Source organism: Salvelinus fontinalis, chromosome 24 (assembly GCF_029448725.1).
Source record: "Salvelinus fontinalis isolate EN_2023a chromosome 24, ASM2944872v1, whole genome shotgun sequence".
NCBI classification, from domain to species: domain Eukaryota; kingdom Metazoa; phylum Chordata; class Actinopteri; order Salmoniformes; family Salmonidae; genus Salvelinus; species Salvelinus fontinalis.
The window spans coordinates 14,558,023-15,629,043 of NC_074688.1; the positions used below are offsets into that span (position 1 = coordinate 14,558,023).

General features: G+C 42.1%; 6 protein-coding genes, 1 long non-coding RNA gene and 1 pseudogene across 13 annotated transcripts; 2 read left to right on the forward strand and 6 right to left on the reverse strand.

Annotated features, from left to right (window-relative positions):
• The first annotated feature begins 193,273 nt into the window (after positions 1–193,273).
• Positions 193,274–919,962, forward strand: LOC129821995 (limbic system-associated membrane protein-like). 3 transcript variants are annotated; one of them, XM_055879809.1, is made up of 8 exons: positions 193,274–193,496; positions 782,166–782,244; positions 877,836–878,068; positions 899,321–899,446; positions 907,752–907,883; positions 908,042–908,162; positions 916,601–916,749; positions 917,112–919,962. In XM_055879809.1, exons 1-8 carry the CDS (start codon positions 193,433–193,435, stop codon positions 917,207–917,209), a joined length of 1,002 nt encoding a protein of 333 aa, XP_055735784.1. In that variant the 5' UTR covers positions 193,274–193,432; the 3' UTR covers positions 917,210–919,962. The 3 variants fall into 3 exon arrangements, with proteins under 3 accessions (XP_055735784.1, XP_055735783.1, XP_055735781.1); XM_055879808.1 differs by lacking the exon at positions 193,274–193,496 and adding an exon at positions 468,068–468,326; XM_055879806.1 differs by lacking the exon at positions 193,274–193,496 and having other exon boundaries at positions 781,605–782,244.
• A 1,666-nt stretch (positions 919,963–921,628) lies between these two features.
• Positions 921,629–931,598, reverse strand: LOC129821996 (neuromodulin-like). Its single transcript, XM_055879810.1, has 3 exons — positions 931,350–931,598; positions 925,374–925,989; positions 921,629–922,465 (listed from the first exon to the last, which is right to left on the reverse strand). The coding sequence occupies exons 1-3, from the start codon at positions 931,377–931,379 to the stop codon at positions 922,383–922,385; spliced, it is 729 nt and encodes a 242-aa protein (XP_055735785.1). The 5' UTR covers positions 931,380–931,598; the 3' UTR covers positions 921,629–922,382.
• Positions 931,599–933,505: 1,907 nt separating this feature from the next.
• Positions 933,506–945,692, reverse strand: LOC129821997 (myelin protein zero-like protein 3). Its single transcript, XM_055879811.1, has 6 exons — positions 945,471–945,692; positions 941,735–941,901; positions 939,620–939,833; positions 938,827–938,983; positions 938,373–938,442; positions 933,506–934,236 (listed from the first exon to the last, which is right to left on the reverse strand). The coding sequence occupies exons 1-6, from the start codon at positions 945,538–945,540 to the stop codon at positions 934,156–934,158; spliced, it is 759 nt and encodes a 252-aa protein (XP_055735786.1). The 5' UTR covers positions 945,541–945,692; the 3' UTR covers positions 933,506–934,155.
• A 7,387-nt stretch (positions 945,693–953,079) lies between these two features.
• Positions 953,080–982,182, reverse strand: LOC129821998 (myelin protein zero-like protein 2). Its single transcript, XM_055879812.1, has 5 exons — positions 981,919–982,182; positions 956,159–956,328; positions 955,629–955,839; positions 955,100–955,262; positions 953,080–953,809 (listed from the first exon to the last, which is right to left on the reverse strand). Exons 1-5 carry the CDS (start codon positions 981,971–981,973, stop codon positions 953,653–953,655), a joined length of 756 nt encoding a protein of 251 aa, XP_055735787.1. The 5' UTR covers positions 981,974–982,182; the 3' UTR covers positions 953,080–953,652.
• Positions 982,183–982,953: 771 nt separating this feature from the next.
• Positions 982,954–984,419, reverse strand: LOC129822000 (uncharacterized). 2 transcript variants are annotated; one of them, XR_008754432.1, is made up of 4 exons: positions 984,295–984,419; positions 984,143–984,181; positions 983,935–984,051; positions 982,954–983,805 (listed from the first exon to the last, which is right to left on the reverse strand). It is a non-coding gene; the product is annotated as an uncharacterized LOC129822000 (long non-coding RNA). The 2 variants fall into 2 exon arrangements; XR_008754431.1 differs by having other exon boundaries at positions 984,143–984,419.
• Positions 984,420–984,561: 142 nt separating this feature from the next.
• On the forward strand, positions 984,562–988,418 carry LOC129821999 (T-cell surface glycoprotein CD3 epsilon chain-like). Its single transcript, XM_055879813.1, has 5 exons — positions 984,562–984,811; positions 985,786–985,998; positions 986,237–986,374; positions 986,642–986,697; positions 987,012–988,418. The coding sequence occupies exons 1-5, from the start codon at positions 984,745–984,747 to the stop codon at positions 987,066–987,068; spliced, it is 531 nt and encodes a 176-aa protein (XP_055735788.1). The 5' UTR covers positions 984,562–984,744; the 3' UTR covers positions 987,069–988,418.
• An 11,025-nt stretch (positions 988,419–999,443) lies between these two features.
• LOC129821685 (transmembrane protein 25-like) lies at positions 999,444–1,006,757 on the reverse strand (annotated as a pseudogene).
• Positions 1,006,758–1,010,196: 3,439 nt separating this feature from the next.
• On the reverse strand, positions 1,010,197–1,059,845 carry LOC129822001 (serine/threonine-protein kinase SIK3 homolog). Of its 4 annotated transcripts, none has more exons than XM_055879817.1 (25): positions 1,059,528–1,059,845; positions 1,043,623–1,043,739; positions 1,043,346–1,043,409; positions 1,042,905–1,043,066; positions 1,042,648–1,042,772; positions 1,042,167–1,042,290; positions 1,041,924–1,042,042; positions 1,041,674–1,041,784; positions 1,041,296–1,041,430; positions 1,037,816–1,037,893; positions 1,037,026–1,037,135; positions 1,036,758–1,036,914; positions 1,036,525–1,036,674; positions 1,029,453–1,029,526; positions 1,028,828–1,028,962; positions 1,027,597–1,027,738; positions 1,017,690–1,017,809; positions 1,017,344–1,017,402; positions 1,017,018–1,017,121; positions 1,016,536–1,016,833; positions 1,014,512–1,015,206; positions 1,014,166–1,014,332; positions 1,013,767–1,013,896; positions 1,013,069–1,013,195; positions 1,010,197–1,012,511 (listed from the first exon to the last, which is right to left on the reverse strand). In XM_055879817.1, the coding sequence occupies exons 1-24, from the start codon at positions 1,059,810–1,059,812 to the stop codon at positions 1,013,074–1,013,076; spliced, it is 3,783 nt and encodes a 1,260-aa protein (XP_055735792.1). In that variant the 5' UTR covers positions 1,059,813–1,059,845; the 3' UTR covers positions 1,010,197–1,012,511; positions 1,013,069–1,013,073. The 4 variants fall into 4 exon arrangements, with proteins under 4 accessions (XP_055735792.1, XP_055735791.1, XP_055735794.1 ...); XM_055879816.1 differs by having other exon boundaries at positions 1,017,690–1,017,816; positions 1,027,595–1,027,738; XM_055879819.1 differs by lacking the exon at positions 1,028,828–1,028,962.
• Positions 1,059,846–1,071,021: the final 11,176 nt, after the last annotated feature.

A 1,071,021-nucleotide genomic window follows, 5' to 3' on the forward strand; every position in this document is an offset into this window, starting at 1 on the left:
ATAGTTTGTTAATGTGTTTTTGCGTTAAAGTGATTTAAATCGCTGATTCCTTATTGGCAGAGCAGATGTCCTTAGCTAGGGCGCCTTCGTTCTATGACTTACATTTTTAATAAATTATGAATATTACTCGGCTGGATACCAAAGCAATTAGGGTGAGTATCTTGTTCCTGGGCAGAACAGCAGGGTCCCACCTGGGCATGCGATCAGCAGCCTTCTGATCACACAGCTCATTACCTCTATCAGCGCCTCACACCACCACTGGCACGACACACACAAGCAAATCAACTAGAAAATAAAGCCTTCTCCAAAAAAACGTGCAATCTCCATTAGCGTTGCACATTTTCAACTCACCCCATACTCACCTTTGAGGGTGAGTGACTCTGTGTTAAGAGGTTTTCAACAAACAGCATCTTACTCAAAATAGAGATTCAGTGTGTGCACACACCACTAGTTCGTTTTTTGCCGCTGTGAACTCTAGCCAACCACACAACCCACTGTGTTTTTCAATTGTCTGTATCCTCGTTTTCTGGTGTTACCAATACTCAATGAACCTGACAAAGATATCTTGAACCGCTGTTAAATGTAACCAAGGCTCAAGGGAATATACTGTTGATATGACAACAGTAGGTTCTTTGTTTCCTGAAGGATATTAACAATTTTCACACAACTCATGCTAATGATTTAGCAGGGAAATGGTGCTAACTGACTGAACTGGTGTTAACTGTTAACACCCCCCTGAGAAAAGCAGCATATCCATTGGAGCTGATTGTGTCTACATTTCCAGATAATTTGTTTTGGGTAATATTAGTCACATTGGTACTTTTCTTATATTTTACATTTTAGAATTTAATCCTTCACAGTCCACTGAGAACATGAGGAAAGTTTTAATTTCCCCATTTCTAAAAATTGCCTCTGTGATTTGGAATACTCTCAGATCAGGTTGACTAAAATACAGGTAACTGCCAAAATAATGGAAACCCCAACATAAAATGTGTTAATAGGATGTTGGGCCACCACGAGCTGGCTTAACAGCTTCAATGGGCCTTGCAATAGATTCTACAAGTGTCTGGAATTCTACCGGAGGCTTCCACGAGAAATTCCATCTTTTAGTATTTTGTTGCGGTTGGAAAACACTATCAGGCACCACTCTAGAATCTCCCAGAAGCGTTTAATCGGGTCTGGTGACGGACACACACATCCTTTAAACCCTCTATGCTTCTTTGAGACACTTCTTTCAAAGTCACTGAGATCTCTTCATTCTAACCAAATGGTAGGGCTTTCAAACTTATGGGAGATTCAGGATAAATATCAATTTTTTTTAATGTTTTCTTTAAATAAGCTATGTTGTACAATTAAAGGTCAAACAAACTGCATTTCAAACAGTCAGCAATAATCTAATGAATTCAGAGCTTGTGAAGTTATACCCAAGCTAAATATAATCCTTCCACAACCATAAGACGATGATGATAAGATACTTTTATTATTTTATCAAACTAGTTTAGAGATGAAGTGATCTCTCATCTTTGTTGTTGTGAGTGGAAGGGTGAGGGTGTGTGTGTGTGGTGTGTGTAACCCAGAGGACGAGGCTAAAATATGTCCAAAATAAGGCCTATGGGCTTATTTTGGACCAAAGCTTGTCACCTGCCTTCCCGCCTGTGGGACAGCAACTCCCATTGTTAGGGCGGAGACATGAACATTTTGTCATTATATACAGCTCTGTGGTGTAAATAGGAAGGTTCACAGAAGAAGCGTAGGAGACGAGACTAAAAAGACAACATGAAAACAAGCGGACACAAACGCTCATAAATAGTACAAAGCAACTAGATTATTTCGATACAGGCATTTGGAATATTGCGCAAAAACATACATTTAAAATTAACTCAATATATCGCCCAGCCCTAAGCCATGGTAGCCAAAATAATGGTCAACTGGACATTTTTCTACATGACCCTGAGCATGATGGGATGTTAATTGCCTAATTAACTCAGGAACCACACCTGTATGGAAGCACCTGCTTTCACTATACTTTGTATCCTTCCTTTACTCAAGTGTTTCCTTTATTTTGGGAGTTACCTGCATATTAAAGCAGTAGGTATTTGTCACCCAAGTTTTGACATCATTAATGCATTTTGCCACAAAACATTTTTTAAGAACAATCAGACTATAAAAAACACATAAAGCAGGGCAGGGTGTCAACATCGCTCCTTGACTACAAATAAAAAGTTGCTCCTCTCATTTAGATTGCATGCCGTGCTCTGAAGACTTGCCACAGAAGATGTCCTCTCAGAATAGGAAATGCCTTGTGACAGACAGCTATGGATTAAACTGTGTGTTCCGCAGGTGGCCAGGCTATACGTTCTATGGCAGGGAGATGAGTCGGCGACCACTGTCCACGGTCTTAAAGCTAGCTAGCCCCTACTGATTCACACCAGCCTCATGGCAGACCATGTTTCCGTCTGATCATGACCCCTTTCCTTTAATTTACACCATGTGAACACATGTCAATGTTCCATAGTCCTGTGTGTGGACATGTTTAACACCTTTCCTCTCATTCATGGTGTTAACATTGTCTATGTTCCACAGTCATGTCAGTCCAGGTTCATAAGGGTGGTCAGGCATTCTACAGGGTTGTGTTACTACCTGCTTACACTTAAACTCACTCACTCTACCAATGAACCAAGGTCATCTGGCTGGGTGGTCACACTCCTGACTGTGGTTATGTCTATCGATTGTCAGGGTATTAGCTTTACTAATGTAGACTAGCAGGTGTACAGAATCTGTATTAGGAAAATGTTCACCCCTCACCTGTTCAGGAGGAATGACTGTGTTCCTGATATGGATTCCGTACAGCTGAGAATCTCAGTGTGAGAATGAGCATGTGCGGCGAGCAAGTCTTTTTTGGTTTCCCAATCCCCTATGAGTAGTTGTTCTCTGACTGTCTAATGTAAAGTAATACCTCATGCCAATCTATTCTGACACTTGATGAGACGTATTAGCTGATCCATTGCAAAAACTATATTCCAGAGCAACAGGCCTAATGCACTACATTAGGTTTGTAGATCTACATTAGGTTTGTAGATATTTTATATAGTGGCTGGGTGAGAGGTGATATCCCCCTACAGCACACACAGGGTCCGAAATGAACACCCGCATTTCGCCAAATGCGGGTAGATTTTCCATTTGGCGAGTAAATCTCAGAAGGCTATCCGCCATACTGGCGGGTAAATGTTTGTACCGAAATGGTAATGTAATAAAATATCTGGCATGATAGCTTGGCGGAAATGACTCACGTTGCCAGACACATACCGTCTCTAGTGCTCCTAGTTTCGCGGCACTGTTTACCGTACGGTACATCAGCTACTCGACATCGCTGACTTGCCACGGGTCTGCTGCTAGCTAACGTTCATTAAATAGCTGTTATGTGGCGACATTTACATGGTGTAAGCCAACCTTTGAAACGGAGGACGAATCACATAAAAAAAATCTGTTTTTGTGAGAAATGGAGGTTTGGAGATAAAGGAGTTTCAAAAGGCTGGATACAGTATGATGCTGTGGTGATGAGTTGTTCTGGGTGTCACCAGTATGCTAAAGATAAAAGCAGAAACAACTCATTTGTTATCGGAAATAAAACGATGAAGCTGGAGAATGTTCATGACCATGAACACAGCAAGTGTCACATTGCCTGCGTGTCTGTGTCCCAGGCTCAAGCGGAGCCTCTCCTCTTGACACCCTCTGGAATGGTGCTAATGGCAATGTCAGAGCAGACCAGCATGAAGATGAACATACGGTTTAGGACTGTACATGCCATTGGCAAGAAGGCGAGAACATTTTCTGACATTGAGTGGATGTGCGAGTAAGTGAATATATTGTTACTTTTGGAGCTAGTTTTCAAGTCTATTTAGCAGACGTGGTCCAGTTTATTTCTTAGCTCTGGATAAGCTTCGGTTCACCTCAAAATAGTGTATAAATACCATAAAATGATAGGCCTACTGATGCTGACATGGATCTCCATGCTGTCCTGTGGCCCTGTAACATTCTATTTTAATGTTCGTCTCCAGATGCTGTTTACATTTTAAAGCATTGTGACAATTGACTTAAGTAAACAAAGGCTAGAAAGCTAATTTACCGCAATCAACTGCCAGCTATATTGGATAACATGATTGTATTAATTAATATTTAATTCATTTGATGTTTAATTTTTGCAGTTTGGATTTAAAAAAAATAAAGGAATTGCTGTGGGCTCAACATATAGAAGTGAGAAGCAGGCCAAAGAGTTTATGCACCATATTGCAGAGGTGGAGAGAAAACATCCGAGAGCATCTGAAAAACACAACATTTCGCTCAATCATGTCAGATCGCTGCAGAGACAGTTTTGTCTGCTGTGATGACCGGAGCCAAGAATGGTGTGGTCAGCCGGCTGAAGGGGGACAGGGCCTACATCATCGGCATCCACTGTATGGCACACTGCCTTGAACTGACCTTTTCTGATGCCATCCGGTCCAACGTGATGTTTCAGAAAGTAGAAGACCTCCTCAGTGGGCTCTACACCTTCTACCACACCAGTCCACTGAACAGAGCAAACCTGGTAAACAGCTTCCAGGCTCCTGGGCATGACACACTAACACACCTGAGCAGCCTGTATGCCTGTCTGCAGAGGTTCACCATCACCGGAAATAACCAAATAAAGCCCACAGCTCCTTGTGCTCAACACAGGCAGTACTTAAGAAGTACAAAACAAGGTATTTAAGATGGTATGTTTATTTAAGCGATAAGAAATACTTACCTTAAGAGAATTAAGAGAAAGGATTATGTCAACAAGAGAGTGAGAGTGTGTTGTAAAGGAAAATTCTGAAAGGATGGTAAAATGAGCCTTCTGTCATCCGAGAAGGGCCATGATGAAGGCCACAATGGCCAACAGATACGAGGGAATTTCGCTGACCAAAGGTGACCGTAAAACCCTCGTCACCTCACAGGACAAAAATGCTTGACAGGCTAGTCGAGAGTATGACTGACAGGTTCCAGGACACCAGGACACCAGTGTAGGGGTTCTGTGTGCCACCAAGCTGGTCAGCTTCACCAACTGGTCAGCTTCACCAACTGGCCAGAGTCAGGAGCAGGTTACTTTCTGTTTTGTATTACAAAATCGGTCTGACACACTGTCAGATCTCCTTATGGTCCAGCTGCCCTCTTCAGAAATCAGGGAGTATGATCCGATAAAAGCTGTGATTCTGTGGCTTCAGGACTCTGTCAGGAGCAGGAGGCCAGACTTGATTGCGGTAGAGAGTGAGGAGTCTGAGGTTAAAGTTGATTAAAATTACCAAGCATCTGATAGGTTTACAAACCTTCAAATGTACTTTTATGTTTGATCCTTAAGTACATTTAATAGCAAATACTTCAGTAGAATTTATGCTTCCCCTGTTTCCCCTTTGTATCAGGAGAGCACCAGTTCTATGTCCACTGCACTTCTCATAATTGTATTTTACCATTGTTGCCCTGTTTTGACTTGTTCTCTACTCTATGTACTCTTATTCTTTTGACTTCTATGTACTCTTATTCATTGTATCTGCTATGTTTTGTTTATTTCATTGTGTGCCTGCTGTTTGGCATTTTTGCACTCTGTACAGCACTTTTGGTCAACTACACAGCACTTTTGGTCAACTACAGTTTTTGAATGTGCTCTACAAATAAACTTGATTTGATTCGTTGATCAATATATTAAAATAATTTTGCTCTGGCCTCTTTAAGTTTGTATTCAACATAATACCTTATTATCTCAATGAAATGTACTGAAATTAATGTATGTGACACAAAAAGGCAATTTATAATTTTGGCCGGTAGAAAATATGCTTGGCTGGTGGATTTTTTTTCATCTACCAGTCCCCTTGGCAAAAAAGTTAATTTTGGACACTGAGCACACATCTGCCACATTAAATGCCATTTAAAACACTCAGACACCCACCAGCCCCTCTGCCTCTCACTGCTAATAACTAAATGTTATGGAGCTCTTCTGAACCACCCCGGCCTATCTCTAGTGTAACCCACAGTTCAGCTATGGATGCATTTTGAATGAAGGATTCTCTAAATTGGCTGCTGGATGTGAATATTCCATGGGTGATTTGGGTGGCCTGAATCTCTGTGTAGTCTGAACCACAGAAAAACATTATGTCACGAATCCCGCCGAAGATGGTGCCTCTTCCTGTTCGGGCGGCGCTCGGCGGTCGTCGTCGCCGGCCTACTAGCTGCCACCAATCCCCTTTTCTGTTTCAGTTAGTTTTGTCTGATTCGTTTCACCTGTTTCTTGTTTGGGTTTTGTTTTGGGCTATTTAAACCCGGTAGGCCCGCCGGCTTTTGTGCGGGCTTGTTTTTCTGTTCATGGTGTGTGGATTATTGTGGATTCCGTTTTCCTGGACAGTTTCGTCCTATTTGTTGGACTGGGTATTTTATGCGCCCTTGTGTTTGGCGTGACCGTTACTCTGCTCTTGGAATAAAGATCCACGTTTTGAACTACCCTGCTCTCTGCGCCTGACTCCTCCATCCACTACTCCTAGAAGCCATTACACATTAGGCCCAAGCCTGATCAGGATTACAGTAATAACTGTGTGCCTGGAGCTAAATGCATCTACAGTCTAGTCTATCAATCACTATGAACACCTATTTTATAAAGCATTACTCATACTGTAACTGGTTGAAATCATCTGCAGTACTTGATTCTGTCTCTCACACAACATTGTTAATGCCTAACAGGTGGAATAACACCAATTATATTTTTTGTTAATTTCCCATTAATTTAATTTCCCGTTTTTCTACCAGAGCTGCTCCCTCAGACATGAAACGTATGAGTTAAAATCATAGCAACTTGGGCAAGCATTTATTTTGGATATATTTATGACCATGAGCAAATTACAGCCATTTTATAATCCAGACATGAAAATAAGTTCTCCCAGTCAAGGCTGACATTAAACCAGCCGATTGTACCACTGTTATACCCCCTCCATCTATACAGATACATCTCACTCATCCATTTGTGGAGATTGAAGTGTGGGCTAGGCCTTGTGAACTCTGGTTGGTTGCTGTGTCATATGAATACATGCTTAGGTTACCGCAATGTTATAGTCTATAAAATAAAAGCCTCAGGTTAAAAAGTGAAACCACATTTTTAGGCTCTACGTGAAAATACAAATGTGTTTTATATTTCTGTGATAAAACTACCTGTTAGGGGTAAATTAATCAATCACTCTTTCATAATGGCAGCCGCTTTGTTTCTAACTATTTTAGAGTTTTGAAAAGCTGTAGTGTAACCCTCCTGGGACTTTGCTTGTTGGCTGAGTTTAAGAGCAACACATTCCAGAGTGAAGTTTCCACCACAAACAGCCTGAGGGGAGATGTTCCCACAAGGCCTAGTACAGAGGGCTGTTTGAGAATAGCCAAGCGGCAACATGACTGTATGCTGGTGTCAGGTTCAGAAAGCACAGCTCTGTATCATCACTCCATCTCCCTTATAAGGTCACCTACCCACTACTAGGAACTCCACTGCATCTTACAGACTGCCTGAGTGGGCATAGATGGGGATTTTCTGCTGCATGGGAAAGCAAAGTAGGTCTTTACTTTCGACTTCAATCCGTTTTTAATGTAATTTGCATTGTCTGCATATTGTAATGTTGCCATACCTAATCACTCTCTTAAAGTAATGTCCAACATTTGTCAGTTGAATTGGTATCCATGTGTGCTTACATGATTAACCCACATTTGCATATTGGCAGAACTTGTTGTCCATACCACTCACCATGTGTATGCTCCAGGTGTTTCTTGAGTCCAAAGTCATTTGCTCGGTTCTTACTTTCTGCTCAACGTCCATAACGTCTCCAACATTTATTATGTAGATTTCAGTTTCGTCCCCATATGCCGCGCCCATGCTTCCTCTGCCCATAATATGTTGAAACATTTGAATCCTAAGGAATTTGACCTTCAACAGATTGTGATGCATAATGCATGGCTGAACAACAGAGAAGACATTTAAACAGCTCCAGGTAGACATAAACTGAGACCCTGAGTCACACACTCACAAAACAAATGCATTTTTAAGCCACGATTTAATAGGCCCCAGTAACTTTACCCACTGTCCAATGACCTTTACGAGAGCGACTCCAGGACGAATTGAGTAATACGTGCAATATGTATCTCTTGATACGTGTGATATTTTGAGGAACACATAAACAAATTATAAGAGGAAACCATTATGTTGTTGAACTTTGGGCCTTCATAAAAACAGCATAAGTCAAACAACAAATTGTGCTTTAGTCCCCATCCTTTGTTTTCATGATGGTTACTCTCCCAACTTAGAGTGCAGTACTTTGCCTTAAATGGATGGATTACAAGGGTTTTGGTACCATGGTGAACTGTTAATGCTTTTCAGGACGTTTTAATGATATGAACCAACTTTTGAGATCTGTATTTTATTCTCATTTTAAATCATTTATATACATCAAATATATTTTGAGAACAATTTCCTCAATTTGAAATTAGGTTATTCCAGTGTCAATAATTCATTATATTCTGTATTTTTTGGGGCTGAAAAGGACGTTGTTTACTTTATTAAAATAAGAGCAAATCATTTTATCTTTTCACTGAAAGGATATAAGATATTAATCTAAAATATGAAACAGTAAAATAATTGAACATTGCTGTATTTAACTATTGCACAGATATAATCATGTCAAATGTAAGCTGCTAAATGTTCTAAATTACACAGAGAAAATATAAATAAAATAGATTAAGATATGGGTTTGTTTTACTCTTTCTGTGTGAAAGCAGATTCATGCCAAAATAAACACAATGACTTACTGAAATGCATATTGCAGGGAAATATAAATGCATGAGTGGTGGATCAGGGTCCACCGGTATTGTAAGCCTAAACAGGAACTGTGATGCCTCCGAGGCTTAACTTTATTAGATCACACAATTCCATGACCAGAGGAAAATGTTACTGTGAAAATTAAGTAGAAAATAAATTGATGTGTTCTCATGTTCTACACCAAGTTGGGTAAATCACAGAAGCAACAATCAGTGTTTGTACACTGCTCAAAAAAATAAAGGGAACACTTAAACAACACAATGTAACTCCAAGTCAATCACACTTCTGTGAAATCAAACTGTCCACTTAGGAAGCAACACTGATTTTCAATAAATTTCACATGCTGTTGTGCAAATGGAATAGACAAAAGGTGGAAATTATAGGCAATTAGCAAGACACCCCCCAAAACAGGAGTGATTCTGCAGGTGGTGACCACACACCACTTCTCAGTTCCTATGCTTCCTGGCTGATGTTTTGGTCACTTTTGAATGCTGGCGGTGCTCTCACTCTAGTGGTAGCATGAGACGGAGTCTACAACCCACACAAGTGGCTCAGGTAGTGCAGTTCATCCAGGATGGCACATCAAGGCGAACTGTGGCAAAAAGGTTTACTGTGTCTGTCAGCGTAGTGTCCAGAGCATGCAGGCGCTACCAGGAGACAGGCCAGTACATCAGGAGACGTGGAGGAGGCCGTAGGAGGGCAACAACCCAGCAGCTCAAACGGTCAGAAACAGACTCCATGTGGGTGGTATGAGGGCCCGACGTCCACAGGTGGGAGTTGTGCTTACAGCCCAACACCGTGCAGGACGTTTGGCATTTGCCAGAGAACACCAAGATTGGCAAATTCGCCACTGGCGCCACTGGCGCCCACAAGCCTGGTCGGCCCACACAAGCCAGGCTCCTTCCGATGGTCACTGATCCTGAAGAGATGGAGACATAGTGAGGACAACCATGGCTACTTCCCTTCATTGATGACACACATGTGCACACACACAAACACACAGTTTGTAGTAGTAGGCTCATTTACATGTTAGTTATCTTTTCTCTGTCTGTGATATATATTTCAGAGAATGTCACTCTCGTGATTTACATCAACGGCACCCGGCAGCCTCCTCAGTGCTTACTTTGTTCTGTCAGGATGTCCTAGTAAAGCAGGAAAGGTTGCTCGTCTGGTAATTTGGGTGACGCTCTGTAAATTGCATCTGAAGATAAAATCTCTTGCTTGTTGTTGTCAAAGGCGTTTGGACCAGCGTGTGTTACAGCATTCTAATTTCTAACAATATCGTATGAGTACCTGGAGCCATAGATACCCCTTTGACTCCTCATATACCAACTAAATATAACAACAAATGTTTTCATAGCAAAGACTGTCGCCCCCGGACATATTTTACTCAGCATATGGGTAGATTCATTGTTCAGCGCAGTCCTTTGTTCGTGGACTGTGCAGCAAGCAGCTAATGCAGTTAATGGGTGAGTTCTCAGGTTGATTCCTATCTCATTAGTTTGTGATGGAGGCTGATATAATTGTGTGGAGTCCCTCTTTAAGTGTATTTACATTTGAAGTGTAATGTAAGTGCAGTAAGCAGTGTTTAAGGCAGTGATAGATTACATTTTCGCAGTTTTATGCAGTTTTCAGATGTTGTGTTGTTCCCTCTTTCTCTCAGCTTCCTCTGTAGAGAATATAATAGATGATGTGAGTGAGATTCACATTTCAGATCATCCTAAAGGCTCATAATGGCTGAGAGAGCTGTGGCCTGACGTTTTTCACCTACCCTGGCACAGCGCACAGCATTGCTTTAAAGCTAAACAAAGAAACAGGCTTATACTAGGCTCATTAAATAGTGCTGGCGTGACAATAGGTATGGGTGGCCTCATAGCTACAATGCTGACACATGCCTTGTATTATTGAAGCGAAGGCGAGTTCTGGAATATTTAGTCTACGGTGTCGACAAGGCATTTAGAGATATGATTTGGTGAACTGTTTGTTTTTTGTAGACAATCTCGATAGGACTCAGCAAAAATTATCTTAAAATATCCTTGTATTTTCCCCCCTGTCATTCTCACTGTGAAATTGGAGCCTGGGGGAACTGGTGACTATGAGGAAGAAGTAATCCTGTGGATGTTGATAATCCACTGATTTGAGAAAGCTCAAACAGTATTAGGCCTACATTTACCTATACTATTTTCACCGTGAGGGAAAATCTGTCACTTACCTAGGTTTTGTATGTGATCCAACATATTGGGTTGGAGTAGGCTTGCCCTCAAGCTGTTTCAAACGGAACACACACACACTCATCCCCATCCCTACTCCACACACACATCTGCCCACTCCCTCCTCTTCTCTTGTTTCTGCTATCTAGAAAAAGGGGAAGCAGATAAAGATGTTGCAGTGCTGGCTAATTACTAGTGTGGCCTGAAGGCAGAGCCCCGGGCTGCATTCCACTCTCAATCCTCCACAAATGGGCATTGTAGGCTTATTGTCTGAATATTGCTTTCTCTTCAAAATCAAAATGAGGATATGTGTTAGCCTCCATCGAGGTGCATATTGTTGTTAGCCAGGGAAAGGTTCTGTGCTGTGTAGAGTAGTTGGCTCCCTCTCAATTATTCACTCACCGTTCGTAAGCCCTCATGCTTGTGTGCACGCACATAGACAGGCGTCAAGTTTTTGATAGGTTGATCACACTCTCTTACCCCAGCAGGACTGATGTGCCCATGGGGTTCTACTTGTTTCTCAACTGAAGTTACAGTATGTAATGCTATGAACTATGTAAGTTCAATGAGAATTTGTTCTATAGTGTTCAGTAAAGGGCTCGCATCACAACATGCCATAACTAATTCCAGTATATGTATTTGTTACACCCCTGAAAAAGGGGGGAAAGAATCACAATTGTGATACGCAATGTTTACTCATTGAACTTTTAGTGCAATCATTTTACATAAGTAACACATTTTACAGAATAACAGATCTACAGGAAATAGATAGTTTTGTAGGGTACAAGGCTTATTCAAGTCACAACAGTATACACTGTACATCACTGAAACAAATACTATTTTCAATATATAATAATATAAGCTTTAGCTCAGTAAACCATAACTCAATTTATCAACAGGCAATAAAGTGTTTGAAAAACCATTACACAAATAACACCGCAAAATATCTTATTAACAACGCACTTGTTCATTCACAATCGACATAAAATGGCAGCTACGTAGCAGTACCTAGCAGTGCGTAGCTAGCTGCAGCCGAGCAGGGCTCATATTACTCTCTGCAAACTTAACTAACTGCCTCAATATGTTACTAAGACAAACACTCTTGACATGTTAGCGAGTTATTACATTTAAATTACTATTTTTTTATCATCAATAACGTACCTGAAAAAGGGGGGAAAGAATCACAATTGTGATACGGAATGTTTACTCATTGAACTTTTAGTGCAATGAGAAAAAGACCGCGAATTCTCCGTGAACTTGAGTGGAGACCAGAGCAATCGATCTCAGGCTCATAGATTAAGAGCATTTAGTAGATCACAGATTAACACTTTTACCCACGACAACATAAAGTAATCAACATAACGTTTACACATTCCTCTCACAATTCGTACCCTTTGTATGCTTGACGGATTTTAACACAATTATATAAATGTTATCAATCTATCAACTAATACTGAATGCATGAACTTCTTAACCTTAGATGTTTTAAGATCCTCACATACTTTGAATTTACTAATACTTTTTAATGTATAACAGGCTATTAGTATTTCCTTTAACCTGTCACATATTCAACCTCTGAAATTATACTATCACTTTGGCTATAAGAAAGGGCATTTTCCACTTTTAAGAGCTGTTTCCTCAAAGCCAAGTCTCTGTGGTAGATATCTAAATTAATAAGTGTTGTGGCTCCTTAAGGGAAAACATGCATTGCTTGAATATGAGGTGGATATTTACAATAAGCTCCTAGAACTAGGTGACCCAAAAACTTTAATTCTACTTATTCAGGACCACCAACAACCTCTATAGGTTGAAGTCATTTCACACAAGATGTGAACAGATGTCTCAACGTCTTCATTTTACTTTGTCATGGTTCCCATTTTTAACATTTGTTCCCATGTTTTTTCTTACTTTTCTTATCTAGCTCTATGCAAATTTCTCATTGCATTTAACAACTGATATTTGTAATGGTTTCTCAACCGCCTCCAGAGGTGGTCATCCGTAGCCAATCACAATCAGTCACTTGACCAGAAATCTCCGATCTCACTGTCTGACCTTCACAGGAAGCGATTTGACAGGATGTCATTTTACTGGTGTAGACGGGGTCAGATGGTTTCCCTTTCTATTCCGTCCTGTATTGTGGTGATACAGACCTGTGAGCTTCGGAACAAAAGGCGGCAGGTAGCCTAGTGGTTAGAGCGTTGGGCCAATAACCCAAAGGTTGCTAGATCGAATCCCAGAGCTGACAAGATAAAAATCTGTCTTTCTGCCCCTGAACAAGGCAGTTAACCCAGTCTTCCTAGACTGCCATTGTAAATAAGAATTTGGTCTGAACTGACATGCCTAATAAAATAAAAATATATAATAATAATGAAATACTGTAGGTGTTTGTTTAATAGAGACATTGCTTATTAGTTGTAGCTTCATGGGCTTCAATTTCACATACAGTACCTTCTGAAAGTATTCAGATCTGTAAGAGCTGTCGCTTTCCTCATCCTCAGATGAGGTGAGGAGAGAAGGATCTTCAGACCAATATGCGGAGTCAGGGAAATATGCCATCTTTATTATTAATACGAAAAACTGATGGCAACACGAAACAAAACAAACACTTTCAAAACTTACAAAATAACAAAACGACGTTGACGCAACCTGAACATAAACTTACATAGACAAACGTAAACTCACGAACAGGAACGGACATCGAAACATACGAACAGCCAAACAGCTCCAAAAGTGAATACATCGAACACAAACGAAGACATCACAGGAGACAATCACCCACAAACAAACAGTGAGAAATGCCCTACCTAAATATGACTCTTGATTAGAGGAAAAGGCAAACCACCTGCCTCTAATCAAGAGCCATACCAGGCAAACCGAAACCAACATAGAAACAGATAACATAGACTGCCCACCCAAAACACATGCCCTGACCAAAAACACATAAAACTAACATAAATAGGTCAGGACTGTTACAGTACCCCCCCCCCAAGGTGCGAACGCCGGGCGCACCAGCACAAAGTCCAGGGGAAGGTCCGGGTGGGCAGTTGACCACGGTGGTGGCTCCGGTTCAGGACGCTGTCCCCGCACCACCATAGTCACTCCCCTCTTCTTTCTACCCCTTCCACTGACCACCCAAACATTAGCTTCCCCTAAATAAACAGCTAGCACCGGAACAAGGGGCAGCACCGGGACAAGGGGTAGCACCGGGACAAGGGGCAGCACAAAAACAAGGGGCAGCACCAGGATAAGGACCATCACTGGAATAAGGGGCAGCACCGGGACAAGGGGCAGCACCGGGACAAGGGGCAGCACCGGGACAAGGGGCAGCACCGGGACAAGGGGCAGCACCGGGACAAGGGGCAGCACCGGGACAAGGGGCAGCACCGGGACAAGGGGCAGCACCGGGACAAGGGGCAACACCGGGACAAGGGGCAGATCCCGGCTGAAGGACTCTGGCAGGTCCTGTTTGGACGGCTCTGGCAGGTCCATGCAGGCTGACGGCTCTCGACGCTCATGGCAGACTGACGGCTCTCTACGCTCATGGCAGGCTGACGGCTCTCGACGCTCATGGCAGGCTGACGGCTCTCGACGCTCATGGCAGGCTGACGGCTCTCGACGCTCATGGCGCTCTGACGGCTCTGGCTGCTCATGGCTCTCTGACGGCTCTGGCTGCTCATGGCTCACTGACGGCTCTGGCTGCTCATGGCTCTTTGACGGCTCTGGCTGCTCATGGCTCTCTGACGGCTCTGGCTGCTCATGGCTCTCTGACGGCTCTGGCTGCTCATGGCTCTCTGACGGCTCTGGCTGCTCATGGCTCGCTGGCGGCTCTGGCAGATCCTGTCTGATTGGCGGCTCTGGCAGATCCTGTCTGGTTGGCGGCTCTGGCAGATCCTGTCTGGTTGGCGGCTCTGGCAGATCCTGACTGGTTGGCGGCTCTGGCAGATCCTGTCTGGCGGGCGGCTCTAGCGGCTCCTGTCTGGCTGACGGCTCTAGCGGCTCCTGTCTGGCGGATGGCTCTGTAGGCTCATGGCAGACGGGCGGCTTTGCAGGCTCATGGCAGACGGGCGGCTTTGCAGGCTCCTGGCAGACGGATGACTCAGATGGCGCTGGGGAGATGGATGGCTCAGATGGCGCTGGGGAGACGGATGGGTCAGATGGCGCTGGGGAGACGGATGGCTCAGATGGCGCTGGGGAGACGGATGGCTCTGGCCGGATACGGCGCACTGTAGACCTGGTGCGTGGTGCCGGAACTGGAGGCACCGGGCTAATGATAAGCACCTTCCTACTAGTGCGTGGAGCAGAGACAGGGCACACTGAACTCTCAAAGCGTACTCTATACCTGGTGCGTGGTACCGGCACTGGTGGCACCTGGCTGAGGGCACGCACCTCAGGACTAGTACGGGGAGAAGTGACAGTGTGTACAGGACTTGGGAGACGCACAGGTGGCTTAGTGCGTGGGGCCGGAACTGGAGGCACCGAACTGGATACACGCACTATAAGGAGAGTGCGTGGAGGAGGAACAGGGCTCTGGAAATGCACTGGTAGCCTAGTGCGTAATATAGGCACTGTAGGTACTAGGCTGGGGCGGGGAGGTGGCGCCGGACATACCGGACCGTGCAGGCGTACTGGCTCTCTTGAGCATTGAGCCTGCCCAACCTTACCTGGTTGAATGCTCCCGGTCGCCCACCCAGTACGGGGAGGTGGAATAACCCGCACCGGGCTGTGTAGGCGAACCGGGGAAACCCTGCGTAAGGCAGGTGCCATGTATGCCGGCCCGAGGAGACGCACTGGAGACCAGACGCGTTGAGCCGGCCTCATGACACCTGGCTCAATGCCCAATCTAGCCCTACCAGTGCGGGGAGGTGGAATAACCCGCACTGGGCTATGCACACGTACAGGAGACACCGTGCGCTCTACTGCGTAACACGGTGTCTGCCCGTACTCCCGCTCTCCACGGTTAGCCTGGGAAGTGGGCGCAGGTCTCCTACCTGCCCTAGGCCCACTACCCTTTAGCCCCCCCCCCAAGAAATTTTTGGGAGTTACTCACAGGCTTTTCGGGCTTCCATCCACGTCTCCTAGCTGCCTCCTTAAACCACCGCTCCTGGGCTGTGGCTGCCTCACTCTCCTCACGAGAGCAGCGATATTCTCCAGTTTGCGCCCAGGGTCCTCTACCGTCCAAGATCTCCTCCCAAGTCCAGAAATCCTTATTGCTCCGTCGAGCATTCCCATACCGCTTGGTCTCTGTATTTTGGTGGGTGATTCTGTAAGAGCTGTCGCTTTCCTCATCCTCAGATGAGGTGAGGAGAGAAGGATCTTCAGACCAATATGCGGAGTCAGGGAAATATGCCATCTTTATTATTAATACGAAAAACTGATGGCAACACGAAACAAAACAAACACTTTCAAAACTTACAAAATAACAAAACGACGTTGACGCAACCTGAACATAAACTTACATAGACAAACGTAAACTCACGAACAGGAACGGACATCGAAACATACGAACAGCCAAACAGCTCCAAAAGTGAATACATCGAACACAAACGAAGACATCACAGGAGACAATCACCCACAAACAAACAGTGAGAAATGCCCTACCTAAATATGACTCTTGATTAGAGGAAAATGCAAACCACCTGCCTCTAATCAAGAGCCATACCAGGCAAACCGAAACCAACATAGAAACAGATAACATAGACTGCCCACCCAAAACACATGCCCTGACCAAAAACACATAAAACTAACATAAATAGGTCAGGACTGTTACAAGATCCCTTGATGTTTTCCACATTTTGTTACATTACAGCCTTATTCTAAAATGGATTAAATGAAAAAAATCCTCACAAATCTACACAGAATACCCCACAATGACAAAGCGAAAACAGGTTTTTAGAAATGTTGGCAAATGTATTTAAAATAAAAAACAGACATACCTTATTTACATAAGTATTCAGACCCTTTGCTTTGAGACTCAAAATTGAGGTCAGGTACATCCTGTTTCCATTGATCATCCTTGAGATGTTTCTTCAACTTGATTGGAGTCCACCTGTGGTAAATTCAATTGATTGGACATGATTTGGAAAGGCACACACCTGTCTATATAAAGGTCCTACAGTTGACCAAGCCATGAGGTCAAAGGAATTGTCTGTAGGATTGTGTTAAGACACAGATCTGGGGAAGGGTACAAAAAATGTCTGCAGCATTATCGGTCCCCAAGAACACAGTGGCCTCCATCATTCTTAAATGAAAGAAGTTTGGAACCACCAAGACTCTTCCTAGAGCTGGCCACCTGGCCAATCTGCGCAATCAGGGAGAAGGGCCTTCCTTGGTCAGGGAGGTGACAAAGAACCCGAAAGTCACTCTGACAGAACTCTAGAGTTCCTCAGTGGAATGGGAGAACCTTCCAGATGGAGAACCATCTCTGCAGCACTCCATCAATATGGTAGAGTGGACAGACGGAAGCCACTCCTCAGTAAAAGGCACATGACACCATGAGAAACAAGATTCTCTGGTCTGATGAAACCAAGTTTAAACTCTTTGGCCTGAATGCCAAGCGTCACGTCTGGAGGAACAGAGCAAAGTACAGAGAGATCCTTGATGAAAACCCTGCTCCAGAGCGCTCAGGACTTCAGACTGGTGTGGAGTTTCACCTTCCAACAGCACAACGACCCTAAGCACACAGCCAAGACAACACAGAAGTGGCTTCGGGACAAGTCTCTGAATGTCCTTGAGTGGCCCAGCCAGAGCTTGGGCTTGAACCCGATCGAACATCTCTGGAGAGAACTGAAAATAGCTGTGCAGCAACGCTCTCCATCCATCCTGTCAGAGGTTGAGAGGATTTACAGAGAAGAATGGGAGAAACTCCACAAATACAGGTGTGCCAAGCTTGTAGTGTCATACCCAAGAAGACTCGATAATGTAATCGCTCCCAAACGTATTTCAACAAAGTGCTGAGTAAAGGGTCTGAATACCTATGTAAATGTGATATTTATGTTTTTCCTAAAAACCTGTTTTTGCTTTGTGGTTATGGGGTATTGTGTGTATATAGATGAGGAAAAAACTATTTAATACATTTTAGAATAAGGCTGTAACCTAAAAATATTTGGGGAAAGTAATGGGTTCTGAAGGCACTATACATATTAGCCTGGTATTTCATTTTACAGGGACCATATTTTAACTACACATTAGAATAAGTATCCATGTAATAACTCCTGAAATTGGCCATGCCAAATGTGATACCAGAGTAGACATTTCCCCCAAAAAGCTGTCAAACAAAGATTTTGTCAGCTTCTACGACATCTTTCAGCGCTATACCGCAGGCTTACTAATTTATTTTGGCAGGGAACTCCGTTGTCTGGTTCTTTTCACTTATCAACCTAGATTGTGTGAAATCTTTGTCTGTGTGTTTTGTTTTAAAAGTGTTGGTAACACCTTTCAAAATATAGGAATGCTTGGAAAAAACGTTCACACGTGTATGGAGAGGATGTACAGCAGTTGCGGTCGGCGGATAATTTTTTTATGAGCGTGGCCTCATTTCTATTACAGCATATTGGATGACTGCCATTCAAATCAAATCAAAGTTTATTTGTCACGTGCGCCTAATACAACAGGTGTAGACCTTACAGTGAAATGCTTAATTACAGGCTCTAACCAACAGTGCAAAAAAGGTATTAGGTGAACAATAGGTAAGTAAAGAAATAAAACAACAGTAGCGAGGCTATATACAGTAGCGAGGCTACATACAGGCACCGGTTTGTCGGGCTGATTGAGGTAGTATGTACATTTAGATATGGTTAAAGTGACTATGCATATATGATAAACAGAGATTCGCAGCAGCGTAAAAGAGGGGTTGGGGGGTGGGGGCACACAATGCAAATAGTCCGGGTAGCCATTTGATTACCTGTTCAGGAGTCTTATGGCTTGAGGGTAACTGTTGAGTAGCCTTTTTGTCCTAGACTTGGCACTCCGGTACCGCTTGCCATGCAGTAGTAGATAGAACAGTCTATGACTGGGTTGGCTGGGGTCTTTGATAACTTTTAGGGCCTTCCTCTAACACCGCCTGGTGTAGAGGTCCTGGATGGCAGGCAGCTTAGCCCCAGTGATGTACTGGGCCGTACGCACTACCCTCTGTAGTGCCTTGCGGTCGGAGGCCGAGCAATTGCCGTACCAGGCAGTGATGCAACCAGTCAGGATGCTCTCGATGTCGCAGCTGTAGAACCTTTTGAGGATCTGAGGACCCATGCCAAATATTCCATTCATATTCCATTCACCCAGTTTAGGCTACTACATGATACTCTCATTTTACTTATACCCATGCTACAACCTAGTCTAAGAATGAAAGTTTACAATGTTGGTGCACAGGTCGAGAATTTTGTAATCAAGGTGACATATAGCGACACATTTATTACCGCCTTGCGCCTGCATCTTGCTGTTCTAGGGTGTATTCATTAGTTCATCAGATGCAAATTAGAGTTTCTGTTGGACAAATTCATGTGTGTTTATCCCGGTTTTATTCCATTTGCTTCCGTTTTAGAAATATTTTTCAACAGAATCGGCGGAATGAATGCACCCCTGATCACACGCAAATACAGTTCACTTTCATAGCAGCCACATACAAACAGCATGATCACTTTTCTCATTGTAATTCCTTCTCAAATCTATGCGCTCTCCTCCTCTCTCACCTTTTCCCTTCATTTGTGGACTTCAGTGCACAACACACCAGCTGTTTGTGACCAGGCGAAAAATCCTTTCCAAGCCAAACCTGTATATCATAACCTCTAACCGCTACATATTGTCACCATATTATCTAACAGAACTAACGCATTAGTAAACCCGCTACAATCATGCAGTACAGTGTAAAGTCAACAAGCAGTTTAGCATTTACAACGGCGGTCCCCTGTGGCAATACATTTATACCTTGACTTGGAAGAGTTCCAGTGTTGGATGGCCATAGCCAGCTAGCTAACATAGCATCTCTCTCTGTTTGAGCTGTGTGTATGAGTTGGCTAAACTAGCTAGCTAAGTAAAAGTGAAAAGAATACTATGAAATATAGCTAGCTCTCTCTCTTGCTTCTCCATTTTTTAAGAAATGCATTGTGGCTTCATGTGCGATCGACGTCACCGGATTGCTAGCCATCGCCGCTCCATTTTTCATATGTCCATTTGTTTTGTCTTGTTCCATACACACCTGGTTTTCATTCGCCAATCAATCTACATGTATTTAGTCCTCTGTTCCCCATCATGTCTTTGTGTGTAATTGTTCTTTGTTTATGGTGTATGTTCATGCACGATACTTTTTTAGTTTATGGTCCGTGTTTTTGGGCACTTATGTCATTTTTGGTGCCTATTGTTGAACGGAATAAAAGTGTGCATGTTTACTCTACTCTGCTCTCCTGCACCTGACTTCGCCTCCCTTACACCGCCATAACACTGTTACAGAGGAAAAGGACAAATCCATACTGTAAGAATGAGTTTTGATCAGTCATAATGTTGATTTTTGTAAATATATAATGCTAAGTTGTTGTATCACCATTTTAGCAAGTTATGAAATAGAGAACAAGCTATTTTCCGACTAGTGCCAGCTAATGTTAGCAATCATGGCAACTCTTTTTTTTGAAGGAACATTTTATTTTTAGCCTCTTGGCAGCTGTTACAGGAGCTTTTGTTTTCTAGGTCACTGAGACACTACAGCAGGATGCCAATCTCTAGTGACATCTCCAATGCACTCTGAAGGTGACCATGTGCATGAAAAATGCCCACATCTCCATATGACCAAAAACAAACTCTTTCGCTGAATATGTATTCTCTCAGTGTGAGTTTAAAGCCATTGTACAGTATGTTGAAATGGAATGGACAATCGGGAATAAATACTAGGAAGAAACCCTGTCAGGAAAAAAGGTACTGTTTAAATAGCATAGTATGCATTCCTGATTGTCCATGTCATTTCAACACTACAATAAACAGTTCAAACTCACACTGCTTTTTTAACAGTATGTATTTTCCTGACAAGATTTATTCAAAGTTCATCAGCAGAAAATAGCAGACTTTCTGCCTTTACTGTTTATTTGAGTACAGGTCACTGTGCTTTGTAATACTGATGCTGTTACATTAATGGAACGGCTGTTGAATTCTTATAACATGCATCGCTATAGTATTTCAGGGTCACACGAAAACATCCAGTTGTCTGTGTACAAATTCAAGGGCAAAGTACACAACCTTTCAACATCCACCAATATTTATTTGTATCTATGTTTCCCTCCCCACTGTATAGCACCTAATCCCTATGACAACAGTCTCTATTGAGGACAGCATTTATATACATTTCATTTGTACATTGATGTGTTCCCCCCACGATAAGCGCCACAACACGTTGTGAGTAACGATGAGTCATGAGCAGCAGTAGCTGTGGCCCAGTCCCTGGAAAGTAGAGCCAGTCTTCTAACCATCGTGGCCCAACCACTAGCTGTGTTCTAGTGGTAAGCAAGGACATACATGGATGCTGGGAACTTGGCATTAAGAGAGTGGGGTGATTAAGCTGAATGTGAGACACTGAACAAGTTGTCTGTCCAAAACTGCCTTTGTTCCTCACAGTATGTCCCTGCTGGGTTGGAGACAGGCACACAAACAGACTGCTAGTAATTCCATAGATCTACAGCCAGTACATTTGTGTAGCAGAGGAGACATGGGGTATTACAACTAAATGGCTCAGAGAGAATGAGTCTGCTGCCACAGAATGTCTGTTGTCTCCTTGACCAACAGATTCACTTTTAGGTGTAGGCCCGCCTAAGTACTTTGCTTGTGGAAAATGTTTGCCCCCCTGAAGCAAAGGCTAATTCTGCTTCCTCCAACAACAGCACAAGTCTGAGTAATTAATTGTTGCAGGCAGTACTTATGAGCAGGGAGAGAATGACGTCTGTCTGAGACCCACAGTTAATTTACAAGAGAAACACCACAGCTCCCACAGCTCCCATAGTCTCTCCCAATCTGCTGACTGGGGCTAGGAGCAATGTTCCCTCTAAGCTGTGCGCAGTAGCCTCGAGACTGCTGCTCAGCTCCCCCGGGACTGCTGCACAGAAATAGCAGCCCACAGAGAGAAGCAGGAGATTGAACTTCACTCAACTTTCTAGAGCAGTGGTCAACCAACCGGTCGTTTGCGATCGACTGGTCGTCTCCAAGCATTCCTAGTCGTTCGCCAAACATTTCTGTAAAAAACACAACGATAAAGCCTTGTTTTCCTATTTCTTGTCTTATTTGCAGTAGGTGCACCCGATTTAGTTGCCCTGAACGCCGGGTAGGAGAACTGTTGCTATTTTTAACCATGTCATTGCTGTTCCAAACACATAAAAGACACACCCTCCTCCACTTACCCTCACCTTATGCCCTTGAGAGAATCCCCGCGGCCATCTTTGCCGTCGGTCTTAACAATTAGCCAAGCAAGGGAAGTTGGCATCCTAAGCCCCTCATCCCATTTGTGATTGAGTGTGCGAGTGTATAATTCTATTCACTCTGGGGCCTGAAACGCCCCATAATTCATTTCGCAAAGATTGTCCGCCAAAACATAAAACCAATATCAATATGGAGAAGTCAACATACAAGTTACATTAGAAATTGTGCTACTAATGCTCATGACGGCACAAACACGTCTCGTAAAAGTAATTATGTTTTTACCTCGTTAACTTTTGGAAAGGTTAGCTAGCTCATACAACTTTCCCTGACATCATACTTATACATTTTAATTTTCGATTTACCTGATATCGTCGGATGGCTAGTATTCAATGTCTGCGGATGCGTTGTCTTCTAGCCAAGATACGAAATGCAGTCATAATTGACTGTAGCTCATATAAAGCACACAGCTAATGGGGGTTCCATGATGACTGAAAACACTGACGAATTTCCTGTAAAGGGCAGTCCATTTAAAATGTATTCATTTCTCCCTCGCCCGTTGACCTGCAAGTGTCAACTCATCATACATCATGATATGTCATCAGAAGTGTCCACTTAATTTGAGGGCTGAAGGGAGAGGGTGTGTCTTTAACATGCTTGGAATGAAGCCCATGTGTCTGAAGGCACAAACTCTGCCTTCCAGGCGGGCCCAGAGAGCAACTCAAGTGCACTATAGGCTTACCACTGGCCAAGCGGATGGCTCAGATGACCGTGTCTGCAGTAACATATTAGGCAAAGAAGAAAGCTACAGCAAAGTTGATTGTGTGCGAGTTCAAAACTTTTCAAACCAAGACTAAAGAGAGACTGTCAACGAATACAGCAAAGAGATGTTTTTATGAGTGAGTGTCACAGGTTCCTGTGCCTGGTCCATTCCTGGTACTTGAGACCGTCCTTCTAGTCGGCGTCCTGTGGCTGGAGCCACGCGTCAGGGAAGGGGTACTGTCACGTCTACTCCCGCTCCTCCTCTCTGGCGCTCATTGTCTCCAGTTGTCTAATCATTACGCGCACCTGCGCCTCATGACACTCACCTGGACTCCATCACTTTCTTGATTACCTCCCCTATATCTGTCACTCCCCTTGGTTCTTTCCTCAGGTGTTTTTGACTCTGTTTCGGTTTCATGTCTGTGCGTTTTTCGTATTTCTTGTTTTGTATTATGTTCTATATATTATTAAATTATTCACTCCTTGTATTTTCTTCCTGACTCCCAGCGTACACATTACAGTGAGTTCATGTTTGAATTCTTACTCAGCACTGTCAACACTTTTATAATCCATAAAGTGCAAGCACTGCAGCAGTAATGAATGAGTAGGAAAGTGTATCTATAGACTTGCATTGTTGTTATTAAAAATGGCTTGGGTCTTTTTTAATATCAAGGAATATTTTACTTTCTCTGTTCATAGGAGTAAGAACATGAATTTGTACACGAGGCAGAAATAATGCGTTGCCATCAGCTGGTAGACGGTGTCAGTGGAGGAAAGGGAGAGAGGAGGGATGTTGAGAGGCGGACCCTCAGTCTGGTGCTCTCTCCCTCCACTGAGACTGACCATCAGATGCAGGCACCATCAGCCCAGTAACATAAAAAGCAAATTATTTAAATGTATGTTCACTCAGCTGAGCTTCACAAGTAATACAACAACGGATCTATTACCGGTATTGGGCCCATAGCTACCTGCACAAACTTTAATGCTACAGTAAATCAAATCAAATGTATTTTATATAGCCCTTCGTACATCAGCTAATATCTTGAAGTGCTGTACAGAAACCCAGCCTAAAACCCCAAACAGCAAGCAATGCAGGTGTAGAAGCACGGTGGCTAGGAAAAACTCCCTAGAAAGGCCAAAACCTAGGAAGAAACCTAGAGAGGAACCAGGCTATGAGGGGTGGCCAGTCCTCTTCTGGCTGTACCAGGTGGAGATTATAACAGAACATGGCCAAGATGTTAAAATGTTCATAAATGACCAGCATGGTCAAATAATAATAACCATAGAAGTTATCGAGGGTGTAGCAAGTCAGCACCTCAGGAGAAAAGGTCAGTTGGCTTTTCATAGCCGATCATTAAGAGTATCTCTACCGCTCCTGCGGTCTAATGAAACTTTATGTCACATGCGCCGAATACAACAAGTGTAGACCGTGAAATGCTTACTTACAAGCCCTTAACCTGTTTGGGCTGCAGGGGCAGTATTGAGTAGCCAGATAAAAGGTGCCCATTTCAACCGGCCTCGTACTCAATTCTTGCTCTTACAATATGCATATTATTATTACTATTGGATAGAAAACACTCTCTAGTTTCTAAACCCGTTTGAATTATATCTGTGAGTAAAACAGAACTCATTTGGCACAAACTTCCTGACCAGGAAGTGGAAAATCTGAAATCGATGCTCTCTTCTAGGTCCTGCCTATAAATGGGCATGATACGTATTAGTATACATGCACGTCATACACCTTCCCCTGGATGTCAAGAGGCAGAGAGAGAAGAAATGGAGTGTTTATCTTGGTCTGAAGTGGAATAATAGCTCTTGGAATGACGTGTCACCCATTTCCTGTTTTCAGGAAGGCGCGAGAAGGAACCGGGGATTGCCTTATGAAAAGGCAATATTGTTATGTTATTGTTTTACTTTTTATTATTTTGTACTTTAGTTTACTTGGATCATATTTTCTTAACTCTTCTTGAACTGCACTGTTGGTTAAAGTGATTACAGCCTCAGCCTTGACAGTAAATGCGCTCTGGAAGTTGCACAGAATTTTTACAATGTTCAAGTTTGCAGGAATTTATTTTTAGGGAACATTGGCTTGGAGGCAGAAGACAATTGTTTTTGACAGGCTAACGTGTGTGGAACCTACACATGTACAGTTTCAGTCAAAAGTTTGGACACACCTTCTCATTAAAGGGTTTTTCTTTATTTTTTATTATTTTCTACATTGTAGAAAAATAGTGAAGACATCCACACTATGAAATAACACATATGGAATCATGTAGCAACCAAAAAAATGAAACAAATTCTTCAAAGTTGCCACCCTTTGCCTTGATGACAGCTTTGCACACTTTTGGCATTCTCTCAACCAGCTTCATGACGTAGTCACCTGGAATGCATTTCAATTAACCGGTGTGCCTCATTAAAAGTTAATTTGTGGATTTTTTTCCCTTCTTAATGCATTCGAGCCAATCAGTTGTTTTGTGACATGGTAGGGGTGATATACAAAATACCAAGTCCATATTATGGCAAAAACAGATAAAATAAGCAAAGAGAAAAGACAATCCATCATTACTTGACAATGCGGAAAATGTACATGTACCCAGAGTTACCTCTGCTGCAGAGGATAAGTTCACTGGAGTTACCAGCCTCAGAAATTGCAGCCCAAATAAATTCGTCACAGAGTTCAAGTAACAGACACATCTCAACATCAACTGTTCAGAGGAGACTGTATGAATCAGACCTTCATGGTTGAATTTCTGCAAAGAAACCACTACTTAAGAACACCAATAATAAGAAGAGACTTGCTTGGGCCAAGAAACACGAGCAATGGACGTTCAACCGGTGGAAATATGTCCTTTGGTTTGATGTTCAAATTTTAGATTTTTGGTTCTAACCGCCGTGTCTTTGTGAGATACAGAGTAGGGGAACAGATGATCTCTGCATTTGTGGTTCCCACCGTGAAGCATGGAGGAGGTGTGATAGTGTGCGGATGCTTTGCTGGTGACACTGTCAGTGATTTATTTAGAATTCAAGGCACGCTTAACCAGCATGGCTACCACAGCATTCTGCAGCAATACCCCATCCCATCTGGTTTGCGCTTTGTGGGACTATCATTTGTTTTTCAACAGGACAATGACCCAACACACCTCCAGGCTGTGTAAGGGCTATTTGACCAAGAAGGAGAGTGATGGAGTGCTGCATCAGATGACCTGGCCTCCACAATCACCTGACCTCAACCCAATTGAGATGATTTGGGATGAGTTGGACCACAAAGTGAAGGAAAAGCAACCAACAAGTGCTCAGCATATGTGTCAACTCCTTCAAGATTGTTGGAAAAGTATTCCAGGTGAAGCTGGTTGAGAGAATGCCAAGAGTGTGAAAAGCAGTCATCAAGGCAAAGGGTGGCTACTTTGATGAATCTAAAATTAGTTTAACACTTTTTTGGTTACTACATGATTCCATATGTGTTATGTCCAGTCTTGGAAAAAGTAACCAATTGTCATCCATAGTAAAAGTAAAGATACCTTAATAAAAAATGACTAAAGTAAAAGTGAAAGTCACCCAGTAAAATACTACTTGAGTAAAAGTATTTGGTTTTAAATATACTTAAGTATCAAAAGTAAAAGTACAACCAAATACAACCAAATGTCCTTATATTAAGCAAACCAGAAGGCACAATGTTCTTGTTTTATTAATTGACCGATAGCCAGGGTCACACTCCAACACGCAGACAAAATTCACAATTTTCTATCCTGCTAAGCATTCAAAATGTAACGAGTACTCTTGGGTGTCAGGGAAAATGTGTGGAGTAAAAATATGCTAAAAGATGTTAGCAGTGTTTGTCTTTCAAAAGTGTCCGGCATCGACTGCTAATGTATTAGGTGTTGTAATACAACTTTTGAAAGACATAAAACTCAAACTGCATTGATGAGTGTTGTGGAAGGTAAACTCTAGGAGGGTACAAATATGTAGCCTATATTTAGTGTGTATTTCAGGATTGCCAAATGAATAGTAACCTGAGAAAGCTCAATCTATATTTAATACAGTTAGATTACTCTGCACTGTCATGGTTATATTAATCCCTGAAACATGTGGCCTTTTGGCCCTCCAGCCTAGCGTTCATGATTTATTTGGAGTCCTTTAGTGCCAACTTAATCGTGTTGGCTGTCTCATTTCCATCAATACGCTCGGTGTTAGTGAGTGATCCTGATGAATCACTACCGTGCATCTCTTCATTACACAGATAGGGCCTATCCAGTATCGTAGAGAATCGCCATGGCTCTCATTCTCTTATTCACAAAGAAAAATGTTTGTTCAATCAACTCAAGCTGAATTATGTATCTTAATTTGCATTTATAAGTGAAGCATCGGTATTTTGAGGTACTTCCATGGCATCTTAAATGTAATAATAGCGTATTATTCTCCCTTAAAATTATTTCCATTGTAAAGAAACAAGCTTATGTGATTAAAGTGGTTTGGTAAGGATAGGTGTCACCTTTGGCTTTGTAAAGAAATCGTGTTATTCCAGCTCCAGACACGGGTGTTTGTGTCTCTTGGTTCAAGCCTAAATTGTTTCACCATTGATTATTGTTGCGGAAAGCAAACCGTGCATCTGCTCATATGAAAATGTTTCTGTTCATACATTATCATCCCACCAGCCTTCTAACATAATTAGTTTCATAAAAATAGGTGGTGAGGCGATCTCTCATTAGCGCTTTTCTAACCAGAACGATTTAGGTTGACCAACGATGGCTCTTTGTAATTGGAAACCCTAGAAGAGTATTGTTCCTTACTCAACTATCTATTCCTAAAGCAACACATTCATTACTATGCTTGTTTTCATGGGTCCATCATTTTGCATTCCACACCTTTTGTTAGCTTAAAGTGAAGTAATTGGCATGAATTAAATCACTATTTTGGTTTACATGCACTGCGTCATTACTGTTGCGATAGTATTTGCCAATGTGGTGAATAAAGACATCAAGCACTGTTTGCAGCAATTATAAGTAGATGTTCCCAATCAATACACTCGATAGATGTCAGTTGTATTTATCTCTCCACAATGGGATTTTCAACAGAAGCACTGGTGTATAAAGTGCAATCATTGTAATTATATTTTTACACCACTGATTTCAAACTACAGATCTGCTACTCTCGAACAAGGTTACAGAAACCCTTGTCATTAGTAATCCTTTCAAAGAACATGCTGAACTGAATGAAGAGTCACACTGTTCTCGTAAAAGGCCAGGCTGCATTTTGGCATACGGTACATTTGTAGTATAATGATTTAATACAATGAAACCTTTTTCCATTTAATAGTATCATAAACCAAAACCAAGACACAGATGTCCTTCAGTTTCAATAAACACAAAGATCTTATACAGTATAGGCTATCCATGGTCCATTGAAAAAGGCCTGAGAAACTAAGATGGCCTTGGGCTATAGTGAGCAAAACATTTGAAGACAAAGGAAATCGAACTGTCTGGTAAGAGAAAATATATTAGTTGTATAGTTTGTAGTCCTTTTATAGCATCACCTCAAGCAGATGTAACTTTGTATTGTGAGTCAGTCGAGGGATGGTAAATGCCCCTCTGACTAGCGAGGATAGCTCTTTGGCTCTTCAGATGGGGATATGGTAGAAATTGCCTTGAATAAATATTTCTGTGTAGATGTACCAGAAACCTACTTTACCATAAAAAGACATGATGGAAGAATATATTCAGTCATTATGCCTCTGTGCATATTCTGTTCAAATGCATTCACATAATGGTTCCAACAAAAACATATTCATGTTTTGTATTTGTTTTTTTTATGACACACCCAGCGTTCTCACATATAATGCGGTACCCCACTATTCCAATCACATTTCTGCTCACTCAAGGTCACTTTGTTGTTGTAAATTCAAATCAAATTTAAAGCATAATTCAGCATTAATTTGTGTCTGACATTTGTGAGAAAAAAAACGGTTACTACTGTAAGACAGGATTTTATTTCCAATCAAGAAGAAATTCAATTAAACCCGTTTCTTTGTATCCATTATGAAGTGCATTTCAGTCCATAGTTTCTGTCTCTCAGACATATCTATTGAGGTCAAGTTTCCTTCAACCCACACGTCTAGTTCTGACAAACACAGAGTGCCCTTCTCCACTCTCACACACAGAATCACAGACACACACAGACACACAGACACATACACACACATTACAAATACACACACAGTGGATGGCCCCTGCCATGACACTGAATGTTTGTTCTCAGGAGTTGACCTCCTAAAAAACATGTCCTGTCTCATAGCTGTCTGATTTTTAATCCCAGAGGACATGTCGACATTTTGTCAGTTTAGTGGGCAAGGGGTGATAGCCACTCAAGCCCAAATGGCTGTTGTGTCCCTCATGGAAAGTAATGGTTGCCAGCGTGATCTGGATTAAAGCAGGAACTACATGAGGTGCTTGCTTACATACAGTGGCAAGAAAAAGTATGTGAACCCTTTGGAATTATCTGCATTTTTGCATAAATTGGTCATACAATTTGATCTTCATCTAAGTCACAACAGACAAACACAGTCTGATTAAACTAACAAAACACATATTATTGTACTTTTCTGGTCTATATTGAATAGATCATTTAAACATTCACAGTGTAGGTTGGAAAAAGTATGTGAACCCCAAGGCTAATGACTTCTCCAAAAGCTAATTGGAGTCAAGAGTCAGTTAACCTGGAGTACAATCATTGAGACGAGATTGGAGATGTTGGTTAGGGCTGCCTTGCTCTATAAAAAACACTCACAAAATTTGAGTTTGCTATTCACAAGAAGCATTGCCTGATGTGAACCATGCCTCGAACAAAAAAGATCTCAGAAGACACAAGATTAAGAATTGTTGACTTGCATAAAGCTGGAAAGGGTTACAAAAGTATCTCTAAAAGCCTTGATGTTCATTAGTCCACGGTAAGACAAATTGTCTATAAATGGAGAAAGTTCAGCACTGTTGCTACTCTCCCTAGGAGTGGCCGTCCTGCAAAGATGCCTGTAAGAGCACAGAGCAGAATGCTCAATGAGGTTAAGAAGAACCCTAGAGTGTCAGCTAAAGACTTACAGAAATCTCTAGAACATGCTAACATCTCTATTGACGAGTCTACGATACGTAAAACACAAGAATGGTGTTCATGGGAGGACACCACGGAAGAAGCCACTGCTGTCCAAAACAAAACATTGCTGCACGTCTGAAGTTCGCAAAAGAGCATCTGGATGTTCCACAGCGCTACTGTCAAACTATTCTGTGGACAGATGAAACTAAAGTTGAGTTGTTTGGATGGAACACACAACACTATGTGTGGAGAAAAAAAGGCACAGCACACCAACATCAAAACCTCAGTGAAGAGCATCATGGTTTGGAGCTGCTTTGCTGCATCAGGGCCTAGACAGCTTGCTATCAACGGAAAAATGAATTCCCAAGTTTATCAAGACATTTTGCAGGAGAATATAAGGCTATCTGTCCGCCAATTGAAGCTCAACAGAAGTTGGGTGATGCAACAGGACAACGACCCCAAAAACAGAACTAAATCAACAACAGAATGGCTTCACCAGAAGAAAATACGCCTTCTGGAGCGGCCCAGTCAGAGTTTTGACCTCAACCCAATTGAGATACTGTGGCATGACATCCCAAGAATATTGCTGAACTGAAACAGTTTTGTAAAGAGGAATGGTTCAAAATTCCTCCTGACCATTGTGCAGGTCTGATCCGCAACTATAGAAAACATTTGGTTGAGGCTATTGCTGCCAAAGGAGGGTCAACCAGCTATTAAATCTGCACGGTGTGTTCAATAAAGCCTTGAAAACGTATAATTGTTTGTGTGTTATTAGTTTAAGCAGACTGTGTTTGTCTATTGTTGTGACTTAGATGTAGATCAGATCACATTTTATGACCAATTTATGCAGAAGTCCAGGTAATTCCAAAGGGTTCACATACTTTTTCTTGCCACTGTATGTGCACTCGGGGTCTGCTGAAATAATATGGTCCTTTCTAATACACATGAATTGGAACCAAAGTTCTCAGCTTTCTTCTAAGATTGAAATAGTTGAATTCTGTGCAAATATACCTGCAACGAGGTCACGCCTATGGCTGTGGCGGTCATGACAATTGTCAGCCGGTGATTGTCTAACAAACACATTTAGCATCTCCTGGCTTCCACGCATAACATACAAGCCACTGATTCAGACCTTTGGAACATTTTAAAAAGTCTCATAAATTCATGTAATATACACCATCATAATAGATCCATTATTGATCATAGGCAGGTCTAAAGAAACATGATATGAAGAAAATGTAGTCTTCTTTCAGAAGAACAGAATAGCATACTCTGAGTTGTAATTATGTTAGGCCCTGATCTGGCTATACCATATGGCTACACTAGTTCATTTAGCAGCCAATGTGTGCTTACAAATCCGTGCCATTATTTTATATTATTTTATAGTATGAAGAATACAATTGAACATAGCTGAATACAATAGAAAATATATTTTCTACAAGCTATGAGGGAGTGTGCACATGTGGCTATTCTGTGTTGAGCAGTTAACAAAGAAACAGGTACTCCTATTTTTTGAAATTTAGAGTTATGTAACTTTAGTTGTGATCCTACGGCTTCCACTAGATGTCAACAGAACTTTGTCTGATGACTCTAATGTGAAGGGGGTCCGAAGGAGACAGGAATGAGTAATCACTGCCATGAGCTGATCACGCATTCACCATGCGCCTTCACATGAGGAGGACCTCCGTTCCACCGCTCTTCTGAAGTCAATCTAATTCTCCGGTTGGAACGTTATTCAAGATGCATGTTAACAACATTCTAAAGATTGATTCAGTACATCGTTTGGCATGTTTCTACTGACTGTTACGGAACTTTTGGACATTTCGTCACGTTATAGTGGAGGCGCTTTGACTTAAGAATTGTTTACCAAAGGCGCTAACCAAAGTAGCTAATTGGACATAAATAACGGTCATTATCGAACAAATCAAGCATTTATTGTGGACCTGGGATTCCTAGGACTGCATTCTGATGAAGTTCATCAAAGGTAAGGAAACATTTATCATGTATTTTCTGGTTTCTGTTGACCCCAACATGGCGGCTAATTTTGCTATTGTTCTGAGCTCCGTCTCAGATTATTGCATGATTTGCTTTTTCCATAAGTTTTTTTTTTAAATCTGACACAGTGGTTGCATTAAGGAGAGGTATATCAATAATTCCATGTGTATAACTTGTATTATCATCTACATTTATGATGAGTATTTCTGTTGAAACGATGTGGCTATGCAAAATCACTTGATGTTTTTGTGAATGTTGTGAATGTGAATGTGTGTGAATGTAACGCGCCAATGTAAACTCAGAATTTTTGATCTAAATATGAACTTTATCAAACAAAACATGGATGTATTGTGTAACATGAAGTCCTATGAGTGTCATCTGATGAAGATAATCAAAGGTTAGTGATTCATTTAATCTCTTTCTGCTTTTTCTGACTGCTATCTTTCGCTGGAAAAATAGCTGTGCTTATTGTGGTTTGATGGTGACCTAACAATCATTTGTAGTGCTTTCGCTGAAAAGCATATTTGAAATCGTACACTTTGGTGGGATTAACAACAAGAATACCTTTTAAAATGATATAAGACACATGTATGTTTGAGGAATTTTAATTCTGAGATTTCTGTTTGAATTTGGCGCCTGAATTTGGATGCTGTCATATCGATCCCGGTAGCGGGATGCAGCCATAAGAAGTTAATTAAGGAGCAAGCCAGCAGTGGTATGCAGGGTGATATGCTGCTGGCAATGTTTCTTTCTCGCACAAAGGACAAGCTGACCAATAGAATAGGTCAACTTGTGTACTTTGATAGTAGATTGCTTTTGCTGTTACTCCTCTTGTTCGCTGACAAAAGTAAATATGGACAGTTCTAGCATCTTCAATATGAAGGACGCGTGCCGTTGTCTGTCTTCGGCGCTGTGATGCCTTTGAGAAGGACCCGATCATGTGACGGGTATTGGCTAATAAGAATTGAGATATCTGTGTGAGCCATGTGAGGTGCTTTGGAGGGAATTATAATTATGTTCAGCCCAAGGGCACAATGGCCACTTAATCAAGAAGCAAGTGGACGTAGGTAGGCCACACATTCATTGTGATTCCCCCGGGTCTTCAATCTCTTAAGTTGGAAAGAATGCACAGTAGCCTAAATGGAGGGCCAAAGGAAAGCTTTTTCACCCAAAGCCTCAAAATTATGAAATGGAAAGACATTGATGCCTTTTTCCAGTATCATTTAACACATGGCGAAAGATGTGAAACAAGTTTGGTGGCAGGTAAAAGTCCCCAATGGAGTTTTGAGGTATAAGGTATTCACATGTCTCAATCAGGGACTTTTGCTGTTTAGGAAATGATTTATGCCTCCCACAACTCACCTTATTAAATAACCTTTATTACAATGTGCTTGTTAACATGTAGTGTGTGACGTTAAACATCTCATTATGTGCTTCTCGGCACAGCGCTACTGTGCCATATGCTCTGTTAATGAACAGTCATGAACGTATTTATAGCTATGTGTTCAAAATATCTTATCCAAACATGAAAGCTGTTACATTAATGAGTCTAATGCTACTGGTGTGTGCCTTTTTAGGGTTGTCATGATTAGAGGTCGACCGATTAATCGGAATGGCCGATTTTAATTAGGGCCGATTTTCAAGTTTTCATAACAATCGGTAATCTGCATTTTTGGACAACGATCATGGCAGATTGCATTGCACTCCACGAGGAGAATGCGTGGCAGGCTGACTACCTGTTATGCGAGTGCAGCAAGAAGCCAAGGTAAGGTGCTAGCTAACATTAAACGTATCTTGTAAAAAAACAATCAATATTTACATAATCACTAGTTAACTACACATGGTTGATGATATTACTAGTTTATCGAGCTTGTCCTGCGTTGCATATAATCGATGCCGTGCCTGTTAATTTACATTCACCTTCTGGAGACACCTGAAACCCCACCTCTTTAAGGAATACCTAGGATAGGAAAAGTAATCCTTCTAACCCTCCCCATTTTTAGATGCACTATTGTAAAGTGGCTGTTCCACTGGATATCATAAGGTGAATGCACCAATTTGTAAGTCGCTCTGGATAAGAGCGTCTGCTAAATGACTTAAATGTAAATGTAAATGTAATACAAATGTTGGGCTATATGTTTAGATGTTTTATTAATTCTAAGGCTGCATGATGCAACTCTAATGATGATTTGAAAAAAGTTGCGTGAAAGGCATGAGCTCTGCTTTGTTTTCTTGCGCAGCCTGTACACACTTCATCAGTCTCTCATTCTCATTTTGTCAAGCACTTAATAATGCCTCAAATATCTCGGCTGCATCCCCTTTGTGTGGCCGTAATTCCCCATCAAAAAATTCATGCCCTTTGCGGACAGTGGTCGTTGTGCGCTTGGGCTGAATATAATAATAATAATTCCCTTCTCCCGGTTGCATGCCGAGGCATCTCTCACTCACATGGCTTTCTGTCACATGATCGGGCCTTTCTCATAGGCTACAAGTGAAGACAGACACAGGGGACGCTACTGCGTGGGTCCTTATCCAGTTCCGAGGCGCATATTGAAAATATTGGAAGAACTGTACATATTTCCTTTTCGTCAGCCAACAAGATGAGTAGGCCTAACGAACGACAAAAGCACCAGCCTATGTCAATCTACTATCCCTCATAGTACAAAAGTCAACATATTCTATTCTGTGTGAAAAATAAATATTCCAAACATAGTCTGCGACAGTTGTGGAATGAAATAGATCCCAAATGAATACAACCACTAGCATAAAGAACTGTTTTAAGCAATGAGCCTTACGCAACAGATGAGAACATTTAGCTTAAAATGTTGATAAACTATTAGGCTATTTCTTCACATTATAAGCTCAGCAATGCGCACATGCCAGTAGCGTGTGCGCATTTAGCACGAAAACACCATTCTCAAAAGTGACCACAAATGCGATTATGCATGTAATGCTTTTATTATAAAGGTGCATATTTATAGTGAAAATTCTCTTCCCCAAACTTGAAACTCACACGCTGCGTATGCCGGTTAGGCTCTACACCCGTTATAAAACTGATTAATGTGCTTCATTTTAAGATGTTGGCCACTTTGTTTTGTCACGCATTGGCATAGCCTATAGAAATGTTGCGCAACATGAGCTCATCGGCTCTCATGAAGTGTTTGATTGGATTTTCCATTACATTTACATTGATGTCAGAGTGATTAGAGGGACAATAGATTGCTGACTACCAGGCAGTTAGCAATTTTGATAGGCTACTAATGACCATCAGAGCTTGGAGAAGCCTAATTACTGTGACTAAACGGTCACATGGAATTTGACTGCCATCATGACTCGTGACCGTAGGTGTGGCGGTAACATGGTCACCGTAACAGCCCTAGTCACGCCTGATGTCAACATTACTTTTTCTACGTGATCAGTACATCAAAGAACAAAAGGTGATTAAGTTAGAGAAACAAGTGCTTAAAGCAGTCACATTGTTGAGGTTTTAAAGAGATATAGCCCTACTGTATTAATAACCGAAGTAGTGGGTGAGAATACACTCTGTGTTTAGAAGAATGCATGTATGAAAGGATGACAATTGCCTCGTTAAGTTTGCTACACAGAGCAATTAGCAGCAGTGGTGAGAATAGTGTAGGCCCTCTCAGGCAAGGAGTCTTTCTCTTTGAAAACCTGTATGAAGCTTAGAGATCTCAGATATTGTCTTATTGGCTCTGCTCAGAAAACACAGGATCAGTCTGGAAGACATATGACACGACATGTTTGAGATGACAATGTTTCTGAAATCAATGTTGAGGGGGTATAATGACTGTCATATTTTATGGAAAACATTTTTGGATAAAAAAAAATGTATGTCTTAATTTTTATTATTTGTTAGATCAAATGGGGCCTCAGTAGCCTGAAGCTAAGTTGTAGCTTAGACACAGTATTTTGAAATTAACTTAGAAAGGGACTTGTGCTGTACTGAGACAAAGACCAACCGACTACAGATATGCAAAACAGAACAGCAAAATGAACAGTCGTTTGTAGCTTGGCATTTGTACTTCAGAGGTGTCTATAGTAACAATATTAAGTCAAAAAAATCACCCATTTGACTTTCCTAGTATCCATGATAAGTTATTGGAACCAGCCCATGACAACACTCCTCCATATATGATTTATTCTACTGTGTATTATATTGTATTTGTTACAATACTATGTTTAAAATGGAAATCTAGGCTGTGAGGACACAGACCAAGTTGATCAGGAATAGAACTACAGTCAAAACCCCTCCACACTTGCCATACCAAATAGTGGCATACTGAAGTGCACTTTCTTCTTTATAGTGCACCGGTCTCTATGGCAGCAGCTGTGTAGTTTGGAGCCGATCTATGGCAACTTTTTCAGACCGAGGTCCAACTCGCCTAATTACGAGCAGAAGGAGGATCTGCTGTTCTCGGCTCTCAAACAGCTCTACTCTAGTCCTGGTTATCTAGATGGACTTCAGTATTATTAGGTGTGCAGGGTTAAATAGACCATCTGGATAAGGCATGTTGTTCAGTCAGTGCTGAGAGAAGGGCTGACTGGTTAGAACTGGATCTTACTGTATAGTGACATAGAAAGGTTTTGTTTGATTTGCCTCCAGCAAGATGGACTAGTTTTCTACATCCGTTGATCTTCCACACCTCATGTGCAACTACACATAATGGTGTTGTGATCAATATCTCTGCACCTTGACTGCACTACAGCTCTGTACTAAAGTAGACCACTGACCATTAAGGCTTATTTCTATTTTTGTTTATAATAACAGGTTGGGAACGCAATCAAATGCTAATGGGCAGTATTCAATCGCAACTAAATAATTGTCAGCCTTTGTTAATTTTGAGTTGTTTAATTATTGGTACGGACCTGATAATGGCTGTTTAATGAAAAGCCACTCGGTGGGGCTACGACAGGAAACACTTCAGAGCTTCAGTGATTGATCATTCCGGCCAATGGAATGAATGCGGGAGTTGGTATTTGGGATTGCCGATGGTAAATGTGTGGGGTGAAGCTCCTGAATCAGCGTGGAGAGAGAAGGATAGTCTGAAATGGCACCCTATTCCTTACATAGTGCACTACTTTTTACCAGGGGCCATAGGGGTTTGGCCAAAATTAGTGCACTATATAGGGAATAGGGTGGCATTTCAGACACAGCAGTATAGAGTGAGGCCCGGTACACGAGAGTGCCTTATCCATCACTGCCATACGCAGTAGCTTCATCTCTACACTGCCTGGAACTGACTCTGTGCTTCTAATCAATAGTCCTCCTCCTAATGATGGATACTCTATCACAGTGCTCCCGGACACTTCATAGATTCACATATTACCTGTCGGTCCACGACCTGCCACTCACCTGTCCGTTTTACTGACTGCTGACTCACAGCTCTCTATCTCTCCTTGGAATTGAAGGAGATCTTCCAGTGGAGTTTGTGCTAGTGTGGTGGGGTGCTCTTCTATATGTTTGGAGATTTAAAATGACAGGTGTACTGAAAAGTCTTTTTGCATAGGCAGGATCTGATTTCACTGTTTCTTCTATTCCAGTAGTTCTTCTCCCTTAGTTGTTTTCTTTTGTAACGCCAGTTCCCTCATGTTGATATCCAGATGGTGGTCTTATCTTGTTAAATTTCCCTCCACTTTATCACCCTCTAAATCCACAGCACACGGAGCACAATCCTAACACGAGATCAACGCCTGATTTATGCAAAGTTCTAATTACACATGCAGTTCTCAAGTTAGGACTTGCCCATTGTTTGGATTCATTAAACATGATGAATCCCACACATTGCTTGTTGGCTTGCAGCAGCTTGCTAGATCACTTTTTGGTTTAGTTTTTTCGAGGCCACGACGTTGTGTGTTTGTGACATGGCCTGTTTCCTTACATAACCTGTTGGGCTCTGAGCTCATAGTGTTGGATTCAAATTCTGTATACACACCAAGCTGGCTAACAGAAGGTAATTCTGAGTTTTAATAATGTGCATTGTCTCTGGAAAGGAATGCCACACACTGGTGATCAAAGTTCCTCTTCTCACTAATAGACCACCTTGTAGAAGGGGTCTGCTCTGCTTTGTTGGGCAAGGATAATGGTGTTGGACATAGTGTCTTCCTGTGGCTTCTTTGGTTAGGTGATGCACTTCACAGGAGTTTAGGACGCTGGAAATAATGTCCCGATTTGAGCTGCAATGACAAAGCCATTAAGCCTGCCTGACACAGAACACCTACACTGGGGCTTCGTCTCTGGGAATAGTGGGCCGAAATTAGCATAGTGAATTCATTTAAACTCACTAGGGTATGTGGGACGCTAGCGTCCCACCTCGTCAACAGCCAGTGAAACTACAGGGCGCCAAATTCAAAACAACAGAAATCGCATAATTAAAATTCCTCAAACATACAAGTATTTTACACCATTTTAAAGATACACTTGTTGTAAATCCAGCCACAGTGTCCGATTTCAAAAAGGCTTTACGACGAAAGCACACCAAACAATTATGTTAGGTCAGAGCCAAGTCACAGAAAAACACAGCCATTTTTCCAGCCAAAGAGGAGTCACAAAAAGCAGAAATAGAGATAAAATGAATCACTAACCTTTGATGATATTCATCAGATGACACTCATAGGACTTCATGTTACACAATACATGTATGTTTTGTTCGGTAAAGGTCATATTTCTATCCAAAAATCTCAGTTTACATTGGCGCGTTATGTTCAGTAGTTCCAAAACATCCAGTGATTTTGCAGAGAGCCACATCAATTTACAGAAATACTCATAATAAACATTGCTAAAAGATACAACTGTTATGCATGGAATTTTAGATCCACCTCTCCTTAATGCAACCGTTATGTCAGATTTCAAAAAACTTTACGTTTAAAGCACACCATGCAATCTGAGTACAGCGCTCAGACACAAAACCAAGCTATACAGATATCCGCCATGTTGTGTAGTCAACAGAAGTCAGAAATAGCATTATAAATATTCACTTACCTTTGATGATCTTCATCAGAATGCACTCCCAGGAATCCCAGTTCCACAATAAATGTTTGATTTGTTCGATAAAGTCCATAATTTATGGCCAAAAACATCCTTTTTGTTTGCGCGTTTAGCCCAGTAATCAAAATTCATGAGGTCACTAGGTGCAGACGAAAATCAAAAAGTTCCGTTACAGTCCGTAGAAACATGTCAAACGATGTATAGAATCAATCTTTAGGATGTTTTTAACATAAATCTTCAATAATGTTCCAACCGGAGAATTCCTTTGTCTTCAGAAATGCAATGGAACGCAAGCTAACTCTCACGTGAACGCGCATGATCAGCTCATGGCACTCTGGGAGAGACCTTTCTCATTCGCCCCCACTTCACAGTAGAAGCTTCAAACAAGGTTCTAAAGACTGTTGACATCTAGTGGAAGCCTTAGGAAGTGCAATATGACCCCTTAGACACTGTATATTCGATAGGCAATGAGTTGAAAAACTACAAACCTCAGAATTCCCACTTCCTGGTTGGATTTTTTCTCAGGTTTTTGCCTGCCATATGAGTTCTGTTATACTCACATACATCATTCAAACAGTTTTAGAAACTCCAGAGTGTTTTCTATCCAAATCTACTAATTCTATGCATATTCTAGCTTTTATGGCTGAGCAGCAGGCAGGTTAATTTGGGCACGCTTTTCATCCAAAATTCCGAATGCTGCCCCCTACCCTAGTGAAGTTAAAGCACAGCTTTAGCCCGTCTTCTCACTCCAAAGCTCCAACTTTCTTTCTTTAATATATCGCCTGATTACTAAATTAGCATGGACCACAAACCCTTATAGGGTGATAATTCATCATTGCATCGTTTTCATTTAGGTATTCTGTATTTTAGGTAGGGCTTGGCGGTAAAACCTATTTTACGATATACCGGTATTGATGCACGGACCGGTTTGGGTTTTTACTATACCTTCGATAATGGTGTTTGGTTTGTTAAATATGATGCTCCTTGTGTAACGTCCGTGTTTATAGTTTACTTCGCTACTTCAGTCATCTCTATCCGCTCACTCTCTCTCCATGCAGCTTTCCACACAGACTTGCTCACGCACCCTGTCACTCAAGGAGTGGGTTTGTTGTTCCTCGACCACGAGACGCTTGCGTTAGGTCTGCATCGTCAATGCAGCAATGTTGATGACAACGATGCTGTTTTTCTTCTAAATATACATCTACTAGTGTTCTATAATTACACTATTAGTTTGTGTTTCTTACTTCTGCAAACAGCTAGTTTGTGTTATCTTAGCAAGTTGAGCATAAATCCCAATAGCCGCTAATTGCTAGCTAGCTAATAAATGTACTAAGTCAGAGCAAACGTAATAAGCTAATGACCCTGATCATACCAGTATTGGTGTAGACCTAAATCAGCATGTTGTTTGTGCAACAGTATCTTCTGAATCAAATAGGAATACATTGAAGCAAGAATATGTTTGCTACATGGGAGTGTGTTTTCACATCTGATTAATATGAGGTAAGCATGCTGCTCTACATCTTACTATGTATTCAGTACACAAATCTTGGCCTGCTATGTATTCTCACCTCTCTGTGAAGGCAGTTCTGATTTAATGAGACTCGTTCTTTGGTTTGGAGAACAGTATAACCCTCACTTTTTTAATACATTTTTGTTATTTATCCAAACTAGATTTACCCTGATGTTGTATCTGGTTTGCTCCTACAGACAGTGAGTCACACGGCCATGGCTTGCTATATAAAGCAGGCAGACATCAAGGCATTGTTACTGTTCAATTGAATGTTAGAATGGGCAAAACAATTGACCTAAGCGACTTTGAGAGTTGGTTCCAGGCGTATCGGTTCCAGTATTTTAGAAACAGCCAGCCTCCTGGGCTTTTCACACACGGCAGTGTCTGTTTACAGAGAATGGTGGAGAAACAAAAAACATCCAGTCAGTGGCAGTCCTGTGGGTGAAAACAGCTCGTTAATGAGAGCGATCAAAGGAGAATGGCAAGAATCGTGCAAGCTGACAGGCTGGCCGGAGACACTCGGCCCTCAAAGGAATGAGTTTGACATGTGCTTTACAACTACTCACCACGGGTATGTAAGGTGGTTCAAAAATACTTTAAAGTAGTACTTCTGGGTATCTGTACTTTACTATTCATATTTTTGACAACTTTTACTTCACTACATTCCTTAAGAAAATAACGTACTTTTTAATCAATACATTTTCCCTGACACCCAAAAGTACTCGTTACATTTTGAGTACTTAGCAGAACAGAAAATTGTCCAATTCACACACTTATTAAGAGAACATCCCTGGTCATCCCTACTGCCTCTGATCTGGGGGACTCACTAAACACAAATGCTTCGTTTGTAAATTATGTCTGATTGTTAGAGTGTGGCCCTAGCTATCTGTAAATAATAAATAAAAAAATGGTTTGCTTAATATAAGCAATTTTTAAATATTCATACCTTTACTTTGTTACATAAGAATATTTGAGCAATTACATTTACTTTTGGTACTTAGCTATATCTAAAATGAAATACTTTTACTCAAGTATTATTTTCCTAGGTGACTTTCACTTTAACGAGTCAATTTCTATTAAGGTATCTTTACTTTTAATAAAGTATGACAATTGGGTAATTTTTCCACCACTGCTAGGAGTTACAATAGACTTCCATTCATTATCCTAATGCTAGTTAGCAATTTCCTTCAAACTGCACGCAGAGACATAAAAATCGAGTTCATTGTCAAAGTACTGAAGTGTCCCTTTAAGCCTCTCAAGGTTGACAAATGCTAAGCCTTTTCTTTTGGTCAATATAACCTCTGGTCGAGGTGTTTTCTACTATTTATGTGTTGCTTTACTTCTCTCATTGTCTTGGAAACAATATAATGTTTGTTCAGCGTGAGTTCTTTGTAGACATACATGCAAAATAGCTTTTACATTGACCTCTTACGAATGTATAAGGTTGTTTATCTAACATAGATTGAACCAAACAATTCATATGTCTTGAAACAATAGTTTTTGAGCCTCAGGAGTTTATCCAAGTGCATCCATATGTAAACAAAGAAAGAGCATGCAGAAATCATTAGAGCCACCAGAGATGAGTCTGTGGTCAAAACAGTCAAGGTTTTGAATAACATAACCCATGATGGTATCTTACCTTTCAGTGGAATTGGCTGTGTGTCTTTGGATATCTTTCACAGTGGGGATCAATGATTTGGGAATAGAGGAGAGGGAGAAATGCAGGGGTTTGATAACTTGATGGGTTTCCCTGGGCAACCAGTAATAGACCACAATGCAATCATTTGGCACATGAGTAAACACATTTGTTGCATGTCGCATTTAGTAATTTTGATGAGACTTGGAATAATTGTCCCCAACCGGCCTCGTAAGAGCTTTCTCCATATTTCATATTTTTCTCAATCTGACTGTAAATAGTGCCTGCACACTCTATACATAATAGTCTCTCCGGCTCAGCCACGGTGATCTGGCATTTACAGAGAGAAAGGAAGCCCGTGTCCATGGATTCCCAGCTTTGTCACCGATTCCTGGCCCGACGCGCTGAGGCCCTCCTGGAATATAAAATAGAAATGTCTAATGATGAAAAGGGAATGGAGATGGAGCGGTCTCTCTTCTCTGCTGCTGGCTGGGATACTGTAGCTCAGAAACTGGAAATATCTCTGCGAATGGCTGCATTGCTCTGTCATGTTTGGTGAAATGTTCAACGGGGTCTTCTTCTGCCAGTCTTACCATAGCCGGCAGGCGCACGGTACAGTGGTTCGTTCTTTAAAAGTTGCAGCGTACTGCAGCACAGCTTGCATGGTGCTGCAGAATTCTATGGCACATTATTTGTCCGCCATTGTAAACATTAAAGCTAGTTAGTGCTATTTAGACCACCAGATTTTAAAAATGCTTTACAGTGAAAGCTCCACAAACGATTATGTTAGGTCACCACCAAGTCACAGATAACCCAGCCATTTTTCCCGCCAAAGAGGAGTCACAAAAAGCACAAAGAGATAAAATGAATCACTAACCTTTGATGATCTTCATCAGATGACACTCATAGGACTTCATGTTACAAAATACATGTATGTTTTGTTCGGTAAAGTTGATATTTATATCCAAAAATCGTATTTCACATTGGCGTGTTAGATTCAGTAGTTCCAAAACATGCAGTAATATTGCAGAGAGCCACATGAATTCACAGCTATTATATATATATATACAGCTATTATACATGAAACTTTAGATACACTTCTCCTTAACCTGTCTAGGATCAGCGTGGCGCTAGCGGCACACCCCCCCCCCCCCCCCCCCACTGAAAAACCAGTGCCGCGAAATTCAAAAAAAATATATTTTTAAAATATTTAACTTTCACACATTAAAGTCCAATACAGCTAATGAAAGACACAGATCTTGTGAATCCAGTCAACATTTCCGATTTTTAAAATGTTTTACAGGGAAGACACAATATGTAAAGATGTACATCTATTACCTAAAAACACATTAGCATAATCCACCATCTTTTATTTGTCCACCAACACCAGTAGCCATCACCAATTCGGCTAAACTAAGATATTTATAGCCCCTAACCAACAAAAAAACTCATTAGATGACAGTCTGATAACATATTTATGGTATGGGATAGGTTTTGTTAGAAAAAAGTGCATATTTCAGGTAGATGGCATAGGTTACAATTGCACCCACCGTCACAAATGGAATAGAAAAACTACTTAGAGCAACGTGTTTACCTACTTACTAATCATCAAACATTTCGTAAAAATACACAGCATACACGAATCGAAAGACACAGATCCTGTGAATACAGACAATATTTCAGATTTTCTAAGTGTCTTACAGCGAAAACACAATAAATCGTTATATTAGCTTAGCACATAGCAATTAGCAGCCCAGCATTGATTCTAGCCAAAGTGAGCGATAAAAGTCAACATCGCCAAAAGATATTAATTTTTTCACTAACCTTCTCAGAATTCTTCCGATGACACTCCTGTAACATCATATTACACATTCCATATAGAGTTTGATCGCAAATGTTTATATTTAGCCACCAAAATCATGGTTAGACAATGTGAAATGTAGACAAGCTGGTAAAGAAAAAGTCCTTGCGCCACTTAGACAGTGATCTACTCTTATACATAAATACTCATAAACGTGACTAAAAAATATAGGGTGGACAGGGATTGATAGACAATTTAATTCTTAATACAATTGCGGAATAACATTTTTTAATTTATCCTTACTTTTCAATACAGTTTGCGCCTAGCGAAGCTACGTCATAAAACATGGCGTCCTAAGCCACTAAAATGTTTCGACAGAAACACGATTTATCATAATAAAAATGTCCTACCTTGAGCTGTTCTTCCATCAGTATCTTGGGCAAAGGATCCTTTCTTGGGAGAAATCGTCTTTTGGTGGAAAGCTGTCCTCTTGCCATGTGGAAATGTCAACTGCGTTCGGGATGAACTGAAAAGCGTGCCCAACTTTTCACATCGTTGCAAAAATAAATGTCCCAAAATCGCACTAAACGGATATAAATTGCTATAAAACGCTTTAAATTAACTACCTTATGATGTTTTTAACTCCTATAACGAGTGAAAAGATGACCGGAGAAATATAACAGGCTAAACTAACGCTTGGAACAGGAGCGGGTCGGTGTCCAGCACGCGCGTTACGCACCAAGGAAAGACTTGCTAGCTACAGGGTTTTTTGATTTATAGGGCCTGTGAACGCGCAATCGACCCCATTGGAATCGTCATCACGTAAAGGCATCCAGGGGAAGACGTAAGAAGTGTCCGTATAGTCATAGCAATATCAGTGCCGTTTTAACTGACTTCAGAACAGTGGCCAACATTTCTGAAATCTGACTCCATGTCAGGGAAATTGCTGTAGAATGGGCTCTGTTCCACTTAGAGACAAAATTTCAACTCCTATAGAAACTATAGACTGTTTTCTATCCAATAATAATAATAATATGCATATTGTACGATCAAGGATTTTGTGGGAAGCCGTTTCAAAAATTACCCAATTAGCATAAATAGTCTAAACAGCGCCCCCATCCCCAACAGGTTAATGCAACCACTGTGTCAGATTTAAAAAAAACTTTATGGAAAAAGCATAATCTGAGAACGGCGCTCAGAGCCCAAAACCAGCCAGAGAAATAACCGCCATGTTGGGTAGTCAACATTATTCATTAATAGTATAACAAATATTCACTTACCTTTGATGATCTTCATCAGAATGCACTCCCAGGAATCGCAGTTCCACAATAAATGCTTGTTTTGTTCGATAATGTCCATCATTTATGTCCATTTATGTCCAATAGCTTCTTTTGTTAGGGCGTTTGGTAAACAGTCCAAAAGCGCCATTTGGTAAATTCGGACGAAACGTTCAAAAAGATATATTACAGGTCGAAGAAACTTGTCAAACTAAGTATAGAATTAATCTTTAGAATGTTTTTATCATAAATGTTCAATATTGTTCCAACCGAAGAATTCTATTGTCTGTAGAAAACCACGGGAACGAGAGAAACCTCTCAAGTGAAAGCGCGTGACTGAGAACGAGGCTGTAGGCAGACCCCTTACTCAAACATCTCCCATTCGGCCCCCCTTTCACATGAGAAGCCTGAAACCACGTTCTAAAAACGGATGACATCTAGTGGAAGCCGTAGGAAGTGCAAACAGATCCATATCCTACTGTGTTTTCAATAGGCGATGAGTTGAAAATCGACCAACCTCAGATTTTCCACGTCCTGTTTTCTCAGGTTTTTGCCTGCTATATGAATTCTGTTATACTCACAGACATAATTCAAACAGTTTTAGAAACTTCAGAGTGTTTCCTATCCAATACTAATAATAATATGCATATATTACAATGCATATGCATTGTATATATTGTATATATTGTATATTGTATATATGCACATGCATATATTGCAACTATGACTGAGGAGCAGGCCGTTTACTCTAGGCACCTCTGTGCACCTTTCATCCAAGCTACTCAATACTGCCCCTGCAGCCTAAGAAGTAAACTGACTTGCTGTCACGTTCCTGACCTATTTCTGTTAATTTGTTGTATGTGTTAGTTGGTCAGGACGTGAGTTTGGGTGGGCATTCTATGTTTTCTGTTTCTATGTTGGTTTATGGGCTGCCTGGTATGGCTCTTAATTAGAGGCAGGTGTTTGGCGTTCCTCTAATTAAGAGTCATATTTAGGTAGGTGTTTTCACAGTGCTCGTTGTGGGTGATTGTCTCCTGTGTCTGTGTATGTCGTTGCGCCACACGGGACTGTTTTCGGTTTGTTTGTTTTTCGGTTTATGTAGTCTGTTCCTGTTTCATGCGTTCTTCGTTATATGTAAGTTCTTATGTTAGGTGCGTCTACGTCGTTTGTTGTTTTGTTAGTGTATAGTCGAGTTCGTGTTTTCTTTAATAAATAATGTCTTCAAACTCCGCTGCATATTGGTTCAATCCCTGCTCCTCCTCTTCTGATGAAGAGGAAGAGGAAAGCCATTACACTTGCTTAAATAAAGGTTACGCTAAGAGCATAACATTTCTACACCCTAATTGTAGTCTAACCAATACCCAAATGGAGATTCAGTGAAAATACAAATCTCATTGATTTATCAAGACCAGTCCCTATGCTTGTTTCAGAGCAGCATGAAACGGTGCTAAAATAGTTGACCACAGCGGGGAGGCTATTGCTTCTAACTTCAATATGCTCTTTAAATAGCCAACAGTTGTTGCCTTCTCACCAAGCTGCTTGCCTATTGTCCTGTAGCGCATCCCAGCCTTGTTCAGGTCTACAATTTTACCCCTGATGTCCTTATACAGCTCTCTGGTCTTGGCCATTGTGGAGAGGTTGGAGTCTGTTTGATTGAGTGTGTGGACAGGTGTCTTTTATACAGACATTTACATTTACATTTAAGTCATTTAGCAGACGCTCTTATCCAGAGCGACTTACAAATTGGTGCATTCACCTTATGATATCCAGTGGAACAACCACTTTACAATAGTGCATCTAAATCTTTTAGGGGGGGGGTTAGAAGGATTACTTTATCCTATCCTAGGTATTCCTTAAAGAGGTGGGGTTTCAGGTGTCCCCGGAAGGTGGTGATTGACTCCGCTGACCTGGCGTCGTGAGGGGGTTTGTTCCACCATTGGGGTGCCAGAGCAGCGAACAGTTTTGACTGGGCTGAGCGGGAACTGTACTTCCTCAGAGGTAGGGAGGCGAGCAGGCCAGAGGTGGTTGAACGCAGTGCCCTTGTTTGGGTGTAGGGCCTGATCAGAGCCTGAAGGTACGGAGGTGCCGTTCCCCTCACAGCTCCGTAGGCAAGCACCATGGTCTTGTAGCGGATGCGAGCTTCAACTGGAAGCCAGTGGAGAGAGCGGAGGAGCGGGGTGACGTGAGAGAACTTGGGAAAGTTGAACACCAGACGGGCTGCGGGCGTTCTGGATGAGTTGTAGGGGTTTAATGGCACAGACAGGGAGCCCAGCCAACAGCGAGTTGCAGTAATCCAGACGGGAGATGACAAGTGCCTGGATTAGGACCTGCGCCGCTTCCTGCGTGAGGCAGGGTCGTACTCTGCGAATGTTGTAGAGCATGAACCTACAGGAACGGGTCACCGCCTTGATGTTAGTTGAGAACAACAGGGTGTTGTCCAGGATCACGCCAAGGTTCTTAGCACTCTGGGAGGAGGACACAATGGATTTGTCAACCGTGATGGCGAGATCATGGAACGGGCAGTCCTTCCCCGGGAGGAAGAGCAGCTCCGTCTTGCCAAGGTTCAGCTTGAGGTGGTGAGCCGTCATCCACACTGATATGTCTGCCAGACATGCAGAGATGCAATTCACCACCTGGTTATCAGAGGGGGGAAAGGAGAAGATTAATTGTGTGTCGTCTGCATAGCAATGATAGGAGAGACCATGTGAGGATATGACAGAGCCAAGTGACTTGGTGTATAGCGAGAATAGGAGAGGGCCTAGAACAGAGCCCTGGGGGACACCAGTGGTGAGAGCACGTGGTGCGGAGACAGATTCTCGCCACGCCACCTGGTAGGAGCGACCTGTCAGGTAGGACGCAATCCAAGCGTGGGCCGCGCCGGAGATGCCCAGCTCGGAGAGGGTGGAGAGGAGGATCTGATGGTTCACAGTATCAAAGGCAGCCGATAGGTCTAGAAGGATGAGAGCAGAGGAGAGAGAGTTAGCTTTAGCAGTGCGGAGCGCCTCCGTGACACAGAGAAGAGCAGTCTCAGTTGAATGACTAGTCTTGAAACCTGACTGATTTGGATCAAGAAGGTCATTCTGAGAGAGATAGCAGGAGAGCTGGCCAAGGACGGCACGTTCAAGAGTTTTGGAGAGAAAAGAAAGAAGGGATACTGGTCTGTAGTTGTTGACATCGGAGGGATCGAGTATAGGTTTTTTCAGAAGGGGTGCAACTCTCGCTCTCTTGAAGACGGAAGGGACAGGTAACAGTAATACAATAATAGTAATAATAATAGTAATACAGGTAACGAGTTCAAACAGGTGGAGTTAATACAGGTAATAAGTGGAGAACAGGAGGGCTTCTTAAAGAAAAACTAACAGGTCTGTGAGAGCCGGAATTCTTACTGGTTGGTAGGTGATCAAATACTTATGTCATGCAATAAAATGCAAATTAATTACTTAAAAATCATACAATGTGATTTTCTGGATTTTTGTTTTAGATTCCGTCTCTCACAGTTGAAGTGTACCTATGATAAACAAATTATAGACCTCTACATGCTTTGTAAGTAGGAAAACCTGCAAAATCGGCAGTGTATCAAATACTTCTTCTCCCCACTGTATATATATATATTTTTACCTTTATTTAATTAGCGATTTAATTACACAGTATGCCTACACATTGATAGGCTATATACATTTTTTTAAAGAAAATGCATTGAAACCAAAACACCTTTAGTCTTGGTGATCCTCTCAGCTCCGGCTCATTTTCAAGTTGTGATTACGGTCCTAACGCTGGAACGGGTAGCACCATAGAACGAAGCTGGCTTGATGAAAACTATGTCCATTTCGTCTGTTCTCTTTCGTCTGTTCTCTTTTCTCTTTCTCCTACAGTCATCATCTCATGGGTCTCCCAGTCGAGGTAGGAACAGGTATTGAACCAGCATCTGTAGCAACACAGCTTGCACTGCAATTCAGTGTCTTAGACTGCTGCACCACTCAGGCACTGTACAACGTGACCGCTCGTCAGTAGGCTACAGTACTACAGAGACAAAGTAGCTCCTTGGGACCCAAAAGCATAATCAGTGCTCTATCTCCCACTTGCGCTGGTCTGGAGCAATGAAATAGTGACGCAGGGTATCCGTACTAAACCACAAATTACCTCTAAGTTCCGCAGTATAATCGCAAAACTTTTAGTGGAGCAACCACTGTATGGATTTTGGCTTAGACCTAACCATACACACTTGTCACATTAACTCTTTTGGCTTTCACAAGGGACGCTGGGATTCTGTAGCACAGCTAGAGCGTATCAGCATAAACACTGCTACATGATGGCTCATTACACATAGGAAATAAATTATGTCCCTTAGGGTGGTGTTCCGTTGGCCAAAGAAGAAAGACAAGACTCCATTTTGAACTTTGTTGGTCATGAAATGGTTCAATTGTAAATAACTTGAACTTAACTAGATTATTCAAGTAGTTAGTCAGGCTAACACATTAGACCGTTTCTAAATTTGACATTTTTCCACGTTCCTTCAAGTACCCTAAAGCCTTTGGATGTAGAGCAATATTCTTTTGAAAATGCATGGTGAGCGATTGTCTTGTAAATTGCAGACAGGTACGTAGGTCTGCACACCTAGATGTTTTCTCCATGGTGATTTACATGCTGATGATAGTGAAGTATGGGTTTTTCACAACTCAGTATTCAACTGTTTTTCCACAACAATGGTCAGGTAAATGTATTTGATTTATTTAACCATTATTTTCACAGGGAGTCATGTGAAAGTCATGTGCCCTTTATACATATCAATACTCATCAATATACACTATACACATCAATATACACATCAATACTATATCAATATGTGTATTGAAACACAAAATGCCTATTTCAGAAGATGTCAGAAGCCATCCTGTACTCCCTGTTCACCCACGACTGCGTGCCCAAGCACGACTCCAACACCATCATTAAGTTTGCTGACAACACAACGGTGGTAGACCTGATCACCGACAACGATGAGACAGCCCTTACGGAGGAGGTCAGAGACCTGGCAGTGTGGTGCCAGGACAACAACCTCTCCCTCAACGTGATCAAGACAAAGGAGATGATCGTGAACTACAGGAAAAGGAGGACCGAACACGCCCCCATTCACATTGACGGGGCTGTAGTGGAGCGGGTCGAGAGTTTCAAGTTCCTTGGTGTCCACATCACCAACAAACTATCATGGTCCAAACACACCAAGAAAGTTGTGAAGAGGGTACGACAACGCTTTTTCCACCTCAGGAGACTGAAGAGATTTAGCATGGGTCCCCAGATCCTCAAAAAGTTAAAACTCGTTTTACAACCACTCCACAAATGTCTTGTTAACAAACTATAGTTTTGGCAAGTCGGTTAGGACATCTACTTTGTGGATGGCACAAGTCATTTTTCCAACAATTGTTTACAGACAGATTATTTCACTTATAATTCACTGTATCACAATTCCAGTGGGTCAGAAGTTTACATACACTAAGTTGACTGTGCCTTTAAACAGCTTGGAAAATTCCAGAAAATAAATTCTGATAGGTTAATAGACATCATTTGGGTCAATTGGAGGTGTACCTGTGAATGTATTTCTTGGCTTCCCTTCAAACTCAGTGCCTCTTTGCGTGACATCATGGGAAAATCTAAAGAAATCAGCCAAGACCTCAGAAAAAAATTGTAGACCTCCACAAGTCTGGTTTATCCATGGGAGCAATTTCCAAACGCCTGAAGGTACCACGTTCATCTATACAAACAATAGTACACAAGTATAAACACAAAGGGACCACGCAGCCATCATACCGCTCAGGAAGGAGATGTGTTCTGTCTCCTAGAGATGAACGTACTTTGGTGTGAATCAATGCAAGTGCAAATCAATCCCAGAACAACAGCAACGGACCTTGTGAAGATGCTGGAGGAAACGGGTACAAAAGTATCTATATCCACAGTAAAACGAGTCCTATATCAACATAACCTGAAAGGCCGCTCAGCAAAGAAGATGGCAGTGCTCCAAAACTGCCTTAAAAAAGCCAAACTACAGTTTGTAACTGCACATGGGGACAAAGATCGTACTTTTTGGAGAAATGTCCTCTGGTCTGATGGAGAAAAAAAATCTAACTGTTTGGCCATAATGACCATCGTTATGTTTGGAGGAAAAAGGGGGAGGCTTGCAAGCCAAAGAACACCATCTCAACCGTGAAGCACGGGAGTGGCAGCATCATGTTGTGGGGGTGCTTTGCTGCAGGAGGGACTTGTGCACTTCACAAAATAGATGGCATCATGAGGCAGGACAATTATGTGGATATTGAAGCAACATATCAAAACATCAGTCAGGAAGTTAAAGCTTGGTCGCAAATGGGTCTTCCAAATGGACAATGACCCCAAGCGTACTTCAAAAGTTGTGGCAAAATGGCTTAAGGACAATAAAGTAAAGGTGTTGGAGTGGCCATCACAAAGCCATGACCTCAATCCTATAGAAAATTTGTGGGCAGAACTGAAAAAGCGTGTGCGAGCAAAGAGGCTTACAAACCTGACACAGTTACACCAGCTCTGTCAGGAGGAGTGGGCCAAAATTCACCCAATTTATTGTGGGAAGGTTGTGGAAGGCTACCCGAAAATTTTGACCCAAGATAAACAATTTAAAGACAATGCTACCAAATACTAATTGAGTGTATGTAAACGTCTGACCCACTGGGAATGTGATGAAAGAAATAAAAGCTGAAATAAATCATTTTCTCTACTATTATTCTGACATTTCACATTCTTAAAATAAAGTGATGATCCTAACTGACCTAAGACAGGGATTTTTTTAGTATTAAATGTCAGAAATTGTGAAAAACTGAATGTATTTGGCTAAGGTGTATGTAAACTTCCGACTTTGACTGTAACTCTATGGCAGCACCCAAGGGGCTTGAATTTTTGAGCTCTACCCGTAGAATTTGAGGTGATGTAGGGTCACCATGAGTGACAGAACCTTGAGCCAATCAACGGCGCAACTAGATAACATTACCAACCCCTACGCTCTGTATTTTCTGCTGGCTGCCCCACCACCACCACAGAAAGGACTGAGCTAGGCTGAAAAACCTGCATTTTGGAGCTGCCTTACTCAAGAAAGCAAAAAAGAGACCATGTTTGTAAGCGGCTTTATTAACTAAATTATATATTTTTTTACATTGTTTGTAAACTGATATAAGGCACGGTTTTAATACCAAAATAACATCCAAAAAAGCTGAACAGGTGGGGCTCAAAACCTGCCCTGAATGACGTGTTGCCACATACTATGATTAATCTAAATGGGTATTTAGAGTTTTCTTCGTCATTGAATGGATGATTGACAATTCTTTATTTGGTTGGGAGAAGTAAAATAAATTGCTATTGAGGAGTTTTCTTCCTTCGCATGACTGAGGGCTGTAGATGACAGGCACAAACCCGTGAACCAACCTAAATGCTTCATTTGGTTTCCAGTCCAGTATAGACATTAGTTTTTAATTAATAGGCTATATTAAGTGTGACAGAGTGATTAGAAATCCACCTCCCCCATTTTCAGTATCGGAGACACAATAATTCCGAGGTACACAATGAATTTTAAAACATATTTGAAGAATATTTATTCAAATTCTATTCGATTTGTTTAAATCGCATGCTTGTCTCATTAAAACCGATTATTTTCTTTCATTGTGCAGCTTTATTTTCCAGCATATTTCAGAATCTCTTTGACTCAGAGCATAAGAAAAAGGCCTCAACTCCCATAAGCAGGCCTAGAATAAAATATATGCGCTTTATATCCTGAGAAATGCCAGATTTGTGTTGAGGGACCTGTCTTCTGCTCTGGATTATATGGACCACTGTGAATACTGTATGTATACTCACAGAAGATGCTTTTGCTTCCATTGCTGAGGGCAGCTAACACCAGGGGTGTTTCACGTATTTAGCTAAATATCCATGGGTATTTGGTATGGCTGTACTCAAGGTCACATCCATAGAGGCAAAGAGGGAGATTCAGTATTTATTTTGCCCAGATATATTAATACAAGGAGTCAGACCTCTGAAGACAGAGAAAGAATAAGTAAACCTGGCAACTCTAAAAATATAAATTCCTTGAACAAAGTGTGTGAACCTTTCCCTCAGGGAGTTCACTCCAATGGTGATCATCTTCAGAAGTACTGAACTCTATGATACCAGCATAGATACCACTTCACAATTAATACATTCTAAAACTGTTTTGGGTATTAAAGAGAGAGTGCAAGATTACAATGTTCTATTACATTGTTCTACTACCCAGAGTCAGGTGAACTTGTGGATACCATTTTTATGCCTCTGCATGCAATATGAACGATGTAAGAGGTAGTTTCAGGAGCCAATGCTAACTAGCATTAGCACAATGACTGTAAGTCTACAGGTACCACTAGCATTCCTCTTACTTCCTTCATACAGCACGCAGAGACATAACCATGGGATCCATGGTTCATCTGACTCTGGGAAACGGAATTGTCAGAATCTCACACTATGCCTTTAATGAATAGGATTTCAGTCATCAGATTTAGCTCAGGTTGAACCAATCTTACTAGAAATTATCATTTGATTTTGACTAGTTTTGTGTAACAGCAACGAACTGATACGTTAAAGAAACATCTGTAGACTCCGTCTGGTTTTAAATCCACTGGCTCCACTGGATAGTGTGGGGTCATCTTATGTCATACTTTGGAGGACCATGGGGACTTCTTTTGACACATTGTAGCAGCCCCTGCTCAACCTTACAGTACCTGTACATCTCAAGTGCTTATAGTTTTCTGTCTTTGTCCTTATACCCCTACCAATGGAAAGTCCATCCTTTCATGCTTTTAATATATTGCATTTATTAATACGAGTTGCATGTTAATGCCTCTGTGAATTGTGGTTCCAGCGTGTTCTACTACGGCAGTTATCGCAGTTGCAGCAATCAAAAGTAACACTTCAAACTTCTGAATGTAGCATAAAAGAAGGGAGCGTATGCATAGCTTCAACTGTTCTAGCATTTAAGAGATGAATACTGTATATCTGAAATACATTTCTCATGAGTCATGTTTCTCATTGAATGTATTTGATCAGCAAAGGCGTATGCAATGCCATGCAGGTTGTTTCATGTCTTCCATCTCATGGGAGTATTTATATCTCCTATGGTCAGTCCCCTTAGTCTTTTACAGAACCCACTACATAGTCTCTTGCTGGTAAGTAGTGTTCATTAATCAGAATGAAAATGAATAGTGTTTTGGGCCCTGTAAACAAATGCTGTTTCCTCCATCTGTCCTAGCCTTCCAAAGATAAGGAATCACTAACCTGCTGCACTTTTGCAAATTGCTTTCTCAATCTGCAGACCCATTTCCCTATGGCCATCAATCAGACCAGTCAGCTCGCCCTATTTACACCAATAGTTAACTAGAAATGTAAAAACAAGTTAGAGCGAATGCAGGGAAGTGAACGTCTGAGATCTGTCTGTCAAATAACCTAGCTGTCTGCCTCGTAATTTCACAGTAATTGAATGTCATTGTTTCGAAGAGTTCTCTTATGATTTTTGTTTGTCAAATGGAAGTGGCATTTCCTTTTGAAATGCTCTCTTCTCAGCAGAGAATTTCCATTTAAATAGCTCTGCATCGCCGTCTGTGATAAACCGTATTTTTAGTGTTAGATTATGTCCATGAATAGGCTTACTGTATGGGTGTACACATTGAATCAGCCACCTTGACTACCCGATCAATACATAATGTATATTGAGATAAGCAATGCAGGCTATACTGTAGAAGTGGAGACCATAATGATAAATTGATTACATTGAATCAATCAGTTCTTGAAGAAATCCCGTCTCCAAAAAGATATTCAGAGGCTAATTCCTTATTGCGATTGGCTGCTTTTAACCTTGTTGACATAGCTAGCACCACACAGCTAGCATCACACAATCTGTCATTTATGAACATTATTATACACAAGCAGGAATCAATAGATTACATCAGGGGGGTCAGATCAACAATGCAGTGTTCTTACTGTATAGTAAACATTTCATATAGATCCATTAGAATGTGAAGAAGGGTCCTTCCCACTACTACAGGGTCTGCTATGTTGCACTTATTCAACATCATATAGCTGTCATTCATATGATGGTGAAATACATTTGCATGGTGGCACTAGCCCTAGAATTATTTGCATACATTGTCATGTGAAAGCTTATTGGTGGTGTTTTTATTGTACATAGAGGGTTACATCAGAAACAGAAGAATTTCCACTGATGATAATTGTTATGATGACTGTCTGCCTGAAACACTCAGCAACACATATGCATTGTTTTCCTCCATAAACTTGCCTCTATTTTCACCAACATCAGGTATTCAGCACTGCAGTAATCTGCCCTCATTTTGTAATGTCTTTAATTTGTTCTAAGATAGATTGAACTGTGTCTGGGAACACTAAAGCATAATGATTAGACAGTTTGAACTCCAATTATATGCTATAATAATCTAGTTGTTGGCATATGCTCACTCAAAATCGCCTGCCCACTGAAATGAAATGCAACTTTCAATCAAAAGTACACAATTCAAAACCAATTGGAGGTGGTTGATGACGTGGCAGGTGGCAGTGTGGTAGGCACAGCTTGTTCCATGAATCAAAAAATGGAGGATTAGTTGATAACTGCGAAACAAACGTTCTGGATAATATAGAGAACCTTGAAATATTAATTGATCAGCATGTTGATATGCTCGAAAAAATTATCCTATACGTCGAAGCTAACAAGAGAAGACCTTTCCTAAAACTCTGCAACCTAAAGTGAATGGAAGCCGCTGTCTAAAATTCAAAATGTAACATTGGAGGGGGACATCTTTATAACTATGTTTTCAGAAGATAGAGCATTGCTTACAAGTACAACCGAGCAGTTAAAAAAGCTGGATCTTTTGCCTGGGCTACTGGGGGAGGTCGAGGACTTAAAAACAGGAATGATTACAGCAATAAAATGATTGAACAAATACGAGCAGAAAATAGGATAATGAAAACTATTGTGGACTCCCTTATCATACGGTACGATAATAAAACAATGTAAGCCGAATTACTTGATCTAAAGTGCAGAAGTATGAAGAATAATAGTGTTATAAAGGAGGATGAAAACTATCAGTAAACGGAGGAATAATCTCAAGATGACGGACAAACAGGTGGATACAATTGATTTTCAAAGGGCTCACCATTTCGGTGTTTATTTATTTAATTTGAAGATTGTACATTAGAAACACCAAGGTTGTTTTTTTGTTCTTTGATATGAAATGGCCTAACTGTAAAGGTCGGGTATATTATGACTTAAAAGCTGTTTTATAGTGCGGCCCTTGTTCAGGGATGTGAATCGGAACAATTAGCTTTTAAGATAAACTTAATAAATATGAATAGATGTAATGTAGGGCTAGGATAAAGGTTAAAAACCTGCCTATGTTCTATATTGTAGTAGGCCTATACAATCCTAAAATAACTGGTGTCATTATCCTTTTGTATTTAAAAAATACATTTCAATATTAACTTCTACTTGCACACAATCCCGGATCCAGGAGCACCCTCATCAGTAAAAAAGCTGACTAGCATAGCCTAGCATAGCGCCACAAGTAAATACTAGCATCTAAATATCATTAAATCACAAGTCCAAGACACCAGATGAAAGATACACATCTTGTGAATCCAGCCATCATTTCTGATTTTTAAAATGTTTTACAGGGAAGACACAATATGTATTTCTATTAGCTAACCACGATAGCAAAAGACACAACTTTTTTTCTCCACCATTTTTTTCCTGCATAGGTAGCTATCACAATTTCGACCAAATAAAGATATAAATAGTCACTAACCAAGAAACAACTTCATCAGATGACAGTCTGATAACATATTTATTGTATAGCATATGTTTTGTTAGAAAAATATGCATATTCCAGGTATAAATCATAGTTTTACATTGCAGCCACCATCACAACTCTCACCAAAGCAACTAGAATAACTACAGAGACCAACGTGAATTACCTAAATACTCATCATAAAACATTTATGAAAAATACACAGCGTACAGCAAATGAAAGACAAAGATCTTGTGAATCCAGCCAATATTTCAGATTCTTTAAGTGTTTTACAGCGGAAACACAATATAGCATTATATTAGCTTACTACAATAGCCAACCACACAACAGCATTGATTCAAGCCAACAATAGCGACAACGAATAAACCAGCAAAATATATTAATTTTTTCACTAACCTTCTCAAACTTCTTCAGATGACAGTCCTATAACATCATATTACACAATACATATAGAGTTTGTTCAAAAATGTGCATATTTAGCGGCACAAATCGTGGTTATAGAATGAGAATAGTAGCCAAGCTGCCAACAATATGTCGGGAGAAATCTTGGGAGAGGCACCTAATCTAATCAGTAACTAATCATAAACTTGACAAAAAAATACAGGTTGGATAGCAAATGAAAGATACATTAGTTCTTAATACAACCGCTGTGTTAGATTTTTTAAATTAACGTTACTACGACATACAGCGTGCGTTAAAGCGAGACCGCACCGAAATTAATGGCGGAATTGTATTTTTACATTTTCCAACAGAACAACGAATTAACATCATAAATAATTCTTACTTTTTGATGAGCTTCCATCAGAAGCAATCTTGGGTTGTTGCCCTCCTACGGCCTCCTCCACGTCTCCTGATGTACTGGCCTGTCTCCTGGTAGCGCCTGCATGCTCTGGACACTACGCTGACAGACACAGCAAACCTTTTTGCCACAGTTCGCATTGATGTGCCATCCTGGATGAACTGCACTACCTGAGCCACTTGTGTGGGTTGTAGACTCCGTCTCATGCTACCACTAGAGTGAGAGCACCGCCAGCATTCAAAAGTGACCAAAACATCAGCCAGGAAGCATAGGAACTGAGAAGTGGTCTGTGGTCACCACCTGCAGAATCACTCCTTTTTTGGGGGGTGTCTTGCTAATTGCCTATAATTTCCACCTTTTGTCTATTCCATTTGCACAACAGCATGTGAAATTTATTGTCAATCAGTGTTGCTTCCTAAGTGGACAGTTTGATTTCACAGAAGTGTGATTGATTTGGAGTTACATTGTGTTGTTTAAGTGTTCCCTTTATTTTTTTGAGCAGTGTATATGGGGGGCTGTTTTAGTGGGTGGAATATTAGGACAATTGGAGGTTTACAAAGTTGCAGCTACAGTATGCTTAACAATGCAAATATTATGGTACAGCTATATGGACACAGTCATCATGGTGCTTTTAAATGGTGAGTTTACAAACATTTGGTTGTGGCAAGTATTATTATATTCAATTATTTAAATAAAATCTAATTTTATTTGTCACATACACATGGTTAGCAGATGTTAATGCGAGTGTAGCGAAATGCTTGTGCTTCTAGTTCCGACAATGCAGTAATAACCAACGAGTAATCTAGCCTAACAATTTCACAACAGCTACCTTATACGCAGAAGTGTAAAGGGATGAAGAATATGTGCATAAAGAAATATGAATCAGTGATGGTACAGAACGGCATAGGCAAGATGTAGTAGATGGTATCGAGTACAGTATATACATATGAGATGAGTAATGTAGGGTATGTAAACATTATATTAAGTGGCATTGTTTAAAGTGGCTAGTGATACATGTATTACATAAAGATGGCAAGATGCAGTAGGTGGTATAGAGTACCGTATATACATATGAGATGAGTAATGTAGGGTATGTAAACATTATATTAAGTGTCATTGTTTAAAGTGGCTAGTGATACATTTTTTACATGTATGGCAGCAGCCACTCAATGTTACTGGTGGCTGTTTAACAGTCTGATGGCCTTGAGATAGAAGCTGTTTTTCAGTCTCTCGGTCCCTGCTTTGATGCCCCTGTACTGACCTCTCCTTCTGGATGATAGCGGGGTGAACAGGCAGTGGCTCAGGTGGTTGTTGTCCTTGATGATCTTTATGGCTTTCCTGTGACATCGGGTGGTGTAGGTGTCCTGGAGGGCAGGTAGTTTGCCCCCGGTGATGTGTTGCGCAGACCTCACTACCCTCTGGAGAGCCTTACGGTTGTGGGAGGAGCAGTTGCCGTACCAGGCGGTGGTACAGACCGACAGGATGCTCTCGATTGTGAATCTGTAAAAGTTTGTGAGTGCTATTGGTGACAAGCCGCATTTCTTCAATGCTGTCTGTTTGGGTGGACCAATTCAGTTTGTCCGTGATGTGTACGCCGAGGAACTTAACTTTCTACCCTCTCCACTACTGTCCCGTCGATGTGGATAAGGGGGTGCTCCCTCTGCTGTTTCCTGAAGTCCACGATCATCTCCTTTGTTTTGTTGACGTTGAGTGTGAGGTTATTTTCCTGACACCACACTCCGAGGGCCCTCACCTCCTCCGTGTAGGCCGTCTCGTCGTTTTTGGTAATCAAGCCTACCACTGTAGTGTCGTCTGCAAACTTGATGATTGAGTTGGAGGCGTGCATGGCCACGCAGTTGTGGGTGAACAGGGAGTACAGGAGAGGGCTCAGAACGCACCCTTGTGGGGCCCCAGTGTTGAGGATCAGCGGGGTGGAGATGTTGTTACCTACCCTCACCACCTGGGGCGGCCCGTCAGGAAGTCACAGAGGGTCTCGAGCTTGATGACGAGTTTGGAGGGTACTATGGTGTTAAATGCTGAGCTGTAGTCGATGAACAACATTCTCACATAGGTATTCATCTTGTCCAGATGGGTTAGGGTAGTGTGCAGTGTGGTTGCGATTGTGTCGTTTGTGGACCTATTGGGGCGGTAAGCAAAGTGGAGTGGGTCTAGGGTGTCAGGTAGGGTGGAGGTGATATGGTCCTTGACTAGTCTTTGAAAGCACTTCATGATGACGGAAGTGAGTGCTACGGGGCGGTAGTCGTTTAGTTCAGTTACCTTAGCTTTCTTGGGAACAGGAACAATGGGGGCCCTCTTGAAGCATGTGGGAACAGCAGACTGGGATAAGGATTGATTGAATATGTCCGTAAACACACCAGCAAGCTGGTCTGCGCATGCTCTGAGGACGTGGCTGGGGATGCCGTCTGGGCCTGCAGCCTTGCGAGGGTTAACACATTTAAATCTTTTACTCACGTCGGCTGCAGTGAAGGAGAGTCCGCAGGTTTTGGTAGCAGGCCGTTACAGTGGCACTGTATTGTCCTCAAAGCGAGCAAAGAAGTTGTTTAGTCTGTCTGGGAGCAAGACATCCTGGTCCGCGACGGGGCTGGTTTTCTTTTTGTAATCCGTAATTTATTGACTGACTTTAGCTTTCCAAATCGGTTAATTTTAAGAGAATGTTAGGATTTTTTTTTTACCATTCCTGAATCTGTGACCAGAAACAAGCTACAGTATATCGGGGTAATACCAGAATAAATGTAAGGCCTGGGTGTCGGAATCGGTAGTCAAGCAAAGGGAAACACCCGGTGCAATAACAACTGTTCTTTAATGAACTCGGAGAAACCAGGCCACCCTACTAACACACTGGGTGTACTCCTCAAACAACCCCAGACACGGGGGAAACGAACACAGTCCAGTAAACACGAAGAACGAAACAAACACCACTCTTACTAACAAACAATCCCGCACAGAGAAACGTGCGGGCCGGCTGACTAATAAGCCCAACTAATTACACCCTAATCCAAAACAGGTGCACCCAATAAACACATAGGGAGGGGGAGAAAAGGATCAGTGGCAGCTAATAGGCCGGTGACGACGACCGCCGAACGCCACCCGAACGGGAAGGAAAGCCTGCCTCGGTCGAAGTCGTGACAATAAATGATCTAGTGATTCTGTTTCTTCAGAGCTGAGATTGTTATATGCCCCATATATATAATAATTTAAATTGAAAAACTCAAAGTGCTGAATTAAGTGTTATCTTTTGTACCATTTCATAAACCATGTGCCACGGAATCGGTACATCGAAAATCTCTTCCCATTTATTTTGCAACCTGTATGGCGGGGCTGTCAACATTTTCGTTCACAAATGAAACTGCTATATTTTTCTATTTATGCCAATTCCTTTCTGCCAATGTGTATCTTGAATATATAGCAGGCAAACAAGTTCCCTACCTTCTCCGTTTTCCACTTGCCTCCTCCATTTTTGTGGTAAAGCTGCAATCAGTTGGTTGTAAATTGGGACTGAGCAGACATTCCCATATATTTCCGATTGCTGCATATGTGACATAACTCCCATTTCTATTCATAAAATCAATCATAAATATAATACAATTTCAACAACAACAAAAAAATCCATAAATAATGTTTTTTGTTCGTCAATATATTTGAGTTTAACCACAACATTTGTTGTAATATTTGTTCTATCTTTTCTTTAGGATAATACTGAAATTCTAACCATTTTTGTAGGCTTTGTTTAATTAAGGGCGATACTTTAAACAAAATGTAATTTTCAAATCGTCGGAAATGAGAAGTTGTAATCAGTATGGAGGCAAAAAGGCCATTTTTGAACAGCCTAGTAGGGCAGCCATTTCTGAGATACTGGATCCGGCATGCCTGACACCGACGATCATACCACATTAAAAAGCCACTTAGGTCACTCGTTTTGCCCATTCTTACGTTCAATCAAACAGTAACGGAATGCCTCAATGCCTATCTGCCTGCTTTATATAGCAAGCCCCGGCCACATGACTCAATTGTTTGTAGGAGCGATCCATTTTTGTGAACGGAGAGGTGTATTTTTTTCAAGAATTCCTCATTAAAACTCCTCTGCTCATGCAACATACAGTTCAGTAGCAATGGGCTCCTCTAGAATCCAAGCAGACCTTCTTCCTTACAGGGACCGCTTTCCATGTAATTGAAAGTTCTGCAGTGAAGAGGAAGAAAAATTGCATTTACGGTCTTATTTGGAAACTGATTAGGAGTTTGACTTTGGCGGTGCATGACTCATCAGCTAAAGGAAGTGTGTGTCAGCAAATGGGAATGCTCATTGGCGTGGATGGCATATTGTATAGTTGAGTTTTCCTAGTGATGCAGTCTCCACTCATGGGGAGAGAAGGGGAAAGCACAGGCAAGCTGGGCACTCAAATCCTCAGTGATCATCATCACTAGAACCTTTGGGAGAGCGAATATATTTATCTTATTTTGTATTTTGTATTCAGGTTGCTGAGTAGTACATTTTCTCCGCTCTGCTGACAAGTATTTCTCTCTTCTCATATAGGAGTAATAAAAGCCTAGTGCTCTAATTTGGTCATTTGTCATGATTTTTTTTTTTTTACTATGTTTTGTATTTCTCAGGGGGTGCTGCAGCACACTCAGCACCCATACTTCCTGCTTATAGGCTTAACAACTTATTTGAAAGGTATGTTTGCTCTCTAAAGTGTACTGAATATGACATAGAGATGAGAGAGTGATGCAGAACTAAGTTGAATTATTTTTCAGTCCGGCATTAACATTTGTAGAATGGTTCCTAAGATGCATAATAAATGACTCTGTTTTTGTTTGAGTAAATTTATTCTATTTTCAGATATAAAACTTTAAATTGCTGTGGAACTGTTTTCCTGGTGTGGTAGCTGGATAATAATCCACCAAATGCATCATTTCCAGGTTGTCAGAGTGGTGGTCTTATAGAAAATCACAGATCTTAAAACCTGTTATGGCTGCAACCCTTGTTCTCAATTTCCGCCTGAAGACATACCCTAATCTAACTGCCTGTAACTCAGCTCCAGAAGCAAGGATATGTATATTCTTGGTATCATTTGAAAGGAAACATTCTGAAGTTTATGGAAATGTTAATTGAATGTAGGAGAATATAACACAATAGATCTGGTAGAAGAAAATACAAGGAAATAAACATACGTTTTTGGTTTTTATTGTTGTAGCATCATCTTTCACATGTACTGGAATAGCCAAACAGTTAGATGGGATGCTGGGGACAATTTAGATGGACAACACAAGAGGGCAACTGTAGTTGTGCAAAGTTTTAGACTGATAACTTCAGGAATGGGTGAGCTACATGACATTTAGCATGATGTCCCCCAGGTGTCCCACACAAGGTGCCCAAATGTGCCCAAGTGGCCGAATTGGTAAAATGACCTATAACTATATACAACAGTGCAAATAAGTATATACAACATTTCAAAAAGTAATTCTAAACACACAAAAAAAATATACAAATGTTCAAACAATATTAGAAAAAAATATATACAGAAAAACAGGGGTAGAGCCTTTAGAAGTCCTCTACACAATATTTCCCTGCCTGTGCCATGTCCCATAGCAGTCTCTTTCTGAGTTGAAGCAGAGACAAACTGAACACGTGGTGCAGATGATGGGGGACTTCATGTGACACAGAACACAACGACGCCTCCATGCTGTGGCCTTTTGGCCATGAGGCACAGTCATGCCTGCAGTAATAAACTGTGGCAGATGAACACCACTGGAGGCAGGAGTAGAGGAGGCAGAGGTAGAGGGGGCAGAGCGTGATGTAGTGGGCTTTGTGCGGTAGGCAGCAAGCTCCTTGATGAGCAGCTCCCTGAAGACTAGCTGTGTGAGGGGGGGCTGTCCACAGCTCTTCGCCATTTCCTTCTGCAGGATGAAGGAATTCACCACAGCAATGTCAATGAAGTGGTAAAATAATGTTTTGTACCACTTTTTGGTTTTATGAAGGACGTTGTAGTACCCTATCAGTGCGTCTGATAGGTCTACACCTCCCATGCTCTGGTTGTAGTCCTTGATGGCTGCAGGAATGGGGACATTTTTGTTGTTCCATGCACCCATGGCGTCTTTTACACGCCTGCTGACATGGTCGCCATTGAATGACTTGTGAATAGTGGAACACATCACGACTTCGCGAGTGTCCATCCACTTCACAAACAGCAGGCCATCTTCACGTATCCATCTCATGGTACCCCGCTCAGCCCGCTTAGGCATGTCATTCACCTTGGTCTTTGGAAATCCCAGCCTGTTGGTACGAATGGTGCCACATGCCCACACCTCCCGCTTCCTCAGGTCTGCAAACAGGGTAGGGCTTGTGTAAAAATTGTCCACAAAGAGTTTGTAGCCCTTCCCCAGCAGTTGGAAATCCAATAATGCCATCACCGAGTCATAGCTAAGTCCCTTACCAGTCGCACAAGTGTTCTTCCCCTCATAGACAAAAAAATTGCATGTGTATGCACACACAGAATCGGCCAAAACAAACAGCTTGTAACCCCACTTAGTTGGCTTGTTACGCATGTATTGTTTTAGCCCAATTCTGGCCTTTGAGGCTACCATCCTTTCATCTATGGACAAGTTCTGTGCGGGCTGAAAATGGGTCTTGCAAGCCTCAACCATGCTGTGGTAGAGAGGTTTGACTTTGCAGAGCCTGTCAAACCGTGCGGTGCCTCTCCTCCTGTCATTCTCCTCATCAACTTCTGGGTCACTGATGTGCAGCGCCCGTGAGATATTTAAAAACCTGGTAGAGGACATGACAGTGGGGGGGAAAGGCAGTTGATATAGTTCGGATGTTTTCCAGTAATCCTTTAGGGTTTTGAACTTCACCAGCCCCATGTAAATTACTAGTGAAAGGTAGCAGAAAATGTCTGACATGGAAATGGGCTTCCATGCCTGTTTCTTTCCTGCTTGCTTTCGTGCCCCATACTTGTTCGTATTACAAACAAGGGAATCAACAACTGCCGGGGTGAAAAACAGTTGGAAAAGTTGCATTGGGCTATATTTTGAAGTCATATCCAGTTGGGGTCCCGGTTGCCGTTTAGGACGGAAAATTGGAGCACGGGGCTGCACATCTTCCTCCAGCACAGAGTGCCATTGCCCCTCTACCTCTCTACCAGCAGGTTCCAGACTTCCCTTCCTCCGCTTCTTTGGTACCCTCTTCCCACCTCTAGATGGCCGGGCGGGGGTAGGTGTGGAGCCAGAGAGAGCAGGAGTCCGGCTGGATGAACCCGCTTCATCAGGGGATGGGCACCTTGGCACCGGAGGCTCCCAGTCGGAGCCGCTATCCCTGTGAAAGGAAACATAAAACAATTATTTGTATTGTATGAGCCTTTTATCATCACATGAAATAAACAGATATGTATTGTATAGAATACTTCACTATGGTGAAGTGCTGTTCCATTCAACTGCGGCCATTGTTTTGGGCCTGCCCTCCTCCCAACAGCACCCAATTGCTATTTCATAAGGAAATGGAGAGGAGTAGCCATGTATTTTCTTTTGTATTTCATACTATATATATATACACATCCATACATACATACATACATACATACAGCACATACATACACACACGCACATACATACACACACAGGCCCAAACAAACAGACACACACGTGGCTTATGTGCACACGTGTCTCTCTTCTATTCCAGTTGAATAAAAAATGGAAAATATATATATATATATATTTATACATGTATATATATATATACACATCCATACATACATACATACATACATCCATACATACACACACGCACATACATACACACACACACGCCCAAACAAACAGACACACACGTGGCTTATGTGCACACGTGTCTCTTTAATTCCAGTTGAATAAAAAATGGAAAATATATATATATATATATATATGTGTATACATACATACAGACACTATGTATAGCCAATGTGTACTTTACCCATTTCATTGCAAAAAAAAAAAAAAACGTATATTTTTTTTCTCCAAAAAATAACGAAATAATTTATAATATTCATATTTCAAACAACGGCATTAGCACTCACCGGTCGAGAATTGCGTCCTGTCCTTGCAGAAAAAGCTCCTCGAAGTTGGAGTCATAACTGTGTTCACTTGTAGATTCTTCAAAAATATATTCCGTGTCACTTTCTCTAGCAAGTTCATCAATAATCTGGTGCAAATCTGTATATTTAGCTTTTGCTGTAACTTTCCCAGATTTGTTGGCCATGATGGCAAAAAAATAAATCTTACAAATCACACGGTGCAAAAACAACTTCCAAAACTTTCACAACAATTCTGTGCAAAAACAACTTCTAAAACTTTCAAAACAATTCTGTGCGTAATAACATTCGATGCATCTAAGATGGAGGTCGGTAGCGAAAGAACACAAGTTGCGCATCGCTTCACGAACAAAGACTGATGGTCCAACCCATAACATCACATATTGGCATTTAGCTCTACTCATTGGCTATCGATCCAGCTAGATTTCAAGAAGATCTGTGGTCATTGGGCAGAAATACAGTCAATCAACGACGCTTCGCCAGTATTACAGGTGCGCAAACACGTCATTCCTTGTTGTCGTAAAATCAGCTCACCTCGGTCAATACTCACCGGAAAAGAAACAGTTACGTCTGGCTGGGTTGCTAACACCTAGAGGATAACAATGAAACCAACGATGAGTAGTTACGTGACTGTTTACTGTATGTAATTGCAACGAATGTGTCGTAAAAAGTTGATAGAGATGGGAATCGCGAGGCAAACGTTATCCTAAATGTTTCGTTTTAGGCTACAAAAATGGATTTTATCAAAGAAAACGGCACTTTGTTTGATCACTGGGACCTTTGGGAAGAGAAATAAGAGCAAGATATCAGAATGTAAGTCATAATTTTACCTTCAGAAGTGAATTTGTCAAACGTGTCATGGTGGAAAATGTTTGTTGTTGTTGATCGCTCTTCTCAAACAAAAGCATGGCATTTGTTCTCTGTAATAGCTATTTTCAATCGGAAAACGTAGTTTGATTACCAAGATTCTAATCTTTTGAAGCATGTAAGACACTTGCATTTTGAAGAATGTTTCATGTTACGACGTTGTATTTAAGTTATGAATTATGAAAATTATGAAATTCCACCGGATATTGGTCCGAGGTCGGGCTTGCATCCCAAACAGGTTAATGGAATATTAAAGTGTGAAACACAAATCAAACTTTCAAATAGAAGGGTTTGTTCTGCCACTCAATTTGCATTTGATTTACCGAGGCTTAGTTATATATTTATGTCAGGAGAAGGGGATCTGTAGTCACATTGTGAAAAGAATGCAGTGAGGATGTAGTCACTGCACTCAATTTGTTCATTTGGCTCCCCATGCTTTGAGTAGAGAGCTGAGCTTTAAGGCATTTCCTTGACAGGCTTAAAATACAACAGGGGCTTGAGCATCAAGAAGAAGAAGGTAACTCAAAACAAATATATTAATCAGCACAAACTTTGAGGAGCTGGCATTTTGGCGGCGGATCAGTCTCTGTGTGTTGTTGCTCTTTTACATTCGTTCAGGTTTCGGAGGTGTTTCAAACATCCCAGGTCACTGTCGCCTGTGTCTGTTACTATTAGCAGTCAGTACGTCAACTCTCTTTCTGACAATGGATAGATGGAAATGGAAGGGAGGGAGAAAACATTTCCAGGATACCTGCCAGCCAAAGTCATTTGAAATCCAAATTACGGTCCAAAATAAAGATGCCTTCTGGAAACCATTGATTTATGCCTGAGATTGAAAAATAATCAATGCTGGGTTTGAATAATGGAATGGCTTGAAATGGATAGGGGACGCTCCAGCTCTTTTACAAATGTACCTAGATTATGTCGCTCACATATAGAGGCACTCTCTCATTGGACTCCACAAACATTTTGGAGGAGAGCTTGGTCAATAGCTTTGGTTCAGAGCCTTGTGAATATCTGAATTTACACTGCCATTCAAAGGTTTGGGGTCACTTAGAAAAGCACATTTTTTGTCCATTAAATTAACATCCAATTGATCAGAAATACAGTGTAGACATTGTTAGTGTTGTAAAGGACTATTGTAGCTGGAAACGGCAGATTTTTTATGGAATATCTACATAGGCATACAGAGGCCCATTATCAACAACCATCACTCCTGTGTTCCAATGGAACGTTGTGTTAGCTAATCCAAGTTTATAATTTTAAAAGGCTAATTGATCATTAGAAAACCCTTTTGAAATTATGTTAGCACAGCTGAAAACTGTTGTGCTGATTAAAGAAACAATAAAACTGGGCTTCTTTAGACTAGTTGAGTATCTGGAGCATCAGCAGTTGTGGGTTCGATTACAGGCTCAAAATGGCCAGAAACAAAGAACTTATTTCTGAAACTCGTCAATCTATTCCATGCCAGAAATTGTCAAGAAACTGAAGATCTCGTATAACGCTGTGTACTACTCCCTTCACAGAACAGCGCAAAATGGCTCTAACCAGAATAGAAAGAGGAGTGGGAGGCCCCGGTGCACAACTGAGCAAGAGGACAAGTACATTAGACTGTCTAGTTTGAGAAACAGATGCCTCTCAAGTTCTCAACTGGCAGCTTCATTAATAGTACCTGCAAAACCCCAGTCTCAACGTCAACAGCGAAGAGGCGACTCCGAGATGCTGGCCTTCTAGGCAGAGTTGCAAAGAAAAACCCATATCAGACTGGCCAATAAAAAGAAAAGATTAAGATGGGCAAATGAACAGAGACACTGGACAGAGGAACTCTGCCTAGAAGGCTCTTCACTGTTGACGTTGAGACTGGTGTTTTGCGGGTACTATTTAATATAGCTGCCAGTTGAGGACTTGTGAGGCATCTGTTTATCAAACTAGACACTCTAATGTACTTGTCCTATTCCTCAGTTTTGCACCGGGGCCTCTCACTCTTTCTATTCTGGTTAGAGACAGTTTGCCCTGTTCTGTGAAGGGAGTTAGCCGTTTCCAGCTACTATAGTCATTTACAACATTAACAATGTCTACACTGTATTTCTGATCAATTTTAATGGATAAAAAATGTGCTTTTCTTTCAAAAACAAGGACATTTCTAAATGACCCCAAACTTTTGAACGGTAGTGTACATTATTTGGGTTTGAAAGAGGCAGTTATTCTATGCTTCCCTTCCTGTTATATTGTGATTGTTCGGTTTGTATTTTTCATCTCCCTCTGTCTGGTGTATCATCCCTCCACATTTCTATTAGATGTTGGGTAGAATTTTGAACAGTATGTGTTCTTCAAACCTACATGGTCATGTTATACATGTGCGTATGTATAATTTGCATGTTGTTAAACACTTTTGGACTTTGTCCTCTGTAAGAGATGCTTGAGGCCAAGGTTCCCAGAAACGTATTGCTTTTAATGGATTACATTCTGGGCTTTTAGTATTATTCTTGAGATAAAGCTGTTCAATACAGGCACATATAATCTTAATTAGAATAGCAGCATTTGTGCCTGAATCAAAAAAAATAATACATTTACGGATGCCTCTGGGGCTCTCAGGAATTATTAAGCCTCTCCATGCTGCTGCTTATATGCAAAGCTAAATTGGGGACTATAAATGCATATGGGCACATTACATTGACAAAAGCATTTTGTAAATGCCTGATACCTTTGCTCTCCTACTTTATCTGTGTAAAGGTTACTACTACTGCTGTACTGTGTATTTGGCTGACTTTATATTGGGCTGACTGATTTCAGGTTATAAGGTGGAAGTTTGAGGGGGGTTGGTAATATCGGATGAAATATGAAGTATTTTTTCTATCTTTTGTCAATGTGCTTGCCAAATAGCAATTGAGAACCAAAGTGACACGTATTCTTTAGCTTTCACTTAACCAATGAAGGTTAAAGTTGAATTCAATGTCACACGGTTTGTAAGTCATTGAACTTTAAATTTACAGTTTTTTAAATTTACGTTTTTTACGAAATGTGTATCCAAGTAAATGTATATTTTTGGAGAAACAAAATGTGCAGATATATTTTTTTATTTTAATTATATTTCTAATATTTACTCAGTGAGATCTCCCGTTGTTCAATTATCTTTTAAGGGCACATAACTCCTACATGTACCATGTTATTTTCTTGTGTATTCTACTGTAATATAAACTGTTCGTAGCATTCTGATGTATTTTAACATTTACAACCGAAATACAGAATTCAGGTTGATGTTCAGATTACATCCTTGTTTTAAGGTTTTAGTCCTTATGTAGTACAGTGACAACATTTACACTTCCTAGTGTTTCACATTGTAAATTAATGCATCGCCTCCAGTGTATCTATAGAGTGACAAGCTGAAAGATTTACTTGCTTCACTGTTTCAGTGCAGCATCATTTATGTTTGTCTACCTTTTTCTTGTTCTAGGTAAGTGGGAGAGCTCTTTAAACATGTGTGTGTGCCAGAGGGGAATGGAGGCACGTGATCCTCCTGGGTGTTCAGGGACTTCAGAAGAGACACAGTAAGACAACAGCTCCTTGCTGTACTCAGCACTCAGCATTCCATGACATTCCTGCTCTTTGATTTCTGCTTCTCTCTCCTGTGTACCTCACACAAAGAGGAACAAGTTATTTGAAGGTTGCTTTTCAAACTGTTTTATTGGGACTTTGAGTCACATCGGAATGACTTGGGAAAATCAAACGTGCTATTCTTAGTCATGTTTGATGGGGTACTAGGGGTAGATACTTACTTTGAGATCCTATTGTTGGGAGATTGATGATATGTGACTCATCACCTGGATTCGGTCTTATGTAGCAAAATTAGAAATTGTGTTTTTTTTTTTACATTGGTAGAGACTTAAAGCTACAAAATGGTATATCATGCACTGCATTTTTGAGGAAGAATGGGGAGTAATTCTGCTTTGAAAGTTGATTAACTTGCAAACTCACTTTTGAGAAAACAGCCTTTGAATGTTTTGGTATCTAGTGAAGAGCTCTTCTTTGTCTAAACCCATTCAGCATCGTTCACACCCTCTTAAGCTTTAGCCCCACCCATCACGTTTCACTTTTGGAGCGTTCAGAGAGCACATTTGACGCTCTGGCCAATGATTTGTTTACCTCTGGATAACATGAGAACAGCCTAACCAACAATTTCATTACACTTTTTTGCCAACGTTTACTGCCACCGGCAATATTCAATGGGTGTTGTACACTTTAGCTTAAGACATGTGGCTAGCTAGCTAAACAATGAACCTAGCTCGGTAAACAATGTGTAAGATCACACACGTCACGTAATGTTAGCTAACGAGCCAGCCAGCTAACGTTAGCTAGTTAAACAACAATGAACATAGTGCCAAATCACATTGTTACTACCCTGCATGAATCTGCTGGCAGCTAACCAACCAGGTTCAATGTTAGCTAGCTAAAATTAGACTCTAACTAGCAAAGCAAACGGCTTTGGGATATGAATAATAACGTCAGCAAGGGAGCCAGCCAGCTAACATTAGCTAGCTAACAGTACACTTTAGCTTATGACATGTAGCTAGGTAAACAATTAACCTAGCTAGGTTAACAGCGTGTAAGATCACACACACCACGTAACGTTAGCTAAGAAGCCAGCCAGATAACGTTAGCTAGTTAATAAACAACAATGAACATAGTGCAAAATCATGTCGTTACTACCCTGCATGAATCTGCTGGGAGCTAATCAACCAGGTTCAATGTCAGCTAGCTAACATTAGGCTCTAACTAGCAAAGCAAACAGTTCTGGGATACGAATAATAATGTCATATGCGTAACGTTAGCTAGGGTGCCAGGCAGCTAGCTAGCTAACAGTACACTTTAGATTGAAATCAAACCACTTTCTGTCAAAATTAGAAACGTGTAATACCTGAAAATGACTATCTTACCTGTGTATACATCATCATGCATGATGGACACAGCTCCCTGTTACGGATGCCATGCCACGGTTGCCCTTAGTTTGAAGATGTAATCCGGAGACAGGTGTTTTATCCATCTCTTTTGCTATCATACTCTAATTCCACTGAAAACTTGATCCTCCAGAAATTGGAGAGCAACACTTATGCAGCTCCACTACACAATACATTTTTTTAAAGCCACATTCGGCAGGATTACCAACACAGATTGACCGGCTCAAATAGACAGAAGCCCTCTATATGGCAGACCAATCCAAACTTCTCTCTCGGCATGTCCAGCCCACTCATTATCTCAGCCAAACATGGCTAGTGGAAAGGTTGCTGACTTTCTGTGGCTTAACCAACCAGGCTCGTAATTTAACACTTGTATTCGTATTTACAGATGACATACAAGTTTGTTATTAAGGCACATGAAAGTTCACATGTTCCAAAAAACACATTTAATATAAAACTTATAATGGCTCTACTGTGAAGTCGTGACTTGCGACATACACCTAGTTTCCTGAAACGGGTCACATATATTACCTTTGATAGGCTTAACATGACCTAAAGTACATATACAGTATTATAGCTCCTCGTGCATATTATATCACTCTGAACTTGTAGTTAACTTGAACCAGAAACATTTAGTTTAAACCAGGAACTTTTATTTTGGTCAATGTCCAAGTAGTGCTCAAGGCAATTTTGTGCAGGGGGGGACCTTTCCTTATTCCAGGCTCCAGAGGATTGCTCTATTTTGCTAAGTAGACCTTCTTTAGCGGGATTGCCTGGGCGTCAGAGGGTTGTGTTAAATAAAATGGCTCTGTGCCTCTTCTTTGACACCAGTTTCTGCTTCTATTATGTCACCCGTACAAGGATGTAGGACGTGTGGATCAGGATGATGTGGCTGGCCTCTTTTTCCCCAGGAATATTTGCTAAAAGCAGGTGACACATGGACGTGTGCTAGCCTCTGAGGCACAACAGTGACAGATTGAAGGTAGAGGATGTGACTGAAATGTCAGTTCTGAGATGAAGACATACCTCTAGTGACCGAGTAAGGAAACAGTTGTGAAATGGTGCCTGTTAGTTTTCATTGTAACTTAGGCTTCACCAATATATAGCCAACAACAGTCGTAAAGCTGACATAGGCTATTACTAATACAGTGTCAGCCAAGGTGACATACAGTACCTTCAGAAAGTATTCACACCCCTTGACTTTTTCCCCCACATTTTGTTGTGTTACAGCCTGAATTTAAAATTGATTCAATTGAGATTTCATGTCACTGGCCTACACACAATATCCCATAATTTCAGTGTAATTATTTTTTAGGAAATTTTTACAAAATAATTAACCTCTAACGCCTACCAAACCCGGATCCGGGAGCACCCCCATCACAAAAGCTGACTAGCATAGCCTAGCCTAAAGCCACAGGGATATCATATAATAAAATGTTCGTGAAATCACAAGTCCAAGACGCCAAATGAAAGATACAGATCTTGTGAATAAAGCCATCATTTCTGATTTTTAAAATGTTTTACAGGGAAGACAAAATATGTAAATCTATTAGCTAACCACGTTAGCAAGAGACGCCACTCCCATACTCCACCATTTTGTACTCCATCAGCAGCTCTCACAAATTCGACCAAATAAAGATATAAATAGCCACTAACCAAGAAACAACCTCATCAGATGACAGTCTGATAACATATTTATTGTATAGCATAGGTTTTGTTAGAAAAATGTGCATATTTCAGGTATAAATGATAGTTTACCATTGCAGCCCCCATCACAACTCTCACTAAAATGACTAGAATAACTACAGAGAGCAACGTGTATTAGCTAATTACTCATCATAAAACATTTCTTAAAAATACACAGCGTACAGCAGATGAAAGACACAGATCTTATGAATCTAGCCAATATTTCAGATTTTCTTAGTGTTTTACAGCAAAAACACAATATAGCGTTATTTTAGCTAACCACAATAGCCAACCACACAGCAGCATTGATTCAAGGCAAAAATAGCAATAACGTAATAACCCCCAAAATATATAAATTTTTTCCCTAACCTTCTCAGAATTCTTCAGATGACAGTCCTATAACATCATATTACACAATGCATATAGAGTTTGTTCGAAAATGTGCATATTTAGCGGCACAATTCGTGGTTATACAACGTGATTAGTGACCAGAACTTCAAGCAATCTGTCGGGTGCCATCTTGGACAGGAACCTAATCTAATCCATAACTAAAAATAAACTTGACTAAAAAAATACAGGTTGGACAGCAATTGAAAGACAAATTAGTTCTTAATGCAATCGCTGGGTTACAACTTTAAAATTAACGTTACTTCAGTGATACAGCGTGCGCTAAAGCAAGATGCACCGAAAAACATGGCGGAATAATTATTTGCCATTTGTCAACATAAATACGAATTAATACATTAATTAAAAATGGCTTATTATTTACCGGGCTTCCATCAGAATCTTGGGAAAGGCGTCATTTGTCCAAAAGAATCGTTGCTAGGTTGTATTATGTCGTTTTCCACTTTGCAAATAGCAGTAAACATTAGCTTGAGAGAGAGAGCTACCCAACTTTCTACAGCGCCAAGAAAATAAATACCCGAAAATCGCAATATACTGACATAAACTGATATAATTCGGTTCAAAATAACAACATTACGATGTCTTCAACACCTATATCGAATAAAAACACAGCCGGAAATGTCTGAGATGTAGAACCGATGGTTCCAAAAGAACGTCCCCAGCTCCTCAGTGCGCCCGAGCGAAGGTGAAAAGAATCAGCCACCTCGTTCCCAATCAATTTATAGACTTCGGGAACTACGTAGAGACACCATTTCAAGACTCCCTATTCGCTAACAACCAGGGAAGGCGTATGCAGTGCATCTCAACCAATAGAAGACAGTCAGGGTTATCCACAGATCTGGGAACAGCAAGCAGATTTCACAATTTTCAAATCCTCAAAGGAAAATTGCTCCAACTCGAGTTCTGTTTTACTCACAGATATAATTCAAACGGTTTTAGAAACTAGAGAGTGTTTTCTATCCAATAGTAATAATAATATGCATATTGTACGAGCAAGAATTGAGTACGAGGCAGTTTAATTTGGGAACGAAATTATTACAAAGTGCAAACAGCACCCCCTATTGAGAAAAGGTTTTAAACTAATAACACACAAGCAATTATTATTTTCATATCTTTATTGAACACACCATGTAAACATTCACAGTGCAGGTTGGAAAAAGTATATGAACCCTTGTATTTAATAACAGGTTGACCCTCCATTGGCAGCAATAACCTCAACCAAACATTTTCTGTAGTTCCGGATCAGACCTGCACAACGGTCAGGACATTTTTTGGACCATTCCTCTTTACAAAACTGTTTCAGTTCCACAATATTCTTGGGATGTCTGGTGTGAACCGCTCTCTTGAGGTCATGCCACAGCATCTCAGTCGGGTTGAGGTCAGGACTGACTGGGCCACTCCAGAAGGCGTATTTTCTTCTGTTCAAGCCATTCTGTTGTTGATTTACTTCTGTCTTTTGCGTTGTTGTCCTGTTGCATCACCTAACTTGTGTTGAGCTTCAATTGGCGGACAGGTAGCCTTACAATGTCCTGCAAAATGTCTTCATAAACTTGGGAATTCATTTATCTGTCGATGATAGCAAGCTGTCCAGGCCCTGGGCAGCAAAGCAGTTCCAAACCATGATGCTCCACCATACTTTATATTTGGGATGAGGTTTTGATGTTGGTGTGCTGTGACTTTTTTTTCTCCACACATAGTGTTGTATGTTCTTCCCAAACATCTCAACTTTAGTTTCATCTGTCCACAGAATATTTTGACAGTAGCGCTGTGGGATATCTAGGTGCTCTTTGTGAACTTCAGACATGCAGCAATGTTTTTTGTTGGACAGCAGTGGCTTTTTAATTTTGTCCTCCCATGAACATTATTCTTGTTTAGTGTTTTACGTATTGTTTGCTCGTCAACAGAGATGTTAGCATCTTCCAGAGATTTCTGTAAGTCTTTAGCTGACACTCTAGGATTCTTCTTAATAACCTCATTGAGCATTCTGTGCTGTGCTCTTGCAGTCATCTTTGCAGGACGGCCACTCCTAGGGAGAGTAGCAACAGTGCTGTTATTATCTCCATTAATAGATCATTTTTCTTACCGTGGACTGACTTTCAGAGATACTTTTGTAACCCTTTCCAGCTTTATGCAAGGCAACAATTCGTAATCTTAGGTCTTCTGAGATCTCTTTTGTTCGAGGCATGATTCACATCAGGCAATGCTTCTTGTGAATAGCAAACTCAAATTTTGTGAGTGTTTTTTTATGGGGCAGGGCAGCTCTAACCATCATCTCCAATCTCGTCTCATTGATTCGACTCCAGGTTGGTTGACTCCTGACTCCAATTAGCTTTTGGAGAAGTCATTAGCCTAGGGTTTCACATACTTTTTCCAACCTACACTGTGAATGTTTAAATTATGTATTCAATATTGACGAGAAAAATACAATAATGCGTGTGTTATTAGATGAAGCACACTGTGTTTGTCTATCGTTGTGACGAATGAAGATGAAGATCAGATCAAATGTTATGTCACATTTATGCAGAAATCCATGTAATTCCAAAGGGTTCACATACTTTTTCTTGCCCCTGTAGCTTTGCTGATGTGGTTTTATGTTGTTTCACAGTGCCATGAATAGTGCCATGAATGTGCATTCAACAAATAATGCAGTTAACGTCTAAGAAAATAACAAATCCCTCTCCCTACACAGTAAAGAGGTTAAGGTTTCCAGCAGAGTGCTTTTCCCATTGAGTGCTTTTCCCATGCGGTGATGTATGAATAATCTTGTTTGAAGTATTTTCGCGCCGGTAAGGGCCTCGGCAGACTACGATGGGTTTTCACAGCCTCATTGTGGGCAAACACTTCACAGTGTAAACTAGCAAACACTTCACAGTGTAAACTAATGTACACTTCTGTGCTTGCTGCAGGTCAAAGCGACTGCAACACGTTCACCATCGCACTAATGCTAAAATGCCATTCATGAGCACTCATGTCCTAATGGACTACTTAGACCTAAGGGCGATTCCACGCCAGCGGTAAAGGAAAATATTTTTGGTATCTCAGATTGTTCTGGCAATTCTCACATATAAACTTTTGCCATGCTTGATGTTTGACATGCTTTTTAAATTTGTATCACAAACAATTTATTTATCATGATGAAGGTGGCCATTTTAGTCCCTTTTGAGACCTATATATGCCTCCTGTAAGACCTTATGATCCGTGAACCGTACATGATACAGACAACATCTTGGTGCTGTTATACTCATTATATTGTGCTCTAACATATGGAGTATGTCTGGATTCTGAAATACAAATGTTCACATTAATTTATTCAACATTAAAAATATTGATATGAATATCTCAAAACTACCCTTTTTGATTTTGCTTATTTTTAGACATCACATTTCCAGAGCGGCTCTCTGGTTCTTTTAATGATATGACACATTTTATACATAGAAATTGAAATATTAAGTCATTAACCAATCACTGCTCTGATTTAAGATTGCACATTCAGCAAATCACCTGCAGAGAGTTCCCTTTACATCCATTTTCCCATTCACTATACAGTCACTGTGTTGGTAGTTCCAACACATCACCTTCTATATTCAAACAAAATAGGCCTTTTATTGGATAAGTTTGAGCAAATGGCCAGCATCATGCTCCTTTCAGCCCTCTAGAATGCAAATGTAGTCTTCCTAGTCAGACATTGGCAAATCAAATCACATTTTATTAGTCAGATGCGACAAATACAACAGTGAAATGCTTACTTACGAGCCCCTAACCAACAATGCAGTAAAAAAAATATATATAATAAAAAATACAAATACGGATAAGAATCAAAAGTAACAAGTAATTAAAGAGCAGCAGTAAAATAACAATTGCGAGACTATATACAGGGGGGTACCGGTACAGAGTCAATGTCCGGAGGCCCTGGTTAGTTGAGGTAATATGTACATGTGGGTAGTTATAAAAGTGAGTATACATAGATGATAACAACAGAGAGTAGCAGCTGTTTAAAAGAGGGGGCAATGCAAATAGTCTGGGTAGCCATTTGATTAGGTGTTCAGGAGTCTTATGGCTTGGGGGTAGAAGCTGTTTAGAAGCCTCTTGGACCTAGACTTGGCGCTCCGGTACCCTTTGCCGTGCGGTAGCAGAGAGAACAGTTTATGATTAGGGTGGCTGGAGTCTTTGACAATTTTTAGGGCCTTCCTCTGACACCGCCTGGTATAGAGGTCCTGGGTGGCAGGGAGCTTGGCCCCAGTGATGTACTGGGCCGATCGCACTACCCTCTGTAGTGCCTTGCGGTCGGAGGCCGAGCAATTGCCATACCAGGTAGTGCTGCAACCCGTCAGGATACACACTGAAATAATGTGGCGTGTACGTGTGTGCGCATTCCGTTTCAGCGGATTTTGGGAGTTGAGCACGAGTCGACTCCAACCACAGGAGTCAGAGTTGACTTGTGCGCCACTAGGACTGGACTAAATATGGTTTTGTTGGGTAACATGAGAATTGGGGAGCTTTGTGGCTGACCTACAGTAGTTAAGCGGGCTTTCTTGTCATTACTTTCTGCCCCTTACAGAGGAATCATAGCTAGTGTATCTTTGCCAATATCTGACTCACACATGCCAATGCAGCTTCTAACCCTCAAAGACATGTATGATGAGGTGTACACAACGCAAGCCAGAGTAAACAACACAGATCGTCCATCAGTCTGGTGAAGCATAGTCCTAGGACTTAGGTCCTCCTGGAGAGGAGAGAGAGAGATGAGAGAATTAGAGGGAGCATACTTAAGATCACACAGGACACCAAATAAGACAGGAGAATTACACCAGATAGGACAGACTGACCCTAACCCCACTTGCACATACACTATTGAAGCATGGGAACTGGAGACTGAGATAGGGGGGGTGGGGGAACACTGTGGTCCCGTGTGACGATACAGCCCCCACACGCCCAGAGGGATATCAACAGACCACCAACTTACCACCCTGAGACAAGGCAAAGTATAGCCCACTATGATCTCCCCCACCGCTCGAGCGCTTTGGCGCACAAAATCGGACAGGTAGATCACGTCAGTGACTCAACCCACTCAAGTCGTGTAAAGTGAAAAAAGCCTGGCACGACGTGATGCACTCCTAGGGACGGCATGGGAGAGCACTAGCAAGCTAGTGACTCAACCTCCGTGACAGGGTCAGAGGCAGAGAATAACCAGACAGCAAGGGTGCCTTGCCGTTCACCTTAGCACTCCTGGGTCAGACTACACTCAATCGTAGGACCTACTGAAAAGATGAGTAATCAGTAAAGATTTAACAGTTGATGAGTGACTTATCTTTTCTTATCCTATTTCTGATTGCTGATTTTATTATATTTCCGGCCCATTGTTTAGTGTCTTGTCCGTAGTTTGTGTCATTTGAAAACCACAACACTCCAATGTTAGGTGGCAATGGTTCACAAAAAGAGAACAATACAACAGTAATGCAACAATGACAACAGCTTGGAGGGGCCTCAATTCATTTCCATCGTCTAGTTGCTACCTAAGTCCGAAGAAAACAAATGTTCTGTTCTTTCCCATATATATACTGTAGGTTTTCACCTTTATAACTTGTGAAATATAACAAACTGAGGACACAGGCTTACTCAGAGAGAAAACTACCTGTGTAATGAATACTCAGGGAGAAAAAGGTGTAGATTTACACACAGAGAGGGGCAGATGTTTATTAAGCCTTTGCAGAAGGCAGGAATCGTGGTCACAGGCAGGCAATGGTCAAACACAGGTAGGCAGTCAAAAACAAACAATAACTCACAACCATACAACAGAGAAAACTGAACTAAATAGGGGGCTGATGAGAGCAGGTGAGAAATGAACTCAATGAACAAAAATGAAAGACAGGGCTACGTTCCAGAACACAAAGAAACAGGGCTACGTTCCAGAACACAAAGAAAAAGAACACAAGGTTGACTAAGAAAAGAAAAGCCGAACCTTACAACCTGGAGTATGTTTTGGATACAGAACAGTGGACCACATTAACACTTAATTAGGGCTTCCAACGGGAGCTGTGTGTTGTGCGGAACCAGGGAGTGAGGCAGCAATGAAGCACACAATGTCACAGGGCACAGTTTTGCTTTGAAAAATGAATAAAGGTGGGTCATTACCACAGCTCCCACGAGGACTCAGTGGAGGATAAGTGCAGAAAAAGAATAAAGAGTGATATAGTTTGTCTAATTACTGGGTGGCATTGTACTGTTAGATTGAGGAGATAAATATGACATGATTGTGACATGTTAACATCCATCGTTGTCATGTGACATCAATAAACCAAACCGTTTATATATTTAAATTGCTGTGTTTATTGTCCTTGTCAGTTTATGTAGCGTTTAACAGAGTTGTTCTGAATGCTTAGGCCTATGGCATATGAGATTATTTGATTATGTTTTCAAGTACCTCACATGAATAGTTTTAGTAGTCAAACGTTAGCCTACTAAACTATACCCCCTTAGATATAAGTATTTACTGTAGGTTAGCCGCGTCCCTGAAAAAAAGTTCTGAGTATGTAAGTGTGTGATTGGATGCAAATCCACCTTGATACTTTTCCATCTCACAAGTCTTACAAGCTCACTCTTCTACGAAGCCCTTTCCTGCAGCCAAATGACCCAGTGGCCTCATGGGTGGAATGTAATTAATCGTTTTTATAATTGAATAATTCATATTGTTTAATGTCAAACTGTTTTGTTATATTTCAGCCTTCTGTTGGGTGAAATGAGGAAGACACATTTCAGTTGAATGCATTCAGTTGTACAACTGACTAGGTCTCCTCCTTTCCTTTCCTTTATATAATGTGTAATAATGGGATGCAAATTCAAAATTGAATACATTTTAACTTTATATCTGACATGGTACAGGTGTCTTTTTTGTAAGCCCATAACCATGTGTATGAGGTGTATACTTTTGTATCAAAGTAGATTGGTGTAACGGTGTTCCTCCTCCTCTTCAACCGAAGAGGAGGAGTAGTGATTGAACCAAGGCGCAGCGTTGTGAAATGACATATTTTAATTAAACAAGACGGAATAAACACGAAACGAAAACACTTGAATAATTAACAAAATAACGAAACGAAAACGTAGACAGACCTGAACTATACGAACTTACATATAACACGAAGAACGCACGAACAGGGAAAATATACTACACAAAAAGAACGATGTACAAACAAACCGAACAGTCCCGTATGGTGCGACAAACACTGACACAGGAGACAACCACCCACAATGAACACTGTGAAACAACCTACCTAAATATAACTCTCAATTAGAGGAAACGCCAAACACCTGCCTCTAATTGAGAGCCATACCAGGCAACCCTAAACCAACATAGAAACAGACAACATAGAATGCCCACCCAAACTCACGTCCTGACCAACTAACACATACAACAAACTAACAGAAATAGGTCAGGAACGTGACAATTGGTTTAAGACTGCCAAGAATCACTCTGTGTGACCCTGATTTAGCCCACTGCAGTAAAAGGTTAATTAATCAGTATGACACCTGACTGCTTGTTGAACCCATCTCTACTAGGGGTTTCACTTACTGTGGCCCCACTGGCCCTTACAGACTCAAATGGTGACTGTGACTTATGTTTAACTTGAAATAACTTTTTTAAAGAAAGTTAGTTAGCTTAACTACATTAAAAACAATATGCAATTTGTACATTGCATTCATTAACGAAAGAATACGAAACAGGACATTTAAATACACCATGCACTGTATATTTGATACAAACATAATATAGCCTAAAAGCTTACCAGACAACAACAACAAAAATATTATGCAATCTCATTGCATGCTTAGAATTTCAAAGTGGCGCAATTTGTTTGTATTTTTATAATTTGATCCCCTAAGGAGCATGTCCCAATGTGCTTGAACCTGTAGCAAGTAGTATATTATATCTGTCAGCATCCTAAACTCTTTGTAGTAACATTAATCTCTAGGGTGACCGTGAACAGTGGTTGGAGCTGGAGCCTTAGCTTGTGTCAACTCTGAGGATTACATCCAAGTCATATTTAACAAAAAGAGAAGTGTGAAATGCTTATCTCACAAAATGCAGTTTTTCCATAAATCATCCTCGCTAGTGGTGGAATAAGATACGGCACGATAGCGACCTGGTCGTCAGAATGATCCATTTGTGGTGTCAAAGGAAGGTACACTGAACTCCAGATTAATGGCAGTGACATCAGCTTTAACTCCCCCTCATTGGGGAACATTGGCCTTCCACCTGAAAGTGTTTGTAGCAGAACCACTGCTTCTAGTGGTACTATACTGTTCATTGCATTGTGTCTCATATTTCAAATAGGGAAGTAAATGTAGAGAGAAATCACTAGGACTTTGTTAGCCTCTTGGTAAATCAATATTTAATACATCCGTATCATCCCTGACTGTTTGAGTATGCTCTCTCTCTCTGCCAACTTGGAATAGGCTAGTAGTCAGTAGTGGAGGAGTGAGAGAGAGACTCTGAGAATTGCTTGAGAGTACCCCAGGAGGGAGCTAGAGAGGACTCTGAGAAATTGGCTATGAGTAAGAGACCCATCATTTCCACTGAAAACAGTGGTGATCTATGATTTTCTCTCTCGGTCAAAGGGCTCAACTGGCCAGCTGCTTCTAAATCTCTCTCTCTCTCTCTCTCTCTCTCTCTCTCTCTCTCTCTCTCTCTCTCTCTCTCTCTCTCTCTCTCTCTCTCTCTCTCTCTCTCTCTCTCTCTCTCTCTCTCTCTCTCTCTCTCTCTCTCTCTCTCTCTCTCTCTCTCTCTCTCTCTCTCTCTCTCTCTCTTCTCTCTCTCTCTCTCTCTCTCTCTCTCTCTCTCTCTCTCTCTCTCTCTCTCTCTCTCTCTCTCTCTCTCTCTCTCTCTCTCTCTCTCTCTCTCTCTCTCTCTCTCTCTCAAAGCAAACTGACATTTACTCCAGAGGTGCGGATCTGTTGAACCCTCTATAATAATTGGGAGTATTATTTGACCTTGCTGGTCATCTATGAACGTATTAAAATCTTGAAGAACGATCTGGCCTTAATGGGCATGTATTCTTATAATCTCCCCGGCACAGCCAGAAGGGGTCTGGTTTCTCTCTAGGTTTCTTCCTTGTTTCCAGCCTACCTCGGGAGTTTTTCCTAGCCACCGTGCTTATACATCTGTATTGCTTGCTCTATGGGGTTTTAGGTTGGGTTTCTGTATAACCACTTTGTGACAACTGCTGATGTACAATAAAAAGGGCTTTAAGTACATTTATAAATAAAATAACAATATTATTATACTTTTATGTTCCTAAGTGAATTTCTTTTTAACCGTGTGTTGAAGCTAATGTGGAGCGTCGCTGCTTGGCTATTTTCAGGTCTCTCCAGAGATGTTCAATCATTCAAAGACTTGTCCCGAAGCCACTCCTGCGTCGTATTTGCTGTGTGCTTAGGCTCGTTTTTCTGTTGGAAGGTGAACCTTCACCCCAGTCTGAGGTCCTGAGTGCTCTGGAGCAGGTTTTCATCAAGGATCTCTCTGTACGTTTCTGTGTTAATCTTTTCCTTGATCCTGACTAGTCTCCCAGGCCCTACCGCTGAAAATCATCCCCTCAGTATAATGCTGCCACCACCATGCATCACCATAGGGATGGTGCCACGTTTCCTCCTGATGTGACGCTTGGCATTAAGGCCAAAAAGTTCAATCTTGGTTTCATCAGACCAGAGAATCTTGTTTCTCATGGTCTGAGAGTCCTTTAGGTGCCTTTTGGCAAACTCCAAGTGGGCTGTCATGTGCCTTTTACTGAGGAGTGGCTTCCGTCTGGCCACTCTACTATAAAGGCCTGATTGGTGGAGTGTTGCAGAGATGGTTGTCCTCCTGGAAGGTTCTCCCATCTCCACAGAGGAACTCTGGAGCTCTGTCAGAGTGACCATCGGGTTCTTGGTCACCTCCCTGACCATGTCCCTTCGCCCCCGATTGTTCAGTTTGGCCGGGCGGCCAACTCTAGGAAAAGTCTTGGTGGAGTCAAATAGGCTAGTTTCTGTTCTATTTGTTCCATTGCGCCAGGCAAGCTCAATCAAAGACAGCTGAAGTATTTTAGATGATTTCAAATATTATTTGAACCCAGGTCTGTATTCAATGATATCTATCATGTAGATTATAGTTCTTTGTCATAGAAAGGGACTTACGTTTGCAATGAAGCCTCAAAACCCTGTATGTGTACTTTCTGTTGTATTGCTGTTATAAATCACACTGCATAATTAGCTGTTATTTTGAGAGGGTGGAATGTTCACTTCAAGAGGAGTGAATTTGGCTTTGGGTTACAATATAACATGTTGCATATAAAATCGATGCTTCCCATGCTTCAACTGAATTGCCTTTGTCACATAGTCACACTGTAACGGGTGTCGTCGTCGGATGAGGAATAATCGGACCATTTATTTAAACTGAACACTATAACAAAATAACTAAGAGAATGAACAAAACCTAAACAGTCCTGTCAGGTGCAGAAACACAAAACAGAAAATAACTACCCTCAAAGCATCGGTGGGGTAAAGCTACCTAGGTATGGTTCCCAATCAGAGACAACGATAGTCAGCTGTCCCTGATTGAGAACCCTACCCGGCCAAAACAAAGAAATACAAAACATAGAAAAAAGAACATGGAATGCCCACCCAAATCACACCCTGACCAAACCAAAATAGAGACATAAAAAGCTCTCTAAGGTCAGGGTGTGACACACACAGCACGTTGCTGGTGGAGATTCACATATCACTGACCCTGACAGTGTCTCTGAAAGTGTCATACATTTGTGATGTGCAAATCTCCATTGCTGTGTATGGAGAACGGGTAGAAACAGGAACAAACACTCCAGTGGTGAGCCTTTAATATTTAAGCTAATGCCACCACAGGCAGTACATTGAATTCAAAGAGGACTGCTGGACTGACTACAGGGGTTCCACTGACTAAAACAAAACTGTTTCTTTATTCAACATTTCAGAGAATATGTTTCATAGCTAGAGTTGATTAATATTTGCTGAACTACATGAAGTGAATAAAAGTGTTGCTATGAATGTCTTAAATTCACACAGGTTCTTTGGTCTCATTGTCGCAAGCAGCTATTTTCCTGACATGGATATTCACATTTGAAGGCATTGCTTTTCTGATTCATCTCTAGTTTTATGAAAATATAATGACATTTATACCTTTCTTCAGTATTTGGATATATTGACATTGGTACACACAATAATCACAATACAGTGATGTAATGATCCATATCACAATACAATGTGGATCACGGTATCAAAGGATGTGTGATGGAGGGACTCCCATCTTTGGGCTCCCTTGGTGACACCTGAGATTGAAACAATTAACTTCCTTAGTTCTTCCTCTGAGCAGAACCAATATCTTGGCTGACCCGTGAAGTCTCTCTCTTTCTCTTCTATCTCCCTTTGCTCTTCCCCTCACCATCTTCTCACAAGATAATTGCAATGTTCTTCCTTTTTGAGTGAAGACACATGTTGTTTGGTGAAATGGGTTTTGACCAGACCAGAGAGCTCATCCTTCGTCTCCTTTGTCTCCTGTAGTCTTCCATCAGAGAGTAGCAGATAAACCTTGAGCTGTACAGAACAGACAAACACTGCAATTGCACGTCTACCTTCTGCACACAGCAGAAATTGAGGCTGTGCTTTTTTCCACCTGTAAAACAACCTAAGATTCAATTCAAAATAATGACGTTTGTATGTACTGTAGTTGTGTGGTATTAAGGTGAAACATGGAGGAAAGGAAGCCAAGTAAGAGAGGAAAATAACAATATTTTTATCAAAGTGACTCCACACAAGGCAATGGTTGTTGGCAATGTTAAGTGTGCAGGGGGTGACGTGACATGTTAATGACTACAAGCCTGCTGTAGCTCAGGTTGTCATCCCTTTATTCTCAGTTTTTGTGTGACGGCTGATACCCTGACTACACCGCTCGCGTTGCAAAATAAATTTAGAAATCTGTTATTAATTTATTGCACCCACACTGCTTGCGTCCGTCGACGAGTGTCTCCGTTGCCAAGGGCTAAAATAGAAGTCCTTTCTATTTCTGATGCAGATCGCGCTGCAAGTTCTGCCTCTCCCATCTCCTCATTGGTTTATAGAAGCAGGTACCCACGTGCCATCAGAGTTATCCTCCCCATGTTCAATGCAGAACATGTTCTTTCAAAGTGTTTGTCTTTTATTCCTCACCTTGATCAGCATACCAGATGGGTGGTCTGTTAATGTAAGCATAAGACAATGCTGTGTCCAATATCGGATATACTCATTTCAACTGTTATCTTAATGTTGACCTTGTTGCTGGTTATCGTCCATGTACATCATTTTGTCAATCAACAGAAAACCCCATTGATGTTGATACTAATTAGGACTATTTCACTATTTATGACATTACACTCCAGTTAAAGTTTCATTAAAGGGTTTTGGAGCCCAGCAGGCTCTGTGGGTGGTGTGGATCTGGAATAGGTTACGTTAAGGTTAGGGTGATAGCATAATGAGCCGACATCGGCGAGGATGGCAAGATGATTGAGCAGATGGATCAAACAGATTACAAGTAGGAGGATCAGCTGAGTAATTAAAAGCATTAGATGTATTTGACCTTTTAAAGGCATTGTTCAAGTTTCAAGCTGTGGATGAAACGAAAACACCATAGGTAAATTGAAAATAAGCTTATTAAACCACAACACCTTAGGTATGCCAAAAATAAGCTCCAACTTAATACAAGTGAACTTTGCCTAAAATGTTATTTGATAAAATGTATCAGCAGTGAAAACAAGAGCATGACTTGTGTGCAGGGCTAGGTGCAGCCTCTATGATGAACTCTTTATTTACATTTACATTTTAGTTTCTTATCCAGAGCAACTTACAGTTGAGGAGGAGAGTGCACCCCCGGTATTTCTCCTTACATAGAGTCTGCATAACACCACCATGCTATAGCAGATTCACGTCATCATCAAGCACAAGGCAGAAAATGTTCCCTCTAAAATGATTAACTTAATGGTCCTCCAGACGTCTTCAAATGTAACAGCTCAGCTGGCTGTCAACATGCATCCATGTTCTTGACTGGCGTGTTTGTATCAGACTTTTGTAAAGAGGCTCTTAGACACACCTGCTAACCATGGTCCTTACTGTGATATGAATGGAGAATTAAATATGTCTGGGAAAAGGAAATGATAGGTTGTGGCCAAAGCTACTTGATAGCTTCGTAGAAATATTTAGCACTTTGGTACCACTTTATTTGCGGGGATACAGTACATCAGTATTTATGTACACAAAACAACCATACAAGAGCATTGATTCGACTTATACAGTGAAGACATGGGTCCCATTATGCAAAACACTGCCTTCAACAGTAAGAACCGTATACCAATGGTCAAGCATGTGGGTGGTAGTGGGATGGTTTGGGGATGCTTTGCTGCTTTTGGACCTGCACGGCTTGCCTTAATTGAAGGAACCACGCATTCTGCTCTGTATCAGAGAATTCTACAGGAGAATGTCTGGCAGTCCATCTGTGAGCTGAAGCTGAAGCACAGCTGGGTCATGCAGCAAGACAATTATCCAAAACACACAATCAAGTCTACATGAACATGGCTAAAAAGCACCAAATTTGAAGTTTTAGAGTGGCCTAGTCAAAGTCCAGACCTAATCCCAATTGAGATGTTGTGGCAGGACTTGAAACGAGCAGTTCATGCTTGAAAACTCACAAATGTCGCTGAGTTAAAGCAGTGCAGGCTGAACAACAACTATAGTAAGAGTTTGGTTGGAGTCATTGCAGCTAAATCTGGCACAACCAGTTAAGGAGTGTAAGGGGGCAATTTGTTTTTCACACAAGGGCATTGTGTGTTGCATAACTTAGTTTATTAAATAAATGAAATAAGTATGTAATTGTTGTTATTTGTTCACTCAGGTTCCTTTTATCTAATATTAGATGTTTGCTGAAGATCTGATAACATTCACTCAAAAATATGCAAAATTATAGAAAATGTGAAAAGGGGAAATACATTTTCACAGCACTGTATTTCATTCACTGCACTCCAGGGGAATCGCATGCAATTGTCTTATTTCAAAATGATCACGTGAAAAGAATTTGTCTAACTCAACATGTATTTTCTTTTCTCAACCAGATCTTTCTATTATACACCAACAAACACTTTGTAGGGAGAAATGCATTGCCAGGAACAATCACTTGAATATAATAGATATACACTGCTCAAAAAAATAAAGGGAACACTTAAACAACACAATGTAACTCCAAGTCAATCACACTTCTGTGAAATCAAACTGTCCACTTAGGAAGCAACACTGATTGACAATAAATGTCACATGCTGTTGTGCAAATGGAATAGACAAAAGGTGGAAATTATAGGCAATTAGCAAGACACCCCTAATAAAGGAGTGATTCTGCAGGGGGTGACCACAGACCACTTCTGAGTTCCTATGCTTCCTGACTGATGTTTTGGTCACTTTTGAATGCTGGCGGTGCTCTCACTCTAGTGGTAGCATGAGACGGAGTCTACAACCTACACAAGTGGCTCAGGTAGTGCAGCTCATCCAGGATGGCACATCAATGCGAGCTGTGGCAAGAAGGTTTGCTGTGTCTGTCAGCGTAGTGTCCAGAGCATGGAGGCGCTACTAGGAGACAGGCCAGTACATCAGGAGACGTGGAGGAGGCCGTAGGAGGGCAACAACCTAGCAGCAGGACCGCTACCTCCACCTTTGTGCAAGGAGGAGTACTGCCAGAGCCCTGCAAAATGACCTCCAGCAGGCCACAAATGTGCATGTGTCAGCATATGGTCTCACAAGGGCTCTGAGAATCTCATCTCGGTACCTAATGGCAGTCAGGCTACCTCTGGCGAGCACATGGAGGGCCACAGAGAAATTCCACCCCACACCATGACTGACCCACCGCCAAACCGGTCATGCTGGAGGATGTTGCAGGCAGCAGAACGTTCTCCACGGCGTCTCCAGACTCTGTCACGTCTGTCACATGTGCTCATGTGCTCAGTGTGAACCTGCTTTCATCTGTGAAGAGCACAGGGCGCCAGTGGCGAATTTGCCAATCTTGGTGTTCTCTGGCAAATGCCAAACGTCCTGCACGGTGTTGGGCTGTAAGCACAACCCCCACCTTGAGCAGTGTATAATAGATGGTTGGGGAAACTACTACTGACTACTACCACTTCAGATCCTTCTGTAGTTCACCTGTTATGACTGTTCATTCAACACATTTTGTTGTCAACCATACATGTAGGAATGTTTTCTCATTCACTAAATCATGCCTATGAAGAGGGATAAAACCCTGAACAACATGCATGAAGAGATACGTGTATGGCAAGTGTAATTCCACAGGACAACATCAAATAGGTGACCATGACGAGAGGTTCAGTACTTGAAATTAAACTGTTTGGATGCAAGGAGGGTCAGGTAATGCCGTCTTTTCTTTGTGCATACATTGCCTCTCAGCTATCACATATCCACTGGTTAAAGAACACTTTCTATTTGTTGGCCCAGGAAAAACAATGTCACTCGATAAGGCTGTGTAGAGAGTAGAGTGGCCCGCCACATTTTGCATGAGTCTCTCCAGTTGTCTGTGGAAATTAGTTCCGTTTCACAACGCTGTATTTCTTGACTATGCCATAATTTTTGGACACAATTGTGTCAGCAGATCTGACAATGTGGCCGTGGTTTATTGTGGCGAAACATTGCGAAGGGAACCAATGCTTTGCTACGTGCACTCAGCATTTACACTCAATTTATTACTCTGACAATGCAAAGAAAATGTTGCCGACAGATATGGCAGCCGTGTTTTAGGTCCTAGGCAACTTTGCAGTATTTAGGTTTTTTTTTGTGTTATTTCTTACATTATTAGCCCAGAATTTTTGGGTGTTATTACATACAGCCAGGAAGAACTTTTGGATATCAGAGAGGCGGTAACTCACCAGCATTACCAGCATTACGACCAGGAATACGACTTTCCTGAATCGGATCCTTTGTTTGTACCCCCCAGGACAATTGAAATGGTTCCAGAGGCTGATGACGTCGCCCACTGTATGCACTGATAGTGTACAGACTAAGGAGAAATCCGCACACAATCCATCCCTGACCACCTCCTGAATTGGTCAGCCAGATCTGAACACAATCAGGCCACAAAGCGACTTTTGTGCTTCTAGACCCATCTTGTCAATGCGATCTTCGTATTCTGATTGCAGAAGTCGCATGTTAGTGTCAAGTGTAGACACGACCTCAGTTTGCGATGTTACAACTTCAAAAAAGTTGCCGCAAACAAAAAACAGCTCTTTCCCCTTGGACATTATTGCAAGCGTGATAGAAGAGGACAATATGTACTGCAATTATTTCTACCATGCTTTGCGACGTCTCCTCAGCTCAGCAGCAAAAAACAACAATGGTGGTGGGGCGGAGTTTCCGCCTACTGCAGATTCCATCCTTAACTACTAGTCTTGCATGAACATACTCAAGGATCTGAAGTACTGTAGTTTAACACATGAGAACAGCATTGACTTTCATGGCTTGTAATGGAACAACGGTATGAAAAGTGTCCATTTTCAAGAAGCTAGGCGTATGCCGCACGTCACTACTTCACAGGAGAGGCATTTGATTTTTTTGATCAAAATGCATTTTTTGTCAGGAATGTGAACTTTCATGTGCCTTAATAACAAACTTGTATGCTATCTGTAAATATTAATTTAAATTACGAGCCTAGTTGTTTTGGCTAAGGAAAAAAACAGGAACCTTCCCGTTAGCAATGATTGGCTCAGATAATGGATGGGCTGGACATGCGAGAGATGAGTTTGATTGGTCTGTCATGTAGCAAGCTTCTGTCTACAGTACATTTGGAAACTATTCAGACCTTTTTCCACATTACAACCTCTTTCTAAAATAGATTAAATAAAACAAATCCTCATGAATATACACACGATACCCCATAATGACAAGCGAAAACAGAAATATAGTATTCAGTTCCTTTGCTATGAAACTTGAAACTGAGCTCAGGTGCATCCTGTTTCCATTGATCATCCTTGAGATGTTTCCACAACTTGATTGGAGTCCACCTGTGGTAGATTCAATTGATTGGACATGATTTAGAATGGCACAGATCCTGTCTATACAAGATCAAAATGACTGGCCACTAGACTCACTTGGAAGAAGCAGACAAATAGCTTCCCAAAGACTCTGGAAACAGGACGGATGATGCACTTCAAAGAACAGCTGTTGAATTCAATTCAGCGAATTCACTCTTTGAGTAGTTTTTTTCTCTCGTGCAGTTGGGCAATGACATTTCAGAGAATTTTTTGTTGTTGAAGGAACACACAAGGGGAATGTTTCTGAGCGAAAGATGAAGGTCTATTTCATGCAATGAAAAGTAGCCTATTTCCCAAAGTTGGTATCAGCACAGCTGAGCACACCCTTGTAGTAAGGAAAGTTGGGCTTTGGATCGATTTTTGGTCCTGCACTTTGCACCTCAAACGACACTTTATTTTGTCTGGAGGTCACATAGCACATAGCATGTGAATCTTATATACACCTCAAAGAAGTGATGAAAAAGTCTATATTTCTATGGTAATTATGGGAAGGAAATGCATTGTGACTTTGCCACTATCACTTTAAGAAATTGCCTCTTTCTTTATCCTTATAAACATAACATGCTGATTACACCATTCGCGCCGCCTGCGCGTTGCAAAATAAATTTAAACATACTTGTTATTCAATTATTGCACCCACACTGCTCGCGCCCGCCAATGAGTGTCTGCGTTGTCAATCACTAAAATAGAAGTCAGTTCTATTTGTGACGCTGATCGCGGTGGAAGTCCTGCCTCTCTCATTTCCTCATTGGTTTATAGAAGCAAATACCCACGTGGGCGATTGAAAGTGAACTGAGTTCGTTGGTCGTTGGGGTAATACTATGAAAGTTTAGATGCCAATTGCCATATAAAGTCCAAAGACGAAAAAGCCTGGAAGGACGAGAGATGACTAGAAACGATTCGGTTGACCGTTTTATGTGTGGATTAATTGTGGGAGTAGAGGACCTTGTACATTTCAGGTAACATAACAACTCAACGTTTATATCCCAGGACAAATTAGGTAGCAACAGTAAGCTAGCTAAATAGGACAAATTAGCTGGCAACTGCAAGCTAGCTAGCGAAATTGTCATAAATGTTTAATGCTTTTCGACCTGTCCCCAAATTAATATAATTGGTTCAGAGTTTGTTTTGATATTTTAACCTGCATGTCGTGATCGCGTTTGGTATAGGGGGGACAAAATTAGTTTGCGCGACTTAAACTAGAAACCAGTATCGCCAATAACTGTTTTGACTCCAGATGAACTTGTTGGATAATAATGGGGCCCAATATTACCACAAAAGCACAATGTTCTATTTGACTGTGGAGCCATTGATGAACCCATGTCCCCAGGGGATCAGTCTGTCACAGAGTGTTACAAAAGGGTTAGTCAGGGGACCGAAACAACATTTTACAGACTGCTAGTATCAGCCAGACATCTAAACTCTGTCAATATGATCAATACTCCTCATTTACGAGCCCCACTTTGGCACCACTCTACAATAAATAACGTTTTATTCTGGCATGTGGAATGAGGCCAGCCCAAGGAGAGTTAAGTATTATGTCCGATGTAGGGTAGTTAATAAATAGTAATTGATTTACAGTACCAGTCAAAAGTTTGGACACACCTACTCATTCAAGGGTTTTTCTTTATTTTTACTATTTTCTACATTGTAGAATTATAGTGAAGACATCAAAACTATGAAATAACACATATGGAATCATGTAGTAACCTAAAAAGTGTTAAACAAATCAGAGTATATGTTATAAGGATGCGGTCATTCAAATGGAAGTTAGCATGGATCTTTTAAAAACTGTAAAGAAAATATAGCAAAACAGAAATGTTGTAGAACTTTGAAAGGACAGACGTGGCCTCAAGTCATATTCTCTAACTTAGTAAATACAATGGAATCACCTATAGTGAGCCCAATGCCAGAAAATACTATTTTATGTGTAGGTGAAACCATTGCATGAAGACTATCTAGTTAGTGTTGATGTTTTCATGGGGTTCTGTTCAGTCATAACAAACAGGATATTTTCCATTAACACAAACAGCCCTGGGAATGTGTGCAGGGACAAACACTTCAAATGGTGGAAACATATGTTTTCTGCAGGCCAGCCAACTGAACAGAGGTGATCATTCGGTCACAGCTTTTGCTGCAAAATAGAATAACCCTGAATCATGGTTGGCTGCAATCAGAGGTAGGACCGAAGGTGCTGCAGCTGTTGATTGGTCATCATCTGAGGGCTGCCAGGTCTGAGAGGCCATGGAGGATTATTTGTACTATCTTCCATTAAATCAGAAACGGTTAGAGAGGGCACCCTTGTCTAACACCACACTGTCCTCACAGGTGAGAGAGAACGCCTGCAGATTTGAGATGTGATTTCCAACATGATTTGATGGAGAGCATGTTCATCATGATCAGCATTCAGAACCGGGTCTTCTTTCCCTTCTCTTTTTTTGGCTGACTTCTATTGAGGAGGTACAGAAAGCATCAAGGTTATTGAGTCACTGTACACATCTAGGAAATTATTAACCAGTGACATTCTTTAAATTATTTCAGAGGTGGTTTGATCAAATTGGGACTGTAGGGGAATTCAGTGTGACCGAGAAATAATTCCAGTGCAGGCTTTAAAAATGTCAGGGTGCATACATAATAACATATTAGTGCAGTCTTTTCAGGAAGAGACAAGAAAACAATTCACTCTTCCAAGGTTATGATGCCAATGTAATGCCTCTCTATAATTCAGATAAGTCTGCCTTTCTTATACAAATTAGTATCAGTTGTGAACTGTAGGTGTATTTTTACAACAGTAACCACTAGCATTCAAATTACCAATGTGCTTGACAAAAAAAAGAACTACCTTAGGTATTTGAGATATAACAGCGACATAACTCAAATAGCCCAGTGAAAAGTTTTCCTAATAGCATACTAAGTAACTCTACCTTGACACACCGTATTTACAGATCCATCTGTAAATGCTTAATTACATGGAACCCAAATTGGCTATGCGCATGCATCATCATGCATACATTTATTTTGTCCCCCCACACCAAACGTGATCACGACACGTAGGTTAAAATATCAAAACAAACTCTGAACCAATTACATTAATTTGGGGACAGGTCAAAAAGCATTGCTAGCTAATTTGTCCTGGGATATAAACATGGAGTTGTTGTTTTACCTGAAATGCACAAGGTCCTCTACACCGACAATTAATCCACACATAAAGCGGTTAACCGAATGATTTCTAGTCATCTCTCATCCTTCCAGGCTTTTTCTTCTCTGGACTTTATATTGCGATTGGCAACTTTCATAAATTAGGTGCATTACCGCCACCGACCTTGTTCGTCTTTCAGTCACCCACGTGAGTAAAACCAATGAGGAGATGGCACGTGGGTACCTGCTTCTATAAACCAATGAGGAGATGGGAGAGGCAGGACTTGCAGTACGATCTGAATCACAAATAGAACTGACTTCTATTTTAGCCCTTGGCAGTGCAGACGCTCATTGGCGTGCTTGAGCAGTGTGGGTGCAATAATTGAATAATATAGATTTCTAAATGTATTTCGCAAATGCTCGCGCACGCGACGCGAGCGGTGTAGTCAGAGTATAATTGTGCTCCTCATAAAAGCATAGGAAAGAGGAGAGCCAGAGGTGACTTTGGATGGGAGGAACTGCTGCCTGAATAATAAGTCATATTATATCCATCTACATGAGTCCCTTTATCAGTTAGTCTATGAGGATACCATTGAGAAGCCTTTGAACTTACTTTCTCATCTCTTGATACTTGGCTGTTGTATGCATATCAAAGCCCTGGAAAGCCCTGTTAGTTTCACTGAGGACCTCGATGAGTCCATGGACTATTCGACTATTGATTGGATAAAGGCTTTAACCTGTTTGGGGTGCAAGCCCGAAATCGGAACGAAAATGACAACAGCTGCAGGGCGCGAAATTCAAAATCTATTTTTTTTTAATATTTAACTTTCACACATTAACAAGTCCAATACAGCATTTGAAAGATAAACATCTTGTCAATCCAGCCAACATGTCCGATTTTTTAAATGTTTTACAGAGAAAACACCACATATATTTATGTTAGCTCACCACCAAATACAAAAGTGGACAGACACGTATGAATATGATTATGATGTATGAATTATGATTCAAGTAGCATGCACAAGCCAACCGAAATAAACTAAAACCAACCTAAAGAACCCAGAAAAAACTACCTCAGATGACAGTCATATAACATGTTACACAATAAATCTATGTTTTGTTCATAAAAAGTGCATATTTGAGCTATAAATCAGTTTTACATTGATGCTACCATAAATGCTACCACATAGCTACAGCCTGAATCCAGACGGGAGTAGCCAGAGAAAATACATACACCAACGTCGACTACTAATTACACCTCATAAAACATTTCAGAAAAACATATGGTGGATAGCTAATGAAAGACAGATATCGTGTGAATAAAGCCAATATTTCCGATTTTTTAAGTGTTTTACAGCGAAAACACAATATATCGTTATATTAGCTAACAACATAAGCTAGCATAAGGCAGCACTAGCATAAGTCAAGCGCTAGCCTAGCACAGTTAGCAGAGTTACCATAGCACAGTTCGACAGATATATGAAAAAGCATCCCAAATTGGGTCCTTATCTTTGTTGATATTCCATCAGAATGTTGTAACGGGGTCCAATGTCCAGTAGAGTCTTTAGTTGGGTTCCAGAACGAACTATTTCCCTCTTTGGTTAGCAAGCACAATAGCATTGCGGCGCTACTCTGTCTTTCTTCAAAAAATTCTTCCGTTGTATCACATCTAAAGTCCAGAATAAATTGCAATAATATAATCAAAGTATATTGAAAAAACATACTTTAGGATGATTTTGTGACATGTATCAAATAATATCGAAGTCAGAGATCATATTCACCGTTATCGACCTTCTTCCAGAAGCCGAGACCAAATTATGCTTCGCGCCCGGAATTTTTTTTTAACTGCGCAGGTCTTACAAGAAGGTGTGTTATTCAGTCCATGGACGAGATATTCGACTGCTTTCAATTCTCACTTCCGCATTACAGCCTGATGAAGGCGTGTGACGTGTTTCTACGGTCCTAAGTCTAATGACCTTTTATAGACAAGGTCTTAAAGAGACACATCGCATTTTGGAAATCTCAATTCGGCTGGGAAAATGGCTGTAAAAATATTTCTGTTCGACTTAGAGAAACAATTCAAACCTTTTTAGAAACTATAGACTGTTATCTATCCAACAGTAGTAAATATATGCATATTGTAAAATAAAAAGTTTCTTAGGAGGCCGTTTGAAAATGTGCACATATTTTCCAGTTTTTTCAATATTCAGCTTGCAGCCCAAACAGGTTTAATGCTGAGAGCTGCGACACATGTCCACTACTGGCTTGTTGTTCCACATAACTACCAAGCAAGTTAATTTTGTTCAGCCTCTTTGTTTTGTATGCATCAATAACATTGCGCCGGGTACCTTTGGTTAGGATGGGCGGTGGGCACAGGGTGGGAATGGGAGTTGAAAGACGGTTGGTTTTACACTCTTCCTCTCACTTTACCTTTGTAGAGCTCTGTTAATCTAGTTGCATTTAGGTGAGGGTTGATACCTTTATTTAAGTACACTAATGCATGATCAGGACTCCCAGTTCAATGGTAAGAGATTCCATCAACACCTGTCGCCAACACTAACCCACCCCTTCAAAAGATCAGGCCCCAAAAGGACCCAGATGGTAAGGGAATGAAGGAAATCCACTATATTAAAATAAATATTTTCTCAGTGCTCCTCTAGGAGGTTGCAACAGTTCTGTTTCCCTTAGCTACAGCCACTTCTTCAAGTGGTATTAGCAGTGCTGGTGGTGGATTAACATGGACTGTGATGTATACGTCTATCTAGCATGGTGAAATGAGACTCCCCAAATTATTTTGGCAGCAATTTGTATGGCTTTTTGTTGAACACAACAATGTGAATACCAGCACAGAGAAAGCCATATTATCCTGCCCATGCAGGACCTGGCCAGTGCTGGGATTTTTGTTAAATCCATTTTGAGACATTCAACATTTATGCTTAGTTAACAAAATGAATGTAATCTAAATGGTTATTGCAGTGTTTGCTGCATACTGGGAGGAAGTGTAGCCATGGCATTTGTGGAATAAAACTGAGCTGTGTCTTGAATTGCTCATGTAAAAAATTATTTCAATAATGTCAGGCAAAAAAAGTATTAGATGGATTTTCCTTAATTGATAGAATGTAAGACTATGAGGGAGCAGGTCAACACCTGTTTCCTTTCTGACTGTGCCAGCTACAGGAGTCACTGCTTCATGTTTAAGCTTTGCAGAGGAATAGTTATTTCTTTATTGTACACAGAATTTGTCACATTCACTATTTCAACTAAGTGCATCCATCTCAAGTATAAATGTGAAGACGCCCCCTCTGTAAAGACAGTGACTATCCACACCGTTGGGAGCCTGTAGACTTACTTTCCTCTTAATCGAGGGACACTTAGCCTCTCGTTCTTTGGCAGAAGAATGTGAAGAAACAGCATGTGCCTTAGTGTCTATCTGAACTAGAGAGTCAGCTTCCCTTGGTCCCCTCAGAGACATTCTAACTCTCCATCTCTGTCTGAGGAAGTGTTCCTTCGTTCCTCTCTGCCTGCCGACAGACAGACAGACACACAGGTTCGGCTGTGACAGGAAACATCTGAACGCGAGTACATCTCCTCCTTAATGAGCCCCAGTGTGAGATGGGGGCCTGTCATGCCAAATAGTATCCCCCTGCCAAAAAGTGTCGTCCCCACCAGGTCACAATGGGATTCGATGAGTTCTAGCTTCTGTTGCTACAACCGGATTGCGTACAGTAATGAACCAAAGCGTCCATTGCTATGATGGTTGCTTGGATCTATTTTACCTCATAGCGGTCGCGAAGGAAGGAGAACGCAGGCATTTCTAGTTCTATTTCACCTCATGAGCGCTCACTCATCCCGCGCAAAATGATTACCTCATAATTGCTCTCCAAGGACAGTGTTTTTGACAGTGACAACCTGCTGACTACCTGCTGCTTCAGATTACTGAAAAGACTGAAACGAGAACATTCTTCTTTACCATATATTTCTCTTTATATAAGAAAATATTGTTAAATAGGAAGAAATAATTTAAGCTGTTTTTAGATTGACGTTGCTAGCTACCATACTTATTTACCTCAGCCTGCCTAGTCAGCTAGCCAGACACAGTAGCTGGCTAGCTAGCCAGACAGTTTTATTTAGCTAACGTTAGCTATCTAGCTACTGTAACTGTTATTCAAATGTATTTATAAAGCCCTTTTTACGTCAGCTGATGTCACAAATTACCTCAAACTATTGTAGGTTTCTGTATGTATGTATTTAGCTAGCACTTCCATGGCATCCCTCTGAGATTTTCTTTTATATTTCCAACCAGGCGAAGTGCTATGTAGGCACAACTGATCTTGACAAGAGGCACAACATTCAGAGAAATTCACAATAACTAATGTTAAGCAGTTCACTTCTAATAGATAACTGGATGCATTTAGCTATGTACAACCATTTTCCATCTAGCTAGTTGGTCATCTACGTGTTGCTAGCTATACATATAGTTCAGTGGAGGCTGCTGAGGGGAGGGTGGCTAATAATAATGTCTGGAATGGAGTGAATGGCATGGTATCAAACATGTGGTTTCCATGCGGTTGATACCATTCCATTGACTCCATCCCAGTCATTATTAAGACAGCAGTGCACATGTACTTAGACGTGACAACTCTTCTCTTCCAACTTGTTAGGCAATAATATATACCTCCCAAGTGGCGCAGCAGTCTAAGGCACTACATCTCAGTGCTAGAGGTGTCACTGTACCAAAACATATCAACGTTTATGTATTACAATCTTAAATATTGCCAGGTTGGTTTTCACAGCTGTTTCACAAGGTGTTCTTTGTAAGTTGTAAGGTATCCTTTGATGGTATGTATTTGTTCCACATTATTCATTTTTGTATCCTAGGACCTACAATATATATATATATATATATATATATTCAACCACAAGGGTGTACTAATGAGTTATGCGAGCTAGAAGAAAGGAATCATAATGGAGGACTACTGAAATTATTTTAGTGTAGATAAGGGAAGAGCAGGTTAAAATAGAAACATGATAGGCCAGACATGCCATGGATTTAAATGGATTTGCATATGAATGGAAATTAGCAAACTTTGCGATCTGTAAGGTAAGTCAATTTAATGTACACGTTTTCTTTGCCATTTACGAAATGTAGAAACATTTAACTCATGAATTTCATGTTGTAATGTTAACAAGGCACCCAAAAGTAGTTTGAAGTAAGGTTTTCATTTTATTAGCTAAATAAAACTTATTTAAACAGTGAATTGACGCGGAAATCAGCCTTGTTTGCATAGCAATGATGAAAAGATTCTAATTAATGCTGTAATGATCTCCAAAATTATCATCATTGTGTCATCACACCTTTGATACAGCAACAGACGTTAATGGTTTATTGAATCACATTGTGATGCTAAGGGAGACACTTTTTGTCCAGGGGACATTATTAGGCATGACAGGCCCTATAATCATCTGGTGCTCAGGCCGCTGTCAATTCAAGCTGCGGGACTGTAGCCCTGCCAAGACCTTAGAGGGAGCTTAGATACAATCAAAGGTACATCAACAGCTGGCACATCAGACACCCTAAATCTAACCCCCAAACACACACGCTTCTTCCTCCTAAAGAGGAACAACAGGAACTCAACCTCTCGGTGCACCACGATGGATGTCGTGGAGGCAAAGACTGCAATCGCTTTCAAAATTAGTGTAATGTTAGATAGCTTCTCTGTAATTTAATATATATATTTTTTAACTATTCTCACCAATTGCGTGATAGTTAGTCTTGTCCCATCGCTGCATCTCCCGTACGGACACGGGAGAGGCGAAGGTCGAAAGCCATGCATCCTCCGAAACACGACATTGCCAAGCCGCACTGCTTTTTGACACACTGCTCTCTTAACCTGGAAGCCAGCCGCACCAATGTGTCAGAGGAAACAACGTACAACTGGCAACCGTCTCAGCGTGCATGCGCCCTGCCCACCACAGGAGTCACTAGAGCGTGATGGGACAAGGACATCCCGGCCGGCCAAACCCTTCATCAACCCGGACGACGCTGTGCCAATTGTAAGTCGCCTCATGGGTCTCCCGGTCGTGGCCGGCTGCGACACAGCACAGGAATCGAACCCGGACACCTCAAGTGCTGCAGTGCCTTAGACCGCTGCCCCACTTGGGAGGCCCCATGTTGGATAGCTTGATCGATTTTTATTTATTAGATGGCTCCATGAATCTGTAGTGTTATTCATTGTCATTGGATGTCCCAGTACAACAAAGGATAAAAGGGATATTCATTAAAACAATGAGGGACAGTGGCACACACCGAGATTTTACGCCTGTATCCCTGAACTAGAAATAGAGATGCTCTGATAGGAAAGCTCTTACTCTTTCACAAGTAGAAACTCTACTGCATTTCACAATGCTCTGTAGGCGACGTGAATCCACAGAGCATATCAACTAATATACATTATCGTTCAAAAGTTTGGGGTCACTTAGAAAAGTCCTTGTTTATGTCCATTAAAATGACATAAAATTGATCAGAACTACAGTGTAGACATTGTTAATGTTGTAAATGACTATTGTAGCTGGAAACGGCAGATTTTTTATAGAATATCTACGTCGGCGTACAGAGGCCCATTATTAGCAACCATCACTCATGTGTTTCAATGGCACGTTGTGTAAACTAATCCAAGTTTATCATTTTAAAAGGCTAATTGATCATTAGAAAACCTATTTGCAATTATGTTAGCACAGCTGAAAAGTTTTAAAGAAGCAATAAAACTGTCCTTCAGACTAGTTGAGTATCTGGAGCATCAGCATTTGTGGGTCAAATTACAGGCTCAAAATGTCTAGAAAAAAATAACTTTCTTTAAAAAAATGTCAGTCTAGTCTTGTTCTGAGAAATGAAGGCTATTCCATGCGAGAAATTGCCAAGAGACTGAAGATCTCGTACAATGCTGTGTACTACTCCCTTCACAGAACAGTGCAAACTTGCTCTAATCAGAATAGAAAGAGGAGTGGGAGGCCCCGGTGCACAACTGAGCAGGAGGACAAGTATATTACAGTGTCTAGTTTGAGAAGATGCCTCAAGTCCTCAACTGGCAGCTTCATTAAATAGTACCCACAGAACACCATCTCAACGTCAACAGTGAAGAGGCGACTCCGGGATGCTGGCCTTCTAGGCAGAGCTCCTCTGTCCAGTGTCTGTGTTCTCTGTGGAACTCTGAGCTCACAGAACAGGACCGCCGAGTGCTGAAGCATGTAGCGCGTTAACATCATCTGTCCTCGTTTGCAACACTCACTGCCAAGTTCCAAACTGACTCTGGAAGCAACGTCAGCACAAGAACTGTTAATCGGGAGCTTCATGAAATGGGTTTCCATGACTGAGCAGCCGCACACAAGCCTAAGAACACGCACCAATTGGAGGGGTGTTAAGGTCGCCGCCATTGGACTCTGGAGCAGTGTAAACGCGTTCTCTGGAGTGATGAATCACGCTTATCCATCTGGCAGTCCAACGGATGAATCTGGGTTTGGCAGATTCCAGGAGAATGCTACCTGCCCCAATGCATAGGGCCAACTGTAAAGTTTGGTTGAGGAGGAATAATGGTCTGGGGCTGTGTTTCATGGTTCAGGCTAGCCCCCGTAGTTCCAGTGAAGGGAGATCTTAATGCTACAGCAAACAATGACATTCTAGATGATTCTGTGCTCCAACTTTGTGGCAACAGTTTGGGGAAGGCCCCTTTCCTGTTTCAGCATGACAATACCCCAACTTGCACAAAGTGTGGTCCATACAGAAATGGTTTGTCGAGATCTGTGTGGAAGAACTTGACTGGCCTACACAGAGCCCTGACCTCAACACCATGGAACACCTTTGAAACAAATTGGAATGCTGACTGCAAGCCAGGCCTAATCCCCCAACATCAGTGCTCGACCTCACTAATGCTCATGTGGCTGAATGGAAGCAAGTCCCCACAGCAATGTTCCAACATGTAGTGGAAAGACTTCCAAGAAGAGTGGAGGCTGTTATATCAGCAAAGGGGGGACAAACTCCATATTAAAGGCCATGATTTGGAATGAGATGTTCGACGAGCAGGTGACTTTTGGTCATGAGTTTTGGTCATGTAGTGTATTTAAGTAATCGTTACTGGTTCACTTATGTACTGTATGTGTGGGCTGGACAGAAAAAAAACAGTCCCACTTTCAGATCAGGATAAAACAATGAAATATCTTAAAGGATGATTTTGACTTAGACTGGAGTGCCTAACTCTCTGCACAATACCCTTAGATCAACAACAACGTGATACTCCCCTTTAAACACCAATAAAATAACCATCAGTGGGTGGTAAACAAATGGTTGATGGCTGCTCACTTTAAAAACCCTCTAAAACTGCTGATACCAAAAAAGACTGAGGAAGCAGTCTACTTTGAGAGATGCGTCTAAGTGACTGGCTTACTGAATACTGATGTCAAACAGAGCTGTGTGACATCTGGAAAAGGATGGTGTAGTTAATTTCCATAGGTCATGCATTAGTAATAGCTCATCACAAAACAGATAATGTCATTTTGTACATAGCAGATCTCATCAAAGGCAGTAAGCCTCTTGTCAGCCCTATAAGTTGGTGCTGTAATAACAGGTTTCATTCTTAAAGATCTATGAATATGTATGAGGTACATAGTCTATTACATACATGTTTTATCTCCGGACTTCAGTTGAGAATGTTCTGGAGAACAAGCTACAGGAAGTACTGTATTCCTGTTCTAATGTCCTCAAAAGCACATTTCAGCTGATTTTTGAATCGTAAGATTAGATTTTTTTTGCCCCTCTGAATGCTATATTGGCCCTTTTTTCTTTTATAAATGAAAATGCATCATGATTCTTGGCCATATGACTAACGCTATTGGACGATGCCCAGTCCACTGTTTTTCCATTATCGAAGTCTGGGTCTCTGTGAAATCATTAGTCCTGAACTTCAGAACACTCAGCAATTTTAATCACAAGACAACTGTTACCTGCAAATGATGATAAAACGTCTCAGAGAATTCCCCCGTCTTAATCAGGATTAAGACTCAATGGCTACTATTGATTCCATTATTACTCATCCTGCACTGTCTACCTTTTTCATTGTGTTACAAATAGCTTTAATTCTGCTTAGACAGGCTTGGAACCCCTCCATTAATTACTACCACTAGCTTTTCTTTCTCTTTTCCTCAGAGCCACAATACTAGGCAGATTAGTCTGCTCATATAGTCAATTATAGCCCTGTCACAGCTGATGCTAAAAGGACACTGAGCTGGATAATAAACTAGCAGAAATGCTTTACTTTACTGTAGGTTTTGGATCTGAGGGCAGTGAGTGTGATCAGCTTCTAGACTACATTTGTTATTTTTTTGGTCCGTAAGAGTTAGATCTGATATTTTGCTTTAGATCATTTTCATTTTTTATAATTTTCCATGAAAGCCAAATACATACTAAATGCTACACATCACCAGGGATGGGCTTATTTCAGTGAACATTTCAGGAAACCACGGTTCAAATCAGGCGTTTCCAGAGATTAGATTATCATAGGCATCAGGATAGGACCTAAAGCCAGTGCACTCTCGCCTTTACCCCAGAGTCCTACTAAACCCATTACTTTCCAGGGTTGCCATTTGATTAACAGTGGTCATTGATTCTCAGAGGAAATAGTCAAGCAGAGCATCACCTGATCAAAGCTGTCAACTCCCTAATTAGGGAGAGCTGCTGGAAACGATTGTGGGAGGGAGGTCACACCAGGGAGGTGGGAGGTGACATTTTCTTAATGTAAAACCTGAACACACTTTCCTATGTGTTGTGTTTGGTTCAATTATATCTCATATTAGCCCCAGGGCTTATATGTTATGCCTAAGCAATAGAGAGAGGAATTAAAACCGTGCAGGAATATTAAACATGTATAGTACATGGAAAGAAGAAACTTCCACATATTTGTACAGTATTGTGTGGACAGTAGGGGGTTTATACATTGCCTCTAAAGAAATAGGCCTACATCATCACTCTTGGATTTAGGGATGATAAAACATGTCATATAATAATAATAATGATCTGTTTAGCATTTTCTGGGGTATTTCTATGTTTGTAAGGCTTTTGTGGACTGTCTTCCCCCAGTTTGCAAGGTGCTATGATACGGAGCTACAGGTGACTGTGAGCAAGGCCGAAACACACCAGGCATAATGACAGTGGTAGAACTAGGAAATGTTCTATTCTAGTAATCATAAGAGTGCCAGTGGCTCTGTTGTTGGGTAGGCGCCTGCCGGAGGGTCACAGGTGGTTCTGGGGGATGGATATGAGACTGTGGTTAGGAGAGTGGAGAGTTAAGTGGCACATAGCAGGCAGAGACACTGACATTCAGCACCAGGACAATGAACAGTGCCAGAGGTGAGCCATCTCCACTCAGAACCCTGCTCCCTGCCAGAGGTGAAACAGCATGCTGTCAGAGGGGATGAACCACACAGCTGGTATACAAGGGCAAGCTGGCAAGGTAAAAGAACCAGGCTGGTGCTGCCACACAAGCCCTAAAAGGACCTTTCCAGGGTGGCATAACACGTGCAACATCAATCTGTCCCATAAGATGGATAACAGGCTGGCATAGAGAGGATGTTAGGCGGTGGAAGCCATCCTGGCACCAAGGACTCTGCAGGTGAATAGCTTGGCTGACGCGTGTGGCACTGCTCTGTGAGTGGAGCCAGAGATAGAGCTGTGAGCTCTGAGGTGGAAAACACAGAGGTGTTGGGAATATTATGGTTCCCTGCGGTTTCCTGTCAGTGCTTTTTTCCCCAAACATTTTGTTGTCTGCTTCTCCCAGCTGCCCACGCTATAAAACTTATTCCAGAACACGTATGGTACATACCCATAAAAATATTGAACTTTTTTAAAATGTTAAACGTGTCAAACTTGTAGGCAGAAGGAGATAACTGAAAAATTGATTGGCAATGAGTCTTCAAGACACCAATCAATATTAGCATTTAAATCAATGATGTTTCTCAGAATGCATGGAAATAATGTCGTGGTAAAGTGAAATGGCATTTCATTTTATAACTGGTCTGTCTCGGAACAGCAAATGCAACAGCACTTTCTACTGTATGTGAACATTAATGGTAAAGTAGTCATAGCACTTTTTAAACGGCTGTTGGGAGACTGAAATGGGAGCCCAAACAGTACGCTGCTTCCGTACCCAAACACCCACAGTATGTTCCTCACATTAACACAGTGACAGATGTGCCTGGAATCACTGTGGCAACATCAATAGAGATTTGAGGGAATATAACAATTTTCTCTGAAGAGATTGTCCATTTTCAATTCGCCATCATTGTATTAAGAAATAATGAAAGAACGGTCAATCAGACTCTTTGATTGAGATTCTACTGTTTTATGCAGTCACCAAATGGTCTGTATGATCTAAAAACATGTGTATTATCATGTGACTGTACAAATACTTCCAATCACACACTGCTTTATTGTTTGAGCCACACCTCCAAACATCAGTGTATAGGATGGAAATGCATAGTATTATATAATACAACATGTCCTTTAGGTGTCCAAGACAATAGAAACATACAGAAAACTGTTTCTAACCACTGGAGGAAGTGGTAATTCACTCTCTTACAGGGAGTATAAAAAATACCATGTGGTGAAGCTGACCTGTGACTACACCCAGACTGGGCACTGCCAGCCTGGAACAGAGACTGGCAAATGTACTGGACCTGACGACTGCCAAACGAGAGCCTTTATCACAGGCATCAGGCAGAGCAGAGTGGGAGAGAGAGAGGGCATGGACTCCAACCCAGGACCCAGGCACCCATGAGTTGAGCAGGCTAGTGAACCAGCCCACCTGTGACTTAGGCCAGCAGTGCTTCAAGCACAACCAACCCCTGGCCTCTGCCCCCTCTCCATTTCTGACCAGTTTTCAGCTCAACTCTCTGGCTCTTGGCAAAATAGTAGCTATTCAGATTTTGTATTGCATCATTTCCATGACCGGGGATTGGGAGTGGAGTAGAATACCGCTCCCTCACTCGCATCTCACAATAAATATTTATGAACACATTTGAATAATGTGCTTTTGTAATGACAAAATGTTATTTGGATCTGTGCAACAACAACAAAAAAGACGCCAAGGAGGGGAATGGCATCCTGCTCAGGAAAGGGAACATTTCATTCGTTAAATTCATTCTGGGGCATGCATGGTTAAGTGGCCCAGAAATTAGGTGGATGCCCATGAGCAAAGCAGGCAAAGCCCAGCACACCTGGGCTACTATTTGTGAATAGATAATAATATCCAACCTATCAATGATTCACCAGCCTCACCAAATAATAATGCCTGTGTGGCAACAGCCAAAGCTACCATACATCCTGCTCAGTATGCAAGGCTTGGGTTTATGCTTCAGTGTCACATGCCTTTCATATCTAACGTATAGAACCAGATGTGGCCTGGTTTGGGTTCTCCACCAGAAATCACCTTTATTTTCCCTTTAAGGGAGAACGTGTATTTTACGGAGTCTCTGATACATAGCAAATATCAACTCCGTGGCATAAGTCACGCCGGGACATATGGTAGATTTTGGAGTTGTGCATGTTGCATCTCCCAGGGTGTAACACATTGCATTGTGTGAAAAGTGGCACATTGCAATGTGCAACACATGGCCCAATCTGGAGAGACAGTGAGAGGGGGATGACTGGACTGGAGTGGAGGAGAGGGAGAAGATCAGATCAGGAGGTGTTTTAGGGAATACTTGATAAAGATGTCAAAATGTGAACCAAGCAGCATTGCCGTTCTTGACACAAACTGGTGCACCTGGCACCTACTACCAAACTCCGTTCAAAGGCACTTACATTTTCTGTCTTGTGTATTCAGACCCATTGACTTTTTCCACATTTTGTTACGTTACAGCCTTATTCTAAAATGTATTAAATTGTTTTTTCCCTCGTCAATCTTAAGCACAATACCCCATAATGACAAAGCAACAAGTTTTTTTTTTTAAATGTTTGCTAATTTATAAAAAAATAAAAACATGAAATATGCATTTACATAAGTATTCAGACCCTTTACTCAGTACTTTATTGAAGCACCTTTGGCAGTGATTACAGCCCTGGGTATGATGCTACAAGCTTGGCAGACCTGTATTTGGGGAGTTTCTCCCATTCTTCTCTGCAGATGCTCTGTCAGGTTGGATGGGGAGCGTTGCTGCGCAACTATTTTCAGGTCTCTCCAGAGATAGTCGATCGGGTTCAAGTCCGGATTCTGACTGGACCACTCAAGAATATTCAGAGACTTGTCCCGAAGCCACTCCTGCGTTGTCTTGGCTGTGTGCTTAGGGTCGTTGTCCTGTTGGAAGATCTGGAGCAGGTTTTCATCTGTACTTTTCTCTGTTCATCTTTGCCTCGATCCTGACTAGTCTCCCAGTCCCTGCCACTGAAAACCATCCCCACAGCATAATTCTGCCATCACCATGCGTCACTGTAGGGATGGTGTAAGGTTTCCTCCAGACGTGACTCTTGGCGTTCAGGCCAAAGAGTTCAATCTTGGTTTCATCAGACAAGAGAATCTTGTTTTTCATGGTCTGAAATTCTTTAGGTGCCTTTTGGCAAACTCCAAGAGGGCTGTCATGTGCCTTTTACTGAGGAGTCTGGCCACTCTATCATAAAGGCCTGATTGGTGGAGTTCTGCAGAGATGATTGTCCTTCTGGAAGGTTCTCCCATCTCCATAAAGGAACTCTAGAGTTCTGTCAGAGTGACCATCGGGTTCTTGGTCATCTCCCTGACCAAGGCCCTTCTCCCCCGATTTTTCAATTTGGCTGGGCGGCCAGATCTAGGAAGAGTCTTGGTGGTTCCAAACTTCTTCCATTTAAGAATGATGGACTCCACTTTGTTCCTGAGCTCAATTTCGAGTCTCATAGCAAAGGGTCTGAATACTTATGTAAATAAGGTATTTCATTTTTTTTTAAACAGTCTATGTCATGGAAAGAGTGGGTGTTCTTAATGTTTTGTAAACTCAGTTCATAACAACCACGACAGAAAAAAAATCACATTTTACTTTTCTCTAATTACAGGCTTTCTGCAATGAAATTATCATTCACAATTTTTTCTTTTTTTATCCTGTGCTGCATTGCATTTATTTATCCCTCATGAAGATGCTTCCTAGGAGAACAACCATAGTATAATAATTTTACCAAGAAGTGCCATCCTGTTTGATGGGAGATAATGCAAGTTGTTGACATTTTTGGGGCCGATCCACCAGGCATCATCTAGTGATGGTAATCATTGTCAATTTAATTTGGGAAGTGGATTATTTACTTTCATTGATTGCTCTTGACTGATCAGGATATCTTTAAGACCTGTGGTTGTGTCTCATCTGATTTACTATTGAGTGTCAATCTCCTGTCTCTTTGAGCATCCTCCACCATGCAGTTATCTTGAACAGACATCTCACCATTTACACTGAACAGAAATATGCACGCAACCTTCAACCATTTCGAAGATTTTACTGAGTCACAGTTCATATATGGAAATCAGTCAATTTAAATTAATTCATTACGCTCTAATCTATGGATTTCACATGATCACATGATTGGAAATACAGATATGCATCTGTTGGTCACAGGTACCTTTAAAAAATGTAGAGGCGTCTGGCAACAGCACTGGTGGACATTCCTGCAGTCAGCATGCCAGTTGCACTCTCCCTCAACTTGAGACATCTGTGATATTGGGTTGTGTGACAAACTGCACATTTTAGAGTGGTCTTTTATTGTCCCCAAGCTGCACCATGTGTAATGATCATGCTGTTTAATCAGCTTCTTGATATGCCACGCCTGTCAGGCAGAGGAGAAATGCTCACTAACAGGGATGTAAACACAACATTTGAGAGAACTAAGCTTTTTGTGCATATGGAACAATTTTGGAATCATATATTTCAGCTCATGAGACATGGGACCAACACTTTACATGTTGCATTTATATTTTTGTTCAGTGTATTTCGAGCAAGTTTTCTGTTTTTTTCCTTCTACTTCCAGAGCTGATTTCTGGTTTAGTTGTATGGTGCTTAGCCATTATGAAACAAGTCCCATTTGTATTTCTCAAGCGTTGTAAACACGGTATCTCTTATAGTCCTACAGGGAGCTATTTGAAAATAGTCAATACTAACATTGGTGATTTTCCAAGGCCTCTCTTTCTCTTGGCTGATTAGCAATAGCTTGTGAAAATGAAACCACTGGGACTGTTCAGTTGGACCTACATAGGGTGAAGTCAATGGCCCATATAATGGTGCTTGTAAAGAAGTGATAGTGATGTTTTTTCCAAACTAGCTGGCGTCCCTATGCATTCTCTGTACTGTGAATGCAACAAACTCAACCGTTTCTACCTAACTGCAAATTACCACAGAAATCACCCTTTGTGGAAGCTACCATCCATTTGTCAATGAAAAAGATAATGACCACGAGGGGTGAACATTGTGTCCATAAAATACATGATTTCTCACTGCATGTTTTTTTATTTTTGTCAGTGGGTGTTTAAGATTATGGCTGAAATAGACAAGAAATAGTGTAACAGGGAGGAAGCAGCGCCCACATTACCAGAGTCTGACTGCTTTGTGAAAGAGGCTACTTGAGCACTGTGTTCTGTTGATGCATCATACACATTTGTTTAGGGGAGGGGATGTTGTGATCATCATTTCACTTTCCGTTAGTGTAAGAACCGATGCTGGAGATGAGAAGCAGATACGGGGAGTCAACATTTAATTAGAACAGACAGGCAACAGCGTCAGCACCCTTGTAACATAAGGACAGACGATAAACAATGCAGCAGTGGGGAACAAAGCTGGGGAACTGACAAATATAGGAGTGGTAATGACAGAGGTGATTGCAGATGGGGGAAGGTATGTGTATAATGATGGTGGCAGGAGTGTGTAATGCTGGGCAGCCTGGCGCCCTCGAGCGCCAGGGGGGGGAGAGCGGGAGCAGGCGTGACAGTTAGATTCTGTTAAATGGAAGACATGGGTTAGGAGGGTGATTTGAGTTCTGATTAAAGGATGTTCTATTCTGAGGACACAAACTGCTCTGGTGTTGGACAGATGAGGGCCAGGTGTGGTGAGAACATGGTTCTAGTTGAATCCCCACTAGGATGAACACAGTCTAATCTACAGTGTTGGAGAAACATTCTCTCTACCTCCTATATAAAGGGAGCGCAATCTGTTTCTACTCATCACTCCGGGCTGAAAACAAAACTCAAAAATAACTGAAAGAAAAAGTGAGATATGGACGTTGAACAGGTGTTTTTCTAAGACAAAAGGCCTACGTCTCAAGTGAAAAATGTTGTTAATTAATAAATGCTAATGCATAACCTGTAAATGTGGTTTGTTCCTGATAAAGTTAATAAAACAAGAGCTAAGCAAACAGAGGCAGAGATAGTGTGGTGGTTTGCCTTACTACAAGTGATATATGATTTAGGGCACAGGACTCAACCAGAGGAATTCTTCAAAAGCAGGCATAATTGGGCATGTTAAAGCTTAAATCCACATAAGGTGAAACAGCGACACCGGTCCCCCCCAAGTGCATTTGTTATAAAAAAAAATTAAACAGGGTGGAGGAGCATCCTGGGGGAAAATAGTGCGTACTCTGCTGCTCTATCACGTGTGCAATGATGTCTAAGCGACAAAAATAGTGTTCCTTGTTTGAAGTAACATATTTGTTATTGTAAAATCATAGGTTCCAGCTTTAACCCATGCAACATTTATTCTCTAAAATCAAAGCATAAGTCTCATTGATTTGAATGAGGATGCATGTTCTAATAATGATATTTTTAAAACACTACCTTCTAGCTCAGGGATCATTAACTAGATTCAGCCGCTGGACGCTTTTTTTCTTGAGAGGATGGTCGGGGTGCCGGAACATAATTACATACAATTTGTAGACTGCAAATTGACCGCAAGAATCACAAACAGATATAATATTTGACTAAAATATCATTTCAAACCTTACTTACATTTGGTTATGATCACTTGTGTCTCTCTATTCTGCGTGGCAATACTTGGTAATAGATTTACAAAATTAAAATCACTCTGAGCTGATTTCCTGTTTTTTTTCAGTCTTTTATGTACCAACAGTGAATATTGCTCAGAAAACTTGGGGTGCCAAATAAAACGTTGGCCCGCGTTCCACCAGTTGGGGACCCATGCTCTAGATGCAGTGTTTCAGACTACTGGTTTATGTGGGCTGCTGATAGATTTGCCAAACATAATTGGACATGAGGAGACTGAATCATAACAGGTTGAGCACGGCTGGAACACTGTTGTTTGGCCTTTGCTGCAGTGGCTCAGCGACCTTCAAGCCACAGTCACAATGGTAGTGGTTGTATTCTCTAATGGAAAGCAATATTGTCTATATCTAATAGAACATTCGAGATATGAGCCATAATACCCATGTAATTAGCTAGCCATTTAACCATGTCCACTAATGTAAATTACAGTAGGCTGTATTATGTTTCAAGAACAGACTGTATTGTATAAATAAAGTACTAGTGAAGGATTTTACGTTGGTATGTAAACATGGGTGGTTGTCAAGTGGTGGCTCACAGCCAGTGCCTGTTGGGCCACAGCTGAATCCTGGGTAGATAAAAAAAAAAAGTAATAGTTTGGGAAAATGTGCGATCACTCAAATAGGGTGATCAATAGAATTAGGGTTATTAGTCATTCATCCATATCGCATGCACCAATTTCCCCTTATACGGTAGTGTACTTTCTACATTTTAGTTTTCAATGCGATAAGTTTAAGAAGTCTTTGTTATTCATTTTTACTATTATATTCAGTCAGGTCTGTGTTGATAATTGGTTGCTTGTTAGGGACCCCTGCTCTAGATACACACAAAAGGCTTATTCAGACTGCTTCATTAATGACTTGTCTCATTTTGGTGTACACTCCAGCTTTATTTCATCTCACTATAATAATATGGCTACCCCAGGGCTCTGTTGGATTACATACACTATATTACAAAAGTATGTGGATACCCCTTCAAATTAGTGGATTCGGCTATTTCAGCCAACCCCTTTGTTGACAGGTGTATACAATCGAGCACACAGCCATGCAATCTCCATAAAAAACATTGGCAATAGAATGGCATTACTGAAGAGCTCAGTGACATAGGATGCCACCTTTCCAACAAGTCAGTCAAATTTCTGCCCTGCTGGAGCTGCTCCGGTCAGCTGTAAGTGCTGTTATTGTGAAGTGGAAACGTCGAGGAGCAACAACCGCTCAGCCGCCAAGTGGTAGGCCACACAAGCTCACAGAACGGGACCGTCGAATGCTGACTCGCATTCCGCATAAAATAGACATCTGTCCTCGTTTGCAACACTCACTACCGAGTTTCAAACTGCCTCTGGAAGCAAAGTTGGCACAATAACTGTTTGTCGGGAGCTTCATGAAATGGGTTTCCATGGCCGAGCAGCTGCACACAAGCCTAAGATCACCAGGTGCAATGCCAAGCGTCGACTGGAGTGGTGTAAGCTTGCCACAATTGGACTATTGTTTGTACAGATGAATGTGGTACCTTCAGGCATTTGGACATTTCTCCCAAGGATGAACCAGACTTTTGGAGGTCTACAATTCTTTTTCTGAGGTCTTGGCTGATTTCTTTTGATTTTCCCATGATGTCAAGCAAAGAGGCACTGCGTTTGAAGGTAGGTTTTCAAATACATCCACAGGTACACCTCCAATTGACTCAAATGATGTCAATTAGCCTATCAGAAGCTTCTAAAGCCATGACATCATTTTCTGGAATTTTCCAAGCTGTGAGGCAGAGTGTAAGTAAACTTCTGACCCCACTGGAATTGTGATAGTGAATTATAAGTGAAATAATCTGCCTGTAAACAATTGTTGGAAAAATTACTTGCATCATGCACCAAGTAGATGTCCTAACCGACTTGCCGAAACGAGTTTAATGTGGTTGAGAAACGAGTTTAATGACTCCAACCTAAGTGTATGTAAACTTCTGATTTCAACTGTATCTCCCTGGCAACTGTAAATAAGCAAAGATTACCAGCTGTATGACACAGTATGTTCTCTTCATTGTAAAGCCCCAAGCCTAGTGTAAAGAGGTCTTAAACAAACCTTGTGGTTATTCTCTGATCCTGACGTGTTGTCAGGGTAATAGTATAATGGGCCATTTACACGTACAAATCGCTCATTAACCCAGTATAAAAAGTGAGGCTTAGGGAGAGGTTTGTTCTGTCAAATGGGTGGGGTCTATCAAGATGTGGAGCAAAATGATTTTTTCTTCTTTTGTCTTGTTCTTTTTAGAGTTTTGAATATAATGGCACGTTTACCATCTGTTTTGCAAAATTATGCTTTTAATCTGCAGTACCAGTCAAAAGTTTGGACACACCAATTTATATTCAAGATCAGGTCCTCAGAACACCAATTTAGAAACACTCTTCAGACTGGAAAAAAGACGTCAGGCTTACAAGGTGAAAGCCAAATGGAAAATGACAACTAATGCAGAAGAGAAATAAGGCTTTTATGTGCCCTGACTGCTGAGAATCTCCCCTCTGCTTTTGAAAGACAATGATAACCTAAACCACGCCCCGGGTTCATTCTCTGAACTTGCATTTAATATACATTCACAATGGCAGGGTCCCTAAGCTGTAGACCCCCACACAGACACTGATTGATATGGGATTTTGTTGGGCACACACCGATTTTAAATCTAAAGAGGTGGCACACACGGGTTCACAAACAGTATAAAACAGACATTACATCAAATATGACTTGAAATATGTCAGCTCAAGTGTCAAACCAACATAAGCGGATTCGACAAAGGCACTTGGCTATATATCATGAACGGTTGCTGTCAGAAAACCATGTCAAACATACAGTACCAGTCAAACGTTTGGACACACCTACTCATTCAAGAGTTTTTTTTTACTGTTTTCTACATTGTAGAATAATAGTGAAGACATCAAAACTATGAAATAACACATATGGAATAAAGTATTAACCAAAAAAGTGTTAAACAAATCAAAATAGATTTGAGATTCTTCAAAGTAGCCACCCTTTGCCTTGATGACAGCTTTGCACACTCTTGACATTCTCTCAACCAGCTTCATGAGGTAGTCACCTGGAATGCATTTCAATGAATCCTTGTGTTGTCTTAAGCATCAAAAATGACCCGCCACTATGTTTACCAGCAGAGAAAACCCCCTAAATTATATTTTTTCAACTTGAGATTTCATGACTTTTCCTGGAGTGACCCCAACATTAGAAAGAGTGAAAAATTGCATTTGTTCATATTTCCATGAAAGCTGTACACGAGCAGGGTACAAATATTGTCTTATGGTCATTTTTGACCCGGCAGTTATAAAATCATTTACACACCACAAAAACCACTAAGACACACACACACACACAATGAGAAATTTAGATTGTGTGCTATTGATTGAACTCAGACAAAACTAAAACTTTCTTGTGCGTGAGCAGCATCTCCACTCCACGACTCAAGTTCAGACAAAATGTTTAAAAAATTCTGACAAAATAAACAACATTTCAGACAAAATAAACATTTCTTGAAAGCATTCTTCACTAATGGGGAATGCAGTCAGAGGCTATAAAGGTGTTGCAGATGATATTCCCCCCAGTTCTCTCTTTGCTGAAGCCATGAGTGCACATTTCAGTGTGCAACAGGTCATTTAACAGATTTTTTTCAGATGTCCAGGAGGAACAAGAGAACAATGATTTAGAAGAGGAGGATGTATCTGAAGAAGAAGATGGGGAAGAATACAACCCAGAGCACGATGCATCATCTTCAGGTTAAGAAGAAATACCCAAGTTGAAAGATAGACATTTTTCAACAACCACGGCAGGATGGCAACACAAAATGTCATAAGGATGACCCCAGGGCCCACAAGACATATCCTGGAGCTGCTGGGATAGGCACTTGTAACCCCATACATTCAAAGAAGGGAGCACCTCCTCCCACACAGGAGCCTCTGCAGTGCTTGTGAAAGCTGTTCAGGGGGCTGAATCTTGTCCTGATCCACCTGTCCCTTCAATAAAATGCATTCAAAACTACTTTCTGCACATTTCTGCTACTTTCTTATGCTGTACAAGTGCTATCTCTTGCTACAAAAAATGCATTTTTACAGCTATGCAGTACCTTTAGCGATAATAATAATAAACCTCTACTTTAGTAAAGAAAACAATTATGACAGGTATGTTGTAATAAATGTCCACTGATTAAATGCAGTCTTTCTGCATTGTGAAGAGGGAAAACCCAGATATTCATAAAGTTTGTGATGAATGACAGGTTGTTTCTTCGAGATAAATAGATTTGGGGTTTAAAATTCAATGAAGCTGCTTTATTTTAGGGGTTTAGTGAAGGCGGGTCATTTTTTACCCTTAGGACAAGGGGAGTATACAGAATGTTAAGACTACACAAGGGTTAACAGGTGTACCTTGTTAAAAGTTAATTTGTGGAATTTCTTTACTTCTTAATGCATTTAAGCAAATCAGTTGTTTTGTGACAAGGTAGGGGTGGTATACAGAATATAGCCCTATTTGTTAAAATACCAAGTCCATTTTATGACAAGAACATCTCAATTAAGCAAAGATAAATGACAGTCCATCATTACTTTAAAAAACGAAGGTCAGTTAATCTGGAAAATTTCCAGAACTTTGAACATTTATTCAAGTGCAGTTGCAAAAGCCATCAAGACGCGAAGTAGGTGAAAGGATGATCTCCGCATGTGTGGCTCCCACCGTGAAGCATGGAGGAGGAGTGATGGCGTGGGAGTGCTTTGCTGGTGACACTGTCAGTGATTTATTTAGAATTCAAGGCACACTTAATCAGCATGGCTACCACAGCATTCTGCAGCAATACATCATCCCATCTGGTTGCGCTTAGTGGGACTATCATTTGTTTTTCAACAGAACAATGACCCAACACACTTCCAGGCTGTGTAAGGACTATTTGACCAAGAAGGAGAGTGATGGAGTGCTGAATCAGATGATCTGGCCTCCGCAATCACCCGACCTCAACCCAGTTGAGATGGTTTGGGATGAGTTGGACTGCAGAGTGAAAGAAAAGCAGCCATCAAGTGCTCAGCATATGTGGGAACTAGTTCAAGACTGTTGGAAAAGCATTCCAGGTGAAGCTGGTTGAGAGAATGTCAAGAGTGTGCAACGCTGTCCTCAAGGCAAAAGGTGGTTACTTTCAAAATATATTTTGATTTGTTTAACACTTTTTTGGTTACTACATGATTCCATATGTGTTATTTCAAAGTTTTGATGACTTCACTATTATTCTATAATGTAGAAAATAGTAAAAATAAAGACAATCCCTTGAATGAGTTGGTGTGTCAACTTTTGACTAGTACTGTATGTACTGTATGACATGGTTTTCTGACAGCAACCGTTCATGATATATAGCCAAGTGCCTTTGTCAAATCCGATTATGTTGGTTTGACACTTGAGCTGACATATTTCAAGTCATATTTGATGTAATGTCTGTTTTTTACTGTTTGTGAACCCGTGTGTGCCACCCTTGTAGATTTAAATCGGTGTGTGCCCAACAAAATCTCATATCAATCAGTGTCTGTGTGGGGGTCTGCAGCTTATGGACCCTGGCAATGTGAATGTATATTAAATGCAGGTTTAGAGAATGAAACGGGACTTAGTTTAGGTTATTGTCTTTCACAAGTTGAGGGGAGATTCTCAGCAGTCAGGGCACATAAAAGCCTTATTTCTCTTCTGCATTAGTTGTCATTTTCCATTTGGCTTTCACCTTGTAAGCCTGACGTCTTTTTTTCAGTCTGAAGAGTGTTTCTTCTAAATTGGGGTTCTGAGGGTCTGCTCTTGAATATAAATTCTTAGGGTCCTTTTATTCTCCCTCTTTCTCTCTTTTTCTGAAGGAGGTAGCCATTTCCTCTCATTAAAATCAATTAATCTGGAGAAATAAGCTGGGGTGTTTTCCTGTAGTTCAAATGGATGATTTATCCCATTATTTCCACAATTACGTCAGTAGTTATAAAGAATTTACTAATCATACTCACTGCGTGCGTGTGTGTGCGTGCGTGCGTGTACTCAGGTGAATGCTTTGACCTTCGTTGTTGTTGTTTGTTAAATATATTTACTTCTAGGAAGCGATCATTGTATAAACACTGTGAGATTATTCTGCCACGAGCACTTTTCATACGTCACCCTGTTTTCTAGTTGGGGCTGGGATTGTAATAGTCAAAAACGCATGACACGGGGCCTCCCGGGTGAAGCAGTGGTCTAGGGCACTGCGTCGCAGTGATAGCTGCGCCACCAGAGTCTCAGGCTCTGTCGCAGCCGGCCGCGACCGGGAGGTCCGTGGGGCGATGCACAATTGGCATAGCGTCTTCCGGGTTAGGGAGGGTTTGGCCGGTAGGGATATCCTTGTCTCATCGCGCTCCAGCGACTCCTGTGGTGGGCCGGGCGCAGTGCGCGCTAACCAAGGGGGCCAGGGTGTTTCCCTCCGACACATTGGTGCGGCTGGCTTCTGGGTTGGAGGTGCGCAGTGTTAAGAAGCAGTGCGGCTTGGTTGGGTTGTGCTTCGTAGGACGCATGGCTTTCGACCTTCGTCTCTCACGAGCCCGTATGGGAGTTGTAGCGATGAGACAAGATAGTAATTACTAGCGATTGGATACCACGAAAATTGGGGAGAAAATGGGATAAAAAAATAAATAATAATAATAATAATAATAATAATAAAAAAAAAAAAACGCATGACACAAAGGGACATTGTGTGGAGAACACATGAGGAGACAGGATATTACAGCCCCTCAGTTATATTTCATAGATACATTACATTGAGTCATTGATGCCTTATCTTATGCAGATCCACCCGGTGATGCTGTCAGTGGAAATGTGCCAATCACCTCTCGTTCACTCTCTCGTCACTCGTTTGCACAGAGTGATACATGAAGCAAATAGAATGACAAATTAAACTGAAACGCTGTGTCTATATCCCTGATTGCGAGTCAGAGATATAGCAAATGACATGTCTAAAGAACGAACAAAAAGTGAATTGCCAAATATACCTAGAAGTACCTTTCCATGTAGACATCAAAGTATTGTGGACAAAAGTTTGTAACCACATTACTGTTGTGAATGCTACAGGAATGGTGCATTGTTGTTAAATTGAGGCAGAAGACTTTAGACTACTGTCTTGTCAGTTGCGTTAGTGTATAAACCCTCCCGGGCTCTAAGGGGTCCCCTGGGGAAAGCACAGATACTCCCTCTGAGCAGTGAGTTGGAGATAAACCTACACTGTCAGGCTCACAAATCGTTTAGGCCTAACTATTGTGCGGCAACTATTTTTCAACACAGGCTGTCAGCAATGGTTACTAATAAGTTTGAACTAACTTTGATTGCTTCGGTCTTGCGAAATTTAACAATGAAAACTTATTTGCTGCGGAAAACCCTCACCAGGCAAACAAACACATGGTATGTGTACATTTGCAATTGGATTGTCATATTTTTCTCCTTGTTTGGTTGTGGAAAAAAACTAAAACCTATAGAGTCCTACACTATCGCTCAACTGAATCAAGAGGAATGAATTTAGTCTCTGTTTGGTCTTTCTTTCTTGTCAACAAACTGTCTTGGAGGATGGCTGACTAGCCTCTTTCCACAGTTAAAGATTTGGCTTGCTCTAAGAAATATACATTTATTACACATCATACTTATTTTAGCACTCATTTTATGGGGTATAGCCATATTTATTCTTAATAAACTTTCCACACTCAATTTGAAATACAAATGTATTTGCCAGTGATAAACCACCAAATAACAATACAATTAAATTGCTTCTGTCCTGCTATCCCTCTCCTATTGTTATCAGTGACTATTATTATAATTATCCCTTTCCAGTAACACAGAGGAGCTTTCTATTTTAAAGTGCATTTGACTGCGTCTAGTTGAAACAAGGATATGCACTGCACATTTCTCAACCTTCTGTTACAATTATTCCTTCATTCCAATATACATGAGTGAAGATCTCGTGGGCCTCAACAAAAACAATGATATGAAATCTTGAAAGGATGTGCTTTGGAGCCCGTGTGCTTAGTGCTGGATGAGGATTCCTTGAATACATGAGACGTCACGCAAACTTTAATTCACGGTTTGATGAAAGGCTGGCACAGACCTAGCTGGCACATTTCAGAACGTGTCATTGAATATGCATATTTCAGCGATAAGAGATTTGTTCAGCTCCTATTCCTATCATGGGAAAAGCACATATGATCATTTAAATAACTTTAATTAAAAACCACAGGTGCAGTCATCCATTGCGGAAACTCAAAACAACGCTTACTGTTTTTTTCTAAATCCTACCACAATCTGCTCTGACCAGTACAACAGCACCTATTTCTAGACAAAAACATTGTCAGTTCATTACTCATGGTTGTCCTTGTAAAATTAGTTGGTGCTCAATTAATTCAAACCTGAATTTTATGCAGTAACCTTTTTTAACCATGCTCACATTAAAGGAGAGAATGGTTTTGGGTACTATAAACACCTACTCAAACTATCAGATAAGCCAAAATGTCCCTCACAGATACATGTAGATGCTTTCATTTTGTATGTGTCTGCAGACCGTAGTTTTTAAACAAACAATGGCGGGTTTGATTAAAATACAGCTGCTGTCTGCTAGTGTTGAATAATTCTTACATGGAACATTTCTTTAGGACTCTCCATTGGTAAAGTGAGCCATATTATTGTGGTCTACATCATATAGCATAATACCTTCAAACCAAAGGCATTGCCTTTGTCCTATCTTCTGGAATCAATGCAGCATGAAATGCAGTTACGTCTCACTCCATCTCTTCAGGTTTTGTGTTTCGTGGAACATAAAATCCCTGTGATGTTTGCTAAGGTGTGACAGAAATGAAAACAGGAGGATAGGATGATAACACAGAACAGATAACAGCGAATGTGTTGGGCTGCTTCAAAAGGCTGGGCTAAAGCACACTGATGGCTGGTCAGAGAGACGTGGGACACTTAAGTCCAGATTCACCCAGAGTATGTACAGTATGTATTTATATTATTTTACTGCTCTAGGGATGTAATTTATTTAATATTATGTATTGATTTTTGCCTTACTTTTTCTTTCTTTCTTTAATTATTCTTTTTTTTACTCTTTATGTGATACGCAATGCAGAGAACACCGGGAAGAAGAATGATCATTTAATTACCATAGTGAATTACTGTAATGTTTGTTTATGTGTCAATTAATCCCATACGGGATGGGTTGCCAATTGGCGATTTGACACAAATAACATTTCATTCATTCATTCACTAGTTCTGAGAGAATGTTTCCCTAAACACTGGTCTGAGATTAGCTTTAACCACCGTAGCCCTGTACCTGACTATTTATGTAAGTCTTCTACCAACCAGTCTTTCGAGGGGTTTGCACAGAGGGAATGTGAACATCCTCTTGCCCAAGTGTTCACTGAGTTGGAAAAGAGATGAAGAGAGAGAGAGAGGTACCAGCTCTGTTTGACAAGAGTATCATTCTAGTACAGCACCCTCATGGTCGTGAACAAAGACGTTACAGATAGACTGAAATGCTGTCAAAGTCTAAATTTAACAATAGTATACTGAAGGGGTGCCAGCTTACTGACAAAACAGATGTTTGTTCCAAAATACTGTCAGTTGAAAGTTTGCCTTTTTTCTGTATGGTTTTGTCAAAATAAGAAAGGAATTTTGGACTTGGCTTGTCTAAACGTAGAAGAGAGCATTGTTCTGGAAGTCCTTTGTAAATGCTATCACCTTTTTTGACTCCTATTGCCTGTTTGTTACTTCTATTCAAAATGGTGAGCCTTTGTTCTTTGGAGTTTGAGCCAAACATAATTTATCAGAAAAGTGTCTTGTGCCTGGGGACTGGTCCACTAGTTCCCCCTCCCACATTCCCAATTAATCAGGCCTCTATGAGCTGTTAATTGCAAACTGATCAGCAAATTGACATCTCTGAACAGTTGAAAGCAGTTTGGAGTTGGAGCACTTTCACAAATGAGTTAACAAAATAGTTTTCAGCATATCTCTCAGCTCTCTCAGATAATCCAGTGTTCTTTGATCAGTGCTTTTATATTTTGTCTTGAATTGTATCAGATAAGACCTCAATTAAACTTAACTGTTATAAGTGTACACTCTTTGAAAAAAGGGTTCTTCGGTTGTCTCTATAGGATAACCCCTTTTAGTTCCAGGTAGAACTATTTTGGGTTCCATGTAGAACCCTCTGTGTAAAGGGTTCTACATGGAACCATAAATGGTTCTTCAAAGGGTTCTCCTATGGGGACAGCCGAAGAACCCTTTTAGGTTCTAGATTTTTTCCTTATTTAGTGTAAGGGGGCACCATGTAATGTAGGGGATCGTTCAACATACCTCTTACAACTACAATTGAGACGAGTATCTCAGTGTTAGAGATCTGGTGTAGACAACTATAGCAACAGAGTATTCACTATAGCATACTGTGGGTTTGTGTTCATGAATCAATCACTGTCAGAGATGATCATAAGACTGATGTTTTTGACTTCGCAGCTGTTAAAAATAATGAGGATGTGATTCAAGATTATTCATTATAACAACAGATTTACACAAATGACATCTATTTTAGGAGTTATCCATTTGAATACCATGACGCATAAAGACGACTGAATAACTCACAGGAAAAAAATACCTTTTTGTTTTTTTTCAAACTGATGCATATATTTGTCAAAGATGTGTCCCTCAACCTCTCTTAACCCTTCTCATTCTCGCTGAAAAACATTCATATTTTCAAGATTTATGCACTCTAGCCATTAACACTAGAGCGTCTGGGTCTCGACAGATCCCCCTTCAAGCTAATGAGCATTCTGACTGCAACTTTATAACAGTGTAATTCATATATTTCATATATGCTTTCACAAAAATAATCATTTAGTTATGTTTATGAAGGCCTTGGGGAACATTCAAATATATATATATATTTTACAACACAATAGCATTTTGATTCGTTTATGTTACTGTAGGCTATATATAAAAACTAAAAACAAAAACATTCAAGTGTTAAATAGTTTTTATTTCTGGAGTGACTTTGTTACAACTATGAAACAGAAAACATATGTGTTGGAACACTGTAACAGATTCTTTTCATAAGGACAAAATAAAAATATCCAACCACCAAGACACACAGTCAAGACACACGGTCAAATGGTGAAAACGTCAGTAGCCTAAACATCATTTAATGTGCCAAGTGGCCGTGATAAATAGCGCAACTCAGCACAAAAGCAATAATGCCATTATGATAAATACAAGTGTAGATATGACAGCCGTCAAAAATAGTAAATTATTGTCAGCTCGTGCTTGTGTGTGTCTTCAAGCAATGCCACCAGTAGGATTTAATTTAGCCGTTATCCCTTGTCCTAACAGTTGACACAATTTTCGTAATTTTCACTTGCATGTCACACTTTGTCATATCTTTGTTTGGTTGTAGTGCGTAATAGTCTTCGGTTGTCTCTTTATTGTGCCCCCTCCTCTTGTCATTCTTCAGCACTGTTGTACGGATGTGCAGGTGCCTTGTTTTGCGCAGAGGGAGAGAGCTCCCCACTCACTTTGCTCATGGTGTAGGCCAGACTTGTTTTCTTTGCTTGCAACTTGTTCGCCAATGACAGTGAAGTGAAGAAATTGTCCATGGTGACATTTCTCCCCTTGCCAATGTAAGGTTCCACAAGCCTCATCACCACATTCTCCGACACTCGCTCACCTGCTGCTCGATGTGTATATTTTCCCAGATATTCAAAGCCGTTCAGCATGTACAACTATGCAGACACTCACTGTGTAGCCTACTTCAAGTACGCCAGAGTAGACTGATACAACTGCTTTGATTCGCTGGACTGATATGGGGTACATACCATTTTAAGATTAGAATTAGTATGGATCAATACAATAGAATGCCGCACTGTTCTTCATTCACAATTGGTGATTACATAATTATGCATCTTTCGCTTCCCCTCGCTCATTAACTCACCCATTTTCCCCCTTTCTCCCCATCATACTTTTATTTATTTATTTCATCTATTATTATATGTAAGACATTCTTTCGGTATAGTTTAGATTTAGTTTCGAGGCAATTATCAACTGGTCACTGCAATTTCAACTGTCGCAAGAAGGAGTGGAGCAGGCCCTAGTGTTGCCAACTCCTCAGTAAGGAAAGTAGCTATCGGTGGTCGTAAAAGTCGCTAGAAGTTGCTAAATGACGGCACCGCCTAATTTGCATAATTGGCCATGTGCATGTAATTGTGATGGACGCTGTAGGAGAGAGGAATAATGTCGTGGGAAAGACAAAAAGTGAGTAAAAAACACCCTAAATAAGTAAAGAAATAAAAAAACAACAGTAAAAAGACAGTGAAAAATAACAGTAGTGAGGCTATATACAGTAGCGAGGCTATAACAGTAGCGAGGCTATATACAGGCACTGGTTAGTCGGGCTAATTGAGGTAGTATGTACATGTAGGTATGGTTAAAGTGACAATGCATATATGATAAACAGAGAGTAGCAGCAGTTTAAAAAAGGTGTTGGTGGGACAATGCAAATAGTCCGGGTAGCCATTTGATTACCTGTTCAGGAGTCTTATGGCTTGGGGGTAAAAGCTGTTGAGAAGCCTTTTGATCCTAGACTTGGTGCTCCGGTACCGTTGCTATACGGTAGTAGAGAGAACAGTCTGTGACTGGGGTGGCTGGGGTATTTGACAATTTTTAGGACCTTCCTCTGACACCGCCTGGTGTAGAGGTCCTGGATGGCAAGCAGCTTAGCCTCAGTGATGTACTGGGCCTTACGCACTATCCTCTGTAGTGCCTTCCGGTCAGAGGCCGAGCAGTTGCCGTACTAGGCGTTGATGCAACCAGTCAGGATGCTCTCGATGTTGCAGCTGTAGAACCTTTTGAGGATCTGAGGACTCTTTTTAGTTTCCTGAGGGGGAATAGTCTTTGTCGTGCCCTCTTCACAACTGTCTTGGTGTGTTTGGAACATTCTAGTTTGTTGGTGATGTGTGCACCAAGGAACTTGAAGCTCTCAACCTGCTCCACTACAGCCCTGTCGATGAGAATGGGGGCGTGCTCGGTCCTCCTTTTTCCGTAGCCCACAATCATCTCCTTAGTCTTGGTTACGTTGAGGGATAAGTTGTTATTCTGTCACCACCCGGCCAGGGCTCTGACCTCCTCCCTATAGGCTGTCTCGTCATTGTCGGTGATCAGGCCTACCACTGTTGTGTTGTCTCCAAACTTAATGATGGTGTTGGAGTCGTGCCTGCCACGGAATCGTAGGTGAACAGGGAGTACAGGAGGGGACTGAGCACGCACCCCTGAGGGGCTCCTGTGTTGAGGATCAGCGTGGCAGATGTGTTGCTACCTACCCTCACCACCTGGGGGCGGCCCGTTAGGAAGTCCAGGATCCAGTTGCAGAGGGAAGTGTTTAGTCCCAGGATCCTTAGCTTAGTGATGAGCTTTGAGAGTACTATGGTGTTGAACGCTGAGCTGTAGTCAATGAATAGCATTCTCACGTAGGACTTCCTTTTGTCCAGGTAGGAAAGGGCAATGTTGAGTGCAATAGACATTGCATCATCTGTGGATCTGTTTGGGGGGTATGCAAATTGGAGTGGGTCTAGGGTTTCTGGGAAAATGGTGCTAATATGAGCCATTACCAGTCTTTCAAAGCACTTCATGGCTACGGACGTGTGTGCTACGGGTCTGTAGTCATTTAGGCAGGTTGCCTTTGTTTTCTTGGGCACAGGTACTATAGTGGTCTGCTTGAAACATGTTGATATTACAGACTTAGTCAGGGACATGTTGAAAATGTCAGTGAAGACACCTGCCAGTTGGTCAGCACATTCCCGGAGCACACAAGTTAATTAGTCTAATCCGTCTGGCCCCGCGGCCTTGCGCATGTTGACCTGTTTAAAGGTCTTTCTCATGTCGGCTACGGAGAGCGTGATCACACAGTCGTCCGGAACAGCTGATGCTCTCATGCATGCCTCAGTGTTGCTTGCCTCGAAGCGAGCATGTAAGTGTTTTAGCTCGTCTGGTAGGCTCGTGTCACTGGGTAGCTCGCAGCTGTGCTTCCCTTTGTAGTGTGTAATAGTTTGCAAGCCCTGCCACATAAGATAAGCATCAGAGCCGGTGTAGTATGATTCAATCTTAGCCCTGTATTGGCGCTTTGCCTGTTGGATGGTTCGTCGGAGGGCATAGCTGGATTTCTTATAAGCTTCCAGGTTAGCGTCCCGCACCTTGAATGCGGCAGTTCTACCCTTTTAGCTCAGTGCGAATGTCCATGGCTTTTGGTTGTGTATGTACGTACAGTCAGTGTGGGGACGACGTCCTCGATGCACTTATTGATAAAGCCAGTGACTGATGTGGTGTACTCCTCAATGCAATCGGAAGAATTCCGGAACATGTTCCAATCTGTGATAGCAAAATAGTCCTGTAGTTTAGCATCTGCTTCATCTGACTACTTTTTTATAGACCGAGTCACTGGTGCTTGCTGCTTTAATTTTTGCTTGTAAGCAGGAATCAGGAGGATAGAATTGTGGTCAGATTTACCAAATGGAGGGCGAGGGAGAGCTTTGTACTCGTGTCTGTGTTTGGAGTACAGGTGATCTAGAATTTTTTTCCCTCTGGTTGCACATTTAACATGTTGATAGAGATTAGGTAAAACTGATTTAAGTTTGCCTGCATTAAAGTCCCCGGCTACTAGGACCGCCGCCTGTTTGCTTATTCCCTTATACAGCCGACTGAGTGCGGTCTTAGTGCCAGCATCCGTCTGTGGTGGTAAATAAACAGCCACGAAAAGTATAGATGAAAACTATCTTGGCAAATAGTGTGGTCTACAGTTGATCAGTTTACCCTACTTGAGGCGAGCAAAATCTATTTGCTTCCTTAAATTTCGTGCACCAGCTGATGTTTACAAATATGCACAGAAATGCACAGAAGAAAAAATCTTTGTCTAATCCGAGGTGAGTGATCGCTGTCCTGATATCCAGAAGCTCTTTTTTTGCCGTAAGATACGGTGGCAGAAACATTATGTACAAAATAAGTTACAAATAACGCAAAAAAACACATAATAGCACAATTTGTTAGGGGACCGTAAAATTGCTGCCATTTCTACCTGCGCTATTTTGAGCACCTGTTTATGGACAGGTGCAGAGTTAATGCATCTCTTGTATTGTTCTCCTGTTTAAAATGAATGGAAATCATGATGTTGAAGAATGTTTATGACTGTGTGATCTTCCCCAGCTAATGCCACTTCCTTTTCTTTGTCTTGTCTTTCAGGTAAGTCAGTGCTGCTAACGACCTTTAAGGAGAAGACAGTGAGGAATGGCTTTGCTGTCGTTTAGGGGTGGAGGCATCTGTAAAACTCTCAATGGCTTCCTATCCATCAAAAGGTGGAGGTAGGGAGTGAGTGAGTTAACGTCAATCATAACACCCTTTCTGAGACACGCTTCCTGATTGAACTTCCAGGCTCCTCTCTGTGTGTGTTGCCTGTGGCTACAGTATTACCTGTGTATCTGCCATCAGCAGGGTTGGAGAGCAGATGTAATCACAGCATTATTCCCCCTCTGTGCTGTCACACCAACACAAAACACCTCAACTTGATTAGCATTATTCCTTCCTCAATAGGTTTCTTTTCATTTATTTGTGTATGCCTACAGAGGTATGCTTATGCCGATAGCAGCAGGGAGGATGTGAGGGATGTAGGCCCACATCAGGTGTAGTTGCACTTGTGTTTGTGTTTATGATGCCCCAGTTGTTCATCAGTTGTATGAAGGTGTGCTCTTTTTATTAACCACTAGTAAAATTCAATTAACTGATCTTCTGTTTTCATGTACTGGTGTTTGATTTCATTATAGCCCACTCACTGTGCTTTGAGACTCGTGTGTGTGTGTGCATTACAGCCCTAGAGTAGGATCATTAGCCCCATTAGCCCCAGCTGACTAACGTAGATAAGCTCTTAGAGATGGACTGCCGCTAGTCTTATTTGTACCCTTGAGGATCGTGTTCATCTTATGTTTTAAACACTTTGGCTAGTCTTCTTTCTTTTGAACGTGTTAAAGTATCTTCCCCCTCCATCTCCTCTCCTATTAAGCAAAAGCAGAATAGAGACTTCACCTTTCAATTAATCACTCTCAATGTTACCATGCGTGTTAACCAACGGTCAATTAGGGCCTGTAGATGTGTCTGTATAAATAGAACATGGCAAACCCACCATACATAGGTTATCATTAGTCATGCAGTGGGTTTAATATTTCAATGCTTCTGTCTAACTTCCTTGGATTTTCAGCACAAAGAAATTCCACAAAATAGAATAGCTTATAGAATTGCTAATGCCTTGGCTAGGTTATGGTGCCGGAGAGGATGGTTACCGTTTTATTGGCTCTTAACCAACCGTGCTATTTTGTTCGTATTTTTTAGTTTCTTTAATGAGTCGGATGAGAGGGATTTACTCCAGACACGCGAACAGGCCCTCATCCCCGTCATTCACAGGAGGAGATCGGGGTGCCTTGTGAGGCTCCGCCGACGAGTGGCTAATCTGCCTTTGCCATCGGTACTATTGTACATTGGCCTATCGCTGGATAATAAATTGGACGAACTAAAAGCACGTATACCCTACCAACGGGACATTAAAAACTGTAATATCTTATGTTTCACCGAGTCATGGCTGAACGACGACATGAATAACATACATCTGGCAGGTTATATCAAATCAAATCAAATTTATTTATATAGTCCTTCTTACATCAGCTGATATCTCAAAGTGCTGTACAGAAACCCAGCCTAAAACCCCAAACAGCACGCAATGCAGGTGTAGAAGCACGGTGGCTAGGAAAAACTCCCTAGAAAGGCCAAAACCTAGGAAGAAACATAGAGAGGAACCAAGCTATGAGGGGTGGCCAGTCCTCTTCTGGCTGTGCTGGGTGGAGATTATAACAGAACATGGCCAAGATGTTCAAATGTTCATAAATGACCAGCATGTTCAAATAATAATAATCACAGCAGTTGTCGAGGGTGCAGCAAGTCAGCACCTCAGGAGTAAATGTCAATTGGCTTTTCATAGCCGATCATTAGGAGTATCTCTACTGCTCCGGCGGTCTCTAGAGAGTTGAAAACAGCAGGTCTAGGACAGGTAGCACATCCGGTGAACAGGTCAGGGTTCCATAGCCGCAGGCAGAACAGTTGAAACTGGAGCAGCAGCGGCCAGGTGGACTGGGGACAGCAAGGAGTCATCATGCCAGGTAGTCCTGAGGCATGGTCCTAGGGCTCAGGTCCTCCGAAAGAGAGAATTAGAGAGAGCATACTTAAATTCACACAGGACACCGGATAAGACAGGAGAAGTACTCCAGATATAACAAACGGACCCTAGCCACCCAACACATAAACTAATGCAGCATAAATACTGGAGGCTGAAACAGGAAGGGTTAGGAGACACTGTGGCCCCATCCGATGATGCCCCCGGACAGGGCCAAACAGGAAGGATATACCTCCACCCACTTTGCCAAAGCACAGCCCCCACACCACTGGAGGGATATCTTCAACCACCAACTTACCATCCTGAGACAAGGCCGAGTATAGCCCACAAAGGGGGGGCGCCAACCCAGACAGGAAGATCACGTCAGTGACTCAACCCACTGAAGTGACGCACCCCTCCTAGGGACGGCATGAAAGAGCACCAGTAAGCCAGTGACTCAGCCCCTGTAATAGGGTTAGAGGCATAGAATCCCAGTGGAGAGAGGGGAACCGGCCAGGCAGACAGCAAGGGCGGTTCGTTGCTCCAGAGCCTTTCCGTTCACCTTCACACTCCTGGGCCAGACTACACTCAATCATATGACCCACTGAAGAGATGAGTCTTCAGTAAAGACTTCAAAGTTGAGGCCGAGTCTGCGTCTCTCACATGGGTAGGCAGACCATTCCATAAAAATGGAGATCTATAGGAGAAAGCCCTGCCTCCAACTGTTTCCTCATAAATTCTAGGGACAATTAGGAGGCCTGCGTCTTGTGACCGTAGCGTACGTGTAGGTATGTACGGCAGGACCAAATCGGAAAGATAGGTAGGAGCAAGCCCATGTAATGCTTTGTAGGTTAGCAGTAAAATCTTGAAATCAGCCCTTGCCTTAACAGGAAGCCAGTGTAGGGAGGCTAGCACTGGAGTAATATGATCACATTTTTGGGGTTCTAGTCAGGATTCTAGCAGCCGTATTTAGCACTAACTGAAGTTTATTTAGTGCTTTATCCGGGTAGCCGGAAAGTAGAGCATTGCAGTAGTCTAACCTAGAAGTAACAAAAGCATGGATAAATTTTTCTGCATCATTTTTGGACAGAAAGTTTCTGATTTTTGCAATGTTACGTAGATGGAAAAAAGCTGTCCTTGAAACAGTCTTGACATGTTCGTCAAAAGAGAGATCAGGGTCCAGAGTAATGCCAAGGTCCTTCACAGTTTTATTTGAGACGACTTTACAACCATCAAGATTAATTGTCAGATTCAACAGAAGATCTCTTTGTTTCTTGCGACCTAGAACAAGCAACTCTGTTTTGTCCGAGTTTAAAAGTAGAACGTTTTCCGCCATCCACTTCTTTATGTCTGAAACACAGGCTTCTAGCGAGGACAATTTTGGGGCTTCACCATGTTTCATTGAAATGTACAGCTGTGTGTCATCCGCATAGCAGTGAAAATTAACATTATGTTTTCGAATGACATCACCAAGAGGTAGAATATATAGTGAAAACAATAGTGGTCCTAAAACGGAACCTTGAGGAACACCGAAATGTACAGTTGATTTGTCGGAGGACAAACCATTCCCAGAGACAAACTCATATCTTTCCGACAGATAAGATCTAAACCAGGCCAGAACTTGTCCGTGTAGACCAATTTGGATTTCCAATCTCTCCAAAAGAATGTGGTGATCGATGGTATCAAAGGCAGCACTAAGGTCTAGGAGCACAAGGACAGATGCAGAGCCTCGGTCTGACACCATTAAAAGGTAATTTACCCCCTTTACAAGTGCAGTCTCAGTGCTATGATGGGGTCTAAAACCAGACTGAAGCATTTTGTATACATTGTTTGTCTTCAGGAAGGCAGTGAGTTGCTGCGCACCAGCTTTTTCAAAAAAAATTGAAAGTAATGGAAGATTCGATATAAGCCAATAGTTTTTTATATTTTCTGGGTCAAGGTTTGGCTTTTTCAAGAGAGGCTTTATTACTGCCACTTTTAGTGAGTTAGGTACACATCCGGTGGATAGAGAGACATTTATTATGTTCAACATAGGAGGGCCAAGCACAGGAAGCAGCTCTTTCAGTAGTTTAGTTGGAATAGGGTCCAGTATGCAGCTTGAAGGTTTAGAGGCCATGATTATTTTCATCATTGTGTCATTATGTTATACACTGTATCGGCAGGATAGAACAGCAGGTTCTGCTCATATGATGTAGAGTATCTCGTGATAAGCTGTAGACCACACTGTCTACCTATAGAGTTTTCATCTATATTTTTTGTAGTTGTCTACATACCACCACAGACCGATGCTGGCACTAAGACCGTACTCAATGAGCTGTATACCCCCAAAAGCAAACAGGAAAACGTTCATCCAGAGGCGGCGCTTCTAGTGGCCGGGGACTTTAATGCAGGGAAACTTAAATCCGTTCTACCTCATTTACCTCTATGTTAAACCTCTAACGCCTACCAAACCCGGATCCGGGAGCCCCCCCATCACAAAAGCTGACTAGCATAGCCTAGCCTAAAGCCACAGGGATATCATATAATAAAATGTTCATGAAATCACAAGTCCAAGACACCAAATGAAAGATACACATCTTGCGAATAAAGCTATCATTTCCGATTTTTAAAATGTTTTACAGGGAAGACAAAATATGTAAATCTATTAGCTAACCACGTTAGCAAAAGACAACTTTTTTTTTACTCCACCATTTTCTTACTGCATCAGTAGCTATCACAAATTCGGCCAAATAAAGATATAAATAGCCACTAACCAAGAAACAACCTCATCAGATGACAGTCTGATAACATATTTATTGTATAGCATATGTTTTGTTAGAAAAATGTGCATATTTCAGGTATAAATCATAGTTTACCATTGCAGCCACCATCACAAATCGACTAGAATAACTACAGAGAGCAACGTGTATTACCCAATTACTCATCATAAAACATTTCTTAAAAATACACAGCGTACAGCAATTGAAAGACACAGATCTTGTGAATCCAGACAATATTTCAGATGTTCTAAGTGTTTTACAGCGAAAACACAATATAACGTTATATTAGCTTAGCACAGTAGCAAACCAAACAACAGCATTGATTCCAGCCAAACATAGCGATAACGTATTCACCACCAAAATAATATTTTTTTCACTAACCTTCTCAGAATTCTTCAGATGACAGTCCTGTAACATCATATTACACAATGCATATAGAGTTTGTTCGAAAATGTCCATAATTAGCGGCACAAATCGTGCTTATGCAATGAGAAAAGTTGCCAAGCTCCCCAGAAAATTTCGGGCGCCATCTTGGAGAGTCACCTAGTCTAATCAATAAATAATCATAAACTTGACTAAAAAATACAGGGTGGACAGCAATTGAAAGACAAATTAGTTCTTAATGCAATCGCTGAATTACATTTTTTTAACCTTACTGCGCAATACTGGGTGCAATACAGGGTGCGATAGCGCAAGGCTACACGGAAAATAATGGCGTCTTATGCATTTTACTTTTTCAACAGAACAACGAATTATCAGCATAAATAGTACTTACTATTAGCTGAACTCCCATCAGAATCTTGGGAAAGGTGTCCGTTGGCCAAAAGAATCGTTGCTGGGTTGGAGAATGTTTCCTTCGACGTTGCAATTAGCAGTACACAATGGCATTCGAGAGAGAGATACCCAACTCAATACAACGTCAGAAAATGAAATGCCCGAAAATCGCAATATACTGACATAAACTGATATAAATAGGTTTAAAATAACAAGATTATGATGTCTTTAAAGCCTATATCGAATAAAAACAGAGCCGGGTATATCTAGTTTCTAAAACCAGAGCTTCTAAAAAGACATTCCAAGACCCTTTCTGCGTCAGCGCGAAGGTCCAAAAGGCTGGACACCTCGATTCCAACCAATTTATTAACTTTCTGAACTGCGTAGAAACTCCATTTCAACTCTCCCTATTCGCTAACAACCAGGGGAAGGCGAATGCAGTGCATCTCAACCAATAGAAGACAGTCAGGGTTATCTACAGGTCTGGGAACAGCGTCGAGATTTCACCATTTTCAAATCCTCATAGGAGAATTGCTCTAAGTCGAGTTCTGTTTCACTTACAGACATAATTCAAACGGTTTTAGAAACTAGAGTGTTTTCTATCCAATAGTAATAATAATATGCATATTGTACGAGCAAGAATTGAGTACGAGGCAGTTTCATTTGGAGACGAATTTGTGCTATGTCGAAATGGCACCCCCCTAGAGGCAGGAAGTGAAATGTGCAACCAGAGGGAAAAAATTTTGAGACCACCTTTACTCTACACACAGAGAAGCGTACAACGCTCTCCCTTGCCCTCCATTTGGTAAACTTGACCATAACTCTATCCTCCTGATTCCTGCTTACAAGCAAAAATTAAAGCAGGAAGCACCAGTGACTCAGTCAATAAAAAAGTCGTCAGATGAAGCAGATGCTAAGCTACAGGACTGTTTTGCTAGCACAGACTGGAATATGTTCCGGGATTCTTCCAATGGCATTGAGGAGTACACCACATCAGTCACTGGCTTCATCAATAAGTGCATCAATGACGTCATCCCCACAGTGACTCTACGTACATACCCCAACCAGAAGCCATGGATTACAGGCAACATCCGCACTGAGCTAATGGGTAGAGCTGCCGCTTTCAAAGAGTGGGACTCTAACCCGGAAGCATATAAGAAATCTCGCTATGCCCTCTGACGAATCATCAAACAGGTAAAGCGTTAAAACAGGACTAAGATAGAATCGTACTACACTGGCTCCGACGCTCGTCAGATCTGGCAGGGGTGCAAACTATTGCAGACTACAAAGGGAAGCACAGCCGAGAGCTGACCAGTGACACAAGCCTACCAGACGAGCTAAAACACTTCTATGCTCGCTTCGAGTCAAGTAACACTGAAAAATGCACGAGAGCATCAGCTGTTCCCGGAAGACTGTGTGATCACGCTCTCCAGAGCCGATGTGAGTAAGACCTTTAAACAGGTCAACATTCACAAGGCCGCAGGGCTAGACAAATTACCAGGACGGGTACTCCGAGCATCCGTGGACCAACTGGCAAGTGTCTTCACTGACATTTTCAACCTCTCCCTGTCTGAGTCTGTAATACCAATATGTTTCAAGCAGACCACAATGGTCCCTGTGCCCAAGAACACTAAGGTAACCTGCCTAAATTACTACCGACCCGTAGCACTCATGTCTTTAGAAATGAAGTGCTTTGAAAGGCTGGTCATGGCTCACATCAACACCATTATGCCAGAAATCCTAGACCCACTCCAATTTGCATACCACCCCAACAGATCCACAGATGATGCAATCTCTATTCCACTCCACACTGCCCTTTCACACCTGAACAAAAGGCATAGCTGTGTGAGAATGCTATTCTTTAACTACAGCTCAAAGTTTAACACCGTAGTTCCCTCAAAGCTGATCAGTAAGCTAAGGACCCTCGGACTAAACACCTCCCTCTGCAACTGGATCCTGAACTTCCTGACGGGCCGACCCCAGGTGGAAAGGGTAGGTAACGACACGGGGCCCCTTAGGCATGATGTGCTCAGTCACCTCCTGTACTCCCTGTTCACTCATGACTGCACGGCCAGGCACGACTCCAACACCATCATTAAGTTTGCCGACGACACAACAGTGGTAAGCCTGATCACCGACAACGACGAGAGCCTATAGGGAGGAGGTCAGAGACCTGACCGTGTGGTGCAAGGACAACAACCTCTCCCTCAACGTTATCAAGACAAAGGAGATGATTGTGGACTACAGGAAAAGGAGGACACGAACACCCCCCTATTTTAATCGACGAGGCTGTAGTGGAGCAGGTTGAGAGCTTCAAGGTCCTTGGTGTCCACATCACGAACAAACTAACATGGTCCAAGCACACCAAGACAGTCGTGAAGAGGACCCGACAAAACCAAGCATTGAAAATGACTGCTCCAGCAACTGAGTGTAAAAGTGTATGTTACACGACTCTACTTTTGACCTATAGCCTCAGTGACAAAGTAAAGGCAAAACTGTTTGAAAAGTCTATCCATGTAGAATTTAATCACATTTTGACAAATAATATTTAGGCAAATTTTACACTGAAATTATTTATCTTGAAGAATGACGATTACCTTTTGAAATAACGTACATTCTAATGAATACTGACCTTCTGAGATCTGTTGAATGTCCAGACATTTTCCAGTGGATTTGTCTCAGAACAGAATGAAAGCCGGCTTATAGCCTAGATAGCTAGATCACCCTTGATAGCAGTTAGCCCTTTGAGAAGTGGTGGCTAACTGGCAGGTCCTGCTGCTTCCCAGGGCTGTGTTCTGTATTTTGAATGTGACCAGCTATATGAGGACCTCCTGTGTTGAAGGACTCCACTTACACCATTGACAACTATGTGCCATTTTCAAGGGATTGTTAAATACATTTTATAACTATTTGGATTTAATATCATCACCTCTTGAAGAGCATAGTTAGAACTACACAATTCCAAATATTCAACATTTGGCTGTATCAGGGTTATACAGCAATCAGTAAACATGAATTGATCATGTATTTTCAGTTACATTAGGGTAGCCTTATCTGTTTGGCATTTAGCTAGCAACATGTCTCATTTAGCTTGCTTCATACGAGATAAGGCTTTTGGAAAGAGCTTGACATCGTCCTGGTTAAGTTGTCCGTCGGACTACTGTCATCACCTCTATAGATGACAAGCAAATCAAACCATATTTGGATATAGTCCTCTAGTTTATCCCTTTAAAATTAGCTTGTTAACTAGCCATATTGATGTGATCTGGTATTAGCTAGCTAGCCAATTTGTCATGGTCCATCAATCAATGTACTGTAGCCTATCATGTTTGTCAGTAGCAATCTGGATTAAACTATTTAAAAACAATGTGGGATAATGTTAGCTAGATAGGCCTACGTTGGTTGGAGAAAAAAGTACATTAGGTCTACTTACCACTGTGTTTAGCCAACTGTACAAAGTTTCTACCGGTAGCTTGCAAAGTAAACATGATCAGCTAACGGTAACATTACATCAACAAATGCGCCCTTTGACACATTTCAGTTGTACAACTGACTTGGTATCCCCCTTTCCCTTCTGCTGCTTGACAGGCAGACCGCGAATGGAAATTAACATAAACCACTCATACTTGTCAGGTATAGTTCACTTTTATTTTATATCATCAAATATCCAATTAATAGTGGCCAATATGGAGAGATGTCGTGAGGTTACCCACCCTCACATATCTGAAATGTCATGATCAATTGATATTTACTGATCACTGAATGCATGCAGTTACTTACTGTATAACTCTGATGATAGAGCTAAATGTGCACAATTGTTTTGCATGGAAAAATATGAGGTGATAATACAACCAAATAGTTTACATTTATTTAACAATCCCTTGAAAATGGCACGCAGTTGTCAATGGTTTTTGTGGAGCTACGAGTCTCTTTCCCCCCAGCAGGCAAATTGAACGCTCAACACCTTATTATGACATTTTATTGATAGCGACTTATAGGTGGTGCAGGGACAGAGGTGTTGTTATGACAACCAGCTACATTCAGCTGCACATTCCAGATGTTCTGTCTGAAACATTTACAGCTAAAACCCACCTCAAGTCCCTGAGTGCCACTTGGGGTTTCAGTTTATCTTTCGGATGCGACAATATGTGACATCATGGAAGTACAGACACCTAAGGCTCATTAGTATTTGATATGGGATGGTTGAATATTAATTATTATCACGTGTAGCAATGATTGACACACAGTATTTGTGTTTCAAGGGGTAGCCTATGATTGTGAGAATCAAACCCTACAATCAAGGGATGATGTAGGCGTTTTGAAGCATTGCTGTCTGCTGATATGATATCATTCATGCTCGTACAGCTACAGTTATCATTCATGAATCTGGTCAGGGTATATTATCTTATCTAGCCACAGTGGACATCCCTGCTGCACTCCATACTCAGCCTGTATGGGTTGCAGTATAGAGGCATCACATAGACATTAGAGTGAATGTAGAATGACTGGGGCCCAGTCTAGGGCTCTCTGTGGACTTCTTTATCAGACAGGTCTGAAGGGGATCTCATGACACTGGCTTATCATGGCACCGATGGAGAAAGAGTGGGAACGATGTCACAAAGCCACAGCTGTCGGGCCCAGAGAGCAGAGAGAGAAGCGGCAGCTCCGGGTCAGCCTGGCTCCGATGATGGATGTACCTTATCTGCTTTTCCTCAATAGCTACTACATCAGTTTAGACAGCCCTCCAAAAGTACTTCCATTGTTGTCTTCAGATGTAAGGAAGAGCCTCTACAGGGGCTTTGTCATAAAATATTCTATAATATTAGCCAGACAGATTCAGCGAAGGGAACACTGAACTCCTCTGGTAAGTGACTTCAATGGGTAGAGGAATTCTTGACATGACAGACATTCAATGACAGCAACATTATTACTGTGTGAGTGTCCCATTTTTTCACTATGAGAAAAACTATTATATTTTGATTGCAATTGACAGGAGGATTAGATCAAAAAGCCTTGGCGATACAAACATTATTTTTTTCTCCATTGAAGAGAATAGCTGTCTAAGGCCCTATATATTGGCAAGAGATAAAAATCCATTATCGATGCTCAATATTGCTCTCCATGTCTTGGCTCTTAAAATTAAGGAAAAAGGGGCTTACTGTGTGTGTGTGTGTGTGTGTGTGTGTGTGTGTGTGTGTGTGTGTGTGTGTGTGTGTGTGTGTGTGTGTGTGTGTGTGTGTGTGTGTGTGTGTGTGTGTGTGTGTGTGTGTGTGTGTGTGTGTGTGTGCAAGGGGGAAATAAAGTGGATTGTGAAGCCTTGAGCGATGTTTGGGTAGAAGTTAGAGCAGTGTTGAGTCAGATTTTCAGTTAAAGTGTGAAAATACACATCTCTTTTCCCAAAGACCGTCAAGGCTTAATCTCAGATCTGTGAAGCAGGTTTTAAAATTAGGCTATGCCTGTTATGTCTGTCACATACACCTTTGCATGCTGAGCTTTCCATGGGAAAAGTGGGTAAAAAATCTGAAAATCGAAAGCGTTTCTAAAGAAGAGAAAAGGTCATCTATTGTTTAAAAATTGCCTTTTTGCCTTTGTGCAGATTCCCATGTCTCATTTTTGATTAATTGAAAATGATACTTTTTTCAAAGTATCTCTCTTTTTCAAACAAGCATTGCAGAGCTGGCTACAATCTCAATTTCATCCCCCTGAAAAGATAGAACAAATATAACAACAAGTATTATGGCTGAATTCAAATCTACTGGTTTATAAAATACCTGTATGGGAAACATGTTTGAAAAGGGTATTTTGTTTTTAAATGATATTCTAAATTGGAATGGTAGAGTTATGTCTTTCATGGAGTTATCAGAATTGTAAGGGAAGGTCTGCTCAATCCAAGATTACGACCAATTGATTACAGTATTACCCCAAAAATGGAGGCGGCAGGTGGCAGCGGGAGGAGGTAGGGAACTGGTCAATCTGCCCAATATGAAGGATCAAAACTGGCGGAGGAATAAAAATAGCATAAATAGGAAACTATACCAGTTTAATTTGAGGACCAGGATGTTGACAGTTGTGCCATACAGATTGCTAAATAGTTGGGAAGAGATTTTTGATGTTCCGATTCCATGGTACGAGTTTATACACTGCTCAAAAAAATAAAGGGAACACTAAAATAACACATCCTAGATCTGAATGAATGAAATATTCTTATTAAATACTTTTTTCTTTACATAGTTGAATGTGCTGACAACAAAATCACACAAAAAGTATCAATGGAAATCAAATTTATCAACCCATGGAGGTCTGGATTTGGAGTCATACTCAAAATTAAAGTGAAAACCCACACTACAGGCTGATACAACTTTGATGTAATGTCCTTAAAACAAGTCAAAATTAGGCTCAGTAGTGTGTGTGGCCTCCACGTACCTGTATGACCTCCCTACAACGCCTGGGCATGCTCCTGATGAGGTGGCGGATGGTCTCCTGAGGGATCTCCTCCCAGACCTGGACTAAAGCATCCGCCAACTCCTGGACAGTCTGTGGTGCAACGTGGCGTTGGTGGATGGAGCGAGACATGATGTCCCAGATGTGCTAAATTGGATTCAGGTCTGGGGAACGGGTGGGCCAGTCCATAGCATCAATGCCTTCCTCTTGCAGGAACTGCTGACACACTCCAGCCACATGAGGTCTAGCATTGTCTTGCATTAGGAGGAACCCAGGGCCAACCGCACCAGCATATGGTCTCACAAGGGGTCTGAGGATCTCATATCGGTACCTAATGGGAGCACATGGAGGGCTATGCGGCCCCCCAAAGAAATGCCACCCCACACCATGACTCACCCACCACCAAAACGGTCATGCTGGAGGATGTTGCAGGCAGCAGAACGTTCTCCACGGCGTCTCCAGACTCTGTCACGTCTGTCACGTGCTCAGTGTGAACCTGCTTTCATCTGTGAAGAGCACAGGGCGCCAGTGGCGAATTTGCCAATCTTGGTGTTCTCTGGCAAATGCCAAACGTCCTGCACGGTGTTGGGCTTTAAGCACAACCCCCACCTGTGGACGTCGGGCCCTCATACCACCCTCATGGAGTCTGTTTCTGACCGTTTGAGCAGACACATGCACATTTGTGGCCTGCTTGAGGTCATTTTGCAGGGCTCTGGCAGTGCTCCTCCTGCTCCTCCTTGCACAAAGGTGGAGGTAGCGGTCCTGCTGCTGGGTTGTTCCCCTCCTACGGCCTCCTCCACTTCTCCTGATGTACTGGCCTGTCTCCTGGTAGCGCCTCCATGCTCTAGACACTACGCTGACAGACACAGCAAATCTTTTTGCCACAGCTCGCATTGATGTGCCATCCTGGATGAACTGCACTACCTGAGCCACTTGTGTGGGTTGTAGACTCCGTCTCATGCTACCACTAGAGTGAAAGCACCGCCAGCATTCAAAAGTGACCAAAACATCAGCCAGGAAGCATAGGAACTGAGAAGTGGTCTGTGGTCATCACCTGCAGAACCACTCCTTTATTGGGGGTGTCTTGCTAATTGCCTATAATTTCCACCTGTTGTCTATTCCATTTGGACAACAGCATGTGAAATTTATTGTCAATCAGTGTTGCTTCCTAAGTGGATAGTTTGATTTCACAGAAGTGTGATTGACTTGGAGTTATATTGTGTTCCCTTTATTTTTTTGAGCAGTGTATATAAAATGACGCAAGATTCAAGACTTCAAGATTTCAGCTAAATTTATTATATAGAATTCTTGCCACGAAGAAAATGTTGAATATTTGGCGCATACAATTATCGAAGCTCTGCAGATTTTGATGTGAGGATACAGAATCAATAGACCATTTATTTTGGTATTGCCCTCAGGTAGCCTGTTTCTGGTCTCAGGTTCAGGAATGGCTGAAAATGCATAACATTAATCTAAAATTGACCCGAGAAATAGTACTGTCCTGTCGGGAGATCTGGAGAGACCGGGTCAGTCAATTACTAATATACTAATACTCTTAGTAAAAGTTTTTATCTTCAACTCGCAATCTGTGGATTCTATTTGATTAGACAGATTGCAATTGTATGTTAAACATCACAGCATAGTTGAAAGATATATGTTACGTAGAAATCCAAAGAGGGTGGCCAGCAGAGATAGGTGGAATGGGCTGAGGGAAGCTGAGGGTTGTGATGTGGAATTGAAGACAAGTGGGAGTGGAGTTGCTGGGCGGGGGATAGAATGACGGTCAAAGATAAAAGTTTTAAAAATTAAGTCTAAATAAAACATAACAAAAAGTATGTTTGAATGACACTGAGGGGCATTGTTGTTACAGCTAATGCCGGTTTGCCTGAGGCTGATGCCGTGCAGGTGTTTGGATGGTTGAGGAGCAGCTCTTGGGGAACTTTGGGAGCTTGGACCGGTTGCTGATGGATTGCTGGTTCGGGTCCCTGTTTTTGACCTTGTGGGAGATCTCTCAAAGTTCCCTTGAGCAGGGCGTTGACCCTGGTTGCTTCTGTGTGTCGCACTGGATGGGAATCTGTTAGATGACTAACGTGATGTAGTTGTTGAGCGGCTTCACTACAAGTATACTGTATGTTATAAATATTCAATAAAAAAATTCAAAAATATACAACAAAAAGAAGAGGTACTCACAGCTTTTTGTATCTATGAAGATCTAAGGGGCATTTATCACAGATGTTGTCTGACACCTTCACATCCAAGGTACACTTGAAGTTGAAAAGAGAGAGATAAGGGTAAAGGTATACAAAACAAAGCTTATGAGATAACAAGTCTAGTGTGTCAGGAAAAGGTTACTGTCATGCTTTGTTATCTGGCCATCACCAGAAGCAGAATATAGCTGGTTACACTAGACACTCTGTTCTCCCAGAGTCATCATGTAGTGTCATGTTTCACTGCTCCCTTCCACCCAGAGAGGAACATTAGTGTTAGGACAGAAAACTCCCCTAAATTCACCATGATTGCCTTTCTCCAACAGGAAACATGGCTGATGCCAAACATGTTACACTCCCTCACATTACCAATCAATACTCTTAAATTATTAACAGGTCTTTTACGGCTCATGCCCAGCAGTAGATATAAAATCTCATAGTTAGAGGAGTTCATCCATGAGAATTATTAAAACACTCCAAAGGAAGACACATGATGGAGTTTAGGATATGAATATGTGATCGACCAGCTGAAATCGGTCTTATGTAGCAAAATTTTTAATTGTGTTTTTTACATTGGATAAAAGTAGAGACGCAGAGCTACAAATGGGTATATCATACACTACAGTTGAGGAACAATGTGAAAGTAATTTTGCTTTGAAAGTTGATGAACTTGTATACTCACTTTTGAGAAAATGTCCTTTGAATGTTTTGGTACAGTGGTTCCCAACTCCAACCCTCAAACACACCTGATTCAACTAATCATCAGGCCCTCAATGAGTTGAATCAGGCATATTTGTCCGGGGCTGCAACAAAAATGTGTGCTGGTAGGGGTACTCAAGGACTGGAGTTGGGAACCACTGTTTTGCTACTACTACTGGATAGCCCTTCTTTGTCTACACCCATTCAGCATCGTTCACACCCTCTTAAGCCTTAGCCCCACCCATCTCTTTAAGGGTTGACCCGAGCTTTCTGTACTAACAACAGCAGTCAAGCACCCAGACACAAATGAGAGCGTTGGTGACTGCAACTGTGCTGTCAGATTGTCTGTTCATAAAAACAAACACTGGACCCTCTGGCCGATAAGTACGGTTGATCAGAACGTTCTGACCTCACAACGGCAGTCAAGCACCCAATCTAACTGGCTAACATTGGCTAGCTTGCTAGCTACTTCCAGACACACATGAGAGAATACCTCACCCATTTTACTCACCCTAGCAGAGCTGGTTAGGCTGTTCTCATGTTATCCAGAGCGGCGGTGACTGTAACTGTGCTGCTTGCAACAATTTAATTACACTTCTTTGCCAACCTTTACTGACACTGGTCATATTCAATGGGTGTTGAGCGTTCATAAATTCAACAGTTATTCTGCCGAGAGTGCTCTGAAATCAGAGTGAATGGCCAGGCTGAATTTACGAACGCACCCGAAATGGTTACTTGCATAGTGGAGTCTTTTGTTAAGACATTTAGCTAGCTAGCTAGGTAAACAATGAACCACAATCCCAACTCATTACTCATTACTACCCTGCATGAATCTGTAGGTAGCTAACCAAACAGGTTCAATATTAGCTAGCTAACATTAGGCTATAGCTAGCCAAGTAAATGGCTCTTTCTGTCAAAATTTGAAATCTGTCATATCTGAAAATGTAGCCAGCTAGTCTATCTTACCCATATAGATCATTCATGGATGGACGCGTCTCCTGTCAGATGCCATTGTTGCCCTTAGTTTGAAAATGAAATCCGGAGACAGGTGTTTTCTCCATCTCCTTAGCTATCATACACGAATTCCACTGATTTCAAAAGTCAGTCTTCCAGAAAGTGGAGAGCAACACTTAGGCAGTTTTACTACACAATATGTTAAAAAAAAGCTGCAATAGACAGGATTATATAGACATACTGACCAGCTCAAATAGACAGAATCGTGCTAGATGGTGGACCAAACCAAACTCCTCTCTCTGCATGTCCAGCACACTCATTATCTCAGCCAACCATGGCTAGCAGGAAGGTTGTTTCCTTTTCTCTGGCTAAAACAACTAGACTCATAATTGAACAATTGTATTGGTATTTACAGATGGCATACACTTTTGTTACTAAGGCACATGAAAGTGCACATGTTCAAGAAAGCATTTCTGCCAAAAAACACATTGGTATATAAAAAACACATTTGATATATAAAAAAAGGTTGCGTTAAAACTGCTCTCCTGTGAAGTAGTGACCAGCAACATACGCCTAGTTTCCTGAAACGGGTCACATATGTGGTCTTTTGCTCAAGGGTACGTGGAATGATGCAGATCCAGGAAACTCATAATCGCTCTGCTGTTTTGAGTTTGATGGTAGTTACAAAGCCACTGTATCCTTCACAATAGTCACTGGTAATGGCTATGACAGTGAGCTGGTCCTCAAAAGAGAAGAGCTGGTGATTTGATGACTGGTGAAGCACAGGTAAGATTCTTCTAGAGACGTGATTGCCACACTCCTACAAAGACCCTCTAGAACCTGTAATACGAGGCAATTCTTCAGAAGACAATGTCGAGCTACACCGCGCGCCGTCGAAGACAAAGAAAATACCGGACCTGTCACTCCAAAAGCTCTTATTCGGACTCAGATCAAGCTAGACAACCCATTCAACCTTCCACTGCCTGTTGACATCCAGTGGAAGGCGTATGAAGTGCATACATATCGATAAATAAAAGTCAGTTGAATAGGCAGGCCCTGAAACAGAGGCTCATTTTCCGATTTTTCACTTCATGTATGGAAGTTTGCTGCCAAATGAGTTCTGTTTTACTCACAGATATAATTCAAACAGTTTAGAAACTTCAGAGTGCTTTCTATCCAATAGTAATAATACTATGCATATTTTATGATCTAGAACAGAGTACGAGGCCCGTTTAAATTGGGCACGATTTTTTCCAATGTGGAAACAGCGCCCCCCTATTGACAAGTTAACATAGAGAGAGTCTGGTAACATCAAAAGGGTGGGGAACGGAATCATATTTCAGTAATCCAACCAGTTGAAATATCCGTTGGTACTTAAAGAATGTGATGTCAGATCAGTTGTCGTCTGAGACATTATTACTGATGATACGATGACATAAACTGTTTCTTTGAAAGTCTACACATTCTAGTTATCAGACTCACATGGAATTGTTGTACAATTTAAATGTTTAAATATGAAACTATGTGAAAAAATTAAATGTAATTTTAGCTTCTAAATGAGAGAATTGTTTTCATAAGTGAACTATGCTCACTCAGTGGTCCTGCCCATGTGAACAATGAACACGCCCTTCTCTCCTGATGTTCCCGATGGCGTGAGGACTGCTGTCCGTACGTTTAAAAGGGCTAATATCAACTACAGAACAAAGCCAACCTCAGTGTGAGCTCTGGTTGCGAATGGTTGAACGACAACAACCTAACAAAATTAACATTGTGTTCCCGTTGACGTGAAGACTGATGTCCATGCGTTTAAAATAACAAATTTCACCTTGGAGGTGACGATCGACACGCTGGAAGAATGAATTTCGACTATACCAGCCAGAATATAGCATGAGCTTATAGTATGGAAACTTGGTATGAACTTTGAACTCTTATTCACTAAAGAAGTGATACATCCTAGACGTCGAGTTAGCAGCAGCAGCTGTAAATGTAGGCTAGGAAAGGACGGACAATCTCTTCTGAAAGACGGTACTACAACGTATCTGTTCTTCCACACGACGACGGTACTACAACGTATCCTTTCTACCACAAGATGTATTCTTCAAAGTACAAGGGAGATCTCTGCTGGGCAACCCAGCCTTCCAACTTCGACTAATCTATCGAAGCACAGCTCAGAGAAAATATTACTTGCATTTTCCTTTTCCAAATGGGCTGTTATTTAGAATGCATAAGATTCTGTTTTTCGATCGCATCACTTCTTAAGGTCCGATAGAGACACAATCTTCCCACTCTTTCATTCAAACCCAACCCCCTTTCTTTGGGTAACCAGCCGTCACATCGGTTCCGTCCACTAGGGACGTTTCTTGTATGACATAATTAGTAATCAATGTATGATTAATCCTGTGTATATGTAATTCTGTGTGATTATTTAGTAAATAAATAATTTAACCCAATTTTTTATTGATGATTCAACTTGTTAGCCAGGGTTCGTGAAGATAACCAAGAATTTTACGACATTTAGATGAGACTGAATAAGTTGACGATGAATAATTGACTGCTATTGATATAAAATATTACCAGGTCTTTAAGAGTTTATTCGGAAGACAACAGCTCTATAAACATTCTTCCGTGGTGCCCCAACTTCCTAGTTAATTACATTCACATGATTAGTTTAATCAGGTAATATTAACTACAGAGAAATTATTTTATAAAATAGCATGTCATATCACTTAATCAATAGCAAAGACACGACACCTGTGTGTCTCTTCTCTCTCAATAGGATGTGATTGGTGGGATAGCTGGACGAGAGGGACGATTTCTCTGACAGCTGAACAGAGAAACCAGGGTTTATTAAAGGACTGACAGTTTGTCTCGTCTATCTAATACAACGTACCCTCTTACGAGTGAACAGGCTTTGAACAGTTAGCACATTGGCTTGGGCATTGACGTTTTTCCACTTGCTGTTGTCACGTATACTCCCTCTCCAACCTCTAGGTCATCAGGCTGCTGATTATCCCGCACGCCTGTCACCATCGTCTCGCGCACCTGCACCTCATGATACTCACCTGAACTCCATCACCTCCTTGATTATCTTCCCTATATCGGTCACTCCCCTTGGTACTTTCCTCAGGTGTTATTGACTGTTTTCATTTCGGTGCGTTGTTTGTGTTTCGTGTTCATTGTTTCTTTTATTTATTAAAACGTTCACTCCCTGAACTTGCTTACCGACTCTCAGCGTTCTCGTTACAGCTATTCAGAATCTTTCCGATTAACAATGAGTTATGCCTTTAATCATAAAGATTTTCTTTACGATCAGATCAATCATCTTCAAGGTTTATTTCATTTCCAATAATGAAAACTGTTAAAATCAGAGGGACTTTTCATAATAATCACAGTAACAGATATCTTTAGGGGGCTACAGTAAGTTACCAAATGACTGTAGAGTGCACAGTCCTTTTAGTCCTAGTGGTAGGAGTAGACTACAGTAACTCCATGAGTGTCGGCCATTTTTACTGTTAAATGTATAATAAAGCAGAAACTAGCTTGATTGTTGAACCACATTAGTCATACAGAGTATGAGGTCAGCTCCACCAGACTGGATTCTGTATAATTCTGTATAAGTCAGCCCTGCCTGTTGGAGAGCATTCATCCCCTGCTGTTCTGGGTCGGTAATAGGCATAACACAATGTCAATTTCACAGGAGCTCTTTGATTAGTGCCTGGGCTTAGCTTGTGTTTAAAACAGGAATGGCTTTGTTTAAGCCTTGCGCCACACTCATCGATGCAATTCCTCCGAGTTTGGCACCTGCTCCCCACAAGCTCTTTGACCACTCCGTCAGCGAGGGGAAGATGGAGTTTGTCTTCCAGACAAACGAGGGACAATATTCCTGACGCATTTAATCAGTTTGTCTCCCTGTTTAATTTATATCGACTAAGACCTGATTATGTCACCGCTGCGTTTCTCTGACATATCAATTATGTCTTGTGTTTTCCCCCACAATAAATAATAAGCACCCTCTTAGGCATTTAATGGTGCATTGCTCTTCTTCATCAAACCTCTTTCTACAACCCTCACTCAGAAAGGGGTCGTTATAAGTGGATTTTTTACATTTAGATTAGTATGGCAGTGGAATCTGGAGATAAGAGCTCTGTAAATACCAGTCATAACCTGATTTGATAGAACATAAACAATAATTGGACCATGAGGGTGTAGTATTATGGGGTCAGGGTCACTCTTGGCTTTTCATTACATCTCAAACCCTCCAACCTCGTCATGTGTAAAAACGTGTGCTATACATGCTGTGGAGAGATTTGTGTTAATAGACACCCATCCACCTGTGATATTTTTGAAGGAGTTTATGGGGGGGGACTCAATTATTATTGTTCATCTCTTCTCAGTCTATTATGTCATAGGAGTTATATCACTCAGTTGTCATTTCAAGTGTGTGGTCCATAAAAAAAACATTTTTGCATACCATTTTTCTACTCAAAACATCACCAAGAATCTGGGCACTACCTTTCAATCTAGATGCGTTCTCCATTTCTCATACAAAACAGTCCAAAATTAGAAAGTTTCTCTCCTGTGTCTGTGTTTCCCCCTAGAAATCATATTAGCCCTGGAAGATAATGACTTGTGAAGTGATGCAGAACCCTAGTTTTATGCAACTATTAATATGCAATGTCAAATAAATGAAATAAACTCCTAATTATCCGTCTCACAAAAAATACACAAGCCCTCAAATTTACTAGGCACAGTATCATGGGTAATTTAGCCTGCCTGGATGCAGACCTGGCGAAGAGACTCCAATAAAAGCTTGCAGAGCATGAATGCTAGCTAGGGCCCTGCCAGTGTCAGAGTAATCACCTCATTCCACTTGTGTGAATATTCTGCAGGTTCTCTGACAGACATTGTTAACCTATCTTGTGTTGGAAGATGAGCCCCTGTTTCTCTGCATTGGGCTCCTGAGTGGCGCAGTGGTCTAAGGCACTGCATCTCAGTGCAAGGTGTCACTGCAGTACCTGGTTTACGGTGCACAATTGGCCAAGCGTCGTCCGGGTTTGCCCGGGGTAGAACGTCATTGTAAATAATAATTTGTTCTTCACTGACTTGCCTTGTTAAATACATGGTTTTACTTTTTTTTCGTGAAAATGACTATCGAGAGATCTATTCATAATTAAATAGGTGAGTTAAACATTGTATTGGTTGTACCATTGGATTTGTCTATTTCTTCTGCTTCCGTAGATACCTACCATTAGTCTGTGATTAATGGGGGCTGAGCTAGAGCGGTGTTTGTGAGACAAGGGCCAAACCCAAAAGGGTCCGGGGCCGGGCCCTTTTACAAAGGTAAAAGGTAAACATATGTCGTTCTGTCCCTGAACAAGGCAGTTAACCCACTGTTCCTAGGCCGTCATTGTAAATACGAATATGTTCTTTAACTGACTTGCCTAGTAAAAGGTAAAAGGTAAAAAGGTTAAAGGTTAAATAAAAGGTTAAATAAAAAATGTATATTAAAGAAACAAAAACATCTCTAGAGTCTGTATGGTTTGAGCTACAAACTACTAAAATCTGTCTATGAAAAGCTGAGACAAACACCTACATGTAACATGTTTTGCTGCACAAGAGTCGTTAAAAGGTAAGGGGTTGTTCTAAATAGATCATAGGAAATCCTAGGACATAGTGTCTGTAATACGGTAATAAGCTCACAGTTGCTGTCACAAACTCCACACAGTTGTCCCTGACAAGTTGGATAATCATTTTCCAGTGAGCAAAACAGGTTTGTAGTTATTGCATTCACATAAAACATTTTCATCAGGTGTTTTCTTTGACAGACCCTTTTTTATTGACACATTTGGTTGAGAGTTTCCTTTTGCGAGGGTGGAGACTTTTGTCCGAACTGTCAATTTCTATCATGTATAGACCTAGAAATGAATCCACAGCTGACCAAATTACACAAGATTTTACTTCTGGGTTAATCAAGATTAGTGGGAAGTGGGAATTTACCACATATGACTGGGAAAAATCAACTTGAATGCCCTCCAACTGGTAATTACTAGTGGGGAACTTGTCCCACATGCTGACCTCTGACGTCACCTACTAAGGAAACAACTTCGATAACAGCATTTTCGGCAGTTAAATACAACAAAATATTATTCATAAAAAGCCCTCTATTAATATGGCTTTTGATCACTATAATTTGTGAATTCCAGTCAGATCTTTGCATGTTTTTCTGTATTGATTTAAGTAAGTATGGTCAATCCGATGGTGGTAAAGTGAATAACCTCCATCCTACCTTGGCTCAACCTGTAACGGCTGTCTAAATCCTCCTCCTCGGATGAGGAGAAGAAGGAGTAAGGGTCGGACCAAAACGCAGCGTTGTATGCAGACATAACGAAAATTTATTTAAACAAGACGAAACACGAAGAACACTTGAAAGGATTACAAAATAACAAACGACATAGACAGACCCGAACTTGAGAATTTACAATATAACACGAAGAACAGGAACAGACTAACCAAACGAACGAACACAAAACAGTCCCGTGTGGTGCGACAGACACAGACACGGAAGACAATCACCCACAAACAAACAGTGAGAACAGCCTACCTTAATATGGTTCTCAATCAGAGGAAACGTCAAACACCTGCCTCTAATTGAGAACCATATCAGGCAACACATTAAACCAAACATAGAAACACATAACATAGAATGTCCACCCCAACTCACGCCCTGACCAACTAAACACATACAAAAACAATGGAAAACAGGTCAGGAACGTGACACAACCTCATTCCTCCCATGTGTTTAGCATCCCCATCAGAGTGCATGTTGAATTATGTAGGACAGGATTCACTATTGTCCTGTAATTCATAACACAACATGGGTAGGGTTAACCCATCAAGAGGGCAACTGTGTGTGTGGAACTCAGTAGGGTAGCTCCGTCTATGTGTTCTTGGCAGGCAAAGAGATCAGTCCTCACAGTTGATTTTCTCCATTGCTTCACAATAGCGGTCTCCTCACTTCCCCCAATAGCTGTTTTCTCGCTCCCCGCTGATCAGTGTCCTATGAAGGCACTGGAGTGCAGAGATTTGCCATGATGAGTACAATGTGTCCTGGACAACTGTTCTCACAACAGTTAAATGACATGCCCGGTACAGAAAACCTGCGCTGCTGCTATGACCACGTACAGTATGAGAGTCTACACTAGTATTTTCACAGGGTTAACATTTGACCATTCAGAGCGTGTGAGAACTGTTTGATCCAGGGTGCTGTGATTTGAACTTTGCTATTACATAACTCACTTGGATCTCTGCCAGGAGAAGTATGGTTCGCTTTGGTTTTGGTCCTTCTGTTATTTCCCATCCACTTCCTTGGCTGTCTGACCACAGTATTAATATAAACAACATCTCTACTGTCCGTAACTATATCAAGCACAGTGGGCTGGATTAAAATCTGCCAAAGCAATGTTTATGTATTGTCATTGTGTAAAGCATCCTGGTTGTCTAGCCAGGTCTCTTGAGGAAAAGACTCACATCTCAAGATACAGTGTGGTTAAATAAAAATGAAGCGTCTTTTAAAACTGTTTGGTGAGCCCAGACTGTCAACTGTTATTCCATGTCATTTTAGAGCGTGTATTTTATTGAAGATGGCAAACGCCATACTAAAATAAATTACACTGTGATGAGCATTACAATGACTTATAGCCCTGAATCATATTAAATATTTGAAAATGTACAAGTTGATTTGAAGTGTTTGTTTGAGACCTAGGTTTTAGCATGTGATGTTTTCCAAACCCAGTGAAAGTTGGAGGCTGTGTGTTCCATTGTCTGACGAGTAAAAGATGAACCGGTTTGTTTTCCTCTCTGATTGACTTGGGTAGTGTCTGTTTTGTTGGAGAGGTTATGACGTGTTTATCCCCTGATTTGAAGCAGAAATGGCTCTGAAGTGCTTGTGCATGCCCTTCAAACCTCAATTGGTATTCTCAATCACTCTAAACCCAAACCGGAATAGTCTATTTGAAGGACATTCTCAAGTGGAAAGCCAGCACTCAGTGGAGCCATTCATCTGAGCGTTGTTCAAGAATCAGATATGTACTCACTCCTGCTTATTTAGACTGTTAACACTTTTCCCCGTCACTATATCACAGTCCAGACTGTTTTCCATGATTTACATATGCAAAACCCACCAGGTTTAGTAAATAGATCTTTAACCTCTAACACACATTATTCTGTAGAGTTGACGTGGCACCCATAGTCGCAAGTAACGATGGAGAAAAGCCAATCATTTTGAGGGTCATCTCCACTCTTCATAGACACACAGCCTATTGAAGCATTTGCAGATTGTGTAATTCTCCTTGATGTGAATCAACTCTGAGGGTTCCGATGTGACTGGAGAATGTCATTGTAAATGGCCTTGCCTCACATTCCCCGAGGACAATGATACATCATCATCTTTGATTTGACCCATCCATTGGGAGTGGGGACCGTCGGAGGTAATATGAGGGATTTGACCAGAACCAAAAAATAATATTGCATATTGCATGTATAGCTGCTTTTAAGGACATACTGTATGTACATGTACTGTATATTTTACAAACTCACATACGGTAAAAAGTACTCAACTGGGTGGTTGGCTCAAAATATCCATCATTCTTCATTCTGAGAAGTGATGAATGAAACATTTGGACACTGTTGCATGGTAGAAAATATCTTTGTTGAAACTGTCTGAGGTGACAAACAAGTTGATTACTTCAGTTTAATATGAGATGTCAGCTTTTAACATAATTTTAATACATCGGATGACAGGTAATATAAACCAGTATAGGCTTTACATCTTGATATGCATATGAAAATAGAGAAATAATTAGAGATATTACCTTTCCAAGGACTCATCATTTGATATTTTAAAAGAAGCATTGAGGAATTGGCAACATTAAATTAAGATGGCAGCGATATTGCAAATCCAATTTGACTCTGATTTCTTTCACATTATTAAATTGACAGTGTTTCCTTTTCAATTTTCGAGGTATTTATCTGACAAATGATGATCAGATTCCATCAACAGCACACTATAATGCTCCATAAGCTGTGTTCATGATAACTTTGCAAGTTAATATCCATGTCACTCATACATTGTATTTGTACATACTCATATCATTAGAAACCACCATTACAAATATCCCCAGGTTTTAGGTTCTAGTCTCCATTTCCACTTTCCACCTGATATTTCCACAACAACCACTATGTTTACTACCCAATGTGTTTGAAATCCTTCTTATGTTGTTCACCATAAAAATCAAATATTTTTCAAATCAAATACAAGACCCCTGTGAAGATGTTAATTCCAGACATATTTAGTGATATAACAACATACAGAGTTGGTATTCACTTCAAGGTACAAGGTGCTTCTCCGATGTTTGCCATGTTTGGTGTTGACCGCTGTATGATCTGAGGCAACCACTCTTACGTTTATTTATCTTATCTTGTACCACCACAAAGGCTTCAAAGCAAAGACCCAATACAACATTTATGAAGTAGAGGAAAATAGGATAGTGTCACACTGTATAATGATCGGAGACAAGCGCAGGAATAAGTAAGAGGGTTTTTTATTTTCTCCACCCAAACAAAAGAGAGAGGTGTAAAACCTCTAAATAATACACGGGACGAGACCCGTAAAACAAGTGCACAATAACACGTAGCATGGAAGCCGAAACAACAGCTCACAAGACCAACAGACATGGAAACAATAACCGACAAGGACAATGGGGAACAGAGGGCACATACAGTATATACACATACTAATCACGAGGAATGGGAACCAGGTGTGTGTGATGAGACAAGACAGTCCGGGGTTGGTGGTAATGAGTCCAGTTCAGTGACGCCTAGAAGGCCGGTGACTTAGTCCTCCGGAGCTGGTGAACGGAATGAGCAGCAGACCCGGGGGATCCGTGACAGATTGCTTAAAGAACATAGGTTCCCCTCACTTTTGCAATGTTGGTTTGTTTGAATCTACAAGTGGTGACATTGCTTTGCTTTATCAAGGTAATAACTACTGAGTCGGTGCAAATTAATATGATTTGTCCTCTTACATTTTCCAAAAGGCATCAAGCTGAGCACATTAGATTGCTTAAACAATTATTTTACCCAATACTTAGGCCTACTTATTACAACAACTTTTATATACCTATATTGTAGTAGTATCATTACAATGCATCTTGTCTTTTGATAATGTTCTTCATAAGAAACTGCACCAAAGTAAACCTAACAATCTTAATATGAATGTTCATGAAACGGTATTATTAGATGGCTCTCAAATTTCCCATTGCACAGCACAGCAGTCTGGTAAAAGACAGTGAGAAAACAGGCGTGGTTATCCAACAACTATACAACTCTTCATTAAAGCGTTCCTCATGCTCAATTTCATTTTCCTTTCAAAATGATTTTTATACAAACGTGCAAACCCTGAAAATTGAATTTAATCTGGTGTTTTGTGAATAGGACGTTGACCTCTTGTTGACCCTGTTCAATGTTACTCATCCGTGAGTCACTGAACAGGTGTCAAGTCTCCACAGGTCAGTCCCCCATCCAGTGCAACAGGTAAACACTGATTGTAGCACTCCATAAGGGACAGTATACTTGTAAACCCTATCAACCTTTCTTGTCAGGAGGGATCCTCAATTAATAATATGAATTATCATCTATGACAGTCTTTGTGCTACTCTTTCAAGGATACACTCTAGCCAAAAATGTAATGCAACACCTTCGCTGTTCTAATGCTTCTGTTGTGAACGTTTTCCCCAATAGGATTGCGTTCACATGGAAGCAGCTGGATTGATACTTGGTTACAGGGTGCATCTCAAGTTTCAAGTGTTATTGTCACGTGCACAAGTACAGTGAAATGCCTCTCTTGCAATCTCTGTCCAAACAATACACTAATCAATATAAGTAGTGAAAATATTATACTGTAAGGTAAAATAAAGTAGAGGGAAAAAAGCACATGAGAAATAGAGGTAAGAAGAACACAAGGAAGTAGGTAAGCTACTGTATATACAGGGTCAGTTCCAGGTTCAGTCCTAATACCCTATTTACAATGTGCAGGGATACTGTAGTGGCAGGGGTCGATATTTACAGTATAGGGATAAGGTGACTAGGCATCAGGATATATGGATAAGGTGACTAGGCATCAGGATGTATGATAAACTCAGTAGCAGCAGCGTATATGATGATTGTATGCAAATGTGTGTCAAGTCGGTATGAATGTTTGTGAGCAAATTAATTGTGTGTGTGTGTGAGTGATTGTGTAGAGTCCTGTGAGTGTGCATACAAATGTTAATTAAATAAAAGGGTCAATGCAGACAATTAATAGTAATAGTGTTAGTAATAGTAATAGTTTTCCATGAAAATGGTAAAAAATTAACAAAAATAGTCAAGCATTTTGCTAGTACTGTCTGGGAGTTATCTGAGTAGCGGGAGACCAGAGCTGAGGAGCCTAATGGGAGGGATGTGTGACCTGAAAACTAGCTGTTGTTGAAAAAGGGGTTTGGAACTCACTTTGTTATTGTTCTATTCATTTATACCGCCTGGTGATGTCACAAGGCATGCCGAAACTCCACCCATGCAAAGCCTGCTAAATAGAAGGTCCTGTGTAGATAGTTGCTGGTTGAAAATTCTATCTGTAAAAAACACTGGAGTGGAGCAGATGGAGCCAGATGACCGTTTATAAATGGAGGAAATTAACGTTAAATCACCTGATATCAGGAAATGATATAGCCTTTAGTTTTTAACCAAGCGTTCATGTTTGTGTTAATTGCACACTTAGTTATTCAGGACATTGGAAATGTTCTCATAAATTAAGGACTGAAACTACCACCTACAGGTATGTATTCAGAGAAGAGAGAGACATTGTTAATGCTTATTTTACTCAGTGAAATAAATGTTATTAGGAACATGAACTGGAGTGTATATGTGGGCATCATGTTAAACAGTGCAAAACCCCTGGCATTCTGTTTTACTCTCCAGAATAGAAAATACCTTGGTGTTGTAACTTTGCAGTCCCACTTTAAATTATGTGAAGCATACATCATGTGTTTACATGGTTATTATATAGGCAGCTACATTGTCATTACAGTGAAGGTATTGTTACAACTGCAACACTCCTCACCCTTTAATTATTGTCCAATATTATAAAGTCATATCCATTGTGACTGAGTTTATTTTTAAATATGAGAAATATGCACAATATGTTAGTTATGTTGACATTTACTGAGTAACAACATTTACTATACGTTGGCTAGTACATACATTTACTAAAACTACATGGTCTCCAGAGTGGCGCAGCGGTCTAAGGCACTGCATCTCAGTGCTAGAGGCGTCACTACAGACCCTTGTTCGATTACGGTCTGTATCATAACAGGTTGTGATTGGGAGTCCCATAGGGCGGCGCACAATTGGCCCAATGTCGTCCGGGTTAGGGTTTGGCCAGGGTAGGCCGTCATTGTAAATAAGGATTTGTTCTTAACTGACTTGCCTAGTTAAATAAAAGTTAAGGAAAAAAATCCATTAACCACCACACACCTACAACAACCAGAATACTACCTACCAGCGAAATCAGATTGATTTGTTGTCAAGGAAACTTCCCAGAATCCTTTGTAGTTACTCACATTGTGATATTTTGGAGGCATATCTGAATAGACCTATGATGCATGTGAGGCGTCTCACTTCTCCCTTTACTTTGTGACACTTTAAACTCACTCTTTCAAATCCAGCTAGAAGGGAAACGTACCTCAATCCATGGATGGGAGAGGGCACTGTACTCCTAATTATCCTTTAACTGAAAATGAAACATCGAGCAGAATGATAGTTTTTAATTAAACTGCCGTTTTCGTCAACATGCTAGGCTAGCTAATGCTAAAGCAACCCATTGAATTCGACAACACTTCCGGTAGCTACTCAACCCAATGCTAGACATCCCATTTTCATGGAATCCAATGGGCTGCTATTCATACTGTAGGTTGTACCTCCGTCATTCTGTCGCGTCATGCTATTGTTATCAATACAATAAATAGAGTTTTCTACTCCACCTCATCTTACATTTGTCGCTTCGGCTTCCTTCTGCGCTCTGAATTGATCTCCAGGTCCATCCCCTTATTGACAACATTTTGACCAGGTCAAGCTGCACCCCCTCATTAAATCTCTCCGAGACTTGGACAAGACCTCTCTAATCCCCAGAGACCCTGATCTTAGATATTCTTAGTGTCTCGGGGGCTCAGTGGCAATAAATCCTCTCACTTCTAAGGAACTATACTCTGATTGTAGACAAGAAATGCTAAACAACAGAATCTGACAGAATATTTTCAGTCTAAACATATTTGAACACAAAGGAACATGGGCTATGATTTAGAATTTTGCTTTCTGTTGCATAAACATGAAAGCAGATTATGGGTATTGGGTTCAAATGGTGTCTTTCCTAGGAACTGCTAAACCATAGAAGACTATACAAGCATCATATTTCAATCATAGGGGTTGCAGCATTATTTCGACCCGCCATAAGTACCATTTGTAAGGTATTCAGACCCCTTGACTTTTTCCAAATTTTGTTACGTTACAGCTTTATGTAATGAAGGTATTTCAGATTTTATTTTTAAGAAATTTCCAGAAATTTGTAAAAAACAGTTTTTGCTTTGTCATGATTGGGTGTAGATTGATGGGGTAAAACATTAATTTAATCCATTTTAGAACAAGTATTCAGAACCTTTGTTATGAGACTCAAAATTGAGCTCAGCTGCATCCTGTTTCCATTGATCATCCTTGAGATTTCTACAATTGATTGGAGTCCACCTGTAGTACATTCATTTGTTTGCATATGATTTGGAAAGGCACACAACCTGTCTATATAAGGTCCCACAGTTGACAGTGCATGTCCGAGCAAAAACCAAGCCATGAGGTTGAAGGAATTGTCCGGAGAGCTCAGAGACAGGATTGTGTCGAGGCACAGATCTGGGGAAGGGTACCAAACAAAGTCTGCAGCATCGAAGACTATCATTCTTAAATGGAAGAAGTTTTGAACCACCAAGACTCTTCCTAGAGCTGTCCGCCCGGCCAATCTGAGTAATCAGGAGAGAAGGGGCCTTGGTCAGGAAGGTGACCAAGAACCTGATGGTCACTTGGACAGAACTCTAGAGTTCCTCCTTGGAGATGGGAGAAACTTCGAGAAGGACAACCATCTCTGTAGCACTTCACCAATCAGGCATTTATAGTAGAGTGGCCAGACGTAAGCCACTCCTCAGTAAAAGGCACATGACAGCCCTCTTGGAGTTTGCCAAAAGCCACCTAAGGGATTCTTAGACCATGAAAAACAATATTCTCTGGTCTGACGAAAACAAAGATTGAACTCTTTAGCCTGAATGCCAAGCGTCACGTCTGGAGGAAACCTGGCACCGGTATGGTGGAGACTAGTCGGGATTAAGGCAAAGATGAATGGAGAAAAGTACAGAGAGATCTTTGATGAAAACCTGTTTCAGAGCACCCAAGACCTCAGACAGGGGCGAAGGTTCACCTTCCAACAGGACAACGACCCTAAGCACACTGCCAAGACAACGCAGGAGTGGCTTCGGGACAAGTCTCTGAATGTCCTTGAATGGCCCAGCCAGAACCCGGACTTGAACCAGATCGAACATCTTTGGAGAGACGTGAAAATAGCTGTGCAGCGACGCTCCCCATTCAACCTGACAGAGCTTGAGAGGATCTGCAGAGAAGAATGGGAGAAACTCCCAAAATACAGGTGTGCCAAGCTTGTAGCGTCATACCCAAGAGGACTCGAGACTATAACCGCACAAAGTACTGAGTAAAAGGTCTGAATACTTATTTAAAAGCGAAAATTCGTAAAACCTGTTTTTGTTTTGTCATTATGGGGTATTTTGTGTAGACTGATGAGGGAAAAAAGCAATTGAATAAAGGCGTAGCCTAACAATGTGGAAACGTCAAGGGTTCTGAATACTTCCGAAGGCACTGTTTATGAATTCTGAGTCATCTATGAATATTATAAGAAAAGTATATGTTCTGAAAATGTAACCTCTACAAAATAAATACTTTCTTTATGTTTCACATAGTTTCTTTATAAGTTAACATATAATTTTTTTTTTTTAATCCTAGAAGAAAAAGACGATATTTGTATATAAATGTTCATTTACAGGCATGAGTTTCCAAGGTTAAGGCAGCACCTCCTACTGAACAGATGTATCTACAGCTATGCTTTTGGTCTCCCATCTAGGGTTTTAACCAAGCCCAACTGATATTTGTCCTTGACTACTGCCAATGTGCTAGCGTGAGAAAGATTGTTGAGAGTTTTCCACTTTGTAACGACTGTCGTAGTCGTTCTCCTCCTCAGACGAGGAGGAGCATGGATCGGACCAAGATGCGGAGTGGTAAGTTTTCATGTTTTAATGGAAAAACAACAAACACTACAAATTACAAAACCCAACAAACGTGACTAACCTGAAACAGTCCTGTGTGGCCCAAACACTGACACAGGAACAAACACCCACAAAACACCAGTGAAACCCTGGCTGCCTTAGTATGACTCTCAATCAGGGACAACGATTCACAGCTGTCTCTGATTGAGAATCATACCAGGCCGACCACAAAATCCCAACATAGAAAATCAAGCCTAGACCAACCCACCCAACTCACGCCCTGACCAACTAAAACAAATACATAACAAAGGAAAACAGGTCAGGAACGTGACACACTTAATAACTAAATAGATTCACTGCTGCTATCAAAGTCGTACCTCCTCCTTCTTTCCCTACTCCTCATCTCCTCCTTCTCCCTCCTCCTCCTCTTGTCCTTTTCCACCCTCCTCCGGTCCTCCTCCTCCTGCCCCCCTCCTGTTCCTCCTCTCCTACCCCTCTTTCTACTTTTCCCCTTCCTGCTCCTCCTCAAAGCAGACTTTGCTTATTTTTTTCAATAAGTGTCAAATTGCATGCCTCCATGCCATCTGACATTGGCATGCAAGTTCTTTGAAATATGTACGCCCCGTATACTACGTAAGTGAGACCTCAGAAGGCTATGCTTACATGTCTCCGCATGAAGCTCTTTAAAGGGGAAGTTGTAGATGGTTCCTCACCCTGAAAGAAGTCTATGGGCCAGGACAAAACTGTAATACATATTATGGCTGTCTTTAAACAGCTACTACAAACGTTAGCTAACTTTAGCCATCACTAGATTACAACCGCTGGAAGTGATAGGAGCATGTGTATGATTTTCCAAATAACATCAAACCAAATAATGAGTTGATTTCAGTTGATTTCCCCATTAAAATTGGCAATTGCACACATGCCCCTATCGCTCCCATTGATGTTTAGCTAATGGTGGCTAAAGTTAGCTGAAGTTTGTAGTGACTGTTTCGAGAAATTCGAGTCAGGGTTAGGATGGACTTGAAAAGGGATCTGAGTTAAAAAAACAAGCCACACAGTCAAGTGTCTGAACACACCATCCACAACCTGAAATGTTTTGATGAATGAACTATTCCTTATCTAAACCATCACGGTCACCTAATAATCCCCAGTTTACAATTGGCTCATTCATCCCCCTCCTCTCCCCTGTAACTATTCCCCAGGTCGTTGCTGCAAATGAGAACGTGTTCTCAATCAACTTACCTGGTAAAATAACGGAAAAAATAAAATAAATAAAATAAATTCAAAATGCTGTTAGGAGCAGCCAGTGATCGTTACCCCCCCCCCCCCCCCCCTCTCAGCCTCTCAAGATTAAATACTATAGACACATGGTTAGTATTGACTTAGGAGTACTTTCAGAAAGTCACATTGAGCGCTTGCTGTAGGTAGTGACACGGCCGGCCTGCATCAATATGGGTGACTTGAGGAAGGGCCTGGTGATGTGCTTGTCTGTTATCATTAGTCACTTGACTCTGTTGGCTCCTCTCCCATACAGAGGGAGACTGACGTCTGGCCTGTCTCTTTGAGCCTCACTGTGTGTCTGTGATAAACACACAGCTAGCATCAACACAAATAATTAACCTTGACAGGAGGACAAACTCCTTACAATCTCAAACACATACACGACATGACCAAAAGTAAAGTATTCTCGTCGAACATCTCATTCCAAAATCTTGGGCATTACAGGGATGTCGCTAGGCCTATTGTAGGGGGGCTTTTACTTGTAGCTAACATTTTGGTTAATGTTAGCTAGCAGTCTCAAGCCACAGACGTAGCTAACAGTAAACGGAGGGGAAAAGGCTCTGACAGGACGGATTCATGTAGATAGGCTACGATGTGAATTTGTGGTAAGTTAGAACAGAGAGAGAGTGTTCACTACTATAGACTTTGGTCATAATCAAAGCTTTGTTAAGCAATACATTTTTATGTGAGGCTGCCTGTAAGTTACAGTGTAACAGACGTTGCGAGCTAGGTAACGTTGACGGTGTCTTTTAAATTCGACATAAGTTATGTGGCGATGATATCTAATTAACATTGTATTTAACGTAGTTTTGCTATCTGTGCCAGGCTATAAATGAGACAGATGACTTAACATCATGCACATATCATTTCCTACTCAATTGCTTTCCTTCAGTAGGCCATTGCAAAACAATTATTAGTTGGTCATGTGTAGAAAAGGTTGCATAGTGTTGATCCTAATGTCATTGTATTATCCTCAATTTCTCAACTGTAGGCTAGCTAACGACTAACGTTAGATGGCTATATGAAAATTCTTCAAAAGAGGCATTGCCAGCAGCTCTGCCGAAGGCCAATCCAGTGAGAAATTAAGATTTTACCAGTTCAAACAAATAAATTAAAACTTAAACTGATTAATCACCTATTAAGCCTTGAGTTATTGTAAATATGAGTTTAATAACAACACATGTCAAAACACAGCAGACAAGAATGAGGGGAAGAAGCTGGAGGCTGACAGGGCTGAGGGAGCATGTCTGATGACAGGGCTGAGGGAGCATGTCTGATGAAGGTTAGTGATTAAAAAAAAGCAAGTAGATGTTTAAGCTTTCAGTTAAATTTGAACAGCATATGACAGCATATGTCTTACTTTTGTTAGGCATAAATAAATTATGCTCATGATATCTTAAAGGGTCATGCAGAAAAAGAGACTTCTATGCAAGGCAGAGATCAACATGCAAGCTGTATAAGTGAGAGAGAGCAAACATGCCCAGAGAGAGAGGGACAAGAAACAGATCCAGATAGAGAGGGACAACAGATCCAGACAGGGAGGAACAACAAACAGATCCAGACAGGGAGGGACAACAGATCCAGACAGGGAGGGAGAACAAACAGATCCAGACAGGGAGGGAGAACAAACAGATCCAGACAGGGAGGGACAACAGATCCAGACAGGGAGGGACAACAAACAGATCCAGATAGAGAGGGACAACAGATCCAGACAGGGAGGGACAACAAACAGATCCAGACAGGGAGGGACAACAAACAGATCCAGACAGGGAGGGACAACAAACAGATCCAGACAGGGAGGGACAACAAACAGATCCAGACAGGGAGGGACAACAAACAGATCCAGACAGGGAGGGACAACAAACAGATCCAGACAGGGAGGGAGAACAAACAGATCCAGACAGGGAGGGAGAACAAACAGATCCAGACAGGGAGGGAGAACAAACAGATCCAGACAGGGAGGTACAACAAACAGATCCAGACAGGGAGGGAGAACAAACAGATCCAGACAGGGAGGGAGAACAAACAGATCCAGACAGGGAGGGACAACAAACAGATCCAGACAGGGAGGGACAACAAACAGATCCAGACAGGGAGGGACAACAGATCCAGACAGGGAGGGAGAACAAACAGATCCAGACAGGGAGGGAGAACAAACAGATCCAGACAGGGAGGGAGAACAAACAGATCCAGACAGGGAGGGACAACAAACAGATCCAGAGAATGAAAGAATCAAGCCACTGCAGCAACTCATTCCAGAAATGAGAGCGATTTAGGTAACAAAGACACTGGGCCTAGACAAGTGAAGCTGAATAGCTACTGACACTAAAGTTTTGGTACACAGAAAAAGCCATTTCAGCACTGCTGGTTTGAGAAATACAATTGGGTAGAGTACTCTGTTCACAAAAACACAGCTTTCTGCTTCCCATGTAGAGTTTTTGGCAAAAACATTACATTTGATTATTTTGTCAGGAATGGCTACAAAAAAATAGAAAAAAGCTTTGTTTATCGTCGGTAAACATGAAATGGCGTGAAAACACAGAGACAGTGTTTTGGCATGGCAAAGCTACCAGACAACTAGCAGTCATGGGAACATTGGTCAGATTTTAACATCTGCCCATGCTAGTGATATTGCAGAGAGACGGGAGTATCTGAGGAGAATTGTTGCGGTCACCTCAATGTTAGGAAGACAGGGACTCTCCGTGCCAATGATGAATCTAGTGGAAGCACAAATAGAGGGAACTTTCTTGAATGTATGGAGCTTTTGAAGGAATTTGACCCTTTCCTGCAAAGGTACAATTCTCCATCAAATGCGACGTATCGCTCTCCAGAATCTCAGAATGACACGATCGAATGCTGTGCTCAAGAGATTACGGACACCATAGTCTCTGAGATGTCAAAGTCTGGAATGTATGCCATAATGGCGGATGAGGCCAGGCCTGAAGGCCTGAAGTGGGTTGCACAGACCTATGATGGTGCGGCTGTCATGAGTGGGTTCAAAAGAGGTGTGCAGCACATTTCAGAGTGCTGCATCCGGAGGCTATTTATGTACATTGCTATGCTCATGAGCTTAATTTGCTGTTGTGTCATACTTGCAGGGCTATTCCGGAGGCTGCTGAATTTTTCAGTTTCTTGGAGAAGGTGTATTCATTTTTCAGTACATCCCTAGTTAAATCAAATCAAAGTTTATTTGTCACGTGCGCCGAATACAACAGGTGAAAGGCTTACTTACAAGCCCTAACCAACAGTGACATTTTTAAGTAAAAAAATAGGTATTAGGTTAACATTAGATGAGTATAGAAATAAAAATAAAACAGTAAAATAACAGTGAAAATAACAGTAGCGAGGCTGTATACAGGTGGTACCAGTACAAAGTTAATGTGGGGGGGCACCGGTTAGTCGGGCTAATATGTACATGTGGGTATAGTTAAAGTGATTATGCATAGATGCTAAACAGAGTAGCAGCAGCGTAAAAGAGGGGGTTGGCGGGTGGGGGGTGGCGGGACACAATGCAAATCGTCCGGGTAGCCAATGTGCGGGGTCACCGGTTAGTTACTTGTACAGCTCTCAAACACTGACTGAGCATGCCAGATGCTATCCATGAATGCAGTCCTAGACACTTGAACTGCTATTTTTGATTGTCTATCTCTCTCAAAATAAAATCCCCAAACCATTTTGGCTACATAGTATATCCATTGTTGTGCCTTTTGTTGGTTTTGGAAGGGGACAGAGTGGACTTTAATTTATTTATTTGGACAGAATTAAATAAGTCATATTAGATCAGTGTCTAACAAACTATGAGACAGGTTTATTTTAGCCAACCTTTGTAACGATCGTCGTCTTCTTCTGACGAGGAATTGGAAAGATTCGACCCAACTGCAGCGTGGTACGTGTCCATGTTAAATTTATTACAACTGAACACTGAATACAAAATAACAAAATTGAAAACGACAAAATCGAAACAGTCCTATCAGGTGACACAACACAAAACAGGACACAACTTTCCACAAACACAGGTGGGAACAGGCTACCTATGTATGGTTCTCAATCAGAGACAACGATAGACAGCTGCCCCTGATTGGGAACCATACCAGGCCAAACACAGAAATAGAAAACATAGAACAAAACATAGAATGCCCACCCCAACTCACGCCCTGACCAAACCAAAATAGAGACATAAAAAAGGAACTAAGGTCAGGACGTGACAACCTTGACCAAAAATAACCTTATTTGATAGATTTTACACCAGTTGTTACTCAAAAAATCCTGGGGGGGTATGCCCAGACCCCCATAAAAGAGGCTTAGTCCCCCTATCCATGCATCTATAGTGACGTCCCTGGGCATTCATATGGAGTTGGTCCACAATTTGCTGCTTAAACAGGCTCCACTCTTCTGGGAAGACTTTCCACTAGATGCTGGAACATTGCTGCGGGGACTTACTTCCATTCAGCCACAAGATAATTAGTGAGGTCGGGCACTGATGTTGGGCGATTAGGCCTGGCTCGCAGGCGGTATTCCAATTCATCCCAAAGCTGTTCGATGGGGTCGAGGTCAGGGCTCTGTGCAAGCCAGTCAAGTTCTTCCACACCGATCTTGACAAACCATTTCTGAATGGACCTCATTTTGTGCATGGGGGCATTGTTACCTTGAAACAGGAAAGGGTCTTCCCCAAACTGTTTCAACAAATTTGGAAGCACAGAATCACCAAGAAGGTCATTGTATGCTGTAGTGTTAAGATTTCCCTTCACTGGAACTAAGGGGCCGAGCCAGAACCATAAAAAACAGACCCAGAAAATTATTCCTCCTACACCAAACTTTACAGTTGGCACTATGCATTGGGGCAGGTAGCGTTCTCCAGGCATCCACCAAACCCAGATTCGTCCGTCGGACTGCCAGATGGTGAAAAGTGATTCATCACTCCAGAGAACGAATCCAATGGCGGCGAGCTTTACACCCCTCCAGTCAACGCTTGGCATTGCGCATGGTTATCTTAAGCTTGTGTGCTGCTTCTCAGCCATGGAAACCCATTTCATGAAGCTCCCGATTAACAGTTTTTGTGCAGACATTGCTTCCAGAGACAGTTTGGAACTCTTTAGTGAGTGTTGCCCTTCAGCACTTGGCGGTGCCATTCAACATTTACATTTACATTTTTGTCATTTAGCAGATGCTCTTATCCAGAGCGACCTACAGTTAGTGCATACATCTTAAGATAGCTAGGTGGGACAACCACATATCACAGGCATAGTAAGTACATTTTTCCTCAATAACGTAGCTACCAGTAGGGTCAGAGCTAGAAGGGGGGGTGGGCAGGTTTTTTTGTGTGGGGTGGTCAAGGTGAGGAGGAAGATTATTTTAGATACTGTTTAAAGAGGTAGGGATTCAGACGTTGTCAGAAGATGGTCAGGGACTCTGCTGTCCTAGTTTTAGGGGGAAGCTGGTTCCACAATTGGGGTGCCAGGACAGAGAAGAGCTTGGACTTGGCTGAGTGGGAGGGCCAAGAGACCCGAAGTGGGAGAACGGAGTGCTCAGGTTATGAGTGTAGTGCTTGAGCATAGCCTGAAGGTAGGGAAGGGCAGTTCCTCTTGCTGTTCCGTAGGTAAGCACCATGGTCATGTAGTGGATGCAAGCTTCGACTGGAAGCCAGAGGAGTGTGCGGAGGAGTGGGGTGACATGAGAGAACTTGGGAAGGTTGATAACCAGCTGGGCTGCAGAGTTCTGGATAAGTTTCAGGGGTTTGATGGCACAAGCAGGGAGCCCAGCCAAAAGCAAGTTGCAGTTGTCCAGATGGGAGAGGACAATTGCCTGGATTAGGACATGTGCCGCTTTCTATGTCAGCTGGGTCGTGCTCTACAGATGTTGTAGAGCATGAACCTGCAGAAGCGGATCACTGCTTTGATGTTTGCAGAGAACAACAGGGTGTTGTCCAGGGTCACGCCAAGGTTCTTTGCACTCTGGGAGGGTGACATTGTGGAGTTTTCAACCGTGATGGAGAGGTCTTTGAGCGGGCAGGCCGTCTTGTCGAGGTTGAGCTTGAGGTGGTGGGCCGACATCCAAGTTGAGATATATGCCAGGCACGCAGAGATGCGGTCGCCATCTGGGTGTCAGATGGGGGAAGGAGAAAAGTAGTTTGAGTGTCATCCGCATAGAGCATGTGAGGATGTGACTTGAGGTACAGAGAGGTGAGGGCCAAGAACCGAGCCCTGGGGTACACCAGTAGTGAGAGTACGTGATGCAGACACAGATCCTCTCCACGTCACCTGGTAGGAGCGGCCTGCTAGGTAGGATGCAATCCAAGAGTGTGCATAGCCTGAGACACCCAGTCCTTAGAGGGTGGAGAGGAGGATCTGATGGTTCACTGTGTCGAAAGCAGCATAAATATCTAGGAGGATGAGAACAGAGGCGAGAGAGTCAGCCTCCGTCACACAGAGAAGAGCAGTCTCGGTTGAGTGACCCGTCTTGAAGCCTTACTGGTTAGGGTTAAGAAGATAGTTCTGAGAGAGTTAACTAGAAAGTTGATCAGAGACAGCAAGAGTTTTGGAAATAAAAGAAAGGGATACAAGTCTATAGTTTTTGACGTCAGATGAGTTGAGTGTTGGTTTCTTGAGGAGGGGAGCAACTCGGGCCATTTTGAAGTCAGAGAGTACGCAGCCAGTGGTCAGGGATGAGTTGATGAAGGAAGTGAGGAATGGGAGAAGGTCTCTAGTGATGGTCTGGAGACGGGAGGAGGGGATGGGGTTGAGCGGGCAGGTTGTCGGGCAGCCAGACCTCACTAGTTGCAGGATGTGTGCAGGAGAGAGAGGGGAGAAAAAGGTAAAGGTGTAGGATATTTCTGTGTGAGTGAGACCAGTGGACTCAATAGGCTTTTTCAGTGGTTGACAACGCCGTCCGCTGAGAGGGAAGGGGAGGGGTGGACGATTAAGGAGGGAGAAGTTGGAAAAGAGGTTCCAAGGGTTAGAGGCAGAAGCTTAGACTTTCTACCATGTTTAGAGTGTTAGAAAGTCGCTTTAGCAGCTGATACAGAGGAAGAGAAGGTAGAGATGAGGTAGTGAAAGGATGATAGGTCCTCCGGAAGTTAAGTTATACTTTTATAACTTATACATTTATACTTCACAATAACAGCACTTACGGTTGATGGGGCAGCTCTAGCAGGGCAGAAATTTGATGAACTGACTTGTTGGAAAGGTGGTATCCTATGACGATGCCACGTTGAAAGTCATGGAGCTCGTCAGTAAATCCATTCTACTGCCAATGTGTGTTTATGGTGATTGCATGGCTGTGTGCTCGATTTGATACACCTGTCAGCAACGGGTGTGGCCAAAATAGCTGAATCCACTAATTTGAAGTGGTGTCCACATACTTTTGGTCAATCCGTGTATGTGGATGCACACACACACACACACACACACACACACACACACACACACACACACACACACACACACACACACACACACACACACACACACACACACACACACACACACACACACACACAGCTTAGGTGTCTGCCCTCTAGAATGCTATTTACTTTCACCTCGTTATCCTGCTCGTGATGGTTCAGTTTGTCTCTTCAACAAGGTGGAATGAAAAGCATAAATAGTAAACATCAGCCTAGCAACAGAAGACCATCGGCAACCTATGAAAATATATTTTTGTTCGAAGTGTAAGCCATGCCTTTAGTCACACGGTGCTTATTGTAGAAGGATTTACAGTATTTTACACCTCGCTAATACTGCCCCTTTTTCTAATTGCGTGCAGCTAAAAACGACCATGGCTAATGTCACCGCGGCAGTGTGGACAGACTGGAGAAACACTCTTGTGACGGTGGAGAGGTTCCAATCTCCTCTCTCTCTCCCCTCTCTCTGAGTGGCCCATGGTTTATGAGGTGTGACAAGATTCAGACTAGGTCAGTATTAGGGCCATTGTCAGCTACTAAGATCTGGGCCCGAATGCCATGAAGACATCCCAGGGTCTGTCATAGCAGCGGCCTAATGGCCCCTCAACAGCCATGCAGAGGGTAACTAGTTCATTCATGGGCATATGCTGTCTGCCAGAGTAGCCTCATGCACAAATCAACATGGGCAGGAATGTTGCTCAGGCTATTTCAGCCCCATACAATATTCGTAAAATCCACCTGCTTGGCATGTTGCAGAGTTAAGCTGTATTCTCCAGTCGATATACTGCTTCTCTGGAGAATGGCGACGATGGAGCTGGTCCAGGCCAGAAGCACAAGACCCTGTTTGAAATGTGAGGAGGACTGTGTTTGAGAGTATAATCAGGTAATGTCTGAATAGTGTGGGTTGATATGTATAATGGGCACAATGACTGGGCAGTCTTGATGTTTACACAGAACTATTGCTATTTATAATTGCTATTTATAATTCAACCATGGTTGAATTGGTTCAATGAGATATTGGATAGCAATAGTTCTGTGTACATTTTTTATCTACGATTCAGTCAATGTATGAGGCATGAGTAATTAAAATTTTAGCTCTAATTGTTTTTTGTTGGAAGACGATAAATTGATTGATGAAAACTTGAAAAGGCCAAACTTTTGTCTTTCTCTCTGGCTGTGGAATTTAGTGACATTTTTAAGTATCGTGTTATCGTAATATACCTTCTTTACCTCGTTTATGTAGTCCCGTTTGACTTGAGGGATCAGATTTCGTTGGAAAGGGGGATTTAAGGCAAGCTCTGCATAATGCAAGCTGAAATGAGTAAGGAGCTCGCAGACCAGCTGACTGCACGGATTACACATATCTAATTAAAATATCTAATTGAAAATCTTGACTGTTGGGGAGAGCGACACCCTGAGACACAATGGAGCTGTTTGAAATTGGATTGCAGAATTCTAGTGACTGCTTTGTGAGGAAGGATTGGATTCCCCTTTAAGCTGTGGGGGAAAATACACTGAAAGGTACACGGAGGACTGTACTTGAAAAATTCTCGAGGCGGTTGAACAACATGACTGCATTTATAAGCTCTCTCCACTGGAGCAGGCTGCCACACTTTTATGACCCAACAAGGGTACCTGTTGTCGCACAGTGATTGCAATAATTTAGCATAAATGTAAAAACTAAGGAATAGTGATATTTATTACAATATTGTGGAGCCAGAGACAGCAGTGGGGTCAAACTGCAGAACCCAGTTCCTACATTTGAATATAAAAATAGATATTTTCAAACAAAACTATGCTACATTTTATCTCTGGGACCAAAATAGAGTAAGATTACTGAACGTAAGTACATTTTTTACCTTCAGAGGTCAATATATCAAACCAGTTGCCATGATAAAAGTGTTTTGTTGTTGTGCACTATCCTCAAACAATAGCATGGTATTTTTTTGCTCTAATAGCTACTGCAGTTAGATTAACAAGAATTTAAGCTTTCTTCCCATATGAGACATGTCTATGTCCCGGAATTGGCTGACGTTTACATCGTCATTCTAGTCACATTATTGCATATTGAGCAACAACTGTCCCGGTTTAAGGACAGTGATCCCGTAAAGGTTAAACTCTGTGTCTAAAGTACTGTTGTGCATATCAGAATGTGCTGAAGTCCTTGAAACAGGCATCAGCCATAGCACTGCCCTGGATGCATTGAGACTAGAAACATTTGGAATATTTACGACAGTTTATTGGCCACCAGACGATGTCACTGTTGTTGTCCCCAGGTTCCCCTTGTGTTCAAAGGATCTCAGGCGGAGAGGGTTGAGCAGGTTGTTAACCTGAGAGCAGAGGTCGAAAAAGTACATCTGAAGTCTGTATGAGATGAAATGGAATGGAGTAAAATTAGATGGGTTGAGCAAATTCAGCACAAGAATGAACAAGACAATAGTTTTGGTGAGATTGCCTCTATGAGGTGTCACTAGAACTATTCCAAACAGTGAAACAAGAATCTTTGAAATAATTCTATCATGCTGTTCACAGATTTGAATTACAGATGACCGTTACGTGGAAGACTAGTTACTCAACAATTCATCATATATCTACCGCTGCAGAATGACTAAAGAAACACTAGCTGCATCTCCCTATATAGTCTGAATCAGAATCAGATCAAATTTCTGGAACAGATAAATTGGTTGATATGGTTTATTACATTTTACAAGATCAGTAATGAGGAGGCTTAGTTGGCTTTTATCTGTCTAAGAGAAACAAAATAATGCAATAATTACATTACTTATGGTGAAATATGACTTATGTCGCAATAAAATTGTGAGAGACCGTGCAAAGGGAGACCGTCTATAGGTTTATATCTTGAAAGTTAACATTGTGAAAGGGTTAAATCATTACAGTTATGGAGGACAACCCAGTTGATTATGTCTGCCCGTAGACTTTTACTCTGCTCACCTCTTCGCCTCTGGACGTGACCTATAGCTATAGTCAATCTGCCCTGGGTCCCACCCTATCAATGCCTCTGTAATCCATTCCCAACTTCCCACAGAGGAATCTGAAGTGAAACTTCATTCAGTCAAAAACTAAATCACAGCTGCTGGCTCATACAGATCATCATCCACATAGCGATCCTCAGCTTCCATTTTCTTTCATTGTATCATTACATACAATCCACATCCCATTGCTTTTCTCTCTAACGTGTTTCTCTCATCAATTGTGTGACGAGATATGAGAATGAGGAGAAAATATTCAATCTTCTCATCTCCAGTGATATAGTATACGGTACATGGGTGTACTATTTTAACATTGTGGTAACTCTTAGCTAATTTCCTTTGCCTTCAATATTCCTTAGCTAATTTCCTTTGCCTACGTTACCACTATGTTTTATACTTCAAGGTTCCTTTTCACAGCTATTCATCATAACTCAAGTAAAGTATCAATGTATGTCCATTTATTAAGTTCATTTTCATTTTTATCATTCGTAGTGTGTGTTGGTGGATAAAAGTAAAACACAGCCTAAGACCAGCCAACTTTTAAAGTTAATTATGGTAGCCTGTATTGTAGTGTGTGTGTGCAGGCACGCTCCTGTGTGTGTGTATGGAACATTATCTCTCCACCATCTCCAAACAAACTTTGTTGCTTATTATAATCATTCTGGCAAGCTGCCCAACTGAGCTCTCTTCAGATTAACAAGGCGGCGACTGAATAGGACTATTCAAGCTCAAAGCCTATGTCATAGAAGTGCACACTCGTATTCTAATAAACACATGCTATGCAAATCCGATTCAAATCAGCCCAATTGTGAGATATTTCATGTTTTTTTATTTTATTTGAATGATTAATTAGCCTTTCATATTTGTCAAAGTCAAGTCCTCCAATTAAGTGAATAAAAACATCCTAAGTGTCCTTGTCCTTCCTAGCGAGAGGAAAGGACAGCCTTGTTCTAAAATTGATGCATTTTTCCCCCTCATCAATCTACACACACTACCCCATAATGACAAAGCAAAAACTGGTTTTGGGATTCTTTTTGCACATACTCAGTACTTTGTTGAAGCACCTTTGTTTGGGAGCGATTACAGCCTTGCGTCTTCTTAGGTATGACTCTACAAGCTTGGCACGCCTGTATTTAGGGAGTTTCTCGCATTCTTCTTTGCAGATCCTATCAAGCTCTGTCAGGTTGGATGGGGAGCGTCGCTGAACAGCTATTTTCAGGTCTCCCCAGCGATGTTTGATTGGGTTCAATTTCGGGCTCTGGCTGGTTCACTCAAGGACATTCAGAGACCTGTTCCAAAGCCACTCCTGCGTTGTCTTTGCTGTGTGCTTAGGGTTTGTGTCCTGTTGGAAGGTGAACCTTCACCCCAGTCTGAGGTCCTGGGTGCTCTGGAGCAGGTTTTTAGTCAAGAATATCTCTGTACTTTGCTCCGTTCATCTTTCCCTCAGCCGTGACTAGTCTCCCAGTCCCTGCCGCTGAAAAACATCCCCACAGCATGATGCTGCCACCACCATGCTTCACCATAGGGATGGTGCCAGGTTTCCTCCAGACGTGATGCTTGGAATTCAGGCCAAAGAGTTCAGTCTTGGGTTCATCAGACGAGAGAATCTTGTTTCTCATTGTCTAATAGTTCTTTAGGTACCTTTTGGCAAAATCAAAGCGGGCTGTCATGTGCCTTTTACTGAGGAGTGGCTTCCGTCTGTACACTCTACCATAAAGGCCTGATTGGTGGAGTGCTGCAGAGATGGTTGTCCTTCTGGAATGTTCTCTCATCTCCACAGAGGATCTCTGGAGCTCTGACAGTGTGAACATCGGGTTCTTGGTCACCTCCCTGACCAAGGCCCTTCTCCCCCGATTGCTCAGTTTGGCCACAAACAGCATGTTTTCAGAATGGTTTGTTTAGAATCCAGACACAAGGTCTTTACTTTTCACTGTAAAAACAACACAGACCACATGGAGTCTTTTTACCACCACATTTTCATCAGAAATAGTCAACTACTATACTTGTAAAACCTACTTAATCATTTGATTTGTCCGCATTGTGACAGTATATGGCGGCACATTCACATTCAGCCCAGTGGAAATGACAGCTATACAGAGGGTACACAATTGCTGTTGAGAAGCTTTCCCCCGAGGAAAATAATTATTAACTTCCTAAAGACCCTTAACCCCTGACTGACCTGGGGGGAAATCATGTCTTTGATAGAACTAGAATTCAACTCAGAGGGGAAGGTCACAGTCACAACCAGTACACGTCCGTTTGTCTCTCTCTCTCTCTATATATATATATATATATATATATATATATATTTCCTTTCCTTATATATATATATATATATATATATATATATATATATATATATATATATATATATATATATATATATATATATATATATATATATATAAAAAAAGCTTAATCTCAGTTTTCGAGAAATGATTTGGGCCAGGCCAATGACCCATGTCTTCATTCATTCGGCGGACTTCTTTACAGGCCCATTGTGCCCGGCACTTCCAATCAGTCAAACAGCGGTGTGGGACAATGCCGTCGCTCGGTTGTATGTGAGCCACTCCAGTGCAGTTAATTTCCTGTTTGTGTTCACTTAGTTTCTTTCCTTTGATGGTAAGCCCTATATACACACTACATCCTTGTATCGCTTGAAGACAGGATTGTGTATAGGATCTCTTTATGATATCTTTATATTACATTCATCTTCATGTAGGTAACAATATATTCCTATCCACATCCAACATACAGTATTTATATATAATATGAAACGGTTTAACATTGGCTTGCTTTCACAGCCAGCTGGAGGTCATGATGAGCTGTTACCAGAGCAAAGAATAGGTAGAACCACATATGGGTTGTTGTTTTTGTTGTTTATGGACGCTCATCTGCTTTCCCAGGGAGTAGTTGTTGCATTTACATACTAGTCTATTTTAAAGGATTGGTAAACAGAACACCTGGGTTTAGATGAACACAAATTAAATCTTGGTTCCATTTGAGAATGCTTGGGCGGATCATTTACATCCTCCCATGATCCCCCACAACCACTTTCTGGGTTGTCTGAGATTTCAGGGGAGCCTCCTTGAAAGACTAAACGGAGAAAAAAAACTCTCTACTGCACGTGTCACGTTACTTTTCCTTACATGTTTAAAGATAATGCTTTTGTGTTATTTTTGTTCATCTCTAAAGGTTGTCTTTCTGTTTCTGAAGGAATGCCAAGTGAAGGTACTGCATTATTGGATGTACCTCTCCAATCTCCTTGTTCCATTCTTGCTCCTTGTGAGAGTATACTGTAATTCTGAGCACTACTGCTTCACAAAGGTATTATTGGAAATAATTCCCCCATCTGAAAACCAACCAAATTTCAATTCATCAAATTAAGTTTGGCATCTTTTCCAGTTGATTAATTCATTTTCTATAGCATCGCTATTTAGAATGTGAACACGTACACTGGTCTAACAATGGGTAATTAATTATAGGACCGGATATGGCAGCTGGCGGCTTGTTAATGAAATAAAAAATGCTTCAGTAACTATCTAATTACCAATACAGTAGGTCTATGGATAATATGTTTCAAAGCATTGTGATATACTGGTCTGCTGCCTGTGTGCTTCTGAGCAACACACACATCTAGTCACAACCTTGTACACTCACTGCACTGTCAGTGGTAGTAGACTCCCCACGTGAGTCTGTTTGAATTGGCAATGTACAGTAGTACTGTAGCAACCAACCATCTCTTAGTAGCAGAACCTTATTCTGTGAATATCTGAGAGTTTGGAGATGGTCTGAGACGTAGATGCACCAGGGTATGGATCTACCCAAACCCCAGGACACAGCACTTACACACAATCCAATTCTCCAAGGCCTAGTACTTCTGCATTCATTTACCGTGCCATATATCTAAAGTGAATAGGAATAAGTGTGCTCTTCCTTGCCTAGTGTGTATTATGCATAACAAGAGGAGAAAATCCATATGCATTGTACTCAGCAAGGGGAACCTCCTTATTGTGGCTAATTTCAGATGGGATCTAGGGGTTCCTCTCCTGGGTGAGAGACTGAGACTGGCCTGGATTCCACAAAGCCACAGCTACTAAGGCACCATGTGCCTTACCTGTAAGTATACATAACTGTCCACATTGAGAATAATTGGTCCCAAAGAAATAAGGTTTAGATTGAGGCATTAATAAAACATAAGCCTCCACATCGTACAGACCTCAAATCCTAGAAATGTTCCCCAATATTCAACTTTGGGCTTGCTGCACTTATCTGAGGGGGGTCCTGTGCTAATGCAAGCAGGTGTTCTCAGCGTTCTCCAAAGTAATTAGTTCCTCACAGTAAACACACAATCAGATTTTTTTCCATTTGTTTCTAAATTGAGATGTTTTTCACTTCTCTTGGCAACGTCATTTCAATTTATGATTCTTTAGACACTCATGTTTATGATGTTTAAACACTGATTGCAGATACAGAGTAAAGCACTTAGGAGTCTTCATCTGACTGACAGTAGATCATGGAAGGTCTCTGACATGTGGCTGTTATGTTGTTAAGGCTTCAAACAGCTGGAATTAGAAGCCTTGTTATTGACTGACACAGACACTGCTCACAAACATACAATGAATCACTGCTCACAGAAATATACAATGACACTCAAGGATTTTGAATACATTTTTTGTAAATCAATATTACCAGTTCGAGAAGGTAAATGGTTTATGATTGAAACATATACTGTGGCACAGTCAGTGTATTGTGTTCCTCTATATTGATGCTGCAATGCATTGTGTACTGACAAATACCAGAAGTAATATATTTTTATGAACAAAGTATAGAGTATGACATTAAAAAACATTATGATTGAAATGAGTCTCCCTCTGCGCATTTTGTGTCACATCGGTATGAATGATTTGGGAGACAGGCGAAGGAATGCGTAATAGTTTTTTTTATTAAGCCCCAAATTGTGGCGTGCCGTGTAAAGGCACGGGGACGAAGACCAAACAAACACGTAACAAAACACAAGGTAGAAACCCAAACAAAAGAGCGAGGAGTACCTCAAATAAATAACACACGCGCACAATGATTAACACACGAGACGAGACCCGTAATCATCTGCGCAATCCACAAGGGCACGAAAGCCCAAAACACACAGCACAGGTACACACACGACCAACGGACATTGGAACAATAATCGACAGGACAATGGTAAACCAAGGACACACTTATACAATTACTAATCCCTGGCAATAGGGGCCAGGTGTGCGTAATGAAAGTTCCGGAGGGATCTGTGACATTTTGTTCTTCAAATAGCAATGTTTTCTTTAGTATCTTGTTCACTGCTGTAGCCAACAGACATTATTTTCTTCATTTTTGTTTCTTTTTTTTGTCTGTTCAAAAATAAGTTGGATCTAAAGATGTAAGTCTGCCTTCTCAGTCTCTGTCTCTCTTGTTCCTCTGCCAGGGCTGAGTGTTCCTCTTCAGGCTGGGCTCCCTAGTTTCCATATAATTCCATAGCTTGTTTTTTTCTTCGTATACTTCTCCTGTTGAGCAGTCGTGCAAAAATGAAATAACATGAGGTGTAGAGTTTCAGTTCTCAGTTGCCAATTCCCGAGATGGAGTTTCATTCATGTACACAATCCGTTCCAGAATCCATTTCAAGACCTTTTAGTAGTATGTGTATGATCTTCCACTGATAGAGAGTGATTGTATTGATTTATTTTTTTAATAATGCTATGCAATGTCAATAAAGTAAAGTGATATGACATTGTTTTTAAATGGTAATCATTTTTATTCCACAGTGTAACTTTCAGGAACAGCTACATTTGAAGATAGCCCTAATTTGCCTCATAGTGAGTGTGGAAATTGAGCCAAGAAAATGCTATAGAGTAGCTACCTTCCTTATGAAATATGGTTAGGCACATTATTGGATTAGATTTAATACTACACCCACCGTCTTCTTTTCCTTTGGGTTGATATTCAGTATACTGTGATACGTGAGAAGTCTCAATCTTGCAAATCACAGGGTGCACTTTTCCTTTTAGAAGTCAATTTCAGAAGCCATTGACTTCCTTCCTGTCAGAGAACAAGGACAATGGAATGATTGAATAAAATGGCTAAGGTCTGATCCTTTCTAACAGCTTATCAATTTACAGACAACAGCACTTTATTTGTCGGTGAGGAAAAAGGTGTAAGTGGTGATATTACAGAGAGAGACTTCAAATAATGTTCACTCTATCTTTTACCTCAATGCATAACACAACGGATTGAGGGACGTGATGTCCTCTAATTCCATATAAATTGCATCATACAGCGGCCCATACTGTAGACTAAATCAACAAGACTACCAAACATTAAACTGGATGGGGCAAGGGGTATAGACAGCCAGGACAACCGTTTTAATAGGAGAAACCATGTTTCTAACAATGGGACTTTGAACTTATGTTTGGGGTATTCTCTAAGGTTTGCTTGTTAGAACTCGAAACGTCTATTCCACTAGAATGATTGCCTAATTCCACTCGACTGGGGAATATGGTGAACATATTGAGAGCTGTCCAGGGTCCTGACTTCTCGTGGTGCTGAACATACAGCTTGACTTCTCTGTATGTTGATCGACTATCTCTACATATACAGAATCCGGACTAAGGTGGTGTCTAGACGTGGGTCAAGCAGAGACTGTTCATAGTTTAGTCTGCTGTATTTTACCACTATCATAAAGGGTCAATAGCATAGGGAGCAGAAGAGGAAGTCCCGCCCTGGTTTAGCTTAGCCAGATATCCATTCTAAACCCTATCAATGTTTTGCAGTTGGCTTATTTAAGGAATTCATAGTTAGGAGAGTCTTGATTTTGACATTTTGTAATAAAATGTACGATTATCTGTCAAATAGATGAGTCATTCTATCGTCCAAATTACTAAACAACACAAATAGTCTTATTTCATTGCTAATTACTACGGTAATACGATTTTTATTTTATTTGTACTGTCGATGCTATTCTTTGCATGTATTAGCCAGGAGGAAAAAGATCTATTGGCTTTAGAATTGATTGTTGGCTAAGCTCACACCCAGACGGGACTTCTTCTGTTCCCTATTTTCACCTGATTCAAGCAGTATGCTACTTCTGATAAAAATTAGTATCTACTATTATCTAGTGCATTCGGAAAGTATTCAGACCCTTTGACTTTTTCCACATTTTGTTACGTTACAGCCTTATTCTAAAATGTATTTAAAAAATAATAATAATCTCATCAATCTACACACACACAATACCCCATAATGATAAAGCAAAAAATGTTTTTTTTAATTTTTAGCAAATAAAAAAATTATAATAGATACATTATTTACATAATTGTTCAGACCATTTGCTATGTGACTAAAAATTGCGCTCAGGTGCATCCTGTTTCCATTGACCATCCTTGAGATATTTCTACAACTTGAAAATCCACCTGAAAATGATCCAACTTAATTGCCACTTGTGTTTTTTGGGGTCTTTCTATATTCCAATAATGTCTCTGTGTTTGGTTGTAGGCAGGATGTGGTCTGAGTTCCTCTGAGGTGTTCTGGGCTGGGGAATGATGTAAATACTGTGCTGTAGCCACAGGGAGAGAGGGGAGCAGAGACAGGGCTGAGTTGGGTCTGGAATAAAACACAAAAGAGTAAAATTGCAGAAATACACCGTTATACTTCATACCTTTATACCCCCGCACCACTTCGCTTTCAGCTTCTTTAATGTCCACAACGCTCCACTTCTCAGAGCCCCATCCCAGGAAAATTGCAATTAGCTCTGTGTTCCCTGTACAAGCCTTATGGTGCGTGTGATCCTCTGGTACTTTTAAGTGAAACACGTTTTGCTAACCGTAAACGTGGTATCTGTTGGTGGGGCTTCTCTCCTCATCCCTCCAGGTCAATGTACTCACTGTGGTTGTTTGTTTTCCAGAGCGCAGACTTGCCTCCTTTGAGCAGCTTACGTTAAACTCTCTTCAATACCTCCAGTAGGCACAGGAGAAGGATATGTGCACTTTGGAAATGAAAACTGATGTATACTGTCTTAAGTTCTATGTCCCCAGACCTTTGTAATATATGACGTGGTTGATTCCATTTAGTACTGTTACTAACACATTTTATTGTTATCACTTTGCATTTATCTGATATTTCTTTCACAAAGTGAAAGCATGTGCAGCGTATGGGGGGGTCGGAGCATACATCAATACATCGATATTATCAAAATGTTTAATGAAATTATTTATTTTCTCCACGAGTCCATCTTCTGGCAGTTCGTGTGTCTCTTTGTTGTTGATTCACGTGATCTATTTCTAATCAACATCCATACAAAATCCCTTTCTAAGTGTAAACTCTTTAATTTAATTTCAGTATCATCATAACCAATAATCTTTCAGGAAGACCAGCTGTATCTCTCTACTCTACGGAGTACTCCTATTCCAATCAGAATCACAATAACTATCATTCAGTTTGGAATCCACATACATTATTCTCTTACCAGGCAAACTGACATCTGTATCACGGCGGAATTTGGAAAATGGAGAAGCTGTAATACAGTGCACTTGGAAAGTTTTCAGATCCCTTCCCTTTTCCCAATTTTGTTAAATTACAGCCTTATTGTCACGTTCCTGACCTATTTATGTTAGTTTGTTGTATGTGTTAGTTGGTCAGGACGTGAGTTTGGGTGGGCATTCTATGTTTTCTGTTTCTATGTTGGTTTATGGGTTGCCTGGTATGGCTCTTAATTAGAGGCAGGTGTTTGGCGTTCCTCTAATTGAGAGTCATATTTAGGTAGGTTGTTTCACAGTGTTCGTTGTGGGTGGTTGTCTCCTGTGTCAGTGTTTGTCGCACCATACGGGACTGTTCGGTTTGTTTGTTCATCGTCATTTATGTGTAGGCTATTTTCCCTGTTCGTGCGTTCTCGTGTTTTATTGTAAGTTCGTATGTCCAGGTTTGTCTACTCCGTTTTGTTATTTTGTTAATTAGTCAAGTGTATTTAGTTTTCGTGTTTTCCGTCTTTACTTTAATAAATATCATGTCTTCACAATCCGCTGCATTTTGGTTCAATCCCTCCTCTTCGGATGAAGAGGAGGAGGACAACCGTTACAGAACCACCCACCAAATCTCCAGAACCAAGCAGCGGATGTTCGAGCAGGATTATACACAGGACTACTGGACTTGGGAGGACGAGCTGGATCGAAAAGGTCCTTGGGCTCAACCAGGGGAATATCGCCGCCCTAAAGCTGAGCTGGAGGCAGCGAGAGCAGAGAGGCGGCGATATGAGGAGGCAGCAAGGAAGCAAGGCTGGAGACCGGAGAATCAAGCCCAAAACCGGCGTTATGAGGGGACGCGTCTTGCACGGAAGCCCGAAAAGCCCGTGAGTACCACCCAAAAATTTCTTGGGGGGGGGGGCTAAGAGGTAGTGGGCCAAGGGCAGGTAGGAGACCTGCGCCCACTTACCAGGCTAAACGTGGAGAGCGGGAGTACGGGCAGACACAGTGTTACGCAGTAGAGCGCATGGTGTCCCCTGTACGTGTGCATAGCCCAGTGCGGGTTATTCCACCTCCCCGCACTGGTAGGGCTAGATTGGGCATTGAGCCAAATGTCATGAAGCCGGCCCTACATATCTGGCCACCAGTACGTCTCCTTGGGCCGGCTTACATGGCACCAGCCTTACGCATGGTGTCCCCGGTTCGCCTACATAGCCCGGTGGGGGTTATTCCACCTCCCCGCACTGGTCGGGCGACGGGGAGCATTCAACCAGGTAAGGTTGGGCAGGCTCGGTGCTCAAGGGAGCCAGTACGCCTGCACGGTCCGGTATTTCCGGCACTACCTCCCCGCCCCAGCCCAGTACCACCAGTGCCTACACTACGCACCAGGCTTCCAGTGAGTTTCCAGAGCCCTGTTCCTCCTCCACGCACTCTCTCTATGGTGCGTGTCTCCAGCCCGTTGCCTCCAGTTCCGGCACCACGCACTGAGCTACCTGTGCGTCTCCAGAGCCCTGTACACACTGTTCCTTCTCCCCGTACTCGTCCTGATGTGCGTGCACTCAGCCCGGTGCCACCAGTGCCAGTACCACGCACCAGGCATATAGTACGTTTTGAGAATCCAGTGTGCCCTGTCCCTGCTCCCCGCACTAGGCTTGAAGTGCGTGTCCCCAGTCCGGTGCCTCCAGTTCCGGCACCACGCACCAGGCCTACAGTGCGTCTCAGCCGGCCAGAGTCTGCCGTCTGCCCAACGGCGCATGAACTGCCTGTCTGCCATGAGCCTGCAAAGCTGCCCGTCTGCCATGAGCCTACAGAGCCATCCGCCAGACAGGAGCAGCCAAAGCCTTCCGCCAGACAGGAGCAGTCTGAGCCATCCGTCTCCGCAGCGCCATCTGAGCCATCCGTCTCCGCAGCGCCATCTGAGCCATCCGTCTCCCCAGCGCCGTCTGAGCCATCCGTCTCCCCAGCGACGTCTGAGCCATCCGTCTCCCCAGCGCCGTCTGAGCCATCCGTCGCCCCAGCGCCGTCTGAGCCATCCGTCTGTCCCGAGCCATTAGAGCCGCCCGTCTGTCCCGAGCCGTCAGAGCCGATAGTCAGTCAGGAGCCGCTAGAGCCAGTCGTCAGTCAGGATCTGCCAGAGCCGCCAACCAGACAGGATCTGCAAGAGCCGCCAACCAGACAGGATCTGCCAGAGCCGCCAACCAGACAGGATCTGCCAGAGCCGCAAACCAGACAGGATCTGCCAGAGCCGCCAACCAGACAGGATCTGCCAGAGCTGCCAACCAGACAGGATCTGCCAGAGCCGTCAGTGAGCCATGAGCGTCCAGAGCCGTCAGCCAGCCATGAGCGTCCAGAGCCGTCAGCCAGCCATGAGCGTCCAGAGCCGTCAGCCAGCCATGAGCGTCCAGAGCCGTCAGCCAGCCATGAGCGTCCAGAGCCGTCAGCCAGTCATGAGCTGTCCCTCAGCCCAGAGCGGCTATTTATTCAGAACTGCACCTCAGTCCAGAGCTGTCTCTCTGTCCGGAGCTGCCTTTCAGTCCGGAGTTTCCCCTCTATCCTGAGCTACCTCTCTATCCTGAGCTACCTCTTTATCCTGAGCTATCCCTCTGTCCTGAGCTATCCCTCTGTCCTGAGCTATCCCTCTGTCCTGAGCTATCCCTCTGTCCTGAGCTATCCCTCTATCCCGGTGCTGCCCCTTGTGTCGATGTTACCTAAAGGACTTAGTGGGTGTAAGATGAGGGTGGTCATTGGTAGGGGGAGATGTAAGCTGGGAGTGACTATGGTGGGGTGGGGACCTCGCCCTGAGCCTGAGCCACCACCGTGGTCAGATGCCCACCCAGACCCTCCCCTAGACTTTGTGCTGGTGCGCCCGGAGTTCGCACCTTATGGGGGGGGGTTATGTCACGTTCCTGACCTATTTATGTTAGTTTGTTGTATGTGTTAGTTGGTCAGGACGTGAGTTTGGGTGGGCATTCTATGTTTTCTGTTTCTATGTTGGTTTATGGGTTGCCTGGTATGGCTCTTAATTAGAGGCAGGTGTTTGGCGTTCCTCTAATTGAGTGTCATATTTAGGTAGGTTGTTTCACAGTGTTCGTTGTGGGTGGTTGTCTCCTGTGTCAGTGTTTGTCGCACCATACGGGACTGTTCGGTTTGTTTGTTCATCGTCATTTATGTGTAGGCTATTTTCCCTGTTCGTGCGTTCTCGTGTTTTATTGTAAGTTCGTATGTCCAGGTTTGTCTACTCCGTTTTGTTATTTTGTTAATTAGTCAAGTGTATTTCGTTTTCGTGTTCTCCGTCCTTTCTTTAATAAATATCATGTCTTCACAATCCGCTGCATTTTGGTTCAATCCCTGTTCCTCCTCTTCGAGGAGGAGGACAACCGTTACACTTATTCTGAAAAATATGAAATAACCCCCCCCCCCCATCAATCTACACACAATACCCCATAATGACAAAGCGAGAGCAAGATTTTATAAATGTATAAAAAAAATGAAATAACTTATTTACTTAAGTATTCAGACCCTGTGCTATGAGACTAGAGCACGAGAGGTTTTGACTAAACGACAACTAACTGTACTCCTGTCTCCTGCCTGGTCATTTCTCCACAACACAAATATTACACTGTGGTAAATTCAATTGATTGGACATAATTTGGAAAGGCACACACCTTTCTATATAAGGCCCCACAGTGCGTATCAGAGCAAAAACCAAGCCATGAGGTCGAAGGAATTGTCCGTAGAGCTCATAGACAGGATTGTGTCGAAGCACAGATCTGGGGAAGGGTACCAAAAAATGTCTGCGGCATTGAAGGTCCACAAAAACACAGTGACCTCCATCAATCTTAAATGGAACAACCAAGACTTCCTAGATCTGTCCGCCCGGCCAAACTGAGCAATCAGGGGAGAAACGCCTTGGTCAGGGAGGTGACCAAGAGCCCGATGGTCACTCTGAAAGAGCTCCAGAGTTCCTCTGTGGAGATGGCAAAACCTTCCAGACGGACAACCATCTGTGCAGCACTCCACCAATCAGGCACATGACAGCCCTCTTTGAGTTTGCCAAAAGCCACCTAAGGGACTCTCAGACCATGAGAAACAAGATTCTCTGGTCTGACAAAAACCAAGATTGAACTCTTTAGCCTGAATGCCAAGCGTCACGTCTGGAGGAAACCTGTCACCATCTCTATGGTGTAGCGTGGTGGTGGCAGCATCATGCTGTGGGGATGTTTTTCAAAAGCAGGGACAGGGAGACTATTCTAGATCGAGAGAAAGATGAACAGAGAGATTCTTGATGAAAATCTGCTCCAGAGCACTCAGGACCTCAGACCAGATCAAAGGTTCACCTTCCAACAGGACAGCGACCCTTAGCACACAGCCAAGACAATGCAGGAGTGGCTTCGGGACAAGTCAATGAATGTCCTTGAGTTGAAAATAAAAATTGTCAAGGACTCCAGCCACCCTAGTCATAGACTGTTCTCTCTGTACCAGAGCACCAAGTCTAGGTCCAAGAGGCTTCTATCCCCAAGCCATAAGACTCAAATGGCTACCCAGACTATTTGTTACTTGTATTTGTTACTTTTTTGGTTAAGTTGTAAGTAAGCATTTCACTGTAGGGAACTTGTTGTATTCGGCGCATGTGACAAATAAAATTAGATTTGAATACTTAGGTAAATGTGATATTTCAGCTGTTATTTGCAATTTTTTCTTTGTCATTACGGGGTATCTGTGTAAATTGATGAGTGGGGGGGAAGAAACAATTTAATCAATTTTAGAATAAGGCTGTGAAGTCAAGGGGTCTGAATACTTTCTGAATGTACTGTATCATCCTCTGCAGATCAAGACAGGTTTCCCTGGTAGCCATTGGCAACTGATATACTTTAATAGCCACAGTGTCTATTGACTGTTATACATCGTGTTGGTCTAATCCTGAATGCTGATTGGTTAAAACCGCATTCCAGCCGGTGTCTATTCCACAGGTTACCACCGGCTAAATAATGTTAAAACGCCTATTTACTCTGTTCCATCTGACTGAACAGACCAGATATATTTTAATAGCCGTAGTGTCTGTTGACAACTGTATCCCAATAGGCACATATTGACGAGGAACACTAAGGAAAAACACCCTGGTCTCAGGACACTCCATTTGAGGTCACACAGGAAACATCCTCCATAAGACATGACAGAATCAGAGCAGTGTTTCTCCAATACGAGCATGACTGATCTGGAGACACAGCAGTTCAGAATGTGGGCTTGCATGCATCTCTCGCTCTCTCTCTCAATCACTCTCTAACTATCTTTCACTCTCGGTTACTCTCTCTCTCTCTGATGAGGGGCTGAGGTCCAATCTGAAGGAACCTAAAGTGATCCAGTCCATTGTCCAACCCCTGAGGATAGCGGTGTATCAATGCATCATGGCAATGATGAATTACCTGTCCTAATGCATCCCACTCTCACAGTCAAATGCATCTCCAACTCTACAACCAACCCTAGGATCATGGTTTCACAGAAATACAAATGTTTTCTCTCACAAAAGCTTTGTCTAATGGCGGGTTTAAACATAATTAAATCAAAAGGATTTCAAAAGCAGGGGAATGAGGGTTTTGACAAAGCTTGGCTATAGGCTACAGACACAATGCTAGCTATTGTGAAATTATTAGAGAAAAACATGCTACACATCACACATGATATTTCTATGGTAAAATGGATGGCTGCTATAATGTAGGAATACAGACTCGAAGAACCTTACACATCTCACATGTCATTGCTACAGCTGCCTTTTTGCTAGTAGCAAGCCCATCTGTTATGATTGATGGGTTTTACACTGAGGACATAGTGTTGGTTTTGGTTTAGTGTTAAAAGTTACACTCCTGAATCTTATGTTTATATTCCTCTTTCAGATCTAGATTCCAATATCTTTACGGTAACACTTCTAATGTGTGTTTAAGACATTCGTTATTTAAAAAGACTGTTATAAGGAGCCATTACAAAAGCTTATATAACACGCCTTGTAATGTATTATACATGTAGGTGCATTTTGACCCTTGGTGGATCATAAATGTTTGTACAGGGAGCAATGACACGTTATGGAGGTCTAACAGCAGGTCTTGTAATGTGATTAAAGCACTATTATTGGACTGTACACAGGTGGCTCAGAGAATGTGATACCGCTCCCATTCCAGCCCTCTGTGGAGTATCCCGCCACTGTGTATGTCAAGATAACCGGAACATTATCTTACACTGCATGCACATCCCGTTGAGCATATGCTCTCTCAATCAGATACCAAGTCGGCTCATGAATTGTTCACGAAAGCATATATGCTAGACCAGAAATCATTTACATTGAATTAACAACACGTGTTCTTTGAATCTATATTCTGCCTCAGAGAAATGTGGCATTTCTTTGATCATGTACAGTACCAGTCAAAAGTTTGGACACACCTGCGCATTCAAGGGTTTTTCTTTATTTAACTATTTCCTACATTGCAGAATAAAAGTAAAGACATCAAAACTATGAAATAACACATATGGAATCATTTTGTAACCAAAAAAGTGTTAAACAAAGTTGCCATCCTTTGCCTTGATGACAGCTTTGCACACTCTTAGCATTCTCTCAACCAGCTTCATGAGCTAGTCACCTGGAATGCATGTCAATTAACAGGTGTGCCTTCTTAAAAGTTAAAATTGTGGAATTTCTTTCCTTCCTTATGTGTTTGAGCCAATCAGTTGTGTTGTGACAAGGTAGGGCTGGTATATAGAAGATAGCCCTATTTGGTAAAAGATCAAGTCCATAGTATGGCAAGAACAGCTAAAATAGGCAAAGAGAAACGACAGTCCATCATTTTTTTAAGACATGTAGGTCAGTCAATGCGGAAAATGTCAAGGACTTTGAACATTTATTCAAGTGCAGTCGCAAAACCCATCAAGCGCGATGTAGAAACTGGCTTTCATGAGAACCGCCACAGAAATCGAAGATCCATGATGGCGCCGGAGGGGAAGGCTGCCGTCTTATCGGCTCTTAACCAACCATGCTATTTTGTTATTTTATTTGCGTTGTAGGTAACTTGTTTTGTACATAATGATGCTGCTACCGTCTCTTATGACCAAAAAGAGCTTCTGGACATCAGAACTGCAATTGTTCACCTCGAACTGGACAAAGAGTTCTTCTTCAATGAGTCATACGGGAGGGATATAATACAGACATCCGACCAGGCCCAGATCCACGTTACTCGCTGGAGAAGGAACCGGAGGTTTCGCGGAAAGAGATCAGGGTGCCTTGTAAGGATCAGGCAACGAGTTACTAATTTGCCCTTGCCTTCTGTCCTGCTAGCTAACGTTCAATCGATGGAAAATAAATGGGATGAACAGAAAGCACGTTTATCCTACCAACGAGACATTAAAAACTGTATTATCTTGTGTTTCAACGACGACAATAGAAACATACAGCTGTAATACAAACATGTTTGAAGCAGACCACCATAGTCCCTGTACCCAAGAACACTAACCTGCCTAAATGACTACCGACCCGTAGCACTCATGTCTGTAGCCATGAAATGCTTTGAAAGGCTGGTCACGGCTCATATCAACATCATTATCCCAGAAACCCTAGACCCACACTAATTTGCATACCATACCAACAGATCCACAGATGATGCAGTCTCTATTCCACTCCACACTACCCTTTCCCACCTGGACAAAAGAAACACCTATGTGAGAATGTTATTCATTGAAAAGCTCAGCGTTCAACACAATAGTGCCCTCAAAGCTCATCACTAAGCTAAGGACCCTGGGACTAAACACTTCCCTCTGCAACTGGATCCTGGACTTCTTGACGGGCCGCCCCCAGGTGGTAAGGAAATGTAACAACACATCCGCCACGCTGATCCTCAATACGGGGGCCCCTCAGTGGTGCGTGCTCAGTCCCCTCCTGTAATCCCTGTTCACTCATGACTGCACGGCCAGGCATGACTCCAACACCATCATTAAGTTTGCTGATGACACAACAATGGTGGGCCTGATCACCAACAACGATGAGACAGCCTATAGGGAGGAGGTCAGAGACCTGACCGTGTATGTAAGTACAACAACCTCTCCCTCAATGTAATCAAGACAAAGGAGATGATTGTGGACTACAGGAAAAGGAGGACCGAGCACGTCCCCATTCTCATCGAGGGGGCTGTAGTGGAGCAGGTTGAGAGCTTCAAATTCCTTGGCGTCCACATCATCAACAAATTAACATGGTCCAAGCACACCAAGACAGTCGTGAAGAGGGCCCGACAAAACCTAGCTCCTGCTGTCTCTAGAGAGTTGAAAACAGCAGGTCTGGGACAGGTAGCACGTCCGGTGAACAGATCAGGGTTCCATAGCCGCAGACAGAACAGTTGAAACTTGAGCAGCAGCACGGCCAGGTGGACTGGGGACAGCAAGGAGTCATCATGCCAGGTAGTCCTGAGGCATGGTTCTAGGGCTCAGGTCCCCCGAGAGAAAGAAAAAGAGAGAGAATTAGAGAGAGCGTACTTAAATTCACACAGGACACTGGAGAAATACCCCAGATATAACAGACTGACCCTAGCCCCACAACACAAACTACTGCAGTATAAATACTGGAGGCTGAGACAGGAGGGGTCAGGAGACACTGTAGCCCCATCCGATGATACCCCCGGACAGGGCCAAACAGGCAGGATATAACCTCACCCACTTTGCCAAAGCACAGCCCCCACACCACTAGAGGGATATCTTCAACTTACCATCCTGAGACAAGGCCGAGTATAGCCCACCAAGATCTCCACCACGGCACAACCCAAGGGGGGGCGCCAACCCAGACAGGAAGACCACGTCAGTGACTCAACCCACTCAAGTGACGCACCCCTCCTAGGGACGGCATGGAAGAGTGTGGCTGGCTTCCTGGTTGGATGTGCGTTGTGTCAAGAAGCAGTGCGGCTTGGTTGGGTTGTGTTTTGGAGGACGCATGGCTCTCGACCTTCGCCTCTCCCGAGTCTGGATACCAATCGCTGCAATTGGATACTACAAAATTGGGGGGGAAAAGGGGGTAACATAAAAAGACTCCAGCCACCTTAGTCATAGACTGTTCTCTCTACACCGCACGGCAAGCGGTACCGGAGCGCCAAGTCTAGGTCCAACAGGCTCCTAATTAGCTTCTACCCCCAAGCCATAAGACTCCTTAACAGCTAATCAAATGGTTACCCAGACTATTTGCATTGCCCCCCCCCCCCACTAGCATTAGCCAGTATACTATAAGGTAAAGTGGGAGTTAAGACGCTACAGTCGTAGCCAAAAGTTTTGAGAATGACACAAATATTAATTTCCACAAAGTGTGCTGCTTCAGTGTCTTTAGATATTCTTGTCAGTTGTTACTATGGTATACTGAAGTATAATTACAAGCATTTCATACATGGCAAAGGCTTGTATTGACAATTACATGCAAAGAGTCAATATTTGCAGTGTTGACCCTTCTTTTTCAAGACTTCTGCAATCCGCCCTGGCATGCTGTCAATTAACTTCTGGGCCACATCCTGACTGATGGCAGCCCATTCTTGCATAATCAATGCTTGGAGTTTGTCTGAATTTGGGGGTTTTTGTTTGTCCACCCGCCTCTTGAGGATTGACCATAAGTTCTCAATGGGCTTAAGGTCTGGGGAGTTTCCTGGCCATGGATACAAAATATTGATGTTTTATTACTCAAGCCACTTAGTTATCACTTTTGCCTTATGGCAAGGTGCTCCATCATGCTGGAAAAGGCATTGTTCATCACCAAATGTTCCTGGATGGTTGGGAGAAGTTGCTCTCTGAGGATGTGTTGGTACCATTCTTTATTCATTGCTGTGTTCTTAGGCAAAATTGTGAGTGAGCCCACTCCCTTGGCTGAGAAGCAATCCCACACATGAATGGTCTCAGGATGCTTTACTGTTGGCATGACAAAGGACTGATGGTAGCGCTCACCTTGCTCACCAAGCTTTTTTCCGGAAACCCCAAATAATCGGAAAGGGGATTCATCCGAGAAAATGACTTTACTCCAGTCCTCAGCAGTCCAATCCCTGTACCTTTTGCAGAATGTCAGTCTGTCCCTGATGTTTTTCCTGGAGAGAAGTTGCTTCTTTGCTGACATTCTTGACACCAGGCCATCCTCCAAAAATCTTCGCCGCACTCACACCTGCCTGCTGCCATTCCTGAGCAAGCTCTGTACTGGTGGTGCCCCGATCCCGCAGCTGAATCAACTTTAGGAGACGGTCCTGTCGCTTGCTGGACTTTCTTGGGCGCCCTGAAGCCTTCTTCACAACAATTGAACCGCTCTCCTTGAAGTTCTTGATGATCCGATAAATGGTTGATTTAGGTGCAATTGTACTGGCAGCAATATCCTTGCCTGTGAAGCCCTTTTTGTGCAAAGCAATGATGACGGCACGTGTTTCCTTGCAGGTAACCATGGTTGACAGAGGAATAACAATGATTCCAAGCACCACTCTCCTTTTGAAGCTTCCAGTCTGTTATTCGAACTCAATCAGCATGACAGAGTGATCTCCAGCCTTGCCCTCTTCAACACTCACACCTGTGTTAACGAGAGAATCACTGACATGATGTCAGCTGGTCCTTTTGTGGCAGGGCTGAAATGCAGTGGAAATGTTTTTTGGGGATTCAGTTCATTTGCATGGCAAAGAGGGACTTTGCATTTAATTGCAATTCATCTGATCACTCTTCATAACATTCTAGAGTATATGCAAATTGCCATCATACAAACTGAGGCAGCAGACTTTGTGAAAATTTATATTTGTGTCATTCTCAAAACTTTTGGCCACGACTGTATATAGAGATTGGCAGAGGACAATCTAAATTAAGACTGAATCAGTCATTCAGTCAATGACTGTAGCAATCCCACTCTACCAGGTCTCATACAGCAATGACATGAATTAAGCTCCAGCCCAAAGGGCCTTTCAATAAAACATACACATTAGAATTGGAATTACCGTCAGATATTCACCAAACTGAATTGCGATTGGATGCTCCTGTCTCATTTATTTATCTGTGGTCACCTTAGCTTCTGAACGCTGTTAGGGGTGTGTCATGGCTAAATGTTGTTAATATTCTAATTGTGATCCATAACCTGTCAGAAAGAGTTCTGACATGATGGTAATTGGGGGGAACATTTAATAACGTAGATTTGGATAGAATAACTGGATATAATCATTTGTTGGCCAATTTAATTCATTCATTGGGGCCTTTCATTTGGAGTTCATAGAAATGTTGCTTTAGACTCAAAACTTAAGTGTTGGCCAGAAATACCTTACACACACACACACACACACACACACACACACACACACACACACACACACACACACACACACACACACACACACACACACAGCAGTTCTACAGAGCAAACTCATTCAGTAGCAAAAGTAGCTAAACTCAGACAAGCTACAAACGGCCTGGATGTTACTTCTTTACAGTAACTGACATTTAAATGTACTTGGCCCTTTCCAAATATGAATGATATGAGGATTACAGGCCTGTCAGAGCCACTATCCCAGTCCTCGGAAGAACAGTGTCTTTGAAAGAGACTAAGATGACTTACATTGGTCTCTTCCTCATTGCTCTCTGAAAGGGTTTCTGTGGGAAAGATTTTGCCTGATCACAGTAGACTTGTATGTTTAGTGCCACTAGTCCTGACAGAAGCAATGTGCTTTCAATGTGCAGAAATCCAATGGCTTGTTTTTCCATATATCTTTCAAAAAGTACTGAATACTCAACTCAAACATAGTTCATCACGACTATTGATTTATTCTAGACTAACATGTAGTGCTCGACTGACTCCACGTTAATGTGTTTTTCCTTAATGGCTAACTTGATGGAATTTTCTTCATGCAGTTTCAGGCTATCCTTATCCCGATGATTGAAGTAGGCCGTGAAGCAATCGCTGCTGAAGGCAATTATCATACGGAAAAACATACTGTAATTTGTCATTACTGGAAGATGAATATTTGGAGCGGCCAACCTGAAAGATCTGAGAAGCATAGTCAGTGAAAAAGTCTTCAAATAAATGGTCTTTAAGAAAATATCCCATGATCCTCTTTTGAGTGTTCCTTTGGGTAAACTCACTATGGCCATCAAATTGGGGCGGCAGGTAGCCTAGTGTTTAGAGCATTGGACTAGTGACCGAAAGGTTGCTCGATCAAATCCCAGAGCTGACAAGCTAAAATCTGTCGTTCTGCCCCTAAACAAGGCAGTTAACCCACTTGCCTAGTTAAATAAAGGTTCAAATAAAAATAAATTCTAATCTGTATCTTCGATGCCAGTTCCACTGCTTTTTAAAATTCTTCCTCTCTAATCGGGGACGGATTTAGATCTGGGACACCAGGTGTGAACAATTAATTATTAGGTAGAACAGAAAACAAGGAGTACTCTGGACCTCCAGGGTAAGATTTGAGTACACATGCGCTATGGGCCATCTCCCACAATTTCAAGCACTTTGTTCACACACCCTCAAAAGGTTGCTACTCCAATTGCATTCACGTTTTTTTCACACTGAGCCTGTCTGTATTGTTGTGAATGGAAGAAATGTGGATGGACAAAAAAATATATAATTGACTTGGGCTCCAGCCATGAAAAATGCAAACCATGGTAGGAATAGCCGTAGACTCTTTAGGATTTTGTGTTCGACAATTTCAGATGGAGCTAATGCTTTTTCAATTGCAGTCGTCCAATTGGCAGTCATCCACCTGTGCGTCAATCTAAGTAACATAATATAAAAATCCCCATTAAAAATGTTTAACTAGAGATATCTGGGTTTTTGCATGGGCTGCGTCTCAATCCAGCTTATCCACCCATGAGGTACTGAGCTACAGTGGTGTTTGTCAGACTATGAGACATCCTGAAAATTGTTCTTCTCATGAAATTGTCTAGCGTTTGGCCTGAAGGTGATAACGCTGATGTGCCAACTTCTGTCTGTATCGTCCAAACCTTTTGGGCTACAAACTAATATGACCCCACTGTGGAAAGGGGAGACTACTCTACGATCCGTCTGCAGGTAACCCATACAATGAATGGAAGTTTGGAGGTCATTTTGTGCCATTAAAAATAAGCGGCTAAATACGCCCCCCCCAAAAAAAAATATATACTTTATTTCCCGAGCTTTCTTTAGATATAGGACAGACACTTCAAAACCTTATTCCTTATGATAATTTTTTTCACTGTCTTTTTTTTAGCCATTTATGAATATTTTAATCAATAAGTTTCTATGGACTGGTGTAGCACACATATAACAGGCATTCGCATGAGAAATTAACGTACAGTTTTTCACATTTAGTCACATGGCATGTGTGGGTTGAGCAAGCAAGCTGTGGTGACCTCATGGTTGTTCACTGCGATCTGCATGTCTTCAATTAAATATCCCAATGAAATGACAAACCATGTGAGTCATGGAGATAGCCTACACGTGAGAGGTGTTGTTGAACGACATAATCTGTACTGACAACTGAGACCATTATGACAACTGACTGCAGTCCCTGGCCAGTTGCTCTTACACTACATGCTGCTCGTATATACATTCTAATTGGAATGGTGTCTAAACTGCAGGGATCTCATTGATTACTATATCAGACAGTAACTGAAATCCTATTCAGCCTTGAATGGGAATTGTGTACACACAATGGTTCTCTAGCAGAACATTTCATCATGAAGCTTGTGGTTCACGTGGTGGTGTATAACAGGTGGAGAACAAGGGTAATTCAATATTCAATAAGGTGTGTTATACATCACACCCAGACATCCTCATGAGCCACTTTTGTTTTTCTTTTCAATTATTGAAGCTGTAATGTCTTTGGCATTCATACTTAACAAATTACTAAGATCTGAGCATAATTCAATTCAGCAACACCAGTCATGTAGCTCACCAGGGCTTACAAGAGGAGACTGAGCTTTAGAAGCAGGAATACAACGGCATGTTCAGGCAGCATCTGCTTTCATTGCTATCACAATCAAATCTAGTAAGATTCAGTGAGAAAATACATTGCTTGATCACAAAAAAAGACAGGGTTGCAATTGCAGGATTTGTCTGTATTAGCCTTGGTATCAGTCGTGGACATGTAAAACAGTGGATGAGAGGACAGTGTTTGGCTGGCAGTAGAGAGATAGGAGTAGAGCACATTAATAGGGAAACACTTTCCCTCCCTCCCTCCCTCTCCCTCTATGCCACTCCCTCACTGTCCTCTCTCACAAGCCATTTTCTAGTGAGTAAGGATCCCTAGACTTTGATTAGTCTCAAGTGTCTTTACAAACAGCCCGCCCCCACCTTGCCTGCAGGCTGAATGAAGAAGTTTCTTACCAAATGTCACTATTAGTATTCCACAGATTTCCGTGCTGCTATCCTACTCTCCTGTCCCCTGCCAAGCCTCACCTCTGGTAGGGACACACCTCATGCGCTACAGAGGACCTTTGTCATTGGTTTACAGAGGGTAGCCAAAGGTTGCCCCTCTCTTGAGGACTGCTGTTTGGCTGTTGAGATGTTGAAGGGTTCACAGTAGGTAGCTAGATATCTCTTTCAACTAGAATCAGTTGTAGTATGTTGTGGGACTTTATTTAGGAAATAATGGTATTGTTATCACAGATTGCATATCACACACATGCAATGAGAGAATCAATCTGGATTAAGTTGCTGAAATAACTGTAATTGTGTGCATTTGTCCTGATTTTTCTATTGGTTTTATAGTAACCTATGCATCAGAGAGATCTGAAGGTTATGGCTGGAGTAGCTACAGGGGTGTTCGGAGGGAATATAGATCATGGAAGCATGTACATGCATATAGACAGTGAGACACACATTCATTAGAATATGTCAGATGTGAAATCATTTTGCAAATTCAACAGGTCATACCAGATGTTATGCAACACTTCAGAATGCTATTCTACATGACAGAAATGCGTGTGACTGTCGATCCATAAAGCCCTGCTGAAATACCAATTCAGTTGCATAATACACACAGTTGGAACATAAGCTGACCGGTGACTCCCCCGTGCAGTATGGGTCCGTATCCTCATCAATATCAATAATCAGAAGATGATGTCAAACTTGTGTTTTTCTAGGTACTTGCTTAACCACTAGGTGGGAGTGATGACCAGATGAGGCAAGCATTGAAGTGCACAGCTATTCATGATTGCAAAAAGGATGTGTTTAGCGCTCAAGCACTTGAGTTGTAGATATAGTGCTCTGCAGCATTAGGACATATCCTTGGAGCTACACGCCCTCTGAGCATCATTTCTACCAAAAGACAATACTGCCTTCTCACAAAATTACTGCAAGAGACCTGCACAAGAAGTACGTTGACATTCAGGAGAGGTTTTGGAGCTGACGAGGACAACATGAATTCCTTCTGGATACACACAATTTGGATCCCGGGGTTCTTTTTCTTATTTGGATTTCAAGGTACGGGTCGCATTCTAGTTCATTTTTAATATAATTATATTGCTTTAGATTATCACGTTCCTCTTTTCAGTTTGGAGTCAGAGGAATTCATGTGCCTGTTGAGACTCTGCTTATGCAGCTTTGATCGGCTGGCTACCTCTGGTGTCTTCTATGACTTATTTATCCCCGGTATTTATGACGTTCATCCTTGGCTATTTATTGCACTCAGATTGACAAAAGTAGTGTATTTACGATTCAAAGTGAGTGGGGGGGTGGTGGTGTAGGAGACATTCCGTGGCGAGAGTTCATAGGAAATTGCTAAAGCCACCAGTTATTAAATTATTTCTGAAGTGACTTGTCTGTGATGTCCCTGCCGAGTTTGAATCATGTTGCTATATTTTTTTGTGCCCCCCTTTGTGGTTATAGAACTGATAGCTTGGCTGAAGTTGCAAGGTGGTGCATTGTCAAGTGACTAATTGATACAGTAACCTAAATAATGATACATAAGTGTCTCTAATATGAATTTATTCAAGCCTTATTTGACAAGGTGAGTTGACTGAGAATACATTTAGGCTATAGCAACAAACCTGGAGAAGAGTTTCGGAATTAACCACGTTGGAGCTGGTTCATTCATCTCCAGATAGTATGATGGTATTGGGAATTAAGCCAGGACTATCCTATTTTAAACAGAGTCAGATCTTGGGTGCTATGTCTCATTGGAGGGATGGAACCATTTGCAGGGCGGTGACCTCACCCCAATCACTGCCTTGGGGGCATTTGGGTATCCTTTAGACCAGAGGGAAGAGTTCAAAGCTGCCTAGCTTCAGACAGCTTCTGGTGACGGTATGTGCAGGACAACATCTACACATAACACCAATAGACCTGCATTGAACAGGATGCTGGTGTTGTACTAAGGTAATGTCCACTAGTATGTAATCCCTCATTCCACAGTTCCTTATGCCTGGGTACATCTCTGATGCCCTCATGGCAGCATCCCACTACTAACACTAATATAGGAAGTTCGAGGGTTGGCCTGCACAGGATTCAAACCCGCTACCTTGTGGTTCTGTCTTCTGGGTGTTCCTGATGATGACCAGTTACCCAAAGACCCCTGTGTGCAGACTAATTCTAATTTGGTAAATAATTTCCATTGTGACATGACTATTGAAGTAATTTGGTTAATTGTCTGATTCTAAAGGAGTTGTGTGTGCAGTTATGGAGAGCTGTGAAATCTAAGCACAGTAGTCAATAAACAACTCAATGTGGCTTAATTAGGAAATGGCTTTGAATGAAACCCCAACCTCCGGGTCAACAACACTAGGGGCTTCCAGCTCTAACTTATGAAATGTCTCAAATATTCTATGAAATGCAATGCATGATTCAGCCTTATCATGACAGCAGCATGTATGTTATAGACAACTGCCATGGGATGTCGTATGAGGTCTTCCTAATATACACTAGCAGGGCTTTTTATTTAGGAGCCACAGTGCACCTTATAAAAATGCTCAGCATAGAGCCCTGACTAGGTCTGTTTACATGGAACCACAGCAGGAGAGACAGAAAAGTGTTTTCACTTTGATCTCCAACAGAACCCTGTATGCTTAACCAGTCTGGCCATGTCTCACGCCTAGGGGAAGTGTCACAGGTTGGTGGCCTCGACCATGTCTGGTCCTCCTCGCTGGCCCACTTTTCCTCTTCATCTAACTTTAAATTACCCTTCTTGTTGTACTAACATAATGCTCATCTGTTAAATGAATTGGTTTAGGCAAGTCAACATGCTGCTCTAAATTCCCACTGTTAATTTCTCTGTGGAGATGGAGCCTCTTCTGAGTGCAGTACAGCCAACATGGTTAACTGGTTATGAAACTGCACCATAGATCACTATTGAAGTCAGTTTTTAGTATGGCTGCTTCATATTGCACATGTACTGTATTTTCTCTTCATAGAGCACATGTACTGTATTTGCTCCTTATAGATCACATGTACTGTATTTTCTCCTTATAGAGCACATGTACTGTATTTTCTCTTCATAGAGCACATGTACTGTATTTTCTCTTCATAGAGCACATGTACTGTATTTTCTCTTCATAGAGCACATGTACTGTATTTTCTCTTCATAGAGCACATGTACTGTATTTTCTCTTCATAGAGCACATGTACTGTATTTTCTCTTCATAGAGCACATGTACTGTATTTTCTCTTCATAGAGCACATGTACTGTATTTTCTCTTCATAGAGCACATGTACTGTATTTTCTCTTCATAGAGCACATGTACTGTATTTTCTCTTCAAAGAGCACATGTACTGTATTTTCTCTTCAAAGAGCACATGTACTGTATTTTCTCTTCATAGAGCACATGTACTGTATTTTCTCTTCATAGAGCACATGTCCTGTATTTGCTTCTTATAGAGCACATGTACTGTATTTGCTCTTCATAGATCACATGTACTGTTGGGGGCTTTATTAGCACATCATATCCAGTAGTGGATTGTTCCCTTACATACTGTATGTTGAAAAAAAGACATGACTTTGCAGTTGAAAAAAAGAGGAAGAAAACAGCAGTTTGGCCTTGTGCCATGCATTTTCTTTCTTTGTTTTTTTGTTTTGTCTTTTCTGATAGGAAGTATTAGGAACCTTGAGGTACAGAGTTGTTTAATGGTTTTGATGCTGTTCATCTTTTCTGAGGAAAAATTGCTTTTGTCAATTATTCAGAGATGGCATAATATAGCTGTGGATATAATTGATTTCTTCTTCTTTTTCCGGTAATACAAATAATTGCCTTTCATGTGGTGATCAATTCACACTAGTCCCCTGGGAGGGGTTTATTCAAATGATTATTCGAATGAAAATCGTGCCATCGCGTCGGAAACAAGAGAACACTCTTTAAATAAAGTCAGAGTATGCTAGATTCTCTAATCTGTTTGGAATGGCTTCTGGGATTAACCCCAAAACAGAGCTGGATGGAGAACTCAGAAACTACCACATAACCATTAAATAAACCTTCAGAATGTCAGGCGCACAGGGAATACACACACATTCAGAAATGAATTGGAAAGAGAAGGTTAAACAGTCAGAATAATTAATACAATCAGAATATCTCTCGCCGGGCCTTTCACTGGAGTCCACATTGATCTCTCTTTGGGGACTCGTGATTTTCCTCCTCACCAGAGACCACAGACTCCCCCTATTGAAAAACGATCTGACTTAATTGACTCGTGTTTTTTGGGGTCTTCATATATTCCAATAATGTCTCTGTGGTTGGTTGTAGGCAGGATGTGGTCTGGGTTCCTCTGAGGTGTTCTGGGCTGGGGAATGATGTAAATACTGTGCTGTAGCCACAGGGAGAGAGGGAGAGCGGGGAGCAGAGACAGGGCTGAGTTGGGTCTGGAATAAAACACAAAAGAGTGAAATTGCAGCAATACACCGTTATACTTCATACTCCCGCACCACTTCACTTTCAGCTTCTTAAATGTCCACAACGCTCCACTTCTCAGAGCCCCATCCCAGGAAAATTGCAATTAGCTCTGTGTTCCCTGTACAAGCCTTATGGTGCCTGTGATCCTCTGGTACTTTTTATTTATTTATTTATTTTTATTTTACCGTTATTTTACCAGGTAAGTTGACTGAGAACACGTTCTCATTTGCAGCAACGACCTGGGGAATAGTTACAGGGGAGAGGAGGGGGATGAATGAGCCAATTGTAAACTGGGGATTATTAGGTGACCATGATGGTTTGAGGGCCAGATTGGGAATTTAGCCAGGACACCGGGGTTAACACCCCTACTCTTACGATAAGTGCCATGGGATCTTTAATGACCTCAGAGAGTCAGGACACCCGTTTAACGTCCCATCCGAAAGACGGCACCCTACACAGGGCAGTGTCCCCAATCACTGCCCTGGGGCATTGGGATCTTTGTTTAGACCAGAGGAAAGAGTGCCTCCTACTGGCCCTCCAACACCACTTCCAGCAGCATCTGGTCTCCCATCCAGGGACTGACCAGGACCAACCCTGCTTAGCTTCAGAAGCAAGCCAGCAGTGGTATGCAGGGTGGTATGCTGCTGACTTTGAAGTGAAACACGTTTTGCTAACCGTAAACGTGGTGTCTGTTGGTGGGGCTTCTCTCCTCATCCCTCCAGGTCAATGTACTCACTGTGGTTGTTTGTTTTCCAGAGCGCAGACTTGCCTCCTTTGAGCAGCTTACGTTAAACTCTCTTCAATACCTCCAGTAGGCACAGGAGAAGGATCTGTGCACTATGGAAAGGAAAACTGATGTATACTGTCTTAGGCTTTATGTCCCCAGACCTTTGTAATATATGACAGGGTTGACTGCATTTAGTTCTGTTCCTAACACATTTTACTGTTATCACTTTGCATTTATCTGACATTTCTTTCACAAAGTGAAAGCATGTGCAGCGTATGGGGGAGGGGGGATGGGCGGAGCATACATCGATATTATAAAAATGTTTAATGAAATTATTTATTTTCTCCACGAGTCCATCTTCTGGCAGTTCACGCGACTCTTTGTTGTTGATTCAAGTGATGCATTTCTAATCAACATCCATACAAAATCCCTTTCTAAGCGTAAACTCTTTTAATTTAATTTCAGTATCATCATAACCAATAATCTTTCAGGAAGACCAGCTGTATCTCTCTACTCCACGGAGTACTCCTATTCCAATCAGAATCACAATAACTATCATGCAGGTTGGAATCCACATACTTTATTCTCTTACCAGGAAAACTGACATCTGTATCACGGCTGAAGTTGGAGCATGGAGAAGCTGTACGAATGTGTAGAGGGAAGACAAAATACAGTGCATTCGGATAAGTATTCAGACCGCTTCCCTTTTCCACATTTTGTTACGCTACAGCCTTATTCTAAAATGGATTAAATAACCCCCCCCCCCCTCATCAATCTACACACAATACCCCATAATGACAAAGCGAGAACAAGTTTAGACATTTTTGCAAATGTATTAAAAATTAAAACATTTAAAAAACATATTTACATAAGTATTCAGACCCATTGCTACGTATGAGACTTGAAATTGAGCTCAGGTGCATCCTGTTTCCATTAATCATCCTTGAGATGTTTTTACAACTAAATTGGTTTCACCTGTGGTAAATTCAATTAATTGGACATGATTTGGAAAGGCACACACCTGTCTATATAAGGTCCCACAGTTGACAGTGCATGTCAGAGCAAAAACTAAAGCATGAGGTCGAAGGAATAAAGCTCAGAGACAGGATTGTGTTGAGGCACAGATATGGGGAAGGGTATCAAAAAATGTTTGCGACATTGAATTTCCCCAAGAACGCAGTGGCCTCCATCATTCTTAAATGGAAGAAGTTTGGAACCATCAAGACTCTTCCTAACGCTGGCCACCCGGCTAAACTGAGCAATCTGGGGGGGAAGGGCTCTGGTCAGGGAGGTGACCAAGAACCCGATGGTCACTCTGACAGAGCTCCAGAGTTCCTCTATGGAGAAGGCAGAACCTTCCAGAAGGACAACCATCTGTGCAGCACTCCACAAATCAGGCCTTTATGGTAGAGTGGCCAGACAGAAGCCACACCTCAGTAAAAGGCACATGACAGCAAGATTGAACTCTTTGGCCTGAATGCCAAGCATCACATCTGGAGGAAACCTGGCACCATCCCTTTGGTGACGCATGGTGGTGGCAGCATTATACTGTGGGGATGTTTTTCAGCGGCAAGGACTGGGAGACTAGAGCAAAGTACATGGAGATCCTTGATGAAAATCTGCTCCACAATGCTCAGGACCTCAGACTGGGGTGAATGTTCACCTTCCAACAGGACAACAACCCTAAGCACACAGCCAAGAAAACGCAGGAGTGACTTCAGGAAGAGTCTCAGATTGTCCTTGAGTGGCCCAGCCAGAGACTGGACTTAAAACCAGATCGAACATCTCTGGAGAGACCTGAAAATATCTGTGCAGCGACGCTCCCCATCCAACCTGACAGAGAAGAATGGGAGAAACTCCCCAAATACAGGTGTGCCAAGCTTGTAGCGTCATACCCAAGAAGACTCGAGACTGTAATCGCTGCCAAAGGTGCTTCAACAAAGTACTAAGTAAAGGCTCTGAATACTTATGTAAATGTGATATTTCTGTTGTTTAAAAAAAATGAAATCTAAAAACCTGTTTTTGCTTTGTCATTATACAGTATTGTGTGAAGATTTTATTTAGCCTTTATTTAGCTTGGCAAGTCAGTCAAAATGGAGGTAAAATGAGGGGGGAAAACAATTGAATCCATTTTAGAATAAGGCTGTAACAGAACACATGTTTAAAAAGTCAAGGGGTCTGAATACTTTCCAAATGCAATGTATACCCCAATGCAAAAATCAAATCAATTTATCTTCATAAACAATGTTGGAATTCAGCCGATAGATACTCTAATAGAAAAATGAAATGAGGAGACTCGTATTAGTATTATTCCTCTGTTTTCCAGTCCCTGATATTACATTCTGTCTGCTTCTGAATCTCATCTTGAAGTCCAACTTCAGAGGTTTTACTTCCTTTCATAGGGATGCAAATCCAGGATCATCTTCTTGCTTGTATAGAAGTAGTGTACCACTGTTGTAATGAAGACCGCAGTACTTCTTCTGTGTATGTCTTGAACAAGCCCGTCTGATCCTGATTACTGACCTCTATAACCGGCCTACTCAGCCCCTCATCTGCATTGCTTATCAACCCAATGCTAATTGCAGTTGTTTCCCTGCTGTTTGCTGTCTGTCTGGATTAGGATGTCATTGGTGTGTGTTACATGCACACAGGCACTTAGGTTTAATCAGGAGAAAATACATATTTAGGGACATGCGGTATGTTTATGTTTTGTACCTGGGCGAATACGTACCTTGCCTTTTTCCCTGTCCTCTCTACAACACCTAGTATACGTAATAGTGTGCTTCAGTGACTCCAGAATAGGCTCAGAAACATCTTTCATCTGTCAAGTTCCAGCTCACTACCAGAGTGTAGTCTTTACAACGTTAAGGTATCAAAACACTCTTTGAATGGAAGAGTTAAAACACAGCTTGTTTCCCGGACCACATAGTCCATTTTGTCTCTTATAGTGTTTGACAAACACTTCCTTGGCTCCATTTCTTGAGTTTCAAGCCTTCTGGTTTCATCTTGGCTTTACTGGCAGATGCACATCTTCAGCATTCCCGGAAGACGGTGATCTATTTTTATCCAGCGACAAGGGGTGATCATTCAAACTGGAATTGATTGACACACTAAAGTGATTTTATCCACATGTGGCTGGGAAATGTCAGCTAATACTAATAATGAATCGCTCTAGATTATAAATGATACAAAATGTCTCAAGAAATGTTCATGTTTGGTGAACCTTGCAGGAAAGCAATGTGTCTCATCTTCTCCCTCGTTATGCACTATAAGAAACAACCACTGACAGCCCGACAGTTATGTCTTGGTGAGGGTTCTGTTTACAATATTTAGACTCTGAGCTTTAGAGAGTTGTTATGAACCTGAGGCTTTTAGTTTTAGTTCTGTTTCCAGTCTTTCCACCAGCCAGACAGCATGTTGGTTTGACATGTGCAACAGGGAGGGTTTTCTATTTTCTTGTTTATCGGGGTGTCGAACCTATTCTCCGGAGATTTGGATTTAATATGAGGAAATTACACGTAATTTTAATTTGTATATTTTTCGCTTTGAGTTCAGTCTTAGGAAGAAAAAAAAAATTCGCTCTGTTTTCCTCAAACTTAATCTTGTTACCGTTCTGGTAGTGAGTCCGTAATGAATCACCAAATCCCAATGCACTAATGGAATTAGATTACTATTACATAGAGAAACGTGGGACGCACACTGACTGCCATTGTAAAGGTACCTGGGCTGTGGTAAGCTGGTCCACACATTGGAATGTGTGTGAGACATTAAAAATGGATCTCTCAGAAACGTCAGTACCTGTTTACATCCGATCATAGAATTAAGTCTGAGTTAAGAAGATATTTATCTCTGCCTATTTTTTGAATGCTCCAACTTGTTTACCAGGAATTAGTCCTTTTTGGGACGTTTTTCTTGGGTAAGCTCTTTCACTGGATTATTGTCATTGTTGTTGACCACCACTCCTATTTCCCTTGTTTGTTTGTTGAAGCTCAGAGGCCTCGAGGTACTACACAGCACCTGTAATGGCATTTCATTCCGATCTTAACAATATTTTGCTCAGGTGATGATTGATACGGTATCAATGAATGTAATGACGTTATTTGTCATAGTAATTTCTTCCCGTGATCTTTTTGTGAGGTTGGCTAATTGACTGAAGATAAATCATTGACAATGTTAAAAACTTCTTGTCAATAGGGGGTGCTGTTTCCACTTTGTAATAATTTCGTTCCCAAATTAAACTGCCTCGTACTCAATTCTTGCTCGTACAATATGCATATTATTATTACTATTGATTAGAAAACACTCTCTAGTTTCTAAAACCGTTTGAATTATATCTGTGAGTAAAACAGAACTGGACTTAGAGCAATTTTCCTATGAGGATGTGAGAATGCTGAAATCTGCTGGCTGTTCTGAGATCTGTTTATAAATCTGCCTGTCTTCTATTGGTTGAGATGCACTGCATACGTCTTCCCCTGGGTGTCAGCGAATAGTGAGAATTGAAATTGAGTTGCTAGGCAGAACTGAGAGGTTATAAATGGGCTGGCAACGTGGGGTCCTTCCTTTGTCCTCTTCGCCCTGACGCAGAAAGGAGCTCTGGCTGTCGTTCTAGTTCGCTCCGGTTATAGGCCTTAGATATATCCGGCTCTGTTTTTATTCGATATAGGTGTTAAAGACATCATAATGTTGTTATATTAAACCAAGTTATATCAGTTTATATTGGTATATTGCGATTTTTGGATATTTATTTGTATTTGAGTCGAACACGTCTTTGCCACATGGCTAAAGTTTACTGCTAATTCGAACGTTGAAGAGGACAATCTACAACCAATCAACGATTCTTTTGGACAAAGGACACCTTGCCCAAGATTCTGATGGGAGTTCATCAAAAAGTAAGAAGTATTTATGATGTTAATTCGTTGTTCTGTTGAAAAATGTAGAACTCATATTCTGCCATTAATCTAGGTGCGGTCTCGCTTTTACGCACTTTGTATGTTGTAGTAACGTTAATTTTAAAAATCTAACACAGCGATTGCATTAAGAACTAATGTATCTTTCATTTGCTGTCCAACCTTTATTTTTTAGTCAAGTTTATGATTAGCTATCGATTAGATTAGGTGCCTCTCCCAAGATTTCTCCCGACATATTGTTGGCAGCCTGGCTACTTTTATCATTGTATAACCACGATTTGTGCCGCTAAATATGCACATTTTCGAACAAACTCTATGTGTATTGTGTAATATGATGTTATAGGACTGTCATCTGATGAAGTTTTGAGAAGGTTAGTCAAAAATGTAATATCTTTTGCTGGTTTATTCGCTATCGCTAACGTGCATGAATCAATGCTGCTGTGTGGTTGGCTATTGTAGTAAGCTAATATAATGCTATATTGTGTTTTCACTGTAAAACACTTAAAAAATCTGAAATATTGGCTGGATTCACAAGATGTGTATCTTTCATCTGGTGTCTTGGACTTGTGATTTAATGATATTTAGATGCTAGGCTATGCTAGTCAGCTTTTTTACTGATGGGGGTGCTTCCGGATCCGGGTTTGTGAGGAAGTAGAGGTTAAGGAGTGAAGAGAATAGCTGGTTTAGATGTACAGTACGTGTGTGTGTTTGTGTTTGCCAATCATACATCAACAGGAATATCCAGTTAACCTGACAACAGAGCAGTACATCTGAGAAGGATCACAAATCTGTGAGCTTTATTACTGTATAAACACATTTTGTAGAGTACTGTTGTTAGAGCATAGGACAGACATTCTTCTGGCAAGAATTATGGGGTGTTCATCTTTTTTCTTTCTAATTCTGTATGCTGACACGGTGATCCTTTTAAAAACTGCAACGCCAGTCTGTTGTGTCATTTGCGTTTGGCAGTCTGTTCTTAATTTCTTCATTATGACAGCCACTAATAACACATTTGAGGTTAATTATATTTCCCAGGCATGACTGCTTCAGGCCCGCTCCTGCTCATTCCTACAGGGAGCTTGGAGTGGGAGTAGAGAGCTGGCAGCAGCAACACGGGAGGAATCCTTAATTGGTTTGTGAGGAAATTCTAGGTGAGCTTGGATGACATCGTGCCCAGCATTCCTCTTTCAGGATCTGAAATGAGCCTGAGAAAGGAAAAGAGAGACTTGAAAAGGCATTTGGAACCACATGCGAAATAAAGAAGTAGCTCAGTTTTTCTTCTTCCTCCCCCAGTTATCACAGCAATCTTAATGAGGCTTCCACCCCATGTAGGGTCAGCTGTTACATTCGCTTTCCCTTTCATCCTGTATTTTTGCCACTGCTTTGCAGTGCCTCAATGAGCGATGTGCATCTACTAAGAGAGAACACCTTTGGCGGCTTGAATACTCCAAGCTCCCGTTCTCAAAATATACAAGCATCTTACCCCAGAGTGGTTGGTGGGGTTTTATTACTAGAGGCACTGACTTTGCAAAGCAAATGAACCGTAGCACTTATAATGACGGTATGAAACAAGCATTAAGATTTTAAAATGCTTGCTTCACATTATGAAAGTTGTATTTGAACATTTGAACAGACTGGTTGAAGAAGTTTTATGAGTCTTGTTTTTTTCCAGACAGGTAGAGTGCAACAAAGCAGACACTACATGTAACAATAGACTACATAGTCTTTGTCTGAAAGCGTTATTATCCGTCAAATCCTTGCCTCCTCCTTGTTGTTTACTCAATTTCAAATGAATGTTGAAAGGAATTGAGAAACAAGGACAGAGGAAGCAAGGATTTGACAGCTAGTAAAGTTTTCAGACAGCCATAGTTTCTCCCATGATGTGCTTGTTTTTTTCCATGAACCCCTATGTTTGGATCAAAAACAAGCATTGCACATTAGCAGTGATTAATTTGAGCACCAGCCAGTAATTTTTTGTTTGTTTGTCTGTCAAAGCATTTAAATGCCATTATTAAAGTGGTACATTTACCACATAACACAAAGCATTTTCTACAGACTCTCTTGGTGGTAATTTGTCTTGTCCTTGTACTGTATGTGTCCAGAGAAATATAAAAGACAATCTATCACATTTAATCATGCTATCTTTCCAACACCTAACACTGCCTGGTCTAGCTTGCTTTGGTGATCAAACACGTCTGCTCATATTATTTTCATCATATTAATATAAGTTTTGCGTTTTCGCAGACACTGCTTACATTTCCAGAAATCATTTATTTTTTGTCACCATGAGCCAGAATGATTTTAGTCTTGAATAATTTATTGACTTGTTTATGGGAAACTCTCAATAGCAACCCTGGGCTTTGAATAGTTAATCAACATGAGAATCTGAGATTAATGTGACTCCATCATGGTCTTTAATCAGGATTTTGTCACTTTTAGCAGCCAAATTAGCATCATGATTTCAAATGGTACATTATCAGAGTATGAATATGCGGCAAGCAGCGATAAGTCACCAGTCGATCTGCTTTAACATGAGAATTCTGTATCATATTACATTCAATCATGATGATCCATGATTCAAACATACTGCAGTACTGGATCCTGTTGTCAGAGGCATTAGTTACCCAGTCTAACCTACAGTATCCCCTATTAGTGGCATCATAGCCCAAAATATGTTTATCTACTGCTCTGTGTGGTCACAAAGGTCTGGCTGATATACAGTGTCATATTGGGTTGGACTTTCATCGCTTTAGACCCCTTTCCAGTACATGACACACTGACGTCAAACACAGATGCGCGCCAGCTGTGACATTCAACAGCCTAGATTTATGTTTTTATTAGATCTAATTAGTTCTAAACAAAATAACTATTTTTGGTTCTTATATGCTTACAATTATGTTTTGATTCTTGCCTGAACAGTCACTAAGGATGTATTTTGTTGTTATCTTTGGAAAATAACTATTGTGGATGCAGCAGTTGTTAGCTAGAATGCTAACGCTCATTGATATAGGCTGTAGCAAAAGCTAGCCAAAGAGCCATTTTACTGGTTGAAATTGATTTGCAATGATGACACAAAATTATATTATGCAGGACATTCATATGACCCTTAAAATCCAATTATAATAAGCAACATGTAAATGGAGGCTTTTTTCGCTGGTGTTCTATAAGAACTCCCTCGAGTTCTGGCACCAGCTTGTGCGCATCGCCCTCGTGCGGCAATGTTTGCAAACACAGAAAGGGGCCTATTGCAATGCTATTTGGTTTAGACCTACTCTTACACACACATTTGTGGCTGATTGTTGATTTGGAGTGAGTGTTTAGGAACTCCTCCCAATGTGGCATCCCGGTGCATCCAGAATCGAATCGAAATCTTGGAGAGATATCTCTGATCAATGATGAGAGGTGTTCCACAGCGTGTGTCCATCACATTGATGAGAGCCATATTGGCATTATGCAAAACTTGAAAGATTACATTCTTGGCAGGTAAAGTGGCCGACCACGCTCTGGAAGGGTGGGATCAGGGGAAGGAAGTCGGGGGACTTTGCCAGGCATCGATCACACACACAGCCACGTGAGACTCCAGAAACAGAAGGCATCTCAATCTGTGGGATGGTGCAGTTGTTTACTTTTACTGGGAAAATGTCCTTGGCTCATTCCGGTGCTCGGGGTCCCCTGTAGTGCTGACATTCTATTGTGTGAAAGCAAAGCAGTGGAGAGTAGATCCCTTTCACCGGGAGACGCACAACACAACACTTTGGCAAAGCTGCATCGCTCTGTCCTTGAGCTGCTACGGTAACTCTGACACGTTGGCTTGGGTCAGTCCAGCTAGGGAGAGGGTGTGTCATGCCAAATAATGTCCCCCGGCCAAATAGTGTCCCCCTCTACGTCATAATGGGATTTGATAAACTATTACCGTCTGTTGCTATATCAACGGTGTGATGACCTAATGATTCGAATTTTGGAGATCATTACAGCCTAAATGACATTCTTTTCATCATCGGATTTCGCCAACAGTTTCGCTGTTTTAAAGTTTTGTTTAGCTAATAAAATGAAAATATGAATTCTAACTACTTTTGGGTACCTTATTAATATTACAACATTAAAGCCATGTCTTAAACGTTGCTACATTTCGGGAAATGGCAAGGAAAACGTGTAATCTGCTTGACACATTAAAGTTACTTACCTTACAGATCACGAAGTCAGCTAATTTCCACTCCATTCATATGCAAATATGTTTGATTCATACCCTGGCTTGTCTGGCTGGCATGTTTTTATTTTCCCTTATCTACACTGAAATAGTATAATTGCAGTAGTCCTCACGGATGCAAACTGGTGAGGGCCCAAACAGGTGACACTTTTCTTTGTTGCACTGAAACATGCAAAAAATCCCTGCAAGGGGGAAATGCAGGTTTTAACTAATTCAACAACAAAGAATATGATCTACATGATCAGTCTCCGTGTGTAAAATAAAAAGTGGTTAATGTGAACCTAACTCACAGCTAAAAAAAATGTAAAGAAAGCAATCCCATGTTATTTGTTGATTAGACTTTACTGCAACTGACATTCAAGTCTTGAGAAAAAACAATACACTGATATTGCAGTTAGCCATGACAGCCTTTATAACAGAACACTTGTGACCATACAAAGGAATATTGCACTTGGGGGAAAAAACATCTTAAAGTAGAAATAGAATGAAACAAACAGGCATTCTATTTTTGCTCTATTTCAGTGGCCACTATAGTAGACATTGTGTAAGTGCACAAGGCTACATGTGTGCAAAAATAACGTTCACAGAGTAAAAAATTAAATAATCCCCCTCACTAACACACAAGTGTTACTGTCAAGTTCAACACAACATAAGCAATATATTTGGGTTACACTGCACATTATTACATTGCACACTTTCTGCCTGTGGACATCTGTTCTACAATGTGCCAGCAGAGCATGATACCCTTTGTTGGCATAATTGATCTCTTTCAGGTATAGAGTACACCTGGCATACCCCTTTTATCCACTGCATTGAAAAAGTGAGAAAGAGGGAAAGTGTGTGGTGTTCCTTTCACCTCTATAGTAGCATCCAGTACAAGCCAGGCCCAGCTCCAGCTACACTTGATCCCTGAATCACTTGTTTAACAAGCAACGCCTCATTTTCATCTAATTCTCTCATTCTGAAAATTAACCACACACTGTGGTGGGAAAACATTAGTTCACAGATAGTAGTTAGTTCGTTAACTAGATAACATTTCACACAGATCGTATACCAGTTAATACTATAGCGAATTGGTTAGGTTACTAACGTTAACTCATCTGATGTTGTAACGTTAGATGTCTGACTTTATTAGCCAGCTACTTTTCACACCATCAACTCAATTATTTGATCAGTTAAGTTGTCTCATGTTGCTCAACATTTCTCTGGCTAGCTAACGGAGAATTCAATCCAGCTAGCAAGATACTTAACAATGCTAAACACCAGTCTCAACGTCAACAGTGAAGAGGCGACACCGGGATGCTGGCTTTCTAGGCAGAGTTGCAAAGAAAAAGCCAAATCTCAGACTGGCCAATAAAAAGAAAAGATTAAGAGGGGCAAAAGAACACAGACATTGGACAGAGAAACTCTGCCTAGAAGGCCAGCATCCCGGAGTCGCCTCTTCACTGTTGACGTTGAGACTGGTGTTTTGTGGGTACTATTTAATGAAGCTGCCAGTTGAGGACTTGTGAGGCGTCTGTTTCTCAAACTAGACACACTAATGTACTTGTCCTCTTGCTCAGTTGTGCCCCGGGGCCTCCCACTCCTCTTTATATTCTGGTTAGAGCCAGTTTGCGCTGTTCTGTGAAGGGAGTAGTACACAGCGTTGTATGAGATCTTCAGTTTCTTGGCAATTTCTCGCATGAAAAAGCCTTCATTTCTCATAACAAGAATAGACTGATAATTTTCAGAAGAAAGGTCTTTGTTTCTAGCCATTTTGAGCCTGTAATCGAACCCACAAATGTTGTGTCACGACTTCCACCGAAGTCGGTCCCTCTCCTTGTTCGGGTGGTGTTCGGCGGTCGACATCACCAACCTTCTAGCCATCATTGATCCATTTTCCATTGGTTTTTCCTACACACCTGGTTCCAATCCCATTCATTACATGTTATGTATTTTCCCCTCTTGTCCTTGTCAGAGATTGTTTGTTGGATGTAGTTGTGTTATTTGTTCTGGTGTGCGACGGGTTTTTCACCCTATTATGTTATTTTTGTATACTTAGGTTTTCCGAGGTTTTTTGAATGTTTATTAAACAGCTCCGTTTTTACATAGTTCATTCTCCTGCGCCTGACTTGCCTGCCACCAGCACGCACCGCATTACATACTGATGCTCCAGATACTCAACTAGTCTAAAGAAGGCCAGTTTATTGCGTCTTTAACCTGTCTAGGACTAGGGTGCCGCTAGCGGCACACCCCCCCTACCCCCACTGAAAAGGCAGAGCCGCGAAATTCAAAAAAAATATTTTTTTTAAATATTTAACTTTCACACATTAAAGTCCAATACAGCTAATGAAAGACACAGATCTTGTGAATCCAGCCAACATGTCCGATTTTTAAAATGTTTTACAGGGAAGACACAATATGTAAAGATGTAAATCTATTACCTAAAAACACATTAGCATAATCCACCATCTTTTATTTGTCCACCAACACCAGTAGCTATCACCAATTCGGCTAAACTAAGATATTTATAGCCCCTAACCAAGAAAAAAACTCATCAGATGACAGTCTGATAACCTATTTATGGTATGGGATAGGTTTTATTAGAAAAATGTGCATATTTCAGGTAGATGGCATAGTTTACAATTGCACCCACCGTCACAAATGGACTAGAATAATTACAATGAGCAACGTGTTTACCTAACTACTAATCATCAAACATTTCGTAAAAATACACAGCATACACTAATCGAAAGACACAGATCCTGTGAATACAGACAATATTTCAGATTTTCTAAGTGTCTTACAGCGAAAACACAATAAATCGTTATATTAGCATAGCACATGTGCAAACATTACCCCAGCATTGATTCTAGCCAAAGAGAGCGATTACGTAAACATCGCCAAAATATATTATTTTTTTCACTAACCTTCTCAGAATTCTTCAGATGACACCCCTGTAACATCACATTACAACATACATATACAGTTTGTTCGAAAATGTGCATATTTAGCAACCAAAATCATGGTTAGACAATGGGAAATGTAGCCCAGCTGGTGAGAAAATGTCCGTGCGCCATATTAGACAGTGATCTACTCTTATACATAAATACTCATAAACGTGACTAAAAAATATAGGGTGGACAGCGATTGATAGACAATTTAATTCTTAATACAATCGCGGAATTACATTTTTTTAATTATCCTTACTTTTCAATACAGTTTGCGCCAAGCGAAGCTAAGTCAAAAAAAATGGCGTCCTAAGCCACTAACATTTTTCGACAGAAACACGATTTATCATAATAAAAATTTCCTACTTTGAGCTGTTCTTCCATCAGTATCTTGGGCAAAGGATCCTTTCTTGGGTCTAATCGTCTTTTGGTGGAAAGCTGTCCTCTTGCCATGTGGAAATGCCAACTGCGTTCGGGATGAACTGGAAGCGTGCCCAGAGATTCACAGCGTCTCAGAAATAAATGTCCCAAAATCGCACTAAACGGATATAAATTGCTATAAAACGCTTTAAATTAACTACCTTATGATGTTTTTAACTCCTATAACGAGTCTTAACATGACCGGAGAAAGATTACTCCCAACACTAATGCTTGGAACAAGTGCGGGTCGGTGTCCTCCACGCGCATGACGCAGCTGGAAAAGAGTTCCTAGCTACAGGGTTTTTTAATTTATAGTGCCTGTGATTGCGCAATCGACCCCATTCAAATCGCCATCACGTAAAGGCATCCAGGGGAAGACGTAAGCAGTGTCCGTATACTCATAGGAATAACATTGGCCTTAAAACTGACTCCAGAACAGTGGCCAAAATTTCTGAAATCTGACTCCATGTCAGGGGAATTGCTGTAGAATGGGTTCTGTTCCACTTAGAGACAAAATTTCAACTCCTATAGAAACTATAGACTGTTTTCTATCCAATAATAATAATAATATGCATATTGTACGATCAAGAATTTTGTAGGAAGCCGTTTCAAAAATTACACGATTACCATAAATAGTGACAACAGCGCCCCCAGCTTTAACAGGTTAATCAGAACCACAGTTTTCAGCTGTGTTAACATAATTGCAAAAGGGTTTTCTAAGGATAATTAGCCTTTTAAAATTATAAACTTGGATTAGCTAACACAACGTGCCATTGGAACAAAGGAGTGATGGTTGCTGATAATGGGCCTTTGTAGATATTCCATTTTAAAAAATCTGTCGTTTCCGGCTACAATAGTCATTTACAACATTAACAATGTCTACACTGTATTTCTGATCAATTTTACGTTATTTGAATGGCCAAAGAATTTGCTTTTCTTTCAAAAACAAGGACATTTCTAAGTGACTCCAAATTTTTGAACGGTAGTGTATGTATCTACTGTAGGTCCTAGTATACAACAATGAATAATATGGAACAAAGAAATACCATCAAATGACACCTTACAACTTATAATAATGAACTCCATGTGAAACAGCTGTGAAAACCAACCTGACAATATTTAAGATTTTAACACATAATCTGTGAAAGTTTTTGGTACAGTTGTCATTCATTTATTTTCACACATGTTTTGTGCACTCAAATGGCAATAATCTAAAATACTGAATTCTGGTGTGTGGAATATAGAGGAGATGGTTGCTGTGTGGGTGGGAGGCTCTGCCTGTCACTTGTTTTCAACAGTCTCAGAAGGGGGATTTGAAGGGAGGGAGACTGCAAAGTCCAGGCGCTGCTGCTCACTTTGTTCTGAGTGTTTGCACTGCTAGTGTTTTTAGTTAATCTGTGTATCTCACATTTTGTGCCGAGTATGATACAGCAAGAAAACTTTCTTAGCAGATAATGACAATAACAGTAGCTGTAGATTATGTAGTGGAGGACATCAGGTGGATCCACGTCTGGGTGTTGGGCAGAACCCCTAGGTCCTGGAGAACAGGTAGTGGAGGACATCAGGTGGATCCACGTCTGGGTGTTGGGCAGAACCTCTAGGTCCTGGAGAACAGGTAGTGGAGGACATCAGGTGGATCCACGTCTGGGTGTTGGGCAGAACCCCCTAGGTCCTGGAGAACAGGTAGTGGAGGACATCAGGTGGATCCACGTCTGGGTGTTGGGCAGAACCCCTAGGTCCTGGAGAACAGGTAGTGGAGGACATCAGGTGGATCCACGTCTGGGTGTTGGACAGAACCCCCTAGGTCCTGGAGAACAGGTAGTGGAGGACATCAGGTGGATCCACGTCTGGGTGTTGGGCAGAACCCCCTAGGTCCTGGAGAACAGGTAGTGGAGGACATCAGGTGGATCCACGTCTGGGTGTTGGGCAGAAGCCCCTAGGTCCTGGAGAACAGGAGCAGAGTTAAAGGGAACAGGGTAGGAGACAGAGACGTAAACAAGCAAACACACAGGTTACACTTTACTGTGAGAAAATTTGATGGATTAGTGCAGTGTTATAAATGGGAGATATGTACTTTTCAACACTTTTGGAAGGTATAGCCTACCTCAAGCTGGTCCCCCTCCGACTCAGGGCACAGAGAATCAGACTGATCCGAACTCACTGGTTCTGGTGGACGGATACCTCCTGTGGAACTCGGACAGTCGATGGTCGTAAAGTAATTTGGAGAGGTAAATTTTTATAAGCTTAGCTTAACTACCATTTATTGCTGTCTCAAATGTCAACCAAAGCTTAAACATAGTTTGTCTATTGGGCTTCACTGAAGTGTAGGGCGTCAGTGCTTCCAGTGGTCGACCGTCCAACTGCTCCAACTGTGGAAGATTGTTGGCTTCCACCAAGGTAACCCTAGGAAGACAAAGAGAAAAATATCAGTGTTAGGGAAACTAAAACTAGCTTCAGGTTATTTTGTGTGCAAATGCAAATAGTTATTATCTGAGATTTTATACAGTTGAAGTCGGAAGTTTACATACACTTAGATTGCAGTCATTAAAACTTGTTTTACAACCACTCCATAAATGTATTGTTAACTAACTATAGTTTTGGCAAGTCGGTTAGGACATCTACTTTGTGCATGACACAAGTAATTTTTCCAACAATTGTTAACAGACAGATTATTTCACTTATCATTGTATCACAATTCCAGTGGGTCAGAAGATTACATACACTAAATTGACTGTGCCTTTAATCAGCTTGGAAAATTCCAGAAAATGATGTCATGGCTTTAGAAGCTTCTGATAGTCTAATTGATATCATTTGAGTCAATTGGAGGTGTACCTGTGGATGTATTTCAAGGCCTACCTTCAAACTCAGTGCCTCTTTGCTTGACATCATGGGAAAATCATTAAAAATCATTAAACCTCACACTCAACGTCAACAAAACAAAGGAGATGATCGTGGACTTCAGGAAACAGCAGAGGGAGCAGCCCCCTATCCACATCGACGGGACAGTAGTGGAGAGGGTATAAAGTTTTAAGTTCCTCGGCGTACACATCAAGGATTAACTGAAATGGTCCACCCACATAGACAGCGTGGTGAAGAAGGCGCAGCATCGCCTCTTCAACCTCAGGAGGCTGAAGAAATTCGGCTTGTCACCAAAAGCACTCACAAACTTTTACGGATGCACAATCGAGAGCATCCTGTCGGGCTGTATCACCGCCTGGTACGGCAACTGCTCCGCCCACAACCGAAAGGCTCTTCAGATGGTAGTGAGGTCTGCACAACGCATCACCGGGGGCAAACTACCTGCCCTCCAGGACACCTACACCACCCGATGTCACAGGAAGGCCATAAAGATCATCAAGGCCAACAACCACCCGAGCCACTGCCTGTTCACCCCGCTATCATCCAGAAGGCGAGGTCAGTACAGGTGCATCAAAGCAGGGACCGAGAGACTGAAAAACAGCTTCTATCTCAAGGCCAGCAGACTGTTAAACAGCCTCAAGACATCAGTCAGGAAGTTAAAGCTTGGTCGCAAATGGGTCTTCCAAATGGACAATGACCCCAAGCATACTTCCAAAGTTGTGGCGAAATGGCTTAAGGACAACAAAGTCAAGGTATTGGAGTGGCCATCACAAAGCCCTGACCTAAATCACATAGAAAATGTGTGGGCAGAACTGAAAAACTACAAACCTGATTCAGTTACACCAGCTCTGTCAAGAGGAATGGGCCAAAATTCACCCAACTTGTTGTGGGAAGCTTGTGGAAGGCTACCCGAAACGTTTGACCCAAGTTAAACAATTTAAAGGCAATGTTGCCGAATACTAATTGAGTGTATGTAATCTTCTGACCCACTGGGAATGTGATGAAAGAAATAAAAGCTGAAATAAATAATCCTCTCTACTATTATTCTGACATTTCACATTCTTAAAATAAAGTGGTGATCCTAACTGACCTGACAGGGAATTTTTACTAGGATTAAATGTCAGGAATTGTGAAAAACTGAGTATAAATGTATTTTGCTAAGGTATATGTAAACTTCTGACTTCAACTGTATATTCGCTTTAACAGATGGTGACCCCAGCTAGGAGAGAAAGAGCAGCAAAGTTTCCCAGGTCTCGCTTTCCTTTCGTCTTTCTTCCAAACCAAGTAATTTGCCCGGATGTCGTATCACTTGGAGGGACAGAAAATAAATGAACAGTGGACAATCATTTTTACCTGATCAAAAACCTCCACATCCTTCTCAGTCCGTGTCTGAAGGTAGTACTCGAAGGCGTCCTGATCTGGTTTGTCAACTTCCACCACATCAGGTCGGGTTTCAGTGATCTGAATGTACATTATACAAATATAGCAATAGACAAACAACAACACTAAGTCAATCACACATGTTAAAGACTACAGTATATGCAATAATTGTATATACAATTGCGTTGTTTACTTTAGTCAACAGCTGCGGCTCCCGTCCGTACCCGGCCTGGATGCTGCTGTTGTGTGCAAAGAGAATTACCTTCAGGTTGTTCTCCCACCCTTCCTGGTACCAATCAAGGGACCTGCCCATGGCAGTCTTGAGGATCTGGTTGGTCCATTCACCAAACCTGGAGGAGGGGGTAGGAAAGCGATATCTATTGACAATGCAAGATATTGAAATATGTATGTCAAAAACAAATTGTAAAAAATAAATTAAACAAACCATTGGTGACAGAATATAACCTATAACATCTGCACCTTGTTCCAGTGTTCATGACCTCGGTCACTCAAGATGACCTCAGGAGAAATGTGGGTGTTGAAGATGTCCATCGCTATGGCCTTGCAAGTCTCGTCCTTTATGGGTATCATACAAAACGGAAATCTATTTTTGGTTCCAAGCACCCTTTTTAATGGGTTACAGAAGGGAATTTAGAGTTAAGCACATACTCTTCCTTTACTGACCTTTCCTCCACCCACTTGGTAAAGTGATCGGTCGCAGTCAGACACCAGCTGTTGCCATTCGATGAGGTCCACCCCTAACATTTAAAGTGTTAGAGAGAAGATTACTTATATTCTTACCAGTATCTGTGTCATACAGTATGCAGATTTTCATATTTGTAAGCATACTGACACACACACACACTATAATGTTGAACTCTGCTGTGGTCAAATAAATAAACCGTTACAAAACAACTTATCAGGGCAAAATTTGAAATGGAACACTTACTGATCATGTGCCAAGGTGAAACAGCTTTAATGGGCTTCAGTCTTCGCTCTCTTAAACTTCTGGCAGATTCTTCAATCATAAATGGCAAGCATTCATCTCTGTCAGCACAGCCTCCTTAGTAAATATCACACTCCTGTGTGGCTGGACATCCTTCCCCCGTAGGTAGATGTGATTGCCTAACAAGTTGGAAGAGAAGAGTTGTTGATATACTCACGTCTAAGTACATTTGTACTGCTGTCTTTCACTTCTCTGTTTCTCTCTCTATGTCTGTCTTCCACTCTCTTCCCACCTCTCTCTCACTTTCATCCTTTCTTTCTCAGTTTCTTCCCCCCGGTCTAGCAAAGACACCTAAGCTGTGTTTGAATACCCATACTAACATACTGTATACTACATACTTCATGAGTATATGCTACATACTATTAGTTAATTTTAGTATACTGTAAACGAACAGTATGCTTTCAGTTGAGCATACTAGCTCTGCACATGTCTACCGGAAGTTGATGCTGTTGCTTTGCAACCTCTTGCTAGCTAGTTAGCATAACAAATTACTAGTTAGACTTTTTACGACTTCGGGTGTGTTCTTCAATTCAATCTGGAGTGTCAGAGTGTGCTCGTAAATTCAGAGCGTTTTGCTTTGAGCGCACACTGGACACCTGGGCCGAGGAGTAGGGTTGATTTTGAGCGTTCTGAAGTCAAGCACCCAAGCTAACTGGCTAACATTGGCTAGCTTGCTAGCCACTTCCAGACACAAATGAGACCACTCTGACCATTTTACTCGCCCTAGCAGAGCTGGTTAGGCAGTTTTTAGTTTTTTAGGCTAAGAATGACAGGATTAATCAAGTCAATAAACGTTGGGTAGTTAGTTAGTTAGCCTAAGGTTAATCTACTAGCAAGTAACGTTAGGTAGCTGGCTAACAACATACCGGTACATACTGCTGTAATGATACACTATGTGGTTCGTAAGAACAGCATAGCTAACAAATTGTCAGCCAATATAACATGCAAGGTAACTTGTTGAAAAGTCCTTTCTTTATTACATTGTTCAACATTTTCTTAACATTTGTCATAATTAGTTAAAGCAAAGAATTTGTATCCACTCTCATTGTACTTCGCCTGCGTATTTTCGCCATTGTCTTCAAATCTGGAAATGATGTGAAGACAAGCCCATCTCCTGAAGAATTGCATTATGGGCCCAAAAATACAGAAATTGTGTCATCTGCGTGTATACTTCATATTATGGCGAATTTAGTACAACATCTGGGAACCTTTTGGCATGCTAACTAATTGTATCCATACTATGACCAATAAGCATACTATATATACTTAATTCACGTCACAAATAGTGCGGTTAGTATGAGTATCGAACACAGCTCTAGTTAAGGGCAGGTGGAATTACCATAATTGCTCACACCTATCCATTTGATTGATCAGGTTTCACTTATTGCTAGACACCTCAATGTGACAGACATATAACTATATCAGTGGAGGCTGCTGAGGAGAGGATGGCTCATAATAATGTCTGGAATGGAGTCAATTGAATGGTATCAACCACATGGTAACCACTCCATTTATTACATACCAGACATTACTATGAGCCATCCTCCACTGAACTATATGTATATCTAGCAACTAGCTAACATTAGATGGAAAATGGTTGTTGAAAAATGGTTGTACATACTATTTGGCATGACAGACGGACCTATGGATGGAGCTTTGTTTACGTTTGGGTCTGTTTATAGCTGGAATGGAAGAGCAGGAGCCCCTGCAGGGACAGTATTGGTTTGCTGTTAGAGAGGAGGTCTATTGTAAAGTGATTTGTATAGGTGAGAATATATTACAAACTCATAGTAGGGTTGTCATGGATGATAAAGCAACCCCCCTTTTTTTTACAGTCACCATACCGACTATGTATAAAAAAAAGTGGAACCACAAATAAACTCTTTGCAGTGGCTTGTACAAGCCCAGCTCACAATCAACAAAAAAATAGATGACGTTTGGTAAATGTTCCTTAAAAATATCCTTCAAGAGTTAAACTTCTCTAGGACAGGGGGCAGCATTTTCCCTTTTGGATAAATAGCGTGCCCAATTTCAACTTCCTTCTACTCATCCCCAGAATATAAGATATGTATATTATTAGTAGATTTGGATAGAAAACACTCTGCAGTTTCTAAAACTGTTTGAATCATGTCTGAGTATCACAGAACTTATGTAGCAGTCAAAACCCCGAGGACTAACCTTTGATTTATATTTTATTTCTGCGCCTGCAGGGTTGAAATATGCTACACTCTCTTTGTTTACTGTTGTGCTCACATCAGATAATAGCATATTATGCTTTCGCCGAAAAGCTTTTTTTAAATCTGACATGTTGGCTGGATTCACAACAAGTGTAGCTTTAATTTGGTATATTATATGTGTGATTTAATGAAAGTTTGATTTTACATAATTATTTTGAATTTGGCGCTCTACATTTTCCCTGGCTATTGGCCAAGTGGGACGCAAGCGTCCCGCCTATCCCAGAGAGGTTTTAAGGCCCTTGAGATGTCATAGCTAATTTACTCTTGTCATCACGTAATGTCTCGGACTGAAGACCTGGGTAATATCCAGCGGTAAGAGTACGGTGCCTTTTGCTATAACTAACCAGAACAATCAGTGTTATAATGTTTTTGGCTTCTACAACAGCGAGAGTGGTTTGTTCCAGACTTAATAATTTCCCAGTGCTTTTAGGAGGGCCTCACTGGCCACACCTACTTTGTATCTCTGTCATGTTGGCTTGTATCTGATTTATATTCACAGTCCATGTTGTACGGCATATGGCTTGTTAGCCTCTGAAATGGATGTATTTAATTGTTCTATTGTTCTATTAGCCCATTGCCACTGCTGTCCTGGCACGATGAAGCTGTAAAAGTTGCGGAGCACAGACGATTTGTGCTGCTAGGCAGCTCTCTAGAATATCTGGATGGGCTGATAGCATGGTATAAAATATGTTTTGGCCCATCCAGCTGTACTTTGCATCTGAATACATGCTAAAGCCATTGTTGCTTGCCTGGGTTGGGTATTGTGGGATTCAGTATTGTTGAATACTCTATAGTGAATGTTCCTGTATCAAGTGCACACACTGTCTTTGAGTGTCATTGTAATAAGGAAATGTATGTAACCAGTTTTCCCTCTGTAACTAGCCACCCTTTGCCTTCATGACAGCTTTGCACAATCTCAAACAGCTTCATGAGGTAGTCACCTGGAATGCATTTCAATTAATAGGTGTGACTTGTTAAAAAGTTCATTTGTGGAATTTATTTTCTTCTTCATGAGTTTTGACAAGGTAGGGGTGGTAAACAGAAGATGGCTCTATTTGGTAAGAGACCAAGTCAATATGATGGCAAGAACAGGCCAAATAAGCAAAGAGAAACGGCAGACGATCATTACTTTAAGTTGAAATTCGCTCTTATGAGGACTGCATCAGGAAAGGAAGACCTAGTTACCTCTGCTGCAGAGTATAAGTTCATTAGAGTTACCAACCTCAGAAATTGCAGCCCAAATAAATTCTTCACAGAGTTCAAGTAACAGACTCATCTCAATATCAACTGTTCTGAGGAGACTGTATGGTCGAATTCCTGCCAAGAAACCACTACTGAAGGACACCAATATGAAGAGACTTGCTTGGTCCAAGTAGCACGAGCAATGGACATTTAAATATATATATTTTTTATATTTTTTATTTAACCTTTATTTAACTAGGCAAGTCAGTTAAGAACGAATTCTGATTTACAATGACGGTGTCACGTTCCTGACCTATTTCTGTTAGTTTGTTGTATGTGTTAGTTGGTCAGGACGTGAGTTTGGGTGGGCATTCTATGTTTTCTGTTTCTATGTTGGTTTAAGGGTTGCCTGGTATGGCTCTCAATTAGAGGCAGGTGTTTGGCGTTTCCTCTAATTGAGAGTCATATTTAGGTAGGTTGTTTCACAGTGTTAGTTGTGGGTGGTTGTCTCCTGTGTCAGTGTTTGTCGCACCATACGGGACTGTTCGGTTTGTTTGTACATCGTTCTTTTTGTGTAGTCTATTTTCCCTGTTCGTGCGTTCTTCGTGTTATATGTAAGTTCGTATAGTTCAGGTCTGTCTACGTTTTCGTTTCGTTATTTTGTTAATTATTCAAGTGTTTTCGTTTCGTGTTTTTTCCGTCTTGTTTAATTAAAATATGTCATTTCACAACGCTGCGCCTTGGTTCAATCACTACTCCTCCTCTTCGGTTGAAAAGGAGGAGGAACACCGTTACAGACGGTCCTACACCAGGCAAACCCAGATGAAGCTGTGCCAATTGTGCGCCCAATCATGGCTGGTTGTGATACAGCCTGACATTTAGACCGGTGGAAATCTGTCTTTTGGTCTGATGAGCCCAAATGTGAGATTTTTGGTTCCAAATGGTGTGTCTTTGTAAGACGCGGAGTAGGTGAACGGATGATCTCCACATGTGTGGTTCCCACCGTGAAGCATGCAGGAGGAGGTGTGATGGTGTGGGGGTGCTTTGCTAGTGACACTGTCTGTGATTTATTTAGAATTCAAGGCACACTTAACCAGCATGGCTACCACAGCATTCTGCAGCGATACGCCAGCCCATCTGGTTGCGCTTAGTGGGACTATCATTTGTTTTTCAACAGGACAATGACCCAACACACCTCCAGGCTGTGTAAGGGCTATTTAACCAAGAAGGAGTGTGATGGAGTGCTGCATCAGATGACCTGGCCACCATAATCACCCGACTTCAACCCAATTGAGATGGTTTGGGATGAGTTGGACCGCAGAGTGAAGGAAAAGCAGCCAACAAGTGCTCAGCATATGTGGGAACTCTTTCAAGACTGTTAGAAAAGTAGTCCAGGTGAAGCTGGTTGAGAGAATGCCAAGAGCCTGCTAAGCTGTCACCAAGGCAAAGGGTGGCTACTTTGATGAATCTAAAATATATTTTGATTCTTTTAACACTTTTTTGGTTACTACATATTTTTGATGTCTTCACTATTATTCTACAGTGTAGAAAATAGTACAAAATAAAGAAAAACCCTCGAATAAGTAGGTGTGTCCAAACTTTTGACAGGTACTGTACCTCACAGGGGTTTAGATGGTACAATGATTCTTAGCTTATTTTGTCACAGAAACTGAAATTAGGCGAACTATTAGAGTTTTATCAACCAGGAAATGGTGGACTTTTAAGAGCTTATGGGAACTGCAGAGAGAATCTCCCAACATTTCAAGTGGCATTAGATTTCACTGAAGTTGTTGACTGGGTCTCTCTGGCACTTTCAATGTCTCGTTCTTCAAGTGGCTCCAAATTTAGTGAAGATTATGTTTCAATGAGGAACACAACTCTGATCACTGTTCATTGGATATAGCTCTTTATTGATTCTGATTTAAAAAAGGCCTTAGGGAAAACAAATGATCATGTCTCAAGCTTTGCAGGCAGTTGGATTTTATTATTATTACTTGCCAACTTTGTTCTGTTTATTTACCAATAAAATAGTTACCTAAGCTGACATATTAGTTATGATGACTTACAGTAAAATGTTCTATATAAATGGCCCTTTATAGCTTAGTTGGTATAGTATGGTGCTTACAATGCCAGAATAGTGGGTTTGATTCCTGGGATCTCCCATATGTAAAATGTATGCATGCATTACTGTAAGTTGCTTTGGATAAAAGCGTCTGCTAAATGGCATAAAAGAATATATAAGTCACTTAGTGACATTTTACCTACAGTATGTTACTATAATCACATATTACCAGTCTCAATGTAATTACTGTATCACTACCAGTGGGTAAACACATGTAAACTATATTTACCATGAGCGGACACCAGCGTTTTCCCACCTGTTTTTTACCACTACATCATTGATCACTACCCATAAAATGTCTAGACATGGCGTATTTTTTGCAGATATCTGAGATTGACCGTCTGTGTAGTTTTTTTGTTTCGTTGTGTTGATGTTCTGTTTTCATCCTCTAAATTAGATCAGCACAATTGGAGATCAAAAGTGAGCGGCAGTTGATGACTGTAAATTAACATCAAATAAATCAAGACACTATTTTAAAGCAGACAAAGTTCCTTTTAGATGAAAAACTATTTGTGTTTGTTCCTAAAAGTTTCCCAGGATTAGTGGTGCTCTTCTGGAGGTAATGACTACACACAAACAAACAGAGTGATAATGACAACCTATAAACCCACATTAAAGTGATGCTGTTATCTGACTCACATTTGTCGTTATATTGGGGATTTGCAATGTGGGACTGTGGCAGACGCCACATCTTGGAGTTAAAGTGAAGGGATGATAACAAAAGCAAGTAATAATACTTCAATTACACCTTCATTAGCTTTTCAAAAGCCCTCAGATTTCCCCTGCTGATATGAGCACTAGATGAAAAAGTGCCATTGTTTGAATCCTTTTGTTGTCTTTAAAAATACAGATTGGAGATGTTTGAAACCATTTAACCATGCTCAGAGGAGACGCTGGAAAGGGGTTAAGCCTACAAGCATTCCTAGATTAAAAAGTGGCACTGCTTCATTTTATAGTAAAATGCAAGTACACTGCTTTCAGTGTGAGATCTGGCCCCCTGGTTTATCAGAATGTAGTCTCAGATTCTCACATGCACAGAGAAGCAGGAACACTGCCTGATATTGCTGCCGTTTGTTCATTATCACAGCACTGTAACCTTGAGTAAGGCTGTGTACACACCCTTGAATATTAAAACAAGGGCGGATGATGTCGATATACTGTATACAGAGGTATACAAAGAAATGCCTCTGTAAAAAATGCAGCACTGAGCAGAGGTGAAGAACTTGAAATGACAAACACATCCTGCTCTGTAAATAATACACAGTGACAGTACTGAATACTGCTGAACTGCGGTTTTCAGAGAAGAATACTGTTGTCGATATGGCTTGAATAATAACTGGTCATTTTTATAATATCAATACTTATGAGATATTCATGTCATATTTATCTAATCCCCTGATTCTTGGCTGACAGGAAATCCTCCGTTCTCAATAGCATTATGTAAAAGCACTAAGGCTGACCCCAATTAGTCAACTAGGCTGTTGGTTGACCGATATTGTTTTAGTTGAGCAGTAACATACACACATATATACACTGCTCAAAAAAATAAAGGGAACACTTAAACAACACAATGTAACTCCAAGTCAATCACACTTCTGTGAAATCAAACTGTCCACTTAGGAAGCAACACTGATTGACAATAAATTTCACATGTTGTTGTGCAAATGGGACAGACGTGACAGAGTCTGGAGACGCCGTGGAGAACGTTCTGCTGCCTGCAACATCCTCCAGCATGACCGGTTAGGCGAAAGGTCAGTCATGGTGTGGGGTGGCATTTCTTTGTGGGGCCGCACAGCCCTCCATGTACTCGCCAGAGTTAGCCTGACTGCCAATAGGTACCGAGATGAGATCCTCAGACCCCTTGTGAGACCATATGCTGACACATGCACATTTGCAGGGCTCTGGCAGTGCACCTCCTTGCACAAAGGCGGAGGTAGCGGTCCTGCTGCTGGGTTGTTGCCCTCCTACGGCCTCCTCCACGTCTCCTGATGTACTGGCCTGTCTCCTGGTAGCGCCTCCATGCTCTGGACACTACGCTGACAGACACAGCAAACCTTTTTGCCACAGCTCGCATTGATGTGCCATCCTGGATGAACTGCACTACCTGCGCCACTTGTGTGGGTTGTAGACTCCGTCTCATGCTACCACTAGAGTGAGAGCACCGCCAGCATTCAAAAGTGACCAAAACATCAGCCAGGAAGCATAGGAACTGAGAAGTGGTCTGTGGTCACCACCTGCAGAATCACTCCTTTTTTGGGGGTGTCTTGCTAATTGACTATAATTTCCACCTTTTGTCTATTCCATTTGCACAACAGCATGTGAAATTTATTGTCAATAAGTGTTGCTTCCTAAGTGGACAGTTTGATTTCACAGAAGTGTGATTGACTTGGAGTTACATTGTGTTGTTTAAGTGTTCCCTTTATTTTTTTGAGCAGTGTATATATATATATATATACACACACACACAGTCAAAAGTTTGGACAAACCTACTCATTCAAGGTTTTTCTTTTTTTAAACTATTTTCTACAATGTAGAATAATAGTGGAGACTTCAAAACTATCAGGAATCTAGGTAAGACCCAAGTGCAGACTGTGTGAAGTAACAATGTTTATTGTAACCACCAGGGCAGGCAAACGGGGCAGGCAGGCTGGGGTCGATAATCCAGAGCAGAGGCCAAGGTACAGCACGGCAGGCAGGCTCAGGGTCAGGTCAGGCAGAGGTCGGTAATCTAGAGGTGGAGCAAAAGTACAGGATGGCAGGCAGGCTCAGGGTCAGAGACAGGCAGTAGTCAGGCAGGCGGGTACAGGGTCAGGACAGGCAAATGTCAAAAACCAGGAGGATGAGGAAAAAGAGAGACTAGGGAAAAACAGGCGCTGAGACAAACAGCTGGTAGGCTTGAACAAACAAGACGAACTGGCAACAGACAGACAGAACACACAGATATAAATACACAGGGGATAATTTTTATTTATTTCACCTTTATTTAACCAGGTAGGCAAGTTGAGAACACGTTCTCATTTACAATTGCGACCTAGCCAAGATAAAGCAAAGCAGTTCGACACATACAACAACACAGAGTTACACATGGAGTAAAACAAACATACAGTCAATAATACAGTAGAAAAATAAGTCTATATACAATGGGGGAAGATGGGCGATACCTGGAGGGGAGGGGCGTGACACAAAACCATGAAATAGCATATGGAATCATGTAGTATACAAAAAAGTGTTAAAAGAATCTAAATATATTTTAGATTCTTCAAAGCAGCCACACTTTGCCTTGATGACAGCTTTGAACACTCTTGGCATTCTCTCAACCAGCTTCACCTGGAATGCTTTTCCAATTTCCAACAGTCTTGAAGGAGTTCCCACATATGCTGAGCACTTTTTGGCTGCTTCTTCTTCACTCTGTGGTCCAACTCATCCCAAACCATCACAATTGGGTTGAGGTCAGGTGACTGTGGAGAACAGGTCATCTGATGTAGCACACCATCACTCTCCTGCTTGGAAAAATATTCCGTACACAGCCTGGAGGTGTATTGGGTCAATGTCCTGTTGAAAAACAAATGATAGTCCTAAGGGTAAACCAGATGGCATGGTATCTCGATGCAGAATGCTCTGGTAGCAATGCCGGTTAAGTGTGCCTTGAATTCTAAATAAATCACTGACCGTGTCACCAGCAAAGCACCATCACACCTCCTCCTCCATGCTTCATGGTGGGAACCACACATGTGGAGATCATCTGGTCACCAACTCTGCGTCTCAAAAAGACAAAGTGTTTGGAACCAAAAATTGACCATACAGTCTCCTCTGAACAGTTAATGTTGAGATGTGTCTGTTACTTGAACTCTGTGAAGCATTTATTTCGGCCACAATTTCTAAGGTTGGTAAATCTAATGAACTTATCCTCTGCAGCAGAGGTAACTCTGGGTCTTCCTTTCCTGTGGCGGTCCTCATGAGAGCCAGTTTCATCATAGCACTTGGTTTTTGCGACTGTACTTGAAGAAACTTTCAAAGTTCTTAACATTTTCCAGATTGACTGACCTTCATGTCTTAAAGTAATTATGGATTGTCGTTTCTCTTTGCTTATTTGAGCTGTACTTGCCATAATATGGACTTGGTCTTTTACCAAATAGAGCCATCTTCTGTTTACCACCCCTGCCTAGTCACAAAACAACTGATGTTCTCAAACTCATTAAGGAAAGAAATTCCACAAATTAACTTTTAACAAGGCACACCTGGTTAATTGAAATGCATTCCAGGTGACCACCTCATGAAGCTGGTTGAGAGAATGCCAAGAGTGTGCACAGCGTGGCTACTTTGAAGAATCTCATATTTAAAATATGCTTTGTTGTTTATGATTCAATATGTTATGACAATTAAGAACATTGTAAAAATAAAGAAAAACACTTGAATGAGTAGGTGTGTCAACTTTTGACTGGTACTGTATATATTTGTATATTTATTTGCTCCCATCTCAATGAACCATTGTGGAATCACATTTTCAGATAAAGCATCAATTGGTTTATCTAAAAATGTGGTGGGAGGTTCCCAATGGAGGGTGTAACACAATTGCTGAGCCTCCAGAGGCCAAATCGAGCTCCTTACCCATCACCATGCGCCTCCCAAATGTTTTAACAATGCGGAGATCACGTTTTAAGGTATGACCCAGGTGCAGTGTTGAAGAAACAAAAGTGTATTCTTTACACAGGGGCAGGCAAATGACAGGTCAAGGCAGGCAGGGGTCAGTAATCCAGAGAGGTTGTAAGGCACCGGAACAGCAGGGTGGCTCAGGGTCAGGTCAGGCAGAGGTCGGTAATCCAGAGTAGAGGCAAAGGTACAGGACGGCAGGCAGGAATGGTAAAAAATCAGGAAACTAGAAAACAGGTACTATAGCAAAGACAAGAGCAAGAGGAAAAAGCTGGTAGATTTGATGAACAAAATGAACTGGCACAGAAAACACAGGTATAAGTACCCAGGGGATAATGGGGAAGATGGGCGACACCTGGAGGGGGGTGGAGACAAGCACAAGGACAGGTGAAACAGATCAGGGCGTGACATGGAGGCCATTATTGGTTGATAGGTTGACGGTAGGTGGGGGTGGTACACCCTGTATAAACACAAACTCACTTCCTTGACAGTAGCTTTGCACTGCTCCGCGAAGCGCAAGAAGTATGAATGCCCTGACTTCTGCTGAGGCCATATCACCTTAAATGCTGCATGGCCAATGCAGATGTCGGTTTGACCATGCACCCAATGCACTTCTCGCTCCAGAATGCGCTCTCTCCTGCCAATTTGTGCACATTTGTTTTTTCATAACTTCATTGTGTGAATTGTTTGCATTTGATTATTAGTGTATATCAATTCCTCATTACACACTGTATATCACCAGTAGTACATTTATTACTATAATTTCTAATCTACAAAGTTTGTTACTTTGGTTATGGTATTTATTCAATGTTATTATTCCAGTCTTCCCGTTCTCATTGTCGGACTGGACACATTGTTTGCAGAGTGCACAATCTATGCTACACTTGTGAGAAACAAGTTTTGGTCTATATCATTCCATTCATCCTCACTATGAGTTTTGTCAATTTAGTCATTGTCTTTTGTTTGGAGCGTTCCTGTCAGTGTTTGGTAAGGACGAAGTAGGCCTATAGGCTACCTGGCCTGCGCTCAAATTTAGGCATATAAATATGCCCATTTGGGGATCTGATAGTATTTTTGATTGGTTTAATGCACCACCACCTGTGGAGCTTCTCAAAGTAATGTTTTCTTCACCTGTTTTTACATCCATTGAGAATTACAATAGTTCCTCGATGTACTGTATTTGAAAAATCTTTCCAGCTCTCTCACTTTCCATAACCACTCAGTGTGAAAGAGAAAAATGACATGTTCTGATCCAATGGAAACTTCATAAAGTAGGCCCACCCGATTACCTCTTATCAGTGCTTAGCTTGGACAAAATTAGGTGCTGGTACTCATTTTGTGTGCTGCTACTGTTTATATTTAGACGCAGGAGCTCCATAATACTTTTGAGCTAATATTCTATAAGAGGAACAGGAGCGCAAACAGTAGAACATTTGAGGTGCCGGTACTCAGCTCCGATGAGCTCCTACCCAAGTCAAGCACTGCTTGAGGGCCGGAATATGTTATACAATGTTGCAAGTTTGCTAGTGAAAGCTTCAGGCCAGACCCAAGTTAATAGTTGATACAATGTGTCAAGTTCATGCAGACAGGCCATGTGCAGCCAATGTGATTAATAGGATGTTTCTTTTTATTAAGATATTTTCTACCTGAAGGCTGCAATGTTTTTATTATGTAGGCTATTTTTACATAGAAGGGGTTTGTATCATTTTCATTTAGATTTTGATAGAATTTTGAGATATGAAGATGTGATTATAAATTAAATTAAACTGTTTAACGAAAATGTGCATATGAAAACCATAACTGCCATGCAGATTGGTAAAAATGGTAAGATCATTTGGCATTCCACATTGAAAAGGTTGCCAACTCCTCTTGTGTTCTATTACCGACAACTTCAGGAGAGTAATGAAAGAATCTGCGAAAGCCAGCAGGAGCGGGAGGAGAATAGTTGGGTCAGGTTACGTTTTTTTCTTGTGGTTATCTAAATGACGCTCTCTTGAGGCATTTGTCTTATTTCACCAAACCGTTAGCTTTAAGAATCAGACAAGCTCAATGCATATAGTTGGTTTTATTAAAACACATAGGGTGTGTCTATATATGGAAAAATACACGTAAAAATGTTTTACAGATTACTTTCGGTCAATTGTTTTGTTGTTGTCGGTGATAGCCCTAAAAAGCACATTGTCAAGTTGAACGGTGGGCCCCTCCTGTTAAATGTCTTTGTCTCCGGGAGAGTGGTTCATTTGAATAATATGCCCATGGTGAAATGAAGATGTTAGGGAATGGAAGTGTTTTGCTGTTGAAATGGTGTATGGTAAATCAATATGGTGGAGTAGTTGTGGCATGTGAGAGATATGGCAAGTGTGGGTGGGCGTATGCTTCTGCATACAGATCCTCATTAGCCATCTCCAGCTAGCTAGCTTAGCACACAACATGGAACAGCTGATTGCATTTCAGGAGGTGATAAATTGCCTTCGTGGGAAAACAAAGGAAATACATGCAGATCCGATACCTCCAATTAACTGTCTAAAAGGGCCCGCTACACAATGGATACTATTTCAGAGTTCTCTGTTGCGGTCAATTAACTCCACATCAAGTGGGTGTGTTATATAAAGACTGGTTGATATGTGAGACATAGAAAACACTCTATAGTATGTGCCTCCTAAGAAGCGCAGTGGTCTAAGGCACTGCATTGCAGTGTTGAGGCGTCACTACAGACTGGGGTTTAATCCCAGGCTGTGTGACAGCCGGCTGTGACCGGGAGTCTCATAGGGCGGTGCACAATTGGCCCAGCGTCGTCCGGGTTAGGGGAGGGTTTGGCTGGAGGGCTTTCCTTGGCTCATCGCTCGTTCTAGCGACTCCTTGTGGCGGGCCGCGCGCCTGCAAGCTGTCGCCAGTTGAACGGTGTTTCCTCCGACACATTGGTGCGGCTGGCTAAAGTGGGCAGGTGTTACGAAGCAGCCCGGCTTGGCAGGTCATGTTTCATGACTCGACCTTCACCTCTCCCGAGCGCGTTGGGGAGTTGCAGCGATGAAACAAGATCGTAACTACCAATTGGATATTACAAAATTTGAGAGAAAAAGGGGGTAAAATTACCAAAAAATACATGTGTGTTTGATTTACTATAATGAAGCCTAAGTTGCACATGCTTTCAGTCGTATCTCTTTGTTAGTGAGAACTCCCTTTAAGTGTGTGTGTCTGGGTGTGTCAATCTCTGGGATTGCATCCACTGTCACCATTATCATAAAAATTGCATGACAGTAAAATTGGACATGGACGAGGGCAACTGTTTTAAGCCTGTCTGGATGCTTACTTAGGAGGCCATTTCCTCAATTTCAAATGTAACATCCTGTAAACACAACAGCGTTCACTAAGAGAGAACTCCAAAATAGAGCTCTTATATGACTGTAGACTATGTAAAACATGTCATTTTATTTAACAGTATTACCCACAAATAGATAGGGCCAGGAGTTTAGTTTTATCCAAGACTTGATAAGACCAGGAGCTTACTGAACGTATGACCTGACCAGGAACATTTCTGGGCCCTTAGTTGTAGCCTATACTTGAGGCCCAAAGTTTTTTCCAGTCTGGCCACTTAGTCAGTCCAAACTATTTGTAATATCAATATGTTTCATTGCGAGTGGAGAGATGTAGCGTTCTGACTCTATGCAGTCCTACAAATTGGAATGCGTGCCATTGTTGCTCAGGTATCTATAGTAACACTGGTATCAACATCATTTATAATGACTATCCTAATATTGTAGCCAGCAAAGGCCTGTGCAGTCATTAGTCATGGTTAGTGCTGGATTTCCATCATTGGTATAACGTAGGATGCTGAGGGATAAAAGGAACTTTGTAGGAATCTGTATGTGTGGGTGTGAGATGACCTGATGTGCCCTGTGGATTCGGGCTTGGGTGTAGCTTGCGCTGTCGGTAAGATAGCATGATATCAGAAAATATTTGTTTAATTGTCTGTGCCTCAACCTTTTAACCTCTCTGGGATATGTGGGACGCATACTCATAGTGAGGATGAATGGAATGATATAGACCAAAACTTGTTTCTCACAAGTGTAGCATAGGTTGTGCACTCTGCAAACAATGTGTCCAGTCCGACAATGAGAACGGGAAGACTGGAAAATGCAGAGTGCCAAATTCAAATAAATTACTATAAAAATTAAACTTTCATGAAATCACACATGCAATACACCAAATTAAAGCTACACTTTAATCCAGCCAACGTGTCAGATATCAAAAAGGCTTTACGGCGAAAGCAAACGATGCTATTATCTGAGGACAGCACCCCAGCAAACTAACACAGACCATCATATTTCAACCCTCCAGGTGCGGCACAAAACACAGAAATAAAGATATAATTCATGCCTTTCTGTTGGCACTCCAATATGTCCCATAAACATCATAAGTGGTCCTTTTGTTCGATTAATTCCGTCGATATATATCCAAAATGTCAATTTGGCGCGTTTATCCAGAAAAACACTGGTTCCAACTCACACAACATGACTACAAAAGTTACCTGTAAGCTTTGTCCAAACATTTCAAACTACTTCCTAATACAACTTTAGGTATTTTTTTATGTAAAAAAATCGATAAAATTTAAGACGGGATGTACTGTGTTCAATACCGGAGGAAAACAATGTGTAGCGAGCCTCTGTGTAACGCGCCTCTAACAAAGAGGACACTTCCCTCTAGCCTCATTCTGAACACTGCTACTTCTTCATTTCTCAAAGGAAACAGCTCAACCAATTTCTAAAGACTGTTGACATCCAGTGGAAGCGATAGGAACTGAAAGAAAGTCGATTAGAAATCTGGATTCCCAATGAAAACCCATTGAAAAGAGAGTGACCTCAAAAAAACAAATTCTGAATGGTTTGTCCTCGGGGTTTCGCCTGCCAAATAAGTTCTGTTATACTCACAGACATGATTCAAACAGTTTTAGAAACTTCAGAGTGTTTTCTATCCAAATCTACTAATAATATGCATAACTTAGCTTCTGGGCCTGAGTAACAGGCAGTTTAATTTGGGCACGCTTTTCATCCAAAATTCAGAATGCTGCCCCCTATTCTAGAGAAGTTAATCTTGACTAAGTTCTGTATCAGCTCCTCTGTACAATGTTTGCACTGTCTGCTCGCTTCATACTTTCCTATCACTAAATTATGAAAAGATGAGGTCTTTCAAGTTCATTTGTTGTTCATTCAGAGTAATTTAGCAGAGCAATATGAGGACCTGATTATTTTACTCAGAAAATAGCTTTTTGTCTTGGATAGATTCAAAATATGAGCTGCATGTAATGGAAGATCATAAGATTAGAATTTAGCTTAAACCACTTTTCAAAATATTTTTTGGGGAGTGCCAGCCTTACTTTGCTCCTATATAGGAAGTGTCATCTCACTTCTGACATCAATATTGCGACAGTGAAATGCCCTTGGGGTCTTTAGCCTTCCAGCCCGTAGGCAAGAATTAGCCCCAGATTGTGATTGTGCAGGTTTAGACCTCACATTGTTTTTGTTGCAAATGGTTATACCTCACCACTGGGCGCCTGTAGATTCTACCTCTCACATTAAACCAGTCATAAAGGACCTTTAATGATACAGGAGCAAGGACCTAATTTTTCTCTGTACTACCATCATGTGGAACTCACACACTTAAAGACGGGGAAGAATCACACAAGGTAACAGTATTCTTCTCGGCTTCCACTAATGCCTGTGCAGGAGGGAAGGACTCCTGACATGGCGGGCCTGTGATTGCCCTTTTGTCTGCGGAACTAGCCCCATCGACCCTCTATCTCTCCATCCCGCTACTACACGGTGCTGGGGGAATCAAACGGCCACTATGACATTGTTCGGTTCAAGCCCCAAAGTGTGGCTGTAAGCCCTGCACCCTGACAAATGACTTCCTCATGAATGGTCACACTGTTGTTATGTGATGTAACAGCAGACACAGCTCACAAATACGCTTTCATCCCACCGCCTGTCTGTGTGTCTGTCTGACTCTGTCTGATCACACTGTGGTGTAGCACCTGAGTGTGTGAAGAAACACAGCTGCAGAGGATGTAGCCGTGGCAGGACAGAACTACTATGACCTCACTATGACCTTTCATACCCTAATGCCAGGCTGGTAAACTAGTATTGACATGCTACTGTGACTCATACAGTGATATTGAATTTGAACAAATGTATTACATTGTGAAGATTATGTTTTCCAGACTGTTTGCCAAGTGGATGGTGTACTGGGCTAGCCGAGTTGATACGCTTCCACCATACTTGCTGGAAAGGATAATATAAGAAGAAAATATCCAAGCCAGGATCGTGTCGGCCCTATAGTGTGAATCAGCCGTAGTTTTTCTGCTGTGGTGGTGGAACTCAACCTTGGCTTGTCCTCAAGAGGCTAATGGAAAAAAACATTCTTAAATCATATTGCCAGGCTAGAAAACAGCTTGTCGTTATTGCCAGTGTTCGTCAGCTAGGTTTTCATGTTGGTGGCTGTGGCAGCGTATGGCCTCTTGAGAGAAGAGTCAATTAACCTGAAAACTTAACGGCAGCAATTAAGGCAGTAATAATAATGATACCGATTTTTTTAAATAACAATGACATTTTGTCATGGACCACAGTCAAGGACTGCAGTGGAATGATTGCTCCTTTCCCCATATTTCTTAATTTATCAAAGAGGTTGTCTAGCTGTGTTTATTTACTTTATTGGTAATGAAACGTTTTGAGTTGAATTGGAATGAATGAATGTCCATTTAAAATGTCATTATTTCTCTTGAAAGCTCTGAAAGGACGTTTTTTACCCCTTATCACCATTCAGTGCACAATTTAAAGGACTCTTGTGTTCAGCTCAGCAAGAAGCCTGAGCGTCACTTGACTTCACTAATGTTTCCGATCCAGTGGTATCGGTTCTGACGTGTGTTTGGCTGTATTTAACAGGGTCATTCCTATGTCCTGGTGATTTCTGGAGTAAGGCACTGATTAAAAGGGATGGGAATCTTTCACTGAGTCGTGTTTAAGGGTGCAACACGCAACTTAGTTAAGCTACTGATGTCCTTGATAGTTTGTTAATGTGTTTTTGGGTTATAGTGATTTAAATCGCTGATTCCGTATTGGCAGAGCAGATGTCCTTAGCTAGGGCGCCTTCATTCTATGGCTTAAATTTTAATAAATTGTAATTTACTCAGCTGGATATTTACCAAAGCAATTAGGGTGAGTACCTTGCTCCTGGGCACAACAGCAGGGTCTCACCTGGGCTTGCAATCAGCATCCTTCTGATCAGACACCCCGTTCTCTCTATCAAAAAATGCATTGGAATACTCTAAGATCAGGTTGACTAAAAGACAGGTAACTGCCAAAATATAGGAAACCCCAACATAAAGTGTCTTAATAGAGCGTTGTGCCAACACAAGCCACCATAACAGCTTCAACAGTGGTTCTTCCATTAAAAGTTTTGAGCTTATGTCGTGATCGTTTGTGGTAGATGGTGGTAAATTGCGTCATTCTGTCATTGCACTACACTATCAAAAGGGGGAGTTAGAACGTTGATCTATCGGTAGTCTAAAATGTGGCATAAATTGACTATCTTTTCGGAAATTAATGGAGGTGTGAATGTTTCAGTCCGAGTCGCTCTTCTCTGGCACTGCATCAGGCCAAAACATTTTTTGCACAGTTTCTGAGACACGGAGTGCTTCTTTGCTGATGTGAAGAAGAAACTGAATGAAAGAGTCCAGCGAGGATAGGGAGGGGGATAAAGGTAGCCCAAATGTGACTCGTTTCAGGAAACTAGGAGAGCCATTTGAACAAACTTTTTTTAAATGAAATGCGTTTTCTCGTGCAGAAATGCCTTATGGTACATGTGAACTTTCATGTGCCTTAATAACAAACTTGTATGCCATCTGTAAATATGAATAAAATTGTTAAATTACAAGCCTAGCTGGTTTAGCCACGGAAAAAGTGAGGAACCTTCCCGCTAGCCATGATTGGCTGAGATTATGAGTGGGCTGGACATGCCAAGAGATTAGTTTGGATTGGTCTTCCATATAGCCGCTTCTGTCTATATCATGAGCTGGTCAGTATGTGTAGGTAATCCTTTCTAATGTGGCTATTTAAAAAAAGATATCATATAGTAGAACTACATAAGTGTTGCTCTCTACTTTCTGGAGGACCTAGTTTTGATATCAGTGGAATTAGAGTATGATAGCTAAGGAGATTCTGGCCTTCGATTGCAAATATGCAGACAGAGTTGAAAAGAGAACACACAGAAATCTGATGTTTAAAACACCTGTCTTTGGATTACATCTTCAAACTAAGGGGACATCCACATTTTCAGATATTACACATTTCTAATTATATCAGAAAGTCCTTTTCATTTTAAGTTAACCTCTCTAGGATAGGTGGGATGGTAGCGTCCCACTTGGCCAAAATCCAGAAAAAATGTAGCGCGCCAAATTCAAATATATTACTATAAAAACCAATCTTTCATGAAATCACACATGAAAGACACCAAATTAAAGTTACACATGTTGTGAATCCAGCCAACATGTCTGATTTCAAAAAGGATTTACGGGGAAAGCACACCAAACAATTATGTTAGCTCAGTACATAGCCACAGAAAAACACAGCCATTTTCCCAGCAAAAGATAGTAGTAACAAAAACCAGAAATAGAGATAAAATTAATCACTAAATCATTACAAGTTTGAATGTCTCTAGTACAGCCAATATTAAAAACAGTCCTATGCATTCATGATATCAAGCGCATTAGCCGACATGTTGCGGTTTGTTTAATTGTTCAAGGCTCCCTTTGTTATTTCATTATAACTAAAATGCTTGACTGTATTTAAAGACATGGATGACTTGAATGCTTTATGTAGGCCTATAAAGTACACCTTTATGCCAATAGGTAAGTTACACTAAAACAACTACTGTAAACAAAACTCTTAGGCCTACAACTTCAAGTCATTTCGATAATTTAGCTTCTCAAAGATGCAAACTAGCATTAACTTCTTGGCGCACAGATCCCGATTAAGGGATAATTTTCGTAAACAACCGCTGAATTGGCAGCGCGCCAAACTCAAAAATAATATTAAAAATATTTAGAATCATGGAATCACAAGTGAAATATACCAAAACACAGCTTAGCTTGCTGTTAATCCACCTATCGTGTCAGATTGTGAAAATATGCTTTACAGCGAAAGCAATCCAAGTGTTTGTGAGTTTATCAATCACTAGACAAAACAGTAAGAACAGCTAGCCCCAAAGTAGCATGGTCACGAAAGTCAGAAAAGCATAAAAATTAATCGCTTACCTTTGATAATCTTCGGATATTTGCACTCACGAGACTCCCAGTTACACAATGAATGTTCTTTTTGTTCGATAAATATTAGTTTTATAACCAAAATCCGCCATTTCGTTTGCCCGTTATGTTCAGAAAACCACATGCTCGTACTGGCACATTCACTAATAATGACTATCTTCTTGTAGCAGGCATTGGGCTATAGGAAATGAACGCAGGTCTCATAAACAATCACTCGAGCACAAGCCCATAGAGGAGCCAGCTAATCTTTGTATTTAAAGTTTAGGCAACTCGGATCTATTTGCTAGCTAACAAGGCAGAACAGTTGAATTGTTATGAACACAGCCTTCTGTCTGTCTCCAACTGTTTGAACAGCATGTTAGCCGGTCCATTTTGTTCAGATGTTGAAATCAAGTGGTCTACCTTATTTCTCAGAATTTAAAAAAAGAGTTGTCAATTCAAAGTTATTTTGTTGGCATTTACGTATGTCCCCATTACCAGTAAAACGTAATCAAAGCCTATTTCTTTCACTTACTCGCTGTGCTGTTTCGTTGTTCATTTGTTCAGACTCAACCAGGATTTCATCATACATGTTTCAAAGTTTCAGCTCTGTCTGTCCGTGGCCTCTCTTCCTCGGTGCGCACTGTGTCCGTTTCCATCTTGTCCCTTCACCTGTTCGGGAGGAATGACAGTTTTCATAATATGGATTCTGTACAGCTGAGAATCTCAGTAGTGTGAGAATGAGCATGTGCGGCGAGAAAGTCTTTTTGGTTTTCCAATCCCCTATGAGTAGTCGTTCTCTGACTGTGTATAATGTAATGCCTCATGTCGATCACTTCTGACACTAGACGAGACATATAGCTGATCCATTGCCAAAATGATATTCCAGAGCAACAGGTCTAATGCACTACATTAGGTTTGTAGATATTTTATGCAGTGGATGTGTGAGAGTTGAAATCTCTCTACAGTGTACATCTGCCACATTTAAATGCCATTTTAATCAGTCAGTCACACCCACCAGCCCCACTGCCTCTCACTGCTAATAGCGAAATGTTATGGAGCTCTACTGAACCACCCCAGCCTATTCTGTAGTGTAACCCACAGTTCAGCTGTGGATGCATTTTGAATGAAGGATTCTCTAAATGGGCTGCTGGATGTGAATATTCCATGGGTGAGTTGGGTGGCCTGGATCTCTGTGTAGTCTGAACCACAGAAAAACATTAGGCCCAAGCCTGAGCAAATGACTGATCAGGATTAGAGTAATACCTGTGTGCCTGGAGCTAAATGCATCTACAGTCTAGTCTATCGAACACCTATTTATAAAGCATTACTCATACTGTAACTGGTTGAAATCATCTGCAGTACTTGATTCTTTCTCTCACACAACATTGTTAATGCCTAACAGGTGAGATAACACAAAAACTATTTTTGTAAATTTCCTATCTCAGTTTTTCTACCAGAGCTGCTGCCTCAGTCATGAAACTAAATGAGTTACAACAAATTGGAAAGCATTTCTCTTATATAGATTTATGACACCATGAGCAAATTACAGCCATTTTATAATCCAGACATGAAAATAAGTTCTCCCAGTCAAGGCTGACATTAAACCAGCCGATTGTCCCACTGTTATACCCCCTCCATCTATACAGATACATCTCACTCATCCATTTGTGGAGATTAAAGTGTGGGCTAGGCCTTGTGAACGGTGTGTGGTTGGTTGCTGTGTCATATGAATACATGCTTAGGTTACCGCAATGTTATCGTCTATAAAATAAAAGCCTCAGGTTGAAAAGTGAAACCACATTTATTGGCCCTAGGTGAAAATACAAATGTCTATGTATTGCTGTGATAAAACTACATGTTAGGGGTAAATGAATCAATCACTCTTTCGTAATGGCAGCCGCTTTGTTTCCAACTATTTTAGAGTTTTGAAAAGCTGTAGTGTAACCTTCCTGGGACTCTTATAAGGCCACCTACCTATTACTAGGAACTCCACTGCATCTTACAGACTGCCTGAGTGGATATAGATGGGGATTTTCTGCTGCATGGGAAAGCAAAGTATGTCTTTACTTTAGACTTCAATCAGTTTTTAATGTAATTTGCATTGTCTGCATAATGTAATGTTGCCATACCTAATCAGACTCTCTTAAAGTAATGTCCAACATTTGTCAGTTGAATTGGTATCCATGTGTGCTTACTTGATTAACACACATTTGCATATTGGCAGAACTTGTTGTCCATACCACGCACCGTGCGTATTCTCCCGGTGTATGCTGTGAGTCCAAAGTAATTTGCCTGGTTTTTACTTTCTGCTCAACGTCCATAACGTCTCCAACATTTATTATGTAGATTTCAGTTTAGTCCCCATATGCCGCGCCCATGCTTCCTCTGCCCGTAATATGTTGAAACATTTGAATCCTAAGGAATTTGACCTTCAACAGATTGTGATGCATAATGCATGGCTGAACAACAGAGAAGACATTTAAACAGCTCCAGGTAGACATAAACTGAGAGACCCTGAGTCACACACTCACAAAACAACTGCATTTTTAAGCCGACAATTTTATAAGCCCCAGTAACTTTACCCACTGTCCAATGACCTTTACGAGTGGGACTCCAGGCAGAATTGAGTAATACGTACAATATGTATCTCTTGATATGTGTGATATTTTGAGGAACACATCATAACCAAATTATAAGAGGAAACCATTATATTTTTGACCCCAAAAAACAGCATAAGTCGAACAACAAATTGTGCTTTAGTCCCCATCCTTTGTTTTCATGATGGTTACTCTCCCAACTTAGAGTGCAGTACTTTGCTTTAAATGGATGGATTACAAGGGTTTTGGTACCATGGAGAATTGTTAATGCTTTTCAGGAAGTTTTAATGATATAAACTAACTTTTGAGATCTGTATTTATATACATCAATTGTGTTTGGAGAACAATTTCCTCGATTTGAAATGGTTATTCCAGTGTCAATAATTTAATTATATTCTGTATTTTTCTTTGCTAAAAGGGACGTTGATTACTTTATTAAAATAAGAACAATTCATTTTAACTTGTTCATAACAGGATAATAGATTTTCATCTAAAAAAAGAAACGGTATAAATAATGAGCATTGATGTATTAAAATATTGCACAGATATGATCGTGTCTAATGTAAGCTGCTAAATGGTCTAAATTACACAGAGAAAATATAAATAAAATGCATTAAAGATATTGGTTTGTTTTACTCCTGTCACGATCGTCATAACAAGCGGACCAAGGCGCAGCGGGATATGACGACATCTTCTTTTATTAAAGAATGACGAAGCAAACACTTTTACAAAACAAAACAACAAACGACCGTGAAGCTACAAACGTAAGTGCATACACACGCTACAAATGTTCAACATAGACAATTACCCACAAACACCTAAAGCCTATGGCTGCCTTAAATATGGCTCCCAATCAGAGACAACAATAAACAGCTGTCTCTGATTGAGAACCAAATCAGGCAACCATAGACTTTCCTAAACACAACCCCATACATACTAAAAAACCCTTAAACATTACACACACCCTAAACTAGACAAAACACACAAACATCCCCCATGTCACACCCTGACCTAACTAAACTAAATAAAGAAAATCAATATAACAGAGGCCAGGGTGTGACAACTCCCTTTGCATGGTATTAGATTCATGCTAAAATAATTGAAATAGAATGACTTACTGAAATGCATATTGAAGGGAAATGTAAATGCATGAGTGATGGATCAGGGTCCACCGGTATTGTAAGCCTAAACAGGAACTGTGATGCCTCCGAGGCTTAACTTTATTAGATCACACAATTCCATGACCAGAGGAAAATGTTACTGCCAAAATAAATTAGACAATATGTGGATGTGTTCTGATATTCTACACCAAGTTGGGTAAATCCCAGAAGCAACAATCAGTGTTTGTATATGAATTCACAAATCCCTTTCAGCATGCCCATGCTGTTTTAAGATAATTGCACACAAACAAATATACTATTTTGTTAGTACTATATTCATGTTCTTACACCAAAAATTCTGCAAAGATTTGACACCTGTGTTTTCAGCCTTTAGTATCTCTGAGGCATATACCTTTAACTGTATTTGTTGGTCTGACGATGTAACCTGACGATGTGAACTAATGGAGTCCATTTAGTTATGGTAATTCCATTAATACTTGCAAGGTCAGCACAGCGCTGAAACCTATACAAATTACTGTAAATGTGAGGAAAAGGTCTTTATTGACTCATACAAGGCTACTCTTTACTACTCCTTCAGAGTTCATTGCCGTTTTCAAAAACCATTCACTTATCCATTTGTATTGTAAGAGCTTTTAGATGTAATCAGGCTTCGCTGGTGAAACGCAACCCTAAAAACCCAACAGATCAATACTAGGCATTTGTTATTTTCCCAGTGTATGCAACAGCTGCTGTTCTTTAAATGGCAGCAGTAACTTGATGCATAGTTATGCAAACATTTATAAATACATGCATAACTGACCAATAGACGTGTAGTGTTTTTATCCAGGCAGCCCTGACATCTGTAGCACACAGGACTAATGGCATGCGTGGCAGGTACAGCATCGTGGGGGATAAAGACCCATTAAAGGATGTGGGTAATAATTAGCGTTGTGGAGGCCGGCCAAACTAAAAGCGGGGAATTCTGCCTAAATGATGATTAGTCGTGGCAAAAGTCTAATTTGCATCAGTATTTAGATGTCCTGTGGTTGGCTGCCTGCGCCTACGAGCCGCTTTAAAGGCACATAATGATCAGGGGGGCTGCAGCGGTGCAGTATGGGGCCTGGTCGGCCCACACAAGCCAGGCTCCTTCTAATGGTCACTGATCCTGAAGAGATGGAGACACTGTAATCTCATAGTGAAGACAACCATGGCTACTTCCCTTCATTGATGACACACATGTGCACACACACACAGTTTGCAGTAGTAGGCTCATTTACATGTTAGTTTCTTTTTTCTCTGTGAAATATATTTCAGAGAATGTCACTCTCGTGATTTACATCAACGGCACCCGGCAGCCTCCTCAGTGCTTACTTTGTTCTGTCAGGATGTCCTAGTAAAGCAGGAAAGGTTGCTCGTCTGGTAATTTGGGTGACGCTCTGTAAATTGCATCTGAAGATAAAATCTCTTGCTTGTTGTTGTCAAAGGCGTTTGGACCAGCGTGTGTTACAGCATTCTAATTTCTAACAATATCGTATGAGTACCTGGAGCCATAGATACCCCTTTGACTCCTCGTATACCAACTAAATATAACAACAAATGTTTTCATAGCAAAGACTGTCGCCCCCGGACATATTTTACTCAGCATATGGGTAGATTCATTGTTCAGCGCAGTCCTTTGTTCGTGGACTGTGCAGCAAGCAGCTAATGCAGTAAACCTGAGAACTCACCCATTGATTCCTATCTCATCAGTTGGTGATGGAGGCTGATGTAATTGTGGAGTCCCTCTCCTCTTTAACTGCATTTACATTTGATATACAGTAAGCAGTGTTTAAGGCAGTGATAGATTTAATCTTTGCAGTTTCATGCAGTTTTCAGATGTTGTGTTGTTCCCTCTCTCTCTCAGCTTCCTCTGTAGAGAAAATAGTAGAGGATGTGAGTGAGCTTCACATTTAAGATCATCCTAATGGCTCATAATAGCTGAGAGAGCTGTGGCCTGACGTTTTTCACCTATCCAGGCCACAGCGCACAGTATTGCTTTAAAGCTAAACAAAGAAACAGGCTTATACTAGGCTCATTGAATAGTGCTGGCGTGACAATAGGTATGGGTGGCCTCATAGCTACAATGCTGACACATGCCTTGTATTATTGAAGCAAAGGCGAGTTCTGGAATATTTCGTCTACAGTGTCTGGTGCCGACAAGGCATTTAGAGATATGATGGTTTTTTTGTAGTCAGATAACTTGTCTGGACTGTAATATATTTGAAGAAGAATACTTCATGATCCATTGTCATTTTTAGATCACATTATGTATACGGTGCCTTCGGAAAGTATTCAGACCCCTTCACTTTTTCCACATTTTGTTAGGTCACAGCATTATTCTAAAATGTTTTTTTTAATGTTCTCATTAATCTACACACAAAACCCCATAACAACAAAGTATTTTTTTGGTACATTTTTGCTAATTTATATATACTGTATATAAAAAAACTGAAATATCACATTTACATAAGTATTCAGACTCTTTACTTAGTACTTTGTTGAAGCACTTTTGGCAGCAGTTACAGCCTTGAGCCTTCTTTGGTATGACGCTTCAAGCTTGGCACACCTGTGTTTGGGGAGTTTCTCCCATTTTTCTCTGTAGACCCTCTCAAGCTCTGTCAGGTTGGATGGGGAGCGTTGCTGCACAGCTGTTTTCAGGTCTCTCCAGAGATGTTCGATGGGGTTCAAGTCTAGGCTCTGGCTGGCCCTCTCAAGGACATCCAGAGGCCTGTCCCAAAGCCACTCCTGCGTTGTCTTGACTGTGCGCTTAGGGTCATGGTCCTGTTGGAAGGTGAACCTTCGCCCCAGTCTGAGGTCCTGAGCGCTCTGGAGCAGGTTTTCATCAAGGATCTCTCTGTACTCTGCTCCGTTCATGCCTCCATCCTGAATAGTCTCCCAGTCCCTGTCGCTTAAAAACACCCCACAGTATGATGCTGCCACCACCATGCTTCACCGTAGGGATTGTACCAGGTTAGCTGACCGCATTATCTACCAAGAGAATTCTCTTCGATCATAATCACAGTCATGTTTATCCCCCCCAAGCAGACACATCGACGACCCTGAAATAACTTAATTTGACTGTATGTAAACTGGAAACCGCATATCCTGAGGCTGCATTTATAGTAGCTGGGGATTTTAACAAGGCTAATCTGAAAACAAGGCTCCCTAAATTTTATCAGCATATCGAATGCGTGATTGTTATTCTAACTTCCGCGACGATAATAAAGTCCCCCCCCCCCCCCTCGCGCCCTCCTTTCGGAAAATCTGACCGCGACTCCATTTTGTTGATCCGAGCCTATAGACAGTAACAAAAATAGGAAAGGCCCGTGCTCAGGTCTGTTCAACGCTGGTCAGACAAATCGGATTCCACGCTTCAAGATTGCTTCGATCACGTGGACTGGGGTATGTTCCGCATAGCGTTGGACAATAACATTGATAAATACGCTGATAAATACGCTGATAAATACGCTGATACGCTGACCCTGGGTCTCGACCCCACCCTCTGCAACTGTGTACTGGACTTCCTGACGGGCCGCCCCAGGTGGTGAGGGTAGGTAACAACATCTCCACCCCGCTGATCCTCAACACTGGGTCCCCACAAGGGTGCGTTCTCAGCCCTCCCCTGTACTCCCTGTTCACCCATGACTGCGTGGCCATGCACGCCTCCAACTCAATCATCAAGGTTGCAGACGACACTACAGTGGTAGGCTTGATTACCAACAACGATGAGACGGCCTACAGGGAGGAGGTGAGGGCTCTTGGAGTGTGGTGTCAGGAAAATAACCTCACACTCAATGTCATCAAAACAAAGGAGATGATCGTGGACTTCAGGAAACAGCAGAGGGAGCACCCTCCTATCCACATCGACGGGACAGTAGTGGAGAAGGTGGAAAGATTTAAGTTCCTCGGCGTACACATCACGGAAGAACTGAAATGGTCCACCTACACAGACAGCGTGGTGAAGAAGGCGCAACAGTGCCTCTTCAACCTCAGGAGGCTGAAGATATTTGGCTTGTCACCAAAAACACTCAAACTTTTACAGATGCACAATCGAGAGCATCCTGTCGGGCTGTATCACCGCCTGGTGATACAGAGGCTCTCCAGAGGGTAGTGTGGTCTGCACAACGCATCATTACATTTACATTACATTTAAGTCATTTAGCAGACGCTCTTATCCAGAGCGACTTACAAATTGGTGCATTCACCTTATGACATCCAGTGGAACAGCCACTTTACAATAGTGCATCAGATCTTTTAAGGGAGGTGGGGGGGGGGGGGGGCAGAAGGATTGCTTTATCCTAGGTATTCCTTGAAGAGGAATTAATAAGGGGGCATAAGGGGGCATCATGGGGGCAAACTACCTGCCCTCCAGGACACCTACACCACCCAATGTCACAGGAAGGCCAAAAAGATCATCAAGGACAACAACCACCCGAGCCACTGCCTGTTCACCCCGCTATCATCCAGAAGGCGAGGTCAGTACAGGTTCATCAAAGCGGGGACCAAGAAACAGCTTCTATCTCAAGGCCATCCGACTGTTAAACAGCCATCACTAACATTGAGTGGCTGCTGCCAACATACTGACTCATCTCTAGCCACTTTTATTAAATCATTTTTTTCCTTATTAATGTATCACTAGCCACTTTAAACAATGCCACTTGATATAATGTTTACATACACTACATTACTCATCTCATAAGTATATACTGTTCTCTATACCATCTACTGCAATTTGCCTATGCCGTTCGGCCATCGCTCATTCATATATTTTTATGTACATATTCTTATTAATTCCTTTACACTTGTGTGTATAAGGTAGTTGTTGTGAAATTGTTAAGTTAGATTACTTTTTAGATATTACTGTATGGTCGAAATCTAGAAGCACAAGCATTTCGCTACACTCACATTAACATCTGCTAACCATGTGTATCAGACAAATCAAATTTGATTTGATTTAAGGTTTCCTCCAGATGTGACACTTGGCATTCAAGCCAAAGAGTTGACTCTTGGTTTCATCAGACCAGAGAACCTGGTTTCTCATGGTCTGAGAGTCTTTAGCTGCCTTTTGGCAAACTCCAAGCGGTTTGTCATGTGCCTTTTACTGAGGAGTGGCTTACGTCTGGCCACTCTACCCTAAAGGCCTAATTGGTTGAGTGCTGCAGAGATTGTTGTCCTTCTGGAAGGTTCTCCCATCACCACAGAGGAGCTCTGTCAGAGTGACCATTGGGTTCTGGTTACCTACCTGACCAAGGCCCTTCTCTCCTGATTCCTCAGTTTGGCCAGGCGGCCAGCTCTAGGAAGGTCTTGGTGGTTTTAAACTTCTTCCATTTAAGAATGATGGAGAGCGCTGTGTTCTTGGGGACCTTCCATGCTGCAGAAATGTTTTGGCGCCCTTCCCCAAATCTGTGCCTCGACACAATCCTGTCTCAGAGCTCTCTGGACAATTCCTTTGACCTCATGGCTTGGTTTTCGAATCTGACACGCACTATCAACTGTGGGACCTGATATAGACAAGTGTGTGGCTTTCCAAATCATGTCCAATTAATTGAATTTACCATAGGTCGACTCCAATAAAGTTGTAGAAACATCTCAAGGATGATCAATGGAAACAGGATGCACCTGTGCTCAATTCCGAGTCTCATAGCAACGTGTCTTGGTATTTCTGTGTTTTATTTTGAATACATTTGCAAAAATTTCTAAAAACCTGTTTTTGCTTTGACAATATGGGGTATTGTGTTTAGATTGCTGAGGTTACTTATTTTTTAAATCCATTTTAGAATAAGGCTGTAAAGTAACAATGTGGAAAAAGTCAAGGGGTCTGAATACTTTCCGAATGCACTGTCAAACATCAACAGAATCTTAATACTGGGATTTACCTTGGCTTGAATTGCATAAACGTTTTAAAAAAGTTCATTTTTGCAGAGTTCGTTTCTATTTTGAAAGGTTTATTATCTTAAAGTATTTTCCCTACTGACATCCTCACTGTGACATTGGAGCCTGGGGGAGCTGGTGACAATGAGGAAAATGTTAGCCTATGGATTTTGATAATCCACTGTTTTGAGACAGCTCAAACTTTTTTAGGCCTACATTTACCTATACTATTTTCTTGAGTGAAAATCTGCCACTTACCTAGGTTTTGTATGTGATCCAACATGTTGTGGAGGAGTACACTTGCACTCAAGCTGCTTCAACGGGAACACACACACTCATCCCCATCCCTACTCCACACACACACATATCAGCCTACTCCCTCTCCTTCTGTTATTTCTGCTGTCTAGAATAACGGGGAAGTAAATAAGCATGTTGTTCAGTGCTGGCTAATTACTAGTGTGGCCTGAAGGCAGAGCCTCGGGCTGCATTCCACTCTCATTCCTTCTCAAATTGGTATTGTAGGCCTATTGTCTGAATATTGCTTTTCTTTGGCAGTTTTAGGATAAAACAGTCAAAACTAGGATATATGCTAGCCTCCATCACGGAGCATATTGTTCTTAGCCAGGGGGAAAGTAATTATCTTTCCTTGATGGAGAATAGAGTGACATTTTCAGTTTCTGGGTCTCTACTGTGTCTCGTTCGAATCCAGGCTGTATCAACTCTGGCAATGATTGGGATTCCCATAGAGCGGCACAAAATTGTCCCAGCATCGTCCGGGTTTGGCCGGGGTAGGCCATCATTGTACATAAGAATTTGTTCTTAACTGACTTGCCTAGTTAAATAAAAATATATATATTTTTTTAAATGGTTACGCTACAGCTATCCATTTGTACAGTAGTTGACTCGCTCTCAGTCACTCACTCACCATTCATAAGCCCTCATGTATGTGTGATATGTTGATCACACTGTCTTACCCCAGCAGGACTGATGTGCCCATGGGGTTCTACTTGTTTCTCGACTGAAGTTACAGTATGTAATGCTATGAACTATGTAAGTTCAATGAGAATTTGTTCGATAGTGTTCAGTACAGGGCTCGCATCACAACATGCCATAACTAATTCCAGTATATGTATTCAACCTCTGAATTTATACTTATCACTTTGGCTATAGGCAAGGGTATTTTATACTTTTCAGAGCGGTTTCCTCAAAGTCAAAAATCTGTGGTAAATATATAAGTGCTGTGGCTCCTTAACCCTCCTGCTGTGTTCCGGTCGAATTGGACCGATTTACAAGTTCTCTCTCTGAAAAATGTACTTAATTTAATCCGATTGTCATAAGGTTCCATGACTTTGTCCACACAGGGCATCTGAACACACAAAACACATTTTGATGATTTTCATTACATTTTGGGTGTTTTATTTAACTTTTGTACAGCTGTGGTGTTCTCGGTCAAAAATTACCGGTCATTAGAAATGAATGGGTGAGACTTCAATTAGTGTATAAATCTGAATTCAGGCACATGCCCACACTTCCTCTCCCAGACCCCCACATGCATGTGTGTTTGAGAGCACACACACACACACACATTCCATGGCAGCCCCCATGGAAACCTTTCCCTAATAGAATCTTTCCCCCATGGGAACCACACCTGTTGGCATTCTCACAAACAATCGCAACATTGTTTAAATAGTACATGGAACTTTTGTCAGCTCTGGTATATGAAGCTTTGTTGAGGCCTTGCTCACAATTCATTCTGTGGCAGCACAACGACCAAACTATATACTGTATGTGAGGCTCTTGATCATATCTTTGATCTTGACACTGGTGAGGAGGAGAGAGTCCTTGTTAAACTTTGACACAAAGTAGTCTGTGATAAATAGCACAATGTTTCATCTGAGTATTTGTTATAGTCAAAATAATCCATACATTATGCTTTTTTTACTCAAAAATAAGTTGTATGAGCTCAGGTCAATGAGGCCTACAGGCCATAAATAGAAAATAAGTTCAAAACTTGTAATGTTGATAAAAAGATCCAACACAACATTAGGTGATAATATATGTATTATTACGGATTTATAATCAGCTATAATGGGGCGGTTATTTTGGACCGGGAACACAGAATTAATTAACATGAAACGAACACAACAGGAGGGTTAAGGAAAAATATGTATTGCTTGAATATGAGGTGGATATTCATAATAAGCTCTTTGAACTAGGTTACCCAAAAACCCCATAGTTTAATTCTACTTACTCAGGACCACCAACAACCTCTATACGTCATTTCACACAAGATGTAAACAGATGTCTCAATTTTTTTATTTGGCTTTGTCATAGTTCCCATTTTTAACAATTGTTGCCATGTTTTTTCTTACTTTTTCCATACATGTTGATTCAATTCTATGCAAATTTCTCATTGCATTTAACAACTGATATTTCTAACGGTTCCTCAACCGCCTCCGGAGGTGGTCATCCGTAGCCAATCACGATCAGACACTCAACCAGAAACCTCCGACCTCACTGTCTGACCTTCATCCAATCACAGGAAGCGATTTGTCATTTTACTGGTGTAGACGGGGTCAGATGGTTCCCCTTTCTATTCAGTCCTGTATTGCGGTGATACAGACCTGTGAGCTTCTGTACAAAAGGCTTTATCAGTAGCTCCTGGCCCAGTGCTCCTCACATTGACAGGGGAAGTCAGTAACGTCAGAGGAGTCAAGCAAACTCTGAAGTTAACATGATTACTGGTGACATGGTTAGTAAGGCTGAAATGTTTTCTCCCTGGCCGTATGTTGTTTTGGCCTCTTCTCTTGTAAATGCATCTCCAGTGCTTCTTCCTGGAAGGCCTCATCCAGTTTGTATAGGTTTTGAAATGATATCTTTGACTTGGTGTGTTCAGGAATAAACAGAGTTATCCTCGATTCACATGTGAGGTTTTTATGTCATTGACACATTTATTATGAACAGTTGCCACATTACTTTTGTATTGAATTGTACATACTGTAGGTGTCACTTTAATAGAGACATTCATCAGTTGTGGCTTCATGGGCTTCAATTTCGCATACATATTAGCCTGCTATTTCATTTACAGGAGCTATATTTTTACTACTGTTATGAAAAGTGAAAATAAGTCGCCATGTAATTACTCCAGAAATTGGCCATGCCAAATGTGATTCCAGAGCAGACATTTTCCTCAAAAAGCTGTCAAACAAAGATTGTCAGCTTCTACGACACCTTTCAGCGCTATGCTGCAGGCTTCCTAATTTATTTTGGCAGGGAACTCCGTCCTCTGGTTCTTTCCACTTATCAAACTAGATTTTATGAAATAATTGTCAGAATCTTTGTGTGTGTGTTTTGTTTTAGAAGTGTTGAACACCTTTCAAAATATAGGAAAGATGTGATGATTGGATGCTTGGAAAAAGCTTTCACACACGTGTGTGGAGAGGATGTACAGCAGTGGCGGTCGGTGCCATATATTTTTTTATGAGCATGGCCTTATTTCTATTACAGTATATTGGATGACTGTCATTCATATTCCATTCACCCAGTATAGGCTACTACATGATACTCGATTTTCCCTATACCCATCATGAGGTGGCTACAACCTAGCCTATGAATGAACGTTTACAATGTAGGTGCACAGGTCGATCATTTTTTGTAGTCAAGGTGACAGACAGTAACACATTCAATACCGCCTTGCACACTCTTTCCTGCATCTAGCTTATCGAGGGTGTAATCATTAGTCCAACAGTTGCAAACGAGAGTTTATATTTGACAAATTCAGGTATTTTTTTCCTGTTTCGTTCCGTTTGCTTCCGTTTAAGAAACGTTTTTCAACAGAGTCAGCAGAATGAATACACCATTGATCACATGCAAACACAGTTCACTTTCATAGCAGCCACATACAAACAGCATGATCACTTTGCTTGTTGTAATTTCGTCTCGCATGTATGCGCTCTCCTACTCTCTCACCTTTTCCCTTTGCTTGTGCACAACACATCAGCTGTCTGTGACCAGGCAAAAACATATTTCCTAGCCAAACCTTAATACAGTATCACAACCTCTAACCGCTACACAGGGCCTACATCGTTGTCAACATATGTGACTCGTTTTAGGAAACTAGGCGTATGTTGTGCATCACTACTTGTTTTTTTTTTAACATATGAACATATGCTTTTTTTGGGGCCAAAATGCCTTCTCTTATGTGCCTTAATAACAAACGTGTATGCCATCTGTAAATAGAAATAAAAATGTTAAATTACGAGCCTAGTTGGTTTAGACAATGAAAAAGACAGGATCCTCTCAGGTGGAATTAAGAGTATGATAGCTAATGAGATGGAGAAATTTCTGCCGTTTAATTGCAAATATGCAGAGGGAGTCAAAAAGAGAACTCCCAGAAGGCTATTGTATAAAACACAGGTCTCCGGATTACATCTTCAAACTAAGGGCAACCATGGCATCCGTGACAGAGATTTTACACAATTCTAATTTTGTCAGAAAGTAATTTATTTAAAGTTAAAGCGTACTGTTAGCTTGCTAACTTTAGCTGGCTGGCTGTGGATTACGTGTATGATCTGTGCAGTAATATTATTTGTATCTCAGAGCCCTTTACATTGCTAGTTATAGGCTAATGTTAGCTAACAGTGAATATTGTTGTTTATCTACATGCAGATTCATGCAGGGTAGTAATGTTATGAGTTGGGATTATGGTTTAGCTTGCTACATGTCTAAACAAAAGACTCCACTATGCAAGTAACCATTTCATTAGAATATATATTTTAATTAAATAGTTGCCAGCAGCACAGTTATGGTCACCAACGCTCTGGATAACATAAAAACAGCCTAACCGGCTCTGCTAGGGTGAGCAAAATGGTCAGTGATCTGTTCTATCATTTGTGTCTGGAAGTAGCTAGCAAGTTAACCAACGTTAACCAGTTAGCTTTTGTGCTGTCAGGCCAGAGCGTCCAGTGTGCGCTCTGTAGGCGAAACGTTGAATTTACGAACGGACAATCTGACAACGCTCTGAGTTTATGAATGCCCACAGCGCACTCTGAGTGCACTTTGACACTCCAGATTGAATTTATAAACACACCCGTAGAATAAACCAGCCTTTAGTCTTGAAATCTTTGGTTGTTTAGTACATGGCCTTAAGCATGAACCATGCTGAATGGGTGTAGATAAAGACAAGCTCTCCAGTAGGTGCACCAAAACATTCAAGGGACATTTTCTCAAAAGTGAGGTTATCAACTTTCAAAGCAGAATTACTTTCCCATTGTTGCTCAACTGCAGTGTATTATATACCATCTCTACTTTTATCCAATGTAAAAAATAAATTTTCATGAGAACGAATCGAGCCGGTCGGTAACATATTATCTGACGTCATAGTCAATTGAAATAACGCATTAGCAAACCCGCTACAATCATGCAGTACAGTGTACAGTCAGCAAGCAGTTTAGCAGTTACACCGGCGGGCCCCGGTGGCAATAAATGTGTAAAAACAAATGCTAACCTTCACTTGGAAGAGTACCAGTGTTGGATAGCGATAGCCAGCTAGCTAACATAGCATCCCTCTCTGTTTGAGCTGGGTGTATGAGTTGGCTAAACTAGCTATGTAAGTGGAAGTGAAAAAAAATACTACAAAATACAGCTAGCTCTCTCTCTTGCCTCTCCTTAATTTTTTAAGTAATGTATTTGTTCAAAACTGTTAAACTATTTTCTTTGTCTCGCTTTGTGTCAGCTACTCACCATAATTTATGCACTGCAGTGATAGCTAGCTGTAGCTTATGCTTTCAGTCCTCCCCTTCCTCCTCTGAGGAGCCTCCACTGATGTACAGTGTATATTAGGGATGACCCCAAAAATTTGAACAATTCGGATTCCATGAATGTTTTGGCATGGAGCACATCTCTAACATTCCAGAGAGGGTCAAGGAAGCCCAAAACATGTCTGTTGCAGAGGGAAAAGACAAAGCCATACTGTAAGAACGAGTTTTGTTCAGTCATTATGTTTATTTTAAGGAGTTAACAAATAGAGAACTTGATTATCCGACAAGCGCTAGCTAATTTTAGCAATCATGGCAACTTAGCTACAAAAAATATACATTTTTTACATATTTGCCTAATTGTTCTATATTCGTTTTGAAATGACAAATCTGATTCCAATCTTACAATGTTGATTGGGGACAGCGTACGGTGTTACTCACTCTGACATATGCCTGTTTACTCTTGGTACATCCAGCATGCATACTGATGTTTTTAAAGGTGCATAACGATAATTACTTTTCTCATTATACTTTAAGCAGTGGCTATACTTTCCCAGCATTTTAACCTACCTGCAGCTGTTTGTCGCTGAGTGTTAATATTTCATATGACTAAATTTGATCCACCATTTTTAATTAGCTTCCAATAGTCTTTTGCAGAGGATATAATGATCTGGTTATTAATTAGTTCGCTATATATTTATTCATAATTGATTAAATTAGCTGCTAATGAATGACTGGGCAAACAACAATAATATTGAATTTCTCTGAATTACTCTTCATTCATTGTACCAGGTGAAATACAAGAGCCTTTTATGAATGATAACTTGAGGATACAACTTGACTTCTCCTTTTTTTGAAGGAACATTTTATTTTTGGCCTCTTGGCAGCTGTTACAGCAACTTTTGTTTTCTAGGTCACTGAGACACTACAGCAGGATGCCAATCTCTAGTGACATCTTACATGCACTCTGAAGGTGACCATATTCCTGAAAAATCCCCAAATATCCACATGACAAATCAAACTCTTTCGCTGATTGTGTATTATCTTCGTGTGAGTTTAAAGCCATTAAACAGTATGTTGAAATTAAATGGACAATCAGGAATGCATACTATGAAGAAATCTTGGCATGAAAATACATACTGTTAAAAAAGCAGTGTGGGGTTTATCTGTTTTCATTGTAAAGATTATCACCAGAAAATAGCCAAATCTCTGCCTTTCTGTTTATTTGCGATGAGACAAGACTAACTACCAATTGGATACCACGAAATTGGGGGGAAATAGGGGTAAAAAAGTATAATAATAAAGTACTTTGGTGGAGGGCATGTGATGTACATAGCCTCCTCGTTGCAAAACTCCCTGATCTTCTCAAATAGATGTGTCCAGTCCATCTATGGGAGGAAGGATGTCAGTGTTGTGCTGCAGCTCAAACCTGGTCTCGACTGAGTCCGAACGCTCCTTGGCGACAACAACAGCAGGCTTCAGGAAATAACCCCCCCCAAAATGTGAAGACAGTACAACATCAATTCACCTCCAAACTTTAGATAAGAATAACCTCATATAATGCAATGAAAATGATATTCGCCTGAAGTGCTGGTAGTGCTTGATCTGTGGTAGCGACCTAAAGTATGGAGTCAGGTGTTGTTGCCAGCCATAGCTTTCCACCAGCACTGTACCATCCTCCAGTCCAACCAGCTGTGGGATGTTGACCCCTGTCACAGTGCTGTCCTTCACAACACCAGCAATCTCAGACAAAGTGTTCACTCTGGTCTTTCACAGAAACATGACTCTCTCGGGATATGTTGTCAGAATAGGTCCAGCCACCGGACATCTCCTTGCATCGGGCCAACAGAGATAAACACCTCTCTGGGAAGAGGGAGGGTGGGGGTGTATGCTTTATGATTAACAACTCATGGTGTGATCATAACAACACACAGGAACTCAAGTCCTTCTGCTCATCCGAACTAGAAGTCCTTACAATCAAATGCCGGCCATTCCATCTACCAAGAGAATTCTTGTCAGTTATAGTCACAGCTGTGTACATCCCCCTCAAGCAAACACCATGACGGCCCTCAAGGAACTTGAACTCGAATCTATGTTAACTGAAAACTATATACATGGAGGCCGCATTTATTGTAGCTGGGGATTTTAACAAAGCAACTTTGAGATCAATGTTACCTAAATCTTAACAGCATAGTGATTAGACGACACGTAGGGTTACTACTCTCGACCACTGCTACTCTAACTTCCGCAATGCACAGAAAGCCCTCCCCCGCCCTCCCTTCGGCAAATTCGACCACGATGCCATTTTGCTCGTCCCGGCTTATAGGCAGAAACTAATAGAATAGAGTCTTCTGATGACAGTGATGGAGAAGAAACGGTGACAATCAACAGTGTTGTTGTCACGGAACAGTGTTGTTGTCACGGAAGAACATATGAAAAGCACTGAAAAGTCCATTCGAAGCACCCCATTGATTTGAAGGAAGAATAATTAGGTGGCTTAGGGAAAATTATCAAGTAGAATACATTCATCAATCCACAAGTTCTCTATTTATTTCCTTCTTTTAGTCTATAATAAATGAACATTAAATAATGTTGGAGCATAATCGTTGCTGGAACCATATAAGGTTCTTCATCTAGTGCCAGAACTTTGAGGATAATAAAGTTGGTTGTTTCTACAAGGAAGCTGCAACAGGACCAGGAAGTCCCTGTGGAGGCTGTGATGTCATCGTAGAGTGACAGGCAAGCTTCTTTTAAACGGGGAGGTAAGGGGCAACTGGGCCTGTCCCTAACTGTCCTCAACACCACCACCTTGGCCCAGGCCTGTGTGACAGATGGAGTGACAGGCATCTCTCAGCAGCTCGAAGGCTATGGCTAGAGGCCTAATGGGCTCCTCTCCTCCATCCTCCTCCACACAGCCTCATCCTGCTGGGAAACACAGACACAGCAACTCAAAGACATGTTGTGCTGTGCAGCGCTGTAACTGCCATGTGTAGGGGTTAGGGAATGGAAATGTGTCTAAGATGCATCATTATTACCATGCATTCTGTCTATTCACCCAAGGCAGTGCTTTGATTTGATATTGGCCTCAGTGGTTTGAAAAGGAGCAGATTTTGTATTTGCCTTTTTGACTGATATTTTTCCATTGAATTGTGAGATAAGATTATTTCCCGATTTGGAAAACAATGCACTGACAACTCTGCATTGATCAGTCTTTTATGCTGCAGTCCACAATCTACAATTCTGAGGCCATAATATTCACAAAGTGCATAAAACATAACATAACCAAGTCCCAATGGAAATGAGAAGGCTGATTGGCCACTCAGACTGACCTGAATGCTATCACTGTTAGATAACTAATAACTGAACATGTCTGCCCCTCTGTCTTTTCAGTTCCCCTCTTCAACGCGTAATGCCACATTCTGATTAGGCTCAATGAACAATTAAAACAAAAACAATCCTATTCTTTTCGCTGCATAAAATGGTGCAATTAGTTATTTGTGAAAAAAAGGAAGATCAGCTTGTGTTAATAAAGTCCAGATTGTTACTCATTACCATTAGATATATGTCATCGGCAAGCTTATTAATGGCCCATCAAATTACACGACTAAATCCCCCACATGAAAAAGGAAAGGGGTCTCAGACGAGCAGCGTTTTAATTTGATTGTAATGTTTTTAATTGAGAGAATATTAATAACCCCCTTCTACCTCTCGCTGCATCGGGAGGCCAAATTAGAAGTTGTGCTCTTGTTGGAGGAAGTCAAATCTGAGTGATTCATTGTTGCAGGCAGTGCTGATGTGCAGGGAGAGAGTGGTACCTGCCTGAGACCCACAGCTAATTTACAAGATTTTAGTAACTCTACAGCTCCCAGAGTCTCTCCAAATCTGCTGGCTGGGGCTGAGAGGCAGAAGACAATCATTTGTGACAAGCTGTCTTTGGCTTGCAACTCTTTTTACAGGCAAACGTGGGTGGAACCTATACATGTACATCCCCTTGATGCTCCTGAAGTTAGACGGTTAATTCCCCAACTTGGGGAGATGGCGGAGCTCGGGCTGCTTAAAGATGCTGACTGTGTTGGCACTGTTTGTCTTTCAACTGTCCAGCATTGACTGCTAATGTATTAGGTGTTGTAATACAATTTTTGAAAGACATAAAACTCAAACAGCATTGATGAGTGTTGTGTAAGGTAAACTCTAGGAGGGTACTAATATGTAGCCTATATTTAGTGCATATTTCAGGATTGCCAAATGAATAGTAACCTGAGAAAGCTCAATCTATATTTAATACAGTTAGATTACTCTGCACTGTCATGGTTATATTAATCCCTGAAACATGTGGCCTTTTGGCCCTCCAGCCTAGCGTTCATGATTTATTTGGAGTCCTTTAGGGCCAACTTAATCGTGTTGGCTATCTCATTTCCATCAACACACTCTTTGTTAGTGAGTAATCCTGATTAACCACTACCATGCATCTCTTCATTACACAGATAGTGCCTCTCCAACATCCCCGACCATTGCCCTGGCTCTTATTCTATTAATCACAAAGGGAAGAAAGAAATTTATATAAACTCAAGCGGAATTATGTATATTAATTTGCATTTATAAGTGAAGCATCTGAAGCACCTCTCAAATGTAATTATAGCGTATTATTCTCTCTTAAAATGATTTCCATTGTAAAGAAACGAGCTTATGTGATTAAAGTGGTTTGGTAAGGATAGGTGTCACCTTTGGCTTTGTAAAGAAATTGTGTTATTCCAGCTCCAAACACGGGTGTTTGTGTCTCTTGGTTCAAGCCTAAATTGTTTTAACATTGATTGTTGCAGAAAGCAAACCGTGCATCTGCTCATATTAACATTTTTCAGTTTCATAAAAAGGTGAAGACGTAATCTCTCATTAGCCCTTTTCTAAACAGAAAGATTTACCAACGATCACTCTTTATAATTGGAAACACTAGAACAGTATTATTCCTTGCTTTACCATGTACATGTATGGCTAAAGCAACACATTCATTTCTATGCTTGTTTTCATGGGTCTCTAACTTTTGTTAGAAAGTATTCAGAGAAAAAAAATATTTCACTTTCTCTCCACAATGTGATATTCAACAGAAGCTCTGGTGTATAAAGTGCAATAGGGACACATATTTTTACACAATTGATTTCGAACTACAGCTCTGCTTCTCTCAAACAAGGTTTCAGAAACCCTTGTCAGTGGTAATCCTTTAAATGTTCAAAGATGTAATAACGGAGCTGTGAATCAGGAAGCAGGTGAAACGTTTATTAAAACAACAAAACCAGTAATGAGCCAATTCCAAAAGGCTGCATGCTGGTAAACAGAAATAGTACTAACTGGTGAGAAAATATAAGGGAGTGAAGTATAAAGGGGAGGAAATGATGAAGGTATTGAAGTCCAGGTGTGAATTATAATGATTAACAGGTCCACGTAATGATGAGTGCCAGGTGTGCGTAATGATGAATCCCAGGACCGGTGGTTAGTATTCTGGTGACGTTCTACGTCAGAGGGGAGGAGCAGCAGAAGATGTGACAAAAGAACATGCTGAATGAAGAGTTGCACTGTTCTTGTTAAAGGCCAGGCTGCATTTTGGCATACAGTACATTTGCAGTTTAATGATTTAATACAATGAAACCTTTCACCATTTAATAGTATCATAAACCAAAACCAAAAACTATATTTGTAGATGAGAAAGACAGAGATCTCCTTCAGTTTCAATAAACACATAGATCTTATACAGTATAGGCTAGCCATGGTCCATTGAAAAAGGCCTGAGAAACTAAAAAGGCCTTGGCTCTAGTGAGAAAAACATGAAAAGATCATTAAAATCAATCTGTCTGGTAAAACAGAAAATACATTAGCTGTATAGTTTGTAGTCCTTTTATAGCATCAACTCAAGCAAATGTAACGTTGTATTGTGAGTCAGTCGAGGGATGGTAAATGGCCATCTGACTAGTGAGGATAGCTCTTTGGCTCTTCAGATGGGGATATGGTCGAAATTGACAAAATGGAAGAATCTATTCAGTCATTATGCCTCCTCTGTGCGTGTTCTGTTCAAATGCATTCACATAATGGTTCCTACAAAAACATATTCATGTTATGTATTTGTTTTTTTTTATGACACACCCAGCGTTCTCACATATAATACAGTAGCCCACTATTCCAATCACATTTCTGCTCACTCAAGGTGACTTTTTTATTGTATACTCAAATTTCAATATCTAAACGAACACAGTTGCTGCTGTAAGACAGTCTATTTTATATCCAATCAAGAAGAAATTCAATTAAACCCATTTCTATGTACCCATTCTGTAGTGCATTTCAGTCCATAGCTTCGGTCTCTTAGACTTATCTGTTGAGGTCAAGCTTCCTTCAACCCACACGTCCAGTTCTGACAAACACAGAGTGCCCCTCTCCTCTCACACATACAAACAGTACAAATATACCCCCCCGCACCTTGATACTGAATGTTTCTTCACAGGAGTTGACCTAAAAAACATGACCTGTCTCATAGCTGTCTGACTTTCCATCCCAGAGGACACATTGTCATTTCCTCAGTTTAGTGGGCAAGGGGTGATTTATAAAAACTGATAGCCAGTCAAGCCTAATTGGCTGTCTCCCTCATGGAAACAATTGTTGCCAGCATGAGCTGGATTAAAGCAGGGATTACACAAGACATTTGCTTACATCTGTGCACTCGGGGCCTGCTGAAATAATAGCGTCCTTTCTAATACACATGAATTTGAGCCAAAGTACTCAGCCTGGCTAAGATTACAATTGGTTGAATTCTGTGAAAATACACCTGCAATGTGGTCACGCCTGATGTCAACATGACTTTTTCTGTGGGATCAGAACATCAAAGAACAGAAGGTGATTAAGTTAGAGAAACAAGTGCTTAAAGTAATCCCGTTGTTGAGGTTTAAAAGAGATACAGCCCTACTGTTTTAATAACTTAAGTGGTGTATGAGAATACACTGTGTTTAGAAGAATGCATGTATGAAATGACAACATTTACCTCATTAAATTGGCTACACAGAACAATTAACAGCAGTGATAGTACTTTAGGCCCTCTCAGGCAGGGAGTCTGTATATCTTTCTCTTTGAAAACCTGTTTAAAGCCTACAGAGAGCTCAGAGATCGTCTTAATGGCTCTGTTCAGGAAACCCACAGGATCAGTCTGAAAGACACATTGCACATTAAATGTTTGAGATGACAACGTCTCTAAATAATTGTCCTCTGTGTTCTGCAGTCTATGTTGAGGGGGTCAACACCCCCTTCTAATAACTGTCATATTTTACGGGAAACATTTTTGAAAAAATGTGCGCAACTGAACATTGTATGCTGGAAAACACTCAGTTTGTTATTTTTAAATTAAACGTAACCGCTATTCATTAAATACGGAAACCAAACTTGTTTTTGCGTGGATTGCAAAATGCGGTTAGCTTTTAACAGCTAGGACCACTATTTGTCACAGAATCCCGCTTAACAGACAAGTTAAAGCCTGCTTGACAGAGACGCTAAGCTGCTAGCCATCAAGCTAACGAAGTTGGTACCAGATGAGTTTTGCAATGGAGCCATCTTTGGTCTAGAGAAATAAATTAACGGTTCCAGCTCTGTATCAATTGTTTACTTGCAGAGGATGAAAGGCTTTAGGTGGCTTCCATGAACACGCAGATTGCCAGCTTACTTAGAAACTGGAGAAAACACAGTGGAATGTTTACATTTTCTATGGCGTTGACTGGACGGCATTTGCTCTTGTTGGATGCCTTTTTGTTTGCCCTATCCAACTGGCCGGTTTTGCCCGGAGCTCCCCCATCTGATAGCTGAGTCGAAGGAGCACAGCAAGAGAAGCAAGGCAATCAAAGATGGTCGCAAGTCTACACTCCCAACGAGAGTCCCGGGGCGGATACAAAAAACAAATAGTTTAGCCGTCCTGTAACTTGATCTTCCTGCAACTTCGTTGCTGGGGGTGCCTTTGTATGCGGCCACAGTGCCTACTACTACGATTTCAATGTTGACGTCGGCAACCTTCCGTCCCTCCTCTGGATCGAGCGGGGCTTCTCCATTTGTCGGAGGCCTGCACCAGGTGCCAGGAGCAACGGCCTCAAATTATCCAGCCTCTCATCCATCCATAAAGGGCTCTCCGAATCCTGTTAAGTGTGGCAGCTCCATGCTACCCAAAGAATCGCCATCTCTGTGTCGCCTCTTCACTGTTGACGTTTTGCGTGTTTTGCGGGCACTATTTAATGAAGCTGCCAATTGAGGATTTGTGAGGCATCTGTTTCTCAAACTAAACACTAATGTACTTGTCCTCTCACTCAGTTGTGCACCGGGGCCACCCACTCCTCTTTCTATTCTGGTTAGTGCCAGTTTGCGCTGTTCTGTGAAAGGAGTAGTACACAGCGTTGTACGAGATCTTCAGTTTCTTGGCAATTTCTCGCATGAAATAGCCTTACGAGTTTCAGAAGAAAGGGCTTTGTTTCTGGCCATTTTGAGCCTGTAATTGTCACGTTCCTGACCGGTTTTCTGTTATTTTGTATGTGTTTGACGGTCAGGGCGTGAGTTTGGGTGGGTAGTCTATGTTATGTGTTTCTATGTTGGTTAAAGGGTGACCTGATATGGCTCTCAATTAGAGGCAGGTGGTTTTCATTTCCTCTGATTGAGAGCCATATTAAGGTATGTGTTTTCACATTGATTGTTGTGGGTGGTTGTCTCCTGTGTCTGTGTACCTTGCGCCACACGGGACTGTTTCGGTTTGTTTGTTCGGTTTATGTAGTCTGTTTCCTGTTCATGCGTTCTTCACGTTATATGTAAGTTCGTTAGTTCAGGTCTGTCTACGTCGTTTATTGTTTTGTAATTATTCAAGTGTTCGTCGTGTTTTCTGTTTTGTTTATTAAATATCCTGTCTTATCACAACTCTGCGTCTTGGTTCAATCCATGCTCCTCCTCTTCGGATGAAGTTTTTAACAACTTTGTTTCTATTGAACATGCCATACTAATAAAGGCATTTTAATTTATTATATGAAGAGTGCCTTGGTCCTCCTGTAACGGTCCTGACCTGTTTTATGTTGTTTTTGTATGTGTTTAGGTCAGGGCATGTGTTTTGGGTGGGCAGTCTATGTTATCTGTTTCTATGTTGGTTTTGGTTGCCTGGTATGGCTCTTAATTAGAGGCAGGTGTTTTGCGTTCTCCTCTAATTAAGAGTCATATTTAGGTAGGGTGTTCTCACTGTTTGTTGGTGGGTGATTGTCTCCTGTGTCGTCGAATGTATGTACCATACGGGACTGTTTGGCTGTTCGTTTATTTTGATGTCGTCTGTTTCCTGTCCGTGAGTTTACGTTTATTTATGTTCAGGTTTCGTCAACGTCGTTTTCTTGTTTTGTATTTTTGAAAGTGTTTTGTTTTTTCGTGTTGCCATCATAGTTTTTTCAAATAAAGAGATGGCCTATTTCCCTACTGCTGCATTTTGGTCTGATGATCCTTCTCTCCTCTCCTCGTCCGAGGATGAGGAGAGAGACAGTCCTTACACCTCCTTTCTTTTTGATGTTGTACTAGTCGTTTGCGCCCAGATTTTGGGTACTCTCTCGCTATACCTAAGCTGGATGTCGTATTGAAGTTATTTTTAGAATTCTAACACGGCGATTGCATTAAGAACTAGTGTATCTATCATTTCCTATACAACATGTATTTTGTTTGCGCATTTTCTTCAGTAATCCACAGGCTGAAACGCAGTCAAAACAGGAAGACAAAAAAATCCAAATTGTATCCGTAAAGTTCATAGAAACATGTCAAACGATGTTTATATTCAAACCTCAGGTTGTTTTTAGCCTAAATAATCGATACTATTTCAACCGGACCATAACGTCGTCAATATAAAATGTAAACAAAAAACGCACTCTCTCGGTCTTGCGCAGGAAAAAGCTCCGTGAAACTTTAGGGTCCACTCATTCAGACTGCTCTTACTTCCTCATTTTTCGGAATAGAAGACTGAAACAATTTCTAAAGACTGTTGACATCTAGTGGAAGGCATATAAACTGCAAGTTGAGTCCTAAGTCAAGGGATACTTGAAAAAACTACTTCCTGAATGGATTTTTCTCAGGATTTCACCTGCCAAATCAGTTCTGTTAAACTCACAGACACTATTTTAACAGTTTTGGAAACTTTAGAGTTTTCTATCCAAATCTACCAGTTATATGCATATCATATCTTCTGGGCCCAAGAAACAGGCCGTTTAATTTGGGCATGCATTTCATCCAAAATTCCAAATGCTGCCCCCTACCCTAGATAAGTCAAACATCACAAATGGTCCTTTTGTTCGATAAATTCTGTCGTTATATATCCAAAATGTCCATTTATTTGGTGCGTATGATTCAGAAAATACACCGGTTCCAACTCACGCAACTTGACTACACATTATCTAATTAGTTACCTGTAAACTTGATCCAAACATTTCAAACAACTTTCCTAATCCAACTTTAGGTATTTTTAAACGTAAATAATCAAATATAAGACGGAATAAACTGTGTTCAATACCGGAGGAAAACAAAGTGGAGCGAGCTTTCAGGTCACGCGCCCCAACCTCAACAGTACACTTCACTCGACCCTCGTTCTGAACAGGGCTACTTCTTAATTCCTCAAAGGAAAAACATCAACCAATTTCTAAAGACTGTTGATATCTAGTGGAAGCGATAGGAACTGCAAGCAACTGCCTTAGAATTCTAGATTCCCATAGAAAACCCATTGAAAAGAGTGACCTAAAAAAAAAGATTCCAGGATTGTTTGTCCTTGGGGTTTCAACTGCCAAATAAGTGATGTTATACTCACAGACGTAATTATTTTAATGTTTTCCATTCAAATCTACCAATTATATGCATATCCTAGCTTCTGGGCCTGAGTAGCAGGCTATTTACTTTGAGCACACTTTTCATCCGGACGTGAAAATAGTGCCCCCTAGCCTTAAGAAGTTTTAACCAACAATGCAGTTTTAAGAAAAATAAGTGTCAAGGGCTTGTAAGTAAGCATTTTAAAGTAAGGTCTACGTGTGTTATTCGGGACATGTGACAAATAAAATTCCATTTGAATGGGAAATAAGTCTGGCTGCACAACCGATTGTCAAACTTATTGCAAATTGAGAAATCATGTGACAACTGAATGAAATAAGAAGAAACTACAATATGAAACAAAGATAAATTACATACATTTTAGTAAAAAGCTTTGGAGCATATTACAGTTTCTCAATTGCTAAAACACAATTTCTGAAACCTTGCTCCATTTCCTGAAAACATTAAACACAAAACCTCATCTTCAAGCACTATTTACATAACCTCTGACTCCTCTCGCAAAATGAAACATTCGCCTCAAAACAGTTTTACCTGTGTTCAAAATCAAACACTGCTCTCAAATCACAAACAAAGTGATCAAAATGATATACACTCTCAAGCAGTCAGTAAACAATACACCGAAAAATAGAAAACACATTGTTCAAAACATACAATTCTCAGGGAGAAGTACATTTTTAATCTAAAAAAAAATTCATATTTTTCCGTCATTGTCTTTTGATGAACGAAAACATGTTCTATCATAGTAGCTCAAAATTGATCAGAAATTACTACTATTCTTTGCAATTTTGTTCTTCCTCCTCCTTGTACCCCTATTTTTACAGTACTGTACCCTGCATCTCACAAACTTGTCCTTTGTCTCTGTGATACTGTAATTCTTGTTCTTTGTTGATATGAACCTGCAACCAGTCAAAATCTATTGAGCAGTCAGTACTGTTACTAAATGGAAAGCACAATGTTCAGGGCCATACAATGTGTCCATTGTACAGTATACAGCCTACAATACACTGTACTACAGTATACAATACTAAAAGAGACAAAAATCAAAGGAGTAAACATGTGATCAATGTGCTTCTTCTTGTCTTTGGGCTGGGTCAGGCCAGAGCACTTCTTCTTGTCTTTGGGCTGGGTCAGACCAGAGCACTTCTTCTTGTCTTTGGGCGGGGTCAGGCCAGAGCACTTCTTCTTGTCTTTGGGCTGGGTCAGGCCAGAGCACTTCTTCTTGTCTTTGGGCTGGGTCAGACCAGAGCACTTCTTCTTGTCTTTGGGCGGGGTCAGGCCAGAGCACTTCTTCTTGTCTTTGGGCTGGGTCAGGCCAGAGCACTTCTTCTTGTCTTTGGGCTGGGTCAGGCCAGAACACTTCTTCTTGTCTTTGGGCTGGGTCAGGCCAGACCACTTCTTCTTGTCTTTGGGCTGGGTCAGGCCAGAGCACTTCTTCTTGTCTTTGGGCTGGGTCAGGCCAGAGCACTTCTTCTTGTCTTTGGGCTGGGTCAGGCCAGAGCACTTCTTCTTGTCTTTGGGCTGGGTCAGGCCAGAGCACTTCTTCTTGTCTTTGGGCGGGGTCAGGCCAGAGCACTTCTTCTTGTCTTTGGGCTGGGTCAGGCCAGAGCACTTCTTCTTGTCTTTGGGCTGGGTCAGGCCAGAACACTTCTTCTTGTCTTTGGGCTGGGTCAGGCCAGACCACTTCTTCTTGTCTTTGGGCTGGGTCAGGCCAGAGCACTTCTTCTTGTCTTTGGGCTGGGTCAGGCCAGAGCACTTCTTCTTGTCTTTGGGCTGGGTCAGGCCAGAGCACTTCTTCTTGTCTTTGGGCTGGGTCAGGCCAGAGCACTTCTTCTTGTCTTTGGGCGGGGTCAGGCCAGAGCACTTCTTCTTGTCTTTGGGCTGGGTCAGGCCAGAGCACTTCTTCTTGTCTTTGGGCTGGGTCAGGCCAGAGCACTTCTTCTTGTCTTTGGGCTGGGTCAGGCCAGAGCACTTCTTCTTGTCTTTGGGCTGGGTCAGGCCAGAGCACTTCTTCTTGTCTTTGGGCTGGGTCGGGCCAGACCACTTCTTCTTGTCTTTGGGCTGGGTCGGGCCAGAGCACTTCTTCTTGTCTTTGGGCTGGGTCGGGCCAGAGCACTTCTTCTTGTCTTTGGGCTGGGTCGGGCCAGAGCACTTCTTCTTGTCTTTGGGCTGGGTCAGGCCAGAGCACTTCTTCTTGTCTTTGGGCTGGGTCGGGCCAGAGCACTTCTTCTTGTCTTTGGGCTGGGTCGGGCCAGAGCACTTCTTCTTGTCTTTGGGCTGGGTCGGGCCAGAGCACTTCTTCTTGTCTTTGGGCTGGGTCGGGCCAGAGCACTTCTTCTTGTCTTTGGGCTGGGTCAGACCAGAGCACTTCTTCTTGTCTTTGGGCTGGGTCAGGCCAGAGCACTTCTTCTTGTCTTTGGGCTGGGTCAGGCCAGAGCACTTCTTCTTGTCTTTGGGCTGGGTCAGGCCAGAGCACTTCTTCTTGTCTTTGGGCTGGGTCAGGCCAGAGCACTTCTTCTTGTCTTTGGGCTGGGTCAGGCCAGAGCACTTCTTCTTGTCTTTGGGCTGGGTCAGGCCAGAGCACTTCTTCTTGTCTTTGGGCTGGGTCAGGCCAGAGCACTTCTTCTTGTCTTTGGGCTGGGTCAGGCCAGAGCACTTCTTCTTGTCTTTGGGCTGGGTCAGGCCAGAGCACTTCTTCTTGTCTTTGGGCTGGGTCAGGCCAGAGCACTTCTTCTTGTCTTTGGGCTGGGTCAGGCCAGAGCACTTCTTCTTGTCTTTGGGCTGGGTCAGGCCAGAGCACTTCTTCTTGTCTTTGGGCTGGGTCAGGCCAGAGCACTTCGTCAACATCACAGGAAATATTGTCCCTCCTGAGGCAACGGGGGAAGAAGCCTCTTGTGTGCCATATCCAGCCCTGACATGATTCCTCACCTATATCACCACAGGCTAAATCCATGGCTTGCAGCAGATTTACTCTGATGTAGGGTTGTCTATCATACACTTTCCATCTCCAAGAGGAGAAAAACTCCTCAATCGGATTCAGGAAAGGCGAGTATGGAGGGAGGTACAAGTTCATAAACTGCCCATTGATGTTAAACCATTCCCTTACCTGAGCAGCTCGGTGGAAACTGACATTGTCCCACACTATCACAGAGGTGGGAATGGGATTCTCATTTAGCTCTTGACCCTGCTGCTCTTAAACCTGCTGCTCAAATAAAATATCTCTCAGATTGGCAATAAATCTTAGAAGGTGCTGGGTGTTATATGGCCCAAGTGTAACATGGTGATGTAGAACACCATGGTTGCTGAAAGCAGCACAGATTGTGACATTGCCACCTCGTTGACCAGAGACTTCAACAATGGCCCGCTGTCCAATCATGTTTTGGCCTCTCCTTCTCCTCTTTGTTAGATTGAAGCCTGCTTCATCGACAAAGATGAACTCATGGGGTCTGTCCAAGGATTCCAAGTCAAATATTGTCTGTGTAGAAATACAATATACTGTATGTAGGATTCTGTAAGTCCTGTCGAGTACAATTGGGCTTCTGATTCACATACATTGTATGTACTGAAGAGTAATGTCATTCACATAGTATGTATTAGTACTGTAGACAGTCTGGATTACAGTAAATGTTTCTGAATGTACACTTACTTACACATACTGAGCTCGCAGTTCTTTCACCCTTGGTGAGTTACGCTCAAAAGGTACTCTGTATACTTGTTTCATTCGCATCCTGTTACGATGGAGGACACGGTCAATTGTGGAAATGCTCACTCTGTCGATTCCCTGGAAGTGTGTGTTGTCTTGTATCACTCGTTCCTGGATTTCTCTGAGTCGTATTGTATAATCTTGAAGGACCATGCCAACTATAACGGCCTCTTGCTCCCGAGTGAATATAGCTGTCCTTTCACTTGCATGTGGCAGCCTTGCAATTCTACAAAAATGAGTTGTACAGTTACAAAACATATTCCTGCAGTACAATACATACAGTGATTAACTTTACAAATGTCTATTGAAACAGCTGCATATAGTGTAGTACAGTAAATTTGCAATTACAAAAATACAGTAGTATACTGTACCTGTTCTCTTCTCTGAACGTCCTTACTATGGTGGACACAGAAAATCGGCTCAAATTGGGTTGCACTCTAAGTCCTGCTTCCCTCATTGTTAGTCCATGGACAAGAACATGGTCTATAACTGTTGCTCGATTTTCATCAGATATTTCCACTCTGTCTTCCTCTTCCTCTTCATCCTCCTCTTCCTCTTTCTTGCCTTCCTCCTCCTCCTCTTCCTCCTCATCGCCCACCTCGCATACGCACTCGTCCTCGTCCTCTCACATTGTTTCTTCTATCCATTCTCAGACTTTCTCCTTCCCACCATCAACAACCTGTTTGCTCTCTGAACTGGCTTATATTGGTTGTGTCGCATCATTTGAAACAGGTTAAATCAATTTTGAGTGGTTGTGTTCAATCAATGACATGTGTTCTTTGTATTTGATTGTTGCCACTTGTGTTTACCAGTATGGATGACATGTGCATTAGAGTGCAGAATGTGTTTTGAGAATGAGAATGTGTTTAGCGTTTTGCTGAAAAGTCTAAGTGAGAACTGCAAATTGTGTTTTACCATGTGAAATGGTTTAAGGTATTGACAACAGACTGAATAATTAGCTAAATGAGTCCAGGCAACTGAGAACTTTATTCAGCCAATGGGTTTTAGTCTTTTTGCAATTGAGAAAAACTGTACATAAAATTGTAAGTCAAAAGGCAAACTCAGCTCCATCATTTTTTGAATCAGATGGATCATTCATGACAAAAACAACTGATATTGCCAACTACTTCAACGCTGACACTACACATCCAAGTAATATCTGACCAAATTATGAAAGACAAGCATTGTCATTTTGAATTCCGTAAAGTGAGTGTGGAAGAGGTGAAAAAAATAATGTTGTCTATCACCAATGACAAGCCAACGGAGTCTGACAACTTGGATGGAATATTACTGAGGATAATAGTGTGTGATATATTTTCAAATTTAGCCTACTAGAAAGTGTGTGCCCCCAGGCTTGGAATGAAGCACAAGTCACTCTGCTACGTAAGAATAGTAAAGCGTCCTTTACAGACTCAAATAGCCAACCAATCAGCCCGTTAACAAACCTTAGTAAAGTTTTGGAAAAAATAGTGTTTGACCGGATACAATGCTATTTTACAGTAAACAAATTGATAACAAACTTTCAGCATGCTTATAGGGAAGGACATTCAACAAGCACAGCACTTACACAAATGACTGATAATTGGCTGAGAGAAATTGATGCAAAATCGTGGGAACTGTTTTGTACGACTTCAGTGCAGCTTTTGACATTATCGATCATAATCTGCTGCTGGAAAAATGTATGTGTTATGGCTTTACACCCCCTGCTATATTGTGGATAAAGAGTTACCTGTCATACAGAACACAGAGGGTGTTCTTTAATGGAAGCCTCTCCAGTGTGTCTATGTTTGCAGATGACTCAACACTCTACATGTCAGCTACTACAGCGACTGAATTGACTGCAACACTTAACAAAGGCTTGCAGTTAGTTCCAGAGTGGGTGGCAAAGAATAAGTTATTCCTAAATATTTCTAAAACTAAAAGCATTGTATTTGGGACAAATCATTCACTAAACCCGAAACCTCAATTAAATCTTGTAATAAATAATGTGGAAAATTAGCAAAATGAGCAAGTCAACTGTCATGGTCAAAACATATTGATACAACAGTAACTAAAATGGGGAGAAATACGTCCATAATAAAGCACTGCTCTACCTTCTTAACATCACTGTCAACAAGGCAGGTCCTACAGGTCCTAGTTTTGAGGCACCTGGAGTACTGTTCAGTCTTTGGTCAGGTGCCACAACATAGGCTCAGAACAGGGCAGCACAGCTGGCCTTTGGATGTACAGAGAGAGCTGATATTAATAATATGCATGTCACTCTCCTGGCTCAAAGTGGAGAAGAGATTGACTTCCTCACGACTTGTTTTTATGAGAGGTATTAACATGTTGAATGCACCAAGCTGTCTGTTTGAACTAATGGCGCACAGCCCGGATACCCCACAAGACATGCCACAAGAGATCTCTTCACAGTCCCCAAGTCCAGAACAGACTATGAGAGGTGCACAGCACTACACAGTTCAAGGGGGCCCGCCCGGCCGTATCCAGGCCACCAGGCACTTCAATTACCCCTTTTTTCTCCCCAATTCCATGGTATCTAATTGGTAGTTACAGTCTTGTCACATCGCTCCAACTCCCGTACGGACTTGGGAGAGGCGAAGGTCGAGAGCCGCGTGTCCTCCAAAACACTTCTCCGCAAAGCCGCACTGCTTCTTGACACAATGCCCGCTTAACCCGGAAGCCAGCCGCACCGTACACCTGGAAACCGTGTCAGCGTGCATGCCCCCGGTCCGCCACAGGAGTCGCTAGAGCGCGATGGGACAAGGAAATCTCGGCCTGCCAAACCCTCTCCTAACCCAGACGACACTGGGCCAATTGTGCACCGCCTCATGTGTCTCCCAGTCACAGCCAGCTGTGACACAGCCTGGGATTGAACCCGGGTCTGTAGTGACACCTCAAGCACTGCGATGCAATGCCTTAGACCGCTGCGCCACTCAGGAGGCCCCCGCAAATTGATTTTAACAAACAATTGGTACCCTAAAAAATGCGGCCCTTCGTTGAATTTCAAAATCCCGAGGTTGCCCTCGAGCCAAAAAGTTTGCCCACCCCTGACATAGTCACTACATGGAACTCTATTCCACATCAAGTAACTGATGCAAGCAGTAAAATTTGATTTAAAAAACAGATAAAAATACACGTTTTGGAACAGCGGGGACTGTGAAGCAACACAAACATAGGCCCAGACACATGCATACACACGATAACATACGCACTATAAACACACATACACATGGATTTTGTACTGTAGATGTGCGGTAGTGGTAGAGCATTGGCCTGTGGACACACAGTTTGTTGTGATGTCTGTGAATGTATTGTAATGTTTTTAAAATGGTATAAACTGCATTAATTTGGCAGCAGCTAATGGGGATCCATAATAAATACAAATGTTTGTTTCTGTAGTTTTTTACCACTTCTTAGATCAAATGTAACCTCAGTAACCTAAGTTGAAGAGGAGTGGTGTAGCTTAGACACAGTATTATGGAATGCCATGTGCTGTATTGAGACAAAGACCTACCGTCTAGAGATATGCAAAACAGAACAGCAAAATGAACACTAAATTATAGCTTGGCATTTGCACTGAGGTGTCTGTAGTAAGGACATTACGTCAACAAACAACCCATTGACTTTCCTAATGTACCTTATTCCTACGACTTTTTACAGAGAGGACTTGTCAGTATCCATAATCCGTTCTTGGAACCAGCCCATGACAACACTCCTCCATATATGATTTATTCTACTGTGTATTATATTGTATTTGTTACAATACTATGTTTAAAATGGAAATCTAGGATGTGAGGACACAGACCAAGTTGATCAGGAATAGAACTACAGTCAAAACCCCTCCACACTTGCCATACCAAATAGTGGCATACCGGAGTGCACTTTCTTCTTTATAGTGCACCGGTCTCTATGGCAGCAGCTGTGTAGTTTGGAGCCGATCTATGGCAACTTTTTCAGACCGAGGTCCAACTCGCCTAATTACGAGCAGAAGGAGGATCTGCTGTTCTCGGCTCTCAAACAGCTCTACTCTAGTCCTGGTTATCTAGATGGACTTCAGTATTATTAGGTGTGCAGGGTTAAATAGACCATCTGGATAAGGCATGTTGTTCAGTCAGTGCTGAGAGAAGGGCTGACTGGTTAGAACTGGATCTTACTGTATAGTGACATGGAAAGGTTTCCTATATGTCTCTGAAGAAATATGTCTTGTTTGATTCGACTCACTTTTGATTCGGACTAGTGTTAATAAACGTTTTATTCCACATCCGTTGATCTGGCTTTTAGAGCAACTTTGAGATGTTATTGTTCATGTGAAATTACACATAATGGTGTTGTGATCAATATCTCTGCACCTTGACTGCAATACTGCTCTGTACTAAAGTAGACCATTGCCTGAAAGAGACTAGTGCAATTAGGGTATGGTATTGTCAATGTTATCATTATTAGTGCACCATACTTCAGGAATACAGAAACACAGAGGGGTCAATATTGTTATTTTAGTTCACTTTGCTTTACTTCAGAAGATACCTTTTGAAAGCCTCTGTTTCTCCTCACTTCCTTGCTCTTGAACATCTCCTCAGGAGGGAAAATGTCATGATGGCAGGACCAGCAGGGGAGATGCCAGATGGCCTTTGTGTTTCTGTGTTCTCTGACAGTTCTGTACAGCAGGGGAGCCCTAACAGACAACCTCATATTTACAATAACAACGTACAACTCTCATCTTTTGTCAGATTGTGCCGGCTTACTTTGTAGATGTAAATAATTTTTTGGGGGAGGGAAAACTGTTGGACAGGGATATGTTGTGTATGGATGACTGGACTAGTATTCTTAATAATGAAAAAACTACACATTGTGCCTGAAGTAATGTGTGTTTTAATTAAGGAATTCCACCATGACAAATACGACTTGAAATAGTTTTCCTAAAGGCAGTGGTGTTATTTTCATAGCTTTGGTGACAGTTTATTCCTGCTTTGTGGATGAACCATTGTCTCAATAACTGATGGAACTTTGTCTCATAAGAAGTCTAATATTCCGTTGACAGACTGTTGACATGACGACTAGTTCCAGACTGTCAGGCAAGGCAACAATGTTCACTCCAGAAACAGTAGGGCATCCAGATTTATAATACATGTTACCCAACCTCTCCTAGTATAGTATGGTAGGGTCTATAGTCTCTGCGTAATGAAAGCATCCAGTATCTTTAAATTGTAAGACTCATCTTGCGTAAGAAAAGCAATTGTGTTCAGTTCAATAGGAAATGGGTGGACATGTTACCCCACATCTAGTCCTCCTCTACCAGGGCAATCAAATCAAATCAACTTTTATTGGTCACATATTTAGCAAATGTTACTGTGGGTGTAGCGAAATGCTCAAGTTCCTAGCTCCAACAGTGCAGTAATATCTAACAATTCAAAACAATACACACCCATCTCAAAGTAAAAGAATGGAATAAAGAAATATATAAATATTGGGACGAGCAATGTTGGAGTGGCATTGATTTAAAATACAGTAGAATACAGTATAGACATATGAAATGAGTAAAACAGTATGTAAACATTATTAAAGTGACCAGTGTTCCATTATTAAAGGGACCAGTGTTCCATTGTTAAAGGGACCAGTGATTCCATGTCTATGTACGTAGGGCAGCAGCCTCTAAGGTGGGGTTGAGTCACCGGGTGTTAGCTGGCTAGTGACAGTGACTAAGTTCAGGGCAGGTTACTGGGTGGAGGCCGGTAGGGTTGGCTACTTAACAATCTGATGGCCTTGAGATAGAAGCTGTTTTTCAATCTCTCTGTCCCAGCTTTGATGCACCTGTACTGACCTCGCCTTCTGGATGATAGCAGGGTGAACAGGCCGTGGCTCGGGTGGTTGATGTCGTGAATTATCTTTTTGACCTTCCTGTGACATCGGGTGCTGTAGGTGTCCTGGAGGGCAGGCAGTGTGCCCCTGGTGATACGTTGGGCAGACCGCATCCACCCCCGGTTGCGGGCGGTGCAGTTGACGTACCAGGCAGTGATACAGCATGACAAGATGCCCTCAATGGTGCATCTGTAAAAGTCTTAGGGGCCAAGACAAATTTCTCCAGGTTGAAGAGGCGCTGTTGTGCCTTCTTCACCACACTGTCTGTGTGGCTGGACCATTTCAGATTACCAGTGATGTGTACACTGAAGACCTTTAAGCTTTTCACTTTCTCCACTGCGGTCCTGTTGATGTGGATAGGGGCGTGCTAACTCTGCTGTCCACGATCAGCTCCTTATTTGTCGATGTTGAGGGAGAGGTTATTTTCCTACCACCACTCCCCAAGTGTGTCTTACTCACGTCGGCCACGGTGAACAAGAGCTCACAGTCCTAGAGAGTGGACCGTGTCGGTGGCACTGTGTTATCCACAAAGGCTCTTTTCCCTTTATAATCCGTGATTGTCTGTAGACCCTGCCACATACATCTCGTGTCTGACCGTCTCTCGTGTCTGACCGTCTCCGTCTCTGTACTGACGTTTTGCCTGTTTTATTGCCTTACGAAGGGCATAACTACATTGTTTGTATTCGTCCATATTCCTAGTCACCTTGCCGTGGCTAAATGCAGTGGTTCGGTGAGAATGCTGCAACTTATCCACTGCTTTTGGTTTGGGTAGGTTGTAATAGTCATAGTGGGAACAACATCCGCTATGCACTTCCTAATGAACTCAGTCACTGTGTCAGTGTATCCGTCAATGTTAATCTCAGAGGCAACCCGGAACATATCCCGGTCCCCGTGATCAATACAATCTTGAAACAATTCGGGAAAGTCTCATTCCTGTTAGTAATTCTGGTGAGTTACCGCCGTTCTGATATCCCAAAGTTATTTCCGGCTGTATTTAATAACACAAAAAAACGTATGGGCTAATAATGTAAGAAATAACACACACTCAAAAAAATACTGAAAAGTTCCTTAGGAGCTAGAAGCAGAGCTGCTTTGTCTGTCAGTGCCATCAGTCATGCGGTAAGTAAACTTGGGAGGGCCACTACTGCTTCCTGAAGTTAAGTGATGTATTAGGGATGTATTATAGGCCCAATTAAATTATGGAACGCTCTATTCCACCCAGTTCCATCTGAATATCAATTAGCTGAAATTCAATGAATAACACAGAGCAGTGTTTCTATTTTCTCAATAGGTTACATAAGGATTAATTTAGGGTGGGTTCACTGAACTTTCATGATGGTGCATTGGTTCCATACTGCTCTCTCACACACCAAACATGCCAATATCCATTTCTATGAATTTATTTATTTTTATTTTTATTTTACCGTTATTTTACCAGGTAAGTTGACTGAGAACACGTTCTCATTTGCAGCAACGACCTGGGGATTAGTTACAGGGGAGAGGAGGGGGATGAATGAGCCAATTGTAAACTGGGGATTATTAGGTGTTTATAATATATAATGTTTATAATAACAGGTTAGGAATACTATCTAATGCCAATAGACAGTATTCAATTGCAAGAGAATAATTGTCATGCTTTGTTAAGTTAGTTGTTTAATTATCGTATTATAATTGCCGTTTGTTGAAAAGCCACTCGGTGGGGCTACTGCAGAAAGCGCTTCACAGAATTGGTGATTGTTCATTCCGGCCAATTGAATGAAAGTGGGAGTTGGTCTTTGAGATTGCCGATGGTAAATGTGTGGGGAGAAGCGCCTGAATCAGCGTGGAGAGAAAAAGTGTCTGAAATGGCACCCTATTCCCTACATAGTGCACTAGTGCCATAGAGGTCTGGTCATATATGGGAATAGGGTACACGAGAGTGCCTTATCCATCACTGCCAGACGGGTAGCTTCATCTTTGCACTGCCTGGAACTGACTCTTTGCTTCCAATCAATAGCTCTCCTCTCTCTCTGTGTGTGTGTGTGTGTGTGTGTGTGTGTGTGTGTGTGTGTGTGTGTGTGTGTGTGACGGGGGGGTGAAAATGACAGATGTTTGGAGGGTGAAAATGACAGACGTGTACTGAAAAGTATTTTTGCATGGGCAGGATCTGATTTCACCGTTTTCTTTTGTAACCACAGTTCCCTCATGTTGATATCCAGATGGTGGTCTTGTCTTGTTAAATTTCCTTCCACATTATCACGCTCTAAATCCACAGATTACCGCTCATTATCCGAGATCAACGCCTGATTTATGCAAAGTTCTTATTACACATGCAGTTCTCAAGTTAGGACTTGGCCATTGTTTGGATTCATTAAACATAATAAATCCCACAGTGCTTGTTGGCTTGAAGCAGCTTTCTAGATTTATTTTTTTTTTAGTTTTTTCGAGTCCATGATGTTGTGTGTTTGTGACATGGCCTGTTTCCTTACATAACCTGTTTGTGCTCTGAGCTCTGCCTTAATGTGCTGAGTTTATAGAAATAGCACACACAGTATTCGCTAATTACTGTATGTCTGAAACACACTTCCATCACATCATCATGACCATGTAATTACATTTGACTTTTGAACTACCTTTGAATAGGATATGAGTTTGCATCATACTCATCCATGATTGTGGTTGGAGAGGCAGGATGTAAAGAGGAGCCTGTCTTTTCCTCAGTGGTAAAACTTATTCAATCGTATTGATATCAGGGATCGATAAGACTGCTTTCCTTGTCCTTCCAAGTACAGGAGAAGGATTGTATGTTCTGTTCTGAAATTCAAATGTGTCCTTGTGTGATAATATATTTCTGGAACACACTAGTTGATCACATGACCAAGACCACCCATATGGCAAGGGTCTTCCTAATATGGATGTTGTATACCCACCCATATGGCAAGGGTCTTCCTAATATGGATGTTATATACCCACCCATATGGCAAGGGACTTCCTAATATGGATGTTATATACCCACCCATATGGCAAGGGTCTTCCTAATATGGATGTTGTATACCCACCCATATGGCAAGGGTCTTCCTAATATGGATGTTGTATACCCACCCATATGGCAAGGGTCTTCCTAATATGGATGTTGTATACCCACCCATATGGCAAGGGACTTCCTAATATGGATGTTGTAAACCCACCAAGCTGGCTAAAACGTCCTAATATGGATGTGGTATACCCACCAAGCTGGCTAAAACTTCCTAATATGGATGTTGTATACCCACCAAGCTGGCTAAGACTTCCTAATATGGATGTTGTATACTCACCAAGCTGGCTAAGACTTCCTAATATGGATGTTGTATACTCACCAAGCTGGCTAAGACTTCCTAATATGGATGTTGTATACTCACCAAGCTGGCTAAGACTTCCTAATATGGATGTTGTATACCCACCAAGCTGACTAAGACTTCCTAATATGGATGTTGTATACTCACCAAGCTGACTAAGACTTCCTAATATGGACGTTGTATACCCACCAAGCTGGCTAAGACTTCCTAATATGGATGTTGTAAACCAATCAAGCTGGCTAAGACTTCCTAATATGGATGTTGTAAACCCACCAAGCTGGCTAAGACATCCTAATATGGATGTTGTATACTCACCAAGCTGGCTAAGACTTCCTAATATGGATGTTGTATACCCACCAAGCTGGCTAAGACTTCCTAATATGGATGTTGTAAACCCACCAAGCTGGCTAAAACTTCCTAATATGGATGTTGTAAACCCACCAAGCTGGCTAAGACATCCTAATATGGATGTTGTATACCCACCAAGCTGGCTAAGACTTTCTAATGTAACAGTATAACTTTAGACCGTCCCCTTGCCCCGGGCGTGAACCAGGGACCCTCTGCACACATCAACAATTGACACCCACGAAGCGTCGTTACCCATCGCTCCACAAAAGCCGCGGCCCTTGCAGAGCAAGGTGCAACACTACTTCTACGTTTCAGAGCAAGTGACGTAACTGATTGAAACGCTAGTAGCGCGTACCCGCTAACTAGCTAGCCATTTCACATCCGTTACACTCACCCCCCTTTCAACCTCCTCCTTTTCCGCAGCAACCAGTGATCCGGGTCAACAGCATCAATGTAACAGTATAACTTTAAACCGTCCCCTCACCCCGACACGGGCGCGAACCAGGGACCCTCTGCACACATCAACAACTGACACCCGCGAAGCATCGTTACCCATCGCTCCACAAAGGCCACGGCCCTTGCAGAGTAAGGTGCAACACTACTTCTAGGTTTCAAAGCAAGTGACGAAACTGATTAAAATGCTAGTAGCGCGTACCCGCTAACTAGCTAGCCATTTCACATCCGTTACACTAATATGGATGTTGTATACCCACCAAGCTGGCTAAGACTTCCTAATATGGATGTTGTAAACCCACCAAGCTGGCTAAGACTTCCTAATATGGATGTTGTATACCCACCAAGCTGGCTAAGACTTCCTATATGGATGTTGTATACCCACCAAGCTGGCTAAGACTTCCTATATGGATGTTGTATACCCACCAAGCTGGCTAAGACTTCCTATATGGATGTTGTATACCCACCAAGCTGGCTAACAGAAGGTAGTTCTGGATTTTGATTGTGTGTATTATCTCCAGAAAGGAATGCCACACACTGGCAATTAAAGTCCCTCTTCTCACTAACAGGCCACCTCAATCAATCAGTCAACATTTATAAAGCCCTTTTAACATCAGCAGACGTCACAAAGTGCTATACAGAAACGTAGCCTAAAACCCCCAACAGCAAGCAATGCAGATGTAGAAGCATGGTGGCTAGGAAAAAGTCCCCAGAAAGGCAGGAACCTAGGAATAAACCTAGAGATGAACCAGGCTCTGATGGGTGCCGGGTGGAGATAGTACATGGCCATTAAGGCCAGATTGTTCTTCAAGATGTTCAAACGTTCATAGATGACCTGCAGTGTCATTCAGAGGTCGAGACAGCAGGTGCGATAGCGAGAGAGAGTGAAAAACAGCAGGTCCAGGCATGTCCAATGAACAAGTCAGGGTTCCAAAGCCGCAGGCAAAACAGTTGAAACTGGAGCAGCAACACGACCAGGTGGACTAGGAACAGCCAGGTGTCATCAGGACAGGTAGTCCTGAGGCATGGTCCAAGGGCTCAGATCCTCCGGGAGGGGACGGAGAGCAGGAGAGAGAGAATTAGAGGGAGCATACTTAAATTCACACATTACACCAGATATAACAGACTGACCCTAGCCCCCCGGCACATAGGCTATTGCAGCATAGATACTGGAGGCTGAGGGAGGGGGGTCGGGGGACACTGTGGGCCTGTCCGACGAAAACCTCGGACAGGGCCAGGCAGGTTAAAACCCCACCCACTTTGCCAAAGCACAGCCCCCACACCACTACAGGGATATCAACAGACCACCAACTTACTACCCTGAGACAAGCCTTGTTGAATGGGTCTGCTCTGCATTGTTGGGCAAGGATAATGGTGTTTGACATAGTGTCTTCCTGTGGCTGTTGTGTCTTCTTTGGTCAGGTGATGCACTTCACAGGAGTTTGTGTTGCTGGAAATAATGTCCCGATTTGAGCTGCAATGACAAAGCCATTAAGCCTGCCTGACACAGAACACCTACACTGGGGCTTCGTCTCTGGGAATAGCGGGCTGAAATTAGCATAGTGAATTAATTTAAAATACAGCTTTAGCCCGTCTCCTCACTCCAAACCTCCAACTTTCTTTCTTTAATAAATCACCTGATTACTAAATTAGCATGGACCACAAATCCTTACAGAATGATGATTCATCATGGCATTGTTTTCACCCATGATTATTTCATTTAGATATATCTTAACTAGGTCTGGGCGGTATACTGTATTTTACGCTATACCAGTATTGACAGACCGGTTTGGGGTTTTACTGTAACGGTATTTGAATGTTTGGTTTGTTAAATGTGTACATGTAGGTAGAGTTATTAAAGTGTCTATGCATAGATAATAACAGAGAGTAACAGCAGCGTTCCAGGGGGAGCTTCCTCTGACACCGCTTTGTATAGAGGTCCTGGATGGCAGGAATCTAGGCCCCAGTGATGTACTAAATGAAGTAGCTAAGAGAAAACTTGAAATGTATCTAAAGAATACACTACCCTCTCTAGTGCCTTGCGGTCGATTCCGAGCTGTTGCCATATCAGGCAGTGATGCAACCCGTCAGGATGCTCTCGATGGTGAAGCTGTAAAACCTTTTCCGGATCTGAGGATCCATGCCAAAACTTTTCAGTCTCCTGAATAGGTTTTGTCGTGCCCTCTTCATGACTGTCTTGGTGTGCTTGGACCATGTTAGTTTGTTGGTGATGTGGACACCAAGGAACTTGAAGCTCTCAACCTGCTCCACTACAGCCACCTCGATGAGAATGGGAGCGTGCTCGATCCTCCTTTTCCTGTAGTCCACAATCATTTACTTTGTCTTGATCATGTCGGATGAGAGGTTGTTATCTTGGCACCACACGGTCAGATCTCTGACCTCCCTATAGGCTGTCCCATCGTTGTTGGTGATCAGGCCTACCACTGTTGTGTCATCAGCAAACTTCATGATGGTGTTGGAGTCATGCCTGGCCGTGCAGTCATGAGTGAAAAGGGAATACAGGAGGGGGCTGAGCACGCACCCCTGAGGGGCCCCTGTGTTGAGGATCAGCATGGCGGATGTGTTTTGTTACCTACCCTTAGCTTGTGTTTCTTACATCTTCTCATAGGCGGAAATCCCAGGGGGGACGGGGGGGACACGACCCCCCCATCCTGGGGAAAATATGATTTGTCCCCCCCAATATATCACTGTAAACATAACTATGTAATTTCAATAATATTAATAATACGCAATGAAAGCACTTGTACTGATTATAGACACTTAATAGCGCGTTTTTAAATTTCACAAGATTGCGACCCCCCCGCCCTTTGCCTCACAATGGTTTGATCCACTGCCAGTTCTTTAGCTGGCAAGGTAATAGAGGGCTCGTATCTACTGTCCGAAAGGCACTCAATGTACGTAACTGACGTGAGGTTATCCAGTCAATCGCGCCTTAGCAATGTATATTTTTTTTTCATGTTGCAGGGTTCACACACTAGCTGAATTTGCAGAGCTAGCGCGCAAACTAAAGCAAACATTAACTATCAAGCTAGCTAGTACCTATTCCATTTATGTGGCATCGTCAAAGATGGAATATTTGCTATCGTCAGTTTATTCTAAGATTAGCATGCAGCTGTAGTGCTTCAAAGTCCGTGTGATAAGGTTAGCGATAAACTGAAGTCCAAACTGAACAAAACTACACTCTCTTATACCATTGTCTTAAATATATTTAATGGTCTCGTTGCAAAAGCTAAATTGTCGCTAGTGAATTTTTTATTTTTTTCACCTTTAACCAGGTAGCAAAGATTATAGCAAACACCACAGAAACGGAATTGGTGCTCGCTAGCTTTGCAAATTCAGCTATTGTTGGAAGCCTGCCAATATGAAACAAACTATGTTAAAATTTCAAAACGTTGCAGCATGTGTTGTGTAAATGTGTGTGTGCAGCTAGACCGGTCAGCCAGCCAGCCAGGTAGAAAAATGTCAGAAAAAAGTAAAAAGACGGACATCAGAGTATTTTTCAGTACACCAAAACGCAAAGTAAGAACTCTAGTAGCCTAATATCTCAAAGACCAGTTGATAAAATGTTCATAAGAAAGAAGTGAAATGCTAATGGAAATATTTCACAATGATGTCATTAGGCAGAGCAGGCAACAGATGGCACACAGACAGCAGAGCTGGGGACAGATATGCAGGGACAGACTGGCAGAGACAGGGAGTCTCAGGTAAGTTTGTTGAGTCTTTGTTTGGCAACATTATGAAAGGTTCTCAATTTTTTTGATTTGTAAAATAGGGACATAATTGGAAAATGCCATGAATACCCCCACTCTCAATTTAAACTGGTGACTGAACCAAGATTTGTTTAAGGCAATGGTATTGCTGTTGTGATTAATTGTGTAGTTTTGGTTACCGGTAGTTAGGAGTACAGCAAACACCTTATTTCTTTTCTAGGAGACAGACTGTGAGTCAGTGAGGGAGGTGAAAGGGAAAGAGCCAAGGAGAGAGACTTGAGGACAGTGTCACAGCCACGGCAGGACCAGGTGTCACCCTTGTTGCCAGCAGCACCAGTATAGGGGACAGTGGCACAGCATCGTCCAGTTACCTCAGTGATGACACAAAACCATATCAGCCACACCCACAATTTATAGAACCGCAAACTCTTGCAAACGTTTCAAGAGAGAGGAACATTGCACTGATAAGGAACATTGCTATAACTATTATTATTATTAGTATTATAATGATTTAAACAAGTTGGGACAACCCTTCAGTTAACTACTGTACCTAACAATTATCCAGTAGTAGTGATTATGGTCCCTCAATATACATTTAACATATTACAACATAGTCTATGTGTTACAGCACTACTTTTGGTGTCCCCCTCAGGAATTGCTCCTGAGAAAATTTCATGTAATTGTCCCCTCCAAGGTTGATATCAGATTTTCGCCCCTGCATCTTCTATCAGCTAGTTAGACTTTTCTTATCAAGTTGGGCATAAATCCTGTTAGCTGCTAATTGTTAGCCGCTAATCACTAATCGCTAGCTAACTAATAAATATTCTGAGTCAGAGCAAACATAATTAGCTATACAGCCCGATAATAGCAGTGATGGTGTTGAAATAAATCAGCATGTTGTTTGTGCAACAGTATCTTCTAAATCAAAGAGGAATATAATAGCTAAATGAAGTAGCTAAGAGAAAACCTGAAATGTATGTAAAGAATATAGGGTTCCCTAGGAAACACTTATCAACATTTAACTTCCTTGTTCCTACCATGTCACAATAACTTCTCCCTGGCATTTTCATTCATTGTCTTGTCAAACAAACTGTTTTCAAAGTGCCCACTGTTATTTTCTAACTATAGAATTAAAATAATCGTTCTATTTTCAGGATTCCAACAGTTCACCCAAGTGTTTTGTCTAAATCACAAGTCAAATCGCAATTGCAATACTTGTTTAAAAGTAAAGCCTAGATTGTTTGCCCATATCGTGCAGCCCTACCTGGCAGTGTGGAAATGATCTCAAATGAGTGCAACAAATACAGAAAAGTTGGGGACTTGAAGTTGAAATGAACAGTAGAAAACAATTAGAATAGAGAAAGACGCATTGGAATCCCTTAGAATGTATGCATTGCCACCCTAGGGTCACCCTTTTATACCGTGATATGATATTTTGTCCAAATCGCCCTAAACTTAGTTGCAGTGTATATATTCAAGCAATTTTGCACATACTATATCCAAATGCTTGAATAACCTCAAGGTAAACATAAGTTAATTGCAGTGTGTATAAGATGTATTTGATGCACCCTCATGGTAATACAGACTTGATAGTTACATACTGTATATCGACTACTATACCTTAGCCTAATACCTCATGCATACCATAGTATGTGTTTGTGATGTTATTACTAGTATTACTGGTAAGAAATTACCAGTAAGACGTCTTCATCTCCTTTTAGTTATCCATTCAAATGTGTTTAGGTATCGGCATGCAGAGTCAGTGATTTTGTATGGTGTTTAGAATGTACTGTTTGAGATTAGCACCAATTGAAATGGCATCCAAGGAGATTATGAGACCTTGGAGATTTGATTAGCTTCTGTAACTCTCTCTCACAGGTATAGTAATCAGAACACTGTCACCCCCCACTAGTGCAATTTATATAATTAACATGTACTTTTTGCCTATTGGGATTTTGGCAATGACATTTCTGTACCTCCTATGATATACTGTGTGTTTATTCATCTTGCAGCACCACTGCAGTATTTTATTTCATCCACTGTAGAATTGATCCACTCTTTTTTTTTCAAGTATTGTGTTGGCAGCATCGTATTATGGGTATGCTTGTCATTGGAAGATATTACAGTAGTTGTTTGTTTTTTTACAAGCAATCAAGGCAAATTAGCCAAAGGGTTCATGTTGGTCCGATATCTCATGTTCTTGAGGTTGCTGACCTCATCCATAGATATTTTTTTTTACCAGGACAGTTAACTGTTTGTCACACGACAGCGTGTCTTGCTTAGCTTGTTTTGTTCATTTGAGAGGATAGATACGAGGCATATACTTCCAGGGTATTTGCTTGTCTGTGTCTTGCTGCCATCGGTGATCGACCGGTCTTATCCTGTCTAGCCCCGGGGTGCCGCTAGCGGCACACCCCCCCACCCCCACTGAAAAGGCAGAGCCGCGAAATTCAAATTATTTTTTATTTTTTTTAATATTTAACTTTCACACATTAAAGTCCAATACAGCTAATGAAAGACACAGATCTTGTGAATCCAGCCAACATGTCCGATTTTTAAAATGTTTTACAGGGAAGACACAATATGTAAAGATGTAAATCTATTAGCTAAACACATTAGCATAATCCACCATCTTTTCTTTGTCCACCAACACCAGTAGCTAACACCAATTCGGCTAAACTAAGATATTGATAGCCACCAACCAAGAAAAAACCTCCTCAGATGACAGTCTGATAACATATTTATGGTATAGGATAGGTTTTGTTAGAAAAATGTGCATATTTCAGGTAGATGTCATAGTTTACAATTGCACCCACCGTCACAAATGGACTAGAATAATTACAATGAGCAACGTGTTTACCTAACTACTAATCATCAAACATTTCGTAAAAATACACAGCATACACTAATCGAAAGACACAGATCCTGTGAATACAGACAATATTTCAGATTTTCTAAGTGTCTTACAGCGAAACCACAATAAATCGTTATATTAGCATAGCACATGTGCAAACATTACCCCAGCATTGATTCTAGCCAAAGAGAGCGATAACGTAAACATCGCCAAAATATATTAATTTTTTCACTAACCTTCTCAGAATTCTTCAGATGACACTCCTGTAACATCACATTACAACATACATATACAGTTTGTTCGAAAATGTGCATATTTAGCCACCAAAATCATGGTTAGACAATGAGAAAAGTAGCCCAGCTGGTCAGAAAATGTCGTGCGCCATATTAGACAGTGATCTAGTCGTATACATAAATACTCATAAACGTGACAAAAAAATATAGGGTGGACAGCGATTGATAGACAATTTAATTCTTAATACAATCGCGGAATTACATTTTTTAAATTATCCTTACTTTTCAATACAGTTTGCGCCAAGCGAAGCTACGTCAAAAAAGATGGCGTCCTAAGCCACTAACATTTTTCGACAGAAACACGATTTATCATAATAAATTGTTCCTACTTTGAGCTGTTCTTCCATCAGAATCTTGGTCAAAGAATCCTTTCTTGGGTCTAATCGTCTTTTGGTCGAAAGCTGTCCTCTTGCCATGCAGAAATGCACATTGCGTTCGGCATGAACTGGAACGGTGCCCAGAGATTCACAGTGGCTCAGAAATAAATGTCCCAAATTCGCACTAAACGGATATAAATTGCTATAAAACGCTTTAAATTAAATACCTTATGATGTTTTTAACTCCTATAACGAGTAAAAATATGACCGGAGAAATATAACTGGCTACACTAATGCTTGGAAAAACAGTAGGTCGGTGTCCTCCGCGCGCCTGACGCACCTAGAAAAGAGTTCCTACCTACAGGATTTTTTCATTTATAGTGGCTGTGATTGGGCAATCGATACCATTCAAAGCGGCATCACGTAAAGGCATCCAGGGGAAGACGTAAGCAGTGTCCGTATACTCATAGGAATAACAGTGGCCTTAAAACTGACTCCAGAACAGTGGCCAAAATGTGTGAAATCTGACTCCATGTCAGGGAAATTGCTGTAGAATGAGTTCTGTTCCACTTAGAGACAAAATTTCAACGGCTATAGAAACTATAGACTGTTTTCTATCCAATAATAATAATAATATGCATATTGTACGATCAAGAATTTTGTAGGAAGCCGTTTCAAAAATTACACGATTTCCATAAATAGTGACAACAGCACCCCCTAGCCTTAACAGGTTTAAGTAACATTTGACATTTTGTTTTCTACATTGGATAAAAGTGAAGACTCAGAGCTAGAAAATTGTATATTATACACTACAGTTGAGGAACAATGGGAAAGTAATTCTGCTTTGAAAGTTGGTAAATGTCTAACCTCACTATTGAGAAAATGTCCCTTGAATGTTTTTGTAAACCTACTGGAGAGCTCTTCTACACCCATTCAGCATCGTTCACACCCTCTTAAGCCTTAGCCCCACCCATCTCTTTAAGGATTCACATGTGAAGCCATGTACTAAGCAACCAAAGATGTCATGACTAAAGGCTGGTAAATACTACGTCTATCGACAGTTGATGCAGTGACTTCATGAACATTCTATTGTCGTCCGACATCAAACTTGTCCTTGTCGTTATGAAAAACACTAAAACTACAGGCTGCATGACATTAGAAGCCCGGTGATCTAAAATAGCATGACTAGTGTATTTTAACACCAATAAACCCACCCATTTAAAAATGAATTTAGTATAAGTCAATCTAGCAAACCAGGCAACTAAAGAAACGTTCTAAACAATGTTTTGGTTAGTTTCTAGCTTGGTAGCTAGCTAGCTAATGTTAAGTTATCTGGCTAGCCAGTTCAAATAATGACCATATCATATAGCTGACATCGAATTCACTTTAGCTAATTTATCTTCATTATTACAGGAAAATAAAGTCACAACCACATCAAGTTAATGGCGAGCCAATTGCAGAAAAGAGCTTACGTTTGTGAGTGTGCCGAAATAAAAGCATGGCATTCTACCGGAGAATTTTAGAACTTGGGCACTGTCTCGTCGGCCTAACATTATATCCTAATTTGACTTTGGTGCAGGTCATGTTCTTCACATTACCGTCTATAGTAAACACATACTATATCAAGTAAAATCTAAGTTTGTCACACCCTGGCCTCTGTTATATTGATTTTCTTTATTTAGTTTAGTTAGGTCAGGGTGTGACATGGGTGTTGTTTGTGTGTTTTGTCTAGTTTAGTGTGTGTGTATTGTTTAGGGGGTTTTGTAGAATGTATGGGGTTGTGTTCAGTGTAGGTGTTTAGGAAAGTCTATGGTTGCCTGGTTTGGTTCTCAATCAGAGACAGCTGTTTATTGTTGTCTCTGATTGGGAGCCATATTTAAGGCAGCCATAGGCTTTAGGTGTTTGTGGGTAATTGTCTATGTTTAACGTTTGTAGCTTGTGTATGCACTAACGTTTGTAGCTTCACGGTCGTTTGTTGTTTTGTTTTGATTAAGTTTCGTGTTACGTCTTCGTCATCTATTAAAATATGTACTTTTCACATGCTGCGTTTTGGTCCTCTCTTCCACGTCAAGACGATTGTGACAGTTTATTTGTCACACTCTTACTGATCGCTGCAGCTGCACACAGCCCATCTATAAATAGCTCATCCAACTACCTACCTCATCCCCATATTGTTTTTATTTACCTTTTTTGCTCTTTTGCACACCAGTATTTCTACTTGCACATCATCACCTGCACATCTATCGCTCCAGTGTGAAATAAAATAATAAATAAACATGCATAGGATACAGAAGGTGTAGTGAAATGGTTACGTGCATAGTGGAGTTTTTGTTTAGACATGTAGCTAGCTACCTAAACAATGAACTATAATCCCAACTCATAACGTTACTACCCTGCATGAATCTGCTTGTAGCTAAAGCTAACCAACTAGCTAGGTTCAATTTTAGCTAGCTAGCATTAGGCAATAACTAGCAATGCAAGTGGTTCTGAGATATGAATAATATTACTACACAGATCATACACATAACGTTAGCTAGCTAGCGAGCCATCCAGCTAAGGTTAGCTAGCTAACTAACAGTATGCTTTAACTTGAAATTAAAATGACTTTCTGACAAAATTAGAAATTTATAATATCTGAAAATGTAGTTAGCTAGACTATCTTTCCCATATACATTGATGGACGCTTCTCCCTCTCTGTCATGGATGTCATGGTTGCCTTTAGTTTGAAGATGTAATTCGGAGACAGTTTTTTACAGAACAGAACAGCCTTCTGTGTGTTCTCTTTTCGACTCCCTCTGCATATTTTCAATCAAACGGCAACATTTTCTCCATCTCTTTAGCTATCATACTCTAATTCCACCGGGTATTCCACTGATTTCAAAACTCGGTCCTCCAGAAAGTGGAGAGCAACACGTTCGCAATTCTACAACTTGATCTCTTTCAAAAAAGCCGCATTAGAAAGGATTACCTACACATACTGACCAGCTCATGTTATAGACAGAAGCCGCTACATGGCAGACCAATCCAAACTCATCTCTTGGCATTTCCAGCCCTTCCATTATCTCAGCCAATCAAGGCTAGCAGAAAGGTTCCTGTCTTTTTGCCTGGCTAAACCAACTATGCTCGTAATTTAACAATTGTATTCAAATTTAGGATTTGGATGAATTACGATTATGGATGAAATAAATAAAGTTTTTTTCAAGCATGATCTCATTACAAAGAGGAAGTGAAAGGAAAAGTCTTTAAAGAGCGCTGGGTTAATATCTCTGTTTTATCCCCAGGTAATCTTTGTATGGCAACTGGCAATAGGGTTTTGTTCTATGCATGGAGGAGCTCAACCTTTTTTTTAATGGCACACATCCAAAGTAGTCCTCCCCAAACGCTTTCTCTCCCCCATCCGTCTCAACCCATTTCTACGCTAACTAATTACCACAAGGGTTTCTCATCTTTCTTCTCTTCTATAAACAAGTTGGCTTACAAAAGACAATCAGAATAATGGAGAAAAGCCTTGACAAATGAGGGACAACGTGATTGCGAGGCTGAAGGAAGTAATGAAGGTGTGCATTCATCTATCATCTGAGATAAGCTGCAGAGAGACACAATAACACATTTAACTCTGAACTTGGTGCTGAAGTTGTGTAATATCATAGGCACATAAATAACCAGGCAGGGGACTTTCACTTTGGAAACGAGAGATGAGAGTTATACTAATACATGACATGGTCTGCTTTGTGTCCAGCTCGACAGCATATTAATGGAGTCCTGGATATATTCTCACAATGTTGCTAATACTGCTACCTGTACTGCCATAGTGAGATAAGATCAGATGAGTATAACATGATGGGCAAAATTGTCTTGTAGGCGTACATAAAAGGCTGCTATATCAAAATGATTAATACCTTCAATTGACATTTTACTCACTACAAACTGTATGTACTCACTGCATTTGTGAATCAGGAGCTTGTTGATATAATTTTTTGTATTAACATGAATATGTTTGATCAATAAAGGCACAGAATAATGTGTGTATCTGTTCAACAAGCTGCTCTTTGGGGCCGTAATTGCTTAAGGGCAGAAGCTATTATTCAGAATCAAGTGCTCAGAATTGGAGGGGTGTATGCAATATATATTTTTGGAATAGCCTGACAAGTTGCCTGTAGCAAAAGCTGTCTCGCACCCATCATTTTCATGGTAGTTTGTATCAGACGGGCAATTTTAGGTCTTAACTCAACTGAAGTTGCCAAACCAAACATTGCATCCTGTTTACCGTGTCTACGTCTGTAAGTGCATTGGTTAAGGGTCCAGCTAGTTGTTAACATCTGAACAGAGATCAATCCAAGACAAGGCAGGTCATAACTATAGAAGTCAATGCAACAGCTCTACAATAGCTAATTGCCTTTTGGGCAAATTTTTTCAGAACCGCTGTAATGATGACCTTTTCCATAGGTATGAGACAGGACAATATGTAAAGCTTCATCTGAAAAATAAGGCACCACAGGTCATCAGTGCTGCTGGCCCATAAAAATACATGCTCCTCATTCTAGTTCTGTGCTCTAGCCTCTATGCTTAACAACTTTAATGAAATCTTTCGGATCAGTTTCCAGTTTAACTTGAGAGTCATCTGCATGTCAACTGAATTGCAACGGTCTCAGTGACCAGCTGTCGTATCTTCTGGTATGTTGGTGGTATTCATGTTGGTGAATGCTTTCATTGAGTCTCAGAGTCTCTGAGTTCATTGTTGGGAAATACATCTGCATTCTCTTATGACGTTTCTTTATCTCCTAGTGTTTTCTCTTCTTTGTGTACGATTTACACACAGGCAATGCAAATGTCAGCTTGCTGTGGTTAATTTAACCCAAGATGCAACTCAGATAGCCTACTTTTGGTGTCCATTGTAATGGTTGGATACGTCACACTTGCAGTATCACCAAGTGAAATGTTCCAACCATAGAGTTGCACTGAGTGTACAACATATCAAGGACACCTGCTCTTTCCATTACATAGACTCACCAGGTGAATCCAGGTGAAAGCTATGATCCCTTATTGATGTCACTTGTAAAATCCACTTCAATCTGTGTAGATGAAGGGGAGGAGACATGTTAAAGAAGGAAAGTCCTTGAGACAGTTGAGACATGGATTGTGTATGTGTACCATTCAGAGGGTGAACGGGCATGGCGATTTAAGTGCCTTTTGAACGGGGTATGGTAGTAGGTGCCAGGTGCCCGGTGCATTGGTTTGTGTCAAGAACTGCATCACTGCTGGGTTTTTCACCCTCAACAGTTTCCTGTGTGTGTCAAGAATGCTTCACCACCCAATGGACATCAAGCCAACTTGACACAACTGTTGGACGCATTGGAGTCAACGTGGGCCAGCATCCCTTTGGAATGCTTTCGACACCTTGTAGAGTCCATACTCCGAGGAATTGAGGCTGTTACTACACTTTTAATAACTGTCATTACAATGATGCAGGAAACATTCATTTATTCCCAACCCAACCTGCTGTCAAGACTTCCTACTAAGATAATTACAAAGTGCATGTGCAGAGTTGAAATCAGCACTTCACCACTCTGCACTGGCAGTTCTGTGTACTGTATAGTGGTTGGTTGATGAATTCACCCGCAACCTCCACAGGGCTTTTTCCCCCTTGATTAGTTTCCCCCCCATGAAGCGTGGATTAGAGTGGAGCTGGGCTGACACAGGGGCTGAGGCCCAGACTACACTACTCTCCTACAGCATGATAAAGAGCCTGTATGGTAAACAGATTACAATTGTCCTAGAATTGGCCTGTGCTAATCTCCAGGTTGTAGATGATATCTGTAGACTCAGACTGAGCAGCATACCTCCCAACCTTATTAACTAGGCCTGCATTTCAAATATAGAACAATCAAATAATGTCAGAAAGATACAGTGGGATTCTGAAGTGTTTGTTGACCTGTATAACAAGCCAAACCATTAGTGTCTGTCAATCAGCACTGTGGTGTTATAAGAATGTAGCATGACCCGGTCTTCCAGCTGCTTGGACATTCTGCATGTGTCAGTGGCCATACCAGTAAAACATATCTGGACTGCCACCAAGCATAACCAGAATACTAATGAACCCTGAAAACAGCAGGTCTACAATATTGTACAAGTGTTGCATTAATGGCATCCCTGTACACCGTTTTCTAGTTTACATTTGGCATTTTAGTCATTTAGCAGACGCTCTTATCCTTTTTCTCATTTTTCCAGACAAATAGTTAAGACATGCTGTAGCAATAATCATAGCTTGTGTTGTGTATCATTGAATTATGCTTGACATACTGCAGAGAAGTGATTATTTATCTCAGAGCAATAGTAGCAAATACCAGGGAAGGTTCCTCGGGAGGGCTGGCAGAGTCAATCTAGAATATCCAAGTCAGTGTGTTTTCACATCTGCTTTAATAAGAGGTACCATGCTGCTCTACGTCTTCCTTTGTATACAGTACACAAATCCTGGCCTGCTAAGTACTCCCACCTCTCTGTGAAGGCAGTTCTGATTTAATGAGACTGGTTCTGTGGTTTGGATAATGGAACTAGGGTAATCTACAGTTACAGTCTAACCCTCATTTTTTAAATTCATTTTTGTTATTTGTCCAAACTACAAGGCATCATGAACTTATGTACCTTGATGTTGTATCTGGTTTGCTCCTACAGACAGTGAGTCGCGTGGCCTTGGCTTGCTGTAAAAAGCAGGCAGATGTTAGAATGTGCAAAACGAGTGACCTAAGCAACTTTGAGCATGGTATGATCGTCAGTGCCAGGTGCAACGGTGCCAGAATTTTAGAAAGGGCCGGCCTCCTGGGCTTTTCACGTATATGACTGTGTCTAGGGATTTCCGAGAATGGTGAGACAATCAAAAAACATCAAGTCGCCGGCAGTCCTGTGGGCAAAAACAGCTTGTTGATGAGAGATGATGACCCGGCACGAGTTGGGGCTCCCTAATAAACTGGGTGTAGATACACTACCGGTCAAAAGTTTTAGAACAGCTATTCACAACAACAATAAAATAACAGGTTATTCTTTATTTTTACAATTTTCTACATTGTAGAATAATAGTGAAGACATCAAAACTATGAAATAACACATGGAATCATGTAGTAACCAAAAAAGTGTAAACAAATCAAAATTTATATTTGACATTTGAGATTCTTCAAAGTAGCCAACCTTTGCCTTGATGACAGCTTTGCACACTCTTGGCATTCTCTCAACTAGCTTCATGAGGTAGTTACCTGGAATGGATTTCATTTAACAAGTGTGCCTTGTGGAATTTGTGGAAATGTAATTCCTTATTAATGTGCCAATCAGTTTCCTTATTTTTAGCCAATCAGTTGTGTTGTGACAAGGTGGGGGGGTGAGGGGGTATACAGAAGATAGCCCTATTTGGTAAAAGACCATCATACGCTATGATGAAACTGTCTCTCATGAGGACCGCCACAGGAATGGAAGACCCAGAGTTATCTCTGATGCAGAGGATAAGTTCATTCGAGTTACCAGCCTCATAAATTGCAGCCCAAATGAATGCTTCACAGAGTTCAAGTAACAGACACATCTCAACATCAACTGTTCAGAGGAGAACGTGTGAATCAGGCCTTCATGGTCGAATTGCTGCAAAGAAACCACTACTAGCCAGTTTCATCTGACCTTGTCACAACACAACTGGCTCAAACGCATTAAGAAACAAGAAAATCCACAAATTAACTTTTAACACGGTAAACCTTTTAATTGAAATGCATTCCGGATGACTACCTCATGAAGCTGGTTGAGAGAATGCCAAGAGTGTGGAAAGCTGTCATCAAGGCAAACTTTGAACTTTGGCTACTTTGAAGAATCTCAAATATCAAATATATATTTTGATTTGTTTAACACTTTTTTGGTTACTACATGATTCCATATGTGTTATTTCATAGGTTGATGTCTTCACTATTATTCTGTAATGTGAAAATAGTCAAAATAAAGAATTAACCCTTGAATGAATAGCTGTTCTAAACATTTGTACGGTAGTGTATGCTGGCTAGTATCTGTGTCCGTATGAATGTCTCAATTCAGAGCTATTATTAGTCTTTAGTAGCTTTTGTTGCATTCTCAAAGATATTGCTTAATCATTGATGAATCTATATTCTTTACATCAGGGGTGTCAAACTCATTCCACGGAGGGCCGAGTGTCTGCAGCTTTTTATGTTTTTCCTAGACAACCAGATGAGGGGAGTTCCTTACTAATTAGTGATCTTAATTCATCAATCAAACCCGCCGACACTCGGCCCTCCATGGAATCAGTGCTTTACCACTACTCTCCTGGGGAATGTAAGGTGGTTCAGGGCTATTGTTTCATTTAAGGGATACTTCGGGATTTTGGAAATGAAGCCCTTTATCTACTTCCCTAGTCAGATGAACTCATGTATATATTTTTTATGTCTCTGCATCCAGTATAAAGGTAGTTTGTTGCGGAATTCTTGTAATTAAAAGGAGAGACTTTTACATTTCTTCAAAACAAACCAACTTATTATTTAATTACTGCAGTAATGGAACAAGCCCCCCCCCCCCCCCCCCCCCCATAGGTGAGAGCCCAACCAGCAGGACTAAGCCACATAATTTTATAGCAAAGTCCATCGTCCTGGATGTTCATGACAAATCACAGATGAGAGAATTTCTACAAAGGCACATTTTGCTCTCATGCAACAGACATCAACATTTACATGGCGCCAAATATCTGTCTCTAGTTCATTTACTGCTTGCTTGTACACAAATACTAATGCAACCTAGAATACAAAATCCTTTCTTTAAAGAAACTGACGATTGGTTCTCCCTGTTACCGACAGACACTTATCACGGAATGGAATGTTCACTTATCAACAATCCATCGTAAATCCACTGTCAGTGTTAAATCTACCAGAGGCCCACTTTCAGTCCAAACACACATATGAGAGTGTTCTAAAAACCATCTATTCTGTTGCATAAAACAACCATTTGATGCAATAATAGTATTATAACATAATCTTGTAATTTCTGTTCTGACAAGTTAAAGGCAGTTTCGCGAGCCAATGGTAACTAGCGTTAGCACAATGACTTCACGCTAGTTAGCAATTGTGCTAATGCTAGTTAGCAACTTCCTTCAAACTGCACGCAGAGACATAAAGATGGTATCCACGAGTTCATTGCCAAAATCCTGAGGTATCCCATTAAGCATCTCAAGGTTGACAAAGGCTAAGCATTTCCTTGTTCTTTCTTTGGTCAATATAACCTGTTTGGGCACATGAACCGCTAGCAGGACACCTACGACAACATCCGGTGAAATTGCAGAGCGCGAAATTGAAAATACAAAAATCGCAATATTTAACATTCATGAAAATACAAGTGTCATACATCATTTAAAAGCTTAATGTCTTGTTAATTCAACCGCGTTGTCAGATTTCCAAAAGGCTTTACGGCGAAAGCATACCATGCGATTATCTGAGGACAGCGCCTCACATCAAAATACTTTTTCAACCAGCACAGGCATCACAAATAGCGATTAAATTAATCACTTACCTTTGAAGATCTTCCTCTGTTTGCAATCCCAAGGGTCCCAGCTACACAATTAATGGTTGTTTTGTTTGATAAAGTCCTTCTATATATCCAAAAAAGTCAGTTTAGTTGGAGCCAATGATCTCAGTAATCCAATCAACATGCATACAAACAAATCCAGAAAGTTACTGGTAAAGTTCGTCCAAACAAGTCAAACGATGTTTCTAATTAATCCTCAGGTACTCTAATATCTAAATAAACAATAATATTTAAGACGGAGAATAGTATGTTCAATAGGGAAGATAAATAACAAAGAGCACGCACCTCATTCACGCGTCAACAAGACTACTTTCCTAATGAGAGACACCTTGGAAAAACTACAACTACTTGCTAATTTTTTCAAAAAACAAGCCTGAAGCCCTTTCTAAAGACTGTTGACATCTAGTAGAAGCCATAGGTACTGCAATCTGGGTCCTATCTATTTGTATTTCTCATAGGTTAGCACTGAAATGGCCTGTGACCTAAAAAACAAAACAATTCCAGGTGGATTTTCCTCGGGTTTTTGCCAGCTATATCAGTTCTGTTATACTCACAGACATTATTTTAAAACTTCAGAGTGTTTTCCATCCAATGCTACCAAGTATATGCATATCCTAGCTTCTGGTCCTGAGTAACAGGCAGTTTACTTTGGGCGCGTCAGTCATCCGAAATTCCAAACAATAACCAGTCTCCAAAACAGGATAACCTCTGTTCAAGTTGTTTTCTACTCCTTGAATTGCTTCACTTCTCTCATTGTCTTGGAAACAATAGGTTGTTTGTTAAGCGTGAGTTCTTTGTAGACAGATATGCAGAATAGCTTTTACATTGATCTCTTAGTGATGGATAAGGTTGCTTACTTTTTCAGCCTCCAGAGTTTATCCAAGTGCATCCATATGTAAACAAAGAAAGAGCATGCAGAAATCATTAGAGCCACCAGAGATGAGTCTGTGTTCAAAACAGTCAAGGTTTTGAATAACATAACCCATGATGGTATCTTACCTTTCAGTGGAATTGGCTGTGTGTCTTTGGATATCTTTCACAGTGGGGATCAATGGTTTGGGAATAGAGGAGAGGGAAAAATGCAGGGGTTTGATATTTGATGGGTTTCCCTGGGCAACCAGTAATAGACCACAATGCAATCATATGGCACACGAGTAAACACATTTGTTGCATGTCGCGTTTAGTCATTTTGATGAGACTTGGAATAATTGTCCCCCAACCGGCCTCGTAAGAGCCTTCTCCAGTATCCATCTCCACATGTAGTCTTTTCTCAATCTGACTGTAAATAGTGCCCGTCCACTCAATACACAATAGCCTTTCCGGCTCAGCCGCAATGATCTGGCGTTTACAGAGATCAGCAAAGGCGGTCAGTCCCCTTGGCCTTTTACAGACTCCCACGACATAGTTTCATTGCTGTTAAATAGTGTTCATTAACCAGAAAATGAAAATGAATAATGTTTTGGGCCCGGTAAACAAATGTTGCTTCCTCTATCTGTCATGGTCTCACAAAGACAAGGAATTACTTACCTGCTGCACCTTTGTAAATTGCTTCCTCCATCTGCAGACTCATTTTCCTATGACTACACTTTCAGAAAAAAAGGTGCTATCTAGAACTTAAAAGGTTATTTGGCTGTTCCCATAAGAGAACACTTTGAATGACCATTTTTGGTTCTAGATAGAACCCCTTTGGTTACAGGTATAAACCCTTTTGGGTTTCATGTAGAATGCTTTCCATGGAGCGTTCTGCATGGAACCTAAAAGGGTTCTACCTGGAACCAAAAAGGGCTCTCCTATGGAGACAGAGAAAGAACCATTTTGGAACACTTTCTTCTAAGAGTGTATCAATCAGACCAGTCATCTTGCCCTATTTACACCAATAGTTAACTAGAAATGTTTAAAGTTAGAGTGAATGCAGGGAAGTGAACATCTGAGATCTGTCTGTCAAATAACCTAGCTGCCTGCCTTTTAATTTCACAGTAATTGAAAGTCATTGTTTAGAATTTCCTTTTGAATTTCCTTTTGATATACTCTCTTCTCAGCAGAGAATTTCCATTTAATAGCTCTGCATCACCATCACTGATAAACCGTATTTTTAGAATTCGATTATGTCCATGAATAGGCTTACTGTATGGATGTACACATTGAATCAGCCACCTTGACTCTACCCGATCAATACATCAATCTCAATATATAAGGTATATTGAGATAAGCAATGCAGGCTATACTGTAGAAGTAGAGACCATAATGATAAATTGATTACATTGAATCAATCAGTTCTTGAAGTAATCCCATCTCCAAAAAGATATTCAGAGGCTAATTCCCTATTACGATTGGCTGCTTTTAACCTTGTTGACATAGCTAGCATCACACAGCTAGCATCACACAATCTGTCATTTATGAACATTATTATACACAAGCAGGAATCAATACATTACATCAGGGGGGTCAGATCAACCATGCAGTATTCTTACTGTATAGTAAACATTTCATATAGATCCATTAGAATGCGAAGAAGGGTCCTTCCCACTACTACAGGGTCTGCTATGTTGCACTTATTCAACATCATATAGCTGTCATTCATATGAAGGTGAAATACATTAGCATGGTGGCACTAGCCCTAGAATTATTGTCATGTGAAAGCTTGTGTTGTTTCCATACATAGAGGGCTACATCAGAAACTGGAATATTTTCACTGATGATAATTGTTATGAAGACTGTCTGCCTGAAACACTCAGCAACACATATGCGTTGTTTTCCTCCATAAAATTGCCTCGATTTCCCCCAACATCAGGTATTCAGCACTTCAGTAATCTGCCCTCATTTTGTAATGTCATGAACTGTGTCTGGGATTGAACTGTGCCTGGGAACCAGAGTATGTGAGCAGAGTGGACTGGTTGGAAAACCCGCTCATCACTCATGGAGCGGTGCTGGCACACCACTTCCATGTGCCACATCCTTTTCCATCTGTCTGCTGAAAACCGCTATGCGCTCCAAATTCGCTCCAGTCATTAAAATCACAATTTAACCAACACACAGCTATTTCGGTGACTACCTGTAACTACAATTTGGTTTTGAAGTATTGAAACCAAACCATATGATTTGAATGAAAAGTCTTTGAATAAACAACAGGAAAAGGTGGCTCTAAGAAGCGCTGTTTGAGAAACAGACGCCTCACAAGTCCTCAACTGGCAGCTTCATTAAATAGTACCCGCAAAACACCACTCTCAATGTCAACAGTGAAGAGGTGACTCCGGGATGCTGGCCTTCTAGGCAGAGTTCCTCTGTCCAGTGTCTGTGTTCTTTTTCCCATCTTAATCTTTTCTTTTTATTGGCCAGTCTGAGATATGGCCTTTTCTTTGCAACTCTGCCTAGAAGGCCAGCATCCCGGAGTCACCTCTTCACTGTTGACATTGAGAGTGGTGTTTTGCGGGTACTATTTAATGAAGCTGCCATTTGAGCACTTGTTAGGCGTCTTTTTCTCGAACTAGACACTCTAATGTACCTGTCCTCTTGCTCAGTTGTGCACCAGGGCCTCCCACTCCTCTTTCTATTTACTGAGTCTAACGATTCACTGGTCTCTTTTCCCCATGATTCTCCATAACCACCATCATGTTCATGAACTAAAAAAAATGAAAAGTTCATTTTAGGTTTGGTAACCCCTATGCTAATTCCTCATGACTCTTTTGCCCATTCTAGAATAAGACTACAAAAAATGTAAATCTTTTTCAGAATAAAACAATTTTATCCAGTTTGCAAAAATGTTCCCATATTGTAGCCGAATTAGTAGAATGCTTGTGTGCTTCTTTCAGCGCCCCCATGGCTTTATTGAAATCCTTTAGTGTCGCTTTACAGGGAGAATCAGGGCCGTCTGTCGCCATCAGGGCCGTCTGTCGCCATAGTTATTATTCCCAAACTTCTCCCGACAGTGTCCAGGGTGTTTAGATTTCTTCACTCCGGTCTATAATACACACCATCTATGAACTATTTTCCAAGGTAGCGCTACCCACTTCCCTGAAGAATATTTATGGTATTTGTGCCTATTAATTGGTCACAGCACTTAATACCTTGTATTATAACCAATACTATATTATCTGTAAATCTATTACTGGAGATTACGGATGACTTAATGTCTTATTCCAGTATGGCGTCTCAAATATTACTGTTGTCGATAACACACATTACCAAAATTATTCACACTTGTCTTCCTATTTCCACATTATCTGTCATGGTTCCCCCTCCCCATAGGGCATAAACCAACCTCTCTCCTTATTGCTACTGCTAATACACGTAACTCAAATAGTGTTTGAATATCTTTTTGCTTTTCTTTTAACCATGCAATACCTTCAGAATTTATAGGCAACCTTCTTATCATTATCCATATACACTCTACTGCCTCACTGTCACTGCAGCTGGGATTTCATCCATTTTACAGGTCTCGCAGGGGCATACCCCCCCTAGGGACCTATTCTATACGGAACCTACCCTACACTGTATTATCACTCATGGATCTCGCAGAGAAAAACCTCCACTTGGGAGTGATCCATAAAGGAACCCACCTTACACCTTATATCAGCCTGGATCTCGCAGATGAAAAACTCTACTCGGGACCTATCCTTATGGAACCTACCCTACAACATATATTTATGACCGGTCGTTACACAATGGGCCTACTGAATAAACTCCGGCTTTCTAGGTCCGTTTCATATAATTGTTCAGCCTACATCTCCCCAAGATGTAAAAATGAGTGGAAACAGGTGTAGGAACTGTGCCTACCTTGTTTGTTGCCAGCTCCTGCTCCACTGATCTGGGCTCTCTGATTTGACTATAAACCGTGGAGAACCCTGCTCGCAGTGCCAACTGTTAGGTTCTAATTATCAGAGTTAGAACTTCCCAAAGGACCGAACAGCTGAATCAACCAAAAAATGTTTACAATAGTGGTGGTATACGTACCCCACTCTGGGTGGAGTCTCCTCCTTCTCGCTAAACACTGTATCTTTATTGCTAGGCAGGAAACTAAGTGATACGGGCAATACACTTTTCCTTCTCCCTTAACGTGACTTGACCTGACCTCGACCCCCTTCATCACTAATCCATGGCTCTCTCCCCTTAACAATGCCTGCCACATGTGATTGTGTTCCCTACACTCAGTACATTCCAAGCTTAATTGCACCCACCATATACCTTCCTCCTACAGCAAACCATTCACTTCTGGTGTAGACCCTCTAAACCATAGCACTCAATATTTCAATAGAATACCTGATAATTAACCCTATTTCAAGTTCTGGAGTTAGAACCCAGAATCCTTCAAGGCTACATGTCATATTAAATAGCAAATAAACACTCTAGATAGGTAAGGAGTAAGACAGGTAGCCTAAGAATGATTTATTTTATGTAGATTATATTATTTCAATTATTTCAAGGCTATAGACTACAAAGAACTAAATTGTGAAACATTTGTGAGTGTGACACATTAAGCTGTCAGGGACATTAAGTGCTCAGCATTTAAACAACAGTTCGTTGTAATAAATTATAGTCTGTAAATTGCACATAATATAGGCTGTGACTTAGAATTAAATACAAATTAAATGAAAAATGCCTTTATAGGCTCCATCTACAGAGCCTTTGACTTCCTTTTTAGAAACACGAGTTTGGCCAGAGTCTGTGGCTTCAGGCTCATGTGATGGTGCCTGGAGAGCAGGCAGGCAGCTGAAAATACCCTCTCAGCATTTGCAGAGCCACAGGGGATGCTAAACACCCATCGGGCTACTCTTGCCAGGCTCGGCAGGGATGTGCAGTTTTTATAAAAACTTTTCTGTATGTATGCATAAAGGATTTTTGTTAAAATAAAGCTATCAAAATGGCTCCTTGAAAGAGGTAATATGCCATGCCTATTTGTCCAAAATCAATAATGGCCTATTGTATAGATAAGCTAGTGGAATGAAAATGAACACAACTTTTAAGACATTTGATTTTTTTGTTTATAAATACTTTGCTACAATGGCACACTTAGCTAGATACCCACTTCGTTCCTTTCTGTTAGCACGTGCATGTACTAAGAACACCATCATACTTTTGGGATACCTGTCTTTTCAGATTCCTTTTCAGACACTACATAACCACACTCCCTCTCTTGCTTTTGGTCCTACTCGACTTGATTTGTCACCTTTTGTGTTTTATCATTCTTTCTGAAAATGTGTTGCATTGTAGATGACAGTAGCTAAAGTAAGGGGCTATAGCAGCACACAAGTAGACTACAAATGCATGCTGGGCCGGGCATGGCATGAGCTCGTGAAGTGAGCTCTACCGGAGCACTACTGGTGCTCCAGTAGAGTGGTTAGAAGGCTGACGCTCCAGCCTTTGGGAAAATCTCCCCATGCTCCAGTCAAATTGGGCCCGCTCCACTCCTCGCTCCGCTCCACTCCTCGCTCCGCTCCAGCTCCACTCCTCGCTCCGCTCCAGCTCCACTCACAGACTCTTCTGGGAACACTCTCAAGCATTATAATCAGCAAGCTTGACCTCCAATTCTATGCTATCATAATCCTCTCTAGTTGTTGGCATATGATCACTCAAAATCACCTGCCCAATGAAATAAAATACAACTTTAAAGTAAAGTGCCAAATTACTTATTTACTGACTTACTTCCATCAGATCAGATGAAAACGTTACATTCAGTATCACTATTTCAAAACAGGAAAATGTATATTTTGTCCTATCAATTTAGAATGTCAGAATTGATCAGGTAGTCTCAAGTTGGTATATATGTACCATACAAAGTACACTCACTGGACAGTTTATTAGGTACAGCCATCAAGTACCGGTTCGGACCCTTCTTTGCCTCCAAAACAGACGGAATTCTTTGGGGAACTCTACAAGGTGTCGGAAACGTTCCACAGAGATGTTGGTCCATGTTGACGCGATGGCAACACGCAGTTGCCATTCTCTTTCGACCTCTCACCAGCGTGCTGTTTTCGATCACAGGACTGACTGAAGGTTTTTTGTTTGTCGCATCATTCTCGGTAAACCGGGAAATGCCTGAAATGCCAAGGAGTCCAGACATTTCTAAGATACTAGATCTGGCATACCTGGCACCGACGATCATACAATGCTCAAAGTTGCTTAGGTCACACGTTTAGCCTATTCTAATGTTCAATTGAACAGTAACTGAATGCCTGTCAATACCTGTCTGTCTGCTTTATATAGCAAGCCATGGCCACGTGACTTACTGTCTGTGGGAGCAATTAATTTTTTGTGAACGGAATTCCTCATTAGAACGCTAACTGCTCATGCAACATACTGTTCAGTGTCCAAGGACTCCTCTAGAATCCAAGCATACCTTCTGCCTTTCAGTGACTGCTTTCCATGTAATTGAAAGTGCTGCAGTGAGTGGGCAGAAATTGGAAACTGCTGAGGAGTTGTGTTCAGTCCCCACTCAAGGGGAGAGAAGGGGGAAGCACAGGCAAGCTGGGCCCTCAAATCCTCAGTGATCATCATCACTAGCACCTTTAGGCGAGAAAATATATTTAGAACAGATTTCTATCATTTTTACTTACTTTGTATTCAGTGACCGCAAGGTTGGTGATCTCAGATGAGATAGCTATTATCACTGGCTTATGCAGGGTCCAGAATCCATATGATGTTATTGTGTATATTTCCATTGACACATTCTTAACAACTTCTTTGAAGGGTCTGTTTGCTCTCTAGAGCGTACTTAATACGACGTAAGTTGATATATTTTTATAGCATGGTCCCTGAGATACATAATAAACGACTTTGCTTTTGTTTGAGTACATTTATTGTCACGTTTGTTGAAATGAGTGGACCAAGGTGCAGCATGGAATGGTTTCATCATCTTTATTCAGGTGAAACACACAGAAAACAATAAAGAGTAACGAAACGTGACGCAAATGCAGTGCTCACGGGCACTACACAAAAACAAGATCCCACAACCAACAGGTGGGAAAAGGCTGCCTAAATATGATCCCCAATCAGAGACAACGATAGACAGCTGCCTCTGATTGGGAACCATACCAGGCCAACATAGCAATAACAAAACTACACTGCTCAAAAAAATAAAGGGAACACTTAAACAACACAATGTAACTCCAAGTCAATCCCACTTCTGTGAAATCAAACTGTCCACTTAGGAAGCAACACTGATTGACAATAAATTTCACATGCTTTTGTGCAAATGGAATAGACAAAAGGTGGAAATTATAGGCAATTAGCAAGACACCCCCAATAAAGGAGTGATTCTGCAGGTGGTGACCACAGACCACTTCTCAGTTCCTATGCTTCCTGGCTGATGTGTTGGTCACTTTTGAATGCTGGCGGTGCTTTCACTCTATTGGTAGCATGAGACGGAGTCTACAAACCACACAAGTGGCTCAGGTAGTGCAGCTCATCCAGGATGGGACATCAATGCGAGCTGTGGCAAGAAGGTTTGCTGTGTCTGTCAGCATAGTGTCCAGAGCATGGAGGCGCTACCAGGAGACAGGCCAGTACATCAGGAGATGTGGAGGAGGCCGTAGGAGGGCAACAACCCAGCAGCAGGACCGCTACCTCCGCCTTTGTGCAACGAGGAGCACTGCCAGAGCCCTGCAAAATGACCTCCAGCAAGCCACAAATGTGCATGTGCCAGCATATGGTCTCACAAGGGCTCTGAGGATCTCATCTCGGTACCTAATGGCAGTCAGGCTACCTCTGCCTGCTGTTGCAGTGGTCTGTGGTCTGTGGTCACCACCTGCAGAATCACTCCTTTATTGGGGGTGTCTTGCTAATTGCCTATAATTTCCACCTTTTGTCTATTCTATTTGCACAACAGCATGTGAAATTCATTGTCAATCAGTGTTGCTTCCTAAGTGGACAGTTTGATTTCACAGAAGTGTGATTGACTTGGAGTTACATTGTCTTGTTTAAGTGTTCCCTTTATTTTTTGAGCAGAGTATAATGCTCACCCTAGTCACACCCCGACATAACCAACATAGAGAATAAAAGGCTCTCTATGGTCAGGGCGTGACATTTATGCCATTTTCTGATATCAAACTTTAAATTGCTATGGAAGTCTTTTGCTTTCTTAGTAGGTGGATAATAAGCCGCCAAACGCATCGCTTCCAGGTTGTAAGTGTGGTGGTCTCATAGAAAATAACAGATCTTAATTGAAAATTAAAGTGTGAAACACAAATAGAACATTTCAAATAGTTTGTTCTGCCACTCAATTTGCATTTCATTTACAGAGGCTTAGTTATCTATTCCTGTCAGGAGAAAGGGATCTGTAGTCATGTTGTGAAAATAATGTGGTTGGGATATAGTCACTCCACTCAATTTGTTCCCGGTGAGCTCGTTTACATTTGACTCCTGTGTCTGTTCCTATTTAGTAGTCAGTACGTCAACCCTCTTTCTGACGCGTAGATGAAAATGGAAGCCATGATACCTGCCAGCCCAGCTCCAAAATAAAGATGCCTTCCGGAAACAACAATTGATTTCTGCTTAAGATTGAAAAAGTATCAAGGCTGAGTTTGAATAATGGAATGGCTTGAAATTAGGGCTGACCCCACTTGTGACCGGCTCAATTCAGTCTTATGTAGCAAAATTTGAAATTGTGTTTTTACATTGGATAAAAGTAGAGCCTCTGAGCTAGAAAATGGTATATCATACACTACAGTTGAGGAACAATGGCAAAATAATTCTGCTTTGAAATTTGATAACCTTGTAACTAGTAACCTCACTTTTGAGGAAATGGCCCTTGAATGTTTTGGTAAACTTACTGGAGATCTCTTCATTGTCTGCATCCATTCAGCATTGTTCACACCCTCTTAAGCCTTAGCCCCAACCATCTCGTCAAGGACTCACATGTGAGGCCATGTACAAAACAACCAAAGACTTGAAGAGTAAAGGCTGGTTTATACCACGGGTGTGTTCGTAAATTCAATCTGGAGTGCCAGAGTGCGCTCAGAGTGTGGTCTGGGCGTTCGTAAACTCAGAGCGTTTCAATCTCAAAGTGTTCAGAGCGCACACTGGACGCTCTGGCTGAGTTGTAGGGTTGATCTGAGCGATTTGACCTAACAACAGATACTTCCAGACACAAATGAGAGAACCGCTCACTCTGACCATTTTACTCTATTTACCCATTTTTCTGCGCTCTGGCTCTGAAGTTGGAGTAGATAACCAGATGGAATTTACCAGCTACGTCTATCGACAGTTGTCGCAGTGACATCATGAACATTCTATTGAAATATTTGCATAGTGGAATCTTTTGTTTAGACATGTAGCTAGCTAGCTAGCTAAACAATTAACCATAATCCCAACTCGTAAAGTTACTACTGTGCACCAATCTACAGATAGCTAACCAACTATGTTATCTAACAAATGTCTCTGAGATACGAATAATATTACCACACAGTTAGCGAGCTAGCCAGCTAACGTTACCTAGCTACCTAACAGTATGCTTTAACTTAAAATGAAAAAGACTTTGACAAAGTTAGAAACGTGTACTACCTGAAAATGTATCTCGCTAGACTATCTTACCCATATACATTGATGGACGCTTCTCCCTCTCTGTCACGGATTCCATGAACATGGTTGCTCTTAGTTTGAAGATGTAATCCGGAGACAGGTGTTTTATACAACAGCCTTCTGTTGGTTCTCTTTTTGACTCCCTCTGCATATTTGCAATCAAATGGCAGAATTTTCTCCATCTCCTTAGCTATCATACTCTAATTCCACCGGGCATTCATCTGATTTCAAATCTCTGTACTCCAGAAAGTGGAGTTCTACTACGTGATATATTTTACAAAAAGCAGCGTTAGAAAGGATTACAAGGACTACACATACTGACAAGCTCATGTTATAGACAGAAGCGTGCTACAGTACATGACAGAGCAACCAAACAAATCTCTCGGCATGTCCAGCCAATCCATTATCTCAGCCAATCATGGCTAGCGGGAAGGATCCTGTTTTTTTCCGTGGCTAAACCAACTAGGCTCTACATTTTAAAATTGTATTCATATTTACAGATGGCATACTGTAACGGCAGCGTTCCCTCTCTTCATGAGAAGAGGAGGTGTAGCAGGGATCGGACCAAGACGCAGCGTAGCTCGTGTTCAACATGATTTTAATTACAAAAATACTGAACACTAAACAACTACAAAATAACAAATGTGGCTAACCGATACAGTCCTAGCTGGTGCAGAGAAAACACAGAGACAGGAAACAACCACCCACAAATCCCCCAACACAAAACAAGCCACCTATATATGATTCCCAATCAGGGACAACGATTGACAGCTGCCTCTGATTGAGAACCATATTAGGCCGAACACAGAAACAGACAAACTAGACACACAACATAGAATGCCCACCCAGCTCACGTCCTGACCAACACTAAAACAAGCAAAACACACAAGAACTATGGTCAGAACGTGACACATACAAGTTTGTTATTAAGGCACATGAAAGTTTGCATGTTCCAGAAGGCATTTCTGCAACAAAAAAAACACATTTTGATAAAAAAAATAATAATTACGTTCAAATGGCTCTCCTGTTAAGTAGTGAAACTCGACATACGCCTAGTTTCCTGTAATGAGTCACATTTAGTCGACTGGTCGATTGTTTGGTCAATAGGCTGTTTGGTCGACTAAGATTTCTTTAGTCAAGCAGTAGCAGATATATAAAAACTATGTATGGCATACGAGACACCTGACACGTCTGATTGACGCCTTTCTGAGTTGACTAACCCATTGCGGAAGCCAGGGATGGCATACTAGTATCATCAGTAGTACATTTAGCCAGTTGTGGAAAAAGTACCCAATTGTCATACTTGAGTAAAAGTAAAGACACCTTAATAGAAACTGACTCGAGTGAAAGTGAAAGTCAACCAGGAAAAAAATACTTGCGTAAGAGTCTAAATGTAATTGCTAAAATGTACTTAATATCAAAAGTAAAAGAACAAGTATACGTCATTTCAAATTCCTGCAAAGCAGACAGCCACATTTTCCAGTTTTTTCTTTATTTACGGATAGCCAGGGGCACTCTCCAACATAATTCACAAATGCAGAATGTGTTTAGTGAATCCACCAGAACAGACGCAGTATTGATGACCAGGGATGTTCTCTTGATAAGTGTGTACATTAGACCATTTCCCTGTCCTGCTAAGCATTCAAAATGTAACAAGTACTTTTGTTTGTCAGGAAAAATGAATGGAGTAAAAAGTACATAATTTTCTTTAGGAATGTAGTGAAGTAAAAGTAATCAAAAATATTAATAGTAAAGTACAGATACCCCCAAAAACTACTTAAGTACTTCACACAACTGCATTTAGACAACTGTTAATTCCCATCATTTCTAATATACAATATTTGTTTTGTTACGGTAATTTCTGTTAATGCATTTAATATATTGTTATTACAGTCTTACCGTTGTCCTTGTAGGAGTGGACATGTTGTTTGCAGAGCGCAAAACAGTTTTGGTTTATTTAATCCCATTTACGAGTTGTCAGTTTATTAAATGTATTTTGTTTGGAGCGCTCCTGTCAATCTTGAGTAGGAACACACACATGATTACACACAGAAGTAGGGCTAGGCTACCTGGCCTGCGTGCAAATGTAGGCCTACAAATCTGCCCATTTGGGGATCTGATACAATTTATGATTGTCTTAGCTCACCATCACTGTGGAGCTTCTCAAAGTAATTTTTTGTTTGCCTCAAACAGCATGTAAACAAAGTCTGTTTTTACATCCATTGAGAATGAAAATAGTTCCTCAACGTAGCTTATTTGAAAAATCTTTACAACTCTCTCCCTTTTGATAACCACTCAGCACGAAAGCGAAACAAATGACATGCTCTGATCTGTCATAAAATATGCCTACCCGATAACTTCTTATCCCTTGCACAAATAGTCTACAGCTGTGTCTGTCTGTAGCTCACTAGAGCAGGAAACTCTGAGAGCCCAGAATATTTTATACAATGTTGCAAGTTTGCTAGCACCAGCTTTGGACCAAGGTAATAGTTCATACAATGTTTACAATGACGGCCTACCCCGGCCACTCCCTAACCTGGACGACGCTGGGCCAATTGTATGCCGCCCTATGGGTCTCCCAGTCACGACCAGTTGTGTTTCAGCCTGGAATCGAACCAGGGTCTGTAGTGATGCCTTTAGCACTGAGATGCAGTGCCTTAGACCGCTGCACCATTACTTTTACGTATTGGCAGTGGCAATAGAAGTTACTTTTAGATTAGTATCATTTTAATTTATCATATGACAAGGATTTGGAGATATGAAGACTTTATTAAGAATTAAATGAAACTGTTCTACCAAAATGTGGATATATAACTGGCACGCGATCAGTAGAAATGGTACGATGTCTTAGCACTCCAAATGGAAAAGGTTAGCAACCACTGGTGTAGCCTATACCGGCAACTTCAGGAGCATAGTGGCAGAATCTGTGAAGGTCAGCAGCAGCAGGCAACGGGGGGAGGAGGGTCGGGAACAGGTTTTTTTCTTCTGGTTGGGCTATATTGATCTTTGGCTCCCTCTTTAGTAATTTGTGTATCTTCATTTTTAATCGCAGTGCTTAAAGCATCAGACAAGCTCAGTAGCCTACAGATAGTTGATTTTATCCAAACATAGGTTGTGTCTATGTATGGAAAAATTGATTGGTCAAAAGAACCGATGACTCTCGGTCGACCAAGAGTTTTTATGGGAGCAGGTCCAACTGGCTTGATGCCAAAGTCCCCAGAAATGTGCTGCTTTTAGTGGATTACATTCTGTGGTCTTATCTTTATTCTTGAGATAAAGCTGTTCAATACAAGCACATCTAATCTCAATTAGAATAACAGCGTTTGTGCCTGAATCAATTTTTGAAAAGGTTTACATCCTCCTCTGGGGCTCTCTGGAATTATTAGGCCCCTCCACACTTCTGCTTTAAATGCAAAGCTAAATTGGAGACTGTAAATTCACATGGGCTCAAGCCATTGACTAAAGCTTTTTGTAAATGACTGATGCCTTTGCTCTCCTACTTTATCTGTGTAAAGGTTACACCTTCAGTGGTGCTACTGCTGTTGTGCGTATTGGGCTGACTTTTATATTGGGCTGACTGATTTCAGGTTGTAAGTTTAAGAGATTTTAAGGAGGTTTGGCAATCGATGATGAAATATGAAGTATTTCTTCTCTTTTTTGTCAACGTGCATGCCAAACAGCTATTGAGATCCACAGTGACATGTAAGGTGTATTCGGGAAGTATTCAGACCCCTTGACTTTTTCAACATTTTGTTATGTTACAGACGTATTCTAAAATGGATTAAATCGTTTTCCCCCCTCATCAATCTACCCACAATACCCCATAATGATAAAGAAAAAACAGGTTTATATACATTTTTGCACGATTATTAAAATCGGAAATATCATATTAACTTAATTATTCAGACCCTTTACTCAATACTTTGTTGAAGCACCTTTGGCAGTGATTACAGCCTCAAGTCTTGTGTTTTTCTACCTTTTTCTTGTTCTAGGTAAGTGGGAGTGTTCTTTAAACATGTGTGTGTGCCAGAGGGGAAATGGAGGCACGTGATCCTCCTTGGTGTTCAGGGACTTCAGAAGAGACACAGTAAGACAACAGCTCCTCACTGTACTCAGCACTCAGCATTACATGATGTTCCTGCTCTTCTGCTTTTCTCTCCAGTATACCACACACAGAGGAACATTTTCTTTGAATGTTGCATTTCAAGCTTTTTAATTGGGATTGAGTCACATCGGAAGCATTTGGGAAAATCAAATCTGTTATTCATGTTTGATGGGGATTTAGGGGTGGAGACCTGGTTTGAGATCCTATTATTAGGGGATTGATGATATGTTACATTTGATGATAGGATTAACATGACCTAAGGTACATATACAGTACTACGGTACTATAGTTACTCATGCATATTATATCACTCTAAACTTGTAATTAACTTGAACCAGAAACGTTTAGTTTAAACCAGGAACTTTTGTTTTGGTCAGTCCAAGTAGTGCTCAAGGCGATTTTGTTCAGAGGGGCACCTTTCCTTATTCCAGGCTCTGTGGTGGTCATAGTATGCACTGGAGCCCAGAGGACTGCTCTACTTTGCTAAGTAGACCTTCTCTAGCGGGATTGCCTGGGCGTCAGACGTCAGGGGTTTGTGATAAATAAAATGGCTCTAAGCCTCGTCTTTTACGTCACCCGTACAAGGATGTAGGGCGTGTGGCCCAGGATGATGAGGCTGGCCTCTTTTCCCCAGGAGTATTTGCTAAAAGCAGGTGACAAATGGACGTGCACTAGCCTCTGAGGCACAACAATGACAGGTTGAAGCTAGAGGATGTGACTGAAATGTCAATTCTGAGATGACCGAGTAAGGAAACAGTTGCGAAATGGTGCTTGTATGTTTTTATTGTAGCTAAGGCATCACCAATATGTAGCCAACAACAGTCGTAAAGCTGACATAGGCTATAACTAATACAGTACAGTGGATTTGGAAAGTATTCAGACCCCTTGACCTTTTCCACATTTTGTTACTTTACAGCCATATTCTAAAATGGTTTACATAGTTTTTTTCCCCTCATCAATATACACACAATATCCCATAATGACAAAGAAAAAACATTTTTGCAAATGTTAAAAAAACATTTTTTTTAATGAAATATCAAATTTCATAAGTATTCAGACCCTTTACTCAATACTTTGTTGAAGCACCTTTGGTAGTGATTACAGCCTCGAGTCCTCTTGGGTATGACTCTACAAGCTTGGCTCACCTGTATTTGGGTAGTGTCTCCCATTCTTCTGTACATATCCTCTCAAGCTCTGTCGGGTTGGATGGGGAGCGTCACTACACAGCTTTTTTCAGGTCTCTCCAGAGATGTTCAATTGGGTTCAAGTCCGGGCTCTGGCTAGGCCACTCAAAGACATTCATAGACTTGTCCCGAAGCCACTCCTGCATTGCCTTGTCTGTGTGCTTAGGGTCGTTGTCCTGTTGGAAGGTGAACCTTCGCCCCAGTCTGAGGTCCTGAGTGCTCTGGAGAAGGTTTTCATCAAGGATCTCTCTATACTTTTTTCCTACATCTTTCCCTCGATCCTGACTAGTCTCCCAGTCCCTGCCGCTGAAAAACATCAGACAACATGATGCTGCCACCACCATGCTTCAACGTAAGGATGGTGCCAAGTTTCCTCCAGACGTGACGCTTGGCATTAAGGCTAAAGAGTTACATTTTGGTTTCTTCAGATCAGAGAATGTTTTTTTCCATAGTCTGAGAGTCCTTTAGAAGGATTTTGGCAAACACCAAGCGGGCTGTTATGTGCCTTTTACTGAGAAGTGGCTTCTGTCTGGCCACTCAACCAGGAAGGCCTGATTAGGGGGAGTGCTGCAGAGATGGTTGTCTTTCTGGAAGGTTTTCCCATCTCCACAGAGGATCTCTGGAGCTCTGTCAGAGTGACCATCAGGTTCTTGGTCGCTGGTCGCCTCCCAGACCAAGGACCTTCTCCCCGATTACTCAGTTTGGCCGGGCGGCCAGTTCTTGGAAGAATCTTGGTGGTTTCAAACTTCTCCCATTTAAGAATGATGGAGGCCACTGTGCTCTTGGGGACCTTTGGTTCCCTTCCCGAGATCTGTGTCTAGACATAATCCCTTCTCGGAGCTCTACGGACAATTCCTTCAACCTCATAGCTTGGTTTTTGCTCTGACATGCACTGTCAACTGTGGGATCCTATATAGACAGGTGTGTGCCTTTCCAAATCATGTCCAATCAATAGAATTTACCACAGGTGGACTCCAAGTTATAGAAACACCTCAATACTTATGTAAATAAGGTATTTCTGTTTAGAATTTGTAATACATTTGCAAAAATGTCTAAAAACCTGTTTTTGCTTTGTCGTTATGGGGTATTGTGTGTAGATTGATGAAGAAATGTTTTTATTTAATCCACTTTAGAATAGGAATGTAATTTAACAAAATGTGGAAAAAGGGAAGAGGTATGAATACTTTCCAAATGCACTGTGTCAGCCAAGGTGCCTTGAGAAAGTATTCACACCCCGTTTCCACATTTTGTTGTGTTGCTGCCTGAATTAAAAAATTATTAAATTAAGATTTTGTGTCACTGGCCGACACACAATACCCAAACATGTGCTTAACAAGTCACATAATAAGTTGCATGGACTCACTTTGTGTCCAATAATTGTGTCTAACATAATTTTTTAATGACTACCTCATCTCTGTACCCCACACATACAATTATCTGTAATGGATTTCCGTCGAGCAGTCAATTTCAAACACATATTCAACCAGAAAGACCAGGGAGGTTTTCCAATGCCTCGCAAAGAGTAGATGGGTAAAAAAAATTCAGACATTGAATATCCCTTTGAGCATTATTAATTACACTTTGGATGGTGTATCAATACACACAGTCACTGCAAAGAAACAGGCGTCCTTCCTAACTCAGTTGCCAGAGAGTAAGGAAACCCCTCAGGGATTTCACCATGAGGCCAATGGTGACTTTAAAACACTTAGTTTTCTCCTATTACAGCCATTAAACACTAAGGATGGATCAACAACATTGTAGTTACTCCACAATACTAACCTAAATGACAGAGTGAAAAGAAGGAAGTCTGTACAGAATACAAATATTCCAAAACATGCATCCTGATTGTAATAATGCACTAAAGTAAAACTGGTTGGTAAAGAAATGTATTTTATGTCCCAAAGCATTATGTTTGGGACAAATCCAACACAACACATCACTGAGTACCACTCTTCAGATTTTCAAGCACGGTGGTGGCTGCTTCATGTTATGGGTATGCTTGTCATCGGCCATGACAAGAGTTTTTTGGGGGGATAAAAATAAACGTAATAGAGCTAAGCACAGGCAAAATCCTAGAGGAAAACGTGGTTCAGTCTGCTTTCCACCAGACACTGGGAGGAAAATTCACCTTTCAGCAGGACAATAAACTAAAACACACAAGGCCAAATATACACCGGAGTTGCTTGCCAAGACAAATCAAATCAAATCAAATTTAATTTGTCACATACACATGGTTAGCAGATGTTAATGCGGTTAATGCGAGTGTAGCGAAATTCTTGTGCTTCTAGTTCCGACAATGCAGTAATAACCAACGAGTAATCTAACCTAACAATTCCACAACTACTACCTTATACACACAAGTGTAAAGGGATAGAGAAAATGTACATAAAGATAAATGAATGAGTGATGGTACAGAACGGCATAGGCAAGATGCAGTAGTTGGTATAGAGTACAGTATATACATATGAGATGAGTAATGTAGGGTATATAAACATAAAGTGGCATAGTTTAAAGTGGCTAGTGATACATGTATTACATAAAGATGGCAAGATGCAGTAGATGATATAGAGAACAGTATATACATATACATATGAGATGAGTAATGTAGGGTATGTAAACATTATAATAAGTGGCATTGTTTAAAGTGGCTAGTGATACATTTTTACATAATTTCCATCAATTCCCATTATTAAAGTGGCTGGAGTTGAGTCAGTATGTTGGCAGCGGCCACTAAATGTTAGTGGTGGCTGTTTAACAGTCTGATGACCTTGAGATAGAAGCTGTTTTTCAGTCTCTCGGTCCCTGCTTTGATGCACCTGTACTGACCTCGCCTTCTGGATGATAGCGGAGTGAACAGGCAGTGGCTCGGGTGGTTGTTGTCCTTGATGATCTTTATGGCCTTCCTGTGACATCGGGTGGTGTAGGTGTCCTGGAGGGCAGGTAGTTTGCCCCCAGTGATGCGTTGGGCAGATCTCACTACCCTCTGGAGAGCCTTACGGTTGTGGGCGGAGCAGTTGCCGTACCAGGCGGTGATACAGCCCGACAGGATGCTCTCGATTGTGCATCTGTAGAAGTTTGTGAGTGCTTTTGGTGACAAGCCGCATTTCTTCAGCCTCCTGAGGTTGCTGCGCCTTCTTCACGACGCTGTCTGTGTGGGTGGACCAATTCAGTTTGTCCATGATGTGTACACCGAGGAACTTAAAACTTTCCACCTTCTCCACTACTGTCCCATCGATGTGGATGGGGGGGTGCTCCCTCTGCTGTTTCCTGAAGTCCACAATCATATCCTTTGTTTTGTTGACGTTGAGTGTGAGGTTATTTTCCTGACACCACACTCCGAGGGCCCTCACCTCCTCCCTGTAGGCCGTCTCGTCATTGTTGGTAATCAAGCCAAACACTGTAGTGTCGTCCGCAAACTTGACAACATTGAATGTTCCTGGTCTAACTACAGATTTCACATAAATTGTCTTGAATATCTATGCCAAGACTTGAAAATAGCTGTCTAGCAATGATCAACAACCAACTTGACAGAGCTTGAAGAATTTTATTGTACAATACTGTACAATCCAGATGTGAAAAGCTCTTAGAGATTGCCCAGAAAGACTCACAGCTGTAATCGCTGCCAAAGGTGATTTTTATTTATCTACATTTTTTGGTACTTTTACCCCTTTCTCTCCCCAATTTTGTGATATCCATTGGTAGTTCCAGCGCTGAAACTCCCGTACGAACTCGGGGGAGGTGAAGGTCGAGAGCCATGCGTCCTCCGAAACACGACCCTGCCAAGCCGTACTGCTTCTTGATACACTGCTCACTTAACCCTGAAGCCAGTCACACCAATGTGTCGGAGGAAACACCGTACAACTGGCGACCGAAGTCAGCTTGCAGGCGCCTGGCCTGCCACAAGGAGTTGCTAGAGCGCGATGGGACAAGAAAATCCCGGCCGGCCAAACCCTCCGCTAGACCGGACGACGTTGGGCCAATTGTGCGCTGCCTCATGGGTCTCCCGGTCACGGCCGGCTGTGACTGGGATCAAACCTTAGTGCCATAGCCCGCTGCGCCACTCGGGAGGCTGCCAAAGGTGATCCTAACATGTTTTTATGTAGGGGGTTGAATACTTATCTAAACAATATATATTAGTGTTTTATTTTGTATGTTTGTTTTTTTACAAATGTTCGAATTTTTCTTCCACTTTGGACATTATAGAGTATTTTGTATAGATTGTTGACAGAAAATCACAATTAAAATCCATTTAAATCCCACTTTGTAACAATAGAATGTGGAAAAGTTTAGGGGTGTGAATGCTTTCTAAAGTTACTGTATAAATGCAATGGTTAAATGTCACTTTTGACATATTCTAATGACACCATGTTGCACCACGTAAAGATTACACTAAAACTGCAATGCAATGATGCCTCTGTATGGCCTGTTGTGATGTCTGTTGAAACAATCCATGTATTTTGTTTAACCCGCTCCCGTAAAACTGGACTAATTACAATATCTCAATAAATCCTTTAGAAATGACTTAAGCATAAAGCATTAATAAACAAACTGGTACCATGTGACCATCTATCAAAAATAATACATTATTGATTTGTTTCATATTCATAAGGATGATGACTATATTTACCACTTTGATAAAAGTTAACTTAAAGTGGTTTTGTCAGGTCAACTGTGGTGGGATGGTCAAGTTATCGTTCCCTTGGGGTGACGTCTTCTGTTTACACTTTTTTTTTCCAAAACCAATGCAATTTCACATAGACGTCAGGGTAATTTATGTGAAACCATTTTGGAGGAATACAGCAGTTTGCAGTTGCATTACGTGCATTCCATTCATCCAATGATCCAATGCACCAATTTCACATAGTTGTATGCAGATCTAAAATAAACAATTGCTGCCATCTCACCTTATTGCTAAAAAGACAAGTCTCCTGTTGCAAGTATTATATAATCCCTATTTTGTCCACATCAGCGCAGTGTAGTGGACAGAAGATGTCACCCCAGCTGTTTAATTCATAGTAAGCATGGATGAAGGATTGGACACTTATTTCTCTAAGGTTTTCCTCTATGGTGTATTACGGCTCTATGGTTCCCTGTGGCTAGAGTCTCTGAGCCTACTGTACTCACCGTGGCATACATGGTGTAGCTGTCTCTCTGGCCCTCTCTGGTCCAAGTACTCTTCATACTCTAACTGCCCTCCTTCCTTCTTTCTTTGGTTTTTCCTTTCTTTCCTTCTGTCTTTTCTTCTTCCTTCCTTTCTTTCTTTCTTTCTTTCTTTCTTCCTACTTTCCTTTCTTCCTTCCTTCCTTTCTAGCTTTCTCCCCCTCAACCTCCCTCCCTTCCTTCCTTCCTTATTTTTCTTTGCTCCTTCAATCCTACCTTCCTTCAATTAAGTACTGCCTCTGAAAAGTGTGGATAGGTAGGTAAAAGAAATGGCTGGAAACTACTGTGAGATCACTACCATATCAGTATCACACCTCTAGTACTCTCAGAACAGTATTCAAGGTAGGATAGTTTCTGTGTGTTGCCGTCTGCTGTTTGGGTCTCATCATGCAGAGTGACTGTAAACTTTGGCGGTGCCCGTCAATCTCCGCTGACTGCAGAGCTTGTACTCCTAATCATTCTCCCTCCCTGTGCCTGGTATAACAGTGGGTTATGTGCTGCCGGTGCTAGTCTCCCCACTCTAGACTCCTTGGTTGGGCCTGATACAGCTGTAGTGCACCACCTGAATTAGATATGAACCAGCCATACTAATCTGTCGCTAGCAGCCCCAGCCCTCCCCTACACCACCTGGGGGATTGAGAAGACTACACAGGGTCCCTGGTTTTCCGGAGGGTTGCCCCACTCAGGCTCCATCTGCAGCACTCTACGACCTGGCTTACACAATCATATCATGGGTCTGACACCTGTCCTCCCGGGCCCTAGTTAGCTATAATCCCATGCTGGACAATGAAGCATATTATGAAGACTGTTGTGGTCCTATCTCAGGCATTTTAGGGCAATCAGAGAGTGTCTCCTCTGTTATTAGCTGTGGAGAAGGTGACCAGGTGGGCAGTGTATTCAGTGCCTGTAAAAAAAGCTCTCCAACAGTAAATGTGTGTTTGGGCCAGACTCTGATAATCCCCCTGACCTGAAAGAGAAAATACAACCCTGTTGGTGAGTCAACAGTTCTCTGAGCAAGGTGGCCACTATATAACTTTGTTTTAAGCTGGTTTTGCTGAAATGTTTTTATGTTGTTTCATTAATACTGGAATACTGACTCCTGACCAGAGAACAATCCATACACCAAAGCCAGAGAAACTTTGTTTCAAGGTGAACTGCTATGTCAAAAGCGATTGCTTTTCCAAGGTGGATTCTTTTACTTCCTCCAAAGACTCGTTGCTTTTGTCCTTATCGCTAATTAAATAGATCCCAAGCCACACAATTCAATATTTCAAATGTTAGTCCCTGTCAGGTCTACAGAGACACAGAGAGAGACAGAGCTTTGGGCAGTAGTCCTCATTAAAATATCAACAGGAAAGGACATGTTTCATGATATTCAAATCAAACCAGGGGTTCAGGAACAAAGCCATGGGAATACATCTATTTCACTGCTGATCAACTGGGGAAAAACGGTGCTGCTGAAAATCTGCTTTGATTGATACTTTGCCCTTGCATTATTTAAAAGGTCTTTGAATAATTTACCAACTCAGCATATTATATATGCACTATACACTAACTTACTTATGATCAATTAATCAAATGTATTTATAAAGCCATTTTTACATCAGCAGTTGTCACAAAGTGCTATACAGAAACCCAGCCTAAAACCACAAACAGCAAGCAATGCAGATGTAGAAGCATGGTGGCTCGGAAAAACTCCCTAGAAAGGCAGGAACCAAGGAACGAACCTAGAGAGGAACCAGGCTCTGAGGGGTGGCCAGTCCTCTTCTGGCTGTGCCGGGTGGAGATTATAAGAGTACATGGCCATTTAAAGCCAGATTGTTCTTCAAGATGTTCAAACGTTCCTAGATGACCAGCAGGGTCAAATAATAATCACAGTGATTATAGAGGGTGCAACAGGTCAGTACCTTAGGATTAAAGGTCAGTTGGCTTTTCATAACCGAGCATTCAGAGGTCAAGACAGCAGGTGCAGTAGAGAAAGAGAGTCCCTGGAACAGGTCAGGGTTCCCTAGCCACAGGCAGAACAGTTGAAACTGGAGCAGCAGCACGACCAGGTAGACTGGGGACAGCCAGGAGTCATCAGGCCAGGTAGTCCTGAGGCATGATCCTAGGGCTCAGGTCCTCCAGGAGGGGAGGGGAGGGAGAGAGAGAGAATTATAGTGAGCATTCTTAAATTCACACAGGACACCAGATAAGACAGGAGAATTACACCAGATATAACAGACACCCTAGCACAGCGGCACTATTGCAGCATAGATACTGGAGACTGAGAAAGGGGTGGGATCGGGGTAACTGTGGCCCCGTCCGACGATGCAACTGGACAGGGCCAACCAGGGAGGATATAACCCCACCCAATTTGTCAAAAGCACACCACCACACCACTAGAGGGATATCAGCAGACCACCAACGTACAACCCTGAGGCAAGGCTGAGTATAGCCCACAAAGTTCACCTCCACCGCACAAGCCCGAGGGGGTGCAAAACCGGCCAGGAAGATCATCTGTGACTCAACCCACTCAAGTGATGCACCCCTCCTAGGGATGGCATGAAAAAGCACTAGTAAGCCAGTGACTTAGCCCCCGTAATAGGGTCAGAGGCAGAGAATCCCAGTGGAGAGAGGGGAGCCAGGCAGAGACAGCAAGGGCATTTTGTCGCTCCAGTGCCTTGCCGTTCACCTTCGCACCCCTGGGCCAGACTACACTCAATCATAGAACCTACTGAAGAGATGAGTCTTCAGTAAAGATTTAAAGGTTGAGACCGAGTCTACGTCTCTCACATGGATAGGCAGATCATTCCATAAAAATGTTGCTCTCTCTCTCTCTCTCTCTCTCTCTCTCTCTCTCTCTCTCTATATATATATATATATATATATATATATATATATATATATATATATATATATATATATGTGTGTGTGTGTGTGTGTGTGTGTGTGTGTGTGTGTGTGTGTGTGTAGCTCTATAGGAGAAAGCCCTGCCTCCAGCCGTTTGCTAAGAAATTTGTTTGCTTAGAAATTATACGGACAATAAGTTGGCCTGTGTCTTGTGGCCGTAGCGTACGTGTAGGTATGTACGGCATGACCAAATCAGAGAGATGGGTAGGAGCAAGCCCATGTAATGCTTTGTAAGTTAGCAGTAAAACCTTGAAATCAGCCCTAGCCTTAACCGGAAGCCAATGTAGAGATGATAGCACTGGAGTAATATGATGAAATGTTTTGCTTCTAGTCAGGATTCTAGCAGCCGTGTTAAGCACTAATTGAAGTTTATTTAGGGCTGTATCCGGGTAGCCGGAGAGTATAGCATTGCAGCAGTCTAATGAAGAAGTGACATAAGCATGGATTAGCTTTTCTGCATAATTTTTGGACAAAAAGTGTCAGATTTTTGCAATGTTACGGTGGTGGAAAAAAGCTGTCCTTGAAATATTCTTGATATGTTCGTCAAAAGAGAGATCAGGGTCCAGAGTAACGCTGAGGTCCTTCACTTTATTTACGATTACTGTACAACCATCAAGATACATTTTTTGATCAAACAGTAGATCTATTTGTTTCTTGAGACCTAGAACTAGCATCTCTGTTTTGTCGGAGCTTAAAAGCAAAACATTTGCCACCATTCACTTCCTTATGTTTGAAACACAGGCTTCCAGCGTAGACAATTTTGGCTTCACCATGTTTCATCGTAATGTACAGCTGTGTGTTGTCTGCATAGACATGAAAGTTGACATTTTGTTTCTGAATTACATCACCAAGTGGTGGAATATATATTTAAAACAATAGTGGTCCTAAAACGGAATCCTACTATGCCGAAACTTACAATTGATTTGTCAGGGGACTTACCATCCACAGAGATGAACTGATATCTTTCCGACAGACAATATCTAAAACATGTAAGAACTTGTCCGTGTAGACCAATTAGGGTTTCTAATCTCTCGAAATGAATGAGGTGATTGATGGTGCCAAAAGGAGCACGAGGACAGATGCAGAGCCTTGGTCTGACTCCAGTAAAAGGTAATTTACCACATTCACTGGTGCAGTCTCAGTGCAGTGATGGTGTCTAAAACCAGACTTTAGCATTTCGTATACATTATTTGTCTTCAGGAAGGCAGGGAGAGGTGTCTGTTGGATGGATACCTCAGGATTTATCACTGATGCTGTATTGCAGGGGTCTCCACATTTTTCTAGCTTAAGAGCTACTCTGGAAAGTGTAACAAGTCGCGAGCTACACATTTTTTTCTAGCATTCAAATAGGCACATTCTACTATTTTCCTCTCCCCTGCAACTCCTCCTCCTTATTGTACAAGAGCAATTAGTGCACTCTATTTTCTGTCAATATACCTGGTCAAATAATGGTCAAATAATAATGGTCAAATAATGGTTAGTAAACAACTTTAAACAACTTTAAGGGAGGGCCTATTTTCACAAACTGTTTTCTTTGTTGAATTTTTCCTGGATTTAAATATATAACTTTTATACTCTCAAAATTACAGTTATTCATAGAGAAACAACAAAATGTGATGCTCTGAGTCCATGTTAATGCTTAAATCACATCAGAAGACACTTTTCTTTTAGGCCTGGAAGAAAATGTAACTCATTTAGATTTTTGAGTGTAATTCCCCTTTCATTGCGCATCTATCGAGTGTGGATTGTGCCATCTAATGTGCCGGTCTAGCGATGGTTCTGTACTGCTCTACTGCTGTCTGCTCATTTCATGGCAAAGTTAGCAAATAACAAACAGTAGATGCAAATGATATAGTTACTCATGATACTGTATACTTTTGCCAGGTAAGCCTACTTTGCAGTTAACATTTAATTGAGAAGGTTTTCAGGAAAGTATTTCGCTCAACCCACAAGACGGTTATCACACTGATGACACACAGAGTGATAGACAAACGTGCGCACCACACAGACAGACAGGCAATATTGCTGGCAATTATTTGGCAGATATTGTGTTAGGTTTTGATTTTTAAGCCAATAGTTGCTCACCAGGGGTGGGATAATGTCAATGTTGCGTTGATTAGATAGTAGCTGGGAGCTTGTGGTGTCTGATACTTGTGAAAATTGCATGTACTTTCAGAATTGTTTGGCAACCTACTAATAGGTGGGTTGCGAGTTACTGGGAGCTCGCTATCGACCTGTTGGTGAGACATGCTGTATTGCAATAGGGTGCAGAAAGCAGTGGGCTCTCCACTGTTGGCCGGGCATATTGAATATTCATGAGGGTGAGGCAGTCATCCTCGCTGAGCACTAGCATGAAAATTCATGAGGGAAATTATTGGCTGTTTCAGATGAAACAAGTATGTATTTGAAAGTGGGTAACGAATGCGTTTGGTAACTAGAACTCAGGTCCCCATGTGTTGCAGTTGGCAACCGACGTGGATTCTTTATCTAAATAGATTGCACTTTTCGGTTTGATTGCATTTTATGGCTGTTGTTTTCCAGAGCATTTTATGACTTTTAAGTATCACAACAAAAATAAAACATAATACTAACATGAAATATAATCATATTTTCAAAACGATTACTGTAGCCTTACTACTTCAAATCAAATGTATTTGTCACATGTGCCGAATACAACAGGCGTAGTAGACCTTACCGAGAAATGCTTACTTACAAGCTCTTAACCAACAATGCAGTTAAAAAATATATATAGAGTTCAGAAACTATTTACTAAATAAACTAAAGTTTAAAAAAACTAACACAATAGAAGGCGGCGGGGGGGTTGGGGGGGAGGGGGTGTCAATGCAAATAGTCCGTGTGGCAATTTGATTAATTGTTCAGCAGTCTTATGGCTTGGGGGAAAAAGCTGTGAACTTCTTATGGCTGGGGGGCAGTATTGAGTAGCTTGGATGAATAAGGTGCCCAGAGTAAACTACCTGCTACTCATACCCAGAAGCTAAGATATGCATACTATTAGTAGATTTGGATAGAAACACTCTGAAGTTTCTAAAACTGTTTGAATGATGTCTGTGAGTATGACAGAACTCATATGGCAGGCAAAAACCTGAGAAAAAATCCAACCAGGAAGTGGGAAATCTGAGGTTCGTAGGTTTTCATGTCTTTGCCTATCCAATATACAGTGTAACATTTGGTCCGATTGCACTTTCTAAGGCTTCCACTAGATATCAACAGTCTTTAGAACCTTGTTTCAGGCTTCTACTGTGAAGGGGGAGAGAATAAGAGCTATTTTGAGTCAGGCATCTGGCAGAATGCCATGAGCTCAGTCAGGCGTGCGCCCGTCAGTTAGCTGCGTTCCTTTTCCTTTCTAAAGACAAAGGAATTGTCCGGGTGGAATATTATTGCAGATTTATGTTAAAAACATCCTAAAGATTAATTCTATACATCGTTTGACATATTTCTACGAACTGTAATATAACTTTTTTGACTTTTCATCTGGAGTGCCTGCGCCTCTTGAATTTGGATTTGTGAACTAAACGTGCGAACAAAAATGAGGTTTTAGGACATCAATTATGGACTTGATCTAACAAAATAAACATTTATTGTGGAACTGGGATTCCGGGGAGTGCATTCCGATGAAGATCATCAAAGGTAAGTCAATATTTATAATGCTATTTCTGACTTCTGTTGACTCCACAACATGGCGGGTATCTGTATGGCTTGTGTTAGTGTCTGAGCGCTGTACTCAGATTATTGCATGGTGTGCTTTTTCCGTAAAGCTTTTTTGAAATCTGACACAGTAGTTCCATTAAGGAGAAGTATATCTTTAAGGAGCCTTTTGGACCTAGACTTGGCACTCCGGTAGAGCTTACTTTGCGGTAGCAGAGAGAACAGTCTATGACTTGGGTGACTGGAGTCTTTGACAGTTTTTTGGGCCTTCTTCTGACACCGCCTAGTATAGAGGTCCTGGGTGACAGGAAGCTTGGCACCAGTGATGTACTGGACCATACGCAATGCCCTATGTAGCGCCTTACGGTCGGATGCCGAACAGTTGCCATACCAAGCGGTGATGCAAACGGTCAGGATGTTCTCGATGGTGCAGCTGTAGAACATTTTTAGGATCTGGGTACCCATGCCAAATCAAATCTCCTGAGGGGGAATAGGCATTGTTGTGCCCTCTTTGCGACTGTCTTGGTGTGTTTAAACCATGCTAGTTTGTTGTTGATGTGGACACCAAGGTTCTGGAAACTCTCAACCCACTTCACTACAGCCCTATCGATGTTAATGGGGGCGTGTTCGGCCCTCCTTTTCCTGCAGTCTACAATCAGCTCCTTTGTCTTGCTCACGTTAGGAGGGAGGTTGTTGTCCTGGCACCACAGTGCCAGGTCTCTGACCTCCTCCCTACAGGCTGTCTCATCGTTGTCGGTGATCAGGCCAACAACCGTTGTGTCGTCAGAAAACGGAGTAATGGTGTTGGAGTTGTGCTTGGCCAAACAGTCGTGGGTGAACAGGGAGTACAGGAGGGGACTAAGTACGCACCCCTGAGGGGCCCCCATGTTGAGGATCAGTGTGGCAGATGTTTTGTTGCCTACCCTTACCACCTGGGGGCGGCCCGTCAGGAAGACCAGGATCCAGTTGCAGAGGGAGGTGTTAAATCCCAGGGACCTTAGCTTAGTGATGAGGTTTGTGGGCAATATGGTGTTGAACGCTGAGCTGTAGTCAATGAACAGCATTCTCACATAGGTGTTATTTTTGTCCAGGTGGGAAAGAGCAGTGTGGAGTGAAATTGAGATTGCGTCATCTATTGATCTGTTTGGGCGGTATATGAATTGGAATTGGAGTCTAGGGTTTCCGGGATGATGGTGTTGATGTGAGCCATGACCAGCCTTTCAAAGCACTTCGTGGCTAATGATGTGAGTGCTACAGGGCGTTAGTCATTTAGCCAGGTTACTTTCACGTTCTTGAGCACATGGACTATGGTGGTCTGCTTGAAACATGTAGGTATTATAGACTTGGTCAGGGAGAGGTTGAAAATGACTGTGAAGACACTTGCCAATTGGTCCGCGCATGCGCAGAGTACACGTTCTGGTAATCCGTTTGGCCCTGCGGCCTTGTGAATGTTGACCTGATCACACAGTCGTCCGGAACAGCTGGTGCACTTTTGCATGCTTCAGTGTTGCTTGCCTCGAAACGAGCATAAAAGGCATTTAGCCCATCTGGTAGGCTCGCGTCACTGGGCAGCTTGCAGCTTGGTTTCCCTTTTGTAGTCCGTATTAGTTTGCCAGCCCTGCCACATCTAACGAGCGACACAGCCGGTGTAGTAGGATTCAATCTTAGTCCTGTAGTGATGCTTTGCCTGTTTGATGCGTTTTCCGAGGGCATAGCAGGATTTCTTATAAGTGTCCGGATTAGTGTCCCACTCCTTGAAAGCTGCAGCTCTAGCCTTTAGCTTGGTGCGGATGTTGCCTGTAATCCATGGCTTCTGGTTGGGATATGATCATACGGTCACTGTGTGGACGACCTCATCGATCCTCAATGCCATTGGATGAATCCCGGAATATATTCCAGTCTGTGCTCAAGTCGAGTATAGCGAAAAAAAAAGCCTGGCACTCTGTGATGTACCCCTCCTACTTCACTATATGCCTCAGTACATTACAGTTGTGTTTGATATTCAGTATTCATAGTTATCCATATTGTTGAAAGGTCAGTGGTACTACTGAAATTGTATGGTGCCATGAATTAAATCATGTAGGTACAGTCTAAGAAAACAACAAAACCCTCTCCCTACACAATGAAGAGGTTAAGGTTTCTAGTAGAGTGCTTTTTCCATTCTTCTCACCTACCTACTGAGGTCGTATATGTAGTGATGTATGAATAGTCTTGTTTGAAGTATTTTTGCGGCGGTAAGGGCAGACTACGATGGGTTTTCACAGCCTCAATGTTAGCAAACACTTCACAGCCTCAATGTTAGCAAACACTTCACAGTGTAAACTAATGTAAACGTCTGTGCTTGCTGCAGATCAAAACAACTACAACATGGTCACCATCGCACTAATGCTAAAATTACATTCATGAGCACTCATGTCCTAATGGACTACTTAGACCTAAGGGCGATTCCACGCCAGCGGTAAAGGAAAATATTTTTGGTATCTCAGATTGTTCTGGCAATTCTCACATATAAACTTTTGACATGCTTGATGTTTGACATGCTTTTAAAATTTGTATCACACAGGACACCAGGGGAGGGAGAGCGGGAGACAGAGAGAATTAGAGGGAGCATACTTAAATTCAAACATTACATCAGATAGGACAGACTGACCCTAGCCCCCCGGCACATAGACTATTGCAGCGTAGATACTGGACACTGTGGTCCCGTCTGATGATACATCCCCCACACGCCCAGATGGATATCAACAGACCACCAACTAACTACCCTGAGACAAGGCAAAATATAGCCCATGAAGATCTCCCCCACCACACAAACCCGAGGGCGTACAAAACCAGACAGGGAGATCACGTCAGTGACTCAACCCACTCAAGTTGAGTAAAGTTTTAAAAAGTCTGGCACGACGTGATGCACTCCTCCTAGAGGCGGCATGGGAGAGCACTAGCAAGCCAGTATCTCAGCCCCCGTAATCGGCTCAGAGGCAGTGAACCCCAGTGCAGAGAGGGGAACCGGCAGAAGTTGCTGGTCACTCCAGTGCCTTGCCGTTCACCTTCGCACTCCTAGGCTAGATTACACTCAATCGTAAGACCTACTGAAGAGATGAGTAATCAGTAAAGATTTAACGGTTAATGAGTGACTTATCTTTTCTTATCCTATTTCTGATTGCTGATTTTATTATATTTCCGGCCCATTGTTTAGTGTCTTGTCCGTAGTTTGTGTCATTTGAAAACCACAACACTCCAATGTTAGGTGGCAATGGTTCACAAAAAGAGAACAATACAACAGTAATGCAACAATGACAACAGCTTGGAGGGGCCTCCATTCATTTCCATCTTCTTGTTGCTACCTAAGTCCGTAGAAAACAAATGTTCTGTTCTTTCCCATATATATACTGTAGGTTTTCACTTTTATAACTTGTGATTTGTAACAAACTGAGGACACAGGCCACTGCATACAGAACTGTGGGCCGCATAAACACTTCATTAGGGCCTCCAACTGGAGCTGTGTGTTGTGCGGGACCAGGGAGTTAGGCAGGAAGGAAGCACACAATGTCAAAGGGCACAGTGTTGCTATGAAAAATGAATAAAGGTGGGCCATTACCACAGCTCCCAAGAGGACTCAGTGGAGGATAAGTGCAGAAAAATAATAAAAACACTTTTCATATTGTGTCTGAGTGATACAGTCTAATTACTGAGTGACATTTATATACTTTTAGCTTGAGGAGATAAATATGACATGATTATGTGGCATGTTAACGTTGATCCTTGTCATGTGACATCAATAAACCAAACTGTTTATATATGTAAATTGCCATGTCAGTTTATGTAGCGTGTAACAGAGATATGATATGAGATTGTTCTGAATGCTTAGGCCTATGGCATATGAGATTATTTGATGGTGTTTTCATATACCCCACATGAGTAGTCTGAGTAGCCTAACGTTAGCCTATTAGACTATACCCGCTTAGAAGCATCATATAAGCACGTACTGTAGGTTAGCTGTGTCCCTGAGAAAAAGTCCTGAAAATGTAAGTGTGTGATTGGATGCAAATCCACCTTGATACTTTTCCATTTTAAAATCTCACAAGTCTTACACGCTCACTCTTCTACGCAGCCCTTTCGTTCAGTAAAATGACCCAGTTGCCTCATGGGTGGAATGTTATTAGTAGTTTTCGTAATTTCATAATTAATAAACATATATATTTTTTAAATGCCAAAAATCTGGTGTTTCTATGTCAAACAGTTTTGTTATATTTCAGTCGTCAGTCGTCTGACTTATATACAGTGTAATAATGGGATGCAAACTCTATATTGAATACATTTCAATTTATTTTTTGTAATCCCATAACCATGTATATGAGGTGTGTACTTTTATTTCAAAGTAGATTGGTTTAAGACTACCAAGAAACAGTGTGACCCTGATTTAGCCTACTGCAGTAAAAGGTTAATTAATCAGTATGACACCTGACTGCTTGTTGAACTCACCTCTACTAGGGGTTTCACTTACTGTGGCCCCACTGGCCCTTACAGCCTCAAATGGTGACTGTGACTTATGTTCAACTTGAAATAACTTTTTAAAGAAAAGTTAATTAGCTCAACTACATTAAAAACAATATGCAATTTGTACATTGCATTAATTAACGAAATAATACAAAACAGGACATTTAAATACACCATGCACTGTATATTTGATACAAACATAATATAGTCTAAAAGCTTATCAGACAACAACACACAAATATTATGCAATGCCATTACATGCTTAGAATTTCAAAAGTGGAGCAATTTATTTGTATTTTTATAATTTGATCCCCTAAGGAGCACGAGCAGATGTGTTGAACCTGTAGCAAGTAGTATATTATATCTGTCAGCATCCTAAACTCTTTGTAGTAATATCAATCTCTAGGGTGACTATGAACAGTGGTTGGAGCTGGAGCCTTGGATTGTGTCAACTCTGAGGATTACATCCAGGTCATATTTCACAAAAAGAGAAGTGTGAAATGCTAATCTCACAAAATGCAGTTTTTCCATAAATCATCCTCGCTAGTGGTGGAATAAGATACGGCACGATAGCGACCTGGTCGTCAGAATGATTCATTTGTGGTGTCAAAGGAAGGAACACTGAACTCCAGATTAATGGCAGTGACATCAGCTATAACTCCCCCTCATTGGGGACCATTGGCCTTCCACCTGAAAGTGTTTGTAGCAGAACCACTGCTTCTGTACGTAGCCCTGCTCATGAACTTCTCTGTAATCTAGAGTGAGCTGGTTTAGCTGGTGTAGTGATTTAGCGTCATGTGATTTAAATTCACAGTTGGAATCTTTATGTCTGAAATGAGATAAAAATATCCCCCGAGCTACATGTCAGAGAGTGGCACTGTGGATAATTGTTGATCTTGAATAGTGTTTTCCAGTTGTCTGCACTAGTAATTATAAGGATTTTGTCAACAAAGTCTTGATAATGATATGGTTGATAGTCCCTTAAACTATATTGTTCATTGCATTGTGTCTCATATTTCAAATAGGGAAGTAAATGTAGAGAGAAATCACCAGGACTTTGTGTTAGCCTCTTGGTAAATCAATATTTAATACATCCTCAAAGCAGCAGTGTACATCTGTATCATCCCTGACTGTTTGATTATGCTCTCTCTCTGCCAACTTGGTAAAGGCTAGCAGTCAGTAGTGGAGGAGTGAGAGAGAGACTCTGAGAAATAGGCTAAATCTTTAGCCTATGAGAGTAAGACCCATCATTTCCACTGAAAAATAGTGGTGATTATGTTTTCTAATAAGGAAGTCAAAGGGGCACAACTGACCAGCTGTATTTAAAATCTCTCTCTCTCTCTCTCTCTCTCTCTCTCTCTCTCTCTCTCTCTCTCTCTCTCTCTCTCTCTCTCTCTCTCTCTCTCTCTCTCTCTCTCTCTCTCTCTCTCTCCTCTCTCTCTCTCTCTCTCTCTCTCTCTCTCTCTCTCTCTCTCTCTCTCTCTCTCTCTCTCTCTCTCTCATCTCTCTCTCTCTCTCTCTCTCTCTCTCTTCTCTCTCTCTCTCTCTCTCTCTCTCTCTCTCTCTCTCTCTCTCGCAAAGCAAACTGACATTTACCCCTGAGGTGCGGATCTGTTGAACCCTCTATAATAATTGGGAGTATTATTTGACCTTGCTGGTCATCTATGAACATTTTAACATCTTGAAGATCGATCTGGCCTTAATGGGCATGTATTCTTATAATCTCCCCGGCACAGCCAGAAGGGGTCTGGTTTCTCTCTAGGTTTCTTCCTTGGTTCCAGCCTACCTCGGGAGTTTTTCCTAGCCACCGTGCTTATACATCTGTATTGCTTGCTCTATGGGGTTTTAGGTTGGGTTTCTGTATAACCACTTTGTGACGACTGCTGATGTAAAAAGGTGCTCTATAAATAAATAAAAAATATGATTCTACTTTACAGTACAGCATGCTACACCTGACATGTATTTAGTGATGCAAGGATATACTGTATGGACTGACCATCCATGAGATCAAAACTGTAGGTTTAACCGTGTGTTGAAGCAAGTGTTGAAGCTAACCAGTGTTTGTTTACAGTTGGATTGTTTACAAACAATGTTGTTAAACAAGCTTATGGGTTTTGATGGGATACAACAGTTATATTCTACCATGTTCAATCAGTGTATATATAATTCATTTAAAAGTCCAAAAGTTGATGTGCCAACTCCGGATTTACCTTTTAAATATTTTAATTTGCGACAATATCTATTAGCTTTAGATTATCCATCATTGTCAACAGGGTAACGATAAATATCAAGCCTATCACGTCCGGAGATAAACAATGTCCATATATTTCGTTGTTGTGTATGTAGCTATGTTGCTGTAGAACATTGCTTTTGTGACAAATTACTTGTATTTGGTCTTTGATGGATGATTATTTCCAAAGTAACTGGCCGCTTTCCGCCTAGCAAATATCCTTAAGGAGCGTCCTATAGATCACTTTTAACTACTCCCTCCCCTGTAGCCAATAATCCTTCACTGCATGGAGCCCTCTCTCGTTAATAAGTACCTCCAAGGTGGAAGGGGCTTTGTGTACAGGACTGCATCAGTGCAAGAATCTAGCAGTAGGACAGGAGTACATTCATATGGGCTTGGTTTGGAACATGACTGAGGTTACAGTTTGATAGGTGCATGCCAATGTAAAGATCATTCAACATGCTGCTTTGCAAGGTCTTAAAGGACATTTTATTTAACGAAAATCTACAATTCATAATGTCATCCTTACCTTGTAATCTCTCAACAACATTGCGTCAAAATGTTCCTTTTAAAGTCATTTGCATGAAACTTACCGCATATACAAATCAATGTTTAAACATTTTGCAAATGATTAAAGCAATTGAACAATCGTATCCACTGGTGTTTTGATATTGACCCTCAATCATATTTAGTTTCAGACTTTAGTAGTCCAATGAAATATGAATGCCTTGCGTGCGCGCTGAGTCTCATTTTGGCCATAGCAGCCCACTGCCACTAAAACAGTGTCACGCCCTGACCTTAGAGAGCCTTTTATATTCTCTATTTGGTTAGGTCAGGGTGTGACTTGGGTGGGCAAATCTATGTTTCTATTTCTTTGTTGGCCTAGTATGGTTCGCAATCAGAGGCAGCTGTTTGTCGCTGTCTCTGATTGGGGATCATACTTAGGCAGCCCTTTTTCCCACCTTAGATTGTGGGATCTTGTTTTTGTGTAGCTGCCTGTGAGCAGCCCAGAATGTCACGTTTCGTTTGTGCTTGTTTGTTTTGTTTGGTGAGTTTCGATTTATTAAAATATGTGGAACTCTACGCACGCTGCGCCTTGGTCCGCTCATTTCAAAGCTCGTGACAAACATTCTATTATTGATATGAATATTATAGAATCCCAAGCTATGTGATATCATGTCACATTCAGATACAGGGCTTCAGTCAGTATGGGAAATGTGCTGTTGTAGCTATAGGGTAAACCTGTTGGCCATGGCGAAATAATGTCCCATATTCAAAGGAGATCTAAAAGCAATCATGAATTTCAAACATTAACACAACACATTTACATTTGTCACACTATTATTGTTTAATGTAATTGTCAGATTTTTGTTCTTAAATCCGAGCAATGGAGCCGGCTATTAATCTTACTGTGCACGTTAAAATGTCTTGAATTTATGCAGATAAGCTGTACCAGATCCAGAAGATTGGATTTGACACAGGCTGCAAGGGGGTAAGGTAGATAAGGACCATTAAAATATGTCAACTGCATCTCTCTGTTGTTCTGTAAAAGAGAGTAATCACCAGGGCTATACAGCATAGTACCATTTCAGTGACCAGCCAAGAGGGAGAGCCATGAGCTACAAGGGACCTCTGCCGGACGCCTGTATCTGAAAGATGTCCACCCAGAATAAAGATGTTGAACAATTCAAATCAGAGGCAAAGTTATTTCATCGGCCTTTGATTACTCTCTTAGCATGCAAGTAATTAACTCTCCATTCATGACTGGTTTATTATTATTTATTTGGCTTTAAAAAATGTATTGTACAATCTAATCCTGGCCAAAAAAACGTTTTAGTAATACATCTATACATTGGATTACTTGGACTTTTGCAAAAGATAATGGGGATCCTAATAAAATACTGTCACGTTCCTGACCTGTTTTCTGTTAGTTTGTGTATGTGTTAGCTGGTCAGGACGTGAGTTTGGGTGGGCAGTCTATGTTTTCTGTTTCTATGTTGGTTTAAGGGTGACCTGATATGGCTCTCAATTAGAGGCAGGTGGTTTTCATTTCCTCTGATTGAGAGCCATATTAAGGTAGGTGTTTTCACACTGTTTGTTTGTGGGTGGTTGTCTCCTGTGTCTGTGTGATGTTACGCCACATGGGACTGTTTCGGTTTTGTTTGTTCGGTTTATGTAGTCTGTTCCTGTTTTCATGCGTTCTTCGTTATACGTAAGTTCTTATGTTCAGGTGCGTCTACGTCGTTTGTTGTTTTGTAGTTATTCAAGTATAGTTCGTTTTCTGTCTATGTCGTGTCTTGTTTAAATCAATAAATCATGTCATCATACCTCGCTGCATATTGGTCTTCAGATCCCTCTCTCCTCTCCTCGTCTGAGGAGGAGGAGGATTTAGAGTATCGTTACAAATACCAAATACATTAGCTCGGCACTTGAAGAGCATGTGTGAAATAAGTCACGAAGCTTGCTTCTGAGCCCTTCCAGAAGAACTGTGCTTCGATAACCTCAATATTTATTTAATCATGAAGTCTCTCTTAGATTACAGGGTTCAATCTTGTGAGTGCCAATAAGCAGCTGTCAGTTTGACTATATACTGTAGATTTGCACATTTTAACAAATACCGTACAATCCTGCCGGGTCTCCTGTGAAGCTAAGTAAGATTCAGCTTGGTTAGGACTTGGATGGGCGACACCTTAGAAAAACCAGGTGGGATTTTTTTATCAGTTGGAAGTAGTGTTTGATGGCCAGTAAGAGTCAGGTTTGAAACGCTGGCCTGAAAAAGGTGCTGTCCTTCGAATGAAACGGTTAACCAAAATCCTCTCTAAAGGAACCCCCTGAAACTTATACCATAGATCAAATGGGAATGTTACATCTCTTTCCTGTCTAAATTACCAACCTGGTCCCTCACACTGCCATGGTCACCTAATCATCCCTAGCTTCAAATTGGCAGAAGCCATTCTCAACTCTCCACTGTCATAGCTAATGACACACAATGGGAGTCATGCATCACAGAAGTGGGTGCTGCACATTGATGGTGGAAGTGATGAGTTTATAATGGAGTAAAGGGGTTTGAGAACCGCTGAATATCAGTGTAAAAATGCAATACATTGATAAACAGATATGAGGTGTTTGGAATCCTCACATGGTTATTATAGTGTAGTCCAAAATTATTTTTCAGTCAGACATGGGTTCAAATACTTTTTGAAACCTTTCAATTACTTTGAGCATGTCACGCCCTGATCTGTTTCACCTGTCCTTGTGCTTGTCTCCACCCCCCTTTAGGTGTCACCCATCTTCCCCACGTATCCCCTGGGTATTTATACCTGTGTTTTCTGTCTGTCTGGGCCAGTTTGTCTTGTTTGTTCAAGTCAACCAGCGTATTGTCTACCTTGACTTCGGCGATGTCATTTACAAAATAGCCTCCAACACTCTAATCAGCAAATTGAATGTAGTCTATCACAGTGCCATCCGTTTTGTAACCGAAGCCCCGTATATTACCCACCACTGCAACCTGAATGCTCTCGTTGGCTGGCCCTCGCTTCATATTTGTCGCCAAACCCACTGGCTCCAGGTCATCTATAAGTCTTTGCTAGGTAAAGCCCCACCTTATCTCAGCTCACTGGTCACCATAGCAGCACCCACCTGTAGCACGAGCTCCAGCAGGTATATTTCACTGGTCATCCCCAAAGCCAACTCCTCCTCTACTATATATGCCAGGATAGCAAATTGGATGCAGTCTATCACAGTGCCATCCATTTTGTCACCAAACCAACATATACTACCCACCACTGCGATCTGTATGCTCTCGTTGGCTGGCCCTCGCTACATATTCGTCGCCAAACCCACTAGCTCCAGGTCATCTATAAGTCTTTGCTAGGTAAAGCCCTGCCTTACTTTGGCCGCCTTTCCTTCCAGTTCTTTGCTGCCAACTACTGGAACGAATTGCAAAAATCTCTGAAGCTGGAGACTCATTTCCCCCTCACTAACTTTAAAATCAGTTGTCAGAGCAGCTTACAGATCATTGCAGCTATACATAGCCCATCTGTAATTAGCCCACCCAACTACCTCATCCCCATATTGTTATTTATTTTTTGCTCCTTTGCACCCCAGTATCTCTACTTGCACATTCATCTTCTGCACATCTATCACTCCGGTGTTTAATTGCTAAATTTTAATTACTTTGCCACTACGGCCTATTTATTGCCTCACCTCCCTAATCTTACTTAATTTGCACACACTGTATATAGACTTTTCTATTGTGTTATTGACTGTACGTTTGTTTATTCCATGTGTAACTCTGTGTTGTTTGTGCTTTGCTTTATCTTGGCCAAGTCGCAGTTATAAACTGGCCTACCTGGTTAAATAAAGGTGAAATAAAAACATTTTACAAAATAAAAATTGCATCAGTTTTCCCCAGTCTCTCCTTTTCTCGTCCTCCTGGTTTTTGACCCCTGACTGTCCTGACCCTGTACCCGCCCACCTGACCACTCTGCCTGACCCTTAGCCTGCCTTGCTGCCCTGTACCTTTGCTCCACCTCTGGATTACCGACCTCTGCCTGACCTGACCCTGAGCCTGCCTGCCGTCCCGTACCTTGACCTCTACTCTGGATTACCGACCTCTGCCTGACCTGACCCTGAGTCTGCCTGCCGTCCTGTACCTTGACCTCTACTCTGGATTGTCAACCCCTCCCTGCCTTGACCTGTTGTTTGCCTGCTCCTGTGGTTACAATAAACATTGTTACTTCACACAGTCTGCACTTGGGTCTTACCTTGATTCGTGATAGAGCATTTGCTTTCGACTGCATGGAGTGTCAGATAAGCGTGTTTCTGTTCTATTTGTTCCATTGTGCCAAGCAAGCTCAATCAAAGACAGCTGAAGTATTTTAGATGATTTCAAATATTATTTGAACCCAGGTCTGTATTCAATGATATCTATCATGTAGATTATAGTGTCACGACCGTCTATGGGTGAGAGAGAGGACCAAGGCGCAGCGTGTGAGAAATACATGTTCTTTTATTAAAGATGACGAAACACGAAACGAACACTTTTACAAAACAAAACAACAAACGATCGTGAAGCTATAGACTTAAGTGCACACACAAGCTACAAACGTACAACATAGACAATTACCCACATTAACCTAATGCCTATGGCTGCCTTAAATATGGCTCCCAATCAGAGACAATGAATGACAGCTGTCTCTGATTGAGAACCCTTCAGGCAACCATAGACTTACCTAGACAACTACACTAGACACTGCCCCATACACATACCACACCCCTAGACACTACAAAAAACACATACCTTCCCCATGTCACACCCTGACCTAACTGAAATAATAAAAAAAACAAAGATAACTAAGGCCAGGGCGTGACAGTACCCCCCCCCCCCCCCCTCCCCCCCCCCCCCCCCCCCAAAGATGCGGACTCCGGCCGCAAAACCTGACACAGAAAGGGGAGGGTCCGGGGTGGGCCCCATCATGGCGGCGGCTCGGGTGCGGGACGTGGCCCCCACTCCACCATTGTCAATACCCGCTTTTGTAGCATCCTCCAAATGGCCACCCTCCAAATTAACCCCACTGGATTAAGGGGCAGCACCGGACTAAGGGGCAGCACCGGACTGAGGGGTAGCACCGGACTGAGGGGCAGCACCGGACTGAGGGGCAGCACCGGACTGAGGGGCAACACCGGACTGAGGGGCAACACCGGACTGAGGGGAAACACCGGACTGAGGGGCAACACCGGACTGAGGGGCAGCTCTGGACTGAGGGGCAGCTCTGAACTGAGGGGCAGCACCGGACTGAGGGGCAGCACCGGACTGAATGGCGGATCCTGGCTGGCTGGCTCTGGCGGATCCTGGCTGGCTGGCTCTGGCGGATCCTGGCTGGCTGACGGCTCTGGCGGATCCTGGCTGGCTGACGGCTCTGGCGGATCCTGGCTGGCTGACGGCTCTGGCGGATCCTGGCTGGCTGACGGCTCTGGCGGATCCTGGCTGGCTGACGGCTCTGGCGGATCCTGGCTGGCTGACGGCTCTGGCGGGTCATGGCTGGCTGACGGCTCTGGCTGGTCATGGCTCGCTGACGGCTCTGGCTGGTCATGGCTCGCTGACGGCTCTGGCTGGTCATGGCTCGCTGACGGCTCTGGCTGGTCATGGCTCGCTGATCGCTGATGGCTCTGGCTGGTCATGGCTGGCGGAAGGCTCTGGCTGATCCTGTCTGGCGGAAGGCTCTGGCTGATCCTGTCTGGCGGAAGGCTCTGGCTGATCCTGTCTGGCGGAAGGCTCTGGCTGATCCTGTCTGGCGGAAGGCTCTGGCTGATCCTGTCTGGCGGAAGGCTCTGGCTGATCCTGTCTGGCGGAGGGCTCTGGCTGATCCTGTCTGGTAGAAAGCTCTGGCTGATCCTGTCTGGCGGAAGGCTCTGGCGGCTCCTGTCTGGCGGAAGGCTCTAGCGGCTCCTGTCTGGCGGACGGCTCTGAAGGCTCATGGCAGACGGGCGGCTTTGCAGGCTCAGTACAGATGGGCAGTTCATGCGGCGCTTGGCAGACGGACAGTTCAGACGGCGTTGGGCAGACGGGCAGTCCAGGCGCCGTTGGGCAGACGGGCAGTTCAGGCGCCGTTATGCAGACGGGCAGTTCAGGCGCCGTTGGGCAGACGGGCAGTTCAGGCGCCGCTGGGCAGACGGCAGACTCTGGCTGGCTGAGACGCACTGTAGGCCTGATGCGTGGTACCGGAACTGGAGGTACCGGGCTAAGGACACGCACCTTCAGGCTAGTGCGGGGAGTAGCAACAGGGCACACTGAGTTCTCGAGGCGCACTATAGGACTGGTGTGTGGTACCGGGACTGGTGGTACCGGGCTGAGGGCGCGCACCTCAGGGCGAGTGCGAGGAGAAGGATCAGTGCGTACAGGGCTCTGGAGACGCACATGAGGCTTGATGCGTGGTGCCGGAACTGGTGGTACCGGGCTGGGGACACGCACCTGAAGGCTAGTGCGGGGAGAAGGAACAGGGCATACTGGACCCTGGAGACGCACATTAGGCCTAGTGCGTGGTGCCGGCACTGGTGGTACCGGGCTGGAGACACGCATCTCAGGGCTAGTGCGGGGAGCAGCAACAGTGCGTACCGGGCTCTGGAGACGCACATTAGACTTAGTGCGTGGTGCCGGAACTGGTGGTAATGGGCTGGAGACACGCACCATAGGGCTAGTGCGTGGAGGAGGAACAGGGCTCTGGAGACGCACAGGAGGCTTGGTGCGTGGTGTAGGCACTGGTGGTACTGGGCTGGAGACACGCACCTCAAGGCTAGTGCGGGGAGCAGGAACAGTGCGTACAGGGCTCTGGACACGCATCTCAGGATGAGTGCAAGAAGCAGAAACAGGGCACACCGGGTTGTGAAGATGTACTGGAGACCTGGTGTGTATAGCCGGCATCAAATCTTCCGGAACTTTAACACAAGTTTCAGGCTGAGTACGAGGAACTGACACAGGTGGCATCGGACAGCTAACACGCTCCTCAGGAAGAATGCCATGCATACTCTGCCAAATCAACAGCTCTCTCTCTTCACTCCTCCAATTTCGTCAACAACTCCTCGAATGTCTCATAATCTCCCCTTCGTTCACTCTCCTCCAATCTGTCCAAAAACTCCTCGACAATCTCAGACTCACCCCTCAACTTCGCCGACTGCTCCAAATGCCCCCCTCCCCCCAATAATTCTTTGGGGCTGTCTCTCGGGCTTCCTACCGTTTCGCCGTGCTGCCTCCATTCGCCGGTATCCCTCCGCACATTGCTCCATGGAATCCCAGGCGGGCTCCGGTACTCTCCTTGGGTCGATCGCCCATCTGTCGATCTCCTCCCTGGTATTATAGCCCAGATCCTTCTCCTGCTTCCGTGCTAGCTCCTCAAAACGCCGCCTCTCTGCTTTCGCTGCCTCCAGCTCAGCTTTGGGGCGGTTATATTCTCCTGGTACTTCGCGGTCCAGAATTTCCTCCCAATTCCAATAGTCCTGTGTAGGTGGGTCCTGTTGTTGTTTCACACGCTGCTTGATCCGATTCTGGTGGGTAATTCTGTCACGACCGTCTATGGGTGAGAGAGAGGACCAAGGCGCAGCGTGTGAGAAATACATGTTCTTTTATTAAAGATGACGAAACACAAAACGAACACTTTTACAAAACAAAACAACAAACGATCGTGAAGCTATAGACATAAGTGCACACACAAGCTACAAACGTACAACATAGACAATTACCCACATTAACCTAATGCCTATGGCTGCCTTAAATATGGCTCCCAATCAGAGACAATGAATGACAGCTGTCTCTGATTGAGAACCCTTCAGGCAACCATAGACTTACCTAGACAACTACACTAGACACTGCCCCATACACATACCACACCCCTAGACACTACAAAAACACATACCTTTCCCAAGTTTACAATTGGCTCATTCATCCCCCTCCTCTCCCCTGTAACTATTCCCCAGGTCGTTGCTGCAAATGAGAACGTGTTCTCAGTCAACTTACCTGGTAAAATAACGGTAAAATAAAAAATTAAAATTAAAAATTAAATGTCACACCCTGACCTAACTGAAATAATTAAAAAAACAAAGATAACTAAGGCCAGGGCGTGACATATAGCTCTTTGTCATAGAAAGGAACTTCCATTTGCAATGAAGCCTCAAAACCCTGTATGTGTACTTTCTGTTGTATTGCTGTTATAAATCACACTGCATAATTAGCTGTTATTTTGAGAGGGTGGAATGTTCACTTCAAGAGGAGTGAATTTGGCTTTGGGTTACAATATAACATGTTGCATATAAAACCGATGCTTCCCATGCTTCAACTGAATTGCCTTTGTCACATAGTCAAACAGCACGTTGCTGGCGGAGATTCACATATCACTGACCCTGACAGTGTCTCTGAAAGTGTCATACATTTGTGATGTGCATATCTCCATTGCTGTGTATGGAGAACGGGTAGAAACAGGAACAAACACTCCAGTGGTGAGCCTTTAATATTTAAGCTAATGCCACCACAGGCAGTACATTGAATTCAAAGAGGACTGCTGGACTGACTACAGGGGTTCCACTGACTAAAACAAAACTGTTTCTTTATTCAGCATTTCAGAGAATATGTTTCATAGCTAGAGTTGATTCATATTTCCTGAACTACATGAAGTGAATAAAAGTGTTGCTATGAATGTCTTAAATAAGTTCACACAGGTTCTTTGGTCTCATTGTCGCAAGCAGCTATTTTCCTGACATGGATATTCACATTTGAAGGCATTGCTTTTCTGATTAATCTCTAATTTTATGAAAATATAATGACATTTATACCTTTCTTCAGTATTTGGATATATTGACATTGGTACACACAATAATCACAATACAGTGATGTAATGATCCATATCACAATACAATGTGGATCACGGTATCAAAGGACAGATGCAGTGATGGAGGGACACACATCTTTGGACTTCCTTAGTTCTTCCTCTGAGCAGAACCAATATCTTGACTGACCGTGAAGTCTCTCCCTTTTTCTTATCTCTCCCTTTGCTCTTCCCCTCACCATCTTCTCAACAGATAATTGCAATGAAGCTTCCTTTTTGAGTGACGTGTTGTTTAGTGAAATGTGGTTTGACCAGACCATTTGTCTTCCATCAGAACAGCAGATAAACCTTGAGCTTCATGGAACAGATACTGTCAACACCACAATTTCACCTCTACCTTCCGGAATCGACTTGGCACACAGCCGAGTCCACCTGTAAAACAAGCTAAGATTGAATTCAAAAGAATGTATTTTGTGACGGAGTGTTCTGAACTGTAGTTGTGTGGTATTAAGGTGAAACATGGAGGACAGGAAGCCAAGTAAGAGAGGAAAATAACAAGATTTTATCAAAGTGACTCCACACAAGGCAATGGTTGTTGGCAATGTTAAATGTGTAGGGCATGACATGTTAATGACTACAAGCCTGATGTATCTCAGGTTGTCATCCCTTTATTCTCAGTCTCTGTGTGACGGCTGAGGAATCATGAAAAGGATGTGGCGGCTTGACACAGATCACACAAAGGAAAGGAAACTCAACCTTGTTTCTTTTTACGTTTTAAAGGTATAGTTCACTTTTCAAGCTAGGGTGTGGATGAAACGACAACGCCTTCGGTAAATCGAAACGTAATACTAGTTGACTTTCCCTATAAGCTTTTTTAATGAGTACTTGCAGTGAAAACAAGAGCATGACTTGTGTGCAGGGCTAGGTGCAGCCTCTATGATGAACTCTTTATTTACATTTACATTTTAGTCTCTTATCCAGAGCAACTTACAGTTGAGGGGGAGAGTTGAGGAGGAGAGTGCACCCCCGGTATTTCTCCTTACATAGAGTCTGCATAACACCACCATGCTATAGCAGATTCATGTCATCATCAAGCACAAGGCAGAAAATGTTCCCTCTAAAATGATTAACTTAATGGTCCTCCAGACGTCTTCAAATGTAACAGCTCAGCTGGCTGTCAACATGCATCCATGTTCTTGACTGGCGTGTTTGTATCAGACTTTTGTAAAGAGGGTCTTAGACACACCTGCTAACCATGGTCCTTACTGTGATATGAATGGAGAATTAAATATGTCTGGGAAAAGGAAATTATAGGTTGTGGCCAAAGCTACTTGATAGCTTTGAAGAAATATTTTAGCACTTTAGCACTTTGGTAACAATTTATTTTGGGGGGACACAATACGTAAGTATTTATGTACACAAAACAACCATGCAAGTGCATTGATTCAACTTATATTTAATTCACTGGACTCCTGTGGAATCGTATGCAATTTACTTTACCAGGAACAATCACTTGAATATAATAGATATATAATAGATGGTTGGGGAAACTACTACTGACTACTACCACTTCAGATGATTCTGTAGTTCACAGGTTATGACCGTTCATTCAACACATTTTGTTGTCAACCATACATGTAGGAATGTTTTCTCATTCACTAAATCATGCCTATGAAGAGGGATAAAACCCTGAACAACATGCATGAAGACATACTTGTATGACAAGTGTAATTCCTCAGGACACCATCAAATTGGTGACCCTGACGAGGGTTCAATCCTTGAAATGGAACTGTTTTGATGCAAGGAGCGTCAGGTAATGCCGTCTTGAGGCGTTTCTTTGTGCCAGCACCATGCACAATGCATTCCCTTCCAGCTATCACATATCCACAGCATAAAGAACGCTTTATATTTGTTGGCCCTGGAAAAGTCATGTCACTAGATAAGGCTGTGTAGCCCGCCACATTTCACAGTCCACTGCATAAAAGGCAGTCTCTCTTCTCCTGACAAGGCATACGTCTCTCCCAAATGGAGTTGTCTATGGAAATTATTTTCATTTCACAAAGCTGCATTTCTTGAGGATGCCATAATTCTTGGGCACAATTGTGTCAGCAGATCTGACAGTGTGGCCGTGGTTTATTGCATTGGAACGTTGCAAAGGGAACCACTGGGCTTGGTGCTACCTGCATCCACTCAACAATTATACTGACAATGCAAAGACCTCATTTTGGCAGCAAATGAATGCCCATAATTCCTTCTGACGTAAAGCCGTTTGTAAGTTATCTGTTCTCTCCTGGGATATAATAATTAGTAAGAGACAGAAACCTAATCTTTTGTGCCTCCTAAATGGACTCAATAGCCATTCAGACCAAGCTGTTTTATTGCTGGAGAAATCCTGTATAACTTGTTTTTTTTCACAAAATGTTCAATAATTGTTTCCTACAGGTCACTATTTAAATGACGCTTACTTGCTTGCTGAATTTTTTTTCTTAATCTCTTCCCATACTGTTACATACTTTTGAGACCAGCGAGTCAAACTGTGAGATGTACGTACATGGCTATGGCTGTTGTAATGTAATGTATGATTGTTTTTCTTTTGGAAGCGGACAAAATCAAATTGCGGGCAGTGGTAGCTGTAATCATTGTGGCTTATAAGAGGCTCATAGTGTGAATATTGCATATTAATTTCCGTGACATGTTGGATTATCTCATGGTTGCACATGGATTGATAAACAATTCGTGGTATCTTTTTGAGTTCACCCCAAAGCCATGTAAACAGCAGAGATTCATTCCCATGTACTAATATTACTCTCAGCCCCAAAATAATTGCAGATAGTGTAGAATGTTCCTACTCCATTTAACCTGTCTAGGACTGGGGTTCCGCTAGCGGAACTCCTCCCACATTCCACTGAAAAGGCAGAGCGCGAAATTCAAAAAATATTTTTGAGAAATATTTAACTTTCACACATTAACAAGTCCAATACAGCAAATGAAAGATAAACATCTTGTGAATCCAGTCAACATGTCCGATTTTTAAAATGTTTTACAGCGAGAACACCACGTATATTTTTGTTAGCTCACCACCAAATACAAAAAAGCACTGACATTTCTTTCACAGCACAGGTAGCTTGCAGAAAACTAACCAAACTAACCAAGAACCAACCAAACTAACCTAGAAACAACTTCATCAGATGACAGTCTTATAACATGTTACACAATAAATCTATGTTTTGTTCGAAAAATGTGCATATTTGAGCTATAAATCAGTTTTACATTGCAGCTACCATCACAGCTACCGTCACAAATAGCACCGAAGCAGCCAAAGTAATTATAGAGACCAACGTGAAATACCTAAATTTCTGAAAAATGCATGGTGTACAGCAAATGAAAGAGAAGCATCTTGTGAATCCAGCCAATATTTCCGATTTTTTAAGTGTTTTACAGCGATACAATATAGCATTATATTAGCTTACCACAATAGCCAGAAACACAAGCCATTTACCAGCAGCAAAAGTTAGCGATCGTAACAAACCAGCAAAAGATATATAATTTTTGACTAACCTTGATAAGCTTCATCAGATGACAGTCCTATAACATCAGGTTATACATACACTTATGTTTTGTTCGAACATTTTTATATTTAGAGCTGAAATCAGTGGTTATACATTGTGCTAACGTAGCATCTTTTTCCCAGAATGTCCGGATATTTTTCTAAAACTCACCTATTCTGACCAAATAACTATTCATAAAAATGACTAAAAAATACATGTTGTATAGGAAATGATAGATACACTAGTTCTTAATGCAATCGCCGTGTTAGAATTCTAAAAATAACTTCATTACGACATCCAGCTTACGTTATAGCGAGAGCGTGTCCAAAATCTGGGCGCAAATTAATAGTACACATGTTCGACAGGTATATGAAATAGCATCATAAAATGGGTCCTACTTTTGATGATCTTCCATCAGAATGTTGTACAAGGAGTCCTTTGTCGGGAACAATCGTTGTTTGGTTTTAGAATGGCCTTTTTCCCTCGCGAATTAGCAAGCAAAACTAGCCAAGTGCCGCTAAACTCTCCTTCGTGAACAAACGCAGTGAACGGAACACGCAAAAACTCCCGAAAAAAATTAAATAATCTGATTAAACTATATTGAATAAACATACTTTACGATGATATTGTCACATTTATCAAATAAAATCAAAGCCAGAGATATTACACGTCTATAGGGAAAGCTTTTCAGAAGCCAAAGCTGATGTCCATCCCGCGTCATCCTGAACAGAGGAAATTGGGGTCCTGTCATTCCAAGAGGCCTCTTTTCATCATAGAAAGAGCTAGAGACCACATTTCACCTCTCACAGCCTATTGACATCTAGTGGAAGGCGTATGAAGTGCAAGAAAAATGATAGGGAGGGCCTGGAACAGAGCCTCGATTTGAGATTTTTCACTTTCTGACAGGAAGTTTGCTGCAAAATGAGTTCTGTTTTACTCACAGATATAATTCAAACGGTTTTAGAAACTGAGAGTGTTTTCTATCCAATAGTAATAATAATATGCATATTGTACGAGCAAGAATAGAGTACGAGGCCGTTTAAATTGGGCACGATTTTCCCCCAAAGTGAAAATAGCTCCCTCTATCCTCAACAGGTTTTAAGAGATGGCACATGTTTGCATGTGGATGGCAAAGTCCTACAATCTATGAATTCATGTTTTCCTCACCATTTCCTTAATGCACAATAATATAAACATTGTAATAAATGTTGAATTCAGTAAATTCCACGTAATATGCATTATACCTAATTCCTCCTCCTCCCGTATGGTAAATCGTCGGAAACACAAATTAAATGTGAATTGAATGAAATTAGCCTCTGGCTGGATGTATTTTGAAAATGGCTCATAATGATAATCAAAATGATAAACAAAAATGTTTTAGTTAGCCACATTTTGTTGAAACCATGTATTTGTTAGCCTGGTCCCAGATCTGTAGGTAAATTATGTGCTTTAGCCAAATCCTATGACTGTCGTTGTCATGCCAAACAGATTGTCATGGTTCCTCCTGGCACCAGAGGGCGGCCGAGGCCGCCCTAGAGACTTTTATTGGACTCAGGTGTGTCTTATTATTTCATGATTGTGTCCCTGTTAAAAGAGCTGTGTTGTCTGTGGTCTTTTGCAGAAGCTTGAATTGTTTACTGTGTGTGTTTGTTTCCTGAGTGAGTTTTCGCGACTTAGTGGTGTGTGTCGTCGTGTGTCCCCCCCCCCCCCCCCCCAGTATACTGTGATCCTGCGGCTACTGTATCTCTGTAAAGTATCATGTTTATCCTTAACCACTGATTCCTCGTCTGTCTCTTCGCTGCACCTGGGTCCAACCTTAGCATGTCACACAGATATCATCTGTTTGTTGTTGTTTATATTTAATGACTACTGCTGGGATTGTATGCCAAACTGAATAGAATGACAACAATAGGTCTTCTCGACTCCTTTGGTTACTTGGTATCAGCCCCCATGTCTCTATGGTCTCCACACGGTCTTCACTAATGCTTTCCTCAATTGTCCAGTGCTCCCTCCATCTATCTATAGGGGTCTATGGTTGCTAATCCCAGCACTACGCAATACTACTCAATAGCCATTCAGACCAAGCTGTTTCATTGCTGGAGAAATCCTGTATAACTTGTTGTCTCACAAAATGTTCAATACTTGTTTCCTACAGGTCACTTACCCCATAATAATGAGCTCTCCTGTGGACATGTTTAGTCATGACTTTAAGGTTTCTCTGGTTCTCCTCAGCAGCACTGCAAAGCAACCCCTTGACCTTCATATAGTTCATAACAGGGGAAACTATCTTAATCAAACAGTCATCCAACCTGTTGTTTTTCTCCTGATTTACTGCCTATTTCCTCTTGGCAGCTCAAGGAGGGGTTTTCAGACTAGTGATTATGTGATAGCAAAGTTAACTTCACATCAAAGAGGGATTTTAATGTGGATCTATGTTTCTTGCCCTGAAAAACAAAGGCTTAAGTCGACTCAACAAAGGTCTGAGTTTATAGTGTTGGCTGACGATCATAGGTCTTGTTCAGTAATGATAGTCTGACTCTTCAGTGAGTATATGATTGAGTGATGACATAGTACATCCATTGACCTCATTTGACCCTCTATAAACTCCACAAAGTCAGAGCATGTAAGGCTTTTTTGACCTAACATGTTTATAGTATATTAACATGTATTTGGTTACTGTTATGGAGTAAAATACTTCAGTACTTGACAGGCTATATATACACTAAAGTCTATACAGGAGAAAGAGCAGATCTTAGACATGTATATCCTATGAAACTGAGGGGGGTCAGGCTAAATATCAGACCTTAAAGCTGAAATCCTTAATGGTGAAACAGCCACCTCAGGCTGTATCTATACTTGATAGTTTATCCACCTTTAGTATTCTGATCATAGAGTTCTGATAATGGAATTCCGAACGCGTCATGCATCTACGCCTACATTTTAAATGTGTCCACAGTGTGTCCGGATTCCATTTACAGTTGAAGACGGAGGTTTACACACACTTAGGTTGGCGTCAATAAAACTTGTTTTTCAACTACTCCACAAATTTCATGTTAACAAACTATAGTTTTGGCAAGTCGGTTAAGACATCTACTTTGTGCATGTGTAACCGATGTGAAATGGCTAGCTAGTTAGCGGTGGTGTGCGCTAATAGCGTTTCAATTGGTGACTTCACTTGCTCTGAGACCTTGAAGTAGTTGTTCCTCTTGCTCTGCAAGGGCCGTGGCTTTTGTGGCTCGATGGGTAACGATGCTTCGTGGGTAACTGTTGTCTGTGTGCAGAGGGTCCCTTGTTCGAGCCCAGGTAGAGGCGAGGAGAGGGACGGAAGCAATCCAAGCCCAAGTCATGTTACACATGACACAAGAAATTTTTCCAACAATTGTTTACAAACAGATTAATTCACTGTATCACAATTACAGTGGGTCAGAAGTTTACATACACTAAGTTGACTGTGCCTTTAAACAGCTTGGAAAATTCCAGAAAATGATGTCATGGCATTAGAAGCTTCTGATAGGCTAATTGACATAATTTGAGTCAATTGGAGGTGTACCTGTGGATGTACACTGCTCAAAAAAAAGGGAACACTTAAACAACATAATGTAACTTCAAGTCAATCACACTTCTGTGAAATCAAACTGTCCACTTAGGAAGCAACACTGATTGACAATAAATTTCACATGCTGTTGTGCAAATGGAATAGACAAAAGGTGGAAATTATAGGCAATTAGCAAGACACCCCCAATAAAGGAGTGGTTCTGCAAGTGGTGACCACAGACCACTTCTCAGTTCCTATGCTTCCTGGCTGATGTTTTGGTCACTTTTGAATGCTGGCGGTGCTTTCACTCTAGTGGTAGCATGAGACGGAGTCTACAACCCACACAAGTGGCTCAGGTAGTGCAGCTCATCCAGGATGGCACATCAATGCGAGCTGTGGCAAGAGGGTTTGCTGTGTCTGTCAGCGTAGTGTCCAGAGCATGGAGGTGCTACCAGGAGACAGGCCAGTACATCAGGAGACGTGGAGGAGGCCGTAGGAGGGCAACAACCCAGCAGCAGGACCGGTACCTCCGCCTTAGTGCAAGGAGGTGCACTGCCAGAGCCCTGCAAAATGACCTCCAGCAGGCCACAAATGTGCATGTGTCTGCTCAAACGGTCAGAAACAGACTCCATGAGGGTGGTATGAGGGCCCGACGTCCACAGGTGGGGGTTGTGCTTACAGCCCAACACCGTGCAGGACGTTTGGCATTTGCCAGAGAACACCAAGATTGGCAAATTCGCCACTGGCACCCTGTGCTCTTCACAGATGAAAGCAGGTTCACACTGAGCACATGAGCACCTGTGACAGACGTGACAGAGTCTGGAGACGCCATGGAAAACGTTCTGCTGCCTGTAACATCCTCCAGCATGACCGGTTTGGCGGTGGGTCAGTCATGGTGTGGGGTGGTATTGTGTATTGTGGGGCTGCACAGCCCTCCATTTGCTCGCCAGAAGTGGCCTGACTGCCATTAGGTACCGAGATGAGATCCTCAGACCCCTTGTGAGACCATATGCTGACACATGCACATTTGTGGCCTGCTGGAGGTCATTTTGCAGGACTCTGGCAGTGCTCCTCCTTGCACAAAGGCGGAGGTAGCGGTCCTGCTGCTGGGTTGTTGCCCTCCTACGGCCTCCTCCACGTCTCCTGATGTACTGGCCTGTCTCCTGGTAGCGCCTCCATGCTCTGGACACTACGCTGACAGACACAGCAAACCTTTTTGCCACAGCTCGCATTGATGTGCCATCCTGGATGAACTGCACTACCTGAGCCACTTGTGTGGGTTGTAGACTCCGTCTCATGCTACCACTAGAGTGAAAGCACCGCCAGCATTCAAAAGTGACCAAAACATCAGCCAGGAAGCATAGGAACTGATAAGTGGTCTGTGGTCACCACCTGCAGAACCACTCCTTTTTTGGGGGTGTCTTGCTAATTGCCTATAATTTCCACCTTTTGTCTATTCCATTTGCACAACAACATGTGAAATGTATTGTCAATCAGTGTTGCTTCCTAAGTGGACAGTTTGATTTCACAGAAGTGTGATTGACTTGGAGTTACATTGTGTTGTTTAAGTGTTCCCTTTATTTTTTGAGCAGTGTATTTCAAGGCCTACCTTCAAACTCAGTGCCTCTAGGTTTAGAAGACCTAGGTGACACAAACATTCAAGGGTCATTTTCTCAAAAGTGGCGTTACAAGTTTATCAACTTTCAAAGCAAAATTACTTACCCATTGTTCCACAACTACAAGATACACCGTTTTGTAGCTGAGTATTTTACTTTTATCCAATATAAAAAAACACCATTTAAAATGTTGCTACGTATTAGCGCGAGGCCGGTCGGTCAGAAATGTGCTCCATTATTAGCCCAGGCACTTAAGTGGTATTAGGTATGTTCTTTGTGTTATTATGAGCTATGTTCTTTTGTCAGTGGGGCTTGTGTCTGAACCATTATCGCTTCTCTTTTCTAAAGATCCCATTAAAACAGGAAACGGACCATTTCAATTCCGTGGAGCACTGCGGCAGCAGAATAGGTTGCAGCCATTTAAAATTGTGTCTTAACTGTCTTAAATCACTCGGCCTCTTTGAAATGGTACACTATCCCTTAGCTTTTCAGGCTGCACCGCCATCTTCTCCCAGAAGCCTACGAGGACTCCCAGAGGTCTCCAGGCATCTGTGTTCTCTATGCCTCAGCCCTGTTTACTCTGCACAATATTTATTCTAGGAACTGCCTTTGAATTGTTTTGTTAGATTGCGGTGGTAGATGTGAAAGACTCAGGTTTAGCTCTGACAACACATGGGGCTTGCCTCTGTTGTTCCTGTTAGTTAGCTAGCTTCCCACTTATCTGATGATGAGAGTGAAGGAGACAGGATGTGACTGCTCTGGAGGAAGTGTGAGAGCATGGTTGATATTAACAGAATCAAAGCACATGAATTGCATTCGATAGACATTAAAATGAACAGTCTACGAGTGCTTGTGGCATACATACAATTTATTTCATATTATTCAGTGTTGGAATATTGATGGATCAATGAAATCCAGATTAATCTGTGTTATAATGTTTGAATTTCTGCAGCTGGTCCAGGTGGAAATGTATTTGTATATACCTTGCCTTCGGAAAGTATTCAGACCCCTTGACTTTTCTCATCAATCTACAAACAATATCCCATAATGACAAAGCAAAAACATGTTTTTAGACATGTTTGCAAATGTATTTTTAAAAACAAACAAAACATTTACATAAGTAGTCAGACCCTTTACTCAGTACTTTGTTGAAGCACCTTTGGCAGCGATTACAGCCTTGAGTCTTGTTGAGCTTGACGCTACAAGCATGGCACACCTGTATTTGGAGAGTTTCTCCCATTCTTTTCTGTAGATCCTCTCAAGCTTTGTCAGGTTGGATGGGGAGTACTGCTGCACTGCTATTTTCAGGTCTCTCCAGACTCCTGCGTTGTCTTGGCGGTGTGCTTCGGGTCGTTGTCCTGTTGGAAGGTGAACGCTCCGGAGCATGTTTTCATCAAGGATCTCTCTGTACTTTGTTTCGTTCATCTTTGCCTCAATCCTGACTAGTCTCCCAGTCCCTGCCGCTGAAAAATATCCCCACAGCATGATTCTGCCACCACCACGCTTCATAATTTTCTCCCGACGTGACACTTGGCATTCAGGCCAAAGAGTTCAATCTTGGTTTCATCAGAGTAGAGAATCTTGTTTCTCATGGTTTGAGTGTCTTTAGGTGCCTTTTGGCAAACTCAGTGGGCTGTAATGTGCCTTTTACTGAGGGAGTGGCTTCCGTCTGGCCACTCTAGCATAAAGGCCTGATTGGTCGAGTGATTCAGGGATGGTTGTCCTTCTGGAAAGTTCTCCCATCTCAACAGAGGAACTCTGGAGCTCTGTCGGGTTCTTGGTCACTTCCCTGACCAAGGCTCTTCTTCCCCCGTTTGCTCAGTTTGGCAGGCCGGCCAGTTCTAGGAAGAGTCTAGCTGGTTCCAAACTTTTTAAATTTAAGAATGATGGAGTCCACTATGTTCTTGGGGACCTTCAATGCTGTAGACATTCTTTGGTAACCTTCCCCAGATCTGTGCCTCGACATAATCCTGTCTCGAAACTCTACGGACAATTCCTTCAACCTCATGTCTTGGTTTTTATTTTGACATGCACTGTCAACTGTGGGACCTTTATATAGACAAGTGTGTGCCTTTCCAAAAAATGTCCAATCAATTGAATTTACCACAGGGGGACTCCAATCAAGTTGTAGAAACATCTCAAGGATGATCAATGGAAACAGGATGCACCTAAGCTCAATTTCGAGTCTCATAGCGAAGGGTCTGATTTCTTATGTAAATAAGGTATTTCTGTTTTTTATTTGTAATACTTTTAAAAAAATGTCTAAACCTGTTTTCGCTTTGTCGAGTGTTACAGCAGTTTAAGGCACTGCATCTCAGTGCATGATGTGTCAATACAGTCCATGGTTCAATTCCAGGCTGTATCACATCCAGCAGTGATTGGGAGTACCATTGCGCTGCGTACAATTGGCCGAGGGTCATGCGGTTTTGTTCTGAACTGACTTGCCTAGTTAAATAAAGGTAAAATAAAACATTGCTGTGGATTTTCTAAATTTAATCAATTTTAGAATAAGGCTGTAATGTACAAATGTGGAAAAAGTCAAGGGGTCTGAATACTTTCCGAAGGCACTGTGACCAAGAAAAGTTCTGTCTGTTCCATTCACCTTTTAGATTTAAGATGTATTTTTATTGTCAGAGAAAGTTTCTCAGCAAAGCAAAAATCTAAGGAGCATATGGTTATAAATGTATTTCCATTGTTCCCCATCTCTTCTGTCAGATAGGCTCTCAGAGCTGAAGAATGACAGAGTGACCCATATGCACTCACCTGGGTGAAAAGCACTGTGGTGCTCTCTCTGGTATATTCAACTTTAGTTGGACACTCAGAGTCAACACACACACAATATTGTACATGAATAAGTCATTGGACTGTGGTTGCTCTATGTATTGTTAGTGTAAGTCAAAAGGCTCTGGGGAGATACAGAGTGCCTCCCAAACAAGTTTCTCCTGATCTCACTGAGATCCCATTATTTTGTGCCTCAATTAAGAGGGCAACCTTCCTTAACACTAGAACCGTCATGGCCAACTTAAAAAATTAAGCAGCCCCCCCCAAAAAGCTATGTCCTGCTCCTTCCCTGACTTTTCCTAATTGTTTGTATTTTACACTGCTCATTTGTCAGAATTTTGAAATCACAAAAAGAAAAGTATTTAGAGCCTTTTTACCCCCAATTTCTTTCACACCTTTTCTTAACTTAACCTGCCAAGACAATGTGCTGTAGGACGTTGGTACCCATCCAGGTGCTAATGCATCTTCCTCTCCTCACTGAATGGATGACAAATGGATGAATGGGCAATACTTGTGCACCTTACTTAACAATTGAATTTCAATCAGGCCTAACTGAATGATGAGGGTGGAGAGATTTGAATTAAAAAGACAATAGTGTAATGATGAGTTTGTGCTATGCCTACATATCAGTAGCAAATCATTTGACTGCTCGTCTTGGGGGTTGATAACATTCTCTTACCCTACTTCCTGTTTTATTTACTAATGAAATGTATTGTAAAAAAATACGAAAACATGCTACATGTTGCAGTAGGTTTTTAGAATAATGCAAATCATCTCAATCCAGCGAAGCAAATGATTCGAGCCCACTGAAGGAATGACAAATGGATGGAATTGCCAATAATTGTGCAAGTTACTTGACAATCAAATTTAAATTAGGCCTAACTGAATGATGAGGGTGAAGAGGTTGATTTATTTTAGAAGGTCAATAGTGTGACGATGAGTTTGTTATGCAGTGCACGCCGACTCGGTCGCCAGGTTTACGGTGTATCCTCCCACACATTGGTGCGGCTGGCTTCCGGGTTAAGCCAGATTTGTGTCAAGAAGCAGTGCGATTTAAAAGAAATAAATAAAGCTGTTACAGGACTGTTTTATTTACTGTAACTCTATTACAAATATAATTTATTGCAAAGTAAATGAAAACATGCTATGTGTTGCAGTAAGCCTTCGGAATAATGCACAACATATCCTTGACTCTATCCAACTTGATGAGTGAGAAACAAACAAAGCAAGTCAGCCAGCCCATCCAAACAACACCTGAACTGTACCGAAACTAATTTCACCAGTAATAATAGTTAACCTATAGACAAGATTAAATTGACAATCCGATAAGTGACAATATTAGGCCTATCAGTTGTCAAATTGTACATGAAGAGATGGGCACTTGTAATTTACAGATGCATGGAAATGAGCATCACCTTATCAAATTCTCCTTCAGAGTCCCATGCAGGTAAAACGTTTAGATTTCTATTTAAACTCAGCAAAAAATAAACGTCCTATCACTGTCAACTGCGTTTATTTTCAGCAAACTTAACATGTGTAAATATTTGTTTCAACATAACAAGATTCAACAATTGAGATATAAACTGAACAAATTCCACAGACATGTGACTATCAGAAATGGAATAATGTGTCTCTGAACAAAGGGGGGGTTCAAAATCAAAAGTAACAGTCAGTATCTGGTGTGGCCACCAGCTGCGTTAAGTACTGTAGTGCATCTCCTCCTCATGGACTGCACCAGATTTGCCAGTTCTTGCTGTGAGATGTTACCCCACTCTTCCACCAAGGCACCTGCAAGTTCCAGGACATTTCTGTGGGAATGGCCCTAGCCCTCACCCTCCAATCCAACAGGTCCCAGACGTGCTCAATGGGATTGAGATTCGGGCTCTTCGCTGGCCATGGCAGAACACTGACATTCCTGTCTTGCAGGAAATCACACACAGATTGAGCAGTATGGCTGGTGGCATTGTCACCCTGGAGGGTCATGTCAGGATGAGCCTGCAGGAAGGGTACCACATGAGGGAGGAGGATGTCTTCCCTGTAACACACAGCGCACAGATAAGTCCGATGATGCTGTGACACATTGCCCCAGACCATGACGTACCCTCCACCTTCAAATCCATCCCGCTCCAGAGTACAGGCCTCGGTGTAACGCTCATTCCGACGATAAACGCGAATCCGACCATCACCCCTGGTGAGACAAAACTCTGACTCGTCAGTGAAGAGCACTTTTTGCCAGTCCTGTCTGGTGCAGCGACGGTGGATTTGTGCCCATAGGTGACGTTGTTTTTTCCGGTGATGTCTGGTGAGGACCTGCCTTACAACAGGCCTACAAGCCCTCAGTCCAGCCTCTCTCAGCCTATTTCGGACAGTCTAAGCAATGGAAGGATTGTGCGTTCCTTGTGTAACTCGGGCAGTTGTAGTTGCCATCCTGTACTTGTCCCGCAGGTGTGATGTTCGGATGTGCCGATCCTGTGCAGGTGCTGTTATACGTGGTCTGCCACTGCGAGGACGATCAGCTGTCCATCCTGTCTCCCTGTCTTAGGCGTCTCACAGTACGGACGTTGCAATTTATTGCCCTGGCCACATCTGCACTCCTCATGCGTCCTTGCAGCATGCCTAAGGCACGTTCACGCAGATGAGCAGGGACCCTGGGCATCTTTCTTTTGGGGTTTTTCAGAGTCAGTAGACTCTTTTAAGTGTCCTAAGTTTTCATAACTGTGACCTTAATTGCCTACCGTCTGTAAGCTGTTAGTGTCTTACCGACCATTCCACAGGTGCATGTTCATTAATTGTTTATGGTTCATTGAACAATCATGGGAAACAGTGTTTAAACCCTTTACAATGAAGCTCTGTGAAGTTATTTGTATTTTTATGAATTATCTTTGAAAGACAGGGTCCTGTAAAAGGGACGTTTCTTTTTTTGCTGAGTTTAGTATCAGAAAGAGCATATTATGCCGTCTATTACACTAACCATTGTCAAATAACATTTACATTTACATTTAAGTCATTTTGCAGACGCTCTTATCCAGAGCGACTTACAAATTGGAAAGTTCATACATATTCATCCTGGTCCCCCCGTGGGAATTGAACCCTGGTCCCCCTGTGGGAATTGAACCCGTAACCCTGGCGTTGCAAGCGCCATGCTCTACCAACTGAGCCACCATCTACCAACTGAGCCATAACTCTCATAATTCAACAGGTGCAGCTCTATTTTCAAATTTCACTTTTTCCAAGAATATCCTTGCTGTCCATGCATTCAGCAAATGAGCACTTGCGCGGCAGCATTGCTCTGGCTACTAAGCAAAAACTAGTAACATAATAACATTTGAATATGCTATTTATTTTTGCAATTCATTGTTTACAATTGTTGATGCACTGCTGCCATTGTTTTGGAATACAGCAAATGATTTCACCTGTGCTCCTGGCTGGTTATATTATTATATTTTTCATTTCTACTTTGTCAAAAGAAGCTGTAACTGGACTTTATGAATTACTATAACTTTTACTAATCGAATCTACAAATAAAGTTAATCAGATGGATTACACTAATGTTTTTATTGTAAAGGAAACTCACATAGGCTATGTGTCTTTCTACGACTATGTAGAATTATACAAAACACATCCTTGACTATCTAAACAAATATCTATTGTTTATGCACTATTTATCAAGAGTTGTTTACTTTTTACGTACCTTGTGGGTTGATATGGATCTGATGCATATGCTAACTGGGCCACCCAGCAACGTTCTCTAGCGGGTACTTGAAGGCTTAAAGGTCAGGCAGTTCTAGTGTTAATTGTCAGGAGGTTCATTTCTAAAAAGGATTCACTCCGCAAGTGGAATAGTATTTTCCAGTGTCTTGTTTAGCCTGGGAGAGCATGGTGCCTCATTCGAAACCACCCTCATGAATAATCATATCAGTGCACGAGTGATGAAGAGGCTGAGCCAATCTAATGCAGACTGATTCGTTCACAAAAATATTTTTCATTCCACTGATCAATCCTTTTCACCACATGCAGGCAGAGTGGGACCTTTAACCCCCTTTGGCATCGGTACGGTTGGACTTGGAAAATGAGGAGATCTGGGGAACCGTTTATCTTTGTGTGGAAGCGGCAGATTCATTAGTATGCCACGAAGGACTGGTGTTGCAGGTGTTCTAGATGTGTGCCGCTTATTAGATACACTTACAGGCCATTCCATCAGCAGCGTTCGTCCAGGAGTTGTGTCCCAATTTGGAGCCCATTTGTCACCATGCTGTTCTCAACATTAGGGAATCATTGATGCTCTGTCAGGGCTTTGTGTATGGGGAAATGTTAAACCCACTCGTTTGGTAATTGTTGGGAAGGCATGGCAAAGGACTTTGGCATTTTATTGGAAACACTCTACTAAGGGTTTAAAATGTACAATACATTTAATCAATTTAGATTACCACACAGAGTGGGTTGCACCAGGCTTTTACACTTAATTAGTTACATAATGATCTAAACATTTCATTGCAATTGGACTCCTCCAGTGGTGGAAAAAGCACCCAATTGTCATACTTGAGTAAAAGTAAAGACACCTTAATAGAAAATGACAAGTAAACGTAAGAAGTCCCTCCCATGAATGTGATATACCTGTAAGAGTCTAAGAGAAGTGAGAGAAACGCTGGTGGACCAGAGTGTGGATTCAGTATGGATACTTACTATGTAAGGAGAAAGGTGCTGGAAGAGCTTCAATGGTCAATGTTTGAATGCCTTTTCTGTAAATATATGTCAAATATTGTTGTTTTGTGTGCAGCAGTTCTTTATCCAGTGAAGGAGTTTCTTCACCTTGATGTCAGTCTTCGGTGCCAGAGACTTTATTTTCTTTCATCTCACTTCCTCTTACTCAATTGAATTGCAATTTTCCAGGACAAAGAATGTCTTATAAAGACAAAACCTGATTCATATACACTGCTCAAAAAATAAAGGGAACACATAAACAACACAATGTAACTCCAAGTCAATCAGACTTCTGTGAAATCAAACTGTCCACTTAGGAAGCAACACTGATTGACAATACATTTCACATGCTGTTGTGCAAATGGAATAGACAAAAGGTGGAAATTATAGGCAATTAGCAAGACACCCCCAAAAAAGGAGTGATTCTGCAGGTGGTGACCACAGACCACTTCTCAGTTCCTATGCTTCCTGGCTGATGTTTTGGTCACTTTTGAATGCTGGCGGTGCTCTCACTCTAGTGGTAGCATGAGACGGAGTCTACAACCCACACAAGTGGCTCAGGTAGTGCAACTCATCCAGGATGGCACATCAATGCGAGCTGTGGCAAAAAGGTTTGCTGTGTCTGTCAGCGTAGTGTCCAGAGCATGGAGGCGCTACCAGGAGACAGGCCAGTACATCAGGAGACGTGGAGGAGGCCGTAGGAGGGCAACAACCCAGCAGCAGGACCGCTACCTCCGCCTTTGTGCAAGGAGGTGCACTGCCAGCGCCCTGCAAAATGACCTCCAGAAGGTCACAAATGTCTAGAGTGGCCAGTCATTTTGATTCCAGGAAGCAAGTCTGCGCTCACATTTATTTATATAAATCTTGTTAAAGATGTTAAGTCAAGTCACTGGGACCAACTGTCAGCTCTTTTTCTCTGAGACAGATTTGCCAACATTGAATTATAGTGGAAAGGTAGGGCTGCACTTCAAATGTATTTACAAAACTTATTCATATGATGCACTTTAAAAAACAGCTGGTGAATTCAATTTAGCGAGTTCACTCGGACATTTTTTTAATTCATTTTTTTGCTTTTCGGCAATGCCATTTCAGACATTTTTTTGTAGCCTAGTTCCGAAGGTTGGTAGCAGCACAGCTGGATGGATTTTTTAGATGGATGATTTTTTGGATGGATTATAGATCCAGCACTGCACCTCAAACGACAATACTTTATTTCGTCTGGAGATCACATAGCATGTGAAGTCTATATTTCTATGGTAATTATGGGAAGGAAATGCACTGTGACTTTGCCGCTTTCACTTTGAGAAATTCTTTATTCTTATCAACATAAGGCAGGATTCATCGTTGTCACCATAACTCATATTAGGTGGATTTTCTTGCCCGTATTTAGTCATACCTTTCAAAGGATTATTGCTCAGCCTGTTATTTGCTAATGCTAAGGAACATATCTGTTAAGTATTCCTGCATAATCGCTGCCATGTTTTATATCTCTGTGACTGACAGATATCTCCTACACAAGAATGGAATAAGTCCATGTCTAAACTAAACTGCCGGGTTCAATCCCAGGCTGTGTAACAGCCGGCGGTGACCGGGAGACCTATGAAGTGGCGTACAATTGGCCCAGGGTCGTCCGACTTAGGGGAGGGTTTGTCCGTTCAGGATTTCCTTGTCCCATCGTGCTCTAGCGACTCCTTGTGGCGGGCCAGGTGCCTGCAAGATGACTGCTGGCTCCTACAAACTGACTTTGGTCGCCAGCTGGACGGTGTTTCCTCTGACACATTGGTGCGGCTGGTTTCCGGGTTAAGCAAGCAGTGTGTCAAGAAGCAGTGCGGCTTCATTAAATCAGAAACAGTGAGAGGGCACACTTGTCTAACACCACACTGTCCTCACAGATGAGAGAGAACACCTGCAGATTTGAGATATGATTTCCAACATGATTTGATGAAGAGCATGGTCATCATGATCAGTATTCAGAATGAGGTCTTCTTTACCTCTTTTTCTGTCTCTTTTTTGAATATTGGCCTGTTGGAAACTACAATTCCCTACTACATAGCACAGTTCAGGCTTGATCTGAATTACAGTATATCAAGAGAAACTGCGCAATGAGCTCACAGAAAAACCTGAATTAAATGATATTCAAAGAAATGGAATCCATGTCTGTCAATTAGTTATTTATTAATCGTTCAGCGCTTATAACAGGAACCACCAGCATTCAAATTACCAACGTGTTTGAAAAAAATATTAACTGCCTTAGCTATTTGAGAAATAACAGTGACATAACTCAATTAGCCCAGTGAAAAGTTGTCCTAGTAGCTTATTAAACTCTCTTGGGCACGCGAGACGGTAGCGTCCCACCTCTTCAACAGCCAGTGAAACTGCTGGGCACCAAATTCAAGTACAGAAATACTCATTATAAAAATTCAGAAAACAAAACATATTTTACATAGATTTAAAGATGAAGTTCTTGTGAATCCAACCACGGTGTCAGATTTAAAAAATGCTTTACGGCGAAAGCATACCTTATGATTATTTGAGAACATAGTCCACTAGACAAATCATTACAAACAGTAGCCAGCCAAGTAGAACAGTTACACATGTCAGAAATAGAGATAAAATTAATCCCTTACCTTCGATGATCTTCATATGGTTGCACTCAGCAGACATGCATTTACTCAATAAATGTTCCTTTTGCTCGATAAAGTCTCTTTATATCCAAAAACCTAAAAAAAAAATCTAAATTGTACCCGTAAAGTTCATAGAAACATGACAAACGATGTTTATATTCAAACCTCAGGTTGTTTTTAGCCTAAAGAAACGATAATATTTCAACTGGACAATAACATCGTCAATTTAAAAGGTAAACAAGAAACGCATTCTCTCGGTCGCGCGCATGAAAAAGCTCTGTGACACTTTAGGGTCCTCTCATTCCGACTGCTCTTACTTCTTCATTTTTCAGAATACAAGCCTGAAACCATTTCTAAAGACTGTTGACATCTAGTGGAAGACATAGAAAATGCAATTTGAATCATAAGTCAATGGATACTGTAATGGCATTGAATAGAAAACTACAAAACCAAAATAAACTACTTCCTGAATGGATTTTTCTCAGGTTTTCGCCTGCCAAATCAGTTATACTCACAGACACTATTTTAACAGTTTTGGAAACTTTAGAGTGTTTTCTATCCAAATCTACCAGTTATATGCATATCATATCTTCTGGGCCTGAGAAGCAGGCAGTTTAATTTGGGCATGCATTTCATCCAAAATTCCAAATGCTGCCCCCTACCCTAGTGCAGTTAAGTAACTCTACCTTGGCACACCGCATTTACAGATCCGTCTGTTTTATTTGTAAGGCGCTTAATTAGGGTTATTGTGCTCCTCATAAAAGCATATGCTGCCTGAATAATAAGTCATATTATATCCATCTACATGAGCCCCTTTATCAGTTAGTCTATGAGGAAACCATTGAGAAGACTATGATCTTACTTTCTCATCTCTCTATGCTTGGCTGTTGTATGCATATCAAAGCCCTGGCAAGCCCTGTGAGTTTCACTGAGGAACGCGATGAGTCCATAGAAGCGTTCATTCACTGGGATGTCGTTTATACACTCGACTATTGATTGGATGGGAGCTTTAATGCTGAGAGCAGCGAAAAATGTCCACCACTGGCTTGTTGTTCCACATAATTATCAAGCAAGTTAATTTTGTTCAGCCTCTTTGTTTTGGAGGCGTCAATAACATTGCGCCCGGTACCTTTGGTTAGGATGGGCGGTGGGCACAGGGGGGGAATGGGAGTTGAAAGAACAAGCGGTTTACACTCTTCCTCTCACTTTACCTTTGTAGAGCTCTGTTAATGTAGATTAATTTAGAAGGGTGTTGAAACCTTTATTTAAGTGCACTAATGCATGATCAGGACACCCAGTTCAATGGTAAGTGATTCTATCAACACCTGTTGCCAGCACTAACCCACCCCTCAAAAGATCAGGCCCCACAAGGACCCAGATGGTAAGGGAATGAAGGAAATCCATTACATCAATATAAAGCCAACTCTCTTCTCTGTGCTGTGGTCTTTTTAAAGAGGCTTGATAAGCATTTCAGTGATTTGTATGCTAATTCTTAAGGCAACACGTCATGCATTACCTGCTGTTCAATAAAATGGAAATGAGTCTGATGAAAAGATCTCTGTGCATTGCTTTAGTGTCACGTTGTATATAACAGATATCATTTGGACCTCCAGGAGGTTGCTATAATTTCATTCCCTTAGCTACAGCCACTTCTTCAAGCGGTATTAGCAGTGTTGTTGGTGGATTTACATGGATTGTGAATTCTATGCCTATCTAGCGTTGTGAAATGAGATTACCCAAATTATTTTGGCAGCAATTTTTATTGCTTTTTGTTCAACAAAACAATGTGAATACCAGCAGAGAGAAAGTAGTACTACCCTGCCTTAGAGGACCTGGCAAGTGCTGGGATTGTTGTTCAATCCATGTTGAGACGATCAACATTTATGCTTAGTAACAATCTAAATGGTTTATTTTTGCTGCACACTGGGTTGATCTGAGAGGAAGTGTAGCCATAGAGTTTCTGTAATAAAACTGAGCTGTGTCGAATTTCTCGTGTAAATTATGATTTCAATAATGTACAGAGAAAAAGTATTGGTTGATTTTCACGGACTGATAGAATGAAAGACTATGAGGGAGCAGGTCAACATCTACTTCCTTTCTGACTGTGCCAGCTACAGGAGTCACTGCTTCATGTTTAAGCTTTGCAGAGGAATAGTTATTTTTTTATTGTACATCAGGATGTGTTTATATCCACAAAATTTGTCACATTCACTATTTCAGTTCAACTAAGTGCATCCATCTCAAGTATAAATGTGAAATCGCCCGCCAATCTCAAGTATTTGTGTGGTTGCCCCCCCCCCCCCCCCCCTGTTAAGACAGTGACTATCCACACCATTGGGAGCCTGTAGACTTCCTCTTAAACAAGGGACACTCAGCCTCTCTCGTTCTTTGGCAGAAGAACGTTATGAAACAACATGTGCCGAAGTGTCTAACTGAACGAGAGAATCAGCTTCCCACGGTCCCCTCAGAGACATTCTAACTCTCCCTCTCTGTCTGAGGAGGAGGAAGTGTTCTAGTTCCTTTCCTCTCTGCCTGCTGACAGACACAGGCTCGGCGGTGACAGGAAACATCAGAGCGGGAGAACGTCTCGTCCCTAGTGAGCCCCATTGTGAGATGTGGGCCCTATAATCTTCTGGTTGCTGTCAATACAGGCAGTGGGACTGTAGCGCTGCCAAGACCTTAGAGGGAGCTTAGATACAATCAAAGGTACATCAACAGCTGGCACATCAGACACACCCTAAATCTAACCCCCAAACACACACGCTTCTTCCTCCTAAAGAGGAACAACAGGAACTTAACCTCTCGGTGCACCACGATGGGTGTGTGCATTGTGTTAGCTATTCATTAGAGGGAACGTCCCCCAAACAAAGACGTGCAATCGCTTTCAAAATGAGTGTAATGTTGGATAGCTTGATGGATTTGTTATTCATTAGATGGCTTGATGACTCTGTAGTGTAATCCATTGTCATTGGATGTCCAGTACAACAGAGGATAAAAGGGACATTCATTAACATGGTGAGGGACAGTGGCACACACCTAGATTTTACGCCTATTGTGACTGGACTAGAAAGAGAGATTTTCTGACCTTTTAAAAGGCCTGACAATGTACAGGAAAGTTATTAAGCTTTCTCTGAGAGAAATTCCACTGCAATTCTTAATGGTCTGTAGGTGATGTGAATGCACAGAGCATATCAATTACTGCACATCATAGATCTTTAAGTTATCTAATTAGTGTATTAACTGTGAAGAGACAGCCTCTTCTGTGGGGGAGGTGTGTTGTTCAGTAGAGGATTATGTTTGGCAATATCTGAAGATACATTAACATCAATCTTATTAAGGATTGACCTTGTGGAATTACAGAATTACCTGTATTATGTTTGCAGGGAAAGGTAAATTAATTATCCAAGCTAATTCCTCTAGCATTTATCTACTTAGGGGTGTAAACACTGATAGATCTCCCCTTAAGTCTGCACACATAATTGCATTGTGCAGTTTAGTAACCTATTTTAGAGACATCCCTTAGATTAGCAACTATACAATGTGCTGGAGAAACATGCCATTGTGAACTTAAGGGATAATCCCCTTTTCCAATTTTAACCTAAATGACATACCCAAATCAAACTGCATGTAGCTCAAGGCCCTGAAGCAAGGATATGCATATTATTGGTACCATTTGAAAGGAAAAACTTTAAAGTTTGTGGAAATGTGAATTGAATGTAGAAGAAAATACAAAGAAAAAAACACAATCTTTGAAAGGCAAGAGAAAGGTCCCAGTTTCAGCCATCACTCTGGTTGCACTTCAGATAGTGTCCACAAGATGGCTGCAGTGTATTTGCAAAGTTTCAGACGGATAACTTGTAGTATGTGCGAGCTACAGGACATTTAGTGTGAAGTCACCCAAATACATTTGGGCAAATCTTGAAGGAGATACTTGCATTCATATTACATTTTTCTGCAAGAATATCATCAAATCTGTATACTTGGACTTTGATTTAGCTTTTCCAGTATTAGTAGTCATATTATAAGTTCAACATTTGCAAAACAACCCGTTTTCATAACTTCTTAACCTGTTCTGGCTGCACGCTGAATATTGAAAAAACTGGAAAATGTGTGCACATTTTCAAACGGCCTCCTAAGAAACTTTTTATTTTCCAATATGCATATATTTACTACTGTTGGATAGATAACAGTCTGTAGTTTCTAAAAAGGTTTGAATTGTTTCTCTAAGTCGAACAGAAATATTTTTACAGCCATTTTCCCAGCCGAATTGAGTTTCCCAAAATGCGATGTGTCTCTTTAAGACCTTCTCTATAAAAGGCCATTTGACTTGGGACAATAGGGACACGTCAGAGGTGTACGTCAGACTGTAATGCGGAAGTGAGAATTGAAAGGGGTCGAATATCTCGTCCCTGGACTGAATAACAGAACTTCTTGTGAGACATGCGCAGTTAAAATAAAAATCCGGGCGCGAAGGATAATTTGATCTCGGCTTCTGGAACAAGGTAGATAACTTTGAATATGATGCCTGACTACGATATTATTTGCTACATGTCACAAAATCATCCTAAAGGTTGTTTTTTCAATATACTTTAATTATATTATTGCAATTTATTCTGGACTTTAGATGTGAAACGACGGAAGAATTTTTTGAAGAAACGCTTTCTGGCGCAGCAATGCTACCGTGCTAGCTAACCAAAGAGGGAAATCTTTCGTTCTGGAACCCAACTAAAGACTCTACTGGACATTGGACCCCGTTACAACATTCTGATGGAGTACCAAGAAAGATAAGACCCAATTTGGGATGCTTTTTCATATATATGTCGAACTGTTGAATGCTAACGCTGCTAACTATGCTAGGCTAGCGCTTGACTAGAATCAATGCTGCCTTATGCTAGCTTATGATGTTAGCTAATATAACGATATATTGTGTTTTCGCTGTAAAACACTTCAAAAATCGGAAATGTTGTCTGTATTCACAAGATATCTGTCTTTCATTAGTTATCCACCATATGTTTTTCTGAAATGTTTTATGAGGTGTAATTAGTAGCCGACGTTGGTGTATGTATTTTCTCTGGCTACTCCCGGCTGGATTCAGACTGTAGCTATGTGTTAGCATTTTTGGGTAGCATCAATGTAAAACTGATTTATAGCTAAAATATGCACTTTTTATGAACAAAACATAGATTTATTGTGTAACATGTTATATGACTGTCATCTGAGGTCGTTTTTTCTGGGCTCTTTAGGTTGGTTTTAGTTTATTTCGGTTGGTTGTGCATGCTACTTCAATCATAATTCATACTTCATAATCATAATTCATACGTGTCTGTCCACTTTTGTATTTGGTGGTGAGCTAACATAAATATATGTGGTGTTTTCTCTGTAAAACATTTAAAAAATCGGACATGTTGGCTGGATTGACAAGATGTTTATCTTTCAAATGCTGTATTGGACTTGTTAATGTGTAAAAGTTAAATATTTTTAAAAAATAGATTTTGAATTTCGCGCTCTGCAGCTGTTGTCATTTTCGGTCCGAGGTCGGGCTTGCACCCCAAACAGGTTAACTCTGAATATTCTTATAATTTTTGTCCAAAATGAAAAGGCATTCTATCGTACAAGGTTAGTAGCTACATTTTACGACATATGGTTTCGGATACTCCCGTAAAGCCCAGCTCATTGGCTATTTAGCTAAGTTTGTTTGAACCTGATTGGTGCTTATTTGACAAAGACAGAGTCGTTCAAGTGAAGACCGCCCGCGCCATCAGCGTGCCATGAACATGAATATGGACACATGAATATGGTGTCCTATAGGATATACTACACCCCTAATGATATAGTGAAGTCTTGTTACGTTCTAGGATCTCTGAAGAATATATACGAATGTGATTTGACTCGTTGAAACAACATTTAGGGTAATATTTTCACAGATTCCTTTCTTTTTAAATTGGACGGGTGGAAATACAAAATCGATCGTGCATGCTATATGGACCTTTTCAGGATATGAAAAAGGATGTCATCTAACAAAACGATACTTCATGTTATCTCTGGGACCGTTTGCATGGTAAATCAGAGTAAGATTTCAGAGGTGAATTTATCAAACCTATCGTGGTGAAAAAAGTGTTTTGTTGTTAGGAGCTCTCCTCAAACAATAGCATGGCATTTTTTGGCAGTAACAGCTACTGTACATTGGAAAGTGCAGTTATATTAACAAGAATTTAAGCTTTCATCCGATATAAGACACTTATATGTACCGACATTTGTTGTTTCTCTAAAATCTGCGATAGTGACACGGAACGCTGCATGATTTACAACTGTCCCGTTGACGGGATGCCAATCCCTAATTATTAACCTGTTGAGGCTGGGGGCGCTGTTGTCACTATTTATGGTAATCTTGTAATTTTTGAAACGGCTTCCTACAAAATTCTTGATCGTACAATATGCATATTATTATTATTATTGGATAGAAAACAGTCTATAGTTTCTATAGGAGTTGAAATTTTGTCTCTAAGTGGAACAGAACCCATTCTACAGCAATTTCCCTGACATGGAGTCAGATTTCAGAAATGTTGGCCCCTGATCTGGAGTCAGTTAAAAGGCCACTGTTATTGCTATGAGTATACGGACACTGCTTACGTCTTCCCCTGGATGCCTTTACGTGATGACGATTTGAATGGGGTCGATTGCGCGTTCACAGGCACTACAAATTAAAAAACCCTGTAGCTAGTCACTCTTTTGGAGCTGCGTCATGCGCCTGGAGGACACCGACCCGCACCTGTTCCAAGCATTAGTGTTGGGAGTAATCTTTCTCCGGTCATGTTAAGACTCGTTATAGGAGTTAAAAACATAAGGTAGTTAATTTAAAGCGTTTTATAGCAATTTATATCCGTTTAGTGCGATTTTGGGACATTTATTTCTGAAACGCTGTGAATCGCTGGGCACGCTTCCAGTTCATGCTGAACGCAGTTGGCATTTCCACATGGCAAGAGGAAAGCTTTCCACCAAAAGACGATTAGACCCAAGAAAGGATCCTTTGCCCAAGATACTGATGGAAGAACAGCTCAAAGTAGGACATTTTTATTATGATAAATCGTGTTTCTGTCGAAAAATGTTAGTGGCTTAGGACGCCATGTTTTTTGACGTAGCTTCGCTTGGCGCAAACTGTATTGAAAAGTAAGGATAATTTAAAAAATGTAATTCCGCGATTGTATTAAGAATTAAATTGTCTATCAATCGCTGTCCACCCTATATTCTTTAGTCACGTTTATGAGTATTTATGTATAAGAGTAGATCACTGTCTAATATGGCGCACGGACATTTTCTCACCAGCTGGGCTACATTTCACATTGTCTAACCATGATTTTGGTGGCTAAATATGCACATTTTCGAACAAACTGTATATGTATGTTGTAATGTGATGTTACAGGGGTGTCATCTGAAGAATTCTGAGAAGGTTAGTGAAAAAAATAATATATTTTGGCGATGTTGACGTTATCGCTCTCTTTGGCTAGAATCAATGCTGGGCTGCTATGTGCTATGTGCTATGCTAATATAACGATTTATTGTGTTTTCGCTGTAAGACACTTAGAAAATCTGAAATATTGTCTGTATTCACAGGATCTGTGTCTTTCGATTAGTGTATGCTGTGTATTTTTACGAAATGTTTGATGATTAGTAAGTAGGTAAACACGTTGCTCTATGTAGTTATTCTAGTCCATTTGTGACGGTGGGTGCAATTGTAACCTATGCCATCTACCTGAAATATGCACATTTTTCTAACAAAACCTATCCCATACCATAAATATGTTATCAGACTGTCATCTGATGAGTTTTTTTCTTGGTTAGGGGCTATAAATATCTTAGTTTAGCCAAATTGGTGATAGCTACTGGTGTTGGTGGACAAATAAAAGATGGTGGATTATGCTAATGTGTTTTTAGGTAATAGATGTACATCTTTACATATTGTGTCTTCCCTGTAAAACATTTTAAAAATCGGACATGTTGGCTGGATTCACAAGATCTGTGTCTTTCATTAGCTGTATTGGACTTTAATGTGTGAAAGTTAAATATTTTTAAAAAATATTTTTTTTGAATTTCGCGGCTCTGCCTTTTCAGTGGGGGTGGGGGGGGAGTGCCGCTAGCGGCACCCTCATCCTAGACAGGTTAACAGTCTATGTTCAGCTACTGTGCAGTTGTGCTCTCCTTCTACACCCACAATCTCCTTCTACACCCACAATAAATGCCTATCCCACAAATAAACTACATCGCAGAGTGATAAAGAAAACCCATTTCAGCATCTTTTAAGAAAAGTCAGGTGGAAAACTACTTACATTTCTGCTCAACAATTTAAACCTATTTAAATATGCATTACTGGTTCACTAATGTATTGTAGACCCATTTTCAGATCAAAGGATAAAACAACAAAATATCTTAAACAATGATTTTGACTGGAGTGCCATGCTCTGTGCACAGTACTCACTCCCTTAGATCAACAACAACGTGATACTCCCCTTCAAACACCAATAAAATAACCATCAGTGGGTGGTAAAAAATGGTTGATGGCTGCTCACTTTAAAACCCCTCTAAAACTGCTGATACCAAAAAAAGACTGAGGAAGCAGTCTACTTAGAGAGAGGCGTCTAAGTGACTGGCTTACTGAATACTGATGTCAAACAGAGCTGTGTGACATCTGGAAAAGGATGGTGTAGTTAATTTCCATAGGTCAGGCATTAGTAATAGCTCATCACAAAACAGATAATGTAATTTTGTACATAGCAGATCTCATCAAAGGCAGTAAGCCTCTTGTCAGCCCTATAAGTTGGTGCTGTAATAACAGGTTTCATTCTTAAAGATCTATGAATATGTATGAGGTACATAGTCTATTACATACATGTTTTATCTCCGGACTTCAGCTGTGAATGTTCTGGAGAACAAGCTACAGGAGGTACTGTATTCCTGTTCTAATGTCCTCAAAAGCACATTTCAGCTGATTTTTGAATCGTAAGAATGGATTTCCTTTGCCCCTCTGAAGGCTTTATTGACACCTTTTTCTTTTATTAATGAAAACACAACATGATTCTTGGCCATATGACTAACGGTAGTGGACGATGCCCAGTCCACTGTCTTTCCATTATTGAAGTCTGGGTCTCTGTGAAATCATTAGTCCTGTACTCCAGAGCAATGCAACAGATTCAGAACACTCAGCAATTTTAATCACAAGACAACTGTTACCTGCAAATGATGATAAAACGTCTCAGAGAATTCCCCCGTCTTAATCAGGATTAAGACTCAATGGCTACTATTGATTCCATTATTACTCATCCTGCACTGTCTACCTTTTTCATTGTGTTACAAATAGCTTTATTTCTGCTTAGACAGGCTTGGAACCCCTCCATTAATTACTACCACTAGCTTTTCTTTCTCTTTTCCTCAGAGCCACAATACTAGGCAGATTAGTCTGCTCATATAGTCAATTATAGCCCTGTCACAGCTGATGCAAAGCTAGAAGGACACTGAGCTGTATAATAAACTAGTTGAAATGCTTTGTTGTAAATTTGTGATCTCTGAGAGCAGTGAGTGTGATCAGCTTTTAGACTAAAGTAGTAATATTTTGGGTCATAAGAGTCAGTTCTGGTACAGCATTAACAGTGCATTAGGGAAAGTATTCAGACCCCTTGCCTTTTTTCCAACATTTCTTCACGTTACAATCTTATTCTAAATTGGATTAAATAAATGTTTTCCCTCATCAATCTACACATAATACATCATAATAAAGAGGTGAAAACGTGTTTTTAGAAGTCTTTGCAAATGCATTATAAATAAAAACAGATACCTTATTTACATAAGTATTCAGACCCTTTTCTATGAGACTCAAAATTAAGCTCAGGTATTTCCTGTTTCCATTGATCATCCTTGATATGTTTCTATAACTTGATTGGAGTCCACCTGTAGTAAATTCAATTGGACATGATTTAGGTAACACGGTCACCACCAAAAATTTCAATAAGCATTTCTCTACGGCTGGCAATCCTTTCCTCCTGGCTACCCCAACCCCAGCCAACAGCTCCGCACCCCCCGCAGCAACTTGCCCGCGCCTCCCCAGCTTCTCCTTCACCCAAATACAGATAGCAGATGTTCTGAAAGAGCTGCAAAACCTGGACCCGTACAAAACAGCTGGGCTAGACAATCTGGACCCTCTTTCTAAAACTATCCGCCGCCATTGTTGCAACCCCTATTACCAGTCTGTTCAACCTCTCTTTCGTATCATCCGAGGTTCCTAAAGATTGGAAAGCTGCTGTTGTCATCCCCATCTTCAAAGGGGGTGACACTCTAGACCCAAACTGTTATAGACCTATATCCATCCTGCCCTGCCTTTCTAAATTCTTCGAAAGCCAAGTTAATAAACAGATCACTGACCATTTCGAAATCCCACCCTGGTTTCCGAGCTGGTCATGGGTACACCTCAGCCACGCTCAAGGTACTAAACGATATCATAACCGCCATCGATAAAAGACAGTACTGTGCAGCCGTCTTCATCAACCTGGCCAAGGCTTTCGAATCTGTCAATCACCGTATTCTTATCGGCAGACTCGATAGCCTTGGTTTCTCAAATGACTGCCTCGCCTGGTTCACCACTTCGCAGACAGAGTTCAGTGTGTCAAATCGGAGGGCCTGTTGTCCGGACCTCTGGCAGTCTCTATGGGGGTACCACAGGGTTCAATTCTCGGGCCGACTCTTTTCTCTGTATATATCAACGATGTCACTCTTGCTGCGGGTGATTCACTGATCCACCACCACTTCTTTGGACACTGTGTTAACTAACCTCCAAACGAGCTTCAATGCCATACAACACTCCTTCCGTGGTCTCCAACTGCTCTTAAACGCTAGAAAAACCAAATGCATGCTTTTCAACTGTTCACTGCCCGCATCCGCCCGAGTAGCATCACTACTCTGGACGGTTCTGACCTAGAATATGTGGGCAACTACAAATACCTAGGTGTCTGGCTAGACTGTAAACTCTCCTTCCAGACTCATATCAAACATCTGCAATCCAAAATCAAATCTAGAATCGGCTTTCTATTTCGCATCAAAGCCTCTTTCACTCACACCGCCAAACTTACGCTAGTAAAACTGACTATCCTACCAATCCTCGACTTTGTTGATGTCATCTACAAAATAGCTTCCAATACTCTACTCAGCAAACTGGATGCAGTCTATCACAGTGTCATCCGTTATGTCACCAAAGCCCCTTATACCACCCACAACTGCAGCCTGTATGCTCTAGTCGGCTGGGCCTCGCTACATATTCGTTGCCAGACCCACTGGCTCCAGGTCATCTATAAGTCTATGCTAGGTAAAGCTCCGCCTTACCTCAGCTCACTGGTCACGATAACAACACCCACCCGTAGTACGCGCTCCAGCAGGTATATCTCACCGCCATTCCTTCCAGTTCTCTGCTGCCAGTGACTGGAACAAATTGCAAAAATTGCTGAAGCTGGAGACTTACATTTCCCTCACTAACTTTAAACATCAGCTATCTGAGCAGCTAACTGATCGCTGCAGCTGTACATAGTCCATCTGTAAATAGCCCACCCAATCTACTTACCTCATCCCCATATTGTTTTTATTTACTTTTCTGCTCTTTTGCACACCAGTTTCACTACTTGCACATCATCTTGTGCTCATCTACCACTCCAGTGTTAATCTGCTAAATTGTAATTACTTCGCTACTATGGCCTATTTATTGCCTTACTTCCTCACGCCATTTCCACGCACTGTATATAGACTTTCTTTTTTTCTATTGTGTTATTGACTGTACGTTTGTTTATTCCATGTGTAACTCTGTGTTGTTGTTTGTGTCGCACTGCTTTGCTTTATCTTGGCCAGGTTGCAGTTGTAAATGAGAAGTTGTTCTCAACTAGCTTACCTGGTTAAATAAAGGTGAAATAGAAAATGTAATATATATATATTTTTTGGAAAGGCCTGTCTATATAAGGTCCCACAGTTGACAGTGCGTGTCAGAGAAAGAACTAAGCCATGCGTTTGAAGGAATTGTCTGTAGAACTCTGAGACAGAATTGTGTCCAGGCACAGATCAGGGGAAGGGTAACAAAAACGTCTGTAGCATTGAAGGTCCCCAAGAACACAGTGGCCTCCATCATTCTCAGTAAAAGGCACAAGAAAGCCCATTTGGGGTTTGCCAAAAGGCACCTAAAGACTCTCAGACCATGAGAAACAAGATTCTCTTGTCTGATGAAACCAAGATTGAACTCTTTGCCCTGAATGCCAAGCGTCACATCTGGAAACCTGGCACCATCCCTAAGGTGAAGCATGGCGGTGGAAACATTATGCTTTGAGGATGTTTTTCTGCGGCAGGGACTGGGAGACTAGTCAGGATTGATGGAAAGATAAACAGAGCGAAGTACAGATCCTTAATGAAAACCTGCTTCAGAGCGCTCAGGACCTCAGACTGGGGCGAAGGTTCACCTTCCAACAGGACAACAACCCTAAGCACACAGTCAAGACAACGCAGGAGTGGCTTCGGGGCAAGTCTCTGACTGTTCCTGAAGTCTCTTCCTTGAGGAACAGTCAAGTCTCTGACTTGAATCAGATTGAATATCTCTGGAGAGACCTGAAAATAGCTGTGCAGTGACGCTCCCCATCCAACCTGATAGATCTTGAGAGGATCTGTAGAGAAGAATACAGGTGTGCCAAGATTGTAGTGTCATACCCAAAATGACTCAAGGCTGTAATCGCTGCCAAAGGTGCTTCAACAAGGTACTGAGTAAAGGGTCTAAATACTTATGTGAATGTGATTTTTTATAAATTTGCTAAATTTCCAAAAACCTGTTTTTGATTCGCCATTATGGAATATTGTGTGTGGATTGATGAGGCAGAAAAACAATTATCAATTTTAGAATAAGGCGGTAACTTAACAAAATGTGGAAAAAGTCAAGGGGTCTGAAAACTTTCTGAATGCACTATAGCTTTAGATCATTTGAATATTCTATAATTTTCACATGAAACTCAACTATATGCGAAATGCTATGCAATACCAGGGATTGGCTTATTTCAGGGAAATTATCATGAAAACACTGTTCAAATCAGGGGTTTCCGGAGGTTAGATTATCGGAGTCCTGCTAAACCCATTACTTTCCAGGGTTGCCATTTGATTAACAGTGGTCATTGATTCCCTTCAGAAATTAATCAAGTAGAAAATCACCTGATCAAGCTGTCAAATCCCTAATGGGGGAGTGCTGCTGGAAACGATTGTGGGAGGGAGGCCATACCAGTGTCTTGACTTTACATTCATTAATCTGATGACGGTTATTTATTTAATTCATTAACTATGTTTAACTGTTACCCAATTAAGTTAATCATGTAACAATTAACTCATTAGGATTTGGGGCACCCCGGAAGAAGTTTTTGAGAGAGTTACCATCTCCGAATTAATCTCTATGAGGTATTTACCTATTTCATCGATAAACGGTCATCTTATTAGTCATTACCTCTTATCAAATACTCATTCTGAATGATCGAAACCTTCTTGGATCTGCAAAATCCCATGTCTTGCTCTTTATTCAGCACTACACAAATTGGTTTAATCATTTATTTACTAACTAACTAAATAATAACTCAGAATACAAATACACAAATACACAAATACACTCCATGAGACAATTGTCCCTAGTGGACTGACAAGATCTGATGGCTTGTTACAACATATATGGAGAGGGGGGAATTTGGAATAATTCCCATTTAGAATAAGAAATAATGAATGTATTTACGTGTGGCATTTGTCGTAACCAAGCCTTCTCCTTAAGTTGTTGGCCTTCCAGCAGTACGGCTGTCCGAAAGGGGCCTCCCCTTTCTCGTCTTCTACTGTTGTTCACTATAGAAGATAACCAGCCATGTCAACAGTTCCCATTGGTGATGAGCATAATAGGATAGTCTCACTTAGATTTGCTTTTCTCGATATCCCAAATCAAATGTATTTATAAAGCCCTTCTTACATCAGCTGATATCTCAAAGTGCTGTACAGAAACCCAGCCTAAAACCCCAAACAGCAAGCAATGCAAGTGTAGAAGCACGGTGGCTAGAAAAAACTCAGTAGAAAGGCCAGAACCCAGGAAGAAACCTAGAGAGGAACCAGGCTATGAGGGGTGGCCAGTCCTCTTCTGGCTGTGCCGGGTGGAGATTATAACAGAACATGGCCAAGATGTTCAAATGTTCATACATGACCAGCAGGGTCAAATAATAAAATCACAGTGGTTGTCGAGGGTGCAACAGGTCAGCACCTCAGGAGTAAATGTCAGTTGGCTTTTCATAGCTGATCATTAAGAGTATCTCTACCGCTCCTGCTGTCTCTAGAGAGTTGAAAACAGCAGGTCTGGGACAGGTAGCACGTCCGGTGAACAGGTGAGCGTTCCATAGCCGCAGGCAAAACAGTTGAAACTGGAGCAGCAGCACAGCCAGGTAGACTGGGGACAGCAAGGAGTCATCAGGCCAGGTAGTCCTGAGGCATGGTCCAAGGGCTCAGGTCCTCAGAGAGAGAAAGAAAGAGAGAAAGAGAGAATTAGAGAGCATTCTTAAATTCACACAGGACACCGGATAAGACAGGAGAAATACTCCAGATATAACAGACTGACCCTAGCCACCCGACACATAACCTACTGCAGCATAAATACTGGAGGCTGAAACAGGAGGGGTCGTGAGACACTTATATCTGACTTAAGACAGCTAATCAGCTGTACCAATGATTGTCTGAGATGAGCTTCTTGCATCTTTCTCCTCGTGTTGGTATTCAGGATTTGGACCACGATGGACATGAGCTGTAGCTCTTCGTCTATCTGCTCTAAATGAAGGTGAGTTTATTTCTTCAACACGTGTTGAGGTTCAACGTTTCAACCATTTCCAACATGAAGCTAACTGCCTCACGTTTCCTGGTCTAAAGGTTGATTCCTGTTCCAAGCCTTTATGCACTCTTGGTCAAAAGGTGCATTCCATCATGCTGACAAGCTGTCTGACCTCACATGGGGTGTGGCTGCTTAATGTGCAAAGGATATGATTTGAAGTTCTTATGGCTCCTAAAACCACATTCATATCTTAACAAAATTACTTTCATAATTTATCATGTCCTATGCCCGACATATTGGATGAAAACTTGACAGATAAAGGGGCTAACCTTTCCAGGTTACAGAATTTGGTCCATGCAGTTTTTAATAACATCACAAAACGAAAAACAATATGGCATTAGTTTTATACATCTCCCCACTGACCATTTCCCATATCGTTACATTAGAAATATTGCTCCATTATTCACTTTTTGAATATTATAGAGTTTTGGGCATGCAAAAGTCTGTGGAGGCAAAATAACATTCCTTTAGTTCAGGTATTCCCTAACTGGGGTACGCGCAATGCCGTCAGGGGTACGCCAAATAAAAAAATACATCTTCACATTTTCAAACAGTACATTTACATTTTTCAACGGGGCTATACATTTGGGTGAGTTTTTTCCCCTCACCTGAGTAGCCTCGTTTCACTGCCAATGTCACGTTCCTCACCTTATTTCCTTTGTTTAGTCTTTGTTTAGTTGGTCAGGACGTGAGCTGGGTGGGTATATTCTATGTTTTGTGTCTCATTGGTTTAGGTGTGTCTGATTGGCCGGATATGGTTCTCAATCAGAGGCAGGTGTTTTACTGTGTCTCTGATTGGGAACCATATTTAGGTTGGCTGTGTTCACTGTTTGTTTGTGGGTGATTGTTCCTGTTCATTGCGTTCTTTGATTTCACTAGGTTCACATGTTCTGGTCTGTAGCGTCATTGGTTTCATTTCTGTTTATTGTTTTTGTTCGTGTTTAATAAGTGTTCCAATAAATATGGAAACATACCACGCTGCGATTTGGTCCGCCTCTCTTCCATTCAACGACGAAAGCCGTTACAGCCAAAAATAAAAATAAACCATCTAGTGTCCAGCGAAATAATAACGATGTCAAATACAGGTAGCCTAGTCAAATAATTAACATCCAATCACATTAACCGTTACTCTCTAGTGGGAACCCTTCCATCTTGCGCAGACATTTAGAAACGAAACATGACATTTTGAAAAATAAGCCACGGGAGTTTGAGTGAGAATTAAGATGACTTTTGAGTAGTAAAACATGTATAAAAGCAACAGATACCATTAATAAGAACGGGCTAGAAGCGTCTTATATGGTGAGCTACCAAGGGGCTAGGACAGGCAAGCCCCCTTACTACTGTGGAGGACTTAATATCTTCCTTCTGCCACGGATATGACTAGGACAAAGCTGGGGGAAAAGGCCCCAGAAACTATACAGACAATGTCTCATCAAACAACACTAACACCAATACTATTTCACGATGCATTAGTGACATGGCAGGAGATGTAAACAATTACTGATTCGCCTACAAGCCAGTGAATTCTATACGTTGCAGCTGGATGAGTCAACAGATGTGGCGGGTCTGGCACAGCTCCGTTACGTTTATGGGGGGACAATTATGGAAGACATCCTCTTCTGCAAACCACTGGAAACCAGGACAACACGAGAGGATATTTTTAAAGAACTGGACAGCTTTGTGACATCAAATGGACTTTGGTGGTCAAGATGTGTTGGTATCTATAGTGATGGCGAGAAAGCCATGACAGGGAGACATAGTGGAGTTGTAATGCACGTGCAAGCAGTTGCTCCCGACGTCGCTTGGGTACACTGCAGCATCCACCGAGAGGCTCTTGCTGCCAAGGGAATGCCTGACAGCTTGAAAGACATTTTGGACACTACAGTGAAAATGGTTAACTTTATTACAGCAAGGTGTAACGGCTTTCTTCCTGGGGTGAAAGAGAGGACCAAAATGCAGCGTAGCCAGTGCTCAACATGTTTAATATAATAACAAGTGAACACTACAAACAACAAACAAAATAACAAACCGTGAAAACCGAGACAGTCCTATCTGGTGCAGAACAAACACAGAGACAGGAAACAAACACCCACAAAATCCCAACACAAAACAAGCCTCCTATATATATGAGTCTCAATCAGAGACAACGACTACCATCTGCCTCTGATTGAGAACCCACACTAGGCTGACATAGAAACAGACAAACTAGACACACAACATAGAATTCCCACCCAGCTCACGTCCGGACCAACTAAACACATACAAAACAACAGAAAACAGGTCAGGAACGTGACACAAGGCCCCTGAACTCTTGTGTATTGTCTGCACTATGCAATGATATGGGCAGTGACCATGTAACGCTTTTACAACATACATGTGCTAGTTATCAAGGGGAAAGGTTTTGACACGTTTTTTTAAATTGAGAGACAAGCATAAAGTTCTCTTTACTGACAATCATTTTCACTTGTCTGACCGCTTGCATGATGACGAGTTTCTCACGACTGGCCTATCTGGGTGATGTGATCTGAATCTAGGATTACAGGGACTCTCCGCAACTATATTCAATGAGGCTGTGATTAAGAAGTTGGAGCTCTTCTCTGTCTGCATTAACAAGGACAACACAGGTCTTTCCATCATTGTATGATTTGTGTTCAAATGAAAAAGATAACGGATAATGTCAAATGTGATATAGCGAAGCACCTGAGTGAGATGGGTGCGCAATTACGCAGGTACTTTCCCGAAACGGACAACACAAACAACTGGATTTGTTATCCCTTTCATGCCCTGTCTCCAGTCCACTTACCGATATCTGAACAAGAGTGCCTCATCGAAATTGCAACAAACGGTTCTGTGAATATATTATTTAATCAGAAGCTACTGCCAGATTTCTGGATAGGGCTGCACTCAGAGTTTCTTGCCTTGGCAAATCGTGTTGGTCAGACATTGATGCCCTTTGCAACCACGCACCTATGTGAGAGTGGATTCTCTGCCCTCACTAGCATGAACGAAATACAGGCACAGACTTTGTGTGGAAAATGATTTAAGACTGTGACTCTTTCCAATACAACAGTGCAGAGCTATGTGCGTCTTTCAAGCACACCCTTCTCATTAACCTGTGGTGAGTTATTCACATTTTTTGATGAACAAATACAGTTTTATATGTAAGATGGCTAAATAAAGAGCAAAATGATTGATTATTATATTATTTGTGCCCTGGTCCTATAAGAGCTCTGTCACTTCCCACGAGCCGGGTTGTGACAAAAACCTCACTCATTCCTATGTTTAATAAATGTATCGTATAGTGTGTGTGGCGGGCTTACACTGATGGTAAAAAAAAACGTTTGACTGTAGCACCAGGGTCAGCACACAGGGGTTACGCAGCTGGAGGTTGAACGTTTGAAGCGGTACGGGACCATAAAAAGTTTGGGAACCACTTTAGTTGATACTAAAGGGTAAAGAGAGTACCCTCCTGCTTAATTTTTAACCGAGTGTGAACTATAAGGGCACAAGGCGAGACACAGATGCCGACACGGGAGGCAGATGGTTTGAGTCTTGATATTTATTAAACAATCCAATAGGGGTAGGCAAGAGAATGGTCGTGGACAGGCAAAAGTTCAAAACGAGTTCAGAGTCCAGGAGGTACAGAGTGGCAGGCAGGCTTGAGTTCAGGGCAGGCAGAATAGTCAGGCAGGCTTGAGTTCAGGGCAGGCAGAATAGTCAGGCATGGAGTCCAGAAAACAGGGTCAAAATCAAGGGTCAAAAAGCGGAGGACGAGCAAAAGAGAATAGAAGCAGGAGTACGGCAAAAACGCTGGTTGACTTGAAAAGCATACAAGACGAACTGGCACAGAGAGACAGGAAACACAGGGATATATACACCAGGGATAATAAGTGACACCTGGAGGGGGTGGAGACAATCACAAGACAGGTGAAACAGATCAGGGTGTGACAGTGAACTGGTTACTGTCACCATCCCCCCCAACAATCTTACTTCCAGCACCAGGACAATTGACAGGTGAGCCATCAGCAGCACAGAACACTGATCCCTGCTAGAGGTGAAATAGCATGCTGTCAGAGGGGACGAACCACACAACTGGAGCTAGCTGGGCTGCCCATGGAAAAATAACCAGGCTGGCACTGCCACACAAGCCCTAAAAGGCAGTGGCCAGGGTGGCACGACACATGCAACAACAATCTGTCCCATAAGATGGATAACAGGCTGGCATAGAGAGGATGTTAGGCGGTGGAAGCCATCCTGGCACCAAGGACTCTGCAGGTGAATAGCTTGGCTGACGCGTGTGGCACTGCTCTGTGAGTGGAGCCAGAGATAGAGCTGTGAGCTCTGAGGTGGAAAACACAGAGGTGTTGGGAATATTATGGTTCCCTGCGGTTTCCTGTCAGTGCCTCAGGAGACGCTTCAGGCTTCCCGGTCACAGTTGAGATATAAATAATGAATAACTTGACAAGTGAACAAAATAGCAAAGCCTCTCACTGGGCTCAGAGTCTCATGATTTTTTTTCATACATTTTTTAGTCTGATTCGCCCGGCTGCCCACGCTATAAAACTTATTCCAGAACACGTATGGTACATGCACAGATAAATATGAAACTTTTTTGAATGTTAAACGTGTCAAACTCATAGGTAGAGGAAGAAAACTGAAAAATAGATTGACAACCAGCCTTAAGGACGCCAATCAATATTATCTTTTAAATCAGTGCACACAAATGGCATTTCATTTAAAACTGGTCCTTCTCAGAACAGCAAATGCAACAGCACTTTCTACTGTATGGTAAAATAGTCATACACTATATGTACAAACTTATGTGGACACCCCTTCAAATTATTAGATTTGGCTATTTCGGCCACACGAGCACACAGCCATGCAATCTCCATAGACAAACAGTGGCAGTAGAATGGCCTCACTGAAGAGCTCAGTGACTTTCAAAGTTGCACCGATATAGGATGCCACCTTTCCAACAAGTCAGTTCTTCAAATTTCTTCTCTGCTAAAGCTGCCCTGTTCAACTGTAAGTGCTATTATTGTGAAGTGGAAACTTTGAGGAACAACCGCTCAGGCGCCAAGGGTTAGGTCACACAAGCTCACAGAATGGAACAGCTGAGTACTGTAGCACGTAAACGTCAGCACAATAACTGTTCATCGGGAGCTTCATGAAATGGGTTTTCATGGCCGAGCAGCCGCACACAAGCCTAAGAACACCATGCACAATGACAAGCATTGGTTTGAGTGGTGTAAAGCTTGCCGCCATTGGACTCTGAAGCAGTGGAAACACTTTCTTTGGAGTGATGAATAACGCTTCACTATCTGGCAGTCCGACGGACTAATCTGGTTTGGCGGATGCCAGGAGAAGAATACCTGCCCGAATGCATACAGTAGTGCCAACTTTAAAGTTTGTGGGAGGAGGAATAATGCTCTGGGGCTGTTTTTCATGGTTCGGGCTAGGCCCCTTAGTTCCAGTGAAGGGAAATATTAACGCTACAGCATACAATGACATTCTAGACGATTCTGTGCGTCCAACTTTGTGTCAACAATGTGGTGAAGAGCCTTTCCTGTTTCAGACAATGCCCTAGTGCACAAAGCAAGATCTATACAGAAATGGTTTGTCGAGATAGGTGTGGAAGAACTTGACTGGCCTGCACTGAGCCCTGACCTCAACCCCATCGAAAACCTTTGCAATGAACTGGAATGGCAAATGCGAGCCAGGCCTAATCGCCAAACATTAGTGCCCGACCTCACTAATGCTCTTGTGGCTGAATGGAAGCAAGTCCCTGCAAGACTGTTCCAGCATCTCGTGGAAAGCCTTCCCAGAAGAGTGTAGGGGGACCAACTCTATATTAATGGCCATGATTTTGGAATGAGATGTTCGACGAGCCGGTGTCCACAATTCTGGTCATGTAGTGTAGCATTTTTTAAACGGCTGTTGGGAGACTGAAATGGGAGCCCAAACAGTACGCTGCTTCCGTACCCAAACACCCACAGTATGTTCCTCACATTAACACAGTAACAGCTGTGCCTGAAATCACTGAGGCAACATCAATAAGGATTTGATGGAATAGAAACATTTTCTCTGAAGAGATAATCATTATTAAATTCGCCATAACTTCATTAAGAAATGATGAAAGAACGGTCAATTAATTAGAGACTCTTTGATTCAGATTCTAATATTTTATGCAGTCACCAAATGGGCTGTATAGTCTAAAAAACGATGTATTATCGTTTACATAAATTGGCATTATCGTTTATGAAACAAACACAAACTGTTTCTAACCACTGGAGGTAGTGGTAATTCACCCTCTTACAGGGAACATTTTATCACTTTCACATCTGTCAAGTACAAAAAATACCATGTGGTGAATCTGCCCTTTGACTCCACCCATACTCTCCTAACTGGACGCCGCCAGCCTGGAAGAGAGACTGGCAGATGTGCTGGACCTGACGACGGCCAAACAAGAGGCTTTATCACAGGGATTAAGCGGAACAGAGTGGGAGAGAGAGAGGAGGCCTTGACTCCGACCCAGGCAGCAGTGCTTCAAGCACAACCAAATCCTGGTCTCTGGCCCCTCTCCGTTTCTGACCCGTTTTCAGCTCAACCCTCTGGCTCTCGCAAATAGTTTCTTATCAGATCCTGTATTGCATCATTTCCATGACCAGGGCGGCGAGAGTGGAGGAAAATACCGCTCCCTCACTCGCATCTCACAATAAATATTCATGAAAACATTTGAATAATGTGCTTTTATAATTACAAAATGTAATTTGGATCTGTGCAACAAAAAAAGCGCTAAGGAGGAGAATGGCATCCTATTCAGCAAAGGGAACTCTTTAGACGTGAGTTACATTCATTCGGGGGCATGCATGGTTAAGTGGCCCGGAAATTAGGCGGATGCCCATGAGCAAAGAAGGCAAAGCCCAGCACACCTGGGCTACTATTTGTGAAAAGAGAATATATCCAGCCTATCAATGATTCACCAGCCTCACCAAATAATAATGCCTGTGTGGCAACAGCCAAAGCTACCATACATCCTGCTCAGTATGCAAGGCTTGGGTTTATGCTTCAGTGTCACATGCCTTTCATATCTAACGTATAGAACCAGATGTGGCCTGGTTTGGGTTCTCCACCAGATATCACCTTTATTTTCCCTTTAAGGGAGAACGTGTATTTTTGGGAGTCTCTGATACATAGCAAATATCAACTCCGTGGCATAAGTCACGCCGGGACATATGGTCGATTTGGGAGTTGTGCATGCTGCATCTCCCAGGGTGTAACACATTGCATTGTGTGAAAAGTGACATTGCAATGTGCGACACCTGGCCCAATCTGGAGATACAGTGAGAGGGGGATGACTGGACTGGAGTGGAGGAGAGGGAGAAGATCAGATCAGGAGGTGTTTTAGGGTAAACTTGATAAAGATGTACAATTTGAAGAGGTGCTCCACCCTATACCAATCTCAGTCTACAGAGCTCTATTTTCTAGGTCTGGATGACCTCCACTAGCTCTTGGCTGAAGGTCTTATGTTTCCTGGAAAATAAAGAAAGCCAGACCCTTAGTTAAGAATAATAGCAAGATGGGCGTGTAGTGCTTTCGACTGAATCGTGATTGTCTAATACCATTCAGAGTAATAAAACAGTGCATAATATCCATATATATATATTGGAGATGCTATTTATGTCATTAATCACATAAAGGATTAAATGTGTTTACTTCTATCAGAGAACAGTAGAGACAACTGTGTTGCAATAACTAGAGTGGATGTTCTACTCTGACTATACCAAACATTCGGACATGGATCATCAACTAGAGCGGATGGTCTGGAGCTGGAACATAATTTAAATTCATTTGTAGACTGCAATTTGACTACAAGAATCCCAAACATATGTAATATTTGACTAAGACATGATCATTTCAAATCTTGCTTGTATTTGTGTATGATCTCTCTATTATGCATGAGAATACTTGGGAACAGATTTCCAAAATTAAAATGTTTTTTGTTATTTTTTTTGCTTCAAACTTGGGGGGGGGCAAATAAAAGTACCCACGGGAAAATTCGGCTTGCGGACCACCAGTTGGGGAACCCTGCATTAGGAACACCCCCCCTCCCATTTAGCCCTCGGGAACGGTCTCTACAAGGTTTTGAAAGCATTCCAGAGGTATGCTGGCCCATGTTGGGTCTAACGCTTCCCACTGTTGTTAAGTTGGCTGGATGTCCTTTGGGTGGTGAACCATTCTTGATACACAGGGGAAACTGTTAAGGTTAAAGGTGAAAAACCCAGCAGTTTTGCAGTTCTTGATACAAACTGGTGCGCCTGCCACCTACTACCATACCCCGTTCAAAGGTACGGTACATATTTTGTCTTGCCCATTCACCCTCTGTAGGGCACACATACACAATCCATGTCTCAGTTATCTCAAGGCTTAAAAATCCTTCTTAACCTGTCTCTATGTCATGGAAAGAGCAGGTATTCTTAATGTCTTGTATATTCAGTGTATAACAATCACACAAAAAAAACACATTTTACTTTTTCTGTAATTACAGGCTTTCTGCAATTAAATAAATCAGGAGTTTCACAAATTCTTGTTAAAAGAAATCCAGTTTTTCATTGCATTTGAGTTTGATGCATTCACAGTACAGGATATCTTTAATTGTGTCTCATCTGATATACTCTCTTTGAGCATCCTCCACCACGCATCTATCTTCAACAGACATCTTACCATTTACCAAGTTTCCTCGCTGTTTTATTTCTTCTTCTTCCAGAGCTGATATCTGGTTTAGGTTAATGGTCTGTAGCCGTTCTGAATTAAGTCCCATTTTTAATCCTCTAGCGTTGTAAACAGTAACTCAGATTCAAAAATGATCAATGCTAACATTGGTGGGGTTCAAAGGCCTCTCTTTCTCTTGGCTGATTAGCATTAGCTTGTGAAAATGAAACCACCGGGACTGTTCAGTTGGACCTACATAGGGTGAAGTCAATGGCCCATATAATGGTGCTTGTAAAAAACTGACAGTAATGGTGTTTTTTCCAAACTAGCTGGCGTCCCTATGAGTACTCTGTACTGTGAATACAACAAACACAATCATTACTACCCAACTGCAAATTACCCTGTGTGGAAGCTACCATGCACTCGTCAATGAAAAAGATCATGACCATGAAGGGTGGACATTGTGTCCATAAAACACATGATTTCTCACTGCATATTCTTCTATTTCTCAGTCGGTAGATGTTTCAGACTATGGCTGAAATAGACAAGAAATAGTGTAATAGGGAGGAAGTCGCTCCCAAATTACCAGAGTCTGACTACTTTGTGAGATAGGCTACTTTACCTCTTTGTTCTGTTGATGCATCATACACATTTGTTTAGGGGATGGGATGTTGTGATCATCATTTTACTGTCAGTTAGATTCTGTTAAATGGAAGACATGGGCTAGGAGGGTGATTTGAGTTCTGATTAAAGGATGTTCTATTCTGAGGACACAAACTGCTCTGGTGTTGGACAGATGAGGGCCAGGTGTGGTGAGAACATAGTTCTAGTTGGATCCCCACTAGGATGAACACAGTCTAATCTACAGTGTTGGAGAAACATTCTCTCTACCTCCTATATAAAAGGGAGCTCAATCTGTTTCTCTTTATCACCCCGGGCTGAAAACAATAATTCGAATAATAACTGAAGGAAAAAGTGGGAATGGACTTTGAAGAGGTGTTTTTCTAATACATAATCCTTTCGTCTCAAGTGAAAAATTGTGCTAATTAATATGTACATGCTAATGCATAACCTGTAAATGTGGTTTTAGCCTTATAAAGTTAATAAAACAAGAGCTAGGCAAACACAAGCAGAGATAGTGTGGTGGTGTAACGGCTGTCGTAGTCTTTCAGTCGTTCCTCAGACGAGGAGGAGCATGGATCGGACCAAGATGCGGATTGGTTAGTATTCATGTTTTAATGGGAAAACAACAAACACTACAAAATACAACAACCAACAACCGTGACTAACCTGAAACAGTCCTGTGTGGCCCAAACACTGACACAGGAACAAACACCCACAAAACACAAGTGAAACCCTGGCTGCCTTAGTATGACTCTCAATCAGGGACAACGATTCACAGCTGTCTCTGATTGAGAATCATACCAGGCCGAACACAAAATCCCAACATAGAAAATCAAACCTAGACCAACCCACCCAACTCACACCCTGACCAACTAAAACAAATACATAACAAAGGAAAACAGGTCAGGAACGTGGCAGGTGGTTTGTCTTACTACAAGTGATAGATGATTCAGGACACAGGCCTCAACCAGACATTCAATTTTAATTCTGAAAAACATCTATCACCACCTGGAGACAAATCAATTTCCAGAGGAACTCTTCAAAAACAGGCGTTATTGGTATTCTTAAAGCTGAAATCCACATAAGGTGAAACAGTGCCATTGGTCGCCCCAAGCACATTTGTTATTATATTTTTTTTTTAACTGGGCTATTGAAAAACATGAGCTGGCGCACACCCAGAGAAAATAATTTGACGTAAAAGTGTTGACTAACGGCGAATAAGCTATAAAAATAGAGTCACACTATATATAAACTCCTAGTAATTTATTGGGTAAATCAACGTTTCGCCATCATTTCTTCAAGAAGGCACAGTGAAGCTGAAACGTTGGTGATTTACCCAATAAATTATTGGGAGTTTATATAGAGTGTGCGACTCTATTTGTATAGTGCATGCTCTGCTGCTCTATTGCGTGTTCAATGACGTCTGTGGGACAAAAAGTTTTTTGTTTGTTTGAAGTAATATCACAAACCGATGTGGCAGTTTCACCACTACGGATTCCAGCTTCAACCCATGCAACATTTCCCCTCTAAACACTAACAATAAGGCCTGATTCATTTCAATGAGGATGCATGTTCTAATATTTTTATTTTTATGACACTACCCTTCAGATGCAGTGTTTCAGACTACTGGTTTATGTGGGCTGCTGGTAGATTTGCCAAACATAATTGGACATGAGGAGACTGAATCATAACAGGTTGAGCACGGCTGGAACACTGTTGTTTGGCCTTTGCTGCTGTGGCTCAGCGACCTTCAAGCTACAGTCACAAAGGTAGTGGTTGTATTCTCTAATGGAAAGCAATATAGGCTATATCTAATAGAACAAGCAATAGTGTAAACTACAGTAGGCTGTATTAAGAACCGACTGTACAAATAAATAAATTGCGTGAGTGAATTATTTTACGTTTGTGTGTAAACATGGGTAGTTTCCAAATAGTGGCTCACAGCCAGTCTCTGTTGGGCCACAGCTGAATCCTGGGTTGTGGTTAGAAACATGGCTTTATCTGGGTCAGCAGAAACTATAGAGATTTTGTGGGTCACAATGCAAAAAAGATTTTGGGAACCATTGGTGTAACTCATTCAGATTGATCACTCAAATAGGGTGATCATTAGAATTAGGGTAATTAACCATCCATGTCGCATGTACTAACCTCTATTCAATTCATACTTGTACAGTTGTAGGGGCTCACTGCAGAGGCCTCTTAGATGGTTGGCATACTCTCACTACTGGGGTTTTTCATGTGACGCCACTAAGTAGACCAAAAACCATCAGTGTCACCGAAATGACACATTCAGCTCCACACTGTCACGGCATTCAAGAGAAGAAGATGAGGACCAAGGTGCAGCGTGGTGCATGTTCATATTTAATTTAATAACAACCGGACACTAAGCACAAAACTGACAAAAAGAATAACCAAAACAGTTCTGTGTGGTACAGTTACGAAAAGAAAAAAAACTACCCACAAACACTGGTTGGAACAGGCTACCTAAGTATAGCTCCCAATCAGAGACAACGATTGACAGCTGCCTCTGATTGGGAACCACACCAGGCCAAACACATAGAAACACAACAACATAGAAAAAAGAACATAGACTGCCCACCCTAGTCACATAGACCTAACCAACATAGAGAATAAAAAGCCTCTCTATAGCCAGGGCGTGACACATACATTGTTCATTCTTGACTTCATGGAAATAGGTTTCCGAATTATAGAGTGGATTTAAGAAACTGAAATACAAGTTTTGTGGGAAGAAATGTATTGACAGTTTGGTGAAACATTTATTCATGAGGAAAGAAAGGATACCCTTTATCAATTTTTGTCACAGGGAGAATCTTTGTAGTCACTGAGAATCTTTGTTGTTTCTGCATCTGGCACAGATTATTGCTATGACGACTTGTTTGTCTTTGCTTTAACCATGGGCTCGGGTGAAGGGAGAATCTTTGTAGTCACTGAGAATCTTTGTTGTTTCTGCATCTGGCGCAGATTATTGCTATGACGACTTGTTTGTCTTTGCTTTAACCATGGGCTTGGGTGAAGGGAGAATCTTTGTAGTCACTGAGAATCTTTGTTGTTTCTGCATCTGGCACAGATTATTGCTATGACGACTTGTTTGTCTTTGCTGTTGCCATAGGCTCGGGTGAATTACGACAGGGGTTGGTGGTTATTTGGGTTATGTACATTCTACATTTTAGTTTTCAATGCGATAAGTTTAAGAAGTCTTTGTTATTCCTTTTGGACTATTATATTCAGTCACGTCTGGGTTCATACTTGCTAGTGGATTGTGAAAGCTGTTCAAGTTGCTTGTTATCCTTCAATACACACAAAAGGCTTATTCCGACTGTTTCATTAATGACATGTGGTCTCATTTTGGTGTACACTCCAGCTTTATTTCGTATCACCATAATAATATGGCTACCCCAGGGCTCTGTTCCACCGGGGGATAACTCTCTGGTCTTCATCAGATTTCATCTTTAGACACGATACAGCACACCCAGGGGAGGAGATGGGTAATTAGAGAAGAGGGCATTGTAAATAAGCAAGGATTACCAGCGGTATGACACAGTATGCTTTCTTCATTGTAAAGCCCCAAGCCTAGTGTAATGAGGTCTTAAACAAACCTTGTGGTTATTCTCTGATCCTGACGTGTTGTCAGGGTAATAGTATAATGGGCCATTTACACGTACAAATCGCTCATTAACCCAGTATAAAAAGTGAGGTTTAGGGAGAGGTTTGTTCTGTCAAAGGGGTGGGGTCTATCAAGATGTGTAGCCAAAAGGAATTTATATGTTCTTCTTTTGTCTTGTTCTTTTTTGAATTTGGAATAAAATGCCACACACCATCTGTTTTGCAAAATTATCCGTGTTATCTATGTTTGACATAGTTTTCCTATTTTATAGCCGAGTGCCTTTGTGGAATCCACTTATGTTGATTTGACACTCAAGCTGACTTTTCAAGTCATCTTTGATGTAATGTCTGTTTTATACTGTTTGTGAACCCGTGTGTGCCACCTCTTTAGATTTAAAATCGGTGTGTGCCCAACAAAATCTCATATCAATCAGTGTCTGTGTCGGAGGCTGCAGCTTAGGGTCCCTGCCATTGTGAATGTATATTAAATGCAGGTTTAGAGGATGAACAGGGACATGGTTTAGGTTATCATTGTCTTTCAAAAGCCAAGGGGAGATTCTCAGCAGTCAGGGCACATAAAAGCCTTATTTCTCTTCTGCATTAGTTGTCATTTTCCATTTGGCTTTCACCTTGTAAGCCTGACGTCTTTTTTCCAGTCTGAAGAGTGTTTCTTCTAAATTGGTGTTCTGAGGGTCTGCTCTTGAATATAAATTCTTAGGGTCCTTTTTTCTCCCTCTTTCTGTCTTTCACTGAAGGTAGTCATTTCCTCTCATTAAAATCAATTAATCTGGAGAAATCAGCTGGGGTGTTTTCCTGTAGTTCAACTGGATTTATTCCATTATTTCCACAATTACATTAACAGTTATGAATCATTTATTAATTATACATACTTTGTGTGTGTGTGTGTGTGTGTGTGTGTGTGTGTGTGTGTGTGTGTGTGTGTGTGTGTGTGTGTGTGTGTGTGTGTGTGTGTGTGTGTGTGTGTGTGTGTGTGTGTGTGTGTGTGTGTGTGTGTGTGTGTGTGTGTGTGTGCGCGCTCAGGTGAATGCTTTGACCTTCAGTGTTGCTGTTTGTTAAATATATTTGCTCGTTGGAAACGATCATTGGATAAACACTGTGAGATTATTCTGCCACGAGTACTTTTCATACGTCTCCCTGTATTCTAGATGGGGTTGGGATTTTAATAATCCAAATCACATCACACAAAGGCACGTTCTGTGGAGAACACATGAGGAGACAGGATATTGCAGCACCTCAGTTATATAATAGATACGGAACATTGAGTCATTGATGCCTCATCTTATGTGGATCTCTGGTTGCTCGTTTGCACTGAGTGATACATGAAGCAAATAGAAGCGGTAAACTGAAACGCTGTGTCTATATCCATGATGGCGGGATATCAGAAAATGACATGTAAAAAGAACAAATACAAAGTGATTTGAGAGGAACCCTTCCATGAAGACATCAACGTGTTGTGACCAATAGTTTGTAACCAAATTACTGTTGTGAATGCTTCAGGAATGGTGCATTGTTGTTAAATTGAGGCAGAAGACTTTAGACTACTGTCTTGTCAGTTGCGTTAGTGTATAAACCCTCCCAGGCTCCAAGGGGTCCCCTGGGGAAAGCACAGATACTGCCTCTGAGCAGTGAGTTGGAGATAAACCTAAACTGTCAGGCTCACAAATGGTTTAAGCCAACTATTGTGCATCAAGAACACAGTCTGTCATCAATGGTTACTAATACATTTGAAGTATTAGTAACCATTCTGTAACAATTACTCCTTTATTCCAATATACATGAGTGAAGATCTCGTGGGCCTCAACAAAAACAATGATATGGAATCTTGAAAGGATGTGCTTTGGAGCCCGTGTGCTTAGTCCTGGATGAGGATTCCTTGAATCCATGAGACGTCACGCAAACTTTAATTCACGGTTTGATGAAAGGCTGGCACAGACCTAGCTGGCACATTTCAGAACGTGTCATTGAATATGCATATTTCAGCGATAAGAGATTTGCTCAGCTCCTATTCATATCATGGGAAAAGCACATATGATCATTTAAATAATTAAAATTAAAAACCACAGGTGCAGTCATCCATTGCAGACACTCAAAACAACTGTTAATGGTTTTTTTCTAAATCCTGCCACAATCTGCTCTGACCAGTACAACAGCACCTATTTCTAGACAAAAACATTGTCAGTTCATTAACTCATGGTTGTGCTTGCAAAATTAGTTGGTGCTCAATTAATTCAAACCTGCAGTAGTTTTTTTAAACCATGGTCACATAAAAGGACCGAATGGTTTAAGGTACTGTAAACACCTACTCAAACTATCAGATAAGCATAGATTTCCCTCACGGATACAGTGCATTCGGAAAGTATTCAGACCCCTTGTCTTTTTCCACATTTCTTTACATTACAGGCTTATTCTAAAATTGATTAAATGTTTTTTCCTCATCAATCTACACACAATACCCCATAATGACAAAGCAAAACGTGTTTTTGGAAATCTAAGCAAATGTATTAAAAATTAAACAGATACCTTATTTACATAAGTATTCAGACCCTTTGCCATGAGACTCGAAATTGAGCTCAGGTGCATCCTGTTTCAATGAATCATCCTTGAGATGTTTCTACAACTTGATTGGAGTACAACTGCGGGTAAATTCAATTGATTGGACATGATTTGGAAAGGTACACACCTGTCTATATAAGGTCCCACAGTTGACAGTGCAAGTCAGAGAAAAAAACAAGCCATGAGTTTGAAGCAATTGTCCGTAGAGCTCCGAGACAGACTTGTGTCGAGGCACAGATCTGGGGAATGTACCAAAAACTTTCTGCAGCATTGAAGGTCCCCAAGACCACAGTGGCCTCATCATTCATAAATGGAAGAAGTTCGGAACCACCAAGACTCTTCCTAGAGCTTGCCGCCCTGCCATACTGAGCAATCGTAGTTTGTAAACCGTAGTTTGTAAACTACTGCAGACAGTAGTTTGTAAACATTCAATGGCGGGTTTGATTGAAATCCAGCTGTTGTCTGCTAGTTTTGAATAATTCTTACATGTAACATTTCTTTAGGTCTTGGGTGTACGTTGGTGAAGTGAGCCATATTATTGTGGTCTACACCAGAGATTACAATTCCTTCAAACCAAAGGCATTGCCTTTCTCCCATCTTTTGGAATCAATGCACCATGAAATACGGTTACAGCTCACTCGATCCCTTCAGGTTTGATGTTTCACCATACATCGTGGAACATAACATCCCTGTGATGTCTGCTAAGGTGTGACAGAGATGAAACAGGAGGATAGGATGATAACACAGAACAGATAACAGCAAATGTGTTGGGCTGCTTCAAAAGGCTGGGTTGAAGCACACTGATGGCTGGTCAGAGAGACGTGGGACACTTAAGCCCAGATTCACAAGTAGTTCTGAGAGAACATTTCCCTTAACACTGGTCTAAGATTAGCTTTAACCACCGTAGCCCTGAACCTGACATATTTATGTAAGTCTTCTACCAACCAGCCCATCAAGGGGTTTGCACAGAGGGAATGTGAACATCCTCTTGCCCACCTGTTCACTGAATTGGCACCATTCCGGCGCCGACAGAGATGGCCGGCTTTAAAATTGTTTTAAAAAACGAAATCGCAATCACACTGCCCTAACCCATCTGGACAAGAGGAATACCTATGTAAGAATGCTGTTCATTGACTACAGTTTAGCATTTAACACCATAGTACCCTCCAAACTCGTCATTAAGCTCGAGACCCTAGGTCTCGACCCCGCCCTGTGTAACTGGGTCCTGGACTTTCTGACGGGACGCCCCCAGGTGGTGAGGGTAGGAAACATCTCCACCCCGCTGATCCTCAACACTGGGGCCCCACAAGGGTACATTCTCAGCCCTCTCCTGTACTCCCTGTTTACCCATGACTGCGTGGCCATGCACGCCTCCAACTCAATCATCAAGATTGCAGACAGTGTTAGGCTTGATTACCAACAACGACGAGACGGCCTACAGGAAGGAGGTGGGGGCCCTCGGAGTGTGGTGTCAGGAAAATAACCTCACACTCAACGTCAACAAAACAAAGGAGATGATCGTGGACTTCAGGAAACAGCAGAGGGAGCACCCTCCTATCCACATCGACGGGACAGTAGAGGAGAAGGTGGAAAGATTTAAGTTCCTCGGCGTACACATCACGGACAAACTGAAATGGTCCACCTACACAGACAGCGTGGTGAAGAAGGCGCAGCAGTGCCTCTTCAACCTCAGGAGGCTGAAGATATTTGGCTTGTCACCAAAAACACTCACAAACTTTTACAGATGCACAATCGAGAGCATCCTGTCGGGCTGTATCACAGCCTGGTACAGCAACTGCTCCACCCACAACCGCAAGGCTCTCCAGAGGATAGTGAGGTCTGCACAACGCATCACCGGGGGCAAACTACCTGCCCTCCAGGACACCTACACCACCCGATGTCACAGGAAGGCCAAAAAGATCCTCAAGGACAACAACCACCCGAGCCACTGCCTGTTCACCCTGATATCATCCAGAAGGCGAGGTCACTACAGGTGCATCAAAGCAGGGACCGAGAGACTGAAAAACAGCTTCTATCTCAAGGCCATCACTAACATTGAGTGGCTGCTGCCAACATACTGACTCAAATCTCTAGCCACTTTAATAATTAAAATTGGATATAATAAATGTATCTCTAGTCACTTTAAACAATGCCACTTTATATAATGTTTACATACCCTACATTACTCATCTCATATGTATATACTATACTCTATACCATCTACTGCATCTTACCTAAGCCACACGGCCATTGCTCATCCATATATTTATATGTACATATTCTTATTGATTCCTTTACACTTGTGTGTAAAAGGTAGTTGTTGTGAAATTGTTAGATTACTTGTTAGGTATTACTGTACGGTCGGAACTAGAAGCATAAGCATTTCGCTACACTCGCATTAACATCTGCTAACCATGTGTATCTGACCAATAACATTTGATTTGATTTGAAAAGAAAATAAATGAATAGAGACGGACTGGCTCTGTTTGACAAGAGTATCATTCCAGTACAGCACCCTCATGGTCATGAACAAAGACGTTACACAAACACTGAAATGCTGTCCAAGTCTAAATTCAGCAACAGTATAATGAAGGGGTGCCAGCTTACTGACAAAACAGATGTTTGTTCCAAAATACTGTCAGTTGAAAGTTTGCCTTTTTTCTGTATGGTTTTGTCAAAATAAGAAAGGGATTTTGGACTTGGCTTGTCTAAACGTAGAAGAGAGCATTGTTCTGGAAGTCCTTTGTAAATGCTATCACCTTTTTTGATTCCTATTGCCTGATTGTTACTGCTATTCAAAATGGCGAGCCTTTGTTCTTTGGAGTTTGAGCCAAACATAATTTATCAGAAAAGTGTTTCTTAATGTTTTGTCCCTGGGGACTGGTCCACTAGTTCCCCCTCCCACAATAATCAGGCCTCTATGAGCTGTTAATTGCATACTGATCAGCAAGTTGACATCTCTAAACAGTTGACAGCAGTTTGGAGTCGGAGCACTTTCACTAATGAGTTAACACCAACGTTTTCTCCAGCATCTCTCTCAGATAATCCAGTGTTTTGTTTATCATAATTTTTTATATTTTGTCTTGAATTGTATCAGATTAAACCTGAATGTTATAAGTGTACACTCTTTGAAAAAAGGGTTCTTCGGCTGTCCCCATAGGAGAACGCTTTTTTGGTTCCAGGTAGAACTATTTTGGGTTTCATGTAGAACCCTCTGTGTAAAGGGTTCTAAATAGAACTCAAAAGGGATCTACCTGGAACCAAAAAGAGATCTTCAAAGGTTTCTCCTATGGGGACATCTGAAGAACCCTTTTAGGTTCTAGAAGGTACCATTTTTTTTCAAGAGTGTAGGGGGCACCATGTAATGTAGTTCAACAAAAGAGACAAGTCTTACAACTACAATTGAGACGGGTATCTAGGTGTTATTCACTATAGCATTCTGTGGGTTTGTGTTCATGAACCAAACACTGTCAGAGATGATCATAACACTCATGTTTTTGACTTCACAGCTGTTAAAAATAATGAGGATGTGATTCAAGATTATTCATTATAACAAGAGATTTACACAAATGACATCTATTTTGGGAGTTATCCATTTGAATACCATGACGTATATATAGACTGGACTGAATAACTCACAGAACAAAAAATACCTTTTAGTTTTTAGTTTTTTCAAACTGATGCATATATTTGTCAAAGATGTGTCCCTCAACCTCTCTTAACCCTTCTCAAAAACATTCATATTTTCAAGATTTATGCACTCTAGCCATTAACACTAGAGCGGCTGGGTCTCGACAGATCCCCCTTCAAGCTAATGAGCATTCTAACTGCAACTTTCTAACAGTGTAATTCATATATTTCATATATGCTTTCACAAAAATAATAATTTGGTTGTGTTTAACATTGGAATACATTTTTTTTTCAAATAACACAATAGCATTTTGATTAATTTATGTTACTGTAGGCTATATGTAAAAACACAAACAAACAAACACCAACATTCAATTGTTAAATCGTTTTTATTTGTGGAGTGACTTTGTTACAACTATGAAACAGAAAACATATGTGTTAGAACACAGTTACAGATTATTTTTATGAGGACAAAATAAAAAATACCCAACCACCAAGACACGCAGTCAAATGGGGGAAACGTCAGTAGCCTAAACATCATTTAATGTGCCAAGCGGCCGTGATAAATAGTGCAACTCAGCACAAAAGCAATAATGCCATTATGATAAATATAAGTGTAGATTTGACAGCCGTCAAAAATAGTAAATTATTGTCAGCTCGTGCTTGTGTGTGTCTTCAAGCAATGCCACCAGTAGGATTTAATTTAGCCGTTATCCCTTGTCCTAACAGTTGACACAATTTTCACAACTTTCACTTGCTTTGACACTCCTTGTCAAATCAAATATTATTTGTCATACCTTTGTTTGGTTGTAGTGCTTAATAGTCTCCGGTTTTCTATTTGTTGTACGGCTGTGCAGGTGCCTTATTTCGCACAGTGGGAGGGAGCTCCCGACTCACTTTGCTCATGGTGCTGGCCAGACTTGTTTTCTTTGCATGCAACTTGTTCGCAAATGACAGTGAAAATTGTCCATGGTGACATTTCTCCCCTTGCCAACGTAAGGTTCCACAAGCCTCATCCCCACATTCTCTGACACTCGCTCACCTGCTGCCCGATATGTATATTTTCCCAGATATTCAAAGCCGTTCAGCATGTACAACTATGCAGACACTCACTGTGTAGCCTACTTCAAGTAGGCCAGAGTAGACTGATACAACTGCTTTGATTCGCTGGACTGATATTACATTTACATTTACATTTAAGTCATTTAGCAGACGCTCTTATCCAGAGCGACTTACAAATTGGTGCATTCACCTTAAGATATCCAGTGGAACAGCCACTTTACAATAGTGCATCTAAATCTTTTAAGGGGGGGGGGGGGGGGTCAGAAGGATTACTTTATCCTATCCTAGGTATTCCTTAAAGAGGTGGGGTTTCAGGTGTCTCCAGAAGGTGGTGATTGACTCCGCTGACCTGGCGTCGTGAGGGAGTTTGTTCCACCATTGGGGTGCCAGAGCGGCGAACAGTTTTGACTGGGCTGAGCGGGAACTGTACTTCCTCAGAGGTAGGGAGGCGAGCAGGCCAGAGGTGGATGAACGCAGTGCCCTTGTTTGGGTGTAGGGCCTGATCAGAGCCTGAAGGTACGGAGGTGCCGTTCCCCTCACAGCTCCGTAGGCAAGCACCATGGTCTTGTAGCGGATGCGAGCTTCAACTGGAAGCCAGTGGAGAGAGCGGAGGAGCGGGGTGACGTGAGAGAACTTGGGAAGGCTGAACACCAGACGGGCTGCAGCGTTCTGGATGAGTTGTAGGGGTTTAATGGCACAGGCAGGGAGCCCAGCCAACAGCGAGTTGCAGTAATCCAGACGGGAGATGACAAGTGCCTGGATTAGGACCTGCGCCGCTTCCTGTGTGAGGCAGGGTCGTACTCTGTGAATGTTGTAGAGCATGAACCTACAGGAACATGATATGATATGGGGTACATACCATTTTAAGATTAGAATTAGAATGAATCAATACAATAGAATGCCGCACTGTTCTTCATTCACAATTGGTGATTACATAATTATGCATCTTTCGCTTCCCCTCGCTCATTAACTCACCCATTTTCCCCCTTTCTCCCCATCATACTTTACTTAATTTATTTCATTTATTCTTATATGTGTGACATTCTTTCGGTATAGTTTAGATTTAGTTTCGAGGCAATTATCGGGGTGGCTGTCATGGCCGTCGTTCAAGGAAGACCAAGGTGCAGCGTGGTAACCGTACATTTTATTTTATTAGTAAAATGTCGCCAACAAAACAAGAAATAACAAAAACGACCGTGAAGCTACAAGGGCTATAGTGCCCCTAACAAATACAACTTCCCACACTTAAAGGAGGGAAAGGGCTACCTAAGTATGGTTTCCAATCAGAGACAACGATAGACAGCTGTCCCTGATTGAGAACCACACCCGGCCAAAACATAGAACTAAAGAAACATAGAAAACAAAAGAATGCCCACCCCAAATCCCACTCTGACCAAACCAAATAGAGACATAAAAAGGCTCTCTAAGGTCAGGGCGTGACATAGGCACTGCACTTTCAATTGTGGGAAGAAGGAGTGGAGCAGGCCCTACTGTTGGGAGAAGGATGGTCAACTGGGGAAAACCATTTTTTTTTAAATGACATGCCCTCCTAAAACTGGTTGTAACTCCAGTTATGTTTATGATATTATAACACTGACAGTGTGTTAAATATACTTTTTTTAGGAAAAGTCAAGAACGGAGGGGGGCATGATTTTAAAAAATGGCAGAGTAATAAAACAAAACAATTAATGAGCAGTCAAAATGACTGCTTTAGCGGTTCTAGTGTGTAATTAATTACCTTTGAGAGTGGGAGTTGAAAAATGTTTCATCCATGCCATTTCCCATGACATGCTTGACAGTAATTTAGTTGTACAAGGCTGACCTGATCTCACTCCACTAAAACCCTCTGGACCGATTCAGGACCCCTTAGTCAAAGGGGTCAGGAGTAAATGACTTTATGTCACATTTTTCACCAAAGAAGCATGGCCAGAGCTGTACTCTACATGCAAATTGTACTACCAGGTTATTTTTATGTGGCAGCTCTGACCGTTTATGAGGGGAAATAGTCATCTTCTGCTGAAACTGTAGTTTCTGTGGTGAATATATTCATGTGCCTCTTCAATCAAATGTGGCACTGAGTCGTCCCTACTTGCTCTTAATCTCTACATAGCACCCATTGGATCTCTTTGTTAAAAAGGAATATGATATCACTTTCAGACAGATTTGTACATGTCTGCAGACTGAGCTCTTTCAGTAAGAGTAACTGCCAGAATTCAATGTAATTTGACTCTTTATGCAAAAAAATGAATAAGTTTCAAGTTAGGTAGACTTTTTAACTTGTAATTTTTCATTAGAATACTTTTTATTATGTAATTAAATGTATTTTAATGTTGTGGGACTAGCGCCAGTTGTCAGCTTTTGGCAAAATTACAAATACAGTACTTTCACCTGCATGATACATAGGTATTTAAAAGAGAATGTATGGGCCCATTGCATTTTGATTAACAGTGCATGTGGCCTCTCACGGAAGGTAATGTGTCTGTCTCTAAGCTGATGATGATGAAGTATGCCTCACCCTGTAAAGAAAAGGTATTTGGAATATGAACTATGAAATGAATGCTCTGTCTGCTATTTCAATGAGGTATAATAGGAAGTGACTGGAAATATTTAATATCTGACTAGATTCAAATCAGTTTGAATGCGCAAATGCTTTTTCACCAACCGGGATAACTGTCATACACCAACCGGGATAACTGTCATACACCAACCGGGATAACTGTCTTACACCAACCGAGATAACTGTCATACACCAACCGGGATAACTGTCATACACCAACCGAGATAATTGTCATACACCAACCGGGCTAACTGTCATACACCAACCGGGATAACTGTCATACACCAACCGGGATAACTGTCATACACCAACCTGGTTAACTGTCATACACCAACCGGGATAACTGTCATACACCAACCTGGTTAACTGTCATACACCAACCGGGATAACTGTCATACACCAACCGGGATAACTGTCATACACCAACCGGGATAACTGTCATACACCAACCGGGTTAACTGTCATACACCAACAGGGATAACTGTCATACACCAACCGGGTTAACTGTCATACACCAACCGCGATAACTGTCATACACCAACCGGGATAACTGTCATACACCAACCGGGATAACTGTCATACACCAACCGGGTTAACTGTCATACACCAACAGGGATAACTGTCATACACCAACCGGGATAACTGTCATACACCAACCGGGTTAACTGTCATACACCAACCGCGATAACTGTCATACACCAACCGGGATAACTGTCATACACCAACCGGGTTAACTGTCATACACCAACCGGGTTAACTGTCATACACCAACCGGGATAACTGTCATACACCAACCAGGATAACTGTCATACACCAACCGGGATAACTGTCATACACCAACCGGGATAACTGTCTTACACCAACCGAGATAACTGTCATACACCAACCGGGATAACTGTCATACACCAACCGAGATAATTGTCATACACCAACCGGGCTAACTGTCATACACCAACCGGGATAACTGTCATACACCAACCGGGTTAACTGTCATACACCAACCGGGATAACTGTCATGCAACAACCGGGATAACTGTCATACACCAACCGGGATAACTGTCATATACCAACCGGGATAACTGTCTTACACCAACCGAGATAACTGTCATACACCAACCGGGATAACTGTCATACACCAACCGAGATAATTGTCATACACCAACCGGGCTAACTGTCATACACCAACCGGGATAACTGTCATACACCAACCGGGATAACTGTCATACACCAACCTGGTTAACTGTCATACACCAACCGGGATAACTGTCATACACCAACCTGGTTAACTGTCATACACCAACCGGGATAACTGTCATACACCAACCGGGATAACTGTCATACACCAACCGGGATAACTGTCATACACCAACCGGGTTAACTGTCATACACCAACAGGGATAACTGTCATACACCAACCGGGATAACTGTCATACACCAACCGGGTTAACTGTCATACACCAACCGCGATAACTGTCATACACCAACCGGGATAACTGTCATACACCAACCGGGATAACTGTCATACACCAACCGGGTTAACTGTCATACACCAACAGGGATAACTGTCATACACCAACCGGGATAACTGTCATACACCAACCGGGTTAACTGTCATACACCAACCGCGATAACTGTCATACACCAACCGGGATAACTGTCATACACCAACCGGGTTAACTGTCATACACCAACCGGGTTAACTGTCATACACCAACAGGGATAACTGTCATACACCAACCGGGATAACTGTCATACACCAACCGGGTTAACTGTCATACACCAACAGGGATAACTGTCATACACCAACCGGGATAACTGTCATACACCAACCGGGTTAACTGTCATACACCAACCGGGTTAACTGTCATACACCAACCGCGATAACTGTCATACACCAACCGGGATAACTGTCATACACCAACCGGGTTAACTGTCATACACCAACCGATACTTTTCAAATAGAATGTCAATTGCATTTTACAATTGATAGTCAAGTAGATTTTTAATTGCACACCAGACTACAAGGGGATTTGACAGATCATTGACGTTCTCTGAGAGACTACAGCTTTTATAGACCTTCATCTGCAATATCTGAAACTAAATATGCCACAAATGGAGACCTATTGTCAAGGACGTTTATGTGTCACATTTCACTACCTTTGTGGAATGTGATATCTGGAGAAGTGAGAGAGTATTTGTCAAAAGTAATTAGACAGTTTATGGACAGGTGCAGAGTTAATGCATATTTCGTATTGTTCTCCTGTTTTAAATAAATGGAAAACATGATGTTGAAAAATTTGGTTCAAATCACACTAATAATGTATGACTCTGTAATCTTCACCACCTAATGCCACTTCCTTTTCTTTGTCTTTTCTTTCAGGTAAGTCAGTGCTGCTAACAACCTTTAAGGAGAAGACAGTGAGGAATGGCTTTGCTGTCGTTTAGGGGAGGAAGCCTCTGTAAAACTCTCAATGGCTTCCTATCCATCAAAAGGTGAACGTTGATAGTGAGTTACCTTCGGTCGTAACACCCTTGCTGAGACACTCTTCCTGATTTGAACTTCCATGCTCCTCTCTGTTAAGAGCCATTCTTTCCTGAATGTGTTGCCTGTGGCTACAGTTGTACCTGTGTATCTGCCATCAATAGAGTTGGAGAGCAGATGTAATCACAGCATTAATCCCCCTCTGTGCTGTCACACACCAACACAAAACATCTCAACTTGATTAGCATTATTCACTCGTCAATAGGTTTCTTCTCAATTATCTGTGTATGCCTACAGGAGGTATGCTTATGCCAATAGCAGCAGGGAGGATGTGAGCAAGGATGTGTGTGTGTGTGTGTGTGTGTGTGTGTGTGTGTGTGTGTGTGTGTGTGTGTGTGTGTGTGTGTGTGTGTGTGTGTGTGTGTGTGTGTGTGTGTGTGTGTGTGTGTGTGTGTGTGTGTGTGTGTGTGCGCGTGTGCGCGTGCGTTACAGCCCTAGAGTAGGATCACTGGCCCCATATCTTTCCCTGTTAACACTGAGCTGTAGATGCTGTTGGGTTGTAGTCCCTGTGATGCGTTGTGGCTGTAGCAGGCAAGCGTTCCTGGCTGACTAACGTAGATAAGCAGTTAGAGATGGACTGCTGCTAGTCTTATTTGTACCCTTGAGGATCGTATCCATTGTGTGTTTTAAACACTTCTGCTTTTCTTCTTATTTCTTTTGAACGTGTTGAAGTATCTTCCCCCTCAATCTTTTCTCCCATGCAGAAAAGAGACTTCACCGTTCAATTAAACAATCTCAATGTTACTACCAACGGTCAATGAGGGCCTGTAGATATGTCTGTATAAATAGAACATGTCAAACCCACCATACATTGGTAATGCAGTGGGTTTAATATTTCAAATAATAAATCCATAAAATAGAATCGCTAATAGAATTGCTAATACCTTGGAATGCAGTTATGCTACCACCACCCCTCTAGTTAAGATGTGCAGGTCATGAGCTGAGCAAACTGTTCTGAATATTGTTCATTCTTCTGAGAAGTATAAGGCGTATTAAAACCTCCTTGCAAGAAACATTGATTAGAAATGCAGGTTTTGTTGCTGAAATCCTACCTGATAAGTAATAGTCCAGTCATACCATAATTTCAGCAAGACTACCCCCAGCTAAATCAAACAGGTCAACTACCCCCAGCTAAATCAAACAGGTCAACTACCCCCAGCTAAATCAAACAGGTCAACTACCCCCAGCTAAATCAAACAGGTCAGAGTCGTACATTTAGGCTGATCTGTTTGATTTACAGGACATTCGGGAAGTATTCAGACCCCATGACTTTTTCAACATTTTGATTCGTTACAGCCTTATTCTAAAATTGATCAAAAAGTTTTTCCCCCTCTCAACAATCTACACACAATACCTCATAACGACAAAGCAAAAACAGTTTTTTTGACATTTTTGCAAATGTATTGAAAAAAACGTAACTATCATATTTATGTAAGTATTCAGACCCTTCACTCAGTGCTTTGTTGAAGCATCCGTGGCAGTGATTACAGCCTTGCTTCTTGTGTATAACGCTACACGCTTGACACACTTGTATTTAGGAGGTTTCTCTGTAGATCCTCTCAAGCTCTGCCAGGTTGGATGGGGAGTGTCGCAGCACAGCTATTTTCAGGGCTCTCCAGAGATGTTCAATCGGGTTCAAGTCCAGGCTCTGGATGGACAACTCAAGGACATTCAGAGACTTGTCCCGAAGCCACTCCTGTTTTGTCTTGGCTGTGTGCTTAGGGTTGTTGTCCTGTTGTAAGGTGAACCTTCACCCCAGTCTGAGTGCTCTGGAGCAGGTTTTCATCAAGGATCTGTCTGTGCCTTGCTCTGTTCATCTTTGCCTCGATCCTGACTAGTCTCCCAGTCCCTGACACTGAAAAACATCCCCATAGCATGATGCTGCCACCACCATGCTACACCTTAGGTATGGTGCCATGTTTCCTCCAGACGTGACGCTTGGCATTCAGTCCAAAGAGTTCAATCTTGGTTCCATCAGAACAGAGAATATTGTTTCTCATGGTCTGAGAGTCCTTTAGGTGCCTTTTGGCAAACTCCAAGCAGGCAGTCATGTGCCTTTTACTGAGGCGTGGCGTCTGTCTGGCCTCTCGACCATAAAGGCCTGATTGTTGGTGTGCTGCAGAGATGGTTGTCCTTCTAGAAGGTGCTCCCATCTCCACAGAGGCCACAAGCTCTAGGAAGAGTCTTGGTGGTTCCAAACTTCTTCCTTTTAAGAATGATGAGGCCACTGTGTTCTCGGGCACCTTCAATGCTGCAGAAAGTTTTTGGTACCCTTCCCCAGATCTGTGACTCGACACAATTCTGTCTTGGAGCTCTACGGACAATTCCTTCGACCTCATGGCTTGGTTTTTTTCTCTGACACGCACTGTCAACTGTGGGACCTTATATAGACAGGTGTGCATTTCCAAATCATGTCCAATCAATTGAATTTACCACAGGTGGACTCCAATGAAGTTGTAGAAACGTCTCGAAACAGGATGCACCTGAACTCCATTTCGAGTCTCACAGCAAAGGGTCTGAATATTTATGTAAGTAAGGTATTTCTGAAGATTCTAAAGACCTGTTTTCACTTTGTCATTATGGGGTATTATGTGTAGATTAATGAGGAAAATTGTATGTAATCCATTTTAGAATAAGGCTGTAACGTAACAAAATGGGGGAAAAGTCAAGGGGTCTGAATACTTTTAATGAATTCACTTCAACTGGAGGTAGTTAGTGTTAGAGCTGAAGGTCCATGTGTACGTTTGGAAAGATGTGATGGGTCTGCAAGTGATGATTTAAACTTGTCCTTCTGTATGCAGTAGAAATAATTCCCCTCAATGGATGCTCGGAGCAGCCCCTTGCTCAGCGCTGCACAATTGATTAAGTTCAGCTGTGAGTGTCTCAGAGTTATGTGCATCAACAAGCATTGAAAATGACTGCTCTACATGACTCTACTGATGTCCTATAGCCTCAGTGACAAAGAAAAGGCTAAACTGTTTGAATAGTCTATCCATGTAGAGTTTAATCACATTCTGACAAATAATGTTTGGTTATATTTTAAACTGAAATTGTGGATCTTGAATGATGACGATTACCTTTTGAAATAACGTACATTCTAATGAATACTGACCATCTGAGATCTGTTGAATATCCAGACATTTTCCAGTGGATCTGTCTCAGACCAAAATGAAAGCAGGCTTATAGCCTAGATAGCTAGATCACCCTTGATAGCAGTTAGCCCTTTGATAAGTGGCGGCTAACTGGCAGGTCCGGCTGCTTCCCGGGGCTGTGTTCTGTATTTTGAGTGTGACCAGCTATATGAGGACCTCCTTTGTTAAAGGATAGACTCTTTCTATTGGTAGTTATCAATAAAACATCATAATAGTGTTTGATTTGGCTGCTGGGGGTAATGAGACCCCCAGCTCCGCTAAAACTAATGACAACTATGTTCCATTTTCAAGGAATTGTTAAATAAATGAAGAGCATAGTCAGAACTACACAATACAGATTATTCAACATTTAGCTCTATCAGATTTATACAGCAATCAGTAAGCATCAATTGATCATGTATTTTCAGATATGTGAGGGTAGCTATATCCGTTTGGTATTTAGCTACAGTAGTCTCATTTAGCTTTCTTCATCCGAGATAAGGCTTTTGGAAGGAGCTTGACATTGTCCTGGTTAAGTTGTCCGTCGGACTACCGTCATCACCACTATAGATGACAAGCAAATCAAACCATATTTGGATATAGTCATCTAGTTTATCCCTTTAAAATTAGCTTGTTAACCAGCCATATTGATGTGATCTGGTATTTTTATTTTTGTTTTATTTATTTCACCTTTATTTAACCAGGTAGGCCAGTTGAGAACAAGTTCTCATTTACAACTGCGACCTGGCCAAGATAAAGCAAAGTATTTCTAAACAAATGTACAGTCAATAACACAATAGAAAAAGTCGAAATACAGTGTGTGCAAATGTAGTAAGATTAGGGAGGTAAGGCAATAAGTAGGCCATAGAGGCAAAATAATTACAATTTAGCATTAACACTGGAGTGATAGATGTGCAGATGATAATGTGCAAAATAGAAAAAATATATAAATAACAATATGGGGAAGAGGTAGTTGGGTGTGCTATTTACAGATGGGCTGTGTACAGGTACAGTGATCAGTAAGGTCTTCTCTGACAGCTGATGCTTAAAGTTAGAGAGGGAGATATGAGTCTCCAGCTTCAGGGATTTTTGCAATTCGTTCCAGTCATTGGCAGCAGAGAACTGGAAGGAAAGGCAGCCAAAGTAGGTGCTGGCTTTGGGGGATCACCAGTGAAATATACCTGCTGGAACTCGTGCTACAGGTGGGTGTTGCTATGGTGACCAGTGAGCTGAGATAAGGCGGTGCTTTACCTAGCAAAGACCCATAGATGACCTGGAGCCAGTGGGTTTGGCGACGAATATGTAGCGAGGGCCAGCCAACGAGAGCATACAGGTCGCAGTGGTGGGTAATATATGGGACTTTGGTGACAAAATGGATGGCACTGTGATAGACTACATCCAGTTTGCTAAGTAGAGTGTTGGAGGCTATTTTGTAAATGACATCAACGAAGTCAAGGATCGGTAAGATAGTCAGTTTTACGAGGGTATGTTTGGCAGCATGAGTGAAGGAGGCTTTGTTGCGAAATAGGAAGCCAATTCTAGATTTCATTTTGGACTGGAGATGCTTAATGTGAGTTTGGAAGGAAAGTTTACAGTCTAGCCAGACATCTAGGTATGTGTAGTTGTCCACATATTCTAAGTCATAACCGTCCAGAGTAGTGATGCTAGTCGGGCGGACGGGTGCAGGCAGCAATCGGTTGAAGAGCATACATTTAGTTTACAAGCATTTAAAAGCAGTTGGAGGCCACGGAAGGAGTGTTGTATGGCATTGAAGCTCGTTTGGAGGTTTGTTAACACAGTGTTCAAAGAAGGGCCAGATGTACACAGCATGGTGTCGTCTGCGTAGAGGTGGATCCTTACAATCACCAGCAGCAAGATTAACATCGTTGATGAATTGAACCCTGTGGCACCCCCATAGAGACTGCTAGACAACAGGCCCTCCGATTTGACACACTGAACTCTATCTGAGAGTAGTTTGTGAACCAGGCGAGGCAGTCATTTGAGAAACCAAGGCTATTGAGTCTGCCAATAAGAATGCTGTGATTGACATAGTCGAAAGCCTTGGCCAGGTCGATGAATACGGCTGCACAGTACTGTCTTTTATCAATGGCGGTTATGATATCGTTTAGGACCTTGAGCGTGGCTGAGGTGCACACATGACCAGCTCGGAAACCAGATTGCATAGTGGAGAAGGTACGGTGGGTTTCGAAATGGTCTATTTGTTCACTTGGCTTTCGAAGATTTTAGAAAGGCAGGGCAGGATGGATATAGGTCTGTAACAGTTTGGGTCTAGAGTGTCTCGCCCTTTGAAGAGGGGGATGACTGTGGAAGCTTTTCAAACTTTGGGGATCTGAGACAGTATGAAAGAGAGGTTGAACAGGCTAGTAATAGGGGTTGCAACAATTTCGGCGGATAATTTTAGAAAGATAGGGTCCAGATTGTCTAGCCCAGCTGATTTGTAGGGATCCAGATTTTGCAGCACTTTCAGAACATCAGTTGTCTGGATTTGGATGAAGGAGATCGGGGGGGGCTTGGGCAAGTTTCTACGGGGGGTGCAGAGCTGTTGGCCGGGGTAGGGGTAGCCAGTTGGAAAGCATGGCCAACCGTAAAAAAATGCTTATTGAAATTATTGATTATCGTAGATTTATCGGTGGTGACAGTGTTTCATAGCCTCAGTGCAGTGAGCAGCTGGGAGGAGGTGCTCTTATTCTCCATGGACTTTGTCCCAAAACTTTTTGGAATTAGGGTTACAGGATTCAAATTTCTGTTTGAAAAAGCTAGCCTTAGCTTTCCTAACTGACTGTGTATATTGGTTCCTGACTTCCCTGAAAAGTTGCATATCGCGGGGGCTATTCGATGCTAATGTGGTATGCCGCAGGATGTTTTTTTGCTGGTCAAGGGCAGTCAAGTCTGGGGTGAACCAAGGGCTATATCTGTTCTTAGTTCTATATTTTTTTAATTGGACATGCTTATTTAAGATTGTGAGGAAAGTACTTTTGAAGAGCAACCAGGCATCCTCTACTGATGGGATGAGGTAAATATCCTTCCAGGATACCCGAACCAGGTCGATTAGAAAGGCCTGCTTGCTGAAGTGTTTAAGGGAGTGTTTGACAGTGATGAGGGGTGGTTGTTTGACCGCGGTCCCATTACGGATGCAGGCAATGAGGCAGTGATCGCTGAGATCCTGGTTGAAGACAGCAGAGGTGTATTTAGAGGGCAGGTTGGTCAGGATGATATCTAAGAGGGTGCCCATGGTTACGGATTTAGGGTTGTAACTGGTAGGTTCATTGATCATTTTTGTGAGATTGAGGGCATCTAGCTTAGATTGTAGGACGGCCGAGGTTTAAGCATATCCCAGTTGAGGTCACCAAACAGTACAAACTCCAAAGATAGATGGGGGGGCAATCAGGGCACAGCTGGTGGCTGAGAGGGTTCTATAACAAGCGGCAACGGTGAGAGACTTATTTCTGGAAAGGTGGATTTTTAAAAGTAGAAGCTTGAATTGTTTGGGCACAGACCTGGATAGTATGACAGAACTCTGCAGGCTATCTCTGCAGTATATTGCAACTCCGCCCCCTTTGGCAGTTCTATCTTGTCAGAAAATGTTGTAGTTGGGGAATTTTTGGTGGCCTTCCTAAGTCAGGACTCAGACACAGCTAGGACATCAGGGTTGGCGGAGTGTGCTAAGCAGTAAATAAAACAAACTTAGGGAGGAGGCTTCTGATGTTAACATGCATGAAACCAAGGCTTTTACGGTTAAAGAAGTTAACAAATGAGAGCACCTTGGGAATAGGTGTGGTGCTGGGGGCTACAGGGCCTGGTTTAACCTCTACATCTCCAGAGGTGGAGTAGGATTAGCTAGCTAGCCAATTTGACATGGTCCATCAATCAATGTACTGTAGCCTATCATGTCTGTCATGTCTGTCATGTGGGATAATGTTAGCTAGATAGGCCTACGTTGGTTGGAGAGAAAAAAGGGGCTTACTGTGTGTGTGTGTGTGTGTGTGTGTGTGTGTGTGTGTGTGTGTGTGTGTGTGTGTGTGTGTGTGTGTGTGTGTGTGTGTGTGTGTGTGTGTGTGTGTGTGTGTGTGTGTGTGTGTGTGTGTGTGTGTGTGTGTGTGTGTGTGTGTGTGTGTGTCTATGCGTGCGCGTGCCCAAGGGTGCAAATAAAGTGGAGTGTGAAACCTTGTGCAATGTTTGGGTAGAAATTAGAGCAGTGATGAATAAGATTTTCAGTTAGTGTGAACGTACACATAATCTCAATGCCCATAGGCAGTCAAGGCTTAATCTCAGATCTGTGAAGCAGGTTTTAAAATTAGGCTATGCCTGTTATGTCTGTCACATACACCTTTGTATGCTGAGCTTTCCATGGGAAAAGTGGATAAAAAATCTGTCAATCAAAAGTGTTTCTAAAGATGAGACGCTCACAGCTTTTTTGTATCTATGAAGATCTAAGGGGCATGAAACACAGATGTCATCTGACACCTCCAAATCCAAGGTACACTTGAAGTTGAAAAGAGAGAGATAAGGGTAGAGGGTAAAGGTATAAAGAACAAAACTTATGAGATAAAAAGTATTGTGTGTCTGTAAAAGGTTACTGTCATGCTTTGTTATCTTGCCATCACCAGAAGCAGAATATACCTGGTCACACTAGACACACTCTCTGTTCTCCCAGAGTCATCATGTAGTGTCATGTTTCACTGCTCCCTTCCACCCAGAGAGGAACATTAGTGTTAGGACAGAAAACTCCCCTAAATCCACCATGATTGACTTTCTCCAACAGAAAACATAGCTGATGCCAAACCAGTTACACTCCCTCACAGTACCAAACAATTCCCTTCCATTAACAGGTCTTACGGCTCATGCCCAGCAGTAGATATAAAATCTCATAGTTAGAGGAGTTCATCCATGAGAATTATTAATAAAACGCTCCAAAGGAAGATGCACATGATGGAGTTTATGATATCAATATGTCGTCTTTTCCTCAAGGGTACGTGGAATATTGCATATCCAGAAAACTCACAATCTCTCTGCTATATTGAGTGTGTTGGTAGTTCCAAAGCCACTGTATCCTTCATAATAGTCACTGGTAGTGGCTATGACAGTGAGCTGGTACTCAAAATAGAAGAACTTGTGATATAATGACTGCTGAAGCACAGGTGACATTCTTCTTGTGACTTGATTGCTACACTCCTACAATGCCCTCTAGAACCTGTAATACAGAATAGCCTCATAGTAAATCATACATTTCAGCTAGCCAAAATGGAGCCAAGTCCAAAAAGTGGTGATAGTTTCCTGTAATGGACTCTACTAAGTATTGTCAGACCCTTGCAAAGATTTTGGTCAGACTGCTGTATTTTGGGCTGTTTTGAGGCTCCAAGATAGAGGTGTGTGTGTGACCTGCCTCACTATAAGATGACCTGAGTGTCTCTTCTCTCTCAATAGGATGTGATTGGTGGGGTGGCTGGATGAGAGGGACTATTTCTCTGACAGCTGAACAGAGGAACAACAGTTTATTAAAGGACTGTCAGTCTGTCTCTTCTATCTAATACAACGTACCCTCTTACTAGTGAACAGGCTTTGAACAGCATATGGGCTTGGGCATTGACGTTTTTCCACTTTCTTTTCAGAATCTTTACGATTAACAACATGAGTTATGCCTTTATTCATGAAATATTGTCTTTACTATGAGATCAATCTTCATCAAGGTTAATTTCATTTCCAGTAATGAAAACTGTTATTAAAACCTATAGAGTGACTTTTCATAATAATCATTGCATCAGATCTTTAGGGGGCAACAGTAAGTTACTGTAGAGTGCACAAGACTACAGTAACCCCATTGCAGTCAGCCATTTTAACTGTTAAATGTATAATAAAGCAGAAACTTGCTTTATTGTTGAACCACATTAGTCATACAGAGTATGAGGTCAACTCCACCAGACTGTGTTCTGTATAAGTCAGCCCTGCCCGTTGGAGAGCATTTATCCCCTGCTGTTCTGGGTCGGTAATAGGCATAACACAATGTCAATTTCACAGGAGCTCTTTGATTAGTGCCTGGGCTTAGCTTGTGTTTAAAACAGGAATGGCTTGTTTAATCCTTGCGCCACACTCATCGTCGCAATTCCTCCGAGTTTGGCACCTGCTCCCCACAAGCTCTCTGATCACTCCGTCAGCGAGGGGAAGATGGAGTTTGTCCTCCAGACAAACGAGGGACAATATCCCTGCCGCATTTAATCAGTTTGTCTCCCTGTTTTATTTATATCGACTAAGACCTGATTATGTCACCGCTGCGTTTCTCTGACATATCAATTATGTCATGTGTTTTCCCCCACAATAAATAATAAGCACCCTCTTAGGCATTTAATGGGGCATTGTTCTTCTTCATCAAACCTCTTTCTACAACCCTCACTCAGAAAGGGGTCGTTATAAGTGGATTTTTGACATTTAGATTAGTATGGCAGTGGAATCTGGAGATAAGGGCTCTGTAAATACCAGTCATAACCTCATTTGATGGAACATAAACAATAATTGGACCATGAGGGTGTAGTATTATGGGGTCAGGGTCACTCTTGGCTTTTCATTACATCTCAAACCCTCCAACCTCGTCATGTGTAAAAACGTGTGCTATACATGCTGTGGAGAGATTTGTGTCAATAGACACCCATCCACCTGTGATATTTTTGAAGGAGTTTATGGGGGGGGGGACTCAATTATTATTGATCATCTCTTCTCAGTCTATTATGTCATAGGAGTTATATCACTCAGTTGTCATTTCAAGTGTGTGGTCCATAAAATAAAATAAATTGTATACCATTTTTCTACTCAAAACATCACCAAGAATCTGGTCACTACCTTTCAATCTAGATGCGTTCTCCATTTCTCATACAAAACAGTCCAAAATTAGAAAGTTTCTCTCCTGTGTCTGTGTTTCCCCCCTAGAAATCATATTAGCCCTGGAAGATAATGACTTGTGAAGTCATGCAGAACCCTAGTTTTATGCAACTATTAATATGCAATGTCAAATAAATGAAATAAACTCATAATTATCCATCTCACAAAAAATACACAAGGCCTCAAATTTACTAGGCACAGTATCATGGGTAATTTAGCCTGCCTGGATGCAGACCTGGCTAAGAGACTGCAATAAAAGCTTGCAGAGCATGAATGCTAGCTAGGGCCCTGCCAGTGTCAGAGTAATCACCTCATTCCACTTGTGTGAATATTCTGCAGGTTCTCTGACAGACATTGTTAACCTATTTTGTGTTGGAAGATGAGCCCCTGTTTCTCGGCATTGGGCTCCTGAGTGGCGCAGTGGTCTAAGGCACTGCATCTCAGTGCAAGATGTGTCACTGCAGTACCTGGTTTGCGGTGCACAATTGGCCAAGCGTCGTCTGAGTTTGCCCGGGGTAGAACGTCATTGTAAAAAAGAATTTGTTCTTCACTGACTTGCCTGGTTAAATACATGGTTTTATTTTTTTTTAGCGTGAAAATGACTATCGAGAGATCTATTCATAACTAAATAGGTGAGTTAAACATTGTATTGGTTGTACCATTGGATTCGTCTATTTCTTCTGCTTCCGTAGATACCTACCATTAGTCTGTGATTAATGGGGGCTGAGCTAGAGCGGTGTTTGTGAGACAAGGGCCAAACCCAAAAGGGTCCGGGGCCGGGCCCCTTTACGAAGGTAAAAGGTAAACATATGTCGTTCTGTCCCTGAACAAGGCCGTCCTAGGCCGTCATTGTAAATACGAATATATTCTTAACTGACTTGCCTAGTAAAACAAAGGTTAAAAACAGCTGTAGGTTTGAGCTACAAACTACTAAAATCTGTCTATGAAAGGCTGAGTCAAACACCCACATGTAACATGTTTTGCTGCACAAGAGTCGTTAAAAGGTAAGGGGCTGTTCTAAATAGATCATAGGAAATCCCAGGACATAGTGTCTGTAATACGGTAATAAGCTCACAGTTGCTGTCACAAACTCCACACAGTTGTCCCTGACAAGTTGGATAATCATTTTCCAGTGAGCAAAACATGTTTGTAGTTATTGCATTCACATAAAACATTTTCATCAGGTGTTTTCTTTGACAGACCTTTCTTTTATTGACATATTTGGTTGAGAGTTTCCTTTTGCGAGGGTGGAGACTTTGTTTTTGTCCGAACTGTCAATTTCTATCAGGTATAGACCTAGAAATTAATCCACAGCTGACCAAATTACACAAGATTTTACTTCTGGGTTCTGTGTTCGCCTCCAAGTGGGAAGTGGGAATTTACCACATATGACTGGGAAAAATCCACTTGAATGCCCTCCAACTGGTAATTACTAATGGGGAACTTGTCCCACATGCTGACCTCTGACGTCACCTACTAAGGAAACAACTTCGATAACAGCATTTTCGGCAGTTAAATACAACAAAATATTATTCATAAAAAGCCATCTATTAATATGGCTTTTGATCACTATAATTTGTTTACAAGCATGATATTTGTACTTTTAGTTTATGCTTTACACAGCTTGTTTGCCAATATCCAATCAGTGTTTCTCAAAGAGTTCAAAGCGCGTGAATACATCCAACTGGTATTTACGACTTCACAACTGGCTAAATTCCCACCTCCCACTTGGGAGATTGGGTTTGATGTATGCAACATGCTCAGAACGTTAACGAGACCACCTGGCAAAAGAAAATGGATGCTCTTCATTATGAATTCCAGTCAGATCTTTGCATGTTTTTCTGTATTGATTTAAGTAAGTATGGTCAATCCGATGGTGGTAAAGTGAATAACCTCCATCCTACCTTGGCTCAACCTCATTCCTCCCATGTGTTTAGCATCCCCATCAGAGTGCATGTTGAGTTATGTAGGACAGGATTCACTATTGTCCTGTAATTCATCACACAACATGGGTAGGGTTAACCCATCAGGAGGCCAACTATGTGTGTGGAACTCAGTAGGGTAGCTCCGTCTGTGTTCTTGGAAGGCAAAGAGATCAGTCCTCACAGTTGATTTTCTCCATTGCTTCACAATAGCGGTCTCCTCACTTCTCCCAATAGCGGTCTTCTCGCTCCCCGCTGATCAGTGTCCTATGAAGGCACTGGAGTGCAGAGATTTGCCATGATGAGTACAATGTGTCCTGGACAACTGTTCTCACAGCAAGACACCAGTTAAATGACATGCCCGGTACAGTAAACCTGCGCTGCTGCTATGACCACGTACAGTATGAGAGTCTACACTAGTATTTTCACAGGGTTAACATTTGTCCGTTCAGAGTGTGTGGGAACTGTTTGATCCAGGGTGCTGTGATTTGAACTTTGCTATTACATCCTTCACTTGGATCTCTGCCAGGGGAAGTGTGGTTGGCTTTGGTTTTGGTCCTTCTGTGATATTTCCCATCCACTTCCTTGGCTGTCTGACAACAGTATTAATGTAAACCACATCTCTACTGTCCGTAACTATATCAAGCACAGTGGGCTGGATGAAAATCTGCCAAAGCAATGTTTATGTATTGTCATTGTGTAAAGCATCCTGGTTGTCTAGCCAGGTCTCTTGAGGAAAAGGCTCACACCTCAAGATACAGTGTGGTTAAATAAAAATGAATGAAAACCACAATTATTTTTTACTTTAAAATGATGCTCTTTTTAAACTGTTTGGTGAGCCCAGACTGTCAACTGTTATTCCATGTCATTTTGGAGTGTATATTTTATGAAGATGGCAAACTTAATACTAAAAGAAATGACACTGTGATGAGCATTACAATGACAATGATTTATAGCCCTGAATCATATTGAATATTTGAAGATGTACAAGTTGATTAGAAGTGTTTGTTTGAGGCCTAAGTTTAAGGATGTGATGTTTTCCAAACCCAGTGAAAGTTGGAGGCTGTGTGTTCTATTGGCTGAAGAGTAAAAGATTAACCGGTTTGTTTTCCTCTCTGATTGACTTGGGTAGTGTCTGTTTTGTTGGAGAGGTTATGACGTGTTTGCCCCTGATTTGAAGCAAAAATGGCTCTGAAGTGCTTGTGCATGCCCTTCAAACCTCAATTGGCATTTTCAATCACTCTAAACCCAAACCGGAATAGTCTATTTGAAGGACATACTCAAGTGGAAAGCCAGCACTCAGTGGAGCCATTCATCTCAGCGTTGTTCAAGAATCAGATATGTATTCACTCCTGCTTATTTAGACTAAAATATTTTCCCGGCGCTATATCACAGTCCAGACTGTTTGCCATGATCTGCATATGCAAAACCCACCAGGTTTAGTAAATAGATCTTTAACCTCTAACACACATTATTCTGTAGAGTTGACGTGGCACCCATAGTCACAAGTAACGATGGAGAAAAGCCAATCATTTTGAGGGTCATCTCCACTCTTCATAGACACACAGCCTATTGAAGCCTTTGCAGATTGTGTAATTATCCTTGATGTGAACCAACTCTGAGGGTTCCGATGTGACTGGAGAATGTCATGGTAAATGGACTTGCCTCACATTCCCCGAGGACAATGATACATCATCATCTTTGATTTGACCCATCCATTGGGAGTGGGGATCGTCGGAGGTAATATGAGGGATTTGACCAGAACCAAAATATAATATTGCATATGTATAGCTGCTTTTAAGGACATACTGTATGTGCATGTACTGTATATTCTACAAACTCACATACTGTAAAAAGTACTCAATTTGGAGTTTGGCTGAAAATATCCATTATTCTTACTGAGAAGTGATGAATGAAACATTTGGACACTGTTGCATGGAAGAAAATATCTTGGTTGAAACTGTCTGAGGTGACAAACAAGTTGATTACTTCAGTTTAATATGAGACGCCAGCTTTTAAAAATAATTTTAATACATCGGATGACAGGTAATATAAACCAGTATAGGCTTTACATCTTGATATGCATATGAAAATAGAGAAATAATTAGAGATATTACCTTTCCAAGGACTCATCATTTGATATTTTTTAAAAAGCATTGAGGAATTGGCAACATTAAATTAAGATGGCAGCGATATTGCAAATCCAATTTGACTCTGATTTCTTTCACGTTATTAAATTGACAGTGTTTCCTTTTCAATTTTTGAGGTATTTATCTGACAAATGATGATCAGATTCCATCAACAGCACACTATAATGCTCCATAAGCTGTGTTCATGATAACTTTGCAAGTTAATATCCATGTCACTCATACATTGTATTTGTACATACTCATATCATTAGAAACCACCATTACAAATATCCCCAGGTTCTAGTCAGTCTCCATTTCCACTTTCCACCTGACATTTCCACAACAACCACTATGTTTACTACCCAATTTGTTTGAAATCCTTGTTTTGTTGTTCACCATAAAAATCTAATATTTTTCAAATCAAATACAAGACCCTTGTGAAAATGTTAATTCCAGACATATTTAGTGATATAACAACATACAGAGTTGGTATTCACTTCAAGGTACAAGGTGCTTCTCCAATGTTTGCCATGTTTGGTGTAGACCGCTGTATGATCTGAGGCAACCACTCTGACGTTTATTTTTAAGGTGGGCACTTCCTATCTTGTACCACCACCAAGGCTTCAAAGCAAAGATCCAATACAACATTTATGAAGTAGAGGGAAATAGGATGGCTTCTGAGTGTCTGAAGAAAATAGGTTGTTCTCACATGTTGGTATGTTTGAATCTACCAGTGTAGGACACTGCTTTGCTTTCTCAAGGTAATAACTAAGTCTTTGCAAAGTAATATTTGTTATCTTACATTTTCCAAAGGGCAACAAGCTGAGCACATTAGACTGCTTCAAAAAGTATTTAAAAAACTTGTATAACATTGTTGTACTATAATTAAAATGCATATTGTCTTTTCAGAATTTTCTTTGTTAGGTTTACATTGGTGCAGTTTCTTATAATCTTAATATGAATGTTCATGAAACTGTATTGTTAGATGGCTCTCAAATTTCCCATTGCACAGCACAGCAGTCTGGTAAAAGACAGTGAGAAAACAGGTGTGGTTATCCAACAACTATACAACTCTTCATTAAAGCGTTCCTCATGCTCAATTTCATTTTCCTTTCAAAATGATTTTCATACAAAAGTGCAAACCTTGAAAATTGAATTTAATCTGGTGTTTTGTGAAAAAGACGTTGACCTATTGTTGACCCTGTTCAATGTTACTCATCCATGAGTCACTGAACAGGTGTCAAGTCTCCACAGGTCAGTCCCCCATCCAGTGCAACAGGTAAACACTGATTGTAGCACTCCATAAGGGACAGTATACTTGTAAACCCTATCAACCTTTCTTGTCAGGAGGGATCCTCAATTAATAATATGAATTATCATCTATGACAGTCTTTGTGCTACTCTTTCAAGGATACACTCTAGCCAAAAATGTAATGCAACACCTTCGCTGTTCTAATGCTTCTGTTGTGAACGTTTTCCCCAATAGGATTGTCTCCACATGGAAGCAGCTGGATTGATACTTGTTTACAGGATGCATCTCAAGTTTCAAGTGTTATTGTCACGTGCACAAGTACAGTGAAATGTCTCTCTTGCAATCTCTGTCCCAACAATACACTAATCAATATCAGTAGTGAAAATATTATACTGTAAGGTAAAATAAAGTAGAGGAAAAAAGCACATGAGAAATAGAGGTAAGAAGAACACAAGGAAGTGGGTAAGCTACTGTATATACAGGGTCAGTTCCAGGTTCAGTCCTAATACCATATTTACAATGTGCAGGGATACTGTAGTGGCAGGGGTCGATATTTACAGTATAGGGATAAGGTGACTAGGCATCAGGATATATGGATAAGGTGACTAGGCATCAGGATGTATGATAAACTCAGTAGCAGCAGCGTATATGATGATTGTATGCGAGTGTGTATGTGTAGAGTCCATATGAATGTGTGTGTGTGTGTGTGTGTGTGTGTGTGTGTGTGTGTGTGTGTGTGTGTGTGTGTGTGTGTGTGTGTGTGTGTGTGTGTGTGTGTGTGTGTGTGTGAGAGAGAGTGATTGTGTAGCGTCCTGTGAGTGTGCATAGAGTCAGTGCAAAAATATTAATTAAAAGGGTCAATGCAGATATTGTAACCGTTTTGTTAGCTAATTATAACTCATAAGTGGAAAGGCTTAAAAGCCTAGTGCAGCCCAATATCAAATCATTTCTGGATAACAATTAAGTTACTTCCTGTAATAGTTTTCCGTGAAAATAGTCAAAAAGAAAATGAAATAGCTTTTTAGCACAATATACATTTTCAAGCAAGCGTTTTGCTAGTACTGTCTGGAAGTTGTCTGAGTAGCGGGGAAGGGACAAGAACAGAGGGGTCTAATGGGAGGGATATGTAACCTAAAAACTAGCTGTTATTGTCAAAGGGATTTGGATCTTATGCCGACTGCCACGAGGCAAGCCGAAACTCCACCCATGCAAAGCCTGTTAAATAGAAGGTCCTGTGTAGATTGTATTTTCAACCAGCAGCTATCTGGAAACTAACACTGATCACACTTTTACAATGTTCGTTTCATACAAAGCCATAGAAAAACACAAGAACAGCAAAAACAGCATTTTCACTGCACAGGGAGTTAAAGTATTCATGTTATGAAAATAAACAAATTACTATTAATTTAATAGACAAAGATTTTTCTATGAATCAGAGTACTGGCTATGTACTGGTTACCCTGTTTGTAATTTACACTGTACTCTTAGTTCAAATACTTTAGTAGAGCCAGAGTGTATTCACGGGGTATCCAGAGTATGACTAAGATTTCTCCTCCTAAGCTGAGTACTGAATGCTTTTGCCCATGACAGCTAAAATGAGATTAGCTCCAGACATCAAAGCAGCATAGCTGATCTTTCCTTGAAGTTTACAGGGGAAAACTACATTTAAGAAACTTTGCGATATCACCCCTGTGAATCAGTCTTTCAGAAAGCTTACATTAAATGATGTATGTATTCTTGTGGTTTTGTTGGGAGTATTCAATACACAGGATTTCTATTGAGTTCAGTAAGATTAAGGTCATGAAGAATTCTGTTTTAGTGTAATTTTTTTGACTGATATCCTATACCTATCGAACCTTTCTGGTGAGCAGTCTAATGACTGTACCAGATTACATCTAAATCTTAAGGATTCACAGGAAATATTAAGGTCTCCTAAAACACGCTGAGTAATTGAATGGATTATTTTGTATTTTCTCCTGGTGTACATTATGTTTGTGTCTATATGGATGGTGGGGTGGGATGTTTACTTTGACATACATGGCTGTGTAGCTAAACAGAATTGTTGGCAGTAACTTGGGTGTAGTAATGCACCCTTCTTCGGCTGTCTCTCTCCATGCCTGTCTGATCCCATTATACTGCTTCACGTCTCCACCATTGATAAACACTGGAGTGGAGCAGATGGAACCAGATGACCGTTTATAATGGAGGAAATGAACGTTAAATCACCTGATATCAGGAAATTATATTGCCTTTAGTTTTTAACCAAGCGTTCATGTTTGTGTTAATTACACACTTAGTTATTCAGGACATTGGAAATGTTCTCATAAATGAAGGACTGAAACTACCACCTACAGGAATGTATTCAGAGAAGAGAGAGACATTGTTAATGCTTATTTTAATGTTCCTAATGTTATTAGGAACATGAACTGGAGTGTATATGTGGGCATCATGTTAAACAGTGCAAAACCCCTGGCATTATGTTTTACTCTCCAGAATAGAAAATACTTTGGTGTTGTAACTTTGCAGTCCCACTTTAAATTATGTGAAGCATACATCATGTGTTTACATGGTTATTATATAGGCAGCTACATTGTCATTACAGTGAAGGTATTGTTACAACTGCAACACTCCTCACCCTTTAATGATGGTTCAATATTATAAAATCATATCTATTGTGACTGAGTTTATTTATAAATATGAGAAATATGTACAAGATGTTAGTTATGTTGACATTTACTGAGTATGTACATTTACAATAAAAGCATGGTCCACCACCACAGACCTACAACTCCTACTGTACCTACCACTGAATTGGGATTGATTTGTTGTCAGTGAAACTTCACAGAATCCTTTGTAGTTACTCACGTTGTGATATTTTGGAGGCATATCTGAATAGACCTATGATGCAGGTGATGTGAGGCGTCTCACGTCTCCCTTTAGTTTGTGACACTTCAATCTCTTTTAAATCCAACTAGAGGGAAAATCCCTGTCCTCCAGGGCTCAGTCCTTGGCTAGCCTAAAGCTTCGGACGTTACGGTCGCTGTAATTCCCTCTTCCCTGTAAGGTCTGAACGGCAGACTGCCGTGATCAGGACACCGTGGAGCCGGTGCGAGATATGGCTCGGAAAACGTACCTCAATCAATGGATGAGAAAGAGGGCTGTACTCCTAACTATCCCATTATTCAAAATGATACTACGAGCAGAATGATACTGCTAGTTTTAATTAAACTGCCGTTTTCGTCAGCATGCTAGGCTAGTTAATCCTAAAACAACTCCACCTCATCTCACATTTGCCGCTTCGGCTTCCTGTTGCACTCTGAATCGATCTCGAGGTCCATCCCCTTATTGATAACATTTTGACCTGGTCAAGCTGCACCCCGTTATCAGATCTTTCCGAGACTTGGGCAAGACCTCGCTGCTCCCCAGAGACCCTGATCTTAGATATTCTTAGTGTCTCGAGGGCTCAGTGGCAGATTGTAGACAATAAATGGTAAACAACAGAATCTGAAAGAATTTTTGCAATCTAAACACATTTGAACAGAAGGTAAAGGATTTATGATTCATAATTGTTGATATAAAGTGGAACATACGACAATCTTTGTGATAGCAGTATTATGCATTCTGCTGCAAAAACAAGAAAGCAGATTATGGGTATTGAGTTTAAATGGCGTCTTTCCTGAGAACTGCTTAACATAGAAGACCATACAACCATCATATTTCAAATTTAGTGGTTGCAGCATCATTTTAGCCCGCCGTAAGTACCATATACATGTATTAATATACAGTGCATTCGTAAAGTATTCAGATCCCTTGACTTTTTCCAAATTTTGTTACCTTACAGTCTTATTCTAAAAAAAATTAAATTAATGGCTTACCTCACCACTCTACACACAATACCCCATAATGACAAAGGAAAACCAGTTTGGGGATTTTTATGCAAATTTATAAAAAATAAAAACAGAAATACTGTATTTACATAAGAATTAAGACCCTTTACTATGAGACTCAAAATTGAACTCGGGTACATCCTGTTTCCATTGTTCATCCTTGAGATGTTTCGACAACTTGATTGGAGTCCCCCTGTAGAAAATTCAATTGATTGGACATGATTTGTAAAGGCACACACCTGTCTATATAAGGTCCCACAGTTGACTGCATGTCAGAGCAAAAACCAAGCCACAAGGTCAAAGGAATTGTCAGTAGAGCTCTGAGACAGGATTGTGTTGAGGCACAGATCTGGGGAAGGGTACCAAAAACATTATGCAGCACTGAAGGTCCCCAAGAACACAGTGGCCTCCATCATTCTTAAATGGAAGAACTTTAGAACCACCAAGACTCTTCCTAGGGCAAAAACTGAGCAATCAGGTTAGAAGGGCATTGGTCAGGGAGATGACCAAGAACCTGATGGTCACTCTGACAGAGCTCCAGAGTTCGTTTTTGGAGATGGGCGAACCTTCCAGAAGAACAACCATCTCTACCATAAATGCCTGATTGGTGGAGTGCTGCAGAGTGACCAGATGGAAACCACTCCCTAGTAAAAGGCAAATGACAGCCCGCTTGAAGTTTGCCAAAAGCCATCTAAAGACTCTAAAACCATGAGAAACAAGATTCTCTGATGATGAAACCAAGATTGAACTTTTTGGCCTGAATGCCAAGCGTCACGTCTGGAGGAAACATGGCACCATCCCTAAGGTGAAGAATGGTGGTGGCAGAATTATGCTGTGGGGATGTTTTTCAGTGGCAGAGACAGGGAAACTAGTCAGGATCGAGGCAAAGATGAGATGAGCAAAGTACAGAGAGGTCCTTGATAAAAACCTGCTCAGGAGCACTCAGAACCTCAGACTGGGGCGAAGGTTTGCCTTCCAACAGGACAACGACCCTAAGCACACAGCCAAGACAACGCAGGAGTGGCCTTGGGACAAGTCTCTGAATGTCCTTGAGTGGCCCAGCCAGAGCCCGGACTTGATCCCGATCAAACATCTCTGTAGAGACCTGAAAATAGCTGTGCAGCTACGTCCCACATCCATCCTGATAGAGCTTGATAAGATCTGCAGAGAAGAATGGGAGAAACTCCCCAAATACAGGTGTGCCGAGCTTGTAGCGTCATACCCAAGAAGACTCGATGCTGTAATTGCTGCCAAAGGTGCTTCGACAAAGTGCTGAATAAATGGTCTGAATACTTATATAAATGTGTCATCTCAATCTTTTATTTCAAACATTTGCAAAAAATCTAAAAAATAGTTTTTCCTTTGTCATTATGGGGTATTGTGTGTAGATTGATGAGGGGAAAAAATAAAGCCTTATTCTAAAATGGATAAAATTGTAACATAACAAAATGTGGGAAAAGTCAAGGGGTCTGAAAACTTTCTGAGGCACTGTACGTACCTGAAATACCTCGTACGTACCCATTTACAGTGATATGGTACGTGTACTCCCAGTAATATAGCTTCAATCTTGTGTATTTTATTCCTCTTGATTTACTATTTGTATTTTTCTCATTTTATCTTTAAGTCTTGGGAAGGGCTCATAAGCAAGCATTTCAAGGTAAAGTCTACACCCGTTATATTCAGCACATTAGACAAATAACATTTAATTTGATTTGACAGGAAAACAGTTAAGTCATATAACACCTAAATTAGTTGCCTTTGTATCATCCTTTTGTTTTGCTACATAGTCAGTAAAAAAATATTTTTTTCCTTATTGCTATCATTGTAAACATGAATACAGTTGATGTTCATTCCTCCTCCCGGTAGGTCAGGTTTACACAAATCTGTTTAATTGTGCATACCGTAATATTTAGATTTTAACACACATCCATCAAAGGAAAAGGTGGACTTGAAACAACTCGTAGTGTGTTTCCATACCATCTGTTTAATATTTCCAACAGAAACGCATTATGACCTGAGACCAGATTATCAGCAGATAAATAGAAACTCGTCACTTATAAATCACAGCAGAACTGTCTTCTGCCCACTTTTCTCTTTTCTTTACCACAATTACATATCGAGATGTTTCATAATTACTCACATTATTGACCATTTTGTCACATCAATTTGAGTTCGAGAGGCGTTTGATCAGTGTATTGTGTTATATTGACTCCCGCTGCATTAGATTTAACTGTGACTTGACTTTGCAGTAAATCACAGTGCCAGGGTTGCATTAAACCGGCTCAAATGGGTGGCAAACTGTTAACGAGATGAAAGACAGATCTAATCAGAGCTGTGGCTGCCAGTGGCAGACTACTACAGTGTCCAGTCACAGGGACCAGGCAGAACAGAGCAGTAACCATCAACACCAACAATAGCTGGAGATTTTTAATCAGCACTTCCCGCTCTTTATGGCGGCAGTTTATTTGAGGTGACAGGTGCTATTCAGTTAACGTGGACGCCATTATGGCGGATGTCGCCGGGCTTACTGCACTCCAGAGGGCACTTAAAGGGAAGTCGGAGATAGAACCGCAGTTCGTAAAACTCATCATCTGTGATATTAGTGTGTCTGTCTGTCTGTGTGTCTGTGTGTGTGTGTGCGTGTGTGTGTGTGTGCGCACGTACGCAAGGCCCTGGCTGGCTGGCGCTGGAAGGAATACAATCACACAGACACCATGCACGCCTCTTCCACAGGGGCTACTGAAGGGACCACTATACAGCCCAAAATCTGTCTCCTTCAAACATTGTTTATAAAAAAAGAGTAGCGGGGATCCTCATAAAATATAAACATATAAACATATAAACAAAAATGGTTCAACAAATGAGATGCCACAGTCTTTATTTCATCATTAATATCAGACAATCCTCAGTCTGTCAGTTTCATCACTGAGAATGTCTCTTGACAATTCACCATTAATCGCTCAGTACTCATTTGACTAGTGTCTTGATACAGTCATTGCATTCCGTTGTGGATCTGTGAAATGAAATGATTATGTGACCATGTCAGCTTGTACTAAGTGCAGTCTGGTGTTTTAGGATGTTCTAATGAAATAAATTACCTTGGCATTTGTGAGAGACTTCATCAATGGGCTTACAGTAATTTGAGAGACATGGTGTGATAAGTAGTTTACTGCCCCCCTTCCTTTCACTGGTTGCCTGGTGGAAAGTTCTGGAAGGAAGGAGGCGAGAGAACGGTGATTGTGCAAATGCAACATACTATTTCTATTACTATTTCTATATAGTGAAGATAAAAACTAAGTAAACAGAAGGCACAGTATGTGTGGATGGTGTGGTGTGTGTTTATTTTTATTTGTTATGTTTGGAAAGTTGAGTGAGTGAGTAATGAAATAGTTGCATATCCCAGAGCCAGTGTATTGCTGTGGGCCGGGTATGAGAGGGCTTTCAATGTTGTTCAGATGATGGATATACTTTTATAATGAATTACACGTCTTATTTATTTATTGTCCTATCATGGGGAACTAAATTTTTAAAATAAATTATATCTAATTATTTATTATCCTATTTTAATGGTACGGTCCATGGCCCTATACCCTAGACACCCACATGAATGGCCCAGATACTAAGGAGAAGTCCCTAACTGTTTTATGTGCATGCTGTATGCGGTCTGTATGCAGCCAAAATGAGGTCAGGGACCAAGAGCAGCACTGCCCCCTCAAGATTCTGAGCCTGCTTGGCAGGGTTGGTCCTGCAAAGCCAAAGCCCCCTAAAGGGAGAGCATAATAAACAAGGAAATTCTCAAAGCTGCTAATGAGAACCTTGATGACCTTGTACCTAGCCGGTGGGGATTCCGGTGGGGTGCCCCCACCCAGGCAGTGGCAGTGCTGGCAACACTAGCTGCAGTAACCCATGGGGAGGGGGTCACACTCGGACATTCAGAGAGGGGGTATATTATTGTGGCCCTGGTGGCACGAAACCAATCGGACTGCATGGAGATGCTTGGGAACATGGTCAAAATGGATGACCGTATTGTGAGTGTTTCAGGAAGAAGGTGTACATTTGACCTCCATCATCTAGGATGTGACAATGGTAAATAAATCTCTACATTTATGCTCATTTTTTGCGCGGTCTTGCAGGCCTTCTCATGCAGCTGCAACTGCAAGTACATTTGTAAATCATGACCCATCTTGAGTTGGGCTCTGGGATGGTGCAATTGTTGAGAGGGTGAGCTTATGGTTGTGTGGGGGTAAGGGCTGAATGTGTGTGGGTGTATGTGTGTATCCCACAACTGTTGCGAAGGAAGAAGTAAAAGATGTTAGGGACTATAGAGGATGATTCACAGCAATATGTAATAAAAATCGAGGTGAGGGCGATGGAAATGCATTTGGCAATGGATCTGCTTTGGTTCGGTGGATGGTGCTGTGTGCACTTTTCGAAGGATGGATCCCAGTCGGTCCGGGGTTGTGCGATGCGGGGGGTCGGGGGTGGTCTGCCGGGCATTGGGATGACAACCCAACTCGAGATGGGAGCTTTTGGCGGGTGGAATAGTGGGGACCAATTGGAGGTTTGCTTAGTGGTGATGCAAATGTCATGGTACAACTATATAGACACTCAATCATTATGTTACTTTTTAATAGGACGTTTACAAACATATATTTTGATATAAATAATTGAAAGGTGTGTCTCATTATGGTAAGTGGGGAAATAAGTATAGCCAGTTACAATTGTAATGGCTTAGCAGATAATAAAAAAAGACGATCAGTATTTACCTGGCTAAAAGAGAAGGATTATAATATCTACTGTTTACAGGAAACCCATTCAACAGTTTTAGATTAAGTTTTGTGGAAAAAGAACTGGGGGGGCGAAATATATTTCTCCCATGGGCAAAGAAATTCAAAAGGGGTGATGGTTTTAATTAATAATAACTTTGATCCAAATGTGCAACTTGTCCAAACAGATCCTCAAGGTAGATGGATTATTTTAAATATGTTATTGGACAATAAACATATGGCTTATTAACCTATACGGTCCGAATAATGATGATCCAAGCTTCTTTGACAATATATATAAGAATGTATAAACTCTACAAGCAACACTAGACTCTATTATTATAGTGGGAGATTTTAATACGGTCTTAAATACCTCTATGGACCGGAAAGGAAATCACACTACAAACTATCACCCTCAGGCACTTAAGGAAATCAGGAATGTCATGGATATATTGGAATTAGTGGATATATGGAGACTTAAATACCCTGACCTAGTGAGATATACATGGCGGAGGCTTAATCAAGCTAGTCGCCTTGACTACTTTCTTATATCATTCTCTCTGGCACCAAAAATTAAAAAGTGTTTGATAGGGGACAGAATGCGGTCGGACCATCACATAATTGGCATATATATTACTCTTACAGAATTTCCACGTGGGCGAGGATATTGGAAATTTAATCAAAGCCTACTAGATGATAAATTGTTTAGAACTAGGACAGAAGAATTTATAACTGACTTTTTTAGACATAACATGGGTACAGCAGATCCCCATATTGTATGGGACACTTTTAAGTGTGCCTTTAGAGGCCATGCAATTCAGTACTCATCTATAAAACAAAAGCAATTTCGATCAAAAGAGTCCATATTAACAAAGGAAATTGAAGGACTAACAGTACAGTTAGATAACAATAAAAACGGTACCATAGAGGCACAGAATAAGTTAGAGGAAAAACAAAAAGAAATGGAGGAACTTATTCAAGAAAGATCCAGTGTAATATATTACAAAAATAAAGCGAACTGGATGGAATATGGGGAAAAATGCACCAAATTATTTTTCAATCTTCAATATAGAAATGCTACCAAAAAAAACGTATTAAAACTTGTTACAAATGATGGAGTCACGCATGATTCACCAAATGATATTTTGAAAGAGGAAGTAAAGTACTTTAAGAATATATTTTCGTTTCAGGCTCCTCCATCTCCACTAACTGAAACTAATTGTATGGATTTTTTCCCTAATAATAATGTAAAATTAGCATCTGTACAGAAAGACTCATGTGAAGGCTTAATTACAGAGGAGGAACTACTTGATGCAATTGGGGCCTTTAAGGATGGGAAAACTCCAGGACTGGTTTGTATACTTCCACTGGTATGCCATCATTTTTTTGATTTACTCAAAGGACCATTATTAGCTTGTTTTAACCACTCCTATATAAATGATAGATTATCAGACACGCAACAAGAAGGTGTGATATCATTATTACTGAAACAGGACCCAAGTGGTATATATAAAGATCCAGTCCATTTAAAAAAATGGAGACCTCTTACACTTCAGTGTTGTGATGCAAAAATCCTAGCAAAATGCTTGGCGCATAGAATAAAAAAAGTTTTGTCAGATATTATTCATCCTAATCAGACAGGTTTTTTACATGGACGATACATTGGAGATAATATAAGGCAAGTACTGGAAACAATAGAACAATATGAAATATCGGGGACACCAGGCCTGGTTTTCATAGCTGATTTTGAAAAGGCTTTTGATAAAGTACGACTGGAGTTTATATATAAATGCCTAGAATATTTAAATTTTGGGGAATCTCTTATAAAATGGGTAAAAATTATGTATAGTAACACTAGGTGTAAAATAGTAAATAATGGCTACATCTCAGAAAGTTTTAAACTATCTAGAGAAGTAAAACAAGGTTGTCCACTATCGGCATATCTATTTATTATTGCCATCGAAATGTTAGCTGTTAAAATTAGATCAAACATTAATATTAAGGGATTAGAAATTCAGGGCCTAAAAACGAAGGTGTCATTGTACGCTGATGATTCATGTTTTCTTTTAAAACCACAACTAGAATCTCTCCACGGCCTCTTAGAGGATCTAGATACATTTGCTATCCTCTCTGGATTAAAACCAAATTATGATAAATGTACCATATTACGTATTGGATCACTAAAAAATACACATTTTACATTGCCATGTAGTTTACCAATTAAATGGTCTGACGGTGATGTGGACATACTCGGTATACAAATCCCAAAAGAAAGAAATGATCTCACTCCAATAAATTTTTATAGAAAGTTAGCAAAAATAGATAAGATCTTGCTACCATGGAAAGGAAAATACCTGTCTATTTGTGGGAAAATCACCCTGATTAACTCTTTAATCATATCACAGTTTACCTATTTGCTTATGGTTTTGCCTACACCTAGTGACCTGCTTTTTAAATTGTATTATATAATATTCAATTTTATTTGGAACGGCAAGCCAGATAAAATTAAAAGGGCCTATTTATATAACGAATATGAATTCGGAGGGCAGAAATTATTACATATTAAAGCATTAGACCTCTCACTAAAGGCATCAGTCATACAAAAGTTATACTTAAATCCAAACTGGTTCTCTAGTAGATTGGTACGAATGTCTCATCCTATGTTCAAGAAGGGCCTTTTTCCCTTTATTCAGATTACACCTGCTCACTTTCGGTTGCTTGAAAAGGAAATAATCTCCAAAATATCTTTATTTTTTAAACAAGCCTTAGAAAGTTGGTTGCAATTTCAGTTTAATCCACCTGAAAGGACGGAACAAATAGTACAACAAATCTTGTGGTTAAATTCAAATATAGTAATTGATAAAAAAACTGTATTTATCGAAGAAATGTTTAAAAAAGGTATAATTTTTGTGAATGATATCATAAATAGGACTGGTGGAGTAATGTCACACATGCAGCTAACACAGACATATGGAAATGTCTGCTCTACCCAAAATTACAACCAATTAATTGCAGCATTACCACAAAAATGGAAGAGGCAGGTGGAAGGGGATAAAAGTAAGGAACTTGTATGTCGGCCTTATATTAAAGAACATAAATGGTTAAAGAAAAGTGTGATAAATAAAAACATATACCAATTTCATTTAAGGACCAAAAAACTTACAGCTGTGCCATATAAATTGCAAAATAGTTGGGAAGAGATTTTCGATGTACCCATTCCATGGCACACGGTTTATGAATTGATACGCAAAACAACGCCGGATTCAAAACTTCGAATTTTTCAATTTAAATTATTGTACAAAATTCTTGCAACTAATAGAATGTTATATATATGGGGGATACAATCTTCTCAGCTCTGTAGATTCTGCTGTGAGGAGGCAGAGTCATTAGACCATTTATTTTGGTATTGTCCGCATGTAGCTCGTTTTTGGTCACAGGTCCAGGAATGGTTGAAGAATTGCAACATTTGCGTAGAACTAACGCTACAGATAGCAATACTGGGGGATTTGAAAAGCCATAGTCAATCAATCAATAATACAATAATTATTTTAGCAAAAAAATACATTTTTAATTTACAATCCGTGGAAGCTATGAAAATAGGAAGATTCAAATCTTTTGTGAAGCATCACAGCACAGTTGAAAAATATATGGCAAATAAAAATCCGAAATGGATGATGTTGGAAGATAGATGGGAAAGGTTGAGTGGAGCTGAAGGGTGGGACTAATAACAAGATAAACAATGTAGGGCATACGGGATCTGTGAAATGTGTATAGGTGCGGAGCTATTGTGAAATAGCACAGTTACAAGTGGAAATCAAACTGGATGGACAACAGAAATAGAGGAAGGACTAAGAACAAACAAGAGAGAACTATTATAAAGTAGACTGTGTCTGTAAAATGTGTATAAGATGTATAAATTGAAGGTAAAAACAGAAATGTTTATCAGTTTACTCCAATTGGGGGATCGGTGGTAGGGTTTGCAGGGAATAATAATAAAGGTATACTCTTTAAAAAAGTATGTATGTCTATGTAGGTATGTGTATGTATATATGTGTATATGTATGCATACGTGAATGGATATATATATTTACCCCCAAAAATATGGGGGATTGGAAATGATGCAGACAATTACATTGGAAGCAACATTCTTTCCGCAATATTAAGCTGATCCACCCCACAAGAAAAAAAAAAGAAAAAAAAGAAAAAAAATGCAACATACTATTTATTTTAGACACCAAATCGTTCCTCCCATGATGTCGGAGAGAGTGTCTGTTATGTATACCTTTCCTCTCTCTCTTTCCCTCTCACCCCCTCCCCTCTCTATCCCCCCTTCTCGCTCTCTTTTCTTCCCTCTCTTTTTTTAACAGTCTCATGACAGCTTTTAGTGAGGGTTTTGCTTTCTCTCTGTAGCAGTGATGGTTGGATTGATTTAGTGGTAGTTGCCCACTCTCCTCTTTCTTTAGTGGATGCTACAGAGTGAGTTTTTATGCTGAGTTTCTCCTCCATCCTCCATGCTGCTGAGCTAGGGTTCATTACTCACACAGTGTTGCCCTGAGGACATTTCAGCAATGCTGCTCTCCTCCTCCCAGGAAGCCAGACTGGAGCTGGAGGAGCACCTCCCAGGTATTCCAGGCCAATAATCCACTGCTGTTGTCAGACAGATGCCCAAATTACAGATAGGCTAAAGGTGGCCTGGACTTTTCTCTGGACATTCACAACAGGGGCCATTAACATCAGGGACTGTGAGGAATATTGATACTTTAGTTGTACAGTGTTTAACATTAAATCAGGCTTATTCATTTTTAAGTAGTCATACTAATGTGAGACAGATGTTAAATGTGTAATTAATATGCAGAAGTCTCTTTCAACTAAAAGTAGAGAATTCATGTTTTTAGAGCTGTATATTTGACTGTTTGTGCTCTATTTTAATTCTGAGACTGGGTTTATTTCTTCCAGTCTTTTCATGAATTGTCTGGATTTACTGCAGAATATAACTCTGACCGACATAGAACTTTTGTTAAGCACTGTTAACCTCTATTGATGTACTTTTATTTGAGCATTGCAATGACTCCCTGTCTGATACATAGAAAATGAGATATTTGAGAGCTGTCAATGTGAACTGGGATATTTTCTAGTCATGTGTTTAGTGGCACTTGTGATAGTGAGACTGGGACCAAATCTGCATTGGTCCTATGTGGCCTTTCAGGCTTGGAAATTGGACCAGCCGTGCCATGCCAAATGAATCAGGCCTAGCATAGAAGCCACTCTTGGCATGGGAAAGTTCCTATCAACCTCCATTCTAAGGGGAGAAATCAACTCATTATTTGACTGCTCAGTTTTAGCAGTGATGGGGAATTAGTAATCCAGAATGTTTACATTAACTTTTTTTTTAATTACAATTGTTTCTTAGGTTTTTTTGCATGTCTTAGACAGTTTCAAGATACAAACATAAACAATTCAATACAAGGGAAACAAACCAAAAATATAAAAACGTAAAAAAACAACACCATAATCAATAAAAATGAACAAAACTGATTAAGTGTTTCCAAATTCAATCCGTCTTTTCAAATGTCATTCTCAAAGGCTACCAACCCAGAGCCACATAGGAAAACGACAGAGCATGCTAATGCTATCTCCCATCCGCAAGACCAAGCATTGTTGTTAAATTAGCTCTTACAAGTGGGAGATGGCATGTGACCAATTGACCAGAGTTTCGGGCTTGGTCCCACGCAGTCTGGCAGTGGATCTTTCCAGCTGAGCAATGTCCAAGTAAACAGAATCTCCAAAGGGTTCAAACCAACTACTTAGAATAGTTTTGTTTTGCCTACTGTTATTGCTGCCATAGCAATCTGCCTCTCTTGATAAGATAACAAAATGCTAGGTCTGCAACCCAGCAGGAGGAGGAATGGGATAACAAGTAGGCTCCTGCCAAGAGTAACATTTCAAATATTAACAACATAAACCCATAGAGGCTTCACCAGTACACAGCTCCAAAACATATGCATATAATTGCCCACCTCAGATTGGGTGCATTTATTACATGAGTCACTATCCACAAGCTTCATCTTGAACCTTCGCTCTAGGGTCAAATAAAACATTTGAGCAAATTTGAAATGAATACAGTGATGGGTGAGCCTCTTAGAAGAGGTACAAATATTGTCCATATCGTCGTCCAATCCCATTCAAACCCTGCCCTTTGTAGGTCCTGTTCCCAGGGAGAGAATATGTGTTGTGATAATTGCATTGCTTGCTCTGTAACCTGTTAGTTCATACTGTATGCCTTACAAATGGGATCTATAGGTCTAAGGCTGAGACAATAAGAAGACACAGTGGCAGAATAACTTGAACCACACCTTTGTTTCATCACAAAACCAAAGATCAACCTCTGTCCACTTGTGAAGTCCACAAAGCATATTGCATTTAACAAACAGTTACATGACCTATAGCATAGCCAAGCAAGTTAATGTTTGCGCCATTTTTGGACCACTAAACATCTATTGATTTAGAACCACAGGGAGTTACTGCAAATCGCAAAGAAAACAGGAGCTGCCTCAACTATTCCAGCACCATTTCAACTTCAACATTTCAACATCATCAAATCACCTATGCTTAGAATAATAGTGACAGCTAAAAGATTCCAAAAACAATTTAGTCCAATCGGTGTAAGCTAAATAGAAAAAAAAAACATGTTGACTCATCCTACTTGTAGAGAAACTTCAATGCCATCCTCCTCTCTTTCATGTTGACGAAATTAACTATCAGTCTGTTATACAGTACAGCTTTTATGTTTTGTTGTCCTAGGCTACCTGGCTAAAATGCTTGCTTGCTAGCCTAACTACCTTTCATGGGTAACGTTAGCTAGTTAACATTAGCCTTCTACATCTAGCTACATATTGAATTCCATCCTGTCAGGCCAGGGGCACAATGTATGAATTTATGATTGGATAAATCCGGCATTATTATCATTGGCCAGTACGGAGAATTAAGTTTAAAAAACAAGTCCAAATCGCTACCTCTATCCATGGTTAATTCAAGGAAAGGACCAATTTTAGATAGCTAGCTATCCACGGGAGGACAACAACACAAGATGCACAACGTTGTATGCTCTCGATGCGATGTGATTTGAGTTAAGCCAAATCCAAACTGGCTTACCTTGACATTTTTGGGGGGGATGCATCAGGATCATTCAGTTGATTTTCTGGGAAAGCCTGACTGGCATCCATACACACCATTTCACAGCTGCACCTTGTGCTGGGACAATAAAAGGCCACTCTGAAATGTGCAGTTCAGTCACAAAACATAATGCCACAGATATCTCAAGTTTTGAGGGTGCGTGCAATTGGCATGATGACTGTAGGATTGTCCACCAGAGCTATTGCCAAATCATTTAATGTTCATTTAATTTCTCTTCTGCGTCGTTTTAGAGAATTTGTCCAGCCGACTTTAGAACCGCAGACCACATGTAACCACGCCAGCCCAGGACCTCCACATCCGGCTTCTTCACCTGCAGGTTCATCTAGGACCAGCCACCCGGATAGCTGATGAAACTGTGGGTTTGCACAACTGAAGAATTTCTGCACAAACTGTAAGAAACCCTCTCAGAGAACCTCAACTGCGTGCTCATCAAACTAACAGTGGGCAAAGGCACACCTTCGATGACCAGCACGCTGGAGAAGTGTGCTCTTTGGAAAAATCACAGTTTCAACTCTACCGGGCAGAGGTTTGCTGATGTCAACGTTGGGAACAGAGTGTACCATGGTGGTGGCGTTGTTATGGTGTGTGGAAGCATAAGCTATGGAGAACGAACACAATTGCATTTTATTGATGACAATTTGAATGCACAGAGATACCGTGATGAAATTCTGAGGCCCATTCTCATGCCATTCATCCGCCGCCATCACCTCATGTTTCAGCATGATAATGCACGGCCCCATGTCTCAAGGATCTGTACACAATTCCTGGAAGCTGAACATTTTCCAGTTCTTTCATGGCCTGCATACTCACCAGACATGTCACCCATTGAGCATGTTTGGGATGCTCTGGATCGACGTGTATGACAGCGTGTTCCAGTTCCCAACAATATCCAGCAACTTCTCACAGCCATTGAAGAGGAGTGGGACAACATTCCACAGGCCACAATCAACAGCCTGATCAACTCTATGCGAAGGAGATGTATCGCGCTGCATGAGGCAAATGGTGGTCACACCAGATACTGACTGGTTTTCTGATCCACACCCCTTCCTTTTTTTGAAAGGTATCTGTGGCCAACATATGCATATACGTATTCCAGTCATGCGAAATCCATAGATTAGGGCCTAATGAATTCATTTCAGTTGATCAATTTCCTTATATGAACTGTAAAATCTTTGAAATTGTTGCATGTTGTGTTTATATTTTTGTTTAGTATGAATCCTATGACGTTCCAGGGGATTGTGAGTGTGTGGACTCATCACGACAGTGAGCATTAACTGTTTCTGCTCTTAGTGTCTTTTGACACCCCGAACCCTGCAAGAGCAAAGTCCTCTCGCATGTTTATTCCATTGAAAACTAACACGCTTACCACTCAGTTATTGCGGTGATAATAATTGTTTTCTTTCATAAAAAATTACAGAGATGTTCTTTGATTCACTGCAGTGGTCTTACATGAACAGAACCATAGTGGTGGAAATGGCCTTAGAAGAGCAGAAAGTTACGGAAGGGATTTCTGGTGAAGTACCAAATGGCAAAGACAACAGAATGGCACAACACAGTAGGCTGGTCCTGTGACTGGACTGAGGGTTTCTGATTCTGTCCATTAGCTCCGACTTCAACATGTTCATTTGTTTTTGCACGGTAACACACTTTCATCAAAAACTCCTCTGAAGTAATTCCATTACAAACAGTACAGTCAATATATCTTTGTCTTTATTATAGAACGGTCTTACTTATGCATCCCGTTACCTCTACAGTGTTACAAATGGGAGAGATGGAGCCTCTCCAGCACAAACTGAATTTGCAGTTTGAGACGTACTGACAGTGTTTATGGAAGTACGTGCTATTGTAAACATGCTATTGAGACGTACTGACAGTGTTTATGGAAGTACGTGCTATTGTAAACATGCTATTGAGACATAGTGACAGTGTTTATGGAAGTACGTGCTATTGTAAACATGCTATTGAGACGTACTGACAGTGTTTATGGAAGTACGTGCTATTGTAAACATGCTATTGAGACATAGTGACAGTGTTTATGGAAGTACGTGCTATTGTAAACATGCTATTGAGACATAGTGACAGTGTTTATGAAAGTACGTGCTATTGTAAACATGCTGCTGATTTGTTTTAACCAAATCCAATCTCACATCAGTGCTGTTCGACAAGAAACCATGGGGGACATCTTATTTCATACATCCTTTCTAAGAAAATGTATATTTAAAGGGGATTTCCCTTGAGAATGCTAACAATTACTGTTTTGTACCTACTATAAATATTGTAACAAGGCTAGGTTGCAAATTAAAGAACAAATATTTTATGTCCAATGATGCATATTTTACAAATCATCAATCAAGTAGTTTATTAATTTATGTTACTAGACACTAAACATGATTTGTAGACTGTTGAGTTTGTAAAGAAGGGATGTCAATTTTTTACAACTACTGTAGGTGTCCTCTGTGGGTGCAGCTGTGAGTTTGGGCAGTGCAATTCATACAAAATGACAAAGTATCACAGAAACCTGTATACTAAAATGACTGTCTGCATCTGTTGATTGTAATAATTATTTAACCCTAGTGTTAACAAATATATACTCTACCAATTGTTTTCCAGGGCACTTGGATTTTTTTCACAGCTCCAAATTCCAGTATTAAAATAAGTTACGTATCATCAATGATTTGGGGGCTTCCGAGTGGCGCAGCGGTCTAAGGCACTGCATATCAGTGCTAGAGGCGCCATTACATACCCTGGTTTGATCCCGGGCTGTATCACTACCGGCTGTGATTTGGGAGTCCCATAGGGCGGCGCACAATTGGTCCAGTGTCATCCGGGTTAGGGGAGGGTTTGGCTGGGGTAGGCCATCATTGTAAAATAAGAATTTGTTCTTAACATGCTTGCCTAGTTAAATAAAGGTTAAATAATAATAATTATAGTTGGAAAAAAGGGAATAACGCTTGTAATGAAATATCTAGGTTTGTTCCAGCAGTGTTGAAACGAACTGCTGATATATTTTTTTATATGATTTTTACAATATTTTATATACTGTAAATCCTATATTTGCATTACGTCTTATTATATAATATTCAACTTGAAAGACAAATTGTATTGTAGAGTATGACACTGACACAGGAAGTGGCGCAGGTCCTTATCCAGGCACCCCCTGTCTGGACTATTGCAACTCGCTGTTGGCTAGGCTCCCCGCTTGTGCCATCAAACCCCTGCAAAGTATACAGAACACTGCAGCCCGCCTGGTGTTCAACCTTCCCAAGTTCTCCCATGTCACTCCTCTCATCTGCACACTCCACTGCAGTGGCGGTCAGTGTCGTTTAAGATGAGGGAGTTGATGATACTTTTTTCATGATCATGGCCTTATTTCTATTACAGCATATTGGATGACTGTAATTCATAATCCATTCACCCACCTCAATGTAGCAGCGATAGGTTTAGACTACTACATGATACTTGAATTTTCCCTACACCCATCATGTGCTTGCTACAACCTAGCCTATGAATTAAAGTTTACAACGTACAGTAGGTGCACACAGGTCGAGAGAAAATGTGGAGGTGACAGACAGTGACACATTCAGTACTGCCTTGCACACTCTTGCCTGCATCTAGCTGATATAGGGTGTAATCATTAGTCCTACGAGAGTTTCTATTGGACAAATTTGGGTGTTTATCTCCGTTTTGTTCTGTCTAAGAAACGTTTATCAACAGAATTGGCGTAATGAAAACACCTCTTATCGCACGTAAATACAGTGTCCTTTCATAACAGCCACGTTGTATTCCTTTTCGCATCTATGCGCTTTCCTCTTCTCATCTTTTCCCTTCGTTGCTTGTGGACGTCAATGCACAACACATCAGCTGAATGTAGCCAGGCGAAAAAAACCTTTCCAAGTCAAACCATATCATAACTGCTGCACACAACCTACATCATTGTCACCATATTAGATAAAGTAACATCATAGTCAACATAGCTAATATAACTAACACGTTAGTAAACCTGCTACAATCATGAAGTAACATTACAGTGTACGGTCGGTAAGCAGTTTAGCACTTATACCGATGGGCCCCAGTGGCAATAAATTAGTTAATCCAAAAGTTTATCTTGACTTGGAAGAATTCCAGTGTTGTGTTGGATAGTCGTAGTCAGCTAGCTAACATAGGATCCCTCTGTTTGAGCAGTGTGTTTGACTATGCTAAACTAGCTATCTGCATTTGCTAACTAAGTAAGTGAAACTGAAAATAAATAACACTCTCTCTTACTTCTTAATTATGTAAGAAATGAATTTGTTCAAAACTGTTCACTGTTGTTTTTCTCTCTCTTTGAGTCAACTACTCACCACATTTAATGCACTGCAGTGCTAGCTAACTGTATCTTATGCTTTCAGTACTAGATTCCTTCTCTGATCCTTTGATTGGGTGGACAACATGTCATTTCATGCTGCAAGAGCTCTGATAGGTTGGAGGACGTCCTCCGGAAGTTGTCATTATTATTGTGAAAGTCTATGGAAGGGTATGAGAACCATGAGCCTCTTAGGTTTTGTCTTGAAGTCAATGTACCTAGAGAAGAACGGAAGCTAGCTGTCCTCCGGCTACACCATGGTGCTACCCTACAGAATGCTATTGAGGCTACTGTAGACCATTGCAAAATAGTATGTTTTAATCAATTATTTGGGTAATTGTAATTATATTTAGTATATTTTTATCTAAATAGGATAACTTTTTAAAACCACTGAGGAGGATGGTCTCCTCTTCCACCTCTGAGGAGCCTCCACTGCTCCACTCACTTCCAGTCAAAGCTTACATTCACTGCAAGACCATGGTACATGGAAGCAGCAAGGGAACTGAACCTCCCAACTTTCAGGCTATGCTCAAACCCTACACCCCAACCCGACCACTCCGTTCTGCCACCTCTGGTCTCTTGGCCCTAACACCCCAGCTCTTCTCTGTCCTGGCACCCCAATGATGGAACCAGCTTCCCCCTGAAGCTAGGACAGCAGAGTCCCTGCCGATCTTCCGAAAACATCTGAAAACCTACCTCTTCAAAGATAATCTCAAATAATCCCACAGCATCCCCCCGTTATACTTCAGTATTACCACAATTACATTACACTTGGTGATACATGCAATTATCAAAGGATCTCCTAACTTCAATAATGGTGCATCACTTCTGTATACTTAGGGAATGTAAGACCTTTAATCAGGTTAACATTCGCAAGGCCACAGGGCCAGACGGAATACCAGGAAGCGTACTTGGAGCATGCGGTAACTAGCTGGCATGTGTCCTAACTGACATTTTCAACCTATCTCTGACCCGGTCTGTAATACCAACTTGCTTCGAGCAGACCACCATAGTCACGGTACCCAAGAACGCCAAGGTAACCTGCCTATATCACTATCACTCACATTTAGCACTCACATCTATAGCCATGAAAAGGCTCATCATGGCTCACACCCTCAACCCAGGCATCCTGGACCCACTCCAATTCGCAAAACCACCTCAACAGATCCAATGATGACACAATCTCTATTGCACACCACACTGCCCTCATCCACCTGGACAAAAGGAACACCTTTGTAAGAATGCTGTTCATTTACTACAACTCAGCATTCAACAACGTTGTCCCCTCCAAGCTTATAACCAAGCTCAGGACTTTGGGACTGAACACTTCCCTCTGCAACTGGATCCCCCCAGGCGGTGAGGGTAGGCAAGAACACATCCGCCTTGCTGACCATCAACACGGGGGCCCCTCAGGGGTGTGTGCTTAGTCCCCTCCTGTACTCTTTGTTCACCCACGACTGCGTGGTCGCACACGACTCCAACACCATCATCAAATTTGCTGACAACACGACGGTGGTAGTATTGATCAACACAAACTATCAAATCAAATTCTATTGGTCACATACACATGGTTAGCAGATGTTAATGCTAGAGTAGCGAAATGCTTGTTCTTCTAGTTCCGACCGTGCAGTAATATCTAACAAGTAATCTAACAATTTCACAACAACTACCTTTTACACACAAGTGTAAAGGAATGAATAAGAATATGTACATGTAAATATATGGATGAGCGATGGCCGTGCAGTATAGGCAGGATGCAGTACATGGTATAGAGTACAGTATATACATGAGATGAGTAATGTAGGATATGTAAACATTATTAAAGTGGCGTAGTTTAAAGTGACTAGTGATACCTTTATTAAGTCTGTTTATTTAAGTGGTCAGAGATTTCAGTCTGTATGTTGGCAGCAGCCACTCAATGTTAGTGATGGCTGTTTAACAGTCTGATGGCCTTAAGATAGAAGCTGTTTTCAGTCTTTTGGTCACAGCTATGATGCACCTGTACTGACCTCGCCTTCTGGATGATAGCGGGGTGAACAGGCAGTGGCTCGGGTGGTTGTTGTCCTTGATGATCTTTATGGCCTTCCTGTGACATCGGGTGCTGTAGGTGTCCTGGAGGACAGGTAGTTTGCTCCCGGTGATGCGTTGTGCAGACCTCACTACCCTCTGGAGAGCCTTATGGTTGTGGGCGGAGCAGTTGTCGTACCAGGCAGTGATACAGCCCGACAGGATGCTCTCGATTGTGCTTCTGTAAAAGTCTGTGAGTGCTGTAAAAGTCTGCGAGTGTTTTCTGTGACAAGCCAAATTTCTTCAGCCTCCTGAGGTTGAAGAGACGCTGTTGCACCTTCTTCATCGCGCTGTCTGTGTGGGTGGAACATTTCAGTTTTTCCGTGATGTGTACGCCGAGGAACTTAAATCTTTCCACCTTCTCCACTACTGTCATGTCGATGTGGATGGGGGGGTGCTCCCTCTGTTGTTTCCTGAAGTCCACGATCATCTCCTTTATTTTGTTGACGTTGAGTGTGAGGTTATTTTCCTGACACCACACTGCGAGGGCCCTCACCGCCTCCTTGTAGTCCATCTCGTCATTGTTGGTAATCAAGCCTACCACTGTAGTGTCATCTGCAAACTTGATGATTGAGTTGGAGGCGTGCATGGCCACGCAGTCATGGGTGAACAGGGAGTACAGGAGAGGGCTGAGAATGCACCCCTGTGGGCCGACAGCCTTGCGAGGGTTAACATGTTTCAATTTCTTACTCACGTTTTCCGCGGTGAACGAGAGCCCACAGGTTTTGGTAGCGGGCCATGTCCGTGGCACTGTATTGTCCTCAAAGCAAGCAAATAGTTGTTTAGATTGTCTGGGAGAAAGACGTCGATGTCCGCGACGGGGCTGGTTTTCTTTTTGTAATCCGTGATTGACTGTAGACCCTGCCAGATATGAGGCAGCCTATAGGGAGGAGGTCAGAGACCTGGCGTTGTGATGCCAGGTCAACAAGCTCTCCCTCAACGTCAGCAAGACAAATGAGCTTATGGAGTCATGGACTACAGGAAACGGAGGGGTGAGCACGGGTAGTGGAGTGGCTCGAGAGCTTCAAGGTCCTCGGTGTCCGCATCACTAAGGAATTAACATAGTTCACACACACCCGCACAGTTGTGAAGAGGGCAGGACAGTCCCTTTTCCCCTTCAGGAGGCTGAAAAGATTTGTCATGGGCCCTCAGATCCTCAAAAAGTTCTACAGCTGCACCATTGAGAGCCTCTTGACTGGATGCCTCACCGCTTGGTACGGCAACTGCAAGGTACTCGACCGTAAGGCGCTACAGACGGTAATGAGTACAGCTGAGTATATCAATGAGGCTGAGCTCCCTGCCAACCAGGCCATCTATACCAGGCGGTGTCAGAGGAAGGCCCCAAAAATTGTCAAAGACTCCAGCTACCACAGACTGCTCTCTCTGCTACCACATGGCAAGCGATACCAGTCTATAACCAACTGAACCCTGAACAGCTTCTACCCACAAATAATATGACTTCTAATCAAGACTGCTAAATAGCTAATCAAATGGCTACCTGGACTACCTGCAATTACCTTTTTTTGCGCTAACTCTCTTGCTCTGACTCTGTGCACACACACTGGACTCTACCCACACACTCACCCATACTTACACTGACACAGATACACACACAACATGTGCACACATGCATACTGACGCCACACACATACGCTACTGCTACTGTCTATTATCTATCCTTTTGACTGGACACTTTAACCCTCCCTATAGAGTATGTACAATTGAAGTCGGAAGTTTACATACACTTAGGTTGGAGTCATTAAAACTCGTTTTTCAACCATTCCACAAATTTCTTGTTAACAAACTATAGTTTTGGCAAGTCGGTTGGGACATCTCCTTTGTGCATGACACAAGTCATTTTTTCAACAATTCTTTACAGCCAGATTATTTCACTGTATCACAATTCCAGTGGGTCAGACGTTTACATACACTAAGTTGACTGTGCCTTTAAACAGCTTGGAAATTTCCTGAAAATGATGTCATGGCTTTAGAAGCTTCTTATAGGCTAATTGACATCATTTGAGTCAATTGGAGGTGTACCTGTGGATGTATTTCAAGGCCTACTTTCAAACTCAGTGCCTCTTTGCTTGACATCATGGGAAAATCTAATGAAATCAGCCAAGACCTCAGAAAAGAAATTGTCTGGTTCATCCTTGGGAGCAATTTCCAAACGCCTGAAGGTACCACGTTCATGTGTACAAACCATAGTACGCAAGTATAAACACCATGGGACCACGCATCATCATACCTGTCACGATTGTCGTAATGAGGCAGAGTGGACCAAGGCGCAGCGTGATAGAACGACATCTTCTTTTACTTATGAAGACGAACAAACGAACAAAAACAACAAACAGACGACCGTGAAGCTATTCAAACAAATAGTGCTGACACTAAACACTACACATAGACAATTACCCACAAAAGCCTACTGTCTATGGCTGCCTTAAATATGGCTCCCAATCAGAGACAATGAATGACAGCTGTCTCTGATTGAGAACCATTCAGGCAACCATAGACTTACCTAGACACCTACACTCAACACAAACCCATACACTCTCCCAAAACCCCCTATACCATACAACCACCCCAGACGAGACAACTATACACAAAACATCCCCCCTGTCACACCCTGACCTAACCAAAATATTACAGAAAACAAAGATAACTAAGGCCAGGGCGTAACAGTAAAGCCCCCCCTCCCCCCCCCCCAAAGGTGCGGACTCCGGCCGCAAAACCAGACACAGAAGGGGAGGGTCCGGGTGGGCCTTCCTACGGCGGCGGCTCGGGTGCGGGACGTGACCCCCACTCCACCATAGTTAACCTCTAACGCCTCACAAACCCGGATCCGGGAGCACCCCCATCAAAAAAGCTGACTAGCATAGCCTAGCCTAAAGCCACAGGGATATCATATAATAAAATGTTCATGAAATCACAAGTCCAAGACACCAAATGAAAGATACACATCTTGTGAATCAAGCCATCATTTCTGATTTGTAAAATGTTTTACAGGGAAGACACAATATGTAAATATATTAGCTAACCATGTTAGCAAAAGACACCACTTCTTTACTCTACCATTTTTTTACTCCATCAGTAGCTATCACAAATTCGACCAAATAAAGATATAAATAGCCACTAACCAAGAAACAACCTCATCAGATGACAGTCTGATAACATATTTATTGTATAGCATATGTTTTGTTAGAAAAATGTGCATATTTCAGGTATAAATCATAGTTTACCATTGCAGCCACCATCACACCTCTCACCAAAGTGACTAGAATAACTACAGAGACCATTGTGTATTAGCTAATTACTCATCATAAAACATTTCTTAAAAATACACAGCGTACAGCAGATGAAAGATACACATCTTGTGAATCCAGACAATATTTCAGATTTTCTAAGTGTTTTACAGCGAAAACACAATATAGCGTTATATTAGCTTACCACAATAGCAAACATCACAACAGCATTGATTCAAGGCAAAAATAGCAATAACGTATAAACCACCAAAATATATTAATTTTTTCACTAACCTTCTCAGAATTCTTCAGATGACAGTCCTATAACATCATATTACACAATGCATATAGAGTTTGTTCAAAATGTGCATATTTAGCGGCACAAATCGTGCTTATTCAATGAGAATAGTGTCCAAAACCTCAAGCAATCTGTCCGGCGCCATCTTGGAGAGGCACCTATTCTTATCGAAAACTATTCATAAACTTGACTAAACAAATACAGGTTGGACAGCAATTGAAAGACAAATTAGTTCTTAATGCAATTGCTGGGTTACATTTTTTAAATTAAAGTTACTTCAAAATACAGCGTGCGATAAAGCAAGGCTACACTGCAAGTAATGGCCGCTTATGCATTTGACTTTTTTCAACAGAACAATGAATTATCAGCATAAATAGTTCTTACTTTTTGATGAACTCTCATCAGAATCTTGGGATAGGTGTCCTTTGTCCAAAAGAATCGTTGCTAGGTTGGAGAACGTCGTCTTCCACGTTGCAATTAGCAGTAAACAATAGCATGAGAGAGAGAGAAACCCAACTTCCTACGCCAGAAAACAACGCCAGAACGCCAGAAAATGAAATACCCGAAAATCGCAATATACTGACATAAACTGATATAACTCGGTTTAAAATAACAACATTATGATGTCTTTAACACCTATATCGAATAAAAACAGAGCCGGATATATCTAGGAGCTAAAACAGGAGCTTCTAAAACGACATGCCAAGATCCTCCCTGCGTCAGAGCGAAGAGTCTAAAGAGGGGACACTTCGTTTCCAAGCAATTTATAGACTTTCAGATCTGCCTAGAGACTCCATTTCAAGACCCTCTATTCGCTGACACACAGGGGAAGGCGTATGCAGTGCATCTCAACCAATAGAGGACATGCAAATTAATAAACTGTTCTGGGAACAGTGAGCAGATTTCAGCATTTTCAAATCCTCATAGAAAAATTGCTCTACGTCCAGTTCTGTTTCACTCACAGACATAATTCAAACGGTTTTAGAAACTAGAGAGTGTTTTCTATCCAATAGTAATAATAATATGCATATTGTACGAGCAAGAATTGAGTACGAGGCAGTTTAATTTGGAACGTCAAGATTACATAGTGCTAACAGCTCCCCCTATTGACAAGAAGTTAATACCCGCTTTGGTGGCTCTGGTAGATCCTGGCTGACTGGCGGCTCTGGCTGCTCCTGTCTGGCGGACGGCTCTGGCTGCTCCTGTCTGGCGGACGGCTCTGGCTGCTCCTGTCTGGCGGACGGCTCTGGCTGCTCCTGTCTGGCGGACGGCTCTGGCTGCTCCTGTCTGGCGGACGGCTCTGGCTGCTCCTGTCTGGCGGACGGCTCTGGCTGCTCCTGTCTGGCGGACGGCTCTGGCTGCTCCTGACTGGCGGGCGGCTCTAGCGGCTCGGGACAGACGGGCGGCTCTGACGGCTCGGGACAGACGGGCGGCTCTGACGGCTCGGGACAGACGGGCGGCTCTGACGGCTCGGGACAGACGGGCAGCTGTGACGGCTCTGGACAGACAGGCAGTGCAGGCGGCTCTGGGCAGACGGATAGTGCAGGCGGCTCTGGGCAGACGGATAGTGCAGGCGGCACTGGGCAGACGGCAGACTCTGGCCGGCAGTAGGCCTGGTGCGTGGTACCGGAACTGGAGGTACCGGGCTAAGGACACGCACCTCAAGGCTAGTGCGGGGAACAGCAACAGGACGCACAGGACTCTGGAGACGCACAGGAGGCTTGGTACGTGGTGCCGGAATTGGTGGTACCGGGCTGGAGACACGCTGGAAGCCTGGTGCGTGGTGTTGGCACTGGTGGTACTGTGCTGGGGCGGGGAGGTGGCCCCAGATATACCGGACCATGCAGGAAGGAGACGTGTTCTGTCTCCTAGAGATGAACATACTTTGGTGCAAAAAGTGACAATCAATCCCAGAACAACAGCAAAGGACCTTGTAAAGATGCTCGGGGAAACCGGTACAAAAGTATCTATATCCTCAGTAAAACGAGTCCTATATCGACATAACCTGAAAGGCCGCTCAGCAAGGAAGAAGCCACTGCTCCAAAATTGCCATAAAAAAAGCCAGACTACGGTTTGCAACTGCACATGGAGACAAAGACCGTACTTTTTGGAGAAATGTCCTCTGGTCTGATGAAACAAAAATAGAACTGTTAATGACCATCGTTATGTTTGGAGGAAAAAAGGGGAGCTTGCAAGCCGAAGAACACCATCCCAACCGTGAAGGACAGGGATGGCAGCATCATGTTGTGGAGGTGCTTTGCTGCAGGAGGGCCTGGTGCACTTCACAAAATAGATGGCATCATGAGGTAGGAAATTATGTGGATATATTGAAGCAACATCTCAAGACATCAGTCAGGAAGTTAAAGCTTGGTCGCAAATGGGTCTTCCAAATGGACAATGACCCCATTGTCCAAATGGGTCTTCCAAATGGACAATGACCCCAAGCATACTTCCAAAGTTGTGGCAAAATGGCTTAAGGACAACAAAGTCAAGGTATTGGAGTGGCCATCACAAAGCCCTGCCCTCCAGCCTATAGAAAATGTGTGGGCAAAACTGAAAAAGTGTGTGCGAGCAAGGAGGCATACAAACCTGACTCAGTTACACCAGCTCTGTCAGGAGGAATGGGCCAAAATTCACCCAACTGATTGTGGGAAGCTTGTGGAAGGCTACCCGAAACATTTGACCCAAGTTAAACAATTTATAGGCAATGCTACCAAATACAAATTGAGTGTATGTAAACTTCTGACCCACTGGGAATGTAATGAAAGAAATAAAAACTGAAATATATAATTTTTCTACTATTATTCTGACAATTCACATTCTTAAAATAAAGTGGTGATCCTAACTGACCTAAGACATGGAATTTTTACTAGGACTAAATGTCAGGAATTGTGAATAACGGAGTTTTGTGAAAAACGGAGTGTATTTGGCTCAGGTGTATGTAAACTTCCGACTTCAACTTCAACTTCCGACTTCACAACGACTCAGTAGTGGTACTCCTTGTATATATCATGTTATTTTTTGTCCTTATTGTTATTCACTGTGCAATTGTTTCCTCATCACTATTTCTATTTTATGTTTAATTTTGTATCTTTGACGCTGCATTGTTGGTGAAGGACCCGTAAGTAAGCATTTCACGTTTAGTCTACACCTGTTGTTACGAAGCATGTGACAAATAATATTTGAGTTGATTTGATTCTAAATGCAATACTTCAACAACCCATTGGAAGGTAGAGCATACTTACTGATCAATGCCCCATCCAAACTCCTTGAAGAGGTAAACTATTTCCTCCTCTTTAAAGCTGCTCTTCCAAAATAAGAAAATATTGTCACTATCCAATATGAGCCGGTTGGACAAAAAAAACAACTAAATCATACACATTGAATAATTACAAATTAATATCTACCTGCAATAATTCTGAATAAGTAAGTTAATACACTTAAACAGTGAAATTGGTAATTCAATATGCTTTTTGGATGTTAATGGATTTCTTGGTTTGAATGGTTGTTGCTGATGGATTTAGATTAGTTCAGTACTCTGCAGTTAGTTTGAGTAATGAACTATGTTCAATTAGCATATTTTAATCATAATAATCCTCAAGGTGTTGCTCGCCATATACTATATACTATGTCCTTGTGTTTTTTTTACTTCCCTTCTCCAAAGGAATCCTATGAGGAATGGTTTGTAACAGAGGCACTAGCTCTGCTGTGTTAAGAGAAATTGAGATTGGTATTAGTGAATTTGCACTTGAGACAAGCGGTGTGAGCTTTTGTGGGGGGGATATGTGGTAAAAATAAATATTGGGGTTTAACAACCTTCTCTCCAGAACTTGGATAGCATGAATCAAATAAATGTTAAGCACTACATATTGTCAACCTCCACATTGGGTCATGGTTCTAAAAGGTTGGCTATGACTGTGTTTTTATCCTTGATCTCCCTGCTCTCTCCTTCTTAACCCTGACAGATGTCTTTACAGCCAGGAATGACAATCTTTAGTATATATGTTACGCTCCTGCCACTGTTGATCACTGCAGAAACCTTTTAACTTTATTAAACTGTCAGAGTACGGCCATGCTTTATGCCTGGCCATGGACATACAGCATTTTACATGAGATTCCATAAATTTGGCCTTATACCGCTGCTATAAATGAGATGCTGATGGGACACTGCATATGGGGCTTTTCTACATTGGCTGGAGAAGACCCATTTTCTGTAGGTGTCATAGTGTATCGTTGCATCTTTTAAATATATAGCTCAGGATTTACAAGTGAATGACAGACAGACATTCTTGATATTTTCAAAATGCACAAAATAGGTTTGCTTATCAATGTTGATCCAGAACAACTTTTCTAATGTTGAATGTACATTCTCTAAAACTCTAAAGGTCCTTTTGAATAGCATGTCCATGTATTCATTTTTTCCTGTAGAAAAGTTATTTTTGGGTAAAATATACATTTCGTCCATCCTGAGGACATTGGAGAGCGATGTCTGAATTCAAACAAATGGCAAACTCTTTTTCAGCTGTTCTCCTGAATGTTAATTGCAGTATAACATTAAACATTTCTTGAAAAATGTGTGCATAAAAAACATTTTCCTTCAATGGGCATATGTTGTATTATAATACTGTGCATTACCATGTGGGAAGTCAAAATATGCCCAACTCCTAATGCCTTGTTACAGTAATGTAATTGATGCTATGTTGACAGTGGAACATTGAAATAATCCCAAACCACTACCCAAAAGCGACACACCCAATTGTCATCCATCACATGATCTCAAAGACAAATGGGTAACCAGGGACAAGGTGAGCCAATCAGAGGGCATCTGGTTTCAATTTGAATGCCAGTGGTTCCCTCAGGAAAGCACTTGGACATCCATTACATGCCCAAATCCGAATTGATTTCTGCTAGCAGCAGTGGTGTGACTACAGAACACCCAGCACATAATAGCCCGCCCAGCGCTACGGTTTCATTTTTATTTTCCTGCCTGGCTGTCTGGCTGGCTGGCTGGGTGTCTACTATGGACCCATTTATGCCTTTCTTATTCATGACTTGGGAAGGCTGACTGTAGAAGTGATTGGTGATGCAGGGGGAAAAGAATTGGCCTCTAAATTAAATGGTCATATACTGTAAGAATGCACTCTCTGAATTCCTTTTTTATATTTTTGTTCACTGTAGTTTTAAAACGGCAAAATATTATCTCCGTAGAAATGCAGGACAATGAACTTTTAGAGCTGCACATTTTTCTCTCCACTGCCAAGAAAAATGTTTGTCCGATTGGTGGGGGGCCTCCCAACCAAATCTTGCTTAGTGCCCCCAAAAAGCTAGAAACGGCCCTGAGCCTCCTACTCATCTTTAACTCAATTTGATTAACAGTTCATTACCTTGTGCCTGCTCTGTGAATATGGGTTCTAGCTGCATTCATTCAATGAAGTGGAACACTATTCTGTATTGAAAAACCAGTGGAGCAGAAAGAGCACTTTGGAATGACTCTTCTTGAACTAACTCTTGTAAATCTCTCTCCCTCTCTGTCTTGTTTCTTCCCCTTAGCCTGGTTGCTTCTCAGTCCAGGCGGGAGAAGAGACGACAAACCCTTATAGTCTAAGAGGACGGTGACAGGAAACACGTTTCTGTGACTTCAATTGAAACAGGGAGCCGAAATGACCGCCGTGTAGCGTTCTCTGTGTATTGGGGCATTGAATGAGCCTCCTCCCTCTGGAGAGCCGAATGAAACTGTCTAACTGTAGGAGCTGCTGCATGCGACCGTTGCTGAGACCAGCGGCGATGTGATGCATATTGTCCATGTATAATAGGAGAAAAGCACTCATTAGTCAAAAGGCTCTCCACAGAGTCAGAAATAATCAACTGTGGGGGCCATGTAACCGAGCCCACGGGGTAGCGCCACTGAAAATAGACGAAGGAATGCTTTATGGAGGACATAGAATAAGTGTTGCAACTGAAACTGGAGCTGCAACATTCATTAGGCGCTGTCTAGACTTGACAGTTCATGAGCTTTTTGTATTATGATCATGCAGTTCTGATCATGAAATTCCGGACACTTCATGCGTCGACACTTACATTTAAATGTGTCCGCCATGTCCGCATTGTGCCCGGATTCCCTTTTCCCACGCTATATTCAAATGTTAGTATGCATTCTGCAACGGTGGAATAAGCAAAACATGATAACACAACAACAACTTTTTTTTTACCGTTATTTTACCAGGTAAGTTGACTGAGAACACGTTCTCATTTGCAGCAACGACCTGGGGAATAGTTACAGGGGAGAGGAGGGGGATGAATGAGCCAATTGTAAACTGGGGATTATTAGGTGACCATGATGGTTTGAGGGCCAGATTGGGAATTTAGCCAGGACACCGGGGTTAACACCCCTACTCTTACGATAAGTGCCATGGGATCTTTAATGACCTCAGAGAGTCAGGACACCCGTTTAACGTCCCATCCGAAAGACGGCACCCTACACAGGGCAGTGTCCCCAATGACTGCCCTGGGGCATTGGGATATTTTTTAGACCAGAGGAAAGAGTGCCTCCTACTGGCCCTCCAACACCACTTCCAGCAGCATCTGGTCTCCCATCCAGGGCCTGACCAGGACCAACCCTGCTAAGCTTCAGAAGCAAGCCAGTAGTGGTATGCAGGGTGGTATGCTGCTGGCAGTAGCTAACTAATGTAGCTAACTAGCCAGCTAACCTCTGTAGCAAGCCAGCAAGCTACCAAGCAAAGCTAAAGGGATTGCAAACAGGTTACCATGACGTAACTCTAGCCAAACAAAAAATATTTGTCTAAATTTTAGTTAGCTGGCTAGCATTTATGAGGCCAGAAAACATGTTCCTCACACACTAGGAATGTATTTTCTCCAACATTATAATGAAAAGATGCCTCTCACTCCCAAAACACACATTTTCTGGACACTTGTGGGCGGACTCTATGTCCTTTCAGTAGCCTGATTGCATCCAGATTGAGGAGAAATCCGCACAATGCATCCCTACCCTTCTGAGGTGGTCAGCCAGATTTGAACAGAATCCGATCACAATCCGACTTTTATGCGTCTAGACCGGTCTTTTCAATGCGATCTTCGTATTCTGATAGTAGAAGTTGCATGTAAGTGTCAAGTGTAGACATAGTCTTAGTGTTATGCTCCAACTGCTGTGTGTCTCTGAAAGGAAGATGCAAAGAATCCACTTTTGGCGTAAATTACATCTTTTCAGGGTCAGTACATATGCTGAATGTATAATTATGATTCTAGGTCGGGTTTCTCAGGCTGTAAAAGTTCCTAGTTTCTAGTTATTCTAAAGTACATTTGTTTAACCTTTGTGATACAATTTAACCATGACTTTTGTGTTTATTGTTAAGTTTGCTATATTAGCAATACATTTCACAGACATGGTACAATGACGAAGAGGAGGATCTAGAGCTCCATTAGTTAGACAAGAGACTTACAGGCACTGTCAACCCAAAGGCAGCTAAAACTTACTTTTAGGGCATCGAGGTAAAGCATTTTGTTGCCTTTAAAGTCTCAGACTGACAATTAATAAAGTGATTTAATATTAATTCACAAGCTGTTTAAATAAGGTCATGCACCTCCAATCTGAATCTTTAATTGTAAACAGGAAGTGGAAGACTGCCATCTTGAAATGATTAAATATATTTGTTGGATTTTACACAATGATTGAACGCTCCTTTGATAGTGGGTGAAAGATTATGAAATGAAAGAAAGAGTGGGTTTCAAAAGAAAGTGAGCTCCCACTTGAGGTGGATGATGTGTTGAGAGAGAAAAATAATCATTACATCTGGAGCAACAGAAGTCAGTGAGATAAAAGAGAAGCTGTCTCCTGGCTGTTTTTAAAATGGCAGGCCCATGAAAGCCTTGTCTCTCGAAAAAGACTGGGTACAAAACATGCACAATGACATGGACTTACTTGACAACAAACAAAACCTTGATTGTACGGTAACGAGCAAGAGATGGTTGTGTGTCAGCTACATGTCTATTTCAAGGCGGTGGAAAGTGAAGGTGTTTTATATGTTTTTGATTTGGAAACTTGTGATTGATTGCAATGCCCAGTGGGGTTTCTAGGTTTTTACTCAGAGTTAGGCAGCCAAACAACGTTCCTGTAATGCAGACATACACTGAGTGTACAAAACATTAGGAACATGACAGACTGACCAGGTGAATCCAGGTGAAAGCTATGATCCCTTATTGATGTCACTTGTTAAATCCACTTCAATCAGTTAATTAAAGAAGGATATTTTAGTCTTGACAATTGAGACATGGATTGTGTATGTGAACCATTCAGAGGGTGAATGGGCAAGACAAAATATTTAAGTGCCTTTGAACGGGGTATGGTAGTAGGTACCAGGTGTACCGGTTTGAGTCTGTCAAGAACTGCAACGCTGCTGGGTTTTTCACACTCAACATATTCCTGTGTGTGTGTATCATGAATGGTCCACCACCCAAGGACATCCAGCCAACTTGACACAACTGTGGGAAGCATTGGAGTCAACATGGGCCAGCATCCTTGTGGAACGCTTTCGACACCTTGTAGAGTCCATGCCTCGACGAATTGAGGCTGTTCTGAGGGCAAAAGGGGGTGCAACTCAATAGGAAAGTGTTCCTAAAGTTTTATACACTCAGTGCACAAATGAATGTTACATCATCATAAGGCCCGTACACATTCAAGTTTACAACTGATGTACAACGCATCTGGCACAGCGGTTGTGATCCAACAGAGTTTTTCTGCAGAAAAATTACTATACAAACATTTGAGACACCGCACAATAGTTATCAACATTTTTGTTCAGAAAAACTCTCCAAACTCTCCATTACAAAATATCAGTTGTAGCACAACCATTGTGTCAGATGCATTGCACATCAGTTGAACAACCTGGATGTGTACAGTGGCACAGTGTAGAACTCCTTTCAGTGCCATTTTATTATGTATAAAGTCCTGTTTCCTTGATACATGTGCATAAATGGGAAGTAGATTCATAAATGGACAGCAGTTTATCCCAGCGTTGTATTGAAGGCCTACTTGTATGACTAAAATATATTCTAATAGCTATTCAAGTTGTCTGTGTTTTTTTTTTTATCAGTTTCTGCTCATCTGTGACATTTGAATACATCAAAACTCACAAATGGTCTGCTCTGGCTTGATCTCAGCTAGCTACTGGAACACGAGTGCCATTGAGAGGTGCTTCATTATACACAGTCTGCTCCATGAGCTTTAAAGCCTAATAATAAATAAATAACTTATTTGAAAAGCAGCGGCTGACCTGTTGAGTCAGTATTGTTTCAAATTCCCACGAGTCAGTGTTCCATAATGAGGACTAATAACAAGCCAATACATAGCCATAAGGGTTATCAACAAGCTCTTCTGGCTGTAGAAATTATAATAGTGGAACAAAAGGTGAAATATCTGTCCTCTCTCACACCAGATGAGTTGCAAATGAAATTTAAGGACACAAATATAATACGTTTTGTTGTAAAATTGTTTTGTGAAAGATTTTATGAGAATATGCAAATTAGGCAATATCTATGTTAATATTTGCATATTTGCACGTCACCCAAATAGCATTTTCTTTAAACTGGATGTCTAAATATTTGGTTTCATTTTGTTAAGACCCTCATTGACCAGACTTCTTCAGAGCAGAGTGTGGATAAATACTTATTTAATCTTTCTATCTGTAAAACACTAAAGACACTTACAGAAAATGCATTTTTGACAGATTTTTCCAAATAAAATGTTATCTAGAATAAAAAATGTACAATCTACAATTCCCTCTGGCCAAGTCTGGAGAATACAGTATATCTAAGGAAAACCACACAACATTTTGTGAATGCAGATGCTTCTGAAGCGGAGAAATATAATTTGGCGTGTTGGAAGAGTGACGTGCGGGAAATGGCAGTTAAAGTTAAAGTACACTGAATATAGACCGCCAAACGCCTATTTAAACCAAATCACCATCTCTTCAAGTAAGTTACTGAATATAGACCACCAAACGCCAAACGCCTATTTAAACCCAATCACCATCTCTTCAAAGTAAGTTACTGAATATAGTTCAGTTTGTAACACTCTCTATGAAATGTTTATTTTTTTATGATGTATGATTAAATGTGGATTTATGACCATTTGAATGTGGTTCAAATTCATGACAATTTTATGGCGTTAGTAGGCTATGATAAACATAATAAAATACAAATGTACATCAAGTTTTTTACATTCTTATGTTTTCTTTTTGATATACTGAATATTACGGGACCAAAATACCTACAAATCTCAAAATTGATAAGTAGATGCAAAAATGTCATTTCAGCCTGTGGTGCCTCGCCTTAAACAGAAAAGTACTTGCAGTGTAGAGCTGTAGAACATTGTGGAACTTTCAATAAATACGTGAAAGAGATCAATGGAATGATTGTTGAGAGTTTTCCACTTAATAACTAAATAGATTAACTGCTGCTATCAAAGTCATTCCTCCTCCTGTCCTCCTCCTGTCTCCTCTTCCTCCTGTCCTTTCCCCCCTCCTCCTCTCCCCCTGTCCTCCTGCTTTTCCCCTTCCTGCTCCTCCTCAAGGCAGACTTGGATTCTTTTTTCAATAAGTGTCAAATTGCAATTGTACACACCATCAGACATGCAAGTTCTTTGAAATGTGTACGTACCATGTACAGTATGCGAGACCTTAGAAGGCTAAGCTTACATGTCGAAGCATGAAGCTCTTTAAAGAGGGAGTTTTAGATGGTTCCTCACCCTGAAAGAAGTCTATGGGCCAGCACAATACTGTAATACATGGCTTGGCTGTCTTTAAACGGCTACTACAACCGTTAGTTAACTTTAGCCACCAGTAGATAACAACCACTGGAAGTGATAGGAGTATGTGTGTATGAATTTCCAAATAACATCAAACCTAATAGGGAGTTGATTTCAGTTGATTTGCCCATAAAATTGACAATTGCACACATGCCCCTATCACTCCAATTGATGTTTAGATAACGGTTTGTAGTGACTGTTCAGAGCCAGGGTTAGGATGGACCTAAAAGGGATTTCAGTAAAAACAAGCCACACAGTCAAGTGTGTCTGAACACGCCATCCACAACCTGAAATGTTTTGATGAATGAACTATTCCTTATCTGATTTAAAATGCTCTTAACCTGTTAGGAGCAGCCAGTGATCGTTATCCCCACCTCCCAGCGTCTCAAAATGAAATACTATAGACACATGGTTAGTATTGACTTAGGAGTTCTCACATGTTGCAGAATCGGTGAACCTCAAAGTGCCTCTGAGAGGCCACACACATTATGTTACAAACCTGACTGGAAAATATTGGTTTCCCATTGTGTGGTGAACCAAAGCTAATTAACTTCAGAATAATTGCCATACTTATTCTGGAATGATGATTTATGGAGCGCTCTGCCAATAGATTACCGACAACAACCAAAAGTATTCCATTCATCAAGAGAATAACATAATTTACATAAGCTTCCATATTAACAGGCTGGTGTTAGTCAGCATACTGAGTGAAGGAAGGTCCATACCCGTCCGACATATCAGACAGCCTGAGAATGAACTGCAGGAGAGCGGAGAATAAGTTCAGCCAGGAGATGTTGAAGGTGAACAAATGTGCTGGTGCAGGGGCTGGTAATCATGGCAGAGCATCTGAGGAACACGACAGGCTCCAGAGTAAACCTGGTGACAAGCGCCATCCCCAGTTAGTCCCCATAGACAGCCTGCTAATTAACGCTAGCTCGTGTGTGTGTGTGTGTTTGTTCGTAATCTAACAGCCTATACATCCACAAATATCCTTTCAGATCTATACCTTCTCTCATGTACACTGCCATGACCCAAACACATGTATGCTCACACAATCTCCCCTGCACTCACTGACAAACACACAAAAGCCTCACACATCTGTCACTCTGGGATCTATCACCATCGGTCAGCCTTGACACTTTTGTTTACTGAGAGGAGACCTGAAACAAACCTGCCAGGATCCCAGGGAGGATTTTAACAGCCATCCATTAAAACCAGAAGTCTTCCAGAAGAGGGACACAGGCGATTAGCACGTCAGACGGTGCCCAGGCATGACTGTTGACACTGTCAGAAGAGAGATGCTCAGTGGTGGCGGGTGGCGTTCCCTCTGTGTGTGGTTAAAGCGGGCACGTTTCAGAAAGTCACATTGAGCGCTTGATGTAGGCAGTGACACGGCCGGCCTGCATCAAATATGGGTGACTTGAGGAAGGGCCTGGTGATGTGCTTGTCTGTTATCATTAGTGACTTGACTCTGGTGGCACCTTCTCCCCCATACAGAGGGAGAATGACGTCTGGCCTGTCTCTTTGAGCATCATTGTGTGTCTGTGATAAACACACAGCTAACATCAACACAACGAATCAACCTTGTCATTGACAGGAGGACCAAGCCCCGGGGCTTGTGTTTACATCCTTACAAACTCAAACTCAAAAACTACATGACCAAAAGAATGTGGACACCTTCCCATCAAACATCTCATTCTAAAATCATGGGCATTAAAATGGAGTTGGTCCCCCCTTTGCTGCTATAACAGCCTCCACTCTTCTGGGAAGGCTTTCCACTAGATGTTGGAACATTGCTGCAGGGACTTGCTTCCATTCAGCCACAAGAGCATTAGTGAGGTCGGGCACTGACGTTGGGCGATTAGGCCTGGCCTGCAGTTGTTTTTCCAATTCATCCCAAAACTGTTCGATGGGGTTGAGGTCAGAGCTCTGTGCAGGCCAGTCAAGTTCTTCCACACCGATCTCAATAAACCATCTCTGTATGGACCTCGTTTTGTGTATGGGGAAATTGTCATGCTGAAACAGGAAAGGGCTTTCTCTAAACTGTTGCCACAGATTTGGAAACACAGGATCGTCTAGAATGTCATTGTATGCTGTAGCGTTAGATTTCCCTTCACTGGAACTAAGGGGCCAGAACCATGAAAAACAGCCACATCCCATTATTCCTCCTCCACCAAACTTTACAGTTGGCACTATACACTGGGGCAGGTAGCATTCTTCTGTCATCCACCAAACCCAGATTTGTCTGTCGGACTGCCAGATGGTGAAGCATGATTGATCACTCAAGAGAACACGTTTCCACTGCTCTAGAGTCCCATGGCGGCAAGCTTTACACCACTCCAGCCAACGCTTGGCATTAAGCACTGTGATCTTAGGCTTGTGTGTGGCAAAAAGAACCATTGCTAATGTCACCGCGGCAGTGTGGGGAGACTGGAGAGACAGCCTTGTGACGGTGGAGAGGTGACAATCTCCTCTCTCTCTCCCCTCTCTCTGAGCGGCCCATGGTTTATGAGGTGTGACAAGAGGCAGACTGGGTCAGTATTTTGGTCATTTTCAGCTACTAAGATCTGGGGCCGAATGGCATGAAGACATCCCAGGGTCTCAACAGCCATGCAGAGGGTAACTAGTTCAATCAAGGGCATATTCTGGCTGCCAGAGTAGCCTCATGCACAAATCAACATGGGCAGGAATGTTGCTCAGGCTATTTTAGCCCCACACAATAGTCGTAAATTCAACCTGCTTGCTGTGGCATGTTGCAGAGTTAAGCTGTATCATACAGTCCATAATATACTGCTTCTCTGGCGAATGGCGATGATGGAGCTGGTCCAGGCTAGACGCACTGACGCACTGACTGTGTCCCTGTTTGAAATGTGAGGTGGACTGTGTTTGGGAGTTTATTCAGGGAGTGTCTGAATAGTGTGGGTTGATATGTATAATGGCACAGTGATTGGGCATTCTTGATGTGTCAATCATGGTTGAATTATAAATAGCCAATGAGATATTAAACACCAATAGTTCTGGGTAACTTTGTTATATACGATTCAGTCAATGTGTGAGGCATAAGTGATTAAACGACAGCTCTATTGTCTTCCAGCAAAAACAAATTAAATTGATTGATAATCTTTATCTCTGGCGGTGGAATTTTGTGAAATTTTTCAGTAGTGTGTTATGGTAATCTACCTTTACCCCGTTTAATTAGTCCCGTTTGACTTGAGGGATCAGATTTCTTTGGGGAAGGGGAAGCTGAAATAAGAAGTAAGGAGCTCGCAGACCAACTGACTGCATAGATTACACAGGTGGCTCGTTGCTCTTGCCATAAAATATCTAATTGAAAATCTTGACTGTTGGTGAGTGTGACAACCTGAGACACAATGGAGCTGTTTGAAATTGGATTGCAGACTTCTAGCGCTTGCTTTGTCATGCAGGATTGGATTCCACTGAAAGGTACACGGAAGACTGTACTTAAATAGCTCTGGAGGCAGTTGAACCAACAGCTTCATCAATGCATTTAGAAGCTCTCTCCATTGGACCAGGCAGACACACTTTTATCACTATATTTTTATTTAACTAGGCAAGTAAGTTAAGAACAAATTCTTACTTTCAATGACAGCCTAGGAACAGTGGGTTAACTGCCTTGTTCAGATGACAAATTTTGACCTTGTCAGCTCGGGGATTTGATCTTGCAACCATTCGGTTACAAGTCCAATGCTCTAACCACTAGGATACCTGCCACCCCTTAATATGACCAGAAAAGGGTACCCGTTGTCACACAGTGATTGTTTCATTTTACATAAATGTAAAAACTAGTAAGGAATAATGATATTGATTACAATATTATAGTTTTAAAATTAAAGACAACAATTCACTAAAGTTGCTCATTTATCCTCATTCTGAGACCCTCTGGTATCCTGCGGCATTACAATAATGGTGCTTACAGTAGTACAGTACTCTGTGTCAAAACGACCTTTGTGCCTATCATTATGAGCTGAAGTCCTTTAGGTATCAGTCATAGCACTACCCTGGATGCATTGAGACTAGAATTTTAATGTATTTTTTTCGACAGTTTTTTGTCTACCAGACAATGTCACTGTTGTTGTCCCCAGGTTACCCTTGTGTTCAAAGGAACTCAGGCGGAGAGGGTTGAGCAGGTTGTTAACCTGAGAGCAGAGGTCGAAAAAGTCCATCTGAAGTCTGTCTGAGATGAAATGGAATGGAGTAAAATTAGATGGGTTGAGCAAATTCAGTGCAGGAATGAACAAGACAATAGTTTTGGTGAGATTGCCTCTATGAGGTGTCACTAGAACTATTCCAAACTGTGAAACAAGGATCTTTGAAATAATTCTATCGTTGCTGTTCACAGATTTGAATTGCAGATGACCATTACATGGAAGACTAGTTACTCAATTATTCATCATATATCTACCGCTGCAGAATGACTTAAGAAACAATAGCTGCATCTGATTTGGCACCTTTCCCTATATACTGTAGTCACATCAAATTCCTGAAACAGATAAATTGGTTGATATGGTTTGTTATATTTTACAAGATCAGTAATGAGGCGGTTAAGTTGGCTTTTATCTGTCTAAGAGAAACAAAATAATTAAAAGTGACATGCAATCATATTGCATATTTAGATGTCACTAAAATAACTACAAGTAGCTCTTAGCCAACATGGTATCGTTAATGTCAAATAGTGATATTTAACCATTGTAGTTATGTCACCTGGATTGACATCACTTATGGTGAGATACTACTTTTGTCAGAATAAAATTGCGATAGACTGTTCAAAGGGAGACAGTTCGAAGGGAGACAGTTCATAGGATTCTATCTTGACAGTTAACATTGTGAAAGGGTTAAATCATAACAGCTATGGAGAAAAACACAGTTGACTATGTCTGCCCATGGACTTTTACTCTGCTCACCTCTTCGCCTCTGGACGTGACCTATAGCTATAGTCAATCTGCCCTGGGTCCCACCCTATCAATGCCCCTGTAATCCATTCCCAACTTCCAACAGAGGAATCTGAAGTGAAACTTCATTCAGTCAAAAACTAAATCACAGCTGCTGGCTCATACAGATTGGTCACTTCATCTCCCACATAGCGATCCTCAGCATCCATTTTCTTTCATTGTGTCATTAAATACAATCCACCCCATACCCATTGCTTTTCTCCCGAACATGTTTCTCTCATTAATCTATTTACGAGATATGAGAAGAGAATATAAAATCTTATCAACTCCAGTGGTTTAGCATGCAGTATGTGGGTGTACTCTTTAATGTAGTGGTAACAACATCTAGTCAAATGGCTACCCAGACTATTCACATTGCCCCCCCTCCCCTCTCCACACCACTGCCACTCTCTGTTGTCATCTATGCATAGTCACTTTAATTAACTCTACCTACATGTACATACTACCTCAACTAACCGGTGTCCCCGCACATTGACTCTGTACCGGCACCTCCATGTATATATTGTTATTTTTTACTGCTAGTCTTTAATTACTTGTTACTTTTAGCTCTTATTCTTATCTCTAGTTTTTGAAACTGCACTGTCGGTTAGGGGCTCGTAAGTAAGCATTTCACTGTAAGGTCTACTACACCTGTTGTATTCGGCGCATGTGACTAATAAAATTTGATTTGAACTGTTAGCTAATTTATTTTGCCTTCACTCTCCCTTAGCTAATTTCCTTCACCTACGTTACTAGTATGTTTTATACTTCAAGGTTCTTTATCACATCTATTCAAAATAACTCAAGTAATGTATCAATGTATGTCAATTTACTACGTTTCTTTTCATTTCTATTACTCATTGGTGGATGAAATTACACATCCTGAGGCCAGCCCACTCTTATAGAGGGGAGCTAATTACGGTAACCTGTGATACAGTGTGTGCGTGTGTGTGCAGGCACACTCCTTTGTATGTTTGTGTGTGTGTGCGCGTGCAGTGTGTGTGTGTGAAACATTATCTCTCCACCATCTCCAAACAACACTTTTTGCTTATTATAATCATCCTGCCAAGCTACCCAACTGAGCTCTCTTCAGATAAACAGGGTGGCGACTGGAGAGGGCTGTTCGAGCTCAATGTCTATGTCACAGAAGCCCACACTCGTACTCTGAGGAAGACTTATGCAATGCAAATCATATTCAAATCAGCCCAATAGTTATTTCATGTTTGTCTCCCTTTGCGTTTCTATATTTTAATGTTTAATTCATTATCCTTTCATATTTGTCTAATCAAATTCTCTAAGTAAATGAATAAAAACATCCTCAGTGTCCTTGTCCTTCCTAGCGAGAGGAAAGGAATATAGCTATTCGTCAGTCGGAGAGATATTCCACTTGTATGATACAAGACAAATGTGCCGTTCACATGTTTAGCCCAGTATATGCTATGATTCACTGTCTTGCTTTGAATTCATATTTCCCTCCAAATTTACGAGAGGAGACTGCATTTCTTTTTAGAAGTTTTCCAATTAATACACAGGCACTACATAATATCGCCATCTATACATTTTTTCATGAATATGGAACGTATCATAATTTAGATAGAACATGCAATCTGTAAAATTAACTCTCCAAATGTGAGGCTATATTAGTGACGCTTTGTGTTTATATCATGGTGTTGGAGTTATGCTCGTTAAATTATGTCTGCAAAACAAGATTATACTGTTTTAGATGAGACTCCCTGTACAAAATCTTATCAAGTACAATCTTGCAGATCCTGTCTGAGGTTCAGTGTTTTTTTTCACTGAGGGGCAGGCACATAGCTACTGTAAATGGAAGATTTTAACAGCTTTTGCATTTAAATGCACCAGACATCAAACAGCATGTTTTGAGAACGGTTTGTTTAGAATCCGGGCGCACCAAGGTCTTTACTTTTCACTGTAAAAACAACACAGACCACATGGAGTCTTTTTTACCACCACATTTTCATGAGAAATAGACAACTACTATACTTGTAAAACCTATTTACTTCACATTCTTCTTTTTATTAGACTTCACAATCAGCCCAGTGGAAATGACAGCTATACAGAGGGTACACAATTGAAGTTGAGAAGATTTCCTCCCTGAGGAAAATAATTCTAACTTATATTAACTTCCTAAAGTCTACTTGATTACCTTCAACCCCTGACTGACCTGGGATAAATCATGTCTTTGATAGAGCTAGAATCCAACTCCGGGGGGAAGTTCTCAGTCACAGACACAACCAGTACAGGTACATCTGTCTATCTCTATCTTGTCTGTCAAGTCCACCACATTACAGAGAGCTTAATCTCAGCTTTAGAGAGGTGATTTGGGCCAGGCCGGTGACCCATGTCTTCTTTCGTTGGGCTGACTTCTTTACAGGCCCATTGTGCCCGGCACTTCCAATCAGTCAAACAGCTGTGTGGGACAATCCTATCTCTTGGTTGTTTGGGAGCCACTCCAGTGCAATTCATTTCCTGTTTGTGTTCACCTTGTTTCTTTCGTTCGATGGTAATTCCCATATACACACTACATCCTTGTACCACTTGAAGACAGGATTGTGTAGAGGATATATTTGTGATATCCTTACATTACATGAATCCTCGTGTAGGTAACATTTTATTCCAAACCACATCCAATATATCTCTATATCAGGAAACAGAAATTGAAAAGATTGGCTTGCTTTCACATCCAGCTGTAGGTCATGATGAGACGTTACCAGATAAAAGAGACTGAGCAATCAGGGAGAAGGGCCTTGGTCAGGGAGGTGACCAAGAACCCGATGGTCACTCTGGCAGAGCTCCAGAGTTCCTCTGTGGAGATGGGAGAACCTCTCCAGAAGGACAACCATCTCTGCAGCACTCCACCATTCAAGCCTTTAGGGTAGAGTGGCCCGACAGAAGCCACTCCTCAGTAAAAGGTATATGACAGCCCGCTTGGAGTTTGCCAAAAGGCACCTAAAGGACTCTCAGACCATGAGAAACAAGATTCTCTGGCCTGATGAAACCAAGATTGAACTTGTTGGCCTGAATACCAAGCGTCAGGTCTGGAAGAAACGTGGCACCCTCCCCACTGTGAAGCATGGTGGTGGCAGAATCATGCTGTGGGGATCTTTTTCAGTGGCAAGAGCTGGGAGACTAGTCAGGCTCGAGGGACAGATGAACGGAGCAAAGTACAAAGAGATCCTTGATGAAAACCTGCTTCAGAGCGCTCAGGACCTCAGACTGGGGCGAAGGTTCACCTTCCAACAGGACAACGACCTAAGCACACAGCCAAGACAATGCAGGAGTGGCTTTGGGACAAGTCTCTGAAAATCCTTGAGTGGCCCAGCCAGAGCCCGGACTTGATCCCGATCGAACATCTCTGGAGAGACCTGAAAATAGCTGTGCAGCCCTCCATCTATCCTGACAGAGCTTGAAGAGAAGAATGGGTGAAACTCCCCAAATACAGGTGTGTCAAGCTTGTAGCGTCATACCCAAGAAGGCTCGAGGCTGTAATCGCTGCCAAAGGTGCTTCAACAAAGTTCCTGAGTAATGGGTCTGAATACTTATGAAAATGTGATTTTTTTTGTGTTTAATCAATTTGCAAAAACTTCTAAAACCTGATTTGCTTTGTCATTATAGGGTATTGTCTGTAGATTGATGAGGGGAAAAAACTATTGAATCAATTTTAGAATAAGGCTGTAATCTAACAAAATGTGGAAAATGTCAGTGTGTGAATACTTTCCCGGATGCTGAGTTAAATACTGAGTCTTCATCTGACTGACAGTAAATAATGGAAGGTCTTTGAGACATGGCTTTAATGTTAAGACTTTAAAAAGCTGGAATTATAAGCATTGTTATTGACTGATACAGACACAAGTCATTAACATACAATGAATCACTGCTCACAAAAGATACAATGACACTCAAGGAGTTTATCAAGTTTTTGTGGATCAAGATGACCAGTTCCAGGAGGTCTGGTTTCTGATTGAAACCCACCATTAAACAATATACTGTGGCACAGTCAGTGTACTTGTATTACTCTATATTGGTGCTGCAATGCATTGTGTACTGACAAATACCAGAAGTAATATCTTTTGATGACCAAAGTATAGCGTACGAAATACGAACCTTAAAAACCATTATGATTGAAATTAGTCTCCCTCTATGCATTTTGTTCTTCAAATACCAATGCTTTCTTTGTTATGTTGTTCACTGCTGTAGCCAACAGACATTATTTTCTTCATTTTTGTTTCTTTTTTTTGTCTGTTCAAAAATAAGTTGGATCTAAAGATGTAAGTCTGCCTTCTCAGTCTCTGTCTCTCTTGTTCCTCTGCCAGGGCTGAGTGTTCCTCTTCAGGCTGGGCTCCCTAGTTTCCATTTCTTGTTTTCTTTATTCGTATGCTTCTCCTGTTGGCCAGCCATGCATTTCCCTTCTTTGGTCTCATTCGCACATCTGCACAAATGAAATAAGATGCGGTAGAGAGTTTCAGTTCTCAGCTGCCAATTCCTGAGATGGAGTCATTTCCACAATCCCAGAATCCATTTCAAAACCTTTTAGTATTAGGTTTGTGATGTTCCACTGATAGAGAGTGATTGTATTGACAATGACAGTTATAACATCATGTTAGCTATGCAATGTCAACAAAGTAAAGTGATATGACAAAGTTTTTAAATGGTAACCATTCTTATTCCACAGTATATCTTTCAGGAACAGCTACATTTGCATGTGCAACATTTTTGACTGATCCAATGAACCATTAAATTGCTGCTCAAAATGTTGTTTCAAGACTGCCCAAATGTGCCTAATTGGTTTATTAATATGTTTTCAAGTTCATAACTGTGCACTCTCCTCAAACAATAGCATGGCATTCTTTCATTGTAATAGCTACTGTACATTGGACAGTGCAGTTAGATTAACAATAATTTAAGCTTTCTACCAATATCAGATATGTCCTGGGAAATGTTCTTGTTACTTACAACCTCATGCTAATCACATTAGCCTACATTAGCACAACCGTCCCGTGGGGGACGGTTCCTGTAGAGCAGTGGTTCACAAACGTTTTATGGTCCCGTACCCCTTCAAACATTCAACCTACAGCTGCGTAGCACCAGGGTCAGCGCACTCTCAAAGGTTGTTATTTTGCCATCATTGTAAGCCTGCCACACACACACTATACAATACATTTATTAAACATAATAATGAGCGTGGGTTTTTCTCACAACTCGGCTCGTGGGAAGTGATAAAGAGCTTTTATATGACCAGGGCACAAATAATAATATAATAATCAATAGTTTTGCTCTATATTTAGCCATCTTACATAGAAAACCTTATTTGTTCATCAAAAGTTGTGAATAACTCACCACAGGTTAATGAGAAGGGTGTGCTTGAAAGGATGCACGTAACTCTGCAATGTTGGGTTGTATTGGAGAGAGTCTCAGTCTTTTTCCACACATGGTCTGTGTCTGTATTTAGTGTTCATGCTAGTGAGGGCCGAGAATCCACTCTCACATAGGTACGTGGTTGCAAAGGGCATTAGTGTCTTAGCAGCCCGATTTTCCAAGGCAGGATACTCTGAGCGCAGCCCAATCCAGAGATCTGTCAGTGGCTTCTGATTAAATTATATTTTCACTGAATCCCTTGTTGCAATTTCAATGAGGCTCTCTTGTTCAGATATTGGAAAGTGGACTGGAGGCAGGGCATGAAAGGGATAACGAATCCAGTTGTTTGTGTCATCCATTTTGGGAAAGTACCTGTGTAATTGCGTACCCAACTCACTCAAGTGCTTCGCTATATCACATATATTATATTGCATTGTCCGTAAGCTTGAGTTCATTTGCACACAAAAAATCATACAATGATGGAAAAACCTGTGTGTTGTCCGTGTTAATGCAGACAGAGAAGAGCTCCAACTTCTTAATCATAGCCTCAATTTTGTCCCGCACATTGAATATAGTTGCAGAGAGTCCCAGTAATCCTAGATTCAGATCACTCAGGCAAGAAAAAACATCACCCAGATAGGCCATTAGTGTGAGAAACTCGTCATCATGCAAGCGGTCAGACATGTGAAAATTATGGTCAGTAAAGAAAACGTTAAGTTCGTCTCCCAATTCAAAAAAATGTGTCAATACGTTGCCCCTTGATACTTCTGTATGTTGTAAAAGCGTTACATGGTTGCTGCCCATATCATTGCATAGTGCAGAAAATACACAAGAGTTCAGGGGCCTTGCTTTAACAAAGTTAACCATTTTCACTGTAGTGTCCAAAACGTCTTTCAAGCTGTCAAGCATTCTCTTGGCAGCAACAGCCTCTAAGATGGATGCTGCAGTGTACCCAAGTGGCGTTGGGAGCAACTGCTTGCATGTGCGTTACCTGTCATGGCTTTTGCGCCATAAGTACAGATACCAACACATATTGACCACCAAAGTCCATTTGATGTCACAAAGCTGTCCAGTACTTAAAAAATATCCTGTCCTGTTGTCCTGGTTTCCTGTGGTTTGTAGAAGAGGATCTCTTCCTTAATTGACCCCACATAAACATAACGGACATTTACAAGGAGCTTTATCAGGCCCGCCATGTCTGTTGACTCATCCAGCTGTAATGCATAGAATTCACTGGCTTGTATGCAAATCAGTAATTGTTTCAAAACATCTCCTGCCATGTCACTGATGCGTCATGCAACAGTGTTGTTTGATGAAGGCATTGTCTGTATAGTTTTTTTGGCCTTTTCCCCCAGCATTGTCCTAGCCATATCCACGGCTGCAGGAAGTCCTCCACAATAGTATGGGGCTTGCCTGTAGTGAGACATCTTGTGCATCTTGTGCGGAAGGCCGCCTGCAGAAATAATACTTGGATTGCTCCTTTCAACTCTGCAAAAGGCTCCGCCCCCAACAAGTAGAGCAGGGGGGACAGCGAGCATCCTTGTCTTGTGCCACGTCCCAAAGGGAATCTGTCAGAATTCAGACCATTAGTAGTCACCATGGCATTTGGATGAGAATATAGGGACTTAATCTATTTAATAAAGTTTTGGTCCATATTGAACTTTTCTAAGACTGAGAACAGAAAGTTCCACTCCATCCTGTCGAACGCCTTCTCCGCATCCAGTGAAGCCAACAGGACAGGGGTCTTCTGTGCGTTTACTTGATCAAAAATATTTTTAAAAGTTGGTGAATGTTATCAGAAGAGTACCTGTCTGGCCTCCCGGGTGGCGCAGTGGTCTAGGGCACTGCATCGCAGTGCTAACTGCGCCACCAGAGTCTCTGGGTTCGCCCCCAGGCTCTGTCGCAGCCGGCCGCGACCGGGAGGTCCTTTGGGCGACGCACAATTGGGCTAGCGTCGTCCGGGTTAGGGAGGGTTTGGCCGGTAGGGATTTCCTTGTCTCATCGCGCTCCAGCGACTCCTGTGGCGGGCTGGGCGCAGTGCGCGCTAACCAAGGGGGCCAGGTGCACGGTGTTTCCTCCGACACATTGGTGCGGCTGGCTTCCGGGTTGGAGGCGCGCTGTGTTAAAGAAGCAGTGCGGCTTGGTTGGGTTGTGTCTCGGAGGACGCATGGCTTTCGACCTTCGTCTCTCCCGAGCCCATACGGGAGTTGTAGCGATGAGACAAGATAGTAATTACTAGCGATTGTATACCACGAAAAATTGGGGAGAAAAGGGGAACACATTTTTAAAAAAATAAAAAAAATAAAAAAGAAGAGTACCTGTCTCTAATAAATCCAGTTTGGTCCGCTTTTATTATTTTGGGAAGAGGAGTGTTTAGTCTTTTGTCGAGCAATTTGGTAATTATTTTGTAGTCAAAATCCAACAAGCTTATGGGCCGGAATGACGAGCAGGATAGAGGGTCCTTGTCTTTTTTGAGCAATACTGTAATGCGAGCTGTGTACGTGTAACCGATGTGAAATGGCTAGCTAGTTAGCGGTGGTGCGCGCTAATAGCATTTCAATCGGTGACGTCATTCGCTCTGAGACCTTGAAGTAGTTGTTCCCCTTGCTCTGCAAGAGCCGCGGCTTTTGTGGCGCGATGGGTAATGATGCTTTGAGGGTGGCTGTTGTTGATGTGTGCAGAGGGTACCTGGGGCGAGGAGAGGGACGGAAGCTATACTGTTACACACGTACAATCTGAGAAACCTCAGTTTTTGCAAAAATTATCCAGCATTGTCATGAAAATAGGGCTAAACTGGGGCCAAAAAGCTTTGTAGAACTCTCGGGGAAATTCATCTGGGCTTGTGGACTTGTTAGGTGGCATGGAGATAATTGCCTCTTGGACTGCCTCGGGAGTGAAGGGGGAGTTGAGATCTTCTTGGTTGGTCTCTAACGGTTTTGGTAGCGAGATTCCCTCTAGGAAGGAATGGAGTTCTGCAGCTGTTTGTTTTCTCTCAGAAGTATATAATTTGCAGTAAAAATCATGAAAAGTTACATTTATATTTACATATGTGACCTCATCATCTGCTGTTCGGATGGCCATGATTCTACACTGACTGCTTTTAAAAAATCTGCTAGGCCGATTGCTATACGCATGGTATTTCTGTTAAGTAAAGAAAACGTTATTTTATTTGCTGAGTATAGTCCACGTTTAGTTTGGCTGCTTTAAGTTGACACCATGAGGCGCTCTCTGGGGATTGTTTATGTACTTTTTTTTGCAGCGTTCCAGCTCCCTCTCAAGATTTAACCTGTGTGCTTCCATAGCTTTTTTCTTTGAGAAAGCATATACAATTATAGATGACCTCTTGGTGTGGCTTTGGCAGCGTCCCACATTGTGGCCGTAGAAACAGGAGAGTCTTTGGTGTCTTGTATGTAGTTGTCTATCCATGTAGTAACCATTGTATGTAATGCTTCGTTTGATAACTTGGAGGTGTTGAATTTACAGTTCTTTGACCTTGGAAAGTTTTTACAGAGGTCGAAGTAGAGTTTGAAAAAGGTTTGATCTGAAAGTGCTATGGGTCCGATTGTACAAGTGGCAGAATTTATGAAAATCTTTGTGAAAAAAATGTAATCTATACTAGAATAAGTTTTATGGACATTGTAGTAGTATGCATAGTCCATAGATGAGCTATTAGCCACTCTCCAGATATCTGTCAGTCCCTTAGTAAGAGAGTTCAAAATCTTTGCAGATCTAGGGTTTGCGGTGGGGACTTGAGATGATTTGTCTAGGGTCGGGTTAAGGGTACAATTAAGATCTCCAGCCAGCACTCCAAAGGAAACACAATGCTCATTGAACAGGGTTATCATTTTCAACATGAAAGCAGGAGTATCAGTGTTAGGGTCATATATATTGAAGATAGTAATTGGGGACCCATATACGGACCCAGTTATCAGAATAAGTCTCCACTCTGGATCAGATATGTTTTTGTCAATTATGAATGGAACATGCTTATGGATAGGTATGGCTGTGCATCTATTGTTTGATTTGAAAGATGAGAAATACACCTGTCCCAGCCAAGCTCTGCAGAGTTTGGCATGTTCGGCATCACAGAGGTGTCTCTCTTGTAACAGCGCAATGTCTGCTTTTTCCTTTTTGAGAGAACATTGTATCTTTCCCCATTTTATTGCATGACCAAGCCCATGGCAGTTCCATGTCAGTAGATTTAAGGTACTAGTCATCGAACTCCAGTGCAAGTCATCTCTAGGTGGATAATAGTTACACCCCACATTAATGGTTATCTTGTTGTTGATGTCAGTCAAGGTATATTCCAGGGTTGTCACCTTTGCCCTCTATCGCACTGAGCTGAGAGGTAATGACATCTAGTTTGATGTTGAGTTTTGCACCTTTGGATCTCAGCTCAGAAAAGATGTCTTCGACAGAGGACGAGGTTGGCAGTTGTTGGGCCTCGGGAAGGGACGGGTCCTCTTGCTCATGGCTAATGGCGCTAGTTTTTTCTGAAGCTACATGTTTCTTTGGAGGCTTTTTCCGCAGCTATCGCTTGAGTCTGGGTAAAAATGTCACATGTAATGTCGCCTTTTGTAACCGCCATGGCATTTCTGACTAAAGCTAATGGGGTTTAATAACTTGAAGTGGAGGAAAGATTAAGAACTGGAAATTACTTGTGCGGAGCTCTCAGTTCATGCGGCCATCTCGTTCAAGGGTCACGTGATCCCAGCAGCAATAAGATTTTTTTTCAAATCTGAACTGTCGATGCTATTCTTTGCGTGTATTAGCCAACAGGGAAGAAACCTATGGGCTTTACAATGGATAGCTGGCTAAACTCACAACTGGACAGGACTTATTCTTCTGTCCCTATTTTAACCTGATTCAAGCAATACTTCTGATACAATTATTATCTATCATCCTCTCTAGATCAAGACAGGTTCAGGTTAACACTTTCACTCACTCTCTCTCTCTCTTTCTGATGAGGGGCTGAAGCCCAATCTGGAGGAACCTAAAGTGATCCAGTCCAGTGTCCAACCCCTGAGGACAGCGCCAGTCTCAATGCATCCTGGCAATGATGAATTACCTGTCCGAATGCATCCCACTCTCACAGTCAAATGGATCTCCAACTCTACAACCAACCCTAGGATCCTGGCTTCACAGAAATATAAATGTTTTCTGTTTCAAAAGCTTTGTCTAATGGCGATGTTAAACGTAATTAGCTCAAAAGGGTTTCAAAAGCAGGGGAATGAGGGTTTTGACAAAGCTTGGCTATACGCTACAGACACAGTACTAGCTACTGTGAAATGACTAGAGAAAAACATGCTACACATTGCACATGACATTGCTATGGTAAAATAAATGGCTGCCTTTTTGCTAGAATGTAGGAATTCAGACTTGAAGAACCTTGGCTAGAGAGAAATGCCTAGAGAAAAACATGCTACACATGACATTTCTATGGTTTTACACTGAGGACCTACTGTTGATTTTGACAAGAGGTTTAGTGTTAAAAGTCACACCCGTGAATCTTATGTTTATGTTCCTCTTTCCTCTTACACTGCATGCACACCTCTTTGAGCAGTGTGCATATGCTCTCTCAATCAGATACAAAGTCGACTAATGAATTGTTAATGAAGGTACATATGCCAGGCCAGGCCAGGCATCATTTACAAGACGTGTTCTTTGAATCTATATTCTACCTCAAAGAGAAACGGGGCATTGCTTTGGTCATGTATCTTGCATCTTCTTGGCAATATACAGAATTCATAATACATGACATATTTTTAGATCCTTGTTTGATATGTGGTACTGTCTTATCACCTTGTCATGGTAAACTGAAGTTCTTACGATTCACAAAACTGTCCTGTACGTTCCTATACGTTCCTACCAAATGTTCCTGTACCTCTCAGCACTAACAGACAGAGTTTTTCCATAAATGTGGTAACAACTCCCCTGTCCTCCAACCGTAAGCAGTGAGTTTAGCAGTACTTTGGTTAAATCACTTTCTCTCTAATGACCTGCTTTCCACATCAACTCAGACCGCCACTGTAGCTCAGTGGAAAAGAGCAGATGATTGATTTAGATAAGACACATTGTGCTTCTCCATACTGTCTTATTTCCACAGCAAACACCCTCTGTGTCTTGGAACCACAGTGAATTGGTTACATTTGTGTATGTTCAGTCACAGCAGAATAACTGTCACTGTCTAAATGTCCCACATCTTCCTGGCTCCAACTGAATTTACAAGCAAACTCTAAATATTGTCTGTATTTAGAGTGTACGTCCTTGAGAGTGCATTTCTAAACTTTGAAGTATTTACTGTATGTCAAAACTGAACTGTTTTTGACTTCGCTCTTCATCTCAAAGCAACCCCTGAGGGATTCAAGAGTAAGAATTCCATTTTTGTCATTTAGCAGATGCTTTTATCCAGAGATGAATGAAGGTTAAATGCCTTGCTTAATGGCGCATCGACAGATTTTTCACTTAGTCGGCTCTGAGATTCAAACCAGAGACTTTTCGGTCACTGGCCCAACGCTCTTAACCACAAGGGTGCTGCGCTACTGGGGAGGGACAGTTTGATGGTTTCAGATATGGATTATTGACCAGATGTCAGAGAGAATTTATAAGTGAACTTTTGTGAAATGTGGAAAATGAAGCCGAGATCCTCTAGGCCTACCATTCCTCCCTAAGACCTCATGAGAGGAACACTTTGCAACATTTGAGCATTGATCATTCAAATCACATGCGCCGAATACAACAGGTGTAGACCTTACAGTGAAACGCTGATTTACAAGCCCTTAACCAACAATGCAGTTCAAGAAATAATTTACTAAATAAGCTAAAGTAAAAAAATGTAAAGTAGCACAATAAAACTACATAACAATAACGAGGCTACATACATGGGGTACCGGTACTGAGTCAATGTGTCGGGGTACAGCTTAGTCGAGGTAGTTTGTACATGTAGGTTGGGGTAAAACGATTCCCTCTGTATTTGTTTCAATTGGATAACTGGATGGATTGTAATTTCCTACGGGTACTGTACGTCACAACACACTAATGTATCACACTACTATTGGGTACTACAGAACAATATGGATGCCCTGGTCCCTGGGTGCCACTAGCCTGATCCCAGATCTGTTTGTGCTATTATATCAACTCTTTGTCATGCCAAACATGGGTACCAGTCTGATAGCACAAACAGATATGGGACCGGGCTAATGGCACCCACAGTATCTATATTGTTCAGTAGTACCTAACATTAGTGTGATACATTTGGTGTTGTTGTGTACAGCATGGTATGACAATGAGTGGTGTGATGGCACAAACAAACAGGTATCCAGGCTCGGGGGCAATTTCATGTCAATTCTAACCTAAATCGTTGTTTCCTGCAGTATAATTTCATAGCAAGCTGTGTAGTTTATGTCAATCAAAGCATCCCAATTCATTATGAATATGACACATTTGTGACAACAATATTGAATGTGAATTGGAGACGGCCCACTAGCATCGACAAATATAATACTGTATATGGTAAAGTGGGAGTTGAGACACTATATAGAGATTGGCAGGGGACAATCTAAATTAGGACTGAATTTAGCTCCAGGCCAAAGGGTTTTTTAATAAAACATACACATTAGAATTGGAAATACCGTCAGATATTCACCAAACGGAATTGGGATTAGATGCTCCTGTGAGTCTGTCTCATTTCTTTATCTGTGGTCACCTTAGTCTTTTGATTGAAAACAGCGTTCAGAGGCTTTCAGTATTGTGCTGTATGTGTCATGGCTAAATGTTGTTAATACTCTAATTGTGATCCATAACCTGTCAGAAAGAGTGTTCTGACATGATGGTAATTGGGGGGAACATTTAGTAATGTAGATTTGGACATAATAACTGGATAGAATCATTTGTTTTTTTTTGTTTTTTTTACCAGGTAAGTTGACTGAGAACACGTTCTCATTTGCAGCAACGACCTGGGGAATAGTTACAGGGAAGAGGAGGGGGATGAATGAGCCAATTGTAAACTGGGGATTATTAGGTGACCATGATGGTTTGAGGGCCAGATTGGGAATTTAGCCAGGACACCGGGGTTAACACCCCTACTCTTACGATAAGTGCCATGGGATCTTTAATGACCTCAGAGAGTCAGGACACCCGTTTAACGTCCCATCCGAAAGACAGCACCCTACACAGGGCAGTGTCCCCAATCACTGCCCTGGGGCATTGGGATATTTTTTAGACCAGAGGAAAGAGTGCCTCCTACTGGCCCTCCAACACCACTTCCAGCAGCATCTGGTCTCCCATCCAGGGACTGACCAGGACCAACCCTGCTTAGCTTCAGAAGCAAGCCAGCAGTGGTATGCAGGGTGGTATGCTGTTGGCCAATTGAGTTAATTAATTGGTGCTTTTCATTAATTTAGAGTTCATAAAAATGTAGCTGTAGGCTCAAAACATAAGTGTTGTCCAGAAATAGCTTTAACACACACACACACACACACACATTACTGGAAGATGAATATTTGGGGCGGCCAACCTGAAAGATCTCAGAGAAGCATAGTCAGTGAAAAAGTCTTCAAATAAATGGTCTTTAAGAAAAAAGCCCTTTATCCTCTTTTGAGTGTTCCTTTGAGTAGACTCACTATGGCCATCATATTCTAATCTGTACCTTTGAAGCCAGTTCCACTGCTTTTTTTAATTCTTCCCCTCTAAATCAGGGATTTAGACCTGGGACACCAGGTGTGTACAATTAATTATTAGGTAGAACAGAAAACAAGCAGTACTCTGAACCTGCAGGGTAAGATTTGAGTACCCCTGCACTATGAGTGGTCTCCCACAATTCCAAGCACTTTGTTCACACACCCTCAAATAGTTGCCACTCAAATTGCATTCACGTGTTAGTCACACTGAGTCTGCCTGTACTGTTGTGAATGAAAGAAATATGGAGGGACAAAAAAGTTCATAATTGAATTGGGCTTCAGCCATGAAAATTGCAAACCATGATAGGAATATCCGTAGACTCTTTAGGATTTTGTGTCCGACAATTTCAGATGGAGCAAATGCTTTTTCAATGGCAGTCATCCATTGCCGGATGAATGACAACAGGATGATTTCCAACAAAAAAACACAAATGGGTTGTCTTTTGACGGATGCAGCTACACTTGTCCATCTGTGTTTATAAAGCTAGGTGTGTCCACGGCCTTAGGGGTAATTGTGGTAGGGGATAGCAAATATTGTCCTGCGTTTTTGAGATTGTCCCCATCATGGCAGATTATTTTTAGTTCTCAAGGTTTGGGTATTTCGATGACAGTTTTCAAAATCAGCTTTCTTCCAAACAACAAAAAAAAACAGTAAAAAAATGTGACAGTCGCTTTTTAAAACAGGCCCTATATTAGTCCAAGATGTACTCTTAAGGACCTTACCGTTACTTCTGAATCCTTAAGAGTCTATTGGCGTACCTGTGTGTGACTCTAAGTAACATAATATAAAAATCCCCATCAAAATGTTTAACTAGAGATATCTGGGGTTTTGCATGGGCTGCGTCTCAATCCAGCTTATCAACCTATGTCAGCCTTCTGCATCTGTGGTGGAAGGTGCTGAGCTACAGTGGTGTTTGTCAGACTATGAGACATCCTGAAAATTGTTCTTCTCATGAAAAGGTCTGTAGCGTCCCGAACGGTTTGGCCTGAAGTCGGTAACGCTGATGTGCCAACTTTTGTCTGTAGCGTCCGAACAAACAAAAATGTCTGCACTGTGGAAAGGAGAGACTCTCACCAACAGGATGGCGTTCTGCATTTTGCTCTACGACCCTCCCAAATGTCATTATACTCGTCTGAAGGTAACCCATACAAACGAATGGAAGTATGGAGGTAGTTTTGTGCCAACAAAAATAAGTGTCCCAAAAGAGATATGCACTGTATTTCCTGAGCTTTCTTATATTTCCTAGTTATAGCATAGACACCTTATCCCTTCTAATTAATTTTTTCACTTTCTTTTTTTGCCATTTATTTAAAAAAAAAATCTATGCGTTTCTATGGGCTATAGTAGCCCTAAACAGCTTAGACGTTTATCTGCACACAGATAACACTCATTCGCATGAGAAACTAACACACTATTTCACACATTTCACATTTTGTCACAAGCAAGCTGTGGTGACCTCATGGTTGTTCACTGCGACCTGCATGTCTTCAATTAAATATCCCAATGAAAGGACAAAGTCATCGAGATGAGAGGTGTTGTTGAACGACATAATTTGTACTGACAACTGAGAACATTATGACAACTGACTGCAGTCCCTGGCCAGTTGCTCTTACAGTACATGCTGCTCGTATATACATTCTAATGGAATGGTGTCTAAACTGCAGGGATCTCATTGATTACTATATCAGACAGTAACTGAAATCCTATTCAGCCTTGAATGGGAATTGTGTACAACCAATGGTTCTCTAGCAGAACATTTCATCATGAAGCTTGTGGTTCACGTGGTGGTGTATAACAGGTGGAGAACAAGGGTAATTCAATATTCAATAAGTTGTGTTATACATCACACCCAGACATCCTCATGAGCCACTTTTGTTTTTCTTTTCAATTATTGAAGCTGTAATGTCTTTGGCATTCATACTTAACAAATTACTAAGATCTGAGCATAATTCAATTCAGCAACACCAGTCATGTAGCTCAGCAGGGCTTACAAGAGGAGACTGAGCTTTAGAAGCAGGAATACAACACCATGTTCAGGCAGCATCTGCTTTCATTGCTATCACAATCAAATCTAGTAAGATTCAGTGAGAAAATACAATGCTTTATCACAAAAAAGACAGGGTAGCCACACTGAATGAATTTGCAGGATTTGTCTGTATTAGCCTCGCTGTCAGTCGTGGACATGTAAAACAGTAGATGAGAGGACAGTTTGGCTGGCAGTAGAGAGAGAGAGGAATAGAGTGTCTTTACAAACAGCCCGCCCTCATCTTGCCTGCAGGCTGAATGAAGCTCTCTTACCAAATGTCACTATTAGTATTCATTAGTATACACCATAGATTTCCGTGCTGCTATCTTCCTTTCCTGTCCTTTCCTGCCAAGCCTCACCTCTGGTAGGGACACACCTCATGCGGTACAGAGGACCTTTGTCATTGGTTTACAGAGGGTAGCCAAAGGTTGCACCTCTCTCGAGGACTGCTGTGTGGCTGTGGAGTTGTTGGAAGGGTTCACAGTAGGTAGCTAGATATCTCTTTCAACTAGCATGGGTTCTGGGACTTTATTTAGGAAATAATTATATTGTTATCACAGATTGCATATAACATGAAATGAGAGAATCAATCTGGATTAAGTTGCTGAAATAACTGTAATTGTGTGCATTTGTCCTGATTTTTATATTGGTTTTATAGTAACCTATGCATCAGAGAGATCTGAAGGTTATGGCTGGAGTAGCTACAGGGGTGTTCGGAGGGAATATAGATCATGGAAGCATGTACATGGATATAGACAGTGAGACACACAGTCATTAGAATATGTCAGATGTGAAATAAATGTTTCAGAATGCTATTCTACATGACAGAAATGCGTGTGACAGTCGATCCATAAAGCTTGCTGAAATACCAATTTAATTGCACAATAAACACAGTTGGAACATAGGCCGGCCGGTTACTCCCCCGTGCAGCATGGGTCCTTATCGTCATCAATAATCAGAAGACGATGTCCAACTGGTGTTTTTCTAGGTACTTGCTTATCCACTAGGCGGCAGTGACGACCAGGAGAGGTAGGTGCTGAAGCGCACAACTATTCGTGATTACAAAAAGGATGCGTTTAGCGCTCGAGCACTTGAGTTGTAGTTATAGTGCTCTGCAGCATTAGGACATAGCGTTTGTGCTATACGCCCTTTGAGCATAATATCTACCAAAAAAACGATACTGCCTTCTCAAGACATTATTGCAAGAGAGGAAAGGTTTGGAGCTGACTAGGACAACATGAATTCCTTCTGGATATACACAATTTGGATACCAGGGTTCTTTTTCTTCTTTGGATTTCAAGGTACGGGTTGTATTCTAGTTCATTTTTAATATAATTGTGTTGCTTTTGTGTTGCTTTAAATTACCAGTCACAATCCTCTTCTCAGTTTGGAGTTACAGAATAATTCTTTGTATGTACCTACGCCTGCTGAGCCGCTGCTTTTGCAGCTTTGATCGGCTGGCTACCTCCGGTGTCTTCTACGACTTATTATTTATCCCCTGTATTTATTACGTTATTCCTTGCCTATTTATTGCTCTTAGATTGACATAACTAGTGTACCGATGCTTTTGCATCTTTGATCGGCTGGCTACCTCTGGTGTCTTCTACGACTTATTTATCCCCTATATTTATGACGTTCATCCTTGCCTATCCATTGATTGACACAACTACTCTATTTACGCACACGTATAGAAGTAGGCTTCACTTACACACACGCAGAGGAGAATATATAGCAAAGTACTTGAAGATGACACCAACACGATTCAAAGTGAGTGGGGGGGGGGGGGGGGGGGGGGGGTACATTCCGTGGCGAGAGTTCATAGGAAATTGCTAAAGCCACCAGTTATTCAATTATTTCTGAAGTGACTTGTCTGTGATGTCCCTGCCGAGTTTGAATCATGTTGCTATATTTTTCTGGGCCCCCCTTTGTGGTTATAGAACTGATGACACTCATCATGTCTGGCTGATTTTAGTAGATTTTGAAGATGATGGCTTCATCTGTCACTGTAGCCTACTGAACTTTCTACTTTGTGGGGAGATCTCACTGTAGGACCAGACAGGTAACATGTTTGGCTGAAGTTCCTTATGCCTGATGCCCTCATGGCAGCATCCCACTACTAACACTAATGTAGCAAATTTGAGGGTTGGCCTGCACAGGATTAGAACCCACTGCCTTTTGTCTCTCAGTCCAACTCCTTTTGTATGCTTTTGCCAAGAGGTTGCGTGTTCTTTTGGGTGTTCCTGATGATGCCCATGTACCCAAAGACCCCTGTGTGCAGACTAATTCTAATTTGGTAAATTATTTCCACTGTGACATGACTATTGAAGTAATTTGGTTAATTGTCTGATTCTAAAGTAGTTGTGTGTGCAGTTATGGTGAGCTGTGAAATCCAGCACAGTAGTCAATAAACAACTCAATGTGGTTTAATTAGGAAATGGCTTTGAATGAAACCCCAACCTCCGGGTCAACAACACTAGGGGCTTCCAGCTCTAACTTATGAAATGTCTCAAATATTCTATGAAATGCAATGCATGATTCAGCCTTATCATGACAGCAACATGTATGTTATAGACAACTGCAAGGGGATGTCGTATGAGGTCTTCCTAATATACACTAGCAGGGCTTTTTATTTTGAAGCCACAGTGCACCTAGAAAAATGTAAGATTCTAGCTTTAATATCTCAAATATGTTTCATTGTGCTCCTCCATTTTTCAACTTGTAAAAGTCAGGAGAGCCCCTCCTAGGTCTGTTTACATGGAACCACAGCAGGAGAGACACAGCTGCATTTTCACTTTGATCTCCAACAGAACCCTGTATGCTTAACCAGTCTGGCCATGTCTCACGCCTAGGGGCGGTGTCACAGGTTGGTGGCCTCGACCATGTCTGGTCCTCCTCGCTGGCCCACTTTTCCTCTTCATCTAACTTTAAAATGACCCTTGTTGTATTAACATAATGCTCATCTGTTAAATGAATTGGAGTAGGCAAGTCAACATGCTGCTCTAAATGCCCACTGTTAATTTCTCTGTGGAGATGGACCTCTTCTGAGTGCAGTACAGCCAACACGGTTAACTGGTAATGAAACTGCACCATAGATCACTATTGAAGTCAGGAGAAAGTAAAGTTTTTAGTATGGCTGCTTCATATTGCACATGTACTGTATAGTATCTTCATAGAGCACATGTACTGTATTTTCTCTTCATAGAGCACATGTACTGTATTTTCTCCTTATAGATCACATGTACTGTATGTTTTCCTTATAGAGCACATGTACTGTATTTTCTCTTCATAGAGCACATGTACTGTATTTTCTCTTCATAGAGCACATGTACTGTATTTGCTCCTTATAGAGCACATGTACTGTATTTGCTCCTTAAAGAGCACATGTACTGTATTTTCTCTTCATAGAGCACATGTACTGTATTTTCTCCTTATAGAGCACATGTACTGTATTTTCTCTTCATAGAGCACATGTACTGTATTTTCTCTTCATAGAGCACATGTACTGTATTTTCTCTTCATAGAGCACATGTACTGTATTTTCTCTTCAAAGAGCACATGTACTGTATTTTCTCTTCATAGAGCACATGTACTGTATTTTCTCTTCATAGAGCACATGTACTGTATTTTCTCTTCATAGAGCACATGTACTATAGAGCACATGTACTGTATTTGCCCCTTATAGATCACATGTACTGTTGGGGGCTTTCATAGCATATCATATCCAGTAGTGGATTGTTCCCTTACATACGGTATGTTGAAAAAAGACATGACTTTGCAGTTGAAAAAAAAGGAAGAAAACAGCAGTTTGGCCTTATGCCATGCATTTTCTTTCTTTGTTTTTTGTTTTGTCCTTTTCTGATAGGAAGTATTAGGAACCTTGAGGTACAGAGTTGTTTAATGGTGTTGATGCTGTTCATCTTTTCTGAGGAAAAATTGCTTTTGTCAATTATTCCAAGATGGCATAGCAGAAATGGTGTTGGATAGCTGTGGATATAATTTTATTTATTTCTTATTTTTCCAGTAATACAAATAATTGCCTTTCATGTGGTGATCAATTCACACTAGGTTCCTGGGAGGAAAACAATTGTGAAATATGCTTATTCTAAGGAAAATAGTGACATCGCCTCGAAACAAGAGAAATTCTCCTTCAATAAAGTCAGAGTATGCTAGATTCTGTAATCTGGAGTGGCTTCTGGGATTAACCCCAACACAGCGTTGGATGGAGAACTCAGAAACATTACACCATACCCATTAAATAAACCTTCCGAATGTCAGGCGCACAGGGAATACACACACATTCAGAAATGAATTGGAAAGAGAGAGTTAAACAGTACGAATAATTAATGCAATCAGAAGATTTGTCTTGATGCTCTCTCTCGCCTGGCCTTTCACTGGAGTCTGTGTTGATCTCTCTTTGGGGACCTGGGATTTTCCTCCTCACGAGAGACCACAGACTCCCCCTATTGAAACAGATCCAACTGAATTGACCTGTGTGTTTTTTGGGGGTCTTCCTAAATTCCAACCATGTCCCTCTTTGGTTGGTTGTAGGCAGGAAGTGGTGGGGTTCATCTGAGGTGATATGGGCTGGGGAAGGATGTAAATACTGTACTGTGACCACAGGGAGAGAGGGAGGGAGGGAGAGAGGGAAGCAGAGACAGGGCTGAGTTGGGTCTGGAATAAAACACAATAGAGCGGAATCGCAGCAATAAACTGTTATACTTTATACTCCCCCTGCGCCACCTCGCTTACGACTTCTTTAATGTCCGCAACACTCCACTTCTCAGAGCCCCATAACAGGAAAATTGCAATTATCTCTGTGTTCCCTGTACAAGTCTTCTGGTGCCTGTGATCCTCTGGTACTTTGGGGTGAAACACGGATCGCTAACCGTAAATGTGGTGTCTGTTGGTAAGGCTTCTCTCCTCATCCCTTCAGGTCAATGTGCTCAGTGTGGTTGTTGTTGTTTTTCCAGAGCACATGCTTGCCTCTATAAGAATATTTTGAAGATAAATACACAACGCAGAGGACGAGAGTACTAAAAACTAAATAGAGTACTAATGGTCAATAGGGAATTGTCAATGTAAATAGTTGGTCTTCAGTTCAACAGCTGTTTAGATTCTGTGGAATGTCAGTCCAGAACTCAGAGCTACGTGTGCCACGTTTATATTGAGTCTGGAGCAGGATACTTGTTATTTGGCCATTGGCCCAGTTGTTCTGCAAGGACATCTGATTGGTTAACCCCAGGCTAGGGTGGGGGGTTATAAACTGCATCCTATTTCTTTGTTCTGTGGAGAAAATCTGAGGGCAGGGAGAATGAACATCAACCATCTACCTCCCAGCATAACATCTATGATTGTCATTTTCAAATAAATCTATTTTTCTCTCCCTGATTTGCGTTTGGGTTTGTGTTATTGAAGAATAACATCAACTGCTAACACCTCCATTGAGCACTTTGGAAATGAAAACTGCTGTATACTGTCTTAGGATATATGCCCCAAACCATCTTCTGTCCATCTTCTGGCAGTTCGTCCATTTCTTTGTTGTTGATTCAAGTGATGCATTTCTAATCAACATCCATACAAAATCCCTTTCTAAGTGTAAACTCTTTAATTTAATTTCAGTATCATCATAACCAATAATCTTTCAGGAAGACTAGCTGTATCTCTCTACTCCACGGAGTACTCCTATTCCAATCAGAATCACTATAACTATCAGGCAGGTTGGAATCCACATACTTTATTCTCTTACCAGGAAAACTGACGTATGTATCACGGCTGAATTTGGAAAATAGAGAAGCTATACGAATGTGTAGAGGGAAGACAAAATACTGTAAACCCCTATGCAAAAATCAAATAAATGTATCTTCATAATTCAGCAGATCTATACTGTACTGCTCATGTTTATCGAAAGTCTTCTAATAACTATATGAAGATAAAATGAGGAGACTCTTATTAGTATTAGTATTCCTCTACCTTCCAGTCCCTGACATTATGTTATCTCTGTTTCTGAATCTCATCTTGAAGTCCAACTTCAGAGTTTTTACTTCCTTTCATAGTGATGCAAATCCAGGGTCGTCTTCTTGCTTGTATAGAAGTAGTGTACCACTGTTGTAATGAAGCAAGCTGTACTCCTTCTGTGCCTGTCTTGAACAAGCCCGTCTGATCCTGATTGCTGACCTCTATAACCGGCCTACTCAGCCACCCGTCTGCATTTTTCATCAACCCAATGCTAAGTGCAGTTGTTTCCCAGCTGTTTGCTGTCTGGCTGGATTAGGATGTTGTTGGTGTGTGTTACATGCACACAGGCACTTTAGGTTTTATCAGGGGAAAGGACACATGTGACTTGTTTCAGGAAACTAGGCGTATGTCACAAGTCACAACTTCACAGGAGAGGCGTTTGAAGGTTTATTTAAATGTTTTTGTCAACAGTTTTTTTGGGGGGGCAGAAATGCCTTCTTGAACATTTGAACTTTCATGTGCCTTACGAATAAAGAGAAAGAGGGTAAGAGTTTTTGCTACATAAGACCGAATCAAGGCGGTCAGTCACATATTTAGGGATATACAGTATATTTCTGTTTGGTACCTGGACTAATACGTACCTAGCCGTTGTTTTCCCAGTATTCTGTACGTAATTATGTGCTTGAGTGACTCTAGAATAGGCTCGGAAACATTATAATATTGTTATTATTATTATTATTATTATTATTATTATTCTCTCTCGATTATAAAAAATTATACAAAATGTCTCAAGAAATGTTAGGATGTGGTGAACCTTGAAGGAAAGCAATTTGTCTCATGTTCCCTTTAATATCCACCTCCATCCTTCTCCTCTGGAATCCAGACCCTTCCCTGTTTTCCCAAAGCTCCGTAATTAAGATTGACTTTATAATTGTGAATGGATCTGTTTCAGACCACGATTTCCCTCGTAATAGACTATAAGAAACAACCATTGACTGACAGATAGTGCTGTCTTGGTGAGGGTTCTGTTTCACAATATTTAGACTCTGCGCTTTGGAGAGTTGTTATAAACCTACCGCTTTTAGTTTTAGTTCTATTTCCAGTCTTTCCACCAGCCAGACAACTACTTGATTGGTTTGACATGCGTGCAACATGGAGGGTTTTCTATTTTATTGTTTATCTGGATGCCGAACCTATCCTCCAGAGATTTGAGATTTAATATGAGGAAATTTCACTTTGTAATTTTAATTAGTAAATTCTTTGCTTTTGAGTTCAGTCGTAGGAAAACTGGTTGTAAACTCTGTTTTCCTCGAACATGATCTTGTTTCCAGTCCGATAATGAATCACCAAATCCCAGCGCACTAATGGAATGCGATGACTATTGCGCAGAGAAAAGTGGGACACACAATGACTGCCATTGTAAAGGTATCTGGGCTGTGGGAAGCTGCTCCACACATTGAAGTGAGACATTAAAAATGGATCACTGATAAAGAAGTCATGTGACGGATAAACGTCAGTACCTGTATACATCCAATCACAGAATAAAGTCTGAGTTAAGAAGATATTTATCTCTGCCTGCTTTTTGAGTGTGCCAACTTGTTTACCAGGAAGTAGTCCTTTTTGTGACGTTTTTCTTGGGTAAGCTCTATCACTGGATGATTTTCATTGTTGTTGAGCACCCCTTCTATTTCCCTTGTTTGTTGAAGCTCAGAGGCCTACCTGGACTATAAGAAATGTACAGTAACACACAGAGGAAGATAAATATGTTTGCCAAAATACCTCTAGGTACTACACAGCACCTGTAATGGCATTTCATTCCGATCATAAATTTATTTTGCTCAGGTGATGATTGATACTGTATCAATTAATGTAATGACGTTATTTTTCATGGTAATTTATCATCCCGTGATCCCTTTGTGATGTCCGCTAATTAACTGAAAATAAATCATTGAATATGTTAAGGAGTGAAAAGAATAGCTGGTTTAGATGTACAGTACGTGTGTGAGTGTTTGTGTTTACCAATCATACATCAACAGGAATATCTATATATATCTAGAAGATATGACTTTAGATGTCTTCAGTCTTCCAAACACGGTAGTTTATCAAAGTAGCACAATATGAGGTAACCTGACAACAGAGCAGTATGTCTGAGAAGGATCAAGAATCTGTGAGATTTTTAACTGTATAACAAGTGCATAAACACATCTTGTAGAGTACTATTATTGGAGCGCTGAAGGTCAGATATTCTTTTTCTGACAAGAATTATGGGGTGTTCATTTCTCTTTCTTAATCAGTATGCTGACACGGTGACCCCTTTAATAAGAACTGCAACGCCAGTCAGTGTCATTGCGTTTGGCAGTCTGTTCTTAATTTCTTCATTATGACAGCCACTAGTAACACATTCAAGATGTATTATATTTCCCAGGCATGACTGCTACTGGCCTGCTCCTGCTCATTCCTACAGGGAGCTTGGAGTGGGAACAGAGAGCTGGCAGCAGCAACACGGGAGGAATCCTTAATTGGTTTGTGAGGAAATTCTGGGTGAGCTTGGATGACATCGTGCCCAGCATTCCTCCTTCAGGAGCTGAAATGAGCCTGAGAAAGGAAAAGAGAGACTTGAAAAGGCATTTGGAACCACATGCAAAATAAAGAAATAGCCCAGTTTTTCTTCTTCCTCCCCCAGTTATCACAGCAATCTTAATGAGGCTTCCACCCCATGTAGGGTCAGCTGTTACATTCGCTTTCCCTTTCATCCTGTATTTTTGCCACTGCTTTGCAGTGCCTCAATGAACGATGTGCATCTACTAAGAGAGAACACCTTTGGCGGCTTGAATACTCCAAGCTCCCGTTCTCAAAATATACAAGCATCTTACCCCAGAGTGGTTGGTGGGGGTTTATTACTAGAGGCACTGACTTTGAAAATCAATTGAAGCCTAGCACTTGTGTTGACAGTATGAAATAAGCATTGAGATTTTAAATATGCTTGCTTCTAAAAGCATTATTAGCCTTCAAGTCCTTGCCTCCTCCTTTTGTTTTCTCAATTTTGAAAGGAATTGAGGAACAAGATCGGAAGCATTGGAAGCAAGGATTTGACAGCTAATAACGTTTTCAGACAACCATAGTTTCTCCTATGATTTGCTTGGGTTTTACCATGAGCCCTTATGTTTCGGTAAAGGACAAGCATTGTGCATTAGCGGTCATTCATTTGAGCACCAGCCTTGACATTGTTTTTTGTTTGTCAGTCAAAGCATGTATCTACCATTATTAAAAGGGTAAATTCATACCACATAACACAAAGCATTTTCTAAAGACTCTCTTATCTTGTCTTTGTTATGTATGCTGTATGTCCAGAGAAATAGCATGATTAAATGTGATAAAAAAGACAATCTATCTTTCCCACATCTACCACTGTCCTCTCGCTGGTCAAACTTGCTTTGGTGATCAAACATGTCTTGTTGATATTGTTTTAAATGAGATTTGCATTTTCGCAGACACCCCTTACATTTCCAGAAATAATAAACAAATGTGTCACCATGAGCCAGCACGAATTCAGTCTTGAATAATTTACTGACTTGTTTATGGGAAACTCTCAATAGCAACCCTGGGCTTTGAATTGTTAATCAACATGAGAATCGGAGACTAATGCGACTCCATCATGATCTTTAATTAGGATTTTGTCACTTTTAGCAGCCAAATTAGCATCATGTTTTCCCGGGAAGTATTCATTTGACTGTAGAGATTTGAAATTGGTAGATTATCAGATGATGAATATGCCGCAAGCAGCGATGACAGTGAACCAGTCGATCTGCTTTAATATGAAGGCCAGCATCCCGGAGTCGCCTCTTCACTGTTGACGTTGAGACTGGTGTTTTGCGGGTACTATTTAATGAAGCTGCCAGTTGAGGACTTGTGAGGCGTCTGTTTCTCAAACTAGACACTCTAATGTACCTGACCTCTTGCTCAGTTGTGCACCAGGGGCCTCCCACTCCTCTTTCTCTTCTGGTTAGAGCCAGTTTGCTCTGTTCTGTGAAGGGAGTAGTACACAGCATAGCCTTAATTTCTCAGAACAAGAATAGATTGATGCGTTTCAGAAGAAAGGTCTTTGTTTCTGGCCATTTTGAGCCTGTAATCGAACCCACAAATGCTGATACTCCAGATACTCAACTAGTCTAAAGAAGGACAATTTTATTGCTTCGTTAATCAGCACAACAGTTTTCAGCTGTGCTAACATAACTGCAGAAGGGTTTTCTAAATCAAAAACAAGGACATTTCTAAGTGACCCCAAACTTTTGAACGGTAGTGTATATTTGGTCGTGATCTTTGCAAATTAACTATTGTAGATGAAGCATTTGTTAGCTTGTTTGCTAACGCTCATTGATATAGGCTGTAGCAAAAGCTAGATAAAGAGACATTTTACTGGTTGAAGTTGAAGTGTTTTTAAATTATAATACGTTTGATTTGCGATCATGACACAAACATAATATTAAGCACATTCATAGGAGCCTTAAAATCTCCTTCTAATAAGCGACATGTAAAAAGCCCCTTTTTTTGCTGACGTTCTATAAGAACTCCCCCGAGTTCTGCCACCAACTTGTGAGCATCGCCCTCGTGCATCAATGTTTGCCAACACAGAAAGGGGCCTATTGCAGGGCTATTTGGTTTAGACTTGCTCTCTCTCTCACACACATTTGTTGATTTGGAGTGAGTGTTTATGAACTCCTCCTAGTGTGGCATCCTGGTGCATCCAAAATCAAATCAAAATCTTGGAGAGGATATCATTGACGAAAGGTGTTCCGTAGCGTGTGTCCATCGCATTGACGAGAGCCACACTGGCTTTATGCAAAACGGGAAAGACTACATTCTTGGTGGGTAAAGTGGCCGACCACGCTCTGGGAGGGCGGATTGGGGGAAGGAAGTGAGGGGACTTTACCAGCCATCGATCACACACACAGCCAAGTGAGACCCCAGAAACAGAAGGCATTTCAATCTGTGGGATGGTGTGTTTGTTTACTTTTACTGCGCAAATGTCCTTGGCTCATTCCGGTGCTCGGGGTCCCCTGTAGTGCTGGCATTCTATTGTGTGAAAGCAAAGCAGTAGAGAGCAGAGTCCCTTTCACCAGGAGACACAAAACACTGTGGCAAAGCTGCACTGCTTTGTCCTTGAACTCCTGCAGTAGCTCTTGACACGTTGGCTCGGGTCGGTCCGACTAGGGAGAGGGCGGACCTATGGATGGAGCTTTGTTTATGTTTGGGTCTATGTATAAAAAAAGTGGGACCACAAATAAACTCTTTGCAGTGGCTTGTACAAGCTAAATCAACGACACATGGTGGATTCTTAGAGTATTCAGACCCCTTGACTTTTTTCACATTTTGTTACTTTACAGCCTTATTCTAAAATTGATTAAATCGTTTTTTTGTCTCATCAATCTACACACAATACCCCATAATGACAAAGCAAAAACAGGTTTTTAGAAATATTTGCAAAGTTATTAAAAGTAAAAAAATGAAATGTTAATGTGATAAGTATTCAAACCCTTTACTCAGTACTTTGTTGAAGCACCTTTGGCAACGATTACAGCCTCGAGTCTTATTGGGTATGAAGCTGCAAGCTTGGCACACCTGTACTTGGGGAGTTTCTCCCATTCTTCTCTGCAGATCCTCTCAAGCTCTGTCAGGTTGGATGGGGAGCGTCACTGCACAATAATTTTCAGGTCTCGCCAGAGATGTTTGATCAAGTCTGGGCTCTGACTGGGCCACTCAAGGACATTCAGAGACTTGTCCTGAAGCCACTCCTGCCTTGTCTTGCCCCAGTATTGTCTTGCCCCAGCCCCAGTCTGAGGTCCTGAGTGTTCTGGAGCAGGTTTTCATCAAGGATTTCTCTGTACTTTGCGCCGTTCATATTTCCCTCGATCCTGACTAGTCTCCCAGTCCCTGCCGCTGAAAAACATCCCCACAGCATGATGCTGCCACCACTATGCTTCACAATAGGGATGGTGCCAGGTTTCCTCCAGGTTTCCTCCAGACGTAATGCTTGGCATTGAGGCCAAAGACTTCAATTTTGGTTTCATCAGACCAGAGAATCTTGTTTCTCATGGTTGTCTTGTGCCTTTTACTGAGGTGTGGCTTCTGTCTGGCCACTCTACCATAATGGCAGAGATGGTTGTCAACTGTCAACTGTAGGACCTTTACATAGACAGGTGTCGTGACGTGACTATCATTAATCTGATGACTGTTATTTATCAAATTAATTAACTACGTTTTAATTGTTACTCGATTAATCATGTAACAATTAACTAAATAGGAATTTGAGGCATCACAGGAAAAGTTGTTTAACGAGTTACTATGTCCTGACTTAAACTCTAAAGATATATAGATATTTCTTCCATCAATAAGTCACTTATTAATCATTACCTCATCAGTCTCATTCTGAACGTCGCATATTTCCTGATATCTGCAAGAACCCTAACCTTATTGATGAATCAGCAATACGCAAATTGGCTTAATTATTGATTTACTAACTAAATAATAAAACAGAATACATAAACACACACACGGTATAGGTTATTGATTAGATGTAATACAATGTTAAAACTTGATGTAAGGCTCTGTGACCTCTGGTGGACAACCAATGTGCTTAGTTGTAGAGCTTCTCTGGCAGTGAACTATTTCTTAGAATAGGTACTTCAGATGTACCAATGGTTGCCTGAGTTGGGATGTCCTCCTTCCCCCCTCGTGTCTTTAGTCAAAGTTCTAGGACCCCTTTTAGCTGCAGACTCTGAATGTTCTGGTCTAGTCTTTATCTTCTTCACTCATCTTGAGTTTCTAACCATTTTAACGTGTAGCCACCGCTCCTTGCTTTCTGGTCTGGTAGTTTCAACCATTCGTAATGTCCGGCTCACCGTATGTCTACTTGGTCTAATTTCGTTACCAAGGCTTTTATCCTAGGGTAAAAAGGGGGCATTCCATCATGCCCACACAATCTCTGTGCTCACTTTGGCGTGGTTACTGACTGGGCACAAGTTTATATGAAAACAATTATCTCATTTAGAAGGCTAAAATCACATTGGTATCTTCATAAAAGTATTTTCATTTTTAATCATATATTTTATACAACATTTAGATGTAAAGTTGATACATTGAATGCATACACTTTCAGAGTTACTTTGTTATACCATCCTTAATGACAACTCAAAATAATAAACAATATGACATGATTATTCTTTAGATCCCTACCGACCATTCTTAACATTTGGATGTCAATAATAATGTTCCGAAGTTTTGTGGTAAAGAGTCTGTGGAACAAAGAGGTTTCAGTCTTCCCATACTAGAGAGCCAGAAGGAGAGTTTCTGCAAACTATTTATGACCGGCTGTTAAGTCATAAAACCGGCCCAACTCCCACCTCTCCTCTCCCGTGGGAGCGAGGGGGGGGGGGGGGGGGGTGTTAAGGCCCTTGACATGTCAAGGGCGAATTTCCTCTTTCATAATCACATGTCAGTGTCTTGCACTGAAGACCTAGATAATATCCAGCAGTAAGAACACGGTGCCTATTGCTATAACTAATGAGAACAACCACAGAGTTATAATGATTCACATGTTTTTGGCTTCTACAACAGCGACAGTGGTTTGTTACAGACTTCATAGTATTCCAATGCTTTTAGGAGGGCCTCGCTGGCCGCACCTGCTTCGTATCTTTGTCGTGTTGGCTTGTATATGATTTGTATTTACAGTCCAAAGCACATATTGTGGGGCCAATGGCCTTTTAGCTTCCGAAGTGGATGTCTTTAATAATTGTTCTATTGTTCACTTGACCATTGTCACATTGCTGTCCTGGCGCGATGAATCTGTAAAAGTTGCGGAGCACAGACGATTTGTGCTGCTAGGCAGCTCTCTAGAATATCTGGACGGGCTGATAGCAGGGTATGAAATACGTTTTGGCCCATCCAGCTGTACTTTGTATCTGAATACATGCTAGAGCCGGTGTTGCTTCCCTGGGGTGGGTATTGTGGGGTTCTGTGTTACTGATTTGTAAACTGCTACTCTATAGTGAATTTTCCTGTATCAAGTGCCTAAATGTCACACTGTCTTGGAGCGTCATTGTACTAAGGAAAATCAGTAATTGGGATTTTCCAATTACCTATGCAGAGGATAGTGTATAATATGTGCTTCAGTCCCAGGCATGTTTGAGGTAGACAGGAGCATCTGTTGATGCCAAGGAGGAGACTTTGAAAAGAGACACAGAGAGGAGACTTTTCACTGTGACAGACAGTGGGGTATGGGCCTCCGTTGGGATTGGGGCTCAGGCATTAACCCCCTGTCTCCCTCCCATCCATTGAGGCTGCACACACACGCGTACACACACAGCTTAACTGTTAGGCCTTCTGTCAGTAGAGACGAGGGTCCGATCGATGAGAGCGAGGCAATGATGTGCTGTCAGAAAATATACGGGTGTGTTAGCCAGCCTCTGCAAGACTGCGTGTCACATCATAACAGATGCACGCTGTCAAAGTGCTTAATGATGCCTGCTTTTCCCATGTCGTTGCATCACGCCGCGGTCTTAATGTGCTGTAAATGCACCTGACAACAAACTGCCAAGCTCTCTTGATTTGGATCTGGGGGTTAGTTGTCACAAACCCCCCCTGACACAATGACTTCCTTCACAGCAAACTATGTACATTTAAGTAATTATGGATTTACCCTTGTGCCAATAATATCAAGCAAAAGTATAGTATTTAATCTAATATTGAAAAGGATTAGAATATAGGCTACTATATAGTTATTTTTTTATCACTTTCCCAAAGCTTAATCAATACACATAAACAAAAGCTTGTTTTCAGATCTTTGCTGTTTGCTCATGAATTCCATTTGACAGTAGCTAGAAAACACTTGGTCAACAAACTGGCTGCATTGATACTGATCATTTCTTGCAATGTTTATTATACACTGCTCAAAAAAATAAAGGGAACACTAAAATAACACATCCTATATCTGAATGAATGAAATATTCTTATTAAATACTTTTTTCTTTACATAGTTGAATGTGCTGACAACAAAATCACACAAAAATTATCAATGGAAATCAAATGTATCAACCCATGGAGGTCTGGATTTGGAGTCACACTCAAAATTAAAGTGAAAAACCACACTACAGGCTGATCCAACTTTGATGTAATGTCCTTAAAACAAGTCAAAATGAGGCTCGGTAGTGTGTGTGGCCTCCACGTGCCTGTATGACCTCCCTACAACGCCTGGGCATGCTCCTGATGAGGTGGCGGATGGTCTCCTGAGGGATCTCTTCCCAGACCTGGACTAAAGCATCCGCCAACTCCTGGACAGTCTGTGGTGCAACGTGGCGTTGGTGGATGGAGCGAGACATGATGTCCCAGATGTGCTCAATTGGATTCAGGTCTGGGGAACGGGCGGGCCAGTCCATAGCATCAATGCCTTCCTCTTGCAGGAACTGCTGACACACTCCAGCCACATGAGGTCTAGCATTGTCTTGCATTAGAAAGAACCCAGGGCCAACCGCACCAGCATATGGTCTCACAAGGGGTCTGAGGATCTCATCTCGGTACCTAATGTCAGTCAGGCTACCTCTGGCGAGCACATGGAGGGCTGTGCGGCCCCCCAAAGAAATGCCACCCCACACCATGACTGACCCACCGCCAAACCGGTCATGCTGGAGGATGTTGCAGGCAGCAGAACGTTCTCCACGGCGTCTCCAGACTCTGTCACGTCTGTCACAGGTGCTCATGTGCTCAGTGTGAACCTGCTTTCATCTGTGAAGAGCACAGGGAGCCAGTGGCGAATTTGCCAATCTTGGTGTTCTCTGGCAAATGCGAAATGTCCTGCACGGTGTTGGGCTGTAAGTACAACCCCCATCTGTGGACGTCGGGCCCTCATACCACCCTCATGGAGTCTGTTTCTGACCGTTTGAGCAGACACATGCACATTTGTGGCCTGCTGGAGGTCATTTTGCAGGGCGCTGGCAGTGCACCTCCTTGCACAAAGGCGGAGGTAGCGGTCCTGCTGCTGGGTTGTTGCCCTCCTACGGCCTCCTCCACGTCTCCTGATGTACTGGCCTGTCTCCTGGTAGCGCCTCCATGCTCTGGACACTACGCTGACAGACACAGCAAACCTTCTTGCCACAGCTCGCATTGATGTGCCATCCTGGATGAGCTGCACTACCTGAGCCACTTGTGTGGGTTGTAGACTCCGTCTCATGCTACCACTAGAGTGAAAGCACCGCCAGCATTCAAAGTGACCAAAACATCAGCCAGGAAGCATAGGAACTGAGAAGTGGTCTGTGGTCACCACCTGCAGAACCACTCCTTTATTGGGGGTGTCTTGCTAATTGCCTATAATTTCCACCTGTTGTCTATACCATTTGCACAACAGCATGTGAAATTTATTGTCAATCAGTGTTGCTTCCTAAGTGGACAGTTTGATTTCACAGAAGTGTGATTGACTTGGAGTTACATTGTGTTGTTTAAGTGTTCCCTTTATTTTTTTGAGCAGTGTATATTTTTACCCCTTTTTCTTCCCAATTGGTAGTTACAGTCTTGTATCATCGTTGCAACTCCCATACAGACTCCGGAGGTCAAGAGCTGTGCATCCTCCGAAACACAACCCAGCCAAGCCGCAATGCCCACTTAAACCAATATGTCAGAGGAAACACCATGCAACCGTGTCAGCATGCACTGTGCCCGCCACAGAGTCGCTAATGCACGATGGGACAAGGCCATCCCTGCCGTGAAAACCCTCCCCTAACCCAGACGATGCTGGGCCAATTGTGCGCCGCCCAATGGGTCTCCCGGTCTCTAGGCTGCGACAGAGCCTAGACTCGAACCCAGAATCTCTAGTGGTACAGCTAGCACTGTGATGCAGTGCCTTAGACCACTGCGCCACTCGGGACGCCATATTTCTTTGCAATGTTAAAAGCTTACGGGAACTGCAGAGAGAAAATCTCAGACATTTCAAGTGGCATTACATTTCATTGAAGTTGTTGGCTGGGTGGCTCTCTGGCACTTTCAATGTCACATTCTTCATGTGGCTCCAAATATAGTAAGGATTATATTTCAATGAGACACACAATTCTGGTCACTGGTCTTTTTAAAAGGCTTTAGGGAAAACACATGATTGTCTCAAGCTTAGCAGGCAGTTGGTTATATCATTAACCACTAATATAGTCACCTTAGCTGACATATTAATGATGTTTACTCACGGTAAAATGTCCTATAGAAATGGTCCTCTGTAGCTCAGTTGGTAGAGCAGCATTTCTCAAACTCGGTCCTCGGGACCCCAAGGGGTGAACGTTTTGGTTTTTGCCCTAGCACTACACAGCTGATTCAAATAATCAAAGCTTGATGATGAGTTGGTTATGTGAATCAGCTGTGTAGTGCTAGGGCAAAAACCAAAACGTTCACCCCTTGGGGTCCCGAGGACCGAGCTTGGAAAACACCCAAGGATAGTGGGTTCGATTCCCAGGACCACCCATATGTAAAAATATGCATGCATGTCTGTAAATCGCTTTGGATGAAAGCGTCTGCTAAATGGCATATATTATTATATAAGACACTTACAGTGACATTTTACCTACATTAAATGTTGCTGTGTAATTACTGTATCACCACCACTGGTATATTGGAGGGTAAACACCTTTATTCACCGCGAACAGAGAACCAGCGTTTTCCCACTTAATTTTCACCACTACATCACTGATCTCTACATGTTCTGTTTTTTTTCTCTCAATGAGATGAACACGGTCTGAGATCAAATGTGAACGGCAATGGATGTCTGCAAATAAACATCAAGATAATCAAGACACTATTTTAAGGCAGACAAAGTTCCTTTTTAGATGAAAAACTAGTTGTTTGTTCCTAAAAGTTTCACAGGGTTAGTGGTGCTCTTCAGAGGTAATGACTACACACAAACAGATGGTAATGACAACAGATAAACAGACATTAAAGTGATGCTCTTAACTGACTCACAGTGCTATTGAATTGGGGATTTTCATCATGGGACTGTGGCAGATGCCAAACTGTGGGGATGATGTGAAGGGGTGATAACAAAAGCATTTAATAACACTTAAATTACACCTTCATTATCTTTTCAAAAGCCCTCAGACTTCTTCTTCTGATATGAGCACTCTAGATGAGAAAGTGACAATGTTGTTTGAATCCTTTTTTGTTGTTAAATATACAGATTGGAGATGTTTGAAACCATTAAACCATATTCAGAGGAGACAAGGTAAAGTTGGTAGACCTACACGCATTCCTAGATTAAAAAGTGGCACTGCTTCATCTTATAGTAAAATGCAAGTGTCTTCGATCGACAGTACATTACTTTTTGTGTGAGATCTGTTCAGATATTCCCCCTGGTTTATCAGAATGTAGTCTCAGATACACACAGGCACAGAGGAGCAGACAAACTCCCTGATATTGCTGCTGTTTATTCATTATCACAGCCCTGTAACCTTGAGTTAAGCTGTGTAAACTCCAGTGGCCGTCAGTGCCGTTTAAGATGAGGGAGGACAAAAAATGTTTTTCATGATCATGGACTTTTTTTTAAAATTTCACCATAATGGATGACTGCCACTCATATTCCATTCACCCAGTTAAATGTAACAGCAATAGGTTTAGGCTACAAAATGATTGCTATACCCATCAACCTAGCCTATGAAGGAAAGTTTATAACGTAGGTGCATGCAGGTCGAGAGAAAAATTTGACGTGACAGTGACATATCGCCTTGCACACACTTGCCTGCATCTAGCTGATATAGGGTGTAATCATTAGTCCAATAGTTGCAAATGAGAGTTTCTATTGGAAAATTTTGTTCTATTTGCATCCGTTTTAAAAAACGTTTTTCCACAGAATGGGCGGAATGATTACACCTCAGATCACACGTAAACACAGTTAACTTTCATAGCAGCCACGTGTGTATTCCTTCTCGCATCAATGCGCTTTCCTCTCACCATTTCCCTTCGCTTGTGGACTTCAATGCACATCACATCTGTATGCGACCAGGCAAAAAAAAACTTTCCAAGCCAAACCACATCATAACCACTACGCACAGCCTACATCGTTGTCACCATATTAGCAAAGTAACGTCAGAGTCAACATAGCTAAGATAACTAACGCCTTAGTAAACCTGCAACACTCATGCAGTAATGTTAGTGTACAGTCAGTAAGCAGTTTAGCACATGCCCCGGTGGTGATAAATGAGTTAAACCAAAAGCTTACCTTGACTTGAAAGTCATAACCCGCTAGCTAACATCCCTATATTTGGGCAGGGTTTTTGAGTAGGCTAAACTAGCTAGCTGCATTTGCTAGCTAAGTGAAACTGAAAAAAAATAACAATCTCTCTCTTGCTTCTCCATTTTGGAAGAAATTAATTTGTTTGTATTGAAGTCAATGTACCCAGAGGAGGACAGAAGTTAGCTGTCTTCTGGCTACACCATGGTGCTACCCTATAGAGTGCTGTTGAGGCTACTATTGCAAAATAGGGTGTTTTAATCAATTATTTGGTGATGTGATTATATTTAGTTTTGATCTAAAAAGGATAACTTTTTAAATGTTTAAAAAAAGGTTTTTATGAAATTTACTGCGGAGGATGCTCCTCCCCTTCCTCCTCTGAGGAGCCTCCATTGGTAAACTCCCTTGGATATTAAAACAGGGGGATGATGTCGATATACTGTATACAGACACAAACAAAGATATGCCTCTGTAAAAAAATGCAGCACTGAGCAGAGGTGAAGAACTTGAAATTACAAACACATCCTGCTCTGTAAATAATACACAGTGACAGTACTGAATACTGCTGAACTGCGGTTTTCAGAGAAGAATACTGTTGTCGATATGGCTTAAATAATGACTGGTAATTATTACAATATCAATACATTTGACATATTCATGTTATATTTATCTAATCCCCTACTTCTTGGCTGACAGGTATCATTGGTTCTCAATAGCATTATGTAACATCACATTGTCAAGTTGAACGGTGGGCCACTCCTGTTAAATGTCTTTGTCTCCGGGAGAGTGGTTCATTTGAATAATATGCTCATGGTGAAATGAAGATGTTAGGGAATGGAAGTGTTTTGCTGTTGAAATGGAGTATGGTAAATCAATATGGTGGAGTAGTTGAGGTGTGGGTGGGCGTATGCCTCTTCATACAGATCCTCATTCTCTATCTCCAGCTAACTAGCTTAGCGCACAACCTATAACAGATGATTGCATTTCAGGAAGTGCTAAATTGCAGGGAGATCCAATAGCTCCAATCAACTGGCTGAAAGAGCCCGCCACACAGTGCCATACTGTGTCAGAGCTCTCTGTTGCTGTCAATTAACTGATATTGTGTGGAGGACATATCAAGTGGGTTTGTTATATCAAAACTTGTTGGAGTTTTGTGAGACATAGAAAACACTCTATAGTACTAATACAGTATACAAATACACATAGTATAGTCCACATAATAAAATAGTATGATTTGCTATAGATATATTGACTGTAATAAAGTGTTTCCTCAGCTGCAAATGGTATCAGTTGTTTGTCTATATTCTTGTCTTCGTAAGTGAGAGTGAGCACTTCCTTTCTTCCTTTAAGTGTGTGTGTCTGTGAGATTGCAGCCACTGTCACCATTAGTATAAGAAATTCATGACAGTAAATTTGGATGCTGTCTGGATGCTTCCTGAGGCGGCCATTTCCTCAATTTCAAATGTAACGTCCTGTAAACACAACATTGTCCACAGAGAGAACCCCAAATGTGACTTGTTTCAGGAAACTACTTCACAGAAGCGGCATTTGAAATTAAACTTTACATTTTGATTTGTTTTAATGTTTTGAGCGAGAAATGCCTTCTGGAACATGTAAACTTTCATGTGCCTTAATAAACAACTTGTATTCCATCTGTAAATATGAATAAAATTGTTAAATTACGAGCCTAGTTGTTCTAGCCACGGAAAAAGCCAGAAACCTTCCCGCAAGCCATGATTGGCTGAGATAATTAGTGTGCTTGACATGCTGAGAGTTGAGTTCGGATTGGTCTGACATGTAGTGCGCTTCTGTCTATAATATGAGCTGGTCAGAATGTGTAAGTAATCCTTTCTAACACAGCTTTTTTTGAAAGATATCACATAGTAGAAGTGCATAAGTGTTGCTCTCCACTTTCTGGAGGACTGAGTTTTGATATCAGTGGAATTAGAGTGTGACAGCTGAGGAGATGGAGAAAATTCTGCCGTTTGATTGCAAATATGTAGACAGAGTCGAAAAGAGAACACACAGAAGGTTGTGTATAAAACACCTGTCTACGGATTACATCTTCAAACTAAGGGCAACCATGGCATCCGTGACAGAGAGGGAGAAGATATTACACGTTTCTAATTCTGTCAGAAAGTCATTTTCATTTCAAGTTAAAGTGTACTGTTAGCTGGCTGTCTAAGTAGCTAACATTATGTGTATGATCTGTGTAGTAATATTATTCGTATCTCAGAGCCATTTGCATTGCTAGTTTTAGCCTGTTAGCTACCAGAATATTCATGCAGTAACATTATGAGTTGGGATTATGGGACATTGTTTAGCTAGCTAGCTAGCTAGCTACAAGTCTAAACAAAAGACACCACTATGCAAGTGACTATTTCAATAGAATGTTTATGAGTTCACTGCAACAACTGTCGGTAGATGTATAGTAGCTGGTCAATTCGAATAACTGAAGAATTTACGAACACTCAACACGCGTTGAATATAGCCGGTGTCAGTAAACGTTAGCAAAAAAAAGCTGAATTAAATTGAAGGCAGCAGCACAGTTGCCGTCACTAACGCTCTAGATAACATTAAAACAGCTTAACTAGCTCTGCGAGGGCAAGTAAAATGGTCAGAGTGAGCTGTTCTCTCATTTGTGTCTGGAAGTAGCTAGCAAGCTAGCCAACTTTAGCCAGTTAGCTTGGGTGCTTGACTGCAAAGTCAGAACGCTCTGATCAACCCTACTCCTCGGCCAGAGGATCCAGTGTGCTCTGAGAGCGAAAGGCTCTGAATTTACGAACGGACAATCTGACAACGCACACTCTGGCACTCCAGATTTAATTTACGAACACACAACCGTAGTATAAGACAGCCTTTAGTCTTGAAATATTTGGTTGTTTAAAACTTCCTAGGGCTGCAATCCCGTTAACGGGATCGATATGACAACAGCCAGTGAAAGTGCAGGGCGCCAAATTCAAACAGAAATCTCATAATTAAAATTTCTCAAGCATACAAGTATTTCACACCATTTTAAAGATACACTTCTTGTTAATCCAACCACAGTGTTCAATTTCAAAAAGGCTTTACAGGGAAAGCACCACAAATGATTATGTTAGGTCACCGCAAAATCACAGAAAAACTCAGCCATTTTTCCAGCCAAAGACAGGAGTCACAAAAAGCAGAAATGGAGATAAGTTTAATCACTAACCTTTGATGATCTTCATCAGATGACACTCATAGGGCTTCATGTTACACAATGCATATATGTTTTGTTTGATTAAGTTCATATTTATATCCAAAAACCTCAGTTTACATTGGAGCCATGTTCAGAAATGCCTCCAAAATATCCGGAGAAATTGCAGAGAGCCACATCAAATAACATAAATACTCATCATAAACTTGATGAAAGATACATGTTTTACATAGAATTAAAGATAAACTTGTTCCTAATGCAACTACTGTGTCAGATTTCAAAAAAGCTTTACGGCAAAAGCACAATATAAAAAAATCTGAGAACAGCGTTCAGCCACAAAAGGAAGCCATACAGTTACCCGCCAAATTGCAAATTGTGGAGTCAACAAAAGTCATAAATAGCATTATAAATCTTCACTTACCTTTGCTGATCTTCGTCGGAATGCACTCGCAGGACTCCCACTTCCACAAGAAATGTTTGTTTTGTTCGGTAATGTCCATCATTTATGTCCAAATAGCTACTTTTGTTAGCGCGTTTGGTAAACAAATCCAAAGTCACGAAGCGCATTCACTAAAAGCAGACGAAATAACAAAAAGTTCCGTAACAGTCAGTAGAAACATGTCAAACAATGTTTTGAATCAATCTTTAGGATGTTTTTAACGTATATCTTCAATAATGTTCCAACCGGAGAATTCCAATGTCTTCAGAAGTGCGATGGAACAGAGCTCCCTCTCATGTGAACGCGCATGGTCAGAGCATGGTCAGCTCATGGCAGACCTTAATCATTCCCCTCTCCTTCGGCCCCACTTCACAGTAGAAGCATCAGACAAGGTTCTAAAGACTGTTGACATCTATTGGAAGCCGTAGAAAGTGCACACTGACCCATATCCCACTGTGTATTCGATAGGCGATGAGTTGAAAACCTACAAACCTCAGATTTCCCACTTCCTGGTTGGATTTTTCTCTCAGGTTTTTGCCTGCCATATGAGTTCTGTTATACTCACAGACATCATTCAAACAGTTTTAGAAACATCAGAGTGTTTTCTATCCAATACTAATAATAATATGCATATATTAGCAACTGGGACATGTTGCTACGATCTATTGATGCCTCTGGGCACCTCTGGGCCCTTTTCATCCAAGCTACTCAATACTGCCCCTGCAGCTATAAGAAGTTAATACATAGCCTCACATGTGTATCCTTAAAGAAATGGGTGGGGCTTAAGCTTAAGAGGGTGTGAACGATGCTGAATGGGTGTAGACAAAGAAGAGCTCTCCAGTAGGTATCAAAACATTCAAGGGCCATTTTCTCAAAAGTGATTTTCTCAACTTTCAAAGCGGAATTACTTTCCCATTGTTGCTCAACTGTAGTGTATGATATACCATTTTCTAGCTCTGTGTCTACTTTTATCCAATGTAAAAAACACAAGTTAAATTTTTGCTACTTAAGATCGAGCCGGTCGGTCACAAATTCATTTAGACAATTCCAAATAGAGCTCTTATATGTCTATTGAGATTGTAAAACATGTCATTTTATTTAACAGTATTAGCCACAAATAGATAGGTCCAGGAGTTTAGTTTTATCCTAGACTTGATAAGACCAGGAGCTTACTGAATGTAGGACCTGACTAGGAACATTTGATACTTGGGGTCTAGAGTTTTTCCTGGTCTGACCACTTACTCGGGAAAAACCTCTGGCCCAAACTATTTGTAATATCAAGATGTTGAATTACGAGTGGAGATACGTAGCGTTGTACCCTTCTGACTCTGTGGCAGTCCTACAAATTGGAATGCGTGCCATTGTTGCTCAGGTATCTATAGTAACACTGGCATCAACACCATTGATACTGACTATCCTAATATTGTAGCCAGCAAAGGTCTGTTTAGTCATTAGTCATGTTTAGTGCTGGATTTCCATCACTGGTTTAATGTAGGATGCTGAGGGATAAAAGGAGCTTTGTAGGAATCTGTATGTGTAGGAGTGAGATGACCTGATGTGCCCTGTGGAATCAGGCTTGGGTGTAGCTTGGTCTGTCGGTAAGATATCACAAAAGATTTGTTTAATTGTCCGTGTCTCAACCTTTTAAACTTGACTAAGCTCTGTGTCAGCTCCTCTGTGGAATAAGTTTGCACTGTGTGCTCACTTCATACTTTCCTATGACTAAATTATGAAAAGATGAGATCTTTCAAGTTAATTTGTTGTTTAGTCAGAGTAATTTAGCAGAGCAATATGAGGGCCTGATTATTTTACTCAGAAAATTGCCTTTTGTCTTGGATAGATTCAAAATACGAGCTGCATGTAATGGAAGATCATAAGAGTAGAACATTACAGTATAGATTAAACCACTTTTAAAATGTTTTTCTTAGCACTCAGCCTAAGGAAGTGCCATCCCACTTCTGACACCAGTGCAATGCCCCTTGTGGGTCTTTAGCCTGGGTCCTCCAGACCGTAGGCAAGAATTAGCCCCAGATTGTGATTGTGCAGTTACAAATTGCAGGTTTAGACCACCCATCACATTGTTTGTATTGCAAATTGTTTTACCTCACCACTGGGTGCTTGTAGATTCTACCTCTCACATTAAACCAGTCATAAAGGACCTTTAATGATACAGGAGCAAGGGCCTACTTTTCTCTGCACTACCATCAGAAATAGTGAGTGTGAATGTGGAACTCACACACTTAAAGACGAGGTGACAATATTCTCCTCGACTTGCAGTATAGTATGTGTGTGTCTGTACGTGTATGTGTGTTTGTGGCTGTGTACATGCTTGTGTATGTGTTTCCTCGGGCCAGACTATATTTCTGCTCCACTAACACCTGTGCTGAGACTGTACAGTGCTGGAAGGCAGGACTCCTGACATGGCAGGCCTGATTGCCTTTCTACCCCATCGATCCTCTATTTCTCTTCTCTCTCCATCTTCCACTATTACCTGGTGCTGGGGGAATTAATCGGCCACTATGACATTGTTTGGTTAGAGCCCCAAAGTGTGGCTGTAAGTCCCGCACTGTGACAAATTGACTTCCTGCGGAACCTGTTGTTATGTTACGTATCAGCAGACAAAGTTCACAAACACACTTTCATCCCACCGCCAGTCTGTCTGTCTGATCACACTGTGGCTTGGTGTTGCACCTGAGTGTGTGACGCAACAGAGCTGCAGGGTCAGAGGATGTACCCGTGGTGACACAGTACTACTGTGACCTCACAATGACCTTTCTGTCATGCCCTAATGCCAGGCTTGTCAACTAGTATTACCATGCTACTGTGACTCAGTGATATTGAATTGAATTTGAAGACATTTATTAGATTGGAAAGATGAGGTTTTCCAGACTGTTTGCCAAACGGATGATCAAACCGAGCCAATATGAGCTGAGCTGTACTGGGCTGGCCTAGTGGTTACGCTTCCACCATACTTGCTGGAAGGATACTATTAGAAGAAAATATCCAAGCCAGCACAGTATGGTTCGGGTCGGCCCTATAGTGTGAATCAGTCATAGCTTTTCTGCTGTGGAGGTGGAACTCAACCTTGGTTCGTCCTCAAGAGGCTAATAGAAGAAATGTTCTTAGATCATATTACCAGGCTAGAAAACAGCTTGTCCTCATTGCCAGTATGCTTCAGCTAGGTTTTCATATTTGTGGCTGTGGCAGCGTATGGTCTCTTGAGAGAAGAGTCAGTTAACCTGATAGCTGACAACTTAAGGTTTATTTTTTAATAACAAACACAGTGTGTCATGGACCACATTGAAAGGTTCTCAAATTAAAGTGACTATGCAAAAGAGGTTGTGTTTATTTACTTGCTGTTTATTTACTTATGTATTGACTTGAATTGGAATTGATTCATTGATATCCATTTAGAATGTCATTATTTCACTTGAAAGTTCATAAAGGAAATGTACAATTTTACCCCCTTATTATGTTATGTTCAGAGCATAAAGGATTTATGTACAGCTCAGCAAGAAGCCTGAGCGTCACTTGACTTCACTAATGTTTCTGATTCAGTGGTATCGGTTCTGACGTGTGTTTGGTATCGGTTCTGACGTGTGTTTGGCTGCGTTTCACTGGGTCATTCCTATGTCCTGGTGATTTCTGGAGTAAGGCACTGATTAAAAGGGATAGGAATCTTTCACTGAGGCGTGTTCGAGGGTGCAACACGCCACTTAGTTAAGCTACTGATAAACTTGATCGTTTGTTGTGTTTCCGGGTTAAAGTGATTTAAATAGTTTTTTTGATTTTGAATTGGCAGAGCATATGCCCTTACCTCGGGCTTACGTTTGAATAAATTATGATTTTTTTCAGCTGGATATTTAATAAAGCAATTAGGGTGAGTACCTTGCTCCTATGCACAACAGCAGGGTCCCACCTGAGCCTGAGATCAGCAGCCGTCTGATCACACATCTTCACACCACTGCTGGCATGACACACTCACACACACTCACAAGCAAATCAACTGGAAAATGAAAGCTTCTCCAAAACAGCTATGCAACTCCAGTAATGTTGCACATTTTCAGTTCACCTCATACTCACCTTTGAGGGTGAGTGACTCACACAACCCACTGTAATTGCTTTTTTTTATGACAATTCAATTGTCTCTATCCTTGTTTTCTGGTTTTGCCAATACTCAATGAACCGGAGAAAGGATATCTTGAACCACTGTTAAATGTAATCAAGGCTCAAGGGGATATATACTGCTGTTATGACAACAGTAATTTCTTTGTTTCCAAAAGGATGCTAATGAATTTCACAGAACTCATGCTAATGATTTAGCAGGGAAATGGTGCTAACAGCAGTTGAGACTGTTAACACCCACCTGGGAAAAACAGCATATCCATTGGAGCTGATCGTCTACATTTCCAGATCATTTATTTTGGGTAATATTAGTCACATTGGTACTTTTCTTATATTTTACATTTTAGGATTTAATCCTTCACAGTCCACTGAGAACATGAGGAAAGTTTTAATTTCCCCATTTCTAAAAATGTAAATTGCCTCTGCATTGGAATACTCTCAGATCGGGTTGACAAAAATTCAGGTAACTGCCATAATGAATGGAAACCCCAACATAAAGTGTCTTAGTAGAGCGTTGGGCCAACACAAGTTGGCTTAACAGCCTTAATGTGTCTTGCCATAGATTCTACAAGTGTCCTGAACTCCATTGGAAATTCCATCATTTGGTGTTTTGTTGGTGTAGCAAAACGCTGTATGATGCGCCACTCTAGAATCTCCCGTAAGTGTTCAATTGGGTTGAGATCTGGTGACAGACACACACACACACACACACACACACACACACACACACACACACACACACACACACACACACACACACACACACACACACACACACACACTTTAAAACCGCTATGCTCCTTTGAGACCCTTCGTTTAAAGTCACTGAGATCTCGTCATTCTGGTCATGTTAGAGCTAGGTGATATAACCTAAAAATCCTATCTCATTTTTTTTTCTACGAACTTATGGGCGATTCACAACATCTCATTTTTTAAAATGTTTTCTCTAAATAAGCTTTGTTGTACAATTTAAAGGTAAAATACACGGTATTTCAAACAGTCAGCAACAATCTAATGAATTCAGGGCTTGTGAAGTTTTACCTAGGATAAATATTTTTTGATTTCACCTTTATTTAACCAGGTAGGCCAGATGAGAACCAGTTCTCATTTACAACTGTGACCTGGCCAAGATAAAGCAAAGCAGTGCGACACAAACAACACAGTTACACATGGAGTAAACAAACGTACAGTCAATAATACAATAGAAAAGTCTATATACAGTGTGTGCAAATGAAGTAAGATTAGGGAGGTAAGGCAATAAATGTGCAAGTAGAGATACTGGGGTGCAAAGGAGAAAAGAAAAGAAAAACAATATGGGGATGAGGTAGTTGGGGGGCTAATTACAGATGGGCTATGTACAGGTGCTATGATCTGTAAGCTGCTCTGACAGTTGATGCTTAGTTAGTGAGGGAGATATGAGTCTCCAAATATAAGCCTTCCACAACCATAAGACCCGCTAATGTAATCATTTAATTATTTTATCAAACTAGTTTAACCTGCTTTTTTGCAAAACACATAAAGCAGGGCAGGGTGTCAACAACACTCCTTGACCACAAACAAAAACTATAACCTTGTGAAAATGTTGCTCCTCTCATTTAGATTGCAAGCCATGCTCTAAAGACTTGTCACAGAAGATGTCCTCTCAGAATAGGAAATGCTTTGTGACAGACAGCTATGGATTAACGTGTGTTCCGCAGGTGGCCTGGCTATATGTTCTATGGCAGGGAGATGAGTCGGCGACTTAGCGACCACTGTCCACGGTACTAAAGCTAGCTAGCCCCTACTGATTCACACCAGCCTCATGGCAGACCATGTTTCTGTGTGTGGACATGTTTTACAATAGCCCTATGACCATGTCTAATCCTGTCACATTTCCTTTCATTTACACGATGTGAACACATGTCAATGTTCCATAGTCCTGTGTGTGGACATGTTTAACACCTTTCCTCTCATTCATGGTGTTAACATTGTCTATGTTCCACAGTCATGTCAGTCCAGGTTCATCAGGGTGTTCAGGCATTCTACAGGGTTGTGTTACTGCCTGCTTACACATAAACTCACTCACTCTACCAATGAACCAAGGTCATCTGGCTGGGTGGCCACACTCCTGACTGTGGTTATGTCTATCGATTGTCAGGGTATTAGCTTTACTAATGTAGACTAGGAGGTGTACAGAATTCATATTAGGAAATGTTCACCCTTCACCTGTTCAGGATCAATGAGGGTTCCTAATATGGATTCAGTACTGCTGAGAATCTTAGTAGTGTGAGAATGAGCAAGTATTTTGGCTTCTCCACTCCCATATGGGTAGTCGTTCTCTGACTGTGTATAATGTAAAGTAATACCTCACGCCGATCACTTCTGACACTAGACGAGACATATAGCTGATCCATTGCCAAAATGATATTCCAGAGCAACAGGTCTAATGCACTACATTAGGTTTGTAGATAGAGGTCGACCGATTAATCGGAATGGCTGATTTAATTAGGGCCGATTTCAAGTTTTCATAACAATCGGAAATCAATATTTTTGGACACCGATTTGGCCGTTTTTTTTTTTTTTTTTTTTTTTTTTACACCTTTATTTAATATTTATTTAACTAGGCAAGTCAGTTAAGAACACATTCTTATTTTCAATGACGGTCTAGGAACGGTGGGTTAACTGCCTCGTTCAGGGGCAGAACGACAGATTTTCACCTTGTCAGCTCGGGAGATTCAATCTTGCAACCTTACAGTTAACTAGTCCAATGCTCTAACCACCTGGTTACATTGCACTCCACGAGGATTATGCCTGTTACGCGAATGCAGTAAGCCGAGGTAAGTTGCTAGCTAGCATTAAACTTATCTTATAAAAAACAATCAATCACTCATAATCACTAGTTAACTGCACATGGTTGATGATATTACTAGTTTATCTAGCGTGTCCTGCGTTGCATATACTCGATGGGGTGTGCATCGTTGGTCCAATGTGTACCTAACCATAAACATCAATGCATTTCTTAAAATCAATACACAGAAGTATATATTTTTAAACCTGCATATTTAACTAAAAGAAATCCAGGTTAGCAGGCAATATTAACCAGGTGAAATTGTGTCACTTCCCTTGCGTTCATTGCACGCAGAGTCAGCGTATATGCAACACTTTGGGCCGCCTAATTTGCCAGAATTTTACGTAATTATGACATAACATTGAAGGTTGTGCAATGTAACAGGAATATTTAGACTTATGGATGCCACCCATTAGATAAAATACGGAACGGTTCCATATTTCACTCAAAGAATAAACATTTTGTTTTCGAGATGATAGTTTCCGGATTCGACCATATTAATGATCTAAGGCTCGTATTTCTGTGTGTTATTATGTTATGCTAAGTCTATGATTTGATAGAGCAATCTGACTGAGCGGTGGTAGGCAGCAGCAGGCTCGTAAGCATTCATTCAAACAGCACTTTTGTGCGTTTTGTCAGCAGCTCTTTGTTGTACTTCAAGCCTATCAACTCCCGAGATTAGGCTGGTGTAACCGATGTGAAATGGCTAGCTAGTTAGCGGGGTGCGCGCTAATAGCGTTTCAAACGTCACTCGCTCTGAGACTTGGAGTGGTTGTTCCCCTTGCCCTGCATGCTTCGAGGGTGGCTGTTGTCGATGTGTTCCTGGTTTGAGCCCAGGTAGGAGCGAGGAGAGGGACAGAAGCTATACTGTTACACTTGCAATACTAAAGTGCCTATAAGAACATCCAATAGTCAAAGGTTAATGAAATACAAATGGTATAGAGAGAAATAGTCCTATAATTCCTATAATAACTACAACCTAAAACTTCTTACCTGGGAATATTGAAGACTCATGTTAAAAGGAACCACCAGCTTTCATATGTTCTCATGTTCTGAGCAAGGAACTTAAACGTTAGCTTTCTTACATGGCACATATTGCACTTTTACTTTCTTCTCCAACACTTTGTTTTTGCATTATTTAAACCAAATTGAACATGTTTCATTATTTATTTGAGGCTAAATTGATTTTATCGATGTATTATATTAAGTTAAAATAAGTGTTCATTCAGTATTGTTGTAATTGTCATTATTACAAATAAATAAAAAAATCGTCCGATTAATCGGTATCGGTGTTTTGGTCCTCCAATAAATTGGTATCGGCATTGAAAAATCATAATCGGTCGACCTCTATTTGTAGATCTACATTATTTTTGTAGATATTTTATGCAGTGGCTGTGTGAGAGTTGAAATCCTCCTACAGCACACATCTGCCACATTAAATGCCATTTTAAACAGTCAGTCAGTCACACTCACCAACCGCCCAGCCTCTCACTGCTAATAACTAAATGTTATGGAGCTCTACTGAACCACCCCAGCCTATTCTGTAGTGTAACCCACAGTTCAGCTGTGGATGCATTTTGAATGAAGGATTTTCTAAATGGGCTGCTGGGTGTGAATATTCCATGGGTGAGTTGGGTGGCCTGGATCTCTGTGTAGTCTGAACCACAGAAAAACATTAGGCCCAAGCCTGAGCAAATGACTGATCAGGATTACAGTAATACCTGTGTGCCTGGAGCTAAATGCATCTACAGTCTAGTCAATCAATCACTATGAACACCTATTTATAAAGCATTTATCATACTGTAACTGGTTGAAATCGTCTGCAGTACTTGATTCTTTCTCTCACAACAGCATTGTTAATGCCTATCAGGGGAAAGTTCAGATGAAAAAGCAGAATGATTTTCTTTGTTCAGTTCCCATCTCAGTTTTTCTACCAGAGAGGTGCTGCCTCAGATATGAAACAAATTAGTTCATATCATAACAACTTGGGAAAGCATTTCTGTTATATAGATTTATTTTATTGAACCTTTATTTAACTAGGCAAGTAGGTTAAGAACGAGTTCTTATTTACAATGACGGCCTACACCGGCCAAACCGGGAAGGCGCTGGGCCAATTTGAACCAGGGTGTCTGTAGTGACGCCTCTAGCACTGAGATGCCGAGCCTTAGACCGCTGCTGCACTCGGGAGCACATGAGACAGTTATAGCCATTTTATAATCCAGACATGAAAATAAGTTCTCCCAGTCAAGGCTGACATTAAACCAGCCGATTAAACCATTGTCATACCCCCTCCTCCATCTATAAAGATAAATCTCACTCATCTATTTGTGGAGATTGAAGTGTGGGCTAGGCCTTGTGAACGCTGTGTGGTTGGAATGGTGTTTTTTACATTGGATAAAAGTAGAGACTCGGAGCTAGAAATTGTATACAGTATACATCAAATCAAATCGTATTTGTCACATGCACTGAATACAACAGGTGTAGACCTTACAGGGAAATGCTTACTTACAAGCCCTTAACCAACAATGCAGTTTTTAGAAAATAGCAACAACAACAAAAGGTAAGATATAAGAAAAACTAATTGTTAAAGAGCAGCTATAAATAACAACAGCGGGGCTATATACAGGGGTACTGGTGTCGAGGTAATTGAGGTAATATATACATGTAGGTAGAGTTATTAAAGGGACTATGCATAGATAGTAACAGAGAGTAGCAGCAGCATAGATGAGGGAGGGGGGGTGGCAATGCAAATAGTCTGGGTAGCCATTTGATTAGCTGTTCACGAGTCTTATGGCTTGGGGGTAGAAGCTGTTTAGAAGCCTATTGTACTTGGTGCTCCGGTACCGCTTGCCGTGCAGTAGCAGAGAGAACAGTCTATGACTAGGGTGGCTGGAGTCTTTGACAATTTTTTGGGCCTTCCTCTGACAACACCTGGAATAGAGGTCCTGGATGGCAGGAAGCTTGGCCCCGGTGATGTACTGAGCCGTACGCACTACCCTTTGTAGTGCCTTGCAGTCGGAGGTCGAGCAGTTGCCATACCAGGCAGTGATGCAACCCATCAGGATGCTCTTGATGTTGCAGCTGTAAAACCTTTTGAGGATCTGAGGACCCATGCTAAATCACTTCAGTCTCCTGAGGTGGAATAGGTTTTGTCGTGCCCTCTTTACGACTGTCTTGGTGTGCTTGGAACATATTAGATTCTTGGTGATGTGGACGCCAAGGAACTTGAAGCTCTCAATCTGCTCCACTACAGCCCCATCAATGAGAATGTGGGCGTGCTTTGTCCTCCTTTTCCTGTAGTCCACAATCATGTCCTTTGTCTTGATCACATTGAGGGAGAGGTTGTTGTCGTTGCACCACACGGTCAAGTCTTTGACCTTCTTACTATAGGCTGTCACATCGTTGTTGGTGATCAGGCCTACCACTGTTGTGTCATCAACAAACTTAATGATGATGTTGGAGTCGTGCCTGGCCATGCAGTCATGAGTGAACAGGGAGTACAGGAGGGGACTGAGCACGCACCCCTGAGGGGCCCCCGTGTTGAGGATCAGCGTGGTGGATGTGTTGTTACCTACCCTCACCACCTAGGGGCGGCCCATCAGGAAGTCCAAGATCCAGTTGCAGAGGGAGGTATTTAGTCCCAGGGTCCTTAGCTTAGTGATGAGCGCTGAACTGTAGTCAATGAATAGCATTCTCACATAGGTGTTCCTTTTGTCCAGGTGGGAAAGGGCAGTGTGGAGTGCAATAGAAATTACATCATCTGTTGGTGCTGTATGCAAATTGGAGTGGGTTTCTGGGATAATGGTGTTGATGTGAGACATGACCAGCCTTTCAAAGCATTTCATGGCTACAGACGTGAGTGCTACGGGTTAGTAGTCATTTAGGCAGGTTACCTTAGGCACAGGGTCTATGGTGGTCTGCTTGAAACATGTTTGTATTACAGACTCAGACAGGGAGAGGTTGGAAATGTCAGTGAAGACACTTGCCAGCGTATGCCGTCTGGCCCTGCAGCCTTGTGAATGTTGACCTGTTTAAAGGTCTTGCTCACATCAGCTGCGTAGAGCGTGATCACACAGTTATCTGGAACAACTGATGTTCTCATGCATGTTTCAGTGTTACTTGCATCGAAGCGTGCATCGAAGTTATTTAGCTCGTCTGGTAGGCTCATGTCACTGGGCAGCTCGCAGCTGTGCTTCCCTTTGTAGTCTGTAATAGTTTGCAAGCCCTGCCATATCCGAGGAGCGTCAGAGCCGTTGTAGTATGAGTCCATCTTAGTCCTGTATTGATGCTTTGCCTGTTTGATGGTTCGTCGGAGGGCGTAGAGGGATTTATTATAAGCTTTCGGGTTAGAGTCCCGCTCCTTGAATGCAGCAGCTCTACCCTTTAACTCAGTGCGAATGTTGCCTGTAATCCATGGCTTCTGGTTGGGGTATGTACGTACAGTCACTGTGGGGACGATGTCCTCAATGCACTTATTGATAAAGCCAGTGACTGATGTGGTGTACTCCTCAATGCCATCGGAAGAATCTCGGAACATATTCCAGTCTGTTCTTGATTCTTTCTCTCACAACAGCATTGTTAATCCTAATAACAACGTTTACTGACACCGGCCATATTCAACGGGTGTTGAGGGTTCGTAAATTCGTAAATTATTCTGCGCTCTGGTACTCTCAGACGAGAGTGCCCTGAAATCAGAGTAGATAGCCAGAGGGAATTTAATAACAGCTATGTCTATCGACAGTTGTTGCAGTGACATCATAAACATTCTATTGAAATGGTTATTTTCATAGTGGAGTCTTTGTTTAAACATGTAGCTAGCTAAACAATAAACCATAAATTAGGCTATAATTAGCAATGCAAATGGCTCTGATGAATAATATTACGACACGGATCATACAAGTAACGTTAGCTAGCTAGCAGTACACTGTAACTTGAAATGAAATGACTTTCTGACAAAATTAGAAACATTTCATATCTGAAAATGTAGCTAGCTAGACTATCTTACCCGTATACATGGACGTTTCTCCCTCTGTGTCACGGATGCCATGGTTGCCCTTAGTTTGAAGATGTAATCTGGAGACAGGTGTTTTATACAGCAGTCTTCTGTGTGTTCTCTTTTCGACTCCCTCTGCATATTTGCAATCAAACGGCAGAATTTTCTCCATCTCCTTAGGTATCGTACTCTAATTCCACTGATTTCAAACCTCAGTCCTCCAAAATGTGGAGAGCAACACTTTTGCAGTTCTACTACAGTACGTGATCTATAAAAGAAAAATCTGTGTTAGACAGGATTACCTACACCTACTGACCAGCTCATATTATAAGCCCGCTACATGGGAGACCAATCCGAACACATCTCTCGACATGTCCGGCCCACCCAATCATGGCTCGCAGGAAAGTTGCTGGCTTTTTCCGTGGCTAAACCAATTAGGCTCGTAATTTAACACTTTTATTTTTCTATTTACACATGGCATACACGTTTGTTATTAATAACCTCTTAAGGATCGTACCCTTTTTTTCAATTTTCGCCTAAAAATGGCATAACCAACTGCCTGTAGCTCAGGACCTGAAGCAAGGATATGCATGTTCTTGATACCATTTGAAAGGAAACACTTTGAAGTTTGTGGAAATGTGAAATTATTGTAAGACATTAGATCTGGTAAAATATAATACAAACAAAAAAACTTGAGTTTATAAAAAAATAGAACATATTTGAAATGCAAGATAAAGGCCATACTTTCAGATAGAAGTTGTAATTTATATTTGCCACCAGATGGCAGCAGTTTGTGCAACGTTTCAGACTGATCCATTGAATAATTACATTACTGCACAATATGTTGTATCAAGTCTGCCAGGAGTTTGCCCAAATGTGCTGAATTGGTCAGTTGATAAATTTTCAAGTACATAACTATAGAGAACATACACAAATCCCATGGTAATAACACATTTAAGTTTACACACTCCCAGGAATGTCATACATGATGGATTATTAGCCTATACACTAACTTTCACACATCTAGATGGCCGGTTGGGGTGTGTGTGGAGCCAGAGACAGCAGTGGGGTCAAACTGTAGACCCCAGTTCCTACATTTGAACATAAAAATAGATTTTATCAAACAAAACTATGCTACATTTTATCTCTGGGACCCTCAGGAAGACGAATCAGAGCAAGATTACTGAATGTAAGTACATTATTTACCTTCAGAGATGAATGTATCAAACCAGTTGCCGTGATAAGTGTTTTGTTGTTGTGCACTCTACTCAAACAATAGCACAGTATTTTTTCACTGTAATAGCTACTGTTAATTGGACACTGCAGTTAGATTAACAGGAATTTAAGCTTTCTGCCCATGTCTATGTCCCGGGAAGTTGGCTGTTGTATACAACGCCATTCTAGTCACATTAGCGCATGTTAGCAACAACCTCCTGTGAAGTAGTGATGCACAGCACACGACTAGTTTCCTGAAACGAGTCACATATAAATACAAGCTTAGGTCACGCCAACGTTATTGTCACGATCGTGTGGCGGATTTACGGACCAAAACGCAGCAGTTGGAAAATATGCCATCTTCCTTTTATTATGAAGAAGGCAAGAAACGAAACAAAACACTGACACACTATACAAAACAAGAAAACGACCGTGAAGCTACTAACGTCGTGCACACACAGGCTACAAACGTTTAACGTAGACAATTACCCACAACCAATGAGAGCCTATGGCTACCCTAAATAAGGCTCCCAATCAGAGACAACCGAAATCATCTGTCTCTAATTGGGAACTCATTCAGGTAACCATAGACTCTCCTAGATAACTAACCAACATAGACAACGCTAGACATCTACACTCAACACAAAACCATATACTACACCCCATAACCCCTTTACCCTATAAACACCCAACACCAACAAAACATAAACATTCCCCATGTCACACCCTGACCTAACTAAAATAATAAAGAAAACAAAGAATACTAAGGCCAGGGCGTGACATAACCCCCCCCTTGAGGCGCGAACTCCGGGCGCACCACACACAGTCTAGGGGAGGGTCTGGGTGTGCTTCCCTCCACGGTGGCGGCTCCGGCTCTGGTCGCGGTCCCCACGTCACCACAGTACCTAACCACCTCCTAGGCTTCCTCCAAACGACCCCCCTCCACATTAACCCCATTGTATTAAGGGGCAGTTCCGGACTAAGGGACAGCTCCGGACTAAGGTCCAGTACCAGGGTAAGGGGCAGTACCAGGATCAGGGGCAGTACCAGGGTAAGGGGCAGTACCAGGGTAAGGGGCAGCACCAGGGTAAGGGGCAGCACCAGGGTAAGGGGCAGCTCCAGGGTAAGGGGCAGCTCCGGACTGATGAATGGCAGCTCCGGACTGAGGGACTGCAGCTCCGGACTGAGGGACTGCAGCTCCGGACTGAGGGACGGCCCATGGCTGGCTGACAGATCTGGCTGCTCATGGCTGGCTAACGGATCTGGCTGCTCATGGCTGGCTAACTGATCTGGCTGCTCATGGCTGGCTGACGGATCTGGCTGCTCATGGCTGGCTGACGGATCTGGCTGCTCATGGCTGGCTGACGGATCTGGCTGCTCATGGCTGGCTGACGGATCTGGCTGCTCATGGCTGGCTGACGGATCTGGCTGCTCATGGCTAGCTGACGGATCTGGCTGCTCATGGCTAGCTGACGGATCTGGCTGCTCATGGCTAGCTGACGGATCTGGCTGCTCATGGCTAGCTGACGGATCTGGCTGCTCATGGCTAGCTGACGGATCTGGCTGCTCATGGCTAGCTGACGGATCTGGCTGCTCATGGCTAGCTGACGGATCTGGCTGCTCATAGCTAGCTGACGGATCTGGCTGCTCATGGCTGGCTGACGGATCTGGCTGCTTATGGCTGGCTGACTGATCTGGCTGCTCCTGTCTGGTTGGCGGCTCTGGCAGATCCTGTCTGGTTGGCGGCTCCGGCAGATCCTGTCTGGTTGGCGGCTCTGGCAGATCCTCTCTGACGGACGGCTCTAGCGGCTCCTGTCTGGCTGGCGGCTCTAGCGGCTCCTGTCTGGCGGACGGCTCAGTGGGCTCATGGCAGACGGGCGGCTTTGCAGGCTCATGGCAGACGGGCGGCTTTGCAGGCTCATGGCAGACGGATGGCTCAGATGGCGCTGGGGAGACGGATGGCTCAGATGGCGCTGGGGAGACGGATGGCTCAGATGGCGCTTGGCAGACGGGCAGTTCAGTCATTGCTGTGCAGACGGCAGACTCCTGCCGGCTGAGGCGCACTGTAGGCCTGGTGCGTGGTGCCGGGACTGGTGGCACCGGGCTGGGGACACGCATCTCAGGGCTAGTGCGGGGAGCAGCAACAGGACGCACAGGACTCTGGGGACACACAGGAGGCTTGGTGCGTGGTTTAGACACTGGTGGTAAAGGGCTGGAGACACGCACCATATAGCTAGTGCGTGGAGGAGGCACTGGTGGTACTGGGTTGGGGCGGGGAGGTGGCGCCGGAAATACCGGACCGTGCAGGCGTACTGGCTCCCTTGAACGCCGAGCCTGCCCAACCTTACCTGGTTCTATGCTCCCCGTCGCCTGACCAGTGCGGGGAGGTGGAATAACCCGCACCGGCCTATGTAGGCGAACCGGGGACACCATGCGTAAGGCTGGTGCCATGTACGCCGGCCCGAGGAGACGCACTGGTGACCAGATGCGTTGGGCCGGCTTCATGACATACGGCTCAACGCTCAGTCTAGCCCGGCCGATACGTGGAGCTGAAATGTACCGAACCGGGCTATGCACGCGTACAGGAGACACCGTGCGCTCTACTGCGTAACACGGTGTCTGCCCGTACTCTCGCTCTCCACGGTAAGTACAGGGAGTAGGCGCAGGTTTCCTACCTGACTTCGCCACACTCCCTTTAAGGCCCCCCCCAAGAAATTTTTGGGTTGTACTCACGGGTTTCCAGCCTTGTCTCCGTGCTGCCTCCTCATATCGCCTCCTCTCGGCTTTAGCTGCCTCCAGCTCTTCACGAGGAAGGCGATATTCTCCCGGTTGAACCCACGGCCCCTTACCATCCAGTATCTCCTCCCATGTCCATGAATCCTGTGTAGGTAGGTCCTGTTGCCGCTTTCCATGCCGCTTGGTCCTATGGTGGGTAATTCTGTCACAATCGTGTGGCGGATTTACGGACCAAAACGCAGCAGTTGGAAAATATGCCATCTTCCTTTTATTATGAAGAAGGCAAGAAACGGAACAAAACACTGACACACTATACAAAACAAGAAAACGACCGTGAAGCTACTAACGTCGTGCACACACAGGCTACAAACGTTTAACGTAGACAATTACCCACAACCAATGAGAGCCTATGGCTACCCTAAATAAGGCTCCCAATCAGAGACAACCGAAATCAGCTGTCTCTAATTGGGAACTCATTCAGGTAACCATAGACTCTCCTAGATAACTAACCAACATAGACAACGCTAGACATCTACACTCAACACAAAACCATATACTACACCCCATAACCCCTTTACCCTATAAACACCCAACACCAACAAAACATAAACATTCCCCATGTCACACCCTGACCTAACTAAAATAATAAAGAAAACAAAGAATACTAAGGCCAGGGCGTGACAGTTATCGTCTATAAAATAAAAGCCTCAGGTTAAAAAGTGAAACCACATTTATAGGCTCTAGGTGAAAATACAAATGTCTATGTATTGCTGTGATAAAACTACCTGTTAGGGGTAAATGAATCAATCACTCTTTCGTAATGGCAGCCGCTTTGTTTCCACCTATTTTAGAGTTTTGAAAAGCTGTAGTGTAACCTTCCTGGGACTTTGCTTGTTGGCTGAGTTTAAGAGCAACACATTCCAGAGTGAAGTTTCCACCACAAACAGTCTGAGGGGAGATGTTCCCACAAGGCCTAGAACAGAGGGCTGTTTGAGAATAGCCAAGAGGCAACATGACTGCAGGCTGGTGTCAGGTTCAGAAAGCACAGCTCTGTGTCGTCACTCCATTTCTCTTATAAGGTCACCTAGGAACTCCACTGCATCTTACTAACAGACTAAAACAATGCCTGGTGGGAGATTGATGGTTATTGTCAGCTGCATGGGAAAGAAAAGTAGGTATTTGCTTTAGAGTTCAATCCGTCTATGTAATTTGCATTGTCTGCATCATTTAATGTCACCACATGTAATTAGCCCTCTCTTAAAGTAATGTCCATAATTTGTCAGTTGAATTGGTATCCATGTGCACTTACATGATTAACCCACATTTGCATATTGGCAGAACTTGTTGTCCATACCACGCACCGTGTGTATGCTCCAGGTGTTTCTTGAGTCCAAAGTCATTTGCTCGGTTCTTACTTTCTGCTCAACGTCCATAACGTCTCCAACATTTATTATGTAGATTTCAGTTTAGTCCCCATATGCCACGCCCATGCTTCCTCTGCCCGTAATATGTTGAAACATTTGAATCCTAAGGAATTTGACCTTCAACAGATTGTGATGCATAATGCATGGCTGAACAACAGAGAAGACATTTAAACAGCTCCAGGTAGACATAAACTGAGACCCTGAGTCACACACTCACAAAACGAATGCATTTTTAAGCCACGATTTAATAGGCCCCAGTATTTTTACTCACTGTTCAATGACCTTTACGGGAGCGACTCCAGGCCGAATTGAGTAATACGTGCAATATGTATCTCTTGACACGTGTGATAATTTGAGGAAGCATCAAAACCAAATTATAAGAGGAAATCATTTTGTTGTTGAACTTTGGGCCTTCATAAAAACAGCTTAAGTCAAACAACAAATTGTGCTTTAGTCCCCATCCTTTGTTTTCATGATGGTTACTCTCCCAACTTAGAGTGCAGTACTTTGCCTTAAATGGATGGATTACAAGGGTTTTGGTACCATGGTGAACTGTTAATGCTTTTCAGGACGTTTTAATGATATGAACCAACTTTTGAGATCTGTATTTTATTCTCATTTTAAATCATTTATATACATCAAATATATTTTGAGAACAATTTCCAGTGTCAATAATTCTTTCTATTCTGTATTTTTATTTGCTGAAAGGGACGTTGATTACTTTATTAAAATAAGAGCAAATCATTTGAACTTTTCAATTAAGATTTTAATCTAAAATAAGAAACAGTAAAATAATGAACATTTAAGTATTTAAATATTGCACAGATATGATCGTGTCAAATGTAGTCTGCCAAATGGTCTAAATTACAGATAGAAAATATAAATAAAATGTATTAAAGTTATTGATTTGTTTTACTCCCCTTGCATGGAAGCAGATTCCTGTCAAAACAAATAAAATAATTGAAATAGAATGACTTACTGAAAAGGGAAATGTAAATGCATGAGTGATGGATCAGGGTCCACCGGTATTGTAAGCCTAAACAGGAACTGTGATGCATCCGAGGCCTAACTTTATTAGAACACACAATTCCATGACCAGAGGAAAATGTTACTGTGAAAATTAGTTATCCATATATTATCTCTGTTCTCATATTCTACACCAAGTTGGGTAAATCCCAGAAGCAACAATCAGTGTTTGTATATGAATTCATAAAGCCCTTTCAGCATGCCCATGCTGTTTTAAGATGATTGCACAGGAACAAATATACTATTTTCTTAGTACATTCACATTAGTATTCTTCCACAAACAATTCTGCAAAGATTTGACGCCTGTGTTTTCAGCCTTTAGTATCTCTGAGGCATATACCTTTTACTGTATTTGTTGGTCTGACGATGTAACCTGACGATGTGAACTAATGGAGTCCATTTAGGAAGGAAGTCCTAAAATGGACACCTTATGGTAATTCCATTAATACTTGCAAGGTCAGCACAGAGCTGAAACCTATACAAATTACTGTAAATGTGAGGAAAAGGTCTTTATATTGACTCATAAAAGGCTACTCTTTACTGCTCCTTCAGAGTTCATTGCCGTTTTCAAAAACCATTCACTTATCCATTTGTATAGTAAGAGCTTTTAGACGTAATTAGGCTTCGCTGGTGAAACGCAACCCTAAAAAACAGACAGATCAATTCTAGACATATGTTATTTTCCCAATGTATGCAACAGCTGCTGTTCTGTAAATGGCAGCAGTCAGTTAATGCATAGTTATGTAAACATTTATAAATACATGCATAAATGATCAATAGACGTGGTGTTTTTTCAGGAAGCCCTGACATCTGTAGCACACAGGACTAATGGCATGTGTGGCAGGTACAGCATCGTGGGAGATAAACACCCATTAAAGGATGTGGGTAATAATTAGCATTGTGGAGGCCGGCCTGACTAAAAGCGGGGAACTCTGCCTAAATTATGATTTGTAGTGGAAAAAGTCTAATTTGCGTCAGTATTTAGATGTGCTGCAGTTGGCTGCCTGCGCCTACGAGCCGCTTTTAAAGGCGCATAATGACTCTGTTAGGAGAGATGATGAGGGGGGCTGCAGCGTTGCAGTATGGGGCCTGGTCGGCCCACACAAGCCAGGCTCCTTCTGATGGGCACTCATCTTGAAGAGGTGAGGAGTGAGGACAACCATTGCTACTCCCCTACATTGATGACACACATGGGCACACACACACACCGTTTGTAGTAGTAGGCTCATTTACATGTTAGTTATTTTTTTCTCTGTATGTGATAGATATTTCAGAGAATGTCACTCTCGTGATTCACATCAACGGCACCCAACAGCCTCCTCTCTGGTTTCTTTGATCTGTCAGGATCTCGTAGTAAATCTGGAAAGGTTGCTTTTGGTGACACTCTGTAAATTACATCTGAAGATTAAATCTCTTGCTTGTTGTCAAAGGCGTTTGGACCAGCGTGTGTTACAGCATTCTAATTTCTAACAATATCGTATGCCTACCTGGAGCCATAGATACCCCTTTGAATCCTTGTATATCACCTAAATATAACAACACATGTTTTCATAGCAACGACTGTCGCCCCCGGACATATTTTACTCAGCATATGGGTAGATTCATTGTTCAGCGCAGTCCTTTGTTCGTGGACTGTGCAGCAAGCAGCTAATGCAGTAAACCTGATAACTCACCCATTGATTGCTATCTCATCAGTTTGTGATGGAGGCTGATGTAATTGTGTGGAGTCCCTCTTTAACTGTATTTACTTTTGAAGTGCAGTAAGCAGTGTTTAAGGCAGTGATAGATTTCATCTTTGCGGTTTTCAGATGCTGTGTTGTTCCCTCTCTCTCTCAGCTTCCTCTGTAGAGAATATAATAGAGGATGTGAGTAAGCTTCACATTTCAAATCATCCTAATGGCTCATAATGGCTGATAGAGCTGTGGCCTGGCGTTTTTAAAGCTAAACAAAGAGACAGGCTTATACTAGGCTCATTGAATAGTGCTGGTGTGACAATAGGTATGGGTGGCCTCATAGCTACAGTGCTGACACATGCCTGGTATTATTAAAGCCAAGGCGAGTGCTGGAATATTTTGTCTGGTGCCCATAAGTCATTTGGTGAATTTGTTGTTAGAATAACTTGTCTGTATACTTGAAGTATAATTTTTGATGGTCCATTGTCATTTTCAGATCACATTTCTGCTTTTGAACTATGTATAACTGTCAAAGATTAACATAATCTCAATACCGAGATTTGCCTTGGCTTGAATTGCATAAACATTTAAAAATGAAACTGGAAAAGAGAAAAAAGTTCATTTTTGCAGAGTCCCCATAGGATAGGGTATTATCTTGAAATATCCTTGTATTTTCCCCACTGTCATTGGAGCCTGGGGGAGCTGGTGACAATGAGGAAGAAGGCCTGCATGTCAGGCCTACATTTACCTATACTATAGTGAAAATCTGCCACTTACCTAGGTTTTGTATATGATCCAACATGTTGGGGAGGAGTAGACTTGCACTCAAGCTGCTTCACACAGAACACACACACTCATCCCCATCCCTACTCCACACACACACATCTGCCCACTCCCTCTCCTCATCTTGTTTCTGCTATCTAGAATAATTGGGGAACACTTGTGAATGGGAAAGCAGATTAACATTGATGTTCAATGCTGGCTAATTACTAGTGTGACCTGAAGGCAGAACCATGGGTTGCATTCCACTCTCATTCCTTCTCAAATTGGCATTGTAGGCCTATTGTCTGAATATTGCTTTTCTTTAGGAGAAAATACAGTCAAAATTAGAATATGTGTTAGCCTCCATTGCAGAGCATATTGTTGTTAGCCAGGGGAAAGGTTCTGCTCCATCGTCGATGGATAATACAGTGAAACTTTCCATTTCTGTGTCTGTACTGTGTCTTGTTACGCTACAGCAATCCATTTGTACAGTAATTGACTCGCTCTCAGTCACTCACTCACCGTTCGTAAGCCCTCATGCATGTGTGCACGCACATAGACAGGCGTCAAGTTTTTGATAGGTTGATCACACTCTCTTACCCCAGCAGGACTGATGTGCCCATGGGGTTCTACTTGTTTCTCGACTGAAGTTACAGTATGTAATGCTATGAACTATGTAAGTTCAATGAGAATTGGTTCAATAGTGTTCAGTACAGGGCTCGCATCACAACATGCCATAACTAATTCCAGTATATGTATTCAAAACATTAAAACAAATTTCTCATTGCATTTAACAACTGATATTTCTAACGGTTCCTCAACCGCCTCCGGAGGTGGTCATCCGCAGCCAATCACGATCAGACACTCAACCAGAAACCTCCGACCTCACTGTCTGACCTTCATCCGATCACAGGAAGTGATTTCACATTTGTAATTTTACTGGTGTAGACGGGGTCAGATGGTTTCCCTTTCTATTCAGTCCTGTATTGCGGTGATACAGACCTGTGAGCTTCTGTACAAAAGGCTTTATCAGTAGCTCCTGGCCCAGTGCTCCTCGCATTGACAGGGGAAGTCAGTAACGTCAGAGGAGTCAAGCAAACTCTGAAGTTAACATGATTACTGGTGACATGGTTAGTAAGGCTGAAATGTTTTCGGCCTCTTTTCTCCTGTAAGTGCATCTCCAGTGCTTCTTCCTGGAAGGCCTCATCCAGTTTGTATAGGTTTTGAAATGATATCTTTGACTTGGTGTGTTCAGGAATTAACAGAGTTAGCCTCGATTCACATGTGAGGTTTTTATGTCATTGACACATTTATTATGAACAGTTGCCACATTCTTTTTGTATTGAATTGTACATACTGTAGGTGTCACAAATATACTGTAGGTGTCACTTTAATAGAGACATTCATCAGTTTTGGCTTCATGGGCTTCATTTTCGCATACATATTAGCCTGCTATTTCATTTACAGGAGCTATATTTTTACTACTGTTATGAAAAGTGAAAATAAGTCGCCATGTAATTACTCCAGAAATTGTCCATGCCAAATGTGATACCAGAGCAGACATTTTCCCTAAAAAGCTGTCAAACAAAGATTTTGCTAGCTTCTATGGCACCTTTCAGCGCTATACTACAGGCTTCCTAATTCATTTTGGCAGGGAACTCCGTCGTCTGGTTCTTTCCACTTATCAAACTACAATGTGTGAAATCTTTATCTGAATCTTTGTGTGTGTTTTGTTTTAGAAGTGTTGAACACTTTTCAAAATATAGGAAAGATGTGATGATTGGATGCTTGGAAAAAGCTTTCACACACGTGTGTGGAGAGGATGTACAGCAGTGGCGGTCAATGCCATTTAAGATGAGGGAGGATGATATTTTTTTGTTGTTGAGCGTGGCCTTGTTTCTATTACCGCATATTGGATGACTGTCATTCATATTCCATTCATATACCCATCATGAGGGGGCTACAAGCTAGCCTATGAATGAACGTTTACAATGTAGGTGCACACCGGTCGAGAGAGAAATTTGAGTTGACAGACAGTGACACATTCAGTCCTGCCTTGCACACTCTTGCCTGCATCTAGCTGATATAGGGTGTAATCATTAGTCCAACAGTTGCAAACTAGAGTTTCTATAGGTCAAATTCAGGTATGTTTATTCCCTTTTCGTTCCGTTTGCTTTCGTTTAAAAAAACGTCTTTCAACAGAGTTAGTGGAATGAATAGACGCCTGATCACATGCAAACACAGTTCACTTTCATAGCAGCCATGTACAAACAGCATGATCACTTTGATAGTTGTAATTCATTTTCGCATCAACACACTCTCTTCCTCGCTCACCTTTTCCCTTTGCTTGTGGACTTCAGTGCACAACGCATCAGCTGTCTGTGACCAGGGTAAAAACCTTTCCAAGCCAAACCTTCATATCATAATCACAAACCGCTACACACAGCCTACATTGTTGTCAACATATTATCTAACGTCATAGTCAACACTTGGAAGAGTTCCAGTGTTGGATAGCCATAGCCAGCTAGCTAACATACCATCACTCTCTGTTTTAGCCAGGTGTTTCAGTTGGCTTAACTAGCTAGCTAAGTAAGTGAACGTTTTACCAAATATAGCTAGCTCTCTCTCTCCCTCTCTCTCTTGCTTCTCCTTCATTTTTAATGAAATGTATTTGTTCAAAACTGTTCAACTATTGTCTTTCTATTCGTGTCAACTACTCACCACAATTTAGCTAGATGTAGCTTATGCTTTCAGTACTAAATGTATTCTCCGATCCTTTGATTGGGTTGGACAAAATGTCAGCTCACGATGCAAGAGTTCTGATAGGTTGGAGAACATCCTCCGGAAGTTGTCATAATTACTGTGTAAGTCTATGGAAGGGGATGAGAACCAGGAGCCTCCTAGGTTTTGTATTGAAGTCAATGTACCCAGAGGATGATGGAAACTTGCTGTCCTCTGGCTCCACAATGGAGCCAAAGGACAGCTAGACCTTATTTGCAAAACAGTGTGTTTTGATCATTCCTTTTGTGACAATAATATATTTAGTTTCGTTTTATAAAAAATATAGCTGTTTTAATGTTTCACTATTTTTTTGTTAATGAAATTCACTGAGGAGGATGGTCCTCCCCTTCCTCTCCTGTGATGTATAGCTTTGTCTTTTCCCTCTGCAACGGCCATGTGTTGCGCTTCCTTATACAGTGTATATTAGGGATGACCTCAACATGTTATAATTCAATTAGTTTTACTTTGATTCAAATCCTTTTTTGCTGACTCATGTCTTCACATAATATTTTCGCATGGAGAACATCTCTATCAACATTCCAGAGAGTGCCAAGGAAGCGCAAAACATGTCTGTTGCAGAGGGAAAAGACAAAGCCATACTGTAAGAACTAGTTTTGATCAGTCAAAATGTAGATTTTTTGAAATCATATAATGCTAAGTTGTTGGCTCACCATTTTAAGAAGAGAGATCAAAGAGAGAACAAAGAGAGAACAAGCCATTTTCCGACTAGCGCTAGCTAATGTTAGCAATCATGGCTACTTGGCATCAAAAAATATATTTTGGGGCAGAATAGTTTAATATTCGTTTTGAAATGACAAATCTGATTCCAATCTTACAATGTTGATTGGGGAACAGCATACAGTGTTACTCACTCTGAAATATGCCTGTTTACTCTTGGTACATCCAGCATGCATACTGATATTTTTTAAAGGTGCATAACGATAATTACTTTTCTCATTACACTTTAAGCAGTGAGTATACTTTCCAAGCATTTTAACCTACCTGCAGATGTTTGTAGCTGAGTGTTAATATTTCATATGACTAAATTTGATCCAACGTTTTTAATTAGCTTCCAATAGTCTTTTGCAGAGGATATAATGATCTGGTTATTAATTAGTTCGCTATATGTTTATTTATAATTGATTAAATTAGCTGCTAATGAATGACTGGGCATACAACAAATTAAAATAATAATACTTTTTCATATCTCTGATTTACTCTCCATTCATTGTACCAGGTGAAATACAAGAGCCTTTTATGAATAATAATTTGGGTACACAACTTATTTTTTCTTTTTGGCAGCTGTTAAAGCAGCTTTTGTTTCCGAGGCCACTGAGACACTACAGCAGGATGTCAATCTCTAGTGACACTCTGAAGGTGACCATATTCCAGAAAAGTGCCAAATCTCCACATGACAAAAAACAAACTATTTAGCTGAATTTGTATTCTGTCAGTGTGAGTTTAAACCATTATACAGTATGTTGAAATGAAATGAACAATCGGAAATGCATATTATGAAGAAATCCTGGCAGGAAACAAAATGTACTGTTTATAAAACACAGTACGCATTCCTGATTGTCCATGTCATTTCAACACTGAAGAAATCTTGGCAGGAAAATACATACTGTTATTAAAATAGCAGTGTGGGTTTGAACCGTTTTCATTGTAAAGTTTATCTGCTGTCAGGTTCGTCATAAGAAGTAGACCAAGATGCAGCGTGGTATGTTTCCATCCTTTATTTTGGAATAGAAAACTTCAAAGCACAAAACAACAAAACTAACAAACAAAATGTGAAGCTATAATAATGCTCACACGCAACTATACATAGACAAGATCCCACATAGCACAATGGGGAAATGGCTACCTAAATATGATCCCCAATCACAACCCGACCTAACCAACATAGAGAATAAACAGCTCTCTATGGTCAGGGCGTGACAGTACCCCCCCCCCCCCCCCCCCAAAGGTGCGGACTCCGACCGTAAAACTTGACTCAATCGGGGAGGGTCCGGGTGGGCATCTACCGTCGGGGGCGGCTCCGGTGCAGGGCAAAGTACCCACTCCGCTCGTGGACACGTCATCGGAGGAATCAGAACGTGGCTCGTCGCTGGAAGAACCGGATCGTGGGTCGTCGCCAGAGGAACCGGACCGTGGGTCGTCGCCAGAGGAACCGGACCGTGAATCGTCGCCGGAGGAACCGGACCGTAGATCGTCGCCGGAGGAACCGGACCGTAGATCGTCGCCGGGGACTCCGGACTGAGTACCCTCGCCAGAGGCTCCGGACTGGGAACCCCCGCTGGAGGCTCCGGACCGCATACTGTCGCAGGAGGCTCCGGACCGCATACCGTCGCAGGATGCTCCGGACCGCATACCGTCGCAGGAGGCTCCGGACCGCATACCGTCGTAGGAGGTTCCCGGACTGTGGACCGTCGCTGGAAGCTCCGGACTGGGAAACGTCGCTGGAAGCTCTGGACTGGGAACTGTCGCTGGAAGCTCTGGACTGGCAAACGTCGCCGGAAGCTCTGGACTGGGAACTGCCGCCGGAATCTATGGACTGGGAACTGCCGCCGGAAGCTATGGACTGGGACCTGTCGCCGGAAGCTCTGGACTGGGACCTGTCGCTGGAAGCTCTGGACTGGGAACTGTCGCCGGAAGCTCTGGACTGGGAACTGTCGCCGGAAGCTCTGGACTGGGAACTGTCGCCGGAAGCTCTGGACTGGGAACTGTCGCCGGAAGCTCTGGACTGTGGAGGCGCACTGGAGGCCTGATGCGTGGGACCGGTACAGGTGGCACTGCGCTGATGACACGCACCTCAGGGCGAGTGCGGGGAGGAGGCACAGGACGTACTGGACTGCGGAGATGCACTGGAGGTCTAGATCGTAGAGCTGGCACAACCCGTCCTGGCTGGATGCTCACTTTAGCTCGGCAAGTGCGGGGCGCTGGCACAGGACGCACTGGGCTGTGAAGGCGCACTGGCGACACAGTGTGTAGAGCCGGCGCAGGATATCCTGGACCGAGGAGGCGTACTGGAGACCAGGAGCGCTGAGCCGGGCACAACCCGTCCTGGCTGGATGCTCACTTTCGCACGGCAAGTGCGAGGAGCTGGCACAGAACGCACCGGGATGTGGATGCGCACTGGAGACACATTGTGTATCTCCGCAAAACATGGTGCCTGACTGGTCCCACGCTCCTCACGGTGACTGTCTTGCTCCAGACACCAAACCATCCACCCTACCTCATCACTCCCCTCAACTATCTCACAATACTCCTTGCTCAGTTTATCCCAATATTCCTCTTCGGTCTCAACCGTGAAGCACGAGGGGTGGCAGCATCATGTTGTGGGGGTGCTTTGCTACAGGAGGGACTGGTGCACTTCACAAAACAGATGGCATCATGTGGGAGGAAAATGTGGTGGATATATTGAAGCAACATCTCAAGACATCAGTCAGGAAGTCAAAGCTTGGTCGCAAATGGGTCTTCCAAATGGACAATGACCCCAAGCATACTTCCAAAGTTGTTGCAAAATGGCTTATGGCCAACAAAGTCAAGGTTTTGGAGTGGCCATCACAAAGCCCTGACCTCAATCCTATAGAAAATGTGTGGGCAGAACTGAAAAAGCGTGTGCGAGCAAGGAGGCCTACAAACCTGACTCAGTTACACCAGCTCTGTCAGGAGTAATGGGCCAAAATTCACCCAACTGATTGTGGGAACCTTGTGGAAGGCTACCCGAAACGTTTGACCCAAGTTAAACAATTTAAAGTCAATGTTATTAAATATTAATTGAGTGTATGTAAACTTCTGACCCAAAGCTGAAATAAATCATTATTTATTCTGTTATTCTGACATTTCACACTCTTAAAATAAAGTGGTGATCCCAACTGAACTTAAACAGGGAATATTTACTAGGATTACATGTCAGGAATTGTGAAAAACTGAGTTTAAATGCATTTGGCTAAGATCTATGTAAACTTCCGACTTCAACTGTATTTATATAATTACTATTATGTCTTATATATAAGTATATATGATAATTGCTCTGTATTATTTCTCGCAAACCCTACCACCTCTCCCCTAATTGGAGTAAACGAAAAAATGGCAACATTTAGGCTTTTACTTCCAGCTTATACATACTATATACATTTTACGGACACAATCAATTTTACAATCATTATATTTTGTTTGTTTTTAGTCCTGGTCTTCCTCTATTTCTGATGTCCATCCAGTTTGATTTCTATTTGACATATTTTTAACTTAGCTATTTCACAAAAGTTCTGAACCTATATACATTTTACAGACATAGTATATTTTACATTAGCTATCTTGTTGTTATTAGTCTCGCCCTTCAGCTCCATTCAACCCCTTCCATCTATCTCTTAACACCATCCATATTGGATTTCTATTTTCCATATATTTTTCAACTGTGCTGTGATGCTTCACACAAGTTCTGAATCTTTCTATTCTCAGTTTCTACAGATCGTAAATTAAAGATGCATTTTTTTGCTACATTATTATTATATTATTGATCGATTGACTATGACTTTTCAAATCACCCAGTAGTGCTATCTGCAGCGTAAGCTGCAGGTAAATGTTTCAAATCTTTAGCCATTCCTGGAACTGTGACCAAAACGAGCTACATATGGACAGTGCCAAAATAGTTGATCTAATGACTGCCTCCTCGCAGCAAAATCTGCAGAGCTGGGAAGGTTGTATCTTCCATATATATAACATTCTAATGGCTGCATTAGTTTTGTATAATAGTTTTGAATCCGCCATCATTTTGCGTGTCAATTCATAAACCAACATTTGCTAACTAACATTAAGCATTAACTTGCAATAAAAACAGTTTTCTGACCAAATGTGAAACTTTCTGAAAATCTGAAACTATCTGAAAATGTAGCTAGAATGTAAATAGACTGTATACATGAATGAACGCTTCACGGCAGACTGGAACCATTTAATTCTGTTTTGTTTGTAGCTACATCACGTTTGGCCAGTTTTGTTTTACGTCTCTCTAGTTCACACTGACCGTGGCGTGTGCAGAAAGTAGCCCATCACTTTTTCTAATAGATCTGTCGATTGTGCCTGCTGAAGTCAGGGCATCAATGTTGTTGAGAAAAGTAGCAAAACTAACATTATATCTTCAAAAATGGCACCGTAGAAAGGACTGTCAACACATACTGAACAGCTCACGTTATAGACAGAAGCATACTACACTGCTCAAAAAAATAAAGGGAACACTTAAACAACACAATGTAACTCCAAGTCAATCACACTTCTGTGAAATCAAACTGTCCACTTAGGAAGCAACACTGATTGACAATACATTTCACATGCTGTTGTGCAAATGGAATAGACAAAAGGTGGAAATTATAGGCAATTAGCAAGACACCCCCAAAAAAGGAGTGATTCTGCAGGTGGTGATCACAGACCACTTCTCAGTTCCTATGCTTCCTGGCTGATGTTTTGGTCACTTTTGAATGCTGGCTGTGCTCTCACTCTAGTGGTATCATGAGACGGAGTCTACAACCCACACAAGTGGCTCAGGTAGTGCAGTTCATCCAGGATGGCACATCAATGCGAGCTGTGGCAAAAAGGTTTGCTGTGTCTGTCAGCGTAGTGTCCAGAGCATGGAGGCGCTACCAGGAGACAGGCCAGTACATCAGGAGACGTGGAGGAGGCCGTAGGAGGGCAACAACCCAGCAGCAGGACCGCTACCTCCGCCTTTGTGCAAGGAGGTGCACTGCCAGCGCCCTGCAAAATGACCTCCAGCAGGCCACAAATGCGCATGTGTCTGCTCAAACGGTCAGTAACAGACTCCATGAGGGTGGTATGAGGGCCCGACGTCCACAGGTGGGGGTTGTGCTTACAGCCCAACACTGTGCAGGACGTTTGGCATTTGCCAGAGAACACCAAGATTGGCAAATTCGCCACTGGCACCCTGTGCTCTTCACAGATGAAAGCAGGTTCACACTGAGCACATGAGCACATGTGACAGACGTGACGGAGTCTGGAGACGCCGTGGAGAACGTTCTGCTGCCTGCAACATCCTCCAGCATGACCACTTTGGCGATGGGTCAGTCATGGTGTGGGGTGGCATTTCTTTGTGGGGCCGCACAGCCCTCCATGTGCTCGCCAGAGGTAGCCTGACTGCCAATAGGTACCGAGATGAGATCCTCAGACCCCTTGTGAGACCATATGCTGACACATGCACATTTGTGGCCTGCTGGAGGTCATTTTGCAGGGCTCTGGCAGTGCACCTCCTTGCACAAAGGCGGAGGTAGCGGTCCTGCTGCTGGGTTGTTGCCCTCCTAAGGCCTCCTCCACGTCTCCTGATGTACTGGCCTGTCTCCTGGTAGCGCCTCCATGCTCTGGACACTACGCTGACAGACACAGCAAACCTTTTTGCCACAGCTCGCATTGATGTGCCATCCTGGATGAACTGCACTACCTGAGCCACTTGTGTGGGTTGTAGACTCCGTCTCATGCAACCACTAGAGTGAGAGCACCGCCAGCATTCAAAAGTGACCAAAACATCAGCCAGGAAGCATAGGAATGAGAAGTGGTCTATGGTCACCACCTGCAGAATCACTCCTTTTTTGGGGGTGTCTTGCTAATTGCCTATAATTTCCACCTTTTGTCTATTCCATTTTCACAACAGCATGTGAAATTTATTGTCAATCAGTGTTGCTTCCTAAGTGGACAGTTTGATTTCACAGAAGTGTGATTGACTTGGAGTTACATTGTGTTGTTTAAGTGTTCCCTTTATTTTTTTGAGCAGTGTACATGGCAGACCAATCCAAACTCCCGGCATGTCCAGCCAATCCCTTATCTCAGCCAATCATGGCTAGCAGGAAGTTTCCTGTCTTTTTCCATGGCTAAACCACTTAGGCTCGTAATTTTAACAATTGTATTCGTATTTATGGATGGAATACAAGTTTGTTATTAAGGCACTTAAAAGTTCCAGAAGGCATTTGTTCCAGAAGGCATTTCTGCCAAAAACGCATCCCGAGTTGCGCAGCAGTCTAAGGCACTGCATTGCAGTGCTTGAGGCGTCACTACAGACCCAGGTTCGATCCCAGGCTGTGCCTCATGGTTCTCCTGGCCGAGTTTCTTGAAACGTGTCACATTTCTACATTGATGTGTTCTCCTAGCTCCATAACACGTTGTGAGTAACGATGAGTCATGAACAGCAGTAGCTGTGGCCCAGTCCCTGGAAAGTAGAACCTGTCTTCTAACCATCTTGGTCCAACCACTAGCTGTGTTCTAGCGGTAAGCAAGGACATACTTGGATGCTGGGAACTTGGCATTAAGAGAGTGGGGTGATTAAGCTGAATGTGCGACACTGAACAAGTTGTCTGTCCAAAACTGCCTTTGTTCCTCACAGTATATCCCTGCTGGGTTGGAGACAGGCACACAAACAAACTGCTTGTCATTCCCTAGATCTACAGCCGGTACATTTGTGTAGCAGAGGAGACTTGAGGTATTAAAACTAAATGGCTCAGAGAGAATGTGTCTGCTGCCACAGAATGTCTGTTGTCTCCTTGACGAACAGATTAACTTTTAGGTCCACAAAAAGAGATGCGTGTGCAAGTATTGAACTGGGAACATTTTCACGCTGGGAGAAGTTTTACAGCATGATGTCACAATCAGAACGATTGGGAACTATTTCACACTGGATTTTTACATGACAGCCTGCATGCAGTATTCTCTGGACCTATAGCCAATCAGGTGTCAGACCTGAGCTTTTTCAACAAGTCTAGGCTGTGAAGCCTTTTATTCCTCCTACACAGTAACCTCAGCAGAAGATAGACATCAACTGAGTCATGGCACCAATGTAACTAACTGGGTAACCTATAGGTCTTGTGTTATACATGGCTAGTGTTGAAATTGCTATGGTTGATACTGTTTTGACGACTAGAAAAGTCCGTTTAAAGCACCATAATATTGTGATGGCACAATAATTAGATGGATTAGGGAAAGCATCAAGTAGAATATGTTCATCAATCCACTAGTTCTCTATTTATTTTATTATTGTCATCTATAATGAATTAACCCAATTTGGATAACATAATGCACTGACAGCTCTGCATAGATCAGTCTTTTGTGCTGCCTTCCACAGGCAAACGATTCAATACAGTCTACAAATGTCATCAGTGAACATCTTGGCCATGTTCTGTTATAATCTCTACCCGGCACAGCCAGAAGAGGACTGGCTACCCCTCATAGCCAGGTTCCTCTCTAGGTGTCTTCCTAGGTTCTGGCCTTTCTAGGGAGTTTTTCCTAGCCACCGTGCGTCTACACCTGCATTGCTTGCTCTTTGGGGTTTTAGGCTGGGTTTCTGTACAGCACTTTGTGACATCAGCTGATGTAAGAAGGTCTTTATAAATACATTTTATTGACCATTAAATAATTTTGGAGCATAATGGCTGCTGGAGCCATATAGGCTTCTTCATCTATTGCCAGGGCTTGGGGCATAATAAAGTTGTTGTTTTTTCCACGAGGAAGCTGCAAAAGGACCAGGAAGTGCCTGTGGAGACTGTGATGTCATTACAGAGTGACAGGCAGGCTTCTTTTGAATGGGGATATAAGGGACCACTGGGTCTGTCCCCAAATGTCCCCAATGCCACCATCTGGCCCCAGGTCTATGTGACAGATGGAGTGACAGATGTCTCTCAGCAGCTTACAGGTGACGGTTAGAAGCCTAATGGGCTCCTCTCCTCCATCCTCCACACAACCTCATTCTGCCGGGGAACACAGTCATAGCAATTCAAGGACATGTTGTGCTGTGCACCACGTGTCACTGCCACGGGCAGGGATTAGGGAATGTGTCTAAGACGCATCGTTATTACCATACATTCAGTCTGTATTCGCCCAAGGCAGTGCTTTGATTCGATATTGGCCGCAGTGGTTTGAATGAGAGCAGATTTTGGATTTGCCTGATCTTTTTCCATTGAATTGTGAGGTAATAAGATTATTTCCCAATTTGGATAACATAATGCACTGACAGCTCTGCATTGATCAGTCTTTTGTGCTGCCTTCCACAGGCAAACGATTCAATAGAGTCTACAAATGTTCACAAAGTGCATAAAACACAAAACCCAATCCCAATGGAAATGAGATGGCTGATTGGCCACTCAGACTGACCTGAATGCTATCACTGTTAGATAACTAATAACTGAACATGTCTGCCCTTCTGTCTTTTCAGTTCCCCTCTTCAACGCGTAATGACACATTCTGATTAGGCGCCATGAACGATTAAACCAAAAAAGGCGATTATTTTCATAAAATGGTGCAATTTGTTATTTGTGAAAAAAGGAAGATCAGCTTGTGTTAATAAAGTCCCGATTTATTATTGTTACTCATTACCATTGGATATATGTAATCGTGAGCTCATTAATGTCCCATCAAATTACACAACACGGCTAAATCCTCCACATGGAAAAGGAGAGCAGCTCATAAGAGCAGCGCTTTAATTTGATCGTAATGGTTTTAATTGAGAGAATATTAATAACCCCCTTCTACCTCTCGCTGCATCGGGAGGCCAAATTAGAAGTTGTGCTCTTGTTGGAGGAAGTCAAATCTGAGTGATTAATTGTTGCAGGCAGTGCTGATGTGCAGGGAGAGAACGGTGCCTGCCTGAGACCCACAGCTAATTTACAAGACTTGAGAAACACAACTGCTCCCATAGTCTCGCAATCTGCTGGCTGGGGCTGGGAGGCAGAAGACAATCGTTTGTGACAAGCTGTCTTTGGCTTGCAACTGTTTTTTCAGGAAAACGTGGGTTGAATCTACACATGTAAATCTCCTTGACGCTCCTGAAGTTAGATGGTTAATTCACCAACTTGGAGATGTCGGAGCTAGGGTTGCTTAAAGTTCCGGGATTCTTCCTATGGCATTGAGGAGTACACAACATCAGTCATTGGCTTCGTCAATAAGTGCATCGATGAAGTCGACCCCACAGTGACCGTACGTACATACCCCAACCAGAAGTAATGGATTACAGGCAACATTCGCACTGAGTTTAAGGCAAGAGCTGCCGCTTTCTGACCCGGAAGCTTATAAGAAATCCCGCTATGCCCTCCGACGAACTAGCAAACAGGCAAAGTGTCAATACAAGACTAAGATAGAATCATACTACACCGGCTCCGACGCTTGTCGGATGTGGCAGGGCTTGCAAACCATTACAGACTACAAAGGGAAGGACAGCCGAGAGCTTCCCAGTGACACAAGCCTACCAGACGAGCTAAATTACTTCTATGCTCATTTCGAGGCAAATAACACTGAAACATGCATGAGAGCACCAGCTGTTCCGGACGACTGTGTGATGACGCGCTTCATAGCCGATGTGAGTAAGACCTTTAAAGGTCAACATTCAGGCTGGTCTTGGCTCACAACACCATTATCCCAGAAACTCAGACCCACTCCAATTTGCACACTGCCCTAACAGATCCACAGATGATGCAATCTCTATTGCACTCCACACTGCCCTTTCCCACCTGGACAAAATAAACACCTATGTGAGAATGATATTCATAGACTACAGCTCAGTTCAACACCATAGTGCCCTCAAAGCTCTTCAATAAGCTAAGGACCCTGGGACTAAACACCTTCCTCTGCAACTGGATCCTTGAATTCCTGACGGGCCGCCTCCCAGGTGGTAAGGGTAGGTAACATCACATTTGCCACCCTGATCCTCAACACAGGGGCCCCTCAGGGGTGCGTGCTCAGTCTCCTCCAGTACTCCCTGTTCACTCATGACTGCACGACCAGGCACGTCTCCAGCATCATCATTAAGTTTGCCGATGACACAACAGTGGAAGGCCTGATCACCGACAACAATGAGACATCAGAGATCAGAGACCTGGCCGTGTGGTGCCAGGACAAGAACCTCTCCCTCAACGTGATCAAGACAAAGGAGATGATTGTGGACTACAGGAAAAGGAGGATCGAGCACGCCCCCATTCTCCTCGACGGGGCTGTTGTGGAGCAGGTTGAGAACTTCAAGTTCCTTGGTGTCCACATCACCAACAAACTAACATGGTCCAAGCACACCAAGACAGTCGTGAAGAAGGCACGACAAAACCTATTCCCCCTCAGAAGACTGAAAAGATTTGGCATGGGTCCTCAGATCCTCAAAAAGGTTTAACAGCTGCACCTTCGAGAGCATCCTAACTGGTTGCATCACTGCCTGGTATGGAAACTGCTCGACCTCCGACCGCAAGGCACTACAAAGGGTAGTGCGTACGGCCCAGTACATCACCGGGGCCAAGCCTCTTGCCAACCAGAATTTCTATAACAGGCGCTGTCAGAGGAAGGCCCAAAAAATTGTCAATGACTCCAGCCACTCTAGTCATAGACTGGTCTCTCTGCTACCGCACGGCAAGCAGTACCGGAGCGCCAAGTCTAGGTCCAAGAAGCTTCTAAACAGCTTCTACCCCCAAGCCATAAGACCCCTGAACAGCTAATGAAATGGCTACCCGGACTATTTGCATTCCCCCCCCTCTTTTACTCCACTACTACTCTCTGTTATTATGGATGCATAGTCACTTTAATAACTCTACCTACATGTACATATTACCTCAATTACCTCGACTAACCTGTGCCCCCACACATTGACTCTGTACCGGGACCCCCTGTATATAGTCTTGCTATTGTTATTTTACTGCTGCTCTTTAACTACTTGTTGCTTTTATTTCTTGTTCTTATTCTTATTATTTTACCTGCATTGTTGGTTAGGGGCTTGTAAGTAAGCATTTCACTGTAAGGTCTACACCTGTTGTATTCGGCGCATGTGACTAACATTTGATTTGATTTAAAGACGCTAACAGTGTTTGTCTTTCAAAAGTGTCTAGCGTTGACTGCTAATGTATTAGGTGTTGCAATACAACTTTTGAAAGACATAAATCTCAAACTGCATTGATGAGTGTTGTGTAAGGTTAACTCTAGGTTGGTACTAATGTGTAGCCTATATTTAGTGTGTATATTTTGGGATTGCCAAATTAATCGTAACCCAAGAAATCTCAATCTACAGTGCATTCTGAAAGTATTCAGACCCATTGACTTGTTCCACATTGTTACATTACAGCCTTATTCAAAAATGGATAAACAATTTCCCTCATCAGTCTACATACAATACCCCATAATGACAAAGCGTTAACAGGTTTAGACATTTTTGCAAATGCATAAAAAAATTAACAGAAATACCTTATTTACATAAGTATTCAGACCCTTTGCTATGAGAGACTCGAAACTGAGTTCAGGCGCATCTTGTTTCCATTGATCATCCTTGAAATGTTTCTACAACTTGGAGTCCACCAGTGGTAAATTCAGTTGATTGGACATGATTTGGAACAGCAGACACCTGTCTGTATAAGGTCCCACAGTTGACAGTGCATGTCAGAGCAAAAACCAAGCCATGAGGTCGAAGGTATTGTCTGTAAAGCTCCGAGACAGGATTATGTGGAGACACAGATCTGGGGAGGGGTACCAAAACATTTCTGCAGCATTTAAGGTCACCAAGAACACAGTGGCCTCCATCATTCTTAAATGGAAGAAGTTTTGAACCACCAAGACTCTTCCTAGAGCTGGCCGCCCGGCCAAACTGAGCAATCGGGGGAGAAGGGCCTTGCTCAGATTGTGCTGGACTGTGCCCCTGGTTATCCGAAAATAAAATAAAAAAACAAGAAAATGGTTCCGTCTGGTTTGCTTAATAATATAAGGAATTTGAAATGACTTATATTTTACTTGTGATACTTAAGTATATTTTAGCTATTACATTTACTTTTGATACTTAAGTATATTTAAAACCAAATACTTTTAGACTTTTACTCAAGTAGTATTTTACAGGGTGACTTTCACTTAAGTCATTTTCTATTAAGGTATCTTTACTTTTACTCAAGTATGACAATTGAGTACTTTTTCCACCACTGCTTTGCAGCACTCCACCAATCAGGCCTTTATGGTAGAGTGGCCAGACGGAAGCCACTCCTCAAAAAATGCACATGACAGCCTGCTTGGAGTTTGCCAACAGGTGCCTAAATGACTCGGACCATGTGAAACAAGATTCTCTGGTCTGATGAAACCAAGATGAAACTCTTTGGCCTGAATGCCAAGTATCATGTCTGGAGGAAACCTGGCACCATCCCTATGGTTAAGCATGGTGCTGGCAGTATCATGCTGTTGGGATGTTTTTCAGTGGCAGGGACTTGGAGACTAGTCAGTCTTCATGGAAAGATGAACAGAGCAAGGCACAGAGAGATCTTTGATGGAAACCTGCTCCAGAGCACTTAGGACCTCAATCTGGGACGAAGGTTCACCTACCAACAGGACAAAACCCCTAAGTACACAGCCGAGACAATGCAGGAGTGGCTTCAGGACAAGTCTCTGAATGTCCTTGAGTGGCCAAGCCAGAGCCCAGACTTGAACCCGATCGAACATCTCTGGAGAGACCTGAAAATAGCTGTGCAGCAACGCTCTCCATCCAACCTGACAGAGCTTGAGAGGATCTGCAGAGAAGAAGCTTGTAGCGTCATACCCAAGAAGACTCGAGGCTGTAATTGCTGCCAAAGGTGTTTCAATAAAGTACTGATTAAAAGGTTTGAATACTTATGTATACACACCTACTCATTCAAGGGTTTTTCTTTATTCTTACTATTTTCTACATTGTATAATAATAGTGAAGACATCAAAACTATGAAATTACACATATGGAATTATGTAGTAACCAAAAAAGTGTTAAACAAATCAAAATATATTTAATATTTTAGATTCTTCAAAGTAGCCACCCTTCGTCTTGATGATAGCTTTGGACACTCTTGGCATTCTCTCAACCAGCTTCACCTGGAATGCTTTTCCAACAGTCTTGAATGAGTTATGCTGAGCACTTGTTGGCTGCTTTTCCTTCACTCTGCGGTCCAACTCATCCCAAACCATCTCAATTGGGTTGAGGTTGGGTGATTATGGTGGCCAGGTCATCTGATGCAGCACTGCATCCCTCTCCTTCTTGGTCCAATAGCCCTTACACAGCCTCGAGGTGTGTTGGGTCTTTGTCCTATTCAAAAACAGATGATGGCCTCACTAAGCGCAAACCAGATGGGATGGCGTATCGCTGCAAAATGCTGTTGTAGCCTTGTTGGTTACGTGTGCCTTGAATTCTAAATATATTACTGACAGTGTCACCAGCAAAGCACTATCACACCTCCTCCTCCATGCTTCACGATGGGAACCACACATGCAGAGATCATCCGTTCATCTACTCTGCGTCTCACAAAGACACGGTGGTTGGAACCAAAAATTTGGACTCATCAGAATGAAAGACAGATCTCCACCGGTCTAATGCCCATTGCTCATGTTTCTTGGACCAAGCAAGTCTCTTCTTATTATCGGTGTCCTTTAGTAGTGGTCTCTTTGCAGCAATTCAACCGCGAAGGCCTGATTTCACACAGTCTCCTCTGAACAGTTGCTGTTGAGATGTCTGTTACTTTCATTTATTTGGGCTGCAATTTCTGAGTTTCGTAACTCCAATGAACCTATCCTTTGCAGCAGAGGGGTATTCCTTTACTGTGGTGGTCCCCATGAGAGCCAGTTTTATCATAGCGTTTGATGGTTTTTGCGACTGCGCTTGAAATTTCTTGAAAAGTTCCATATTGACTGACCTTCATATCTTTAAGTAATGATGGACTGTCATTTCTCTTTGCTTATTTGAGCTGTTCTTGCCATAGTATGGACTTGGTATTTTATCAAAGAGGGCTATCTTCTGTATTTCACCCTTACCTTGTCACAACACACCTGATTGGCTCAAATGCATTAGGAAGGAAAGAAATTCAACAAATTAACTCTTAACAAGGCGCACCTGAGTAATGGTGGCTACTTTGAAGAATCTAGATTTGTTTCACACTTTTTTTGGTTACTACATGATTCCATATGTGTTTTTAATAGTTTTGATGTCTTCACCATTATCCTGCAATGCAGAAAAGAGAAAATTAAGAAAACTCTGGAATGAGTAGGCGTGTCCAAACTTTTGACGGGTACTGTATGTAAATAAGGTATTTCAGTTTTTCTTTTGAATACATTTGCAAACATGTGTCATAGGTTATTGTGTATAGATTGATGACATAAAAAAAAAATCTATTTTAGAATAAGGCGTAACGTAACAAAATTTGGAAAAAGTCTAAGGCGCTATATGTATCTTCATTTGCATTGATAAGGGAAGAATCTGTATTTTAATGTACTTCCACGTCCTCTCAAATGTAATTGTAGCGTTTTATTCTCTCTTGAAATGATTGCCCTTATTAAAAAGAAATGAGTTGATGTGATTAAAGTTGTCTGGCTTGTAAAGAAGTCGTGTTATTCACCAGCTCCAGAGCCAGGTGGTTTTGAATTTAAGGCTAAATTGTTCCCACACCGATTATTGTTGCGGAACTTAAACCATGCATTTTCTCATATGACAATTGCTCAGTTTTACATTATCATCACACCAGCATGCTCTTAGTTAGTTTCATAAAGAAAGGTGGAGACGTAATCTCTCATTGCAGTGCTTGTTAGCCCTTTTCTAACAGAACAGTTCAGATTGACCAAAGATGTCTTTTATAATTGGAAACCCTAGAAGAGCATTATTACCTACTTTACCATGTATGGCTAAAGCAACACTTATTTCTATGCTTGTTTTCATGGGTTTCTAACTTTTGTTAGACTAAAGTAATTGACCCTAATTAAATCACAATTTTAGTTTACATGCACTGCGTCATTACTGTTGGGATAGTATTTGCCAATGTGGGGAATAAAGAAATGAAACACTGTTTGCAACAATTATAAGGGCCTCATGCAAACATCTTGTAGACGTTCCCAATCAATACGCTCGATAGAGGTCATTTGTATTTAAAGTGCAATCATTGTAACACTAGGGACAGAAATTTTTGCACCACTGATTTCAAACTAAAGCTCTGCTACTCTTGAACAAGGTTTCAGAAACACTTGTCATTAGTAATCCTTTACATGTTCAAACACATGCTGCACTGAATGAAGAGTTGCACTCTTCACTTAAAAGGCCAGAGTGCATTTTGGTTTACAGTACATTTGCAGTTTAATGATTTAATACAATGAAACCTTTTTCCATATAGTATAGTATCATAAACCAAAACCACAACTCTATTTGTAGATGAGAAAGACACAGATGTCCTTCAGTTTCAATAAACACAAAGATCTTATACAGTATAGGCTATCCATGGTCCATTGAAAAAGGCCTGAGAAACGAAGATAGCCTCTTTCTCTAGTGAGCAAACTGTGAAAGGAAAAAGAAAATCAAACTGTCTGGTAACACAGAAAATACATTAGCTGTATAGTTTCTAGTCCTTTTATAACATCAACTCATGCAAATGTATTCGTATTGTGAGTCAGTCGAGGGATGGTAAATGCCCCTCTGACTAGTGAGGATAGCTCTTTGGCTCTTCAGATGGGTATATGGTCGAAATTGCCTCAGGGAAATATTTCTGTGTAGATGTACCAGAAAGCTACTCTACCATAAAGAGACATGATGGAAGAATATATTCAGTCATTATGCCTCTGTGCGTGTTCTGTTCAAATGCATTCACATAATGGTTCCTACAAAAACATATTCACGTTATGTATTTGTTTATGACACACCCAGGGTTCTCAAATATACAGTGCATTCGGAAAGTATTCAGACCCCTTGACTTTTTCCAAATGTTGTTACGTTACAGCCTTATTCAAAAATTGATTAATTAGATTTCAATACCCCATAATGAAAAAGCAAAAATTGTTTTTTAGATTTTTTTGCAAATGTATTAAAAATAAAAAAACGGAAATATTACAAGTATTCAGACCCTTTACTCAGTACTTTGTTGAAGCACCTTTGGCAGCGATTACAGCCTTGAGTTTTCTTGGGTATGACGCTACAAGCTTGGCACACCTTTATTTTGGGAGTTTCTCCCATTCTTCTCTGCAGATCCTCTCAAGCTCTGTAAAGTTGGATGGGGAGCTTTGCTGCACAGCTATTTTCAGGTCTCTCCAGAGATGTTCGATCGGGTTCAAGTCTGGGCTCTGGCCGGGCCACTCAAGGACATTCAAAGACATGTCCCAAAGCCACTACTGCATTGTCTTGGCTGTGTGCTAAGCATCATTGTCCTGTTGGTAGGTGAACCTTCGCCCCAGTCTGAGGTCCTGAGTGCTTCATCAAAGATCTCAATGTACTTTGCTATGTTCATCTTTCCCTCGATCCTGACTAGTCTCCAAGTCCCTGCCACTAAAAAACATCCCCACAACATGATGCTGCCACCACCATGCTTCGCCGTGGGGATGGTGCCAGGTTTCCTCCAGACGTGACGCTTGGCATTCAGGCTGAACAGCTCAATCTATGTTTCATCAGACCAGGGAATCTTCGTCTGAGAGTATATTATTTGCCTTTTGGCAACTCCAAGCGGGCTATCATTGGCTTTTTACTGAGGAGTGGCTTCCGTCTGGCCACTCTACCATAAATGCCTGATTGGTGAAGTTCTGCAGAGATGGTTGTCCTTCTGGAAGGTTCTCCCATCTCCAAAGAAGAACTCTGGAGCTCTGTCAGAGTGACCATTGGTTTATTGGTCACCTCCCTGACCAAAGCCCTTCTCATCCTAATGCTCAGTTTGGCCGGGCGGCCAGCTCTAGGAAGAGTCTTGGTGGTTCCAAACCTCTTCCATTTAAGAATGATGAAGGCCACTGTATTCTTGGGTACCTTCAATGCGGCAGAAATGTGTTTGTACCCTTCCCCAGATCTGTGCTTCGACACAATCCTGTCTCGGAGCTCTACGAACAATTCCTTCGACCTCGTGGCTTGGTTTTTCCTCTGACACGCACTGTCAACTGTGGGACCTTATATAGACAGGTGTGTGCCTTTACAAATCATGTCCAATCAATTGAATTTACCACAGGTATTTTTTTTTCAATACATTTTAGAATAAGGCTGCAATGTAAAAAAGTTGAGGGTTCTGAATACTTTTCGAATGCACTGTAAAACAGTAGCCCACTATTCCAATCACATTCATGCTCACTCAAGGTCACTTTGTTGTTGTACATTCAATTAGAATTTTAAAGCATAATAAATAAATAAATCATTTGTTTCTGACATTTGATAAAAAACACAGTTGCTACTGTAAGGCAGTCTATTTTATATCCAAGCAAGAAGTAATTCAATTAAACCCGTTTCTATGTACTAGAGCTGAACGATATGGACAACATTTTCCCTGCTCTACTATGTACCCATTCTGAAGTGCATTTCAGTCCATCATTTCTGTCTCAGACTTTTCTGTTGAGGTCAAACTTCTTTCAACCCACACGTCTAGTTCTGACAAACAGTGTCTCTCTCCCCCCCGCACACAGTGGACGGCCCCTGCCCCTCGCGCCTTGACACTGAATGTTTCTTCCCTTCCCAGGACTTGACCTCCTGGCAACATGTCCTGTCTCATAGCTGTCGGATTTGTCATCCCAGAGGACACGTTATTTCGTTAAACTCTTGTCTTCTTTTCCCTGTCACAGTCAGTTGAGTAAGCAAAGGGTGATTCATAAAAAAAACAGCCACTCGAGCCCAGATGGGAGTTGTTCCCTCACTCATGGAAAATGATTGTTGCCAAATTGATCTGGATTAAAGCAGGAATTACACAAGGCGTTTGCTTACATTTGTGCATTCAGGGCCTGCTAAAATAATTGGGTTCTTTCTAATACACATGAATTGGAGCTAAAGTACTCAGCCTGGCTTCTAAGATTCAAATTGGTTAACTTCTGCAAAAATATACTTGCAACGAGATCACTCTGATGTCAACATGACCTTTTCTACGTGATCAGTACTTCAAAGAACAGAAGGTGATTAAGTTAGAGAAACAAGTGCTTAAAGTAGTCCCATTGTTGAGGTTTTAAAGAGATACAGCCCTACTGTTTTAATAACTGAAGTAGTGGGTGAGAATACACTCTGTGTTTAGAAGAATGCATGTATGAAAGGACGACATTTGCCTCATTAAGTTTGCGACACAGAGCAATTAGCAGCGGTGGTGAGAATAGTGTAGGCCCTCTCAGGCAGGGAGTCTGTATAGCTTTCTCTTTGAAAACCTGTATGAGAGCTCAGAGATCATCTTATTGTGCTCAGCTCAGAAAACCCACAGGATCAGTCTGGAAAACATATTGCGCATGAAATGTTTTTTTTTAGATGAGAACGTTTCTAAATAATTGTGGTCTGTGTTCTGCAGTCTATATTGATTTTCATATTTTACAGGGAAACATTTTTTTTTTAAATAAATGTTTGTTTCTGTTTTGATTTTTTTGCATTTCTTAGATCAAATGGGACCTCAGTAGCCTTAAGCTAAGTTGAAGAGGAGTGATGTGGCTTAGACACAGTGTTATGAAATGCTTTTTTGAAAGGGACTTGTCATTCTCTAGCCATGTGCTGTACTGAGACAAACACCTACCGACTAGAGATGCAAACAGAAGAGCAAAATGAACAGTCGTTTGTAGCTTGGCATTTGCACTCCAGAGGTGTCTATAGTACGGACATGACGTCAACAAACAACCCATTGCCTTTCCTAATGTACCTTATTCCTACGACTTTTTACAGAGAGGACTTGTCAGTATCCATAATCAGTTCTTGGAACCAGCCCATGACAACACTCCTCCATATATGATTTATTCTACTGTGTATTATATTGTATTTGTTACAATACTATGTTTAAAATGGAAATCTAGGATGTGAGGACACAGACCAAGTTGATCAGGAATAGAACTACAGTCAAAACCCCTCCACACTTGCCATACAAAATAGTGGCATACCGGAGTGGACTTTCTTCTTTATAGTGCACCGGTCTCTAGGGCAGCAGGCGTGTAGTTTGGAGCCGAGCAATGGCCTCTTTTTCCTAATTACGAGCAGAAGAAAGATCTACTGCTCTCGGCTTTCAAACAGCTCTAGTGTTAAGAAAAACGTTTCTTTCAGATCCGTTGAACTGGATATTAGAGCATTTTCAATCACCTTTGAGATGTTATTGTTCATGTTAAATTACACATAATGGTGTTGTGATCAATATCTCTGCACCTTGACTACACTACAGCTCTGTACTAAAGTAGACCACTGACCATTAAGGCTTATAGTTGTGTGGAGTGGCTTGTCACAAATGCTTGTTGACACAGTTGCCTGAAAGAGACCTAGTACAATTAGGGTATAGCCTAGAGAATTGTCAATGTTATCATTATTATGCACCATACTTCAGGAATACAGAAACAAAGAGGGGTCAATATTGTTATTTTAGTTCACTTTGCTTTAATTCAGAAGATACCTTTTGAAAGCCTCTGTTTCTCCTCACTTCCTTGCTCTTGACCATCTGCTCAGGAGTGAAAATGTCACGATGGCAGGACCAGCAGGGAAGATGCCAGACAGACTTTGTGTTTCTGTGTTCTCTGTCAGGTCTGTATAGCAGGGGAGCCGTAACAGACACCCTCATATTTACTACAGCAACATACAACTCTCATCTTTGTCAGATTCTGCCAGCTGACTGTTTTTCCGATGTAGAAGTAAAGAATGTGTGTATGGATGACTGGACTAGTTTTCTTAATAATGAAAAAACGACACATTGTCCCTGAAGTAATGTGTGTTTTAATTAAGGAATTCCCCCATGACAAATACGACTTGAAATAGTTTTCCTAAAGGCAGTGGTTGTCACACCCTGGCCTTAGTATTATTTGGTTTTCTTTATTATTTAGTTAGGTCAGGGTGTGACATGGGTAATGTTTATGTTTTGTTGGTGTTGGGTGTTTATTTGGTAAAGGGGTTATGGGGTGTAAGATATGGTTTTGTGTTTAGTGTAGAGTTCTAGCGTTGTCTATGTTGGTGAGTGATCTAGAAGAGTCTATGGTTACCTGAATGAGTTCCCAATTAGAGACAGCTGATGTCGGTTGTCTCTGATTGGGAGCCTTATTTAGGGTAGCCATAGGCTCTCATTAATTGTGGGTAATTGTCTATGTCAGAACGTTAGTAGCCTGTCTGTCTATGCACAACGTTTGTAGCTTCACGGTCGTTTTGTTGTTTTGTTATTTTGTATAGTGTTTTTGTGTCGTGTTCATCTTCGTGTTTTTGTTTAATAAAGAAGATGGCTTATTTTCCAAGAGCTGCATTTTGGTCCGTCAATCCGCCACACGATCGTGACAGAATTACCCACCATAGGACCAAGCGGCATGGAAGGCGGCAACAGGACATACCTACACAGGATCTCTGGAGTTGGGAGGAGGAATTGGAAGAAGATCCATGGGCACAACCTGGAGAATATCGCCTCCCTCGTGAAGAGCTGGAGGCAGCGAAAGCCGAGAGGAGGCGATATGAGGAGGCAGCACGGAGACAAGGCTGGAGACCCGTGAGTACACCCCAAAAATTTCTTGGGGGGGGCCTTAAAGGGAGGGTGGCGAAGTCAGGTAGGAAACCTGCGCCTACTCCCTGTACTTACCGTGGAGAGCGGGAGTACGGGCAGACACCGTGTTACGCAGTAGAGCGCACGGTGTCTCCTGTACGCGTGCATAGCCCGGTTCGGTACATTTCAGCTCCACGTATCGGCCGGGCTAGACTGAGCGTTGAGCCGTATGTCATGAAGCCGGCCCAACGCATCTGGTCACCAGTGCGTCTCCTCGGGCCGGCGTACATGGCACCAGCCTTACGCATGGTGTCCCCGGTTCGCCTACATAGGCCGGTGCGGGTTATTCCACCTCCCCGCACTGGTCAGGCGACGGGGAGCATACAACCAGGTAAGGTTGGGCAGGCTCGGCGTTCAAGGGAGCCAGTACGCCTGCACGGTCCGGTATTTCCGGCGCCACCTCCCCGCCCCAACCCAGTACCACCAGTGCCTCCTCCACGCACTAGCTATATGGTGCGTGTCTCCAGCCCTTTACCACCAGTGTCTAAACCACGCACCAAGCCTCCTGTGTGTCCCCAGAGTCCTGTGCGTCCTGTTGCTGCTCCCCGCACTAGCCCTGAGATGCGTGTCCCCAGCCCGGTGCCACCAGTCCCGGCACCACGCACCAGGCCTACAGTGCGCCTCAGCCGGCAGGAATCTGCCGTCTGCACAGCATTGACTGAACTGCTCGTCTCCCCAGCGCCATCTGAGCCATCCGTCTCCCCAGCGCCATCTGAGCCATCCGTCTCCCCAGCGCCATCTGAGCCATCCGTCTGCAATGAGCCTGCAAAGCCGCCCGTCTGCCATGAGCCTGCAAAGCCGCCCGTCTGCCATGAGCCCACTGAGCCGTCCGCCAGACAGGAGCCGCTAGAGCCGCCAGCCAGACAGGAGCCGCTAGAGCCGTCCGTCAGACAGGATCTGCCAGAGCCGCCAACCAGACAGGATCTGCCAGAGCCGCCAACCAGACAGGATCTGCCAGAGCCGCCAACCAGACAGGAGCAGCCAAATCAGTCAGCCAGCCATGAGCAGCCAGATCCGTCAGCCAGCCATGAGCAGCCAGATCCGTCAGCCAGCCATGAGCAGCCAGATCCGTCAGCCAGCCATGAGCAGCCAGATCCGTCAGCTAGCCATGAGCAGCCAGATCCGTCAGCTAGCCATGAGCAGCCAGATCCGTCAGCTAGCCATGAGCAGCCAGATCCGTCAGCTAGCCATGAGCAGCCAGATCCGTCAGCTAGCCATGAGCAGCCAGATCCGTCAGCTAGCCATGAGCAGCCAGATCCGTCAGCTAGCCATGAGCAGCCAGATCCGTCAGCTAGCCATGAGCAGCCAGATCCGTCAGCCAGCCATGAGCAGCCAGATCCGTCAGCCAGCCATGAGCAGCCAGATCCGTCAGCCAGCCATGAGCAGCCAGATCCGTCAGCCAGCCATGAGCAGCCAGATCCGTCAGCCAGCCATGAGCAGCCAGATCCGTCAGCCAGCCATGAGCAGCCAGATCCGTCAGCCAGCCATGAGCAGCCAGATCCGTCAGCCAGCCATGAGCAGCCAGATCAGTTAGCCAGCCATGAGCAGCCAGATCTGTCAGCCAGCCATGGGCTGTCCCTCAGTCCGGAGCTGCAGTCCCTCAGTCCGGAGCTGCCGTCCCTTAGTCCGGAGCTGCAGTCCCTCAGTCCGGAGCGGCAGTCCCTCAGTCTGGAGCTGCCATTCCTCCGTCCGGAGCTGCCCCTTACCCTGGTGCTGCCCCTTACCCTGGTGCTGCCCCTTACCCTGGTGCTGCCCCTTACCCTGGTACTGCCCCTGACCCTGGTACTGTCCCTGACCCTAGTACTGCCCCTGACCCTGGTACTGCCTCTTACCTTGGTATTGCCCCTTAGTCCGGAACTGCCCCTGAATGCAATGGGGTTAATGTGGAGGGGGGTCGTTTGGAGAAAGCCTAGGAGGTGTTTAGGTACTGTGGTGACGAGGGGACTACGACCAGAGCCGGAGCCGCCACCGTGGAGGGGAGCCCACCCAGACCCTCCCCTAGACTGTGTATGGTGCGCCCGGAGTTCGCGCCTCAAGGGGGGGGTTATGTCACACCCTGGCCTTGGTATTATTTGGTTTTCTTTATTATTTAGTTAGGTCAGGGTGTGACATGGGTAATGTTTATGTTTTGTTGGTGTTGGGTGTTTATTTGGTAAAGGGGTTATGGGGTGTAAGATATGGTTTTGTGTTTAGTGTAGAGTTCTAGCGTTGTCTATGTTGGTGAGTGATCTAGAAGAGTCTATGGTTACCTGAATGAGTTCCCAATTAGAGACAGCTGATGTCGGTTGTCTCTGATTGGGAGCCTTATTTAGGGTAGCCATAGGCTCTCATTAATTGTGGGTAATTGTCTATGTCAGAACGTTAGTAGCCTGTCTGTCTATGCACAACGTTTGTAGCTTCACGGTCGTTTTGTTATTTTGTTATTTTGTATAGTGTTTTTGTGTCGTGTTCATCTTCGTGTTTTTGTTTAATAAAGAAGATGGCTTATTTTCCAAGAGCTGCATTTTGGTCCGTCAATCCGCCACACGATCGTGACAGTGGTGTTATTTTCATAGCTTTGGTGGCAGTTTATTCCTGCTTTGTGGATGAACCATTGTCTCAATAACTGATGAAACTTTGTCTCATAATAAGTCTAATATTCCGTTGACAGACTGTTGACATGACGACTAGTTCCAGACTGTCAGGCAAGGCAACGGTGTTCACTCCAGAAACAGTAGGGCATCCAGATTTATAATACATGTTACCCAACCTCTCCTAGTATAGTATGGTAGGGTCTATAGTCTGTCCATAATGAAAGTATCCAGTATCTGACTAATCTTGCATAAGAAAAGCAATTTGGTTTATTTCAATAAGACATGGGTGGACATACAGTATGTTACCCCAGATCTAGTCCTCCTCTCCTCTACAAGGGCAGTCATGCTCTAAGTCAGTGGTTCCCATCCAGAGGTACTTGGCCTATCCACAGCCGGTACTTGAAAAGACTCAGGAGTCCACAGGGTTACTGGTAAAATGCACATGAGGGGGTACTTCAGGTGTACTCCGGGCAGAGAGAAATTCAGTTCGTGGTACAGTAACCAAAAAAGGTTGTGAACCACTGCTCTAAGTAAACTTGGGATGGCCACTGCTGCTTCCTGAAGTTAAGAGTGATGTATTAGGGCTGTTATAGGCCCAGTTAAATGATGGAATGCTCTATTCCACCCAGTTCCATCTGAATATCAATTAGCTGAAGTTCAATGAATAACACAGAGGGGTGTTTTTTCATCTCAATAGGTTACATAAGGATTCATCTAGGCGGGTTCACTGAACTTTCATGATGGTGCATTGGTTCCATACTGCTCTCTCACACACCAAACATGCCAATTTACATTTCTGAGAATGTTTATAATAACAGGTTGGGAATACTATCTAATGCTAATGGACAATATTCAATTGCAGGGGAATAATTGTCATACTTTGTTGCGTTAGAGTTGTTTAATTATCGGTATTATAATTGCTGTTTGATGAAAAGCCACTCGGTGGGGCTACTGCAGGAAGGGCTTCACAGCGTTTGTGATTGATCATTTCGCCCAATGGAATAAAAGCCGGAGTTGGTATTTGGGATTGCTGACGGTAAGTTTGTGGGGAGAATCAAATCAGATTTATTTGTCACATGCGCTGAATACAACAGGTAGTTATAGTGAAATGCTTACTTACAAGCCCTGAACCAACAATGCAGTTTTAAGAAAATACCCCCCAAAAAATGAAGAGATAAGAATTACAAATATTTAAAGAGTAGCAGTAAATAACAATAGCGGGGCTATATACAGGGGGTACCGGTACAGAGTCAATGTGCGGGAGCACCGGTGTCGAGGTAATTGAGGTAATATGTACATATAGGTAGAGTTATTAAAGTGACTATGCATTGATAATAACAGAGTAGCAGCAGCGTAGAAGGGGGAAGGTAACCATTTTATTAGCTGTTCAGGAGGTTTATTGCTTGGGGTAGAAGCTGTTTAGAAGCCTCTTGGACCTAGACTTGGCGCTCCGATACCACTTGCTGTGCGGTAGCAGAGAGAACAGTCTATGACTAGGGTGACTGGAAGCTTGGCCCCGGTGATGTATTGGGCCGTAAGCACCACCCCCTCTAGTGCCTTGCGGTCGGAGGCCGAGCAGTTGCCATAACAGGCTGTGATGCAACCCGTCAGGATGCTCTCGATGGTGTAGCTGTAACACTTTTTGAGGATCTGAGGACCCATGCCATGTCTCCTGAGGGGAAATAGGTTTTGTCGTGCCCTCTTCACGACTGTCTTGGTGTGCTTGGAGAAGCCCCTGAATCAGTGTGGAGAGAGAAGGTTAGTCTGAAATGGCACCCTAGTCCTGCTTTTTATCAGGAGCCATAAGGGTCTGGTCAAAATGAAGACAGGCCAGGTCACAAACACAGCGTCGTAGCCTCGAAAAAACAAAAAGTGATCTAGCAAGCTGTTGCAAGCCAACAAGCACTGTGTGGGATTTATCATGTTTAATGAATCCAAACAATGAGCAAGTCCTAACTTGAGAACTGCATGTGTAATAAGAATAAAATAGTTTTTGCATAAATCAGGCGTTGATCTCGTGTTAGGATTGTCCTCAGTTTGCTGTGGATTTAGAGGGAGATAAAGTGGAGAGAAATTTAACAAGACCACCATCTGGATATCAACATGAGGGAACTATTAGCTCTGGTACAGGAGAGTGCCTTATCCATCACTGCCATACGCAGTAGCTTCATCTCTACACTGCCTGGAACTGACTCTGTGCTTCTAATCAATAGTCCTCCTCCTAATGATGGATACTCCATCACAGCGCTCCCGGACGCTTCATAGATTCACATATTACCTGTCGGTGCACGACCTGCCACTCACGTGTCAATTTTACTGACTGCTGACTCACAGCTCTCTATCTCTCCTTGGAATTGAAGGAGATCTTCCAGTGGAGTTTGTGCGAGTGTGGTGGGGGGCTCTTCTATATGTTTGGAGATTTAAAATGACAGGTGTACTGAAAAGTCTTTTTGCATAGGCAGGATCTGATTTCACTGTTTCTTCTATTCCAGTAGTTCTTCTCCCTTAGTTGTTTTCTTTTGTAACACCAGTTCCCTCATGTTGATATCCAGATGGTGGTCTTGTCTTGTTGAATTTCCCTCCACTTTATCACCCTCTAAATCCACAGTACACTGAGCACAATCCTAACACGAGATCAACGTCTGATTTATGCAAAGTTCTAATTACACATGCAGTTCTCAAGTTAGGACTTGCCCATTGTTTGGATTCATTAAACATGATGAATCCCACACATTGCTTGTTGGCTTGCAGCAGCTTGCTCGATCACTTTTTGGTTTAGTTTTTTCGAGGCCACGACGTTGTGTGTTTGTGACCTGGCCTGTTTCCTTACATAACCTGTTTGTGCTCTGAGCTCTGCCTTACTGTGCTGAGTTTATAGAAATAGCACACACAGTATTCGCTAATTACTGTATGTCTGAAACACACTTCCATCACATCATCATGACCATGTAATTACATTTGACCTTTGAACTATCTTTGAACAGGAAAGGAGTTTGCATCATACTCATCCATGGTGGTGAATGGAGAGGCAGGATGTGTTGAGGTGCCCTTCTCTTCCTCAGTGGTTCACTCCATCAGTCGTATTGATATCAAGGATTGATAAGACTGCTTCAAAACTTGCTTTCCTTGTCCTTCCAAGTACATGAGAAGGACTGTATGTCCTGTCCTGAAATTCAAATGTGTCCTTGTGTGCTAATTTATTTCTGGAACACACTTCTTGATCACATGACCAAGTTCACCCATATGGCAAGGGACTTCCTAATATGGATGTCGTAAACCCACCAAGCTGGCTAAGACTTCCTAATATGGATGTCGTATACCCACCAAGCTGGCTAAGACATCCTAATATGGATGTCGTATACCCACCAAGCTGGCTAAGACTTCCTAATATGGATGATGTATACCCACCAAGCTGGCTAAGACTTCCTAATATGGATGTCGTATACCCACCAAGCTGGCTAAGACTTCCTAATATGGATGTCGCATCCGCTACAAGACCATGGTGCTTGCCTACGGAGCTGTGAGGGGAACGGCACCTCAGTACCTTCAGGCTCTGATCAGGCCCTACACCCAAACAAGGGCACTGCGTTCATCCACCTCTGGCCTGCTTGCCTCCCTACCACTGAGGAAGTACAGTTCCCGCTCAGCCCAGTCAAAACTGTTCGCTGCTCTGGCACCCCAATGGTGGAACAAACTCCCTCACGACGCCAGGACAGCGGAGTCAATCACCACCTTCCGGAGACACCTGAAACCCCACCTCTTCAAGGAATACCTAGGATAGGATAAAGCAATCCTTCTGCCCCCCCCCCCCCCCTTAAAAGATCTAGATGCACTATTGTAAAGTGGCTGTTCCACTGGATGTCATTAGGTGAATGCACCAATTTGTAAGTCGCTCTGGATAAGAGCGTCTGCTAAATGACTTAAATGTAAATGTAAATGATGTCGTATACCCACCAAGCTGGCTAAGACATCCTAATATGGATGTTGTATACCCACCAAGCTGGCTAAGACTTCCTAATATGGATGTCGTATACCCACCAAGCTGGCTAAGACTTCCTAATATGGATGTCGTATACCCACCAAGCTGGCTAAGACATCCTAATATGGATGTCGTATACCCACCAAGCTGGCTAAGACTTCCTAATATGGATGTCGTATACCCACCAAGCTGGCTAAGACTTCCTAATATGGATGTCGTATACCCACCAAGCTGGCTAAGACATCCTAATATGGATGTTGTATACTCACCAAGCTGGCTAAGACTTCCAAATATGGATGTTGTATACCCACCGAGCTGGCTGAGATATCCTAATATGGATGTTGTATACTCACCAAGCTGGCTAAGACTTCCTAATATGGATGTTGTATACCCACCAAGCTGGCTAAGACTTCCTAATATGGATGTTGTATACCCACCAAGCTGGCTAAGACTTCCTAATATGGATGTTGTATACTCACCAAGCTGGCTAAGACATCCTAATATGGATGTTCTATACACACCAAGCTGGCTAAGACATCCTAATATGGATGTTGTATACCCACCAAGCTGACTAAGACTTCCTAAAATGGATGTTGTATGCCCACCAAGCTGGCTAAGACTTCCTAACATGGATGTTGTATACCCACCAAGCTGGCTAAAACATCCTAATATGGATGTTGTATGCCCACCAAGCTGGCTAAGACTTCCTAATATGGATGTCGTATGCCCACCAAGCTGGCTAAGACTTCCTAATATGGATGTCGTATGCCCACCAAGCTGGCTAAAACTTCCTAATATGGATGTTGTATACCCACCAAGCTGGCTAAGACTTCCTAATATGGATGTCGTATGCCCACCAAGCTGGCTAAAACTTCCTAATATGGATGTTGTATACACACCAAGCTGGCTAAGACTTCCTAATATGGATGTTGTATACCCACCAAGCTGACTAAGACATCCTAATATGGATGTTGTATACCCACCAAGCTGGCTAAGACTTCCTAATATGGATGTCGTATGCCCACCAAGCTGGCTAAAACTTCCTAATATGGATGTTGTATACACACCAAGCTGGCTAAAACTTCCTAATATGGATGATGTATACCCACCAAGCTGGCTAAGACATCCTAATATGGATGATGTATACCCACCAAGCTGGCTAAGACTTCCTAATATGGATGTTGTATACCCACCAAGCTGGCTAAGACTTCCTAATATGGATGTCGTATGCCCACCAAGCTGGCTAAGACATCCTAATATGGATGATGTAAACCCACCAAGCTGGCTAAGACATCCTAATATGGATGATGTAAACCCACCAAGCTGGCTAAGACTTCCTAATATGGATGTTGTATACCCACCAAGCTGGCTAAGACTTCCTAATATGGATGTCGTATGCCCACCAAGCTGGCTAAGACTTCCTAATATGGATGTCGTATGCCCACCAAGCTGGCTAAGACTGCCTAATATGGATGTTGTATGCCCACCAAGCTGGCTAAGACATCCTAATATGGATGATGTAAACCCACCAAGCTGGCTAAGACATCCTAATATGGATGATGTAAACCCACCAAGCTGGCTAAGACTTCCTAATATGGATGTTGTATACCCACCAAGCTGGCTAAGACTTCCTAATATGGATGTTGTATACACACTAAGCTGGCTAACAGAAGGTAGTTTTGTGTTTTGACAGTGTGCATTGTCTCCAGAAAGGAAAGCCACACACGGGCGATCAAAGTTCCTCTTCTCACTAACGGACCACCTTGTAGAAGGGGTTTGCTCTGCTTTGTAGGGCAAGAATAATAGTGTTTGACATATTGTCTTCCTGTGGCTGCTGTGTCTTCTTTGGTCAGGTGATGCACTTCACAGGAGTTTGTGTTGCTGGAAATAATGTCCCGATTTGAGCTGCAATGACAAAGCCATTAAGCCTGCCTGACACAGAACACCTACACTGGGGCTTCGTCTCTGGGAATAGCGGGCTGAAATTAGCATAGTGAATTAATTTAAAATACAGCTTTAGCCCGTCTCCTCACTCCAAACCTCCAACTTTCTTTCTTTAATAAATCACCTGATTACTAAATTAGCATGGACCACAAATCCTTACAGGATGATGATTAATCATGGCATTGTTTTCACCCTAATTCTTTCATTTAGGTATATCTTAGCTATATATTTAAGCAGTTTTGTGCATATCCATATGCTTGAATAACCTCCAAGGTAAACAGAAGTTAATTGCAGTGTGTATAATGTGAGGTACATACTGTATATCGACTATACCTTAGCCTAATACCTCATGGATACCACATTATGTGTTTGTAATGCTAGTATTAGTATTACTAGTAAGGAATGACCAGTAAGAAGTCTTAATCTCCTTTTAGTTATCCATTATTTAAATGTGTGTGTCTGCTATTTAGGTATCGGCATGCAGTATAGGAGTGAGTCAGTGTTTTTGTGTGTTGTTTTAGAATGTACTGTTTGAGTTTAGCACCAAATGAAAGGGCGTCCAATGAGATTATTAGGGGCGGCAGGTAGCCTAGTGGTTAGAGCGTTGGGTCAGTAACCGAAAGGTTGCTCGATCAAATCCCTGAGCTGACGAGGTAAAAATCTGTCGTCCTGCCCCTGAACAAGGCAGTTAACCCACTGGTCCCCTGTAGGCCGTCATTGTAAATAAGAAAGTGTTCTTAACTGACTTGCCTAGTTAAATTTAAAAAAACATCAGACCGTGGACACTTGATTAGCTTCTGTAACTCTCTCTCACAGGTATAGTAATCAGAACACTGTCTCCCCCCACTAGTGCAATTATATAATTAACATGTACTTTTTGCCCATTTGGATTTTGGCAATGACATTTCTGTACCTGCTATGATATACTGTGTGTTTGTTCATCTTGCAGCACCACTGCAGTATTTTATTTCATCCACTGTAGAATTTGAATCCTAAAAAGAACATTAGCGTTTCATTTTGAAATATGTTGTTTTTGATGTGAAACTGATAATGAGCACTTTGCAATGCGGATGATCACAATGTTCTTTGTTTTTTATCAAATACGTGTTTGTAACACAATATTGTCTTTATTTTGATTACTTGTGTTTATTTCTCCCCCTTTCTTATTAATTACTGTTACTTTGTTATTAGCATTCCTTTGGAAAAGGTTGATTTGCATAAAACAGTGGGTGGATGGCAACCCCTATCATTGTTCAGCCCAACCTTCCACATACTCCAATTAATTAGAAAATTGCCCCTAACAAGAAAGTTTGCCAGAGCCAAACTGTAACAGAACGCATTGTAAGCTTCAAAACAGAGCTTTTCTTGAAACTATATACAGTTACTACCTGTTCTATCTCTATAAAGCATTAAACACATTGAGAATCTCACTGCTGATAGGTACAGTGACTATAGAAAGTGTACATTTGGTTGGGGATCATTAATGGACAGCGATATTTAGGACTGAGACTAGACCACTCAGGAACACTGAAGACCTCTTGGAAAGCCATGCTGGTGTGTCTTTTGCAAACAAAATGTGTGTAATTGTCCTGCCAAAAAGAAAACCCAGGGTTAGGTTTTCAGATGACTGTGGGATTTGCCTGGGATTTTCTCCTTTCATATTTATTTTGATTTTAACAAACTCCCCAGTCTCTGTCGGTGACAAGCATACCCATAACATGATGCTGCCACCACAATGCATTGCATTCACTTCGTGCTACTGGCCTGTATGAAAGTGAAAAGAAATGAGCCTGTGTTTAAAAAAACACTCCAAATCATTAATTCTGTTTGTAACAACGCTGGTAAGTAATACTGCAAGACAACACCACAAATAAATTAACTTTTTGGCCTAAATTAAAGACCACAGGGTTGGGTCGAATCCAGTACAGCACAACACAGAGTTAAACCCTCTGTATTTTCATGTATTGTGGTGGCAACATCATGTTATTGGTATACTTGTCATCAGACGATATTAGCTGTGTGTTTTGTTTACGGGAACTCAAGGCAAATTAGCCAAAGGGTTATTGTTGGTCAGATGTCTCACATTCTCTTGAGGTCTGTGACCTCATCCATAGATACATTTTTTACCAGGACAGTTCACTGTTTGTCGCATGCCAGCTTGTCTTGCTTAGCTTTTTTTGTTCATAAGATACAGTACAATGGTTCTTTCTTTAAAAGTTTTGAGCTTATGCCTCGACCGTTTGTGGTAGATGGTGGTAAATTGCATCATTCTGTCATTGCACCACACTATCACAAGGGGGAGTTAGAACGCTGATCTATCGGTAGTCTAAACTGTGGCATAAATTAACTATCTTTACAGAAATTAATGGAGGTGTGAATGTTTCAGTCCGAGAGTCCTGCATCAGGCAAAAGCAAAAAATAGCTGTCAGTGGTCCTGGAGTTTGAGAGAGAACTTGGGTAAATACAATGGCAATTACACTTGACATGTGAACTGACGATTTTAAGAAATTAGGCACGGTGGGCTTTTGGTTTATCTTCCTCTAAAAACAGAAAGGAATCATTCTAAATAACAAACTGTCTTTATTTACCACAGTGTGAAAGTGTGATAGCTCCTCTATATTAAGTGAGTTTCTGAAACACAGAGTCTTTCTTTGCTGATGTGAAGAAGAAACTGAATGAAATGCCAAGAGTATGCAAAGCTGTCATCAAGGCAAAGGGTGGGTACTTTGAAATCTCAAATATAAAATATATTTTGATTTGTTTAACACTTTTTTAATTACTACATGTGGTATTTCATAGTTGATGTCTTCACTATTATTCTACAATGTAGAAAATAAAGAAAAACCCTTGAATGAGTTGGTGTCCAAACTTTTGACTGTGTATTTATTTTTAGAATACAGTTCTCGTTTTACAGTAGTGATGGATAGCTAGAGGCATTTTGAAAACATGTTTTCAAACACTTGTTTTCCGCAAGTGTAGCAGGCTGTGAACTGAGCAAACAACGTTTCCACTCCGAGAATGTGAATGGTAAATGTCTTTAATTAATACATTAATTCAATACATTGGACTACAAAAAAAGCCTTCCACCCTTGATGTATTGGTTAGCCTACAATTAGGGTGTGGAAATTTTAGGAATATTTTGCTCTTCACTCGCAGTCAGGTAGTAGCCAACTGTCACGACTTCAGTCGGTTCCTCTCCTTGTTCGGGCGGCTTCGGTGGTCGACGTCACCGGTTTTCTAGCCATCGCCGATCCACCTTTCATTTTTCCATTTGTCTTGTCTTGTTTTCCTACACACCTGGTTTCAATTCCCTCAGTATCAGACGTGTATATAACCCTCTGTTCCCCCCATGTCTGTGTGTGGAATTGTTTGTTGTTTTGTGTATGTGCACGCTAGACTGGTTTGCGTCAACCCATATTGTGTTTAGTGTTCTTAGTGCCGTGTTTTTTTTGTTTCTCCGAATAAAAGTCCCCTTTGGCTACCCAACTTCTGTTCTCCTGCGCCTGACTTCCTTACAGCCAGTTACGCATACCTAACACCTACAGCCTACTCCCGACTGGTCACGTTCTACAGTGTCATAGACTACTGTAAAACGCATTTTTGTTTTTCTTGAAATAGAAACACCATAATATTAATCTAATTAATTAAGCAACATTTCTAAAAATCTATCCCATATAGTCTGTTCTAACAAAAAAGCGTCTGAAGGTCTCTAGTACAGCCAATAGCGCATTAGCTGACATGTTGCGTTCTATTCATTGTTTAATTATTCAAGGCTCCCTTTGTTATTTAGTTTTATAACTAAAATGCTTGACTGTATTTAAAGACATGGATGATTTGTATGCTGTGTGATGATGTAACCGATGTGAAATGGCTAGCTAGTTAGCAGGGTGCGCGCTAATAGTGTTTCAATCGGTGACGTCACTCGCTCTGAGACCTTGAAGTAGTTGTTCCCCTTGCTCTGCAAGGGCCGCGGCTTTTGTGTCGAGATGGGTAACGATGCTTCGAGGGTGGCTGTTGTCGATGTGTGCAGAGGGTCCCTGGTTCGAGCCCAGGTAGGGGAGAGGAGAGGGACGGAAGCTAAACTGTTACAATGACATGCACAAATGAATGAATGATTGATTGATATGCTGTATATTGAAGTAGGCCTTTATGCCAAAAAGTAAGTAATGCTAAAACAGCTACAGTAAAAAATGCCTTTTTGTTTTTCTTGGAATAGAAACTCCATAGTATTAAAGAAATGAATTAAGCTACATTTCTAAAAATAAACCCCATATAGTCTGTTCAAACAAAAAAAGGTTTTAAAAGTCTCTAGTACAGCCAATAATAAAAACAGTCAAATCCATTCTTGAATTCAATCGCTTTAGCCGACATGTTGCGGTTAATTCATTGTTTAATTATTCAATGCTCCCTTTGTTATTTCGTTTTATAACTGAAATGCTTGACTGTATTTAAAGACATGGATGACTTGTATGCTTTGCCAATAGGTAAGTTACGCTAAAACAGCTACAGTACACAGGACTCTTAGGCCCACAGCTCCATGTCATTTCAATAACTTAGCTTCTCTGCCCTCTGGTGGTTAAACTAGCACTAACTAACATTAATAGCAACAATGGCTGACAGTTAAATAACATGCCATAGAATTCTGCGGCACCCTGCAAGCCGTGCTGCAGTACGCCACATCTTTTAAAGGAAGAACCACTGTACATGAGGTCATACGCTTCCAGGGTATTTTCTTGTCTCTGTCTTGCTGCCATTGTAGGTAAGGTCATGAACCGATTGAATTGATTTGTTGTGCAAGAGTGAACGTCTTGTAGGATGGGAGTGAACATGACACTGCTGTCTATGGAATTTCTCATGCCAAGTTCTCTTACCTCTCCTCTGTTGCCAAGATGAACTTCATGTCATCCCACTTAAACATTGAAAACAATAATTGAGTAAGATATGCAAATAAATCCCACCATTATAATCCAATTATATTTATGTCACTGATGGATTATCAACACATGTCTCTGGGTGCACTTTGAGATATTAATTTGTGTAATCCTAAAACGAAATTAAGCTTTTTTCAAACTTGATCTCATTACAAAGAGGAAGTGAAATGAAAAGTAGTAGGAAAAGGAAAAGCGCTGGGTTAATTTCTCTGTTTTGTCTCCAGATAGTCTTTGTATGGCAACTGGCAATGGGGTTTTGTCCTATGCATGGAGGACCTCAAAGTTATTTTTTTTAACACCACACATCCAAAGGACCTCCACAAATGCTATCTCTCCCCTATCCGTCTCGATCCATTTCGAACCTAACTAATTACCACAAGGGTTTCTCATCTTTCTTTTCTCATTTAAACAAGTTGGCTTATGAATGTCAATCAGAATGAAGGAGAAAAGCCTTGACAAATGAGGGACAACATGATTGTGAGACTGAAGGAAGTAATGAAGGTGTGCATTCATCTATCATCTGAGATAAGCTGCAGAGAGACACAATAACAAATTTAACTCCGAACTTGGTGATGGAGTTGTCTAATTTCGTAGGCACATAAATTACCAGGCAGGGGACTTTCACTTTGGAAACAAGAGTTATGCTAATACCTCACATGGTCTGCTTTGAGTCCAGCGCGGCAGCATATTGACGATCCCAATACACTTTCCACTGGTGTGGGTTTTTAAAAAGAAAGCAGTAGGAGCCCTGGATTTATTCAGACTATTGCTAATACTGCTACCTGTAATGCCGTATAGGATAAGATGAAATAAACATTGTCATGTAGGCCTACATACAAGGCTGCTACAGTATATCAAAAATGATAAATACCTTCAATTTACATTTGACTACATATGTACTGCATAGACACTTCAGTACAGTCTGTGAATCAGGAGCTTGTTGATATATTTTTTCATTTTCACATGAATATGTTTGATCGATAGAGGCACAGAATAATGTGTGTATCTGTTCAACAAGCTGCTATCTCGAAGCCGTAGTTGCCTAAGGGCAGAAGCTAGTTTTCAGAGTCAAGTGCTCAGAATTGGAGGGGTATGCAACTGTATATATACATTTTGGGGGAATAGCCTGAAAAGTTGCCCGTAGCAAAGCTGTTTCACATCTAACATTTCCTGGCAGTTTGTATCAGATGGGCAATTTGAGATCTTGACTCAACTGAAGATGCCAAGCCAAACCAAACATTGCATCATGTTTACCGTCTCTGCAAGTACATTGGAAAGGGTCCAGCAAGTTGTTTACATCTGAACAGAGATCGCTCAAGGCAGGTCATAACTATTGAAGTCAGTGCAACAGGTCTACAAGTTTTTCAGGAACCAGTGTAATGATGACTTTTCCATAGCGTTGAGACAGGACACTATGTAAATATTCAGACATCTGCTAAATAGGGCACCAGGCATCAGGGTCATGGCCTTATCTATACTTAAAAACTCGATTGACATATTTTTATCAGTGTCCAATAAACTTCACAGTCCTCAGCATGTCAACTGAATTGCAACATTTTCAGTGACAGCTGTCGTATCTGCTGATATGTTACTGGGATTCATGTTGGTGAATGCTTTAATTGAGTCTCTGAGTTCATTGTTGGGAAATACATCTGCATTCTCTTATGGTGTTTCTTTATCTCCTAGTGTTTTCTCTTATTTGTGTCACTTATACGATTTACACACAGGCAAAGCAAATTGCAGCTTGATGTGGTTAATTTCCACCAAGATGCAACTCAGGTAGCCTACTTTTGGTGTGCATTGTAATGGTTGGATATGTCACACTTGATGTTTTTTTGTTTGTATTTTTCCTCCAATTTCGATCTCATTGCCTGCAACTCCTGAATGGGCTCGGGAGAGGCAAAGGTGAAGTCATGCGTCCATCGAAACATGACCCACCTAGCCGGCACCTAATCTAAGGTTCGGACCCTTTTTTAAAAATGTTTTGCCTAAAATGACATACCCAAATCTAACACCCGCCAGCTTAACCCAGAAGCCAGCTGCCATGTCGGAGGAAACACTGTTCAACTGGCGACCGGGGTCAGCCTGCAGGCACCCGGCACGCCACAAGGAATCGCTAGAGAGCAATGTGCCAAGTAAAGCCCCTCCGGCCAAACCCTCCCCTAACCCAGACAACTTTGGGCCAATTGTGCGCTGTCCTTTGGGATGCCTATGGGACTTAAAAAGGCTTCTAAAGTTTGTAATTGTCACTGGTGTAGAGAGGAGTAGGCAGTCACAGGTTAAGAACTACAGATTTTTTTTAAGTACCATAGATCAAAGCGGGACAAAACCCAAACACTGTTGTGCTCAAAATATATCTTCATAAACATAAAGGCACACGGCGAAGCCGAAGTGCAAAATATAAGGCACTCAGGAAATAGTAGGATAGATTCCTCTCAGGAAATAAATAGTAGGATAGAAACAAGCAACATTTACAATGACTGACAAAGACAAATGGCAGAGGGAGTAAATATACAGTGATAGAGTGGGGATTGGAACCAGGTGTGTGTAATGATGACGAGACAAGTCCAGGGATGATGAGTGAAGGGCGTGTGCCAGCAGTAGGTTCGGCAGCAGCTACAACGACGCCCCACGCCTGAACTGGACAGGAGGGGGAGCCAAAGCGAAAGCTGGTGTGACAGTAATTTCCACTTAACACTTTGATTTGCCATAACAAAAATTGTATGAACCCCTACAAAAATGTCCATTAATTATAATCCACATACTAATTCACATTTCCTGTTGCTGCAGAATAATTTTCCTCCTGTTGCAAACTGGCTCAAATTAAAATCCTGCATCTGTAGTTGTGTGCAACCTCCACAGGGCTTTTTCTCCTACTTCATTAGTTTTCCCCACATGAAGTGTGGATTAGAGTGGAGTTGGGCTGACACAGGGGCTGAGGCCCAGACTACAGTTGTGGATACTCTCCTATGGCATGATGAAGAGCCTGTATGGTAAACAGATTACAATAGTCCTAGAATGGGCCTGTGCTAATCTCCAGGGGGTTGATGAGTTGTAGTTCCAGCATCAGGCCTGCATGGAAAAACCATGACAAAAGAACATTTGTGCAGAAGACGACCACACATACAAAATGATTCATAAAGTGCAATAATTATAGAAGGATCGATAGTGGTGGAATGAATGGTTGTATTTTTTGAAACTGCACTGTTGGTTAGGGGCTCATAACTAAACATTTCACTGTATTCGGCGCATGTGACTAATAACATTTGATTTGATTTAATAAAGCCAGTGAAAATAGGGCATTTGCCTGTTGGCAGCACACTTCATCTAGCATATGCAATTCTTTGGTAGACATATTTCAAGGCAATGGGGCTGATGGCAAGAAAATAAGGTTTATTCGAGCATTCCGTAAAAATGTGTATCATTAGTCCACGGGCAATGCAGAGTAGCATGGAAAATATATTTTTTTAAATCAAGAATTTAAAAAATGCTGTTAGTCAACACAACATCCAGGACTGTTACCAAATTACCAACCTCTCCTGCCTGCAGTCAATGAGCCTGCTTTTAATAGCATTGGTGAAGTTGCAAATAATTTATTCACCAACACATTTATTAGAGTCCCCAAACAGGCATGCGTGAATCAGCAATTATTTAGTTTCCATTTGTCCAACTGATTGTGCTGTCAACACATCTGCAAAATCCTTTCACTGTTGCGACATCAGTGACGACACATTAACATAACAGATTTGTTTGGCTCCATGTTTCCTTGACTGCCTCATTTCCTCGGGTTCTGGATGAGGCGGCTTCCTTTTGTGTGAGCCTTGAGGTTATTTACTCTTGTGAAATACAAGTCAACCCTTTTAGACAGCCCTCCTGGCTATGGGAGTGTAATCAATAAGGCTATTACACCAGAAAAGTGTACAACATTATTAAATTCTCCTGCTCTCTCTGTGTTCTCTCTGGGCCACAAAGCTTTATGTATGGGCTCTGTCCCCTTGCCTTTTCTCCAAAACATGAAATACACCCTACCCAGGCTCCCTGATGAACACATCCTGGGTGAACGCTGTTTTGCTCAGAAACTCACTGGGAAGTACAAATGTGTCAGCTGCCAAACTCGGTCGCATGGGTGACTGAGCGGGCACCATTCTAGTTGCGCAGTCATGTAAGCCATGTTGTCTTTGGTCCCATGACCCCATTCAGCCAGGAAACACGCAGATGAACATCTTTACCAATGCAGGTGTTGATTCCTTTTGACATCCTATCAAGCTGGCGGATGGATGTATTTGTCTCCACAATTGCAGATCTTGTCCCAGATTACCCTATTCCTTAATTTTTGCTGTGTGTCCTTTATTGTTATTGCAGAAATGAATGTCTCAGAAATATAGGGATTCACAGGGTTTTGTGCGCCACTAAATGTCAAAATGGTTTATAAAGAATAGTGTCAAAATGAATGCCGCTAATGTGATCATTAATCTCCCAATACTCTGAGGGCATCAATGTAACACAGATAGAAATGTCAGGGCAACCCTGATCACAGGCAGACAGATCATATAAATCATATCATACAATTATGATTTCATCTTTAAAATCTACTCTGTACGGGTATGCATTTGGGGAGTTTTTACCATTCTATATGATATCTGTAGACTCAGACTGAACAGCATACCTCCCAACCTTATTAACTAGCCCTGCATTTTCAAATATACAACAATCTGAAGTGTTTGTTGACCTGTATAACAAGCCAAACCATTAGTGTCTGTCAATCAGTACTGTAGTGTCTTAAGACTTCAGCATGGCCCTGTCCTTCCTGCTGCTTGGACATCCTGCATGTGTCAGTGGCCATACCAGTAAAACATATCTGGACTACCACCGAGCATAACCAGAATACTAATGAACCCTGAAAACAGCAGGTCTACAATATTGTACAAGTGTTGCATTAATGGCATCCCTGTACATTGTTTTCTGGTTTACATTTTAGTCATTTAGCAGACGCTCTTATCCTTTTTCTCATTTTTCCAGACAAATAGTTAAGACATGCTGTAGTGCAGTAAGCAATAATCATAGCTTGTGTTGTGTATCATTGAATTATGCTTGACATACTGCAGAGAAGTGATTATTTATCTCAGAGCAATAGTAGCAAATACCAGGGAAGGTTCCTCGGGAGGGCTGGCATAGTCAATCTAGAATATCCAAGTCAGTGTGTTTTCACATCTGCAATAAAAAGAGGTAACCATGCTGCTCTACGTCTTCCTTTGTATACAGTACACAAATCCTGGCCTGCTAAGTACTCCCACCTCTCTGTGAAGGCAGTTCTCATTTAATGAGACTGGTTCTGTGGTTTGGATAATGGAACTAGGGTAATCTACAGTTACAGTCTAACTCTATTTTTTTAAAGAAATTTTTCTTATTTATGCAAACTACTAGGCATCATGAACTTATAGATGTACCTTGATGTTGTATCTGGTTTGCTCCTAGACAGTGAGTCGCGTGGCCTTGACTTGCTGTAAAAAGCAGGCAGACGTTAGAATGGGCAAAACGAGTAACCTAAGTGACTTTGGGCGTGGTAAGGCACGCCCAAAGGCACACCGGTTCCGGTATTTTAGAAACTGGCGCCCCCCTGGGCTTTTCAAGCACGACACTGTCTAGGGTTTACCGAGAAGCAGTCCTGTGGGAGAAAACAGCTCGTTAATGAGAGAGATCGAAGGAGAATGGCAAGAATCGTGCAAGCTAACAGACTGGCCACAAACGACTGTTCAGTACAACAGGGGTGTGAAGAACTGCATCTCAGAACGCACAACTCGTCGGTCCTTGTCACAGATGGTGTCACGCCCTGACCTGAGATATCTCTGTTTTCTTTATATTTTGGTTTGGTCAGGGTGTGACTAGGGTGGATACGCTAGTTTTGTGTTGTCTAGGGGTTTTGTATTGTCTAGGGGTTTTGTATGTCTAGGGTTTTGTAGGTCTATGGTGGCCTGATATGGTTCCCAATCAGAGGCAGCTGTTTATCGTTGTCTCTGATTGGGGATCATATTTAGGTAGCCATTTCCCTTTGGTGTTTGTGGGTTCTTATTCTATGTTTAGTTGCCTGTCTGCACTATTCATATAGCTTCACGTTTCGTTGGTTTTGTTAGTTTGTTCAGTGTTCTTTCTTTAATAAAAGAAGAATGTATGCATACCACGCATATACAGTTTTCATTAAAGGGATACTTGGGATTTTGGTCCGATCTTTATGACGAACGTGACAGATGGGCTATTGCAGCAGACGACTACACCAGGTTTCTCTCCTATCAGCTAAAAACAAGAAGAAGCGACTCCAGTGGGCACTCGATCACCGACACTGGATAATTGAGTGGAAAAACATTGCCTTGTCCGACGAATCCCGGTTCCTGTTGCGTCATGTTGATGGCAGAGTCAGGATTTGGCGTAAGCAACATTAGTCCAGGGCTCCATCCTGCCTGGTGTCAATTGTACACGCTGGTGGTGGAGGTGTAATGGTGTGGGTTTACAACAGGGGTGTCAAACTCATTTCACGGAGGGCTGAGTGTCTGCGGGTTTTTTGTTTTTTCCTTTCAATTAAGACCTAGACAACCAGATGAGGGGAGTGCCTTACTAATTAGTGATCTTAATTCATCAATCAAACCCGCCGACACTCGGCCCTCCATGGAATGAGTTTGACACGTGCTTTACGGCTACTCTCCAGGGGAATGTAAGGTGATTCAGGTACGTTTTTCATTAAAGGGATACTTGGGATTTTGGAAATGAGGCCCTTTATCTACTTCCCTAGAGTCAGATGAACTCATGGATACCATTTTTATGTCTCTGCATCCAGTATGAAGGAAGTTAGAGGTAGTTTCGCGAGCCAATGGTAACTAGTGTTCGCGCAATGACTGGAAGTCTATGGTATCTACTAGCATACTAGCAGTTACCATAGACTTCCAATCATTGTGCTAACGCTAGTTAGCAACTTTCTTTAAACTGCACGCATAGACATCCTGAAGTATCCCTTTAAGCCTCTCAAGGTTGACAAATTCTAAGCCTTTTGAAATGCTCCTCTGCTTTTGTGTTGATCTTTTTCTAACACATGGCATGTCCTGTTTTCCCAAAATATAACCTCCGGGCGAGTTGTTTTCTAAACTCTCTGTGTTGCTTCACTTCTCTTATCGTCTTGCAAACAATAGATTGTTTTTTAGGTGTGAGTTCTTTGTAGACAGATATGCAGAATGGCTTTTACTGATGGATAAGGTTGTTCATCTAATGTAGACGGAACCAAACAATTCACACGACTTGAAGCAGTAGATTGGCTTACTTTTTGAGCCGCAGGAGTTTATCCAAGTGCATGCATATGTAAACAAAGAGCATGCAGAAATCATTAGAGCCACCAGAGATGAGTCGGTGTGCAAAACAGTCAAGTTTTCAAATAACAAAAGCCATGATGGTATCTTACCTTGAAGTGGAATGTGTCTTTGGATATCTTTCACAGTGGGGATCAATGGTTTGGAAAACAAAGGAGAGGGAGAAATGCAGGAGTGTGAAAACTTGATTGGTTTCCCTGGTCAATCATATGGCATATGAGAAACACATTTGTTGCATGGAGCGTTTAGTCGTTTTGACGAGCCATGGAATAATTGTCCCCCAGCAGGCCTCGTAAGAGCTTTCCCCATCTCCACATTTCGTATTTTTCTCAATCTGACTGTAAATAGTGCCTGCCCACTCTATACATAATAGTCTCTCCGGCTCAGCCACGGTGATCTGGCGTTTACAGAGAGAAAGGAAGCCTGTGTCCATGGATTCCCAGCTTTGTCACTGATCCCTGGACCGACGCACTGAGGAGGCCCTCTTAGAACAATAAATAGAAATGTATAAAGATGAAACGGGAATGCAGATGGACCGTTCTCTCTTCTCTGTGGCTGCCTGGGCTACTTTAGCTCAGGAACTGGAGATATCTCTGAGATTGGCTGCATTGCTCTGTTATGTTTGGCGAAACGTTCAACAGGGTCTTCTTCTGCCAGAGTCTTACCATAGCCAGCAGACAGGGTAGGGATGTTGGTTTAGACTTGACACCACACACTTGTCAAGTCAGCTCTTTTGGCTTTGACAAGGGATGCTGGGATTCTGAAGCATACTTAGGTCACGTTGGCGTTGAGACTGATTCCATTTTGAACTTTGTTGGACATTAAATGGTTCAGTCATAAATCATTTGAATTTAACTGGATTATTCAAATAGTTAGTCAGGCCGACACATTCACGCCAGCCCAGAACCTGCAGCATCATCTGAGACCAACCACATGGACAGCTGATGAAACTGTGGGGTTGCACAACCAATGAATTTCTGCACAAACTGTCAGAAACCGTCTCAGGGAAGCTCATCTGCATGCTGGTCGTCCTCACCAGGGTCAGATCAAGTTGTATTTCTCACATGCGCCAAATACAACAGGTGTAGACCTTACTTACAATGCTGTTCAAGAAATAGAGTTAAAAAAATATTTACTAAATAAACTGAAGTAGCATTTTTTATAAAAAGTAGCACAATAAAATAACAATAACGAGGCTATATACAGGTGGTACTGGTACCGAGTCAATGCTCGAGGGTACAGGTTAGTCGAGGTCATTTCTATGCATAGATAATAAACAGTGAGTAGCAGCAGTGTAAAAACAAAGGGGGGGGGGGGGGGTCAATGTAAATAGCCCGGGTAATTGTTCAGCAGTCTTATGGCTTGGGGAGAGAAGCTGTTAAGGAGCCTTTGGGACCTAGACTTGCCGTGGGTAGCAGAGAGAACAATGTATGACTTGGGTGACTGGAGTCTGACAATTCTTTGGGCCATCCTCTGACAGGCAGGAAGCTTGGCCCCAGTGACGCACTGGGTCATACGCACTACTCTCTGTAGCGCCTTACGGTTGGATGCCAAGCAGTTGCCTTACCAGTCCGTGATGCAACCGGTCAGGATGCTCTCAAGGGTGCAGCTGTAGACACTTTTGAGGATCTGGGGACCCATGTCAAATCTTTTCAGTCTCCTGAGGGGGAAAAGGTGTTGTCAAGCCCTCTTCACGACTGTCTTGTTGTGTTTGGACCATGATAGTTTGTTGGTGATGTGGACACCAAGTAACTTAAAACTGTCGACCCGCTCCACTACAGCCCCATTGATGTGAATGGGGGCGTGTTCTGCCCTCCTTTTCCTGTAGTCCACAATCAGCTCCATGTTGAGGGAGAAGTTGTTGTCCTGGCACCAAACTGCCAGGTCTGTGACCTGCCTATACGCTGTCTCATCATTGTCGGTGATCAGGCCTACCACTGTTGTGTCGTCAGCAAACTTAACGGCGAGGTACAGCACCAGGACCAAGCTTCCTACCATCCAGGACCTCTATACCAGGCGTTGTCAGAGGAAGGCCTTAAAAATTGTCAGACTGTTCTCTCTGCTACCGCATGGCAAGCTGTACCAGAGTGCCAAGTCTAGGTCCAAGAGGCTTCTAAACAGCTTCTACCCCCAAGCCATACGACTCCTGAACAGCTAATCAAATGGCTACCCAGACTATTTACATTTCCCCTTCTACACTGCTGCTACTCTCTGTTATTATCTATGCATAGTCACTTTAATAATTGTACCTACATGTACATATTACCTAATTTACCTCAACTAACTTGAACCCTGCACATTGACTCTGTACCTGTATATAGCCCCGCTATTGTTATTTACTGCTGCTCTTTAATTATTTGTAAGTAAGGGCTTGTAAGTAAGCATTTCACTGTTGTATTCGACGCATGTGTCAAATAACATTTTATTTGAGTCTTGTTTGGCCACGCAGTCGTGGGTGAACAGTGAGTACACGAGGGGACTAAGCACGCACTCTTGAGGAACCCCCGTGTTGAGGATCAGCGTGGCAGATGTGTTGTTGCTTACCCTTACCACCTGGGGGGCGGCCCATCAGGAAGTCCAGGATCCAGTGGCAGAGGAAGGTGTTTAGTTGCAGGGTCCTTAGCTTAGTGATGAGCTTTGTGGGCACTATGGTGTTGAACGCTGAGCTGTAGTCAATCAACAGCATTCTCACATAGGTGTTCCTTTTGTTCAGGTGGGAAAAGGAAGTATGGAGTGCGATTGATATTGTGTCATCTGTGGATCTGTTGGGGAGGTATGCAAATTAGAGTGAGTCTAGGGTTTCTCGGATTATGGTGTTGATGTGAGCCATGAGCAGCCTTTCAGTGCATGGCTACCGACATGAGGTCGGTAGTCATTTAGACAAGTTACATTCGCTTTCTTGGGCACAGGGACTATGGTGGTCTGCTTGAAACATGTTGGTATTACAGACTCGGTGAAGACACTTGCCAATTGTCCGCACATGCTCTGAGTACACGTCCTGGTAATCCGTCTGGCCCCGTGGCCTTGTGAAAGTTGACCTGTTTAAATGTCTTGCTCACATCTGCCAAGGAGAGCGTGATCACAGTTGTCCGGAACAGCTGGTGCTCTCATGCACGCTTCAGTGTTGCTTGCCTCAAATCGAACATAACATGCATTTAACTCACCTGGTAGCCTCGTGTCACTGGGCAGCTCGCGGCTGTGTTTCCCTTTGTAGTCTGTAATAGTTTGCAAGCACTGCCTCATCCGACGAGTATCAGAGATGGTGTATTAGGATTCAATCTTAGTCCTGTATTGAGGCTTTGCCTGTTTGATGGTTCGTCTGAAGGCATAGCAGGATTTTTTATAAGCACCCGGATTAGTGTCCCGCTCCTTGAAAGTGGCAGCTCATGCCTTTAGCTCAGTGCGGATGTTGCCTGTAATACATGGCTTCTGCTTGGGATATGGACGTACGGTCACTGTGGGGACGACTTGGTCAATGCTCTTATTGATGAAGCCAGTGACTGAGATGGTGTACTCCTCAATGCCATTGGAAGAATCCTGGAACATATTCCAATCTGTGCTAGCAAAACAGTCCTGTGTGTAGCATTCGACCATCTGACCACTTCCGTATTGAGCTAGTCACTGGTACTTCCTGCTTTAGTTTTAGCTTGAAGGAATTAGGAGGATAGAATATGGTGAGATTTGCCAATCGAGGGCAAGGGAGAGCTTTGTATGCATGTCTGTGTGTAGTAAATGTGGTCTAGAGTTTATTTTCCTCTGGTTGCACATGTGAGTTTAAGTTTGCTTGCATTAAAGTCCCCTGCCACTAGGAGCGCCACTTCTGGATGAGTATTTTCTTGTTTGTTTATGGCCTTATACAGCTCGTTGAGTGCTGTCTTAGTGCCAGCATTGGTTTGTGATTATAAATAGACGGCTACGAAAAATATATATGAAAACTCTCTTGGTAGATAGTGTGGTCTACAATTTATCATGATGTACTCTACCTTAAGGCAATACCTCGAGAGGGGGGGCACCATGACCGAGTTTCGGAATCCCTGCTCTAGGATACCACTTCACAATTAATACATTCTAATCCTGTTTCGATAATTAAATGGATTGTGTGAGATTCTGTATCTGCATGCAATATGAACGATGTTATAGGTAGTTTTGCAAGCCAATGCTAACTAGCGTTAGTGCAATGTCTGGAAGTCTACAGGTGCCGCTAGCATACCTCTGCCTTCCTTTATACTGCACGCCGAGACATAAAAATGGGATCCATGGTTCATCTGACTCTGGGAAACGGAATTGACAGAATCTCACACCTGTTAATTATTAGGATTTCGATATTTAGATGGATTATTTAGCACAAGTTGACTAATCAACATATTTTACTAGATATGATCATTTGATTTTGACTAGTTTTGTGTAACAGGAACGAACGGATACGTTAGAGAAATATCTGTAGACTCCGTCTGGTTTTAAATCCACTGGCTCCACTGGATAGTGTGGGGTCATCTTATGTCATACTTTGGAGGACCATGGGGACTTCTTTTGACACATTGTAGCAGCCCCTGCTCAAACTTACAGTACCTGTACATCTCAAGTCCTTATACTGTCTATGTCCTTTAATAGTCCATTTATTAATAAGAGTTGCATGTTAATGCCTCTGTGAATTGTGGTTCCAGCGTGTTCTACAATGGCAGTTATCACAGTTGCACCAATCAAAAGTAACACTTCAAACTTTTGAATGTAGCATAAAAGAAGGGAGCGTATGCATAGCTTCAACTGTTCTAGCATTTAAGAGATGAATACTGTATATCTGAAATGCATTTCTCATGAGTCATGTTTCTCATCGAATGTATTTGATCAGCAAAGGCGTATGCAATGCCATGCAGGTTGTTTCTTGTCTTCCATCCCATGGGAGTATTTCTATTTGCTGGTAAATAGTGTTCATTAACCTGAAGGAAAATGAATAGTGTTTTGGGCCCTGTAAACAAATATTGTTTCCTCCATCTTTCCTAGCCTTCCAAAGACAAGAAATCACTAACCTGCTGCACTTTTGTAAATTTCTTGCTCCATCTGCAGACCCATTTCCCTATGGCCATCAATCAGACCAGTCAGCTCGCCCTATTTACACCAATAGTTAACTAGAAATGTAAAAACAAGTTAGAGTGAATGCAGGGAAGTGAACGTCTGAGATCTGTCTGTCAAATAACCTAGCTGTCTGCCTCGTAATTTCACAGTAATTGAATGTCATTGTTTTGAACAGTTCTCCTCTGATTTTCGTTAGTCCTTTTGAAATACTCTCTTCTCAGTAGAGAATTTCCATTTAAAAGCTCTGCATCACCGTCTGTGATAAACCGTATTTTTAGTATTAGATTATGTCCATGAATAGGCTCACTGAATGGATGTACACATTGATTCAGCCACCTTGACTCTACCCGATCAATACATCAATCTCAATATACAGTACCAGTCAAAAGTTTGGACACACCTACTCATTCAAGGGTTTTTCTTAATTTTTGCTATTTTCTATATTGTAGAATAATAGTGAAGACATCAAAACTATTAAATAACACATATGGAATTATGTAGTAACCAATTTTTTTTAAACAAATCAAAATATATATAATATTTGAGATTCTTCAAAGTAGCCACCCTTTGCCTTCATTACAGCTTTGCATACTCTTGGCGGTCTCTCGATCAGCTTCACCTGGAATGCTTTTCCAACAGTCTTGAAGGAGTTCCCACATATGCTGAGCACTTGTTGGCTGCTTTTCCTTTACACTGCGGTCCAACTCATCCCAAACCATCTCAATTGGGTTGAGGTTGGGTGATTGTGGAGGCCAGGTTATCTGATGCAGCACTCCATTTCTCTCCTTGGTCAAATAGCCCTTACACAACCTGGAAGAGTGTTTTTGGTCATTGACTTGTTGAAAAACAAATCATAATCCCACTAAGCGCAAACCAGATTAGATGTCGTATCACTGCAGAATGCTGTGTTAGCCATGCTGGTTAAGTGTGCCTTGAATTCTAAATATCACACTGACAGTGTCACCAGCAAAGCAACCTCACACCATCACCACCTCCTCCATGCTTCACATTTGGAGATCATCCGTTCAGCTACTCTGCGTCTCACAAATACACAGCGGTTGGAACCAAAAAATCTCAAATTTGCACTCATCGGATCAAAGGACAAATAGGGCTATCTTCTGTATACTACCTTGTCACAACACTACTGATTGGCTCAAACGCATTAAGAAGGAAAGAAATTCCACAAATTAACCTATAACAAGGCACACATGTTAATTGAAATGCATTCCAGGTGACTACCTCATGAAGCTGGTTGAGAGAATGCCAACAGTGTGCAAAGCTGTCATCAAGGCAAAGAGTTGCTACTTTGAAGAATCTCAAATAATAAATATATTTTGATTTGTTGAATCCTTTTTTTGGTTACTACATAATTCCATATGTGTTATTTCATAGTTCTGATGTCTTCAGTATTATTCTACAATGTAGAAAATAGTAAGAATAAAGAATGAGTAGGTGTGTCCAAACTTTTGACTGGTACTGTACATGTAGAGAGGGCTACATCAGAAACTGGAATATTTTAACTGATGATAATTGTTATGATGACTGTCTGCCTGAAACACTCAGCAACACGTATGCATTGTTTTCCTCCATAAATGGCCTCTATTTTCCCCAACATCAGGTATTCAGCACTGCAGTAATCTCCTCTTATTTTGTAATGTCTTGAATTTATTCTAAAAGAGATTGAACTGTTTCTGTGAACACTCAAGCATAATGATCAGCCAGTTTGACCTCTGATTCTATGCTGTTATAATCTAGTTGTTGGCATACAGTATGCTCACTCAAAATCGCCTGCCCAATGAAATTAAATACAAATTTCAAGCAAAAGTGCACCATGCCAAACCACTTATTTACTGACTTACTTCCATCAGATCAAAGAAAAACGTTACATTCAGTATCACCATTTCAAAACAGGAAAATATATATTTCTTCCTATCGATTTATAAGGTCCGAAATGTTTCAGATAGTCTCAAATGGGTATATCCACTGATTGTACAAAACATTAAGAACACCTGCTATTTCCATGACATATACTGACCAGGTGAATCCAGGTGAAAGCTATGATCCCTTATTGATGTCGCCTGTTAAATCCTCTTCAATAAATGTTGATGAAGGGTAGGAGACAGGTTAAATAAGGTTTTTTAAGCCTTGAGACAATTGAAACATGGATTGTGTATGTGTGCCATTCAGAGGGAGAATGGGCAAGACAAAATATTTAAGTGCCTCTGAACAGTGTATGGTAGTAGGTGCCAGTCGCACTGGTTTGAGTGTGTCAAGAACTTCCACAGGCAAAAGTTTGCCATGTGTATCAAGAAGGTATGTATGAATGTATTAAGTTTCCGACACTTTGTAGAATGTCCTAAAGCATTCAGGCTGTTCTGGAGCAAAGGGGGGTCCGACCCGTTGAGTGTATATGGTGTGAGTGTACAAACCATTATGAACACCTTCCTAATATTGAGATGCATAACCTTTTTTCAGCACAGCCTCAATTTGTTGGGGAATGGACTATACAAGATGTCGAATTAATTCCGCAGGGATGCTGGCCCATGTTGACTCCAATGCTTCCCACAGTCGTGTCAAGTTGGCTGGATGGCCTTTGTGTGGTGGACCATTCTAGATACTCATGGGAAACTGTTGAGTGTGAAAAATCCATCAGGTTTTCCGTTCTTGACACAAACCAGTGTGCCTGGCATCAACTACCATATGCCATTCAAAGGCACTTACAGTTGAAATCAGAAGTTTACATACACCTTAGCCAAATACATTTAAACTATTCCTGACATTTAATTCAAGTAAAAATTCCCTGTTTTAGGTCAGTTAGGATCACCACTTTATTTTAAGAATGTGAAATGTCAGAATAATAGTAGAGAGAATGATTTATTTCAGCTTTTATTTCTTTCATCACATTCCCAGTGGGTCAGACGTTTACATACACTATATTATGATGTGGTAGCATTGCCTTTAAATTGTTTAATTAACTTGGTTCAAACGTTCCGGGTAGCTTTCCACAAGCTTCCCACAATAAGTTGGGTGAATTTTGGCCCATTCCTCCTGACGAGCTGGTGTAACTGAGTCAGGTTTACAGACCTCCTTGCTCGCACACGCTTTTTCAGTTCTGACCACACATTTTCTATAGAATTGAGGTCAGGGCTTTGTGATGGCACTCCAATACCTTGACTTTTTGCCATTTTGCCACAACTTTGGAAGTATGCTTGGGGTCATTGTTCATTTGGAAGACTCATTTGCGACCAAGCTTTAAATTCCTGACTGATGTCTTGAGATGTTGCTTCAATACATCCACATCATTTTCCTCCCTCATGATGCCATATATTTTGTGAAGTGCACCAGTCCCTCCTGCAGCAAAGCACCCCCACAAATTGTTGCTGCCACCGCCGTGCTTCACTGTTGGGATTGTGTTCTTCGGTTTGCAAGCGTCCCCCTTCTTCTTCCAAACATAACAATGGTCATTATGGCTAAACAGCTCTATTTTTGTTTCATCAGACCAGAGGACATTTCTCCAAAAAGTACGATCTTTGTCCCCATGTGCAGTTGCAAACCGTAGTCTGTCTTTTTTATGGCGGTTTTGGAGCAGTGGCTTCTTCCTTGCTGAGCGGCCTTTCAGGTTATGTCAATATAGGACTCGTTTTACTGTGGATATAGATACTTTTGTACCTATTTCCTCCAGCATCTTCACAAGGTCCTTTGCTGTTGTTATGGGATTGATTTGCACTTTTCGCACCAAAGTGCGTTCATCTCTAGGAGACAGAACGTGTCTCCTTCCTGAGCGGTATGATGGCTGCGTGGTTCCATGGTGTTTATACTTGCGTACTATTGTTTGTACAGATGAACGTGGTACCTTCAGCCGTTTGGAAATTGCTCCCAATGATGAACAAGACTTGTGGTGATCTAGAAAAAATCTGAGATCTTGGCTGATTTCTTTAGATTTTCCCATGCTGTCAATCAGAGGCACTGAGTTTGAAGGTAGGCCTTGAAATACATCCACAGGTACACCTCCAATTGACTCAAATGATGGCAATTAGCCTATCAGAAGCTTCTAAAGCCATGACATAATTTTCTGGAATTTTCCAAGCTGTTTAAAGGCACAGTCAAAGGCACAGTGTATGTAAACTTCTGACCCACTGGAATTGTGATACAGTGAAATAATCTGTCTGGAAACAATTGTTGTAAAAATTATTTGTGTCATGCACAAAGTAAATGTCCTAACTGACTTGCCAAAACTATAGTTTGTTAACAAGACATTTGTGGAGTGGTTGAAAAACGAGTTTTAATGAATCCAACCTAAGTGTATGTAAACTTCCGACTTCAACTGTAAATATTTTGTCTTGCCCATTCACCTTCTGAATGACACAAATATACACGATCCACGTCTCAATTCACTAAAGGCTTAAAAATTCTTCTTTAACATATATCTCCTCCCCTTCATCTAAACTGACTGAACAAGTGAAATCAACAAGAGATTATAGATTTCACCTGAATTCACCTGGTCCGTCGGCTGTTTGTTCTCTTGGGTATACTGAATACGACACCGTGCTACATCACTCTCTCATAAATATTTTTCAATCAGGCATTATCATTTGTAGCATGGCATCGGAGATACATAATAAACGACTCTGCTTTTGTTTGTGTACATTTATTGTGTTTTCTGATATCAAACTTTAAATTGCTGTGGAACTGTTTTCCTGGTGTGGTAGCTGGATAATAATCCACCAAATGCATCGTTTCCAGGTTATCAGTGTGGTGGTCTTATAGAAAATCACAGATCTTAATGGAATATTAAAATGTGAAACACAAATCGAACATTTCAAATAGAAGGGTTTGTTCTGCCTCTCAATTTGCATTTGATTTACCGAGACTTAGTTATATATTCCTGTCAGGAGAAAGAGATCTGTAGCCATGTTGTGAAAATAATGCCGTTGGGATATAGTCACTCCACTCAATTTGTTCCCGGCGACCTCATTTACATTTGGCTCCCCATGATTTGAGTAGAGAGCCGGGTTTTAATGCATTTCACTGACAGGCAAAAAAATCAGGAGCTTGAACATGAAGAGGAAGACGTTGCCACAAAACAAATATATTAATCAGCACAAACTTTGAGGAGGAGCTGGCATTTTGGCGGCGGATCAGTCTCTCTGTGTTGATTCTCTTTTACATTCGTTCAGGTTTCGGAGGTGTTTCAGACATCCCAGGTCACTGTGTCTGTTACTATTAGCAGTCAGTACGTCAACCCTCTTTCTGACAATGGATAATGGAATATGGAAGGGATGGGGGAGAAAAAATGTCCAGGATACCTGCCAGCCAAAGTCATTTGAAATCCAAATGAAGGTCCAAAATAAAGATGCCTTCTGGAAACCATTGATTTCTGCCTAAGATTGTAAAATAATCAATGCTGGGTTTGAATAATGGAATGGCTTGAAATGGATAGGAGGCGCTCCAGCTCTCTTACAAATGTACCTAGATTATGCCGCTCACATATAGAGGCACTCTCTCCTCAAAGGACTCCGCATACATTTTGGAGGAGAGCTTGGTCAATTGCTTGCGTTTAGAGCCTTGTGTATATCTGAACATACATTATTTGGGTTGGAAAGAGGCAGTTATTCTATGCTTCCCTTCCTGTTATATTGTGGTTGTTCGGTTTGTATTTTTCATCTCCCTCTGTCTGGTGTATCATCCCTCCACATTTCTATTAGATGTTGGGTAGAATTTTGAACAGTATGTGTTCTTCAAACCTACATGGTCATGTTTTACATGTGCGTATGTATAATTTGCGTGCTGTTAAACACTTTTGGATGTTGTCCTCTGTAACAGATGCTTGAGGCCAAGGTTCCCAGAAACGTATTGTTTTAATGGATTACATTCTGGGCTTTTAGCATTATTCTTGAGATAAAGCTGTTCAATACAGGCACATCTAATCTAAATTAGAATAACAGCGTTTATTCCTGAATCAATTTGTGGAAAGGTTTACGGCCTCAACTCCTCTTGGGCTCTCAGGAATTATTAAGCCCCTCCATGCTGCTGCTTATATGCAAAGCTAAATTGGGGACTATAAATGCATATGGGCTCACTACATTGACAAAAGCATTTAGTAATTGACTGATACCTTTGCTCTGCAGTGGCACCATTGTGTGTATTGGGTGTATTGGGCTGACTTTATATTGGGCTGACTGATTTCAGGTTGTAAGGTTGAGATTTTTTGGAGTGTTGGCAATATCGATGAAATATGAAGTATTTTTTTCTGTGTTTTCTCAAAGTGCTTGACAAACAGCTATTGAGAACCACTGTGACATGTATTCTTTAACTTTCACTGAAGCAATGAATGTTAAAGTTGAATTCAATGCCTCAATGTCACACTGTTTTGTAAGTGTTTGAACTTGAAATATAGGTTTTGTTGGTCGCTGAATATACATACTATATTTACGAAATGTGTATGCAAGTAAATGTATCTTTTTGGAGAAACAAAATGTGTAGATATGTTTTTCTTTTAATAATCGTTGTCACGATCGTCCATGGGAGAAAGATAGGACCAAGGCGCAGCGTGTAAATAATACATCTTCTCTTTATTTAGGAGATGAACTAACGAAGCTAAACAACAAATCGAAGACCGTGAAACCAAAACCGACTAAATGCAAACATGCAAACTTGACACAGACCTTGACACAGACTAAGACAATGACAAAATCAATGACCCAACAAACACATGATGCCTATGGCCGCCTAAAATATGGCTCCCAATCAGAGACAAATGAAAGACACCTGTCTCTGATTGAGAAACCACTCAGGCAACCATAGACATACCTAGAAACCCTCACTAAACCATAGACATACCTAGACATACTCACTCAACACAAAACCACAAACACAAAACCCAACAACCCCTTAACCATATAACCACCCAAACACAAACCTTCCCCATGTCACACCCTGACCTAACAAACATAATAAAGGAAACAAAGATAACTAAGGCCAGGGTGTGACAATCGTTTTAATATTTACTCAGTGAATTGCCTTTTAAGGGCACATAACTACTAAATGTACCATGTTATTTTCTTGTATATTCTACTTTAATAAAAACTGTTTGTAGCATTATGATGTATTTTAACATGTTCAACTGAAACACAGATTTCAGGTTGATGTTCAGATTACAGTGCACTTTTTCCACATTTGTTACTTTACAGCCTTATTCAAAAATTGTTTAAATCGTTTTTTTTCCCTCATCACACTACACACAATATCCCATAATGACAAAGCAAAAACACGTGTTTATAAACATAAATATCACATTTACATAAGTATTCAGAACCTTTTACTCAGTACTTTGTTGAAGCACCTTTGGCAGCGATTACAGCCTCAAGTCTTTTTGGGTATGACGCTACAAGCTTGGCACACCTGTATTTGGGGAGTTTCTCCCAATCTTCTCTGCAGATCCTCTCAAGCTCTGTCAGGTTGGATGGGGAGCGTCGCTGCACAGAAATGTTCAGGTCTCTCCAGAGATGATTGATCAAGTCCTGGCTCTGGCTGGGCCACTCAAGGACATTCAGAGACTTGTCCCGAAGCCACTCCTGCATTGACTTGGCTGTGTGCTTAGGGTCGTTGTTCTGTTGGAAGGTGAACCTTGACCCCAGTCTCAGGTCCTGAGTGCTCTGGAGCAGGTTTTCATCAATAATTTCTCTGTACTTTGCGCCGTTCATCTTTCCCTCGATCCTGACTAGCCTCCCAGTCCCTGCCCCGGAAATTTCCCCACAGCATGATGCTGCCACCACCATGCTTCACCGTAGGGATGGTGCCAGTTTCCTCTGGATGTGACGCTTGGCATTCAGCCAACGAGTTCAATCTTGGTTTCATCAGACCAGAGAATCTTTAGGTGCCTTTTGGCAAACTCCAAGCGGGCTGTCATGTACCTTTTACTGAGAAGTGCCTTCCATCTGGCCACTCTACTATAAAGGCCTGATTGGTGGAGTGCTGTAGAGATGGTTGTCCTTCTGGAAGGGTCTACCATCTCCACAGAGGAACTCTGGAGTTCTGTCAGAGTGACCATCGGGTTCTTGGTAACCTCTCTGACCAAGGCCCTTCTCCCCCGATTGCTCAGTTTGGCCGGACTTCAAGCTCTAGGTTGAGTCTTAGTGGTTCTAAACAAATTTTAATAATGATGGAGGCCACTGTATTCTTAGGGACCTTCAATGCTGCAGACATATTTAGGTACCCTTCCCCAGATCGTTGCCTCAACACAATCCTGTCTCAGAGCTCTACAGACAGTTCCTTCGACCTCACAGCCTGGTTTTTGCTCTGACATGCACTGTCAACTGTGGGACCTCATGTTCAATCAATTAAATTTACCACAGGTGGACTCGAAGTTGTAGAAGAATCTCAAAAACAATTCTGAAAACCTGTTTTCACTTATTCATTATGGGGTATTGTGTGTAGATTGAGGAGGAAATGATTTTATTTAATACATTTTTGAATAAGGCTGTAACGTAACAATGTGGAAAAAATCAAGGGGTCAGAACACTTTCTGAATGCACTGTAAATCCTTGTTTAAAAGTTTTAGTACTTATGTACATTTACAGTTCCTAGTGTTTCACATTGTAAATTAATGCATCGCCTCCAGTGTATCTATAGAGTGACAAGCTGAAAGATTTACTTGTTTCAGTGCAGCATAATTTATGTTTGTCTACCTTTTTCTTGTTCTAGGTAAGTGGGAGAGCTCTTTAAACCTGTGTGTGTGCCAGAGGGGAAATGGAGGCACGTGATCCTCCTGGGTGTTCAGGGACTTCAGAAGAGACACAGTAAGACAACAGCTCATTGCTGTACTCAGCACTCAGCATTCCATGACATTCCTGCTCTTTGATTTCTGCTTCTCTCTCCTGTGTACCTCACACACAGAGGAACATGTTCTTTACATTTTTGCATTTCAAGCTGTTTAATTAGGACTTTGAGTCAGATTGGAATGATTTGGGAAAATCTAACATGCTATTCATAGTCATGTTTGATGGGGGTACTAGGGGCAGACACCTAGTTTGAGATCCTATTATTTGGAGATTGATGATATTATACCTTTGATGATAGATAGGGATAACATTACCTAAAGTGCATATACAGTACTATAGTTGCTCGTGCATAGTATGCATATTATCACTCTGAACTTGTAATTAACTTGAACCAGAAACTTTTACTTTAAACTAGGAACTTTTATTTTGGTCAATGTCCAAGTAATACTCAAGACGATTTTGTGCAGAGGGGCACCTTTCCTTATTCCAGGCTCTGTGGTGGTCATAGTATGCACTGGAGCCCAGAGGATTGCTCACTTTTTGTAAGTAGACCTTCTTTAGCGGGATTGCCTGGGCGTCAGAGGTCAGGGGTTTGTGTTAAATAAAATGGTTCTAGGCCTTGTCTTTGACTCAGGTGTCCGCTTCTATTATGTCACCCGTACAAAGATGTAGGATGTGTGGCTCAGGACGATGAGGCTGGCCACTTTTCCCCAGGAATATTTGCTAAAAGCAGGTGACACATGGACGTGTGCTAGCCTCTGAGGCACAACAGTGACAGATTGAAGGTAGAGGATGTGACTGAAATGTCAGTTCTGAGATGAAGACATGCCTCTTGTGACCGAGAAAGGAAACAGTTGTGAAATGGTGCCTGTATGTTTTCATTGTAATTTAGGCTTCACCAATATATAGCCAACAACAGTCGTAAAGCTGACATAGGCTATAACTAATACCGTAAGTCAGCCAAAGTACCATACAGTGCCTGCAGAAAGTTTTCACACCCCTTGGCTTTTTCCACATTTTGTTGTGTTACACCCTGAATTTAAAATGGATTAAATTTAGATTTTATGTCACTGGCCTTAACACAATAACCCATCATCTCAAAGTGGAATTGTTATTTTATTGCATTTTTTACAAATTAATTAACGATGAAAAGCTGAAGTGTCCTTAGTCAGTAAGTATTCAACACTTTGTTATGGCAAGCATAAATAAGTATAGGAGTAAAAATGTGTTTAACGAGTCACAATAAGTTGCATGAACTCACTTTGTTTGCAATAATAGTGTATAACAGGATTTTTGAATGACTACCTCGTCTCTGTACCCCACACATACAATTATCTGTAAGGTCCCTCAGTCGAGCAGTCAATTTCAAACACAGATTCAACCACAAAGATCAGGGAGGTTTTCCAATGCCTCGCAAAGAAGGGCGCCTATTGGTAAATGGGTAAAAAAAGAAAAAGCAGACATTGAATATCTCTTTGAGCACTATTAATTACACTTCAGATGGTGTATCAATACACCCAGTCACTGCAAAGATACAGGCATCCTTCCTAACTCAGTTGCCGGAGAGTAAAGAAACCCGTCAGAGATTTCACCATGAGGCCAATAAAACAGTTACAGAGTTTAATGGCTGTGATAGGAGAAAACTGAGGATGGATCAACAACATTATAGTTACTCCACAATACTAACCTAAATGAACGAGTGAAAATAAGGAAGCCTGTACAGAATATAAATATTCCAAAACATGTATCCTGTTTGCAATAAAGTAAAGCTGCAAAACATGTGGCAAAGAAATTATCTTTTATGTCCTAAATACAAAGCATTATGTTTGGGGCAAATCCAACACAACACATCACTGGTTACCATTCTTCATATTTCCAAGCATGGTGCAGGCTACTTCATGTTTTTGGTATGCTTGTCATTGGCAAGGACTAGGATAAAAAGTACCGGCAAAATCCTAGAGGAAAACCTGGTTCAGTCTGCTTTCCAACACACTAGAAGATGGATTCACCTTTCAGCATTTCAATAACCTAAAACACAAGGCCAAATATACACTGGTGTTGCTTACCAAAGCGAATTTGAATGTTCCTGAGTGGCCTAATTACAATATTGACTTAAATTGGTTTGAATATCTATGGCAAGACTCGAAAATGGCTGTCTAGCGATGATCAAAATCCAACTGGACAGACCTTGAACATTTTTTAAATGAATAATGTGCAAATATATCCATTTTAATCTCACTTTGTAACACAACAAACTGTGGACAAAGTTAATGGGTGTGAATAATTTCTGATTGCCCTGTATAAATGCAATGGTTAAATGTCACTTTTGACATATTCTAATGACACCATGTTGCACCACGTAAAGATTACACTAAAACTGTAATGCAATGATGCGTCTGTATGGCCTGTTGTGATGTGGTGTTGTCCGTTGAAACAATCCATGCATTTTGTTTGACCCGCTCCCATGAAGCTGGACCAATTACTATACCTCATTAAATCCTTTAGAAATGACTTAAGCATAAAGCATTAATAAACAAACTGGTACCATGTGACCATCTATCAAAAATAATACATTATTGATTTGTTTCATATTCATAAGGATGATGACTATATTTATCACTTTGATCAAAGTTAACTTAAAGTGGTTTTGTCTGGTCAACTGTGGTGGGATGGTCAAGTTATCGTTCCCTTGAGGTGACATCTTCTGTTTACAAAATGTTTTTTTTCTCCAAAACCAATGCAATTTCACATAGACGTCAGGGTAATTTAAATGAAACAATTTTGGAGGAATACAGCAGTTTGCAGTTGCATTACGTGCATTACATTCATCCAATGATCCAATGCACCAATTTCACATAGTTGTATGCAGATCTAAAGTAAATAATTGCTACCATCTCATGGACTTTATTGCTAAAAAGACAGGATTCCTGCTGCAAGTATTACACTATGCCTATTTTGTCCACGTCAGCGCAGTGGCATGGATGAAGGACTAGATACTTATTCCTCTAAGGTTTTCCTGGCTGGTGTGTTATGGCTCCATGGTTCCCTGTGGCTAGAGTCTCTGAGCCTACTCCTTTTCTTTCTTTCATTCTTTCAAAACTGTGCATGTTAGACTGGCCTTTTATTGTCAACAGCACAAGGTGCACCTGTGTAATGATCATGCTGTTTAATCAGCTTCTTGGTATGCCACAACTGTCAAGTGGATAGATTATCTTGTGGCAAAGGAGCAACCAATGTGTGCACCAATTTTGAGAGAAATACACTTTTTGTGCATATGGAATATTTCTGTGATCTTTTACATGTTGCGTTTATATTTTTGTTCAGTATATGCAGTGTGTTGATTAGGTAACGTCAACATGCCCCTGGTTTCCTCCCTGACTAAGTCTGTGTGTTGCAGTCTGCTGTGTGGGAGCTAGCCATCTCATCACACAGTGTGACTGTAAGCCTTGCAGGTGCACATCAATCTTGGCTTACTGTAGAGCTGGTCCTACTAATCATCCTCTCTCCCTGTGCCTGGTATGACAGTGGGTTATGTGCTGCTGGTGCTAGTCTCCCCCACTCTAGGCTCCCTGACTGGGACTGAGACAGCTGTAGTGTACCACCTGAATCAGATATGAACCAGCCATACCCATCTGTCACTAGCAGCCCCAGCCCTCCCCTACACCACCTGGGGGATTGAGAAGACTAGACAGGGTCCTTTGTTCTCTGGAGGGTTGCCCCACTCAGCCTCTATCTGCAGCACTCTATAACCTGGCTCACCCAATCATATCATGGGTCTGAGAGGCAGCCCGGCAGCAATCCTCCCCGGGCCCTAGTTAGCTATAATCCCATGCTGGACAATGGAGCAAGTATTTTACGAAGACTTTCGTGGTCCTCTGTCAGCCATGTCAGGGCAATCAGAGCATGTCTCTCCTCTGTTATCAGCTATGGAGAAGGTGACCAGGTGGATGGTGGACTCAGTGGCTGTAAAACAAGCTCTACAACAGTAAATGTGTGTTTGGGCCAGACTTTGATAATCCCTCTGAAAGAGAAAATACAACCCTTTTGGTGTGAGTAAACAGTTTTCTGAGGAAGGTGGCCACTATAACCTTGTTTAAGCTGGTTTTGCTGATGTGTTTTCATGTTTGATTAATACTGGAATACCGACTCCTGCTATTTTTTTCGTGTTATCTGTAAGTTATTTTGTACAGAATGTTTCTGCCACCGTCTTTTATGTATGTTATCCATGTCGTCGTTCCGCCACGACTCTGTGAAAGATATTACAGTTTTTAATGTCCCGTTGGTAGGATAGACTTGATCGGAGCTCATCCAGTTTATTATCCAATGATTGCACGTTGGCAAACAGGACTGACGGTAGAGGCGGATTACCCACTCACTGTCGGATCCTTACAAGGCACCCCGACCTACGTCCCTGATATCTCTGTCTCTTCTTCATGGGAATGACAGGGATTTGGGCCTTGTCCGGTGTCTGAAGCAAATCCTTAAAGTCCAACTTGTTAAAGAAAATCTTTGTCCAGTATGAGGTGAGTAATCGCTGTCCTGATATCCAGAAGCTCTTTTCGGTCAGCTGGTTGGGTTTTCCGTGCATCAGCAAGATAGAACAGCTGCCTTCAGTAAGACAAGGGGTGGCGGTGTGTGTCTATTTGTAAATAACAGCTGGTGCACGAAATCTAATATTAAGGACGTCTCGAGGTTTTGCTCGCCTGAAGTAGAGTATCTCATGATAAGCTGAAGACCATACTGTTTACCAAGAGAGTTTGCATCGATATTTTTTGTAGCTGTCTATTTACCACCAATAACCAGTGCTGGCAATAAGACCGTACTCAATGAGCTGTAAAAGGCCGTAAGCAAACAAGAAAATGCGCATCCAGAGGCGGCCCTCCTAGTGGCTGGGGACTTTATGCAGGGAAACTTAAATCTTTTACCTAATTTTCTATCAGCATGTCACATGTAACCAGAGGGGGAAAAAACTCTAGACCACCTTTACTTCACACACAGAGACGCGTACCAAGTTCTCAGACGCCCTGCATTTGGCAAATCTGACCATAATTCTATCCTTCTGATTCATGCTTACAAGCTAAAACTAAAGCAGGAAGTACTAGTGGCTTGCTCAGTACGGAAGTGGTCAAATGATGCAGATGCTAAGCTACAGGACTGTTTTGCAAGCACACACTGGAATATGTTCCAGGATTCTTCCGATGGCATTGAGGAGTACACCACATCAGTTACTGGCTTCATCAATAAATGCATCGATGACGTCGTCCCTGTAGTGACCGTACGTACATACCCCAACCAGAAGCCATGGATTACAGGCAACATCCGCACTGAGCTAAAGGCACGAGCTGCCACTTTGAAGGAGTGGGACTCTAACCCGGAAGCTTATAAGAAGTCCCGCTATGCCCTCCGATGGACCATCAAACAGGCAAAGCGTTAATACAGGACAAAGATCGAATCATACGATTCGGTACCGTAAGCGGTACCGGAGCGCCACTAAGTCTTGGTCCAAAATGCTTCTTAACAGCTTCTACCCCGAAACCATAAGACTCCTGAACAGCTAATCAAATGGCTACCCGGACTATTTGCATAAACACTCACTGTTTTTGATCTATGCATAGTCACTATACCCATAACTACATGTACAAATTACGTCGACTAACCTGTACCTCGGTGCATTGACTCGTTACCAGTACTCCCTGGATATCCTTATTGTTATTTTATTGTGTTACTTTTTATTACATTTTTTAATTTAGTTTATTTAGTAAATACTTTCTTAACCCTATTTCTTGAACTGCATTGTTGGTTAAGGGCTTGTAAGTAAGAATGTTGTATGCAACGCATGTGACAAATACAATTTGATTTGATTTGATTAGACCAGAGAACAATCCATGCCCCAAAGCCAAAGAAATGTTGTTTCAAGGTGAACTGCTATGTCTATAGCGATTGCTATTCTAAGGTTGATTGTTTTACTTTCTCTAAAGACACGTTGCTTTGTGCGAGTCCTTATCGCTAATTAAATGGATCCCAAGCAACACTGGGTAATTCAATATTTTAAAATGTTATTCCCTGTCAGGTCTACAGAGACACAGAGAGAGAGCTTTGGGCAGTAGTCCTCATTAAAAAATATCAACAGGAAGGGACATGCTACATGATGTTCAAATCAAACCAGGGGTTCAGGGACAAAGCCATGGGAATACATCTATCATGTAATTGATTATTTTGTTTAGATTACTCCTTATTATATTCACCTCAAATATGTTGAGATTTTGGTCAAAATGTTATAAACTGGACAAAACTGTACTGCTGAAAATCTACTTCGATTGATACTTGGCCTTGCTTTATTTAAAAGCTTTTTCAATAAATTACCAACTCAGCAAATGATATATGCACTATACACTAACTTACTTATGAGAGGTATCCGTTGGATGGCTACCTCAGGATAGATCACTGATGCTGTATTGCAATCGGGTGCAGAAATCAGTGGGCCTTTTACTGTTGTCTGGCCCTTGTTGAATATTCATGAGGGTGAGGCAGTCATCCTCACTGAGCATTAGTATGAATATTCATGAGGGACATTTTCCACTGTTTAAAATGAAACAATTACATCTTTGAAAATGGGTAACAAATGCATTTTGTAAAGTAGAACTCAGGTCCCCATGTATCATATTTGTCAACCGATGCCAATTCTTTATGTAAATGAATGCACTTTGGTTTAGCTTTTTATGGCTGTACTTTTGGTTTTGAGAGCATTTTATGGATTTTAAACATCACAACATTGAAAATCACACATGATGCTAACATGAAATCAACTCATATTTTCCAAACTACTGTAGCCTGACTACTTAACTATGTGCCACAGTACATTACCAGTGTGTTTGATATTCACCATTCATAGTTATCCATACTGTTGAAAGGTCAGTGTTACTACTGAAATTGCATGGTGCCATGAATGTGAATTCAACAAATATTGCAGTTATATTCGAAGAAAATAACAAATCCCTCTCCCTACACAGTAAAGACGTTAAGTTTTCCAGCAGAGTAGTTGTCCAATTCTTCTCACCTACCTACTGAGGTCATATATTTGGTGATTCTTAACATTCTTAATTGGTATCACAAATGTATTTTGTTTTTAAATCATGATAAAAGTGGCCATTTTAGGCCCTTTTGAGACCTATATGCCTCCTGTAAGACCTTATGATCCGTGAACCGTACATGATACAGACAACATCTTGGTGCTGTTATACTCATTATATTGTGCTCTAACATATGGAGTATGTCTGGATTCGGAAATACAAATGTTCACATTAATTTATTCAACATTAAAAATATTTATATGAATATCTCAAAACGATCCTTTTTGATTTAGCTTATTTTTCGACATTGGTTGAAACAGTATACTCTTTAAACACATCACATTGCCAGAGTGGCTCTCTGGTACTTTGAATGATATGGCCCATTTTATACATAGAAATTGACATATTAACCAACCAGAGCCCTCACCTGCAGAGGGAGTTCCCTTTCAAATCAAATGTTCCATTCACTGTGTTGGTAGTTCCTACACATCACCTTCTATATTCAAACGAAACAGGCTTTTTATTGGCTTAGTTTATGAGCAAATGGGCAGCATCATGCTCATTTCACTCCTCTACAATGCAAATGTTGTCTTCCTAGTAGGACTATGAAAAAATGTGGTGTGGACATGTGTGCGCATCTGTTTCAGCTTGTTTCGGGAGTCGAGCAAGAGTCAACTCCAAACCACAGGAGTCAGAGTCGACTCCAACAATCCTGGAGTGTGGAGTGACCTAGCTAAACTAGCAAGTATGTTACCACGGCAACCACTGTAGCTCTCAAGTAAACTTGCTAGCTACTTCAGTGGATGTTGAACACATTTCTACCGGCAAATGTGTTAAATTATACCATGGTATAAAAGGGGTAATCAACTCGGGGCTATATGCGTTCTCTTGAAAATAGTACAACTCTGTGGAATGTCAGTTGCCTTCTGCTAGCGCGTCGTTGAACACACCTTCGACGTTGTTTATTATCCTCCATATAACGCATAGCCCCTCATTGATTATAACTTGCATAAAGCATTACAAAGCCATATGTGCTCAGTTCTAGTACGATTTTAAGCAGAATATGTCTTTATGGTTCATTTTTAAGAAAATCTTGAGCAGTGAATGTTTGCTATTAAACAGACAATGTGTGCACTGTTGCTAACAACAGTTGGACAGTTGGAGTCGTCAGACCAGGTAGTCCTCAAGCATGGTCCTAGGGCTCAGGTCCTCCTGGAGTAAGGTGACCAGATTTCTGAAATGAAAACCGGGGACATATATAATTAAATAGCCAATGTTATATTATCTATGAAATAAAAAATGGGGACAATTCCGGTTTCATGTATTTAGTCTAACAGGCACACTGTGATAGAGAAAACAACTATATTACAGAAACACTACAGACAAAACACTCTCTCGACTGGTGCATTACTTCCAGGTAAGCACATGACCACAGACGCTTATCTAGCCAGTTTAGTGTGTGGGATGTCATTCTGGCAGTGCTCCTCCTTGCACAAAGGTGGAGGTAGCGGTCCTGCTGCTGGGTTGTTGCCCTCCTACGGCCTCCTCCACGTCTCCTGATGTACTGGCCTGTCTCCTGGTAGCGCCTCCATGCTCTGGACACTACGCTGACAGACACAGCAAACCTTCTTGCCACAGCTCGCATTAATGTGCCAGCCTGGATGAGCTGCACTACCTGAGCCACTTGTGTGGGTTGTAGACTCAAAAGTGACCAAAACATCAGCCAGGAAGCATAGGAACTGAGAAGTGGTCGGTGGTCACCACCTGCAGAACCACTCCTTTATTGGGGGTGTCTTGCTAATTGCCTATAATTTCCACCTTTTGTCTATTCCATTTGCACAACAGCATGTGAAATTTATTGTCAATCAGTGTTGCTTCCTAAGTGGACAGTTTGATTTCACAGAAGTGTGATTGACTTGGAGTTACATTGTGTTGTTTAACCTGTCTAGGATCAGCGTGGCGCTAGCGGCACACCCCCCCCCCCCCCCCCCACTGAAAAACCAGTGCCGCGAAATTCAAAAAAAATATTTTTTTTAAATATTTAACTTTCACACATTAAAGTCCAATACAGCTAATGAAAGACACAGATCTTGTGAATCCAGTCAACATGTCCAATTTTTAAAATGTTTTACAGGGAAGACACAATATGTAAAGATGTACATCTATTACCTAAAAACACATTAGCATAATCCACCATCTTTTATTTGTCCACCAACACCAGTAGCCATCACCAATTCGGCTAAACTAAGATATTTATAGCCCCTAACCAACAAAAAAACTCATTAGATGACAGTCTGATAACATATTTATGGTATGGGATAGGTTTTGTTAGAAAAAAGTGCATATTTCAGGTAGATGGCATAGGTTACAATTGCACCCACCGTCACAAATGGAATAGAAAAACTACTTAGAGCAACGTGTTTACCTACTTACTAATCATCAAACATTTCGTAAAAATACACAGCATACACGAATCGAAAGACACCGATCCTGTGAATACAGACAATATTTCAGATTTTCTAAGTGTCTTACAGCGAAAACACAATAAATCGTTATATTAGCATAGCACATAGCACATAGCAGCCCAGCATTGATTCTAGCCAAAGTGAGCGATAAAAGTCAACATCGCCAAAAGATATTAATTTTTTCACTAACCTTCTCAGAATTCTTCCGATGACACTCCTGTAACATCATATTACACAATCCATATAGAGTTTGATCGCAAATGTTTATATTTAGCCACCAAAATCATGGTTAGACAATGTGAAATGTAGACAAGCTGGTCAGAAAATGTCCTTGCGCCACTTAGACAGTGATCTACTCTTATACATAAATACTCATAAACGTGACTAAAAAATATAGGGTGGACAGGGATTGATAGACAATTTAATTCTTAATACAATTGCGGAATTACATTTTTTAATTTATCCTTACTTTTCAATACAGTTTGCGCCAAGCGAAGCTACGTCAAAAAACATGGCGTCCTAAGCCACTAAAATGTTTCGACAGAAACACGATTTATCATAATAAAAATGTCCTACCTTGAGCTGTTCTTCCATCAGTATCTTGGGCAAAGGATCCTTTCTTGGGAGTAATCGTCTTTTGGTGGAAAGCTGTCCTCTTGCCATGTGGAAATGCCAACTGCGTTCGGGATGAACTGAAAAGCGTGCCCAGCTATTCACATCGTTTCAAAAATAAATGTCCCAAAATCGCACTAAACGGATATAAATTGCTATAAAACGCTTTAAATTAACTACCTTATGATGTTTTTAACTCCTATAACGAGTGAAAAGATGACCGGAGAAATATAACAGGCTAAACTAACGCTTGGAACAGGAGCGGGTCGGTGTCCAGCACGCGCGTTACGCAGCAAGGAAAGACTTGCTAGCTACAGGGTTTTTTAATTTATAGGGCCTGTGAATGCGCAATCGACCCCATTGGAATCGTCATCACGTAAAGGCATCCAGGGGAAGACGTAAGAAGTGTCCGTATAGTCATAGCAATAACAGTGCCCTTTTAACTGACTTCAGAACAGTGGCCAACATTTCTCAAATCTGACTCCATGTCAGGGAAATTGCTGTAGAATGGGCTCTGTTCCACTTAGAGACAAAATTTCAACTCCTATAGAAACTATAGACTGTTTTCTATCCAATAATAATAATAATATGCATATTGTACGATCAAGGATTTTGTGGGAAGCCGTTTCAAAAATTACCCAATTAGCATAAATAGTCTAAACAGCGCCCCCATCCCCAACAGGTTAAGTGTTCCCTTTATTTTTTTGAGCAGTGTATTTTCACACTACTTATTATAATGCCAAACCATTAAAATTGTAATTTACAAAAATATTAGCAGAATTAATTGTGCATTCATTTAATATAATCATGTTTTCAAAATAGCCCGTCCACTGCATGTTTACATGTGAAAGATTTTTGACCTAGCTACCATAACAGTAGCTAGCTAACTTAGTCTACATAGCTAACGTTATCTAGCATAACCTATTTAAAACCTTATAGAGCAGATCATCTATCTATAGAATAAATTGTGACATAACATCACTAGCTAGTATCTCAAACGATTGTAACTTACCTGGCTTGAAAAGACGTTTGTGTTAATGTTGTGGATTGACTTGATACTTGCTAGCTTCTGGCCGAGTTTTCCACAGCAGTTTTCTCTAAAACTAGCGTGAGCAAGTAGTTAGAAGAAGAGTGAATGAAGCTGCTATAGCGAGCAGCCCCCTCTGCTGGACAAAACAAGCACAACGCGATTGAGACGTCAACCGGTAGGCTCTGCTGCCCGGTCTTTCTTGCCAAGTAAAATATTTCCCTTTGCGGTCTGTTTTTAACGCACGGACAGCTCCAGCCAGGGACAGGCCACCAAAAACGGGGACTGTCCCCGGAAAACGGGGACGTCTGGTCACCCTATCCTGGAGGGGAGAGAGAGAAAGATGGGAGAATTAGAGGGAACATACAAAAGATCACACAGAACACCAGATAAGACAGGATAATTCCACCAGATAAGACAGACTGACCTTAGCCCCCCGGCACATAGACTATTGCAGCAAAGGTACTGGAGACTGAGATATGGGGGGACACTGTGGTCCCGTCTGACGATACATCCCCCACACGCCCAGATGGATATCAACAGACCACCAACTTACTACCCTGAGACAAGGCAAAATGTAGCCCATGAAGATCTCCCCCACCACACAAGCCCGAGGGCGTACAAAACCAGACAGGGAGATCACGTCAGTGACTCAACCCACTCAAGTCGAGGTAAGTGAAAAAAGCCTGGCAAGACGTGATGCACTCCTTGGGACGGCATGGGAGATCACTAGCAAGCTAGTGACTCAGCCTCCGTGACAGGGTCAGAGGCAGAGAATCCCAGTGGAGAGAGGGGAGCCGACCCGGCAGAGACAGAAAATGTGGTTCGTCACTCCAGTGCCTTGCCGTTTACCTTCGCGCTCCTGGGGTCAGACTACACTCAATCGTAAGACCTACTGAAGAGATGAGTCTTTAGTAAAGATTTAAAGTTTGATGAGTGACTTATCTTTTCTTATCCTATTTTCTGATTGCTGATTTTATTATTTTTGGCCCATTATTTAGTATTTTATCTGTGGTTTGTGTCATTTGAATACCACAACACCCAAATGTTAGGTGGCAATAGCCCACAAAAAGAGAATAATTTAACACTTTTTTGGTTACTGCATGATTCCATGTGTGTTATTTCATAGTTTTGATGTCTCCACTATTATCCTACAATGTAGAAAATAGTAAAAAAATCAAGAAAAACCCTTTGAATGAGTAGGTGTGTCCAAACTTTTGACTGGTACTGTAACTTGTGACTTGTGATTTGTAACAAACTGAGGACACAGGCTTACTCAGAAAGAATGCTACCTGGAGTGTGTTTTGGGCCCGTTGACCCCTGCATACAGAACTGTGGGCCACATAAACACTTAATTAGGGCTTCCAACTGGAGCTGTGTGTTGTGCGGAACCAGGGAGTTAGGCAGGAAGGAAGCACACAATGTCAAAGGGCACAGTGTTGCTTTGTAAAATGAATAAAGGTGGGTGATTACCACAGCTCCCAAGAGGACTCAGTGGAGGATAAGTGCAGAAAAAGAATAAAAACACTTTTCATATTGTGTCTGAGCAATACAGTCTAATTACTGGGTGACATTTATATACTGTTAGACTGAGGAGATATATTTGACATGATTATGTGACATGTTACCATCCTTCTCATGTGACATCAATAAACCAGACTGTTTCATATATTTCAATTGCTGTGTTTATTGTCCTTGTCAGTTTATGCAGTCATGGCCAAAAGTTTTGAGAATTACACAAATATAAATTTTCACAAAGTCTGCTGCCTCAGTTTGTATGATGGAAATTTGCATATACTCCAGAATGTTATGAAGAGTGATCAGATGAATCGCAATTAATTGCGAAGTTCCTCTTTGCCATACAAATGAACTGAATCCCCAAAATACATTTCCACTGCATTTCAGCCCTGCCACAAAAGGACCAGCTGACATCATGTCAGTGATTCTCTCGTTAACACAGGTGTGAGTGTTGACGAGGACAAGGCTGGAGATCACTCTGTCATGCTGATTGAGTTCGAATAACAGACTGGAAGCTTCAAAAGGAGGGTGGTACTTGGAATCATTGTTCTTCCTCTGTCAATCATGCAAGGAAAAACGTGCCGTCGTCATTGCTTTGCACAAAAAGGGCTTCACAGGCAAGCATATTGCTGCCAGTAAGATTGCACCTAAATCAACCATTTATTGGATCATCAAGAACTTCAAGGAGAGCGGTTGAATTGTTGTGAAGAAGGCTTCAGGGTGCCCAAGAAAGTCCAGCAAGCGCCAGGACCGTCTCCTAAAGTTGATTCAGCTGCGGGATCGGGGAACCACCAGTACAGAGCCTGCTGCTCAGGAATGTCAGCAGGCAGGTGTGAGTGCATCTGCACGCACAGTGAGGCGAAGACCTTTGGAGGATGGCCTGGTGTCAAGAAGGGCAGCAAAGAAGCCACTTCTCTCCAGGAAAAACATCAGGGACAGACTGATATTCTGCAACAGGTACAGGGATTGGACTGCTGAGGACTGAGGTAAAGTCATTTTCTCTGATGAATCCCCTTTTGGATTGGGGCATCCGGAAAAAAGCTTGTCCGGAGAAGACAAGGTGAGCGCTACCATCAGTCCTGTGTCATGCCAACTGTAAACCATTCATGTGTGGGGTTGCTTCTAAGCCAAGGGAGTGGGCTCAGTAACTATTTTGCCTTAGAACACAGCCATGAATAAAGAATGATACCAACACATCCTCCGAGAGCAACTTCTCCCAACCATTCAGGAACAGTTTGGTGACGAACAATGCCTTTTCCAGCATGATAGAGCACCTTGCCATAAGGCAAAAGTGATAACTAAGTGGCTCGGGGATTAAAACATTGATATTTTGGGTCCATGGCCAGGAAACTCCCCAGACCTTAAACCCATTGCGAACTTGTGGTCCATCCTCAAGAGGCGGGTGGACAAACAAAAACTCACAAATTCTGACAAACTCCAAGGATTGATTATGCAAGAATGGGCTGCCATCAGTCAGGATATGGCCCAGAAGTTAATTGACAGCATGCCAGGGCGGATTGCAGAGGTCTTGAAAAAGAAGGGTCAACACTGCAAATATTGACTCTTTGCATCAACTTCATGTAAATGTCAATAAAAGCCATTGACACTTATGAAATGCTTGTAATTATTATTCAGTATTCCATAGTAACATCTGACAAAAATATCTAAAGACACTGAAGCAGCAATCTTTGTGGAAATTAATATTTGTGTCATTCTCAAAACTTTTGGCCACGTCTGTGGCATGTAACAGAAAAATGAGTTGATCTGAATGCTAAGGCCTTTGGCATATGAGATTATTTGATTATGTTTTCATGTACCACATGAGTAGTCTGAGTAGTCTACCGTTAGCCGACTAGACTATACCGTCTTAGAAGCATCATATACAGTTGAAGACGGAGGTTTACATACACTTAGGTTGGATTCATTAAAACTCGTTTTTCAAACACTCCACAAATGTCTTGTTAACAAACTATAGTTTTGGCAAGTCGGTTAGGGCATCTACTTTGTGAATGACACAAGTCATTTTTCCAACAATAGCTTACAGACAGATTATTTCACTTATAATTCACTGTATCACAATTCCAGTGGGTCAGAAGATTACATACACTACATTGACTGTCCCTTTAAACAGCTTGGAAAATTCCAGAAAATGATGTCATGGCTTTAGAAGCTTCTGATAGGCTAATTGACATCATTTGAGTCAATTGGAGGTGTACCTGTGGATGTATTTCAAGGCCTACTTTCAAACTCAGTGCCTCTTTGCTTGACATCATGGGAAAATCAAAAGAAATCAGCCAAGACCTCAGACATTTTTTCTAGATCTCCACAAGTCTGGTTCATCCTTGGGAGCAATTTCCAAGCGGCTGAAGGTACCACGTTCATCTGTACAAACAATAGTACGCAAGTATAAACACCATGGGACCACGCAGCCATCATACCGCTCAGGAAGGAGACGCGTTCTGTCTCCTAGAGATGAACGTACTTTGCTGCGAAGTATGCAAATCAATCCCAGAACAACAGCAAAGGACCTTGTGAAGTTGCTGGAGGAAACAGGTACAAAAGTATCTATATCCACAGTAAAACAAGTCCTATATCGACATAACCTGAAAGGCCGCTCAGCAAGGAAGAAGCCAGTGCTCCAAAACCGCCATAAAAAAGCCAGACTACGGTTTGCAACTGCACATGGGGACAAAGATCGTACTTTTTGGAGAAATGTCCTCTGGTCTGATGAAACAAAAATAGAGCTGTTTAGCCATAATGACCATTGTTATGTTTGGAAGAAGAAGGGGGACGCTTGCAAACCGAAGAACACAATCCCAACAGTGAAGCACGGCGGTGGCAGCATTAGTTGTGGGGGGTGCTTTGCAGCAGGAGGGACTGGTGCACTTCAGAAAACAGATGGCATTATGAGGGAGGAAAATTATGTGGATATATTGAAGCAACATCTCAAGACATCAGTCAGGAAGTTAAAGCTTGGTTGCAAATGGGTCTTCCAAATGGAGAATGACCCCAAGCATTCTTCCAAAGTTGTGGCAAAATAACTTAGGACAACAAAGTCAATGTATTGGAGTGGCGATCACAAAGCCCTGACCTCAATCATATAGACAATTTGTGGGCAGGACTGAAAAAGCTTGTGCGAGCAAGGAGGCCTACAAACCTGACTCAGTTACACAAGCTCGTCAGGAGGAATGGGCCAAAATTCACCCTTATTGTGGGAAGCTTGTGTGGAAGGCTACCCAAAACGTTTGACCCAAGTTAAACAATTTAAAGGCAATGCTACCAAATGCTAATTGAGTGTATGTAAACTTCTGACCCACTGGGAATGTGAGGAAAGAAATAAAAGCTGAAATAAATAATAATCTCTACTATTTTTCTGGCATTTCACATTCTTAAAATAAGGTGGTGATCCTAACTGACGTATGACAGGGAATTTTTATTAGGATTAAATGTCAGGAATTGTGAAAAACTGAGTTTAAATGTATTTGGCTAAGGTGTATGTAAACTTCCAACTTCAACTGTAAGTACATACCATAGGTTATCTGGGTCCCTGAAAAAAGTCCTGAATATGTAAATCCGTGATTGGATCCAAATCCACCTTGATACTTTTACATCTTACAATCTCACATGTCTTACAAGCTCACAATTCTTTTTATTCACTATAGCACTTGACTGCTTGTTGAACCCACTTCTACAAGGTGTTGCACTTACTGTGACCACAGTGGCCTATACATCATCAAATGGTGACTGTGACTTCAATTCAACTTAACTTAAAAAGCCGACTTGAAATAATATATACAGTACTAGTCTGTCACGCCCTGGCCATAGAGAGGTTATTATTCTCTATTTTGGTTAGGCCAGGGTGTGACTAGGGTGGGCATTCTAGTTTCTTTATTTCTATGTTGGTGTGGTTCCCAATCAGAGGCAGCTGTCTATCGTTGTCTCTGATTGGGGATCATATATAAGTTGTCCTTTTTCGTTTGGGTTTTGTGGGTAGTTGTTTTCTGTTTAGTGTCTGCACCTGACAGAACTGTTTTCGGTTTTCCCTCTTTGTTATTTTGTTCAAGTGTTTTGAGTAATACATTTATCATGAACACTTACCAAGTTGCGTTTTGGTCCATGCATTCTGACAAGAGCCGTGACAGAACTACCCACCACCAAAGGACCAAGCAGCGTGGAAAAAGGGACGAGTGGACATATCAGGAGATCTTGGACGGAAAAGGACCCTGGACGCAGGTCGGGGAGTATCGCCGAAGGAGGAGATTGAAGCAGCAAAGATGGAACGGCGACATTACGAGGAGTTGGAGCAGTGAGGCAGGAACGATAGTCAGGGTGATAGTCAGGGTTCAGACCTGAGCCAACTCCTCGTGCTTACCGTGGGGAACGAGTGACCGGTCAAGCACCATGCTATCCGGTTCTGCGCCCCTTGCCTTCAGTGCGCATCCACAGCCCGGTGCGCTTTGTGCAAGCTCCCAGCAGTGGCCGTGCTAGAGTGGGCATTTAGCCAGGACGGATTGTGCCTGCTCAGCATTCCTGGTCTCCGCTGTGTCTCTTCGGCCCAGGTTATCCTGCGCCAGCTCTACGCATGGTGTCCCCGGTTCGCCAGTGCAGCCTGTTCCAGCTCCCCGCACTTGCCGGGCTACAGGGTAAAAGTCCATATTATGGCAAGAACAGCTGAAATAAGCAAAGAGAAGCAACATGAAGGTCAGTCAATGTGGAAAATGTCAAGAACTTTGAAAGTTTCTTCAAGTGCAGTCACATAAACCATCAAGCACTATAAGGGGGCGCACAATTGGCCCAGCGTCGTCCGGCTTTCGCCGGGGTAGGCCATCATAGTAAATAATAATTTGTTCTTAAGCAAGGCAAAGTGTTGAGTAGCCAGTGAAATCGTGCCCATTTCAAACGGCCTCCTACTCAAATCTTGCTCGTACAATATGAATATTATTATTCTTTTTGGATAGAAAACACTTTCTAGTTTCTAAAAGAGTTGGAATTATTTCTCTGAGTGAAACAGAAGTCCTTCTGCAGCACTTTTCCTGACCAGGAAGTGAAATGTCAGAAATCGATGCTCTTTTCAACTTGATGCCTATACATGGTCTTAACACTTAGGAGTCTGCTGACACTCTATACGCCTTCCTATTGGTGTAAAGAGGATGTCAGAGAATAATTTTTTTTGCTCCTCTTGGTCTGTGGTGGAAAAAAACCTATTTCTTTGACGTGACGGTCCACTTCCGGTACTCTGAAAGAAGTGGGATTGACTTCTGTTTTGCCTTGGTAACGAACGGCTAACGTCTCCGGCTTTTTTTTTGATACATGTGACCATATCATCGTAATGTGTGTTTTTTCAATATAGTTTAATCAGATTATTGAAACTTTATTCGGGAGTTTTGCCGTGTTCCGTCCTCTGACTGTGTTTACGTTGGAGAAATTTATGCCACTCGGCTAGTGCCAATGCTAATTGAAGAGGGACATTTGCCATTCTGAATCGAAACAACGACTCATCTGGACAGAGGACACGTTCTTCAACATTCTGATGAAAGATCAGCAAAAGTAAGACCCATTTTATGATGTTATTTCATATATCTGTCGTACATGTGAACTGGCCGTGGGCGCCCAATTATTTCTGTCTATTGTAGCTACGCTAATATAGCGATACATTTTGTTTGCGCTGTAAAACATTTAATAAATCGGAAATATTGTTTGGAATCACAAGATGCCTGTCTTTCAAATGCTGCAGACTATGTTTTTTTCAGAAATGTTTTAAGATGAGTAATTAGCTATTTGACGTTGGTGTCTGTAAATATTATGGCTGCTTTTGGTGCAATTTCGGATTGTAGCTGAAATGTAAACTATGGTTTATACATGAAATATGCAAATTTTTAGAACAAAACATATGCTATACAATAAATATGTTATCAGACTGTCATCTGATGAATTTGTTTCTTGGTTAGTGGCTATTTATATCTTTATTTGGTCGAATTTGTGATAGCACCTGATGGAGTAAGAAACTGATGGAGTTAGAAAAAGTTGTGTCTTTTGCTAACGTGGTTAGCTAATAGATTTACATATTTTGTCTTCCCTGTAAAACATTTTAAAAATCGGACATGTTGGCTTGATTCACAAGATGTGCACCTTTCATCTGGTGTCTTGGACTTGTTAATGTGTGAAAGTTAAATATAAAAAAAAAATAGATTTTGAATTTCGCGCCCTGCACTTTGAGCTGGATGTTGTCATAAGTGTACCGGTGTCGGGCTGCCCCCGTAAAAGGTTAACTGACTTGCCTAGTTACTAATGGACCTCAATAAGAAGAAGAGACTTTCTTGAGCCAATGGACATCCAAGCCGGCCAAACCCTCCCCTAACCCGAACGACGCTGGGCCAATTGTGCGCCACCTCATGGGTCTCACGGTCGCTGCGACACAGCCCGGGATCGAACCCAGATCGGAAGTGACGCCGCTACTACTGAGATGCTACTGAGAGGTCTTCTTTGTCTACACCCGTTCAGCATTGTTCACACCCTCTTAAGACTTGGCCCCACCCATCTCTTTAAGGATTGACATGTGAAGCCATGTGCTAAACAGTAGTGAAGTAACAACCAAAGGTTTCAAGACTAAAAGTGGTAAAAGTAGTAGCCTATAATAAAGAAACTCCAGGTATAAATGCACTTTATCTAGTCCTTGGCTTGTATCCAGTTTTCCACACTTGTCTAAATTGATGCGTCATGTGAAGGAAATGCTATAACCACCACCCAGCCACATCTATACTGAAAAAAAATACAAACGCATCATGCAATGATTTCAACGATTTTACTGAGTTACACTACATAGAAGGAAATCAGTCAATTGAAATAAATGAATTAGGCCTTAAGCTAAAGGACTGTTTTGCAAGCACAGACTGGAATATGTTCCGGGATTCCTCCGGTGGCATTGAGGAGTACACCACATCAGTTAATGGGTTCATAAGTAAGTGCATTGATGACATTGTCCCCACAATGACTGTACGTACATACCCCAACCAGAAGCCATGGATTACAGGCAACATCCGCACTGAGCTAAAGACACGAGCTGCCACTTTGAAGGAGTGGGACTCTAACCCGGGAAGCTTATAAGAAGTCCCGCTATGCCCTCCGATGGACCATCAAACAGGCAAAGCGTTAATACAGGACAAAGATCGAATCATACTACACCGGCTCTGACGGTCGTTGGATGTGGCAGGGCTTGCAAACCATTACAGACTATAAAGGGAAGCACAGCCTCGAGCTGCCCTGTGACACACGCCTACAAGATGAGCTAAACTACTTCTATGCTCGCTTCGAGGCAAATAACACTGAAACATGCATGAGAGCACCAGCTGTTCCGGAAGACTGTGTGATCACGCTCTGCGCAGGTTTAAACAGGTCAACATTCACAAGGCCGCAGGGCCAGACGGATTACCAGGACGTGTACTGCGAGCATGCGCTGACCAACTGGCAAGTGTCTTCACTGATATGTTCAACCTCTCCTTGTCCGAGGCTCTAATACCAACATGGTTTAGCAGACCACCATAGGGCCTGTGCCCAAGAACACTAAGGTAACCTGCCTAAATGACTACCGACCCGTAGCCCTCACATCTGTAGCCATGAAGTGCTTTGAAAGGCTGGTCATGGCTAACATCAACACCATTATCCCAGAAACCCAAGACCCACTCCAATTTGCATACTGCCCAAACAGATCCACAGATGATGCAATCTCTATTGCACTCCACACTGCCCTTCCCCACCGGCATGTCCAGCCCATCCATTATCTCAGACAATCATGGTTAGCGGGAAAGTTCCTGTCTTTTTCTGTGGCTAAACCAACTAGGCTTTTAATTTAACAATTGTATTCATTTTTACGGATGGAGTACAAGTTTGTTATTAAGGCACATGAAAGTTCACATGTTCCAGAAGGCATTTCTGCCCAAAAATGCATTGTGATAAAAAAATACATGTTTACGTTCAAATGCCTCTCCTGTGAAGTAGTGACGTACGACATGCGCCTAGTTTCCTCAAATTAGTCACATATTTCTCAGCCTCCTAAACTCTTTGTAGGGATATTAATCTCTAGGGTGACCGTGAACAGTGGTTGGAGCTGGAGCCTTAGCTTGTGTCAACTGTGAGGATTACATCCAAATCATATTTAACAAAAAGAGAAGTGTGAAGTGCTCATCTCATTAAATGCAGTTTTCCCATAAATCATCCTCGCTAGTGGTGTAATAAGATATGGCACGATAGCGACCCTGCCACCAGAATGATCAATTTTTGGTGTCAAAGGAAGGTACACTGAACTCCAGATTAATGGCAGTGACAGCTTTAACTCCCCCTCATTGGGGACCATTGGCCTTCCACCTGAAAGTGTTTGTAGCAGAACCACTGCTTCTGTACGTAGCCCGCTCATGAATTGCTCTGTAATCTAGAGCTGGTTTATCTGGTGGAGTGATTTAGCGTCATGTGATTTAGATTCACAGTTGGAATCTTTGTCTCAGATGAGATAAAAATATCCCCCGAGCTACATGTCAGAGAGTGGTACTGTGGATAATTGTTGATCTTGAATCGTGTTTTCCAGTTGTCTGCACAAGTAATTATAAGGATTTTGTCCACAAAGTCTTGATAATGATATGGTTGATAGTCCCTTAAACTATATTGTTCATTCCATTGTGTCTCTTATTTCAAATAGGGAAGTAAATGTAGAGAGAAATCACCAGGACTCTATGTTAGCCTCTTGCTAAATCAATATTTAATACATCCTCAAAGCAGCAGTGTACATCTGTATCATCCCTGACTGTTTGATTATGCTCTCTCTCTCTGCCAACTTGGTAAAGGCTAGCAGTCAGTAGTGGAGGAGTGAGAGAGAGACTCTGAGAAATAGGCTACATCATAAGCCTACGGGAGTAAGGCCAATCGTTGTCACTTCATGGCGTTTTTCCATTGAAAACTAGTGGTGAGTATGTGCTCTAATAAGGAATTAAACGGGGAACCAGTGGGCAGCTGTATTAGAAAATCTAGTTCTGCTCTTTTTAGAGAGATTTGGCACTTTCATGAATGACTTTTATTGGTTGCCCAGCATCAAGCACTGTAGAGTGGAGTGAGCTAGCATTGAATATGTTGCAATGGATCCGGTGCTTACATTTATTTTGAAATTGGACATGGTCCATAACAAATGATTGAATGAATCCAGTTAGTCTATTTTTCTGACCTTCTACAGAATGGGCCTATTAGGATTACATACAGTTTCATGGTCAATTGCGTCGAGTTCTCCATTTCATTTTTTTCCATTACTTTCCATGTTCCATGCTGTCAATCAAAAATATTATTACACTTTTATGTTCCTAATAAGTGAAGATATGGCATGATACATCTGATGCTACAGTGATGCATGGACTGACCATCCATCAGATCAAAAATGTAGGTGTTTGGAAATTGTATTGTTTACTAACATTGTAGTAAAACAAGCTTATGGGTTTTGATTGAATACAACAGTTATATTCTTCAATATTCAATGGGGATATATCATTAATTTTAAAAGTCCAAAAGTTGATCTGCCAATCCCAGATTTCCCCTTTTTTAAATATTTTAATTTGTAAAAAATATCTATAAGCTTTAGATTATCCACTATTGTCAACAGGGTAATGATTAATTTCAAGCCTATCACGTCCGGAGATAAACAGTATTTTGTTGTTGTGTATGTAGCCATGTTGCTGTTGTGTGCTTACAAAAATAGAACATTGCTATTGTGACAAATTACTTGTCTTTGGTCTTTGATGGATCATTATTTCCAAAGTCACTGGCCGCTTTCCGCCTAGCAAATATCCTTAAGGAGCGTCCTATAGATCACTTTTAACTACTCCCTCCCCTGTAGCCAATAATCCTTCACTGCATGGAGCCCTCTCTCGTTAATAAGTACCTCCAAGGTGGAAGGGGCTTTGTGTACAGGACTGCATCAGTGCAAGAATCTAGCAGTAGGACAGGAGTACATTCATATGGGCTTCGTTTGGAACATGACTGAGGTTACAGTTTGATAGGTGCATGCCAATGTAAAGGTCATTCAACATGCTGCTTTGCAAGGTCTTAAAGGCAATTTTATTTCACGAAAATGTACAATTCATGTTGTCCTTACCTTGTAATCGCTCAACAACATTGCATTAATATCTCAGTACTCATTATGGGGTTCAATGATGTAGATCCGTTTCTAATTAGTCTGTTGTCATATGGTCACGAGAATACTTAAATATGGTTGGGTTTTGGCTCTTTTGCTGCCAAGTTTGCATTTGGCTACAGGCTCCCATAGCGGGCAGTAAGAGGGTGTGTGTGGCAGTAAGAGGGTGTGTGTGTGGCAGTAAGAGGGTGTGTGTGTGGCAGTAAGAGGGTGTGTGTGTGGCAGTAAGAGGGTGTGTGTGTGGCAGTAAGAGGGTGTGTGTGTGGCAGTAAGACGGTGTTCCTTTCCTTTAGTGTTTTTTTAAAGCTGCTTTAAAGTCGTTCACATAAAACTTGCCCAGTACACAAGTCAATGTTTTAACATTTGCAAGTGATTCAAGCAATATAGGTAGATATTCAACAATGGTAGCCACTGGTGTTTTGATATTGACCCTCAAAATCATATTTACTTAGACTGTAGCATTCCAATGAAATATGAATGCATTGTATGCGCTCTGTGGCTTTAGCAGCCCACAGCCAATAAAACAGTCTTATTGATATGAATATTGCAGAATCCCAGGCTATGTGATACCATGTCACATCCAGATACACAACTTATTGCTTCAGTCAGTATGGGAACTGTGCTGCTGTGGCTATAAGGTTACCCTAATGGCCATGGAGAATTAATGTCTCCATATTCAAAGGAAATCTAAAAGAAATCAATGCATTTCAACCGTTAACACCCGAGCCGGCTATTAATCTTACTGTGCACGTTAAAATGTCTTGAATTTATGCAGACAAGCTGTACCAGATCCAGAAGATTGGATTTGACACAAGCTGCAAGGGGGTAAGGTAGATAAGGGCCATTAAAAGATGTCAACTGCAGCTCTCTGTTGTTCTGTAAAAGAGAGTAATCACCAGGGCTACACAATATAGTCACATTTCAGTGACCAACCAAGAGGGAGAGCCATGAGCTACAAGGGACCTCGGTTGGACGCCTGTATCTGAAAGATGTCCACCCAGCATAAAGATGTTGAACAATTCAAATCAGAGGCAAAGTTATTTCATCGGACTTTGATTACTCTCTTAGCATGCAATTAATTAACTTTCCAATCATGACTGGTTTATTATTATTTATTTGGCTTTATAAAATCTAATCCTGGCCATAAACTGTTTTACCTTTAAACCCGTACATTGGATTACTTTAAGACATTAGCTCAGCGCTTGAAGTAAATCACAACCCAACTGTAAAGGTTTTCTTCCAGGGGTGAAGGAGAGGACCAAAGTGCAGCGCGGCTAGTGTTCAACATGTTTAATACAAGAACAAGTGAAACACTACAAACAACATACAAAATAACAAATGTGCAAAACCGATACAGACCTATCTGGTGCAGACCACAAACACAGAGACAGGTAACAAACACCCACAAACTCCCAACACAAAACAAGCCTCCTATATATGTCTCAATCAGAGACAACGACTACCATCTGTCTCTGATTGAGAACCCACACTAGGCTGACATAGAAACAGACAAACTAGACACACAACATAGAATTCCCACCCAGCTCACGTCCTGACCAACTAAACACATACAAAACAACAGAAAACAGGTCAGGAACGTGACACCAACACTGCTTTGCATGGCAATATTTATGTAATCAAATTGTATTTGTCACATGCGCCAAATACAGCAGGTGTAGGTAGACCTTAGTGAAATGCTTACTTACAAGCCCTTAACCTCTTTCAGCTAGGGGTCAGAATTTTATGTTTGGAAAAATAACGTTCCCAAGGTAAACGGACTATTTCTCAGGCCCAGATATTAGAATATGCATATAATTAACAGATTAGGATAGAAAACACTAAAGTTTCCAAAACTGTCAAAATATTGTCTGTGAGTATAACAGAACTGATTTTGCAGGCGAAAACCTGAGGAACTCCAACCCGGAAATGCGCCAAATACAACAGATGTAGGTAGACCTTACAGTGAAATGCTTACTTACAAGCCCTTAACCTCTTGGAACTATAGGGGGTGCTGTTCCGCATTAGCATATTTGTGTCTCCAAATTAAACTGCCTCGTGCTAAATTCTTGATCGTACAATATGCATATTATTGTTATTATTGGATAGAAAACACCTTCTAGTTTCTATAGAAGTTGAAATTTTGTCTCTGAGTTGTACAGAACAATTTCTACAGCACTTTTCATGACAGGGTTCAGATTTCAATTTTTTTTACCTCTGATCTGGGGTCTGTTTTTAAGGCGACAGTGAATGCTATGAAGAAACCGACACTGCCTACGTCTTCCTCTGGGTGTCTGTACGTCATCACGCTTTCAATGGAATCGATGGGATATTCACAGCCAGTATAAAAGACCAAAATGTATAGAGACCGCCCTTTCTCGTCGTGCGCCTGAAGCGTGAAGGGCATCGGACCTGCCTCGTTCCAAATCGTTTTCTAACCAGCAATATTTCTCCGGTCATGTTTTTACTCGTTTTAGGTGTTAAAAACATCAAAATGTAGTTAATTTGAACCGTTTTATAGCAATTTATATCCGTTTAGTGCGATTTTAGAGGAATTTATTTGTTGTGCACTCTGAAACTTTGGACACGTTTTGGGGTGTCGGTCGTTGGTGGTGGACATTTCGAAGGACAGAGGACATCTATCGACCAAAAGACGTTTATAACATAGAAAGGATACATTGCCCAAGAATCTGATGGAAGAACAGCTCAAAGTAAGCAATATTTAATATGATAAATCGTGTTTCTGTCGAAATATTTTAAACGCACATTTCGCCATTTTGTTTGGTATAGCTTCACTTGGCGAACCCTGTATTGAAAAGTAAGGATAATTTTAAAAATGTAAATCAGCGGTTGCATTAAGAACTAATTTGTCTTTCGATTCCTGTAAACCCTGTATTTTTTAGTCAAGTATATGATTAGCTATTAATTAAACCAGATCACTCTGAAAGATGGCGACCGACATTTTCAGGCTTGTTTTGCTACTATTTTCATTGTGTAACCACGGTTTTGTATGGCTAAATATGCACCTTTTCGAACAAACTGTATATGTATATTGTAAAATGATGTTACAGGAGTGTCATCGGAAGAATTCTGAGAAGGTTAGTGAAAAAATTAATATCTTTTGGCGATGTTGACTTTTATCGCTCACTTTGGCTAGAATCAATGCTGGGCTGCTATGTGCTATGTGCTACGCTAATATAACGATTTATTGTGTTTTCGCTGTAAGACACTTAGAAAATCTGAAATATTGTCTGTATTCACAGGATCTGTGTCTTTCGATTCGTGTATGCTGTGTATTTTTACGAAATGTTTGATGATTAGTAGTTAGGTAAACACGTTGCTCATTGTAATTATTCTAGTCCATTTGTGACGGTGGGTGCAATTGTAACCTATGGCAGCTACCTGAAATATGCACTTTTTTCTAACAAAACCTATCCCATACCATAAATATGTTATCAGACTGTCATCTAATGAGTTTTTTTGTTGGTTAGGGGCTATAAATATCTTAGTTTAGCCGAATTGGTGATGGCTACTGGTGTTGGTGGACAAATAAAAGATGGTGGATTATGCTAATGTGTTTTTAGGTAATAGATGTACATCTTTACATATTGTGTCTTCCCTGTAAAACATTTTAAAAATCGGAAATGGTGGCTTTATTCACAAGATCTGTATCTTTCATCTGGTGTCTTGGACTTGTGATTTAATGATATTTAGATGCTACTATCTACTTGTGAAGCTATGCTAGCTATGCTAAACAGTGTGTGGGGGGTGGGGGGTGCTCCCGGATCCGGGTTTCTGAGGCAGTAGAAGTTAACGAACAATACCATTTTAAGAAAAATACCTAACCATGAATGTTCTCTGAGATTAAACAGGGTTCAATCTTGTGAGTGCCAAAAGGTTGCCGTCAGTTTGACTTGCATCAGCTTTGCATGAGAAAGGGCAGGTCTTTGGCAGATCCGAGGTGAGTGACAGGAGCTAAAAGGAGCGAAAACCTGAAATGAAACAGCCTAGCAATTATAAATCACTGGTGTGGCTTGTGGGGTGTTATACTGAATACTGAATATGGATATTATCCATTGTTTCTCATACTCTGAATAGCCATATTTCTGAACGGTATTAGACAATCACGATTCAGTAGAAAGCACTACAAGCCCGTCTTGCTATTATTCTTAACTAAGGGTCTGGCTTTCTTTTTTTCCCAGGAAACATAAGACCTTCAGCCATTAGCTAGTGGAACACCTGTCATCCAGACCTAGCAAATAGAGCTCTGTGGACTGAGATTAGTTAAGGCTGGAGCACCTCTTCACATTTTACATCTTTATCAAGTTTCCTCTAAAACACCTCCTGATCTGATCTTCTCCCTCTCCTCCACTCCAGTCCAGTCATCCCCCTCTCACTGTCTCTCCAGAGTGGACCATGTGATGCACATTGCAATGTGCCACTTTTCACACAATGCAATGTGTTACACCCTGGGAGATGCAACATGCACAACTCCAAAATCTACCATATGTCCCGGCGTGACTTATGCCACGGAGTTGATATTTGCTATGATTCAGGCTGTCCCAAAAATACACATTCTCCCTTAAAAGGAAATCAAAGGTGGATATCTGGTGAACCCAAACTAGGTCACATCTGGTTCTATACGTTAGCTATGACCAGTAGCGATTTTAACATGTAAATATTGGTGTGGGGGTGGAAAGCCACAACACTAAACAATACATTAATTGCACTATAACGGTGACAAACTGTGCCCACAAACTGTTAGGGTCTACATAAAGTTGTCTCAACAGCAGAGTCCCAACACCTTACCACTGCTACACCTGGTTATCAGCGGAGCCTTGTCTGGCAGCAAAACAGGTCATTCAGCCTCATTTACTCCCTTCCCTTTATTTACTCCCTTTACTCCTGGTAATTTGGCTGACTTGCTTAAAATGTGGTTTCTACTGACAATTGAGATGCACAAACTATGGCATAAGGGGACGAAGAGCAGATAAGAGGCAATCCATAATTTTGATTAAGACAATGAGCGAGCTAGGATGGACGTAGTCAATATAACTACTTGTTCAGCACTTTTGAAATGTACAGCAACATAATTCAGAACATGGGCCATTCTTACAGTATTCTCCCTGTACACCAAGTCAGAACCATAGGATAAATAACAGGGGCATACAATGAAAGCTCTTACAATATTCGATGATGACGTTTCTCTAAAACAGGCTATAGGCTACATGTGCACCACCAACAACTAACAGCTTACAACACAACATACTTAGTATTACTTTCTTAGCTACAGTATACATATCTCCCTGGCATATTACATCATTTATGCAGCCTCATACAAGACATTTTTGGACTCATCTTGTTGTGCTGTGCTCACTTGAATAGGAAGGTGGCGCGGCAGTCCTTCGTGGGCAAATTTTCTCATCAAACTTTGCAATCAAAGTCTGGCAATCACTCGATTTATGGTGCTTTCAAGACAACTGGGAACTCTGAAAAAACAAGGTTGAATCATAATGAAGTCAGTGATCTTCAGGTCTGAGCTCTAGAAAGAGGCCAGAGTTCCCGACTTGCAATTCTGAGTTGGATGACCGTTCAAAACGTATTTTCCCAGTTCCCAGTTGTCTTGAACGCACTGTAGTCAGATGTCCCAAATCCGAGTGTTGAGCACTCTCCGCATTTTCCACTGGCTGCCCTACCACCATAGAAAGCACTGAGCTACAGTAGGCTGAAACACCTGCATTTTGGATCTGCCTTACTCAAGAAAGCAAAAAAGAGACCAAATGTGAATGGTGCTTTATTAGCTCAATGTTTTTTTTACATTGTTTGCAAACTGATATGTGACATGTGTTAATGCCAAAATATCATGCTAAACAGGTGAGACTCAAAACAGGTGGTGCCCCACTTGCCCTGAATGACGGGTCGCCACTGGATATGACACAAGATACAAAGGCATGTGACACTGAAGCATAAACCCAGGCCATGCATACTGAGCAGGAAATATGGTAGCCTTGGCTGTTGCCATGCAGGCATTATTATTTAACGAGGCTGGTGCTCATTGATAGGTTGTGTATATATTCCCTTTTCACAAAAAGTAACCCAGGTGTGCTGGGCTTTGCTCATGGGCATCCACCTGGTTTCTGGGCCACTTAACCATGCGTGACCCAGAATGAATCTAACTCACGTCTGAAGATTTCCCTTTCCTGTGTAGGATGCCATTCTCCTCCTTGGTGTCTTTTTTTGTTGTTGCACAGATCCAAATAACATTTTGTAATTATAAAAGCACATTATTCAAATGTGTTCATGAATATTTATTGTGAGATGCGAGTGAGGGAGCGGTATTCTACTGCACTCCTGCCCCCCCGGTCATAGAAATGATGCAATACAACATCTGAATAGCAACTATTTTGCAGAGAGTCAGGGAGTTGAGCTGAAAACTGGTCAGAAATGGAGAGGGGGCAGAGGCCAGGGGTTGGTTGTGCTTGAAGCACTGCTGGCCTAAGTCACAAGTGGGCTGGTTCACTAGCCTGCTCAACTCATGGGTGCCATGGCTCCTGGGTTGGAGTCCATGCCCTCTCTCTCTCCCACTCTGCTCTGCCTGATGCCTGTGATAAAGGCTCTCGTTTGGCAGTCGTCTGGTCCAGTACATCTGCCAGTCTCTGTTCCAGGCTGGCAGTGCCCAGTCTGGGTGGAGTCACAGGTCAGCTTCACCACATGGTATTTTTTGTACTCCCTGTAAGAGAGTGAATTACCACTTCCTCTAGTGGTTAGAAACAGTTTGTGTATGTTTCTATTGTCTTGGACGCTAAGGGCCATTTTATATTATATAATCATATGAATTTTCATCCTATACACTGATGTTTGGAGGTGTGGCTCAAACAATAGTGTCTGATTGGATGTATTTGTACAGTCACATGATAATAAATAGGTTTTTAGATCATACATCCCATTTGTGACTCGTTTCAGGAAACTATGCGTATGTTGCGCTTCACTACTTCACAGGAGAGTCATTTGAACGTACATTATTTTTAATCAACATGCGTTTGTTTGGCAGAACCTTCTGGAACATGTGCATTAATAACTAACTTGTATGCCATCTGTAAATCGAATAACATTATGAAATTACAAGCCTAGTCGGTTTAGCCACAGAAAAAGCCAGGAACCTTCCCGCTAGCCATGATTGGCTGAGCTAATGGATGGGCTGGACATGCTGAGTTCGGATTGGTCTGCCATGTAGCGTGCTTCTGTCTTTAACATGAGTTGCTCAGTATGTGTAGCTAATCTTTTCTAATGCTGTTTTTTTTTTAAAGATATCACAAATAACTGCAAAAGTGTTGCTAATGCTCTCCACTTTCGGGAGGACTGAGTTTTAAAATCAGTGTAATGCTCGGTGGAAGCAGAGTATGATAGTTAAGGAGATAGAGACAATTCTGGCGTTTGATTGCAAATATGACTGAGTCGATAAGAGAACACACAGAAAGAAGGCTGTTGTATAAAACACCTGTCTCCGGATTATATCTTCAAACTAAGGCAACCATGGCATCTATGACAGAAAGGGAGAAGCGTCCATCCATGTATACAGGTAAGATAGTCGAGCTCACTACATTTTCAGATATTACACGCTTTCTAATTTTGTCAGAAAGTTGTTTTCATTTCAAGTTAAAGTGTACTGTTAACTAGCTAGCTAACGTTAGCTGGCTGGCTCACTAGATAATGTTAGTTGTATGATCTGTGTAGTAATATTATTTGTATCTCAGAGCCATTTGCTTTGCTAGTTATAGCCTAATGCTAGCTAACATTGAACCTGGTCGGTTAGCTTCCTGCAGATTCATGCAGGGTAGTAACGTTATGAGTTGGGATTATGGTTCATTGTTCAGCTAACAAGCTACATTTCTAAACAAAAGACTCCACTATGCAAGTAACCATTTCAATAGAATGTTCATAATTTCACTGCGACAACAGTCGATAGACGTAGGTGGTAAATTTGCTTTGGCTATCTACTCCGATTTCAGAGCACTCTCGTCTGAGTGTGCCAGAGTGCAGAATAACTGACAAATTTACAAATGCTCAAAACCCGTTGAATTTGGCTGGTGTCAGTAAACATTGGCAAAAAAAGTGTAATTAAATTGTTGCCATCAGCACAGTTACAGTCACCAAAGCTCTGGACAACATAAAAACAGCCTAACCAGCTCTGCTAAGGTGAGTAAAATGGTCAGAGTGAGCTGTTCCCTCATTTGTGTCTGGAAGTAGCTAGAAAGCTTGCCAACGTTAGCCAGTTAGCTTGGGTGCTTGACTGCTGTTAGGTCAGAACGCTCGGATCAACCCTACTCCTCGGCCAGCGTGTCCAATGTGCGCTCTGAACGCTCCGAGATCGAAATGCTTTGAATTGATGAACGGACAATCTGACAACGCTGTGAGTTTACGAACGCCCAGACCACACTCTGAGCACACTCTGGCACTCCAGATTGAATTTACGAACACACCCGTAGTATAAACCAGCCTTTGGTTGTTTAATATATGGCCTCACATGTCAATCTTTAAAGAGATGGGTGGGGCTAAGGCCTAAGATGGTGTGATCAATGCTGAATGGGTGTATACAAAGAAGAGCGAAGAGCTCTCCAGTAGGTGTACCAAAAATTCAAGGGCCATTTTCTCAAAAGTGAGGTTACAAGTTTGTCAACTTCCAAACCAGAATTACTTTCCCATTGTTCCTCAACTGTACTGTATGATATACCATTTTTTTTAGCTCTGAGTCTCTAATTTTATCCAATGTGAAAAACACCATTTCAAATTTTGATACATAAGACCGAATCGAGCTGATCGGTCACATTTGGTGACTGTAAAAAACATTACAATCTGAATCAAATAGTCTTTGATTAATTTACCATTATTTCACAATACTATGATGGCAAATTGAATAATGATGATAATATCTTTAGAGATAATGGTTCTATTCCATCAAATCCTTACTACTGTTGCCACACTGATTTCAGGCACAGCTGTCACTGTGTTAATGTGACGAACATACTGTGAGTGTTCGGATATGGAAGCAGCGTACTGTTTGGGCTCCCATTTCAGTATCCTAGCAGCCCTTTTAAAAAGTGGTATGACTATTTACCATAAATGTTCATAGTGCTGTTGCATTTGCTGTTCCAAGACGAACCAGTTTTAAAATTAAATGCCATTTCACTTTACCAGTACATAATTTGTGTGCACTCTGAAAAACAGTAGTGATTTAAAATATAATATTGATTGGTGTCCTTAAGACTCATTATCAATCCGTATTTCAGTTTTCTCCCTTTGTCTATGAGTTTGACACGTTTAACATGATAAAATATTTGATATTTTTCTGTGTACCATTCGTGTTTGGGAATAGGTTTCATAGCATAGACGCCTTGTGAAGCAAACTAAAAAGTATGAAACAAAATCATGAGGGGCTGAACCCAGTGAGGGGCTTTGCTATTTTGTTCACTTTGCTATTTTGTTCACTTTGCTATTTTGTTCATAAGTCAATAGTGACAGGGAAGCTGATGCACTGACACAGAAAACAGGAGGGAGCCATAATATTCCCAACACCTCTGTGTTTTCCACCTCAGAGTTCACAGCTCTATCTCTGGCTCAACTCACTGAGCAGTGCAACATGTGTTGTGGTAATTTCCTGTATTACTAAATGAGGAGAGTTTACAAACCACACACAAGTCAGAGTTATATTTTAAACTTCATCTTTACTTATATGAGCTTCACCATAGCCCTTTGACTCTCAGATCAATTCAGTGTCTATAAAGGAATTCTGAGAGTGCTTACAAAATAATTAAAGAAGAAGTACCAAAACATTACCTCATCCAATGGCATATATCAATTGTCAACTTTAGATACTCCCATCTCAAATACACCCCACCCGTGGGCAAGCTCGGGGAGTGACTTCTAGGTCATATACTATCTCAAGATTAGTGCAACATCAGAGGGGTAATACAATGGTTCCAAACACTGCCATACTCCTCCCCCCAATGGGAAAAGGAGGGAGTGACTGGAGTACAGACATTGTGGAGCCCTTCACATGGTTTAACAGACACATTCACATATGAAGACAATGTTCAAACCTGTTCACATATGAAGACAATGTTCCATTCTGATATTCTGCATATTACCAGACATGTAAAAGACAAGCCTGACCTCTCCCCTCTCTGGGCCCCAAGTGACTTTTCCCTAGAGAAGAAAGGAAAAATGCAACTGCCAACAGTATAGTCCAAAAGAAGACATTCTAATGACATGTATCTAACATAAGCATATTATGATGTAACAATAAAACATCTTATTTATCTATGTTACCTAACTAATTCTGATTCAGCTATGACACATGCGCCATCAAGCTATTCACCTATGGGGGCAGAGTCCTTTGTGCCAGGTAGGCTACTACTGCCTAACATTCTCTCTATGCCAGCTTGTTATTCATCTTATGGGACAAATTGTTGTTGCACGTGTTATGCTACCCTAGCACCTCCCTTTAGGGCTTGTGTGGCAGCGCCAGCCTGGTTCTTTTTTCTTGGGCAGCCCAGCCTGCTCTTGTATGCCAGTTGTGTTGTTCGTCGCCTCTGACAGTGTTCTGTGCTGCTGATAGCTCGCATCTGGCACTGTCAATTGTCCTGCTGCTGGACGTCAGCGTCTCTGCTGTGTGCCAATTAACTCTCCACTCTCTTCACCACAGTCTCACATCCATCCCCCAGAACCACCTGTGACCCTCCGGCAGGCGCCTACCCAACAACAGAGCCACTGGCACTCTTATGATTACTAGAATAGAACATTTCCTAGATCTACCACTGTCATTGTGCCTGGTTTGTTTCGGCTTTGCTCCCAGTCACATGGGAACAAAGAAATACACAAAAATGCTTAACAGATAATTATTATTATCTGGGTGGTTTGATCCCTGAATGCTGATTGACTGACAGCCGTGGTATATCAGACTGGTATACAACGGGTATGACAATATTTATTTTTACTGCTCTAATTACGTTGGTAACCAGTTTATAGTAGCAATAAGGCACCTTGGGATTGTGGTATATGGCCAATATACCACGACTAAGGGCTGTATCCAGGCACTCTGCATTGCGTCGTGCATAAGAACAGCCCTTAGCTGTAGTATATTGGCCAAATACCACACACCCTCGGGCCTTATTGCTTAATTACAATACAGCATTTTTTTTTTAATCCAATCATCCCTAAATCCAAGAGTGATCACGTAGGCCTATTTCTAAAAAATAGGCGATGTATAAATCCCCTACTGTCCACAAAATGCTAGTTATGGGGAAAAAATGTTTGTTGGCTATCCCTGCTCCAAAACTTGTTCTTCATCTTCCAATTTGTTTTCATCACTTTTATTTCCATGACTGATCAAAACTTGTTCTCATGGCTCTCTCTTGTTCCTCTATAGCAGACATGGTGAGCAAAAAAAAATTCAACATCAAATTGCAATAAAATCACAGTATCGAATCGCAATACAAATCGTATCACCACCTAGAGTAAGTAGGTAATCCCAGCCCTACAAAATACTGTAGTTTAAAACGTTGATTCCGCTATATTTTGCTTAGGCATAACATGTAAGCCCTGGGGCTAATATGAGCTATAATTGAACCAAACACAACACATAGGAAAGTGTGTTTGGGCTTTACATTAAGAAAATGTCACCTCCCACCTCCCTGGTGTGGCTTCCCTCCCACAATAATTTTCAGCAGCACTCCCCCATTAGGGAGTTTGTATTTGTATTTATCCAAGGCAGCAGATACTCTTCCTGGGGTCCGGTAAAATTAAGGCAGTAATACAATTTTAAAAACATTTCAATAATTCACAATAATTCAAAACACACTAAGTGTGTGCCCTCAGGCCCATACTCCACTACCACATATCTAAAACACAAAATACATGTGTATGTTTGTGTACAGTATAGTGCATATGTTATCATGTGTGTGTATTGTCGTGTCTTTGGCATCATTAAACTGAAGACTTATTTTTAGTTTATCAAATCAATTTTCTGTAATTATTATTACGTGATTAACTAATCAGGTAGATGTAATTAACTAGGAAGTCGGGGCACCAAGGAAAATATTCAGATTACAAAGTTATAATTTTCCTAATATTTTAATATCTGATCAATTAGTCTTCTAATTAATGAATCATTCTTTACCTCACGTTAGTCTCATTCCAAATGTCGTAAATTGTCGGTTATCTGCACGAATCCAGTCTTCACAATGAGTCATCCATAAATCAATTGTCTCAATCATTTATTTACTAACTAAATAATCACAGAATTGCACAAACTAACAGACAGTAGTTAAAGTTAGAAGGAAATGATAGTGGAGTTTCCCTAGTGGGATAAAACGGTATCGCGGCTTGGTGGACAAAAGGGAAGTGGGGGTCGACTGAGATAAAAGACAGTACAAAGTTGATAATTATAACAATTGAAATGCTAATCCTTTGCACATGAACGCTCACTCATTCAGGAATAATTGCAATCAATATGTATATTTACGCTCAGTGTGTCGTTGTGATCTCTGTTGGAAAGTTTGTTTCTGTTGGAGAGTTTGTCCGCCCTCTCTCTCTCTGCCGTGGTTAGAATGGATAGTTCAGAGTAACATTCAGCAATGTTGTTATAGAATAGATGTTTCGGCGGTTGTCGGTCCTCGCGTTCACGAGTACATAATTTCTAGCTGCAGACTAGTAATTAGTATCAAAGATGTGTTCTTATTCTGTCGGTTCGATAGTCTCCGAGTTTAATCAAATGGCAACCCTGGAAAGTAATGGGTTTAGCAGGACTCTGGGGTAAGGGCGAGAGTGCGCTGGCTTTAGGTCCTATCCTGATGCCTCTGATAATCTGATCTCTAGAATACCCTGATTTGAACAGTGGTTTCCTGACATTTTCACTGAACATCCCCGGAGGTGCATAGCATTTAGTATGTATTTGGGTTTCATGGGAAATTATAGAAAATTATCTAAAGCAAAATATCAGATCTGACTCTTATGACAAAAAAAATGACCAATTTAGTCTAAAAGCTGATCACACTCACTGCTCTCAGAGATCCAAGACTAACAGCAAAGTAAAGCATTTCAGCTAGTTTATTATACAGCTCAGTGTCCTTCTAGCATTGCATCAGCTGTGACAGGGCTATAATTGACTATATGAGCATACTAATCTGCCTAGTATTGTGGCTCTGAGGAAAAGAGAAAGAAAAGCTAGTGGTAGTAATTAATGGAGGGGTTCCAAGCCTGTCTTGGCAGAAATAAAGCTATTTGAAACACAATTAAAAAGGTAGACAGCGTTGAATGAGTAATATTGGCATCAATAGTAGCCATTGAGTCTTAATCCTGATTAAGTTGGGGAAACTGTGTTCTGAGTCAGTTGCGTTGCTCTGGAGTTGTTCTGGTGTTCAGGACTAATAAATTCACAGAGACTCAGACTTCGATAATGGAAAAACAGTGGACTGGGCATTGTTCACTAGTGTTAGTCATATGGCCAATAATCATGTTGTATTTTCATTTATAAAATAAAAAAGGGGTCAATATAGCATTTAGAGGGGCAAAGGAAATCCATTCTTACAATTCAAAAATCTGCCAAAATGTGCTTTTGAGGACATTAGAACAGGAATACTGTACTTCCTGTACACAGCATCTACAGTGGTACAAATACAGTACCAGTACCAGACACACAAACTCATTCCAAGGGTTTACTTTATTCTTACTATTTTCTACATTGTAGAATAATAGCGAGGACATCAGAACTATGACATAACACATATGGAACATGTAGTAACCAATAAAGTGTTAAACAAATCCAAATATATATTGTTTTTATGCCTTGTTAAAAGTTAATTTTGGGGATTTCTTTCCTTCTTAATGCGTTTAATCCAATCAGTTGTGTTGTGACAAGGTAGGAGTGGTATACAGAAGATAGCCCTATTTGTTAAAAGACCAAGTCGATATTATGGCAGTAAAAAGATCAGTGAGCTAGTCAATGACAGTCACTTAGACGCCTCTCTCACAGTACACTGGATTTCCTCAATTCCCTGACCATCTGGGTCCTTGTGGGGCCTGATCTTTTGAGGGATGTTGTGTCTTTATTCAGTAAGCCAGTCAATGACAGTCACTTAGACGCCTCTCTCACAGTGCACTGCTTCCTCTGTGTTTTTTAGCTTTCACCAGATTTGGAGTTGAGCAGCCATCAACCATTTTTTTTTAGCACTCACAGATGGTTATTTTATTGGTCGCTCTTTGAGGGGTGTATCGCGTTGTTGTTGATCTAAGGGATTGTGTACTGTGCACAGAGCTTGGCACTCCAGTCTTAGACAAAATCATCCTTCAGGATATTTCAGTTTTATCCTTTGATCTGAAAATGGGACTGTGTTTCTCTCTCCAACCAACACATACAGTACATCAGTGAACCAGTAATGATTATTTAAATAGGTTTAAATTGTTGTGCCCAAACGGAACTCGTTTTCCGTCCGACTTTTCTTAAAACACGCTTAAAGGGGTTTTCTGTCAAGTGGTTTAATGCTATTTATTTGTGGGATAGGCTTGTGGGAGGAAGAAAGAGAGAGAGAGAGAGCGAGAGAGCACAACTGCAAAGTAGTTTAACATAGCCTATTAAGTTCACAATGGCATGTTTCTCCAGCACTTTGTATCTAGACTAATCGTAGGGATGTCTCTAAAATAAGTTACTAAACCACACTGCAATTACGTCTGCAGACTTATGGGGCGATAGATTAGTGTTTATACCCCTAAGTGGATAAATGCTAGAGGAATTAGCTTGGATAATTAATTTACCTTTCCCTGCAAACATAATACAGGTAATTCTGTAATTCCACAAGGTCTCAATAAGATTGATGTTAATGTATCTTCAGACATTGCCAAACGTAATTCTCTACTGAACAACACACCTTGCCCCCCAGAAGAGGATGTATCTGCAGATATTACACTAATTAGATTACTGGAAAAACCTATGATGTATATTAGTTGATATGCTCTGTGCATTCACAACGCCTACAGACCATTATGAATTGCAGTATAGTTTCACCCACAGAAAGAGTAATAATTTTCCTGTACATTGTCAGGCCTTTTAAAAAGTCAGAACATCTCTCTTTCTAGTCCAGTCATAATAGGCGTAAAATCTGGGTGTGTGCCACTGTCCCTAACCATGTTAATGAATGTCCCTTTTATCCTTTGTTCGACTGAACATCCAATGAAAATGGATTACACTACAGAGTCATCAAGCCATCTAATGAATAACAAATCCATCAAGCTATCCAACATTACACTCATTTTGAAAGCGATTGCACGTCTTTGTTTGGGGGACGTTCCCTCTAATGAATAGCTAACACAATGCACACACCCATCGTGGTGCACCGAGAGGTTAAGTTCCTGTTGTTCCTCTTTAGGAGGAAGAAACGTGTGTTTTGGGGGGTTCGATTTAGGGTGTGTCTGATGTGTCAACTGTTGACGTACCTTTGATTGTATCTAAGCTCCCTCTAAGGACTTGGCAGCGCTGCAGTCCTGCTGCCTGTATTGACAGCAACCCGAGCACCAGAAGATTATAGGGCCCACATCTCACACTGGGTCTCATTAGGGAGGAGGCGTTCTCCCGCTCTGATGTTTCCTGTCACCGCTGAGACAGACAGACAGAAAATTAACTAGATAACACTTCCTCTTCCTCAGACTGAGAGAGGGAGAGTTATAATGTCTCTGAGGGGACCAAGGGAAGCGGATTACTCTAGTTCAGTTAGACACTAAGGCACATGCTGTTTCTTCACGTTCTTCTGCCAAAGAACGAGAGAGGCTGAGTGTCCCTTGTTTAAGAGGAAGGTAAGTCTACAGGCTCCCAACGGTGTGGATAGTCACTGTCTTAACAGGGGGGGGGGGGACAACCACACAAGTACTTGAGATTGGCGGGCGATTTCACATTTATACTTGAGATGGATGCACTTAGTTGAACTGAAATAGTGAATGTGACAAATTTTGTGGAAATTAAACACATCCTGATGTGCAATAAAGAAATAACTATTTCTCTGCTAAGCCTGAACATTAAGTAGTGACTCCTGTAGCTGGCACAGTCAGAAAGGAAACAGATGTTGACCTGCTCCCTCATGGTCTTACATTCTATCAATTAGTGAAAATCCATCCAATACTTTTTTTTGTCTGTACATAACTGAACTCATTTTTTACACGAGCAATTCAAGACACAGCTCAGTTTTATTACACAAATTCCTCTATTTCCACCCAGTGTGCAGCAAACATAAACCATTTCGATTACATTCGTTTTGTTACTAAGCATAAATGCTAAATGTCTCAAAATGGGATTGGCCAGGTCCTGCATGGGCAGGATAATATGGCTTTCTCTGTGCTGTTATTCACGTTGTTTTGTTCAACAAAAAGCCATACAAATTGCTGCCAAAATAATTTGGGTAATCTCATTTCACAATGCTAGATAGGCATAGAATTCACAATCCATGTTAATCCATCAGCACTGCTAATACCGCTTGAAGAAGTGGCTGTAGCAAAGGGAACGGAATTATAGCAACCTCCTGGAGGTCCAAATGATATCCGCTATATACAATGTGACGCTGAAGCAATACACAGAGATATTTTCCTGTATCTTCCTGATATTTTTAAGTCTCATTTCCATTTTATTGAACAACAGGTAATGCATGACGTGTTGCCTTAAGAATTAGGATATAAATAACTGCAGTGCTTATCAAGCCTCTTTAAAAAGACCACAGCACAGAGAAAAGAGTTGGCTTTATATTGATGTAATGGATTTCCTTCATTCCCTTACCATCTGGGTCCTTGTGGGGCCTGATCTTTTTAGGAATGTTGTGTTGGCGACAGGTGTTGATTGAATCTCTTGCCATTGAACTGGGCAGCGCCAATTTAATGCACTCAACCCCCACACTCCTAAATGCAACTAGATTAACAGAGCTCTACAAAGGTAAGGGGAGAGGCCGAGTGCCAATCACCGGGTCTTTAACTCCCATTTGCCCCAGTCCACACAGTCCACCCCCATCAAAATTACCCGGAACAATGTTATTGTAACGGCAGTCCTCCTCCTCTTCATCTTCGGAAGAGGAGGAGTATTGAGGGAACCAAGGCGCAGCGTAGAGAACAGACATATTTTATTAACGAAACACGAACTTGATCAAACTAACAAAACAACAAACAGTGTAGACAGACCTAGACGACGTACTTACATAAAACAAGAAAACGCACGAATAGGAACATAGGCTACACAAACCGAACAAACCGTAAACAGTCCCGCGTGGTGTACAGACACAGACACGGAAGACAATCACCCACAACGAACACTGTGACAACGCCTACCTAAATATGACTCTTAATTAGAGGAACGCCAAACACCTGCCTCTAATTAAGAGCCATACCAGGCAACCCAAAACCAACACAGAAACAGAAAACATAGAATGCCCACCCAACCTCACGTCCTGACCAACTAACACACATAACAAACTAACAGAAATAGGTCAGGAACGTGACAGTTATTTACGTTTCCAAAATGGAGAGGGTGAACAAATGTACCTTGCTTGATAATTATGTGGGACAACAAGCCAGTGGTGGACATGTTAAGTTGCTTTCAGCATTAAAGCTCCCATCCAATCAATAGTCGAGTGTATAAACAACATCCCAGTGAACGATCGCTTCCACGGACTCACCGAGGTCCCCCGTGAAACTCACAGGGCTTGCCAGGGCATTGATATGCATACAACAGCCAAGCATAGAGAGATGAGAAAGATCAAAAGCTTCTCAATGGTTTCCTCATAGACTAACTAATAAAGGGGCTCATGTAGATGGATATAATATGACTTATTATTCAGGCAGCAGTTCATCCCATCCAAAGTCACCTCTGGCTCTCCTCTTTCCTATGCTTTTATGAGGAGCACAATTACCTTAATTAAGCATTTACAGATGGATCTGTAAATGCGGTGTGTCAAGGTAGAGTTACTTAATAAGCTATTAGGAAAACTTTTCACTAGTCTAATTGAGTTATTTCGCTGTTATATCTCAAATAGCTAATGCAGTTTTTCTTTTCAAGCACGTTTGTAATTTGAATGCTGGAGGTTCCTGTTATAAAGTTATAAAGATACGCCTACAGTTCACAACTGCTATTCATTTGTATAAGAAAAACAGGTCTATCTGAATTATAGAGAGGCATTATAATTGCATCATAACCTTGGGAGGGTGAATTGTTTTCTTGTCCTTCCTGAAAACACTGCATTGTCGTAATATGTTTCTATGCATGCACTCTGACATTCAAATCTTAAGTCTTTTAAAGTCTTCACCAGAATTCTCTCGGTCACACTGAATTCCCCTAATCATTTCCTAGATGTGTACAGTGACTCAATAACCTTGATGCTTTCTGCACCTCCTCAGTAGAAGTCAGACAGAAAAAGAGAAGGGAAAGAAGACCTTGTTCTGAATGCTGATCATGATGACAATGCTCTTCATCAAATCATGTTGGAAATCACATCTCAAATCTGCAGACGTTCTCTCTCATCTGTGAGGACAGTGTGGTGTTAGACAAGGGTGCCCTCTCTCACCGTTTCTGATTTAATGGAAGATAGTACAAATAATCCTCCATGGCCTCTCAGACCTGGCAGCCCTCAGATGATGACTAATCAACAGCTGCAGCACCTTCGGTCCTACCTCTGATTGCAGCCAACCATGATTCAGGGTTATTCTATTTTGCAGCAAAAGCTGTGACCGAATGAACACCTCTGTTCAGTTGGCTGGCCTGCAGAAAACAGCTGTTTCCACCATTTTAATTGTTTGTCCCTGCACACATTCCCAGGGCTGTTTGTGTTAATGGAAAATATCCTGTTTGTTATGACTGAACAGAACCCCATGAAAACATCAACACCAACTAGATTGTCTTTATGCAATGGTTTTACCTACACATAAAATAGTATTATCTGGCATTGGGCTCACAGGAGATTCCATTGTATTTACTAAGTTAGAGAACATGACTTGAGGCCACATCTGTCCTTTCAAAGTTCTCCAATATTTCTGTTTTGCTATTTTTTCTTAACATTTTTCAAAAGAGCCATACTAATTTCTGTTTTAATGATTGCATCCTTCAATTAATTTAATTTCACCTTCAAAAGGTTCACATATGAAACACATATGAAACAAAACCTTGAAATATGTCATGTATACTTTTCAAAAGAAAAGTGACTTTGGTTAACTACCCTACCTCTAACATTTTACTGAACTCTCCTTGGGCTGGCCTCATTCCACATGCCAGAATAGAACATTTAATTTATTGTAGAGTGGTGCCAAAGTGGGGCTCGTAAATGAGGACTATTGATCATATTGACGGACAGTTCGGATGTCTGGCTGATACTAGCAGTCTGTAAAATGTTGTTTCGGTCCCCTGACTAACCCTTTTGTAACACTCTGTGACAGACTGATCCCCTGGGGACATGGGTTCATCAATGGCTCCACAGTCGAATAGAACAGAGTGCTTTTGTGGTAATATTGGGCCCCATTTTTATCCAACAAGGTCATCTGGAGTCAAAACAGTTATTGGCGATACTGGTTTCTAGTTTAAGTCGTTCTACTGATGATCATAATGGGCAGTTTAGGCATGGACTTATTCCACCCTGGTGTGGGAGATATGTTAGTCACAGAGATATAAAACATTTGAATGATCATGTGGGAATATTTATCAGCTACATGTTCCCTTGCATAGTGCTACTGACTAGCATCAGAACCACAAATAGCAGGCTGAGAAATAATCCTTTGAAGGTTATGACTAAATACGGGCTGGAAAATCCACCTAATAAGAGTTATGGTGACGAGATGAATCCTGCCTTAACTTAATAAGAATAAATAAAGAGGCAATTTCTCAAAGTGAAAGTGGCAAACTCACAGTGCATTTCTTTCCCATAATTACCATACAAATATAGACTTCTTCCACACTTCTTTGAGGTGTATATAGGCTTCACATTATATGTGCTATGTGACCTCCAGACAAAATAAAGTGTTGTCGTTTGAGGTGCAAAGTGCTGGATCTAAAATCCATCCAAAACCCAATTTTCCTTACTACAAGGGTGTACTCAGCTGTGCTGCTACCAACCTTGAGAAAAAGGCTACTTTTTCACTGCATGAAATAGGCCTACATCTTTTGCTCAGAAATGTTCCCCTTCAACAAAGAATCTCTGAAATCTCATTGCCCAACTGCATGGGAAAATACATTTAAAAAACTATTGGGAAAGTGAATTCGCTGAATTGAATTCAACAGCTGTTCTTTAAAGTGCATCATCGGTCCTGTTTCCAGTCTTTGGGAAGCTATTTGTCTGCTTCTTCCAAGTGAGTCTAGTGGCCAGTCATTTTGATTCCTGGAAGCAAGTCTGCTCTCACATTTTTTTTAAAATAAATCTTAAAGATGTTAACTCACTGGGAGCTACTGTCAGTTCTATTTCTCCCGGCCAGAGTTGCCAACATTGAATTATAGTGGAAATGTAGGGCTGCACTTCTGTATTTCAAAGACTGTTATTCATATTGGAATCAATTATGGCCAATTGAAGCAGTCAGAGGTCTTTATGGTTAACATGACGTTATGGAGCTGCATGGAAAAGACTGCATTACACAGTATATTGTATGTGTGAGTGAGGGATATGGGGAACTCAAGCCAACCAAGACATAACCTGTAACAAAATATCTGGTTTATTGGCATATCAAACAATGTATCTAAGCTTTATATATGATTAAATGTCTTTGACATTAATACATGTCTTGGTGGAAGTTATCTGGGCTGAATAACGCACCATCTGACCATAGGAGATTGTCCACTATACTTCCTGAGATTAATACTTGAGGGAATGTTCACAAATCAACCATACTGAATAAGGGTTAGGTTTAATCATCAGCTGAATGCAAAATACTGATTGTATACAGTGTTTTATTGATTCTTTGGATACAAGCTACGTGAATTCCTATTCAGCATTGCTGGCCCTGCTTTATCCAGACACCCTGTTTATTCTTCATAGATGCATCAACGAGTAACTAGTAACAGAAGCCGACTAACTTCTTATATCAAGATTCAGGAAAGAAAAGCACTCCTTTATCCACGCCATTATACTGAGAACCATTTTATATTTTAACCCTCCCAATATCCCAAAAGACTGCATCCAACCATTTTGTTTTTTACCAACCTGGAAATGCAAACTGTTCAGCCATTCTCTCGCCGAATGCAGCATTATTAAGAGTGTACAATACGCCCAAGAAATAAATCATCAATGCATGTCATAACCTGCAAGTCCCGCATGGAGTGAAAAGCACCAGGAAGCTTCATCGGATGCTGAGCTTTGAATTTCCTTCTCTACCTCCCACTGTCTTCTACAGAACACTGGATCCTTTAGGGATCCATGTCTCCTATTCAACTGTGAACTACGAGCACTACGTGGAAAACTGTAGTGGTTCTTTAAGGACAGCAAGAGCAAAGTATGTTTAGCACCACTATACTCAAGCCACCTGAAACATCCAACTTTGGTAAATGCTTTGGATAACATTTGTGACAAGAATATCCCTATGAACCATACTGTTTTAGCAGTAGTTATGTAACTTCCATTACCTATAGAATCATCTGGACAGTGGTGCTGAAAGTGTTGAGTACTGAATCTATCTACGGTGCATAATATAGGACTGGCCTACCCTATACAGTTGAAATCGGAAGTTTACATACACTTAGGGTGGAGTCATTAAAACTCGTTTTTCAATAACTCCAAAGATTTCTTGTTAACAAACTATAGTTTGGGTAAGTCGGTTAGGACATTTACTTTGTGCTTGACACAAGTAATTTTTCCAACAATTGTTTACAGACAGATTATTTCACTTATACTTCACTGTATCACAATTCCAGTGAGTCAGAAGTTTACATACACGAAGTTGACTGTGCCTTTAAACAGTTTGGAATATTCCAGAAAATTTCATGGCTTTAGAAGCTTCATATAGGCTAATGACATCATTTGAGTCAATCAATTGGAGATGTACCTGTGGATGTAATTCAGGGCCTACCTTCAAACTCAGTGCCTCTTTGCTTGACATCATGGGAAATTCAAAATAAATCAGCCAAGACCTCAGACAAAACAATTGGAGACCTCCACAAGTCTGGTTCATCCTTGGGAGCAATTTCCAAATGGCTGAAGGTACCACGTTCACCTGTACAAACAATAGTACGCAAGTATAAACACCATGGGACCAGGTAGCCGTCATACCACTCAGGAAGGAGACGAGTTCTGTCTCCTAGGCGCGTTCTGTCTCCGCTTAGCAAGGAAGAAGCCACTGCTCCAAAACCTACGGTTTGCAACTGCACATGGGGACAAAGATCGTAATTTTTGGAGAAATGTCCTCTGGTCTGATGAAACAAAAATAGAACTGTTTGGCCATAATGACGTGGCAGCATCATGTTGTGGGGATGCTTTGCTGCAGGAGGGTCTGGTGCACTTCACAAAATAGATGGCATCATGAGGAAGAAAAACTATGTGCATATGATGAAGCAACATCTCAAGACGCAGGCAGGAAGTTAAAGCTTGGTCGCAAATGGGTCTTCCAAATGGACAATGACCCCAAGCATACTTCCAAAGTTGTGGCAAAATGGCTTTGGACAACAAAGTCAAGGTATTGGAGTGGCCATCATCACAAAGCCCTGACCTCAATCCTATAGAAAGTTTGTGGGCAGAAATGAAAAAGCGTGTGCGAGCAAGGAGGCCTACAAACCTGACTCAGTTACACCAGGTCTGTCAGGAGGACTGGGCCAAAATTCACCCAACTTATTGTGGGAAGCTTGTGGAAGGCTACCTGAAACGTTTTACCCAAATTAAACAATTTAAAGGCAATGCTACCATACCCTAATTGTAGTGTATGTAAACTTCTGACCCACTGGGAATGTGATGAAAGAAATAAAAGCTGAAATAAATCATTCTCTCTACTATTATTCTGACATTTCACATTCTTAAAATAAAGTGGTGATCCTAACTGACCTAAAACAGGGAATTTTTACTCGGATTACAGGAATTGTGAAAAACTGAATTTAAATGCATTTGGCTAAGGTGTATGTAAACTTCCGACTTCAACTGTATCACACACTGCACTCCTTCACACAGATGTGCATGTGCACCCACACAGAAATCTGCATCTAATGAATCATTTATCATGCTTTTCTATGTCAAACTCCCATTTCCCCCGTTTGCTTATCCACAAGTATGACCTTCTCTTTACTGAAAGGGTGCCAACATTTAAGTACACCAGATGTGTTCTCAGTGGGAACGTCCTCCTCTTCAATCCATAAAAAGTTCCTCTCACTGATTGCCTAAATGTGAGGAGATGGAGCTGTCAAAGTATTACATGAGAGAGGTGGATTATGACCAACTGTGATAGATAAGGCAGCGTATTAAGTGATATGTCACTAATGGAATATCAGGGGAAGGTGTCCCTTTCAAAGCCCGTGCCGTGTGGGTCGTGGGTTTCGATTCCCATGGGGGACCAGTATTGAAATAAGTCATGTATCCACTCACTACTGTAAGTCCTTCTGGATAACAGTGTCTGCAAAAAAATGTAGAAAGAGAAAAGTGCCAGTTGGATTAATTAAGTATGTCATTGCAGCGAATGTTTTGATGGCACTGTTTTCCCTGAAGACCTCAGAAAGGCTGTCACATTAACCCAGCTATGAGCAGAAGGACACAAAAGGGTAGTGATCAATCACATGATGGTGATGCAGATGTTTACCTCATAGCAGCTGAAAACAGACATTGTCCTGTTAGCTGTCAGGTGTAGATTCAAAGATGCTGATTGGACTAAAATGACTCCTTCAGTGTCACTGATCATAGAGATGCAGGGGATATCGGGTGAAAAAACTATTCTTAGAATGTTACGTCACTTGCTGGACACTGGTAAAGGCCTAAACATTCATTCATTACAGGCATTATACATTCAATACAGGGCAGGTTTTTAATGATTTGATAACCGTTTCCCGATGAATACCCTCAGTCAATGCTGCAAACTGTTATTTTCACACATAAATATGTCATCTGGGCTAACTCAGACAAAACAGACTATATTGAAGCATCAACATTGTTTGCTATCCCTGTTGACATAAGAGGTGCGAACATCTAGGCAAATGCATAAGCAATGAACTGATTTCCACCCCAAAAAATGTAAATATGAATTACTTGGCTACTGTAGTAGTTTGCACATCAGCAATGCAATGCAATGCTGATGCAATTTTGTTTTTCTGTATATATATGAATCAGATTTTGTCTTTATAAGACATTCTTTGTCCTGGAAAATTGCAATTCAATTGAATAAGAGGAAGTGAGAGGAAAGAAAATAAAGTCTGACCCTAAAGGCTGGCACCAAGGCTAAGAAACTCCTTCACTGGATAAAGTTTTTTACTTATCTTTCCAGGTGTTATGAAAAGGCATTCAAACATGAACCACCCTGCATACCACTACTGGCTTGCTTCTGAAGCTAAGCAGGGTTGGTCCTGGTCAGGCCCTGGATGGGATACCAGATGCTGCTGGAAGTGGTGTTGGAGGGCCAGTAGGAGGCACTCTTTCCTCTGGTCTAAAACTAGTTCCCAATGCCCCAGGGCAGTGATTGGGGACACTGCCCTGTGTAGGGTGCCGTCTTTCGGATGGGACGTTAAACGGGTGTCCTGACTCTCTGAGGTCATTAAAGATCCCATGGCACTTATCGTAAGAGTAGGGGTGTTAACCCCGGTGTCCTGGCTAAATTCCCAATCTGGCCCTCAAACCATCATGGTCACCTAATAATCCCCAGTTTACAATTGGCTCATTCATCCCCCTCCTCTCCCCTGTAACTATTCCCCAGGTCGTTGCTGCAAATGAGAACGTGTTCTCAGTCAACTTACCTGGTAAAATAACGGTAAAATAAAAATAAAATAAAATAAAACCATTGCACCTCCTTGAATGGCTTTGAAAGCTATCCAGTCCACATGTACTGCACACAGCACCTTTCTCATTACATGGTATGCATCCATACTGAATCCACAGTCTACTCCACCATCGTTTCTCCCTCTTCTTTTAAACTCATATCACATTTATGGAAGGCTTCCAGTGGTGTAAAGTACTTAAGTAGTACTTTAAAGTATTTTTACTTAAGTATTTTCTTTTTGTATCTGTACTTTAGTTTTTATATTTTGCACAACTTTTACTTTTACTTGACTACATTCCTAAAGAAAATAATGTACTTTTAATTCCATACATTGTCCCTGACACCAAAAAGTACTTACACATTTTTAATGCTTAACAGGACAGGAAAATGGTCCAGTTCACACACTTATCAAGAGAACATCCCAGGGTATCTCTACTGGCTCTAATCTGACGGACTCACTAAACCCAAATGATTTGTATGTAAATTATGTCTGAGTGTTGGAGTGTGCCCCTGGCTATCCGTTAATTAAAAAAATTGACACATTTGCAATTGATACTTAAGTATATTTTAGCAATGACATTTGCTTTTGATACTTAAGTATATTTAAATCCATATACTTTTAGACTTTTACTCAAGTAGTATTTTACTGGGTGACTTTCACTTTTACTTGTCATTTTCTATTAAGGTGTCTTTACTTTTACTCAAGTATGACAATTGGGTACTTATCCGCCACTGGAGGAGTCCAATTGCAATGAAATGTTTAGATCATTATGTAACAAATTAAGTGTAAAAGCCTGGTGCAACCCACTTTGTGTGGTAATCTAAATTGATTAAATATATTGTACATTTTAAACCCTTAGTAGAGTGTTTCCAATAAAATGCCAAAGTCCTTTGCCATGCCTTCCCAACAATTACCAAGAGAGTGGGTTTAACACAGGCTGATCTCATCCAATTTTCACTTACATAAAGCCTGAACAGAGAATCAATTATTCTCTAATGTTGAGAACAGCATGGTGACAAATGTGCTCCAAATTGGTACACAACTCCTGGACGAACGCTGCCGATGGAATGGCCTGTAAGTGTATCTAATAAGCGGCACACATCAAGAACACCTGCAACACTAGGCCTTCGTGGCATACTAATGAATCTGCCGCTTCCACACAGAACTGGTTCCCCAGATCTCCAAGTCCAACCGTACAAATGTCAATGGGGGGGAAAAAGGTCCTAATCTGCCATCATGTGGTGAAAAGGATTGATCAGTGGAATGAAAAAGCTTTTTGTGGACGAATAGGACTGCATTAAATATCGGCCTCTTCATCACTAATATGGTTATTCATGAGGGTGGTTTTGAATGAGGCAGCATGGTTCTCTCAGGCTACACAAGACACTGGGAAATACTATTCCACTTGAGGAGTGAATCTTTTTAAAAGATGGACGTCTTTACAATTACGGATGGTTGCCTTCAACATTGAAGCACAAAAATGGGGGTGAGCCACCATATGCTTGTGTGTGAGTAGGATCTTAGTGAGATCAGGAGAAACTTGTTTAGAAGGCCCAGTCTTAGCAGCAGCCTTTCCAATGCGCCTTTCCAATCTCCCCACAGACTCCCAGAGCTTTTGACTTACACTAACAATACATAGAGCAAACACAGTCCAATGACAATATTGTGTGTGTGTGTGTGTGTGTGTGTGTGTGTGTGTGTGTGTGTGTGTGTGTGTGTGTGTGTGTGTGTGTGTGTGTGTGTGTGTTGACTCTGAGTGTCCAACTAAAGTTTAATATACCAGAGCGTGCACAGTGCATTTCACCCACGTGAGTGCATATGGGTCATTCTTCAGCTCTGAGAGCCTATCTGACAGAAGACATGGGGAACAACGGAAATGCTCCTTAGATTTTTGTTTTGCTGAGAAACTTTCTCTGACAACAAAAATAAACTCATGTTTAAAACTAGTGAAATGTGAATAGAACCAAGATGGAACGTTCCCTGGTTATAGGCTAACACATTTCAATCTGGTCCAGCTGCAGAAATTCAACCAATTTATCAACACAGATTCATTTGGAAAGTATTCAGACCCCTTTTTCCCACATTTGTTACATTACAGCCTTATTCTAAATTGTTTTTGTATTTGTATGAAATAGTTTTTCCCTCATCAATCTACACACAATACCACATAATGACCAAACAAAAAAAAATAGTTGTTGTTGCAAAATCATAAAATAAAAAATGAAATATGTTACATTTACATAACTATTCAGACCCTTCCTTATTCAGTATTTTGTTGAAGCACCTTTGGCAGTGATTACAACCTCGAGTCTTCTTGGATATGACGCTACAAGCTTGGCACACCTGTATTTGGGGATTTTCTCCCATTCTTCTCTGCAGATCATCTCAAGCTCTGTCAGGTTGAATGGGGAGCGTCACTGCACAGCTACTTTCAGGTCTCTCCTGAGATGTTCGATCGGGTTCAAATCCGGGCTCTGGCTTGGCCACTCAAGGACATTCAGAGACTTGTCCCGCCGAAGCCCCTCCTGCGTTGTCTTGGCTGTGTACATAGGGTCGTTGTCCTGTTGGAAGATGAACCTTCGCTCCAGTCTGAGGTCCTGAGCGCTCTGGAGCAGGTTTTCATCAAGCATCTCTCTGTACTTTGCTCCATTCATCTTTCCCTCAAACCTGACTAGTCTCCTTGTCTCTGCTGTTTTGGTACCCTTCCCCAGATCTGTGCCTCAACACAATCCTGTCTCGGAGCTCTATGGACAATCCTGTCTCGGAGCTCTATGGACAATTCCTTTGACCTCATGGCTTGGATTTTGCTCTGACATGCATTGTCAACTGTGGGACCTTATCTTTTTAGGGATAGGGGACAGCATTTTCACTTTTGGATGAATTGCGTGCCCAAACTGAACTGCCTCCTACTCTGTCCCAGATGCTAATATATGCATATTATTAGCAGTATTGGATAGAAAACACTCTGAAGTTTCTAAAACTGTTTGAATGATGTCTGTGAGTATAACAGAACTCATATGGCAGACAAAAACCTGAGAAGAAATCCAAACTGGAAGTGAGAAATCGATTTTCAAAACAGTGCCAATTGAAATCCCTGTTAGTTATGGATGTGCATGCACTTCCTAGGGCTTCCACTAGATGTCACCATCTTTAGATACTGGTTTTAGGATTCTACTATAAAGGAGGGGCTCATAGGATCTCTTTTACTGAGTGGTCTGGCAGAGAACTTCGGGCTCATTATTCGCGGTCACGAGAGAGTATGCTCTCGTTCCAATGCTTTTCTTCAGACAATGAAATTCTCCGGTTGGAACCTTATTGATGATTAATGTTAAAAACATCCTAAATATGGATTGCATACATCATTTGACTTGTTTCTACGACCTGTAACGGAACTTTTTGAGTTTTTGTCTGGAGGAAGTTCTCGTGCTTCATGAAGATGGATTACTGGGCTGAACATGCTAACAACAAGTGGCTAAATGATGGGCTTTATGGAACTTTATGGAACAAATCAGTCATTTATTGTCGAACTGGGATTCCTGGGACTGCCATCTGATGAAGATCATCAAAGGTAAGTGAATATTTATAGCGTTTTTTGTAGCTTCTGTTGACGCCAAAATGGCGGCTATTTCTTTGGCTATTTTGGGTTCTGAGCGCCGTTCTCAGATTGCTCTTTTTCCATAAAGTTTTTTGAAATCTGACACAGCGGTTGCATAGAGGATAAGTTTATCTTTAATTCTGTGAATAACTCTTGCATCTATTATGAATGTTTATTATGAGTATTTCTGCAAAATCACCGGATGTTTTGGATACAAAACATTACTGCACGTAACGCGCCAATGTAAACTGATATTTTCTTAGATAAATATGCACATTATCGAACAAAACATACATGTATTGTGTAACATGATGTCCTATGAGTGTCATCTGATGAAGATCATCAAAGGTTAGTGATTCATTTTATCTATATTTCTGCTTTTTGTGACTCCTATCCTTGGCTGAAAAAATGGCTGTGTGTGTTTGTGACTTGGCTCTGACCTAACATAATCATATGTTGTGCTTTCGCTGTAAATCATTTTTGAAATCGGACACCATGGGTAGAGTAACAAGATGTTTATCTTTCATTTGCTGTATTGGACTTGTTAATGTGTGAAAGTTACATATTTCGTAAAAATATTTTTGAATTTCGCGCGCTGCCTTTTCAGCGGAATGCTATCGGTGTTCCGCTAGCGGAACCCCTGGGCTAGAAAGATTGTATAGACAGGAGTGTGCTTTTCCAAATCTTGTCCAATCAATTAAATTTACCACAGGTGGACAAGTTTTAGAAACGTCTCAAAGATGATCAATGGAAACAGGATGCACCTGAGCTCAATTTCGAGTCTCATAGCAAAGGGTCTGAATACTTGTGTAAATAAGGTATGTGTTTTTTTTATTTATTTATGCATTTGCAAAAATGTCTAAAACCGTTTTTCGCTTTTTCATTATGGGGTATTATGTGTAGGGGTATTATGTGTTAAAATTTTTTATTTAATAAATGTTAGAATAAAGCTGTAACGTAACAAAATGTGGAAAAAAGTGAAAGGGTCTGAATACTTTCCGAATGCACTGCAAGTCTTGTATAAACCACAAGCGCACCTAGATTTCAGCCCTTGCCACTCTTAATGTCAATGTTTATCAAATGCAAATAGCATGTGCTTTCATTCTGTCAATGCAATTATCAACCCTGCTCTCATACTTCCTCCAGAGCAGTCATATCTCGTGTCCAGATACAAATATGTAGTAGATGATGCTTACCCTGTCACACTTGTATTAATGTATGTGTCATGTGAAAGAAATGCAATAACCACCCCCCAGCCGAATCTAGCTTAGTGGATGGGTCACTATTGTCTAGACATGTACACATGTTCATTAAATACAATAAAAGGCTGGCTAACTTGATGGGTCATATAATCTGGCGAAGTGGATTATTTTATTTAGACATGTACGTAGCTACCTGGCTAAACAATGAACCATAATCCCAACCCATAGCTACAGTGCAAACTGATTGTCATAGCTATCCACCATGCATGAAATAGTATGTATGAATCTGCAGGTAGCTAAAGCTAACCAACCTGGTTCAATGTTAGCTAGCTAGCTACAATTAGGCTATATCTACCAATGTAAATAGTTTCTGAGATACGAATAATATTACTACACAGATCAATCCAAAATTCTACTTGAGCCAGGTAATGACTACATAAAGGTAAGATCTCTGAAACAATACTCGAAGGAACATTTTGTAAAAGTCCTTGGAATTTTCGATTGGTCTGACGTACTAAACTGTGATGATGTTGATCAAGCTTGGTATCTTTTTAAAGACATATTTCTATCTGCACTCGATTCTTTGTCTCCGATGAAACAGATTCTAATCAAACAGATGTCAGTGAAATAGATCTCTTCCGAGATCTTAGACCTCACAAGGAAAATGGATCGCTACCTGGCCTCTGTAACGGCGGTCCTCCTCCTCTTCAACCGAAAAGGAGGAGTAGTGAGGGAACCAAAATGCAGCGTAGTTGGAAGACATAATTTATTAAACAAGACGGGAAAAACACGAAACGAAATACACTTGGATAAACTAACAAAATAACAAACGGTGTAGACAGACCTGGAACGACGGACTCACATAACACACGAGAATGCACGAACAGGGAAAAAAGCCTACACATAAAATAACGATGAACAAACAAACCGAAACAGTCCCGTATGGTGCGACAAACACTGACACAGGAGACAACCACCCACAACGAACACTGTGAGACAACCTACCTAAATATGACTCTTAATTAGAGGAACGCCAAACACCTGCCTCTAATTAAGAGCCATACCAGGCAACCCATAAACCAACATAGAAACAGAAAACATAGAATGCCCACCCAAACTCACGTCCTGACCAACTAACACATACAACAAACTAACAGAAATAGGTCAGGAACGTGACAGCCTCCTTCAAAAGGACAAATCTACAACAATATTGTAACGGCGTTCCTCTCTCTCTTCATAAGAAGAGGTGGAGTAGTGATCGAGCCAAGGCGCAGCGGGTTGTGAATACATGATGATTTATTAAATAAACAAAACAGAATAAGACGAAAACGAACTATACTTGATATAACTAACAAAATAACAAAACGATGTAGACAGACCTGAACAAACGAACTTACAAATACACGAAGCACGCTGACACAGGAACAGACTACATAAACGCACGAACAAACCGAAACATTCCCGTATGGTGTAACATCGACACAGACACAGGAGACAATCACCCACAAACAAACAGTGAGAACACCCTACCTAAATATGACTCTTAATTAGAGGAGAACGCAAAACACCTGCCTCTAATTAAGAGCCATACCAGGCAACCAAAACCAACATAGAAACAGATAACATAGACTGCCCACCCAAAACACATGCCCTGACCTAAAACACATACAAAAACAACATAAAACAGGTCAGGACCGTTACAGAACCCCCCCCCTCAAGGTGCGAACGCCGGGCGCACCAGCACAAAGTCCAGGGGAGGGTCTGGGTGGGCAGTTGACCACGGTGGTGGCTCCGGCTCTGGACGCTGTCCCCACACCACCATAGTCACCCCCCGCTTCTGTCTACCCCTCCCAATGACCACCCTAAAACTCACATCCCCTAAATAAACGGCCAGCACCAGGACAAGGGGCAGCACCGGGACAAGGGGCAGCACCGGGACAAGGGGCAGCACCGGGACAAGGGGCAGCACCGGGACAAGGGGCAGCACCGGGACAAGGGGCAGCACCGGGATAAGGGGCAGCACCAGGATAAAGACCAGCACCGGGATAAGGGGCAGCACCGGGACAAGGGGCAGCACCGGGACAAGGGGCAACACCGGGACAAGGGGCAGGTCCCGGCTGATATACTCTGGCAGATCCTGGCTGAGGGACTCTGGCAGGTCTATGCAGGCTGACGGCTCTCGACGCTCATGGCAGGCTGACGGCTCTCGACGCTCATGGCAGGCTGACGGCTCGACGCTCATGGCGGGCTGACGGCTCTCGACGCTCATGGCGGGCTGACGGCTCTCGACGCTCATGGCGGGCTGACGGCTCTCGACGCTCATGGCGGGCTGACGGCTCTCGACGCTCATGGCGGGCTGACGGCTCTCGACGCTCATGGCTCTCTGACGGCTCTGGCTGCTCATGGCTCGCTGGCGGCTCTGGCAGCTCATGGCTCGCTGGCGGCTCTGGCAGATCCTGTCTGGTTGGCGGCTCTGGCAGATCCTGTCTGGTTGGCGGCTCTGGCAGATCCTGTCTGGTTGGCGGCTCTGGCAGATCCTGTCTGGCGGGCGGCTCTGGCAGATCCTGTCTGGCGGGCGGCTCTAGCGGCTCCTGTCTGGCGGGCGGCTCTAGCGGCTCCTGTCTGGCGGACGGCTCTGTAGGCTCATGGCAGACGGGCGGCTTTGCAGGCTCATGGCAGACGGGCGGCTTTGCAGGCTCATGGCAGACGGATGGCTCAGACGGCGCTGGGGAGACGGATGGCTCAGACGGCGCTGGGGAGACGGATGGCTCAGATGGCGCTGGGGAGACGGATGGCTCAGATGGCGCTGGGGAGACGGATGGCTCTGGCCGGATACGGCGCACTGTAGATCTGGTGCGTGGTGCCGGAACTGGAGGCACCGGGCTAAGGATAAGCACATCAGGATTAGTAGGGGGAGAAGATACAGTGTGTTCAGGGCTCTGGAGACGCACAGGAGGCTTTGTGCGTGGTGCCGGAACTGGAGGCACCGAACTGGATACACGCACTACAGAGAGAGTGCGTGGAGGAGGAACTGGGCTCAGGAGACGCACTGGTAGCCTAGTGCGTAGTGTAGGCACTGTAGGTACTAGGCTGGGGCGGGGAGGTGGCGCCGGAAATACCGGACCGTGGAGGCGTACTGGCACTCTTGAGCATTGAGCCTGCCCAACCCTACCTGGTTGAATGCTCCCGGTCGCCCGACCAGTGCGGGGAGGTGGAATAACCCGCACCGGCCTATGTAGGCGAACCGGGGAAACCATGCGTAAGGCCGGTGCCATGTATGCCGGCCCGAGGAGACGCACTGGAGACCAGACGCGTTGAGCCGGCCTCATGACACCTGGCTCAATACCCAATCTAGCCCTACCAGTGCGGGGAGGTGGAATAACCCGCACTGGGCTATGCACTCGTACAGGAGACACCGTGCGCTCTACTGCGTAACACGGCGCCTGCCCGTACTCCCGCTCTCCACGGTAAGCCTGGGAAGTGGGCGCAGGTCTCCTACCTGCCCTTGGCCCACTACCTCTTAGCCTCCCCCCAAGAAATTTTTGGGTGTTACTTACGGGCTTTTTGGGCTTCCGTGCCAGACGCGTTCCCTCATAGCTCCGGTTCCTCTCTCCGGTAGCCTCTGCTCTCCTCAATGCCTCCAGCTGTTCCCATGGGAGGCGATCCCTACCAGCCAGGATCTCCTCCCATGTGTAGCAACCCTTTCCGTCCAATATATCGTCCCATGTCCATTGCTCCTTCTTTTCCTGTCCCTTACTCCATTTACTCCGCTGCTTGGCTCTAGAAGGGTGGGTGATTCTGTAACGGCGTTCCTCTCTCTCTTCATAAGAAGAGGTGGAGTAGTGATCGAGCCAAGGCGCAGCGGGTTGTGAATACATGATGATTTATTAAATAAACAAAACAGACAAAGACGAAAACGAACTATACTTGATATAACTAACAAAATAACAAAACGATGTAGACAGACCTGAACAAACGAACTTACAAATACACGAAGCACGCTGACACAGGAACAGACTACATAAACGCACGAACAAACCGAAACATTCCCGTATGGTGTAACATCGACACAGACACAGGAGACAATCACCCACAAACAAACAGTGAGAACACCCTACCTAAATATGACTCTTAATTAGAGGAGAACGCAAAACACCTGCCTCTAATTAAGAGCCATACCAGGCAACCAAAACCAACATAGAAACAGATAACATAGACTGCCCACCCAAAACACATGCCCTGACCTAAAACACATACAAAAACAACATAAAACAGGTCAGGACCGTTACAAATATTTTGATGGTTATATTAACTGTAGATAACAGGAAATATAAATAATGGATAAGGCCAAAATCCCAACATTACATAGACGCTGTTAATGACAGCTTACATTTGCCTCGTAAACTGTGGAACATTTTAAGACATTGGCTCAATAACTGCCCATAAGGTAAAATCCTGTAATATTGGCCTGGATATTCATATTGTAAACCTTTCTATTAGTAGTGGTAAATTCCCCAATGATCTCAAAACAGCCAGGGTGGTTTCGCTCCACAATAAGAGCAGTAAAACAGATGTTGGAAAGTACAGGCTTGTGTCGATCCTCAGCACCTTATCAAAGTTGTTGAGAGATTCATTATTAATCAACTTGAGGGATACAGTAACTTCTTTTTAATGAACTCCAATCTGGCTTTAGAACAGATCATTCCACTGATACTTGCCGTATCCACCTTTTTGACCCCATCAAGCTGGAAAGTGAGAAGGGGAACTATACAGGTATGGTCATGTTAGACTTGCAGGAAGCTGTTGACACTGGGGACCATGATATTGTCCTGATGAAACTGAAATGCATGGGTCTAAATGATGTAGCAGTGAATTGGTTTAGATCTTATCTGACCAACAGAACACAAGTATGTAATGTTGGTGATGTTCTGTCAGAGGCCCCCAAAAAATATCCTGTGGAGTACCGCAGCGATACATTTTAGGGCCTCTCTTATTTCTTATATAAGTCAATGATATGCCAGATACAGTAAAGTGCGAACTCCTGCTTTATGCTGATGACTCTGCCATGCTGGTATCAGGGAAGGATACAGCTTACATGGGGGAGACCCTGAGTAAAGAATTGCATTCTGGCCTCCCGAGTGGCAGTCTAAGGCACTGAATTGCAGTGTTGCGGCGTCACTCCAGCCAGGCTGTGTCATTACCGTGACCGGGAGTCCCATAGAGCGGCACAAAGTTGGCCCAGCGTCGTCCAGGTTAGGGGAGGGTTTGGCCGGGGACTTTTACTTGGCTCATCACACTCTAGCGACTCCTTGCGGTGGGCCGGGCGCCTGCAGGCTGACTTCGGTTGTCAGTTGAACAGTGTTTCTTCCGACACATTGGTGCGGCTGGCTTCCGGGTAAAGCGAGCGGAGGTTAAGAAGCATGGTTTTGCGGGTCATGTTTCGGTGGATGCATGACTCGACCTTCGCCTCTCCCGAGGCTGTTGGCAAGTTGCAGCAATGAGACAAAATTGGGGAGAAGAAAGGGGGTAGAAAAAAAAGATTTGCATTCTTTTAGAGAATGGTTGACTGACCACATTGTCGCTGCATTTGGGGAAAACTGAATAGATTTTGTTTAAAACAAAACGTAGATTGCATAGGGCTGACAAGGTAAACTGTGCAGACAAAGAAATCTAATCTAAGACAAGTGTAATTTATGTTGGCATGTCCCTAGATCAATCCCTTTCTGGAGATCTAATTCCTGCTAAAATCCTTGGCAAAATGGCAAACAAACTCAAATTAGTATTTTGTTACAATAGATATTTTAACATCAAAGTTAGGAAACTGCTTGTCTCAAACCTTGAATCCATGTCATTTTGATTATGTCTGCTCTGCTTGGTATAGTGGGCTATCAAAAAAGCGGAAAAGTAGAATGCAGGTCATGCAAAATAAGGTTATCAGGTATCTGCTGAATGTCCCCCCCAGGACCACATAGGGGTACAGGAGTTCTGGGAGGTGGGCTTGTTGCCTTTGGAGTCCAGAGTGAACCAACTTAAACTCAATCATATGTTTGACATCTTAAATGATCGTGCCCCAGGTTATATGAAAAACCACATTGATATGGTCTATAACCAACACAGTTACAATACCAGAGCTAGTGTTATGTCTTGTAAAATCAGTACTGCGTAAGAGTAATCAGTACTGCGTAAGAGTAATCAGTACTGCGTAAGAGTAATCAGTACTGCGTAAGAGTAATCAGTACTGCGTAAGAGTAATCAGTACTGCGTAAGAGTAATCAGTACTGCGTAAGAGTAATCAGTACTGCGTAAGAGTAATCAGTACTGCGAGGAGCACGTTTTTCTATACAGGCATTCATCTATGGAATAGCCTCCCCTTGTTGTAATATCGCAAACTGATGGCTGTTTCACCATTAAGGATTTCAGCTTTAACGTCTGATATTCAGCCTAAAAAATAATTTGATGGCTGTTTAACTTTTAACACAGAGTTTCATAGGATAGACATATTTAAGTTATGCTATTTCTCCTTTGACTAGGAAAAGACTGTCTATAATTTAACCAATTTGACAATGCTTACAATGATTCTTATCTTTAGTAACCTTATATACTCTCTGTATAGACTTTAGTATATGTATAGCCTGACACCTGATCATTAGTGAAGTATTTTACTCCATAACAGCAACCAACTACATCTCAATATACTATAAACACGTTCGGTCAAAAGTAGAAAAAAATGCTTCAGACTATGTCAATAAACTGGTTAGATGTTACATGCTCTGATTTTGTGGAGAGTTTAGAGCGTCAATGAGGTCCATAGATGGCATTACTCATGAACTTGCAGTCAGACTATCATTACTGAACAAGACCTATGGTCGTCAGCCAACACTATAAACTCAGACCTTTGTTGAGTCGACTTAACCCTTTGTTTTTCAGGGCAAGAAACATAGATCCACATTAAAATCCCTCTTTGATGTGAAGTTAACTTTGCTATCACATAATCACTAGTCTGAAAACCCCTCCTTGAGGTGCCCAGAGGAAATAGGCAGTAAATCAGGAGAAAAACAACAGGTTGGATGACTGTTTGATTAAGATAGTTTCCCCTGTTATGAACTATATGAAGGTCAAGGGGTTGCTTTGCAGTGCTGCTGAGGAGAACCAGAGAAACCGTACACAGTTAAAAAGGTTCACAGGAGAGCTCATTATTATGGGGTAAAAGAAGACTAGCAGACTAGCAACCATATACTGTAGAAGACCATATACTGTAGAGACTTGAGGGCTGATACCAAGTAACGAAAGGAGTCGAGAAGACCTCTAAAAACTATATATATATCTTATTATTTTTTTACCCCCTTTTCTCCCCAATTTTCGTGGTATCCAATTGCTAGTAATTACTATCTTGTCTCATCGCTACAACTCCCGTACAGGCTCGGGAGAGACGAAGGTCGAAAGCCATGCGTCCTCCGAAACACAACCCAACCAAGCCGCACTGCTTCTTAACACAGCGCGCCTCCAACCCGGAAGCCAGCAATTAATGTGTCGGAGGAAACACTGTGCACCCGGCTCCCTTGGTTAGCGCGTACTGCGCCCGGCCCGCCACAGGAGTCGCTGGTGCGCGACGAGACAAGGATATCCCTACCGGCCAAACCCTCCCTAACCCGGACGACCTCCTGGTCGCGGCCGGCTGCGACAGAGCCTGGGCGCGAACCCAGAGTCTCTGGTGGCGCTGCTAGCGCTGCGAAGCAGTGCCCTAGACCACTGTGCCACCCGGAAGGCCCTCTCTAACTATTGTTGTTATGCCATTCAGTTTGGCCTCGGTACAATCGCATCAGTGGTCATTAACTATAAACAACAACAAACTTATGATATCATGGCATTACAACAATAGTCATAGGATTTGGCTAAAGCACATACCGACAGATCTGGGACCAGGTTAACAGAGGTGGCTTTAACAAAATGTGCTGAATTAAAACATTTTTGTTTATAATTTTGTTTATCATTATGAGCCAGAGTCTATGAGCCAGAGTCTAATTACAATCAATTCACATTTAATTTGTGTTTCTGACAATTTACCATATGAGAGGAGGAAGAATTAAGTATATTGCATATTATGTTTAATTTAGGGCTGTCACCGACTAAAACAACCTATCGGTTGACCCAGAGTCATCCTGTTCTTTCGACCAATCAATTGGTCCAAATGTTTAAACGTATTTTTCCACATATAGACAGACACCCTATGTGTTTGAAGAAAATCAACTACATATGCACTGAGCTTGCCTAATTAAATAAAGGTTAAATAAAAATAAATAAAAAAATGCACTGAGCTTGTCTGATACTTTCAGCACACTGTTTGATGAAATAATTAAGACACACAAATGACTCAGAAATAGCCCGAAGGTCACACTGTGTAAAAACATTTTTACAGAGAGTGCCTGTGTGACTGGCGCACGTTGTCTCTCTCCTCCCTCCTGCAGCGAAAAGGCACCACAACACAGCAAGTGTTAATCACTCTGTCCATGCTGAAGCTGTTACCGAAAACCCTAATTTGCTTACGGAAAACATCCCCTATTCCCTCAACCCTTGCTCTCTTTATGTGAAACATGTAAGCATCGCATGCATGTGACCAATAGTGCCTGACCTATAGCCTAACATAATCACATCAATAAATTGTTTATAACAAACTCCAAACACAGCAATGTCGACAGCAAAATGGATGCGGAGGACATGAAAAGAAACTTGAACCGCCGACGGTTTACTGGTTGCTCAGGAGGGAAAGGGAAAGTCAGATCTGTGGAAGACATTTGACATACTTGTGGAAACTACTGGAGATCAAGAAAAAGGAGGGAAAAGGAGCAAGCGTTGCATGAGTAATATGTGTTAGGTTGATGTTTTGAGTATTCCTATATTTCTGTTATTACGGTGCTATCACTCTGTTATTAGTACACCTGCGTGGGAGTCTCACTGTTGATGGACCAGTCCTGAGTGTCATGGCAACCATGTATTGTGGAAATACGGTTTAGTAAACGTTGTTAAACTGAAACCTAGTGGTTGTGTTATTTTAAGTTAACATTGACAGCAAAGGATGGCTAATAACTACAATTATGCCACCTCGCTTCAACGAAAAGAGGTCATATGAAAGTTGGAAAAATTTACTTGGAATCTGGACACGGGTTACTAATCTGGACAAGAAAAAGCAAGCATTTTCGGTGGTATTATCGCTCAAGGGAAAAGAGAGAGATACAGCACTGGAAGTATCCTTTGAGGATTTGAACAAGTATGACGGTATGGGAACTTTGATCAGAGCACTGGATTCTGTGTTTCTTAAAGAGAAAGGCCATACTTACGAGGCATATTCAAACTTTGACAGTGTTACTAGAGACATTTCAGTTGTAATGACGGACTACATAATTGATTTCGGACAGAGGTACAATAGGATGTGCAACTTACGAGATGATTCTCCCGGATGCAGTGTTAGCTTTCAAGTTGCTAGATACTGCCTGTCTGGATGGTATGGAGAAACAGTTGGCTTTGACTGCTTGTACTGTGCTGACTTTTGCTTCAATAAAGTTGGTACTAAAAATAATTTTGGGTGAAAAGACATCTGCGTGATGCAGCATATTATACTGAGCAGCTGAGAAAATGTGCCGACAAGTCACGTTCTCAAGACAAGCAGACAAGGGTGCCATTTCTCAGCACAAATCCAAATCCACTGGACAGGTATGGAAGAAGATCAAAATGTGCTGCTGGTCAAAGCAGTTACCATTGGGTTAGACTCTCTTCATTAAATGAACAAGTTAAACTAACAAAGGAAAATGTAAACACAGAGAGCAGTGTAACATTACACTGTTTCAAACAAATCTGCTTCTGATACTGAGCTCTTTATAGTCCTTAGGATCTGCTGTGATTGATACTGCATGTACACACACAGTGTGTGGTGCAAAGTGTCTTGACAGCTGTGCCAGTAAACTAAATATGAAATACAAAATATGATTGACACACCAAGCAACAGATCTTTCACATTTGGAGATGGGAAAGATAGATGGGAGAGTCATCTATTCTACCGAGTCAAGATACCAGCAAACAGGTCAGATTAAGTGTCACATTGAAACAGAGGTGGTCCCTGCAGATATCCCCTTACTATTAAGCAAAGCGTCCCTCAAGAATGCAGGGCTGTACTAGACAAAAAGTGACAGGGCAGTGATGTTTAAACAACCAGTGACCCTTGAACTTACTACCTCAGGCCACTATTGTGTAAACATTTTAGACAAAGACATCACACAGAGTCCATGTAAAAATTAGATTCTGACGGACACGGAACACATGGAAATTCTGACAGTCCCAGAGAACATAACCACAGAGGAAACACAAAGTATTGTTAAAACTTCACAAACAGTTTGGACATGCTACAGTTCTGGGAATAATGATAATGATGATGAGAGTATTTCCATTCTACGGCAGATAGATAACAGTTGTGAGACATGCCAGAAATAGAGCAAACCTAAGCCCAGACCAGCTGTTGGTTTGCCACTGGCTTCCAACTATAATGAACAGTGGCTGTAGATCTACATGAGCTACCTTCACATAATCAACCACTTCACACACTTGAGGGCTGGAAGCATTGTGAATACAAAAAAAACCCAGTGAAATCGTCAAGCACTTCATTCATTCCTGGATAAGTGATATGGCCCGCCCCAGAAATTGTACAGTGACAATGGAGGAGAATTCAATAAAAATGAAATAAGAGAAATGGCAGAGAACTTCAACATGGAAGTCAAGACAACTGCTGCATACAGTCCATGGAGCAATGGACTTGTGGAGAGACATAATCAAACACTTCCAGAGATTATGCTGAAAGTTAAGCAAGACAATGGATGTGACTGGAAAATAGCCCTCGATTGGGCTTTGATGGCGAAAAACTGCACAATGTTCATGGCTGCAGCCAATACCAACTAGTGTTCGGGCAGAACCCTAATCTTCCCTCTGTACTGGTTGACAAGCCACCAGCACTAGAAGGGACCAGTGTGAGTGCATGGGTGGGACAGCACCTTTCAGCACTACATGCAGTGAGTACATGCGTTCACTGAAGCAGAGTGTTCAGAGAGAATTCACAGGGCTCTGCGTAAACCGCTTCGACCCACCGAATGAGAAGTACGAGACTGGAAACAAAGTGTACAACAAACGAGTTGACTGTCAAGAGTGGAAAGGACCGGGAGTAGTCATTGGCCAAGATGGTGTGATGACATTTGTGAGCCACGGAGGCACCATTGTCAGGGTACATCACTCAAGATTGCTGAAAGTAAATAATCAACAAGATGGAGGGACTGTTGCTGAGAGTCAGCCTCCTAATCAAAATGTCAAAAAGGACACATTAATAGACACAAACCTACCAGATGTCGCATCAAATGATATGGACATTGAAACTGGCACAGGAAATGGAGCAGAGACCTTCAACCATGCCAGAGGTAATACTGTTGAGTGTTCAAATGAGGAAAACATTCAACAACAGCCACATGTGTTAAGACAAGATGGTTGTTCCAATCTGAAAACGGGACAAACTGTTAAATACATGAGAGAGTGGTATTCCACACACAGTAACCGTCATTGGACGAGCAGGAAAAGCCAAGGTAAAACACCAGAACTGGTACAACTTGAAGTACTCTGAACCAGCTACCCTTTCTGCTACAACAGGGTCAGTTTGTAGATAATATCAGAATTGAACCAATTGAAAAAAATAATGACATTCAAAATGATGATGTACTTGAAACAAAGGACGTGTCGTTTGACTCAGCTAAACTATATGAGCTCAGTAATTGGCGGAAAAATGTAGTGTTTGAGGAAGTCAAAGACATTGGCCAAAAATGTGTCTCAACCAGGTGGGTGTGTACCCTTAAAGAATCCTTACCTGGAATAGTGCCAAAAGCACATATAGTGGCTAGAGGTTTTGAGGAGCTGGCTGCTAAAGAACTCCCAAAAGACTCAATGACATGGACCTCAGAGTCACTTAGATTGCTGCTGACAGTGAACTGCCAGAATAAAATGAAACTTCATTCCATTGACATCAAATCTGCATTTCTGCAGGAAACAGAGCTGTCAAGGGACATTCACATATGACCTCTGCCTGAAGCAGAGAGCGAAGGAACACTGTGGAAACTAAAAAAGTGTGTGTTTGTCCTGGAAGATGAATCTACTGGTACAACAAAGTCAAGGCAACAATGCTGAGTACAGGTGGAAAAATGTCACACATGGATCTTGCAGTCTTCTATTGGCTTGATCAAGATAGCAATGTGACTGGAGTACTTTCCTGTCATGTTTATGACTTCATATGTGGTGGCTCACAGACCTTTGCTACAACTGTGATTCCACACCTCAAAGCAGTTGACGGAACAATACTGATGCAACAGGAATGCCATATCAAGAATCTTCAACCCATCCACATGGATTCTTCAAGAAAATACAAAAAAAAGTAAGAGATAAGAATAACAGATGGTTAAAGATCAGCAGTAAATAACAATAGCGGGGCTGTATACAAGGGGTACCGGTACAGAGTCAATTAGCGGGGGGACCGGTGTCGAGGTAATATGTACATGTAGGTAGAGTTATTAAAGCGACTATGCATAGATAATAACAGAGTAGCAGCAGGGGGGGGGGGGGGGCAATGCAAATAGTCTGGGTAGCCATTTGATTAGCTGTTCAGGAGTCTTATGGCTTGTGGGTGGAAGCTATTTAGGAGCTTCTTGGACCTAGACAAGGCGCTCCGGTACCGCTTGCCGTGCGGTGGCAGAGAGAACAGTCTATGACTAGGGTGGCTGGATTCTTTGACCATTTTTATGGCCTCCCTCTGACACCGCCTGGTATAGAGGTCCTGGATGGCAGGAAGCTTGGCCCCGGTGATGTACTGGGCCGTACGCACTACCCTCTGTAGTGCCTTGCAGTCGGAGGCCGAGCAGTTGCCATACCAGGCAGTGATGCAACCAATCAGGATGCTCTCGAAGGTGGAGCTGTAAAACCTTTTGAGGATCTGAAGACCCATGCCAAATCTTTTCAGTTTCCTGAGGGGGAATAGGTTATGTCGTGCCCTCTTCACGATTGTCTTGGTGTGCTTGGACCATGTTAATTTGTTGATGTGGACGCCAAGGAACTTGAAGCTCTCAACCTGCTCCACTACAGCCCTGTCGATGAGAATGAGGGCGTGCACGGTCTTCCTTTTCCTTTAGTCCACAGTCATCTCCTTTGTCTTGATCACGTTGAGAAGAAGTTGTAGTCCTTGCACCACATGGTCAGGTCTCTGACCTCCTCCCTATAGGCTGTCTCATCGTTGTCGGTGATCAGGCCTACCACTATTGTGTCATCAGAAAACTTAATGATGGTGTTGGAGTCGTGCTTGGCCATGTTGTCATGAGTGAACAAGGAGTACAGGAGCGGACTGAGCATGCACCCCTGAGGGACCCTCGTGTTGAGGATCAGCATGGCGGATGTGTTGTTACCTACCCTCACCACCTGGGGACGTCCCGTCAGAAAGTCCAGGATCCAGTAGCAGAGGGAGCTGTTTAGTCCCAGGGTCTTTAGCTTAGTGATGAGCTTTGAGGGCACTATGGGGTTGAATGCTGAGCTGTAGTGAATGAGTAGCATTCTCACATAGGTGTTCCTTTTGTCCATGTGGGAAAGGGCAGTGTGGAGTGCAATAGAGATTGCATCATCTGTGGATCTGTTGGTGTGGTATGCAAATTGGATTGGGTCTAGGGTTTCTTGGATAATGGTGTTGATGTGAGCCATGACCAGCCTTTCAAGGTATTTCATGGCTACAGATGTCAGTGCTACAGGTTGGTAGTCATTTAGGCAGGTTACCTTAGTGTTCTTGGGCAGAGGGACTATGGTGGTCTGCTTGAAACATGTTGCCAGTTGGTCAGTGCATGCTCATTGTACACGTTCTGGTAATCCGTCTGGCCCTGCGCCCTTGCGAATGTTGACCTGTTTAAAGGTCTTACTCACATCGGCTGCAGAGAGCGGGATCGCACAGTCGTCCAGAATAGCTGATGCTCTCATGCATGCTTCAGTGTTACTTGCGTCGAAGGGAGCATAGAAGTTATTTAGCTCATCTGGTAGGCTCGTGTTACTGGGCAGCTCTTGGCTGTGCTTCCCTTTGTAGTCTGTAATATTTTGCAGGCCCTGCCACATCCGATGAACGTCAGAGCCTGTGTAGTATGATTCGATCTTAGTCCTGTATTGATGCTTTGCCTGTTTGATGGTTTGTCAGAGGGCTTAGCGGGATATCTTATAAGCTTCCGGGTTGGAGTCCCGCTCCTTGAAGCGGCAGCTCTACCCTTCAGCTCAGTGCGAATGTTGCCAGTAATCAATGGCTTCTGGTTGGGGATTGTACAGTTCAAGCCCTCCCCCTTTTTCCTCCAAACATAACGATGGTCATTATGGCGAGCAGTTCTATTTTTGTTTCATCAGACCAGAGGACATTTCTCCAAAAAGTACGATCTTTGTACCCATATGTAGTTGCAAACAGTAGCTTGGCTTTTTTATGGCGGTTTTGGAGCTGTGGCTTCTTCCTTGCTGAGCGGCCTTTCAGGTTATGTCGATATAGGACTCGTTTTACTGTGGATATATATATTTTTTTAATTGTTTCCTCCAGCATCTTCACAAGGTCCTTTGCTGTTGTTCTGGGACTGATTTACACTTTTCGCACCAAAGTACGTTCATCTCTAGGAGACAGAACGCGACTCTTTCCTGAGCAGTATGACGGCTGCGTGGTCCCATGGTGTTTATACTTGCGTACTATTGTTTATACAGATGAACTTGGTACCTTTTGGCGTTTAGAAATTGCTCCCAAGGATGAACCAGACTTGTGGAGGTCTACATTTTTTCTCCTGAGGTCTTGGCTGATTTCTTTTCCTATGATGTCAAGCAAAGAGGCTCTGAGTTTGAAGGTAGGCCTTGAAATACATACACAGGTACTCCTTCAATTGACTCAAATTATGTCAATTAGCCTAGCAAACTTCTGACCCACTAGAATTGTGATACAGTGAATTTTAAGTGAACTAATCTGTCTGTAAACAATTTTTGGAAGAATTATCGACTTTCCAAAACTATAGTTTGTTTACAATAAATTTGTGGAGTTGTTGAAAAACGAGTTTTAATGATTCCAGCTTAAGTGTATGTAAACTTCCGACTTCAACTGTAGGTACAGTCATTGTGGGTATGACGTCCTCGATGCATTTATTGATAAAGCCAGTGACTGATATGGTGTACTTCTCAATGCCATCGGAAGAATCCCGGAACATATTCCAGTCTGTGCTAGCAAAACAGTCCTGCAGTTTAGCATCTGCTTTACCTGACCACTTTTTAATAGACCGTATCACTGGTGCTTCCTGCTTTTATTTTTGCTTCTAAGCCGAAATCAGGAGGATAGGACTATGGTCAGATTTGCCAAACGGAGGGCGAGGGAGAGCTTTGTACTCGTCTCTGTGTGTGGAGTAAAGGTGGTCTAAATATTTTTTCCCTCTGCATTAAAGTCCCCGGCCACTAGGAGCGCCGCCTCTGGATGAGCATTTTCCTGTTTGCTTATGGCGGTATACAGCTCATTGAGTGTGTTTTAGTGCCAGCATCTGTTTTGTGGAGGATTGTTGACAGCTACGAAAAATACAGATGAAAACTCTCTAGGTAGATAGTGTGGTCTACAGCTTATCATGAGATAATATACCCCTGCGAGCAAAACCTTGAGACTTCCTTAGATATCGTGCGAATGTGAATATGCTGGAGGAAACAGGTACAAAAGTATCTATATCCACAGTAAAACGAGTCCTATATCGACATAACCTGAAAGGCCGCTCAGCAAGGAAGAAGCCACTGCTCCAAAAACGCCATAAAAAAGCCAGACTACGGTTTGCAACAGCACATGGGGACAAAGATCGTACTTTATAGAGAAATGTCCTCTGGTCTGATGAAACAAAAATAGAACTGCTCGCCATAATGACCATCGTTATGTTTGGAGGAAAAAGGGGGATGCTTGCAAGCCGAAGAACACCATCCAAACCGTGAAGCACGGTGGTGGCAGTATCATGTTGTTAAGGGTGCTTTGCTGCAGGAGGAAATGGTGCACTTCACAAAATATATGGCATCATGAGGTAGAAAAATGATTTGACAGTGCCCCCAAGCAAACTTCCAAAGTTGTGGCAAAATGGCTTAAGGACAACAATGTCAAGGTATTGGAGTGGCCATCACAAAGCCCTAACCTCAATCCTATAGAAAATTTGTGGACAGAACTGATAAAGCGTGTGCGAGCAAGGAGACCTACAAACCTGACTCAGTTACACCAGCTCTGTCAGGAGGAATGGGCCAAAATTCACTCAACTTTTTGTGGGAAGCTTGTGGAAGTCTACTCAAAACGTTTGACCCAAGTTAAACAATTTAAATGCAATGCTACCAAATGCTAATTGAGTGTATGTAAACTTCTGACCCACTGGGAATGTGATGAAAGAAATAAAAGCTGAAATAAATCATTCTTTCTATTATTATTCTGACATTTCACATTCTTAAAATAAAGTGGTGATCTTTACTGACCTAAAACAGGGATTTTTTACTAGGATTAAATGTCAGGAATTGTGAAAAACTGAGTTTTTAAATGTACTTGGCTAACGTGTATGTAAACTTCCAACTTCAACTGTATGAATACCTAAAACAGAAAATATTTTGGAGTGGTGAAATAATAATAAAAAATATATTTATCTAAGAGTAGGAGCATTCTACACCATCTGCAATTATTTTGAGACTGAGAGCAATATTAGTACATCTGAATGAAACTCTGGTATTTACATGGCTCAGGGGTGAACTCAAATGGATACCACACATTGTTGATCAATCCATGGGCAACCATGAGATAATCCAGCAGGTCACATAAATTAATATGCAATATTCACACTATAAGCCTCTTATAAGCCACAATTAGTACAGCTACTACTGCCTGCAATTCAATTTCGACCGCTTCCAAGAGAAAAATAATCATACATTATATTACAACAGCCATAGCCATGTAAGTACATCCCACAGTTTGACTCTCAATCCTAAAAAGTGTGTAACAGCATTGAAAGAGATAAACATGTTTTTTCCAACAAATTGTGACCCGTAAGAAAGAATTATTGAAAAATGTGTGAAAAAACTAATTCGAAAGGATTCCTCCAGCATTGAAACCACTTGGTCTGAATGTTTATTGGGTCCATTTAGGCGACACAAAGTATTAGGTTTCTATCTCTTACACATTTTTTTATCACCAGAGAAAACAGATAATTTACAAACGGCTTTATGTCAGAAGGAATTATGGGCATTCATTTGCTGCCAAAATGAGGTCTTTGCATTGTCAGTGTAATACATTGAGTGGATGGGTGTAGCACCAAGCGCATTGGTTTCCTTTCCAATGTTTCAACGCAGTAAACCATGGCCAAACTTTCAGATCTGCTGACACAATTGTGCCCAAGAAGTATGGCATCCTTAAGAAATACAGCTTTGTGAAACGGAAACAATTTCCACAGACAGCTACATTTGGGAGAGACTTACTCCTTGTCAGGAGTAGAGAGCCTGTATTTTATGTAGTGGACTGTGAAATGTGGCGGGCTACACAGCCTTATCTAGTGACATGGCTTTTCCTGGGCCAACAAATAGATAGCGTTATTTTAATTACTCAGCTGCAGTGGTGGGAAAAGTACTGCATTTTCATACTTAAGTAAAGACACCTTAATAGAAATTAAAGTAAAAGTGAAAGTCACCCAGTAAAATACTACTTGAGTAAAAGTCTAAAAGTATTTGGTTTTAAATATACTTAAGTATTGAAGGTAAATGTAACTGCTATAATATACTTATGTTTCAAAAGTAAAATTCATTTCAAATTCCTTATATTAAGCAGACGGCACCATTTTCTTTCTTTTTTGCTATTTATGGACAGCCAGAGGCACACTCCAAAACTCAGACATAATTTACAAACCAAACATGTGTGTTTAGTGAGTCCACCAGATCAGAGGCCGTAGGGATGACCAAGGATGTTCTCTTGATACGTGCGTAAATTGGACCATTTTCCTGTCCTGCTAAGCATTCAAAATGTAACAAGTACTTTTGGGTGTTTGGGAAAATGTATACTTGTCAACTGATTGATCCGACTGTGCAATTGTCTTGCCAGACCCTGACGATGTAGGTGTCACAGACGTTTAAAGGAGAGGACCAAGGTGCAGCGTGGGACGTGTCCATATTTATTTAATGAACACTGAAATAACAAAAATAACAAAGAGAACGACCGAAACATTTCTCGCTGGTGCAGTCACACAACAGAAAACAACTACCCACAAACACCAGGCGGGAAAAGGCTACCTAAGTATGGTTCACAATCAGAGACAACGATAGACAGCTGCCTCTGATTGGGACCAACACCAGGCCAAACACATAGAAAAAAAACATAGAATGCCCACCCCAACTCACGCCCTGACCAAACCAAAATAGAGACATAACAAAGGAACTAAGGTCAGGGCATGACAGTACCCCCCCCCAGCCCCCGCTCCACCTCTGGCTTGGCCCACTTAGGTGGCGCCTCTAGAACGGGGACCCTCGCAGCGGGCCCCGGACAGGAGGGCGACTCTGGCAGCTGTGGACAGGAGGGCGACTCTGGCAGCTCCGGACAGGAGGGCGACTCTGGCAGCTCCGGACAGGAGGGCGATTCTGGAAACTCCAGACAGGAGGGCGACTCTGGCAGCTCCGGACAGGAGGGCGACTCTGGCAGCTCCGGACAGGAGGGCGACTCTGGCAGCTCCGGACAGGAGGGCGACTCTGGCAGCTCCGGACAGGAGGGCGACTCTGGCAGCTCCGGACAGGAGGGCGACTCTGGCAGCTCCGGACAGGAGGGCGACTCTGGAGGCTTCTTGCCATGGATCACCACTGGAGGCTTCGTGCCATGGATCATCACTGGAGGCTTCGTGCCATGGATCATCACTGGAATGGAGAGACACACAGGAGGCCTGGCTCTGGGAGAAGGCACAGGACTCACCAGGCTGGGGAGACATGCAGGAGGGTTAGGGCTTAGCACAGGCACAGGACTCACCAGGCTGGGGAGACATGCAGGAGGCCTCTTCCTTGGCCGAGGCACCGGATACACTGGGCCGTGGAGGCGCACTGGCGGTCTCGAGCGCAGATCTCATTATACTATCACCTTAACCTAAATTATTCCAGATCCACACCACCCACAGTACCTGCTGTGCTCCAAAACCCTTTGATGGAACTTAAACTGGAGTGCAATGTCATAAATAGTGAACTAGTCCTAATTAGTATCAACATCAATGGGGGTTTCTGTTGATTTACAAAATGATATACGTGGACGATAACTGGCAACAAAGTCAACATCTAAGTTGTTGCTCAATATTGGACACAGCATTGTCCAATGCTTACATTAATAGACCACCTGTATGGTATGCTGATCAAGGTGAAGAATAAAAGACAGACACTTGGAAGAAACATGTCGTGCATTGAACATGAGGAGTATAACTCTGATGTACAGTACCAGTCAAAGGTTTGGACACACCTACTCATTCCAGGGTTTTTATTTATTTTTACTATTTTCTACATTGTAGAATAATAGTGAAGACATAAAAACTATGAAATAACACACATGGAATCATGTACTAAGCAAAAGTAGCCACCCTTTGCCTTGATGACAGCTTTGCACACTCTTGACATTCTCTCAACCAGCTTCACGAGGAATGCTTTTCAAACAGTCTTGAAGGAGTTCGCACATATGCTGAGCACTTGTTTGCTGCTTTTCCTTCACTCTGCGGTCCAACTCATCCCAAACCATCTCAATTGTGTTGAGGTCGGATGATTGTGGAGACCAGGTCATCTGATGCAGCACCATCACTCTCCTTGGTCAAATAGCACTTAAACCGCCTGGAGGTGTGTTCGGTCATTGTCCTGTTGAAAAACAAATTATATCGCTGCAGAATTCTGTGGTAGCCATGTTGGTTAAGTGTGCCTTGAATTCTAAATATATCACTGACAGTGTCACCAGCAAAGCACCATCACACTACCTCCTCCATGCTTCCCGGTGGGAACCACACATGCAGAGATCATCCTTTCACCTACTATGCATCTCAACAAAATCAAAGAATTTGGACTCAACAGAACAAAGGACAGATTTCCACCGGTCTAATGTCCATTGCTCGTGTTTCTTGACCCAAGCAAGTCTCTTCTTATTATTGGTGTCCGTTAGTAGTGGTTTCTTTGCAGCAATTCGATCATGAACGCCTGATTCACGCAGTCTCCTTGAACTGTTGATTTTGAGATCTGTCTGTTACTTGAAATCTGTGAAGCATTGTGTCCTAACTTTTGATTGGTACTGTAATATGAATATCCACTCATGATCACTACTGTACAGTAAGTCCACATTGGAAATGCCCTGTGTACCATTGGGTGAGCAAGAACTAAATGTGCTCCCTGCTAGCACAAGGTTGAGTTTCCTTTCCTTTGTGTGATCTGTAACTAGACATCACATCGTTTTCATAGATCCTCAGCCGTCACACAGAGACTGAGAATAAAGGGATGACAACCTGAGATACAGTAGGCTTGTAGTCATTAACATGTCATGCCCTACACATTTAACATTGCCAACAACCCTTGCCTTGTGTGGAGTCACTTTGATAAAATCTTGTTATTTTCCTCTCTAACTTGATTTCATTTCCATCTATGTTGCACCCTAATACCACACAACTACAGTTCAGAACACTGTCACAAAAGTCATTATTTTGAATTGACCTTAGGTTGTTTTACAGGTGGAAGAAAAGCACAGCCTCAATTTCTGCTGTGTGCCAAGTCGATTCCGGAAGGTAGAGGTGAAATTGCGGTGTTTATCTGTTCTGTACAGCTAAAGGTTTATCTGCTGCTCTCTGAGAAGTGAAAAGATGGTGAGGGGAAGAGAGAGAATTCACGGTCAGCGAAGATATTGGTTCTGCTCAGAGGAAGAACTAAGGAAGTTCATTGGCCATCAAACACCACTTCCAGCAGATTGAAAAATCCAAACTGTTTTTTCTAGAAGGTCTCCCATCCAAGTCTTAACCATGCTGAACCTTACTTAGCTTCACAGGAGACCTGGCGGGATTGTATGGTATTTGTTAAAATTTGCAAACCTACTGTATATTGGAGATGCAATTTATGTCATTCATCACATAACATATTAAATGTGTTTACTTCTATCAGAGAACAGTAGAGACAACTGTGTTGCAATAACTAGAGTGGATGTTCTACTCTGACTATACCAAACATTCGGACATGGATCATCAACTAGAGCGGATGGTCTGGAGCTGGAACATAATTACAAATCATTTGTAGATTGCAATTTGACCGCAAGAATCCCAAACAGATATAATATTTGACTAAAACATAATCATTTCAAACCTTGCTTGTATTTGAATACGATCACGTGTCTCTCTATAATGCGTGGGAATTTCCAAAATTAAAATGACTTAGAGCTGATTTCCTGGTGTTTTTACGGTCTTTTATGTCCAATAATATATATTTTTTAAATAAACATTTTTCTTATAGCTCGGAAAACTTAAGGGGCCAAATAAAACTACCCGTGGGCCAAATTCAGCTCGCAGGTTGCCAGGTGGGGTTGCCCCCCCCCCCCCCCCCCGTTTTCCCTTAGAACAGCCTCAATTAAAGGGGGAATGGACTTTACAACGTTTTGAAATCATTCCAGAGGGATGGTGGCCCATGTTGGCTCAAATGCTTCCCACAGTTGTGTCAAGTTGGCTGAATGTCCATTCTTGATACACACAGGAAACTGTTAAGGGTGAAAAACCCAGCAGCATTGCAGTTCTTGACACAAACGGGTTCCCCTGGCACCTACTACCATACCCGTTTAAAGGCACTTACATTTTTCGTCTTGCCCATTTACCCTCTGAATGGGACAAATACACAATCCATGTCTCAGTTATTTCAAGGCTTAAAAATCCTTCTTTAACCTGTCTCCTCCCCTTCATATACACTGATTTTGAAGTGGATTTAACAAGTGACATCAATAAGGGATCATATCTTTCACCTGGATTCACCAGGTCAGTCTATGCCATGGAAAGAGCAGGTGTTCTTAATGTTGTGTATACTCAGTGTATAATAACCACGAATAAATCATGAGCTTCACAATTAGCTTTTATTTATTTATTTTTTAAATTATGTTGCATTGCATTTATTTATCCCTCATAAAGATGTTGCCTAGGATTTACTTTAAGCAATTTTCCTCTCTGTTTTATTTCATCTTCTTCCAGAGCTGGTTTAGTTGAATGGTGTGTAGCCATTATGAAAAAAGTCCAATTTGTATTCCTGTAGCATTGTAAACGGTAATCAATACTAACATTGGTGTGGTTTAAAAGCCTCTCTTTCTCTAGGTTGATCAGCATTAGCTTGTGAAAATGAAACCACTGGGACTGTTCAGTTGGACCTACATAGGGTGAAGTCAATGGCCCATATAATGGTGCTTGTAAAGAAGTGATAGTAATGGTGTTTTTTCCAAACTAGCTGGCGTCCCTATGAGTACTCTGTACTGTGAATGCAACAAACACAATCATTACTACCTAACTGCAAATTACCACATAAATTACCCTGTGTGGAAGCTACCATGCACTCGTCAATGAAAAAGATCATGACCATGAGGGGTGGACATTGTGTCCATAAAATACATGATTTCTCACTGCATATTTTTCTATTTCTCAGTCGGTAGATGTTTCAGACTATGGCTGAAATAGACAAGAAATAGTGTAATAGGGAGGAAGCAGCACCCACATTACCAGAGTCTGACTACTTTGTGAAAGAGGCTACTTTACCTCTTTGTTCTGTTGATGCATCATACACATTTGTTTAGGGGATGGGATGTTGTGATCATCATTTTACTGCCAGTTAGATTCTGTTAAATGGAAGACATGGGTTAGGAGGGTGATTTGAGTTCTGATTAAAGGATGTTCTTTTCTGAGGACACAAACTGCTCTGGTGTTGGTCAGATGAGGGCCAGGTGTGATGAGAACATGGTTCTAGTTGAATCCCCACTAGGATGAACACAGTCTAATCTACAGTGTTGGAGAAACATTCTCTCTACCTCCTATATAAAGGGAGCTCAATCTGTTTCTCTTTATCACCCCGGGCTGAAAACAATCTATCTATGACCGCTTGGAGCCAAATCAATTTCAAGAAGAACTCTTCAAAAAGCAGACGTTATTGGCGACTTCATACTTAAATAAAAAAACTATTTTTTTTTATTGGTATTCTTTGTCATGTTTTTGATCATCATGTCTTGTCCCTGTGCTTCCCTCTGCTGGTCTTATTAGGTTCTTTCCCTCTTTCTATCCTTCTCTCTCCTCCTCCCTTTCTCCCTCTCCCGCTCTCTCTCTATCGTTCCGTTCCTGCTCCCAGCTGTTTCTCATTCTCCTAACGACCTCATTTACTCTTTTACACCTGTCCCCTATTTTTGCCCTCATTAGAGTTCCTATTTCTTCCTCTGTTTTCCGCTTCAGTCCTTGTCGGATTCTTGTTTGATGTTTGCTGTTCTGTGTCCTTGTTCCGCCCTGTCGTGTTTTTGCCTTCATCAGATGCTGCATGTGAGCAGGTGTCTAGTGGTCGCGTCTCCAGTCGTTCATCTCTACTGACGAGAGGATTTCAGTTTTCCTGTTTTGTTTTTACCTTAGATATATCAGGAGTATCGTTTTTGTCTAAGACTGGAATAAAGACTCTGTTTCTATTACGTCGCTTTTGGGTCCTCCTTCATCAGCATAACAGAAGAATCCGACCCAGAATGGACCCAGCGACTACGGATTCTCGCAAGACTGCCATCGAGATCCAGGGAGAAATGCTCGGTAGACACGAGCAGGAATTGTCTGCTGCTCGTCATGCCGTTGAGACCCTGGCCGCTCATGTCTCCGATCTCTCAGGACAGTTTCAGAGTCTTCGTCTCGTGCCACCAGCTACTTCCTGGTCTTCCAAGTCTCCGGAACCTAGGGTTAATAACCCACCTTGTTACTCTGGGCAGCCCACTGAGTGTCGCTCCTTTCTCACCCAGTGTGATATTGTGTTCTCTCTCCAGCCCAACACATACTCAGGAGAGAGAGCTCGGATCGCTTACGTCATATCGCTCCTGACTGGTCGGGCTCGGGAGTGGGGCACAACTATCTGGGAGGCAAGGGCTGAGTGTTCTAACGTTTATCAGAACTTTAAGGAGGAGATGATACGCGTTTTTGATCGTTCTGTTTTTGGGAAGGAGGCTTCCAGGGTCCTGGCTTCCCTATGTCAAGGTGATCGATCCATAACGGATTACTCTATAGAGTTTCGCACTCTTGCTGCATCCAGTGACTGGAACGAGCCGGCGTTGCTCGCTCGTTTTCTGGAGGGACTTCACGCTGAGGTTAAGGATGAGATTCTCTCCCGGGAGGTTCCTTCCAGCGTGGACTCTTTGATTGCACTCGCCATCCGCATAGAACGACGGGTAGATCTTCGTCACCGAGCTCGTGGAAGAGAGCTCGCGTTAACGGTGTTTCCCCTCTCCGCATGTCAACCATCTTCTCCCATCAGCTCAGAGACTGAGCCCATGCAGCTGGGAGGTATTCGCATCTCGACTAAGGAGAGGGAATGGAGAATCACCAACCGCCTTTGTCTCTATTGCGGTTCTGCTGGACATTTTGTCATATCATGTCCAGTAAAAGCCAGAGCTCATCAGTAAGCGGAGGGCTACTGGTGAGCGCTACTACTCAGGTCTCTCCATCAAGATCCTGTACTACCTTGTCGGTCCATCTACGCTGGACCGGTTCGGCTGCTTCCTGCAGTGCCTTGATAGACTCTGGGGCTGAGGGTTGTTTTATGGACGAAGCATGGGCTCGGAAACATGAGATTCCTCTCAGACAGTTAGGGAGGCCCACGCCCATGTTCGCCTTAGATGGTAGTTCTCTCCCCAGTATCAGATGTGAGACACTACCTTTAACCCTCACAGTATCTGGTAACCACAGTGAGACCATTTCCTTTTTGATTTTTCGTTCACCTTTTACACCTGTTGTTTTGGGTCATCCCTGGCTAGTATGTCATAATCCTTCTATTAATTGGTCTAGTAATTCTATCCTATCCTGGAATGTTTCTTGTCATGTGAAGTGTTTAATGTCTGCTATACCTCCTGTTTCTTCTGTCCCCTCTACTCAGGAGGAACCTGGTGATTTGACAGGAGTGCCGGAGGAATATCATGATCTACGCACGGTCTTCAGTCGGTCCAGAGCCAGCTCTCTTCCTCCTCACCGGTCGTATGATTGTTGTATTGATCTCCTTCCGGGGACCACTCCTCCTCGGGGTAGACTATTCTCTCTGTCGGCTCCCGAACGTAAGGCTCTCGAGGATTATCTGTCTGTTTCTCTCGACGCCGGTACTGTGGTGCCTTCTTCCTCTCCCGCCGGAGCGGGGTTTTTCTTTGTTAAGAAGAAGGACGGTACTCTGCGCCCCTGCGTGGATTATCGAGGGCTGAATGACATAACGGTTAAGAATCGTTATCCGCTTCCCCTTATGTCGTCAGCCTTCGAGATGCTGCAGGGAGCCAGGTTCTTTACTAAGTTGGACCTTCGTAACGCTTACCATCTCGTACGCATCAGAGAGGGGGACGAGTGGAAAACGGCGTTTAACACTCCGTTAGGGCATTTTGAATACCGGGTTCTGCCGTTCGGTCTCTCTAATGCTCCAGCTGTCTTTCAGGCATTAGTTAATGATGTACTGAGAGACATGCTGAACATCTTTGTTTTCGTTTACCTTGACGATATCCTGATTTTTTCACCGTCACTCGAGATTCATGTTCAGCACGTTCGACATGTACTCCAGCGCCTTTTAGAGAATTGTCTCTACGTGAAGGCTGAGAAGTGCGCCTTTCATGTCTCCTCTGTCACTTTTCTCGGTTCTGTTATTTCCGCTGAAGGCATTCAGATGGATCCCGCTAAGGTCCAGGCTGTCAGCGATTGGCCTGTTCCTAAGTCACGTGTCGAGTTGCAGCGCTTTCTCGGTTTCGCTAATTTCTATCGGCGTTTCATTCGTAATTTCGGTCAAGTGGCTGCCCCTCTCACAGCTCTGACTTCTGTCAAGACTTGCTTTAAGTGGTCCGGTTCCGCCCAGGGAGCTTTTGATCTCCTCAAGAAGCGTTTTACATCCGCCCCTATCCTTGTTACTCCTGACGTCACTAAACAATTCATTGTCGAGGTTGACGCTTCAGAGGTGGGCGTGGGAGCCATTCTGTCCCAGCGCTTCCAGTCTGACGATAAGGTTCATCCTTGCGCTTACTTTTCTCATCGCCTGTCGCCATCGGAACGCAACTATGATGTGGGTAACCGCGAACTGCTCGCTATCCGCTTAGCCATAGGCGAATGGCGACAGTGGTTGGAGGGGGCGACAGTTCCTTTTGTCGTTTGGACTGACCATAAGAACCTTGAGTACATCCGTTCTGCCAAACGACTTAATGCACGTCAAGCTCGTTGGGCGTTGTTTTTCGCTCGTTTCGAGTTCGTGATTTCCTATCGCCCGGGAAATAAGAACACCAAGCCTGATGCCTTATCCCGTCTCTTTAGTTCTTCTGTGGTTTCTACCGACCCCGAGGGGATTCTTCCTGAAGGGCGTGTTGTCGGGTTGACTGTCTGGGGAATTGAGAGACAGGTAAAGCAAGCACTCACTCACACTGCGTCGCCGCGCGCTTGTCCTAGTAACCTTCTGTTTGTTCCTGTCTCTACTCGTCTGGCTGTTCTTCAGTGGGCTCATTCTGCCAAGTTAGCTGGCCACCCCGGCGTTCGGGGTACGCTTGCTTCTATTCGCCAGCGGTTTTGGTGGCCTACTCAGGAGCGGGACACGCGCCGTTTCGTGGCTGCTTGTTCGGACTGCGCGCAGACTAAGTCAGGTAACTCTCCTCCTGCCGGTCGTCTCAGACCGCTTCCCATTCCTTCTCGACCATGGTCTCACATCGCCTTAGACTTTATTACCGGTCTGCCTTCGTCTGCGGGGAAGACTGTGATTCTTACGGTTATCGATAGGTTCTCTAAGGCGGCACATTTCATTCCCCTCGCTAAGCTTCCTTCCGCTAAGGAGACGGCACAAATCATCATTGAGAATGTGTTCAGAATTCATGGCCTCCCGTTAGACGCCGTTTCAGACAGAGGTCCGCAATTCACGTCACAGTTTTGGAGGGAGTTCTGTCGTTTGATTGGTGCTTCCGTCAGTCTCTCTTCCGGATTTCATCCCCAGTCTAACGGTCAAGCAGAAAGGGCCAATCAGTCGATTGGTCGCATTTTACGCAGCCTTTCGTTTCGAAACCCTGCGTCTTGGGCAGAACAGCTCCCCTGGGCTGAGTACGCTCACAACTCGCTTCCTTCGTCTGCTACCGGGCTATCTCCGTTTCAGAGTAGTCTTGGTTACCAGCCTCCTCTGTTCTCGTCCCAGCTCGCCGAGTCCAGCGTTCCCTCCGCTCAGGCTTTTGTCCAACGTTGTGAGCGCACTTGGAGGAGGGTCAGGTCTGCACTTTGCCGTTACAGGGCGCAGACTGTGAGAGCCGCCAATAAACGTAGGATTAAGAGTCCTAGGTATTGTCGCGGTCAGAGAGTGTGGCTTTCCACTCGTAACCTTCCCCTTACGACAGCTTCTCGCAAGTTGACTCCGCGGTTCATTGGTCCGTTCCGTGTCTCTCAGGTCGTCAATCCTGTCGCTGTGCGACTGCTTCTTCCGCGACATCTTCGTCGCGTCCACCCTGTCTTCCATGTCTCTTGTGTCAAGCCTTTTCTTCGCGCTCCCGTTCGTCTTCCCTCCCCCCCTCCCGTCCTTGTCGAGGGCGCACCTATTTACAAGGTACGGAAGATCATGGACATGCGTTCTCGGGGACGTGGTCACCAGTATTTAGTGGATTGGGAGGGTTACGGTCCTGAGGAGTTGGGTTCCATCTCGGGATGTGCTGGACCGTTCGTTGATTGATGATTTCCTTCGTTGCCGCCAGGGTTCCTCCTCGAGTGCGCCAGGAGGCGCTCGGTGAGTGGGGGGGTACTGTCATGTTTTTGATCATCATGTCTTGTCCCTGTGCTTCCCTCTGCTGGTCTTATTAGGTTCTTTCCCTCTTTCTATCCTTCTCTCTCCTCCTCCCTTTCTCCCTCTCCCGCTCTCTCTCTATCGTTCCGTTCCTGCTCCCAGCTGTTTCTCATTCTCCTAACGACCTCATTTACTCTTTTACACCTGTCCCCTATTTTTGCCCTCATTAGAGTTCCTATTTCTTCCTCTGTTTTCCGCTTCAGTCCTTGTCGGATTCTTGTTTGATGTTTGCTGTTCTGTGTCCTTGTTCCGCCCTGTCGTGTTTTTGCCTTCATCAGATGCTGCATGTGAGCAGGTGTCTAGTGGTCGCGTCTCCAGTCGTTCATCTCTACTGACGAGAGGATTTCAGTTTTCCTGTTTTGTTTTTACCTTAGATATATCAGGAGTATCGTTTTTGTCTAAGACTGGAATAAAGACTCTGTTTCTATTACGTCGCTTTTGGGTCCTCCTTCATCAGCATAACATTCTTAAAGCTGGAATCCGCATAAGGTGAAACAGTGCCACAGGTCTCCCCAGGCGCATTTGTTATTGTTTTTGTCATGTTTTCGAAACGGGGCAGAGGAGCATCCTGCATCGTGGGGGTAAAAAACCATAGTGCATACTCTGCTACTCTATCGCGTGTGCAATGATGTACAAACATGTTTGAGGGACAAAAGTGGTGTCCATTGTTTGAGGTAAAATCTTTGTTCCAAACGGATGTGGCAGTTTCACCACTACGGATTCCAGCTTCAACCCATGCAACATTTCTTCTCTAAACACTAACAATAAGGCCTGATTCATTTCAATGAGGATGCATGTTCTAATATTTTTTTTATTATTATTATTTTTTTTTATGATGCTACCCTTTCAGACTACTGGTTTATGTGGGCTGCTGGTAGATTTGCCAAACATAATTGGACATGAGGAGACTGAATCATAACAGCTTGAGCACGGTTGGAACACTGTTGTTTGGCCTTTGCTGCTGTAGCTCAGCGACCTTCAAGCCACAGTCACAATGGTAGTGGTTGTATTCTCTAATGGAAAGCAATATTGTCTATATCTAATAGAACATTCGAGATATGAGCCATAATACCCATGTAATTAGCTAGCCATTTAACCATGTCCGCTAATGTAAATCACAGTAGGCTGTATTATGTTTCAATAAAGTAATAGTGAAAGATTTTACATTGGTGTGTAAACATGGGTAGTTTCCAAATAGTGGCTCACAGCCAGTCTCTGTTGGGCCACAGCTGAATCCTGGGTTGTGGTTAGAAACATGGCTTTATCTGGGTCAGCAGAAACTATAGAGGTTTTGTGGGTCACAATGCAAAAGATTTTAGGAACCATTGGTGTAACTCATTCAGATTGATCACTCAAATAGGGTGATCATTAGAATTAGGGTAATTAACCATCCATGTCGCATGTACTAACCTCTATTCAATTCATACTTGTACAGTTGTAGGGGCTCACTGCAGAGGCCTCTTAGATGGTTGGCATACTCTCACTACTGGGGTTTTTCATGTGACGCCACTAAGTAGACCAAAAACCATCAGTGTCACCGAAATGACACATTCAGCTCCACACACTGTTCATTCTTGACTTCATGAAAATAGGTTTCCGAATTATAGAGTGGATTTCAGAAACAGAAATATAGGTTTTGTGGGAAGAAATGTCTTGACAGTTTGGTGAAACATTTATTCATGAGGAAAGAAAGGATACCTTTTATCAATTTTAGTCACAGGGAGAATCTTTGTAGTCACTGAGAATCTTTGTTGTTTCTGCATCTGGCACAGATTATTGCTATGACGACTTGTTTGTCTTTGCTGTTACCATGGGCTCGGGGGAATTACGACAGGGGTTGTAGGTTATTTGGGTAATGTACTTTCTAAGTATTAGTTTTCAGTGCGATACGTTTAAGAAGTTTTTGTTATTAGTTTTGGACTATTATATTCAGTCACGTCTGGGTTGATACTTGCTAGCGTATTGTGAAAACAAGTTCAAGATAATTCAAAGTTGCTTGTTAATAACCTTCAATACACACAAAAGGCTTATTCAGACTGTTTTATGAATGACATGTGGTCTCATCTTGGTGTATTCTGCAGCTTTATTTATTCTCAATCTAATAATATGGCTACCCCAGAGCTCCGTTGGATTAAATATATTTTGACGTACTCAATGAGCATTTACAGTCCAATTCCACCGGGGGATAACTCTCTGGACTTCATCAGATTTCATCTTCAGACACTACACGGCACAGCCCGCAGCATGTAGTTACACACATATTGTCAATTAATTGTATTCAACTAATTTCACATTTTGATGATGAAAGTGGGTGAATGTTTATCATTGGAATCCTGGCGTCTTTTTTTCAGTATGAAGAGTATTTCTAAATTGGTGTTCTGAGGGTCTGCTCTTGAATATAAATTCTTAGGGTCCTTTTATTCTCCCTCTTTCTGAAGGAGGTAGCCATTGCCTCTCATTATAATCAATTAATCTGGAGAAATCAGCTGGGGTGTTTTCCTGTAGTTCAAATGGATGATTTATCCCATTATTTCCACAATTACGTTAGCAGTTATGAATCATTTATTAATTATACGCACTGTGTGTGTGTGTGTGTGTGTGTGTGTGTGTGTGTGTGTGTGTGTGTGTGTGTGTGTGTGTGTGTGTGTGTGTGTGTGTGTGCGTGCGTGTACTCAGGTGAATGCTTTGACCTTCAGTGTTGTTGTTTGTTAAATATATTTACTTGTAGGAAGCGATCATTGAATAAACAGTGTGAGATTATTCTGCCACAAGCACTTTTCATACGTCACCCTGTTTTCTAGTTGGGGCTGGGATTGTAATAGTCAAAAACGCATGACACAAAGGGACATTCTGTGGAGACCACATGAGGAGACAGGATATTACAGCCCCTCAGTTATATTTAATAGATACAATTATATATAATAAATAGTTATATAATATATACAGTTATATTTAATAGATACAGTTATATAATATATACAGTTATATAATAGATACAGTTATATTTAAAAGATAGTTATATAATATATACAGTTATATAATAGATACAGTTATATAATAGATACAGTTATATAATATATACAGTTATATTTAATAGATGCAGTTATATAATATATACAGTTATATAAAAGATACAGTTATATAAAAGATACAGTTATATAATAGATACAGTTATAAAATAGATACAGTTATATTTAATAGATACAGTTATATAATAGATACAGTTATAAAATAGATACAGTTATATTTAATAGATACAGTTATATTTAATAGATACAGTTATATAATAGATACAGTTATAAAATAGATACAGTTATATTTAATAGATACAGTTATAAAATAGATACAGTTATATTTAATAGATACAGTTATATAATAGATACAGTTATATTTAATAGATACAGTTATATAATAGATACAGTTATAAAATAGATACAGTTATATTTAATAGATACAGTTATATTTAATAGATACAGTTATAAAATAGATACAGTTATATTTAATAGATACAGTTATATAATAGATACAGTTATATTTAATAGATACAGTTATATAATAGATACAGTACATTGAGTCCTTGATGCCTTATCTGATGCAGATCCACCCGGTGATGCTGTCAGTGGAAATGTGCCAATCACCTCTCGTTCACTCTCTCGTCACTCGTTTGCACAGAGTGATACATGAAGCAAATAGAACGACAAGTTAAACTGTACATCGCTGATGACGGGTTATCAGAAAATTACATGTCTAATGAACAAACACAAAGTGAATTGCCAAATATACATAGAAGAACTCTTCATGTAGACATCAAAGTATTGTGACCAATAGTTGTAACCAAATTACTGTTGTGAATGCTACAGGAATGGTGCATTGTTGTTAAGTTGAGGCAGAAGACTTTAGACTACTGTCTTGTCAGTTGCGTTAGTGTATAAACCCTCCCAGGCTCCAAGGGGTCCCCTGGGGAAAGCCCAGATACTGCCTCTGAGCAGTGAGTTGGAGATAAACCTACACTGTGGGTCTCACAAACAATTTTTCAAGAACACAAGGGATGTCAGCAATGATTACTAATAAGTTTGAACTAACATTGATTTCTTCTGTCTTGCGAGTGACAGAAAATTGAACAAGGAAAACCCTCACCAGGCAAAAAAACACATGGTATGTGTACATTTGCAATTGGATTGTCATATTTTTCTCCTTGTTTGGTTGTGGAAAAAAACAAAACCTATAGAGTATACAGGCCTACACTATCGCTCAACTGAATCAAGAGGAATGAATTTAGTCTCTGTTTGGTCTTTCTTTCTTGTCAACAAACTGTCTTGGAGGATGGCTGACTAGCCTCTTTCCACAGTTAAAGATTTGGCTTGCTCTAAGGAATATATATTTAATACACATCATACTTATTTTAACACTCATTTTATGGGGTATAGCCATATTTATTTTCACATTCTTAATCAAATTTCCACACTCAGTTTCACAAAAATGTATTTGCCAGTGATAAACCACCAAATAAGAACACAATTAAATTGCCTCTGTCCTGCTATCCCTCTCCTATTGTTATCAGTGACTATTATTATAATTATCCCTTTCCAGTAACACAGAGGAGCTTTCTATTTTAAAGTGCATTTGACTGCATCTAGTTAGGGCCAAATATGTGGTCCTGAAACATTGAAGGAGACGCACTGCACATTTCTCAACCTTCTGTTGCTACAATATTTACTTTATTCCAATATATGTGAGTGAAAATCTGGTGAGCCTCAACAAGAACAACGATATTGAATCCTGACATGATGCGATGATGCTGATGGTCTTTATGTTCTGGAAATCCAATCCACTTGTTAGTCAGTATACCATAATCAACCAGCTTGTTGCTCGGCACTGCAGCACAGACAGAAGCCCCTGTGCTTAGTGCTGGATGAGGATTCTTTGCATGAGACCTCACGCAAACTTTCATTCACGGTCTGATGAAAGGCTGGCGCACAGCCTAGCTTGCACATTTCTGAACGTGTCATCAAATATGCGTATTTCATGACTAAGAGATTTGTTCAGCTGATACTCATATCATGGAAAAAGCACATATGATGATTTAATGTTTTTACATTTAAAACCACTCGATCATACACAGGTGCAGTCATCCATTGCAGACACTCAAAACAACTGTTACTGTTTTTTCTAAATCCTGCCACAATCTGCTCTGACCAGTACAACAGCACCTATTTCTAGACAAAAAACATTGTCAGTTCATTACTCATGGTTGTGCTTGCAAAATTAGTTGCCGCTCAATTAATTCGAACCTGCTTTTTATTCATTAGCTTTTTCTAACCATGGTCACATAAAAAGACAGAATGACATAGTGTACTTTATACAGATACTCAAACAACTACTCAATTCATTTTGTATAAGTGTGCAGACATTTGTAAACAATCATTAGTGGGTTCGATTGAAATCCAGCTGCTGACTGCTAGTTTGGAAAACTTTGTCCATTGAACATTCTTTGGGTCTTGGGCGTACATGGGTAAAGTGAGCCATATTATTGTGGTCTATATAAGATATCACAATACCTTCAAACAAAAGGCATTGCCTTAGTCCCACTTTTGGAATCAATGCAGCATGAAATGCGGTTACGTCTCACTCCATCCCTTCAGGTTTGATGTTTCACCATACATCGTGGAACATGTTTCACCATACATCGTGGAACATAAAATCCCTGTGATGTCTGCTAAGGTGTGACAGAGATGAAACAGGAGGATAGGATGATAACACAGAACAGATAACATCAAATGTGTTGAGCTGCTTCAAAAGGCTGGGCTGAAGCACACTGATGGCTGGTCAGAGAGACGTGGGACACTTAAGTCCAGATTCACAAGTAGTTCTGAAGGAATGTTTCCCTAAATCAGGGGTGGGCATCTCCAGTTCTCGAGGGCCTGATTGGTGTCACACTTTTTCTCCATCTCTAGCAAACACAGCTGATTAATCAAATTGCATTCTAAACTGAAGATTATGATTAGGTGATTATTGGAGTCATGTATGTTAGCTGGGGTAAAACTGTGACACCAATCAGGCCCTCAAGGACTGTAATTGCCCACCCCTGCCCTAAACACTGGTCTAAGATTAGCTTTAAATGGGCAGGTTTAGGGCTACGGTGGTTGTGTAAGTCTTCTACCCACCAGCCTTTCGAGGGGTTTGCACAGTGGGAATGTGAACATCCTCTTGCCCAAGTGTTTTTCATTTTATTTATTGTTTTATTTCATATTTATTTAACTAGGCAAGTCAGTTAAGAACAAATTCTTATTTACAATGACAATGGGTTAACTGCCTTGTTCAGGGGCAGAATGACAGATTTTTACCTTGTCAGCTCAGGGATTCGATCCAGAAACCTTTCGGTTACTGGCCCAACACTCTAACCACTAGGCTACATGCCGCAACTCTGTGTTCACTGAGTTGGAAAAGAGATGAATATAGAGAGGGACCAGCTCTGTTTGACAACAGTATCATTCTAGTACAGCACCCTCATGGTCATGAACAAAGACGTTACACATAGACTGAAATGCTGTCATAGTCTAAATTCAGCAACAGTATACTGAAGGGGTGCCAGCTTACTGACATAACATATGTTTGTTCCAAAATAATGTAAATTGAAAGTTAGCATTTTTTCTGTATAATTTTGTCAAAATAAGGAAAGAATTTTGGACATGGCTTGTCTAAACGTTAAAGAGAGCATTGTTTTGTAACTCTTTTGTATATGCGTGCACATTTTCTGATTCCCATTGTCTGTCTGTTTTTTGTATTCAAAATGGCGAGCCCTTGTTCTTTGGAGTTTGCGCCAAACATAATTTATCAGAAAATTGTCTCTTAAGGTCTTGTCCCTTGTGCCTGATCCACTAATTCCCTTCCGACATTACCAATTAATTAGGAGTTTAGGAGCTGTAAATTGCATACTGATCAGCAAATTGACATCTTTGAAAAGTTGATAGCAGGCGTGGGAGCACTTTCACTAATGAGTTATCAAAATAGTTTTCTCCAGCATCTCTCTAAGATAATCCACTGCTTTTTATCAGTGTTTTATATTTTGTCTTGAATTGTATCAGATAAGACCTCATTTAAATTTTAATGTCATAAGTGGAGGGGGTTGTCCTCACACGGGGCACCATGTAATGTAGGGGATTGTTCGGCAAAAGTAATACATCTTATAACTACAATTGAGAGGAGTATCACGGTGCTATAATGCTGATGTCGACAACTATAGCAACAGTTTATTCACTATAGCATACTGTGGGTTTGTGTTCATGTGTCAATCAGTGTCAGAGATTATCATAAGATGTTTTTGACTCACTTCACAGCTATAATAAGAATGAGGATGTAATTCAATATTGGGTTGTAACCTAAATTATTTTCCAATCATTTCATTTTGAACAGAACTATTCTTCTTTTCATTCCGTTCCACTGTTCCGACCAGCAAAATAAAGTTCTGAACCGGTTCGAACCCCAAAAAAAGTAACAGTTTATATCGTTCCTTCCTAATCCTTTTTAAACCTCTGAAATTGATTTTAGTTTTTACATTTAGCTCGACATTACATTACTTCACCAATCACTGTGGATAGAGCAGCTTGCTATGGAGTGGGGAAAAGCTATAATTGTTCACATGCAAGTATAGGGTGTGAGATGCAACTGAAATTTTGTGGGTGGGGATAAAGTGACATAAAGTGAGTAGTATAGATCACATTCGGTCCAGGCTTTGATGAGTTATTTTCCGGTTTTCGGTTCTGTTCCCTGAACTGGTTCCAACCCCTGTTCAATACGATTCATTATAGGAACAGATTTACACAAATTACAGCTATTTGGGGAGTTATCCATTTGAGTACCATGACGTATAAAAACTGGACTGAATAACTCGCACAACAAAAAAAGACCCTGTTTTTTATTTTTTCAAACTGATGCATATAGTTGTCAGAGATGTCACTCAATCTCTCTTAACCCTGTCTCATTCTCGCTGAAAAATGTTCCCGTTTTTTAAGACGTAGCCATTAAGTATGTGTAATTACCTTTGAGAGCAGGAGGTGAACATTCTTTCATCCATGGCAGTTCTGTTGACGTGCTTGACAGCAATTTAGTTTTACAATGCTGAACTCATGTCACTCCACCAAAACTGGACTGATTCATGACCCCTTAGTCAAAGAAGTCAGGAGTTTTGTTTGCCAATGAAACGTTGCCAGAGCTTCACTCTAAATGCAAATTGGACTACTAGGCTCTTTTTATGTGGCAGCACTGACCATTTATGAGTGGCTGTAGTAATGTTCTGCTGAAACTGTAGTTTCTCTGGCTAATATCTTCATGTACCGCTTCAATCAAATGTGGTACCGAGCTGTCCGTACTTGCTCTTAAGCTCAACATAGCACCCAATGGATCTCTTTGTTAAATGAATCTGATGAAAACTACTACTTTCAAACAGATTTCTACATACATTTACATTACATTTTAGTTCTGTCTGGCAAACTGAGCTCTGCCTGAATACACTGTCATTTAACTGCTTCTGGTCAATTACTGAGTAAAATTGTAGATTCTAAACATGAATAGGTTTCAGGTTAGGTAGACTTTTTAACTCGTAGGATTCATTAGAACAATTGTTTATTAAGTAATTTCATATATTTTGACATTGTCGGACTGGACGCTTTGCATCGTTCTTCTATTATCAGGTTTGGCAAAATTACAAATACAGTCCTTTCACCTGCATGATACATAAGTATATAAAAGAGAATGTATGGGCCGAAGCTAATGGGTCTGTCTCTAAACTGACAAAGTATCCCTCACCCTGTAGAGAAAGGCTATTTGGAATATGAACTATGAAATGAATGCTCGGTCTGCTCTTTCTATCAGGTATAATAGAAAGTGTCTGACATGATTTAATACCTGACTAGATTCAAATCAAGTTTAATATGCCAATGCTTTTTCACCTCAAGTGTCCTAGGAAAAACATAAAAGTTACTCAAATATACCTTTATAGTGTCCTAAACAGCAGACTTGTCTTCTTAGCTGTATTTTAACTGTCACACACCAACCTGGATACATTTCCTCTTCAAATAGGATGTCAACTCAGTTTTGAGATCCTTATTGCTTTTTGCAATAATAATCAAATATATATTTTTATTGCACTCAAGGCCAGAAGGTGACTTGACAGATAATTGATGTTCTCTGAGGGAATACAGCTTTATAGACGTTCAACAGTGATATCTGAAACTAATTATGCCACAAATGGAGAGCTGTTGTCAAGGACATATACTGTACTGTACTTCTTCGGGAGAAGTGAGAGAGAATTTGTCAAAAGTCATTAGAAAGTTTATGGACAGGTGCAGAGCTAATGCATATTTCGTATTGTTCTCTTATTTAAAATAAATGGAAAACATGATGTTGAAAAATTTGGTTCAAATCACACTAATAATGTATGACTCTGTAATCTTCACCACCTAATGCCACTTCCTTTTCTTTGTCTTTTCTTTCAGGTAAGTCAGTGCTGCTAACAACCTTTAAGGAGAAGACAGTGAGGAATGGCTTTGCTGTCGTTTAGGGGAGGAAGCCTCTGTAAAACTCAATGGCTTCCTATCCATCAAAAGGTGAACGTTGATAGTGAGTTACCGTCGGTCGTAACACCCTTGCTGAGACACTCTTCCTGACTTGAACTTCCACGCTCCTCTCTGTTAAGAGCCATTCTTTCCTGAGTGTGTTGCCTGTGGCTACAGTTGTACCTGTGTATCTGCCATCAATAGAGTTGGAGAGCAGATGTAATCACAGCATTATTCCCCCTCTGTGCTGTCACACACCAACACAAAACACCTCAACTTGATTAGCATTATTCACTCCTCAATATGTTTCTTCTCATTTATTTGTGTATGCCTACAGGAGGTATGCTTATGCCAATAGCAGCAGGGAGGATGTGAGGGATGTAGGCCCACGTCAGGTGTAGTTGCAATTGTTTTCGTGTATATGATGACCCAGTTGTTCATCGGTTGTATGCTCTTTTTATTACCCTCTAGTAGAATTAAGTAAAATAAAAACATATATTAAACCTTTATTTAACTAGGCAAGTCAGTTAAGAACAAATTCTTATTTTCAATGGCGACCTACCAAAAGGCAAAAGGCCTCCTGCGGGGAAGGGGGCCTGGGATTTAAATAAATACAATATAACTATAGGACAAAACACACATCACAACAAGAGAGACAACACAGCAATATGCAAAGAGAGACCTAAGACAACAAAATAGCAAGGCAGCAGCGCTTGACAACACAGCATGGTTGCAGCACAAGACATGGTACAAACATTGGGCACAGACAACAGCACAAGCAGCAAGAAGGTAGAGACAACAATGCATCACACAAAGCAGCCACAACTGTCAGTAAGAGTGTCCATGATTGAGTCTTTGAATGAAGTTAACTGCACTTCTGTTTTCATGTGCTGGTGTTTGATGGCCTTATAGCCCACTCACTGTGCTTTGAGACTCCTGTGTGTATGTGTGTGTGTGTGTGTGCGTGCATGCGTGTGTTATGGCCCTAGAGTAGAATCAATGGCCCCATAGCTCACCCTGTTAACCCTGAGCTGTAGTTGCTGTTGGGTTGTTCTCTCCCTGTGATGCATTATGGGTGTAGCAGGGAAGCGTTCCAGCTGACTAACATAGATAAGCAGTTAGAAACGGACTGCCGCTAGTCTTATCTGTACCCTTGAGGATCGTGTTCATCTTGTGATTTAAACACTTCGGCTAGTCTTCTTCTTTCATTTGAACGTGTTGAAGTATCTTCCCCCTCCATCTCCTCTCCTATTAAGCAAATGCAGAAAACAGATTTTACCTTTCAATGAATCACTCTCAATGTTACTCAGTGTGTTAACCATTGGTCAATGAGGGCCTGTACATTTGTCTGTAATATAATAACATTATATGCCATTTACCAGACATTTTTTTCCATAGTGACTTACAGTCATGCGTGTATACATTTTACATACTTGTGGTCCTGGGAATCTAACCCACCATCCTGGTGTTACAAGCACCATGCTCTACCAACTGAGCTACAGACAACCACATCTGTATAAATAGAACATGGCAAACCCACCATGCATTGGTTATTATTGGTCATGCAGTAGGTTGAATATTTCAATGCTCCTCAGTAAACTTCTGTCTGATTTTCTTTGTATTTTCAGCACAGAATAGAATAGCTAATAGAATTGCTAATGCCTGGGAAGACAATTGTGCTGCCACCACCCCTCTAGTTAAGATGTGCAGGTTATGAGCTGAGCAAACTGTTCTGAATATTGTTGATTCCTCTGAGAAGTATAAGGCCTATTACAACCTCATTACAGGAACCATCGATTAGAAATGCAGGTTTAGTTGCTTAAATCCCATCTGATAAAAAAGGCATGTGCAAAATCGAGTATAATGATTAGCCTCGTATACATTGTCTACTGGTATCGTTTTTTGGGGGGAGAACAAATAGCTGAACAATATGTAAACAATGTACGAGTTAAGCTTTTCTCTGCATCAGATGCACAAAATCAAGGGGTGCATTGCAAATGCCCATAAGGCTAATGCCATCATACTGTAGGCCAGTGGTTCCCAAATCCAACCCTCTAGTACCCCCAACAGTACAGTTTAATTATAGCCCTGGACAAGCACACCTGATTCAACTTGTTAACTAATCAGTTGTGTTTGTCCAGGGCTATAACAGAAGTGTGTGCTGTTGGGGGTACTCAAGGACTGGAGTTGGGAACCACTGCTGTAGGCCCATGGCTGCGTTGGCGTTACATGCCATGATCAGCTGCAAAATGGGTTCACATGGCTGATATCCTGAAAAAAGTGTGACAATCAAATAAAACGAATTGTAGAACTTATGACTGAACAAAAAGGTAATGTTCATTGGAGAATACAACACAGAAACACAGACAAATAAGAGACAGATTCCCTTCTCCTTTTTATTACAGGATGGTGATCTGTGATTAATCAACATCATGACTAGTTCATCTGGAATAATAGTTCAGTTAACAATCAACACTATTTCATATCATTTCAAAGTGTACATGTAAGCTAACTCATGGAAAGGGTTTGACATTTTAGAAACAAATAGGCTGTAGTTACTAAAGCAGAATTTCAGGAGAACGAAAAAGTCAATCCCAGAGGTGGCCGACCTCATTCCACTGATCCCTGATCTACTGGCTGAGCAGACTTCTGTTCCAGCCCAGCAATCGTGCACTTGATTATTAACTAATTAGGTTTGATACATTGAATGGGGTGTGTTAGTGCTGGGTTGGAACAAAAGTGTGCACACCCAGCAGGGTTGGCCTGCTCCAGGTGTAATAGGTTTATACATTGTGTGAATTTTAAACTGTATTTTTGTTTACATCATTTGCTAACATTGGTACACATATAATCCATGGTATACAAGGATGTACCCTTATTCTCTTGGGACATTCATTGGGACCTCTTTATCGGCAGACAGGGTTTCACAGCTCTCTGTATCTGAGGACAGAAAACATCACACCACACTCAATTTTTATTTAACCAGGCAAGTTAGTTAAGAACAAATTATTAATTACTATGACTGCCTAGGAACAGTGGGTTAACTGCCTTGTTCAGGGGCAGAACGGCAGATGTTTACCTTGTCAGCTCGGTGATTTGATCTAGCAACCTTTCATTTACTGGCCTAACGCGCTAACCACTAGGCTACCACAACACTGCATATTATATTGCTATATGTCTCTGTCCTCAGTTTTTGTTGCTAGGGACTGGAACTGGAGACTCTTTTCAAAATGTCCTCTGACAAATGTACCTGCCCTATCCAGAGTAGGCTGCTCTCCCTTCTCTGACAGCTGGAAGTGCTAGCTAATCCTTTCACCTTGTTCCATTGTTCTTAGTTAGCTACAAATGAATTTAGAGTTACAACGATAAATACATCAAGATAACTAACTAGCTAGCTAACTAGCGAACATTACATTAGCAGCTCATTTGCGTTAGCTTGCACACTAAGTTTCTTTAGCAAGCTAGCTAGCTAATAATATATTAATTTTGATAATTTTCTAAATATATTTACTTACTTGAATAGGTTCTCCCACTGCCTCAGTTTTCTGATTCCTTAGAAAAATCAAATAAGGGGCAATTTCCTGAAGTTTCCGGTGGTAGCATAACGCAGCCAACCGTGTGGACGATTGGAGGACTTTCACCAGAGTGACTGGTCTTCCAACATGGCACCTGGTGCGATTGCTAGATGATTTGTGATGCAACTACAAGCCCTCTATGCTCTTCGAGAGGTAATGATATTTCAACCAAATCGTTTACATTTATTTAACAATCCCTTGAAAAGGGCATGCAGTTGTCAATGGTTTTTGCGGAGCTGCGGGTCTCCTTGCCCCCCAGCTGACAAATCGAATACTCAGCACCTTATTGTGACGTTTTATTGATTAAGATCTAAGGGCACTGCAGGGACAGAGTTGTTGTTATGACAACCAGCTACATTCAGTTGCACTTTCCAGACGTTCTATCTGAAGCATTTACAGCTAAAACCCAACTGAAGTCCCTGAGTTCCACCCGGGGTTTCAGTTTATCTTTCGTATGCGACAATATGTGACATCATGGAAGTACAGACACTTAAGGCTTGTTAGTATTTAATATGGGATGGATTAATATTCATTCCTGTCACGTGTAGCAATGACTGCCTTACAGTATTTATATGTTTTAAGGGGTATGATTGTGCGAATCCAACCCTACACCCTGTTCAAGGAATGATGTAGGCCTTTTGAAGCATTACTGTCTGCTGACATATCATTCATGCTCGTACAGCTACAGTTATCATTCATGAATCTGGCCGTGGTATATTATCTTATCTAGCCACAGTGGACATCCCTGCTGCACTCCATACTCAGCCTGTATGGGTTGCAGTATAGAGGCATCACATAGACATTAGAGTGAATGTAGAATGACCAGGGCCCAGTCTAGGGCTCTCTGAGGACTTGTTTATCACACAGGTCTGAGGAGGATCTCATGGCACTCTGGCTTATCATGGCAGAAGGAGTGGAGAGCTGTCACAAAGCCACAGCTGCCGGGCCCAGAGAGCAGAGAGAGAAGCAGCAGCTCCGGGTCAGCCTGGCTCCGATGATGGACGCACCTTATCTGCTTTTCCTCAATAGCTACTACATCAGTTTAGACAGCCCTCCAAAAGTACTTCCATTGTTGTCTTCAGATGTAAGGAAGAGCCTCTACAGGGGCTTTGTCATAAAATATTCTTTAATATTAGCCAGACAGATTCAGCGAGGTGAACACTGAACTCCTCTGGTAAGTGACTTCAATGAGTAGAGGAATTCTTGACATGACAGACAGGGAATGACAACAACACTATTACTGTGTGAGTGTCCCATTTTTTTTTACTATGAGAAAAACTATTATATTTTGTTTGCAATTGGCAGGAGGATTAGATCAAAACGCCTTGGAGATGGGTTGATACAAACATAATTTTTTTCTCCATTGAAGAGAATAGCTTTCCAAGGCCCTATATATCGTTAAGAGATACACATCCATTAATCTTGCTAACAAAGGCAAATAAAGTTTGATGTTTGGGTAGAATTTAAAGCAGTGTTGAATCAGATTATCAGTTAAAGTGTGAAAGTACACATTATCTCTTTGCCCAAAGACAGCCAAGGCTTAATCTCAGATCTGTGAAGCAGGTTTGAAAATTAGGCTATGCTTGTTATGTCTGCCACATCCACCTTTGCATGCTGAGCTTCCCATGGGAAAAGTGGGTCAACAATCTGTCAATCAAGAGCGCTTCTAAAGAAGAGACGCTCACATCTTTTTTTTGATCTATGGAGATCTAAGGGAAACGCAGATGTCGTCTGACACCTCCAAATCCAAGGTACACTTGAAGTTGAAAAGAGAGAGATAAGGGTAAAGGTATACAGAACAAAACTTATGAGATAACAAGTCTTGTGTGTCAGGAAAAGGTTACTGTCATGCTTTGTTATCTGGCCATCACCAGAAGCAGAATATAGCTGGTTACACTAGACGCGCTCTCTGTTCTCCCAGAGTCATCATGTAGTGTCATGTTTCACTGCTCCCTTCCACCCAGAGAGGAACATTAGTGTTAGGACAGAAAACTCCCCTAAATCCACCATGATTGCCTTTCTCCAACAGGAAACATAGCTGATGCCAAACCAGTTACACTCCCTCACAGTACCAATCAATACCCTCCCATTATTAACAGGTCTTACGGCTCATGCCCAGCAGTAGATATAAAATCTCATAGTTAGAGGAGTTCATCCATGAGAATTATTAAAACCCTCCAAAGGAAGATGTTTATGATATCAATATGTGTTTTTTTATTCAAGGGTACGTGGAATATTGCATATCCAGAAAACTCACAATCTCTCTGCTATATTGAGTGTGTTGGTAGTTCCAAAGCCACTGTATCCTTCATAATAGTCACTGGTAGTGGCTATGACAGTGAGCTGGTACTCAAAATAGAAGAACTTGTGATATAATGACTGCTGAAGCACAGGTGACATTCTTCTTGTGATTTGATTGCTACACTCCTACAATGCCCTCTAGAACCTGTAATACAGAATAGCCACACAGTAAATCATATATTTCAGCTAGCCAAAATGGAGGCAAGTACAAAAAGTGGAGGTGATAAATAGTTTCCTGTAATGAACACTACTAAGTGATGTCAGACCATTGCAAAGATTTTGGTCGGCTATTGTGGGTCTCCAAGATAGAGACGTGTGTGTGTGTGACCTGCCTCACTATAAGATGACTTGTGTGTCTCTTCTCTCTCAATAGGATGTGATTGGGATGGCTGGACGAGAGGGACCATTTCTCTAACAGTTGAACAGTGAAACCACGGTTTATTAAAGGATTGTCAGTTTGTTTCTTCTATCAAATACAATGTACCCTCGTATGAGTGAACATGTTTTGAACAGTTGGCACTTGAGCTAGGGCACTTGGGCTAGGGTTTTTCTACTTGTGTTCACAATCTGTACGATTAATCAATATGAGATATGCCTTTATTAATGTACAGTGCATTTGGAAACCATTAAGACCCCTTCACTTTTTCCACATTTTAATACGTTACAGCCTTAGAATTATTATGATTTCTTTTCATCATTTAGCAAAATGTACATTTACATACTTATTCAGAACCTTTACGTTGTTGAAGCACCTTCGGCAGCGATTACAGCCTCAAGTCTTCTTGGGTATGACGCTACACGCTTGGCACATCTGTATTTGGGGAGTTTCTCCCACACTTCTCTGCAGACCCTCTCAAGCTCTGTTGGAAGGTGAACCTTCGCCTCAGTCTGAGGTCCTGAGCACTCTGGAGCAGGTTTTTCATCAAGGATCTCTCTGTACTTTGCTCCGTTCATCTTTCCCTATATCCTGACTAGTCTCCTAATCCCTGCCTCTAAAAAACATCCCCACAACATGATGCTGCCACCACCATGTTTCACCGTAGGGATGGTGACTGGTTTCCTCCAGACGTGACGCTTCACATTCAGGCCAAAGAGTTCAATCTTGGTTTCATCAGACCAGAGAATCTTGTTTCTCATGGAATGAGAGTCCTTTACGTGCCTTTTGGCTAACTCCAAGCGGCCTGTCATGTGCCTTTTACTGAGGAGTGGCTTCCATCTGATCACTTTACCATAAAGGCCTGATTGGTGGAGTGCTGCAGAGATGGTTGTCCTTCTGGAAGGTTGTCCCATCTCAACAGAGGAACTCTGGAGCTCTGTCAGAGTGACCATCGGGTTCTTGGCCATCTCACTGTCTGTGGCCCTTCTCACACGATTGCTCAGTTTGGCTGGGCGGCCAGCTCTAGGAAGATCTTGGTGTTTCCAAATGTATTCCATTTAAGAATGATGGAGGCCACTGTGTTTCTGGGCACCTTCAATGCTGCAGAAATGTTTTGGTACCCTTCCCCAGATCTGTGCCTCAACACAATCTTGTCTCGGAGCTCTACGGACAATTAAATCCCTTTTAGAATCTCGGAGCTCTACTAACAAAATGTAATACCGTTAATATATTTTTTGTTTAATACCTTTTAGAATAATCCTGTAACATAACAAAATGTGGAAAAAATAAAGGGGTCTAAATACTTTCCGAATGCACTGTAAAGCTTCTCTTTACTTTGGAATCAATCATCTTGAAGGTTTATTTCATTTGGAATAATGAAAACCCTTGTTAAAACCTTAGAGGGACTTTTCATAATAACCAGTGCATAAGATACCATTAGGGGGCTACAGTAGGAGATGGCTGCCGTTTTACGGGCTCTTAACCAATTGTGCTATTGTGTGTTTTTTCGCGTTATTTTTAACTTATTTAGTACATGATGTTTCTGCCACCGTGTCTTATGACCGAAAAGAGCTTCTGGATATCAGGACAGCGATTACTCACCTCGTACTGGACGAAGATTTTTTCTTTAACGAGTCGGACGCGAAATATTTACTTCAGGCAGGTAATCTGCCTCTACCATCAGTGCTATTAGCCAACGTACAATCATTGGATAACAAAATAGATTAGCTACGATCACGAATATCCTACCAACGGGACATTAAAAACTGTAATAGCTTATGTTTCACAGAGTCGTGGCTGAACGACGACACAGATCAAATAAAGCGGGTGGGGTTTACGCTACATCAGTATGATAGAACAGCTGCCTCTAGTAAGACAATGGGAGGTGGTCTGTGTTTATTTGTAAACAACAGCTGGTGCACAAAATCTAATATTAAGTCTCAAGGTTTTGCTCGCCTGAGGTAGAGTATCTCATGATAAGCTGGAGTCCACACTATTTACCAAGAGAGTTTTCATCTATATTTTTCGTAGCTGTCTATTTCCCACCACAGACCGATGCTGGCACTTGATGAGATGTATAAGGCCATAAGCAAAAAGAGAAAACGCTCATCCAGAGGCGGCGCTCCTCGTGGCCGGGGACTTTAATGCAGGGAAACTTAAATCCGTTTTACCTCATTTCTACCAGCATGGTAAATGTGCAACCAGAGGAAAAGAACTCTAGACAACCTTCACTCTACACACAGAGATGCGTACAAAGCTCTCTCTCACCCTCCATTTCGCAAATCTGATCATAATTCTATCCTCCTGATTCCTGCTTACAAGCAAAAACTGAAGCAGGAAGCACCAGTGACTCGGTAAATAAAGAAGTGGTCAGATGACGCAGATGCTAAGCTACGGGATTGTTTTGCTAGCACAGACTGGAATATGTTCCGGGATTCTTCCGATGGCTTGATGAGTACACCACATCAGTCCCTGGCTTCATCAATAAGTGCATCGATGATGTCATCCCCACAGTGACCGTACGTACATACCCCAACCAGAGTCCATGGATTACAGGCAACATCCGCTCTGAGCTAAAGGGTAGAGCTGCCGCTTTCAAGGAGCGGGACTCTAACCCAGACACTTATAAGATATCTCGCTATGCCCTCCGACGAACCATCAAACAGGCAAAGCAGATTGAATCATACAACACAGGCTCCGACGCTCGTCGGATGTGGTAGGGCTTGCAAACTTTTACAGACTACAAAGGGAAGCACAGCCTTGAGCTGCCCAGTGACACAAGCCTACCAGATGAGCTAAATTACTTCTATGCCCACTTCGAGGTAAGCAACACTGAAGCATGCATAAGAGCATCAGCTGTTCCGGACGACTGTGTGATCACGCTCTCAGTAGCCGATGTGAGTAAGACCTTTAAACAGGTCAACGTTCACAAGGCCGCAGGGCCAGACGGATTACCAGGACGTGTGCTCCGAGCATCCGATGACCAACTGGCAAGTGTCTTCACTGACATTTTCAACATGTCCCTGGCTGATTCGGTAATACCAACATGTTTCAAGCAGGCCTCCATAGTCCCTGTGCCCAAGAACACTAAGGTAACCTGCCTAAATGACTACCGACCCGTAGCATTCATGTCTGTAGCCATTAAATGCTTTGAAAGGCTGGTCATGGCACATCAACACCATTATCCTAGAAACCCTAGGTAACAACACATCTGCCACTCTGGTCTTCAACACAGGGGCCCCTCAGGGGTGCGTTCTCAGTCCCCTCCTGTGCTCCCTGTTCACCCATGACTGCATGGCCAGGCAAGACTCCAACACCATCATTAAGTTTGCCGACGACACAACAGTGGTAGGCCTGATCACCAACAACGATGAGACAGCTTATAGGGAGGAGGTCAGAGACCTGGCCGTGTGGTGCCAGGATAACAACCTCTCCCTCAACGTGATAAAGACAAAGGAGATGATTGTAGTCACTTTAACTCTACCTACATGTACATATTACCTCAATTACCTCAACTAACCTATGCCCCCGCACATTGACTCTGTACCTGTATATAGGGAAATGGAAAGGGAGATATCTAGGCAGTTGTACAACTGAATGCCTTCAACTGAAATGTGTCTTCCGTATTTAACCCAACCCCTTTGAATCAGAGAGGTGCGAGGGGCTGCCTTAATCGACATCCACGTCTTCGGCGCACGGGCAACAGTGGGTTAACTGCCTTGCTCAATAGATCCATATAGCTTCGCTACTGTTATTTTACTGCTTTAACTATTTATTTTATTTATCTATTTTTTACTTAACACTTATTTTTCTGATAACTGCATTGTTGGTTAGGGCTTGTAAGTTATCATTACACAGTAAGGTCTAAACCTGTTGTATTCGGCACATGTGACAATTCTTATTTGTTTTATTTGTAAGTTACCAAATGACTGTACAGTACACAGTCCTTTATGTCCTAGTGGTAGGACTAGTCTACAGTAACCCCAGTAACTGTTGAATGTATAATATAGCAGAAACTAGCGTGATTGTTGAACCAGATTAGTCATACAGCTCCACCAGCCTGTTTTCTGTGTAAATCAGCCCTGCCGGTTGGAGAGCATTTATCCCGTCCTGTTCCGGGTCTGTAATAAGCACAACACAGTGTCAATTTCACAGGCGTGACACAGTACCCTTTGATTAGTGCCTTGGCACACTTTGCATTTGTAACAGGAATGTCTTTGTTTAATCCCGCCGTTTGAGGAAGTTTATGGGGACTTGTATGATAGAACATGAAATATTAAGCATCGTTTAATCTCTTCTGAGTCTGTTATTTGATAGGAGCTCTATCACTCCGTTGTCATTTCAAGTATGTGGTCTATAAGAAAAAAATTTTAGAAAATGTTTCTATTTAAAATATCACCAACAATCTGGGCACTACCTTTCAACCTAGACGAGTTCTATGTTTTTCTTGAAAAACAACCCCAAAAGAGAGTTTCTCTACTCCTGTCTCTGTTTCCCCCCAGAAATCCCATTAACGCTGGAAGATAATGACTTTTGAAGTCCAATAAATAAACCTCACAGAGCACAAATGTGACCCACCGTCTCGATTTGGTCTTATGTACAAACATTTGAAATTGTGTTTTTTACATCGGATAAGAGAGTAGAGACTCAGAGCTACAAAATGCTATATGATACACTGGAGTTGAAGAACAATGGAAAAGTAATTCAGCTTTGAAAGTTGATAAACACTTGGCCCTTGAATGTTTTGGTACAGCTACTGGAGAGCTCTTTGTCTACACCTATTCAGCATCGTTCACACCCTCTTAAGCCTTAGCCCCACCCATCTCTTTACAATAAGGAACAACTCCAGGTAAAATACACTTTATCTAGTTCTTCGCCTATATCCGAATCTGACTTTGAAAGTGTCCAGATAAAAATATTGTATTAATATTTTATAATTACTAGAAGATGCTTACCCAGACACTTGTATAAATTGATGGGTCATGTCAAATAAATGCTATAACCCCCCCCCCCCCCCCCAGCCACATCTAGCTAAGTGGATGGGTCATTATTTTCTAGACATGTACACATTCATGAAATACAATACATTTACATTTAAGTCATTTAGCAGACACTCTTATCCAGAGCGACTTACAAATTGGTGCATTCTCCTTATGACATCCAGTGGAACAGCCACTTTACAATAGTGCATCTAAATCTTTTAAGGGGGGGGTCAGAAGGATTACTTTATCCTATCCTAGGTATTCCTTAAAGAGGTGGGGTTTCAGGTGTCTCCGGAAGGTGGTGATTGACTCCGCTGTCCTGGCGTCGTGAGGGAGTTTGTTCCACCATTGGGGTGCCAGAGCAGCGAACAGTTTTGACTGGGCTGAGCGGGAACTGTACTTCCTCAGTGGTAGGGAGGCGAGCAGGCCAGAGGTGGATGAACGCAGTGCCTTTGTTTGGGTGTAGGGCCTGATCAGAGCCTGAAGGTAGTGAGGTGCCGTTCCCCTCACAGCTCCGTAGGCAAGCTCCATGGTCTTGTAGCGGATGCGAGCTTCAACTGGAAGCCAGTGGAGAGAGCGGAGAAGCGGGGTGACGTGAGAGAACTTGGGAAGGTTGAACACCAGACGGGCTGCGGCGTTCTGGATGAGTTGTAGGGGTTTAATGGCACAGGCAGGGAGCCCAGCCAACAGCGAGTTGCAGTAATCCAGACGGGAGATGACAAGTGCCTGGATTAGGACCTGCGCCGCTTCCTGTGTGAGGCAAGGTCGTACTCTGCGGATGTTGTAGAGCATGAACCTACAGGAACGGGTCACCGCCTTGATGTTAGTTGAGAACGACAGGGTGTTGTCCAGGATCACGCCAAGGTTCTTAGCGCTCTGGGAGGAGGACACAATGGAGTTGTCAACCGTGATGGCGAGATCATGGAACGGGCAGTCCTTCCCCGGGAGGAAGACCAGCTCCGTCTTGCCGAGGTTCAGCTTGAGGTGGTGATCCATCATCCACACTGATATGTCTGCCAGACATGCAGAGATGCGATTCGCCACCTGGTTATCAGAAGGGGGAAAGGAGAAGATTAATTGTGTGTCGTCTGCATAGCAATGATAGGAGAGACCATGTGAGGTTATGACAGAGCCAAGTGACTTGGTGTATAGCGAGAATAGGAGAGGGCCTAGAACAGAGCCCTGGGGGACACCAGTGGTGAGAGCACATGGTGAGGAGACAGATTCTCGCCACGCCACCTGGTAGGAGCGACCTGTCAGGTAGGACGCAATCCAAGCGTGGGCCGCGCCGGAGATGCCCAACTCGGAGAGGGTGGAGAGGAGGATCTGATGGTTCACAGTATCGAAGGCAGCCGATAGGTCTAGAAGGATGAGAGCAGAGGAGAGAGAGTTAGCTTTAGCAGTGCGGAGCGCCTCCGTGATACAGAGAAGAGCAGTCTCAGTTGAATGAGTAGTCTTGAAACCTGACTGATTTGGATCAAGAAGGTCATTCTGAGAGAGATAGCAGGAGAGCTGGCCAAGGACGGCACGTTCAAGAGTTTTGGAGAGAAAAGAAAGAAGGGATACTGGTCTGTAGTTGTTGACATCGGAGGGATCGAGTGTAGGTTTTTTCAGAAGGGGTGCAACTCCCGCTCTCTTGAAGACGGAAGGGACGTAGCCAGCGGTCAAGGATGAGTTGATGAGCGAGGTGAGGTAAGGGAGAAGGTCTCCGGAAATGGTCTGGAGAAGAGAGTAGGGGATAGGGTCAAGCGGGCAGGTTGTTGGGCGGCCGGCCGTCACAAGACGCGAGATTTCATCTGGAGAGAGAGGGGAGAAAGAGGTCAGAGCACAGGGTAGGACAGTGTGAGCAGAACCAGCGGTGTCGTTTGACTTAGCAAACGAGGATCGGATGTCGTCGACCTTCTTTTCAAAATGGTTGACGAAATCATCTGCAGAGAGGGAGGAGGGGGGGGAGGGGGAGGAGGATTCAGGAGGGAGGAGAAGGTGGCAAAGAGCTTCCTAGGGTTGGAGGCAGGTGTTTGGAATTTAGAGTGGTAGAAAGTGGCTTTAGCAGCAGAGACAGAAGAGGAAAATGTAGAGAGGAGGGAGTGAAAGGATGCCAGGTCCGCAGGGAGGCGAGTTTTCCTCCATTTACGCTCGGCTGCCCGGAGCCCTGTTCTGTGAGCTCGCAATGAGTCGTCGAGCCACGGAGCAGGAGGGGAGGACCGAACCGGCCTGGAGGATAGGGGACATAGAGAATCAAAGGATGCAGAAAGGGAGGAGAGGAGGGTTGAGGAGGCAGAATCAGGAGATAGGTTGGAGAAGGTTTGAGCAGAGGGAAGAGATGATAGGATGGAAGAGGAGAGAGTAGCGGGGGAGAGAGAGCGAAGGTTGGGACGGCGTGATACCATCCGAGTAGGGGCAGTGTGGGAAGTGTTGGATGAGAGCGAGAGGGAAAAGGATACAAGGTAGTGGTCGGAGACTTGGAGGGGAGTTGCAATGAGGTTAGTGGAAGAACAGCATCTAGTAAAGATGAGGTCAAGCGTATTGCCTGCCTTGTGAGTAGGGGGGGAAGGTGAGAGGGTGAGGTCAAAAGAGGAGAGGAGTGGAAAGAAGGAGGCAGAGAGGAATGAGTCAAAGGTAGACGTGGGGAGGTTAAAGTCACCCAGAACTGTGAGAGGTGAGCCGTCCTCAGGAAAGGAGCTTATCAAGGCATCAAGCTCATTGATGAACTCTCCAAGGGAACCTGGAGGGCAATAAATGATAAGGATGTTAAGCTTGAAAGGGCTGGTAACTGTGACAGCATGGAATTCAAAAAGGAGGCGATAGACAGATGGGTAAGGGGAGAAAGAGAGAATGACCACTTGGGAGAGATGAGGATCCCGGTGCCACCACCCCACTGACCAGAAGCTCTCGGGGTGTGCGAGAACACGTGGGTAGACGAGGAGAGAGCAGTAGGAGTAGCAGTGTTATCTGTGGTGATCCATGTTTCCGTCAGTGCCAAGAAGTCGAGGGACTGGAGGGAAGCATAGGCTGAGATGAACTCTGCCTTGTTGGCCGCAGATCGGCAGTTCCAGAGGCTACCGGAGACCTGGAACTCCATGTGAGTAGTGCGCGCTGGGACCACCAGGTTAGGGTGGCCGCGGCCACGCGGTGTGAAGCGTTTGTATGGTCTGTGCAGAGAGGAGAGAACAGGGATAGACAGACACATAGTTGACAGGCTACAGAAGAGGCTACGTTAATGCAAAGGAGATTGGAATGACAAGTGGACTACACGTCTCGAATGTTCAGAAAGTTAAGCTTACGTTGCAAAGATCTTATTGACTAAAATGATTAAAATGATACAGTACTGCTGAAGTAGGCTAGCTAGCAGTGGCTGCGTTGTTGACTTTGTTTGAAAGTGTAGCTGGCTAGGTAACCTCGATAGCTGGCTAGGTAACCTCGATAACTGGCTAGATAATTACTCTAAACTACACAATTATCTTAGATACAAGGACAGCAAAGACAACTATGTAGCTAGCTAACACTACACTAATCAAGTCGTTCCGTTGAATGTAATAGGTTCTACAGTGCTGCTATTCGGTGGCTAGCTGGCTAGCTAGCAGTGTTGACTACGTTACGTTACGTTAGAAGGACGAAAATAGCTGGCTAGCTAACCTAGATAATTACTCTAACCTACACAATTATCTTTGATACAAAGACTGCTATGTAGCTAGCTAAGATCAAACAAATCAAACCGTTGTACTGTAATGAAATGAAATGAAATGTGATACTACCTGTGGAGCGAAGCGGAATGCGACCGGAATCGCATGCAACCGGAAATAGATGGCTGTAATCACCCCCAGACACAACTAGCTTATTTTATGGGTCGTGCAATCATTCTCTTGCGAGTCTTTTGCTAGCTAACATTAGGCTATATCTAGCAATGCAAATGGTTTTCTGAGACACAAATAATATTCTACACAGATCATACACATAACGTTAGCCAGAAAGCTAACGTTTGCTAGCTAGCTAACAGTACGTTTTAACTTGCAAGGAAAACGACTTCTTGACAAATATGCTAATAATATTTTAAAATGTAGCTAGACTCTTACTCGTATACATGGAGGAACGCTTCACGGCAGTGTGTCTTTTCCATTTGGTTTGTAGCTAGCTACAGCTTGTTTGGCTCATTGTGTCCGTTTACTCCGGTTCACACTGACCTTGTGCGGAAAAGTAGTTCATCACAACTTTTTCCCCCACTGATCTTTGTCAATAGCGCCTGCTATATTCTAGGAAGAAATGTTGTTGAGAGCAGTAGCAACACTTTTTCAGATCCATGGCTAACGTTATATCTTTCAAAAAAGCCGTGGTAGCAAGGATTATCTACACATACTGAGAAGCTCATATTATAGATAGAAGCGTGCTGCAGACCAATCCTAACTCATCTCTCGGGATGTTCAGCCCATCCATTATCTCAGGCAATCATGGCCAGCGGGAAACTTCCTATTTTCCGTGGCTAAACCAACTAGACTAGTAATTTAGCAGGTGTATGCGTATTTACAGATGGCATACACGTTTATTATTAAGGCACATGAAAGTTCACATGTTCCAGAAGGCATTTCAGGCAAAAAAACGCATTTTGATTAAAAAAAAAGAACTTTCACAAAGCTCTCCTGTGAAGTAGTGACGTGCGACATACGCCTAGCTCAGGGGTGGGCAATTCCAGTCCTCAAGGGTCTGATTGGTGTCACAGTTTTGTCCCAGCTAACACACCTGACTCCAATAAACACCTAATCATGATCTTCAGTTTAGAATGCAATTTGATTAATCAGCTGTGTTTGCTAGAGATGGAGAAAAGTGTGACACCACTCAGGCCCTCGAGGACTGGAGATGCCCACCCCTGGCCTAGCTTCTTGAAACGGGTCTCAAAAGTTATCTAGGGATGCAGACCTCACAGAGCACAAATGCTAGCTAGGGCCCTGCCAGTGTCAGAGTAATCACATCGTTCCACTTGTGTGAATATTCTGCAGGTTGTTTGGCATACATTATTAACCCTGTCCCTCCAGGATCTCGCAATTTTTTTGTGTGATTTCTGCTGCCAAAAATGCTTCATTTTGCTGCAGCTTTTCTGAAATTATGTGATACATTTATTTTGCGATGGGTTTTTTCACGTTACTTTTAAATAAAGCAATATAAAGTCATATGTGCTCAGTTTTAGGAAGATTTTAAGCAGAATACATAATATAAAAACGATTAGAAACATCTAAAGTGCTCAATTTTGTTTGTTTTCCTGAACAAACAGCTCTGTCATAATCACGCATTCACTCACACACACCTCTCCTCTCCATCAGCCTTGGGGCTTGCTATCAACACGAGATGCACCTCTCATTCACTCACACACACCTCTCCTCTCCATCAGCCTTGGGGCTTGCTATCAACACAAGATGCACCTCTCATTCACTCACACACACCTCTCCTCTCCATCAGCCTTGGGGCTTGCTATCAACACGAGATGCACCTCTCATTCACTCACACACACCTCTCCTCTCCATCAGCCTTGGGGCTTGCTATCAACACAAGATGCACCTCCCATTCACACTCACACTCTCTCTCTCAGAAAAAACAACAAATAGATTCAACGCTGATCAATCACTTTCAATTTGAGGATCGATGTTTATTTTGCACAAGTTATCTTCAAAATACTTGATTGTTATTTTTTCCTCAATGGGTCGTAAGGGAGATAAAGAACAGAAAACGTAAAAATATAGTATTGTGGTTGATATGCTCTTTTAAAACAGTATTACCATTTTTTTTTCAATCCTGAGATTGTGTTTTCGTGATTCGTATTACGTTTTACAGAGAGTTTAAAACGGCAAAACTAACAAATTGCACTCGGTGCTTTGAGCAGCGCTCTCCATAGACAGACTGGGGAGAGCAGAGTGCCGACCACCCTACTAAAGCCAAGGTTCTGGACTAAAGGTTTGAGTAAAACACCACTCAAGTTGATTCTTTCAGCGCTTGCCACAGTCTCCCCTGCTACCACTTCAGTCATGGGGAACTGTTCTGACATTCTCATATGCTTTGCTGATTCGAAGTGACTGTTGAATGTCGACTTTCTCTTGTTTCCAAAAACATTTGGAAATTGTTTTGTATGGTCTTTAGCTGTTATATTTCATGGCAAATGAGATTGAATTCTATTCATTGCACTGCCTGTCAGCCATCAACAATCACCCATCATTTTCATACGTGAATACGCTGACAGGCCAGGGGGAAAAAACTTTGTTGAAGCATGGTTGGATTGGGCCATTTTCCACAGTAACAGTGCAGTAATTGGTCAAAATTACGAACCCGCTTTTTATTGGACCCTTTTATGCACTAAAAGTGTGGGGATTGGTTAAAATTGCGAGCTCTCGCATAATATGCGCTGATTGGTTGATTTTGCATTGAAATATGCGATCGCAGAATCTTGGAGGGACTGATTAACCTAACTTGTGTTCGAAGATGAGCCTGTTTCTCTGCATTCTGGAAGTGGCTACAGTTTCAGGGTAAAGTTAGCCAGTATATTTATTCATTAATTCAAGCAATTGTGCTAAAAAAAGGGGTTTCACACACAATATAGATTGGGTTTGATGTATGCAACATGCTCAGGGTGTTACCACGTGGCAAACGAAAATGGGTGCTGTTCATTCCAGTCAGATCTTTGCATGTTTTTCTGTATTGATTTAAGTAAGTATGGTCAATCCGATGGTGGTAAAGTGAATAACCTCCATCCTACCTTGGCTCAACCTCATTCCTGCCATGTGTTTAGCATCCCCATCAGAGTGCATGTTGAATTATGTAGGACAGGATTCACTATTGTCCTGTAATTCATCACACAACATGGGTAGGGTTAACCCATCAAGAGGCCAACTGTGTGTGTGGAACTCAGTAGGGTAGCTCCGTCTGTGTTCTTGGAAGGCAAAGAGATCAATCCTCAAAGGTGATTTTCTCCATTGCTTCACAATAGCGGTCTCCTCACTTCTCCCAGTAGCGGTCTTCTCGCTCCCCGCTGATCAGTGTCCTATGAAGGCATTGGAGTGTAGAGATTTGCCATGATGAGTACAATGTTCCCTGGACAACTGCTCTCACAGCATGATACACGTTACATGACACACACGGTAGAGTACACCTGAGCTGCTGCTATAACTCAACGTCAACAAAGGAGATGATTGTAAACCTTCAGGAAACAGCAGAGGGAGCACCCCCCTATCCACATCGGCGGGACAGCAGTTGAGAAGGTGGAACGTTTTAAGTTCCTCGGCGTACACATCACGGACAAACTGAAATGGTCCACCCACACAGACAGTGTGGTGAAGAAGGCGCAACAGAGCCTCTTCAACCTCAGGAGGCTGAAGAAATTTGACTTGTCACCTAAAACCCTCACAAACCTTTAAAGATGCACAATTGAGAGCATCCTGTCGGGCTGTATCACCACCTGGTATGGCAACGGCCCAAAACAGCAAGGCTCTACAGAGGGTGGTGCGGTCTGCACAACACATCACCGGGGGCAAACTACCTGCCCTCCAGTACACCTACAGATCCCGATGTCACAGGAAGGTCAAAAAGATCATCAAGGACAACAACCACCCGAGCCACTGCCTGTTCACCCCGCTACCATTCAGAAGGCGAGGTCAGGTGCATCAAAACTGGGACCGAGAGACTGAAAAACATCTTCTATCTCAAGGCCATCAGACTGTTAAACAGCAATCACTAACACAGAGAGGCTGCTGCCTACATACAGACTTGAAATCATTGGCCACTTTAATAAATGGATCACTAGTCACCAATAATGCCATTTTAATAATGATTACATATCTTGCATTACTCATCTCAAAGATATATACTGTATTTTATACCATCTATTGCATCTTGCCTATGACGCTCTGTCATTGCTCATCCATATATTTATATGTATATATTCTTATTCCATTCCTTACTTAGATTTGTGTGTATTAGGTAGTTGTTGAGAAATTGTTAGATTACATGTTAGATATTTCTGCACTGTCGTAACTAGAAGCGCAGGCACAATCGCAATAACATCTGCTAACCATGTGTATGTGACCAATAAAATTTGATTTGATTTAACCACATACTGTATGAGAGTGTACACTAGTATTTTCACAGGGTTCACATTTGATCGTTCAGAGTGTGTGGGAACTGTTTGATCCAGGGGGCTGTGATTTGAACTTTGCTATTACATCACTCACTTGGATCTCTGCCAGGGGAAGTGTGGTTGGCTTTGGTTTTGTTCCCCCTGTTATTTTTTCTTTCCCGTACACTTCCTTGGCTGTCTGACCACAGTATTGATGTAAATCACATCTTTACTATCCATAACTATATCAAGCACAGTGGGCTTGATTAAAATCTGCCAAAGCAATGTTTATATATTGTCATTGTGTAAAGCATCCTGGTTGTCTAGCCAGGTCTCTTAAAGAAAAAGCACACCTCAAAATACTGTGTATAGTGCCTTCGGAAAGTATTCAGACCCCTTGACTTTTGTTAGGTTACAGCGTTATTCTAAAATGTATTAAATAGTTTTTTTCCTCATCAATATACACACAATACCCCATAATGACAAGCAAAAACAGGTAAAAAAAAATATATATATCACATTTACATAAGTATTCAGACCCTTTACTCAGTACTTTGTTGAAGCACTTTTGGCAGGGATTACAGCCTCGAGTCTTCGTCTTCTTGGGTATGATGCTACAAGCTTGGCACACCTGTATTTGGGGAGTTTCTCCCATTCTTCTCTACAGATCCTCTTAAGCTATGTCAGGTTGGATGGGGAGCGTTGCTGCACAGCTATTTTCAGGTCTCTCCAGAGATTTTCGATGGGTTCAAGTCCGGGCTCTGGCTGGGCCACTCAAGAACATTCAGAGACTTGTCCCAAAGCCACTCCTGCGTTGTTTTGGCTGTGTGCTTAGGGTTGTTGTCCTGTTGGAAGGTGAACCTTGACCCCAGTCTGAGATTCTGAGCGCTCTGGAGCAGGTTTTCATCTGTACTTTGCTCCGTTCATCTTTCCCTCAATCCTGACTAGTCTCCCAGTCCCTGACACTGAAAAACATCCCCACAGCATGATGCGCCACCACCGTGCTTCCCCATAGGGAATTTCCTCTAGATGTGATGCTTGGCATTCATGCCAAAGAGTTCAATCATGGTTTCATCAGTCCAGAGTCTTGTTTCTCATGGTCTGAGAGTATTTAGGTGCCTTTTGACAAACTCCAAGCAGGCTGTCATGTGCCTTTTACTGAGGATTGGCTTGCGTCTTGCCACTCTACCATGAAGGCCTGATTGGTGGAGTGATGCAGAGATCGTTGTCCTTCTGGAAGGTTCTCCCCTCTCCACAGAGGATCTCAAGTTCTTGATCACCTCCCTGACCAAGGCCCTTCTCCCCCAATTGCTCAGTTTGACCGGGCGGCAATAAGTTGATCTAGGACGAGTCTTGGTGGTTCCAAACTTCTTCCATTTGTGTCTCACAAACTGGATTCAGTCTTAGGGGCAATATTTGAAATTGTGTTTTTTACATTGGATAAAAGTAGAGACTCAGAGCTACAAAATCATATGTCATAAACTGTATTTTTGAGGAACAATGGGAAAGTAATTCAGCTTTGAAAGTTGATAAACTTGTAAACTGACTTTTGAGAAAATGGCCTTTGAATAGTTTGGTATTTATTGAAGAACTCTTCTGTCTACACCCATTCAGCATCATTCACACCCTCTTAAGCTTTAGCCCCACCCGTCTTTTTTTGCTCTCGGAGCGTTCAGAGCGCGCACTTGACGCTCTGACCGATAATTTGTTTTGCTATGGATAACATGGAAACAGCCTAACCAGCTCTGCTGGCAACAATTTCATTACGATTTTTTCAGACGTTTACTGACACCGGCCATATTCAACGGTTGTACACTTTAGCTTAAGATATGTAGCTAACTAGCTAGGTAATCAATGAACCTAGCTAGGTAAACAACGTGTAAGATCACACGTCACGTAACGTTAGCTAACGAGCCAGCCAGCTAACGTTAGCTAGTTAAACAACAATGAACATAGTGCCAAATGTTAGCTAATTAACATTAGGCTCTATCTAGCAAAGCAAACAGCTCTGGGATACAAATAATAAAGTCAGCTAGGGAGCCAGCCATCTAACTTTAGCTAATGAAACCACTTTCTGTCAGAATTAGTCTAATATTAGTCTAATATCTGAAAATGTAGCTAGCTAAAGCTAGACTATCTTACTTCTATACATCATCATGCATGATGGACACGTCTCCCTGTCATGGATGCCATGCCACGGTTGCCCTTAGTTTGAAGATGTAATCCGGAGACAGGTGTTTTCTCCATCTCTTTAGCTATCGTACTCTACATCCACTGATTTTGGAGAGCAACACTTATGCAGGGCCAATACACAATACATTTTTTTTTTAAAGCCGTGTTCGAAAGGATTACCAACACGGACTGACCAGCTCAAATAGACAGAAGCCTTCTACATGGCAGACCAATCCGAACTCCTCTCTCGGCATGTCCAGACCATAATTTAACCATTTTATTTGTATTTACAGATGGCATACAAGTTTGTTATTAAGGCACATGAAAATTCACATGTTCCAGAAGGCATTTCTGACAAAAACGCATTTTGATAAAAAATAAACATTAAAATGGCTCTCCTGTGAAGTCCTGTGACTTGCGACATACAGTACGCCTAGTTTCCCCGAAACAGGTCACATTTAAGAATGATGGAGGCCACTATGTTCTTGGGGACTTTCAATGCTAAAGAAATGTTTTGGTACCCTTCCCCAGATCTTTGCCTCAACAGAATCCTGTCTTGGAGCGCTACGAACAGTTACTTCATCCTCATGGCTTGGTTTTTGCTCCGGCATGCACTGTCAACTGTGGGACCTTATATAGACAGGTGTGTGCCTTTCCAAATCATGTCCAATCAATTGAATTTTCCACAGGTGGACTTCAATCAAGTTGTAGAAACGTCTCATGGATGATCAATGGAAACAGGATGCACCTGAGCTCAATTTCAATTCTCATAGCAAAGGGTCTGAATAATTATATAAATAAGGTATTTCGTTTTGTTTTTGTTTTCTAAACATTTCTAAAAACCTGTTTTTGCTCTGTCATTATGGGGTATTTTGTGTAGGTTGCTGAGGAAATGTTTTCATTCAATCCATTTTAGATTAAGGATGTAATGTAACAACATTTGTAAAAAGTCAAGGGGGCTGAATACTTTCCGAAGGCACTGTATGTACATGTGTACTCTACAAACTCACAAACTGTAAGAAAAATACTCACTTGGGTTGTTGGCTGAAAATATACATTATTCTTTCTGAGAAATTATAAATGAAAAATTGGAGCACTGTTGCATGGAAGAAAATACCTTGGTTGAAACTGTCTGAGGTGACAAACAAGTTGATTACTTCAGTTTATTATCAGATGTGTCAGCTTTTTAAAATATATTTCAATACATCGAGATGACAGGTAATATAAACCAATATAACCTAGGCTTTACATCTTGATATGCATAAGAAAATAGAGATATTGCCTTTCCAAGGACTCATCATCTGATATTTTAAAAGAAGTGTTGATATTTCAAGAAATTGAAATTTTGTTAAATTAAGATGGCAGAGATTGCTCGAATGCAATTTGCTTTGAATTTTGAATGTCACTGATTTCTTTCACCTTATTACATTTATAGTGTTTCCTTTTCAATTTCGAGGCATTTATCTGACAAACGATGATCAGTTTCCATCAACAGCACACAATTTTCCTCCATATGCTGTGTTCATTATAACTTTGCAAGGTATTATCAATGGCATACATCGTATTTGTACATAACCATATCATTAGAAACCACAAATATCCCCAGGTTCAAGTCAATCTCCATTTCCCCTTTCCCCGATGTTTACTACCAAATGTGTATGAACTCCTTGTTATGGTCACCATAAAAATCTACAATTGCATAAATCTTGCGAGATCCAATATTTCTACACAACACCCCTGTGAAGATGTTGATTCGAGACCATATTTAGTGATATAACAACATACAGAGTTGGTATTCACTTCAAGGTACAAGGTGCTTCTCCAATGTTTGCCATGTTTGGTGTTGACCGCTGTATGATCTGAGGCAACCACTCTTACGTTTATTTATCTCATCTTGTACCACCACAAAGGCTTCAAAGCAAAGACCCAATAGAACATTTATGAAGTAGAGGGAAATAGGATGGCTTCTGTGTGTCCAAAGAAAATAGGTTCCCCTCATTTGTACAATGTTGGTTTGTTTGAATCTACCAGTGGTGGACACTGGTTTGCTTTACCAAGTCTGTGCAAATGAATATAACTTGTCCTCTTGTATTTTAAAAAAGGCATCAAGCTGAGCACATTTAGATTTCTTAAACATTTATTTTACCAAATACTTAGGCCTACTTGTTACAACAATGTTTATAAACCTATTGTAGTACTATAATTATAATTCATCTTGTCTTTTGATAATGTTCTTCATAATAAACTGTACCAAAGTAAACCTGACAATCTTAATTATAATGTTCAGGAAACTTTATTTCCCATTGCACAGCACAGCGGTATGGTAAAAGACAGTGAGAAAACAGCCATGGTTATCCAACAAAAATACAACAGCAATTGTCTCTTTGTAACAGTCGTCTTGTGGTGAATGAGCGGACCAAGGCGCAGCGGGTGATGAGTACATGATAATTTATTGAAAGACGAACACGAACACGAAAAACACTTGGAAAATTACAAAAACAACAAAACGACGTAGACAGACCTGAACATGTGAACTTACATAAACACGAAGAACGCACGAACAGGAACAGACTACATACACGAACGAAAACGAAACAGTCCCGTGTGGTGCGACATACACGGAAGACAATCACCCACAAACAAACAGTGAGAACAGCCTACCTAAATATGGTTCTCAATCAGAGGAAACGTCAAACACCTGCCTCTAATTGAGAACCATATCAGGCAACACATTTAACCAAGCATAGAAACACATAACATAGAATGTCCACCCCAACTCACGCCCTGACCAACTAAACACATACAAAAACAATGGAAAACAGGTCAGGAACGTGACACTCTTCATTAAATTGTTCCTCATGTGCAATTTCAGTTTCTTTTCAAAATGGCAAATTTTTTGCAAAAGTACAAACCCTGAAAACTGAATTTAGCCTGGTGTTTCACGAAAAGTATTCTGACCCCTTGTTGACACCTGCAATGTTACTCATCTGTGAGTCACTGAACAGGTGTCAAGTCTCTACAGATCAGTCCCCCATCCAGTGCAACAGGTATACACTGATTGTAGCACTGATAATCTGTGAGAGCCAGAAATCTTGCTTGTTTGTAGGTGACCAAATACTTTGATGATTTTGATTTTCCACCATCATTTGCAAATAAATTCATAAAAAATCCTACAATGTGATTTTCTGGATTTTTTTTCTCATTGTTTGTCATAGTTGAAGTGTACCTATGATGAAAATTACAGGCCTCTCTCATCTTTTTAAGTGGGAGAACTTGCACAATTGGTGGCTGACTAAATACTTTTTTGCCCCACTGTAGGTGGAAAACTATGTTCAACGACTACAGTGTTCAGTCACAGGGACCAAGCAGACCAAGATCCATCTGTCAGGACCTGGTGCGAGAAACAGTCACTAATAATCGTCAGAACCCAGAAGATGAGGCAGACACAGCAGTACTAGAGATGGTGGTTTAATAAAAGAACAAAATCTTCAGGCAAAGAAACTAAATCCACAATGTCCAAAAATAAAGCCAAGAGGCACAAAATGGAAATCCTCCAAAATACAAAAGAAACTCCACAAATTGGTAAAAAAAACAGCAGGGAAAAACAAACCTCAAAAGACTACTCAAATAATACACAAGAACTAAACCAGAGAACCTCTGGAAAATCCAACAGGAGAAATATCTGTATAAAACAAGGCTGGGGCTGGGCGCTAACTTACAAACACTGAGCAAGGAACTGAGGAACACACAGGGTTTAAATACTAACAAGGGAATGACCTACAGGTGCAAACAATAATTAGAGCAAGAAAAACAAAAGGTACAAAAAAGGTGCAATGGGGACATCTAGTGACCAAAACCCGAACAGTCTTGGCCAAAACCTGACACCATCAACACCAACAATAGAGTACCACAGTATGAGTCATAATTCCCATAAAACCTAGCGGTCAAACAGGGAAATGGTTCCAATCGTTTTTCCACCATTGATAGAGATGAATACATTGATAGTCACCTTGACCTAGAGTGATTTACACAGCTATTAAAACGTCACACCAGGGTAAGACTGCACTTAACACAGCCCTAATTTTAAGTGTTTCCAAAATCCCCTATGTGAAAAATGAATGGTGGAAAAACAATTGGAACCATTTCCCTGTTTGACCGCTAGGTTTTATGGGCATTATGACACCTCCACTGTGGGGCTCTATAGCTGGAGAATTTTAATTAGCACTTCCCCCTCTTTATGGTGGTGTTTTATTTGAGGTGACAGGTGCTATTCTGTTCATGTGGACGCCATAATGGCGGCTGACGCTTTGGTGACTGCACTCCAGAGGTCACGTAAAGGGAAGTCACAGCTAGAACCGCAGTTCATAAACCTTATCATCTGTGGCATTATTGTGTGTGTGTGTGTATGTGTGTGTGTGCAACAAATGAGATGCCAGAGTCTTATTTCATCATTAATATCAGACAATCCTCAGTCTGTCAGTTTCATCACTGAGAATGTCTCTTGACAATTCACCATTAATCGCTCAGTACTCATTTGACTAGTGTCTTAATACAGTCATTGCATTCCGTTGTGGATCTGTGAAATGAAATGATTATGTGACCATGTCAGCTTGTGCTAAGTGCAGTCTGGTGTTTTAGGATGTTCTAATGAAATAAATTACCTTGGCATTTGAGAGAGACACTTCACCAATGGGTTTACTGTAATTTGAGAGACATGGTGTGATAAGTGGTTTATTGCCCCCCTTCCTTTTCACTGTTTGTCTGGTGGAAAGTTCTGGAAGGAAGGAGGCGAGAGAACGGTGAGTGTGCAAATGCAACATACTATTTATTTTAGACACCAAATCGTTCCTCCCATGATGTCGGAGAGAGTGCCTGTTATGAATTCCTTTCCTCTCTCTCTTTCCCTCTCTCACATCTCTCCCCTCTCTCTCCCTCCTTCCCTCTATTTCTTTCCTTCCCTCTCTTTTTTTTAAAGTCTCAGGACAGTTTTTAGTGGGTTTTGCGTTCTCTCTGTGGCATTGTTGGGTGGATTTATTTAGTGGTAGTTGTAACTTGCCCACTCTCCTCTCTCTCTTCTCTTTCTTTAGTGGATGCTACAGAGTGAGTTTTTATGCTGAGTTTCTCCTCCATCCTCCATGCTGCTGAACTAGGGTTCATTACTCACACAGTGTTGCCCTGAGGACATTTCAGCAATGCTGCTCTCCTCCTCCCAGGAAGCCAGTGCTTCAGCAGTCTTTGGTCTGGAACACTGGCTGGACTGGAGCTGGAGGAGCACCTCCCAGGTATTCCAGGCCAGTAATCCACTGCTGCCATCAGACAGATGCCCAATGATGCCCAAATTACAGATAGGCTAAAGGTGGCATAGTCTTTTATCTGGACAGTCACAACAGGTGCCATTAATATCAGGGACTGAGGAATATTGCATACTCTAGTCATGCAGTTTTGCAATATTTAGAATTATATCAGGCGTATTAATTTTCCATTAAGGTGAGATGGATGTGAAATGTGTAATGCCTGCAACCAATATGCAGAATTCTCTTTCAACTAAAAGTACAGAATTCATGTTTTTTAGAGCTGTATATTTTAATTCTCTGAGACTGGGTCTATTTCTTCAAGCCTTTTAATAAATTGTCTCTGACCAACGTAGGGTTTTTGTTAAGCACTATTAACCTATTGCTTTACTTATATTTGAGCATTGAAATAGTTTTTCTATTTTTTGAATAACTTTCCTTGTATCCTAAGAAGAAACTGTGATTACGCCCCCTCTACCATGACTCATGGCTCATGACTAAATAGAAAAGGAGATATTTGTGAGATGCCTCTGTGAACATGGATATTTTCTAGTCATGTGTTTAGTGGCATTGGGGATATTGAGACTGGGACCAAATCAGCATTGGTCCTGTGAGGCCTTTCAGGCTTGGCAATTGGACAAGCCTTGCTATGCCAAATGAATCAGGTCTGGCATAGAAGCTACGCTTGACATGGGAAAGTTCCTATCAACCTCCATTCCAAGGAGAGGAATCAACTCAATAGTTTGTACACAGGACTGCTCAGTTTTAGCAGTGATACGGAATTAGTTATCCAGAATATTCACATCAAGTGTCAATTTGATAAAATGATGTAATGTAATCGTTCATTTTGGTGTTTTCTTCATTTTTGGGGGAATCCTGTTCGTTGGCCTGCTCCATTCTGGACCATTGAATCTTGGTACACAGGTAACAAAATGTTTTGATCATGACGAAGATGATGATGATGATTATGTGTGTATGTGTGTGGTGATATGATTGTGCAATTTATGTCAATGTGTTTGATGGATAATAACGAGCGGATGGGATGGCATTAACTGAGAGACTGCCCTTGCTCCGTTGTTGCATGGGGACAGAACAGGACAAGCTAATCGAAAGGGAAATGTTAAGGGGTGATGAAGCCACCATTACAGCCACATGGTCCTGTAATTACAGCTCTGTCATGCCATCTGCCTCCTGCTTTCCCCCATTCATCTTATTTTGTCAATTCCTGTGGTTACTTTTCATTTAGCGTTGGGCAGTTTCCAGATTTTCATATCGTCATACTGTCCTTCTTTCATTCCGTGACTTAATAGCAATTGTCCATGGAAGCTGCTAGCTAAATATGTTAACGAGTGCAAATGAAACTAGTGAATTGCAAAGACAGGCAATCCAGCTCATGAAGTTATACATATACACTAATGGTCAAAACTTTTAGAACACCTACTCATTCAAGGGTTTTTCTTTATTTTGACTATTTTCTACATTGTAGAATAATACTGAAGACATCAAAACTATGAAATAACACATATGGAATCATGTAGTAACCACAAAAGTGTTTAACAAATCAAAGTATATTTCAAATAGCCACCTTTGCCTTGATGACAGCTTTGCACAATCTTGGCATTCTCTTAACCAGCTTCATGAGGTAGTCACCTGGAATGCATTTCAATTAACAGGTGTGCCTTCTTAAAAGTTAATTTGTGGAATTTCTTTCCTTCTTAATGCATTCGAGTCAATCAGTTGTGTTGTGACAATTTATACAGAAGATAGCCCTATTTGGTAAAAGACCAAGTCCATATTATGGCAAGAACAGCTCAAATAAGCAAAGAGAAATGACAATCCATCATTACTTTAAGACATTAAGATCAGTCAATACGTAATATTTCAAGAACTTTAAAAGTTTCTTCAAGTGCAATTGCAAAAACCATCATAATGATACTGGCTCCGATGAGAGCTATAATGGTACTGGCTCCGATGAGGATCACCACAAGAGAGGAAGACCCAGAGTAAAGAAACCACTACTAAAGGACACCAATAAGAAGAAGAGACTTGCTTGGGCCAAGAAACATGAGCAAAGGACATTAGACCGGTGGAAATTTGTCCTTGTGTCTTTGTGAGACGCGGTGTGGGTGAGCGGATGATCTCCGCATGTGTATTTTCCACCGTAAAGCATGGAGGAGGATCTCTTATGGTGTGGGGGTGCTTTGCCTGTGACCCTGTCTGTGATTCTGCAGCGATACGCCATGCCATCTGGTTTGGGCTTCGTGGGACTATAATTTGTTTTTCAACAGGACAATAACCCAACACACCTCCAGGCTGTGTAAGGGCTATTTTACCAATAAGGAGAGTGACGGAGTACTGCATCAGACGACCTGGGCTCCACAATCCCCCGACCTCAACCAAATTGAGAGGGTTTGGGATGAGTCGGACCGGGATGAGTTTGTTCTTAACTGACTTGCCTAGTTAAATAAAGGTAATATAAAAAAAGAAGCTGGTTGAGAGCATACCAAGAGTGTGCAAAGCTGTCATCAAGGCAAAGGGTGGCTATTTGAAGAATCTCAAATATAAAATATATTTTGATTTGTTTCACACCTTTTTTGGTTACTACATAATTCCATAGTTTTGATGTCTTCACTATTATTCTACAATGTAGAAAATAGTAAAATAAAGAAAAACCCTTGAATGAGTAGATGTTCTAAAACCTTTGACCGTTAGTGTATAGCTAGGAGCCACCGAATGTCATTTTTGGTGAGTTTGGTCATTTACAAGCGAATGTGAAAGAGAGACATTATGCAAATGAACAAAGTTTTGATGCATGCTTGTCTGCTCTGAAGCAGTATGTGAGCACGCTGTATCTGTCTGGAGTCGCTAGGGCAAAGGGCCTGCCTCCTCTGCTTGGAGAAGATGGGGGAGGAGCCTACGGGCAGTGGTTGTACAGATAACTCATCCAATGGGCTTCGACTTCTCAAACCCTGTAGAAAGCTTCTACAATATGATGATTCATCACCTTATTTATTCAGTAACTTACTTTGATAACTAGCAAGTTAAACTAAGAGATTGCGTTAACTCAGAATTCTTTATTTTTCACTTAGGAAAAAAAGTTCAAACGAGTATGAAATCTCTTGCTGCGTTTTGTAAATGTAAAACTAAAATGCTTCTTATTATAATCTCTTCTCTGCATCAGAATAATTTTGGCCTTCAGGTGCACTTCTCCACTCTGAGAATTCACGGGCATTCTATCAGCAGACAGCGCTCTGACTGACGTGTAGCTACTGTTCTCCATCATTCTATCAGCAGACAGCACTCTGACTGATGTGGAGCTACTGTTCTCCATCATTCTATCAGCAGACAGCGCTCTGACTGACGTGTAGCTACTGTTCTCCATCATTCTATCAGCAGACAGCACTCTGACTGACATGTAGCTACTGTTCTCCATCATTCTATCAGCAGACAGCGCTCTGACTGACGTGTAGCTACTGTTCTCCATCATTCTATCAGCAGACAGCACTCTGACTGATGTGGAGCTACTGTTCTCCATCATTCTATCAGCAGACAGCGCTCTGACTGACGTGTAGCTACTGTTCTCCATCATTCTATCAGCAGACAGCACTCTGACTGACGTGGAGCTACTGTTCTCCATCATTCTATCAGCAGACAGCACTCTGACTGACATGTAGCTACTGTTCTCCATCATTCTATCAGCAGACAGCACTCTGACTGATGTGGAGCTACTGTTCTCCATCATTCTATCAGCAGACAGCACTCTGACTGACATGTAGCTACTGTTCTCCATCATTCTATCAGCAGACAGCGCTATGACTGACGTGTAGCTACTGTTCTCCATCATTCTATCAGAAGACAGCGCTCAAACTGACGTGTAGCTACTGTTCTCCATCATTCTATCAGCAGACAGCGCTCTGACTGACGTGTAGCTACTGTTCTCCATCATTCTATCAGCAGACAGCGCTCTGACTGACATGTAGCTACTGTTCTCCATCATTCTATCAGCAGACAGCACTCTGACTGACATGTAGCTACTGTTCTCCATCATTCTATCAGCAGACAGCACTCTGACTGACATGTAGCTACTGTTCTCCATCATTCTATCAGCAGACAGCGCTCTGACTGATGTGTAGCTACTGTTCTCCATCATTCTATCAGCAGACAGCGCTCTGACTGATGTGGAGCTACTGTTCTCCATCATTCTATCAGCAGACAGCGCTCTGACTGACGTGTAGCTACTTTTCTCCATCATTCTATCAGCAGACAGCGCTCTGACTGATGTGGAGCTACTGTTCTCCATCATTCTATCAGCAGACAGCGCTATGACTGACGTGTAGCTACTGTTCTCCATCATTCTATCAGAAGACAGCGCTCAAACTGACGTGTAGCTACTGTTCTCCATCATTCTATCAGCAGACAGCGCTCTGACTGACGTGTAGCTACTGTTCTCCATCATTCTATCAGCAGACAGCGCTCTGACTGACATGTAGCTACTGTTCTCCATCATTCTATCAGCAGACAGCACTCTGACTGACATGTAGCTACTGTTCTCCATCATTCTATCAGCAGACAGCGCTCTGACTGATGTGTAGCTACTGTTCTCCATCATTCTATCAGCAGACAGCGCTCTGACTGATGTGGAGCTACTGTTCTCCATCATTCTATCAGCAGACAGCACTCTGACTGACATGTAGCTACTGTTCTCCATCATTCTATCAGCAGACAGCGCTCTGACTGATGTGTAGCTACTGTTCTCCATCATTCTATCAGCAGACAGCGCTCTGACTGATGTGTAGCTACTGTTCTCCATCATTCTATCAGCGCTCTGACTGACGTGTAGCTACTGTTCTCCATCATTCTATCAGCAGACAGCACTCTGACTGATGTGGAGCTACTGTTCTCCATCATTCTATCAGCGCTCTGACTGACGTGTAGCTACTGTTCTCCATCATTCTATCAGCAGACAGCACTCTGACTGATGTGGAGCTACTGTTCTCCATCATTCTATCAGCGCTCTGACTGACATGTAGCTACTGTTCTCCATCATTCTATCAGCAGACAGCACTCTGACTGATGTGGAGCTACTGTTCTCCATCATTCTATCAGCAGACAGCACTCTGACTGACATGTAGCTACTGTTCTCCCTCATTCTATCAGCAGACAGCGCTCTGACTGATGTGGAGCTACTGTTCTCCATCATTCTATCAGCAGACAGCGCTCTGACTGACATGTAGCTACTGTTCTCCATCATTCTATCAGCAGACAGCTGTTCTCCATCATTCTATCAGCAGACAGCGCTCTGACTGATGTGTAGCTACTGTTCTCCATCATTCTATCAGCAGACAGCGCTCTGACTGACATGTAGCTACTGTTCTCCATCATTCTATCAGCAGACAGCACTCTGACTGACATGTAGCTACTGTTCTCCATCATTCTATCAGCAGACAGCACTCTGACTGACATGTAGCTACTGTTCTCCATCATTCTATCAGCAGACAGCACTCTGACTGACATGTAGCTACTGTTCTCCCTCATTCTATCAGCAGACAGCGCTCTGACTGATGTGGAGCTACTGTTCTCCATCATTCTATCAGCAGACAGCGCTCTGACTGATGTGTAGCTACTGTTCTCCATCATTCTATCAGCAGACAGCACTCTGACTGACATGTAGCTACTGTTCTCCATCATTCTATCAGCAGACAGCACTCTGACTGACATGTAGCTACTGTTCTCCATCATTCTATCAGCAGACAGCGCTCTGACTGATGTGGAGCTACTGTTCTCCATCATTCTATCAGCAGACAGCACTCTGACTGACATGTAGCTACTGTTCTCCATCATTCTATCAGCAGACAGCGCTCTGACTGACGTGTAGCTACTGTTCTCCATCATTCTATCAGCAGACAGCACTCTGACTGATGTGGAGCTACTGTTCTCCATCATTCTATCAGCAGACAGCACTCTGACTGATGTGTAGCTACTGTTCTCCATCATTCTATCAGCAGACAGCGCTCTGACTGACGTGTAGCTACTGTTCTCCATCATTCTATCAGCGCTATGACTGACGTGTAGTTTTTTTCTACTTTTCTCCTGTAAAATTCAAGATGAACTTTAAGCAAAACATTAGGAAACGTAGCTGGCTATATTATTTCTACGATTATTAGAAATGATTGCCGTGCATCGTTTTAGCAGAAAATACCTTGTTTTTTCATTGTGAGCTCATTTTACTTGTGTGGTTGCCAGCAAAATAGCTTTGCACATCTGTTGTCATCTGATGATAATGAAGCCGAATGTATTGCACTAATGTATTTTCTAAAAAGGAAAACTATAGTTGCACGTCCCTGATCACTCTATTGAAGCATAAAAAACACTGTTGACTTTCAATATAAAACGAGACCCCTGTCAATACACAGCTGAAATCACCTGCTCCCGCTTTCAGTCATTGTGCTATTTACAAACAAACACGTGACTGGCTCAACTGTTCTGGGGAACTATAGTAAGCTTCATACTGTAAAATAATGTGACAGGTGAAATTAAGAACGTGACCTGCTTTCTCTCCTAAGGTATTATATAAGTTGACTGCAGGTATTTACTAAAAATGTAGCTACAAATATTACAATGTATTGAAAAACAGAGTTTCAACGGTATTGAAAAACCATCCCTTGGCTATTTCCAAATACCCCGGTATACGGTATATATGGTATACCGCCCAAGCCTATTTTTATTGTCTTTGATCTCCTCTCTGAAGGGTAGTGAGGGGAAGAGCCTGGGACCAAGCCATGCCTCCATCTTTGTTGGTGTGTGACTCTCCTGGCTGTTCCTGTATTTCAGACACAGTACACCAGACTCTGTGCTCACATGAGCACTTTCATAATGAAATATTGATCTTTCCTAATCATTTAATATGATTGAATTATTGACATGGTTGGAGTCTGAACAGTAAAACGTTAGTCCTTGGAAAGATAGGATGGATAAAGCCATCTTTACAATAAGCCAGATCTCATGGGAGTCCTACGAATGAAGCTCGCCAAAGTCAAGCCAAAGTTAATGACAGGAGTCACGACTTCAACTTCCAATTACCTCAGTGGCACAAGACAGCATCACATGATGTACTGCGCTGGGAATGGATTACCTTTAATGTTGCTTATGTGACTGTACATTTGCCAACAATTTCAGTACGTGCAATGAATAGCATATGGTTAGTCTTTTTGATGGATTGGCTTTGTCGTGTTCTGCTCCTGCTCGATATGTAGCTCAAACTACACAAAGTAGATACAATCGCTTGGCAAGCACCCACCATACATAGATCCATAGAGGATAGAAGAATATCTCGAACAGAAAGGCTGAGCTTGTGATGAGAGACCAGCCGTTCATGACAGTTCAGACATGGCTATGACACTCATTGACGGTACAGTAGGCTTGGCAGCACACTCGGGATCATAGAGCCTCTTGACAGCGCAGACAATACATAGACGACATGGATAGTGCAATCACACTGGGAGAATGGACATGGATCGAGCAGCCATGGACAACAGACTTGACACGTAAGAACTATCAAGAATGAAGAAAAACACACAGAACAGATGACACAAACATGACTTGTTCACAGGGAGTTTTCTGGATACAAGCAAATCTTTAGCCCTATATAAAGAGAAACAGACAATATATGATGAGCTTTAAGATACATTGAATTGAATATTAAGAACTTAACGGGAAGCCCAGGATGCTGTGCTGTTGATCCTCTGGGATGTAAAATACTTTCATGTTTTCATTCCCAGGGTTGGTTATGCAACAGTAAAATAGTCTTATCCTAGAAGTCCATCAAGCAGTGTCGAGCAGCTGTTGAGTCACCAAATCCCAGGTACAGGCTAGATGCCCTTATATGTGGTTTATTGCTTTCCATTTCCTGTGCTGCGCCACAATGATAGGAAATGCCACATCTCCCTGTATATTTTTACAAAAGCGGTCAATATTTTTTCCATATCTCTCCAAAGAATTCAACCTGGATGGGTCACGACGTGCCATGAGACTACTGTCATGATCTCAGTCTTCCAATGTCTATTTGTCAAGCTAGATATTTGTATCAATGGGACACTATAGCCTTGTTCACATAGCCTTAATGCTCATATCAGTTTTGTTTTTCAAATCCATTTTGCAATACGGACTGTCCAAACAGTGACCAAATCGGATTTGTTGTGTTCAGACATCAGTCATTTGCTGAATGCCTACACTACCATTCAAAAGTTTGGGGTCACTTAGAAATGTCCTGACATAAATTTGATCAGAAATACAGTGTAGACAATGTTAATGTTGTAAATGACTATTGTAGCTGGAAACGGCAGATTTTTTTATGGAATATCTACATAGTCGTACAGAGGCCCATTATCAGCAACCATCACTCCTGTGTTCCAATGGCACGTTGCGTTAGCTAATCAAAGTTTATAATTTTAAAAGGATAATTGATCATTAGAAAACCCTTTCGCAATTATGTTAGCACAGCTGAAAACTGTTGTTCTGATTAAAGAAGCAATTAAACTGTCCTTCTTTAGACTAGTTGAATATCTGGGGCATCAGCATTTGTGGGTTCGATTACAGGCTCAAAATGGCCAGAAACAAAGACTTTCTTCTGAAACTCCTCAGTCTATTTTTTTTATTTTTTATTTTTTAAATTTGACCCCTTTTTCTCCCCAATTTCGTGGTATCCAATTGTTAGTAATTACTATCTTGTCTCAACTCCCGTACGGGCTCGGGAGAGACGAAGGTCGAAAGCCATGCGTCCTCCGAAACACAGCCCAACCAAGCCGCACTGCTTCGTAACACAGCGCGCCTCCAACCCGGAAGTCAGCCGCACCAATGTGTCGGAGGAAACACCGTGCACCTAGCTACCTTGGTTAGCGCGCACTGCGCCCGGCCCGCCACAGGAGTCGCTGGTGCGCGATGAGACAAGGATATCCCTACCGGCCAAACCCTCCCTAACCCGGACGACGCTAGGCCGGACCTCCCGGTCGGCTGCGACAGAACCTGGGCGCGAACCAAGAGTCTCTGGTGGCACAGCGATGCAGTGCCCTAGACCACTGCGCCACCCGGGAGGCCCTATCAGTCTATTTTTGTTCTGTGAAATGAAGGCTATTCCATGTGGGAAATTGCCAAGAAACTGAAGATCTGGTACAACGCTGTGTACTACTCCTTTCACAGAACAGCGCAAACTGGCTCTAACCAGAATAGAAAGAGGAGTGGGAGGCCTTGGTGCACAACTGAGCAAGAGGTCAAGTACATTAGAGTGTCTAGTTTGAGAAACAGACGCCTCACAAGTCCTCAACTGGTGGGTTCATGAATTAGAGTCATTAAATAGTACCCGCAAAACAGTGAAGAGGCGACTCCGGGATTCTGGCCTTCTAGGCAGAGTTGCAAAGAAAAAGCCATATCTCAGACTGGCCAATAAAAATAAAATATTAAGATGGGCAAAAGAACACAGAGGACAGAGGAACTCTGCCTAGAAGGCCAGCATCCCGGAGTCGCTTCTTCACTGTTTTGTGGGTACTGTTTTTATTTCAAAAACAAGGACAGTTCTAAGTGACCCCAAATTTTTGAACGGTAACGTATGTAAGAATGCTGTTCATTGACTACAGCTCAGCCTTCAACAGCATAGTACCTGAAAAAGAGTGCCACCTACTGGTGGTGGACCCCGATAGAGGTACCGGTTTAGATATAGGTGCAACTTTCCCACCGGTAAGAGGACAGAAATTACCAGTAAGAGACACATTTATTGCCACACTCAAGACAGGCACACACACACACACAGCAAACAGGAAGTGGACTAGGTGGATGTGAAATTGATAGTGATAGTGATATTAGGGTCAAAGACACACTAAACACCAGTCAGGTAGACCAGAATAATGACTGTATGTGGAAAGGTTCAAACGTGAGTTGATGTGGACAACAGGATTTTACAGAGGTTGTCTCAACCTTCCCTCCCCCTGGAAACACGTGAAGAGTTGAGAAGCAGAGTGGGGTTCTGCTGCTCCCAGGCTAGGCCACTGATTGGCTGACCAGGTCACATTGCACAGTTTAGGAGATAGTTGCCCCTAGCAATGGATTCCAAGCGCCATAGGTATGAAACTGGGGGATGGTAGCCTCTGCTGGTCTGGATAGTTTCTCTCTAAAGTTTGTACCTCTGTGTCCCAGGGCCAGAGAGAGGGTTTGAGATATGTTTTTTTAACAGTACCCTCCAAGCTCATCATTAAGCTCGGGGCCCTGGGTCTGAACCTCGCCCTGTGCAACTGGGTCCTGGACTTCCTGACAGGCCGCCGCCAGGCGTGAAGGTAGGCTACAACACCTCCACTACGCTGATCCTCAACACAGGGGCCCCACAAGGGTGCTTGCTCAGCCACGTCTTTTACTCCCTGTTCACCCAACTCAATCATCAAGTTTGCAGATGACACAACAGATGTAGGCCTGATTACCAGCAAAGACGAGGAAGCGTCCAGGGAGGAGGTGAGGGCCCTGGCGAAGGGGTGCCAGGAAATAATCTCTCCCTCAATGTCAACAAAATGAAGGAGCTGATCTTGGACTTCAGGAGACAGCAGAGGGAGCATGCCCCCATCCACATCGATGGGGTCGCAGTGGAGAAAGTGAAAAGCTTCTAGTTCCTCGGTGTACACATCACTGACAATCTGAAATGGTCCACCCACACAGACAGTGTGATGAAGGCGCAATAGCGCCTCATCAACCTCAGGAAGCTGAAGAAAGACCCTTAAACTTGTACAGATGCACCATTGAGAGCATCCTGTCTGGCTGTATCACCGCCTGGTTCGGCAACTGCACAGTCCGTAACCGCAGGGCTCTCCAGAGGGTGGTGGGGTCTACCCAACGCATCACTGGGGTACACTGCCTGCCCTCCTGGACATCTACAGCACCCGGTGTCACAGAAGGCAAAAAAGATCATCAAGGACCTCAGCCACCTGAGCCACGGCCTGTTCACCCCACTACCATCCAGAAGACGAGATCAGTAAAGGAGCATCAAAGCTGGGACTGAAAGACTGAAAAACAGCTTCAATCTCTAGGCAGACTGTTCAACAGTCACTAGCCGGCCTCTACCCAATACCCTGCCCTGAACTTTAGTCATTGTCACTAGCCGGCTACCACTCGGTTACTCGAGGCTGCTGCCTATGGACATAGACATGGAACACTGGTCACTTTAATAATGGAACCCTGTTTTTCCCACTTCATATGTATGTACTGTATTCTAGTCAAGGCCTATCAATTTTAACTATTGCTGTACTTATGCTATTCCTTCAGATATACTACATATTCTATCCATATACAGTCCATAATGTCTATACATCCAATCATATATACACTCAACAAAAATATAAATGCAACCATTTCAAAGATTTTACTGAGTTACAGTTCATATAAGGAAATACATCAGATGAAATAAATGAATTAGGCCCTAATCTATGGATTTCACATGACTGGGCAGGGGCACAGCCTGGGAGGGCATAGGCCCACTCACTTGAGAGCCAGGCCCACCCACCATCCAGGCCCAGCCAATCAGAATATTATTACAGACAGAAATACTCCTCAGTTTCATCAGCTGTCTAGGAGGACACATGAATACCTTCAGACAGACAGACAGATGCAAGGCTTTTATTTGAGCATGTGGACTGGAGTCGGGGAGTTGTGTATTCCTCATTCTTGTAGATAACTGATTTGTTGTTGCACTTTTAAGGTAACATCATGTTGATGGAGGATTGTTCTGTTTTTGTTGTTGTTGTTGACAGCTTAATATTTAACTTGAGAGATCTATGGAGACCAACAAACTCTATGAAAACCTGGCTGCTGTATATACACACTGTTCGTCCACATACCCATGGACCCAGAGTCTATGATGTACTGTCATGAATTTGTATATTTAGTAGAAATGATGTGGTGTGCAATTAAAGGGGGTGTCCATCTGCTGCTTGCAGCTGTCCAGCTTTTACTGAGTGTTCAGACTCTTGTACGGATCAGGAATGAACTTAACTCTGCTGTTGAGGGACACACACTGAAATCTGTCACCCAAATGTTCATGCCGATTCTGAGTTACTAGTAGATAGTGAATATATCTCATCTCATATCAAGCACATCACGTCACTATTAGAGACTGAGTATGGAGAATGCATTAGTTCTCATGGGTATGCAGCCTATCCTACTCTGTCTAATATATGGACGTCAGTATAATAGAATAGAGTCATTGCATGAGAGAATTTGACAAAACAGTAATGTATTGTGGGGTGATTTCTTCTTAGATATACTGATAGATATGAAGAAATCAATGGGGTTCTTTGTGAATCGCCACCCAGCATTTTTCTCCCTGTACAGTACTTAACCATAATGTAGATAAACCAGTGACTTTACCCTAATGGAAATCGTTGAGGTCCTCATTATTGAGCTGATAAACCATGCTCTGATTTAAGGCGAACTTTAGCTCCCTCGCTGAACATTCCACATTCCCAGTGTGTTCCAATGGGTTGAGATGGGAGGCGGAGGACACCTTCTCGTCAATTTCCAACTTCAGCGTCGGTTAATTCACGCTGATCACAACTGCATTATGGAAGGGCCTGTATGGATTAAATGTCATTAGTTAATGGGATGTGAGCGGGGTGGATACAGGAAGTCATTGAAATGACACATACGCTGTGCTTTTTTTATCCACCACCGGAGCCATCAGCCTGAACCCATTTCTCAGAGCAATATGTCCACAGTCAGTCACATACCATGTAATATCCCTACTGTAACATTACATAGCAGAGACTGAGTACCACTTTGAATGTTAAAAATGTTAATTATTGTAATGAATGATGAGTAATTGCTACTGCCGTTATGATATAGGTTTATGAAAGTGCTTATTGGAAAGTGGCGGGAAGCATAATGTCTGAGCATAGACAGGATAACATTTTCAAATTATTTTGTAAATGCATTGGGATGTGGTATATTTTTATGTTATAGCATGGAGACATACGTATGTATGCACACACACACACACACACACACACACACACACACACACACACACACACACACACACACACACACACACACACACACACACACACACACACACACACACACACACACACATTTCAGTGTAATTTCAGACTGATTAGGGGAAAACAGTGTATTTTCCTATTTCCTTTTTTGAAAAGTAAGAGAGCACTGCCATCCAGTGGAGTAGACTTTGCTGTGCAGAAATCCCATGATTCGTTGTACTTGAATTTACACAGAACGTACCTCAATTATACAGTATGTGAGTTTTAGTATGACATGGGGAGATGTTTAATCTAGATAGATGTATGTACGCTCAAGGGATGTGTCTACAGCGTGTTCTGAGTCAGTTACCATTATTGATAGTGAGTGATACAGCTGATACTTGACCATGTAAAGGAGCACTGTGAAACACTGTAGGGGAAATGTTAGTGTGACAAGAACTATTTCGATTTTATTCATCATTCATTTGATACAGTGTTTGAATTTAGATCTGCAACGTACCGTATGTCCTTGTCTTTAAAACTTTAGTGAGGTGAAACGTAACCCTTTGAGCATTTGCCTTACATGAATTTTGAAAGCGTTCTATCAGTTGACACATACTCAAGATTACTGAGGTTATTTTTTCTCTGGCGGGGTTACTATGAAGTTGCTAAGTGACATGGTAAAGTTTGGGAGAATCAAAACAGTAGAACTCCGCTCAACTACGCGCAAAAACATTTAGTATGCATCAACAAACACAAAGCCTCCCCCCAGCAGTCTCTGTAATAGTGCAGAGTAGCTAAACAATAATATGATGTTGAACAAATTACTAATATGGCTCATACAAGACTCACTCACTGTGTAATAAGACTACTTGGAAAATATAGGCCGGGATTCAATTCAAGGTGCATTATTAAGCAGTGCACTATAACATACATACACTTGAGCTGACATACACAGTGCGATCTACAGTGGTGGAAAAAGTACCCAATTGCCATACTTGGGTAAAAGTCACCCAGTAAAATACTACTTGAGAAAAAGTATTTGGTTTATCAAATAGTATCAAAAGTACATTAAATTGCTAAAATATATCAATTTTAGAATAAAGCTGTAACGCAACAAAATGTGGAATAAGTGAAGGGGTCTGAATACTTTCCGAATGCACTGTACTTAAGTATCAAAAATAAAAGTCTAAATAATTTCACATTCCTTATATTAAGCAAACCAGATGGCATGACATTCTTGTTTTTTTTTAAATTTACGAATAGCCAGTTTACACTCCAACGTCATTTACAAATGAAACATTTTTATTTAGTGAGTCCGCCAGATCAGAGGCAGTAGGGATGACCAGGGATGTTCTCTCTTTGTGAATTGGACATTTTTCCTTTTCCTGCTAAGCATTTGAAATGTAACAAATACTTTTGGGTGTCAGGGAAAATGTATGGAATAAAAAGTATATTATTATCTTTAGGAATGTAGTGGAGTAAAAGTTTACAAAAATATAAATAGTAAAATAAAGTACAGCTTCCCAAAAAAACTACTTAAGTAATACTAAAGTAGATGGAGTTGACAGACATGGCAGCTCTAATTCTAGTTCCTAAGCAACTTTGCAGTATTTTCTGTGTGATTTCTTACATTATTAGCCCAGGACGTTTTTTGTGTTATTGCATACAGCCGGAAATAATTTTGGGATATCAGAGTGGCGCTAACTCACCAGCATTACGACCAGGAATATGACTTTCCCGAATTGGATCCCAGGGCAATTGAACTTATCCCAGAGGCTGCTCCAAGACGCCACCGGCAGAGAAGAGGTATTCGGAGTGGACTTCTACTCCGATTCAGGAGGTATGCACACCATCCACTGCTTCAGAGTATGTTACTCGCTAATGTTCAGTCTCTGGATAAAAAAGTAGAGAAGCTGAGTGCGAGGATCTCCTTCCAGAGAGACATCAATGACTGTAACATACTCTGTTTCACGGAATTATGGCTCTCTTGGGATATACTGTCCCCATACATACAGCCAGATGGGTTCTCAGTTCATCATGCGGACAGAAATGAAGAACTCTCCAGGAAGAAGAAAGGCGGTGGTGTATGTTTCATGATTAACTACTCATGATGTGATTGCCCTTTTTTTCCACCCAACCTAGAATACCTCACAATCAAATGCTGACCGTATTACCTCCCAAAATAATTATCTTCGGTTATAGTCAAAGCCGTGTATATTCCCCCTCAAGCCGATACCACGACGGCCCTCAAGGAACTACACTGGACTTTATGCCAACTGGAAACCACATATCCTGAGGCGGCATTTATTGTAGCTGGGGATTTTAACAAAGCAAATTTGAGGAAAACACTACCATAGTTCTATCAACACATTGACTGTAATACTCGCTTAGGAAAAACACTAGACCACTAATACTCAACTTTTCGAGATGCCTACAAGGCCTTCTGCCGCTCTCCCTTCTGCAAATCAGATCATGACTCCATTTTGCTCCTCCCTTCCTATAGGCAGAAACTCAAACAGGAAGTACCTGTGATAAGGTCTATTCAATGCTAGTCTGACCAATCGGAATCCATGCTTCAAGATTGTTTTGATCACGCAGACTGGGTTATGTTCTGGGTAGCCTCTAAGAATAACATTGGCATATACACAGACACTGTGACTGAGTTCATCAGGAAGTACACTGCTCAAAAAAATAAAGGGAACACTTAAAAACAACACAATGTAACTCCAAGTCAATCACACTTCTGTGAAATCAAACTGTCCACTTAGGAAGCAACACTGATTGACAATAAATGTCACATGCTGTTGTGCAAATGGAATAGACAAAAGGTGGAAATTATAGGCAATTAGCAAGACACCCCCCAAAACAGGAGTGATTCTGCAGGTGGTGACCACAGACCACTTCTCAGTTCCTATGCTTCCTGGCTGATGTTTTGGTCACTTTTGAATGCTGGCGGTGCTCTCACTCTAGTGGTAGCATGAGACGGAGTCTACAACCCACACAAGTGGCTCAGGTAGTGCAGTTCATCCAGGATGGCACATCAATGCGAACTGTGGCAAAAAGGTTTGCTGTGTCTGTCAGCGTAGTGTCCAGAGCATGCAGGCGCTACTAGGAGACAGGCCAGTACATCAGGAGACGTGGAGGAGGCCGTAGGAGGGCAACAATCCAGCAGCAGGACCGCTACCTCCGCCTTTGTGCAAGGAGGTGCACTGCCAGCGCCCTGCAAAATGACCTCCAGCAGGCCACAAATGTGCATGTGTCTGCTCAAACAGTCAGAAACAGACTCCATGAGGGTGGTATGAGGGCCCGACGTCCACAGGTGGGGTTTGTGCTTACAGCCCAACACCGTGCAGGACGTTTGGCATTTGCCAGAGAACACCAAGATTGGCAAATTCGCCACTGGCGCCCTGTGCTCTTCACAGATGAAAGCAGGTTCACACTGAGCACATGAGCACATGTGACAGACGTGACAGAGTCTGGAGACGCCGTGGAGAACGTTCTGCTGCCTGCAACATCCTCCAGCATGACCGGTTTGGCGATGGGTCAGTCATGGTGTGGGGTGGCATTTCTTTGTGGGGCCGCACAGCCCTCCATGTGCTCGCCAGAGGTAGCCTGACTGCCATTAGGTACCGAGATGAGATCCTCAGACCCCTTTTGAGACCATATGCTGACACATGCACATTTGTGCCCTGCTGGAGGTCATTTTGCAGGGCTCTGGCAGTGCACCTCCTTGCACTAAGGCGGAGGTACCGGTCCTGCTGCTGGGTTGTTGCCCTCCTACGGCCTCCTCCACGTCTCCTGATGTACTGGCCTGTCTCCTGGTAGCGCCTGCATGCTCTGGACACTACGCTGACAGACACAGCAAACCTTTTTGCCACAGTTCGCATTGATGTGCCATCCTGGATGAACTGCACTACCTGAGCCACTTGTGTGGGTTGTAGACTCCGTCTCATGCTACCACTAGAGTGAGAGCACCGCCAGCATTCAAAAGTGACCAAAACATCAGCCAGGAAGCATAGGAACTGAGAAGTTGTCTGTGGTCATCACCTGCAGAATCACTCCTGTTTTGGGGGGTGTCTTGCTAATTGCCTATAATTTCCACCTTTTGTCTATTCCATTTGCACAACAGCATGTGAAATTTATTGTCAATCAGTGTTGCTTCCTAAGTGGACAGTTTGATTTCACAGAAGTGTGATTGACTTGGAGTTACATTGTGTTGTTTAAGTGTTCCCTTGATGTTTTTGAGCAGTGTATATAGGGGAGGTTGTTCCCTTGGTGACAATAAAACCTACCCAAACCAGAAACAGCAGCATACGCCAAAACTGAAAGTGCGAACCACCACATTTAACCATGGCAAGGTGACTGGGAATATGGTCGAATACAAACAGTGTAGTTTTTCCCTCGTAAGGCAATCAAACAGGAAAAACGTCAGTACACGAGACGTATGTGGCAGGGTCTACAGACAATCACGGATTACAAAGGGATAACCAGCCACTTCACACACACTAACATCTTACTCCCAGACAAGCTAAACACCTTCTTCGCCCACTTTGAGGATAACTCAGTGCAACCAAAGCAGCCCGCTCCCAAGGACTGTGGGCTCTCGTTCTCCGTGGCCGACGTGAGTAAGACATTTAAGATGGCAATGCTGCCATCCCAGAGAAGGAATCCCTAGCCACATATTCAATCTATCCCAATCCCAGTCTGCTCTCCCCACTTGTTTCAAGATATCCACCATTATTCCTGTACCCAAGAAAGAAAAGATAACTCAACTAAATGACTATCGCCCCGTAGCACTCACTTCTGTCATCATGAATTGCTTTGAGAGGCTAGTTAAGGATCATATCACCTCTACCTTACCTGACACGCTAGACCCACTTCAATTTGCTTACCGCCCCAATAGATCCACAGACGATGCAATCACCATCGCACTGCACACTGCCCTATCCCATCTGCACAAGAGGAATACCTATGTCAAAATGCTGTTCATTGACTACAGCTCAGCCTTCAACACCATAGTAGCCTCCAAGCTCATCATTAAGCTCGGGGCCATGGGTCTGAACCCCACCCTGTGCAACTGCATCCTGGACTTCCTGATAGGCCGCCCCCAGGTGGTGAAGTTAGGAAACAACACCTCCACTTCGCTCAGCCGCCCTCCTGTACTCCCTGTTCACCCATGACTGCATGGCCACTTATGCCTCCAACTCAATCATCAAGTTTGCAGACCTCACAACAGTAGTAGGCCTGATTACATACAATGATGGGTCAGCCTACAGAGAGGCGATAAGGACCCTGGTGGAGTGGTGCTAGGAAAATAACCTCTCCCTCAACGTCAACAAAGCAAAGGAGCTGATCGTGGACTTCAGGAAACAGCAGAGGGAGCACGCCCCTATCCACATCGACGGGACCACAGCGCAGAAGGTGAAACGCTTCAAGTTCCTCTGTGCACACGTCACTGACAATTTGAAATGGTCCCCTCACACTGGAGTTATACATAGCCTATCACATTGCAATGTGAACCTTAGTGGGATGATTTCAACTCACGTACTGTATTGCTATGGCAGCAGGAAATTTGGAGAAAAATAAATGTGTGTGGGCATGTGTGTAGGCAGGCAACAGACAGACCTGGCCCCACTGTGTTGGTTTACCTTGCTGCGGCACACCTGAGTTGTGAGTTCGCACACACGCTCCTCATTAGGCCCCCGTTTATCAGTCTGCTGTGAAATTGCACACGACCAAGGCAGCCTGTGTCTCTCTCATGCCGTTACCGTGGCAACCACCGCCTCATCCAGTAACAGGAAAGAAACGGTCCTCTCAGGATACACAGGCGACCTGACGTTGTCGAAAAGAAACAGGCTTGCATAGGAAAGAAAGGATTTTTTTCAATTACACGTCCCTTTGTGTTGGAAATTGACAGTAGATGAGGAAAAAAAGAGTCACATGCCTTAGAATATACAGTTAGAATATACAGTATTATTGTTGGAATTACTGGCAGGAATTATGTGTGACCGCTTGGATAGCTAATAAGAGGTTTATTTATCCTTTGATAAAACCAGATTAGTTTTGTGCGTGTCACTGTATGTGGGTTTCCAACAGTTGTATGGCTCTTGAACAAACCAATTCAATTTTGGGGTTCATTTCGACATTCCTCGCAAGCTGCTTGCCTATGTACTCTGTACCCATTTGACTATCTCTATTCGAGTAACAGATGTCCGTCCCTTCAATACTACATCTGCACTAACAACTCTTCATTCATTGAATTGGACTCTCTCGTTCTCAAATTGCCCCAATGTGTGAATCTAAATGCAGGTACTGTATGGTACCACAGGAGCGCCACGGCTCGCTTAGCAGATGGGGTAGTGTTTTTTAATTAATTCCACTCAGACCGTGCTGGCACTGGCAGCAAACAGTCATTTCAAATATGGTCATCTCTCAAGAAATAGGTTGGCAACATATGTTTTGATATTTGGACATCGGTGATTGGCCAAGTGATTAAATAATTAAACCAATAGAGCATCTGCAGATGAATCTGTGGATTGACGCAACTACTGCACACACTGAGCTAATTAAATTAAATGTAATTTCGCACAAACACACACGCGAACACACACACGCGCACACACACACATGTGCACACACACGTACACACACGTACACACACGTACACACACACACACACACACACACACACACACACACACACACACACACACACACACACAGAGGTGTTAACCGAAGTAGTACCAACACACCCCCCAAGCTGTTCTTCTCACATCACAAAACCACACCTGTCCTTAGAATACATCATAAACATGTTAACCTTTAGTGTGGTTTCCCATTATCTGTAGTTTTTTAAATTGGGGCCTAGGGGCTGCCTTTTGCTAACATAAAACACCACTGTCAAGTTAGGCCTATTCTAGAGTATGTTTCATGTTGTAACGTTTCCCTATTAATATCTGTGAGAGGGAGCCACTTATTTGAGTAAGTAAACAGCGTGAAGAAAGGTTGCAGCAGTCAGAACTACCTCTGTAAGAACATATTATATTAAACCATGACTGTATTTCTTCTCCATCTGCACAAAGTTTGATTCTTTGTTGGCTGCAAACACAAAACATGCTCCTGGAAGCTTATAGCGGCATAATGCACCGTCTCTTTTGCGAAAGTTAACAACATTGCTACCTATTTGACCGTTTTCCACTTGGGGTAGGAAAAAAAGATAATTATACTACCTCGTTATATGTGCCACTAATAGGAATCCATTCAAGGAGGTATTTTGGTCTGTTACTGCTATGGTATATTATATGGTTACATTTAAACAGCCATAAGACTGCTTGAAAACAGACTAGAGTAAGTTCTTGGGTTTGTGTTGTTGAAAGTTGCAACACTGTAACTGGATCGTTCTGGAGATGTCTTTGAGAGAGCAGTGAGTAGCACAGGTATCAAGTCTTCATATGAGCCAAGGGGTTGCCTGGTGACTGTGATCAAAACACACTGTTCAGAGTGTGGAAGGAGAGTGAGAGTGCCTCACACTGACGGACACTGAAACCGTACATGAAGTGGGGAAAAACTGCCAACTCTCTCCGTTTGAATGTTATGCAGCCTTGGCCTACCTGCATTTTGGAGGATAGTCTTTTGCTACCTATTTGACAGTAGCACTTGACAGGTACCTACTAATTTGGACTGACTTCAGGTATTGGCCCCTACAATAGTATATATAAGACTGTCATTCAGAATGAGCTATACTTGTAATTGGACTCAGATCAAGCATCCATCTACAGTGTATCCTTTTCCAAAGTGACTTGTATGTTGATTGAGAAGGGGAAACTTTCAGCAGCTTTAGAAATTTGAATTGTAAGACTCCTGGCTGCCACCAGATGTCCCTGTTACACTGGACACAGTCACCTTCTGAGCTGCTAGTCTTGTATGAAGCCATGTAATCGAATGATAACAAACCTGGTATGATAACCTGAATGTACTGTTGTAGTCCAGTATACATCTGTGTACAGCTAACAACAACTTGACCAAGTAAGGCAGAGAATGTCTGATCATATGTCTATATTGTACTTTTTAGCGTGGTGTAGTCTTTCCTCTATTCTGATGTTTTAGCATGGTGTAGTCTTTCCTCTATTCTAATGTTTTAGCATGGTGTAGTCTTTCCTCTATTCTGATGTTTTAGCGTGGTGTAGTCTTTCCTCTATTCTAATGTTTTAGCATGGTGTAGTCTTTCCTCTATTCTGATGTTTTAGCATGGTGTAGTCCTTCCTCTTTTCTAATATTATTTTATGGTGTAGTCCTTCCTCTCTATTCTGATGTTCTAGCATGGCGTAGTCCTTCCTCTATTCTGATGTTCTAGCATGGTGTAGTAATTTCTCTATTCTGATGTTCTAGCATGGTGAAGTCCTATTCTGATGTTCTAGCATGGTGGAGTCATTTCTCTATTCTGATGTTCTAGCATGGTGTAGTCCTATTCTGATGTTCTAGCATGGTGTAGTCCTTCCTCTATTCTGATGTTCTAGCATGGTGTAGTCCTATTCGGATGTTCTAGCATGGCGTAGTCCTTCCTCTATTCTGATGTTCTAGCATGGTGTAGTCCTATTCTGATGTTCTAGCATGGCGTAGTCCTATTCTGATGTTCTAGCATGGCGTAGTCCTTCCTCTATTCTGATGTTCTAGCATGGTGTAGTCCTATTCTGATGTTCTAGCATGGCGTAGTCCTATTCTGATGTTCTAGCATGGCGTAGTCCTTCTTCTATTCTGATGTTCTAGCATGGCGTAGTCCTTCCTCTATTCTGATGTTCTAGCATGGTGTAGTCCTATTCAGATGTTCTAGCATGGCGTAGTCCTTCCTCTATTCTGATGTTCTAGCATGGTGTAGTCATTTCTCTATTCTGATGTTCTAGCATGGTGTAGTCCTATTCTGATGTTCTAGCATGGTGTAGTCATTTCTCTATTTTGATGTTCTAGCATGGTGTAGTCCTATTCTGATGTTCTAGCGTGGTGTAGTCCTTTCTCTGTTCTGATGTTCTAGCATGGTGTAGTCCTTCTTCTATTCTGATGTTATAGCATGGTGTAGTCCTTCTATTCTGATGTTCTAGCATGGTGTAGTCCTATTCTGATGTTCTAGCATGGTGTAGTCCTTCCTATATTGTGATGTTTTAGCATGGTGTAGTCCTTCCTCTATTCTGATGTTCTAGCATGGCGTAGTCCTTCCTCTATTCTGATGTTCTAGCATGGCGTAGTCCTTCCTCTATTCTGATGTTCTAGCATGGTGTAGTCCTATTCAGATGTTCTAGCATGGCGTAGTCCTTCCTCTATTCTGATGTTCTAGCATGGTGTAGTCATTTCTCTATTCTGATGTTCTAGCATGGTGTAGTCCTATTCTGATGTTCTAGCATGGTGTAGTCATTTCTCTATTCTGATGTTCTAGCATGGTGTAGTCCTATTCTGATGTTCTAGCATGGTGTAGTCCTTTCTCTGTTCTGATGTTCTAGCATGGTGTAGTCCTTCTTCTAATCTGATGTTCTAGCATGGTGTAGTACTTTCTCTATTCTGATGTTCTAGCATGGTGTAGTAATTTCTCTATTCTGATGTTCTAGCATGGTGAAGTCCTATTCTGATGTTCTAGCATGGTGGAGTCATTTCTCTATTCTGATGTTCTAGCATGGTGTAGTCCTATTCTGATGTTCTAGCATGGTGTAGTCCTTCCTCTATTCTGATGTTCTAGCATGGTGTAGTCCTATTCTGATGTTCTAGCATGGCGTAGTCCTTCCTCTATTCTGATGTTCTAGCATGGTGTAGTCCTATTCTGATGTTCTAGCATGGCGTAGTCCTATTCTGATGTTCTAGCATGGCGTAGTCCTTCTTCTATTCTGATGTTCTAGCATGGCGTAGTCCTTCCTCTATTCTGATGTTCTAGCATGGTGTAGTCCTATTCAGATGTTCTAGCATGGCGTAGTCCTTCCTCTATTCTGATGTTCTAGCATGGTGTAGTCATTTCTCTATTCTGATGTTCTAGCATGGTGTAGTCCTATTCTGATGTTCTAGCATGGTGTAGTCATTTCTCTATTCTGATGTTCTAGCATGGTGTAGTCCTATTCTGATGTTCTAGCGTGGTGTAGTCCTTTCTCTGTTCTGATGTTCTAGCATGGTGTAGTCCTTCTTCTATTCTGATGTTATAGCATGGTGTAGTCCTTCTATTCTGATGTCCTAGCATGGTGTAGTCCTTCTATTCTGATGTCCTAGCATGGTGTAGTCATTTCTCTATTCTGATGTTCTAGCATGGTGTAGTCCTATTCTGATGTTCTATCATGGTGTAGTCCTTCCTATATTGTGATGTTTTAGCATGGTGTAGTCCTTCCTCTATTCTGATGTTCTAGCAGGGCGTAGTCCTTCCTCTATTCTGATGTTCTAGCATGGCGTAGTCCTTCCTCTATTCTGATGTTCTAGCATGGTGTAGTCCTATTCAGATGTTCTGGCATGGCGTAGTCCTTCCTCTATTCTGATGTTCTAGCATGGTGTAGTCATTTCTCTATTCTGATGTTCTAGCATGGTGTAGTCCTATTCTGATGTTCTAGCATGGTGTAGTCATTTCTCTATTCTGATGTTCTAGCATGGTGTAGTCCTATTCTGATGTTCTAGCATGGTGTAGTCCTTTCTCTGTTCTGATGTTCTAGCATGGTGTAGTCCTTCTTCTATTCTGATGTTCTAGCATGGTGTAGTCCTTCTATTCTGATGTTCTAGCATGGTGTAGTCCTTCTATTCTGATGTTCTAGCATGGTGTAGTCATTTCTCTATTCTGATGTTCTAGCATGGTGTAGTCCTATTCTGATGTTCTAGCATGGTGTAGTCATTTCTCTATTCTGATGTTCTAGCATGGTGTAGTCCTTCCTCTATTCTGATGTTTTAGCATGGTGTAGTCCTTCTATTTTGATGTTCTAGCATGGTGTAGTCCTTCTATTCTGATGTTCTAGCATGGTGTAGTCCTTCTATTCTGATGTTCTAGCGTGGTGTAGTCCTTCTATTCTGATGTTCTAGCATGGTGTAGTCCTTCTTCTATTCTGATGTTCTAGCGTGGTGTAGTCCTTCTTCTATTCTGATGTTCTAGTGTGGTGTAGTCCTTCTATTCTGATGTTCTAGCATGGTGTAGTCCTTTCTCTATTATGATGTTCTGGCATGGTGTAGTCCTTCCTCTATTCTGATGTTCTAGCGTGGTGTAGTCCTTCTATTCTGATGTGTCACGCCCTGGCCTTAGTATTCTTTGTTTTCTTTATTATTTTAGTTAGGTCAGGGTGTGACATGGGGGAATGTTTTGTGTTTTGTCGGTTTTGGGTGGTTATATGGTAAAGGGGTGTTGGGTGTAGTGTATGGGTTTGTGTTGAGTGAATGTGTCTAGCTGTGTCTATGTTGGGTGTAGTTGTCTAGGAAAGTCTATGGTTGCCTGAATGGGTTCCCAATTAGAGACAGCTGATTTCTGTTGTCTCTGATTGGGAGCCATATTTAAGGTAGCCATAGGCTTTAGTTTGTTGTGGGTAATTGTCTATGTCTGAACGTTTGTAGGCTGTGTATGTGCACGACGTTTATTAGCTTCACGGTCGTTTATTGTTTTGGTTAGTTTGGAAGTGTTTTTTGTTTCGTTTTTTCCTTCTTCTCAATAAAAGGAAGATGGCTTATTTTCCAAATGCTGCGTTTTGGTCCGTCTCTCCCCCACACGATCGTGACATGATGTTCTAGCATGGTGTAGTCCTTCTTCTATTCTGATGTTCTAGCGTGGTGTAGTCCTTCTATTCTGATGTTCTAGCGTGGTGTAGTCCTTCTTCTATTCTGATGTTCTAGCGTGGTGTAGTCCTTCTATTCTGATGTTCTAGCATGGTGTAGTCCTTCTATTCTGATGTTCTAGCATGGTGTAGTCCTTCTTCTATTCTGATGTTCTAGTGTGGTGTAGTCCTTCTTCTATTCTGATGTTCTAGCGTGGTGTAGTCCTTCTATTCTGATGTTCTAGCGTGGTGTAGTCCTTCTATTCTGATGTTCTAGCGTGGTGTAGTCCTTCTATTCTGATGTTCTAGCGTGGTGTAGTCCTTCTATTCTGATGTTCTAGCGTGGTGTAGTCCTTCTTCTATTCCAATGTTTTAGCATGGTGTAGTCCTTCCTCTATTCTGATGTTCTAGCATGGTGTAGTCCTTCTATTCTGATGTTCTAGCATGGCGTAGTCCTTCCTCTATTCTGATGTTTTAGCATGGTTTATTCCTTTCTCTATTCTGATGTTCTAGCATGGTGTAGTCCTTCCTCTATTCTGATGTTTTAGCATGGTGCAGTCATTTCTCTATTCTGATGTTCTAGCATGGTGCAGTCATGTCTCTATTCTGATGTTCTAGCGTGGTGTAGTCCTTTCTCTATTCTGATGTTCTAGCGTGGTGTAGCCCTTCATATTATTCTGATGTTCTAGCATGGTGTAGTCCTTTCTCTATTATGATGTTCTAAGGATGATTCCTAAACATTGCTGTTACTTTTAGTTCAGAGAGATTGGACATTAATAGAGAAATGTTAAATGAGCTTTAACTGATGCCAACCTAATTTGTTCACTGGGATTTACTTTCAAGGTGCACTCCCTACAACAATAAAGAAAGCACCTGGTCAATTCACTGGTGTTATGATTGAAGACCCTTCATTGTTTCAACATAGAGTCCATGCATTGCTGTTGCACATGTTAGACCTAGATGAATGGCTGAACAACATACTGAGCTTTCCCATGCTAGTTGCTAGCATTATGCTATCATGTTGAATTCATAAGGCTAAATGATCTCTTGTGGTTATCACATATGCATAGCACGTTGCCTGCTCTGTCAGGCGCTCCGTTTACTGCCGACTGCAAACTATCACCACACAACAGCAATGCAAGCCATTCCAAAAATAGAACTTAAGCTGTATGCTGTTCATTGGGACAAAGCAAATCTGATGAATAGCAGATAGCAGAATTAAACACTGGGCTTATCGCCTCCATATGCTCAGCTTCTCTGTTTAACGTGACATTTTGTGGCTACTTATTACATGACATCCTTGCAAACCACAGGTTTCCAGTTGCAGTTGAAAGAATACCACACAATGGCTGTCTCTCTGGTTTCGGTGCATCTGCTACTTTAGACATCAGACTTCAAGGAGTGACTGTAAATGAGTTAAAGTTCGATAAGTGGCACTATCACTAGCATATTTCCAAAATTGGGACAAATAGACAAACTAACGTTACAGTATCACTCAGCTGTAGAGAATTCTTCAAGCTCCCACATATGTCTTGTCGTTTTTCTGTGAACTACTCTGTTGAGACTTAGGTCTGGAGCATGATGACCAGAAAGAAATACTGAATGTTTGCGTTCCAATTTCCATTGCTTTGTATCTATTTTGGACCAAGATTTAGACTCCTAGCGGGGGTAGAATACACAACATTTTTGGCCAGAATATCAGAGCTGCTCTCACTTGAAATCATAGTTGTGGTCATTAAAACATAGGCACAGAATAGGTCAAAGTAACAGTTAACATACCCACTTCCATATACCCACAGAGATAACTTGATACTTTTCAACTCACTGCTCATCTTGTTGGCACCAAATAAAGTTGAAAGGAAGAGGTTTGTGTTTGAAGGCTCAACACATAAAGAGAACTGTCGATCAAGTTGGCTGACTTCATCTTGATGTCAGTTGACCATATGTTAGGTTCAGTGGGTGACTAAGTTGAGCTTGACAGGCATGCTCATTGGCGTCAGCTATCATGTCTGGACTGGAGAGGTGCTGAAACATCAGAGAACACGAGAGGGTTTTTCCTTAAACTATGATAACAGGTGTTACAGTCCCTGAAAGTCAAGAATGAAAGACCTGACACTCCATTGAAATCAAACTCTCACTGAGTTAACTGAAAAGTACCCAGCTGTTCTCTGTATGATATGGTAGTTGAGCTTTCCTTTGGAGTCAGTTGTTCTTTAACCATTTTAGCTTCTGTTTCATTTCAAATTAGAAGGTTTCTGTAGCCTCCAGCAGTTGTTCGATTGTGAGAAATTAATGTCAGTGAAAAACCGTGTGTGACCTCAGCCATCATATTCAGGATGCAGGGATGCAAATGTATTTTCTGGCACTGGAACAGAAAGAATGTTCCATCATATTAATAGTATGGCTGTGGGCATTCGTAGATAAACCAAAGTTTACAGTTTATTTTGTTAATTTTCACAAATGCTTGAAGTAGAGACCGTATCCTTAGTTAATGACATTAAGGGGTAATTCTAAAAATAATCTTTATGTCATCATTATAATCTGTTATGAAGCCTCTTCAAATGTGCCAATCCATCTCGCATAAACTCTGACAAATATGCAAAGTAGCCTAGGTCAGTTTTTAGATTGACCTTAACACAAGGACATTTAATCGATTCTTATTTTTTTCATCCCCAAACCAAAAGAGAGAGAACTGATCCTAGGTCAATGCCATACATTGCCCAAATCAGTCCATGTTTGGATTTGTGAAATATCCTTCAGCAATGTCATGACAAAAAGCTTAATCCAGCTTAAGTCTAATAATTCATGATTTTATGAGCGTCCTTGTCACACACTGAAGTGATGATGAGAAAAACTGGAGGACATTAGTAGTTCATGCCTAGATAGCATGAGGGGAAAACAATTACTTGACATTTGATAAAATGGAGGCCAAGGAAGGGTTAAGGTGTCACGCCCTGGCCTTGGTTATCTTTGTTTTCTGTATTATTTTAGTTAGGTCAGAGCTGCCCGTCTGTCCCGGGCCGACAGAGCTGCCCGTCTGTCCCGGGCCGTCAGAGCTGCCCGTCTGTCCCCGGCCGTCAGAACCGCCCGTCTGTCCCAAGCCGCCAGAGCCGCCCGCCAGACAGGAGCAGCCAGAGCCGTCCGCCAGACAGGAGCAGCCAGAGCCGTCCGCCAGACAGGAGCAGCCAGGGCCGTCCGCCAGACAGGAGCAGCCAGAGCCGTCCGCCAGACAGGAGCAGCCAGAGCCGTCCGCCAGACAGGAGCAGCCAGAGCCGCCCGCCAGCCAGGAGCTGCCAGAGCCGCCCGCCAGCCAGGAGCTGCCAGAGCCGCCCGCCAGCCAGGATCTGCCAGAGCCTCCCGCCAGCCAGGATCTGCCAGAGCCTCCCGCCAGCCAGGATCTGCCAGAGCCGCCAGCCAGCCAGGATCTGCCAGAGCCGCCAGTCAGCCAGGATCTGCCAGAGCCACCAAAGCGGGTATTAACTATGGTGGAGTGGGGGCCACGTCCCGCACCCGAGACGCCGCCGTAGGAAGGCCCACCCGGACCCTCCCCTTCTGTGTCAGGTTTTGCGGCCGGAGTCCGCACCTTTGGGGGGGGGGGGGGGGGGTACTGTCACGCCCTGGCCTTAGTTATCTTTGTTTTCTGTATTATTTTAGTTAGGTCAGGGTGTGACAGGGGGGATGTTTGTGTGTATTTGTCTCGTCTTGGGTGGTTTTATTGTATAGGGGGTTTTGTTGAGTGTATGGGGTTGTGTTCAGTATAGATGTTTAGGAAAGTCTATGGTTGCCTGGTTTGGTTCTCAATCAGAGACAGCTGTTTATTGTTGTCTCTGATTGGGAGCCATATTTAAGGCAGCCATAGGCATTAGGCTATTGTGGGTAATTGTCTATGTGATGTTGCATGTTTGCACTCAGTATTATAGCGGTCACGTTCGTTTTGTTATTTTGTATTGTTTGTTAAGTGTTCTTCGTTATTAAAAAGAAGAATGTATTTCTCTCACGCTGCGCCTTGGTCTCCTCACTACGACGATCGTGACATAAGGAAGTACAAGGCAAGGAAACAACAAGAACCCTGAAGAAACCCTTGAGCACACTCAACAAATGTTTTGCTGCAAAGATTTTTTGGGGATTCTTATTCCATTTGTCTGAAAAGAGCACAATACTGTCGTACAGTAGCAAATTACCCTCCTCATTTTAACCCTTGAGTGGTTACAATGGCAAATTACCCTCCTCATTTTAACCCTTGAGTGGTTACAATGGCAAATTACCCTCCTCATTTTAACCCTTGAGTGGTTACAATGGCAAATTACCCTCCTCATTTTAACCCTTGAGTGGTTACAATGGCAAATTACCCTCCTCATTTTAACCCTTGAGTGGTTACAATGGCAAATTACCCTCCTCATTTTAACCCTTGAGTGGTTACAATGGCAAATTACCCTCCTCATTTTAACCCTTGAGTGGTTACAATGGCAAATTACCAGGAATAAGGATTCTTTTGGAACTTTTGGGTTTTTCATGTATTTTTCACTGTAACAGAAGTTAGTGTAATTCACGGCAGTCAGTAGGCGTTAAGGGTGTACGGTTCTCAGGGACTCTAACTGTAGACTTCTCCCTCTTCACATAGAGTTTTAATCCGCTGTTGGGTAAATTGACTGAGAGGATCATTTGCCTGCACTATTGACAGATACGTGAGCTGCTTGCTCAAACTCTCGCTCCCCTCAGTGGCAGACCAAATTAATTATGCAATTAGTATGTAAAGAAGCCAAATTAGAGGAGTTGTGTGTGTTCCTTTCAAATTATTAGTCAAGATCCACACAGATTCAGTCACCACGGAATATCGATGTTATGTCTTTTCTCTGTGTTCTCTCTTTTCCTGATTTGTACTGAAGGTTGCTGTATTTTCACAAAATATGACTTTGATATTCGCTAATTATAACACCACCACAACTGTATTTTGGTGTGTGAACTATCTTTGCTGAAGTAGCAATTCTTTTTGGGGGGTTATTGCATTTAATTTGCATCATCCTTCTTAAAGGGATGATTTACATAATAATCTGCATAATTAAAATTACTTGATAAAAATAGACCTAACTTCTTTATTTGGTGGCGGACGCAGACACTGTCCACTTCCAGAAACAAATGGTATTTTTTCCGCTGAAAATATGCCATCAAGTTAAGCAGTACATTGCAACAATTAACATCCGTATATCTGGTAACATATCCCAGGTTTCATGTTACAGTATCTATCATAGAACCCAGAGGTAGCCTCAAAGAAGCTGTTTATTACAAGTAGACCAAACAACAGAAACCAGCCATGCCACTCTCTGTGTTTGCATCTAACACCAGGGGGCAAATTGTTCTCCTCACGGCACTGTGTCAGGTATGGACGCTGTCGATGACTGTCGACTTAACAAGCTGTTCTCTGGACAGTCGGTAATAACAGTGCTGGTGCTTCAGGCAGTGCTGCTACATACTGTTCCTATTTTCCTCTCCTGGCATATTCTCGCCTTTAAGACTCAAGCACGAACAAGCACATTTTGCAGAGGGGTGGACTTATGTTGAAATAAGGCAAGGCTAGCCTCTGGGTACCACCTGGGTACTTGTTGTGTTGTGTGTTCAGGGTTTTTTAAATGGTAAAAGCATACGGTATAGAATAGATTGGGTGAGGGATAATAACATACAACTGTACAGTGCCTTCGGAAAATATTCAGACCCCTTGACTTTTTCCACATTTTGTTACATGTTGTCCGCATGTTGTTGACAGCCTTATTCTAAACTGGATTAAAGGAAAAAAATCCTCAGCAATCTAAAAAACATAAATACCTTATTTACATAAGTATATTACATAAGTATTCAGCCCATTTGCTATGAAACTCAAAATTGAGCTCAGGTGCATTCTGTTTCCATTTATCATTCTTGAGATGTTTCTACAACTTGATTGGAGCCCAACTGTGGTAAATTCTATTAATTGGACATGATTTGGAAAGGCACACAACTGTCTATATAAAGTCCCACAGTTGACAGTGCATGTCAGAGCAAAATCCAAGCCATGAAGTCGAAGGAATTGTCCGTAGAGCCCAGAGACATGATTGTGTCGAGGCACAGATCTGGGGAAGGGTACCAAAAAATGTTGGCACCTTTGAAGATCCCCAAGAACGCAGTGGCCTCCAACATTCTTAGATGGAAGATGTTTGGAACCACCAAGACTCTTCCTAAACTTGCCGCCCGGCCAAACCGAGTAATCGTGGGAGAAGGGTCTTGGTCAGGTAAGTGACCAAGAACCTGCTGGTCACTCTGACAGAGCTCTAGAGTTCCTCTGTGGATATTGGAGAACCTTCCAGAAGGACAACCATCTCTACAGCACTCCAGCCAATCAGGCATTTATGGTAAAGTGGCTAGATGCAAGCCACTCCTCAGTAAAGGGCACATGACTGCCCGCTTGGAGTTTGCCAAAAGGCACCTAAAGACTCTCAGACCATGAGGAACAAGATTGTCTGGTCTGATTAAACCAAGAAAGGAAGGAAGGGAGGAAACCTGGCACAATCCCTACGGTAATGCATGGTGGTGGCAGCATCATGCTGTGGGTATGTTTTCAGCAGCAGAGACTGGGAGACTAGTCAGGATCGAGGCAAAGATGAAGGGAGCAAATATCTACAGAGAGATCCTTGATGAAAATCTGCTCCAGAGCGCTCAGGACCTCAGGCTGGGGAGAAGGTTCACCTTCCAACAGGACAAGTACCCTAAGCACACAGCCAAGACAACGCAGGAGTGGCTTCTAGACAAGTCTCTAAATGTCCCAGCCAGAACCCAGACTTGAACCCGATCGAACGTCTCTGGAAAGACCTGAAAAAAGCTGTGCAGCAACACTTCCCCATCCAACCTGACAGAGCTTGAGAGGATCTGCAGAGGAGAATGGGAGAAACTCCCCAAATACAGGTGTGCCAAGCTTGTAGCGTCATACCCAAAAAGACTCGATGCTGTAATCACTACCAAAGGTGCTTCTACAAAGTACTGAGTAAAGGGTCTGAATACTTATGTAAATGTGATATTTCTGTTAGCAAAAATGTGTAAAAAACTGATTTTGTTTTGTCATTATGGGGTATTATGTGTAGATTGATGAGGAAAACAAACAATTTCATAAATTTTTGAATAAGGCTGTAACGCGTGGAAAAAGTCAAGGGGTCGGAATACTTTCCGAACGTACTATATACAGTATAAGGAGGAGTCGACGAGATGTGTAAAGTTGTGGCTAGAATCTAGCTGCTGGATGAAGCCGCTAGTGACCATGGCTGTGGCATTTCAAAGGTTTGGTCACACTTGGAAACCGATTTAATTTCATGTTTTGGAAGACACTTTGTGTGAAGCTGGACACCATTATGGTTCTACTTCACAGCTCTGGTCAATCACCTAGGATCAGGAGAGGGCAGAAATGTGGTATTTTATAGCAGTTGAGCTCAGGTTTTCCACTGGTTATTCCTTGGCTTAAGGCCTGGCTCAGGTGGGTGATCCTCAGGAGTCATCTTAGAGTTGGCCGTTTCAGCAGCAGTGTTTGCGATATATATATGTTTCAGATACTAGCTATAATTCGCAAGGTTGACTTATTTTTATTTTTTTGTTGAAAGAGGCACAAGCTAAGGCCCTGATAGGATTGACCCGTTCAGCCTCTGGTCTGTTATGAGCTGGAGGGGCTGTAGCTGTTGGCAAACATTGGCAGCTGATTGAAACCAGAGAGCAGACTCTCACTCCCTTTCAGTCCTGGGCTCTGTGTTCACTGGTATCCAGAACGGCCAGCACACACACAGATTGGCTAGAAGAGAAAGATGGTGATGGGGTACAACCGCTGTCGAGGACGCACTACATGCCCTCTCTGTTCTGGCACATCATCTGCCTCTGCCTTTTATGGGGCCTGATAGGAGAGGCAGACTGACCTGGTGCAACCTCCACGCGGGGCTACAAGCGTCCAATTTCTGTCAGCTGCCATTCACCCTCCCCGGGCGAAAAAGCTGCTCATTTCTCAGAGGAAGAACAATCTCTCTTTTCTATCTGGAGCCAATCTCTCTTTTCTTTTTCCTTTCAATTCCCTTTTCGTCATTTTGAATTTCTCTCTCTCAGATGGGAGAGAAATATTCAGGCCATGTTGGCTGGACGTGGAGAAGTAGCTGGAACTTTGATCTGGACTGTCGGATGAGATGGCCTCTGGGTACAAGAGGGCCCTCAAAAGGAAGGGGAGGGCAACAAGCTCTGGATAAGATCACATGGAATGATTGTTCCGTTAGACATATCAAGGATATGCATTCTGACAGCTATACAAAGGAATTGAAGGATAAAAAACTAGAGCCACACACATCACACATCAACAAAAACACAGGGCTGTTGCTTTGATGCGCTCTACAGGTAACTGACAAAATAATGGAAACACTTGAGTAAATGAGAGATACAAATGGTATTGAAAGCAGGTGCTTCCACATATGTGGGTCCCTGAGTTAATTAAGCAATTAACATCCCATCATGCTTAGGGTCAAGTATATAAATGCTGGGCAGGCCATTATTTTGGCTATTATGACTACAGTATACCCCCATAGGATGACAATGTCACCATCCACAGGGCACGAGTGGTCACTGAATGGTTTGATGAACATGAAAACGATGTAAACCATAGACCATGGACGTCTCAGTCACTAGATCTCAACTCATTTGAACACTTATGGGAGATCCTGGAGCGGAGCCTGAGACGGCGTTTTCCACCACCATCAACAAAACACCAAATTATGGAATATATTGTGGAAGAATGGTGTCGCATCCTTCCAATAGAGTTCCAGACACTTGTAGAATCTATGTCAAGGTGCATTGAAGCTGTTCTGGCTCACGGTGGTCCAACGCCCTACTAAGACACTTTAAGTTGGCGTTTCCTTTATTTTATTTATTTATTTATATATATATATATTTTTTGGGGGTGCTCCCGAGTGGTGCAGCGGTCTAAGGCACTGCAGTCCCTGGTTCGAATCCAGGCTGCATCACTTCTGGCCGTGATTGGGAGTCCCATTGGACGGCGCACAATTGGCCCAGCGTCGTCCGGGTTTGGCCGGGGAAGGCCGTCATTGTAAATAAGAATTTGTTCTTAACTGACTTGCCTAGTTAAATAAAATAATTATAATTTAAAAACCTGTATCTACATTTGCAAAGCACAACTGAATATTATTGCTTTTCTGGTGTTTCTGACGTAACGTCTGTGCAAAAGATGATGTTGAGATAATTAATACTACTCAATAATGAGTAATTATACATGTACTATATTAAAATAACGTAATGTCAGTAAATTAACACAAAGATACTGTAAGTTAGATCCTAACAAATTAAAGGATTTACCAACCGTAAGAGATTATTGAACCGATTGTCTGAATTGCAGGTAATCTTATGAGTCAACCCTCTTAATAATAAAACATTTATTTTATATAACCTGGTACACTGACTTATATAATATGGCAGCTGTGTTTAGACGTGAATTAGGATTTGTGCAGATGTTGCCGATTGCAGGTGCTGGGGAATAAGCCCCTGTTCCCTGCAAACTAAGAGCTTTGGACACATGGCCTCATTATAGCAGTGCAAATGCCTTTGGGTGTACATAGACCAAGGATAGGGCCAAGCTTTTAACAAGCTCTGACACCACTTCTCAAATGATGTCCATCATCTAACTGACTCGTCCTTATGGGTTTCTTAACCAAGTGCCTTGATATGGTTAAGAACTGAGGAGTTTTCAGACATGAAGGGAAATAGGGCTAAGTAGGGTTAGCAGCTCTGTGTCAGAACACTTGGCTGGTGGTATGGCATTTATACTTTATCATTTGTTTTATTGATCTATTGTAATAGCTATCAAATAATATTTACCATTTTAATATCTAAAAAAGATACTCACTCAGCTATAGCTAATCAAGCCAGACGTGAGGCTATACAGAAATACATGTTTACTTACTGCATGTATTTCTTGCTGGTATTTATTACCTATTACCCTTTTCATCCATTCCCCAGCTATCGAAAGAGATCAGGTCCTTCTAACTTTCAGTAATATCATAGCATTTGAGTGTACAGCTAGATCAGTGGTGGCTGGTGGGCAGGCATTTCAGACGGGCTCTTTGCAATGGCTCGAATGGAATCAATGGAACGGTATTAAACACATGGATGTGTTTGATACCGTCCCAGTCATTCCATTCCACCCATTACAAGGAGCCCGTCCTCCTCTATCTCTGCCCACCAGCCTCTCTGAGACACACAGAGCCAGACTCCGCTCCCTCTTTCTGTTTCTCAGGTAAGGAGTGGATTAGCATCAGTTCCACGTCCTTCATCTCCTCACTCATTAGGCGGAATAAGCGCGAGGCACCTGGGGTCAGAGGCTAGTAAATGAGGAGTGGACATCCATCCATTTTTCCATTTTACTTTTTGTTATTCCAATCACTCTCTTCTGAAAAGAATCATATAGAGCTTGTGTCCACACACTGCCATGTGTAGTATGACCATTCACAACCATTAGTCCATTAGCGATGTTGGATGAGCTATTCCAATCATTTGTTCAAATTAGCAACATGTTTATTTGGTCATCCTTGTCGATGTAAAGATTGTCTAATGAGACTATGTGGCATGGATGATTATGGTACTGTATACAGTGCTAGTACCACAGACACAGCATTCGTGTATGCAAATGCAAAGTCCCTCATTTATTAACAAGGTCAACATGCAACGGATGTAATAATTCAATATAAACTGCCTCTTATTAACCCCATGGACTTTGCATTAATTGAATTACCAATACCAGCCATTCCAAAAAGCCATTTTAATGACAAATCACCTCACAGTGTAATTGATGACTGGACAGCTATTGCCCACTCCTGCCATCTTTAATATGTTGCTAAGGCAATTTAATGTCTGCAGATCTGGCTTTAATATTATTGAAGTTAATGGGCCATGGGATAAGAACAGCTCGCAATAGTTTACCAACTCTGATATAATTCTGCTCTGTCACATTCTGTTCTCCTAGCTACCTTAATACCTTATTTGTGCTGTCAAAGGTGTTTTGTTTTTAGAAATAGACCATCCATTTTGAGTTCGATGTTTATTATTCAACCAATTCTTTTTAAATCGGGCCTGAAAATGTAATCACAAGGTGACCACATTTTATGGAGAAGGTTTGTTTATTTACCAATTAAAATGATAAAATAACATTGTAATTATAGAAAAATATGGTCTGGATACATTACATTACTTTCTCTGAGTAGTACTGAGTAGTACTGGTCACCAGAGACGTTGCACAACTTTCAATTCAAATATGATTGAAATAGCAATGCATACTGTATTGTAATGTTTACTGTAACCATAAAAGTACTATAAGTAAGGTATTATTATATATATTTTTCTCTCCTCTCTCTCTCTCTCTCTCTTTCGATCTCTCTCTCTATTACTGATATTCCAATCATGGGTGCTTGATGACTAACAGTCAGCCAGTCTTTTACCGAGGAAGTGTCAGTACTGTCTGTGAGTCAGAATAATGCATTTCTCCTGCTGTCATCGGCCTCCCTCTCAGTCCCTCCACTCTGGAATTGATGCTTTCACCATTAGCATTTGGGGAGTAGCAGGCCTTAAATCACCAGCCTAGCTCACCAACAGCCAGATAAATCCCCTGAGCATCTCCCAAAAGACTGTATTTAACACCTTGATAATCCCCCAAGTTCTCCTAAATGGGAGAGTAGTCTATGAGTGTCCCCTGAATGGCAGCCGTTTATTGAATGAAATGGCATAAACGTGGCTGGAGGGGGAGATTAATGCTATCTCGTACCTCCTTCTCTCTGTCTGCTCTCATCTGTTTTTGGTCGCTATTGTCTTTATTGAAAGATTGAAACTCAAGAGTGATATTCCTTATTTCAGTCTTCTAGCTAGTGACCCAACCGAATGCAGTCAAACGCAATACAGAGCTGTCAGTTTTGATCAACGTGATATGAATCCTTCTCTATTTTTTCAAATCGCTTTTTTTTTTAAATATCATTTATTTTCATTTTATTTTTGTGTTTAAAATGGAAAGTGAGACTTCAGTGAGTTTTCAGAGAAGGGAGAGTCGATACAGATCCACTGTAAATTGTTTTGGTAGATGGGTCTTAAATTACAATTAATTGTCTCCGATTGTGAGGTACAACATAAGCGCAAATGCTTTGATTTGATCCTTGTTAAAAATGCTCGCTGCAGATTGAACAATAAAAAAAGCTGATTTCTCTTGATTTTTATTTTTCATGGATTAGTTGCAGGGAAAATACAATTTAATCTCTATGACATTTGTAGCCACATGGCACTCAAAGAGTAAAACGGAGGAGCATGTCCTCAGCGAGGAAGGCCCACATTTTCAATGTCTTTTTGAAGGCAGACACGATGGACAACTGAAAATGAAACACCTCTGTCAGGAGGAAGTTGAACTGAGAACAGAACGATCCTAGCCTGCCTCAGATTTCAATCTCTATGCTAATTCTAGCAAGTGAAGATTCATGCAGGAATGTTATCCTAAGTTTGCACACGTAAGTGACATAAATGTGTCTCCAATCACTAGTAACTATGGGAACAAGCTCCATATTAAAGCATAGCTCTCATTCATTTGGAGAAGAAGCCTCTGGTTTTATTGGTATGGAGATGATCTTCCTCAATCTAAGTGTTATTTATTGTTTTGACTTTTTAGTATGTCGTAATTCACTGGCTCAGCGGGGATGTACTGTATATTGCATGTGCAATGCTTGTTTAAACCATGTGGCAGTAAGGCAAATCAAGCCTTAATCTTCATCATCACGCTCAGAAGGTTGAGCAGCCCTGGCAGAGTTACCAATATGGTTGCATGGATGCTGATTGTTCCTGAGGCCTTGAGCCTTTTCTTGACATACAGACAGATGGGCAGACAGACAGACAACCAGCCAAGAGTTTGGAGAAAGAACTTGCACATGTAAGGAGTATTATATTGTATCATGATTTATTCATTGGAATATTGGAGAGCAGCGTGTATCTGGAGGATACAGGTAACACATTGTGGGGCAGTAACCAGCATGCAGCCATGAGTAGTCTCACCAACAGCATGCATCATACCATATTTGGTTGTACTATGAATGTGCAATACTACATTGACTGTGTGTGATCAGAGCCATGGAAACGTCACAGACTCATCCCCCGTGTGGGTTAAAATCACGTAATGGCCCCCCCATCAAAAAGAACCTACGTTTACATATTGTTCATATGTGCATTTCACACCATTTTTTTATCGTCAGTAAACCTATGTAGCTGGAGTTATTGTCATCTTGGCCCATATTTGATACACATTTGGCGTTAGAGAAAGTCTCTTACCATAGTTTTCTACAATAGTTAGACCCATTTAAATCCGCTTTGATTTACACGGCTGTATCACTTGGTGAGACAGTGGGGGTTCTTCATTATGTCAGAGCCAAATCACGCTTATCTACTGGGGATCAATGACTCCTAAGAGAGAGAAAATGTAATATGAAGAGCTGGTTCGCTGTCTAATCTCCTAAACCAACAATTCATTAGAAAATAATGAGGAAAAAATGTGAACTGCATAAAAATATTATGTTGCATTTATGACTAATGATTTTGTGAATTCCGTTTGCTTAGAAAAATGTATTTAGTCAACTCGCTACGTTGTGTGCCAACAATAACAATCTTCATGAATAGTCTACTGGTGCCCAGTATTTCAACCCCTCACCCTGCTATTTTAGATGATTATTACAGTCAAACGCTTACAATTTATTTCTGTTTAAGAGTTAATGTGAATCCCAATGACATGAAGAGATGGGCAACAAAGTTTTTTTCCCCCATTTTAGGATTTTGATTAAGGTGTGGGAAATGGGAGGTCTCAAAGGGTAATTACTATGGAGTTGTTGAGTGTAATTGTGTAAACCACTTTCTCATCGCAGCATTTCTCTGCTGCATTTCCTTTGAGATGTCAGGAGGTGTGAGTCAGATCAGAGGGAGGGACAGACAGACAGACAGACAGACAGACAGACAGGAAGGAAGGAAGGAAGGAAGGAAGGAAGGAAGGAAGGAAGGAAGGAAGGAAGGAAGGAAGGAAGGAAGGAATATGGGCTCAGCTCCTGCTAAGTCCTGCTTTTAGCATCCCAAGTTCAGCTGTGCTCATGAAGCTGTATGTCTCTCTCCACTGGGTTCCGGCACCACCACAGCACAACCCCATGAAAATGGAACCCTGATTGTCCCACGAATTGACAAAGTACCGTGGCTTGTTTTTGAGCTGCCCCTCTCTCGCTTTCTGTCAGAGTGTATCACTCATTCACACCTTCTGTCACATGCGTGAAAGGCTTTCACATGCTGCAATAGAGCCTATGCAACCTTGAAGATGACAATCATGGGCTTTAGAGATGTGGAGTCTTGACCTGTATGAATCAGTGTAGAGTTATACTTTTGTTACATGCTGGATCCCTGTATTATTATTGAGAACAGTCATACTGAATTGCCTTTCAATGATACACTATCTCATGTCACTGGGTTATGTAGGTTTTGAAGAGTTGCATTTTCTAGAGTTTTACAAAGTCACAAACCTATAGTGATGTACTGTTTTTCCAGATGTAGTTTGGCGTGGTTTTGTTGTTTCATCTGCTAAGTGTGTGAGCAGTCGGCCAGTGTTATTAAATTCACTACTACAGGCTTAATGTGGTCAGGTTTTATCGCTGTCTAAAATTGGATTACATTACTGTGTTGTTCTTAATGTCAGTTTACTACTGTTACAACAAAAAGTGCACCTTCCCAATTGTATTGGCATAGAAGGTCATTTTGTTAGTCGAATCAAGATAAGAGGGCAGTGTTGAATGTATCCTCTATTGATGTCGCTAAATCTATAGATCGAGATAAGGTGTTTCAGTCAGGGAAGCATGAAATAGAATACCAGGACTTATGTTACTTCACCTGGACATATTTAGAAAGTCTGATATTTGATATAGAAAAAACATGAAGAAAATCTACATATGAGAGGAATAGAAGGGAGGGATTGGGATATGCCTTAAATGAACCCAGTACTATGCATGTGCTATGCCCAAACTTGTGTAATGCTGGTAATTCTAAAGCCCCAAAGTAGTCTTTTTAATTTCATTTTCAAATCATCACTTTATGTCTAATAAATCACTGTGTAATCATTTATTTTCCTGAGCCTTCTTGGGGCTCTGAAATGCTCACTCTGATCGAGTGGGAATTAGGAAACAAAATTTAATATGAAATTAGTTATTTACATATACAGCCTGATTGGCTGATAGAATTGTCTAGAGCCCACCCCTTCAAAACAACAACAACAAAGGCACATGGTATTCAACCTGTCAGTTGGAGCTGGACCCTGAACGCACTACACAGGTGTGTAGGCTACTTTGTTTTGTCATCAATTAATTGCATTAGTTATATCATTGTTGGATTGCTCACCAGAAGATGCAAAACCCATAATGGCCGGTTTGCGTGGTGGACCATCCTGGCCTATACCCTGTCTGCCTACTATTCATTGCAGAATGGCATGATTATCTAAAGAGCAGACTATAGACCTCTCCGTCTGAGGCCAAACACAATAAGCAATACTAAGTAGACTTAAGTAGACTTAGTATTGCTTGCTGTGTTAGGCCTCTGACACGCAATTGCCCATGGTATAATCTTCAGTATCATCACAAAGTCTATTTCATCATTTAGCGAAATAGACTTTGTGATGATACTCGAGATTAAAACTTACTTCCATTTTTCTAATGAGTAAACACTTGCATTCTTTTGTTGAAAGTAAATAAGAAACCAAACTGCAATGAAAGGTTGTTACAACAAAAAGTGGTGGAGTGAGTCGAGAGCTTCAAGTTCCTCGGGGTCCAAATCACTGAGGACTTAAAATGGTCCACACACACACACACACACACACACACACACACATACACACACACACACACACACACACAACATGCACCATTTGCTCACACACACACATAACATGCAAACACATTCATACTGACTCTACGCAAACGTACACACAATCTTAATTTACCATGCTGCAACTCTGTTTATCATATACCCTGATGCCTAGTCAACTTACCCCTATACATATCTCCTGTCACTCCAGTATCCCTGCACATCGTGTTTCTCGTGTGTTTTTGTTCTACCGTATGTTATTTTTAGTACGACAGAACATTGATTACTGCATTGTTGGATTTAGAGCTTGCAAGAAAGGCATTTCACTGTACTTGTGCGCGTGACATTAAATCTGGAAACGTGTTACCGTGCTTCCACATCTGTATTGCTTGCTGTTTGGGGTTTTAGGCTGGGTTTCTGTATAGCACTTTGTGACATCGGCTGATGTAAAAAGGGCTTTATAAATACATTTGATTTTATTTGTCATTCTTCAAAAAAATTATCTTTGCACTTATTTACATATCAGAATAAACAGATGCACTGTAATTCTTTATTGTAAACTGCAAAAGTGCTCCATTGTGGCGTATATAGTTGTGTAAATAAAATAACTATCTCAGGTCAAAATCATGGCAGTATATTTTCAAGCTATTGTTTTACAACTCAATTTCTGGAAGGTATAACATGTTCACAGTAAAAGGTGCTTTTATTCTGATCTTTACAAAATAACACCAGTTTTAGTGACTGATGGTACTTTTCTAAAATTATTTTCTTACCCGGATAGTAAATTAAACATATATCCGCACCAAACCAAATGACAGAAAGCATTGAGTCTTTACATGTGATACTGACAGACATATACAAGTAATATAATATTAATAAACCAATAACTTTATTGAAAGAATAGGTTTAGGGGAATGCATTGTCTCATTCAAACCTGAAAACAAAGAGCAAGTTACATCACTTGATGTTAAAATGGCACCTGAGAAGAAGGCAGACGTTTTACATGTCCCCGACTGATTGTGTTTTTTTGTTTTTTTATTTGCATTGTTTGTAACACATTTTGTACATAATGTTGCCACTACCGTCTCTTATGACCGAAAATAACTTCTGGACATCAGGACTGCGATTACTCACCACGGACTGGCAGAATCCTTTTTTTTCTTTAACGAGTCTGACGAGCCCAACGCAAATGATATACTGCTTTCTCAGGAACAGGCCCCGTGATTTGCGTGAAGAGGAGGCGGAGAAAAAGGGGCCAAAGGGCGGGCGGCCTTCTGAGAATTCGTAGGCGATCGAATAAACCTCCTCTTTCTTCCATTCTGATAGCAAATGTGCAATCTTTGGAGAATTAAATCGATGACCTATGCACAAGATTAAACTACCAACAAGACATTCAAAACTGTAATATTTTATGCTTCGCGGAGTCGTGGCTGAACGACGACACTATCAACATACAGCTGACTGGTTATACGCTGTACCAGCAAGATAGAACAGTGGTGTCTGGTAAGACAAGGGGCGGCAGACTATGTATTTTTGTAAATAACAGCTGGTGCACGATATCTAAGAAAGTCTCGAGCTTTTGCTCGCCTGAGGTAAAGTATCTCATGATAAGCTATAGACCACACTATCTACCTAGAGACTTTTCATCTGTATTTTTCGTAGCTGTTTACATACCACCACAGTCAGAGGCTGTGGGTAGTGCGAACGGCCCAGTACATCACTGGGGCCAAGCTTCCTGCCATCTAGGACCTCCATACCAGGCGGTGTCAAAGGAAGGCCATAAAAATTGTCAAAGACTCCAGCCACCCTAGTCATAGACTGTTCTCTCTGCTACCGCACAGCAAGTGGTACCGGAGCACCAAGTCTAGGTCCAAGAGGCTTCTAAACAGCTTCTACCCCCAAGCCATAAGAATCCTGAACACCTAATCAAATGGCTACCCAGACTATTTGCTCTTTTACACCGCTGCTACTCTCTGTTGTTATCATCTATGCCTAGTCACTTTAGTAACTCTACCTACATGTACATATTACCTTTAACTAACCGGTGCCCCCTCATATTAACTCTTTACCGGCATCCCCCGTTATATAGTCTCGCTATTGTTATTTTACTGCTGCTCTTTAATTACTTGTTACTTTTATTTCTTATCCGTATTTTTTTGGTTAGGGGCTCTTAAGTAAGCATTTCACTGTAAGGTCTACTACACCTGTTGTATTCGGCACATGTGACTAATAAAATGTGATTTGATTTGACTATTATAAGCATAACATCATACACAATCGCTTGCCCTTGTATTCAGGTGTCGCACAAGCAAACCACGTCATATTCTCCTTTCTATTGTTCCTGTAACAAAGCCAGCAATTTCTAGAGTCGTCCTCAAGTACATTGAAGTTTCACTCTTTCTGTTCTGACAATCAGCCAAATGTTAGCTTGTTCTTTGATCTGTTTGTGCTGTATAGCCAACTCTTATGTATAGCCAACTGCTATGTTTAACATATCATGACAACTATCATACATTAGGCATTAGCAAGACCAGGCTAGAGGGATCTGGGACCAGACTATCGCACCACCAGATTGGTATGTACAGCAGCCACCTCCAGCATAAACCTAGAAGGTTCAAGGGGGAACCAGTTCAGCTGCTTTTCTGCCAGTTGATGTCCATCTGTCTGTCCTGTGTGTGTGTGTGTGTGTGTGTGTGTGTGTGTGTGTGTGTGTGTGTGTGTGTGTGTGTGTGTGTGTGTGTGTGTGTGTGTGTGTGTGTGTGTGTGTGTGTGTCTCATACTCTTCATGCAGGTCTTCAAGTAGCTTCTCATCAAAAGCATCTTCCTCCAGGAAGTCCATGACCTCATGGTCCTCCTCATCCTGCAGGCATTTCTCAGCGATGACCCTTTAGCACATCAGAAATGGGATCATGAATGGAAGGGAATTGTGTAGCTACAAGTTATCAGCCTGTTGGCAAGGTGATAAAGTTACATTTTATAATCCTTCACCCTCACATTTGAGAAAATTTAACATAATGTAATATCTGATAGTCTATAACTGAAATAATAATCATAATATAATATTTATAAATTATAATTATAATATTATAATAATATTATTATATCTGCCTGTAGCCAAGTCAAACCAGCTAGAAATCCAGCCTGAGCTTTCATAAATCATATGATCTATCATAAGGCTTATCATTCATTCTTGCATTCCAGCCAGAAGGCTTACTATTTTTTAGGAATCATATCACAGATAAACATCCATCAAAGATATTTATAACTAACACAAGAAAGTTCATCTGTGTCATTTAAAGTGGGAGTAAATGAAACATAGTGGGCAGAACAAGCAAGGAGGTGGGTAAAGTGAAGCATGAGCTAGCGATATCCTATTGGAGCGTTGTAGCAGGGAACGGCGTCTCTGAAGTGCATGTGAGAACTAACTCAATTCGATCTTGCAATTTTTTTTAAACTTTGGCAAAGCATCAACTCTATAAAACGTAGTACGCTGTGTTCATAACAGATTGTAGTTTTGGGAACAGAAACTTTTATTGAGATCAGATGTTTCATCAATGATAGAATTTGCGGCCCAGTTTCACCTAGTTCCTTCTTCTCCCACTACCCTCGACTGGACTTCCTCTCACTGCCATATTTGGTGGTGGTGAAAACGTTCTAAATGGATGCTTCAGCTTTATAACCCCAGTGACGTGTCTGGGTTATCTCTTCTGTCTGTGCATACACCTAATGAGATAACTAGTTAGCTAATAATAATAATAATAATTATGGATGCACGGTATATCGGTGAACATACCGGAATCGGACGATATTAGCTAAAAATGCCAACATCGCTATCGACCCGATGTCTCGTTTAACGCCGATGTGAAAAACCGATGTCATAGCTGACGTGCACACCTATGTAACGTAGGTACATGACATAATGACGCCACGTAACATTTAGCGCTACACGTGCAACACAGCATTCCTCACCTAGCCCACAATGTCTGGTGTGTGGATCAAACAGTCAACAAGTTGAGCAGTCATTTGAAAGAGTATTTGCACGTGCAAGCCACGTGCAAGCCAAGCACCACCACTACTATCAGTAGCACTGTCAAAGCTGTACAAATAAGTCTGCAAACAAGCAAACACCGCGTTGGTAATAAAACATTATATGTTCGACCACAATTTCTGGGGTAGCAAGCCAGCTTTAGCTTGGTATCTAGATAGCACCAATACAACCAGCCTGAAAACAATGACCAGTAGAAACTAGCAATGATTTAGGAATCCTTGTAAGTATTTGCTAGGTAGCCACTTGTTGTTCGCCTATTGAAATTGAACTCCAATTCATGAAAATAAATAGCTAGCCAGCTACTTAGCCCTGTTGCCAAAAGCTAACGTTATAAGCAGCCAGATAGCTTCATCTAGCTAGTGAGGTTTGACCTGACCGGGTTATGTGTTGTGAAGCTAGCCACAAGAAGTATTAGGCACAATAGTGGAATTTGCAGTTTGTCTTCAAAATAAAAGTACCTCTTTGAAAGTGATGCAGAAGGTTACAATTGGTGCCATATTTAGACTAGATAATGTTAAACAAGGTTGGAATGTGAAGCAATGAAATGGGGTATCAGTCTACGGTGTACACCCACAGAACACGACTGTGAAGAGTTTATACAAATTAGCATTGTAGCTCTTATTGCGGGACTGTGTGAAATCACCTCCCCAGTCAGCCAATTGTGTGTATTGACATTCATATTGCACTGTACAGCTTTACCTAAGGATTGGGGATCAATGAAATGGGGTAACAGTCTACTCAATACCCAAGATATTTTTTCCCAACGTCCTCCTCAGAGTTATCAGACTCCAAAACATCCATGCAGTATTGTTTTTCTTTGGGAATAGTGTTCAATACACATAGGTTAACAATAAATGTGTTTCAATTCATAGTGGTTTCAGAGTCACGTTTAAGAGCTACGATGCTAATGTTCTCTGGGTGTCACTGATAACCCATGTCATTGATCAACAACCCATAGGTAAGGCTGTACAGTGAAATAAGTATGCCCCCAATGCAATTCTAAAGTATAATACATCCAATATGATTTCAACAGATTTTTGTCAAATTAACAAATTGTCTATTGTTGATTTTATACAACATTCCAACCTCGTTTAGCATGGACTATTAAATTATGGCATAATTCTACTAAACTCAGCAAAAAAAGAAAAAAAAGAAACGTCCTCTCACTGTCAACTGCGTTTATTTTCAGCAAACTTAACATGTGTAATTATTTGTATGAACATAACAAGATTCAACAACTGAGACAAACTGAACAAATTCTACAGACGTGACTAACAGAAATGGAACAATGTGTCCCTGAACAAAGGGGGAGTCAAAATCAAAAGTAACAGTATCTGGTGTGGCCACCAGCTGCATTAAGTACTACAGTGCATCTCCTCCTCATTTGCCGGTTCTTGCTGGGAGATGTTACCCCACTCTTCCAACAAGGCACCTGCAAGTTCCCGGACATTTCTGGGAATGGCCCTAGTCCTCACCCTCTGATCCAACAGGTTCCAGACGTGCTCAATGGGATTGAGATTCGGGCACTTTGCTGGCCAGAACACTGACATTCCTGTCTTGCAGGAAATCATGCACAGAACGAGCAGTATGGCTGGTGGCATTGTCATGCTGGAGGGTCATGTCAGTATGAGTCTGCAGGAAGGGTACCACATGAGGGAGGAGGATGTCTTCCCTGTAACGCAGAGCGTTGAGATTGCCTGCAATGACATCAAGCTCAGTCCGATGATGCTGTGACACACCACCCCAGACCATGACGGACCCTCCACCTCCAAATCGATCCCGCTCCAGAGTACAGGCCTTGGTGTAACGCTCATTCCTTCGATGATAAACGCGAATCCGACCATCACCCCTGATGAGACAAAACCGTAACTCGTCAGTGAAGAGCACCTTTTGCCAGTCCTGTCTGGTCCAGCGACGGTAGTTTTGTGCCCATAGGTGACGTTGTGGCCGGTAATGTCTGGTGAGGACCTGCTTTACAACAGGCCTACAAGCCCTCAGTCCAGCCTCTCTCAGCCTATTGCGGACAGTCTGAGCACTGATGAAGGGATTGTGCGTTACTGGTGTAACTCGGGCAGTTTTTGCCATCCTGTACCTGTCCCGCAGGTGTGATGTTCTGATGTACCAATCCTGTGCAGGTGTTGTTACACGTGGTCCACTGCGAGGATGATCAGCGTCTGTCCTGTCTCCCTGTAGCGCTGTCTTAGGCGTCTAACAGTACAGACATTGCAATTTATTGCCCTGGCCACATCTGCAGTCCTCATGCCTCCTTGCAGCATGCCTAAGGCACGTTCACACAGATGAGCAGGGACCCTGGGCGTCTTTCTTTTGGTGTTTTTCAGAGTCAATAGAAAGACCTCTTTAGGGTCCTAAGTTTTCATAACTGTGACATTAATTGCCTACTGTCTGTAAGCTGTTAGTGTCTTAACAAGCATTTTTGCTGAGTTTATTTGTATTCTTTTGCATCACTGTCAATGCCATACTCTTATTTTGAAACTATTGTGGCTAATCCTTATTGTGGCTAGCTTCACATAGATGGGTCCGACCACCATTAATCAAATAAGAACTGTCTTATAAATTAGGGTTATTTTAGATAATGACACCTAGCTATGGAGTTAGCTAGCTAACTATAGCTACTTAAACATATGTCGTTTTGCTATGTTTTCGGGAAGAACATTATTTGCATCCATGAGCTAGCTAACTTTTTTTATGATCAGCACTGTAGGCGCACGAGACAACTTTACCAGCATCATAGCATACGTATCGATGAATCGTTGTGACATATGAAATACAAGTGATAGTGTAATCAATGTGTAATAACTACGTAAAAAATAAATTAATGCGTTAAATTATTATGTGTTGTGCAGTCATATTCATGTCCTGATTGGTCAACAATATTATTTGACCTGTCAAATAGTATTATTTGACTTGTATCTTTTTGACATGCAAAGACCCAAACGGTGTTCCATAGAAATCCTGGTTGAGAATGAAACGACTGAACAAATGAACAACAAAACAGCACAGCAAGTAAGTGAAAGAAATAGGTTTTGATTATGATTTACTGGTAATGGGAACATACGTAAATGCCAACAAAATAACTTTTTGGTCAGTGTGGTGTGGTGTGTGTGTGTGTGTAAGTGACCTTAACTAGGCAAGTCAGTTAAGAACAAATTCTTATTTACAATGACGGCTTACCCCGGCCAAACCCAGACGATGCTGGGCCAATTGTGCGCCGCCCTATGGGACTCCCAATCACGGCCGGATGTGATACAGCCTGGATTCGAACGAGGTACTGTAGTGACACCTCTTTCACTGAGATGCAGTGCCTTAGACCGCTTCGTCCATGTGTGTGTGTTAACTATTTAACTGTACTAGAATGCTTAAAAGGCCTCTGAAAATGTTTATGTCAGTTATCGGTATCCGTTTATTTGGCATGGACAACATCGGATATCGGTATCGGCCAAAAATGTCATAACGGTGCATCACTAATAATAATAGCAACCCTCTCTCTTCTGGCTGGCAGGCTAGTAGCTACTAATCCAATTACAAGCCAGTTCGTTTTAATTCTAATAACTAATGACAAATACTGTCAACAGGCTACTACTATTAGTTACCTCACAGACTTTGATAGCTAGCAATCTGGCTAACATTATCTAAGGAGATGCTACAGCTAAGTAGGCAAGTTATTAGTAGGAAACAATTTTGCTATCATTATCATGTTGTCAAATATACTTTAGAGAGATGGCAATTGCCATAGCTCGAAAAGTTAGTCAAAAATAGCTAGCTAGCAATGCTAAACGTAGCTAGCTAAAATCCAGTCCTGTGCCTCAGTCTTAGCTAGCTAGCCAAAGTTATACTCCATCTAAAGTAGATCTTAAAACATCACAATAATGACATAAGGTTTTAGAAATGTGATCGTTTTTCCAAGTCACTATAATGCGCTTTTGACTAAATCTTCCTCAGCAGATGGCGGCTTATTGAATTCCATTGAGCGGCAAGTAGAGCGTTCATTCGGGCATCAGTCAATACAACGTTCAAAGCAATATTGTGATAAAGCATATAACCCATGAATAGCATGTCCTTTACTTATAATAGAAAAATAACTATAGACAGACACTCACTTCATGAATGCTGCTGCTGCCGATTTCAAGTTCCATGCAACGCTTGATGGAGCTGCTGGGAATTCTACATGTTTACAGCCTTATTTGCAATGTAGTCCGAGGCAAAAAGTGCGGTGCTGAAGGTTCGACTGAACTTCTCTGACAGTTGATTTATGGAGAAAAAAATCGAAGCCAAATCAGACAGTGATTATTCACAACTGCATTTGGGCAACACCAAAACTAGGAGGGGAATATGATAATAAATGAATGTTAATTGGTCTATTATAATCAGATCACCGGGTGATGTTATGTGGCTGGCCAAATTTGCAGCTGAACGAACAGGCTGAAGTTCCATTTTTTTTCTCTTCAAAAAGCTCTTACACAAAAAGGGCATTATCATAATTTTTACAATTTCAGAGTGTTATTTCAACCTGAAATATCTGAAGAAAAACTATGTATACAGTTGAAGTGTACATACATCTTAGCCAAATACATTTAAACTCAGTTTTTCACAATTCCTGACATTTAATCCAAGTAAAGATTCCCGGTCTTAGGTCAGTTAGGATCACCACTTTATTTTAAGAATGTGAAATGTCAGAATAATAGATGAGAGAATGATTTATTTCAGCTTTAATTTCTTTCATCACATTCCCAGTGGGTCAGAAGTTTACAAACACTCAATTAGTATTTGGTAGCATTGCCTTTAAATTGTATAACTTGGGTAAAACGTTTCGGGTAGCCTTCCACAAGCTTCCCACAATAAGTTGGGTGAATTCTGGCCCATTCCTCCTGACAGAGCTGGTGTAACTGAATCAGGTTTGTAGGACTCCTTGCTCGCACACGCTTTTTCAGTTCTGCCCACAAATTTGCTATAGGATTGAGGTCAGGACTTTGTGATGGCCACTCCAATACCTTGACTTTGTTGTCCTTTTAAGTATAGGGGGCAGTATTTTCGTTTTTGGCTTAAAAACGTACCCATTTGAAACTGCCTATTTCTCAGCCCCCGAAACTAGAATATGCATATAATTGTCAGATTAGGATAGAAAACACTCTAAAGTTTCCAAAACTGTCAAAATTTTGTCTGTGAGTTTAACAGAACTGATATTGCAGGCTAAAACCTGAGGAAAATCCAATCAGGAAGTGCCTCTGTTTTTGAAACCTCTCTGTTCTTATGCATCCCTATCACCCATTTAAAGGGATATCAACCAGATTCCTTTTTCTATGGCTTCCCTAAGGTGTCAACAGCCTTTAGACACAGTTTCAGGCTTTTATTTTGAAAAATGAGCGAGAACGATCACATTGCGTAAGTGGATAGGTGGGGGCTCTCAGAGTGAGTTTTGCGCAACAGAGAAAGGCGGCCATTGTTACTCCCGGTCCTATTGAAAAACCAACACTCCCGGTTGATATATTATCAAATAGATATTTGAAAAACAACCTGAGGATTGATTATAAAAAAACGTTTCACATGATTCTGTGGACATTATGGATATTATCTGGAATTTTTGTCTGCGTTGTCGTGACCGCTTTTTCCTGTGGATTTCTGAGCATAACGCGCCAAACGAACGGAGGTATTTGGATATAAAAATATCTTTATGGAAAAAAAGGAACATTTGTTGTCTAACTGGTAGTCTCGTGAGTGAAAACATCCAAAGATCATCAAAGGTAAACGATTAATTTGATTGCTTTTCTGATTTTCGTGACCAAGTTACCTGATGCTAAGTGTACTTAATGTTTTGTCGAGCGATCGATAAACTTACACAAACGCTTGTATTGCTTTCGCTGTAAAGCATAATTTAAAAATCTGAGACGACAGGTGGATTAACAAAAGGCTAAGCTGTATTTTGCAATATTGCACTTGTGATTTCATGAATATGAATATTTTCTAGTAATATTATTTGACTGTGGCGCTATGCTGTTCAGCGTTGCTGATGACAATTATCCCGATACCGGGATGGGTGGTTCAGAAAGGTTAAGCCATTTTGCCACAACATTGAAAGTATGCTTGGGGTCATTGTCCATTTGGAAGACCCATTTGCGACCAAGCTTTAACTTCCTGACTGACGTCTTGAGATGTTGCTTCAATATATCCACATAATTTTCCTCCCTCATGATGCCAGCTATTTTGTGAAGTGCTCCAGTGCCTCCTGCAGATATGCACCCCCACAACATGATGCTACTACCCCGTGCTTCACGGTTGGGATGGTGTTCTTCGGCTTGCAAGCCTCCACCTTTTTCCTCCAAACATAACGATGGTCATTATGGCCAAACAGTTCTATTTTTGTTTCATCAGACCAGAGGACATTTCTCCAAATAGTACGATCTTTGTCCCCATTTGCAGTTGAAAACCGTAGTCTGGCTTTTTTATGGCGGTTTTGGAGCAGTGGCTTCTTCCTTGCTGAGCGGCCTTTCAGGTTATGTCGATATAGAACAATTTTTTACTGTGAATATACACTGCTCAAAAAAATAAAGGGAACACTTAAACAACACAATGTAACTCCAAGTCAATCACACTTCTGTGAAATCAAACTGTCCACTTAGGAAGCAACACTGATTGACAATAAATGTCACATGCTGTTGTGCAAATGGAATAGACAAAAGGTGGAAATTATAGGCAATTAGCAAGACACCCCCCAAAACAGGAGTGATTCTGCAGGTGGTGACCACAGACAACTTCTCAGTTCCTATGCTTCCTGGCTGATGTTTTGGTCACTTTTGAATGCTGGCGGTGCTCTCACTCTAGTGGTAGCATGAGACGGAGTCTACAACCCACACAAGTGGCTCAGGTAGTGCAGTTCATCCAGGATGGCACATCAATGCGAACTGTGGCAAAAAGGTTTGCTGTGTCTGTCAGCGTAGTGTCCAGAGCATGCAGGCGCTACTAGGAGACAGGCCAGTACATCAGGAGACGTGGAGGAGGCCGTAGGAGGGCAACAACCCAGCAACAGGACCGGTACCTCCGCCTTAGTACAAGGAGGTGCACTGCCAGATCCCTGCAAAATGACCTCCAGCAGGCCACAAATGTGTGTTTAAGTGTTCCCTTTATTTTTTTGAGCAGTGTAGGTACTTTTGTAAGTGTTTCCTCCAGCATCTTCACAAGGTCCTTTGCTGTTTTTCTGAGATTGATTTGCACATTTCGCACCGAAGTACGTTCATCTCTAGGAGACAGAACGCGTCTCCTTCCTGAGCGGTATGACGGCTGCGTGGTCCCATTGTGTTTATACTTGCGTACTATTGTTTGTACAGATGAACGTGGTACCTTCAGACGTTTGGAAATTGCTCTCAAAGATGAACCTGACGTGTGGTGATCTACAATTTTTTTTCTGAGGTCTTGGCTGATTTCTTTTGATTTTCTAATTATGTCAAGCAAAGAGGCACTGAGTTTGAAGGTAGGCCTTGAAATACTTCCACAGGTACACCTCAAATTTACTCAAATGATGTCAATTAGCCTATCAGATGCTTCTAAAGCCATGAATTAATTTTCTGGAATTTTCCAAGCTGTTTAAAGGCACAGTGTAACGGTCATTCTCCTCCTCTTCGTCTGAGGGATGAGTAGGGATTGGACCAAAGCGCAGCGTGGAATGTGGACATAATGATGTTTATTAAAGTAAAGACGAAACACGAAAACGCTTCAACAAACTACAAAACAAATAAACGATGTAGACAGACCTGGATTTGAGAACATACACGAACGAAAAAAAGAAACAGTCCCGTGTGGTGCAACATACACAGAAACGGAAGACAACCACCCACAACAAACAATGTGAAACAACCTACCTATATATGGTTCTCAATCAGAGGAAAACGTAAAACACCTGCCTCTGTCACGTTCCTGACCTGTTTTCTGTTGTTTTTGTATGTGTGTGATGGTCAGGGCGTGAGTTTTGGGTGGGCAGTCTATGTTTTCTGTTTCTATGTTGGTTTTGGGTTGCCTGGTATGGCTCTTAATTAGAGGCAGGTGTTTTGCGTTTTCCTCTAATTGAGAGTCATATTTAGGTAGGGTGTTCTCACTGTTTGTTTGTGGGTGATTGTCTCCTGTGTCGTCGATGTCTGTACCATACGGGACTGTTTGGCTGTTCGTTCGTTTGATGTAGTCTGTTCCTGTCCGTGAGTTCTACGTGTAGTTATGTAAAGTTCATGTTCAGGTTTCGTCTACGTCGTCTTCTTATTTTGTAATTTTGTAAGTGTTTTGTTTTCGTTTTGCCGTCGTATTCAAATAAAGAGATGGCTTATTTTCCTACTGCTGCGTATTGGTCCACTGATCCTTCTCTCCTCTCCTCGTCCGAGGAAGAGGAGGACAACAGCCCTTACAGAATCACCCACCTAACTAGGACCAAGCGGCAAGGGAAAGCTCAACAGAGCAACCAGGACTTCTGGACTTGGGAGGAGATCCTAACAGCATAGCCCAGTGCGGGCTGAGCCAACTCCCCGTGCTTACCGTGGAGTGAGAGGACGTCGTACTGGTAAGACACCGTGTTATGCGGTAAAGCGCACGGTGTCCCCAGTACGCGTGCTTAGCCCAGTGCGGGCTATTCCACCTCGCCGCACTGGGAGGGCTAAGTTGGGCATCGAGCCGGATGTCATGAAGCCGGCCCAACGCATCTGGCCACCAGTGCGTCTCCTCGGGCCGGCATACATGGCACCAGCCTTACGAATGGTGTCCCCGGTTCGCCAGCATAGCCCAGTGCGGGCTATTCCACCTCGCCGCACTGGCAGGGCTATGGGCACCATTCAACCTGATAAGGTTGGGCAGGCTCGGTGCTCAAGAGCACGTGTCCTCCTTCACGGTCCGGTATACCCGGTGCCACCTCCATGTACCAGTCCTCCGGTGGCAGCCCCCCGTACCAGGCTGTCTCTCCGGGTTCTCTCTCCAGCTGCTCCCACCTGTCCAGCGCTGTCAGAGCTTTCCTCCTCTCCAGCGCAGCCAGTGCCTATACCACGCACCAGGCTGTCTCTCCGTCTCCTCCCTACAGAGCCGTCCTGCCATGACCAGCCAGAGCCGTCCTGCCATGACCAGCCAGAGCCGTCCTGCCATGACCAGCCAGAGCCGTCCTGCCATGACCAGCCAGAGCCGTCCTGCCATGACCAGCCAGAGCCGTCCAGCCAGGACCTGCCAGAGCCGTCCAGCCAGGACCTGCCAGAGCCGTCCAGCCAGGACCTGCCAGAGCCGTCCAGCCAGGACCTGCCAGAGCCGTCCAGCCAGGACCTGCCAGAGCCGTCCAGCCAGGACCTGCCAGAGCCGTCCAGCCAGGACCTGCCAGAGCCGTCCAGCCAGGACCTGCCAGAGTCCCTCAGCCAGGACCTGCCAGAGTCCCTCAGCCAGGACTTGCCAGAGTCCCTCAGCCAGGACTTGCCAGAGTCCCTCAGCCAGGACCTGCCAGAGTCCCTCAGCCAGGACCTGCCAGAGTCCCTCAGCCAGGACCTGCCAGAGTCCCTCAGCCAGGACCTGCCAGAGTCCCTCAGCCAGGATCTGCCAGAGTTCCTCAGCCGGGACCTGCCGCCCCTTATCCCGGTGCTGCCCCTTGTCCCGGTGCTGCCCCTTGTCCCGGTGCTGCCCCTTGTCCCGGTGCTGCCCCTTGTCCCGGTGCTGGTCCTTATCTCGGTGCTGCCCCTTATCTCGGTGCTGCCCCTTATCTCGGTGCTGCCCCTTATCCCGGTGCTGCCCCTTATCCCGGTGCTGCCCCTTATCCCGGTGCTGGCCTTTCATTTAGGGGGTTTTAGTTGGAGGGTGGTCATTGGGAGGGGAATACAGAAGCGGGGAGTGACTATGGTGGTGTGGGGACAGCGTCCGGAGCCTGAGCCACCACCGTGGTCAGATGCCCACCCAGACCCTCCCCTGGACTTTGTGCTGGTGCGCCCGGCGTTCGCACCTTGAGGGGGGGGTTCTGTCACGTTCCTGACCTGTTTTCTGTTGTTTTTGTATGTGTGTGATGGTCAGGGCGTGAGTTTTGGGTGGGCAGTCTATGTTTTCTGTTTCTATGTTGGTTTTGGGTTGCCTGGTATGGCTCTTAATTAGAGGCAGGTGTTTTGCGTTTTCCTCTAATTGAGAGTCATATTTAGGTAGGGTGTTCTCACTGTTTGTTTGTGGGTGATTGTCTCCTGTGTCGTCGATGTCTGTACCATACGGGACTGTTTGGCTGTTCATTCGTTTGATGTAGTCTGTTCCTGTCCGTGAGTTCTACGTGTAGTTATGTGAAGTTCATGTTCAGGTTTCGTCTACGTCGTCTTCTTATTTTGTAATTTTGTAAGTGTTTTGTTTTCGTTTTGCCGTCGTATTCAAATAAAGAGATGGCTTATTTTCCTACTGCTGCGTATTGGTCCACTGATCCTTCTCTCCTCTCCTCGTCCGAGGAAGAGGAGGACAACAGCCCTTACAGCCTCTGATTGAGAGCCATACAAGGTCAAATAAACCTGACACTTAACATAGAACAAACAACACAGACTGCACACCCAGCTCACGTCCTGACCCACTAAACACAACTATACAAAAGGAAAACAAGGTCAGGAACGTGACACACAGTCAACTTAGTGTATGTAAACTTCTGACCCACTTGAATTGTGATACAGTGAAATAATCTGTCTGTAAACAATTTTGTGAAGAATTACTTGTGTAGATGTCCTAACCGACTTGCCAAAACTATAGTTTGTTAACAATAAATTTGTGGAGTGGTTGAAACATTTGTTTTAATGACTCCAACCTAAGTGTATGTAAACTTCCGACTTCAACTGTATATGCACTACCGTTCAAAAGTTTGGGGTCAATTAGAAATGTCCTTGTTTTTTAAAGAACATTTTAAAAATTGTCCATTTAAAATAACATCAAATTGATCAGAAATGCAGTGTAGACATTGTTAATGTTGTAAATGACTATTGTAGCTGGAAATGGCAGATTTTCTGGTATTCTAGGCAGAGTTCCTCTGTCCAGTGTCTGTGTTCTTTTGCCCATCTTAATCTTTTATTTTTTATTGGCCAGTCTGAGATATGGCTTTTTTTGGAGTCGCCTCTTCACTGTTGACATTGAGACTGGTGTTTCGCGGGTACTATTTAATGAAGCTGCTAGTTGAGGACTTGTGAGGCGCCTGTTTCTCAAACTAGACACTCTAATGTACTTGTCCTCTTGCTCAGTTGTGCACTGGGGCCTCCCACTCCTCTTTCTATTCTGGTTAGAGACAGTTTGCTCTGTTCTGTGAAGGGAGTAGTACACAGCTTTGTACAAGATATTCAGTTTCTTGGCAATTTCGCACATGGAAAGCCTTAATTTCTCAGAACAAGAATAGACTGACAAGTTTCAGAAGAAAGTTCTTTGTTTCTAACCATTTTGAGCCTGTAATCGAACCCACAAATGCTGATGCTCCAGATACTCAACTAGTCTGAAAAAGGCCGGGTGTATTGCTTCTTTAATCAGAACAAGAGTTTTCAGCTGTGCTAACATAATTGCAAAAGGGTTTTCTAATGATCAATTAGTCTTTTAAACTGATTCACTTGGATTAGCTAACACAACATGCCATTGGAACACAGGAGTGATGGTTGCTGATAGTGAGCCTCTGTACGCCTATGTAGATATTCCATTAAAATCAGCTGTTTCCAGCTACCATAGTCATTTACAACATTAACAATGTCTACACTGTATTTCTGATCAATTTGATGTTATTTTAATGGACAAAAAATTAGCTTTTCTTTCAAAAACAAGGACATTTCTATGTGACCCCAAACTTTTGCACAGTAGGGTACATACAGTATATAGTTTTTAACTGCACTGCCCCTTTAAGCAATATGTAAGAAACAGTCAATATATGGGTAGCATGTACCTGGCTCAGTCTGTAGTATGTCCATGGCTCTCCCACTCCTGGTTAGATCAATAATGCAACAAGAAGGAAATGAGTGGGCTAATACCTCACTCACTCTGCTTTAGGCCTATGACCCATGCTGGCTAAGCCAAGGCTGTCTGCTATTGCCTACTCACTTTGGAGGCCACGTTTAAATTTCAGGTAATATGCCCCATAGCTTGGGTAGGATTAATTTCATTACACAATGTCACTCTAATAAAAGCCTAGTAATGTAAACAGGGCAAATTCAACCTTCAAGGTTTGTAGAGGAATTGCTGAATTAAGCACTGCCCTTTAAATGTGACCACAACAATCAATTTAAGCTGCCTATAAAACAATTCGGTCGAAGCGGAAATACGGCCCAATAACAAGTGACCTTAGATACCCAAGGTAACATAAAACATAGTTTAAATACCCAAGGTTAATCAAATGTGTCAGGGTTAGGTCAAACCTTTGAGGGGGATAATTGGGAGCGTGGATTTGTGATAAAGTAGGCTTTTAATCTTTCCAACTCTATAATATAATCCAGAAATCCTCATGCGTTTGCAAAGAAGTTTGAGGTGTCTTGGAAATTAAATGCAAATGTTCTCATTTTACAGTGGTGGTCAAGGTCAGTACTAACTAAATCCCTCAGTGCCGGAGCAGAGGAAAATATTCATGATTTGCGTTTGAAGGGATACTTTCTGCTAATATATATTTAACAGCATATGATGTTATCTAAGTGTTTTGAAACATGTTGGCCATGGAAAACACAACTCACGCTTGTATGCAGAGCATAGGCAATTAGCAAACAAATAAGTGGGTTAAAGCCGTCCTACCATTTAACCATGCAATTACCATGTAACTGAATTGAAAGGAGGGTAATTATGTATCATTACAATGTACCGTCATTACAGGTAAGTAACGTGAGGTTCCTGTTGTTCATATACTGTACATTGAGTAACAATTCACTTTCCGCTGATTTGCTAAAATAAACTCCATCAATAGTCTCTGCATTTCAGGAATCACAATCACAAGTACCCCTGGTGCACTGTTAACTTATTTTGCGTTTAAATAAAAACTCTGTTTTTGCCATTGCCTTCATTGGCTTTCATGCGTTTGAAACTAGAGCTTGTCAGAATGTGTTGGACACAAGCAGCTTGGTTAGCGACAGTTTAGTTGCCCCAAATTCTGGGGAGGGGCTTAGCTAAGGGTCAATTGTTCTCAAGCTACTGAACCATTATCACCTGGCATGCAATGCATTCCATTACAGTAGAACTCTTTACCACAGGATATTATGGGGACACAATGAAACCTTAATGGAATCCTATGACATGCACCACACCGGATAAATGGATTAGTCTTCACATGTATCACCCATCACTCACTGCCGTTGTTCCTAACCCAGCAGGCTGCAGAGCCAATATGACAACATTTCCCAACTTTCCATGAAGAGTGAAATATTTACAATTATGTCTTCTTGGGGGGAGGCTCTCATGCCCCCTCCTCGCTTGTTCTCTGGGTACGTGATTAGCCAGTAAGGGAGTGTGCCTGCAATAGTATGATAGCATCCTTCTCTCCTTGCATTCCCTGCTTTGAACAAAGGGAGGTTTGGAGTAGGAGAGAGCTGGCTGCTCTCTGTTTGAGACTAGCACTCGGCAGGAAGGGGCTCAGACTGGCAGCTGTCTCCTTTGTCTGCTGCTATCTCCTGTGCAAAAAGATTTACACCCACTGACATCAAATGCAGAACACTATCAGCGAGGAGAAACATCAGGCATTAGGCAAAATATATCCGCTGCCATCAGAATTGGATAGGAGGGTTTTGAGTCATAAATCTGGGAATAGGACTCAGCTGGGGCCGGGGGAGAGTGGCACCATGGTCTGCCAACCTTTTACTTCAGAATGACCTCACTTGCTCAAAGGACATAAATTGTGTAGTAGGGAATGATTGGCATTAGAAAGGCAAAGGTGTGTGTTGTTTTCCATTATGTGCAGAAAACCAGCTACTATACCAAACTACCTGTTTTGAGAAAATTAGGCACAAGACTCGTTTGGATGGCTTTTTTCTTTAATTATGTGCCTCTATCCAAGCAATTTTACTGTTTCAAATTTTGAAGTGCCAGGTTCCGCCAAGGATATTCTATGGCATTTAACACGAACTGCCTTTCTTCTCTTTTCTCCACTTTTACTCACTCTCTTCCTCCTCTTGCACTTTTTCTTATCGCCCAAGGATAGACCTCTCTCCTCTTCTTTCTTCTCTCTGAGCTCTCTTCCAGTGTGTTCTATATAGCCTCTCTTCTCTTTCATCTTCCCTTTACACACTCTGCCTTTTCTCTCTGACACAACATCCTCACATCATTATTTGGGATCCAGTGCTAGAGAGCTAGAGTTTCTGCGTCTGTCTAGAGATGATGCTTTTGGGGCTTGTGTCTGTACAATGACTGGGGGGATTGGATGCTACATTCAGGACATTGCTATGATGGGAAAGACTGAATTTTCTCAGAAAGGCCTGGTTAGTTCAGTTGTGTGGCTCAGTGACCTTGGTATGGGCTCAACAGTGGCATTAAAGGTTCTGCTTGCTGTATGTATTGCCTAACACACACGTGACCATTAGGGCTGAGAATTGCCAGGGACCTCACGATACAGTATTATCACGATATCCCGACACAATATGTATTCTCACGATTCTATAAGCATTGCGATTCTCACGATTCTATAAGCATTGCGATTCTCTGTAACGGCTGTCGACGTCGTTCTCCTCCTCAGACGAGGAGGAGCATGGATCGGACCAACACGCAGCGAGGTATGTAGACATGAGGATTTTAATAATAATAACGAAGACGAAAATACACTTGAACAAACTACAAAACAACAAACGACGTTAAACAGACCTGAACATGAGAACTTACATAACACGAAGAACGCACGAACAGGAACAGACTAAACAAACGAAACAGTCCCGTGTGGTGACGAACACAAACACGGAAGACAATCACCCACAAACAAACAGTGAGAACAGCCTACCTTAATATGGTTCTCAATCAGAGGAAACGTCAAACACCTGCCTCTAACTGAGAACCATATCAGGCAACACATTAAACCCAACATAGAAACACATAACATAGAATGCCCACCCCAACTCACGCCCTGACCAACTAAACACATACAAAAACAAGGAAAACAGGTCAGGAACGTGACATTCTCACGATTCTATAAGCATTGCGATTCTCACTATTCTACATGTGTTGCGATTCGATACTGCGATTTTATTGTGATTTGATGTTCCAAAAATATTGCTCACTATATTTCTGCTGCAGAGAGATGAGGGCATTAGAAAACAAGCTTTGATCATTAAGGGAAATAAAAGTACTGAAAACATGTTGGTTCACGATTTCAAAATAATATGGAGAACAGCTATAGGATGAAAAATAACGCAGACAAGCACATCCATAGACACATCCACATTGCAGAATCCACAGGTTGGTTTCAAATTCACACTCATCCTCGTTAATTTACAAAGCTCAAGAGGAGGATGTAAAAATATCAAAAAGACGATCTACAATAACAGTGAGACCTATATCTCAAAGACATGTTAAAAAAGCCCTGCTATCTCTCCTCCTGGCGCCCAAGAAGCCAGATGGGGTTTTAATGCTGATGGTGTGTCGTGCAGCACAATAAACAGGACAAGCAAGCACAAGCTGAAAAACATCTGGGGAAGTTGGAAAGCAATACCATGGGGAGATACTGACCAACAAACACACAGACATATGGATAGGGCAAGGGCACTGCTGTCCACTAGAGCAAAATAATGATTGATGTCACTGCATGGGAAAAAAACAATCTGTGCATCTCAATTCACAGGATTGCCATGGCCAAATAGCAAATCTGAGATAATTTCATTATCAATGACATTAGAATTATCCAGCCAGCTTTCATTTGAACCACCCTCTCTCTAAGAGTCTATTACTGAACATCCATTGCCTTATATTATATTACAGTAGGACGATACCACTGCAATTTTGATACTGCACTTGATATGTTATTGAACAGTTCATCTTGAAAACCGAATTGGCAGTAATGTTTCAGAGTAGCTATGTTTTCACAGGTCAGGAAAGGGTGAGCAGTGTAATGAAATCAATTTCTGAAAATTGTTAATGTTATTCAGCAACCTGTGACATTGCCGCTAAATACTTGTTGTTGTAATTTCTATAACACGTAGCGCTATTAAATGCAAGCCCCAAGTGTTAGAGATGTATGTCCATTCATTAGCTACAAGGTTAGAGAACAACAACTCATTGAGCGAGGGGTTTGTAGAGCAGAGGAGTGAGCATGCCCTATGTATTGTACATACAGTGTTGCTTTGTCCCTCTGTTCACTCTATCTATGGATACATTATAGTCTTTAGACCTAATGAGGAGGGGTCCTTTACGGGCATTTCCTGATGATTCAGCTATTGTCAGTTGTATCTCCCGGGGAGACAGCACTGGTTATAGAAAAAATAATTGAATCATTTGTGTTGTGGTGTTGGGCTTAGCACTGGGAGCTCACTGTATTGCAATCCAAAGACCTTTGTGCAATCCAAAAGGAAGCTACTGTACAACTCTGATTACAAATAAAGGCATGGCGGATAGTGATAGTGTATAATGTTCTTTACACTGCAGATATTGTGTTGCACTAATTGATGATACATTGTGAACAAGTATGGGATTAATTCATCTAATTAATTTTAGTATTAATATTTGTTGACATGGGTGAAAACTTATTTGAATAAAGTGTTTACAGCAATTGATCCCGACATTATTTCCATGTGGACAAATGCATCATGTTTGCCCTTTAGCCGTAAAAAAACTAAATGATGTTGTTGTGAATGTCTGGTAGGCTATTCACGCATATATTAATTGAGTATGCACACTTTTTCCTGTTCTTATTATTTATCTAGCCAGGTTATAGCTTTCCCACACAGCATTAACTATGCTGCTCTCAGTAACCACAAATGGGGCCTGACGTGTTTTTGCCTCTCATCAATCCATTCAATCAGTATATCGACTGGTGTTTGATAGAGTACCACCCAAAGTCCTGATGTGGCTGAACAGTGCTGTAATGCTGATTTGATTATGGAAACTAAAAACAGACAGGTGTAGAGGGGGGAAAAACCGACAGGTGCATAAGGACAATTCGGAGTTGATGGATTTGACATACAGTACCAGTTTAAAGTTTGGGGACACACCTACTCATTCCAGGCTTTTTCTTTATGTGAAGACGTCAAAACTATGAAATAAGTTTAAACGAATCAAAATATATTTGAGATTCTTCAAAGTAGCCACCCTTTGTCTTGATGACAGCTTTGCACACACTTGGCATTCTCTCAACCAGCTTCATGAGGTACTGTAGTCACCTGGAATGCATTGGGGAGTCCCATAGGGCGGCGTACAATTGGCCTAGCGTTGTCCGGGTTTGGCCGGTGTAGGCCGTCATTGTAAATAAAAATGTGTTCTTAACTGACTTGCCAAGTTAAATAAAAAAAATATTTTAGAAATCCAGGTGAAGCTGGTTGAGAGAATGCCAAGAGTGTGCAAAGCTGTCATCAAGGCAAAGGGTGGCTACTTTGAAGAATCTCAAATATATTTAGATTTGTTTATGATTCCATATGTGTTATTTCATAGTTTTGATGTCTTCACTATTATTCTACAATGTAGAAAATAGTAAAAATAAAGAAATGAGTAGGTGTGTCCAAACTTTTGACTGGTACTTTATATTACTTAAACAATGGATCTACAAAGATGGAGAGGTGAAAGGATGGGAGGAAAACTCTAAATAAACCCTGAAAGACTGAAAACAATGCATTCATTCATTCACATGCATGAGTCTCTTTGAAGACTTGGAGAGAAAAAAATCCAAATGAATTGTGTTTCATTGTCATTACTTGAGCCGACCCAAAATGTATTTTTACTAGTCCTATAAAAGTCGCCATATAATCCCTCTTCCTACAATATGTGAGCATTTGTATTTTACATTTTGCACAAACAAGGATACATGCTTCTTCTGACTGTGGCGCTTCTGACTGTTTAACAGCCCCCATGAAAGCAGCCTACTAATGATCTAGCTGTGAGTACAAACGCTCATGTCTGTTTTTGACATTCTGCAGGCAGGCTTGGCATCAGCTGGAAGGCTGAGATTATGCACTGGAACATGGGCTGGCTGTGTTATCATCAGCACTGTATTGTTCCCAGTAAAAGCATATGCATAGTCAAGGAACAGCAAGTCCAGTGGGCACGCTTTAGGGCATACTCTGCATATGCATGTTGCCTTCTCTTCGCTCCACTTTCACAATTCCCAACACCTCCCCTCCTCAACTTCCTTCCTTTCGACTAAATGTTTTTAAAAAATAAGAAAAAAGAAAGGAAAGTTGAACGAACGCACTGGTGGCATGTTGCATAAGCATTTCATCTCAGCGGCCTCCTCCTAGAGGTTTTTTCACATAAAAGTGTAAGGCTGACAGAATGTTCAAAGTGTTCAAGATCAAAGGGAGCACTGTTTTTGACTGACTGGGGGATTGGATCAGGGGTTATACTGTGTCAGACCAGATCACATTTTGTTCTCTCTGATTCATTTCTATGGAGTCTTCTGGCCTACAACTCTGGTAGAAAATCACACACTGGTGGCTATTCTAATCAGCTTTGCCTGTGCTCAAAACGTAATTTTCAAATTGATGAAAAATGATAAATCAAAGGCTTATTAGATGAATGCGTTGAAAAGAGCCCACGTCCTTGAGGATATACTTATATATTTTACATCCTAGTTGGCCTTGTTAGACAGAGCACAATGGGGCAGTTAAAAATTCAATTAGATTTCATTTGGTTTTCATGGCACCTTTCAAAACCCCCATTTTTACAGGTTTAAAGGGATAGGTCTTATTGTATTGTATTGATACTGTGTAAGTAATCTAACAATAGTGTGCCACCAAATATGCTAGGCTTATCCACACTTAGAATTAGCTTTATTTAGTGTAAATCAATGGGAGTGGTGGGACCCCTCTAATAAATCCAACAATAAACTCTATTTCACTTCAAACCCGGTGAAACGGTCCCTTTAGGCAACACTCAGAGGTACAAAGTCCCTCGAAATGACATTCAAGGAAGTGACTCTGGCATGTGCCGTGCATAAGTTGGTTAGACGGGCAGAGTCAGCTTTTTTGTATTTGTTATTATATAGTCATTAGAACTTAACTTTTGGGATGGCAAAGACTTTCAACATAACCGAGTCTTATGGATGGACCCCACGGTCAAACGATTGTGATGCTATTGAAGAGATTGTTAATGACTGGCGTACAGTAGGCTCTATAGCTTCCCAGAATCCATCAGAGAAGCGCTTCAAGTCATAAACTTGCACACTGTTCTTGCAATATCTGTACACCGTGAGAATATTTTGATAGTGATAGTCACTTCTCAACTTCCTCGACAGCCAGGAGGAAGACTCCACACAGCAACACAGCCAGGGATGGGAAATAATTAGCCACTATTATTCATCTAGTTTCCCCATTGAAGTGTCACTGTCTGATACATCATATCTAGACCACTGAGAGACTGATGTCCCATGGAGCCCTAATCAAGGCAGACTCGTTAAAGATGGAGACGGTGAGGAGTGGGCTTGTGTAGCTGAGTCTGGCTCTGTCAATCAGTACAATCACAACACTACAAGTTGGAAACCTAGGGATGTCATCATAGGACACCGGTTCATTAGGGATGTCAAATATAGAGATACTGTGTGTCTCAGGAGATAACTGATCTGTCACTCAGATTCAACCAAGCCACACATTTGTTTCTGGAAGATCTAAACAAATCTGTCAACATTGAAGCCAGTGCTTTGCCATAAGGTCCTTTTTATAGTCCCGTACCCCTTCAAACATTAAACCTCCAGCTGCATACCCCCTCTAGCACCAGGGTCAGCGCACTCTCAAATGTTGTATTTTGCCATCATTGTAACCCTGCCCCACACACACACTATGCAATACGTGTATTAAACATAAGAATGAGTGTGAGTTTATGTCACAACCTGGCTTGTGGGAAGTGACAAAGAGCTCTTATAGGACCAGGGTACAAGTAATAATATAATAATAATCAATACTTTTGCTCTTTATTTAACCATCTTACATATAAAACCTTATTTGTTCATCTAAAATTGTGAATATCTCAGCACAGGTTAATGAGAAGGGTGTGCTTGAAAGGATGCACATAGAGAGTTTCGGTCTTAAATAATTTTCCACACACAGTCTGTGCCTGTATTTAGTTTTCATGCTAGTGAGGGCCGAGAATCCACTCTCACATACAGTAGGTACGTGGTTGCAAAGGGCATCAGTGTCTTAACAGCGCGTTTTGCCAAGGCAGGATACTCTGAGCGCAGCCCAATTCAGAAACCTGTCAGTGGCTTCTGATTAAATTACATTTTCACAGAACCACTTGTTGCAATTTCGATGAGGCTCTCTTGTTCAGATATCGGTAAATGGACTGGAGGCAGGGCATGAAAGGTATAATGAATCCAGTTGTTTGTGTCATCCGTTTCGGGAAAGTACCTGCGTAATTGCGCACCCAACTCACTCAGGTGCTTCGCTATCACATTTGACGTTGTCCGTAAGCTTGAGTTCATTTGCACACAAAAAGAGAAGAGCTCCAACTTCTTAGTCATAGCCTCATTTTTTTCCCACACATTTAATATAGTAGCTGAGAGTCCCTGTAATCCTAGATTCAGATCATTCAGGCGAGAAAAAACATCACCCAGATAGGCCAGTCGTGTGAGAAACTCGTCATCATGCAAGCGGTCAGAAAAGTGAAAATTGGTCAGTAAAGAAAACTTTAAGCTCGTCTCTCAATAAAAAAAAAAAAACTTGTCAACATTTTGCCCCTTGATAACCAGCACACTTCTGTATGTTGTAAAAGTGTTACATGGTCGCTGCCCATATCATTGCATAGTGCAGAAAATACACGAGAATTCAGGGGCCTTGCTTTAACAAAGTTAATCATTTTCACTGTAGTGTCCAAAAAGTATTTCAAGCTGTCAGGCATTGCCTTGGCAGCTAGAGCCTCTCGGTGGATGCTGCAGTGTACTCAAGTGGCATCGGGAACAACTGCTTGCACGTGCGTTACCACTCCACTATGTCTCCCTGTCATGGCTTTTGCGCCATCAGTACAGATACCAACATGAGCAGCAGCTACGTTTGGCTACATATGGACGGACTATTAGTGGAATTCCCACGAGATAGTAACGGTTAATGTGATTGGATGTTAATTATTTGACTACGCTACCTGTATTTGACATTGTGTTGTTATTTTGCTGAACACTAGATGGTATAATTTTATTTTTGGCAGTGAAACGAGGCTACTCATGCGAGAGAAAAAAACTCACCCAAATGTATAGCCCCGTTGGAAAATATAAATGGACTGTTTGAAAATGTGAAAAAATATAAATTCAAATTATTTGGCGTACCCCAGTTTGGGAATACCTGCTTTAAGACATCGCTGATCAAGTGGAGGCAAACTAGTTAACGCTCTTTATCTTGCACTGTGACGTCACCTTCCTGAAACCTAAGGGTCAACTGTCTCTCTGAGCAACCAGCTATCAGTTAGCTGATGGCTCGGAGTATGTTGTGAGCATCAAATTGACTCCCAGAGCATGTTGCTAAACCAATACATAGAAACTAAATGTTTCATGCATAGGCAACATTTTCTGTGAATCATCTCTCTATATGCACAGGCAACATTTTCTGTGAATAATCTCTCTATATGCACAGGCAACATATTCTGTGAATCATCTCTCTATAATCCATTATGAATGTGTTTATAATGCTGCATTTCACCCAATAGTGCTGTGACTGATGTACACTGAATATACAAAACATTAAGAACACTTGTCTTTCCATGACATAGACTGAACAGGTGAATCCAGGTGAAAGCTATGATCTTATTGATGTCACTTGTTATATGCACTTCAGTCAGAGTGGATGAAGGGGAGGAGACAGGTTAAAAAAAGATTTTTAAGCCTTGAGACAATTGAGACATGGATTGTGTATGTGTGCTATTCAGGGGGTGAATGGGCAAGACAAAAAATGTTAGTGCCTTTGAACGGGGTAGTAGGGGCCAGGCACACTGGTTTGTGTCAAGAACTGCAACGCTGCTAGATTTTTCACGCTCAACAGTTTCCCATGTGTATCAAGAATGGTTCACCACCCAAAGGACATCCAGCCAACTTGACACAACTGTGGGAAGCATTGAAATCAACACACTTTTGACAACTTGTAGAGTCCATGCCCTGACAAATTGAGGCTGTTCTGAAGGCAAAAGGGGGTGCAACTCAACATTAGTAAGGTGTTCATATTGTATATGCATTCATAAATACATCTGTAAAACACATGTATGCTTTACACACAGGCAGGCACCTGACTCCTTACCATAAATGTATGAATACAAGTCCTTCAAAGAGAATGCTACTCTGGTAAATCATATATTGACAGCATGGCTTACACAATTTCTATCATTACCTGATCAATTGAATATGACTAAATTACCTGTTGGACAATTGACAAATCTGCAGTTTATGGGGCAGTTTATTGAACACACTCACACACACGCATACACAGACATACACACACACACACACACACACACACACAAACACACACACACACACACACACTCAAACCAGCATGTCAGGGAAATTACAAGGTCTTTCCCCTACCTGTATACATTTGACATTTTTAAAACATCGTGAGAGACTTTCCCCCCTCAAATACTGTCCTCCAGGGGGTTCCGAAGTCGTGTCCTAAAGAACGGGAACGTGTCCCCAGGCCCTTCCAATGCACAGTTCCGCCACTTTGAAATGCAAAAAGCGTAGTCTGTAGCACTGATGCAGCCTTTCAGATACTAACTTTTTAAGGGGGAAGAAAGAAGCCCAGAGACTCTGGCATTCGGCAAACTGGCTGTGCACTGACCAGCTGCCAGCCAAGCCTAGATCTCATGGGCGGACATTAATAAATGAGATCCGGCTCTCGAACTCAGAGGTCTGCATGTGAAACCAAAATTGAGTGTATCAAATGGGAGGGTGGCCAATTGGAAGCATGAAGAGAGTCTGAAATACATGCAAATCTGAAATCAAAGAGTTATCGTCAGAAAAGCAATGTTGTTTTTGATCAACAATAGCCAGGGATGTTGCTCCATATTAATTTGTTGATAGCCTAGTTTCATTGCATCTTAACTTTTGACACAGTTCACACAGCAGGTGCTGCTAAGCTTCATCATATCAAGGCTTCAAGTCATGTGTTTGGGTTATGAATGCAGTTTCTACCATAATATCTCCTCTTATTGTAAGCTGGTTACAGAGTTTCACTGGATAATGATATGAGAGATTATAACCAGCCAGGCAAAATCACAAGTAGGCCTACTCTGTCTATCACTACAATCAATTAATAGCCCACTTGCACCTAAGCAGTGAGTAAAGTATATTTAAATATATTGAATATAACCATACATTTGTTCAAATTTGCCCTTCCAATTCTCTACTACCATTGTTGAGCATGTGGCCTAAAGATTAATGGGCAATTTAACCGTTTTTTGCTATTTGAAATAAAATTGTAATGTTAGACATTGACTAATATCCATGTTATGCACAATTTCGTGGACAGTACACCAATTTCAATCTACTGTTATCCCATAAATTAGGGCCATGAATTCAGAATGAGACAATTACAAATGTATTGCGTTTTTATTTAGCCGACATACAAACACACCAGGAGAGGGATTTAGTAAAATAACATTTTAAAGTTAGACACATTGGAACAGGAGGCATATATATGCCATTTTTATTTTGTATTTTATTTCACCTTTATTTAACCAGGTAGGCCAGTTGAGAACAAGTTCTCATTTACAACTGCGACCTGGCCAAGATAAAGCAAAGCAGTGCGACAAAAAAACTACACAGAGTTACACATAGGATAAGCAAAAGTACAGTCAATAACGCAATAGAAAAATCTATATACAGTGTGTGCAAATGGAGTAAGGAGGTAATGCAATAAATAGGCCATAGTAGCGAGGTAATTACAATTTAGCGAATTAACACTGAAGTGCTAGATGTGCAGATGATGATGTGCAAGGAGAAATACTGGTGTGCAAAAGGGCAAAAATTTGGTGACAAAACGGATGGCACTGTGATAGACTGCATCCAATTTGCTGAGTAGAGTGTTGGAGGCTATTTTGTAAATGACATAGTCGAGGATCGGTAGGATAGTCAGTTTTACGAGGGTATGTTTGGCAGCGTGAGTGAAGGAAGCTTTGTTGCGAAATAGGAAGCCGATTCTAGATTTCATTTTGGATTGGAGATGCTAATATGAGTCTGGAAGGAAAGTTTACAGTCTAGCCAGACACCTAGGTATTTGTAGTTGTCCACATATTCTTAGTCAGAAACGTCCAGAGTAGTGATGCTAGTCGGGCGGGCAGGTGCGGGCAGCGATCGTTTGAAGAGCATGCATTTTTTTTTGCTAGCGTTTAAGAGCAGTTGGAGGCCACGGAAGGAGTGTTGTATGGCATTGAAGCTCGTTTGGAGGTTTGTTAACACAGTGTCCAAAGAAGGGCCGGATATATACAGAATGGTGTCGTCTGCATAGAGCTGGATCAAGGAATCACCCGCAGCAAGAGCGACATCATTGATATAAACAGAGAAAAGAGTCGGCCCGAGAATTGAACCCTGTGGTACCCCCATAGAGACTGCCAGAGGTCCGGACAACAGGCCCTCCAATTTGACACACTGAACTCTATCTAAGAAGTAGTTGGTGAACCAGGCGAGACAGTCATTTGAGAAGCCAAGGCTGTTGAGTCTGCCGATAAAAATATGGTGATTGACATAGTCAAAAGCCTTGGCCAGGTCGATGAAGACGACTGCACAGTACTGTCTTTTATCGATGGCGGTTATGATATCGTTTAGTACCTTGAGCGTGGCTGAGGTGCACCCGTGACCAGCTCGGAAATTGGATTGCACAGCGGAGAAGGTACGTTGGATTCGAAATGTTCAGTGATCTGTTTGTTAACTTGGCTTTCGAAGACTTTAGAAAGGCAGGGCAGGATGGATATAGGTCTGTAACAGTTTGGGTCTAGAGTGTCTCCTTCTTTGAAGAAGGGGATCACCGCGGCAGCTTTCCAATATTTAGGAATCTCGGACGATACGAAAGAGAGGTTGAACAGACTAGTAATAGGGGTTGCAACAATGGCGGCGGATCATTTTAGAAAGAGAAGGTCCAGATTGTCTAGCCCAGCTGATTTGTACGGGTCCAGGTTTTGCAACTCTTTCAGAACATCTGCTATCTGGATTTTGGTGAAGGAGATGCTGGGGAGGCTTGGGCAAGTAGCTGTGGGGGGTGCGGAGCTGTTGGCCGGAGTTGGGTTAGCCAGGAGGAAAGCATGGCCAGCCATAGAGAAATGCTTATTGAAATTGTCGATTATCATGGATTTATCGGTGGTGTCAGTGTTTCCTAGTCTCAGTGCAGTGGGCAGCTGGGAAGGAGGTGCTCTTATTCTCCATGGACTTCACAGTGTCCCAGAACTTTTTGGAGTTAGAGCTACAGGATGAATATTTATGTTTGAAAAATATAGCCTTTGCTTTCCTAACTGACTGTGTGTATTGGTTGCTGACTTCCCTGAAAAGTTGCATATCGCGGAGACTATTTGATGCTAGTGCAGTACGCCACAGGATGTTTTTTTGCTGGTCGAGGGCAGTCAGGTCTGGAGTGAACCAAGGGCTATATCTGTTCTTAGTTCTACATTTGTTGAAAGGGGCATGCTTATTTAAGGTGGTGAGGAAATTACTTTTAAAGAACAACCAGGCATCCTCAACTGACGGGATGAGGTCAATATCCTTCCAGGAAGTCCGGGCAAGTTCGATTAGAAAGGGTTGCTCGCAGAAGTGTTTTAGGGAGCATTTGACAGTGATGAGGGGTGGTCGTTTGACCGCGGACCGATAACGGATGCATACGATGAGGCAGTGATCGCTGAGATCCTGATTGAAAACAGCAGAGGTGTATTTGGAGGGCAAGTTGGTCAGGATAATATCTATGAGGGTGCCCATGTTTACGGATTTAGGGTTGTATCTGGTGGGTTCCTTGATGACTTGTGTGAGATTGAGGGCATCTATCTTAGATTGTAGGACGGCCGGGGTGTTAAGCATATCCCAGTTTAGGTCACCTAACAGAACGAACTCTGAAGATAGATGGGGGGCAATCAATTCACATATGGTGTCCAGGGCACAGCTGGGAGCTGAGGGGGGTCTATAACAGGCGAGAGACTTATTTCTGGAGAGATTAATTTTTAAAACTAGAATCTCGAACTGTTTGGGCATAGACCTGGAAAGTATGCCTTATCTGTGTTCTTTCTCCACTTTCACCCTGCCTGCGTTGGAGGTAGTTGAGGAAATCTGGCCTGACTGGTTAAGTACATTACAATCTCTGCCCCCATTAAGGTAACTGGATGCATGCTAATTACTCCCCAAGTGAATTCCACCTCTAGGCAACAGTACAGCTGCAGATAAAAGCCATCATAGGAAGCCCCGTTATACAATAGCATGAGCTGAAACATTTGCTGCTAATGCTCTTTGTGCTTTATTTCCATTTCTTTTTCACTATAAAGAAGAAAAGGACAACATCTGCTTCATCCAGATGTTGTTGTTTTTTTTACCACGATTGGATGATTTGGTTACATTGCAAATTGAGTGCATTAATACCTTATGATGAGCCTTGAGGTATTAGCATGCCACATTCAGTATTGAGTCTTTAAAAGTCAATGCAATACAAACTGACAAAATAACAATGTTTTTTTTTAAGTATGTACTGTACTGAATTGTGTTGCCAAGACACTCTGACAAACCTTAACTATGTAAAGCTGTCTTCAAAATGTATGGTATGTAGTTGAATGGAGAAATATGGAATTGTGGCTGCTTGTATGACATTAGACATCAGTCTTGTTACACTGTTGTTCCACAGACACAGCAATAGAACAGTGTCTATTATAAGAACAAGTCCAATGTAATAGCTTCCCAAAGTGCCCCATAGAACACTTAAGCTGTGTTTTACCTGCATAACACAGATCCCAACAAAAAAATATATATTCTGCTTGCAAAGTTCAAGTGGGTTGTTTTATTACTTCACATGCCTTACCATTTCTGCGTACCGTGTCTCATTTAGGAGCACTTTGTTCACCATTTTGTATGATGGAATCCTAATAAACCGATGTAGGACATATACTTGGAGAAAAATTCATAATTCATACAGTCAAGTACAGCATTGGGCCCTGCAACACATGTGGTGATTATTCATGAAATTATTTGCATGCTTTGCCTGTATTTGTTGTGCAAGACTGCACTTAAGTTAATGAGATTTCTGCAAAGATTAGCGGGGAGCTTTGAACATAATAGCCTGGAGCCTCTTCAGTGAAGTTTGGGCAATATACTCATTATTTTTCAATCTACTCATCCATACTCATAGCGCTGACCCTGCTGTGACAATCAAAACATTATGATGTAGTCCTGCTGTAACCTCATTACCTGCTTTGAAATGGGATCACTTACAGTATGCTTCATGACAGTGAATTATGATTTAGCGCTTTTTCGCACCAGAGCATACCATATTGATCCTCTGACCTGGAATAATACCACTAATTTACAGGAACATGCCTAGCAGACATTTAAAGCAATTGTACCCAAATTGTGAAATTATCCATCCTGAACTGTAGATAGTAACTATTGTACTAGGGATCTCTTTTTGTCCGATTGGCGAGATTATATGATGTTGGAAGGTGTGTGTCGGAACATTTTCAGTTGGTATTACGATGAGGAAGAAGTTTGGAGTGACTTTGGGTGGCTTGTTATTGGGACTCTCTCTCTCTCTTTGATCATAAACTACATTCTCTCAGGTAATTCTAATTCCTTGGCTTGTTTATGCTCAGTGTTTCATTAACAAAACATCAAATAACCAACATCATAAACTCAGCTTCCATGTTGGAGATTCTGTTGGAGGAAATAAGATACTTTGTTAGGGTATATGTACAGTCGTGGCCAAATGTTTTGAGAAAGACACAAATATTAATTTCCACAAAGTTTGCTGCTTCAGTGTCTTTAGGTATTTTTGTCAGATGTTACTATGGAATACTGAATAATAATTACAATCATTTCATAAGTGTCAACGGCTTTTATTGACAATTACATGAAGTTGATGCAAAGATTCAATATTTGCAGTGTTGACCCTTCTTTTTCAAGACCTCTGCAATCCGCCCTGGCATGCTGTCAATTAACTTCTGGGCTACATCCTGACTGATGGCAGCCCATTCTTGCATAGTCAATGCTTGGAGTTTGTCAGAATGTTTGGGTTTTTGTTTGTCCACCCGCCTCTTGAGGATTGACCACAAGGTCTCAATGGGATTACGGTCTAGGGTGTTTCCTAGCCATGGACCCAAAATATTGATGTTTTGTTCCCTGAGCCACTTAGTTATCACTTTTGACTTATGGCAAGGGGCTCCATCATGCTGGAAAAGGCATTGTTCATCACCAAACTGTTTCCTGGATGGTTGGAAGAAGTTGCTCTCGGAGGATGTGTTGGTACCATTCTTTATTCATGGCTGTGTTCTTAGGCAAAATTGTGAGTGAGCCCACTCCCTTAGCTGAGAAGCAACCCCACACATGAATGGTCTTAGGATGCTTTACTGTTGGCATGACACAGGACTGATGGCAGCGCTCACCTTGTCTTCTCCGGACAAGCTTTTTTCCGGATGCCCCAAACAATCGGAACGGGGATTCATCAGAGAAAATGACTTTACCCCAGTCCTCAGCAGTCCAATCCCTGTACTTTTTGCAGAATATCAGTCTGTCCCTGATGGTTTCCTGGAAAGAAGTGGCTTCTTTGCTGCTCTTCTTGACACCAGGCCATCCTCCAAAAGTATTTGCCTCACTGTGCATGCAGATGCACTCACACCTGCCTGCTGCCATTCCTGAGCAAGCTCTGTACTGGTGGTGCCCCGATCCCGCAGCTGAATCAACTTTAGGAGACGGTCCTGGCGCTTGCTGGACTTTCTTGGGCGTCCTGAAGCCTTCTTCACAACAATTGAACCGCTCTCCTTGAAGTTCTTGATGATCCGATAAATGGTTGATTTAGGTGCAATCTTACTGGCAGCAATATCTTTGCTGTGAAGCCCTTTTTGTGCAAAGCAATGATGACGGCACATGTTTCCTTGCAGGTAACCATGGTTGACAGAGGAAGAACAGTGATTCCAAGCACCGCCCTCCTTTTGAAGCTTCCAGTCTGTTATTCAAACTCAATCAGTATGACAGAGTGATCTCCAGCCTTGTCCTCGTCAACACTCACACCTGTGTTAACGAGAGAATCACTGACATTATGTCAGCTGGTTCTTTTGTGGCAGGGCTGAAATGCAGTGGAAATGTTTTTTGGTGATTCAGTTCATTTGCATGGCAAAGAGGGACTTTGCAATTCATCTGATCACTCTTCATAACATTCTGGAATATATGCAAATTGCCACCAATCAAACTGAGGCAGCAGACTTTGTGAAAATTAATATTTGTGTCATTCTCAAAACTTTTGGTCACGACTGTACAGTGCCTACGGAAAGTATTCAGACCCCTTGACTTTTTCCACATTTTGTTAGGTTACACCCTTATTCTAAAGTAGATTAAATCGGTTTCCCCCTCATCAATTCACACACTATACCCCAAAATGACAAAGGCAAAAATAGGTTTTTAGAAATGTTTGCTAATTTACTAAATATAAAAACCTGAAATATCACAATTACATAAGTATTCAGACCATTTACTCAGTACTTTGTTGAAGCACCTTCGGCAGCGATTACAGCCTTAAGTCTTCTTGACCCTGAACCTATTGAAGCCTTTGCAGATTGTGTAATTCTCCTTGGTGTGAACCAACTCTGAGGGTTCTGGTGTGACTGGAGAATATCATGATAAATGGACTGGCCAATGATACATCATAATGTTTGATTTGACTCATCCAATGGGAGAGGGGAAAGTGTGAGGTAATATGAGGGATTTGATCAGAAACAAAATGTAGTATTGCATATTTATAGCCACTTTTATTAAGGACATACTATATAGTGCCTTCGGAAAGTATTCAGACCCCTTGACTTTTGTTAGGTTACAGCCTTATTCTAAAATGTATTAAATAGTTTTTTTCCTCATCAATATACATACACAATACCCCATAATGACAAAGCAAAAACAGGTTTAAAAAAAAGAAGGAAATATCACATTTACATAAGTATTCAGACCCTTTACTCAATACTTTGTTGAAGCACCTTTGGCAGCGATTACAGCCTCAAGTCTTCTTGGGTATGACGCTACATGCTTGGCACACCTGTATTTGGGGAGTTTCTCCCATTCTTCTCTGCAGATCCTCTCAAGCTTTGTCAGGTTGGATGGGGAGTGTTGCTGCACAGCTATTTTCAGGTCTCTCCAGAGATGTTCTATCGGTTTAAAGTCCGGGCTCTGGCTGGGCCACTTAGAGGACATTTAGGACATTTAGAGACTTGTCCCAAAGCCACTCCTGCGTTGTCTTGGCTGTGTGCTTAGGGTCATTGTCCTTTTGGAAGGTGAACCTTGACCCCAGTCTGAGGTCCTGAGCGCTCTGGAATAGGTTTTCATCAAGGATCTCTCTGTACATTGCTCCGGTCATCTTTGCCTGACTAGTCTCCCAGTCCCTGCTGCTGAAAAACATCCCCACAGCATGATGCTGCCACCATCATACTTCATCGTAGGAATGGTACCAGGTTTCCTCCAGATGTGACGATTGGCATTCAGGCCAAAGAGTTCAATCATGGCTTCATCAGACCAGAGAATCTAGTTTCTCATGGTCTGAGAGTCGTTAGGTGCCTTTCGGAAAACTCCAAGTGGGCTGTCATGTACCGTTTACTGAGGAGTGGCTTCCATCTGGTCACTCTACCATAAAGGCCTGATTGGTGGAGTGCTGCAGAGATGGTTGTCCTTCTGGAAGGTTCTCCCATCTCCACAGTGGAACTCTAGAGCTCTGTCAGAGTGATCATCGGGTTCTTGGTCACCTCCTGACCAAGACCCTTCTCCCCCGATTGCCAAGTTTGGCTGGGCGGCAAGCTCGAGGAAGACTCTTGGTGATTCCAAACTTCTTCCATTTAAGAATGATAGAGGCCACTGTTTTCTTGGGGACCTGCAATTTCGTAGACATTTTTTGCTACCCTTCCCCAGATCTGTCCCTCGACACAATCTTGCCTCGGAGCTCTACAGACAATTCATTCGACCTGATGGCTTGGTTTTTTCTCTGACATGCACTGTCAACTGTGGGACCTTATATAGACAGGTGTGTGCCTTTCCAAATCACCTGTTTTCCCTTTGTCATTATGGAGTATTGTGTGTAGATTCTTAAAATCCATTTTTGAATAAGGCTGTAACGTAAAAAAATGTGTAACAAGTCAAGGTGTCTGAATACTTTCTGAAGGCACTGTACACTTGAAAAAGAAAAGGAGAACCGCACACAGGAGCTCAGATGCAATAATTTAATAACCTAATAACCAACATTTCGACAGGGTAGGATATACAATACCAGTCAAAAGTTATATTTGTTATTTCATAGTTTTGATCTCTTCACTATTACTCTACAATGTAGAAAATAGTAAAAATAAAGAAAAACCCTTAAATGAGTAGATGTGTCCAAACTTTTAACTGGTACTATATTTACAAACACATTTTAAGAAGCAGACTAGCGATAATAATTTTAAGCCAAATATTGATGCTATACATTCATACCTTCCTTTCAACTTAGTCTGAGAGCACCTTGGGGAGAAATCTAAAAATCTATTGCATTGGAAAGTCTTTGTTTGCCAAGTGGCATTTGTTTTCCATACAAAGCACTTCCAATGACTTACATTTTTGGGATTGTGTAAAAAAACAAGTCATTATTTTGAGGATGGATCACATTTACATATATGCCATGCCAGGATATCCTAGTCTTTTCATGATCTTTGTAATGTCAGCATGATCTTAGTACTTCAGAGGGCGTGCTATTAGAGTACCTTGGATAGCAAGGCCATATACCATAATGAAGTATGTTAGGAAAATATCAGAACTAAACACAAGACTGTGGTTGGTCAGCGTGAGGTAGAGTATATGTTGAAGTTGTCAAACCACAGAGGGAAATTCACATTGGTCAAAATGTGGAGCAAATCAACTGACCACATCTCAGTGTAGTTGAGTCTTCCGATAGCCTAATCACAGGCGATATAGAAAAACTCCCTCGCCTCTTAAAACTAACATTGTGAAGTGGAGGAATCGTCAGAAGCAGCTGTGAAGAGTCTAGCTGGGAGACAGGCCTGTGCCCTCCAACATGCCCGCTCCACTGCCTCTTGATTTGTCTCCTGAATAACCAGAGCCGAAACAGAGCTTCAGGTTACTGCCAAGGATGGATTACCATGTCAGAGTCTGACAGACAGGTATTAGGAGGGGAGATGGGGAGGAGAAAACAGCCCTCCTGGTCCTCGTTAGGGTGATCTGTGTTCCCATGCTCCACCAGGCCCGCTGTGACTCCTGCTTCCTCCCCTGGGTATCCGCACCCTGGCTGGGCGTAGTAGCCAGATGTGGTTTGTCTCCATCTGGTCCATTCCAGAGGGTAAGTGTCCTGAGTTTACAGTGAGAGCTGGATGGGTAGCCACGCTTGCAGCATACTGGAGGGGGATATCACATAGATATTTAGAAATGGGAGTGACAGGCAATGAATGAGAAGATTTGAATGATGGTAATCTACAGATGAGAGGCAAACGAGAGAGTGAGAGTGGCCATACTATAATTCGGTAGAATTCTTACTTCAGATGCACATGAAACTCACATGCTTGGGTCAGTTATGGGATATTTATTAGAAAAATTCCAGTAATAATGATTTTGCAACTTTCTCATTGTCAGCCTGTAACTCTACTCTTAGAATACTATAGTATTGTGAAAATCAAGCTATATTCTGAATATATCTTTGAACATTGCAATTTGATATGAATTGAAAATACAACTTTTGTTGACATGGTTAAGACTGCTAAGAAATTGCTTGTTGCATGGCATTGATGATTATTTTTGCTTGAAAACAACTTCAATGAATTGTATAACTTTTCAGAATCATTTGATGATAGAGGGGAATTAATAAAATATGAGCGATGTACCAGCGAAACCTTAGAAGAAGAAAAACAACTTTACAAGCCATTCAACTATCAAGAACCTCTTGCGAGATATCTTATCAATTCAAAACTTCCATTTTTCAACTTCAAGCTCCAGGAAGAGTCTTGGTGGGTCCAAACTTCTTCAATTTAAGAATGATGGAGGCCACTGTGTTCTTGGGAACCTTCAATGCTGCAGAAATGTTTTGGTACCCTTCCCCAGATCTGTGCCTTTGACACAATCCTGTCTTGGAGCTCTACGGACAATTCCTTCTACCTCATGGCTTGGTTTTTTGCTCTGACGTGCACTGTCAACTGTGGGACCTTATATAGACAGGTGTGTGCCTTTCCAAATCATGTCCAATCAATTGAATTTACCACAGGTGGATTCCAATCAAGTTGTAGAAACATCTCAAGGATGATCAATGGAAACAGGATGCACCTGAGCTCAGTTTCTAGTCTCATAGGAAAGGGTCTGAATTCTTATGTTAATTAGGTATTTCTGTCTTTTATTTGGAATAAATATGCAAAAAAATATATATATAATGTTTTTGCTTTGTCATTATGGGGTATTGTGTGTAGATTGATGAGGACATTTTTTTATTTAATCCATTTTGTAATAAGGCTGTAACGTAACAAAATGTCGAAAAAGTCAAGAGGTATGAAAACTTTCCGAGGGCACTGTACATTTAGGAGAAATGAATCAGTACATATATGGGGAAACGTGAACGCGCTAAACAATTTATAAAGGTCAGCTTCATCACAGTCTCTATGAAGCCTGTCTTTACCTAATATCTGGACTCTTCATCTGTTTTTGTCTCATCTTTCTCTCCTCCTCTTCACACATCGCTCATGTTCTCATTTTCCTCCCTCTCTCATTTGTTCGCCTCCCTCTTATGTTCCTCACTCACTACCCTCTGCGCTCTCTCTCTCTTTTCTCTCTTCATCCTCACTGATTGCCATCTCTATCCCAGGTTTCCGTGCCTTCTGTTCCTTGTCATTTCATTCCCCTTTTTCACCTGGACTGCACTCTTGTTGTTTTCGTTTTGTCCCCTCTCTCCTCTTGTGTTGTGTTTAAGGTTGCAAAGCTACTGGTAATTTGGGTAATTGTCATAAAAATCTATGTTATTCTAACTTTGGGAATTTATACTTGAAAAACTTTTACAAAATTGTTTAATGTATAGTATTAATTAATAATAAGTATTAATAATTTATTATGTGTCCATATTACCCATGAGTTTCTAGGAAATAGACCATATGGTTCAACAGAAGATAGCCTAATTAATGAAAAAAGTATATAATGAACAATGCCATTATTTTCAATTAACTCTGCAACTCTTCCAACTATTGACTTTTTTTCACAACAAATACATATAAAAAAAATTACGTTTGTAAAGGATATTTCATGCTGAAACCCTCATATTAAACACAAACGGTATTCACTATGGTTTATATTTAGGATTTCTTTTTACAGCTTTGTTTTTATTTTACACTTGATAATGCAACAGATGGCCAGAGAATATTACAAACATCTGTGACAATCTGAATTACCCAAAAGGGCCACTAGATGTCTTGTGATAGATTACGTAAAATCCTTGCAAGATACCAACATTCTGGTAGTTTACTGGTAAACTTTGAAAGTTTCCAGTAATATACTGTCCCTTTGCGATCCTAGTTGTTATTCACAACCAAACCCGATCCAGGACGCCTAGGCGCCTAGCGGTTAAGAGCATTGGACCAGTAACCGAAAGGTCGCTGGTTTGAATCACTGAACCGGCAAGTTGGAAAAATCTGCCATTTTGTCTTTGAGCAAGGCAGTTAACCTCCAACAACAACTGCTCCTCGGGAGCCGTGGATGTTGATTAAGGCAGCCCGCGCACCTCTCTGATTCAGAGGGGTTGGGTTCAATGAGGAAAACACATTTTGGTGGAATCATTCAGTTGTGCAACTGACTAGGTATCCTCTTTCCCTTCCCTACACAGGTTTTTAGGCAGGTGCATCAGTTATTTTTGGAAATGTATTCAGTATGATAGTACACAAACCCCCTTCATTGGCCATGGGTGGAGCTGAGAATAGAATGTAGGATTCAATTGAGGTTGCTTAGAATGTTGTATCATGCTATTTTTATTTTGTCTGTATAATGGCAAGGAAAGCGAAGGGTGGATGTGATTGTAAATAACATGCTTTGAGGTAGGCAGACTCTTGGGTAATTGGAGATGGTGCTGATAAGTGTTCCTAGTCATGTGTGATGGAGAGGTCTAAACTTTTCATGTGAGACCATTTTCATAGAAATGACTTGTTTTAAGCATTCAGACAGTGTATTATTACTCTGAAATTGTCCAGTATATTGATGGTAGATGTAAGGCTTACTTTGTAATGAAATTCTACCCCCATGTCAGTCGTATTCATCAGAGAGGACTTACAGCTCTGACAACTAGTGTCAGGCATCACCCTACATCTGATGATGCACCTCCACCAAGACAGAGGCAACAAGTAAGTTATTTTTGACATTTCTGACAACGGTGGGAGAACTGTGAATACGACTCAGAAAATCATGAATATCCCACATATTTGGGGGTTGGTAGTAGAGCAAAAATAAGAAATTCCATCTCCAATGGGATAACAAAATGATATTCTAGTTGTTGATGGCTCCCCTTCACCAAATAAAGGAAGATGTGCTTCAGTAAAAAAGAGGCATAGAGTGACAAGACTTGTTTCTCATAAGAAAACAAAAAGTACTGTATCTGCACTGAACAGTTCAGTGTCTTGATCTTTTTCAGTGCTTTTTAGACATACAGTATTTGCATACACAATATCACTCCTCAAGAAGTATGAGACACCTCTGGGAGTTGTAAAAAATGTCCCTAATATAAAAATAGACAAAGGTGTCATTTATATTTGATAATACGTTGATCCTTATCCCTTTAAAATATGAAAGCCGGTATTTTCACGTCATGTTAATATATTTTCTTGAACAAAGTGTAACAGATTTTCATAAAAGCCAAAGCAGTGTTTCACACAATAGAAAAATGTAAATCGAAATTTGGGACGTTTGTGATTATTAAAGTGCTGGTTGTAACTTTTGGGGAACGAGAAAGCAAGACTCATCTGGGAGAAGTTTTTAAATAGGCCTAGTTTTGGGGTGTCATGAATCCGTGTTGGGATTAGTCTACTCGCGGTTGAATGCTTTTAAGTGTCATTACCTCAAGACGAGGGCTCATGAAAAGTTTTGTTTCTAAAACACTTACAAGAGATTTGTTATTCAAAAGTGTCCGTTCTGGGTGAATGTACTACATACGTACGTGTTTGGTTACATTGTATGACGATCATGTTTTACCAGGCTGTCATTGTCACATGGCACTGCTTCTGGGATAATATGATCCTTTCATTACCTAAAATAAAATGCACCATCCTCAAAGATAGAACTACCATTTATGGTGCATGCAATCACCATGAACATGTTGCATTTTGTCTCATTGTATCGTTATTCTCCCAGACGAAGACCAGGCCAAAAAATTATCCCGTCTGATATTTTTTGATTTTGTTCTACTGAACATGCCACCATAAAAAAGGCATTTTAACTTAATGAAGAATGCTTATAGGTCCTCCTTGGCTTTTTTCTTAACCAAAGAGCACCTTTATTCTACAAGGATCTACTAGTATTGTATCCCTTTGCTTTTATCTTTCAAGGTATTTCATTAAACGGCAATCCTAAAAGTTTTTATTTATAAGAAAGGGTCTATACTATGCCATTTGTGGATTCAATATTAACATACTTTTGCGATAGATTTGTAGTATTACACTTCAATATTCTAGCGACCATGTGTTGATAAGCGCAGATATTGACTCCGCCAATTGAGTATGCTTTCGTTGATGCAGCTGATGGCACGCAGGGCTACGGTCCAGAAGATTAAGGGTTCGCCGACCAGTTACGGACAAGCTCACTCTCCCTGTCTGTTTCCATTACAACATGGTTTGGTATCACATTTGATTTGAGATGGTGCTCTTCTAATGACCTGTGTGCTGTGACTGACTTTCTTTGAGCCTTTGTTTTTGTTCTTTCATTTTTTTTTACTTCAAATGAGAGGTTCAGAAATTGGATAGGCACGGTTGTCTCTCTGAAATAAGGGAATAGAGAACACCTAACAATCCTCCCCTGCCTTTCAGCCCGTTAACTTTGTAATTAGTCCTCTGTGAAAACTCTGAAACATTAAATACTATCTCAGAGGATATTTTCACATTTGAAAACTGATTTAATTGAGGGCTGACTATGGTGGTATTATGATTTAAGATGGACATTAGAAACGCAGAATTTACACATAAAAGAAAGTTGAGATTGCTTTGATGTTTTAGACTTGACTAACAAGGGAATCCTCCGATAAACATTTGGTATGCTGTTTCAAACAACATTTTGACTGTGTTCTTGTGCTTTATCTGGTCCCATTTGAACACATTCCAAATTACATGACATTATGCTTTATTAAAAAGAAGGTCATGAAAATAGCTCAGCCCAATGGAAATAATGGAATGCTCTTTGGTATTTAACTGGGGCTGATATGGTTCATATTTTAAATCGTATTCATAGACCCAGAACACGGCTAATAGCCACGGATGCAAGGACTACAGAACGTTGTTTGTTCAAAGGCCATCCCAGTTTTATTTTTATTTATCCTTTATTTAACTAGGCAAGTCAGTTAAGAACAAATTCTTATTTACAATGATGACTCCACCGGCCACGCTGGGCCAATTGTGCGCTGCCCTATGGGACTCCCAATCACTGTCGATTGTGATACAGCCTGGATTCGAACCAGGGTGACTGTAGTGATGCCTCAAGCATTGAGTTGCGCAGGCTACTGCGCAACTCGGGAGCCCATGACTTAACTCGGGAGCCCGTGACTTAACTCGGGAGCCCATGACTTAACTCGGGAGCCCGTGACTTAACTCGGGAGCCCATGACTTAACTCGGGAGCCCATGACTTAACTCGGGAGTCCATGACTTAACTCGGGAGCCCATGACTTAACTCGGGAGCCTACCAAACCCCATTTTACCGGCCAGCACAGAGAGAGAGGGCCAGAAGGGTACAAGCAGGCTCCTTTCCGCCTTTGCCTTCTCTCACGCCTCCCATCTACTTCAAAGCTTCTCCTATCAGCAACAAGGGTGGCAGGTTTGAAGCAAATGGCACTCAGACTTGAGACAGACTCAGCTGGGTCCCGATAAAGACTGAGGATGACTGTGGCTCAGTCAAGGAGCTTCTTCATTGGAAAGCAACTAACTGCACACAAAGTGCCTCAAACTCTTATTTGCTCAAGGAAACAATGTAAACGGACTGAAAATGACATGGTTAAAAGTGTTGAGATTTGTGTATAATAAGACCTTGTATTTAGGTATGATACTGTATATTTTCCTGACAATTAACAGGTATTACGCTCCAAGGAAATGTATGTTGTTTGGTATCTGTAGGACCACACAGTCTTCACACAGACGATGGAATACGTTATGAGCCCTGGAACCTTTCCCTCAACCGAGAGGCCTCAACTCTTCCTGGTTTCAGGACTATAAACTGAATGTGTCAACACCACTCCTAATGTTTAGACTGGCGACCAGCCCTGGAAGCTTTATGAACTACAAAACAATCCATGGATGCCCCACGTGGGGACCTTGCGGAACTCTACTTGGACTTCTTTTTTTTTTTTTTTTTTTTTTTTTTTCTTTTTTTTATCCCATTTTCTCCCCAATTTTCGTGGTATCCAATCGCTAGTAATTACTACCTTGTCTCTTTGCTACAACTCCCGTACGGGCTCGGGAGAGACGAAGGTCGAAAGCCATGCGTCCTCCGAAGCACAACCCAACCAGCCGTACTGCTTCTTAAAACAGCGCGCCTCCAACCCGGAAGCCAGCCGCACCAATGTGTCGGAGGAAACACCGTGTACCTGGCCCCCTTGGCTGGCGCGCACTGCGCCCGGCCCGCCACAGGAGTCGCTGGAGCGCGATGAGACAAGGATATCCCTACCGGCCAAACCCTCCCTACCCCGGACGACGCTATGCCAATTGTGCAGCGGCCGGCTGCGACAGAGCCTGGGCGCGAACCCAGAGACTCTGGTGGCGCAGTTAGCACTGTGATGCAGTGCCCTAGACCACTGCGCCACCCGGGAGGCCTACTTGGACTTCTTAAATATTTTGCTTTGCGTGCATGGAGAGTTCTCTGAAGATTGTTGGTTCCAGACAGATACCCGTAAGAGAGCAATGATGTATATAAACCCTGGATTGCTAATGCTATGTACTGGCCATTGAGAGGCTTTGAATCCACCGGTCGGCCATATTGGCACTCCCCAGTAGGAGCAGTCCTCCATAGGAATGAATGGCTGTGTAAGGGCTATTTGACCAAGAAGGAGAGTGATGGAGGGCTGCATCAGATGACCTGGCCTCCACAATCATCTGACCTCGACCCAATTGAGATGGTTTAAAATGAGTTGGACCGCAGAGTGAAGGAAAAGCAGCCAACAAGTGCTCGGCATTTGGGAACTCCTTCAAGACTGCAGGAAAAGCATTCCAGGTGAAGCTGGTTAAGAGAATGCCAAGAGTGTGCCAAGCTGTCATCGAGGCAAAGGGTGGCTACTTTGTAGAATCTCAAATATAAAATATATTTTGATTTGTTTAACACTTTTTTGGTTACTGCATGAGTCCAGGTGTTATTTCATAGTTTTGATGTCTTCACTATTATTCTACAATGTAGAAAATAGTAAAAATAAAGAAAAACCCTGGAAATGAGTAGGTTGTGTCCAAACTTTTGACTGGTACTGTAAATCATTTTAGGAGAGATGTCCAGCTCATTCATCATCTTTTCCCTGATTTGAATGTGGCCGTGTACCTATTACTTTTATTATTAGGTTATTTGTTTCCTAGAAATACCTGTTTCTGTTCGTTTTAGGAATTGCAAATAATTGTATTGCTTTTAGACAAACTCCCATTATCCTTTTCCTTCCCTCTTCTTGTCCTGATTCTATACATTTTGCCATCACAATCTCCATTATTCATTCATGCTGTACATTCACCGCTATACCCTGGTTATTTCTAAGTAAATCTTCTTTGTTTTATGAAATAGCTACCGTCGCCAAAAATGCATTGCTTTGTTATTTAAATAACTTAATTGCCTTCATGTGACAAAGGTTTTTTATTCATAATTTGTTTGCCAGTGGAAACAAAACACAAGCTCCTCTCTCCCCTGCCCAAAGCACATAAAATGTAACACTGAGCATGATGGTGTTATACAATATTGATGGAAATCAATTTTAAAGCCAGAAATAATGCGTCAAGGTGGTGATATGTGACACAGAGGAATTTTGTGGTAGTATGATGCTTTCAGACAGCAAAGTGGTCTCAACCCGACAGTCTTGCAATGACTCCAATAAGATTGTGATAAAGTGAGAGTGGGTTTAGGCCCTGCTGTTACAGACCACCATTCTAGGAGATTGTGATCATGTAAGACAGACCACAGAGCTCCTCCTCCCTAAGACTGACAGTGATTTTAGGATAGCGAGACAGTGATTCTGCAAGTTGATTTGAGACTGCTCTGAGACTGTGATTGTTCGAGGCAAATCGGGGAAAAAATGGACAGAGTGAGACTGACTCTGTAAGACAGATGCTATGAGGCTCATGAGGGATAGTGGTTCTTCAAGACGGAGTTGATGTCTGAAAACCAGCCACTGAAGTTGTAGAAGGTCTCAGACACTCAGCGTTACATAACCGTGAGGAAAATATTCTGTGGGACATACGTAGTTGTTCCATGAGACGGCTACAACCCTGTGATTCTACAAGGCGGAGCAGTGGCAACCCTATGAGAGTGCTGAGTGGTAGTTGTAGGACCTGTGAAATAGTAATGATACCACAGTGCAAACTGAGGTGTCCTTGCCCTTGGCTGAGCTCACATGGTGCAGCTGCAGCAGATGGAGGAGCTGCTCTGACTGCGCTGTGCACCCCAGGACTCACCGCTGGCTGGTGTCAGCGCGCCTTGCTCTGGGTCATTATGCATGAGGCCTGAGTAACAACACGGTGATGGATTATAGGTCACCTCCGCTCCCTTCTGACCTTCCCTTTCCGTCCCTCCTTCCATCACGCACCGGTCCATTTCCAACAGGGAGCAGAACAGAAGAACTCAGCTCTGGCTGAGGACAGACAGAGCAATTAGCCCTGCAGGAGGGCAGGCAGGTTCTCCTTAGGTCAAGAGTCACATAATCCATCCAGCTACTCCAGCGGTAAACAAACTATGGGATTAGCATACAGTATTGTAGTTACTACGGGTGTCTGTGCATAGAGGTGGTGTAGATGAAAATGGATCAATCTAGAGTCTAACATATAGCAAATGGGTGGAAGATACTACTGTCTCCTCCTAGCATTAGCTGTACCATAAGCTTAGGTCCTGATCTATCGTAGGGAACAAAGGTAGATTCCACTCTTGGCGTCATGGCTGTATGATAATTTAATGCTATGATAATTCAAATTAATTCAATTTCCTCTTATTAGCTGACACAGTGAAAGGGGGTGTACATTTCTTAAGACTTTGTGTGTACTCATTGGCTATTAGGGAGTTCTCCTCCCTGGTCTCCTCAAATTATTCTGCTGATCTCTCCTTCACACTGCAACAACGTTTGTTTCATGGGTTTGATTCGAACATGAAAAATATAGTAAGTTAAAGCAAACGTTCCATGTTTAAAGAAATGGGTGGGGATGGCAGTGGCTGTTGCAATTAGTGCTCTGTACTTTTATATGGTATACTAATTAGAACATTTTTAATAATGCAGATTTTGGCTGGGGTCCTGGAGATAGGTCTTTGGGGCTTCTGTCTCCAGAGATCCCAGGAAGTTCTGTCTTTATCAAGGGACTCTATCCATTTATATGGAGAAACATTGCATAATTCATCTGGGGCTGGAAGATTCCACTTTCTACTGGCCAGCCATGAAGGGATGAAGGCTGTAGACTGCATGGAAGTGGAAAAATGGAGGTGTGTGTGTTTTCATGAGAATGAGTGCACATGTGCTCCTAGCTGTGTTGTTTGCTTTGCTGTGTGATCTGTGTATATGCAATGTGCAGTTGTTTGCTGTTATTAATTTACTCCTTTGTTAAATGTGTTGGTGGCCCACATTTCGGTGGTTTGCACGTTACAGTGTGGCTTTAAAGGCCTCCATATTTGTGGTCATAGAGCTGAGAACCAATTCTCATGTGTGGTTTAACCCATCTTTACTGTTCACTCATGGATTAAATCCCCCTTGGCTCTTACTAACAGCCACTCTAACCTTAGTGCTATTTGCTTGACTTTGAGCGTTTAACTCAGCCAGTGTTCCATTTTCACCATGCATATGTAATAATCAATGCATTAGCCCATCAAACTAATGTTTACATCCATTAAAGTGACTTAGTAGCGGAATAATGTTACAATGTTTCCCTCTCATTAAAATACAACAACAATTCATAATCTGCATTTTAATGGACTTCTGTCTGGTCACGCATGCTGAACATGTTCATCTATAATTCTAATCAGGTGTTAAAAGATCACCCCTAGGACTAGATCCTCAACCAGCCTGTAACCTGGAATGTTGACTGGGAGTTAAGCATCAGAGAATCATTCAAAATGTTTCCCTGGGGCTACATAAGGATTGATACATGATACTACCTTGCCGGATGTTTGTCAGCAGATCCCTACAGGAAGGTATCCTTTTGGAGGACATGTGCTCGGCCTAAATTCAAATGTACATCCGGAGGGATATGTTTTCCACCAGAGTGACCTTTTGCAGATCAACAATCAAAACAAAAACACAATAAACACATTTTCCTGTGAAACCTTCAAGTCTCATGTGGTGGTACGTTTTTGTTGTGGTTTCATAGATTTGCCTTCAAGGCATCCACTATTCCCATGCCCATATAGTTGAAGAGGCCACATAGAAAAGTTAGAACTCAAAGCAACAACAACTCACGAAGCGGAACATTAAATAGAGGCAAAAAACGAAACAAACTGATACATTAAGTGGTCGAAACAGTAAAATGAACAATTGTTGTTGATTGTAACCGAAATCCAAGCTGCCAAAATAGGGTGTACAAGATATGCTATGAGGTAGATAGTGAAAGGTACAGTGGATGCTCAGATTTTTATAGCTTGATTTGGTTGCAATGTTTGTCTTAATGTCTGTACTGAAACTCGGTGAGTCTAGTGTTAGCACATAGTGTCTGCAATGGCTGTTTGTGGCATTGAGTCTCTAACAAGTAATAGCTATTTGCAGTATACAAAACATAAACAATCAGCGAAACCTGTATGATAGTATGTGTACAGTATATCAACATCTTCGTCGACACCTCAGTGTTCCGTCGCTTTTTTCCTTGTGCTTTCGCCTTCAATACAATATTTTTCTATGGCTCTATCTATTTGGTACGCTTCTATGTGGACAGCCTGTTTGTGAAATGAATAGCAAAAGAATGACCTGAGGGTTGGAGATTAACTCTTTGGAGAAGATGATGTTGCTGCTACAGTACGTGAGACGATCATCTCCGGCGGTCATACATAGAGCTAAGACTCTGAGAAAGGTCAAACTCCCACCGTCTCGCCTTCAGAATTACCTTCTCTAACCATCGACCATAATGTCAGGATCCCCATTTGCATGGAGATTGACCCATACCAGATGTGTTTGATTCCCTTTGATCACAGAATACATTGTTGGAACAGTGATATAAGAATTCACAAGTCTTTTGGCCTTGGAGAATGTTGTGCACTGTGGATTTGGCTCTCGGTTGCATGTGAGTTATCATTTCAGCAATTGTACCATATGCACAATCTAGTCATCTGTATGTTCATATATCGGAGAATGCAGAGTGTTTTCACACCTTAGTCCCTGTTCATCTCACAAACCGTACATAATGTCTGTGAGGATTTTAACCTTGTGTAAGATTGTAGCATGGATTTTCTGCACGGAATAAAGGGCTTGGAGAAAAACATCTTGTGTAAAAACAAAAATGACAGCACATGCTTATTACTGTAGCATTCAATTCTGAGTTGTGTTTTCGCATTGTGATCATCTTTATGAAGGTAAATATCTTTGACAACTTAGCCAAATACATTTAAACTCTGTTTTTCACAATTCCTGACATTTAATCCTAGTAAAAATGCCCTGTTTTACATCAGCTAGGATCACCACTTCATTTTAAGAATGTGAAATGTCAGAATAATAGTAGAGAGAATGATTTATTTCAGCTTTTATTTCTTTCATCACATTCCGAGTGGGTCAGAAGTTTAGATACATTCAATTAGTATTTGGTAGCATTGCCTTTAAATTGTTTAACTTGGGTCAAACGTTTCGGGTAACCTTCCACAAGCTTCCCACAATAAGATGGGTGAATTTTGGCCCATTCCTCCTGACAGAGCTGGTGTAACTGAGTCAGGTTTATAGGCCTCCTTGCTCGCACACGCTTTTTCAGTTCTGCCCGCAAATTATCTATAGGATCGAGGTCAGGGCTTTGTGATGGCCACTCCAATACCTTGACTTTGTTGTCCTTAAGCCATTTTGCCACAACTTTGGAAGTATGCATGGGGTCATTGTACATTTGGAAGACCCATTTGCGATCAAGCTTTAACTTCCTGACTGATGTCTTGAGATGTTGCTTCAATATATCCACATAATTTTCCTCCCTCATGATGCCATCTATTTTGTGAAGTGCACCAGTCTCTCCTGCAGCAAAGTACCGCCACAACATGATGCTGCCACCCCTGTGCTTCACGTTTGGGATGGTGTTCTTCAGCTTGCAAGCGTCCGCCTTTTTCCTCCAAACATAACGATGGTTATTATGGCCAAACAGTTCTATTTTTGTTTCATCAGAAAAAGTACGATCAAAGTACGATCTTTGTCCCCATGTGCAGTTGCAAACCGTAGTCTGGCTTTTTAATGGCGGTTTTGTAGCAGTGGCTTCTTCCTTGTTGAGCGGCCTTTCAGGTTATGTCGATATAGGTCTTGTTTTACTGTGGATATAGATACTTTTGTACCTGTTTCCTCCACTCTTCACAAGGTCCTTTGCTGTTGTTCTGGTATTGATTTGCACTTTTCGCACCAAAGTACGTTCATCTCTAGGAGACAGAACACGTCTCCTTCCTGAGCGGTATGGCGGCTGCGTGGTCCCATGGTGTTTATACTTGCGTACTATTGTTTGTACAGATGAACGTGGTACCTTCAGGCATTTGGAAATTGCTCCCAAGGATGAACCAGACTTGTGGAGGTCTACACATTTTTTTATGAGGTGATTTCTTTTGATTTTCCCATGATGTCAAGCAAAGAGGCACCAAGTTTAAAGGTAGGCCTTGAAATAGATCCACAGATACACCTCCAATTGACTCAACTGATGTCAATTAGCCTATCAGAAGCTTCTAAAGTCATGACATAATTTTCTGGAATTTTCCAAGCTGTTTAAAGGCACAGTCAACTTAGTGTATGTAAACTTCTGATCCTCTGGAATTGTAATACAGTGAATTATAAGTGACTTTGTCTGTAAACATTCGTTGGAAAAATTACTTGTGTCATGCACAAAGCAGATGTCCTAACCGACTTGCCAAAACTATAGTTTGTTAATAAGAAATTTGTGGAGTGGTTGAAAAACGAGTTTTAACGACTCCAACCTATGTGTATGTAAACTTCCGACTTCAACTGTATGTCGACCAAATAGTTTTTTTGTTGTTTATTCCATGTGTGAAGCAATCTATTTGTGGAGGAACCATGATAGCTTTTGCCAAGCCAAATATTTAAGGAAAGTCTGTTAACAGAGAACACATTGGTGTGACTGATGTTTTGGATCCAAACACTGCACACACAATATGATTATTTTGTTTATCTGGCTTGGCTTGGCATGTAATCAATCTATACTGCTTGTAATGAAAACAAACTTGCTCGCCATGCGTTTGAATATCAGTTTGGACATTATCAGCACTGAAGTCAGCGTAAAGATCTCATGAATCACTGGACAACATTTGATGACAGAGGAAACTTCACCAAATAGGCAGAGATTTACACTAACAGCAAACAACACTTTTGCTGAATTCCAAATGTATTCCTGGCCCATACATCCTACGCATTCCTGTATACCTGAAACAATTGGATCGGTGTAAATAATGTGAAAAAAATCCCACCGATCATTTTACACCTGATCCTGAACCTGATCAATCTGGTACTTTCAGCAATATCCTACGGTAGTGCCGAGGTAGTTGATTTGGAATTCAGTACTAGTTGAGGCCCTAACAAGGTGTCTCCCTCATCAGAAACCCTAAAAGGAGGTCAATCACCACTTTGAGCACAACACCGCCATTCTCTTTTGTCTTTGCTGCCAGCTTGAGTTTTGCTGACACACGGCTCATCAGGCCAAGGTGTAATTCAATGTGTTCCTCCTGTGATATATTGCTGAGTGCGGGTGCCGTATCCTTTTTTCCTGCATATCATGCATTTCCCTGCCAGGAGCTCGTGTATGACGGGAATGTCAAGGTAAATTATGCATCCACTCTTTTTTTCCCCACAAAGAGAATGGAATGAATCAGAACACACTGTAGGTGGGCGTGTTCGTTAATGTTCCCTTTTCCCTTTTGACACGGGCCATAGCAAGTTAGGTAATAGCGTGATCTCATGGGTGAGAATGCCTCATGGATCACCCAAATTTTAGTAATAGTCATAGAACCATTGGTTTTCATAACCAGGTTACCCTACACATTTCATGAAGAATCATGCCTGGCAGAGTTCAATAATGATGAACCCTTTTTACCTGAAATTGCTTCTCCAATATTTATGAGTTTGTGATTTTGGAGAGGGGGATTGTTTAATGAGGGGATAACAGACACTCTTTGGTCAGGCATATTGGTGCACTTCATTTCAGGTTCTACATTTGAATCTCATTCAATGTTCTCTCAATACAGTTCACTCACTCTGTGTTCTCTCACTACATTCTGCTCTTAGACAATAACAGTTTGGTCAAAGACAGAGGAACAAAACATTCTCCAGACATGTGGAGTGACAACATGGAGCAAATAGCAATCGTCATGACAAATCTTCACAATTCTGCATGTTATGAGTAAGCATAAATATGCTAAGTAGGAGAGTAGGATTACGGTTGTTTTTCTAATCTCTAAAATGCCTCTAAAATGCTATCCTTCATGCATGTGGACTCATAACTACTCATACTGTACCTTTAACATCGAAATTCACTAGCTAGTACTATTAATACTGTATTACCATGTGACTTGCATGTAGTTCCCAACATGCAACAGGGGTTTCCAGTGTTTCAATACCCCTCTTGAGCTTGGAGCTGCCCAATAGCATGGTACCAGGTCTGTCAGCCTTCTTTCCTTCAGCAGTGTACAGTATGTGGGGAAGAGTGGGGTGGTCTGTGTGAGGAAGGGCTGCGAGGGTTTCTCTAGTCTAGTGTGTGGATGAGGGAAGGGTGATCGGACAGGAGCAGTGGAGTATCACTGACCATTTGTTCAGGCTTGGCAATAGATGAACAGTAACCATATCATATGGTGACGGTATGGTGGGAAAGGAAGGAGGAAAGGATGGGAGGAGGGGAGTTCTCTCCCTGTCTTCTCTGTGTTCTTGGTGCTCAGTCACGTAACTGTACTGCAGTAGGATAATGTACAGACTGTGAGGGAGGAAGAGAGAGGGGGTGTAGCTCTAAATTATCTTTGCCATGTATCAGTGGAAGGCCTATGACAATGAGCATAATGTTTAAATGGGATATTTAGGACCAGGTTAAGTTACATTTTTTGCGCTGGTAAAAAATAAGTATCAATCATTTTCCGAGGAGAATAAGATCAAAGCTAGAACATGAAAGTCAACAGTGAGTGAATGACAAAAATAATTGTCACTTTAATGTTTCATGAATTATCTTAATATTAATGTGTTATTGATCTACTTTAATGTTGTAGCCTTATTCACATGCTTAATTAATCTGGCCCAGCATTTGAATAGAAGAGTTTATCCATACTTAAAATCAATGGGCCTTAGTATGCATAGAGCTTGGCAGTGTGTAAACTATTATGTCCTAAAATAGCTAAAACTTCTCAGTTGCTTTTCGAAATGGAAGATGGAGTTTGACATTTTGTTCTAAGGAGCATGAGGATGATCCACAGCGGAAAGCATTTTAGTGCTCCCTCTAATGTACTAATATTAGCACTTCCATGAACTGCCCCATATTAATTATGCTCATAATTCCCTCCAATCTCTCACAGATGCAGTTCCATTCTGGACTAATCTCACACTGAAGCCTCATTGCCCCATGCTGCTGATGATAAAACCGAGAAGCCAAGTGTGTTTTAGTGCTATACTTCACAATTTATTTGAACCACAGACGGTTCCTATAGGCCAGGGTTCCCCAATCGGTGGCATGCAGGCTGAATTTGGCCCGCGTGTGATTTAATTTGGCCCCCCAAGTTTTCTGAGTCATTTTTTATTGGATATTTTTTATGTTGGACATAAAATACTGTAAAAACACCAGCAAATCAGCTCCAATTGATTTTAATTAGTGAAATCTGTTTGGGTTTCTTGTGGTCAATTTGCAGTCTACAAATGATTTATAATTACGTTCCGGCTCCCTGACCATCCGCTCAAGAAAGAATTGTCAGACGGCTGAATCTAGTTGATGATCCCTGCTGTAGGCTACATTGGCAGTCAACAAAGGATTACATTAGATCATTAATCATAATAACAAATAGTGGTGTTTATTCAGGATATAAACCCAGGTTCAATGTCGCAGATGAAGACGCCATGCAGTGAATGCTGATGCTTTTGACTATTTTTCCCTCTATGATCAATTGTGCAATACTGTATGATTTCACTTAACAATTAATTAAACTGTGGGGTGATTGAACATAAGGACACAGCCTATTAAATCTGTTTCCTGGTTAGCAAGAAGAAGAAAAAACGTATTGGTTAGCACATTTACATTTCTGATGAAGTTGAAGGCATGCCCTTGCATCTCTTGCCCTTGCTCCAGTGACAGCCAAAGTGATTATAATTACCATCCTTGTCAAAATCAAAGCCAATGTGTCTAGACACAGTTTTATGATGACAGATTGGGCATGACCCTATAAACAATAAACAACTCTACCCATCAGCTCTTTCATCTTAAGTGACTTTATCTAAGCTAAATGTGATGAGCGTATTAGAGAGAAAACGTATGTCTGAACAGTAATCTAACCCCAAAATAAATCTTCACTGTTCAATATGTTCCTGTAGCCTTTTAAGAAATATATTAGCTTACAAAATAGAATGCGTAAATAATATTTTGAGACAAAAAAAAAATCTAACATAAGCTATATCAAGTCCTTACAGTGAAATGGTTACTTACAAGCCCTTAAATGCCTTAAAGATTATTAAGAAAAAAAAGTGTTAAGTAAAAATAGATAAGTAAAAAATAGAAAAGAAAAGTAACAAATAATTAAACAGAAGCAGTAAAAAGCAACAGTGAGACTACTGTATAAACAGGGGGGACTGGTATAGAGTCAATGTGCGGGGGCACCGGTTAGTCGAGGTAATTGAGGTAATATGTACATGTAGGTAGAGTTAAAGTGACTATGCATAAATGCATATATAATAAACAGAGAATAGCAGCAGCGTAAAGGAGGGGTCTGGGTAGCCCTTTGATTAGCTGTTTAGGAGTCTTATGGCTTGGGGGTAGAAGCTGTTCAGAAGCCTTTTGGCATTCAGACCCCTATATGGCATTCAGTTCTGTTGGTGTCAGCAGTAGGATGGTAACCTCCAGAGGTGAATTGAGGTGACATTAGACAAGCAAGGATGTTGTGCACCTTGTCACCGTACCTTACCTGGCTATACTGCATACCGCTCGACAAGGTCTTCAGTGTTGAGCAATTGAGCTCCATAGCTGGGCTATACTGGTGGCCCTACAGTCATCTTGAAATACCTGAAATAGGCTATATGGGATCATAGAAATAGAATGACAGAATTATTATAGAATTATCATTCTATTTCTATGTATGAGGGAAAGCCAGCACAATGCATTCAATACTGTGGCTGAACAGCCTGCCCCACACATTTTATAAATAAATAAATAAACATCAACCAATTAAAATGTGAACCTGTAAGCCCATGAATATGATTTAATTAACTAAATGTTCCTTCTAATTTCTTTGGGTTACGTCATGACCATGTTGGCATGTAGTCTTAACTGTGGACCTTGAACAACAAGCGAGGCATTTACTTCGACACATAGCCAATGACTTTCCTCTCCTCTCAGCTGCCGACCGCAGTTGTGTCTAGTAGAAAGGGACCTCAGCTGGTGCTGTTGTCGTGACAACCAAAAAAGGCGCATCAGACTCTCGTGAAGGGGGCAGCAGTGCGATGTATAAGCGGGGGTGGGGTAATCGGGTAGAGAGAGCTCTAGAGTGAGAGGCGCTGGTGACTGGAGAGGACTGAATTTCCTCCCCACCTCTAAAGAACTCTGCTGCCTGTCTATCGCAGCCTTTACGCGGGAGCTGAAAGCACAGTGGAATACAGGGCTTTCAGAGAGGGTTTACGGAATATATGTTTTCCTCCAAGCCATTTTGCTTTCGTTGTTTCAACGCGTATTTATCTTCCTCAACATCATAGAAACCCCTGGTCACACTTTGTCCTGGAGTAGGTTATTGCCAAGGGTCGGAGCGCCACTTCAGTTCCCTTTTATAAGTCTAAACACTTTCTCTGGGATCTCTGCGCGTCCGGTTAGGAAATGCTGGTCGGAAGGAGACCGTTTTGGAGGCAATTGCAGGCTTCTTTTTTCAGACTCCTGTGTCTTATTCCTACAGGGTTCCCCGTCCGAAGTGTGGATATGCAGCGAGCGACCGACAACATTACTATCCGTCAGGGCGATACAGCGGTTATCAGGTAGGTCCCTGTCCAACTTTCCATTCCTCCGCAGCCTCCAAGTGATGCTGAGTTTTTTATGCAAAACATAGAACCAGCATGGAATGAAATGATCAATGATTCTATTGACACGTTCGCCAATGTGTAGGCTACTGATGCCTAATGTTATCTAATTTAAAATATTAAAATGTCACATGATGTGTTTTACATTAAATAAAACATCAACTAAGTTAAATACTCCTCAGTAGGATATGAGAAATGTAGTGATAAAAATATGCATATTTTTTTAAAGTGTGGATTTCAAGAGACTTATTTTCATTTTGATCTGAAATGCGATTTGATGTTGCTCCGTAGCCTAGTTTATTATGTAGTCTATGCCACAGTCACATTATCATCCCCAAACTGCAAAATAATGATGTAGCCTAATTTCAACGACATTGCCCTGGTATTCATTGGAAATCACTGAAAACGTTAAGTGTGTCATAGAATTGCCACACAATGATGTCCGGGAAGCGGCAGATTATAGGAGGCTACTCTTTTCAATGGGGGAGAGTACAGGCAAGTGCTGCGTGGGGTAGCCTACAATACATAACGATGCAGTTTGATTTCCGAATTGCACAACAGCCCATATTACCCGGTTATGAAAAATAATTCCAAAGCGCCATAAAATCTTCACTGTGAATTAAATCCATATTTTCTTTGTGCCAATTATGTCGGGAGTAGTTTTAGCCTAAAGTTAATCACTTCCCAGACAATGCAAGCTGTCAATTTAAGGCTATTATGTTATTGTTGGACACAGATGTCATTAGTCACGTGGTCACAGCCATGTGTTTTCGGACCGGCAGGTCAGTGAGGGGCTATGATTACCCCTCCCCCTCCCAAAAACGAATTATGCAAGACACAACAACAATATTTCTCTCTCTAACTCACTCTCCCTCTCACACACCCCTGCTGATTTTTTTATCACTGAATTGAAAAGTATGCTAATGTAGAGTTTATTTGTGGCATAGCCTACATGGTTAAGAATTAACCAAAATGACTGAAATGTCTGAAAAATAGCTAGGAGGACATTTTGCATTATTGATGTTATGTATGATATTTTTATTTTTTGTAATGTTAAATGAGAGCAATCTGATCTTTATAAAGCATTGTTAGGTTTTATACCCATTGTGGGGTGCATGCATTGCACCAGACAGAGAGAGACAAAGAGAGTATTGTTTTATATTCGCTGACTGCAGTAGACGGGTTGTCAATGGAGTTTGGGAATCATTGACCCAGACACGCCCCTACTGGGCTGTATTGCCTTACAGTGCCTCTGCATGCCAAGCTGTAATATTTTCTCTATATATACACTACATGACCAAAGGTATGTGGACACCTGCTCGTCAAACATCTAATTCCAAAATCATGGGCATTAATATGGAGTTGGTCCCCCCTTTGCTGCTATAACATCCTCCACTCTTCTGGGAAGGCTTTCCAGTAGATGGTGGAACATTCCTGTGGGGACTTGCTTCCATTCAGCCACAAGAGAATTAGTGAGGTCGGGCACTGATGTTGGGCGATTAGGCCTGTCTCGCAGTCAGGGTTGAGGTCAGGGCTCTGTGCAGGCCAGTCGAGTTCTTCCACACCAAACTCAACAGACTCTTTCTGTACGGACTTTGCTTTGTGCACAAGGGCATTGTCATGCTGAAACAGGAAAGGGCCTTTCCCAAACTGAAGTTGGATGCACAGAATTGTCTAGAATGTCATTGTATGCTGTAGAGTTAAGATTTCCCTCCACTGGAACTAAGGAGCCTAGCCCGAACCTCCTCCACCAAACCTTACAGTTGGCACTATGAATTGGGACAGGAAGCGTTCTCCTGGCATCTACCAAACCCAGATTCGTCCATCGGACTGCCAGATGGTGAAGCGTGATTCATCACTCCAGAAAACGTGTTTCCACTGCTCCAGAGTCCAATGTCAGCAATCTTTATAACACTCCAGCCAACGCTTGGCATTGCGCATGGTGATCTTACAATTGTATGCGGCTGCTCGGCCCTGGAAATCTATTTCATGAAGCTTCCGATGAACAGTTCACGTTGCCCAGTTTGGAACGCGTTAGTGAGTGTTGCAAACGAGGACAGACAATTTTTACGCGCTACCTGCTTCAGCACTCGGTGGTCCCATTCTGTGAGCCTGTATGGCCTACCACCTCGCGGCTGAGCCGGTGTTGCTCCTCGACATTTCCACTTCACAATAACATCATTTATAGTTGACCGGGGCAGCTCTGGCAGGGCAGGAATTTTACGGAAAGGTGGCATCCTATGATAGTACCACGTTGAAAGTCACTGAGCTCTTCTGTAATGCCATTTTACTGCCAGTGTTTGTCTATTGTATGGCTGTGTGCTCAATTTTATACACCTGTCAGCAACGGCTGTGGCTGAAAGCCAAATCCACTAATTTGAAGGCGTGTCCACATACTTTTGTAAATATATTGTATCAATTCACTGTAAATGTTCTCCTACATAAGACTGTATCGGAGCACACAATCATGTTCTAATGGCAAATCACATTCAGATATTATATTGAAGACATTAATTCAATAATTATCTAGCGTCTATAGACCTGAACATTTATATCACATTTAATTAATTGTCGCACTTGTCGTCTGTAAGGAGTGAGGGATTGTACAGAGTAACATCATCATCTGATGCAACATAAGACCTATTGAAAGTTACAATAAAGTGACAAACATTTAACTTTCAGTTTAGAGAACTATACACTTGATCCTCTCATGGTGATGCAGCAGTGGGAATATCTCAAAACCTGTGGTAGCCTATAGCCTATATTGTTAACCTGTAGGTCAAAGGTGTGCTGACCACTCTGGTGTTGTCACAGCCAGGCCCAGCAGGTTTAGGACCTATAATCCACTTACTGGATTTCCTCTCACTAAATCGCTTCCATCAATTCAATTACTTGATCATCAAGTCAATCAAATTCCAACGTAGTTACTTTTAAATCTTACTAAGGCTCACCAATTGATATCCATTTAAAAATCCAGCCAATCAGTTTACCCAGTGCATTCATTTCCTTCAATTAAGAGTGAGTTTAGCCGTCACCTGGCCTGTACAGTAATATACATTCTACTCAGTGTCTAGTTGTTTCCTCCTATACAGTGTCACTCAGTGAGCCTAATATTAAAACACGATTCCTGAAGTTACATTCGTGAACATAAGTTGACTTCAAGTTGACTTTTTAACAGTTAACTCAATTATCAATGACTACACAACAAACTGCAGTTGTGTGCCCAGTAGCCCAACCGAACCACATGCATTTTTCACTCCCCAGCTTCAACAGCCAAATCGGATAAAAAAATATATAGAAGAACAAGGGCCACTATGAGAGAACTTTCAGGGGGGGCCCCAGGGTAGTCATTTGTTGCATGAGAAAGTGTAGCCAATGTGATTCCATAAGCTGGTTTTGCTGTGCTGTTGGGATATCCGTGGCCTAGAGAAATAATATAGCCTTGACTCCATTACCGATGCCTGCGGCTTAGTTATGACATTACAGGCATAGTTGGAGCTGAACCCTTAAAGAAACTATTTTGTTACACAGTAGCTGTGGTGTACTAGTAACAATGTTCCTAAAATGACGAAGAAAAAGGGCCTTATAACACATGCAAGTAAAGTTACCAAAATAATTGTCCTTTTTCAGCATCAACACTTTGAGAGTGATTAAAATATAGGTTTTGTAAAGGTTATTTTAACCTCATTTGCTTGGCTAGTTAACCTGTTAAACCCTAAGATTGTTTACGTCAGTCTCGTAACATGAGATGAGAGTCACATGACATGAATGCGTTAGTAGAGCAGTCTATGTTGACGCATTCTTTAGATTAAGTACTGTAGAGGTCCACTGTGGCTTAGAATCATGCTGATTACGTTTCATTGACGTCTTTGGCTGACATTTGACTTAGTACCAGTTGAACATTTTCTTCTCTGCGTGCTTCAACTAAATTCATATCCCAAACGTCTTGTTACATCCCCAAACATTTAGATCGCAGTGAAAGTGTCCCACATTCTGGACTACTTTGAGATTGATACGACCACAACAATCCAAATGAATCCTTCTCAGTCAAAGTGAATCACGGCTGGCTCTCAAAGTTATTTTGTATCCCTTTGCAGCATTTCTGTGTCACAATGCTTTACTTTTTAATTGCTTTTTCACTAGTTGGCAGTCCATGGCCTGCAGGGTGCGTTCTGATGTGGGAGAAGCGCAGAAAATTGACAATTGCTTATTAAAGCATTAATGACACAGACACCGGGATTGCTCTCCTCCGGGTCAATTATCATTGATTTGACAATATCCGCTCCCTTTCGTGGTATTTGGGTGGAGATCATTGTGGGCTTGTGTTTTGCCCTTAGGCCCGGATGTCACAGACACCCGGATATCCCTTTTCAATTAAAGTATGAAAGGCTCAGTGCGTTTGAAACCTGCTAGGTTCAGATATCAGACCTGTGAAGCAGTTTCTCATAGAGATGTACCGACATAGCAGACCTTGTGTAGCTTTTTCAAGCTACAATTTGGGATCTGGGAATCCTTATAATGGTAATTTCAATTATTTATATATACATATAAAAAAGGTTACATTTCACCAGCCTCATCCCTCAGTTGTATACTGTCTGGCTGTTTTGTTGTTTTTATAATCCCAAACAATAGCTTTAATATGGACCCGTATTCATCGGATCAGGATCAGACTGAAATACATTGTGGTTTGATGGCTAATGTGGCCTTGAAAGGATGGTGCAATGTTATCTAGGGAATTACTATCTCCTTAGAGTATACTTCAGCCCACGTTTGAAGGAAATCTCATTTTCCTGTAACATCTGTTGTCAAAACAAGATTTTTCTTCTCTGCTGTATAGTTGTACAGTTGAAGTCGGAAGTGTACATACACTGTAACGGCGGTCCTCCTCCTCTTCAACTGAAAAGGAGGAGTAGTGAGGGAACCAAAATGCAGCGGAGTTTGAAGACATGATTTATTAACGAAAACACGAAAACACGAAAACAAAATACACTTGACTAAACAAAATAACAAACGGTGTAGACAGATCTGGACGACGGACTCACATAACACACGAGAACGCACGAACAGGGAAAATAGCCTACACATAAATGACGAATGAACAAACAAACCGAAACAGTCCCGTATGGTGCGACAAACACTGACACAGGAGACAACCACCCACAACAAACACTGTGAGACAACCTACCTAAATATGACTCTTAATTAGAGGAACGCCAAACACCTGCCTCTAATTAAGAGCCATACCAGGCAACCCATAAACCAACATAGAAACAGAAAACAGAATGCCCACCCAAACTCACGTCCTGACCAACTAACACATACAACAAACTAACAGAAATAGGTCAGGAACGTGACATACACTTAGGTTGGAGTCATTAAAAATTGTTTTTCAACCACTCCACAAATTTCTTGTTAACAAACTATAGTTTTGGCCAATCGGTTAGGACATCTACTTTGTGCATGACACAAGTCATTTTTCCAACAATTGTTTACAGACAGATTATTTTACTTATAATTCACTGTATCACAATTCCAGTGGGTCAGAAGTTTACATACACTAAGTTGAGTGTGCTTTCAAACAGCTTGGAAAATTCCAGAAAATGATGTCATGGCTTTAGAAGCTTCTGATATGCTAATTGACATCATTTGAGTCAATTGGAGGTGTACCTGTGGATCTATTTCAAGGCCTACCTTCAAACTTGGTGCCTCTTTGCTTGACATCATGGGAAAATCAAAAGAAATCAGCCAAGACCTGAGAAAAAAAATCCTATATCGACATAACCTGAAAGGCCACTCAGCAATGAAGAAGCCACTCCTTCAAAACCGCCATAAAAAAGCCAGACTACGGTTTGCAACTGCACATGTGGACAAAGATCGTACTTTTTGGAGAAATCTCCTCTGGTCTGATGAAACAAAAATAGAACTGTTTGGCCATTATGACCATCGTTATGTTTGGAGGAAAAAAGGGGAGGCTTGCAAGCCGAAGAACACCATGTCAACCGTGAAGCACGGGGGTGGCAGCATTATGTTGTGGGTGTTTTGCTGCAGGAGGGGCTGGTGCACTTCACAAAATAGATGGCACCATGAGGCAGGAAAATTATGTGGATATATTGAAGCAACATCTCAAGACATCAGTCAGGAAGTTAAAGTTTGGTCGCAAATGGGTCTTCCAAATGGACATTGACCCCAAGCATACTTCCAAAGTTGTGGCAAAATAGCTTAAGGAGAACAAAGTCAAGGTATTGGAGTGGCCATCACAAAGCCCTGACCACAATTCTATAGAAAATATGTGGGCAGAACTGAAAAAGCGTGTGCGAGCAAGGAGGCTAACAAACCTGACTCAGTTACACCAGTTCTGTTAGGAGTAATGGACCAAAATTCACCCAACTTATTGTGGGAAGCTTGAGGAATGCTACCCGAAACATTTGACCAAAGTTAAACAATTTAAAGGCAATGTTACGAAATAGTAATTGAGTGTATGTAAACTGCTGACCCACTGGGAATGTGACGAATGAAATTAAAGTGGAAATAAACCATTCTCTATTCTGTTATTCTGACATTTCACATTCTTAAAATAAAGTGGTGATCCTAACTGAGCTAAGGAAGGGAATTTTTACTCGGATTAAATGTCAGGAATTGCGAACATTTTTGTTTAAATGTATTTGGCTAAGGTGTATGTAAACTTCCAACTTCTTCAACTGTAAGTGTATCAGTGCCAGGAATATTGTCTATCTACAGTATGTCAGACATTCCATCTTTTGAGGATGAAACCAGATGAATGATGCCTACTCAATACTGTTTCCATGTAATTCGGGGCATAGTTTCAAGTGTATGGAAGGAAGGAAGACTTTCCAGCTCATTTAATATTATTTGTTTTCAAGGCTACTGAAACACACCCAATCCTCTCCAGTATAAGTGTTGGAATGTCGTCAATCCTCATTATAATGTACAGGCCGTTTTATTTTAAGTTTATCTACTTTTTGGTTTGTGGTGGGATTTACAAAGAGATTGCCTCTGAGTGTTGAAGGATTTACAACAGAGAATTATTCAAGAGTTGATTACAATACTAGCTGCTATTGATCCCAGCAGAAAATGAATGGCTTAGCTAACTGTTGACTCACAGATCCCAATCCAAAATCCAAACATCACAGTTAAGAGATTATGAACATTTGCATAATTCCACTAGCGAAAATGCATTTTCATTGTTCTCTTTAAGAACTGCACATTGATAATTTACTGTAAATACCAGACTGATTATCCTGTCTGTTCTCTGTGTGGTCACTTTTCTTAGACACATTTTTTCAAGTCCAAAAGTTCCACTAAATCTATTAGAGTAATGTGGTTGTGTTATTGTGACTGTATAAATCCCCCATTACCTCTAACAATTGCCAAGTCATTGACTCCAAACATGGATTTTCAATTTGGAAGAGCAGTTATTGATAAGCAGTTCGTTAGCATACTCAGAAGGAGGGCACTTACTGTAAGTGTTCATCTCCAGTACTGTAATGTTCATAGGGGCTTAACACTCTACCAGGAATCCTTGGCAAGTGACCCACAGAGGACATCACTGCGTGCCATAGATGGCATAGATGATAGAAACTAAACCAAATCTGAACACATTTACATAACTCAGTTATGAGACATGCATGGCTCTCGTGTCCTCATTTGAAAAATGTGAATTCAATTACTTTGAATAGGTCAAATGGTTTTTGTGTACCTGTTATTTCAAGATCCTATTGTAGAAATATTCAGCTTGTATAACAAATAGGGTCAAGTTAAACTTTTTTTTGTACTATTAGTAATGTTTTGCAACTATTACTATTATTATACATGCCGCAACCATATCACAAGCATTGTCACATTTTAAATAGGAAAAAAACATTGTCTGGAACTCAGTAAGGAGAGAAACTGTGCTACACAATTTCACATGCCCCCCCCTAAAGGACCGCTATCTCTCAACAAGTCATCCGACTGAGTGCAGGTTTTTTACAGTTTAGAGCCTCCCAAGGGCTTTTAGCATCTCTCACAGTGCTGTCCAGTGCTGCTCTGATGGGGTAGTGACCTGATTCAAAGCCGGGGAGACCAGGGACAGACAGCATTAGTACAATCACCACATAATCCTCTCTGCTTCTGCACTGGCAGAGCCAGGATTTTCAAATCAATTTCATTTTCACCCATGATGCGGTTACAGTTTGAAAAGATGTGCGGCTGCCAGCTTCGTCATTATCTCCCTGTCCCATTTTGTTTTGAAGAATGAGGTTGAAGGGAGGGAGGGGTAGCGTCGTGGGGGGATGGGGGTGTTTGGTTGGACATCTCCCCAATTTGAAGTTCCGTCAACAGTTGAGACGTTTCTGCGTCATTGAGATTGAACCATCTGAGAGCCTTCTGTTTGTGTCACATGCTGAACTGGAGTTTAAGCGGTCGAAGGCTGTGCACGTTTTGTATTTGGCTTAGGCCTAGTTTGTTTTCTCTGTCCTCAAACTTTCTCTCAGCTTCCCAGAATTCCCTGAGTTCCCTTCAGCTTGGTGATGTGTCAAAATCACTGTGCATATTAACATATCTATCAGGTTTTTATATCGTCATACCGTTCTTCTCTCATCCCAGGATTTACGGTATTACACAAGGGGGTGCCCAAAAAAGCCTGAAAAAAGCCCATTGAGTGTCGATTATGAGAAAGCTATCAAAATTAGCACATGTAATAGCGAATTTCCATGGAGTTTGCTAGCTAAATATGCTAACAAGCGCAAATGAAAATAAATGAATTGCAAAGACAGGAAATCCAGCTCCTAAAGTTATGCATATATAGGTAGGAGCTAACCAATGTAATTGTTGGTGAGTTTGGACATTTACAAGTGAATGTGAGCTAGGGACATTGTGCAAATGAAGAACGTTTTGACACATGCTTGTCTGAAGGAAGAACAGTACTGGCTCTGAAGCAGCATGTGTACAGACTGTGTCTGTCTGGAGTCGCTAGGAAAACGGGCCTGCCTGTTCTGCTTGGAGAAGATGAGGGAGGAGCAGAAGGGCCGAGAACATTGAGGAGAAAAAACGCCACCAAATCAAGCTGTGGCAGCTGTACAAATAACTCATCAAAAGGGCTTTGACTTCTCAAACACAGCAGAAAGTAAACACTATACGATGCCTGGTCACCTTATTAGTTCAGCCACTTGCTTAGATAACTAGAAAGTTAAACTTAGGGGTCACGTTAATGCAGAATTCTGTGTTTTTCAAACAGGATTATTTTTTGAGAATGCATAAATCTCTTGCTGCATTTTGTAAGAGCAGATCTAAAATGCTTCTTGTAATTTCTGCTCAACATCAGACAAATCTCCACTCGGATAAGAATTCATGAACGGGCATTGCAGCGCTCTGACTGATGTGTAGCTACTTTTCTCAGGTAAAAATGAGATATTAACTTTAGGGCAAAACATTAGGAAATGTAGCTGGCTACATTCTTTCTATGCTAAACATTAGAAATATGATGGCCATGCATTGTTTTTGCAAAAATAGACCTTGCTTTTCATTGTAAGCTCATTTATTTGTGTGGCTGCCAGCCAAATAGGGATGCACTTCTGTTGTCATCTGATGAAAAGGAAGCTATTTTCTGCCGAATGTGTTACACACATGTATTTTCTGTAAAGGAAAACAATAGTTGCACATCCCTGATCTTTCTATTTTAGTTGAGAAAAACCCCACAATTGACTCTCAATATAAAACGTGACCCCTGTCAATACAAAGCTGGACCTGCTCCCGCTTTCTCCCATTGTGCTATTTACAAACAAATACGTGACTGACTCAACTATTCTGGGGAACTAGGGTAAGCTTCATGCTGTAAAATAATGTGACAGGTGAAATGAAGAACGTGCTCTGCTTTATCTCCCAAGGTATTGCACAAGTTGACTACAGGTATTTACTTGAGAAGTAGCTACAAGTATTACAATGTATTGAAAAACTTCAAAGAAATGGTTTCAACGGTATTGAAAAACCATTCCTTGGCTATTTCAAAATACCCCGGTATACAGTATATGCAGTATACCGGCCAAGCCTAATCTCTATCATTACACCAGCATCCAACCTCCTGAACAGTACAGAAAGTAGGCAACCTGCAAGTGTTTGTGATCACACCAATTACTCTAACAGTACACAATACAAAATGGTTAGCTTTGTTCAAATATCATTTCATTAGGGATGTGCATCTTTCCTTTCATGAATGATTCGATATGTATTTAGATGCATGGGCACCGATCCGATACAGGAACGATATGTTTTCAGTTTGAAACGATTCGGTGCAATTTGGTTTGATTGTGGAACGAATTGATGCGATGACCAGTTTTTTGTTGCATGAACACATTCATTTTCCATTTTAAATTAATATCTGCAGCTGATAGGAGCTCAGGAGCTGAGCCTCTCTGAGCTGGATCTGTCTGAGATGAGTGGCTCTCTGTTAGTGTGTGTGTGTGTGTGTGTGTGTGTGTGTGTGTGTGTGTGTGTGTGTGTGTGTGTGTGTGTGTGTGTGTGTGTGTGTGTGTGTGTGTGTGTGTGTGTGTGTGTGTGTGTGTGTGTGTGTGTGTGTGTGTGTGTGTGTGTGAGAGTGAGTGAGAGGGGTGTCAATGGTATGTATAGGCACCTGAGCTGAGCCATTAGGCAAACTGAGCATCTACAGTAGCACCCCACTATCAGATGGGTGGGAAGAAATTTATGCTTTTTGTCACTCCACCATTTATCTGAAATCTCTATCACCCACTAGTTAACTTTCCAGATTGTACTAGCTCAAAATATTTTCATGTCAATATTTACGTTTAGAAATGTTTATCCCCCTCTCGAAAGCGAATGGTTTAGACCGTTTGGAATTTCATGAAGAGGTTCTCTACCAAAACTATTTCTTATGGTGAACTTGAACAGTCTAAATAAAATCTGAATGATTGAAAACCGCAATCAGCAGTTGGATGTGAGTTGCGTCCACTCTTGTAGGCTACAAAACTCTCAGATTTTGTGCACAAATTTGTTTGCATCCCTGTTAGTGAGCATTTCTCCATTGCCAAGATAATCCATCCACCTGACAGGTGTGGCATATCAAGAAGCGGATTAAACAGCATGATCATTATACAGATGCACCCTGTGCTGAGGACAATAAATGGCCACTCTAAAATGTGCAGTTTTGTCACACAACACAATGCCACAGATATCTTAAGTTTTGAGGGAGTGTGCAATTGGCATGCTGACTGCAGGAATGTCCACCAGAGCTGTTGCCAGATAATTTAATGTTAATTTCTCTACCATAAGCCGCCTCCAACGTTGTTTTAGAGAATTTGGCAGTACATCTAACCGGCCTCACAACCGCAGACCATGTGTATGGCGTTGTGTGGGCGAGTGGTTTGCTGATGTCGACATTGTGAACAGAGTGCTCCATGGTGGAGCTCCATTTTATCGATAGCAATTTGAATGCACAAAAATACCGTGACGAGATCCAGAGGCCCATTGTGAGGCCCTTTTTTTTAGGTATCTGTGACCAACCGATGTATATCTGTATTCCCAGTCATGTGAAATCCATAGATTAGGGCCTAATTTATTTATTTCAATTGACTGATTTCCTCATATGACCTGTAACTCAGTAAAATATTTCACATTTTTGCATGATGCAGTTATATTTTTGTTCAGTATAATAAAGCCTGTGATTTGACATTGCGAAAGCCATTTTACAAGCATCTGAATGGTGAAGGTGCCAGATGTACAAATAGCCTATTTGAACAGGGATCGCCTACCTCTCGTTGGCGCAAGCAGCTGTGTCTCGTGCACTCTGCATGACCCATTTACATTGTGACATATTTCATTACGCCGTACGACAACTTCATGCAAGCTCGTTCCGCTACTGGATGTACAGTACAGAATAGTGTTTCACAACGTAAGACAAAATGGAGGAGAGCATCGTCAGAGATCGCATTTACAAAATATGACCTTTTCATTCGTTGTTTCTGTTGATAATAAAACATGTTTAGTTCTTTTTTCCTCAACTTGTTTCTATAACTTTCTAGCAAGTCAAGCTGTATTACAGCGCAGCTAGCTAGCTAAAAGCTTTGCTATGGCTGTACTGTAGCTAGCGACCTCCACCTAATAATTATTATCAAAACCAAATGTCATTACCATCACAATAAACTAAAACCGGAGGCAACAGTCAAAGTATAATTGACTTAACAACCAATGTGTATTTTTTGACATACTTGTACTATTAAAATAGCACTTACTTAATGGGTAATTGTTTGCAAGTTGCTAGCTATCCCATAAACCCATCTTCGAAAACCACATTTTCATCTTCTGTGGTTTGGTAACTTTTTTTTCTTTGATGGACTCTGGCTGGAGAGTTTGGAAGACATTCAAAGTATCCGGCGTCCAGCTCACACCAGAGCCTTCTTACTGTAAGGGGGTGTTGAGATTCCACTCCGTTGTGGATTGTCCCCATTCAAATGAATGACATCCGATGCAATGTAACAGAGTGCTTATGATGAGGCAGTCATACTCGGTTACATGCATAAAAGTTTGATAGGCTACTGAACTGAAGGAGAGGACATGTCAATTCAGTCACAACAGATAAGAGTTATTTTCAGAATAAAACAATATGAGTAAAAATCTTAAGTGAATCAGCGATTCCTAACGTTTAAATTGGTATTCTGACCGATGCATGCATGCTAAATTCGGATCAGTTTTGTCTCCCACAGACCAATGCACTCATTTCTTAATCATTTTAACCAGGCACTGATCCGTATCGGTGAATCATTACATCCCTACAATTAATTCATCGTCTTAATTAGGTTACCCATGTTGGTACAGGGGATGTGTCATTTTATAATTTTTTTAAGGAATCAGTTCACATTAGATGTATTTAATCCTTTGTACAGTACATGTATTTTGTCTGTCAGTGTCACATTAAAGTTGTAACGTTTGTCGTTATTGGTAGACCAAGGTGCAGCATGATTTGGGTTCATCATACTTTATTTAAATGTGAACCATCAAAAAAACAATAAACAACACAACGAACGAAAAGCTTCTTCGTGCAAAAGACAAGATCCCACAACTGAAGGTGGGAAAAAGGGCTGCCTAAGTACAGTATGATCCCCAATCAGAGACAACGATAGATAGCTGCCTCTGATTGGGAACCATACTAGGCCAACAAAGAAAAAGTAAACATAGATATGCAAAAACTAGAGTACCCACCCTAGTCACACCCTGACCTAACCAAAATATAGAGAATTAACAGGGATCTCTAAGGTCAGGGCGTGACAAATGTCCTCTGGTCAAGAGCTGTTTCGCTTCCCCACATGCAGCAGGCTTTCGCTCTTAGTCACTCACTTAGTTTACTTTACTAAGGATGTTGGTCGAGAAGTGAGTTGTCCCAATTTTACAATCGTTCGAAGTCGATGTTAACCAACAGAGGCTATAGTCTGATCAGGAATCCACTCAATTTTGGGAGAAGACAAAAACACATTTTTTTGAAAGCCATTCAGAAGGCAACTAAAATTATTCAATCTGATGGCACCCTTGGTACTATTTTTGGTTACCATTGGTTACCACAGCAGGGTATTTAGTATACATCCATTTTGATTCAAAGCAGAGTGAAGCGTTACGTAGAGGGAATGTTCTCATAAGTGACTTATTGTTTACTTCATATTTGTCACGTCTGCTCCCCCCCTCCCCGGCGCTTGAGGGCGCCAGGCTGCCCTGCATCACGCACTCCTATCATCCATTACGCACACCTGCTTTCATTCATCATGCGCATCAGCGATATTGGACTCACCTGGACTCACTCATCACCTGTTATTACCTCCCCTATATTTGTCAGTCGCCCAGCTCTGTTCCCTGCTTCTGTATTGATTGTTTTTTTGTCTGTGTTATCTGTTTGCTGATGCTGTTACTGTCTCGTTCCATGTCCGTTCTATATTAAATGTTTTACTCCCCGTACCTGCTTCGGCTCTCCAGCGTCATCACGTGACAGAATACAGAAGCCAACATACGAAGCATCGGGGAGTACTGGCGTTCCAGTTAGTATCTAGGTCGCCACCAATGGAACCGGGGGTGCCTAGCCAGCTCGTCAGGCTTCCACACCCTAGCTGGCTCGAGAGGTTTCCTTGCCACGGTTGGCTCGGATGGCACACATCCCATGTCGGGCCTCAGCCGGATCGTCAGTTCTTGTTCGCCCAGCCGGTCCAGGAGTTTATTGTTTGTTTTTTGTTTTGTTGGTGACGTCGGGGTGGATTACGCCGCCGATGGAACCGGGAGGGGCAGCTCGTCAGGCTTCCACGCCCTAGCTGGCTCGAGAGGTTTCCTTGCCTCGGTTGGCTCGGCGGCTTCCCATCCCACGTCACACTCCACCAGATCTTTGGGCTCCCTCTCTGCAGCCGGATCGTCGGGCTTCCATGCCTCAGCCGGCTCGCCAGGCTCTCACGCTCCTGCCGGTTTGTTGGGCTTCCACACCTCAACCGGCTTGCCCAGCGCCCATGTCTTGGCCGGTTCGCCCACCAGGTGGCGCCCCTAGGGGGGAGGTACTGTCACATCTGCTCCCACTCCCCCCCCCCCCCTGGCAATATTGGACTCACCTGTTATTACCTCCCCTATATTTGTCAGTTCCCCACTTCTGTATTGATTGTTTTGTCTGTTACTGTCTCGTTCGAAGGCCGTTATATATTAAATGTTTTACTCCCCGTACCTGCTTCGTCTCTCCAGCGTCATCACGTGACAATATTTCTATTGAGTTGAAATAGTGGCTGCTCATTGTTTGAATGGCATGCAGACAGCCTCAGACAATGCTTCCTAGTCAATTAGCCAAAGAAATGTAACTGTATTCTGACAGTTAAAGTGGGTGAATTGTTACATAGGAATTATAAACACAGGGGATAAATTTATGAGGACAAAAGCACCTCACTAGCCTCAAAATGCAAACTGAATCACCCTACGTTAGTTCAATGTAGCGGGATTCCAGTTGGATTTCGATACTATCTTTACACATCAAAGTATATTTATTTGCACATCACTAAAATGTTTTATGTTGATGTATAGCCTATGTTCATTTATCACTCGTAACTCTTAAGAACTCTCGAAAGAGCTTGAGATGCGGAAAGCATGTCCATCTCAGATGATAAAGCCAATATAAACATCAAATCAATTTTTCAAATCAAATTTTATTAGTCACATGCGCCATATACAACAGGTCTAGACCTTACAGTGAAATGCCCACTTACGAGCACATTACGAACAGTGCAGTTTCAAAAAATACGGATAAGAATAAGAGATAAAAGTAACATGTAATTAAAGAGCAGCAGTACAAAATAACAATATATACAGGGGGGTGCCGGTACAGAGTCAATGTGCGGGGACACCGGTTAGTTGAGGTAGTATGTACATGTCGGTAGAGTTAATTAAAGTGACTATGCATAGATGACAACAGAGAGTGGCAGTGGTGTGGCGAGGGGTGGGGTGGCAATGCAAATAATCTGGGTAGCCATTTGACTAGATAGATGTTCAGGAGTCTTATGGCTTGGGGGTAGCTGTTTAGAAGCCTCTTGTACCGAGACTTGGCGCTTCGGTACCGCTTGCCTTGTGGTAGTAGAGAGAACAGTCTATGACTAGGGTGGCTGGAGTCTTGGACAATATGTAGGGCCTTCCTCTGACACCGCCTGGTATAGAGGTCCTGGATGGCAGGAAGCTTGGCCCCAGTGATGTACTGGACCGTTCGCACTACCCTCTGTAGCGCCTTGCGGTAGGTGGCCGAGCAGTTTCTACACCAGGCAGTGATGCGACCAGTCAGGATGCTCTCGATGGTGCAGCTGTAGAACCTTTTGAGGATCTGAGGACCCATGACAAATCTTTTCAGTCTCCTGGTTTTGTCGTTCCCGCTTCACAACTTTCATGGTGTGCTTGGACCATGTTAGTTTGTTGGTGATGTGGACACCAAGGAACTCGAAGCTCTCAACCTGCTCCACTACAGCCCTGTCGATGAGAATGGGGGCGTGCACAATCATCTCCTTTGTCCTGATCACATTGAGGGAGAGGTTGTTGTCCGTGCACCACATGGCCAGGTCTCTGACCTCCTCACTATAAGCTGTCTCGTTGTTGTCGGTGATCAGGCTTACCACTGATGTGTCATCGGCAAATTGAATGATGGTTTTGGAGTCATGCATGGCCATGCAGTCATGAGTGAACAGGGAGTACAGGAGGGGACCGAGCACGCACCCGTGAGGGACCCATGTGTTGAGGATCAGCGTGGCGGATGTGTTGTTACCTACCCTTACCACCTGGGGGTGGCCCGTCAGGAAGTCCAGGATCCAGTTGCAGAGGGAGGTGTTTGAATCTCTTTAAAGGTATAAGCATCAAGGGCTAAGCTCATACACATTTACGACAAAGTTAACATCTAACCATTGCTCGAAGTAAGACTGTTGTAAACTGGCAGTCATAACAAGTAGCCTAATTAAGACTGAAGGATTGCTGGATACAGTCACGGTGGAGAAGTTAGTGTCGGAGAGCATGTTTGCTGGGCCTTCCCAAGAGGGAGATGTGAACCTATAAATAAAAATGACTGCCTATGTCTGTCTAACCATTGATTCACGTCAAAATTTGCCTCAATTTGCTAGTGACCTCCTTGACAAGCTATTTTTTGTGCCCTGAAAGATGTCTTCAGAGCACTGCTGTCTTTCCTAGATGCCCTGTGTCCTTCTTGCCATGCCTCAGCCCTCTAAAATACCCTGCTGGTGGCAGTACCCCACACCACAGGTGACATCACAGAATGTTGACTTGCACAAGAGGTATGACTGATTTAACATCACCCTGTGTTCAAAGCCACTTAAGCCTCATTGACTAAAGAACGCTGGAGTTCTCTTGGTTCACAGGCTGCTTGTATTTGATGGATTCTCGCCCCAAAGGACTTTGGGTAGCATTTGTCTCTGTCAATTCGCCCATAAAACGCAGGAGCTAAGAAATATTGCAGGTTTGATAACCATGGCCCTTTAATTCATACAAGGTATCTATCTGAAAGCACATTAGGTCAAGTGTTCTCGACGCTGGGAAGCTCCCCGAGACCTGATTAAAAGATGATAAGTTGGTTCCATTAATATATGGATGTTCATGTGCTCCAATGTGTTCAGGTGCTTCGTCTTGTACTATTGGGGGGGGGACAAACTGTGCCTGCACTGGCAAGGGATTGTGTCCCTTAGACCAGAACAGGTGAATAAATAAAAAGCCAAAGCACTGGGAGAAAATGGCAATAACAGTTTTTCTTTGCGTTTTCAAACACAATTGTGAGTTTCACTGGAATAATGTTTGTTTTGTTGCGTGGGATAGATGGGTTTTGTCTCACGAACATTCCTCTCAAACGAAGGAGACTAATGACTTCCTAGTCTCACGTAGACTGTCAGTCGATGTGTATGCAGCAGCAATACTCCATAGAGGATTGTATGATGCCCTTTATTGACTGGGCCTCAAATCATCTTTTTCATTTCATAAATAGATAACAAAACACAACTGATCCTTCCCCTCAATTAGAAAAGTCACTTCTGGCAGTCACTATTAGTCAGGCCCTAGATACAAGTAGAACTTTCCCCAAAAGTGTTCTGTCGGTATGGTTTTTCTTTGCAACGAATTCTATGGAAGTATTGAACCTAATCAGTAGTTTTTTACAAGATAAAATATGTTCCTATACAGTGACAGTCTCTACTCTGACTTAACCACAGATCACAATGTTTGTTTTCCTATTACTTCTGTCATTACTTCGATGACACGGACTGCAAATGGAAATGACTGAAGCTTGTGCTAAATATTGTGCATTATAACAAATATCTCCCTTATATCATGTCTGCAGTGAGTGGATGTTGGTGCCACTAGGCCCCAGGGAGTCCAGAGACCTCTGTCTTTAGCTCAGTGGTCTAATTTAGTCCCTTGTCTGCACTTTCTGTGTACACTGTTCTTCACCTCCATTTTAGAGGATTAATCACTTCAGTTCAGCTCACTTCAGTGTATTTGCTTGGCCAGCTCCCCCGTACTCCTTTACACTAGGGTATTTCAAAGGCCAAGGAGAGGACAGAACAAGTCCCCTACTTCAATCAAATAGTGAGAGGGCCGTAGAGAAGAGCTCCTTTGATAGCTCTTTTGTTATGGCCTAAGCATTTACGGCCCTATGTGCTATTTTATGTAACGGAGTTTGCAGAGATTGTGTGAGGCTGAGAAAATGTTTGCACAGTGTGACAAATCGCATCCCAATTGGTGAAGATTGTGAAATAAAAATTATGAAAAGTACAAGATGCTCTTACCCACGCATTGCTTGTGTACATAAAGTCTCATAGTCGCTATCAAATAAAATGTGACAATATGTTAAAATACAGTGACAGTCATATACTGCAACCATGTGGGAACAGTCTCACAGGTCAATCAAACCTATTTCAGTGGTGTTGGTAACATATGCACAGACAGCCTCAACACAGTCTCACTGTCTGATCTGAGATGATGATGATGATGATGATGAAAATGATCAGCACTTTAATTTCCAACAAACCATTTTGGAGGGATTAGCCTTGCAGGGACATCAGTGCGGGGGAGGTGAAGGGGGGAGGTTGTTGGGGAGCTGTCAAGCCAAGCTCTTTCCTTTTATGGCTGCAGTCCTGGACCCAGATTATCACTAATCTCATCTTCTTTCATTTGACCTCAGTCCAGGGTCAAATGTAGCTAGCGGTTAGCCTGCGAACATCCTAACAATCGGTCGGAACTAAGAAGAGTCAGGAAAAGGAGCTGTTTTGTGGTTGTAAGTAAAGCAGAGGCTTCCAGGGGTTTTGTTGCCAGAGTGCGTTCACAATGCATGTATTAACTCATGATTAGCAGGTCGATAGTAAATAGTCTCTTGGACCTGTATAGCTTCACTGATTTCCAGCTGGTAATGATGTCTTAATATCCGACTATGTGATGAAGGGTAGGATTTCATCTAAGGCCCCAGGAGACAGATGCTATTTCACAGAATGTTTTGGGTGGAATTCTCTGGTTGGTTCCAGTTGTCTACTATCACTGATACAATACAGGAGATAACACCTTCTAGTGGGGACTCTTCACAGCCTTAGAAAATCGAACATTTTGTTTCATGGGAATAACATAATACTGCTGTGTAATTCTCACTGAACATAATAAACCACGTTAGCTAGTACGTATGCATCATACTACAGCCCGAGTAGGTAGCCAGCTTTAATGTTTCATGTCTAGCCTTAGATTGATTCATAATTCATCCTTAATGGATTTAGCTCCTGATTCAGAGAGAGAGCTCTTCCAACTGAATTTAACTTATCTTATTTAAGTAAAGCCTATGGGTTGTTTATCCGGATCAAGCCCTACTTTTGAAATAAAAACAACTTGTCTTAGAGGTGTTTGTTTTTTACTTGCACAAAACATTGCAAGTCTGCCAAACTTAAAACAAAATTTCCTGTCGCTGCTGTTATCTCTAATTTCAGTCTTCTAATCCACCATATGGAGCTCGCTGAATGAGTGATAAACGTTCTGCTTGTACGCTTTGGAAGGAAACGGAGGGAGAGATCACAGGATACGCAAAACAAAACCAAATCAACAGCGGAACAAACAGGGGGAAACCTGGGGGACATGATGAGATGTGGCTTCTGCTTCTAAAGTAACGCACAAGGCTTGACTAAGAGGCGTGTACAAAACTATCTGACAGAATCCACGCCGAGTTTGTAGTTGTGTTTGTGGTGGTAGTAGTAGTAGTAGCTGTGTGTGTGCATGGGTGTGTCATGGGACACCATTAAACACCGGGTTCTCTGTTTTTGAGTCACTGTCTCAACAACCGTTGACTACAATTGAAAATCCCATCGGGGATGGTGAAGAACAAATGATGGAGGGAAACATTTGCTGCACAGAAATTGAAAATAGCTTAAGCTCTAACTCGCAGTGAATAGAAAGTTTCTTTTGCCAAATGTGAAGAGTGCCTCTTCCAGGTGCAATGCGGACATATTTAACATGAACATATGTGGAACTATTAATACAAAATGATTATTTCATGACATTGTATTTATATACAGTGATTTTATATCCTATAATAAATGTAACGATCAAAAAGAAAGAAATATAGCCGATTCACCCTTTTAGACTACAAACAAACCACTTTGCGAAAAGATCCAGCATCACGTTTAGATCATATTGAATCCCCAAAAATTGCTGGGATGATGTTGACGAGAAGAAATATTGATTGCCTCGCTGAAAATGTCACTCTGTTCTCCTGGCCGTGCATTCTGCAGATGTGCCGTTGGTGTTCTGCTTCACACTCTCTCCTCTCATTTCCCACTGTCAGATTCTCTTCTTCTCTCCTCCTCTTTTCTCCGGAGAGCCCCCTGCTTCTCCCTAATTGACTGTTATTGCCAGCCTCCCAAACCAACTCTTCAAGGGCAGACCAGGGAGAGGAAGGCCCTCCTTAAGCTCTCAAATGGCTCCAATTGTACATCCATGAATGGAATCTGTACAAGAGTCCATAATTGTAATCAGTCTCACAAGCAGCCATATCTAAGGCAGGATATGTGCCTCAGCCACCCTACTGCTGAACAGCATGGGAGCTGTCCAATTAAACCACTTCAGCCTTGCAAAACAAAATGGCAGGCTGGCAAACGCTTAACAAGTAATTTATGGGGATGGACTTGTGCACCAACACACATGGAAAGACAGCTCTTTGGGTCTGTTATTATATGCTAGTGTTACTAGTAATTTTCTAGCAATATCATACTGCAATTTCCTCCATTTCTGAGATGATAATGTTTGCAAAGAGTCTTTCAGTTGTAACAGCTGTTTTGGAACTCATAGTCACTCCCTTCATCCATAGTTATGAAGAAGTGATGTGGAAGAAAATTGATAAAATCCTGATAACAGGTGGATGGATGGGTAACTTCTGGCTGCATGTTTAAGAGGGTTACTCAGTACTGTACATCTTATGTTAGGAAAAAGCAATTATTTTAAGAAGTAGTAAAAGAAAAAGCAGCTATATCCAGATTCCTTCTTAAGTTTAACAAAGCTTTTAGGTAGGATCTATTTTTATACTGTACTCTCCTTCGTTTATGCTTTTACAAGGATGCACTACTCACTTGGTTCTCCAAATGCACTCTCAGGAAATAACTGCCAGGTTTCAGAAACCTATTTAAATGCCCATTTCCCCTGTGTATTCATGGCTTGCTCATAGGCAGCTTATGAGGAGCTGTGGCCTCTATGTCAATCTCCCTAATCTAGTTAAGCGCTATACACATAATGTTGTATGCATTTATTTATCAATGTGACCACCTATGGGTTTGAAGTGTGTGCCTCTTCAGATTTCCACACGGATGGCCTAAACCGAGGGATTTGTTCAGCAAAACCAATGTGTCCAAGATGGAATTGAACCAGGGCGTCGTGACTGGAAATCTATCTGTGGTTTTTAAAACATCTAGGTCACGTAGAGGAGCGTCCAGTCATCTAGGCTATCAGGCATAATGGGTATAGATAACCCGCTGATTAGGCCCAAAGTAACCGGAGATTAAAGCAGATCAATCCAAATCAGCTGGAAAATTGGCATACTCCAATGATGAAGTGACAAAAAAACATGATGGGGCTGACCATAGATTTGATTAGCTAAATGCCTCCTGCTGCAATAATAACACCACAACCCAGAGATGAACCTGTAGAAGATGCCAGAACATAAATCTGTTTTTCTGGGATGATGCCTTCCCTGAGTTGTATCAGTGTGTGTTTGAAGTACACTTCCCTTACAGGCTCTAGAATGGGCAAAAATGTGAAGGTTATTGTTCTTTAAAATAAATCCCCATTATTCCTTGCTAGTTTCAACCTTAATAAGTTTGGCGGTGTGTTTAGTGGTGATAAACAGTTGTAATTTAGCCAAAGCTTCAACAGCGTTGGAGAAGAGAACAACAGGCCCCTGCACTATGGGAACAACCGCGCCACAGCACGAGAGGGAGCGGGGAGAAAATAGTGTGAAAAGTGCCCAGTGCTTTGGTTAAGGTTGGTAAAGGTTTTGACTCCTATGCTGTGTATAATAGAGGGAGGAAGAGAAGTGCTGATTCTGCTGTAACCCAGTGGTGCAGCAACCCTGGCCTGGCATTTTGCTGACCTACATGTTAGAACATATTGGACTGTGTTTCTAATATTGTGTGTGTGTGTGTGTGTGTGTGTGTGTGTGTGTGTGTGTGTCATTTTGTATTCATGTGGTTGTGTGGCTATAGTTCTATAGTATATGGTTCCCATGATATTTCTGTTTAGTGTGCTTGTCACTGTATGCACCATGAAACCCGAGACGTGGAATGAATTATGTTGTCAACTGCCTTTTTGATTTATCCCAATTACTCTAGGAATGCAGTGCTCGGTTCAGTTTGAGTGGAACAATGGGTTTGTTTACCCTATGGATCTTCAGCGCTAAAGTTTAGGTGGATAGCAGGCATTAATCTAGGTCCACTAAATCCAGTCCACAAAGACACCAGGTTCGCTGTGGAAATAGATCATAGAGAGCGTGGTGCTACTGCTGCTGTGAAAAGTCATTACGACTGGCCTACATATTCACGTTTTCACCCCTCTCCTCCCCCTTCACCAAGTACCACACACAGCACCCGAATTACACACTGTACCATCTTTTCATCTGTTAATGCCACGATAAATGAGCACTTCTTTTGCATTTTATATTGTACGTAATGAAACGGTAATGGGACGGGCGGTGTAAAAATTATCTGTGGTACAGTAGTTCCTCGGGTTGTGAAATATGTTGTTTATCTACATAATTGCCTTGGCACGCTGTGGAGATATCGGCTGAAACACACACTACTAGTGAGAAAGTGCTGAAGCAGGAGATGGCGAGATGCAGTAACTGCCTCCTAGTTCCAGGGCTATGATGAGGGGAGAGGCAGGCAAGCTGTGTCAAACCTCCACTAGTGACTATTATCAGGATGAGAGCTGAAGCTCACCTCTCCTCTGCTCCGCCAGGTATCCCTTCCCCAAAGGAGAGAGAGAACGTTCAGCCATCTTCGCTTATCCTCCCTCAGAATCCCTCTGCCTACGTTACAAACCCGACTATAACTAAGCCTAGGGTAAAGTTTGAATTATAAACGGATTAGCCTCTGCGGAGACAAATTAAAAGCGAGTGCGAGGCAGGATAGCTGCAAAGATGCAGAACTGTGCTCAAGGTACTGTATGATTAAAAAACATTAGCTTTGTCTTCCCAACACAGACTTCAGTGAGAAGGATCCAGTCTGTTCTCATCGGGACATCGTCGTAGGCTAATGAGGATTCCGGGGGTTTGCAGGCTGCAGCAGAAGAGCTGTCAGCGCCCACCAGCTAAGAAACGTCTAAAATATGTAGCGTTGAAAGATTACGCTGAGATCATATTTATTTGATATTCTGTTAAAGATGCACGAAGAAGGATACAGATAACATAAGTGCATTTTCTGTGTGAAGTATGCGTGTTAAGTCTTTTGATTCCACTGATCAATTATAAAAGGCCCTGAGAGAAAGGACTAATTAACACAAAGAGATATTTAGATGTGTTTGTCCCATATTTGTTTGACAAAAATGCAACATGTTTGTCAGTTATATCATTTCCACTTCAATTTGCATGTAATTACAATGAGTGAGAACCACATAAGATCTCGGGCACTTTCCTGAGTTGGAGAATGTATGGCCATTATGTTCATATTGAACCAGCTTGTTATAATAGCACCCACCTACGGTAATTGCAGCACCATACTGCCAACATCTCCAGAACCACAGTGGGCTTGTTAGAATTTACTTGAAATCATATTGCATCCTTTCGTACTTAAACAATTGAAATTAAGAACAAGGACAAAAATGTGAAAATGCTAAATGTGTCCTTAGCTGAACTGAGACCATTTTTTTTTACGGCACCTATTCCGCTCTATAACAACGATAATTCCCCATGGAGTGTCAGCCCAATTAGCATCCGCCTACCATTGTAAATACACAGCTTTTCCCTTTCATTCTCTGCCTGTCTTACATGATCCCTTTGATTGACTCTGGTGGCCCGCTGGCTCGTCTCCAACAGAAACACGATTTTAAATGTGTATGGCACAAAGGGGTATTTTTTTAAGCAATGTTTACAGGAGAGAGAAAAAAACACTTTAAAGAATGGCCCCACAATGCATTTAGCATTGAGAAAGCATGGAATAATGAGTTGTTGCTGTGTATTACAGAAGAAAAATAAGAATATAGAAACGTTTTTTAAACCGTAGCCTTATCATGGTCAGAAAACTGACGTTGTTCCCAACTAGGTCTCTCTAGATCCCTGTATGTCCTTCTCTTTTATATGCGTTGCTTCATGAATGACTTCTATAACTCTAACCCTCACTACTGTCTTTTAGCTAAGAATGAGATTTGTATGATTGTATTGATACATCTTATGTCGTCAGTAGCATTTGGATGAGTATGTGTTAAAATTGTGCAGGCATCCAGTAGTCTTCCTTTTCAGACTGAAGCAAGCAGCTTTGGGGCAATTAACATGTCCAACATCAATTGACTGGACTTGGTACTATCCATTACTTCTACTAAACTGAAAAAGGCACAAACTGTACAGCCTGAGTTATCTTTCCTGGGACCCAACTCTGTTTGCTATATGAGTAATCAGTTCAAAACTCTCTTTTGTAAGAACTCTCTTTTTGTCTTTTGTAAGAACTTTACCAATTCATTTTTTCAGTGACAGGACATTTTCTGCATTAAAAAAAGAAATTCAGGGATTCTTAATCATTTCTCCAATTCTGTTGTAACAGAAGTTAACCGTTAAATACGTCTGCTGTATCTCAGTTTAGTCTTTTCATAAGTAGGCTGTTTTAGCATATGGCAGCACTGTATATTCCGATATGGGATGAGATTAATTACTTTGGTGGACAAGGTGTGTTAGAGGAACCTAATAAGCACATTCAATCCTTTGAATGGATGTATTTAGTTGAGAGATGATTAAGTATTACCTGCTCTGACTCACAGCGTTATTATGGTAGTCGTGCGCTAGAATGATTCTAGCATTGTAATTAAACTTCTCATTATGACGACCTCTCCTTGATATGATCTATATTCCTGGATGAATTGATATTCTCTCCCTTTTCTGATTACTATTCTCTCCATTCTCTGATTACCTCCTGGTCTTAGAAGAGTGGGACTTCTCAGACGATGACAATGTTGGTTATCACTGTCGCAGTTACAGACTGTCTCTACATAAGCCACGTACATTGTATTACTTTGAATCTTATGACCTCTCCCCAGTTTTCCTGTCTTTGGTCTAGTATTGCTTTTATGTGCAGAAGGGAAATGCGAATCTATTGATTTCACTTTTATTGCCTCATAACAGGGGCTCCTAGAATGTTGTGTATTTGTTTTTCACTAATGCCCAGTCAAGCTGTGGCCAGTGTTACTATTAACCCTATAGGTGCTGATACACTAAGCCGCCTAAAGTGGGGAGACAGGTCATATATAGTGGGGAGACAGATCATATATAGTGGGGAGACAGGTCATATATAGTGGGGAGGCAAGTCATATATAGAGGGGAGACAGGTCATATATAGTGGGGAGACAGGTCCTATATAGTGGGGAGACAGGTCATATATAGTGGGGAGACAGGTCATATATAGAGGGGAGACAGGTCATATATAGAGGGGAGACAGGTCATATATAGTGGGGAGGCAGGTCATATATAGAGGGGAGACAGGTCATATATAGTGGGGAGACAGGTCATATATAGAGGGGAGACAGGTCATATATAGAGGGGAGACAGGTCATATATAGAGGGGAGACAGGTCATATATAGTGGGGAGGCAGGTCATATATAGTGGGGAGACAGGTCATATATAGTGGGGAGACAGGTCATATATAGAGGGGAGACAGGTCATATATAGTGGGGAGGCAGGTCATATATAGTGGGGAGGCAGGTCATATATAGTGGGGAGACAGGTCATATATAGTGGGGAGACAGCTCATATATAGTGGGGAGACAGGTCATATATAGTGGGGAGACAGGTTATATATAGTGGGGAGACAGGTCATATATAGAGGGGAGACAGGTCATATATAGTGGGGAGGCAGGTCATATATAGTGGGGAGACAGGTCATATATAGTGGGGAGACAGGTCATATATAGAGGGGAGACAGGTCATATATAGTGGGGAGGCAGGTCATATATAGTGGGGAGGCAGGTCATATATAGTGGGGAGACAGGTCATATATAGTGGGGAGACAGCTCATATATAGTGGGGAGACAGGTCATATATAGTGGGGAGACAGGTTATATATAGTGGGGAGACAGGTCATATATAGAGGGGAGACAGGTCATATATAGTGGTGAGACAGGTCATATATAGAGGGGAGACAGGTCATATATAGTGGGTAGACAGGTCATATATAGTGGGTAGACAGGTCATATATAGTGGGGAGACAGGTCATATATAGTGGGGAGACAGGTCATATATAGTGGGGAGACAGGTCATATATAGTAGGTAGACAGGTCATATATAGTGGGGAGACAGGTCATATATAGTGGGGAGACAGGTCATATTTAGTGGGGAGACAGGTCATGTTTCCAATTCCAGCCATCTCAGTGGTGTTCAAGAGAGAAAATGTCTACATAGTGATGCTGTGTTTGTTTACATCTCTCTCTCTCAATCCTTCTCTAATGAATTAAAAGCCCAGTATAACCTGCTTTTTAAATGAAATAACTACTAAACCAATTTACATAAATTCTAAACGAACTCTAGAGAATAACATAGAGATGCACAGAAGGGAGAGGTGGGATATAAAGGTTAATCTGTGTCTTTGCACATGCCATACTGATGTCCTGAGCCCTCTTCATACATCTATATAGTGCTAATGGGGCCCAGACAAGAAGTTCCCTCACAGGAAAAATAAAGTCATTCAATAAAATTTTTGTATTTGCACAATCCTTTAGTTTAAGGGCCATTCATGATGTTTTAAATAGTTGTCTGATCTAAAGTACGGTGCACATTTTAGGACACCCTCAGCCACAGTATCAAATGTAGTGGGATTCATCAGTGTTAGTCTGGATGATAGTCATGTATTATGTATGATAGTCATGGGGGGGGGGATTCATCAGTGTTAGTCTGGATGATAGTCATGTATTATGTATGATAGTCATGGGGGGGGGATTCATCATGTCACGTTCCTGACCTGTTTTCTCTTGTTTTTGTATGTGTTTAGTTGGTCAGGGCGTGAGTTGGTGTGGGCATTCTATGTATTGTGTTTCTATGTTGGGTTTATTGTGTTGCCTGATATGTTTCTCAATTAGAGGCAGGTGTTTGACGTTTCCTCTGATTGAGAACCATATTAAGATAGGCTGTTCTCACTGTTTGTTTGTGGGTGATTGTCTTCCGTGTTTGTGTCTGTGCACCACACGGGACTGTTTCGTTTGTTCGTTCGTTTGTTGTAGTCTGTACCTGTTCGTGCGTTCTTCGTGTTATATGTAAGTTCTCATGTTTTAGGTCAGTCTACGTCGTTTATTTGTTTTGTAGTTTATTCAAGTGTTCTTCGTGTTTCGTCTTCATTTAATAAATCATTATGGATTCAACATACGCTGCATTTTGGTCCGACCCTTACTCCTCCTCCTCGTCCGAGCGACCGTTACAGAATCACCCACCTACCAAGGACCAAGCGACGTAACAGAAAGCAACAGCGATCGCAGGATTTCTGGACATGGGAGGAGATACTGGAAGCTAAAGGTCCATGGGCTCAACCTGGAGAATATCGCCGCCCTCATGAAGAGCTGGACCACCAGTTCCGGCACCACGCACCAGGCCTACAGTGCGCCTCAGCCGGCCAGAGTCTGCCGTCTGCCCAGCGGCGCCTGAACTGCCCGTCTGCCCAACGCCGTCTGAGCTGTCCGTCTGCCAAGCGACGCCTGAACTGCCCGTCTGTCCTGAGCCTTCAAAGCCGCCCGTCTGTCCTGAGCCTTCAAAGCCGCCCGTCTGCCCTGAGCCTTCAAAGTCGCCCGTCTGCCCTGAGCCTTCAAAGCCGCCCGTCTGCACTGAGCCTTCAAAGCCGCCCGTCTGTCCTGAGCCTTCAGAGCCGTCTGCCAGACAGGAGCCGCTAGAGCCGTCCGCCAGACAGGAGCCGCTAGAGCCGTCCGCCAGACAGGAGCCGCTAGAGCCTTCCGCCAGACAGGAGCCGCTAGAGCCTTCCGCCAGACAGGAGCCGCCAGAGCCTTCCGCCAGACAGGAGCCGCCAGAGCCTTCCGCCAGACTCCCTTGAGCACTGAGCCTGCCCAACCTTACCTGGTTGTATGCTCCCCGTAGCCCGACCAGTGCGGGGAGGTGGAATAACCCGCACTGGGCTATGTAGGCGAACCGGGGACACCATGCGTAAGGCTGGTGCCATGTATGCCAGCCCGAGGAGACGCACCGGTGGCCAGATGCGTAGGGCCGGCTTCATGACATCCGGCTCAATACTCAATCTAGCCCTGCCAGTGCGGGGAGGTGGAATAACCCGGACCGGGCTATGCACACGTACAGGAGACACCGTGCGCTCTACCGCATAACACGGTGTCTGCCCGTACTCTCGCTCTCCACGGTAAGCTCGGGGAGTTGGCGCAGGTCTCCTACCTGACTTCGCCACACTCCCTTGTAGCCTCCGCCCAGGAGCCGGCTTTAGGCGACCGTTACACATCAGTGTTAGTCTGGATGATAGTCATGTATTATGTATGATAGTCATGGGGGAGGGGGGGGCCTTCATTGTAGCTACATTCATGTCAGAAATAGGTTATCGCCATGTTTATGTCGCCATGTTTATGCCGATATCATAACTCCTTTATATACACTGCTCCTCAACCCCGGTGACACCACCCGCCCCCTTATTTAGATTTATAAGAGGGACTGAAGGGAATAAGATTATGACTATATATCACACGGCATTTCATGCTATTCCATGAAAAAAAGATATGTCATAATCAATGACAAAAAAGCTTGTGACAAAGGTCTGCATATGAAATCGAACACAGATCATTTTTAATGGGGTGTTGAGGAAATAAAGAAGTACTGGAATAATGTACAGCCCACATTAGAATAAAGTACAGCCCTCACTAGAATCAATTACAGCCCTCACTAGAATCAAGTACAGCCCTCACTAGAATCAAGTACAGCTCGCATTAGAATAAAGTACAGCCCTCACTAGAATAAAGTACAGCCCTCACTAGAATAAAGTACAGCCCACGTTAGAATAAAGTACAGCCCTCACTAGAATCAAGTACAGCCCTCACTAGAATAAAGTACAGCCCTCACTAGAATAAAGTACAGCCCTCACTAGAATAAAGTACAGCCCACGTTAGAATAAAGTACAGCCCTCACTAGAATAAAGTACAGCCCTCACTAGAATAAAGTACAGCCCGCATTAGAATAAAGTACAGCTCTCACTAGAATCAAGTACAGCCCTCACTAGAATAAAGTACAGCCCTCACTAGAATAAAGTACAGCCCTCACTAGAATAAAGTACAGCCCACGTTAGAATAAAGTACAGCCCTCACTAGAATAAAGTACAGCCCTCACTAGAATAAAGTACAGCCCTCACTAGACTAAAGTACAGCCCTCACTAGACTAAAGTACAGCCCTCACTAGAATAAAGTACAGCCCTCACTAGAATAAAGTACAGCCCTCACTAGTATCAAGTACAGCTTGCATTAGAATAAAGTACAGCCCTCACTAGAATAAAGTACAGCCCACGTTAGAATAAAGTACAGCCCTCACTAGAATCAAGTACAGCCCGCGTTAGAATAAAGTACAGCACTCACTAGAATCAAGTACAGCCCTCACTAGAATAAAGTACAGCCCTCACTAGAATAAAGTACAGCCCTCACTAGAATAAAGTACAGCCTGCATTAGAATAAAGTACAGCCCTCACTAGAATAAAGTACAGCCCTCACTAGAATAAAGTACAGCCCTCACTAGAATAAAGTACAGCCCTCATTAGAATAATGTACAGCCCACGTTAGAATAAAGTACAGCCCTCACTAGAATCAAGTACAGCCCTCACTAGAATCAAGTACAGCTCGCATTAGAATAAAGTACAGCCCTCACTAGAATAAAGTACAGTCCTCACTAGAATAAAGTACAGCCCTCATTAGAATAATGTTCAGCCCACGTTAGAATAAAGTACAGCCCTCACTAGAATCAAGTACAGCCCTCACTAGAATCAAGTACAGCTCGCATTAGAATAAAGTACAGCCCTCACTAGAATAAAGTACAGCCCTCACTAGAATAAAGTACAGCCCTCACTAGAATAAAGTACAGCCCACACTAGAATAAAGTACAGCCCTCACTAGAATAAAGTACAGCCCTCACTAGAATAAAGTACAGCCCTCACTAGAATAAAGTACAGCCCTCACTAGAATAAAGTACAGCCCTCACTAGAATAAAGTACAGCCCACACTAGAATAAAGTACAGCCCTCACTAGAATAAAGTACAGCCCTTACTAGAATAAAGTACAACCTTACTAAAATAAAGTACAGCCCTAACTAGAATAAAGTACAGCCCTCACTAGAATAAAGTACAGCCCTCACTAGAATAAAGTACAGCCCTTACTAAAATAAAGCCCTCACTAGTATAAAGTACAGCCCTTACTAGAATAAAGTACAGCCCTCACTAGAATAAAGTACAGCCCTTACTAGAATAAAGTACAGCCCTAACTAGAATAAAGTACAGCCCTCACTAGAATAAAGTACAGCCCTCACTAGAATAAAGTACAGCCCTCACTAGAATAAAGTACAGCACTCACTAGAATAAAGTACAGCCCTCACTAGAATAAAGTACAGCCCTCACCAGAATAAAGTACAGCCCTCACTAGAATAAAGTACAGCCCTCACCAGAATAAAGTACAGCCCGCACAACTGAAAACTCCAACACTTACCCTTCATTGACTAGTGTTTGCTACCGAAGTCCACCACATCCTTGTAAACTAACTACACATATACTTTCATAACAGATCTAATGATGATGTAAATCCAGAGATTCTTCAGAGACTGGGAGACAGGTTTTCCAATTAGCTGTGCTTAGAAAAACCACTCTCTATGCTCTATGCATTACATTGTCACGCAGCAGTGAGCCATGAGTCAGAGAAGGGAGAGATTTGCTGTGGCAGCTCTTCCGAGTCGAGAGGCCAATGAACATGTGTGTCGTGCACCACTTGAAGTGCAAAAGGCAAGAGAACAAGAACACCTTCATGAGAGGGGGAAGGGTAATCATTATTATGCACACGTTATACTGGATTACCCTCTCCAAAAGGGGATAATCATCCCTCCCCTCCAAGAGGGAATAATCATCCCTCCCCTCCCTTTGTCTGTAATTGGGCCACTCCTTCTCACATCTTGTCCGAAGAGAATACCCACAACATGTGCTCACGAGCTATTTGGGCCCAATTTGCATTATGCTCACACACTTAACACGTCATTTGTAGCAATTTGTTACCTGTTTATATGTAAATCACTTTTCCAATTAGAGGAAAGTAGCGTGCTTGTGCAAGCTGTCAATACCAGCAGGAGTCCTGAGGGGACAGACTCAAGTTATGTCTTCATCCTGCCAATAGACACCGTCATGTTATGCTACACAGTATATTCTGCTGGTGTTGAGCTGGTGGACGAGTATAGAGAGACACAGCATCCAGCTAGTTGACACTTGGTATTGGAGAGAGCATAGAAGGCGAAAGTAGCACTCATTGAAGACAAACGTTTTGTCTCATTTTTCTGTCCCAATTGGATAAATAGACACGATTACAGTCTACTATTTCAAATCCTTAATACCATACAGCCAGATATCATGGAAGGCAGCAATTATGCATTTCTGCAGATTATCCCTGACATACAGTAATCCTTTTGGGTCATTATCAGGACTGACGGGAGTTTTCAGTGATCAATCTTAACCACCCTCTTTAATTTGCCACGGTCAGCGCCTCCATCCGGCTTGCCCTTGTCGCTTGACTGCACCAGCCAATTACAAAACGTAACTATGTCAGCTTATTACACGACAGGCTGGGGCCTGTATTGACACTCTCGGATTCGCTGGAGCCTCCAATCTCAGGCACAATTAATTACAACCATGCTCTTCTTAAGTGTGTGAAAGAGTAGAAATATACCTTTTTTCTTACATTTCTCGTGTCGATTATGTAAATTCATTTATCTGCTGTCGAACACACAAGCTGATGGCACTCAGAGTAGAACAGAACAAGCGAACTGGTGGATTTCTGAAGACAAAACCCTTATGTTGAGAGACGTACAGATCGTTAACCCGCAGGCAAACCATTCTAGCAAAATAGGACACCCCTCCGAGAGAGAGAGAGAGAGAGAGTCCTGGAAACACAATCATGAGGATATTATTGATCAAATGGTGTCTGTAATATGCACTATAGCTCAGCTGGTGGGGTCATCTGCCTAGCTGGTGGACTAGGTCAACACATTGACTGACCTTATTACAGATGTAAGATCTTAATTTGATTTACATTTTGTCATTTAGCAGACACTCTTATCCAGAGAAAAGCAGGAAATGCAAATGTAAAATTTGCATTTTTAAAAAGGCTTCTAAAGTTAGTCATTTCCACTCTGAAATTTCAGACATGATTTCCCCTAAAAATGTGTCAACCCCAACAAAAATGTCCATTAATTACAGTGCATTCGGAAAGTATTTAGACCCCTTGACTTTTTCCACATCTTGTTACGTTACAGCCTTATATTAAAATTGTTTCAATAAAAGATTTTCTTCATAAATCTACACACAGTACCTGATAATGAGAAAGCAAAAACAGGTGAATTTTTTATTGAAAATTTATAAGATATAGCATCACTACTCTGGACGGTTCTGACTTAGAATATGTGGACAATTACAAATACCTAGGTGTCTGGTTAGACTGTAAACTCTCCTTCCAGACTCACATTAAGCATCTCTAATCCAAAATTAAATCTAGAATCGGCTTCCTATTTTGCAACAAAGCATCCTTCACTCATGCTGCCAAACATACCCTCGTAAAACTGACCGTCCTACCGATCCTTGACTTCGGCGATGTCATTTACAAAATAGCCTCCAACACTCTACTCAGCAAATTGGATGCAGTCTATCACAGTCTATCACAGTGCCATCCATTTTGTCACCAAAGCCCCATATACTACCCACCACTGCGACCTGTATGCTCTCGTTGGCTGGCCCTCGCTTCATATCCATCACCAAACCCACTGGCTCCAGGTCATCTATAAGTCTTTGCTAGGTAAAGCCCCACCTTATCTCAGCTCACTGGTCACCATAGCAGCACCCACTCGTAGCATGCGCTCCAGCAGGTATATTTCACTTGGCACCCCCAAAGCCTATTCCTCCTTTTGCCACCTTTCCTTCCAGTTCTCTGCTGCCAATGACTGGAACGAATTGCAAAAATCCCTGAAGCTGGAGACTCATATCTCCCTCACTAACTTTAAACATCAGCTGTCACAGCAGCTCACAGATCATTGCTCATCTGTAAATAGCCCATCCAACTACCTCATCCCCATATTGTTTTTGTTTTTTTGCTCCTTTGCACCCCAGTATCTCTACTTGCACATTCATCTTCTGCACATCTTTCACTCCAGTGTTTAATTGCTAAATTGTAATTACTTAGCCATAACCTTACCTCCCTAATCTTACCTAATTTGCTCACACTGTATACAGTGTGAGCAAATACAATAGTGTGTATTGTGTTATTGACTGTACGTTTGTTTATTCCATGTGTAACTCTGTGTTGTTGTTTGTGTTGCACTGCTTTGCTTTATTTTGGCCAGGTTGCAGTTGTAAATGAGAACTTGTTCTCAACTGGCCTACCTGGTTAAATAAAGGTGAAATCAAAAAAAATCCCAAGTGTATTGTTTAGTGGGCTAATGGTATGCACTTACTGTTACTGTAACTGTAACATAAGGCATGATGCAAGTATAGATTCAGGGCAGCACATGCAAAATGTTGATTCACTTTTGTCATTCTTCCATATGGTTATAGTTTTATTTTGACCTATTTCTAGATTGTTCTATCCTCACGTAATGTAAAATGTATAAGTGAGAAAAAAATGAACGATTAGTTTCCTCTTTGGCCCCCTACACACTTGTGGTAAAACAACCCCACATTTTATGTGTCTCTACATGGGAGGGGAGAAGACAATCATTTTACACACGTTGTTCTGCATACTTTTAATGATGTTGTGTTACTATCTTGGTCACAAAGTGCTATTTTATATCTTTCTTTCTCTGGTGCCATTATTCCATCCTGAATGAGATAGCATTGGGGACCAAAAGAGGAGTGGAGTCCTCCTGTCATCCTCTTTTCTGCAAACTTTTCCTTTCTTTGAAAAGAAGTTGAATCGGAAGACGGCCTGTCTTTAACAGCTAGGGAAGCAGCCCTGAATAAAAGAAAGTGAACGAAGTGTGGCTGGCTCTGAGAGAAAGTCTTGAGATTCGGACAGATACCGCAGCTCGTCCCCCACAGTGGAACGTTTATCTAGTGACCTCGAAGAAGTTCTCACAGACAAGTGGCACAATGGATACTGCCCGATGAAATTACTTGTACCTACACAATGTGTCACACAATACTCTTAGATTATTCTTCCTTAAAAAGAACACCCTTAGTTTTGTACTGTTTTCGAAATGCAGTGGTGGACAATGAGGAACATCATGAGAAAAGACTCCTCAAGGACAAACTTGACATGTTCTCCTGCTTTGGCTACACAACTACACATGTATCGCAAGTAATGACGTCCCCAGTGCGATGATTATGCAGGATCGGGTGTTATGTAGCCTACAGTGCATTTCCAACTTTCCCACAGGTCTGAAATGGCCTGGCCTTGTCGCTGAAATAGACAGCTATCTCAATTAATGTGGATAAACATTCTTCCCTCTCTCTGTGTCTTCTGTGGCCCCTCCTGAGAGCTTTGCCTCCCTCGCCCGCCTGGCCCTGTGTGACAGACCATGAGGGATGGCGCTGCACGGCCACTATGACAGAGGGAAAGAAATGGCCTTATTAGGCCCATTAAGGACGAGGCTAAGTGGAGCCACGCTGTCTGACTGGGCAGGAACCAAGTCATTAAACCCAGTTGTCAGAACAATTAAATAAGAGGCCATATCGATGAGGGAAAATTTAGGTTGGCTGTCTCTGTCTGACATAAGAAATGCCCATTGCTTTTTTTGTCTTGTCGTCAGCCTGAGGAGAACTGATAGCTTTCTATGTTGTACATTTTCAATCAAATTATCATACTGAGAAACTGTTGATGACTTTGGACATTTTCCACATTGCACATGCATCACATTTACCTACACTTTAAACTTCAATAAGTGTTCACCACCTTCCCATGGATGTTGCACAAAGAGAGGTTTTGAAATACTTTACCAGTTAAAGTATTGTGAGTAACAGTCTTTCTGGGCGCAGCAGCAGTCTAAGGCGCTGCATCTCAGTACTAGAGGCGTCACGACAGACCCTGGTTCGATTCCAGGCTGTATCACAACCGGCCTTGATTGGGAGTTCTATAGGGTGGTGCACATTTGGCCTAGCGTCGTCCGGGTTAGGGTTTGGCCGGGGTAGGCCGTCATTGTAAATAAGAACTGACTTGCCTAGTTAAATAAAAGTCTAATAAAAAAACATTCAATTGCATCTAAACATGGATTTAGTCACATTTGGCTTTCGCTCTAAAGGGAATAACTGCTACAATTTAGCTATATGGACCTTGTGTCATTCTAAGTTGACCTCTTCCATATCTGTCCATAGCAAGCTGCAGATCGCAGATCCCATACAACTACTGGCTTCCTTTTTCATCTTTAGTATGTTTAGATCTCAATTCCCATCAGTCAGATTGTAGTCACCGCTCAAAGCACTGAGTAAAATAAAGCAAAACATATCATTCTCGCCTCTAAAAATAGCTACATGTCTACTGATGTGTGTGTGGAACTGGAGTACTTTAAGAGGTATGCAATTATATACAACCTTTTAAGATTCATTTCACAGAGTGTGAAGTTTGATCCTCTGTCGTGTAATCAGTGCCGACTTGATTATAGGACGGAGGACCCAACGTTAGATTCTCAGAGAAGAGGCGGAGCACTGCGATGTAGCTATTAGGAAGGCTTGACTGCGGATGAGTTGGTGAATTAACTTATTCATTTGCAAGGAATGAAGGGAATGTGTCTGCACAAATGGGAATGGCTTCAGCTCATTGGTAGGAACGTGAATGGCTCTAGAGGCACAAAGCTCACACTGTTCTGGAATTCGCTGTGGAATGACAGATATGGCAGCTGTGCTTCTAGCTCCTAAGCAACTTTGCAGTATTTCGTTTTTTGTGTATTATTTCTTACATTATTAGCCCAGAACTTTTTTTTTGTTACTATATACATAGTCCGACTCAGGACTAGAAGACTAGAACAGTGTAGTTATTCCCTCATACAGTCAGAAGGTCAGTACAGAGACAAAGTGGAGTTGCAATTAAACGGCTCAGACACGAGACGTATGTGGCAAAGAGAAAACCAGCCACGTCGCGGACACCGACGTCTTGCTTCCGGACAAGCTAAACACCTTCTTCGCCCTCGTTGAGGATAACACAGTGCCACCGACGTGGCCCACTACCACAGCAGTGAGATCGGAGAAAAACGTTGACTGTTACTACAATGGCCATAAGGTTAACCCTTTCAGACTTGCCTAGTGCTCCATAATGAATGGGGAGTGAAAGGGGTAACCAACTCCACATTTATAGACACAAGAGTTTATGGTAAGAGGGAAGGTGAGAGATCTGAATATCTACACCACTCTTTAATGCATGTTTTACACCTTGGGTCCCAAGTAACAGAGCTGCGTGCTCATGTTCAGCTTAGGTGTGCACAGCAAGGTTAAGTAGCCTTGAGGCACTTTCAGTATCTGACTGATTAGCTGAGATTCACTGAAGATGTTTCCTAAGAGTGCATGGAGTGTAGCTCTACTATTACCTGCTTTCAGAGTAGTTCTTAAAAAACATGCTAATGATTTAATGGATGTTCCAGGGAAAGGAATTGTTGACCGATCCTTCAGTTGCTTCTCCGACATGAATATGGCACCCAAGAAGATTGTACCACTCTCCATGGAGGGATTTACTCAATACGAATGTGTAAAGTTAAATTCAAGATTATACAGAGGATATTTAATTTTATGGCTGCAACACATCACAATTCTTTGTATTCAGTAACAATAGCTTCCTTTGAAAGATGTTCCAGTCAGAAAGACATGCCTAATGTCTAGCGCATTCAGAAAGTGTTCAGCCACCTTGACTTTTTTCACATTATGTTATGTTACAGCCTTATTCTAAAATTGATTAAATTGTTTTTTTTCTCATCAATATACACACAATACCCCATAATGACAAAGAAAAACTGGTTTTCAGAATGTTTGCAAATGTATTAAAAACTGATATCACATTTTCATAAGTATTCAGACCCTTTACTCAATACTTTGTTGAAGCACCTTTGGCAGTGATTACAGCCTCGATTCTTCTTGGGTATGATGCTACACACTTGGCACGCCTGTATTTGGGGAGTTTCTCCCATTCTTCTCTGCAAAGCCTCTCAAGCTCTGTCAGGTTGGATGGGGAGCGTTGCTGCACAGCTATTTTCAGGTCTCTCCAGAGATGTTCAATCGGGCTCTGGCTAGACCACTCAAGGACATTCAAAGACTTGTCCCGAAGCCACTCCTGCGTTGTCTTGGCTGTGTGCTTGGGGTCATTGTCCTGTTGGAAGGTGAATCTTCACCCCAGTCTGAGGTCCTGAGCGCTCTGGAGCAGGTTTTCATCAAGGATCTCTCAGTACTTTCATCTTTCCCTCGATCCTGACTAGTCTCCCAGTCCCTGCTGCTGAAAAACATTCCCACAGCATGATGCTGCCACCACCATGCTTCGCCGTAGGGATGGCACGAGGTTGGTGGGCTGTGCCATTCACAAAATTTTGTCAGCCGGTGATTTTCAAGCAAATAACAGTCAGTCTCACGGTAATTGACCGTTAATTAACACATTTAGCATCATCTTCCACACATAGCCTACAAGCCACTGATGCAGACCTTTGGAACATCTACATTTAAAAAAGTCTAATAAATGAATGTAATATAGCCTACACCATCATAATAAATCCATTATTTATTTTAGACAGGTCTAAAGAAGTATGATATGAGAAAATGTTGTCTATTTCAAAAGAAGCGAATAACATAAACTGAGTTGCCCTTATACATTATCAGTGCAGCAATGCGCACATGCCAGTAGGCTATACGCGGTAATGTTCCATTAGTGGGAAAACAGCATTATCAAAAGTGACCGCAAATGCAATTATGCATGTAATTCTTTTATTATAAAGATGCATTTTTATGGTGAAAATTATCTTCCCAAAACTTGAAACTTACCCGCTGCTTAAGTATGCCAGTTAGGGTCCAACCCCTTGTAAAGCAGATTAATGTGCTTCATTTTAAGAAGTTATTTAGCCACTTTAGTTGTGATACAAACCTTATCAAAACATATAGGCCTATGGGCTAGGCTACATGGGGTGTGCAACTATGATTTGTAAAAGTTTTTTATGCTGGGCATCATTCACAAGTGATAATATATAATTCAAGTGATAGGCTAATATTGTCACCCATCAGACTATTCTTAATTGAATATTGTCTTTACATATCCTAAATAATAAATGTGTGAAATTTGTTTTCATTTAGAATGGACCATTACTATGCACCTGTCTCGAAACAGGGGCAGCGGGAAAAATACATGTCATCTATGCACTTAAATAGCGAATGGAGTACAATTTTCCCGTGATTCATTTTCATGCCAGCCAGGTAAGCTGTTGTAAAGAACAGTAATGTGCTTAATATTAGGAAAGTTGAGAAATAGATGTAGTAGTATTAATATAGTAGGCCTAGCCAATAGAAAGCTGATGGGATCCTTCTGTTTTTAAAAGAGGCCATCACTTTGTTATGTCACACAATGGCATAGCCTATAGAAATGTTGCTCAACATGAGCTCATGGGCTCTCATGAAGTGTTTGATTAGATTTTCGATTACATTTGCATTGATGTCTAAGTGATTGGAGGGACAATAGATTGCTGAGTACCAGGCAGTTAGCAAGTTTTGTAGGCTACTAATGACCATGAGCAGCATTAGAGCTTGGAGAAGCCTAATTACCGTGACTAAACGGTCACATTGGGAATTTGACTACCTTCATGACTCGTGATCGGCAGTATTACTGTCACTGCAACATTCCTATGCTTGGCATTCAGGCCAAAGAGTTAAATCTTGGTTTCATCAGACCAGAGAATCTTGTTTCTCATGGTCTGAGAGTCTTAGGTGCCTTTTGGCATATTCCAAGCAGGCTGTCGTGTATTTTACTGAGGAGTGGCTTCCGTCTGGATGGAGTGCTGCAGAGATGGTTGTCCTTCTGGAAGGTTCTCCCATCTCCACAGAGGAACTCTGGAGATCTGTTAGGGTGACCATCGGGTTCTTGGTCACCTCTTTCTCCCCCGATTGCTCAGTTTGGCCGGGCTGCCAGCTCTAGGAAGAGTCTTCTTGGTTCCAAACTTCTTCCATTTAAGAATGATGGAGGCCACTGTGTTCTTGCTGCATACTTTTTCTGTACCCTTCCCCAGATCTGTGCCTCGACACAATCCTGTCTCAGAGCTCTATGGAAAATTCCTTCGACCTCATGGCTTGGTTTTTGCTGTGGGACATTATATAGACAGGGATGAGCCTTTCTAAATTATGTCCAATCAATTGAATTTATCACAGGTGGACTCCAATCAAGTTGTAGAAACATCTCAAGGATGATCAATGGAAACAGGATGCACCTGAACTCAATTCCGAGTCTCATTTCTGTTTTTTATTTTGAATACTTTGGCAAACATTTCTAAAAACCTGTTTTCACTTTGTCATTATGGGGTATTGTGTGTAGATTGATAAGGATAAAATCTATTTAAGACGTCAGAATAAGGCTGTAACGTAACAAAATGTGGAAAAAGTCAAGGGGCCTGAATAGTTTCCGAAGGCACTGTAGGTTCAACAGGGATTCACGGTCAGTCACGCAGTGTATGTGAGTCGGCCTCTCTATTTATGGTTGTATAGGTGCCTCTAACAATCTTTTCTGTAATATCAGTCAATCTTACAGAAATGTTTCCGGCAAGTTATCTTTCTATTGAGCTTCTTCTTTTTTTTTTAAATGTTCTCCTTCAGGACCTCAATACCAGGTACTATTATGCGTACTATGCATTAACCGTTACGTTCTTCTACCTGTATGGTTTTTAAATCTGACTTTTGATGACACTGTTTAAACACACGTTTACATCAATAACTCCACTATTCCAAACTCAGATGCAAGATCGAGTTGAGTATTTCAATTTTCTCAGATAATCACAAATGTTCCCCTACAGACAAATGCCATTTGATTATAATGTATCTATACCTATGTGCTCTCATGTTGATGAACATTGGATATTATTGCCTTATTATTTGCCATTATTGATCCATAGCTCACAGGGGGCAAATTCATTCAAGCAGTTTGTGGTTCTTCCCATAAATAATTGTGTGACCTCAGCAAAGTGTGAGGTTTAACTGTAATTGCAATAGTAACACAGCTGCTCACATCTGTGTTGGAAAACCAAGGTGGGAATGTGAGAATTTCAGTCATGGCAGCTATATACTGGGGGTAGAAGAGGAGATAGACAGGTAGCTGATGTGTTGGTGGTGGAGAATGTTAGAGGGCAACAACACAATCAAAACAGCCATTCAGAAACCCCAATGCTGCTTTACTGTTAATGTAGCTGTCAAACTTCAGCATGACAGCTCACCGCTAAATATAATACGCAGCTATATCGTTTTCAACAACACATTGGCCTAGTATACAGAATATACATTTGTTATGGTTCTGCATTGGCCAACACGCTGGGAATAGACAGTAGGTAGATATATGCACAGACAGATTGATGTTAAGTGATGTTGAAATCAGGGAACAAGTTGGCACATTTTTTGGGGACCTCATCGCAGGCAGATAAAATAATATTCTGCTTTGCAATAATCACAGCCATTTCAGCATGAAAACCCTCCACCTGAGAATGGCTTTTTATGTGAAGAATAAAAATAAAACACCTATGTCCTTATAGGACTGTTTGTTTACCAACTCCAGCTACCTTGATAATAGCTTGGGTGCTATGCAGGCATAGCAGCAGGTCGAACCATGAAAACGCAGCACCAACTCAACTTCTTGTAGTGTTTAGTGACATACTGTACTAGAACCAGTGGTTATTGATTACTAAGCAGAGTTCAAAATATGTTGAATGTCAAAAGAATCAAATAATGCATTTGAAATGTAGAGGGTGTGGGTTAGTGCACGATTTGGTTTTGTTATAAGAAAATAACAGACTGGTCTCATAGACTAGAAGTTACATATTAAACGTAGATCCAGGACAGTCCAATTAGTATGATATGTTACGTTTGGTATGGTGACATAAGATATAGCACAAATGTCTAGCAACCCAAATGTTGCATGTTCGAATATCATCACGGACAACTTTAGCATTTTAGCGAATTAGCAACTTTGCAACTACTTACTACTTTGTAGCTACATTGCAACTACTTAGCATGTTAGCTACCCCTTTTCCTAACCCTAACCCTTTAACCTAACTCCTAACCTTAACCCTAAACCCTAATTCTAACCCCTAGCCTAGCTAATGTTAGCCACTTAGAAAATGTTAGCCACAACAAATTGGAACTCGTAACATATCATACAATTAGCAAATGCATAGCATATTGTATATTTAGCAAATTCATAAGATATTGTACGAATTGCAATTCGTAACATGTAATACAAATTGAAAATCGTAACATATCAAATGAAATGTATGATGGACATCCACAAATTGATACATACCATATGAAACAAATAATATCATACTAAATGGAGTGTCTCGGATTTATGTATAGATTAATATGAAATGCTCTAAAACTACGTTGGAAAATAAAGGAGGCCATATGTTGAGATGTTTGTCATATCTGAGTAAAATATATGTTTATAATTTGATGAAAAAAAGGATTTAATTTATCTGGGTGCACAGAATCTGAGGTTCTTTTTTATGTGTTGCGGTCTTGTTCAGTTACTCCTCCAAATCTACAGTGCCTTCAGAAAGTATTCACACCCCTTGACTTTTTCCACATTTTGTTGTGTTACAGCCTGCATTGAAATGGATTAAATATAAATTTTGTGTCACTGGCCTAAACACAATGGAATTATGTTTGTCGAAATGTTTACAAATGAATAAAAAAATGAAAAGCTGAATTGTCTTGAGTCAATAAGTATTCAATCCTTTTGTTATGGCAAACCTAAGTAAATTCAGGTGGAAAAATGTGCTTAACAAGTCACATAATAAGTTGCATGGACTCATTCTGTGTGCAATAATATTGTTTAACATGATTTTTGAATGACTACCTCATCTCTGTAGCCCACACATACAATTATGTTCAAGGTTCTTTAGTCGAGCAGTGAATTTCAAAAACCGATTCAACCAAAGACCAGGGATGTTTTCCAATGCCTCGCAAAGAAGGGCACCTATTGAAAGATGGGTTAAAAAAGCAGACATTGAATATCCCTTTGAGCATGGTGAACTTATTAATTACACTTTGGATGATGTATCAATACACCCAGTCACTACAAAGATAAAGGCGTCCTTTCTAACTAGTTGCCGGAGAGAAGGAAACTGCTCAGGGATTTCACCATGAGGCCAATGGTGACTTTAAAACAGTTTTAAGGCCTGTGATAGGAGAAAACTGAGGATGGATCAACAACATTGTAGTTACTCCACAATACTAACCTAATTGATAGAGTGAAAATAATGAAGCCTGTACAGAATAAAAATATTCCAAAACATGCATCCAGTTTGCAACATGGCACTAAAGTAATACTGCTTAAAATGTGGCAAAGCAATTAAGTTTTTGTTTTGAATACAAAGTGTTATGTTTGGGACAAATCCAATACAACACATTACTGACTACCACTCTCCATATTTTCAAGCATAGTGGTGGCTGCATCATGTTATGGGTATGCTTGTAATCGTTATTAAGGACTAGGGAGTTTTTCAGGATAAAAAATAAACAGACAAAATCCCAGAGGAAAATCTGGTTCAGTCTGCTTTCCACCAAACACTGGGAGATGAATTCACCTTTCAGCAGGACAATAACCCGAAACAAAAGGCCAAATCTACACTGGAGTTGCTTACTAAAAAGACAGTGAATCTTCCTGAGTGGCTGAGTTACAGTTTTGACCGAATTTTGAAAAGAAAAAAGTGCAAATGTTGCACAATCCAGGTGTGAGAAGCTCTTAGAGACCTAAAAAAACTCAACTGTAATCACTGCCAAATGTGCTTCTACAAAGTATTAACATTGGGGTGTTGTAGAATAATAGAATAAAATAAATAAACTATGAAATAACACATATGATAGTAACCAGAAAATTGTTAAACAAATCAAATATATTTGATATTTGAGATTCTTAGCCACCCTTTGCCTTGATGACAACTTTGCACACTCTTGACATTCCCTCAACCAGCTTCATGAGGTAGTCACCTGGAATACATTTCCATTAAGATTTGTTAAAAGTTAATTTGTGGAATTGCTTTCCTTCTTAATCCATTTTAGCCAATCAATTGTGTTGTGACAAGGGTGATGTACAGACTATAGCCCTATTTGATAAAAGACCAAATCCATATTATGGCAACAACAGCTCAAATAAGCAAAGATAAACAACAGTCCATCATTACTTTAAGACATGAAGGTCAGTCAAAAAAAGTTCAGGCGCAAAAACCATCAAGCACTATGACAAACTGGCTCTCTTGAGGACTGCCACAGGAAAGGAAGACCCAAAGTTACCTTTGCTACAGAGGATAAGTTCGTTGGAGTTACCAGCCTCAGAAATTGCAGGCCAAGTAAATGCTTCGGAGTTCAAGTAACAGACACATCAACATCAACTGTTCAGAGGAGACCTTGATGGTTGATTTTATACAAAGAAACTACCACTAAAGGTCACCAATAATAAGAAGAGACTTGCTTGAGCCAAGAAACACAAGCAATGGACATTAGACCGGTGGAAAAATGTCCTTGGTCTGATGAGTCCAATTTTGAGATTATTGGTTCCAACCACTGTGTCGTTGTGAGACGCAGATTAGGTGAACGGATGATCTCCGCACGTGTGGTTCCCACCGTGAAGCATGGAGGTGGAGGTATGATGGTGTGGGATTGCTTTGCTGGTGACACTATCTGGGATTTATTTAGAATTCAAGGCACACTTAACCAGCATGACTACCACAGCATTCTGCAGCGATACGCCATCCCATCTGGTTTGCGCTTAGTGGGACTATCATTTGTTTCTCAACAGGACAATGGCCCAACACACCTCCAGGCTGTGTAAGGGCTATTTGACCAAGAAGTAGAGAAATGGAGTGCTGCATCAGATGACCTGGCCTCCACAATCACTCGACTTCAACCCAAATGAGATGGTTTGGGATAAGTTGGACCGCAGAGTGAAGGAAAAGCAGCCAACAAGTGCTCAGCATATGTGGAAACTCCTTTAAGACTGTTGGAAAAGCATTCCAGATTAAGCTGGTTAAGAGAATGCCAAGAGTGTACAAAGCTGTCATCAAGGCAAAGGGTGGCTACTTTGAAGAATCTCAAATATAAAATCTATTTTGATTTGTTTAACACTTTTTTGATTATTACATGATTTTATATGTGTTATTTCATAGTTTTGATGTCTTCACTATTATTCTACACGTAAAATGTTTGAATGAGTAGGTGTGTCCAAACATTTGAATGGTACTGTATATAAATTAAATAGTTCTGTATTTAATTTTCAATTAATTGCTAAAATGTCTAAAAACATGTTTTCGCATTGTCATTATGGGGTATTGTTTGTAAATGGGTGAGAAAAAAATACATGTAATCCATTTTGAATTCAGGCTGTAACACAAAAAAATGTGGAATAAGTCAAGGGGTAGGAATACTTTCTGAAGGCACTGTATAGTAAATTGTATCAATTGGCAAGGTGAAAACCAATTATCCTCAGAGATATTCCAGTCTCCCTTTTACACTTTCGTAGTCGACTCTTCATATTTCATTCTATGACGCAGGTTCTAATAAGGTCTTGTTTTTCCAGCTCTTCCCTGGATTCTTCAGGTGGAAAAGATTCAAACTATCTCAAGGATGAATCACCGCTTCCGTCTTTCATCACACAAGGCATTGATGCCGAGCGCTAGAAAAACAATGCTAAGGCCTAAGAAGATGGAGGCACTGTAGTTGCTCATCACACTCCATTGTTCAAAGTGTGTATAATTCCCTTTTCAAACAGTAGGCAATGAGAAAAAGAAAACAGCTTTGCTTATCTCGATTCTCGACACATAGGCAGATCAATTACACTGGAGAAACGGATCTCCTCCCCTCGTTATTTTGCTATTGTTTGCGTTACAATGTTTTCCGTCTCAAATTTGTCCTTGTTTATCTTAAGTGCTAAATTGATAGCTCTTGTGAGATTGCGGAGGGAGGGTGAAATTCAGCCTGATGCTAATTGTTCTCTTCTTAAGCAGATGTAGTTTAACAATCCCCCAAAGTGCTTTGTAATGATATGCATGGCAAAGGAGAACGATGTAATTCCGTCGAGTCTCGTTTATTATTTGTGCTTTTTATCGGAGGATTATCACGCCTTACTATGAATATACTCCTAACGCACTGCTGTGATTGTCAATCAATATAATCTTCAGTGGTCTCTGTAAACATTTCTTGTATCAGATTACATGGACAACAGAAAATGGTTGGGTATTGATGGTTATGATAGCCATTGTAAAAGATAAGGCAAACAGAGATTCCGGTATACAACTTTAACATATCTAATAATATGATGGTAATGTGAGTTCACAATGGAAAGAGACTGTAGCATGACTTTAGAACGGTAAATCTATATTAGGCTAATGAATTTGCTAAATATACAATGTGCGATACATTTGCTAATTGTACGATATGTTACGAGTTCCAATTTGTGGCTTGTGTCTTGAAGACCTGGACAATAACAGACACCAGAAAGCAAACTATGTGCATTTCTTAAAGTTACTGTAGGTCATATCTCGCCTGTTCCCCAGTCAAGGCAGTAGTTAATTGTTTGAGATGACACTATGGATAGAGAAAGACACACTGATATTTTTGTACTTTTAGCCTGTCGTTGAAATCGATTGTTCTGCTTTGCTAATTCCCCAAGGAGCCATTTGCGCTGCCTCTTTGCTCTCGGCTCCAAACCAATCGCTGATGAACTGTTCTCAGTGCCCTGAGTTTGATCATTGTCAAACAGCCAGGAATGTACAGCGGCTAATAGCCAAGGAGGTCCTGAGGTGAATATAATATATTCGCTGTGTGCTTGTGAGACAGAGTGGATAGGCCTATGAATTTCAATATATATGTACTACTTGTGCACATTGCACATGCCATCAAGCGTGTGTGCGTATTCAATAACATTACGTAAAGTGCCTCGTGGGTAATTCTAAATTAAAACATTAAAACTGTCAGCCGGGCTCAGCGGCCTGTGCTTTTTTGCTCCTGGGGGGGATTTTTGAGGCATTTGATCTCCTGATGGTTGGTGGGAGACGAGCGCTCAGCCCTCCCTCTCACTAATGATCATGAAGGGTCCTCACACACAGGGATTAAGGTGTTTAGCCTGGTCAAGACAGGCAAACATCCTCCTACTCAGCATGGAGGAGATCACCTGAGTGGGAGAAAAAAATGGAAAGAGGGAGAGGTGGGATAGAGCGATAGGAAGGAAGATAGAGAAAAGGGAGGAAGACTAGCTTCCTTGTATGTAACACATGTCAGAGAGTCGGTCAGGCGAGGGTGTGCATTATGCATGCAATATGCTTTTCTGTAGTCATTGATTATGTCAGTGGAGCACTTCCTGTGTGAGTGATGCAGAGGTGGTGTGTGTGTGTGTGTGTGTGTGTGTGTGTGTGTGTGTGTGTGTGTGTGTGTGTGTGTGTGTGTGTGTGTGTGTGTGTGTGTGTGTGTGTGTGTGGTGTGTGTCTGTGTGAGCGGCGAGCACAGCTCCTGTGGTGGGGTTTGTGTTCCTCTGTGAAATTTCAATTAGAAATAACTTTATTGCTCATAGCTCCCTTGAGACGGTAATCAATCTCTGTCTTCAATAAAGACAGGCCTGTTTGTCAAGGAGCTTTGCACCCTCTGGGTTTGGTGGATGCCCAGGGGATGGGTTTCACTATTACCGTAACAAAGATGGTGGGCTGATACATCAAAATCCATAATCCTTTTATTTAATCATTTATTTTTGTCCTTGAAGGTCCAACATCGAAATAGAGAGACACAGAGTGAAAGCCTCAGTGTTTACTTGATTCAAACCCTGAAGTACTCATCATTTTGGATTCAGTCAGTCTGCTTTTTGTAACAGTGAAAATGATTATGTGAGCATGGCTTTTGACTTGATTTTACATTTCAGGTTGAGTGGTTCAATGTAGTTCGCTACAGTTTATCTAATCCACAGCTAAAAGGTCGACACACCTGACTGGAAAACCCATGCCATTTAAATTGTTTCTGTATGAAGGAACATTTGTATCCGCGAACTCTTAACCTTTCGAGAACATTTTACTGTAGGTAACAATTATCATAACGGCCCCCATAATACATGAATTATGGAGCGTCTCCATTTAACCCAACACATACTTTACATATAAATCCATAACATGATCAAAAGGCATTCTCTTTATACAATCTAATAGTCCATTCTACTTTTTTAAAGGGGCTTATTGTAGAACAGAATGTACTGGGGATCCAGCGTTGACCTGTCTTTTAACATGGAGGACACACACACTATCCTCATCTGATCTTGTCTAGTCAGGCCACATGTTTACTTAAATCCCCTGTGCTCCGTCCTCCACTGACACACGCCTGTTTTGTTTGTTGGTGCGCGCGTGTGTGTACATGGAGAGAGAGGAGGAACATAGAGAGAGTAATACAAGAGAGAGAGTGGGATAGAGCGATAGACAGACAGACACAGCGAGTAGGCGGGGCGGGTTGTTTACAGGTTTGCCCAAGGCGTTGTGGGTATCAGAGGCTCAGTTCAGCCCTCTATGTCCCATGTAAAGACACACAGTGACACCCTGGTCTTCTCTGCACTGCCCTTTGACAAAAGTAGACAGTGCAGAGGCCCCGTGCATTGATCTTGTCTCTCATTGACAGTACAGCATCACACAACAGCAGTCTATTTGTGGAACGGTCCGCGCCTCAGGTTGTGCGAGGAGCATAAGTCATTTACAAGAGATTTTAAATGACTTGGGCTGAAAATCTGCTCAAGCATAGAGTTCTCTGAAATGACTAAGAATAGCATTCACTAGGGTCAGTGTTAATGGATGAGCTCTCAGGTACGGTGACAGCAATACCAATTTTCTTCCGACTACAACAGCCGCCAAATCAAACAATGAGAAATTGTAAACAGGGGAGGCTGGATAACGGTAATCCACCCCAGTAAGAAAATAAAGAGAAAGTAAAGGATATTAAGCATGTCAGAATGCCTTTGCTCACATTTCCTCTCCTCTTAACCCAGGGATAGAGTGGAATGTAAAACAGGCCCCAACACTTTCTCTGTGTTTGTGTGTGTGTGTGTGGCATCTCAGGGACTCTGGATGCTCTATTGACTGTTGGAAGGGGGTTATGTTTTATTAAACAGAGGGGAGGATTATTAGTGTCAGAGGGGTTGGGTGATCCTGCTGTCAGTGTAGTTCCTCTCCTTTCCTGTCCTCTTCTGTCCTCTCGTCTCCTACCACTCCCTCCTTTTACTCCACTCTCCATCCTACACTCCCCCTCTCTTCATCTCCTCCTTCTCTTCTACTTTTCACAACCCCCCTTTCCCACTCCCACCCTCCGCTTCCTCCTCTTGTTTCTCTATGGGGTAAGCCTGTAGATAAGCCCAGGGTAGCTGATAGGACCAGTGCGTGGGACCGTCGATTAGAGAGTCCACAGAGGGATGGGTAGGGAGTATCAGCAGGAAGGACCTGAGCACTGAGGTTAGCGGTCTACTGCAATGCCTGAACCACTACTTCCTTTGCTACCCAAAGAGAGAAAAATCTCCTGATACTAACATCTGGCCTGCAGGCGATTATTGGCGAACACACCGTACTATCCCCTTCTCCCCATCAGAGCACTTCCAAACATGTTGTTTCCTGGTATTTTCCCCCCTGCGTGAGGTTTGATTTCATTGGAAAGGTTTAACCATGATGGTAAAGCGCAGGGTAGCTATTTTAGGGTTCATCGTCAATGTATTGATTTCTTCATATTTTTCTCTCCAATGACGTGGAGTCAAGTTGTCAGACTGATTGATTGGAGGGAGTTGGGGAGTATGTGGGGGGTGCAGCGGTGGGGTGGTTGATGTTTGAGAACAGCGCATCATTATTCCATGTAGCATAAAAGTGGAACATGTGGCAGTTCAGAGCCCTGATTGTTATAAGCTTACAGGATACCACATTGCAAGTCTGATTTTCAGTGGCATCTAGAAAGTGAAACTCTGGCTTCTTGCGGGTTGTCAATGTTCTCGCCTCATCTTCCACTGCACCTGTATTCACTGAGAGAGAGGAGAATGATGTCTCCGAGAGGAACACTGTCAGATTGCCTGCAGATTTAAACAGCTTTCCAATCCTGAGGTAGAATTTAAACAATACGATGGTCAAATGGTATGTTAGTGGGGTGTCTTGTGAAGACATAACCATTCGAACAAGATCGTATAAAATCATATGGAATAGAATCACATGTCCTCTACAGCCAGTAAAAACCCACAAATGATGTGTATTAATGCCTGAATCGATCTACAATTTAAAGCTTGTGCCAAGTAGATGTTCAACTCAATGAAAGACAAGGAAGATAGCAATTGACGGTGCAGATACAGAAGCCAAACCATTAGAAGCTAGTTTAACACACAAATAAAGAGCATTATTCAAACAATCTCTCCATTTTATTGGCAAACATAACAGTGGGCATGGATCCATACTGGAGCTACATAGCAGGACTGTTTTCGAAGTGTGCCAGTAGTGTGTATGTGTATATGTGTATTTTCTGGGGAATTGTGTTCCGAGCTATAACTCACAAACAAAGGATATGGCTGGGGACCTTTCATTCTGGCTGCAATATGCAGTGTTCTAAATGGAATTAACCCTGCAGGAATATCAGACATAATTAAATGTCTGGTGTGCTTATTCCTTCTCCCCACAATGCTCATTAACCTTAGGCATTCAATATGTCAGCCAAACTAACCTTTTCATACGTCCGTCTTTTGGAAATGTTTACTCACACTGAAAGAGCTCAACCAGCCCTGGCGTAATAATTTATGCACCAACAGACCTGTTTTTTGGTGGACGGTGTTTTAACATGTTCTGTTGAGAGTCATTTATTGTAAATGCAGAGCCCGCTCACACGGATGACCTTATGAAAACAACATGGTCTATTACCTCCCGTTGGGCCGTGAGCTTTAGTTATGCCTGCAAGCATGTTGTCAGCCCTGTGTTATGGTTGTATGTTGCATTGTGCATTCTAATGTGGTTTGAGCTGACAATGTGAGTTTGCTTGATATGAAGTGAAAAGAATATTAGTGTCACGGATGACACTTGAAATATTACCGCTGTATAAGCATACACAGCAACTGTTCTTGGATTATTCAATGACTTGTTTTTTTCATTACCGCAATGTAATTTTCATTCTTCACTAATGTAATGGAACTACTACTAATAAAAAGGCAAACTAACAATGAAAAAGACACCCTGAATGTGTTTAGATGAATTCCGACTCACTGTTCATCATAAAAAAACGATCAATTATGATCACCTCTCTCTTGTTAAGTGTAATTCACTAATGCTTTTAATGTAAACAGGTCATAGACCTGTCACAGCTACAGTTGAAGTCGGAAGTTTACATACACCTCAGACAACTACATTCAAACTCAGTTTTTCCCAATTCCTGACATTTAATCCCAGTAAAAATTCCCTGTCTTAGGTCAGTTAGGATCACCACTTTATTTTAAGAATGTGAAATGTCAGAATAATAGTAGAGAGAATGATTTATTTCAGCTTTTATTTATTTCATCACATTCCCAGTGGGTCAGAATGTCACGATCGTGTGGCGGATTAACGGACCAAAATGCAGCAGTTGGAAAATATGCCATCTTCTTTTATTTTAACACGAAGATGAACACGACACAAAAACACTTTAACAAAACAACAAAATAACAAAACGACCGTGAAGCTACAAACGTTGTGCACTTACACACACTGGCTACAAACGTTCTTACATAGACAATTACCCACACCTAATGAGAGCCTATGGCTACCCTAAATAAGGCTCCCAATCAGAGACAACCGAAATCAGCTGTCTCTAATTGGGAACTCATTCAGGTAACCATAGACTCTCCTAGAATACTAACCACCATAGACAATGCTAAACATCTACACTCAACACAAAACCATATACTACACCCATTAACCCCTTTACCAAATAAACACCCAAAACAACAAAACATAAACATTCCCCATGTCACACCCTGACCTAACTAAAATAATAAAGAAAACAAAGAATAATAAGGCCAGGGCGTGACATAACCCCCCCCTTGAGGCGCGAACTCCGGGCGCACCATACACAGTCTAGGGGAGGGTCTGGGTGGGCTCCCCTCCACGGTGGCGGCTCCGGCTCTGGTCGTAGTCCCCACGTCACCACAGTACCTAACCACCTCCTAGGCTTCCTCCAAACGACCCCCCTCCACATTAACCCCATTGCATTAAGGGGGAGTTCCGGACTAAGGGACAGCTCCGGACTAAGGACCAGTACCAGGGTAAGGGGCAGTACCAGGGTCAGGGGCAGTACCAGGATAAGGGGCAGTACCAGGGTAAGGGGCAGCACCAGGGTAAGGGACAGCACCAGGGTAAGGGGCAGCACCAGGGGAAGGGGCAGCTCCAGGGTAAGGGGCAGCTCCGGACTGAGGAATGGCAGCTCCGGACTGAGGGACTGCAGCTCCGGACTGAGGGACTGCAGCTCCGGACTGAGGGACGGCCCATGGCTGGCTGACAGATCTGGCTGCTCATGGCTGGCTAACGGATCTGGCTGCTCATGGCTGGCTAACTGATCTGGCTGCTCATGGCTGGCTGACGGATCTGGCTGCTCATGGCTGGCTGACGGATCTGGCTGCTCATGGCTGGCTGACGGATCTGGCTGCTCATGGCTAGCTGACGGATCTGGCTGCTCATGGCTAGCTGACGGATCTGGCTGCTCATGGCTAGCTGACGGATCTGGCTGCTCATGGCTAGCTGACGGATCTGGCTGCTCATTGCTAGCTGACGGATCTGGCTGCTCATGGCTAGCTGACGGATCTGGCTGCTCATGGCTAGCTGACGGATCTGGCTGCTCATGGCTAGCTGACGGATCTGGCTGCTCATGGCTAGCTGACGGATCTGGCTGCTCATGGCTAGCTGACGGATCTGGCTGCTCATGGCTAGCTGACGGATCTGGCTGCTCATGGCTAGCTGACGGATCTGGCTGCTCATGGCTAGCTGACGGATCTGGCTGCTCATGGCTGGCTGACGGATCTGGCTGCTCATGGCTGGCTGACTGATCTGGCTGCTCCTGTCTGGTTGGCGGCTCTGGCAGATCCTGTCTGGTTGGCGGCTCTGGCAGATCCTGTCTGGTTGGCGGCTCTGGCAGATCCTGTCTGACGGACGGCTCTAGCGGCTCCTGTCTGGCTGGCGGCTCTAGCGGCTCCTGTCTGGCGGACGGCTCAGTGGGCTCATGGCAGACGGGCGGCTTTGCAGGCTCATGGCAGACGGGCGGCTTTGCAGGCTCATTGCAGACGGATGGCTCAGATGGCGCTGGGGAGACGGATGGCTCAGATGGCGCTGGGGAGACGGATGGCTCAGATGGCGCTGGGGAGACGAGCAGTTCAGTCAATGCTGTGCAGACGGCAGACTCCTGCCGGCTGAGGCGCACTGTAGGCCTGGTGCGTGGTGCCGGGACTGGTGGCACCGGGCTGGGGACACGCATCTCAGGGCTAGTGCGGGGAGCAGCAACAGGACGCACAGGACTCTGGGGACACACAGGAGGCTTGGTGCGTGGTTTAGACACTGGTGGTAAAGGGCTGGAGACACGCACCATATAGCTAGTGCGTGGAGGAGGCACTGGTGGTACTGGGTTGGGGCGGGGAGGTGGCGCCGGAAATACCGGACCGTGCAGGCGTACTGGCTCCCTTGAACGCCGAGCCTGCCCAACCTTACCTGGTTCTATGCTCCCCGTCGCCTGACCAGTGCGGGGAGGTGGAATAACCCGCACCGGCCTATGTAGGCGAACCGGGGACACCATGCGTAAGGCTGGTGCCATGTACGCCGGCCCGAGGAGACGCACTGGTGACCAGATGCGTTGGGCCGGCTTCATGACATATGGCTCAACGCTCAGTCTAGCCCGGCCGATACGTGGAGCTGCAATGTACCGAACCGGGCTATGCACGCGTACAGGAGACACCGTGCGCTCTACTGCGTAACACGGTGTCTGCCCGTACTCTCGCTCTCCACGGTAAGTACAGGGAGTAGGCGCAGGTTTCCTACCTGACTTCGCCACACTCCCTTTAAGGCCCCCCCCAAGAAATTTTTGGGTTGTACTCACGGGCTTCCAGCCTTGTCTCCGTGCTGCCTCCTCATATCGCCTCCTCTCGGCTTTCGCTGCCTCCAGCTCTTCATGAGGGAGGCGATATTCTCCAGGTTGATCCCACGGCCCCTTACCATCCAGTATCTCCTCCCATGTCCAGAAATCCTTTGTGGGTAGGTCCTGTTGCCGCCTTCCATGCCGCTTGGTCCTATGGTGGGTAATTCTGTCACGATCGTGTGGCGGATTAACGGACCAAAATGCAGCAGTTGGAAAATATGCCATCTTCTTTTATTTTAACACGAAGATGAACACGACACAAAAACACTTTAACAAAACAACAAAATAACAAAACGACCGTGAAGCTACAAACGTTGTGCACTTACACACACTGGCTACAAACGTTCTTACATAGACAATTACCCACACCTAATGAGAGCCTATGGCTACCCTAAATAAGGCTCCCAATCAGAGACAACCGAAATCAGCTGTCTCTAATTGGGAACTCATTCAGGTAACCATAGACTCTCCTAGAATACTAACCACCATAGACAATGCTAAACATCTACACTCAACACAAAACCATATACTACACCCATTAACCCCTTTACCAAATAAACACCCAAAACAACAAAACATAAACATTCCCCATGTCACACCCTGACCTAACTAAAATAATAAAGAAAACAAAGAATAATAAGGCCAGGGCGTGACACAGAAGTTTACATACACTCAATTAGTATTTGGTAACATTTCCTTTAAATTGTTTAACTTGGGTCAAACGTTTCGGGTAACCTTCCACAAGCTTCCCACAATAAGATGGGTGAATTTTGGCCCATTCCTCCTGACAGAGCTGGTGTAACTGAGTCAGGTTTGTAGGCCTCCTTGCTCGCACATGCTTTTTCAGTTCTGCCCGCAAATGATCTATAGGATTGAGGTCAGGGCTTTGTGATGGCCACTCCAATACCTTGACTTTGTTGTCCTTAAGCCATTTTGCCACAACTTTGGAAGTATGCTTGGGGTCACTGTCCATTTGGAAGACTTATTTACGACCAAGCTTTAACTTCCTGACTGATGTCTTGAGATGTTGCTTCAATATAGCCACATAATTTTCCTTCCTCATGATGCCATCTATTTTGTGAAGTGCACCAGTCCCTCCTGCAGTAAAGCATCCCCACAACATGACGCTGCCACCACCGTGCTTCACGGTTGGGATGGTGTTCTTCGACTTGCAAGCATCCCCCTTTTTCCTCCAAACATAATGATGGTCATTATGGCCAAACAGTTCTATTTTTGTTTCATCAGACCAGAGGACATTTCTCCAAAAAGTACAATCTTTGTCTCCATGTGCAGTTGCAAACCGTAGTCTGGCTTTTTTATGGCGGTTTTGGAGCAGTGGCTTCTTCCTTGTTGAGCGGCCTTTCAAGTTATGTTGATATAGGACTCGTTTTACTGTGAATATAGATACCTATGTAGCTGTTTTCTCCAGCATCTTCACAAGGTCCTTTGCTGTTGTTCTGGGATTGATTTACACTTTTCGCACCAAAGTACGTTCATCTCTAGGAGACAGAACGCGTCTCCTTCCTGAGCGGTATGACGGCTGCGTGGTCCCATGGTGTTAATACTTGCGTACTATTGTTTGTACAGATGAACGTGGTACCTTCAGGCGTTTGGAAGATGCTTCCAAAGAAAGAACTAGACTTGTGGTCTACAAAAACATTTTCTGAGGTCTTGGCTGATTTCTTTTGATTTTCCCATGATGTCAAGCAAAGAGGCACTGAGTTTAGGCCTTGAAATAGATCCACAGATACACCTCCAATTGACTCAAATGATGTCAGTTAGCCTATCAGAAGCTTCTAAAGCCATGACATCATTTTCTGGAATTTTCCAAGCTGTTTAAATGCACAGTCAACTTAGTGTATGTAAACTTCTGACCCACTGGAGTTATGATACAGTGAATTATAAGTGAAATAATCTGTCTGTAATCAATTGTTGGAAAAATGACTTGTGTCATTGTCACAAAGCAGATGTCCTAACCGACTTGCCAAAACTATAGTTGTTAACAAGAAATTTGTGTAGTGGTTGAAAAACGAGTTTTAATGACTCCAACGTAAGTGTATGTACATTTCTGACTTCAACTGTACCTATTGGGCCGTGCCTCTGGCATCTTCTTTTAGGTAACTAACCACAAATAGAGCTATATGATGTTGTTCGATTTCGAGTAAGCATTTTAGTCATTAATTTAAGAACTCAGGGCTGTTTATGATGGCGTTATAACTCACAAATAGTGACTAATGGTCATTGAGGCAGAGTGCACCCCGGATCGGCCGGTCGTCTCTGACCTTGCCCAAGGATACCTACCGCTCCTGAAGCTTTTAGCCTCCCAATCAATACTCTGCCATTTACCTTGAGACAGGCTCCATGTAGCACAGTAGCATGACAAGTATGTCCAATGAAACCGATTTCACCTCGCAGATACCAAGGAAATCAGTGACAGAGAATCACTGCTGGGCCCTGAAGATGAGATGTGAATGAGTGAAAGGTTAAAGCTATTGACGAAAGCATTCAGGAAATGTGAGCTATACCACAGAGAAGTCGTCTGCCGGCTGGGGCTGTTCATCATATTGTGTTGTCGTGGCCCCAGGAAATAAGTCTCTTATCGTGGTTAGTGTTCCTTATCTTTTGGTTCGGGGTGCGTACATTCACACCATTTAATTCACCAGGGTCCTCCTGATGATGTCACTAGGGTAATTGGTATAGCAGCTGATGAACGGAAGGTGTGTGTGTCTGCCTTTTTGTCTGTGTGTGTGTGTGTGTGTTTTTACCCATCTCTGTGTAAACTAATATTGTGTAGCGCTCCAAAACATTGCATGCTGTAGTCCAGGGGTACTCAACTACTATTTGAGAAGGTCTAAATGTCCTTGGTGGCGAAGGCCTGGATGGATATCATCGTTTATTTGCGCTGTGGGACAGAGTAGTAACAAACCTAGTCGTCTACGACTTAGGAAACATGTTGTTATATAAAATCTACATGAATACATGAAATGAGACAATAAGAATTTGAATGAATTGCAACTTCTTTATTTTGAATGTAAACATGTGCATCATTGCATCAACATTGCTGAAGAACAAAAGTGGTTCCATAATTGTCTATGCAAAACGTGTGAACCGTTACAGTAGGAACTCAGGAATTACATTTTTAAATATAAAATAAAGTGCATGTTCTCTGGAGATCAAAGGAGATTTGAACCAAAATAATAATCTGAATGCACAGAAAGTCACTGTGGGCCATACAATATTAATGTATAAGTCACTGTGGGCCAAACAATATTAATGTATAAGTCACTCTGGTCCTTGCCCTTGCATCAATGAAATAAATGTTTTGACACTTTTTGTCACTTTTTGTCTCCTGCCAATGATTTGAACTTTGGCACAAATGGTGTGAGAGCAACTCTGAGACACTGGTGCAGGCGTTCAATGAAAAGCACCAATTTCTTCTGGGAAGCCTGGACTGCTGTTATCATATTACACACTGTGTTGTGCCATCCCTGCTACTTAACATTCAGTTGATTAACCTCACTAGGGTATATGGGACGTTAGCGTCCCACCTCGTCAACAGCCAGTGAAACTGCAGGGCGCCAAATTCAAAACAACAGAAATCCCATAATTTAAATTCCTCAAACATACAAGTATTTTACACCATTTCTAAGATACACTTGTTGTAAATCCAGCCAAAGTGTCCGAGTTCAAAAAGGTTTTACGACGAAAGCACACCAAACGATTATGTTAGATTAGAGCCAAGTCACAGAAAAAGACAGCCATTTTTCCAGCCAAAGAGAGGAGTAACAAAAAGCAGAAATACAGATAAAATGAATCACTAACCTTTGGTGATCTTCATCAGATGACACTCATAGGACTTCATGTTACACAATACATGTATGTTTTGTTCGGTAAAGTTCTTATTTATATCCAAAAATCTGAGTTTAGGCGGGACGCTACTGTCTCACTTGGCAAAAAGACAGAGAAAATGCAGAGCGCCAAATTCAAATTAATTACTATAAAAAGTACAATAAAAATGTAACTTTCATTAAATCACACATGAAAGATACCAAATTAAAGCTACACTGTGTCACGCCCTGACCATAGTTTGCTTTGTATGTTTTATGTTTTGGTTGGTCAGGGTGTGATCTGTGTGAGCATTCTATGTTGTATGTCTGGTTTGTATATTTATATGTGTTTGGCCTGATATGGTTCTCAATCAGAGACAGGTGTTTTGCGTTGTCTCTGATTGGGAACCATATTTAGGTAGCCTGTTTTGTATTGTGGGTTGTGGGTTATTGTCTATGTTATGATGCATGTTAGCACCTTGTTTATATAGCGGTCACGTTTGTCTTATTCGTTTTGTTTTGTAAGTTTGTTAAAGCGTTCTTCATTAAAGATAGAAGAATGTATTCAAACCACGATGCGCTTTGGTCCGCTTCTTACGACGAGCGTGACACACTGGTTGTGGATCCAGCCAACATGTCAGAATTCAAATAGGCTTTTCGGCGAAAGCAAACAATGCTATTATCTGAGGATAGCACCATTGTAAACAAAGAGAGAGAAGCATATTTCAACCCTGCAGGCACGACACAAAACGCAGAAATAAATATATAATTCATGCCTTACCTTTGATGAGCTTCTGTTGTTGGCACTCCAATATGTCCCATAAACATCACAAATGGTCCTTTTGTTCGATTAAGTCCGTCGATATATATCCAAAATGTCAATTTATTTAGCGCATTTGATCCAGACAAACACCGGTTCCAAATTGTGAAACGTGACTACAAAATATCTCAAAGGTTACCTGTAAACTTTACCAAAAAATGTCAAACTACTTTTGTAGTACAACTTTAGGTATTTTTTAACGTAAATAATCTATCAAATTGAAGACGGGATGATCTGTGTTCAATACAGGGTTAAAACCAGCAGTAGCTAGCTTTCTGGTCATGCGCTTCTAACAAACAGGACACTTCGAGTGATCCTCCTTCAAGATGGCCGTACTTCTTTATTACACAAAGGAATAACTCAACCAATTTCTAAAGACTGTTGACATCCAGTGGAAGCGGTAGGAACTGCAAGAATGTCCCTTAGAAGTCTGGTTTCCCAATGAAAACTCATTGAAAAGAGAGAGACCTCAACAACAAAAAAATCTGAATGGTTTGTCCTCGGGGTTTCGTCTGCTAAATAAGTTCTGTTATACTCACAGACATGATTCAAACAGTTTTAGAAACTCCCGAGTGTTTTCTATCCACATCTACTGATACTATGCATATCTTATCTTCTGGGGATGAGTAGCTGGCAGTTTAATTTGGGCATGCTTTTCATCCCAAATTCCGAATGCTGCCCCCTACCCAAGAAAAGTTCAGGTGTGATGTAATGTCTGTCAAAAATGCAATTGTTTCCATCTTCTCCTCATCTTCCAAAAACTCAGAAATACGAGTTGCCTTGTCATTCTTTTGCTCTGATAAGAAAGCTTTTATTTCCTCCTGAATGGCCCAAAAGCGTTCCAAAACCCTGCCTTTGCTGAGCCATCTGACATTGTTGTGCAGTAGTAAGTCATCAAAACCGGCATTGGCCTCTGTCAGAAAGCCTTGTAACAGGCGGTGTTGTAGGGATAATGCTGCTCTCAAAAAGATCAGTTGCATCATCGTTGTCATGACCTCAGAATATTATTTTCCCAGATTGATAGATGATGCAGTGATATGATGTCAGGTCAGGGTGGTCCTCTTTCAAACGTGCAACCCCTTTTACTATCATGACTGGAGCTCCATCTTCAGATCTATCCCCCTTTTTGTTAGCATCCCTTTGATGGTCTCATGGATATCCTCTCTTCATGTGTGTGCTTCTAGATTTGTTAAGCCCAACAGCTCCTCACAGAATTCCTTCTTTGTTTCATTATACAATCTGACTAACACCGGAAGCTGGGCATTATCAGTGTTATCTCTTGATTCATTCACAGCTAATGAAATGCGTTCTGAATGACCTCATCAAGTTGTGAAGTTAAATCTTCAGCTAATATTTCAGTTCTCCTCATTGCTGTGGAATCTGACAGTGGGATCTGTTTGATATTTTCCCTGAGCTCATCTTTTTATTTACCTTCATGCAAGGTGTCAACAACTTCACACATGCATTCTTTAACCATCTTAGCATCAGAAAATGTTGTTGGACTGTCAGGGAATTGACAATGACTTTGGTGGACCTCTCATATTGGGATTTGAGTTGGTTCATCTTGTTTGTTCTCACCTCCGTGTTCAGTTGATACGTCTGATCGAAATTACTATGCTTGGTGTCATAATGGAGCACTTTTCACGAGGGCTACGGACTCGCTGCATATCAGACACATTGATTTTGTGCTAGTTGAGAATTAATATATACTTATCTGTTCACTCCTCTATGAATATACGGTTTTCAGTGTCCATTTTTTTCCTTTCAAGCCATAATAAAAAAGATACTGACAACTAAGCTCATATCTGTGATATTAACAGTTGAACTACGGTTTAATCTTTCTGTTTCTTTCTGCCTGCTTATCCCACCGTATTTGCAGATATTTGCAATGATGTGATTGGTTAAGACACGGCCTCTTGTATTTGCATATAACCATGCAATTGGATTAGACTGGGCACTAGTATAGGTGGGCGTTGCTTCGAGAGAGAAAGTGAGGTTGCTGAGTTAGAGAGGCCGCTGTGTCAGGTTGATTTTTGAAAGCTGTCCAAAAATAATTTATTTACTTTTATATAACAAAATGCGATGTTGTCCGGTCCGTATTGACACTTCTCTGGGTCCAGCCCCGGACAGTGGTCTGCCTGTTGAGTCTGGCTGCTGTAGTCCAAACCATTGGAAGGAATTAGACTTATCCAGCCACATGTGACCCCGAAATGAACTCTGGGAAATCATCAAGGACTTCAATCATGCTGGCTTGAGGTTTCTGTGTTTTCATGCACCTTTGTGAAAAAGTGTCAAATACTGGGATAAACTGGTGCTCTATCCACCCGCCACAGGCCACCGCTGTGGCGCTCCCAATGCGTTTCAAATTGTAGCCAGACAGCATTCTTGTCGTTGGTTTTTGATTGTGGAGAGGCTCTTCTTCGTGTTGTTTCCATAATATGCCTACACAATACAAAAAATAAGGAACAATGGCCATTCAACCCCTCTTTTGAGCCCATTTGTACCGTGAGACAAGCATAAGTAATATGTTTGAATGTAATAGCTAACTGACTCCGCTCTGTCATACAGGAAAACATAGCAACGCTCAAGTCTAAGGGCGTAGGAATACAGTCCATTATCCCTGTGAGCCACAGCTATGTCATATCGACCCACTGAAAACTGTCCAAACAGTCATCTTATCTGATATTTAAATTTTCTAAAATTATACAGAAATGTCTAGTCTAGCAATGTCTCTTCTGTCTTTTCTCTGTTTATGTTCTTGACCTTTCACCTTGTGTCCATCCGTGGTCATGTAACTCCACCCACCTCTGATTAAACCAATCACAGGTAAGGAAACCCCACTCAGCTATCACATAGTCGAGTTGCATGTGTCAATGAACATTCAAGCTAGATACATCACCAGGCTTATTTCCACTGTATTTATACACAGCAGTTTAGTTTAATAGTAATGTGTCCTAATCTATCGTCACACCTTTAGATCACATTTCCTATTGGGAGATTTATGTGTTCTCAAAGAGACAGATTACAGACGTTTCACTGATGAAAAAATAATTGTAGACCAGGGGAGATTTGAAAGCACTGCGAAAAGTTATCCTATGGTTTGTGTCAAACAATTCCAAGGTGCTCCTCTGAATTGCAAGTGATTGATACGTATTGAAATGACCTTGCTAACCCAAACATAGTTTGAGAGTTGTGGAACTTTTTGCACAACCTTGATATTGTGCTTTCCTCTTGCTTGTCTTTGCAAGCAGGATGGAGCTTCACTGAATCATAAGGTACAGTATTCTGGTTAGCAACCAAACACTTGATATAGCCCCTGGCTCTTAGCCATCCTTTCAAGGATTGCATTAACACTAGTCTGCACAGTGACAATTTACCATGATTATCATCATGATTTGCACATTACTTAGACATTTTTTTCCCTCTTGAGGTCAACCTTGTGGGTATTTGCATCAGATAACTGATGAGAATAGGACCTCTCATTCACATGGCTGTGAAGCAATGGCCAATTGATTGTGTTTCTACCAAATCAGTGCACTTTAATTTGCAGCAGGATAACAGCCAGACAAACTGTATCTATTTTAATAGGGAGCCATTCTTTTTGTGAATTACCATAGGACTACTGTAGCAGCTCCCCCTTCAATTAATGATTAAGATACATATCTTATCAAAGAGATATGCCTAGGTTTTGAAAATCGCAATAATATAATATGTACTCCCGAAGTCTTCACTTGAACGTTAGGGCAAAATGTACATTTCTGTCAAAATAGACATAGCCAATCATGAGCTGGCCATAAACAATAACTGGTAATGCTGCATAGTTTTAGAAAAGTCTGGAACTCACCTTTCCGGTAATAATAGTTATAAATTGCTGAGGTGTACTCACTTTTGATGACACAAGCTAAAGTACAGTCCATTCAGAAAGTATTCAGACCCTTTACTCAGTACTTTTTTGAAGCACCTTTGAATCTTTTTAGGTAGGACGCTACAAGCTTGGCACACCTGTGTTTGGGGAGTGTCTCACATTCTTCTCTGCAGATCCTCTCAAGCTCTGTCAGGTTGGATGGGGAGCGTTGCTGCACAGTTATTTTCAGGTCTCTCCAGAGATGTTCGATCGGGTTCAAGTCCGGGCTCTGGCTGGGCCCCTCAAGGACATTCACTGACTTGTTTCCGAAGCCACTCCTGCGTTGTCTTGGCTGTGTACATAGGGTCGTTGTCCTGTTGGAAGGTGAACCTTCACCCCAGTCTGAGGTCCAGAGCGCTCTGGAGCAGGTTTTCATCAAGGATCTGTCTGTATGGGCCTTTCGAGTGGCGCAGTGCTTGAGGCGCCCCTTCAGACCTGCGTTCGATCTCAGGATGTGTCACAGCCGGCCGTGACTGGGAGACCCATGAGGTGGTGCACAATTGGCCTAGCGTCATCCGGCTTAGTTTGGCCTGCCGGGATTTCCTTTGTCCTATTGCGCTCTAGTGACTCCTTGTGGCGACACGTTGGTGCGGCTGGCTTCCCGGTTAAATGAGCGGTGTGTCAAGAAGCAGAGCGGTTTGGCAGGGTCATGTTTCGGAGGACGCATGGCTTTTGACCTTCGCCTCTCCCGAGCCCGTAGGGGAGTTGCAGCGATGTGACAAGACTGTAACTACCAATTGGATAACATGAAATTGGGCAGAAAAAGGGGTAAAAGTACAAAATAAAATAAAAAATATTAAAAAAGGATCTGTCTGTACTGCTCTGTTCATCTTTCCTCCGATTCTGACTAGTCTTCCAGTCCCTGCCGCTGAAAAACATCCTCACAGCGTGATGCTGACACCACCATGCTTCACCGTAGGGATGGTGCCAGGTTTCCTCCAGACGTGATACTTGGCATTCAGGCCCAAGTGTTCAATCTTGGTTTCATCAGACCAGAGAATCTTGTTTCTCATGGTCTGAGATACCTTTAGATGCCTTTTGGCAAACTCTAAGCGGGCTGTGATGTTCCTTTAACTGAGGCTTTGCTTCCGTCTGGCCACTCTACCATAAAGGCCTGATTGGTGGAGTGCTGAAGAGATGGTTGTCCTTCTGGAAGGTTCTCCCATCTCCACAGATGAACTGGAGCACTGTCAGAGGGACCATCAGGTTCTTGGTCACCTCCGTGGCCCTCTTCGTGGTTACAAAATTCTTCCATTTAATAATAATGAAGGCCACTGTGTTCTTGGGGACTTTCAATGCTGCAGAAATGTGTTGGTACCCTTCCCCAGATCATTGCCTCGACACAATCCTGTCTTGGAGCTCTATGGACAATTCCTTCGACCTCATGGCTTGGTTTTTGCTCTGACATGCACTGTCAACTGTGGGACATTATATAGACAGGTGTGTACCTTTCCAAATAATGTCCAGATAATTGAATTTACCACAGGTGGACCCCAATCAAGTTGTAGAAACATCTCAAGGATAATCAACGTAAACAGGATGCACCTGAGCTCAATTTATTATGTAAATAAGGTATTTATGTTTTCATTTTTAATACATTTACAAAAACATTATGGGGTGTTGTGTGTAGATTGATGAGGAAAAATGTTGTTTCATCAATTTTAGAAAAAGTCTTTAACGTAAAAAAATGTGGAGAAAGTCATGGGGTCTGAATACTTTCAGAATGCACTGTACAAATATTTTGAAAAATGATGTGGGGCAGTAGGGCTTGAAATTATTGAAATGCTTTTTAAATATAGGAACAATCAAATAATAAATGACGTACTATAAGATTTCACCTTTCTTATGACTTTAAAATAAAAATGATCATACTTAATGACAATACAATATTGGCACCACTTCATGTAACTGACGACAGAGACTTTTCTGCCAAATGTCCACTGAGCAATGCAGAGACACCATTCAAATGTGTGCTGACTCATTTCAACATCAGCTTTACGCACCAAGTAATTTCGTTTTGCTGTGACCAAGAGAAAGTGGTCTTGTTTCAATGCTACACAATAATTGTGTATTTTTTCCTTTTTTTTTATACATCAATCTGAAAACATCACAGCGAGATGAATTGTTGCCTCCGCTAGACTCTCTCGTTTCATTTAAGCAATTGCAAGTTCAGCTACGAGGTCCAAAGGCACAGGAAATCGTTCGTTTGTCTGGTGTCACTGTGATAGGATGTCACTCCCTATGCAAATAGACAATTTCCTGTGTCTGTAAACCTCACAGCTGCACTTTCAATAGTGCATATGATTCAGAACAAACAGTGCTTTTAGGGAGTGTAAAGTAATTGATGTTGCGCTGTACACAGAAATTTTGATTGAAACCTGCCCAGAACTGTTCAAATTCCCCTATTCCTCCCCACAATATAAATCACAGTGCAGTTGTAACAAAACATATTATTTTCCATGTTATAGCCTAACTAGATGATAGCCTATAAAGGCCTGGGGAAAGTTGTGTCATTTAAATAAAATGAGAGAGGAAGAGGCAAACTATAGGCTACTTGGTTAATTTGCGGTGGAAATGAGACATGCGCATCACGGTTATTTTTTCCTGCGCCCCCCTCTCTCTCCCCTGCCTGGTGCGTATTCATTACGCCGATTCTGTTGCAAAACATTTGTTCAACGGAAGCAAACGGAATGGAACTGGGAGGGACATTTGTCCAATAGAAACTCTTGTTTTAGTTGCAAAATGTTCGGTTTTGAAATAGTTTGGACTAATGATTACACCTGATTACACCAATTATGTCGACTCTCCACCACTACGTCATCATTGTTAACAGTTGGAAAAATGACAGCAGCAAAGTCTAGTTTTTCAAAACATTGAGAAGTTAAATGAGAAGGAAATGCACACTGCGTCATGGAATTTAGGTAAATTAATGGTAGTACAGGTGCAATGCTTAACCATCTGAAAGGGATGCACTGTGAGACCCAAATCATTGCTGCATTTTATGAATCTTTCTTATTTTTAATGGAACCCCCCCCCCCCCAAAAAAATTGCCATTTAAACAGTTTTTTTTCTTTCCATTTGTCACATCACTACTCTAAACGCTTTGCATGTATCTCTGTTCAGTTATTCAAATGCAGCTGGTTATGTTGAACATTCGCTCATGAATTCTAAATGTGGCACTTCACCTTGCGTTTACTGCATGTTTTGCCTTAATACTTTTGTTGCTCATTGTAATGGAATTACATCCGAAGAGGAGGAGCAGGGATTCGACAGGGATTCGACCAAAACGCAGCGTTGTAACTTGACATGATTTATTTAAACAAGACAAAAAACGAACTATACTTGATACTAAACAAAATAACAAAACGAATGTAGACTGACCTGAACGTAAGAACTTACATGTAACGAAGAACTCACGAACAGGAAAATGACTACACAAAAGAACGAACGTACAAACAAACCGAGATAGTCCCGTGTGGCGCGACAAACACAGACACAGGAGACAACCACCCACAACAATCAATGTGAAAACACCTACCTTAATATGGCTCTCAATCAGAGGAAATGAAAACCACCTGCCTCTAATTGAGAACCATATCAGGTCACCCTTTACCAACATAGAAACACATAACATAGACTGCCCACCCAAACTCACGCCCTGACCGTCAAACACATACAAAATAACAGAAAACCGGTCAGGAACGTGACACTCATAAATCATCATTGCTTCTTCCAGTCGTCTACCACTGTGCTTTCAGCTCTATTTGCTGTTATTATCAATGCCAAAACTCTACGGTATATTTACAGTGCATTTCATTTCTCTGACCCTTGCATGCTCCCTGTGTGCTCCGGACCCAGTGTATGAGTGTGTTCTGGGGGAAATGGAAAAGCCATGTTGGATGAGGAGGCTGTTCTGCTCATTTAGATAAGGGAGCGGCTTAAGCGGGATATGAACAAGGTTATACAGCGGGACCAGTGTATCAAGCTCCCCGGCTGCTTTAGGACACTCGCCCACGGATTTAGTGGTATTTCTGGAGACTTCTGTGGGAAACTGGGAGTAATCCTATTTGTAAACATCACAGGTATATAGCTTGAACAGCCAAAGCTTGAACAGCCAGTCAGCCAAAGCGAACAAGTCTTGGGAATGTGTGAAGAACACACAGCCCTCAGGATCTCTGTGATATGGCCTCACCTGGACAGAGTGGAAACCATATTGCTTTACATTTCCTTCATTCAAACTGCACCTTGGAAAAATCAGGAAGATTTCAACACAAAATATACGTGACTCTCTATCCCTAAACCGAAGTCAAATGCAAACATTCCATCTGCCTTCTAAAGTGCACTGTTCTAACTTTCTAATAGGGTAGATACATTTTTCCCACCCATCATACTACATACATGTAACAAAACAACAATTAAATCTGCTATATAAACGCCCAATGAAACGTAAAAGAGTCGCTAGGATTTACTATGGCGTGGTATCATACTGTACACCTTAGAATGAACTGTCATGAAACTAACAAAGACGAGATATATGTATGCGTCTCCTGTAGTGACAGAGGAAGCTACAGTGGGGTCGTAAATGATTGACACCCTTGATAAAGATGAGCAAAAAATGACTGTATGAAATAAATAATTTAAAAACGTAGCTATATTGGTGGGGGTCAAAATTATTGACACCCCTGTTTTCAATAGTTTTCAATACCTCACCTGGGGAGGATATTGGCACTGGGCCTTTTTCTAAAATGTTTTATGAGATCGGAGAAAAGATTGGGAAGGATATAATGCCATTTCTCTATATAAAATCTTTCCAAACAATGTTCCCTCTAAACTGTGCACGGGCGCGCAGCTCCCTGCGACTGCCACGCTAAATAAGTATCAGTGCTCGCAGAAAAGCACGAGATTGAACTTCACTCAAGTTTTCCCCGTTAGTTAACACTATCAACATTTCCCTTTTATGTGGGAATTGTGATCGAATCAACGCAATATTAGCCACTTTCAATGCAACATACCGAAACAAAACGAACTATGCAAGACTTAGTATGCAAAACTAACTATGCAAGAGATTTGTTGTAGGCAGAACACATCGGAGTAGGATTTTATTGTTTAGACAGGCAGGACCCTTACTCTACACAGACCGGTGCACCATAACCAATCAGTGCTGCAGTAGGCCTACTGTATATGCAAATAGACCATTGCCATATATGGATCTGTGCCATTCACTTTGAACTGGACTGTGTTTACAGCATCAGCGGTTGTGGGTAGATGCACTTGTTTTGAGATCAAAGTGAGAGCTACATGTAGTGATGTGTGTACATTTGTTCATATCCTTTGCTAGTTAGTGAGCTATTAGCCCTAAAGACTGAACTATAGAACAGCTATTTCCATGTTAAAATGTTATGGGATGCATTTTCTCCATTGTTTTTGATGATGGTAGGCCACTGGTAGGCTTACATTATGATCAAATAGCCACAGTATCCTAATTGACTACTGTTAAGACTAACCTGAAGCGGGCCTCAGTGTTCACAGTAAACGCGAGCCGGAAGTTGCACAGAATTTGCACTCAGCAAATGCCGTTGACCTTAACAAGTGCCCCAGCACCAGTGGAAGCAAAATAGCCCCATTACATCAAAGATCCACCACCATATTTTACAGGTATGAGTTACTTTTCTGCATATGTCTCTCTCTTTCTCTCCCTCTCACTCTTTCTGTCTCTCTCTCTATTTCTTTCTCTCGCTCTTTCTGTCTCTCTCTATCTTTCTCTCTCTCACTCTTTCTGTGTCTCTCTATCTCCACCCTCCACCAAGTCGGCTCATATACCCTGGGGGAGTAGACGACTTGTATTTCTCCTGATGTCTCATCTAAAAGCTCCCTCTTTCTCTCTCGTTTTCTTATGTTCACTCAACCAATAAATACTCTCTGCCTCTTTCTTTCGCTTGTTCTCTCTCTTGTTCATGTTCTCGTTTACTCTCTCTCTCTCTCTCTCTCTCTCTCTCTCTCTCTCTCCCTCTCTTGCCCCTTCACTCTCTCTTACTTCCTTTTCTCTGTCTCACACATCTGGACTTTCTCTTTCCCTCAGTGGATCAGGTGTCCTGACTGACCATGTGAACCCTATTCGTGCTCCCCTCTGTTTGGTTACAATGGTGCATCTCACGTTGCTTCAAAACAGCATGGGGCATAGAAAGTCCCAGGTACTGTTTTCCCCTGAATCTTCCGTAATCAAATCAAGTCGTGAAGGTTGAATATTGAATCTAATTTGGACATTTATATTCCGCTATATTTTTCTCAGGTTGACCCCAACTCTCGCACCTCATCACATTCCCCACGCCGCCAATGCAAATTATTTTCATGATACAAGGGATGGTCATTCTCTTATTAGGACCAATTCATACTTATTACTCCCATTAATGATCAAATCGTATTAAAATATATATCAAGGGATTGTCATTGCAATTGTGGTCCTGAATGCTTGGCCTCTCCTGAGGAACAGATCTAATAAGTAAGAAACATATCGGAGGCACTTACAGACTTAACCAAAGACGCTTTTCTAGGAGCAGCTATATTTTGACTTATTCATTTGACTCTATGAAAGGAAATGTATTGTGCTGTGAAAACGACTGGAGATTAGAACTGATTAAAGAGGGAAATCAGTTAGCATAAGCTTCATCCAGTTCAACATTCCTCCTAATTACCACCAGTCATCTGGACCGCAGCCTCGTTTCTCCTAAGCTCGCGTGGGTTTCTTTCTGCTTTTCCTTATGCCTTAAACTTGCATATCAATATGATATGTAAACTACTTTCATGGAGGACAGATGGAATGAATTCTTTTCTTCTGATGAGGCTAAATAAAAGTCGCTTCATGCCAATTATGTACGACCGGGAGACATGGTAATGGCGGCAGAACGGAAGTCCCTGTGGGTCACTTAGAAACCTGTTGTCATCTTCATAGCGTTCCCATTTTCATTTCATGTTCAATGACCCCAAAAAGTTGTTTAAAAGTTTGAAATAGCCTACCTGATTGAATCTCTGTGTTTGAGTTAAGCTAGTAAAGCACAAGACAGAGTACAGATGTGCATAGTACACTCAGTTATTTTTTTCTCATATAGCTGCTCTGGATCTAAGTGTAAAAAGCAATAACCCCTAGAGGACACATTTATAGTATACAAACATGACTGATTTATTGTAGTTGTTATTCCTGGATCTTCAGACCGTTAATTATTGATTGAATATTATTATCTAGACCTACTATATCCTGTGGAAGAAGAAGAATGATGTATATCAAGGGATAAGACAACCACATTCCACATGAGTCACACAGTAAGGCCTGAATTTGACATCTCCCTTTCCTAGTTGAAGTACCGAGGAAGCCTACATGAATAATGCAGAAGTGAAAAGTGTGGCGGAGAGGTGAGAAGGGTCTGAACCCGTGTACAGATATGGTGGTGAACGGAACGCATCTCTGTTTTCCCCCCTAAGATACCCTCAGTCATTCCACTACATTCAGGAACACACAATGGCGAAACCCTCGAGGCAGACACAAGGTGCTGGATGATGTTATCGCCAGCAGCTCCTAAGAGAAATGTACAGTGAAGGACTTAGGCTATGAGTTTGAAGTATCCATGCAGTAAAAGTGGTTAAGTACTTCAGTCACCATTCAGGTGTCAAGGCTCCGTGCCGGGCGTATCTGATCCCCGTTGACGGATGTGTTTCTGTTCCAAGGAGAGGTGACAATTACCTTGACAAAGGATGGTCAAGCACAAAGTAATGATCCACATTTTTCACAGTAGGTAATAGAGGGGGAAAATGTAGGTAAAAAACCATTATGGTATAGGAGTGGCTATATGTGGGGTGGGGGTCATTTAGATGCAACCAATAAATACACAAAGTCCATGAATACGTTTAGCCCTCCTAAAATACATTTTAGAAAATAGATACTTACTTTTTGCTCCTCCATGACTGGCAGAGTGACTATTATTTGACAGGTTGGAAATTCGAAAAGATTGTCCGGCCCTGCAGGGGACAAGCTGGCCCAGCATGCTTCTAGTTAATAGATGTCAACAATGCCTCACTATTGGTTCTCCAAGGGACCTACAGTACAGCTACTGCCTCTGGCTCTGCTGTGCTGTTCCCACACATAGCCACAACATCAAGTTGGGTCTGCAATAGGTCTAGAGCTAGATTTTAATGGCATGTCTTTTTTTTTTGGGGGGGGGGGGGGGGGGGGTGAACAGTTGGTCATAGACCAAGGTTTTACTTTCCTGACAAAGTAATGCTTCATATTTCCTACCTATGCCCCATTTGCTCACAGTAAGATTTTAAAATGTTGTGTTCATCGGACATGATCCATTTAAACCATGTTATCTAGCAAAGTAATTCCAAAAATCTATTCTACACTGTGTGTTTCATAGACTGGTTGAAGTGTTTAATTGAGAGTGGTGAAATAGCTAAAATTGCCATTAGCCCCTGCTGTAACTAGCAGCCTGTGAAATGAACTGTATTTCACGGCATTTCCACTAAGCGACGTGAAGGAAATAATATTGAGCCTTTTTCACTGAGTCATAAACATTGAAATTTCATAATTTCTCCCTGCCACTTAAATTTCTTCGTGGCTCAACAACTTTGATCACGAAGAAGCCAGATCAAGTGTGGTGTTTCCACGAGCCAATGGGAAAGCTTTTTTGTCCTTGGCTTGGTGTTTCAAGCTTTCCAGTGATGGGACTAAATGCAACAAAAATCAAACTCTTGGGGATAGGTGCCTCCAATGAATAACAGTAGGCTCTGCTCAGTGCTCTGAATAACTGAAAGTTCATTAAGGAAGTAGACTGGTGACAGATGGAACTCCAGTTTGACTGCTGTGGCTTGTAATGAGGTTGTACTGTAGGGGAGCTTAGCTGCAGATTTCTCCCAAACTTCAGGGTTTTGGGGGCGCCGCTCTGCTTTCCAGACTGAAGCAGGAGTTTTTGTTCCTGCTGGTGTTAAATGATTATGGGTTTTAAAATTCTGGAAAAAATAAAGGCTTATCCCTACTTTGTCTGTTTACCTGCATTTAGCAATGAACAGCAAGCTAATTAAACAGGATCCGCCTTGCTTTTAGAGCGGAGTGTGGACTTACAAATCCATTGTTGGGAGGAAAAATACCTTATTGTCAGAGAGCAATATAAATTGCCATAGTATGCAGTGTTTCCATAGCAACAAACCAATTTCACTATTCATAGCAAAGAATAATGTCGTGAATGTGTTGTTAGTGTCAGGTCTTATCATATTTTCTGAATGGCTTTTCATACAAGTTTCATAAATCCCCATGGCGAGCAGAATTCTGATGAATAGTAAAAAAAAAAATAAGTCACCATAATAACAAGTAAAACATAAATGCTGAACTGTTTTACCCCTCTTAATAAAGCCTCCTGGCTGTACTAGTTTACAGGAACACATTGTTACAATAAACTTCTCTTTGCCACACAGTTACATTTTACTCATGTTAATGTGAGGAGTTAATTTATGAAGACATCTCTTTATAAAAAAAAATGTATCACTCAGAAATAAAATCTATTATTTAAAAAAATAGGTATATTTAAACTTTATTTGACAAGGATAGACAGTTAAGAACAAATTCTTATTTACAATGACGGCCTACCCCGGCCAAACCCTAACCCGGACGACGCTGGGCCAATTGTGCGCCGCCCTATGGGACTCCCAATCACGGCCGGTTGTGATACAGCCTGGAATCGAACCAGGGTCTGTAGTGACACCTCAGACCGCCTCAGTGACATCTGTAGTGACACCTTAGACCCCTGTGCCACTCGGGAAGCCCCTAATCAATATTGTGCCTTGATCAAAATGGGTGGCCTATCGTCTGCAAAGGTTTCGACATCAGTCAGTAAAAGAATGCTGGTAAACTGACTTGGAAGGCTGAGAATGAGGATGACTCCATCTCAAATCAAATTTTATTTGTCACATGCTTACAAGCAATGCAGTTCAAGAAATAGAGTAAGAAAATATTTACTAAATAAACTAAAGTAGCATTTTTTATATCAAGTAACACAAGGAAATAACAATACCGAGGCTATATACAGGTTAGTCAAGGTAATATGTACATGTATGTAGGGGTAAAGTGACTATGCATAGATAATAAACAGTGAGTAGCAGCAGTGTAAAAACAAAGGGGGGGTCAATGTAAATAGTCCTGATGGCCATTTGATTAATTGTTCAGCAGTCTTATGGCTTGGAGGTAGAAGCTGTTAAGGAACCTTTTGGACCTAGACTTGGCGCTCCGGTACCGCTTGCCGTGAGGTAGCAGAGAGAACAGTCTATGACTTGGGTGACTGGAGTCTTTGACAATTTTTTGGGCCTTCCTCTGACACCGCCTAGTATATAGGTCCTGGATGGCAGGAAGCTTGGCCCCAGTGATGTACTGGGCCGTATGCACTAACCTCTGTTGCGCCTTACAGTCGGATGCCGAGCAGTTGCCATACCAGTTGGTGATGCAACCGGTCAGGATGCTCTCGATGGTGCAGCTGTAGAACGTTTTGAGGATCTGGGGACCCATGCCAAATCTTTCCAGTCTGCACTCAATCTGTACTCCATTAAGACAAGAAATGAATAAATGAAATGGATCTGCTAGTCTCTCTACAAACAGTCATCTTTCCATATGTGAGAATCCCTAACTAAAGGATGAGGGTTGAAAATGTTTTGAAGATATTGAACTTGATTGACAGTAAACCTTACACTTGGCTTCATGCACTCTTCTAGCAGGCATATAACAGATGGTCATATGGCCTAGCCTGGTCGTCTGCTGTTTGTGCTTTAGCAAACTTCATGTCATACATGTTTGGCATGACAACAAACCCGACAGGACTTGGCTAAAGCACAAACAGATGTGTGTGAACAGGCTACATATGTCTTGATCTCTACTTCCTTTCCAATAGATGTCACCTTCGATACATATGAACTGCGTAGAACTGATCCAGTTCCAGGACACCCAGTGACTTAACACTTCGGTCACTTCATTTGTGTGTTTTAAATGGTGGAGGTTGACTGTTAGAGTGCTGCATGTCCTCGTAAATGCAGCAGGGCAATTGGTGCCTACTGGCATTTTCCTGTCTGTCATGGAGCCACCAGACAACCAACCAGCCCTGGGTAATTATCTGCAGTCTTTCTGCCCGGAGTAGCAGGGAATCACACTATGGGAACTGCTAGTACTCTGTGGTAATGTTTCCAAACACACACACACACACACACACACACACACACACACACACACACACACACACACACACACACACACACACACACACACACACACACACACACACACACACACACACACACATGCGCGCACACACACACATAGGTACACACACACACCACTGATACTCTCGCCACGTCCACACTTCCACTCAGTGTTGACTGTTACTGTCAGATTGATGTGCGGCGCCCGTGAACAGGGCTGGTCAGTCCGTGACTGTACAGAGTAGCAAAGAAACACATAACAGAGAACTCCAATAGAGAGGGGCAGTTTGGATCAGGGGCGCAACTTTGGTTTTAGAAGTGGGGGGGCATAACTTTTTGAATTTTTAAAATAACATTTATTTGGTCGGATAAACACTCTGAACAGCCTACCCGATCGCTCGGAGGCGTCCGTATGGTCCTAAAGCACACTGTTGCCTAGTTTTGTATCACATTCCAATAATAAAACTAGGGTGGACAAAAATGCAATTTCAGAATGTGGAGGGGACATGTCCCCCCGTCCCCAGTGAAAGTTGCACCCCTGGTTGCGACTATAACTCAACATTGGCTGGGATTTCTGCACAAATTGATTTCAGTTGTAACTTTGTATATGATCTACTTTACTATAGCCTGTGTGATGTTGAAGCATTTCAATGCAGCTAAGATCTTACAATACTGTACCTAATGACATTGTATGATTTACATTTACCATCTCAAACCATGAAATTAGTTTAAATAGAAATGTGCTATTTGTTACTGAAGGGAGGAGTGGCATGATGTTGTTTCTGTAGATTGGAAGGATATGGATGGGGAGTTTGCTGCTGGGCATGTTTAACATTCTCGCTGCATTTTTGCCTCCCTGAGAGGTGCATTTCAATAGAATGGGTAATTTTACACCCTGATGCAGTGAGTAGGCTAGTCTGTAGTCCGCTGAAATGAGCCCATGTCATCCTTTTCTCTCACGTTAAATTTACGAAAGCAAGAATTACTTAGCTAGCTGTGACTGAAAGCAGAGCAAATTTGTACCATCAGAAAAAAAGTGAAAATAGCTGATGTTAGAGGGAGGGAGCTTTTAATATCAACGCTTGCCAATTTGATTGCAGAACTCAATCCATCAGTCCAGTTTTATTATGCATATCACAGTCTGTCACAGAGCACTTTGCAAGTTGTATTAGATTGTAGTGAGAGGGTGGCAGCAAAGCATTCATTATGGACCATGGTGCCGGAACTTGGGAGAGAAATGGAAAGCTATTCAATTGGAGTTAATTAAAGCCATTTTAGTAATTTGCAGTTGTAGGTGGATAAGTGCAAACCTAAAAGTAGTTAATCCTCCACGCAAACATACACACACACACATACACACACACACACACACGCACAAACAATCCACTTATTTCACAGCTGGATTCTGACCTGAGAACTTTGCGACAATTACAGTCCAAGACTCAAATAATAATTATATCCCTGCTGAATGTCATGCATTTAGCATATTTTGCGATACATTTGTCCTTCAGTCATATGACCAGCACAATACAATGGTACACAATTGCTGAGCTGGGTCCACCCAGGACAACCGAGCAGCTGTGCGTGCCCACACAGAAATCATTTCCCCAGCTATTAGGCTCCCACCCAGTCAGATGCATTGTGTTGTTGATCATGAGGACCTGATGCACCTCCACTAATTAAAACTAACACACAATGCGAGATTCTACCCTCTGCATGCCCTTAACTGGCAGCTAATGACTTAGGGTGTTTTCACATTTGGTCCCTTTCAGACAATTTGTGTGAACAGTGCAGTTCGCTGAATTTTTTGTGCACACTCCATATCGAGAGGTGGTCTGAGTTCTGTTCGCTTGAATTCTGTGGTCCGGTTCCCTTTTTTAGGACAATGCAAAGTTCCTCAGGCTCGCTTGTCATTATTCCCACACCACACACTAGAATACTGAAACACTGTTTCCCCTGCCATAAACCCTCACATTGGTGCCACAAAAGAGAGAAGACAATGATGCGCAGGTTTGTGGGAAAAAAATTGTGCCGTTTTTGGATATTGATTAGCGATTGTCAAGGACACACAGAAATTCCAAGATGTGTGGAGTTTTTAGTTCAGATTATTTGTTTGCAATATGTGATCTATAGGCTAAGAGCGCTTCATAAACTGTTTATTGATTGTGTGGTTTGAATAGTGTGAGAAGATACACTATATATACAAAGTATGTGGACACCCCTTCAAATTAGTGGATTTGGCTATTTCATTCCATTGCTGACAGGTGTATAAAATTGAGCACACAACCATGCATTCTCCATAGACAAACATTGGCAGTAGAATGGCCTTACTGAAGAGCTCAGTGTCTTTCAACGTGGCGCTGTCATAGGATGCCACCTTTCCAACAAGTCAGTTCGTCAGATTTCTGCCATACTAGAACTGCCACGGTCAACTGTAAGTGCTGTTATTGTGAAGTGGAAACGTCTAGGAGCAACAATGGCTCAGCTGCGAAGTAGTAGGCCATACAAGCTCACAGACAGGACCACGAGTGCTGTCCTCGGTTGCAACACTCACTACCAAGATCCAAACTGCTTCTGGAAGCAATGTCTGTACAAGAACTGTTCGTCGGGAGCTTCATGAAATGGGTTTCCATGGCCGAGCAGCCGAACACAAGCCTAAGATCACCATGCGCGATGCCAAGCATCGCCTGAAGTGGGGTAAAGCTTGCCGCCATTGGACTCTGGAGCACAGGAGTGATGAATCACGCTTCACCATCTGGCAGTCCGATGGACGAATCTGGGTTTGACGGATGCCAGGAGAATCCTACCTGCCCCAATGCATAGTGCCATCTGTAAAGTTTGGTGGAATAGGAATAATGGTTTGGGGCTGTTTTTAATTGTTTGGGCTATAGTACAGTAGGCCCCTTAGTTCAAGTGAAGGGAAATCTTAACAGTACAGTATACAATGACATTCTAGACAATTCTGTGCTTCCAACATTGTGGCAACAGTTTGGGGTAGGCCCTTTCCTGTTTAAGCATGACAATGCCCCCATGCACAAAGCAAGGTCCGTACAGAAATGGTTTGTCGAGATCGGCGTGGAAGAACTTTACTGGCCTGCACAGAGCCCTGACCTCAACTCCATCAAACACCTTTTCGATGAATTTGAATGCCGACCGGCAAGCCAGGCCTAATCGCCCAACATCAGTTCACGACCTCACTAATGCTCTTGTGGCTGAATGGAAGCATGTCCCCGCAGTAATGTTCCAGCATCTAGTGGAAAGCCTTCCCAGAAGAGTGGAGGCTGTTATAGCAGCAAAGGGGGGACCAACTCCATATTAATGCCCATGATTTTGGAATGAGATGTTCGACTAGCAGGTGTCCACATACTTTTGGTCATGTAGTGTATATTTGTTAAGAATCACATAGGGTATAATGTCTATTCTAGCTCTTAAAGGGGCAGTAGCCTAACTTATGTGTACCATTTTCAATTGCAGCATTATTTGTTATGCAGTTATTCTATTGCAATTTCTCTGTTACCAATCAAACGTAGATATTAATAGTATCTTCTGATTGCAATTATTATGTGTCATATTTGAACTAAATGCAATCTATTAGCTTCCAAAATGTAAGTATGTATATCTAGCTGCCCGGTAACACATTCTGATTAAATGGCTTGTCCTACACTTTGTAAAAACCCAGAGTTCATGTATATATATATATATATATATTTGTTTTTATCTAGGCAAGTCAGTTAAGAACAAATTCTTATTTTCAATGACAGCCTGGTGAACAGTGGGTTTAACTGCCTTGTTCAGGGGCAGAACAACAGATGTTTTACCTTGTCAGCTGGGGGATTCGATCTTGCAACCATTCAGTTATTAGTCCATCACTAACCACTAGGCTACCTGCCGCCCCTCTTGGTTCCTTTGTAAACATAACAATGTGAACGCAAAGAGGACTCGGACCACTAAATAGTTGGAAGTGAACTGGCAAAGAGTTGAGTCCTCATTCAAAGGCCAGAGTTCACTTTAAAGTACTTGGCGGGCCACGGCCTGGCTTTGCATTGCTACATCACTTTATTGTATAGAGCTGCTTCCCATTGTGTAGCAGCAGCTCCTCTTCCTTGCTAACATCATTTAGCCGCCAGCAATCTCATTAGCTTGAGTGTATCAATGGGTGTCCGTGACTGTGTCCTCAGGTGGCTGTTGTTTGGAGGCTGAGCGAGCTCGTTATTAAAGGAACATAATATTGAAAAATCATAGTTTCATATGCTGTTTCCTCCGGTGCTTGAATTGTGACGGTAAACACCGGTACAAAATACCAGCAACTCAAATGTTACATTTTTGGAGTACCAGAACCTTTTTTGGCACTAAAATAGGAAAGGTATGATTCCTCCATTTGGTACAGGCCACAGTGGAGAGTTGACGCTCTTGTAGTTGGCATGCCGTCTGGAAACATTTCACTGGGGAGACCCACGACAGTGTCAACATAGAGGGATCAGAGCCTCAACAGTGGATCTGAAGTGATCCGTCTTATCTGAAGGGGATGGGCAGCGACAGCCAGTGACTTTTATCAGTCTCTCCCTCCACCGGTCTGCTTTGTGAAGACGGCAAACTACATCAACTGGCCTGTTGCCAGAGGCAACAAATCATTTTGTAACCAAAAGAAAAGTGAGGAAAAGATTGCCACCAAGGTTAAATAAAACATAATTTATTTTAAATTGTGGGTAAGAGACGTTTACAACAAGCTGGCAAATATCCTGTAGTTTGGTGGCTTTGTTCATTTTCGTATTTCCTGTCTGGTGAATGCGGGGCCTGTTATTGGTGGGAGGGACGGCTGGCTGCCAAAGCCTGTCAGGACCCTGGCAGAGTGCTATTATAAATTCTTCACATTTTGGGAATTGAGCTCCTTTATCTGACATGTAATGGCCATTTGGTCACGTGGCAGGTGTATGAGAGGGTAGAAGTTCACTCCAGCGCTTGATTTCCATATGCCCCCTATGAAAGTTCACAACACTTGCTTTGTGGCTAAAGGAATGATGTGGAAGCTGTTCGACTGTGAAAAATGAATTGTTTTGTTGTTTTGAGGGTGGGTGGCACGGGCCTGACAGAAGCTGCAATGCCAGCAGGCCCAGATAATTGAAACACTTGTCTGCGTTGGAGGAATGCGAGGGCCCTTGCAGTTTGTCTGTGTGGCATATGTTTATAGAGTTTTGCTGTGCATTCTGGATCTTTGCTGGGTACTGAATACAGCTTGTGATAATGAATACCAGCTTATAACGAGAGCATTTCACATCTTTTCAACTCTTAATGATCGGCTATGAAAAGCCAACTGAATATTATTCATGATTATTATTTGACCATGCTTGTCACTTATGAACCTCTTGGCATAGTTCTGTTATAATCTCCACCCGGCACAGCCAGAAGAGGACTGGCCACCCCTCATAGCCTGGTTCCTCTCTGGGTTTCTTCCTAGGTTTTGGCCTTTCTAGGGAGTTTTTCCTAGCCACCGTGCTTCTACACCTGCATTCTAGCTGTTTGGGGTTTTAGGCTGGGTCTCTGTACAGCACTTCGAGATATTAGCTGATGTACGAAGGGCTATATAAAATAAACTTGATTGATTGATTGATCTTGTCAGGCATTTTCCCTGCTGTGGTATAATGTAGCTCATTGATTGCTGGAGGTTTCTTCAGATCAGACTCGGTAATAGGCAGCTGTCTGCAACCCAAAGACAAAAATGGACCATTAGGTTTTTGGGGGAACACTTTATGACATTGACCATAAACATTTATTTGTTGACCAAATACTTCAAGTTTGTCCTATACTTTCACAGTTATTTGCAAGCAATGTCAAGTAGAACACTCATTTTTCATGACCACATACTTTTACCACAGCTGCTATTACTTTAACCTTTACCTCAGGGGTTGTCCCAAGTTTTGCTGAGTGTCTAGCTAACATAATTATTAGGCAACACTGCAGGGTCTACATGAGCTCATTTGATTGCTCTTTTACTGCTTTGGTGCCACAAGTCATCCCCATCACTTCCAAGCCATCTGTAACAGGGGGCTTTTAAAACATCTATTTACTATCTCTCAGACAGAGGAAAAAGGAGTAGCCGAGCAGCTTATGAAGTAGGAATTATGTTCAATGTGCAAGTGGTATTAAACTCATACAGTATAAATGACTAGCATGTTCTTGGCCATTTCATCCTCTGCCCTGAGCAGCAAAACAGGAAGAAAAAAGAATCTAGCTGGTAGCATGTTAACAGTAAGGTGACCTGTGGAAATTGTCCGGTATGTATCTTACATCTACACTTACAATGTAACAAGCTTCAGTCCATTCATATGGTAGCTATATATTTTGTAGAGAGGGGCGTGGTGAGACAAGATCTGTAGCCTCTCAAAACTTCTGGTTTTCCTAGTAAATGATCAAATGGAGATGAAACATGCCACAAGAGCTTCCTACCTTGGAAATGTGCTTCACACAGCTTTGAGTGGATTGGATTTTAAGTGTCAGCAACCCCCCCCCCCCCCCATCCCTCCCTCCCTACCCCCCCTCCCTCCCTCCCCTCCCCTCCCCTCCCTCCCTCCCTCCCTCCCTCCCTCACTGGCCTGGGAACTCCAGCTGATCTTTAAGTTGCTGTATGTGCTCAAAGAGAAATAGCAACCTGCTAAACTATCAAGTGATTTGCCTTGGATGGCACGCCGCTCTCTGTGGGCTCCCGCCATTTCCTCCAGGTCGTCTCCTGGGGACACCCTGCCCCTGCAAGCACCTCTGCCAAAAGCTGCGTGTGTGTGTGACTCTGCTGATATTTGCTCAATCACTGCTTTTTATTTGTGTGCCTTGCTGAGTTATTGAAAGATGTTTATTGTGTGTGTGTGTGCGTGCGTGCGTATATGCGCGTGCATGCATCTGTCCGTGCGCATGCGCGTTTTCTTGTTTGCTTCATTGCATGTGTGTGTGCATGTTTGCGGATCTGCCCATTGCTAAATGGCTACCTGCCCAAACTCTATTGCTGTTCTATTTCTGCTCGAGTGGGGATGACAGAGTTAACTTATACCGTCTGTCAGTGAGTGTTTTGATGAATAATAGAAGTGTCTTAGTGCTGTGGTGAATGAGAAATGTGCTTGGGTCAGTGTTGCTGTGCTGAGGGTGAGGTGTGTTTCCTGACGGCACTGTTTGTGCCAGTGCTATTCCGGTGCTAGTCTGAAGTTCTGGAGAGGTTGCTTTCAGCATAGACTCTCTGCTTTGAGACACATTGCCGCATATTCAGACGTGTGTGTGTGTGTGTGTGTGTGTAGTGAGGGGTTATGTGTGTGTTGGGGAAGAGGTGTGAAATTGAACAGATGTTCCCCTCCACCAGCTGACATCCACTCCCATCCTCCCATTACATCATAATGCTTAGCTTGCTTAGCTTTTGGTTTCATGGGCCAGCAACTGCAGGCAGGAAGTTATGGGAGTCTGTTGGAGTCTTGTGGGGCTCGCTCCTGGTGTTCTGGACTTCATTTATTTGTGTAATTAAACCAGCAAAGCGTTGAGCGTTCCACAGAACCAAAGGTTCTCTGCGGTATGAGGTAGGATTTCATTTAGATGAAAGAAAGAAACACATTTTGATCTTGAGTGGCACTTTTTACGGAGAGCGCTACTGCGCTGCGGTCCTACTGCATTTTTGTTTTCATTCATGTCAGTTTGGAAAATCATCAAAGGTGATTTTCCTCTTGCTCTCCAGCTCTTTTTCATCCCACCCCAAATGCTTTTCTCTCCAGCATGTCACCTGTGTGCTTTTGTTTATTATTCAGGACTTCCAGGGAAACTCTGCTTTCAAAGGCGAGGTTTAGACACCTTTGTTTTGTCACTCACTGTCAGGCTGCTAAGGATAGTTCACTCATTTGAATCCTCGTGAATAGACACCAAAGTCATATTCTTCTAGCTCTTATTGCTTCTGTAGCTCATATGAAAGGGTGCCTGTGACCACCTGCCATCCTCTCAAGTGTCAATAAAGGAAGAGGAACACTCAAATCCCTAATGAGATTTGAATGGGCAGATGCCAGCCCTAGGAAGCTGGGCTGGATTGATATGGATGAGCTACAGAGGCAAGCACTTTGTTGCTCGTCCTCTGTGGTTGTCGATGTGATCATGACCAGAGTACGATACTACACTGTAAACAGAGAGCCATACCAGAACACAGCCGAACCACACAGTGATTATAATATTTAATAGTGTTCTACAGGAAAGCCGTCCAGTGTACGTTACGCAGCCGCATCAGTCTGCTGGAGGGGAATTGATGTACAAACATGTTTTGAATGTGCCTGTCTCTCTCATTGTGAAGCTGAGCAGCTCTCCACACAGGGGTGCCTTGTCTGGCCTTACAACGCCCAGTGCCATGGAGCTAATTCAACATTTAACTGACTGCTGTTTTCCCCCTATCACTGGGAGGAGGCCGCTCACTGCCAATACGAAAGATTGTCAAGACGTGTTCTTTCTCCTCGCATTTGGCGAGCGGCGGGCTGCTATACCCAAAGCAAAGGTTGCTAATGCTAATTGTGAGTCATCTGCAGTTCTCATTTGCACCAGCCCCGAGGACATGTGAGAGATTGGCCCTGAAAAAGCGTCTCCCCTTGTCATCCCTGCGTAGAGTGATAACACTTCAGCCCCATTTCTCACCAGCCTCTTTTCACTGGCAAACATTAAGTTGTTTTACCTGCAGCGTCGTTTTCTTCTCGGCAGTGGAAGAGAAATGATACACAGGCCGCGAAAAAATGAAAGACATCTCTCACGCCCCGTGACTGACAGCAACAAACCCATTTAAATGCGTTGAAAGTATGCACAGCGATTGTGGTTGCTCGAATCCATTGGTTTCTTTCTCCACGTAGGAGTTACCGCGTCGGATACACAAAGAGAGACAGTGTTTTGAACAAACAGGATTTCATGCTTGGAAGCTGGTCGCCTTCTCTGTTAATGCTTTAATCTGTGCAAAAGAACAAAATAAAATCCCGCTGTCTTCCTGCATTGTTTGCTTTAAAAGTGGCAGCAAACAACAACCGATGATGCAGTTCAAGTACAGTCTGGCCAGAAGGATGTTGGGGGGAAAAAGGCTGTAAATTCAGAAAAAGCTTCTGAGTTATTCATGTTGTTGTCTGAGTGGGTGGAATTCTTCTATTTTAACAGTGGCTTCCCCTTAAGTCAAATCTAATGGGGATTTTGGATGGCCCGTGGTGAAGGAAGACATAGATAGCGCTGCTGTGTTTTCAGAGTCCAGAGGGTACATCTGTAAGATAATAACAACCGTCAGGAGGGAGAGGAAGGGATTCACTCACTACTGTCGCTCTGGATAAGAGCGTCTGGCAAATTACTCAAATGTAAATGGAAGGATGAGTCAAGAAGACTAGATGGCTTTATCAACATTAAGCTTTATCGTGAGACATCTGGGGCTGTTAAAGAATGTAATGTACATACATTAAGTAAATGAACTTTGAGGCCAGTCTGAGCTATGAAAAATGTGTTAACAATCCTAGTTATAGCAAGTGTTTGGATGGTAGCTTCTCAGTGATAATGAATATTAGATGTGCCCATCTTCGCCAGTCAAGTATTTAGTCAGTCGTTCCAGCCTGTACTGTAGGTGATTGTACTTCTACTTTGTGATTGGCTCAGACCATTTAACTTGATTAATCAACACTTTAGCCTAAACTCGATGGCAGTGGTGATGAAACTACTGTAACCTTTAGAAGGTTCCTAAGCAGCCAGACTCAGAAGCACCTAGCTATCCACATAGTAGTGGTAGTGGCAATACAGTATATTACCAGATTGAGACACGCATACCAGAATAGACCAGAATAATTTTTCTATATTGGTCTGTAATTACATTTGAAGTGTAATAATTTCATATTAGTCATAGCTCATACATGTAGTGTGAGAAGTAGAGGGATGAGCTGTTTTATATCAGCTCTATAGACTGTGGTTGCCAGGTGTGAATGAGGGAGTCTTGTAAGAGGTTTTAGGGAAGTGGGTGAGGATGTGAGGTCCATCAAAAGCCTTACCCAGAATGCAAAGAGAAGTACACTGAAGTCTTTCTCAGACTAACTTAAGCGGCTAAATATAACACAATTACAGTTAGAAATGTTGGTTCTAATTGTTGGAAAAACACTAAATAAGCAAGTATAAGGCAACCATCACATTGTTATGTAAATAATTCTCCCTCTGTCTTCGTCACGAGATTAGTGACAATCCCATAGACCACACAGCTCTGGGAAGCTTCTAGGAAGTGTCCTCGGGCACGCCTGGGGCCCTTTCATTCATTCTGGAGACCTACACTACCTAATTCCCCTCGTACATGCTGAATGACATCCGTGTAAACATGCTTGCTTCTCCTCCCACATCTTGCAAGGCAAAGGGTTGCCTGTTGAACTCAGAGATGCTGAGATGAGCCTCAACGTGATAAAACCTGATGAGTTTTGTGTTTTTTGGCCATTTGATTTGTGGCCAAGGAATATGGCATGCAAATCCTTGTGAATAAAATCCTGGCACTGTAGAACATTCATATTATTACCTCAAAATGTTCTAAGATAATTAGATTGTAAATGTAATGTTATTGACAAAGCCACACCTATTCCCTGTATTTCCTTTCCTCACTAAAATATATTGTTTTGTAAACGTACACCAACGCATCGCTTGCTGAATTACCATTTTCCAAGCCATTCCCTATCCAACTCCCGCACGAGGGCCACATAAAGGGCGGCAGGTAGCCTAGTGGTTAGACTGTTGGGCCAATAACCGAAAGGTCGCTGATTGGAATACCTGAGCCGACAAGGTGAAAAATCTGCCGATGTGCCCTTGAGCAAGGCACTTAATCCTAATTTGCTCTGGTTGCACTGCACTACTATGGAGGCGCTGTACTACTATGGAGGCGCTGTACTACTATGGAGGTGCTGTACTACTATGGAGGCGCTGTACTACTATGGAGGCGCTGTACTACTATGGAGGCGCTGTACTACTATGGAGGCGCTGTACTACTATGGAGGCGCTGTACTACTATGGAGGCGCTGTACTACTATGGAGGTGCTGTACTACTATGGAGGCGCTGTACTACTATGGAGGTGCTGTACTACTATGGAGGCGCTGTACTACTATGGAGGCGCTGTACTACTATGGAGGCGCTGTACTACTATGGAGGCGCTGTACTACTATGGAGGCGCTGTATTACTATGGAGGTGCTGTACTACTATGGAGGTGCTGTACTACTATGGAGGTGCTGTACTACTATGGAGGCGCTGTACTACTATGGAGGTGCTGTACTACTATGGAGGTGCTGTACTACTATGGAGGTGCTGTACTACTATGGAGGCGCTGTACTACTATGGAGGCGCTGTACTACTATGGAGGCGCTGTACTACTATGGAGGCGCTGTACTACTATGGAGGCGCTGTACTACTATGGAGGCGCTGTACTACTATGGAGGTGCTGTACTACTATGGAGGTGCTGTACTACTATGGAGGTGCTGTACTACTATGGCTGACCCTGTAAAACAACACAATTCACTGCACCTATCCGGTGTATGTGACAATACAACATACTGTATTTATCTATTTACATTTTTGGGGTGTATCTCTCTCAGGCTTTCCACCTGGCAAACGGGCTCCACGATGGCTTTATCAAACATGGCTATGCCGCTGGATGCTTCATTAGCCTGTGGCCTGAATGCTGAAGCCGTCCAGCTGCCACCACGATGCAGGCTAGTAGGCTGGGTAATCAGCTCTGGACGCTCTGCCTCGCCTTAGAGGACGCAGCCACTCGTTGCCTGGCGCCTCATACACAACAGTCTCCCATTAATAATGTAGCAAGAGAGAAGGGCTGACAGAAACCTTTGCAGCCTCTCAAACTAGTTCAAACGCAAGCGCCGGCAACACGGGGAATAGGTGCTGGTGTCAGTCACCTCAGAGAAGGCTCACTGGGATAATTGCTAGCCTCTCCTCCTCTCTCCTGGTAGAAAACATTGCTCTTTGTAATTACTTTGGAAACAAGTAAAGTTAAAGGGGGGGGGGGCGAGGCTGACCCTGGAGGATTAGGTGTCGCGTTGATGATAAGTCCAATTCTCACTGTTCTCAGGGAGAAGATTAGGCTGATCAGCCCAGTGCCTGAGATCCCTGCTCCTGACTTCAATGCACCTTGCCAGGGGTCTCCATTCAAAGCCCCGGCACCGAAACGCAAACTGACATCTAAAGTAACCCTTCATCGATTTAGGCACAGCACCTCGAAAATAATGGATTCTTATATCTCTTAGATACTGATCGGCGAGTGGCAACTTTGGGCTGTCTTGATGTTGGAAATGGGGCTATATTTATTCATAGTTTTCTTATCACCTAAAGTGAATGGGGGAACAAGGCAGAGGTACAGAGGTACTTACCAGTGGCAGTTTAAGGATGAGAATCTAGGCTCATAGACATGCTGCTTTGAAATGTAGTCAGCAGCAATGAAGAGATCTAATATTCCAGCCAGGACTGAACTGATCCCAGGACTGCTGACCGTAGCTACCAAAGGAGTCAACAGGGGGCGGGTTCCAAATGAGAGGTGATTTGTCATATTTAGATCATTGTTACTCTCCACCCCACCACACAGCCTGCAGGTTCTCAGCTGCACCTGGAATATGAGTCATTATGGCCCACTGGTTGTTAACTTTTTTGGAGATCCGTTCAACATGACTGTACGCATATTTCACTGAAGTCATTTTCCATAGGAGATCCAGACTAATTTTCAAAATAAAATGTTGATCATAAGGGGGTTAACATAATATCAGAATTCTTAAACACGGTACCGGCCATTAATTTTGACAGGGAGCCCGTTTTACTGTGTGGACAGTGTGCCAGCTATTATTGTCCATACTTAATATTAGATTGGTCAAACGCTGCTTATCTTGCTCTGAAAAAGTAGAGTGAACAAAAGAGTTAGAAGTCACCGGTTCTAGGAGTTTCTAAAATAACAATATTTTACCCTGTGAAGTCCTTGTCTCTCTGCCACAGTTTCCCCTCCTGTTGACACATAAAGCACGGGACTGTCATGGTGATTAACGGCTCTCTTCGCACTGGACTCGGCGGTAGAAGTGTTTTAAATTGCGCTCCCGAATCCATCATAGAGCTGTTTGAGAGTTCTCTGAACCCCAAGTTCACCTTCAAACTACTGTCCCTCACATCACCCTCCCACACTGTCCCTCAGAGGTTCAGAACACACCCCCACAGCTGCTCCTGTACACACTGAAACCACCAACGCACGAACACACACACACACACGTGCTCTCACATACACACACACATGAACAAAGGAAAGCACGCACGCACACACACACACACACACACACACACACACACACACACACACACACACACACCATCAGAACGGTCACAGGTCCTACACACACAGTCCCTCTCATCACCAACTCATGTCATGACTATTACACAGTAATTTCTCGATCCCACTCTCACGCCTCCCACACACACACACACACACACACACACACACACACAAACACACACACACAAACACCCCCACACCAGCTCTCTAATACAATGTCTATCAAATTACACAGGCTACACAAAGAACTGCCACTTACATGATTCACCAGACACGTGTGTTTCAGGACATTATATTGTATTTGTGCTGAGATATATTTTTCTGTCTACCACTCATGATTGAAAAAAGTTAAATTAAGCAGAATCTTTGTGGTCAAACCTCAGGGGTATTCCAAACCAAAATAGCTAGATAAAATAAAATATCACATTGTCTACGGGGAGGGAAATTATAGATTGGTGCCATTGGCATCAAAACTATGAAATAACACATATGGAATCATGTAGTTACCAAAAAAGTGTTAAACAAATCCAAATATATTTTAGATTTTAGATTCTTCAAAGTAGCCACCCTTTGCCTTGATGACAGCTTTGCACACTCTTGGCATTCTCTCAACCAGCTTTATGAGGAATGCTTTTCCAATAGTCTTGAAGGAGTTCCCACATATGCTGAGCACTTGTTGGCTGCTTTTCCTTCACTCTACGGTCCAACTCATCCCAAACCATCTCAATTGGGTTGAGGTTGGGTGATTGTGGAGGCCAGGTCATCTGATGCAGCACTCCATCACTCTCCTTCTTGGTCAAATAGTCCTTACACAGCCTGGAGGTGTGTTGGGTCATTGTCCTGTTGAGAAACAAATGATAGTCCCACTAAGCACAAACCAGATGGGATGGTGTATCGCTTCAGAATGCTATGGTAGCTATGATGGTTAAGTGTGCCTTGAATTCTAAATAAATCACTGACAGTGTCACCAGCAAAGCACCCCAACACCATCACACCTCCTCCTCCATGCAGAGATCATCCGTTCACCTACTCTGCGTCTCTCAAAGACGCAGCAGTTGGAAACAAAAAATCTCTCATTTGGACTCATCAGACCAAAGGACAGATTTTCACCAGTCTAATGTCCATTGCTCGCATTGCTTGGCCCAAGCAAGTCTCTTCTTCTTATTTGTGTCCTTTAGTAGTTGTTTCTTTGCAGCAATTCAACCAATAGAGGCCTGATTCATGCAGTCTCCTATGAACAGTTGATGTTGAGATGTGTCTGTTACTTGAACTCTGTGAAGCATTTATTTGGGCTGCAATTTCTAAGGTGCAGTTAACTCTAGTGAACTTATCCTCTGCAGCAGAGGTAACTGGGTCTTCCTTTCCTGTGGCGATCTTCATGAGAGCCAGTTTCATCATAGCGCTTGATGGGTTTTGTGACTGCACTTGAAGAAACTTCCAAAGTTCTTGACACTTTTCGCATGGACTGACATGCGTGTCTTAAAGTAATGATGGACTGTCATTTCTCTTTGCTTATTTGAGCTGTTCTTGCCATAACATGGACTTGGTCTTTTACCAAATAGGGATATCTTCTGTGTACCACCCCTACAACACAACTGATTGACTCAAACGCATTAAGAAAGAAAGAAATTCCAAAAATGTACTTTTAACAAGGCACACCTGTTAATTGAAATGCCTTCCAGGTGACTACCTCATGAAGCTGGTTGAGAGAATGCCAAGAATGTGCAAAGCTGTCATCAAGGCAAAGGGTGGCTACTTTGAAGAATCTCAAATATAATATATGTTAAACATTTTCTTGTTTACTACATGATTCCATATGTGTTATTTCATAGTTTTGATATCTTCACTGTTATTCTACAATGTAGAAAAGTGTGTCCAAACTTGCTTATTTACAGATGTCTCAGGGTTTTCACACTCTGCACTTTAGATACCTTTAAAAGGTGAGGACCTTAATGAGTTATGAAGGAAGAATTCACTACAAAACAGTTCTGAGATCTGGGATGGGAAAATGTTGATGCTCAATATTTCAGAAGTGTGCTTTGCGCCGATAGGTCATGAGTGTAAACGAGGCCTACTTTTAACATAATAACAGACAATACTTCAACTCTTCAACCCAACACTGCAATGTCTTGCAGATGTTGTCAATTCTTCATATTCTCAAACTGCATTTTCTGCTAACATGATTATTCCCCAATGTCAAATTCAGTGAAATTCCACTCTTGCAGGAGATTATTAATATACATTGGTTTTAAAAGTTGCTGTAAATGAACTTTCCGATATGGTTTAGACGCATGTCTGATATAATTCGTTGCCGTAGAAACAATCTCAACCTGTTCTGGGTGTAAAAACAGTTACCCAAAACACCAGCGGCCTGTCTCAATTGATAACTGTGTTTGTTCCGGTCCTGGTTCACCTTGTTGTTAATGCATATGGTGTAATGTTGTCTGCCAGAAAGCTCCTGGTTGTGTCTGTAATGTATGGTCCATGTCTACACCACTCCACTCCAGAGCCAGAGCGAGCGAGACAATAGTGGGCGAATCCTCAGTCTTCACCCTCCAAGTGCGTTTAGGTTTAAGGATTTTTTCCTGAGTGAACAAGGTTCTTATAAGAGGCGACAGGAGCATGTGGCCAGCGCAAAGCGATTACCAGTTTCCCCCGTCACTTTAAAGTGATATGCCGCATGTTCCACAGTCAATTCCCAGCTACCTGTGACAGCAAGAAATTGGCAACGCTGAGGCCCACAAAATGGGTTTTTCACTTGAAATGAGCGAGTGCTTCAACGCCAGCTGTCAACTGAAATAAAAATCAGCAACTTCAGAGTAATTTAAGTGGTTGCTCTCAGTAATCATCTGGGTGACTGGTAGGTTTGTCTTGAGGCAATCTGTTGTAGTGTGTTGGGTGGCAACTTGGGGCAAGTCTGTCCTGAAAGCTCACTTCCTCCTTGTCTAACTTGGAATATTTGCAGGAAGACAGATTTACACCCAGGAAAATTTTACTGCGAGCGTCGACACCTTTGTGATTAATTATCAGCCTGATAAAATTGCATTTATTCCATCGTGTGTATTATTTTGTGGCAGCCATGCATTTCACAGCGTTATTCATATTCCTTGTGATTTCCACTCTTTCATAGAGAGAGAAAGCATGAATTCAAGCACGGAAAACCACTTTTTCTTGCAGTCACACATCAGGACCGTCTTGGCGTTATCTCATGGAACAGTGCCACACCACCCCTTCCGTTGCCCTCCTCAGACAGAAAGCAATTAATGGAATATCTGTACGCTTGTATATACCGTGGCTGAACTAGTGTGGGTATATAATGTACAGCTGGATGGATCATTCATTTTCCAACAACGCTCATTATTTCTCCTAATCTATCCACCTTTCAGATATGGAGATGAGGCATTTTGAGGGATGCCAGAAGTGTCCTTTAAAGATCGACTGTCGAACACACTTTTATCCAGACCATAGCCAGGCTTTCGTTTAGTACAAATTTAGCTCCGGTTTCTCTACTTTTTCGTACCAGCCATCTTTCTTTGTTCATCTCACTCTGTCAGGGCTGCGATGTGTGACTCGCAGTAATGTCGTACTCTACAAATAATCACTTTAACTGACAGTGTTTAGTTTTCTACGTACCTGACATATCGTTTCATGTTTGTCAGTTAAAGATATAGCCTGTAAAAAAAACTTAAACGCTTTGAATATGGAAAGTGTATAATCATAGCACTTATACCTTAATCATAAAGTAACCTCAATAACACAGGATGTAGAACTCTGCATAAACCATGTAACCATTAGGCTAATGTACGCATGCTAAATTAATTCATGCATGCACACACAATTATGGAGATATTGGGAGCACTATAACATTTCATGTATTAATAATTCTTTACTTATTAATCAAGGTAGCTCTCTGCCTTGGACCTAAAGACCACTGCATTAACACAAATAAATATCACAACACTGTTGTCGGGCAGAACAGACTACTGTGTCTTGTTGCAATTGTCTACATAGGTAACAAACAATCCAACCTTGTACTGCATGTTTTACTGCTGGTGTCAAGACGGTGTACAGGGAGGACATTTATCACAAATGAAACTTAGTGGACCTTCAAACTTGAACTGTTGTACACTTCTCTTGGGCTTTGATTGGCAGCGCCAGGACTGGCTGGCTGAGAGTAGAGAGAAACCTTAGCCATTGTCCAGACTGGGAGGAGAATAGCCTTTTATTTGGATTACACTCGATGTGGGGTATTTCCACTTGTGGACCAAGATGATGGACAGAATAAAACACACACTTTAGTTATTTTTTTTTACAGCTGACACAGACTGACCAAACAGCAATCCCAAGGTTGAAGGAAACGGTCGCTTTAGATATTAAAGGTGCACTATGCTGGAATCGCTCTGCCATTTCCTAATTTCAGTTTACGTGACAAAACAACCAAGTATAGTGTAGAGAATCATTGTACAATCTAAACCGCTGTGAAATGTATTTTCCATAACAAAAAATATTGTATTTTCAGCTGTTTGAAGCTGGTGTACAAAACCAAAAGTAAAAGATGCCAGAACGAAACTCAAGAATGGGAAGCATAGAAATAGCTCACACAGAACAGATCTACTGCTCCTTAAACTTGCTTTCAATGAGAATGACAGATCTATAACTAGCATGTCTGGGAATTTGGTTGGGTCGCCCAAAAAGTTACATAATACAGCTTTAAGATACATTTTTATCTTGTATAAGCCTATCAATTCATCTTGGAGTGTATTCATAAAAACGTCAGGTGCACCTCACAACCTCTTCAGAGCTCTCAGAATGTGGAGCGGATGGCCATTGGTGTTGCCAAGCTCTCAACTTTCCAGACAAGTAATACTGTAAATAAGCAATTTCAACAGTACCACTCATACCAAGACTTGAGTGGTCTTCTTATTCAAGATGACAGGTGCCTTGTCAAGTCTTGGTAATTAGAGGCCTCTGTGCCAGGGCAATCTAACCTTTAGCCCTCCCTCAAGGCCACAAGCAGCAGAGAGAGCGCTATTGCAAAGGCCTCATAGGGACCTGTGCTAATAGAGCCACAGCCAGTGATATGTAGAGTGAATACTAATCATTCACAGTAGCATACTCCAGTACCCTTGCTGTCCAGAAGCCTTACCTCCTTTGCTGTTACATTCTCTTCCTCAGAGTACAGTATTAACATGTCCTCAATTGTTTTTCCCTATGGATCATACCGAGGGCGTTTTACAGCAAATTATTTTCTAATGTATATAATGTATTATTTACTGTGAGGGAAAAGGTTGCTCATCTCAGGTTTATCCTCTGTTGTGGAGGCACAATGTGCAGAGAGCGCATCTCAGGAGGTTTAATCGAAGCAGGATGCCCTTGCCTTACATCCCCTTGACTAGGATTCTCAGAGGTATTATCTATCTCACAGTTGTTTTACTCAAGCAATCTTTTCTCACCTCCACGACTGGTTTTGCAAGACAGATAAACCAGCAGTCACTGTGCTATTAGGATGCATCTCAAAATAATCATCTCCTAGTTGACTGATTATTCAGACAGTGATGAATGTGAACCAGGAGAGCAAGAAAAGGTGCATGAAGGGGAAATGTTCCAATGTTTTGTGGCTATTTAAAGGCTTTGTTGTGGAAAAATGCCCAAAGACAAAGGAGAGGGTCTCAATCTTTCCAGATGCATTTATGTCACAAGCACACAGCTTCTTCCTCTGGGGGCTGTTCTGAGTGAATCATGTTGAACAGAAGGTGCTAAGTGTTCTGGGAAAAAGTAATTCAAAGGAGGCACCAAAAGGTGAAAGGAGCATCCTCAGGTAACCAGCAGCCTCCAATCTTTTGGGGGGGGGGTTTTCTCTCCCCATTTCTCCCTTTTCTTCATTGTACAACATGTGTGTTCTGTTGCCACTGTGGGTTTATTTACTTGTACAGTTAGTTATATTTGCTGTATTTGCAGCATCTAGGATAGATTGATTTCCCGCAGGTCTCACCCTATGGGCTAGATTCAGATCCAGGGGGCATTGTTTTTTTCCCCCCTAATGATATCAATTCCTTTTAAGTCTATAAATAAAAGGAGACTTTTTCTCACCCTCATCATTTTTCTTTTAAATGCATCATTACACTCGGTGGATTTCATTAACAACCTTCAAAAACATCACACTTCCCTTTTGAACCAAAGCAATTAATGTGACCCTCACAATAAACTCTGTCAACACAATTTTACAAGAATAATAATGATTTGTGTTTCAACCCACTTTGCTTAATTTCGTCTTTTGCGTCGATTCAACAGTATATCAGTAGTTCCTAGGGTCTGTAATATTACCAGAATTTTCTTAATGGCAGACGTGAAATTAATTAGTAGGTTGATTATTATGTACACTATACACAAACATGGCTAATTAATCACCTGGTTGTTTATGAACGTGTGAAATCATTAGTCCTCTAAAGACATTTTTATCTGGCATCCGTTGAGGGCCGTCTGCTCTGTACTTTACCTACCAAGGGCTTTTCTATTCCTCCTAGTTTTTAAGCGAATGCACTGTTCCCTCTAAGCCATGTCCTTGGAGAATACCGATCACCTTCCCGGAAATACACTTAACCTGCTACCGAGAACGTATATGGGGCGAGGAAATGCTGTAAGGGGAAAAGATATGACCTGGTTTTGCCTTTTTCCTCTGTGTGCCACGTGCAAACAGAAAGACTTGTTAAAGGAACAGCCCCCCTCACAAACCAAAGTAGAAAAATAGTTCGCCCATGACCTGCCGACATAATTCTCCATTCTTTTAATCAAAACAGTGTTACGGGGGGTTTGGTCAGGTTTATTGATCGCTCGAAAGAGAGCAGGTGTGATTATGTAAGTGAGCTGGTTGTTTTTTCAGTGTTTTTTGTATCCTGCCTGTAGAGCAGCTGTGCCTCCCAGCACCCCCTCACACCCCCTCAGCATGGTTCAGTTCAGTCCGTTCTGCTGGGGGAAGTATGAAGGGAGTACATGGGGAGTAGCTGTCTGCCAGAGCGTGGCACCTCTCCCCTCTCATTAGAGTCTCCCACTCTGCATCTGCTGTCTGTACTGGGAGCTGTGGACTTCCCCCACAGCGAACCCTGCAGCATGGCCGTGGCCCAGCTCAGCTCAGCAGCACAGGCATCCGTCAAACCCACCAGACCCCTGTCATCCTGCCTGCCTCACCACCTGCCTGCTGCTCGCCAAAACAGGGGTTGCTTAGAGACAGGCAGGGAGGGAGGGAGAGAGGGAGGCAGGAGCCACTTGCCTTCTAGGCCAGCAGCTTATTAGTTTGAACAGGAAAAAGGTTTGGCTGGCGCCCTGCATGCGGTGGCCAGGGGGCGTTGGGGCCTGCGGAGGGTTTGTGAAGCGCGATGAGGAAACTACTGTGCTCCTGCTGTAGTTCTGCTCACCTGACGGGGAGTCCAGGGTGTGTCTGATTGGAGGGCAGAGGGTTAGAACAGGTTCCTATTGGCTGATAAAGGTGTTGGAAAAAGCTTTATTTAAGAGACATGTACAGTATCTCAGATGTCATGAAGTGATGTCATGGCTATTGGGTATTATTCGGGGTTTGCCTGTGAAGGGTGGAGTTTTTTTTGGAATGGGTTAAATTCCCAAAAAGCATCTCAGAGTAGCAGTGTTGGTCTAGGATCAGGTCCCTTCTGACAAAACTGATCCTAGATCAGCATTCTTACTCTGAGACGCTATACAAATACAGGCCATTATTAAGATGGTGACTCTCCCAGATTGCTGATAAGCCACCTCTCCTTCAATAGGAAAGGCCACAGTAGTGACACAACTGCATGTGAGAACCCCTCAGGGTCATCGTGAAACAACTTCTGCTCCCCGACTAATTCACTTTCTGTTTTGAATACACCCGATATACTATGTCGAGCGGCTGAGTTTTCAATTTGCATTTCCGGCGTATGTCTGCCATGTTATATTATGCATGATATCCATTCTCATCGATTCAGACGTCCCCTTACATTTATTCATTAAGCAGGCGCTCTAACACACAGAGTCGTAGGCGTCATACTTATACACTGCATAATGCTCTGACAGCATGCAACAAGCCGAGGTAAACAAGAGGATACTGATGTCCTATTTAATCAAGAGGAGAACCATCACTGTTCACCTACATATATATGTGGTCCTCTGTAGCTCTGTTGGTAGAGCATGGTGCTTGCAACACCAGGAGAGTGGGTTTGATTCATGGGACCACCCATATGAAAAAATTAATGCACGCATGACTGTAAGTCACTTTGGATAAAAACATTGGCTTAATGGCATTATACATTTATCAGAGGAGAGAGCAAAGCAGGAAGAACTGGAGAGAGATAGGAAAGAGCTTAAAAGAATATTGTCAAATCTACTTCCCCAGAGTCAGATGAACTTGTGCGTGTAGTTTGAAGAAAGTTGCTAACTAGCGCTTGCGCAGTTGCTAACTAGCGTTAGAGCACTGACTGGAACTCTCTGGGTATCTGCTAGCATGTTCTCAGCTATCCCTCAGAGATGCCTCAGATTAGGAGGAGTAATTTTCATTCCAATAATTAATATTTTGTTTATCTTTGGTCACTACATATAGTGGTCTCTCCCTATATACAATAGACCTACATAGATTTTAATAATAATTTCTCGCGGTTCTGGCGCATAATTCTTTACAAATCAACCTGATTCGTAACTTGGTTAATTTCCTCTCTTTTCTCCTTCCAGGTGTTACGTGGATGATAAGGTGTCCAAAGTTGCCTGGCTCAACCGATCCAACATCATCTTCGCTGGGGAGGACAAGTGGTCGCTGGACCCGCGTGTGGACCTGGTGAACAAGGGCCAGCTGGAGTACAGCCTTCGCATCCAGAAAGTGGATGTGTACGACGAGGGCTCCTACACATGTTCCATCCAGACCAAACAGCAGTCCAAGACCTCTAATGTCCATCTCATTGTCCAAGGTAGGCACTAGCACAATTAACCAATCAATCAGCCAATCAATCAGCCAATCAATCAACCAATCAATCAACCAATCAATCAACCGATAAATCAATCCAAAAAGTGTATTTATAATGTCCTTTTTACAGTAAAAGTTTACAGTAACCTGGCCATTGTTAGGTTCAGAATAAACAGAGTAAAAACTGAAACGGACGACTATAAAAAGCTTTAACCAAGTTTACTCACCCACTGTGTCATACAGCTGCAAAGACAACATACAAGCCACACAAGTACATCTTTATATCTTTATACCCCCCCCCCCCCCCCCCCCCCCCCCCAGCAGTGTCTTCTCTTTTCATCTTATCTCGAGTTGAATTCCACATTCCACATCCCTTCCACATCCCTCATGGTCCAGGTTCCTCAGAAACTGGTCTGCCTTATCAAGAACTGAAATTAGACTGTTGCCCTTTGCCTCCCTCCCTAGGAACGTTCATATTCAACAATAACATATTTGAACAGAAATGAACTTTCTGCACTTCCCCTTTTCTCACTCAGTAACTTTCCACCCAACTAGTTCCTCTTGACCCTTTCTTGACCCCTAACATGTGCATTACTTATGTATGTAAAATAATCAATAAGTTCTAGTATGGTAACATAGATAAGTATATTTCAACCATGTAGATGGCTGCTTGTCTCAAGACTGACAGCCCACCATCGTCCTCCGTCAACCAGCAGCCCACCTATAGGTCTCTGTAATCTCATTGTCTTCCATATTATCGGGACAGCTGACAGGGAGTTCTCTTTAGCTGTCAAGAACTCCTTATCAACTGTCCACACAGTATGAAAGACAAGGAGATGTCTGTCTGCCCGGCAGAATGTAGATCTGAGGCCCTCACTGTGAGGTCTTGTTTCTTGCCGTTTCCCCTGAAGCAATTTCCAGTAGTTCTTTATCTTTATCTTGGTACACTTGTGCTGCACATCAAACCTGAAGCTGAAATTCAAGTTAACCCCTTAACGTTGATTAGTTTGTGCTATAATGTGTTTGTTTGTGCAATAATAGTTTGTGCAATAATAGTTTGTGCAATAATTGTGTCTATATTTTGTCTAACAGCCCCATTGATATCAGCACCACCCCCCTATTGGAAATTCATCTCAGACAAATAGTGATTAGGGATGGAAGAGATCCTAAAATAGCATTTTACCATACAAAAGCTACAGGAGAACGCCGACACATAACGATGGACTTAATAAGAGCTGATCTATTAATAGCACTAAAAGTTCAATACATGAATTGATGCTTGTGCCGTGTTCTAAGTGGATCTGTCCCAGCAAATTCTTCCCTGTTACCAGAATCCCATTGGGTTCCATTAGACACTGCTTGATCGTTGGTATTTCCAATGTCGTCTTCCTGTGTTTCCATTTATCTGCACATATTTCGTGACTTTGACATTTAGAGCTAAACATTGATTCTACATTGTATTTCGTCCTTCTTTACTTTTTTCTCCAATAGTCCTACTGTAGACTTCAACTGTTATGTGGATATGGGCTGACATTAGCCTGGTCCCAGATCTGTTTGTGCTGTCTTGCCAACTCCTATGGTCATTTTTATAAAAATGTGACAGCTTACTTCTTCCTATGTGAAGCATTTCATTCATTTCCTCTCCCTCCATGCTGAAACTATGGCTTCATATTGAAAGCATATCACATCCCACTGTGTTAGTAATAGTAGAATTCTGATTGGCTAGAGGAGAAAGTCGCACCGTCATCACATCATTCAATTATCCAACACCCATTTACTGCTGAATACAACATTTTTTGCACATAGCTTAAGGGGGAATGTCTGCCGGATGAAGTGTGTGTGGTTTCCCGTTCAACGACACAAACAAAAAAATCCAAAAGCTGAGTAAAAAAAGTGGTATGAAATGGTATGAACATTTTTCCAACCGCAGCAGAAACTGCCTCTACCTGCTAGTTAGCTATCAGAGAACATGTTCATGTAACTGAAGCTGACACAATTTCTGCAAGCAGGGACACCAGTGTAATTGGAAAACAAATGATCAGACAAAGTACATTTTCTGTGAATAATAAAGCCATGGACTTGCAGCACGCTTCTAGGCACCGGTGCTAAAAGACAGGGTCATTGCACATGATTTGAATCACAATATGGCGATTTTCCCAACCCATTCGCTTTTGAGGTACCCGAGCTAGCCGTTGACTTGGAGCCATTGAAAATCATCCGTGTGACTAGGATACCCCGACTACCATTGGTTGACTTTGGTGTTTGCTAAGCATATGACAGTGTGTCAAGAGCAATTTGTGCATTAGTGTATGCTGGTCATGTGCCAAATGTTTGAGACCATTGAAATCAGTCATTAAAATAGATCCCATGATGGTTTCCTATTGCAGCAGGCAGCAGTCATCTGTTTTTTTGTGCAGCAAACAGCACTGCTTTGTCAGCGGATTTTTATCAGAATTGATTTGGTCGCTTATAAATTAACGTCAGCATTTTTCATTCTTTGTTAAGAAATCCAAATCATTTAAATTAGAGTGCCAAGCAGCAACGCGGGGTCTTAGCAGACGAGCACACAGATCTAGCATGCAGTGAAAAGAGATACTACTATAAACTCCTACTTGTTTACCAAATAAGTCAGATCAAAGATTTTAACTACTTTGTGTTTGCTTTAGCATCACCGTATGTATATCCATTTGCAACCTCCATCTGGGTTTCCTCAGCTATCTTTCAACGCATTAGTTTTGCTATTTAGTTCATGATTAGGATGAGCTAGCCACATACCACATTTTGAGTCAATCAAAGTGGCAGTTAATGAAAGGACGTTTTTATTTCTTTTTTATTTAACCTTTATTTAACCAGGTAGGCCAGTTGAGAACATGTTCTCATTTACAACTGCGACCTGAATTGATTGACATTACATTTATTTGGTCATAAAAATTGCTCTCGAGCTAATTCCAATTTCATGTTCATAATGATATATCAGTGTAGTTTCATCTCAATCATCGTCATAAAGGATCTCCATAGTGATTCCTTTATCTCCGATCAATACAGGGGTGACACAGAATGGCTTTGTCCACATTTAGCCCTGAATCACAATGGGGTGGTATTTAATGGGGTGATCCGAGGCACTTACTAAGGAGATGGTGAAGGCAGTATGCCACTCTAAAGAGCGGGTGGGAGGTGCAAGCAGTTCTACTTTGAAGTCTGCACAAGGAGGAGGAACTGACCTTTACCAATTATCATGGGACAGTCGGAACCTTTTAGTGGTCCTCCAGGAAGCCATCTCCCCCACCCACCTTTCCTTGCTGAAAGGCTCCTTATTGCCAAGGCCATTGTCAGACATATTGTGTTACTAGTCTGTCTTTTTGGTGGCAGCTTTAACACTTCAGCTACCAAGTGGATCGGTGGCTGCTCCTGGCCGCCAATCCACGCCCCTGCAGAAGAATGGCTGTCTTCTCCTTGCCCATTATTTTAGCGATTGTGTGGGAGGAAGAGAACGCGACACACTACACAACTGCAGATATTGTCTGTCGCCTTTGAACCTATTAACGAAACGGACTCCTTGATGTTTTAATGAAAGAAACAATTTAGTATTCCGTTTTCTCTTTGGCTGACTTGGCTGAAATCAAGGGGAAAAAAGGCATCTCCTTTAATCTTTTTTATGCTCGGCAGAAGAGGCACCTCATGCATTTAAATGGGGCCATCCCACGGACACACGTGACTTCAGACACATCAATAGGGCTTCAGGTGTAGGGCTGCCATGTTTCAGAGGATAAGTAGAGGTCCGTCCCATCATTCCTGGAGAGCCTCTCCTTTTTCCACTTTCCAAGACTGTAATATAGATGGCCAACCTCTTTAGATGTTATGTATGGAAAATGGAGTGCTGTCCTGGCCACATGCTCTCTGTCTCACCTGGCAACTGGTCTGAAAATATCCTCTCCCCAGCTATGCTTTAATAGGGTCCTGTCACTTATGTCAGGCTGTCTCGACCCTACAACAGTCCTCAGGTCAGCAGTATGCTCATTCTTTGCACTCTGCCACTCATCACAGGTCGTTCACATTGTTAGGGCCTTGCTCTCACTCTTATCGTCAACTGTGAAAGAAATGACCAATGGTCCAATTTCAGGACTGAAAAGACTTAGGCCTCAGAACTGTGAATAGCTTGTCCTATCAATCATTCAGTCCTAGAACCCAATAGTAGCTTTTTGTTGAAGGGATCTGTGCTATTGTTGGATTAGTTGACTGATTCTGCTCATTCAGACACACATCACATGCACTTTGAGGTTATTTTTGTATACAGTAATCCCTCGTTTATCGCGGGGGTTACGTTCCGAAAATGACCCGCGATAAGTGAAATCCGCGAAATAGAAAACTTTTTTTTTTTTTACAATTAGCAACTATTACATGTATACAAATACAGTGACTCACGTGTAGGCCGTTTCACTGCTCTTCAGAGCGTTTCGTCGACATTATGGGTTTAGGAGATGTTCGAAATTACAAGATAATTTGGCCAACTTAATGTAAATTTGCCAAGCTGTTTTATGTACGTACACATAACTGCACGAGACGACAAAATGATAGCACAATTCGTAGCATGTTTTGATACAAGAAGCGGGAGTGAGTTTTTAGCGAATCAGAATGCAGAGCACAATGCACCAAAAAAAAAAAAAAAATGCATTATGAAAATCCGCGAAATAGCGAATCCGCGATAAGTGAACCGCGAAGTGGCGAGGGATCACTGTAATCAAAAGTGCTATATTATTAATATCACTACAGACGATAAACTTTATTTGAAATGAACAAAATAATGATTATTCTCTGAGGGCTTAAAGGCCCAGTGCAGTCAAACACACACACACACACACACACACACACACACACACACACACACACACACACACACACACACACACACACACACACACACACACACACACACACACAGACACACACACACACACACACATATATATTCAGTAGCAAGAAAGAATATGTGAGCCCTTTGGAAATACCTGTATTTCTGCATAAATTGGTCATAGGATTTGATCTGATCTTAGTGTTTTTTGTAGTGAAGGCAGCTCTAACTAACACCTCCAGTCTTGTCTCATTGATAGTCATTAACCTAAGGGTTCACATAGTTTTTCCAACCTACACTATGAATGTTTAAATGATGTATTCAATATAGACAAGTAAAATACACAATAATTTGTGTGTTATTAGTTTAAGCACACTATGTTTGTCTATTGCTGCGACTTAGATGAAGATCAGATCAAGTTTGATGACCAATCCAGGTAATTCCAAAGGGGTCACATACTTTTTCATGCCACTGTATATATACAGTACCAGTAAAAAGTTTGGACACACCTACTCATTCAAGGGTTTTTCTTTACTTTTACTGTTTTTTACATTGTGGAATAATAGTGAATACATCAAAACTATGAAATAACACATATGGAATCTCTGCATATGTGGTTCCCACCATAAAGCATGGTGGAGGGGGTGTGATGGTGTGGGGGTGATTTGCTGGTGACACTGTCAGTGATTTATTTAGAATTCAAGACACACTTAACCAGCATGGCTACCATAGCGTTCTGCATTAATACGCCATCCCATCTGGTTGGCACTTAGTGGGGCTTTTATTTGTTTTTCAACAGGACAATGACCCAACACACCTCCAGGCAGTGTAAGGGCTTTTGACCAAGAAGGAGAGTGATGGAGTACTGCATCAGGTGACCTGGCCTACACAATCACCTTACCTCAACTCAATTGAGATGGTTTGGGATGAGTTGGACCGCAGAGTGAAGGAAAGGAAGCGAACAAGTGCTCAGCACATGTGGGAACTCCTTCAAGACTGTTGGAAAAGCATTCCTCATAAAGCTGGTTGAGACAATGCCAAGAGTGTGCAAATCTGTCATCAAGGCAAAGAGTGGCTACTTTGAAGAATTTAAAATATAAAATATATTCTGATTTGTTTAACACTTTTTTGGTAACTACATGATTCCATGTGTGTGATTTCATAGTTTTGATGTCTTCACTATTATTCTACAATATAGAAAATAATTCAAAAATATAAAGAAAACCCTTGAATGAGTAGGTGTGTCCAAACTTTTGACTGGTACTGTATGTACAGTTGAAGTCGGAAGTTTACATAAACTCGTTTTTCAACCACTCCACAAATGTCTTGTTAACAAACTATAGTTTTGGCAAGTCGGTTAGGACATCTAGTTTGTGCATGACACAAGCAATTCCAACAATTGTTTACAGACAGACTATTTCACTTATAATTCACTGTGTCACAATTCCAGTGGGTCAGAAGTTTACATACACTAAGTTGACTGTGCCTTTAAACAGCTTGGAAAATTCCAGAAAATTATGTCATGGCTTTAGAAGCTTCTGATAAGCTAATTGACATAATTTGAGTCAATTGGAGGTGTACCTGTGAAGGTATTTCAAGGCCTACCTTCAAACTCAGTGCCTCTTTGCTTGACATCATGGGAAAATCAAAAGAATTTGGCCAAGACCTCAGAAAAAACATTGTAGACCTCCACAAGTCTGGTTCATTCTTGGGAGCAATTTCCAAACGTCTGAAGGTACCACGTTCATCTGTACAAACAATAGTACGCAAGTATAAACACCATGGGACCACGCAGCCGTCATACCGCTCAGGAAGGAGACGAGTTTTGTCTCCTAGAGATGAACGTACTTTGGTGCGAAAAGTGCAAATCAATCCCAGAACAACAGCAAAGGACCTTGTGAAGATGCTGGAGGAAACAGGTACAAAAGTATCTATATCCACAGTAAAATAAGTCCTATATCGACATAACCTGAAAGGCCGCTCAGCAAGAAAGAAGCCACTGTTCCAAAAGCGCCATAAAAAAGCCAGACTACGGTTTGCAACTGCACATGGGGACAAAAATGTCTACTTTTTGTAGAAATGTCCTCTGGTCTGATGAAACAAAAATAGAACTGTTTGGCCATAATGACCATTTTTATGTTTGGAGGAAAAAGGGGGATGCTTGCAAGCCGAAGAACACCATCCCAACCGTGAAGCACAGGGGTGGCAGCATCATGTTGTGGGGGTGTATTTCTGCAGGAGGGACTGGTGCACTTCACAAAATAGATGGCATCATGAGGTAGGAAAATGATGTGGATATATTGAACTAACATCTCAGGACATCAGTCAGGAAGTTAAATCTTGGTCGCAAATGGGTCTTCCAAATGGACAACGACCCCAAGTATACTTCCGAAGTTGTGGCAAAATGGCTTAAGGACAACAACGTCAAGGTATTGGAGTGGCCATCACAAAGCCCTGACCTCAATCCTATGGAACATTTGTGGGCAGAACTGAAAAAGTGTGTGCGAGCAAGGAGGCCTACAAACCTGACTCAGTTACACCAGCTATGTCAGGAGGAATGGGCCAACATTCACCCAACTTGTTGTGGGAAGCTTGTGGAAGGCTACTTGAAACGTTTGACCCAATTTAAACAATTTAAAGGCAATGCTACCAAATACTAATTGAGTGTATGTAAACGTCTGACCCACTGGGAATGTGATGAAAGAAATAAAAGCTGAAATAAATCATTCTCTACTATTATTCTGACATTTCACATTCTTAAAATAAAGTGGTAATCCTAACTGACCTAAGACAGGGAATGTTTACTAGAATTAAATGTCAGGAATTGTGAAAAACTGAGTTTAAATGTATTTGGCTAAGGTGTATGTAAACTTCTGACTTCAACTGTGTATATTGGATATTAATATATCCACACTATGAGGTTCGAATAATACTGTTAATTTGTGAAAATTATGATAATACCCTTTTAGTTTAAGAGCTGTTTAAAAAGACTGCCTGACATTTCAGTTTCTGTTTTGGTAGGATGGAGCTTTGGCCTGCCTGGTGACATCACCAGGCGATTAATTGGTTAATAGACCAATAAGAGAGGGGAAGCGGGATACCTAGTCAGTTGAATGCCTTCAACTGAAATGTGTCTTCCGCATTTAACCCAACACGAGAGTTCCAAACCTCTCTACCAATAACAGATAGTTTTCAGTTTCCCCCTACCTACTCCAACCACTCCAGGTCCAAGCAAAATTGCATGAGAATTTGCTCTTTGCTACGAAGCTCTTTTTTTAATTTTTTTTACAATTTTCATTGAAATCAATCACACTAAAGGTTCTTAATTGTTATGATTTGATATTGAGATAAAAACAGCTGCATTGGATCTTTAACATCCATTGTCATCTACATGCCAAGCGTAATTGTCATTCCGAAATAGGGTAGCACCTGTCATTAAGGATTTTGTTTTGTTGACAGCACAAGATGTTGAAAAGATCCCTTTGTTTTGATCTTCACTTTGTTTTGACATTCACTTTTGCACTCATAACCACACACACAAAGTGGGGTTAAGTGACGAATACTAATGATCAGTTATGGAAGCTTATAGTTTGAACATTTTCATTGCATTAATGCTGAAGGTCAGAAATAGGACCTACGGATGTAGGATCTTAATTTGATCTATCTTTTGTTGCGGAGAATGTTCATGCACTTGTACAGTGCAAACTTGTACTGTGTTTGAGTTTTTAAAAGGCTTTTAAAGTTTGTAATTTCAACTTTGAAATTTCAGACTTGATTTGCCCTGATGGAAAATGTATCAACCCCCCAAAAAATCCCTTAAATATAATCCACATAATAATTCACATTTCCTGTTGCTGCACGTTTTTTTCCTGCTGTAGCAAACTGGCTCAAATTAAGATCCTACATCTGTAGAATATTATCAGACAATAGCCTTTTTGACTAGCATCCAACGCATATCCAAATATAGTAGACTAGAGAGCTTAGACTCAGCAATGGCATCTGTTATTAGTTAGTGTTTCATTGGCATGTTAGGCATTTTCTAATAAATGTGTTAGTTGACTGCACTGACTCAAATAGTTCTCCATTCTCCAGCTGTCTAAAGGGCCATTTTGTTTGGCCAAAAAGCTGATATAGCATTTCCACACTAAGTCCTCAAGACGTGTGTTCACTATACATTCCCCTATTATAACCTGTAGGCTACAGTACACTTCTTTGAACACTGAGTCTGACACATTGACACAATCTGTCGAGTGTATATCTACAAACTCCTTCTGGAATTTACATTGAGTGTACAAAACATTAGGACATGGTCTTTCCATGACATAGACTAGCCAGGTGAATCCAGGTGAAAGCTATTATCCCTTATTGATGCCACCTTCAATCCACTTCAATCAGTGTAGATGAAGGGCAGGAGACAGGTTAAAGAAGGCTTTTTAAGCCTCGAGACAATTATGACTGATTATGATTGTGTATGTGTGCCATTCAGAGAGTGAATGGGCAAGACAAAAGATTTACAGTAAGTGCCTTTGTACGGGGGGGGTGTGGTAGTAGGTGCCAGGCGCGCCGGTTTGAGTGTGTGAAGAACTGCAAGGCTGCTTGGCTTTTCACGCTCAACAGTTTCCTGTGTGTATCAAGAATGGTCCACCCTCCAAAGGACATCAGCCAACTTGACCCAACTGTAGCAAGCATTGGAGTCGACATGGGCCAGCATCCCCGTGGAACGCTTTCAACACCTTGTAGAGTCCATGCCTCGAACGAATTGAGGCTGTTCTGAGGGCACAGAGAGGGGGGGGGCATGTTAAATGCATGTTAAAGGTTTTCAAGGAGTTGTTGTTCTGCCAATATTGTAAACATTTGTTGTTCCTTTAGGTCTTCTGAGAAATGTTACTGAGAATTCAGTAATGGTTATGAGTCATTAGTGGCCTCGGTCTCTCTCTTTCTCCATCTCTCTCTCCCTCCCTCGCTCTCTGTAGATACAGACCATCATCATTGTACTTGGTTATTCTGCCATTAGGTGCAGTATGTTAGGAAACTGTCTCTGCATTTATGATATTACAGTCTTTTATGGTTTATACATAGACGTGTAAGTGCTGTTGTAAACGACTCACAACTAGCTATAATTACAATACTATACCTCAACAGATGATGTACAATCATTTCATGGAGAGGCTTTCAATTTATTGGTTAGTTATTAAGTGTACTGGTACATATTGTGTCCGTGCTTGTTATTTCTCCTTTGAGCTGAAAAGATTTTCAAGTACACCACTTGGCAGAGGTGTAAAGTACTTAAGTAAAAAATACTTTAAAGTACTACTTACGTCGTTTTTGGGGGTATATTTACTTTACTATTTATATTTTTGCCAACTTTTACTTTTACTTCACTACATTCCTAAACAAAATGATGTACTTTTTACTCCATACATTTTCCTTGACACCCAAAAGTACTTGTTACTTGTTGACAAGAAAATGGTCGAATTCACACACTTATCAAGAGAACATCCCTGGTCATCCCTTGTTCCTCTGATCTGGTGGACTCACTTAACACAAATGCTTTGTTTGTAAATTATGTCTGAGTGTTGGAGTGGTTACCTGGTTATCTGTCAATAAAAAAAATTGTGCCGTCTGGTTTGCTTACAATGAGGTACTTGAAATGGTTTATACTTTTTCTTTTACTTTTGATTCTTAAGGACATTTTACCAATTCCATTTACTTTTGATACTTAAGTATATTTAAAACCAAATACTTTTATACTTATACTCAAGTAGTATTTTACCGGGTGACTTTCACTTGAGTCATTTTCTATTAAGGTATCTTTACTTTGTCTCAAGTATGAAAATTAAGTTATTTTTCCACCACTGCCACTTGGTAAGTACATGTATGTATGCCTAAGGCATTACAGAGAGGAGTCGGCTAATCATCCTTACTGAAGGCAGTCGACCAATACAGCAATTAGATTTGACACTGGAAGGTTTTCAGATATAGTCAGATATCTCCCTGGTCTCCCCACTACCACAGCTGTTCAGTACTAGCAGTCAGAGTATATTAAGCTCAAGCCAGGCTAATAGTCTGGATAGAAACATCAGTCACTCAGTCAATGCCATTGGGTCTGGTTGATTCTAGTTCAGATTGCTTCTCGTTACATCAAGTTGAAATGGAAATAGAAGAGAACCGCATACTAACCAAGAACTGCATTGTTCTTGTTTGATAATCAAGTGCAACTTGGAGTCTGGTGGTCCAATCAAACCTGCTTTAACAGTGTTTATGCAGTCTTTCTGTACAGATTGCTGCCCTAGCTTCCTCATTTCTTATTCAGAGAATTGGTACATCCATTTTGCTATTTTATTTGACCACACAGTAAAAAAATAAATGTTTTTGCTGTTACGTAAATATAACAATGTACGTTTGTTGGCATTAAATAAATAACAAAACGTACATCATAACTCGACAGTGGTCTCTTACCAGATGTAAGCACAAACCAAACACAACAAGCAAAACTGTTTGATAGGTTCAATTGAATATCACATGCCTAAGGCAAAGGAAAGGAATGCTTACATCGGTAACATTGTAGCACGGGTTCCTTACTGTAATCCCAAAACCATTTGATAGATGTAATATTCAGTTGAACGAAACTTACACCAAATGAAGGGACGGTAAAAGAGGACTTTCAAAGTGGTACCAATAGAAAGGGTGTGGAAACTGAGGTCTTCCATCATTACATTGATCCTTAGCCTTCTCATTACCCTTATAGTGTCAAGACAGTCAATCAACAGGGTTGGGTTGGTTACTTTCTAAATGTAATCCGTTACAGTTACATGTTACTAGTGCAAAATTGTAATCAGTAACGTAACTTTTGGGTTACCCAAACTCAGTAACGCAATCTGATTACATTCCATTATTTTTAGATTACTTTCCCCTTAAGAGGCATTAGAAGAAGACAAAAATGTATGTTACCAATTTAACGACATCTATTGCAGGATAAATCAATGTTAAAGTTTACATAGCTGGCCATATATGGATGTTACATTTTACTTTATGGGTTGGTTATGTAGGCTTCTTCCAACCCATCGCTTTCTACTACATATAATAATACGATTCAATTATATCTTTACATTCAAAACCAAAGTCTATCAGAATTCCAGTCATTCCAATAAATGTTATACCCCTTGATCTTCAATAATAGGACTCGGAAATATGGAAGTATAGATTAACCACATTGTTTTACCTGAGCATGACCCCAAAATGAAGGACTTATTAGCCAGCCCTACTCTGTTGTTTATGATTTTGTTGTCATGGAGAACTGATTGGGCTCATTGATTCTAGTTGAAAAATAAATGCTGCACTCATGGAATGGCATGCTTTGCCAAGAGTGTGCAAAGCTATCATCAAGGCAAAGGGTGGCTCCTTTGAAGAATCTTAAATCTAAAATATATTTTGATTTGTTTAACACTTTTTTGGTTACTACATGATTCCTTATGTGTTATCATAGTTTTAATGTGTTCACTATTCTACAATGTAGAAAATAGTAAAAATAAAGAAAAGCCCTTTAATGAATTGGTATGTCCAAACTTTTGACTGGTACTGTATATATAATTTATAAATCCAAAAATGGATGTAGCAACTACAGATTGCCTCTTTAAGTCTATCTAAAGTGTTCACGTTTGAGCATGTGTCCATTAGACCTATGGATTTTTTTTTTTATCAGCATGAATTAGATTGAGCAATTAAAGCCTGAACTTTTATTCCATAGGCTGGGATCCGCACTATGCAGCGGTTGCAAAAGCTCATTTTTCACTGGCTGTCCACTGGTTTCAAAAACAATGATTGATAGACCGTTTAAACTTCTTGAATTCAACCATTACTGGGTTCAAATACAGATTTAGATTTGTGAACAGCCATCTACAACAACCACAATTCATAAGGCACAAATAGCTAAATGAGAGAGCAGCAGTGTGATTCACATCAATGCGCTATGTAGATATCAATAATAAGTGATATCCGTATCACCGTAGACTACACCACTGCTGTCATCCTTACCTCCAAGCGTTTAAATTGGATAATCTTTGGATGCCGACAGCAGTCGCACCACTGGAAGACATAGCTTGGACTGTAGCCTACAAAAGCCTATTCCTGCTCTTTTCCTGTGATCCATCAAACACATTTGGTGTGTCGTCATAGTGGTCTCTGACTTGTGGTCAGACTCGCTCAGGTGGAACAAACTTAAACTTGCGCCTTTTTTCAATGCTGATTTGAATGTCATTGAGAAAACAGAGAAGTGTCAAATATTTTTTACCGCAAACATCCTTTCTGAATTTAAAAGTAATCCTCAAAGTAATCATCTAGTTTTTCAAAAGTATATGTAATCTGATTAAAATATGTTTGCTGGTAACGTGACGGATTACAGTTACAGTTTTTTTTGGTAATCCCTTACATGTAATCCGTTACTCCCCAACCCTGTCTATCAATCAGACTAAATTGAATAAAGTACCTTAATCCCATTGCTTGTTTAATCCAAATGACTGTAAAGTACAGGGTTTCAAAGGGCTTGTCTCTGGAGAGACAAGTTAATAGTCTTTCCCTCCCATCCCAGCCTGCACTTTACCTAATCCAACATTATTACACAGAACGGAGAGCAATCAAGGAAAATTGATTACCTGCTCTGATTGCTGGTTTGACTGCCAGAATCCGCATTCTTGGTGCTTGTAGCTGTAGAAATATTTTGCCAAAGGGGCTGGTGAGCATGGCTTCAATCAGGACATTGGGCTAGATTCAATCAGATTCCTGCTAGCCGACACACTGCATAGCTGTTTTTAGGACAGTTTTATAGGTGGAACTGCGTTAGAGCTGTGAAATCCACAAACGGGTCCAGGCATTATAGCTTACCTATCGTCGATATTTCATTGGCTGCACAGATTTGCATTGGTAAGAAATCGAACACTGGAATGTGTGATGTAATCTACACCTCAATTAGGCTGATAGAATTCCTCATTATTTTGTTTAATGATTTTCAGTTTGAGGGTCGTTATTTATATATAGCCTACACTTTCTCGTTCTTAACTTCTAACGCGAGTGGGATGGTTGTGGATTCGTGACAATGACCACAGGAGCGTTTACTCACAGATGTGAGAGCTCCAACGAAGCGTTGTCCACTCACAGATGTGAGAGCTCCAACGAAGCGTTGTCTACTCACAGATGTGAGAGCTCCAACGAAGCGTTGTCTACTCACAGATGTGAGAGCTCCAACGAAGCGTTGTCCACTCACAGATGTGAGAGCTCCAACGGGTTAGTGCTGAACTGATTGAATCTAGACCATGGTTTGTAATAGGAATCTATAACCACAGTTTATCTATAGTTTTCACTTGAGGGGGGTTGGATGGAGGATTGTTTGTGAGCGTGGCCATTTATGATAATTTGGCAGTTCACATTGACCAATAAGATTACATGATGATAGGCTTATATTTATAGCCTCAATTGAACTTGGATTGCACTTGAGTTTGTAAGGTGTCCTCCTGATCTTATTGGCATATTTTCCATAGGTTATTAATTAAGACAATTGATCCGAATGGTCAATGCTAACGGTAGCTGTTTGCTAGTCTAGGGAAATAGCCGTCCTTCTCCAGAAATACACTACATATACAAAGGTATGTGGAAACCCCTTCAAATTACTGGATTCATTTATTTCCAAACCCGTTGCTGACAGGTGTACAAAATCGAGCACAGAGCCATGCAATCTCCATAGACAAACATTGGCAGTAGAATGGCCTTACTGAAGAGCTCAGTGACTTTCAACGTGGCACCGTCATAGGATGCCACCTTTCCAACAAGTCAATTCGTCAAATTTCTGCCCTGCTAGTCCCGGGCAACTGTAAGTGCTGTTATTGTGAAATGGAAATGTCTAGGAGCAAGAATGGCTCAGCCGTGAAGTGGTAGGCCACACAAGCTCACAGAACGTGACCTCTGAGTGCTGAAGCACGTAGCGCATAAAAATTGTCTGTCCTCGGTTGCATCACTCACTATCGAGTACCAAACTGCCTCTGGAAGGAACATCAGAACAAGAACTGTTTGCTGGGAGCTTCATGAAATGGGTTTCCATGGCTGAGCAGCCTCACACAAGCCTAAGATCACCAGGGGTAATGTCAAGCGCCGGCTGGAGTGGTGTAAAGCTCCCTACCATTGGACTCTGGAGCACTGGAAACAGGTTCTTTGGAGTCATGAATCACGCTTCACCATCTGGCAGTCCGACGGATGAATCTGGGTTTGGCGGATGCCAGGAGAACGCTACCTGCCCCAATGCATAGTGCCAACTGTCAAGTTTTGTGGAGGAGGAATAATGGTCTGGGGCTGTTTTTCATGGTTCGGGCTAGGCCCTTAGTTCCAGGGTAGGGAAATCTTAACGCTAAAGAATACAATGACATTCTAGACGATTCTGTGCTTCCAACATTGTGGCAACCGTTTGGGGAAGGCCCATTCCTGTTTCAGCATGACAATGCCCCCGTGCACAAAGTGGTTTGTCGAGATCGGAAATGGTTTGTCGAGGTCGGTGTGGAAGAACTTGACTGGCCTGCACAGAGCTCTGCCCTCAACCCCATTGAACACCTTTGGGATGGATTCAAACTCCGACTGCGAGCCAGGCCTAATCGCCCAACATCAGTGTCATTGTCTGTCATTGTTACAATGACAATGTTACAACATCTAATGGAAAGCCTTCCCAGAAGAACGGAGGCTGTTTTAGCAGCAAAGTGGGGACCAACTCCATGTTAATGCCCATGATTTTGGAACAAGATATTCGACGAGCAAGTGTCCACATACTTTTGGTCATGTATCGTAACTTTAAGTCATACAGATAAGGGGTGAACTAAAGCACTGCATTACAGAAAGTTCCATGAGTTTGCTGGAGGACTGAGAGCTCAAGAGAGCAGGAAGGAGTGTTAAACCCAAGTTCCTCTAAAAAGGAAAGGTCACCGCCAAGAGTTTCTCCTCCAGCCAGCTGTTGTCACCTCCTCTCTTTGTTTTCTTATCATCTCATTCCGTTTTATAAGGTATTAAATCATGATATGTGTTGAATACAAATTGAATCTGGGGGTTTTGGCACGCCGTCCTGAACGATGCGGATGATCGCCAAGGATAAAAGTACACATTGCCTTGAACTGGCAGTACATTTATTCAAGTTTACTTGAGATAAGAATTATAGCTTGTAGAATTTATAAAGAGCAACAATTTTTCACGAGTTGAAGTCCTGCTCATTGGGCACCAATGCATTTCTCTCTGCTGGGGCTTCGGTTGGCTTGTTAGAAATACTGACGCTACCTTTTCCCTTCCTATTGTTTTCTCCTTTCAACACAAACACCAATTATTTGTTAGTATGATTTACGAGTCTCTGCCCTTGTTGAAACCTCTCTGCCCTCCACTGGAACATCTCTAAAGAAAAAAAGCTACATTTGAATTAATCAGGGATTTGTCCTCAAGAAGACCTTTATCTGGCCAGCAGGAACTGCCTCCAAAAAAAATCTCCACATCCACACAAAGCCTTGCTCAAAAGTGCCTCCAATGGGTATTAGTCTATTTGATATCCTCTCTCCCCTTTGAAAGTTCAGAGAGAGCTTTAGTTTAGATCATGGAGTGCTGCTGGCGATGATTATGTTGGTGGAGGAGCTACGAGCAGCAGCTCCAGCAGTTCTGCCAGAAGTGCACAATGAAAGGGGCCGAGGCACCCACTGCTCGGTGGCTCTGTGCACCACAGTATCCTGTTAAAAGTGTGCCATCTCTTTCAGCTACACAGTGGCAGCCGCTGCAGAAAAAACGCACCCCGAGGTCTCTGATCAAACATGTTGGCATCGGTTTCTTGTTTGTTATTATGAGGAAACTGGCAAACTCCAGAGTTTGTTCGTATTTAGTGAAATACTGATTTGTCATAGTGGTAACTCACATTGACACCATGAAGAATTCAAAGGGACTAGATCAATGAGTCATAGGTTTATGGGCATTGAAAATGTAAGCGTATGCTCACAAAAACAGGCAAACTAACGAGGAATCAGATCACAAGGCTCTACTTCCCTGTAACAATATTTTTCTAATGACAGAATCTGTTAGGAGGATTGTTTTAAATGAACAGTTTGGTCAATTGTGTCTGTTCTTTTTACTTTTCAATGCTGCCTTACTCAAGCAGACTCACAATGACAGTGTTCAAGAGCGTACTCATGTTCGTATGTGTCATGTCCTCTGGGCTTTTGAAAGAGGAGTGTAGGCTTATGCATAAACACTTTGACATCAAAAGTCCCAATCCTGAAGACGCCCACTAAATTGATGGTTGCCTCTCCTTTAAAGACCTTGAATGGACAAGATTGCCTGGCTGTCATTCTCACTGTTTCCGCAGTAACAGATTGCCTTTTTGGGTCAAGGTTTGGGGAGGAACCCAGCAGCCAGTTATGATCTTGTTTGAGGTGATTTTATTACATTTCAGAGGTGTCACAACATTCAGGAGGTTGTTCTGTGTCATCTGAAAGGTTCCTGGTTTAACAACCTTTTTGCACATCGAGGAAAGTAATTGGCAGCTAGTGCTAAAAGCAGAACTCAGTGCTGCGAGCGCTTTCCGCTGATTATGCTTTAATGATTCAAATTACGGAAACATAATTGCCTCGACAACATTTAGGCCTGTAACATCAGTGGTCCAAATGTCATGTCTGAACGTGGCAGGATGCCGTGGGTGGAGAGACAGAAGGAGGGATCCGCAGAGGTCAGTTGGTATGGTAGTAGAGTCATTCAAAGAGCTCTGAATTACTGGTGTTCAATGAAATATGAACATCTCTGTTTTAACCGGTTGTAACTTTATACCTCACTATGATTTGTTATTGATTTGACTATGGAGTACGTCAAAGTGTGGTGCTCTACTTGATAGCAAGCTAACCCAAAGACTTCTGTTTCGACTGATCGGATACGAAAAGGACTTTCACAAAAAAAACTGCTCATAGGAAAAATAACCGATAGAAGGATATTATTTTGTAGGAAGTCAACGTTCCTGGCATGATGCGCCTGTATGAATAGCAAGTATACTGAACACAAATATAAACGCAACATGCAAATATTTGACTGAGTTACAGTTCATATGAGGAAATCAGTCAATTGAAATACATGCATTAGGCCCTAATCTATGGATTTCCCATGACTGGGAATACAGATATGCATCTGTTAAAATAAATAGACCTCATAATGGGCCAATTGTGTTCGTTGTCCATAGCTTATGCCTGCCCATACCATAACCCCACCGCCACCATGGGGTACTCCGTTCACAACTTTGCCATCAGTAAACCGCTCACCCACACAATGCCATGCACGTGGCATGCAGTTGTGAGGCCGGTTGTACCTACTGCCAAATTCTCTAAAATGACGTTGGAGGCGGCTTATAGTAGAGAAATAAACATTACATTTTCTGGCAACAGCTCTGGTGAACATTTCTGCAGTCAGCATGCCAATTGCACGCTCCCTCAGAACTTAAGACATCTGTGGGTGTGTGGCAAAACTGCACACTTTAGAGTTGCCTTTTATTGTTCCCAGCACAAGGTGCACCGGTGTAATGATCATGCTGTTTAATTAGCTTCTTGATATGCCACACCTGGATTATCTTGGCAAAGGAGAAATGCTAACTAACCGGGATGTAAACAAATTTGTTCCCCAATTTTTTGAGAAATAAGCTTTTTGTGTGTATGGAACAATTCTTGAATCTTTTATTTCAGCTCATGAAACAAGGGACCGACACTTTACATGTTGCGTTTATATTTTTGTTCAATGTAGTTTGAGACATTACACAATGCAGGTGTGAGACATTTTTGGCTGGGAATACCTGTTGTTGTCATCCTCTCTCTTTCAACTGGAAGGCTCATTTCATGCATAGTACCTTGAAATGGTTGTACGTGCGTGCGTGCATGTACCAGGCAGAGTGCGATAGTGAGAATCTTAATCGGCTACCAAGCTAATTCTGTTTTATTTTCTGTGTGTGTCTCTCTCTCTGTCCACCATTCTCAGCTAAAGATGAGTCATAGCTAGATTAAAAGGCTGTGGCTTGAAAGTAAACACATTGATCAGGACATCTGTGACACTGGAGGTACGGCTGGGTTTCTTTACATTTCTCTGAGGTTAACCATTCTGGGACTTTGATCATCGCTACCTCCCTGGGTGGTTTGGCTCGTCAGGAATCCAGGAAAAGCCAGGAACTGACTGTCAGGTTATATTATCACATGGATTTGATACAACAAGCTTCTTCTAATTATGTTATAGTTTCTCATGCTTTCAAGGCTTTGAAGTTGTATTAGCAAAGTTGAAGCATAGGTCAATGTATTTGCGTGATATTTGCGTCTGTTTTTCACTTTTTTTCTAGGATCACATGGTCTTTGGGATATAATAAGCTGACTCAAAATGTGACTATGTTGACGGGGTTGGAAAGAAAAAATATTTACAATCACTTGAAGAAATTTGAAAATGCTCAAATAAACAATGTGGGAAAGAAATGTTTAAAGGTGATTCTACTTTTCTCAGCCTGTAGATTAAATCACTGATGTGTTTCTTGAAAGGCAAAATAAATGTTTTGGCAGAAGCTAAAGCTACGATTTGATCCCATCTAACCAGGAACGGCAAATTATTTCTCTAGGCTTCGTGTGTCAGATCGACCTCACACAATCCCTTGTACGTCGCTTTAGAATCCTGGGCAGCCAGCGAAAGAGTTTTTCAAAGAACTGCCCTTTCAAATATTGTTCCTTGAAGGCTGACCCATGACTAAGATTGCAATCCTTGCTGGGAGCTATAGCCACTATGTTGAAATGGTTTAGAGTTTAGACTCTTTATTCATTTGATTCATGAACCGCCTCGACTATTTCTGTTTAGAACGTGACAGGGTTATCTGTCTGGGAGCTGTTGTTTTTTCTCAAACTAATTTTTATCTGTGCGACTGGCCTGGTTTAGATTAATGCCCGGGTCCTCATTCAGCCAATCAGAGCATTGATATTTCCAGCCCGCTTCTTTGAGAAAAAGCTATTGGATTCCCTGTCACTTCAATCCTTCCCTTATCGAAAAACACATCTTCACTTTCTGTGGTCATTTGACTCATGCAATAACTCTGTATGGCTTCATTTAATGTGGTTTGGCAATAAAATAGCTACGTTGTCAGATGTCATTAAAGGGACAGGCTGTACTGGCCAGAGAGAGGGAATCTAGAGGAGAGTATGAAGCATCAGCTGAGGGATGTTACATGGTCAGTATCAGTATAAAAACAGACCTTTTGGGGGGGAAATCCAGAGGCACACTGATGTATTGATTAATCCTCTGTCATATTTGACAACAAATAGAACACGTTTTCCATGTTGTCAAGTCTCAAACAGCTTGGCAACTACAAGTTTGACTCACCTTGACTGCAACACGTCTTATTTTAGGTGACACGAGAATGCGAAAGAACATGTTTATTATACCTGAGAGTGGTATATGGACATATGCAGTATATGTGCATTTGTAATCGTTGAGCTACTTGTTCAACTTCTACAATACAATGTTTCTGTATTACTCTATGTATTTTGCCCCATTCATCATTTACAAGTCATTGATCAATAGTTTCTAGCAAAGATGTGCGTATCCAACACCTCGCCTCCATCCACCCATCGTTTTGAAATTCCCAATGATGTCTGTATGCCCTCTCTGTGCACTCAGATTGATTACAATTGAACTGCTGACCAATGAGAAAATAGAGTGCACCTCGCTTTCTTAATTTGTCAGAGCAGTTTCATCTGAGTAATACGTTCCCTGTTTTATTTGTTTAGGTGCAGAGTAAATCAGAATTGAGAGGTAGAAGGCCGATTAAACATTACATTCAGATGACAAACGTTCGGCTTTCTTCGAACATCAGTCAAAGTCGTGCACCTAGGGTTTCAGTTAATTTAATCTTTTGTTGGGTAATGGATTGGGTTGAGCTACAGAAACTCTTTTCCATTTGAAACTCTTTTCCTTTTCTTGTTGAATTAACATTGCAATACTTTTGAATTCAAACTTTTGCATTTAACTATACTGAAAAATGGACATGTAGCCTATTCCACAGCGACAAACGTATTGTAAAGACTTATGTTCATGCGACACAGCCGTTTGCCTAATGTTGTTGATAATTGCTCATGTTGACATTTGACATGTAGACACAATTTAGTAGTATTTGAATATTTCATAAACCGTACACTTCATTCACTATAGTACTACAATGTGGTTCCTATTCTTGCCTTCGAAAATCCATCACAGTTCTTAGGAAGACTCGAGCCCTACAAAAGAAAATGCTTCTACTTATTATATTACAGCCACTATATCTGCTTTAGATGAAATGTTACTCTCCATGTTTTTACTACTGCAATAATAAACAATGACCAATGGCACTTTCTCTTGCAGTTCCGGCAAACATTTACAAAGTTTCGGAAGACATCACTGTGAACGAAGGCAGCAATGTGACATTGAGTTGTCTAGCCAATGGGAGGCCAGATCCATCAATCACCTGGCGACTGCTCAATCCATCAGGTAAGAGCCAATAAGCACCCAGCAGCATTTGACTCTTATCAAAGGGCAGCATTTTGTCATTGTTGCTTATCACTGTATATCTGTGTTCTCAGACATGAAGGGGAGGGATGGGGTTGGGCGAGGGTTCCTGTGTTTAAAATGAAATGGTGTATTCGTCCTTGTTTCTCCATGTTTTAGGATTATTTTATGTGCAATCCTCCAGTCAATTCTTTAGGTTACGTTTATTTCAGGTATACAGGATGCTTATTATTTCAGAGAGAGAGAGAGAGAGAGAGAGAGAGAGAGAGAGAGAGAGAGAGAGAGAGAGAGAGAGGAGAGAGAGAGAGGAGAGAGAGAGGAGAGAGAGAGAGATAGAGAGAGAGAGAGAGAGAGAGAGAGAGAGAGAGAGAGAGAGAGAGAGAGAGAGAGAGAGAGAGAGAGAGAGAGAGAGAGAGAGAGAGAGAGAGAGAGAGAGAGAGAGAGAGAGAGAGAGAGAGAGAGAGAGAGAGAGAGAGAGAGAGAGAGAGAGAGAGAGAGAGAGAGAGAGAGAGAGAGAGAGAGATGTCCCGTTGCTTAACGTTGTTGTCTCCCTGTGGATGTGGTCAACGCGGTTCGTTTGTCTCGTTCCCCAAAGGTAGTGATCATCTCATTGAGTTGTGCATGCCTGAAGAACACCTATACATTACTGAGACACACCTGCAGCTTCTCACACTCCCCTTTCATTCAAACACAGAACTGGATGATTTGACAATGCAATTTCTTTCAAGTGAAAGCCCTCTAACGGATTGCAATAATGAAACCAATATGTTGTTGTGGTTGCTCTAAATCGAACCATTACAGCCAATTATCCCAGGAATTTTATTCTCCAATACTCTATTTTGAAATGTTAATGTTTTGCTATCAAACTGCAGCTCAAACCTTTGTGGTGAATACATTTTTTTAAACTTTTAGTGTAGTGATGTATAGCCATTGATTATTTAAGAAGATAACTTATAAATGCCTAATGAGCTTAGTTTAACTGTTGGACCCTTTGAGAAACCCAAAAATATAAGCTTGTTTTTCTCCATTGTTTGTCAACAATGTATTTTGTAAGCAAACACTTTATAGCTTCAAAACCTGGTTAAAGCTTATAATTTTGATCTCATCGATGGCTCTGTCTATGATTTTGATAGTGGTTACAAGCAGATAATTATTTTTATCATTGGAATGTTTGCTTCTAATAAAAAGCAGACGCAATGGAAAAGTAGAAAAACACACAGTCCCCACTTCTCCATCAGAGTCCAGATTGATATTATTCTTTCAGACCTGTCAGATTGTCAGAGGAGTGCCTCTTCATTATTCTAGCAGAGTATAACAGAGAGCACAATTGAAACGTAACATGACTTAAAATGATGTATTGGATGAAAGAACTGTCATTTTCTATTTCAGCTCTCCCTGCATGGTCTGGGATCGCCACTATTCGCTTCCCAGAGTTCCAGACAGAAACCATGACATTAGTCTGTTGTCTCCCTCCCAAATTCTAGCCCTTCACCTATTTTGCTTCCTGGAAAGATGCAGATACAGGGAAAATGTAGGCTTAGCAATAGTATGTGCTATTTATTCAGATATTTTAGAGATTTCCACATTGTACACACATTGGGATTGGAAGTAAGAAAATGTCAGCTATTGCATTTTATGCCAATAGTTGTATTCATTGAGGACGTGGGATGTTGTTGTCCCTGATATTGACTGGGAAACATTGCCGGGCTTCCTGTGTGTGGGGATGTGATCAATAGAGCAAGGCGCACAGCGTCCGTTCTCTCTGGGCATGTGCTCTGCCTCAGTGTGTCTCCACCCCACCCAATGTTTATTTCTGAAGTGTATCTGTAAAGGTCACAGGCGGGGGCGGAGGGCACCACACTGAAAATGCTGCGAAGAAAGTTGAACTCTTGGTAAAGCAAGGAATCTTTCAGTGCACGCTTTCCGGACCACCAAAATGGAAGTCAGACAAGTAGGAAATATACATACCCTTTGGTGCTCCTCATATTACACGCTTTGGGCTATGGGAAGCCACTCACAGACATCAGTGGTACATGGCTTTTTGAGGGAAAAAGTGATGTTTTTGAGGGGTATATTTAAGTATGTGAATAAGAGATCTCATTAAATGTGTGATCACTCACGTCATTGGATAATTCAGGAGCTGAGCGCAGTTAATTAATGTTAAAGTATGCATTTGATGTTCCCGCCCCTGATATAATGCCTTTTGGCACTCATTTAATGCTGCAGGGGTATAGCCAGGATCAACCTCCGCTCTACTGATGAGAACTCACACACCTGGACAAGCAGGGCTTGCCCCTCCCAACATCCAGACTTATTCTTGCACATGAATTATTCTTGCAAATCGGTTTACATCTTGTGGTGTACTTTGTTGAGGAAAAATGCACTTGATACGATCGGGATGTGTTGTTGTCTCACCTAGCTATCTTAAGATGAATGCACTAATTGTTTGTCACTCTTGATAAGAGTGTCTGCTAAATGACTAAAATGTCAAATGTACTGCACATTAGTAGACATCTAGTCAAACCAATTAACCATTATGCTCAGACAGGGATGTTAAAATCCGATTAGATTAAAATGTATTCTAAAACAACATCCTAGCTGTTAAATAAGAGTGTTCTCCCCATACTACTCTGAAACCAGCCATGCTCCAGAGTGGACTAGCCATAGGGCAATTCTGGCAAATACCAGATGGGCTGGTCATCTTTAACACAGTGGGCCTGTATTAATAGTTGCTGTTTTTCAACAAAATGATAATTATTTGGATAATCATGGGAGACTCGGGCCGGTGTGGCGGCCTTGAGGGAAACAATGGGCCGGTGTGTTAGAGATGCCCGGATCTATTTCTGGTCAAAGTCTGTCCCTGCCATTCTCTATACTATGAGTGACTTGGTCTCAATAATACACAACTCATCCCTGTCCACCACAGCTCAGCATGCTACACACTCCAGAGTCCCCACCTCTGTCAGCCCTGAGATTGATGTCGAGTACTTCCCAGAACTAGTCACACAATCCCAAGGTCCCTGACTTGCATGTTCATGGAAGGCTCACTGCTCCTCCGTGCTCAAGTGCAGGAAACAGGCAGTGCCTTGCTGACATTCTCCAGGCTGTCCCTGAGAAGGCTGTGAACTGTGAGATGTGACAGGCCCTTGTCAGGGTGGCTCAGGTTCAGCCCTGGCAGCGGGTGTGACACATGTAGAGGGCTGCTCGTGGGAGGGGATTAAGTGCTCCCCCCAGGGATCACAGACAGAGAGAGAGCTCCGCATCTGGCACTGCAGCTGATCCCAGACCTGTCCACTGTCACTGGAGGTTTATCCCGTCCACACACACACACACACACACACACCATTAGCACCACCCAGCCACACTGACTAAAAAGAGGCACACTTGTTGTTGTGTGACTCTCTCCCATCATCACTCTCAGCTCCCCCCTCCAGGCCTTTGTGACCACAACGTGGTGCATCATGGGATGTGCTAAGGGTGATGTGACCTGAGTGTCCTTGGTCAACACAAAGAGCGTGTCCCAAGGCAACCCTATTTGACCAATCCATAAAGACTCAGGAAATTAGAAGCCATGCTGGAATAATGTGTAGTCTATGATTCAATAAAATAGATTTGTTTATCTGATGCGCTGATCAGCGTGATACGGCACGCCTGCACTAATGGGAATGATATCTGTAAAATGGTTTTGAGCTTTTAGGTTTTGATCTAAGAGTGGTCTTTCACTGAGGTGAAAATGTTTCCCTGAAGACCTTCGTATATGTCAGCATGTGGGTGTTTTCATTTAGATTGGCCCTATAACTGCTGATGTGACCAAAATAATGATAAAGATGGGTGGTGCTTCAGCTCAGTCATTTGTTCATTATCTTCCCACTAAGAGTCTTAAAGAACAGGCTGGGGTAATTATGTATTGACCGCTCATCATCTAAATCAGACAATTGCCTGACAAAAAGATTGACTCCGTGTGTTTGGGAAAGATAAAGCCGAGTGTTTTCCATTTGACAGCACTTAGAAAGTAGAGGAGAAAAGAAAAGAAATGTTGCAGAGCCATTTTGGACCCTTCTCCCCAAGTTCTCCTCAAATCAACTGCTTAACATAAATTAGTATTCACAAAATAAATCTAACATTTCGCATAGTGGTAAATGATGCTCATGAATAATGCATGGCCATGCAAATTAGCATTTAGTTGCCAACTGCAGTTGCGCTGCTACCTGATGCTGAGTCTCTCCTCACTGATGGATTGTGCTTTGCTCTCTATAGTGTCTCAAATCTGCCTTCTACTTCCCTTACGAAAGGTCTGTCCAAAACACTGGCTCACCAACAGACGCCAACAGACACACACACACACACACACAGTTGAACTACCCTGTTCAAGGAAACTTGTCATCAGAAATATAAGGGATCTTTTGGCTAGGCGGGCATTCCGTGCTGCAGTACGAGGCTCAAACGTGAGTGGAATTTCTGTGATTCCATGCTAATGTGACCAGGATTAGAGTTGACCTACCCAGTCCCATCTGATTCATTCTGAGATGAGTTATATGCTGCTGCAGGCTCTCAGCTCCCTCCTGGCAGTGAACTCTGTGTGTGTGTCTGGGGGAGTGGTTGGGAGGTGGTAGTGGGTTGGGGACACAGGAAGTTGGTGGCACCTTAATTGGGGAGGATGGCTCATAGTAATGGCTTGAACGGAATAAATGGAATGGTCTCAAACACATGGATGTGTTTGAATCCATTCCATCCATGCCATTCCAGCCATTATTATGAGCTGTCTTCCCCTCAGTAGCCCCCTTCTCTGTTGTGCCTTCACCCTAATGTAGTTGTTTTCCCAAGAATATAAGGCAATTCAATTGTTGAGACAATCCCAAAGTAATACGGCTCAATGCAAATAACCTTTCACCACACATTTATGAGTGTGAGGCTCACGGACCACTGGACTTTTATGTTGCTCCCCAATCCTGGTGCTAGATAGCCCTAGGGTCGTACGCCTTTTATTCAGAACTAGAATTTGTTGGGAAATAATGATATGCCTTGTCTTTCATTGTTGCTGGCGCACAGGCAACATGATAAATTAAAGCATGGCACAAGCCAAATTGAGCTTTTCATCAAAGTTGAATTTAAGTGCCATTTTCATAGAGATGTTTTTAAGTTCCGTTTTCATAAACACTGTTCATCATAAATGGGTGAGAGTCATGAAGTGGAATTCGTTTATTTAATTGTCATAGCTTGTCATGCGTTTGCAGCTTAGCAAGATAGATACGGGGCCTATCTAAAGTACATCCGAGCTCAAAGCAAGTTAGAGAGGTGTGGTGCTGAATGTCTTGGACCTTAAACTTTTGCCTGTATTCACAATAAGCTGAAGTGAATACGATGTTTAGCGATGCTAGGCAGAGCTAGCCGCTCAACAGGATGGTCTTGGACAGTTCTCCTAGGGGTCTGTCTGCGTCAAGGGAACATCACTGGCTTTGTTTTTAACTGAGTGAGCCCAGGACTTTCGGGGGAGAATGGTAGAGAACACCTATTCATGTCTTAAACTTGTATACCCAGCCAGAACAGGATACAGGCATAGACACACTCTCTCCCACACACACACCTCAGTCTTCCATTTTCTACAGTTCACACACAGCCACGAACAAAAACATACACACCCACACAAACTATCATAGTCTGTGATTTGGAATTCCTCTCTTTCTTTCCCACTCAAGCTGATTTATTGCTCCGACATTCTAAGATGATTATGTGAAATAAGAAATGTGCACTCCATGCTCTCCCACCTCATTGGGCTTCTCACTCACTCACTGGATTAGCATAGAGTTGTATGGCTGTGCCATCATGGGATTTTGAATGTGCTCCAAATCAATCACTTTTCCATTCCCCATGGGGCCCATGGAAAGCAGTGACGTATACCTGCTGAATCCACACAGAGATAGAATAGCTCTAGAAACAGGTTCTTTCCTGGTGAAGGTAGGCCTATTTTTCATCGTTACTTTGTTTCTGAGAGTTAATACTTGAAGTGTATGTAAAGAGATGAATGTTTATCAAAAGGATGCTCAAGCCTCCTGGGCGACATTTTTTATTTAATAGAGTAATGAATTAAACAAAACAAGTTTTGTTGTTGTTGAGTTATTGACTTAATATTTCCAGTTCGCTTGTAGTAAATATGTTTCATTATTCTAATCATTTTGGTCACACTTTATTTGGCTAGTCTGTAGATCTGTAGATGGAAACCTGCTTGCTAAGGTTACAGTCAGGGTTAGGTTTAGAATATGGGTAAGGGTTAAGGTTAGGGTTAGGTTAAGGTTAGAGCTTGGGTAAGGGTTAGTAGATAGAATACATTTTACTGATCGTCTGTAGAGGAACTACAGATGGACTATCCAAATAAAGTGTTACCTAGATATATTCTGTAAGTAAGCTACAGTACTGTAGATTGTAGCCAAGACATCTTCTTCTCTCTCTAGCCCCTCAAGAAATATCTATTCAGGTGAAGTCCAACTGCCTTAATGATAAAACGATCAAGCAGCCACAATACATTTCCATGGCAACTGATTTCCAACGTACTTTTCCAATCATGGCATCCTTTGTCCACGATGAGCGTGTTTGACATGGCTGCAGTGGTCATGCTAGGAGGACCCTTTGATCTGATTCATCTTTTCATAAGCATTGAACTACACCAGACAATAATACCAACCAGAGAAACAGAGGCGTAGCCATAGAGAGACTAGTAAATTATTAGTATTCTAGTTCTATGGGTGTAGCAGAGAACGAGCTTGATACATTGGGCATGCAGCTGGGAGTGCTGCTGCGTTGCAGAGACTTGACGTTGAGGTTGTTAGGTATGTTTACTGAGACCACATTTCAGATTTAGCCACAAACAAATCGATGAGAATAACTTGAGAGTCTCTAATTGGAAAAATGTGATATGTCAAATGTTGTATTTTTGTTTTGTTATTTAAGACAAGGTAGGTGTGTGTTGTTAGAGTCTAAAATAAACAAAGTTAAAACTCACAGACGATTAGTAAAGCTCAAACCAGGTTTATTCACCAAGTGGGTCACACAGCTGCATAAGACAAAGACATATTTACACAAGCGCTGGTATTTAAACCTTTGTCCTATGCTGAGTCTGTTCCTTACACACCTGGACAGCCAATACATCTCTGTTGCTAGACAGGACTTTAGTGAAGCATGTTCTTCTAACTTCATCTGACCTAACCTCAGCCCTCCCCAACTCACTCCTCCCCAACTCACGGCTGTCCTGTTGACTTGTACCAGACTGTGGCCCTTCTCCTCTCCATAGGATACCTGATGTCTAACAATAACATGTTCTGGCAGAATGTAAACGTTCTGCATTCCCCCCTCTCCCTCAGTGACATGGGCAAGAATATTTCATAATTTTAAGTTTAGAAGTCAGAACCCATCAGTGTTCACAAAGCAAAGAAATTGTTTTGGAACAGCCTTCCATATTCAAGTTCCAGGGTTGTTACTTAATTTCACAGGGTAGAAGACCTTGCTCCCTGAGTGTCAGCTCAGTTGAGGCGTGCCCATTGTTTTATTTAGTCGGGTTCGGTGGCATTTGGAGGTTTAGCTGTTTTTGTGTGGGGGTTTTTTTCAGACACTGTCTCTGTCTTCTACACATTTGAGGGGGTTGGGAAAAACATGTTGGTTATAAGGTTAAACAGGTCTCAGGAGTCTTCATGCATTCACTGCAGGCTGTTGTTCCTATCAATCAATATCCATTTAGCAATGCCAAGAGAAATGTTGATACAGTACATTTGCGAACAGCTTTAGTCAATGTTACCCCATGGTACCTTCGTCAATGCTATCCCATGGTACCTTCGTCAATGCTATCCCATGGTACCTTCGTCAATGCTATCCCATGGCACCTTCGTCAATGCTATCCCATGGTACCTTCGTCAATGCTATCCCATGGCACTGTATGTAGCAATTGTACCGGTATCTAATCTACCCAAGACAGCACTGCGGAGTCAGCGTCTTATCCATATGCTTGGCATTCTCCTCATCCTGATCACACCTCGATCTGACTGGGAAATATGTCCATATTCTGAGTCGATAGGCTAAATGAGAGAAACTCGGGAGACATACGTGACTAATTAAGGGAGCTGCTGTTTCAGGTTCGTCTAGTTGACTCTCCATTTGATACAAACATTTGGTCCGACATTACTCAGGCTGATTGGAAGCATCAGAGCTGCATTGAACAGTGTTCTGCTTTTCCTGGAAGCTATTCTGTTCTCCGTTTGTCCTCCATTCACCCTCTCTGGCTCTCTGTGTCTCCCCACAGCCGATTCTCTAGATGGGGAGGAGTACCTGGATATATCAGGGATCATGAGGAACCAGGCGGGCCGCTACGAATGCAAAGCCAGCAATGACGTGGCCACACCGGACGTCAAATACGTCAATGTTGTCGTCAACTGTAGGTTCATTTTGGGGGGGGGGTGACTCCTATTTCTCCTGGCCTTACGTTTTTTACTACATTGAGATTCATGATATGTCTTTCATTAATTGATGATTGGTTTTATGCAGAGAGGAAAAAAATATAACCAAGATGAACTATTGTCATTGGATCCTCAGATCCTCCCGCCATCAAGACGGCCAAGAGCTCTGAAACCCAGGTGGGCCGAATGGGGGTTCTTCAGTGTGACGCGGCCGCAGTGCCCAAACCAGCGTTTGAGTGGTACAGAGATGACAAGAGGTAAGCATTATGATGTTGTTTGAGTCCCAGATTGCCCATTTAGTACATATTCTTTCGTCATAATGGGGGAAGAACCTGCTCTATCATCAAAGGAGGCTGGTGGGAGGAGCCGTATCACAACGGGTTCATTGTAATGGCTGGAATGTAAGAAATGGAATGGTATCAAACATATGGAAACCACGTTTGACTCCGTTCCATTGATTCCATTCCAGCCATTACAATGAACCCGTCCTTCTATAGCTCCTCCCACCAGACTCCTCTGCCTATCATATGAAAATGTAAAAGTTGTCTAGGGAACCATTTTCACACCTGTGACAGAGAGGACACTTTTATAGAGGAGAACTGTAGGTGGACATTTGTATGTGATCATATTCCAACTAAGCAATGACAACCATGTTCCTTTCTCCTTGCACTGGTCATGTAATAACCTCTGAGATTGCTTCAATGTAACATATTCAGTGGCTAAGCAAAGCAGAAAAGTGAGAGTGTTTATGGTAATATTCATGAAAATAGAATAACACACACTAAACAGTCTTTGTAAGCTCTAAGTCAAGTCGATGATTGTGATAAAAAAAATTGTAAACTGAAGAGCAAAAGTAGTCTAGATACTAGAATTGATGATTGTTCAGATAGTTCAATTGTTCAGTACCATTATCTTATAACAACGGGTCAGAGGGGATTTGGTCAAGTGTGAAACGCTCTATCTGGAAATTGATCCTTGATTACAATACGGTTTTGGAAACCTTTAACACTCAACTATTGGGGCGGCAGGTAGCCAAGTGGTTAGAGCAGTGGACTAGTAACCGAGAGGTTGCAAGATTGAATCCCCGAATCTGTCGTTCTGCCCCTGAACAAGGCAGTTGTTCAGGGGCAGATGTAATAAATGTAACAAATGTAATAATCACTGTTCCTAGGCTGTCATTGAAAATAAGAATTTGTTCCTAACTGACTAGCTTAGTTAAATAAAGGTAAAAGAAAACTTAATTATCATCCCAATTTTTTTTTACAAATGCAAAACATACATTTACTGCACTGGTTTATCGAACACCCCCGAAGATGTGGGGGGGGGGGGGGCACGAATTCTGGAGAGCCTTACGCCTGTTATCAATGTCAATTTAAAAAAGAAATGTAATAATCGTTTTGGCCGTATCCCTCCAAATTGTCATTCATTCATAAACCTTTTTAATTTTCATATGTACTAGGAGACTAAGTGTTTTGTTTCTTGGGCTTCAGGAATGTGACTGAAAAAGTGCCCAGGTCTTGAAAACTAACAAATTAAACTGATTGAAAGTATTAGGTAGTATATCGTCAAGGCTACGACAGCGCCAGTGCAATGTGTGGAGCTTACTCAGGTGTTCAAAAGCGCATATCAGACCCGAGAGCCTTAGGTAGTTCTTTATGATTTTTGGTTTAGAAAACCATCTCTCCGCAGAAGCGACAGTTACAGGGATGGTTAAAAATAGCTTGATTGCCGTAGCAACATCAGGGAAACTGGGCAGAAGCCGGGAGTGGTGCTTCAAATGCATCAGTTCAGCAACATCTTTAATTTAGCCTCTCATTCGCCTTAATTCCCGGCCTCAACACCTTACAGAAAGAGACAGGAAGCTCTGGGGGAAGGTTGTCTGGATGCTGGACAGCTAAAACATTGGTAGATGCAAACAGGTTATCATATTTAGCAGACAACAGTTCTTGAATTTTTGGTTCATACTGGTGAACTGTTGTTTGAGTTGTGTGGTTGCAATATCAACAGTCCCTTATCTCTGGTATATGTACATTGGCATTCATCATTCAAGACTAAATTGTGTGCAGTGCGATGGACACCTGCTCTTTCATTGACATAGACTGACCAGGTGCAAGCTATGATACCTTATTGATATCACTTGTTAAATCTACTTCAATCAGTGTAGATGAAGGGGAGACAGGTTCAAGAATGATTTTTAAGCCTTGAGACAATTGATACATGGATTGTGCATGTGGGTGAATGTTCAAGACAAAAGATTTAAGTGCCTTTGAAAGGGGTGATGTAGTAGGTGCCAGGCTCATTGGTTCATGTCCAAAACTTGCAATGCTGCTGGGCTTTTCATGCTCAACAGTTTCCCATGTGTATCAAGAATGGATCACCACCCAAAGGACATCCAGCCAACTTGACACAACTGTGGGAAGCATTGGAGTCTCGACCCCGCCCTGTGCAACTGGGTCCTGGACTTTCTGACGGGCCGCCCCCAGGTGGTGAAGGTAGGAAACAACATCTCCACCCCGCTGATCCTCAACACTGGGGCCCCACAAGGGTGCGTTCTCAGCCCCCTCCTGTACTCGTGCATGACTGCGTGGCCATGCACGATTCTAACTCAATCATGAAGATTGCAGACGACACTACAGTGGTAGGCCTGTTTTACCAACAACGACGAGACAGTCTACAGGGAGAAGGTGAGGGCCCTCGGAGTGTGGTGTCAGGAAAATAACCTCTCACTCAACGTCAACAAAACAAAGGAGATGATCGTGGACTTCAGGAAACAGCAGAGGGACCCCCCCCCATCCACATCGACAGGACAGTAGTGGAGAATGTGGAACGTTTTAAGTTCCTCAGCGTACACATCACGGACAAACTGAAATGGTCCACCCACAAAGACAGCGTGGGGAAGAAGGCGCAACAGCGCCTTTTCAACCTCGGGAGGCTGAAGAAATTTGGCTCGTCATCTAAAACACTCACAAACTTTTCCAGATGCACAATCGAGAGCATCCTGTCGGGCTGTATCACCGCCTGGTACGGTAACTGCACCGCCCTCAACCGTAAGGCTCTCCAGAGGGTAGTGCGGTCTGCACAACACATCACCGGGGGCAAACTACCTGCCCTCCAGGACACCTACAGCACCCGATGTCACAGGAAGGTCAAAAAGATCATCAAGGACAACAACCACCCGAGCCACTGCCTGTTCACCCCACTATCATCCAGAAGGCGAGGTCAGTACAGGTGCATCAAAGCTGGGACCGAGAGACTGAAAAACAGCTTCTATCAGACTGTTAAACAGCCATTACTAACGTAGAGAGGCTGCTGCCAACATACAGACTGAAATCTCTGACCACTTAAATAAACAGACTTAATAAAGGTATCACTAGTCACTTTAAACTACGCCACTTTAATAATGTTTACATATCCTACATTACTCATCTCATGTATATACTGTATTCTACACCATCTACTGCATCTTGCCAATGCCGCACGCTATCGCTCATCCATATATTTATATGTACATATTCTTATTAATCCCTTTACATTTGTGTGTGTTTGTGTGTATAAGTTAGTTGTTGTGAATTTGTTAGATTACTTGTTAGATTTTACTGCATAGTCTGAACTAGAAGCACAAGCATTTCGCTACACTCACATTAACATCTGCTAACCATGTGTATGTGACCAATAAAATGTGATTTGATTTGAGTCTACATGGGCCAGCATCCCTGTGGAAAGCATTTGACATATTGTAGAGTCAATGCCCCAACAAACTGAGGCTGTACTGAGGGAGTAAAGTGGTGTAACTCAATATTAGGAAGGTGTTCTTAATGTTTTGTGCACTTAGTCTTTCCTGAGACATTGTGCATTATACACTATCTGGGGTGGCAATACACAGTATAGAACACAGTCGGCCATAACCTGGACCTACAGGCCATGCTGAAAACACGCGAGTCTCTCAAGTTGGATTTAATTTGATTTAGGCCTAATTTAATTTACCTTGAATATTGCAGCCCATTTGTGTAGGCTATTTGCCAGACAAAACCCGCTGAGTTCAACAATAAATAGTGGCTGAAATGATCCTCAAACCGACAATGTTTTCCCCCATTGTTAGGCTATTTGATGTGAAATTTTGATTAAGAGTTTATAAATAGCACCTAGATCGCACCTAACTCGCAGCTATAGATAGTAGACTGCATAATGAAACAGTTGTTTTGAGGGGGACTTAATGCATTACTGGTTTTACGCACGACAACTTTTTATACAAGCTGGAAGAGAGCACGATGACGGCTTAGTTCAGGCAGGTTCAGGTAGCCTGTCCAGGACAGCTGTATATTATTTTCTTTTTTTATCAGTTGGTGTTTTGTTGTATCAAAAGGTATTTTACAATCTGCTTTGTTGGAATTTCCAACTTTAATTACTGAACAAGTAATTACATTATTACCACTAGCCAGCAGTCTAAAAATGGCAGCATTGCGACACCGTGTATAGCTTCGTGAAATGTTAGGCTTAACCTGAGAAAATGACGACCAAATAGGGCTACCAATAAACATTTATCTATTAGCTAAAGCAAAGCCATGCCATGGTACCATAGAAAGCCTGCCATCGATTCGATAGGCATGCAGCCGCATAGACATGTTGCAATTTCAGCACCATGGACAGCGAACGGTTGTCTACTCTGTGAGTGGCTGTCTGGCTGACATTCGATTATTACAACGCCAACAACCTACACATCTCAAGGAACCATGGAACCTTGTGGGTTACAATCTTACTGTAGTTGTTTTGTTCCCCTGAACTCCTGGCTTGGTTATTTCTTGAGATAAATCCACATCTCATGCCATCTGTTTTTGCGGATCCAGCGATATGCCACAATCCAAAATGAATGGAAAAGATAAGCACCATATAATTTCCAGATTTGCTGGGCTTATCTTTTCATTTAGGGTTGAGTAATATAGCTGGATCTACACAGCCAATGGCATGGGATGTGGACTCGTGTTGACATTAGACTACCTTTGAGGTCAGAAAAAATCTGCCACACTTTGAATTGAAACTCTGATATCCCTTTAAGTTCCCTTCCTTACATCTGCATGATGTACAGTGTTATTACTTTATCTCCTTCAACAACTTGCTTAATGTAATACAATACCATCATATCAAATCATGCTCGGCCAGCTGATTTTATGTCTTGTCTTTAACCATGAACTTAATGTACCTTGTCAAGCATATTTGCTTCCACATTGCAAGAGGCTTGTTCCCCAACTTGTTTCCTGTAATTTCCTTTAACCTTACCAGCACTGACCTTGTCATGACTGCCCACGACTGCTGTTACATTTGAACTACTTTACCACTGAAATCTCCACACCATCTCCCAGTGGCATCTGATGTATAGGAATCCTCTAGTGCTTATTGATAGTGTAGCAATTAGCATTTCCCAAGACTGACCCGCTCCTCCTAATCTTCTACTGGGGATTCTGAGGCTCGTTACTGTTGCTGCGGCTTGGTCCTTTGATCTGGAACCTGCCGGTCCTCTATTAGTCTCTAGTTTCTGATTACATCCCGCGTCTTGGCAGCTGCCCTGAACTATGCTGCGTGAAAGTCTTAGGGGAAGAGGGGGGTAGTACAGTATAGCCTGGTTAACACTGACTGAACACTGCACTCACTCATTGTGAACTGAAACGATGGCGGGCGTAGAGTTCAGTCGGGTTTAACCAGGCTAGTTACAGTAGGTTGGTTCTTGTTCAGGCTCCTGTGCTGTTCAGAGCCTGATATTCCAACAGTGTTGAATATGGGACATTTTTGTTTCTCCCCATCGACATGAGTTGCTGTCACCACCACTTGAGAACATTTTTTATTCTCCCTGCCACCTACAAAGCTCGACATGTCTTGTTGATTTCCTTTATCAACAGCCTGTAGACATCCTACTTCTGTCACTCACCGTTTCCTGTAATAGCCTCCTTTAGATGCACCCACATGCAAACTGGAGAGTCGAGGAGTGAGATGTGTCTGCCTGATTGTTTGACACATTCCCGTTCAAACCAGTCACCGTCTCTGTACCCTTTGCCCCATTTCAATACTGGAATCAAAGCTATCCTTCTGTTAAAGAATGGCTGTGACTTCTTAAAGTTAATATGTCATTTAAAAGACATGTGCTGCCATCTGCCAGTGGAAGATGATGGTGCAATGAACTTGGTATTATTTGGATCCATTCACTGGATGCTTCAGACTTCCCACAATTGCTTATGACCAGACCAGGAAATGTTGTATTCCCTACTGCTCAACCTTGTACATGTAACTCTGTCTTCCTCCATTTAGTATGATATGTTACGAATTCCAATTTGTTGTGGCTAACGTTGGCTAGGTGGCTAACGTTAGCTAAGCTAGTTGTTAGCCTTAGGGTTTAAAGTTAGGAGTTAGGTCAGGGTTAGTTAACATGCTATGCATTTGCAAAGTAGCTAAAAAAAGTAGTAAGTAATTACAAAGTTGCTAAGATGCTGAAGTTGTCCGTGATGAGCTTCGAACGCGCAAACTTTGGATTGCTAGACGTTTGCATTATATGCCCACCCATCCACCGTAAACAACCACCTACCCTCCCTCCTTTTGTTTTAGCTTCAACTAACTTTCTGTCTTAGGGAACCATACCCTGCTGTGCTGCTAGAACCACACCCAATCATCTAACAGCATGCATGTGTTCTAAAATCCCATAGTGCCTTTAGTGTCTAGACTCTAGAGAGTCACCTGGCCCAGGTTTGATCCATGACATGAGCCACATGTCTTCATTGGCCTTATCATCACTGGTGGTGTCAACGATCCCACTAAAGTTCTGTAGTCCCTCCATACTCCACCCAATGTGTCCTACTAAAGTTCTGTAGTCCCTCTATACTCCACCCAATGTGTCCTACTAAAGTTCTGTAGTCCCTCTATACTCCACCCAATGTGTCCTTCTAAAGTTCTGTAGTCCCTCCATACTCCACGCAATGTGTCCTACTAAAGTTCTGTAGTCCCTCTATACTCCACCCAATGTGTCCTACTAAAGTTCTGTAGTCCCTCTATACTCCACCCAATGTGTCCTTCTAAAGTTCTGTAGTCCCTCTATACTCCACCCAAAGTGTCCTTCTAAAGTTCTGTAGTCCCTCCATACTCCACCCAATGTGTCCTTCTAAAGTTCTGTAGTCCCTCTATACTCCACCCAATGTGTCCTACTAAAGTTCTGTAGTCCCTCCATACTCCACCCAATGTGTCCTACTAAAGTTCTGTAGTCCCTCTATACTCCACCCAATGTGTCCCACTAAAGTTCTGTAGTCCCTCCATACTCCACCCAATGTGTCCCACTAAAGTTCTGTAGTCCCTCTATACTCCACCCAATGTGTCCTACTAAAGTTCTGTAGTCCCTCTATACTCCACCCAATGTGTCCTACTAAAGTTCTGTAGTCCCTCTATACTCCACCCAATGTGTCCTTCTAAAGTTCTGTAGTCCCTCCATACTCCACCCAATGTGTCCTTCTAAAGTTCTGTAGTCCCTCTATACTCCACCCAATGTGTCCTTCTAAAGTTCTGTAGTCCCTCCATACTCCACCCAATGTGTCCTTCTAAAGTTCTGTAGTCCCTCTATACTCCACCCAATGTGTCCTACTAAAGTTCTGTAGTCCCTCTATACTCCACCCAATGTGTCCTTCTAAAGTTCTGTAGTCCCTCCATACTCCACCCAATGTGTCCTACTAAAGTTCTGTAGTCCCTCCATACTCCACCCAATGTGTCCCACTAAAGTTCTGTAGTCCCTCTATACTCCACCCAATGTGTCCCACTAGGAGGATCTCAGCACTTTTTCAACTTTCTGCTTCCCCGCCACCAGATTATGCTGTCTCATGATGTGCACTCGCTTTCCTTTTTATGCAAATGTGTTATACTACCGTGTCAGCACAAAACCAAACCCACTGCCCCCTTAAGTCAGTCTCAGCTATCCTAGCACATTAGATGTTGGATTAGTTTGAAGCCCTTCATACGTTACCTTAAGTGTGTCTCTACAATGTATTATACACGGCGTATTTCCAAACATTAGGAACATCTTCCTAATATTGAGTTTGCTCTCTGAACAGCCTCAATTTGTCGGGGCATGAACACTACAAGGTGTTAAAAGTGTTCCACAGGGATGCTGGCCCATGTTGACTCCAATGTTTCCCACAATTGTGTCAAGTTGGCTGGAAGTCCTTTCGGTGGTGGACCATTCTTGATATACACGGGAAACTTGAGCGTGAAAAACCCAGCAGCGTTGCAGTTCTGGACACAAACCGGTGTGCCTGGCACCTACTACCATATCCAGTTCAAAGGCACTTAAATCTTTTGTCTTGCCCATTCTTAAACCTGTCTTCTCCCCTTCATCTACACTGATTGAAGTGGATTTAACAAGTGACATCAATAAGGGAGCATAGCTTTCACCTGGATTCACCTGGTCAATCTACATCATGTTGTGTGTACTCAGTGTCAATAGACTCTATGATAAGGCAAACCAATGTTATCATAATTCATTATTTGTATGTAAATGTAGGAGAGGAACTGTGTGAATATTGAATTTCACATTCACTTTTCTTTTGAAACGAGCTGACTAGTACTGTACAGTATGTATTCTAAAGACAAAAGTAGCAGACTAATCAGATGTCCTGAGTCTTATGCATATTGTGTTATAATGCCTAACGTGATGTGCCGTCTTGTCCAGGCTATCCAACGCCCAGGGAATCAGCATCCAGATCGTAGGGACCACGACTGTCTTGATGATCTCCAACGTTACAGAAGAGGACTATGGAAACTACACTTGTGTTGCAACCAACAAACTCGGGATCCAAAATGCTAGTCTCTTCCTCTATAGTAAGTGACTTTGGAACAATATGCAGTCCCCCAAAATCTCTTAATTAAATGTCTCTGAAATTAGACACATTAGACAATGTTACAAATTCTAGACCCATTCCATTAAGATGTGGGACTAGAAAAGGCTGTTATACATGGTCTGACCACCAGATGTCACTCACTGCACACAAATGAATTATTGTAGAGTCATAGCAGCAGTACCGCTACTCAGACAGGGACTCAGACAGGCATAGCAATGTATACATTTACACATTACTACATCACATAGAAGTGACATATATTGAATGAAACATCAAGAAAACGAATATGTTAGTCTTGAACTTCTCTTCCTCTGAATCTTTCTCTCCTCCCTCTCCCTCCAGGACCTGGGACGGGTCGAGACATCAGCGGCTCCGCCTGCCTATCCCAGTCACTGTGGCTCCTCCTGGCCTCCATCACCTGCCTTCTCTTCAAGTGTTAATAACACCACCAACCTACCATTGTTATTACCTACCCGGTTATTACATTGAGACTGTTTGCATAACGTAACAAAAATCCTGATGTGCTTCGACGCACCAAACTAGATAATAAGAAGATAGAATGGGCTTATTAATAAGTTTTAGTAACAAAAAAATATGAAATGGAGAAAATGGAACAAACAGTGTTTTTAAAAAAAGAAACAGTTATTACCATTTGAAGATGCTGAAGTCTTGCTTTTCCGCTGTCATTACTCTTGTTTCAGTTGGGGGGGATTGGGTGTGGTTCATTGTATTTTGTCCCCATGAATACGTAAGTCTAAACTCCCAAATGGCAGGGATTTCAGGGCAAGTACAACAATCATGGATATCTATGAGAAGCACTGAGGCGTTCAAGCTACTGTTACTTTCCTAATGGAATTGTACTGTATTGTAAGACTAAAAGGTCATTGTAACCAGTGCATCATCAAACAATAATACGCCAATATATGTCCAAAAATGGACATTTAAAAAATACAAAACAATAGATTTGAAAGTGTTTATAATGCGCATTATGTCAAAGCCAACATACTCCAGTCAACATTACAGAAAAACAGTAGAACATGCAATGTTATATTTGGTAGACTTAATTTCAATAGTAAAGGGATCATAACCCATAACTGGCTGATTTTTGGACGCATCAAAGGAGATGCACAATAACTGGGGACTAGCATGGTTTGCATCAGTGCAAATGTGTAATAATCTTTATGTCGAAAAGGAAGACCTACTTTCATGACCTTCATCAAACAAAACATGCGTAATATTGATGCGTTACTGTATATAATTTTTTTTTTAAGTGTCTCTATATGATAAAAATAACTTGTTTCACCACTGTAACAAGAAAAAAAGTAATTATTGTTACAGTATATGTTGCTTGTATGATTACAAACCAATTAAATGCTGTTCAGTTTCTCTATGGCAAACTGTATTTAGCTTCAGAAATGGCCTGCCATATTAGATTTTATGTTGTCGACTTTCTCCAATAAATTTTGAGCTACCACAGTTATACTGCTGGAATTTGGATAGAAATGTATGACATGAATGATGTGCTTTTCTTTTCTGTATGTGTGTTTTCATAATGACATATGGAAATTCATAATTTATGGATTTATTTTCAATAATTTCCGTTAATGGTGTATATACTTGAATCCAATGCCCTTATATATAAAGATATTTCTAAATAAGTCAGTCATTTGTTGATAATTAACTTGAAGTATTCCATGGCAGCAGCGCTTTGCACCATACAAGTAAAACCACTAGAGAACAATGTTTTTAAAAGGGTTTAATAAGGTCAAGTTTGTGCATTTATTGTACCTTTCCAATTACAACATTGTTTTAGTTTTTCTTTGAGTTGGGTACATAGATGTATTTGGTTTCTAAAATGAAAGCTCATGGAGAGTGACCATGAGCTGAATGCCAAAATGAATTGATGAACAACTGAGGCCAACAAAACAGACCGGTCTCATGATAACATTGTCTACCGCTATCTGTCAAGTCAGTGTGTTCACAAAACCAACCTGTAATGTAAGTAATGCTCTCTGAAATCTCATCATCATTAAAAAACCTCCACTGTATTCATACTGCTTTGGAACCATGACTGGAAGGTAGTTGTCCATCTAAGCAGTCTGAGTTCTTTGTTAGAAAACAGACGTGCTGTATGTTAGCCTTAGTGCTATACTGAGAATCTATCTGTGTGTCATCTCTGTATTTTCAATTACCCATAAAACAATGAACGCTAGGCCTACTGTACATCCTGCCTCTGGACGATAGTTTATTAACACTCCAATGAAGAGGTATGTATTATAATTTAATAAGAAGTGTTTTTACATGTCTGAATGGGAAGGCATGTGGACTATAGTACAGTACTGTATATGTCTACCTGTCAAAGCTAAAGCACTGGGGGAAAGCAGTGGGCGGTCTTGCAGTGATTGACAGGCTCCTCAGCCAGTGAGTCATCAGATGTTTAGCTGAAGTCTTTCCCAAGAGGAGGGGTCTCACCTGACTGCGCTGTACCCTGCCTATGAATACAGCCCCTGATCCCTTATGACTGATACCTGGGGAACTGAAGGGGACTGACATGTCTACCTAGATTCTTTCTAATAATAAACGTTGCATCCCATCGCTGTATAAAATTGGCTTGTGTGTCTGCACACACTGTTGAGTTACTTTGGCTTGTTTTAAGCCATTGAAAGAGATACATGCGGCATGAATTACCAGTCATTTACATTGGCCACATGTTTATCCATCCCACCAAGCTATGGTTACATGTGTAACCCACCATCTTATGGTTTATCTCACCTGTATATACATTTATTTTTGAATATATTTAAGTTGGCTATCCCTAAGTTCACTTTGTTGATAATACTCCACTGTAGGACACAGAGGAATGTCACATTTGTACTTCCCTTTGTCACAAGAATGGAATTCCTAGACAATTATACAATCATTACACAGCAATGTCTCTGTTTTTTCTATTTGCTTTGATTAATGGTAACGTTATTGCGATTGATTTCTAAAAATGGTATGTAAAGGTATACAAGAAAATGTTTTGACGCAAAATAAAGTTGTTTGAACTCAGTGTTCTGTATTTGAATGTGGATTGAGATGTCAATGAAGTAATCTTTTTGGAGAACGCTTGAAACACAGTATCTTCCTGGTACAATTGTGTTTATCACCATGTAACATGCAAATAAAATAATATATGTATTGTTTATTCTCATTGGGAGATTTGTGTCCTATACTATATGGAGATTTGTGTCCTATACTATATATTTCTGTTGTGCTTGACAAACTATAATCTGTTTTGGAAAAGGAGATGGGTTTCTATGACACTTTCTAGCCAGTTAACTCTGGACATTGGAAATTGACCCTGACAAATCTATCTGAACAGTGCGATCCCTGGAAGGTGAAGTCCTGCCAGTAGGTACAGTCATTTGCATTGTCTGACTGAAATGATAGGCTTTATAGAAGGAAAGGGCCATTGTTATGGACACAGATGAACTCCTGAAATGGTTCCAATTAATTTGCTATGAGCCTTGTAGCGTTTTTATCTAACCTTGAAACCAGTAGGCCCCATTGAGATAAAGACTCAAGGAAAAGACATGCTCTGGCATCAGATGACTCGGGAAGGGGTTGGGGTAATTACAGTAGCTTTTCAAATGTAATGCTAGGTTGGGGTCAATTCCAATTGAATTTGAAAATCCAATTCAATTCTTGAATTCACTCATGAAGTGGAGAATTTATGTTGAATTAAATTCTAATTTGAAAAATCTTCCAAGTTTTGGAATTGAATTAGAATTCCATTGTTTGTATATTTACCAGTTAATGGTATTTTTTTTTACATTGCACATAGTATATAAGAAATTAACTGTAAGATTTGTTTTTAATCATTTCAAACCTGTATTCCAGCATAGCTAGGCTGCCTGAACAGTGATATAATCAGCCTGAACGCTTACGGGATTTGAATTGGAATTGGAATTTGTGGAATTTACCTAACATTGGAATTCAGAGGAATTTAATTATCTCTGAATTCAAAGACTGACCTAGAATTTGAATGAAACTAAGTGGGAATTTACAGAGAGAGAGAATTTAATTAGAATTTAATTTGTGGAATTGACCCCAACCTTGGACAACACATGTAGGTTACTAGATAAATCTTTCTGGTGATTATGAAACACTTGCTGATCCTCCAACACAGAACTGACCAACTGGAAGTGTTTGTGCCAAATACTGGGAATATGGAAGAATGGGTGTATCTATAACCTATCTATGTTTGAACAAAAAAAAGTGACCTGTATGTTTTTACTGTCAGGTCAATTGGGCTCGATTCAATCCGTAGTGCTGATGATCTGCGTTGTAGTTCGATTGATATTTAAAGGCAATGTTCCTGCGTTAGCGGAGACTACACTCACTGTAAACACTCCATATGTCGGCTCTAATCAGAAATAACCTTTACATTTCAAGTGCGCTATAGCGCTGAACCTCAGATTGAATTGAGACCCAAATGTATAGCATTTGTTACTAATAAGCTAATAGCTGGGTATCATTTCATGGCAGGAATTCAATTCAATATGTAGTGCTGAAGAGCTGCCATACAGCACAACAGAAATGTAAAGCCATTGTTCCAGAGTTAGCGGACTGCATTCACAGTAATCGCTGCATTGGTCGACTCAATCAGAAATGACCTTTACATTTCAATCGCGCTATAGTGCTGAGCAATACGAATTTGAATCGAGCACCAAGCCCTAAGTGCAGGTGCCACTACGCTCCACTAGATGTCTCTAGATCTCATTAATAATAATACTATTTTACTCCAATTCAGTCTTTATGTGAAAGTGGCTTCATTAGCAAATATTTTGTTTGGCAGGTGAAATATATTCCACAACTTATGATGGTAATTGGCACATTGCTTTATTTTGAAAACAGACATTGAAACCATTGTTTTTTTTCTCACAATTGAACTCCTTAGATTCAAACTGGACATTGCACTCACTGGAACATAGGAAAAGTTTTTTAGTTTTGTTTGTTTGATTTTCTTTTTAACATCAGTGCAAGAGTAATTCCAATTCATATCAAACTGTCATAACAACACCAAGGACATCAAAAAGAAGCCACATTTTTTTTGTATTGTGACTGCGAAAAGTTCCTCTTAGTGGAAGAGTTCCCATGCAAGTTGTAAGATGGTTCATGCTAATCATGTAATTTGGAAGGGGGGTTTTAGTTGTGGGGCCAACAACATGTCATAGTACTCATTGTTCTCCGTAAAGTCGTGAAAATCATGTCAGACTTGTTAGTTTTATAAGTGCGGAAGGAGAAGGACCTGTTACTCAAAGAACGTAAACCAAGCTTGATCAACTCAAGCAGAATATGAAAATGTCCTGTCCTGCTTTGTAGGGTTTTGAAACTCAGTTCAAAATGTGGATACGTCCAACCATCGAATTAATAATGTAAGATACAGAACATACCCAAATCATACCACTTATAGCTTGAACCAAAAAACGCATGTTGGAAACTCTCAACATAAGAAAATCATTGCCACACAAAAAATGACAAACAAATAAAAATGGACTGTCTTCACAATCAGAAGGAGAAGAGTCACTCTTTAAATTCATTTGTAATCATAGTATTCTTTTCTCTATGTTAAACTTTCGCTTGGTCCTCCTTGGACTCCTCCTGGTCTGCCTCTGCTGGAGCCTCAGCTGGTTGGGATTCTTCGGCACCATCTGAAAGAAGAAATAAGGAAGGAAGGAAGGAAAGGAAGGAAGGAAAGGAAGGAAAGGAAGGAAAGGAAGGAAAGGAAGGAAAGGAAGGAAAGGAAGGAAAGGAAGGAAGGAAGGAAGGAAGGAAGGAAGGAAGGAAGGAAGGAAGGAAAGGAAGGAAGGAAGGAAAGGAAGGAAAGGGGGAGAGAAAGAGAGAGAGTAGCAACAGTTCATTCCTCTCAGAACCTGCTAGATGGGATTCTCAAGTCCAAGACTAAATCTAAAGAAATCTACTCTGTTTTTGGTACAGCTGGCCTACATTTACACCAATGTCTACGATTTTTTACAATTGTACTATTTAATTGCAATTGTACTATAAGTCAGATTTTTTTACCCTGTGAGACCTAAGCATAGATCCAAATCAGATTTTTAACCCTGTGAGACCTAACCATAGATCCAAATCAGATTTTTTTACCCTTCAGAAATACTTAAATACTTATGAAAATGAAAATAATCAGTTTTTGGAATGTCAAGTTTGTAGAAAGAAGTTCAGAAAATGTTGCAAAAATGTGTGGTAAGAAAACAGAAATGACATCAAAATCACATCAAAATGGATCAAAAACATTTACATGTGATGGAAATATTGTCTAATGGTACATACATTTGAAATTAAGTCCTATTTTGTCTGAAATAGGCAAATTGATCGACTTGACCAATTCAAATGTTTGTATTTGCTATCAAAAACAGAATAAACAATTTGTGTTGTTTTTTCTATGTATGGATAAGATATTTGGTTGTCCTTTTTGGGTTATTTTATATCTTACTTCTTTACCATAAAATGTCAGTATTATTTTAATGTATATTCATTTTTCTTCTTTTGATGTGTCGAAGGTACATCAAAGTTACTCTTGAAATATATTACTTGCAGAATTTGGAAGGGAAACAATGTCTCACTATGGCAACCCTTCAAGCCTAATGTTGCATTTTTGCAGCACTTACAAAACTACCTCTAGCTCAAAACTACCTCTAGCTCAAAACTACCTCTAGCTCAAAACTACCTCTAGCTCAAAACTACCTCTAGCTCAAAACTACCTCTAGCTCAAAACTACCTCTAGCTCAAAACTACCTCTAGCTCAAAACTACCTCTAGCTCAAAACTACCTCTAGCTCAAAACTACCTCTAGCTCAAAACTACCTCTAGCTCAAAACTACCTCTAGCTCAAAACTACCTCTAGCTCAAAACTACCTCTAGCTCAAAACTACCTCTAGCTCAAAACGTTTTTTTCTTGATATGTTTTGTACTACATCATCTCTACATCTTAGAGAAGACAGGAACAATACTTCAAGTCATGTACTTGCATGGATGGCCTACAGCATTTGCTTGTGTAGGGGACCAGTGTGGTCTCAGACGAGTGGACAGTTTTCTAATGTTTCAGAGGCTACTGATGCCACAATAATCATACCAACACACAACAATTACTTCTAAGAGATACAGTACATCTGGGTGTAAGGAGATGCACTTTGTAGTGTTTGGCATAATTGTTTTGTTTAGGACCTGTACAGGATGCAGTTTAGGAAATGTATTTTTACAATATTGGGTCTCACAAGGCTTATTTTCCCTACGAGTTGTTAATATGACATGTAGATGTTCTTTCCTATCAAAGCTATGTCCCTCATTTCCTTGAGGTAATGATGTCATCATGACTGCATTGACTTTAATCATCAGCATGACATCATCTTCGCTAGTCATCCAGTGGGAATCAGAGATGGCGCTAGACGTGCGTGAATGTGACTCATGATAGATGACTCACACAGCACTTGGTATTCTACGGGCAATCAATGGGCAGGTTCCAGGTAGGGGGTGGTAACCATGCAATCACTGTGGAAAATTTTGACATTTCAACCCATCCTAGAAGATGAGCTAATTTATTATTTATCCCGATTTCTCTCTCTGGGGATCAATAAAGTTGATTTCAGTCATTCATTAACTCATAAAAGTCTCCATCAATAATATTTCTGTGAAAGGTCTTCCAACAACACTGTCTTGTGTTTCATTGTGTATAGACCCTGAATATACCGGACAAATAATATAAACACCTCCACTGCGACATATTGAATATTAAAATATGTCGTTTTTGTCATTATTGTTGAGCACCCCTCCTTTTCTTTGTTTGCTGAAGCTCGAAGGACCACCTGAACTCCACTAAAATACTCAATTCCATTTGTACTATATCCTTTACATTGGACTTTATGACCTAAATATATGACCTAGACTAGTGCTTCATATGATGGTTAGCCATTCCAGGTCATGCATGTCTTCACGGTCTGCTGGTTTCCGTCTTAATTGACCACTTTGAGTAATTTATCATTCGGTAAGTCTGAAAACCATGGCCAGGTATCCCGGGTCTACACCAGTAGCCAAGTATGTGTAACTATGACAACCTGCAGACAGTGCAGCCCCTATGACCTAGTTTATCCCAGTCCTGTCTAAGCCTCTGTCCCAAATGGCACCTTGTACCCTGTAAAATGCACTACTTTCAACCAGGGCCCATAGGGTAGTGCACTATGTAGGGAATAGGGTGCCACTTAGGACAAAGACACTGATCCTCCTGTAGAGGATTCTGCACATATTCCATTAGGTAGGATACATCATACAGTCTGGGAGTTCGAGGACTGGAACAAGATAACCTACTGAGCCCTTGCCCTGTTCTCTCATACTTAGAACCAATCAAAGATCCTGTAAAGAGATTATGAGTAACAGCTTGACATGATGTCATTTTGTAAATTTGGCTCACAGATCATTTTATTCTTAATATTAAATGTATTATACGAGCTATTGTGAAGCCTATTTGGTTTGTGTTGTGTTTGTAGCCTATTTCTAAGCTCATCTACATGGATGGGCATCTCAGAGGCTGGGTTACAATAAGGCCTACCTTTTTTGTCTTGTGTTTGGTGAGGCTCCTCCTGATCAGCCGTCTCACTGACAGTAGCAGCAGGCACGTCGGCTTGTTTGGACTCCTCCTGGGCAGCACCACCCTCCACACTCTTTTCAGCACAATCAGTGGAGGGGTTTTGGGCAGAAACCGGAACCTCATTGCTGTCCACCTCTTTGGGCTTCTCCTTGGTGTCGCCGGGCTCCGCCTTGGCGTCCTCTTTGGAAGGCTCTGAAGGCGCCGCGGTGGGAGAAGCTGCTGCTGCTGCTACGGGAGAGGTGGCGACCGGGGCAGGAGAGTTTGCTGGCTTTTCTGAGATGGGGCTTTTGGCTTGGCTCGTCTCCTCTTTAATCCCAGGGGTCGCTTTTTCCTCGGCAGCCTGCTCAGCCGCAGTGGGGACGTCCTTCTTCTCCTCTTCTCCGTCTGCCGCCTCCTTCGCCTCCTCCTCTGGGACAGCTGGACTGGCCTCCTCATCCTCCTCTCCATCTTTCATTTTTTTCCGGAGTATGTGTCCACGGAAGCTGGCCTGGATTTTGGTGGCCGCCTTGTGGGCTTTGTCCTCTGGTTTCTTCTCATCCTGCTTGATTTCCTGATCAGCCTCTTCATTCTTCTCAACCTTGGGAAAGAGACAGGATGTCAAGAAGTCATGAGCATATTAGAGGACAACAAAACACCAAGGGCTTACTATTGACATTTTGTGTCTGCCCTAAAATGAAGCAATATTATTGTTATGTAACCAACAAGAATTTCAATTGCCGCTTCAAAGAAACAAACACCCTTCTGGTGACCTACTAAGCTCTTAGAAAGCTGTTCCAGCTAAATGGCTAAATGTGAAAGGTCTCCAATGAAGTGGTATCAGAGGCCCATACTCAACGGGCCTGCCAAATAGTGAGTGACAGTAACTATTATATGAAGCCCTTTTGGATCAACATCCAACCAATAGCGTCTCTTATTGTGGCAGATGAACAGATAGCATTCCACCTTGGTGAACGCCATTGGATGTCATTCACATACAATCCCAATGGTTCTGAATAAGAACACTTCCAAAAGACATCTCCGACAACACATCCCACCAACATACCCACCACCCACAATAGATACTAGATTATAAGCGGAATCAAGGGAAATTCCTAAAAGGTGGATTGTTCAAGGCAGAAGAAGGTACAGTCTGAGCAGGCGGTGAGAGTGGGATGTGGATCTGAGCACGGTGGTTCAGGTTTGGGTTGTTAGAAGTCGGTGGCCGTGGTTGGAGCAGAGTTGAGGAACAGATGAGGAATAGGAGTGGGATAGGTGTTGAAGCCTGTACAGAGCGCCAAGATGTTACCTTTGATATCTGGATCCATAGTTGGAGTGGTCCACCAAATAGAGGGCTGTGTTATGATTCTTATAAATCTAATGAAAAAGAAATGAAGTGAAAATAAGGAAAAATAAACAAGGATGTTGAAATTGACAAAGCAAAAAATTATCAGTGCATTAAAAATGAATAAATAAAGTAACAGATTGGACTGATTTGAATTATGCATGTATCTCACACAGACAAACTATGTTAATCTGAAAATAATAGAGTGAACCAATGTAAAGGAAACGTAACAGGCAGTGTGGACTAAACCAAATCAAAGAGACTGTGATTCTAAATCTATGATGTTGCTAAGAGTGTAACATGCTTTGTCTTTCACGAGGGATTCTTGCTTCTTGTTACAAATACACTACATTTTTGGTCTCATTGCATAATAAGCCAAAGAGTGATGCATGTGGAGCAGTTACGTCTTGATGATTAATCTCATTTCCAATTAGTATTTGTTTTCCTTTGTTTTTAGATACTGTAATCGGTTACTATCATTACTATCATCAATAACATAGCCATAATAACATCAGAAATGGTGTACAGCATTGTTTAATTACTAGATCCCTGAAAGCTGCTTTGTGGGTCCATCTTTGGTTGCTACCTCGTCAAGATGCACAGCCATCCTCCCCCCGAACGATCAAGCGTTACCTTGACAACCAGAGTGCTACATGTAACTCATCACCCAGTGCCCTGTCTGCTGTTTTTGACCAGTGGTTCCCAAGTAGGAACCGTGGTCGTACTTGGCCTTTCCACGGAGGGTACTTGAGAAGACTCATCAGACAATAGGCCTACTGTTAAAATGCACATGAGTGGGTACTTCAGGTGTACTCTGGGCAAAGCAAAATTCAGTTGGTGGTATGGTAACCAAAAAAGGGTGAAAACTACTGGTTTAGGCTATGATTGACATTACACCTGACCCCTTGGGGAAGCAGCCAATAGGAAACCATAAATCAGGGTAGCAAGAAGGAGCTGGCTGTTCCAACGGTCAGGGCGTTTGTTCAGGGTCAGTGTGTGTGTGTGTGTGTGTGTGTGTGTGTGTGTGTGTGTGTGTGTGTGTGTGTGTGTGTGTGTGCGTGCATGCGTGCGTGCGTGTGTGTGCGCGCAGGTGCGTGCGGCACCTTTCGGAGGAGAAAGATGTCTTAATCACCTGCTGCCAATAAATATATAATGTTTTTAAAGCCATGACTATGTATTAGTTTGGAATAATTTAGTGATGTGCTAATGGAACAGTGAGATTTGATAGACTGTTAGAGTAGGAGGTGAATATAGCGTGTCTGGCACACCCTCACAGCCGTAATGGTATCTTTAATATGCATGATCTCATAGGTGCTCACAATTGCCAAATTTTGGTCTAAGCACTTGCTCAAATAGAATGACTTATGGCGATTGAGAAGGGCGGTTTACAATCTGTCGATGTGCCCTTGAACAAGCCACTTGACCCTAGTTGCTCTAGATAAGAGCATCTCCTAAAAATGGCGAACATGTTGAATTCGCAGGACAATCTAAGATGCCCCCCAAAAATGTGGGTCCCATGTGGCTCATTTGGTAGAGCATGGTGCTTGCAACACCAGGGTTGTGGGTTAAATTCCCACAGAGGACCAGTATGGAAAGTGTATGCACTCACTAATGTATGTCGCTCTGGATAAGAGCATCTGCTAAACTTCAATTGTAAACTGTTTTGGGAATATGAGAAATTACGTCATTTTTTGCATTAAGGGAAAATATTTCATTATCCATTTGGGGATTACAGGTGGGTTTTTTGTTTGTTCGTTCAGATAAATGTATTGAGACCAGCTATAATTTTTCAAATAGGAGAATAGAACTCATTACACTGATTTTACAACCATTTTACCACAATCAACCTATTTATATTGTCTGTTCAACCCACCAAACAATGAATTTGTATAGTCTACTAGCCATGTTATAAGGTGGCTTCCCAGACATATGAATGGTAGAATGTCCAAAGCAATATATTTGCATGTTAATGTCTGACGTTAACCAATGTACCTAAAGCAATATAGAACATCATTTTGAGAGCCATATCAAACTGATTTAATCTGGCATTAGGAAATGTCTTCCAATCAGATGTCTGGGGAGAGTTCTATATCGACAGTTCCAATGGTATTTTGCTACAAAACTACAGTATATCCCTTTTAAACCTCAATCATTGAAGATTTAAAAATAATTGAATAATCAATCGATGTTAAAAAGCATCGGCACGTCAATTGACACGTAGACTCCTGAGACCGCTTCAGACAACTGTATTCAAACAACAATCTGATTCCTTAATGTCACTCAGTGCAGGATCTTTCCACTCATCAAATGAGCATATCTCAAAACGGTCTCTCAGGAACACTAGTTGCATTTGCCCTTTTAGATAGCTGATTGCCTGTAGGTGATACACCACCAGTAAAAGCCAGGCTACAGTATCTGAAAGACAACTGTACATCTTGGGACCCAGCCACTGTCCTTGGGTGGGCAACCCTGTGTGAACCACACCCCACAGAGTGGTTTTATGGATGGATCTTTCAACGGCAGCCAGCCACCATCCCCCACGTCAGACCGCTGTCTCAGTTTGGAAACCATTAGGGACTTTGTCACAGGAGGGAAATGAGACTGCTGCTTGCACAAACGCACACAGCCGGTATTTGTATCCTCTTTTAATTCTTACTCGCTCAAACAGACGCTCCCTAGCTCCTCTACATAGGGGAATGCAGCGTGCTGACGCAAACGCAGCCCTTATCTCAGTAAGCCAAACACTAATGATCTGTATGTGTGTTTGAATTGAATCGGTGTGTGTAATAAAACGATAGCTTGGCTCTCACAGTGTAACTTACACACGACCACTGAAACCAGACAGGGAGAGGGTAAAAAAAGAAGTCTGCCAAGAAATATATGGTGTCTGTCGCAATATGTCTAGTAAATGTATACCCTTGAATAAATCTCATCTTGATAGAAATATGTCTGGTTTTCTAGTGGATGGGAATGCAACTGAATCTCCCCCATTCTCCCTGAGCTGCTACTACCCACTCACACAGCACCACACCCTTTCATCCAGCTGTCTCCTCTCCTCTCCCTCCTCTTGCAGGAGAGGGGGGGGATTCAGGTGGAGGAGAATACATTCACCTACCCGCACAGCCCCATGCCTCTCCGACACACGCCTTATTCCCAGGACGGTGAATTAATGAGCGGTGTTGTACATGTTTCGATGGCCCCAAGAATGACGTTCGCTACCAGATAATATTCAGCCATAATAGCCACCCTAATTTAATTAAATAGGCTGCTCTCTCTGGTTTGAACAAAGGCTCCACAATCACGACTGGTCTGACAGTGGCTCTGTTGAAAAACCTGGTTGCTGCTACTGCTGTATGGGTGTGTAGCTCTCTGTGCTTTTAACAGCAAGCTGAGAGCAATCTCTCTTGTTGCACCATTTATATGCTGTCTAAATCCAGAGACTTCATTCATTCATTAGCCAGTCCTCAAAAGCAGAAAGCAGTCTAAGGGCTGGATGCTGCATGGGAGGCGGTTTTCCCTGTGGTGAGAGTAGGTTAGGATTCAGATAACAGCATTGTGTGGAGATAGGGTTTAATGCAGTATTAAAGCTGCGTGAGAGAGAGAGGGATGCCTCACCCACTTCAGTGCAATGTGCAGCCTGGCTGAGCTAAAATGACTCATACATGCTGACATTTAAGCAGGAATCAGGTGTTGATGGAATCCAGTGCTTTATGAAGCCAATACAATTCTGATCACTCTAGGTAGCTTCTGCAGATAGATAGCTCTGTGCTAACAAAAAATACCTTCTGCTAGCTACTTACATCAAGGTACTATCTCATATTGTACAACTCCAAGACCCACCCGTAGATTCACAACACCTTCCTTTTCTGAGAAAGTATTCTCTGCTATGTATTCATCTGTTTTCTCACAACTATGCACCCATAAACATGTGTAGACCTAATTGACAATATACACTTTTAACCCCCGAACCGTGCTAATCCCTTTAAAGTCCTAATTTCCTATTGAAATCCCTGGAGACACCGTGGCCAGAGGAGTTGAGTCTTAGTCAGTGGAGCCTTACCCCACCCTTTTTCCTCTACAAACATGCCTCTCTATCCTCTTGTTTCTTAGAGATAACACCCAAATAGGATTTTTTAGTAGTGCATCAATTAAGAGCAGCCTTAAGGTAATTAAGACAGTATTGTGCTCATTGGAGGAAGTATCCCCAGTCTTCATGTATCCCCTGAATACAGTACAAAGAAGTCAAGGCAATCACAGAAGGCAGCAAACAGGTGCATCAAGTGTCTATCAATACATCTTCCAGTGTTTAAAGTAGTGGATCGATAATAGTATAAAAGTCCTCAGCATCATGTTACAGGCTTATCTTACTGCTATTACAGTATGAGGTCTGGAAGCATTGTGGCTACTACACTCATTCAGACATAATTACATTAACAAGGCGTGTCCGTTTTTCATCTGAGACATCACTGAAGTCCCAGCGAGCCAAGAAGACAAGACAATGAGATAAGCGTATCCTCAATTCAGTTACTGAAGTAGTTAGTCCAAACGTTGAACAATTTAGACACATTTTGAAACTGCCAGATATGAATGAGAGAATGTGTAAGGAAAGCCGTTACCGGTTTTGTTCTTCTTATGCAGCACAGCATACTTGTAATATCCTTTCTCTCTTTTCCCTTCTTTCCTTTTTGCCTTACACTTCTCTCTCACTCCTCTCGCTCTCGCGCTCTTGCACACGCTCACTGGCTGTATCAACAGCTGAGTCGCCTAATGCTTTTACTCATCACAATTTGCACACACACTCACTGTCTGCCTGCTCGCGCCTCTCTCTGACTTGCTGGCTAACAATGACTACAAGCCCACCCTTTAAAAACCCTCCTTCCCCTCCCTCTCTTCATGCTGACACCCCCTCCTTCTCGCTCTGTGATGAACCTATCCCCCTTTTCTCCCTCCCCCTCTCTCCTCCACAGGCGACCGGCATGCAGCCTTGCACTAGCGAGAGCTACAACCCCACCCTATACACGGCTCCTAGTATGAATGATTGAATACATCCAATCTGTCAACAGACAATTACCGTTCTTTTGCTTTTTCTCCCTTTTTTGAGTCCCTCCTTACACTGGGACGGTGGTCCTGTTGAATAGCTTTTATAGTAAAGAGGAGATTTTCCTGCTTAAATCCCACTCAGTCAGTGCTGTTAGTAAAGATCAATAAATAAACCAAGCTCCAGTCTAAATGACCTATGCCAATTCCCTGTTCTGGCAGAGACACCTGCATGTTGCTGCCAATGAGGATGTGTGAAACAGAGTGCTAATGCTTACACACGTCAATGTCTCTTCAGTGCTCTGTTCACATGGAAACAGTACTAGCTCTCACAGTGCTGTGGCCATGGAGGAGAGGAGGAAGGCCGGGTGTGGCAGGAGCCAGGCTCCATTCCCTCCTCTCTGCCCAAATTTGCGCAGAATCTGTTGTGATGACCAGGCACAATGCACGCTGTGGTGAGAGCCCCCACACCCTCTTTGACCAGAGAGGGGGGAGCAGATTCCAGACACACGAAGACAGGATCCAGGGGGCTCTGCTCTGTCCTCACATGTGCTTCAGGATTATGCCACATCCCCTCCTCACAGGGAAATCATTACAATATTCTACTGAATGTCCATCCACCACTTTGGCCTGCATGCCAGCCAGCCAGCCACTCCAATCTATTATTAGTATTTGGACTGAATCAATCAATCAATCAAATGTATTTATAAGGCCCTTTTTACATCAGCAGATATCACAAAGTGGAGTACAGAAACCCAGACTAAAACCCCAAACAGCAAGCAATGCAGATGTAGAAGCATGTTGGCTTGGAAAAACTCCATAGAAAGTCAGGAACATAGGAAGAAACCTAGAGAGGAACCAGGCTCTGAGGGGTGGCCAGTCCTCTTCTGGCTGTGCCGGGTGGAGATTATAAGAGTACATGGCCATCAAGGCCAGATTGTTCATCAAGATGTTCAAACTGTAATATTACAGTTAAACTCAATATCATAAACCCAGTGGTCCTTCTAGATGTATATGAAATCACTGAATCCAACACAAATGTGTTGCCACGGTAGTTCAAACGAGGTAGAAATAACAATTATTTCACCTTCTTGTATAATTTAGGAGGAAACGACAAAATCAATTGGACTGAGAAAATTTATCTGACAAGCTATTTATTGAAATGCTATTGGTTATTATACTGAAAAATATAAACACAACGTGAAACAATTTCAAAGATTTTACCAAGTTACAGTTCATATAAGGAAATTAGTCAATTTAAATAAATTCACTAAGCCCTAATCTATGGATTGCACATGACTAGGCAGGGTGGCATCCATGGGTGGGCCTTGGAGGGCATAGGCCCACCAACTTGGCAGCTGTTAAACTTGCTGTTTAATCAGCTTCTTGATGTGCCACACCTGTCAGGTGGATGGATTATCTTGGCAAAGGAGAAATGCTTACTAACAGGGATGTAAACAAATTCGGGCACCATATTTTTGAGAAATAAGCTTTTTGTGCAAATGGAACACTTCTGGGATCGTTTATTTCAGCTCATTAAACATGGGACCAACACTTTACATGTTGCGTTTATATTTTTGTTCAGTGTAGTTCACACCAGCAACATGGATGGGGATTTCAAACAACACGGGTGCCCGTTTTTAAGTCAGATTAGGTTTAAAGACCACCATTATTGAAAATGTGCTGTAGTTCAACTTACATGGTAACTGGACTAACCATTTTACCAACGGACAAGAACATTTCTGTATTTTATTAAGCAGAATTATAATACATTTTGCACATGCATGCATTCAACAACATTCACTACACTGTACATCCCAATTCTAACATGTAAATCAAATCCTGTAAATTCATTCAACCTCAGAATGTGAGGTCATAATATGTCCACTCCTGAATGTAGTTATACCAACGGGTTCAAATGTAACACTAACTCTAAAGACATGTTTAAAATAATCTTAATGGACCTCAATGAAGCAGATGTAACCACACGTAAAGATTAACTACAATTCTAGCAATAGATTCCATGAAGACCGATACTTAAAAGAAAACGTTCATAATAGCTGTACAAATACAATGATTCAACATTTCCAAAGTTATAAAGCAGACAATAACTTAATATATGCATCTCCTTCATAATAAGAAAATCCATCCAGAAATGTTTAGAGTATAGTGCTAAACGTATGTGTGTGTGTGTGTGTGTGTCTGGCACAGGATTCACATTTATCCCACCAGCGGAATCAGCTGTGGACAAGCCATGAGAGAAGGGAGGTGAGTGTGAGAGACTGCCCCTTCCACAGAGCCAAGTCCAGGAATCTTGGCATTTTTAACAGTGTGAGTGAGAATTCCTGTTCTGCTGTTCTTACAGACCACCGCCACCGGGGATCTCTAGCACTGAGACTCGGCCATGGTCTCTCCCTGAGCCGGAGGCCTCTCTTTGTGGACGTAGTAATCCTCATAGTCGGAATCCTAGAGACAGGAAGTGGGGTAACAGATAAATATTTAATCGACATCTCAAATTGTCAGACATAAACTACATTTAGAGTATGCTATAATGGCGCAGGAGGAGATGGATGCCGTTTTACGGTCCCCTAACCAATTGTGCTATTGTGTGGTTTTTTTGCGTTATTTGTAACTTATTTTGTACATAATGTTTCTGCCACCGTCTCCTATGACCAAAAATAGATTCTAGATATCAGGAGAGCGATTACTCACCCCGTACTGGAACAACACTTATTTACTCCAGACAAGGCCCTCATCCCCATTATTCGCAGGAGAAAGAGACTGAGATATCAGGGACGTAGGTCTGGGTGCCTTCTAAGGATCCGACAGCGAGTGGGTAATCTGCCTTTACCATCGAACCTATTACCCAACGTACAATCACTGGATAATAAAATAGATGAACTACGAGCACGTACTGTGGCCTTGCAAAAGTATTCATCCCCCTTGACGTTTTTTCCTATTTTGTTACATTACAACCTGTCATTTAAATTGATTTTTATTTGGATTTCATGTAATGGACTACACAAAATAGTCCAAATTGGTGAAGTGAAATGAAGGGGGAAAAAACTAATGGAAAAGTGGTGCGTGCATATGTATTCACCCTTTTGCCATGAAGCCCCTAAAAAAGATCTGGTGCAACCAATTACCTTCAGAAGTCACATAATTAGTTAAATAAAGTCCACATGTGTGCAATCTACGTGTCACATGATCTCAGTATATATACACCTGTTCTGAAAGGCCACAGAGTCTGCAACACCACTAAGCGGCACCATGAAAACCAAGGAGCTCGCCAAACAGGTCAGGGACAAAGTTGTGGAGAAGTACAGATCAGGGTTGGGTTATTAAAAAAATATCTGAAACTTTTAACATCCCACGGAGCACAATTAAATCCATTATTAAAAAATGGAAAGAATATGGCACCACAACAAACCTGCCAAGAGAGGGCCGCCCACCAAAACTCACAGACCAGGCAAGGAGGGATTTTTTAGAGAGGCAACAAAGAGACCAAAGATAACCCTGAAGGAGCTGCAAAGCTCCACAGCGGAGATTGGAGTATCTGTCCATAGGACCACTTTAAGCCGTACACTCCACAGAACTAGGCTTTACAGAAGAGTGGCCAGAACAAAGTCACTGCTTAAAGAAAAAAATTATCAAACACGTTTGGTGTTCGCCAAAAGGCATGTGGAAGACTCCCCAAACATATGGAAGAAGGTACGCTGGTCAGATGAGACTAAAATTGAGCTTTTTGGCCATCAAGGAAAACTCTATGTCTGGCGCAAACCCAACACCTCTCATCACCCGAAAAACACCATCCCGACAGTGAAGCATGGTGGTGGCAGCATCATGCTGTGGGGATGTTTTTCCATAATCCTTTCCTCCTGATTCAGGAGCAGGAAGCACCAGTGACTCGGTCAGTAAAAAAAAGCGGTCAGATGAAGCAGATGCTAAGCTACAGGACTGTTTTGCTAGCACAGACTGGAGTATGTTCCGGTATTCTTCCGATGGCTTTGAGGAGTACACCACATCAGTCACTGGCTTCATCAATAAGTGCATCGATCACGTCGTCCCCGCAGTGACTGTACGTGCATACCCCAACCAGAAGCCATGGATTACAGGCAACATCCGCACTGAGCTAAAGTGTAGAGCTGCCGATTTCAAGGAGCGGGACTCTAACCCAGATGCTTATAAGAACTCCCACTATGCCCTCCGACAAACCATCAAACAGGCAAAGTGTCAATACAGGACTAAGATTGAATTGTACTACACCGGCTCCGATGCTCGTCGGATGTGGCAGGGCTTGCAAACTATTACAGACTACAAAGGGAAGCCCTGCCGCGAGCTGCCCAGTGACACGAGCCTACCCGACGAGATAAATGACTTCTATGCTTGCTTCGAGGCAAGTAACACTGAAACATGCATGAGATCATCATCTGTTCCGGACGACTGTGTGATCACGCTCTCCGTAGCAGATATGAGTAAGACCTTTAAACAGGTCAACATTCACAAGGCCCCAGTACCAGACGGATTACCAGGATGTGTACTCTGAGCATACGCTAACCAACTGGCAAGTGCCTTCACTGACATTTTCAACCTGTCCCTGACTGAGTCTGTAATACCAACATGTTTCAAGCAGGCCACCATAGTCCCTGTGCCCAAGAACACAAAGGTAACCTGCCTAAATGACTACTGACCCGTAGCACTAATGTCTGTAAGACGAAGTGCTTTGAAAGGCTGGTCATGGCTCACAACACCATTATCCCAGAAACCCTAGACCCACTTCAATTTGCATACCGCCCCAATAGATCCATAGATGATGCAATCTCTATTGCACTCCACACTGCCCTTTCTCACCTGGACAAAAGGAACACCTATGTGAGAATGCTATTCATTGACTACAGTTTAGCATTCAACACCATAGTGCTCATCACTACGCGAAGGACCCTGGGACTAAACACCTCCCTCTGCAACTGGATCCTGGACTTCCTGACGGGCCGCCCCCAGGTGGTAAGGGTAGGTAACAACACAGCCGCCACACTGATCCTCAACACGGGGGCCTCTCAAGGGTGAATGCTCAGTCCCCTCCTGTACTCCCTGTTCACTCATGACTGCATGGCCAGGCACGACTCAAACACCATCATTCAGTTTGCTGATGACACAACAGTGGTAGGCCTGATCACCGACAACGATGAGACATCCTATAGGGAGGTCAGAGACCTGGCCGTGTGGTGCCAGGACAACAACCTATCCTTCAACATGATCAAGACAAAGGAGAGGATTGTGGACTACATGAAAAGGAGGACTGAGCACACCCCCATTCTCATCGACAGGGCTGTCGTGGAGCAGGTTGAGAGCTTCAAGTTCCTTGGTGTCCACATCACCAACAAACTATGATCATCCAAGCACACCAAGACAGTCGTGAAGAGGGCACGACAAAACCTATTCCCCCTCAGAAGACTGAAAAGATTTGGCATGGGTCCTCAGATCCTCAAAAATTATATTGCTGCACCTTTCGAGAGTATCCTGACTGGTTGCTTCACTGCCTGGTATGGCAAGTGCTCGGAAACCGACCGCCAGGCACTACAGAGGGTAGTGCGTACAGCCCAGTACATCACCGGGGCCAAGCTTCCTGCCATCCAGGACATATATACCAAGCGGTGTCTGTCAAAGACTCCAGCCACCCTAATCATAGACTGTTCTCTCTGATACCTCACGGCAAGCGGTACCAGAGCGCAAAGTCAAGGTCCAAAAGACTTCTTAACAGCTTCTTCCCCCTAGCAATAAGACTCCTGAACATCTAATCAAATGGCTACCCAGACTATTTGCATTACCCCCCTCTTTTACACTGCTGCTACTCTCTGATTATTATTACATTTACATTTAAGTCATTTAGCAGACGCTCTTATCCAGAGCGACTTACAAATTGGTGCATTCACCTTATGACATCCATTATCTATGCATAGTCACTTTAACTCTACCTACATGCACATATTACCTCAATTACCTTGACTAACTGGTGCCCCCGCACATTGACTCTGTACCAAAATGCTTACTAACAGGGATGTAAACAAATTCGGGCACCATATTTTTGAGAGATAAGCTTTTTGTGCAAATGGAACACTTCTGGGATCGTTTATTTCAGCTCATTAAACATGGGACCAACACTTTACATGTTGCGTTTATATTTTTGTTCAGTGTAGTTCACACCAGCAACATGGATGGGGATTTCAAACAACATGGTGGCCGTTTTTAAGTCAGATTAGGTTTAAAGACCACCATTATTGAACATGTGCTGTAGTTCAACTTACATGGTAACTGGACTAACCATTTTACCAACGGACAAGAACATATACCCCATGTATATAGCCTCGCTATTGTTATTTTACTGCTGCTCTTTAATTATTTGTTACTGTTCTTTTTTACTTAACACTTATTTTTTCTTAAAACTGCATTGTTCGTTAATTAAGGGCTTGTAAGTAGGCATTTCACTGTAAGGTCTACACCTGTTGAATTCGGCGCATGTGACCAAAACAATTTGATTTGAAATTGATCGGGCGAGACATGTGCCCCTAACTAATTCATAAGCAAAAAGAAACATGCCATACCAGAAGATATATGTGGCAGCATGTCGTGTTTTTCTCCTTGCTGTGGATCTGCTTGAAGCCAGGCTCCTCTCTGTCAAAAAGATGGTAGTGTTCAAATTGGTCAAATCACAAAACAGTCAGCAGTAGCAATTTGCTATACGGGCTCAAGGTCGTTTCTCAATTGATCTTTCCTTGATTCCTCGCATCATCTCTGCTCGGCTTCTTTTCAATCGTATTGGAGGAGAAGGTCCACTGTCCCTCCCCTCAGACCCTCTTCCCCAATGCATTTTGAGAAGGAGGCGAGGAGAGAGGACGAAAGGAATCAAGGAAAGATTCTTTGAGAAAAAGCCATAGTGTCCACTCAGCAAGTCAGCGATGGGGGCTCTCTTTACCAAAACCATATCACTTCTTTAAAGCCATATGTCCAGGAGGCCCTGAAGAACTGGTGCACTGATTGAGGAGTAAATCTACTCACCCAGGTGTGACCTCAATAGGGGAGTGGTAACCCTGGGCCTGGCTCTTGTCCCTCAAAGGGCAGCACATGCGACCCAGCAGAACCAGCGTGATGATGGCGGAAGGAAGCAGGATGAAGGCTAAAAGCACCGCCACGTCCGAGAAGTGAACCGCGAGCACTGTGGAGAGGAGAGGGTTCATCATAACCACATACACACTCAGTATCAGCGCAAAGTGGAGACGGTAAAGATTCCTTAATCTCTTTAGTTACGAGATCCGCCTTGTACCTATGATCGCAGCACAGCCGTACTAAAAAGGTAGTTTAGCATGCCTTCGTGTGCAATTGCTTTAATAAACCTGTAAAATAAATCTGCATCCTGTCCTCAAAAGCTTCTAAAAGATGGATTGTTTTAGCTTTGTGAAAAATGTGACTATGTGTAGTGCACACGTACTGAAATCTATAAGTATTCGAAAAGGCATCATATAAATGTGACCGACCATACCAGCATTGAACACGAGGTAGGTTTTACTGCACAATGAGTCGTAAATCTCCCCAGTGCCACAATTCCCACACAGTCATGTTCTACACGTCATCATTCCTAAGGTCAACAGGGTGAACCCACAATCATCTTTACTAACAAATCTTAAACTCCTGCCTCTCAATTACGGGACAAATTCTGACTTGAGACGCACACAAATGTTCTTACTGGAACATTTTCTCAATAGTCCTATTGACATCAGTGCATGATTCACATGCACCCATCTCAAGTTAGAATTTGGCCCTAAATATACATTTCTCTGAGGAATTGCCTCACCTTCGGGCGTCACGGTGAGGACGGTCTGTGAGGTGGGGAATCCGTGGACGTCGGGGGGGTTCCTGACGGAGCAGGTGTAGGTGCCGTTGTCGCTGAGGGAGGCGTTGAGGAGCTGGATGGAGGCCTCGCCCCGGGCCGGGCTACCCAGCCACTTCACTCGCCCGTTAAACTGGCCGTCCAGCGGAGGGAACACCAGAGAGGAGAAGTGGAAGAACTGGGGAACAAAGAGGAGAGATTGTGATGACTCTGGGCATAGGGTTAGGACAGTGTTACTCAGACCGTGGCAACAACAGAGCCACTTTACAAGACACAGACAACAGAAATACTGCATCAATCACACTAACCATGACCGCGTTTCGAAAAGTAGCAGGGGTAGAAGGCTGGGAATGGTTTCAAAAAGGGGTTTGAATAAAGTTGAAGCTAAAATAGGGCTTTACTCATCAGACGGCAACACACCGACAAATAGACAATAAGAAGTGTCAAAGAGCCACATTGAAGAAAACTAATTACATATAGTGAATAAGCGGCACAAGAAAATATACAGAAAAACCAACACACAGCAGGCCTGTTAACAATCAATGGTGCTTAGCAGTTATATTGTTTTATAGCTCTGTATGGGCTGGGCTCTCCAGGAGGCACTTCAGTTCAGACAGCCATAGAGCTGAGACTGCACCCAGTCAACCCAGACAGATACTTAGGCCTAACTCAGACAGGTTACAACTAGCCAAGTACCTCTGAAACATTCAGAGCCAGACCCAGATTAAAGCTAGACCTGGACTAAAACTCATTTTCAATGTAGAATCATCATTGAATGATTTTCAATCCGGGACTAATTTGGGTCCGGGAAACTGTCTCTCGGGGTGCAAATGTTAGGGTCTGTGGTTCAAAGCTTTGTGGTTACCGTAACGGTAGTGACTCACCGATGGTGGATACCTGGTGGATCATGGCCATCAAAATGGATATTGAATTGATTTGCTCATGACTTATACAGGACATTGATTGACTGGAGGTGTTCATTCAGAGTCATTCAGAGGAATTTAATCACAAGCCATCCAAGTCCTTCCTTGCTATCCGTTGCTACGGATATGTGATTTAATCGTTGGACATTTTGAGCTGCCTTTTCAACCCTGGAAATTCATTCTCATCAAGATATTGATAATCATGCAGGGAGACTGAAGCACACCACCAATTCATAGTTCTCAAGCATTGGCTGATAAATTATATTTCTGATTGAGTTTTCAAATACTTATTCACAGTGCCTTTTGATATACGATTGTGGCAATAAATGTGTCCGAATCCAATAATGAAATTGGATGGAAATAAATGTACTATGAGAGACAGATTCACTCTCTAGCTCTGTTGTGTTGGCTAGCCCTGTTGTGTTGGCTAGCTCTGTTGTGTTGGCTAGCTCTGTTGGGCTATGCGGCAAAAAGTTATACACGTTTCCTTATCCATCTATAGTTGCACAGAACAAACTTGTTCGAGTAAATAAGGAATTTAAACCAAACCCTGCTATGCTTATACAGCCGACACACACCTAGGATGAAGAGTTTGTGTTAGTGACATAACAGCCCACACTATCTGCTGACACTGACACAGCAGTAGGCCTGACTACTACATCTTAATGACTAAACCAACAGCTCCTATCACCTCATCAAGGGAGCCGCAGAACATTAGCGCTGAGTGCTCCTATAGGATATGATTCGCCAACAACTACATAGTGTATACATTATCGGCCCTCCAAATGGTATTAAAAATGTACGCGGTCAGCTGCTAAGAGTATCGACAAGGAAATTGGATCTAGGGGAGCTTTGGTGTCGGAGACCTGACCGCAACTTAACATACATTTACCACATCACCAAGATGTAGAAGAGTGATCCTGATTCCTGCCCCTAACTGCCTGGGGTCTCTGAGTCATATTTCCAGGGGTTAAGTGTACCATAGAAATAGAATTACTCTAACGGGCATCACAATTCAAGTCAATGTATTGGGATGGGAGGGCCGGCGGCAGCCATATTGAGTGTACCCATGCCAGGGCGTAAAAGCACAGTAATTCTTCATTCAATGTGCGCTTTATTATCAATCAACTCAATATACTGATTCATGGGTACTTACTGCCTGCGGAGGGCCTCCGGTCTGGGGCCTGTAGGACCAGTCCACTGACATACGGCTGGTGGCTCGGCTGGTAGAGGTGAAAGTGCAAGTCAGGGTGACGGCATCACCCCTCACAGAATGGACCTCCGCAGGGGAGCTCACTGTTATGCCTGACACAGGGCACAGCACTGAGGGAGACAGCAGGGCAGGAAGGGTGAGGTGGTCAGATGAGGAAGACAGATTCAGGAGGAGGAAGGGCAGACAATTGTACAGAATTTTGAGTGAAATCCAGTTGGGAGCAAAATACATTGTGATAGTCAAAAGATTAATAATTTGGAAGAAAGGTAGTTCATATAAATAAAACAAAAATAAACAGAATAAATCTAAAGGTCTCATTTTACAATTGCATATAAATCACAATGTCAAAGGTACCCCTAAAGGCCCACATTGTTGACCCAGTACCCAGATGGCAACATTAAAACGTCTGTACACTGCCTGCCATTAATTGGAATTACACAATCTAATGCATTTTCCATGGGAGACATTGTTTCCCTGGCAACATCTGACAACAAGACTACCCGACGACTCAAGAATAGCAGTAACAGTGTCCTAGTTCTCTCTCTTTCCTTGTTATCTTTTCATTGACATTGAGAGTCTGGCATTGGCAACATACAGACATAACAACCACAAGCATTCCAAGCAATTAATCAAAATCTCAACCATTTAATAGCTGTTCTGCCTAGAACATGCCTACGAAACAAGCACTGCACACCAGTTGTATAATGTGTAGAAATTGAGGAGGAGCTGATTTTCTAACGATTTCCATAACAAGTGTATGTACAAGTGGCACATGTAAAATAGTCGACCACTTCCTGGATTGGCAAGCAAACAACAAAAGCTGTTGATCTTTCCATCAACTATCAGCAAACATGGCAATAACAACACAGCCTACAGTAGTAGTATTCCTTGTGACGAGTGTTGCCAATGCAGACATTGTGCAATGTAAAAAATCTTTTTTTAAAGACAAAAGATTTAAATAATGTGTGATATATTTCAAAACAGGCACACCCCCAAAGATTCAATACTGTATTTTCCATGTGAATTCCAACCCACACAGGGAAATGCAAACGTATCATTTAACATACAGCACACTGTAGGTCTGCATGTGATTCAGATTTCAACAGTACATAACAATTCTTCTGCCTTGGAGCAAGTAGATACAGAGGTCAGAAGTTTATATACACTTAAGTTGGCGTCATTAAAATTAGTTTTTCAACCAGTCCAAAAATGTCTTGTTAATTAACAAACTATAGTTTTGGCAAGTCGGTTAGGACATCTACTTTGTGCATGACACATGTAATTTTCCATCAATTCTTTACAGACAGATTAATTCACTGTATCACAATTCTAGTGGGTCAGAAGTTAACAAACACTAAGTTGACTGCTCTTTTAAACAGCTTGGAAAAGTCCAGAAAAAGATGTCATGGCTTTAGAAGTTTCTGATAGGATAATTATCATCATTTGAGTCAATTGGAGGTGTACCTGTGGATGTATTTCAAGGCCTACCTTAAAACTCAGTGCCTCTTTGCTTGACATCATGGGAAAATCTAAATAAATCAGCCAAAAAATTGTAGACCTCCACAAGTTTGGTTCATCCTTTGGAGCAATATCCAAATGCCTGAAGGTACCACATTCATCTGTAGAAACAATAGTATCCAAGTATAAACAACTTGGGACCATGCAGCCATCATACCGCTCAGGAAGGAGACGCGTTCTGTCTCCTAGAGATGAATGTACTTTGGTGCAAAAAGTGCAAATCAATCCCAGAACAACAGCAAAGGACCTTGTGAAGATGTTGGAGGAAACAGGTACCAAAGTATCTATATCCACAGTAAAACACGTCCTATATCGACATAACCTGAAAGGCCGCTCAGCAAGGAAGAAGCCACTGCTCCAAAACCCCCATAAAAAAGCCAGACTACAGTTTGCAACTGCACATGGGGACAAAGATCATACTTTTTGGAGAAATGTCCTCTGGTCTGAAAATAGAACTGTTTGGCCATAATGACCACAGTTATGTTTGGAGGAAAAAGGGGGAGGCTTGCAAGCCGTAGAACACCATCTCAACCGTGAAACATGGGGGTGGCAGCATCATGTTGTGGAGGTGCTTTGCTGCAGGAGGGACTTGTGCACTTCACAAAATAGATGGCAACATGAGGCAGGAAAATTATGTGGATATATTGAAGCAACATCTCAAGACATCAGTCAGGAAGTTAAAGCTTGGTCGCAAATGGGTCTTCCAAATGGACAATGAGCCCAAGCATACTTCCAAAGTTGTGGCAAAATGGCTTAAGGACAACAAAGTCAAGGTATGGAGTGGCCATCACAAAGCCCTGACCTCAATCCTATACAACATTTGTGGGCAAAACTGAAAAAGTGTGTGCGAGCAAGGAGGCCTACAAACCTGACTCAGTTACACCAGCTCTGTCAGGAGAAATGGGACAGAATTCACCCAACTTATTGTGGGAAGCTTGTGGAAGGCTACTCGAAACGTTTGACCCAAATTAAACAATTTAAAGGCAATGCTACCAAATACTAATTGAGTGTATGTAAACTTCTGACCCACTGGGAATGTGATGAAAATAAATAAAAGCTGAAATAAATCATTCTCTCTATTATTCTGACATTTCACATTCTTAAATAAAGTGGTGATCCTAACTGACCTAAGACAGGGCATTTTTACTAGGATTAAATGTCATGAATTGTGAAAAACTGAGTTTAAAAGTATTTGGCTAAGGTGTAGTCGGGTAACTTCCGACTAAACTGTAAGCTTTTGTACACTGTCCCCACAGAGACAAGTGAAGGTCACATCCAAAGCAGACACTTAAAAAAATAAAATCTATGGACACAGCGACAGTCTGAGTACTGTGATCTACATAGGTTAATATACAGAAATCCTGCGCTATTTAAAAAGACCTCATTGTAAAGTGGACCAAAAGTGAACAAGCGAATCTCATAATCAAGGTAGCAAAAAAATATATATATATAATAAATAATAATATTTCAAGCTGAAGAGCCTTTCGAGTAGCAGATGCTTGATAGCTGTTGACATTTAAATTGTTGATGGGAAAGTTGGCAACCCATTGGCATTTATCCACATATGTCTCTAACATACAGGAAATGACTCCTACTGTCCAACCAGTAAATATCCAAATATGAATTGTTATATAAATCTGATCAATGTCAATAGACCTCACCCAAGAGTCATATTCACAGTTATAGATCATGGATGCTTTGCATTGGACGCAGGCTACGTTAAGCTCAATAACAAAACGTGTCTGAAATTGAAAACAATGGAAAAGGTCAAAGCCAAGGGTCTCGTGAATTTCACATGACAGGGTACTGCATTCCTGTTGTAAGGAACATAGGCCTCAGGAGCAATTTGGTTTGTTGTGAACATGCAGTATAATTACTTGGTAGTGACTATTCACAAATGGATACATAGTAGCCTAACCAAAATGGTGTATATATTATGTTAAATGTAAAGGGAAACATGTGGCTTATTATAATAATTCTAACAATAATTCACAATTAATGAGTCTGTAGGGTAAAAACAGCCTAGACAGTTATACAGGGTACAAATTCAGGATTCTATAAAACACCCACAACCCGAATGTGTGTTTAATTTGTTTGTAACGCAAATTCGGCGATCTGTGACATTGAAAACGAGCTCGACAAATAAGAGGGTTGTACTCACCAAAACAAACCACTAAATACAGCAACAATACAATGTTCAAACGTATACTCGTATGTTGTTGCCGAAGCATTTTAGTAAAATGAGGTGGGGGTTTAGAACAATTAGAATAAATTGTAAAGTCTAGTCAAATGTTGCATTCCAGGGACTCGTCGTCCATGTTTTTGTGTAACTCATTTGCTCCGCTGTGCCTGTCCAGTGCCCACTAACTGACAAACAGGTGTTTCAGGAAGTGTGGCAGACAGACACTGCGCAGCCTGGCCAAAGAAGGAATAGGAAGCGAGACAACCCACTCGCTGTTTGTTCACCCGTTTTTTCAATGAACTAAGTAGACCAGACCCAGCTGCTATTGCATTACTGTCTATGGGAGACACACCCAGTTAAGTACACCGGAACTTGCTTTTTTTCAATGGTAAACGGCCTGAGTGAACTATCTTCATTTATTAACCACCATCGGCCTGGCATCACAGATTCGTAGTGCGTTTTTTACGTTCAACAAAACTTCTGTAGCACTGACAAGAATGAGGAGGAGGAGCTTGAGAGAGCAAAAGAAGAGTCACGTTATCTTTTGCACTTACCTGAGTAGGCATGCATGATTTTTACGTTGGCAATGTGCTTGTCGTTATGTCTTTGTAGTAACATCACCCAATTGGAAAGCATTTTTTTCACTCCCGAATGTAAATTAAACCTCTTTCAATGCCACTCATCACCTTATGTGACATTGTGTGTCTAATCCTCTTTCTCATCAGCCAAACATCCCTCTCTGTAAACTTCTGGCTACCCTGTGGGAGCGGCCAGCTATTCCTAGAGTACAATACCCCTGTCCCAGAGCCCCAGTCTTTAACTTTGTAATTATCCTTAATGGGTGAGATATTTGTCTATCTCTTCCACAGTTTACCCCTGTGTACACGCCTACGTTAGAGAGCCCTTTGAAGTTATTTATGTCTTAATTTAACTCTGATACCATTACATTCGTAGTGAACCACTATCCATCCCGCGGGCATGCACCTCCTACACCGACAAGAGAAATACATCACAATCAGATTTCTCCATGGACAGAGTTTCAGGGATGTACTTTAAGTTGCAAATGTGAAGGACTCTGGCCTCTGGGTATTACCTGAGTGTGTTTCCAACAGTGCCACTTTGTATTTTTGTGAAGTGTATGCATCGAGAGGCCTCTGTTTGGTACAGTAGTGTGCATTTCAGCTCTACCTTCCCAGTGAAAATGACTGGACCCTCACTTCTCACTGTCTCCATGGTGGCACGGGCAACAGAGGGCTGATTCTTCAGATGTCAACATGTGGGAAACTAATAAAAGGAGTTTAGTTACAACATCCAGACCCTGCATCTGATTATCCAGGTGTACGTGAATGTGCAGTGCTTTGATGAAAAGTACATGGCCCTCCTCTCACCTTTTGGTAGAGGACATTATCTCTTCATGTGTACAGAAACCTGAGAGGTATACATACAAACATGACTGGAGCTGTCAAAATTGTCAAAGCAACGGATGGCAGACTCAATCAACATCTGTCGGAAATCGTACTGTGGACAACACACCCATTAACATAGTGTTGACTCTCCCCTTGAAAAATGATGGAATCCTATTTTACTCATGTCTCTTCCCAGCATAATGTAGTTAGAGTGCACGCTCTCGCCAGGGGACGCTGTAAGTCGTCAGTCAAGTCTTCAGTTCAGCTGTGCTGTTACATTCCCATGGTGAAGTGTGTATTATTGCTGCTGTTGCTACCTGCCCAGCCCAGCCCATTTGTGGCAAAGGGCACCAATAGGGTGATGTGTCACGCTGGCATGAAGGATCGGGAGACAGGCGCAGGAATGCGTAATTTTTTTTTTTATTAAGCCCCAAATTGCGGCGTGCCGTGTAAAGGCACGAGGACGAAGACCAAACAAACACGTACACAAAACACAGGGTTGAAACCCAAACAAAAGAGCGAGGAGTACCTTGAATAAATAACACACGCGCACAATGATTAACACACAGGAAGAGACCCGTAATCATCTGCGCAATCCACAAGGGCACGAAAGCCCAAAACACACAGCACAGGTACTCACACGCACCAACGGACATAGTAACAATAATCGACAGGACAATGGTAAACCAAGAACACACTTATACAATTACTAATCCCTGGCAGTAGGGGCCAGGTGTGAGTAATGAATGTTCCGGAGGGATCTGTGACATGATACTTTTACGAAATACTGTCTGTGCCTGGTACAATCCATCATTGGGTGTGGAATGATCTGTGGAAGAGAATATTACTGTCTGTTTGTTTGTCTGTCTAGCTGTCCCCTCATTCATTTTAACCAAGCCGTGTTATACTAGTCATGTCTTGAGTAGTTCAGTAGGTGTGAGGGAGGATTAAAGGACTCACAACACAGAGAGGTCTTAATCCCAAATCTAGGTTTACATTATTATATACTTCAACACAAATATTGACCAAAATGTCATTAAGTTTAACAGATACCATACAGTTAGATGTATCTTGTATTTGTGTAATTACATAGTAACTAGTAACTGATATGACAGCCAGAATTTGAATGGTTTTCTAACATTCCAATTCGATCATTCTTTCATTAAGCTTATCTACACTGAACAAAAATATAAACGCAACATGTGAAGTATTGGTCCCATGTTTCATGAGCTGAAATAAAAGATCCCAGAAATTTTCCATACACAAAAGCTTATTTCTTTCACATTTTGTGTACAAATTTATTTACGTCCATGTTAGTGAGCATTTCTCCTTTTCCAAGATAATCCATCCACATGACAGGTGTGGCATATAAAGAAGCTGATTAAACAGCATGATCATTACACAGGTGCACCTTGTGCTGGGGACAATACAAGGCCCCTCTAATGTGCAGTTTTGTCACACAACACAATGCCACAGATGTCTCAAGTGTTGAGGGAGCCTGCAATTGGCATACTGACTACAGGACTATCCACCAGAGCTGTTGCCAGACAATTTAATGTCAATTTCGAGACCATAAGCTGCTTCCAACATCGTTTTAGAGAATTTGTCAATTCCAACCGGCCCCACAACCTCAGACCATGTTTATGATGTCATGTGGACGAGGGGTTTGCTGACGTCAACGTTGTGAACAGAGTGCCCCATGGTGGCGGTGGGGTTATGATATAGGCAGGCATAAGCTACTGACAACGAACACAATTACATTTTATCGATGGCAATGTGAATGCACAGAAATACCATGACGAGATCCTTAGGCCAATTTATTTTAAGGTATCTGTGACCAACAGATGCATACAGTTGAAGTCGGAAGTTTACAGTTGGAGTCATTAAAACTAGTTTTTCAACCACTCCACAAATTTCTTGTTAACAAACTATAGTTATGGCAAGTCGGTTAGGACATCTACTTTGTGCACGACACAATACATTTTTCCAACAATTATTTACAGACAGATTGTTTTACTGTATCACAATTCCAGTGGGTCAGAAGTTTACATACACTCAGTTGACTGTGTGTCACGAACGTCGTCGGGAGAAGGAGAAGAGGACCAAGGTGCAGCGTGGTAAGTGTTCATTTTTAATGGTATAAAATAAACTGAACACTGAGAACGAAGAACGAAACGAAACAGAACTGAGAACTGAGAACGAAACGAAACAGTTCTGTAAGGTATACACACAAAACAGAAAACAATCACCCACAACTCAAAGTGGGAAAACAGGCTACCTGAGTATGGTTCTCAATCAGAGACAACGATTGACAGCTGCCTCTGATTGGGAACCATACCAGGCCAAACACAGAAATACAAAACCTAGAACAAAACCTAGAATGCCCACCCCAACTCACGCCCTGACCAAACCAAAATAGAGACATAAAGAAGAAACTAAGCTCAGAACGTGACACTGTGCATTTAAACAGCTTGGAAAATTCCAGAAAATGATGTCATGGCTTTAGAAGTTTCTGATAGGCTAGTTGACATAATTTGAGTCAATTGGAGGTGTACCTGGTGCACTTCACAAAATAGATGACATCATGAGGCAGGAAATGTATGTGGATATATTGAAGCAACATCTCAAGACATCAGTCAGGAAGTTATAGCTTGGTCGCAAATGGGTCTTCCAAATGAACAAAAGTTGTGGCAAAATGGCTTAAGGACAACAAAGTCAAGGTATTGGAGTGGCCATCACAAATCCCTGACCTCAAAATTATAGAAATTGTGGGAAGCTTGTGGAAGGCTACTCGAAACGTTTGACCCAAATTAAACAATTTAAAGGCAATGCTACCAAATACTAATTAAATGTATGTAAACTTCTGTCCCACTGGGAATGTGATGAAATAAATTAAAGCTAAAATAAATATTTCTCTCTAATATTATTCTGACATTTCACATTCTTAAAATAAAGTGGTGAACCTAACTGATCTAAGACAGGGAATTTTTACTAAGATTAAATGTCATGAATTGTGAAAACCTGAGTTTAAATGTATTTGGCTAAGGTGTATGTAAACTTCTGACTTCAACTGTATCTGTATTCCCAGTCATGTGAAATCCATAGATTAGGGCCTAATGAATTTATTTCAATTGACTGATTTCCTCATATGAACTGTAACTCAGTAAAATCAATGAAATTGTTGCATGTTGCGTTTATATTTTTGTTCAGTATAGTTGCTATGTTTATCTGAGTAATACAATTTTTGAGATACCAAAGTAGTTACTCAGTTACTACAAGCCATAAAGACAACTAAACTGTTACCCAAACAATGTATTGATTGAAATCACCAATATATTGGTTAAGATGCCAATGTATTGGTTGAGATAATAATAATCGTCGTAACAGAAAATTGCAGGAATCATATCATGACATTGAATCAATTCTTCATAATCATTGAATAGTCTTTCGACCCAAGATCACATTTTTTCTCCAAGACTTTTTGAGGAGAAAACCTGTTTATTGCCAACCTCCAGAGACGATTAAGTGATGAAATCAGGAGTGAACGTAGCGTTGAGAGGATAATCACCTGGAGCCTGGTGATACTGGAGAGAGCCCAGATTACACCAGTGTTGCCTTTCATTCAACAGAGCTGCCATTCTTAACTACAGAATGCAACAACAGATCCAATTATCTTGGATCATTAGAATCCCTTCTAGGGTATTATCCGCCGAGTCTGTCGCTCCCTCCCTCCCTCCCTCCTCTGTCCCTTCTCTCCGTGCTCTGTCAGTCAGTAACCAAAGCCGCACCAGAGGGGATAGACTTTGATCAATACACACACACACACTCTCCGACATTCACATGCAAACACTCTCATCCTACAAGCACACACACGAACGCAATTCACAGATGCATGGGCAAGCATACTTCGGGATTACAGCTCAAACAATGCATTGCACTAGGGCAACAGTTACAGCTAAGGACACATCCATAGCATACACACATCAGTTGATAGACCACAAGTGATAGATAACGATGCATTCCTGATGAGATAATATGTACATGCTATTTGTCTATCTACTATGTATGTGATGTCAGCAATCATTAACTTAACAGCTATAGTTGCCAAAGTTCAAATTTCAGCAGAGACACATCATCACGCTTCAAGACCAGCAATAATTCAGTAAAAGGTAATTTTATTATAGATCAAACAGTAACATTAACTTAAAATTCAGAGACATAAAAAAACAATTTCTCAGTTTTACAAAACAAAACAGATATATATAAAAAAGTGGTACAGTAAAAGGTAATAAATAAAAAAATCTCAAGGACATTTTTGGAATCTAAGGGTTTTCAGATCTGACTGCATGTGACTCTTTTCAACTCCCACGCACCCCGGCGAGCACTGATGACATCTCATCTTAGTTCTAAGACTGTAATATAAGACCATTTGAAGATTCCTTCTGTCGACGATTGGACCATGGGTATTTGCCACTCAGTTTCACTGACTGTGAAGGCAGTACAGTAGATACCTAAGATGCTGGTAGGTTTCAAAAAAAGTTACTCTCCTTGCTCTAATACTCTTTTCACATTACTAAGTCAAACCGAACCGAACCGCCCAGCTGGACTGGCTGGTCTGGTTGCGCACCTATAGTTGCGGGAACTGTGCTGAAAAGGACAATGTGAAAGATAACATCTGTACAGTACAGTTCAGGTCAACCCTATAGTGTGAATCATGCATAAGAATGAACCTGATTGGTCCTTATTGGCCAGATCAATGAATGTCCACGGCATCTACCTAATCCACCAATTGACAGACACACACAATCACCATCAGGCTATCTCAGGCAGTGTCAGGTTGTCAGTCTGTAGACATCGAGGTCTCCATGCCTCATTAGGCAGTGCTTGACTTACAGTGGTTACTGTAGCTCTAGGATCCATTGACAGAGCGGAACACACTGAAGAAGGACAATCCTTGTGTACAGTACGGATATTTTCAACAACAGAGACAGGTGCCTTAGCTCTTTGGGTACTTCTTATTTTTCGTATAAATGTAACACTATTCAAATCAGTCCAACATTCTTGATGTGATACATTCTCTTTGGTACAGCGCATTGTGAGATCCCAGTTTTTTCTTTCCGCAGCTCCACTCAACTCATTCAGGTAGCAGTGTTCTGTTCCTTTCCCTGTCCTTATGCCCTGCATTGGGACATACTAGTCTGCTATGCTGCCTGGTGCTTCCTATTTCCCCTCTCAAACTTCATCATCTTCATCCAATAGGATTCTCAGATGTATTCTTGTTTTAGACTCTTCAAACTCTTCTTCAAACACTGCTTGAGATAAAATACTTTAAAGGCATTCCCCTCATGTTCTCCTCTCCTGTTATGTCATCCCGGCTGCCATGCTTAGCAGCAGGGGTGTTTGAAGAAATCACAGGTCACCTGGTCAGTCTGTCATGGAAAGAGCAAGTGTTCCTAATGTTTTGTACACTCAGTGTGTGTATATATATATACAGTAGGCTACTAAATAAACTTTCCAGTGGCACACTGACTCACCCTTAGCCATAGTCTACTCACCGCTGATGGCCGATGTGTTCGTCATGGCAATAGTCTATCTCAAGATTAGCTCCTTTGAAAAACAGTGCTGATGTTCGCAGTTGTTGAGAATAATGTTTCCATTGGTTCTATAGACAGTTTAGTGTTCTCTTATCAGCAGTAGGCATTTGCTTTACAAACTGTACATTTTTTCCCTTCGATTGCATTTTGAAATATAATATAATCCATAGATGGCAGTTCCCATTCAAATCAGGACTGGCAGCCATTGCTAGTGTACCCATGAATTGAACAGTCAAATTGCCAGGGTGAGGTTCCAAAACCCTTCTATGGATTCTATTTCTATGTCCACAACGCAACAAGCTGTATATTTGGCGCACATGGAGGCTGGAGGCATACCGGTAACTGACAATATAAAGGAACCACTTGAGTAATGAGGGACACAAAGTATATGTTATGGTGTGGGACGCATATTCATGGCATGGTTTAGGTCCACTTGTAGAATCTAGGCCTTTTAAGACACTTTATGTTGGCTTTAGTTTAGGAGTTATCTGTATGTGCTTGTGATAAAACTTAATCTACAGCTATTGTTTTTGAAACTATCGCTCCTCTGTGGCTAAATTATGCTCTCTGGTGTATTTTGAACATTGAGAGTGGGCACTTGCAGTTGGATAAAAAATATGAAATGTCTATATATGTTTTTGTCTCTTGGGCCCTCCATAGGCTTGGGCACAGGGGCTTCAGTCACTGTAAACCCCCGCATTATATTTATTTATACAACGGGTGGGTCTAATCCAGAATGCTGATTGGTTAAACCGCATTCCAGCCGGTGTCTATTACACAAGTTACCTTGGGCCTCTGTACGCCTATGTAGATATTCCATAAAAAATATACCGTTTCCAGCTGCAATAGACCTTTACAACATTAACAATGTCTACATTGTATTTCTGAACAATTTGATGTTATTTTAATGAACAAAAAAAATGGTTTTCTTTCAAAAACAAGGACATTTCTAAGTGACCCCAAACTTTTGAACGGTAGTGTATATATACTGTATATATTTTATCCAACCACAGGAGCCCACTCTCAATTTTCAAAATACACCACAGGGCATAATTTAGCCACGGAGGATCAATAGTTTAAAAAAAATAACTATGGATTAAGTTTTACCACAAGCACATAGAGGTAACGCCTAAAATAAAGCCAACATTCACTGTCCCCATCTCAGTCAGAGTCATCGCCTCCGCCGTAGTCAGAGCTCTTGTCGTCTTCCTCAGAGGAACTGGGGTCCTTGGTGCTGGCCTCAGAGATCATACCGTCCGAGCTGTCAACCTCTAGCACGTCATCGTCCATATACAGGTGGATGGCCCTTGCAGGGTGGCTAAAACACACACACACACAAACATACACACACACACACACGCAGACAAAGCCGCAGAGGTCAGAGGCCAAAGACGGGAAAGGTTAAGCAGGAATTGGCCTTTTAGATGAGGGGAAAATAACAACTTTTCAAGCGAAGCCATCTTGGAACACCATGTTTGCTCAGGATTAATCAATTGGTCTGGATTTTGTTGTTTGAAAAAAAAAAATCCTTCCATGTAGAGTTGGCTTTTGTTGGTGAGATTCGAAGGGCAATTTCTTTTGCATATGTGGTTACACATGACATTGTTTAAATGTAAACCTAAAGAAGCACCCAATGCACAGAGATCAGAAAACCCAACAGAATGAGAGGCAAAGTAGTCCCTTCACCCATAGACTGATTTGGAGCCCAACTGATATATTGTGTATGCCATAGACACCAAATCAAATAGAATGTGTTCAACTGACCATAAATGCACTGTCTAAAACAGAGACATCGGGTGTCAACCATCTAAAGGTTAAAAACAACTGCAATACACTGACAGTCATAGTGAAATAGTCAATTCTTTGACATTTTTAAGCATTTGAACATAATGATTTTGTATAACCAACTTCATGTTGAGTCTAATATTTTATAAATGTCTGTTTTAAAAAAGTGTCTTGAGTCTTGCAGTAAATATTCACATTATTTTGAGTATTTCTGCAGTAGTTGAACATTTTTACTGATAAAAAAAACATCTGCTTAGAAATACAAAATCACTTCAGAACAAAACAAAATAATATCATTGGTCAGCAGTAAACTGAGACGGAAATGTAAAGACCTCTTGTCGTGGACTTGTGGTTGAAAGGAATTGAACCAGATGAGAGAGAGACTGCTGGTACCTATACAACCATGGGCATTGGCTTACTAAGTGCTACGCGATTGGAAATTGATTGGGTAGATGTTAGAGTTTGAAAATGGTTAGTAGTAAATCACAATAGAAACACTGTACAGGAAATATAGGAAATTATGAATGCAGGCATACTGTCTTTCCAGAAAGGTGCATGGCAATAAGATACAGGATCCAGCAGATGGATCATCTACAGTAGTATTCTAAGGCACCTCTAGCATTTAAGTCTGCTTTTTGTAAAAACATCTGCCCAATTATAGGTCCAGGTTTCGGTTCCAAAGCTAGGTTCAGAGGAGAGTGTCCACGCAGACAGAGCATTTGACTGAGCACAGTCCCAGAGGTGAGCACCGCACAGCCCAGCCAGAGTGGGGAGACCGGGTGGAGAGATCCCACTCTCTCTTGCTCCTCTCTCTCTGTCTTACCACACGGTAGGGTCCTTTCTCTGTCTGCGAGGTAGTTCCTCCGCCCCATCCTGTCTTTTCTCGCGACATCGTCTTATTGACATGATGATGACGAGGAAGATGACCATCAGCACGATGGCGCCCCCGATGGCTGCAGCCAGCATGATAATCTCAGAGAAGGAGGCTTTAAAGAGAAGAGGGGTAAATGAAATAGGCAAAGAGGTAACTGTCACTTTATCTATTCAAACAAGACTAGATGGCTGGTTCCCAGGGGAGGTACATGCTGATGACTTTATGGGATGTGTTAGGATTTTAAAAAATGCATCAACAGTATACATGGTATCCCACTACAGTAGCAATGTCGGCTAGTACCTCTTGTTGCTGTGAGAAAGGATCTGCTGGATGGAATAAATTACAAATGGGCCAGATTGGTTTTGTAAAGATTGCTGGGAGGTTTTCACAGCCTGAGGCCAAAGATTGGACAGCAGACATGTCTACAGTATATTTTAACCCAGCACCCTTGAACGCTTCACAGTAGACAGACACTAACCTGTGGTGACCACGGTTAGTTTCACCTCCCCTGCGTTGCCATGGACGTCCGGAGGGTTCTTCACCTGACAGCTGAATGTCCCATTGTAAGTGAACTTGACCTTACGTACCACGATGGAGGCGTCCCGCCCCATGATGTCACCTGCCCATATCGCCCGCTTATGGAAACGCCCGTCCGGGGGAGGGTAAGGTCTCCCATGGTAATAGAACACCTGACATATATTGGCACAATGCATAATGAGATCACAGTGCACCTCATTAGAGGGTAGTTAATTGCATCTAATTGACTTAATTGTCACCTCTGATTGAGTTTCTCCAACAATAGCGTTTCCGAAACAAGGTCATTTTTCTAAACTGTTCAGACAGATTTCAAAATGACGCTGACAAGGAGGTTGATGGTTGACTCAGAGGTCCTTGACAAACAACAGAATACAGACTATAAACGCACACACACACACACACACACACACTGTCTCTGAACTACATCTCGAGGATGCCCAGAGGGTTCCACAATTAGCCAGGGTTACTCACTGACTCCTCACGGCCAGGTCCGATGGGTCGGAAGCTCCATGAGACCGTGAGCGTTGCTGGGGTGATGGGCGAGCTGCTCTGGAAGGTACATTTCAGCCACACATCTGTACCGTTCACTGCCTCCACCTCCCCCGACGTTTCCACCCTCAGCCCACTGACCGGTAACAAGCCTGAAGCCACAGGAACACAGCACAGCACAGTAGTTATGCAACAACAACAACTGCTAAACATACATACAACATCAATACTGTATGTTATCGATGTTATTGTACAAACAGACCCTCACAGAAACACATTACAGAGAAAATGCTGGAAAATTAAATAATTGGCTGCATTTTCCCTGCTCCAGATAATGGATTGAGAGACACCCACAGAATGGAGTCTGCAGTGTGGTCCACACACACACACACACACACACACACACACACACACACACACGCGTAATCGCTCCCCAGTTCCTGTTTCACGACAAACATTACATCAGTGCTCGACTGATTATTTCTGTTCTCCTCTGATATTACATTGGTTTTAAATCGCGTTGGTGAAATTTTCACAAGTATGTGTTACATTTTCACAACTCTTAGTACAGAAAAAGATCATCAAAAAGGCAGTTGTTTCAAAACTATAAGCACATTTTTAAATGGACTAAGTACAACACACAAAATCAATCACACTTTTCCACCAAACTTAATCAGTGTATCATCTTGAAATACAGTTCACATTGCAATACGTGTTCATATGAAGCAATTACTTTTCACAATGCAAAATTCACATTACTTTTGACATGATTGTCTTCTCATTTGTTAAAATAGATTTAGTATTACTTAATCAAATCAAATTGTATTTGTCACATGCTTTGTAGACAACAGGTGTAGACTAACAGTTAAATGCTTACTTTCGGGGCCTTTTCCAACAATGCAGAGTTAAAGACAAGATAAAACAGTAAATGAAAAAATAGAAAAAGTAACACAAGGAATAAATACACAGTGAACAACGAATAAAAATAATGAGTAAAAATAACTTGGCTCTTGTAACGGCAGCCTTCCTCCTCTCCTCTTCAAGACGCAGCGGAGCTCGTGTTCAACATGTTTAATTAAAACAATAAACAGTGAACACTTACAACGAATACAAAATAACAAATGTGGCAAACCGATACAGCCCTATCTGGTGCAGAGAAAACAGAGACAGGAAACAACCACCCACAAATCCCCAACACAAAACAAGCCACCTATTTATGATTCCCAATCAGAGACAACACAAAACATCTGTCTCTGATTGAGAACCATATTAGGCCAAACATAGAAACGGACAAACAAGACACACAACATAGAATGCCCACCCAGCTCACGTCCTGACCAACACTAAAACAAGCAAAACAGACAAGAACTATGTATGGTCAGAACGTGACAGTACCCCCCTCCTGAGGTGCGGACTCCGAACGCACCCCCTAAAACTCAAGGGGAGGGTCTGGGTGGGCGTCTGTCCGCGGTGGCGGCTCCGGCGCAGGACGAGGCCACCATTCCACCATTGTCTTTGTTCCCCTCCTTAGCGTCCTTTGAGTGGCGACCCTCGCCCCCGACCTTGGCCTAGGAATCTTCACCAAGGTCCCCACTAGATTGAGGAGACAGCTCAGGACAGAGAGGTAGCTCAGGACAGAGAGGTAGCTCAGGACAGAGGGGCAGCTCCGGACAGAGAGGCAGCTCCGGACTGAAGGGCAGCTCCGGACTAATGGCAGCTCCGGACTGAGGGGCAGCTCCGGACTGAGGGGCAGGTCCGGGCTGGAGGGCGGCTCATGACTGGAGGGCGGCTCATGACTGGAGGGCGGCTCATGACTGGAGGGCGGCTCATGACTGGCGGGCGGCTCCTGACTGGCGGGCGGCTCTGGCAGCTCCTGACTGGCGGGAGGCTCTGGCGGCTCCTGACTGGCGGGCGGCTCTGGCGGCTCCTGACTGGCGGGCGGCTCTGGCGGCTCCTGACTGGCGGGCGGCTCTGGCGGCTTCTGACTGGAGGGCAGCTCATGACTGGAGGGCGGCTCATGACTGGCGGGCGGCTCATGACTGGCGGGCGGCTCCTGACTGGCGGGCGGCTCCTGACTGGCGGGCGGCTCCTGACTGGCGAGCGGCTCTGGCGGCTCCTGACTGGCGGGCGGCTCTAGCGGCTCCTGACAGACGGGCGGCTCTAATGGCTCGGGACAGACGGGCGGCTCTGACGGCTCGGGATAGACGGGTGGCTCTAATGGCGCTGGGCAGGCAGGCAGCTCAGATGGCGCTGGGCAGGCATGCAGCTCAGACGGCGCTGGGCAGGCAGGCAGTGCAGGCGGCGTTGGACAGACGGCCGACTCTGACCTTCTGAGGCGCACAGTAGGCCTGGTGCGTGGTGCCGGAACTGGTGGTACCGGACTGGAGACACGCACCTCAAGGCTAGTGCGGGGAGCAGGAACAGGGCACACTGGACTCTCGAGGCGCACTTTAGGCCTGGTGCGTGGTACCGGCACTGGTGGTACCGGGCTGAGGGCACGCACCTCAGGGCGAGTGCGGGGAGAAGGAACAGTGCGTACAGGGCTCTGGAGACGCACAGGAGGCTTGGTGCGTGGTGCCGGAACTGGAGGTACCGGGCTGGAGACACGCACCACAGGGAGAGTGCGTGGAGGAGGAACAGGGCTCTGGAGACGCACTGGAAGCCTGGTGCGTGGTGTAGGCACTGGTGGTACTGGGCTGGGGCGGGGAGGTGGCGCCGGATAGACCGGACCGTGAAGGCGTACAGGAGCTCTTAAGCACCGAGCCTGCCTAACCTTACCTGGTTTAATGCTCCCCGTAGCCCGACCAATGCGGGGAGGTGGAATAACCCGCACTGGGCTGTGTTGGCGAACCGGGGACACCATACGTAAGGTTGGTGCCATGTACACCGGCCCGAGGAGACGCACTGGAGACCAGATGTGTTGAGCCGGGTTCATGGCACCTGGCTCGATGCCCACTCTAGCCCGGCCGATATGTGGAGCTGGAATGTACCGCACCGGGCTAAGCACACGTACAGGAGACACCGTGCGCTTTTCCGCATAACACGGTGTCTGCCCGTACTCCCGCTCTCCACGGTAAGCACAGGAAGTGGGCGCAGGTTTCCTACCTGACTTCGCCACACTCCTCTTTAGCCCCCCCCCCCCCCCCCCCCCCCCGACCCCCCCACCCCACAATACATTTTTGGGGTTTCTTCTCGGGCTTCCAGCCACGCTTCCGTGCTGCCTCCTCATACCACCGCTCCTGGGCTTTAGCTGCCTCCATCTCTTCACGAGAGCGGCGATATTCTCCAATGTTAGCTCAGTGTCCTTTACCCTCCAAAATGTCCTCCCATGTCCAGGAGTCCTGTGTAGTGGGCCGCTGCTGCTGCTGTCGCTGCTGCCCGTTGCTACGCTGCTTGGTCCGAGTTTGGTGGGTGGTTCTGTAACGGCAGCCTTCCTCCTCTTCGTCTGAAGAGGAGGTGTAACAGGGATCGGACCAAGACGCAGCGTAGCTTGTGCTCAACATGTTTAATTAAAACAATAAACAGTGAACACTTACAACGAATACAAAATAACAAATGTGGCAAACCGATACAGCCCTATCTGGTGCAGAGAAAACACAGAGACAGGAAACAACCACCCACAAATCCCCAACACAAAACAAGCCACCTATATAGGATTCCCAATCAGAGACAACACAAAACATCTGCCTCTGATTGAGAACCATATTAGGCCAAACATAGAAACGGACAAACAAGACACACAACATAGAATGCCCACCCAGCTCACGTCCTGACCAACACTAAAACAAGCAAAACAGACAAGAACTATGGTCAGAACGTGACAGCTCTATGCATTTTAGGGTGTCTAAAATAATATGTCTCTATACAGGGAGTAGCAGAACGCGTCGATGCGCAGGGGTAGGAGGTAATTGAGGTAGCAATTTACTGTACATATAGGGGTAAAGATACTAGTTAACAGGATAGATAATAGACAGTAGCAGTGTGAAAATGTGTGTGTATGTGTGGCGACAGTATGCATGTGTGTGCATGGTATGTGTGAGTGGGTGTGTGTGTGTGTGTGTGTGTGTGTGTGTGTGTGTGTGTGTGTGTGTGTGTGTGTGTGTGTGTGTGTGTGTGTGTGTGTGTGTGTGTGTGTGTGTGTGTGTGTGTGTGTTTGTGTGTGTGTGTGTTGGGGTGTCAGTGTACTCTAAGTATGTGTGAGTGTGTGGATAGTGTCCAGTATGTGCATAGTCAGTGCAAGAGAGTTAGTGCAAAAAAGGGTCAATGCAGGTAGTCTGTGTAGCCATTTGATTAGCTATTTAGCAGTTTTAAATATAAGTCTTATGGCTTGGGGTAGAAGCTGTTTAGGGTCCTGTTGGTTTCAGACTTGGTGCATTGGTACCGCTTGCCGTGAGGTACAAAAGAGAACAGTCTGTGGATTGGGTGGATGGAGTCTTTGACAATTTTGTGTGATGTACTGGACCCTCAGTAGCGCCTTGCGGTCAGATGCCAAGCAGTTGCTATATCAAGTGGTAATGCAGCCAGTCAAAATTCTCTCGATGGTGCAGCTGTAGAACTTTTTGATGAACTGAGGGCCCGTGCCAAATCTTTTCAGCCTCCTGAGGGGGAAGAAGCATCGTCGTGCCTTCTTCACGACTGTGTTGGTCTGTTTGGACCATGATAGATCCTTAGTCATGTGGACACAGAGGAACGTGAAGGTCTCGACCCGCTCCACTACAGCCCAGTTGATGTGAATGGGGGCGTGCTCGGCCCTCCGTTTCCTGTAGTCCACTATCAGCTCCTTTGTCTTACTGATGTTGAGGGAGAATGGGTTAAATCAGGGTCCCCACAGAGTGTTTCTTGGTAGTCTTAAACAAAACTACTTCGAAACAAAGGTATATATTATGGGCTTAAAAAATATAAGACACCTGTACCATGTCCGATATTGAGTTGAAATGTATTCAATTTTGAGTTTGCATCACAATATTACACTTTATATACATCGCAGAGGACTGAATTATAACAAAACTGTTTGACATAGAAACACGAGATTTTCCGTGTTTTAAAAAATATATGTTTAATAATGATGAAATTATGAAAAATATTAGTAACATTCCACTCATGATGCCACTAGGTCATTTGACTGCAGGAAAGGTGTGACACACAATATCCCATAATGTCAAAGTGGAATTTTGTTTGTAGAAATTTATTGAAATTAATAAAAAATGAAAAGCTGACATTTCTTGAGTAAATAATGATTAAACCCCTTTGTTACAGCAGCCTAAATAAGGTAAATAAGACTGCTCTTTGCCTTTGTAGGGCAGTTCAGGTGAATGCCCTGCTCTTGCCCTTAGTCTGCCTCCTGTCCCTCCTATCGCCATGGTTTTGTGATTTCACAACTGTTACAGCTCTCATAATATGTAAATGAGGTAATGGAGACTTTTCTTTTTACACGCCTTCCTGAAACAATGGCACTATACTTTGCTTAAACCTGTTCTGCCTTAAAGATTAGTTGTTGACCTTTTGATTAGTTGTCCTTAAAGACTAGAATGTTCCCATGTGGTTTGCCAAAAAGATTACAAGATAGTAACCCTGAATGACGAATGTGTGAACTATCAAACAGATGTCACATTTCTTGTTTCCTGCTTGTAGCAGGGCACGTTTAAAGTAATCCTTTTCTCTTACTTACAGTGTATTCGGAAAGTATTCAAACCTCTTCCCATTTTCCACATTTTGTTACTTTATACAGCCTTATTCTAAAATGGATTAAATAAAAAATGTTCCTCATCAATCTACACACAATACCCCATAATGACAAAGCGAAAACAGGGTTTTAATTTTTTTTTGCAAATGTATTACAAATAAAAAACACAAATACCTTATTATTTACACGAGTATTCAGACTCTTTGCTATGAGACTCTAAATTGAGCTCAGGTGCATCCTGTTTCCATTGATCATCCTTGAGATGTTTCTACAACTTGATTGGAATCCACCTGTGGTAAATGCAATTGATTGGACATGATTTGGAAAGGCACACATCTGTCTATATAAGGTCCCATAGTTAACAGTGCATGTCAGAGAAAAAACCAAACCATGTGGTCGAAGGAATTGTCCGTAGAGCTCCGACACAGGACTGTGTCGAGGCACAGATCTGGGGAAGGATACCAAAACCTTTCTGCAGCTTTGAAGGTCACCAAGAACACAGTGTCCTCCATCATTCTTGAATGGAAGAAGTTTGGAACCACCAATACTCTTCCTAGAGCTGGCCCCCCGGCCAAACTGAGGGACATGACCAAGAACCCAATGGTCACTCTGACAAGAGCTCCAGAGTTCTTCTGTGTAGATGGTAAAACCTTCCAGAAGGACAACCATCTCTGCAGCACTCCACTAATCAGGCCTTTATGGTAGAGTGTCCAACGGAAGCCACTCCTCAATAAAAGGCACATGACAGCCCACTTGGAGTTTGCAAAAAGGCACCTAAAGGACTCTCAGATCAAAAGAAACAAGATTCTCTGGTCTGATGAAACCAAGATTGGCCTGAATGCCAAGCATCACATCTGGAGGAAACCTGGCATCATCCCTACGGTGAAGCATGCTGCTGGCAGCATCATGCTGTGGGGATGTTTTTCAGTGGCAGGGACAGGGAGACTAGTCAGGATCGAGGGAAAGATTAATGGAGCAGGTACAGAGATATCCTTGATGAAACCGGCTCCAGAGGGCTCAGGACCTCAGACTGGAGCGAAGGTACACCTTCCAACAGGACATCCACCCTAAGCACACAGCCAAGACAACACAGGAGTGGCTTTGGGTCTCTGAATGTCCTTGAGTGGCCCAGCCAGAGCCCGGACTTGAACCCGATTGAACATCTCTGGAAAGACCTGAAAATAGATGTGCAGCACCGCTCCCCATTCAAATTGACGGAGAAGAACGGGAGAAAACCCCCAAATACAGGTGTGCCAAGCTTGTAGCGTCATACACAAGAAGACTCAAGGCTGTAATCACTGCCAAAGGTGATTCAACAAAGTACAGAGTACAGGCTCTGAATACTTATGTAAATGTGATATTTAAATGTTTTAGTTTTAAATATATTTACAAACATTTCTAAAAACCTGCTTTTGCTTTGTCATTATGTGGTATTGTGTGTAGATTGATGATGAAAAAAAACAGTTTAATCCATTTTAGAATACAGTTGAAATGTAACAAAGTGTGGAAAAAGTAAAGAGGTCTGAATACTTTCCGAATGCACTGTAAATGTTACATGATTTCATGTGTTTCTGCAATGAGGGTGTGTAATGCAAGTCAAGGTGTCCTTGGATGAATGTTAGCAAGATGCATAACCAGCATTGTTAAAATAACTATTTAATTCAATCTGACCATAGCTGTTCACATCCTAAAAGAAGAATATGTTCAATCGTAGTCCATGAAGGGCTATAACTGTATGTAACAAAAGGTATACCCATTACAGTAAATATCTATCCAAAATGATGTTGCTGGGGTCTTTTTGGTGGGGGGAGGGGGAGGGGGGGGGTTCACACTGCTTTACTAAAATTGCATTGGAAAACGCAGTACTCTAATACAATACTACATGTTTATGCCATTTTCGCTTTTATCCAAAGTGACAACAGTCTACACATTTTTAATGTGACCCCAGTGTGAATCGCACCCACAACTCTGTTCTTGCTAGTGCCATGCTCTTACTAACTGAGCCAAATAAGACATGAGCGTGCCACCTACCATCAGGCCATGGATGAGGCATGCAATAACATCGAATCCAGACCTATGTCAGGCTTGTTTGGTAATACGGCCCTGGACATTTACTACAATGTAGATGAGAACCCTATGGTCAAATGCTCAAGACAGGCTTGCTGGAAACTAGCACCTGCCAAACGTTATGTTTTATCCAGTCATTTAATTCGTTTAATTTTATTACAGGACACCTATGTTGTAATTATATCGGTAAATATATATTTTGGATCAATGGTTGTGTGGTGAAAGATGTCTCCAAACAAAATGAATGCAAAATAAAAGGTTTTGAATATAAGACTTGCTGCGTTACAAGTGTTACCAGTTTGGAGTTTTGTACTAAGAGTTTTGAAAATTCACCACATACTTGTGAAAATAGCACCAAAGCGAATGAAAAAAACTGTACTAAACGATCTTGTCCCCAATTAAATCAGAAGCCCTGCTTATTCTGTCCAGGTGTCGTCCGAGTTACGATTGCCCTGTTTGCTCTGTGTTCTGAGTGAGTGTGTGTGTGTTCCAGGTAGAACCCTTTAGGAGCCAGGTAGAACCCTTAAAGGGTTCTACCTGGAACCAAAATGGTTCTTCAAAGGGTTCTCTTATGGGGACAGCCAAAGAACCCTTTTAGATTCTAGATTGCACCTTTTTTTCTAAGAGTGTATGTTTACCCATTTATACTGAACAAAAATATAAATGCAACATGCAACAATTTAAAAGATTTTACTGAGTTACAGTTCATACGAGGAAATCAGTGAATTTAAATGAATGAATTAGGCCCTAATCTATGGATATCACATGACTGGGAATAGAGATATGCATATGTTGGTCACAGATACCTTAAAAAAAAGGACCTCACAATGGGCCTCAGGATCTCATAACGGTAGTTTTCTGCATTCAAATTGTCATCGATAAAATGCAATTGTGTTTGTTGTCCATAGTTAACAATATGACTACCCATTCCATAACCACCATGTGGCACTCTGTTCACAACGTTGACATCAGCAAACTACTCGCCCACACAACGCCATTCACATGGTCTGCGGTTCTGAGGCCGGTCGGATGTACTGCCAAACTCTCTTAAACGACATTGAAGGCGACTTATGGTAGAGAAATGATCATTAAATTATCAGGCAACAGCTCTGGTGGACATTCCTGCAGTCAGCATGCGAATTGCAAGCTCCCTAAAAACTTTAGACATTCGGTGCAGCTGTGTAACGATCATGCTGTTTAATCAGCTTCTTGATATGCCTAACCTCTCAGGTGGATGGATGACCTTTTTTTTTATATAGAGAGATTTTTTTGTTGTTGATTAAAACACAATCTACCTGTAGTGAAGCCACTCAACATTTACATTACATTCAGTCATCTAACCGTCTCCCGTCCAGAGCGACTCACAGTAGCAACCAGGATCAAGCGCCCCGCCCAAGGGCATGTCGACAGATCTCCCACCAAGTCAAGACGGGGAACCGAACAAGCGACGTATCGGCCACCGGCCCAAGCTCCCAAACGCCAGGCCACCAACCATTCAAGATCCCCCCCCAAGCCACCATCCCCCATCAACAGCAACCAACAAAATTAACAAGATAGGAAAAAAAAGAAAAAACAAAGTAAAACAACAGAAAACATCAAGGTCAACAAAAATCAAAACAGCAAGATCAACTGTGTATGTTTCAGTGCATGTGTGGCACTTTTTACATGTGTGTATGTGTCGGTGTGTGTACACGTGTGCGTTTGACTGTGAGTAAAAGCATGTGTATACGGGTACGCGTCCAAGCAGCTGGCGACGTCAGCCTCAGCAGACAGACATTGGACGTAACGGCGTTGCCCCTCGGCGTCATTCAAACATACTTTTTGTTTGTTAATTTTGACTTTTTTTCTTTTTCTTTGACCGTCATTCTATCCCCCGCCCAGCAACTCCTCTCTGGATGGATTATCTTGGCAAAGGAGAAATGCTCACTAACAGGGATGTAAACACACTTGTGCAAAACATTTGAGAAAAACAAGCTTTTTGTGCGGGATCTTTTATTTCAGCTCACAAAACATGGGACCAACACTTTACTTGACTAACACTTTATATTTTTGTTCAGTGTAATTAGAAGTAGTGTTTTGTCATTGAAATGAATGGAAAAAAAATCTAATTTTATAGAAAGTCCAATAACCCTTTTTAACAGGGTAGGCAACAGGGGTGTTGTCCAACCCAATGACCAAGCAGAACATGACCTAGTCCTTTAAACCTCTGGGAAGATATGATCGGAAGTACATGGTTGTACTCATTAGGGCATACTGTAGCAAAACGTTTTGCAACAGAAATCAAAATTGAACAAGTACAGGTAGTCAGTCACCTTCCCGCTTCAATTTGTTTTCTTCTGTTTGGTGCTAATGAATATGACCCAGGGTCCTTTAGGGGCAAACACATGCACTTGAACCAGCTCCATGTGATCTTCACTTAAACTGGATAACTACTGTATATGGCTGGCAACCAAATACAGTCATAATACTAATCGCTCTGATCTCGCCTCAAAATGCATGCTTTTTGGGCTTTTGAAATGGATATAAGCCTATGGGTCCATATAGACTGGATGCTTGTTTATCTAATGCGTTCACTCGCTGGGAAAACAGCTGCTGGGCTCGGCTCCCCAGGAACCTATCTCATCCTTATCAGCAGCGCAGAGGGCTTCCTGTAGGCCACATTACTAGTAACCAGCCCCACTGTACATTAGACAGAGAGGGCCCTTTCTCTTCACCCCCACCAGAGGAGTTCCCCCTGGCCCTAATGTGCTTTAAATTGCCCAAAATCATTGGGGGGGGGGGGGGGGGTAGTTGGCGTGGCGGTTTTGTGTTTGGGGTGGGGGGCGGGGGCGGGGGGTTTGGTAGAGGCAGACTGATTGGGGCGGCAGGTAGCCTAGTGGTTAGAGCGTTGGACTTCTAACCAAAAGGTTGCAAGATTGAATCCCCGAGCTGACAAGGTAAAAATATGTTGTTCTGTCCCTAAGCAAGGCAATTAACCCACTGTTCCTAGGCTGTCATTGAAAATAAGATGTTTTTCTTAACTGACTTGCCTAGTTAAAAAGGTCAAATGTAAAAAAAAAAAGTTAAAAAATTGGGCCTGCCTTGATAAACAGGGCAAAATTCTCAAGGACGAGAAAAATGCCTCTATTTAGAAAATCTAAGCTGGCTAGCTAGGCCTCTATCAGTCCCAGTTAATGACCGTGGCTGGCAGAAGGAGGACGAGGAGGAGAATCAGACCTGGGCCAATCAGTCTTTCTGTCCACAGCAGACAGACTCCACACTGGCTTTGTTGTGAGTCAGGCATCACCCTCCTTCCCCAATACATTTATCTTCCACCAGGAAACTGGAGCAGAGAGGATGGGGGGGGGGGGGGGGGGAGCGGAAGGGGAGGGGGAGGTAGACTAAATTGGTTCTCACATGGTACTTATTTACAGAAGGTTCATCCAAACTCAAGTATGTTAGGTAATCATCTTAAAGATCACACTATGAGCCGCACATCATTTGAATTTGTGTAAAAATGTTTAATCATTTTCCTTTCATTTAATAGAAGCATAAATAGCACTTATTTCTCTGGCATTAAATAATTGGCCCTGATTTAACTCGGAGATGATGCCTTCTGCTAATGCAGTAGCTTTTTGATGCCAGTGTTACTGATGAACAATTACTTCTCAGGATTTCTGAATCTAACGTGGGTTTTAGAGATTTAAAAAAGCTTGTGAAGTGTGTACCAATTACTTTAATAGCATATCATATATGTTATTATATGCTATTTAATGGGGAATTAGTGACAGTTACAATTACAAAAAGGCACATTACTCAAATGAAAGCAATTGTTGATGTTATAAGCTGCACATCTAGCACATTCGGTTCCTTGGAAATTGTGGGAACGTAAGGTTTTGGTTTCTCATTGGTTCTGGGAATGAAGCCATACGTTTCCTGACTGGTAAAACTGAATGTTTTTTCCACGTTCTGAGAACGGAAGTGAAAATGCCACCTGTTCAGGGAACCTTTTTATGTTGAAGGAAGGTTCTGACAACATTTGACTATGGTTCCCTGAAAGTTTTCCTATGAGGTTTTAATAAATTATAGGTTAGCTGAAGGTAATTAAATACTGTTCTGAGAACACACTGCAGGCTTAGTTTATGTTAACTGCTTAGCGCCAAGCACAGATAGGACACAAGGAAATTAATTTCCTTAAGCATTAATCATGCAAACACATTTCTTTCTTTATGGTGGCACGGCGTCCGTGAGTTTCAAACCTGTTCTGTATCCATGAAACAGTCCACTGCGCCACCAGGATGGAGCTAGCATGTCATGAAGTGCGGCAAGTAGCCTAGTGGTTAAGAGTGTTGGGCCAAAGGTCGACTAAGTGACAACTCTGTTGGTGTGCCCTTGAGCAAGGCACTTAACCCTAATTGATCTGGATAAGAGCGTCTGCTAAATGACAGAAAAAAAAAGTGTATATTTTTTCTACTATTTTTTTATACAAAGTTGTGGACTCATTAAGATCAGGTGTGGCCATTTAGTGGGTGTGGCCAACACACCTGAATATACTTAAGATAGAGGATAGAGTTTTGTTTTTAAAGTTTTTTAAACAGCATTCTTTGAGCATTGCTCATGTTTTGTGGTTTTCCTGGAAAGTTTTCTTAACGTTCTCGGAACAATTAGCCACACCTGATCTTAAGTGCACGTTTCCATTGAAAACATAGGGTCATATAAGGCTATGCTCACTGAGTCTGTACATAGTCAAAGCTTTCCTTAAGTTAAGGGTCAGTCACAGTGGTCAGGAATTCTGCCAAATAGCATTCTAGTTTGCTCAGTTTTTTTGTTAAATCTTTCCAATGTGTCAAGTAATTATCTTTTTTTTTTTCTCATGATTTGGTTGGGTCAAATGTGTTGCTGTCCTGAGGCTCTGTGGGGTCTGTTTGTGTTTGTGAACAGAGCACCAGGACCAGTTTGCTTAGGGGACACTTCTCCAGGTTCATCTCTCTGTAGGTGATGGCTTTGTTATGGAAGATTTGGGAATCGCTTCCTTTTAGGTGGTTGTAGAATTTAACGTCTCTTTTCTGGATTTTGATCATTAGCGGGTATCGGCCTAATTCTGCTCTGCATGCATTATTAGGTGTTTTTCGTTGTACACGGAGGATGTTTATGCAGAATTCTGCATGCAGAGTCTCAATTTGGTGTTTGTCACATTTTGTGAATTCTTGGTTGGTGATCGGAATCCCAGACCTCACAACCATAAAGGGCAATGGGTTCTATAACTGATTCAAGTATTTTTAGCCAGATCCTAATTGGTATGTTGCATTTTATGTTCCTTTTGATGGCATAGTCCCTTCCTGCCTTGTCTCTCAGATCGTTCACAGCTTTGTGGAAGTTACCTGTCGCGCTGATCTTTAGTCCCCGGTGCACAACTGAGCAAGAGGACAAGTACATTAGAGTGTCTAGTTTGAGAAACAGACGCCTTACAAGTCCTCAACTGGCAGCTTCATTAAATCTGCCTAGAAGGCCAGCATCCCGGAGTCGCCTCTTCACTGTTGACATTGAGACTGGTGTTTTGCGGGTACTATTGAATGAAGCTGCCAGTTGAGGACTTGCACTTGTGCAAATCTAACGAGTTGTTTTTACGTAATGTGAATACAAGGAATGGTTGCCTCTTTCATAAACGGTGGGATTTACATTGGATCTGGAAGAACAATGTAAGGCAAATCAACCAATCGGCACGGCTCTCCCCTCGGACTCAGGAAATTGTGTTCTTTACATTATTTCCAAGATTGTGTCTGAGTTGCTTTTTCTTCCCCCTTCATGTCCAGACTCCTAGTCCGTCGGGAGGAAACCTGATTCTCTTACAGGTTTGGAGGAAGAAACACTTGGGCCGGGTCTCCTACACACAACAACACAAAGCCTAAAAAGACTACAAAGACACTTTTCTCTCCTTTGTGGTCAGCGATTTCACAAGCCCAGGTTACATTTACAAGAGCTCTTTCATATTGGGAGACTAGAGCTGAGCTCAGGTATCAACCTGTATTCACAGGCCAGGGCTACAGAGAGGGGCAGGGCCAGGGGTGTTGAGTGTTCCAGTGGTGCCATGCAAAATATATGGTGGGATAGCTCCCCCTTGGACATCGACAAATATGCACAGTAGGCTACATACTATCACTATCACTCTCTCTCGCTCTGTCGCTCTCTCTCTCCCTCAATCCCCCCCCGCATAGGGCTGTGGCGGTCATGCCATTTTGCCAGCTATCAATTTAATAGACACCATCACAATAAATCCATTCTTTATTTTATGGCAGGTCTAAAAAGAAACATGATGATATGAAGAAAATGTATTTCAGAAGAACAGAATGTGAGTTGGCCGACTGTGTGTTAGTTATCTGGCTATGCTCCATGCCATAGGCTCTGTAGGCTTGTTCATTTAGCAGACAAGATATGCTTATAAGTCCCGTGCCATTTTTTTATTTCTGTATGACTTTATACTAAGAACAATATAAATGAACTTAGCTGAATAAAATAGAAAGGATATTTTCCCCATTACAGAGTGATGTTCCTGTTTGAGGAGCATGTTCTCACTGTCTGACAGGTGATGTTCCTGTTCGAGTAGCATGTTCTCACTGTCTGACAGGTGATGTTCCTGTTCGAGTAGCATGCTCTCACTGTCTGACAGGTGATGTTCCTGTTCGAGGAGCATGCTCTCACTGTCTGACAGGTGATGTTCCTGTTCGAGGCGCATGTTCTCACTGTCTGACAGGTGATGTTCCTGTTTGAGGAGCATGTTCTCACTGTCTGACAGGTGATGTTCCTGTTTGAGGAGCATGTTCTCACTGTCTGACAGGTGATGTTCCTGTTTGAGGAGCATGCTCTCACTGTCTGACAGGTGATGTTCCTGTTTGAGGAGCATGTTCTCACTGTCTGACAGGTGATGTTCCTGTTTGAGGAGCATGTTCTCACTGTCTGACAGGTGATGTTCCTGTTTGAGGAGCATGCTCTCACTATCTGACAGGTGATGTTCCTGTTTGAGGAGCATGTTCTCACTGTCTGACAGGTGATGTTCCTGTTCAAGGAGCATGTTCTCACTGCCCGACAGGTGATATTCCACCCAAACTCTGTATGCCATGGACTCTCCAACCTTGTTCCTGCAACGACCCAGTGCTTAATTTGGAAAGCAAGTCAAATCTGTTCGGGAACATCGATAGTAACATGTTTTCGCAGCAAAACATATTTCACTAAACTGTTGACAGCCCGTCTGCGTGCTCGAGAAAGGAATAAAGGAGAAAGAGGAGGAGATGGAAATGCATGGTGGTGAGATATTCTATATAGCTAAAGGTAATATGTCACTCAATGAATTATGCCCTATTACTAGGCTATTCAAAATCAAATACAATACAATTCACTATAATTGTAGGCTTAATGTAAACCGCCATGCACAATCAATGAACCATCAACATCACCCAGGGCTATACGTTCTCTCCCAGACTCATGGATAGACATTTTGGAGCATAGCATAAGGTAACCAGTCCATCCAGTGTACATAATAATACAGTCCACACTCAACGGCTAACTATGTACCAAAGACATCTTCAATCACTTTTATGTTTTACTGACATGCGTAATATGCGGTAGGCTATGTATTGTATAATGACATAACCATCATTTTAATTCCGTTTTTTTCCCCGGGTTTACGTAAGAATACGCTCTAATATGCATATGGGTGTTTTGAATTAGTCACCACCTTAACAAGCGCTGTCCGTTTCTTTGTTAGGCTTTGAAACAACATCCACAACCACCATGTTTTGCACTGTCTCAACCTGCTGTTGATCTTCTTTCTTCAAATTGATCATCAATGGGGTGGCAGGTAGCCTAGTGGTTAGAGCGTTGGAATTGTAACCGAAAGGTTGCAAGATCGAATCCCTAAGCTGACAAGGTAAACATCTGTTGTTCTGTCCCTGAACAAGGCAGGTAACCTGCTCCTAGGCCGTCATTGAAAATAAGAATTTGTTCTTAACTGGTTTGCCTAGTTAATTAAAGGTAAAATAAAAAAAACTGAGGTGAGTGTTAAAAGTAGGATAGTCCTACTGTTTTGATGATAATTGTTTGATGTGATTTTCCATTGCATTTGCATTGATGTCAGAGTGGTTAGAGGGACAATAGAGTCCTGAGTACCAGGCCATTAGGACCTGATGGTAGTTAGCAAGTTGGGTACTATCAAAGCATGTCCAGAGGGCATAAAAGAAGATTACCGTGACTCAACGGTCACATGGAATTTCATTGTGGTCATGACTCATGAGTGCCGGTGTGGCGGTAATACGGTCACCACAACAGCCCTAGAGGGAGTCCCACTCTTTTTCCACCCCCTTCTCTCTCTCTCTCAACTTCACCCTCTCCCCCTTAATTTATGAATTTAGGGGTGAACTGACAGACTACAATTAATCTTGTAGCATTGGCCAGGAGAAGTCTGTTTACGATAAGAAAGGATAAAAGTTTAATCCATCAAACCCCTCTCCCTCCTAGGCATCAACGCTGACTCAGGAAGTTCTCGACAGATTGTTGATTTGGATTCATTATTTTAAGTGGGCCTAGGTCCAACCCAACAAAATCACTACCGCCCACACCAATAACGCTCTAATGTTCGGAAGAAAACTTTTCCACACACCATATTTAAATTACAGGTACCCATTTTGTTTAGTTGCATAGCCCCTTAGAGGTGGAGGATGACTTTGGAGCAGATATTTGAATGGATCAATTCATTTGAATATGTAAGTTTGTCCCAGGGACTCCATAAAACTTTTGACATAATACATACAGTCTCTCACAGCGACAATTCTCTCATGCTCTGACATGTAAGCCTTTCATCAACATTCGTCACTTGGCTATTTACCTGGTTCTTGACTAATTTCCTTTTGGCTCTAACGACGTCAGATGAGCAGTCTGAAGTTACTGGAACTGGTTTCTTTTTCCTGAGGAAACCCACTAGAGTTAACTGGAAGTCCTTTTGTTTACATTATTGACAAATCGTTTGGGGAACAACAGAACAGTCCCCACAACAACTTTGTCATGCACAGGGAAGTACATATGAAATCAAACCATTGTTTCAGCAGCTTAGGGCCAAAACCGTTCTCATGATAATAATCAGGAGTTTTAAGAGTGGCTTTGCATTGAAAGCCTGGGAAAGCAGGTCCATCCCTTTACTTTATGAGGCTAGCTTATAGGGTGGAACTTGAGATAGACCAAGTGGCTATCAACTGTGCCCCTGGGCTTCCCATTCACTTTCTGCATAAAAGCTGCGTTGACTGTTTAGCATGTCAAAAACACACAGCTTTCCTTAGTGTTATTGACCATGTACTAATACCAGAGGCGGTTAGTAGTGGAACAGAAGCGACCTTTCTCTATTATGGCTAATTAGATGTTATCAACTATGCCAAACTGCCAACCAAATATCTGGAGGTTAGATAACCAGCACAGGCAATTCGCTATTGCTCTGAACTCATGTGTGTGTCAAGATGGTAAACCTGAACATCAAAACAAGCTGATACATGCATGGTTGTGTGCTTGGGAGCTCTCATGGTCATGGGCACACAAGGCTGGTTGATAGGAAAGGATAGAAAGGAAACCTAGTCAAGGTAAGAAAGAACATTTATCACCAATGGCAGAATATCACATAATGGTTAAGAGGGTATTGTGATGGCTTCTAATTCCTGTTTTAGCTAAACAGGGGAAACAGTGATATTTTCAATATCGAAACAACGTTTCTCTCTGGCCCAGAGTAGTCCAAAAGAGCCTAGAGAAGGGGTAGGAGTCCCTGGTCCTGGAGGGCCGCAGGCACTTGATGTTTTTCATTTAACTGACCTGGAAGACCAGGTGTGTTGAATTTAGGCAATCACTGAACTGATCGATTAGCTCAGTTGGTCTGGTGTGGTGTCTAGTTGGGACCAAATCCTGTTATATCTGCAGCACTCCATGAACAGGGTTGCCTGCGAGCTCCTCTTTTTTGGTCTAAAATAAGATTTTGCATCGACAGTTGTGTATAGTGCTGCTACAGCCTAGGCTACTATAGTGTAGAGGACAGGCATGAGATTGATTCTTAGCCTAAATGCAATATATTTGAAAAATGCTACATGAATGTGAACATTTGAAAGAGTGAGAGTTTATACAGTTGCGTGAGTGACGCTCAAAAGCATCAACTGATCTCTGCCCGCACCCTCCCGCCCGACTAGCATCACTACTCTGGACGGTTCTAACTTAGAATATGTGTCACGGCCGTCGTTGAAGGAAGACCAAAGTGCAGCTTGGTGAGCGTACATATTCCTTTTATTTACGAAAATGTCGCCAACAAAACAACAACCGAAACAAACAACCGTGAAGCTTACAGGGCTATAGTGCCACAAACAAAGTGAACTACCCACACTGAAAGGAGGGAAAAAGGGCTACCTAAGTATGATTCCCAATCAGAGACAACGATAGACAGCTGTCCCTGATTGAGAACCATACCTGGCCAAAACATAGAAATAAAGAAACATAGAAAACAAAACATAGAATGCCCACCCCAAATCACACCCTGACCAAACCAACTAGAGACATAAAAAGGCTCTCTAAGGTCAGGGCATGACAATATGTGGACAACTATAAATACCTAGGTGTCTGGCTAGACTGTAAACTCTCCTTCCAGACTCACATTAAACATCTCCAATCCAAAGTTAAATCTAGAATCAGATTCCTATTTCGCAACAATGCCTCCTTCACTCATGCTGCCAACCTTACCCTTGTAAAACTGACTATCCTACCGATCCTTGACTTCGGGGATGTCATTTACAAATTAGCCTCCAACACTCTACTCAGCAAATTGGATGCAGTCTATCACAGTGCCATCCGTTTTGTCACCAAAGCTCCATATACAGTCATGGCCAAAAGGTTTGAGAATGACACAAATATTAATTTTCACAAAGTCTGCTGCCTCAGTTTGATTGGTGGCAATTTGCATATACTCCAGAATGTTATGAAGAGTGATCCGATGAATTGCAATTAATTGCAAAGTCCCTCTTTGCCATGCAAATGAACTGAATCCCCCCAAAACATTTCCAATGCATTTCAGCCCTGCCACAAAAGGAACAGCTGACATCATGTCAGTGATTCTCTCATTAAAACAGGTGTGAGTGTTGACAAAGACAAGGCTGGAGATCACTCTGTCATGCTGATTGAGTTTGAATAACAGACTGGAAGCTTCAAAAGGAGGGTGGTGCTTGGAATCATTGTTCTTCCTCTGTCAACCATGGTTACCTGCAAGTAAACACGTGCGGTCATCATTGCTTTGCACAAAAAGGGCTTCCCAGGCAAGCATATTGCTGCCAGTAAGATTGCACCTAAATCAACCATTTATCAGATCATCAAGAACTTCAAGGAGAGCGGTTCAATGTTGTGAAGATAGCTTCAGGGCGCCCAAGAAAGTCCAGCAAGTGCCAGGACCGTCTCCTAAAGTTGATTCCGCTGAGGGATCGGAGCACCACCAGTACAGAGCTTGCTCAGGAATGGCAGCAGGCAGGTGTGAGTGCATCTGCATGCACAGTGAGGCAAAGACTTTTGGAGGATGGCCTGGTGTCAAGAAGGGCAGCAAAGAAGCCACTTCTCTGCAGGAAAAACATCAGGGACAGACTGATATTCTGCAAAAGGTACAGGGATTGGACTGCTGAGGACTGAGGTAAAGTCATTTTCTCTGATGAATCCCCTTTCCGATTGTTTGGGGCATCCGGAAAAACGCTTGTTCGGAGAAGACAAGGTGAGCGCTGCCATCAGTCCTGTGTCATTCCAACAGTAAAGCATCCTGAGACCTTTCATGTGTGGGGTTGCTTCTCAGCCAAGGGAGTGGGCTCACTCACAATTTTGCCTAAGAACACAGCCATGAATAAAGAATGGTACCAACACATCCTCCGAGAGCAACTTCTCCCAACCATCCAGGAACAATTTGGCGATGAACAATGCCTTTTAGAGCATGATGGAGCACCTTGCCATAAGGCAAAAGTGATAACTAAGTGGCTCGGGGAACAAAACATCGATATTTTGGGTCCATGGCCAGGAAACTCCCCAGACCTTAATCCCATTGAGAACTTGTGGTCAATCCTCAAGAGGCGGGTGGTGTCACGTTCCTGACCTGTGTTCTGTTGTTTTGTATGTGTGTGATGGTCAGGGCGTGAGTTTTGGGTGGGCAGTCTATGTTTTCTGTTTCTATGTTGGTTTTGGGTTGCCTGGTATGGCTCTTAATTAGAGGCAGGTGTTTTGCGTTTTCCTCTAATTGAGAGTCATATTAAGGTAGGGTGTTCTCACTGTTTGTTTGTGGGTGATTGTCGTCCGTGTCTGTGTCTGCGCACCACACGGGACTGTAGCGTTTGTTCGTTCGTTTGTTATAGTCTGTACCTGTTCCTTCGTGCTTCGTGTTTTATGTAAGTACTCTCGTTCAGGTCTGTCTATTTCGTTTTGTTGTTTTGTAAATTTATCAAGTGTTCTTCGTGTGTTTAGTTTCGTCTGGTTAATAAAGTATCATTATGTATTCACAACCCGCTGCATGTTGGTCGAATCACTACTCCTCCTCTTCGTATGAAGAGGAGGAGGAACACCGTTACAGAATCACCCACCAAACCCAGATCAAGCAGCGGGTTAACGGACAGCAACGACAGCAGCAGTGGGTCAAGGAGGATTGGACATGGGAAGAGATCCTAGACGGAGAAGGACCCTGGGCAAAACCAGAGGAGTGTCGCCGCCCCAAGGCGGAGCTGGAGGCAGCGAAAGCGGAGAGGCGGCGATATGAGGATGCAGCACGGAAACAAGGCTGGAAGCCCGTGAGTCAAACCCAAAAATATCTTGGGGGGGGGCTCTCGGGGAATATAGTTGGGTCAGTCAGGGGACTTGAGCCAACTCCTCCTGCTTTACATAAGGAGCCGGTGAGGGCGGAGTTGGAGGTGAGTAACGCAGAGACTGTAAAGGGGCTAATGGAGAAATTGAAGGAGAAAGAGATGAGGGATGTACTGGTTTGGTGCATGAGGCACGGCATCCGTCCGAATGAACGTATTGGTGAGTTGATGTCACCGGGTACCGCTCTCCATACTCGTCCTGAGGTGCGTGCTAGCCGTCTGGTTAAGACAGTGCCTACACCACGCACCAAGCCTCCTGTGCGTCTTCAGAGCCCGGGTTCTCCTCCATGCACTCTCCCTGGGGTGCGTGTCTCCAGCCTAGTACCACCAGTGCTGGCACCACGCACCAAGCCTTATGTGCGTCTCCAGAGCCCTGTATGCACTGTTCCTTCTCCCCATACTCGCCCTGAGGTGCCTCGCCCCAGCCCAGTACCACCAGTGCCTACACCACGCACCAGGCTTCCAGTGCGTTTTAAGAGCCCTGTTCCTCCTCCACGCACTCTCCCTATGGTGCGTGTCTCCAGCCCAGTGCCTCCAGTTCCGGCACCACGCACTAAGCCATCTGTGCGTCTCCAGAGCCCTGTACGCACTGTTCCTTCTCCCCGCACTCGCCCGGAGGTGCGTGCCCTCAGCCCGGTACCTCCAGTTCCGGTACCACGCACCAGGCCTATAGTGCGCTTCGAGAAGTCAGTGTGCCCTGTCCCTGCTCCCCGCACTAGCCTTGAAGTGCGTGCCGTCATCCCGGTACCTCCAGTTCCGGCACCACGCACCAGGCCTACTGTGCGCCTCAGCAGGGCAGAGTCGGCCGTCTGCCCAACGCCTTCTGCACTGCCTGTCTGCCCAGCTCCGTCTGAGCCATCTGTCTGCCCAGCTCCGTCTGAGCCATCTGTCTGCCCGGCGCCGTCTGAGCCATCTGTCTGCCCGGCGCCGTCTGAGCCATCTGTCTGCCCGGCGCCGTCTGAGCCATCTGTCTGCCCGGCGCCGTCTAAACCATCTGTCTGCCCGGCGCCGTCTGAGCCATCTGTCTGCCCGGCGCCGTCTGAGCCATCTGTCTGCCCGGCGCCGTCTGAGCCATCTGTCTGCCCGGCGCCGTCTGAGCCATCTGTCTGCCCGGCGCCGTCTGAGCCATCTGTCTGCACGGCGCCTTCTGAGCCGTCCGTCTGCCACGAGCCTTCTGAGCCGTCCGTCAGTCAGGAGCCGCCAGAGCTGTCCGTCAGTCAGGAGCCGCCAGAGCCGCCAGCCAGTCAGGAGCCGCCAGAGCCGCCAGCCAGTCAGGAGCCGCCAGAGCCGCCAGCCAGTCAGGAGCCGCCAGAGCCGCCAGCCAGTCAGGAGCCGCCAGAGCCGCCAGCCAGTCAGGAGCCGCCAGAGCCGCCAGCCAGTCAGGAGCCGCCAGAGCCGCCAGCCAGTCAGGAGCCGCCAGAGCCGCCAGCCAGTCAGGAGCCGCCAGAGCCGCCAGCCAGTCAGGAGCCGCCAGAGCCGCCAGCCAGTCAGGAGCCGCCAGAGCCGCCAGCCAGTCAGGAGCCGCCAGAGCCGCCAGCCAGTCAGGAGCCGCCAGAGCCGCCAGCCAGTCAGGAGCCGCCAGAGCCGCCAGCCAGTCAGGAGCTGTCAGAGCTGCCCTTCAGTCATGAGCTGCCCTCCAGTCATGAGCTGCCCTCCAGTCATGAGCTGCCCTACAGTCATGAGCTGCCCTACAGTCATGAGCTGCCCTACAGTCATGAGCTGCCCTACAGTCATGAGCTGCCCTACAGTCATGAGCTGCCACTCAGCCCGGACCTGCCAGAGTCCCTCAGCCCGGACCTGCCAGAGTCCCTCAGCCCGGACCTGCCAGAGTCCCTCAGCCCGGACCTGCCAGAGTCCCTCAGCCCGGACCTGCCAGAGTCCCTCAGCCAGGACCTGCCAGAGTCCCTCAGCCAGGACCTGCCAGAGTCCCTCAGCCAGGACCTGCCAGAGTCCCTCAGCCAGGACCTGCCGCCCCTTATCCCGGTGCTGCCCCTTATCCCGGTGCTGCCCCTTCATTTAGGGGGTTTTAGTTGGAGGGTGGTCATTGGGAGGGGGATACAGAAGCGGGGAGTGACTATGGTGGTGTGGGGACAGCGTCCGGAGCCTGAGCCACCACCGTGGTCAGATGCCCACCCAGACCCTCCCCTGGACTTTGTGCTGGTGCACACGGCGTTTGCACCTTGAGGGGGGGGTTCTGTCACGTTCCTGACCTGTGTTCTGTTGTTTTGTATGTGTGTGATGGTCAGGGCGTGAGTTTTGGGTGGGCAGTCTATGTTTTCTGTTTCTATGTTGGTTTTGGGTTGCCTGGTATGGCTCTTAATTAGAGGCAGGTGTTTTGCGTTTTCCTCTAATTGAGAGTCATATTAAGGTAGGAGGTTCTCACTGTTTGTTTGTGGGTGATTGTCGTCCGTGTCTGTGTCTGCGCACCACACGGGACTGTAGCGTTTGTTCGTTCGTTTGTTATAGTCTGTACCTGTTCCTACGTGCTTCGTGTTTTATGTAAGTACTCTCGTTCAGGTCTGTCTACTTCGTTTTGTTGTTTTGTAAATTTATCAAGTGTTCTTTGTGTGTTTAGTTTCGTCTGGTTAATAAAGTATCATTATGTATTCACAACCCGCTGCATGTTGGTCGAATCACTACTCCTCCTCTTCGTATGAAGAGGAGGAGGAACACCGTTACAGGTGGACAAACAAAAACCCACAAATTCTGACAAACTCCAAGAATTGACTATGCAAGAATGGGGTGCCATCAGTCAGGATGTGGCCCAGAAGTTAATTGACGGCATGCCAGGGCGGATTGCAGAGGTCTTGAAAAAGAAGGGTCAACACTGCAAATATTGACTCTTTGCATCAACTTCATGTATTTGTCAATAAAAGCCTTTTACACTTATGAAATGCTTGTAATTATACTTCAGTATTCCATAGTAACATCTGAGAAAAATATCTAAAGACACTGAAGCAGCAAACTTTGTGAAAATTAATATTTGTGTTATTCTCAAAACTTCTGGCCACGACTGTACTACCCACCACTGCGACCTGTATGCTCTTGTTGGCTGGTCCTCGCTACATACTAATCGCCAAACCCACTGGCGACTTATAGTGTCATCTATAAGTCTTTGCTAGGTATAGCTCCGCCTTATCTCAGCTCACTGGTCACCATAGCAACACCCACCCGTAGCATGCGCTCCAGCAGGTATATTTCACTGGTCATCCCCAAAGCCAACATTCACTGGTCATCCCCAAAGCCAACACCTCAACACCCCCAAAGCCAATCACTGAAGTTGGAGACTTATATCTCCCTCACTAACTTTAAGCGTCAGCTGTCAGAGCAGCTTACCGATCGCTGCAGCTGTACACAGCCTATCTGTAAATAGCCCATACAACCAACTACCTACCTCATCCCCATATTTATTTTTCTGCTCTTTTGCATACCAGTATTTCTACTTGCACATCCTCATCTGTACATATATCCCTCCAGTGTAAATTGCTAAATTGTAATTACTTTGCCACTATTGGCCTATTTATTGCCTTACCTTCTTACTTCATTTGCACACACTGTATACACATTTTTCTATTGTGTTATTGACTGTACGTTTGTTTATCCCATGTGTAACTCTGTGTCATTGTTTTTGTCCCACTGCTTTGCTTTATCTTGGCCAGATCGCAGCTGTAAATGAGAACTTGTTCTCAACTGGCCTACCTGGTTAAATAAAGGTGAAATAAAAAAATATATATGAAAAAATACCACCAGAGGTCTCTTCACAGTCCACAAGTCCAGAACAGACTATGGGAGGCATACAGTACTACATAGAGCGATGACTAAATGGAACTATATTCCACATCAAGTAACTCACGCAAGCAGTAGAATCTTTTTTTTTTTTAAACAGATAAAAATACACCTTATGGAACAACGAGGACTGTGAAAAGTCACACACACAGGTACAAACACCCAACAACAAACACATATAACCTACACACTATACATACTCGTACACCTGGACTGTGTGTAGTAGTAGAGTGGTGGCCGGAGAGCACACACTTAATGTATTTTGAAATCTGTTGTAAAATGTGTTTTAATGTTTAAAATGCTGCCTTGGCCGCAGCTAATGGGGATCCATAATAAATACAAATACTAAATATTGTCTATCTTTATTAGCACATTTAGTCCGGCACTCTGTCAATATGAAGGAGTTATTGCTCGGCACATGCTGTCAATGTCAACCTAAGCAGTTTGTGCTTTGCTTGAACCTATGCATATAATCCATTGATAGCATACAGTTGGACACTTCCAGAGATGAAGTCAATGTTAAATAGGCATACTGTCCTCCAGAGGAATATCAGTGATGCCCACCAGTGCATGAAACTAAACACGTGTCAATTAACTTTAATTAGTCCAGCATGCTAAATTGTATACATGTTAACTTAATAGCCTAAAATTTGTACTATTTTCAGTGTCATCTGTTTATTACATATCCACTGAGGGTCTTTGTATGTGCCAAGATAGTAGCTCATATGATACACTAGCGACATCCTTTGGCTTGTTCACGGGAAACAGGTGGACCTTCCCATCCGGCGGTCAGAATCACGGAACCATTTGCTAGCACGCAAGCACGGATAAACACAAGATCAAAAGCAGGAAAGTAATTATGTTGCATGAAGCTTCAAAACAATGCGTCTTTGCCTCAATACCGACAAAATAATGTAAAGTCATTAAGGGGCTATAGGCAAGTTGCATTTTATAATCACGTAGGAACGCTCAGGCGACCAACCCTATACCGCAGAAACGCATGGAGCCAAATTCCCACTTCCCCTTGACGCACATCGGACACTCGGGTCAGGTTGGAGACTCTTCCGGTATTCATAATGTTTTCACCACTTTAGTGCTCTAAAGCATAGAACAGCTACTTCAACGTCTCACGATAGCACCGTAATGATGTGTCGAGTGAAGGATGGAGGAGAAACATTACTGACACGAAATAACCTAACCATATGATCTAAACTACTATAACCAGAGATTAATAATACACACAATTACTATTATATTGGACTAGTTTCCATTGTTTGGATTAATTCAAAATTAGTAGAGCATAAATCAAAACAACTCCGCACACTCACCTGAAGCTGCCAGACCGGACAAGAGGACGAGGAGATAAAAATGCTTTACGCTCATTGGAAAAGGTGTCCGTCCGGAGTCGACCAAATTGCCTAGACCCTTGTGGTGTCCCCACCAACCCACTGAATAAAATCAAAATGTCCTGGACACTTCGATGCTACAAACTCGCTGAACTCTTCTGGACCTGTTGTTTAGACTGTCTGTAAACCCCAAGCCTACCCGCACTGATTGGCGGTCTCAGACGATGTGGGACACGACTCAACTCGATCCTGCCCTCGTCATTTTTGACGGTCTCCCACCTTTTTCGAGCGGAGTAACTTCACTCTATTCTTATCTAATTTTCACATGCTGAAGTTGGGGAAGACAACATTTTTTTATATTATTTTCCAACCTGTTGATCCACCAAACTTTTCAGATTTTACTGCCATTCCATTACTTTAACAAAAATGTATCAGTGGCAAATTTATATCCAGACTAAGATGGTGCCCCCAACATAAATGTAAACAGTGAACACATCAGCGTATTTTTTTTTTTAAGGCTTCATAAAAGGACATGTTGATGCTGTAGTCTATACCTGAGGCAAAGAGTTATGCCATATTTTCCACAACACCAAAGGCCCAATGACTGTTTATATCCCCCTATAGTATGTTTATGCCTATAACATAATTTGCAAAGCATTTTTAAGCCTAGTGCTTATGAAGAATAATATGCTTTTAAACCTTTATGTATAATTATGTGTTGCGAGACCTATTGATCCAACGTTTGTTATTATTGAGCCTTTGTAAACCAATGGGGCCAGTTTCCCTCAATTTTGTTGGTGTGGCCGTTGGCTTTATGTCAGTTCAAAGTTGTGATAACAGGGGGCACAAACGAGCTATATTCTCTGGTCCTTATCATCAAGGTTCCACACAAAGTACCACTGATGCTCTCATCCAAACCTGTCAAATATACACAAACATCGCTTTTCAAATGATTCATTTCAAATGAGAGACTTTAGTTCAAACAATTTATTGTAATAGACAAAACACAGGCCTACACATAGGCGTACAGCAACACAATAAGAAACAACGGGACAAAATCATTCAGTCATATCTACAAGTCAAAACCATTGTGTGTGTGGTGTTGTAAAAATAATTTAGGTACTGGCCTATGTATTTTCTTTAAAAAGAAATGATGTGGGATGGAAACAAAGCACTAATAGGTAGGGGTAACTAATTCAGTATAGACCCGGAGGCGGTAGAGAAAGCAAGACACCCCACTCTGGGGGCGGCGCCACTCTGGTCTACTTATTTCCCCCTGCGGGTGGGGAGAACGGGTAGAGACAATAAGTAGACCAGAGCCATTGGTCTCACATGGGAACGCCTACTTACACAGACAGGAAACTTGACCATTTTCTCCAATGGTAAACTGCCTGAGTAAGACATCTTCATTCATCCACCATCTTTGATAGGCTTACAGTATAACCACACTCTAAAAATAAAAGGTTTCTGGAGTATCCTTTAGGGGTTCTTCAAATTGAAACCGAGTGGGAACCCCTTAAGTTCTTCAAAGAACCCCTTTTAATGGATCCTCAAATAACCTTTTGAAGAACCTTTTGGGGTTCATTTTTGAACTACCCCCCTCCCAAATTTTATTAATAATAATTATAATGCGCATAACAATAACACAATATTTTAGTTGTCAGTGTTTATTATGATTTTAGTGGCAAAGCAGAATACATGTTTTTTAAATATGAGGCAAACTCCCAGCAGAGCCCCAAGTCCAATGTGTATATCCTTTGTCCTGTTGATGTTGATGTTCTCCGTATCCAGAGACCGAATGATTTTGCAGTGCATGGTGATCGAACAGGTTCCCTGTTATATTCATCAGAGGTGTAGGGAGGGTGAAGTCTGTGAATCCCAGAAATTGTAGTTATACAGATGATTAACAAAACATGCATACGACACCATTTTTACTTTGGTTTTTGTGGTAAATACGAATGAAAAAAACTGTTTTGATAAAGGTATTCATGCACATACCTTGTCCATAACGTAGAGGCCTATGATATTTTCATTGAAGAAGTAAGGGAGGAGGATGATCTGCATAACATACCAATATCTATTGACATACCTTTGTATGCCTCCTCATCTGTATACCTGCAGACACAGACACAAAAGTCAGCAGTTTAGTCATATGCACCCAAAACATCTAGCATTCAACCTATTCTTATAGTTGACATATTCTTACCTCTTTGTTGATTGATATCCATTGAATTGTGTTCATTTTCTGTTTTAGAAAGATATGAAAAGATAGATGGTATCATTATAAAACAATATCAATTTAGATCATACAAGGGACAAACCTTAAATTAAGGAGATCTTAACATTTTTAAGTTGCACCTGCTGTCCTTTCAAATTCAAATCCAAATGTTTCAGTTTCAGTTCCTGCAAGAACCCCCACAACCTAAGGAGGTTCCTCGATGAACCCCACCTCCTATGGGGTTCTTGGACAAACCTTTTGTGGGCAATATTCAGTGCCAAGAACACTAAGGTTCTTCAAAGAACTTTGAGGATCTTAGAAGAACCCTTCTTTAACCCCTAATTTCTAGAGTGCACATAACAATTGCATACAAGCATTCACTTCCTGTTGCAAAGGGGAGAAGAGAGAGAGAGCGTGAGAGAGCGAGCACGAGAGAGAGGGCGCGAGAGAGCTCTTTGGATGACTTTTGTTGAGTTGCCATAACTTAAAAAGTTTTGTTCTGTTTCAGATACAATCCTAGTAAGCTAAAATTTTAGTTTTTGACTGCTGAAAATCAAGATAATCGAAGGTCTGTCTGAGAAGTAGAGAAAATGAAGAGAGCTGGCGTTTATGGCGGGCTTGTCTTCCTCCTCATCATGACTACTGTGGAGGGTGAAGGTAATGTAAAAAAAATCCCTGTCTTTTACTCTACGACATTGACTCTTTTCTTATCAATTACAGACTCAAAACATTGCTGAATTGTATAAAAATGTACTCTAAGATAAGTTAATTTTGCATACTATTTTTATTGTGTTGGTGAATATACCATTATGTGTTTAATCAGACATTGAATTTTTAATTGACAATACCGTACTGTTTATTTACATATATTTTTCGAAATATAATACACAGAGTGTACAAACATTATGAATACCTGTTCTTTCCAAAGACTTAGACTGACCAAGTGAATCCAGGTGAAACCTATGATCCCTTATTGATGTCACTTGTTAAATACACTTCAATCAATGTAGCTGAAGGGAAGAAGACAGGTTAAAGAAGGATTTTTAAGTCTTGAGACAAGTGAGACATGGATTGTGTATGTGTGCCATTTAGAGTGTGAATGGACAAGAACAAAAATGTAAGTGCCGTTGAACGGGGTACGGTAGTAGGTGCCGGGCGAACCGGTTTGGGGCAAGAACTGCAATGCTGCTGGGGTTTTCATGCTCAACAGTTTCCTGTGTGTATCAAGAATGGTCCAGCACCCAAACGATATCCAGAGAACTTGACACAGCTGTGAGAAGCATTGGAGTAAACATTGGCCAGCATCCCTGTGGAACGCTTTCAACACCTTGTAGAGTCCATGCCCTGATTAATTGAGGCTGTTTTGAGGGCAAAAGGGGGGGGGGGGGGGGGGGCGCAACTCAATAGTAGGGAGGTGTTCTTAATGTTTTGTACACTCAGTGTATAATATAAAAGCTAGTTGTTTGAACATTAGTTTTTTCAGGTTTGCGGTCTTATACAAAGGCCGACACATTAACACTCTTTATTAAAATAAAGTTTCATACTCAAACAACCCATGGGCTGGATTGGACCACCTCGCCGTTTGTCTGTCACCTCTGTGTTAAAACATCCGTTGTGTTTTCTTTATTTAGGAGATGTGTCATTCTGGAGAACTACAGTCACAATGACCTGTCCTGGTAACGGAGAATGGTATGAAGACACTAACAACATGAACAAGGGCAAAAGTATAGAAAACGAAGTGAATTATGATGAAAGCAAGAAAAGAGTTTACCACTGTGAATATCTGAATGATCCGTATGATACTGAAAAAACAACAACCTATCAGTTTTACTTTAAAGGAAAGGGTGAGTAAAAGTGTCCTAATGACATCATTATGTTTAGTATAACTGTGTGCGGAGCCTCAGATTCAGCACTCATCTCTGTATCTCTGTTTATTGGCAAACACTACTTACTGGACCTTTCAAATCACATCATTCCCTCTCCCTGAATGCACCCCAACCTCTTTTCTCCATCCCATTTGAGCGGTCGTTTCAACACATTATTTCCACCCCTATGCCTATCTGTGTGTTGTTGGTGTTGCAGTGTGTGAGGACTGCTATGAGCTGAATCCGACTCTGGTTGCCGGGGCCATCATTGGGGACCTGCTGGTGACAGGAGGGGTCATCCTCATTGTGTATCTCAGGGCTCGGAAGAAGTCTGGACCTGCTGCACCCCAAAAACGTAACGCTGTTACCATCTGATTATCCATCTGCCAACAGTGGCACTTGGTGATAAGGAAAGCTCTTGACTATTTAATTTGACCATACCCAGGACTACTCAACAACAAAGTATTCAGAGATAATACAAATCTAAATTCCATGTGACATAGTACACATAGGGTATCGACCATGTGTTATAAACGTTCAGTATAGTGAATTGATTATTTATAAAATATTTGTTTTGTTTATTTATTAATTGATACTAACTTATATTTGGTTTTCCCCATAGCCACTTCCCGCTCAGCAGGCCGTGGCCCACCAGTGGTGCCAAGTCCTGACTATGAGGTAGGCTGTCTACCACTACCTCGTCTAGCTCTCCATCTGTATTTTTTGCTTTTATTTCATCCGTATCTCCTACCTATCCTTCATTCCACATCTTCTGGTTAGCTAATGTCTGTCAGTATTTTAGGGAGATGATCTAGCCTAGCTATTCACAATACTTCCGGTGGAGATGCATGAAAAATAGTGGTGTTGCAATGGAAACTGATCTGTGAATCTTGATCTGTAAATCTGACTTAAACTGATCTGTGAATCTGACTTAATTAACAACAACAAACAGCTACATCAGTCACCTAAAGCCTTTCTTTTCCCCCTGACAGCCCCTTAGCGTGGCAACCCGCAGCAGAGATATCTACGCTACCCACAGGACTGGGTAGACTGTCCTCTCACCAGACCACACCTGTTCTCTAGGACCCCTCTGATGCCCCGGACCAGCAGACCTCAGCTCACCCTGCCATCAAAGAGGAGGGGAGAAGGCTCTGTAGTGCTTAGCTTAGACTTAAATTTGCTTTTTACTTTTGCTTGATGTATAAAATGTGTGATATTATGATTCAGTTAAAATTGTAGTAACTGGTGATAATAGTGATCAACTCTGGAAAATAGAGATATAAAGATAGGGAGATCTTTGTAAAGACTTTAGATGTTTGCTGTACTGAAAACAACAAGTGCATAGCTGTATTGATCAACTGTTGTAAAATGGTATTAATGTTTGCAGATGCCAGCCAAGTTGTTCCTCTTCACAATGTTATAGCTGCCTGTATATACACTGAGTGTACAAAACATTAGGAATGCCTTCCTAAAATTGAGTTGCACCTCCTTTTGCCCTCATAACAGCTTCAATTCATTGAGGCTTGGACTCTACAAGATGTTGAAAGAGTTCCACAGGGATGCTGGCCCATGTAGACTCCAATGCTTGCCACAGTTCTGTCAAGTTGGCGGGATGTCCTTAGGGTGGTGGACCATTCTTGATACACACAGGAAACTGTTGAGCGTGGAAAACCCAGCAGTTACAGTTCTTGACATACTCAAACCGGTGCTCCTGGCACCTGTTACCATTACCCGTTCAAAGGCCCTTCAATATTTTGTCTTGACCATTCACCCTCTGAATGGCACAGATACACAATTCATGACTCAATCCATGTCAAGGCTTAAAAATCCTTCTTTAACCTGTCTCCCTTCTTCTACACTGATTGAAGTGGATCACTCAAGTGACTTCGGTAAGGGATCATAGCTTTCACCTGGATTCACCTGGTCAGTCTATGCCATGGAAAGAGCAGGTGTTCTTAATGTTTTGTGCACCTAGTGTATTAGCACATGTACGTTATATTTTGCATTGATTCTATCTACTTCACTGTGAGCCATTATGACACAAAGGAAATGTTTGTTTTATGAAGTGTAGTGCAATGCGACTAAAGAGTCTAGCTAGTTTGTGGTTCTCTATCTTCAGTGTCAGCTCTCATGGTCTAAGCCACAGATGCCTGCACCCCTTACGCTTACAGTAAATGATGGTGGATGATTGGCCAGGTCTCTCTGTTGCTAATCATGATGATCTCACCGGAAACATTTCCTATATGACTGTAGGCAGACTTTACTTACCCGCATCAGTGGAAAGAAAATGTATTTTTTTGCCTTACTCAAACTTTCTATAGCTAGAATGAAGTGGAAATCATGTCTATTTGATGTATTTTTTTCTCTCTTTTGACAAGAGTAAAGCCCTTCTTACAACATTCAGGTGTTGGTCTATAGTTGTTTCCCACAGTTTTGTATCAATGAGTGACTAGATACTGGAGATCAATCCGGCCCTGCACTTACACAGCTGATTCATCTAATTATGGTCCAGAGTGAAGACCATGAACATGGAGCGTGCACACCTGGAACACTGAAGTGAATGGTATCTGTTAGACCTGATCTAACAGATACCATACCAGAACCACCAGTGGTTCTTTTTGGAAATTTGAGTGTATTTTGATAAATGTGTATGTTTGCAAGTTTGGTTGATTGGTTTGTGTATGTGTGTGTGTGTGTGTGTGTGTGTGTGTGTGTGTGTGTGTGTGTGTGTGTGTGTGTGTGTGTGTGTGTGTGTGTGTGTGTGTGTGTGTGTGTGTGTGTGTGTGTGTGTGTGTGTGTGTGTGTGTGTATGTGAGGGGGTGATGTGAGCTTGTATGTGTGGGGGTTGGTTGTGTACATTGTGAGCTCTGTGTTGTTTGAGCTCTTCCGTTTGATCTCCTCTCGAAGCACCGTTAGGAAACCGCACTTTGTAGACTAGCAGCAGTAAACCCCCATAACTACACTCGAAAAGCAGTGCATATATCATCCGCTCTGTTCCATTAGAATATCTGACACATTCGGGCTTCCTGTAGAGCAAACCCTCCACTAAAGTTGCTCTATGTGGAAAGTCTGATAGAACAAAATTACTTTGACTCACTTGGTGATCTGCTAAAACGTAGGACGAAACCAGAAATAACAGAACACAATCAGGGAACATATAAAAGTAAATGATTTGTTACAATTGCAGTCGTTATTTTGTGACCTACTTTCCATTTCATTATTTATTTATTCTATTTGGTTTTATTTCACCAGGTTAGTCTCATTGAGATTAAAAAAACGATTTTCCAAGAGACCTGGCCAAAATAGTTTTTTCAGACATAATTACAACATAAAACACAAAGCACTACAATTTCAATTAATTGGTGAGGTGTGTTGCATCTAGGAGTCAAAACATTGACAGCCACTCACTTTATTGTCCACCATAGATTTGACCTTAACTTTAAACTAATTCAAAAACACGAGCTCCTGCAATTTCCTGTCCTGCTGTAGCTTGTAGCAAGTGGAAGGGCCAGAGAAATAGATGATCTCACCGGAAACATTTCCTATATGACTGTAGGCAGACTTTACTTACCCGCATCAGTGGAAAGAAAATGTATTTTTTTGCCTTACTCAAACTTTCTATAGCTAGAATGAAGTGGAAATCATGTCTATTTGATGTATTTTTTTCTCTCTTTTGACAAGAGTAAAGCCCTTCTTACAACATTCAGGTGTTGGTCTATAGTTGTTTCCCACAGTTTTGTATCAATGAGTGACTAGATACTGGAGATCAATCCGGCCCTGCACTTACACAGCTGATTCATCTAATTATGGTCCAGAGTGAAGACCATGAACATGGAGCGTGCACACCTGGAACACTGAAGTGAATGGTATCTGTTAGACCTGATCTAACAGATACCATACCAGAACCACCAGTGGTTCTTTTTGGAAATTTGAGTGTATTTTGATAAATGTGTATGTTTGCAAGTTTGGTTGATTGGTTTGTGTGTGTGTGTGTGTGTGTGTGTGTGTGTGTGTGTGTGTGTGTGTGTGTGTGTGTGTGTGTGTGTGTGTGTGTGTGTGTGTGTGTGTGTGTGTGTGTGTGTGTGTGTGTGTGTGTGTGTATGTGAGGGGGTGATGTGAGCTTGTATGTGTGGGGGTTGGTTGTGTACATTGTGAGCTCTGTGTTGTTTGAGCTCTTCCGTTTGATCTCCTCTCGAAGCACCGTTAGGAAACCGCACTTTGTAGACTAGCAGCAGTAAACCCCCATAACTACACTCGAAAAGCAGTGCATATATCATCCGCTCTGTTCCATTAGAATATCTGACACATTCGGGCTTCCTGTAGAGCAAACCCTCCACTAAAGTTGCTCTATGTGGAAAGTCTGATAGAACAAAATTACTTTGACTCACTTGGTGATCTGCTAAAACGTAGGACGAAACCAGAAATAACAGAACACAATCAGGGAACATATAAAAGTAAATGATTTGTTACAATTGCAGTCGTTATTTTGTGACCTACTTTCCATTTCATTATTTATTTATTCTATTTGGTTTTATTTCACCAGGTTAGTCTCATTGAGATTAAAAAAACGATTTTCCAAGAGACCTGGCCAAAATAGTTTTTTCAGACATAATTACAACATAAAACACAAAGCACTACAATTTCAATTAATTGGTGAGGTGTGTTGCATCTAGGAGTCAAAACATTGACAGCCACTCACTTTATTGTCCACCATAGATTTGACCTTAACTTTAAACTAATTCAAAAACACGAGCTCCTGCAATTTCCTGTCCTGCTGTAGCTTGTAGCAAGTGGAAGGGCCAGAGAAATAGAATGCTTTTTTACCCAGCTCTGTACGGGCACAGTCAACAAGATACCGTCCTGTGAGCGGAGCTGATAATTGTCATTTGTCTGCTGGACAATGTAGGTACACAGGCAAAAGGGAAGCTGTCTCAGTATGGCCTTATCGATGAAGACGTACCAATGACTATGTCTCCAAAGACCTAAGAAAGGCCAGCTCCCTCTCAAATCGAGGATACAGTGATGAGCGAGACCTTTGGAGTTTATAACAAAACATCGTACACCTTCATTCTTCAAACATTATCTGTACACAGGTTGAAAAAAAGTACATGCTTGGATTATATAAGCAAATCAAAAATGATGTTACTACATGGAATAACAAAACAGCCTAAAATGTTTTTTTTTTTAAATAGGTGGAAAATGTATGTATGTCCATAAACAATTTCTCTACAATATACATAAATAAATAGAAATCAACAAATGTGTAAAGTTGGACAAATAAAATATATGTTCCAGAAGGAAATCTTAGTTCATGCAACACAGTAGCGCAAACTTAACAAAAGCAACTGAGCAAACAGGCAATGTACGTACATCGAACATCCAAATGGCGTTAACGTGTACAGTCAATGGTTCTGTACATCGAACATCCGAATGGCGTTAACTTGTACAGTCAATGGTTCTGTACATCGAACATCCGAATGGCGTTAACTTGTACAGTCAATGGTTCTGTACATCGAACATCCGAATGGCGTTAACTTGTACAGTCAATGGTTCTGTACATCGAACATCCGAATGGCGTTAACTTGTACAGTCAATGGTTCTGTACATCAAATTGACAGTTGAGAGACTTGTCATGGACATTGTAGACCTGATTTCTCAATGCTTTACAACTATTATTCTGAGGGGTGGTAAAAGTAATGTAGCACTGAGCACATTTTATTATTCTTTTCATCTGCTTTCCGGCAGAGTGCTTTATTCAGATCTGTCCGTAAGAAAGAAAGAAAAAAAGAAAGAAAAGAGACAGACCGTCAGACACAAATGGATCAATCGATGGCTATAACTCTATAACTTTTGTTTACACTGACCTCATTGTGGACAAGTTGTTTTGTTTACACTGACTTCATTGTGGACAAGTTATTTTGTTTACACTGACCTCATTGTGGACAAGTTGTTTTGTTTACACTGACCTCATTGTGGACAAGTTATTTTGTTTACACTGACCTCATTGTGGACAAGTTATTTTGTTTACACTGACCTCATTGTGGACAAGTTATTTTGTTTACACTGACCGCATTGTGGACAAGTTGTTTTGTTTACACTGACCTCATTGTGGACAAGTTATTTTGTTTACACTGACCTCATTGTGGACAAGTTGTTTTGTTTACACTGACCTCATTGTGGACAAGTTGTTTTGTTTACAAGTTGTTTTGTTTAGACTGACCTCATTGTGGACAAGTTATTTTGTTTACACTGACCTCATTGTGGACAAGTTATTTTGTTTACACTGACCTCATTGTGGACAAGTTATTTTGTTTACACTGACCGCATTGTGGACAAGTTGTTTTATTTACACTGACCTCATTGTGGACAAGTTATTTTGTTTACACTGACCTCATTGTGGACAAGTTGTTTTGTTTACACTGACCTCATTGTGGACAAGTTGTTTTGTTTACACTGACCTCATTGTGGACAAGTTGTTTTATTTACACTGACCTCATTGTGGACAAGTTGTTTTGTTTACACTGACCTCATTGTGGACAAGTTATTTTGTTTACACTGACCTCATTGTGGACAAGTTATTTTGTTTACACTGACCTCATTGTGGACAAGTTATTTTGTTTACACTGACCTCATTGTGGACAAGTAATTTTTTTTACACTGACCTCATTGTGGACAAGTTGTTTTGTTTACACTGACCTCATTGTGGACAAGTTATTTTGTTTACACTGACCTCATTGTGGACAAGTTATTTTGTTTACACTGACCTCATTGTGGACAAGTTGTTTTGTTTACAAGTTGTTTTGTTTAGACTGACCTCATTGTGGACACGTTGTTTTGTTTAGACTGACCTCATTGTGGACAAGTTGTTTTGTTTACACTGACCTCATTGTGGACAAGTTATTTTGTTTACACTGACCTCATTGTGGACAAGTTATTTTGTTTACACTGACCTCATTGTGGACAAGTTGTTTTGTTTACAAGTTGTTTTGTTTAGACTGACCTCATTGTGGACACGTTGTTTTGTTTAGACTGACCTCATTGTGGACAAGTTGTTTTGTTTACACTGACCTCATTGTGGACAAGTTGTTTTATTTACACTGACCTCATTGTGGACAAGTTGTTTTGTTTACACTGACCTCATTGTGGACAAGTTGTTTTGTTTACAAGTTATTTTGTTGACACTGGCCTCATTGTGGATGAGCCCATTTTGCTAGGTGCTAGGGATGAAAGAGAGAAATTAAATATTGCTTTACATTATTGATTATGGTCTTCATGTGTATTATTTTTGTGTGTTTACTGTAAAACATTTCCTTTTTAAGAATAGCTCAATCAGAAGTGTTCACTTCTGAGTATTCAAAATTCAATGCACAATATACAAAGAAAACAAAGTGGGTAGGGGCTCGTCAGGTACCATTCAAATTCAAGTGACATACTCCTATGTTTTTTCTCTTTTGTCTGGGCACTCACTTTTCTGTGTACTGATAACACTGCCGGCGGTTAGTGTTGCTTTGGGCTAAGAGGCGATGCAGTAAACAGCTACTCCAATCAGGCAGTGGACACCAGGGCTCCCACAACCATCCCTACAGCCGTAGCTGTATCCAGCTTAATGCATTTATCACAGGCTGGGAACACACACAAACACGCCACACATTCACACAATACACGCAAGCACGCACTCAGTCGCACGCACAATCCCATACACACATGTACATTATAATGACGTGTATTATAATGGCATACACACACACGAATATTGACTTCTTATATTCTTGTGCCATATCATTGTACATTGAGGGAAGGGGCAGTACTGTACTTACTCCGACATTTCACATAGATTTTGCGATCTTCCCCTCCGTCTTTCTTGCATACAAACTCCCCTGTGTTCTCATCCTTGTAATCCAATATGTGAGTAGTTTCATTATTAGGGCTGAAAGTGAAACCATCAACATGTGATAGTGTGATCTTGTCCGAGGATACTGCCACGATTATTTTCAGCTGAACTAAAGATATAGAAAAAACAGCATTTGATAAAATAGATTGATAAACACTTTCAGGGTATTAATTTTTCTGTCGATCAACTTTCCCCTCATGCTCTGTTTCTGTTATTTAAGAAAATGCACATACTCTAGGCAGACATAGTCCATGGTCCATAATTATTGGCACCCTTGATAAAGATCAGCAAAAAAGTCTGAATAAAATAAATAATACAAATACTGAGCTATATTGTGTGCTCAATGTTTTTAAATTATTTTATACTAATACAATTTCTCAGAGAAATAGATTTTGTTTAACAAGTAATAACAAGTAGCCTTTTTTCTAAAATGCTTTATGAGACTGGAGAACACGTTGAGAGATCAGAGACCTGGCAGTGTGATGCCAGGACAACAACCTCTCCCTCAAAGTCAGCAAGAATTGAATTCATTTTAATTAACCTTAATTTAACTAGGCAAGTCAGTTAAGAAGAAATTCTTATTTACAATGACAGTCTACCAAAAGGCAAAAGGCCTCCTGCGGGGACGGGGCTGGGATTTTTTTTAAAACATATAAATATAAATATAAAACAAAACACACATCCCGACAAGAGAGACAACACTACATACAGAGAGACCCAAGACAACATGGTAGCAACACAACATGACAACAACATGGTAGCAGCATACAATATGGTACAAACATTACTGGGAGTGAGGCATAGGAGGGTTTTATGTTGGACGGGCAAGGAGGCATGGCTGAGTCAAATAGGAATCCTGACTTAATGAAGTGGTGATTAAAGAGCTCAGCCATGTGCTTCTTGTCAGTAACAACCACATCATCAACTTTAAGGGACATGGGCAGCTGTGAGGAGGAGGGTTTATTCTCCAGGTCTTTTACCGTTTTTCAGAACTTCTTGGGGTTTTACCCACAGAGAGAAAACCTCTCCTTAAAGTAACTAACTTTGGCCTTCCAGATAGCCTGAATGCACTTATTTCTCATTTGCCTGAACAAGAGCCAGTCAGCCTGACTATGCGTGTGCTGAGCCATTCACCAAATGCAATTCTTGAGGTGGAGTAACTCTGCAAGATCACGGTAATACCAGGGGCTGAACCTGTTTTTAATTCTCATTTTCTTTATGGGGGCGTGTTTGTTAACAATACCACTGAAAATATCAAAAACGAAGGTCCAAGTGTCTTCGACAGAGGGGATCAACCTGATTCTATACCATTTTACAGAGGCCAGTTCATGAAGGAAGGCTTGCTCATTAAAGTTGTTTAGCAAGCGTCTATGACAAATCAGGACAAGTAATTTCACTGAGCAGCCATAACGAACACAGGCTGTAAAAAAGTGATCACTAAGGTCATTACAGAAAACACCAGACTGATACCTATCATGATTATTTGTGAGGATAACATCAAGAAGATTAGCCTTTTCTGGGTGTTTGGAGTCATACCTTGTGGGATTGGTAATAATCTGATAAAGATTTAGGGAATCCCATTGCTTTAGGACTTGGTCATCCGGTTTAATAAGCATGTCCCAGTTTAGGTCACCTAGCAGGACAAATTCAGACTTAGTGTAAGGGGTCAGGAGAGAGCTTAGGGCAGGTAGGGTACAGACCAGTGCTGATGGAGGACGATAGCATCCAGCAACAGTCAACAAAGAGCTATTTGAAAGTTTAATACTTAAAACCATCAAATCAAATTGTTCAGGGACAGACTTGGTGGAGATAAACCAGGCACTAAAGGTGATCCTTGGTAAAGATTGCATCTCCCTCACCTTTTTAAGAAGATCTGTCTTGCCGAAAAAGGTTATAACCATAAAGGTTAACATCAGTATTCAAAACACTTTTCCTTAACCACGTCTCAGTAATGACCAACACATCTGGATTGGAGCTGTGATCCCACACTTTCAATTGATCCATTTTAGGTAATAAGCTTCTAGTGTAACACGCAGAAAACCCAGGCTTTTTCGAGAGCAGAAATCAGTGAAGCAGATATCAGAGCACAAGTCAGAATTGGGGCTAGCAACAGTAGATGGGCCAGGGTGTACAAGCACATTTCCAGATATCATCAACAGTAATACAATTAGGACACGGCAGAGGACAGGGAGAGCTCTGCAGTGCTGATTTATGACATCTGAATGTGCATCAGATGGCAACAAGATCATATTGTACAGCAATTTCAACAGGTAACATGAATACAAAGCCGGCGAGAGGTGGTTAGAATAGGATGGGAGGCCAAAAGTCTGTGTAACAAATAGAGAGAAAATCCCCAGCTACAATAAATGACATTGCCACTGTAGTTTCTATTTAACTGGATACACATCTAGCGCCATGTCTCCTCTTGTACCAGACAGGGGGAGACAACCAGGGCAGATGGTGAACAGATCGCCAGGTGGAATCCAAGCAGCACTGCAGCAGGCAACGGGAGTAGGTGTCACACCCACTTGGGAGAAGCTTTTATTTCTGGAGGCAGATTTCTTGTAGAAAATGCCAGTCTCTGAACAGCAGGAGGGGGCTTCAAGGACCTCTATAGCAGGTGGTGTCAGAGGAAGGCCCCAAAAATTCTCCAAGACTCCAGCCACCCAAGTCATAGACTGTTCTCTCTGCTACTGCACTGCAAGCGGTACCAATGCACCAAGTCTGGAAGCAACAGGATCCTGAACAGTTTTTACCCCCAAGCCATAAGACCTCTAAATACACGGAACAAAAATATAAAAGCAACATGTAAAATGTTGGTCCCATGTTTCATGAGCTGAAATAAAAGATCCATGAAATGTTCCATTCACACAAAAAGCATATTTCTCTCAAATTTTGTGTACAAATTAGTTTCCATCCCTGTTAATGAGCATTTCTCCTTTGCCAAGATAACCCATCCACCTAACAGGTGTGGCATATCAAAAAGCTGACTCAACAGTATGATCATTACCCAGGTGGCCCTTGCGCTGAGGACAATAAAAGGCAAAGCCAAAATGTGCAGTTTGTCACATAACACAATTCCACAGATGTCTCAAGTTTTGAGGGAGCGAGCAATTGGCATACTGACTGCAGGAATGTCAACCAGAGCTGTTGCCAGATGTTCTCTACCATAAGCCACCTCCAACGTTGTTTTAGAGAATTTGGCAGTACGTCGAACCGACCTCACAACCGCAGACCATGTGTATGGCATCGTGTGAGTGAGCGTTTTGCTGATGTCAATGTTGTGAACAGAGTGCCCCATGGTGGCGAGGGGATTATGGTATGGGCAGGCGTAAGCTTGGTCAACAAACACAATTGCATTTTGTCAATGACAATTTGAATGCACAGAGATACCATGACGAGATCCTGAGGCCCATTGTCATGCCATTCATCCGGCCGCCATCACCTCATGTTTCAGCATCATAATGCACGGCCCCACGTCGCAAGGATCTGTACACAATTCCCGGAAGCTGAAAACGGCCCAATTGTTCCATGGCCTGCATACTCACCAGACATGTCACCCATTGAACATGTTTGGGATGCTCTGGATCGACATGTACGACAGCGTGTTCCAGTTCCCACCAATATCCAGCAACTTCGCACAGCCATTGAAGAGGAGTGGGACAACATTCTACAGACCACAATCAACAGCCTGATCAACTCTATGCGAAGGAGATGTGTCGCACTGCTTGAGACAAATGGTGGTCACACCAGATAGGGACTGGTTTTCTGATCCACACCCCTGTGACCAACAGATGCATATCTGTATTCCCAAACATATGAAATCCATAGATTAGGGCCTAATGAATTTATTTCAATCGACGAATGTCCTTATATGAATTGTAGCTCAGAATCTTAGAAATTGTTCCATGTTGCATTTATATTTTTGTTCAGTATAATGTAGTGTATTGTAGTTCACCAATAGCTACCCAGACTATCTGCATTGACCCTTTTAGTTTTTTGACTAATCACATGCGCTGCTGTTACTGTTTATTATCCATCCTGTTGCCTAGTCACTTAATCCTTACCTATATGTACTTATCTATCTCAATTACCTCGTACCCCCGTGTATATAGCCAAGTTATCATTACTCATTGTGTATTTATTCATGATATTATTGATCTTTTTTTCTCTTCTCTTTTTTTAAATGTGTTATCTTAGACCATTCCTCCATACAGAATCTTTCCATATCCTTGATATCATTCATCTGCTCTTATGACTGCCCTCTCCAATTCAAACCACAGGTTTTCAACAGAGTTCAAGTCCAGAGCCTGATGATTACAAAATGTTGATTTTGTAATCAATGAACCATTTCTTTGTAGATTTTGATGTGTGCTTGGGGTTATTGTCTTGCTGGAAGATCCACTTGCGGCCAAGTGTCAGCATCCTGGCAGAGGCAACGAGGTTTTTGGCACAAATGTCCTGGTACTTGGTAAAGTTCATGATGCCGTTGACCTTAACAAGGGCCCAAGGACTAGTGGAAGCAAAATAGCCTCATAACATCAAAGATCCACCACCATATTTACAAGTATGCTTATGTTTTTCAACAGCAAACCCACCACTGGTGTGCGTGGCCAAAGAGCTTGTTTTCATGTCATTTGACCATTGCACTGGTTCCAATCCAAATGCCAATGCCATTTATCAAAGTCCATACGTTGCTATGGTCAGATGACGAAAAAAAGAAAAAAAAAATTGAGCAAATGTATTAGTATAAATACTTCCACATTTTATTTGCAGACATTATAGCTCAGTTTTAGTATTATTTATGTTATAGTCTTTTTTTTTACTCATCTCTATCAAGGGTGCCAATAATTATGGTGGGTTTTAGTGAGATAGTTTTGAATACTAAATTAAATTAGGAGAGTTGGGAGAAAACCTGATCTACAGAATGTCCAGATAATGCCCCAGAATTCATAGTTAGATTAAATAAGGAATTGAACTAGTCTGGCCACTTACCTGAGTCTGAATTTACAGGTACTGTTCAAAGAATGGGGGACAGCATCAGTTGAGGTCACAGTAAATAGATCAGAAAGCATTTCTGACCTTGACATCGGTGATATGGTAGTTTTTAATGTCATCTAGCTGATTAATCTAGTCAGAAATAATCAGAAAAAACTGGTGTTGAATTATTTTTGTGAAATTTTCTATGCAGTCTGTCTATTTTTTCCATAGCTACCCCAAAACTTAGCAGTCATGGTCCAAATCAACAACAGATGAGCCAAGAGTATGGTCCCTTTCATTCTATTTACTATTCTCTTGATTCTTCTGGGGAAAATAAAACGGATGTATCATTTCATACACTGCCGTTATAGGCGGTCCAACCTAAAGAGCCCCTATGTCCATAAAAAAAAACCTAGAAAGACACAATTTTCTGTCCCTAGACAGTCATTCGACTCAAACTTCAATTTTTTATAATAGTAAAACAAAAAAATACATAGATCTTTACTGAATTGAGGCCTGAAATGTTACAAGAAATAACACCTTCACACAAATATATTGATTTATCGTTATTTTATTGTCTCCTACAAACCTTTTCAATTGTAAATAAATCTTTCTCATGTCAGCGATGAAAACTTGTTAACTGTCTCTATCAATTTCAATTTAATCCACCGGAAAAGACAGAACAAATAATACAACAAATATTGTGGTTAAACTCAAATATACTAATTGATAAAAATAAAAAAAGTTTTTTATTTAAAAAAAGAAGGTATAATCTTCGTAAATGATATCATAAATAGGACAGGTGGAGTTGTCACACATGCAGCTAACAAAAACATATGGAAATGTCTACACTAACCAAAATTGCAACCAACTAATTGCAGCATTACCGCAAAAACTTGTCTGTCGGCCCTGCATTAAAGACCATAATTGGTTAAAGAAAATTGTGATAGATAAAAAAAAGATTTTTTTTTTATGACACCTTTGCCATATAGATCGCAAAATAGTTGGGAATAGATTTTTGACGTACCGATTCCATGGCACATGGTTTATGAACTGATACGGAAAACGACGCCAGATTCAAAACTTAGAATTGTTCAATTTAAATTATTATACAAAATTCTTGCAACCAATAGAATGTTATATATATGGGGGATACAGCAGCCATCCCAGCTCTGCAGATTTTGCTGCGAAGAGACAGAATCATTAGATAATTTGTTTTGGTACTGTCCATTTATAGCTTGTTTTTGGTTACAGGTCCAGGAATGGCTGAAGAATTGCTATATTTACCTAGAGCTAACCTTGCAGATAGCACTACTGGGTGATCTGAAATGTCATAGTCAATCGACCAATAATATAATAATACTTTTAGCAAAAACAAAAAATGTAATGTACAATCTGTAGAAAGAATGAGAATAGAAATGTTCAGAACTTGTGTGAAACATCACAGCACAGATGATAAATATATGGCAAATAGAAATCCAATATGGATGGTGTTAAGAGATAGATGGGAAGGGTTGAATGGAGCTGAAGGGTGGGACTAATAGCAACTAATAACAAGATAACTCATGTAAAACACACTGTGTCCGTAAAACATAAATTTTGCACTTCAATTTTGTGAAGTGCACCAGTCTCTCCTGCAGCAAAGCACCCCCACACCATTATGCTGCTACCCCCGTGCTTCACGGTTGGGATAGTGTTCTTCGGCTTGCAAGCCTCCCCCTTTTTCCTCCAAACATAATGATGGTCATTATGGCCAAACAGTTCTATTTTTGTTTCATCAGACCAGAGGACATTTCTCCAAAAAGTACGATATTTGTCCCCATGTGCAGTTGCAAACCGTTGTCTGGCTGTGGCCTGCTGGAGGTCATTTTGCAGGGCGCTGGCAGTGCACCTCCTTGCACAAAGGCGGAGGTAGCGGTCCTGCTGCTGGGTTGTTGCCCTCCTACGGCCTCCTCCACGTCTCCTGATGTACTGGCCTGTCTCCTGGTAGCGCCTCCATGCTCTGGACACTACGCTGACAGACACAGCAAACCTTTTTGCAAAAGCTCGCATTGATGTGCCATCCTGGATGAACTGCACTACCTGAGCCACTTGTGTGGGTTGTAGACTCCGTCTCATGCTACCACTAGAGTGAGAGCACCGCCAGCATTCAAAAGTGACCAAAACATCAGCCAGGAAGCATAGGAACTGAGAAGTGGTCTGTGGTCACCACCTGCAGAATCACTCCTTTTTTGGGGGTGTCTTGCTAATTGCCTATAATTTCCACCTTTTGTCTATTCCATTTGCACAACAGCATGTGAAATTTATTGTCAATCAGTGTTGCTTCCTAAGTGGACAGTTTGATTTCACAGAAGTGTGATTGACTTGGAGTTACATTGTGTTGTTCAAGTGTTCCCTTTATTTTTTTGAGCAGTGTATATATATATATATGTGTGTGTGTGTGTGTGTGTGTGTGTGTGTGTGTGTGTGTGTGTGTGTGTGTGTGTGTGTATGTATGTATATATATATACACAAACACACACACCCATATATATACATACACATATAGATATACATATACATATCTATACATATACATACATATACACATGTGTGTGTATATATATATTTGCTAAAAATATAGGGGGGATTGGAAGTGATGCAGACAATTACATTGATGGAAGCTACAATCTATCTGCAATATTAAACCCGATCTACCCCACCAAAACTGTTTTAAAAATGTAAAACAAATAAAAGGGTCTTTAGAATAGGGGATCAAAAACCTAAAACGTACCCTTTCCTTGTCGGTTTTCAAAAAGTCTTCAAAATGTCACCTTGTCATGGGGTCTGTCTGTCTCTATGTCTATGAGGAGGAGGTGTGTGTTATTATCTTCCATTAACATCAGAGCTGTATCTGTCCCCATTTAGTACCTCAGTAACTTGAGACCGGGTTGAGTTATGGGTGAGGCAACAGATCAACTTCAACATGCTGCTTTGGCAAGTACTATCACTTTTGAAACAACAATGTCCAAATGTTTAATACCATATGTTTAATACCAAAGGTAAGAAGAATTACATATGGGCCTACAGTAAATTGCAAAAAATAATTTAAGAGTAGTGGTTTTAGTATGTAGTATGATTTTACAATGTAGTAAAACATGATCATGATCACAGATAAGTTATGTCCCAATGATTCTGTTGAAAACCTAAAATCCCTACTGCTCTGCAGAATGCAGAGGAGCCATGTGAGGAAGACAAAGAGACAACAGCTTCCTGCTTGGCAACGGTAGACCACAACACCCTATAACCTACAACTGGCACCTGGAACACAGTTACACTCTCACCCAGGCACTAAGACACAATGCTTCAAACACTACCACCCCGATGCCTCAAACACTACCACCACTATGTTGGACACAAATAACAATGCACTAACCACAGGTAAGACAGAAAACACTTTTCTTATAAGAATTGCAGTTTACAAAATGTTGATTTTGGCCAGTCTTATTACACACAATCACATATACCCAGACAGCAGTGTCAGAACCATAAAATATAGGATAGCATCACTTCCCTACCATCAGTGTCAAATGAACACAATCTGAGATATAATTGTCATATGTGAATGTCATCACAATTTCCATTAGACTAAGGCTGCATTTCCTCCCAATGGCTCAGCACACAGATATGGGCGAACACTAGCCTGGGCCCCATTACAGCAGAACCAGTGAAGGCCAGCCCTGCACTGTCCCCTGATGATGCCCAGTCCTGACCTGCAAAGCACAGCTGACCTATGACAGCATTTATATGACAAGAAGACAGACCGTTATGTGTAAATCAATAGACAGTTGGTTCCTTTAGTCTCCAACTAGGGTATTTGACAGGGTAAGATAAGTGCCCCCTGCTGGTTAAATAAAAACAAAAGCAGAATTGACTGTCCATAGTCAAATCCATAGTCATATTAGTCTTAATTAGATGTATTTTATACACATATACATATAAATACAAATATACATCTACACGTTATATACTTTTGGAGAAATGTATATTGTTTATGTATATATCCATAGAAAAATATCAGTTTACATAAATTGTCTTGAAGAACATGAAGCATTCCGTAATCCAACAGGAGTTCATGGTTATGGTATGTGATCAACAGACTGCAGTATATGGAGATTTGGTATTTGGTATGTTATTAGGATCCCCATTAGCTGTTGCAAAAGCAGCAGCTACTCTTCCTGGGATCCACACAAAACATGAAACATAGTACAGAATGACATAATACAGAAAAAACATCAATAGACAAGAACAGCTCAAGGACAGAACGACATAAACATTTTTAAAGGCACACATAGCCTACATATCAATGCATACACACAAACTATCTAGGTCAAATAGGGGAGAGGCGTTGTGCCGTGAGGTGTTGCTTTATCTGTTTTTTGAAACCATGTTTGCTGTTTATTTGAGCAATATGAGATGGAAGGAAGTTCCATGCAACAAGAGCTCTGTATAATACTGTACGCTTTCTTGAATTTGTTCTGGATTTGGGGACTGTGAAAAGACCCCTGGTGGCATGTCTGGTGGGTGAGTGAGCTCTGAGAGAGCTCTGACACACAACACAATGTTTCTTATAAAAAAGAAGTAGTGATGCAGTCAGTCTCTCCTCAACTCTTAGCCAAGAGAGACTGTCGTGCATAGTATTTATATCAGCCCTCTGATTACAGTGAAGAGCAACGCGTGCCGCTCTGTTCTGGGCCAGCTGCAGCTTAACTAGGTCTTTCCTTGCAGCACTGGACCACACGACTGGACAATAATCAAGATAAGATAAAACTAGAGCCTGCAGAACTTGCTTTTTGGAGTGTGGAGTCAAAAAAACAGAGCATATCTTTATTACTGACAGACCTCTCCCCATCTTTACAATCATTTGAATCTATATGTTTTGACCATGACCGTTAACAGTCTAAGGTAACGCCAAGTAATTTATTCTCCTCAACTTGTTCAACAGCCACACCATTCATTACCAGATTCAGCTGAGGTATAGCGAGGAAGGATTTGTACCAAATACAAAGCTCTTAGTTTTAGAGACATTCAGGACCAGAGATGTGGCAATTGTCAGTCAGTGTAAACTATCTAAAACACTGGTACAGTACACTTCCCACACTGAGCATTAGTTTAGGTGTTTAGAGCCATCTAAAACACTGGTACAGTATACTTCCTACACTGAGCATCAGTTTAGGTGTTTAGAGCCATTTAAAACACTGGTACAGTATACTTCCTACACTGAGCATCAGTTTAGGTGTTTAGAGCCATTTAAAACACTGGTACAGTATACTTCCTACACTGAGTATTAGTTTAGGTGTTTAGAGCCATCTAACACCCTGGTACAGTATACTTCCTACACTGAGTATTAGTTTAGGTGTTTAGAGCCATTTAAAACACTGGTACAGTATATTTCCTACACTGAGTATTAGTTTAGGTGTTTAGAGCCATTTAAAACACTGGTACAGTATATTTCCTACACTGAGTATTAGTTTAGGTGTTTAGAGCCATTTAAAACACTGGTACAGTATACTTCCCACACTGAGCATTAGTTTAGGTGTTTAGAGCCATCTAACACACTGGTACAGTATACTTCCTACACTGAGTATTAGTTTAGGTGTTTAGAGCCATCTAACACACTGGTACAGTATACTTCCTACACTGAGTATTAGTTTAGGTGTTTAGAGCCATCTAACACACTGGTACAGTATACTTCCTACACTGAGCATTAGTTTAGGTGTTTAGAGCCATCTAAATGCATTACCTTGATTCTACAACTGCATCTTTTGATGATTCAGTTCATGGCAATCAGAGTTATTATCCTGGTCCCAGATCTGTTCATGACATACTGTCACACCAAACAAAGAGACAGCACAAACAGATATAGGACCAGGCTACAGATTTATACCAGTCAGCTTGAAATACACCAACCAATTAACATAGGACATGATAGTCTGAGTTTCTGATTTTCACTGAACCAAGTTGGAATGTGATTACCTGCTGTAACAGGTTCATCTGGATAACCTCAGAGTGAGATCGCTACCTATCGTATCTTCCTGATCGGTTTCTCTTGCTGGTCTACGCCTGTAATCATCTCAGCATCTCTTGCTCCTTTTCGAAGATGGGATTGGCTGACAGGCAGTCGTTCACAGGTTCCTATTGGCCGGTTGAACTGTGGTTTGACCACCCAGTGGTGGGACTGTGGCATAGTAGTCAGAGCCAGATCTCATCACTGCTCTTGCTGTTCACCTTATAGATCACAGGTGTCAAACTCATTCCACGGGGGGCCGAGTGTCTGCGGGTTTTCGCTCCTCCCTTGTACTTGATTGATGAATTAACATCCCTAATTAGTTAGGAACTCCCCACACCTGGTTGTCTAGGGCTTTATTGAAAGGAAAAACCAAAAACCTGCAGACACTAGGCCCTCCGTGGAATGAGTTTGACACCCCTGTATAGATGGAGCCCAACATGGAGTACCGGGCAAAGCCTGGAGGGGGTGTCAACAACAAACTTTATAACAATGTACGGACATATGTGGTGCACGTTATATACACACAAACAATAGTTACACACACACACACACACACACACACACACACAAATATATAAACTTATTAACACCCTTTGTAACAGCCTGAAAATATGTAACATTACATTAGTGTGAAGTGGGCCAAATAATTTCCATTCAACAGGTAAGCCAACCCTAAACCTCTGAACCCTGTCTTACCCCTAGCAGCATAGGCAGCAAACAGATCCTCCTCTTCCTCGCTCATCTTCTCCCCAAGGTGGTGTTTGGCGGCCTCTCGTGCTACAGAGAGACATCGTGATGTGGAAGTAGAATAACAGATGGGACGGAGTCATGGAGAAGATCACCGGGACAGGTGCCAGTGCCCAGGGCACCAACATGGCCACTCTGTTTCCGGTTTCCTGTTCTGTAATTGCTTTGCACCATTGATGAGACTTCTACCTCGGTTCTAATGAGGTATCTGTCTCTCAGCCGTAGTGTCTTACCTTTACGCAGGGTGCTGAGGTCATTGAGTTGCATGTTGGAAGTTAGAGAGACATGTTCTCTCTGGGTAGGTATATCTTGTCTACCTTCATAGTAGGTGATTCGATACTGAAACAAGAATCATGGGGTGTATTCATTAGTGCACACCGTCGCAAACTAAAGCAATGAAAATCAGTCACTTATTGGATAAGTTCAGGTATGCCCCTCCCCGTTTTGGCCTGTTTGCTTCCGTTTGTTTCTTAGTGAATACATATACATACATGTAAAGTATATTATTATACAGACACTTGCCTTATATACTGTACTGTAAATACAAACAGAGGAGCATGCTCATGCATAAATATATACCATTGAATACAATATGTGGGTATTACATCTTAGTAATTTTACCAGACGCTCTTATCCAGAGCAACTTACAGTAGTGGTGAGTGCATACATTTTCATACTCCCTCCCACTTCACCCTTTTTTTCATATTCAAAGAAAGACACATTTAGACCCACACCTATGCTGACAACTGACACAAACAACAGATAAATTAGCCAAATAATGTACGTTACCATTTTTTCGCCATTATAATCTCAACTGGCTCATCTGAAAAAGAACAGGCACAGATATTCTTCAGAGACTTAAAGCACCTCATTCATTGTATCATCAAAATACAACAGCTCCTCCCACCCTCCTTGCTCCCATGTCTCACCGATGATGGCCTTGCCCTTGCCCTTGTGCAGAAGGCAGAGCACCAGAAGGCTGAGGATGAGAAGGGTAATGAAGCCCACAGCGCCCCCTGCCAGGATGCCCAGCATGGGAACATAACAAATAGAGGGAAACTGAGCATCACATCAGTTCAATATACTACTGGCCTTAAATAACCTACAGTGGTGGGATCATATTGGATATTGATATGAGCACTGGGACCAATGATAAGATCTGAGTAGGCAGAAGGACTGGGGTTAATACTGTATTTGGTTATGAAACCTTAACAGCCACAAGATGTAACCATATGAACACATTCCCCACACCACAAAACATCAGTAGATCATTCAACAAGCCTCCTGACACTGCACATTGAGGGTGATGGTGGCATTGTAGCTCTCTTCACTGTGAGGGCTGGATGCAGCACACACCAGCTCTGTATCCCACTTCCTGGCTCTCAGAGAGAAGGTGCTGTTGTGCTTGGAGTCCGATTTCAGCAGCCCAGACTCCTCCACTGATGTCACCACCAGGCGCCCAGGTGTCTGTTTGTCTATCGGCTGTCTCTGTCGCTTCCCGTTGCGATACCACGTCAGCAGGGGCGGGGCATTAGGATTCCAACCCTCTGACTGGCAGTTGAACTTGTGGGTAACATTCTCTTTCAGTGTTAGTGCAGCTTGATGCCGTCCATCAATCTTGGGATCATGTTCGATCGCACCTGGATGTATAGAGAAGTTTATATGTTCAAGATATGTGCACTTGAAACCCAGTGTCCATTTAAATGTACTTTCATCTGTTTCTCGTGAGAATCTTTATCCTTTATCAATATATTGTAACTCATAAAGTACTGAGTACTGTGTGGTGGTATATTTTCCATGATCCAGTCTTGTTACTGGCCTGTCCATGCCCAGGCCAAAGTGTGTAGCAGCAGGACAGTGGTGCCTGGTCCCTGCATCAGATACAGACACTCCATGCTCGTCCACAGGACCACCAACACCCAGCTACTATGACAGACAGAGACAAAGACAGACAGACAGAGACAAAGACAGACAGACAGAGACAAAGACAGACAGACAGAGACAAAGACAGACAGACAGACAGACAGACAGACAGACAGAGACAGAGACAGAGACACAGACACAGACACAGACAGACAGAGAGACAGACAGACAGACAGACAGGGAGGGATTGCTCTCCAGTGACTGAATAGAGGGATTACACAGACAAGAGAATGACAAGGAAAACAGAGGTGGACAAACAGACAGAAATAAGACAGGGAGAGAGAGTGCAAGAGAGCGAACACTGACATGTAAGAATTACATTAGCCCTAGAAAGAAAGACAAGAAAACACTGACAGGAGGAAAGAAACTGGAACGAAGACAGTAAAAACACACAGGGATAAAGAGGATAGATCCCTACGAGAGACAAAGAGAATGTGGTGAACACAAGTTGAGACAGATAAATAACTAATGTGAACAGAATGTCAACAGAGAAGCAGTAGCTTCCTGGACAATCCATTAAAAAAGACACAGGAACAGCCAATCAGAGAAGATACAACAGTCTATGAAAGACACAGAACTAGCCAAAGTGCATTTCAATTTATTTTTACATTTTAGTAATTTAGCAGACACTCTTATCCAGAGCAACGTACAGTAGTGAGATCATACATTTCCATACTTTTTTCATTTTTGGTCCCCTGTGGGAATCGAACCCACAACACTGTCATTGCAAGTGCCACCCTCTCCCAACTGAGCCACATAGGACCATAGGCATATAAAGACACAATGAACAGTGACGAGGAGAGGTAGAGTAAGGTTTGATTATTCTCATCACAAATAGACCCTGAATCCAAATTATTCAATCATTTGCTGGCTGTCTAAATTTGATTTGTGAGGAGCTGCAGTGTAAATGCTATCTGAGTAGGTCTCTATCAGTAGATTAAAAACACAGCCCTGTTTACAGAAGTCAGTCATTTCACACCACACATATGCAAATTAATGTGTGAAAAGGCACCAGAAATGACAAAACGCCTGATACCATTAATCACAGATGATCATAGTCACATGATCAGTGTGTCACATGATCAGTGTGTCAGTGCCTTCCACTAAAACAGGAAGTTAAGCATGACATCAACATATAAAGCTGACGGCATGAGGATAGTATTTCCCAAATAAACAATGGTGCAATCAGTCTAGTAAATAGAGGAGTGGAAGCTTGTTATCATAACAAGCACAGGCCCGATGGATTGAAGGGAGTAATGGACAAGAGTGGGCTAGACTCTGCACAACACACTCAATCTGCTGTGCAGGGATGCATGCAGTGTCTCAAGACACACACACCCAAACACATACACAGCAATGCACACAGTACTGTCTTTCAAACTCAGATACACCAACAAACACAACACATTACAGTACTAATCTTTCTTCCCCCATTCTTTCTTATTTTTCTCTCTCACACACAAACACACGTTAGTGTTACCTTGGCACAATCGGCAGAAGGTGGTGGGATGATTCAGCCTGTCGGTCCTCCATGCATGCTGGGTAGGGTAGCAGAGGAGACGATAGGCAGGCAGCCCCCCCCCCCCCCCCCCCCCCCCCAGCTCACTCAACTACACACACACACACACACACACACACATGATCCTCCAACTGCAGCAAGCAGCATTTAGTGGCTGGCGCAGGCAGTCATGCTGTCGCCACACATAACGAGAAGGGATGAGGAAAGAGGAGAGGGGGAGCGAGAGGAAAACGGGACAAGCTACGCAATGCATCCGTCATTTAATGAGCCACTGACCATGTATTCCAAGGTGGGAGAGAGAAAAAGGGAGATGGCTGGAAGGAGAGTGATGAGGGGGCAAGGTGTCCGTCTATTAAGGCACAGGGACTAAATTCATCTATCATTCTTGTCCATCTTCCAATCGCAGCATCCCTGTCTGCCACTCTCCTATTACATACAGGGCTCCCATAGATCTGTGCTCAGCTACCGTTGCCTGAAAAGCAACTGCAGTGCAGCTCTACAGACAGACCAAAGAAGATGATCACAGAGCACTGCAGCACCGAGGTAGAGGGTTGTAGATCAATAGATTACACAATGATCCCCATTCATCCCTACAGTGCTCCTGTGTCAGTGGCAAAGAGGTCCTTTCCTTAAATCTGACAAATACAACTAGTGGAGTTATTCTTCTTGCCCAGGAGGTTTTCAGGTTTGTGCCCCATGTATCACATACTGTCAAATCTGGAGTATATGGCAGGGTTGATCATTTTTAAATTCAGTCAATTGAGGAAGGTAACTGAAATTCCAATTCCAGTGGGAATTCCTGTTAACTTTCTGAATTGACTTTATTGAACTGGAATAGAACGCAACCCTGTTATAGTGCATAAAGATGTTTGCTGTCGGTGTACATGTTTGACCATCATTAAGTCTGCTCCTCAACTACAAGCAACTGCATTGCAATAACTTCTATCTTTTGTATCGAGTCAATCAGTATGAAATTCAGACTGGCAAAAGACAAGCATTAACACAAGCAAACTTTCCACACAGGTGGTATACAGATTCCTTAAATGTATCGAACATCACCCAAACACATTGTCTTTTTAAATTATTTATTTATATATATTTATTTAATTCATCTCAGTTTGGTTGGAATTCTATTTAATCATCATTGTTGCACTTTAGTATTTTTGTACTAAAAATAAAAATTTAAAAATGAAAGGATAGAAAAAGAGAACATAGGATACAGGTGCCGAGCAGAGAGCTGGTTTACAGACGATGAGAGGGAAGTCAGACAGAAACAGATAAGGAAGAAGAAAACGAGGAGGTGGTCACTCATCAGCAACACACACACAGTCCCTCGCTGGACCATGATGCACTGGGAGTCCTTGCGGACAAGGGGGAGGATAGGGGGGCGGATCATTCTCCCAACCCCTACGCTCACAATCTGAACTGTACATACTGCGTTGGGGTCAAAACTCGAGAACGCTCAGTTTATGGTCAGTTCATCATTTCTCTCCTTCTGAAGAGGTGGAGGACTGATTCTAGTATTGGGGCTGGAGTAGGTCTCACTTGCTGATCATGTGACGAAGGGAGGGAACGAGAGAGCGAGAAAGGGATAGAAAAGGGGGGCAGCACATGTGCAGAGTAGTAGTCTCGTCCTTGGATGTGGCCGTAGCGGGGCCAGAGTCGGGAAGAGAGGCAATGTCCATTGTGTGTCAGCCAATAAGGTGGCGACGAGGTCAGAGACGGAGGGTACCACTGCAGATTGGGGGAGCGAGGGGAGAAGGGGTCTTTCTATCTCCACCTCTAAATGTCTTACGATGATGATGGGGATGATATGTCAGCTATAATACAGTTCCCCTCCATTTCAATTACTGCACTCCCAGCACCGAACCACCCTACAACCCCTTGCCTGCTAAATCTACCCCTAAAAAGCAGAGAACGATAACAATGACAACGGCATCAATGATTGAAATGATAAAAAGTAACACAAATAATCACTTTCCTCTTCAAGTGTCTCAATAATAAAACAATAAGATTTTTTTTTTATGACAATGAAGGAGACTTCTACCTGTACTCTTTTGGCTAAAAATCTCAATATTACCCCCAAAATAAAAAAATAAAAGAAATATGACATCTGAAGACATCCAAAAATACAAATAACATTAACAATATAAAAATGCCTCCCCGACACCTCCCCCCAAAAATGTGATACAGAAATTACAATCTATACATGGTGTCAATGTACAGAGGAGGAAGGGGAAGAATGTCAGTTAAAACTACCCACAATGCCACACTGTCACAAGAGGGGGCAGGGGAGCGATGGGGAGTGGAAAAAGAGGGAGGAAGGAAGGAATGAAAAACGGGGGGGGGGGAGAAGGGCATAAAACAAGAGAGAACAAGGGAGTGAGAAAAGGAACAGGCAGTATGAGAGGGTAAACAGGGAGAAGAATAAAAGATAGGATTGAACTAAAAGTGCAGAATTACATAAGTAATCAAAACTAAAATGTTGTCCTCCTTGCAACACAGAACAGTTTTTTTTCCTTTAATAACAATTGTCATTATAATCATAATAACAATAAAACTTATTTTACAGTAAACAGCAATAACAATAATAGTAACAATAATGATCATAACTTCTAGATGAACATTAGCCGTAAAAATTAATTTGAAAAACAATTAAGAAAAAGAACGATAGAACAGGAAAAAAAAAAAAAAAAATGAGAGCTGGTTGTGCTGTGCGATCCTCGATGTCACTGAGCTCCATTGTTAGTTTTTTTTAGCACCCCTGAGCCTGAACCAAACCTATCCCCGCAAGCCCAACGTAATGGGTCATTCTGACAGAGAGCCTCATAGGATCTGAGATCACAGCCCGCTCCGGAATGGTCCACCGGAATACAGTGGAGGGGAGAGGGAGGAGCGGACAGAACCTCACAGGAATCCCCACGCACAGACTTGGTGTGAATACTTTGGGTTTGTGGCTGAATGTTTGCACGTGTATGTTTATGTGATCTATATGTTTTGCCTGTATGACTGCCTGGGACATTGAGGCGCATGAGTACGTTGCTATGGCAACAGTTGGGGGAGGGGGACCACAAGGGGGTAGGAAGGAAGAAGTGAATGGGGGTGGCAGAGCCCAATCTATCCAATCGGATGGAAGAGCAGAAATGGAGAGAGCCAATGATGGCAACGCTTGCTAGATGGCTGTGCAGAACAGAATGCTGGCATTGGACCCACTCCCCTCACCCAGCCGATCCCCTCCCACCCACCCCGGACTGCAGCCTGCAGACAGCCTGCCCTCCCCCAGGACTGACAGAGAGTGCCCCCTCCAGACAGACAATGGCGGTTTGGCGTGATGCTGCTCAACACAGGTGGCTGATGTGGACCTTTATACACAGGACACGCTCCTAGGAGAGAAAGAACACAGAGTGACAGAGTTAACACTAGGGGTGAATCCCAATTGTCTTGCCCTCATCTCAAAACACATTGATAGACCAGATCTGAGGTTCCTCCCCACGGTCCTTCTCCTCCAGTGCACTTAGAGAAGGCGGTGGAAGAGGAGGTGAGGAACCAAGGTAATACTATTGAGATTCACCCACTAACAGTTCAAGTACTGTGCTTTATCATGTTCACCTCTTGACCAACAAAGTCAGTACTGTGAATGAGAATCATGCCAAAAATGACCTGCCTGGCTAAATTAAGGTTTAACTAACTGACAGCTGATCTAAGAACAGCATTAACAAACAGTGGAAACAGTATGGACAATCATTGACATGAGTCTGGCTAAAGACATTCACTCACTGTAGACGGAGTGTAGCGCAACAGAGTCATACTGTAAGGTTAGTCCAAAATGGCTCCCTATTCCCTATATAGTGCACTGCTGGTCAAAGGCCCTGGTCAAAAGTAGTGCACTACACAGGGAAAATGGCACCATTTGGGACACACCCGGAGTGCATGTGCGTACCCGTGCTAGACCCCGGCCTGCTCCATGCTGTACTGCAGGTCTGGGGGTTTGTAGCTATGAAGAATGTTGCTGGTGCAGGACGACGGGTAGCAGGCTCCAGCGTGGAGCTCTCCCTCCACGTCACATACTGCCAGGAGAAAACACACAGACACAGCCTATCAGAATGAAGAACTCCTCCATGTTCAAGGCAGGTATTTGGTGGGTATTGTGAGGGCATGTGCATGATCCTCCGAGGCTCAGTTGGGCGGCAGGTAGCCTAGCGGTTAGGACGCTGGGTCAATAACCAAAAGGTCGCTGGTTCGAATACCCGAGCCGTCAAGGTGAAAATCTGCCAGTGTGCCCTTAAGCAAGGCACTTAACCCTAATTTGCTCCAGGGTCGGCGTATTACTATGGCTGACCCTGTAAAACAACACATTTGACTGCACCTCTCCAGTGTATTTCACAATAAAATATATATTTAAAACGCTAGGATTCTGGGTTTGATTCCCTTTGGGACCACCAATTGAAAATGTATGCACGCACTACTGTAAGTTGTTTTGGATAAAAGCATCTGCTAAAATGGCATATATTATACTTAACATTAGTCATGTGATAGAAATTATTTTCAAGAGTTCACATTTTACTTAAACCAGACTGAGTCTGCCATGTTTCACTCACTTGAACCCATTTGGTGTGTGTATGTGTACATGACACTGACCCGACTCTTCCCGCTGGTGGAGCTGCTGGCTTCCTGTCAGAGGTGATTGACTGAGGATGTCAGACATGCGGGCGGAGCTCAGAGCCTTGCCAGCCAATAGGCTCATCCCAGTCATGGGCTCGGCCTGGTCCTGAAGCGGTGCAGAAAGACATGTTAAGTACATAAACGCATGCACACAGACACACAACGTTCTATTCTAAATCAACCCATAGTCCCTACCCCTAGGCATGCCATACAGATCTGAAAGGATAGGTATGAGCAACACAGTGCATCGTGCACTCTGATAGGCTAGGTAAACTACGACCTATTCATTAAACCTACATAAGAGGCTGAGAAATTCTGTACATTCTATTTCTATGGTCCCAAACAGAGCACATTATGGCACCGTGAGAAACTCACATAGGCGTCGTCGCTGGTCTGGATGGTGTGGTGGCGCTGTAGCTGGCCCCGGGGCCGATAGCCGTCCCCCTGGGGGCCCCTGCTGGAGTAGCCCACTCCGTTATGGTCAGGCACGCCCTGCTCCATAACCTGCTGCCCCTGGGTCCTGCAGTCAACATGCTCATTGTCTGGAAGGGGGAGAGAAGGAGCGAGGGATTACTGAAGTTCACAATGTAGACTGTAGTTTGTGCGACCGAAGCAGGAGAGCGTGTAAAATGCATGTGAATATTAGCATACAGTGACGTGAAAGCTACAGAAATAGAATGACTAGGTTCTACGTCTGTGGTTGAGTCTGCTTGGCCATTACCTCTGGTCGTGGTGGTGCTTCTGATGTAGCCGTGTCTGTGTGTGGGGGAGTTGTAGGGGGGCGTCCCTCCCCGGGGGGGGCCCAGCAGGTCATGGCCATCCCCACAGCCTTGGGCCTTGGCCAGGAGGCCCTCATGGTAGCCGGGTGGCAGGTCATCCTCCTCCATGCTCTCAGAGTGGGGTAGGCTGGGGGGCTGGACGTCTAGGGGCCTGATCTGGAGGTGGTGTTGGTAGGGGCTCCCCGGCTCCAGAGACTCCCCTTGGCCAAGCTGGCGCAGCAGCATCTCACCGTAGTCCTGGTTGGGGGGCGTGGGGGGTGCCGGTCGAGGGCTCTGCCTCTTCAGTAAGGAGGCCAGGTCCTGGGGGGGCAGGCGGGGGTCGGCGTGGCCCGTCAGAGAGTGGCGGGGGGAGAGGAGACCCTGTAGGGTGGGGGTGACGTGCTGCTGGGGCCGGTACTCCAGGGGGGTGGGGGAGAGGAGAGCCTGCTGCAGGGCAGAGGGGCTCCCATAGCCCCCACCTCCGGCCCCACCGACCACCCCACCCTGGTAGCCCTCCATCCCTGGCACCTTAAGGGAGGTCCCCTGGAGGTAGGGGTTGTAGCCCCCCACCACCCCCGAGGCCCGAGACCCCTCACTGAACAGATGGGGGTTGTTGAAGGCGGCCTGGTCGTATGTGTTGAACCGTCCGAGGCTGCGACTGGGGAGTGAGGGACCACGGAAGAGAGGGAGAAGTCAGCTAATGGCACTTGCAACCAAATGTACCATCCAACACAAACTCTAACAAATACCGAGAGTTCTTTGAGGAAAAAAACTAATACACCCTTGAGATAGTATTCTGGATTAAGGAAGTATACAAGAAATACATGACAGTTATTATTAGTAGTATAAAACTGAAAGGAGTTATTTATGAACAGTGTGAGAGGAGTGTCACAAAACACAAATATGTCTACGTGATACAATGACAATACAGTTCTACATGTTCTTCTACACTTAACTACAGCACTATGACCCGCTATTATGGGTCAAAATCAGCACAGAAACCTTTACGGTTTTAAAGGTCACAAGTCCACTGAGGGGTGTGCAAGCAGTCAAACACACACAAATGTTGTTGCTTTTCCAGAGGAAATGACAAGAAAGTCAAAGGATGAGGTAACTGCCAAGCTTGGCTAAATACAACACAGACTGGTAGGTGCAGAGCTAGCTCCTACAGTATAGTGACACTACTACCGTTAGCAGTCATCCCACCACATACGTCCATTTTAGTCAGCCAATCTCAGTGGAGGATTCAGTGGTGACGTCGTCGTCTTCTTCTTCAGCCAAGTACGTTGTTTTGGGTTATCAATAAACTTTAGTAACAACGGTATTTCTCAATGTAAACACCCACAAGGATTTGTCTGAAATCCACTAACCTATCAGGTGTAAGACTGTGTGTCCCTGAATAGCAGGGGTGTCCAAAGAATTTACTCCGCGGGTCGCATTCAGTCTTCCGAGGTCCCGAGGGCCACACCTAACGTTGGTTATATTTCCTCACAGTCAAAATGTGCAAAACATAACATAAGCATCTATCCATCGCTTATGGGATTTTCTATGATCCCTGACTGTCTAGATTGTTTTCAAAAGGGCAGGATTGAATGGGCTGACGGGCCCATATGTGTGACACCCCTGTTATATAGAGTACTTTGATTAGGGCACATGGTCTAAAGTAGTTCACCATATAGGGAATAGGGTGCCACGGGCAACACGGTTTATAAAACTATACTATGAGTGAGTTTTTGGCTTCAGGAACATGGGTTCCTAGGGTTAACTGAGGTATGAGAGACTGAAATATCCAATAACTGAACATTATGAAAACAAAAAATAAAAAAGGTGGGGGGAAAATGAAATCGAAGAATTCACAGAGTGAGGACATGCGAGAAAGTCCAAGACACAGAATTGAAGAACATGAAAGTTGAAGAAAAGTGCTGGCAGAAAAAGATGTGCAAAGGGAAAAAGGCAGGCGCAAAGTGAGCAGCGGTGTGAGGGTCACCTGTGGGTCTCGGCGTTGTCTGCACTCAGCTGCTTCCCCAGGACCCGGTGGGCGCACGGCGTGGAAAGGAAGGCATGCTGCTGGCGCTGTTGGGCCCCGCCCCCTCCCAGCTCTACCTCCTGCACCTGGATAGTCACCTGCTGCTGGGGCATGGGTACACCCCCGCCACGGGAGGAGGAGCAGGGCTGCTGCTGCTGGGGGGGCAGGGTGACGGGGCGCAGGCCGCAAGGGGGAGGACTCCCGCTGGAGGGCTGATAGAGGGCGGGGCCGTGCTGGTACTGAACCGCTGATGGCACACCTGTGGGAAGGAGGGAGAGATCAGTCAGTCAGAAGAGAGCTACTGTACCTACAAACGGGTTATTTCAACCATCACTTTGTCCTAATAAGGGATCATTAACAATGCTGTCATATTGACAGATCATTCGGTCCTTTAGTCCAATAAAGAAAGACAAGTAAGGCTAAGGGGTGGAGTTAGAACTCACCATGGCCCTGCATCATCGCTGTTGGAGGGGGACTCTGATTGGGCTGTCTGAGCAAGTGGTTGCTGGGATGTGTAGGCGGTGGGCTGGATTGCTGGATACGCAACCTAAGGGAAGGGAGAGAACAGACAGGGATGTAAATAACACTCAAATTAATAGAGCGCCACAAAAGCCTGGCTTCTCTGAGCTACATCACATGTGTTTAGCAGACTATTGCCATTGAGTGTGTTATTTTGAACCTATGTGTCTAAAAATAAAAGCTTGTTTTTAGTCACCAATGATTATCATTAGTCTCTCGCTCAGAGTTGTTGTGTGTGTGGTGTTCTCACCTCTGGAGCTGATGGGTAAGGTGACTGGGCTGGCACTCTCCGTGTCCCAAAGACAGGGCCTGCAGAAGGTGGAGAAAGATACAGATAATGGAAAAACTATTTAGGAACACATCATGGCATGTGTTTACTGTATTTGTGTCACATCGACCTGCATTTCATGGTGTGCGAGTGTCTTTCAGAGAGAGAAGAGATGGGGACAGAAATGTCTAGGCTAGGGTCATAGTGACTTGCATCTGCTAGTGTAGAAAACGCTGCTCCCGCTGATACAAACTATGCAGTGTGCGTGTCGTTCTCTGTGTGTGTGTGTGTGTGTGTGTCCATGTCTGTCAGTGTGTGTCACAATGACCTGTATCTGCTGGTGTAGAATCTGCTGCTCCTGCTGGTACAGGAAATGCTGTTGTTGTGTATGCTCAAGCAGCCTCTCGTCCTGGGGGTTAGCGTACATCTTCTGCAGCTGCTCACACTCCTGGTACACATACGCGCACAAACACACAAACATATTGTCGTTAGAGACCACACAAAGAAAGACAGTGGCACCCGAAATATAAGGAATAGCATTATTTGCTGTCACTTTCACTCAGAATACCCCCATCCAATGATAATAGAATGCAACGATAAACAAGACTCAAATCAATCCAAGTCTAGATCCAAAAGGCTTCTTAACAGCTTTTACCCCCAAGCTATAAGACCGCTGACCAGCTAATCAAATGGCGACCCGGACTACTTGCCGTGAACCCCCCCTGTTTATGCTGCTGCTACTCACTGTTTATTATCTATGCATAGTCACTTTACCCCTACCTACATGTACAGTTGAAGTCGGAAGTTTACATGCACTTAGGTTGGAGTCATTAAAACTCGTTTTTCAACTCCTCCACAAATTCCTTGTTAATTAAACTATAGTTTGGCTTAAGGACAACAAAGTCAAGGTATTGGAGTGGCCATCACAAAGCCCTGACCTCGATCCTATAGAACATTTGCGGGCAGAACTGAAAAAGAGTGAGCGAGCAAAGAGGCCTACAAACCTCACTCAGTTACACCAGCTCTGTCAGGAGGAATGAGCCAAATTCACCCAACTTATTGTGAGAAGCTTGTGGAAGGCTACCCGAAACGTTTGACCCAAGTGAATCAATTTAAAAAGGCAATGCTACCAAATACTAATTGAGTGTATGTAAACTTCTGACTCACTGTGAATGTGATGAAAGAAATAAACTGAAATAAATCATTCTCTCTACTATTATTCTGACATTTCACATTCTTAAAATGAAGTGGTGATCCTAACTGACCTAAGACAGGGAATTTATCTAGGATTAAATGTCAGGGATTGTGAAAAACTGAGTTTAAATGTATTTGGCTAAGGTGTATGTAAACTTCCGACTTCAACTTTAAATATTACCTCGACTAATCTGTACACCCACAATTGACTTGGTACCGGTACCCCCTGTATATAGTCTCGTTACTGTTATTTTATTGTTGCTCTTTTACTTTAGTTTATTTAGTAAATATTTTCTTAACCAACAATGCAGTATTACGAAAAATAAGAGTTAAGGGCCTGTAAGTAAGCATTTTACGGTAAGGTCTACACCCGTTGTATTTGTCGCATGTGGCAAATAAGATTTGATGTCAAAAGACCATTTCCTTCTTATGTACATTTGATGGACAATAAAGCTTTTTGAATTTAATTGAATACATTTCAGAGTCCATAAGGTTTGTATATAAGGCATGTTGTCCATCCATACACTTCTAAAATCGCTGTTGACTCCATAATACAGACCGGTCCTGTATTGTCAAATTTTTATTTTCGCTATTGCTTTGTTGTGCACTGTTACAATGACCTTGGAGATCCCTCCGCCACCTCTCATCACAGCCTTGACATTAAACTGTTAAATCGATTAGCTGATATCTAGCCTGGTCCCAGATCTGCTTGGCCTATCCTTTTGGCATGACAAAGAGTTGACATGATAGCACAAACAGATCTGGCACAAAGATAGCTGATGTGGTTTTGGGTGCTGAGATAACTCTAGCTCTGACCGAGGGCAGAGGTGCCGTCAACATCAACAGCAGCTTGTTTTGGTTTGACTCACCCCCGTGACCTAGCAGCCTCGTGTTTACTCCGACCACGTCACCATTGAAACTTGAGTCTATGGGATTACCCCTTATTACCACTCTAGTTACATCAGCACCCTTGGCCAATCCCAATATCCCCTTCAACCTGCCTTTAAACCCTCTATACCCATTCTACCCTGGCCAGGGACCTCTAACCTCTTGATACCCCCCACGGTGCCCCCAACTTGGATCTACAGTACCAGTCAAAAGTTCGGACACACATACTCATTCCAGGGTTTTTCTTTATTTTTTACTATTTTCTACATTGTAGAATAATAGTGAAGACATTACAACTTTGAAATAACATGTATGGAATCATGTAATAACCCAAAAACTGTTAAACAAATCAAAATCTATTTTATAATTGAGATTCTTCAAAGCAGCCACCCTTTGCCTTGACAGCTTTGTACTGTCTTAGCATTCTCTCAACTAGCTTCATGAGGTAGTCAACTGGAATGCATTTCAATTAACAGGTGTGCCTTCTTAAAAGTTAATTTGTGGAATTACTTTCCTTCTTAATGCGTTTGAGACAATCAGTTGTGTTGTGACAAGGTAGGGGTGGTATACAGAAAATAGCCCTATTTGGTAAAATACCAAGACCATATTATGGAAAGAACAGCTCAAATAAGCAAAGAGAAACAACAGTCCATCATTACTTTAAGACATGAAGCTCAGTCAATGCGGAACATTTCAAGAACTTTGAAAGTTTCTTCAAGTGCAGTTGCAAAAACCATCAAGCACTATGATGAAACTGGCTCTCATTAGGACCGCCACAAGAAAGGAAGACCCAAAGTTACCTCTGCTGCAGTGGATTAGTTAATTATATAAAACTGCATCATCTCAGTTTGCAGCCCAAATAAATGCTTCACAGAGTTCAAGTAACAGACACACCTCAACATCAACTGTTCAGAGGAGAATCAGGCCTTCATGGTCGAATTGCTGCAAAAAAAACACTACTAAAAGGACACCAATAAGAAGAGACTTGCTTGGGCCAAGAAACGAGCAATGGACATTAGACCGGTGGAAATCTGTCCTTTGGTCTGATGAGTCCAAAATAGAGATTTTTGGTTCCAAACGCCGTGTCTTTGTGAGACGCAGAGTAGGTGAACGTATGATCTCTGCATATGTGGTTCCCACCGTAAAGCATGGAGGTGTGATGGTGTGGGGGTGCTTTGCTGGTGACATTGTCTGTGATTTATTTAGAATTCAAGTCACACTTAACCAGCATGGCTACCACAGCATTCTGCAGCGATATGCCATCCCATCTGGTTTGCGCTTAGTGGGACTATCATTTGTTTTTCAACAGGACAATGATCCAATACACCTCCAGGCTGTGTAAGGGCTATTTGACGAAGAAGGAGAGTGATGGAGTACTTAATCAGATGACCTGGCCTCCACAATCACATGACCTCAACCCAATTAGGATGATTTGGGATGAGTTGGACCGCAAAGTGAAGGAAAAGCAGCCAACAACTGCTCAGCATATGTGGGAACTCCTTCAAGACTGTTGGAAAAGCATTCCAGGTGAAGTTGGTTGAGAGAATGCCAAGAGTGTACAAAGCTGTCATCAAGGACAAGGGTGGCTACTTTGAAGAATCTTAAATATATTTGGATTTTTTAACACTTTTTGGTTACTACATGATTCAATATGTGTTATTTAATAGTTGTGATGTCTTCACTATTATTCCACAATGTAGAAAATAGTAAAAATAAAGAAAAACCCTTGAATGACTAGGTGTGTCTAAACTTTTGACTGGTACTGTATGACATAGTGACTATGACTAAAGCAATTCAGTGGCCCAATCCAACGCTGCACAATCAGTCCTTAAAATGTGTATGGAATCCAACTAATTGAAGGTTAAGTGGGAGTAAGTGGATGAGATCAATGGAAACATGTTCACACTTCTACAGCATGGACATTTCTGTAGGCTGCTGCCTGCACGCTTAGGTGCAGAAGGAAGATAAAATGAAACAGAAGCGTACGGGGCAAGGCAGGACAATACTTAGGAACTGCAGTACTTACCCAAATAAGTATTGTAGACTGCAGATCAATGCAAAAAAATACACGTTTGTCTTTACATATTTCAATATAGTTCAGCCAGCCCCGGAGTTGTGCAGGTGAGAAAATGTAGGAGAAAAAAAATTGACAAAAAAGATGGAAAAATTAAGCCGGAAAAGTGCATCGATGACTTGTTCTTTACATGGAAAAAATATTGAATGAAAAGCAGAAAATTAAAAATGTCTGGTTTCTGGGAAAACTAAAATGGTATGGTTCCTGGACAAAAAGATGGATGGGAGAGAGGGATCTTTAAGTATACAGACTAAACAAGAACCAACTTGCGTTTTAGTGTCTGCACCCTCTCTCTACACTGGCTATACCCCGTACCTACCTGTTCCATTGTAAGGCAAGACCAGCAGGATCAGGTGGGAAGGGTAAATAAGGACCAGCACGGATGTGACAGAATGAGAATTAAGAGGCATTTAAATCGATGGGATCTCAATTAAGAGCCAGTCCATGTGTTTCACACCACCTAAAACTTCCAGGGGTACAAGTAGAGCACTTGGAAAGCTATCTAGCTGCGTGCGTATGCAAGTGGTTGTTTTGTGACAAAGGCCTTCATTGAATCACGGTAAGACCCGCTCTTTTCCCTGAATGCATTAATAAACCACTTTCCAGTGAGGCCAGACTGTTTGGTATGACGATAGAGGACGTCAGGGGCCAGGCATTAAACACCAGTACAATACCAGGTGGAGATGTTCACACTGACTCTACACTGAATGTATGTAGTCTAAAAGAGGCTCAGTATCTAAATCTTACCCAGCACGTCTGTCTTTTCACTGTGTAGGAAAACAAACTAAGAGGAAGTACATGGAAAGTGAGTGGATGACGTCAAGGGAGGCTTGTGTGGCATTCACACTTGCGCCCCAGGGGTTGTGGGCAGTACGGGCACCGATGTAGGATGCATGTATGCTTAGGAGCAGCAGGTAGATACATTGGAGCAGGTACGGGGTAAGGCAGGACTACGGTTAGGAGCTGCAGGTAGAGGTAAATCAGGACTAGTCTATCGTGAAAGAAAAACACATTAAATGGGGGTGTATAGAACCAGGTGGGGGTTTATAGTACTAGCTTTGGGCGTATAAACCAGGTGGGGGTAGGGTTGTGGGGCTCATGACATTTTGTCAGCCAGTGATTGTCATGTAAGTAAACTGTCGGTCTCAGGGAATTGACCGTAATTAACAAACATGTTTAGCATCTCCTGGCTTCCACCCATAGCCTATAAGCCACTGATGCACACCTTTGGAACATCTACAAGTCTAATAAATCCATTTAATATAGCCTACACCATCACAATAAATCCACTTTAGGTGTGATACAAACAAACATTAGGCTATATATTCTGATTTTTAACACATTCTAGGGCTGCATAATGCGACACATTTTGTTTTAAGTCACATGAAACGCAGTTTCCGCAGTTTCTTGTGCAGGCTGCACACACTTCATCAGTCGCTCATTCACAATTTGACAAGCATTTGACAATATTCTCACCCATCAGACTACTCAATGCCATCTGGTCTTTACATATAGCCTACTAATATATTGGATTTCAGTTTGCCATATATTTTTATACTGTGCTGTTTCACAAAAGTCCTGAACATTTCTATTCTCATAGTTTGACCAACTGTAAATTATAGATAAACGTTTTTGCCAAAATCATTATTATATAATTGATCGATTGACTATGACTTTTCAAATCACCCAGTAGTGCTATCTGCACAGTTAGCTCCAGGTAAATGTGCAATTCTTCAGCCATTCCTGGACCTGCGACCAAAAACAAGCTACATATGGACAGTACCAAAACAAATGATCCTGCCTCTTCACTGCAAAATCTGCAGATCTAGGATGGTTGTATCCCCCAAACACACTATCGTTCAAAAGTTTGGGGCCACTCAGAAATGTCCTTGTTTTTGAAAGAAACCACATTTTCTTGTCCATTAAAATAACATAACATTGATCTGAAATACAGTGTAGACATTGTTAATGTTGAAAATGACTATTGTAGCTGGAAACGGCAGATTCTTAAAGGAATATCTACATAGGCGTACAGAGGCCCATTATCAGCAACCATCACTCCTATGTTCCAATGGCACGTCGTGTTAGCTAATCCAAGTTTTTCATTTGTGTTAGTTAATCCAAGTTTATCATTTTAAAAGGCTAATTGATCATTAGAAAACTATTTTGCAAGTATGTTAGCACAGCTGAAAACTGTTGTCTGTTTAAAGAAGCAATAAAACTGTCCTTTAGACTGGTTGAGTATCTGGTGCATAAGCATTTGTGGGTTTGATTACAGGCTCAAAATGGCTAGAAACAAATATTTTCTTTGGAAACTCGTCAGTCTATTCTTGTTCTGAGAAATGAAGGCTACTCTATGCGAGAAATTGACAAGAAACTGAAGATCTCGTACAACGGTGTGTACTACTCCCTTCACAGAACAGCACAAACTGGCCCTAACCAGAATATCCCCGGTGCACAACTGAGCAAGACGACAAGTACATTAGTGTGTCTAGTTTGAGAAAGACGCCTCACAAGTTCTCAACTGGCAGCTTCATTAAATAGTACCCGCAAAACACCAGTCCCAACGTCAACTGTGAAGAGGTGACTCCGGGATGCTGGCCTTCTAGGCAGAGTTGCAAAGAAAAATCCATATCTCAGACAGGCCAATCAAAATAAAAGATAAAAAGAACACAGACACTGGACAGAGGAACTCTGCATAGAAGGCCAGCATCCCGGAGACGCCTCTTCACAGTTGACAATGAGACTGGTGTTTTGCCACACGATGTCCTTGAGTGGCCCAGCCAGAGCCCAGACTTGAACATGATCTAACATCTTTGGAGAAACCTGAAAATAGCTGTGCAGCCAATCCAACCTGACAGAGCTTGAGAGGATCTGCAGAGAAAGGGCGAAACACCCCAAATACAAGTGTGCCAAGCTTGTAGCGTCATACACAAGAAGACTTGAGGCTGTAATCGCTGCCAAAGGTGCTTCAACAAAGTACTGAGTAAAGTGTCTGAATACTTATGTAAATATGATATTTCAGTTTTCAATAAAATTACAAAAATATTAAAACCCTGTTTTTGATTTGTCATTATGGGGTATTGTGTGTAGGTTGATAAAGTAAAAAAACTAACGTAAGAAAATGTGGAAAAAATAAAGGGGTCTGAATACTTTCCAAATGCACTGTAAATTCCAATCGTACTTCATCAAAAGCCTTTTCAAAGGCAGCTATAAATACCAGGCCTGGTTTCCCAGATGTTTCATAGTGTTTTATTGTTTCTAGTAATTATATCTCCAATGTCCATGTAAAGTCCATGTAAATCACCTGTCTGATCAGGATTAATAATGTCCAACAATACCTTTTTACTTCTATGCACAATGCTCGAATTTTTGCATCACAACACGGACGTGTAAGGAAACTCACATTTTTTAAACGGACTGGATCTTTATACTTACCACTTGGATTCTGTTTCAGTAATAAGGAAAATCAGACTTTCTTGTTGAGTATCTGATAAAACATGCTAATAATGGTCCACTGAGTACATCAAAAAAGGTTTGGTATACCTCCACTGGTGTGCCATTCTGCCCTGGAGTTTTCCCAGACTTAAAGGTTTAATTGCATCAAAAGGTTCCTCCTCTGTAATTTGGCCTTCACATGAGCCTTTCGGTACAGCTGTTAATTTTACATTATTCATAGAAAAAAAATACATACAATTAACTTAGGTTAGTGGAGACGGAGGAGACAAACGAAAACATACTTTAAAAGGACTTTGCTTCCTCTCAAAATATTGTTAGGTGAAGTTTCAGTAAATTATTTTTGGTAGCATTTCTATGTTGAAGATTTAAAAAAATTATTTGGTGCATTTTTCCAATATTACATCCAGGTCGCTTTATTTTTATAATATATTACACTCGATTTTTCTTGAATAATTTCTTCCACTTCTTTTTGTTTTTCCTCTCACTTATTCTGTGCCTCTATGTTACAGTTATTATTGCTATCTATCTTTATTGTTAGTCATACTTCCTTTGTTATAATGGGCTCTTTTTACCTAAATTGCTTTGTTTTAGAGATGAGTACTGAATTGCATGACCTCTAAAGGCACATTTAAAAGTGTCCCATACAATAAGGGGACCTGTTATGTCTGAAAAAGTCAGTTCTAAATTATTCTGTCTTAGCTAAAAAAACAAGTTACCATTCAATAGGCTTTGATTCAATTTCCAATATTCTCGCCCACGTGGGAATTCTGTACGAGTAATGTATATGAAAATGATTTGATGGTCCGACCACATTCTGTCCCCCATCAACACTTTTTAAACTTTTGGTGCCAGCGAGAATGACATAAGAAAGTAGTCAAGATGACTAGCTTGATTGAGCCTCCGCCATGTATATCTCATTAGGTCAGGGTATTTAAGCCTCCATATTTCCACTAGTTCCAATATATCAATGACATTGGTGATTTCCTTAAGTGCATGAGGGTGATAGTTTGTAGTGCGATTTCCTTTAAGATCCAGTTTATAATTTACCACCATTGTATTGCTTGTAGGTTTGATAAATTATTATATATATTTTCAAAGAAGCATGGATCACCATTATTTGGACCATATATATTAATGAGACACATCTGTTTATGGTCCAATAACATATTTAAAATCACCCATCTACCTTGAGGATCTGTTTGTACAATTTGCAGATTCATATCAAAATGAATGTTTATTAAGATCATCAACCCTTTTGAGTTTCTTTGCCCATGGAAGAAATATATCCCCCTGACCAAATTGTTGAATAAGGTTGGGGACCGTCTCATCATGATAGGCCAACAAATCAATAACCTAGATTTATAATTTGTTTTAAAATGTATATCCCATATCTGCACAAGATTGAAAGCGCTCTCTCACAACCCCTGCTCACAGACATACATGGGCTCTGGGATTTGCAACCATTTCCCTTTTTCACTCACTTAACACACTTTTCCCAAACACAAAAACACACACCCCCCCCTTCCATCACAATACACCTGGACATACCCACATACTGTGCCTTCTATGTCCTCTGTTTGAGTACTTTTGTGTTCCAGTTCCTTCTATTTGGAGATGTATTATTTAGCTAATTATCCTTTTGTCTAATGCTGTCTTATCTATTTATAAAATACTATAAATAGAAAGTCGAATACTAATTATTTACAACATTCCCTACCATCTTGAATGTTATAGTGTAGTTGTGGTTTATTTCTTTATCAATTGTTGTATTTTATTGTTTTCCTATATATTTTATATATTTTGTGATTACAATCCCTACCATGGATAGTATTGGGTGTTCCATTATTCGACTCCTCTATGGGAACTTTGTAATATTTAGAATTACCGTCCTCGTGTCTTGGAACATTTGGTAATCAATACAGTTTATCGACAACAAGAGCTACACGTTTCCCTTTTAATCTATTCTCCTTGAAGTGTGGGTATAGAACTTTGCGCCACGCTGGAATTTTCTTTGGGAACTGATCATTCATGCCTATTTTCGTGCCAGCGAGTGTGTAGAATTATTTTTGACTTAGAATAGCCCACAAAAAGAAAACTTGTCATCCGTAGCCTGCACTCGAATAGCGAATGGAGTTTACATGCGGTTACATTTTTAATATGCTAGCATAGGCAGTGCTTCCATAAAGCTAGTAAATTTAATTAAATTGCCACAATTATATTGCCAAATTAGCCTATTCCTGTCTATACAGAAAGAAATAACATAATTCTAAATAGGCTACTAAACAGTGATTTGGCCACAGAGGAAATGTTGCTTCTTTAAAAAAAAGTTGTGGATTGTTTAAAACAGTTTTGCCTACAGTCAGAAGGAAATGCAGCGCGTGCAATTTGGGCAGATTATTGTTGAGTTGCGAAAAGTAGAGAAGCCAAGCCAGGCATATCGCAATATTTCAGAATACAGTTGCATAGCCTATAGAAATGTTGTGCAACAAGCCTAGTTACCTTGACTAAATGGTCATGTGGAATTTGACTGCGGTAATACATACGGCCACCGTAACAGCCCTAGGTGTAGGTTTACAACACCAGGGGAGGGTGTACAGAGCCAGCTGGGGATGTAGAGTACCTGTTTGAGCTGCCTGATGAGGCTGCTGTTCTCCAGGTGGGCCTTAAAGGCCTGGATGGTGGTGGCCCCATCGGAGAAGCGCCTCACGGGGGAGAAACGCTCCATGGGCAAGTGCAGGGTGTTACAGTCCTTGTAGCTGGACCTGGGGAGGTGCACAGAGCCGCACACATACAGACACACAGATCCAGACGCATAGACAGGAGCCAGATATAGATAGAAATGAATACACAGGTGAAGTCGCAGAAATGGATACAGAGGTGAAGTCGCACACAGACACACAGTCATACACAGATGGAAAAATGTAAAAAAACATTTACATAAGCTACTCTGGTCTCTCTGCATCAGAATGTCACTGTAAACACAGAGCTGATCCTAGAGCCGTGAACACAGGATCCACAGCAGGAATGCACCACTGTGTCATCATACCCAATCCAAACGTAGACCAGATCGACAGGATCATTTGGAGAAACCCATATCTGGCTGTAACATCTAAGCGTCCTTCAGCTGCAGTCAAAAAACCAAAACATCTTATTTTTTTCTATATCGAGAATAGCTAGCTAGCTTCTGATACTGTTCAATCAGTATCAGAAGAACAGCGGCCGGCCGTATGTATCAAGCGTCCCAGAGTAAGAGTGCTGATTTAAGATCAGTTTTGCCGTTTAGATCACAATGAATGAGATGAGATGGGGAGCTGATCCTCGATCAGCACTCCTACTCTGAGACGCTTGATACAGACAGACCTCATCCAATGACACGGCAGCTTCTCCACAACACAGACTGTCCAATGGCTGACCTGCAGCTCAGGAGGAGATCTCAGAGCCCGGTGCAAGGCTCTGATAACTGTTCTGTTACCTAGCCTACCCCTGGATCACTAGAAGTCCTGATGTCGTATGCTCCAAGCTGGTGACTGTGATAGTGTAACCTGCATGGTGCACTGGTGTCCCTGCTCCTGTGTGCTGGCTGGGGACCATGCATACCCCCCCCCCCCAGTGTGGACTTTCAGCTCATTATAAAGTGAGAATATTTGTCTCTGTGAATGTCTCTAAAAATTCCCGTGCCCCTATCCCTGCCTCGCTGAATACTGGGGCCCATGCATAGTGAAGGGGGTGCATGTGTGTCTGTGCATCTTAGTGCTTGTGTCCCTATCTCTATTACTGTCCCTGTGTGTTGGGGCCCATGCATGCCCCCCCTGGCCTGGGGTGTCTGTCAGCCTCAGTGTGGGGCCCCTCACCGGCAGTGCTGCTCCGGGGCCCACCCCCTCTGCCGGGAGCCCTGGGGCCTCTGCGAGTCTGCCAGTGGCTCAGCGCCGTGCGCTGTGCTCATGAGCGCGTGCGTCGTGTGCCGCTTGGAGCGGTTCGCCAAGTACCTGGGCCGCGGGGAGGGAGACAGGAAGCAGCACTGGTCAGCTCTCTGTCCTCATTGGCCCTTGCGTGGGGAAGGGGCAAAACCACCCTCCCCTTCCTTCAGGCAGGACGAATCACATATCAGATAATTCCCACAACCCCCCGTTCCAATTTGAGGATTGGACTGTTTGAGCAAGCTTAGTGTAAGCGAAGCCGTGGCGAGATAATTTGGCGGCATAATTTGAAATGAGAGATAGACATATTTTAAGAGGATATTTAGAGAGTTAGATTTGGTAGAAGTTGGAGAAGAGTTGATTGATTGCCTAATGAAAGCCAGTTGCGTGATGGAGAGGGGGGGAAAGAAGACACCGGAACAACAGTGGCCCGGTCCCCCGGTGGCAGAAAGCAGTGCTGCAGCCTACTTGCACCTCGACTCCCAGTAACCCAGGAACACTAGCGCTTCTACAGTCACGCCTCAAAGCCCCCCGGTCCCTGTGCCCCTCCCAGGCTTACCTCTGCACCGCCTCCTGGTCGGGTTCCCCATCAGAACCCTCCTCATCCACCGGAGCCACAGCCGGGATGGGGTGCTGCGAGAGGGAGGGACAGAGTGAACGGGAGGAGATGGAGAGAACATGATGAGAACAAACAATGTTGGACAGTGAAACTCTGAAAACAGGTGGGAGATGTATAAAACCACTCAACTCAGTAGACAGAGTAGGTACATTGGCACTGACAGAGAACATAGCATAGTAGACTGGACAAAAAAGACCTGCGTTCAAATACTATTTAGGTTATTTAAATTACCTTCAAAGGCATTTGGAAGAACATATTTTGATGTTTTTTCAAATAAAAAATAAGTAGTTGAATATTGGAATGTATTTGGAAATACACTGGGAAAGTAGTATCATGTATTAAAAAATACTCAAACACACAATGTAAAAACAAATAAATACTCCCATGCATTTGAAACAAGTATTTGAAATAATGGATTTGTAAATAACTATTTAATAGGAAATTTGAAAATACATAAAAACTTCCAAAGTACAGCACCAGTCAAACATTTGGACACACCTACTCATTCAAGAGTTTTTCTTTATTTTTTACTATTTTCTACATTGTAGGATAATAGTGAAGACATCAAAACTATGAAATAACACATACAGAATCATGTAGTAAGCAAAAAAGTGTTAAACAAACCCAAATATATTTTATATTCTTCAAATTAGCCACCCTTTGCATTGATGACAGCTTTGCACACTCATGGCAGTCTCTCAACCAGCTCCACCTGGAATGATTTTCCAACAGTCTTGAAGGAGTTCCCACATATGCTGAACACCTACTGGCTGCTTTTTCTTCACTCTGCGGTCCAACTCATCCCAAACCATCTATATTGGGGTGAGGTCAGGTGATTGTAATTGTCTCTGACCCCCTCCCAGTTAGGGGGAGTGATGAGCTCTACAGCAGAGTCTCTCAACTCAATCGCTGGTTGAAAACAGTTTTCTGCCCCTCCCAAAAGATAGAATTTGTAGATAATTGGCCCGCTTTCTGGGACTCACCCACAAACAGGACCAAGCCTGGCCTGCTGAGGAGTGACGGACTTCACCCTAGCTGGAGGGGTACTCTCATCTTATCTACCAACATAGACAGGGCTCTAACTCCACTAGCTCCACAATGATATAGGGTGCAGACCAGGCAGCAGGCTGTTAGCCAGCCTGCCAGCTTAGTGGAGTCTGCCACTAGCACAGTCAGTGTAGTCAGCTCAGCTATCCCCATTGAGACTGTGTCTGTGCCTCAATCTAGGTTGGGCAAAATTAAACATGGCAGTGTTCGTTTTAGCAATCTCACTGGAATAAAGACCTCCATTCCTGTCATTATTGAAAGAGATTGTGATATCTCACATCTCAAAATAGGGCTACTTAATGTTAGATCCCTCACTTCAAAGTCAGTTATAGTCAATGAACTAATCGCTGATCACAATCTTGATGTGATTGGCATGACTGAAACATGGCTTAAGCCTGATGAATTTACTGTGTTAAATGAGGCCTCTCCTCCTGGTTACACTAGTGACCATATTGCCTGCGCATCCCCCAAAGGCGGAGGTGTTGCTAACATTTACAATAGCAAATTTATATTTATATTTAAAAAACTACTGTTTTCGTCTTTTGAGCTTCTAGTCATGAAATCTACGCAGCCTAATCAATCACTTTTTATAGCTACTGTTTACAGGCCTCCTGGGCCCGTATACAGCGTTCCTCACTGAGTTCCCTGAATTCCTACCGGATCTTGTAGTCATGGCAGATAATATAAAAAAGTTTGGTGACTTTAATATTCACATGGAAAAGTCCACAGACCCACTCCAAATGGCTTTCGGAGCCATCATCGACTCGGTTTTGTCCAACATGTTTTGTCCAACATGTCTCTGGACCTACTCACTGCCATAGTCATACTCTGGACCAAGTTTTGTGCCGTGGAATAAATGTTGTGGATCTTAAAGTTTTTTCTCATAAACCTGGACTACCGGACAACCATTTTATTACGTTTGCAATCGCAACAAATAATCTGCTCAGACCTCAACCAAAGATCATCAAAAGCCGTGCTATAAATTCTCGGACAACCCAAAGATTCCTAGATTCCCTTCCAGACTCCCTCCACCAACCCAAGGACGTCAGAGACCAACATTAAGTTAACCACCTAACTGAGGAACTCAATTTAACCTTGCGTAACACCCTAGATGCAGTCGCACTCCGAAAAACAAAAAACATTTGTCATAAGAATCTAGCTCCCTGGTATACAGAAAATACCCGAGCCCTGAAGCAAGCTTCCAGAAAATTGGAACGAAATGGCGCTACACCAAACTGGAAGTCTTCCGATTAGCTTGGAAAGACAGTACCGTGCAGAATCGAAGAGCCCTCACTGCTGCTCAATCATCCTATTTTTACAACTTAATTGAGGAAAATAAGAACAATCCAAAATGTATTTTTGATACTGTCGCAAAGCTAACTAAAAAAGCAGCATTCCCCAAGAGAGGATGGCTTTCACTTCAGCAGTGATAAATTCATGAATTTCTTTGATGAAAAGATCATGATCATTTGAAAGCAAATTACGGACTCCTCTTTAAATCTGCGTATTTCTCCAAAGCTCAGTTGTCCTGAGTCTCTCAAGGGAGACACTCAAGTTTTTTAATGCTAAACATCTCTTGCTAAACATCTCTTGTGGCCTGCTGGAGGTCATTTTGCAGGGCGCTGGCAGTGCACCTCCTTGCACAAAGGCGGAGGTAGCGGTCCTGCTGCTGGGTTGTTGCCCTCCTACGGCCTCCTCCACGTCTCCTGATGTACTGGCCTGTCTCCTGGTAGCGCCTCCATGCTCTGGACACTACGCTGACAGACACAGCAAACCTTTTTGCCACAGCTCGCATTGATGTGCCATCCTGGATTAACTGCACTACCTGAGCCACTTGTGTGGGTTGTAGACTCCGTCTCATGCCACCACTAGAGTGAGAGCACCGCCAGCATTCAAAAGTGACCAAAACATCAACCAGGAAGCATAGGAACTGAGAAGTGGTCTGTGGTCACCACCTGCAGAATCACTCCTTTTTTGGGGGATGTCTTGCTAATTGCCTATAATTTCCACCTTTTGTCTATTCCATTTGCACAACAGCATGTGAAATGTATTGTCAATCAGTGTTGCTTCCTAAGTGGACAGTTTCATTTCACAGAAGTGTGATTGACTTGGAGTTACATTGTGTTGTTTAAGTGTTCCCTTTATTTTTTTGAGCAGTGTACTTCTGTGTATTGATTTTAAGAAAGGCATTGATGTTTATGGTTAGGTACATGTTGGAGCAACGACAGTCCTTTTTCGCGAATGCGCACTGCATCGATTATATGCAACGCAGGACACGCTAGATAAACTAGTAATATCATCAACCATGTGTAGTTATAACTAGTGATTATGATTGATTGATTGTTTTTTTATAAGATAAGTTTAATGCTAGCTAGCAACTTACCTTGGCTTCTTACTGCATTTGCGTAAAAGGCGGGCTCCTCGTGAGGCAGGTGGTTAGAGCGTTGGACTAGTTTAACCGTAAGGTTGCAAGATTGAATCCCTGAGCTGACAAGGTAAAAATATGTCGTTCTGCCCCTGAACAAGGCAGTTAACCCACCGTTTCTAGGCCGTCATTGAAAATAAGAATTTGTTCTTAACTGACTTGCCTAGTTAAATAAAGGCGTCCAAAATGACCGATTTCGGATTGTCATAAACTTGAAAATCGGCCCTAATTAAATCGGCCATTCCAATTAATCGGTCGACCTCTAATACAAACGACACACAGCTAGCTGTACATTGATGAAACATGGTGAAGCACCAAAATTTCCCTCCCTGGAAGCTTGTGTTTCAGACATAAGGAAGTGGATGGCGGCAAATGTTCTACTTTTAAACTTGGACAAAACAGAGATGCTTGTTCTAGGTCCCAAGAAACAAAGTGATCTTCTGTTGAATCTGACAATTAATCTTGATGGTTGTACAGTTGTCTCAAATAGAACTGTGAAGGACCTCGGCGTTACTCTTTTTCCATCTACGTAACATTGTAAAAATCATTAACTTTTTCCAAAAATGCAGAAAAACGTATCTGTGCTTTTGTCACTTCTAGGTTAGACTTCTGCAATGCTCTACTTTCCGGCTACCCAGATAAAGCACTAAAAAAACTTCAATTAGTGATAAACACGGCTGCTAGAATCTTGACTAGAACTAAAGAATTTGATCATATTATTCCAGTGCTAGCCTCTCTACACTGGCTTCCTGTTAAGGCTAGGGCTGATTTCAAGGTTTTACTGCTAACCTACAAAGCATTACATGGGCTTGCTCCTACCAACCTTTCCGATTTGGTCCTGCCGTACATACCTACGCGTACGCTACGGTCACAAGACGCAGGCCTCCTTACTGTCCCTACAATTTCTAAGCAAACAGCTGGAGGCAGGGCTTTCTCCTATAGAGCTCCATTTTTATGGTCTGCCTATCCATGTGAGAGACGCAGACTCGGTCTTGACCTCAAAGTCCTTATTGAAGACTCATCTCTTCAGTAGGTCCGATTAATGACTCTAGTCTGGCTCAAAAGTGTGAAGATGAACGGAAAGGCACTGGAGCAACGAACCGCCCTTGCTGTCTCTGCCTGGCCGGTTCCCTCTCTCCACTGGGATTCTCTGCCTCAAACCCTATTACAGGGGCTGAGTCACTGGCTTACTGGTGCCCTTCCATGCCGTCCCTAGGAGGGGTGCGTCACTTGAGTCACTGACGTGATCTTCCTGTCCAGGTTGGCAATCCCCCCCCCCCCCCCCTCGAGTTCGTGCCGTGGGGAGATCTTCGTGGGCTATACTCGGCCTTGTCTCAGGATAGTAAGTTGGTGGTTGAAGATATCCCTCTAGTGGTATGGGGGCTGTGCTTTGGCAAAGTGGGTGGGGTTATATCCTGCCTGTTAGGCCCTGTCCGGGGGATTGTCGGACGGGGCCACAGTGTCTCCCAACCCCTCCTGTCTCAGCCTCCAGTATTTATGCTGCAATAGTTTGTGGGTCAGTCTGTTATATCTGGAGTATTTGTCCTGTCTTATCCGGTGTCCTGTGTGAATTTAAGTATGCTCTCTCTCTCTCTGAGGACATGAGCCCTACGACCATGCCTCAGGACTACCTGGTCTGATGACTCCTTGCTGTCCCCAGTCCACCTGGTCGTGCTGCTGCTCCAGTTTGAACTGTTCTGCCTGCAGCTATGGAACCCTAACCTGTTCACCAGACGTGCTAACTTGTCCCAGACCTGCTGTTTTCAACTCTCTAGAGACAGCAGGTGCGGTAGAGATATTCTGAATGATCGGCTATGAAAAGCCAACTGACATTTACTCCTGAGATGCTGACCTGTTGCACCCTCTACAACCACTGTGATTATTATTATTTGACCCTGCTGGTCATCTATGAACATTTGAACATCTTAGCCATGTTCTGTTATAATCTCCACCCGGCACAGCCAGAAGAGGACTGGCCACCCGTCATAGCCTGGTTCCTCTCTAGATTTCTTCCTTGGCCTCTCTAGGGAGTTTTTCCTAGACACCGTACTTCTACACCTGCATTGCTTGCTGTTTGTGGTTTTAGGATGGGTTCTGTACAGCATTTTGTGACATCAGCTGACGCAAGAAGGGCTTTATAAATACATTTCATTGATTGTGGAGGCCAGGTCATCTGATGCAGCACTCCATCACTCTCCTTCTTGGTCAAATAGCCCTTACACAGCCTGGAGGTGTGTTGGGTCATTGTCCTGTGTGAAAAACAAATGATAGTCCAACTAAGCGCAAACCAGATGGGATGGCGTATCGCTGCAGAATTCTGTGGTAGCTATGCTGGTTAAGTGTGCCTTGAATTCTAAATAAAATTACTGACAGTGTCACCAACAAGTACCCCAACACCATCCCACCACCTCCTTGATGCTTCACGGTGGGAACCACACAATGCGGTGATCATCCATTCACCTACTCTCCTTCTCACAAAGGCATTGCAGTTGTAACCAAAAATCTCTATTTTGGACTCATCAGACCAAAGCACAGATTTCCACAGGTCTAATGTCCATTGCTCGTGTTTCTTGGCAGAAGTCTCTTCTTATTGGAGTCCTTTAGTAGTTGTTTCTTCGCAGCAATTCGACCATGAAGGCCTGATTCACACAGTCTCCTTTGAACAGTTGATGTTGAGATGTGTCTGTTACTTGAACTCTGTGAAGCATTTACTTGGGCTGCAATTTCTGAGGCTGGTAACTCTGATGAACTTATCCACTGCAGCATAGGTAACTCTGGGTCTTACTTTTCGGTGGCGGTCCTGGTGAGAGCCAGTTTCATCACAGCGCTTGATGGTTTTTGCGACTGCACTTGAAGAAACTTTCAAAGTTCTTGAAATGTTCCGCATTGACAGACCTTCATGTCTTAAAGTAATGATGGAGTGTCGTTTCTCTTTGCTTATTTGAGCTGTTCTTGCCATAATATGGACTTGGTCTTTTATCAAATAGGTCTCTCTTCTATATACCACCCCTACCTTGTCACAACACAACTGATTGGCTCAAACACATTAAGAAGGAAAGAAAATCCACAAATTAATTAACACAGTTAATTGAAATGCATTCCAGGTGACTACCTCATGATTGAGGTAGATTGAGGCTGGATGAGAGAATGCCAAGAGTGTGCAAAGCTGTCAAGGCAAATGGTGGTTACTTTGAAGAATCTAAAATATAACATATATTTTGAATTGTTATAACACTTCTTTGGTTAGTACATGATTCCATATGTGTTATTTCATAGTGTTGATGTCTTCACTATTATTCTACAATACAGAAAATAGCAAAAATAAAGAAAAACCCTGGAATGAGTAGGGGTGTGTCCAAACTTATGACTGGTACTGTAAATAGTTGATTCCGGCTATATTATTTATCTATATTTACATTATACATGGAAAATAAGTATTAAATAACAAATAATCAAATACACATATATTTGAATCCAGTTCTTGCTCTTAAACACAAACACACATTGGGGGGTGGGGGGAGGGGAAGGTAAGGGACTCACAGGGTTGGCGACCAGAGGGGACTGTCCCCGTGGCCTCTTTAGTAGCTGGGCGTGCAGCTGGATGTTGGCCCCGCCGTCCGAGGCCCTACGGCCCAGGGGTCCCATGCCATTCAGCAGCTGCAGGGTGGGGGGCTGCAGCAGGGACTGCTCCTGGAGGGACAGAGAGAGGGAGAGGTGTCAGGACTATAACTATACTCTGTCATACCAAACACACATCCCTTCCGATCCCTCACCTTGTATTCCAGCTGCTGTGTGGGCTGCAGGTGTGGGTTCTGGGTGGGCATCAGTGTGTGCATGTGGCCCATGGTGGGGGGCATGGGGAAGGGGGGCTGTGGGGCCACACGGGGGAACCCAGGGGGCAGCTTCTGCAGATCCTCCTGCATCTCCGTCCTGATAGAGAAGAACACAGTCAGTAAGGAGATGCAAGCAAGCAAGCACACACACAGACGGCAAGACAGAGACGAAAGGCAAACGGACAGACAGACAAGGTGTATACAGTACCTGGGGTCTGGGACGCCCACAGTGTGACGCCTCATGGACAGGTAGCGAGCCATGGCCTCTGGAGACGGCTCCTCTGCGTCATCACTGTCCAGGGCCATGTTTCCGTCCGGCTACACAGCAAACGACAAACAATATGTGTAAAAATGCATTTGTTTCTACATTTGTGTATGTGGTATGTGTATGCCTGTGTATCTGAGTAATTCAGAGTTGGATATATATGAATCACAGGGATATATTAGTGTAGGATCTTACAAAACAATTGCTGTGCAGCCTAGATACAATGTTCCCAAATTCCTACTTAAAAAGTCCCAGTGCAGTTTTATATATTTCCACACTATGAGATTGGAAAAATACTGTGAAATTGTGAAAATTATGATAATGCCCTTTAAGTGTAAGTGAAATTTCATTGTTTTGGTGGGATAGAGTCCTGGCCTGCCTGGTAAATTGGTTAAAAGACCAATCAGAAAAAGAGCTCCAAACCTCTCTGCCAATAGCTAGTTTTCCAATCCCCAATCAGACCAGTCCAAGCAAAATTCTTGCTTGAGAAATTGCTCTTTGCTAAAAAAGCTATTTTCTCTTTGCTAAAAAAAAGCTATGATCGCTTTAAGCTATTTTAATTGAAAACAATCACAGTGAGGTACTTAATTGTTACCCAGAATGGCATTGGACCTAAAAGAAGTGTGCCAGGAGGCTAAGCTTAAAGCAATCATAGCAAACAGGCCACCATGTCAGTGTCACTAGAGCAGCTGCATTGCAGGATTGTGTAATGGATGTGGTTAGACTCACTAACCTCAACGATCTGGTTCTCTGGGTTGATCAGCTGGACGTGAGGGACATTCATGCTAACTGGATTACCCTGCTGATCCGTCTGCAGGAAAAAGACATGCATGCACACACACACACACAAAAAGACACACACAGGTGAGGTCACTCAAGGATTGCACTGATTGGCTCGCAATCTGCTCTGGCCTGCTGCTAAGTGGATGTGGGTCACTCAGTTCACCTCAACAAAACAGATGGAAATGATTGTCACTCACAGGCATCCTTCCTTCAAAACTTGCCTTTTTACTATAATATATAACATGCCAATTAGCAGACGCTTTTATCCAAAGCCACACACAGGGCCTTCAGAATGTATTTGCACCCCTTGACTTTTTCCAAATTTTGTTGTGTTACAGTCTGTATTAAAAATGTATTACATTGAGATTTCTTGCCACTGGCCGACCCTATAATGTCAAAGTGACATTTGACATTTGTACAAATTAATAAAAAATGAAAAGACAAAATGCATTGAGTCAATAAGTATTCAACCCCTTTGTTATGACAAGCCTAAATAAGTTCAGGAGTAAAAATGTGCTTAACAAGTCACATAATAAGTTGCAAGGACTCACTCTGTGTGCAATAATAGTGTTAAACATTATCTTTGAATGAATACCTCATCTCTGTACCCCACATATATAATTATCTGTAAGGTACCTCAGTCCAGCAGTGAATTTCAAACACAAATTCAACCACAAAGACCACGGTGGTTTTCCAATGATACGCAAAGGGCACTTATTGGCAGACATGGGATATCCCTGTGAGCATGGTGAAGCTATTAATTACACTTTAAAATGGTGTATCAATACACCCAGTCACTAAAGATACAGACATCCTTCCCAACTCAGTTGTTGGAGAGGTAGGAAACCGCTCAGGGATTTTACCATGAGGCCAATGAAGACTTTAAAACAGTAACTGAGTTTAATGGCTGTGATAGGAAAAAACTGAATATGGATCAACAACATTGTAGTTATTCCACACTCCTAACCTAATTGACAAGAGTGAAAAGAAGGAAGCCTGTACAGAATACAAAATATTCCAAAACATGTATCCTGTTTGCAACAAGGCACTAAAGTAATACTGCAAAAAATGTGGCAAAGCAATTCACTTTTTGTCCTGAATACAAAGTGTTGTATTAGATTTGTCCCAAACATATTAGTGAGTACCACTCCACATATTTTCAGGCATAGTGGTGGCTGCTTCATATTGTGGATTTGCTTGTAATCGATAAGGACTGGGGAGTTTTTCAGGATAAAAAAGAAACCGAATGAAACTAAGCACAGGCAAAATCCTAGAGGACAAACTGGTTCAGTCTGCTTTCCACCAGAGACTGAGAGATGAATTCCCCTTTCAGCAGCACAATAACCTAAAACACAAGGCCAAATATACACTGGAGTTTTTTACCAAGAAGACAGTGAATGTGGCCGAGTTATGGCAAATGGTTATGGCAAGACCTGAAAATGGTTGTCTAGTAATCATCAACAACCAATTTGACAGAGCTTGAAGAATTAAAAAAATATATATATTAAAAATATATATATAATATTCAGCAATATTCACTATTCAGGTGTGGAAAGCTTTTAGTGACTTTCCCAGAAAGACTCACAGCTGTCATCGCTGCTTAAGGTGATTCTAACTCAGGGTTTTGAATACATATCTAATCAAGATATACTAGCATTTTATTATTTATGTTTTTCTTATTTATTTTTTACACATTGTATAATTTCCTTCCACTTTGACCGAGTATTTTGTGTAAATTGTTGACAAAAAATTGTCATTTAAATCAATTTTAATCCCACTTTGTAACACAGTAAAATGTGGAAAAAGTCAAGGGGTGTGAATACTTGCATGCTTTCATACATTTTATATAGGGGTGGACCCAGGAATTGAATCTACTATCCTGGTGTTTCAAGTGTCATGCTCTACCAACTGAGCTACAGAGGACCACTAAAGTACTAAAGTTAGTCCCTCCAGGATTCCGTTTTTATATAATTTTTTATTCATCAATTGCCCGCATATTATGAGAGGGCTTGCAAATTTGACCAATCACTGCACTATTTCCACATAAAACAGTCAAATCATCACAGCATTTTAGCATAAAACTAGTACAAAAAGAGGCCTTGCATTTTCAACCAATCACCACATAATATGGTTCAATCAAGCCATGTGTCAAAACTTTACCCATTGTCAGTGCATTTTCGCTCTAAATTGGACAAAATCATTGCATATTGCCATGCAAAATGTCAGAATGGCCTACATCAAACATTTTTGACTGCAAATATATATATTTTTAAATACCCTCAAAATCTTGGAGTGACAGTAAAGTACTAATCACTAAAATACTAAAAGGCACTAATCTCTCACATAGGTTAAACAAGTGTGAGCTCTGAATTCAGTGTACTTAGTAGTCACGTTTGCTTCTGTCTTAAAGGTTGACAAGGGAGTGAAAATTAATTCCTGTCCAGTCTTGTCAATTTTTTCCCTATACTGTTCTGATCCCACAACAGTTCTATAGCCCCGGAACTTTCCTGTCCCGTCCTGATAAAAATCACTCCAGTCCCGTCCTCATTTTTAAGTGCAGAAATAAGAAATAACTTCTCCGTTAGCTGCTTGTCTGTCCCCCCCGCCGCTCTGCGTGTGAGTAGCCATAGCAACCGCTACGTTTTGGCTGTTGCTCAGCACTCACGAGACAGTTGCCTGCACACACAGCTGATAAAAACAACCACATTACGAGGTTTTGGCAATGACGGCAGCCCGTCTACTTACCCAGAGTTGGATGAATTCATAGATCTGGACTTTGGGCCACGATTTTGAAACCCTTGCCCCAAACGAGATTAAATGGCCGGATGTCTTTTGCGCACATATCTACCACCTTATCGGCAATCCTACTCTTCACCTCAGACGGCACGGTTTTAGTTAAATATATAAACAATTGGGCATGACTGGTAACGCTGTTTGTAGTAGAGCAGCCATGCCGCTTGTCCCACTCTCCGGGTTAGTATTTAATTAAACCGCAGCATTTTGTTTCTTCAAGCCGTCTACTCAGTTTGTTCTTCGTCAAAGACAACAATCCAACTTAGTTAAAACATCGCTATATAATGTCAGTGATGGGTCCTTGGCTGCTACGAGACATTGCAATTCCTCTCTTGAAGGCTTCATCATTCACTGACGTACGTTGGCATCTGAGGGAAAGTAGTGACTGGCAGAGGATACTGGAGCAAGGCGCGAGAGTGAGCCGATGCAAAGTGGAGAAGGGAAATTACCATTTATTTATTTTGTATTTTTATTAAGTAAACTATATATTAGGCCAGTTTGCTCCACACACTATATATTTCTACCCCCCCCCCCCATAAAAGAAACCTAATTTAACCATGATATGGTGTCTGTTTCATTTAATCTTAGTAACCAATCAGATTCCTTAGAATCTGTAGATCTGAGGGGCAAAGGTTACCTGTACAGCGTTGAGAGGGTAGCCAATGGGGCGGGGCGTGGGCGGGGACATGCGCAGGGTCTTGTGTTTCTTCAGGCGGTCAGAGAGCAGGCTGTAGATGGCGCTGTAGTGATCGTACGCATCAGTGTGCAGAGACTGGAGAGACAGGGTGAAACAAGAGAGCCGGTCAGCCAAGACAGACATAAGCCAATGGCATTTCATATGCACTACAGCGTTTGTCTACTGTAACAATGTGTCTAATGTGTCTAATGTGTGTGTGTGTGTGTGTGTCTAATGTGTGTGTGTGTGTGTGTGTGTGTGTGTGTGTGTGTGTGTGTGTGTGTGTGTGTGTGTGTGTGTGTGTGTGTGTGTGTGTGTGTGTGTGTGTGTTGGTCCCACCTGGAGCGTGCGCTCGCGGTCCAGTCCCATCTCAGACATGGCCATCAGCACCTGCTCGTTAATGAGCTCTGTCTCCCGCTCAGACTTCACCTGCTCACATTCCACGATCAACTGAGAAAGAGAGAGAATGAGTGAGAGAGACAGGGAGAGAAAATCCATTAAAACGTTGGGTCCATTCTTCATTGAGTCCAGAGATGTCTTGTCAGATCATCCAAAAGCAGCTCGATGGAACCAGAGTTTGGGAACTCACCCTCTCAAACTCTGGGTCGGGGTCTCCCTGCTTCATCCACTTGTTCTTACAGATCTGCTCCATGGAGAGGCGTCTACTGGGCTCCAGCACCAGCATGTGTCGGATCAGGTACTCACAGTCTGTCAGAACACAAGGTCAAAGCAACACTGATGCTAGTGACACACTTCAAAGCAGCCAGTTAGACCCCGTAGATGACGCCATTGTTTCAACTTGCAAGGTATTAGTACTGGCATCAGGTCTCACCTGTGGACATGAAGAAGGGGATGCGGAACTTCCCACTCAGCACCCGGGCCCTCAGGTTCTGGAGGGTGCTGCCGTCAAAAGGCAAGGCACCGCACACCAGAACATACAGCACCACACCCAAACTCTACAGAGAGAGAGAGAGAGAGAGAGAGAGAGAGAGAGAGAGAGAGGGAGAGTGAAAGACAGGGGGGAAAAGAAGGATGAGAAGTAATCCTCATAGGTGAGATTCTCCACCCTTTCTCAAAAGTGGGCACATGCACACTCCCCTGTCATTGATTTGAAAGCACTGGATTGGGGTGTAAGTATTGGCTGGAGGGGATGTCCACCGTTGTTAAATCCATGCCGGGAAGTATGCAAGACAAATGCACACGTTGAGAAAAGGGTGGAGAGCTGGGAAGTAGCCATGGTCCACTATAGGCTATGAGGAGTAGCTGTGGTTGTTTCTTATAGGAACTAGGATTGATAACACTAGGTCACTGACCCAGATATCCACTTTGGGTCCGTCATACTCCTTCCCTTCGAAGAGCTCTGGGGCAGCATAGGGAGGACTCCCACACCAGGTCTTTAGCAGCTGGCCTCGGGAGAACAGGTTACTGAAGCCAAAGTCTAATACAGACAGAGGAGGAGCAGGGAAGTACAGAAAAAAAGGGGGAAAAAAATCAGGGAAAATCAACCTGGTCACTCCTAAAAACCCAGTGGAAAAAGTACACACACTCGCACAAACACACTGTACTATACCTGCAATCTTGATGTTGAGGTTGTGGTCCAGGAGCAGGTTTTCGGCCTTCAGGTCTCGGTGGACGATGTTACGGCAGTGACAGAAGTGGACGGCCGCCACGATCTGCTTGAACTTCCGCCGCGCGTCCTTCTCCGCCATCCTGCCGTGCGCCACCAGGTGGTCTGAACACAGACACGTCAGAGGTCAAAGTTCAAATTCAGTTCATTTTCCTTTCACAGGAGGAGGTTTGCTTTGCATTTCTTGAGCTCCACCACTTCACAAATCAACATTGAAACAATGACAACGTCAAACCTAGGATCACAGAGAAACAGATAGTCACTAGTCAGAGCCATTGACATAGGTAGCAAAGCCATACAATTGGACGCAGGTCAAGAGGTCAAATGTAACTAGTGAGCATACAAAAAAGACACTAGCTCACTACAAAAGAGACAGAAACTTACCGAAAATCTCCCCGCCACTGGCATACTCTGTTACTAGGTAGATCATCTTCTCATTCTCCATCACCTGATGACAGAGACAGACAGACATTTGCATTGACAATATAACCGCTGCAGTCAACATTACTAAACACTCAGCGGTGTGGATCCGGTGATAGACACTGATCTTGGGTCAGATTTGCTTTCTCCATACAAATGGTAAAGGTTGTGGTTGGGGGAGGGTGAGGGGATGCTGAGCCTAGATCTGCATACTCCACCCCGGAGCTGTGGATCTACTGACCTGGTAGAGACGAATGATGTGAGGGTGCCTCAGCATCTTCATGATCTGCACCTCCCTGAAGATCTTCTTCAGGTTTTCATCATCCAGCTGGGTCTTGTCCACTATTTTGATGGCCACCTGAACAGAGACAGAAAGCCAATGGAGTGGGGGTAGGACAAGATATTCATTGAACCATTTCAAGCGAACCAAAACCATTTGAGCGAAATTATTCATCAACGAGTGACCATACTCGACAACAGGAGGTCAAAGTCAGAGCACTGATCATGGACAAAGTGGCACCCTATTCCCTATTTACTCCACTCATTTTGTTCAGGGCTCAAGGGACTCTAGTCAAAGGTAGTGCACTGTCTTGGTAAAAGGGTGCAATTTGGAACTCAGACAGATGGTCAGATATGAACAATCAGTTACTTCCTTTGGCTTAGATAAAGAACCACTTGGACACCAAGACTGGGACATAGAAAGCCAAGATTCCTACCCAACTCACACCATCCGCAAAAGCCAGGATCCTAAGAATTAGCCTAATAGGTTCATCATATAATACACAATACATGGGTTTTATAAATAGCTTAGCGCTCGTCAAAGTCCCAAAGAGGGCACACTCCTACAACCAAGCTGAAACCGGCAGCTAACCAGGCATAGAGAGACAATGCCTCAGATGTCAGTGACCTTAGCGCGGGGATAATTTACATAACGCCACTAAAATACCAAGTCAATGTATATAATCCAGGGGTGCAAAACTCAATTCCTTAAGCGCTACAGTGCCTTCAGAAAGTATTCACCCCCCCCTTGACTTTTCCCACATTTTGTCGTGTTACAGCCTGAATTTAAATTGAACTAAATAGCCCATAACATCAAAGTGGAATTATATTTTTTTAAATTAATTATAAATTAAAAGCTGAAATGCATAGAGTTGTTAAGTATTCAACCCCTTGGTTATGACAAGCCTAAATAAGTTCAGGAGTAAACATTTTCTTTACAAGTCACTTAATAAGTTGCATGAACTCACTGTGTATGCAATAATAGTGTTTAACATGATTTTTAAATGACTACCTCATCTCTGTACCCCACACACACAATTATATGTAAGGCCCTCATTCGTGCAGTGAATTTCAAACACAAATTCAACCACAAAGACCAGGGAGGTTTTCCAATGCCTTGTAAAGAAGGGTAGATGGGTAAAATGTTTTTTTTTTCTTCAGACATTGAATATCCCTCTGAGCATGGTGAAATTAATTAATTACATGGATGGTATATCAACTTTGTTGCCGGAGAGGAAACCACTCAGGGATTTCACCATGAGGTCAATGGTGACTTCAAAACTGTTTGAGTTTAATGGCTGTGATAGGAGGAAACTGAGGATGGATCAACATTGTAGTTACTCCACAATACGAACCTAACTGACAGTGTGAAAAGAAGGAACCCTGTACTGAACAAAAATATTCCAAAACATTCATCCTGTTTTTAACAAGGCACTACCAATTACCCCACCGAAGACATTCTTTTAAAAAGTATACTCAGTAAAAACAGACTTTATATGGACAAATAAATGTCATAGAATAAAAACACAAGTTTTACATGTTCCTGAGTCTGGTTTTAACCTTCCAGACTTAGAATTGTATCAACTTGCCACCCAGGGATTTGACTTGCAACATATAGTTAAATACACTAAAGAAGAACAATGGGTACATATTGAAGATGAGCATGCTCATCCTCAGAATATTTTTAAGTGTCTAATTTTAAGGACAAAGCTAAGAACAACGTGATAGTTAAAAACATAACAATATGGAACAAAATGTAACGTATTCTACAAGAACCAATATCAGTCCCTAAAAAAACTAAAACAACACTATGGAACAATATTTGGATAGCTTTTCAGAATTCACAGATAAATTGGGCTACATGGAAAGCTAAAGACATAGAAACCGTAAATTAATTGGTAATAGGAAATAAATGTATTTCCATGACAGAATTTAAATGATTTAGACAAGAGACAAAATTCAAATTATACAGCACAACGGCAGAGTCAAAACTAACAATGACAACTAACAAACGAACAGTGAGCGTACTGATCTAAAAGAGCTTGCGCGCATAAAATCGTTTTCCAATGCTTTGTAGCCGTTACATAAGTTCTACCGCTTTAATATGTTTTATGTATAAAAGGGTGTCTCCATTATGACCAATCCAAATAGCCTACCTGCAACTGGTAAAAAAGTTGTCACGACGTGTGCGCTTGCTGCTCTGTCTACGTGACTCAGCTGCAGCATTCTCTCAACGCACACACACACCGCTCCGGCCCTCCTCTCCACCACTCACTCACAGCCTGATAGTCTGCAGCAGCAGGTCACCGTGAAATATATATATATTTCTAAGAGAAATACATTGGTGGCAATGGTGCAATTTAGATGTAGCCCAAAAACCCAACACATCGTTTTCAATGTAGGCCAATTTGTCTGGAAAACCGAGAACTTGGCAACACTGACAACCGAGAACATGGCAACACTGACAACCCATAGCTTCTCGGAATGCTATAAAATCATACAATTATGGGCGGAGTTACAAAATTGGCTGTCAGAAGTATTACAATGTAAATGTACTTCTAATCCGTCTTTCTGCATATTTCAAGACATGGCATATGAGGGTGCAGTGAGTTACCCTATGGGTTGGACAATACTTCTCGTCAATCATCTTGAAAAAACGTGTACTTAAAAAAATAGTAATCAACAAATTCTCCATCATTAACACAATGGAAAGGTCAAATGCTTTATTATCTAAATGTTGAAGCTGCATGGGCTACAGACAGAAACAAAATGGTGCAGTTTGAGGTCATGTGGCAGAGAGTGATACTGGCGCTGGAGATGGTGGTGTGAGCAGGTGGTTCTGGGCAGGGGTTATGTTGTGGATGTTGGTGTGCTGTATGTTGTTGTTTGTATGTGTATGCTTTGTATTGCAAAAAAATATATAATAATCTTACAAAAAAAAGTAATACTGCAAAAAATGTGGCAAAGCAATACATTTTTTGTCCTGAATATAAAAAGTGTAATGTTTGGGGCAAATTCAATATAACACATAACGGAGTACCACTCCCTATTTACAAGCGTAGTGGTGGCTGCACCATGTTATGGATATGCTTGTAATCATTAAGGACTGTGGAGTTTTTCAGGATAAAAAAAAATAACAGAATGGAGCTAATCACAGGCAAAATCAGAGGAAACCCTGGTTCAGTCTGCTTTCAACTAGACACTGGTAGATGAATTCACCTTTCAGAAGGACAATAACTTTAAACACAAGGACAAATCTTCACTGGAGTTGCTTACCAAGAAGACAGTGAATGTTCCTGAGTGGCCGAGAAACAGTTTTGACTTACATCAGCATGAAAATCAAATAAAAAACGTATTTGTCACATGCGCTGAATACAACAGGTGTAGGTAGACCGGTAGACCGCTACCTCCGCCTTTGTGCAAGGAGGTGCACTGCCAACGCCCTGCAAAATGACCTCCAGCAGGCCACAAATGTGCATGTGTCTGCTCAAACGGTCAGAAACAGACTCCATGAGGGTGGTATGAGGGCCCGACGTCCACAGGTGGGGGTTGTGCTTACAGCCCAACACCGTGCAGGACGTTTGGCATTTGCCAGAGAACACCAAGATTGGCAAATTCGCCACTGGCGCCCTGTGCTCTTCACAGATGAAAGCAGGTTCACACTGAGCACATGAGCACATGTGACAGACGTGACAGAGTCTGGAGACGCCGTGGAGAACGTTCTGCTGCCTGCAACATCCTCCAGCATGACCGGTTTGGCGATGGGTCAGTCATGGTGTGGGGTGGCATTTCTTTGTGGGGCCGCACAGCCCTCCATGTGCTCGCCAGAGGTAGCCTGACTGCCATTAGGTACCGAGATGAGATCCTCAGACCCCTTGTGAGACCATATGCTGACACATGCACATTTGTGATCTGCTGGAGGTCATTTTGCAGGGCTCTGGCAGTGCACCTCCTTGCACTAAGGCGGAGGTACCGGTCCTGCTGCTGGGTTGTTGCCCTCCTACGACCTCCTCCACGTCTCCTGATGTACTGGCCTGTCTCCTGGTAGCGCCTGCATGCTCTGGACACTACGCTGATAGACACAGCAAACCTTTTGCCACAGTTCGCATTGATGTGCCATCCTGGATTAACTGCACTACCTGAGCCACTTGTGTGGGTTGTAGACTCCGTCTCATGCTACCACTAGAGTGAAAGCACTGCCAGCATTCAAAAGTGACCAAAACATCAGCCAGGAACCATAGGAACTGAGAAGTGGTCTGTGGTCACCACCTGCAGAATCACTCCTGTTTTGGGGGTTGTCTTGTTAATTGCCTATAATTTCCACCTTTTGTCTATTCCATTTGCACAACAGCATGTGAAATGTATTGTCAATCAGTGTTGCTTCCTAAGTGGACAGTTTGATTTCACAGAAGTGTGATTGACTTGGAGTTACATTGTGTTGTTTAAGTGTTCCCTTTATTTTTTTGAGCAGTGTATATATATATATACACACACACAACACACACAGAAAAGCTATTTTTTTGTTCATTAAAATAACATCAAATTAATCCGAAATAGTGTCGACATTGTTAATGTTGTAAATGACTATTGTAGCTGGAAACGGCAGATTCTTAAAGGAATATCTACATAGGCGTACAGAGGCCCAATATCAGCAACCATCACTCCTGTGTTCCAATGGCACGTTGTGTTAGTTAATCCAAGTATATCATTTTAAAAAGGCTAATTGATCATTAGAAAACCCTTTTGTAAGTATGTTAGCACAGCTGAAAACTGTTGTTCTGTTTAAAGAAGCAATAAAACTGGCCTTCTTTAGACTAGTTGAGTATCTGCGTCAGCATTTGTGGGTTCGATTACAGGCTTAAAATGGCCAGAAACAAATAACTTTCCTCTGAAACTCGTCAGTCTATTCTTGTTCTCAGAAATGAAGGCTATTCCATGCGAGAAATTAATAAGAAACTGAAGATCTCGTACAATGCTATGTACTACTCCCTTCACAGAACAGCACAAACTGGCTCTAACCAGAATAGAAAAAGAGGAGTGGAGGCCCCCTTGCACAACTGAGCAAGAGGACAAGTACATTAGTGTCTAGTTTGAGAAAGAGACGCCTCACAAGACCTCAACTGGCAGCTTCATTAAATAGTACCCGCAAAACACGAGTCTCAACGTCAACAGTGAAGAGGTGACTCCAAGATGTTGGCCTTCTTGGCAGAGTTGCGAAGAAAATAGCCATTTCTCAGACTGGCCAATAAAAATAAAATATTAAGATGGGGAAAAGAACACAGACACTGGACAGAGGAATCCTGCCTCGAAAGCCAGCATCCCGGAGTCACATCTTCTAAATCAGCATTTTTGGACGCCGATTATAGCCGATTATATTGCAATCCACGAGGAGACTGCATGGCAGGCTGCCCACCCCTAGTTACGCGAGTGCAGGCAGCAAGGAGCAATGGTAAGTTGCTAGCTAGCATTAAACTTATCTTATAAAAAACAATCTTAAAATAATCACCAGTTAACTACACATGGTTGATGATATTACTAGTTAAACTAGCTTGTCCTGCGTTGCATATAATCAATGCGTTGCCTGAAATTGTGTCACTTCTCTTGCGTTCAGTGTAAGCAGAGTCAGGGTATATGCAGCAGTTTGGGTCGCCTGGCTCGTTGCGAACTGTGTGTAGACCATTTCTTCCTAACAAAGCCCGTGATTAATTTGCCAGAATTGTACATAATTATGACATAACATTGAAGGTTCTGCAATGTAACAGCAATAGTTAGAATTAGGGTTTCCACCCGTTTCGATAAAATACAGAACGGTTCCGTATTTCACTGAAAGAATTAATGTTTTGTTTTTGAAATGACCGTTTCCGGATTTGACCATATTAATGTCCCAAGGCTCGTATTTCTGTGTTTATTATATTATAATTAAGTCTATGATTTGATATTTGATAGAGCAGTCTGACTGAGCGGTGGTAGGCAGCAGCAGGCTTGTAAGCATTCATTCAAACCGCACTTTCCTCCGTTTGCCAGCAGCTTTTCGCAATGCTTGAAGCACAACGCTGTTTATGACTTCAAGCCTATCAACTCCCGAGATTAGGCTGGTAAAACTATAGTGCTTATAAGAACATCCAATAGTCAAAGGTCTATGAAATACAAATGGTATAGAGAGAAATAGTCCTATAATAACAACAACCTAAAACTTATTAACTGGGAATATTGAAGACTCATGTTAACAGGAACCACCAGCTTTCAAATATTCTCATGTTCTGTCACTTTTTTTCTTTCACTTTTACTTTCTTCTCCAACACTGTGTTTTGCATTATTTAAACCAAACATGTTCATTATTTATTTGAGACTAAATAGATTTTATTTATGTATTATATTAAGTTAAAATAAAAGTGTTCATTGTTCATTCACTATTGTTGTAATTGTCATTACAAATAAATAAATAAATATATTACGACCGATTAATCGGTATCTGCTTTTTTTGGTCCTCCAATAATCGGTATCGGAGTTGAAAAATCATAAAAACGGTCGACCTCTAGTGTGAATACTTATGTGAATTAGATATTTCTGTATTTCATTTTCAATAAATTAGTAAGAAATTCTAACAACATGTTTTCACTTTGTCATTATAGGGTATTATGAGTAGATGGCTGAGAATAGTTTTTTTTAATCCATTTAGAATTCAGGCTGTAACACAACAACATGTGGAATAAGTCAAGGGGTGCGAATACTTTGAAGGCCCTGTGTTTGCTTGGTTTTGTTATTTCCTTTTGTGAATAATTAAGACCTAGACAACCAGGTGAGGGGTTCCTAACTAATCAATTACCTTAATTGATTAATCAAGTACAAGGGAGGTGCAAAAACTCGCAAAAGCACGACCCTCCATGGATTGAGTGACACCATGCTGATCTAACCAATTCTGGCGGTGCTTTCTTTTACCAACAACTGTGACGTGTCAGCTCGACGTCAGGTTTTAGGCTAATGAATAAATTAGCCTAACAGTGTAATGGGGTGATCTGTTGAGAATGAGACGAAAACCTGCTCTTACACGTGCCTAAACATCCTTGTTAGCTGGCTGCGCCTTCTGGGAATACTAGTTATTTCTGAAGCTACTCTTCCCCCTCTCTGTTCTTGGCCGAGATAATAGAATGGGGCCATATGAAAGCAAGCTGCGGCCCATTTCCGGCTAGCGGACAGGAAAAGGAAGAGCCAGGCACATGGTGTTCTAGCATTGAACCCTGTGTGTGTGTGTGTGTGTGTGTGTGTGGTGGGTCCATCTTTCTCAGTAGGGCTGTGTGCATGTCCATCTCTGTGGTATTTTAAGCTTCATTGGGCTATTATTGCTCTGGCAGTCATCCAGCTGTGTTGATGTAAACTCCCCCCCCCCCCCCCCCCCCCCCGCATCGTGGGTACGATGGCCAACATCTGGAGCAAGGACACACTTGAAAAACACACAACGTATTATACAGTAAAAACAGAAAGTCCCAAATGAGGGAGTAAGGTCATGAGGCATTGTGAGTTCACACTCCCGGTCTCACGCCACAAACTCAAATTCTTTGGGAACATCAAGTCCCTTTCCATGCAAATGGTCTCAAAATAAGGAAATTGGGTGCGAAATCAAAACTGGGAGAGAGTGCTATGCTGGCCTATAAAAGCTGGTGCCAGCATCATGTTTGATAGAACATCATTTGGCAAGCCCGATAAGCTGAGCACACAGAGGAGTTTGGACAAGCTATCCGAATGACTAGCACAACTCATTTCCTCACACACGCAATTCAAATGGCCAGTTGTAGTTGGAACTACTGGCTGGGTCTTGACATATACAGTTATAGTTACAGTAATCTACTTGGAGGGGGTGACGTGTCTGGCCTGCATTACTTTGGAATTTTCCATTGAAAGATATGGATACAGAGAGTCAGTTAAGCTGAAGTGTCATATAGCCCCCGCGATCACACGACTGTTGACCTAACCATAGCACCGCGCCACTGCTGAGACTTAGCAACCAGGAAAAGACAAGTGGCAAGAGGCCTACAAAATGAACAGGAGAGATAGATAGGCCTCCAACACAAGCAGACCAGTAAACTGAGATTGTTTGGGGCAAGGCACTCTAAACAACACGACTGTGCTGCTGACAATTACATCAAAGGAATGCGGACAAGAGGACTTTTCAAGTTTGATGACTTTGCTGTCATGAAATTCCTTTTACGTTTTATATAGCAGCGTATTACTGCAGAGAGCTCAAGAGAGGCAAATATGAAAAACCAAAAACGCAATCTGGAGATCGAAGATGGAATAAAAATGATGGATCAAAAAGTCTAATAAAAGTTGAGAACAAAACAAGGAGTTTAACACATACCAAATGGAACGCATTGGTGATGGTGTCATGTGTGGATTTAGCCTAACCTCTAACAATATCACGTGGGATACCAGTAAGTAGTCTAACAGGTGAGAGCGTTTTAAAAAGACACAGCCATAAAGACACCATCTCAGCCGTCTGCAATGAGAATAGTCAAAGTTTAATCTTTACTGCCTCAGTCAGTCAGGCCCAAAGCCACTTGTCTCAGGAGCAATGCTCACCAACAGAGACCAGGGCTGTGTCCTCATCTGAGAGGAGACTAGACCAAGACCCCCCCAAGACATACACACAGTGCATCTAAACATATGACAGTCAGTATGAGTCAGCATGAGTGGGATTGTGGATAGGGTTGGTTTGGGTGCACAGAGTGCTAACAAGCACGTGCATGTGAGTGACCGTGTAGCATGCACGTGCCTGTATTCTGCTGTGCATGAGCAAGAGATGATCAGTGTGACATTGTTCTAGTATGGGGAGGAGGGGGGGGGGGACACTTGCCAACACTGACATCAAAAACATTCACATCTCCACCAGTTAAAGATGGTCGAAATAACATCATCATCATCACAACCACATCTCTATCAGCTTAACCCGCTGGGTTCCCTGTTGTAGAGGGTTGACCTTCTACTCCAATCAAGCTCCCTTATGTGGAGGTTAACGTGTGCAGTGAGCATCACAAGATCACACAAATAAGTCTGCATCTTTTTTATTCAACCCATGTTGTTGGTTTTCTTTGCGTGTTCCTTTCAGCGGCAACACTACGCACCGCTGCATTTGGGAGGTCTTCACCCCTGCTGCTCAACGTTCTCGTCATCTGGAGACGGTCACCACACAGGGTGAAAGTTCAACGCTGCAAGGTTACCAGTAATAAGAGACTCAGACTTTGACCTGGGGGTGGTGGCAGTGTGGTGGCTGTGGTATCGTTATTATTATTATTAATTGTTTAACCTGTATTTAACTAGGCAAGGCAGTTGAGACCAAATTCTTATTTACAATGACGGCCTACAGGGGAACAGTGGGTTAAACTGCCTTGTTCAGGGCAGAACGACAGATTTTTATCTTGTCAGCTCGGGGATTCGATCCAGCAACCTTTCGGTTGCTCTAACCACTAGGCTACCTGCCACCCCATGCTAGCTAACAACAAAACGGTCTCCCTGCCCTTCAACCACACAGTGGAGCCACAGGCTTTACACACTCCTCCAGGGAGAGCGAAAGACTGTGTTCTGTGTGTGTGTGTGTCTCACGCATGTATGTGGGTGACTCAGCTAAGTCATAAGTCTACGTTCAGATGTTCCTCTATGTGTCTGTACTGTAGAACGAGTGTGTGTACCAAATTATTGGCCTATTCATGTACGTGCTGATCAGGAGTGCATGTGCTATTTTAACCGTGAATAGGTCTCATTCATCAATGAGGCAGCCAATACCCTAAATGGACAATGGGGGAAATCAAGAAGACGCAGTCTGTCTAAAACCAAAGCAAACAAACAAAACTGGGATGAGTAAAGAGGCATAAAACACCAACAGATACAACACAGAGGATAATAAAAATGGGTCAGTCCAGTCCTGGATTCTGATTGGCTGAGTTCGTGATCCAGTCGTGTGTATCATCATGATATAGCCTATTCACAATACCACAGTCTCTAGTGCCTTATTGCTTTAATGTCCACGGTTATGTGGCTAAACCACCCACATAAACTAAAACCTCCATCTGACTAAACCACCCACATAACCTAAAACCTCCATCTGATAATATGGGCCACCTCCACTTGCAAACCAATGAGAACAGTTTTTCTGTAGACAGAGTTTGCGTTGGATCTTGATATCAACCAATGACTGTGGTCCCCTAGCAGCAGCTGAGCTCCATACATGGAGGGGTCAAGTCTCCGTAGTCCTCCATCTCCCACCAACACATGGCCAACGTCTCTATGGATACCAACAAGATCCCAATGGAATTACTGTTCCCGGGGCACCTGACGTTGATAACTCACTAAAGTTAAGTGACTCCAATGTGTAAGTCTCTGTGAAAGACGCATCATGTCGTCGACGTTGCCAACTGACTCTCGAGGGGGGACTGGCCGGACTGGCACACGCAGGCAGGCGATGCCGTGGGGCTATTTGTCAAGGGGTTAAATATAGCTGATACAGTGTTGTAAGGCATGGACCCAGACCATACAGTCAGTAAGACCTGAATGTAGGTGAAAGTCTCCATTATGGGAATGCTTACTGAGGATCCTTTCTGTGGTAAAAGGGGGTGAATTTGGACAACGGTATCAACTGGTATCAGACCTAGGTGGCAAAGGCTCGGATGGATATCGTCAATTGTCGGCGTACTAACAAACCCCCACCTCGTAACACGTGACCCCAAACTGTTTACAGCTCTGTTGTTGGCGGAGAGAAAATGTTACCGTTTTAAAGCTAATTTCCCACAATCCTACACATTTTGCATGGGCCAAATATTTTTTTCTGTTTTAAACTAATTTCCTGTTATTCAAAAAAAATAATCCATGTCTTATGTGTGTTTATATGATACCAGGGTCGAAAGCTGACCTAGTTTTACTCTGGACCAGTGGTCCGTATTAACCCCGTTCTGGGTCTGGACCGCCAGTTGAGTATGGCTGGTCTACTGTATATGAGTGAGGATATTTATTCACCATAATCTAGCTAAGCTACTACCAAACAGCCTAAACAGATATGACGTCATATAGCTACACACTATAGATACACTAAAGTATTCAGACCCCTTGACTTTTTCAACTTTGTTACGTTACCACCTTATTCTAAAATGGATTAAATAGATTTTTTTCCCTCATCAATCTACACACAATAGCTCATTATGACAAAGCAAAAACGGGCTTGTATAAAAAACTGAAATATCACATAAGAATTCAGACCCTTTACTCAGTAATTTGTTGAAGCTGCAATGGCAGCGATTACAGCCGAGTCTTCTTGGGAATGACGCTACAAGTTGGGGCGGCAGGTAGCCTAGTGGTTAGAGCATTGTGCCAGTAACCTAAAGGTTGCTAGATCGAATCCCCGAGCTGACATGGTAAAAATATGTCGTTCTGTCCCTGAAGAAGGCAGTTAACACTGTTCCTAGGCCGTCATTATAAATAAGAATTTGTTCTTAACTGACTTGCCTAGTTAAATAAAAGGTTAAATTCAAAATAATTAACACCTGTATTTGGGGAGTTTCCCCCATTCTTCTCTGTAGATCCTCTCAAGCTGTCAGGTCGGATGGGGAGCATCGCTGCACAGCTATTTTCAGGTCTCTCGAGAGATCGGGTTCAAGTCCGGGCTCTAGCTGGGCCACTCAAGGACATTCAGAGACTTGTCCCGAAGCCAAAATGTTGTCTTGGCTGTGTGTTAGGGTCGTTGTTCTGTTGGAAGGTGAACCTTTGCCCCAGTCAGCTAGTCTCCCAGTCCCTGCCACTGAAAAATGTTTCTCATGGTCTGAGTGTTTAGGTGCCTTTTGGCAAACTCCAAGCGGGCTGTCATGTGCCTTTTACTGAAGAGGGGCTTCCGCCTGGCCACTCTACCATAAAGGTGTGATTGGTAGAGTGCTGCAGAGATGGTTATCCTTCTGGAAGGCTCTCTGTCAGAGTGACCAAGGCCCTTCTCCCCCAATTGCTCTGTTTGGCCGGGCAGCTTTAGGAAGAGCCTTGGTGGTTCCAAACTTCAACCATTTAAGAATGATGAAGGCCACTGTGTTCTTGGGGATCTTCAATGCTGCAGACAATTTTTGGTACCCTTCCCCAGATCTGTGCCTCGACACAATCTTGTCTCGGAGCTCTACGGACAATTCCTTCAACCTCATGGCTTGGTATTTGCTCTGACATCCACTGTCAACTGTCTGACCTTATATTGTCAGGTGTGTGCCTTTCCAAATCATGTCCAATCAATTGAATTTACCACAGGTATCAAGTTGTAGAAACATCAATGATGATCAACAGAAACAGGATGCACATGAACTCAATTCCGAGTCTCATAGCAAAATGTCTGAATAATTATACTTTATTTAAATATGTTTTTTATTTTTAACAGATATGCCAAATTTCTAAAAACCTGTTTTTGCATTGTCATTATGGGGTATTGTTTGTAGATTGATGTCGTTGTTTTTGATCCATTTTACAATAAGGCTGTAACGCAACAAAATGTAGAAAAAGTCAAGGGGTCTGAATACTTTCCGAATGCACTAAGTAGTATGAAATTGCCTGTCAAAAACGACTGTTTTTTTTTATTTTAAAAATGACATGAGTTAGACCTAGGACAGATTCCACTAGGGCTAGTACTGAACGCACCAACAAGAACATGAGAAGATGGGCGTACAGAATCAGATTCTCTCTGTGCATAACCCAATAACTATGGGACATGAAGGTAGGTCAAGCAGCAACACCACAATTGTCAAATTATTAATGCAAATGAAATCACGGCACGACACGTGCATTAAGCCCGTTATCTAACATTGCCTGGCCATCGCGGCTGCTGCTCCTCCTCCTCCTCCTCCATGCAAATCTAAGCTGAGGAGGCGGCGGTAGGGGAAGAAGTAGTCTGGATAGATGCAGTGTCACATGAGACGGCGCGATGCACCGCAGACAAGCCAGAGCACGCCGGCTGCCTTCTTTAGCCATACCTGTCTGACTGTAGTGGAGCCAAGAGGAGGTGCCCCGTCTTCTGATAAGGAGGGGGGAGCTAGTCAGCCGGCAGACACATTTCGGTTTAGAAACACTTTTTTATTCAGGTGTGTGTTTTGTTGTTGACCCTAGTCCCGAGCCTGTCAGGTCTGCCCTAACCACTCTAAGACAGTCCCTCTTCCATAGCTGTGACGCTTGGCTCAGTCTAACACCACGGCTCCACAAACCCCTTCTCCCTGCCTGGCTTTGCGGACCGAAGCATTGAGCTATAGTTCCTGTCTTTCACACCAGTGATTAGGCATGACTAATGCTGGTGGAAAAGGTGTGCAGTGCGAAGATCTGTCCAAATATACTGAGTTTGCTCACTTCTACGTCAGCTAACTGACTGCTAGGGAGGGTGTCATGTCAATACACGTGAGCAATATTAATAGATAGGATACTGTTTGAATTCAGAAGACATTTTGTTGATGTAGCTAGAAGAGGCAACTTTTTTTGTTTACTTTGAATTTCATAAACATGACCAGAAATATCAGTGTTTATAATTTTGAGTTGGTGAGAAGGTAGCACCAAGGCACTGGTTTCATATGTTTAAGCATCTATTTTTTTTTTTAAACATTACCTAGTGCCATTTAAATTGTACATTCAAACCAGGTGAATCTGAAGCATGTCATGCTTCATAAGATGCAATTGGAGGGATAAAAAAATAGGGGGGGGGGGGGAAGGTTTTGGGTGGTGGTACATTTAATGACAAACCCAAAACAATCATACTTGGACCAGCTACTTCCTCTAAACATTACACAGAAACCACACTGGCCACAAAATAAATGTACACATACATGTTATTCAATCATTTCACCCACCTCATTAACGCTCGTGAATGAGCGTCTGCGCAGCCAAGCGCTAAAATAGAACTTGGTTCTATTTGAGACACTCCACAAGGTGAAAGTCCCCTCCTTATTGGATATGAGGAAAATACAAACCCATGTGGGAGCTTGAAAGACAAACGAGGAGAGATGAATTAAAGATAACCAAGTAAAAACAAACTAGGTTTTCCTTAATCGTTGGAGTAGAGTAACGCCCCATTTTGTACAACTCCGGGTCAAAGTTCTACAAAGAACCAGCTAAAAAGACGACCATATGTATGTCAGCCCAATGTACATCAACCAGGAAAAATATCCATTCATGTGTTGACCTGCCCCTGTGATTCAGCATGGCCTATTTAATTATACATTTATAAAATGAGAGAAATCAAATGTAAATTATCACAATGACCTCTGCCTAGAAAGGGTCATTTTCAAATTGCACTAATGCAATCCATTCTACCAATCCAGTAGAACGCAAAATATCAGGGCCTGTGTGGAGTCCCCCTTTGCAAAAGTATCACTCAACAAAAAACGTGGCCTAATAATGGAGAGATTGTAGTTTTTAGTGGTCAGTGTTTTATCAATGAATCGTTAAGTAACTTTGAAGCACTAATATGTGGTTCCCTATAAATACATTTGCACAAGTTCTGTAGATTAGTTTAAGCTGCTTAGGCTACAGCCTAATATGTTTTTGAATATGTTCCATGTCACCATGTGAGTTAATCTATCAGAATAGTCAGCCTTCCTCACACAACACACATAGAAGTAGTCAAGTGTTCTCGGTCTTCTACACACACATTACAATCGTGATGTCCTTACAGGTAGCCTTCTGTTTATCCCTCTCTGATGACTGCCCTCAGTTCGATTCCATGAGCGTGTTGCAGAGTCTTATTACTAGGAGTCTTATTACCAGGAGATATGTCAGCTTAGTGGCACTGGCACAGGCTTAAAAGTATGGCCAGAGTGGGTAGGCTATCAATTGGCCTGCTCTACTCCTTGCCCACCCAAGTCATTATTGAGAGAAAAACATTGAAAGGGAAAAGGGGATACCTAGTCAGTTGTACAACTGAATGCATTCAACTGAAAGGTGTCTTCCGCATTTAACCCAGACCCTCCCCCCGCAGAGAGGTGCGGGGGGATGCAATTGCTTCTCAATAAGATACCTGGGAAAATAAAATGGAATGGTAATTTGTGTAAAGGCAAAATGTGGATAAAAAAAGTAGTTTACTGTTCATGCTAAGGTCTCTCAACTATAAGGATGAGAAAAGATATGTAGGTTAAAGTTGCGACTACCTTGATTGTTTATTTGTTTCAATATTGAAAAACAAGTGTCAAGCGGACAGTGACTATCCACCAGCAATGCATCTGCCTACAGACACCCACACCATGCAACAGCATAAGCACACTCAAAGGGATATTTTTCAGTGATAAAAATACGTTCGTTAGTGAACACATTTTTAGGAATGAGATATGGCAAGCCACTTATATGTTTACTGCCTGTCAAGCAGGTTTGTTATTTTAGTTAACTACCAAGCCAACTTAACTAGCTTGCCAAAGGCGCATTCACTTCAAAATATCACAAATATATATCTAGTTGCTTGCAAATGATACGTGTAAACTACTGATAACATGATGCTTGTGATTCTACCTAGTTAATACATAATGCCCAAAATAGCTGGTTAGTTAACGAACGCAGTCCACGCACGAAGCGCCCCTCTCCTCTCTTTCATCCCAGCGGTACCCTCATCTTCGTAGACAAGTCACCCCCGCTGCCCTTGTTACATGAGAACTGGTTCTATCATGTGAAAAACTACAAAGCGAATGATTGCTTATGATACCCCATGTTTACACCCCCGCACTGCGACCAAAAGCGGTCTAGCCGTTGTAACGTTACTCGCTCTCAGCCCGAAGGCCCAATCTTCAGCCTGGATGAGAGTGACAGCGATAACAGTCAAATTAGTACAAATCGTTGACAACCTGGAACTGATCCCCTTCAAAAGCCTTGTATTAACCATCCTACCTTTGCTTTGGTGATGATGTGTGTTGCTAATTTAACAACGGCGAAATTTCCCTTGCCGATGGTCCGCTCGATTTCGTAGTAGCCCACTCGGGCTAGGGGGGGCCTGCCGGACGAGGGGTGGCCGGGGTTGGTGATGCACCCCGCGGCCGGTCGATTGGAGTGGCTGATCCCAGAGGATGGCTGTGGTCGGTTCTGGGCGCCCATGCCTGCGTGGGCCGGTCGGGTAGAGTGCGTAATCCCGGCCGCAGCGGACCCAGCTGCACCTCCGCTTGACACGGCCGCCATCTTCTCGCCTCTCTGCGGGAACAACAACCAGCCTTGCGCAGCGCGCATCGCGAGCACGCCCCCACCCTGCGTCATATTACGTACATTGCCCCTCCGCAGCGCCCTCTCTAGGTTGTAACTATAGCAACTATCAGCGTAACAATGACTTCATCCACAGAAACGGTTGTCTTGGCGACAGAACTGCGCATTATGCACTAGTACAAATCTGTGTATGTTTCTAACCGGGAAGACAGCGGTGCAGTTTCACACGTCTGTCGAGTGTAACATCACATGGTTGGATGGATTCAACCTCTCGACTTCAACTCATTCTAATGGACACTGAAAATACTTTATACTTTATTGCCTGCAGTTATTATGTTCTGTTCTATTCTATAGGTGAATGCACCAATTTGTAAGTCGCTCTGGATAAGAGCGTCTGCTAAATGACTTAAATGTAAATGTAAATGTAAATATTCTATTAGTTTACACCTGGCGGCCTATAACTCTGCATTGTTGGGAAGGGCTCGTAAGCAAACATTTCACTGTAAAGTCTACACTTTTGTATTCGGCGCATGTGACAAATACAATTTAACTTGATTTGATGTCATGCCTCATCCATCGTCTACAGCAGGGGTGTCAAATATATGGCGAGGCGTCCAATCCCGCTTGAGTAAAATAAACACGGGAACGAACTCAATATACTGAATATACTTTCAACCTCGTTGAAGACCGAATCCTGTCTCGGAGCTCTATGGACAATCCCTTCGACCTGATGGCTGATTGTTGCTCTGACATGCACTGTCAACTGTGGGACCTTATATGGTAGATCACACAAGGGCCATTCCCTTTTCTGAATCTAAATGTATCCATTTCCTTTATCAATATTATACAATTTTTCCTTGCACACGACTAAATCAAGTTGTAAGAATTAGAAGAATAAGAATTTGATGGCAATTGGACACCTAAGCTACTTCCTACTTTGATGGTTAAACTATAGAGGCAGCAACTATAAGAGTTGAGAAAGAAGAAGAAAAAGAACGAAAGAAAGAATGCAAACATGTTTTTTTCTGATTAATTATAACAGATGAGAAATTGCCAAATATACACAGCACTACTTCACTGTTATTATCTATTAATTAAACTGTTTCTCTCTGGAAAAACTAAGGGGATGTGACTGACCAGAAATCCAATGTTGAATTTCAGAATTTGTTAATTTATGGTTAGGGTTATGTTTAAGGGTTAAGAAGGTTAGGGTTAGGGTCAGTTTCAGATGTTGTCCTATTCGGGCTGTCAATAGGATGCTGATCAGTCAAGTCTCCCATTTATCGCAGGTTGGCATTTATTGTAATGAATCTTGCCCTGGAGGCAGCTCTGCAGAGTGATCACTAGCTGACAAAGTCATAACATTTCTTACCTTAACCCTAACCACATTGGTAACCCTAATGCCTAACTTTAACCTTAAATTAAGACCAAAAAACATTTTTTGGTTTTAATGAACTTTTACGATATAGCCAATTTTGACTTTGCAGCTGGCCCATCTAGTGGAAATAGTTCAGTTCTGCCTCCAGGTCAATAAATGTAAACACACATACACTTTTCTGCAGTAACTCTCCTGCACTGCCTCTATGCACACACACACTACATACGCACGCACGCCCACACACACATAACACGCAAACACACACACAAACAAACACACACTTTCACACTCACCACATACCCTGCTACTGTCTATTATTCTGTTGCCTAATCACTTTTCCCCTACCTATGTACATAGCTACCTCAATTACCTCGTACCCCTGCACATCAACTCGGTACTGGTACTCCAGTTCTAGACCTCAGCTGAATCTGGTAATGAATGGTGTGGCTGTTGAACAAGTTTAGGAGACTAAATTACTTGACATTACCTTAGATTGTACTCTGCCGTGGTCAACACATAGATTCAAATGGTTGCAAAGATGGGGAGTGGTCTGTCCATAGTAAATAGATGCTCTGCTTTTTTGACACCACACTCCAAAAAGCAAGTTCTGCAGGCTCTAGTTTTGTCTTATCGTGATTATTGTCCAGTCGTGTGGTCGAGTGCTACAGGGAAATACCTAGTTAAGCTGCAGCTGGCCCAGAACAGAGCGGCACGTCTTGCTCTTCATTGTAATCAGATGGCTGATATGAATATTTCACTGTAGCATGCCAGTCTCTCTTGGCTAAGAGTTGAGGAGAGACTGACTGCATCACTTCTTCTTTTTATAAGAAACATTAATGTATTGAAAATCCCAAATTGTTTGCATAGTCAACTTACATACAGCTTTGACACACACACTTACCCCACTAGACAAGCCACCAGGGGTCTTATTACAGTCCCCAAATCCAGTACAAATTCAAGAAAGCATACAGCATTATATAGAGCCATTATGGAATGGAACTCCATTCCATCTCATATTGCTCAAATAAACAGCAAACCTGGTTTAAAAAAAACAGATAAATGGCACAACGCCTCTCCCCTATTTGATCTCGATAGTTTTTTGGTATGTATTGATATGTAGGCTATAGAAGAGTAACTGCTGCTTTTGCAACAGCTAATGGGGATCCTAATAAAATACTAAATATTCCCTGTATATAGCCATGTTAATTTTACTCGTTATTGCTATTTGTTATTCACTGTGTATTTATTCCTCGTATCACTATTTCTATTTTTTATTTGTATTTTTTTCATCTTCATCTTTAAATACGCATCTTTGGAAAAGGACCCTTATGTAAGCATTTCACTGTTAGTCTACATCAATTCTTTACAAAGCATGTGATTTGAACATGCATCCCTCCTGCATCCAGGCAAGGCTTCATTTCTTTCAGGAAAGGCCTGTGTAAACAGGCTTCAGTCATGTGTTGCATGAACAGAGTTCCAATAATTACAGGATTAGTTCCAGGATTATGGGAATAATATGAAGGACCTGTGACTTTTCTTGTTCCTGTGATAGTGTGAATGAGTAAGGTCGAATGATTTACCCTGGACACAGAATGTCTATAAATCTAAATTGAATGAATGGGAGTTGCATTATGGTTGAAATAATAGTTTCTATAGTCCCCCTGGGATGGTTAGTGGAAAGGTAAACAAGACATTCACTGGGATTGACTGAATGTACTCTCTTCTTCTTCGCGTGGCTTTCCGGCAGACTACACGCTGTGTTGCGTATTTTGGTCACCCAGAAAATGGGAAAAACTTAAATTGCACCAACATCTAACTCATAAAAACTCCCCACCGCATCCCACTACTAAACGATCCTACACCAGGGTGTCTGCCTGTGAGGATGGAACCCCTTCTCTCAAAACTCCCAGAACCTCTTCTGCACTAAAATCTCTCACACCCAAATATTTCTCTGCAACTACCACATCTAGCTTCTGTGATTTCCACTCCATCAGTGCAGTGAATTTGATCACCATGGCTATAAAAGCAAGAAATCCAACCTTACCAAAACTCATCCTCTCGCTCTGTCTCTTCAGGCCTACTCACTGGGGGCATCCCAGTCGACTCACTGACCCTTGGGTTATCCTCTACTCTCTTCACTACCTTAGCATAGGAAACTTTCTGCCCCACTCGAACTCAGTCAATCTCAACCTTTCTCTCTCTCACAGGGCACTTCGGATCCCCAGCTGCATGGGCACCCCCACAGTTGACACACAGTGCTTTCTCTATCCCAACTATACACTCCCTCTGACTATGCCCTCCTGCACATTTCTCACATCGTGGGATCTCCCTTCTACACACTGCTGCATCATGTCTGAATCTTTGGCACCTAAAGCACAGAAGCGGTTTCGGAACATAGGTTATATTTGCTATTCTGTGAGGGCTTAACGTGACCTTATCAGGTAGAAACTCTGTGTTAAAAAAACAGAGATGGTATTCTCAGTCTCGCCATTGACACTGGGACTACGTCTCGCCAAACGCTGGGCGTCACAAACACTAGGAATATTCCTTTTCATTTGATCCACTTCTACACTCAACGCTACCTCACTGATCACCCCTTTAAGCAGTGCCATGCTCCGGAAAGCAAAGCACACCACAGGTTAACCTTCGAGCCATGTGACTCGAAGCACCCGCTTCCTCAGGGAGGAAGATAATTCTCGAAGCATTCACAGATGTAACCATTCCCAGTTTGTCCTTTACCCAGATTGACACAGCATATGGGTCGGCCAAAAAGCAGGAATCCACTCTTTCCAAAAATGTCAATCCTACCAGTACAAAATCATCTCAGGTAGGACTCTCAGGGCAAATGTTGGAAGACTCTACCATATCTCTCGCTGCAGGTAGGTCCACTACATCCTGGACTGGCTCAACTTCAGAGCGCTCAACACTACCGACTGACTCCATTTCGAGATCATCAAGGTTCTCAAGAGAGCAGGAAGACCTATAAATAAGATTACATGGTTAGCAATCAGGAGATGTAGGTATGTACACCTCAAACAAAGGTGTATACTCTATTTGTATACAAATCTCTGATATTAACAGCATCATTCTTACGCTTTCGCGTCATCACATTTTCCTGAACGTATTCTCTACCACTCCCATTGAGGGAGTTCTATTAACCTGAGCAGCGGTGCACCGGTCTATGGCCTTTGACGTGAATAGGCAAAAAAGGGTGAGGGAACGCCCTTCTCAAATACAACAGTAATCTGTTCCAGTAGGTCATGTTTTCATCAATAATAAGAATACATTTATGTTATATAAACATTTTTTTTTTTTTTCATAAAACAGATTTAGGAATATGGCAGTTCTTGGGCGACAGTCTTCCACAGCTTTAGTTGATAGGAAGTTCAGAAGGGTAGTATCTTGAGAGGGGGGAGCATGATGGTACAGCAAGGCAGGGAGTTCGAGACATCTGACAGACAGGTCCCAGAGCTCTTCATCGGGCAGCCTGTCGTCTTCGATAGTCACAGCTCCTCCTTCGTAGGTAGGCTGGATCGTTCACTACTGAAATGTAGCACCCACCTTGGTGATGCTTCGGAGACTGTAGCAGCACCAGTATAAGACAACCACACCTCAGCAGTGTTTCAGAACAGCCCCCACGAAGCAAGCTTCTGCATCCCATCACACAACAGTCCACTTCCCTCTAGGAACTGGGGCAGGGGGCCAAAAAGCCGATGCTGTTGATCTGGTGTTGCGGTATCATTCAAAACAAAGCAACCTAGCTAGCCAAGCCAAATAAACTGACTTGCTTGCCATAATCAGTCCTTGTCACGATCGTGTGGGGGATTGACGGACCAAAACGCAGCAGTTGGAAAATAAGCCATCTTCCTTTTATTTAGGAGAAGGAACAAACGAAACAAAAACACTTACAAACTAACCAAAACAAAAAACGACCGTGAAGCTAATAAACGTTGTGCACATACACAGGCTAACAAACGTTCTGACATAGACAATTACCCACATCAAACGAAAGCCTATGGCTACCCTAAATATGGCTCCCAATCAGAGACAACAGAAATCAGCTGTCTCCAATTGGGAACCCATTCAGGCAACCATAGACTCTCCTAGACAACTACACCAACATAGACACAGCTAGACACATACACTCAACACAAACCCATACACTACACCCAACACCCCCTTTACCATATAACCACCCAAAACCGATAAAACACAAACATTCCCCATGTCACACCCTGACCTAACTAAAATAATAAAGAAAACAAAGAATACTAAGGCCAGGGCGTGACATAACCCCCCCCTTAAGGTGCGAACTCCGGGTGCACCAGCACACAGTCTAGGGGAGGGTCTGGGTGGGCTTCCTTCCACGGTGGCGGCTCCGGCACTGGTCGTGGTCCCCACCCCACCACAGTCACTAACCGCCTCCTTAGCTTCCTCCAAATGACCCCCCTCCACATTAACCCCACTGAATTAAGGGGCAGTTCCGGACTAAGGGGCAGCTCCGGACTAAGGGGCAGCTCCGGACTAAGGGGCAGCTCCGGACTAAGGGGCAGTACCAGGGAAGGGGCAGCACCAGGGTAAGGGGCAGCACCAGGATAAGGGAGAGCACCAGGATAAGGGGCAGCTCCGGACTGAGGAACGGCAGCTCCGGACTGAGGGACTGCAGCTCCGGACTGAGGGACTGCAGCTCCGGACTGAGGGACTGCAGCTCCGGACTGAGGGACTGCAGCTCCGGACTGAGGGACTGCAGCTCCGGACTGAGGGACTGCAGCTCCGGACTGAGGGACTGCAGCCCCGGACTGAGGGACTGCAGCCCCGGACTGAGGGACGGCAGCTCCGGACTGAGGGACGGCCCATGGCTGGCTGACGGATCTGGCTGCTCATGGCTGGCTGACGGATCTGGCTGCTCATGGCTGGCTGACGGATCTGGCTGCTCATGGCTGGCTGACGGATCTGGCTGCTCATGGCTGGCTGACGGATCTGGCTGCTCATGGCTGGCTGACGGATCTGGCTGCTCATGGCTGGCTGACGGATCTGGCTGCTCATGGCTGGCTGACGGATCTGGCTGCTCATGGCTGGCTGACGGATCTGGCTGCTCATGGCTGGCTGACGGATCTGGCTGCTCATGGCTGGCTGACGGATCTGGCTGCTCATGGCTGGCTGACGGATCTGGCTGCTCATGGCTGGCTGACGGATCTGGCTGCTCATGGCTGGCTGACGGATCTGGCTGCACATGGTTTGCTGGCGGATCTGGCTGCACATGGTTTGCTGGCGGATCTGGCTGCACATGGCTGGCTGGCGGCTCTGGCAGATCCTGTCTGGTTGGCGGCTCTGGCAGATCCTGTCTGGTTGGCGGCTCTGGCAGATCCTGTCTGGTTGGCGGCTCTGGCAGATCCTGTCTGACGAATGGCTCTAGCGGCTCCTGACTGACGAACGGCTCTGACGGCTCGGGACAGACGGGCGGCTCTGACGGCTCGGGGCAGACGGATGGCTCAGATGGCGCTGGGTAGACGGATGGCTCAGATGGCGCTGGGTAGACGGATGGCTCAGATGGCGCTGGGTAGACGGATGGCTCAGATGGCGCTTGGCAGACGGGCAGTTTAGGCATCGCTGTGCAGACGGCAGACTCTTGCCGGCTGAGGCGCACTGTAGGCCTGGTGCGTGGTGCCGGAACTGGTGGTACCGGGCTGGGGACACGCATCTCAGGGCTAGTGCGGGGAGAAGGAACAGGACGCACAGGACTCTGGGGACACACAGGAGGCTTGTTGCGTGGTTTAGGCACTGGTGGTAAAGGGCTGGAGACACGCACCATAGGGCTAGTGCGTGGAGGAGGCACTGGTGGTACTGGGTAGGGGCGGGGAGGTGGCGCCGGAAATACCGGACCGTGCATGCGTACTGGCTCCCTTGAGCACTGAGCCTGCCCAACCTTACCTGGTTGTATGCTCCCCGTCGCCTGACCAGTGCGGGGAGGTGGAATAACCCGCACCGGGCTATGTAGGCGAACCGGGGACACCATGCGTAAGGCTGGTGCCATGTACGCCGGCCCGAGGAGACGCACTGGTGACCAGATGCGTTGGGCCGGCTTCATGACATACGGCTCAACGCTCAATCTAGCCCGGCCGATACGTGGAGCTGGAATGTACCGAACCGGGCTATGCACGCGAACAGGAGACATCGTGCGCTCTACTGCGTAACACGGTGTCTGCCCGTACTCTCGCTCTCCACGGTAAGTACAGGGAGTAGGCGCAGGTTTCCTACCTGACTTCGCCACACTCCCTTTATGGCCCCCCCCAAGAAATTTTTGGGTTGTACTCACGGGCTTCCAGCCTTGTTTCCGTGCTGCCTCCTCATATCGCCTCCTCTCGGCTTTAGCTGCCTCCAGCTCTTCACGAGGAAGGCGATATTCTCCCGGTAGTGCCCAAGGCCCCTTACCATCCAGTATCTCCTCCCATGTCCAAGAATCCTGTGTAGGTGGGTCCTGTTGCCGCTTTACATGCCACTTGGTCCTGTATTGGTGGGTAATTCTGTCACGATCGTGTGGGGGATTGACGGACCAAAACGCAGCAGTTGGAAAATAAGCCATCTTCCTTTTATTTAGGAGAAGGAACAAACGAAACAAAAACACTTACAAACTAACCAAAACAAAAAACGACCGTGAAGCTAATAAACGTTGTGCACATACACAGGCTAACAAACGTTCTGACATAGACAATTACCCACATCAAACGAAAGCCTATGGCTACCCTAAATATGGCTCCCAATCAGAGACAACAGAAATCAGCTGTCTCCAATTGGGAACCCATTCAGGCAACCATAGACTCTCCTAGACAACTACACCAACATAGACACAGCTAGACACATACACTCAACACAAACCCATACACTACACCCAACACCCCCTTTACCATATAACCACCCAAAACCGATAAAACACAAACATTCCCCATGTCACACCCTGACCTAACTAAAATAATAAAGAAAACAAAGAATACTAAGGCCAGGGCGTGACAGTCCTGCAATTGGTCACCACCAGTTATTTCAGTTAATCTATTAACAAGTTATCAAACCCCAAAATGTTGATTACATTTTTAAAATAAAAATATACAAATGCAATAAAATACAAAATAAAAATCAATAGTAATGCTTTTTTTTTTTAAATGCTTTAAAAACACTTAAAAACAATAAAATATTTACTATATTGACTATGGGCGCATTCGTAAATTATCTCTGGCTATCTACTCCGATTTCAGAGCACTCTTATCTGTGTGCCAGAGCGCGGAATAACTGATGAATTTACAAACGCTCAACACAAGTGGATATATGGCCGGTGTCGGCAAAAAACGTATATAAATTGTTGCCAACAGCACAGCTACAGCCACCAATGCTCTGGATAACATGAAAACAGACTAACCAGCTCTGCTAGGGTGAGTAAAATGGTCAGAGTGAGGTGTTCTCTCATTTGTGTCTTGCAGTAGCTAGCAAGCTAGCCAACGTTAGCCAGTTAGCTTGGGTGCTTGACTGCCATTGTGTGGTCAGAACGCTCGGATCAACCCTACTCATCGGCCAGAGCGTCCAGCAGGTGCTCTGAACGCTCCGAGAGTGCAACACTCTGAGTTTACCAATAGACAATCTGGCAACGCTCTGAATTTACCAACGGACAATCTGACAACACTCTGAATTTACGAACGCCCAGCGTGCCTGTCACTTCAGAGTGAATTTACAAACGCACCCTATATTTACAATATTTGCAGAGCGCTCTGCCTCTCGGTGCCATGGCAACCACAGAACAAGGCAGCCATAAAATATATGTATTTTCTCTCCCCTGTCCCATTTGCTATGGATCATGTATTATATAAATTATCCCTATTGTTTTAAGTTTTATAAGTCGTATGTGGGCCTACAGGATACACGTTCCTTCTCGACAATGCAACAACAATAAGAAAAAAATTAAGTTAAGAATACGAACATAAAGTAAATGGCTCAGTAGAATAGAATAAACATTTTAGCTTAAGTACACAGGAAGGAACACTTTATGGTTCAATATTTACAGATGTTTGGGGGGGGGGGGGAGTGTTTAAATTGTGCAGTATTTAGCAATCATAATATTCTGGAAATGGGTGCATTTTTGATGCCAAGAAATCTCTGACAGTGTTCTGATAAACTTTCTGGTTTTATGAATTCTATTTTTTTTTTGAATAATTTTTTGCACAAAACACCAGTATACCTACAGGAAATATACAAACAAACAAGAACAGCATATATGCTATATGCTAGGGGGTACAACAAACTACAGATTATACAAAGGCCTTTAAAGACACACACATATTGACTGTTTTTACAAGCTTTCTCAATCGAAGAATGTAGAATGGTCTCAAACTCCTTACAGAAAACAAGAAAGAGTTTTTTTATTAGTGAATTTATATTTATGAATATAAACATTTTCCTTTAGCAAAATTAAATGTCAGAGGTAAAATTGTTTTTCTTTATCCTTATTATAGTTAAGGAAACTGAGCAGCACATGCTCCCATAATTAACCAAATGAATCAAGAATATTATCAATTATAAATCTACAAATATCTTGCCATAATCTGTTTAACATGTAGACAATGCCAAAATAAATGCAAAAATGTTTCTTGATGCTCAACACAAAAAAACTGCAGTTAATGTAAAAATAAATTCAGGTAATGATTCGCAGAAAAATACTTATGTATAATTCTGAAAGAGACCTCTTTGACCTTGTTAGCAAGCAGGTATTTGTGTGGTAATAACCATAACTTTTCACAACAGACAGAATTGATAAAGTCAACGTTCGAATGCAGAAGGGCTGTTTTTCATTATGACAATTGTTAATCTCTTGTGACACCTATGGGTGCGTTTGTAAATTCACTCTGGAGTGCCAGAGAACACTCAAGTAACTGGCTAACGTTAGCTAGCTTGCTAGCTACTGCCAAACAAATGAGAGAACACCATTTTACTTGCCCTAGCAGAGCTGTTTTCATTGTTATCCAGTGTGGTGACTGTAACTGTGCTGCTGGCAATGATTTAATTAAGCTTTATGCTGATGTTAACAGACAGCGGCCAAATTCAACGGGTGTTGAGAGTTTGTAAATTCATCAGTTATTCCACAGACGAGAGCGCTCTGAAATCGGAGTAGATAGCCAGAGTGAATTTACGAACACGAGTCGCTATAGTCTTTGACGTATTCCATCTGCAACGCGCATGTGTACCCAGTCAAATCTCACTTTCTTGAGATACTTTCGCTTTGTCCAGTTGACTCTCCAGTAGGAAAAATGTGTTTCTCCTTACGCCCTCAGAACAATAATATATCTAATATGTGCTTTATTTCAAAGGAATGTTGTATCTATTCCTTATGTCAGAATTTACTGGAGTACTCCAGATCAAAACTCCAAACCTACAACCTAAATTTGACCAAAATTAACCAGAGAGATTACTGCTTCCAATGTTTTCTTTTTCCAAGCTATACAGAGGGTGCTCTAGCAAACAAATAGCAGAGACCTAAGAACACCATTCCAACCTGGAACTGAGCTCCCAGGCTTGAAAGGCCAGACCAGATACAAAATCAATTAGCACTAAGGTGTGAAGTAAAAAAGCTGTTAGCCCAACAAGTGTCAGGAGTCTTTGAAGCGTCCCCTGAAGCCCACTCCTGCTGTTCAAAGACCATTCACTGGCATTTTCAACAAGAAATCTGCCTTCAGAAATAAAAGCTTCTTCCAAGTGGGTGTGACACACACCTACTCCCATTGCCTGCTGCACTGCTGCTTGGATTCCACCTGGCGATCTGTTCACCGT

What these genes read in the sequence shown, in the direction of transcription:
- LOC129821995 (XM_055879806.1), top strand. Translation starts at nt 782,090, where the DNA reads ATGCTGGTCGGAAGGAGACCGTTTTGGAGGCAATTGCAGGCTTCTTTT. An exon ending in GGCGATACAGCGGTTATCAG is followed by an intron (nt 782,245 to 877,835) that starts GTAGGTCCCTGT and finishes TTCTCCTTCCAG; the next exon opens with GTGTTACGTGGATGATAAGG. An exon ending in TGCTAGTCTCTTCCTCTATA is followed by an intron (nt 916,750 to 917,111) that starts GTAAGTGACTTT and finishes CTCTCCCTCCAG; the next exon opens with GACCTGGGACGGGTCGAGAC.
- LOC129821996 (XM_055879810.1), bottom strand. Translation starts at nt 931,379, where the DNA reads ATGCTGTGCTGCATAAGAAGAACAAAACCG. An exon ending in GCATAAGAAGAACAAAACCG is followed by an intron (nt 925,990 to 931,349) that starts GTAACGGCTTTC and finishes CTCTTTCCCAAG; the next exon opens with GTTGAGAAGAATGAAGAGGC. An exon ending in CCAAACACAAGACAAAAAAG is followed by an intron (nt 922,466 to 925,373) that starts GTAGGCCTTATT and finishes TTCTTCTTTCAG; the next exon opens with ATGGTGCCGAAGAATCCCAA.
- LOC129821997 (XM_055879811.1), bottom strand. Translation starts at nt 945,540, where the DNA reads ATGCTTCGGCAACAACATACGAGTATACGTTTGAACATTGTATTGTTG. An exon ending in CCGGAGGCCCTCCGCAGGCA is followed by an intron (nt 939,834 to 941,734) that starts GTAAGTACCCAT and finishes TTTGTTCCCCAG; the next exon opens with TTCTTCCACTTCTCCTCTCT. An exon ending in CCTCACCGTGACGCCCGAAG is followed by an intron (nt 938,984 to 939,619) that starts GTGAGGCAATTC and finishes TCCTCTCCACAG; the next exon opens with TGCTCGCGGTTCACTTCTCG.
- LOC129821998 (XM_055879812.1), bottom strand. Translation starts at nt 981,973, where the DNA reads ATGAGCGTAAAGCATTTTTATCTCCTCGTCCTCTTGTCCGGTCTGGCA. An exon ending in GTCCGGTCTGGCAGCTTCAG is followed by an intron (nt 956,329 to 981,918) that starts GTGAGTGTGCGG and finishes CTGTGGCTTCAG; the next exon opens with GCTTGTTACCGGTCAGTGGG. An exon ending in GACCTGGCCGTGAGGAGTCA is followed by an intron (nt 955,840 to 956,158) that starts GTGAGTAACCCT and finishes AATATATGTCAG; the next exon opens with GTGTTCTATTACCATGGGAG.
- LOC129821999 (XM_055879813.1), top strand. Translation starts at nt 984,745, where the DNA reads ATGAAGAGAGCTGGCGTTTATGGCGGGCTTGTCTTCCTCCTCATCATG. An exon ending in GACTACTGTGGAGGGTGAAG is followed by an intron (nt 984,812 to 985,785) that starts GTAATGTAAAAA and finishes TTCTTTATTTAG; the next exon opens with GAGATGTGTCATTCTGGAGA. An exon ending in GTTTTACTTTAAAGGAAAGG is followed by an intron (nt 985,999 to 986,236) that starts GTGAGTAAAAGT and finishes TTGGTGTTGCAG; the next exon opens with TGTGTGAGGACTGCTATGAG.
- LOC129822001 (XM_055879816.1), bottom strand. Translation starts at nt 1,059,812, where the DNA reads ATGGCGGCCGTGTCAAGCGGAGGTGCAGCTGGGTCCGCTGCGGCCGGG. An exon ending in ACATCATCACCAAAGCAAAG is followed by an intron (nt 1,043,740 to 1,059,527) that starts GTAGGATGGTTA and finishes GTCTCTGTTCAG; the next exon opens with GTGGCCATCAAAATAGTGGA. An exon ending in CACAGCAGCTGGAATACAAG is followed by an intron (nt 1,036,675 to 1,036,757) that starts GTGAGGGATCGG and finishes CTGTCCCTCCAG; the next exon opens with GAGCAGTCCCTGCTGCAGCC.